Below are 1,153,433 nucleotides of genomic sequence, written 5' to 3'. Positions count from 1 at the left end.
GAATGAGTATAAACATTGATTGTTCAGCAAAGAATTCAATCGCTTCCAAATGTCCCATCTACCGCAACATTTTACCATGATACAAAAGTTGAATTATGAACATTTCTTCTTGAACTCTTTTGGTAAGTATATTACTTTGTACAGTCAAAACCACAACACAATTCCCTTTATTATGTACATAAATACAGTAGCTACCACTTCGTGTGGTGTTTAGTTAGTTACAGGCACTAACTCACATAGCAGCACTATGCTCCAATCAGAAGACTTCACACACATAACCAGAAAGCTGCCACTGTGGTTTTAGGCTCTGACATCATGACACCTTTTCTAATATCTAGAGCTATATTTAGAGAAAGAGAGAGAGAGAGAGAGAGAGAGAAGAGAGAGAGAGGAGAGAGAGAGAAGAGAGAGGGATATGGAGAGACGGAGAGACAGAGAGACTTTGGCTGAAAAATCATGTCATAGTTGCTATTATCCACACTGCTAAAATATACACCCAGTATGCCATTTATCTTGGGTCAAATTTCAAGTCTTCTGTGATTGCATCTAATGTGGAGTCTGAATCATACTTGGGTCACTAGCTGAAAATGAATCAGAAAAATTGTTTCTGCTTTCTGCTTTCCACAGTTTTCTGTGGAAGTCAAACTGGGAAGCATGACGGGGAAGTCACACTAGAATAAAATTGTAATAGATGTTGCAAACCAAATCTTCACAACTTGATTAAATATTTTTCTTAGTTCTGCACATTTATCTTGGTAAATTTCAGAGTTTTCTCTCTAATACAGAGAATGAGGTATTTGGTTCGCTCTTGAGCATAGTCTCAGACATTCATGCTGATAAATACGTGCTGAATAAATATGCATTCAATAAGTAATTTGAAATATATTTTTATATTTAAGAAGGATTACCAGTTAAAGACTTACCAGAAATTCATGAACATTTAAAAAATTTACTTAATATTAGGGGAGATGGAATAGTATTTAACGATTTTGTTAATATAAGAAACAAGAGTATGCAAAGTCAAGAAGCTCTCTTAAAGGATAGAATAGTACAAAAGCATAATTAATAAAACTATACACTATCAAATATTGTAGTAATTATAATTATGTTCCAGCACCCATAATTCTTGTTTCTCCTTCTCCAGCCCTTGTTGGCACTTAATACGTTCCTATGATGAAAGATGGCTGTAATGAACAGCTGAAACAGCTGTTTCCCTATAAAATGAACAAACAAGAAAAATCTAAAAAAAAAAACATTGTGGCTCAAGCATAAATGGTTTGGGCCCCACATACACAATGCTGTATAAAATGTAGTATGACGATCTCTCCCATATGAAACTCATATAATATTACTTTGTTTTTCTTGCCCTAAATGGTCAGAGTACTAGTCTATCAGTCATTTCTCATTTTAGCATAATAGGAAAGGCAATATAGCAAGTGAAGTTCTGCCAATGTGTATGTTCCCTTCTCCATAATCGTTCTGGGTCCCCATTAGACCAGGTTCAAACACCATGCAATGCATTGTCTGTACTATTTCCTATTTGTTAATAAACACAAAAGTCACTGACAGAGTCTTAGATGGAAGAGAGAAAAGGATGGCAGACTTGAGAAAAAATGGTGAAATATGAGCAAACTATTCTAGAAATTCACTTGGATTTTCTTTTCCATTTATTTACTTATTTATTTTTTCATTCCTGTCAGGGATTTCACTAGTGACTAGTGCCTGAATCCACAGCTCTGAGAGATCATGTTCTCCTTCTTTCTTTCTTTCTTTCTTTCTTTCTTTCTTTCTTTCTTTCTTTCTTTCTTTCTCTCTCTCTCTCCCTCCCTCCTTCCCTCCCTCCCTCCCTTCCTTCCTTCCTTCCTTCCTTCCTTCCTTCCTTTCTTCCTTCCTTTTTATTAGATAGGAAAGATAAATTGAAAGAAGTGAGGGAGACAGAGGGGAAGAAAGAGAGACACCAGCAGACCTGCTTCATCACTTAAGCTTCCTTCCTAGAGGTGTAGGGCTGGTGGAAGGGGGCTCTAGCCCAGGCCCTTGTGTATGCAAACATGTGGACTCAACCAGGATATGCCACCATCTGGACCCCCCCTTACAGATTTTCAAGATCTCTTTTAGTTTTGGGTTTGTCATTTTTACAATTGTTGCTGTGACTATAGCAACTATGTACATTTTGTATACCTAGTTATATCAGACAATGTTTTTTTTTAGTTGCGAATATTTAATCCTCTTTCTTTTTTTTAAATATATATTTTTTTTATTTAAGAAAGGATTAATTAACAAAACCATAGGGTAGGAGGGGTACAACTCCACACAATTCCCACCACCCAATCTCCATATCCCATCCCCTCCCCTGATAACTTTCTCATTTTCCATCCCTCTGGGAGCATGGACCCAGGGTCATTGTGGGTTGTAGAAGGTAGAAGGTCTGGCTTCTGTACTTGCTTCCCCACTGAACATGGGTGTTGACTGGTCGGTCCATACTCCCAGTCTGCCTCTCTCTTTCCCTAGTAGGGTGTGTCTCTGGGGAAGCTGAGCTCCAGGACACATTGGTGGGGTCTTCAATCCAGGGAAGCCTGGCCAGCATCCTGATAGCATCTGGAACCTGGTGACTGAAAAGAGAGTTAACATGCAAAGCCAAACAATTTGTTGAGCAATCATGAACCCAAAGCTTGGGATAGTGGAGAGGAAATGTTAGGGAGGTACTCACTGCAAAGTCTATTGTACTTCTGCTTTCAGGTATATATTTTGCCCTAGTTTATGGATACGTGTGAACATAAGCTCTCTCTCACAGAAACTGGTGTATATCTAGGTTATGGGACTTTGTTAGAAAGTGAACCACCTGAGATGAAATTAGAGTATACTATGAAAGGAAAGGTCTCACCCGAGTAATGAAGCTGAAGGGTTGTCATTCCACACCTGAAGTCTCTGGACACAGTCTGAAGTGAAGCATGTTGAGGTGGCAATTGTTGCGTTGGTTAGATTGTGATCAGCGGATGCAATATTATTTGATATGGATTGGGAGAGGCATACAGGAAAGTGGGCCCTATCCAATGGTTCCAGGAATGGGGGAAGTAGGGGGTCTATAGTGGAGATGTGAGGTTCCTGCTGTCTTAGGGTTCAAAAAGACAATCAATAGTTAATATTATCATCACATTGTTTGGTAATTGGGTTAACTTTGAAAAGTCCTTTTATTATGGTTTGCTGTACAGTATCCAGTATCTTGTATATAGCTGTGCTATTGGATGCTTCTGATTGGTCTAGGCTTTTGAGAGAGTTCACATATCAAATACACAGCCTATATATTAAAAAGATTCAGTTTGTGTTTTGAAAACCTTTGAGACATACAATTGATATTCCCCCTCTCATATTAATTAACAAGTGATTTATATGTCTACATTTTGCTAGGAGTGTGCATAAACACCATTCCCACCACCAAAAAACTGTGAGCCATCCCTCCCACCTACTCTGACCCATCACTGGTGCAGGAAGCTGCATATCTACACCTCACCACAGGGTTTTTACTTTGGTGCCCTACTTACAATTTGGTCAGGTCCTGCTTTTAGTTTCCCTTTCAGATCTACTTAGTCAACTTCTGTTGATGAGTGGGATCATCCCATACTCATCTTTATCTTTCTGACTTAGCTCACTTAACATAATTCCTTCTAGCTCTCTCCAAGATGGGTCAGAGAAGGTGGGTTCATTGTTCTTGATAGCTGTATAGTATTCCGTTGTGTATACATACCGCAGCTTTCTCAGCCACTCATCTGTTGTTGAGCACCTGGGTTGCTTCCAGGTTTTAGCTATTATGAATTGTGCTGCTATGAACATAGGAGTACACACCTCTTTTTGGTTGGGTGTTATGGAGTCCTTGGGGTATAACCCCAGGAGAGGAATTACTGGATCATATGGAAGGTCCATGTCTAGCCTTCTGAGAGTTTTCCAGACTGCTCTCCACAGAGGCTGGACCAATTTACATTCCCACTAGCAATGCAAAAGGGTTCCTCTGTCCCCACAACCTCTCCAGCATTTGTTGCTTCTGTCCTTTTTGATGTATGCCATTCTTACAGGAGCGAGGTGGTATCTTAGTGTTGTCTTAATTTGCATTTCTCTGACAATCAGTGACCTAGAGCAGTTTTTCATATGTTTGTTAGCCTTTTGGATCTCCTCTGTAGTGAATGTTTTGTTCATATCCTCTGCCCATTTTTGGATGGGGTCATTTGCTTTTTTGGTGCTAAGTTTGCTGAGCTCTTTATATATTTTGGTGATTAGTTTCTTGTCTGATGTATGGCATGTGAAGATCCTCTCCCATTCTGTGAGGGATCTCTTTGTTTGTTTAATAGTTTCTTTGGATGTGCAGAAGCTTTTCAATTTGATGTAGCCCCACTGGTTTTTTTCTGCTTTAGTCTTCCTTGCAATTGGGTTTGATTCATCAAAGATGTCCTTGAGGTGTAGGTGGGAACCTGTTTTACCAAAGTTTTCCTCTAAGTATTTGATTGTTTCTGGTCTGACATCTAGGTCTTTGATCCATTTGGAGTTGATTTTTGTTTCTCGTAAGATAAAGTGGTTCAATTTTATTCTTCTGCATGTTACAACCCAGTTTTCTCAGCACCATTTATTGAAGAGAGCCTCCTTTTTCCATTTAATCCTTTGGGCCCCCTTATCAAAGATGAGATGTCCATAGGTGTGGGGATTTATTTCTGGGCTTTCAATTCCGTTCCACTGGTCTTTGTGCCTATTTTTGTTCAAGTACCATGCTGTTTTGATGATGATGGCTTTATAATATAGTTTAAGGTCTGGGAGTGTGATGCCTCCATTTTTGTTTCTTTTATTCAAGATGGTTTTGGCAATTCTAGGTGTTTTCAGGTTCCAGATAAATCATTGTAGTGTTTCTTCTATTCTCTTAAAGAAGCTTGGTAGAACTTTGATGGGTATTGCATTAAATTTGTATATGGCTCTGGGGAGAATATTCATTTTGATGATATTTATTATTCCAATCCATGAGCATGGGATATCTTTCCATTTCTTGGTATCAGTTTCTATTTCCTTGAGTAGCGACTCATAGTTTTCAACATACAAGTCTTTCACTTCTTTGGTCAACTTTATTCCTAGGTATTTGATTGATTTTGCTGAAACAGTAAATGGGAGTGATTTCTGGATGTCTTCTTCTTCAGATTTAGTGTTTGCATAAATAAATGCCACTGATTTTTGTACATTGATTTTGTAGCCTGATACCTTGATATATTGCCTAATAACTTCCAGTATTTTTCTGCTGGATTCTTTAGGTTTTTCTATGTATACTATCATATCATCTGCAAATAGTGAAAGCTTGACTTCTTCCCTTCCAATCCGTATTCCTCTGATTTATTTCTCTTGCCTGATTGCTATGGCAAGAACTTCCAATACTATGTTGAAGAGTAATGGTGACAGTGGACAGCCCTGTCTAGTCCCTGATCTCTGGGGGAATGCTTTCAGCTTCTGTCCATTGAGTATCATGTTGGCTGTAGGTTTGCTATATATAGACTCCACTATCTTGAGGAATTTCCCATCTATTCCCATTTTTTTGTAGAGTTTTGAGCATGAATGGGTGTTGGATTTTGTCCAAGGCTTTCTCTGCATCTATTGAGATAATCATGTGGTTTTTGGCTTTGCTTTTATTGATGTGGTGAATGAGATTGATTGACTTACAGATGCTGAACCAGCCTTGAATTCCTGGGATGAATCCGACTTGGTCATGATGAACAATCTTTTTGATATGTTGCTGTATCCAGTTGGCCAATATCTTGTTTAATATTTTGGCATCTATGTTCATCAGCGATATTGGTCTGTAGTTTTCCTTTTTTGTTCTGTCCCTATCAGCTTTTGGTTTCAGGGTGATGTTGGCTTCATAGAAGGTGGAAGGGAGTATTCCTGTTTCTTCAATCTTATGGAAAAGCTTAAGAAGTATGGGTACTAACTGTTTCCTGAAAGTTTTGTAGAATTCGTTTGTGAAGCCATCTGGTCCAGGGCTTTTGTTGTTGGGGAGATTCTTAATAACGGTTTCAATTTCTTTGTCTGTGATTGGTGCATTTAGATTTTGTAGTTCTTCTTGGTTCAGTTTTGGAAGGGCATATGCTTCTAGGAATTCTTCCATTTCTTCCAGATTCTCTAGCTTGGTGGCATATAGTTCTTTATAGAAGTTTCGCAGGATTCTCTGGATTTCTGTGGTGTCAGTTGTAATATCTCCTCCATCATTTACAATTCTATTAATTTGAGTCTTCTCTCTTTTTTGTTTTTTGAGTCTGGCTAGGGGTTTGTCAATTTTGTTTAATCTTCAAAGAACCAACATTTGGCTTCATTGATCTTTTGTATGGTTCTTTTATTTTCCATGTTGTTTATTTCTGCTCTAACTTTAGTGATTTCTGTCCTTCTGGTTGCTTTAGGGTTCCTTTGTTCCTCTTCCTCTAAGTCCTTGAGGTGTGCAGTAAGGTCATTCATTTGAGCTTCTTCTTGGTGTTTAATATGTGATTATATGGCTATAAGTTTCCCTCTCAGTACTGCTTTAGCTGTGTCCCAAATATTTTGATGGGTTGTGTCTTCATTTTCATTTGTTTCCAGGAACATTTGAATTTCCTGCTTGAGTGAGTCTCTGACCCAGTGGTTCTTAAGGAGCATGTTGTTTACTTTCCAAATTCTGTAACTTTTAATAATTTTCTGTTTGTTGTTAAATGTTGGTTTTACTCCACTGCATTCTGAGAAGATACTTGGGATGATTTCAATGCTCTTGAATTTAATTTACTGATGCTGTCTTTGTGGCCTAACATGTGGGGTATCCTTGAGTATGTGTTATGTGGATTTGAAAAGAAGGTGTATTCCAGTTTTTAGGGGTGAAGGACTCTGAAAATGTCCAAGAGGTCTAGTCTGTCAATCTCTTCATTCAATTCTCTTGTATCTTTGTTGGTTCTCTGCTTTGTTGATCTGTCTATGTGTGAGAGTGGGGTATTGAAGTCTCCCACTATTATTGTATTACTATTGATGTATTTTTGAAATTCTTTCAGTAGGTGCTTAATGTATTTAGATGGTCCCTCATTGGGTTCATAGATGTTAATAATTGTTAAGTCTTCTTGTCTGATTGATCCTCTAATCATTATGTAATGTCCTTGCCTATCTTTTATTACTTTATTTAATTTAAAATCTATCGTGTCTGAGATGAGAATGGCTGTTCCTGCTTTTTTTTTGTGGTCCGTTAGCCTGTATGATAGTTTTCCATCCTTTCACTTTAAGTCTGTGTTTATCTTGTTGTGACAGATGGGATTCTTGCAAGCAGCATATGGTTGGGTTATGTTTTCTGATCCATCCCCCCACCCTGTGCCTTTGGATGGGTGAGTTTAAGCCATTGACGTTAATGATGTTATGGATTTAATGTATTGTAGTGCTATTGTTCAAAAAAAATTTTTTTGTTTGCTCTGATATATTGCAAGTATTATAGTGATGTTCTTGTTTATAAGAAGTCTTTTAGGGATGCATTGGATCGACCCTCTCGTGGTGCATCCTGTGAGTACCCATTCATTGGGGAAACTGACAATCCTTCCTAGCCAACTGAATCCACATGGATCCCAGTCACTTTCAAAGCCAGCAACAAGCAGCTCCTGACAGCTTTCAACCTGACCTGTTGACTGTCTACGGAAGAAGGGCAAACGCTAGAAGAAGAAGAGGTCTTTTAGAACCTCTTTCAGGGCTGGCTTGGTGATGGTTGCCTCCCAGACAATGTTTTTATTTCCTGAATGTCATGTATTTTCTTTGTAAATGTACCTCAGAAACTAGTGGAACAGTTATTTCACTAAGGAAGTCTTTTTTTTACAGTCTGAGTGGTGGTGCACCTGGTTGAACACACATGCTTACAATGTGCAAGGACCAGGGGTTCTATCCCACACCCCCCACGTACAGGGGGAAAACTTTATGAGTGGTGAATTGGGCTGCAGGTGTCTCTCTGTCTCTAGCCCTCTTTAAAAAAATTAGCTTTATTTGTGTATTGGTTAGAGACAGCCAGAAGGGGAAGGGGAAGGGGAGGTAAAGGGGGGAAGAGCAAGAGAGAGACCCACAGCCTTGTATTACCATTCGCAAAGGTTTCCCCTTACAGATGGGAACAAGGGCTTAAACCAGGGTCCTTGCACATTGTAATATGTGAACTAAACCATGTGCATCACCACCCAGCCCCTCTCTCTCCTACTAGATTTCATCCTATCTCTATCCAATAAATAAAGATAAAAAAGGTATAAAAATGTCTGTTTCATCATTGAAGGTAAATATCTTTGCTTTCACATAAAAACTCAAATTATCCTATTGTGACAATATATGCTCTATGAAGTATATCACATGCATTTTAATAAACATAAAGAGATATGAACTAAATAATAAACAACACCCAGCATTAAAATGTTTCTCTGCATTCTACCTGGAACATGCTTTCTGATATGTATTCCATATGAAGTTGACATATTTGAGGACACACAGGAAATTAGTTAAAACTGCGCAGTTGGCTATGATCCCACCACACACACACAATTCAAGAAACCTACCATTATACATCTCTTTGTATTAGAAAATATAAAATTTGACCATGAGTTTGTTTTTGTTCTTTTTTTAGTTTTAGAGGATTTACTCCACATTACAAAAGTCAGAAGAATTCCCCAAATAATAGAATATATTGTTAGCAGTCTCCTGGATATCTGTTTACTTACACCTTAAGTAACACAGGCACAACATTCTTCACATATATGACTCACCAAGTACCACAATGTACCTGATGTTTACTGTTTTCCAGAAATGTCATCAATAGGTTAAATGTCAAGGTGTATTTTATTCCAGCACTCTGTAAGGGTATTGATTTATCCCTGAGATAAAACAGTAAGTTTAACATATGTCCCTGGATGGATAAAAGAAAACTACTTCAATTATTTTCTCTTTTTAAAAAAATGAAAAGAAAAAAATCAATCATATTCCAGATCAATAACAGTATGAAGGTGCAAGAAGATGAATAAGATAAGCAGAACAACAACCAAAGAAATGTGAAAATCCATTACCCAAACTCCTCAATCAAATCCTCACTCTTACAGTGAGCCATGATGGTATTCTGGTTATCATGAACTCATTTTCCTTCAAGTCAAAGTCTCAAGTTCCTCGTACATTCTTCATGTTATACCTTAGTGACTGTACAGTAACTCATACAAATGGTAAGTTGCCATTTTGGGTATATCCAAGAATGATGTAAATGTGCACTGCAATGGTAGCTGTCCTTATTATGTAAAATGATACAACAAAAAAGGGAATTGTATAACATAAAGCAGCAACTGAATCTGCTTTCCAATATAGTTGCTGAAGTTCTATATTCCAGAATCCAAACATTTCTAAACAAGTGTGGTTCTTCAGCTTCATTACTCGGGTGAGACCTTTCCTTTAATAGTACACTCTAATTTCATCTCAGGTAGTTCACTTTCCAACAAAGTCCCATAACCTAGATATACACCAGTTTCTGTGAGAGAGAGCTTATGTGCACACGTATCCATAAACTATTGCAAAATATATACCTGAAAGCAGGATTACACTAGAGTTTGCAGTGAGTACCTCCCTAACACTTCCTCTCCACTATTCCAAGCTTGGGATCCATGATTGCTCAACAAATTGTTTGGCTTCATATGTTAACTCTCTTTTCAATCACCAGGTTCCAGATGCCACCAGGATGCTGGCTAGGCTTCCCTGCATTGAAGACCCCACCAATGTGTACTGGAGCTCAGCTTCCCCAGAGACACACCCTACTAGGGAAAGAGAGAGGCAGACTGGGGGTATGGACCGACCAGTCAATGCCCATGTTCAGCGGGGAAGCAATTACAGAAGCCAGACCTTCTACCTTCTGCAACCCTCAACGACCCTGGGTCCATGCTCCCAGAGGGATAGAGAATGGGAAAGCTACCATGGGAGGGGGTGGGCTATGGGGATTGGGTGATGGGAATTGTGTGGAGTTGTACCCCTCCTACCTTATGCTTTTGTTCACTAATCCTTTCTTAAATAAAAAATTTAAAAAAAAAAAACTATTCTTGTCAGACTGCCATATTATTTGGTTGCAAAAACAAAACAAAACAAAACAGAAACTTTTAATGAACTCATTCATTTATAGCTTAAGAATGCTGAGAAGATAGATTTTCACACACACACACAAAAGAATTGAGGTTTTTGATAAATCACATACTATTAGTACTGATATCATTGGAGTTTTTAATAAAGCACATTGATTTCTTATGAAAGGAGAGTTTTGATACTTGTCTGGCATCAATAATACAGAGGGTTATTGACTTTCTATCACAAGAGACATTCTTTCTCTACTATATTATAGTCAAGCAAGATCCACTTGTTACCAGATATCTTAAAGAGTTGCTTCATTGGACAAAGGGCAATCACTGAAAGCTTTTAGAGGTAATGCTATTTTTAATTATTTTTATGTATTTATTATTGGATAGAGGCAGAAAAAAATGAGAGCAGATAGGGAGCTACGGAGAGAGATAGAGACACCTGCAGCTCTATGACACCACCAATGAGGCATTCTCACTGAAGGTGGGGACCAGGGACTTGAACTTGGGTCCTTGTACACTGTAATATGTGAACTTAACCAGGTGCACTACTACCTGGCCCTGAGTTAATTATATTTAGAATCATCCCGGATCCATCATGCCCTCTTATGCGGCTGCAACCTAACGATTGAGGTCTTTCTTTTTCAAAAATGACTCAATTTCATAGTAGGTGACAGTAAGAATGTGGAATTGTCGTATGCTTTACATTGGTTTGTTCTAGCCCTCCCCCGCCAAGAGAATTGGATGAGTCCTGTTAATTTCGCGGGCCTGCTTGGCACCGCCCCAAGGAACCCCGAGAGAGGGTTCCTGAGTCCGAGAGTTCCTGAGTTCGAGAGTAAGGGAGAGAGGGTTCCTGAGTTCGAGAGTGCCGGAGTTTCTGAGTTCGAGAGTTTCAGAGTCACAGAGTAAGAGAGAGTTCCACAGTGGAAGAGTTTCAGAGGGTTCCCAAGTACGAGAGTTCCTGAGTGCCAGAGTTGGAGGGTTCCTGAGTTCCTGAGTTCGAGAGTGCCAGAGTTCCTGAGTTCGAGAGTGCGAGAGTTCCTGAGTTCGAGAGTTTCAGGGTTACAGAGTAAGAGAGAGTGCCAGAGAGACAGAGTTCCTGGGTTCCTGAGTTCCAGAGTAAAAGAAAGAGTGCTTGCGCCGCCGCAAAGAGACAGCAGAGTTCTGTTTGGTGATTAGTTTGTCTTAGTTTATGAATCGTGGTTCCTGAATAAAGAAATACAGCTTCCCTGCCCAGCCGTTGTCTCCGCGTCTCTGTTACCCGCCCATGAAGCTAGACCCGCCCGGCAAGAGTCTCCAAATTTTTAACAACAAATGGCGCCCACGTGGACTGGACCTGCGCATCTCTCAGATAAGTAAAGACAAATTGGCTACCTATGCACTATGGCCTTCTCTTCTGCTTGTGAAGAGATCTCCAAAGGCCTCTGCTCTTTATTCAGGAGACTGTTTTGCTGTTTCTGGAACATTTATCTCTGGACCACTCTGTGGTTTCCACTCGCTCCGGCGAACTCAGAACAGCCAGCGGGAAGAGCCAGCGGGCTGGAGGTGAGGCACGGAGCTGCCGTTTCCACCTGGTTAAACAGCCAGCCAGCCGGCTGCGCCCAGACAACCCCGCGCACTGCGTCCGCAGCCCCGCAGCCCCGCAGCCCGCAGGAGGCTGACGCCAACACACAAAAGCCCCAAGAGCCCAATGCCAACATGCTGGAGCCCTATGCCAACACACAAGAGCCCGAGGCCAGCCCACAAGAGCCGGCTCTCCACCGCGTGGCGCAGGACACTAGACGCGTGATCCCTCCACGCTGCTCGGCCACTGCAAACAGAGCAGCAGACATGGCAGGGCCATGGGGCAGGGCCATGGGGCAGGGCCGCGGCGGCCTATCATGGCCGCCACCCCTGGGCACCTAGGCCCACGCCTTCTGCAAAGCTGGCCTGCCTGCCCTCTTTCTATGAATTCTGGAACCATCCCGGGCCTCCTGGACCCCCGGGCTCCCTGCCGAAACTGGACACACGAGATCTCCAGCCGCCGGTCCGGTCTGAAGGCAGACAAGCTGGAGTACGCAGAGATTTGTACAGAGATCGCAACCTGCAATTCCTAGAAGTGGAGCTGTGCGGGAAGCCACCTCCAGATGGTGAACCCCACCCCCCAACAACTAAGACAGTACAGACTTAAATTTGTGTTTAAAATGACATGTCTTCGTAACAAAGGTTTCTCTCCTTGTGTATTAATGACCATGTTTATGTGTATGTTTAAAGTTTGATAAACAGTAGCTTTAAGGCTAAATTCTTACTAGTCAAAGTTAAATGAAAAAGGTATTCAATATAATTCTCATAAAGATAAAATTAACTTACATTTAAAGTCTAAGGTAAAAATTAGTTAACAATCAATATATTTTAACTAAGTTGGTCTAAACAAAAGGTTAAATAGACTTGTTGATATGTAAAACACTACCTTCTCTATTAGAAATGGTAGATCACACAATGGCTATGCTAATTATTCTCATGCCTGAGGTTTCCTCTCCGGCCCACACCTAGCGTGTGTCTCCATCTTGAATGGGTGTAACAAAAGGTTAAAAGACGTTGTTGATATGTAAAAGTCTCAAATTCCTTCTCTATTAGAAACGTTGGATCGTGCAGTAGATATGCTAATAACAAGTTTTGTTTCATAGTAAGTAAGTTGCAGCCAGCTGCCTTTGGGACCCTAGGCCGTTCCCCACCCCCATGCAATTGCCCGTCGAGGCAAGTAGCCCCCCAGAGGCAAGAAATTTTTTTTTTTTTTTCAGATATGGCCCCCTCAGGCCTTCCCTTGGCAACATGCTGGTTTTTGTTATATATGTTTCTGTTCACCCCACACCCTTGATACTATAGTCATTTAGTTAAAAAGAAAAGGGGGAATTGTCGTATGCTTTACATTGGCTTGTTCTAGCCCTCCCCCCGCCAAGAGAATTGGATCAGGCCTGCTAATTTCGCGGGCCCGCTTGGCCCCGCCCCAAGGAACCCCGGGAGAGGGTTCCTGAGTTCGAGAGTGCCAGAGTTCCTGAGTTCCTGAGTTAGACTGAGTTCCTGAGTTCCTGAGTTAGACAGAGTTCCTGAGTTCCTGAGTTAGACAGAGTTCCTGAGTTCCTGAGTTAGACAGAGTTCCTGAGTTCCTGAGTTAGACAGAGTTCCTGAGTTCCTGAGTTAGACAGAGTTCCTGAGTTCCTGAGTTAGAGAGAGTTCCTGAGTTCCTGAGTTAGAGAGAGTTCCTGAGTTCCTGAGTTAGAGAGAGTTCCTGAGTTCCTGAGTTCGAGAGTTTCAGGGTTACAGAGTAAGAGAGAGTTCCACAGTTGAAGAGTTTCAGAGGGTTCCCCAGTACGAGAGTTCCAGAGTTCCAGAGTTGGAGAGTTCCTGAGTTCGAGAGTAAGAGAGTGCTTGTGCCGCCGCAAAGAGACAGCAGAGTTCTGTTTGGTGATTGGGTTAGTTTGTGAATCGTTGTTCCTGAATAAATAAATACAGCTTCCCTGCCCAGCCGTTGTCTCCGCGTCTCTGTTCACCACCGTGAAGCAAGCCCGGCCAGCTGGAGCCTTCCGGAAATTTTAACAACAAGGTGACAGTAAGAATGTGGATTTAATTGGTGACCAAAGGCTTTTGAATAAGAGTGAATTATATTCTTTCAACACAGTGAGTTTCTGAGAACAGTACTTAAAGTAAGAATCCAGAGACTACCATGTATCACTTTTGCTTTTATGTCACAGCACCTCATAAAACTTGATTTGTTAATAAATAACCACCCATCTGTGATTTCACAAAGACTGAGCTTCCTTGCACTTAAGATACTGCTAATAATAACCTAGAAGTTTTTGGAATAGTGACTATAGTGACCTGGATAATTTTATTTCAGAATTTCAATAGAGTTTCACTATACCCCCATTCTATAAATAAATGCTCTACCTTCAAATGTGTGAGAGAGAGTTCTACCTAATGGTTATGCAAAAAAATAAATAAATAAACTTTCATACCTGAGACTCTGAGGTCCCAGATTCAATCCCCATTACCACCATAAGACTGATGAGCAATGTTCTGGTAAAGAAAGGGGGGGGGGGAAGGGAGGGAGGGAGGGAGGGAGAAAGAAGGAAAGAGAAAGAAGGAAGAAAGGAAGGAAGGAAATATGGAAGGAAGGAAGGAAGGAAGGAAGGAAGGAAGGAAGGAAGGAGGGAAGGAAGGAAGGTAGGAAGCAAGGAAGAGAGGGAGGGAGGGAGGGAGGGGGAAAGAAGGAAAGAGAGAAAGGAGGAAGAAAATATGGAAGGAAGGAAGGAAGGAAGGAAGGAAGGAAAGGAGGGAGGGAGGGAGGAGAAAGTGGGCTAGGGAAATAGCATAATAGGTATGTAAAAGACTTTTCAGACAACAGTGGTCCCAGGTTCAATTCCCAGCACCATCATAAGTCAGAGCTGAGCAGTGTTCATTCTCTCTCCATCTCTCTCTCTCTCTCTCTCTCTCTCTCTCTGTGTGTGTGTGTGTATGTATATTTCTCATTAAAATAAAAATATAAAAAAGCTCTGGTGAGGGGAAAAAGACTGTGTAATGTGTAATGTCTAATGCTTTCCAAAGTTTTCTTTTTTTTTTTTTTTTTTACCAGAGCACCATTCAGCTCTGACTTATGAAGGTGTGAGGGATTCAATGTGAGACTTGACAGAGCCTCAGGCATGAGAGTCTGTTTGCATAGCCATTACACTATCTACCCCTGCCCTTTAATGTCTAATGCTACAAAGTCCCAGGTTGAATTCCCCACACCACCATAAACTAAATCTGAGCAGTGCTCTGTTTAAAAAACAAAGCTCTAACTTTTCTCCAAAGTATACCTACTTCTTATAGAAGTGGTTTTTTTCTTTATTTGTTTGTTTATTTTCTTTTACTTATTTTTGTTGTTGTTAGTTATTTGATTAATTTTGGCTATACACAACAGACATCACTGTTGTCCAAGAAACTTTGTACTGATAAGAGAATCTGTACTGTAGAGGAGTCTGCGCAGTGAAACTTTCTTCCAGCAATAATCACCTATACCCACATGGCCACACTGAAAACACTCCCCCAGTCAGCTTATGTTTTAATCCTCTGCACATGTGACATAGGATGATGTTTCCTTATGGAATATTTCTCAACTGCTCATGTCAACAGTTCCCTCACATAAATATGCAGAAAGATCCCAATTATGTACAGACTATAACATCACCCTATCTGGCATAAAACCATGTCTAATTCCTCCTTTGAAAACAAGTTAGGTTGCTCACTAACCAATGAAGTCTTTCCTTTCTATCAGTTTTTTCCTATTATTCTTGGATGATAATAAATACAAACTAATAGCCCAGGAGGTGGAGCAGTGGATAAAGCATTGAACTCTCAAGCATGAGGTCCTGAGTACAATCCCTGACATCACATGTACCAGAGTGATATCTGGCTCTTTCTTATGTGATAAAATTTGCATAGGCTGTGTAGACTGAAATATCCATTCCAGTGCTGATTATCTCATGCTTGTTCAATCAACCTGTTTTTTTAATGTCTATTAAAATTTCGTAGTCACATACTATAATCAATACTACATAACTCCTTCATTCTAAATATGGTGGGAGTTTTTCTAGCATGTAGTTACTCTATTTGAACAACGGTGATACTTAGAGGTTTCTATGATTGCATAAAATAAATAACATAATGGATTAACAAAGGAAAGGAGAATAACACAGCATAGTCATAGAAATTTATGAATCAGATAATTTCTAAACTTCAAAATGACAATCTTAATGACAGAAATGAAATTAATATTCTTTTTTTTTTCTGTGTGCATGAGTATGTACATAATCCTAAATCTCTAGTAAGTGGAGTCACACTGCAACAAACAAGATAATTACCACTTTCTACAAATGGAACTATGTAAGCTCAAGGCTTGCCTTAGGGATAGTAAATTTGAAACATTAACAGTCCATCGTTCCCATCAGATTCCATTAGAAATCCTGGATATGTTTAATACTACTCATAACAAGAATAATATTTGGAAAAAAGGAGAAGTGTTAAAATACATCCTTTGACTTGTCATTCTCATGTAGGTCATCAAATTGAGCCTGGAATAAACTGGAAGAAAGAAAAAAAAACTGGAATTGAGTCTACATAGTGTCACTGTTTCTGAAAGAATATTCTTTAGTTCTGGCAGTCTAAAGGTCAATTAATGTAGAGAAAAGGGGTTTGTATAAGTAAAACAGTCTTTAATTCAGTGGCTAGAAAAACTTGGGAAGATGATAGATTCTTGACGCAAGAAAATTTCTTAATGAATGATCAGGATTTTATTTTAACATTTTCACTGGCAAATAAATGGTCTATAGTGCAGTCATTGACACACAGGCACAATTTCTCATCTCTCTATGAAAGTTCTCTGCAGAATATTCACACCCATAACCAAGGCCCCTCCACAACATCAAGCACAAGGACTCTACGCCTCTCTTCATCCCCTTCATCCCTTCCTTCAACAGAGTATTTTTCTTTGATGCAGTACCTGATGCCCAGTCCATGTTCTACTTTGTGTTTTTTCTGTCCCTATTTATGATGTCCCACCTGTAAGTGAGATCAATCAATCAGTCAGTATTTGTCCTTTTTTTTTTTTTTTTTTTTTGGCTTAAATGATTAGGTTTCTAAGAGCAAGGAATAAATGATGTAGGGTCTGGGGAGAATTGGCAAGTGTAGAATCCTTCAAAAATTCTAATTTTTCTTAAGTTATGTCTTTATTTATTGAATAGAGATAGTCAGGGATCAGTAGGTATTGCAACAGTACATGTGATGCAAAGAGCAAGGACCGGCATAAGGATCTAGTTTCAAGCCCTGGCTCCCCACCTGCAGGGAGGTCATTTCAAAAGCAGGTGAAGCAGGTCTGCAGGTGTCTGTCTCTTCCCCTCTCTGTCTCCTCTCTCAATTTCTCCTCTCTCAATTTTGTTATCCAACAACAAAACATCAATGGCAACAATAACAATTACGACAACAACAAGGACAACAAAATGGGAAAAAATGGCCTCTAGGAGCAATGGATTCGTGATGCAAGCACTGAGCCCCCATGATAACCTGGTAACTTGGAACTGATCCTAGACAGAGAGAGAGAAAGAGAGACAGAGACACACACAGAGAGAGGGAGAGAGGAAGTATAAAGAATAAATCTGAGGTGGAAAATAGGAAACTTCTATCAAATCAGCTAAAACATGCTGTGGAAGAGCGCTAAAATGTCCAAGGGAATATTAATTAATTAATTAGTGCCAAGCCTTGTGCGTTTGCTAACCACCTGGCCAATATCTTTCATTCTTTTTCTTCAGAGAGAGATTGAGAGAAGGACAGAGATAACATAGCACTGAGGCTTTCACCAGTACTTGAGTACTCCCCTGTGATGCTGGGATTAGAACCTGGGAAACACACATGGCCAGGCAGTTGTCTTACTAGATAAGCAATTTCTTGACCCTGAAGGAGTTTTATAAATGATGTTCAAACTATAGTTAACATACCCACTGAAATTTCAATAAGTCAGTTGTAATGACTTCTCAAATAGAGAAAAAAATGTTTTGCAGTGAAATATATGATTGAGGGAAACACCCAATTTTGAAAAGTGATTCTGTAGGCATTGCTGTGAGACATTTATGAAAAAATGAAGAAAACAGGACACAGGGGCCGGGTGGTGGTGCACCTGATTGAGTGCATATATTACAATGTGCAAGGATCAGGGTTTGAGCCTCTGGTCCCCACTTACAGGAGGAAAGCTTTGCGAGTGGTGAAGCAGTGCTGCGGTGTCTTTCTGTCTCTCTCCCTCTCTATCAGCCCCTTCCCTATTGATTTCTGGCTGTCTCTATCCAATAAATAAACTTAAAAAAAAAAGAAAACAGGATACAAAATCGAATGTGTGGCAACTGACATTCATTCACTCTAAGGTGCCTTGAATCTAATTTTCTAAATTGATGTCAGTGGTCAACTCCCTTCTTCTCTGGGGTGATATATATATTACTTTATGAATGGAAATATGAGCATACCCAAGAACTCCAGTGTGCTACATCTAACTATGTGCTCAGGCTGTATTTCTTTTTAATGTTTTCTTTTTGCTGTTTTTTTTAATTATTGAACTTTTTATTTATTAGTTATTGGATAGAGACAAATTGAGAGGGAGTGGGAGGTAGACAGGGAAAGAGACAGAGAGACACCTGCAGCCTTGCTTCATCACTGGTGAAGATTTTCTCCTGCAGGTGGGGACCAGGGCCTGAACCTGAGTCCTAGCGCACTGTAATGTGTGCACTTAAGCAAGTGGGCCACCACTTGGCCCCATCTGTACTTCTTTTATGTGTTGTAATCTTCATTATCAAATAAAATTTGGTATGTGCCCTTGCTCTCCCTGAGATACTGGTTTACCAATCAAACACAACCACTAATTTAGAAAGATACTGATAGCAGACATTTTGAAAAATCAGGAACAGATAACAAAACCTGTCAACGGGAAAGGACTTACTTAGATGAGATCAATAGGTAGTTTTAATAAAACATCTCTGTACTGTGGTATAGAGATAGGCATGGGGGTTGGGCGGTAGTGCAGCGGGTTAAGCGCACATGGCGCGAAAAACAAGGACCCCAGTAAGAATCCTAGTTTGAGCTCCTGGTTTCCCACCTGCAAGGGTGGGCAGTCGCTTCACAAGCGGTGTAGCAGGTCTGCAGGTGTGTTTATCTTTCTTTCCCTTTCTCTGTCTTGCCCTCCTCTCTACATTTCTCTCTGTCCTATCCAACAACAACAGCAATACTAATAATAATAACAAAAATAATAATAATAGGAAGTTGGGCCGTAGCACAGCGAGTTAAGCGCACCTCATGCAAAGCACAAGGACCCAAGTAAGGCTCTCGATTTGAGCCCCCGGCTCCCCACCCGCAGCAGAGTCGCCTCAAAGGCCGGTGAAGCAGGTCTGCAGGTGTTTATCTTTCTCCTCCTCTCTGACTTTCCCTCCTCTCTCCATTTCTCTCTGTCCTATCCAACAATGGCAACATCAGTAACAACAACAATAATAACTACAACAAGGGCAACAAAAGGGAATATATAAATATTAAAAAATAATAGTAAGAAGAACAACAACAACAACGATGAAACAACCAGGGCAACAAAAAGGGGGAAAATATAGCCTCCAGGAGCAGTGGATTCATGGTGTAGGCACTGAGCCTCAATAATAACCCTGGAGGCAAAAGAAAAAGTGTTGGATACCACACAAGAAAAATATTAAAATAAAATGAAAATAGGCATTAGATTGCGTCAGGCCGATATCTTCTAGACTTTATTCCAGTCCTGTGGTCCAGAGTCCTCTCCAGCTAAATTCCCTGGTACATTGTCCTCTCTATCAGAAATCTTTGGCCTTCTCTCTTTGTCCTAAAGGTCCCCCTTCCCTAGTGAACTAGTTGCATAAACCTCTTTTTTTTAGTTTTCTTTACATTTCCTTCTACCATTTACTACTAACTGAATTGCTATGCTGGTATTGTAAAGTTGTTTACACTACATAAAAATAACACTGTAAGTAAATTACAATTGACTGGAGTTGTAAAGTGAATCCTACTGTTTAAAAGTGTAGGCTAGCACTGTTAAGATGTGACACTTTTATCACAGGTACAAAGAGCATTAACATTGTTCTGCTAGTAGAACTTTTGAAGGCAGTATTTATTATTTTTTAAGATTTACTTGTCCCAGGGAAAAGATAGAATATTATTAACCAACTGTTGCTCAGATTTTTTAATTAATTAATTTTATTTATATTATCTTTATTTTATTTGATAGAGACAGCCAGAAATCTAGAGGGAATAGAGCTGATAGTGAGGGAGAGACAGAGATACCTGCATCATTGCTTCACCACTCGCAAAGCTTTCCCCCTGCAGGTGGGGACCAGAAGCTCAAATCCAGTCCTTGAGTACTGTAACATGTGTGCTCAACCAGATGTGCCACCACCCGGCCCCCCGATTTTTAAAATTTTCATTAAAGTGAAAAGATCAGACAATATGATTCATATATGTTTATTTTTAATTTGTTTCTCACTACTACCACAGGATTCTTTAAAATTAAATCAACAGAAGGGGGCAGTAGTGGTGCATCTGGTGGAGTGGTCATGGTACAGTGTTCAGGAATGTGGATTCGAGACCCTGGTCCCCACCTGTAGGGTGAAAGCTTTGCAAGTGGTGAAGTAATATTGCAGGTAGCTCTCTTTCTCTGTATCTTCTCCTATCTCTCTCCCTCTGCTCCCTTGATTTCAGACTGTCTCTAAACAAGAATTAAAAAAAAAAAAGATTAAATCAGGGTTCAGGTGGTAGTACAACTTGAAAATGAAAACTGGCTATTATTATTTTTCAGTTTTTATTATCTTTATTTATTTACTAGATAGAGAGACAGCCAGAAATTGAGAGGGAAGGGGGTGATAGGGAGAGACAAAGATATACCTGCAGCACTGCTTCACTACTCCAAAGTTGTCCTCCCTGCAAGCGGGAACCTAAGGCTGGAATCCATGTCCTTGTACACTGTAATGTGCACTCAACGAGGTATGTCACCACCCGGTCCCAATATTATTTCTATATAGTTGAGCATAATGCAAAGCTAGGATAACTTGTAAATGTTTTTATTCTTAGCCAAAAATCAAGAGATGTTCTAGATAATAACTATTTTCATATTTTATAAGATTTTAGTCTTTTATTTTGAAGTATAAAGGAATGCTAATGAGAAGATTAAAAATTGATCTCTGTAATAGTAGTCTGTGGTCTCTGTGATAGATGGGTTATCTGAAAATATCATAATTAGGAATGCCATTGATTCAATATGACATTTAATGAAATCATTACTTTTTAACAAGATGAAAAGACTACAGGGGTTAAAGTTAATGACTTGCAAAGATAGACAATAAAATATCATCAAATGACATATTCCTTTACGTAGTTTGTTGTGGAGTAAATCATTGTATAAATATACATCCTCCATTTGTAAATGCACTAATATTCTAAAATATAATTTTACACTTTGAAAGTAGTACAAAGACTACACCTTCAATGAAAACTGGTGTCAGTAGCTAGAGTTCACATGATTCAAATTCTTTTCATCACTTATTGATTTTCTGAGATTGTACAGAACACCCAGCATTTTTACTTTTCAATGGAACATTTCAATATTTATTCTCTTTGTACTTATTCATTATCTAAAATTGAGAATGATGAGAACTGTGAAATCGCAAATTGTTAGCCATTCTGTATGAGAAGGCTTAGATGATGTTAGTGCTGTAATTCTATATTTGTTTTAATTTCTTTATTGGGTGATTAATGGTTTGTAGTCATTAGTAAAATACAATAGTTTGTACATGCATAGCATTTCCCAGTTTTCCACATAACAATTCAACCCCCACTTGGTCCTCCTCTGCCATCATGTTCCAGGACCTGAACCCTACCCCCACCCCAGAGTCTTTTACTTTGGTGCAGTACATGAAAGCTATTCTAGATTTCTATACCTTCACTTATGAAACACTAAACCTGATCTTTCAAAATCACAAAATAAAATACACAAAATTGGCAACTACATCTTAGAAATACTATAATTTTGGGGAGTCAGGTGGTAGTGCAGTGGGTTAAATGCACGTGGCACGAAGTGCAAGGACCAACTTAAGGATCCTGGTCTGAACCTTGGCAAGCTCCTCACCTGCAGGAGAGTCGCTTCACAGGAAGTGAAGCAGGTCTGCCTGTGTCTACCTTTCTCTCCTCCTCTCTGTCTTCCCCTCCTCTCTCCATTTCTCTCTGTCTTATCCAACAATGAAAACATCAATAACAAGGACAAAACAAGGGCAACAAAAGGGGATAAATAAATAAATATTTTTTTAAAATTAAAAAAAAGAAAAAAATAATATAATTATTAAAGCAATATGCAGAAAAATACCCCACCAAAAAGATACTGTGAAATTTATATTCAATCCTTATTTTATTTCTTCCATACATTTATTTGTTTAAGTAATATTAATTGAATGACTAAAAATCTCTCAGTTGAATTTTGTATCACATTGCTCAATTGTCTGGGTACTTAAGGCCCTGAGGTTCATGAGTTAACACTGTGGAATAAACTTGCACTCTTGACAAGCATCTAATGACAATTTACAGAACTAGGGTGATAAAAATTTAGGAACTTATGCATATAGAACTTTAAGTTTTGATACCTTTTTGTGTTACATATATTACAATCAATGAATAAAATAAACATTACAGATGCATGCATTATTATGTTAAATTAGGCATTTATCAAAAACCACACATTTGAAACTCTAGCTTTACTTTCAAATGTGCTTGACACTAGGAAATGGCTCTTTTGATGTCCCAGGGAGGCTACTCAGTGGGTTGACTGCATGTCTGTGGGTCTGATGTGTGTTTGAGCATGTATGGCTGGACCCCCTGGAATAGATGGTTCCTCTATCAGTCTCCCCTTGGCGTGCCAGCCTCGTGATTGAGCGAGATGTGGCCAGAGTACTTGGGGGAATTACAACCTTCCTATCAGTCTAGCTGCATCACCCACCAATCCCTCCTTTCTGGTTGGCTTCACTTTCCTTTTATTTGTTTCCCGTTCCTGCATCACCATCCATACCCTCTTACAGCCTTGCTCTCTTTTCCCTTATGAGATATTGACCTCATTGATCAGCGGGCTACTTCCCCCGGCAAGTTTTTAAACTTGTAACTGCGTCAATAAAGGTCTTCCGGTTCCCAGCTACGGGACCCTAAAGAGGTTTGTGTATCCTCCGCTGCCACGATATGCTGGAAGACCCCATTAGCCAGAGAGCTCCTGCCTCGCTCCCCCTCCCCCCACACAGGAACCCGGACATCTGGCGCCCAACCACCGGACACCTTTCCTGTACTGGGAACATTCCACAAGGCAGAAGAGGTACAGTGGCTATCAGGTTAGTTCCCTGAGTTCTGGACTCCGGATATCGGGGCTCCTGAGCCCTCAGTGGCTCCGGTCTATCCAGGCGCCGCAGGTTCTTTATTTTCTATCCCTTTTATTTCTGAGGTAAGGGAACCATCTCCCGGGATGTGATAGAGATGCTATAATTGAGGATCTCTGTCCAGGGCACTCCCTGGCGTGATTCAAAGGTTGCATTCCCCCTGTCTGTCCCCATATGGGTGGCGAACCGCTTCTCACCTCTCCTCTCAAATTAGGCTGCTTGTATCTAAGGACTGCACGTTGGCCAGCCCCAATGCGCCTCTTTTTCCTCCTATCATGGGCAATCTTCCCACAAGCCAACAGAACCCCCAACCTAGGTGCCTCCTTGACCTCCTAGAAACACTGAAGTATTAGGATCTCTAGAAATCAAGCCCTTTCTTTCTGGAATGTTGTCATCCGAGTTCCCCCCTGGCTATCCACAGATAACATCTACAAATTGGACAGCTGGGTCCGAGTAGCTTACTTAGCATGCAAGGAAGAAACAGAAGGAATTCTTGAATTCCCTTTACATTTCATGGCCATTGCCGCGGCTCTCCGCCAATGTGCCAACCCCGCCAAATCGAAGCTCCCTGCCCCAGACAACAAGCCTTCCCCTATTAATGGAAAGGTTGAATCAGACTCTGATGAAGAGGCAGCGATAACTTAAAGATAAGATTGCTTCTCTCGCTGAGGCCTACAGGGCACCTCAGACCCCTATGGACCCCCCTCCATTCAAATCAAAATAGCCTTTCCTGCCATCTAATGCCAAGCCTTCTGCTTCCTCTTGTGATCCCCCATCTTTTTTTGTACATTTACTATTCTGGTTTTTGCTGAGCCAACAGTAATTACAGGTTCTACTGTAATTACTAGATTTTACTTTGCTTATATATTACATGACGGTTCTAATTAAAGGCTTGGGATTATGTTTCTTGTGTTATTGCCTTGAGATGTTTTATACTCTATGTAGTGTGTATACATGGCTTCTCTATATAATTTCAGTCTGAATTTAAGCCATGAGAGTTTGCTACTAGGTGGCCTTTATGTTCGAAGAAGCATACCTCAATTTATCGTTTGGCTGCCACTTGTTACTTTTAGCTGCCAGCTGCCACAAATTACCTTTGTTTAGGGGCAGACCAGATTGGTTAGCTAAATCCCTTGTCACTGTGGCATGACCCTATGATAAATTCAGCAGAATCTCAGCCCAAAGATCATGGGCCAAAGCTCAGACGTTACCCCCTCTTGCAGTCAGCACCGTGGATCTTTTGATGAAAACTTAGTGGGCTGACTTTTTGTCTAGCATGCATAAGATTCTGGGATCAATTGCCTACTATATATATATATATATATATATATATATATATATATATATATATATATATATATCATATATATATATACATATATATATGTATATATATATATGATCAAGTCTCTTTCTCTCCCCTTCTCCTTTCATAAAATAAATAACTAGTAGGTAATTTAGAGAAATTGATGTTTTCAACTACTATAATTAAGAGATTTACATATGCATAACTTTAGCTGGAAAAATCACATTGTCTAAGATAGTTTAACTGCCTTTTAAAAATTCTATTGGGAAAGATAGTTTAACTGCCTTTTAAAAATTCTATTGGGAACTGGGGAAATAGCACAATGGTTATGCAAAAAACCTTCATTCCTGAGGCAGCAATGTTCCAGGTTCAGTCCTTAGCATAAACCAGAGCTGAGCATTACTCTGGTCTATCTCTTTCTCTCTGTGTCTTTCTCTATATATATGTCTCTCTCAATAAAACAAAATAAAAACATATTTTTGAAAAATAAATTCTAAATTGAGGTCAGCAATTTAGGTCATTTGAATAGTGTGCCACTTTGTCATGTTTAAAACCCAAGTTCAAGTCTGACGTCCACTGCATTAAAGGAAGCTTTGGTGTTGTAATCGCTTTCACTCTGTATTTGCCTCTCTGTTCTTAGTCTCCATAATCAAAGATTAGAAACAAAAAATATATATAAATGGTTCATACAATCTTTCTTAGATAGTGTGCTAATTTGCTATGTGTGTGACCCAGGTGTGAGCACAGCCTCCACCACATTGAGGGAAACTTCAGTGCTTTACGCTCTCTCTCTGGGTCTCTGCATTTTTCTCTAAAAGAAAGGTAGACAAGGAAAGAAGGAAGAAAGAAAGAAGGAGGGAAAAGAAGAGAAAGAAAGAAAGAAAGAAAGAAAGAAAGAAAGAAAGAAAGAAAGAAAGAAAGAAAGAAAGAAAGAAAGAAAGAAAGAAAGAAAGAAAGAAAGAAAGAAAGAAAGGAGGGAGGGAGGGAGGGGGGAAGGATGAATGGATGGATGGATGGATGGATGGATGGATGGATGGATGGAAGGGATGGGGAGAAGGAGCAAGGAAGGGAGGGAAAGAAGGACCAAGGAAGGGAGGGAGAGAAGGAGCAAGGAAAAGAGGGAAATCCTGCAATTTTTTTTAAACTGAGTGTTCTGTCCTAAGGCTAAAAAAGGGGGGTACTCTCCCCCCTTACACTCGCTCTATTTTAATATTCTCTTCTACTATTTCTACTTTCAGTTCCTCTGCTTATATTCCTCTTCCTCTTTCTTCACTTTCTCTTCTCCCTTTTCTTCAAATTATCTTTCTCTTCATTCAACTATTTTTTTAATATATGTTTTGTACCACCCTCCCTCACCTCTAATTATTTACTTGAAAAAGACTCATATTTGAACTAACATGAAAAGAGAATCTATTATATTCTTTAGTGTGCATAGCTATTATCTTAGGACACAGATTGAAGATAGCTTTTCATGTCCCTAAAGGGTCTTAATGGATATCCTAAGTTCAGATCTTTCATTTTACCAATGCTGGCTTAAGGCAGTAATAAATCATGTTTCAAACAGTACACTTAATAAAAGAAAGTACAAATCTAGGATCAATAGCCTGAGGTTTTATCATTGTACTATAATTACTAACATAATTTAATTCTAATGCTTTCGAAGATTGACTTTAATTACCTAAAGAGAACAAAACGATGGAATACATCACATAAACTAAAAATTACACAAGTTATTTTGACAAATGTAGACTGCCAACAGAAAGTATTTGCTAACTAGGTTAGTCATTTAGAACTTTAAGACTGCTGAAGCTGAAAGGGGTAAGTGACAGCTTTGCCATCTAGTAAACATCAATTGGATGCGATTCCACACAATTGAAGAAGACAAAACAAGCAGCTCTCTTCTGTTAGTCAGTTGGCTGTTGAATTTCATTTTATTTTTAATCAATTTAACATTGGTTTACATTACAAAAAATTGTAGGGGTATAGTTTCACACAAATATATATGTGAAAGTTGCAGTACCATTACTTCAAAGAAACCCACCCCTCCACCTTCCCTCCTTTCCCCTCTCTTTTTTCCTTCCTATTACCAACATAGTTTAAAGTCTAACAGCTATTTTTTATTATTATTATTATTACAAGCTGTGCAACAATTATTGTTTGCTTTAGTTATTTATATTCTACATATAAATGAAACTATCTTGTGACTTTTTAAAAACTTATTTGACTGATAATTTTAAAGATTCAGAATGACTTGACCTATTACTTTAGTATTTTGTTTGGTAAAGATCCATTATATTGTAAAACTTAATAGTTATCAGATACACTTGCTTTAAAATCTTTAATTCATTAATGATAGAGGAGAGAAAACCAGAGCATTACTGTGGCAAGAGCAGGAAGAACTCAGAATTCCTCACTATGTCACTCCCAAGTTACACCCCAAAATCTTATTCTATCTGCATACTCATTTGTAATAAAAAATTACAAGATACCAAGCAGTGTGTGCAGAATGCAATACCAGTAGATATTGTATGTTACAGTATATAAGAACCCAGGTTCAAGCCCCCAGGCCCCACCTGTAGAGGGGAAGCTTCAAAAGCAGTGAAATAGTATTGTAACTCTCTCTCTCTGTCTCTCATCTCTAGCTCCCATTTCCCTCTCAATTTCAGTCTCTATCTAAAATAAGTAGATTAAAAATATATATATATTTAAAATAATTTAAATAATTTAAATAATTATTAAATTTAAATAATTATTTAAAAATATATTTTAATAAACAAATGACTACAAACTGACCACTCATAAACCCCAACAGCAGGAACAGAGCATTACCCATCTCTGAAAGTATCCATCTAACCTTCCCTAATAAGAACTAGTTTGTTCCTCCCAGGGGAAGCCATTCCCCTGGATTGAGTGAAAAGATGTCCTTGCTTACTTTGCTGAGAATCTATAGGCACTGTTTCAATATTTATGTATTCAACAACTGGAATGCATACAATCACCATGATACTAATATAAGTAGACCCATAGTACATTATCAATTTATTTATTTATATATTTTTACATTTTATGGTGTAGGGGGTTAATGATTTGCAATACAGTTCTTGACATGTGGGAACTATTCTCTATCTCTCCATGACAGGTGCTTGCAAAACATTCTCATCTCTAACTTTTGTCCTTTTCCACCATCATGCATCAGTATTTCCAACCCCCTCAACCCATTCCCTGACCTTCTTCTCCAGAATCTTTTGCTTTGGTGCTATATACCATACCCAGTCCAAGTTTTAGTTTTTGTTTTCCCCTTCAATTCTTGTTTCTTTTTCTTATTTTTTAAAATGTTTTTTACTGTTTTATTTATTTACTTATTATTGTATGGAGACAGAAAGAAATTGAGAGGGGAAGATAGGGAGAGAGACAGAGAAACACCAGCAGCCCTGCTTCACATCTCGTGTAGCTTTCCCCTTGCCGGTGGAAACCAGGGACTCGAACCAACTCCTTGTGCATTATAACATGTGCACTTAATTAGGTGTGCCACCACCTGGCACCACAGTCCTTGTTTCTTAAGTTCTGTCTATCAGTGATTTTATCCAGTATTCAATGTTCTCTTTTTGACTGATTTCAATTCATATGATTCAATCTATTCTCAATCATTTACCTAATTTTGGTCTATGTCTTGTTTTAGTTTTATTACCAGGCTGGCACTGAGGCTTAGTGTGTGCCCTACAACACCATCCCTCCCAGGGGTCATATTTTGTCCCTTTTTTTTGCCTCCAGGGTTATTGCTGGGGTTCCGAATCCCCTGCTCTTGGAGGCTATTTTTTCCCTTTTGTTGTCATTGCTGTTTATCATTGTTGTTGTTATTATTATTGTTATTGTTGCCACTGATGTTGTTGTTGGATAAGACAGAGAGAAATCGAGAGAGGACAGGAAGACAGAAAGGGGGAGAGAAAGATAGATACCTGCAGACCTGCTTCATGGCCTGTGAAGCAACTCACTTGCAGGTGGGGAGCCAGAGGCTCCCATGTGCGCTTAACCCACTGCACTACTGTCCGGCCCCCTTGTCCATTTTTTAAAATAGATATAACAGAAACAAAGATGGAGGGAGGGAGGGGAGAGACAGAGAGAGAGAGAAGGAGAGATACCTGCAACACTATTCCATTGCTTGTGAAGCTCCAATTCTTGACCCCCATCCCCCACCTCCACAGGTAGTAACTGGGCCTTGAACCTGGGTCCTTATATATGGTACTGCCATGTGAGTGTTCACTGAGCCCAAATATTTTTTCCATTTAGTATAATATTTCTGAGATGAATGCTTAAATTGTCATTTCGTAAATTTTGACATTTCGTAAATTTTGACAGGATTAGGTAGATTAAATGCTTAGGTTCACACTGGGAAGTATATTTACGTGTATTGTTGTAATAAATGTGATATCAACCATTGAAATCTAGGCTCATTTCTGAAATAGTTTATTTTATTTATTTTGTATAGAGATAGAACAATAAAGATAGGGTGAAGTAGAAGGTGGGAGGAGGTAAAGAAAAATACCTGCAACACTGCTTCTTCACTTACGAAGCTTCTCCCCTACAATTGGGAACCAGGTGCTTGAACCCTGGTCTTTGAGCACTGTAATGTATGTGCTCAACTGAGTATGTGCCATCACTTGGTTCCAAAAAGGCTCATTTTAATCACAGAGTCATTTTGATGTCTAGAACTAAAGGAGGTTTGTAGATAGAATATTGAGGTGAGAAGGGTGTTGGGGAATAGCACAGCAGGTAAAGTGCAAGTGGTGGGAAGTGTAAGGACCAGCTTAAGAATCCGGGTTTGAGCCCCCGGCTCCCCACCTGCAGGGCAGTCCCTTCACAGGCAGTGAAGCAGGTCTGCAGGTGTCTATCTTTCTCTCCACCCTCTGTCTTCCCTCCTCTCTCCATTTCTCTCTGTCCTATCCAACAAGGACAACATCAAGAACAACAATAATAATAATAACTACAATAAAAAAGGCCAACAAAAAGGGGGAGAGCAAATTAAAAAAATATATAAAATTTTTTTGAAAAGTCAAGATAGAAGTAAATGCCAAATAGATAAATTCATTTAATTTATTCCAATACATGAAAAGTAGTTATGTAATAAGAATTGTCATTAATTATCTAATGAGGCATGTAAAAATGAAACAGAAGAAGGAGTAAAGACAATAATTGGAGTAAAATTAATGTAATACGCCAAGGACATTCCTAATTTAAAAAAATGAGAATGATGACTATACTTCTCTGTACCTCAGCCTCTAGAACTAAGCTCTCATCATTTAGAGAGAGAAGTTCTCTATACATTAATTTTCTTTATTGCCATCAGGGCTATTGTTAGGTTTTGATGCCAGCCCTATGAATCTACCCCTTCCAGCAGCCATTTTCTCATTTTCTTCTATTTTATTTGACAGAAAGAAATTGAGAGGGAAGGGGGAGAGAAAGAGAGAAAAAGAGAGACATCCACAGTCCTGCTTCACCACTCATGATGTGTCCACCCTGCAGCAGGAGGGGGGTGTGTTGAACCCAGGTCCTTGAGAATGGTAATGTGTCATCACCACTGCCCTCTTCCTCATGTATTAATTTTCTTCATGATATTAGCTGAAGTTGATTTCTATTCTTTGTATCTGGAACAACCAAAGATAGAAGGATCAGGGATGTAAATGTATTTAGATAATGAAGTTTCCAGAGTGGCCCAGAAAGTTTACAGCAGGCAGAGCACTGGACTTGAAGCTTCAGGTCCTGAGTTTGATGCCTTGTACCACATATTCCCAGTGAGACAGATGTGTCAGTCAGATCACCCTCACATCTGCAAGTGTATATTTGGATAGCAGATAGACTAATTTGATTCATGGCTCCCAAGTGGAAGAATTAGTCTTGAGTGTAATCGAACAAAGACTGTCAGTGATAAGATTAGCCAAGTCTACTTGTGATCAGTTTATTTACCTTTAGCAATGCACCGATAAGTAGAGGTTATGAATTATCTTGAGAAAAAATGATATAAAATTGTGTGACATAAAAAGATAAAGTAGGACAGATTAATTATGGCTTATGAGAGTTAACTCCTTATGTCTCTAGCCAAATCTGATTTCAGAGAGATCACATTCATGACTTAAAATTTGCTTTGATCATTCAATACCTCCAAATTGGCAAAGCAATAGAAAATTGAATATTTCTGCTCCAGACCATTAGTTTTCTAGCACATACTTTTGATGTAACACTATCATTGTAGGTGACTTAGCAATAATTCATACACATTTTTATCAAGGAACATTCTTTCTTTCTAATGCCAAAGCTGGATGTCAATATGCAGAACTTACTTTTGCAGAAACACAGAAAAAGCACTTTTAAAACATACAGTGATATCCAGGTGGTGGAGCACCTAGTAGAATTAACATGTTATAACACACAAGGGCCTCCATTCAAGTTTCGGAAAACCATATGCACAGTGGGAAGCTTCAAAGGAGTTAAGTAATGCTATAGGTGTCTCTCTTTTTCTCTCCCTCTTTCTCCCTTCCTTCTTAACATGTTTCTGGCTCTTTCCTACAATAAAATATTAAAAAGAAGAGTTAATGACACAAAAATCATTGTTATCTCAATTTAAAAAATCATACATAAGGGATGAGGGTAGACAGCATAATGTTGATTAAAAGAGACTCTTGTGCCTGAAGCTCTAAAGTCACAGGTTCAATCTCCCACACCAGCATAAGCCAGAACTGAGCAGTGCTCTGGTAAAAAAAAATAATAATAATAAAAATAAACTAATTAATAAATATTTTTAAAGTCATACATAGGAATAAATTATTGTGGAGGTCAACTAGTGATGTACTCTGCTGAGTGCATATGTCAGTGTGTGTAAGGACCGGTTTTAGACCCCAGGTCCGTGACTACAGGGGGTAACTTCACAAACAGAGAAGCAGTGTCTCTCTCTCTCCATATCTCTCTCTCCATATCTCTCTCTCTCTCTCCTTTCATCAGGGTTATTGCCGTGGCTCCTTACAAACACCAGAAATCCACCCCTCCCTGTGGCCATTTTTTCTTTCATTTTTTTCCTATTTATTTATTTTATTTGTATAAGGCAGAGAGAAACTGAGAGGGGAGGGAGGGAAAGAAATAGACACCTGCAGCTCTAATTCACCACTCCTAAAGCCTCTACCTGTAGGTGAGGAGTAGGGCTTGAACCTAGATTATTAAACATGGTAATGTCTGCAGTTAATCCCATGCCCACTGCTCAGCTTCTTCTCTTTATCTTTATCCCTCCTATCTGAATTTCTTTTAGTCTTATAAAAAATAAAATAAAGGGAGTGGGGCTGTAGCGCAGCGGGTTAAGCGCAGGTGGCGCAAAGCACAAGGACCGGCATAAGGATCCCGGTTTGAACCCTGGCTCCCCACCTGCCGGGGAGTCGCTTCACAGGCGGTGAAGCAGGTCTGCAGGTGTCTATCTTTCTCTCCCCCCCGTCTTCCCCTTCTCTCTCCGTTTCTCTCTGTCCTATCCAACAATGACGACAACAACAATAATAATTACAACAATAAAACAACAAGGGCAACAAAAGGGAATAAATAAATAAAATAAAATAAAACAGGAAAAAAATTAAAAAATAAAGCAAACTATTTAAAAAATAATAATGTGTGTATACATACCCAAATCTTCATTCTATGTTAATCTATAATCTGTGTAGTCTGATACGAAGTGTCAGTTGTTAGAACTGTGAGAATTAGAATTTATATTGCCTCGTTATTAGAACAAAAATTAAGGACACTTTTTGTTTAGGTATCCATCAATACAAAGAAAAATTAGGGGTTGGCAGATACATATACTGGCATTAGGAACAGATTGTACTCTCTCTTTGTTGATGTATAAATTTTTTCCTCTTAAAGCTAGTTTCCACTTGACTAAGCAAGAATTTTCTCTTGTTTAAGAGACATTTGATTGAGATTGGTACTTTTGTAATTAAATCCATGGCAAGAAAAGCAGTTCAATATAGTGAGATTAAATGACATTGTTCTGGCCATAAATTTGAACATAAAGTCTAGGAGATGTGGCATAAATAGAAAGACTGTCAAAATAGGCCTTTTCTATTATTCAATATGGTGACTACAAACAAACCCTTTGTATGAGATTTCCATATGCTGACATGAACAAATAAATAATATAGGAAATCAAGACAGGAGAATGATGTTGCATTGGACTAACTTTGTTTTATAATAGAAGAGAAAATGTGTGGCAGTTCTGTCTCAATAACAGCACATTCAGCATCTGGTGAAAGCAAGTGTGAGAAGATGGTGCTGAGAGGTTAGGAAGTAATGAGTGCTGCATATGATCTTAAGATGGTCATCCTGAACATAAGGAAAAACAAAACATAATTAACAAGGAAGGCTATTCACAAAATCTAACCGTACTGGATAGCTCTGTACTGATGGGCAGAAAGAGAAGGGGTATTAAGTATATTAAAAATAAATCAATGTTGGGGGTCTGGTGGTAGCATAGCAGGTTAAGCGCACATGGTGCAAAGCACAAGGTCCAGCATCAGGATCCCAGTTCAAGCCCCCGGCTCCCCACCTGCAAGGGGGTTGCTTCACAAGCAGTGAAGCAAGTCTGCAGGTGTCTATATTTCTCTCCCTCTCTCTGTCTTACCTGCTCTCCATTCTCTCTATCCTATCCAACAACAACTACATCAATAATGGCAACAATAATAACTACAACAACAATAATAACCACAACAAGGATAAATAAATAAATAAATAAATGTCTATCTAAAATTTATGCCTGATCCAAGAACTCATAAATAGTTGAGAAGGAACTTCTAAACATGAAATAAATTTGGACCAGTAATAGCAACCAAGCTTACAGTAAGAAAGTTGCAAAGTGTTACTTATAGTACATTTGATCTCAACTTCTAGTTGGGTTCTTACTCTTAATAGAAATGATGATACTATGGATCAACCTATCAATGCCCAGGTCCATTGGAGAAGTAATTACAGAAGCCAGACCTTCCACCTTCTGCACCCCATAATGATCCTGGGTCCATGCTCCCAGAAAGATAAAGAATAGGGAAGATTCCAATGGAGGGGATGAGATACGAAACTCTAGTGGTGGGAATGGTGTGGAATTGTATCTCTCTTGTCCTACGGTATTGTCGATCATTATTAAATCAATAATAATAATAGTAATAAAGAAATAATGATACTAGGAATCTAAATGAGTCTATAGATAAAATGCAGAAAAAAGTGATGACAACTGTTATTAAATACATAGCATCCATGATTACTATACAGGACTGACTACTAAGGAGGCAATGAAAATTATATGATTTCCTATTTTTGAAAACACTAATGTGAAAATATCTAACCTAAGGTTCAGAAGAACAATTAATAGCAGTTAAATTAATTTCTGTTTACAAAAATACCAATCTGTGACTTGGGCTTGACAAATGTGAAGTTCACTTTTTTTTAATAAAGATTTTATTGTGATTGGATAAGATTTTAAAGGGTAAATATTTTTATGTGGAAGTGTTATTCGAGTACAGAAGGAAAATTTATTTAGCTGTGAAAAAATAAGGAGAATTAGGTATTAATATATCAGAAATAAAGATCAAAGGCATTTAAGATAATTTAAAGGAGGAGCCAATGGTGGCACATCTGGTAAGTTCTCATAGCACCTTGCCCAGGGAACAGGGTTTAAGCCCTCAAATTCAAGTCCAAAGGGGGTTGGGGCAGATTTATGAATGGTGAAGCAGTGTTTCAGGTGCTTCTCTCCCTCACTCTCTGTATCTCCCCCATACCTCTGTTTCTGTCTTTCTTATCAAATAAAACAGTTAAAATATATTTACTTATCTAGAAACTCAGTATGTAGTGCCATATCTATTAGAACAATTTAGTCTTTCTAATAACTTCATGAACATTTCTCTCTCTTTCACTTTAGTTTTATGCTTTCCATTTCTATTTCTATAGAATTGTCAAATTTGTCTGGTTAAATATATCTTATTTATAAAAACTATGATTTGTGGAATGGGCAGTAGCGCACCAGGTTAAGCGCACATAGTATGAAGCTTAAGGACCTGCTTATGAATCCCAGTTCGAGCTCCCACTCCCCACCTGCAGGGGGGTTACTTTACAAGTGGTGAAGCACATCTGCAGTTGTCTATCTTTCTCTCCCCCCCCTCTGTCCCCCGCCCCCAAGTTTCTCTCTGTCCTACAAAAAAAAAAGAGAGAGAGAGAAAAAAAAAGTCAGGGGGGAAAAAGGCCACCAGGAGCAGTGGATTCATAGTGCAGGTATCAAGACCCAGCAATAACCCTAGAGGCAAATATATATATGATTTAACATTAAATCATTAAATGACTGGTATTTTTGGAATCAGTTTCCTATTAGGTTACAATGATGAAATGGAAAGATTTGGCTAAGCTTAAGTTTGAAGTTAAAGCTAGAAATTCATCATTCATTTTACTAGTATGCCCATATTTTTCTCCTTACCTTGAACATGAGATTTTTTTCACTTACTAATGAATTTTCATTTTTTTCAAATAAATGTAAAATAAAGAACTATCAACTTAAAAGACAACATTTAGCAATTTCCTGACTTAAAAATAAATTTGGAAGAATAATTGTTAGGGCTCAGTAGAAGAATGCATGCCCTATTCATAGAAGCATGACAGTTATGGTAATTGCATTAATATAGTTTCACTTCTAAAATTACTGAGTTTTTGCTCCAGCTAGGGCATTTTTTTCTTTTACAGAGGAGGGGAAGATAGAGAGGGTGAGAGAAAGATAGACACCTGCAGACCTGCTGCATGACTTGTGATGAGACCCTCCCAGCAGGTGGGTAGCCAGGCCTCCAACCATGATTCTTAATGCCGGTCCTTGTGCTTTGTACCATGTGCACTTAACCCACTGCGCTACTACCCGACCTCCTAGGATTCTATTCTTAGCAAACAAAATTCATACAAGAAACTTTTTTTGGCACAAGAGTCCCAATATAATAAAGGAAAGGTAAAATGGTACTGTATTTTTGCCATATTTCCTATTATTAGATGTCACCTCCCCCCATAATTACTCAAAAATTAATCCACAAATGTTCTCCAGCCATTGTTTTGTTCTTAATTAATTCCAACAAAGGCATGGAGTATTTGCATTCATCTTGTTCATTCATGTTATTTATGACAACACAGGGTAGCTACTAAGCTCTCAACTCCAGTAGTCTCCTTCAAGCTCCCAGTCCCAAGTCCCACTACTTCCTGTATTTTGCTTCTTTCTGCACTCTTGAACAATCTATAAGCTCTACTTCTTTTAAATGATTTTCAACACACACACACACACACACACACACACACACACACACACACACACATATTCCAAAGAGGGGCACTGGATCACCATTAATAAATGAGGAGAATAGGTTCCGGAGTAAACACTTGACTATGTTTGAAGATTCAAACTTGAACCTCAGCACTACATGGGAGCACTGTGCACAGGTAGAGCTTCATGAGCTGTGGAGTGGTGTTTTGATGTCTCTCCTATCTCTGTCTCTCTTCCTAGTTATCTCTCACTCTCTATCTGGAAAAAGAATGAAAGAGAAACGTAGACCCAGAACAATGGAACAATAAAAAAACTGATAGGAAACATATCAGGAAGACATGACAGTTTTTTGCTGGATTAGTTTATTTTCTATTTAAGAATCAGATTTAAAATATGGGAAGGAGGCTCTGAGCGGTGGCACACTGGGTTAAGTGCACACAGTATAAAGCATAAGGACCTGCACATGGATCCTGGTTTGAGCACCAGACTCAAACACAAGTAGTGAAGCAGGTCTGCAGGTGTCTATATTTCTCTCCCCCTCTCTGTTTTCTCCCCTCTCAACTTCTTCCTGTCCTATCCAAAATAAATAAATAAATAAACATAAAATAAATAAATAAATAAATAGCCACAGGAGCAGTGGATTTATAGTGCTGGCACTGAACCCCAGCAATAAGCCTGGAGGCAAAAATAATTAAGATATAGTAGCTACACATGTCTAAAGCACTAACAAAACACTTAGTGCTTATATCTTAACTCTTTCAGCCACCAGGTTCCAGATGATACCATGATGCAAACTGGACTTTCCAGAGCAGATGACCCCACTATGTGTCCTGGAGCCCTGCTTTATCACAGCCCCGCCCCATAAGGGAAATAGAGAGACAGGCTGGGAGTATGGAGCTACCTGTCAACGCCCATGTTCAGTGTGGAAGCAATTACAGAAGCCAGACCTTCCACCTTCTGTGTCCCACAATGACCTTGGGTCCATACTCCCAGAGGGTTAAAGAATAGGAAAGCTATCAAGGGAGGGGATGGGACACAGAGTTCTGGTTGTGGGAATTGTGTGGAGTTGTACCCCTCTTATCCTATGGTTTTGTCAGTGTTTGTATTTTATAAATAAAAATTAAAAAGAAAAAGAAAACAGTACTAAATAGTAACTTAGTAGTGTCAGTATGTCTTTATCAACTACATAGTAAAGTTACTAAGAAAAATAATAAAAATGATGAGGTATAAGTTATGGGTGTGTGATTAGATAAATTCTCTATTCACTAAGCACTAAAATTAAGTCCTGAAGAATGTGCAGGAAGCAGTATTTAAAAGAACCCTCAGGGTAAAGTTAAAAGCATGAAAACAAACAGAAATGTCTTGGTGAGAAATAATATTCACATGAAGGACCCTGAAGTAAAAAAAAAAAAAATCCCATAGCAAACAAATAGAGGCTTTAACATTTCAGTTTGATGAAACCATTTCAAATGATTAATTGGAATACTTTTGCTCCTTGGTCTGTCTGTCATTTTGCAATGTCGTTTTTTTTTTTTTTTGCTGGGGGGGGGGTGGTGAAATTGGCTGTGTTGTCTGAATTTTACAAAGAAGCTCTATGTGGGTTATAGAATTAAAGTAAGTTAAATGGTGTTGAAGATAAACCCTGACATCTCAGCATCTTAAATGATTGAGTTCATTAACTCTAAGAAGTGTGGTTGAACACTGTCACATATAAAGTTTACTGAAGGGAGAATTCTACTCAATAGAATTATCAAGAAAGCCAGACTGACAAAGCCTCTACCCTCTATTTCCGTCTTCAATATTCCACTTCTCAGATGTCTCTGATTTAAAGGACACGGACACACACACACACACACACACACACACACACACACACACCCTATCAAATGAAGGTGGGGAGAATAATAGGATTAAGAAAGAAATTGAGTTTAGGGAAAGAGAATGATTTGGAAGTGGACTCTATTACAATTCACACATGCCATTAGTTGAAAATTCAGAGGCTGGGGAGATAGCATAATGGTTATGCAAATTACTTTCATTCCTGAAGCTCTGAAGTCCCAGGTTCAATCCCCAGCACCACCATAAGCCAGAGCTAAGTGGTATTCTGGTCTCTCTCTCTCTCTCTCCCTCTCTCTCAAAATAAATACAATATTAAGGAAAAGAAAATCCAGGAGCCAGATGTTGGCTGACTTTGTAGAGTGCACCTGAAGGGGAGGAGCCTTCACAAGCAATGCAACAATGTAGTAGGCTTCTTTCTTTTCATTGTTTCTCACTTCTTGTTTTTCACCCTCTCCCAAAATGAAAGAAAATGGTAAAGAAAGAAAGAATGAGAGAAATAAATAAATAGTGGAAGGAAGGAAAAAATGAAGAAAGGAAAGGAGGTGGTGGTAGTGTAGTTTCACAGGCACCAAGGCCTAAGCAATAAATATGGAGACAAAAAAAAAAAAAAAGAAGGAAGAAGAGGAGAGACCTGTGGAAGAAGGGGAGGAGGAGAAGAAGAGAGAGAAGGGGAAAACCAATAGAAGAAAGGAAAGAAGCAGGAAGGAATAAAGTAAATTCAGACAGAAGAGATACTCAATGACAAGACAGCTGTGAAATGTAGCAAATCCCCCCTCCCCTTAGAAGGAAATGTCCAGTCTGGGAAATGCTAAGCAGCTCTGACCCAATTAACAACAAATTCTTTGGGATGACTTTCAAGACTGATAATCTTTCAATCAATAGCAATTTTTTATATAAAAATTGAGAAGGTAAGCTATAACAAACTTCATAAAAATAAGAACATATCAAGTAATGTCCATAGTACACACCACTGACATAGAGGCTTATTGAAACAAAGTAGAAAATGAAAATATAATGAATGTAAGACATATGAGGTTAATGATCAAAGATGGAGTCTGTCTTACTAACAGAGCTGGCTAATATCACTCTTATGAGCTCTGACCTTTACCCTACAGTTCTCAACTGTACTACTACCCAACTTCCAGCATGCATAAAACACAGAACCATGTTTCTGTAGAGTGCTTACAACTCAGAGTTTATCCTCCGTTATGAAACAGTGATTGACCCTTTAAACCCTTTAAACTTCCAATATATCTTTTGCTTTGGGTCAAGGCTTTCTACAGCCTCTATTCTCCCATGAAGAGTAAACAGATTTCCCTTTGCTGTTCATCGCCTGTCTATTCAATTCATATGGGAGCGATTTAACCTAACAAGGCAAATTCCCTGGAATGGTATTGTTAAAGTGTTGCAATAAATTTCTACCTTCTTCAAATTCCCTAAGCACTGAAAATATCATTCCAAAACAGTGGATGCAAAAGCTTTCAGAAATAAAATCTAAGAGAAACCTAATGATGGGGAGTTTTGTATGTATCATGCAGATATTAAATGAAAATCTTCAGGTGGAAAGGAAGTATAGCAGATTAATATAAAGAAATGAGAACTTTGAAAATGGAAAATACAGTTCAAATAGAAAAATCATTGTAATTACAACTGAATGGAGTCCCGAACAATAATTTGTATTAGAGTTTGAAACTAATGTCAAAGGAAGATGTATAATAGAATGAATATAAGTTCTTAAAAGGGTCACATTTGCTCCGTAAAATGAGAAGCTTCCAAATCTATTCTCTTTAAATCATAATTATCTCATTAACCAGAAGTTTTCACTCTTGAAGATGAAATTATTTGATTACTCGATGTGTGTCTCTTTAAATTAATATCCTTAAATTTAAATGCTCCCTTTTTGAAATCAGTCACCAAGTGAAATAGAAAATATCTTCAATTCTATAGTACATGGTATTTGCAGAAAACACAGAGACAAACTCATGCTGAAAATTTTTATTGGAATCACTTTCCTCCCAAACAAGCTTATAAGACTGCTGTGGAAAAGAGAAAGAAAGAAAAAGAAAGAAGGAAAGAAAGAAAGAAAGAAAAAAAAAAAAGAAAGAAAGAAAGAAAGAAAGGCCATGCCTGGAAGACATTTCAGAGTTATGAAACCCAGATTACTTTACAAAAAAGATGTGAAAAGACATAGTTTTTTTTATATTTCTTTATTGGGGGACTAATGGTTTACAGTTGACAGTGAAATACAATCGTTTGTACATGCATAACATTTCCTGGTTTTCCATATCACAATTCAACCCCCACTAAGTCCTGTGCCATCATGTTCCAGAACCTGAACCTTCCGTCCAACCCCAAAGTATTTTACTTTGGTGCAATACAAAGAAGTAGTTTAGATGGTGATCACCATGGAGTAGTCACAGAAGCTTTCTGTGTCATTGCATTGTGTGACGATGAAAACAGGAAGTCTAATTCCTGTACTTCATGCCGGAATTATTTGCATCCAGGTTGGAGTGCCTACATTGTTGATGTCAGGATGATTACTCATTTGTATTATACACACAAGTGAGGTGAACTGATGAGATTAGAAAGGTGAAAACAGAACTATTGGGCTTAAATAAATTTCTTCTGCTACTTTGTATCTTTCAATTGAGCAGATTTATTATTTTTATTTCATCTATAACAAAATATACATAAGAAAATATAGAACAGTTATGGATTTTTTTTCTCTTGTGCATCAATAAACTGGAAGTGGTTTCTTCTTCTTCTTCTTCTAGCGTTTTCCCTCCTTCCGTAGCCAGTCAACAGCGTCAGGTTGAAAGCTGTCAGGAGCTGCTTGTTGCTGGCTTTGAAAGTGACTGGGATCCATGTGGATTCAGTCGGCTAGGAAGGATCATCAGTTTCCCCAATGAATGGGTACTCACGGGATGCACCACGAGAAGGCCAATCCAATGCATCCGTTCTAAGAATGTTCAAGACAGTCGGAGGGTTATATTTATTTATAGAAAGTAAATGTGTAATTAACATCCCCCAAGGAAGCAAAGTAAGTGTCAGTTTGAGTCCATTACATGCCATCTAATCAAATTTCATGAATTAATGTTCTCAGTGAGCAATGTTTCCTGGGGGTGTATTGGTTTAGGTGAAAAGCAGAAAGGCAGATTAATTGAAAATCAATTTTTCGAGCACATATTGGGCTCTTAGGTAGCATCCTATTGTCAAGTAACCATAAATACTTTGAAAAATAAGTGGGAAAACAATATATACACCACCTTTAGGATAGCCTTCATTTATATAACAGCTCACAATTTCACAATTATTCCTAGACCTGCATTGTTTTTCCAGGTTTTATGTTGACACACATACTATTTGGTTTTGAAAACTTTTCTACTAATTATTGTTTCTGTAAATTTATTTTGATTATCCAATTACTGCTATTTATTATTTGTAATTCTTTTTTATTATAGTTTTTTTTCCTTTTGTTGTCCTTGTTTTTTATTGTTGTTGTAGTTATTATTGTTGTTATTGATGTCATCTTTGTTGGATAGGACAGAGAGAAATGGAGAGAGGAGGGGAAGCGAAAGATAGACACCTACAAACCTGCTTCACCCCTTGTGAAGTGACACTGCTGCAGGTGGGGAGCCCGGGGCTCGAACCGGGATCCTTAAGTCGGTCCTTGTGCTTTGTGCCACCTGCGCTTATCCCGCTGCCCTACCTCCGGACTCCCTATCATTTGTAATTCTAACCCTGTACATTCAAGACTTCTAAATATTCCTGGTAATTTTATCTCTTTAATTAGATATTTGTAGTAAAGTGGTTTTAAGATGAAATATCTCTTTGAAAAGATCATTAAACATCTGAATTTACTAGCAGGCCTATTTAATTTTTTCTTTAATGACACGTTCTTAAGTATTAGAAACATCTTAAAAGATGTATTATGATGGGAAGTGAAACAGAAAATATATGTTTAAAATCAACTATTTTACTCAGTGAATTAGAATATATGATCTACAAGACAGTATGAAGGTCATTTAGTTTTGTAGTTAATTTCATATCTGGTTGCCTATTAGAATATGTCATTTCCTAGTTTTTATTCTATTAGCTTCTTTTCAAGACTAGAAATCTTATTCCATAATTAATAACAAAATGATTTTGTTTATTAGGGGATTAGTGTTTTACAGTCAATAGTAAATACAATAGTTTGTACATGCATAACATTTCCCAGTTTGCCACATAACTAAACAGAACCTAGTACTGCTATAATATATTGGTAACAGCACATAGTCTAACACATTTTGGTACATTATATCATATGTGTGTGTGTGTGTGTGTGTGTGTGTGTGTGTGTGTGTGTGTCTATATGTATTTGTTTATATCTTTTTACTAGTAAATGTTTAGAATTTAAATATAAACTTACTTTATGAACTGGTATTTGAAGTCAATTTTGGACTATTGAAACTTTGCATGGCATATCTGACCCTTTACAGTTCTTATTTCACAATTTCTACTTTTTTTCTCTTGTTAATATATTTGTTTATCTTTTATTGGATAGAAACAGAAAGAAATTAAGGGGAGGGGAGGTCTGGCGGTAGCAGTGGGTTAAGTACACATGGCGCAAAGCGCAAGGACTGCCATGAAGATACAGGTTCCAGCCCCCTGCTTCTCACCTGCAGGGAGATCGATTCACAGGTGGTGAGCAAGTCTGCGGGAGTCTTTTTCTCCCCTCTGTTTCCCTGTCCTCTCTCAATTTCTCTCTGAACTATCCAACAACAACAACAGCAATGACAACAATAATAATGACAACAACAAGGACAACAGTATGGGAAAAATGTCCTCCAGGAGCAGTGGATTTGTGGTGGCAAATTCAAGAGGCAAAAAGGAAAGAAAAAAAAATGAAATTAAGAGAGGAGAGACACCTGCAGCACTGCTTCACCACTCACAAAGCTTTCTCCCTACAGGTGGGGAATACTTGTCATTGCTTAGTTTTGCCACATGTTTCTGATATTTCAAGTGAACTAAGAGTAAAATTTCCTGTGTTTACTCTGAAGTTCTGTGGAAATGATTCCAAGTGTTGCTATCCTATGATGTACTTCTATGTCCATTATAAATCACATCTTACATATATTAGGTGGTCGTATATATGTGGGCACATTTCTGGGCTTTCGATTCTGCTCTATTGATCCAAGTGTCCATTCAATGGGGTAAAGAAGGTCTCCTGAAAAAATGGTGCTAGCAACACTGGACAGCCACATATAGGTAAGTGAAATTAGGGAGTCAGGTGCTAGCATAGCAGGTTAAGCACAGGTGGTGCAAAGCGCAAGGACCAGCAGAAGGATCCCGGTTTGAGCCTCAGGCTCCCCATCTGCAGTGGAGTTGCTTCACAGCTGGTGAAGCAGGTCTGCAGGTGTCTCTCTTTCTCTTCCCCCCCTCTGTTTTCCGCTCTTCTTTCCATTTCTCTCTGTCGTATACAACAACAACGACATCAAGAATAACTACAACAATAAAACAACAAGGGCAACAAAAGGGAATAAATAAAATAGAAAAAATTTAATAAATAAGAAAAAATTTTAAAAAATAAGAAAAGTAAAATTAGATAAGCACCTAGCACCATACACCAAGGTCAAATCAAAAGGATTAAATATGTTAGACTGCCAGGAGCCATTTCTCTGCTTTATAGATGATAAGCTTTGAGACAACAGAACCCCTCAAGACAAATGTTAATTACCCCCTGGGCAGGCCATTTCCCCTTAGGTAAACCATTTATCAGTAATCAAGTGAGTCAACACACAGTTTGGTTCCTGCCATTTGTTGCAAGGAACATTCCTCTTTGAAGTTTGCTCCCCCTTCCCCTCCTCCAGCATTCCCTCTCCTTCCCCAAAGCCTTATAATGCCTGTATTCTCAATAAAATTTAGAGCTTGATCAGAAACTTGACTTGCTCTCGTTCTTCGCGTCTCTTGTCCCTATCATTTCAGGTCTCATTGGGTTGCTAGCCCCTGCTCACCGCCCTGCTGGCCGGGGCATAATGGCGCCCGAGCGTGGGGCAAAGAAGCCTTCTGAACCTAGAAACTCCGCTGATCGAGGGGGTAGGCCTACCCGAATTCACAGAGTCACCGCGGCCCGAGGGGGGTAACGCAAAGACTCGCAGAGATCGCCACGGAAATACCCGCCCGTGAGTCGCATCTGGGGAAGAGTGTCACAGCGGCTGAGGTAAGCAAAACCATGGGACATGAATTTAGCAAACAAGATTTATTCATTAAAGGACTCAAGGAGTCACTCAAGACGCGAGGAACTAGGGTTAAAAAGAAAGAATTAAAGAAGTTTTTAGATTATATTGGAAATATTTGCCCCTGGTTCCCCCAGGAAGGCACTATAGATGAGAAGCGTTGGAGGAGAATTGTTGATTGTCTTAATGATCACTATCAGTCTTTTGGTCCTGAACGTGTACCTGTTTCTGCCTTTTGTTACTAGAATTTAATTAATGATATCTTAAAAATCTATAATAATCACCCTGATATTAAAAACCTTATTACAGAGGGTGAAAAGGTCCTCCGGCAACTTTCTCGTCCGCCGTCCAGGACAAAGACCCCATCTCCATGCCCTTCTGTGGTTATTGATCTTGATCCCCCAGTACCCAGTCAAAATAAAATCCTCCCAGCACCTGATGAAAGTAAATGCCCTGTTCCCCTCCCTACAGGTCCCACTGCACTTACTAAAGTTCCCTTTATTGACCCTCCTATTGCTAATTCACATGAGAATGAAACCCAGCATTCCTTCCCCGGCCTCTATCCAGTTTTACAAACCCCCCCCTCCTGAAGCACTTCCCGCAGAGAATGAGGCTTTGCTAGAAAAAGAGGCTGCCAGATACTACAATCCCGATTGGTGTCCTCCTCCCTTTAATTCCCCTCCCTATATCCGTGCCCCTGCTCTCCAGCCTGACCCTCTCTTTGACAATCCCTCCGTCAGGAGGGCACGCTCAGGAGCCCTTACAGGAATTTCCACTCTCCGCAAGGTCCTTGCTGACCGGAGAGAGCAGCTTCAATTAATGAAAGAAATAGCTGCAGTTACAGAAGAGCTTACATTTTTAGCCTCACCAAAAAACCTAAACCCAATCCCTAAAACTAAAACTAAAACTAAACCATCCAAATCAAACCTGGTTTTGGCTTTCCCTGTTACTCGGAGCCAGGCTCAAACTGGCTAGCCCTAACCCCTATGCTCTTCCTTGTCCAGACTGCCTCCCTACACCACCGCCCCTCCGTTTTGTGCTCCGGTCCTTGACTTGGCCAATAATACTGATTAGACCACTTTCTTTAAAACTGTAAAATGTACCTTAGTCCAGAAAAAAAAAATTTCAAAAATTTTTCTCTGCGCGGCGGCTGTAAACTAAGCCCGCCTGTTCCGCCCTCGCAGCCAATCACGGCACAGAGCCCCTGCTCCACAGATTGGCAAATTCAGTCAGTCAATCATTCCCCTAAGCCACAAAGGCCCCTCCTTGGGGGGGGGGGGTAGCGAGTCTGTGAGTTAGGAATACAAAAACCAAAAGCGGTTTTTCAAAGGGAAAATTTTCCTTTCACCAAGAATGTATGTTTTAAGTCTGTGCTAACCTTGTTTTCATTAATGTGTGTTAACCCCTAAGTAACTAAAGTTTGTTTTAAGTTTTAAATAAGATTTAGTTAAGCTAAATGTGGTTTTAAAGATCCCGACTCATAGAGTTGGCACACCTTTACCAGAGTAAAATATAGGACAGTTTCGTCCTTCTGATAGCTAATATCAGCATCAATTCATTAGTTAAAAAGATTTTCTGAGATATCTATGCATGGTAAAATGCCTCTGTAGTCTCTCTCACTCTTGTGAAAATTGTAGATATTACCAGCACCTCAATACCAACTGCCACTGTTTGTTAATTTAATTCCATCCTTGAACTGACTTTCTAATAACCCAGTCAGTGTAGAGCAGTGGCCTTGCCAGGAAATAAAGGGTTAAACGTGCTATTCCTGGCCTGATAAAAAAAAAAAAAATATCCAACAGATGTGATTCAACAAAATTATTTAGTGTAAAATGGTCATCTAAAAGAAATGTTAACAGTAAAAATTTATTTTAACATTTCAGCTATAAGGTTTATCTTAGCTTTTTAAGTTACCTATCTAAATCAAAGTGAAAGATCAATTAAGTTGTGTACCCACCCTTGTTCATAGCTGCCCTAAGGGTGTGATAGCTTTGTGATAAACAAAGGTCCTTAACAAACAAAGTTTAACATTTTACTTAAAATTAAGTGATTTCAAAAAAAAAAAAAAAAAATCTTTTAAAATACTTTCTCAACTAAACAGGCAAAACTGGCTTGGGTTAGTAAAAGATAACACAATAGTTATGTTAATTATTTACATGCCAGAGGCTCTTGAGCTGGTTTTCCTCTTTATATCTTTCTGCTTTTAAAAATTATCTGGTTTGTTTTAAGACACTGCCAGAGGTTTATTCTTGATAAATTAAGGTAATACATTGTGTTTTTGGTCTGATAGAAGATTTGTTTTGGCAAATCCTGATTTAACAAAATTAATATTTTGAATATTTAAACTATGAGGTTTTATTTTAGCCTTTTAAGTTGCCATATTAGAGTTCTAAAGAGTAAAATCTATTTATATCTATGCTTACTCATGATAGCCTTGTGATGAGTAAAGATCTTAGTAAACTAAAGGTATAATAGTGTACTTAAACTGTCTAATCAGTTTAAAATAATGCTAAAAAATGGTAAATATTTAATCATGTCAACACATTAGGTATTGACTTTCTATAACATATTGGTATATTCTAATGAAGAGCCTTCTAAAATCATAGAAAAAAAAAAAAACAAGTCAATTCTAACCATTAGATCATCAATTAACTTGGTACAAGTTCTCTCCCTAAGTAAATAATTATAGATACATCTGCACATGAAGAACTGACTGCTCATATGGTAAGATTTAAAAATAAACATTTTTAATTATTTATGGGTGTGTGATGACTCCTAAAGTCACTCATATCCTAAAATTTTTCTCATTTTTTTAACAAGCCTCTTAAAATTTTAACACTTGACCTGCCATAGTGAGAGCACTTTACTGGCTCCTGCATTATTTAATTAAGATCTTGCTATTCAGACTTTTAAGATTCATCTCCATTGATGAAAGCCAATGCTCTCTGACAGATTGATGTAATTCACCTGCCCATGTTTAGTAAAAAAACAAAAAAAAAAAAAAAAAAAAAAAAAAAAAACTTTTTTTTCTCTCAGTTGATATTTTTTCTAAATTTATGTGGGCTACAGCTCAAACAAGAAAAACTAAAACCCTTAAGCTTAATTAATAATAAAAAAAAAGAAGGGTAATGCACCCCCCAGTATTCAGTTGGCTAAAGTGTCAATGAAGTAACATACTAAATCTTTTTAATATTTACAAAAATTCAAATTGTCCATTTATTATATCTCATTGACAAAGCCACACACTTTTCCAGTCATAGAGACATATTCTTTTTCTCTTTTTTCAACACTGGATGTCCATGGTTGTTTTCCTTTTATTATGGTGGATGACATTGCTCTTGCAAAATCCACAGAGTCCCTGTTGGCAAGTCCTTACCACAAAGGACGCCATGGCAGTATATAGTCCAGCTAACCTCACCAGCTTATCCAAGTCTTCTCTTTCTGCTGACCTACCACTGCTGACTTCATCTTTGCATGCTTATTGACTGCTCACTTTTCTCAAAATGTTCCTTGATGTTCAAGGAACCTCACCTTGACTTCTAATGTGTATGCACCTCCTCTGTGTTTTGATAAACACCATCCTATATTTTCATGTCAATTCTTCTCTACCTGGTCCTTGCCTCCTAGTTTTGCTTGTTCCACAGCTGACCAGAAGAAGAAAATTTCATCAGTTGGCGCTGACCAGAAGACCAGACGTGCTGTGTTTCTTCCCCTGGACATCACATCCACTGACTGCTTCCCTTAGACTTGCTGGTGGCATGCTAGGACACTCTATATATTCCTCCCATGAATTTTCTGACAAATTACAACAGGTTATAGACTCCACCACAAATAGTCTTGAGTCACTACAGAGCCCCTTATGAGACCCTTATTAGTCTTTTGTTAATGATTACCTTAAGGACCCTTTATTTTTAATAAGATTACTGATTTTATAAAACAGCAGATTGACTCCTTGGCATTAAAACCTTTGCAAATACATTATCACAGACTTGATTTGGCTGACAGAGGCCTGGCTGAACCTGAGGATGACAGACCCCCTTTTCGGATGGCATAAAACTCAGAATTATGCATGGAGACATCCAACCTTGGCAGGGCAAGGACACCAGTAAGGGGTGTAAGGCAAAGCACTGCAGGGGGAGGACCCTACTGTCCGCCTCTGAGTCCCCCGTGAAGCAAACCTGATTTGCATGGAGGTTGGTGTCAGCAACAAAAATTGTTTCCCTAGAAACTGTGGCTCTGCCTCCCCTCCCCAAAAAGACACCAAGAGCCTTATAAGATGCGGGAAGGTTGGTTTTACAGCCATCCCGTGGGAGGATTCAGGTCAATACTTCCCTCCTCTGGTTAAGCCCACCAAACCTGCTGTCAGGGTCTCTGCTCCTCACCCACATTGCCTGCCTCAATTTTAAAATTATAACAAAGGGAGGATATGCCAGGAGCCATTTCTCTGCTTTATAGATGATAAGCTTTGAGACAACAGAACCCCTCAAGACAAATGTTAATTACCCCCTGGGCAGGCCATTTCCCCTTAGGTAAACCATTTATCAGTAATCAAGTGAGTCAACACACAGTTTGGTTCCTGCCATTTGTTGCAAGGAACATTCCTCTTTGAAGTTTGCTCCCCCTTCCCCTCCTCCAGCATTCCCTCTCCTTCCCCAAAGCCTTATAATGCCTGTATTCTCAATAAAATTTAGAGCTTGATCAGAAACTTGACTTGCTCTCGTTCTTCGCGTCTCTTGTCCCTATCATTTCAGGTCTCATTGGGTTGCTAGCCCCTGCTCACCGCCCTGCTGGCCGGGGCATTAGACCAGAAACTCTAAAATTTATAGAAGAAAATGGTAGTGAAACTTTGCAGGATCTTCACATCAAAGTTGTATTTGAAGATTCAAACCACTGGGCATGGGGAATGAAAATAAGAGATTACGTGAAAGTAAAAAAAAATGTAAAAAGTAAATATATAAAAAGATAAAATTTACAGGGGCCAGGGGGTGGCCCAACTGGTAGAACGCACATGTCACAATGTACAAGGACCCTGGTTCAAGCTTCCAGTCCCCACCTATAGGGGGAAAGCTTTGCAAGTGGTGAAGCAGTGCTGCAGATGTCTCTCTGTCTCCCATCTCTATCATCCCCTTCCCTCTTGATTTCTGGCTGTCTCTATCCAATAAATAAATTAAAATAATAAATAAAATTAATAAAAAAGTAAAATAAAGTAAAAAGTAAATAAATGAGATTACAAAAGAAGTAAAAAATAACCCAATAAAAAGTGGGCCAAGGAACTAAATAGTTCTCTTTTTTAAATGTTTTATTTACTAGGAGTGTACATAAACACCATTCCCACAACCAAAGGACTGTGACCCATCCCTCCTGCCACTCCCACCCGCCACTGGCCCAGGAAGCTGCATGTCTACCCCTCACCACTGGGTTTTTACTTTGGTGCCCTACTTACAATTTGATCAGGTCCTGCTTTTATTTTCCCTTTCAGATCTGCTTAGTCAACTTCTGTTGATGAGTGGGATCATCCCATACTCATCTTTATCTTTCTGACTTAGTTCACTTAACATAATTCCTTCTAGCTCTGTCCAAGATGGGTCAGAGAAGGTGGGTTCATTGTTCTTGATAGCTGCATAGTATTCCATTGTGTATATATACCACAATTTCTCAGCCACTCATCTGTTGTTGGGCACCTTGGTTGCTTCCAGGTTTTAGCTATTATAAGTTGTGCTGCTATGAACATAGGAGTAAACACCTCTTTTTGGTTGGGTGTTACTAAAAACCCTGTGGTGAGGGGTAGACATGCAGCTTCCTGGGCCAGTGGGGGGTGGGAGTGGGTGGGAGGGATGGTCACAGTCTTTTGGTGGTGGGAATGGTGTTTATGTACACTCCTAGCAAAATGTAGACATATAAATCAGTAGCCAATTAATATGAGAGGGGGAAAATCAATTGTATGCCTCAAAGTTTTTCAAAACACAAACTGAATCTTTTTAATATATAGGCTATGTATTCGATATGCGGACTCTCTCAAAAGCCTAGACCAAGTAGATTATAAGCATCCAATAGCACAGCTATATACAAGATACTGGATACTGTACAGCAAACCATAATAAAAGGACTTTTCAAAGTTAACCCAATTACCAAGTAATGTGATGATAACATTAACTATTGATTGTCTTTTTGAACCCTAAGACAGCAGGAACCTCACATCTCCACTATAGACCCCCTACTTCCCCCAGTCCTGGAACCCTTGGATAGGGCCCACTTTCCTGTATGCCTCTACCAATCCATATCAAATAATATTGCATCCGCCGATCACAACCTAACCAACGCAACAATTGCCACCTCAACATGCTTCACTTCAGACTGTGTCCAGAGACTTCACGTGTGGAATGACAACCCTTCAGCTTCATTACTCGGGTGAGACCTTTCCTTTTATAGTACACTCTAATTTCATCTCAGGTAGTTCACTTTCTAACAAAGTCCCATAACCTAGATATACACCAGTTTCTGTGAGAGAGAGCTTATGTTCACACGTATCCATAAACTACTGCAAAATATATACCTGAAAGCAGAAGTACACTAGAGTTTGCAGTGAGTACCTCCCTAACACTTCCTCTCCACTATTCCAAGCTTGGGATCCATGATTGCTCAACAAATTGTTTGGCTTCGTATGTTAACTCTTTTCAATCACCAGGTTCCAGATGCCACCAGGATGCTGGCCAGGCTTCCCTGGATTGAAGACCCCACCAATGTGTCCTGGAGCTCAGCTTCCCCAGAGACACACCTTACTAGGGAAAGAGAGAGGCAGACTGGGAGTATGGACCGACCAGTCAACGCCCATGTTCAGCGGGGAAGCAATTACAGAAGCCAGACCTTCTACCTTCTGCAACCCTCAACGACCTTGGGTCCATGCTCCCAGAGGGCTAGAGAATGGGAAAGCTATCATGGGAGGGGGTGGGTTATGGAGATTGGGTGGTGGGAATTGTGTGGAGTTGTACCCCTCCTACCTTATGTTTTTGTTCATTAATCCTTTCTTAAATAAAAAATTTAAAAAAAATGTTTATTTATTTTTAATGACAGAGAGACAGAAAGAAATGACAGAAAGAAACGTACACATCAAGAGCTACCAGAGTCCAGATCAGCTCTGGCTTATGGTGGTACTAAGGATTGAAGCTGCAAGTTTGAAGCCTCATATATACTCCATGAAATACCACTTTGCTATAAAAAATACCATCTCATATATACTCATATATACTCCATGAAATACCACTTTGCAATCAAAAAAGATGATATTATACCCTTCGGTACAGAATGGATGATTATGCTTAGTGGCATAAGTCAAGAAAAGATAATCACTAGATTGTTTCACTCATATATGGAATAAGGAGATTGGCTATACATGGAAATAATAATAATGATGATGATGATAATGATAATAATGAACCAGAAACAAGCAAAATGTTTCTATGACTGTGAGAACTAAGATGGTTATCTTTGGAAGGTGGGAGGGTGGTGAAATACAACTCTGGTGGTGAGTGTGGTCTGCAAACACACACTTAAACTTACAGGCTTATAACCTATTATTAATCGCAAATAATTTTAAAAATCACATCTTAGATTCTAAATATTTTTTTAATTTTTATTTATGAAGAGGAAACACTGACAAAATCCATAGGATAAGAGGGGTACAACTTCACACAATTCCCACCACCAGAACTCCGTATCCCATCCCCTTCTCTGATAGCTTCCCTATTTTGATCCCTCTAGAAGTATGGTCCTAGGGTCATTGTGGGATGCAGAAGGTGGAAGGTCTGGTTTCTGCAATTGCTTCCCCACTGAACATGGGTGTTGAAAGGTCAATCCATACTCCCAGCCTGTCTCTCTCTTTCCCTAGTGTGGCAGGGCTCTGGGGAAGCAGGGCTCCAGGACACATTGGTGGGGTCCTCTACCCAGGGAAGTAGGGTTGGCATCATGGTAGCATCTGGAATCTTGTGGCTGTAAAAAGAGTTAACATATAAAGCCAAACAAATTGTTGACTAATCCTGAATCTAAAGGCTGGAATAGTTCAGATGAAGACTTTGGGGTTTCTATTTTGTAGATAGTAGGCCTATTTTAGTGATATTCCAAAGGGCCCATGACTATACTAGTTTGTTGTTTGTTTGTTTGTTTCTGAGCCTGACATCCTATATGCAGGTGCATCCAAGTTATTGTCTGGGGAGATAATGTCATGGTTGGAAAAAGGACCAGAGAGCTGGATCATGGGAGAGAGTAGCTCCCAAATATGGAAAAGGTGTATAAATATTGTTGACTGTAACCCCCATCAATTTGATGTGATCTGGCATCCATATTCAGCTTAGGAGCCTATGTGACCTCTGCATCCCTGTAGATCTGAGCTCACATTCTGTGGTCATGAGTAGGAGCGTTCCAAGCTGCCCCAATTTCAGGACCCATCTTCCTTAAATACTTTTTTCCAATTCTCTCCTGAGAATATTATGGGAAACACGTTCATAGTGCTTACATTTCCCCACATATTTCATTTCCTGCCTCCACTTTATCTTTCAGTAACTCCTCATTTCTATTGGTGTAATAATTCTTCATTTGAAAGAACATAATTTATCTTTTTTGTAGCATAGGTCTCCAAGCAAAGAAATATCATAGTTCTCATTTGTCAGAAAACATGGTCATCTTATCTTTGTTTTTAAGAAGGTTTTCTTGTGTTTAAATCCCTGAGTGGACAGAATGCACGTTTGCTAACTTTCAGTTCTATTTTAATTTTGTCTTTATAAATATTTTCTTTTCTTTGGGCTTCCATTGTTCCTGATGAGTAGTAAGTAGAAATTTGCATTATTGTTTTCTTGCATGTAATATTTTTTATTTTCTCTGAATGCTATTTGATTATCTTTGATTTCTTACTGTATTTATTTGGACCTGCAAGTTGATTCATTTCTATCACATCTGGGAAATCATTCTGTATTGTTATTGTTAAAAAAAGAACACTAATGTATGTGCTAGATTATTTAATTTTTTCCAACAGTAGCTGTTTTGTGCATGTTTCTCTCAAACATTTCTATATGTTACATAGATTGTATGTTTTCCTGCTAATCAGTGTTTAAATTCATTGATCCTCCCTACATCCTTTATCCTCTGTGACGTACGAGTAAAATTTTCCTCTTAGTTATTATAATTTTCATTTTTATTTGTTTTTTTGTTTTACTTATAGCAAGAGGAAATAGATTTGGAGCACGGTAATTTCATGATTGACAGCCAGAGTTCACAAATTCAGAAACTAATATATACCAGAGCTAAATAGGACCCTGAAGGCTGCCCTCCCCACCACACACACAAACACACATAAGTAAATAAGCCTTTCAATTTTTATATATTATTTTAGATATCATTCCTTTTATGAAATTACATGTGTGCTTTCCTTATTTATTTTGTCTACCTTTGGTTAATTCCTGAAAATAGTTATAAGAAGCTTTGTCTATTTTTCTTTTTATTGATATAATAATGATTGACAAGGCCATAGAATAAGAGGGGCACCATTCCACACACAATTCCCACCATAAGAGTTCTACATCCCATCCCCTCCATTGGAAGCTTTCCTAATTTTTGGATCCAGGATATATATATCTTTTAAACCTGTCTGCTAAACCTAAAGTTAAACACATCACTCATTTGGTTTTTCTTAACTACTTGCTTTATTGACTACTAGATACAGTCCAGTTCTTTGTATATGAAAAAGATGAAAGCAGTGGTAGTGGGATATATCCAGCCTAGGCTATCATTTTTTTTTCTGCCACAATTTGGCATTTAGTATCTTTTTAATTATCAACCAGTATGCTATACATAGTAAGTGGTATGACATCTTCCATTGGATATGTGAGGTATAGCCTTGGTATAAAATTTGTTAAGAAACCTCATGCATATTTGTGGGAATCTAGTCTACATATCTCCCTCCCTCTTCATTAGTCTTATCCACAGAATTCAGCTGCCAAAGTACCCATGTAATCTGATTCTTTCTTCCTTATCTAGTTCTATTATTGTGGTTCCTCATGGAGACTGCCTTGTAGTATCATCATGCTGATACAATAATGATAGTGGATGTTATCTCATGAAGGCCTGTGATTTTGAATCTTGAAGTTGTGTGCTCTCTAATTTCTATTCACACTTGTCTTATTTCTAATATTGTATCTGATTATTCCCACTGGAGATTCTGATTCAATGATTCTTATTCTACCATATTTAGATATGAAATTTCTGCACTGATATGTAATATTAATCTTTAATAATGTGTGTAAGAGTTAATTGCAACTGAAAAAAATCAAAATTGTTTTCCTGATTATCAAAACAGAAGTGAAGAAGGAGACAGAGCCAAGATGGCTGGCTGCATGAAGGCAAGCCTGGAAAACTCTGTTCCAGAAATCTCTTCAGATCCTTATCTTTTCAACCCGAAAGGAGATTAAATAGAACCTGAGGAGCTTTAAAGAAAGAGATGCAAAGGAATCATGTAGGAAACCTGCAGAATATATGAACATTGGAAGAGCTAAGAGCACTGAAAAGAACAAAGGCAATCTGAAAGTTTTACCTGTCCTTTACCCCCATGCCTTGGATTTAGTCTTCAGATGCTGTGTTCCAGGGGTAAACTGCATGGCACCCCAAACTGATAACCTGTCAGATTAGATGGAGGAATAAAAAAAAAAAAACCCTTTCAGACAAGCAACAGTTGAAGGAATAAACAAACTATCATGAATCCTGTTCTACAAGAACTTCTAAAAGAACTCCTATAAACAGTAACAACAACAAATGTCATATATAACACGACATTGAAATATCTTCAATCCATAATATCATTAAATGTCAATGGTCTGAACCAATCCATCAAAACTCACAGAGTAGAAAGATGGATTATAAAACACAACCCAGTTATATGTTGACTGCAGAAATTCCACATAACAGGATAAAAATGGACTCAAAGTGAAAGGATGGAAAACCATCATACAAGTTAATGAACCACAAGAAAGAACAACTATACTCATATCTGATACAAGTAACTTTAAAATTAATAAAAGTTAGGGATGGAATTACATAATGATCAGAGGATCAGTCTACTAAGAGAACTTAACAAGTATTAGCATTTGTGCACCCAATAAGGGAACAAAATATGTAAAACATCTACCGACAGAGCTACAAAAAATCATGAAGAAACCAGGGTTTACCCAGGTTCAAGCTTCCTACTCCCCCACCTGCAGGGGGAAAGCTTCACAAATGGTGAAGCAGAGTTGCAGGTGTGTCTCTCTTCTTCTCTACCACCCCTTCTTTCTCGATTTCTAGCTGTCTCTATCAGATAAATAAATAGACAACAACAAAACAAAAAAAAGAAAAAAGGTGGTCTCCAACAACAACAACAACAAGACAAGTTTATCTGGAATCAGCAAATACCTAGCATGGCCAAAACAATCTTGAGGAAAAAAAAAGAGTGACACTGGAGGCATCAAACTCCCGGATCTCAAACTATATTCTAAGGTTACTGTAATCAAAACTGCCTAGCACTGGAATAAAAATAGACACAGTGGCCAGAAGAATATAATTGACAACCCAGAAAGAAGCCCTCCTAGCTATGGAGAGCCAATGTTTGACAAGGGTGCCTAAAATATTAAATGGAGAAAGAAGGTCAACAAATTATTCCTTATCTCACTTTGTATTATTTCTAAGTTAGAAGAAGGTTCTTGATAGAGTATAGATTCTCATGTTTCCTCAATGTGGTTAATACTGGAATGTCATACTCCCTACAAGTCCCAAAGAAATCAATATTTAGCCTATCTTATTATAAAATTTCTGTGCTTTCTCCGGGTATTAAAATTGTATGAGTGCAATCTAAGAGATTCAAAAATCCAACAAATATATAACAAAATACCCCAAGTCATTTGAATCATGATGGCAGAGAAGAAAGGATGTCAACAAATTATGTTGGGAAATTGGGCTGAAGCATGCAGGAAAATGAAATGGGATGATTTCATTTCACCACATAAAACATGTAAACTTCAAGTGGATCAAGGATTTGGATGTTAAACTAGAAACCATCAACTATTTAGAGGAAAACTCTGGCAGATATCTTTTCAGTTTACATTTAAAAGCATTTATAATGGACTCAAGTCCATTTGCAAGTCAAACTAAAACAAAAGCCAGTAGGACAACATCAGATTTAAAAGCTTCTGCTGCAAAAACCACCACCCAAATAGAAAATCTCCTTATGGAGTGAGGTGTGTGTGTGTGGTCTTGCTTTTACTAGAGCACTGCTCATCTCTGGACTATGGTGGTATTGGGAATTGAACTGGGAGCTTAGAGCCTCAGGCATGAAAGAAATTGAGTGGTTTTAATAAAAATGGTCATTTTGTTTTGTTATCCTTTAATATTGACAAATCTAGAATTGGAAGTATGACAGTAAGCATGGGAAATATTATATATTAATTATTAAAAAGAGCATTATTGAAGGAAGATGAGAAAAAATAAAGAAGGTCTCATTCTTCCTTATTATGTCACAAATTTTATGTATTAAAATTTTAGAAAACACCTATATGATGTGCTGGATAGACATATTCTGACAACTACGCATCATATAATAAAAACATTGGTCAGTTTTAGAATTAAATGATAAAAATAGCCTTTTTTATTCTCTATTTGGTGTTTAAAATGTTTTTAAAATAAGTCTTGTTTTTGTATTCAGAAAGCTCAGTTATTCATTAAAAACAGTAACTACGGTATTTAGTTTGATTCTTTATCTCACTTTGTGTTATTTGTAAGTTAGAAGAAGGTTATTGATAAACTATAGATCTTCTCATGGCTCCTCAATGTGGTTAATACTCGAATGTCATACATGCAACTGACAGCTCAAGTGGAAGAGCAAGAGGAAGGATCAGGGAACTCTGAAGGTGATCACCTGGTGGGTCAGGAGGAGAACAGAATACACCACACTCTGTTGGAGGGTGAATCTGAACTCAAGTTTTATTTAGCAAGTGAGAGTTTATATATCCTTCAGTCTTACATAAACAATATCTGGAACAAAGCTCATTTCTTGTTTAGATGGCCTTGCAGTTTTACATAGTAATCTCATACTTCATGGGGTGATGCATTTCTAAGTAATAGGCTTAGCAGATAGTATTTTACGTAGAGTTTGAACATATTTCATAAGAGGAGGTGAGTAAGTATTATTAAGAATTTTTCCTAAAACTTTATGTATTTGATGACCCATAACTTTGTCCACCTCATTTCCTGTTCATCTGTATCTAATCTGGGAACAAGGACTGTTCATCCCCGATTACACAGCATCATTACCATGTACATAATGAAAACAATAATCAGAGTTTCCAATTTAGATCTGCTCAAGATGCCAAGACCCACTCCCAGAATTCTTCTTCCTTGAAGAGAGTTTTCCGGGGTGCTGACCCTGTCAGACCCATCGTTCTGGATTTGAGTGGGGCGTGGCACATACTCCCTATAAGTCTCAAAGATATCAATATCTAGCCTATGTTATAATAAAATTTCTATGCTTTCTCCAGGTATTAAAATTGTATGAGTGCAATCTAAGAGATCCAAAAATCCAACAAATATATGACAAAATGCCCCAAGTCATTTGAATCATGATGGCAGAGGAGGACTTAGTGGGGGTTGAATTGTTATATGGAAAACTGGGAAAGGTTATGCATGTACAAACTATAGTATTTGCTGTCAACTATAATCCACTAATCCCCCAATAAAGAGATACAAATAAAATAAAGTTGCATGAGTGCTAGTGAAATTAAAAATATTTTCACTTTCCTCAATCACTCCAAAGCTAAACTTGTCAGACAAGGACTACAAAAGCTGGATAAGGACAAGAAACTGACATAAGTTTAATGATGGCTCTTTTGGCCATTACCAGGCCATCCCACCTACCAGGGCCATTACCAGGCCATCCCATCTACCAGGGCCCCAGTCACGGAATCCTGGATTCCCACATAGACATGATGGTCCTAGACCTCTAACAAATCGCTCTCTCCACTGTTATTGGTCATCATCATCATCATCATCAGGAACAATATAGTGGACCCTCTTGTGGGTCTCAGTAGGACCTTACCCTCAATGTGGGTCAACACTGTTAGGGTCTGCCCCTTTCTTGGGAGAGAGGTTGGGTCAACACACTCTGCCACTCCAGGAAGACGGGTCCTGCAACGAGTGCAGCCTACAATGTTCCTAGTTATGACTACAGAATGCGAGCTCAGACCTACAGGGCTGCTGAGGTTACACAGGCTCCTTTGCTGAATATGGGCCCCAGATCAAATTGATGGGGCTTACAGTTAACAATATTTATATACTTTCCCCAGATTTGGGAGCTACTCTTGTCCCTGATCCAGCTTTCTAATCCTATTGCCAACTCTAACACCATCTCCTCAGACAACACTTTTAGCCTACCTCCATGTTAGTGTCAGGCTCAGGATAAAATCTGTTAAGTCATGGGTCCCTTGGAATATACTTAAAATAGACCTACTAGCCTTCTCCAAAATGGAGACCCCAAATCACATCTGCTACAGTCTTACATTTAGATTCCTGACTATTAAACAATTTGCCCTGTTTTCTATCTTAATGCTTTTGCAGCCACTAAGCTGCATGTTATCATGACACCAAACTGACTTCACTAGACAAATGACCTCACCAAAGTATGCTGGAACCCCACCTCTCCAGACCTCTGCCTCACTTGGGAAAGATAAAAACAGACTGGGAGTATGGATCAACCTGCTAATGCCCATGCCCAGCAAAGAAGCAATTACAGAAGCCAGAGCCTTAGACATGAAACTGTCTTGCATATCCATTACGCTGTTTCCTAGCCCATAAGCGTATTTTCTTCCTTTTTTTTAAGTGAGTCTTTTTTAAATAGTTTATTTATTTATTTATTAGATAAAGAGAGAGAGACTGAGAGGAGAACAGGAGATAGAGGGGGAAAGAAACACCTGTAACACTGCTTCACCATTTGTGAAGCTTTCCTTCTGCAGTTGGGGGCCTGGGGCTTGAACTTGGGTCCTTGTGCACTGTAATGTGTGCGCTTAATCAGATTCACCACTGCCTGGCCACTTAAAAATACTTTCTAACAGCATTCCACCAGTATTCAGAGCCAGCTAGCTAAATACTTTGTGTGTTTTCCCTTGATTTGGGGGGTTAACACATAAATGGAAACCCTGATGTCTAATCACTGCATCTCAAGAATCCAGAAATCTGCAAAACTTGTATTTCTATCTCCTTTACCATGAAACCTATTTAAAATATGCAGTAAACATGGTGTGGGGACAAACAACTCACCTGAGCATTGTGCCCACTTAGTCATGCACTCAGTCTCATTTGAGCCCAGTTCCCCCTACACTGTGATATTTTGTAATCTTTCCCTCTGTCTCTATCTCTACTTATCTGATAAAGGTGACCCAGAGTAGTCAAGTCATCTCAGACAGACAGATACATAGATAGATGGATATAGATAGGTAGATGATTGACAGATAGATGATAAACAGATGACAGACAGATGGAGTGGTAGTGTAGTACTCTGTACACAACAAAAAAAAACCCATTACATTGAAGAAATATGTATTTGAAAAAAAAGAAAACAAAGAACACTTTCTAAGGGGGTGAATTCTGATTGGAATATAACATGTTTAATCATGCTTCAAAGCATTGATAATTGGCAATATTATGATTACACTTGTTATCCTATAGAATGTGGCTATTTTTATACAATACATCACACACTTATACCCTGGACTGTAAACATACAACAGGATAAAGTAAACAAGCATACCTATTATTCTGCCCTTTACTGTATATTGTGTTCGTGTTTCAGAACTTGATTTCTTTGCAAACTTGCTGATACTGCATGTTATTCAGAAGGCTATATAGCTCCCAAACTTAAATAGATAGATTCATTTTCATAAGATGACTATCTTGCTTAGTCTTATTTCACACCACTCCACATTTTATGATACAAAATAAAATATTTTAGGATAGCACAGTTATGAATCATTTAGAATGTATGAACATAGTTGTCTTCTAAGACAATAGGAAATACATAAAAGAATCTCTCAGAACTTAATGGCCATGTTTTAAAACCTACAAATAGGTCTGTGTTGTGGAATATTATATCACAGAGTAATGAGCAAAATAATTCAGTATCCACCTCTATTAAAAACTGAACTCAAACCTTTGTGGTAATTTAGTGTAGAAATACCTGTGATTATTAGCATGGGGAACATTTAATATAGTATACATATCATCCTGATGTTTTTTTTTCCAGTGATATAATTCACTGAATTCATTTGCAAGGAAACAGTAATTAAAAATGAAGATATGATACTTTTTCTTATCACAAATCATACTTTATTATATGCATATTTTACATACATATTTAAAGGATATCCATCACAAATGTTTATGTTGAACATGAAGAAAGTTGGTAATATTACAAATAGGGAATAACTTTACAAATTGTATGCATATGAATGGCTCAAATGTGCTGGTGTATTTTATTTTTACAAATATACAGCAGTAAAATTTACATTCACATTCTTTAAAGTTCAGGAATCTTTCTCAACTGATGCCATTTTTGTAGCTATTTGTGCAGTTTAATGTAAAAAATAACTACAAAAATATTTATCTTTTCTACAGATAAATATCTTTTCTTTTTTATTTCTTTATTGGGGAATTAATGTTTTACATTCAATAGTAAGTACAATAGTTTGTACATGCATAGCATTTCCCAGTTTCCCATATAAGAATACAACCCCCACTAGGTCCTCTATCATCCTTCATGGACCTGTATTCTCCCCTCCCACCCACCCCAGAGTCTTTTACTTTTCTTTTACTGTTTTCTTTTCTGATCTTATTTTTCAGCTTCTGCCTGAGAGTGAGATCATCCCATATTCATCCTTCTGTTTCTGACTTATTTCACTTAACATGAATTTTTCAAGGTCCATCCAAGATCGGCTGAAAACGGTGAAGTCACCATTTTTTATAGCTGAGTAGTATTCCATTGTGTATATAGACCACAACTTGCTCAGCCACTCATCTGTTGTTGGACACCTGGGTTGCTTCCAGGTTTTGGCTATTACAAATTGTGCTGCCAAGAACATATGTGTACACAGATCTTTTTGGATGGATATGTTGGGTTCCTTAGGATATATCCCCAGGAGGGGAATTACAGGCTCATAGGGTAGGTGCATTTCTAGCCTTCTGAGAGTTCTCCAGACTGCTCTCCACAGAGGTTGGACCAATTGACATTCCCACCAGCAGTGCAGGAGGGTCCCTTTGACCCAATATCTATCTTTTCTACAGATAAATTTTCACTTTTATGTTCAAAGTACAAAGTCAGCTACTTTGGTTGAAATGTTCATGAACATTCTTTTGTTATTCTGACTGGTGCAGTTTTAAGCTATCAATATTTTCTAAGTCTAACCTGTATATACTAGGAAGCATAAGACATTTCAAAACCACTAGAGGAAAACATAGTCATTTATTTGTTAGTTAAATCTCAGTCTCATGTCTATCATTTGTGGTGGAGAATCAATGACTATTTCCTAAGGTTATAGTTAAAATCAAAATTAAGGAAAAAAATAAATTTCAAATGTTGTCAACAATCCTTTGGGAAAAAAGTAATCTCTGAATAAACATTAATAGTCTTCTCCATATGTTTACTAACATAAAAATTACTTACAACATTACCACATAAAATTCCTTAGTAAAATATCCTAATTCACTAAAAAGGCAACAAAGGAGACATCAAACTTTTAAATTTAAATTGTTGCATATACATGGCAACACATTATGAGCTTTTTCTTTTTATTTATTTATTTATTTATTTATTTATTTATTTATTTATTGCCACCAGGGTTATCACGGTGGTGCAGTGCCTACATTGATATATTCACCACTCCTGGCATCCTTTCCACACTTCTTAATCTTTTTTTAAATTTTTATTTGATAAATAATCTAATCCTGAGGCATCCCTCTTTCAGGTAGGGACTGAGGACTTGAACTTGGATCCTTTTGCTTGGTAATGTATATGTTCAACTGAGATCACCACTGTCTGCCTCACATCCTGTAACTTTTACTTTACACTAGCAGACTGGACATGTGGAAGGACATAGAGACAAGCATTAATTCAATTATTGAATCACCAGTTCAATAAGTGTTGACAAAAAATCTGATGTAGCAACAGGCAATATATGAATTTGTGGAGATAAAATAGTGAATAGACAAACAAGATCCCCATTCATAAATAGCACAAAATAAACAAAGCCTATGATCTAAAATGTATACTTATAAAGTGAAATCATTATGCCATATGAAGCCCAGCACCACATAGGAAGTAGTATGGAAACGTGGAGCTCCAGTGGTCTTTCTCTTTCTATCTCTGTATCTGGAGTAGTCAAATAGTGCAAAAAAATAAATATAGACTTAAAAAATAAAAAGTCAATGCCTATGAAAATCTCATCATTATAGAACTTACAAAAAGCATATTTCCCAAATACTTGAGCATTTTCACTACTGCATCAAAATATACTCCAGTTTTTAAATAAAGTGATTTCCCTGAGAAGGCATACATAGAATTAGTCTCTAATGCACTGCAAATATATAAACAAGATCTCTCTCTCTCTCTCTCTTCCTCCCCCTCCAATTCATATGCATGCTAGGTAAACTCATTACTTTCGTCCATTTAAAATGTCATCTTGGTTTACTAGAGTTGAGCAGGAGAAAATGGGAGGGAAAGTTATAGGTAAGGTGACAAATTTCCAGATCACCCAGGAGCAGGACATAATTTTGTATGTCTCTGCTTAGAAAATATGATCAAAATGAGCCCATATATAATTAATAATGACCATAATAAAAGCAGTTAAAGGGCCTGAAGAAATATTGAGAGGAATAATTAATCCCCTAAAAAGCATCTTTGTGCATTCATTATCATCCTTATTCACATCTGTTTCATTATATATGTCTTTTTATACCAAGTTGAAGAAAAACAGATGCTTTTTCTATTCACCCTGGAAAGTCCCATAGCATGTCAATAATTTTCCTCAAGTTCTTAATGAGAGGATTTCAATTTCCATAAAAAAATGTTCATCCATTTGGGAATGAAAGCAGAGTTTGCTGCAATTCATTCTTAGACAATATCTCACGGCACCATTATGCTAAAGTTTTTACTAAGTAATTTCACTCAAACAACTCCATAAGAAATAGCTCTAAAATACCTCTGTAAATAGTTTTTTTCTGAAACTTAGAACATCTATTAAGAGAAGTTTAAAAAAATCTTGTTAATAATATGCTGTTGAATCCACAGTGTTATTAATAATATATCAATGCTTCCGTCAGAATGAATTAAACTAATGAGCCTATTAATGTCATTGTAAATTTTATCATGATATACATTTATCTTTTCAGCATATAATGTAATTGCTTTCTTTGTAGCACTTTGCCACAATTAAAGTTTGATCTACATGAGCAGGGGGAAATAGGATATTTAGAGACGAATTTTAAACACTTTGGTAAAAACAATTCCTAAAAACCAGGATGAAAAATTAATGAATAGAGTAATTTCAGTTGTTTGAAATCTAGATGAGTGACTTGACTGTATATTCCCTTTGTATGTGAGAAAGCAATGAACAGAAAATAGCCATGCTCTAGCATAATTCATTTAAAAAAACATAATAATTATATTTTACAAAAAAAATTCATTCCTCAAACCTTTTATAATGTGTTCAACACATGGGAATTCAATCAAATTGAATAGAGAGTACTAAGGACATGAACTTTAGAATAAGTGTGCCAAGTTTGAACCTGAGCTCTGACATCTATCCGGGTGTCTGTGGACTCATAGTAATTATAAACCAATTTACTTATCTCACTTTCATTCTCAATGAAAGAAAGATATTAATAGCATCCAGTTAGAAAGAACCAGACACAAGAAAATATATTGTATTATTTCACTCATATGATGTTTTAGAGCAAGTCAAACTTGCTCTTTTTTTTTTTTTTTTTTTGAGATAGAGACAGAGAGGCAGAGGGTTGAAAGACAGAAATATACCACAGCACAGAAGCTTCCTGCAGTAAGAGCCAGACCACATACATGGCAAAGCAACTGCACTAACATAATGCACTGTTTCTCTTATTCTCTCAATGGAGTAGATGTCCTTATTTCTTTTTTCTTAATATCTATTTACTTATTCATTCCTTTTTGTTGCCCTTGTTTTATTGTTGTAGTTATTGTTGCCATTGTTGGATAGAACAGAGAGAAATGGAGAGAGGAGGGAAGGGAAGACAGAGAGAAAGATGGACACCCACAGACCTGCTTCACCACTTGTGCAGCAACTCCCCTGCAGGTGGGGAGCCGGGGACTTGAACTGGGGTCCTTGTGCTTTGTGCCACCTGCACTTAATCTTTTTTTTTTTTCAGGTTTATTGCTGGAGCTCAGTGACTGCACTATGAATCCACTGTTCCTGGAGGCCATTTTTCCGTTTTTGTTGCACTTTTGTTGTTTGTTTGTTTGCCCTTGTTGTTATTATTGTTATTGTCAGATAGGACAGAAAGAAATAGAGAGAGGAAGGGAGACAGAGAGGGGAAGAGAAAGATAGATACCTACCTGTAGACCTGCTTCACGGATAGTGAAGCAACCTCCCCCTGCAGGTGGGGAACCGAGGGCTCAAAGCTGGATCCTTAACACTGGTAGGTGCGCTTCGCGACATGTGCACTTAACTGCTGTGCTACTGCCCAACCCCGGATGTCCACATTTCTCAATTTGCCTGTTCAACTTTTGAAAGAGAACTTGATGTGTCCCTTTCAGCCAGAGCAAAATAGGCTAGATCATTATACAGGAAACAAAAACAGTGCTACTCCAATTTTAGTTATACTAGATCTAATGTTTGCAAATGTGTATTTTGGAGTTAATATATATTTTCTCTTTCTGTCTACCAGCTCTGCTTTTCTTCACACAGTGTTTCTTTTATTTTAATATTTATTTATTTATTCCCTTTTGTTGCCTTTGTTGGTTTTTATTGTTGTAGTTATTATTGTTGTTGTTGATATCATCTGTGTTGGATAGGACAGACAGAAATGTAGAGAGGAGGGGAAGGCAGAGAGAGGGTGAGAAAGATACACACCTGCAGACCTACACCACCTGTGAAGCGACCCTCCTGCAGGTGGGGAGCCGAGGGCTTGAACCAGGATCCTAAGCCCAAGATCCTTAAGCTGGTCCTTGTGCTTTGCACCATGTGCACTTAACCTGCTGTGCTACCGCCAGATTCCCCACACAGTGTTTCTGTCTGGCTCTTTCATCACACCAGGGAAATATATGGCAATGTACTCAATGATACTCACAATATTAATCCTAAATAAAGACAGACCCTTTATTTCCCAGGATATATATGTCAAAACATTTGTCAAAAGTGAGATGGATCTTGATGATATGACCAGATGGTATGAGTGGTGCTTGGATAATCTTCACATTAATACATGAAATAAATGCCAGTGTTAGAAAAGTAGATGGTTGTTGCATTGATTACACCGGAAAAGCTACCACTACATCATTCCAAATTTAAACCACCACTGTGTAAAGTAGAAAGGGTGACATATTTGCTATGTGTTTTGGCAAGTTTTCAAAAATGTCAGTGACTTTGTTTCATTACTTTAAAATGCAAATATTGGGAGTCGGACGGTAGCGCAGCAGGTTAAGCGCAGGTGGCGCAAAGCACAAGAACTGCGTAAAGATCCCGGTTCGAACCCCTGGCTCTCCACCTGCAAGGGAGTCACTTCACAGGCGGTGAAGCAGGTCTGCAGGTGTCTATCTTTCTCTCCCCCTCTCTGTCTTCCCCTCCTCTCTCCATTTCTCTTGTTCTGTCCAACAGCAGTGACATCATAACAACAACAATAACTACAACAATAAAACAACATGGGCAACAAAAGGAAATACTAAATATATATATATACACAAATAAAATAAAATAAAATGCAAATATTATTCTGGACTAATTCATGACTACAAAAGCTATGATAATATAAAGACCATATAAATTGGGGCTAGGGAGATAGTACAGGAATTAGTATGCTGATTTTCATGCCTGAGTTTCCAGAAGTCCTAAAGAGCCCAGTGGCCCAGAATTCAATCCCTGGTACCAACATAATTTTGAACTGAGTAATGCTCTAATCTCAGGCTCTCTCTCTCTCTCTCTCATAAAAATATGAAATTTCTAAATAAACAAACTCTCTACTGAGGTAAGAAAAATTTTCCTTAAAAAACAATATTTCAGCTGTGGTCTGTGCCCTACCCTGCTAGTGAAAGCCAGAAACAGTCTGAGGGAATGGATACACAGACCTGCCTACACCCATGTCCAGTGTAAAAGCAATAACAGAAGCCAGAATTCTCACCTTCTGCACCCCAAAAAGAATTTGGCTCATAGTCCCAGAGAGGTGAACAATAAAAAAGTTTCCAATGGAGGGGATAGGACACAGCTCTGATGGCGGTAACTATACCCCTATAACAAGTATAGGTCTTACAATCTTATAAAACAATAAAAAATAAAACACTACAAGATAAAAATAAATAAATTGTGTCACCACATAAGTAAGCTTTTAACTTACCTATAGTCTAAACTCTAAAACTATTCTGATTTACCATAATCAGTGCTATATCTTATCTTTATTTTTGTACCAGTCAAAAACTGTGGAAATATTGTGAACATAGGTTGGGAAGTGACTCAGTGGATAGCGTGCCAGATTTATAAGCATGAGGCCCTGAATTCAATTCCCAGCATCACATATGCCAGAACATTTTTTTTCTGTCTCAGTTATAAATTAAAATAAAATTGTGAAATTCTAAAATGCCTTAGGAGAACAAGAAATTGAAATTCTTTTTTTGCCTGGGGCTCAGTGCCTACACTACAAATCCACTGCTCCTCTGTTTTTTTTTTTTTTTTTTTTTTTTTTTTGCATAAGACAGAGGTAAATTTGAAAAGGAGGTGAGGATAGAGAATAAGAGAGAAAGACAGACACTTGCAGACCTGCTTCACTACCTACCTGCAGGTGAGGAGTGGGAGGGGGGCTCAAACCAGGATCCTTGCACAGATGCTTCAGCTTGGTATTATGTGCACTTAAACCAATGCATCACCTCCTGGCCCCGAAATTACATATCTAAAAGAATCACCACAGTAAAGAGAGATACATTCACTGTTATTTCTTTGGAGTTTATTTATTTGTTTATTTGTTTGTTTGTTTATTGACTCCATGGTTATTGCTGGGGCTCAGGGCCTGCACTACAAATCCACTGCTCCTGGAGACTATTTTTCCCATTTTGTTGCCCTTGATGTGCTTGTTGTAGTTGTTATTGTTGTCATAGCTGTTGTTGTTGTTGGATAGGACAGAGAGAAATGGAGAGAGCAGGGAAAGACAGAGAGGAGGAGAGAAAGACAGACACTTGCAGACCTGCTTCACCGCTTACAAAGCGACCTCCTGCAGGAGGGGAGCCAGGGGCTCCAACCAGAGACTTAAGCTAGCCCTTGTGCTTTGTACCATGTGCGCTTAACCCACTGCACTACCGCCTGACTCCCTTGAGTTTATTTTAGAATAACACAAAATATAATCCAATATTCCCTTAAGCTTAACCAGTTGTGAAAAGAATATCAGCCTGTGAGACGAGTGGTAGAACACTGGGTTAATCCCACATAGCACGAAGCACAAGGACTGCGCAAGGACCCCAGTTCAAGTTCCCAGCTCCCCAACTGCAGGGGGGTCGCTTCACAAATGGTGAAGCAGGTCTTCAGGTGTCTTTCTAACTCCCTCTCCCATAATCCTTTCCTCTCTCAATTTTTCTCTGTCCTAGCCTATAAAAAGAAAAACGGTCTCCGGGAGCAGTGGATTTGAAGAGTAGGCACAGAGCCCCAGTGATAAACCTGGAGAAATCTCGTTTTTGCATCATTATTATGCTATCCCCCAAGTTCTAGGGCTCAATTTGCCTTAACCAGTTGCATAAATTTATCAGTCATTTTAATTTTTGAACTTCACCTTTTAAAATTTGCATAATAAAGAAAACTACATACACATCCAAGTTTGTTGTGAACATTAAACAAAATAATAAATAAAGAGAGTAGGCACCTTTTTGAGTACATTTTAGATATTTGAAGTTTTTGTATGTTATCTAATTGCTACAGCAATCACTTTTGGTAAGTGACTGTATTTTTTCTGTTTTACACTAGAGATTACAGGGTTTGTAGAGAAATAAGAAATTTGCCCAAGGTGAACCCACAAATTAATCTGAAATTTGAATTGCTTTTGACTCCAGTGCCTGTGGATTTAAGTCCTCCACACATATTTTTTGGGCACTATAGTTAATATTTGATAAACAGCTGGCATTTGGTAAGCACTCAATTATTTTTGTTAACTTTCCCCTTTCCCTAATTAACTTCCTATCCGGAGACATGGAAGCAAGTTTTGTGTGCTTGTTGGAACAAAATTGATCTTTTATTATTTTGAGAAATCAACACAACAGCTTTTGTCTATGGTTGAATAAACATTCTTTTAATTACTAGTTTTATATGCACACACAAAGATGCATGAATAAATGAGTGAATCGGAGTACCATCTTTTTTTTTTCAGCTTGGAGAAAAACACTTCATTTAGCTTTATTTTACTTCTCTAGTTAGCCATAAAATTGTCATTGTATGAATTGGAAGGACTCTTCTCAGAAAGGTAACTGTATAGGAAATTTTTAGTCACTGAAGGCATAATCACTTGATTGTAGTCTCAGTGATCATTTCACCACTATAAGTAACATCATATATTTTATAGTGCTTAAAAGTAAACCTCATTATTTTCAATGCTTTACATATTAACAAGATAGAATCTGAATAAGAATGTGATGCAAAATTTCATTTCACAGAGAGATGTGTTTTTATTTCTAGAAGCCAATATAAACAAACTTTCATGATATCTACTAACACATGGTGTCTTTTTTAGACTAATATAACTTATTTTTACATATTAAGTGGTGCATTACCAAATGTGCCAAAGAACAGACGGTCTTAAAAATAGGCAATTAGGAAATATCTGACTCTAGTCCTTCATTTTGATTTTACAGCTGTTCTGTGTTTGACCAGAGCATATCTTTGGATGGATCTAACTTTGAAAAGTAGGTGTTAACTTTTTGTTGTGGTTTGACTTTTTTTCTTTTTTTTTTAACCACCAGGAGTGGCTCCCTTAAATGACAAAAAATTATAAAATTGCTGGACTCTCCAAGAATATAAAGGAAATTACCTGTAGCATGAAGTGTGATGGTAAAGCATTCTCACTTCTTATCAAGATGTAGTTGAAAGAGTCAGTAGAGACACTTACCCATCACTATTAAAATATAAAACAAAATATCAGGGTGACCACCTACTTACATACAGCTTTAAGGAGACTGGAAAGTCGACTTTCTCTAGATTTCTAAATTGATACAGAAATACAACCACATTCCATGGTAGAATGACAGGAGTACTTTTTTTTTTGGACCAGAGTACTTCATCTCTGATTTATGGTGATACTGAGGACTGAACCTGGGACCTCAGGCATAAAAGTCTTTTGCATGATCATCATGCTATCTTGCTTTTCCATGGTGGAATGAAAAAGAATATTTTGATATCTCAGTATTTTAATATTCTGATAACTTTCATTTAGGGAAGTCCTGTGAAAATTTACCTTGACATTTATAACTGGCTACATATGAATACCATAATTTTGATTGAATTCAACTTTCTCCTGTAACAATGCAAGTCATTATCTTTTGTATATCTGTAATTTCACATTAAAGTTGTGGTTGGTTATGTACAGTTCCCATTCTTTTTTTTTAGATTTGGGTTTTAATCATGATAATTATTATCCCCAAAATTCTTTTTTTTATATTTATTTATTTATTTATTTTCCCTTTTGTTGCCCTTGTTGTTGTAGTTATTATTGTTGTTGTTATTGATATCATCTTTGTTAGGACGGAGAGAAATGGAGAGAGGAGGGGAAGACAGAGAGGTGGAGAGAAAGATAGATACCTGCTAACCTGCTTCACCACCTGTGAAGCGACTCCCCTGCAGGTGGGGAGCCTGGGGCTCGAACCAGGATCCTTATACCAGTCCTTGTGCTTCCTGCCATGTTCATTTAACCCGCTGGGCTACCATCAGACTCCCGAGAATATATTTTATGTAAAGCATTTCTATTATGATCAAAGTAATTAATAGACTGTGAAGATATATCTATGTACTATTCTAATGAATTTCATAGCAGACACTTTTAAAGTATATTATATTAAAGAGAAAACTAGTAGAAATTTAAGAACAGTTGCACTGAATTTATAGATTATTGTGTATACATGTTATAAGCAGGAAGTTCCTACATTTTTCATAATATAAATTACATGGTATAAGGAGAATTGTGGTATTACATCTGGAAATAGCATAAATTTAAAAAAAAGACCTAAATTTTGAAAACTCCATATAGACACATCATGATCTGTTTCTGAAAAAGCAAGAGAAGTCTTATATGTGATGAATTATGAGTAATGCAGTAAAGCAAAGTGAAAAATCTGAGCTTTACTGAAGATTGGTTTAAAAGGTACACTGAATAACAGAGGAAGAAAATGGTGTTTCAGGCACGTGATCACAGGAAATATCATCTAAAGTGACCAAGTATTAATTCATGCATGCTGAATATCATGTTCCTGCTACTTAATACACATCACTATAACCTGTGGTCAAGTGCCACTTGGACAATGTTTCCTGAAACAGATCATACAGCTTTTCTGATGAGTATTATAAATAAATTCTATGCATGTCACTCCTGTTACCTTATTTCCATCTCATATACTAGGAAAACATTTGTTTCTGATGACTGGTTAAGACTTAATATATTTACTTTGTATTTTTGCTTTAAAAATTACTTATATAGCGCACTGGAGGAGTAGCACCGTTATTTACACAACAGATTTATTTCATGGCTGAGGCACCAAAGTTCCCATGTTCAGTCTCCCTGGCACCATCATGAGCGAGAATTGAGAGATCATTTAATTTAAACAAAAAAAAATCTATAAAAATGACAAAAAAATAGGGCAACAAAAGGGAATAAATAAATAAAATAAATATTTAAAAATGACAAAAAATCTATAAAAATTACATGTACAGTCTGATTTTTTTCTATACACTGAATTGTTGGAAAAGTCAGGATGCATTTTTGCATAGAAAAAATTGTTCAGACTTTTCCTACCATTCAGGACATACACCAAGTGCAGTGTTTGCTGCAGTCAAGCAGATTAACACAGCTTCTCACACAGCGGTTTGAGGTCATCAGCAGTACTCATTGGAAAGGTATCCCCCCTCCCAAAGATAAACCTACAAATGAACACATTCTAATCACTCATAGTCCATAGATTACATTAGTGTTCATTCTGGGTGTTGTTTATTGTAAGCATTTAGACACATTTGTATATGTTTAAAACTGGTTCCAGATTACATACATTAGCTTAACATTTTAGAAGGCATGACTAGCATCAAAAACAAGGACTGGCATGGAGGGGAGACAGCATAATGGTTAAGCAAAAGGACTTTCATACTTGATGCCCCATATTCCAGTTTAATCCTTCAGTCCTCCACACCATCAGAAGAGCTAAACAGCACTTGCTGTCTCTCACTATATCTCTCTATATACATATGGGTGTTGGGGGTGGAGAGGATTGACAAAGGGACTGCGGTCACTGGTGTCTGGGGAAGAGCTACAGGTGAGCAAAGGAAACTGGCTTCAGTCCCTCCACTTCTCTCCAACCTAGCAACTTTGTGCAAAATTATTTGGAGCACTTACTGCCTGCAGACATTCCAGTCTACAATGGGCAACCGGAACACTGCTCTGGCTAAGCTCTTAGCCCTGGCTCATAACACCCATACCTGCTACTGGCCCTATCATTGCATCTCTTCTCTTTGCTCTCATGAGTGTCCCTTCTCCCATATTCCTGCCTCCCCCAAACCCCATTCCTTTTGCTCCCTTCACCACATCTGTCAAGCCATTCCTGACCCCAGTTGCCCTGCAGAGGTGCTGAACAAACATCAAGTGTTGAACTATTATTTTTTTCTCCTCAACCTGCATCGAATACCAATTTTCATGTGTATGAAGCCTAAAAGTGTGGTAATAAATAGTTTTATCATATTCAATGGGTATATTCACAGAGTATAATTAACAAATTTCACTGTTTACTAATAAGTCAATAACAGCAAAAACAAAACAACTGAATGGAAAGGATGAACTGTGACTGAGGGGATGATTCAATCAGTAGAGCATAAGTTTTGCTCTATGTGTGATCTCTGACTTCAAATATGCCATCACAAAGTAGTCTCATTTATACTGGTGATATCTTTATTCATAATGACTCCTCTTGAATTCTAAGTACTATGTTTCCTAACCAGGCAACCTCCAGCTCCCTCCCTTGGTTTAATCAGCCAGTGATGGATCCATCTGTCTGTTCATCTCAAGTCATTATGATTGATAAAAATTGTTAGTGAGCAAAATCAAACCACCATCCACTGCAAGGAAGCAAAAGATGTTTATTCACGAATTCGAATCCGGGCCGAGTGGTGACTGACAGCAGTCCACCAGCTCAACCCCAAACAGGGCTCAAACCACACAATTTATAGGATTTCTGAATACACTCAGGGAGGGGGAACACATCACCTTATCAATCTATATCCAATAATGTGCTATAGAAAACGTGGAATCCAATCATTTCAAACCTAGCAAAAAGCGGGATCCACTCAAAGCAAAGCGCGGGCTAATTTCAAACATTGCAAAACCACACAACCAATAGAACCTAGCCAGAGTATGGTTACCACATCCTCCCACCATCAGCTGCAACTTTCTGGTAAACAATTTCCTTGTGCAAAGGTCCTGATAAGCCTTGCCTGTATGCAGGGTCTTGGTAAACAACTAGTGGCTTACTGGTTTACTGATTAGGTCCTGTTTTTCAAGGGGAAAGGGTAAGGAATTTTCCATCTTACATTCCCCACTAGTCTTAGCCAAGAATCAAATCTTTGATTCATCCTCTTCTTCTTCCTCTGAATAAGCTTCAGTATATCCTGTCTCAAGGAGCATTACCTTCTCAGATTTTCTCCAAATCAGGGAGATCAATGATCTTAATAGACAGGGTCCTAGGGTAAAGATTAGGAGTAGGGTGATCAGGGGCCCTGCCAAGGAGCTGACCAGTGTTGTCAACCAAGGGGGCCAGGAGAATAAGTTTGTAAACCAGTTGCCCTGGTTACTCTCCAGGTTCTTCAGGAGGTTGTCCCTATCTCCTATTCTTTTCTTAACTTCACTTAAAGTCTTCCTTACCATCCCAGAGTGGTTGGCATAAAAAAAACAAGTCTCTCTTAGGGCCACACATAATTTCCCTTGTTTCATGAGCAACAAATCAAATCCCCTACGGTTCTGCAAGACCACCTCGGCCAGGGATGTCAGCAACCCTTCAAGGGACTCGATGGTGCCCTCCAGTGTCGCCATGTCCTGATTAATTTGCTGGTCTAATTTTACTAAGGTTGTTTCTTTGGTTAGGGCTGAAATGCCCACTGCTAGCGACCCTGCTATTCCTGCCCCTACGAGTAGGGGAATCATCATAGGGATGCGCTTATCTCTTGCTATCCCAAGGTGTCCTCTTTCCTGCCGTCTGAGGTGTTCCCACCCTGTCTCACCCTGAAAATAGTATACATGTGGTATAATGTGGGCCAAAACACAGAGGTCCTCCTTATTCATTCCATAAGGGGAGATACAGGGAGTCATGCCTGAAGTGCAAGCCCACCAGGTTCCTTCGGGGGCTTGGAGGAGGGCGGCCCACTCCTGGGTTTTACTAAATCTAATGGTCAGGTTACAGTTATCCCTGTATGGGGAGGAGTCCAGTTTATACCTGGTTGTGACAATACAGGTTCCTGTTCCCCAAATATCCCCCAGTGTCATGTGAGACTATACTCCCCACTTACACTCTGGGCCTTTAGTGTCGCCTGAGGGTAGAGTCAGCTTCCTAATGTCCCCCTTCTGGCTACCTATCCCAGCAATAGTGGCCACACCTACATAATAAGGAGGTTCAGGGTGTAGACACAGCCAGCAGTCTCTAGTTACATTGGGGTCAGTCTCATTCAAGAGATGGTACATTAATTCCACAGTTTTTACTAATGGCTCCACCCTGGGATGCAAGGGCTTGGTGTCAGTTGGTTCAGAGCTAGTTGGCTCAGTGTCAGTTCCATTCTTTCTCTCTGGCCTTGAGGGTGGAGAGGATGTTGGTCAGGGGTCCTTACCTTGGATGACAGTTCTCAGCGGCCCAATAGGATTTTGGGTCCATGGTATCATCCGCAGTTGGATGGTGAATAATGTCCCATCATTCTTCCCAAACTTGATGCCCCATGTTCTCCCTCCTATCCATGAATCAGTTTCCTGCTAAGTCTGGATCTTCACTTCCACAGGGTTACAGTCCCCTATGTTGCAAGTACCTGGTGCAGTCAGGGCACCTGGGCAGTTTATCCTTTTGAACTTTAAGTGTTTGTCCAAGTCCCTCTTCAGAGATTCTGTCATACATTCACTATATGGTCCACAATAGGGTCTGTCCCAACGAAGCGTGAGCAAACATTCTCCCCATAGTCCACAGAAAAAGATGGCTCTTCCCCACACTTGGAGGGGCTGCCTTCCTTGGGACAGATGTAATGGGGTCTGTGCCAAACGCGACACTCTAGGTCAGTGGAGCCGCACCCTCCATCACCAGTCCAGTTTGCCCCAAGCAAATCACACATATCAAAAGAGAATATAGGCTGTCCAGCAGTTGGCTGGGTGGCAACCACCCTCCCTTCCTTATTTTTTAGTTCCCACATAAACAGTGGGGACCCTTGGGGATGGGCGGCATGAGAGTTCAGGCTGGAGCAGAGCAAAAGCGCAAGAGTCAACAGGAGATTAGTCAGATCTTCATTGTGTCTCTGGTGGGCACGGCACACCATCCTCTTTAGTCCTCTGCTCCCGGGGGATCAGCAACGGACCTTTTCAGGCGAGTGTGATAAATCCAATGGCGCTTCCCGCCGACCTTTGCGGCAGTTGGCGTGCTCAGGATCAAGGTATATGGTCCTTCCCACCGGGCCTCGAGGTGGTCAGGATGCAGCTTCTTTACCAGCACAGAGTCACCAGGCTCAAACAAGGGGGTGCGGTCTCGGCTCTCTTCCCTCCGGGTTCCAGGTTTCACGTCCCAAACAGCAGCTCTGGCCTTCCCGCATACCACCTGTAAGGCCTGTAAGGACTTAAGGAGACTGCCGTGTGCTACTTCAGCCAATTTCACAGCCTCAACCAGGGGTACCAGGGTTGGCTGCTTGCCATATATAATTTCAAAATGGGTGAATCCAGACACATAAGGGGTGTTCCTACTTTTAAGCAAAGCAAAGGGTAAAAGAGTAACCCAGTCCCCGCCAGTCTCTATTTTTAACTTGGTTAAACTTTCCTTAATAGTCCTGTTCATCCTTTCTACCTTTCTTGAACTCTGGGGGTGATAAATGCAATGTAACTTCCACTTAATTTTTAAAGTTTCAGCCAATTTTTGGGTGACCTTGGCAATGAATGCTGGACCATTGTCAGACCCCAGTGAATGAGGGAGCCCAAACCTGGGGATAATTTCAAAGACTAATTGTTTCACCACTACCTGAGAAGTCTCTTTCTTAGTTAGTAAGGCTTCAGCCCATCCTGAAAAGGTATCTATCATAACTAAGAGGTACTTATATCCTCCTCGAGCTCTGGGCATTTCAGTGAAGTCTAATTCCCAATGCTCTCCAGGTTCTTCTCCTTGCCACTGGGTCCCAGGCTCCTTCACCTGCACAGGATTGTCGTTGACTCTAGCACACGTGACGCATTGGCTTGCCACACTCTGGGAAATCCTGCGCAGACCAACTATCAAATAGAATTTACTGATTAGCTCGGCCAATTTGTTTCCCCCCAAGTGGGTACCTTGATGTGTCCAAGTGACCACCTGTCTTCCCAGTGACTGGGGTAGTAGAATTCTCTCATCTAGCAGGATGAGCCATCCTTCCTTGTTGAGTTTTCCCCCAAGCTTCCAGCTCAGCTTCTCTTCCTGTTCAGAGTACTCGGGCTTTTCCTCTTTGGTAATCTCTTCTGGTGTAGTCACTACCAACTGGGCCTGGGTCCCCACTAGTCTTTGGGCTGCCTCCCGGGCTGTCTGGTCCACAAACCAGTTACCCCGCGAGACTTCTGAGTCATCTTTCTGGTGTCCTTTACAGTGGATGACAGCAACCTTCTCTGGCCCCCAAACAGCTTCTAGCAGGGCCAATATTTCCTGGGTATGCTTGGTAGCTTTTCCTCCAGCCGTCAGCAATCCTCTCTCTTGGTACAGAGCCCCATGGACATGGACGGTAGCAAAAGCATACCTTCTGTCGGTGTAGATGTTCACCTTCTTCTCTGCTCCCCACTTGAGTGCCACAGAACCATCTGACTTGTGACTACTGCAGCGCCAGCATACCATACACCGTCCTCCACAAAGCTGCTTCCATCCATGTAGAGGGTTTCCTGTGCATCTGGTAGCGGGACATCCGTCAGGTCGGCTCTCAACGAGGTCAGGGCTTCCAGGATCATTTCACAATCATGGGTGGCATCTGTCTGGGTTAGGGAGCAAGGTAGCTGGATTCAAGTCTGCAGTCTGTTTAAAAGTAATGCAAGGTGGGTCCAACAACAGTACCTGATAATGGGTGACCCAAGAGTTGGTCATCCACTGGTCTGGAGGGGAGTGAAGTAGGTTGGCCAGGTTGTAGGCCATGGAAATTTCTAGGGTCTGCCCAAAAGTTAGCTTGGTAATCTCTTTCACCAGTAGGGCGGCTGCTGCCACTGTCCTCAAGCACCCTGGCCAACCCACTGCTACTGGGTCCAATCGTTTAGACAGGTAGGCAACAGGCTTCTTCCAGGGTCCCAGGGTTTGAGTAAGTACCCCCTTGGCCACACCGGCATTTTCTGCTACAAACAGCTGGAATGGTTTGTTAAGATCGAGGAGACTCAGGGCGGGGGCACTCACCAGAGATTTCTTCAGTGCCTGGAAAGCCCTTTCCTCCATCTCAGTCCATCTCAAAGGTGTATTGCCTCTGCCGGTGGCAGTGTAGAGGGGTTTTGCTAGCTCGGCGAACCCTGGTATCCATAGCCTACAGTAGCCCACCACCCCCAAGAACTCTCTTTGAAGTGGGAGTCGGGATCTTCAGGACGGCCTGTATCCTGCCCTCAGACAGGGCCCGTTGTCCCTCCTTGATCTGGTATCCCAGGTAGGTTACTGTCTGGGTACACAACTGAGCCTTTTTGGCGGATACCGTGTACCCCGAGTTCTCCAATATCTCGAGCAAGTCCTTGGTTGCTGTTTCGCAGTGTTTCCTAGCGGGGGCAACAACTATCAAGTCATCCACGTACTGCAGAAGACTGCACTCAGGGTGCTCCCCTCGGAATGTCAGCAAGTCTTTGCTAAGAGCTTCATCAAACAAGGTAGGAGAGTTCTTAAAGCCTTGGGGCAGTCGGGTCCAAGTCAGCTGTCCTGACTCACCTTCTTCGGGGTCTGTTCATTCAAAGGCAAAGATGGGCTGGCTCTGCGGGGATAGGGGAAGACTGAAGAAAGCATCCTTCAAATCCAAGACACTGTACCATGTTCAATGGGGAGGCAGGAGACTGAGGAGAGTGTAGGGGTTGGGGACTGTAGGATGAATAGTCTCTACCCTCTGTTTACCTCACGCAGGTCCTGCACTGGTCTGAAGTCATTCATCCCAGGCTTTCGAACCAGAAGGAGGGGCGTGTTCCATGCCGATTTGCAGGGTACCAAGATGCCAACCTTCCTCAGGCATCGAATATGGTTCCTGATACCATACTGGGCCTCCTGGCTCATGGGGTATTGTCGAACGCAAACCGGGGTAGCTGAACTGATTAATTGGACTACTATGGGAGTCACATGCTTGGCCCTGGGGGGGTTGGTCTCGGCCCATACTCTCGGGATTTCCTGCTTCCATAGTGCCAACAAGTCTTGATTACCTACATCCTTTGGGGTTTCATAGAGGTGGTATTCTTCCCTTGCTGCCATGGTAAGCAAGATCTGCCTGCCTGCTTGTACTGTTGGCCCATCGTTGGTATCAAAGGAAATGGTTACTGTAGGAAACCATTCTGCAGTTTCTGTAGGAGATCCCTCCCCAGCAGTGGCTCAGGACATTCGGGAATTACCAGGAAGGAGTGGGTAATGGTCTCTAGACCAGGGCCAGTGACTCTTCCTATAGACTTTGGATAACTCTTTGCTTCCCCTGTGGCCCCTACAATTTTAACCTTGTCCTTCCTGGTGGGTCCAATTGGGTGCTGAAGTACTGAATGGGTGGCTCTGGTATCCACCCAAAAGTCAATTAACTTTCCCCCTACCGAGAGTTTTACCCTAGGCTTCCGGGGGCTGGAGGAGCCTTGACTTCCTCAATCTAATTCAAGCAGCAGAGGTGCTTCCTCCTTCTTCCTTCCTTCTTCTTCCCTCAGCTTTGGACAGTCCTTCCAGTGCCCCTTTTCCTTACATAGTGCACACTGATTCCTTCCTAGGGGCTTTCCTTGGCCTTTTACCAGCCCTCTCTCTTTGGTCCTCTTCTGTCCTCTCTACGTCCTGTCTCCCTGGCCAGGAGGACCTCTGCCATCTTCTTATTTATTTCCAGCATAGCCTTTTCTGGGTCTCCCCTGTTTTCAAACACTTTCTGGGCTACTGCCAACAGTTCAGAGAGAGACTTCCCCTCAAAACCTTCTAACCTCTGTAATTTCTTTCTAATATCTGGGGATGATTGGGCCACAAACTGGAGAGCAACTGCTGGCCCATTCTCGGGGGCCCAGGGGTCTATGGGCATCCAGGTTAGGTACACCTGACATAACCTCTCCAAAAAGGCAGTCAGGATCTCATCCGTGCCCTGTTTACACTCGGTCACCTCAGATAAATTAGTGGGTTTCCGGGCCAAGGCTCGGATATCCCGTAATAGAGTCTGGCGATACCTGGTGAGGGCCTCGTATCCAGCACTCGTATTGGGGTCCCACTTTGGTCGAGATTGGGGGAATACCTCTTCTATCATGCCCTAGTCAGTGGCTGGCTCCACCCTGTGATCCCGAACCTGCTTCTTTCCTTCTACTTTTGTTCTTTCCCTTTCCTCCAGGGTGAATAGGGTATTCAGCAGCTGTTGACAATCATCCCAACTGGGTTGATGAGTATAAAAAACTGACTCGACTAGGGTTGCCACCCCCTCTGGGTCTACAGAAAAAGGAGGGTTCTGGTTCTTCCAGTTATACAAGTCAGAGATGCTAAAGGGGATGTAAGTCCTCAGGGGCCATCCTTCTGCATCTAATTCCCCTACCTCCCGCAAAGGAAAAGTCCCGACCGACGCAGGCCCTGGTCCAAAAGCAGTCCCTGCTCTAGTATGAGGTGGGCTCAGGACTCCTGATGGGGACTCAGAGTTGGAATCAGGCACCTGGAGGGTCCCCCCAGGGGCAGTGGCATAAAGAGGAGGGTTCTCATTCCTCCATCTCCTTATCGCGGAGGGGACTCGGGGGCTTTGGGGAGGACAGGAGCGGTAGGTCTCCTGGGAAGCCTGTCTCTTTGCTTGCTCTTTGCCACAAACACTCCCGATCTGCTCTTAGCCTTCTCCTTCCCTCTGGGACCACCTTTGCACTCTCACAAGTACTTTGGCTGGTCCTGAACAATGCCCATCCAGACCTCAATGTATGGCATTTGGTCTGGGTGCCCGGGGTTCCCAAAGATCACATCATGCATTGCCGCGCACTTTCCCAGGTTGAGACTCCCTGCCTTAGGCCAGCTGACCTCAAAGGTTGGCCACTCCCTTTCACAGAACTTCCTCAGTGTAAAGGCGTCCACCTGAGCTCTGAACCCAGCAGCTCTCTTCGAGAAATCTGAAAAATTCTTGGTTAAACATTCAAGGGGGCTGAGCGGGCAGTCCTTGGACTGGCTCTGTCCCATCTTGTCAAAATGAAACAGAAGAAAGACAAATAGTACAACAATGACTCCAGCAACCAACCCCAGGGTCCCTTTCACCCTTGTCCTTACACGCCGCCCAGTGCACCACACACATTCACAATCTCTCTCACTCTCCCGCACTTCCCCAACTAACCCAAAGGGTGTCCACTTAGGACCTTCTCCTTTACTGGGGTTGCACAGCGCCTCAGTTGATGAGGACTCCAGCTTGCTTGACGCTTAACCACACGGACACACAAACACAGATTCAAAAAAAGTTTATTAGAGATTGGAAGAAGAACTGCCCCCTTATGGGGGACAGGCAATCAGCTGTGCTCACCTGGCCGGACCCCTTGCGGAGCCTTAAGGAGTCTTAGCTTAGGCGTAGCTGTATGATCCCCAGCCTCGGTCTCAATAAATTGAGAATCTCCACTGAGCTGAAACGACTCCATGGACATGCAGGTTAGAGCCCAATCAAGCCCCGTAGTCTATTGACCGTGAGGCACACAACACGCACACAAGCATTCACACAGAACCATTCATTCAATCAAGAGGGGGCGATTACCTGACCGGCCGCCGCTATTAAGATATCACAAGCCAGGCCTTCGGTGAATCACCGGAGAATAGCTCCGGCCGGACTCCGTTAGTTGCACTGACAAGGTCAATCTCTTCGCGAATCGCCAAAGTGGAGAGAAGAACAGAAACCACAAACAGACAGTAGAGGGAGAGAGACACAGACACAGAGAAGAAGAGCCAGTCCTTCCACAACAGCTCCCCCCCTGGGGCTGCTGCCGGCAGCGGGGCCAGACAGTAGGAGCTAATCCTGCCATGAAAAGCCCTAAACCCCCTGGGCGGTGCAGTTCCCCATTACAGCCCTTGTTGGCGGCTGCAATACTGTCGAACCAGCGCCTGACCTCAGTCCCCTGACTGAGCGAGGGCCTCAGTCCTCCTGCCTGACCTGGTTATGTGCTGGTGCCTGACTTGTCAGTCCGCGGCCCTACAGTCCATCAAACTTCAGTCCTGAGTCTCATCCAGCTATAGTGTGACATGGTATACACCCACACTCTTCAGGACCCTATTTCAGACCCTGGCTTCCGGACCCTGTTTCAGGCCCAGGACCCAAGCAGCCTGGAAGTCGTCACTTCCCAATGCTGTGGTCTGGGATTTCAATGCGGCGTCCTGCAATCCACAGACCCCATGTCCCGCAGGGACTCACAAGCGGTATACCGTGCACAAAAATCAGGCCTGACTTACCGGCACCGGGCAGAGTCTCCAAGGCCTCCTAGGGTCTGGACCTGGGATGGGGTGTCCTCAGGAATCCCCGTCTGAGGAGATCTCGCTGGGGCCTCCAAATGTTAGCGAGCAAAATCAAACCACCATCCACTGCAAGGAAGCAAAAGATGTTTATTCACGAATTCGAATCCAGGTCGAGTGGTGACTGACAGCAGTCCACCAGCTCGACCCCAAACAGGGCTCAAACCACACAATTTATAGGATTTCTGAATACACTCAGGGAGGGGGAACACATCATCTTATCAATCTATATCCAATAACGTGCTATATAAAATGCGGAATCCAATCATTTCAAACCTAGCAAAAAGCGGGATCCACTCAAAGCAAAGCGCGGAACATTGCAAACCACACAACCAATAGAACCTAGCCAGAGTATGGTCACCACATCCTCCCACCATCAGCTGCAACCTTCTGGTAAACAGTTTCCTTGTGCAAAGGTCCTGATAAGCCTTGCCTGTATGCAGGGTCTTGGTAAACAACTAGTGGCTTACTGGTTTACTGATTAGGTCCTGTTTTTCAAGGGGAAAGGGTAAGGAATTTTCCATCTTACAAAAATATTATTTTCTAGAAAATCAAATACAAGTCACCAAAGTTGAGAAGGTAGTTCATAGGTTTAGTGATGGTCTTGCATGCCTGAAATATAGTATTTGATCTCCTGAGAAAAGCAGTGTTCTGTTTTTTTCTCCCTTGGATCCAATGTTGGATGTTCCACTACACAATGTTAAGTCTCACAGGAGTCTGAGAATGTTCCTATAGTTATGACTTTTTGGTGTGAGATAGGAGGGCCTGAAACCCAGAATTTTAACAGATTTTCAGCCTTTATATGAGATTTTTAGCAATGATCATCGGGTATGCATTATTTATGTGGACATTGTCATTCTACATAACTGAAAATTTTCTATCCTTTGGCCAACAAGCCATTTTCCCATTTTACTACTTTCAGTTTGTAAATGTTTTAGATCTTACATATAAGTTGCGTATTGCAGTTTTCTATTATTTTTCTTTCTTTATTTGACTTTGTTTACTTAAATAATGTCTCCGTAGCTCACGCAGGTTGTTTGAAGAGCAGCATTTGATCCCTTTCTAAATTGAACAATATTTCATTATAATTATGTACATGATAATATGCACTTGATTATGTAATGTACATGATGTATACATAATTATAATGTATATAATGCATACATTATATGCAATAATATATCAAAATTCATGTTTGTATTTACTTAGCATAAAGCCTATATGTAATCACTTGTCAAGGAATATTTGTGATGATTAATTAAATATCAGCAATATTGTGGATAATGCAGGAGTAAATATGGGAACATTGATATCTCTTCAAGATACTTCATTTCTTTTTGGTGTATGCTCAGAAGAGGGATAGCTAGGTAATTTAGTCATTCTGCTAAAAGTATTTTGAGGGATCCTCATCCTATTTTCTACTGTTAAAGACATCATTTATGCACTCACAGTTTTAATAATTCCATTTTTGTTAAATTGGTATATAAATATATTGAACAGTATGGTTGACAACTTCTTAGTAATTATTATTTCATATTCCATTAATGATGCACATACATTTATTATAGTTTTTGCTTTGTCTTACCTTAGTCTAATATTTTTTACAAGACTAAAAGAGGATGAACTGAAAATAAGAAAAAGCAAAGAAAAGAAAATAATACAAAGTTTAGAGCTGGGGAGATAGCATAATGATTATGCAAAAAGAAAAAAAAGTACATATTTGTGGCACCAAAAGTCCCAGTTTCAAACCTTAGCACTAGTCAAAACCAGAGCTAAACAAACAAGGTCTAACTGTATCCCCTATCAGGCAGCCCCTCTGTTCCATCTCTGATGCTGTGGTCTATTTACATAATCATTGTTATGCCTGAGACCCACCCTGCCTGCAGGGTATTGGTTAATCCCATTAGTTAGCACCTTGGCAACAGCTGCTATGGAAGCATTCTACCTTCTCCTGCTCTTTTCTCCACCCCTTCTCTTAGGTATTTCTTTTTCCCACTCGCCACTTTCCGTCAAAGATATATATATATAAAGGCGTTGTCTCTGATCAATAAAGGCATTGCATTGCATTCCTGTTCCACCATGAGTTCCTGGTCTCTCTCCCACGTTGAGTAAGCAGCAGCCCAGGTTGGTTCTGGTAGAGTTCTCTCCAACCCAGAGAGCACGTGCCCAGGAAGAAACACCCTCAAGCTAGCCTGGCAATCCCCTATTTTTTTTTTTTTTATTTTTTAGAATCTCAAACTTTAAAATGACAAACCTCTGGTTTAATACAATGTTAAAAAAAAATCCATAGAGTTAATGTCACATAACTAATATTGCACACTTTCTCTAGTCATGGAAAAAAAATTTCAAAGCCAGGGAGTTGGGTGGTAGCGCAGTGAGTTAAGTGCATGTGGCACAAAGCCAAGGACTGTCGTAAGGATCCCAGTTCAAGCCTCCAGCTCCCCACCTGCAAGGGGGGGGTCCCTTCACAAGCAGTGAAACAGGTCTGCAGGTGTCTATCTTTCTCTCCCCCCTGTCTTCCCTGTCTCTCTCCATTTCTCTCTGTCCTATCTAACAACAATGACATCAATAACAACAACTACAACAACTATGAAGGGAAACAAAAGGGAAATAAATAAATAGATATTAAAAAATTTTTCAAAGCCCTAGAAAGTCAAATTAGTCATGAAGTAGGTACAGAGTATCACATCAAAGACTTTAGAAAAAAAAAAGACAGGTTAATATTAAGTTGCTACTGACCTAGCCCTATTACAGACTGAGACCGTCATAGATAACTGGTGGAGATAGTTTTATTCAGACAAATACACACAAAGCCAACGGACAGAACTTCAAATTTACACAGACTGACACACATTAATCTCAGCTGAGGGGCAAGGGAGCCTTACGCAAGCAAAGGTACATTCCACACCTTTAAGTTATACATTCCAAACTCTGTCTATGGCACCAATCTAAGTCTAAGCAAGCAGGCATTACAAAAGCATAATAAAGCAGGTTAATTTAAACTTTCAAACATAAACATGTCATGACTCCAGGTCTTGCATATCACTCTTGCAAGCTTGACAAAGTTATCTAAACTGCCCAGTTGGCCTTGGGCATTGAGCCAAGTCGGGGTGGGCGGTGAGGGGGGCGCTGCTCAACTGCTTCTTGCTTATGGCAGCTTGGCCCTAAAGTGGAGAACTTTGAAAATAGGACAGTTCAAATAACTCACTTTCTCACAGTTAATATGAACATTCAGTATCTATTTACTATGTAGATCAGAAAACTTAGTTATGCAGTTACCTCAGTTTTCAGTTTTTGTTTTAATGTCCTGTGTACATGTGCATGTGTGATTTTCTTTTCATTGCAGGAAATAAAATAAAGTCTAACAGTTTAGGAAGAGGGAGAAGAATGAGTACATTTTTTGATATGTGGAATTATTTGGCTGTTATAATCACAAGTCACAGAAAACAGATGGTATAATTGAGCTGGTGATGCTCCCCAGCCCTAACACTTGGTTTCTCACCCAAGAACACTGAGAACTTTTAAATAATATAACCAACTGTAAAATCATGCTGAAATATGCAGCTGTGTATCAAATACTGATGAACAGACCAATAGTCATGGTGCTTACAGCAGCTTCTACTAGGATCAGTTATTTATTTATAAAGTATAGGTGACATTATATCGCTGTCAGTTTTTTAACTTTATTTATTTATTGGATAGAGACAGCCAAAAATCAAGAGAAGAGAGGGAGATAGAGATGGAGAGAGATGGAGAGACACATACAGCACTGCTTAACCACTGGTGAAGCTTTCCCATTGCAGACTGGGGATTCAAACCCTGGTCCTTATGCAGGTAATGTGTGCACTTAACCAGGTGTGCCACCACCAGGCACCTATTGCTGTCAATTTTACAAAATAAAGGGAAAAAAATAGGAAAGAGAGAGAAAGAAAAAGAGAAAGGAAGGAAGGAAGGAAGGAAGGAAGGGAGGGAGGGAGGGAGGGAGGGAGGGAGGGAGGAAAGAAGGAAGGAAGGAAGGAAGGAAGGAAGGGAGGGAGGGTGGTTTTTCAAGGTAAGATTTATCTAATAAAAGCCATTCCATCTCTTTTTCAGTATATCTCTAAACTTCGGATGGAAGTAAAAACAGATTCTCCAAAGTCATGGCAGTAAAGAAAATAGACATTTCAACAGCATCCAAATCTTTGCTAGAATTTCAGAGAGTAAGAACTAATTTGAAGGGAGACAGCATAATGGTTAAGCAAAACATTGTCATACCTGAGGCTCTGAGGTCTCAGTTTGAATCCCCAGCAGGACCATAAACTAGAGCTGAGCAGTGCTCTCTGTGTGTGTCTCTCTTTTGGTTTATTTCTCTTGATATCTCTATTTTATTAACAATAAAATATATTTCAAAAAATATAATCCTCTCACCCACAAGAATACTGACCATTAGCTAATGGCATTGTGATGAAAAAGCCGACCCAGGGTCGGTAAAAGGTAATCATTAGTGACTTGAGTACATTTAGTGATTACAGGTGTACGGCTGCTCAATTTGGAAAGATTTAGTAACAGAACAGTAAGCAACCTGTTAAGTGTTCTAGGAAATTGACTACTGGAAGAAACCCGAGGCTTGAATTCCAAGAACTGGAGTAGTGGGTTATGTTGTATCTGTCCCTTCTCTGAGTGCATTCGCAGCTGTGGAAGTCAACTTCCATTAGAATCTCCTAGCCCCAGGGCATAGAAGTTAGCATAAAGATCTTGCAAACAGACTTTCATGCCTGAGGCTCTGAGGACCTTGCAATCCCTTCCCCATTTCACAAACTTTAAGGAACTCTGTAAATTGGGAATTGTTTCTACATTGTAAAGTTAAACCAAAGAATGAGGCTTGTGGTGGATTTGAAAGTCTTAAAATCTGAGTGCTGCCCTTATGACCTGATAGCTAAAAAAAAATAATTTTATCTGGATGGTGATATAGCTCACTTGGATAGTTTGCTGCCTTGTCATGTGCAAGAATATAGTTTGAGCCAGCCTCCCCACCCCCCCACCCCCGCAGTGAAGGAAGCTTGGGTATTGTGGTTTCTATCGCTCTTTCAAATTTATTTATTTAGCCTTCAGGGTTATTGCTGGGGCTCAGTGCCTGTGCAAAAATCCACTGCTCCTGGAAGCCATTTTTTCCCAAATTTTTTGCCCTTGTTGTTGTTGAATAGGGCAGAGAAAAATCAAGAGAGGAGAGGAAGAAAGAGAGGGAGAGAGAAAGATATACACAACTTGTGAAGAGACCATCCCTGCACACACACCGCCCCCACCTCTGCACCCCAGCAGGTGGGGAACCCAGGGCTCAAACAGGGATCCTTACCATGTGCTATGTGCGCTTAACATGCTGCACTACTTCCTGGTCCTCATTTCTATCACTCTTTCTATTTCTACACTTTCTTGTTGTTGTTGTTGTTGTTGTTGTTTTTTAAAGGCATATATGCTTCAAGTTGATCAGTTGTTCTTACAAGAAAACTCAGTGGCACGGTCCACATATTACAGGTTTGGACACAGCTTTACTCGGCTCTTTCTCATATATGTTAAGATTTTTTTCTCCAAATCATTGTCTTTCCCAATTTGTAATCTCTGGAGATGATTTGTTTTCAACACACAGGGACAAGTTATCATCTTAAAGTCTACTTTGAGAGCTGCAGAGATTATGCTAGCAGAAAATACACGATCGAACAGGTTAATCCCACCAGTGAAAGATGGCCACAGAATTAACACCCAGAGTCCAGAAACAATTCTGATCACATGAATTTATTTAGGCACTTGTTCTCTTTCAGGGCTTGAAATTTCAGCATTTATGACTTTTTTTTTTTTTGGTGCTGGTTTGTTTCTTTTTCATAATTGCTATGGAAATTTTATTAATATATGTTTTCCATTTTTGTAAAAGACATTGGTTCACTAGCAAGTTTTTTTTTTCTCCCCTTCAAATATATGGATGCCCAATAAAGCGACACGTCTCAGTCTCTTTCACCACTGGCTCTTTCTTATGACTCATCTATCTCTGTTGAAGCAATGTCAAAGTTGGTGCATGAAAAGTTTTACAGATTCTTCCAAGGTTTTTCTACTTAGTAGTTATTGACTTTCTAATGTGAATAATCTCAGATTGACCTTGCAAAGTTGTACAAGGTAGCAGAGGACCTGAGCTTGTGAGAACACTGACCCTATGCCATGCTACAGATGAAAGAGGCTACTGATGAGGATAAAATCTGACCTTAGTTGTTGTACATTAAGGATCTTTTATTAGAGCAAATGAACTGTAAATTTGAATGTCTCAAATATTCCGTCTACTGCTCACCATCAAACACTCACTACTAGATGTCAAGTGAAAGTTAATTTTTTTTGTTCCTTTTCTAGTTCTTTCTTTTTCTCTCTTTCTTTTGTTTTCTTTTTGAGAAAACAATAAGAGTATCATTCTTGGGCAGAGGGTAAATAGCATAATGGTTCTGCAAACAGACTCTCATGCCTGAGCCTCTGAAGTCCCAAGTTCAGTCCCCCACACCACCATAAGCCAGAGCTGAACAGTGCTCTGGTTAAAAAAAAAAAAAAAAAAAAAAAAGTGTATCATTCTGGTCCATGTTACATGGGACACCAGGAATGAAACTAGGAGGTGTCTCAAGCATACAAATCTTTCATTCTACCAGCTAAGCTAGTTCCCTAGCCACACTACTCCACTCTATTATTTTAAGTAGTGATAGTTATCAAACCTGGAGCCTCGGGTATACAAGTTTTGTTTTGTTCTCTACCACTGATCCATTTCACCAATCTCTCTCTCTCTCTCTCTCTCTCTCTGTGTGTGTGTTGCGTAAATATTGTCCTTTTCTGCCTTCTTTCCCAGATTAAATCTGTTTAGGGTTTTATGTTCTTACATACATTAGAATTTTTAACCAAGGGTAACTAAACAGCAAACACATTCAGGCAACTCTTAAACCTGTTTAGAAAAGTTGAGAGCAAGCTTTAAGTTGAATATATACTTTTAGGCTACATTTTGCAGTAACTATCAATCTTATAGATATTAATATTTTATATGAAATTATGCCCTGCTAAACACAGTCAAATGATAAAATTACGTCTCTGTATTTCACACAATCTTCTAAAATATACCCAGAAATGATATATATGTTTTGATCTGTGATTCAAATCGATGATGATAGTGTATTTTAAAAATTAATGAAATTAGATAATATTTACTGCTAAAGCACAGCCACAGTAAATCTTTACTCTACAAAAAATTGTACATCTCTGAATATATTTAAGCCAAGAGCAGCACCACAACATAAATCAGTCACACTATAGTTTTGGAACATTTCTAAATAAAAAGAAATATAACATTCACCTGCCTGAATACAAAAGAATACTGATTAAAAAATAATGGATTGAGTCACAGATTAATGTAAGAAAATGCCATAAGAAGAGTATTTGTGGGAGTCAGGCAGTAGCGCAGCGGGTTAAGCATATGTGGCGCAAAGCGCAAGGATCAGTATAAGAATCCTGGTTCGAACCCCCTGGCTCCCCACCGGCAAGGGGAGTCAATGCACAAGCAGGTGAAGCAGGTCTGCAAGTGTCTATCTTTCTCTCCCCCTCTTTGTTTTCCCCTCCTTTCTCCATTTCTCATTTGTCCTATCCAACAACAATGACAACATCAATAATAATAATGATGACTACAACAATGAAACAACAAGGGCAACAAAAGGGAGTAAATAAATAAATATTATTAAAAAAGAAGAAGAAGATGTGGTCCGGGAAGGGGTGCAGTGGATAAGGCTTTGGACTCTCAAGCATGAGGTCCCAAGTTCAATCCCTGGCAGCACATGTACCAGAGTGATATCTGGTTCTTTCTCTCTCTCCTATCATTGATCATGAATAAATAAATAAAATCTTTTTTTAAAAAAAAAGAAGAGTCTTTGTAAGGTCAGAACAAATAACTCAGTTTTCTTTAACTCAGAAAACTCTACATTAAAATAGGTCAATTTTTAGGTATTTTTATTTTATACTTTAGTCAATAGGAAAGCAAAAATATATTTGTAACTCAAATTTATGTTAAGAACAAGATAAAGTCTCCAAAGTTTATAGCATTATTAATATCACTACAAAAACATTTACATTCAGTTATCATTTAAAAAAATAAAGTTTAAAAAATAAATAAAAATAAAATTTATCCTGCATAATTCCTCTTCAGAAATTGCATATATCTGGAATATGTGTCAGATTAAAATACACAAAAACATTTTTGTTCAATTTTATCTCAACAGTAAATATTGTAAGGAAAAACAAAGAAACAGTGAGAGGGATCTGTTAGAGGTCTAGGCTCATCATGTCTGTGTGGGAATCCCAGGACTCCCTGACTAGGGCCCCAGGTGATGAGGTGATGGGGTGGCCTGGGAGTGACTAAAGAGTCATTATTAAAGTATGCTGGTCTCTTGCCCTTATTCAGCTTTTGTCTTACTTTGTCTGAAAACATTAGCTTTGGAGTGATTGAGGGACATGTAATGAGAGTTGGCTATCTAGGTCTAACTAAATGATCCCACCAGTGTGTCCTAGAACCAGGCCTTCTCAGATCTCTGCTGCACTAGGGAAAGATAGACAGGCTGGGAATATGGATTGACCTGCCAACGCCCATGTTCAGCAGGGAAGCTATTACATGATTCAGACCTTCTATTTTCTTTACCCCATAATGATCCTGGGTCCATACTCCCAGAGGGACAAAGAATAAGGAAGCTTTCAAGGGAGGGAATGGGATACAGTGTTCTAGGGGTGGGAATTGTACCCCTTTTATCCTATGGTCTTGTCAATATTTCCATTTTATAAATAAAAATAAAAGAATAAATAAATAAATAATAAATATTTTAAGGATATCTAGTGAAGAAATTGGTACATGAGATATATGTAACTTTATTTAAAAAGCTGAATGTAAGGGGCCAGCAGTGGCACACAGGGTTAAGTGCATATAGTATGAAGCACAAAGTCCTGTTTAAGGATCCAGGTTAGAGCCTCTGGCTCCACACCTCTAGGGGGAGACACCTCACAAGTGGTGAATCAGGTTTGCAGCTGTCTCTCTTTCTCTTCCCTGCTCTATCTTCCTCTTCCTTCTCAGTTTCTCTCCTATCCAATAAAAATGGAGGGAAAATGGCTGACAGGAGCAGCAGATTCACAGTACAGGCACTAAGCCCAGAAACAACATGGAGGAAAAAAAAAATGTGTATTTTCTTAACATGAAAGAAGTAAAAACATGATTTTTTTTTTTTATTGGTAGAGATTCACTGCTACAGCTCAACTTTTTCTGGCATATACGATAGGGTATTGCAGCATCTGATAGAGTATTAATAGGTACTGATAAGTAGGTTGGCATAAGAGAGACAAGGAGCTGAATGGTAAAAAAGAAGACGCCCAGAGCCAAGAAACAAAGTCTAAGCCCTGAGTTAAGGGTATTTGGGGTTTTTATGGATGATCTGAGTAGGGGGCAGAAAGGCAGGCAGTGAATACAAGCATCTTTCCAGTGATAACCAGATTTTGGTTGTCTTTCTTAGCATCTTCTTGGGTGATTGCCCCATTTGGTATGTCTCGTGCCTCAGAAAATGGTGGTGGTGGTGGTGGTGGTGGTGGTGTGTGTAAAGGTTCATGGGGCAACCTTGAACTATTTACTGACTTTGACTACTGTCTGTCTTTTCTCTTGAGAAGAAAACTTCATTTTTCTGACAGGACTTGGACAGAACATGCCCAAGTGTGCTTAACAGATTCCATCTTGGATCACTGAATATATACGAAGAGAGAGAGAAAGAGATCACACATCTCTCAAACTCCAAATCTTCCTCCAATATGGCTTGGTAAAGCAGATAGAATATCCAGGAAAGAAATTCTGTGGGTAAACTATTACAATTTTTAATAGTCAAATCCTGGCAATTATGACCTACTAATTCCTCTCCTAGAGATATATCCTAAGTAAACAAATCAGCCATTCAAAGTGATAAATGTACACCTGTGTTCACAGCAGCATAATTTATTTTATTTTTGATTGTGGTAGCTTTATTTATTATTTTTTCTATATTGGGGGATTAATGGTTTAAAGTTGACAGTAAAATAAAGTAGTTTGTACACGTGTAACATTTCTCCACTTTTCACATAACAACTCAACCCTCTCTAGGTCCTCATCTGCCATCATGTTCCAGGACCTGAACACTCTCCCACCTCAAACTCAGAGTCCTTTACTTTGGTGCCATACACCAACTCCAGTGCAGGTTCTGCTTTGCGTTTTCCCTTCTGTCCCTTCTGTTCCCACCTGCAGGGAGAAAGCTTTGCGAGTGGTAAAGCAGTACTGCAGGTATCTCTCTGTCTCTCTTCTCTGTTTCTCCCCTTCCTTTTCAATTTCTGACTATCTCTATCCAATTAATGAATAAATATAATTAAAATAATAATAAAAATTATGAAAAAGAATTATGAAGTCACCTTTTTCAACTCATCTTGGATGGATCTAGAATTAATCATGTTAAGTGAGATAAACCAAAAAGAAGGGTGGATACGGGATGATCTCACTTGCAAGTGGTACTCAGAAAACAAAAACAGAAAGGGATAGCAGAGGTAAATCTTAGCCTAAGTTTGTTGTATTGCATCAAAGCAAAGAAATTTAGGGAAGGGTGTCAAGGAAGATTGGATGAAGACAACTTTGGTGTGCATGATGGTGGAGAAAGACTTAATTTGGGGGTGAAGATGTTTTACAGAAATCTATCATAATTAGATGAGAACTTTTATAGTATGAAAAAGGTAATGTAAACCAGTAACACCCTGATAAAATTATAGAAAAAGAATTCTTATTTTAATAAGGAACTTTAATACAGTGTTCATAAAAGTACATATATAAGGATTGAATATAATAATGACAGAAAATTAACTCAAACTAGAACCTTTGTTTCATTTCCAATGTGACATTATCCACATTATTACCTTGTGTGAAAACTGGTATTTTAGTTTGGTTTTCTAACATCAAAATTGTGGGGAAACAATTTGTTACTTGCAGTTTTTGTTTGAAAACTTTTATTATCTATGAGGCCCTGTTAGATATTAAGCAGACACATAGACATAGAAGATAAATCTCTACCTAGAGACTAGTGAGACAAAGAGAAAAATATGTCAATGTTTACACAATAGTGTGATGTGTGTGCACAATACAAAAGCATCCAGAGTTTCAAGTGAATATAATGGACCAAGTGTTCAGGAAGAGATAGAGAGACTTGCCTTCAGATTGTCTTAAGACAGGTCATTATACAAGGTGCACTGAAAGATGAATTTGAAGTAAGTGAATCATGAAGGAAAAATCGTGCATTAGGTTCGGTAGGTATTGATGGCCACAATATGTTGTTGTAGAAATGTAGATTAAAAAGGTAAAGAAATATTGGTGATGGGGAAAATACATAAATCAAATCATAGTTCACTTATCATGGCATAAGGCTATTGAAATAAAGTATGTTTGCATTTGTGAACCCAAATCTGAGTATTCTGGCAAAATAGTAAGGGAAATAACAGAATTTAGGACAGTGGACTAGGAGAGAAAAATGGGAAATGAAAATTTTACTAAACAGAATTTACAGACCTGGCCAATTATAGAAGGAATAGTAGAAATTTCTATCTTGACCTGTTGCCAAAAAAGGTCAATTTGTATATATATTATATTATATTATATTATATTATATTATATTATATTATAATCAGATTGCTAAGAGTCTGAGGATGGAATAACTCCTAAAGAGTTTTAAATTATCACACAGTTTTTTAAAGATACATCTTTAAAATTTTTTGTTACAAATGAAATGTAGAAAATATTCATCTAGAAATAAATCTAAATTATCTAGACTTGTCATTTCATTTATGTATCTAGCTATAGGTTTATTCTACACTTACTACCCCATACTCCAAATTAATTTTTACTCATACTCTTCATAAATTGAATCTTTTTTTGTCTGAATTCCATTACTTCAGATAGCTAGACTGAGAGAGTTGGAGCAGTTCATCTGGCAAAGAATAATCTTAACATGAGCAAGACACAGGGGTATGGACCCCAGCACCACAAGGGAACACTGTAGACTGTGTGTGTGTGTGGGGGAGCTCTGTGGGTGGTGTCTTTCTACTGTCTCTTCCTCTCTTCTTTCTGTCTCTCTCCAGCTCTCTAAGCAAAAACCAAAACTAAACAGAAAAGAGGACTCAGAACATCACTCAGCACTTCTATGAACTAATCAGTAGAAACCTGGAAACTGGCATTGCCAACCTCCATGAGTAAAAGACAGTGGAAGGTGATTTGCTTTAGATCAGTTAGTCTGTAGATTTGGTACAAATCATTTCCAACCCACCTATGCACCTAGAAAAACAAAATGTGATTCACATGAGAGAAGCTACACCTGGAAGTCCCCCAAGGAAACAAACTTGTAAGAAAGAATAAAAAAGACCTACAGGCTTGGAAATAGTCATTTACAAATAAAGAGTTAAAGAACGTATATCTGAAGCTTCAGCCCCAACCTCCGCACCTAAGCAATGAGAAGTAATTCACATTGGGATCGGGAAAGAGACCTGGAAATTGTTAAAAGGGGCTAAAAAGGGGCATGGGAGGGAGGTGGGAGATAGGAGGGAGCAAGATTTCTGATGGATTAATACTTTTTTTTCTTGCTATTTCAACTTAATAAATTTCTCCCTAGTACAAATAGAGTTATGGGCTCTTATGTGTCAGGACTCCCTCCCCCCCAAGAAAAAACAACAATATTTTGGTTCTATTTCAGCTCCACACAAACCCAAGGCCAATTGTTCGGAACAAATATCATGCCAGCTATTATCAAAGTTTAGAAAAGATGAAATAAATGTCTAGCATAAACTGAATTTAATTTTACATTTTGGTCTATGTATGACTTTTTAAAAAAATCAAGATAATTGTAATATTTTCAAGATATAGCATAGTGCTGAATTTTCATCACATCTGCAGAGCGAATAGAGTGAGAGCAAATGGTATTATTATATAAGTGTCTTTTATGTGTACTGAATGAAGATTTACTGCATGATAAACAACAGATGATTTGTGTATGAGCTTGTTTATGATCTAATAGGCGTAGGCATCTGAGTGCGCAGCTTCAATTACTGAATGATAAAGGCAGGCTGCTTGAAGTCTTCACTTAAAGGGGGCAAGAAAAGCTTATCCTTTAGGGCATTTGGGGGAGAGAATGGGAAGCTGCATTGCAATTAAGAGTTTCCACTGGGAGAAATAGCTCAATCTAATCCCGTTTATAAATAACAAAAAGAACCATGGTAGCAATTATCAGTCAGTGCCAAAGAATACACTGAAGAAGAAGGCCATAGAGATTAAAGACAACATATTCTTATGCAAGCTGAGCTGTGTAAACTGAAAGTAGATACACTGAGCCTTGGGGACAGAATGATCAGCTTCTTCTTTGTTTCTTTCACATTAGGAAAGGTCAAGGCATTTTTTTAGTTAGCGAGTTGCAGATGCTACCATGAGCCAACAGACCTCACTGGGCAGATGACCTCACCAATGTGTCCTGTACCCCACCTCTCCAGACCCCTGCCCCACTAGAGAAAAATAGTGGCAGGCGGAGAGTGTGTATTGACCTGCCAACACCCATGTTCAGCAGAGAAGTAATTACAGAAGCCAGACCTACTACCTTCTGCACCCCATAATGATCCTGGGTTCATACTCTTATCAAAAATAGAAAAGCTTTCAAGGAAGGGTTTGAGATACGAAACTCTCGTAGTGGGAATTGTGTGGAATTGTATCCCTCTTATCCTATGCTCTTGTTGATATTTTAATTTTATAAATAAATTTAAAAAGATAAATAAATAAAACAAAGTAGGAGAAAGAAAAGGTCAAGACAAGCAAATTCACTCATCTGAATAGTAAACTGACTTTGCCATGCTCATTACCCAGGTTAGAGTCCAGTCCCCAAAGCAGTGAAGGAAGCTTTGATGTTGTGCTGCCTCTCTCTGCTTCTCTCTTTCTATCTGGAGAAGTTCACTTGGAACAACGAAGTTCTCCTGGTAACTACAATAGGTCAAGGCTGATGAGCTAGCTCACCAGGTAGGGAGTCAGTGTTCCTAGTCACATGATCCAAGTGCAATCTCCTGTACCCCATAGGAAGGAGATACTGTTGCATCTAAGGAAGCTTCAGTGCTGTGATGTTTCTCTGTCTGTTTCTCCCCATTTCTCTAACTGAATGAAAAAAAAAAAGTGAGATGGAGCAGTGGACTTCTACATGCAGCAGGCCCTAGTTCTATAAATAAAATAATTAATTTTAAGAAGTCAAATTATGTTTGGGTAAATCTCATTGACTTAACTGATATTAAGAAATCAAAGATACATCCTAAGGAAACAAGCATGTCCATCAAAGAGATTAAGGTACACATATGTTCATAGCAGCACAATTTGTAATAGCCCAAATGTAGAAGCACCCCAGGTTTTCAACAACAGATGAGTGGCTACAGAGGTTGATACATATGTTTGTGAAATGTCCCTTCATGTTTCTCTGGATTCATGCCATTTAATACTGCATTTGCTGATCTCACCCAAATCAATGTAACCAGTGCAATCTTGACACGTTTCACTTCAGACTGTTTCCAGAGATGCCAAACCTGGGATGTCAACACTCCAGCTTCAATACTCAGGTGAGACCTTTCCTAGCTCATAAGTCTCCTTAGTTCCATTTCGGGTAGTGCACTTCCTCACAAAATTACAGAACCTAGATATAGACCAGGACCCATGAGACAGGGTACATGTGCACAAGCATCCATTGGTTCGGGAGAAAGTATATACCTTAAAGTAAAAGTGTGCAGTGGTCTACAAGGACTTAGTAAGTGCAGTAAGCAAGTAAAAAGAGATTTTTAAAAAAGAAGACTAAAATACTTAATCAAATAGTTTCTACATAGAACTAGATACCATCCTCACCTACTTCATAGAATAGGGAAACTTCCAGTGGAGGGGAGGGAATATGGAACTCTGGGGGTGGGGATTGCATGGGATTGTACTCCTCTTATACCACAATCTTGTCAATCATCACTAAATCACTTAAAAAAAAAAAAGATGAAATTGACTTCTTTACCACATCTTGGATGGAGCTTGAAGTAATCATGTTAAGGGAGATAAGCCAAACAGAGAAGGATGAGGATGGGGTGATATCACTCATAGGCAGAACTTAAGAAATAAGAACAGAAAGAGGGGAAAACAAAGTGTAATGTAGAAAGCTTCATGAGTGATGGAGAAGTGCTGCAGGTCTTTCTCCTCCTCTCCCTCCTCCTCCTCTCCTTCCTCCTCCTCTTTCTTCTTCTCTCTGTCTCCCTGTCTCTTGCTTGAAACAAGCAAACAAAGGAATCCAGCAAAGAAAATAAATGATTGCCAAGAGTGCTAGAACTACACAGTCACTGAGTGCCAACAATAACTCTGGTGTGAAATAGAAAAATAATCTTCAGGGCCAGGGGTTGGTATACCTGGCTAAGTACACAAGGACCCAGGTTCAAGCCCCTGGTCCCCACCTTCAGGGGGAAAGCTTCACAACTAGTGAATTAGGGCCACAGGTGTCTCTCTTCCTCTCTCCCTCTCCCCCTTCAATTTCCTTCTGTCACTAGCCAATAATAAAATGAATAAAAAATACAGAAAAAGGAAATGTGTAAATGTTCTTTATAAAAAAATAAGAAAATCATCTTCAAAAATGTGGGCTGCTTGGTAACACTTCTGGTTGAGGGTAAACATTATGTGTAAGGACCACCCCCATGCTTGTTAAAGCCCTCAGTCCCCACTTAAAGGGGAGAAGTTTTATAAGTGATGAAAGAGTGCTGTAGTTTGTGTCTCTATCCTCCCTCTCCCCCACTTTTTTCCCTCCAGGGATATAGCTGAGGTTGGGTGCCTGTAGAGGAATCCACTACTCCTAGACACAGGGTTTTTTGTTTTGTTTTATTTTTCCCCTGTTTTTTCCTTTTTTTATTTTGATAGGACAGAGAGAAATTGAGAGGGGAGTGGGAGAGAAGAGGAGGCAGCGAGGGAGAGAAATAGATATATGAATTACTTACATCACCACGTATGAAGCAGCCCCCCCTCCCCTGCAAGTGAGGAGTTGGGACTCGAACCTGTGTCGCTTAACAAGATGTGCCACTGCTCAGCTCCAACTTTCTCTCTCTTTATCTCCATCTTCTTTCTCAATTTCTCTCTGCTTCTATCCAGAAAGTAAATAGATATTTTAATAGCATTTCAATAATAATAATAATATAAATTAGACCTAGGGGAAAAACTGTTGAGTGATCAGCTCTGCTGGGCTGTCCTTATATCAGGGAGTAAACATGTTAAATATCGCCAATCTCTCTGAAGTTTGTTTTATTTTCTTAATATGTATTTATGTATGTATGTATTTATTTATTTATATGCCTCCAGGGTTATTACTTGGGCTTGGTGCCTGCGTTATGAATCCACTGCTCCTGGATGCCATTACATCCATTTTGTTGCCCTTGTTATTGGATAGGACAGAGAGACACCAAGACAGGCGATGAAGACAGAGAGGGAGAGAGAAAGATAGACACTCTCCCTTTGTATCTCCCTCTTCCCTCTCAATTTCTCTCTGTCTCTATCCAATAATAAATAAATAAAATTTAAAAATATATATTAGAAGCAGGCTGGGTGTATGGATTGAACTGCCAATGCCCATACCCAGTGGAGAAGCAGCTACAGAAGCCAGACCCTCCACCTTCTGCACCTCATAAAGAACTGTGTTCCATACTCCCAGAGGGGAAAAAAAAATTGAGAAGTTTCTAATGGAGGGATGGGACACAGACTCTGTTGTTGGTAACTGTAGGAAATTATATCCCCATTATCTTTGAAATCAATATTTAATCACAAATTAAAAATAAATAAGGAAAATTTGAATATACCCACTTTTTCTTAATTGCTTAATTTCAGGGTTTTTTTTTTTTCAAGATTTGTTCAGTTATGTTATGAGAAGGAAATGAAAGAGAGAGAATTAGGAGAACCAAGCCATTGCTTTAACATATGTAGTGCTAGAAATTGAACCCAGGGCCTCACACAAGCATAAACTTTATCTTTCTATATATTTAGATCTCTAATTTCTTTTTCTTTTATTTATTTATTTATTTTCTCTTTTTGTTGCCCTTGTTTTTTTATTTCTTTATTGGCAATTAATGTTTTACATTCGACAGTAAACACAATAATTTGTACATGCATAATATTTCTCGCCCTTGTTTTTTTATTTATTGTTGTTGTAGTTATTATTTTATTGTTATCGGTGTAATTGTTGTTGGATAGGACAGAGGAGGGGAAGATAGAGAGGGGGAGAGAAAGACAGAATCCTGCAGACCTGCTTCAAGGCTTGTGAAGCAACTCCCTTGTAGGTGGGAAGCCTGTATCCTTTCCCGGGTCCTTGTGCTTTGCGCCATGTATGCTTAACCCGCGCGGTGCTACAGCCTGACTCCCACTATGCCTGACTCTCAGATGTCTAATTTCTTCCATCATAATTTTTAGTTTTCTTCATGTACATCTTGGATACATTTTGTTAGATTTATCACTCAGAATTGGACTTGCTGTGATTTAAATGGTATTGTCTTTTAAATTTGTTTGTTTATTTAGTTGAGAGAGAGAGAGAAATTGAGAGGGAAGGAGATAGAGATGTCTATAGCCCTGCCTCACCACCTGCAAGCTCTACCTCACCCCCCCCCCCCATGAGGATTGGGAGCTTAAACCCAGATCTTTGCAAACTGTAACAAACATGCTCACCACCCAGCCCAATGGTATTGTTTTTTTTTTTAATTCTAAAATTTCAATTGATTAGTACTGATAAAGGGAAATGGTTACTTACCTTGTGTTTCACAACTTTTCTGTAGATTCTTGGTTCAAGAATCTAATTCACTGAGAATTTTTTTTTTACTCAAGCAATTGCATCACTTATGAATAGTTTGATTTCTTGCTTTCCAATATCTATGCATTTTATTTTTCTTGATTCATTGCATCAGATATGACTTGAAGTGTGATTTTGAATATCAGTGGGAAGAGACAATTTTTCATTGTTTTAGATCTTAGTAAAGAGCATCTAGTTTCTTCAAAACAAAGATAGTATTAATTAAGTTGTAGGTTATTTTTAGGTTTCTTTGTCAAGTTGAGAAAGTTCTTCTCATTCTTAGCTTGGTAAGAATTAATATCATTACTTGATATGACAGAAATCAAAATCAAAACATATCCAATGACTGTAGAGTTATGAGTATTATAATAGACTGATAGTGGATTAATTTAAACTTGAAAGAAGAATTGATTCTTCCTGAGGTGGTAAAGTAGCTCATTTTATAGTGAGGGTCACACAGGACCCCTGAGCATTGAAGGAAACTATGGTACTGTGGTCTCTTTTGCTTTCTCACTGACTTTCTGCCTCCCTTAGATCTCTATCTAAAATAAACAAAATCATAACAATTCAGTCCCTATGAGAATTTGTCAACTCTCTATATGATAAGATTTATCTCAGCCGGACAAAGAGATTGTGGGTGAGCAATGTGAAGATCTTCAAGGCTACCTGAAAGTAGCCGGGCAGTTTGAAGATTACTCAGTCCATAAATCAGACCTGAATTACCTCAGCACATTTTATAAATCTCAGAGGGACACACACACGAGGTTAGATGCTTGGGAATTTGTTGTGGAGGTTAACTCAGTAGTAGAATACATAACCTGCACATGTATAACCCTGAACTCCATCTCTAGTCTCCCTCTCCCTCCTCTCTCTCTCCCTCTCCCTCCTCCTCTCTCTCTCCCTCCCTATCCCCCCCCCTCTCCCTTTCTCACTCAATTAAAAAAATAATGTTAAGGGACCACGTGGTGGTGATGGCACACCTGACAGAATACACAAATTACCATGTGCAAGGACCCAGTTTCAAGCTCCAGTCCCCACCTGCGGGGGAGGGGGAAAGTTTCATAAGTAGTAGAGTAGTACTACACAAAACTCTCATTCTCTTTCTGTGTCTTTCAATTTCTCTCTGTCGCTATTAAAATAAATAAATAAATAAATATGCTATGTGGTAAAAAAAAATGTTTTAGTGCCATAGTGCTAAAGAAACTAAGTCCCACTGATGGAGAGAATAGGATATTCAGGAATTGCTGACCACACAAATACAATGCCATGAACTGAGACATAAGTCAGATTTTGAAAATGTACAGGAGTAAGTTAAAGAATTTATCTCAACTCCTCTGAGAGATGGATGGAATTATTTGCCATCTTTAAGTCTTGAGGAATCAAATCCCTGCCATGCTCTTAATCAAATGCTAGAAGGAATCTCTGTTTGGACTTTAACCTAGTACATTCCCACAGGAAGATTTTTTTTCTGCAGATAAAGAAGTCTAGATTTAATACTGAAGATACTGGAGTGTGAACAAAAGCAGGAAAACTGGTTGGCAGTTGGACAAAGGGAATGTCTCGGTGAGATTACTGTTACACTAAGGTAGACTGCTGCTGGAAGCATTACATGGATGGCTAACTCTTCAAAAGTAAATGTGAAGTTTTACTGCCATGAAGAGAAGCACAGAGTTTGGGATAGGGCTTTACTGTGAGAGATAAATACCAGGAGGGAAAGAATAAAAGGGAAACTTCAACACTGGCGTATCAACACTGTCTGATATCTGCATTACCCTGGAACCACACATACATGGGGCAGAAATTAATAGCTAAGGATGAAAGAACTGAGCTTAGGTTTGAAACTTTTCACAAGATAGTTGGGTGTCAAAGTCCAGCTGCAATACTTTCCTGCTAAGATATCCTAACAAAATCAACAAATGATTGATATTTCTGATATTCTTTTTTTTTTAAATTGGGAGAATAATGTTTTACAGATGACAGTAAATACAATAGTTTGTACACCCCTAACATTCCTCAGTTTTCCACATAACAATTCAAGTCCCACTAGGTCCTCTGCCATCATGTTCTAGGACCTGTCCATTCCCCGAACCCACCCACCCCAGAGTCTTTTACTTCAGTGCAATACACCAACTCCAGTTCAGGTTCTACTTGTGTTTTCTTTTCTGATCTTGTTTTTCAACTTCTGATAGTCTTTCTTTTAATATTTTTTCCCTCAAATAAATGTATTATTTTTCAAGTTTGTCATAGTTTCAAGGTTCTCACTGACTCAGGCTGACTTTTTTTCAGCAGAAAAAAAGGGAGACAGAGAAAGGGAAAGACACAACAGTACCAAAGCTTCCTCTAATGCAATGAAGGAAGCCTCATAAGCTCAGGCTGAGTTGTGTATTATATCAAGTGAATGTTTTCATTTGGTGATATTTTAAGCTTTGAAGGATAAACTATTGTGAAAACATATTGTAAATTATTATGAAAATCAAGGGTTACACAAGAGTAGCTCAAAGCATTTTATAATTCTCCACTATATTTAAAGCTATAAAAGTCTCCATTCACATTTCTTTGACAGTCCTACAATGATTTACTTATTTGTGTGTGTATGAAACATCATATACAGTTAGTGCTTTGAACAATTTTTTTTTCTAAACCAGAGGTGAATTTATATATCATTTATTGGGGACTGTCAAACTGGTTAGAAAATCCATGAAGTGCACTAAAATAGAATCTGATGCACTGGAACGCATACACTGCAATTTCACAAATAGGGACACTCCATGCTTGAATTATTTAATGCAATGTAGGCTACAAAAATCTATGACTTTTGATGCTTTTACATAATGGATTTTTAGGCAGATTTTATTCATTAAGGTTTTTTTGTTTGTTTGTTTGTTTTCCCGTATAAGACTGAGTGAAATTGAGAGGGGAAGGGAGAGAGAGAGACAGATACCTGCAACTCTGCTTTTCCACCTGAGAAACTTCCTATTCTGCAGGTCAGTACCATGGGTTTGAATCTGGATCCCTGAGCACGGTAATGTGTCTGCTCAGTCAGGTGCACCATCACCTGATTTTTCATAACACAGTTCTTGACCGGCACTCAGAACTATATGCCATCTTTCTTTTAAGCATATATATTGTCAATTAAAGAGTTTAATATGAGAAAAGAGGAGAGCTATGCAAGCCAGAGTACCACTTTGGGACATGTGCCTTTGGAGATCAAGCCAGGAACCTCAGATATGAGGCTCTCCCAGTTGACCTAGGTTCTCTATCCTTTATTCTGAATACTTTTTTTTTCTTTTCTTTTTTTACCATAGCACTGCTCAGCTCTGGTTTATGGCGGTGGGGGGGGGGGGGTTTGAACCTGGGACTTCAAAGCATGAGACTCTGTTTGCATTCCATTATGCTACCTACCCCCAGCCTTCTTTTTTCTGTATCATTTTTATTTCCTTATCATCTATCAATCTAGCTTTCTATCAAACTACTTATTTAAGCCAGTTTATTTGTCTATACTAATTTCCAGCAGCACAGCTTGTATTAGAAGCATAATTTGACCAACAAACAAGAAAATATTTATTTTAAAGATCAACGTAGTGAACTTACAATTTGTTGTTGTTGTTGAATAGGACAGAGAGAAATGGAGAGAGGAGGGAAAGACAGAGAAGGGGAGAGAAAGAAACCTGCAGACCTACTTCACAATTTGTGAAGTGACTCCCCGGCAGGTGGGGAGCCAGGGGCTGAAACTGGGATCCTTAAGCTGGTCCTTGTGCTTTGCACCATGTGTGCTTAACCCGCTGTGCTACAGCCAGACTCACCTTTTTTATTCTTTCAATACAGCCAATAGAAGAAAAAAAAAGTAGCAGGTGCTAAAATAAATCATTAAGATCTTGTACCAGTTGATTCAAATACATTTAAAATTTGACAACAACAACAACAACAAAATATATATATATGGCTAGATACTGAAAGGTCCAGTCTTCTGTCTTTTGGAAAAAATCCCATGTAAGTAAAAGGCCCAACATCTGAGTTATATTGGCTTCCCTATAAATTCACCATTACATATCATTTGAGTAACATCCTCAGGACTTTTCTAGTTAAAATAATGCTGTTTACAAAATAAAAACTTGACAGTTTTTATAATTGACAGGACATTTATTGGGGAGAAATACTATTAATGTAAGTCTTATCAACTAACTTTTTAATAAAGAATGACAATGTTTTCTACCCTTTTTTGAATAGAGGCAGAGAGTATATAAATATATATATATATATATATATATATATATATATAGAGAGAGAGAGAGAGAGAGAGAGAGAGAGAAAATGAAGAGAGAATAGCACCAAAACTTTCTTCAGTATGATGGGGGCTAGACTTGGACATTGATCAAATAAATGGCAAAGTGACATATACTCCAAGTAAGCTGGTACACTTGTCCTCTTTTCTTTTGGTCTAGGAAACAAAAAATAATAATAAAATAAAATTGTACTTGTGTGTTTTCTCTTCTCTCCCTATATATCTCTGTCTATATCTAAAAAAATAAATAAAAATAGAAATCAACCAAAGCATAGGAGTTGTCGTGCAGGTACCAAAACCAAGTGATAACCTTGATGTCCACAATGAAAAAATAAAATAAAGAAGTACCCGTGTGGAAAGTATTATTTTTTCTATGAATAGTGAAGCCACATTTAAAGTGCTTCTAGTCCCCTTTCACTTAAACTGCTTTGAAAAAGAAACACAAATATTTTTTGGAAACTTACAACTAATCAAAGAAAAACTTATTCATTTAACTCCTGAACCAAGACTGTTTTGTAAGAGGATTCTTAACATTGGCAGAGGAAAAAGGACAAATTGACTTTGTCTGATATTCAAAAGTTTGTACTAAACTGTTACTGAGTGAATTTTGTTTATATTTTTCTGTGCTTCAGTTATATTTATTTAATTTCCTTTATATGTGTACTTTTCTTCATCTGCACTCTCTCTTCTTCATGGAATAATTTCACTCTTCTTTGTAAAAAGTCCTGTCCTCAGAAACTAAATCTTCAATGAAATATTTTCTCTATCTTTTGTGGTCTGGGAGGTGGCACAGTGATAAAGCTTTGGACTCTCAAGTATGAGGTCCCAAGTTTGATCCCTGGCAGCACATGTGCCAGAATGATGTCTGGTTCTCTCTCTCCTCCTATCTTTCTCATAAGTAAATAAAATACTTAAATATATATATATATATATACATATATATATATATTCTTTCTCCATCTTCAGCACTCATGCAGCACAATATAGTCTTGTTCTTATTAATGACTAGAAATGTATAACTTCTATAAAAATTAGCTTTTATCTCTTCAGTTGTGGCAGAAAGGATTGCCACAAACTCAGGACAAACAGTGAGACCAAGAGACATTTGGGGGAACAAGCCATGTGTTTATTTACCATAGCAGGTGCAGGTCAAGACCACTCTCAGAGAACCTAAATCCTGGATTGAGCTAGAATCAGGCCTTTCTCTACGCTATTTAATATTTACATCAATGACCTCCCAGAAACTTCTTCAAGGAAGTTCATCTACACCGATGACATCTGCTGTGCAACTCAGGCATCAAAGTTCGACATCCTCGAGGAAACACTCACAAAAGACATGTCTCTGATATCTGATTACTGTAAAAAATGGCGACTAATTCCTAGCACTGCAAAAACGGTATCATCTGTTTTCCATCTACACCATGCCTCGGCCTGGCGTGAGCTTAATGTGCAGCTTGACGATAGGAGAATCCGGCATGAAGCCCAGCCAGTCTATCTTGGCGTTACTCTCGATCGCACTCTGTCATTTCACGAACATCTCATAAAAACTGCAGCAAAGGTGGGCGCGAGGAATAACATCATTGCAAGACTGGCCAGCTCCTCATGGGGCGCGAGCGCTTCCACACTACGATCATCATCTCTGGCATTATGCTATTCCACTGCAGAATACTGTGCCCCAGTATGGTTCCGTAGCCCCCATGTCCACTTGGTCGATTCCAAATTATATTCCTCCATGAGGATCATTTCTGGAACCATCCGTTCCATGGCTGCCAGTTCTTAGCAACATCGCCCTGCCAGATATTCGTCGGGATGCGGCATCATCTAAGTTCATTTCCCACGTCTACGCTCGACCGGACCTGCCAATATACGCGGATATCTTGGCCCACCCTGTCCAACGCTTGACGTCTCGTCACCCAATCTGGTCCTCTATGCCTACACTGAACTTCTCTGTTCCAGTCTCTTGGAAACAGAGCTGGCAGTCAGCTGAGGTAAAGAACAAACACCTCATCACAGACCCCTGCAAGCGTCAACCCGGCTTTGACCTAGCACGTTATGATTGGGCCCTCCTCAATCGCTATGGAACAGGCCATGGCTGGTGTGCCACTATGTTCCATCGCTGGGGAGCCAGAGACGACCCAAACTGCCCCTGCGGCTCCAGACAGACTATGACCCACATAGTTAACGGCTGCCACCTCTCCAGATTCAAAGGAGGTCTCGAAACTTTACATCAGGCTCAACCTGACGCTGTTGACTGGCTAAGGAAGAAGGGCAAATGCTAGAAGAAGAAGAAGGCCTTTCTCTGTGTTAGCAGAGGTGGGTGGGGGTGGGGGCTGTCTGCTTATGGGGCATGGCTGGCAGGGAGGAGTGGCTTGTGGATAGCTGCAGGCGGTTTCACAGAAGCAGAATTTATCTATTAGGATGGAAGCATTCAAACTTTGCTTTGCAGGTGGCTTTCATCCCCCGCTTCCCCCCCCCCCCCCCGCCCCGTTTAACCAGTTGCAGCAGCTTGGCTCTGATTTCTCTGTGCCTGCCACCTCAATCCTACTAACAATACACATTAAAAATAGCAACATCATGCATTTTCATTATTATATTGACTATTTTCCCTTGTCAATGTTGAGCAAACATTTGTAGATAAGATTTATGTATTAAAAACAAAAGGGGGGCAGGCGGTAGCAGAACAGGTTAAGAGCACATGGAGCAAAGCACAAAGACCTGAGTAAGAATCTCTGTTGGAGCCCAAGGCTCCCAACCTGTAGGGGGTGCTTCAGGAGTGGTTCACAACAACAATAATGATAACCACAACGATAAAACAACAAGGGCAACAAAAAGGGAAGAAATAGTCTCGAGAAACAGTGGATTCGTTGTGCAGGCACTGAGCCCCAGCAATAACTCTGGAGGCAAAAAAAAAAAATGGCACTATGTATTTAATAAAAGTAGCATAACTCAACTTACTTGGACTCACAGTATATTATCTCCAGACTATGTTTTCTTTTTCATTTTTCTTTCTTTTTTTTTTGCCTCTAGGGTTATCACTAGGGTTCAGTGCCTGCACTATGAATTAACTGCTCCTGGAGGCTGTTTTTTTTTTTTTTCCTTTTGTTGCCCTTGTTGTTTATCATGGCTGTTATTATTATTATTATTACTGTTGTTGTTGTTAGATAAGACAAAGAGAAATCAAGAGAGGAGGGGAAGACAGAGGGGGAGAGAAAAACAGTCATCTGTAGGCCTGCTTCACTACTTGTGAAGCGACTCCCCTGCAGGTAGGGAGGGAGGGAGGCTTGAACCCAGATCTTTACTCATGCCATAAGCACTTAACCCACTGTGCTACCGCCCAGCCCCCATATACGGTTTTTTCTTTAACTTATGGAATCTATTCTACTCATTTCTATCTCTCTAATAAGATATCCTTACTTTAGTTTATTATTATTATTTTATTGCAAACAGGACTGCCACTGAACTTACTATCTACATGATCAATCTAGGGCTCCCAGGAGCCATTTTTTTCCTTTTATTTGATATGACAAAAATTGGAGGGAATGGGGAGCATAAGAGAGCCTGCAGCATTTGTTGATGGTAAGATGAACATAGCATATTGCACATGGTAAGATGTGCATTCTACTCTTCCTATGTGAAAATAAATAACCACAGTATTTTCTGTACTGTGCAATAACATTTATTTTTTTTCCTTACATACAAGTTTAATCTCAGTGCAAGACAATGACTAAAACATAACCCATTTGTTACAGTCCTTACATTGAAGAATATACATAACAACATATTGACTCATGCAATGCAACATCTCACATGTGAGTTATATATCAAAGCTATCTTCAACAGAGCAAGAGTCAGGTGATGGACAAGCTGTCGTGAAATATTCAAACGAATGAGGCACCACTTGGGAAGAAAAAGAACCATCCCTTGTTTAGGAAAAAAAATGGCACCAATGTTAAAGGGCTTAAGTAAATTCACCATGAAGAAGGAGCTGGGGAGTGGAGGATGCCCGGAAAATTTCTTAGATAGACAATTTTTGCAGGAAACTGTCTATGGTTAAAAAAAAATAATAAGTCACACCTATGGACATCTAATCATTGATAATTGGGCCCAAAGCATTAAATGGAAGAAGGAGGCTCTCTTCAATAAATGGTGCTGGGAAAACTGGGTTGTAACATGCAGAAGAATGAAATTGAACCACTTTATCTCACTAGAAACAAAAATCAACTCCAAATGGATCAAAGACCTGGATGTTAGACCAGAAACAATCAAATACTTAGAGGAAAACATTGGTAAAACACTTTCCCACCTACACCTCAAGGACATCTTTGATGAAATAAACCCAATTGCAAGAAAGACTAAAGCAGAAACAAACCAATGGGGCTACATCAAATTGAAAAGCTTCTGCACATCCAAAGAAACTATTAAACAAACAGAGAGACCCCTCACAGAATGGGAGAAGATCTTCACATGCCAAACATCAGACAAGAAACTAATCACCAAAATATATAAAGAGCTCAGCAAACTTAGCACCAAAAAACCAAATGACTCCATTCAAAAATGGGCAGAGGATATGAACAAAACATTCACCTCAGAGGAGATCCAAAAGGCTAACAAACATAAGAAAAACTGCTCCGGGTCACTGATTGTCAGAGAAATGCAAATTAAGACAACATTGAGATATCACCTCACTCCTGTAAGAATGGCATACATCAAAAAGGACAGCAGCCACAAATGCTGGAGAGGTTGTAGGGACAGAGGAACCCTTTTACATTGCTGGTGGGAATGTAAATTGGTACAGCCTCTGTGGAGAGCAGTCTGGAAAACTCTCAGAAGGCTAGACATGGACCTTCCATATGATCCAGTAATTCCTCTCCTGGGGTTATACCCCAAGGACTCCATAACACCCAACCAAAAAGAGGTATGTACTCCTATGTTCATAGCAGCACAATTCATAATAGCTAAAACCTGGAAGCAACCCAGGTGCCCAACAACAAATGAGTGGCTGAGAAAGCTGTGGTATATATAAACAATGGAATACTATGCAGCTATCAAGAACAATGAACCCACCTTCTCTGACCCATCTTGGACAGAGCTAGAAGGAATTATGTTAAGTGAGCTAAGTCAGAAAGATAAAGATGAGTATGGAATGATCCCACTCATCAACAGAAGTTGAGAAAGAAGATCTGAAAGGGAAACTAAAAGCAGGATCTGACTAAATTGAAAGTAGAGCACCAAAGTAAAAACCCTGTGGTGACGGGTAGACATGCAGCTTCCTGGGCCGGTGGGGAGTGGGGGTGGGTGGGTGGGATGGGACACATGCCTCGAAGTTTGTAAAACACAGACTGAGTCTTCTTAATATATAGATTGTGTATTTGATATGCGGACTCTCCAAAGCCTAGACCAAGTAGATCAGAGGCAACCAGTGGCACAGCTATTTACAAGATACTGGGTACTATACAGCAAACCCTAACAAAAGGACTTTTCAAAGTTAACCCAATTACCAAATAATGTGATGATAACATTAACTATCCATTGTCTTTCTGAACCCTAAGACAGCAGGAACCTCACATCTCCACTATAGAGCCTGTATTTCTCCCAGTCCTGGAACCTTAGGATAGGGCCCACTTTCCCACATGCCTCTTTCAATCCATATCAAATAATATTGCATCAGCGATCGCAACCTAATCAACGCAACTATTGCAACCTCAACATGCTTCAGCTCAGGCTGTGTCCAGAGACTTCACGTGTGGAATGACAACCCTTCAGCTTCATTACTTGGCCACCAGAGACCCACCCTACTAGAGAAAGAGAGAGGCAGACTGGGAGTATGGACTGACCAGTCAATGTCCATATTCAGCAGGGAAGTGATTACAGAAGCCAGACCTTCCACCTTCTGCAACCCACAATGACCCTGGGTCCATGCTCCCAGAGGGATAGAGAATGGGAAAGCTATCAGGGGAGGGGGTGGGTTATGGAGATTGGGTGGTGGGAATTGTATGGAATTGTACTCCTCTTACCCTATGGTTTTGTTAATTTATCCTTTCTTAAATAAAAAATAAATTAAAAAAAACAGGAAAAAAATAAGTATAGTGACAAGATAAATTATGAGAGGTTGTTATTTTCCAGATATCTGAAGTCATGGAGCAATAGGGTTAAAAAATAATTACAGATGTGATATATATATATATATTTATATATATATATATATTTCCCCTTTTATTGTCCTTTTTGTTGTTGTTGTTACTATTATTGTTGTTGTAGTTGTTGGATAGGATAGAGATAAATGGAGAGAGGAAGGGAAGAAGACAGAGAGGGTTAAAGAAACACTACTTCACTGCCTCTGAAGCCTTGCCCCTGTCAGTGGGGAGCCAGGGTCTCGAACCCGGATCCTTATGCTGGTCCTTGTGCTTCGCACCACCTAGCACTTAACCCACTGCGATACCGCCCGACCCGTACAGATGTGCTTTTTATTATGAATCACTTTTCTGAGAATCAAAGAAAAAATTTCCTTTGTTCTTAGGGATGCATTATTTAGCAAACATTTGGATCAGAAAAAAATTTTCCTAAAAGTAAGAAGCTTGTTATGACAGCCCTAAATAAGACAGCTTGTCTTTTCTTTAACTTTATGCTCGTTTTTCACTAGATTAAAGGTATGGTCCTCACTCCGTATTTCAGTATTTTGTCTGATAGACTTTGAACTGTGCTCATCATTACTTGAGTAATTCTGAAAATTTTGATACGAATTCAGTGAAATTATTCCATTAAATGCCCAGCACTTCCCTAAGTAGTTTCTTATTATTGAAGTTACTTATTATATTAAAATAAACCAAACTATTGATATACTATTAGTATGAAATAAGTATAAAAATAAATAAAATTCACAGGTAACAGGAGTTGGGAAAATGCATAGTTTATACTATGACTGAATATGCAGAACACGCTCATCAGGTGCAATAAATACTTGTAAAAAAAAAGGTTATTTTCGTCACATAAAAATCAAGTACGGTGAATGTAGCTCATTATGCTTGATTTCAAATGAGTTTAAATTGCTAATTTTTTAATTTTTAATATTTATTTATTCGCTTTTGTTGCCTTTGTAGTTATTGTTGTTGTTACTGATGTCGCTGTTGTTGGATAGGAAAGAGAGAAATGGAGAGAGGAGGGGAAGACAGAGAAGGGGAGATATCTGCATACCTGCTTCACCACCTGTGAAGTGACTCTCCTGCAGGTGGGGAGCCGGGGGTCTGGAACCTGGATCCCTATGGTGGCCCTTGCGCTTTGCATCACCTGAGCTTAACCAGCTGCGCTACCGCCCGACTCCCCATTGCTAGATAATTTTTCTTCACCATTTGCCCCATTCCAACACCAAACACAATGATTTGTTCATTATTTGTTCTTTTTAAAAATTAATTAATTAATTTAGTTAGTTTCCCTTTTGTTGCCCTTGTTTAGTTACTGTTGTTGTTGTTATTGATGTCATTGTTGTTAGATAGGACAGAGAGAAATGGAGAGAGAAGGGGAATCCAGAGAGGGGTAAGAGAAAGACACCTACAGATATGCTTCACCGCCTGTGAAGCGACTCCTCTGCAGGTGGGTAGCCAGAGGCTCGAACCAGGATCTTTCTGTTGGTCCTTGTGTTTTGTGCCAGATGCGCCACCGCCCCACTCCCTCCGTTATTTGTTCTTTTACCTCGTTGTATTTCTTTTAGTCAGTGTAACTGAGAGCTGAGTAAATATACAATGTGAGGCTTTCAGTGCTGTCAAGAGCTTTGTCATCTCTATCACTTAATTGTCACCATGTTCAGGTGTATTGCAGATATATTCTCATTTGGAAAGTGTGCAGCATTACTGAATATGTAAAAACATCAGATTCATGTAACACCTACTATTTCAGTGATGATAGCATTTGTGAGCTGGTAAGCAGAACTTTCAGCACTGCTAGCACAAAGCAATGTTTATATACCCTATGAAAAGCAAACTTGATTTTGATCCTTTGTTTGGAATAGTGAAAGTAAAAATATTGCCTTTACATTCACAATAGCCTCTTGTTTGCCTGAGATATATAGTACCTCTGCAGAGACCATTGTAAATCCAAAGTGAAAAGCATTATAAAGAAAAGCAAAGCTCAACTATGCTTGAAATATTTGAAATGCAGTCAAGCATAATGAGGATATAAATTAACAGGTATGTAGTCCATGACCGACAGATTAAATTATTGCATTCATTCTCACACATAAAGGAAAAGAAAGCACGGTAAAAGAGTGATTTTTTTCAGGCAAAGCATTCAGATGAACCAAGTGCAGGCCCTCTAGGTTTGTAATGTGTGTGTGTCTTCTCTAGTGCTTTTCAACCTAAAAATGTGAGAATATTGATCTTGCACTTAGAATGACATAAAAGAAGACATAACTGAAAATAAACTTCTCCTCATAATGCAGTATGCAAAACATTGGCTTGGAGAGCTGTGGAGTCATCCTGATGGTTATGCAAAAGACTTTCATGCTGGAGACTCTGTGGCCCAGGTTCAGTCCCCAGCACCACCATAAGCTAGAGCTGGCTGAGCAGTGCTCTGATCTTTGTCTCTCTATATCTCTCATTAAAATAAATATTTAAGAGAACATTGATTTTGTAGTGAAGAAGTTTAACCTGGGACCATGTGGTGGCGCAAATGGTTGAGTGCACATTTTGCAATGCAAAAGGACCCAGGTTCCAGCCTGGGTTTCCATCTGCAGGGGAAATGTTTTGAAGCAGTGTAGTGAAGCAGTATTAGAGGTGTCTCTCTACCTCTCTCTCTATTTCTCCCCCTCCCTCTTGATTTCTGACTGTTTCTATCCAATAAATAAATAAAGATAATAACAAGGAAAAATTGTTTTTAAATTAGCCCTTGGGGGGCGGGCGGTAGAGCAATGGGTTAAGCGCACATGGCTCAAAGCGCAAGGACCTGCTTAAGGATCTGGAGCTCTCAGCTTCCCACCTGCAGGGGGGTTGCTTCACAAGCAGCAAAGCAGGTCTGCAGGTGTCTATCTTTCTCTTTCCCTCTCTGTCTTCCCCTCCTCTCTCGATTTCTCTCTGTCCTATCCAATAACAACAACAGCAATAACAACAATGATAAACAACAAGGGCAACAAAAGGGAAAAAAACAGCCTCCAGGAGCACCGAGCCCAGCAGTAACCCTGGAGGTAAAAAAAAAAAAAAAAAAAAAGAAAGAAAGAAAGAAAGAAAGAGAGGAAAAGAAAAAGTTAGCTTTCCAATAAAGTGACAGAAACTAAATAGTAATTTATATTGTTTTTACTAAAATGGTCAACGAGTAGCTTTATTCTTGTGTATGTGTATGCTATTTTTTTAAAAAAAAAACTTAAAAAAAATTTTATGGATAGAGACAGAGAGAAATTGAGAGAGAAGGAGGAGATAGAGAGGGAAAAAGACACCTGCAGCCCTGCTTTACCACTTGAGAAGCTTTCCTCTTGCAGGTGGGGCCAGGGGCTTGAACCTGGGTCCTTGTGCACTACAGTGTATGTGCTTAACCAGGTGTGCCACCACCTGGTCCCATGAATAGCTCTATTCTAATCAAAGTATCTAGACTATAGTCTGCCTTTAAAGATTATTTTTAGTGCATATAGATTAATCAACTCTATTTTGTCAAAATGGATTGTATATTTTTCTGTCTCACCAAATCTGTACTCTCCACTCTTCTCTCCCATGCTCTTTGCTAAGAGAGACTTAACTTTTTTATTTCCTGTTCACTTAATTGGGGTAATGGTTTATTGTACAGCTGTTGACACACAGGTACAATTTCTCATCTCCCCATGACAGGTGTCTACAAGACACACTTGCCTCTGGCCCCTTCTTGGCTTCTTTTCCCCCATCATGCTCTGCAACCCCAATGCCCCTCCAGTCTAATCCTTATCCTCTCTCTTCAGTCCTTCACTTTGGTGCAATACATAAGATCAAGTTCAAGTTTCACCCTATGCTTTCCATTACTTGCTTTGCTTCTTAAGTCCCACCTATGAGTGAAATCCTCTGATATTTGTTCTTCACTTTCTGGCTTTTCTTAATCATCATATTAAATACCTTCAAGTTCTATCCAAGATGTAGCTAAGGAGAAGCTAATGTTTATGGAATGCATCAAAGGGAGCTCTTAACACCTAGATTCAGTTGTAATAGTGAGAAATTAAGGAGAGTGGAATTGGTCGTGGAGTATTTTCTATCAACCTATTCCACTAAGGTAGTTGCAGATTCTTTATTATATGAAATCTGTAACTAGTTAGTCTTAATTATGCTTTTTTTTTCTTTTTTTATACAGAAGAGTGAATTGCTTTAACTGCTAACCTAAACTCCCTTGGTATGTATCACTGGCTTGTTTTATCCACTAAAGCTTCTTTGGAAAAAATGTATGCAGCATTCAACAATTTACAAAGTTAGTATAATGTATTTTCTGATGAATGGACCTTTTAAAAGAATTATTTGGCTATTAGCAGTGAGGAAAAATGGCAGTAATGGAATTAGATATCTGGTAGTTTCTGTGTGACAGAATCCCTTATTCAGTTATCTGATTAAGACCATTCAAGGACTTCCTCTAGTAGGATAGCTTTATCAATTCATCATTAATAACATTAGTTAAAGTCACTTTGTATTTCCTTGTTTCTGACCTCATCAAAGTCACTTCAGAGACTATAAATCCTAACGGAAGACTTACAGAATAGCTATGATTAAAGATTTTCATGTTCCTTTTACTCAGATTCTGTTATTTCCCAGGAATTCTCTTAGTGTGACTACAAATTCTTAAGTCTGATCATTTTTCGATACACAGATCAGAGAACTAGAGACTAAAAAGTTAATAAGCAAATTTTAAGATATAACTGGCTATATCACTATATATATGTGTGTGTGTATACACACACACAAACATACACACACACACATATATATATGGTGTATTGCATCAAAGTAAAAGACTCTGAGGGGGGGTTCAGGTCCTGGAATATGATGGCAGATGGGGACTTAGAGAGGGTTGAATTGTTATGTGGAAAACTGAGAAATGTTACACATGTACAAATTACTATATTTAACTGGTGAACCATTAACCCTCCCAATAAAGAGAAAAAAAAAAACTAAACAAAGAAGTGTCCATGGTGCTTTCTCTCTAGAGCTCCCATCAAAACTAAACAAATCATTTAAACATCCATTATTTTTTTCAATCAAGAATTTTTTTTCTTTTTCTTTCTTTCTTTTTTTTTTTACCAGAGCACTACTCAGCTCTGGTTTGTGGTGGTGTGGGGGACTAAACCTGGGACTTTGAAGTCTCAGGCATGAGAATCTCTTTGCATAACCATTATGCTATCTACCCTCATCCTCCATTTTGTAAATTAACTTTATTTATTCATTGGATAGAAACAGAAATTGAGAAGAGAGACACCTGCAGCCCTGCTTCACCACTTGCAAAGCTTCTGCCTTGCAGGTGGGGTCAGTGGGCTTGAACTTGGGTCCCTGTGCATTATAACCTGTGCACTCAACCAGATGCACCACCACCTGTCCCATCGTTCATTATTTTTCATCTTCTTTATTTCTTTTTAATTTTTATTGGGTGGTTAATTTGTTGACCCATGAATAAAATTCTACATCTCATCATGATGCATGCATTTTATGAGTATAACAATTTAATGCATTCTATGAGTATAACAATTTAATTATAGCAAGAGTTACAGCAAAAATATGCTGGTTTACACTGGCATGCCAACGACTATAGTCTAACGACTTAGTATAAAAATTTTTTTTTTTTTATACTAAGGCACTGCTTAGCTTTGGTTATTAGTGGTGCAGAGGACTGAACTCAGGACTTTAGAGCTTCAGGCAGCAGATTCTCTTTGCATAACCATTATGCTATCTACCCTTGCAATTGTGCTGACTTCTTAAGAAAAACAAAAAAAAATAGTGTATTTGCAGTAAAAGATATAATTCTGATTCAGTGCTATTCAATTAAGTACACAGGTATACATTACAAAGTTAAAAAAAAATACCACTGGGGCGGGAAAAAAAATACCACTGTGAGAAAATATAAAGCAAATAAGTTATGGCTATTATTTTTTATCATAGTCAATAAATAAAAATATTATGTATAATATTTGGTTGACTGCCTTTAATAATGCATCTGTAAGAACTAGATAAAGGGAATAAATAACATAAATCTAGTTGTTTTTAATACTATCAAAGCATTATGCTTAATGCATGTATATCTACAAAATCAGCTGCAAGTATAAATATAAACAAGATATTTTGATTTTATGAAAGTAATAAAACTATTATCATAGCATTTGAACCTGGAGGCCACTGCAATGAAGGAAATTGTGGTCTCTTTCATTCTCTCATTCTGAAACTGTCTCTCTGTCCTACTAAATAAATAAATAAATAAATGTAAACACAGGATTTAAGCGTGGCCCCCATTGCATTGGAAGAAGTGGTGGGCTCTTTCATTCTTTCTCTCTCTGCTACTGTCTCTCTGTCTCTATATAAAAAGAAATCGAATGACAGTATCACTATGCAAGAAGACAAAGTCTTTGAGTTATTGATTCATTTCTAATGACTGCTGGATGTATTTTCTAATAGAATAATTCTGGTGGGATTGTATACATTTACATCTTTCGTGTACTATACCTGATAAATGTCTTATCCATAAAGATGCGTTATTGTGGGGCCGGGCAGTAGTGCAGCAGGTTAAGCGCACGTGGCGCAAAGAGCAAGGATCACGATTAGAGCCCGGGGTTCTCCACCTGCATGTGGGTCGCTTTGCAAGCGGTGAAGCAGGTCTGCAGGTGTCTATCTTCCTCTCTCCTTCTCTGTCTTCCCTTCCTCTCTCCATTTCTCTCTGTCCTATCTGGCAACAACAAAAGCAATAACAACAATAACAATGACAACAACAAGGGTGACAAGGGTAACAAAATGGAAAAATGGCCTCCAGGAGCAGTGGATTTGTAATGTAGGCACCCAGCCCCAGCAATAACCCTCAAGGCAAAAAAAAAAAAGATATGTGATTAGGAACTTTGAGAAAGCAAGATCCATAGCACTGTGAAGGTTTTGATGTGAGAAACATATTTAACTAAACAGATTTAGTTATTAATTTTAATGTTAATAACCTTAATAAATAAGTGAAATTGCTCAAAAGCATGTAAATAGATATCCGAATAGTGTCAGAATCAAACAAAATTAGACTGGAGGATAGTATAAAACTGACTGGAAAAACAAAACACAAAAGGATTTGTGAGGATAGAGAACAATGGAAATACTGAAAGGAGTCCAAATGACATAGTTGCCATTAAAATAATGGGTGAATTCATAGGAAGCTCAGAATTCTACTACATACTCAACAATTTGTTGAATCTTTCGCTAATTTAAGTATATATATATATATCTTTTCTGGGGAATCTATGCTCCAGATGATTTTTTTTTCCAGATCAGAAGAGAAAGACATAGAGAGGAAATAGGGAGAGAGAAAGCCACCACAGCACTGAAGCTTTCTTCAGTATGGTGGGACCAGGCTCAAACCTGGGTAGCACATGGCAACGCATGCCAAGCAGACGCATTCCCAAGAGAACAATCTTACTAGCCCTTATTCTTCATTTTCAACTGACATATACTTTCATTTTGATATTCATTCAAGATGTTAATTACCTTCACAGAATTCTGACTTCCCCAAAGACTTACCAAAGATAGTACAGACATTTATCCTCACACTGCTAAGGTAATCAAAATAAATTCACATCTCCAACATTTCCCCCTCTCTTTTAAAAGTTCCAGAGCACTTGAGCTTATTTCCAAATGAATCTTTGATAGTGGTCTCCAAGGACTCTTACTTATTACAGCATTTTGTCTTTCACAGGTGAGAAACTTCAAGTGCCTACAATAATTTTATTTGAATCTTTACTATCCTTTCAAAGCAGGTGGCAAAACCTAAAGAGCCATGATATTCATCATTCAGCAAGATTTTTATGTATGTAACATTTAAGGAAAGCTGCACATTTGATTTGAGATTACTTTTAAAAGACTAAGAGAACTCAGCATCCTGCCTAGCGCAGGCTACTTTAGTTATATAATTACATTGATTATCACTTGTTTGGCTTCAGGAATATTCCATTAAAAATCATACTCACCTGCATCTCCTGAAAACTTTCATTACTTTTAGAGACAAATAAGGAGAATAAAACTTAATAAAAGTAAATATTTTATATAGGAAAGAGAGTTCCTATTATAAATATCCCACAAGAACTCTGTATTGAAGTGTGTTAATGTAGTAAAAGTTCTCTTTGAGCAAGCATTTTAAATACTCATAGCAAATACATGTTTGTGGGAAAAATTTGCTTGAACTCATTTGCAAGCAATTATTCATCTCCTATAGTATTTGTCATATCTAATTAATGATATTTTAAAATAAAGGTTTAGTTGACATATCCAATATGTGCTTTTAGGAAAGAGACATACTGTAAAGCCTGAATAAATAAGTATGTTGCTATCAAAAGCAAAGTACATACTGAAAGTGCTTTGAAAAATATTTGAATAGTGTCCTTACTATTTTAAGCTATTCTGCAAATACACATTGTTACTAACTAACACTTAGCACTTATATATCAAGTAATATTTAAAAAAATTCTGAAAGTTCAATAGCTGAGAATATGAGTAATAATTTTATAAGACATCCTTCTTAATTCAGGGACGTATTTGGAAAGGTCATGTACATAAATGCTTCATTTCTACTTTTATCATACTTTATATTATTGGTTATAAAGAAAATAAAAATTTGAATACATTATTAATGAAAATTTTACATGTTATCATTTAACATTATGGAAATAATTCTTATTGTGTCAATATATTTTTTAATATCTTTATTTATTGTATGGAGAGAGCCAGAAATTGAGAGAGGAAAGGATGACAGAGAGGGAGAGAGACACCTGCAGCACTGCTTCACCACTCACGAAGCTTTCCCCCTGCAGGTGGGGACCAGGGGCTTGAACCTGGGTCCTTGAGTATTGAAACACGTGTGCTCATCTAGGTATGCCACCACCTGCCCTTGTGTCATCATGACTAATGTAGTCTTCTTTCATATAAGTACTGAGGCTTAAAAATACTTAGAAATAAGGTCTCAGTTCTGTATAAAAAAAAACTTGATTCACAGAAGAGATGAACTTGGTCTTAAAAATGTATGTTGAGGAATTTGTGGTAAAATATTGTGATGATTCATGCCTACTTCAGGTGGTTCAATAACAACAAAGTATGTTTGTGATGTAAAATTAATATATCAAACTGTATTGTACTTAAATATAGATGAAACTGGGTAGATAATATGTTTTAATACTTCATATTTTGTATTCATACATATTTTATAATAAAATATTAATCAAGTAATTGGAATATATAATTGATAAATGTTTAATAATTCATCTTTTTTATCACCATTTGTGTTTAATGATTCTATCACATCCAGTGACCTGACTATTTTTTTTTCTTTCCTTATAGCAGTAAAGATAAAGAAGGGGATAGTGGCACACTGAGTTAAGCACACATAGTATGAAGCTCAAGGACCTGGGGAGGGGGAGGGGGCGGGGGAGGGGGAGGGGGAGGAGGAGGAGGAGAGAATTCCAGCTAAACTGCTTGTGAAGCTGTTCCTTTCAACTCAGAGCCAGGCACCTGGCTTCATATGCACTTTACCAACTGTGCCACTGCCCAACACTTTACTCCACTTTTCTTTTTTTAAAATAACATATACTAGAAATGGGGAAAATACTTTTTCTGCCAAAGGCCATTTGAATATGTATAAATCAAAGATGGCAGCTTGAAGACAACACCTGGCATATGCTCTGCAAGGAGGCAACTTAAGCCTGGGAATTTGGGGTGAGGGCAGGATTTCCAGGCCAGTGGTGGAGAAAGTATGCAGGAGACATCAAAGTGGAGCTAAGATAGAGCCATATAACCCTGCCTCAGGTTGGCAAAAGAAGTCTGAAAAGGACAGAGGCAGAGTTGTGAGTTTTACTCTTTTCATCTGCACCCCCACCCCCAAACTAACCCCCAGGCTAGAGGGGTAAGGAAACTAGCTACAGATAGAAGTCCCTCCTGTGAGTTAACCTCATTAGCAACATTTTCAACTCAGTGGGGAGTCATCCAAAGGAGGAAGGAAATTTTCCCAAACCAAGTTTTTTGTTACTTTGTTTTTTGTTTTTGTGGCTGGAACTCTGAATGGTTGACTTCCTGGACAAATCTCTGCCTCTGCTGGGGCTGAGAATTTCCTGATGTTTCCCTCGGGTTAATTTATGGATCTTTCTTTTTCCCTCTATTTCTTGAGTTTGTTTGTTAGTTCCTGTAATTGTTTGATTTTTGTTTGTTTAGGAAGGGGGGGTAGGGGTTGTGTGCAGCCAATCTGGAATAGTTTAATCTGCAGACTGATTTGTTAGGATTTATTTTTCCTCCTCTTCTTCTTCTTCTCCTTCTTCTTCTTCTTCTTCTTCTTCTTCTTCTTCTTCTTCTTCTTCTTCTTCTTCTTCTTCTTCTTCTTCTTCTTCTTCTTCTTCTCCTTCTTCTTCTTCTTCTTCTTCTTCTTCTTCTTCTTCTTCTTCTTCTTCTTCTTCTTCTTCTTCTTCTTCTTCCTCTTCTTCTACTTCTTCTTCTTCTTCTCCTCCTCCTCCTCCTGCTCCTTCTTCTTCTTCTTCTTCTTCTTCTTCTTCTCCTTCTCCTCCTCCTCCTCCTCCTCCTCCTCCTCCTCCTCCTTCTTCTCCTTCTTCTTCTCCTTCGCCTTCTCCTTCTTTTTCTTCTTTTCTCCTTCTTCTTATTCTCTTTCTCCTTCTTCTCTCCTCCTTCTCCTTCTTCTCTTCTCCTTTTATTTTTATTTATTTTTTAATTTTTTATTTTGCTGTTGTCTGTTTTTCTAGACATTTTCTTCCTTTCTTATTTAATTTGATAGGGCAGGAGAGGAGGGAATAGAGAGGCAGAGAGAAAGATAGACACCTGTAGACCTGCTTTATGATTCTGGAAGAGTCTTTACTCCAAATGGGAAACTTATGCATTGTAATGTGTGTGCTCAACCAGGTGTGCCACCACCTAGACCCCTGAAAGTGTTCTTAAGATGTAATATTTCCAAATGAACCAACATCCAAAGCAGTTTTCACCATTCTCTAGTGCCATGGATTGAATCTCATTACTCACACATAGTAATATCTACCTGCCAGCCAGAAGTACTCAACATTTTATTGATAATATGGGTAACATAAAATATAATTAGATACATGGCTCACATTATAATCTTATTGCATCCTCATGACATAGGGATTAATAAAGCAAGATAGGACACTTATGTTTCTGTAGTATCTGTGTCTCTTTAAACAAGATATAAGACCAGTGAAAATATTAATGCTGCTTAGTTATGTGAATGCCCCAGGTTCCAGGTCACCCTCCATGTATTGAAGGAAGCTTTGGTGCTGTGGTTTCCTTCATGCCACCCCCTTTATCTAAAACAAACAAACTTGAGAGTCATGTGACACAGATCATGCCATTGAATTAGTGGCTTACAGAAAAGCAACCGGACAATGTAAGAAAAACAATTTTACAAATGATGAGGGTGTCAGGAAAAAGGAACCTTTGCAAGCTATTGGTTGCAGGGTAAAATAGTGCAGTCCGAGTGAGAAAGCAATAAGGAAAATCCTTTAAAAAAAGAGAAAAAGTGACGGTCAGGCTGTAGTGCAGTGGGTTAAGCGCACATGGCACAAAAATTGAGGACCCGCTTAAGGATTCTGGTTTGAGCACCCAGCTCCCTGCAGGGGGGATCACTTCACAAGAGGTGAAGCAGGTCTGCAAGTGTCTATCTTTCTCTCCGTATCTTTGTCTTCCCCTCCTTTCTCCATTTCTCTCTGTCCTATCTGGCAACAACATCAATAACAGCAGTAATCATAACTACAACAATGATAAAAACAGCAAGGGATTACGCACCTATTAATTTGTAGTCATATAAATCACTGTTTAATAAATATGAGAGTGGAAAATTGATAGACTATCTCAAACTTTAAAAAAATTTAATTTATTTATTCCATTTTGTTGTCCTGTTGTTTTATTGTTATAGTTACTATTGTTGTTACTGATGTCATCGTTGTTGGATAGGACAGAGAGAAATGGAGAGAGAAGGGGAAGATAGAGAGGGGGAGAGAAAGACAGACACTTGCAGACCTGCTTCACCGCCTATGAAGGGATTCCTCTGCAGGTGGGGAGCCAGGGCTCGAATCAGGATCCTTACGCCAGTCCTTGTGCTTTGCGCCACATGCGCTTAACCCACTGAGCTACCGCCGGACTCCCTATCTCAAACTTTTTAATGCACACACCATAGGCTAAGTCTTTGATATGTTGATTCTCTTAAAAGTTTAGGGAGAATAGGGAGTCATGCGGTAACGCAGTGGTTAAGCACAGGTGGTGCAAAGCACAAGGACTGGCTTAAGGATCCCAGTTCGAGCCCCGACTCCCCAACTACAGGGGAGTGGCTTCACAGGCGGTGAAGGTCTGTAGGTGACTATCTTTCTCTCCCCTCTCTCTGTCTTCCCCTCCTCTCTCCATTTCTCTCTGTTCTATCCAACAAAGACAATAACAATAATAATACAACAAGGGCAACAAAAGGGAATAAATAAATAAATAAATAAATAAATAAATATTTAAAAAAAGAAATAGTTGGAAATGGGGCCTGGTGGGGGTGCACCTGGTTGAGTGCACACCTTATGATTCACAAAGACCATATTCAAGTACCAGCCCCCATCTGTTGGGGTGGGGGGAAAGCTTCACAAGTGGTCAAGCAGTGTGTCTTTTCTCTCTCCCTCTTTTTTCTACATCTTCCCTCTACATTTCTCACTGTATTCATCCTAAATAAATAAAAATATTTTTAAAAAGAAAATGCTAGAATTTAGGAACATGTGAACTTCAAATTTTAGTGAAAGTCAATATCATTCCACTAGCCAATTGATCACTAGGTAGGTTAATAAGGTTTACTGTGGCTTGAAAAATTCCACGGTTATTGTAATATGCATGTCCAGAGAAAGCAAATTGGTCTAGGATCATACTTCAGGGTTGACTGTAAGAAGCTTCATGGTTGGACAGGTGGGACAACAGATAGATTACATCCTTGGCATTTATTTACATGTAATCAGAGAAGTGCTCTACTTCTCTAGTTCTTCTTCCTATCACTTTCATTAAATATATACATGAAGACCACAAGTAGCACACCAGGTTGAGTTAGCATTACAGTGTGCAAGGACTCAGGCTTAAGCCCTCTGTGCCCACCCACAGGGTAGAAGCTTCACTATGGTGCAGTAGTGCTGCAAGTGTCTCTTCTCTTCTCTTCTCTTCTCTTCTCTTCTCTTCTCTTCTCTTCTCTTCTCTTCTCTTCTCCTCTCTCTCTCTCTCTGTCTATAGATATAGATATAGATATAGATATATCAATAAGTGAGGCATGTAAAGCATTAAATCAATTAATAAATAGACACATAATTTGAATAATATATACTAGTTAAGGATGAAGAGGCATCTCACAAGGTGGGACATGTACTTAGCATGCACACAGGCCACATTCAAACCATATCACCATATGGAAGTGTCATGGCACTGGGGCAAGCTCTGATCTTGTGTCTTTCCCTCCTTCGTTCTTTGAAAAACTCATTCAGAATGAAAAGGCAGCCTAGGAGTAGTGAAATAGCATCTACATGAAAACATAGCAAATCAAATAAATTAATTAATTGATATTTTGTTAGGTGACTTACATTTCTTTTTTAAAATATATATGTAAATAATTTTCTAATTTAATGAGGTTTTTTAATTATAAAGGAAACCAAGAAAGTAGAATTTATATTATGGAAATATGTATATGATAATTGAACATTTATGAACAATTAATAATCATTCACCTATTTATATGTTTTTCTTAAATCAGTGTTCTCCTTTTAAAAATTATTTACAAATTATTGAGATGAGCACAATATTAATTCCTCGTATACAAAATACAGTTGAAACACCAATAGTATTCAGTACTATTGATCTCTTTTAAAGCATCATAAGTACTTTTCCCTTTTAACAGATAGGGTGTGGAATAAATAGATTTTACAGACAAGAGGAGATCTAACACTGCTTTATCTTATGTCTTTGATGTATCTAAAACTTCTGGAAAGGCTATTTTCACTGAGCCAGTGGTTCGGAAAGATTTGTTGAAAATCAGCAACCCAAAGGACTATGTGCATTGTAGAGCAGCTCGAAGGTCCTTGTAATCAATATATCTTTTACTCCTAGAATGTAAACTAGTCTGATGTTATCTGTAGATAATTATTTAGCTTCATGTAAACTTGTAATTGTTCAGAACAAAAAGCCCTGGGCAAGCATGCCTCAGTGTTTATATATGCTTGAAAGCTGCTTATCTTACTCTGAAAGAATCTAAGGTGAGACCTATGGAGTGTGACAGAAAGGGAAAGGGAAATGTTTTCATCATGTCCAAAAAGAAAAGCAGGGTTTCAGATTGTGCTAGGGATAGAAGACACTGGAGATGTTAGAGGGAGGACGTTGTCACACCAAGCCTGTGTCCTCAGCCAGAGGTTTCTGTGGAGGAAGCGCAGTTTATTAGGTTGGACATTTCCAGGACTACTGGCTTGTGAGTTAGCTCACATAGTTGGGGAGGGCGGGGTAATTATTAGGGCTTCTTATTTTTCTTTATCAGTTATGAAATTCCTTTATATTGGAAATTAGTATAATATACAGATCTGTATTGGTTGTGAAAATCTTTTATATTGGAAGTCAGTATAGTATAATATACAAATCTGTAATGAAAATTTAGAATACAAAATAACATTCAATTACCTTTAAAGAAAATAATACTTAAGAGTCAGATAATGGTTATTAAAGATGTGCAGGGAGTAGGCCAACTGTGCACTTGGGTATAAATGTGCATATCGTCATGTGCAAAGACCAGGGAGCAAGTGCTCACCATCTGCAGAGGGGATGCTTAACAAGTGATCAAACAGTTCTGCAGGTATCTCTTTTTGTACCTCTCTATTTCCTCCTCCTCTCTCGATTTTTATCTGTCCTTTCTAATAAAATAGGAGGAAGAGGAGGAGGAGGAGAAAGAAAAAGGGAAAAATGGCAGTAGGAGAAGTGGATTCATAGTGTCAGTGCTGAACCCCAATGATAACCCTGTTGGCAATTAAAAAAAAAAAGTCTTCCATAACTTAGACTGAAGTCCCAGATTCAGTCACTATAAACCAGAGTGAGCAGTGCCCGTGTGTGTGTGTGTGTGTGTGTGTGTGTGTGTGTGTGTGTGTGTGTGTGTGTGTGATTCAAATAATCATAAGAGCAGTTGGGACTGAGTAGTAAAAGGACTGACAAAGGCAACTAGGCTAAGGAGACCGTGTTTGACAGAAGAATACAGCACTTCCCAACTGTGCCATTTCCAAAGAATTATGCTGAACTGTGACTTGGCTTCGGGTCAGATCCAGAGAACGGAAGCATCACATTAATGTTGAGTGATAGGATACAATGAGAACAAAGAAGACAAATAGTGCTGGGAACAGAAACACGATAATGGAATGGTCACCTTAAAATAGCACAACTGTGGATGAAACCCAGCTTCAGGAAAAAAAGAACAAGGAAATAGAGCGTCCATGATCTAACTAGCTTTATGTTTGGCGTAGTGCAAAAACTTGAATGTGCTGATGTTGAACAAACTACAGCTCCTGATGTACAGCACTGGGAAGAGCAGTAAAAGAAGAAGAAGGAGGAGGAGGAGGAGGAGGAAGATGAGGAGGACGAGGGGGAGGAGGAGGAGAAGGAGAAGAAGAAAAAGAAGAAGAAGAAGACGGAGGAGGAGGAGGAGAAGACAAAGAAAAAACAGTGAGTGTGTATGATCCTGTACTAAATTAAATAGAGTGACTACCTGGGCAAGAGTGCAAAGACCATCAACCTCTGGAAGTGAGATTACCTATGAATTCAATATGTTACTCAAAATGTGTACAGGATGAGGACAAACACTATTATTGTTAACTGAGAAGCAACAGACCATAAGGTAAATAGAATGAAACAAATATGTCAATAGTAGCAAGGTTTAACTAATATTTAAACATACTTTTCATTTGTTTTCTTTTAAAAAATAAAGTCAGAATATCTATATTCTTGTGAATGAATGAGTAATATTATCCCTTTCCAATTCCATCACTTTATACATGCTTATTAAAATAATGCATAAAGGAGGCCTACAACTATTTCCATCTGTCTACACATGCCAAATCTAATTTTTAAATGCAGGTGATCTTGGAAAATTGAGGCATGATTATGCACAAGTTTAATCCAACTTCTACAAACCATGTTCTCAAGTTACCTTGAAATTTGAAGTCTATTACTGTGGAATCACTGTCTCATAAATGAAGAGGTATATATATTTTTCCATTCACAATCAAGCAAATATTGTATTAGCAATCTCATTTTTGCTGAGATACAAAATATGAAGTTTCCAGTATATTTGTAAATACATTTTCTTTTTTTTTTAATATTTATTTATTCCCTTTTGTTGCCCTTGTTGTTCTATTGTTGTAGTTATTATTGTTGTTGTCGTTGTTGGATATGACAGAGAGAAATGGAGAGAGGAGGGGAAAACAGAGAGGAGGAGAGAAAGATAGACACCTGCAGACCTGCTTCACCGCCTGTGAAGTGACTCCCCTGCAGGTGGGGAGCCGGGGTTCGAACCCGGATCCTTATGCCGGTCCTTGTGTTTTGCGCCACCTGCGCTTAACCCGCTGCGCTACAGCCCAACTCCCTGTAAATACATTTCCTTTCCTTTCTTTCTTTCTTTCTTTCTTTTCTTTCTCTTTCTCCTTTCTTTTTGGTTTCTCTTGCTGTTGGAATAAAATCATTAAAAAAACACGTTTAAAGTCAGTTTCAAGAGGCATGTCATATACTTTTTTACAACACTCTGGACCTGACTGAAGCTTTTAGATGGAAAAAAGAGAGAGACAGGAAGGGAGGGGATGAAAGGGAAGACAGCAGAGTGTTCGCACTTCTCCCAGTGAAGAAAGGACAGAGGTCAGACCTGGGCCATGCATTTGGCATTGTGGGGCCATCCCAGGGGGGTTGACCTGCCAGCACTCTATCTGTATTTTCCTTTATGTGATTTATGGTTTCAGGTCTCACATCTATGTCTTTAGACATTTTTAATAATTATCTTGTGTATATGAAGTAAAATAGTGTTCTAATTTCTTTCTTTCTTTTTAAATAAATATTTATTTATTCCCTTTTGTTGCCCTTGTTGTTTTATTGTTGTAGTTACTATTGTTGTTGTTATTGATGTCGTCGTTGTTGGGTAGGACAGAGAGAAATAAAGAGAGAAGGGGAAGACAGAGAGGGGGAGAGAAAGAGAGACACCTGCAGACCTGCTTCACTGCCAGTGAAGCAACTCCCCTGCAGGTGGGGTCCCAGGGGCATGAACCGGGATCCTTATGCCGGTCCTTCTGCTTTGTGCCACCTGCACTTAACCTGCTGCACTACCGCCGGGCTCCCCTAATTTCTTTCTTACACATACAACTGCCAGGTTTTCCCAACACCTTGCTCTATATTTATATTCTTGTTGTTTCCTTTGTTCATAAATCAGATATTTATATATGTGGTGCTCTATTCCTGAGATCTCAGTTTGGTTCCATTGATCTTTATATCTACTTTTATCCCCAGACTATGCTGCTTTAATTATTATCTTCTGGACTTTATCTTAAAGTCAAGAAACATGATATCTTTGTTCATTTGTACAGTAGTGTTTTTGCTGTTTGAATGTCTTTAAAAACTATTTTTTGAGAGAGAGAGAGAGAGAGAGAGAGAGAGAGAATGGATTGAAATGTAGCTCCAGAACTAGATTACGCTGTACATTCAGAAACTCACACTTGAGTGTTTTGCTCTAATAGATAAGTTCTTATTCATATCATTCAAGGTCTCTTGAAAAGTAGAAGTCATGAATTTTATTCTTTCTCTGAAGAATTGTTAGAATTTTTTATTTTATTTGTTGGATAGAGACTGTCATAAATTGAGAGGGAAGGGGGTAATAGAGGGGAGAGAGAGAGAGACAGAGAGACACCTGCAGCACTGCTTCACCACTTGTGAAGCTTTCCCCCTGAAGGTGGGTACCGGGGGCTCAAACCTGGGTCCTTGTGCACTGTAACATGTGTACTCAACCAGATGTGCCACCACCAGGCCTCTAGAATTTTTATAGGAGTTGTAATGTGTTCTTTATCAATGAAGTTTAGCTTTAGTGGAGAATGACAAATATTGCCTGAGGCCTTCTAACCATTGTTACAAAAACAGGGGTATTGACTGTTTGGAGATGTATGATACATAGAAGTTAATAAAATGCAACACTAAAAATAAGAATAATTTCTAGGTGAGACACTCACTGTGGCCAATTCATGTTTAAGTGTCAGCTCAAAATCTACCAGTTGTTTAGAAATTACCAAGAAATGTAAGACAATTTTCAAATGGTCAACTGATTCCACTTGTATGAAAATATTTTTTAAATTTTTTATTATCGTTATTTATTGTGCAGAGACAGCCAGATATCAAGAAGGTAAGGGGTGATAGAGAGGGAGAGATAGAGAGACACATGCAACACTACTTCACCACTTGCAAAGCATCCCCCCTGCAGGTGGGGACTTGGGGCTTGAACTGGGGTCCTTGCACATTTGCACATTGTAATGTACACTCAACCAGGTGCCACAACCCGGGCCCTGTATGAAAAAATTGCTATTACAACAAGTGAATTACTTCAAGTTGTATTTGAGAGTTAAATTAAACGTCTGGCATAATTTGAAGGGTCAGGACCAGGTGGTGGCGCACTGTGTTTCAATGTGTGCCAGGACCCGGTTCAAGCCCCTTGTTCCCACCTACAAGGGGAAAGCTTCACAGGCAGTGAAGCAGTGTTGCAGGTATCTCTGTCTCTCTCCCTCTAGACTCTCTCCTCTCTGTCTCTCCCCTTTCCTCTAGACTTCTGGCTGTCTCCACACAATAAATAAGTAAAGATAATAAAAAAATAAAAAATGGAAATGTCATTGTAGGAAAACTATTACTAATGAACTAAAATATTAATATGTATGTTTAATATATTATTTATTTTATTATTTATCAATAGTCCTCTTAGTTACTAAATTCACTTATCTAGAAAACTTGGAGGATTTCTTTTTTAAAAATTGTTATTCATAAAAAGGAAACACTACAGAAAGACACAGGATAAGAGGGGTACAAAGGTAGCTAAAAGCAATGTCGTAATTTACCCTAGCTTTCTTTAGTGTCATTCTGTCCTTGGAATCTTTATTATAGTCCCAAGGTAGTAATTTTCTCTGGAGACAGTGACACTTAAAAGTATTTTGGTACCGGAACCTTGTGGATTCCCTGTACACTCATTTCTTTAAATTTTGAAGGCTGATACTTTTCTTTGGTTCTTACTGCAATTACTGCTGGTCACATCTTTCATTTTTCTTAATCTAATCACATTTGTTCTTTTATTCATCTCATGTCACTGCTAAGTGCAAGGCTATTCTCTCTGTTTGGTTAGGGAAACCAATATTCTTTAATCATTTGTAATTTGTTTTTGTCACATTAGACTGTTTTCTACTGGCATCATTTTATTTTTATGGGACCACCCTTTTATAGTTGCAATCAAAACTGTACAGATACAGGTACCAAGATTTTAATCAAACTTGGTTGTATTTCCAGCTGAGTAGATGTCCTTCTGAATGCATTTCTCAAGGTTGGGTGTTTTCTTAAGCTGATTCTGAGCTTTAAAAACTGGTTTTAAACAACATGATTTTCTAAGTGGTCATCATCGTTTGTGTTCTATTAGTTGGAACTGTGTTTTCAGAATCCCTTCTATGTATGGTTGTAGCTTATGATTTATCAAAGGAGAAGCTAAGTAGTTGTGGGAGAGAGGGAGAGGGGATGGCAGAGGGAGAGGGAGAGGGAGAGAGAGATTTGGAAAACAGGAGGAGTCAGGTGGTGATGCATCTGACTGAGTGTAACAATGTGCAAGGACACAAATTGGAGTTCTGGCCCCCACCTGCTTGGGGAAAGCTTTGCGACTGGTAAAACAGCACTGCAGGGGGCACTTTGTCTCTCTTTCCTTCTATCTTGCCCTTCCCTCTTGATGGGGTGGGGGGTGTCTCTTCACAGGTGGTGAACCAGGTCTGAAGGTGTCTGTCTTTTTCTCCCCCTCTCGGTCTCCTCTCCTCTCTCTGTTTCTCTCTGTCCTATCCATCAACAACAGCAGCAATGACAACAATAATAACAACAAGAGTAACAACAAGGGCAACAAAAATGGGAAAAATGGTCCCCAGGAGCATTTGTAGTGCAGGCACCAAGCCCCAGTGACTGCAGTAGTTCTCCCAAGGTCACAGGTATGTATTGACTATTATTTTTATAACTATCTATATTTTTAAGTATTTTCCCATTTTTCTATGGTTCTTCCTTCTCTTCCTTTCTAAGTCACATCTACATCTATTGCTACTTCCAAATGTCCTTTTTTCCCCTCTTTTCTCTCTGGGTCTTGATAGAATTGGAGTTCAGAATTGGAGACCTCTGGTTATCTTCCCCTAATATTTCTTCCCCCCTTTGGGGCATGGCTCAGATCAATGGGAAAATTATATTTATATACTGTCTTCAAGTTTGGAAGGTATTCTGCCAAAATCCAACTTTCTAACCCTATTCTCAATTCTGGCACCACTTTCCCAGACAATATTTCTATAGGCTCCTGAAGATCTGCTTCATTGCATGTGAAATGTCCCTCCGGCAGGTGGGAAGCAAGGGCTTGAACCCAAATCCTTGTGCGGGTCCTTGAGTTGAGTACTATGTGCACTTAATGCAGTGCACTACCACCTGGCCTCCAGATCTGAGTCTTTAGGAAACTAAAAGCAGGACCTGATCAAATTATAAGTAGGGCACCAAAGTAAAAACCCAGTGGTGAGGGGTAGACATGCAGCTTCCTGGGCCAGTGGGGGGTGGGAGTGGGCAGGAGGGATGGGTCACAGTCTTTTGGTGGTGGGAACGGTGTTTATGTACACTCCCAGCAAAATGTAGACATATAAATCACTAGTTAATTAATATGAGAGGGGGAAAATCAATTGTATGTCTCAAAGTTTCTCAAAACACAAACTGAATCTTTTTAATATATAGGCTGTGTATTTGATATGCAGACTCTCTCAAAAGCCTAATCAAGTAGATTAGAAGCATCCAATAGCACAGCTATATACAAGATACTGGATACTGTACAGCAAACCCTAACAAAGGGACTTTTCAAAGTTAACCCAATTACCAAATAATGTGATGATAACATTAACTATCCATTGTCTTTTTGAACCCTAAAACAGCAGGAACCTCACATCTCCACTATAGAGCCCCTACTTCCCCCAGTCCTGGAACCCTTGGATAGGGCCCACTTTCCCGTATGCATCTCCCAATCCAAACCAAATAATATTGCATCCGCCGATCACAACCTAACCAACGCAATGATTGCCACCTCAACATGCTTCACTTCAGACTGTGTCCAGAGACTTCACGTGTGGAATGACAACCCTTCAGCTTCATTACTCAGGTGACACCTTTCCTTTTATAGTACACTCTAATTTCATCTCAGGTGGTTCACTTTCTAACAAAGTCCCATAACCTAGATATACACCAGTTTCTGTGAGAGAGAGCTTATGTGCACACGTATCTATAAACTACTGCAAAATATATACCTGAAAGCAGAAGTACACTAGAGCTTGCAGTGAGTACCTCCCTAACACTTCCTCTCCACTATCCCAAGCTTTGGGTCCATGATTGCTCAACAATTTGTTTGGCTTTGTATGTTAACTCTCTTTTCAGTCACCAGGTTCCTGATGACATCAGGATGCTGGCCAGGCTTCCCTGGATTGAAGACCCCACCAATATGTCCTGGAGCTCAGCTTCCCCAGAGACAAACCCTACTAGGGAAAGAGAGAGGCAGACTGGGAGTCTGGACCGACCAGTCAACGCCCATGTTCAGCAGGGAAGCAATTACAGAAGCCAGACCTTCTACCTTCTGCAACCCTCAACGACCCTGGGTCCATGCTCCCAGAGGGCTAGAGAATGGGAAAGCTATCATGGGAGGGGGTGGGTTATAGAGATTGGGTGGTGGGAATTGTGTGGAGTTGTACCCCTCCTACCTTATGTTTTTGTTCATTAATCCTTTCTTAAATGAAAAATTAAAAAAAAAAAAACATCATGAAAGACCATAAAGTGTTCTGCCAATGTTTTCTTTTGTGTATTTGATAGTTTCTGGTCTAATACCCATGTCTATAATCCACATGGAGTTGACTTTTCTGCATGGTGATATGCGGAGACTTAAGTGGCCTACTTTTCTTAGAGAACTAAAAAAATAAATAGGTTGAATGATATTTAAATATCTGTAAAGAATTTAAAAATAATCTCATAAGCTCATTTCCACTGCACTGAAATAAATATTAAAGCTGAATTCAAAAACATTAAATAATATACAAAAGATCAATGGATGTAATAGGTACTTCTTTGAAAGAGTCCATTAACAAACCCCTGGCCAAACTCAATGAAAGTCGGGCTGTAGTGCAGTGGGTTAAGCGCAAGTGGCGCAAAGCACAAGGACCGGCATAAGGATCCCGGTTCGAGCCCCGGCTCCCCACCTGCAGGGGAGTCGCTTCACAGGCGGTGAAGCAGGTCTGCAGGTGTCTATCTTTCTCTCCTCCTTCTCTGTCTTCCCCTCCTCTCTCCATTTCTCTCTGTCCTACCCAACAATGATGAAAACAACAATAATAACTACAACAATAAAACAACAAGGGCAATAAAAGGAAATGAATAAAATAAAGTAAATTAAAAAAAAAAAGAAAAAGGGGGTTTGGGGGAGAAGACACAAGTAAATCATATTGAAAATGAAAGTAGAGTACTACTACTGCCCATCTTGTTATGGTCATTATATTTCAATACAAAGACTGGTTACCTTTTAAGAATGGTTACCTTTTTTTTTTTTTTTTTTTTTTATTTAAATTTTTAATTTAAGAAAGGATTAGTGAACAAAAGCATAAGGTAGGAGGGGTACAACTCCACACAATTCCCACCACCCAATCCCCATAACCCACCCTCTCCCATGATAGCCTTCCCATTCTCTAGCCCTCTGGGAGCATGGACCCAGGGTCGTTGAGGGTTGCAGAAGGTAGAGGGTCTGGCTTCTGTAATTGCTTCCCCGCTGAACATGGGCGTTGACTGGTCGGTCCATACTCCCAGTCTGCCTCTCTCTTTCCCTAGTAAGGTGTGTCTCTGGGGAAGCTGAGCTCCAGGACACATTGGTGGGGTCTTCAATCCAGGGAAGCCTAGCCAGCATCCTGGTGGCATCTGGAACCTGGTGATTGAAAAGAGAGTTAACATACAAAGCCAAACAATTTGTTGAGCAAACATGGATCCCAAGATTGGAATAGTGGAGAGGAAGTGTTGGGGAGGTACTCACTGCAAACTCTAGTGTAATCCTGCTTTCAGGTATATATTTTGCAGTAGTTTATGGATACGTGTGCGCATACGCTCTCTCTCACAGAAACTGGTGTATGTCTAGGTTATGGGACTTTGTTAGAAAGTGAACTACCTGAGATGAAATTAGAGTGTACTATAAAAAGGAAAGGTCTCACCCGAGTAATGAAGCTGAAGGGTTGTCATTCCACACGTGAAGTCTCTGGATACACTCTGAGGTGAAGCATGTTGTGATGGCAATCGTTGCTTTGGTTAGGTTGTGATCGGCGGATGCAATATTATTTGGTATGGATTGGGAGAAGCATACGGGAAAGTGAGCCCTATCCATGGGTGCCAGGACTGGGGGAAGTAGGGGCTCTATAGTGAAGATGTGAGGTTCCTGCTGTCTTAGGGTTCAAAAAGACAATCAATAGTTAATATTATCATCACATTATTTGTTAATTGGGTTAACTTTGAAAAGTCCCTTTGTTATGGTTTGCTGTACAGTACCCAGTATCTTGTATATAGCTGTGCTATTGGAAGCCTCCAATCTACTTGGTCTAGGCTTTTGAGAGAGTCCGCATATCAAATACGTAGCCTATCTATTAAAAAGATTCAGTTTGTCTCCTGAGAACCTTTGAGACATACAATTGATTTCCCCCTCTCATATTAATTAACTACTGATTTATATGTCTACATTTTGCTAGGAGTGTACATAAACACCATTCCCATCACCAAAGGACCGTGACCCATCCCTCCCGCCCATTCCCACCCCCCACTGGCCCAGAAAGCTACATGTCTACCCCTCACCACTGGGTTTTTTCTTTGGTGCCCTACTTACAATTTGATCAGGTCCTGCTTTTAGTTTCCCTTTCAGATCTTCTAAGTCAGCTTCTGTTGATGAGTGGGATCATCCCATACTCATCTTTAACTTTCTGACTCAGTTCACTTAACATAATTCCTTCTAGCTCTGTCCAAGATGGGTCAGAGAAGGTGGGTTCATTGTTCTTGATAGCTGCATAGTATTCCATTGTGTATATATACCACAGCTTTCTCAGCCATTCATCTGTTGTTGGGCACCTGGGTTGCTTCCAGGTTTTAGCTATTATGAATTGTGCTGCTATGAACATAGGAGTACACACCTCTTTTTGGTTGGGTGTTATGGAGTCCTTGGGGTATAACCCCAGGAGAGGAATTATTGGGTCATATGGAAGGTCCATGTGTAGCCTTCTGAGGGTTTTCCAGACTGCTCTCCACAGAGGCTGTACCAATTTACATTCCCACCAGCAATGTAAAAGGGTTCCTCTGTCCCCACATCCTCTCCAGCATTTGTTGCTGCTGTCCTTTTTGATGTATGCCATTCTTACAGGAGTGAGGTGGTATCTTAGTGTTGTCTTAATTTGCATTTCTCTGACAATCAGTGACCTAGAGCAGTTTTTCATATGTTTGTTAGCCTTTTGGATCTCCTCTGTGGTGAGTGTTTTGTTCATTTCCTCTGCCCATTTTTGCATGGGGTCATTTGCTTTTTTGCGGCTAAGTTTGCTGAGCTCTTTATATATTTTGGTGATTAGTTTCTTGTCTGATGTCTGGCATGTGAAGATCTTCTCCCATTCTGTGAGGGGTCTCTCTGTTTGTTTAATTGTTTCTTTGGATGTGCAGAAGCTTTTCAATTTGATGTAGTCCCATTGGTTTGTTTCTACTTTGGTCTTCCTTGCAATTGGGTTTGATTCATCAAAGATATCCTTGAGGTGTAGATGGGAGAGTGTTTTACCAATGTTTTCCTCTAAGTATTTGATTGTTTCTGGTCTGACATCTAGGTCTTTGATCCATTTGGAGTTGATTTTTGTTTCTGGTGAGATAAAGTGGTTCAATTTCATTCTTCTGCATGTTTCAACCCAGTTTTCCCAGCACCATTTATTGAAGAGAGCCTCCTTCTTCCATTTAATCCTTTGGGCCCCCTTATCAAAGATTAGATGCCCATAGGTGTTGGGATTTACTTCTGGGCTTTCAATTCTGTTCCACTGGTCTGTGTGCCTATTTTTGTTCCAGTACCATGCTGTTTTGATGATGATGGCTTTATAATATAGTTTAAGGTCTGGGAGTGTGATGCCTCCATTTCTGTTTCTTTTCCTCAAGATGGTTTTGGCAATTCTAGGTGTTTTCAGGTTCCAGATAAATGATTGTAGTGTTTGTTCTATTCTCTTAAAGAAGCTTGGTGGAACTTTGATGGGTATTGCATTAAATTTGTATATGGCTCTGGGGAGAATGTTCATTTTGATGATATTTATTCTTCCAATCCATGAGCATGGGATATCTTTCCATTTCTTGGTATCAGTTTCTATCTCCTTGAGTAGCGACTCATAGTTTTCAGCATACAAGTCTTTCACTTCTTTGGTCAGCTTTATTCCTAGGTATTTGATTGATTTTGCTGAAACAGTGAATGGGAGTGATTTCTGGATGTCTTCTTCTTCAGATTTAGTGTTTGCATAAAGAAATGCCACTGATTTTTGTACATTGATTTTGTAGCCTGATACCTTGCTATATTGCCTAACAACTTCCAGTAATTTTCTACTGGATTCTTTAGGTCTTTCTATGTATACTATCATATCATCTGCAAATAGTGAGAGCTTGACTTCTTCCCTTCCAATCTGTATCCCTTTGATTTCTTTCTCTTGCCTGATTGCTATGGCAAGAACTTCCAATACTATGTTGAAGAGTAACGGTGACAGTGGGCAGCCCTGTCTAGTCCCTGATCTGAGGGGGAATGCTTTCAGCTTCTCTCCATTGAGTATGATGTTGGCTGTAGGTTTGCTATATATAGACTCCACTATCTTGAGGAATTTCCCATCTATTCCCATTTTTTGTAGAGTTTTGAGCATGAATGGGTGTTGGATTTTGTCAAAGGCTTTCTCTGCATCTATTGAGATAATCATGTGGTTTTTGGCTTTGCTTTTATTGATGTGATGAATGACATTGATTGATTTACGGATGTTGAACCAGCCTTGCATTCCTGGGATGAATCCCACTTGGTCATGATGAACAATCTTTTTGATGTGTTGCTGTATCCAGTTGGCCAAGATCTTGTTTAATATTTTGGCATCTATGTTCATCAGAGATATTGGTCTGTAGTTTTCCTTTTTTGTTCTGTCCCTATCAGCTTTTGGTATCAGGGTGATGTTGGCTTCATAAAAGGTGGAAGGGAGTATTCCTGTTTCTTCAATCTTATGGAATAGCTTAAGAAGTATGGGTATTAACTGTTTCCTGAAAGTTTTGTAGAATTCGTTTGTGAAGCCATCTGGTCCAGGACTTTTGTTGTTGGGGAGATTCTTAATAACGGTTTCAATTTCTTTGTCTGTGATTGGTGCATTTAGATTTTGTAGTTCTTCTTGGTTCAGTTTTGGAAGTGCATAGGTTTCTAGGAATTGTTCCATTTCTTCCAGATTCTCTAGCTTGGTGGCATATAGTTCTTTATAGAAGTTTCGCAGAATTCTCTGGATTTCTGTGGTGTCAGTTGTGATATCTCCTGTATCGTTGACAATTCTATTAATTTGAGTCTTCTCTCTTTTTTGTTTGGTGAGTCTGGCTAGGGGTTTGTCAATTTTGTTTAATCTTTCAAAGAACCAACATTTGGCTTCATTGATCTTTTGTATGGTTCTTTTATTTTCGATGTTGTTTATTTCTGCTCTAACTTTAGTGATTTCTGTCCTTCTGGTTGCTTTAGGGTTCCTTTGTTCCTCTTCCTCTAAGTCCTTGAGGTGTGTAGTAAGTTCGTTCATTTGGGCTTCTTCTTGGTGTTTAATATGTGATTGTATAGCTATAAGTTTCCCTCTCAGTACTGCTTTAGCTGTGTCCCAAATATTTTGATAGGTTGTGTCTTCATTTTCATTAGTTTCCAGGAACATTTGAATTTCCTGTTTGAGTGAGTGTCTGACCCAGTGGTTCTTAAGGAGCATGTTGTTTAGTTTCCAAATTCTATGTCTTTTAATAATTTTCTGTTTGTTGTTAAAAGTTAGTTTTACTCCACTGTGGTCTGAGAAGATATTTGGGATGATTTCAATGCTCTTGGATTTATTGATGCTGTCTTTGTGACCTAACATGTGGTCTATCCTTGAGTATGTGTTGTGTGGATTTGAAAAGAAGGTGTATTCCAGTTTTTTGGGGTGGAGGAGTCTGAAAATGTCCAAGAGGTCTAGTCTGTCAATCTCTTCATTCAATTCTCTTATATTTTTATTGGTTCTCTTCTTTGTTGATCTGTCTAAGTGTGAGAGTGGGGTATTGAAGTCTCCCACTATTATTGTATTACTATTGATGTATTTTTGAAATTCTTTCAATAGGTGTTTAATGTATTTAGATGGTCCCTCGTTGGGTGCATAGATGTTAATAATTGTTAAGTCTTCTTGGCTGATTGATCCTCTTATCATTATGTAATGTCCTTGCCTATCTTTTATTACTTTATTTAATTTAAAATCTATCGTGTCTGAGATGAGAATGGCTGTTCCTGCCCTTTTTTGTGGACCGTTAGCCTGTATGATAGTTTTCCATCCTTTCACTTTAAGTCTGTGTTTATCTTGTTGTGACAGATGGGATTCTTGCAAGCAGCATATGGTTGGGTTATGTTTTCTGATCCATCCCCCCACCCTGTGCCTTTTGATGGGTGAGTTTAAGCCATTGACATTTATTGATATTATGGATTTAATGTATTGTAGTGCCATTGTTCTAAAAAACAATTTGTTTGCTCTGATATATTACAAGTATTATAGTGATGTTCTTGTTTATAAGAGGTCTTTTAATACCTCTTTCAGGGCCGGCTTGGTGATAGTTGCCTCCTTTAACTGTTGTTTGTCTAAGAAGGTTTTGATCCCTCCATCTAGCTTGAATGAAAGTCTAGCAGGATATATAATCCTTGGTTGAAACCCTTTTTCATTCAGGGCTCGATAGATATCTTGCCACTCCCTTCTGGCTTTTAGAGTTTGAGTTGAAAAATCTGCAGAAAGTCTTATGGGTTTTCCCCTGTATGTGACTTTTTGTTTCTCTCTTGCAGCCTTTAGGATCCTTTCTTTATCCTTACTTCTTCTCATTGTGACTATGATGTGTCTTGGTGTTTTCAGGTCTGGGTTGATTCTGTTTGGTACTCTCTGGGCCTCTTGCACCTTGATATCCTTTCTGTTATTCAGGTCTGGGAAATTTTCTTGTATTATTTCCTCTAGGATGTTTGCTTCCCCTTCCTCTCTTTCTTCCTCTGGCAGGCCAATTATACGAATGTTACTTCTTTTGAGATCATCCCATATGTCTCTGTTGTTGTTTTCAGTGTCTCTCAATCTCTTTTTAAGCTCTTTCACCTCTTTCTTAGTTTTCTCTAACTCATCCTCTGTCTGACTAATTCTGTTTTCTGCTTCTGTTAGTCTGCTTTCCCTTGCCTCAGCTTCTTTCTTCATTACAGCTATTTCAGCTTTCAGTTCTCTAATTGTCTCAAGATAATCAGTATTTTCCTTGGGGGTCTCAACTGTTGTTTCCCTAATACTGCCATTTCTTTCCTCCAATGTTGTTTTCATTTCTGTGATTAATAAGTTTATTATTGCTTGCATACTTTTCTTATCTATGGTTACTTCTGACTGATTTGTGGTTTCTTCTGGGCTCTTGTCTTCATTCATTGGGGTAGCAGTTTTATTTGTTTTTAATCTACCCATTTTTTTTTTAATTTATGTGTTTCTCTCTTTTTTTTTTTTTTTAATGTTCTGTTGTTCCTCAGTTGTTGTGTTTTGAGCACAAGTAACACTGTACTAAATACCTTTATGACAATTGCACTCACCAACCTCCGGAATAACCGTAGCAACTGAAGTAAGTATTGAAGGAGTTTAATCGTTACCAGTTAGCCAAACAATTTCTCCAGTCCGTGAAAAAATAGTAACCAAATCCCAGTGAAGAAAGAGAAAAGGAAGAGAGGATAGCAAGAATAGACAGTTATGCAAATTTACTATCCAGTGTATATTCTAAGGGTAACAAGAGTGTAAAGGGAACTAGAGCAGAGATACACACATAGAGAGTCCACTCTGGGTCAGATTTCTTCCCCAAAGTAGTTCACAAATTCAGAAAGGCAAAGAAGAAAGAAGTGTATGACAAGATTAAAAAAAAAAAAAAAAGAGAGAGATTGAGAGAGATAAGAGAGAGAAAAGGGAGAAGATAGGAAGAAGAGTTGTAATTAAAGAGCAGTGCGAGGAACTTCCCAAATGTGTATCAGTGAATTAACAAAAAAAAAAACAAACAAAAAAAAAAACCCTGTTTGGTGGTATGGGGTATCCTGCTAGTAGCTGGTCCCAGGCACTGCTTATGGGGGGAGGGGGGGCGGCGGGAAGGATGTATGCTTGAAAATTAAAAGGAAGAAAAAAGAATTTTTTCCCCCAACTCTAATTCTTAACCCAAATTAAGTTATAGAAACATCCTTGGTATGACCGTTATGGCCCCTTATTGGATGGCCTGCTAAAGGCAGAAAATCCTATTGTTTACACGAGATGTGTCCGGAGCTCAAAGGCTGGCCGCTTCTGCTTCTCCGGGCGCCATTTTCCGGGAAACCCCGCCCTCCAGACTTTTTTAAAGGATTTCTCAAAAATGAAAACTAGCTCCAAGTCCTTTGATCCAATGAGAGCTATACTCAAGAAGTCTTTGGATCCACCCTCAGGGTCGCGGTGGACCCTGGCAACTCCCAAGAGGCAGCCCCCGAGCTAAAGTGCTCTCTCCGGGTCCTCTGCCCGCCGCGCTCTGCAACAGGCGGAGGAGCCGCCTTCCCGGGCGGGCGGAGGACAATGCCCGGCGCACTCGCCTTGCCTGGCGCCGCCTGGGAATTCTGGCGCCCCGCTAGTCCGTGTCACCTTTGCTCTAATTGTTAACCCAAATTAAACTGTAATAACTTCTTTGGTGCCCCCCCCCCTTATTGACTGGCCTGCTAAAGGCAGAAAATCCTACCTTTGCCGACGATGCTATCAGAGCACTCGCTGTTAGTGACTTCTCAGGCCGTCGCCATATTACCTCCCCCCAAGAATGGTTACCTTTTAAAAATGGTTACCTTTTAAGTTGAAGTCTACTAAAAAACCTTTCATGGAAGTATATTAAGAAGATAATAATAGTTTCTTTTTTAATTTAGGAGTGAAAACAATTTATTGAAACACTTTCACAATTGAAATCATCTGACTATAGCTTCAATATTTGGCTCCAGTTTGACTTTGCGTCATAGTGTGGAAGAAAATAACTTTCTTTCTTTTTTTAAATTTTTAAAAAATATTTATTTATTTTCCCTTTTCTTGCCCTTGTTGTTTTATTGTTGTAGTTATTATTGTTGTTATTGATGTCATTGTAGTTGGATAGGGCAGAGAGAAATGGAGAGAGGAGGGGAAGACAGAGAGGGAGAGAGAAAGATAGACACCTGCCTGCTTCACAGCTTGTGAAGCAACTCCCCTGCAGGTGGAGAGCTGGGGGCTCAAACGAGGATCACATGTGCTTAACTCTCTGAGCTACCGCTCGATACCCAGAAAAAAAAAAAACTTTCTAATTTGACTTGGGGAGAAAAAAAAAAGGCCTTATTATCTGAATGCTCATTAATTTTTCAGCAAGATGCTAGAAGAATCTTGCCCTTATCTCTAGTCTGTGTATGTGCAGTAAAAGGAGTTCTTGTATGTTAATCTTTCATAGGGCTTCTGGTTGCAAAGTTAGCAAGGCAATGATTTACTGTCTATGATCTTCAGACCCTGAATCTTTGTATTTTGTTAATAGAATTGATAAGAAAAATGGGGTCTCTCCTGGCTTTTTCTTCCTCTCCTATTTCTTTCCTACTTCACCTTGGCAGAGATTTATCTGTAGGCATGAAGAGGAGTCAGGAATATGAACTGCACCAGTGCTTATCTCTCTCTGAGGTCACTGTAGTGTATGCATTTCTTTCAGTAACATGACTAGAACATATTGATCATAGATGCATGATAGTGAATGAATGTTTGAAGGGAAGCTACTCTTTCAGGAGCAACAGCATTCCAGCATTTGTTTATGGGAGGTCAAAACTATTACAATTAAACACTACAAACCAACAGATTTTGATTTTAACGAATAAGACACATAAATTAAAAAGGCAAATATAAGCATACTCATTGAAATATGCCAAACTGCATTTGAGTTTCGTAAAGAAAATAAATATAAAATTTAAGCCTTAAATTAAAGATAGAGAAAATCAAGTTTATATTGGAAACGTTCAGTTTAGGACAGGAGTGTACTCTTGATGAGATAGTTGAACAACATCAACAACAAAAAGCGGGGTTGTGCCATAGCACAATGGGTTAAGCACACATGCTGCAAATCACAAAAACTGGCTAAAGATCCCAGTTCCACCCGCTGGTTCCCCACCTACAGGGAGGTCGCTTCATAAGCGGTGAAGCAGGTCTGCAGGTGTCTTTCTTTTTTTTTTTTTCCTTCATAGCATTTTTTAAATGTTTATTTATTCCCTTTTGTTGCCCTTGTTGTTTCATTGTTGTCGTCGTTGTTGGATAGGACAGAGAGAAATGGAGAGAGGAGAGGAAGACAGAGTGGGTAGAGAAAGACACCTGCAGATCTGCTTCACCGGTTGTGATGAGACTCCCCTAGACGTGGGAAGCGGGGGGCTCGAACTGTGATCCTTACATGGGTCTTTGCTCTTTGCGCCATGTACGCTTAACCTGCTGTGCTACTGTCCGACTCCCAGGTGTCTATCTTTCCCTTCCCCTTTCTGTCTTCCCTTCCTCTCTCTATTTCTCTCTGTCCTATCCAACAACAATGACAACAATTACAACAGCAATAATAATGACCACAACAATGTTAACCCGGACAGCAAGACGGAAAAAAATAGCCTCCAGGAGCAGTGGATTAATGGTGGAGGCACCAAGTCTCAGCAATAACCCTGGAGACAAAAAAAAAAAAAAAAAATCTGATCAATCTTCCAAAAAGTAGCTTTAGAATATTCTTTCTGTGGGTCAAAGAAGTAACTCACTGATTAGATGCCTTACTATGAACATAACTTGGGTTTCAACCTTGACATTGGATGGAAATGGAACAACATCAGTTGACCTTGTGGTCTCTGCCCTTCTTTATTTGAATGAAAAATTCACCACAGGAGTGGTGAACTTACACATGTTGAGACCCTGGCTTGGAAAAGAAAAAAATTACTTGTCAGTTTGCATCATTTTCTCAAATGTATCCCTCACTAACCTAATACATATAGAAATATGTTGCCCCTTTAGCTTTCAGAGTATTTTGTTTTTATTTTGAGCTGTTAGAAAATAAGATTTGAGGGGCCAGTCAGTAGCGCAGCAGGATAAGAACACATGGTGCAAAGCACAAGGACCTGTGTAAGGATCCAGGTTCCATCCCAGGTCTCCCCACCTGCACAAGGGTGGGGTGGGGTGGGGGGGTGCTTCTCAGATAGTGATGCAGGTCTGCAGGTGTCTTCCCCCTCCCCCTGTGTTCCTGTCCTCTCTTGATTTCTCTCTAACCTATCCAACAACAATGACAGCAATAACAATAATAACAACAATAAACAACAAGGGCAACAAAAGGGGAAAAATAGTCTCCAGGAGCCATGGATTCGTAGTGCAGGCACCGAGCCCCAGCAATAAACCTAGAGGCAAAAAAAAAAAAAAAAAGAGTTTTGGAAGCACGATGGAGGTGCACCCAGTTGAACGCATTCATTACTATGTACAAGGACCAGTATTCAGGATTCAGGTCCCGGTTCCCTCTTGCAGAGGGTGGAAGGGGGAAACTTCAGGAGCAGTGAAACAATACTGTAGGTCTCTCTCTCTCAGTTTCTCTCTCACTATCCATTTTACCCTCTTAAATTCTGTCTTATCAAATTAAAGAATAATAGATAAACAGTTAAAAAATGTTTTTCTCTCCATGTTTAAACTTAGGAATCACACAAATTCAATAATATTAGTCTTTCTTAGAAAATTGTTTAAATTTAATTATTCTTCCTCCTTCTCTTCCTCTCTTTTTCTTCCTTTTTTTTTGGTTGATTATTTTTTATAACTAGGGTTATTGCTGGGGCTTCTTTGTGTGATAGGTATTATTTTTTTTAAGGGGTGAAGCAGGTCTGCAGGTGTCTATCTTTCTCTTCCACTCTGACTTCCCCTCCTCTATTTCTCTCTGTCCTATCCAACAACAATGACATCATTTACAACAGTAATAATAATGACCACAGCATTGTTAAACAAAATGGAAGAAAATAGCATCCAGGAACAGTGGATTCATGGTACAGGCATCAAGTCTCAGCAAGAACCCTTTTACTTTCTTTTTTATTTATACTTTATTTTTTATTTATATAAAGACAGAGTAATGGCAGAAAGAGGGATTATTATGAACATATGTATACAGATATATATCTATATATAGTTTATAGGTATATGGTAGAAATGTATATTTACATATATATGTGCACACAAATATATTTATATTTTACATGTAATTTTCATGCAACAAACTTTTTTATCACTTTATATGCTGACATTCAGAGACACTAAAGTTATAGGTAAAGAAGACATAATTGCAAGTTTCAATATGTTAAAAATACAAATTTCATTTAATAAAACTTAATTATTACAAAGAGTATTAATTTCCCCCAATGTTTGACTGCTGGTTGATGCCATTAGTAGAACAAGAAGCTTATTTTCAAACTTATGTATGCAATTCTTTTTGCATTATATTCAATTTATTTTATACAAGAAGAAATTTATTGCAGCCAAGGAAATTACCCTTTATTCTTGTGTATTTCTGGACCGTTGCTAATAAGAGTAGATCTCCTAAATCTGATTAATGTAATCATTTAACTCTGAAAAGTATATCTTTTATAGTAGGGATGTAGCACAATGTTGTGAGAAGGTAATGGCTTACTAATCAGTCAAATCACAATTGGAAGCCTGATTATATTAGGTAAGATCAATGTGACCTTGAGTGAGTTACTAAGTGTCTCTGAATTTGAGCTTAATTTGAAAATGAGCATTATTCTCATCACACAATATAGTTATTAGTATTAAATGTAATGCAATGTTTAATGCATACAGATAGGTACTCCATAAGTGTCACTTTCTTTCTTACTTTTATCTTTTTTTTTTATATTTATTTCCCTTTTGTTGTTTTTCATTGTTGTTGTAGTTATTATTGTTGTTACTGATGTTGCCATTGTTAGATAGGACAGAGAGAAAAGGAGAGAAGGGGAAGACAGAGAAGGGGAGAGAAAGATAAGACACCTGCAGACCTGCCTCACTGCTTGTGAAGTGACTCCCCTGCAGGTGGGGAGCTGGTGGCTTAGGCTTAAACCAGGATCCTTAAGCAAGTCCTTGTGCTTTGTGCCATGTGCGCTTAACCCACTGAGCTACCGCCCGACTCCCCATCTTTCTTTTTAAGTCTCCTCTCATCTTTATATTTAATGTTTTATTAGGTAAATAATGATTGACGAGACAGACGTTACACAGATGCAGTATCTCATTCTTCCATGACAAGTATCTTGAACTCCAATCCCATCACCAACTTAGGACTTCCCTCAACATTATGCATTGGTTCCACACTGCCCACACAAACATTTTCTCCTAAAAGAATTGATAATGTGTGTATATGTTTCAGCACATACATATGCCTTGCTTTCTTTCTCTTAATAATTTTATTTCTCATTTACCTTTTATAATCATTTTATTGGGAGGTTAATGTGCAGTTGTTGACATATGAATGCCACTTTTCATCTCCCTGTAATGGTTGTCTGCAAAAACATTCACCCTCAACTTAGGCCTTTTTCCACCATCATGCTCCAGGACCTTTCCCTACTCTTTTCCTACTCCTACTGCTTTTTCTTACTCTTTCAGTACTCTTCCCAAAAGTCCTTTGCTTTGATACAATGTTATAGCGGCCTTTCATATATTAATTTGCTTACTCTCTGGCAAAGAAAGTATTTGTTGCTCTAACTATTTAAATATGAGTCACTCACACATGAACATTTACCTATACAATTTGCCACCGGATTCAGCGTACCACTCCAACACCATTTCCGTCTTTTGTTTGTTTCTTTGTTTGGTTTTCTTTTAGTAGATACAGAAAGTAATGAAGAAGGAGAGAGAAATATCTGCAGCGTGTCTACACTACTTGTGAAGCATCCCTCCTGCAGTGGGGGGAAGGAGGTGTCTTAAACCTGGGTCCCTGTTCCTCTGTCCATAAACATATTTCTGAGAGCACCACTCACCACTCTCTACTCTCATGGGTAAGATGGTATGTTTTTTTGTTGTCCAAAAATTTTAAAAAGGTGGTCTTTTAAATCTGAAACTGAACTTATATACAAGTTACAAATTTAATTACCCTTGCTCTTCCTAAGGCAGCTTGTGTTATTAAAATGCAAGGCCTTTAGGCATATTTGTGTTTGACACTGATGTAAATGGCTTCTAGGCTCCTCTCCTAGCAGCTCTGTTTATGCACCTTACTTTCATTAGAAGCTATTAGAACTAATTAAAGAAACAGATTCAATTTTCCTTTCAAACTCAAAATCAGTTGAAGCTGCAGGTGTTATTACTACTGAATTTCCCCTTATTACCAAATAAGAAATGAAAAAAAAGTTTCATAAGGAACAGTTTTAAATAGCAGTGTATTCAAGTCATGACCAAATTTTTACCAATTGGAATTTAAGAAACTCTTTGTTAGAGGAACTCAAAATACAAGGTCCTGTATTATTTTGCTACCCCATCAGTGAGGAATAAGAGTTCCTGTTGCTTCATATTCTTGCCATCAGTTGGAGTCAGAGTCAAAATTAAAGTTTAGGATAATTATAATTTTAATAAATCATCAGTGGTATCTCAAGATTGCTTTTGTAGTTTTCTGATGAAATATTGTGCATTTTATTGAGAATTTTGGCATTTAAGTTCATGTGAGGTGCTTTTCTATAGTGTTTGCTTGCTTATAATATTTTATCTGGCTTTGATTTCAGGCACAGAGTCACCTTACAATGAACTGTAAACTGTGTGAAATACATATTACAGTCATCTCTGGTTAGCTTCCTATCCTGATTCTTCTGCACACCCTCCTATTTTATCATCACAAATCTGTCCAGGAATATGTTCAAGTTCTCATGACCTACAAAGCTATACACATTTACCACAAAATTATAAACATAATGAATTGGAATCTGTGATACACTTAAAATTTCTAAATAAAATTTATTCTTTCCTTTCTCTACCTTTCTAAAGATGCCTTATTTTCTTCCTCTAAATGTAATACAAGCTTGTACACTATGAAAAAAAAAAATCAAACATATTTAAAAAGGAAAACACAGGAGTAGGGTTGTAGCACAGCGGGTTAAGCGCAGGTGGCACGAAGCACAAGGACCAATAAGGATTCCGGTTTGAGCCCTGGCTCCCCACCTTCAGGGGAGTCTCTTCACAAGAGGTGAAGCAGGTCTGCAGGTGTCTATCTTTCTCTCCCCCTCTCTGTCTTCCTCCTCCTCTCTCCATTTCTCTCTGTCCTATCCAACAACAACAACAATAATTACAACAATAAAACAAGGGCAACAAAAGGGAATAAATAAATAAATAAAATAAATATTTTTTTAAAGAAAAGAAAAACAAAAAACAAATTTAAACATCTTCCAAAAGTCCGAACAGAATGTCTTTAAGTGATTTTGAGTTTAGGCTCAAATTTTTCTTAAAAAGCAATTTTTCTTAAAAAGCAAGTATATTTTTTAAAAAGAATTTTTTCTTAAAAAGCAAGTATAGCTTGAATAAATAGCAAGAAACTTACATTTTTATAGTAAAAAGAAAATGCATACCTATAACTTTTAAGTAAAGTAACTGTGTCAGAATAACTGACCTTGTCAAATTTAAATTATCATCTAGTAATTTAGAAAAATGTATAAATAAGTTTTTTCTATTAGAGAGAAAAAAAATCAGAGCTCTATTTTGATTTATAAGACCACAGAATCTTACTCAGACCTGTAGCACTCTAAGTGCTGAGTCACTTCCTTTTTTTTTTTAGTGCTTTCATTATTTTTTAATTTATTTATTTTATATTACAGAATTACACGTCAACAGGGGTTTGAATCCACACCATTCCCACCACCAGATTTCTGAATCTTCACTGTTCCCACTGCAATACACCACAGTTCCCCTAAGGTTGTAGACATGGGCCAACCATCTTTTCTACAACTATCTGTCCATATTTATACATAATTGCCCTTTCTTTTTCTGGTTCAATCCTCTCTTCCCCTCTATGCCACTCAAAACATCATAGCTACCTCCATAGTTCCCTCTCCTTTTCCTTCTGTCTCTCTGGGTGCTGATGGAGCTGGAGTTCAGAGTCCTCTTATCTTCATCCCATCACTTCTCCCCCGCTGGGAGTATGGATCAAGGTTGTTTATGGGGAGCAGAAGGTAGGAGTTCTGGCTTCTGTAGCTGCTTCTCTGCTCACCATGGGTATTGACAGGTCAGTTCATACTCCCAGCCAGATTCTATGTTTCCCTAGTGGACCAGAGCTCTGGAGGTGTGAAGGTCCTGGACACATTGGTGAGGTCGTCTACCAGAGAAGTCAGGATAGAGTCATGGTAGCATTTGTAACTTGGTGTCTGGGAGGTGTCATGACCTAAGTTGAGACAAGAACTGCTGAGTCACTTTCCAAGCCACACAAAATAAAAGTGTAACTTTTCCTGAATGGGTTCCTTCTTCTAGCTTTTCACTTTGTAGGATGGTTTATTATGACTTCTGCTAAGTGTTTTACTATTGCTTTTCTATTTTTATCTTATATTTATTTTCCTGTCATTTTATATAGGCCACATAGGTGTTGGATGTGAGCTCATTAACATTTTGAATTTGCATTTTCCTGATAAGAGAAGCTTGGCATTATTTTATGTGCTTGTTGTCTATCTGTGTGTCTCCTTGTAAGCAGTGTCTATTTAGCCCTTCTGCCCTTTTATTCATGAGTCATTGTCTTTAATATATACCCAAATTACCAATGATTTTAAACATATACGAAGCTCATATTTTTCTCCCAGTTTTTGTCCTCCCAAGTTAGCTATTTTTGCTTAGTAATTTAACAGTGATTCACAAAATTATAAGGTTGGAGGGTATAATTTTATGACCATAATGGTGTATGTAAGTCACCATACCCAATACCAAAGTCACATGTCCCAACACCTAGTAACCAGTATAGATCTAATTCTGAGAGACAATTAGTTTCCATTTTTTCCCCAAGTTTTTGTCTTAACTTTTCAAAATAAAATAATACTCTTGACTTAAATGCTGAAATTTTTTTTTTTAGTCTGCATTGTTATGATACAGAAAGTAATGAAGAAGGAGAGAGAAATATCTGCAGCTTGGCTACACTACTTGATCCATACTCCCAGCGGGGTAGAAGTGATAGGATGAAGAAAAGAGGGCTCTGAACTCCAGCTCCATCAGCACCCAGAGAGACAGAAGGAAAAGGAGAGGGAACTATGGAGGTAGCTATGATGTTTTGAGTGGCATAGAGGGGAAGAGAGGATTGAACCAGAAAAAGAAAGGGCAATTATGTATAAATATGGACAGATAGTTGTAGAAAAGATGGTTGGCCCATGTCTACAACCTTAGGGGAACTGTGGTGTATTGCAGTGGGAACAGTGAAGATTCAGAAATCTGGTGGTGGGAATGGTGTGGATTCAAACCCCTGTTGACATGTAATTCTGTAATATAAAATAAACAAATTAAAAAATAATGAAAGCACTAAAAAAAAAAAAAAGGAAGTGACTCAGCACTTAGAGTGCTACAGGTCTGAGTAAGATTCTGTGGTCTTATAAATCAAAATAGAGCTCTGATTTTTTTTCTCTCTAATAGAAAAAACTTATTTATACATTTTTCTAAATTACTAGATGATAATTTAAATTTGACAAGGTCAGTTATTCTGACACAGTTACTTTACTTAAAAGTTATTGGTATGCATTTTCTTTTTACTATAAAAATGTAAGTTTCTTGCTATTTATTCAAGCTATACTTGCTTTTTAAGAAAAATCTTTATGTATTTATTGGATAGAGACAGCCAGAAATCAAGAGGGATGAGGGAGATAAAGAGGGAGAGAGACAGACACCTATAACATTGCTTCACCACTCGCAAAGCTTCCCCCTTACAGGTGGAGACAGGGGCTCAAAACTGGGTCCTTGTATATTGTGGTTTGTGCATTTAACCAGGTGTGTGTCACCACTGGGTCCGTGTTACATTTATCTTAGTAGCATGAAATGGAATTGTAAAAATTTGCAAATCCCTGTCTCTCTTAGCCTTATTCTAAGGGTATCTATAACTATATTTTTGCTGACCAATGTTTTCCTTAGGCAATTGGATTTCAAGAGTGCAAGAGAACATCCATAATTTGTAAGTATATTAAATAAAGTTGAAGTATAATTTTATTAGGAAGTTAAATATACATACGTATGACATAAAAGTCAAAACTAACTTAATAGTGTCATTCCAACTGTAAATAAATAAGTAAAGCACAAGAGAAAGCTGTTACTTTCAAGTGACAGAACACAGAATAATTCAAACTATACATTAATCAGTACAATCTGTTGCTTGAATTTTTATTTTTCAAGACACATTTCATGGAATTTAAACATTTTTTTTTTCTATAGCAAACTAGTGATTAAGCTCCAAAGGCAATGTCATGAATCAAAAGATTCACAAACAATGATGTCATAGCTTAGTCAACAGTCTGAAATGGTCTTCTTCAAAAGATTTTGACAACACCATTTAATGTGGAATTTCATCAGTTTTGGGGAAATTCATCTAGTTCATTTAAGGATGAGAATTCATAAATGATTCATAGATGCTAAACTGATTCAAACAGCATGGAAAATTAGAATATATGTTCTAAAGTGAAAACTATTTTTGAAGCTTTTAGTTTGGTACTGATTTTTCTTTAAACATTGTATGGAGTTCTCTTATACATTGTACACAGAGCAAAAAAAGAGAGAAAAAGGAAGGAAGGGAGGAAGGGAGGAAGGAAGGAAGGAAGGAAGGAAGGAAGGAAGGAAGGAAAGGAGGGAGGGAGGGAGAAAGGAAGGAAGGAAGGAAGGAAGGGAGGAAGGAAGAAAGAAAGGGAGAGAAAAATGGTAATGCTAGTTTGGTGTTCTCTTGTACTGATATGCCACATAAAGAAATAGTACTACAAAGGCACAGACAACCTTAGTTATACTGCAGTACAACTCATTTATTTATTTACTTATTTGATCGGAACACTACTTAACTCTTTTTTATGGTGGTGCTAGGAACCTCTTGTGCCTCAGGCATGAAAGTCTCTTTGCAAAGCCATTAAATGGGGGCCAGGTGGTGCTGCACCTGGTTGACAGCACATGTTACAGTGCACAAGGACCTGGGTTTAAGTTCCCCAGTCCCCATGTGCAGGGGGAAAGCTTCATGAGTGGTGAAGCAGGGCTGCAGGTCTCTGCAGCTCTGTCTCTCTACCTCTCTGTCTCCCTCTCCTCTAGATTTCTATCTAATAATAAATAAGTAAAACTATTTTTTTAAAAAGTCATTATGTTATCTCCCTTGCTCAATAATGACAAACTTTGACACTTTTGATCAAATAATTTAATCTAACCTGTTTTTACTCTCATTTTCCCTGGGTTAAAAAAAATTAAAACCTATACAAATCTACCTCAAATGATTGTTTATATAATACTAAGTAAAATACTTATAATCTGGGCACTCATATACAATATATACTTATATGTATACATGCATGCCAATAAATACATAAATATGTATGTGTATATATACATAACGATCCAGATTATTTTAAAATTTTATATTTTTGTGTTATTTAGGGAAATTTATTAATAACAATAAAGAAGAATAAACTTATCATGATCTCATCTATCATATTTTCTAGAATTTTCACTCTTTAATCAAATGAAAATTAGAATTCACCTAGATTTGATCATACATAGATAAAAACAATCCGGCCATACACTGGCACTGTCTGTCTTTCCTAGTACACTTTCTAAATGGCAATGTTTTGTTTGCACAATAAGTAGAAACAGCCACACAAGGCTTTTTTTTAAGAACTTCCGAATAAAACAAAATGATCTCTGCCTTTCACAATTCTAGTGTCTAAAAAAAAATAGATTACTGGGATAAAATAAAGTCAAACATCTTGCTCCATTGAGTATTTAAGGATGTCTATCATAACACTAGTAAGAGTTAAATATGAGTGGGAAGGAAAATCTCTCAGGTAGTTTCTAGAATAAACAAGAAGTGAAGCTCTCAAGCTGTCATGCTGAGTATTTTCCTGAGGGGCCTTTATTTTTGCTCAGGGCCTGTCGGAAACACTTTTTTCTATAGATATGGTAAGTCAAATTTAATATCACTCTTCCAATGAGAAGCAAACTTAGAGGGAAAAGTAAATCAAATATGTTTCAATATTTGTTTAATTTACAATATGACAACATTGAAATACTTTACTGGGTCTTAGAGTCTGCAGGCTTGACAATACATCTTATGGAATAGAAATATGGGATCATATATAAATTTGTATTTGAATATGTAAATCACACCATAGATTATGAGTATCTATTTTTCTTGTTATCTTGTCTCTGAAAAGATCTGTAGGAAGTAGGGAGGGACCTAGGGAGATAAGATAATGATTATGTAAAAAGACTTTAGTGTTTGAGGTACCAGCATGAGGTTAAAAAACTAGCTATCTACAAAATGGAGACCCCAAATCTTCATCTGCAATATTCTAACCTTTAGGTTCATGATTAGTCAACAATTTATTTGGCTTTATATGTTAACTCGTCTTTCAGCCACCAGGTTCCAAATGCTAACATGATGCCAACTGGACTCCTCTGGGCAGAGGACCCCACCAATGTATCCTGGAGCCCCGCTTCCCCAGGGCCGTGCCTCACTAGAGGAAGAGAGAGACAGGCTGGAAGCATGGATTGACCTGCCAATGCTCATGTTCAGTGGAGAAGCAGTTACAGAAGCCAGACCTTCCACCAGCACCACACAATGACCTTGGGTCCATACTCCCAGAGGGATAAAGAATAGGAAAGCTATCAGGGGAGAGGATAGGATACAGAGTTCTGGTGGTGGGAATTGTGTGGAGTTTTACCCTTCTTATCCTATGGTTTTTGTCAGTGTTTCCCTTTTATAAATAAACATTTTTTAAAAAGGCAATGAATGTGAAGGTATTAAGTGATGGAACTCAGGACTTGTCAATCTGAGACCCCTGTTTTTATATTTGCGTAAAAAGTATATTGTATTATTTATCTTTTTAGGTAGAAACAGAGTGGTAAGGAGGGAGAATGAAAGAAGATACAACATTGATGCTTCCTTCAATGCAGTGCAGGCCATTCTCAACACAAGATCATACAAACAGCACAAAAGCATTATAGTCAAGTGAGCTATTTTGTCAGCCCTCTATCATTTATTGTTATACATAATTATGTATTCATTTGTTAACAAGAACTAGAATCAATCCAATGATGTCTCCCACCTTCTGGTATATATGATGCTAGGAATTGAACTCAGGGTCCTCATGCTTGTAAGTCCTGTGATCTACTTTCATGCCATCTTTTGTATCACTTAGATTTTTAAATGTTTTTCATTGAGAATTGCTCTCTTCACATCTATTTCTTTGTTTTCTGTGCCTTGAAGGGTATTTTACCCATCCATTTCTTTTTTTTGTTTCATACCAGTCTACTCTGTGATACAACAGAATCTCTAGATAGGTCGTAAAGTATATTTTCCATTGAGAATTAATAATTTCCAAGTGAAAAAACAAAAACAAACCCCTACTAAATAAGCAAACAAAAGTTTTAAAAGATTGGGAAGTTTTAAGACAAATATATTTAGTATGTTATGAGTATTAAAACACATAACAAATGATACTAACCTGTTGTAATTACATATACATTCTTGAAGATATTTTGTGTGTATGTGTAGTCCTCACTTAATCAACAGTAAATCATTTTGTCAATAAACAAGGTCCCTCCTATTATTATTATTTCAGCCACAAAATGCTGTATTGGTTGTGTCAGCCATCTTTAGATAGTGTAAAACCACATTTATATCACTGTGTATACTGACTGAAACCAAGACAAGTCATACAAGATGAGATGTTTGAAGTTAAGCCACTGCACTATCATTTTCCATGATCAAATTTCTCATACATTACCACAGTACGAACTTGTTAGAAATCTGGTAATAAATAACTTTGAGAGGTTGGGAACAATACTCACTATGTGAGGACTAGTTTCGTGTGTGTGTGTGTGTGTGTGGGTGTGTGTGTGTATCTGTGTGTGTGTGTGTGTTTGTGTCTGTGTGTGTTGATGTTTAGAACATTAAAATAACATTAGGGATAGTATTTATAAGTTTGCTTATGAGGTCAGGAGATAATTCGTTCAGTAAAGCTCAGAATTTACTGTGACAGGTTCAAAACCAGGTACCATGTAGTAGGGCATAGCAGTAAGGGGAACTCTGGTTCTGTGATATCATTCCTTCTTCTTCAGACTTTCTCACCCTTTCTTTGTATACCTGGAAGAAAAAGATAGTGGTAGGTGTGGTATGGCACTATGCTACTGTGATATTAAATTTTTGTAAACCAGTATAAAATTACAAATAAAAAGAAAAGAGAAAGAATGAATAAGTCAATCCAGGAGCAGTGGAATCATGCAAGCATGAACCCTCATTGTAGTGAACAATAGAACAAAATCAAAATTCTCTAAAACATAACCTAGCAATAGTCTGTAAATATTTCCATTCACATGTTTTCATTCTTTCATTTTTTTTCTTTTTTAACAATATTTATTTATTTATTCCCTTTTGTTGCCCTTTTATTTTATTATTATTGTTTTTGGTGTCATTGTTGTTTGGTAGGACAGAGAGAAATTGAGAGAGGAGGGAAAGACAGAGGGGGGAAAGAAAGAGAGACACCTGCACACATGCTTTACTGCTTGTGAAGTGACTCCCCTGTAGGTGGGGACTTTCTTTTTTTTTTTTCCTTCTATAAATAGAGATGACAGAAAGGGAAAACAATTTCACATGGTCAGGCTAAAGTATTAGGTTTTTGTATCACTAGTTTTCTTTTAATTTTTTTGTTATGTTTTATTTTTGTTTTGCAAAAGTGCACTCATGACAAAAGTAAATTGTTGAACAGAACAAAGTGTAATGTCATGGCAATATGTAAATCTCGGTTAAAAAAAGAGAATTAAAGTTAAAATAATATACTTTAAAGAACTTTCAATGTTCATTTAGAAGATGAACAGAGATAGGAATATGAAGGTCACATTTCTTCTAGCCCAATGACACTACCTAATGAAAAAATTACTTACTCCTACATATTTTCTGCCTTTTTCTTTTGACAAAATACGTTTCAACTTGTATATACCTCTGAGACTGTTAAATCTTTAGCTTAAATTTTTTAGCTTTATGAATAAAATTAAAATTATCCAGAGAACAGAAAGGGTAATAACACCAAAGTAAAATCTCAGAGGTAGAAATAGAGAATCAATGAGATTGTTTTCCATGATTACCAGGGTTCACTGCACCAATCTGACATTTTCAGGTAGAAGGAGAGGGACACAGAGGAAGAAGACAGAAAGACTCCACCTCAGCAAGCATCCCTTTGTGCAGTGAGGACTGGGCTTGAACTGGGCTGAGCTCATGAGAAAGTAGGCACCTTCCCTGGTGAACTGCCTTTCCATTAACATTTGTGCTATGTTTGATCATTGTATTCAGTGTTTTACTATTTCTCTTTCATTAGTCATACATTTACTTATTTTTGTTCTTTTGTCTTTTCAATGTAATCAGTAGCATCAGTAGAATTTCTATTATCATGGCATGACACAGATACACAAATTATTCTACCTTCATTTTTTTCTTTCTATTTAGAGCTTTTTTTTTTCCCCCCAAAAGAGATAGTCCTTTAAATTGATTAACTTGGAATATAAAAGTACATATATATTTTTTGTGGATCTTATTCCATAAAATCTTTTGTTTTCAATCCATTATCCTTTATTATATAACTCCAACTCCATCAGGACCTGGAAAGAGAAGAGGAAGGTGATTTTGGAAGTAGCAGTAGGTGTAGGTGTGACTTATTAAAAAATGGCAGGGCCATAGAAAAAATGTATATAAATATAATATATATATCATATGTAATGTGTATATACAATATATATTATATTACAATATATATATTAGTCAACCCATATCTGTCACCTTGGGAGAATTACTGCAGTTTCTGATAGAATGAGGACACAGAACTCTGGCAGTGGGAACCATGCAGAAATATGTCCCTGTTATCTAATAATTCTGTAAATCAACATTAAGTTACTACTACTAAAAAAAAAAAATAGCCAGAATCAATGATGCCTCAGAAAAGAAAAGAAAAAAAAAAAAGCCTTAACTGAGGTCATACCTTATTTCTCTACATTTATTAATTCTCATTTGGGGGCATTTTTAAGGGAAAGAATAACTTACTGGAACATAGAGATCCTCTTTCTATTATAATCATTATGACACTGTTGAGTTCTAGGCATGACTCAACAGATGGAAAATTTTACAGTACACTTCTCCTTTTCTAGACTTACTTAGGTATTTTGCAATATGTCACGCAAACTATTAGGCTTAGTATGGCCTCCACAGTATAATTTAGTTTTTAAATGCTGAGAGCAAAGTTGACTAGAAACTATTTATTGGCTTGACTATTTGTAACAATTCAAAGATAATTCCAGTAGACAGAAGGACTTTGCTAAATTAACAGTGGTGGTCACATAACCTTCCGATATGAGAGACAAAGAAATATTGTTGTGGCCTCTGAAGAATGTCACAAAACACCAATTACACTAAGATTCTAAAAGCCTGGAGGACTGCAAATAACAAAAACATGCCAAAGCGATTAAAGGAGTAAATAGACACCTTTAAGGTCAATAAGGTTTTAGTGCCTAGATTGGGAAATTTGGGACCACTAGTGCAGAATTCTAACCTCAAGGGATTCCCTTCTTCTATTTAAGACAAAGAATAAATTTTGGGCAAGAGAACTGCCAGACAAACTTCAGCTCTAAAACCATTTGTCTTCAGGTTTCAATATGACAGATGCATTTTAAAAAATACCATAGTCCCTTAAATTGCGCTACAAACCTAAAAGCTATATTCCTTTAGGTGACTTTGAACCCGTAGTTTTTATCTACTTTCTGCATTTCTTTCCTTTGAGTTTAAGGTCTTCTAAGAGTTTTCTTCCTTTGTTCTATTATTTCTGGTTTATCGTGCTATTTTCAAGAGTTCTTAATTCCATAGGGCTTGCATTTAAGTTTAATTTTTGGTGGTATGATATTTCCAATAATGTTAAAAAAACAACTTAAAAATATTACAAAAGCAGATTACAATTTTACTCAACTGACCAATCTGAAATAGAAATAAACATGCCACCTCGACTGAATAAGCTTTCATCATAGAAATAACTAAAGTATTTTAATACCGAGGTGTTAATTCTGACTCCTAACTAAATTTAAATGTATATTCTAAATGTACCATAAGAGATTTAGGCTGTAGAAGTAATAGATACACCTTTTTACTTGTCACATATGATATTACCTGATTCACAAATCTTTTAGTAAAGCCAGCTTGATCTCCAAAGGATCAAATGAAAACTAATGACTGAGTACTAATCACATTATTCTAATGAAAAGGAGAAATATATATATATATATATATATATATATATATATATATAAAACATAAATGCAACTAAGCTTATATGAAATGGAATACTGACAACATAATCAATACTATCTTATTTGAGCAACCCAAATTGCCCATTTTGGCCAATTACAGACATAATGAATCTCATTTATATATTATTTCAAGATTTAGAAATCATATTTACTTGCCATTATATTTTTTATAGGATTTGAACGTGGAAACTACAGATAGAGGTGGAAGGAAAGAAAAGCCCCCCCCAAATAAAACTATTTCTGCAGTTTTTAAATTAGTATTGCCATGGCATTGCACAAATGTACAGCTTGAGGAAGGACTTTTTTTTAAAAAAAGACAACACTAAGATACCACCTCGCTCCTGCAAGAATTGCATACATCAAAAAGGACAGCAGCAACAAATGCTGGAGAGGTTGTGGGGACAGAGGAACCCTTTTACATTGCTGGTGGGAATGTAAATTGGTACAGCCTCTGTAGAGAGCAGACTGGAAAACTCTCAGAAGGCTAGACATGGACCTTCTATATGATCCAGTAATTCCTCTCCTGGGGTTATACCCCAAGGACTCCATAACGCCCAACCAAAAAGAGGTATGTACTCCTATGTTCCTAGCAGCACAATTCATAATAGCTAAAACCTGGAAGCAACCCAGGTGCCCAACAACAGATGAGTGGCTGAGAAAGCTGTGGTATATATACACAATGGAATACTATGCAGCTATCAAGAACAATGAACCCACCTTCTCTGACCCATCTTGGACAGAGCTAGAAGGAATTATGTTAAGTGAGCTAAGTCAGAAAGATAAAGATGAGTATGGATGATCATCCCACTCATCAACAGAAGTTGACTAAGCAGATCTGAAAGGGAAACTAAAAGCAGGACCTGATCAAATGGTAAGTAGGGCACCAAAGTAAAAAACCCTGTGGTGAGGGGTAGACATGCAGCTTCCTGGGCCAGTGGGGGGTGGGAGTGGGTGGGAAGGATGGGTCACAGTCTTTTGGTGGTGGGAATGGTGTTTATGTACACTCCTAGAAAAATGTAGACATATAAATATAATTAATATGAGAGGGGGAAAATCAATTGTATGTCTCAAAGCTTTTCAAAACACAAACTGAATCTTTTAAATATATAGGCTGTGTATTTGATATGCGGACTCTCTCAAAAGCCTAGACCAAGTAGATTAGAAGCATCCAATAGCACAGCTATATACAAGATACTGGGTACTGTACAGCAAACCATAACAAAAGGATTTTAGAAAGTTAACCCAATTACCAAATAATGTGATGATAACGTTAACTATCGATTGTCTTTTTGAACCCTAAGACAGCAGGAACCTCACATCTCCACTATAGAGCCCCTACTTCCCCCAGTCCTGGAACCCTTGGATAGGGCCCACTTTCCCTTATGCCTCTCCCTATCCATATCAAATAATATTGCATCCACCAATCACAACCTAACCAACGCAACGATTGCCACCTCAACATGCTTCACTTCAGACTGTGTCCAGAGACTTCACGTGTGGAATGACAACCCTTCAGCTTCATTACTCGGGTGAGACCTTTCCTTTCATAGTATACTCTAATTTCATCTCAGGTGGTTCACTTTCTAACAAAGTCCCAAAACCTAGATATACACCAGTTTCTGTGAGAGAGAGCATATCTTCACACGTATCCATAAACTACTGCAAAATATATACCTGAAAGCAGAAGTATACTAGACTTTGCAGTGAGTATCCCCCTAACACTTCCTCTCCACTATCCCAAGCTTTGGGTCCATGATTGCTCAACAATTTGTTTGGCTTCGTATGTTAACTCTCTTTTCAGTCACCAAGTTCCAGATGCCATCAGGATGCTGGCCAGGCTTCCCTGGATTGAAGACCCCACCAATATGTCCTGGAGCTCAGCTTCCCCAGAGACACACCCTACTAGGGAAAGAGAGAGGCAGATTGGGAGTATGGACCGACCAGTCAACGCCCATGTTCAGCGGGGAAGCAATTACAGAAGCCAGACCTTCTCCCTTCTGCAACCCTCAATGACCCTGGGTCCATGCTCCCAGAGGGATAGAGAATGGGAAAGCTATCAGGGGAGGGGGTGGGATATGGAGATTGGGTGGTGGGAATTGTGTGGAGTTGTACCCCTCCTACCCTATGGTTTTGTTAGTTAATCTTTTCTTAAATAAAAAAAATTATTTAATCTCTTACACTGAGGAATAGTCTTCAAAATATTAATTCTCATGCCATGCTACCTTATCATTTGGGGGACACTAATGAGCACAAGTTTAAATTGTTGCATGGTTTGTCACAATAGCTACACATTCTCTATTCCTCAGTTATTTGATTTGATTCACTAAAACGCATTCCCGTTTAATGCAATGGTGACTCTAAGGAGGACTGTGTCTGTAAAACATGAGCACAAATATGTCTCTTTTTTTCCCAGTGGGATTTTATAGATTAAATAAGTAAAAAGTCGAATCTCAATGATATCTGAAAGTATTTTTGCTTATACTCTCTCTAGACACTTACTTTGATTTTTCAGAGAAGTGCTTTAATTCTCTTGATACATTTTTTCTGCCTAAGGGTGGAATTTATATGTCCCTCAGCATGTGCTGAATCAAAGCTCCTCATTTATAGTTCCTTCCTTGGGATACAACTGTAAACAATAGCACCAGTTCTTCTATGACCTAAAATATCTTTCAAGACTTTCAGGCTTCCTCTTTCCTAATATTGTGGAAGTGGTATTAGAAAAGCAGGGACATCTCTTTAATAAAAATGGAAAAATATATCATCAAATCATGCATTAATGGAAAAAAGCTCTTTTATTTCTTCTTTCTACATTTATAGATGGGTTACATAAATGTTAGGCATAGTTATGCACTTTGATTGAACAGTGCAATAAAGAAATATTAGGGGAGCCCAGCGGTGGCACACCTGGTTACGTGCTCACTTTACAATGCACAAGGACCCAGGGTTCAAGCCCCTGGTCCCCAGCTGCAGGGGGAAAGCTTCACAAGTGGTGAAGCAGGTCTGCACATGTCTCTCTGTCTCTCTCCCTCTCTATCTCTTTCTCCCCTCTCAATTTCTCTCTGTCTATATCCAATAATAAAAATAAATAATTAAAAAAAAGAAATGTTAGACACTTAGTAGATCTGACCTAACAAACTTACTGTATACTACCCACCATGATTCGTTTCCTTCTTTTGGATATGAAGAACCCTATATGAAGACCCCCTCAAGGGAAAAATAAATAGATACATATCCTCAGTATAAGATAAACCACAATTTGTAAATCACCAATCAGAAGACACTGCCTTCTCAGAAATGCCAGTTTTGGAGTTTACCTAATCTATAAATAAACTTTGTTTATGCTTAAGACTGTGACATTTGTTTATTATTAGACTGAAGTTGGTGGTTTCAGAAAATTTTATATACATGTAGAAGTCAGAGTGTACACATTACCGTGCACAGGTTCAAGCTGCAGCACATCCTCCTCTTCTGCAAGGAAAAGCTTCACAAATGGGGAAGCAGGGCTGCAGGCGTTTCTCTTTTTCCAACTCTACACCCCTCTTCCTCTCAGTCACTCTCCATCTAATCTAGTAAAAAAGAAAGGAAAATAGTGACCACCTGGAGTGGTGAATTTGTAGCACAATCCTCATGGTGGCAGTAAGAAATGTTATATTAAGGAGCTACTCTCTTCCCTGATGCAGCTTTCTGGTCATTTTCCCAGCAATGACATCATCTCCCCAGACAATAACTTGGATTCACCTGCATATCAGATTTCAAACTCAGGCAAAAAAACCAAACAACACTAGTATAGCTACAGGCCCTTTGAAATGTAACTAAAACTTGCCTACTAGCCATCTACAAAACGGAGGAACCCCCAACAATACTTCATCTGCACTATTCCAGCCTTTAGGTCCATGACTGTTCAACAATTTGTTTGGCTTTGTATGTTAACTCTTTTTTCAGCCACCAGGTTCTAGATGCTAACATAATGCCGACCAGACTTCCCTGGACAGACAACCCCAACAATGTGCCTTGGAGCTCCCCTTCCCCAGAGCCCTTCCTTACTAGGGAAAGAGAGAGTCAGGCTGGGAGTATGGATTGACCTGTCAACACCCATGTTCAGCAGGGAAGCAATTACAGAAGCCAGACCTTCCACCTTCTGCATCCCACAATGATCTTGGGTCCATACTCCCAGAGGGTTAAAGAATAGGAAAGCTACCAGGAGAGGGGATGGAATAAGGAGGTTTGGTGGTGGGAATTTTTGTCAATGTTTCCTTTTCATAAAAAAAAAATTTTTTAAATGTCATATACAATTTTAATGCAATCCCCATCAATATATTAATAATTATTTAAGAGAATAGTACAAAAGCTAAAAATGTTTATCTGGAATCAGAAAAGACCTGGAAATCGAAGACAATCTTGAGAAGAACTGAATTGGAGGCATCAAACTCCCAGATCTCAACATTATAGGGCTATTGTAATCAAAATTGTTTGGTACTGGAACATAAGTGTACACACTGACTAGTGGAATAGAATTGAGAGCCCAGAGGTAAGCCCCCACAGCTATGGACATCTAATCTGTAACAAAGGTGCCTAGACTATTAAATGGGGAGAGTCTTCTCAATACATGGTGTTGGAAAAATTGCACTGAAATGCACAGAAAAATGAAACCGAACCACTATATTTCACCAAACACAAAAGTAAATTCCAAGTGGATCAAGGACTTGGATTTTAGACCAGAGATTATCAAATACTTAGAGGAAAATACTGGCAGAACTCTTTTCCGTATAAATTTTAAAGGCATCTTCAATGACATGAATCCAATTACAAAGACTAAATAAAAAAATAATAAACCAATGGGTCTACATCAAGTTAAAAAGATTCTGCACATCAAAATAACCTACCACCTAAACAAAGAGACCTCCTACAGAATGGGAGAAGATCTTTACATGTCATATCAGATAAGAGACTAATAAGCAAAATGTATAAAGAGTTTGCCAAACTCAGCAATAAGAAAACAAATGATGCCATCCATAAATGAGGAGAGGATATGAACAGAATATTATCTACAGAAGAGATTCAAAAGACCAACAAACATATTTAAAAAATGCTCCAAGTCACTGATGGCCAGAGAAATACAAATAAAGACAATAAGGAGATACCACTTCACTCCTGTGAGAATGTCATACATCAGAAAAGGTAGCAGCAACAAATGTTGGAGAGGTTGTGGGGACAAAAGAACCCTCCTGCACTGCTGGGTATTCTCAAAATGAGCATTATAAATAGGTACAATGAAGATAATTTGAGTTTATATATAACATTTTATTTCTTATTCCTATGACCTTAATTATATAAAAGTATTGTAGTTTCAAACAAAATAGTTTTAAAGAATCAATATGATTATAGCCGTTCTACTTGAGACATTTTTTTTTGTCTTTTTTTTTTTCTTTCAGTAATTGCTTTTTACAACTATTAGCCCTGGAATTGGCTGACCTTACAGCTAGCTCATGCTGATGTCTTTCTTTCTATCCTCTCTACTCTTTCTCTTAAACCCTAGCTTTGTTTTTTATATATTAATTTTGTAGCCTGCCACCTTACTATATTATATTAGTATATTGCCTTAAAATTTCCAGCAGCTTTCTGTTGAAGTATTTTGGATCTTCACTATAAATCATTACACCAACTGCAATTAGTGACAACTTAACTGCTTTTCTTTCCATCTGTATCCATCTTATTCCTTTCTCTTGTCTAATTGCTATGAGTAGATCTCTAAGACTATGTTAAATAGTACTGATGATAGTGGACAACTCATATTATACTTGAACTAAGATGAAAAGCTATTATTTTGTCATCATTGAATATTATGTTGGTTTGGGGTTTACTATATATAGGCTTTACTGAATTTAGGAATTCTTCATCAGTTCTCATTTTTTTAAATGTTTTGATTATGAAGGAGTATTGAATAGTTCATGTTCATTGATTAGAAGAATTAACAGTGTTTAAATGACCATATTGCCCAGAACCATAAGCAGATATAAAACACCCGATAATGCTTCCACAAAATCACTCAAAGGAAATAGAACAGAGCTGCAAATTATTATTTTTTTCTAAACTCAAGTTAATTTACAGGGCTATTATAATCAAACTGTTTAATATTGAACAAAAATAGACACATGGACCAGTAGAATAGAATTGGTAGCCCAGAAACAAGCCTCCACAGCTAGACATCACTTTCCTTACAAGGATGCCCCAAATAATAAATGAAGAAAGGTTAGTCTTTTCAACAAAGGGTGCTGAGAAACCAGGTTAAAATGTATAGATGAATTACACTTAACCAACACATATCATCACGCACAAAAATCAACTCTGAATAAAGACTTGGATGTTACATTAGAAATCATCAAATAAATAGAATAAATAATGGGCTGAACACTTTACAATGTTTTCTTTTCTTTCAGAAATACCTTGAAGAATCAAGTACAACAACAAAACAACAACAAAAAGACCCATCAAACTAAAAAGTTTCTGCACAGCAAAGGGAAGTGTCATCATTTCAAAAGGACACCATTCTGAATATAAACAGATCTTTCTATACCATGCATCAGATAAAGAACTAGTAGCCAAAATATAAAAAGAGTTCACTAAAGTTAGCAACAATAAAATAAACAACCTGATTGAAAAATGGGGAGAGAACCTGTGAAACATTTTCATAATAATATCTAGAGGACCACCCACCATGTGAGAAAATGTACAGATTATCAGAGAAATTAAAAAAAAGGCAATAGTGAGATACAAATATACACCTGTGAGAATGCCATACACCAGAAAGAGCAGAAATAACACATGCTGACAAGGATTACGGAGAAAAGGAAAACTTCTGCACTACTGTTCAAAATACAAATTGTATCAATCCCCGCGAAAAACAGTCTGGGAAAGCTCAGGACACTAGCATGGGCATATACTATGAGAAAACAAGCCCTCACTTAAATATCTATGCAAAGAAGAAAAGACCAGTCATCCAAAGAGACTATGTACATCCATTTTCATAGCAGCACTATATGTGTAATCGTCCAAGCATGGGTGCAACCCAGATTCTCCAGTAAGAGGTGAGCAGCTAAGAAAATGGTGTTACCGGGAGTCCGGTGGTAGCGCAGCAGGTTAAGCATACATGGCGCAAATTGCAAGGACTGGTGTAAGGATTCCAGCTAGAGCCCGTGGCTCCCCACCTGCAAGGGAGTTGCTTCACAGGTTGTGAAGCAGGTCTGCCGGTGGCTTTCTCTCCCCCCTCTGTTTTCCCCTCCTCCCTCCATTTCTCTCTGTCCTATCTAACAACAACAACTATAATCTAACAACAACGATAACTACTACAACAATGGAAAACAACAAGGGCAACAAAAAGGGAAAAATAAATAAATATAAAAATTTTAAAACATATTTTAAAAAGAAAAGAAAATTGTGTTACAATGGGATATCACTCAGCTATTAAAAAAAAAAAAAAGGAAATTATCACCTTTGCCTCATCTTGGATGGAATCTGAAGGAATCATGTTAAGTCAGGTTAAAGAAGAAAGAAGAGGGGGTCCAGGCAGTGGCGCACTGGGTTAAGTGCACATAGTAAGATGCGCTAGGACCCACACAAGGATCCTGGTTAGAGTGCCAGGCTCCCCACCTTCAGGAGTTCACCTCACAAGCGGTGAAGCAGGTCTGCAGGTGTCTATCTTGCTCTCTCCCTCTCTATCTTCCCCTTCACTCTCAATTTCTTTCTGCCCTACCCCATGAAAGTGAAAAATTGCAGCCAGGAACAGTGAATTCATTGTGCAGGTACAGAGACCCCAGCAGTAACCCTGGAGATGAGAGAGAGAAAGAAAAAGAGAAGAAAGAAAAGGAGAAAAAAGAAAGAGAGAGAGAGAAAGAAAGAAAGGGAGAAAGGAAGGGAGAGAGAAAATGTGAGAAAGAAGGAAGGAAAGAAAGAAAGAAAGAGGAGGGGAGGAGGGGAGGGGGAGGGAAGGGGGAGAGGAGGGGGAGGTAAAGAGAGGGAAGGGGAGGGAAGGGAGGGGAGGGGAAGGGAAAGGGAGGGGAGGAAGCTGAAGTAATGTAAATGGTGTGTGGATAGTAGGGCAGAAAGGACAGCATTAAGATAGGCTTAAGTATTTACCCGGGACCCAGTGCACAAGAGCCTAACATGTCAGTGGGATGGATGCCTAAATACCTATTAAGTAAAGATGACAAATTGTACCCTGATGACAATAATTGTCTTGTACTTCATTATTTCCCTAGTAAAACTACATTGAAAGTTCTGGATGAATTCCTAAAACATGGTACAGATTCATACCTGCATATAATTGCATTTAGGGCAGTTCAGTAGATGTACAGTTTGTTATTCCTGTGTGAGAATCACTAAAACTAACAGGGTCACTGAAGGGATGTCCTGGTTTAATGTAATAGTGACACAATGCACAATGTTTAGAAAATATCTTATTAAATGGCATCAAAGGAAAGAGAAAGATCAGGGCAGTTTCCATTGTATGACATGCTAATGGATTGGTTTGTATTTGAAATCCAGTAATGAAAAAAAAATGAACTTATGAATAGTTCCACATGTGTGCAGACTACACATCATGAAAAACAAAATTGCCCAAATACAAAATGGATATTATCTTTGAAGGTATAATGCATGAATAAATTTTTGCAATATCAAATATGTCAAATATCCTTGTCAAAACAAATCAATAATTTACATACAGTGAATCCTAAGGGAGCCAGGCAATGGCACATCAGGTAAGCATACACATTACCATGTACAGGGACCTGAGTTCAAGACCTTGGTCTCCACGTACAGGGAGGAAGTTTCACAAGAGGTATAGCAGGGCTGTAGGTGTCTCTTTCCGTTCCAATCTCTGTCCTTCCTATCAATTTCTGTCAATCAAGTAAAAAAGAAAAGGGAGAATTAAACGGGAAAAAATGACCAGTGGTGCCGGGCTAGTTTCGCAGGCAGGAGACAGACGACCTGAGACTCATGGCTGAGCTGTACGCAGTATCTCTTTATTCATGTGGAATGCAGCATAATCTAAGCCATCTAAACTATATATAATCACAATCCTGTCCTTATATATATATATATACTCGCCAAGTAGGGTGGAAACAGGATGTAATGTAGAGAGGGTGGAGAGAAAAGTGACTGGTGCAAATCAGGGTGACTACGAGAGGGGGCAGAGCAAAAAGACATCGTGAACCAGTGGGGATTAAACCAATGCCCTGCAGGCAGGGTGATGCTTAGTTAACAGTGGTTATGTAAATAGAATACAGTATTACCCAGGGGGGATTAAACCAATGAAACAGAAGGGGTCTTAGAAGCATACCAACACAGTGGGAGTGGTAGAGTCATGTTGCGGGCATGGAGCCCCATTGAAAACTCTGGTGGCAAAACCATAAATAAATAATTAGGTACCTAAATAATGTGACATTTATAATCATGTGTAAAGTTTCTCACATGGTTCAAGCAGAACATTACTGATTCCCTCTTGTCTGATTACCCTTTCGAAACACAGGGAAAATGTATTACTATTGAGATATATTTATATAAATAATGCAGAATGCATCTATCTCATCATTTCTTTATTGCATTGACACATATTATTAGGCACTAATTATAATAAAAGATGATTTTGCAGCTTACTGTATTTTTATGCTTGGGGGGCCCTCCATATATAGCCTGTACCTAACTAATAGTATCTCTTTGTTCACTCATTTATAAGAATTTCAATAACCCATTCCTCATGAATGATAAGAGTTATCTACATGAAAGATAGTGAGTTGTTTATTCACAGTTCTCATCAAAGTGTTGTCTGTAAGTGGCCACGTTTTTAATGATAACTTCAACTTTTCCAAATAGTATCATGCAGAGTCACTGTGTTTATGTAACTTTGGGATTCTAAAAGATTCACAAAATAACTCTTCTAAATTTAAAATCCTGTGTGAAATATAAAGTTTATAAATGTTTAGGCATTGTAAACATGAAAATAAAAATTAGAAAGCTGTATGATACCGTCTACAGTGTGTTTAATTCTGACTTCATTTTGAGGTATATGAATGGAAATATAACTTTGAACACCACAATAAAAAATTTTTTGCTGTTTTTTTTCTTTACCTAAAAATCTGTTTCCAGTCCTCTTTCTCTGAACTATTCAATCTGACTTATGCTATAAAAATGTAAATAGCATTAAAGTTAGAGTAATCATCTCTCAGCTTTTTTCTATAATTGTAAACTTGATTTTTTATATTTATTTTCCTTGTGTTGCCCTTGTTGTTTTTCATTGTTGTTGTAGTTATTGTTGTTGTTATTGATGTCATCGTTGTTACATAGAACAGAGAGAAATGGAGAGAGGAGGGGAAGACAGAGAGGGGGAGAGAAAGACAGACACCTGCACACCTGCTTCACCGCCTGAGAAGCGACTCCCCTGAAGGTGGGGAGCTGGGGGCTCTAACCGGGGTCCTTACACTGGTCCTTGTGCTTTGAGCCACGTGCACTTAGCCTGCTGTGCTACTGCCTGACTCCCGATTTTTTTCAAAAATTTAATATAATGCCAGAGTGGTACTTTTGTCTTTTTCCATCTTTTTCACTTTCTCTCATAAAACGAATAAATTAAAAAGCTAGTAAAATTTAACTGAATTAGTTCATCACTAGTCTATAGCACGATTGAACTCTCAACTCTCAGCATTAAAGTTGGCATCTGTGTGTATGTTCTCCACCAAAAATGTAGTTTCCATTTACCAACATACAGACAGACACCTTTTATCTGACATGCCCACACCCCTGCTGACTTCCCTCCTTGTAATCACCATTTCTTTCTCCTAATCTGAGAATTTGTTTTATGTATTGTTTTTGTTACAGGTGTACAGCATTATACTTTGAAATCTCTTCATTCCATATTGTAATCAGCAGCAAAGAATTAATTTTAAGATTCCATCAATCAATTAACCTATTGTGTCACTGTCACACTACCCTCATTCCAGTTTTGTATGGTAAATACAGTTGATTTTTTAGAAACTAAAAAGTTTGAATTTGTTTGTTCCTTTCTTGTCTACATCTCTCACAATATCTACCCCAAATGGCAAGATTTCTTTTTCTTCCTTCCTTTTTTTCCTTTCTCTTGCTCTCTCTCTCTCTTTCTTTTTTTCTGCCACCAAGGTTGTGGTGTATGCACAGTGAATACACTGCTTCTGTAGACAAATTTTTTCCCCTTTCTCTCTTTCTTTCTTTCTTCCTCTCTCTTTCTTTCTTTTTATTAGATACAACAGAGAGAAATTTTAGAGGAGAGAGGGAGATACAGAGTGAGAGATAAAAATACCCATGTAGCCCTGCTTCACTACTTGTGAGACATCTTCCTCCAGTTAGGGATCCAGGGCTCTAATCAGGGTCCCAGTAACATACACTTAACCAGGTGCTTCACTGCCAGCCCCCCACAAGATGTCTTTCCTTTTTTGTTACTGACAATATTCTACTGTGTACATTTTTCAAATCTTTCTTACTTTTCACCCATCCATAGGGCATGAAGCAGATTCTATACTCTGACTTTATGAATAATGCTGGGACAATCATAGGGATGCATATGTATTTTAATTACATTTTTATCTTGTCCAGGTATTACCCAAGAGCAGAAAAACTGGAACATAAGCTTGAAAAATCTCTGTACTGGTTTCCACACCGTCTACATTAATTCATAACTCTCCAGCAATATACCAGTCTCCTTTGTCCTTTTTTTACCACACTCAGGTAAATACTTGTTGTATATTTATTTTTCTACTTTCCTTTCCTTTTCTTTTCTTTTCTTTTCTTTCTTTCTTTCTTTTTTTTTCACCAGAGCACTTTTCACCTCTGTCTTTTTTATTTTTCTTTTATTATTATTATTTTTTATTTTTATTTTTTATTTAAGAAAGGATTAATTAACAAAACCATAGGGTAGGAGGGGTACAACTCCACACAATTCCCACCACCCAATCTCCATATCCCACCCCCTCCCCTGATAGCTTTCCCATTCTCTATCCCTCTGTCTTATGGTGGTGGTTCTGGGGATTGACTTAAAGTCCATTGCTGCCTCCAGCATGACATTATTTTTGCATATCTAATATGTTATCTCTCCAGTTCCTTATTTCTTTTTCAATATTAGTCATCCTCATCAGTGTTAGGTGATCTTTTTCTTTTCATTGTATTAGTGATTTACATTTTTTTCCTTATTTTCAGGAATCTCTACTGAGATTCTTTTTCTTAATTTCTTTATTGTGAAATTAATGTTTTACATTCAACAATAAATACAATAGTTTGTACATGCATAACATTCCCCAGTTTCCCATGTAACAGTACAACCCCCACTAAGTCCTCTATCATCCTTTTTGGACCTGTATTCTCCCCCCCAACCCCCACCCCAGAGTCTTTTGCTTTTGTCCATGTCCTCTTCCCATTTTTGGATGGCGTTATTTGTTTCCTTGTTGTTGAGTTTGGTAAGCTCTTTATATATTTTGGCTATTAGCCTCTTGTCTGACGTATGTCATGTAAATATCTTCTCCCATTCTGTAAAGGGTCTCTTAATTTGAGTAGTGGTTTCTTTTTCTGTGCAGAAACTTTGTAATTTGATGTAGCCCCATAGGTTTATGCTTGCCTTAGTCTTTTTTTTTAATATTTTATTTTATTTATTTATTCCCTTTTGTTGCCCTTGTTGTTTTATTGTTGTAGTTATTATTGTTGTCGTCGTTGTTGGATAGGACAGAGAGAAATGGAGAGAGGAGGGGAAGACAGAGAGGAGGAGAGAAAGATAGACACCTGCAGACCTGCTTCACCGCCTGTGAAGCGACTCCCCTGCAGGTGGGGAGCTGGGGTTCAAACCTGGATCCTTATGCCAGTCCTTGTGCTTTGCGCCACCTGTGCTTAACCTGCTGCACTACAGCCCAACTCCCGCTTGCCTTAGTCTTTTTTGCAATTGGATTCGTTTCATTGAAGATGACTTTAAAATTTATGCAGAATAGAGTTCTGCCAATTTCCTCTAAGTGGTGAAGAAGGTAGGATTTCTGGCTTCTATAATACTTCTCTGCTGGATATGGGCATTGGCAGACCAATGCATAACCTCAGCCTGTTTTTATCTTTCCCTAGTAAGGTCGGCTCTATAGAGATGAGGCTATAGGACATATTGGTGAGGTCGCTTGTCCAGGGAGTCAGGAGGTAATCATGATAACATCTGCAACTTAGTAACACAAAGGTAGTTATATATAATGCAGGACAAAATGATTAATGAACAGGAAAGAAAATGTAGGAATAGAGAAGATGAGAATAAGGATGTTAGGCTGTAAATCAGCTAGGAAATCTATTTTAGATATATTCCAAGGGGCCCATAAGTTTTGTACTTTTTGCTTACATTTCATAGTTACCATGGAGGTGATCAAAAATATTGTCTGGGAAGATGGTGTCAGAGTTGAGACTAGGGCTATATAGTTGGGTTAGGGCAGAGAGTAGCTCCCAATCTTCAAGGAAATCTATGAATAAAATTAACAGTTTTCCCCATCAACCTGGCCCAGAGCCTCTCTCTCTCTCTCTCTCTATCTCCCTATATATATATATATATATATATGTATATTTTTATATATATACATATATATATATATATATATATTCATATTTAGCACAAGAGGCTGTGTAGCCTCTGAGTCCTTGTCAGTATAAACTCATAGTCCATAGTCATAGATGAGAACATTATAGACTGGGCTCAATTCAGAACCAGTCTTCCTTAAGTGGCAGTCTAAAAGCAGAAACAAACCAATGGGACTACATCAAATTGAAAAGCTTCTGCACATACAAAGAAACTATTAAACAAACAAAGAGACCCCTCACAGAAAGGGAGAAGATCTTCACATGCCAGACATCAGACAAGAAACTAATCACCAAAATATATAAAGAGCTCAGAAAACTTAGCACCAAAAAAGCAAAGGACCCCATCCAAAAATGGGCAGAGGATATGAACAAAACATTCACTACAGAGGAGATCCAAAAGGCGAACAAACATATGAAAAACTGCTCTAGATCACTGATTGTCAGAGAAATGCAAATTAAGACAACACTAAGATACCACCTCACTCCTGTAAGAATGGCATACATCATAAAGGACAGCAGCCACAAATGCTGGAGAGGTTGTGGGGACAGAGGAACCCTTTTACATTGCTGGTGGGAATGTAAATTGGTCCAGCCTCTGTGGAGAGCAGTCTGGAAAACTCTCAGAAGACTAGACATGGACCTTCCATATGATCCAGTAATTCCTCTCCTGGGGTTATACCCCAAGGACTCCATAACACCCAACCAAAAAGAGGTGTGTACCCCTATGTTCATAGCAGCACAATTCATAATAGCTAAAACCTGGAAGCAACCCAGGTGCCCAACAACAGATGAGTGGCTGAGAAAGCTGTGGTATATATACACAATGGAATACTATGCAGCTATCAAGAACAATGAACCCACCTTCTCTGACCCATCTTGGACAGAGCTAGAAGGAATTATATTAAGTGAGCTAAGTCAGAAAGATAAAGATGAGTATGGGATGATCACACTCATCAACAGAAGTTGAGTAAGAAGACCTGAAAGGGAAACTAAAAGCAGGACCTGACCAAATTGTAAGTAGGGCACCAAAGTAAAAACCCTGTGGTGAGGGGTAGACATGCAGCTTCATGGGCCAGTAGGGGGTGGGAGTGGGTGGGAGGGATGGGTTAGTCTTTTGGTGGTGGGAATGGTGTTTATGTCACTCCTAGCAAAATGTAGACATATAAATCAGTAGTTAATTAATATGAGAGGGGGAAAATCAATTGTATGTCTCAAAGTGTTTCAAAACACAAACTGAATCTTTTTAATATATAGGCTGTGTATTTGATATGCGGACTCTCTCAAAAGCCTAGACCAAGTAGATTACAAGCATCCAATAGCACAGCTATATACAAGATACTGGGTACTGTACAGCAAACCATAACAAAAGGACTTTTCAAAGTTAACCCAATTACCAAATAATGTGATGATAACATTAACTATCGATTGTCTTTTTGAACCCTAAGACAGCAGGAACCTCACATCTCCACTATAGAGCCCCTACTTCCCCCAGTCCTGGAACCCTTGGATAGAGCCCACTTTCCCATTTGCCTCTCCCAATCGATATCAAATAATATTGCATCCGCCGATCACAACCTAACCAACGCAATTATTGCCACCTCAACATGCTTCACTTCAGACTGTGTCCAGAGACTTCACATGTGGAATGACAACCCTTCAGCTTCATTACTCGGGTGAGACCTTTCCTTTCATAGTATACTCTAATTTCATCTCAGGTGGTTCACTTTCTAACAAAGTCCCAAAACCTAGATATACACCAGTTTCTGTGAGAGAGAGCTTATGTGCACACGTATCTATAAACTACTGCAAAATATATACCTGAAAGCAGAAGTACACTAGAGCTTGCAGTGAGTACCTCCCTAACACTTCCTCTCCACTATCCCAAGCTTTGGGTCCATGATTGCTCAACAATTTGTTTGGCTTTGTATGTTAACTCTCTTTTCAGTCAGGTTCCAGATGACATCAGGATGCTGGCCAGGCTTCCCTGGATTGAAGACCCCCACCAATATGTCCTGGAGCTCAGCTTCCCCAGAGACCCTCCCTCCTAGGGAAAGAGAGACGCAGACTGGGAGTATGGACTGACCAGTCAACGCCCATGTTCAGCGGGGAAGCAATTACGGAAGCCAGACCTTCTACCTTCTGCAACCCACAGTGACCCTGGGTCCATGCTCCCAGAAGGATGGAGAATGGGAAGGATATCAGGGGAGGGGGTGGGATATGGAGATTGGGTGGTGGGAATTGTGTGGAGTTGTACCCCTCCTACCCTATGGTTTTGTTAATTAATCCTTTCTTAAAGAAAAAAGAAAAAAAAAGTGGCAGTCTAAAGGTTTATTGTTGTTAAAATTCGGCGTCTCCAGCTGGCCGGGCTAGCTTCACGGGCGGGTAACAGAGACGCAGAGACAATGGCTGGGCAGGGAAGCTGTATTTCTTTATTTAGGAACAACGATTCATAAACTAAACCAAACTAATCACCAAACAGAACTCTGCTGTCTCTTTGCGGCGGCGCAAGCACTCTCGAACTCTGTCCCTCTCCAACTCCGGAACTCTCCTTTTTCTCGAACTCTGAAACTCTGGCACTCAGGAACCCTGGAACTCTGGCGGGGTTCCTAGGGGCGGGGCCAAGCGGGCCCGCGAAAACTAACTGGACTGATCCAATTCTGTTGGTGGGGGAGATCTAGAACAACCCAATGTAAAGCATACAACAATTCCCCCTTTTCTTTTTAACTAAATGACTATAGTATCAAGGGTGTGGGGTGAACAGAAACATATATCATACAGGCATTTTTAAAAAAGAAACTGGCACAAACATGGAGAAACATGTAAGCAAGTAACAAGAACCAGTGTGCTGCCAAGGGAAGGCCTGAGGGGGCCATTTTTTTTGCCTCTGTGGGCAAAACTTTATCAGCTTAAAAAAAACACATTTCTTGCCTCTGGGGGGCGTACTTGCCTTGACGGGCATTTGTATGGGGGCGGGGAATGGCCTAGAGTCCCAAAGGCAGCTGGCTGCAATTTACTTACTATGAAAAAAAACTAGTTATTAGCATATTTCTAATAGAGAAGGAATTTGAGACTTTTACATATCAACAACGTCTTTTAACCTTTTCTTACACCCATTCAAGATGGAGTCAGGAAAGGAAACCTAAGGCATGAGAGTAATTAGCATAGCCATTGTGCGATCTACCATTTCTAATAGAGAAGGTAATCAAGAGTTTTACACATCAATAAGTCTATTCAACCTTTTGTTTAGACCAACTTAGTTAAAATATATTGATTGTTAACTAATTTTTACCTTAGACTTTAAATGTAAGTTAATTTTATCTTTATGAGAATTACGTTGAGAAGCTTTTTCATTTAACTTTGTCTAGTAAGAATTTAGCCTTAAAGTTACTGTTTACCAAACTTTAAACATACACATAAACATAGTCATTAATACACAAGGAGAGAAACCTTTGTTACGAAGACATGTCATTTTAAACACGAATTTAGATATGTACTGTCTTAGTTGTTGGGGGGGTGCGTTGTCCAGTGGTGGTCTCTGGGCAGCTTCACTTCTAGGAATTGCAGGTTGCGATCTCTGCACAAATCTCTGCGTACTCCAGCTTGTCTTCCTTCAGACCGGACCAGCAGCTGGAGATCTTGTGTGTCCAGTTTCGGCAGGGAGCCTGGGGGTCTGGGAGGTCCGGGATCATTCCAGAATTTATAGCAAGAGGGCAGGCAGGCCAGCTTTTTAGAAGGCGTGGGCCTAGGTGCCCAGGGGTGGCGGCCATGATGGGCAGCCGTGGCCCTGTCCCATGGCCCTGCCATGTCTGCTGCCCTGCTTGCAGTGGCTGAGCAGCGTGGAGGGATCACGCGTCCAGTGCCCTGCGCCATGTGGTGGAGAGCTGGCTCCTGTGGGCTGGCCTGCGTGCTAACATCGGGCTCCTGCGTGTTGGCATCAGGCTCCTGCATGTTGGCATCGGGCTCCTGCGTGTTGGCATCAGGCTCCTGCATTGTGGCATCGGGCTCTTGTGTGCTGGTGTCAGCCTCCTGCGTGCTAGTGTCGGGCTCCTGTGTGCTGGCGTCGGCCTCTTGCGGACTGTGGGGCTGCGGGGCTGCGGGAACGGTGCGCGGGGTTGTCTGGGTGCAGCCTGCTGGCTGGCTGTTTAACCAGGTGGAAACAGCAGCTCCACGCCTCGCCTCTCGCCCGCTGGCTATTCCTGCTGGCTGTTCTGAGTTCGCCCGAGCGAATGGAAACCACAGTGTGGTCCAGAGATAAATGTTCCAGAAACAGCAAAACAGTCTCCTGAAGAAAGAGCAGAGGGCTTTGGAGATCTCTTTACAAGCAGAAGAGAAGGCCATAGTAAATAGGTAGCTAAGTTGTATTTACTTCTCTGAGAGATGCAGGTCAGGCCCCGCGTTAGGCGCCATTTGTTGTTAAAATTCGGAGTCTCCAGCTGGCCGGGCTAACTTCACAGGCGGGTAACAGAGACGCGGAGACAACGGCTGGGCAGGGAAGCTGTATTTATTTATTCAGGAACAACGATTCATAAACTAAACCAAACTAATCATCAAACAGAACTCTGCTGTCTCTTTGCGGCGGCGCAAGCACTCTCGAACTCTGTCCCTCTCCAACTCCGGAACTCTCCTTTACTCTCGAACTCTGAAACTCTGGCACTCAGGAACCCTGGAACTCTGGCGGGGTTCCTAGGGGCGGGGCCAAGCGGGCCCACGAAAACTAACTGGACTGATGCAATTCTCTTGGCGGGGGAGATCTAGAACAACCCAATGTAAAGCATACAACAGTTTATCTCAAATCTCCCTAATGATAAAGCACACATTTTTTTCTTGCAATTCTTCTCAATCTGTTTTCTTTGGCAAAGTATCTTTTTAGATTTCTGCCAATTTTCATTCGGTTTAATATATATATATATATATATGTATATATATATATATATATATATATATATAACCAGAGCACTGTTCAGCTCTGGCTTATGGTGGTGTGGGGGATTGAACCTGGGACTCTGGAGCCTCAGGCATGAGAGTCTGTTTGTATAAGCATTATGCTATCTACCCACCACCCATTTTTTAATTATTTTATATTGATTGATTTTATATTAGGGATAGGAAGAGAAACTAGTTGAGCAAGGCTCTTTGGGAAAATATTTCAGTGAGACAGAATAATTGTTTGACTTTTCTTGTTTTTAATATTTATTTATTTATTTCCATTTGTTGCCCTTGTTGTTCTATTGCTGTAGTTATTATTGATATCATTGTTGTTAGATAGAACAGAGAGAAATGGATAGAGGAGGGGAAGACAGAGAGGGGGAGAGAAAGACACCTGCAGACCTGCTTCACAGCCTGTGAAGCGACTCCCCTGTAGATGGGGAACTGGGGGCTTGAATTGGTATCCTTAAGCCAGTCCTTATGCTTTGTGCCACCTGCACTTAACCTGCTGTGCTACTGCCCAACTCCCATTTGACTTTTCTTTGGCCTTCCAGTGACAAAATAGATAATAAAAAAAATAGATAAGGGCAAAGCATCTAATGGTTTTATGTTTGACAATACTGATATATTTATATTTGACAATACTGATATATAGACAAATCATAAGAACACTTGATAAAGACTGACAAACAATACTTATTTATGTAAGCAATATTGTCAGATAATTGTCAATACATGTAAATTAAAGAGATTTACCTGGGAATATCTGAAAATGGAATAATGCATTCTTATAATTGTATTGAAATCAAGTAATATTTGTTGTTAAAGTTTTGGAGGTGCCAGCCGGCCAGGCTAGCATCGCGGTGGTAGACAGAGACAGACTCGGGGACACCCGGCTGGGCTGAGAAGCTGCAGTTTAATCTTTATTCAAGAACAGGCAAATCACCACACCATGTGCTTCCCCATGTTTTTCCTTCCACAGGTGATCCTTGGACTCTGGACGTCCTTAGCATCGGGGGCGGGGAGAAAGCTGGTGAGAAACTAGCAAGGGCCAAACCATTTCTCTCAGAGGTAGGGGGAAGGGGGCCAAATCAACATGAAGAATACCAACATATTCCCCCTTTTCTTTTTAACTAAATGACCACAGTATCAGGGGTGTGGGGTGAACAGAAACCTATATCGTACAGGCATTTTCAAAAAAGAAACTGGCACAAACATGGAGAAACATGTAAGTGAGTAACAAGAACCAGTGTGCTGTCAAGGGAAGGCCTGAGGGGGCCATGTTTTGCCTCTGTGGGCAAAACTTTATCAGCTTATAAAAAAACATTTCCTGCCTCTGGGGGCATACTTACCTCAACGGGTATTTTCTAGCATGGGGGGAGGGTGAGGCCTAGAGTACCAAGGCATGGCTGCAGTCAGTCTTTGAGAAACCCAGCAGCATAAAGGGAAGCCACTAGTTTTGTGCAAAGTGTCCGAGGTGTACCAGTGAGTCAGATAGAAGTCCAAAGCAGATGTCCACCGAAGAATTGGAAAGGGGTGAATTGTTGTTCTTATAATTGTATTGAAATCAAGTAATTATTTATCTTAAAATTCTATTCTTTGGAAAGTTTTTTCTATGATACTCCTTGAAAGTTTTTCTAAAACAATTTTAGCAGTCCAGTTAAATGACTTTTACTCCCTTCTTCAATATATCTATTGGCAAATATAAATTGTTGTTTGTTCCATGTGCAAACTCATATTTTAAGCAAGTTACCAAAATACCATTCCATTAAGACAAAAAAATAAATGAAATCCAATTTTTGTGCTTATCCCATACTAAGCTGACCACTGAAATTAGCATATGACATTATGATCACTATTCCTTTACTCCTTTGGGGTAAAGTATTTGTTATTGGTATTTATGTCCTCAAGATGTAGCATTTACCTATTCCATAGTAGGTGACCCACAAATATTAGTTGCATAGCAAATCAACCTGAGATGAAGTGAGGTTTAATGAGGTTATTTAATCTGAATCTTAAATATATTGATGGCTATAAAACTGGAGGCTTGAATAGCTAGAAGGGAAAGAAGCAAAATATAAGAGAAGGTCAGTCTGTGCTGAGGGAAAATTGTGTGTGAAAGAGAAAGAGGCGATAAAGAGAATTAATGACTAAATGTTGGAGAGACACAATCTGCCAAAAACTTAACAGTAATCATAGCATTACTATTATCCCAACAGAAGTGGAGTCAATATGACTAGGGAGAACTTCAGAATGTTCTCCTGACTCTATTAACAAGGAGTTTTATAGCATTTTCCTTTTAAATTTGCTTTTGAATCTGTTTTAAGAGTTATACTGAAACACATTTGCATATACAATGATTTATGTACATAAGACTACAACTTATTTTCATATGTGAGGTTATCAAAACCATAAATGTAATTAGCATATCCATCAACTCCATGATATAGTTGTGTGTGTGTTAGATACAGAGAGTATAATTTTCTTATGATGTTATATGCTAAACAACAATTAATTCTTCTAAAAACAGCATTTTAAATATATGACTTCATTTTCTAGACCAAGGAGTCTTTAAAGGAAAAGTCAAGTTACAGCAAATTAGTGAACATTTAAAAAATGGAAAATTGAAAAATTAACACAAGTAGCTAGAAGTTGAACAGCCCATGATGCATAGTTGATGTACAAAACCTAAAATGATAGTGAGAAAACCCTTGTAATAAGTAAAATACCCCCCCTCCCTTTCTTTTGAGTAAGGTTTGCCATGATAGAGGTGAAGAAAAAAATAAGAGGATGTTAGGGAAGAGCTCAGACTCTCAGAGTCAAATTTGGTCCACTGGGTGACATTTATGGGCATGGTGTGCACTCTATCACCAGTAAAATTCAACAACTTTAGTTAGAGAGCCTCTGCTTCCACATAGCCACTATGTTCTAAACACCTAGTATTTTAGAGATGCAGGGACAGGTGTGGGTCACAAAAACAGCATGGCATTTTTGGAAGACTGCAATGGTAACCTTACATCAGTTGGATTTTCTAGGGAAAAAGAATGTGCAAGATAAGAAGACTGATAATATAACCCTGAAGTATTAAGGGCTTAACTGACGGTGTGCTGTAGATATGCTATGAAAAAGAAGCTCCATTGCTTTAAAATTAGGGACTTTAAAAGTGAGGGTATTTATTATTCAATTTATTACCACCAGGGTTATTTCTGGGGTTCTGTACCTGTACAGGAAATGTACTGCTCCTGGAAACAATATCCTATTTCCTTAATAGGACAGAAAATCTGAGGGGAGAGAGAGAGAGAACGGCACTTGTAGCACTGCTTCACTACTTTTGAAGCTTCTCCCCTGAGGGTAGGGATTGGGGCCTTGAACTTGGGTCCATGCTCATGGTAATATGTGAGTTTAACATAGTGCACTACCGCTGTGACATCACTGAGGTGTTTTTCATGTAGTGAATGTTGAGGCAGGTGGTACATAAAAGTGCCCTGGAAGGCAGTTAAAGGCAAGAGAAATATTTGTTTTCTCCCTAGAATTCCCTAGTAAAGAGCACGGTCAAAAGGTAAATTTATTGGGGGTCAGGTGATAGGTAGCATAGCAAGTTAAGCGCAAGGACAGGTTCGAGTCCCAGCTCCCCATCTGCCAGGGCCAGGGGGCTCGCTTCACAGGTGGTGAAGCAGATCTGCAGGTGTGCAGGTGTGCAGCTTTCTTTCTCACTCTGTCTTCCCCTCTTAATTTCTTTCTTTTCTACCCAACAATATAACAATACAACAATGACAACAAAAATGGGAAAAAATGGCCTCCAGGAGCAATGGATTGGTAGTACAGGCACCAATCCTCAGGGATAAACCTGGAGGCAAAAAAAAAAGTAAATTATCTCAAGCTATTTGATGTGCAGTGATGTAAAATAGTCTTATATTGAAGCTCTGAAGATACTATCATGATTCCAGTTGGGAGGAGACTTAAGCTGCTTTATTTGGGAGGTGGTAATAAAATTAGCATTTCAAAAAAACACACCCCCAGATACCTTCAGAATATAAGCTCCTGCAGCACAAATCCACTGCTCCTGGAGGCCATTTTCTTCCCTTTTGTTGCCCTGTTTTTTTGCGGTTTTTTTTTTTTTATCATTGTTGTAGTTATTATTATCACTATTACTGATGTCATTCTTGTTAGATAGGACAGAAAGAAATGAAGAGAGGAGGGGAAGATAGAGAGGAAGAGAGAAAGATGGGCACCTGCAGACCTGCTTTGCCACCTGTGAAGCGACTCCCCTGCAGGTGAGGAACCAGGGACTCGAACTGGGATCCTTACACCAGTCCTTGCACTTTGCGCTACATGCGCTTAACCCACTGTGCTACTTACTGCCTGACACCTTATTTTATTTTATTTTATTTTATTTTATTTTATTTTATTTTATTTTATTTTATTCTATTTTATAGGACCCACAGAGAGATGAGATTGAGGGCAAGGGATTATATAGAGAGATCTACAGCACTGCTCCAGTGCTTACGAAGCTTCCCTCTGCAGGTAGGGGCTGGGGACTTGAACTGGTGTCCTTGCAAACACTAATGTGTTTGCTCAGTCTGGTGTACCGCCACCCAGCCCCCTGATAATTACAATTTAAATGATAATCAAGATAAATGTCAACAGTGTAGGTTTAATTAAAACAGATTTTCATGGTGAAAAGAACCTGGGTTAGAGGTGAGAGTGTTTGCAGACATCTATCACAGAGAAATGAGTGACTGTCATTATTACAATGACATAATGTCTTTATTTAAAATATAATGTCATCCCTTAAACTCCCAATAAAGGAATAAAAAGTTAATTCATTTAAATTCTTAGACTTAGCTACATGTGACATTACCTATGACTTATACTGCCTTATTGCAATAGTTTGTTTATTCATCAAGCCTCTACTTATGTCTTTGAACTTCTGAGGAGTTACATTATGCATTATTCACAATGCAGTGTCTAAAGAAGAAAGCTGACATTTAATGTCAAGACACATAAATAAATTATAGCAAAGCAATAATAGTTTAAATTATTATAAAGTAATAGAAGAAGGGTATGGCAAACAAGTCATCTGAAAGCACTTTTATGCAGAATAAGGAATTTTGCTTTTTAAGTAATGGGTGAAAGAGTTTGAGAGAATCAAGAGAGAAGATATTAAATTGGTTGAGGCTTAGCATGTGGGGATTAGATCTACATTCATTGACTCTAACCAATAAGGATCCAGAAGATTAGAGAGATTAGGCAGAACTTACTTTTTATTTCCTAATATAAAACCCAAAGTAAAAGGTCATAGCAAAGAAGCCTTACAGGAATATTATAACAATTAATGCTTAGGATGTGGATACATCAATTCCTCTTAGGCAATAGGTATAAAAACTCATGACAGATGCACATACCTAAGAACCTTAATGAGAAATTTCTTACCCAACAGTAGCTGGTTGTATAAGAAAAATGGAACTTGGGGAGTCGGGAGGTAGCACAGCGAGTTAAGCGCATGTGGCACAAAGCACAAGGACTGGAGTAAGGTTCCTGGTTCAAGTCCCCGGCTCCCCACCTGCAGGGGAGTAGCTTCACAAGTGGTGAAGCAGGTCTTCAGGTGTCTTTCTCCCCCCCTCTCTGTTTCCCCTCCTGTCTCCATTTCTCTCTGTCCTATCCAACAACAATGGCATCAATAATAGCTACAACAATAAAACAAGGGCAACAAAAAGGGAAATAAATATAAAAAAAGAAAGAAAAGAAAAATGGAACTTGGAGTTAGAATCCAATTGGGATGCTGTTTCTAGCCAACTCAAATAATGTTTTCAGAGATAACACTCCATGAATCTACATTGTCTGGTTGTCTAAGCAAAAGACATTGAAGGTCTTTGTCAACTAGAGATACTGTCTTCCTCCAATTGAAAGGCAATTTGCTCCTGACCATAGAATGATGATAGATAAGCTTCCTACCATTTCAGGAACCATTCCAGGAAGGAAAACTATGCTTCTTCTCCACAGAAAGTGTTTTACTCTCTAGAGTAAAGATGGAGATTTACTTTCTCATTATTTCAATGATGGTATAAAGACAAAGATTCCTGGTGACAAACATTTCAGGTCCTGGTAGAATTGGGACTCAGAGCCATCTGGTCATCTTCCCCACTCTTTTCCCCACTCTTGGGCTCTTGGGATGTGGACAAAAATTCTTTATGTGGTGCAGAAGAGTGGAGTTCTGGTACCTTTAATTGCTTCTCCATTGAAAATGGACCTTGGCAAGTATATCTTTTTTTAGTAGAGTATGGTTCTAGAGAATACCTCCTTCCCTTATCCTTGCACATGCCACCTGACCTCTAGAAAACATGCAAATGTCACTGAGATATATTAATTTGAATCAAAGTAGAATTTTAAACATTCCTTAGTTTTGTATTCATTTATTTTCTGTGCAGAGCTAGAGTCTCATGCATACCCAGTTTCACTTCTCCCAAGTCAACTTGTTATTATTTTATTTTTTAATTTTTATTCTATAGAGTCAGAGAGAAATCAAAAGGGAAGGGGTATAAAAAAAGATAGATGGACATCTGCAGAACCAATTCACTGCTTCAGTGACTTCTCTCCGGCAGGTGGGGACCAGAGGCTTGTATCTGTGATTCTGTGCATTATAACATGTGCACTAAACCTGGTATGCCACCACCCAGCCCCTGATCAGATTACTCATTCAGAGGAAGAGAGGGTAAAAAGACACCACAGCACCAAATATACCCTGGTATCATGGTATTTCCATGTAGTTCCAGAGTTTGAATCTAGACATCACTTATGGAAAGCTACATGTCCTTTACTGTGAGGTATCTCTCAGGACCTCTAAATGCTCTTTCAAGATCAAAATATTCCTTTATTTAAATTGTCTTTCTTTCACATTTCTGTACATTTTGGGGATCAAAGTCAGATTCCTTTATATCATGTATTAGGCCCCAAACATTAAAATTTCAAGGAGGTTTTCATTTAGTAACAGTTGTTCCAGTGGTGTTCTGTCTTGCACCCTGGTTCACGAGTTAAGTCAGAGATAATGGTTAGTCATCCCAGTCAATAATTTCTGATATAGCTGTAATGTGGAACTGATTATTTGATCATGTATTTGTTTATTCTCTAAACAAGCTCTGCATTTCACTGATTTTTTTGTCTCTGATGCTTCATGTCCACAGATTTGAAGGGCATGCTGTGAATAAAAATCCCCTTGCAAATGAATATGCTCCAGTGAAATGAACTGAATGTGATGCCTAGAAAGAATAATACGATACTTATTAACATTTAATGTTTTGTGGTAATATTTGACCAGGACAATTTGCTTTATATAAAAGCTTTTATCTGTCAGCTTAGCAGTAAAATCTGCAGGTAGATGCACAAAATAATTTAAAACTTTGAAAGAAAGAAATATGCATTTCAAAGTATTATAAGTCCCAGGGCCAAGCAGTGGTGCCCTGAACAGAGCTCATATTTATCATGCACCAGGAGCCCAGTTCAAGCCCTTACCCCCAACTATAGAGGAGAAGTTTCATGAGTGGTGGAACAGTGGCTCTCCTCTCTGTCTCTCTGTCATTCTCACTCACACCCTCTACCAAAAAGAGGAAAAACAAAATGAATTCTAAAAGTACAGTTGTGCAGGTGGTGAACCCCAATAATAAACATAGTGGCGAATGTGAGGATTTTATATTCTTTTTTACATTTTTAAAAAAATTTATTTTCCCTTTTGTTGCCATTGCTTTTTTTATTGTTATTGTAGTTACTGTTGCTGTTATTGATGTCGCCATTGTTGGATAGGACAGAGAGAAATGGAGAGAGGAGGGGAAGGCACAGAGGGTGAGAGAAAGATAACTGCAGACCTATGTCACTGCTTGTGAAGCGACTCCCCTGCAGGTGGCTCCAACCTGGATCCTTATACCTGTCCTTGTACTTCATGCCATGTGAGCTTAACTCGCTGTGCTACCACTGTACTCCTAGGATTTTATATTCTATACAACACATTCAATACATTCTGGTGTCCACAAACTCTGTAGGTCACTATCTTAACTAATACACAGGAGGAAGCACAGAAAGATTAGAAAAGGAACAGATAATATCCCAGAATTGCTTTAAGGTTTCTGAAATTAAAAAATATATATATTATTATTTTCATTTTGTTCTTTTCTCTGAGTTCTATTGCATTCTAGTCCAGTTCATTTATAGACTCTTCTGTTTAACTCTGTCCTTGACTCCTTCCATTCCATTTTTAAGGTCTATCATTGGAGTCTTCATCTTTGTAACTTATAATTGGATTATTCTTTGTTTTAAAAAATTATGATCCTTGATGTGAGTGGATGTAACCTCTTTCATCTTTCTCTTTCTTTTATATCCATCCCAGTTGTTCTTTGTTCATTTTTCCATTTTTCCTTCTTTTTGTTATATTGCTACCAAATTTCTTTTTTTCTACAAAATTCTTTTCTTTTTTAAATTTATTTTTTAAATAATTTTTATTTATAAAAAGGAAACACTGACAAAAACCATAGCATAAGAGGGGTACAACTCCACATAATTCCCATCACCAGAACTCCATATCCCATTCCCTCTCCTGATAGATTTCCTATTCTTTATCTCTCTGGACTGAGGGACATTATGGGGTGCAGAAGGTGGAAGGTCTGGCTTCCGTAATTACTTCCCCACTGAACATAGCCATTAACAGGTCAATCCATACTCCCAGCCTGTCTCACTCTTTCCCTGGTGGGGAGGGGCTCTGGGGAAGCGGGGCTCCAGGACATATTGGTGGGGTCTTCTGCCCAAGGAAGTCCAGTTGGCGTCACGGTAGCATCTGGAACCTGTTGGCTGAAATAAGAGTTAAACAAATTGTTGATTAATCATAAACCTAAAGGCTGGAATAGTGCATATGAAGATTTTGTGGTCTCTGTTTTTTAGATAGTTAGTAGACCTATTGTAGTTTATTCCAAAGGGCCCATGACTATATATATACTTTTTTTTTTCTGAGCCTGACATCTAATATGCAGGTGGACCCAAATTATTGTCTGGGGAGATGATGTCATGGCTGGAAAAGGGACAGAAAGCTGGATCATGGAAGAGAGTAGCTCCCAAATATGGGAAAGGCGTATAAATATTGTTGACTGTAAACCCCACCGATTTGATCTAACCTGGGGTCCCATATTCAGCTTAGGAGCCTATGTGACCTCTACATCCCTGTAGCTACCAAGTTTCCTTCTGGAGCTCAGTGTCAGCACTATGAATCTACTGTTCCTGGAAGCATTTTTCCCTCCTCCCTCCCTCCTTCCCTCCTTCCCTCCTTCCCTTCCTTCCTTCTTTCCTTCCTTCTTTTCTTTTTTTCCCTCTCCTCTTTCTTCTCTTTATTCCCTTCTTTCCTTCTATTTTATTTGATAGGACAGAAAGAAATTGAAAAGAGAGGAGGAGAGAGAGAGCGGGATAGAGGGGGAGAGAAAGACACTTCCAGATCTGCTTCATCATTCCTGAAACTTCCCACCCCCTGCAGGTGGGAAATGGGAGGCTCAAATCTTCCAGGCCTCTTCTCTGTCCCTTTTTGGAATTATTCTGATTTTCCATTTTATCTCTCTTATTTGGATTATTAATTTAATTCATTATATATATTTATTTATTTGCTGCTAGGATTTCACTGTGGTACTTTGCTTGCATAATTCCTCTGATCCCACCCAAGCCCAAACTTTTTCTCTTCTGTTTTTCTTTATATAGAGTGTGAGATAAAGAAAGAGTGAGAGACACCACTCTTCTACTGCTTTCGATGAAGTTTCCCCTTTAACTATGAATTTGATTCATGTGTACTTCTTTATAGCTTGCTTTGAAATTTATGGCATTTGTTAAAACTTATCACTCCTACGCTATTTAATATTTATATCAATGACCTCCCAGAAACTTCTTCAAGGAAGTTCATCTACGCCAATGACATCTGCTGTGCAACTCAGGCATCCAAGTTCGACATCCTCGAGGAAACACTCACGAAAGACATGTCTCTGACATCTGATTACTGTAAAAAATGGCGACTAATCCCTAGCACTACAAAAACGGTATCATCTGTTTTCCACCTACACCATGCCTTGGCCTCGCGTGAGCTTAATGTGCAGCTTGGCGATACGAGAATCCGGCATGAAGCCCAGCCAGTCTATCTTGGCATTACTCTCGATCGCACCCTGTCATTTCACGAACATCTCATAAAAACTGCAGCAAAGGTGGGCGCGAGGAATAACATCATTGCAAGACTGGCCAGCTCCTCATGGGGCGCGAGCGCTTCCACACTACGATCATCATCTCTGGCATTATGCTATTCCACTTCAGAATACTGTGCCCCAGTATGGTTCCGTAGCCCCCATGTCCACTTGGTCGATTCCAAATTATATTCCTCCATGAGGATAATTTCTGGAACCATCCGTTCCACCCCAGTTCCTTGGCTGCCAGTTCTTAGCAACATCGCCCTGCCAGATATTCGTCGGGATGCGGCATCATCTAAGTTCATTTCCCACGTCTATGCTCGACCGGACCTGCCAATATACGCGGATATCTTGGCCCACCCTGTCCAACGCTTGACGTCTCGTCACCCAATCTGGTCCCCTACGCCTACACTGAACTTCTCTGTTCCAGTCTCTTGGAAACAGAGCTGGCAGTCAGCTGAGGTAAAGAACAAACACCTCATCACAGACCCCTGCGAGCGTCAACCCGGCTTTGACCTAGCACGTTATGATTGGGCCCTCCTCAATCGCTATCGAACAGGCCATGGCCAGTGCGCCACTATGTTCCATCGCTGGGGAGCCAGAGACGACCCGAACTGCCCCTGCGGCTACAGACAGACTATGACCCACATAGTCAATGACTGCCACCTCTCCAGATTCAAAGGAGGTCTCGAAACTTTACATCAGGCTCAACCTGACGCTGTTGACTGGCTACGGAAGAAGGGCAAACGCTAGAAGAAGAAGACTAGTCCTCTTCCACGTATATCAAAATACAGTGTAGGAATCTCTTAAGTTTATATTTTTTATTACTCTTCTCTTATTATTTACTTTGTGGTGTTTGTACCTTGTGAAGCCTTGTATATATAGTTTCCATGATCTGGGTCTCATTTTTACTCTGGTGGAGACACAGAAAAGTAGCGAGGGAGAAACACCACAACAACAGAACTTCCTCTAGTGCTGCAAAATCTCCTCGGGGCTACATACGAGGTAAGAGAAGCCCCCAACTTGGTGAGCTATCTCTCCAGCCTCTCTGTCATACATAGCACTTTTCACATGTGCCATAACCCTGCACATGTCTTTTCTCTGTTGTAAGTCGTCAGCTTCACTTAGTAATGTGTAGGTAATAATGAAACTCCTCGGTGTTGACATACTGTTTCTTTTATTTGTATTTGGAATCTAGTAACCATCTGGTGTAATTTTTCTCCTGCCTTCAGCAGTTCCTTTATTATTTCCTATGGTGCAATCTGCTGGTGGTAATTTCAATTTATTATGTCTGAAAAATGGTACCTATATTAAGAGATACTTTTCTTTGCTAGATTTAGAATCTAAAGTTAATGGCTTTTTTTTTTTTTTTACAAAAGAGCTAGGCAAACACAAAAGACTTTACAGATGCTGCTTTGCAAGTGATTTCTTTGCTCTTAATGCTTGTGGATTTTCTTATCATCACTTGTAAGTAATTTGAAGGGAATATGCCTTGGTGACATTTTATGCATATTTCTTTTGTTTTCAGTTCTTTGATCCTCTTGAAACTGTTGGCTTATTTAATCAAATTTGAAATGTTTTTGATTATTTCTTTAATTTTTCATGCCCCGTGAATTCTCTGGTATAGTAAAATGATTGAATTGTATACTACCTACTTCTAGCTTTGTGTGAGCCTGAAGGTACTGCCGTCTAGTCAGTGTGGGAAGTTTCTTCTCCGTTCTTGGTCATTTTATAACTGTCTTGCATGCACTGATTTGTGCTCAACTGAAGATTTCGGAAGAGCCTTTGAGGATCTGTGGAATTTTGTGAGCAGTTCTCTCAGTCTCTCTCTCTAGACAAGCTGTCCTTTGAACTGTCTATTTTGATTACCAGAAATCTCATCTCACCAAGTCAGAAATCATTTCACATTCTTTTGTTTTAAATTGTTTTGATGGAATGGTAATCTGACTATTACTATGGAAGACTATATCTTCTATATTTCTAATTTTCTTTCTTAGGTTCATATTTTTTTTCACCTACCAGAATACCAGGGGAAAACTAATTACAAGGGTCTGGAGGTGGCTCATCCAGTCAAGAGGACACATCCACATCATTACTATGCATGAGGGCCCCAGTATAAGCTCCTGGTATCCACTTGCAAAGGAGAAGTTTTAAGAGCAGTGAAGCAGTGCTGCAGGAGCTTCTCTTCTTTGTCTCTGTCTCTGTCTCCCTTTCTCTCTCAGGCTCTAAAGAAACATCTACTCGAGCTCTACAGTGACCACTGGGATCAGTAAAGTCATAAAGGTGCTGGAGCCACAGTGACAACCCTGGTGGTAAAAAAAAAAAAAAAGGTGCAAAATAAACTGGTTTTCTCCGTGTTTGTAAGTCTCTAGTGTTTGTGTTAGTATACACCTGCACATATATATAGGAGTGCGATGACTACTTTTACTTTTCTTTATGTTTTCAAGGAAAATTCTATGTTAAAAAAGTATCTTAGTTGTTTCTCTCTCAGTCAGTAGGCCATATATATATATATATATATATATATATATATATTCTTATATATGAATAATGAGGAATATAAAGAATATATATATATATATATATATATATATATTCTTCCTGCCAGCTCAAAGCCCTGACAATCATCCGGGTGTCAATTAAAAAAAAATAAGAGAAGAGGGAAGAAAAATAAATAAAAGAGAGGAGAGGAGAGGCCACATGCCTTAGCAGTCATCCTCTGTTCCCTAAAAACCCCACTGACAGTCCCTGGTTTCCCTGGTCTAAGCTTTTAGGAGATTTTATATTTCAAAGAACAAGCCATTATTAGAAATGTATTAACAATTTGAGCCCACTGTTAAAATTAAATATGATTATCAGTTTGAAGTCTTAAGTGCTTAGATTGAAGGGACATATACTCAGCTTATGGTCTATTCATCAAAAAGTTTGAGACATTTGATCTATTGTTCGCCTCATATTAATTAAAGTTATTTGTGAGATTGAAAGTTAGTAGGATTGTATATTAATGCCATTCCCAGCACCAAAGGTTTGGTCCCCCCCCCCTCCCCCCCAGTGTCCCAGCAAAGCTGAATATCTACCATTACACTCCACCCAGAGATTTTTACTATGGTGCCCTACTCCAAACTCAGTCGGATTCTGCTTTGAGTTTCTCCTTCTGTTCTTCTTTCTCAACTTCTGTTTATGAGTGGGATCATCCCATATTTATCTTTCTGATTTATCTCACGTAACATAATTCCTTCTAGCTCCATCCAAAATGAGTCAGAAAAGGTGGGTTCATTGTTCTTAATAAATGTGTAGTATTACATTGTGTAAATATATCTCAGCTTTCTCAGCCATTCACCTTTTGTTGGGCACCTGCTTTGCTTGCAGGTTTTAGCTATTATGAACTCTGCTGCTATCAACATCAGTGTACACATATATTTTTGGTTGGGTGTTATGGAGTCCTCAGGATATATCTCTAGGTAACCTTGTCAGACAAAGTAAAGACTACAAAAGCTGGATAAGGGGGCAAGAGACTGGCTTTAATGATGACTCTTTAGTCACTACCATTATATACCATCACCTAGGGCCCTAGTCAGGGAGTCCTCGGATTCCAGCACAGTCATGATGGGCCTAGACCTCTAACAGATCCCTCTCATTACTGTCACTGGTCATCTCCATCAGAAAAAGAAAAACATAATGGACCCCTTTGTGGGCCTTTATTGGACCTTGCCCTCAATATGTATCACTTGCATATTATATAGCAGGCACAGGCAAAAACTAATTAAGTCATGGGCCCTTTGGAATATAACTAAAATAGGCCTACTAGCTTTTTCCAAAACAGAGACCCCAAATCTTCACCTACAATAATCTTGCCTTTAGGTTATGACTAGTCAACAATTTGTTCTGCATTATATCTTAACTCTTTTAAGCCACCAGGTTCCAGATGATACCATGAGCCAAACTGACTGCCCTAGGCAGATGACCCCACCATGTGTCTTGGAGCCCTACCTCCCCAGATCCCTGCCCCACTAGGGAAAGATCAATATAGGCTGGGGGTATAGATTGACCTGCCAATGCCCATGTTCAGCAGAGAAGCAATTACAGAAACCAGACATTCTACATACATTCAATGACATAGAGATACCACTTCATTCCTGTGAGAATGACATACATCAAATGCTGGACAGGTTGTGGAGACAAAGGAATCCTCCTGCTCTGCTGGTTGGAATATAAATTGGTCCAACCCCTGTGGAGAGCAGTCTGGAGAAATCTCAAAAGGCTGGAAGTGACCCTATGACCCTGAAATTCCTCTCCTGGGGATATATTCTAAGGACCCAAACACACCCATCCAAAAGATTTGTGTATACACACTTCTTTTTTATTGCCATCAAGGTTTTTGCTAAGACTCAGTGCTGGCACTAGTAATCCACCTTTTCCAACAGCCTGCCTTCCTTCCTTCCTTCCTTCCTTCCTTCCTTCCTTCTTTCTAGTTCTTTCTCTTTATTTCACTCTTTCTTCCTCCTTCTATTTCTCTCTCATATTAGATAAAACAGACAGAAATTGAGAGGAGTATATATATAGAGAGAAAGAGAAATATAGTCATTTGGCAGACCTGCTTAAATGCTTATAATTCTTCCTCCCTGCAGGTCAATAGCTGGGTTTTGAACTTGGGTCCTTGCTCATGGTAGCTGGGTACACCACTGCCCTGCTCTATCTTTTTCAATTTTTTATTTTGAGATGTATTGGGAAAGAGAAAGGGAGGCTGAGAAACAGAAACAGAGAAAGAGACAGGGGGAAGAGAAAACAGATCACTGATCTAGTAGATAAGATAGATACTACAGTTCATGGCCCAGAAAATGATACAATGGGGAAAAAATGTAGACCTCTCAAGAATGAGGTCCCCGAGTTTGATCTCCAGTTTGATCTCTTTGGCACATGCCAAAGTGAAGCTCTGATTTTCTCATAAACAAATCAATAAATAAATAGACAAATTTAAAAGGCTTTTAATGATGCTGGGTCTCAAACCAAGGATCTCAAGCATGTAAGTCCTGCAGTCTACTGCTAAAACTCTTGCCAAGGCCTGTCTATTTGTCAGTTGCATTATTTGTATGCTTTTCTTGAATTTTAATAGTTATATATATATATATATATATATTCACTATCATCTTATCTGATATATGTATTGTAAATATTTTTCTCACTCTTTGCCATTTTTTAAAAAAAATTATTTTATTTATTTATTCCCTTTTGTTGCCCTTGTTGTTTTATTGTTGTAGTTATTATTGTTGTTGGATAGGACAGAGAGAAATGGAGAGAGGAGGGGAAGACAGAGAGGGGGAGAGAAAGACACCTGACGACCTCCTTCACCACCTGTGAAGCGACTCCTTTGCAGGTGGGGAGCCAGGGGCTCAAACTGGGATCCTTATGCCGGTCCTTGTGCTTTGCGCCACCTGCGCTTAACCCAAATCCAACACCTCTGCATCCAAACGCCAAGGAAGACTGAGAAAATGAGAAGACTGAGAAAATGCATAGACTGAAAAAAAAAATGTCAAAGAGTGGGAGTCGGGCTGTAGCGCAGCGGGTTAAGCGCAGGTGGCGCAAAGCACAAGGACAGGAGTTAAGGATCCCGATTTGAGTCCCCAGCTCCCCACCCGTAGGGGAATCGCTTCACAGGCGCTGAAGCAGGTCTGCAGGTGTCAATCTTTCTCTCCTCCTCTCTGTCTTCCCCTCCTGTCTCCATTTCTCTCTGTCCTATCTAACAACAACGACATCAATAACCACAACAATAAAAAACAAGGGCAACAAAAGGGAGAATGAATAAATATAAAAAAATAAATACTTGATCCCCTTAAGATGATTTCCATATACGTTGTGAGCTAGAGATCAGATATATTCCCTTCTTCCTCATTTGTTTTTTTTCCTTTCTTTCTTTCTTTCTCTCTCTCTCTCTCTCTCTCTCTCTCTCTCTCTTCTTTCTTTCTTTCTTTCTTTCTTTCTTTCTTTCTTTCTTTCTTTCTTTCTTTCTTTCTTTCATTCCTGGCAGTAGAAAAGTATTATCAAGTGGGATTGGTGCCTGCACAGAATGCAACCCCATTTGATGGCCATCTTTCACTTTTTTTCTCTTTCTTTTTATGTGACAGGATAGAGAAAAGTAGAAAGAGGAGGGAGAGAGAAAGAAACACCTGCAGCCTTGCTTCATTACTTGTGAAGCATCCTCCCTTTGCAGGTTGGGACTGTGGGCTTGAACTCAGGTCCCTGAGCTTGGTAACCTATGTGCTCAACCTGATGTGCCCACCACAGAGCCTCCCACATGTATTCTTTTGGGGGTGTTCCCAGCACTATTTCCTAAAATAAATTTCATTCCATATTGTGTAGACTTAACATCTTAAAAATTAATTGGCTACAAATCTCAAGGTTCATTTCTGCATTCTAATATATCTCACTAATCTAAATGACTATCATTATGTCAATAACACAGATCCTTGATTACACTGCCTTTAGAGGGTTTTACATTTTAATTAGAGTGTATGAATGTTCCAGGCTTGTTCCTCTCTTTCAATCTTATTTTGAATTTGTGAACAAATTGAATTTCCAAATCAATTTTGAAATCAGTTCATCATGATATGTAAAAAGATTGCTTTAACTTTATGCTGAATTATATAAATCTGTAAATCAATATGGGAAAATATGAGAATCCTAAAAATATTTTGTTTTTTATTCCATAATCATGAAATGACTGTTCACTTATTTAGATCGTCAGTTTCATCTGCAGAGTATCTTACTTTGAGCATGCAAGGCTTAAATGCCTTTAATTAAATTTACTCGCATTTAAGTATACAGCTATAGTAAATTTTATTATTTAATTTCATTTTAAAAATGTTCATTGATAATGTCTAGAAGTAGAGTTTATTTCACTGTGTCAACCCAGTGTCCTGAAACTTTGAATAGTTCATTACTTAGCTAAACTCACCAATTTATTTATCAGTTATTTATATATCTGTCTATCTATGCAAAAATTCGTATGTCCTCCAGGCATTATTTTCAAAGGATTTATTTATTGAGAGAGAGAGAGAAGCCAGAGCATTATTCTGTTCTATATGGTGCTTGAAACAAAACTCAGGACTTCATACATGTAAATTCTGTGATTTACCCACCAAACCAAAGCACCAACTTCTAATAGTTTTCTTATTGCATTTATGAGAATGATTTTGCATGTCCTTACTTTGCTATTTTTTGCTGCCATCACTTCCATGTCTTAAATTACAAAGGCAATTTCTAGCTCTCCTTTTGGTCATTAATTCTATAACTTAAGGAACAAATATGCTTACTTGAGAGATCAGTATTATCATGTCAATCTTTATATCACCATTGCTATGTCCTGGAGCTTTGCTTACCCAGAGCCCCACCCCACTAGGGAAAGAGAGAGACAGATTGGGAGTATGGATCAACCTGTCAACACCCACGTTCAGCAGGAAAGCAATTACAGAAGCCAGACCTTGCACCTTCTGCATCCCACAAGGACCTTGGGTCCATACTCCCAGAGGGATAAAGAATAGGAAAGCTCTCAGGGGAGGGGATGGGATACAGAGATATGGTGGTGGGAACTGTGTGGAGATGTACCCCTCTTATCCTATGGTTTTGTCAATGTTTCCTTTTTTAAATAAAAAAAATTATATTATTTCTATGTGGACAGAAATGCACATCCATCTCTCAACTGGTCCTGAACATAAGCAAGGAACACGTTTGCCATTAACCAGCTCTCTCGTGTTTCAGCAGTATGTGTGACAAATATTATGAAAATAGATGAGACTAAAGGTACAGACCCATGATCATACCTCCGTAGGTTGCAAACAGACTAAAATTATAAGAAAAAAACTCATTGAGGATTTATATACTATATGTGTGGCAAATGCGATGCATATTAAATTCTTCTTAATTTAAATGAATATCTAAAATTTTCTGACAGTGCACTTTATCTATTTATCTGTATTAATAATAATAAGCAGATTTATTAATATTTGATCTACTCTAATCATGCCATGTTATATAAGTCCCAGAAAGGAATAATTTCCCATTAAGTGGATGAAACTTATATTTTAGTATTGTAGGTTGTTAATAACAAAAATACTATTCATTGATTCAGGAATATATATATATATATATATATATATATATATATAGTTGAAATGTGATATATATAAAATGTCATAGTATATTAGAAGAATGACTAAATTTGGTTATGAACTATTTTAGCACTTAAAATAATTATCTTGGGCAGTGGCACACCCAGTAAAATGCACACAGTACTAAGCATAAGGGCCCATGCTAGCATCTGGGTTTGAGTCCCCAGCTCCCCACCTACGAGGGTAAGCTTCACATGAAGAGAAGCAGGTCTGCATGTGTCTACCTTTCTCTCTCCCTTTCTATTTCTATCTCAATCTCTCTCTGTATTATCTAATAAAATAGATAAAATGGCCTCAAGGAGCAGTGAATTCATAATGCCAACACGCAGCCCAGCAATAATCATGGAGGGAAAAACAATAAAAAACCTTTAAAATAATAATTATTATCTTGGAAAATTTTATCAGATTAATTTCTCATCTAGGAAATAGAAAAACTCTTACTTTATAAAGTTTCTGTGCCAATTAGATGCCGTCACATATAAAGTACAAGGCTTAGTGAATATCAATTTTTATAGTGCTTGTTGTAGGGACACCAGATAAGTACTTTTAAAATAAATTTGGTCTAATGTACTTTAAAAAAAAACTATGTGAGAAATCTATTTCAATGACACATGGTAAGAAGTATTATTTACCTCATAATGACCTTAAAATCATAGGAAAACAGTGTCAAGGTTAAATGTTCATTTTTACTCAAATGGCTTTTTCTAAGCATGTCAGTTTCCATGTTCAGACGCATGTAAACAATCATATTCAGAGACACAGAAAAGTGATTTGTTGCATGAATAGGATTGTTCTTCTTTCTTGAGTTCCCACAGAATCTTCCAAAATGAGTAGTATCTAAAAGATTTTTGCTTGATTGGTTTCATACATTTATACATTGGATTCGTCTGTTGGTTTGACTTACTGTTTTCTACTTAGACACAGGGTGTGAGGTGCACTTTAAGTGATGAGAGTTTAAAGTTGCCTTGTAATTCACCTAGAATTTTCATAGTGATTTACTCATTCTCTGCTATATAAGACTAATCTTTAAGAAAAGATTCTCCTCATCATTTTTCAACTCTTTTCTGCATTTTAGATAATTCTAAGCATAAAAAGTATCTTAGTAGTGAGCATTAGGTTCCCATGTGTAAGAACCTGGGTTCAAACCCTCTGTTACAATTAAAGGGGGAGGAATGGGGGAGGGGTCTTTACAAGAGAATGCAGCAGGGCTGCAGGTCTCTCTTTTATTCTCTTCCTCTCTCCTCTCTATTTTTTCTCTCTGTCTCTGTAAGAAAAAGAAAGGGAGAGATGGCCACCAGGAGCAGTAATACGTGTAAGTGTACAGGCACCAAGTCCCAGGGATAAGCCTGGTGTAGAGTTAGTTATTAGTTATCAAGTCATTTTGACATGGGTGTTACTATAATCCAAGGTTTGTAAATTAAAAGTTGGGGGCCTGGGTTGACAGCATAATGGTTATGCAAAAGACTTCCATGCCTGAGGGTCTGAGGTCCCAGGTTCAATTCCCAGCAACCACCATAATCCAGAGCTGAGCTTTGCTCTGATGTATCTTTCTCTTTGCATCTCACATTCATCAAAAAATGAATAGATTAAAAAACATTTAAAAATTTAGCCCACCTCCTGTTAGTAAGCTATTGTCTTAATAAAAATAATTATTGAATAGTGTCCATTTTGCAATCTCTGCTGTATGATGATAACTAAGAAAATCTATAAACTACATTACTCCTTAAAACCATGCTCCAGAAGCCGGCTAGTGGCATACCTGGTTGAGTGCACATGTTACAATGCACAAGGTTATTCTTGTAATTTTTCTCCCCTCCAGGATTGTTGCTCAGTACCTGCACTATGAATCCACTGCTCCTAGAGGACGTTTTCCCCCGTTTTGTTTCCCTTGTTGTTGTTGCCATTGCTGTTGTTGTTGGATAGGACAGAGAGAAATCTAGAGAGGAGGGGAAGACAGAGAGCGGGAGAGAAAAAGATAGATACTTGCAGACCTGCTTCATCACTTATGAAGGGGCTGCCTTCCCCTCTGCAGTTGGGGAGCTGGGGGACTCGAACCTGGAACCTTGTGCTGGTCCTTGTGCTTTACACCATGTCTGCTTAACCCTCTGTGCTACCGCCCAGCCCCTTATTCTTTTTATTTTTTAAAAATTCTTTATTATGATACAGAGAGAGAGAGAAAGAGAGAGAGAGAGATGTGTGTTGGGACATCTGGTTGAGGGCATATGTTTTAATGCACAAAAACTCAGGTTCAAGTCTCCAGGTCTCTACCTGCAGAGGAAATGCTTTGTGAGTGGTGAAGCAGTATTGCAGGTCTCTCTCTCTCTCTCTCTCTCTCTCTCTCAGCCCTCCCTTTTTTCTGAATTTCTGGCTGTCTTTATCTAGTAAACAAAAAAGGTGAAGATAATAAAAGTCATTGAGAGAGAGAGGGAGAGGGAGAGTAAGAGAGGGAGGAGTGGGGGAGTGGGGAGTGGGGAGAGGGAGAGGGAGAGGGAGAGGGAGAGGGAGAGAGAGAGAAAAAAAGAGTTGCATAATTGCTTCCTCTTTGGTGAAGCTTTCCTCTGCAGATGGAGACTAGGGATAAAACCCAAGTCCTTTGTTCATAGCAACCTGTGTGCTTTACCTGTTCATTGCTAGTTTTTTCTGTAAGTGTTAGTTGTGCGAGTACATGCATGTGTTATAAATTGACACAGCTTTCATCACCTGTATAATCAGCTCCCTATTAAATTCTCTCATTTCAAATGCCTAATATGGTTTCTCCTTTTCCTGCCAACTCCCCTGAATGATATAACCCTCCCTTGGCTCAGTTCTATCCAGTATTAGATCACTCATAATTTAGGACATTTCTATTGTGTAAATGAAATTGTACATTAGATATTTGAGTATATTTAACATGTTAAAGGGAAACACGTGTGATTACTTTACATAACCCAGATGAGAGTAATGTTCAACTAAGTGGTCCTATAATTTGTTCATGGTTGACCTGAGACTTGGCAATGGCAAAGCTGTGCCAGCCAGAACCTCAGAGGCAGTGTGCCCTCCTGCTCATCTCATATCTGTGTGGTTCTTGCACTCCTAGGTTCTGAACTAAAGCTGTGTATGCCAAGAACCTGCCAATCTTTTTCAAAAGTAGTATCTCATCAATAGTAACCATACCAATATCTGCATTTCTCTTAGCAGCATCTTCCCCTCCCACTCTGTTCTCTTCCATTAAAAAACAGAGTCCACCTCACTAGGGAAAGAGAGAGACCTGTCAACACCTATGTTCAGTGGAAAAGCCATTATAGAAGCCAGACCGTCCACCTTCCGCAACCCATAATGATCCTGGGTCCTTACTGCCATAGGGTCAAAGAATAGGAAAGATATCAGGTGATGGGATGGGATATGGAGCTCTGATGGTGGGAATTGTGCCCCTTCTAGCCTATGGTCTTGTCAGTGTTTCCATTTTATAAATAAATACATTAAAAAAATTTAAAAAATCAAATACCCAGTGCCAAAACACACACACACACACACACACACACACACACACACATATACACAGAATTGTCATTCATAAGTAAATTTGGAGAAACTTTTCTGGGCCTCTTAAAATGGCTGTCTCTCAGAAACACCTATCAAAAGAGAGATCTGTGGCAGGTGTAGATAGCATAATGGTTATGCAAAGATACTCTCATGCTTGAGGCTCCAAAGCCTTAGGATCACCATAAGCCAGAGCTGAGCAGTGCTCTGGTTATAAAATAATAATAATAATAATAATAATGCAGAGATATGTGTATATCTATGTTCAAAGCAGCACAGTTTATAATCACCATAATCTGGAAGCAACCTAGATGCCCAGTATTAAATGTGTGGCTAAAATAATTGTAGTATATATAAACGGTAGACTATACTACCCATCTGTTAAAAACAATGAAGTTGTCTCCTTTGCATCCTCTTCAATGAAACTTATGGACATAATGTTGAGTGAAATAATTCAAAAAGAGAAGGATTAATACCAAATGATCTCACTTATTGGTGGGACTTAATAAAGTAGGGACAGAAAGGGAGAGAACATGAAACATGGACTGGACATGGCATATTACACAAAAGCAAAGGACTCTGGGGAGGTGGGGGAGGGGGATAGGAAGAAAACCTTGGGGACCTATTACATAATGAAATCGTATGCATATGTCAATGATGCACTGTAAAACATTAAACCCCTCAATTAAAAATAACAACAACAAAAATAGAACACTTGTGGTCCAGGCTGTGGTGCAGTGGAGAAAGAGACTCTTATGCATGAGGTTCCAAGTTCAATCCTGGTATCTCAAATGCCAAAGGGATGTTCTAATTATCCCCCCCCCCCACACACACACACAACCAATCAATCAACTGGTCAACAATTTTTGAAAAATGGAATCCATATCCAAGATTCAAAAGAAAAATCAGCACTTGGTCAGGAAGATAACTTAGCCTGACAGAGCACTGACTTCCATGCCTGAGGTTCCAGAGTCTACAGGTTCAAACCCTGACACCACTTACATACCAGAGATAAGCTAATGCTCTCTCTCTCCCTCTCTCTTTCTCTCTACTTATCTCTCCCTTAATTCTATTTCTCATAGTAAATAAATATTTTAAAAGAAAAATTAGATAATACCAAGGATATTAAGGATACTAGATAATACAAATAGCATTCTGTGTGAGTATCAGAAATATTAACTATTACAAATAGCATTCTGTGTGACATATGTATGTGTGTGTAGTGTGTACATTGGGGGTGGTAATAGCAAATATACAAGTACCTCATCATCTATAAATTCAGTCAGTCCTGCTAAACCACCCGACTTAACTGCATTACACAGAATTGGCTTTGCCATTTATTAGTTCTGGGGTTTTCAGGAAATTGCTAAAAGGCCTTGTATCTTAGTTTCCCTATCTCTATAGTAATAATTTAAAAATATTAAAAAGTTCCAACTTAAGGAGCATTTTTAAATTAATTAGTAAACATGAAATGCTTAGAATGGCATAATCTTATTAACAACTATTAAATGAACACCAGTTTTAAGTGTTCTTGTTCTTTCTGTCCCTAGACTGACAGAAACTAGAGAAATATATACTAATAAGAAAATGTATTCTAAAGTATATTACGGGGTTCACAAACTAGAAATTGTTTGCTCAGAAGTGCAAACTTAGCATACAATTTCTTCTTTGTATTTTATTTAACATATCTTGTTCTGGTTTATTAATTGATGGAAACTACCCTCTACATCACTGGTTTCACACCTCTGGAGAAGAGAAACATGCAGGTAACAAGAAGTGTGAAAATACTTTTTTTCACCTTCTTACTCAGTTCTCCCTTACCATATGTTCTTAGAGATGTGACAGCAGATGCCAATGGAGTGTACAATTTTAACAGAGCTTGTAGAAAACACCTGTGAATTAACTAATATCACTATACTATTTCAATCCTGTTGAGTACACATCTAGGATCTGGAAGACAGTCATGCCTGCCAACACCCATGTCTAGCAGTGAAGCAATTACAGAAGCCAGAATACCTACTTTCTGCACCCCCAAACATTCTTGATCCATACTCCCAGTGGGGGAGAAGTGATAGGAAGAAGAGGATAAGAGAGCTCTGCACTCCAGCTCCATCAGAACCTGGAGAGAGAGGAGGAAAAAAGGGAGGGGCATTTGAATGTAGTAATAAGGTTATGTGTGGCTTGGAGGGGAAGAAAGGACTGGACCTATAAGAAAAGTGGGGGAGTTTTGTACAAATGTAGACAGATAATTGTAGAGATGATGGTTAACCCATGTCTGCAACCTTGGGAGAATCACGGTGGGCAGCAATGGAGAGGAATAAGCAGTTCAGGATTCTGGTAATGAGAACAGTGTGGAATTATACCCCTGTTGACATGTAATTTTGTAAATGAGTATTTAATCACTAATAAAAATATATATTTTAATATTTATTTATTTATTCTCTTTTGTTGCCCTGGTTGTTTTATTGTTGTAGTTATTACTGTTGTTGTTATTGATGTCATAGGACAGAGAGAAATGGAGACAAGGGGAAGACAGGGAGGGGGAGAGAAAGACACCTGCAGACCTACTTCACGGCTTGTGGGCTTGTGAAGCGACTCCCCTGCATGTGGGGAGCCAGGGACTGGAAATGGATCCTTATGCTGGTCCTTGCACTTTGTGCTACCTGCACTTAACCTGCGCTACCGCCCGACTCCCTCATAAAAATACATTTTAAAGAAAAAAAGAGAGTTATGCAAAAAGCCTTTCATGCCTGAGGCTCTTAGGTCCCAGATTCAATCCCCAACATCATCCAAAACCAGGGTTAGTGTCTGGGAGATGGTGCATTGGATAAAGCACTGGATTCTCAAGCATGAGGTTCCAATATCAATCCTTGGCAGTACATGTACCAGAGTGATGTCTGGTACTCTCTCTCATTCTCTCTCTCTCTCTCTCTCCTCTCTCTCTCTCTCTCTCTCTCCTCCTTTCTCATTAATACATAAAAAATAATAACAAAAGCCAGGGTTTAGCAGTCCTCTGTCTCTTTGTTTATCTTTTTTTGTATCACTCTCTCATTGAAACAAAATATTTTAAAAGTTTATATATCCTGTTCTTATTTTAATATGCTATACTTATTAATCAATCAATTTTACATAGAGACAAAGAGAAGGAGCAGGTACAGAGGGAGAGAGATAGACACACCCACAGCCCCCTATCATGCTTTATGAAGTTCCTGACTGCAAGGGGCCACTGGGGGTGAGCTCAGTCCTTGTGGTCTATAATGTGTGCTCCCATCCAGGTGCACCCCCCACCTACTGCCTTATTTTACTGCTATTTGTTTATTAATAGTCTATTATGCCTGGCTTGTAAGTTAAATGGTATCCTACTGTGATGGGAGTAAGAGCAGACTGCTCGACAAACGTACTCCTTTGCCGTGTTGATTACATTGAACTGTAGGGCTTCACATTCTGGTATCAACCTGAAATGAAAAGAAAGATTCACACACATAATGCAGTGAGCAAGTGTGCCCAGAGTGACTCTGTTCAGAAGAGTTTCCCACAGATAGGAAAAACCATAAACACAGCCTCCTACCAAAGTTTGGGTTTTTTATTAATGCTTAGAACAGTTACATCAGAGAAAGAAGTTCAATTCAAGGAGATTGTATGTTATACATGACTGCACTGGATATACTATGACTTCCATCCCGTACTCTTAAGTTGTCAGTCTTGCATACTTAACATCCACCCCCGCTATCATAACCCTTTGCTTATCAAGGCATGGCAATCATCTAAAGACATAGATCTTACTTTTGTTCCAGACCCTCTTTCCTGTGACTAACAGCATGCACATGCCTTACCCCAGGCCACAAGTACTAGTTCATGTTTCATGTGCACAATTCATTATGTCATTAGCCATTGCCTGTACATAGTTATTTCTAGTGTTCTTTTATTCCTTGTTCCCAACATTGAACTCAAGTTATCTAAGGGGTAATTAGTGGAAATAAAGAAACACTATCACAACGAGGTGCATTGCCACTTGGCCAGATATCTAGCTCTTTGGATTTAAATTAAACACTGCTTCTCCCTCTTTCCAACTCTCGTATGAACCATTGTCAGGTCTGTTTTGCCTAGAATTTCTCTGAAACTCGAGTTACATACATTATATCTGCTTTCTACATTTGAATATGCTCGCACGCGCACACACAGACACTTTTTTTTCACATCCTGGCTTTTCTTCCCACTGTAGGGTAGTTAATATGAAAAGTCTCTGTAAACTGTATTTATTACTGTACTAGTTACAAGAACAAATATTTCTTGCATCTCAATTTTTTTCTTTGTGTAGAAAGCATATAAACACAAAACATTTCTTTTTTTAAATTTTTTAATTCCCTTTTGTTGTCCTTGTTTTATTGTTGTAGTTATTGGATAGGACAGAGAGAAATGGAGAGAGACGAGGAAGACAGAGAGGGGGAGAAAAAGATACACACCTGTAGACCTGCTTCACTGCTGGTGAAGCGACTCCCCTGCAAATGCCGGTCCTTGTGCCTCCCGCCACGTGTGCTTAACCCACTGTGGTACCGCAAACTCCACAAAACATTTCTTTAAGTTTCCTCTCTAGGGGACCTCCATACGAAGACTATAACAATGTTTTTTTTTCTCCTGATAATCTATTAAGTCATTATTAGTTCAGCCAAAATAACCTACAAGGGGGGGGGGGGAAGAGAAAGAATTTCTTCTACACCAATGGGGGGAAGTTATTATTTATGAGGATTAGGCGGCTTGATAAATGACTCATTTGGATTGTGCTCTACTTTGTCATGTTCATCACACAAGTTTGAGCCAGCCCAGCCTTCACTTCTTTGAAGGAAGATTCAGAACTCTCTCTCTCTATCTCTCTCTCTCTCTCCCTCTCTCTCTCTCTCCCTCTTCTCTCTCTCTCTGTCTTTCTCTCTCCCTAAGTTCTCTCTATATTTAAAGATTTTTTGTTTCATAAAATGTAATACTGTTTTAAATGACAAAACACCATGCTCTTTATCTAAGACATAAAATGTTTATGTGCTTGTATATTCCTGAAGAGCAGCAATCAACAAACTCAAAAGCAAAGCAAACAAACAAGCAAACAAACAAACAAAACCTACTGGGAGGATGTTACAGAAACACTTCATTCCTTAAAGGAGGCTTCATTCTTGTTTCTAATTTGTAAACATTTCTAATACATCTGTTCCTGTTCAGCCCCCACTTCTGGCAATGTGAACCTGCATTGAAACTTCTGATCCTGCAAAAGCTTGTGTACATTAAAACCAAGGAAACTGAAGTAGACATGTTGGGTTCATATTAAAAATAAATTTAAAAATAAAAGAAAGGAAGCAAGAAAAGAAATTGTTCTGCTTCGTTCTGTTGCGATTCTTTGTATTTTTTTAAATAAAACTCAATTTATCAATTCGAGAGAGGGTAGAGCATAAAAGTAAAAGATGTTGCCATAAAAGTTGGATATATATTCTCTATAACAGCTTCTGGGGCCGATCTGCATAGCAAGCTCTTGGTTGTTTATTCAGTATGAAAGCTAATAAATCTATTTGTGAGAACTCCTAAAAGGCAATCATTTTCAGAAAGAGCGAATTCTGGCAAAAGCTATTGTTTCAGCAAATCCAAATGACAAGTGCTTTAATCTGACAACATTTGGAGTTCCTGGGGCACCATACATTTTGGAATCGTAAACGTAGTAACACATTTTGTGTGGCAAAACATACTGTGTTTAAATCTGTCCTATTGCAACATGCCACTAATGGTTGTGTGCAATACATTAAGAAGCCAGAGGATGAGGAATTGCAAAACTACACAGATCTGCTCTTTTTGGAGGAAAAATCCCCCCCCCCCCTCCTCATCTAGTTGTTTCAGTTATACAGACTCTCTGGATTCAGATAAAAAAAAATCCTTCTCTCCAGAGCTGTTTTGCACTCTCACTTTTCTTTAGAGGGTATGTGTTTGATTTTTTAAAAAATAAACATAGCTGTTCTGTCTTATTGATAATAGTGAAAGAAATAGAATTATTTTTTAAAATAATGAATTAAATAAACTCTTTTTTTTTTCCAGCTAAGGGTAAAACAGTGATCTGCGATGTCTAGGAAGGTGCAATTCAATTCTCATTTATTTTACTTCTTCAGTCACAGGGCCCCAGACATGGTAGAAAATGAAAAGTTGATAGTCTTGGCCCTGAAGCTTACAATCTGAGAATAAAACCTTGAGACAGGAAGAGTCAAAAAATAGGAAAGCTCTAGCAAAGTAAACATTGTTAGAGGTGAGCAATAAGAAGGGGAAACAATATACTGTGAACTTAGACATAGAGACCAAAAAAAAAAGTGTTTACTTAAGAATTACCAATCTCAGGGGCATTTCCTATTCACAGTGCAATCTGCCTCCCTGTTTTCTGTCTCATTTAATCTAAACTTGTCAAAATGTCTATTAAAGTTTTCCAGCATGTGGGCCCAAGGCTCCTAATGGATCTTCCTTTCCTAGTTAATCATCAGACCAGATTCCTTATGACTTGGTTGCTTCCTCTGAAGTGCTCACTTTCTCTGTTTTATCTATTCAAATTTTAGCTGTCATTGAAGTTCAGACTAACCCAGTTTCTGAACACTTTGCTCTTTTAGGTATCTCAATTACAAGGTTATAAAAAGGTTTGCCATGCAGACTGTCAGCTCCAGTTCTTGTTGCTCCCTCAATTAGAAAAATGTGCTGCTTAAGGAAACCACTGATACATGTCCACGTCTCTCAGAACTTCCCTAATCGAATAAGTCTACACCATCATTTCAGAATCAATTCTGTGTGGTTAAATGGCAAATGAACACACTGCATTATTTTACGAGTTCTTTCATTCAGTCATTTTATCTGTATGTTTATCACTATAAGTATATTCAATAAAAGTGAAGAATTAATGAATGTGCAATTTGGCTTTGAACTTTGATTTTTTTGTATCTTTAAAACACATTTTTGGAATATGATTTCTGGTTCTAAGATAGATATCCACCATAATGGTTTTTCTAATTTTATTTCACTCACTGGAGTATATTGATTATGAAAATTATTCTATCCTAATTTATGTGAAGAGTGGGATGAACTAAATTTCTTATATTATTCCAGCTCAATATAAGAATTATATCCTGTTTCACTCTTCACATTAGCTAGGATGAAGTAATTTTCCTGATTACTGTAATAATTAAATATGTGCATATGTCTGCCTTATTCACTAGTACAGGAATCTTATTGCATTATAATTAGGACACCTCTGTATTAAGCAGACAGATAGTAATATCCTCTTTTTTTAGTGATTCTTTTATTTATTTATTTATTGTTTATTTATTTTTTATTTTATTTATAAAAAGGAGACACTTGTGGTCCAGGAAATGGAGCAGTGGATAAAGCACTGAACTCTTAAGCATGAGATTCTGAGTTCAATCCCCGGTAGCACACCTGCCAGAGTGATGTCTTATTCTTTCTCTCTCTCCTCCTTTCTCATGAATGAATAAATAAAATCTAAAAAAAAAAAAAAAAAGGAAACACTGACAAAACCATAGGATAAGAGAGGTACAACTCCACACAATTCCCACCACTCAAACTCCATATCCCATCCTCTCCCTTGATAGCTTTCCTATTCTTTAACCCTCTGGGGATATGGACCCAAGATCATTGTGGGATACAGAAGGTGGAAGGTCTGGCTTTTGTAATTGCTTCCCTGCTGAACATGGACGTTGACAGGTTGATCCATACTCAGAGCCTGCCTCTCTCTTTCCCTGGTGGGGCGGGGTTCTGGGAAAGTGGAGCTCCAAGACACATTAGTGGCATTGCCTGTCCAGGGAACTCTGGTTGGCATCATGCTAGCATCTGGAATCTGGTGGTTGAAAAGAGAGTTAACATATAAAGCCAAAGAAATTGTTGACTAATCATAAACCTAAAGGATGGAATAGTGCAGATGAAGAGGTGGGGGGGGGGAGGTCTCCGTTTTGTAGATAGCTAGTAGGCATATTTTAGTTACATTTCAAAGGGCCTGTGGCTATACTATTTGTTTTTCCCTGAGCCTGAAATCTAATATGCAGGTCGATCCAAGTTATTGTCTGGGAAGATGATGTCATGGCTGGAAAAAGGACCAGAAAGCTGGATTAGGGAAGAGAGTAGCTCCCAAATATGGGGACATTATATAGATATTTTTTACTGTAAGCCCCATCAATTTGATGTGATCTGGGGCCCATACTCAGCTTAGGAGCCTATGTGACCTCTGCATCCCTGTAGATCTGAGCTCACATTCTATGGTCATAAGTAGGATTAGTCCAAGCTGCCCCAATATCAGGACCCATCTTCCTCAGACATGTTGAGCCTAGACCTTGAATAAAACCTCTCTCCATTGTTACCAGTCATCTCTATCGGGAACAACAAAATTGACCCCTTTGTGGGCCCCCATAGGAACTTTCATTCAACTTGGATCAACAATGGTAGAGAATTTTCCATCTTCCAAAGGGAGGCTGAACAACATACTCTATACTACACCTGAGCAAGATGAATCCTGATTTTGGAGCAATATCACCTTTCTTTCCTCCTTTCTTTTTTTCTTTCTTTCTGCCACCAGAATTAGTGCTGGGGCTTTGTGCAGGCACTATGAATCCATGAATCCTGGCAGGCATTTTTTTCCTTTTGTTTATATGGCAGAACAGAGAGAAATTGAGAGGGAAAGGTAATAAAGAGGAAAAGAGACAGAGACACCTGCAGACCTGCTTCACCATCCATGAAGCATCCTCCCTGCAGGTGGGGGCTAGAATCCGCATCTTTTTGCATGGTTGTATGTGTGCTTAACTGCCTGTGCCTCAGCCCAGTCTCCTACAATATTTATTTTCTATAAATTTAAAACATTCCAGCTATTCAATTTAATTTTGGGTTGTATTCAATTATATTGTCTAATTAAATATGGAGAACGGCTCACCGAAGAATTTCTGCACTATTTTCTATTTAAAAAAAATTTTTTTTAATTAAGAAAGGATTAATTAACAAAACCATAGGGTAGGAGAGGTACAACTCCACACAATTCCCACCACCCAATCTCCATATCCCACCCACTACCCTAATAGCTTTCCCATTCTCTATCCCTCTGGGAGCATGGACCCAGGGTCATTGAGGGTTGCAGAAAGTAGGAGGACTGGCTTCTGTAATTGCTTCCCCGCTGAACATGGGCGTTGACTGGTCGGTCCATACTCCCAGTCTGCCTCTCTCTTTCCCTAGTAGGGTGTGTCTCTGGGGAAGCTGAGCTCCAGGACACATTGGTGGGGTCTTTAATCAAGGGAAGCCTGGCCAGCATCCTGGTGGCATCTGGAACCTGGTGATTGAAAAGAGAGTTAACATACAAAGCCAAACAAATTGTTGAGCAATCATGGACCCAAAGCTTGGGATAGTGGAGAGGAAGTGTTAGGGAGGTACTCACTGCAAAGTCTAGTGTACTTCTGCTTTCAGGTATATATTTTGCAGTAGTTTATGGATACGTGTGAACATAAGCTCTCTCTCACAGAAACTGGTGTATATCTAGGTTTTGGGACTTTGTTAGAAAGTGAACCACCTGAGATAAAATTAGAGTGTACTATGAAAGGAAAGGACTCACCCAAGTAATGAAGGTGAAGGGTTGTCATTCCACACGTGAAGTCTCTGGACACAGTCTGAAGTGAAGCATGTTGAGGTGGCAATCGTTGCATTGGTTAGGTTGTGATCGGCAGATGCAATATTATTTGATATGGATTCGGAGAGGCATATGGGAAAGTGGGTCCTATCCAAGGGTTCCAGGACTGGGGGAAGTAGGGGCTCTATAGTGGAGATGTGAGGTTCCTGCTGTCTTAGGGTTCAAAAAGACAATCGATAGTTAATGTTATCATCACATTATTTGGTAATTGGGTTAACTTTGAAAAGTCCTTTTGTTATGGTTTGCTGTACAGTATCCAGTATCTTGTATATAGCTGTGCTATTGAATGCTTCTGATCTACTTGGTCTAGGCTTTTGAGAGAGTCCGCATATCAAATACACAGCCTATATATTAAAAAGACTCAGTTTGTGTTTTGAAAAACTTTGAGACATACAATTGATTTTCCCCCTCTCATATTAATTAACTACTGATTTATATGTCTACATTTTGCTAGGAGTGTACATAAACACCATTCCCACCACCAAAAGACTGTGAGCCATCCCTCCAACCCACTCCCACCCCCCACTGTCCCAGGATGCTGCATGACTACCCCTCACCACAGGGCTTTTACTTTGGTGCCCTACTTACAATTTGGTCAGATCCTGCTTTTAGTTTCCCTTTCAGATCTTCTTAGTCAACTTCTGTTGATGAGTGGGATCATCCCATACTCATCTTTATCTTTCTGACTTAGCTCACTTAACATAATTCCTTCTAGCTCTGTCTAAGATGGGTCAGAGAAGGTGGGTTCATTGTTCTTGATAGCTGCATAGTATTCCATTGTGTTTATATACCACAGCTTTCTCAGCCACTCATCTGTTGTTGGGCACCTGGGTTCCTTCCAGGTTTTAATTGTGCTGCTATGAACATAGGAGTACACACCTCTTTTTGGTTGGGTGTTATGGAGTCCTTGGGGTATAACCCCAGGAGAGGAATTACTGGATCATATGGAAGGTCCATGTCTAGCCTTCTGAGAGTTATCCAGACTGCTCTCCACAGAGGCTGGACCAATTTACATTCCCACCAGCAATGTAAAAGGGTTCCTCTGTCCCCACATCCTCTCCAGCATTTGTTGCTGCTGTCCTTTTTGATGTATGCCATTCTTAAAGGAGTGAGGTGGTATCTTAGTGTTGTCTTAATTTGCATTTCTCTGACAATCAGTGACCTAGAGCAGTTTTTCATATGTTTGTTCGCCTTTTGGATCTCCTCTGTAGTGAATGTTTTGTTCATATCCTCTGCCCATTTTTGGATCAGGTCATTTGCTTTTTTGGTGCTAAGTTTGCTGAGCTCTTTATATATTTTGGTGATTAATTTCTTGTCTGATGTCTGGCATGTGAAGATCTTTTCCCATTCTGTGAGGGGTCTCTCTGTTTAATAGTTTCTTTGGATGTGCAGAAGCTTTTGAATTTGATGTAGTCCCATTGGTTTGTTTCTGCTTTAGTCTTCCTTGCAATTGGGTTTGATTCATCAAAGATGTCCTTGAGGTGTAGGTGGGAAGCTGTTTTACCAATGTTTTCCTCTAAGTATTTGATTTTTTCTGGTCTGATATCTAGGTCTTTGATCCATTGGAGGTGATTTTTGTTTCTGGTGAGATAAAGTGGTTCAATTTCATTCTTCTGCATGTTACAACTCAGTTTTGCCAGCACCATTTATTGAAGAGAGCCTCCTTTTTCCATTTAATCCTTTGTGCCCCCTTATCAAAGATGAGATGTCCATATGTGTGGGGATTTATTTCTGGGCTTTCAATTCTGTTCCACTTGTCTGTGTGCCTATTTTTGTTCCAGTACCATGCTGTTTTGATGATGATGGCTTTATAATATAGTTCAAGGTCTGGGAGTGTGATGCCTCCATTTCTGTTTCTTTTCCTCAAGATGGTTTTGGCAATTCTATGTGTTTTCAGGTTCCAGATAAATGATTGTAGTGTTTGTTCTATTCTCTTAAAGAAGCTTGGTGGAACTATGATGGGTATTGCATTAAATTTGTATATGGCTCTGGGGAGAATATTCATTTTGATGATATTTATTCTTCCAATCCATGAGCATGGGATATCTTTCCATTTCTTGGTATCAGTTTCTATTTCCTTGAGTAGCGACTCATAGTTTTCAGTGTATAAGTCTTTCCCTCCTTTGTTCAACTTTATTCCTAAGTATTTGATTGATTTTGCTGAAACAGTAAATGGGAGTGATTTCTGTATGTCTTGTTCTTCAGATTTAGTATTTACATAAAGAAATGCCACTGATTTTTGTACATTGATTCTGCAGCCTGATACCTTGCTATATTGCCTAATAACTTACAGTAATTTTCTGCTGGATTCTTTAGGTCTTTCTATGTATACTATCATATCATCTGCAAATAGTGAGAGCTTGACTTCTTCCCTTCCGATCTGTATTACTTTGATTTCTTTCTCTTGCCTGATTGCTATGGCAAGAACTTCCAATACTATGTTGAAGAGTAATGGTGACAGTGGACAGCCCTGTCTAGTCCCCAATCTGAGGGGGAATGCTTTCAGCTTCTGTCCATTGAGTATGATGTTGGCTGTAGGTTTGCTATATATAGACTCCACTATCTTGAGGAAATTCCCATCTATTCCCATTTTATGTAGAGTTTTGAGCATGAATGGGTGTTGGATTCTGTCAAAGGCTTTCTCTGCATCTATTGAGATAATCATGTGGTTTTTGGCTTTGCTTTTATTGATGTGGTGAATGACATTGATTGACTTATGGATGTTGAACCAGCCTTGCATTCCTGGGATGAATCCCACTTGGTCATGATGAACAATCTTTTTGATATGTTGCTGTATCTGGTTGTCCAAGATCTTGTTTAATTTTTTGGCATCTATGTTCATCAGAGATATTGGTCTCTAGTTTTCCTTTTTTGTTCTGTCCCTATCAGTATTGGTATCAGGGTGATGTTGGCTTCATAGAAGGTGGAAGGGAGTATTCCTGTTTCTTCAATCTTATGGAAAAGCTTAAGAAGTATGGGTACTAACTGTTTCCTGAAAGTTTTGTGGAATTTGTTTGTGAAGCCATCTGGTCCAGGACTTTTGTTGTTGGGGAGATTCTTAATAACGGTTTCAATTTCTTTGTCTGTGATTGGTGCATTTAGATTTTGTAGTTCTTCTTGGCTCAGTTTTGGAAGGGAAATATGCTTCTAGGAATTGTTCCATTTCTTCCAGATTCTCTTCCATCTTGGTGGCGCATAGTCCTTTATAGAAGTTTCGCAGGATTCTCTGGATTTCTGTGGTGTCAGTTGTGATATCTCCTCCATCGTTTACAATTCTATTAATTTGAGTCTTCTCTATTTTTTGTTTGGTGAGTCTGGCTAGGGGTTTGTCAATTTTGTTTAGTCTTTCAAAGGACCCACATTAGGCTTCATTGATCTTTTGTATGGTTCTTTTATTTTCGATGTTGTTTATTTCTGCTCTAACTTTAGTGATTTCTGTCCTTCTGGTTGCTTTAGGGTTCCTTTGTTCCTCTTCCTCTAAGTCCTTGAGGTATGCAGTAAGGTCATTCATTTGAGCTTCTTTTTGGTGTTTAATATGTGATTGTATGGCTATAAGTTTCCCTCTCGGTACTGCTTTAGCTGTGTCCCAAATATTTTGATAGGTTGTGTCTTCATTTTCATTTGTTTCCAGGAACATTTGAATTTCCTGCTTGAGTGAATCTCTGACCCAGTGGTTCTTAAGGAGTATGTTGTTTAGTTTCCAAATTCTGTGACTTTTAATAATTTTCTGTTTGTTGTTAAATGTTAGTTTTACTCCACTGTGGTCTGAGAAGATACTTGGGATGATTTCAATGCTCTTGAATTTATTGATGCTGTCTTTGTGGCCTAACATGTGGTCTATCTTTGAGTATGTTTTATGTGGATTTGAAAAGAAGGTGTATTCCAGTTTTTTGGGGTGAAGGAGTCTGAAAATATCTAAGAGGTCTAGTCTGTCGATCTCTTCATTCAATTCTCTTGTATCTTTATTGGTTCTCTGCTTTGTTGATCTGTCTAAGTGTGAGAGTGGGGTATTGAAGTCTCCCACTATTATTGTATTACTATTGATGTATTTTTTAAAATTCTTTCAGTAGGTGCTTGATGTATTTAGAAGGTCCCTCATTGTGTGCATAGATGTTAATAATTGTTAAGTCTTCTTGTCTGATTGATCCTCTAATCATTATGTAATGTCTTTGCCTATCTTTTATTACTTTATTTAATTTAAAATCTATTGTATCTGAGATAAGAATGGCTGTTCCTGCCCTTTTTTGTGGTCCCTTAGCCTGTATGATAGTTTTCCATCCTTTCACTTTAAGTCCATGTTTATCTTGTTGTGACAGATGGGATTCTTGCAAGCAGCATATGGTTGGGTTATGTTTTCTGATCCATCCCCCCACCTTGTGCCTTTTGATGGGTGAGTTTAAGACATTGATGTTTATTGATATTATGGATTTAATGTACTGTAGTGCCATTGTTCAAAAAAAATATTTTTGTTTGCTCTGATATATTGCAAGTTTTATAGTGATGTTCTTGTTTATAAGAGGTCTTTTAGAACCTCTTTCAGGGCCGGCTTGGTGATGATTGCCTCCTTTCACTGTTGTTTGTCTAAGAAGGTTTTGATCCCTCCATCTAGTTTGAATGAAAGTCTAGCAGGATATCCTTGGTTGAAACCCTTTTTCATTCAGGGCTCCATAGATATCTTGCCATTCCCTTCTGGATTTTAGTGTCTGAGTGGAGAAGTCTACAGATAATCTTATGGGTTTTCCCTTGTATGTGACTTTTTGTTTCTCTCTTGCAGCCTTTAGGATCCTTTCTTTATCCTTACTTCTTCTCATTGTGACTATGATGTGTCTTGGTGTCTTCAGGTCTGGGTTGATTCTGTTTGGTACTCTCTGGGCCTCTTGAATCTTGATGTCCTTTCTGTTATTTAGGTTTGGAAAGTTTTCTTCTATTATTTCCTCTAGAATGTTTGCTTCCCCTTCCTCTCTTTCTTCCTCTGGCAGGCCAATTATACGAATGTTACTTCTTTTGAGATCATCCCATATGTCTCTGTTGTTGTTTTCAGTGTCTCTCAATCTCTTTTTAAGCTCTTTCACCTCTTTCTGTTTTCTCTAGCTCATCCTCTGTCTGACTAATTCTGTTTTCTGCTTCTGTTAGTCTGCTTTCCCTTGCCTCAGCTTCTTTCTTCATTACAGCTATTTCAGCTTTCAGTTCTCTAATTGCCTCAAGATAATCAGTATTTTCCTTGGGGGTCTCAACTGTTGTTTCCCTAATACTGCCATTCCTTTCCTCCAATGTTGTTTTCATTTCTGTGATTAATAAGTTTATTATTGCCTACATACTTTTCTTATCTATGGTTACTTCTGGCTGAATTGTAGTTTCTTCTGGGCTTTGTCTTCATTCATTCAAGAAGCAGTTTTATTTGTTTTTGATCTACCCATTTTTTTATTTATGTGTTTCTTTTTTTTTACGATCTGTTGTTCCTCAGTTGTTGTGTCTTGAGTAAAAGTAACACTGTACTAAATACCTTTATGACAATTGCTCTCACCAACCTCTGGAATTACAGTAGCAACTGAAGCAAGTATTGAAGCAGTTTAATCGTTAAAAGTTAACCAAACAATTTCTCCAGTCTATGAATAAATAGTAACCAAATCCCAGTGAAGAAGAAAGAGAAAAGAAAGGATAGCAGGAATAGATAGTTATGCAAATCTACTATGCACTGTATATTCTAGTGGTAACAAGAGAGGAAAGGGAACTAGAGCAGAGATACACACATAGAGAGTCCACTCTGAGTCAGATTGCTTCCCCAAAATAATTCACAAATTCAGAAAGGCAAAGAAGCAGGAAGAAGTGTATGACAAGATTAAAAAAAAAGAGGCAAGAGAGAGAAAAGGGAAAAGATAAGAAAAAGAGCTGTAATTAAAGAGCAGTGAAAGGAAATTCCCAAATGTGTATCAGTGAATTCAAAGAAGCACACTGTTTGTTGGTGTGGGGGCTGGGGGCTGTGACTTTGGAAGCTATAGGATTAAGGAAGAAAGGATGACAAGAATGAGAAAATGAAAAAAAGAGAGAGAGAAAAGAAAAAGATAAGAAAAAGAACAGTCATAAAAGGGCAGTGAAAGGAAAGATTTTTTTATGTATTTATTTTTAATTAATTAGCTATGTGGGGTGAGGTGGGGGGGTTGGCTACTTAGAAAGAAAAAAGGCCAGAGGTTTCAGAAGGGTATAGACTTAGAATTAATGATACTCCCTGGTGGGACAGGAATTTGGTAAAGAAAAGGAGCTCCTAGCAGGGAGCTGGGGACTGGTTATGGGGGTGGGTGGGAGGTATGCTTAGAAATTAAAATGAAGAAAAAAAAATTTTCTCCTTTTTACTACTCTAATTCTTAACCCAAATTAAGTTATAGTCACCTCCTTAGTGTCACCACTAGGACCCCTTATTGGCTGGCCTTTTAAAGGCAGAAAATCCTACCGTTTCCAGGAGATGTGGTCAGAGCTCAGCCACTAGCAGCTTCTCAGTCCGACATCTTCCGGGAACCCCTCTATTTTCTACGTGAATATCATTTTGCAGTAGTCAATTATTTGCACATCAGAAAAATGTGTGAAATAAGCTAAGATTTAAACCCTGATCTCCTATCTCCATCTTATAATCTACCTTCTGTTTTTATGTGCTCAAAAGAAAATTTGATAAAAACAAATTTTCTAATTGAGAGAACAACAAGAACCGGAACTGACAATCTGCAAGGCAAACCATTTCATAACCTCGTGGGTAATCGTGAAGTTCTTATTTTTTAAATTTCTCATAGACATATTTTAATTTACTTTTTTCCTTACAGTGAATTAATGTGAAGTGACTAGCAACATTACTCATATGTCTCTAGCTCATAGGGATTATATACACACTCACATGCACAGTTTCAAGCATTATGATCTTACATATCTACACACATGTATCTCTACATTTATCTATGTAAGCATATATTTGAACTATATTTCTACAGCGATGCTCATATTTCACTTAGATTTAGTTTAAAATCACTAGCTGTCCTTTATCCAACTCCATCTGTTGTCGTCATAAGCACTATACAATAAGCCCAGTTCTTGCAGTTTTAAAATTATGGCCTAGTCTTTTGCATCAATCTCTCTATTCCCTATATTCTTCTCTGCCTGGAACTCTTCTCATCTCACAGGTTGCCTTCGATCTGAATATAACAAGATGTACTCTTGGTCATCCTGTCAGTCTCCCCATGGTACCCCAGTTCCCTGACAATGCTAATGTACTTTCTGGGTACAGCACAGATGGTGTGAAGAAATGACTTTGACTACAACTGTAATCAAAACTCAAAGGCAGTGGTGGGGAAACTGAGTGCTCAGAAAAGTTGTCGTTGAGTATTAGTTGTGTTAAACCTTTGAGGATGCATATGGTTTCCAGAAGTTTAATATTCAGAAACAAGATGTTAAAGGTTGCCATTTGAAATATTTGAGAGTGCTTTGCTGGAGTATGGACCCTGATTTTCTAAGACTGGCAGGATCAAAGATTATATTCTAGAGGGTTATGGAGGTGGGGTCCAAGGGCACAAGATACACTACAAAGTTGTTAAGTCTTACTTCTGTGCACACACCTCAGTTCTAGACATGAATATAAACAATTATAATGCCTACAAAATTTGCTTTTACTTTTATGCCCAAGTTGGCAGTTATGATGTCAATGATCAATAATAATAATAATCATAAGCATCATTATGAAGTCCATAGTTGATACATTACAGCTTGAAAAACAAGTTTCAGGGCTAGGTGGTAGCACACTTGGTAGAGCAGACATGTTCTAATGTGCAAGGACTCAGGTTCAAACTGCTCATCCCCACATTCAGGTGGAAAGCTTCACATGTAGTGAGCCAACACTGCAGGTGTCTCTGTCTATGAATGTTCCTCTCAATTTCTCTCTGTCTCTATACAATAAGTAAAATATTTAGAGAATTTCTTCATTCGCAACACTTTAGTAAATAATTCAATGCAAAAATATTCTGTAAAATTAGTGGCTAAAGAAAAAGTAACTAAGATAAGATTTATGAACACTACTTCTTTAATATTAATTATTATTATTTTTTGCCTCCAGGGTTATTGCTGGGGCTCATTGTCTGCACTATAAATCCACTGCTCCAGAAAGCCATTTTCCCCATTATGCTGCCCTGGCTGTTGTTATTGTTATTGTTGCCATTGATATTGTTGTTGTTGGATAGAACAGAAAGAAATCCAGAAAGGAGGGGAAAACAGAGAGGGAGAGAAAGATAGACACTTGCATACCTGCTTCACTGCTTGTGAAGCAAACCCCCTGCAGGTGGGGAATCAGGGGCTGGAACTGGGATCCTTTCCTTGGTCCTTGTGCTCTGCTCCACTTGTGTTTAATCTGCTGCACTACTGCCCAGCCTCCTTAATACAATTTTGCCTCTTCACTTAACCAGCTCTTAGTTCTATTTCACAACCAGGAAAAACTTTCTAGATCTGAATTCAAACCAACATCTCTACTAATTTATCAAAACATTATCACTATATGTAACTTGTCATCAATCGCTCCTCGTCAGATAGTGACGATTTTTTTCTAATTTTTCAAATCATTTTATTTTAGTGAGAGAAACATAAAAAGATACAGAGTGAAAGACCAAAACACTGCTCAGCTCTTGCTTGTAGTGTAGTTGGGGATTGAACCCAGGATCTCAGAACCCGGGCATGAAAGTCTTTTGCCAAAGCCATTATGCTGTCTTCTCAGCCCAAAAAAGTGAAGGTGTTTGTACAGTGAACCCACATGCAATTAGTTCACATTATTTTTCAAACATCTTTCAATTGATAAATTGATTCCCAAAGTTTTACTTTTTCATTTAGGTTTGTCATTGTGTTTCATATAAAATATTTATATCATGACATTTTCTCTTTTTAATTTAAAATCAACATATCTTGAGATATTGCTTGAAGTTTTATTTTTCAGGCATATTATTTTATGGCATATTATTGTGGATAAAACCACCAGGAACCTCATCCTGTTCTTCATATTCCAGTGATGTTTTTCATCACTATTTTTCCAAGGAAACTGAAGCATTAGAAAGAGAAAATGCAGGACTAGACACCACTCATCACACAGAATGCATTCCTTACTTGTGTGAGACCCAGGAGTTAATCCCTATTACCACTGTGACCCTCTGTCTTACTGTCTCAACCTCCCTATCTCTTCCTTCACTATTCTTCCATTAAAGATCCATTTGAAAATCTTAAAAAGTGTTAGGGGGGTACTCACTGCAAACTCTAGTGTACTTCTGCTTTCAGGTATATATTTTGCAGTAGTTTACGGATACGTGTGCACATATGCTATATGCTCTCTCACACAGAAACTGGTGTATATCTAGGTTTTGGGACTTTGTTAGAAAGTGAACCACCTGAGATGGAATTAGAGTATACTATGAAAGGAAAGGTCTCACCCAAGTAATGAAGCTGAAGGGTTGTCATTCCACACGTGAAGTCTCTGGACACAGTCTGAAGTGAAGCATGTTGAGGTGACAATCGTTAGGTTGTGATCGGCAGATACAATATTATTTGGTATGGATTGGGAGAGGCATACAGGAAAGTGGGCCCTATCCAAGGGTTCCAGGACTGGGGGAAGTAGGGGCTCTATAGTGGAGATGTGAGGTTCCTACTGTCTTAGGGTTCCAAAAGACAATCGATAGTTAATGTTATCATAACATTATTTGGTAATTGGGTTAACTTTGAAAAGTCCTTTTGTTAGGGTTTGCTGTACAGTACCCAGCAAACCCATTGACTGGGGAATGTTTGTGCTATGTCATGTGCATAACCCAGGTTTGAGTCTCACACTGGCAGGAAAGTTTCAGTGCTGTGTTGTCTCATCTTCTTTCTGTCTCTCTTGGTCTCTCTCTATCTGAATGAAAAGAGAGTCTGGAGTAGTGAAACAATCCAGGAAGGAGACCCTGACCCTTCAAAATAGATGACTGATGATAAGCATATGCTAGCTAACAAATAAAGGAAGCACATTACTTCTAATTATGTGGTATTAGCTACTAAGCTTACTGTTAAATGCCTAGTTACCTAATAAACTGTAAGCTTCACAAGGGATTCAATTTCTTCCCCTTAATTTTGTCCTAATTTTTCATAAATCCTTAAGCTAATACATTCCCCTTTAAAGACTTGTATAACTTTTACTACTAGAGAAGATTTTTTATAACACGTACAACATTCACTCTGTATGGAAATTATAAATCATTGAGTAGTTTCCATAATCTCCTTTCTTTCTGAAATATTTGTAATAAGCATATTATCTGCTTTTAATCTTTACTATTAACTCTAAAGCCTTTGTATGTAATTAGCTTTTTTTCTTAATATACTTTATGTTAATGAGTAAAATATCAACCTCATTAAGTGATTTTCATTTGGAACAGAGATGTAATATTTCCTAGTGTGCCTTGCCTATAATAAAATATTTCCTTTGATGATCAGATGATCCTATGTTGGCATAAAACCCTTTTGGTAAAAATATGCCAAGTGATGATATACACCTGTGATCAAGGTTAAAATATCCCTATTCTTTTACTTATATTTTAGTGGTCTTATTTCAAATATCCTATAGTTATAAATCTATCTCTGAATTTTCAACACTTTCCTTTTATTTATTTATTTCCCCTTTTGTTGCCCTTGTTTTTTATTGTTGTAGTTATTATTGTTGTTATTGATGTCATCATTGTTGGATAGGACAGAGGGAAATGGAGAGAAGAGGTGAAGACAGAGAGGGGGAGATAAAAATAGACACCTGCAGACCTGCTTCACCGCCTGTGAAGCGACTGCTATGCAAGTGAGGAGCCGGGGTTCTAACCAACATGCTTACTCTGGTCCTTGTGTTTGCCAGCCAAGTGTGCTTTGTGCCAGGTGTGTTTAACCCATTGCACTACCGCCAGCCACCCCCAGCCTCATTTTAATAGTCTTAATTGAAATGCATTTGGAAAGAAACTTTTTATCAATAAGGCAGCATTTACAAATTCTGGAGACCAGGTCTTGTGTTAAAGTGACCATGTTTAATTTAAGTCTTATTATGGAGTCAGCAAAATTCTTTCCTTGCTTTGCTTTGCCTGCTTTGTTATGTACATGGTCATGTTCCAGCCTGGCTACCCCGTCACTGGAGAAAGCTTAGTTACTATGCCATTTCTCTCTCTTTCTCTGTCTTGATCTTTATTCCTAGGTGAAAAAAGAAGTCAGTCTGGAGAACTGATGCCCAAACAATGACAAAATAAAAAGAAAGAAAATAGTCTACTGTGTTTATAATGTGTACAGTTTAAGGTATTTTTGTTTTATGAGTCATTTTATCAGTCCATTTTCAAACCTGTTACCGTAGAGTATTAGGTCTGGGATATTAGGGGGAAAAATATCTTGAACAAATAGGATTGGTAAAGAGAGAAGTACCACTGGCAATTACTGGTGAGGAAGAAGAAGCATATCTAAAATAGATAAAATCACAAGAAAATTTCTACCCTTTACAAATAACAAATCAACAGTCCTCAATCCATATATTCAGGCAATGCCTTTTCATCACTAAATGAGTACTTTAGTATGATAGTCAAGCTGTGAGACATTGTGATTGATGTCCATTCCGCTTAATTTGGGACATCTATTTTATTAAGTGATGGGAATAAAAAATATTACTGAAAATAACAAGGTACTTTTTATACAGCTGCAGAATCAACCAACAGTTAAATATTCTCATGAGAGTTAGAGACCAAGCCAGAATCCCATCTTGAGTTCTACTGTTCTCTGTTTCTCTAATCCCATTTGCAATATTAGTCATAATTTTTAATAGAAACAGATTCTTTGTAAAATTTGAGAAAATTCTGCAATATTTAAAAATATATGGGAAAAGGTTAGAGCTAGCAGAAAGGAATGGTTTAGTTCTCCAGCTCTAGCGCCCTTGGAATCTGTCTCAATTGCCTGGAATGATAAAGTAGTAGGAGTGTGTGGGACTATGTGAAAGCTTGGTAGAGCTTTAGCGGAGCTCTCCCATCCTTGGATGGAGGTCTGGAAAGACACCCCACTTGTTAACCTCTCTCCTTATTGAGATGAGCCAAGAGGGAAAAGTCTCCCAGACTCAGTTTCTCCTTGTTAGTCTCTCAAGCTCACAGAAAGCCTACAAGCCTCTCATACTTAGTTCCCTCTGCTAGCAGGCCAAATGGTTGCCTGCTTTAGGGTTCACTCAAAGTTCACACATCCACTTCACCTTTTGATCATAAAGGAGAACAGACTGTATCATACACCTTGCCAACACCAGGCAGTAAGACCCCATATTCTATTTCCTTGTTTTCTTTGTTATCTGTGATTTACACCAAGTTTTGTTTTTCTTCTCTACCTCACCTTACTGGTTTAACCCCTATGCTTCTCTCAAATACCTTTGGATAATTAACTTGCCTGCACCATGGAAACTAATTGTTTTGACCTTTATGTATCTCAGCAATTCTTGTAATACCAGCCCCCTACCATAGGGGCAAGCTGACCTTTAAGAAACCTGTAATCTCTGACATATGTGAAAAATGTCCTTTGTTTAACTCAGTATGAAGACCTGTACTCTTGTCCCAATAAACGAATGTTCATACCAGAGTAGTCCTCGATGCTTCTTTCTGCAGTCATGCGGCCTCTAGATCCAGTGAGGGAGGGTCGGAGGCTTACCCCCTGGTTGGAGCCACTCCACGTGAGCCCCAACAGGAGTGTAGCAGTTGAGGGTCTCCTTGACTAGACCTGAGTGAGATCTTATAGGAAAAGACACTCTAGCTGAAATTGTTTCCTTTGACTAAGTAATACAGCTACCCCAGAGTGGTGATATAGACAGGTCAGGAAAAATAAGTATCTTGATTATTGTCTTCCTGTGTTGTGTGATGGTGGATACCAGTGATCTAGGGAACTATGATTCAATCTATCTGGTCTGGTCCATCCTCCAAAGACTCAAGCATCCAGAATGATAAGAAGTCATGATCAGCAAGAGGACAGTCTAGCACATAGTTTTGGATTCATACTTTAGCTTGACTTCTCTTCAGCTCTGTGACTTTGGTGAAGTTACTTCATCTCTCCATGCTTTATTTTTCTTAACTAGTAAGTTTTAATAGGACACATTTCATAGGCTCACTGTGTGCAATAAAAAAAAGAAGAAAATGCTTTCAACATGTAGCGGTGTGCCTATTAATGTACAGCTATCCTTTTTATGAACCCCGTTTTTGGGAGATCACTCTTCTTTCATTAAAAATCATATTTCCTGAAAACCAACTCTTTCAATTGCTCTACTGTTGTCAGTTTTGTTAAGATCAGAGGTTTCTATTAAGCATGTTTGTTCTTTCAAATCTCAGAGATGGGCAGACAATCTTTAAATGTAAGAAAAGTTTTAGCATTTGGTTATAATTCCCACACCAGTGACTTGTGTTCTCACTGTGGTTCTCCAATTAAAAGAGATAGTATGTTAAATATTTTATCTTTCCCTCACCTTTGGCTTTTCCCCACCACTACCACCCTCCCTCTCCTGTTAAAAATTATGGCAAGTCTCTGACTTGCATTTAAAGAGATCATGGCACTGTTGTGGTGGGTGGGGTGTGTAGATACATACTTTGAGGAGATGTGGGATTGAACTACCCAAAGATAACTACCCTATTGTAAAACAACTTTACATCAATAAAATAAAACTAATGGAATAGAACAAAGATTCCAGAGGTCTTCTCTATGATATTCATGCAAATTTTGTTGTCTCGGTCTTCTCAAGAGCAATAAGCAATAGTAGGAAAATGCAATAATTCTTATTTTGTTATATTCTAATGTAACTAATGAGATATACCCTAAGCAATAAGTCTTTATGCTCCTCTGGGAGTTCTGCTTGCCATAATCTTAATTTGAGATACAGAAGATTATTAGTTCTAAGTGTTACATTTTTCTTTCTCACCTCTACTCCCTTTGTCACTCTACTATTTGTCACCAAGATTTACTCTAAAAGTTTTATGGTTTGCATTGTGTGTGTGTGTGTGTGTGCCCTTTTAGAATGTGAAAGAGAAATACCCCTTTTAGAAGAGATACGGTATGAAGATTTTCTTTTTTAAAAACATAGAGATAGATACATAAAGAAGAGAGAGTAAAGGAGACACCACAGCACTGCTCCACCATCATTTCTGAGCTTTCCTTAGTGCCATGGTGCTCCCACGTGGTGTCAACTGGAACCCAAGGCTTCATGGATGTTAATCATAGTTCTATCAAGTGAACTAACTACTTCCCGACCCAGTACTATTTTATGGCAACTTAAAAGTTTTCATTTGCTCTAGGAATGGATATGAGATCCGGGTTTCATCATAGTTCCAGGATGTTCGAATGGAACATTCAAACTCAGCCTTTACTACACAAAAAAGGACTACTGCAGAAGATAGAAAGTGTGAGATATGCTCCACATTGCATCAGAATAGAAGTAGTGCTGTCTGTAGAGTGAGGAAACATGGGTGTATTGCGAATACACATCTCTGCTATCATCAGTGGGCTTTGTGTTATTGAACTCAGTTATATAATAACAGTATCACACTTAAATGTTTGACAAACAGTTCCTTAGATAGTCATTGAGTCTACCTTTAGCACTAAAAAAAAATCTGTAAACAATTTTGTTAAACACAAACTTTTCGAGTGAGTCATTCAGGATCAAATTATTTGTGGTCACTGATTTGGCCTGTAGTTTATAAAACTCCAATATAGAATGGACAATTCTATTATTATTTACTACACTAGGGTAAGTAAAGCCTGTGCACCAGATGTGCAGTGACTGCACTGAATTGAGGGCAACATGCCAAGCATAAAAGAAAGGGCATAGGTAACAAGGGGTAAAAATCTGCAGGCTCAGTGTATAAAATGGTATGCAGCTTCAAACTATTTTTTAAAAATATTTTTATATTTATTTATTTATTATCCCCTTTTGTTGCCCTTGTTGTTTTACTGTTGTAGTTATTATTGTTGTTATTGATGTCCTTGTTGTTGGATAGGACAGAGAGAAATGGAGAGAGGAGGGAAAGACAGAGAGGGGGAGAGAAAGACAAGACACCTGCAGATCTGCTTCATTGCCTATGAAGCAACTCTCCTGTGGTGGGGAGCCAGGGGCTCGAACCAGGATCCTTACTTGGGTGCTTGTGCTTCACACCACCTGTGCTTAACCCAATGAGTTACCATCTGACTCCCAGCTTCAAACTATTTTAACTTCTCATCACTTTATTTTCTCACTTGTCTGTCACCCTGCTTATATCTGATTCACTAGAGAGTATGGTCTCATGGACACTCTGAGGTTGAGAGACCGCTATGATTGAAATGGAAGGACAGAATGGAATGCTAGAATCACTTAGGATGGTATAAATAGCAAGGCGGAGCAAACAAATGAGAATCCTTGGGAGCATAGCTTTTGAAATTACCAAGAGGAGTGTGATTACAAAGCAAAGATGGATGACGCTTCAAAGGATAAGAGTTAAGAGAGTTTGTCCTCCTGGCTCCTTGCCTCTACCTTTTAAAAAATAAACTCCTCACAGGTGGCACAAAGCGAAGGATTGGTTTAAGTACCCAGTTTTGATCCTTCGGCTCCCTACCTTAAGGGGAGTAGCTTCACAAGTAGTGAAACAGGTCTGCAGGTGTCTATCTTTCTCTCTCCCTTTCTGTCTTCCCCTCCTCCCTCCAATTCTCATTGTCCTATCCAACAACGATGACAATAATAACTACAACAATGAAACAACAAGGGCAACAAAAGAGAATAAATAAATATTTTAAAGAAGGGAGTTCCCTTCAAGAAGAATCACTGTCTGTCTCACTCCTGTTTCTTGGATGAACCAAAGAAAATACTCAGCACAGAAAAAAAAAAATCAGAATTTGGAGAGGAGGAGACCGATGTACCCAGGGATACAGCAAACTCTTGTGCTAAAAATGTTAGATTATTAATGCAGACAGTATTTATTATTCCTAAAGTAAATACCAGTGTGGGGAAACTATGTTCTAAGGAAAATAATTACATTACAATTACATATATGACATCTTCTCAGCATTGCTGAGGTCAGACTTGCAATGCTGCAAAATACAAATACAAAAGATTGAATTGATCAAGTTAACACTGTCAAAAAAACTGTTCCAGAACATTCTGTTCACTGTAATGTTATTTTAACACTGATAATGTAAACTATTTTTATAATAGCACATTAGGGTAGAGAAAAAATAGATATCCCTTTGATTTCATTGTTTATTCCTCACTGAACTAGAAACCTCTTATGGGAAGCAGTAGAATCTCATTCATCTTTGTTTGCTGGTAGAAGACAATTTTGGATTCAGAGTCAGCATGCATTCATTCATTTAATTGAACTGAATCCCAAGAAACTATCTCAGCAAGTAGCCATCCTGCCAGATCAAATAAAGCCAGGCCTAATCTTTGCAAGCAAAGTATGCCTGTTTGTTACTTCATTAAACCTTCTGTGAAACAGGTAACTTAAGGCATTTCCTCCTTTGTATTGAAAAAAGCCAGGGCATGTACACATTTTTTTTCTTTTCTTTACTGTTTTTTTTTTTGGGGGGGGGGAGGCGGTGGGAGACGTGTGGCTTGGGTGGCTGCCTTTCAATAATCCCATCACTGGTGGTAGTTACTGCAATTCTGTCTTCTAAGTCAGCTTGTCACTATTTGTCAATTGTTTAGGGGAAAAAAAACAACAACCCATCACTTCTAACAGAGAACAGCTTCCACAAGAGAGATCCTTCCTTGTCCCTTGGGCTCCAATCTGATTTGTGTTGAAAAGGATTATCTATATGAACCAACTGAGACCAAAGAAAATGGTACACCAGGCAGTATAGGTAGACATAAATAGTTTAAATAAACCAAAAACAGTGGGAAACAAGATAATATACAGAAACATAGCTTAAAGTGCTCTGATTCTTTCATTACAAAGATAAGTGAACAATTCCAAAGGGATTGTGACCTACTAAGAATCACACAGATAAGAATAACTCTATAAATGAGAAACCTTATATCCTATGTGCTAGCTTAGAAGGATTGTTTCCACTGATTTAACAGTTTACGAAGTGGAATTTGAAGGTCTGTTTTTTTTTTTCCATCTAGTCACCTTTAATTGAAGCTAAACTTTTTAAAACTAATTAATGCAGTTCCTTAGCCATACCAGGCAAACTTCACTGTCCATTATCAATGATGATTAATAGCTATAGATTGGATAAAAAGAATCTAGAAGTTTCCATCAGCACAAAGTATTATTTGGGATATAACAGCACAAAGGATTCTGCTAAGTGTTCGTTGCAAAATCATATCAATTTTGTATTCTATATGCTCTTTGCAGCTAACAGACATTCATTTAAATTCACCACTTAAAAGTAATATAAACACCAAAGCAAAGAACTCTGGGGAGGAAGTGCAAGGGGTGGAATGCAGGGGCACTGGGGTCCTAGGACATGAAAGTAGAAAAGAATATAGGATGCGGGAGACTACCTTGCAGACACTGACCATGGAGAGATGAGGAGTTGTACGCATGTGTTAATAACCCGCCCCCCATCAAGTGGGAGAAAAATCAATATAAACATCATATGTCTGCTTTTTTGTTTCTCCAGTAACCTAGTGATATCTGTCATACTGACACTCATTCCCAGTGACACACTGCAAAATAAGAATTGGGGGGGGGGGGAGGCACAGGCACAATGGGTTAAGTGCTCAAGGACTCATTCAAGGAACTAGGTTCAAGCCCCTGCTCCCCACCTGCCCTGCGAATGCTTCACAAGTGGTGAAGCATCTTTCTCTTTCTCTTTCTACCTCCCCCTTCCCTTTCATTTTCTTTTTGTCTTGTGACTAAAATAAAATAACAACAACAATAATAATAATTTACATGGGTTCCAGAAGGTAACTCAACTGTAAGATCACCTACAGGAAGGCCCTGAGTCTCAGACATAGCACCATATGGAGCATCATGGACAGTACTAGAGGAAGCTCCACAGATAGGGGCAGTGTCTTAGTGTCTCTCTCTTCTTCTCCTCCTTCACTACCTCCCTTTAAATCCTTTAAAAAGAGGTGAATGGATCTTATTTCCCAGCTATTTGTTTTATTTTGAGAGAAACTGAGAGGCGAGGGAGAAGAGGAGGAAAAGAAGGAGAGAAAGAAGGAGGAAGAAGAAGAAAAGGCAGACAAGGAGGAGTAGAAGGAGGAGGAGGAGAGCACTTCTCAGTTCTTGCTGATGGAGCCAAGGATTGAGCCTAGTGCTTTTGTGGCTGGTGTGCCACCACTGTGATATGTCCCTCACAATCTCCCTCTCCTTCTATCTAAAGAAAAGCCAGACAACTCAAGAGAGAGGAAAGACTATATTTATAAGAATTCAGGGGAGTTCGGGCGGTAGCGCAGCGGGTTAAACGCAAATGGCACGAAGCTCAAGGACAGGTGTAAGGATTCAGGATCAAGCCCCTGGCTCCCCACCAGCAGGGGAGTTGCTTCACAGGCAGTAAAGCAGGTCTGCAGGTGTCTATCTTTCTCTCACCTCACTGTCTTCCCCTCCTTTCTCCATTTCTCTCTGTCCTATCCAACAAGGATGACATCAATAACAACAACAATAATGACTACAACAATAAAAAGGGCAACAAAGGGGAAAATAAATAAATATTAATAAAAATATTTAAAAATTAAAAAAGAATTAAGAGCTGAAAATAAATCAATAACTCTCCCCTGATAGTTAAAAGCAATAAATAAATAAATAACATTATGCAAGAATTTCTTGATAATATTTAAAATGAAAAACATTTCTTAACAGGATTTTTTTTTGGGAATGGAGTAAACATCAAGCTTTCCATAACTGAAAATATATATTTTCATCATGTCCATAAAGATTGATATTAATTAATGTAGGTATACATATATATATATATAACATGTACCTCTAATATTTACAGAAGATATATTGTTTCCTTACTTAAAAATATCCTCTCCTTGGGGTAGGGTGGAAGCACAGTGGGTTAAGCATACATGGTGCAAAGCACAAGGACCAAAGCAAGGATCTAGGTTTGAGACCCCAGCTCCCCACCTGCAGGGGAGTCACTTCACAGGCTGTGAAGCAGGTCTGCAGGTGTCTATCTTTCTCTCCCCCTCTCTGTCTTCCCCTCTGTCTCCATTTCTTTCTGTCCTATCCAACAACAATAACATCAATAACAACAACAATAACAATAGCCACAGCAATGATAAAAAAAAAAAAAAAGGGCAACAAAAGGGAAAAAAAGCCTCCAGGAGCAGTGGATTTGTTGTGGAGGCACCAAGCCCCACCAATAACCCTGGAGGCAAAAAAAAAATCCTCTCCTGACATAATATGCCAACTTGCAAGTAAGTTGAGGAAATATCAAGGAACCCCCAGTCTTTACACTTGTCTGGAATTATGTAGATTTGCTGTTCTATAAGCCTATAGGTTTCCTGTTAAGAACATCCAGTTCTTTGGATTAACACACACACACACACACACACACACACACACACACACACACACACACAACAATATATACTAAGCAATATACTCAGTACATTAAGTATATGTAAGCATTTTATGTATACACTATGCACATATGTATTAAACAATTAAAATGAATTTTTATAGGAAATTTGCAACTATGAGGATAACTTAATAAGTACAGTGTCTAGTGAAATAAATCAGAGAAAGACAAAGTATGAATAATTTCACTTATATGGTACATAAAAATAAAATAAGCAACTATATTAAATATAGTAAAAGTAAAGTGAGGCCAGGTGGTGGCGCAACTGGTTGAATGCATTTATTACAATGTACAAGGACCCATGTTCGAGCCCCCAGTCCCCATCTGCAGGGGAAAATTTGCAAGTAGTGAAGCAGGACTGCAGATGTCACTCTTCCTCTCTACTTCCCCCTTCCCTCTCAGTTTTTGGTTGTCTTTACCCAATAAATAAATGAAGATAATATATTTTTTTAAAAAGTAAAGTTTTGGAGTTTAAGACCAAACTAATGGTTACCAGAAGCAGTGCATGTAGATGCTGACTAAAAGACCTGAAACCTATAAAATGCTATCAAACAATATTGTTTCATCAAAAATATGGGGACACTCAACAGTGAATGATTTAATTAATTAACCTCAGAATAGAAATGTGGATTGTCACAGAGACAACACCCATTATTTATTGATTATATGCATATTAGGTAAGGTGTGTGCTCAAGCCAGTGCGCCACCACCTGGCCATGCATACTTCCTATGACAAGGCTAATGGGCAAAGTATAATCTGTCCTATAAACAACTAAAAGGTGATGTTTGTTAACCGAAAGTTTAATAATATATGAAAGGAATTAATGTTTAACATAAAAGAAATCATCCGTACATAAGCAGTTATATCTAGTTTGAGTTACCAAACATTTAAAACTTTACTATCTATCCAAGTATTCATTATGTTTCTATTAGCTCTAATACAACAGGGAATTAGAGAAAATTGAATAGAAAACACTTGTATGAATGGTGTTGTCTGTAATTATCACAGAATGACATTCAAGGGACACCTCCTTGCATAATGATTAGGAGTTTCCAACAAGTTAAATTTATGTACTATAGAGCTAAAAACAGAGTTCCTGAAGCTGGGTGAGTGGCAAGCCTATTGAATGCACACATTATCATGCACAAAGACACAGGTTCAAATCCCTTGACCCCCACGTTCAGGAAGAATTCATGTGTTTATCTGCAGAATGTGAAATTCTAGGCAGAAGAAACACCAACTGTAAAGACTGAAACCTGGATTTTTAAAAAATAAAATGAAGGGAAATTATAAGATTGGAGTCAAATGAGTGTGGGAAATATTTTGGAGATGATGTCAGGATGTCTGAGAAGATACTTCTGGGGTTATATATTACATGGTTCCATGTAGATGATTTTGCTGAAGTTTGACACAGAGGTCAACCTAGCAGAGCAGAGACTAGTATTATCTCCTCAGTGTCCTGCTCAAGACTAAAGTATCTTTCCAGGAGCAGAGAATAACTCTGACCACAAACAGTTCAAAACTATGGTTCAGGTATTTTACAGGTTATAATAATTGGCGTGGGGGGGGGTTCAGCAACACTTTCCTCAGTAAAAGTGACAAAAAAGAGAGAATAAAAAGAATGGAGGTTAGAGGCAGACTTTAGGTACAGAGGGCAGTAGGGCCCATTCATGTAAAAGTCTGACTTTACTTGAAATGGAGTTTTATCAAATTATAGGCATAGGGCTCTTGTATTAAAACAAAAGTAGAGGTTTTGGAGACAATATATTAATAGGAGGTTGGTATCTCTACATGGCCAACAAGTTAAACCATAAAATAATTTTCTAGAAACTACCTAAAACATAGGACTTTCATGTGTGAGGGCCCATGTTGGATCCCTGGGATTTCCTAGACTACAGTCAAGTGGACTTATAATTTATTTAATTCTCTCTTTCTAACAAAAATAAACAAATCTTTTAAAGAAAGAAAAGCTATTGGGTTGTCCAAAAAGGACGTAGTTTTCTATGCAAAAATGTTTCGTGTGACTTTCGCAACAGCCCAGTAGACTAGAACAGAGCTCTAAGGCAGGCCTCCTAACTCTCCCTACACAGGAGTTGGAATTTCACTGCAGCAGAAGGAAGCAGTTTGCCTCCCAGAACATTGTTAAAAATAATAGCAATTTGTGCCAACAACTACTGGAGCCTAATGTGTGGCTTAAATGTCAGTGGAGACAGCTTAACGGAGACATCAGACAAAGAAATAGTCAAAGAAGAGCCTGGTGAAATAACGCCAGCGCTGAATTATTTGACAGGACCAATGCTTTCCTTTCTGAGGATCTGCATCAATGTTTTCACTTTGTGAGCTAACCTTTATTTCACTATAATAATGCAGCTAAGTCAGTACACAAATAAAAAAGAGCAGTCAGAAATGATAAGTCCAGGGAGAAGGTACCAGGCGGTGGCGCCCATGGTTGAATGCTCACATCTCTATCTCTGTCTCTCTCTCTCTCTTGCTCCATCTCCCCCTCCCCTGTCAATTTTACTGTCTCTATCCAATTACATATATATATATATATATAAATTATATATACCCAGGGAGAGAGAGGTTTAGTATCTGTGTCTGCAATTTTAGGTTGTTTAACATGTTAAATCTCAAGTCTAAACAGTAAAGGGGGAGCTCAGGAGGCAGTGCAGTGGGTTACGTGCACATGGTGCCAAGCTCAAGGACTGGCATAGGGATCCCAGTGTGAGTGCCCAATTCCCTACCTACAGGGGGGTTGCTTCACAAATGGTGAAGCAGTTCTGCAGGTGTCTTGTCTTTCTCTCCCCCTCTCTGTCTTTCCCTCCTCTCTCCATTTCTCTCTGTCATATCCAACAATGACATCAGTAACAACAATAATAACTACAACAATAAAGCAACAAGGGCAAAAAAAGGGGGTAATAAATAAATATAAAAATATTTTAAAATAGTTTGAAGCTGCATATCATTTTATACACTGAGCCTGCAGATTTTTACCCCTTGTTACCTATGCCCTTTCTTTTATGCTTGGCATGTTGCCCTCAATTCAGTGCAGTCACTGCACATCTGGTGCACAGGCTTTACTTACCCTAGTGTAGTAAATAATAATAGAATTGTCCATTCTATATTGGAGTTTATAAACTACAGGCCAAATCAGTGACCACAAATAATTTGATCCTGAATGGCTGGCTCGAAAAGTTTGTGTTTAACAAAATCATTTACAGATTTTTTTTTTAGTGCTAAAGGTAGACTAGATGACTAAGGAACTGTTTGTCAAACATTTAAGTGTGATACTGTTATTCTATAACTGAGTTCAGTAACACAAAACCCACTGATGACAGCAGAGAAGCATATTCGCAATGCACCCATGTTTCCTCACTCTACAGACAGCACTACTTCCAATTCTGATGCCATGTGGAGCATATCTCACACTTTCTATCTTCTGCAGTAGTTTTTTTTTTTTTTTTTTTTTTTTTTTTTTTTGTAGCAAAGGCTGAGTTCGAATGGCCCATTTGAACATCCTGGAGCTATGATGAGATCTTACATTTGATATTCTAATCTGATATTCAGGTCTTTAAGACATAAAAAGGCATAATGAAACACAATTTTGAAGAGCTAAATTCTTTGCTCTGAGTAGTGAACAGAAATGAATATTGTAAATTCAATATGAGATATATATATATAGACACAAATTGAGTTATCATTATTTTTTGATCTCACTATAGTTGTCTTTGATATCAATCCTATCCTCAAACTTTCAAAATAATGAAGCCAAGAAGGGAGTGTTTGATAGTATAAGAAAGCAAGCAAAACAAAACAAGACAATGGTCTGCACATTAATACACCAACTGAACTCGCAAAGGTTGAAATGTAAGAGGTTTATTCTCCTTTATCAAGCAATGTCTACAGACAGAGCATCCACACAGTGTTAACCACCAAAGAGGGATGTTATGAGACAAACTTACATGAAATCATTAGATTACAGACACTTTATAAGATTCATGTTCACAGGGAAGAAAACTGCTCAAAAAGAATTCTCACTTGATAAGTAGAAACATAAGCTGAATTTTGTTGGTTATTAAATCTATCTTCCATAATGTGTAAGCTAAGAATAGAACTACTGTTATCACACGGATGAGGACACTATATACATGTTAACATATTACGCACTATAAAATTTCAGGTTTCTAAGCATTGTTACACAATTTAAACTTGAGTAAAATTTGTATTTAAAAAAGACCTTATTGGATTACCTTCAGTAAACGGAGGTCATTTAACAGCCCATTCACATTTTTAGCAACAATAAAGCAAAAATAGGTAAAAAGATTCTTAAGACATGTAAGCTATTACTTTAAGCCTAGATAATTATCTGCTTATTTCAATAAACTAACAATCTAGTTTTAATTCACTTCTACTGGACTTGTCTTTCTTTTCTTTTCCTTTTTCTCCTTAAAAAATGAGAGAATAACCTTTATTCCTATGCAGTGTCTCAAAATAGAAGATTAGTTAAGTTTCAGAACTAAACTAAGCACAGTTAATGAGAGGGTCATTTAAGGATTATGTTGGACTCGAACAGAAACTATTAAGGAAAGTTATTAAGGTCTAAATTTGTCATAGTTTATAGTTAAACAGCAAAAGCCATCGACAAGGCTATTCTTACTCACTACTGTGAACCTATCACCTCCTTCCCAATTTTCCTAAACCACAAATAGTCCTTAATTCTCTTGCCAGACTTGGTTTCCTGATGTTAAGATGTTACTTACTCCAAGCAGATAACAATGATATATATTTTTTGATAAAAAATTTCCTGCTAATGTAACAGCGGGCTGCATGAAAAGGAATACAAATCTATTATGCTAACAAACATTTGAAAGCACTTGACATCCTAGACAAATTGGCATTAAAATATAACATACTCTAGTGAATGAAAGAAAGTAAGTATAGAAATGATTGCAAACTTTTTTTTGCCATAATTATTTCCTCCTTTCCTCCCTGTTTTCCATAACATGCTATAGATTATACAGTAAGTGTCAAATAGAGTTTGTCACCTGTATACAACCTAAGGCCAATTTATGCCTTCAAATGATATTTCGTTGAGAGCTAAACAAATGACTGAAGGCAGGATTTGTTGCAAGAGTTGCCAAATTTTTCTCTTAATAACAAGAGACTTACAGTTATGAGGCTGTTCAGTAAGCAACTTTTAGCCTCCCTTTTCCTCTTGTGACATTCCTTTCAAGGCACAAAGATTATAAACAGTGGATGGGACAGGATATTTTGACTTGAGAATCTTAAGGGTCCACAATAACTTTTTTTCTTATTGAATCATACGAAAAGGACAGAGGGGAAAAAAAACAACTGACAACTAACCTCAAAATGAAACAGTGCTTAACATCGTCTGAAATTCCCTGCAGTTGAATGATTTTTCAATAGAATTCTATTTTATTGACTTAAAACATAATTATAGGTTTAGTTCTTGTGATTGATATATTTTTGGTTAGATATTACATTAAATATTTCTAGTTAATCAGTATTACTAATTGTATATGCTTTTGTCAAAATAACTATTTTTATTTGGGCCACCTGAGTGACTTAGTTTTGACTAAGATATAAACTAGAAAAGTCAAGCTTTCATCTTAAACAAAAGATTAAGTGCAATGTACTGGAAAACTCTTCATTCAACATTTATCTAATGGGGCTCCTAGGCATCTCCCACCCAAATGACTGTATTTCCTTTCTCAACCTCAGTGATCTCACAGTTTAACTTATTGAGTCGCCCATCTAGTATAAAGAGAGAGTCCTTGGAAGGTGTCATCAGGTATTGACCAAATAATCCACTGTCCTGGATTTGCCTGTTCTTCAGGTTCCAAGGCCATTCTTCAGCTTTAAGTGGTTCCTTAAGGCTCTTTATCATCTTAACCTTCCCAGAGGAGAGTTCAACAAACAGCACATCAGTCTGTGTGCTTGAACTACCATAGATGTTGTATTGGTGGGCTTCAGTAAATGATGGCTGGAATGCCAGATCGGATATGTGCAGATTTGTGTGAATATCAAAAGCCTCCTGTATTTCTCCTCTGATGGTAAGATATTGGACTCTTACAAGACCTTTCACATCATTAACGCTGACAAGAAAATGACCATCTGGAGAGACATATGGAGTGCCTGTCACATCGCTATTGAATCCGATGACTGAGTCGGTTACACCATCCACTATGAGCTGTGGTGGAATAGCTCCAGTGCTGTCAGGTTTGCAGCTAACGAAATAGTATCCTCCCAAGTGTGTATATGCCAAAGATTGAGGAACGCATTTGTAGTCCCTCAAGTTAATTGTCTTGATATATGACATGGTTTCAAGGTCAATTTTTTGTAATGCTGCTTCATCTTTGTGGAGAATAAACCCAAACCTGAAAAGATGAAAACCAAAGTTAGATAGGAAAATAGAAATTAGGTACATAATAAAACGCATTGTGGACAGACAGATGGGACAGGCCATCACATGTCCAAGCATCAGCCACAGACTACATAGTACTAGACTTCCTGGTTGTGTTAGCTTAACTTTCAGTCCCATGGTCCTACTCCTTTGCTTAGGTAATTCTTTCATTATAATCAGAGAATTATATATTGCTGTAAGCATCAAAATAATTAAAATTAAAAATAATATATCGAGTTAATTGAAACAGCAAGTTTTACTTACCAGATGGTGAAAAAGCAGGTATAATAATTAGTCTACCTCTCCTCTTTCTGATATTGGATAAACTTGGCTAACTGCTTCCAAAGTCAATGAGAATAGAGCTTAAATATATACTATTTCCTTCAGTTTGCTTCTTATATTGCCTTAGGGTCTGCATGTAAATCTAACATTCGTATCTATTCGCCTAAGTATCCACAGTATCCTTATTTTATATCAGATTCACAGGGCTGCATTTACAGAGGTATATTTCTTTTTGATATAAAAGTACTAGACTTCAGTTTACTGTATTTAAGATAATGTATATTAAGTACCTTCACAGCCTTAGATTTTATTATGTTTAAAGACAGGTTTTCCTGGTTTAAGCCCCAGGCTCCCCACCTGCAGGGGACTCGCTTCACAAGTGGTGAAGCAGTCTGCAGGTGTCTATCTTTCTCTCCTCGTCCCTGTCTTCCCCTCCTCTCTCCATTTCTCTCTGTCCTATCCAACAATGACGACATCAACAACAACAGCAATAATAACTACAACGATAATAAAAAAACAACAAGGGCAACAGAAGGGAAATAAATAAATATAAAAATTTAAAAATATTTTTTAAAAAAGACCTTTTATTAACTCTTGACATGGTTATGCTATGTTATGTTATTTATTTATTTATTGTCATCTGATTTTTACAACTTTGGGCTCACTTCTTCAGAGAGATAAAAATGACAGAGATGAAGACAGAGACAGAGATACAGGGATACACATCACAGCATCAAATTTCTTCCAGTGTGGTAAGTGGTAAGGCTCACACCTGGGTCAGACACATGACAACACAGGAATTCTTTCCAGGTAGATTCTCTTAAACAATGTATTTCTGGCCCACTAGCATATGTTTTTATTTACATAACTGCACTGGCTATCTTATACCAGACAATCATAACTTTAGAGGTTTCTATTAATATCAACTTACAGTGAATTATTTTATGTGTGTCTAAGACCTTACAAATTGCTTCAATGCTTTCCTTACTTTTTGTCTTTTTGCCTTCAGGGTTATTGCTGGGGGGGTTCAGTGCCTGCCCTATGAATCCACTGCTCCCAGTAGCCATTTTTTTCCATTCCCCACTCCCTATTTTATTTGATAGAACACAGAAGTATTGAGAGGGAAGGGGGAGGCATAGAGGGAAAGAGAAAGAGTGGTACCTGTAGACCTGCTTCACTGTTTCTGAAGTATCCTCCGTGTGGGTATGGAGCGTGGGTTCAAACCTGGGTCCTTGGTGGGTCCTTGAGTATAGCACTGTGTACGCTTAACTCAGTGCACCACCACCTGCCCTCATATTCAGTATTTTCCTAAGCATTTTCTATAAATGCCAAATGCAACTTTTAGAAGTGAGTGTAGCAGGATATATATAGGAAATATATACAGAATGAAAATGAAAGAGGAGGAAAGATAGAAACTAGAACAGTGCTCAGTTCTGACTTAAGAAGTATTGAACTTGAAACTTCAGAGTCACATTCAATGCACACTGATGCTCTAATAGGCTGTGCAATCTTTCTAGCTCTTGCTAAATACAGTTTTAAATTCTGATTACAGTACTATCCTATACCAATAAGCAAGATAAAGAAAAGATAATGAGGGGCCAGGTAGTGGCGCACTTGGTTAAGTGCGCACGTTACAGTGTTCAAGCCCCTGGCCCCCACCTGCAGGGGGAAGGCTTCATGAGTGATGAAGCAGGGCTGCAGGTGTCTCTCTGTATCTTCCCCTCTATACCTCCCCCTCCCTTCTCAATTTCCCTCTGTCTCTTCAATAATAAATAATATATATGATAATGAGATCAAAACTGTTTTGCAAAAGTATATCCCAAATGTATCCTTGTCAGTAGAATTATGAAAAAACTCTGTTGTTTGGTTTTGTCAGTAACACAGACTAAAGCAACTTTAATATTTCCAAAAATTTAAGAAAAATTAAGGTCTGAGAAATATTGCTATATTGATGTGTAAATAATTAAAATAATAGGATTATTATTATTATTGTGATTTTTTTAAGACAAGGCAAAGAAATACATGAAATTCTCTAAAACAGTCAATTATGTGTGCCATTCATTCTCAGTATTCTGGTTCTTATTCAAGGACTTATTTATATAAAAAGGAACTTTCTCCACATAATACTAAAATATGATAGATTCAGGTTAATAATTTCTGAAATCTCAAATATAAGCAAATGATAAATTTAAAAATAAATACATTTATGTTTTTTTTTTTTTTGCCTCCAGGGTTATTGCTGGGGCTCAGTGTCTGCACCATGAATCCACTGCTCCTGGAGGCCATTTTTCCTCCCGTTTTGTTGCCCTTGTTGTTGGAGCCTAGTTGTGGTTATTATTGTTGTTGTTGATGTCGTTCGTTGTTGGATAGGACAGAGAGAAACAGAGAGAAAGGAGGGGAAGACAGAGAGAGGGAGAGAAAGACAGACACCTGCAGACCTGCTTCACCACTTGTGAAGCGAGTCCCCTGCAGGTGGGGAGCCTGGGGCTCAAACCGGGATCCCTCAGCTGGTCCTTGCATTTTGCACCACGTGCGCTTAAACCGCTGTGCTACCGCGCGACCCCCAATACATTTATGTTTTAATATCATAATAAAATATGATGTTTTCAAAATGTCACTCTTACCTTTCATTTGTGGGAACAAGGGAGGGCTTAAAAACAATCGCTTTACCAAAATAGACATAAAATCTTAGCCACTTCAAAAACATCTTAACCACTTCTATAGTGTTACAAACATAGTTGGGAGGGGCCGGGTGGTGTCGCACCTGGTTAAGAAGACACAATACAGTATGCAAAGAGCAGGGTTCAAGCCTCCCGTCCCTACCTGCAGGGGGAAAGCTTCACAAGTGGTGAAGCAGGATTTTAAGTATCTCTCTCCTCCTCTCTCCCCCTTCCCTCTCAATTTCTGGATGTCACTATCCAATTAATAAAGATAAAAAATTTAATGAAAATAAATTTTAAAAGATTATTGAAAAAACAAACATAGTTGGGAAACTATATTGAATTTTAGCTATATTGAAATATTTTTCGAACGACCAATTGCCATTAGAGAAACCACATTCTTTCATTCAAAGCAAAAACTACAATAGTCTCTTAAAAGGATCTCCTAAAATATTTATTGAACAACTATTATATAAGAGTCATGTCTTTTGGGACAAAATGAATGGAACTGAATTAAATAAAAAGGTGACATTAAATTAAAAAATCCAAATTAAATTAAAAGGTAAAAGACATAGCTGGATGGTTTTGCTCAAGTGTGGAATATAAGGAACTGAAGCACATCAACTTGTAAGACAAAACAAAGAAAAGCAAAATAATAATAATAATAAAACACCTGGTTTGAGCCCCTGGCTCCCCACCTGCAAGGGAGTCTCTTCACAGGCAGTGAAGCAGGTCTACAGGTGTCTTTCTTTCCCCCTCTCTGTCTTCCCTTCCTCTCTCCATTTCTCTCTGTCCTATCCAACAACAACAATAATAACTACAACAACAACATAAAACAACAAGGGCAACAAAAAGGAAAATAAATAAATAGATAAATACTTAAAAAAAACAGTGACTAAAGTTTTTCTTAGACTTTGTGAGAATGATAGAGAGGAGTGGGAAGTTGTGTCACAGAACTTTGATGGTGGATACAGTGTGAAACTATAATCCTGCAATCTGATAATCTTGTGCTTTCATTATTAAATCACTAATAAAAATAGAAACTAATGTACTCGTCTGTATATGTATGGCTATGCCTACTCGTATTGATGTAATTGTGAATTATGATGGGAAATATCTTTACTTCTGTTACACACTGTATATGTTCTCAGAGGTAAAAGCACTAATGTGCACATTCAACAAAAACAACAAGCCAATCACATTTTGGCATTTCAGCTCTCCTCCTAGCTTTGGGTTTTCTAGTCTTTTGGGCAATAGTGTTTGAATGTTAATGAGTAAGAATGAAACAAGCTTTATCTACTTGTGGACTATGCTAACTATATAATACTAAAGAGCACGCCAGAGTTTCCTGTGATATAGCTCAGCGTCTTTTGGAAGTAATTAAAATTCAAATAATGGTCCAGATAAAAATACAAAAGCTCCATGTGGGGTGATAAAATTACACTATTTCAGCATCTACACTGTGTGCTCCGTTAGGACTAGAGATCTAGCTACATAAGCAACATAAGCAGATGCACGAAAACGCCTTCAATTTTTCACCACTGATTTATTGGGTAAGAAGTGGTGTCTCTAATTCAAAATTTCCCCTTAGTACAGATTGATATTCTGAACTCTCCCACTGTTCATTAGTTTCTGATTAATATTTACGAGGCTCTCAACTTTGATGCCTGCTTAGTATAATAAAAATCCTGCACAGTACTGGGTTTACCATAGTTTGCCTAATATTTGGCGGAGAGTATACAGGAAGTTTCAGGCTATGAGAAATGACAAGAGTTTGAACTTACTTTGGATGCCACTTTTTTTTTTTTTAACTAGGAATTTAATTCGACTGGAAGTGTGATCTCTTAAAGTCTTTGTGTAAACTCAGGATTTTTTTGCTAGATTTGGTAAGGAAAGTTAGTGACTTTGCTTTTCTCAAATTATTTTCCTTCTCCAGATGCAAATACGTCTAATTCATCATAAAATATATAGGGAACATTGACTTTAATGCATTTTTTTTTTGCTCTAAGGCAAGCCCCTGAAATGATTCATATAGAGAACTTACTGTTTGGCATGAAGTAAAGGTTTTTGATTTAGTTTTATTATCTAGTTTCTCATACAGCATATGCATGACCTCATATAAAGTCCTTGACTTACATGACTTTCAATTTCCCCATCAGTAGGAAGAGAGTAAAAGTAGTAACTTTATTTTTGAGTGATAGTCAATGTGTATATGTTGCTAGAGAAATAATAAATTCTCAATAAATAGAATTTGTCATTGTTTTTTTACCTTAAGTAGTGTTATTTTTCCATTATGAATCATTTAATGTATTAACAGTGAATCAATGGATTATTACAATCTCTGGATTAGAAAAAAAACAAATTATATAAATTTTCTGTATATCTATCATTCCCAAAAGGTTAAAAACAAACATGGGGCCATAAAAATGATTTACTTAGATAATGTGCTGCCTTGCATTGTGTATGGCACAGGTTCAAGCCTAGTCCCAACCATGTTGATGAAAACTTTTGGTGCTGTGGCTTCTTTCTTTCTCTCTCTCAGAGTACCACATATACCAGAGCTGTGGAGTTTTCTGGTCTCTCTCTTCTTTCTCTTTTTCTCATGAAGATAAATAACTAATTCTTTAAAGATAATATATTAACAGTGAAAACCCATGTTTGTTTTGCTCTTGTATCAATGAGATCTGTGGTCAGCTGATAGTGAATTACCAAGTCCCTCACATGTTAGGAGTGAAGACAGTCTGGTTTGTTCCATCTTCTTCAAAGTTTCTATGTCAATTGTCACAGATGGTATGAGATACTGAGGATATAGGGACATGGTATACTGAGTCAACTTGAGCTTTATGCAAACATTTGATCTCAAATTACAGAAACTGAGGTTACCAATGGGATAAATATTGGGTTATAAGGGCAGAAGAGGTACAATTGACATTGGTAGAAAGATACTGATAGTTTAGTGGTGAGTATGGCATGGTAACACATTTTGAACATGTGAAATTGCACTTCTAATGCATGTCTAATCTTGCAAACTAAGTTTGCCTTAATACAAATAAAACGAATAATTATTTAAAATGAGGAGAAAGGGAGTAGAAGGGAACTGGATGAGTTATAGGGATGCTGGGGTCCTGGGGCATGATGATTAAAGAGCATCAAGGTTGAGGGAGAGACAGTCTTGAAGACATCCATCATGTGGAGATGAGAGGTTATACCTAAGGTGACAACAGCAGTAATATAAATGAATAAACCCTCAATAAAAAAGAGAATAGAGGAGGAGGAGGTAGAGAAGAGAGAAAAAAGATATTAGAATAAAACCTTAAATATCACAGAGTCTAGTAAAAGGGCCAACTGTTCAAAGACCACATTCTCACTCAAAGACAGCAGTTGAAAAATAAGAACAGAAGGGGAAATACAAAGCAGAACTTGGACTGGAGGTGGTGTATTGCACTAAAGTAATAGGGAGGTGGGGTGGGGAAGGTTCAGGTCCTGGAACATGATGGCAGAGGAGGACCTAGTGAGGGTTAAATTGTTATGTGGAAAAAGGAGAAATGTTATACATGCATAAACTACAGTACTTCACCATCAACTGTAAACCATTAATCTTCCAAAAAAGATTATTTTTTAAAAGACCACATTCTTATAACCAGGCTGCATTTATTACGTATGAGCAAACAATGGTTTTCTGTGTCTCCTACTCAGTCTCCAAATGGGCCTGATAACACAGCGGCTTTTAATTCACTGTTACTTCACAGTATCAAGTACATTATTTTGCCCTTGTTCTGCTTTCAAATCTGTACCTGAGATGCTACTTATAAATAAAATTAATGACCCTCATTGATTTCCCATGACCAAGGTCAAGAGCACAAATAATGCAAAGTTTGAGGTGAAAAAAATCTTATACAACTTGCAGAATGACTCTTACTTTATCACTTGTGTCTTAGTGTAATCCTCAGAGCTCACAGATGCTCACTTGAACTGTTTGGTTTTCTGCTTACTTTTAATATTGAGTTACTGAGAGGATCAAACCCCACATCTGAGCTGGGAAAAGAGACAGATATTCCCTCTCTATTTTTACATGACTTCCACCTTCAAATTCTACCATATCGACTTCCTCAGATCTTAAAACTAGCATTTTGGGAGTCGGGCTGTAGCGCAGCGGGTTAAGCACAGGTGGCGCAAAGCACAAGGACCGGCATAAGGATCCCGGTTCGAACCCCGGCTCCCCACCTGCAGGGGAGTTGCTTCACAGGCGGTGAAGCAGGTCTGCAGGTGTCTGTCTTTCTCTCCTCCTCTCTGTCTTCCCCTCCTCTCTCCATTTCTCTCTGTCCTATCCAACAATGACAACAACAATAATAACTACAACAATAAAACAACAAGGGCAACAAAAGGGAATAAATATAAAATAATTATAAAAAAAAAAAAAAAAACTAGCATTTTAATTTTTCTACATAGATTTAAATGAGAGGTAAGGAAAAATGCATATATTTTAGCATTAAAATTGCCACTATAAACTGTCATAAAAACAACATTGCAGCAATGTACATTCAAAACACTTCCCAATCTCTTTCTAAAAGTATTCTGATGCTTCACTCTACTCTAAACTCTGAAATAAAACTCCTATATTATCTTGAAATAAATTTAGTAGCCATAATAATTAGATGTATTCAGATTCTACTTCTTAGAACCCACATAGAATATATATTATCTAATAGTACATAATAAATAATGGTGGCTTTGATTAATTCCTTGTTTTTCTAGTCAGGGTAATATTTTCTTTTCGCACTCTAAAGGAAGAAATGCTGAAAAGGTGCTAATAAACTAAAACTATAAGCCCCTCATATAATTAATATAGAAACACAAAAAGATGCAATGTGTTTTGCAGTGAAATCTTCCATTGTGTTAGAGCTAATAGTTATTTCATAATGTAAATCATAAGTGTGTCTAGTTTATGAATTCCTTTATACTTAGTTGTTTTTTATTATCTCAAACTGATCCTTATAAAAAAGGGTTTTATATTACTGCTATTCAAGCATCCAGAAGATTTACTTTTCACCTTAAGGTCACATAAATTGTGTGGTAAAATATACCTGTTCATAATCAAGAGGGGAAAAACATAGAACTGATCCATCTAGTGAAGAGTCATAGCTAGTGCAAAGACAGTTTCTGTATTGTCCAAACGCTTAGATGTATTTGAGAAATGACAGAACTTTGAAGTTTTCTATTTTCAAAACACAGGTTAAAAAGCCTAAACTGATCGGTAGAGAATGATCCATCCTCCAAATGGAGGCTGGATAACATACTCTATCTACCACCTGAGGAAGATGGGTCCTGAAATTGGGACAGCTTGGAATGTTCCTACTCTTGACCACAGAATGTGAGCTCAGATCTACAGGGATGCAGAGGTTACATAGGCTCCTAAGCTGAATATGGGACCAAGAACAAATTGATGGCGTCTACATTCAACAATATTTATACACCTTTCCCATATTGGGGAACTACTCTCTTCCCTCATCCAGTTTTCTGGTCCTTTTTCCAACCATGATATCATCTCTCCAGACAATAACTTGGGTCCACCGGCATATCAGAGATCAGGCTTAGGAAAAAATTAGTATAGTCATGGATCCTTTGGAATATAACTAAAATAGGCCTACTAGCTATCTTCAATCAGAGACCTCCAAATCTTCATCTGAAATATTCCAGCCTTTAGGTTCATGATTAGTCAATAATTTGTTTGGCTTTGTATGTTAACTCTCTTTTCAGCCACCAGGCTCCAGATGCTAACATGATGTCAACCAGACTTCCCTGGACAGAGAACCCCACCAATATGTCCTGGAGCTCTGCTTCCCCAAAGCCCCGCCCCACTAGGGAAAGAGAGAGGCAGGCTGGGAGTATGGATCGACCTGTCAACACCCATGTTCAGCAGGGAAGCAATTACAGAAGCCAGACCTCCCATCATCTGCACCCCATAATGACCCTGGGTCCATACTCCCAGAGGGTTAAAGAATAGGAAAGCTATCAGGGGAGGGCCCTCGATGGGATATGGAGTTTTGGTGGTGGGAATTGTGTGGAGTTGTATTCCTCTTATACTATGGTTTTTGTCAGTGTTTCCTTTTTGTATATAAAAATTAAAAACAAAGAAAAGCTTAAACTGAATTACAAGTTGTCATATCTGATTTTATATATTATTACAGAGATTATACATGAAATTTTAGTGTCCTTACATATTTCCAAATTCCATTTTTAGAAATATTTTTCCTTAATTTCTGAAAGTCAAATTTCTCATTTTCTTTCTCCTCTGCCTATTCTGTTTTCCTGATATGTAAGAATTTAACTGATTCATTGATAATTTGTCACTAATTCCGTGACTGCTACACACAGAGATAGCATCTCGTACTGAAGACTTTTATCTCTTTCTGAAAAACTGAGGAGCTTGCAACACCAAATCGAAACTATGAATTTAAATAACATTTTGGAATATTAGTTCTTCCAAACTTAGTTTTTGGGAAGTCAGTATGAAATTATGAAAGGAGTAAACTTCCTGATCTTACTTTTTTTTTTTTCAACTATGAGACATGTAGAGCAGGAACTGACAAAGGGGTTTTAGATGACCTGGCAGAAATGGTGTTAGTAGTTATAACAGTAAAAAATAGTTTTTGAGTTTAGAGGTGGTAAGTATAGACACAGAAGCTAAAATGAAAACAAGAATAAATTAATAACTACTAATTAAGAAAAATATATTACCTATGTGCCTACCGTATAATTGCAAGTCAAAAACAGTTAGCAAATGCTGGATCCAGGTATACGTAGAATATGTCTGCCCTGACTGTTCTAAATACTATATGATCAATTTCAGCAATTATTCACAACCCACTTACTATGTATACTACACTGACTATAAACTTATTGTGAGAATGGAGAGGAGTTACCTACGTCCTCTCTTTAAAGCAGTTAATAGTCAAGAAGTGGGATGACTATAACTGCATGCCCTGACTTTCAAAAAGTGTTTTGGCAAGATCTTAAAATAGAAGAGAGGGGGAGTGAGTATAGCAATGTCTCTGTTATAGCTAGTAATTTGCAATTTATTTGTTATACAAGGTTTTAGTTGAGAGTTTTTATAGCAGACAAAGTCTTAGTATGAAAAGGATAAATTCTATTGGAATAAATTGGGGTGGGGAGGAAGTTTAAGAGAGATTATTTATAGTGAAATATAGATAGTTCACAAGAGAGACTGGAGTAGTAAAAGTAAATAACAATAAAGTTGTGTTAATTGCTAAATCCTGGAAAGAAGAAATAATGAGGAAAGGTATGCATTGTAAGGTACTGTGATTTTTTAATGAAAGAGATTGTCTCCTACAAATCAGAAGAATATGAACTGAGGTGTGGGATTATGTGCTCTGGTCTCTCCTCTGCTAGCATTTCAGCCAGGCTTCTCATTGAACAAACCAACCAGAAGCCATGTTAGTCATTCCTCTGGGACTGAAAGCAGAGGGGAAGGATGGGGTTTATATCTAGGGATAGTGACACACCATAGCAGACACAGAATAAATCAAATCTACTGAAGAATATAGAGTTACATGGAGTGAGGTCTGTGATATATACATTTAGTTTCTAAATGAAAATATTGGACAACTGTTAAAGAAAATAATGTATAACTTCAAAAGTTGGGAGAAGTAAAGTTCTTTGATTTTTTTCTTTACCTGAACTGAATTCATATGTATAAAAGATTTTTTTTCTGATAGAATTTTGAAATGGTGCTTATATACAGTTACTTATTGAAATTTCTAATAGCAACCGAGGGAACAGCATAATGATTATGCAAGAAGATTTTCGTGCCTGAACCTTGAAATCCTGGATCAACCCCTCATATCACCTTAAGCCAGGTGAGCAATGCTGTTAAAAACTAATTAAATAAAAGTAAGAAATTTATAATGACTGCTATGCACTGAATAGTGACTACTCCCTCAAAATTCACTAAAGTTAGATGCAGAAACCCCATTCTTAGTACTGTTTGGAGGTGAGAAAACAGGAAAGAAATATAAATAAAAATACTCATTTTCATCAATCTATTGGCAAAAATAATGAAGTGTATTTTGATCCACAATGACTTTGAATTTATTCTCTAAATTGTTAATCTCTGAATACTATTGGTGGAATCAAAATTATTTTTGACAGTTTTGAGAAGGATTTGATATATTTAAAAGTGTTAGTGTTACTCTACTTTAATGAAGAATTGTTCCTCAATACCCCATCTTGAAAAATTATCATCTATGACTATAAAGTAACATGTACAAGTATGTTCACTGAATCCATGGCTGTTATAGGAATTTTTAAAAATAATATAAAAGAGGATTGATATAGATTGAGGAGATTGCATAATGGTTCTGCAAATGACTTTCATGCCCAAGGTTCTGAGTTCCCAAGTAGAATGCACAAATACCCAGTATCATGATAAGCCAGAACTAAGTAGTAAGGTGGTAAAGAAAAAGGGGAAAAAATGAGGATCAGGAGCAAAGGGAGGGAGAGAAGAAAGAAAGGAGAGGAGAAGGGGGGAAGAAAGGAGGAAGAGAGAAGGACAAAGAGGGAGAGGAGGAGAGGAAAAGGAAGGGGAGAGAGAGGAAGAGGAGAAGTGAAAACGGAACAAGAGACACCAGTAGACTAATCTATGATCTCCAAGGCTATATTTTATTATTTGAACTCACGCCTTCAATTTCCAACACAAAATAAATGAATACTAAATAAATATAAATAATCTATTTTTAAAGAATATACACATAATTATTTCAGTAAATAAACTGAAAGATTGCTCAACAGTCTACCTTTTCTTCTAAAGAGAAAAAATGTGATGACTGCTTATAGAAGAAAAGATTTACTGTATGTGTGAGTATTTTTGCATGGTTTGAATTTTTCAGGTATTCATCAAAACATATAAAGAAGGAAGAGATTTCACTGGATAGAGTATATGTCTTGTCTTACACCCAGCCCATATTAGATACTCAATAATGCATAAGATCACCATAAAACCTGGGGGATTCTACAGAGCTATGGTGTCTCTCCCTTTGTCTTTCTGTCTCTTTGAATAAGAAAAAAAATTGATTTGAGACAGGTGTTATCATGTATTTAAGACTCAGTTGCAATACAATAATAATATAACCACAACAGTAACCGTAACAGTAAGGATGATGATCAAAGAAAAGAAAATGCAACTTTGTTATGTTTCAACTGAATAAAATAAGAGCAGTGAGATTCCATTTTAATTCCACAAATTAGGAATACAGCATCTTAAAATGTACAGTGAAATTGGCACTCATTCAAATGGCTAATAGCAGAGAAACTTGCATGTAGAAATTAATCAGTAATTAGTATCAAGTATTTCACATATTTTCACCCCTTTCAGTAGCAATTTATTTTGTAGTTAACTATCCTCAGGGAAGAAATTATGCATTTGAATAAAGCTTTATGCACAAATATACTCATGAGTTTATCATGAAAGCGAAAATTTGTAAACAGCTCAAAAAAAACATATGTAAGTGATTATTTATGTAAGTGATATGCTTACTCTATGTGATGGAATGCATATGTTGAACAGATATTTTAGAACATTCATTTAGGATTAATGTTTATCCAGTAAAATTATCTAAAGAAAAAGCAGTATTGTATGCACCATGTAATTAAGTTAGTGAAAGCAAAATAAGGGAAGCCCATAGGAAGATGTGTATAAAGTCACTTTAGTTAAGTTTGGAGACTGGAAGCTCATTTTCTTTGTTTCAAGTTTGTACTTGATCAATGAACATAGTCTACTTCTGTAATAAGAAACATAAATACCGTAAGTTGGAGAGATAGTACCAAATGAAGCCCAGTGCTATCTCTTTCTATTTTATTTATTTTTTTAATTATCTGTATGTGTCTATTGGACAGAGACAGCCAGAAATTGAGAAGGGGGAGATAGGGAGGGAAAGAGACAGAAAGACACCTGCAGCCCTGCTTCATCACTTGTGAAGTTTTGCCCTGTAGGTGAAGACCAGGGGCTTGAACATTGAACCAGGTCCTCAGCATTTGTGCATTAGAACATATGGGCTCAATCAGACATGCCACCACCTGGCTCCACCCAGTGCTATCCTCTCTCCTTGTTTCCATATAAATGAGAAAGTTTACTCTGGGACTAGTGAAATAATATAACTGTGAGACTTCAGCTTCACAAGCAAAATAAAAAAAATAGGCTGTCTCTATCAAATAAATAAAGATTTTAAAAAAATAACTAAACTTCATGAATAGTAGACTATATTACATTGTGTTTTCTCTCTTTCCTAGAAATAAAATAAAACTGGGTCTTAGAGGTGGTTCAATGAAAGAATGCCTGTGTAAATTCTCATGTTTGATCTCCTTCATTGGCACTTCATAATAATAATAAAAAAACTTTATAGTAATTCCAATTAGTATTTTAATTTAGAATTTTCACTTAACAATGTTGCTTTAATAAAAAGGCCCTTCGTATACAACCATAGACATTGTAAAGAAGAAAATGTTAAAATATCAGTATGTGTTTAGATCTCAAAATAAATTAAAACATGTAGATAGAACTTTTAATGAATCAACTAAAGAGATGATGAAATGATAGTAATATAGGTAAGAAGGTTTTAGCATTTGATAATGGACTAATGAGAAATGTTGTGATCCATAATATCGGTGAATTAGGTGGCACAAGAAAACTGAAAATTTTCTAGAAGAAAAGGCAAACAGTTATGACTTAAGTAAATGGAAGGATATACCAATTATATGGAAATTCCGTAAAAATAAAGAGAAAAAGGAAAGCTTTTTGATGGAGGATCTTATCAACAAGAGATGACTTCTGTTGACTTGAAAATCAGACTTTCAATCTGAGGCTTCTACCCCTCCTTCCTGTCCCTCTAACACATTTTTTTTTTCACTATAGTTTCCAGAGTAGGAGCCTCTTCAAGGATGCACCATTAAGAAAATAATACATAGCTATTGAGATTACCCAAATTGCTTATATGACTGAATCCCACCAAAGCCTTTATATAAACTCATAAGATTATATAGTCAGTCTGGATAAATCTTATGCATTTAACATGAATTATGAAAGGCTTTGCTCTGATTTCTTTCCTTGGTTTCTGTGTATTGGGACCAGTATTAAACTTCACCCAAATCTCTCAAGATTGTAAACCGTAACTGCCTTTACAAAACATAATCCTTGGGGCCGGACAGTGGTGCATCTAGTTGAGTGCACATCTTACAAAAGACCACCTGCAAGTTATCTGTGGGGCTCAGGCAAAAAGTAGTAAAGTTATGGACCCTTGTAATATGCTTAAAATAGACTTCCTAGCCTTTTCCAAAATGGAGATGTCAAATCTCACTTTCCTAATTACTAAACAATTTGTTCTGCTTTATATCTTAATACTTTTCAGCCACCAAGTTGTAGATGCTACCATATCACCAACCTGACTTCACTGGGGAGATGACCTCACCAATGTGTCCTAGAACCTCACCTCTCCAAAGCCCTGCTAAGGAAAGATAGAGACAGGCTGGAGTATGGATCAACGTGCCAATGTCCATGTCCAGCGGAGAAGCAATTACAGAAGCTAGACCTTCCACCCCATAATGATCTTGGATCCATACTCCTAGTGGGATAAAAGAATAAAAAAGCTTCCAGTGGAGGGGATAGGATACAGAACTCTGGTGGTGGGAATTGTGTGGAATTATACTCCTCTTATCCTATGATCTTGTTGATCATTATTAAATTACTAATAAAAAATTCATCCCCTTTATTCATAAAAAATTAGTGTTTATATTCATCTAAACTAGTCTATTTAAATATGTGGTATTTTAAACGCAAACTGTCATAAGTAATTATTATTTTACACCTCTTATACTGGAAATTTAACTTATAATGATATCTAAATGCATATTTCAACAATTTGAACAAATTAGCCAAAAATTTGTACAGAAACATAACAACAACAACAGCAAAATAGCCAAACACTCTTGAGGTAAGAAAAGAAAATGGAGGCATCACTCTCCCTGAGTTCAGTTTATACTACAAAGTAATAGTAATTAAAACAGTGTTGTATGGGAAAAAAACAGACACTTAGACAACTGGAACAAGTAGAATGCCCAGAATTAAATCTACACATACAGATGCAATTAAATCACGACAAAGTGGCCAATACTGTCCAGTAAGGAAAATAAGGCCTCTTCAACAAATGATACAGGAAGAATTGGACAGCTTCATATAGAAAAATGAAAATAGACAATCACTTAACAGCATAGACCTACATTGATGCAAAATTTAAAAAAAAACCCTGAGTATTAAACCTAAAACTATAAAATAGAAGAGCTATATATTTTAAATTGTTTGAAGCAATTATTAATATTGAAAACAATAATTTGAATTTTTCCCTGGCTATAAACACACACTTAGTATAGGTTAGAGATCCAAGTAAGGTCAATAATTAGAAAACTCTTAAGAAAGAAATAAAGAAATTTGATATAAATTTAATGATCTCCAACTTGAGCATAGTTTTACGTATACAACAATACAAGAATAAATAGCAACAGAAAACAAGAGGCCTACTGCATGTCAATGACTACTGTTTAGAAAGTGAAAAATGGGATACTGAGATTTGGTGGTAGGAATTGTATGGAGTTGTACCCCTCTTATCCTATGGTTTTGTTAATGTCTCCTTTTTAAATTAAATTAAAAAAATTAAAAAACGAACGTGAAAGATATCATAAAGAATAAGAGAAAGTATTTACAGATCATCTATTTTATATTGCCTTGTATTGAGGATATAGTGGCCTTGCAGTTTATGAAAAAAAGATAATTCCAATTAGAGAATGGGCAAAATTATAGATTAGAAATTTCTCCAGTAAAAATTATTCAAATGACCAACACAGAAAAAAAACTCATCATAATTAGTAACAAATGCAAACCAAATTGGAGTGAAATACCAGTATGACAGTCACTAGAATGATCATAATAAAAAAAAGTGAACAATAACATATATTGGCAAACACGGGAAAATTGCAATTCATATACATTCTTGGTGGAAATGTAAAAATGCAGAAGTACTGAAGAAAACAAAGTATTCAGCAATTCCTATCCCTAGATGCATTATCTTCCAAAAATGTCAACAGGTATTCAAATAAATACTTGTATATTCACAGAAATCTGACTCTAAATCTGCAAAACATACAAAAGTCCCATTGTACCAATGTATGCATGGATAAGCAAAATGTGATATAGTCAAATAAACATATTGAATAAAAATAAAAGTTATTAATGCATGCTATAATGTGAAACTTGAAAATGCTAAACTATGTAAACTCAGAGGTAAAACACCACAAATTGTATGGTGCAGTTTACATGTAAAATATTTAGTCTGCATTAAATATAAATACATAAATTACAGATACTGAAAACATATTAGAGATTTCCAGAGTCAAGTGGAAATAAATGATTGCTTAGTGGATGCATGTCTTTTGGAGGTGATGAAATCATGCTGAGATGTAGTGAAACTAAGTGGAGGTGATGGTTGTTCATTCTGAATATATCAATGCCTTAAACAGTTTAATTTTGTGTTATCTCAATTTTACTGAAAAAATAATTATTTAAATGTAAACTATATTAATTGATAACTAAAACCAATAACACATAAGAGTGAGAATCACTCAAACTAAATCAAAATAACACAATACTGATGATGTCAAATATATACTACATCTGTACAATGCAGCACTTTTAAATAAGTACTTGACCATATCTCCAGTCCATCATTAATTGTATTTAATGTCTGAAAAACAACACAAAGAGTAAAATCGTACAATAGAGAACCATAGTAGTAATTAAATAAACAATAGCTAAAAGCCCAAAATGAAATACTAGGATATTGAACTGAAATAAAAAGTATAAACATATTTCAATGCGCATTTATAGATATTCTGATTCTACCTTAACGCAAGGAGCTTGCTTTTAGAATATCTTATCTAAAGTATGGTTCTTGTTTTAAATGTTATAATGCACAGCTAGTGAAGATCAGAAAAATTCATATACAAACTCTGATACAAAATAGGTGCTTAGGAAATTACAGCTATTATCATTAAGGCTAATTGCAAAAATATCAAGAAAGTCTATTAAAATTGCAAATAGTGCAAACATTAGTTACCAGCTATTCTTTTTAGAAATTTAGGTAACTCCTCCTAAGAAAATAAAATGAATTCCAGAAAAGACCTAGAATTGCCAAAACAATCTTTAGAAAAAAGAACAGAACCGGAGGCATCACACTCCCAGATCTCAAACTGTATTATAGGGCCATTGTCATCAAATCTACACTGACCAGTGGAATAGAATTGAGAGCCCAGAAATGAGGCCCCACACCTATGGACATCTAATCTTTGACAAAGGGGCCCAGACTATTACATGGGGAAAGCAGAGTCTCTTCAACAAATGGTGTTGGAAACAATGGGCTGAAACATGCAGAAGCATGAAACTGAATCACTGTATTTCACCAAATACAAAAGGAAATTCCAAGTGGATCAAGGACTTGGATGTTAGACCAGAAACTATCAAATACTTAGAGGAAAATATTGGCAGAACTCTTTTCCGCATAAATTTTAAAGACATTTTCAATGAAACGAATCCAATTACAAAGAAGACTAAGGCAAGTATAAACCTATGGGACTACATCAAATTAAAAAGCTTCTTCACAGCAAAAGAAACCACTACCCAAACCAAGAGATCCCTCACAGAATGGGAGAAGATCTTTACATGCCATATATCAGATAAGAGTTTAATAACCAACATATATAAAGAGCTTGCCAGACTCAACAACAAGACAACAAATAACCCCATCCAAAAATGGGGGGAAGACATGGACAGAATATTCACCACAGAAGAGATCCAAAAGGCCGAGAAACACATGAAAAAATGCTCCAAGTCTCTGATTGTCAGAGAAATGCAAATAAAGACAACAATGAGATATCACTTCACTCCTGTGAGAATGTCATACATCAGAAAAGGTAACAGCAGCAAATGCTGGAGAGGGTGTGGGGTCAAAGGAACCCTCCTACACTGCTGGTGGGAATGTCAATTGGTCCAACCTCTGTGGAGAACAGTCTGGAGAACTCTCAGAAGGCTAGAAATGGACCTACCCTATGGCCCTGTAATTCCTCTCCTGGGGATATATCCTAAGGAACCCAACACATCCATCCAAAAAGATCTGTGTACACATATGTTCTTGGCAGCACAATTTGTAACAGCCAAAACCTGGAAGCAATCCAGGTGTCCAACAACAGATGAGTGGCTGAGCAACTTGTGGTATATATACACAATGGAATACTACTCAGCTGTAAAAAAAAAAAGGTGACTTCACCATTTTCAGCAGATCTTAGATGGACCTTGAAAAAATCATGTTGAGTGAAATAAGTCAGAAACTGAAGGATGAATATGGGATGATCTCACTCTCAGGCAGAAGTTGAAAAACAAGATCAGAAAAGAAAACAAAAGTAGAACCTGAAATGGAATTGGCGTATTGCACACAAGTAGAAGACTCTGGGGTGGGTGGGTGGGGAGAATACAGGTCCATGAAGGATGATAAATGACATAGTGGGGGTTGTATTGTTAAATGGGAAAGTGGGGAATGTTATGCATGTACAAATTATTGTATTTATTGTTGAATGTAAAACATTAATTCCCCAATAAAGAAATAAATTTAAAAAAAAGAAAATGAATATATTTGAAAGAAAACACAAAATCTTTGCCTTGAGCAGTTTTTGTCTCTTCACTTTCTTCTGAGGTTCACTTAGCTATTTTGACTCTGAAATGATTTCTCAGATGTTAGCTCTAGAAAATATATTTTTTGTATTACAGAGAACAACATATCTAGCTTTTCTGAGCTCCAACTGCTAATGTGTTTTGATGTTGTTCTTTAATTTGTGTCTACCATGGGTGGGTGGGTGATGGATGGTCTGCACAGATCATTTCTTTATTAAAAGAACTTAGCAATCAGATATTCAAAAATGCCATATGGAGGAATATTTCTGCTGAGCACGTTCAACTTTACCAGTCCCCGATTACTCAGCCTGAGTCTATGTTTTTACTTCTTGATGAGATTTCCACTGTCACTCCATAAGTATTAAAATAGGAATAATAAATGATTTTCTCTGAAAAACAATATTTCAGTGCAATGCATAATTGCATAATTATTCTCCCAAGAGAATAAAATACAGTTTCTTCTGATGAAAGGGTCGTTAAATGCTGCTCTTTTGCTAGAGATTAAGCGTTTTGCCTGGTTGTCATGGTGAATTAAAATAATCAACAATTTGTTTTAGTGAACTGACAAAACTAGTGAACTTCTACTTAACACTTTTAAATTCTTTGTGCTACTAACAATTTTAAATTATCCAGAAATATTTCTATATTTTCTTTCTTTCTAATGAAGGTTTGTATCCTCTACCATTTGGTCATTTTACTTATATAAGATAGAAATCACTGGCTATTTTCTTAACACTGCTGAGGTTCTTATTATGTGAAAAGTCTCACTTCACCAACTTTTTCTTGTCATTTAAATTCTGTGAGAATTTAAATTTTCTGCATGGAACCATACTCAATGTTAGGTACCTTTCCTGTCTATGTTAATTGTTCATTTCCCAAAGGAATTATACGGCTACTTTTAATATTTACTCATTATATTAATTTTTGTACTCACAAACATAAACTATATTTTAATAGCCTAACTCTAAAGCAATACAGCAAGTAGATCTTTATTTAGCTATTTTATTTGTTAGTTTAAATTTGGTAGATTTTGATAAAAATCTAGGAACTGGTATGTACTAACACAAAATTTTATATACACAGACTTTATGTAAACACATAAAGAAGTGGCAAGGATTTATAGAGAGATGTTGAAAGGGGCGTTGATTCTTTTTCCGTATTGTTTGTATTTTTCTAAATATTAAAATCATATATATATATATACATATATATATTCACATTACTTGTATAATTAAAACTTCTAAGTTAAAAAAAAAATCCAGAAATTCTTATGACCATGCAAATTGAATGAGTTCTCAGTCATAAAATAATTTGTTTGGCTTGTTTCTACTTTTCACGTTATTTTTTTCTCTAAAATTTCATCTCCTCTAAAGTTTTTTTTTTACTTCCTCTTTCCATATTTAAAAATTAAAACAATTTGGGAGTTGGGTGGTAGCGCAGCAGGTTAAGTGCAGGCGGTGCAAAGCAAGGACTGGCCTAAGGATCAGGTTGGAGCCCTCGGCTCCCCACCTACAGGGGAGTCGCTTCACAAGCAAAGAAGCAGGTCTGCAGGTGTCTTATCTTTCTTTCCCCCTCACTGTCTTCCCAGCCTCTCTCCATTTCTCTCTGTCCTATCCAACAAGAACGACACCAATAATAACTACAACAATAAAACAAGAGCAACAAAAGGGAATAAATAAATATTAAAAAAAATTAAAGCAATTCAAAGAATGTAGAAAAGTCACTATTATCAAGAAGCCTGTAGTCTAGGATTTAAAATGTGTGCTCAAGGGCCAGGCAGTGGAATACCTGGTAGAGTTCATATGTTACCAGCATTGAGACCCTAGTTTAACTCCCCAGGCCTCCTCTGCATAGGGGCCGCTTCACAACGTGAAGCAGTGCTGCAAGTATCTCTCTTTTCCTTTCCCCTGTATCTCCTCCTTCCCTCTCAATTTCTCTGTCTCTAGCCAAAATAACAAATAAATAAAGTGTGCCCAGGCAATAGGTTGTCTAACTTTAAATCCCACCACATAACTACAGTGCAGCCCTCATGCAATATAATTCCCTCATCTTACAAAGTATAAACACTATTGCTATGTTTAATTCCATTCATAGTGGTTTTGTGAAGACTCAACTAATCTCTAGAATACAAAATGTTATCTTAAACATACTGCCATATGAAAAATCATTTCAAGTTACTTTATACATTCTATACTCATATACATATTAGTTTAATAGTGTGTGTTGAGTTATACTATTAAGTATGAAATTCAGTTGGCAAATGCACAATTTAAACATATAGAGATTATAAATCTTCTTTGAGGAAATAAAAAAACATGTGGGGAAATAGTGGCCAGATTTTAAAAAAGGGGGGGGGTATAAACACATTTCCATGTAGGGAATAAGGAAATATACTCTGTACCAGCAAGTATAAGCTGCTTTGCATTACACAAGTGAAATGTGAAAAGCAGAGATGTTTATTTTATTTCTGTTTCAAAGCTCCTTGAGAGGTAAGCCTTGGGGTAAAATATCTGCGGTACTTGCAGTCTAACACAGAGCTTTACAGAGAAGACACACAAATCATCTCATGCATTATTCCTGCGATAGCTTCCAGAACTCTCAAAACACTCTTCTCAAACACATTTCAATCTACAGGATAACCTACAATATACACATAATCATTCAAAGGAAGAGAAGGCTGAAGAACTTCAGTCACCGCTTGTTAACAGTGTCACTGATGGCACCTTCCTGTTGTAACATCCATCAAACTTTTCTCATTTTAGGAATTCTAGTCAGCCTGCTCTTTTTTTTTCTTTCTATTTAAACCATAGTTGCATAGGCCATCAAACACACTCTTTATAACAACCACACAGTTATTATTGAAATACTTCTTTGAATTTGGAAGCTAAAATCTCATTGGACAACGCATGTTACAATAAAAAAACATATTACATATGTACTGGAATAAGGTTAAGTTACTGACTAGTAATTAGTTCTTCCTACACTTCTTTTTTATATATTTTTCTTTTATTTAAGAAAGGATTAATTAACAAAACCATAAGGTAGGAGGGGTATAACTCCACACAATTCCCACCAGCCAATCTCCATAACCCACCCCCTCCCCTGATAGCTTTCCCATTCTCTATCTCTCTGGGAGCATGGACCCAGGGTGGGAATGTAAATTGGTACAGCCTCTGTGGAGAGCAGTCTGGATAACTCTCAGAAGGCTAGACATGGACCTTCCATATGATCCAGTAAATCCTCTCCTGGGGTTATACCCCAAGGACTCCATAACACCCAACCAAAAAGAGGTATGTACTCCTATGTTCATAGCAGCACAATTCATAGTAGCTAAAACCTGGAAACAACCCAGGTGCCCAACAACAGATGAGTGGCTGAGAAAGCTGTGGTATATATACACAATGGAATACTATGCAGCTATCAAGAACAATGAACCAACCTTCTCTGACCCATCTTGGACAGAGCTAGAAGGAATTATGTTAAGTGAATTAAGTCAGAAAGATAAAGATGAGTATGGGATGATCCCACTCATCAACAGAAGTTGACTAAGAAGATCTGAAAGGGAAACTAAAAGCAGGACCTGACCAAATTGTAAGTAGGACACCAAAGTAAAAACCCTGTGGTGAGGGGTAGACATGCAGCTTCCTGGGCCAGTGGGGGGTGGGAGTGGGTGGGAGGGATGGGTCACAGTCTTTTGGTGGTGGGAACGGTGTTTATGTACACTCCTAGCAAAATGTAGACATATAAATCAGTAGTTAATCAATATGAGAGGGGGAAAATCAATTGTATGTCTCAAAGTTTTTCAAAACACAAACTGAATCTTTTTAATATATAGGCCGTGTATTTGATATGCGGACTCTCTCAAAAGCCTAGACCAAGTAAATTAGAAGCATCCAATAGCACAGCTATATACAAGATACTGGATACTATACAGCAAACCATAACAAAAGGACTTTTCAAAGTTAACCCAATTACCAAATAATGTGATGATAACATTAACTATCAATTGTCTTTTTGAACTCTTCCTACACTTCTAAGGACTTACTGTACCACAATACTGGTCTTGGTTTTAACTGTTCTCCAATCCTGTATTTTGGGAATATAATCTATATCAGCACTAAAACAAAGATAACTTCTTTGTTTTTGTCATTGGCAGGATTTCACCTCTCCACGATTACTTTCAGAGAGGAGAGGGGTGGAGAGAGATCACTACACTGAAGCATCCTCCAGTGCAGTGAAGGTCAGACTTGGACCTGGGTCATGTGCATGACAAAGCAGACACACTAACCAGGTGGGCTATTTTTTTTAGTACTCATTCATTTGCAATGAAAACAACTTCTGCAACATCTCTGATCAAAATATTTAATAAGTATGGTCATACACAAGATAAAATGCATTGACCCTAATTCTTCCAGCTCATCTCCTACCTCTAGAGGAAGTGGATTCCAGATAATTTTCCTAACATTCCAGAAGAAATTTTACTCAATAGCTTTGCTGTCATAGTCTCTCCTAGGTAAAATACATGGCTTGATAATTATCAACCAAGGCTATCTTCTTTGAAATCAAAATCTCTTTTCATAAACACTCTGCTGTAATTACCCTGAGTTTGCACCTTCCTTGATCTCCTCAGATTTTAGTGAGCTATGATCAGTTGCTGAGCTTCCCACCCTCCACAAATACTTACAGATATCAGTTTCTGGAGCCTGAAATAAAGATGAGATCCTAAATTCTGTCATGTAGTCAAGAACAAATTTGTATGATTCAGCTCAACTCCAACATCCATGGACATTAATTTCAAATTTTATTAATGTCCATACACTCCTCATTTAAAAGATTATATCAAGTAGATTCCTCAGCTCAATATAATGAAGAAAATCTTCTGATAGGACCTTTGCAGTTCTAATGAATTTTATCAAGTTTCTAACTAGGAAAACTTTCTTCCAAATCCTGACTTAATGAGGACCTTATTAAGAGCCAGAAGCATCTTGTTTTAGTTAAATTGACTTAGAAAGTCCCAATATCTTAGATTATTCCAAGTTTGGAATTACCCCAGAAATAAATGAGGCAAAGCTCAGAATCAAGGGTACTAAAGCAAAAATAGGTGTGAATAGCATAGCTCGCAGGCCCTGGACCTCTGGACTGAACCTTAGGGATGGTAGTGTTTTGCCTATCTTTATCTCTTCCACTAACTTTGTACAAACAAACAAGACACCCTAACTTTGTACAAACAACACCCTTTTGTTGCCCTTGTTGTTTTTCATTGTTGTTGTAGTTATTATTGTTGTTATTGATGCCGTCGTTGATAGGACAGAGAGAAATGGAGAGAGGAGGGGAAGACAGAGAGGGGGAGAGAAAGAGAGACACTTGCAGACCTGCTTCACCACCTGTGAAGCTACTCTCCTACAGGTGGGGAGTCGGGGACTCGAACCGGTATCCTTATGCTGGTCCTTGTGCTTTGTGCCAGGTGCACTAAACATTCTGCGCTACCACTCGGCTCCCTAAATGCCACATTTCAAAGTGCCCTGGAGAACTTATATCATATGTATGAAATAAATCTTACCATAATAATGTAACATGTTTCTTTCTTTGAAAAGGAGTGACATGTTGTGTTCAAAAGGACCTGTAGACTAAAAATACATTATGCCCTATTGCAATCCAATGACCATTCCCACATCTATTTGGAAAAGCATTTATATTATACTTACTACCTAGTCCCTGTTAAAGCTCTTTGTGGAGACCACAAGGAAGACATAATTTTTATGCTCCTTTTAGTTTGCTATAAATTCAGAAACAATTTTGCTTGAGCAGCTGATCTGTGAAATAATAATGAGAGACTATAACTTTTTTCAGCACAGTATGTCAAGTACTTCCTTTGTGCTTAAAAATTGATGATGCTCAAAACTCCATTTCATTGCATAAAACAGATTTTAAAGGCATAAGGGACAGTCACCACTTCCTTCATACAGTGAGTTCTTTCCAACATCATATCTTGACTAATAAAGATAAATAAAAACAGCTTAGATTTTAGTTAAGTATAAAACACAAGCTTAGAAGTTCAATATAAGGACTTTCTGAAAAGAATTTTCAAGAAAAATATGTGAATGATATCTAGTCAAATACATTATCCAAACTAACTAAGGAAACAATTGACTGAGTCTTTTCATAATATGAATAATGCTTTCAGTTGATGCATGGAGTCTATGTCTTTGGTATTTTTTTTTAATTTATTTTATTTATTTATTTATTCCCTTTTGTTGCCCTTGTTGTTTTATTGTTGTAGTTATTATTGTTGTCGTTGTTGGATAGGACAGAGAGAAATGGAGAGAGGAGGGGAAGACAGAGAGGAGGAGAGAAAGATAGACACCTGCAGACCTGCTTCACCACCTGTGAAGCGACGCCCCTGCAGGTGGGGAGCCGGGATTCGAACTGGGATCCTTATGCTGGTCCTTGTGCTTTGCGCCACCTGCGCTTAACCCGCTGTGCTACAGCCCGACTCCCCGTCTTTGGTATTTTATATAACTTTTTTTTTGAAGGGGGATAGTGCTCTCTACTGTATTTTTTTTTTTTATGTATTATTGGTTTGAATTTGCCAAGAGATCTGAACTAAAACCAACTTGAAAGTGACGTAAGACAACAGCTAAAGCTTGTCTTTTTGTTTATCATCTGATAGAAGTGGAGGAAGTGGAATAAAGATTGCAAGCTAATCTAGATCACTCTCATCCTAGCAACGATTTTCAAATAAGTTTCGATTTAAATTACTGAGTCATCAAAAATCAGTCACTCACTTCTTCAAAGTAATTATATAAACTCTTTACAGGGGGCTATAGAAAATGGCAGAGAGTCATATAATCTCCTGAAGGCAAAGGGTCTACCCTCCTTAGTGTTTCATGATTTATCTGGAAAATAGATACTTTCCAAAGTCATATCTAGGGAGTTAATTAATTAATTAATTTGTTTTTGAAGAGCTCTGGCTTCATGCATGTATGATTTCACTGTTGCAGATCTTAAATATCTTATTCAGATATATTAGTCAGGAGAGATAGAGAGATAGAGATTAAATAGAGAGATCGAGATTGGACAGAGATATAGAGAATAGAGAAAGATATAGAGAATAGATGATAGTTTGACCATAGCAACAGAGCTTTTGCTGGCAGCCCAGCACCTCTCAAGTGGTCCAGGGGCTCCAACCTGTGCAGTATGGATGGCAAAGCTAGCGACCTGCATGATGAGCTTTCATTTAGGTGTTTTACTTAATTGAAATAAAGTGCTATGCATTCTTTTACGTCTTTCTCTAAACTGAAATTTAAATACATATTTTTTCAGTCTATCACTTAATTTTACCACATAAGAGAGAGTCTTCCTCCCTCTATCATTTTTTCCCTCTAAGACACAGTGTGCATATAAAATTTTCTAAATATCTAGTCATTAAGTGTAGAGGTTGGTTGGAAATTGAGTCAAAAAATGGCAGCGTACTGCTTTGGATTTCTGCAAATATACATGCAGCAAATGAATTTCAATTTAAATAGTGAAAACACTAAATGATCTTGGAAGGTTTTGTGTTCATTTGTATAGGTGGGCATTGACATTAGAATAATTAGCTAGAAAATTTATATAGAAAATTATATAAAATTAGAAATTATATAGTGTAGCTAGAAAAATAATATCCTCTCTATTTAACACTCAGGTTTTCTTGCTTTAAAAAGATCTATTTAAGAGGGCCATTGGTGTTTCACTGGGGGAAAAGTACATAGTACGATGCTTAAGGACACACATAAGGATCTGGATTCCAGCCCCCAACCCCCATGTACAGCTGGGACTCTTCACAAGCATTTAAGCAGGTCTGCACATGTCTTTTTCTCTCACTCTCTATCTATGCCTTCTCTCTCAACGTCTCTTTTTCCTATCAAATAAAATGAAAAAAAAAGTTTACTTATTTAAGAAACAGAGAAATGAGAGAACTAGAGCATGAATATGGTACATACAATCCTTGAGACTAAGGTCAGGACGTCATGCTTGAAAGTCGAACACTTCATCCACAATGGCACCTTTGGATTGCATTAATATTCAGGTTTTCCATGTTTAGATATTAACTATATAAATGTATGTCACAGGGGGTCGGGCGGTAGCACAGTGAGTTAAGTGCATGTGGCGCGAAGCTCAAGGACCTGAGTAAAGATCCCAGTTTGACTCCACCTCCAGGGCAGTCGCTTCACAGGTGGTGAAGCAGGTCTGCAGGTGTCTCTCTTTCTCTCCCCTTCTTTCTTTTTTAAATATATTTTTATAATTTTATATTTATTTTATTTATTTTCCCCTTTGTTGCCTTTGTTGTTTAACATTGTTGTGGTTACTGTCTTCCCCTCCTCTCTCCATTTCTCTCTGTCCTATCCAACAACGATGCCATCAATAATAAAAACAATAACAGCAACAACAATGATAAACAAAGGCAACAAAAGGGAAAAAAAAGAAAATTAAAAAATATTTTAAATGCTTCAAACAAGTATTAATCCCCTGGTTGATACCCAAGCAATAACTCAAATATGGTTATTATTTAAAAAATAAAATAAATGTATGTCACATACTAAATCCAAAAAGTCTCCAGAAGAATGTGTCTGTTCTCAGCAGATTGTTAGTGGAACAGATTGGGACTAGGATTTATTTTTTGTTAGGGCATATTTGGCAGTGTGGTAAATTGCTCTGTATTATAGATGCCATAGGCTTTTGACTCTATATTGCATCTTAATAGCATTTCATTGGCCTGGAAGTTCCTATACCAAAAAGCCTGTGTGTTTCTTTTGAGAGAATGATGTACTCTTGGTAGTTGCTTGATACTATTATGATGCTTTAGAGAGAAAAGCCAGAGAGCCAGATGTCATGGTGTGAATTAGGCTTAAGAATTTAAAGTTTGCATTGGACCTAGAGGAACTTTGGAGATGATCTGATCAAATCCCTTCATTTTACAGATGAAAATCTTGAAACCCAGAGAGATTAAAGGACATACCTGAAGCTACATAGTTCACTTACTGATAAGCTTGGGTTAGAGCCTATATTTTTACAGTCTATTCTACTTCTTTCTCAGGTCACAAGTAGAATTTCATCCTTTGTGGAGATTTTATTATCTTGTTACATAACGAAAAATTCAACTAGGAATTGAAGAATCAATATTAACAAAATGTATCAAAAATAAATAAAATGTATAATTTTAAGCTAGTATCACAATCTATGCTATTTGCTTATTATTGTTCGCATAGTTTAGCATAGATTTTTTGTGTATACTACTCACCAAATGCAGAGATTAAATTGCCCAAGATTGGTTAAGTATAGATATATATCATATAAAAAATAACATATCAAGCCTATTCAACTACTTTCATATGTTAGGGACTTCACTGAGAGAAGAATTTAACACATTTTAGAAACTTGAATAATTCCTTAAGCTACATAGAGTGAACCAACAAACTCTTTTAAATATAAAATGCCATAATCAACATTGAAAGCAGAAAAAATGGTCAGAGTCATAAAGATGAAGTTAGGGCTGCTATAGGCAACATCTAGAAAGAGTATTTAAAAATAAAGCATACCTATCAACAAGAAAACAAATGACACCATCCAAAATTGGGAGAGGAAATGAGCAGAACAGTTTCTACAAAAGAGATTCTAAAAGCCAACAAACCTATGAAAAATGCTCCAACTCATTGACTATCAGAAAAATGCAAATAAAGACTTTTAATTATATATTACTAGAGCACTGCTCAGCTCTGGCTTATGGTGGTATGGGGAATTCAACCTAGGACCTTATGGCCTCAGGCATGAGAGTTTCTTTTCATAACATAATGCTATCTACTCCACCCAATTTAAATTAATTTTATGAAAGGCATACTAACTATTATTATTATTATTATTAATTATTACCTCCAGGATTATTGCTGGGGCACAGTGTCTGTACTACGAATCCACTGCTCCTGGAGGCTACTTTTTCCCTTTTGTTGTCCTTGTTGTTTATTGTTGTTATTGCTGTTGTTGTTGGATAGGACAGAGAGAAATAGAGAGAGGAGGGAAAGACAGAAAAGGGGAGAGAATGATAGACACCTGCAGACCTGCTTCACTGCTGCAGGCTGGAAGTCGGGCTTGAACCAGGATCCTCGCTCCAGTTCTTGAGCTTTGCGCCATGTGTGCTTAATCCACTGAGATTCTGCCTGGCCTCCTATTAATTTCTATAGTATCCATGTTATACACTGTATCAGCCATGAGAATGAGAACCTCCATTCTACCATTGGGTGCCAAGTTGACCTAGAGTCACAGCTATAATTTAGTGTATATTTGTTATGGAAAATAACTTATGGAAAATATTTGTAATGTTTTCTATAGGATGCTCTAGTCCTGTACCCAAACTAAGTACTCATAGTAAAGTAAGTCCATTTCCACTAAGTATGAAGTGCCTTTCATAGGAAAATGTGACTCTAAGATTTCCAACAAAAAATTCATTTCTTCCTTAGGATCTGTGACAAATTAAAGCTACTCATCCCAAATTACTTCTTTTCTTCCACTTCTGTTCATTCAGATTCAAACATGCACTCTGGTCAGACAGCTCTAGCCTCCTCTCCTTCTCCTCCCCATCAGGTGTTTCCTAATCAATTTCTAAAGCTCTCAGTTTGGTGTCTGCTTTTCAAAGGATCCAGAATAAGACACATGCAGATAAATGATACATAAAAAATGTCTGAATACAATTAAGTCATATCATGAATGTGATAAATTTTCAACAGAAGCAGCAAATTATTAATCAAGAAGTTTTCCCTTCATAGTAAACTATCAAAAATAGATCCTCCTTTGGCAATTCTCAAAAAGCATTATTCAAATCGGTCAATGAATCAAACATTTTATGCTTCTGCCATGCAGAGACACTTTCACTTCCCAAAGGAATCAAAACAGTGTTCAATGTTATTTTTTCCTCTAATTACAAAAGGAAAAATGCTATGCTTTTGTTTATGCCCGTTTCTGCATATTATATATTCTTTTACTTATAATACACTCCTTCAGTTTTCTATGCTATTTTGGTTGGCAAATTATTCTTATGCAAGTTTTTGTCGTTGTCTCAGAGCAACACTAAATAAATTCTATAATAGATTCAAGTAGGAGATACTTCTTTTTTGAATTGGAGAGAAAAGGTATGTGAAGGTCCAGAACATGGCTGAGTTGTAGAGAGCATGACTTCCATGCATGAGACCCTGGATTGGATCCTAAGTAAAACTTGAATGTGCCAAGAACTAAGAATATTAAGTGGAGGGAGTCGGGTGGTAGCGCAGTGGGTTAAGCGCATATGACGTGAAGTGCAAGGACCAGCATAAGGATCCTGGTTTGAGCCCCTGGCTCCCCAACTGCAGGAGAGTCCACTTCACAGGCGGTCAAGCAGGTCTGCAGGTGTCTATCTTTCTCTCCTCCTCTCTGTCTTCCCCTCCTCTCTCCATTTCTCTCTGTCCTATCCAACAATAATGACATCAATAACCACAGCAATAAAACAACAATGGTAACAAAAGGAAATAAATAAATATTTTTCTAAAAAAAAAAAGATTGTAGAGCTTCGTAAAGGCTCGAGAGGTGATTTGGTGTCTTTCCCTCTCTCACATTTTCTCCCTCACTATCTATCTAGATAAATAACAAAACTGGCCTAGAGCAGAAGCTCAGTGGTATTACATATGTTTTAAGCCTTGATTTTTTTATCCATTAGCATATTAGAATACACACACATATCTGTATGTGGTCAGTACATTGTACAGAGCAAACTATGCACTGTGGGATGACCCCATGTGAAGGTACAACTTGACCAGATCTAAACTCCCCATAAGAGAATGCAATTTAAAATAGGAAAAAGTTGTAAACAAATATTTTTTCTTTTTCTTTTCTGGAGGTGGGGGTTGTCCTCCTTTGTCAGGGGATCTGTAAACTCTACTAGAATCTTCTAGCTATTCAAAAGATTTTTACTACTGCCAACCTGCTTCTCTAACATAACAAATTAAATATTCCTGAGTGTTTACTGGACAAGGAGTTAAGAGTTAGATATCCACTTTTGCTTTCTGCTAGCATTTTAAAGTTGTATGCTTTACATTCTTCTATTTCTTCAAAACTCATTGTATACACTGCTCTTACTGCCACATCTTCTGATTTCCCATGGAAGATTGAACATCCTTTACTTCCATTAGAAATATCTTCACATTACCCGTATTATTGTAATGAGCACCGGTACATCAAACTATGACTACATATTAAACTATTTTACTAGATTATAAAGAATGAGAGACTCATTCTTCATTAAAATTTATATGTAAAGACTCCTTTGTCAACGCCCATCTATGCCTACTTTTATCTTCAGATTATTAGATTTCACTTGTGGAAAAATTAGAGCAGTAGGGGAGCCGGGTGGTGACACATCTGTGGAGCATATTACTATGGGTTTGAATCCCCTCTCCCCCCTCATAGGCATTGAGGGGGGGCATCTCACAAATGGTGAAGTAGGTCTGCTGGTGTCTATCTGTTTCTTTCCCCTCTCAGCTTCTCTATTTTACCAAATACAGTAGAAAAAAAAAGGAAAAATATCTGCCAGCAGTTATGGATTCACTGTGCTGGCACCAATGACCCTGGTGGCAAAATAACATGAAATAAAATATTATTCTGATGAGAACATGATCATTCAGAATGTTAATAATTACTTGAGACAAAATATCATAATGATTTTAAAATTACAGTGATAGGCTTTTGAAATTTTCTCAAGTAATTAAGTAATTTCTATTAATTATATTAACCCTTCTTTCTTTCCTTTTTTTTCCTTGTCTTTAGAATTTGTATCATTTGCCAGGCAATGAGTTATATGTGAAGACAATAAACCAATGATTATAATTTTGATGAGAGAGAGAGGAAGAACATAATACTACTCAGCTCTGTACTGGAAATTGAAACTACAACTTGAACCTATAACCCTTCACATGCAAGTTCTGTGCTGTACTACAACAAAATCTACATGAGAACTCTAGTTGCATATATATAAGAGGAACAGTGATTTATAAAAGGTGAAATGGAATGGTGGGAACAAACAACTAGACATTTGTACAGAAGTAGAAAATGAAGTTTCATTAAATGGAAGGATTAAATGAGAAAAAATAATGAAAGCCTGTGGATGCAATGACGTTGAATTCAGCTATTTTAAGAGTGAGATGATGTTGAGAGTTGGAAGTGACTCAGTCTACAGGCACAGCTTAACATTTGAGGAATTCCATATTTTCCACAGAGTGACAAAACTCTTTGTTACTCACTATTTTGGGGAGGAGAGAGTGGGGGGCAATGCTATATAGAAATAAGCAACCCAGGTGCCCAACAACAGATGAGTGGCTGAGAAAGCTGTGGTATATATACACAATGGAATACTATGCAGCTATCAAGAACAATGAACCCACATTCTCTGACCCATCTTGGATAGAGCTAGAAGGAATTATGTTAAGTGAGCTAAGTCAGAAAGATAAAGATGAGTATGGGATGATCCCACACATCAACAGAAGTTGAGTAAGAAGATCTGAAAGGGAAACTAAAAGCAGGACCTGACCAAATTGTAAGTAGGGCACCAAAGTAAAAACCCTGTGGTGAGGGGTAGACATGCAGCTTCCTGGGCCAGTGGGGGGTGGGAGTGGGTGGGAGGGATGGGTCACAGTCTTTTGGTGGTGGGAATGGTGTTTATGCACACTCCTAGCAAAATCTAGACATATAAATCACTAGTTAATTAATATAAGACGGGGAAAATCAGTTGTATGTCTCAAAGTTTTTCAAAACACAAACTGAATCTTTTTAATATATAGGCTGTGTATTTGATATGTTGATATTCTCAAAAGCCTAGACCAAGTAGATCAGAAACATCCAATAGCACAGCTATATACAAGATACTGGGTACTGTACAGCAAACCCTAACAAAAGGACTTTTCAAAGTTAACCCAATTACCAAATAATGTGATGATAACATTAACTATCGATTGTCTTTTGGAACCCTAAGACAGCAGGAACCTCACATCTCCACTATAGAGCCCCTACTTCCCCCAGTCCTGGAACCCTTGGATAGGGCCCACTTTCCCATATGCCTCTCCCAATCCATATCAAATAATATTGCATCCGCCGATCACAACCTAACCAACGCAATGATTGCCACCTCAACATGCTTCACTTCAGACTGTGTCCAGAGACTTCACATGTGGAATGACAACCCTTCAGCTTCATTACTCGGGTGAGACCTTTCCTTTCATAGTATACTCTAATTTCATCTCAGGTGGTTCACTTTCTAACAAAGTCCCAAAACCTAGATATACACCAGTTTCTGTGAGAGAGAGCATATCTTCACACGTATCTATAAACTACTGCAAAATATATACCAGAAAGCAAAAGTACATTAGACTTTGCAGTGAGTACCTCCCTAACACTTCCTCTCCACTATCCCAAGCTTTGGGTCCATGATTGCTCAACAATTTGTTTGGCTTTGTATGTTAACTCTCTTTTCAATCACCAGGTTCCAGATGCCATCAGGATGCTGGCCAGGCTTCCCTGGATTGAAGACCCCACCAATATGTCCTGGAGCTCAGCTTCCCCAGAGACACACCCTACTAGGGAAAGAGAGAGGCAGACTAGGAGTATGGTCCGACCAGTCAACGCCCATGTTCAGCAGGGAAGCAATTACAGAAGCCAGACCTTCTACCTTCTGCAACCCACAATGACCCTGGGTCCATGCTCCCAGAGGGATGGAGAATGGGAAAGCTATCAGGGGAGGGGTGGGATATGGAGATTGGGTGGTGGGAATTGTGTGGAGTTGTACCCCTCCTACCCTATGGTTTTGTTAATTAATCCTTTCTTAAATAAAAAAAAAGAAAGAAGTGAGAGATACCAGATCCACTGATGGTAAAAATTAATGTGGTTTTCATGAGAAGTATCTCATTTAAAATATTTTATAAACTGCCTTTTAATTCCTTTTTTAAATCTCTTGTTGATGATAAAAAATACTGCCTGATTAGCCTATTATTGTACTACTAGATGGCTAAGAAAGGTATTTGTATAATGTCTCATGGAAAAAAATTATTTATAGAATTCTGAAGAACAGTAAGGACTATTTTTTAGTTATATGATTCATCAATCTAAATGAACAAAAGATAATTAAATTGAATTAAAGTATATCGTACATGGATTCAATAGTAAAATTAAGTCAATGAATCTAACATAATGAATTAACTACTCCACTGAAGTTCATACAGAATATTTATTTATCACACATAAAGAACATTTTTAAAGAGACAAGCAATCTACTTTGAGATAATGGATTAGAAATGAAAATCTATTTTAGAGCTATTCCTTTATCTGATACTTGAATTGGAAGGACATATTGTATTCTTTCTATAGCCTATGCCAGTACTATTTGAAAGTGAGTAGAAATACAGCTAATCATAGAGATTTTTACCCTGGCAGCCATGAAGAAGGCTCTTACATAATGATGAAAATAAGCAGTGAGAAAGCTCGATTTTTTACAGGACACAATTAGGATACTGCATATGCCAGTAGACAGAATTACCCAATTATTATAAAACATTTATTTTAAATCCTGGAAATTGATCGAGTCAATGATTTGAAATGTGATATGCTATTTACTGCATGTTACTGAAAATATATAACTCATCTTTGCTGGTAAAACAAGTGTTTGAAATATATATGACCATATAATAATTTCAACTGCTTTCTGTAACACAAACAAGGTTACTAGGTAAAATAAAGACAAATTTTGAATGGATATAAGTAATGTATATATGTCTTGGGGATGGACTCATCTGTGATCATAGAGTGCCATCAGCAAAGCAAAATGTTTTAGAGCATGTAAGTGCAGAACTCCAACCTCTGTAAGTTTCTACACCAATTCCACAGTACTATGACATTAAGTATTTCATGGGATTTCTCTATAAATCTGTCTCTTACCTTTTAACGGCACTAGTATGAACTAATGATTCATAGTAAGTTAGAGCATGAAAGATAAAGCATTGTATGGCTCGCTTGGTAAAGAACAGATGTGAACAGGCTCAAGGATTTGAGTTCAAGCCCTAGTCTACAGTAGTGGGGTGGGGTACAGAGGAGCTTCACTAGAGGTGGAACCATGCTGCAGGTATCTCTCTTCTTCTTTCTGTCTTTCTCTATCTCTCTGTCTTTCACCCTCTAGAAAAATAGTTGATAGAAATGGTGGAGTTGTATAGGCACTGAGTCCTAACAATAACCATAGTGGCAAAAACATAAAATAAAATTTCTCCTATAGATTAAATATGTAGTGAAAGTAAGTTATTCTTGAAGTGATATTAAAAATGCTTAAAAAGAGGCCAGGTGGTGGCATACCTGCTTGAGCGCACTTGTTACAATGTGCAAGGACACAGGTTCAAGTCCCCAGTCCCCACCTGCAGGGAGAAAGCTTTGTGAGTGGTGAAACAGGGCTGCAGATGTCTCTCTGTCTCTCTCCTTCTCTCCCATCCCTTTCTCTCTTGATTTCTGTCTCTATCCAATATACAAAGATAATAAAATTTTTTTAATGTTTAAAAACAGATAAATCCAGCCACCAAACTACAAATGAATAACATCCTCATATATACCTGCTTCATATGGACTCTGATAATTTAATACACAAATTTATACAGACATTTGAAATGTAATTATAATGATGTATACTTTTTAATTTGTATTATCCAGAAGTAATTGATGTATGAAGTTGTTGAGTTACCACTTAGTATGTTTAAATTTTGTTTCTGGAACGTTCTTTAAGTTATGAGCAAAGTAAGCTGAGTGAGGCATTTATTCACTCCACAGTCTGGCACATTTTCTACTAGATGAATTACCACTATTTGCAGAAGCTTCAGGTCCTAACAGAAACAGAGAGTGTCAAGCAGTACATTTGCTAATATAATTAGAGTAACAGAAAAGAATAAGATCATTTTGTGTTTCATCTAACAATAAGGTGACTCTTGATTTTAATTTTCTGTTTTTAGCAGCAAAAGAGTATAAACATCTGTTCAAAAGATGGCAACAGCAATGAACACAGCATCCTTCAGTATGTGAGGAGTTTACCCAGATACAGATCTTTATTCATTCATTTTTCCTTCAGAGGATTCAGTGAGAGTAATCATGTCTGGATTTGGTGATGAAGTGTTTATATTTATCTTTTACACCTACAGGAAGTTCCTAACAACTTCATTTCCTAAGAGAATGGAATTCCATCTTGTTTCCCTCATGCTGTTCTGAGACTCCTCATGTAAATCTACCAGGCTGGTGATCTCATTGTGTTCAACACATCAACTTGCCTCTATACCTGCCTAATACCCCATCTTTATAAGATTTTATGTTAGAAATTCATGTTTTGCCCACATTTTCCTTTCAGCCTTGAGGAGAGCTAAGTCTCTTCTCATGACTGTGATTTCAACCATTAATGCTATTTTACTGCAAAAGGTCTGAAATTACACTATAAAATTGATGTCTGAAGTGCCACATACCAGTAAATATTACAGAAATGAGAGATTCCGTAGATCTGAATAATAATATTTATTATCATTCAGACACCTGCCTGGCTGAGGTTCATTAGGTCACAAATATTCAAATTGCTCATTTATCACTTTGGTCTTGACACTAAAAAATTATATATATATATGTATATATACATATATATTTTGATGGGTATTTATTTAGACATTGTCATATCTTCACAATACATAATCTTGTTTTCTGTAAACAATTTTAATCATAGAAAGCAATCGATATGATGACAATAGTTGTCTGAATCATCCATTATTATTATTGACAAAAAAACTTTCCTCATTTTTTAGTATCTTTTTGTACTTGCTGAAGAATACATTTTTCATTTTAAAAGAACAATTTTAAAATTCCATCTTAAAATGAACAAATAATCAGGGCTTACTGAACTTTGTTATTAGTAAATATACGGAATGCCAATCCAGACAATAGTAGCTTTTGATGATACACTTTGACAAGTTTTATTTTTAAAAAAAGACTTGTACTCTTTGAAGAAATTTTAGCTATAGGACAGGTTAGGTTCTAACTCACTTGCAAATCTTAACAATTATGTAATTTCAACAACTGATATTAAATCAAAACTGAGAAGCCTAATAAATAGCTAGGAAGGCACAGGGGGTCCAGCCCACCACAGAAACTGGCTGCCTAGTCAGCTGGCTTCAGGGATCCTGGGGGCCCCTCCCACACCTGAAGCTAGCTAGCCAGCCTCATCAGCCTGTTTCAGGGAACCTGGGGCCCCTTCTCACCCCAGAAGCTGCCAGCCTATTCAGTCTGATTTAGAGAATCTGGGGGCCCCAGCCCACCCCTGAATCTAGTTAGGCAGACTAACCAGCCTGAAAAAAATGTTAAAAAATTAAATATCTACTACATACTTTGAATCAGGATGAAAAAAAAAAATAAATAAAAATAAAAAAATCTTCCCTGAGTAAACATCTCTAGAGAATTTGCAGAATTGCATGAAAGGCATAAACTCAAACAAACAATATAGAAGACTTATAATGAAATCTGAGAGAAGAAATACAAAAAGATTTTCTAAACCTTAGACAAATTACAGCATCCCCAAAGTTCAAGGCTTCCTTCAATCATAAGTTTCACTTAAATCCCAGATGAAATTAAAACAATAACAACAAAAGGGTTTCCCTTTGAGGAAAGTCCTACTAAGTTTTCTTTTCTAAGTACACAGAGAAAATATGGCTTTGTACAAGTCCCATGGAGATACATAGACTGAATAAACAAGTGATCCAATCAATTACTTGTAACTTAATTAAATAAAACAAATTTCTATAAATAGCTACCCTATAGGTTTGTGTCACCCTTATGCTTGAAATTCAAGTACCTTTTTTTTTTTCTTATTTATTTGATAGCGACTAAGGGAAATTGAGAGGGAAGGGTGAGCTAGAAACCTGAAACACTGCTTCACTGCTTGTGAAGCTTTCTCCCTGCAGGTGGAGTCTGGGGTGTCTTGAAACTGGGTCTCTGAGCATTATAACACACATGCTCTACCACGTGCACTACTGCTTGACCCTGTGAATCAAATATATTCAGCATGATTTTTCCTCAGATGATGTTAGCCAAGTGGTTAATAAGAGGCAACTCTGGTTCCAGAGTATGACATTAATTCCAAGCGTGGATTTTACCAATTGCATTTATTTTCTTCTGTGAGGGAGACTTATACCATAAAAGACAGACATTCTGGTAGAAATAATAGTGAATTGGGAGTCGGGCGGTAGCGCAGCAGGTTAACGGCATGTGGTGCAAAGCACAAGGATCAACTTAAGGATCCCAGCTCCAGCCCCTGGCTCCCCACCTGCAGGGGAGTCTCTTCACAAGCAGTGAAGCAGGTCTGCAGGTGTCTATCTCTCTCTCTCCCTCTCTGTCTTCCCCTCCTCTCTCCATTTCTCTCTGTCCTATCCAACAACGATGACATCAATAACAACAGTGATAATAACTACAACGATAAAACAAAAAGGACAACAAAAGTGAATACTTAAAAAAGAAATATTAGTGGATTGATTTTAATATATGTTTAATTAGTTGAAATTAGTATAAGTAGGAGTTACCATGACAAGAAATTCACCATCTCAAAAGAAAAAGAAAGTATCAGGCATTACTTGTTGTGTACCAGGACTGGGACAATGTCTTTCAATTACCTCTCTCACCTGTACTTGTATGAAGGGGGTAATATGTATATTTTAGACATGACGACATATACAGTTATATTCTTTCCTCTGTAAATACAAGATATATATTTCTCCATTTTGTTTTGTTTTGTTTTGCCTCCAGAGCTATGGGGGGAGTTCAGTGCCTGCACTATGAACTCACTGCTCCCTTTTGTTGCCCTTGCTGTTTATCATTGTTGTTGTTATTGTTATTGTTGTCATTGTTGTTGGATAGGACAGAAAGAAATCAAGAGAGGAAAGGAAGACAGAGAGGGGGAGATAAAGACACCCGCAGACCTGCTTCTCTGCTTGTGAAGAGACCTCCCCCTTGCAGGTGGGAAGTGTGGGGGGGCTCAAACCAGGATCCTTGGGCCGGTCATTGTACTCCCTGCCATGTGTGCTTAACCTGCTATGCTAACACCCCACCCCCATTATATAAATATATTTTTTCTTCTAATGTATTTATTTATAAAATGGAAACACTGACAAGACCATAGGATAAAAGGGGTACAGGGGTTGGGAGGTAGCTTAGCAGGTTAAGCGCATATGGCACAAAGTGCAAGAACCAATTTAAGGATCCCAGTTTGAGCCCCTGGCTCCCCACCTGCAAGGGAGTCGCTTCACAGGTGGTGAAGGAGGTCTTCAGGTGTCTTTCTCTCCCCCTCTCTGTCTTCCCCTCCTCTCTCCATTTCTCTCTGTCCTATCCAACAACGACAACATCAATAACAATAATAACAATAAGAGCAACAAAAAATGGGGGTGGGGATGGCCTCCAAGAGCAGTGGATTCACAGTGCTGGCACCGAGCCCCAGCAATAACCCTGGAGGCAAAAAATAAATAAATAAATAAATAAAAATAAAAGGATAACAGGGGTACAATTCCTACCATCAGAGCTTCCTATCCCTTCCCCTCCCCTGATAGCTTTCCTATTCTTTAACTTTCTGGGAGCATGGACCCAGGGTCTTCATGGGGTGCAGAAGGTGGAAGGTCTGGCTTCTGTAATTGCTTCCCTGCTGAAGTTATTTATATTTTATCGTCCATTTACTCTTATTGATGAAATGCTGTTTTATAAAAGGTGTTGCTATAGGGACATACTTTAAATTCTTCTCAGAGTGTGGAATTAATATAACTCATGCTCCACCAAAGTGCCATCTCCTTTCACCATAGAGCACTGGGAATCCACATCCCCACCCCGCAGTCAACTTACTCCAGCTTCCCCCTGTAGTGTCCTGGAGACTGGAGACATCTATCCTCTAGAGGTTGAACCTGTGTGTCAACAACTGCCCTGTAAAATACTACTTCCTCCCCGATAAAGTGTGTGGAAGGGAAAGAATCCTTAGATATGTGAAAGTTGACCACAAGTTAGCTAATTTATAAGACATTTTGGTTACCATACAGTAAAAAATTCTAGAACCAGTTCAATCTTACCTGAAACTGGATCTTCAGTAATATAATGTTTTCTTTCTTGATCTATTTCTATGCCATCTTCAGTATTAGTTTTAGATCTAGACTTCTCATGCTATAAAAATGACCACTGTGCTTATCTGTAAGTAGTCTAGATAACCATAAACAAAAAGCAGACTTATCCTAAAGGGGGCAGCAGCTCAGTCCCAAAGCACATGATTGGCATTCATGAGGTCCTTCTGCCTTTGATCTCTGGCAATGTGTAAAATATGAAATGTTCCTCTAGTCTCTCTCTGTCTCTAAAAAAAATTAATGAAAATAGAAGTTTTTTGCCAAAGCATGCCAGCAGAATGTCTACTGCAGTAGAAACATATAGGCTCTGAGTAAGTTTTCTGCCCATATCTGAAGTATTGTGACCAGAGAAAAGTTTGATTTGTTTGTGTGCCTAATTTTTAATTACAATGCCAAAAATATACAGACAGAGAGAGAGAGAGAAAGAGAGAGAGATCCACAGGCAAAACAACAAACTTAAAGAAAAGTAGAGTGCTTAGATTAAAAGAATATATATACTCAGAACTGAGTCTATGCATTAAAAAGCTCAAGATATTCAATCTCCTATGCTAATTATGGGTCCCAAGTCAGATAAATGAGAGTTATATTTAATGGTTATTTATACCCTTTTCCCATATTTGGGAGCTACTCTCTGCCCTGATCAAGCTGCTTAGTCCTATTCCCAACTATGACACCATCTTCCCAGAGAATACTTTTAGCCCACTTGCATGTTACCTGTGGGGCTTAGACAATGAGTAGTCATGAGCCTCTTAGAATATACCTAATATAAACTTCTTAGCTATTTCCAACATGAACACCCCAAATCTCATCTGCTATATTCTTGCCTTCAGGTTCCTGATTATTAAATAATTTCTTCTTTGTATCCTTTTCTTATTACATTCTATAGTTTCATTTCGTTCGTTGGCTAAGATTATCTTCTTGTAAGCCACTCACATTTTCCCTTCTCTCTGCTTAACTCTTTCACATGGCCACATCCTGCCATATCTAAGTCCTTGGCTACCCTATCCTCTATTACAAGATAGTGCTAACTTGGCCATATCCTATAATTGGCTCTGGATAGCACTGGTATTTCATTGTCTTTAAAACACTAAGTTGAAAGGAAGACAAACTGCTATCTATCTCCACATTTCCAATGAACATTATGGTATTTAGTTATTGGTGAAGAATTGGTATATAGCTTTAAAATAATCAAAGTGATAATTATTTTTCAGTTGTTTAACTTCTGTGTAACTTCTAGGTCACTGTCAATCTGAGCTCATAGTATACGGTCAAAGCTAGGAACATTCTAGACTGCAGTCAGGAAGTAACACAGCAAGTTAAGCACACATAGTGCAAAGCACAAGGACCAGCACAAAGATCCAGGTTCAAGTTCCCGGCTCCCCACCTGCAGGGGGGGTCACTTCACAAGCAGTAAAGCAGCTCTGCAGGTGTCTATCTTCTTTTTTTTTTTTTTTTTACTTTAAAATGTTTTTTATTTCTTTATGGGGAATTAATGTTTTACATTCAACAGTAAATACAATAGTTAGTACATGCATAATATTTCCCAGTTTTCCATATAACAATACAACCCCCACTAGGTCCTTTGTCATCCTTCTTGGATCTGTGTCTTCCTTCTTTAAATCTTTTTTTTAAATTTTTTATTTAAGAAAGGATTAACGAACAAAACCATAAGGTAGGAGGGGTACAACTCCACACAATTCCCACCACCCAATCTCCTTAACCCACCCCCTCCCATGATAGCTTTCCCATTCTCTATCCCTCTGGGAGCATGGACCCAGGGTCGTTGAGGGTTGCAGAAGGTAGAAGGTCTGGCTTCTGGAATTGCTTCCCTGCTGAACATGGGCGTTGACTGGTCGGTCCATACTCCCAGTCTGCCTCTCTCTTTCCCTAGTAGGGTGTGTCTCTGGGGAAGCTGAGCTCCAGGACATATTGGTGGGGTCTTCAATCCAGGGAAGCCTGGCCAGCACCCTTGTGGCATCTGGAACCGTTTCCAGGAGATGTGGTAGGAGCTCAGCTGCTAGCAGTTTCTCAGTCTGCCATCTTCCGGGAAACCCTTCTTTACATCTTAATGCTTGTCTGCCACCAAGTTGCAGATGCTACTATGATGCCAACCTGACTTCCCTGGGCAGATGACCTCACCAATGTGTTCTGGAACCCCACCTCCCTAGAGCCCTATCTCACTGGGGAAAGACAGAAACAGGCTGGGGCTATGGATCAACTGGTCCATGCCCATGTCCATAGAAGAAGCAATTACAGAATCTATACCTCCCACCTTCTGCACCTCATCTTTGGTCCATACTCCCAGAAGGATAAGGACATAAGGACTAGGGACCCTTCCAATGGGTGGGAGGTGATATGGAACTCTGGTTGGTGGGAACTGTATGGAATTATACTCCTCCTATCCCAAGATCATGTCAATGATTATTAAATCACTAATAAAATAAAATAAGTAAAATAAAAAAGTAGAGTGGATCATTAGCAGACTATTTAAAAAAATGACCACTCCACAATTTAATTTTCTTAGAATCACACTGTATCAAATGGTAGAACATGAATTTAAATGCATGTTCTTACAGATCCAAAGTCTCTGCATTTTATTTTGAAAGAGACAGTAAAAGAGATAAGAAACTGAAGTTACCACTCTACTACCATCAACAACTCTTTCTGTCTTTGTTGCTTTCTCATGCTGTACAGGGTTTCTCAAACTGCGGGCTTCAAACATTCAAGGTATATACCTCTTGGCTGATACATCTTCCTGTCTCTCAAAGTCATTTCTCCATAGTTCAAAAGATTACTAAAATGTAGTGATATTTATACCATATTCTAAGAACATGACAACATTTCTATTCAGTTCCCTATTGGGACCTAGAATGGTGTCTGACCTATGAATCACTCATTCTCAATACAATTACATTGCATGAGTAAATGAAGAGTATTATCAAGTGATATGAGGTTAAGCCCTTAGCAAGAAGAAAATCCCAGTGAGAGTGCCATCATAAATGACTACGGAGTAGTAAGTGTTATACAAATTGGAGTGCATTTGAGTTTGGCAGACAGCTTGATATAAACAAGAGTATCTGAATCAGAATGAAAAAGAGCACTTTAGACAAAATGAATTGTTAGGAATAGATAGGAAAGTATGGGGCCCACTCCAATTCACACTGGCTAGGCCACAGATCATGGGAACATCAGTTTTAGGAGTTAAAAGTTTCTGAAGGAGATGGCCTCAATATAATTTGGACAATATACAATAGATATATACTGTTTTTTGTTTCATTTTAGTTGCAGAGTTGTCACCCCATAGATATAAATTAAGGATGAGGACTTTAGTGATTCTCTCATCTGGTGAACTGAAGTACTGAGGGGATGAAAAATCTCTACAAAGGCACAGTAGAGATTTAATTACATTATCAAGCCGAGGGGTAAGGGTACTCCACTCCAGGCTGCAACTATGAAACTGGAAAGGAACAGATTAATAAACAGATGTTTTGAAGGTAGACAGGAGCAGAGAGCAAAGAAATTACTGTGGGGCCTACAGAGACTATATATACCACATCATATTTTTTCTTTGCCCTTTCTGAAATTATTTACCTTTAGAAAAGAAAAAAATCAAACTGATCTAAATGATATTAAATGTTGTGTTCAAGGTCTCACAGGAGCTGAAGAGTTCATCCCCAAGCTGGATCTGTGTGATTCTCAATGGCAAATGTGAAATAATAAAACTCCAAAAAGCCAATGAGACTTCAATCATGGAGATTATAATTTATCAGGCAGAAAATGAAGAAACAAAGCAGTTGAAAATGGCTGCAGATAGGCAGGAAAACATGATGGTGGCCCTTTGTATTGGGTAGACTTTTGTTATTATTTAAACACTAGAGAAGAGAGTTTTAAAGGTGAGCTTGGATTGATTTGTGACACACATCATTTATTAAGTTTAATCCTGAAAGTGAAAACCAGAAAGTAAAGGACTTGAACAGTATGATGTATTAAAAACTAAGACACCTGATTCATACAGAACTGACTGTATAGTTGGTCCTAATACTTATTAGTTAAGTGATTCAGCATATGTAAAATAAGAATAGTAATTAAATAGTTGCTCATTTTACATGAAGTAGTGCATAAAATATTCTTTGCTTAGTGTCTAGCATACAGTAAGTGCTAGGTGATTCTTAATCACTGCATATTAACATATTATATAATAATGGTGATTTGGAAGTAATCTACAACTGATTAATGCAACCTGAAGGCATGCTATTTTTTATTATCATTTTTTACTTATTGGATAGAGACAGCCAGAAATTGAGAGGGAAAGAGGAGATAAAGAGGGAGAGAGACAGAGAGACACCTGCAACACTGCTTCACCACTTGCAAAGCTTTCCCCCTGAAGTTGGGGATTGGGGGCTCAAAGCAGGACCCTTTTGCATTGTAACGTATGCTCATCCAGGTGCGCCACCATCTGGCCCCTCAATTTCTTTAAATGATTTACATTCTAGGCATAATAAAATATAAATGCACCTACTCCATCATTCAGGGTACATCATGCTGTGTGCATGGTGCTTCCATCTGATACTGGGGCCTCAATTTTATGTCTTCCTGCATGGTAAAATGTGTTCTCTAATAGGTGAGCTATCTCTTGACCCACCCAACTTGAAATTTTAATAATTACTTTATGAATTAGAATAATAAATTTAATTTATCTCCCTGTCATAAGCCAAAATATTATAGCAGTCCAACAAGCACAAGTTTGGTGGAGCATAGTGGTGTCCTAGGAATCTCAGTGTGGCCGGAACAGTAGGGTTGGAGTCAGACAGGCAGTCTGCTTCTCTCTCCATGAATGGGATAGCTAGATCTGATCCACCTTCAGTGTTAACACCAGTGCTAGCAAGCTGTTGGAAAAGAAGTCTCCATTGTCCTGGATCAAACAAACAGGATAAAGCAAGAGTTAGTTTGACCGTCATCCAAATAATAGGGCCTTCATTTTTTGGGAAACAAATAAAAATAATTTTAGTAAACTACTTGGCCAAGACCTGACTCAGATTTCTGAATAAACCATAGGGATTCAACTGCTTTTTCACATGGAAAACCTCCAAATGTAAAAAGACATTGTGAGCACTTGGCATACAAAATGGTTGCAGGGTCATGTTGACTGGGATATAAGACAGTCTGGAAATCCAGACCGAACTAAAGAAGTAAAAGATGTGCAGAAGTGTGAAGAGATGTCGGAAAATTGTGAGGATATGGTTGAACTTGGCAGGGTTTGACCTGAGAAGTGTGTCTTTCCTGTCAGTCTCTCTCTCTACCAAGAGGTTGAGCAAGGAGGAACAGTAGTAACCCCAAAGGTGTGCCTCATCCTATCAGACTCCCTGCCTCACAAAGCACCCCACATTCCTGACACTATGGCTGTTAGATAAAAAGAAAGGGGGAGATGTCAGGCATTAAGCCAGCTCCACCTGCTCCACCCTGCATTCCTGATACTATGGCCTATTTAGATAATCATTGTTTTGCCTGAAAGATCCCCACCCATTCCATTCCTTTGATCTATCTTCTTTCTACCTTGAGACCCTCCCAGCCTGAAGGGTAACATTAATCTCATCAGTTAAAACCCTTGCAACAGTTGCTAAGGAAGTTTCTACCTTCCCAGCCCGCTTTTGCTTTTCTCCATCCCTTTCCTAGCCATTTACGTTTCCAACTTGCCACTTCTGGTTCTATCCTAGAAAAGCATTGTCTCTCTGATCAATAAAGACATTGCATTACCACTCTGCCACAAATTCAAGACTCTCTCTCCTGCGTCACTGAGTGAGTAGCAGCCCAGACTGGCTATGGTCGAGTTCTCTCCAACCCAGAGAGCACATGCCTGGGAAGAGGCATCCCCACGCTAGCCAGGCAGAGAGAAGATAACTGACCAACTGGAAGTGATCAATGGATAGCTTATAAGAATTTTCCAGAGATTTTTGACCAAAGATTTGTAATATAAAGTTCTTCAAAAAACTACAATACTTTTAGCCACCTGAAAGTTAGCTGTAAGGCTTAGGCAAAAATTAATAAAGTCATGGGCCCCTTGGAATATAACTAAAACAGACCTCCTAGCTTCTTCCAACAAGAAGACCCCCAAATCTCATCTGCTATACTCATACCTTTTAGATTCCTGATTATTAAACAATTTGTTCTGCTTTATATCTTAAAGCTTTTCACCCACCATGTGACAGATGCTACTATGATGTCAACCTGACTTTCCTGAGCAGACAACATCACTAATGTGTCCTGGAACCCCACCTTCCCAGAGCCCTACCCCACTAGGGAAAGATAGAAACAGGCTGTGGGTATGGATCAAGCTGCCAATGCCCATGTTCAGCTGAGAAGCATTTACATAATCCAGACCTCCCACCTTTGGTACCCCATAAATATCATTGGCTCATACTCCCAGAGGTATAAAGAATAGGGAACCTTCCAAAAGAGGGGATATGTAACTCTGGTGGTGGGAATTGTATGGAATTATACCCTCTTATCCCACAATCTTGCCATCATGATTAAATCATTTATAAAATAAATAATAAATAAATTCCAGATGATAGCAAATGTCACAACTGGGTAGTTTGAGAGGCTACTGGTGTTTAATGAGATGTGATTCTGCTAGAAATCTTTGAGGACAGTACAATGAGAATGGCTTGGTGAAAAGGCTTTGTTTATGCAACACTTGAGGATCCAAAAAACTGCAGTGCATAAACTTGACCTTGGCCAAGTTGATAAAAGCTCTTCAGAAAGGTCAGTTATACTGTCCTGGAGAACAGTAAAACTAGCTCTACTCTCTTTGACACAGAAGTAATCTTTCAACTGCTGAGAACAACTAGCTAATTGTTAACTTTAACACCTGTTCTCCATGAGTATGTCTTGTCTTTGCAGTTTACAGTAGAAGTCTTGCTGCCTTTTTGTTTTGTTTCTGTTTTTCACATTTTTCCTATATGGCTGTGCTGTTCTGCAATGGATCTTATTTGAAGAGGGCTTCCTCTGTCTAAGTTTTCTCAGGTCTACTGATTTCAAGATGCTGCATGCTCTTGTTTGTCCAGGGATCATATCATATCCACGGGCCAACTTGTTCCGATACATGAGACATTCTGCCCTCGTGATCCCACAGATGTAAACCACATTCTCCTCAAGAACGTTGACAATGATTCAGCAAGTATTTTGCACACAGCCAGTCCAAGTATCCTCACTCAGGAAAGTGTAAGTAAATGCCCCTCTTTGTGACTTACATCTGGAATAGTTACCTGGGCTGTTTCAGGAGCAGTTGCCTGGCATCGGGGATCTTTTCCAGTATCAGGGCATGTAAAGTGGGGAATCATTCTCGAGGTGGGACCTGCTGTTGTATGAATTTCCTTACCCATCCTCTCCACCCACCACCAAGCAAACCTCTAGGTTAGAACTCAGTGTTAACCAAGTCTTTACTTGAAACATTATAAGAGTCATGGCTTAAATACAGAAATAGGACTCAGCTTGAATAAAGCAGGCTCTTTATAAATCAAGCCCTTTGTCTGAGAGTTCTTTCATAAGTGGTTTGGTAAACCACAACCTCTGGAGATTTACCTTTGTGTTGATTTTTAAGATTGTTCCTGGGTGTTTTGTGGTCATCCCCTTTAAGACAATAACAGGGTTAGTTGGGGAAGTAGTTATGCCAGAAATATCCATAACTAAGCTTCTGAGGGCTCAATTTGTAATCCCTGATAGCAGCATAAACAAAGTTGAGCAGTGTTTTCCATAAAAGAAAAGAAACACTCACGCACACGCACACACACACACACACACACACACACACACACACACACACACACACACACACGTGCGGGGGTAGAAGAGTACTTAAAGTTTTATTCTGTTTTATAATTTTGTTTGTTCCAGATTCAGTATGAGAAATCAAAATGCTAGCATTTCTAGTAGTTGCTTATCTTAATAATGTGCAGATTAACTTTGCTTGTTATAACTCTTTAATAAAGCAATTGCTTTCAGCCCATTTATTTTCACACAGTATCTGTGAGACAGGATCCTGACACACCAATGAGATCTCTTATCTAGCAGAGGGTGATTCATGATGTTCTGGGAATTCTGGACTATATAGGTGTAAGTTAGGAGAGGGAAGCTGGGATGGGTTGGGCAAGGATTGATTTATTTTCATGAATTAGCCCCTACTTTCACAGTGTATGAAAACAGAGATTCCCCTTTGTTTGAAGCAGAACATTTTACTACTGTATCCTAAGTTACATAAAAAAATTACATTTTCACACTATGACACAAATCACTGTAATTTTATACTGTATTCCTTGAAACTCTATTGTTAATATTAAAGAAAAGCTATAAAAATATTATCTCCCCTCAAGTAAAGGGGAGACAAATAAGAAGTTTCAACATTATAGGAAAAAAACATCTACCTTTAGCCTATAGACAGGCAGGAAGGATTTTAAATATGATTAATCTAATTATTAATTTTTAGTTAAACAAAACCTAGTTATTTTTATTATTTACTTATTATTAAATATTTATTTATTCTCTTTTGTTGCCCTTATTTTATTGTTGTAGTTATTATTGTTGTTATTAATGTCATTGTTGTTGGATAGGACAGAAAAAAATGGAAAGGGGAGGAGAAGACAAAGAAGGGGAGAGAAAGAGAGACACCTGCAGACCTGCTTCACTGCTTGTGAAGTGACTCCCCTGCAGGTGGGGAGCTGGGGGTTCTAACCAAGATCCTTATTGTGCTTTGTGCCACCTGTGCTTAACCCACTGCACTACTGCCTGACTCCCCCAAAACCTAGTTCTTATCCCTCCTCCCATAAAAAAATAATCTATTCCTTTTATTTATTTATTACTTGAGCACTCTCAACTCTGGTGTGTCTAGGACCACTGGTATCTCAGACATTAAAGTTTTGTTTTGTTTTGCTTTACATAACCATTACACTATCTCCCTGGCCCCTCTACTGGTTTTGACATGCAAACATCCTACCCAGCTTAGTATATATTTCAAAGTTTGGTGTTTGTAGTCTGATGATTTTACTGGACTTAAGTGATATGCTGAATGTCTTTTACTCATGATTTATGGAAAATAAGACTAAATAGGTAATTGATTTATATGAGTATAACTTAGTGGGTTTCTCTGTCACTGCTAAAGACCCCTTGCTATCCTTTTCATGTACTTCATTTTTTTCTCAGCTGTGTTTCCCCCCCTCAGTGTGCTATTATTTCTTTCTTTTTTTTAAAAAAAATATTTATTTATTTTCCCTTTTGTTGCCCTTATTGTTTTTCATTGTTGATGTATTTATTGTTGTTGTTACTGATGTCATTGTTGTTGGATAGGACAGACAGACATGGAGAGAGGAGGGGAAGACAGAGAGAAGGAGAGAAAGATAGACACCTGCAGACCTGCTTCACTGCTTGTGAAGTTACTCCCCTGCAGGTGGGGAGTTGCGGGCTTGAACCTGGATCCTTACTCTGGTCCTTGTGCTTTGTGCCATGTGTGCTCAACCAGGTGCACTACCGCCCGACTCCCCAGTCTATTGTTATTTCATATGAGACAGAGAGTTTCGTTTAAAGAACTTTGTAAATCTAAAATTTCAATGCATGTTTTCTATTGAAAACAAAACAAATAAACAAATGAAACAGAAGAGAACCAAGTTCCCTAACCAATGAGTATTACCACATGGCCATTCTTACTGCAAATTAATCAGGAATGATTTCTTTTATTGAATTGTAATAACTAATGATTTCTTTTCCCTACATGGATAGCTATATGTGAAGTTACAACTATATCCTTACAACTAAATTAAGCTAGTGCAAAATATTAACTCAGAGAGATTCACACTAACTAGTTTTTGTAGCTTAAGATCATTGTGAAGAGGTAGAGTATTAGAGCTGTTCATCTAAAGACATTGGTCACTACCAACATTAAATTTATATTTAAATGAACTATGCTTTCATGGTCAAAGAAAACTGGAAAGATATATATTGCATCTACTCACATTCGGAGATATGTATCCAAAGATTCTTCTATCTGTAATGAGTACATATTTTCCAAAAATCTAATTATTTATTTCATAGTGTTACAATGTTGGGTCACCATATCTTTCATTCAAAAGAGAACTTGTATTATGTTGTGATACTTATACTTAGAGTTTTAGCATTTTAGGGTCCAAGCAGTGTGTCATACTTGATTAAGTGCACATATCACTGTGTGCAAGGACCAAGGTTCAAAGCCCCTGGTCCCCACCTGAAAGGGGAAAGTTTCATGAGTGTTGAAGTAGAGCTGCAGGTATCTCAATGTTTCTTTACCTCTGTCTCCTTTCCCCTCTCAGTTTCTCTTAGTCTCCATCCAATTAGAAATAATAAATAACTACTTTAAAGTTTTAGCATTTTAATAAAACACTTGTATCAAGAAAATCTCATGAATGTGGTGCTATGGTAAAATATACCATCTTCTGGGGAGCTGGGAAGTGGCACATCTGGTTAAGCACATAGGTTACAGTGCACAAGGACCCAGGTTCAAGTCCCCAGTCCTTACCTGCATGGGGAAAGCTTCATGAGTGGTATAGCAGGGCTTCAGGTGTCTATTAATATCTCTCCCTTCTCTGTTGATTTCTGGCTGTCTCTATCCAATAAATAAAGATAATCATTAAAAAATATATATATATATATATACACCATCTTCTTTTAACAGGAAGATGACATATGTAAGGACAAAAAGAATTAGAAACCTCAAAACACAATATGATTGTAGGTGCATGCTTCACAAGATTAGTTAATATCTTAGATATTTTATTCAAAAAGGCCCAGTACTCAGGATGAGCTCAGATCATCTTATGGTGTGTAGCTTTTTTTTTCATATTTATTTATTTATTTATTTATTACCCTTTTCTGTTGCCCTTATTTCTATTGTTGTTGTAGTTGTTGTTATTGATGTTGTCATTGTTAGATAGGACATAGAGAGAGAAGGGAAAGATAGAGGGGGAAGAGAAAGATAGAAACCCGCAGATCTGCTTCATCACATTTGAATCGACACCACTGAAGCTAAGTGGCTCGAACGGATATCCTTAACCAGGTCTTTGAGCTTCACGCCACATAGGTTTAACTCGCTGTGCTAATACCCAACTCCCGGTGTGTAGCTTTTGATGTTCTTATTTGCTCACTTTAATTGTTATCAGAATCCGATAGACGACTAAGTAAAAGCAATCAACCAATCTATGAAACTATGCTGTTTGCTTGTTCAGGGTAAACTAAGTTTGATTTACTAAGATCCAGAATCATATGTAACAAGAAAAAAAAAATCTACACATGCCACAGCTACTTTCTAAAAAAGAATATGGGATCCTGTTAAATGAATGGCCCTGTGTTTTACTAAACACTTTGATGAACCAACCTAAGGACCTCTGAGAAAAGACACAAGAGCTATTTTACTTTGCATAATAAAACTCAAGAGGCAGTTCAGCAAAGGAGAGAGTTTCTAAATTACATATTATTAGTGCTCCACTGATTTCTTTTGTAGGAAATTAGTAAACCCTATTTTAATAAGAATACCCTTGTAATAAATTAGCTTTTTAAAAAGTCATGAAATCCTCATATGTTAAATATAGCTTGATCTTTAAATTCAACCTTGTTTCCCCTAGACAAAATATACACATATAGCTAACTAGAGTCTAAGTGGACATTCTGCAAAGAGGGCTATTTGATTCATCCATTTTGGATATTTCAGCTCTTTTCTTGCCAGGCTCAGATAGAGCAATAGTTTTAATTTCCTGTCCCAAACAATACAGCAGACAGGCTCTGTAATTAAAAAAATAAATGAAGATGGCAAACTAAACACACAAAACACTTGGCTGCAAGCACTCCCTGATTTGCTGTCTAAATACTTTGCATTCAAGATATAGGGTACAGTGATATACTAAAGAAGGTTGGAAATTAAAGCAAACCCTGTAAACATAATGAAAATGCAAAAAAAAATAATGTCATTATATGTGGAAGCTTGAATTGTTTAGAAAGGGGAGGAAGTAAGTTATTAAGTGTAGGATAAACTTCGCACACCTATAAAAATTTAAGAGGGGTTCCAATAAAGATGTGAATGCATATATGCACAGACGGTAGTGCAAGTATATTGATCCACATTGTGAAATAAATAATTTATGGAAGTCTGTTTTCAGAGAGTAGTATGGGCTTTGGGAACTCAAGGATCCCATGGGGCAGCAGGTCTTGAAATCTGATATGTATAGAGCAGAGAATGAGAATAAAGAAGTTTGAAGTAAATGGAGAAAGATAAGGTCAAAGATTCAGAACTTATAAATGTTTTAGGTAGTCACTATTGGAGAGAATACAGAGAGCAGAAGTATTGGCTCCTGTGATATTTGGGGTTTTATTTATTCTTGTTCATTTCTCTTTGTGAGAAATAGCTCATATGGATGACTGGAGTAAAAATCGAATGAAGCTCACCGACTTGTGATTTTTGTGCAAATTTTTTCTATGAATCATTTGCTGAACCTATTTTAATGGTCACTTATCATCCTGCTGCTTATTATTATCCATTGTTGTTTATCATTCCTTAAACGGACACTGCAAAACTGATTTACTCAAAGCTGATGTGCTTGGATTTCAATGTAACCAGACAATTTTAGCAGTAAAATTGTTATCTCTACACACCTAGCCTGTCCATGAATCAAGCCTCAAGTGTAGAGTTGTCATGATATATGGCTACCCATATATATAATTTTGCTCTAACAGATTTGATAAAATGTGGGGGAGAATGATATACTTTACTTTAACTTTCACAGAATGTTTATTTTTCCCTTGGAGAAGCTTTAAGGAACCATAGATCAAACCCAATCCCTTCTTAATCATTTCCTAGATGTAATTTATAATGGAAGAGCAGTGCTACAGACGGCTCTCCAGACTGCAGAGTGGTGGCTGCTACATGGTATTTCAGTTTTCTTCATCTCTTGTGATGGAACGATATCCACTGGCTGTGCAGAGATTATGGCCTTTCTGAAGCAAGATAATCCCTTAGTGCCTTATAACTATGTTTGACTGTACAGAAGCTTACATTCCTAACAATCCTTTCTTTTCTTTTTTTTTTTTTAAGGTCCTAAAAGGTGGTCTTTTGACAAGTCATGTCCTTTCCATATCAAGATTGTGGAATAACCAAAGTCTATTTTTAGCATATTTCTGAATTACCCAACCTGAGCTCTTCATTTAATAGCAATGTGACCTATGGATATCTAGTAGGGAAGTTAAGAGTGCACTGTTATATTGAAACCTGAGAAATGTTATGCATATACAAACTGCTGTATTTACTGTTGAATGTAAAACATTAATCCTTCAATAAAGGGAAAAATAAATAGCTTTAAAAAAAAGTATTATAAGGAAACTTTTCCCCACACCACAATAAGCCAGAGCTGTGCAGTGCTCTGGTATTTGCGTCTGTGTCTTTCTCTTTCTGCACCTCTCTCAAAAATAAATAAAATATAAAAAAAAATACGGAAACTTTTGCAACATTCTTTGTATATTTGCTTTTTTTGTGGGACAGATAAAATCCAAAGATGTAGAAATAATGGGAACTGGCATTTTTCATGCCTGTATATGAGTATATGTATTCAAAGTTGGTTAGTGTGACTTGTGAATATATTTTATGCAATTTATTGCTTAACATGTAATCACTGATTGAAGCACACACACATATAGAGAGACATAGAGATTAAAATTTTAAGACAGTAAATAGCCAATCCACAAAAAATATTACAGTGATAAATACATTAACTTTCTACCCAGCACCAACATACAATCAGCCAGAGCTGAACAGTCCTCTGATCAGTGTTTATCTGTCTGTCTGTCTGTCTCTCTCCTCTCTCTTTCTACTTGTATCTTTCTCATTAAATAATAAAATAAATTTAAGAGTAAAAATAAATACATTAACTTTCTAATGTATTTTTTCTCTCCTAGAGAAAGGGGATCTTGTTAATGTCATATTTCCAGATAAATATAACAAAAAGAAGTAGGAGTCTTTTGAAAATCTTGATAGTATGATAATTTTGAGGTAGTTTCCAGGTAGGAAATACTTTAAAATATATCAAGTGATTATCCTAATAACATTATCCATATCCACTTAGGAGACTGATCCTGAATTAGATACATTGAAAAAAAAACTTCCTTCTTGATTTACTGTAAATGTCCTTGTGCCAATTGACATTGTCATAATTGAACTTGATGGGATTGAATCTGTCTCTAGATGCTCTTTAATTACAGAGAGGACAAGATGATAGAGGCATAATTTACAGATATTACAAGGGGTAAGCTATAACTTTAGGATTTTTTTTTTTACATATGACCTTGGCTAAGTTGTACCAAATTATGCCACTTAGTGAAAACTTAAAAAAAAAAAAGGAACACCTTCAATACTTATAACCTAAGTGTCAGCTTCTGTAACCTAGTAAATATACTTTGCTTTTATCTTCATCTTTATTTCCCAACTGTATTAGTACATGAATACCCTAAGGAAGATTTGTGATAGTTCTACCATTTATTGTAACTAATTATTTCTGGCCTTTTTGTTATTATGCACTAAGATTTAACAAAACTTCTCTGATCTGAACTATATTGGGCTCATTACTGTTATTTTTTATATGACATTGCTATGAAAAAAATTCCTTGGAAAAATAAGGTTTTTTTTGAGAAAGGGTTCTTCAGAAAGTTTTATCACTATTTCTTGAATACATAATATTTTTATCACCCTCTAACTTTCACACAGACAATAAAAATCATGATTATGTGATAAATTATTGCCAATTTTTAAAAATTTCTTGTATGTAAATGCTGGTGTTACCTGCACTGCAAATTGTCAAACTAGAGTTTAACATAAATTTCTCTTCAGAATGGTACTGTAATTATTATTATAATGGTACAATCAAGTATGAAAAGGCCTCTTTTATGAGATTAAGTTGTTTCTAAGTTTAACATAAAATTGCAATGGCTATGACAAAAAAATGAAAATATTTTAAAATTACTATTGAGTTTCTGAGTAATTAAAATGGATAATTCAAAGCACTTATACCACAACTTTTGTGGTATATAAGACGTGCTTGATATTTCAAATTATTATAGTATATTTCTCACATGCATTTGATATTCATTCGGATTTCCTGGGTTATAGCTCCCCAAATATTTGAAATTTTCTAAGGGTTCAGAGTGAGGAAATCTATAATTATGTGAGTGAGGTCACTTTTAGGAAACTAGAAACTAGGATAGAGATTGGTTTCCATGGGAATGGAACATATTACAAAGTTGGAACTTTTATTCCATCCAGAAGGGAAGAAAGGCTAAATTGACCATAATAAATAATGTAAACACACTATATATACATATATGTATATATATATATATATATATATATAGAGAGAGAGAGAGAGAGAGAGAGAGAGAGAGAGAGAGAGGCAGAGAGAGAGACAGAGAGAGAGAGACAGCGCTAGATAGAGCACTATGCAACTCGGCTTTTGGTGCTGCTGGGGAACAATCCTGGGAATTCAAGAGCCTCAGTGAAACAAGCTGTTGGCATAATCACTATGCTGTCCCCACAGTTCTAATTAATCATATTTTTTCCACAAGTAGCTGACATATTTTCATTACTGATTATAAACATTGTCTTACAGAATTATCAAGTTTCAGGAGTAAATTTTTTACTGCAGGGTAAATGGTTTATAGTACTATTGTTGGCATATGGGTAAAATTTCACATGTCACCAAGCTGGGTGTCTGCAAAACACTCAACCCCCATTTATGTCCTTTTCTATCATCCTGCACTAGGACAAAGCCTCCCCATCCCTTCCCAACCCATTCTCCTCCCTCCCTGCTTACCCAGAGTCCTTTGCTTCTTAAAGTAAGTAATGAAATACTATAAAAACCTGCAAATAAGAAAATTCCAAAAGTTTCTACATACAGGATTTGTGAAGATTTGGGGAAATTACACATTAAGAAAGGACATGAAAGCTCTGATTTGCTCTTATACTTTTCCTCATTGAACTCAGGGTTCACATATGAACGACTTTACCACTGAGACATCTCCCTCCCACCTATCAATATATACCTATGACCAATTGTTGTTCATTTATTAATGTCCCTTGCACCACCATAAGACAGAACTGAACAATGCTCTTGTAATTTAATGAATTAATTAATTGATTGATTTGTATTAATCTTAGAGACTAGCACAGGAGAATGAGATGGGCTTAGAGAAAGGAAACTGGTGTACATTGAATTGACACTATGTATCAGAACCATTGCCTAGGAGGTATTTACTGGTAAGCACAAGAGACAGAAAATACTCTCTAATTCTGAAAAGCACAATCAATAAGAAGATAAATCTCAGTAACCCATACTTAACCATATGTCAAATAGTGTTAGAAGCATAGCACATGAAATTTATAGGGAAAAAATTGTCTCTATTTCATAGGTTTTCCTGATATGAAATATATTTTCACTGTGTTGAAAAAGATAACATTATAGTGAAGTCTTCAGAAAATATGCTATTTTTACAGATTTTTTTCTTGTTTAATAATGCTCATTTTTACTCTTAATATTCATTCTATTAATAGGAGCAGTTACTTTGAAATGTAGTAAGAAACCCGTTGATCATCCACATGTATTAAAGTAGAATTCTATGAAGTTAGGATTGGTATAATTCAACTGAGCACTTTTATAAATCTTGGCAAAAAAAAAGTTTACCTATGCATTTCAATATACATTTCTAAAAGAAATGAAATGTTTACAGTTATATACAAACAATTCAATATTTCACATAACATAAATAACCAAAATAACATTATTTTTTGTTATTTTTCATATTACTTTTATGTTTTTATAATCATCTTTAGCTGTGGTTCCAACTATGAAATAACCATGTGTTCTCCTTAATAACCAATGAAAACTGTATCTGTATAAATTCACTTCTGCATCAGGCATAAAGATAATATTAAATGATGATAAATCTATCACTGTTCACAACTTAAACTTCAAGCATATAAGACCAAGATAAATCATGTGCGACTGTATAAGTATTTGTCTTATAAGTGAAATGTTCTTCTGGAGATTTTCTTCCACTAAAATGAAAGAGAGGGGGTTGGGCACAGCGGGTTAAGTGCACATGGCGCCAAAGTGCAAGGACCAGCATAAGGAAAACGGTTCGAGTTCCCACCTCCCCACCTGCAGGGGTGTCGCCTCACAAGCATTGAAGCAGGTCTGCAGGTGTCTATCTTTCCTCCTCTCTGTCTTCCCCTCCTCTCTAGATTACTCCCTGTCCTATCCAACAACAATAGCTATAACAAAATAACAATAACAACAAGGGCAACAAAATGGGAAAAATAACCTCCAGGAGCAGTGGATTTGTAGTGCTGGCACCAAGCCCCATTGATAATCCTAGAGGCAAAAAAAAAAAAAAAGAAAAGAAAAGAAAAGAAAAAAGAAAGAAAGAGAACTCACAATTTGATTCCTCATGTCAGTACTTACCTCATATGGGTTATAAGTAGTGTAGTGCTGGGAATGAAGACGTCATCCACGTGGTCGAACTGCTTTCCCACAGGTTGGGTGTGGATGGTGTGATGAGGTGCATTCCCACTGGCCTGGGTTATTACCTAGATAAAGAGCACAATGTTTAGATCCCGGGGCTGTATCCACTTAGTTCTAATTTTATTTAGAAATGGAATAAATCTCTTTTGGGTATATTTTGTATATAATTCTTCATTGCCATGCTCAAACTTAATGTATGATTGAGCAACTTGCAATCCTGTATTTCTTATTTTCAATTTAAAAACGTTCCGTTTCTATAAGGAATGAAAAAGGGGAAAAAAAGATTTGTGTCCAAATAGTTCTGCTTAAAATGAAAATTCAAGTAAGTGACATCTGTGTTAACATTGTAGTAACTGAAAAAATAACATCCAGTGTGCAGGTAGTGTAAAAGAGATACAGCTGCTTCACTTTTTTATTTTACTTTTTTAAAATTTATTATTGGGTAGGGACAGAGAAATTGAGAGGAGAGGGGGAGTAGAGTGAAAGCAACAGAGAGACAACTGCATTCCTGCTTCATCACTCATGAAGCTTTTCCCCTGCAGGTGGGAACAGGGGCTTGATCCTGGGTCCTTGCACATTATAATGTGTGCGCTGAACCAGTTGTACCAACATCTGGCTCCTTTACTACTCCCCTCCCCTTTTTGTCATCATTGGGGCTTTACAACTCTAGGGTGACTATATATATATATATATCAATGGATAAAGACACTAAAATATAGAAACTTCTTCCAACACAATAGGTGCTGGGATAAAACCTCGATCCTTGATATGGCAAAGCATGGACACTATCCAGGTGAGTGGTTTTTGCCAGTTCAAAGGCTTTTCTTCCTGAACAGTTTATTAAACTATTATCATCACTGGCTAGCAAGAAACTTTCCTCCTCCAGAACAGAACTAGAAATACTCACATGAAAATGTCATAATAAATCACACAACCTCTTATTTTGGGAAAATCTTAGAAGTCCCTTAAACTGTATTTTAAAATGTTTACTTATATTTTGAAAATAATTAAAGTAAGTTCTAATCAATGGGGTTTCTTTTTTATAAATGCTTTTTTTTTTTTAGCTTTACTTATTGGAGAGAGAGAGAGAAGTAAATTGAGAAGGGAGTGAGGGAGAGGGAGAGGGAGAGGGAGAGGGAGAGACCTGCAGCACTATTTCATCACTCCTGAGCTGCCTCACCCGTCTCTACAGATGTGGCCTGGAGTATGAATTTAGGCTCTTGAGCACTAACGTGTGCACATTACAGGGTGTGCAACCACCTGACTCTAAAGGCTTTTTTTTCTTTTCTCTAATATTAATCTTTAATTTTTTTTGCCTCCAGGGTTATTACTGGGGCTCAGTGCCTGCACTACTGGAGGCTATTTTTTCCATTTTGTTTCCCTTGTTGTTGTGCTTGTTGTAGTTGTTATTGTTATAGCTATTGTTGTTGTTGGATAGGACAGAGAGAAATGGAGAGAGGAGGGGAAGACAGAGAGGATGAGAGAAAGATAGACACCTGCAGGTCTGCTTCACTGCCTGTGAAGCGACTCTCCTGCAGGTGGGGAGCTGGGGGCTCGAACCAGGATCCTTTCGCTTGTCCCTGCGCTTTGCGCCACCTGCGCTTAACCTGCTTCTCTACTGCCCACCTCCCATCTTTAAAATTTTTGTAGTCTATGTAAGAAAAGGCCACTACTTAAAGTCTTTCTGATAGCCACTATACTCCAAAAATTTTAACCCTCTTCCTCAGGATCCTTATACCTTTCATATTTTTATCTGTTCCCCCCTTCACTATCACTGTCCTGTCAGCTTTTCAAAGCATGTTCTTCCCTTTATTTCTTTCTTTCAAATGCTTTCTAATGTGACCACCACATTTTCTAAATACGACTTTCTAAGCTACATAATATCAACATCCCCAAACTAGATGTTTTTTCTCCCTTTGATTCCTATGGTAGAGTAAAAAAAAAATAGTATTTTCAACTTTAGGTTTTTTTTTTTTTTTCCTAAAAGGTCATTTTTCTTACTCATTTAAGAATTCTTTCACTGAATTCCACTGAAAATTGTCACATTCACTGGAAACATTAGTTATTATAAGAGCCATGACAGGCTCAGTTATGTTACAGTAAGACAGTAAGAACAAAACAAATCAGGAACAAATAGGAAAGTCTTAGTGGTTTAAGAAAATAAAGGCTTCTTTCACACCTGTTTTTTTCCCAGGGGGCTTTGTCACATTATATACTATTTTCACTCAGCACTCCAGGCAGAAAGGACAGACAATTACCTGGACTATTTCAGTTCACAACAAACCCAATTTGCTGAGATTAATCATCCTAATCCACCTCATCAAAGGTTGGGCTCAAAGCTTCATGGAGAAAAACAAAGTATTTGATAATGTTTAAAGACATGCCCCCTTTTTATTAATGCATATTCATGAGATAGCTGTCACTAGATTTTAATTATTCTTAATAATGATTATTCACAAGACTTTAACATAAAATAACAAGTACAACAGAGAAGGCATATTCTGAGTTTCTATTTACATCTTACAGCAATGCACGTATACCTCTCAAAATGCATATACATGTATTTAGAATTAAGAATATTTAGACTAACGACAATGATGATTTTATGAGAGAGCCTGCTGTTGGGGGTGGGGGTGGGGGGTAGAGTGCTGAAATCTAACCACTCCATGATCTCAGAAGTGTTCTTCTCAAAATTCCCTGGTCTGAGAAGACTGAAATCTCTAGACTAGTCTTATTTCCTCTTCCCCTTACCAAAAAGAGCACCACTTCAGTGATGGTGGTACATCTAAAGAGAAGTGATCATTCTTTCCTACATCCTTCTATCTGCTACTCCCTTTTCCTTAGGCCCTTGAGGCAACATTTAAATTGATTATTTACCCCTTTACTAACATGTGTAATGTTGTTGTGATTAGTTGTCTGAGAAGATCCCAAGGTAGTATGTGTGGGAGGGGCTTTTTCCTGAACCCCCATACTATGTGTAAATATAGATATTAAATAGTTCACAGACCTCACAAAATTTTTTTTTTTTAAATATGGAACGCTTCACGAATTTGCGTGTCATCCTTGCGCAGGGGCCATGCTAATCTTCTCTGTATCGTTCCAATTTTAGTATATGTGCTGCCGAAGCGAGCACTCCTCACAAAATTTTAATACCCGAAGAATACTGTACCTTATGTTCTGCACTCCAATTTTACTGATATAAAATATTTCACTCCAGTGAAGGCACAGTCTCTGAGCATCTCTTTTGTGCCAGACAGAGTCTGAGATTGTAAAAAAAAAAAAAAGGACAATTCCCTGGCTGGCTGGGAGCTATGTAACAAGTAGCACAGGATTTGCTTGTGTGAACTTCTGGGTTTGATTACTAGCTCCTCAGACACCTCAAATGCTAAAGTGATGCTCTGCTCTCCCCATACATTGACACATACAAATAAATATTTTATTTTTGTATTTTTGTATTCCTGCTTAACCATTCCGAGTCTAGTTTAAACTAGAAAGAGACAGGGAAGAGAGTGAAAAGTATGGTAGCATAGAAGCTTCTTTCAGGGTGGTAACAATCAGACTTAAATCTGGGTTGTATATGTGGCAAAGCAGATGCACTATCCGAGTGAGCCCTCTAGCTGGGTTATCTCACTCATGGACAGAAGTTGTTGAGAAATAAAAACAGAAAGGGGAAAACACAAAGCAGAATCTGGACTGGGTTTGGTGTATTGCACCAAAGTTAAGGGCTCTAGGGCCGGAGAGTGAGTGGGGAGTGCTTGCAGGCCCTGGTGCATGATGCAGAGGTGGATGGAGCCAGGCTGGGGGAAAGTGTGTTTTGCAGAAATTTGAGAAATTTTACACATATACCAACAACTGTATTTTCTATAAACCATCAGTCCCTCAAATAGGAATATATTTTAAAAGTTAATAAACATTGAACTGTCTTAGTTTTTTTTTTTTTCTTTTTCTTTTTCAGTTTGGCCTATATTCTCTGAGGGTTTTAGGTTTTACAGCTACTGCACTAAGGCAATGATTCAGGCCCAACTCCACTAATTCTAAGGGCATAAAGCTTGATTTATGATCACTTTTAGTCAATATAAAATATCTTGCAACAGCATCTTCCCAATTCTGGTGGCATCCTGCAGCTGGTCTCAGCTGGTCTCCATGTGTCATGGCTTCCACAACCCAGAATTTCCTCTACACATTGTCACCCCATCTGCCTTAGGTCTGCTTTTTGGCCACTAACAAATGCAAGATGTTTCCTTCAGGTTGTTTTTTGGGGATATTTTCTTCCCCAATTATTGTGTGTTAGAAAAAGCTATTGCATAGGAGTTTTAAAACTCTGCAGATGCCAGGCTCATGGTTATTAGAAAAGCATTGTTTAGAGTTTCATAAGACATGGATGGCATTTCAAAAGAAAAAAACACTATACTAAATCTTTGATAATTCAACTGAGAAAACTAATTGGAAAATAACTGTCTTGCACACTTAAAATTATGTCAGTTTATGGGTTTATATTAATTAATTATAAATATCACAGAGAAAACACACAATTTGTTTTTATAATTGAAAAAGACATATAGATTAATTTATAATTAAATAAAATCACCAAGTGAAAATATAAGTAGGGCTTTCAGAAACTTGGTAAATTGCTTTTGAATCTTTAAAAAGCAGTGTGGCTACCACTGTCAGCTCTTCAGTATTAGGGCAAAGAGTTACTTCCTTGCATCAATATTCAGGTCTAGTCTAGTCAGACAATATTATGAAAGAGAAGCGCCATAGACACAGAGAGACTTCCCATATTTTTGTTTGCTAAATTCAATTTCTCTACGGCAAAATCTGTATCTCTTTTCAAACAAGTCAAATCTCACATCCCATGAGGATATTTCTTGATAATCTTATTGGTAGAGAATTATTCATGAGAATTTTGACATTTCTGCAGCGTCAGGTCTCTGAGCAAAGGGCACTGGTAAATTTGGTTGAAAGATGAAGGCATAACAATTCCTTGGATGCTGGAGATGATACATTGCTCTAGAGAGAGAGGAAGACTAACCTTGTTGTGTGAGTTACTGATATTCTAGGGTAGTGAACAGCCCCTCTTCTCTCAGGAGAAGATGTGTATATACTCAAGTGATAACTCATACCTTTCATGGGTGGACCAATATGCCACCAGCTTCTAAAAACTTAGAGATTTACAATTCCAGAATACTTATCCCACAATGTAAGTCTGCTGTAAGGCAGAGGAAGGCTCGTTTCTCATCAGGTATTCCCATGGGCATTAGCACTGGATAATAAATACTAAGAAAGAAATTATCTTTAATCTATTATCTGATCCAGATACTCTTTTCAGTCTTTCTATTCTTCTGCCATAAATACAGTATAAGTATACAGCTGTGTGTGTGTGTGTGTGTGTGTGTTTGTGTGTGTGTGTGTGTATTATTTACTTTCTATAAAGCACTACTGGTGCCAGGTCCCACTTGCAGGGGTAAAGTTCATTAGTAATGAAGTAGTCCCAAAAATAAAATCTATCTTTCTCTCTCTTCCCCCCTCCTCTCTCTCTCTCTCGTTTATTTCTGTATCTCTGTATGTCTCTCTCCTCTCCCCTCTCAATTTCTGTCAGTATGTATTCAAAATTAAATAATAAGTAAAGAATTCTTGTATATACTATTTTAAAATCATTTCTCAACTCCTACATTTTAGTATCTTTTTAACAGGTATGAGATATAACTTTTACTCTCACCCAACATGTATTTATTTATTTTTATTTATTTTCCCTTTTATTGTCCTTTTTATTGTTGTTGTAGTTATTATTGCTTTTGTTGTTGATATCATTGTTGTTGGATAGGACAGAGAGAAGTGGAGAGAAGAGGGGAAGACAGAGAGGGGGAGAGAAAGACAAGACACCTGCAGATCTGCTTCACTGCTTGTGAAGCGACTCCCGTGCAGGTGGGGTGCTGGGGGCTTGAATCAGGATCTTTACACCTGTCCTTGCACTTCGCACCACATGTGGTTAACCTACTGCGCTACCCCCAACTCCCCCAACATGTATTTATTAAAAGTTATTGGAGAGAGGGATCTGTAAGTGGCCTTGGCCCATCATGTCTATGTGGGACTCCCAGGATTTCTTCACTAGGGCCCCAGATCATGGGGTGGGCTGGTAGTGACCAAAAGAGCAATGATTAAAGTATGTTGGTCTTCTGCCCTTATCCAGCTTTTGTAGTCCTTACCTTGTCTGACAGTTAGCTTGGAGTGATTGAGGGGATTGAGTCATCTCCACCAAGAATAACAAAGTGGACCCTCTTATGGACCTTGCCCTCAAAGTGGGTCAACAATGGTAGGTACTGTCCCATCCTCCAATGGGAGGTTGATTCAACATACACTGCCACTGAGAAAGATGGGTCCTGCAATGAATATAACCTAGAATGTTCCTAGCTATGACCACAGAATGCAAGTTCGGACCTACAGGTATGCAGAGGTTACACAGCCTCCTGTGCTGAATATGAAGACATGAGCCCTAGGTCAGATCGATGGGGTTTATAGTGAGCAATATATAGATATATGTAATTTTCCCATATTTGGGATCTACTTGCTGCACAGATCCAGGTTTCTAGTCCTATTTCCAACTCTAATACCATTTTTCCAGACAATGTCTTTATCCTACCTGCATGTCAACTATTAGGCTAAAGCAAAAATTAGCAAAATCATGGGCCCCTTGGAATATACCTAAAAGAGACCTGCTAACATTTCCCAAAATGGAGACTTCAAATCTCATATGATATATTTTTACCTTTTTGACCACAATTTGTTCTGCTTTATACCTTAATGTTTTTTCAGCCACCAATTTGCAGATGCTACCATGATGTCAACCCGATTTCACTGGACAGATGATCTCACCAATGTACCCTGGAACCCAGTCTCTCCAGAGCCCTGCCCCACTAAGGAAAGATAGTAATAGACTGGGATTATAAATCGACCTGCCAATGTCCATGTCCAGAGGAGAAGCAACTACAAAAACCAGACCTTCCACCTTTGGCACTCTATAACGATCCTGGGTCCATGATCCCAGAGGGATAAAGCATAGGAAAGTTTCCAATAAAGGGTATGGAATGTGGAATTCTAGTGGTGGGAATTGTGTACTATTGTACCCCCCCTTGTCCTATGGTCTTGTAGATCATTCTTAAATCAATAAAAAAGTCATTGGATATCTTAGAATAATTAAAATTGGCAATTGAGGGAAAAGAACCTATTTTTAATGTGAGTACTGGAACTTAATTGTTTTTGTTAAAATTTGTTTAGTGTGTGAGAGAGAGACTCCAAAGCACCAATTCATTCCAGCATATGTAGTGCTGAGGACAGGGACCTAGGATCTAATCATTATAAGTCCTACACTACACCTTCTACGACACCTTCCTAACTGTAAGAATTCTATTCAATTGTCCTTGACTTTTCACTGCCTTAGAACCAGGTCCTCTATGCTATGAAGAATTTAGGATGAATGATGAGCTTTCCCATACAGGAGACTAAAGGCACTTAGAGAAGCTCTGTTACCACATTATAGGTGTGGCAGTGAGGCCATTGCTGACTTTCTCGCTCCAGCTAGCAAATGACTACAGTTGTATATATGTTTCCCGATCACACCCAAAGAAATACAGCTCCTATTACCAGACCACAGGATGTGGGTGATAATAACTCCTTCTTTAATCCTATTTAAGATACCAAAATCCAGAGTGACTAATTTTGCAAGAACAGAAAAACTGAAATATTAAATTATATTTTAAATGTTTCAGTTGACACATTTCTAGTGAAATACAAAATGAATGCTTACTTTATTAGTGTCTTTGAAATATTTTATTTCTCCAGACCTGTAGTTTTTAAATTGCATTTGAATTTTACAGTGCTGCAAATACTTCAGAAACATTAAAAATACTGACAGTGACAACTGATCATAACCAAAAACACCGCATTCAATCACAGGGAAGTTTGCAAAACTATAGACTTTTTCAGGGCCAAGTATTCCACTCCATTCCCAAAATTATTTTGTTTTTGTTTGTTGTGACCCCAACAGGAATTTGGGACTACTAGCATAGGAGTGACTTCAGCCTGGGGAAGTTCAACAGAGAAGGGAAAGTATAAAAGGCAAGAACTTGGAGCAGGTCGCTCTCTTTTTGGCTGCTGCTTCCTCTGGTCAGAAGCATATTAGTGGAGATGCTCCAGGTATCCACCATGTCTACTTCTCCTGGGAACTGAACACGTGTGACTCAGCTAGCCGGTAGACTTTTAGACCGCTCTACAGCCATGAGCAATTTATACCTCAGCTGATAATTGTTTATCTTATGGGACTAAACTTTTGATAACTATACTCAGACTTTATGGACCTAGCATACTGTTAACCCCTGATGATAACTGCTTATTTTATAATTTATATACATATATAATAAATAATTTATTTTATAATTTATTATATAAATTATAAATTCCTTTTTAAGTTAGTTACAACAGTTGTTTGTTGGTTTGTTTTGTTGCCTAAACCTACAATTTAAAAACATAAATACTATGTCAAGCAACTATAGTCAATACACAAACACATGCACACACACACACATACACATGCACTTGTATCAAGTTCAAGTTCTCATATAAACAGCTACAAACAAAGAAGTAACTTCCACCAAAAAACAAACAAAAAAAAAAAACGACAAACATGACATATGCCCCAATTAGAAATAACTACAATGAAATGAAGAAATGTTATCTGGGACTAAAGTAGAGTATTGCTCTGAGGTTCTCTCCCTTTAACTCTCCTTGTCTCCATCTCATATGCCAGTGCTTCAGCCCCAAATTTTGTAAAAAAAAAAAAATAAGTGTAAATTATTTTTAATGCCTTTTTCTCCAAGGGCATTAGCTTTTTCATCATAGGCTATTCTTGTTTTGCATACAAATATAGTCTTTGATAAATAAGAAGCACAATATTTTTTAAATAAAAAGAACACTTGAATATCTGTTTTCCTATCCCCTCTTTGTTGTGAAGAATCACTATAATGAAAAAACAGTTCTCAGTGGGAATGGGGGCAGGTGGCATCACACCTGGTTGAGTGCACACTTTATCCTGTGTAAGGACCTACATTCAAGCCCCCACTCTTTTTTTTATTTTTTATTTATAAAAAGGAACCATTGACTAAACCATAGGATAAGATGTGTACAACTCCACACAATTCCCACCACTAGAACTCTGTATCCCATCCCCTCCCCTGATAGCTTTCCTGTTCTCTAACCCTCTGGGAGTATGGACCCAATGTCACTGTGAGATGCAGAAGGTCGAAGGTCTGGCTTCTATAATTGCTTCCCCGCTGAACATGGGCATTGACAGGTTGATCCATACTCCCAGCCTGTCTCTCTCTTTCCCTAGTGGGGCAGAGCTCTGGGGAAGCGGAGCTCCAGGACACATTGGTGGAGTTGTCTGTCCAGGGAAGTCTGGTTGCAAGCCCCCACTTTTAACCTGTAGTGGGGATGCTTTACAATCTGTGAAGCAGATATGCTAGTGTCTTCCTTTTTCCCTCTCTATCTACTCTCCCTTCTCATTTTTCTCTGTCCTATCAAATAAAATAGAAAAAGACCGGAAAGAAGGAAGGAAGGAAGGAAGGAAGGAAGGAAGGAAGGAAGGAAGGAAGGAAGGAGGGGAAGGAGGTAGGTAAAAAAAGAGAAAGGAAATTATTACCTAAAATGTTGGATTCTTAGTACTGGTATCAAGCCCCAGAGATAGCAAAAAACAAATCAAAAACAAACAAACAAAAAACCCAGTTCTCAGATAGCAGAGGAAGGAAGCAATCATATAATTGTTATAAACAGCCAATGAGATAACTTACAGAAGTTCAAAGATCATCAGGAACTTACTTGTAGTGTTGGAGAAGTCTTTTCCATGGTACCCCAGCTTAGCACCCAGACTTGATCATGTGATTTGTCGTAGTGTAATTTAACTGGAACAGGGTCTGTGCTTACTGCCTGCAATACCAGATTGGAAAAACAAATATTTCAGACTAAAGTGCCCATTGAGAGTCTCACAGAAGCTATACAGAAGCTAAGTGTGTTAGCATGTAATATAACAATTTTAATCAACTTTTTTTAAAATTCAGGTGAGAACTATGTTTATACCATAAGTATCTCCACCTCAGAGCTGGTTATGAAATTGGACCATCTATAGTGTCAATAACAGGTTCTCTAGTGTAGTGTCATTGATAATACATCAAAATGTAATTTTAGATAAATCTAAAACCATAGAAGGCAGGAGAAACTTTTTACCCTATATTTTATTGCCAATAATTATTTTATTTAGCATTGACTTGAGATTAACTCCCAGATAGTAATTGGTGTGCCAGGAATTTAATTTACTTTTCTCACTTTAAACTATTTAAATTGTGAAGGAACACTTTTAAAATATGACTTTGCTATATATGTTTTCTAATTATATAACATAAAATAGATGACTATTGAATAAAATCACCTGTATCCAACTTTAAAGTATTTCTTCCCAAAATATCCATAGAAAATTTAGCAATTCCTATTTCATAATGTAATCCCTGTTGAGTTAGCATAGGTAAGTAACGTATATATGGAGATGCACATTTTTAAATAATTATTTATTTTTCCCTTTTTGTTGCCCTTGTTTTTTTACTGTTGTTGTTTTTTAAAATATGCATTTATTCCCTTTTGTTGCCCTTGTTATTTTATTGTTGTAGTTATTCTTGTTGTCGTCATTGTTGGATAGGACAGAGAGAAATGGAGAGAGGAGGGGAAGACAGAGAGGAGGAGAAAAAGGTAGACACCTGCAGACCTGCTTCAACACTTGTGAAGGGACTCCCCTGAAGATGGAAGCCAGGGACTCAAACCGGGATCCTTCCACCGGTCCTTGCGCTTTGTGCCAAGTGCGTTTAACCCGCTGCGCTACTGCCTGGCTCCCGGAGATGCATAGTTTAACTCTCATGCCAGCAGGTATTCTTACTAATGCATTTCTTTTTTAAGATTTCGCCTTCCATTTTACCTACTTAAAATCTTGATGTTCAGGGGTTGGGCGCTTTCTCTCCCCATCTCTGTCTTCCCCTCCTTTCTCGATTTCTCTCTGTCCTATCCAACAATAACACCAATGGCAACAATAACAATAACAACAAAATGGGGGGGGGGGGATAGCCTCCAGGAGCAGTGGATTCCTGGTGCAGGCACCCAGCCCCAGCAATAACCCTGGAAGCAAAAAAAAAAAAAAAAGAAAATCTTGTTGGTCTAGGACTGTAAAATTAAGCATTGGACTTCCAAAATGAGAGTCTAAATATTCTGTATTACATTTCTTGGGTAGCCGAGCTGTACTTTTACTTGTTGTTTACTTGGGCAGCAATGTTCAAAATGGGGATAGAGCTTGGTAATCAAGCAAAATTTAAACCAGTAGCTAATTTCATTCTCCTCTGGAAAATATTGTTTCCCAGCCTCTCTAGAGGTTAGGTGGTCTCATGGCATCTTCTAACTTCTACATTGTAAAGATTAATATGAGGGATGATTGCTGAGAATAACACAGGACTTTCATCAAAGGAGAATATCAGGAGATTTTCTCAAGCCACAGTTTCTCTTTCTTCAGGTTTTGAATTGCACTCATAGGATACTAAGCCTAAGTTTCTGAAGTCATTTTGAAAGCATGAAATAGTGAGCTTAAAACGAAAAAAAAAACTTATGCTTTGAAGATTTCACAAGAGGAAAATGAAAAGAGACTGTCTTCTTAATAATAACTGAGCTGTTGCTTCAACCTAGAATAACTATACTTAGACTTGGCGTTCCTTGAGATGTTTGACTTTATTGCTTGAGGAGTAGTTAAGTCGGTCAAGTAGTTTGTTAATTACACTCAAATAAAGGCCTGATATTTTGTTTAAATCCTCACGTCTTGATCAATAATTTTAATGTGCTTATAGAAAGTGTCATGATTCATCATGACACTAATTACAAATCATTAAAATGGCTTTTCGTTTTCACAGCTTGATTTATGTACAATTGTTGTTTACATGTAGCTTAAACGCAGTATCTTTCTTTCAAATTTTAAAGATAAACTAGTTCAGTAATAACAAGGAAGGAACAACAGTAAAGACCACATTGTTATTCAATTACTAGGATAGATTTTCAGTTTTTAGTTATAAAAACTGTTAGAACTGAAGAAACCATGCAGATTATGTGAAGAAAATACATCTGACATACCATCTTTTGAAAACATTTAACTAGGGAGAATTTTGTTAACAATTTTTCAAGTATATGTTTTTTAGTAACAAAAACAGATAACAACAAGAAAAGTATTTCCAAATATTAATTTCACAATGACCCAATTTTAAGTTAAAAAACATATAGCTTCAGACTGGGGAGATAATTCCACCTCTTAGAGCTCCAAATTGTCTACCTCAAGCTGCAGGAGTCACAGGTTCAATTGTAGACACCATCTAATGCTAGAATTAAGCAACACTCTGGTGTTCATTTTCTCTCTTTCTCCCTTTTATTATAAATCTATATTAATATTAAAATGGATCCTTTTCTACTTATCAACTTTTGAAAGAGATGAATTACATGTGTTGAATTTTATAGAGGACTGGTGGAATAGCTCACTTGGTTAGTGTGCTGCTTTGCCATGTGCATGACTCAGGTTAGAGTGTGGCCCCTCTGTATTAAAGCAGGTTTAAGCTTTGTGATCCTTTCTGCCCCCCCCCACCGTCTCTTTAAAGAAAGGAAAAAAAAGAATATTATAGAATATCTATGATAATACACTGGAAAATTATGACTAGTACATCAAGACTTAATGAAAGTATCACAAATGAAAAGTCAGTATTCTATATTGTGTCCCTTGGGGTAAAGTTAATGAAACTAGTGGTATTTATGCTCACTGAAGTAAGGAAGTAGGGACAACTACTAGATTATTTTACTCATAAGTGTAATATAGAGCACTGAAACACACAAACTTGAAAACTATAGTCAACCCCTATTTGTGACCTTAGGAGAACTCTGATGGTCATCATTGGAGGGGGGTGGGGATACAGAACTTTGGTGGTGGGAGTGTCTAGAATTATACATCTATTATTTATGATCTTGTAAATCAATATTAAAATACAATGCAAAAGAAAAATTCATTATATTTGACATGAAACACATTTCTTGTCATAAACCTGTAAAAGATACAGGTTTTAAGATAATGTAAATGTTCTCTGCTACCAGCTTCACTCATCTCTAAATTTATAGTTTCCTGCTTCTAACTTCATACTCTTTAACTTTTTAAATAGATTCATCAGAGTGATTTCCTTCCTTCCTTCCTTCCTACCTTCCTTCCCTCCTTCCTTCCTTTTTTTTTTTTATTGGACAGATCATGACTTTAACATGCTAAAGAAAAACAAACAAAAAACAACCCTTAAGTATCTTCTTGTTTTCTCTAGGGCAAAAGCCAAAATTACTTAAAAGGAGTCCCAGGTTCTACTTGACCTGAGTTGGCCCAGTCTTTCTGCTACCCCTACACCTCTCAATGATCCCTGGATATCTCAGTCCCAAAACCCTGCCCACCTCTTGTATGTCAGTCAAGCTTCTACCCTTCTGAGGGCTTTCCCTGTAGTGCTCTTCCTCAACATCTTTTCTCAGAACTCACCTTTTCAGTGATTCTATCTGAATACTATGTTTGACACTGTAATTTGTCTTCTCTTCATGGATTTTCCTTCACCTCTAATTTCCCCAGTACTGACTGGCCATGACCAACAAGTCCAATAGAAGACATTTTCCACCCCCCCATAATATTGTATACCTTACATATCTTGGTATATATATATATATATATAAACTTTAAAAAAATTTATATTTATATTTCTTTTTGTTGCCCTTGTTTTTTATTGTTGTTGTAGTTATTATTATTGTTGTTATTGATGTCATTATTGTTGGATAGGACAGAGAGAAATGGAGAGAGGAGGGGAAGACAGAGAGGGGGAGAGAAAGATAGACATCTGCAGACCTGCTTCACTGCCTGTGAAGTGACTCCACTGTAGGTGGGAAGCTGGGGACCCGAACCAGGATCATAACGCAGGTCCTTGTATTTCGCGCCATGTGTGCTGAACCCGCTGCGTTACCACCTGGCTCCCAGCATATTGCTTTTATGTGTGCATTGTCTATGTCCAGCTCAGGGTTTCTAGGCTTCAATAAGGTAGACTTTTGGCATTTAATTTGATCAATGACAGATGTGATGAGGTGGCCAAGTGGTTAAGGCGGCTAATTTGACCAATGATATATCCTATCCACTTAGAATATAGTAAATACAAGTACTCAATATATTATCAATAAACCTTGAAATATACTTAAGTAAAAGAAGTGAATTGCAAATTCAGTAACATATTAAATGCTCATTATAATTTTATTTAACCAAAAACTTTACACTAGGCTTATTATAAGGAAAGTTTTTGTCTAAATCCATTGTAAATATGCATTGCTTTTACTTAATCTCCATAGCAATCTCTTTATTGAGGTACATGCCACCATTTTCTTTAAGTAAAAATGAACAGAAAAAAAGCAAAACTAAACTAAGGGGACTAATGCTTATTCCTCCCTATTGTGCAAGTTCCATTTCCGTAAAGAATAGCTTCATGCCCATGAGTACATCACCATATCCATACAGATGGATCCAGTCTTCTAATATAGATCCATATAGGAACTATTGAAACAATGTCATACAATCTTTTTATTTATTTGTTTGTTTGTTTGTTTGTTTCTGCGAGACAGAAGAAGAGTGAAAGATATCACAGCACCAAATCTCTCTCCAGGGTCATGAGGAGAGGGCTTGAATCTGGACCAGATGGCAAAGCAGTACACTATTCAGTGTGATTTCTTTTTTTTTTTTTTAAGATAAAAGGAATTATAGTAAATATCCTAGAGTTCCTTTAGTATAGAAAATCATTCTTTGATAGATTTATTATTATTTATTTAGTTTTTGTCAGAGCTCTGGCTTATGGTGGTATGGTGGGTTGAACCTGGGATTTTGGAGCCTCAGACACAGAAAATCATTCTTTAATTTCTTTGCATTACATGCTCCACATTAGAGACCATCAGTGCCTGAATATTTATGGTTTTGTTTCTGTAGTCACTACATAGGAACAACTTCTCATCTATTGGGAGATGAGAAGTTGTTCCTTTGTGTCAACAACCATATTTAGAAAGCATTAATCCTCCAATAAGCTGGAAAAATAATTTTTATTTTAAGCAATAATATTTATTGTTTTATGATGCATTAAGCAAAAAGTTTTCATCTTTTTTATGTATAAAGCACCTACCTCATTTCTCACACCCCACTGCATTGTTGTTGCTGTTTTTATAAAAGTCTACCACTCACGTGCCAACTTTTTTTTTCTTTATTGAGGGGGTTAATGCTTAATAGAAAATTTGTTGATGAATTAGTACTATTTCATTATGCATTAGGAGCCCATCGTACTTTTAAATTTTTCAGTTTTTTGTAAATGTTTTTACAAAAAATATTCTCCTTTCTTATTTGAAAAGATTGTATAAAGCTGCTTATGTGAGTGGCTATTTTCCATTGTTGATCTGCCAATTTTAACTCCCTCACAATCCCAACTTCGATAGTGATACACAAATCCAACATTTGTTTTCTTGCGAGAGTAGAACAAATAATAATAATAATAATAAAATGCATCTACACTAGCTGTGGGCCAGTTACATCAGCACTTGTGGAGATGACTTATTTTAAGTCCGAAATGCTGATAAGCACAACAAAGACCTGGAACTTGGTGCTTAGTGTTAAAATGAAGGAACAGTGAAGCACAGCTTGTTTATCAGCCTGACAAGAAGAGTACCAGCTGGCTAATTAAGTGAACCTAATTTAAACTAATGATGTAGATTCTCAGGATAATGTGCTAATGGCTAGAGGAGACTGCTGATGACACTTAAGAATACTCCCGAGGTGTTGCAATAAGCCAATTTCGCATCAAAGAAGAACCTGATTTTCCTTCACAGAAGACAAAATGAGGTCACTTGTTTACTACTTAATCTTTTATGCAGGAAAACATCACCTGTTTGCCATTCCCACACGAATTTTAATCATAAGAAAAGCAATTGCAGACATCATTGAAGAGTTTAGCAGTACCAAGGTTATAGACTACTATAAAATATTTTAGGTGCAGATATATAAATTATATTGACATATTTATTAGAAACAGACATTTCAGTGTTCCTGTAACTGTAATAATCTACCATAAAATATTTAACACCGTATAGTGTCAAGAACATGTCATTTTAGTAAAAAAAGAATTATTTTTATTCCAAAAATTTAAATGATTTGTTCTAAAATATATAATGAATACCAATCATCAGCCAAATATATACAAATTAAAATAAATGTTATTATTAGTTGATGTCAATATAAAATAGGAAATCACTTTCCTTGTATTGAACAAAAATCTTGGAAGATTAAGTTGAATTAGATATAACATTTTCCACTTATTTTTTTCTTCAAGTATAAAATATTTTTGATTTAAGATATCACTGTTATATCTCCATATTACATTGTATAAATTCAATTGCATTTTTCTATCATGCTTAGAAGATACAGAAATAAATTTTGATGATAATTATTATTCATAGTTGCCTCACTTTAATATAGTCAGGTCAGAAAGAAATACATAAAAGAAGTCAGAAACTCAGTAAGAAGCATTACTTGCTTTGAATTAAAAAAAAAGTTAATTACAAGTTGAGTCTTTTTTAAATAACGGTGGTTAAGTCTGGAAAGCATGTTTGACATTTCACAAGGTAAACTGCATATTTGAGTTGACTGTAAGAGTAACATGTTCCTGGATATAAATGTAGCTTTGGATTGATTAATTAGTTCATTAATTAACGTAGCCAAGATCTCTCACAAACCCTATTTCTGAACCTGTGTGTTTCTTTTTCTTTTCTTTTTTTCCTTTCATTCATTCTCTCTCTTTTTTTTTTTTTCATTCAGAGATCAGGACAGAGGCAGAGAGGGAGAGAGATACCTCAGCACTGGAAATATGGCGCCTCTCATGTTCTGCTGGGGATTTAACATGGGTTGTATGCATGGCATAGGAGAGGGCCTACCTGATGAGTTACTGCTTTGATCCCAAAGTTTTTACTAAAGATTTAATTTATTTACTTCATATGAGTCATAGAAAAAAATCAGAGAGAGAGAGAAACCAGAGTACTACTTTGGTACATATAGCATCAGAGCTTAAACTGGGCCTCAGACACAATGCAAGTTCTGCATTGTATCAGTTGAGATATTTTTCCAGTCTCCCAATAGGATTTTTTAAAATTATTTTTGAGTAGATATGATTATTCTTTAAATGGTTCTCAAAGTTTAAGGATTTGGAATGTTAATCTATAAAATGAAGTATCCAGAATGGTGCTTTGGTCTCTATCTCACACAAATAATTTTTTAAATATATATTTTTTAATTTTAATTTTAGTTTATTTTTTCCCTTTTGTTCCCCTTGTTGATTGTTGTTGTTGTTATTATTGTTGTTGTTATTATTGCTGTCCTTGTTGAATAGGACAGAGAGAAATCGAGAGAGGAAGGGAAGACAAAGAAGAGGAGAGAAAGATAGACACCTGCAGACCTTCTTCACCACCTGTGAAGCAACCCCCCTGCACTTGGGGAGCCAGGGGCTCTAACCAGGATCCTATTGCCAGGCCCTGAGCTTTGTATCATGTGTGCTTAACCCGCTGTACCACCGCCCAGCTCTTACACAAAATGTAAACAAATGAATCTAAAAAGTGACTTTGTGTAGAATATATGTATAATTTTAGGATGACATATCCAATCAGCAAAAGTTTAAGAATTAGTGTCCAATTCAGTAACAATACCATTAGAATGAAATTTCCATGATTAGAAATCTCCAACAACAAATAACCCCATCCAAAAATGGGGGGAGGACTTGGACAGAATATTCACCACAGAAGAGATCCAAAAGGCCGGGAAACACATGAAAAAATGCTCCAAGTCTCTGATTGTCAGAGAAATGCAAATAAAGACAACAATGAGATATCACTTCACTCCTGTGAGAATGTCATACATCAGAAAAGGTAACAGCAGCAAATGCTGGAGAGGGTGTGGGGTCAAAGGAACCCTCCTGCACTGCTGGTGGGAATGTCAATTAGTCCAACCTCTGTGGAGAACAGTCTGGAGAACTCTCAGAAGGCTAGAAATGGACCTACCCTATGACCCTGTAATTCCTCTCCTGGGGATATATCCTAAGGAACTCAACACATCCATCCAAAAAGATCTGTGTACACATATGTTCTTGGCAGCACAATTTGTAATAGCCAAAACCTGGAGTTTTGGCTATTACAAGCAACCCAGGTGTCCAACAACAGATGAGTGGCTGAGCAACTTGTGGTGTATATACACAATGGAATACTACTCAGCTGTAAAAAAAAAAATGGTGACTTCACCGTTTTCAGCTGATCTTGGATGGACCTTGAAAAAATCATGTTGAGTAAAATAAGTCAGAAACAGAAGGATGAATATGGGATGATCTCACTCTCAGGCAGAAGTTGAAAAACAAGATCAGAAAAGAAAACACAAGTAGAACCTGAAATGGAATTGGTATATTGCACCTAAGTAAAAGACTCTGGGGTGGATGGGTGGGGAGAATACAGATCCATGAAGGACGATAAATGACATAGTGGGGGTTGTATTGTTAAATGGGAAACTGGGGAATGTTATGCATGTACAAACTATTGTATTTACTATTGAATGTAAAACATTAATTCCCCAATAAAGAAATAATTTAAAAAAAAGAAATCTCCAACTTATTAACCCAGGTGATACCTCAATTTCTATAGAACAGATTGCTGCAGGATAGCTCAAATAATTGCAGCTGCTCCTTCTTTCTATTTCCAAGAAAATATTCAGCAGCCCTTAATTCAAACCCCTTACTTTTTATTGACAGGAAGGTAATACTCAACGTTAGCATATCCATCTCTAGAGGTGTGAAAACCATCTCATGATACAATCCTGCCTTTGCCTGTTTGTTTTAAGACCAAACTCACACAGATGTAGAAGGGGCAGAGCAAGACACTAACATCCAAGTCAACCAAGATAAACATTTCCAGGTTACTAGAGGTCATTAAATTTAGTGCTAAAATTTTATTCTAATATTTGGCTGGACTTTCACTTCCAAAACCATATCAAATAGAACTTTTTACTTTAGCAGTTCTATGTAAGTTCATTTAATCAGTCATAAAAATGCATTTCTTTTTTATTCCTCCTTGGGTTGCATGTTATTAACTTAAATTTCCGTTTAATTTGTTCGTTCACACTATGCTTAAAATATTTATTGGCAAGTCTTTAACTTTAATATTTTCTCAGTTCCTTTTACTAGGATTATGGCTATATCTTCTTGTGTTCGACTCTACTATGTTAATCATTAAAATGAAGTCATAAAGTTAAGTCCTTTCCCTTTCCAAGCATTAATTACTTTCATTTCTTTTTGAATAAATCAACCTTTACTATTTGTATTTTTTTATAATTTTATATTCTTCTTTTCATTAATCAATTCTTATTTTCTTGAAGGTGACTATATAATTAAACATTTCATTTTCAATCTATTTTTAATTAAGATACAAAATGTCCTCAAAGAAAAGTCTTCTTTTATTTTATTTTATTTTTTTATTTATTTTTATTTATTTATTTTTTATATTTACCTTATTTTATTTATTCCCTTTTGTTGCCCTTGTTGTTTTATTGTTGTAGTTATTATTGTTGTCGTAGTTGTTGGATAGGACAGAGAGAAATGGAGAGAGGTGGGGAAGACAGAGAGGGGGAGAGAAAGATAGACACCTGCAGACCTGCTTCACCTCCTGTGAAGCGACTCCCCTGCAAGTGGGGAGTCAGGGCTCGAACCGGGATCCTCATGCCGGTCCTTGTGCTTTGCGCCACCTGCGCTTAACCTGCTGTGCTACAGCCCGACTCCCGTCTTCTTTGATTTTAGCATGTTTATTATAATTATTAATACTACTTAATTTTATACTGAGATTTTTGCTGTTGATAACAGTGTCAGATATTAGAATGTGACTATGTCATTCAGATTTTTTTCACTTAATTTCTAGTCTAGTAGTTGATCATTTCCATTAAATGCTTCGTTTACAGAAATGTTATGTTCTGAACGTTCATCACCTCAAAACTCATATACTGAAATACTAACTCCTATAAATAGTTGTATTAGAAATTGGGGCTGGGTGGTGGCACAACTCATTGAGAGCATGTGTTACACTGAGCAAAGACCCAGGTTCAAGCCCCTGGTCCCCACCTGCAGGGCTAAAGTTTCACGAGTGGTGTAGAGTGGTGAATGAAGCAGTGTTGCAGGTGACTCTCTGTCTCTACCTCTCTCTATCACTCCCTCCCATCTCAGTTTCTGGTCGTGCCTATGTAATACATAAATAAAGATAATAAAAAGTACTTAAAAAAAAAAGAAAGTGGGGCCTTGAAGGTGATTAGGACAGAGTGTCGGAGGCCTCAGGAATGGAATCAATAAGTTTACATATATAATAAAAAAGGACCTTAAATAATTCCCTTGGTTCGAGCCCCCGGCTCCCCACCATCGGTCGCTTCACAAATAGTGAAGCAGGTCTGCAGGTGTCTATTTTTCTCTCCCTCTCTCTGTCTTCCCCTCCTCTTTCAATTTCTCTCTGTCCTATCCTATCAAAAAAAAATGGCATCAGGCTGGTGCTGGCACACTTGGTTGAGAACACGTTACAATATGCCAGAAGCCATTTCTCTGCTTGATAAGCTTTGAAACAATGGAAGCCCTTGAGACAAGTTTTATTTCCCCCCTGGGCAGGCCATTTCCCCTCAGGTAAACCATTTATCAGAAATCAAGTGACACAACACATAGTTGTGGTAACAAACATGGTTTCGGCCATTGTTTGTTGCAAGGAACATTCCACTTTGAAGTTTGCTCCCCCTCCTCCAGCATCCCCCCCCCCCCCCCCCCCCGCTTTCCCAAAGTCTTATAATGCCTGTGAACACAATAAAATTTTGCAGCTTAATCAGAAACCTGTCTTGCTGGCCGGGGCAACAATACATAAGGACCCAGATTCAAGTCCCCAGTTCCCACCTACAGGGGGAAAAGTTTCACAGGTGGTAAAGCAGTGCTGCAGATGTCTCTCTGTCTCTCTACCTTTCTATCTCCCTCTTCCCTCTCTATTTCTGGCTGTCTCTATCCAATAAATAAAGATAACAATAAATAAATAAATAAATAAATAAATAAAATGGCCTCCAGGAGCAGTAGATTCATAGTACATGTATCCAGTCCCAGTGATAACCCTGGAGGCAAAGATAAAATAAAATAAAATAATAATTATTATTTGTATACTAACATCCTATGGAGATCTAGTTGAACCTGAGACTCATTTTTTACCTGTAAAATATGCTATAATGTAAAAATCTGTAAATTTTGCACATTCACTCACTTTAAATCTCAACCTTTTAAGTACCAGAACTTTCTAATAGAAACACTTTTTCTACTTATATTTGTGATTTCAAATATCCCTTAGAATAGGCATTCATGGGGCAGGGATAGATAGTATAATGGTTATGCAGAGGGTCTTATGCCTGAGGCTCTGAAGTCCCAGGTTCACTGTAAGCCAAAGCTGAGGAGTGCTCTGGTAAAAAAAAAAAAAAAAAAAAGGAGTCAGGTGGTAGCGCAGCAGATTAAGCACACAAGCACACGTGGTGCAAAGCAAAAGGGCCCGCATAAGGATCCTTGTTCAAGACCCTGGCTCCCGACCTTCAGGGGAGTCGCTTCACAGGCAGTGAAGCAGGTCTGCAGGCATCTTTCTTTCTCTCCCCCTCTCTGTCTTCCCCTCCTCTCTCCATTTCTGTCCTATCCAACAATAACAGCATCAACAGTAATAACTACAATAACAATAAAACCAAGAGCAACAAAAGGCAAATAAATAATTTTTAAAAAAAGAATAGGCATTCATTATAAATGAAGAGCATTATAAATGATGAATGGTTGGGAGAATGAATTTACTTGAAGTTAGAACTGTTGGAGTGAAAAATACTATCTCTGAACTTGTTTGCAACATTGTATTGTATTTTAGGGACTAACAGCTGTTTTGTATATATTTGTATTTATTTGTTATTGGATAGACAGAAATTGAGAGGGGAGGAGAGAGAAAGAGAGAGAGAGACTTGCAGCCCTGCTTCACCACTCATGAAGCTCTCTACCCCCCACTGCAAATGGGGACGAGGCTTGAACCTAGGTCCTTGTATAGTATAATGTGAGCACTTAACCTGGTGCACTACTGCCTGGCACCGGGACTAACATGTTTCTAACCAATATTAACCCAAAAATTTTTTTGATAAAAACAGGTATATGTTTTTTTCCCCCACCAATCCAAGCTGGTTGTTTTCAGATGAAAGACATAGAACAGAGACATTAGAACATGGAAAATGACCCTGGATGTACAGTATCCCCATATGGTGTGCCTGTCATGAGTACATGGGTCATGGCAAGGCAAGTTCCCAACTAGCTGAACCATCTCACTAGACCAAGATAAAGGGACCGTGTGCCTTAATTGATTTAATCCATGGTATTTACAGTTTCTATTACCATTCAACAGTTTACACATATCTCGTAACATTATTTTGTTGTCTCTAGTCTGAGAAGCATCCTTTCTTTTCTTTTCTTTTTTTCTTTTGTTAAGGGGATTATTCCTTTACAGTGTAACTATTGTCATAGGAGTTTAATTTCACTATTTTTAAAAAATTGTTTTAATGATTTTATTTATTCATGAGAAAAACAGGAAGAGAGAAAAAGAACCAGACATCACTGGGGCACATGTGCTGCCAGGGATCGAACTCAGGACCTCATGCTTGAGAGTCCAAAGCTTTTACCACTGCGCCACCTCCTGGAACACAAGTTTAATTTCACTATGCACCACACCCCCAAAGTTCTCTTTCACACCTCTCTTGCTCTTCCTGTCATAAAAGTCAAGGAGCCACTACAGAAGTGTAAACCCTGTCATGCTTTCCTTTGTTTTTAAATTGTGTCAATTTAAATAGAACATTTACATTAAACAACTCTGGAAAGGGAAGGTTCAAACTAGGATATTTTGTGTTTGTTTTAACATTTTTATTTGTTTATTATTGGGTATAGACAGAGAGAAATTGAGAGGAGAGAGGGAGATAGAAAGGAAGAGAAACAGAAAGACACTTGCAACCCTGCTTCACTACTCCTGAAGCTTTCCCCCTTGCAGGTGGGGACCAGGGGCTTGCACCTGGGTCCTTGTGCACTATTGTGTGCACTTAACCAGGTGCACCACCACCTGGCCCCTATTTATTTTTTATAACTATGATCATAGCAACACAGAAAAACATGTTTCTTAGGGTTTTTTTTTGTCACTAACCCTTGTACTCATAGTTTATTTTTCTAGTACAGTGCATTAAATAGTAAATTCTGCTATTGCCTTCATATTCCTTTCTTGAGGTAACAGTTTACAAAATGCACTTGTAGACATACAATTTATATCTTTCAATTTAAGTGTTATCATAGCATGAACACGACTAAAATGTCAATTTCTCTCCAACACAGACTACTAAATCCCTTCTCCACATTCAAAACCCCTTTTGTAACTTCACTTTAGTGCCCTTGCTTATATTTTTTAAGCTTCCCTATGAGAGTTGAACTAGTATTTGTCTTTATCTTGTCTTATTTTGCTTAGTGTGACCTTTAATTCCATCTATATTATACCAAATAGTACATTTTCATATTTTCTTTTTATAGGTGAGAAGTCTTTAATTTTGTTTCTGCAACAATGCCTACAAATACCTTAGATCCACTCTAACTTGGACTTCCACTGCTCTACACAGAATAAGCAACTCTGACAACAAAGATTTATGGAATGAATCTAGTTGAAATTCTAATGTGTTTGTGCAATACAATCTTACATAAATTTAAAATATATCTTCAATTCACAAAGTTTAAGGAGCAGAAGAAGAAGGAAGTTTGCAGGAAATCTATATTTTCCAGTTATCCATGTAAGGAAATACATCATCACATTTCAATGCACTGTATCCCAAGCAAGTTAAGCTTATTTTTGGAAGTAGATATTTTTAAAAATAATTTTCAAAGGTAGGAACATATCATACCTGAACAACTTTTTGGGATTGCACATCCACAAGAAGGACTCTGTCCAGTGTTGGCTGTGCAACATAAATGAACTTGTCTTTCACATTCACAGCTGAGGCCCACACACACCTTTGAATTTCATCTCCTTCAGTTTTGGGACAGACTTCATCCTGTAATTTATAAAATCAAAAATGAAATTAATATCTTAAATTAGAACAAAAACCTGATCACAATATGGGTAAAACTAATAGTTGTGCTTTCCAAATCCAAAATAAAATATGTAGTATATATTTACAAATATAAAATTACAATGAGATAAGTAAGTGATACGGTGGGGTGGAGGATAACTGGTTATGCAAAGATACTCTCATGCCTGAAGCTACAAAGTCCCACATTCAGTACCTCATAATAGCATAAACCAGAGCTAAGAAGTGCTCTAGTAAAAGAAAGCAAACAAATATTTAAGCTATACAAAAACATAAACATTTAATTTAAGTGCACACAAAATATTTAAATAACATCCCCATAAATAATTTTTAAAATGAAAACTAAAACAAGCAAAATTAAAATAAATTTCATCTAGTCCTTTATTATTCTTGAAAGATATGGTGCTTTTATTTATTACTAATTTCTAGAAAGATGTATTATTTTTTTTCAACACGGTTGTTAGCCTAGAAACCAGAACTTCAAAAATACATAATATATTCAAATATACAGATCTTCTCAAAGCATTACCTGCATGGCACATTTGTGGCCTCATCAAAACATCCAAAATTTACATGTGCCAAAGGAGATAACTAAGGGGACTTTATTTTTATTTACATAGGGACAGAGAAGGCAAAGAGGTGGGTAGAAAGTCACACAATATAAGTGAGCTATTCTGCCGACTCAGCTAAACAATCTTTTAATTTGTGGAGAATCAGCAGTTAGAAAAAAACAAAAAGGGGGAGTCGGGCAGTAGCACAGCGGGTTAAGCATGCACGTGGTGTGAAGCACAAGGACCAATGTGAGGATCCCGGTTTGAGCCCCCAGGCTCCCCAACTGCTGCAGGGGAGTCGCTTCACAGGCAGTGAAGCAGGTCTTCTGGTGTCTGTCTTTCTCTTCCCTTCCTCTCTACATGTCTCTCTGTCCTATCTAACAAGGACTACAACAATAAAAAAATCACAAGGGCAACAAAAAGGAGAAATAAATAAATAAAATATAAAAAATTTAAAAAAGAAAAAACAAAAAGGTAGTTAGAATGGTTATTATATATTTTGAAATTGACTTAAAGTTACATTTTTACAAAAATCCTTTCATCTGTTCAAGTATTTCTAATATTTTCTTTGTCCTGGTACTATTTTATGACAGGATATTCTATTTTTACTAGATGGCCATAAATAAAGCAAAAATCTCTATCAATTTGTTACAGTTTATCATTGTGCTAAACAAATAAGACATTAAAGGCATTTGTAGGTTTTTGTGATTTTTGATGGGATATACATAATGGAAGAAATATCACTAATTTGTTATATTTGCTTCAAGCTTTTCTTTTTGGCTCAGAAACTTTAGAAAAAAAGACATTAAAAAGAAAGATTAATTAAACCGTACACAAGTAGATACTAAGTGCAATATATGCATATATTACCTTATAATGACATAGACCTGAAACTTATAAAATGCAAAATTCAACGTTAGTTTAATAAAAAATTCTAAAACACAAAAATACATGTTATAGTCCAGGTCCCCGGAGATAGAGCATAGGTTCACCCGTGCCCATAAACTAGGGGAAAAATATATACCTGAAAGCAGAAGTACACAAGAGCATGCAGGGAATACCCCCAACACTTCATCTGCACTATTACAGTCTTTAGGTCCATGACTGTTCAACAATTTGTTTGGCTTTGTATGTTAACTCTCTTTTCAGCCACCAGGTTCCAGATGCTGACCAGACTTCCCTGGACAGAGGACCCCATCAATGTGTACTGGAGCGCCATTTCCTCTGAGCCCCACCCTATTAGGGAAAGAGAGAGGCAGACTGGGAGTATGGATCGACCAGTCAACACCCATGTTCAGCAGGGAAGCAATTACAGAAGCCAGACCTTCCACCCTCTGCAACCAACAACAAGCCTGGATCCATGCTCCCAGAGAGATAGAGAATGGGAAGGCTATCAGGGGATGGGATGGGATATGGAGATCAGGTTATGGGAATTGTGTGGAATTGTATCCCTCTTATTCTATGGTTTTGTTAATGTCTCCTTTCTTAAATAAATAAAAAAAATACATGTGAGTGATAAACATTTATTTAAATAACAATAGTGATACAATGATGAATACTGAATTCAGTATATCACTTATTTTATGATTTAAGTTAAATCTCTGATTATTTATGACTTATTTTTGATTTATTATATTCTCCCTAGTAACTCAAACTCAAATGAATGCTCTTTCTTGAATAATTCAGAGAAAATATGTTAATTGGCACCTATTCCATTTACCATATATGTTTAATAAGCACTGAGAAAAATTGAAAATGGTTTCATCATACATATCACTATTTATTTTCATTTAACTATAATAATGACAGCTTATAAATTCCTTTTAATATTTAATAAATATATACCATAATAATGAAAATCTTCTCATCAAAGACACTCATAAGAATTAAATTTCCTGGGAGTCGGGCAGTAGCACCGGCAGGTGGTGCAAAGAGCAAGGATCCTGGTTCCAGCCCCCGGATCCCCATGCGCAGAGGAGTCACTTCACAAGTGATGAAGGAGGTCTTTCTCTCAGGTGTCTTTCTCTCCCCCTCTTTGTCTTCCCCTCCTCTCTCCACTTCTCTCTGTCCTAACCAACAACAACAATATTAACTACAACAATGAAACAACAAGGGCAACGAAAGGGAATAAATAAATATCTTTTTAAAAGAATTAAATTACTTATTTGCATAACATCTAAAAAAATAATGTCAAAACCAGGGGCTTTGGAATGAGACCCTAATTATGTGTTCTGCTACTTTTCATCTTCTGATATCAGATTTGAGTTAGGAAGGACTTGAAATGTACAACAGTTCATATGAGTTGGCCAATAAGTTGCCAAGTTAAATCAAAATTCCAGGAATTTATAGTGTTGATACTCTTTTCTGAAAAGTCCAGATTATTCTAGGCTTCCAGAACTGTAGCAAAAAAAAAAAAGTGAAAACTAAGCATCCAAGGTATGATTTTTATTTTTCAGGAGGAATGAAATCAACTCCCTTTCAATTGATGCACCCTGATTTCCCCCCTCGTGTCTGTCTCTATCTCTCGATCTCTGTCTGTCTCTGTTCTTTCATCACTATATTTGAGTGTCAGTGGTTTACAGTTCAATGGCTACAATATCTCATGGCACATGGGTACAGTAACTTATCTCTCCATAATAGGTATCTGCAAAATACTCTCACTCCTATGTAGGTTGTTTTCCACTATTAGCACCAGGACCACAAAGTCTTCTAACCCCTTCCCTTCCCTTCTCTACCCTCTCCAGAGTCCCATGTTTTGATACAATACACCAAACCCAGTCCACATTTTACTTTATGTTTCCCTCTTTGTCCTTGTTTCTTAAGTTCCACTCATGTGAAACGATCAAATCCTCATTCTTCTCTTGTTGGCTTATCTCATTTAACATGAATCCTTCAAACTCTTGGGGATATATTCAAAGGAAACAAGCACACCCATCCAAAGAGTTCCATGTCTGCTTCTATGCACAACAAAGAGTTCTGTGTGCATCCAAATAGCTGTATGTGCACAGTTTGTGACAGCCCAAATTTACAAGCAATTCAGGTATCCAAACTTAAGATGAGTGTCTAAGAAATTTGTGATATATATCTCTATAAGATGATGTGCACTGAAGTTATTCTGGATAGTATACATGACACCCTAAGGCAGGAAGCATAAACCTGAAGGCAGAAATCTGTTCTCTGCAGATACCCAGAACAGAGCACAATCCTGTAACTTTATCATAAATTCCTACTAAAGATTTCCTTTCTTTTATTTTTAAAACATTAAATAGCATTTTATTTATTTAGTTATTTGGTAGAGATAGAAATTTAGAGGAACAAATTTAGAGGGAGAAATTTAGAGGGAGAAATAGGGAAAGAAAAAGAGAAACAGCACAGTTACACCATTCATGAGCCTGCCCCCTACAGATGGGGTTGACTCTAGGCATTTGCATATAGTAACATTTGCACTCAACTGAGTGCACCACCATCTAATCTCAAGGCCCTATTTTTAAAAATATTTTGTTATTTTTATTTATTTATTGGATAAAGACAGCCAGAAATTGAGAGGAAGGGGAAATAGAGAGGGTGAGAGACAGAGAGAGACCTGCAGCACCGCTTCACCATTTGTGAAGCTTTCCTCCTGCAGGTGGAATCCAGGGCTTGAACCCAGGTCCTTGTGCATTGTAACATGTGCTCAACCAAGTGCACTACCACCTGGCCCCCCAAAGCATTGTTTTCTATGTCATACTTTTTCTTTAGAAGTAGACTGATTATCTAGGACGGAATTCTATGATCTGAGACTCAAGAACTTTACAAACATGTACTTGAGAGGCATGAAGAGGTAGGAAAACAAATGGGACCCAAGATTAACACGTGGCTCTGAATATAGGAAAATTGTTTATGAATTATTTGCTGTTTTATAAAAGCTACCAACAAACCCTGCCAAAATAACAGAAAGTGTGAGCGACCTGACACATAACTGTCATCCAAGCAACTGCTAAATTAGAAGCAATTTCCACTCTTTTGTTTGCTACGAAACTATTCAACAGAAAAATAAACTACTCTTCTGGGATTTAGTTCTTATTTGTATGCTGTCCCCATAAGATATCCCTGACTAGACTCACAATCATTTTTTACAAAGTCATTAAAAGTTTCCAGACAGTCAGCCCATAGTATTTTTTTGATCCAATCCCTGCCATTATTTCTGATTATAGTCTATTAGACCCCATTTTAAAATAGCACTCTTTATTTTTATTCTCTGACTACATAATTAATATTTATTTCTATGGGTATGAATGCAGAGGAATCTTTTACATACATTTTGGGCACTTATTGAGAAAAAAAGGAAGCTAAAAACATACCAGAGATGCAAAATAATTTTAAGATGATATATACATGAGGATACATGCTAGGAATTATGTCAAAAGGTATCACTATGTCACTTTTATAGAAATGTATAGTGCCATTTAGAGTTAAAGGAATTAATGTACTATCAGAACTAATGAGGATAAGAATCAGTAAAAGCCAAGTCTAGTTTAGAACTACAACTTATCTATTTTCCTTTAGATCACTTACGTATCTTCAATCTATATATTACTCTCTTCTAAATGCTTAAAGGAGGAAGGGATGTAGTCTTAGTGATGACAGACATTTGAATCTAGTATTTGAAATAGTGTTGATGGTTTACTGACTGCAAATAAATCAAATAGATGGCAAAATTGTCTGGTGCTAGAACAAAAATAGACACACAGACCAGTGGAATAGAATCGAGAATCTTAAAATGGCAAATCAATTAAATTCTAATTGTTCAGGATTCACTAAGGTATAAGAAAAGTAAACATAATATTTCATACACTGCTTGTATTATAAATACTTTCTGTAGAATACACATCTGTACACACTACACAAACTATCATTACTGTTATACAGAAGCAGAAATAAATGCGTAACAAATAAGGTGACTTAAGGTATATACACCCAGCTAGTGCATAGACTTAAGTGACACTGTGAATTATGCAAAGGTGGCAATACAGACATTGTTAGGTAGGTTTTGAAATACTAGAGATTCATACTAAGTCAAAGGAGGAGAAAGGGTTTGGTTGATGTTTTGATAAATACTGAACATCAAAGTCTAGACACTTGGAGACTTACTATATCCCCTCGTCGTTCTCTCAGCTATCTCAGTAGTAGATGTTGAAAATAAAGCGCAATTTAAGTTGTACACTGCATAACTTTTCTGCTTCTTTACCAATCAGTTCCTATGGATGACAGGAGAGTTTCCTCCAATTCTAGTAAGTGCAAATTGAAGTTTTGCAGGAAACAAGCAATAATGATGATGATAAGAAAATAAAAATCTTAATATTATAACCACAACCTCTATTATTTTCTAAATGTTTATGTTATTTCCTGCTGTTAGAATGATCTTCAAATTCCATTACAAATATTTTCCACAGAACTATTTTTTCTTTTTTTCTCAAGGTTTTTTTTTAATTAATAGTGGTTTACAAGCTTATAAGATTATCACACATCACACCTATCACTGAAGTTCTGTGCCTGCACCCACCCGACAATTACATCTATACTTGCTAGTCATATTCTAGACACCCACAAAACTTATACTTAACTACTATAGATCTTACTGACTTAATTCTCCTCTGAATTTTCAGATAATTTATATTTGGCATCAGATAATTTGTCATTTCACCATATACCACCATCCTCAATGATGAAAATGTGAGGTTGGTTCACTTATTATTTCACATTTTAGAGAATGACAGTGATGGTACATTATTTTCTCAGTAAATGGATGTTGATTTGGCACTTGACAGAGAGAGAGTGAGAGAGAGGGAATGAATCAAGAAGTGTGTTTTCAGACCAGTACAACCCCCAGCAGTAGTCCTGTAACTATGAAGTCATTAAACTTTGGATTTCATCTAGTAACACATGTGCTTTTCTAATAACACATCAGAGCAACATATTTTCATGAATAATGGAGCAGTGTTTTATTCCCCCACACACACACATACACACACACACACATAAAATAAAAAATTGAAGGGGTATGGTGTCTCAATGACTGAGAACATGTATGAGACCCTGAGTTTGATCTCTGGCATTGAGACTTCATAAAAATTAATGCAAAGACAGTGTCTATTTCTCTATTGACATGATAAACACTATGCCACATCATACACAGTCACTGGGAAACGAGATTCTATAGCAATTCTATTAGTGTGATCTGTGTGGACAACTGCCACCATTAGCCGGGGATGAGGAGTACTCTAGTCTTTCATTCTGTATCACTCTTTCATTCAGACAAAACAAATGAAATACCTTTTAAAATAAACTGAGAAGGGGGTGGGCAGTGGTGCACTCAGTTAAATGCACACAGTGCTTAAGCACAAGGACCAGTGTTGGAGGTCCTTTGCCCCACCTGTAGCCAGAATGCTTCACAAGCATTGAAGACTCCTCTGCAGATGTTTATCTTTCTCTCTCCTTATCTCCCATCCTCTAGATTTCTCTCTGTCCTATTGAATAAAATGAAGAAAGGATAAATTGGCTGCCAGGAGTGGTGGCTTCTTAGTGTTGGCTCTAAGCCCCAGCAATAGCCCTGGAGACAAACAAAACAGAGTAGGAACAGATTATAGACATTGAAAATCGACCTTTAGACTACCTTATACAATTTGGCATTGTATTAATATTCATGATCAGAAGATATGTTTCCTGGGTAGGACCTAGACCAGTTTTGTATGGATAAGCTTTTTCATGGTTGTAACTGTATTATAACTTAATCTATAAAATAGAGTAAGAAAAAAAATCAGTTATTCTCTCCTATAAGTAACTTAAGGAGTACTGATTTTGAATCTCCCACTATTTCTCTTACATAGCTTGTTAAAGTCAAAACCTCACAACTTATGAGTCTTCTGATGTTAACAAAACAGTTAATAACAACAGGAAGTTGGGTGGTAGAGCAGCGGGTTAAGCGGACGTGGCACAAAGCGCAAGGACTAGCATAAGGATCCTGGTTTGAGCCCCTGGCTCCCCACCTGCAAGAGTGTCACTTCATAGGCGATGAAGCAGGTCTGTAGGTATCTCTCTTTCTCTCCCACTCTCTGTCTTCCCTTCCTCTTTCCATTTCTCTCTGTACAACAACGACATCAATAACAACAACAATGGCAACAAAAGGGAAAAATAAATAAATATAAAATAAAACAGTGAATAACAAAGAACTTGAAAAAATAGTGTTTATTAAACTCAGTCTAATGTAAATAATTATTTACAGTGAGAATGTGTTAAGTTCTCCATACACTGAGGAAAATGAAACAAAAGTTCTTTTTGCTGTTGAAATCCTTAGCATGAATTTTGTTCTCTTGTTTCAAATAATTTTATTATTAGTGATTTAAAACAATTATATGATTTATGGGTATAGTTTCACACCTAAAAGTACATGTAGTATTTATAACACACACCTACAAAGATCTTGAACTCCTCACACTTTCCCTCTGGTAGTCAACAGAGTTTCCACAAAGACTATGAAATTTATTTGTATTTTTAGCCAACATGGGTTTGATACTTGGAGGCTGTCATTTCCTTTCCCCACTATCCCCTTTCTTTTATTTGATAGGACAGAAAGAAGATGAACTAGGGAAAAAGATAGGGAGGGGAAGGGGACCAAGTGGTGGTGCACCTGGTTGAACGCACACGTTTACCATGTGCAAGTATTCGGTTTTGAGCCCCTAGTCCACCTGCAGAGGGAAAGCATCACAAGTGGTGAAGCAGTGCTGCAGGTGCCTCTCTTTTCTCTCTCCCTCTTTATCTCCCTCTACCCTCTCGAGTTCTGGCTGTCTCTATCCAATTAACAAAGGTAATAATAAAGAAAAAGGAGTGAAGTCAGTACTACTCCACTGCTTTTAGTTTACCCCTTGCAGGTGAGGACTGGGGGCTTGAACCTAAGTTCTTGAGTTTGGTAACTTGCACATTCAAATGGGTTTGCCACCATTTAGTCCTGGTTGTACCTTGTTCTACAAGTTCATTTTTAGCATGAAATTTTCAATTTTTCTTTTTTAGTCTATTTGGAGCTATGCTTGGGTTGTACATACTAGCTATAATGCATTATTTAATCTGTGTTTTTAATATTAAAAACTAGATTTCACAATTGTGTATTAAACAATTTAATAAGTGTTTTTTGAAATATTGTGACCCTTATTTGAACCATTTTTCAAAAGAAAATAAGGTTAAAGTACTTTCTTCAACTTATAATTGAGATCATTGCTTGTAATCCAAGAGATACAACTGACTTCTTCTATAATTAATATGTGAAATCTACTAATTCTTTTTGCCACTTTATTTATTAAAGTGTCATAAACACTCTATCTCATATTATACAAAGTACAGGTAATCATGAAAATCAGGTACCAGTTTGTCTTATATTAGAAAATTATCTTATAAAATATTTAATAATTGAACATGCATTAAAGTGTGGGGCTATGTGTAAGCTTGATAGAGCTTAGGGAGAACTCCCCGCATCCTTGGATGGAGGTCTGAGAAGATACCCTCTTGTGAGTTTCTCTTGCCAAGGTGAGCAAAGGGGAGAAACCGTCTCTCAGACTTAGTTCTTCCCTTCCTGACTCTCAAGCCCACAGAAACCTCACTACCTCTCTCCATTAACCGCAGGCCACATGGCTACCTGCCTTAAGGTTCATTCAAAGTTCACATTGTCACCCAGAGTTCACACAACCACCTCACTTTTGATCACTAGAAAAGGCATACTTCATCACACACCTCTCTGACAACAGTCAGTGAAGCACCAAACTTTATTTCCTTATAGCTTTGATACCTACCATGCTCTGTTTATCTTTACCCTATCTCACCCTACTGGCTTAACCCCTATGTTTCTCTCAAATACCTTTGGATAATTAAGTTGCTCACATCATGGAGGATAATTGTCTTGACCTTTATGTATCACATCAATTCCTGTCATACCAGCCCCCTACCATAGGGGCAAGCTGACCTTTAAGAAACTTATAATTCCTGACATGTTTGAAATACGTTCTTTGTCTGAATTCCTATTTAAGCCCACGTTTTTCTGCCATTAAATGAGAGTGCCTCCATTCTCCCCGGTTTCTCTTGTCTCTATTTTGAGTCGTCTCTTGAACGAGCGAGGGAGAACTGGACGGTTTGCCTTCCTGCCTCACGGGATGCCGACTGATATGGTGACTTCTTCTAGCGTTTGCCCTTTCTTCCGTAGCCAGTCAACAGCGTCAGGTTGAGCCTGATGTCTGGTTGTTGCTGGCTTTGAAAGTGACTGGGATCCATGTGGATTCAGTTGGCTAGGAAGGATCGTCAGTTTCCCCAATAAATGGGTACTCAAAGGACACATATTATACTTTACTTTAAAAGTAATGAAGTAATCTTACTAAGAATGGAATGATACAGTTGGATTGTTTTATGGCAGGTTCTAGATGACCTTTGACATTAGCCACCAAGGTACGAGATAATCCATCAAGTCTCTAAAAATGTTTAACCAAAAATGTAAAAATAAGTTACTAAAATAGAAACAAAAAAAGTTTGGTGAGAAATAAATTAGAAACTTACAGAGTTAAGAGATGAACCTCATTTATAAGTTTTGTTTGCAGTTTTATTATGTAGTTGCACCATAAATTGTAGAAAATATATTGCATACAGAGACTATTTTAAAATTATATGCATAAATTCAAGCTTATCATCATAAACATATAGTGTTTTAACTTTCAGCAATTTAAACAATTAAAAGCAATTTAATAGAATACGATGAAAAACAGTAATTTAGTGTATAGTTTTGTCTCCTCATCCACCTCTAAAGTTAGCTAAATTAACATTTAACAATGATATAGCTAAATAAAGAAAATATATTGAATTAGTGACTTTGTGCATTAAATTGCAGTTTTGATAAATATTATTATACTATAAGATGTAAACAAGAATAAATGAATCAAGAGCTCCAAAAATTAAAACTAAATAGAAACTTAAAGAAAAAAGGGACTAAGATGAATGCAAATAATTAAAAATATAAACCCAATCCACAAAATCATTAAACTACATCGTTCTTAATATATATAGAAACAGTAAAAGGAGCTGTGTAAATAAAATTCTCATCTTTTGAACAGGAAAAACAATAGAAATAGTACACGAACTATCATTAGTGATATTATTTTTATTTTTGGATATGACAGGAAGAAATTGAAGGGGATGGGGGAAATAGAGAGGGAGAAAGAAAGACATGTGCTGATTTACTTGACCGCTGATGAAACATCCCCCCCTGCAGGAGGACAGCAGGGACTTGAACCCAGTTCCTTGCTCATGGTAACATATGTGCTTAATGTTGTGCAGCACCACCCAGTCCCCAATGAGATTATTTAGGGGTGATTGAATTACCTGATTGCATAAAGTAGGTCTAGGTAGAGGAAAACATAAAGTAAGAAACTATTTTTTAAATTTATTTATAAAAAGGAAACACTGAAAAAGTCATAGGATAAAAGGGGTATAACTCCACATAATTCCCACCACCAGAACTCTGTATCTCATCCCGTCCCTTGATAGATTTCCTATTCTTTATCGCTCTGGGAGTATGAAAACAAGTTCTCTAATTCCATTATAGGTGGTTCACTTTCTAACAAAGTCCCAAAACCTAGATATAGACCAAGTCCCATCAGATACAGCACATGTCTCCATAAATTAGGGCAAAATATATACCTGAAAGAAACTATTTTTTAACCACAAGCTGTTTGAATTATTTTTATTTTTATCTTGATAATCTAGGACTTTGAAAAAACAAGTTCTTTCTGTGGAACTAAAGTAAACACTGTGCCAGATATATTAGTAGAGGATGCCTATAAAGCAGATTTCTGTCATTATATAAATCATAAATAAAAAAATTTGGTGTTTTATAAACATTTTTCTGATTAATTTTTCTAAGTTAAACCCTTATAAATATTTAAAATTGGGAGTTGGGCAGTAGCGCAGCAGGTTAAGCGCGTGTGGCGCAAAGCGCAGAGACTGCCATAAGGATCCTGGTTCGAGCCCCTGGCTCCCCACCTGCAGGAGAGTCGCTTCACAGGCGGTGAATCAGATCTGCAGGTGTCTGTCTCTCTCTCCCCTTCTCTGTCTTCCCCTCTTCTCTCCATTTCTCTCTGTCCTATCCAACTACAATGACATCAATAACAATAATAATAACTACAACAATAAAACAACAAGGGCAACAAAAGGGGTAATAAATATTTTTAAAAATTTTAAAAAACTAAGAAAAAAAGAAATATTGAAAAATTTGAAAAGTCCAAAGTCATTGCAAAAATATATCATTCTACAGTGCATAAACTACATGTATGTACTACATATATGTACATATATGTGTGGATCTTTATTACCCATATGAAGTACTTAAATTTTATTGCAATGTATTGTCTAAGTCACACATGATTCTGATCACTTCCAATCCCAATAACTTGATATGCTTATTAAATATTTTGAAATAGACTATATGCTCACTTATATAGAATTATTTGAAGCAATCAGTATGCTATGAAGTACCATTGCACAGCTGTTTTAGAATTTACATGAATCCTGCAGTTGCTCTCCAATGTTAGGCTTACATACCTAACGCCTAATGGAAACACACACACACACACACACACACACACACACACACACACACACAAATGTTATTTTTTATTTTTTATTGTTGTAGTTATTATTGTTGTTATTGTTATCGTTGTTGTTGGATAGGACAGAAAGAAATGGAGAGAGGAGGGGAAGACAGAGGGGAAGAGAAAGATAGACACCTTAACCACTTGTGAAGCGACTCCCCTGCAGGTGGGGAGCCAGGAATTCTAACCTGGATCCTCATGCAGGTCATTGCGCTTTGTGCCACGTGTGCTTAACCTGCGGTGCTACCGCCCGACTCCCCCACGCAAAAAAAAAAAAAATGTTTAAACAGTATGACTTTTAATGAGGGATTAGAAGTTGTCTAAGAGTTTAGGGCTTCAAAGACCAGTTTATGATGTATTTCCTTTTAAAACTGCAGGGTAATTTTCTACAGTATCATTAAAGATGGTTTACATGACTCTCCTTAGAAAGCTCTTTGCAGGATAGCACTGTTATCACAAAGGAACAAAAGCTTAACATTTTGTCATTCTATCCTTCTTTGTAATTTATGCTAAGTTTGAATGAAGACCTACAGAGAGCAGAAATGAGGAAGCATTTCCATTATCTTTGTGATATATATGTATATATTGAATTCAAAAGATATATATATATATATACTGAATTCAATATATAAAAAATTAGTAACTGCTAGCCAGTACTTTGTACATAAAGGAATCTAAAGTCTACATCCAAAAGATAAAAACTCAAACAATCTACAGCCCCCAGCTCCCCATCTGCAGTGAAGCAGGTCTGCAGGTGTCTATCTTTCTCTCCTCCTCTCTGTCCCCCCACCCCCCCCCCCCCCGGATTTCTCTCCTGTCCAACAAAAAATGGCGTCTAGGAGCAGGCACTGAGCCCCAGTGCTAACCCTGGAGACCGGAAATAAAAAGAATATATATATATATATATATATATATATATATATATATATATATATTTAATGGAATGCTACTCTTCAATTACAAAAAGAGATACTGTGTCCTTTAGGGCAATATGGATAACACCAGGGGTGATTATGCTTAGTGAGATAAGGAGATAAACTATAACTACTGGATGGCTTCATTCATAAGTAGAATATAGAGAACTGAACATCGAGCTGGGAAAAAAAAAATCCAAATACCAAACTGCCTATAAGACTTTGTGAGAAACATGAAAGCAATAGTGAGAGAGGGCATGGAACTCTGCCTTTTATAAAATTCAGTAGCAAGCATTAAACCCAGGGCCTCACACAAGTGAGTCCTCTGCTCTACCACTGAGTCATCTCCCTCGCTAGACCTTTAATAAATAAGCATAACAGTAAATGAAGTTATGAGAGATAGTTCAATGGGTACCAAATGTCTACCTTGCCATTTACATTGAAATGTTAGAGTCTGGCTTATATGGGACTTGCATGACACAGGAAAGCACTCCAGTGCTCTATTCTCTTTCCTTCTCTTTTCTGCTTGAATTAAAGATTGCCCAAGAATTGGTAAAATCATATGTACTAATTCCCATTACACACATAACACACATGTGGATGCCAACAAAGAGTTAGACATTAAAAATAGACAAAGATGACACAGTTGAAAACAAGAATCATGAAAACGTTTTCATCCTTGACCCTGCTAACTTAAACATTTTGCCATTCCTACTTCAGTTTGATTTCTAGATCCATAAATCTGGAACAGAACTCTATTTTCTTGAAGTTCATACTGTAGGTGACAAGATGAAATCATGTGTACAAGATAAATATAATGAGAATCCTATCTAGCAGGTTACATAATGAAAAAACAAGAGAGGGAAAAAAAGATGAAAGTATAGCTAAAAAGTTGTATGAATTATCCACCAACAAACTATCAAAAGTAGGGAACTGATGCAATCTGACATTGTATAAGAATTGAATTTTTATTTAGAGCAAGCAAATAGCATCTTCTGTGAGGTTTGAAGGAAGATTCTGCATTCTAAATATATACGTTTGTATCTAATCTTTACTGGCCAATGAATTGCACTGGGATACTTTTAATATCAACAGTGACTTTGGGAAAAATGTTTTTATATGTTTATTACATTTTTTTCTCTTTTCATGAGATAAAAATGAATCCAAAAGATTCATTTCCACTACTTGCACTCAAAACATTTACCTTCTAAAATTCAGATGAGCAATCTTTTTTCCTATAACTCTGAACTATTTCTACAGAGAATCTGCACAGTGCATTTTAAATATGTGATCCTGAATGAGTAGACCCAAGAGAATATAATTAATATGAAACTACCCAATAATAACTTATCCTATGGAACACTTTTCATAAATGAATTGGAAGGAAACTGTCTTATAGGTGTTGTAAAGCATGAATAAATATAAACAAGAGATGGGACTGGCTGGTGGCAGACCTGGTTGAGTGCACATGTTATAGTGCTCAAGGACCCGGGTTCGAGCCCCTCGTCCCCACCTGCAGAAGGAAAGCTTTTCAAGTGTTGAAGCAGGGATGCAGGTGTCTATCTTTTGCTCTCCCCCTCTATCTCCCCTACCCTCTCAATTTCTGGCTGTCTCTATCCAATAAATAAAGATAATAAAAAATTAAAATAAAATAAATAAGTAAATATAAAGGTGAGTAGAAAATTAGACATATCCACACATATATGATGGGCCTAGACCTCTTATAGATCCCTCTGCACCATCAATGGTCACTTCCATCAAGAGCAATATCTTTAGCCCTCTCCTGGGTCACTCCAAGCTTCTCTATAAAGTAGCAGTGGTAGGGACTGCCCCACTCTCCAAAGGGAGGCTGGGTCATCCAACTCTGCCACCAGAAGAAGACTGATTCTGAAGTGAGTACAGCCTAGAATTTTCCCAGTTGTGACCATGAACTAGGAGCTCAGACAGACAGGGTCTCAGAGGTTGCGAAGGCCCCTGTGTTAAATATGAATACACAAGGGCCCTGGGCCAGGTTGATGGGGTAAACAACTAATTTTATTCATAGATTTTATTCAAGTTTGGGAGCTATTCTCTCCCCTAATCCAGCTTTCTAGCCCTATTCTCAACTCTGACACCACTTTCCCAGACAGTATTTATGTCCACCTCCACGTTAGCTATCAAACTCAAACAAAAACTTTACGAAAGTCATAGGCCCTAAGAACATACCTAAAATAGACTTCTTCACTTCTTTCCACCCTAAGATCCCTATTCTCATCTGATATATTTTTTGTTTGTTCTGATCAATAATCATCTTGTCCTGTTTTATATCTTACCACCTTTCAGTCAGTAAGTTACAGAGCAATCATGATGCCATTCTGACATCTCTGGGCAGACCACATCGCAAGTGTATAATGGAATCAACTTCTCCAGAGCCCCACCCCACTAAATAAATACAGAAGCAGGCTGGGAGTATGGATCACCTGCCAATACCCATGTCCAGTGGCAACACAATTGCAGAAGCCAGAACTCTTTTCTAAACTTCTTAGAAAATTTTCAATCCAGAAAATTCTCCCAGAAGCAGAGAAATGATAGGGGGGGGAGATGAACAGAGGGCTCTGAACTCCAATTCCAATAGGACCCAGAGAGAAAGAAGAGGAAAAATGGAAGGGCATTCGGTAGCACAGGTAGGTGGTTAAGTGCACATGGCAGAAAGCACATGGACCTGCATCAGGATCCGGGTTCAAGACCCAGGCTCCCAACCTGCAAGGGGTTCAATTCACAGGTGGTGAAGCAGATCTGCAGGTGTCTATCTTTCTCTACCCCCCTCTGTATTCCCTTCCTCTCTCCATTTCTCTCTGTCCTATCCAGCAACAATGAAAGCAATAACAACAATAATAACAACAATGACAGTGATAAACAACAAGGGCAACAAAAGGGAAAAAAGGAAAAAAAAAAAAGAAGTACAGATGGGTGTGACTTAGAAGAGAAGGCAGGGACATAGAAAAATTGGCATATATATATATATATATATATATATATACATATATATTGATAGTTATATAAGTAGCAGTCAATCCATAACTGCAACAATGGAAGAACAATTGTTACTTTCAATGGATGGAATGGGGATACAGAACTCTGATGGTGAGAATGGTGCAGAGTGATATCCCTATTGTTTTGTAATTTTATAAACCAATATTAATTCACTAATAAAATTTTAAGTACAAAGGAAAAAAGAAAATTGGATGGATCATTTTAAACTTAATTTATAAAAGTGTGTATATCCTCAAGCTCTTAAAATTAAAATAATTTAAAGTTTTTTATTTTTATTTATTTATTAGAGACAGCCAGAAATTGAGAGGGAATGGAGTGAAAGTGAGAGGAGACAGAGAGAGAAGGAGAGAGGGAGAAAGGGAGAGAAATGGAGAGAGGAAGAGAGAGCAAGGCAGAGAGACAGAGGCAAAGAGAGAGAGAGAGAGAGAGAGAGAGAGACCTGCAGACCTGCTTCACCATTCGTGAAGCTCCCCCTGACATGGCTTGAACCCAGGTCCTTGCAGTCTAGTAAGTGCCCTCAACCAGATGTGCCACCACCCGGTCCCAAGTTGAAATTCATCAAATTCTTTAAAAAATGCTACACTATCTACACATATAAGGGCAATGTACTAATCATGTTAAGAATACAAATACTAATGGAACAAGTGTCTAACTATGGTTTATGTGAACTGTTTCAGAATATAAGCTAACCATGTTTTACAATTTGACTTAAGACTTAAGTAATGTGCTTTTGGAGAATATTTTTGATGGCTTTGGATATTTTAGTTTTTTTTAATGAAGAGTGGATTTAAAGAAGTATTTTATTTATTTATTTATTTATTTTTTGCAAGAGACAAAAATAAAGAGAGAAAGGGGATATTGAAAGGAAGAGAGAGACTTCCGGAGGTGGGGGTATGGAGCAGCAGCTGTGTTTCTCTCCTCTCCCAGGTCAACTAGGAATAGCAAAGTAGATAATCTGGAGCCACAACAAGGCAAAACTAAAACGAATCAGGAATCCACCAAATCACAAGTGAGTACAAATAAGTGTGGCTCGTGGACAGAGAGGAGCCTAGGGAGAGACTAAGTGGTTGGCAAGAGTCTAGCAGTTTACAGGTTGAGGCAACACCTCCATTCTGTTTTACCGACAAAAAGACTGCTGAAGGGAGGAGAGGACTCCCCTAAGACTCACCAGTTGCAACTGTGAGTCTCCATTGCTACTTCCCTCAGAGGCTGGAGCAGCAGGAAGGAGGCACTGTGCTGACATCAGGAGACAGAAAATTAACCAGGAAACTCTGGAGAAAATCTACACCTTGGTGGCCTAGTGGTGGGGCTGTGTGGTGGGAGCCTTTCTCTGTTGTTCTCCTGATGAGAACATAGTGAATAGCTGCCTCAGAACCTACAGACTATGAACAGGACCTGTTTAGAAACTCACTGGGCCTAGAAGTACTCCCCGGGTTGGCAGAGCTGAATTGAGCTTTGGATCCTTGGGATGTGAGAGTCTCTTTCATAACTTCTGTATTGTATCACCTCATCCTTTTTGAAATCTTAATCTGGTGTGAGTGATTAAGCTAAGAAGCCAATTATAGTATAGCCCTCAGACTCCCATTGCCTACAGGGAAGAAAAGGAACAAAAGAGGCTTTAAAAGCCACTGTGCTTCAACTTAGGGGATAAAATAACACTGAAAAAACTGTTAATTTCCAAAATTGTGAACCCTTAAATACCTTACTTAAACACAAGTCATCTAGGCCAGAGTGATCAGTAATTTGGAAAGTACTGAGAGAGGGACTTCATAACATACTATATAAAATGGTTAAACAAAAAAATATATATATTGGAGAAATGAACCAGGACAAGAGTCCAGCTAAAAGCTCCCCAAAGGTTGAAGCACAAAATAATGAGGTCAACATACAAACACTAGTTGAGGAAATAATCATAGGAGTGAGTAAAGAGTTTGAAAGAATTGTCGTTAGAAATACAGAAACAACAAATGAGACTCTGGAAGAAAACACTAATTATCTCAAGCTTATTAGAGAACTGAAAGCTGAAATAGCTTAGCTAAGAACACAACTAGCTGAACAAGCTAAAACAGTATCAGAATAGGGTAACAAAATAAATGAACTCCAGAAAACAGAAGAGATGAGAGAGAATGGAATAAATGAGGCTGAAGACAGAGTTAGCAAGATCAAGGATACATTTTAGACAACTAAAAAAAGGAGCAAGAGTTCTCAAAAAGATATTAAGAGATAATGCAAATAACAACAAAGACCTATGGGGTGACTTCAAAAGAAGTAATATACACATTATTGGCTTACCAGAGGAAAAAAGAGAGGGAGGGGAAGAAAGCATTCTTCAGGACATAATATCTGAGAACTTCTCTAGTCTAGACAACATCAAATCCATAAAGGTTCAAGAAGCTCTGAGGGTCCCAAACAGAATTAACCCAGACTTAAAGACACCAAGACATATCATATTTAGAATGGGAATGGATATGGATAGGAAAAGGATCCTGAAGGCTACAGAGGAAAGCCCATAAGATTAGCAGCAGACTTGTTTACACAAACACTACAGGCCAGAAGAAAATGGCAAGATATTTATCGAGTGCTCAATGAGAAAGGCTTTCAGACAAGACTGCTATCCTACTAGACTGTTCAGACTAGATGGAGGCATAAAGAAACTTCTCAGACAATCAACAGTTGAAAGAATAAACTATCACCAAGCCTGCCCTGAAAGCTAGAGAACCTGGAAGAAATGGACAATTTCCTAGATACCTACAAACATCCAAAATTAGATAAAGAGGAACTACATAATAGGAAAAGACCCATCACAGATAATGAAATTGAAACAGTTATCAAAAACCTTCCTAAGAATACAAGTTCTGGGCCAGCTGGTTTTACAAATGAATTCTACAACACCTTCAAAGAAGAACTAATACCACTACTTTTAAAAGTCTTCCAGAAGATCAAAGACAATGGAATACTCCAGTCCACCTTTTATGAAGCCAACATAACTCTGATACCAAAAACAGACATGGATACAACCAAAAAAGAAAACAACAAACCAATATCTCTGATGAACATAGATACTAAAATACTGAACAAAATTCTAGCCAACCAGATACAGCAGTATATTAAAAAGATAGTTCATCATGACCAAATGGGGTCTATCCCAGGGGGGCAAGGTTGCTTTAATATATGTAAATCAATCAACATGAACCACCACCTCAAAAAAAGGAAGAGCAAAAGCCACATGATCATATCAGTAGATGTAGAGAAAGCCTTTGACGAAATACAACATCCCTTTATGATCAAAATACTACAAAAAATAGGAATAGATAGAAAATTCCTGAAGATAGTGGAGTCTATATATAAGAAACCTACAACCAACATCATACTCAATGGTGAAAAACTGGAAGCATTTCCCTTCAGATCAGGTGCTAGACAGGGCTGCCCACTATCACCATGGTATTCAATATGGTATTGGAAGATCTTGCCATAGCAAGCAGGAAGGAGCAAGGAATTAAAGGCATACAGATTGGAAGAGATTGGCTTACCAGAGGAAAAAAGAGAGGGAGGGGAAGAAAGCATTCTTCATGACATAACAGCTGAGAACTTCTCTAGTCTAGACAACATTAAATCCATAAAAGATTTCTTCCTATTTGCAGACGACATGATAGTATACATAGAAACACCTAAGAAATCCAGCAAGAAGCGTTTAGAAATCATCAGGCAATACAGTATGGTATGAGGTTACAAAATTAACATACAAAAGTCAGTGGCATTCCTACATGCAAACACTAACTTAGAAGAAGTTGAAATCCAGAAATCAATTCCTTTCACTATAGTAACAAAGTCAATGAAATATCTAGAAATAAACCTAACAAAAGAAGTGAAAGACTTGTATATTGAAAATTATGAGTCACTCCTCAAGGAAATTGAAAAAGACACAAAGAAGTGGAAAGATTTTCCATGTTCAGGGGTTGGAAGAATTAACATCATCAAAATGAGTATGCCCAAAAGCCATCTACAAATTGAATGCTAACCCCATAAAGACCCCAACCACATTTTTTAGGAGAATAGAACAAATGTTACAAATGTTTATTTGGAACCAGAAAAGACTTGAATTGCCAAAACAATCTTGAGAAGAAAGAACAAAACTGGAGGTATTACGCATTCCCAGATCTCAAATTATATTATAGGGCCATTGTCATCAAAACTGCTTGGTACTGGAACATGAATAGGTACACTGACCAGCTTGTCAAACTCAACCGTAAGAAAATAAATGACCCCATCGAAAAATGGGGAGAGGTCATGGACAGAATATTCACTATAGAAGAGATCCAAAAGGCGAGAAACACATGAAAAAAAATGTTTCAAGTCTTTGATTGTCAGAGAAATGCAAATAAAACCAACAATGAGATACCACTTCACTCAGGTGAGAATGTCATATATCAGAAAAGGTAGCAGCAATAAACGCTGGAGAGGTTGTGGGGTCAAAGGAACCCTACTACACTGCTGGTGGGAATGTAAGTTGGTCCAACCTCTGTGGAGAACAGTCTGGAGAACTCTCAGAAGGCTAGAAATGGACCTATTCTATGACCCTGCAATTCCTTTTCCGGGGGATATATCCTAAGGAACCCAACACACCCATCCAAAAAGATCTGTGTACACATGTTCTTAGCAGCACAATTTTTTTAAAAATTTCTTTATTGGGGAATTAATGTTTTACATTTGACAGTAAATACAATAGTTTGTACATGCATAACATTTCCCAGTTTTACATATAACAATACAACCCCCTCTAGGTCCTCTGTCATCCTTCTTGGATCTGTATTCTCCCCACCCACACACCCCAGAGTCTTTTACTTTGGTGCAATACATCAATCCAGTTCAGGTTCTCCTTTTTCTCTTCTGATCTTGTTTTTCAACTTCTGCCTGAGAGTGAGATCATCCCATATTTATCCTTCCGTTTCTGACTTATTTCACATAACAATAATTTTTCAAGGTCCACCCAAGATCAGCTGAAAACGGTGAAGTCACCATTTTTTTAGCTGAGTAGTAGTCCATTGTATATATATACCACAAGTTGCGCAGCCACTCATCTGTTGTTGGACACCTGGGTTGCTTCCAGGTTTTGTTTATTACAAATTGTGTTGCCAAGAACATATGTGTACACAGATCTTTTTGGATGGGTGTGTTGGATTCCTTAGGATATATCCCCAGGAGAGGAATTGCAGGATCATAGGGTAGGTCCATTTCTAGCCTTCTGAGAGGTCTCCAGACTGTTCTCCATAGAGTTTGGACCAATTGACATTCCTACCAGTAGTGCAGTATGGTTCCTTTGACCCCACAACCTCTCCAGCGTTTGCTGCTGTTACCTTTTCTGATGTATGACATTCTCACAGGAATGAAGTGAAATCTCATTGTTGTCTTTATTTGCATCAGAGACAATCAGAGGCAAACGCTAGAAGAAGAGGAGACAATCAGAGACTTGGAGCATTTTTTCATGTGTTTCTAGGCCTTTTGGAACTCTTCTGTGGTGAATATTCTGTCTATGTCCTCCCCCATTTTTGGATGGAATTATTTGTTGTTGAGATTTGCAAGTTCTTTATATATTCTGGTTATTAGCCTCTTGTCTAATGTATGGCATGTAAAGATCTTCTCCCATTCTGTGAGGGGTCTCTTGGTTTGGGTAGTGGTTTCTTTTGCTTTGCAGAAGCTTTTTAATTTGATGTAGTCCCATAGGTTTATGCTTGCCTTAGTCTTCTTTGTCATTGGATTTGTTTCATTTAGGATTTCTTTCAAATTTATGCAGAAAAGCGTTCTGCCAATATTTTCCTCTAAATATCTGATAGTTTGTGGTCTAACATCTAAGACCTTGATCCACTTGGAATTTACTTTTGTATTTGGTGAAATAGTGTTTCAGTTTCATTCTTCTGCATTTTTCAACCCATTTTTTCCATTTGTTGAAGAGATTCTGCTTTCCCCATTTAATAGTTTGGGCACCTTTGTCAAATATTAGATATGCATATATGTGGGGGCTTACTTCCAGGCTATCAATTCTATTCCACTGGTCAGTGTTTCTGTCTATTCATGTTCCAGTACCAAGCAGTTTTGATGACAATGGCCCTATAATACAATTTGAGATCTGAGAATGTGTGATGCTTCCAGCTCTGTTCTTTCTTCTCAAGATTGTTTTGGCAATTCTAGGTCTTTTCTGGTTACAAATAAACATTTGTAACATTTGTTCTATTCTCCTAAAAATTGTAGTTGGGATCTTGATGGGGATAGCATTAAATTTGTATATGGCTTATGTAGTATATTTATTTTGATGATGTTAATTCTTCCAACCCTGAACATGGAAAATCTTTCTACTTCTTTGTGTCTTTTTCAATTTCCTTGAGGAGTGACTCATAATTTTCAATATACAAGTCTTTCACTTCTTTGGTTAGGTTTATTCCTAGATATTTTATTGTTTTTGTTGCTATAGTAAAAGGAATTGATTTCTGGATTTCAACTTCTTCTTAGTGTTTGCATATAGGAATGCCACTGACTTTTGTATGTTAATTTTGTAACCTCACACCATACTGTATTGCCTGATGATATCCAAAAGATAATTGAGCAGCATAATTTGTAATAAACAAAACCTGGAAGCAACCCAGGTGTCCAACAACAGATGAGTGACTGAGCAAGTTTTGGTATATATACACAATGGAATACTACTCAGCTATAAAAAATGGTGACTTCACCATTTTCAGCTGATCTTGAGTGGACCTTTAAAAATTATTGTTGGGAGTCGGGCTGTATCGCAGCGGGTTAAGCGCAGGTGGCGCAAAGCACAAGGACCGGCATAAGGATCCCGGTTCGAACCCCGGCTCCCCACCTGCAGGGGAGTCGCTTCACAGGCGGTGAAGCAGGTCTGCAGGTGTTTATCTTTCTCTCCTCCTCTCTGTCTTCCCCTCCTCTCTCCATTTCTCTCTGTCCTATCCAACAACGACAACAACAATAATAACTACAACAATAAAACAACAAGGGTAACAAAAGGGAATAAATAAATAAAATTTAAAAAAAATTATTGTTATGTGAAATATGTCAGAAATGGAAGGATAAATATAGAATGATCTCACTCTCAGGCAGAAGTTGAAAAACAAGATCAAAAGAGAAAGCACCTGAACTGGAGAACCTGAACTGGAGTTGGTGTATTGCACCAAAGTAAAAGACACCTGGGTGGGTGTAGGGGGAGTATACAGGTCCAAAAATGATGACAGAGGACCAAGAGGGGGTTGTATTGTTATATGGAAAACTGAGAAATGTTATGCATGTACAAACTACTGTATTTACTGCGGAATGTAAAACATTAATTCTCCAATAAAGAAATAAAAAAAGAGAGAGATAAAGAGACATTCAGCACTCCTTCACCACTTATGAAGTTTCCTCCTGTTGGTGGAGACCAGGGGCTTGAACCCAGAGCCTTACACATGGTAGTGCATGCACTTAACCAGGTGCTCCATCACCTGCATGAAAAGGGAGGTTTTTTGTTTATTTGTTTGTTTGTTTTACAGATAGGAAAGGAGGTAACAAAGAGCATATCCCCATGAAAAGGAAGAATAGCCATTTGCTCACATGTTGGGTTTGAATTCTTATTTGATGTTGTAGTTCAGTAGTTGCTGGGCCATATGATATATATTTCTCGTTCTTTAAAGTTTAAAATACTTCATCATTTTCCTAAAACACTAACTAGCTGCTGGAGAGAAAGTTCACCTGTCAGAAAGTCTGTATTGCTACACAATACCCAGGTTACTTTTGACATCATAGGAGAGGTGCTAGGAAATCTGGTGCTGTGGTCTCTCTCTCTCTCTCTCTCACCTCTCCCCTCTGTATCCCCCTCCCCTTCCCCTCTTCCTTGGGGACAAATGAGTTGAGTTGTGGTGTGGCAGGCATTGCTGCACTGGGTTAAGTGCACATAGTACTTAAGTGCAAGGATCTTGGTTGGCATTTCCTACCTGCAGGGGTAGAGGTCACTTCATAAGCAGTGAAGCAAGTCAGCAGGTGTCTAACTTTCTGTCTCCCTCACTACCTTCCCCCTCTCCTCTCAGTTTCTCTCTACTCTATCCAAAAAATAAAATAAAAAAAAAAAATGACCACAGAAACAGTGGATTCATAATGCAGGCACTGAGGCCCAGTGATAACCCTGGAGGCAAAAAAAAAATTGCTTTCAGTGAAAAAATTGAACATGTACAAGACCCCAATTCCACAAATAAACAAAAGTAACCCTAAGTTAGAAGCCAAAAAGATTTAACATTTCTTTTTTAGTATTCTTAGTATACACTTCATGTACATGCGTCATTTTATAAGTTATATATACTTTACTATAAAAATGAAGAAGTAGAAACCAATTACCAATAATTATAGCTTTAAATCATTTTCTTCAACCTAACACCCTTATCTACAAGCATAGATTAACAGTGACAAAACAGTAATTACTCATTTAGAACTTACTACATCAGATATTCTAACTCAGAGCCCCCAGAAATTACATGTTTTTTCTGTTATGGAATATATGTGTCTGAATGCATAGTTAAAATGAAAATAAATAATATGATAGAAAGTCCCTGTGTTACATACAACAAGATGTAAAGGTTTCTAAATGCTTCAGAAGTAGTGAACAAAAAGGAGGAAAAATTGTCAGGTTTGTATTTCTAATTAAGGAACAACTATCAAATATTTTTCTTTAATTTTGATATATCTGCTTCTTTGGGTGCTGAAATACAAATTATTTCTTAATATGTAAAATAATTCTTAGTCTTGAGATTTGCAAACCACACTCATAAGGTTGCTGTTTTGCTATGAAAAATAAAATGATTATTGCAGATCTTTTCAGTAGTATCAGCTACTGAAGTGTCAAATTCTCTCATGTGTACAACTCATACACTTCTGGTGGTCATACAGGCACCAGAGAGAAACACTGTTTTGCAAAATGTTTCTTTGACTTAAATTATCAGAAGATGCCACGCTTCCTAAACTTATGTGTTTACTCATATTTCCCACTGATACTATTTTATAAAAATGAGTGATCTACAATTGACTCATGTAATTTACTAGAAGTAAATATTTATAGTTTACAGATATTTTACATGCACAAGTATATATCATCAAAACACTTAATATTGATATTACATGAGCATAAATAAAATGATTTTATAAACTATCAAAAATTGTTATACCTGTTAAGTGATACCTAACTGGAATGGTAACAACACTATATAGTAGTCTATCCTGTAACTGAAATGTTTATTTTAAAATAATCATTTGAAGGAAAGAATTTCCAGATTACTCTGTCATGTGTCATGCCAGCGACCTTTCAAGCATACATAACAAAATGTATTACTGAGCTAACTCCATAGATCCTGAACGATTTCAATCTAAAATAGATTCTTTTAAAATAAAGTTACAAGGGGGCCCGTATCACGGCTCACCTGGTTGAGCGCATTATGTCCCAATGCACAACAACCTGGGTTTGAACTCCCAGTTCCCACCTGCAGGGGGGAAGCTTCGCAAGTGGTGAAGAGGTGCTGCAGGTGTCTCTTTGTCTCTCTCTGTTCTCTATCACCCCCTTCCCTCTTGATTTCTGCCTGTCTTTATTCAACAAAAAATACATATTAAATAAATAAATAAAAATTTAAAAACATTTTATCTTTGAAAATCAATTTAAATTTATTTTGTATTGCCACCATGGTTATCACTGGGACTCAGTGCCTACACAATAATTTCACCATTGGTGGTGGCTCACTCACACACTCAGCACCCCCCCTCTTGCAATGATAGAGATACACAAAGAGAGATACAGAAAAAGTATTACTAGAGTACTTAGTTCTGGCTTAGTGTAGTGCTGGGGCTTGAACCTGGGAATCTCATGCATGAAAATCTTATTGTATAACCATTATGCTATTTTTCCAGTCTTTTTCCTTCCTTCCTTCCTTCCTTCCTTCCTTCCTTCCTTCCTTCCTTCCTTCCTTCCTTCCTTCCTTTCCTTCCTTCCTCCCTCCCTCCCTCTTTCTTTCTTTCTTTCTTTCTTTCTTTCTTTCTTTCTTTCTTTCTTTCTTTCTTTCTTTCTTTCTTTCTTTCTCCTTTCTACATTTTGATACAGATGAGGGAGACAGAGAAAGACACCTACAGAGTGGGGGTAGATAGCATAATGGCTATCTATGCAAAGACATTTTCATGCCTAATGTTCCTAAAGCCAGTTCCCTGCACCACCATAAACAAGAGTTGAACAGTGCTCTAGGCAAAAAATAAAAATAAAATAAAAAGAGAAAAGAAAAGAAAAAGCAAAAGAGACCTCCATCACTGCTTATGAAGCTTCCACCCAGCAGGTATGAACTTGGAGCTGAACACAGGTTCTTGCACTGGTGTGCTTGCTATTGGGTGTGCCACACTTAGCCCCTAAAAGCAGTCTCATTTATTTTAAAATAATCACAGATTTCTTTGAATAGTGATTTCCTTTATTCAAAAGATAATTAGATCGTTTCCCTTCTGCAGATTATATAGAATAAAGCTGACCTATCTTATTACACACTCATTTATCTTTTTTTTTTTCATTATAGGTGGTGACTTATAGGTAAACTGTTGCATCCATATACCAGTATATGGAAAATGAACATTTCTGCTATGCTATAAACAGGTGCAGGACGAAAAGCATCTAAATTATAACATTAACTTTGTCACTAACATCTTACAGCCATGCCAGTTTAAGAAATAATTTCAAGAGAATAATCCATGAAAAGTCTACAGTTGTCACTCTGGGGTATCATACAGAATGATATGGATAATATAGCTTTATTACTACATATTTTAGTATACTCGCCATTACCTAAAAAAACACAAAAAACCTAGCAATATAAAAAGATAATTTATTATGTTGTAAAATGTCTAAGCAGGGACCAGGTGGTGGACCCACCCAAGGACCTGGGTTCAAACCCTAGCTCCCCACCTGCAGTGAGGCTGCTTCACAACTGATAAAGCAGTTCTGTAGGTGTCTCTTTTTTCTCTCTTCCTCTCCATCTGCCCCTCCCTTCTCAATTTCTCTCTATTCTATGGAATACAATAGAAAAAAGTCAATAAAGAAAATAAAATAATGGCCTTCAGGAGTAGTGGATTCATATGCCAGCTTTTAGCCCTAGCGATTACCCTGAAGAAAATAAATAATAATAATAACAATGTAATGCATAAGCACTACTATACACATTTTGTTAGACATTCCTTTTTTTTTAAAAAAAAATTTTTATTAATTTTATTTTTGAGAGAGATGCAGAGAGAGAGAGAGAGAGAGAGAAACATCAGAGCACTGCTCAGCTCAGGCTTATGGTGGTGCAGAGGAATTGAAACTGGAACTTTAGAGCCTCAGGCATGAGAATCTGTTTGCATAACCATTATGCTGTCTCCCCTGCAACATTCCTTTCTGAATGCGGCAAAAATATTTTACCAAAAATATATTTCCAGCAAATTAAGGCATATGCAAATTAATATACATTTTTTCTTTTAGTTTTCATGTCAAAATAAACTGTTCACTGAATTGAAACGTCAAGAAAATGAAATTAAATTGCTTTTTACTTTTAATTTTTTAAGCAAGCTGTACCTATTATATTGAATGTCATTCTAAATTAAAGACTAGGTTAAATTTTGTGCTGATTTTTTTGATATTGTATTTCTATTTCATCTTTAATTATAATTAAACTATTTGAAATGCATTACATATTGGGTTTCTTTTCAAAAATCAAACTTTTGGAACTGGGTGGTGGCACATCTGGTTGAATGCACATGTTACAGTGCACAAGGACCCAGGTTCAAGTCCTCGGTCCCCGCCTGTAGGGGGAAAGCTTCACGAGTAGTCAAGTAGGGCTGCAGGTGTCTCTCTGTCTCTCTCCCTCTCTATCTCCCCCTACCCTCTAGATTTATACCTGTCTCTATCTAATAAATAAATATAATTAAAACAAAAAAAATCATTCAATGCCCATGTCCAGTGGAGAAGCAATTATAGAAGCCAGACCTTCCACCTTCTGCACCCCATAAAGATATTTGGTCCATACTCCCAGGGAGATAAATATAAGGAAACTTCCAGTGGAAGGTTGGGGATATGAAACTCAGGTGGTTGGAATTGTATAGAATTGTACCTCCTCTTTTTTTAAAAAAATATTTATTTATTTCCTTTTTGTTGCCCTTGTATTTATTAATGTTGTTGTTATTGATGCCATTGTTGTTGGATAGGACAGAGAGAAATGGAGAGAGGAGGGGAAGATGGAGATGGGGAGAGAAAGACACCTGCAGACCTGCATTACCGCCTGTGAAGTGACTCCCCTGAAAGTGGGGTGCCATGGGCTTGAACCTGGATCCTTACTCCAGTCCGTGTGCTTTGCGCCACGTGCGCTTAACCCACTGTGCTACCACCTGACTCCTGTACCTCCTCTTATACCACAATCTTTCCAATCATTATTAAATCACTAATTAAAATAAATCAAAGTTTCATAGAGTAATATTCAGTATTATGCTCAGTAACTACTTTCTAATACAAACCTCACTTATCTTTAGATTCCATTACATTTCTAAAACCCAGTTCTATTTAGCAAAATAGAAGCATGAAAGTACATTTTTTCAAAAACACTTGCCTGAAATCCAAGGAGTTTTTCACTAGGTTTAATGTGCCTCTGAAATTCACATTCTATGGGCTGTATCACTTTGATTCCGTCTTCATAAAAAACATAGAACATGTTCCCGATTCCCAGACCTTCGGAATAAAAACACATTCAAAAGTTCAAAATAAAATTATCAGAAGGCCTCACAACCAAAACTCAATGTCCCACATATTGCTAGCAGGAGATCAATTTATGAACTCGTATAATATTACAGAAAAGCAAATCATATGAGACTTTAACTGTACACCAAAGCCTCTTTGTCATATTAAGCAGACATTCTACTTTATCCTCCGATTCTCAATTCAGCAATTTCTTTAATCTGATTCAATAGATCTTCATGATTTAACTAATTATATATAGACACTGTAAACTCTTTTACACAGACCTTATGTAAAATACATTCTGCTAAAATTAAAACAAAAATACATTTTGAAGAATCACACGGACACTCTTATTTTTATTAAAGTTCCTTAGAGAAAATAAAATCTTGCACTCTGTAGGAATTTAGTTAACATAAAGACTTCATTTATTTTTGTAGAAAAATTCCCCAATATTTTGGAGATATACACACACACATACATATATACATAAATAAAATCGTGTTCTCTATAGGAATTTAGTTAACATAAAGACTTCATTTATTTTTGTAGAAAAATCCCCCAATATTTTGGAGATACACACACACACACACACACACACATACTAATTTGGGGGGGGGGAATCTTGTGCTGAAGCAGAGCTCTTATTTGTCAGATTATTTACTAACAAGGACAGATTTATGTCTTTGTACTTAATTATTTTTGCCATTGTTTCAAGTCTAATTTTTCATATAAAGAGACACTGTCAAAGAAAAAGGGAGAAAGCACAGCTGTGAAGTGTCCCCTAGTGTTATGGAACTCAGGGGTTCATTCCTGAGCCCCACACATGGCAAAGCAGACACCCTGTTAAGTGAGCTATAATATATCACTGCTCCTAATTTCTGTGCTTTAGAGATTTAATTAAGGTTTTGTAAAAAAAAAAAAAAAAAGCACAGAGTAATGCTTTATATCATACTTTTTAAAAAATTAATTTTATTTATTTATTCCCTTTTGTTGCCCTTGTTGTTTTATTGTAGTTATTATTGTTGTCGTTATTGTTGGATAGGACAGAGAGAAATGGAGAGAGGAGGGGGAAGACAGCGAGAGGGAGAGAAAGATAGACACCTGCAGACCTGCTTCACAGCTTGTGAAGCAATTCCCCTGCAGGTGGGGAGCTGGGGCTTGAACCGGGATCCTTACTCCAGTCCATGTGCTTTGCGCCACCTGCGCGTAACCCACTGCGCTACAGCCCGATTCCCAATATACTATACTTTTAATTTCTGCCCACTCAGATCTGGGTAGGTAAAATCTCAGAAATTAATTTCATTAACTTTATAGATCCACAACTCATGAGTGCAGAGGACTACACAGTAGACACTTAGAACGCTGCAGGGAATTAGAGACCTGTAGCTAGTGATTCATCATTTCTGTTTGTTTCCCCCTTGCTTACGCTTTGTTTCCATCTATGCAAAAGTAAATGCATATAACCCTTCCTCTTATTATCTTCTCCTAATGTTCTTGCCCAATTTACATCATTATATTAATTCAGTCTGTCTATGTACATTTTAGTTATAGCATGTGCTCATTAAAAGAAAGCTACTGAAATGTTGATTATTAAAAATCTTGTTTAAAATGTTTACATTCTATGAGTATCTATCTATTATTTATTTTCCCTTTTGTTGCCCTTGTTTTTTATTGTTGTTGTAGTTATTATTGTTGTTGTTACTGATGTCATTGTTGTTAGATAAACAGAGAGAAATGGAAAGAGGAGAAGACAGAGAGGGGGAGAGAAATATAGATATATGCAGACCTGCTTCACCGAATGTGAAGCGAATCCCCTGCAGGTGGAGAGCTGGGGGCTGGAACCTGGATCTTTATGCAGACCCTTGTGCCACACGCGCTTAACCCACTGCTCTACTGCCTGACTCCTCATTCTATGAAAATCCATATAGAGAAAAGTAAATGAATACCAACAATTCTCCAAGCATTATTTTATTCTAGCTGGAAATACCTGTAAGATATATTAAGTAAGATTAAGGATCTCAGTGAGAGTGTCTCAATGTGGAAAACTCCTTTGTAATACCATACTGAGTGAGAAGAGTCAGAAAGAGACTGATACTGAGTGACCTCATTTATAAGTGGAATTTAAAGGTAAGAACAGTAAGGTAGGGCATAAGCTGAAATGTGCACTTATTGTGGCATACTGCTTCAAAGCAAAGGACTCTGGGGAAGGAGGGAGAGGAACAGGATGACGGAACAGTAGAGTCCTGGTGTTTTTCTTTTTTCTCTTTCTTTCTCCTTTTTTTTTTTTTTTTTTTTAAGAAATGCAGACTGCCACATGCAGTGCCTCATTTGGATGTGTCTGGAGTCTTGGAAGCTTGACTACCCTATGTTCTCCTACAAATGGACCTTGAGAGGTTGTGTGGAGGTTCTAGCAGAGGAGCACAGCTACTACTCGTAGACCCTAGACCAAACACGAGTCTGTCTCTATTCAGAAGGCTGTCCTCCTCCACGGAGCATGCAGATTCCAAGGGGGCGCACATGGAGTGGTGAGGGAGGAAGGGGACACCTGCCTAGCCAGCCAGATCAGCCAATCAATTTTGGCGATCAATGGGGTGACATCTGTTGCAGCCAGATGGCCCTAGTCCTACTCCTGGTGTTTCTATGAGACACCAAACAAATGTCGATGAGAAGCTGTGCGTGCCTATGTGTTAAACACTGTACTGTAAACCATTAACCCCCAAATAAAATACTTTTTTTCAGGTAAATTAAACTTTTCCCAAACAAAACATATTAGGGAGAGAGAGAGAGAGAGAGAGAGGATGAGAGAAAGGGGACTGAAAAGTGACTTACATATTGCTCACATGGTAGGTAGTCCTAGGAAAGGGTGAGCAAGCAAGGGAAGAGAGCCTCACATGGCTGAGGTCAGAGCCCAAGAGTCCAAACATGCTCAGGCTCTCACTTTTAAACCCTAACCCCCAAACTCCAATCATATTTTATAAGATGAAATTTAGTAACTGCCAGCCAGTACTTACATTTGTACATAAAGGAATCTAAAGTCTATATCCAACAGATAAAAACTTTAAAAATCTCGAGCCCCCACCTCCCCACCCACAGTGAAGCAGGTCTGCAGGTGTCTTTCTCTCCCCATCTCTGTCTTCCCCTCCTCTGTTGATGTCTCTGTCCTATCCAACAACAACAACAGCTATGACAACAATAACAATAACAACTGCAACAAGCGCAACAAGGGCAACAAAATGGGAAAAATGGTCTCCAGGAGCAGTGGATTCATAGTGCAGGCACTGAGCCCCAGTGATACTCTTGGAGGAAAAAAAAAAACTTAAAAAATCATCTGCTTTTGTGCAAAAAATTGATTTCTCACATCGAGCTTGCATGAAAACCTTAACGTAGATTGATGTGTGCTATAAATCTATGATTATCACTTCAGCACTGCTGGGTGCTGTGATTTATGCAACACAAGTGTGCTTCAGTGTGGGATCTGATTTTCAGCTTAGTCAGTGACATGCTATGCTTGTGGTTTATTGAAAAGCTCTTAACATTTCTGAATTAACATATGACTATGACCTCCATCAGCTGCTGCGAAATTATGCTCAACAATCAGGAATTTGAATGTATTTTAATCTGACAACTGCTCTAACTGCAGATTGTTTGCAAAGTTCTTCTCTCTCTCTCTCTCTGGCTTTTCTATATTTATCACTGGGTAGTTAACTGTTTACATTACAGATGTTGGCACTTGGGTAGAATTTTATCTCAACAAGATAGGTGTCTGTATAATATTCTCAATCTCAAATAGGACATGAAAGGCCCCATCTATCTCTCATTCTCCCTGCATCTTAACTAGAGTCCTTTATTTTACACCAAAACCAGCCCAAGTTTTATATTTCTCCTTTCTGTTCCTGTTTCTTAACATTGGAGAGTCTGTGGAGGCAAAGTTTCTTGATAAATATTTTGCCCCTTACACCTGTGGATATAATCACTATGTTGTCTGTGCACAATACTACCAGTGGGATTCCAGCATGTTTGCATTGCTTATATTTTTAGTTGTGTTTCCTCTAAACTCCACTTAAACCCTGTGAATCACTCTTTCAACCTGAGAGTTATTTTTGCTTATTAAAATATGAATCACATACGTTCATTTTTACAAAGCACACGTCATTATTCACATCACAAATCACTGAGGAATAGTTGATATTAATGTGTAAGATTTAGGTTTAGATTTTATTTTTATTACTTTTGGTGGGAATATGACTTCTTTGTGTTTGTGAGGTATAAATGTAAACAATATACTATATACAATATTAGTAAAAAATAAATAATAAAGAATAATATCTCTGGTATAGGATGAACTACTCTGAGATCACTTACGCCTCCCTGATTCACAGAGCTGTCTGTTGACTATTTTTCACTAGATATATTTTGTTTTTGCTTTTGCAACCATGATTATCTCTGAAATTTGGTGTCTGCAGGACTATACTATTTCAAACACTTGTATTTTTCTAGAAGGCAATAGATAAAGAGAGAAAGGAGAGTGGGGGAGGGAGGCAGGGACTGGGAGAGAGAGAGAGAGAGAGAGAGAGAGAGAGAGGAAACAGGGTAAACATGTACAGCATTCCTTTACTACCTGTGAAACTTCCCCTACTTCAGGTGGGTCCAGAGGTTTGAACCTGGGTCCTGGCACATAACATGTACATTCCACCTTGAAAGTCACTCAGACACTCTAGATGTAATTTTTTCATCAAATGTTTTACTTAGAATTTATAATATAATTCAAGAGATGAATATATGTGTTACTTTGGAAATTATCTGTTATAAAAGTGTGTGTGTGTATGTGTGTGTATGTGTGTGTTATAAATATACACAGAGTAAAGGGTGTTATATAATATCTGAAGGCAGAGGTGTATGGATGTGTGAAAACAAAAAACAGATTTTCATTAGTGTTATAAATGATCAGAAATTTATTACCTTGAGAAAAAGTGTTTGGCAAAGGGATTGTATTCATGGGAATAATCCCTGAAGGCAAACTTTAGATTAGCATTAAAATGAAGACTTTAAGGAGATGGGGTTATAGAGATGGTGAAAAATCCCTATCTCCCCAAGTCACAAGTCAAGAACAAGAAAACAAATGACCCCATCCAAAAACAGGGAGAGGACATGGACAGAATATTCACCACAGAAGAGATCCAAAAGGCAAGAAACAGATGAAAAAAAATGCTCCAAGACTTTGATTGTCAGAGAAATGCAAATAAAGACAACAATGAGATACCACGTCACTCCTGTGAGAATGTCACACATCAGAAAAGGAACTAGTGGGGGTTGTATTATTATGTGGAAAACTGAGAAATGTTATACATGTAAAAACTATTGTATTTACTATCTACTGTAAATCATTAATCCCTCAATAAAGAAATAATAATAAAAAAAATACCTGCCTCCCAAAGTCACCCTCCACACAGCAGCCTGCCAGGTCTCAGAGATATCTGGAACATGGTTAGAGTGGAACTAGAACTTGATGCTACCTTATATACTGTGTTCATATATACTTAGAAAATTGTCCTGACTGGTTTTGTAACAAAAATGGATACAAACCACTGGAATAGAATTGAGAGCCCAGAAATTCGTCACCTCAGGAAGGCCCAATGTTAGAGCAATGTAGAGCAAAAATTTGGACATTAAACCAAACACTATGAAATACACAGAACACTTGTCAGAACACTCTAGGATGTTTGTTTCAATTTTTGTGTGTGTGAAGAATCAACTCTAATAGCAAGGAAAACAAAAACAGAAATCAACCAGTGGGACTACATCAAACTGAAAAGTTCTGTATTCCCCAGAAGGAACCATCAGTAGAACAGAAAGAAACCTTAGTGAGTCACTGATCTATATATGTGATACATCAAAGGGAGAAAGGGGAGAAAGAGGAGGAGGAGGAGGAGAAGGAGGAAGAAAGAAAAAAAAACTATTTACTTTTTCTCTTAATACTGTGCTTCAAATGTATTTAAACCTGGAGAGTCCAGAGGGGTATAAGGCTGGTTCTTTCTACCATACAGGAAATTTAATATGTTTACTTATAAATAAAGCAATAATATAGTTATGTATATTTATTATTCTGATAGGTTTATATGTCCGAACTTTTTTTCTTCTTTTTGGGTGGGCAATATAACACAGAAAGATAAATATTATTCGTTGGATTTAGACAACTCAGAGGGAAATCATGACCATAGAATTTACTGATGTGCTATGGGAACATTTTTAGTCCGTCATTATTTTTCTATCTCAGTTTTGGACGTAAGAATCATACCTATGACATCTAGCTATTGTAAGAATTAAAGAAAATGAGAGAAAACCATTTTCAGAGTAACGGAATATAGGAAAATTTGAAGGAAAAGAAATATCATTATTTGTATGACAGGAATCTCTTTGTAACTTTTGTGGAGAAAAAAAATAAAATTGTTAAATGAAATTTGACTATAGTCCTCCTGTTTCTCTCATGGGTATATCATGAAATATGTTGCTAAATTTGAGTTTTTGTGATTTCAAAGTTCTAAGAATTTTATTACTCATGAAAGATCAACTTGACCTTCTATGGAAGCTTTTCTCCAAGTAGATATTCTCAGCAGCATCTGTAATATCAAAAAATATTTTCCACTGATACCAAAATGTAATCCTTATTTTTTCTTTCAGTCTGAGAATTAGAATCACAGTTTTCTGTGATACAGTGTTCTGTCAACTACCTGACATAATTACAATAGTCAATGCAAAGGCACACACAGGAATTCAGTGTTCGTTCTTCAGCAATACAACAGAAACATTTGCAAAAGTTCAAGTTATCTAAGTTTTCTCATTGTGCATTTAATAAAATATTAAAGCCAGTCCATTATTTATGGCTGTGCATAACAAGTTCATTATGGCAACTGCAAATATGTGAATATATATATATGCATTTTAATTCTTTTCTGGGTTCTGATTTCTAACATGGTAAATGTTAGTGGCTAGGAAAGTTTTCTGAGCTCTAAATAATATTGCAGATTGCAAAGGTGTCCTGAGTCCCCAAAAGCTTTATAACCATGTAGGTTTCAATTACAATTCTCTATTATGTTTTATTGTGCTGTAAATCAAATGTTCCTCACTTCAGTGACAGCTTCACTGCGCTAGTCACAGTCAAGAGTGAAATATAAGCAAGCTGCTTTTCTCTTTTTTTTTTCCTTCACTGGTGAAGACAGATACATGTAGTTTATACCTTTCAGGCCAATTGCTAATCTAGCTTAGGGCAATGATTCTAGAAAGTGACCTATTTTGTTTGTTTCCTCGTGAGCTTTCATTCTGTTTTGTTTTAATTTCTATATATAGAAAGGACACAAGTAAGTAATATTTGCAGTCTCATTATGAAAAGCTGTTTCCCAGAGGATTTTCTAATCAAATCAGGTCTTTTAATACATGAAAAGAACTCAAAAGAACACAGACAGGAGGAACATTCTTGTCTCATTCCCTTGAGAAGAGGAAGCTGCTAAAATAGTGGAGTAGGCTGACAAGTTAGTGATTATTGAAACTTGATTATAATAAGCACATAACTTATCCTGCATGGTATACAATTACATGATCTGTACCACCAAGAACATTTGATTTACTTCTGATTATTGGAGTGTTAAATCATGAAAAAGTGTTCTGTGGCACTATTTGTTTTCCTCTGACTTTGCTTTCTATTATTTTACTATTTAAACTGGGATCAATAGCAAAATAGAACTCTTTGAAACAGTGACTTGATAGCCAGTCAAGAATGACTCAATACATTTTGGTGTTCAAGTCATTTTATTTAAGATGCAGTGATTATATTAGTTCGCTGGTTACAGTGTTTTGTTCAGTGTTGTTTTGTGATAACACCCTGGATAAGAAAAAGAACAATTCCGTGAAATACCGTGGATTTTGTTCATATTCCCTATCCCTGTCTACTTAGACATGTAGACATGTCTCCATCGTCTCATTCTCCATGACTGCATGTGTGAAGAAATGGATAAACCAGTGTAGTGTGTTGTGGTCCAGGAGGTGGCGCAGTGGATAAACCACTGGATTCTCAATTATGAAGTGCCAAATTCAATCCCCGGCAGCACGTGTACCAGAATGATGTCTGGTTCTTTCTCTCTGCCTATCTTTCTCATAAATAAATTCTTAAAAAAACAAGTGTAATGTGTTTGTGTATATGTGAATGCATATGTGGGTGTTCTGTGATAGAAGCACATCCTATCCATGCTCTGTTCCTACACTGTCAAGAGAAACTAGTTACACGCAGACCAACCTGGAATGAATGGGTTGTATAATGAATGACTACAAGTTATTATAAAGTATTAAACATGTTTCCACTCTTTATCTGGAAGTTTGGTAATGTTTAAGTAGAATATGTTTGGGAACCTATCTATCGTTTGCTTATCCTGATGGCAAATTCAGTTGTTCTTAAAGTAGCAGTATCTTAGAATCTATAACCAGCAGTAAATAAAGAGTTATTATATTATTTTCCATTTTAATTGTTAATGCATTTTGTGGGCTTTTCTCACTTTTTCATTGCAAAGGATAAAAAATATAGAGATATATTTTAGGTATATTCCAGGGGGCCCATGACTTTACTAGTTTTTGCCTTCACCTGATATCTAATATGCAGGTGGGCCCAGGTTATTGTCTGGGGAGATGGTATCACAGTTGGAAAAAGGACTAGAATCCCAGAGGGATGAAGAATAGGAAGGATCTCAAGGGAGGGGATTGGATATGGAGTTCTGGTGGTGAGAATTTTGTGGAATTTACCCCTCTTACCCTATGGTCTTGTCAATATTTCGATTTTATAAATAAAAACTTTTAAAAATGTAAATATATATATATATATTATAGAGATGAGAATAGGCAATCCACATTGTATTTCTCCTTTTTTTATAAATTGGTGTCATTGGGGTTTGAAGGATATCAGATTTCAACAGTCTATACAACGACTCCATTTTGGGTGAATAGTTTCTTTTTAACATTTTTTAAATATTTATTTATTTTCCCTTTTGTTGCCCTTGCTGTTTTTTATTGTTGTTGTAGTTATTATTGTTGTTGTTATTTATGTCATTGTTAGATAGGACAGAGAAAAATGGAGAGAGAAGGGGGAGACAGAGAAGAAGAGAGAAAGATAGACACCTGCAGACCTGCTTCATTGTCTGTGAAGCTACTCCTCTGCAGGTGGGGAGCCGGGGGCTTGAACTGGGATCCTTGAGCTGGTCCTTACGCTTTGTGCCACCTGTGCTTAACCCATTGTTCTACCGCCCAACTCCCTTTTTTTTTATTTTTATAGTGAGTGGTAGAGACAGAGAGGATAGGAGGTACCTGCAGCACTGCCCCACCATTCATGAAGCTTCTCCCCTAATGGGGGACTAGGTGTTTGAGGCTGGCCTTCCTACATGATAACTTGTGTGCTTTACCAGAGTAGGCCAGCTCCCAAGGTTTATTTTATAAATTGTGTTTAAGATTGATTTTTATTTCTCTACATTAATTTTCTAAATTATCTTTTATTATCTTTATTTATTTGATAGAGACAGCCAGAAATCAAGAGGGTAATAAAGAGGAAGAGAGACAGAGAGACACCTGCAGCATTACTTCACCACTTGCAAAGCTTTCCTCCTGCAGGTGGAGACCAGGGGCTCAAACCTGGGCCCTTGCATACTGTAACATGTGTGTTCAACCAGGTGTGCCACCACCGGCCCCTACATTAACTTTATTCTCTCAATCTCAATATACTGCCATGCAAATTCAATGTTATGTCCCATTAATGAAAATATAATGAGTGATTAATAGGCTTCCACAAGAATACTAAACTATAATTAGATAAAATATCAAATAAAAAACCAATATGATAATAAAATTATAGTTAACAAGTCTATTGAAAATTGAGTAAAATCACTACAATTCTAAAATAATTGAATTTAGTACCTTCTTCTCTCCATAATATGTTAGCAACTGCAGCATGGCAAGAGGAAAGAAAGAGAAAGATAAATCAGTAAAGAAAACTTGAGTTACACAGTAACACAGTAACTGTGAGATAGTTAACAATTGCTAGGTTAGACTATGTGCATAGAAGTACTGACAGAAAATATGAAAAATTATTTTAAACTAGAAAGACAGTCAAATATAGGGACTAGCTATATGTTAAATGCTTGGACCACTTCGTGAAATAGCCAATTTGGGGAGGTAAGCTTTTGTTAATAAAGATCATTTTATGCATCACTGAAAAGAAATGAATTAAGTTAATTTTATTGTAATACACCATTAGAACAATAACTTGTATTTAATCTATTTATTTATTTGGTAGCATACTTAAATGTTAGTAATATAAAAAGATATCTTTTAAAAATTCTCAATGATAGCTATATTTAATATTAAAACATAATGTGGTATCTTCCTGAACAGGAAGAGTTCTTGTCAGTACAGAAATTGGCATGTAATGGTAAATAATATTAAGTAGTGAATGCTTTCACCTTTAAATCAAACATAGTAAATCAAACACCTCTTGCTCATTTCAGTGCACAATAAAGAATTACAATGACCTGTCAACACCCATGTTCAGCGTGGAAGCAATTATAGAAGCCAGACCTTCCACTTTCTGCATCCCACAAGGATCCTGGGTCCATACTCCCAGAAGGCTAAAGAATAGGAAAGCTATCAGGGAACGGGATGGGATACAGAGTTCTGGTGGTGGGAATTGTGTGAAATTGTACCCCTCTTATCCTATGGTTTAGTCAATGTTTCCTTTTCATAAATAAAATTTTTAAAGATTATAATGAATTGTTTATGTAATAAGTTTACCAAATATTGTATAGGTACAAAATCAATCAATAGCTTAAAATATTATACAGAAATATAAAAACACAACCAGTAATATTCCCAAAATAAGTACTTCTTCACTAAGTTGCCTAAATTTTTCATTTTTAAATCAAAGCAATAGAAATGCAAAGAACATGTAGATTCATGAAAATTATCACAGACAACTAATTACTCTCTGCATAAGATAGTCACGTTAAATCTTAGTTATTTCTTTTAACTTGAACACCTCCACCCCCCTGCAGCCAATTCCCCTGACACATAGTGAATACAGCAAAGTTAAGATGTATCTGACATGCCCAGCTGGAGACTTACTATCCAAATTGTACATATTTCAGAAGCTTCTATAATTAAAACTAAATAAATGCTTACAGAGTAAAGATTGTGCTCTGAATCAAAAGTACTTATCCAAATGTGCTTTTATGACCCTTGCATACATTCATCAGATTTTGCGATGCTATTCTATTTTCCTGCAGTGTACTTTGAGAAAATAAAAAACAAAGTTTTATTCATTAGATGGAAAGGATAATAGATTGGCAAGGAGGATACTACAGCCATGTTACAAGTGTAATCTAATAAAATTCAGATTCAGTGACAAAAGACAAGACAAAATAAGATTTTAAGTCTAACCAGAACACTTCATTTAACTTTTTCTTAGTTGTCCTGTAGTACTCAGCTTAACTTTGCATCTATCATTTGTATCTATAGTTTGGGTGCAAAAGCTGAGACTAAATGAATTTTTGCTCTCTCTTTATGTAATCTTGTGAAAGATCCCTTAACACACCATAAATATTCTGTTCTGAAATTTGAAATATATAGTTGGACAATAACCTCTAAGTTGCATATTTTCAGCAATTGAACACTTATTCATAACAAAACAGATGTAAAATTATTTCTGAACATCACTTGTCAAGAACTCCCAGAGGTCTGACTCTAAAGTAACAGCTAACAGCACTAACTTTCCTCCAAACAAATAAAAATCAGTAACTATTAAACTTAAAAAACCTCATCAAACTACAGTTGAGACATCTGTAGCAACACTGCAGCATCAGGTAAATGTTTGTACACAGGGTGAGAAGGGTTGAAAGACTGAGAACAAACACATAGATGTTGAGGGCACAAACTGAAGACAGAGTCATTTTGTTTAAACACATTAGTCATAGCATACATAGTGCTGAGTGTGGGGGGGGGACCTTGGGAATTTTACTTAGAGTATTAAACTTCTGAAAAGACACACCACAGAGGGGCCGGCTGTGGCACACATGTTACAATTCACAAGGAACCAGGTTTGAGTCTCCAGTCCCAACCTTCAGGGGGAAAGATTCACAGTTGGTGAAGCAGAGCTGCAGGTGTCTCTCTGCTGTCCTCTCTATCTCCTCTTACATCTCAATTTCTGGCTATCTCTACCCAGTAAATAAATAAAGATTTAAAAAAGAAGATGAAGAAAGAAAAAAGAAAAGGAAAAGGCACATAGCAGTGGCAGGGGGACTAGCTGAACAAAAGCTATCTAGTCTGTCCACAAATTAAGGCAGATATAAAGAAAGGTAAATTGTAGCAGCTGGCAGCTAAAAAGTAAATTAAGCCTTCCCTCCATGAACACAACTGCCACCATGAAGCAAACTCAAAAGCTTGGATTTAGGCCAAAATTTTATGGATAAACCACATATATACACCACATGGAGTTGTAGAAACAATTCAAGGAAATAACAAGAAACAAAAGCCCTGCCCCTATCCTCCACCACCCAATATGTAAGCAAAGCAAAATCCAGTAATCACAACAATGTGCTGCTCCAGCAATAACCAGCACACTAAATGCATAAACAGTAGAGAATCTGTAAAATCAAAATCCAAAATATGATAAATCATATGGATATAAATAAAATAGAAAGACCTCAGGAAATTATAGACATAGAGGGACTATCAGAATAAAACTATAGAAAACTCATTATGACAGCTATCCAAGAATCTAAGCAGAGTATGTAGGAGGACATTCGAGAGTTGAGAGAAAACTTCACTCAAGAGTTAGTAAACACAAAAGAAAACCTCTGAACAAAGTTCTCTAAGAAATCAGAAAACAAATTAAAGAAAAACTTCAGAGTTCAGGAAGTGCAGGGAAATTGTGAAGATGTGGTAGAGCTTGGCAGGGCTTGACCTGAGGGGCAGGCATCCATCCTGTCAGTCTCTCTCTCTCTCTCTCTTTCTACTGAGAGGTCAAGTGAGGAGGGGCATGAGACCCCCCAAGGTTTGCCTCATCTTATCAGACTCCCTGCCTCACAAAGCACCCTACATTTTTCTGCCTCCAGGAGCCCAGCATTCCTGAAAAACATTAAGCCAGCTCCCCCTGCCCCACCCTGCATTCCTTGATACTATGGTACCACATGGTTTAATCAGGTGTGCTACTGCCTGACTCTGGGGTGCTCAGATGAATAAAGATTTGAATTGCCTCGAAGCCATGAGCTTGGTTCCTGGGCCATTTCTCTCTCATGTCGCTAGCCCAACAAGTAAGCAGTTAAGAAGTATGAAAAGAAAAACTGCCAACAGAATTGCAGAGTATGCAATACACTTCTAGTGCAGTACAACCTAGGTAGAAGGCTTGAGAAGTAGATTTACTCATGCAGAAGAAATTTATATATATAAGATAAAATATATATTTAGCTCACTCTTTTAATTTAAAGATGAGGGGGAGGAAAGGCTTAGAAAGAATGAAACAACTCTCTGTGGAATTTCATACGTCATCAAATGGTTGAGTGAAATAGTGATAAGATTTCCTGAGGAAGAGGACAGAGTGAAGGGGACAGAGACTATACTTAAGGAAATTATACCTGAGAATTTCCCTCATTTAGCCAATCCTCAGAATATATGAATCCAGGAAGCAGAGCATACACCCAGATACATGAATGCAAAACGACAAACACCAAGCACCAAGGTACATCTCTGTAAAATTTTATATATAAAAAAAATGACATGAAAAAAATTGCAGGCTAGTACAGAAAGGAAAAAAAGTAACATACAAAGGTAGAGTTAGAGACTCTGACCGAACATTTGTTCACAAATCCTAAAGGCAAAGAGAGAGTGGAATGACATTTTCAAAGTTCTAAAAGATAGGGAATCTAGCCATGGATCTTGTATACTGCAAAATTATCTTTTGAAGGGCCAGGTGGCGGCATATCTAGCGAAGCACACACATTACAGTGTGCAAAGGCCCAGGTTCAAGCCTCCTGGTCCCCATCTGCAGGGGGAAAACTTCACACGTGGTGAAAAAGTGCTGTATGTGTCTCTCTATTTCCCTCCTCTAAATTTCTCTCTGTCTTTAATAATAAATAAATAATAAAACACCACTTAAATATACATATTTTAAATATAAATGAAGGTCTTCTCTACTATTCAAAAGCTAAAGGAATTTTCCACCACCAATCCCACCTTGTAAGAATTACTTAGGGGCCAGGTGGTGGTGTAACTGGTTAAGTGCACATATCACAGTGTGCAAGCACGTGAGTTCAAGCTCCTGGTCCCCATCTGCAGGGGGAAAACTTCATGAATGGTGAAGCAGGTCAGTGGGTGTCTCTCTCCCTCTATCTCCTCCTCCCCTCTCAATTTCTCTCTGTCTCTGTCCAATAATAAATAAATAAATAAATATTTTTAAAAAGAATTAAAGGGGTCGCAGAAGAAAAGAAGCAAATGAATGCACATTCTAAATAAGATGAATAGCCTTAGACTAGAATTAAGACTACACTAAGAACATAATAAAAATAATGAAGAAGCATAATTTAGTAAAGAGGAGGAAACTATACTTACAGTAACCACTGCAAAAACAAGGAACAGAGATCTATAAAATACAAGACAAATCAGTGAGGAACTCATCACAGAACACTCGTTTATAATAAAGCCCTCAAGAAACTGGGCATAGAAGCAAAATTGCTCAATGTAATGAAGGCTATATATGATGGACCCATAGCTACATCACATTCAATAGGAAGCCTTCAGCTCCACTGCTCTGGTGAGAACTTTCCTAGTTCATAGGACTCCTCACAAACTTCCTATTTCACTTAACTCAATCACTCTAAGACTATCCTTGTCAGATAAAGTAAGGACTACAAAATCTGGATAAGGGTAAGAGGCTGGAATACTCCAATGATGGCTCTTTTGGTCATTACCAGGCCACCTCATCATCCAGGGCCCAAGTCGGGGAAGCCTGGGAATTACCATATAGATATGATGGACCTAGACCTCTGGAAGATCCCTCTTTCCACCATCATTGGTCATCTTTATCAGGAACAGCATCATAAACCTGCTTGTGGTCCTCTCCCAGACTTTGCCTTTCATGTGGAACAACAATGGTAGGATTGCCCCACTCCCTGAAGGACTGGGTCAACATACTCTGCCACTTGAGGAAGACTGGTCCTGAAATTAGTGCAGCCTAGAATGTTGCTAGCCATGACTTTGCCTGTATTTCTTGGTGTGTCTTCTTCTGATCCCTTACACTGCTATACTGCCTCTGTTGGTCTTAACTAAATCTAGAAGAATGCCCTAAAGAAGATACCAAAAATCCTCTAATCAAATATTACATAGGTCTAGACACTCTTCTCTCCTACCTCTTATTTCATTTCCTTATGTCACTATAACTACTCAACTAACTATACAAGAAAAAAATAGGTAAAATTTAGTCTTCCATCTTTTAATGTCTCCTGAGATGACATCAGTATTGCTGTCATCCCTTGACAATCTTTAGAAGAAACACTGTATATAATTGGCCAAGAAATATACTGGGGGAAATATATAGATAGATACATAAAGATTTAGATACAGATGTAGATATAGACTATAGATATAGATATTGTAAAAGGCAATTATTGGCCCTATGACTACATTTACTAGAATTATAAAACAAGTAAAACAAAGGTTAATTTAGACTCCAACTAAATCCTAGGTCAAGTTCCTCCCAAATGTGAGGCCAGACCCTATAAATCTAATACCAGCTTGGATACAACAAATGATATTCAATGTTTTAACAAATGGAAGAAAGTCTAAGCTCCTCAAAGAAGGGGCTATAAAAGTTGGGAAAAGGCATGAGACTGGCTCACTGAATGATGGCCATTTTGGCCACTATCAGGTCACCTCATCATTGGGGTCCTAATTAGTGAATCCTTGGATTTTCACATAGAATTGTCAGCCTAGACCTCTATCTCTCTACCCTCACTGGACACTTCCATCAGGAACATCATCATAAGCACTTTTAGGGACCTCTACAGCACATTACCCTCACTACAAATGAGCAATGGTATGTGTTCCCCCCCTCTCTGAAGGGAAGCTGAGTCATCCTACTCTTCCACTTACGTTAGACTGGTCCTGAAATAAGTGCAGCCTAGAATGTTCTCAGCTGTGACCAAGGACTATAAGCTCAGAGATCAGTAAGCATATGTTATATCTGCTCCTGTGTTAAATATGAGTTGATATGGCTGTTGGGTCAGATGAATATAGTAAACAGTTAACTTAATTCATAAAATTTCTTCAAGTTTGGGAGCTACTCTGTGTCCTAATCTGGCTTTCTAGTTATTTTTTAAACTCTGACACACTCTTATCAGACAATATTTCTTGTCCACCTCCAAAGATTACTAGTCAGCCAAAGATTACTCAAGCCACTAGTAGCATATCTAAAACAGACTTCTTAGCTTCTTTCCACCTATCCTCATCTGCTCTATTCATATTTTTTAGTTTCTGCTAATTAAATGTTTTGTTCTGCTTTATATCTTACTGCTTTTCAGCCACCAAGTAGCAGATGCTACTGTGATTCCATCCTGACTTCCCTGGGCTGATGGCCTCACCAATGTGTCCCTAAACATCACCTCCCCAGAGTCCTACCTGACTAGGGAAAGGTAGAAACAGGCTAGGGGGTTGGATCAACCTGCTAATGTTTATGTCCAGTGGAGAAGCAATCACAGAAGCAAGAACTGCCACCTTCTGCACCTCAAAAATAATTTTTGTCCACACTTGATAGGGGAAGATGACCAGAGGTCTCTGAACCCAAATTCCACCAGGATGCAACACTTGTCACAAGAAATCTTGTTTGTATATCATCAGTGAAAGGGTACCATCTCGAAAACATAAGAAAAAGTCAGGAACTGTTTTCCTTATCTCAGAGAAAAGAAAATGAAGGATCCTTGTAAGTAGTATTAGATGGAGGTATGACTTAAAATGGAAGTGAAGGCAGGACCACAGAAAAAATGTGGAAAAATATATGTAATCAAACCATATCTGTGATCTTGGTAAAACTATCGCAGTTTCCAATGGAAGGGATAGGGATACAGAATTCTGGTGACGGGAGTGGTGTGGAATTATACTCATATTATCTTATCATATTGTAAATCAATATTAAATCATTAAAAATAAAAAGGGAAGGTCATTTGGAAGTAGTAGCAGGTATAAATGTGGCTTAGAATGGAAGGGAAAGGAGGGATGTAGACAGAAGAGCAAAAAAAAAAATACAGACAGGTATAGATAGATGATAGATAGATAGACAAATAGATAGATGTAGATAGATATAGATATAGGTAGAGGTAGAGGTAGAGGTAAAAGTAGATATAGAGATGGAGATGGAGATGGAGATGGAGTTGGAGAGGGAGAGGGAGAGGGAGAGGGAGAGGGAGAGGGAGAGGGAGAGGGAGAGGGAGATAGAGATATATAAAGTCAACCCTTTTCTTTGACCTTAAGAGAACTATTGCAGTTTCCACTGAAGGGCAATGTGGACACAGAACTCTGGTGGTGGGAATGATGTAGAATTATACTCTTACTATCATATAATTTTGTAAATTATTACTAAATAACTAATAAAAATTTAATATAGATGGCACCTGTCTTACGTTTTAAAGGAATGTCCTAATTTGTAAGATGTATTTATTTATTTGACTGGACAGAGAGAAATTGAGTGAGGAAGGCAAGATAAAGAAGGAGGGTAACGAGAGAAACAGCTGCAGCACTGCTTCATTTTTAGTGAAGCTTCCGCCCTGCAGCAGGCGGGCGGTCTGGGAAATTGAACCCAGGTCTTTATTTAAAAAATTTTTTAAAAAGAAAGGAGGAGAAGGCAAGACCATAAAAAGGGGGCAAATATATACAAATATAGACAGATAGTTCTAGAAATAATAGTTACCCTCTATCCGCAACCTTGGGAGAACTACTGTAGCTTACAATAAGGGAATGGGGATATAGAAATGTGGTGGTAGGAATGATATGGAATTATACCCCTCTTATTTCATAATTTGGTAAATTGATATTAAGTCACTAATAAAATTAAATTCTAAATAAAGCGATTAAAGAGACAGTGGAAATCAAACCTCTTACACCTTTCTGCTTCATTCCACTTATAATCAGTTCCTAAATTTTAACTGTATGGGCAGGCAGAGAACAATAGAGCACACAGATGTTTTTATTCACTTATAATTTTTTTTATACAAAACTGACAAAAATGTGTGGCATAAAGTAGACTTCATAAAACTCAAAGAAGACACTTCACTTCAAATCAAGATGAGATTTAAGTCACACCTGAAAATATGGACATCTGAAGGGCATAGTTGTTTTATTAATTCTTTAAATGTTTGTTATACTTATTTTGCCACCAGAGTTATCACTGCCATTCATTACCTGCAAAATCTTATTTCCAACTCTGACACCATCTTCCCAGACAGCGCCTTTGGCCAACCTGCATGTTAGCTGTCAGACTCAAGCAAAACTTAGTAAAGTCATGAGACCCTTGCAATATACCTAAAATAGACCTACTAAGTTTTTCCAAAATGGAGACCCCCAAATCTAAACAGCTGTAGTCTTTAGATTCCAGATTACTAAACAATTTGTTATGCTTTTTACCTTAATGCTTTTTCAGCTACCAAGTTGCTACCATGATACAAGCTAGATGGATGACCTCACCAATGTGCCCTAGATCCCTACCTCCTCAGAGCTCTGCCCAACTAGGGAAAGAAAGAAACAGCCTGGATTGAAAAAAGAAAGGAAGGAAGGAAAAAAGGAAGGGAGGGAGGGAGGCAGGAAGGAGGGATGGAGGGAGGGATGGAGGAAGGAAAAAAGGAAGGAAGAAAGGAAGGAAGGAGGGAGGGAGGGAGGGAGGGAGGAAAGGAAGAGAGATCTGTCAATAGGATCGACCTGTCAATGCCCATGTCCAGTGGAGAAGCAATTACAGAAGTCAAACCTTCCACCTTCTGCACCCCATGATGATCCTGGGTCCATGCTCCCAGAAAGATAAAGAATAGGAAAGCTTTCAAAGGAGGGGATGGGATACAGAACTCTGGTGGTGGGAACTGTGTGGAATTGTACACCTTTTATCCTATGGTCTTGTGGACCATTATTAAATCAATTAAAAATTGACTCATCGTTTCTGGTACCCTTTTATTGTTCCATTTCTTTTGACAGATTATGAGAAACAGTAAGATAAGTAGACAGCAGGAGAGAAGTAGAGACACCTGCAATAGTGTTTCACTATTCATGACCCACCCCGACCAGCACCCCTCTCTACTGGGCATCTAGGGTCGAACTTGAGCTCTCATGCATGGTAACGTGCACTCTACTAGGTGATCCACCACCCAACCCCATGCACACTATTTTCTAGCTGAATTCCTATATTAGGAGGCTCTTAAGAAAATTGTGGAGTCATGATAAATTCACTCTTCACTGAACTCAAGTGCATAGGGTTTTTTTTTTTTTTTTTTTTGCAAAGAATTCACCAAGTTTAAGACCTCTGGAGTTATAAATTCTTAAAGTGAGTTCTAACATTTTATCTTAAACACCAGCAATAAAACATCAGTATCCTGAAGTTCTGAAAGTCTCATACAGATTTTAAATCCCATAGTTATGAAATTATTTAATCTGCATGCCTGAAGTAATATAAAAAAAAACATCACCATTGTCTTTCATTAAAAAAAAAAAAGGTCAATTGGAATTCTGGAGTAGGAAATAAAATACTGATATTTTATTAAAGGTATATAATGCTTTGCAGACAAATTCGGACAATAAATACAAAGAGCAAAGTCTTGAGTCTTGTTTTGCTTTGTCAATAAAAAAAATGCTTGATTGTTTGTGATTGCTGTAAGCGTGACAATTTGATGACATTCAGAGCACCTAGCTTGTTAGATAACAAGGCTCTGCTATTGTGCAAAAATGGCAGTGCATTAGAAATCAATATATTTGGGAGTTGGCAGTAGCACAGAGGGTTAAGCGCACATGGTGCTAAGCAAGGACTGGCGCAAGGATCCCAGTTGGAGCCCCTGGCTCCCCCCTCTACAGGGAAGTCACTTCACAGGTGGTGAAGCAGGTCTGCAGGTGTCTGTCTTTCTCTTCCCCTCTTTGTCTTCCCCTCTTCTTGCCATTTCTCTCTGTCCTGTCTAACAATGATATCAATAACAACAGCAATAAAAAAGGGCAACAAAAGGGAAAATAAATAAATATTTAAAAAAATTAAGAAATAAATATATTTAATGACTTTGAAAAGGGTATTATTTTTAAAACATAGACTTCAGATATGGAAATCACAAGGCAGATAATTGCAACATGTTTTGGGTCAACTGATGAAAAGATTTATTGAACAAATGTGACAATGTCAGTGGACAAATTGAGAGCATGAATGTTAGAATTTGTGATAAATAATAAAAGCTCATAAAATAATAAATACTTATCAAGCATGGTTAACCTCTACATGAGTCTGATTATCACAAGTCCATTTCATTTCATGATGAGCTTATTAATATGTAAATGCCTGTGACAGAGTTTCTTTTTTAGAGTTTTCAAAAGAATTATAAATTGTTCACTATAATTTAAAATATTTGGCATATTTTCTCTGTTGAATAATACTCATTCAAAGTTAAATATAAACTGGGTCTCATTTGTGATTTATTTAAACCTCCCCCCAAAAATAGTTGCACTTATTTGATTCTGTGTATTATAGAACTCTCCTAAATATCAGAATTAAAGTATTATACTAACTATAATCACCACACCTATCTTTAATAATTCCATTATCCTATAATTATACATAGTTTACATTCATTAAGGGAAATAAGTTGAACAATGGTTGCTGCATATAACGTAATCTATACCTGTTTATAGAAAAATGCTATTCATTGATTTATTAGTTTCTGTAGCCATTAATGTGATCCAATGTAAATGATCTCATTAACTCTGCCCAACTGTGTTTTTTTTTTCTGAAGTATTGTCTTTATTTTTCACAAACACAAACTAGAGGCCCAGCCGTGGTGCACACAGTAGAGCGCACATCTTAAATGCACAAGGACTATGATTCAAGTCCTCAGACTCCATCTTAAGGACCGAATCCCTGGGAGCAATGGAGGAGAGCTGTAAGTATCTCTCTCTTTCATTCTCTATCTTCCTCACCCCTCTCAATTTATCTTTGTCTCTATACAAAATAAATAAGTAAAATAAAATATTAGTAGAAAGTAAATTAAATTGAGAGAGATTAATTTGTCATATGATCACATTAATATTTGACATATAGAGAACCAAAACAAAAAAAAACAGCAAAAAATAATTCTTGAAGTCTGCAAAAAAAAAAATAGTGTTTGCTAGAATGTAAGAAGAAGGGGTGGTAGGAGTGAAGGAAGGTAAAAGCCATGTTGATAGTGTGGTTACTACTGAATTTTCCTAATGGGTGTGGTGAGTCTGATATGCATATAGAAAAGTGAGACTGTAGTCCTTAGATTTTACTGTACTGTAGAACAATGGAAAATCCATAGAACATAATTTAAAAGTAGTCTATTTAGCAAACAAGAAACGTTGTTCTACATAGCTAGAATGCTTTTAATTTTAAACTTTGTGGTGTCGTATTCTAAAAAGGTCAAATTTTAAAGATTCCTTCCTCTACATATAAAATAAGTAAATACTTCAAAATTATTTACACAGCTTATTAATAGATATAGATTGCTACATCTTGTTACCTTTCTAGATTTGTATTTTGCAAAGTATATTCATTGCATTTTTATAATACTTAAGTATTGTACATTCATAAAAATTTTCTTTATTTGAGTAATGTTACAAAATCTAGACAAGTTAAAATGTTCTTTTAAAGAAACTTATGATTAATTTTGGTGATATTATTCAACTAATATTAATTTACTGAAGTTAACTCTACAGTAAAAACATTAATATCCAGTTGTTTCAAACATATTTCCTGTAACAATGATAACAATAAAATACACACACACACACACACACACACACACACACACACATATATATAATTATACTATATACAGACATGCTATTGCAATATTTGCAAAAACTAGAATAATCATGGGCCTTAATAAAATGTGTAATAGGTTCTGTGCCCAAGGCTTATTACACCAAGTAGCTTAAAAACTCATAATAGCATCTTATATTGCTTTCCTTTTGCCTTAATAGATTATTACCACCTGGGAATGACTCCCTTTTGGACTAAATATGTATTGAATTGAACATCTCATGTGCTAGAGATGCTTTAAGATAAATAACCTTCTACCTAAAACTCTCATCATGCATTTATCATTCTCTCTTGTTCCCTATACCAAGCACCACACAACAGCCTATGGCCCATTTGTGCCTTTTATCATGTAAATACTGTCTTCCTAAGTACTATAATACCTACTCTATTCCTATTGTAGCTGTACAATATAGTACTTTTATGAACTTTTTAGTTGTTCAATTTGTCACGTGAGAAAACTTCCAGTGTGGTTTGTTGACGAAGTTGGCCATTGTAAGTCAAGGTTCTCTAATTCAGAGACTAGGACACAAGAGCAACATAAACTCCTTAGCCATATAACACTTTTGTTTTCTCAACAGTATAAATTGCTGGGAAATTTTGTAGTGTGAGAAAAAAAAATGATTCATACTATCATGAGTGTTCCATTATGTAGAAAATAGCTGGATGATTACTCCAAAGCTGTAGCTAAACAAAGTTAAGACTGTGTTTTGTCATTTAGCCCAAAAGTTGTAAGCATTTCTCCACTTTTATTGCTATCTACATGAAATTCAATATCCCTCTCCTCTAAATATTTCAAAAAGATAACATAAAAAAGCATATTACAGAGGAATTTTAGATATCAGAATATAAATTGTCCAGTCAAAGTATATATAAAGTATAGCATTTGCTTTGGCTCTGTGACAAAAAGTAAACTATCAACAAATGTTGACTTTTATCTAAAATGGCATAAATGCTAAATTAAAGATAAAAGGTACATGACAATTTAGTTGTCTTATTTTAAATGTGAGATGAAATATTATTCTTATATTTGGATACAAAATAATATAACAATCTGTATTCATTTGTATCTCCACCTTCCCTTCAGCCTCTGTCTCTGATTCTTATGTACAAATCCTTTTGGGAGCATTCTGATTCCAAAGAACTCCTAGAGTGTCGGGTTTTTAAAAATGATTTCTGTCAATGTTTCTAGTAAATAATAAGTAATTATTTTCAGAAAATAGTCATGTGTCAGAAAGAGAGCTACTTTACTTACGGCTATCATTACAGCAATTGTATTCTATACATTACATGAATAGAAACCTGTCCTGAGTTCGTTTTACTCCATTTTACAGACAGAGAAATTAAAACTCAAAGAGATTATTTATGAGTTCCAAGTAGCGGGACTATTATGTGAAGGAATGTTGGTTCTCTGCTACATTTACTCCAAATTTCATGTCCTCCAATTAAAGAAATATTTTTAAAGCTTTTTAATTCTTTATTTTTGGACTAGAGACAGAGAGAAATTGAGAAGGAAGGGAAGAGGTAAAGAGGGAGCGAGAAAGAGATACAACAGCTGAACTGTTTCAGCATTCATGAAGTTTTCCCCTTGAAGGTGGAAGTTTACACTGTAATCGTGCCGTTAACCAAGTGCAGCACCACTCAGCCCCTGAGAAATACTGCTTTAAAATATACATTGTGTAGAGAGACCTACTATGGGAAGATGGGAAACTTGTACCCAGGTGTCAACAACTGTTCTATTTGCTCTCTGCTGACCGCTAGAGTTTATTTTTATACATGACATATAGTAGTTCCAGTTTACCTTTTTATAAAGTGTCGATATTCAGTTTCTAGCACCATGAAAAGAAAAAAAAGTATTTTCCCCTCTCCAATGTGTATTCTAATGCTATTGCCAAAGATCAGTTTGACTGGAGGGAAAGACATAGTGGGACTGAACAGTGCAGATGTCATCATGCAAGAAGACCCTGGTTTAAGGCTCCAGTCATCACCTGCAGAAAGTGAAATTCTGAGGGATGGAGCAATGCCAAAATGTTTCTTCTCTCTCAACATCTATCAAAAAAGAAAGAAAAAAAAATAACCACCAGAAATAGCAGGCATCAAGTCAGTTAGATAATCTGGTGGCAATAAAATAAATAAGACCAGTTTGACTGAAATAATGTGGATGTGGTTTTTGCTGGTTTGAGCTAATTTTGAACATTTTTATTATCACCAAAGCTATCACTCAAGTTCTGTGCCTGTACAATACCAGTAGCCAATTTTTCCTTTTAAAAAATGTTTATACAACTAGAGAGAAATTAAGAGGGGAAGGGGGATAGAGAGAAAGAGGGAAAGAGACACCTACAGCATTGCGCTGCCATTTGTGAAACGTCATCCTTGCACCAGTTCTGGCTTGGAACAAGGGGTTGGGACTGGGTCCTTGTTCATGGTAACATTTGTGCTCAACAATATCTATCACTGCCCTGTTGCTGGATTTATTTCTGTACTCATTACTCAGTTCTTTTCCTATACCATCCAGCTGTGTTAATAACAATAGCTCTGCACTGTATTTTGACATCAGGAAGTGTAATGCATTTAGCTTTCTGTTTCTTTCCTTACAGTACTTTTAGTAGTCTGAGTTATGTATTATCCTGTGTGAATTTCAAGTTTTTTTCCCATTTATCATAAACTAGTAGTTTATGATAAAACTGGTAGTATAGCTATAAAGCAGTGTCATTATACTGGAGGAACTATGGCCCCCTACCACCTTGTGACATCACTGAGATAATGTCACTGCATGGATTGTTCTCGGTAAGCAGTAGAAACATCATGTCATTACTGTACATGACTCCTAACAAGCTCAGGAGATGGCATGTATAAGAAAAGTGCACTAGGGTTGACATGATAGCTCACCTGCAACATTCTTGTTTCGTCATTCATGTGACCTATGTTGGTCTGCTTCTAAATGCTGCTTCTAAGACCCCTTCTGTTGCATTGCTTGACGCTGTAGTCTATTTACATAATTATTGTTTTGTTCACTGTTTTAATCCCCACTGGTTTGAGCTCTTTTTCCACTCTGCCCCCTCTCCTAGTCACATCTTGTTTTCCAACGTTTAATCTCTGCTGGTTCGCATGGTTTTTCCAACGTTTAATCTCCGCTGGTTTCCCTTCACCCCACCCCCTATCCTAAGTACATCCTCTTCCGACATGACACTTCCGTCTCAGGAGATATATAGGACAGGATTGTGATTAGATTAGCTATCTTGCACTGCATTCCTCATCAATAAAGATTGAACTGCGTCCCACTCAGCCATGAGTCCCTGGTTGTCTCTCTCTTGCCCGCAAAGTTAGACTGGCAACCTAGGCTTAAGTTTGTCCCCCACCACACTGGGGGAAGCTTCAGTGCCATGATATCTTTCCCTCTCTCACTCTGTCTCTCTCTCTCTCTCTCTCTTTTAAAGATTTATGTATCTCGTAAAAGATAAATAAGGAGAGGGAGAGGAAGAGGGAAAGGGAGGGGACAGGGACAGTGAGAAAGAGTGAAGTCTGTATCAATGTCATTCTGTCATATATGGAGCCAGGGTTCAAATTCAGGACGTCATGTTTGTTAAGTCCAAATTTCTACCAAGGTGCTACTTTTTAGTCCATCTCTTTCTCTCTCTCTATCTGAAAAAGTCTGTCCACTCAGATGAAAGCCTGATGATAAAGAAACAAAAAGAGAAAAAAAAATGAACTTGGGGCTGGGTGGTGGCGCATCTGATTGAGCGCAGGTATTACAATGTGCAAGGACCCAGGTTTGAGCCCCTGGTCCCCACCTGCAGGGGGAAAGCTTCATAAGTGGTGAAGCAGGGCGGCAGGTGTCTCTATGTCTCTCTCCCTCTCTATCACCTCTTCTTGATTTCTGGCTGTCTCTATCCAATAAATAAAGATAATAAAAAAATTTTAAACAAAATAATGAACTTTATTAATAAAATGACTAATCGATTATTTATCAAATACTTGATGGAAGGGTTGTAGGATCAGGTAAGGAAACTATAGAAGGATTTGTAGTTAGTTAAATGGCTTGTCAGGGTCAGGCAGTGACTCACCTAGTTAAACCCAAGGACCCAGGCAAGGCTCCTGGTTTGAGCCCTGGCTTCCCACTAGCAGGGGGTCACTTTACACATGGTGAAGCAGGCCTGCAGGTGTCTATCTTTCTCTCCCTTTCTATGTTCCCTTACCTTCTCAATTTCTTTCTATACTATCAAAAAAAAATTTTTAAGTTAAAAATGTGGACCCAGGAGCAGTGGATTTGTAGTGCAGATACCAAGCCCCAGTGATAACCCTAGAGGCAAAAATAAAAGAAAAAGAAGAAAAAAAAGAAATAAAAGGAAGGAAAGAAGCTTTCAGCCTGATGTGTTGTAACTTATCACCCCAACTAACTTGGTTGGTGAATTCTGTAATGGATTGAAAATTTTATATTAGCAAGTGAATACATAGAACCTGATATTTCTCATGTATACTATCGAAAGAAACAAAATGATTTGAGCTGTAGGGCTGGAAGATCATGTAATAGTTATGCAAAAGATTGTCATGCCTGAGATTCTGAGACACTGTGTTCAATCCCAGCGCCACCATAAATTAGAGCTGAGAAGTGCTCTATTCCTCCTCCTCAAACCTCTCCAGTCCCCACTCCTCCCCTCCCCTCTCCCTTTCCTCCCCTTCAACAAGCTTCCCTCCCCTAGCCCCTCCTCTCCCCCCCACTCCCCCTCTTCTTTTCCCTCTCTTTCTCTCTCAGTGTCTTTCTCATTAAATAAATTAATTAAATATACGTTAACAATTTCACAGGCTTTACAAAATTCTTAAATCCACTTTTAGTATTTCAAGATTACTATCCTTCCTGCATATGCAAATTAAGCTTTTTAAATGCATTGCTAATCTCACTCAACTAAAAGCTTAATTATAAAATGTGCTTTTATTTGTGTGTGCTTGTGCACTCAATACATACGGGTCTTTCTGGCAGAATCTTCCACAAAAAGAGAAGAGATGTCTTCATCCACTCCTGCTTCGTTCTTCGCGATACAAGTGTATGCTCCCGTATCTTCATAGCGCACATTGCTTATATGAACCTCACTGCCATTTGCTGAAAGCAGAAGGCAAATGCAATATGTAAGCTACAATTTCAGTTTTGGTACAGTGCTTTCCGATTACATAGTAAAACAGTTCTCTTAGCTTGTCCTAATTAAACTTTTCCCCTTCCTGCTTCCATGCTTTGGAGGCATGCCAAATTATGCCAAGGGCACTCAAGTATTTATAAACTCGGTGCTGTCATTATTACACAGAGTTCAATATTTTATACCATATACAAATACTTTATGTTTCATATCTCTTATTTGTTTTCTATTTCCTATATTACACAGAAAGGGTTTCATATGAAAACTAGAATTTATTTATTTATTTACTTGTATTTTAAATATTTAAAACCACTATGTCCTAAGTGTTTGCAATAGTTTTAAATAACAACAATGTGGTTAATTTAAGGAGAATATATATGAAAAGACATTTCATAAAAATAACTAGTCTACAGCATTCAGATATGAGTGCTTAAAAGTCTGTTTCTGAATCTGTGTTATATTAATATATCTGGGATTATTAGATAGAGAATAGAAAAATATCACATGCTTTATTTTGTACATGAAATCCTTTTTGTCTTTTTTTTTGACAAATTTTACTGATTTAATAATGATTGACAAAATTGTAGGATAACCAGAGGGGTACAATTACATACAATTCCTACCACCATAGTTCCATATCCCACCCCCTCCATTGGAAGTTTCCTATTCTTTATCCCTCTGGGAGTATAGACCCAGAATCATTATGCAATGAGGTGTGGAAGGTGGGAGGTCTTGTCTTTTATTTCTAAGAAAAGTTTCAGTACCAGAGAAGTAGTGTGCTGGTTGTGCACATTTAGCACAGCATTTAGGTCTAGTACCATATGAGAAGTGCCAGTGCAGTGCTGTTGTACTTCACCTCTCTCTCTCTGTCTCTCACTCCCTCTCTCTCTCTGTCACACACACACACACACACACACACACACACACACACACACACACACATACACACACACACACTGAGTCTCTCTCTACTTCTGCTTGAATGAAATAGCAGCCCATGAGTATGAGACACTGACTCCACAAATGAAAAAAAAATATATATATATGTTCATTCTTTTGGCAATTACATATCTAGATTTAATAATAACAATAGTATCACAGGAGAGTTGAAAGTCCTTGTATAACCAAAGTGCTGTAAGAATGATTAAGCTGACTCTATCTGCTTTTTTGCTTCCAGTCACGGAGGCTCAGTGCAAGCACTATGACTCCACTGCTTCTGGTGGCCATTCTTTTCCTTTTTAAGTTTTCATTTCATTTGATGAGATAGAAATAAATTAAGAGGGGAGGGGGAGGTGTAGAGTGAGAGAGACCTACAGACACCTGCAGACCTACTGCCCTGCTTGAAAAGCAACCCCCTATAGGTGGGGAGTAGGGGCTTGAACCTGGTTCCTTGCATATGGTACTATGTGTACTTAACTGGGTACGCCACCAACCAGTTCCATTACTCTGACTTTCAAATCTCAATAAAATATTTTAGGAGCAAAGGAATGCCCTGTGATAGTGCACTCAACTAGCATTCCTACAGTCTCTGATTCAACTCTCTGTGCCACCATATTCCATAAATTAGCAAATTAGCAGTGCTTTCATCTCTCTCTCTCTCTCTCTTTTATATCTTTCAGAAAAATAAATAAGATATTTTAAGTAATGATATATATATATAACAAATTCCAAAATAATGGAACCGAAATTAGGGTAAAATCATCCATCTGCTACATGTTAGCTCTCTAGTAGGCGATTTCAGATGTATTAACCTTAATCTTCCCTTATAATACTTTTTATTTATTTATTTATTTTTCCCTTTTGTTGCCCTTGTTTTTTACTGTTGCTGTAGTTATTATTATTGACATCGTCATTGTTGTATAGGACAGAGAGAAATTGAGAGAGGAGGGGAAGACAGAGAGGGGGAGAGAAAGACAGACACCTGCTTCACCACTTGTGAAGTGACTCCTCTGCCGGTGGGGAGCCAGGGGCTTGAAACGCTTCCCTTATAATACTTATCAGATGAGCAGTCTGAGACTTATAACGTGATTTTATGTATGTTATTCAATTAAAATAAAAGAACGAACTCCTTGTGGTCTATTACATCCTTGTAATAGATGTGCTCGTTTAAATAAGTTTATTGGTTTATGTACAAGAAATTGGGTTCAAGCTCCTAGCCCCGACCTGCTAGGAAGAGGGGAAGCTTCACAAGTGGTGAAGCAGTGCTGTAGATGCCTCTTTTATTTTTTCTTTTCTCTTTTCTTCTTTTCTATTATCTTTATTTATTTATTGGATGGAGACAGCCAGAAATCGAGAGGGAACGGGGTAATAGGGAAAGAGACAGAGAGACACCTGCAACACTGCTTCACCACTTGCAAAGCTTCCCGCCTGCAGATGGGGACCAGAGACTTGAACTCAGGTTCCTTTGCACTGTAACATGTGTGCTCCACCATGTGCACCACCATCTGGCCCCTAAATGCATCTTTCCTACTGTATCTCCCTTTCCCCTCTCAAATTTTCTCTATCTCTATCAGAAAGAAAAGGAAAGAAATAATAATGCATTGCTGATTTCTGCCTTCATCTTTGCCTTTGTTTATTTAACACAAGAAATCTTCTGTTTCTTTCCAAGCAAGTGACCTTTATTTCATATAAACTCTTCAACCATCTCCATAACCTGTTCAAGAAGAATGAAGTATTTTCTTTACTCGAATCTTTCCTACCAGATACTACCTATATACTGTTTCCCTCTTTTCTAAATCTGGACAAACATTTAGAGTCACTTCCTTTTCACTTCTGCATCTACTAAAGACTAATTGCTAGTTGAATTGCTTTTGTAAAAGTCACAAGAACAAACTAATCCATTAAACCAGAGTACATTTTAATGACCTTCCTGACTTTTTACTTCATTAGACATTGATGAATTCTTTCTCATAGCTTTACTTGTTTGTTGGTATGTGTCGTAGTACAGCTTTGTTCTACTGTATCTGCTAAATTGCAGTTTCGGTAGTTGTTCTGATTTTCTGGTCAATAAAATATTTGTGCTCTTGCAGGTCTTTACTTTCTCTCATTAGCTATTATTATGCCATTTAGTGCCACAGAGATATAGCTTAAACTGACATATAGACCTCACAAAGAAATTCTAAGTGGACACTGGTGAAAAATAAATATTAAATGACTATACTATGTAATAATGTATATATAATTACATGTAGACCCCATTGGAATTCACATCCATATGCACTCAGATGTATTTATTATGTTCCATTTACTACCAACTTTTTATTATTTTTCACATTTCCTTTAGTTTTTAATTATTTTCTTCTGTCAAAAATGACAACTATTTTACAAAACCTCCAACTCTTTAAATTTTGAATAAAAAATGTAACGAACTGTCCAAAGAAGCCTTATTAAATACTCCTAGAGGTAAAGAATACAACATGTTCCTATAACACTTAATAAGTGGGCAAGTGATGACAAAATCAGAAGTTAATTAGAACTATCTTTTATATCTGCTAATCAGATGAATCCTTATATGTTCTTATAAAGACTAAAATGTAATTAGGCAATAAAAATATACAAATTTTCAAACAAATTTACATTGATAAAGAAATTTCAGGAGTCAGTTTTTAAAGGTCAAACATATTCTGCTCTAGTATTTTACAACACTAAAATAAATATCAGTTTTCCAAATGTATGTGTAAACATTTATACTGATAAAATGTAATCAGTGGCAAAGTAGACTAATGACAGGAGTTTCTACTTATAGGAGCAGTTAAAATATAACTATTTCTAACAGCGTGAGTTAAATGAATCTTAAGCCTGGGTAAGAAATATATTCCATCAACAGATAAAAAAAAAGCAAAATGACTTCACCTGTGCTCCTCTTTAATGAGAATAAGAAGAGTAAGATTTGTTACATTTTCACCCCCTGGTATATCTACTATACTGTCTTTGCATTGTCTAGTTTAACACTGAATTATTTTTTCTTTTTTTAGCTTTCTTATTACATATTTGTGATATTAGAACATGTGCAGAAGTGGTCAGTTATATCTACACAAACTATCAGTGCAAGTACAAGTCTATATGGGAATTTGTTGACTTCATAAATTTAAATTAATATGAAAATGAAACATATAAAGTGTTCTGCTTTCATGTGGAAATAGGAAGTTCTACTCATCTGTCAATAGCTGTTCAGTAAACAACTCCCCAATAAAATAATTTTTAAGAGTTCTGACTTTCTCTTTTCATTAGCATGCATGCTGCAAAGTATTCACCAAGTGACTTCTATATTGACAGCCTCTATATACAGATTTTAATGTATGATTTAAATATTAACTTAGTCATTTTAAATATCCAATTATTCTGCTCGCTGTATTTGCTATATTTCATAGGACAAGCACTTAAAGGATACATAATTTAATATTTTAGTTATCATAAAAATAATGGCATAATTAATCATTATGATAAGAATATTATTTAAAACATTCAATTATGAAAGAATTCTATTTCAAGTATAATACCTTAGGAAGAATTATATTTTTTACATTTATGATGTTCTGTCACCATGGATGTCTTTCTGTTTTTATTCCAAAGAAAGGACATTTTCTTATGTCTTAGGATAAAATTTCTACATCTTCACTTAAGGTAAAAAAGAAAAGAGTACCTTGTAGTGTGAGTTGTTTAGACAGTTTTGGCGTAATATCAATTCCATTCTTCAGCCAGCCGAGCTGAGGATTTGGGATGCCCTCTGCATGGCACCTAAGACTGGCAGTTACCCCAGGTTCTCTAGCTTGACTTTCTGGATACACTCGGATTACTGGAGGAACTAAACAAAAAATGGAAAAGAAGGTACATTAGTAATCTAAACCCAGCACTTGATTGTCTGAAACAAACAAAACCACTAATTTTAAGCACATTTTCAGTCATTTTTATGGTTTTATACATTTTTCTATGTATCTTACTTTCCAGATATCATCAACTAAAATGTACCAGTGCTCCTTGGATGATAACCACTGTGACACTGTGACAGTGATCATGCTGATTAAACAGGAATTACCATGTGAAAACATAGAAACATACTACAAACTTCAGAAAACAATTTAAGGGAGGTTTCATTACCAAATAAGGAACACTTTAAGTACTTAGACAATGAATAATTGCAAAAGGTGTAAAGGAATTAAATACAACTATGACTTTGGAAGAAAGGGAAATATGTTCCTTAACAGAAGATGTTATTAGCACAATAATTTCTCTTATAATAGTATCAAAAAAATTGGAATAATTTTGAGAAGAACCTTTGGATTTTCTGGTGAATATATGTTAAAAACAGAATCTAAATTTAAATACATGGAAAAGATTATGCACTCATAAGCTAAAATACGTTATTGGTAAGATAGTAAGAATTAATGCTACTAGGGAGTCGGGCGGTAGTGCAGTGGGTTAAGCTCACGTGGCGCAAAGGATCCTGGTTCAAGCCCCTGGCTCCCCAACCTACAGGGGAGTCGCTTCACAGGTGGTAAAGCTGGTTTGCAGGTGTTTATCTTTCTCTCCCCGTCTCTGTCTTCCCTTTCCTTCTCCATTTCTCTCTTCCTAGCTAACAATGATGACATCAATAACAACAATAATAATAACTACAACAATAAAAAGGCAAAGGCAACAAAAGGGGGAATAAATAAATAAAATGATAATAATAACAAACTTTAAAAAAAGAATTAATGTTACTGGTAATTTGACAGTACTATATAATTGATCTACAGGACCTGGTCAAACACACACCTTGCCATGTGCAAAGACCCAGGTTTAAGCCCTCACTCTTCACCTGTGGTGTGGGGGTGGGAGTAGCAGGAGACGTTTCACAAATGGTGATGCAGTAATGCAGGTTTCTCTGTCTTTCTCCTTCTCTACCTCCCCCTTCCCTTCCAATTTCACTCAGCCATATCAAATAAAAAAAGAAAAGGAAAAAAATGGCCACCCGGAACAGAGGATTCTTTAAGCAGTAGGCAACAAGCCCTTCAATAACCCTAAAATTAAAATTAATTAAAATAACAATAATAAATTCATAGACACAACATATCCTTATAAAAATTTCAACTGCAAACTTTACAGAAAAGGAAGACTGAAAACTCAGATTAATATAAAATTCAAGAGACCTTAAATTGTGAAAGAAAGAAGGAAAGAAGGAGAGAGAGAGAAAGGAGAAAGGAAGGAAAAAAGAAAGGAGACTTGAATATGATCAAAACAGGATATCACATACTCCCATCTAAAATCAAACTACAAAGATACAGTAACCAAAAGAAAAGGGAACTGACACAGGATAAACTATAAATTGATGGACAAGCACTAGGAGTGCAGAAACAAAAGCAATATAATGTTTAAAGACATAGGAGGTGCATATTCTTGGCCTTGCTTTAGCCATTTGGTACTGCACTTTGTTTTTGTTTTGACAACGAAGACATTGGTTCACTTTGAGATAACTTAGATATGACAACTAACTAAATATAAAAAGTAGATAACCTGCAGGGGCTGGGTAGTGGGCCACCGAAATGAGCACACACATTACCATGTTCAAGGACCCAAGTTTGAGACCCCACTCCTGGTGACCAATCTTTCTTTCATTTTTTTCCCCTTTCTATTTTGTTACAACATAGAAATTGAGAGGGGGAAAAGCTACAGAGAGGGAGAGAGACAGAAACAGCTGCAGACCTACTTCACTACTTTGAAGTGTTTCCCCTGCAGTTGTAGACCAGGGACTTGAACCTGGGTCCTTTCACACTGTAATATGTGTACTTAACCAGATACGCCACCTCCTGGCCCCCAAAATTAAAATTTTGGTGCATCAAAAATTGCACTCATGTGTCAACAATTGTACTGTAAACCATTAACACCTCCATAAGATCATAAAAAAAGAAACAATGAGTAAGTGTAAATGCAACTAAGGAAAAAAAAAGTTCCTTATAAAGAAATTAGCATCCTGAATATATAATGAAATACTACAATTCAGCAACTAAAATACAAGCAATTGCATCATATAGCAAATGAAACCAACAACAAAATAATAAGCAACATACAGAATGTAGAAAATATGTGTAAACTGTGTATTTCATAGTGAGATATTTATCAAAGTATATAAGGAGATTGTACTATGTAATATAGAAAAGATACTTCAAAAGCAGCAAAAGGTGTAAATATAGAATTTTCCAAAGAAGACTTAATGCCAAGATATACATGAGAAAGTGGGTGCGTGGCACACTGGGTTAAGTACAAATTAAGGAGGTCTCGAAACTTTACATGAGGCTCAACCTGACGCTGTTGACTGGCTACGGAAGAAGGGCAAACGCTAGAAGAAGAAGAAGAAGGAGAAGGAGAAGGAGAAGGAGAAGGAGAAGGAGAAGGAGAAAGAGAAGGAGAAGGAGAAGGAGACGGAGACGGAGACGGAGACGGAGACGGAGACGAAGACGAAGACGAAGACGAAGACGAAGACGAAGAAGAAGAAGAAGAAGCCTAAGACCTACTCAAAGATTCCGGTTCTGGTAATAACCCTGGAGGCAAAAAGAAAGAAAGAAAGAAAGAAAGAAAGAAAGAAAGAAAGAAAGAAAGAAAGAAAGAAAGAAAGAATATGGCTTGGCACTGATCATCAGAGAAATGGATGAGCACACATATCACAATGTGTAAAGACCCTTATTCGAGCCCGTGGTCCCTACCTGTAGGGGGAAAACTTTGCAAGTGGTGAAGCAGGGTTACAGATGTCTCTGTCTCTCTCCCTCCCTATTATCCCATTCCCTCTTGATTTCTGGCTGTCTCTATCCAATAAATAAATAAAAATAGCAAAAACAATTTTAAAAAAGAAAAAAAAGAAATGCAAATAAAGACAATAATGATATACCACTTTACTCCTGCGATATGTTAGAAAGGACAGTAACTCTACTGTCAATTGTAAACCATTAAGAAAAAAGAAAGAAAAGAAAGGACAGTAACCACAAATGTGTGAGAGGATGTGGGGAAAAGAGGCACTCCATTCTTGCTGATGGGATTGTAATTGGTCCAGCCCTAGTGGAAAACTGTATGGGGATTTCTCAGAACAGTAGAAACAGACCAGCCTTATGACCCAGTAATTTTTCTCCTCTGAATTTACCCAGAGAAAACAAAACCATCTATTTCAAGAGCTCCATGTATTCCTATGTGCATAGAGGCACAATCTGTAATTAACAAAAGTTGGAAGCAACCCAGATGTCCAAGGGTAGATGAATGGGAAAAAGCCAGCAAACAGAACCTGCAGTATATATACATTTTGTGATGTAACTCAGCTGTCAAAAATGATGACGCAGTCATATCCTTTGCATCAACTTGATTGGAATTTGAAGATACCATGTTAAGCGAGATAAGCCAAAAAGAGGAAAAATAACATATTATCTCACATATAAGCAGGCCTTAATAAATAGAAACAATGAAGGATAATAAAAAATAAAGTATGGACTAGACATGGTGTATTTTATCAATACAAGGGACACTAGGGAAAGAGGGAGTGTGAGGGGCAGAAGAGAACATTAAGGTTCTAATACATAATGAGATTATATTCAGTGTTAATGACTGCACTATAAATCATTAGCCCTTTCAATAAAAAGATAAGTAAGAGCAGAATATGGCAGTAAACATAAAAATTTTAAATATTCAATAGGAATTTTTTGGGAAGCTGAATTAAGAATTGTTGGTATTCTTCGTGTTGGTTTGGCCCCTTCCCCCTACCTCTGAGAGAAATGGTTTGGTACTTGCTAGTTTCACGCCCCGTTTTCTCCCCGCCCCATATGCTAAGGATGGGCAAAGTCCCAGCAGCAGAGGCGGAGAGAGGATGATGGAGAAAAGCACATGGTGTGGTGATTTGCCCGTTCGTGAATAAAGATTAAACTGCAGCTTCTCAGCCCAGCTGTGTATCCTGGAGTCTCTCTACCGCCGCGACGCTAGCCCAGTCAGCTGGAGCCTCCAAAACATTAACAACAAAGAATAAACAGAAAATGTCACTCACTTGGACAATCCTGCTCTTTGGACAAGTTATATATGTTGATATACTTGATCTCTAACCCATCAAAAAGTGAATTAAAAAGGTAAGGAACATAAATGATGTCTTTGTGCCTCAAGTCAGTCCAATGTTGATTACACCATTTTTTTTTCTTTGTGACCGGAGGAGAAACTGTATATTTAAATTTAACCAACTAGTAAGTAGATGTCAGCCTTATAAATGTATTGATACTATAAAAGATGACACAAACCAGAAAACTGCCAAAGCTCACTTGTTCCCCTTCCTAACTATATTGTGATCTTAAACTAGACTCACATAAACAACAGCAAGAAAATTTAAAAAAAAAAAAAAAAAAAAAAAAAAAACAATGGGGGAAGGAATGGAAATGTATCAGATACTTCCAACTCTTTTTTGCATTCACAACTGGGACCTTGTTTTGTGTATTGCTACTAACAGTAGTTTTAAGAGAAGAAAAACCACAGACTTTGAAAGGCTCTAAATGCCAGACCTTTCTGTTACATTCTTTCCCAGTCTCCTAAATAGAATCAAAACAACCTTGCAGAACAAGAGTGATCTGATTTATTCCCTTTGAAGACTACCTAAATACTTTATTCTGAAGTTTCAAATACATTTTCAAGAATACTTTTCTTAGTATCTCTGTATCTACTTTACTGATGACATAATTATTTATTTAAGTTCTTGTTGTTTTCTCAGGGCTGTACAGTGGCACATACTAGTACACACACATTACGGTGGGCAAGAACTCCTGTTATATTCCCGGGTCCCAACCTGCAGGGGGCAAGTCTCATGAGTAGAGGAAGAATGCTATAGGTGGCTCTCTTTCTCTCTCATTTCCTATCTCCCCACTCTGAACTTTCACAGGGTGCGTGCACCATGGAACAATTCCTTTGTGATCTGATAATCTTGTAATTATTAAACCACTGATAAAAATGCTTTTTAAAAAATATGTATTGATGGGGGTCAGGTGGTAGCACCAGAGGGTTAAGCGCACATGGCGCAAAACACAAGGACTAGAGCAAGGATACCGGTTCGAGCCCCCAGCTCCCCCACCTGCGGGGGGTGGGGGGTCACTTTACAAGTGGTGAAGCAGGTCTGCAGGTGTCTATCTTTCTCTCCCCCTCTCTCTCTTCCCCATCTCTCTCCATTTCTCTCTGTCTTATCCAACAACATAGACATCATCAACAACAATAATAATAACCACAACAATGATAAAACAACAAGGGGGACAAAAAGGGGGAAAATAGTCTCCAGAAACAGTGGATTTGTGGTGCAAGCACCAAGCCCCAACAATAACCCTGGAGGCAAAATAAATAAATAAATAAATAAATATGTCTTGCCAAAGAACTTGCAGTCAAATCAAGAATTTTGCTTTTTGCAAAATTCCTTGTAGTCAGGGGCCAGGCAGTCACACACCTGATTGTGAACACCCATTACCAAGTGCAAGGACCCAGGTTCAAGGCCCTGGTTCCCACCAGCAGGAGATAACCTGCAGGTGCAGTGAAGCAGTACTGCAATTCTCTCTCTTTCTCCCTTTCTATCTCTCCCGCTCCTCCCAATTTCTGCCTGCCCTATTAAATATAAGAAAAATAAGATAAAATGTATTTTGAATGGAAAAAAATGAAACCTGAAACTGTCTGAAAACAGCATTTTAAAGGATCATATCATATCAATGTGAGTGTGATTGTAATAGGTTCAATATCTTTCATACTAAAAATACAGATGTTATATAGTTCACCTATATTTTCACTGACACTCTCCAAATAGCAAATTCGCAAGTTCAACATCCCCTTGATTTTCTATACATTTCTTTTTAAAATTTTTTAAATATTTATTTATTTTTCCCTTTTGTTGCCCTTGCTTTTTTATTGTTGTACTTGTTATTGATATCGTCATTGATAGGACAGACAGAAATTAAGGGGAAACCAGAGAGGGGGAGAGAAAGATAGAGACTTGCAGACATGCTTTACCGCCTGTGAAGCGACTCTCCTACAAGTGGGAAGCCAGGGCTCGAACCGGGTTGCTTAAGCTGGTCCTTGTGCTTCGTGCCAAGTGAGCTTAACCCGCTGCGCTACAACCCGACTCCCTATTTCTTATACATTTCTTTCTTGTTTTTCAATTTTTTCTTTTGTTGCCCTTGATTTTATTTTTATTGTTGTTGTTATTGATGTGATCATTGTTAGATAGGACAGAGAGAAATGGAGAGAGGAGGGGAAGACAGGGTGGGGGAGAAAAAGATACCTACAGACCTGTTTCACCACCTGTGAAGCCGCGCTCCTACAGGTGGGAAGCCGAGGGCTCCAACAGGGATCCTTGCGCTGGTCCTTGTGCTTCACGCCAAGTGTGCTTAACCCACTGCACTACTGCCTGACTCCCTTCCTATACATTTCTAAGACCTATAATATTGATATAATTGACTGTGAAGTGAGTACAATTGTGAAAAAATAGTTTTTGTTATAGTGAATTTTCATACTCAATAGAAAAATATTTATATATATTATTTTTTGGAAAAAATCATACTCATATGTTTTTCATTTAATATACTGGTATCAAGTGCTAGTATGAAAAACATATCTTAGTCCTCATAGAATTGAAGAGGAAACGATTGACATAACAACTATTTAACCTCAGAAACAAGACACACATTTTTCCTGGAATACATACTATGAAATATAAATGAGGATTGATGGAAGTCTGAATTAAAAAGTCAATAATTCTCCCGAGAACATTTCAAGTCATCTGTTATATAAAATCACAGCTCCTTTATATTGGCAGTGCATAAAAAAAGAAGTTGATAAAGACCACAGTGAATTTTCCCACTGGATTCAGAATATAATTTGGGGGCACTACCACACAGATTAAAAAATAAGATGCCTATTACTTTATGCAAAAATAATTAAAAATAATAATTTTCAAATGATAATTAACTTGTCAATAAAATAGCTCAAAAACCAGTCTAAGCTGTCTGGAATTCTTTGATATAATATGATTAAATAAAGTAGAAAATACCAACATTAAATAATATAATATAGTGTATACACAAAGAATGTTGGTCACTTTTTTTTTTCTATTTTACTCTGTAAAAATTTACTCTGTGAAATATTGCCAGACAAGCATTCTGTCATGGAAATGATTCATAAGGATTTCAGTATATACATTTTACTCATTGGCACAGTGTAAGAATGCCATAAAATCTAATATGTTTATCTTTGCTTAAGTAAACAATACAGATTGTATGTGGTTGAGGTGGGTACTTACTAAGCTTCTAGTTGTAGTGCACTATGATAAGGGCTTTTATTTCTTTCTCAGGGCTCTCTTTTATATAATATAAGATGTTAAGTGAATGTTGATTTCATTTATTGAAACTAGCCAAATGGAAAGGCAGATAATCTCATATGGTAGTATTTATAAATAAACTTCCCAGAAGAAATATGTATATGTACTGGAATTTTACTGCTTGGACACTAAATGTAATATCTGAAATAGACTAGTAGTAATATAGCAGAGATCCTCAAGGGTATTTTAAATTGTGACATATATATATATATATATATATTTGCAAGGTTCAGTATTTTGAGAGAGATGCAGAGAGACACATACACAGAGAAACATCATAGCATCACTCAGCCCTGGCTTATGATGGTGCGGGGTATTGAACCTGGGACTTCGGAGCCTCAGGCATGAGAGTCTGTTTGCATAACCATTATGCTGTCTCCCCCGCCCAACAAGGTTCAGTATTTTGTAAAAATGTTAATATTTCATCTTACTCTGATTTTTCCACGAAACTTAAATATTTCTACAACCCAGTTAAATTGAGCAAGGTTATTAGGTCTAGAAATATTGTGGATAGAGTTCCCAATTTGCAAGCATGAGGTCTGACATCACGATTGACAAACTAATGTTCTAATTCTCTCTCCTCCATGTACATAAAAGTATGTATATGTGCTTATCTGTCCTCTCTCTTCTGTTCTTTCACTAATTAAGTGAGTAACCAGTCTTGAAAAAGGCTATATCACCGTATGACTAAAATAAACTAGTATAATAGGATAGCATGCAATACATCTAACCATTAGCAAGATATGTAAGCAATTAAATATTATATGCAGTGGAATTCTCTGAGACTACATAAATGAAACTAATATTTTAGTAGTTACAGAACTGAAAGTGTTTATTTTAAAAATAAACATAGATATGCAAAAGAAAATGACATAATTAATAGATTACATTTTCTTATAATCTTTATATCAGATTTTGAAATTTAAATGAGCATTCATCAAAACAAAACCATGAAGTATTTAATAATAATAAATATAGAGATTAAAGATGAGTTTAAAGCTGATGTATATTTTTCAAAAGTTCATGGCAACCTTAATATATTAGATTTTATTACATCAATTTTCTTCAGTTTCAAGAATAATTCAATAAAATTATTTTAAACATCTGATGACCCTTTGAATCAAAAATTTAAAAGGGCCTAATGGGGGTCTACAGTACTGAACTTTCTCTTGGCTTTTCATCCCAATTTTATACTTTTCCTTTTTCTTAAGTTTTGGTTATTTCTGGGGCTTAGTGCCTGCACCACGAATCCAGTGCTCCTAGAGTATATTTTTTCTCTTTTGTTTCCCTTGGTTTTTTTATTGTTATATTTATTATTATTGCTGTTATTACTGTCATTGTTGTTGGATAGAACAGAGAAATGGAAAGAGGAGAGGAAGACAGAGAGGGGGAGAGAAAGATAAACACCTGCAGACCTGCTTCACTACTTGTGAAGTGACCCCTTGCAGGTGGGGAGCCGGGGGCTGGAACCCTGATCCCTATGCTGGTCAGTGTGCTTCACCCATGTGCGCTTAACCCGCTGCACTACCGCCTGGCCCCCAGCATTTTCCAATACTTCTTTTGCATTTGCTGTCCTGATAACATAATGTATGGAAGCAGCACAAGTTGGCGGTTTTGGAAGCTTGAATTTAGTCAGATGGCAGACTCACTGACCTGACACAATAACCTCATTTTAACTGAAGACAAAAATATATATTTTAAATTTTTTATTAGTGACTTATTACTGATTTTCAAAAATCATAAGAAAACAAGGATATAATGCCACACTTTCCACACAGCTAGAGTTCTGTGACCCCATTCCCTCCATTAGAAATTCCATTAGTGGGGATCTGGCGATAGCTCAGTGAGTTAAGCACACATGATGCGAAGCAAAGGAGAGTAAGAATCCTGGTTCAAGTCCCCCACTCCACACCTGCAGGGGGATCGCTTCACAAGCGGTGAAGCAGGTCTTTAGGTCCCTCTCTCTCTCTATCTCTCTCTCTCTGTCTCCCCTTCTCTCTCGACGTCTCTCTGTCCTATCCAACAGCAACAACAACAAAGGTAACAAGGGCAGCAAAATGGGAAAAAATATCTACCTACATCTATTTATAGTTGGCCTTTTTTTCCCCCCTATGGTCCTGCCTTCTCTTTCCTTTCTAAGTCACACCTACTACTTCTGAGTGCCTTTTTTTCTCTCACTCTCTCTTTTTGAGTTCTGATTATGGAATTAAAGTTCAGAGCCTTCTGGTCATCTTCCTTTAACATTTACCCCTTTGGAAGTATGGACCAAAATTCTCTATGGGGTGCAAAAGGTGGAAGGTCTGGATTCTGTAATTGCTTCTTCCCTGGACATGGGTACTGGCAGGTTGATCCATACTCCCTGCCAATTTCTATTTTTCCCTACTAGATAAAGATACATTTTAAGTGAATTTGCAATTCTCTGGTCTATAAACAATTAGACACCATTTTTTCCCTTTTTCATGATGTATTTTTTTAGATTCCTTTGAAGGATTCTATCACTGCTCTTCCACCAATTATTCACACAGCTGCAACCATAAGAAAGGGTTCAAAGTAAGCTTGAGGGTAAGAATATAAATGTCTCTGAAGTAGTGCTGACTCACAGCAGCATCTGGATAGTTCTGTTTATATTATGACTTTCTTTGTCATTAAAGCAACTTTCCTATGAAAAATTACAGACAGAGTTTAATAAATATTTTAAATGCTACTGAGCTAGTCCAATGCTTTTTGTCTGTGACATTATTAAAGCCATCAATTTCTCTTTAACTTTGTCCCAAAGCAGTCTTTTCATATTCATGACTTTCACACTGCCTCTTGTCAATATTACAAAACCCTGATCACATTATTGCAGGTTTCATAAAAGTGTAGAGGATGCAGCAACAAATGTGGAAGGCAAAATATAAATTAGTAACAACATAGTTTAGGTCAGACACTTTTGCATTTTGTATTAGGTTTCCTTATTTATTCTGTAGTATTGTAAGAAACCACAACCTCTTAAATGCTATTTTGCAAAGGACACTAGTCTATCCTATTACCTTTAATTTACTTAGATCTACTGTGTTGACTTTTAAAGTTGAGGTCTTATTTAATCCTCTATTTCCAAGTTTCAAAAGCCACCATTTTTAGAAATGCCCTCTAAAATACAAAAGAAAACTTCACAAAAGGTTTCAAGGGAACAAATTTATAAAATGCTATGTCTCTGATCACATATAAGAAAATAATCATAAACACACTGACCAGTGGAATAGCACTTATTATATGTTTCAAGGGATAAAATAATACTCAGTTTATCTGAGTTTTAGTATCTCCATTTGTTAAATTTGAAATCCTTCCTAGGATTAAAATGGGTTAAGAAATGCATGGCAAATTCTCAGTCATGTTAGAAATGAGTCAGCAAGAAAGAATTATATTTCAGTTTTTAACCACTATATACAAAATGACTGAGATTTAATTAGAGAAATAGAAAATGTTCAGTTATATTACATCAGTAATTATCTACTAGGACTAAGCAAAAGGGGGGACTCACATATTTTTCAAATGTGTGTGTCATATTTAACATGTAAAAGTAAACCCTATGTATATTCAAAACATGCTTTAAAAATCTATATACAGCAAGTGAGTGTATCATTCATTGAACTTGTTCTTCAATTCACACCTGTATCCTATGTCCATATAAGGAGTAAGTATTTGTATTTCCTGTAAGAAGAAAATTCTGTGACTGGGATCAATTCATTAGTTAAAACTTAACAGATAAAAAGCATATGCTATTCTACATAGTATTAAAATGTAAGGCAAAAATATGACTTTGGAAGCTTGTTGTTTTTTTTTTCCTCATGGATTTTTTCATCGTATAACCCTGATTACCATTCTACCAGTAGTTAAGAGAATGCCTTCAACCATGTATGTAAGGAATTGAAGAGCACTGTAACATTTTTTTTGTTGTTGATGCAATTTATTTTTTATTTATTTATTTATTTATTTAAGAAAGGATTAATTAACAAAACCATAGGGTAGGAGGGGTACAACTCCACACAATTTCCACTGCCCATTCTCCATATCCCACCCCTCCCCCGATAGCTTTCCCATTCTCTATCCCTCTGAGAGCATGGACCCAGGGTCATTGTGGGTTGCAGAAGGTAGAAGGTCTGGCTTCTGTAATTGCTTCCTCGCTGAACATGGGCGTTGACTGGTTGGTCCATACTCCCAGTCTGCCTCTCTCTTTCCCTAGTAGGGTGGGTCTCTGGGGAAGCTGAGCTCCAGGACATATTGGTGGGGTCTTCAATCCAGGGAAATCTGGCCGGCATCCTGATGACACCTGGAACCTGGTGACTGAAAAGAGAGTTAACATACAAAGCCAAACAAATTGTTGAGCAATCATGGACCCAAAGCTTGGAAAAGTGGAGAGGAAGTATTAGGGAGGTACTCACTGCAAACTCTAATGTACTTCTGCTTTCTTACTTTGGTGCCATACTCCAAACTCAGTCAATTTCTGCTTTGCGTTTCTACTTCTTTTTTTTTTTTTTTACATGGTGTTGGAAACAATGGGTTGAAACATGCAGAAGAGCACTGTAACATTTAAGACCATACTAAAATGCCTTGCACTAGACAATTGCTCAAGAGAAAGATTTTTAGGTTATAACACTATACTTAAAAATTTGTGATGACACTGTAAACTATAAACTGCCATGCAGATAGAAATCGAATCATATTAATTCATGTAGTGGGTGATGATCTTTTCAACAGGGCAAGTGTTATAATTTACATGGAGAGCATGCACCTAATTATAGCTATCTATCTACAGATAGGGTGTGTTTATGACCCCATCCATTTAATACACTTATTCTGAAATTAGAAAATCATATTGATAATTCTCAGTATGTTTAAGATACTGTATATTGTACAATATATATTGTAATAATATTAAAAAGAACAATGTATTAAGAGTTAACTTCGGGAGTCGGGCAGTGGCAGAGTGGGTTAAGCATGCATGTGGCGCAAAGCGCCGGGACTGGCATAAGGATCCCAATTCGAGCCCCCAGCTCCCCACCTGCAGGGGAGTTGCTTCACAGGCGGTGAAGCAGGTCTGCAGGTGTCTCTCTTTCTCTCCCCCTCTCTGTCTTCCCCTCCTCTCTCCATTTCTCTCTGCTCTAGCCAACAACGATGACATCAATAACAACAATAATAACTACCATTAAAAAAGGGCAACAAAAAAGGGAAAATAAATAAATAAATATTTTAAAAAATTTAAAAATAGTTAACTTCATGATAAAGGTAAAACTGAGGTTGAATTCATAACAAAAAATATGTGCATTCTATATCAGTCAATACTTTGTTCCTGGATTTTCTGTATTCTGCACTCTTAGGGTTCTATTGGTTGGCAGAAAAGTCATGACATATTTTTTTCTATGTTTTCATATGCATCATGACTTTTCTGACAACACACTGTTTCCTGAGACTACTCTTGACATAGCTCAGACTGAGGTATACCCCGATTAGACAGATATGCTTGCTTTTTTTCTCCATATTCCTCATGGTTGTTCTGTCCACCAATAACTTGGGGAGGTTATTATTCAAGCTAACAGCATGTTTAATCACATTCTGGCATGCTTTTTTGAAATTCATTTGAAAACAACTTTACCACCAACATCTAAGCACATTAGAAAATTCGAAGTCATTTGTGATTTTTCTCTAAAGCTCAGTAGTTCCTTCAGCCAAAAATGCATATATTACCACAGTTATTTATTCTTATTTTCTCACAACTTTGTTTTTCTAGTCCATAGGAAAACTTCTAAGTTTCTAACAATAGAAATGTCACTACTTCAAGTTTTCATTAACACAAAAGCTGTCCACCGATTTTCTCTACAGCTCATTAAATATCAATATCTATCTCACTGTCAACATTCTGTTTAAATCTAAATTAGTGTGTTGATATTTTTTATATTTATTTTCCCTTTTGTTGTTTTTCATTGTTACAGTTATTATTGTTGTTATCTATGTTGTCGTTATTGGATAAGACAGACAGAAATGGAGAGAGGAGGGGAAGACAGAGAGGGGGAGAGAAAGAGAGATACCTGCAAACCTGCTTCACCGCCTGTTAAGCGATTCCCCTGCAGGTGGGGAGCTGGGGGCTTGAACCGGTATCCTTACCCTGGTCCTTGCACTTTGCACCATGTGCACTTAACCCACTGCACTACCGCCTGAATCCCGTGTGTTGCCAATTTACGTTAAATCACTTTTAATTTTTTATTCCATTTTATTGGCTAGAATAGAGAGGAGGGGAGAGAGAGAGAGAGAGAGAGAGAGAGAGAGACCTGCAGAACTGATTCACCGCTTGTGAAGCTTCTCCACTGCAGGTGTGGAGCCTGGACTCCAATCTAGTTCCTTGTGCGAAACATTGTGCTTAGTACTATATGTGCTTAACTGTGTGCATCACTACCGGACCCTGCATTAAATCCTTTACGACATTGCCCATTTTGATTTTTCAGAAATTCTACATTAATTATCACAGCATTTTCTTTGCTAGTTAGTCTGCATTTCCTTCTTGAAATTCTATTTTTCAAATATTATCTTAAACATCTATGCTTCTTAGTTATTGAGCTTTCTTTCTCATGGTATGCCAGCTACTCTTGTATTTATTTATTTATTTATTTTCCTCCAAGGTTATTGTTGGGGCTTGGTGTCTGCACCACAAGTCCACTACTCCTGGAGGCTAATTTTTTCCCCTTTTGTTGCCCCTGTTGTTTTTTATCATTGTTGTGGGTTACTATTTATTGTTGTAGTTACTGATGTGGTTGTTGATGGATAGGACAGAGAGAAATGGAGAGAGGGGGAGAGAGATAGACACCTGCAGATCTGCTTCACCGCCTGTGAAGCAACACTCTGCAGCTGGGCAGCCGGGGCTGGAACTAGGACACTTAGGGCGGTCTCTATGCTTGGCGCCATGTGCACATAACCTGCCGCGCTACCGCCCGACTCCTGTACACCAACTGTTCTTTCTCCATTTTCTTCCTTGACCTTTCTTGTCTTCCTTCTGATTTTTTTCCATTGCCAAATCTTAATCTTCCTTTAATTTTTTTTCCTTCTACTTCTAGCCTTTCTCCCTATTCTTCTATACAAGCTTTAATCATCAACCTTTTTCTTTAAATAGTTTTGAATAAACAATACTTCATATAATCAATAAATGTAAAGACACATAAAGCACACTGTGAACAGTCATATATATTTATATATCTGTCTGCAGCTAAGGCAGTTTCCCCTATCTTCTAGAAGTAATTGGTAAATGCTACCATTTCTTTAAGGAAACTGATAGTGATACTGAAATAGATATTGTCTTCCTGTCTGATGCTGGAGCTAGGTGATAACAGAACAGGCAGTTGAGAATAGACAGATGACAGTATGAGAATATACAAATCCAATAGAATTAAAAAAGTAGATTAGTGGTTGACAGGGGCTGAAGAATTGAGGTGGTAAAAAATACCCTAGAATTAGACAGTGGTCAAATTTGTAACCTGTCAATCACATTGCTTCCTCTGATATTTATTTTGATTGTATCACAAGTTTTACCTGTAACATACAATCTGATTATATCTACAATTCAGAGGCTGCACCATTACTTTCTGTTCCTATTTTCTTTGTAGACTTATTCATTAATTTATAGTATATATATATATATATATATATATATATTTTAAAACATTTAACTTGGAGGTCAGGAGGTAGCGCAGTGGATTAAGCACACATGGTACGAAGCACAAGGACCAGTAAGGACTCCAGTTTGAGCCCTGGATCCCCACCTGCAGGGGAGTCTCTTCACAGACAGTGAAGCAGGTCTGCAGGTGTCTCTCTTTCTCTCCCCCTCTCTGTCTTCCCCTCCTCTCTCCATTTCTCTCTGTTCTGTCCAACAACGATGACATCAACAATAACTACAACAATAAAATAACAAGGGCAACAAAAGGGGGGAAAAAACACTTAACTCTTCTAAGCTATTCAATCTAACCCTGAAAATTGGCTAGAAAACACAGATTGGTTTATACAAGTGAACAGTAGGATTTTTAAAAATATTTACTTAAATATTTATTCCCTTTAGTTGCCCTTATTGTTCTTTTTATTATTGTAGTCATTATTGTTATTGATGCCATTGTTGGATAGGATAGAGAGAAATGGAGAGAGGAGGGGAAGACAGAGAGGGTAGAGAAAGACAGACACCTGCAATCCTGCTTCACCACTTGTGAAGTGGCCCCCTACAGGTGGGGAGCCAGAGGCTCGAACTGGGATCCTTATACTGGTCCTTGTGCTTTGAGCCACATGCGCTTAACCTGCTGCGCTACCATCCGAGTCCCACACTACCACCTGAATCCCGACATTTTCCAATTTATCAAATAAATTCATTTTACTGGAAATCATACAGTCATTCTTTTTTCTTCCTTTATTTAATTTTGGAGGGGGGTTCATCGCTAGGACTTTATTGTTTTAGGACAACTTTTTCAAATAGGAAAAATGAGACAGAGGGGGAGAAGGAAAGACAACAAGGCATTGAAGCTTCCTTCAGTGCAGCAGAGGCCTGGCCTAACCCTAGATTATGTGCATAGGAAAGCAGGCACCCCCCAGGTGAGCTATCTTTTGGGTTCACATTTAATCTTTTTTATTAATATATCTTTCTCTTAAAAGTACCATTTGAAATTACTGAGAATAGACAAGACACTTTTAAAATATTCATCATTATTATATGTAATCAAGATATAACCCAAAAGTAAAATTAAAAAAAAAATGAAATAATCATAGTATCAGGGTAGGAATATATACATTTTGGGTGTTAAACTTTAATCTGTACATTAAAAAAAAACAGATTTCAAAAGAAAACGATTCATTGTTCACAATATTTATATTTATTTTAACAAAGTGATTACTTAACTAAAATTCCTCAGAATGACTAACTGTATTATTACTCAAGTGAATTACAGTCAGTCTACCTAGTAATAATCAATTTAGAAGTATTTGGTATTTCTGACAATAAAAGTAATATATTTATATAATCACAATAAAAGAAACCATAAGTTATGTAAATATGTTCCTACAAATATGAAATCTGTTCTCCTTACATAAAAATAACTGTAGTTTTCATATTTATCAATAGATGGCACTGCAATTTGCCATATTTTTGCTACACTATAATTAAAATAGTTTCCAAAACGCATTGGCCACAGAAATACACTTTTTTCTTGAATAATTAATCTCAACAATCAATTTATCATCTCTTTCATATAGTAATATTTTACTTTAAATTACTCATTGCCATAATTTTTAATTATATATTTTCAAAATATTTGATGACTATTAAATTCTTATCACTTGCAAAATTCTTCAGACACTTTCTTAGAGCATTACAGTGACATAAATACCTCATTGTCAGGCATACAAACATGAATATTCTAAACCAGACTGATTTCTCAACGTCTTTTGGAATTGTTAGTCTGTCATTATAGTCACCTTCACAAAATCAGCAAAAGAAACTTTTGCAACTGATTAATATGAAATACATTATTGGCGGTAAACTTATAATTAATATAACTTGTTATATGAGATAAATGAACTCCCTTAATATAGTCTAATACACATACTTTGTACATTAAAATTCAAAATCATTAAATTATTAAACATAATATGAATACAAATATTTAGGTCAGCAGATGTATGGATTTTGGGGGAGGAGTGCAATTAGTATGGCCACACCACTCATCCTAAATTTCATCTATTTTTGTCTAATGCACATAGTCCTGCTAGTAATAAGAATGTAAACAGGAGAGGATATCTCCTTGACCCACTTTGAAATAGATATTCTTCTGTACTTTACACAACTTTTGCGACTTGTCTGACACCTTGCATCCTGGAAAGCTATATTAGTAGGAGCAATGTCCTTGCTTATGTCACCAGAACATTTAATTAAGATAACCTGCTGTGAGATTAATCCAAGTGTTGATTACATCACATTACAATAGGACATCTTGGGACACAAATTCCATGACTGCATAAAGTGGCCAGATTTGACCAGTACACAAACCATTTAATTAACTATTTACTTTAACATATTAAAACAATTATAATTCAATAAACATAATAGAACAACAAAACTATTTTTTTACTGCAAACTATTTGTGAAACACATATTGAAATCTATAGGGGAGACAAAGAATTTATGTAATGTGATCATTTTTCTATGTATATGAAATTCATATACATTAAATAACTTTAAATAAACTTTAAATAAGTATGAACTTTAAGTTATTTCCTTTTAATTTTTTATTAGTGATTTAATATTGACTTACAGAATTATGAGATAATTCTGCACCATTCCCACCACCAGAGTTATATATTGCGACTCTCTACATTAAAAACTGCAGTGGTTCTTCCAAGGTTAGAGATAATAGTCACAGGGTTGACTATTATCTCCATAACTATATGCCTACATCTTTTACTACATCCAAATGTCCTTTATTTTTTCTCATTTTTCTCTCCAGGTTCTGATGGAGCTGGAGTTCAGAGGCCTCTGGTCTTCTTCCCCTAACATTTCTCCCCCCTCTAGGAATATGGACCAAAATTCTTTATAGGGTGCAGAAGCTGGGTGTTTTGGTTTCTATAATTGCGTCTCTGCTTGACATGGATGCTGGCAGGTCGATCCATGCCCCTAGCCTGTTTCTATCTTTCCCTAGTGGGATAGAGCTCTTGAGAAGTGAGGTTCCAGAGCACACTGGTGAAATAAAACAATTTCTAGTTAAAATACTGTAATGTAGATCATTGAAAATGAATGTGATTACTATAAGATGGACTGTTTATCGATATTCTCATGTAAGAGATGAAACATGAATTGAGTTTTAGACAATAGATCGGGCTGAATAGGCCTACCTATGCTACACACAATACTTGACAAAATTACTGGAAAAAATGACATTTTATTTTATTTTTTAACTTTATTTTATTTGGTAAAAACAGAGATGAATTTAGAGGGAAGAAGTAGATAGAGAGGGAGACAGAGAGACACCCACAGATCTGGAGATTTCCCCCTGCAAGTGGGGGCCAGTGGCATGAACCTAGGTCCTTGTGCACTGTAACGTGTGCACTTAACTAGGTGTGCCACCACCCAGCCCCCCTACATGACTTTAACTTAACGTGCTATGTGTGTGGATTGTGCTGAAAAAGTTATGGTTTGTAACAATTATATAAATGATTGTGCTAATCCTTTAAAGTATAGCAAAAGTATTAGGCAGCTGGTATTTAAAGAATTCATGAAAGCTGTATTCAGAATGAGAAAATGTAATTCTACATTTTTCCAGGGCACCTGAAAACAGCATAGAATTCCCTGAATAGTGCTATAAATGATGTTCTGCTTTATTGCTAAATTAACCTCTAAAATGTACTTTCTATTTAGCCAAATGGTGAAACCAAATTTACTCATATTGTGGTACGACACCAATAGACACTTAGCAACATAAAGATCAGCGAAAAGATCCTAGTCATGTCTTACCATAACTGCCTGAATTTCATTAAACTACTTCCCTGCAATTTTTAAATATTATCTCATTTTGAATTGACACTTAAACATAAGTTAAAAATATGAATTATGGGAGTCGGGCTGTAGCGCAGCAGGTTAAGCACAGGTGGCGCAAAGCACAAGGACCGGCATAAGGATCCCAGTTCAAACCCCGGCTCCCCACCTGCAGGGGAGTCGCTTCACAGGCGCTGAAGCAGGTCTGCAGGTGTCTATCTTTCTCTCCTCCTCTCTGTCTTCCCCTCCTCTCTCCATTTCTCTCTGTCCTATCCAACAACGACAACAACAATAATAACTACAACAATAAAACAACAAGGGCAACAAAAGGGAATAAATAAAATAAATATTAAAAAAAGAAAAAATATATGAATTATACACACCCTATGAAACTTGGAAGAAGATGCCATCAGCAATGACAGTAAAGCAACACAGAGAAGGAGATTAGACAAATTCATTAACTTAAAAGGTGAAAATTTTATTTTTAGAACATTTGGATTAACAAGTACACATGCAAATCGCAAAAGGTGCTTAAAATCTAATTAAGCTATCTTGAGAGTGCCCTTATGTTAAATCTTTAAGATCAAATAAGCCTCATTATCACATTAACCTTCCTTCGACTCTCTTGTTATACAAGTGTCATTACATTAATTAGTCATTATACTGTGCTTTAAGTGCTGACCACCTCATGGGTGTTTTGTAACATTTCCCTGTACTTGTATACACAGAGATGATCTAGGAAATATCACTCCTGTGGACCCTTGTGAAGTAGTCCAGTAAACATGTCACTATAACTTAAATAGCCATGTTGATATTAATTAGGTTCCATTTTTTAAGATTCTGAATTATTTTAAAAAAAAGTCAGTATATCCATTCACCCATCAAGATGAGTAAGTATACTTACTTATAACTAATAGAATGCTAACTGAATATGTTTCGTTGCAGGTGAGTACAAGACAACCACATTTGAGGATGACTCATCTGTCTTTATGGTTTTATTAACAAAAATAAAATACCACACACCTCTTGAGTTCATATAAAAGACTATATCATATCTTTTCTCATCCCTTACTAAGTTCTCAGATGGGAGGAGGGAGGAAGTATGTCTTCTTATGTTTTGAGAAATTTTGGATGTTCACAGGCTATTTCATCTCATATTGTGACTTTATCAGATAAGATACCTTCTATTCTGCTCTTGCCAATATGAGACATGTTGTATTGGCATTTTCTCTGTGAACTGAAGTCTACAGTGGCCTATTCATGTATGTGATATATTGGCTAAATTAAATTACAACGTTTAAGGAATGTCCATACATATATCACAATCAGGTCCTCAATGCAACTTTCTTTCTTTCTGTAATGCAGATGATATTTTGGCCAATATGTAACTTCCTATTACACATTTTGTTTAAGTGATTTTTAGGAGGGGTGGAGAGTAATAATTACACATCTTTTTTTGTTTTTGTTTGTTTGCCTTGTTTGTACACACACACACAAAGAAAGAGAGAAAGAAAGGGAGGGAGGGGGCAGAGAGAGAGAGAGAGAGAGAGAGAGAGAGAAAAGCACTAAAGTTTCCCATAATGCATTGGAGACCAGGTTAGAATCTGGACTCCGTATATGACAAAGCAGCAACACAGTATCAAAGTGAACTATTTTGCTGGACCAGCTTTACTGATCTAAATGTTCAACAGCTGATGATTTAGGAAACCTTGATAACTCAGTCTAGTGTTGCTGACACAATACACCTGGAGAAATCACATCTTTTCAAATAGCTCTGGCAGGGTACTTACTTAGCCTTCTTGATATATGCCTTGATGCTGATTTCTTTCTTTTTGAAATGTTTTATTATCTTCATTTATTTATTTATTGGATAGAGAGAGCCAGAAATAGAGTGCAGGAGATACAGAGAGATACCTGTAGCACTGCTTTACCAGTAATAAAGCTTCTGCTCTGCAGGTGGGGACTAGGGGCTTGAACCCAGGTCCTTGTGCTCTGCAACATGTGCTCTCAGCCAGCGGGTACTACCAGCAGGCTCCTGGGCTTATTTATTTAATAGCAAATATGTTAGTTTTCTTTAATGGTTGTCTCAGAGGGAGGCAATAAGTCTTAAACTTTAATAAACATGGTATAATTGTATTTTATTCCACTGGGTGAGAGCTTTTTTTTTTTTAATAAATAGCTGTATCTAACAAATCTAGACCTTAGGAATCAGGTCACCCTGTATATGTGCTGTCATAGTTCAATTTAGAATTCTCCACATACACTTTGATCTGGTATTTCAATCTAGGCTAAAATAAGAATAGAACTTTTGTTGTATATCAATCAGTGGCCTTTTCTTCTTTTTATAAGCCAGGTATGTAGAAAAATTTGCTTTTTTATTTTTTCCAATGCAAAGACAACTAATTTTCATCACTTTTACAAAGTACTAAGCATAGATTACTGCTTTTAAGTTATTAGTAAAAACACTAGGTAGGCAATACTAAATTGACTATCCAAAGTACAAAATTTGGGACCAGGCAGTGGTGGACCTGGTTGAGTGTACAAATTACAGTGTATGAAGACCTTACAGTGTTAAGGCCCCTCATCCCCAACTGCAGGGGAAAACTTCACGAGTGGTGAAGCAGGGCTGCAGGCGTCTGTCTCTTTTCTTCTCTGTCTTCCCCTCCCATCTTAATTTCTCTCTGTCTATGTACAATAGACCCTATAAATCTGATCAGCATGGGAGTTTTGACCTGCTCTGTTTATGGCATGGGCTGGTTCACCCCTCCTTAGGCAACCTGATGTTACCTTGCTCCCAGGAGGTCACCAAATTGATGCCGAACTTAGTGAGGACAACCAATCTGCACAGAGCACTCCAGCCCAGAACTCCTGTGCTCAAGTGATTCTCCAGCCTCAGCCTCCTGAGTAGCTGGGAACATAGCCAAGTAGTTTCAGTCTGAAGTGAATTACAAACACCGTTATTATAAGGACAAAAGTGTAGTGTTAAGAGCTGCAGTGCAATTTGCACAGGAGAGAGTGGTAGGATAGAAATATGCTGGAAGCACAGACTGTCATGGAAAGTTTTAAAGGACATTCAAGGGGTTGAGTTTTAATCTGACTAACCTGAAACTTGCTATAAGATTTTAAACAGAAGAGATATGTGACTGGACCTCCTAAGTGCGCTGCTGGGGACACACAAAAATAAGAATGATATTTCATGGCACTTTCGCAAGTGTTTACACAAGTGGTGAGAAAATACTGTAAGGAAGACAAAAAGAGAGCAGTACAGAATTCCTGTGGCATCCCAAGATGTATTTCAAAATGACATTTATTGCAGGTGCTCCTGGAACTATCATCAGTACCTAAGGGCAAGGGCACAGGGACAGGAAATCTATGGGGAAAAGACACGAGGGCAAATACAGTCAAGATAAAACACACTAAATGGAATCTAGGCAAGATAATGATGGATCATATCTGGGCATAGGCTAGATATTCTTCTACTGGAAGAATATCCCCTGGAGGAATTACCCAAATCAGTAAGGAGAAGGTAGAAGACATTTGTTTGAACTGTGAGTATTTTTGGCCCACCCAGATGTAATATTCTCAAGTCTCTCACTGTGACAGGTCCCACAAGACAACATGTAAAGAAACACATGGGAACAAAAATGTTTGATCAGAAAGCAGAATGCAATAAAAAAGGGGGAGGAGGGAAACACAGCCTCCTAAACAATTAAAAACCAAAGGGTCTACATTTTAAAAGATGACTCAGGTAGTAGAAACTATCTGAACTGTGTCAGTGTTTTGTTGTTGTTGTTTGTTTGTTTTCAGATATGTTGGCCTTACTGTTCACTGATACTCAATACTAAACTTAAGCAAAATCAATCAATGTGATAAGTCAAAAGAATGTTTATCAACATTCTCCCTCACTCAGCTATAAAAGAGACATTGGAGAAGCCAAAAAAAAAAAAGAAGAAGAAGAAGGAGGAGGAACAGGAGAAGAATATGGCCAATGTTCAATTTCCCTTGAGTTTTGATTTTATTAAAACAAAATTAAGGTCATAGGTCTGGGGAGAAAGAATAATGGTTATACAAAGACTTTCATCACCAGTTTCAGTCCCCAACACTACCATAAGCCAGAGCTAAGCAGTGCTCTGGTGAGGAAGAAAGAAAGGAAAAGAGAGAGAGAGAGAGAAAGAGAGAAAGAAAGGGAGAAAGAAAGGAGAGGAAGAAAGGGGGGAGGGAAGGAAGAGGTGGATATGTATTTCATGCCACTACTATTCTTCAACTCTCCTCATCATAATGAGATCAACTAAAATCATAATGGATATATATATACACTTAGTCATTATTATTTTTTCCCAGATTTATTACAAAATTGTCTGCTAAGCCCAAGAAGTACTTCCTACAGGATAAGTTCAAGTTAGAAAAGCAAAATTAAAAAACCTAGTATAATTGGGGCCTTGATGGTGGTGCACTGGGGTAAACACACATAATATGAAGTTCAAGGACCTGCACAAGGATCCTGGTTCAAGCCCACAGCTCCCCACCTGCAGGGGAACAGGACTGTGTCACAAGCGGTGAAGCAGGTTTGCAGGTGTCTATCATTCTCTCCCTCCTTTACCTTCCTCTCCCCTCTCAGTTTCTCTGTGTCCTATCCAAAAAAATGGCTACAGGAGCAGTGGATTCATAGTGCAGGCACTGAACCCCTAGAGACAAAAAACAAAGCAAGCAAGCAAACAAAAACCTAATATAATTTAATTGAGGGACTGAGTGTGGCACACCTGCCTGAGTGCACTTGGACCCAGGTTCGAGCCTCTAGTTCCCAGCTGCAGGGGGAAAGCTTTGTAAGTGGTGAATCAGGGATGCAGTTGTCTCTCTCCCTATCTCCCCATTCCCTCTCAATTTTTGGCTGTCTCTATGCAATAAAGATAATAAAACAATTAAAATAAATAATTTAATGGCTGATACCCACCACAATAGTAAAAACCTCAAAAAGCAACCAGAAAAAATATAAAATGAAGACTAGAAGTATAACAGAATTCTCATTACAAAAGATGTAAACCTGCCTGGGTGATAGCACAACCAATTAAGCTTACAAGTTCCCATGTGCAAGAACCCAGGTTCAAACCTCCTGTCCCCACATACAGGGGGCAATATTTGAATGCTTGATGTTGGTGAAACAGTGTAGGAGATGTTTCTGTTCCCCATGCCCTTTCTGGCCCCCAATTTCTATCTGTCTTGATTATAATAATAAAATAAATAGAAAACAATTAAGAGAAACTTTGAAAAAAAAGGGGAAATTATGTAAAATGAAAAACAATAGGATATCTGTAGATTTGTTAAAGAAAAACTGCTTACTCCAAATTAAAGACAACCCCAAAAGAACATCCCATATAGGTAATATTAAAAAGTTTTTAAAGCAATACTGGGCAATTTGTTAAGCAATGCTTATAGTAGAAACCAGATAGTGGCACATACCTGGCAGAGGGCATGCATTATCATGTTCAAGGACCTGGGTTCAAGCCCCCAGTCCCCACCTTAGGGAGGAATCTTCAAGAGCAGTGGAGCTGTGTTGCAGGTATCTCTCTTTATTTCTTACTCTCTCTCCATCCTCCATCTCTACTCTCTGTCTCTATAGAAAATTTTTTAAAAAATGGATGCCGAGAATGATGAGCAAGAGTCATGCAAGAATCATGCCGAGAATCATGCAAGCACAAAGCTCCAGTAATAATTCTGCTAGCAAAAAAAAAAATATATGTTTATCAGGCTATAGGAAAAAATGAAATTTGTATTTAAATTAAAGCATGAAGAGGACTGGAAATGCAAATTTAAAATATTCTCTTTTTTAATATACTTTCTTTTGTTTGATTTCCTTGAAAAATAGTATTAAAAGAAAAAAATAAAACAATGTGGGAGCTAGATGGTGGAACAGCAGGTTAAGCACACATGGCGGAAAGTACAGGGACCTGCATCAGGGTCCCGGATGGAGCCCCCAGCTCCCCACCTGCAGGGGGATCGCTTCACAGGTGGTGAAATAGGTCTGCAAGTGTCTATCTCTCTCTCCCCATCTCTGTCTTCCCCTCCTTTGTCCATTTCTCTCTGTCCTATCCAACAACAAAGGCAACAGTAACAGCAAAAATAACAATGACGATAAACAACAAGAACAACAAAAGGGAGTTTTTAAAAAAGGATAAAAACAATGTTATTTGGAACTTATAATATATACACAGAAGTAAAAAAAATATTTAACAATATTATAACACAGACTGGTAAGTAAAGTGTCTCTGTCCTGTCAAACACAACAAAAATAAAATTAACATAAATACAAGCAATGAAAAAAGCCAATAGCAGTGATAAATTGGAATTCTAATAGGCATGCAATTCAACAGAGATGAGGCTTAAGGGAATAATGGGTAAAGAGCAGATGTAACCAAATTTCCAATTTATAGGTAAATGGAAAATAACATTGCAATTAAATCCACTGAGAATTGGTCCCAGATATAGATATAATTATTTTTTAAACTATGAACTTTTGAATCACCTCTCTCACTGAAATGGAAAGAAATAAGAAATTAGGAAGGAATTCCATCCTTTGGACTTGCACTGAAAATATTTGGTTTTTCTTAAGACTTTATGTCATAAGGGAAGAAATTTAATTTTGTATACTAATTACTTTGGAGTAATTTCTTTAGATGCTTAATCTCTGAAGTTGTGTTTCTCTCTGGGAATTCAGTAATTAGATTATTTATTAAAAGTTGAACAACTCTATGCTTTTATAGTTCCATAATTGGAGTATCTTGGTGTCATGAGTTAAATCAATCTGTGACATCCTGAAAAACTATACTAAACACTATTACTGGACATAATTTAACATTGAACATATGCAACGATATAGAGAAATTTCAGACTTTAGAGTTAGTGAATTAATTTACTTTTAGACTTCAAAGACTTTTGGAAAATTGACAGTATGGATATGACGAAACAGACTATACAAGGCAACACTCCCTTCTAGAGCATAGCCAGAATCACAACGGATAGTTCAGTTTGTCTGGGAGACCCATGTAACAGTGACTGTGAAGCTTGGTAGTTATGGCATATGGAGCTGGAGGAGTGTTAGAGCCAAAAACGGCCATGGTGGCAGCCATTGTTCTTAGCTCACAGAGTTGAGGGCTGAGAGTACAGAGATATACAGGTCCTCCTATCTATGCATTGCAATATGGGGATAGAAAACCACACAAATAGCAGAGATTAAGGTGTAGGACCACATACTGAGTCCTGGAGAGCAAGGCTGGTGACAGTGACTGAACTCAGACAGTCCACTGTCCTTCTATCCAGGGACTGGGAAAGTTTAGAGAAAGAAATTGCTGGGGCTTTGGGTCCATGATTGCTCAACAACTTGTTTGGCTTCGTATGTTAACTCTCTTTTCAGTCACCAGGTTCCAGATGTCATCAGGATGCCGGCCAGGCTTCCCTGGACTGAAGACCCCACCAATGCGTCCTGGAGCTCAGCTTCCCCAGAGACCCACCCTACTAGGGAAAGAGAGAGGCAGACTGGGAGTATGGACCAACCAGTCAACGCCCATGTTCAGCGGGGAAGCAATTACAGAAGCCAGACCTTCCACCTTCTGCAACCCACAAAGACCCTGGGTCCATACTCCCAGAGGGATAGAGAGTGGGAAAGCTATCAGGAGAGGGGGTGGGATATAGAGATTGGGTGGTGGGAATTGTGTGGAATTGTACCCCTACTACCCTATGGTTTTTTTAATTAATCCTTTCTTAAATAAAAAAGAAAAAAAAAAGAAATTGCTTGGATGTAGACACTGGGGGTGCAGACCTTGTCTTGCTTACATAAGTATTTAAATTTCTGTCTTTGAGTTAGCCACCACCTCCACCCAAACACATATATGGAACTCTGGACTCTGTTGATGGTCTCCAGATTGCCTCTCCTCTCCTCACCAGTCATATAAACAAAAGGCAATTCCAACACTAAAGCTACAAGACAACCTATGGAAATGCCAAAGAAGGTAACTCATATTTAAAAATTTCGTCGGAGGGTTGGGGAGACAGCAGAATAGTTATGCAAAAGACTTTCATTCCTGAGGCTCTGAGGTCCCAGGTTCAATCCCTATTACCACCATAAGTCAGATCTGAGCAATGTTCTAGCCTCTCTTGTCTGTTTTTTTTTCTCTCTCTCTGTATCTCTTTTATTAAAATAAATAAACCAGTTAAATAAAAGAAGGAATGCATTAGACACTTAAAACTAAAAATATTAAATCAGGAAGCTATTTTAAAAGATGTAAAAATTTTAAAGAAAATAGCTAAAATAAGGGGCTGGGCAGTGGCACATTCAGTTAAGTGCAGGTATCACCAAGTGTAATGATCTAAGCTCAAGCCCCCACTCTCTTTAGAATCAGTGAAGGAGGTCTATAGGTTTCTCTCTGTCTTCCTCCCTATCTCCCCTCCCCTCTCAATTTCACTCTGTCCATAAAAACAAATAATAATAATAATAATATAAATAAAAAATTTAAGAAAGTAGGTAAATTCCAGAGAATAAAATTAAAAACACAGAATTGGACAATTTAATATATAAAGAATTTAGAAGGCATTGTAACAAAACTTAATGACATTTGAGAATATCAAACACAGAAAAGCAGGTCTATAATATTAAAAAAGTGATAAAAGATAAGGAGAAATTTCTCACAAAAGAGAGTCCTCAAGAGTATTTCTATGAAAATAACTTAAGTTCAGAAAGTGAATTTAAGAGTGACCCAGAAAGCACAAGTTGGATTTGGGGAAAAAAACAGAACTAAAGAATTAAGTAATAAAGGAAAAGGGTGATGTATAGTTGTTTTTCCTGTAGGCAAAAAAAAAAAAAAAGGAAAAAGGTTTAATTTAATATGAATTCTCTGAAGAATCCTATAAAATGAACATCAGAGTTTGCCTACTCAGTGAGTAGAAATTCTCTTGTGCTTATAATATCTTCTTAGTAGGTCTATCACTGGTTGGGAATTATTCCCAGGGGGCATTAAACCCACTGCAAGTTATAGGTTGTTTTGACTACAATTGACAAAAATCTCTTGTATCAAATAGAGTACTTAGGAAGAATGACAGAGACCTAGTCTTGAAGTAGCAAGCAAAGTGGTATCTGCCGGAGAATAGATGATTTGACTGGTTAGTAATATATTATCTCTACAGTCTGCTGCAAGGCCTTATGACAGGGACAACTCAACTTGATTGCAAACATGAGTTCCATATGAAAGTACTGGGCCTGATTACAGCCATCACCAATACATGCATTGTAATGTGGGCACTTAACCAGGTGTGTCACCACCTGGCTTGTCACCCTGTCCTTTCTACACTCCCTTTTCCTATATTTTTACTCCTTTTCGTTGTTATTGTTTTATCACCTTGTTTGGAATTAGAAATCCTTTACTCCTTTTCCTGTAGAACTCCTTTCAGTAATTCTTTTAAGACAGGGTTGGTAGTGGTGAATTCTTTCAGTTTCTGTATATTTCAAAAGCTTTTGATTTATCCTCTTGAAGGATAATTGAGCAGGATAGAGTCCAGTCAATTTTAATCCACTTCTCCCTTCCCTCTTAAGTATCCTCAAATTGGCTGATATTTTAAAACACCGAGGATTTAAGTTTCATATTATCTTCCCTTGCTTTGTATCCCAATTAACACATGTGACTGTGATCATCAGCATTTGTCTTTCTCCTTTTTCAATTCATTTGGTCGAGGTAACTTTGTCAATGAAGGAGGTAATGCAATCATGTTTCTGTGTGGACTTTAATTTTTCTTTTAGGTGTTTCCAAACGTTGAAGAAGAAAAAAACTAGGGGAATTCTACATAGACATTCCATTAATCTGTAATTTTGTCCAGAAACTCCTGAAATGGGTAGAACAAATAACTTTTTTGCTACTAAGTGTAAAGGTTTGAACAATATGAACAAGAGAGGAATAACATGCATGAGTCCATTGTGAATATAAAAAGCTTTGTGCCCAGAGGGCTGAGTAAACACTGAGTGACTTTTAAAATTTCGAACATTCTTTATCATCAGCTGAAGATCTAAAGATGAATGTTTTTATAGAAAACGAAAAAACATGAACTGAATTCCACTGGTAAATTCAAGCTACTTTGATCTATACATAATGATTCTTCTGACAAGGAAAGAAAAGCATTCTCATATTTCAATAATCTAATTTTGTATTGTTTGAAATGAAACAGTACTATTGACAGACTTATTTAGCTTGCACCAAGGGATATTTAAATAGACTTCGCATTTCAAAAACACTTTTATCCAATTCCAATAACTTATGGCATTTGCTGAGCTTTTTATAGTAATCAATGAGTTATTTTATTGTTAGTAGTAATTGGCAAATGGGGAAGATAAATATACTAAATTTCCTATGAAAACTTGATTTTCTAAAGATTTTTTGAACATTTTATAAAAAGTAGGGGGGGGTGAGTCAGTTTCAGAGATATGTTGCATCTATAAATATACTATTTGGCCAGATAATTTGCATTTTCACTGCATCTTTCCAGTGTCACAGTTCATTCCCAACCAGTCTTTTGTTACTGGCCCATAAAAATATTCCAAGCAATCTCATGTTTATGGTACTTATTGATACATAAGAATGACATTTAAAGTTATCATAATAAAGCACACTAAAGCAGATAAATGTGAAACATTGAAAACACACAAACATTAGGGACCCATTACTTATTTAGTAAATCACCTGGAGGATTGATACTTCAGTCAATTCTAATTCTTATAAATATTTTATTATGACCCATTATTATTCAATTAGTGCTTTGCAAAATATTTGGATATATTAGACCTTATTAGATAACTAATAACTTACCCTATATTTAATTTACTCTTTCTTCACTTCCTTTGAATTAACTGAACCCTTCGTTATGAATGATTGTACAGCAGGGTCAAAGAAACATAATTGTATTCCAGGTACTTTGAGGTCACCAGTAGAAGCTATTGTTGGTATTTACATTAAACTATTATCGTATTCTCTCAGATTTCAGGTGCTATTTTTCCTTCCTTTCTTTTCTTTTTCTTTCTTTTTTTTTTTAAGGAAATATAAACAATAGGATTGGAATTTCATTGTCATTGGAAAAGTGGGACATCTTTGTGAATGGAAACTTGAGGTGACACATACTGTAATATCTGCATTAGGGAGTTGTCATTCTGAAGCAGTTCTTCTGGATTTGTTTAATGAGTAAGAAAAAAACCATTGCTGGGAGCCTGGGGTAGTGCAGCAGGTTAAGCACACATGGAGCAAAGCACAAGAACCTGTGTAAGGATCTCAGAGTTTGAGCCCCCGCTCCTGCAGGGGGAGTTGCTTCACAGGCAGTGAAGCAGTTCTGCAGGTGTCTTTTTCTCCCCCTCTCTGTCTTCCCCTCCTCTCTCCATTTCTCTCTGTCCTATCCAACAACGATGACATCAACAATAATAATAACTACAACAACAGTAATAACAATGGCAACAAAAAGGAAATAAATATTAAAAAAAAAACCTATTGCTATAAATTTTAAGTCCCTGTTGTTTTAGGCCTCTTTTCTATCTATTAAAAGTTATACACATGTAATAGCTATCCTAATTTGGATTTCTTTAGCTTTTATTATGAGTGATGGGTTTTGACTTGCACTATTGTGTTACCCCACTGATAAAAATTTGGAGGAAGTTGTTTATAATAAATTATTATTGAGTTTAATAACTTAGAGTTGATCTATACTTGGTTTTTCCTTTTCAGATAGGCTAAGTGGAAAGTTAGTCTTATCACAATTTAATAGCCCATACATTTGTATATGTAGACTTAACTTAATTAAACTAATTTCTGCAAACAGGAATTTCAGATGCTTTAAAAAATAATTTGAGTGAAGGTAGTGAATTATTTTTTTCCTCTGATACTCTATTTTATAGTGGTATTTTACCAGTCCGGGAAATCCAGTCAACCTTTCACTTCATTTCACATTTTGTAATAGCTCACTCACTAATTCTTCCTTATGTCCAAATTCTGTAATTTCTTCATTATAAGTTTGTTTATATTATTCATTCTTATATCTTATAACTTATTTGCACACACAAAGATAAAATTCTAGTTAAATGCAAGTTTCTTTCTGCTTTGTTATAAATTGACAACTAGCTGTAACTGCAGAAAAATATACTAATGTAGCTGACCCCAATAAGACTCAAAAATCTGTCAGATACACAATTACTGCTATTTTCATCTTTCCTAGAAGAAAATTACTTTGTGTGTTTTCTTCCTTTCAAACTACTAGAACTCTCACAAAAATCAGTTTGAGCTACCTTCTAGTGTCTATTTGCATAATAGATTGCACCAATTTACTAAGGACTCGACTTCGGCAATTTCTCCCTTTTAAAGTTTCTTTTTCATCTTTACTGGATTATTTATATCAGCATAAAAGAAGATTACATCTGCAATCTTTATAGAATCACATTTCTTGATTCCACATTTCTCTCCAGGTACAGCACATTTCTCTGTTTACTTTCAGCCAATGCTCACTACAATATATTACTGTTCCTATTTCTAAACCCTATCCCTTCAAGAAAGCACATATAACACTGATTTCACAGTAGATTACATAATGATAAGAAGAGGAGGTAATAGAAAGAAACTCATTTTATTCATATATCCACAGATCTTTGTTCTCAGACAAGATAAAGCATTGCTGCTCAGTCTAGGCAGTCACTACTGGTATTTAATTCCCATTAATTTATTTACATTATTAAGACTAATAGTGGGGAATATGAGGGCTCTGATTCCAACACATCATTATTCTGTTTTCTCATACTCTATCTTCAGAAAAAGCTGAACTCAGAGATGAACAGTTGATTCACAAGAGAAGGTAAAATAGTGAATTTACCTATCTTTAAGACTGCTCAAGTCACAGTCTATAGTTTGACTTAGTCTCCTTCCTTTGCTCTCCATCTAGAACATGCCAAATGGGTAAGGACTAAAAGGAACACATGTCATACATGAATAAAAACTTCTGAAGAGTAGTCACTTAGAATGGTTCTTATGCTGTCCCATAAATCACAATTCCCTGGGAAACTTGTCAGATGCAGATTTCAAATTGCATTTCTGAAAGTGTGTCTGTGAAACCCAAAGCTCTATAACACTTTTTTAAAAAAATAACTTCTTCAAGTGATTCTGATAAAGGTAGAATATGAGACATGCATTACTTCTCAAAATACCAAGCTTGGTATTTAGATAAGAAGAACCAAAACTAGGAGCGAGATCCAAGACTTGGGGGTTAAGCGCACGTGGCCCAAAGGGCATGGACCAGCCTAATGATCCTGTTTGAGCCCGGCTCCCCACCTGCCAGGGAGTTGCTTCATACGCAGTGAAGCAGGTCTACAGGTGTCTGTCTTTCTCTCCCCCACTCTGTCTTCCCCTCCTCTCTCCATTTCTCTCTGTCCTATCCAACAACAAACAACATCAACAATAACAATAATAACCACAACAAGGCCACAACAACAAGGGCAACAGAAGGTCAAAAAATGGCCTCGAGGAGCAGTGGGTTCATAGTGCAGGCACTGAGCCCCAGCAATAACCCTGGAGGCAAAATAAAAAGCTAAACAAACAAATAAATAAATAAGATCAAAGTCTCTTAGCCAAAAAAAAAAAAATAAGAAAACCTCTAACTCAAAAGGAATGGAAAAATTGAAGTGATAAGTCTTGTGCCAAAGAAGTTATGGTTTAGTAAATTATCACAACAGAAAAGAGAGTCAAGTGTTAGGCTTAAAACAAGTCTTCAAATAGATGCAACATGTAGATAGGGAACATTCACTTCACAAATTCAGATTTTACTTCACAGCTATTATCTCTGGAAGTACACTTACAAATATCTGACATTGGAAACACATGCATCAACTCCTTAGTGCTTTATTTACTAGTACTGGTTTCTAAATCTTAATACATATCTTGTTGCTAACTGAGTTTACACCAAAAATCAAGTTCTAGATATGCTTCTGTTGAGAGCTAACTTACTCCATGAATTCCCCAGTACTGTCAAACTTTCCATGTCCTTAACTGAATTCCAAGACACATATTTTCCATCACAGGATGACCATTATAATTCTTCTTTTTCTACTTGGTTACTTCAGTCCTGGAGCTCAATTCTTGGACTTTAAAATTATCTATACCCATTCCTACAATGAGCTCATCAAGTTCCAGATTATATATATATATTGATATTATTTAAGTGTGTGTTATTAGGTATTATTTTTCTTTGATCCACAATTTGATAAAAAAATGTCCCATTTTTTTATGACCACCAGGGTTACTGCTGAGGCACTAGGAATCCACTATCCCACCCCAACCTCCAGGCATTTCTTTTACAATTTCTTATTTGACAGGACACATAGAAATTAAGAGGAACAGGAAGTGGGGAGATAGAGAGGGAAAGAGACAAAGAGACACCTACAGACCTGCTTCACTGCTTGTGAAGTTTCTCCTCTGCAGATGGCAAGCAGGGACTTTGGGGGCCAGACTGTAGCACAGCAGGTTAAGCACACTTGGCATGAAGTGTAAGGCACTGAGCAAAGATACCGGTTTGAGCCCCCAAATCCCCAACTGCAGGAGCTGTCGCTTCACAAGTGGGAAGTCGATCTACTGGCATCTATCTTTCTCTCCTTCTCTGTATTCCCCTCCACTTTTGATTACCCTCTGTCCTATCCAGCAATGGCAATAACAACAAGGGGAAAAAAAAATATATATATATATATATGGAAGGTGAGTCAGGCAGTAGCACAGTGAGCAGGTTAAGCACAGGTGGCACAAAGCTAAGGACCAGCGTAAGGATCCGGGTTCCCAACCTGCAGGGTAGTTGCTTCACAGGTGATGAAGCAGGTCTGAAGGTGTCTTTCTCTCCCCCTCCTGTCTTTCCCTCTTCTCTCCATTTCTCTCTGTCCTATCCAACAGCAACAATAATAACAACTACAAAAATAAAACAACAAAGGGAAACAAAAGGGAATAAATAAACATTTTTAAAAATCTTTTTTAAAAAATGGAGAAAAAGGTCTCCAGGACCAGTGGATTCCTAGTGCAGGCCCCGAGCCCCAGCGATAATCTTGGAGGCAAAAAGAGCAGGTGCTGGAACTAGGATCTCCACAAGTGTTAATGTCTGTGGTCAACCATGTGCATCACTGCCTGGCCCCTTTAATTGTTGTCTATTAAGAATTGAAGATATTTATCAAAACACTCTAAGTTAGACTGATTTGACCTTCAGATATGATACTTCTTGCAGTTAATACCATGAATATATTTATCTAAATATATAATTAACATTCTTTTGGTTCATTTTTCTAAATATTTTCCTCTTAAATTCACATAACAATTGTCAGTGATACTGTTAAATCTAATTTCAAATGATATTTCAAATCACTTATTATATGATCACTTATTTACCTCTAAACCATTAACATACTGGGGACTTCTTTTTCCTGCCAAAGGGCCATTGGATATTTATAACACCAGTGGTGGGCTATACAAAATTATAAAGTTAAAAATGAGCACTCAGTTGAATTTTGAGTTCCACCTCCAATGGACTTGGCAGAACCAGAAAAAATGATCTTGTGGCTTATATCCAGCCCAAGGGCCTGAAGTTCCCTATCTCTAATTTTTTGTTACCACTGTCACTTTCTGGATTATAAAAATAGTATTTTAAACAGACTTAGAAATTCTAGTCCTTATGAAGCAAACTGGAATATGATAATTCATATAGTAGACATGTTTATTTTTCCCCATACACAGTGTCCTCTCTGATCTGACCCCTGACTCCTTTTCAAGTTCTAATGTGCCATTCTCCTCTCAGTGCCGAGCACACTAGCAATTTAGTTGTTCCTATGGAAAGCCCATGAAGTTGAGTAAACTGAGTAAATCTAGTAAATGCTTAATTGTTAAGGTGTCTAAAAATGTATATGCTTGCTTAATTGCTGACATTCTAAAACAGGAAAAGTAATTTAAATTTCCTACGTTCTGATTTTCCAAATAGAACGAGTTACTCTGTATGCTGCATGATGGGAAAGTATATGTAAATCAGAGTAGTCATTCACTTGGGTGCATTTTTTTTAATTCAAAAATGTTTTATACTTTATACTAAGTCCCCAAACTCAGAAATTTGAAGTTGTGTCAAAGCTAAAATACTAAGATCTTGTCTTTCTGTTTGACTATGATATCCTTTGAATATATAAGTGAAGCAAAAACCAGTTATGGCAACCCCACACTGCTTACCATTCACTTGAAAGATGTGAGTCTGATAGACTTGTTCATAGCCATCTGCATAGCAGGTGTAATTGCCCATGTGGGTTGTGGTAACCTTGGTAATATACAAGGACCCATCATCTCCAAAATCCTACAGAAAACAGTAAAATGAAATGAAATGAGCTTTATTTGCATTTAAAATATATTTAACAATTTACTATTTAGATATGTGAGTCTTGATGTTGGAATATCTGCAATGACCATTCTCTTGAGATTTTGATTTGTTTCAAAATATAATTCTATCCATAGATATTGCTTTTAGTATATATTTGATGTATATGAGCTCATATAGGAAACATAAATTTCAAATATTTGTTCTAATATAGTTTTCATATTAGTTAATACAGTTCTAATGTACTTTCCTATTTATAACTAAAATAACCAAACCACTCCGGGTAGGGGTAGAGCATAATGATTACGCAAAGAGACTTTCATGCCTGAGGCTCTCAAGTCCCAGGTTCAATCCCCGACACTGCCATAAACCAGAGCTGAGTAGTGTTCTGATAAATAATAATAATAATCAAACAACTCCATATATATATATATATATATATATATATATATATATATATATATATAGAGAGAGAGAGAGAGAGAGAGAGAGAGACAGAGAGAGAGACAGAGAGAGAGAGAGGAGTATGGAAGAGGCCAGAGCACCGAAGCTTTCTTCAATGTGGTGGAGGCTGGACTTAATCCTGGGTATGCATATGGCACAAACCACTCTTGCATTTGAGTAGGTTACTTAGGACCTTTTAACATAGCTTCTTCTACCCAGACAATTGTTTTAAGGAAATCTCTAAAATTATCTGTTGAAACTTCTACAAAGATACCCACTTACTTTGTACTTTCATCTTGACTCAGCACTTCAGGTCTTTTAATCTTTCACTTGCTCAGCATTTTTCTAATCTTAAATAGATTAAATTAAATATGTAGTTCTGAAACTCATTCATGATTAAGAGTTATGGCCTTAGAACAGATACCAATACTTGAATCTAGAGACAAAATTGTGCAATGATTTTGAACTTATATTGCTTCTTTATAATTCTGCTGCCAACAGATTCTAACCATTTTGCAGTTACTAAATCTTTAAAAGCTTGGACACCATTTTAAAAAGTGCCTCAAGACATCAATGACTGGGAAATTGATTTAAAAAAATTAAGATAATTTATTTTTTGGAGTCATTGCTCATATTCCATTTAAGGCAGTAAAATGGATTATGGGGAAGCTAAATCTCTAGAAAGTTTCTAAATTTCTGAAAATTGTATGATTATTATTGACTATAATTGTGTAAAAATAATAATCAAAGCATTAAACCACCAATAGATTATGAAGACCAATCAATCAGAATGTGCAAAGTAGTAGACATAAGCTATTATAATGACAGAATATGATGGCTAAATTTAAGATGACAAGCATTTGCTTGAAATGATCTGAAAGATGAATCACATGTATTAGATTTTCAATTTATGTTTAATCCTTCATTTCATTCATCATTATAGTTTTAGCTTCAAACCAGTACCACAATATTTTAATGAGGTTTTCTATTGTAGAAAATATTTCTTTGATATACACTGACATTAAAGTAATATTATTTCTAATTTTGCTTATTAGAAAGTATGATTTTACTTTGCAACACTGTGAAAGTTAAAATTTCCTATGTTTTATGCATAGAAAAATATTTCCATAAGAAAGCAATGATATCACTTTAAGCAAGTACCTATCTAATGAAATTGACTAGAGTACTATTATAGCATGACTTACATTAGTTTCTAAAAATGATGTTAGCTTCTAACTACCACACTACATAGATATTTAATCTATATGAAATATCCCAGTGGAATTTAATATTTAATATTAAATACTTAATCAATAGTTCCTCTATCAGCAATATCCCAGTGGAATTTAATATTAAACACTAAACTTAAATTTGTAGGTACATTATTTTTTTAAATCCTTGTTTTATTGATGTAAACCATTTCATGTATTAATAAAGACATAGGAAATAATATGTTAATATAGATTAAATATATTTCAAATTGATATGTAAAAAATTAAGGAGCTACTTTTTTGGTGAAAAACCTGAGGTATGAAGGTAATGTGATTCAAATTTGTACTAATAATTAAATTAATAATATAATATTTTTAATAAATTCACAAGTCATCAAAAGATTTTTGCTAATTAATAAGTCAGTTATCTTAGACTTCACAAAATTCTATTTTTAAGATGAGAAAATAGAACACATCATTTTTCATAACAGTTAAGAAAGAGAGGAACTTGACAGATGTGCCTACAAATTCTGCATGTGTTAAGCTACATGGCATTGTAATAAATGTGATTTTAAGTGCAAAAAAGTAATTCATGCAATGTAAAGGCAGACTAGAAGTTTGGTACTTCCTAAGGCCACACATTTATTTTATTTTGTTTTATTTTATTTTATTTTATTTTATTTTTATTGCCACCAAGGTTATTGCTGGGGTTCAGTGCCCAACCAATCCACTGCTCCCTACAGACATTACTTCCTTCCATCTTGTCTGTCTTTTTTTGTTTTGTTTTGTTTTGTTTTGTTATTAGAGATTTAATAATGATTGGCAAGATTGTAGATAAGAGGGGTATAATTCCATATAACTCCAACCACCAGAGTTCTATATCCCATCCCCTCCATTGGAAGATATCCTAATCTTTATCACTTTGGGAGTATTGAACAAAATTCTTTATGGGATGCAGAATAGAATATGGAAACATAAAGTAAAACTTGGACTGGTTTGTTGTATTGCACCAAAGCAAAGGGCTCTGGGTAAGAAGGACAGAGAAAAGGTAGACTGGGGCTGGGGCCTTTCAGGTCCTGGTATACGATGATAGAACTTATTTGGAAATGAGAGTGTTTTGCCAAGTGATCTCCCTTATCCTGACGAGATTAGAAATTGTAACAATGTGCCAACAATGATACTTCAAACCATTAGCCTACCAGTAAAAAAAAAAAAAAGAAAGAAAGAAAGAAAAGAGAGAAAGAAAAAGAGAATGAAACAGAGAGGCAGAGAGTAATAAAGTACAGTACTAAAGTCTCCTTCAGTGCTATGGGATCAGACTCAAACTTGGTTACGTACAAGGCAATGAACTCCACATCAATAAAAGCAAAGCCAAAAAACACATGATTATCTCAATAGATGCAGAGAAAGCCTTTGACAAAATCTAACACCCATTCATGCTCAAAACTCTACATAAAATGGGAATAGATGGGAAATTCCTCAAGATAGTGGAGTCTATATATAGCAAACCTACAGCCAACATCCTACTCAATGGACAGAAGCTGAAAGCATTCCCCCTCAGATCAGGGACTAGACAGGGCTGTCCACTGTCACCATTACTCTTCAACATAGTATTGGAAGTTCTTGCCATAGCAATCAGGCAAGAGAAAGAAATCAAAGGAATACAGATTGGAAGGGAAGAAGTCAAGCTCTCACTATTTGCAGATGATATGATAGTATACATAGAAAAACCTAAAGAATCCAGCAGAAAACGACTGGAAGTTATTAGGCAATATAGCAAGGTATCAGGCTACAAAATCAATGTACAAAAATCAGTGGCATTTCTTTATGCAAACACTAAATCTGAAGAAGAAGACATCCAGAAATCACTCCCATTCACTGTTTCAGCAAAATCAATCAAATACTTAGGAATAAAGTTGAACAAAGGAGGGAAAGACTTGTATACTGAAAACTATAAGTTGCTACTCAAGGAAATAGAAACTGATACCAAGAAATGGAAAGATATCCCATGCTCATGGATTGGAAGAATAAATATCATCAAAATGAATATTCTCCACACAGCCATATACAAATTTAATGCAATACCCATCAAAGTTCCACCAAGCTTCTTTAAGAGAATAGAACAAACACTACAGTCATTTATCTGGAACCTGAAAACACCTAGAATTGCCAAAAACATCTTGAGGAAAAGAAACAGAAATGGAGGCATCACACGCTCAGACTTTAAACTATATTATAAAGCCATCATCATCAAAATAGCCTGGTACTGGAACAAAAATAGCACACAGACCAGTGGAACAGAATTGAAAGCCCAGAAATAAATCCCCACATCTATGGACATCTAATCTTTGATAAGGGGGCCCAAAGGATTAAATGGAAGAAGGAGGCTCTCTTCAATAAATGGTGCTGGGAAAACTGGGTTATAACATGCAGAAGAATGAAATTGAACCACTTTATCTCACCAGAAACAAAAATCAACTCCAAATGAATCAAAGACCTGGATGTCAGACCAGAAACAATCAAATACTTAGAGGAAAACATTGGTAAAACAGTTTCCCACCTATACCTCAAGGACATCTTTGATGATTCAAACCCAATTGCAAGGAAGACTAAAGCAGAAACAAACCAATGGGACTACATCAAATTGTAAAGCTTCTGCACATCCACCAGTCAATGCCCATGTTCAGCGGGGAAGCAATTACAGAAGCCAGACCTTCCACCTTCTACAACCCACAATGACCCTGGGTCCATGCTCCCAGAGGGATAGAGAATGGGAAAGCTATCAGGGGAGGGGGTGGGATATGGAGATTGGGTGGTGGGAATTGTGTGGAGTTGTACCCCTCTACCCTATGGTTTTGTTAATTTATCCTTTCTTTTTTTTTTGAAATATTTATTTTATTTATTTATTCCCTTTTGTTACCCTTGTTGTTTTATTGTTGTAGTTATTATTGTTGTTGTCGTCGTTGTTGGATAGGACAGAGAGACATGGAGAAAGGAGGGGAAGACAGAGAGGAGGAGAGAAAGATAGACACCTGCAGACCTGCTTCACCACCTGTGCAGTGACTCCCCTGCAGGTGGGGAGCCGGGGTTCGAACCAGGATCCTTATGCCGGTCCTTGTGCTTTGCGCCACCTGCGCTTAACCCGCTGCCCTACAGCCCGACTCCCAATTTATCCTTTCTTAAATAAAAATAAAAATAAAACAAGGCAATGATCTTCACTATATAATTGAGCTATTTTGCTGGCTCTAGGTTCAAGATTGTGGGTTGTAGAAGGTGGAAGGTCTGGCTTCTGTAATTGCTTCCCCACTGAACATGGGCGTTGACTGGTCAGTCCATACTCCCAGTCTGCCTCTCTCAGTTTTTGTTTAAATTGAAAAATAATTTATATTTAAAAGAAATACAATGGAAACACTGGAAAATGACTCACTTTGTTTAGCTCACTAAGATAAAGAACAAAGTTTAATAACAATAGAAAATTGAATGTTTATCTAGGGGGTACAGGGGAGGACACGGACTTTCAGTGGTGAGGAAGATGTGAAATTTTAGTCCTATCACTATTTAGTCCTATCACTAGAATATGACATGTTGGGGCAGGGGGGTAGAAATAATATCTCAAGTTCCCTAACTGCCTAGACCATAGCCCTAAGTACAAATATTAGCTTTTGCCTAAACAGTTAATAACTTAGACTCGCAAGATGATCAAACTCTAATAATGGGATTAAATTGTTCATGAAGCTCTAAAAATGTATCTGCAAATATAGCTTTGTAAACATCTAAATCAACCTCAACGATAGGCCTTGTAATTATCTAAAATACAAAGAGGTTCAGATACCACTAAAAGGGTTCAAAGCATAGTGAAGTCAAGTATATTAACTATATTAACATAGATACTAAGCATTGGATTATCATAGAAAACAACTCCTTCACTAACCATGTTATAATAATAAGTAATTATTGATATTCTAAACTCTTGTTTTTCTAAGACTATAATAAACACCTTGCATTCTCTTTAAGATCCTCATTTCTCCTAGTCTTGATATCCTTAGGATATGCCCATACTTCTTGATATTTCTTCTCTATGACTCCTTACTGCCACTCTGTCGCCTTCAACTAAATCACTACTGGTGCTTCCACCTCACATGATGCTGCTACTGAATTCCTACTGTGGAATATATTTTGTAATATGTAAATGTTCTGTATACTCTGAAATCATGAATATGATTAAAGGTAATGTGACCATAAAGCAAATACATTATAGTATCACAATAATAATTTTTACATATTCTTAAAAAAATAACACAGGGCCAGGGAGACAGCATAATGGTTACAACTTTGATGCTTGAGGCTGAGGTTCTGAATTCAGTTGTTGGCACCATCATAAGTCAGAGACGAGCAATGCTCTGGTAAAGAATAAACTTTTACATCTTAGGTTTGTTAACATTTGCATAGGAAAACAAAAGACATGCACTATAATAATAGAACAAACTCAAATGTAACTTTTTTTAAAAATATTTATTTTATTTATTTATTCCCTTTTGTTGCCCTTGTTGTTTTATTGTTGTAGTTATTATTGTTGTTGTCATTGTTGTTGGATAGGACAGAGAGAAATGGAGAGAGGGAGGGGAAGACAGAGAGGAGTAGAGAAAGATAGACACCTGCAGACCTGCTTCACCGCCTGTGAAACGACTCCCCTGCAGGTGGGGAGCCGGAGTTTGAACCAGGATCCTTATGCCGGTCCTTGTGCTTTGCGCCACCTGCGCTTAGCCCGCTGCACTACAGCCCGACTCCCCTCAAATGTAACTTTTAAAGTGTCTGTGTAGAATAGAATAGCTATTTTCCCTGTCATTAGCGCATGTCCAGAGAGGCCTCCTTTGGGTCCTCCAATTGTTGATCATTACTACCAACTCATCCAGCAAAATTTCTCATCTTACCATCATAGGTGTCTGCCAAACACTCTTACCCCCAGCCCTGGTACCCCTCCACCATTATGCACCACCTTCCTCGAGCCCTTTGCTTTACTGCAATACATCTAACCCACTCCAAGGTCTACTTGGTGTTTCCCTTTTCTGTTTTTTTTTTTTTTTTTAAGTTCTGCCCATGAATGAGAGTTTCCCATATTTATCTTTCTCTTTCTGGCTTATTCTATTTAACATGATTCCTACAAGTTCCATCCAAGATGAAGTGAAGAAGCTGACTTAAAGAGCCAGGCAGTAGTGTACCTGGTTAAGGGCATACGTTACATTGTGCAAGGACATGGGTTCAATCCCTGAGTCACCCCGCTCAAGGGGAAAGCACAAGGACGTGGATTAGAGACCCTGGTTCCCATCTGCAGGGCGGAAAGCTTTGCAAGTGGCAAAGCAGTGCTGCAGGTGTCGCACTTTCTCTTTCTCTCTCTACTTCCCCCTATCCTCTTGATTTTGGTTGTCTCTGTCCAATAAGTAGAGATAATTTTTAAGATGACTTAGTCATCATTCATTAGATAAAAGAAAATCAGTCACATCGATTTCTCATTCCTAAAATGTCCTCTGAGCCTTAGAAGAAAGCAGATTCTATTCCCATCATAGCCAGATTTTGCTTTAAATTGGAAAAACCTGAGATGATTATATAATACCAATAAGTACGAGCAAAATTTCCAAAATCAAATGTGGATCTGCATAAACAAGTTAAGGACATTTTGTTTCTCCTGTGGAAATCTAAAGTAGAAATCAGATGATAAGGAGCTGAAATTGAAAGGTACTATTCTGCCCCCAACTCCTCTCTTGAGATGACAAGGCATATTATTTATACATTTATATAGAATTAGTAATATACTGGGATTGATTTCCTTTGTTATTTATTTTATTTGAATTCTGAAGCATAGTTTTCCAGTCGAAATTGTATGTGCTATGCTTTCTGTCTTATAATTTTAAGTGTAAAAATGAAAGAATATAGACTACAAATGTTTTCTCCAAAAAAATTATAGAATTATTCATATGAGATAGAGAGTTCACTGCCCTGTACAGTGTGAGGTAAAGAAAAGCATCCAGGGCCTCACACATGCAGAGAAATTTCTCTACTTGCTGAACCACCTCCCATGCAGTCATTTTATATTGTCTTTAGTTCCTTTTTCTCATTTGTAAAAAAAATCATAATTATCATTGTAAAGGAAGATTATATTATGTTTTACAATTTAAACTATTTAAATAAGGATACCTTAAGATAATATTATGTACTGAAATTTAAATAAGTTTGGTCCGAGATAAGGAACAGTTTTTAATAAGAAACCTGAGAAAAAAATTTATCTATTGAACTTAAAAGTGAATCATAGAATTTCTTGGAAACTACAACAAGTGCATGGTGGTTCACTGATACACTATTCACACTTATCATGATGCCCTGATTAGAAGTCCTGGATGTTAGACCAGAAACTATCAAATTCTGAGAGGAAAATATGGGTGGAACTCTTTCCCATCTAAATCTCAAGGGTATCTTTGATGTCATACAGACCCAATTGTAAGGAAGACTAAAACAGAAATAAACCAGTGGGACTAATCAAATTGAAAACCTTTTCCAAAGCAAAAGAAACCATTACCCAAATGAAGAGCCTCCTCAAAGAATGGGAGAAGATTTTTACATGCCATACGTCAAACAAGAAGCTAATAACCAAAATATATAAAGAGTTCGCCAGACTTAGCCACAAAAAAATGACCCGATTCAAAAGTGGGGAGAAGATATGAACAGAATATTCTCTACAGAAGAGATTCAAAAGGCCAACAAACATATGAAAAATGCTCCAAGTTATTGATTTTTAGTGAAATGCAAATAAAGACAAAAATGAGATACCACCACACCCCTGTTAGAATGTTATAGATAAGAAGCAACAACTGAAGCTGGAGAGGTTGGGAGGGAAAAGGATGCCTTGTGTACTTCTGGCTGGAATGTAAAATTGGTCCAACCCCTGTGGAGAACAGTCTGGAGAACCATCACAAGGCTAGAAATGGACCTTTCAAATGACCCAGTAATCCCTCTCTTAGGGATATATCCTAAAGGATTGAATACATCCATCCAAAAATATATGTGTACACCTACATGTATAACAGCACAATTCATAATAGCCAAAACCTGGAAACCACCCAGATGTCTAACAGCAGATGAGTGGCTGAGAAAGTTGTGGTATACATACACAGTGGCATTCTACTCAGCTATTAAGAATAATGAATCCACCTTCTTCAATCCGTCTTGGACAGAGCTAGAAGGAATTATGGTAAGTGAGGTAAACCAGAAAGAGAAAGACAAGTATAGGATGATACCACTCATAAACAGAAGTTGAGAAAGAAGAACAGAAAGGGAAAACAAAGCAGAATTTGACCAAGTTTGGAGTATTGCACCAAGGTAAAAAAACTCAGGGGTCGAGAGAGGTGGATTTTCAGTTCCATTATATGGAAGTGGGGGTAGGGACACAGACATTTGGTGGCAGGAATATATTTTCTTATTAACTTATAAGCTTATAAATCACTATTTAATCAATACAAGAGGGGAAAAATAGATTGAATGTCTCGAGCTTGTTAATGCATAGTCTTCAGTTCTGAGTAGATATTCCTTTAATCTAAGCACTTAAGGTTGCAAATTAGCAAACTGATTAAATTTCAACACTGGGTTTAATTTTTTTTTTTTTGCCTCCAGGGTTGTTGCGGGAGCTCGATGCTCCTGGAGGCCATTTTTCCCATTTTGTTGTCCTTGTTGTTGTTATTATTGTCATTGCTGTTGCTGTTGGATGAGAGAGAGAGAAAAACTGAGAGAAGAGGGGAAGACAGAAAGAGGGAGAGAAAGACACCTGCAGACCTGTTTCACCACTTGTGAAGCAACGCCTTTGCAGGTGGGGAACTGGGGGCTCAAACCAGAATCCTTATGCTGGTCCTTCTGCTTCACACCATGTGTGCCTAACCCACTGCACCACCGCCAGGTCCCTGGGTTTAAAATTTTAATGCATTTCTAATAATAACTTTCTTAAATATTAAATCATCTATAAACTTAGACCAGGGAGACCAGAGCAACTGGTTTTGTCAGTAGATTATATATAGTTATTTGTAAACAGCATTCAGTGGCACAACTCATTATAAGGTCTTGTATGGAACCTCCGGGGCTTTGTTTGTTTTTCTTGATGCTTATTTTGACCCAGACCATTTGATACTATTCTGCTGACCTCAACCAAATCAATGCACCCAGTGCCACTGCAACATGTTTCACTTTGGAGTGTGTCCAGAGACTCCAGGCCTGGGATGTCAACCTCCAGCTCCAAAACCTGGGTGAGAACTTTCCTAGCTCATAGGACTCCTAAGATCCATTTTGGGTGGCACATTTCCTAGCAAAGTTATAAAGCCTAGATACAGACCAGGACTGATGAGATAGGGCACATATGCACATGTATCCATATATTAGGGGTAATATGTATTTTAAAGTAAAAGTGCACAATAGTCTACAGTGACTCAAGTGTAGCAATCAAGTAGAAAGATCTAACAACAACCACAAAAATAGAGTACTTAATGAAATAGTTTCTACTTAGACCTAGATACCCTCCTCACATACTTCCTATTTCACTTCCTTCCATCACTCTAAGCCTAATCCTGTCAGATAAAGTAAGGACTACAAAAACTGGTTAAGGGCAAGAAACCGACACACTTTAATGATGGCCCTTTTGGTCACTACTAGACCACCTCATCATCCAGGGCCCTAGGCAGGGAGTCCTGGGATTCCCACACAGATATGATGGCTCTAGACCCCTAACAGATAACTCTCTACACTATCACTAGACATCTCCATCAGGAACAACATCATAAATCCTCTGGGCCTCTACATGGCCTTGCCCTCAATGTAGAACAACAATATATATACTATATTTCTTGATTTGTTTCATAATTAAAGAAAAAAATGAACATTCAAAAATAAAAAAGTACTGGCATAGTCATATAAAATAATTTATTTGAAAGCTAAAACTAAAATTAAACAACCTAATATGGAGTTTCACAATATAGTGTTATATAAGTAGGCTTAGTATTGTTTATCATGTGTTGATACTCATACTTTGTAATTATTTTATCTCATAATAATAAAAACTCAAATTAAAACGTGTCTGCATATGATAGCTTATCTACTATGTATGGGTTTTAATAACTGTATCAATCTTTTCCTTGTATGAGCCAAAAGACCTACTGAGTAATGATTATATCATTTGAGAAACTAAGTTGAGCTTCCTGAATCTCAGCTTCTTCTTATTTAAGATAAGTATAATAAAACTAACTTCATTTAATGGAGTCTCTCTCTATCACCCCCTTCCTCTTGATTTCTGGCTAACTATGTCCAATATATAAATAAAAATAATAAAAATTATTAAATAAAATGTTCAACTCCACCCCAATTAATCATTTTAAAAATAATCAGTGACTTCATCATTTAATAGTGGACAATCTCAAATGCACTGAAATAAAGAAAGCCTCAGATTAAATATAGAATTGCTATCAGATATGTACCTATATTTAGTGAAACTTCAATATCAGATTCAGTGAGCCTAGGGGCCAGGTGGTAGCACAGCTGGTTAAGCGCACACATCAGCTTCACTGAGCCAGTGAAAACTAAAATCACTGAACAAAAATGAAGAAATGTGGCAAAATAAAGAAACCAAAGCATCTCGAAAATTAAAAGTTTATGTACTCTCTTCTATAGACTATAAAGGCTACATTTAATTTTAATATTTTCTTTTCTTTTTAGTTTGTTTTTTACCAGACACTGCTCAGCTCTGGCTTATGGTGGTATGGGGGATTGAACCTGGGACTTTGGAGACTCAGGAATGACAATCTGTTTGCATAACCATTAAGCTATCTTTCACCAAACCAAAAGCTACATTTAAAGAAGTACATTTCTCAAATTTAACTTTATCTTGGTAAATGATTCTTGTTTTGTCTCTTCAGCATTTTAAAACGTGAAAAATGTTTGAAGAGTTATGTAGTCAGTTTGTTATGACTTTAAAAAATACTACTTTTTTCATTGCAAGGATTTCATTCCCTCTAGCACAATAAGCAGTGGTACGGTTACAATGGAACTGAATTAGATCAGAAAAAAACATTTAAAACAAAAGGTAAAATGGCTTTCACTTCCTCTTGATCCTCTGCAATGACACTATTAAGCTTCTGCTACTATCAAAATTTTCCATAATTGCAAGTATGTAAACATTTTAATAGACTATCAGAACAGATGTTTTAAAAATGTATTACACTTAGTTTTCCTTTTGTCAAAGTTATTTTATTGTGCCACATTTTTTAAGTCATTGGGATTCTAGCTGTACACATTATCATTTCAATAGATCTAACTATCAAAAGAGCAAAAACTACCATTTATTATCAAAGTGTTTCTTCTGATTTGATTCTCTTACTGTTAGGAAGTGTTTGGAGAACTATGCTAGACACTTAAAAAACCTAATCACACGTATAAAGTTCTGCAATCCTCATTTTTAAGATGAAGAAAAGAGGTTTCAGAGCTGGGACAGAGCTCATCATAGGAGTACAGTTATTGTACGCCTGAGATTCCCAAGTAGCAAGTTCAATTCTGAGCACTACCATATGCCAGAACTGACTGGTTCTCTGTTCTCTACCACTTCTTCTTTCTTCTTCTTCTCCTTCTCCTTCTCCTTCTCCTTCTCCTTCTCCTTCTCCCTCTTCTCCTTCTCCTTCTTCTTCTTCTTCTCCTTCACCTTCTCCTTATTCTTCTTTTCTTCTCCCCCTCCTCCTCCTCCTTCTCCTGCTTCTTCTCCTTCTTCTTCTACTTCTCCTCCTCCTCCTTCTTCCTTTATTTATATCTGCCTTTCTCTCCCTTTCTCACACATACAGATACACAATAAAAAGAATATTTTAAGTACAAATTCTCTGTCAAGATCTTAAATCTTGTTAAGTGTAGATGTAAGATAACACATATTTTGCCAGATTGGTATTGAATTAACTCAATAATAAATCATGACTAGTGGGGGGGGGGAGAAGTTACTTGGATAAGTAAAAATAACTCATTTGGATATTATGTTTTGTTTTGATTTTGTTTTTGTCATGTGCATAACCTGAGTTTAAGAACAACCCCACCTCACTGGAGTAGATTTCGTCTTTTTCACTTTCTCTCTTTGTCTCTTTGTCTTTGCTTATTTATCTGAAAAGGGGGGGGGGAATAGCACTTCAGCAAGAACCAAAATAAAAGAAAGAAAGAAAGAAAGAAAGAAAGAAAGAAAGAAAGAAAGAAAGAAAGGGAGAAAGAAATCATTTTACCATACCATAGGAGAATATTCTTTTCATCAATGAATGACTTTTACAAATATCACAAATGTAAGATATTCCCTAGTCATACTTCCTTCCCTCCTTTCTTCTTTCTTTTCTTCTTAGAGACAGAAATTGAGAGAGAAGGAGGGGATAGAGAGAAAGAGCCACCTATAGCACTGCTTCACTATGTGTGAATCCCCTGATATGGAGATCAAGGGCTTGGACACCAGCCCTTGTGCATGGTAATATGTGTACCACTAAGCAGTATACCACTGCCCAGACTACCTGGTAGTTTCTTTAAGATACATTTTTAACGTATTTAGCTAGTTTCCAGGAGATAAATCCAAAGGTTACTTTAAAAGTCCAAGTTAAAACTACAACAGATTCAAGGTGCCCCTTGTAGAGCCTGCATATTACAATGCACAAGATCCTGGGTTCAAGTCCCTAGATCCTAGCTGCAAGGGGGAAGCAGTTTTGTAGTTGCCTCATATCCCCTGTCTATGTCTGTATCTATCTCTCTAACTACCTACCTCCCATTCTATTTCAATTTCTCACTATCTCTATGAAATGAATAATATATTTTAAGAAATCACAGCAGATTCATTACTTACAATTTAAACATCTTTTGGTAAATATATATATATATATATATATATATATATATATATATATATATATATATATGTGTGTGTGTGTGTGTGTTTTACAAAAAGTTTACATTTAAAGGCAGTACAGTAGGATTTGGGAGACAGCTTGCTCAGTCAGTACAAAGCACACTTGATCACTGTCAAGTCCCTCCGTGAAAGCCAAAGGCCACCAAATAGAAGCACCATGCACATACAGAGGAACTCCTGGGGGGGCAGATGTTGGTGTACCCGGTTAAGTACACATAGTACTAAACACAAGGACCTGTGCAACGATCCAGGTTTTTGCTGCCAGGTCCCCACCTGCAGAGGGGATATTTCACAAGCGGTGAAGTAAGTCTGCAGGTGTCTTTCTCTCCTTTTTATCTCCTCCATCTCTCTCAATTTATCTCTGTCCTATCCAATAAAATGGGGGGGAAACTGGCCTCCAGGAGCAGAGGATTCGTGCTGTGAGTCCCAGCAATAATGCTGGAGGCAAAAAAATAAAAATAAGGTTTGGGGTATAGCATAATGGTTATGCAAAAGAGACCTTCATGCATGAGGCTCTCAAGTCCCAAATTCAATCCCCCACACCACCATAAGCCAGAGCTGGCCAGTGTTCTGGTAAAAAAAAAAATAATAATAATAAAATAAAAAATAGTATGTCTGATGAACAGTGGAGATATGGTGTTTACTGTTTCTATCTCTCTCTCTCTCTCTCTCTCTCTCTGTGTGTGTGTGTGTGTATGTCTCTCTCTCTCTCTCTCTCTCTCTGTGAGAACTCAAATAGAAACAATTGTCTTAATGGAATTGCCAACATGTGAAGCCCTAAAAGGAACAGGGGAAACTACAAATCATCTTATTTTATTTTTTTCTTCAGAATAGGTCATCTTATATTTAATAAATAAATATTGCACTGTTATAATTGGATAATACCTTTAGACAAAGTTACTTAGCTTTTGAAAGTGGTGGTGGTATCAGACAATAGACCTTGGTATACTGCTAGCAGTACAGAGCTAATGTGTCTGCTACCACTACAAATCCAACCAGAACTTATACTCAACTTGTGAATTTTCTGACAGTGATTACATAACATTTCCTTTTATTACTTTTTTTTTTTCAGGTCTCAAGACTGGTTCATGAAACTATCATGACAGACACAGAAACTTTGCATCTGCTTTATAGAGAATATATATATGAGCTTTTCTACTGCCTCTTTTATTTCAAATATACTCCTTTTTAAAATTATATTTTAATGTCACCTGTACATGACTTGATTCCAAATTCTAATCAGCACTTCTTGAAAAACAGAAGTTACTTCTTCCGCCCCACTATTTATTAGATCACAAGAAGTTGAGATCAAAAAATTAAAATTGTCCTGAGGTGATAAGTGATAAAAGTTAAGACACACTCCGTATACTTTTGACTTTCTCACTGAAATAATAATGCTCCCTTTCATTTCCAAGAATGTAAAATCTAATTTCCTTAACCATATCATGTCACATTTTTCTTTCGTCATTCTTACTGAAAGTCCTTCCCCATCTGCAGGATTCTTAAAAGCTACTAACATCTCCATTTTGGGTGTAAAATATATTCTGAGTTTCCCTAATAGAAAGTAATTTGGCCCAACCTACATTAAAGTTGCACTACCTCATCATTCTGACTTAATAAAGATACTTTCTCATATGGACAATCATCTTGAGTAAAAGTTCATACCTACATTCACTACCTTACATTCAATGCTAGTAATTGTTATATCTACATAATTCACATTGATTTCCTCCTAGATTTAATGACTTAACATTCATTTACAAATATTAACAATTGCCCTTATTGATAGAAAATGATGTAAGAATTGATCATGACACATAAATTGCCATGCAGGTTCAAGATTTCTTTCCCAATCTGCAGGGGGTGGCGAGCTTCATGAGTGGTGAACCAATGCTACAGGCCTATTTCTTACTACCTATCTCTCTTTGACCTCTAAATTTCTCTGTGTCCTATCAAATAAAAAATAATAAAACATTTTTAAATTAATTATGAAACCCACTATTATACACACACACACACACACACACACACACACACACATCTTAGTTCCCTCTCCACTCCATCTCTTCTCCTCCTTCCCCAGAGTACTTTGCTTTAGTGCAAAACATCAAAACCAGTCCAGTGACAGAGGACCTAGTGGGGGTTGTATTGTTATGTGGAAAATTTAGAAATGCTATGCATGTACAAAATATTGTATTTAGTGTCAACTGTAAAACATTAATCCCTCAATAAAGGGAAAAAATTAAGAAATTAAAAAAAAAAAAAAGCCCAAGTTTTACTTTGTGTATTCCCTTTTGGAGATAAGTCAAAAAGAGAAGTACAAATTCCCAACGATCTCATTTATAGGTAGAACTTAAGAAATAAGCACAGTTTCTTATTCCCCACCACGAATGTCAGTCCTCCTCCACCACCATGCTCTTGGTCTCCCCGCCCTCTCACCCCTCGCCTATAACCTCCCCGACGCTTTTCTTACTGCAGACCACATTTAGTCTAAGTTCCACCCTCTGTAATTTTTATTTAAGATTTGTTTGGTTGTGTGTGTGTGTGTGTGTGTGTGTGTAAGAAAGAAATCAGTCCTTTTGTTTCCTTTAATTGTAAATTACTTTACCACCTTGTCACTACAATTCCCTGTACTCTTCCTTGGATTTCCTGGAGATACACATTCTGAAATAAAGTTCCCCATTTCCTTAGTAAATCTAGGGACCTAAAATTAGTTCTACTCCTACTATGTGCATGTATTATTAAATATTTTTCTTTTACTAGCCTAAAAAAAATAAAAAGAAAGGAAGAAATCAGTGTACCACTCTGAAATATGTAGTGCTGGTCACAGATCAGGTGTATTAAGAATATAAATCCCGGGCTCTAACTGCTGAAATATTTCTCCAGTTACACTATATAATTTTTAAAATTTTTTTATCTTTATTTATTTATTTATTTATTGTATAGAGACAGCCAGAAATTGAGAAGGAAAAGCGAGATAGAGCAAGAGAGAGAGAGAGAGAGAGACAGGGAGACACCTGCAGTGCTACTTCACCACTTATGAAGTTTTCTCCCTCCAGGTGGGGACCAGGGGCTTGAACCCGCCACCTTGCACATTTTAATGTGAGTGCTTAACCAGGTGTACCACCATGTGTCCCTACACTATGTAATTTTTAAATAATACTTCACTTTTGTCAACAGCACATTTCTTTTTTTTTTCCTGTGACACTTGCCTTCTTTACAAAAATAAATAAATAAAAACCACTGTATTTCTTATCCTCAAAAAGGACTGTTTTCTGGCATGATAAGATAATTCATGTTAATAACAAGTATCTTTCTCCGCCTTTAAAAGATCAGAGCTTTTCTTCAGTAATTGTGCCTTCTACTTAGGAGCAGATTTGAGCAGAATGTCTGTTACCCTTTGCTGAGAGTGTTTTAATTTAATGTATTTGAGATGCTTGACATGGTAAAACTCCCAAGGATTTGCTTATACATTTCAAATTTATTATTTCCCTTTAATTAAATTCACATAAGCTCGCAGGTAATTAAGATTGCAAGAGAAATTTTTAAGCGATGAGAAAAATTATAGGGGTGAATGTACAAAAATGAAATTTTCTAATGCTGGTTATATACTACTTCACATAAGACAAAAGCCATGGAGAAGATAAATACTTCTCCATAAGAGATAAGATAGCTATTATCAATTAGGAAACGAATCTGAAGCAGTTGCTAGAGAATAATGGCAGGCACTCTATTTATATTTTGAATTTGCCTTGCCCACTAAACTGAACTGAGCACCTCTACTCCATAATTTGCTACACTAAGTTCACTTTAGTTGTTTCTTCTTCCTTTTCATTTATTCATAAATGTACATGCTAATTTATAAAAACTCATTAACATTAAATTCTGATATCCAGATATAGACAGTTTTACTTTGACACTTCACTCTTCTCTGTATGTATCCATCTGAAAATATGGGAATGTGATTTTATTTAAAGAACAATTTTTTTAAAATATTTATTTATTTATTTTCCCTTTTGTTGCCCTTGTTGTTTTATTGTTGTAGTTACTATTGTTGTTGTTATTGATGTCATTGTTGTTAGATAGGACAGAGTGAAATGGAGAGAGGAGGGGAAGACCAAGAAGGGGAGAGAAAGATAGACACCTGCAAACCTATTTCAGCGTATGTGAAGAGACTCCCCTGCAGGTGGGGAGCCAGGGGATTGAACCGGGATCCTTGTGCCAATCCTTGCGCTTTGTGCCACGTGCGCTTAACCCACTGTGCTACCGCCCGACTCCCTTGAAGAATAAAATTTAAGGTGTTTTTGACATAATCATTGAGAGTACAGTAATAGACACACGATATATACACAACAAATTTGATGATCATTTAGCATTTTTATTATCACATATACTTATAAAACACAACCACAGATTTCCAGTAATAGCTGCTGTGTATGTGTGTGTGAGTTTTAACCATAATAGTCTAAAACTATCATCTTCCATTGTGGGTCAGTTACTTTTTATATACTCATTAGATTGAAATGTTTGTAGAACTTCACCTCTTTAATTTCATACTTCATTTTATATAGAGACATAGAGAAATTGAAAGAAAAGGGGAAACAGAAAAAGACAGAGGAAGAAAGAGATACTTGCAGTGCTCCTCTACTGATTGCGAAGCTTCCCCCCAACAGGTACAAAGTGGAGACTTGAATTCTGGTCCTTGCTTATGGAAATTTGTGTGCTCAACAGGGTATATCACCCCTGGATCAGGTGATATACAATTTTATTTCTACGTAGAAAACATTGCAAGACTTGAGAAAATGAGTGATTTACTGCTTTGCAATAGCTTAAGCATCTATAATGAGGAAGAGACTGATGTTACAGCAAGATTAAAAGGAATATTATCCTTTCTAATCAGCTTCTACAACTTAGTATATATTTTCTTATCTGTATCAGTCAATGTCTGTTGTGTTATTGATTTTGGATGTATTTTCTTCATACAAAATGTTAGTTTCAATCCTGTACAAAAGTCCAAGTCAGTCTAACACAGAAAAAAGGAAAGAATCCGGTATTGTTTTTGTTTGTTTGTTTTTGTCTTTTTTTATTTTTTGCCACCAGGGTTATTGCTGGGAATCAGTGCCTGCACCATGAATATACTGCTCCTTATACTGCTCCTAGAGGCTATATTTTTACCTTTTGTTGCCCTTGTTGTTTTATCATTGTTGTGGTTTTGTGGTTACTATTATTGTTGTTATTGGATAGGACAGAGCGAAAATGGAGAGAGGAGGGGAAGACAGAGGGGGGAGAGAAAGATAGACACCTGCAGACCTGCTTCACCGCTTGTGAAGCAAACCTCCTGCAGGTAGGGAGCTGGGGGCTCAAACCAGGATCCTAACAAGGCCAGTCCTTGTGATTTGCGCCATATGGACTTAACCCACTGTGCTATAGCCCGAACCCCTAAAGAATCCTGTATTGTAATGAACGTCCTTAGCCAACATCACAAATACATGGAGTCCTTTTAGGAAATTCAATTTTCTATTTTAACTCTCTCATTATTGTCAGTACCATGTATAATTTTTACTAATGGAATACTAAAATAAAATTTTTCATCAAATGGCAGTAACAGCCTTCACAGTGTTGTTTTTGTTTTGTTTTGTTAATTACATGCAAATTTAATCTTAAAAACTCACTTTTTCTATATCAATTTTTAGCACCAATAATTCACAGCAACTTTAGGGAATATATCTCTGTGCAAAATATAGAATCTCAAAGACATAAATGGCTAGTTACATTGGCTTCCAGTTCCGATCATTCACCATATGTTTGTGTCTCTTACTAGATTATAATGCTTAAGGCATTAGTGGTAGTCAACCAGATATTTTCCCATGTGATAACTTTGGATATTATCAATATTTTCTTCAGTAGTAAAGTAGTAGCAATATAAATAACAGCATTTCAATTGTGTACATATAAGACATATGATTTGAAATCTTAGGTACGAATCATTACTAAGAAAAAATGGAATTGATATTCATGCTATCATACACAGGCAATGGCTTTATGATGATAACATATGCCAAAATCTACTTTATTTTTAATTGAAATCTGACATACAAGAATTTGAATAAATGAATACATTCCATGAAGACAAAGAGGTATAGTTATGACACAAACCAATGCTACTTCATTTCCAGCAGTCCTTGCATGATTTTAGAAATCACTCTTAGCCTTAGTTTCCCATATACAAATTAGAAGCACATCTCCTTATAACATTTTATCAAGATTAAATAAGCTAGTCAATATGGCACATTATCATTGTGTCTGTCATGTGACAAACCCCAAAGCCTATTTCCACTAATATAGTTTTAAAGATTATTTTATCAGAGAGAGAGAGAGGAAGAGAGAGAGAGAGAGAGGACACAAAGCAAAGTACTGCTTTGCTCTGACTTATAGTGGTAAATGGAGCGTCTAGGAACTCACATATGAAAAAACATAGTTTTACCCCCGCTACAAATTACTGTTTAAGAATCTATAAACTCTATGGCCTATAAATCATTTTAATTGTTGAAGTAGTCTTTATTAGTGAGAGGGAAAACACAAACAAATCAGAGCATTTGTCTGACTGAGGAGGAAAAAACTAAGGGATGTATACATACAAATCTCCTACCATTGTACTACCTTCTCAGCTGCTATATTTATGTTTTGAACTATGAGAAATATTTTAGTAGTATGAGTCTGGCAAAACAATAAAGACCAAACATAAAAATACGAAGAAAGTATTCATGAGTTTAAAAATATTAAGTGGTAGAAAGGTTAAACTTTGAGGTGAAATACAACCAAAATGATGACAAAAACAAACAAAAAAAGCACTTAAGGGCCTAGCGGTGGTGCACCAGGTTAAGTGCACATAGTGCAAAGTGCAAGGACTGGAAGACTGGCTCAAGGATCTCGCTGGAGTCCCTGGCTCCCCCCTTGTAGGGGAAATTGCCTCACAAGTGGTGAAACAGGTCTGCAGGTGTCTTTCTCTCCCCTCTTTATCTTTCCCTCCTTTCACTTTCTCTCTGATCTAACCAACAACAATGGAAAAAATGGCCTTCCAGGAGTAGTGGACCGAGCCCCAGCAATAACCCTGGAGATGGGGGAAAAATAATAAAACTGCTTAAAGGAAATATATGAAAGGCAGAACCAGTTTAAAATCATGCCTTGAGGGAGTCGGGCTGTAGCACAGCAGGTTAAGCGCAGGTGGCACAAAGCACAAGGACCGGCATAAGGATCCCGGTTCCAACCCCGGCTCCCCGTCTGCAGGGGAGTCGTTTCACAGGCAGTGAAGCAGGTCTGCAGGTGTCTATCTTTCTCTCCTCCTCTCTGTCTTCCCCTCCTCTCTCCATTTCTCTCTGTCCTATCCAACAACAATAATAACTACAACAATAAAACAACAAGGGCAACAAAAGGGAATAAATAAAATAAATATTAAAAAATATATATATATAAATAAAATAAAAAATAAAATCATGCCTTGAGAAAAATTAATATATAAAACATAGTATCAGAGTATAATTATTTTACTTTCTCAGATTATCCAAAAATGAATGACAGCCACATTACTTTTAATGTGCAGAGAGATGCCAAAAAGGACACTTTAGCCCATTAAGTTTAACATCAAACACCTATGAAATCTAAGTTTTAATTTTATAATGCATCTCAACCTGAAGCCTGCATTTCTAATTAGTAATTTATTCCTTTTAACTTCCTATCAAGTTAGCCTTGCCAACAAGCCTTTGCTCACAATTTGTCACTTACTTCTACCATCAAGATTCAGCCTAGTAATGAACAGTCACATTATACTGCTGACTGGAGTATCAAAAATGTCAGTGATGACCAGGAATAATGAAATACTATATTTTGTTGATTGCTTAACAGATTCAACTCAATATCTATACGAAAATTCCTGTGTAGATATAATTGCCATAATTATTCTGCAGCTGTAAAATATAAAGAAGACACACTACCATTGAGCTCAGAGTATGAGATTTAGTGGAGAAACTAAGATAGTATGTTTATTGATATGTACTAGACAAAGCAGAAATAAATTATATCAATGACTCCCTAATAAAATCTGCTTGTTTTCTTTCTGAAGAACAGTGACTTTTATGGCACTTCTAGGGAGTGAAATTCTGTGGGTAACACAGTTCTAACCTCCCTAGCTTTTGCCTCTATTATATATATTTACTTATTTATGTTATTGCCTCCAGGTTTAGTTATTTCTGGGGCTCTGTGGAATTCATAGTTCAATTCAGCCATTTTTACATTTTTCCCCTTTTCTATTATTCTTGATAGAACAGAGAGAAATTGAAAGGGAAGGGGAGCTAGGGAGTGTTGCTGAGGAGTTATTCTGATGCAGTCTCCACCCCCAGGTTTCACTACGCCCCGCGAAATCCTAGCATTGCCCCCTTCAACCAATCCTGGCCCTACACGTCACCCCTGGTTGTTGCCCAATAAAAAGCCCCCTCACCCTCCTCCCTCTCTCTCTGGGCTCTCAGCTCTCCCTCTCTGAGGTCTCGCTCCCTGCTCTCCCCCCGTGGTCGGCCATTGCCGGCTGGCTCCACGTGGTCTGAACCAAACCCCCCCATCCTATAATAAAGATTTGTGTACCCCTTTGCTCTGGACATCCACTCTCTTCTCCGCAGTGCAGCCCGACACCAGACCATTACAACAACATCTAGCACCCATCGTGTTCCGTACCCACACCACGCCCGGCCTGAGGTCTCCGAAACCGCCCAGACACAGGTAAGTGGCATCCACCCACTTCTGTGGCCCTACGTTTCCCTCCACCATGGGAAATTTCTCGTTTTATGAGGAGGTGTCCCAGTCATTATCTCTTGACCTGGGACAGATTCGCGCTGTCATAAACGGTTTAATTTTTGCTACCCCTTGGATTTTTTTAACTGTGGTCGCCACTTTCAAGATATGTAAAACATGGTATGCCATAAGGATAAGTGACCTTGAGGCTGAGGTACGAGAGTTAAATCACATGTGCTTAAGACTTAGACGTCCTAAGCGATCAGCAGCTAAACCCAAGAATTCCGTTCCCACAGACACGCACACGTGTTCGGACGCTCCTCCTCTGACCCCGCCCCCTTCCTCCCCAGTTTCAGCTCCACCTGAGGTTTCTGCATCCCTGAACCTGCCCCTGGCCCCTGCCTCCCTGGTTTCAGCTCTGCCTGCAGCTTCCGTTTTCCTGACCCCGCCCCCGGCCCCTGCCGCCGCGGTTTCAGCTCTGCCTGAGGCTTCCTCGTCCCTGACCCCGCCCCCTGCTGATATGTCACCATTAAGGGACCTAGTGGCTGAGATACGAGAGCTAAAGGATATTTTTTCAGCATTTAAGGATTTTAAACCATGTGCAGTCCACCCCGGGAGCTCCGTCCCCGTAGATATGCGTTTAGTCTCCCCTGCAGCCACTACAGCAGTTTCTACAGCACTTTCCACTTCTGTAGCTCCCTCTCCCGTGCCATCGGACCAAATCCACACATTCCCGGTAAACTTGGCCCATTCTAAACAAAACCCTCAGCTGTGGCAGCCATATTCCTCTAAAAGTCTTGAAACACTTAGACAAGCGGTCAGGGAGGACGGAATGCATTCTTCATGGACCAAGTCTGTCTTGAGGAGTTTTTACCAGCATTTAAATACACCACAAGACTGGAAAGATCTGGCTCGTGCTGCACTCCCAGACCCAGTCTATCTTCAGTGGCAGGCATGCTTCCACGATGAGTGCTCTAGACAGTCGCAGGAAAATAGTAACAAACAGGTAGAATGGAATTCTGATGCTTTGTTTGGAGCAGGAGCTTATGAATCTGGAGCTCAGCAGGCAGAAGCCAGGTTTCCAACCGGTTATTTTGAACAGGTACGCATCTGTGCAACACAAGCATGGGAAAGGGTGACCACACCTGATGTAGATCCGTCAGCTCCCATTAACTCTTTTCACCAAGGCGAGCTGATGAATCATTGGCGAGCTTCATCTCAAGGGTGAAGAGAAGCTTAGAGAGAAAGGTTTATAATCCTGATGTCCGCACACTACTCCTGCGCTCTATTGTCTGGGAAGGCATGACACCACACTGGCTTTTACTACTCCCCTACTTGTCCCTTCCTATTTTGTTATATCATTTAGGCTTATGCCCAAAAAGTTTCTGCCCCATGATAGTCTTTTACAGACTTTGTACATCTTATGCAATTACTAGATAGAAAGATAGAAAAGATGTAGAGATATTGTGAAGAGATGGTTGAGCAGGCTGCGCTTAAACCTATGAGATGAGTCTCTCCAGGTAAGTCTCTCTCTCTCTAAAGAGGGGGTGAGCAAAGGAGGACGCATAAATCTCACAAGGTTCGCAGCCATTTAAGCCTTCCCTCCTCCACAGAAAGTTCTACATCTTCCCACCTGAGCATTGCATTCCTCTAAAACATTTAAGCCTGCTCCATTCCATTTTTCTTTACTGTTTCCATTTAGATATAAAGGGATAGGAGATGTTGCTGAGGAGTTATTCTGATGCAGTCTCCGCCCCCAGGTTTCACTACGCCCCGCGAAATCCTAGCATTGCCCCCTTCAACCAATCCTGGCCCTACACGTCACCCCTGGTTGTCGCCCAATAAAAAGCCCCCTCACCCTCCTCCCTCTCTCTCTGGGCTCTCAGCTCTCCCTCTCTGAGGTCTCGCTCCCTGCTCTCCCCCCGTGGTCGGCCATTGCCGGCTGGCTCCACGTGGTCTGTCCAAACCCCCCCATCCTATAATAAAGATTTGTGTACCCCTTTGCTCTGCACGTCCGCTCTCTTCTCCGCGGTGCAGCCCGACACCAGACCACCACAACAACAAGGGAAAGAGAAAGATAGACACCTGCAGACCTGCTTCACCACTTGTGAAGTGTCCCTTACCCCTTGCAGATGGGGATCTGGGGTGCTTGTGCATGGTACTATGTGCACTTACCTGGTATGCCACCACCCGGCCTATGGGACCACATGTTTACCTCTATATCCAGCCTTGTCTTCTACCTCAAATTACTAAAAAATACTTCCTGAACAAGGGAGTAGGGCAACTATAGAGTGTACATATCATATAATGCACAAGGATCTTGTTCAAGCTCCTGGTTTCCATGTGTGTGTCTGGGGGTGGGGTCAATCAGAAGTAGTGAAGTAGGAGTTGTGGTAGCACAGCGGGTTAAGCCCAGGTGGCGCAAAGCACACGGACCAGTGTAAGGATCCTGGCTGGAGCCCCTGGCTCCCCACCTGCAGCGTAGTCGCTTCACAAGCAGTGAAGCAGGTCTGCAGGTGTCTATCTTTCTCTCTCCTCTCTGTCTTCCCCTCCTAGCTCCATTTCTCTCTGTCCTAACCAACAATGATGACAATAGTAACTACAACAATAAAATAACAGGGCAACAAAAGGAATAAATAAATAAAAATTTTTTTTAAACTAGTGAAGCAGTGTTGTAGGTGTTGCTTTCTCCCTATGTCTCCTTCCTTCTCATTTTTCCCCTGAACCTATCCAAACTAAATAAAAGTAAATTTAAATAATTAAATCAATAATAACATTTCCTAACACAAACCTTATCAGTAACATCAAGACAAAGTTTGAATGAGGGTCGTATCTTGATCAGAATTAGCATTTTTTTTGGCTCCCCAAGTTACACGAGTATAAATTTTAATGTGAATCAAGTTTGTGCCAGAAAGACAGAGGAGTCTGGCTCCTGGTCAAAAAGTTAAGTGTGATCTTTCAAGCTGGATCACAGGAAGTTACAAAGGCTTTACCTGGCAGAACTCACGCAGCAATGTGGCCTTCTTCACATTGAGACTTGGTGTTCAGCCAATGCGCTTCTATCTCTGAAGCTATTTCCCAGAATCAGGGTTGCTTTTACTTTCTCTATTTTTGCAAAGCCAATTTTCTCCATTAGAAAGTGTTCTTATCAGGATCCTATGTGGAAGTTTTTCCTCAGGCATCTCTGCTGAGGACTCACTGGGAAAAGAGGGGCTCTTGAAGACATGTTTCCCTATTCAGACCCAATATCTTTCAACTCCTAGTCCTTATCCTTCCCTGCCTCCCTTTTCCTATATCCATCAAGACTTCAGGATTCTTTTATATAGTATCTTTTGGCAGTGAGGCAATGGCCTTGATTTTGACTTCTGATTCATCATGACTAAGTTGATTAACATGACCCAAGGCTAATATCATTTTATGGTGGGAAAATGGAGCAGTGGAACAGTCGGTATTGTCTTTAACTTAACCTAACTTACATTTTCACATAACATAACTAAAGGCTTATAGTTTCCTTTCATTTTGACTTGTGTCAATTTGTTACTAGTACACTGCACAGCTCTACTCTCCCCAGATGAGCTCAGGCCTTAATTATTGACCTTCTTTGAGCCTTTCTTGTTATCAAAACTCGGGTAGCAATGCTTTTCTCATCTTAAGTATAACAGATGGTATAAGTGGGTTTCATAGGACAAAACTGACACTCAGTGATGAAAATCTCAAAACCATAGTTATAATAGGAAAGGTAGAATATTACCAGAATGTGCTCAGTGACTGGACATATAAGTCATTCTTGCACTTTTGTTAAGTTTTTATAAGGATGGATAATCTTTTTTCTTCAAGTGACACATATTTTCAATAAAATGCCCTTGGATCACTTCACAGTCAACATATTTATACATAAGCCACATCCTAATCCCAGCAGGAAACCAATTTACAAAGTCCCTCTACTTTTAAAAAAAAATAATAATAATTTTTTAAATTTATCATTAGATAGAGATAGAGAGACTGGGAGGCGAGTGAGAAATAGAGAGGGAGAGAGACAAGAGAGACACCTGCAGCCCTGATTCACCACTTGTGAATCTTTCCCCCTGCAGGAGGGGACCAGGGGCTCAAACCCAGGTCCTTCACACTATAGTGTGTGTGCTTAACCAGGTGTGCCATGCCTGGCCCTGTCCCTCTATTTTTATCACTGGTTTTAACATGCTTTGAGTTACTAAAGCTCAAAAGTTTGAATTATAATTTTGTTCCTGATTCTCTCATATCTTGACAGAACACTGCACTTCTGTTGACAGTCATGTGTACTTATGAAAGAAAGAAATTCTTATGGGCTATTTAAACCTGCTCTCTTAATAGAAATCTGATACAGAATACTATCCATCTTGTTGTTAAAATTCGGCGGCTCTAGCTGGCCGGGCTGGCTTCACGAGCGGGTAACAGAGATGAACAGAGACATACGGCTGAGCAGGGAAGCTGTATTTCTTTATTCAGGAACGATTCATAAACTAAACCAAACTAATCACCAAACAGAACTCTGCTGTCTCTGCGGCGGCGCAAGCACTCTCTCTTACTCTCGAACTCAGGAACCCTCTCCAACTCTCGAACTCTGGAACTCTGGCGGGGTTCCTAGGGGCGGGGCCAAGCAGGCCCGCAAAACTAACTGGACTGATCCAATTCTCTTGGCGGGGGAGAACTACCCAATGTAAAGCATACAACACCTTCTAATGCCTAAGGTCTCCATAACAGATTTGTTCAATCAACAGACAAGCATAACTTAAGCAAATGAATTCCAAACAGGTCAAGTCAATAATTCACCAGTTCATTCCATATTTATTCTTCTCATTCCAGTTTATCTCACTTAACCTGATTCCTTCACAGGGAAATGAAAGATTGTACCATGTGTCAACAACTGTATTGTAATCCATTGACCTCCCAATGAAGAAAGTAAAATATGGGGTGGAGGGTAGATAGCATAATGGTTATGCAAACAGACTCATGCCTGAGGATTCAGAGTCCCAGGCTTAATCTCCTACAAGCCAGAACTGAACAGTGCTCTGGTAAAAAAAAAAAAAAAGAAAAAGAAAAAAAGAAAGGAAGAAAGTAAAATATGTATTTATCAGCCTCACTCAGATACAGCTCAGTAATGATTTATATGCTATGGAATATATCTCTTTAAAATATTATATTATTCGACCATTCTATAGTACTTTGTATAGCCTACTAAGTGAATTTCTGTCAAAAAATACATTTTATGTACTATTAAGAGCCTCAGATATAAAAATTAATATACACTTTCTTTTTTCAGTAGAGTATTTCATACTTTTATAAAATATTCATTGGAATGATACTTTCTATTTCTAATCTCTTTAAAAGTTTACTTTTTCATCCCTTTGATTAATAAAATATTCAGATATAATAGGAAACACTATTAGCAAAAGAGCAAGGGAATTTAAAGTGAAAAGAAATAGAACAAATGTTTGTATGAGAGAGGAAAATTGAATCCTATTAAATTTTTTATGATTCACCTAGTGTTAGTTTAAAGATTAATTTTCATTTAACACAATTTTTTTCACCATTCTATAAAGGAAGTTGCTGAAGTGTTTTTATTTTTTCCCAGACAAATAAGCCTGTGATTTTTAGAGAGGCCTCATGTCTCACTAGCATATTGTTCCCTAGGAATTTATACAGCAATGGTTTTCTGTTGCATGGATATATCTTCATTGGGCCAATAATTATATTAAGATCTATAAATGTTAAAAACAGCCAATATCCTTCCATTACAAAATCAGAAGAAGAAAAAAAAAAGGTGTTTCTAATACTTAATTTTACTACCAAAATATATAGATAGTAACTTCCTATTTCAGCTGAATTGCAGAAAGAAAAATGCATGTCTTCACAAGATACCATGAAGAAAAAGGAGGTGGAACATCTGGCTGAACACACATGTTACAATGCACAATGACCCAGGTTCTATCCCCCAGTCCCCACCTTCCAGGGAAAAGCTTTTTGTGTGGTGAAGCAGGGCTATGTCTCTCTCCCTCTCTATCACTCTATTCCCTCTCGATTTCTGGCTGTCTATCCAATAAATAAATGTAGATTAAAATATTAATTATAGAAAGCCTAGATATATGATCACAAAAGCATTGTAGAAGTATATTTTTAGAAATTAAAATCAAACTTTCATCCAAGTTATTTATTAATCTCATTGATGTAGTAATCAGAAAGTGGTGAAGCTAATTAAAAACTCATTTGTATAAAGGAGAGTTACGTAACACTGGAAAGTACACTGAAATAAGTTTGCTAATTTAAACACAAATCTGGTTAATTTCCTATGAGACAATAAAGATTAGCATTTTTGAATTCACTTTCTTACAGAAAAGAACTAATAACTTGTTTCCTTCATTCCTTCCTTTTTTCCTTCCTTCCTTCCTTCCTTTTTTTTTTTTTTCCCCCAGAGCAATGCTTAGTGCTGGTTTATGGTGGTGCTGGGGACTGAACCTGAACCTGAACCTGAACCTGAACCTGAACCTGAACCTTTGGAGCCTCAGGCATGAGAGTCTCTTTGTATAACTATTAAGCTATCTACCCCTGCCCTGAGAATTCTTTGTTTCATCGGACAGCATGTATAAAAATTTACATGTGGAGGGCCAGGTGGTAGCACAGCAAGTTAAGCGCACATGGTGCAAAGTGAAAGGAACAGCTTAAGGATACCAGTTTGAGCCCTTGGCTCCCCACCTGCAGGAGGGTCGCTTAACAGGCAGTGAAGCAGGTCTGCAGGTGTCTTTCTCTACCCCACCCTGTCTTCTTCCAGTCTTCTCTCAATTTCTCTTTCCTATCCAATGACATTAATAACAAAACAACCACAGCAATAAACAACAAGGGCAACAAAAGGGAAAAAATAGCCTCCGGAAGCAGTGGATTCATAATGCAGGCACCGAGCCCAGCAATAACTCTAGAGGGAAAAATTAATTAATTAAAATTTACTTGTGCACAGACACAAAATCAGTACCATGACAAGATTTTAATAGGCTATGAGGTGTATTCTCATAGAATAAAATATCCCTTTAGTATGAATGTTAAAAAACACTTCAATATAACTTAGTTCACTGTACACCACCAAGATAAGCCAGAGATTATCAGTGCACTCTCTCTCTCACTCTTGTTCTCTCTCTCATTATAGTAAATAAAATAATAAAATGTAGTAATAGATGTTTGCAAATAAGTTTATTTTGTTTTTCCTCTTAAAATAATTTGTTCTGGCATTCTCAATATACATTACATAGAAGACTGTCTTATTTTTAGCGTTCACTATTATTCTTGCCATAAATTAAATTTACATCTAAAATCTCTTATGTCAGAGATTTTTGTAAGTGATTCCTTTTTTATACATTATTGCTACATGTAGAAAGTAGTGTATGGATAATTTCACTATTTTCTATTCTATACATTTATACACAAATGCAAATATTTCTGGAAGTTTTTCATATTACATTACTAAATGTAAAGCAGCTGATTGTGTGTGTGTGTGTGTGTGTGTGTGTGTGTGTGTTTGTGTGTGTGCCTTTGACTTGTGAGGCTTTGAAAATAAAAAGGAAAGAGAGAGACAGGCTAGGAGTATGGCTTGACCTGTCAATGCCCATGTTCAGCAGAAAAGCAATTAAAGAAACCAGACCTTCCACCTTCTGCACCCCATAATGATCCTGGGTCCACACTCCAAGAAGATAAAGAACAGGAAAGCTTTCAAGGGAGGGAATAGGATACAGAGTTCTGGTGGTGGGAATTATGTGGAGTTGTTCTTCTCCTAACCTATGATCTTGTTAGTATATCCATTTGATAAATAAAAATTTTAAAAAGAAAATAAATAATTGGTAAAGTATAGGTAAATAATTTAAATATATGCTTTAGCAGGAGGTATCTTTTCTTTTTCTGTCTTTTTAATAAAATTATTAGTGATTTAATATTGTTTTACAAAATTTAAAGATAACAGGGGTATAGTTGTGTGCCATTCCAGCACCAGAGTTCTGAGTCCCCATTCCCTCCATTAGAAACTGCAGTGGTTTTTCCAAGGTCACATATAAGGGTTGACTTATTTTTATAAATAGATAAATAGATAGATAGATAGATAGAGGGAGAGAGAGAGAGTGATATCTCTTATAGTTATTGCCTTTGCATTTAGTCAAATGCCTAGAAAGGTATAGCAGCTCGATCAATATTTGCTGAATGCACAAAGATTAAACAATAATCAAATATATGTTTTCTCTCATCTTTTTTTGTTCAACTTATTGCACATGATAGGAGATTAAAGTGAAGCTGCAGGAAAAAAATCAATGTGTTTAATGAGAAATGTTATTAAAGAAATTGGATCTAGAAAATATTGAGCTATGCTAGGCTTAAATGATTGATTGCCAATAAACAGGAGTTGATTGATAATCCTGTATGTGACTACAGTAAGTAAATAAAATCTCTTATAAGGCCTTAAATATAAAAACTCCATAAATCACACCAAAAACTGCATAACTGCAAATATAAGAGGTATCACTATCTCATTTGATATGTGAGCATTTAAAATGTATTGATACTCTAATATGTCAGTACGGTGCCAACATATCAGAAAACTGGATGGATAAAAGTTTTTTGGTCAGTTTCTAGTACACACACACACACACGGTAATGATATTAAAGTTTATTATGATACAATGTGCCAGTTATGGAAAAGTAAGCAAAAGGAAGTGAAACCTATATATTAATACTTAGTGACTTTTTAAAGAAACACTGACTATTAGAAGATGAAACTGACAAGGGAATTTTCCTCGAGAGAGAAGTATATGTTTGAAAATCATAGTGAGGTACAGAGATAGCATAATGGTCATGCAAGAAACTCCCAAAGTGCAGGCTCCAAAGTTGCAGGCTCAATCGCTAGCACCACCATAAACAAGAGCTGAGCAGTGATCCGATCTTGATCTCTCTCTCTCTCTCTCTCTCTCTCATTGAAGTAAATAAACAAATAGAAAAAGAGTGGTACTGAAATGCGTGCAGCCTAGAATGTCGCTAGATATGACCATGGACATATATTAAATATGAACAGACATGGGCCCTGGGTCAGATCAGTGGGGTGTTTTATAGTTAATTATGTTTACATAATTTCCTCATATTTGGGAGCTACTCCCTGCCCCAATCCAGCTTTCTGCTCCTATTCTCAACTCTGCCATCATCTTCCCATATAATACTTTTAGCTCACCTGCATGGTAGCTATCAAGCTATCATCAGGCAAAAATTACTAGTCATGAGCCCTTGGGACATACCTAAAATAGACTTCCTAGCTTCTTCCCACACAAAGACACTCACTTTCCTCTGCTCTAGTCTTACCTTTAGGTTTCTGTTTATTAAACAATTTGTCCTGCCTTATATCTTACCGCCTTTCATCCACAAAGTTGCAGATGCTACCCATTATTATGTCATCCTGACTTTCCTGGGCAGATGAACTCACCAATATATCCAGAAACCTCACCTCTCCAGAGCCCTATCCAACTAGGAAAAGACAGAAACAGGCTGGGGGTATGGATCAACCTGCCAATGTCCATGTTCAGTTGAGAAGCAATTACAGAAGCCAGACCCTCCACCTTCTGTACCCCATAAAGAATTTTGGTCCATACTGCCAGAGGGATAAAGACTAGGGAAGCTTCCAGTGAATGGGATGTACTACAAAACTCTGATGGTGGGAACTATATGGAATTTTACCCGTTATCTTACAATCTTGTTAATCATTATTAAACCACTAATGAAAATAGAAACTCATAGTAGAACAATCAAAGAACAGCTAGTTCGTTGGGGAGTTTGTAGTGAATATAGAGCTAGTAAGAGACTTATTTGAGAACTAAGTTTTCTGGAGCAATCAAAATAATTCTTATATTTTATTTTTTCCTAAAAGTTAGATGAAGCCAATGAAGGATTTCAAAGGGAAGAGCAAAATTTCAAATGTAAGTATTATGTCATTCAGACTTTAATATGAAGTAGAGATTTAAAGTGAAGGAACAGGGGTCAGGTGGTGGTGCACTTGCTAAAGTGAACACTTTACAGTGCTCAAGGACCCAAGTTCAAGTCCTCATTCTCCATTTGCAAGGAGGAAGCTTCATGAGTAGTGAAACAGCACTGCAGGTATGTTCTTCTCTCTCCCCTTTTATATCCTTATTCCCTCTCAATTTCTTTCTGTTTTTATTATAAATAAATAAATAAACAAACACCTTGAAGTGACAGTTTCAGAAACAAGTCCTGGGAACTAAATATCATAGGAATTTCATTCCTCAATTTGAAGTTCAGCATAAATTCAGAAATATTCCTATCAAAATTGATATAAAATTCTATAATAAGTAATTTAATAGCTTATGAAATCCAGAATATATGAACATTTCATTGTGTTTTCACGTTACCTGTCAGAGCTAGTTTTGCTAGATATGTACTAGCAATCAGAGCATTAAAAAAAAAATCTAGTAATAGCACAGACTACCAAACCTGTACTCGCATTCTTTGAATGTAATAATTCAATATTTATTATCTATTAGTGTTTTTTTCCAACAAGAACCTTTCATTTAAATAAAGGTCATCTGTATATAATAAGTATTACTTCATATCGCAGACAGAGAGATCTTAAAGGTGATCAGAAGCACCTAAATTTATCCTGCTAAATGCAAGACAAAAATAAAGTGGAATAATTAAGAAGAGCCCTATGAGCAAAACAAAACCATCAAGAAAATTAACTCAAGACTGGCATAGCTACTGAGGGAAGAAAAATGTTGCTCAGAATACAGAGGATAGCCTATATAATCTTAAATGACCCTGTATAGAAAGGTAGAGATTGCTCTATTGTTCCTTTGTAGCAAAAGTCTGATATTCCTAAGCTAAATGATTGTATTTACTATTCTCCTCAGTGCACTTATTGCTATTATTGTACATTAGTGACCTATAAACAGTTGTGGGACTTCGAGGAGTGGGTGCCATTTATCTTTCACCTGCTTTGTATGACTGTAGCTCTAGATTACAGATGGATGCAATAGGCTGGTGGCTGGAGTTTTAACAGCCCTTTTGAACCCTAACATAACCTTGGAGACGAAAGCCCTGCTTTTAGAAAAGCAAATAATAAGATACAGGATTGGGTTCCAGATGCGTACATACAAAGCAATCAAGTCAGCTGTGTCCTATATATTTTATGAAAGAATAAATTCTTGCACCTGAAGCCCACTGTTTTCTCCTACCTCTACACAAATACTAACACAGATTACATAGATATAGTAAAAAAAAAATCACAGAATCAACACATAAAATTAGAAGAAAAAAAAAGAATATATTGAAAATGAGTATGAGAAACTAGGGGAAAAGTCAATAGACCACCAGGTTCCAGATGCTAGCAGGATGCGACCAGCCTTCCCTGGACAGACAACCCCACCAATGTGCCTTAGAGCTCCATTACCCCAGAGCCCTCCCCTACTAGGGAAAGAGAGAGATAGGCTGGGAGTATGGATTGACCTGTCAACTCCCATGTTCAGCGGGGAAGCAATTACAGAAGCCAGACCTCCCACCTTCTGTATCCCATAATGACCTTGGGTCCATATTCTCAGAGGGTTAAAGAATAGGAAAGTTATCAGGGGAGGGGATGGGATACACAGTTCTGGTGGTGGGAATTGTGCGAAGCTGTACCCCTCTTATCCTATGGTTTAGTCAATGTTTCCTTTTTATAAATAAAAACTTAAAAAAAAATTGACTACAGAGCTTCACACTTGGCAAGTTGATTGTTCTACCAATTTAACTATCTTCTGTCCTCTGGGAATCCTAGTCTATACTACATATAACCTTAACAGCAATATTTAAAGACAGGATTTATGTAATAGGGATATAATGATAATAGGGATATGATCATCATGGTTACTAAGGCTGTACTGAATGAAAATATGTATGTTCCAATTTCCATGTCTATGACTGGATAAAAATTGGTCTCAGCATTTCTTATGATTTCCAAAACTTCATACTATATGTATCCTAACATCAAATGTCTATTATTTTAGAAAGATTAAACATGTCTGTATTCCATGAACCATGTTGTGTCTGTGTTATCATCAATTTATAGATAAGGAATGGAACACAGGGAATCAAATAATTTGCTTAAGGGGTACAGCACACCCAAGACCTTAAATTTTAAATGGGATCCATTTTGAGTTCCCAGGAAACGTTTCAAATCACTGTTTCATACTGTCTCTGGCAGTTCAGTGGTGTTCTCCATTCATTTGGTGTGATACAGAAAATGAGCAAAATGAGACACTGCAAATACCATTTGATCAATCAGTCCCACACCTGTATTAAATTTACTTGAAATATGTAGGTTCCAGAGTTATTTAGGATATATTTTCCAAAGAACAGGAGAAAAAAAAAACATGGGTGCGGGGCTGGGTAGTGGCACACCTGGTTGAGCACACATGTTACAATGTGCAAGGACCCAGGTTTGAGCCTCTAGTCCCCATCTGCAGGGGGAAAGCTTTGCAAGTGGAGAAGCAGGGCTGCAGGTATCTCTCTCCTCTCTCCCTTTCTATCCCCCTCTACCCTCTCTATTTCTGGCTGTCTCTATTCAATAAATGAATAAAAATAATTAAATGTTTTGAAAAGATAGAATGTATCTGTTCCATATAACCAATTAAACATGATCTAGAGTTACTTAAGTCAAGTAAATATCCAATGTTCCTTATTATTATCAGAATGTATTCATATAATGATTTTTGTAGATAAATAGCAAATTTTAAACAACATCTACTAAAGAATGAGAAGGAATATGAAAACTTGTCATGGTGCCCTTTGACATGAAAGGCAGTTGCAATTTAAACTACATGTGTTAAGGGTGGCGTTCCTGGTTACGCACACATGTTACAATACACAAGGACCCAGGTCCCCACCTACGGGGGAAATCTTTGCAAGTGGTGAAGCAGTGCTGCAGGTGTCTCTCTATCACTCTCCTTCACTACTTCCCCCTTCCCTCTCAATTTCTAGCTGTCTCTAACAAATAAATAAAAATAATTATAAGTATTAAAAAAGAAAAATAAATAAACTACATAGCTTAATGAAATTATATCTGCATTTCTGAAAACATACTAACAAGACGTAAACATTGACTCACATGTGAGCTTGTAAAAAAAATCTTATCAACAATTAATACTGTATTTTTTCATAGTATGACCATCTCTGTCTTTCACCATAGCAGAAATTCATTGTTAATGACAAAAGATAATTTTTGCATGTTTTTTTAAATTTTTTTAAATTTACTTTTATTATTGGGTAGAGACACAGAGAAATTGATGGGGTAGAGGGAGACATAGAGGAAAAGAGGCAGAGAGATACCTGCAGCCCTGTTTCACCACTTGTAAAGTTTTCCCCCTGCAGGTGGGAACCAGGGGCTTGAACCTGGGTCCTTGTGCACTATAGTGCATGCGCTTAACCAGGCGCGCCACCACCTGGCCCCTGCTTGTTTATTTTTGCCACTAGTATTATTACTGGCATTTGGTGCTGTACAAAGAATCCACTGCACCTGAGGGAAAGAGAAAGAGAGACACCTGTAGCACTACTTCAAACCCATGAAGCTTTGCCCCTGGTAGGCAGGGACCAGGAGCTTTCACATGGTGACATATGTGCTAACACAGGTGTGCCGTTACTAAATCCCTACTTCTTAATGTATTAAATCTAAAAATAAAAGGTATTGAACAAAAATTATTAAGGCAAACAACAGAACCATTCTAGCTAGTCTGACATGGAAATGAACAGAGATAGTTGAAGCTCATAGAAATCTTGAGGTACAGTGTCAATTATAGCAAATGAGTATTCAGTGCAAGGCACTGATTGAGACAGAGAGAAGATCACTGACAGTACTGGCCAACAACAGTTTTTATTTTGTTGTCCTTGAATACAAAACTCTGCTCCCACAACAAACACTGGAAAGATGAATGGGACTGGGGATTCTAGAAAGGACCCCCATTTCTTTTCTTATGAAATTAGGGCTTAATCTTTTATTAAAAGATTGATTAATATATCAACAATATATCATTGATATATTGTTCCCTAACTTCAAGGAAAGTTATCTGCATTTGATTATTGCTGTTCATCTTGAGAGGGAAAGTCACAGCACTGAGAGGCTGGGTGGTGACATCTAAGTAGTATACACACACACAAGGAGACTATATTATAGGCATGGAGGAACAGAATCAAAGTCCCCACATTAATGGAGTAGTGATTCTGGTGTCTCTCCTCTCTCTCATTCTTTCCGTATCTACTGTTTAAAAGGGGGGGAGTAGGAATTGGGTAGTAGCGCAGCAAGTTAAGCACAGGTGGTGCAAAGTGCAAGGACCAGCTTAAAGATCAAGGTTCAAGCCCCTGGTTCCCCACCTGCAGAGGAAGTTGCTTCACAAGCGGTGAAGCAGGTCTGCAGGTGTCTCTCTTTATCTCCCCCTCTCTGTCTTCCCCTTCTCTCTCTGTTTCTCTCTGTCCTATCCAACAACGACAACAACAATAATAGCTACAATAATAAAACAACAAGGACAACAAAAGGGAATAAATAAATATTTTTTTAAAAGGGGGATGGTCTCCATGAGTAGTGCAGTCAGTGTTCATGTACCAAACCCCATAAATAATCCTGATGGCAAAAAATTAATTAATTAATTAGGGCATTGTTTTATTCAAAATCTGTTCCAAATTTACTGGTAATCAGAAAACATATGTCCACGACATATGTCCATTGCCAGATGTCCACTACAGACATGGTTGATTATTTTCTCTCTCTCTCTCTACTGCAATATTCACCATGTAAATAAGATAGTAAATATATATATATTTGTATATGTATGTATATATTTATATAGTATAATTATTAAACATAATATGCTTATTCTATAAATATACATGTATATCTACATATTCTTATTATCTTATATAAATAAAGCATGATATTATTTAGATAGATGTGCTTAAGTGTCTTATTTGCATGGTGAATATTTTTATAGCCTTTATGAAGCAACAAATATAAAACAAAAGAGTAAATGGTGTTTTATAACATTCATTTCATATTTTAATTATTCTGGTAAATGATTTTAAATGAATTTTTATGATTTGAGAGCTGATGCCCTGGTACTTAAATGAAAACAGCTGGGGTGTATAAGGAAAATGAGTAAATATTTCTCTTTCAAAAGTATGCTTATATAATATCTGAAGTTTGGTTTAAAAACCTGGCAGTTGTGTGCTTACTGTAAATTATTGTTATGAATGGTACTATAAATGGTACTATAAATTATGAATGCCAGTGGCCCTTCCTTAAATATGGCCCAAAATGAAACTGAAGCATTCTAATGTTTGATTTCTAATTCTCCAAATATATCTGCAAGATGAAATATATATTTTAAATGACCAAACAGAAATCAATTTATTGATGCCAAAATTCATCTTATTTCCATGTATTTTTTTCAGAAAACTAACTGACGTATAGCCATGTTTTCCTAGGTATTACAAAACTTCTAAGTCAGTGTGAAGTTAGGAAATAATCAGAGTAATTTTCAAGATATATGCTCAAGAATATTTCGACTTTTCCGAGCTTTCCACACAATATTTTTCATAGTGGATTCTTCCTCATTTTTTAAACAAGCATGGATGTTTAAGTTTTTCAATCCAAAGCATCTTCAAATACATGATGTTCTTTAAAATGACAGCAAAAAACTTGGAAGGAACTATACCGATCTGAAGCTCAGATTAGAACAGAATGTGAGCATAACAACCCACAGAGCAAATCCAAGGTGAGTCTTCAACATACCTGAGATTACAGCTCTTATATGAAACAATATTCTTGTTTTCTGGGAAAACTAAACATGATTTCCCATACACTTAGTGAGGAATACTCTTAAGGTGCAAATGCATTTAGAAAAAATATTACTGAATTAAAGAGTTAGCTCAGAGGTAGTAGAGGGCATGCTTTGAAGACATGAGGTCTTGGGTACTAGCCCAGTACTGAAATTAACTAATCAATTAAAAACAAGAATATCAAATTACAAAACAAAAATTTGTGGTTTCATGATTTTAATTCATTTTTAGGCAGTAAACAAAAGTATTAATAAAATAAAATATAGCTTGTGAGGACAGATAGCATAATGATTATGCAAAGAGATTCTCATGTCTGAGGCTCCAAAGTTCTAGGTTCAATTTGCGCACCCCCAAAGCCAGAGCTAATTAGTGATCAGCACTCTGGTAGAAATAAAAAAAAAAAGAAAGGAAGGAAGGAAGGAAGAAAAAAGAAAATAAAAGAGAAATAGTAACAACCCTGTAGGTCTATGTTTTAAGAGTTCTCAATTGAAAACCAAAAATATGGGGAGTGGGTGGTGAGGTAGGGGTCCTGGTAGCATTCTTGATTAATCATTATAATTCACTAGAATCTGTGCAAAGGAGGTAATGAAACTCTCAAATCAATATGGCAAATAATGCCCCTACTTCATTTCCACAGACATACCATAACACATAGTTCTGCAATTTTTTCACTTTGCAATGATTTCCATCTTAGGAAGATGTTTCCCTTCCAGTGCTCATATTAAACAGCATGGAAGGATCTGAGGAATATTCTGGAGTTAGTTCTGTATTTGTTTCACTTGAGGAACTGTATACTCAAGTGAACCAAGTTAAGATTCTGAATCTCTAGGAATGTACCTGAGTGACTATACATGTTCATTTAACATAGGAACAGAACCATTACATTTGCTTGATAATTATGTATTGCTCGTGATATACTCTGAAGTATTTGAAGCAAAAAAAGAGTTTAACATTTCACAAGTTACAGACTGCTGTTCGATCATAATAGCCAATACATGGAGATTAAATTTTACTAATTGTAGAAATTCTGACAATTAGATCTTCTGGCATAAGTTGATGTTATATCCTCCAATGCAGTTACCTAACTTGCTTTAGCAAACACACAAAAGCTGTTGAATAGAGAGTTGGGTGGTAGCGCAGTGGGTTAAGCATACATGGCGCAAAGCACAAGGACCTGCATCAGGTTCAAGCCCCTGGCTCCCCACCTACAGGGGAGTCACTTCACGAGCGGTGAAGCAGGTCTTCAGGTGTCTATCTTTCTCTCCCCTTCTCTGTCTTCTGCTCCTCTCTACATTTCTCTCTGTCCTATACAACAACAACAATAATAACTACAACAACAATAAAAAAGAACAAGGGCAACAAAAGGGAAAACAAATATATAAATTTAAAAGAAAACAGCTGTTGAATAATTTTTTGAATAATTTCAAATGACCTGTAGTGCACTCTAGATCAGAAGATGATATGACAATGCCTCATCAGCTCTTTATTTTTTAATTTTTTTATTTATAAATAGGAAACATTGACAAAACCATAGGATAAGAGGGGTACAACTTCGCACAATTCCCACCACCAGAACTCTATATCCCATCCCCTCCCCTGATAGTTTTCCTATTCTTTAACCCTCTGGGAGTATGGACCCAAGATCATTGTGGGATGCAGAAGGTGGGAGGTCTGGCTTCTGTAATTACTTCCCTGCTGAACATGGGCCTGGATCCATACTTCCAGCCTGTCCCTCTCTTTCCCTAGTGGGGAAGGGCTCTGGGAAAGCGGAGCTCCAAGGTACATTGGTGGGGTTTTCTGTCCAGGGAAGTTTTTTTTTTTTTTTAATCTCTCTATTTATTTAGGAGAGCAACTGAGTGAGGAGGGGGAAATAGAGAGGCTGAGGAGAGATGCAGCACTATCTCACTGTTCATGAAGCTTCTCCCCTGCAGGTATGGACCTCAGGCTTGAACCTGCATCCTTGTGCACTGCAATGTGTACATTCTACCACTTGTGCCACTTCCCACCCCACCCGGTAGGTAATTCCTTTCTATTATGCAATTCCTTTCTATTATGCAATTAACATTCTTTAAACCCTTTAGACTACACAGGTCTACAGTAAAACCATGTGAAATATACAAATTACAAACCATATAAAGTTGTGTACTCACATTGATGTCTTCCAAGTCTAAATTATTCAGAATGATATTATTCCTTTTCCAAATGATAGGGGGTCTTAGGGCACCCTGAACAGCACAGCTCAGAACAGCACTCTGCCCCACAGTTGCTGCTGTGATGCTGAGTTTCTGATCTTCAGGCAGACTCAACTGGATAACCCCTGTGAAGATAAAGTGCCAGCAGGGTTAAAGTTGTGTGAGGTTAACTAGTATAACATTTCTGAATACTAGTCACTAAAGCTTTTAATTTGAATAAAATGAAAAAAAAATCCTCATGATGAAATGAATAAAAAAAAGAGTAGTAGATTGTTTCCAATGAAAGGTCAGAATGATATTTCAATTTAATTGATTGACAAGCATCCTCATGAGGCACAGAACTATTAAACATGAAATGAATATCAGAAGGAGAGTTATAAACCTGGCAGATTGCACCCAAAAGAGAGATAAATTACTGAACTGCCCAATCGACATGTAGTATGTCATCAACATTGAAATAAAAATGATGTTGTTTATTCACTGATAGATTTATATTGTAGGTGAGGTGAGATCATTGCCGGCTGGCTTCAGAGAACACTAGCAGAGCTGAATGGATAAAATGCACTGTTATGCTGGGAGACGTAAATTGACTCTAAAAGAATAAGGTTTGCTTGGGAAGCTGAGGAGGAAAAACATAGATGTTCACCAACCAAATAGCAATTAAGTGAAATTCTCTCCACTGGCTTTATTGAATAGTGTTGGGGCCGTACAGTGATTTTTTGATTCTTCAGAATGAAAGTTAAAATATTTTATCAGAAATCATTGATCATACTTTTAGTAATTATTTCAAGGCAGAAAGTAATATCTGTAGTCTATATTTGGCTTTTCCTTTTGGAAAAAGACAAACAATCCTTAGCAATATTAGAAGTTAGTGATTCTGTTATTATCTATAATTGAGAGAGATGACTGGGACAATCATAAATGCTCACTTCCAAACTCTCATCTAGATGAAAACAGTCATTTAGTTTTCAGCTGATGTCCACAAACACTCTAATTGTTCTAATCAGTGAGTGAATTTTGCATTCGGACTTTACTCAATTATATCAGAAGAATTACTAGTCACTACCATAACTATAATTTCCTCACAGTTATGCATAAGACTTTCATGCCTGAGGTTCTGAAATCCCAGGTTCAGTCTCGAGTACCGCCATAAGCCAAAGGTGAATAGGTCTTTGTTAAGAAGGGGGTGGGGGGAGACTTAGACCAGCTAGGCACAGGCAAAGTCTGAGATTCATAGGCAGTGATTAATGCTATCATATTTAAAACTCTGAAGAATAAAGAGATTAATAAAAGCAATAGCACCATGTAAAGTATCACAGAACTATTAATACTTTTTCATTATTTCAATTTCAATTTCTAATTTCTCATAGTAATTTGAGAAATAATAGAACACCTGGTTCTAAAAAACAGTATGTTAGCATTAACAACTCTGACATTTAGCAGTACAATGGCTACTAAGTCACTTTGAAGTCATCACTAACTCCTGCATCTGTATTGGGTCTCAGGCCATTCAAATTAGCTGTGCTTTTGGTAATTAGACATTATAAAGCAAATTAGATCATATGAACAACTTAGAAAAAGTATTGAGATTAAGCATAATATTCTGTGAATTCCTTCCTAAAGTAGAATTTCTTGAAAGATAATAGAATTATAAGTAAGAAATTAATATTTATACAGGGAATGTCAGAAGGCATGAACCTTTTCTTTAGTTTGGAGATTAGATTTTTAAAAAATATTATTGCTATTTTTATTTTATTTTTTTATTTCTTTATTGGGGGATTAGTGGTTTACAGTCGACAGTAAAATACAATCGTTTGTACATGTGTAACATTTCCACATGACAATACAATCCCCACTAGGTCCTCCTCTGCCATCATGTTCCAGAACATGAGTCCCCCAGCACCTTTTACTTTGGTGCAGGACACCAACTCCATGTTTATCCATCTCTCTCTTCCCTTCTCTCTTTCTTTGCTGTTTTATTTTCTTGTCTCTTTCTTCTCTTTTCTCCTTTCCTTCATTCTTTCTCCTCCCTTTGCCTCCCCTCCCCTCCCCTCCCCTCCCCTCCTCTCCTTTCCTCTCTTTTCTTTTTTAGATATAGACAGAGAGAGTGAAAGTGACCACTGAAGCTTTCTTCTTTTCTTTTTTTAAAATTTTTATATCTATTTATTTATTTATTCTCTTTCTGTTTCCCTTGTTGTCTTGTTGTAGTTATTATTATTGTTGATGTTGTCGTTGTTGGATAGGACAGAGAGAAATGGAGAGAGGAGGGGAAGACAGAGAGGGGGAGAGAAAGGTAGACACCTGCAGACCCGATTCACTGCCTGTAAAGCGACTCCCCTGCAGGTGGGGAGCCAGGGGGCTTGAACTGGGATCCTTATGCGGGTCCTTGCGCTTTGCACCACTTGCGCTTAACCCGCTGTGCTACCGCCTGACTTCCAGGTTTCTTCTTTTCTACTGTGTGGCAGAGGCTGATCTCAAACCTATGTCACACACATGGCAAAGTAGCACACTATCTAAGTGAGCTATTTCACTGACCTCCTTCACTAATTTTTCTGAGAGTTATTAATCCGAAGTTTTAACCTCACAGTATCACAAATGTTAAGTATATTTTGTGTTTTTTTAATTTCATCAAAGTGCTTTAATGATGAATAAAGTGCATGCACGTAAGTTGTATTAATTTTAAAACTGTATACCAAAAAAAGGTGATGGTGTCTAGAAATGCAATAGCAATAAAAAAATGACAAGGGATTCTTTATAATGTATTTTAGGCTAATTTTAACATCTACTAATACAAGCTGATTGTTCCCTAAGTTAGTGATGTAGATGGATGGTAAATAGATGGTAGGTGATAAGTAGAAAGATGAGAAAGAGATTAATAGAGAGATATGGATAGATAAGTAATATTGTTAGTTTAGTACATGTATCAAGAAAAATATTAAAAATTTACCAATTATGGGTATTCAACCTTTTCATAGATACATTTAATGGTGGCATATTCTATTCAATGGTGTTCTAGCCACACACATCTTAAGCTACCTATGGGCAGACGATTGTGTTGAATCAAATAACATTAGTCATTTAAGTACCCATCACAACCCTTGGGTTCCGATGATAACATATGTTGTACTATGTGTGCTTAACCCAGTGAGCCACAACCCAGCTCGATAACATATGTTTGTAAGGTGTTCACACGGTATCAGGAAATATAAGATAAACTTTAAAACAATATAAGCTAAATGCAACCTATGATACTGATCAATTTCTTTCTTTCTTTTTGCACTACTTCTGAATATATTTGACTTATAAACCTTCCTTCCATTGGAAACACTCTCAGCTCTTCAGAGAAAGAAGTGAGAGGTCTGGCTGTGCTGTTTCCTCTGAACTCGTGTTATGAAACCTATTAATGTCATTTTCAGACTCATTTTTTTTTTGTTCGATTACTTATAAAGTTAAGAGGTAAGAAAATAGTTTCTCCCTGGGATACCTTTCTGTACTTTCTCATTTTCACAGCTGGTCTCAGAGGAATATTAAGAAGGAATTTTCAAAGGAATGAAAAATTGTTAGTCTCCTATAGTAGAATCTAAAGCTAGATAGACTGGCATAGTCTAGTATGATGTCAAGACCTGCAGTTGAGTATCTGTCAGGTAGGTATTTATGCAAATAGTAAGTATATATTAGCAGTGATGGAGGGCGGGTGGAGAGAGCTCTCTAGAAAGAAGTTTTGGGGGTCGGGCGGTGGCGCAGTGGGTTAAGCGCACATGGCGCAAAGCGCAGGGACCGGCGTAAAGATCCCGGTTCAAGCCCCCGGCTCCCCACCTGCAGGGGAGTCGCTTCACGAGCGGTGAAGCAGGTCTGCAGGTGTCTATCTTTCTCTCCCCCTCTCTCTCTCTGTCTTCCCCTCCTCTCTCCATTTCTCTCTGTCCTATCCAACAACAAAGCAACTCAACAATGGCAATAATAACCACAATGAGACGGCAACAAAAAGGTGGAAAAATGACCTCCAGGAGCGTGGATTCATGGTGCAGGCACCAAGCCCAGCAATAACCGTGGAGGAAAAAAAAAAAATCCTCTTGGAGGAAAAAAATAAAAATAAAAAAAAAAAAGAAAGAAGTTTTGAACTCAGGGATAAAGCTTTGGACTCTTCAAACAAAAGAACCCTAGAGTCCTGACATGGCATGTGGTAGAGTGATATTTTGATTCTCTCTCTCATCCTCTTTCTAGCTCTCATTAATAAATATTTTAAAAATTAAATATATATCTTCATATATATTATAAGAACTTGGGTGATTTTAGAATAGTACAAAAAGGTGCTGGGTGGTGGTGCATCCTATAAAAGGAACATGTTAAAGTCACAGGGAGCCTATTTAAGCCCCTGGTTCTTGTCTGTAAGGGGGATGTCATTCAAATGGTGAAATAATACTACAGATGCCTCTTTCTCCCTTCCTTCCTTCCTTCCTTCCTTCCTTCCTTCCTTCCTTCCTTCCTTCTTCCCTTCTTTCCTTCCTTCCTTCCTTCCTTCCTTCCTTTCTGCATCCCAATTCCCCCTCCCCTCTTAATTTCTTTCTGGCTCTATCCTAAGTAAATAAATAAATAAACATTTTTAAATAGTATATATGAAGACATAAAATACCATGACTGTCTGTGAAAGACCAGTTTAAGAGATTATTATTTTGATTAGAAGTCATTTCTTTTTAAACATATGCTTATATATTTTATTTGTGATTTACAAGATTGTAAGATAATAGGTGTATAATTCTATACCACTCCCACTACTATGGTCCTTTTCCTCATCCCCCTCCAGTGGTTACCACCATTGTTCTCCAAAGGTCAAGGATATGGCTTGAAAAAATTATATATATATATATATATATATATATATATATATATATATATATATATATATATATATATAGCTTCCAGGACTATCACTGGGGCTTTGATACCAGCACTATGAATCCATTACTCCCGGGGGTCATTTTTATCCTCCCTAACCCCCATTTTATTCGATAGTACAGAGAAACTGAGTGAAGAGAGGAAAATAGGGAAGGAGAGAGAAAGACCACTTGTGAAGCATCCCCACTGCAGGTAGGGAGCAGAGGCTTAAACCCTGGTCCTTGTGCAGCCCCTTGAGCATAGCCCTCTATGTGCTTAACTGTGTGTGCCACCACCCGAACCCCCTTTACTTTTCCTTTTTCAAGATCATGTGTTTCAGTTTTCTATATTCCATGTATGAGTGAGACCATCTCATAGTTGTCCTTTACTTCCTTACTTCATTAATCATAATTACTGTTAGCCCCACTCATTTAGTCCCAAAGGTCAAAAGTCCCATATTATATTCTTTTATTACCTTCTTACTAATACTCCATGGAATATAAGTCCCTTAAAGCGTTAGTTCCATTAAAATCATAAGAACCCTGCCCACTAGAAAAGATAGAAACAGTGTGAGAGTATGGATCAACCTGCCTATGCCCATCCATGTCTAGAGGAGAAGCAATTACAGAAACCAGACCTTCCACCTTCTGCTCCCCATAATGATTCTAGGTCCATACTCCCAGAGGGATAAAGATAAATAAAGCTGCCAATGGTGAGGCTGGGATAAGAAACTCTGGTGGTGGGAACTGTGTGGAATTGTACTCCTCTTATCCTATGGTCTTGTTGATTATTATTAAAGTGGTTAAAAAAAAAGAACGGGGTCAGGTGGTGGCACACCTGGTTGAGCGCACATGTTACAGTGCTCAAGGACCCAGGTTCGAGCCCCCACTCCCCACCTGAAGAGGGAAAGCTTCAGGAGTGGTGAAGCAGGGCTGCAGGTGTCTCTCTCCCTCTCTATCTCCCCCTTCCTTTCAATTTCTGGCTGTCTCTATCCAATAAAAATAAAGATAATGAAAAAAAGAATTAGTAAAAATATAAGAAAAACATCTGTATGATCACCATTGTTTTTTTATTCTAAACATCTACCTATTGAGGAGTAGAGAGTTAGCCTCACTGGGTAGGATGCAGACTTTGCAATGCAAGTGATTTAGCTGGAAGCCCAGGCACGAAATACGAGATACTGAAGCTCTGATAGTGTAAAACCATACCCATACTGACACACTCTCCTGGCCCCGCAACAGACCAATTAGCAAAAAGTATTTGTATTGTTCAATTTCCATAAATACACACTCTGTTAAACATAATGCACAATTTACTTAACAGCAGTCTCATTATAATTTTTCATTCGTATGAAAATTTTATCAGTAATGCTTTCAAATAAAGTAATTTTTCTTATTTAATAAAATAAGTTACTAATTAAAGGTAGATGCTAATAAAATACATATCAAATATTTAAATCCTTGACAGAATACGTAATTTGATCTCGCAAGACAACTAAACTTACTAAGTGACAAGTTACTTAACTGAAAAAATTCCAATGCCACTGTCAAGAAATGGGTGACTTTCGTAATAAACATCGATAATTAACCAAATTTAGACATCCATATATATATATATATATATAGTGACAAAATGTCTAAAAATTACTCATTGCTTATCTGTAAACTATTGTGTGTATGTATTGTAATTTGTACTATAAGACTTAAAAAATGAGGGAACCTAGGTCATGAGATAAATAGTGGAAAATCTCAAAATATAATTCCAAAACAAACCTTAATGCAACATGTTGTACATCTTTTAGTGGCAAATTACCTAGTATATATCTGTCAAAGGAAAGAAGTTTCTAGATGTTGTTGCTCTGTGTTCCTACATGCTGAAAATCAACTTTCAGAGGCAGACCTCCATGGTGAATATGTGCTTAAAAACACAGCTCTCAGGGGATGGGAGGTAGCTCAGCGGGTTAAGTGCACATGGCGCAAAGCCCACAGACCAGCTTAAGGATCCCAGTCCCTTCCCCAACTCCCCACCTGCAGCCGGGTCGCTTCACAGTGTTGAAGCAGGTCTGTGGTGTCTATCTTTCTCTGCCCCCTCTGTCTTCTCCTCCTCTCTCCATTTCTCTCTGTCCTATCCAACAACGACACAAATAACAATAATAATAATAACCACTACAACGATGAAAGAACAAGGGCAACAAAAGTAGAATAAATAGCCTCCAGGAGATTCGTGGTGCAAGCACTAAGTCCCAACAATAACCCTGGAAGAAAAAAATAAATAAATAACAGCTCTCTGAGGTTACATGCTATAAAGGTCACCACTAGCTGTTCCTAACCTCTCAAACTAGATTAGGGGAAGAACTGTCTCATACCATAATCATAAATGATTACATAATTGGGTGAAGGATTCAAATTCCTGGGGAAATTTGCCAAAAATTGCTGTGTAAATATGCCCCAATAACTGTGTTCATTCTGTTCTGTTCCATTCCCTGAACTGTTGCAAGTTTCCTTGCCAAAGAGCGTTTCATTTCTGTTCCCCTAGTTGAACCTTTGCGGAGCTGGACTCCAGCAAAACAAAATGAAACAAAATCTCAAAAGTTCTTTCCTTTGGCAAATATATACTAGGTAACTTGGACTAGTTTTGTCTATGAAAGATGTGAAACAACAAATGGAAACTTTTCTGGATTCAGCATAACTTAAAGCCAGGAGATATGGGCAGAGGAGATAGAAGAATTGTTAGCAAACAAGACTTTCATGCCTGAAGAAATCAGGCTATGTGTCCATTACCACCATAAGCCAGAGTTGAGCAATGCTGTGGTGAAAACTAACAAACAGCAGGAAATATATAACAAGATAGTGAAGAACTATACAGAAAAACAAAATTGTCTCTAGAGTCGCATAATGTCTTGAAAGAACCTTTCTATCTTAGAGTAACTGAACGTCCAAATAACCTGATGTGACATCAAGTTGTTTCAGGCATATAAGAGATATAATAATGGACTTTTCCCTCGTGTTACTATGGTGTCTCACTCTGCAAATAAATCTGTAGACTGAAGCTTACCTCTATCTTGGTATCTGTAATACAGCGACAGAGAAAAAAAAAATTGGGTCTAATGACAGAAGGGGAGGTCTGGTAAAAAATAGAATGAAGGGGTCTTAAGTTTCTTTTGAAGAAAAGGAGAAGGTAGAAAGGAAAATAGTGAGAATAGAATTATTTATTCCATAAATTCTGAAAGAAATGAGAAAGAATTACAACCACCAGAATAATTAAAAGTAGTTAACAGTTAAAAGAAAAATGGTCATTTTTCCTTAAGTAATTGGTAAAATTTCAAAGTTATAGGAAGATCTATAACAAGAATTTTTCAATAAAAGATTTTCTGTAAAACAATGAAGCAAAGGTTCTTGTGGTAAATTGGAATATCATTATTATTATAAGAACAATATGGTATTGTAAACATAACTATATTTTGGTAATACTTTAAGAAGTTTTACATGCTGTCAATAGTCTCATTTAGCTTTTTAAATTCAGAATTTATTATTCATTCTAGAGTCTTATAAAAATAGAACAATTTCCATTCATTCACTGGTTTCTCTTCAACTTGATTTAAGTTTTTCTTTCATGCACATTATATGAATTTTAACCTGAAATACACAAATAGGCCTATTCATTCAGTGATATATATATATCATTAACAACCTGGAAAATAATTCTCTTTTATGAAGAAGAGTTTCTACTTTGAAACCTGGCCTAACCAAAAAAATGTAGTTACTTGGTATTAAGTATTTATCATGTCTTGTTCTAAGTACTCAATTTTTAATCATCATAGCTATAATATGGAGTAGACAATGTTATGATTCTGCAGTTTTCTGTTCTTTTTATTTCCTGTGCTAATGCCTATAGAAGGAAGAGATAATTATTTGATGCCTCACCATCCATCCATCTTGGAACTAGAAAGAAATTTCCCCAATACACCAAAATGGTTAATGCAAACACACAAGTGGTTCATGACCCTGTCCACAATTAGCAAGGAGAGAGGAGACACCCTACCCTTGGATAGAGGTAAATGAATTTTCTTAAAAGGTACAAGCTACCATGAATATATAAACTACAATGTCAACAAGATCCACAAATGAAATATGACTTTCACACCTATTTCAGTTTGGTCTCTGATGAATATTATTTAAAGTACTTTTGACAAGTTTTTTAAACTCTACAAATTTGTTTCTCTAGTTTTCAAGTACAGATGATACAAAACCATTAACAGTATAATGAAGGGAAGCTAATATATCTTGTCTTATTAATTTAAGACTGGTGTCTTTATTTTATGAAAGCAAATAAACCAATACACTGGTCTATTCTGGCTTATTGTGTTGCTGGCAATATAATCTGGGGTTTTTGTGGACTTCAGGAATAAAAATTGTGTGCTGTATAACTGAGCTATCTTCCCAGCTCAAACCTTGATACTTCAAAATAGTTAATACTGAACTTGTACCTGGTCGATATACTAGAGATTGTATCATTAATAATGAAGGGGCTAGTGAAGTGTGTATATGTTAAGCCAGGCACCATTTCACCATTATTATCATTATCAACTTGTGAAAGGTAGAGTTTGTGTAAGAGGGTAAGATCTGAGTATAGGAGATATTTTTTTTTAGCATGAGAGGAAAACTCCAGGCTCCTGATTCATTTTTCTGTTTATGTTCTATTTTGACTCTAATCATACACTGTGTCTCCTTAAAGTTATACTTAAATATAAGTATGGGTTTTAAAGAGTATGAAAAATAGTCATTATAATTCCCCTAACTACAAAAATATATTTAAGAAAAGTACCAATGGCATATTGAAAAGCTCATACATGTCCTGCATGATTTGCTGATCTAAATAGCTTGCATCATTTAAGAAATTTGGTATTATACTCTCATTACTGAATCATTTAGTACATAAAGCACTGACCTTAATTCCTACTTTATTTTTAGCAAGATTGCTTATTCAAAGAATTCAATGCATTAAACTGGAAAGAAAAAATATATATACCTATGAAGGAAAGGATCTAACATGAAATGTTAGCTATGAATCCTCATTTGTCAGTCAGGGCACAGAAATCAGCTAATCAATACCCATTTCCTGTATATTAAGAAGGTGCTCAGAAACTATTATAGATATAAAAAAAGACTGTCAATCTGTGTTCATTATAGAAACTTCTCTTTAGCAAATCCCGGGATGTTAATATTAAACTCAAAGGACACAATATTTGCTTTGCTTTAATAAGAAAAAAATAGTGTTTTTCAGATTACAGTCTTAACTAAATGAACTATTTCCTTCATGTAGTGTAATAAAATAGAATTTCAGAATTTTAGGCTGAAAGATACTTTAGTATTATTTGCACAAATTACAATAATTCAAATCAAAGGAATAATTTGTCATTCCATGATAGTTACTATTATCACTGAAACTGAAATCTACATTTCCTTGCACCATGAAGTAATACAGAGCTAGAGTCTCTCTAATCTATTAGAGCAAAGAGATGTGGAAAACAGAATTGAACACTGGCAGTTCACTTGGCAGCTCTCACAACCTCTGAAGACTGAGTCTCAGCTATGCAAATCCAAAAACAAATTTAACAATTCTTCCAGAATTAATTAAGCTATTGAAAATTGACTGAGCTCATCAAAATTACAGGGTACCTTTGTTTACACCAGAATACCGATGTATTCATTTACAACTGGGAAAGCATCATGTTTAGTAAGTAGTGTCAGCTGTGAGCCTGGGAATCTCTCTTCTGATGCACAGGTCAAAAGCTTCTCAAGAATGATGAACAGAAAAGTACCCAAATAAAGGAGTTCACCATTCTCAAGGCAATCAAGCTCGCATCAGCTAATGAATTGCCCTTTTCAACTCCAAAGACATTTCTGTCGAGAGACCTTTTTTTTTTTCTTGTCACTTTCAAGTTTATTGATAATTTCTAAGTTCTGTCTTTTATTTTTAACACTATGCAAGCCTATGACAACATGTTTGGAAGTAGTTGCTAGAAGTATTAACTCAAATTTCAAGTTGGCTTAAAATAGGGTAGAAATAGGAGTCTTCTTCAGATCAGCAAATGTTCTGCAGTTATGGGACTTGTAAGCTATGAGACTATCAAACCACCAAGAGCATACTTCTGTAAGTTAATGTGTATTGCAAAATGGTAACACTCGTTCATTACTTTATTGACAATGCTGTTGTGAATGATCGCATTCATCAATATAGACAAATTCGATTCATCAATATAGACAAATTCGAGTAGTTGCTACAGAAACATATGTCAGCTTTCTGTAAAGGATCAAAGTGTAAATATTTAGAGTTTTAGACATATTTCTACCCTATTTTAAGCCAACCTGAATTTTGAGTTAATACTTAAACACTATATATATATATTAAACTCTATACTAAAGGTTTTACATTCTTTCACAGGATATAGTTACTGAAATATTGGGTTCTACTCAATATCTAGATACAGAACAACATGAGTAAGATAAATACACAGAGAATACATGAAGCTTATTTCCATTTTTATATGAGTGGACTCAAACTACTGCTATTTTTAATATTGCTTATGCATTTGTTTATTTTTTGCTACCAGGGTATCCCTGTGGGTGAGTATCTGTAAGAGAATACCATGACAGAACTATAGAATATGCAAGATAGAAAGCACTGTTCCACTGCTCCTAAGGCTTATTCCGCTGCAGGTGAGGAGCAGAGTTTTAAATCTAGGTCCTGGGAGTCGGGCGGTAGCGCAGCGGGTTAAGCGCACGTGGCGCTAAGCGCAAGGACTGGCATAAGGATCCCGGTTCAAGCCCCCGGCTCCCCACCTGCGGGGGAGTCACTTCACAAGTGGTGAAGCAGGTCTGCAGTTGTCTATCTTTCTCTCCCCCTCTCTGTCTTCCCTTCCTCTCTCCATTTCTCTCTGTCCTATCCAACAACAATAACAACATCAATAATAACTACAACAATAAGACAAGGGCAACAAAAGGAAATAAAGAAAAAAGAAAAAAAAAATCTAAATCTAGGTCCTGCCTGTCACATTCTAAAATGTGCACTAAACCAGTTAGGTCCCTTCTTTTTTTTTTTTTTTAACGTCTTTTAATTACTCTTAAAAGTAACAGGGAGAGGCTGTTGGGCGATAGCGAGTGGGTTAAGCACACATGGCACGAAGCACAAGGACTGGCTAAGGGATCCTGGTTCAAGCCCCTAGGCCCCCACCTGCAGAGGAGTTACTTCATACTCTGTGAAGCTGGTCTGCAGGTGTCTATCTTTCTCTCCTTCTCTGTCTTCCCCTCCTCTTTCAATTTCTTTCTGTCCTATCCAACAACAACGACAGCAACAACAATAACAATAATAATAATAATAATAGCAAGGACGACGATAAACAACAAGGGCAACAAAGGGGGGAAATAGCTTCCAGTTGCAGTGGATTCATAGTACAGGCACTGAGCCCCAGCAATAACCCTGGAGGCAAGATAAATACATAAATAAATAACAGAGAAATCAATTTCTATAACTATGACAGCTATTACTCCTAGAGTCCTACACAAAATGCAGAAGTGTGTCATATGTGTCCTGCTAGAATGTAATTTCTTTTTTATAGAAGCATCCTACTGCTTTATCTTCTTCAGTCTTAAGAGATAGAACAATTATCACCTTTTAACATGTATGAAATCTTTTTTGCAAACTTTTAATTATTTTATTTTTCATTTTTCATTTTAATAAATCTTTATATTACTATTACAATTACTTTTATTCCTGGGGCTCAGTGCCTGCACTGCAGCTCCACAGCTACCAGCTGCTATTTTTTTCCTTTTTTTTTTCCCTTCATTTTATTCGATAGGACAAAGAGAAATTGAGAGCAGTAGGGGAGATAGAGGAGAGAGAAAGATAGACACTTGCCAACCTGCTTCACCACTTGTGAAGTTGTCCCTGAGTCAAGTGGAGAATGGAAATAGAACCTAGGTCCTTGTGCTGGTCCTCCTTGTGCGGGTCTTGTACATGGTACTATTTATTGTGCGTTTAACCCAGGGTGCTACCCCATTATATATAAACTCTGTTCAGCTCTGACTTATGGTGGTAGCCGGAATGGACCTTTGGGCTTCAGAGTACCAGACTTGAAAGTTGTTTTTTTTTTTTTTGGGGGGGGGGGCATAACCATTATGCTACTCCTCTGAGTTAAGAAAACAAAACAAACAAACAAACAAAAAATACAGTCTTAATTTGGAAGGTGTGCCAAACCTTTTTTCAGAGAAGCTGTACTCTTATATTCAAAACCTTTGTTACATACATACCAAAACGTGGGTAGTCAGTGGAAGCTGCTCAATCGAGTTCTTTTAGATCTTTCTTATATGCCGCCTGAGGAGATTTTCATATAATTTTATATAAATGCACAGTTTATATGAACATTGTACTCTGTATAATACCCACTTCCTCTTATTTGAAGCTTGCCAGCAAGCTTCTCAACTGAAGTGGTTTTTCAAGCCAACAAACCTCTACTTTTCTATACAATGGTTTCTGTAAATTCTTTGAGGAATTAACAATCAAAATGGTTAATTCCTAAAGCACATTCCTTTACCAGAAGGAAAGCATTCTGATTATCCCAAGTAAATTATTCACAGCCCTAATCTGTGAACTAGTTTGAGGCCTAAGAGCATATTTACATTTTAATAGGGAACATTTTAATTCAAATGTATCTTTAACCACCCAAATGCTTAAAAGAAAAGCTTTTGTAAGTAAGTGAAACTCTTCCAAGTAACCCTGGTCAGCCCTGCTAATACCTTCTAAGAAATGAGAGGAGCCTAGATCTGACCAAGAGAACCTTGATGTTTCTCTCAATTTGATAAGATTTTATAAAGTTTTTTGTCTTTCTCTCTTTGGTATTTTCTTAAGAGTATTTGCTTTAGAAAATTTGAATTTTAAATTCTTTCTCTGCCAACTTGGGATGTGAATCTTCTAATATCACAATTTCACAACTCAGGGATATTTCTGAAAGGGCCTGTGGAGGAATATAACATTTCTATGCCAGTTTCCTAATGAGGGTAGGAGACTAATTTTTAAGTCAATGTGGCAGGTTGGATTAGTCAGAGTAGAAGACAACCACCCACAGTACTACTGATCTTCACAAATCCAGAAGAACTTGTTGGACACAAGACTAATTCTTCCCTAAGGATTAAACAAGTAAACAAGAACTCGAAGTAAACTACTGGAGCTAAGATGGTGACGGAAGCATCCATTATGTAATACTCAATCTCATCATACTGTCATTGTAATAAAATCTCTAAACCACTTGAGACAGGCCCCATCATGCACCTGATGCCATGAGAATTCTAAAAGGATGAAAATAGTCAGAAAAAAAGGAGGGCTCTGAGCTGGAGGGAATTTCTCCTTCTAGAAAATGATTATTTATTCCATACCTCTAATAGATAATAATCAACCTGCTTTTCCCTATAAATAAAACCTATATCATCTACTCCACTTCAAAAAATAAGCAGTTTAATTCACCCTAAAATCAGGCCAGAGCTCCCTTTCAGTATATATTTTTCTTTTTTAAATTTTTTTTTATTATCTTTATTTGATAGAGACAGCCAGAAATTGACAGGAATGGGGAGATAGGGAGAGAGATAGAGAAACACCTGAAGTCTTGCTTTACCACTCATGAAGCTTTCCCTCTGCAGGTGGGGCTCAAACCAGGGTCCTTGCACACTGTTTCCTGCACTCAACCAGGTACGCTACCCCCAGACCCCCTAGTATATGTTTTTCTTCCCCCATCCCCTCATTCTATTATTTACCAGTATCTTTGTTCCAGTATTCTCTGTGGACTCTCAACATACCTGGTGTGAAGTACACTATTCTTCTCTCCTAAGTCTTTGTTCTCTATTACCTCTCATAACAAGCCAACTGAAGCTCTTTCTAGCAATACCAATAAGTAAATAGATACACAGAAACTTTTTATTGACCTACGTCACCTCACCTCATCAGGCCCTCCATTTTTTTTTTTTTGTACCATATCAACCCAGTGTTCAAAACATTTGTCTTTTGTTATAATGGAGCTGAACCAAACTCTCCTTTGGAATAATAGTTTGCATTACTACTATAATACTTATTCATTTATTTATTTATGTTTGCCTCCAGGGTTATTGCTGGGGCTCTGTGCCTGCACTATGAATTTAATGCTCCTGGAGGTTATTTTTCCCATTCATTTTGTTGCCCTTGTTGTTGTTGTTATTGTTGCCATTGTTGTTGTTGCTGGATAGGACAAAGAGAAATCAAGAGAGGAGAGGAAGACAGAGAGGGGAGAGAAAGACAGACACCTGCAGACCTGCTTCACTGCCCTTGAAGAGACCCTCATGCTGCTGGGGGATCAAACTGGGATCCTTACATCAGTCCTTGCACTTTGCGCCATGTACACTTAATTCAAGGCACTACTGCCCCCTATTATAATTGTTTTAAGTAAATTCTCCTGTATCTTTTTAAGCTGCCCAGTGCTATTGTTTTGTTGAAAATTGTAAATTAGATTTTCTTATCTGAAAAATCGTATTTGTTGCCTTCACCCTTTCTCATCGATGATTGAGAAAAATAACATTTATTAGTGAACTATAATTCTAGAGCACTCTAAATTTAATAATACCAAAAATTGTAGTCATTGATTTGTTTTTCTCCTCCCCCCTAAATAAAAAGCCATAAATTTAAGACTTCTACAAACCTGTGATTGTTGGTATTATTAATGGCTTTACATCACATATAAGTGCAGTGATGTATATTCATATACATCTGCATATTCATATTTTAATTATTTAAGGGTGTACTTCTCTTAGGATATGTTAGGTATAATTATAAACAACACTAAGACCTTGACACTACACTTAATAAATTTCATGCAGATATAGTAAAATCAGAAACTCTCCAGCTAATTAAATGTTCTCAAAATGACTAAGGGCTTAAGACTAAGGGCCTTTTATCTTCATTGTTAAAACACAGATGAGAAGTGAACAATTAAACACTTCAGTTAATGTGAACAGATACATTGTCTGCTAAATTAGTATATTAGATATAATGTATATGGGTTAAAGATGTTTATATATAAACTATAGCTTTCATGGTTTTAATTTAAATCCTGTATTAAGAAGGAAACTAGATGGAATTCAGATAATTTTCACTGGAGGGGAATTCCAGTAAGTTTACCCACTCCCTCATTATGGTCCTCAAAAACAAGATTCCTTACAAGTAATTAACAGTGATAACTACTCATACAGTTTCTGTAACCTGAGGCTAACTTAGCTTGCTTCCATTTCATGGTATAAACGTAATGTTAACACACCCATACTGAGCCAGAATCTCAGAGTGATCTGAACTCTCAGTCTATGCAAAATAAAGTCCTTTCTCCTTCACCCATCTTGGCTCCGGCCTCCTCAATTTCTAGTGTCTTTCTCTGACAGTATGTCAACATCTCAGATTTGCTAAAGTACATTTCTTTTTACTGTCACTAGTGGAAGCCATTTCTGCATTTGTTTTGTTTTGTTTTGCTTTTCTCTTCTTTTTTAAATTTTTTGTTTTCTTTCATTTGTTGATAGAGACAGAGACATACTGAGAGGAAGGAGCAATAGGAAGGGAGAGAGAAAAAGGAACCTTCAACAAATGTACCACTAATTTTACCCTTGGAGGTAGGTAAGGAGAAGTGCTTGAACCTGGGTCCTTTTACATGGTAATTTTTTTTTTATTTTTTTTTTTTAATATTTATTTTATTTATTTATTCCCTTTTGTTGCCCTTGTTGTTTTTTATTGTTGTAGCTATTATTCTTGTTGTCGTTGTTGGATAGGACAGAGAGAAATGGAGAGAGGAGGGGAAGACAGAGAGGAGGAGAGAAAGATAGACACCTGCAGACCTGCTTCACCACCTGTGAAGTGACACCCCTGCAGGTGGGGAGCCGGGGATCGAACCGGGATCCTTATGCCGGTCCTTGTGCTTTGCGCCACCTGCGCTTAACCCGCTGCGCTACAGCCCGACTCCCCTTTTACATGGTAATTTGTGTGCTACCACACAGCCCAGTTAAATACCTTTAACTAATAAAAGAGGTCTAGGGAGTCTGGCAGTAGCACAGTGGGTTAAACTCAAGTGGCTCACAGTGTACTTAAGGATCCTGGTTGGAGCCCCAGCTCTCCACCTACAGGGGAGTCAGTGATTCACAGGCGGTGAAGCAGATCTGCAGGTGTCTATCTCTCCCCCCTCTGTCTTCCCCTCTTCTCTCCATTTCTCTCTGTCCTATCCAACAACCATGAGACCAATAACAACAACAATAAAAAAACAAAAGGGAATACATTTTTGAAAAAACAAAAAATGAGAACTAGTATAATAAATGTCTGAATCTTCATTTTGTGAGTTTTCTTTTTCTTTTTTCTTTTATTTATAAAAAGGAAACACCGACAAAAACCATAGGATAAGAGGGGTACGACTCCACACAATTCCCACCACTAGATCTCCCTATCCCATCCCCTCCCCTGATAGCTTTCCTATTCTTTAACCCTTTGGGAGGTCATTGTGCAATGCAGAAGGTGGAAGGTCTGGCTTCTGTAATTGCTTCCCTGCTGAACATGGGTGTTGACAGGTCGATCCATACTCCCAGCCTGTCTCTTTCCCTAGTGGAGAAGGGCTCTGGGGAAGCGGAGCTCTAGGACTCATTGATGGGGTTGCCTGTCCAGGGAAGTCTGGTTGGCATCATGCTAGCGTCTGGAACCAGTTGGCTGAAAAGAGAGTTAACATATAAAGCCAAACACAAGTTGTTGACTAATCATGAACCTAAAGGCTGGAGTAGTGCAGATCAACAGTTGCGGGGGAGAGGGGCGTTCTCCCTTTTATAGATAGTTAGTAGGTATATTTTAGTTATATTCCAAAGGGCCTGTGGCTATACTACTTTTTTTTCCCCCTGAGCATGAAATCTTATATGCAGGTGGATTCAAGTTATTGTCTGGGGAGGTGATTTTTCTTTTAAACAAGAAGTTCTTATAATTTATGATAATGCAATATCTGTAGTTTCTCAATTTTGTGGAGGTTATAATGATATTTTATATCTTTATGTAGCTCATTTTAATGTAGGTGATTAGCTAGACATTAACAGGAAAGAGAAAGGCTCGAATGGAAAATTACAGAGTTGCTGTAATTAGCAACAACCCAATTGGGGACAAACCACAAAATGCCCAGAGGGCATGCCATAACCAGGCCAAAACACAGACTTCGAATTATTTGATCAAAGGGTATTTAGTTACATTTTTAACTATGAGAACATATTCTATATTCATTTTAAATTCATAAAACCTTCTTTTAAAATGCTTTTAAGTGACACATCCCCACCAGCATCTTCCAGTGTGATCAGAATATCCCAATGTACATTCATAAAAAAAATCCAAAAGATGGGGAGTCGGGCGGTAGCGCAGCGGGTTAAGCGCAGGTGGCGCAAAGCACAAGGACCGGCATAAGGATCCTGGTTCAAACCCCGGCTCCCCACCTGCAGGGGAGTCCCTTCACAAGCGGTGAAGCAGGTCTGCAGGTGTCTATCTTTCTCTCCCCCTCTCTGTCTTCCCCTCCTCTCTCCATTTCTCTCTGTCCTATCCAACAACAATGACATCAATAATAACTACAACAACAAAACAACAAGGGCAACAAAAGGAATAAATATATAAAATAAATAAATAAATCCAAAAGAAAAAAAAAATAGTATTTTGAGTTTTAGATTTTTTTTTTTTCCTGCCCATTAGGGTTGTTGCTGGGGCTCAATGCAGACACTAGGAATCTACCACTTCCAGGGGTTGTGGTGGTGAGAGAGAAAGATAGATACTTGTAGACCTGCTTCACACCTTGTGAAGCCTCCCAACTGCTTCACAAGGAGTGGGGGGTCCAACCGGATCTTTGCATGGATTTTTGCACATAGTATTCTGCGCACTTAATCAGGTGGGCCACCACTGGGGCCCCTAGATTATGTTTTCAATTTATAATTAATATTTAGGGGAGCAAAATTCTGAGCCCCAAAATGTTTCTTTCACACATGGTTGGTTTCCTAAAATTCCTGGGGGTTATCACTGAAAAAACAGATCCATATATACAAAAAAGAGGAACATCTGGATAGATATCTCCCCTGCAGCCATAAGATTTAATCCATAAGATTTGAAGGAGACATCAATAATAAACATAAAAGCCTATCATGCCTAAGCCATGAATAAATGGTCCCATGTTCAATTCTCAGGACCACAATAAACCAGAGATGAGCAGTGCTCTGATAAAAAAAAGTAATATTACTGTTATTTAATTAAAGGAAATGAAATTAATTCTCTTACCTTTTTCAAGCATAGAAGACAGACATTGAATCTGAAGACCTTTGTTTTACTTTATCTTTCTTAGTAATTGGCCTCACTTTTTTTTCCCCACCCACCCTTAGTGTTTTAAAACGATTTTTGAAAACAAGTGTGATATTTTCTCAGCTTTGCTGGGTCTCTCCCATGAATACAAGTGGACTAGAAGTTATCAATAACTCCCTTTAACTATTTCCTTTTTTCTCATAAAAATACCTAATATTTGGTTATTTTTCCAGTCAACCACTGGACAATTCAAATAGAATGATTTACCTTGTACTCAGACATTATTTCAATCTTAAATCACAAACTGTACTTCATATAAAATAGTCAAAATGATTTTGTTATTGCTGTTGCCCCTCTGCTTCCTCTCCAAGCAGACATGTTCATAGAGAAAGGCCAGAGAAGGGGGTAGAAATGGGAGGTGGTTCTAGGAGACCAATACCATCCCAGCACTAAAGCTTCTCCTCAAGTTTGGGGGGAAAAAGAGTTTGCAGAGTGACTCAACTATGGGCTGTACATAATAAAAAACAAGCTCTGGGGAAACAAGTTGCAGAAAATTTTATTAGTCACTGGTTACTTTATTGCTATCCTAGCCTTTGATTTTGTAAGGCAGCAAAAAAAATCAGTCATTCCAGATGATAGGTCTTTGACAAAACTTACATTCATGGGAGATACCCTAGAGGTATTGTGAAAATTACTTTTTCTTTTTTTACTTTTATTTATTTATTTTACTAGAGGACTGCTCAATTCTGGGTTATGGAACCCCAGGCAAAAAAAAGTCTGTTTGCATAATCTAATAGTTATCTCCTCCACCCGGAGGACAACTTCAGAAATAAATTCACTATCTACTTCTTCTTCTAGCGTTTGCCCTTCTTCCGTAGCCAGTCAACAGCGTCAGGTTGAGCCTGATGTAAAGTTTCGAGACCTCCTTTGAATCTGGAGAGGTGGCAGTCGTTGACTATCTACTGAAAATAGTTCACCTGGTTAACATGTTGCCCTACCATGTGAACAACCCAGGTTCAAGCCTCAATCCTACAACATATCACAAGCAGTGAAGCAGTCTGCAGGTGTCTTCCTCTTTGTCTCCCATTCCTCTCTCAAATTTTCTCTGTCCTATCATATAAAATGGAAAAAAAATGGCTTCCAGGAATTATGGATTCATATTGCTGGCACTGAGCCCCCCCCCAGCAATAACTCTGGAAAAAAAGAAAAGAAAGCATGGAAGAAAGAATGAAAGAGAGAAAGAAAGAAAGAAAGAGAGAGAGAGAGAAAGGAAGGAAGGAAAACAAGGAAGGAAGGAAGGAAGGAAGGAAGGAAGGAAGGAAGGAAGGAAGGAAGGAAGGAAGGAAGGGAGAAAGAAAGAAAGAAGGTTCAATTCTTTGGTCTCTTTCATGCTCTCTCTACTTCATTGTTTCTAAATAAATAAATAAGCAAATAAAGGCTTCTCCCAGGGAGAATCTGGCCTAGGCATTATTGGTACAACTTGCCAGGTAGAAATAACTTTTATTATGTATTCATCTATTTGCTTCAAAAGTTAAAGATACAATAACTGATAAGGACTGACTTAATTGCTCATTATCAATCAATAACATATATAGCTTCAAATTGTGCAGAAACATTACAATTATTCCCTTCATAAAATTTTTAATAAGCCAATACAGGTTTTATTTTATTTTGGAATGTGGTTTATAAAAATTATTGCATCATATTCTCTAAATGCATTTTATTAGTATTTCAATTATTTTGGAAATAGTTATACAAGGGAAGACACAGAATACAATATTTCCCAATGACTGCTTAATTATCATCTTAATACTAGGTAATTCAGACATAAAACACTAATTTCCAAAACAGCAGCACAAGAACACATTGAGCTCTTTAATTTCTTTTAAGCTCATAAAGACAAAGTTCTAGAATTAGTGCAATTAAACAGAAAAAATATTTCCATATAACCCATATTTTTATTTATTAACATTCTAATTAGGTAGTTATAAAAACCAAGGGTTTCTTGTATTATCATAAAAGCATAAACTTGAATGTAGTAATGAATTCAGGAGTACAAATATTAAACTCCTAGTGAAACAAGAAAAAAATGTATTTTTCCCAAAGGCAATGTATCTGTAACCAAATTTTAACATATTGCTTAAAATGCTTATGTAAATGTCCTTTAGATATAAATAAATAAATAAATAAATGAATAAAGCCCATCTAGAAAGATGATATAACTTAGGTCAACGTAATGCTTTCTTAATGAAAATTTTAAACATGTGTTATATATTTTTAAATAAATAATTAAAGTAAATGATTTTTTTTCTGAGAAAAGGAAGAACCTTAAAGGAAATATTAGATCTCAACAACTCGAGGCATGTTTTATATGAATTATTACGTGCTATGTGAGGAAAAACTACATTTAATACATTTGCAAGGTAAAACTATAGGGAACATCTCATCTGCATTAAGCACAAATAAGTGTGATTTTTAAATTTAAATTCTTACTCCAGCTCTTTCTACTTATAAGACTAGAGCTTCCTAGTCTGGAAAGTGGCATAGGGGTTGGCATGTGGTTCTCCCAATAGAACAGACCCAGTAGCAGGCACCCGGGAGAGAGCCCTAGCCCATTACAAGAGAGAACCTGCAGGGAGAAGTTTCACCGCCAGTAGAGAAGTGCTGCAGTGTTTCTCCTCCTCTTTTTTATTCCTATTTCTCTTTCTCACTCTCTAGTTTGAGGAAAGAAAAGAAAAACAAGAGAACAGAGAAATTTTTACTAAGAGATACGGAGTCCTGAGGACAAAAACCCAGCAATATCTCTTATTGAAAAAAAAAGTGGCTTTTCACCCTGTCAGAATTAGTTCATATAAATGTTTTTAACAAACATGGCATAAGTAGAAGTTATCAATACTAAATTGCTGAACATTATAATTACAAGTAATTTAAACCTAACCATGACATTTTTCTTCAATAAAATTGCATGGTAAGGTCTTATATGGGATAGTGAATCCTAACAGTTGGATTTTAAAAGTAAATTAAATTCCCAAATATTTTGGTTATAACAATAACTATCTATTGCCTTCTTAAACTGTAAGACAGAAAGGAATCTTTCTCATTCTCAGTAAAACCCCTATTTCTCCCAGTCCTGAAACCTCTGGGGCTTTTTGGATCATTTTCCAGCATGCTGTTCTCAATCCATACCATCTGCTACTGCATCTGCTCCACCAAATCAATAGAACCAGTACCACCTTGACATGTTTCACTTTGGACTGTGTCCAGGGATGCCAGGCATGGGATGTCTGTCCATCAGTTCCACTACTCTAGTGAGACCTTTCCTAACTCTGGACTCCTTAATTTCTTTTTGGGTGGCACACTTCCGAAAAAAGGCACAAAACCTAGCTATAGACCAGGGCCCATGAGATAGAGCACAAGTACATATGTATCCATAAGTTAGGGGGGTTTTATATACCTTAAAGCCACATCTGTTCTGTTTTGTATCTTAATGGTTTTCAGTCATCAAGTTGTAGATGCTACCATGACATCAAACTGACTTTCCTGGGCACATGACCCCACCAATCTGTCCTGGAACCCCACCTCTCCAGAGCACTGCCCCACTGGGGAAAGATAGAAACAGGCTGGAAGTATGGATCAATTTGCCAATGCCCATTCCCAGTAGATAAATAATTAAAGAAGCCAGATCTCCCACTTTCTACACTCTGTAATGATACTGGGTCCTTACTCCCAGATGGATAAAAATAGGGAAACTTCCAATGGATGGGGATGGGATATGGAACTCTGGTGGTGAGAATTGTATGGGATTGTACTCCCTTTATCCCACAATCTTGTCAATCATTATTAAACCTATAGAAATTGTCCAAATTGCACTTATTAACAAATATATGTAAGAAATACATACTCACACACACATATACACACACATATATATATATATATATATTATATGTTCATGCCAGCACACATGTGAAAGGCAGGAAAAACAGTTATATTCCCTCTGTCATTGTAGTTTACAAAGCGATTTTCAGATTTTCCCACAGATTCAACAGTGATATGTCTATTTGTCACCTATTATTCCACAACCAATTCCAATATTAGTCTTTTGATTTATATTTGTGTTTTAAAATATATTAAGTTATCCATTTTCCCTAATAGATCTGTATAGAGATATTTCTTTCTATCCCCATAAAATATAATTATATGATGCTAATTACATTTTTTAGATATATTTATCTTTTCTTAACATGATACAGAAAGGAGAAAGAGAAAGAAATATAGTGTCACTCTGGCATATGTGATGCCAACAACTGAACTAGGAACCTCAGAGTTTCAAGTTCAACACCCTAGTCACTTTGCCAACTCCCAGGCTGCATAAAGTACTATTTTTAAAACAGAAAGTTTTCTAAAAGAAAATAAAGTAGTTATTAATTAAATAAAGGATGGGCTCATAAGGGAGTATATTGGTTAAGACTTAGATACAAAATAGTTAAACTTAATACAACTATTAATAAATATTAGATGCGTGCATTTACCTCAAATTGAATGTAAGCGCCTGTGACCAAGCCTAGATTAACTACCTTCACAAATAAACTGGAAATTAATTAAAGGTAACAGTGTCAAAGAGACTGAAATACTCTCTTGTCTCCCCCATTAAGAAATAATGTCTATATCAATATTTTACCCCACTTTTAGACATTTAGGCTCATAGGAAAACAATGGTAAGCTACTCTTTGTAATTCTAAGACCCACATACTTTTGGTTTGTTTTTGTCATTACTACTACTGGTGCTGATAATATAAATTACACAAATAAATCATTGAACACATAGAAAGATCTTGTTATAATTTAATGAGTCAGACTGAATTCAGTGAAAGCTCTATCACTGTATGTGATCAACAGAAAGAAGAGTACACATTTATCAGTGCTACAGATGTGTTTTCAAAATAACTACGAATCCAGTGGAAGGTGGAGAAAAGGGAGAAAAGTTCCAGACTGATGAAAAGTGAGAAATAGGAAAACAGCAATATTGGGTGAGATTCAATTTAGATAAATGTAAGGTTATCCATCTAAGAAACGCCAAGAGAAAGAAACAAATTGAAGAGTATTGGATAGAGACTGCCTTTTGGAGCTTAACTACAAAATATTATAGAAAGGAATTGTGCCACATGAGAATAAAGTGAAAAGTAAATATATAAAGAAATACAGCTTCCCTGCCCAGCCGTTGTCTCCGCGTCTCTGTTACCCGCCGTGAAGCTAGCCCAGCCAGCAAGAGCCTCCGAATTTTAACAACAAATGGCGCCCAACGTGGGGCACGAACCCACGACCCTGAGATTAAGAGTCTCATGCTCTACCGACTGAGCTAGCCTGGGACTCTGGAGCCTCAGGTATGAGAGTCTTTTGCATAACCACTATGCTGTCTTCCCAGTCCATACTTAATTATTTTTAAGGGAAGTATCCTCAACTTCATAGTCTTGAAAGAAGATCCCTGATTTTTAAGAGGTTAAGTAAATTGTCAGTTATGCCAATTCCAAAAGTAGTACAAGTGTTATATGAAAGTAAGTAACACACATTATGAAACTTAGAAACATTAAAGAAAAACAAACAAAAGCACTTGATACTAATTCACATACATAATGGCTGGGAAGACAGCATAGTGGTTATATAAAAGTTTTATATTTCTGAAGCTTTGAGGTGCCAGATTCAGTTCTCTGCACCAACATAAGACAGAGCTGAATAGTACTCTGGTGTCCCTCTGTAATACTCATTGAGAACAAAAATTGAATATTTTTAAATGGATGAGGTTAGTAAAGCATTATTTTTACAAGTGAACTAATTGCTAGAAGATTGAGTACTTATTATTTGCCACGTAGTGTTTTCCACACTTAAATATTAAATCTTTTTTTTTTTTTTTAAATCACTTGAGTTAGAATTATTACTCCAGGGACCAGGGACTGGATGCTGGTGCACCTGGTTGAGAACATGTGTTACAGTGAACAAGGACCCAGGTTTGAGCCCCCAGTCTCCACCTGCAGGGGGAAACTTCATGAGTGATGAGGTAGGACTGCAGGTATTTCTCTGTCTTTCTCCTTCTCCAGCTTCTCCTTCCCTCTCGATTTTTGACTGTCTCTGTACAATAATAAAAAAAGACAATAAAAATTTAAAAAAATATATTACTCCATTTTAAAGTGAGGGATGTTGAAACAGGGTATATTTGCCTGAGGCAATATAGCTGTCAGATGAAATTTGAATGTAGTATGCTCCACCCTTGAACTCCAGGCACACACTGTGTGTCATTATGCTATGTTGGCCCTAGCATTGAGAAAGATGTGGTAGCAGGATGTATAGAAGAGTGCAGGAGTGTAGAAACAAACAGAATACAAAGAAGGTTGAGTGGTGATGGCGCACTTGTTACCATGTGCAGGGACTGAGGTTGGAGCCCGTCTCCACATTCAGGTGGAAAGCTTTACTGCTCAGCTCTGGCTTATGGTAGAGTGAGGTGAGGGATTGAACCTGGGACTTTGGAGCCTTAGGCATGAGAATCTCTTTGCATAACTATTATGATATCTACCCCCACCCCTCTCCTCTCTCTCCCTCTCTTCCCCCTACCATCTCAATTACTGGCTTTCTCTATCCAAAAGTACATATAATAATAACAACAACAACACATGTAAGATACAATCATTAATGTATATTAAATTTTTAATAACTGTTAAAAACATCAAAATAGCCCAAATGATCATGGAGGGCATGGAAAGAACATTAGCTTACAAAGAAAATAACACATCAATATGATCTGTTTCCTTTCATTGGCAATGTTTATTAATGTTTACTGTGTGCTGCTTATTCTTCTACCATCAGAAACGCGTTTTTAAAAATACACACAGATGGTCCTAACTTCACAGAGCCTATATTTCTGAAAGTAAAAATAAAGTTATACCAAGACATAGATATTTTCATTTATTCCTAAGTGAATTATAGAGCATGTTGGCTCAAGGCATGATGTCAAGTCATTTCCTCTAATAAATAAGGATGATTAGCAATATTTTACTCAGGAATTTTTACAGGTTCCTTATATGACTGCTAATGACAGAGTGTGTTGTTAAAACTTAGTATGACCCAGACTTCAGTTTAACTGTTCAGCCTTGGAAATTCAAACGAAAATAATACAAATATGATACTAGATATAATGTTTGAATCATATAATCATATGCTATCTTTGTTCAGTTACATTCAAGTTTTTAGTCTACATACATCTGGTGAGCATTTCATTACAACACTAAAATTATTCTTTGTCCCTCAACCTTCATTTTTCCCACCCCTATATTAGCTGTAAATCTACTGAAGTTTATACTGAGCCATTTGATTTGCTTAATGAAGGGCAACCCTTAGTTTAGGTGAAGCAGCAATAGTATTGTTTTTCCCTGTTTTTGTTTGTTCTGTTTCCATTTTTCTACTTTGTCATCTTCATTTAAAAGGCAATGGAATGGTACCACGTGCATTTTTCCAGTGGTATGAGTTATGCCTATTTTTTAGTCCCTTTTTTTTTTAATAATTTATTTCTTTATTTGGGAATTAATGCTTTATATTCAACAGTAAATACAATAGTTTGTACATGCATAACATTCCCCAGATTCCCTATTAACAATACAACCCCCACTATGTCATTCATCATCTTTCATGGACCTGTATTCTCCCCACCCACCCACCCACCCCAGAGTCTTTTACTTTGGTGTAATACGCCAACTCCAGGTTGATCTGGTTGGGATGATCTCACTCTCAGGCCGAAGTTGAAAAAACAAGATTAGAAAAGAAAACACAATTAGAACCTGAACTGGAGTTGGCGTATTTTAGTCCCTTTTTTTTAAGATTTATTTATTAAATGAGGAATGGGGGAGTTGGGCAGTAGCGCAGAGGGTTAAGCGCACTTGGTGCAAAGCGCAAGGACTGCCATAAGGATCCCGGTTCGAGCCCCAGGCTCCCCACCTGCAGGGGCGTCACTTCACAAGCGGTAAAGCAGGTCTGCAGGTGTCTTTTTCTCCTCCTTTCTGTCCTCCCCTCCTCTCTCCATTTCTCTCTGTCCTATCCAACAATGACGACAACAAGAATAACGACAACAATAAAGCAACAAGGACAACAAAAGGGAATAAATAAATATTAAAAAAAAATTAAATGAAGAAGGAATGGGTCATAAAGTCAGAGCATCACTCCTATCCATAGGCTGTCAGGGTTAAACTTGAGATCTCAGGCATTCAGATCTTTCACTCTATCTCTGAACTACTGCCCAGTCACATGCACTAGCTTTCTTAATGATCAGCACATGCTTATTTTGAATGTTATATTTCTGTCTTTTTTTTTTAGATTTTTTTATATTTATTTTATTTATTTATTCCCTTTTATTGCCCTTGTTGTTTTATTGTTGTAGTTATTATTGTTGTTGTCGTTGTTAGATAGGACAGAGAGAAATGGAGAGAGGGAGGGGAAGACAGAGAGGAGGAGAGAAAGATAGACACCTGCAGACCTGCTTCACCACCTGTGAAGCGACTCCCCTGCAGGTGGGGAGCCGGGGTTCGAACCGGGATCTTTATGCCGGTCCTTGTGCTTTGCGCCACCTGTGCTTAGCCCGCTTCACTACAGCCCGACTCCCTATTTCTGTCTTTTAAATAGCATTTTCATTTGTTTATTATTGAGTAGAGACAGAGAGGAATTGAGAGGAGAGGAGACGATAAAGAGGTAAAGATACAGAGAGAAATCAGTAACCTTGGTGGGGACCAGGAGCTTGAACCTGGGTCGTTGCATACTGCAATATGTGTGCTTAGCCAGGCCACCTGGCACAAACATGTTATATTTATTTTTTTTTTATTAATGAAGGTGAAACAGAGATTGTAGTAAACAGTACTGTTTTTATACATTTCTAAATTTCCCTTGAGAGAAGATATCTGGAAAACCAGTAATTTGTCAGATTTACAAATGATTACATAAAATATTTCTGTGAGAAACTAACAGTGGAAAACTGAAGGTTTATAAAATCCAAAGGACCAAAGTCTGAAAATAACAAGATTCAAGAGAATCCCATGTTTTTCTTTTCTTCCATATTTCTAAGTTCCTCTGGCACTAAAGAATAAAAACATGAAACAGTTCAGTTCACTGAAGTGTAACACAGCAAATGGTAATTTGCAAATGTGCAGATGCAATTCAGAAGTCAAACTGAATCATAGAGTTGAAGAAAACACTGCATTAGATGAGAAAGTAACTATGGACATCAATTAATGAAGCTACTAAATCTAGCCCTGGGTCATATGAATCTAATAAAAATAGAGTGTGTGTGTGTGTGTGTATGATTTAATAATAAGCTTCATAAAACATAAACCATTTCACTAAAACAGGCTTCAATGATGGGGCTGGGAGAAAAAAAGCGGGAGAGAGAGAGACGGAAGCACTATTGCTTTTTGGTGTATTTTCTGTTATAGACAAGGAAGATCCACAACAACACTGCAACAGAGAAAAAAATGACAAATATAAAGTCTACGTGGGAAACAAACTAGCATTTATCAAAAGCATTTTGGGGGTAGAGCAGATACACTAATGGTTATATAAGAAGTATTTTGGTTATTTTGGTCAAATGCTTTCAAGCTATTTTTTACAAATTTCCTTTATGTTACTTGATGAGTAGTAAAATTATATATAGGACCGCTGTTACAAGAGTATGATGCTATAGCTCCCCAAGATAGTTGTTAGCATACCTTATCCTCCCATCAAACTTCCTCCACCTTAGAACATTGGGTATCCAACCTGCCATAGTCCTACCTTCCCTGATGTCAATCCCACCCACCCCCCCACCCCCGTCTTCTTCTTCTAGCGTTTGCCCTTCTTCCTTAGCCAGTCAACAGCGTCAGGTTGAGCCTGATGTCAATTTTCGAGAACTCCTTTGAATCTGGAGAGGTGGCAGTCGTTGACTATGTGGGTCATAGTCTGTCTCTAGCCGCAGGGGCAGTTCGGGTCGTCTCTGGCTCCCCAGCGATGGAACATAGTGGCGCACCGCCCATGGCCTGCTCGATAGCGATTGAGGAGGGCCCTATCATAACGAGCTAGGTCAAAGCCGGGTTGAAGCTTGCAGGGGTCTGTGATGAGGTGTGAGTCCCAGGATCAGCAGTAGCATACAGTCCATTGAAATTTCACCTGATTTTTTTTTTTCTTTAAAGAGAGGTAATTATGTTTTCCTTTTAATTATTTTATTATCTATATTTATTTATTTATTGGATAGAGACAGCCAGAAATTGAGAGGAGGAGGGGAAATAGAGAGGACAAGAGACAGAAAGACACCTGCAGCACGGCTTCACCACTCGCAAAGCTTTCCCCCTGCAGGTGGGGACCAGGGGTGGGAGGTGGGGCTCGAACAGGGTTCTTGTAATGTAAACTGTAATATGTACGCTCAACCAGGTGCACCAACACCTGGCCCCTCACCTGATATTTTTTTCACCTTGATTTTTTTTTTCCTTAGATCTCCTTCATGAGTGAGATTATATAGTACTCATTTTTCTCTTTCTGGTTTATTTCATTTAACAAGATTCCCTCCAGTTACAACCCTAACATAGCAAAAGATTTCATCATTTATTAGAGTTGAGCAGCATTTTATTACATATAGATTACAACTTCCTTAACCACTCGTCTGTCCTCCAAACTTTATGTTGTTTTCAAAATATTGCTGCTACAGATAATACTTTCACCAGCTATGTGTGCATAGATCTGTCTGGATAAGTATTTTTGGGTAAATGCCTAAGGTAGGAATTGCTTGCTTTTTTAATAGGTTCATTTTTTATGTTTTGGGAAACATCCAGACTGTGTTTTCCACGTGAGTTGTACCAATTTACATTGGTGCCAACAGTATAAAATGTTTTTGTCTTTTTTTTTTTACACCATATCCTTACCAGCACCTACCGCTTCTAATCTTTTTAATTTAAAACATTATCATAAAGATAAAGGTCTATGCCATTATTTTATTATTAAGTTTGCATTTTTCTGCTAGTCAGTGATTTTGGCCATTTTTCCACGCCAAGTTTGCCATCTGAATGTCATTTTTAGGGAGGATTATATTCCTCTGTATCTGATGCAGGACTTCTCAAATTTTCATTAGTCTAACTGTTTTCTGTAAAGCAAATTCTCTAACGGCATCTATTACATTATTCCTAATCTTCAAGATTCTAACCATGGTGAATGGGACATATCTGAATGCTAATCAACAACCATCACAGATTTTTCTACCTTGGCAGCTGTTAAAACACATTTAATTTTCTCTCCAGCCAAGCACTGAGTGTGGCTTTCTAATGGCAACATTAGCAGTGAATTTTGTATGATCGGGGCTATTAAGAACAAAACAATATAAGATAAATCCAACCATCAAGGGAAATTCTGACAGGTGACATGGCAAATGCAAAATCCATGGGGCTACTTTTGTTTCAGGGAGTAAGACATCACCATGTAGCAGCTATTCCGGGAGCACTGTGGTATATGTATTCCTTTATTAACTACGGTGTTGTTATGTTATATACGACTGTCCTGGTATAAGTAAAATGTACTTTAAATTAAATATCACTTTTAGATGTTTTTTACATGGCTACTAGAAAATCTAAAGCTACACACAGGATTTATATTATAGTTTTATTCCATAGCACAATTAAAAGAAAAGATGGATTTCTCACAACATGTAACTATTTTTATTTTATTTTTAAATAAGATGTCACTTTAAAAATATTTATTATTTGTTTTATTTGGCTGGGCAGAGAGAAATTCAGAGAGAAGAGGGTATTAGTAGGAATATGAAAAGAGAGACATCTATAGCCTTTTTTACCACTCCTGAAGCTTTCCCCATTCAGGTGGAGACAGGGGCTTGAACCTGGTCCCTTGTGCATGTTGACATGTGCACTCAACTGGGTGTGCTACCACCCAGTCACTGAATGACTTGTTTTTAAAGGGTAAAATTCAAAGCACACACACTCACAGTATTGTGTAACTCCCACCCACAATTAATTTCAAACAATGTTATACCCCCAGAAAATCACCCTCTATCCATTAGGTAATGATTTCTTATTCCCAAATTCCTTCATCCCTAAAGATCTAATTAGTCTCTAGACTTGTCAGTTCTGCCTGTTCATACAAAAGGAATCACTCAGTGTGTGTGTGTGTGTGTGTGTGTGTGTGTGTGTGTGTGTGTGTGTGTAAAACTTTCTAAATTTATATTGTTTGTGAGAATAGGAAAGAATCCTACTTTATATCATCATCACATATGTCTTGTAAGAGAACTGTACTGGTATTTTTTTTTGAAATATTTAAACTTAAAATTTTTTTTTATAAAAAAGAAACATTGACAAAGCCATAGGATAAGAGGGATACAACTCCACACAATTCCCACCACCAGAACTCCGTATCCCATCCCCTTCCCTGATAGCTTTCCTATTCTTTTCAATTCTCGTATGATGCAACAATATTTAATTAAGTTTTTTCATTGACTTAATAATGACTAACAGGACAGTATGATAAGAGGGGTACGATTCCACACAGTTCCCACCAGAGTTCCACATCTGGTCCATTCCATTGGAAGTTTTCCTATTCCCCACCCCCCACCCCCGGGAGTATGGACCTAGGATCATCCTGGGGTGCAGAAGGTAGAAGGTATAAATTCTGTAATTGCTTCTCTACTGGACATGGGTGTTGACAGGTCAATCCATACTCGCAAGTCATTTCTATCCTACTCTAGTGGGGTAGGGCTCTGGAAAGGTGGGGTTCCAGGATTGGTGAGTTAATTTTTAAAGCTGAAACAAATCCCATTGTGTGTCTCTCTTCCTCTCTATGTTCCCCTTCCCTCTCAATTTCTGGCTGTCTCTATCCAATAAACAAATTAAAAAATTTAAAAATTAAGCTAAAATTACAAACTAACATAAATTATGCAAGCATATTTATGTCTGGAATGATAACTGAATTTATTTTGCATTAAATCTATTTTGTCTCTGTAATGCCTTTTTTATTTTTTTAAATATTATTTATTACTGAATAGAGACAGAGAGATTGAAAGGGGCTGGGGGGTGGGTAGAGAGGAAAAGAGACAGAGAGACATCTGCAGCCCTGCTTTACCATTTGTAAGATTTTCCCCCTTGAAAAATTTTTTCACCAAGGGCTTGAACCTGGGTTCTTAGACAGTGTAATGTGTGCACTTAACCAGGTGTGCCACTACCTGGCCCCTCTGTAACGCATTTTAAAAACAATCACATATAAAGTCACAAAAAGCATCTTCTAATCTTAAAATTATGGTGTTCCATGAGGTGGTACAGTGGATGAAGTGTTGGGCTCTCAAGCATGAGGTCCTGAGTTCAATCCCCGGCAGCACATGTACCAGAGTGATGTCTGGTTCGTTCGTTCTTTCTCTCTCTCTCTCCTCCTATCTTCACGAATAAATAAATAAAATCTTTTTAAAAATCTTAAAATTATGTTTCTGATTTCATGATTTATTTATTTATTTTCATTACCAAGGCTTCACTCCAGATACAAACAGAGGTAGATATAGGTAGGTAGATAGATAGACAGACAGACAGATCGATAAACAGATATGCCACAGCACTGAAGCTTCTGCCAATGAATTAGAGGCCTGCCTCAACTTTATTTACATGTATGGTAAAGGAGATTTTTCCAAGTCAGCTATCTCCCTGCCCCTGAATCAAGTTTAAGTATCTCATCAGCTAAATATACATGATTTGATACACCACAGCACTAGGAAAGGAATATTATAAATTGATAAAATCGTACATATCAGTTATTCAAATATCGAGCCATCTGCATTCTATAGATGTTTTGAATTCACCAAAAATTAATTTTACATTTTCTAAAATGTCTTTAAAGTCATTCTAACTTAGAAGAAACAAAAATGCATGTTGAAAAAACCTCCAAAAGTAAATTTCATAAGTAAATGTAAGCGCCTCCTAAGAAGAAAAATCAAACATATTTAACATCCGAGTATAAGAACTGAGAAGCAAATTATAGTTTTATCATTGGTTATAAAACCCAAATAAGTTTGATAAAGTGAGGTGTGACTTTATAGAAATAATTACCACTGTCAGTAATTTCAAAACGATCTTTCTTCAAATTGGCAATATTCTAAGCAGATTTTTATATTGTCTATTTTATTTAAAATATAATATAACTGTTTTTCTCATAAATGTATCTATTCAGAGGATTTATGATTTGTCTTAAATAGTTGTTAAATTATTTATTAATGCATATACTATAGAAAGACTGCTTGAATATACTACTTGTCCCAGATAAAACTATTATGAAAAAGTTAAAAGAAAATGGCTTTACTGATGCTTGAGTGCCTAATAGTATGAAATTGGAGTATTGTTCTTCTAGTTATACATATTAATTTATTTGCAAAAATAAATTTTATATTTTAGTATATGAATTATACCATGGTGCACCATATATTCATCTAATAGAGATTTAAATAGATGCTATCATAGACACAATTATTTTATGTGATTACTGATCCTAGTGGAGTTTTGAAAAACTGTTCTTGCCATCTTTCAACTTAAAACTGGTAGTAGCATTCCTTTACTCAATAAAGGAAACAGAAGCAATTTTTTGCCATTATAATAGTTCTGTGACTTTTGAGATAACATAAAACCACATTAATTTATTTTTATTTTTTAAATTATTTATTTATTTATTTTCCCTTTTGTTGCCCTTGTTTTTTTATTGTTGTTATTGCTGTCGTCATTGATAGACAGAACAGAGAGAAATGGAGAGCAGAGCGGAGGGGAAGACAGAGAGGGGGAGAGGAAGACAGACACCTGCAGACCTGCTTCACCTCTTGTGAAGGACTCCCCTGCAGGTGGGGATATGGGGGGCTTATGCCAGTCCTTGCACTTTGTGCCACCTGTGCTTAAGCCGCTGCGTTATTGCCTGACTTCAACATTAAAATTTTAAAATCTTCGTGTACAGCAAACCATAACAAAAGGACTTTTCAAAGTTAACCCAATTAACAAATAATGTGATGATAACATTAACTATCGATTGTCTTTTTGAACCCTAAGATAGCAGGAACCTCACATCTCCACTATAGAGCCCCTACTTCCCCTAGTCCTGGAACCCTTGGATAGGGCCCACTTTCCCATATGCCTCTCCCAATCCATACCAAATAATATTGCATCCGCTGATCACAACCTAACCAACGCAACGATTGCCACCTCAACATGCTTCAGCTCAGACTGTGTCCAGAGACTTCACGTGTGGAATGACAACCCTTCAGCTTCATTACTCGGGTGAGTCCTTTCCTTTCATAGTACACTCTAATTTCATCTCAGGTGGTTCACTTTCTAACAAAGTCCCCTAACCTAGATATACACCAGTTTCTGTGAGAGAGAGCTTATCTGCACACGTATCCATAAACTACTGCAAAATATATACCTGAAAGCAGAAGTACACTAGAGTTTGCAGTGAGTACCTCCCTAACACTTCCTCTCCACTAGTCCAAGCTTGGGATCCATGATTGCTCAACAAATTGTTTGGCTTCGTATGTTAACTCTTTTCAATCACCAGGTTCCAGATGCCACCAGGATGCTGGCCAGGCTTCCCTGGATTGAAGACCCCACCAATGTGTCCTGGAGCTCAGCTTCCCCAGAGACACACCTTAGTAGGGAAAGAGAGAGGCAGACTGGGAGTATGGACCAACCAGTCAACACCCATGTTCAGCGGGGAAGCAATTACAGAAGCCAGACTTTCTACCTTCTGCAACCCTCAATGACCCTGGGTCCATGCTCCCAGAGGGCTAGAGAATGGGAAAGCTATCATGGGAGGGGGTGGGTTATGGAGATTGGGTGGTGGAAATTGTGGAAATTGTGTGGAGTTGTACCCCTCCTACCTTATGTTTTTGTTCATTAATCCTTTCTTAAATAAAAAATTTAAAAAAAAATGAAAAGAAAAAAAATTTAGTTTGCCTGGGGCTGATAGGAAAGACAATAGGAGCACTGTGAAATGACAATCAATTATTTGTTTATTTTGCTAGCAGGTCAATTTAATTAATCTAAAATCAATTTTAAATTGTCTGAATATTTCTGATTCTTTTGCATCAAGATTGACCACTGAATATTTTAGAAGATTCTCATATATATAGTGATTTGATAAGTACTTTTTTTATGTAGACAGTTACATAGAACTCTAACCCAATGAATGCCAGTGTACAATTCAGAGTGAACTCAGGATTTTCTGCTTTCTACAATTAATTTCTTGTGGCATCCTAGAATGTCACAGAGTGAGAGAATGAATTCAGTTTTCTAGTAAACAGTCTCCAAACCCCACCACAAATATGAGTGACTCTAACTCCAGAAATAAACTTCTCTCCCTTCCCCAGACAACCCTGTACAGAATGCGCAAATAGCTAACTTTCTGTGAGTATTTCTCCTATCATAACTTTCAGGTCCTTGGACCAAGTGTGCTTTCCTGGTTCCTACTAATAGATATTGACTTAAGGGACTGCTTTGCTTTCCTGTATTTGAACAGGGACCAACACAAACCTGAACTCTTCTAATCCCTCAACAGGAAAATAACAGAACAGGAAGAAAACAAACAAGCAAAAATGCTGTTGTTGTGGATCAAATTATGTTCTCATTTCATATAAATTCACGGTGATGTCCTATCCCAGTACTTCAAATTTTGAAAGGGATAGTCAATCCCTGTACCTTATATTGTCATTCACTTATTCACACTGAAATAAGCCTGTTAGAAGGAGTCAAATCCAGGGTGACACTAGATCTTGTAAACAGAAAGAGGATGATTCAAGGGCACAGTAAGAGGGAAACATATGTAAACAAAGGAGAGAGGTCCTAGAAGAAGCCAAGCCTACTTGAAACCTTAATCCTAGCCTCTAGATCTGGGAGATAAAATTTCCAGTGCTGAGGGTAATAGTTCAATTTATTACAGCAAAGTGTTACTGGATTGTAGAAAGAGTAATGACATACATACTTCTTTTTCGTAGAAAAATAGATAACTTTTCTGACAACTCACAAAGTATACATGAGGCTCCAAGGTCCCAGGTTCAATCCCCAGTACCACCATAAGTAATTAACCTAATATTTTGAGACCAGGTATGTTCCTGGTGACCTTTATTTGAGAATCATCTAAATGTTAGTATTCCTGAGGTTCAAAACCACACTAGAAGTTAGGTGATACTTCTTTAAGAAGAGTGGAAAAAGAAAAAAAAAAAACAAAAACACTAAAACATTTATCTCTTTATGCCTTCTCCATGTATATGCTTTATGATAATAATCTTTTTATGAGTAATCTTGTGGGTAACACTGACTCCCATTTGGTAATTGTCCTATTTTCCAAACATGAAGCACTACAGAGTCTGAAAATCTAAGACATGGTCATGCTGAACAACTAATAAGAAAAGTGATATATATCTTCAATGATTCTAAAGAACAGAGACCATAAAATATAGACTAATATCTCAATTACCTGCAATAATTCTGAAATGTCTATTAAACACTGTAATCTAGTGTTTTCTTCATTTCTGTCACATATCTTGCCCATTCTTGAACTTGACATTTATTGTTGTCATTATTTCTTAAGAATATTTTATAGTGAATAAAATTGCTCATTTTTATCTAGTAATGTTCTAATAATTGTCAATCATAATATTTCCCTTTTGTACATATTAATTATAAATATCTCATAGAGAAGTGTTTGGGGAACATTAAATTCTTGGCTCTGTTTTAGTTCTTGTCAGTATTTTTCACAAACTTGCAGCAAGGGACTAAAGATCAAGAAAGTCAATTCAAGAACATTTGAAAAAACACTGGCAAACTATAGGTGGCTAAAAATTATATTGTGTTAAGTACAAAGCTTATTATGGTGCATAATTATTTATGCAGCTTAAAGTCAACTGATTAACCCTACCTTTATAAATGTTATTGTTAATCGTATGAGACAACCAGGCTGTACCTTATATGGTCACTCACTAAAGACTTATTTTATTTCACTAGGTTATTGCTGATGCCTGTGTGATGGCCTCCCCAAACCTGTGACATTTTTTTATCTCCTGCTAGAGAAAGAAAGAAAGGAAGGAAGGAAGAGAGAGAGAGAGAGAGAGAGAGAGAGAGGGAGACGGGGGAGGGGGAGGTCTGCATCACTGTCCAAATACTTGTAAGAATTCCTCCATGCCAGTGAGCACTAAAAGCTTGAACTTGGGTCCTCATACATCATAAAGTGTATGCTCTATTGGGTGGACCATCATCTGGCTCAATAAACTGTTTTCTCTCTTGTCATGAACTTCCAATGATCTGTTTCTCTGTATTTTTACTCATGTTTCCACTTTGAGCACTTACTTATCTGCCTAATTGATTTTATTCTTTGAATCAAACATCATATATTCTTCCAAAAACAGCTGTTTTTTAAATGAATTCCGATATATATATTTTTGCCTCTAGAGTCATCACTGGAGCTCGGTGCCACCACTAGGAATTAACTGCTCCTGGTGACATTTTTTTTTTTAATTTTTTTATTTTATTGGATAGGACAGAGAAATTGAGAGAGGAGGGGGAGATAAGGAGAGAGAAAGCTTATCTGCAGACCTGCTTTGCAGCTTGTGAAGCCTCCTCCCTGCATGTGGAAATCCAAAAGCTCGAACCTGAGTCCTTGTGCAAGTCCTTGCACTTAGTACTGTGTGCTTAACTAGGTGTGCCACGGTCCTGCTGCCCAGCACTCTAGATGCATATATGTGTGTGTGTGTGTGTGTGTGTGTATGTGTATGTAATATATATATTATATACATAATATATATATTACTGGGTAGAGACAGAAGGAGAGATAGAGAAATAGCTGCCTGCAGCCCTGCTTCAACACTTGTGAAGCTTACCCCCTGCAACTATGAACCAGGGACTTGAACCTAGGTCCTTGAACACTGTAATATGACTGCTTAACCAGTTGTGACACTGCCTGCACTGTCTTATTACTGTTACTGAAAAGTTTCTGCTACTTTTATTCTTCATCTAGGTATAGATGTCATTTAAAATAGTGCATTTGTGGCCAGTGAACTAGTTCACTTTAACAGCAGCTTTGCTATGTGCAGGACAGAGGTTTGAGCCTGAGACGTGCACTTTTCCCTCTCTGCCTCTCTTTATTAAAATAATAATAATGAATATGTGGATTAAATAAAATTTAGAGAGTTTTATTTATTTTTTTTAGTTTAGGTCTAACCAGTCTTTTTTTTTTCCAGGGTTATCTCTGGGGCTTGGTGCCTGCACCATGAATCCACTGCTCCTGGAGTAGTCTTCTTAATTTTTTTTTCTTTTTATTTATTTATTGGATAGAGACGAAGAGAAATTGAGGGAATGGAGAGACTACTGAAAAGAAAGACATAAGATAATGTTAAATTGTGGTCCAGGAGGTGTTGCAGTGGATAAAGCATAGGACTCTCAAGCATAAGGTCCTGAGTTCAATCCCTGGCGGCACATGTACCAGGGTGATGTCTGGTTCTCTCCTCCTATGTTTCTCACTAATAAATAAATAACATCTTTAAAAAAAGATACGTTAAATTATTTCCACACACTTAGTGATCATTAAATTTTCAATTAATTTTACTTTACATCATTGTAGTCACAATATAACTTACTTTTCTGTTTACCTGTTCTAATGCATCTATCTAGACCAAAAAAAAAAAAAAACCCTCAGCAAATGATTAATTTGCATTTTATTTATAAATTAATTTGTTCAGAGAAAAATACCTTTCTGGAAATACAAATTCATTTTAATTAATAGTAGTTACATGATACTTTTCACTACTCAAGCACAAATTTTAATTTTATATGTCAGGAAAATATTGTACTGAAATAAATTTTAAACCTAATTTCCTGGTTAAGTTCCTATTATAGCAACAAGACACGTTATATTGAGAAATTATGTTTTTGTGCTTCATGACTAGGCTATTTTTAGTAAGGAATACATTTACGTATTAACATACGTACAGAAATGCCTGTGACAATACATTTACTGGAACACACAGGAGTTGAAAAGGAGAAAATAGATAAAACTGTGAAACTGTTATTCTGTTCATTGTGCCACAAGTGTCACAATAGCATAACATCAAAAGAAGAGTGAAGTATGCAATGCATACATTATTGCTATGAATATTAACAAAGTTCACCAATAAAAATGGTCAGTTAAAAAGGTGAGTTCAGGTAGTCGGGCTGTAGCATAGCGGGTTAAGTGCAGGTGGCGCAAAGCACAAGGACCGGCATAAGGATCCCAGTTCGAACCCCGGCTCCCCACCTGCAGGGGAGTCGCTTCACAGGTGGTGAAGCAGGTCTGCAGGTGTCTATCTTTCTCTCCTCCTCTCTGTCTTCCCCTCCTCTCTCCATTTCTCTCTGTCCTACCTAACAACGACAACAACAATAATAACTACAACAATAAAACAACAAGGGCAACAAAAGGGAATAAATAAATAAAATAAATAAATAAAAATAAAAAATTAAAATAGTTAAAAATAATAATAATAATAAAATTAAAAGGTGAGTTCAGGCTGACAGGGATGCAGAGGTTACACACTCCTGTGCTAAGTATGAATGGACATGGGAAATAGGTCAGATCGATGGGGTTTACAGTTAATGGTATTTATATACTTTTCCCATATTTGGGAGCTACTCTCTGCCCTGATCCAGCTTTCTAGTCTGATTCCCAACTCTGACACTATTTTCCCAAGCAGTACTTTGAGCCCACCTGCAATGTTACTCAGGCAAAAATTAGTAAAGTTATGAGCCCCTTAGAATATACCTAAAATAGACTTCCTAGCTTCTTCCAACATGAAGATCTCAAATCTCATCTGCTATATTCTTACCTCTAGGTTCCTAATTATTAAACAATTTTTTTCTGCTTCATATCTTAATGACTTTCAGTCACCAAGTTGCAGAAGATACTATGGACGCTAACCTGACATCCCAAGGCAGATGACCTCACCAATGAGTCCTGGAACCCCACTTCCTCAGAGCCCTGCCCCACGAGGTAAGACAAAAACAGACTGGAGGTATGTATGGTTCAACCTGTTAATGCCCATGTTCAGTGTAGAAGCAATTACAAAAGCCAGACCTTCTACCTTTTGCACCCCATAGAGATCATTGGTCCATACTCCCATCGAGATAAAGAATAAGGAAGCTTCCAATGGAGGGAATGGGATACAGAACTTAGTGGTGGGAATTGTATGGAATTGTACCCCTTTTATCCCACAATCATGTGAATCATTATTAAATCACTAATAAAACAATATTTCTACTTTAAAATTTACATTTACTTTAAACATCCTCACAAAGCATTGTTATTCAAATGTCATTCTTCCAAGTGTGTGTTTGTCAGTCTGTGTTTAACTTGCTAGCATATTTTGTTCCTGATCTTGTAAATTTAATTGTATAATATAATGGAAAATAGCATTCCTAATCATTCTCTAATAATGATATAAGAGAATGTATTCCACTGTACAAATGAAAAAGAAATGGAAAGAATTCAGCTTTTAAATTGTGATTTTGTGTTACTGATAGCTTTTCTGATGTAAAACTACTAACATTGAAACAGAGCAGAACGGGAAAGATTCATGAACCAACTGATATTAAGAGAGGAGAAACTAAGTGACACCCATTTCCCCCCAAAACAATTCCCAAGTTTTCTAAAAGCCTGATTAGTCTGGTATAAAATTTTAATGTGTGTTTCTAAAAATTCAAGCTGTTGAAAGATTCAATGAGTACATCTTATTACAGTCTTATTACAATGTGGAATTTTGTGGCTGGAAAGGAAGATATGAGATTCCTACTCTAGCATTAAAAATGAGGCAGAAAGGAATTCAGAGTTGTCCCAGAAACTGAGAGGCAAAGACAAAATTATAGGTGAAGCAAGTCAATAAGTAATGAACAACTACAGAATGGTAAGCACTCACATTCAAAATATAGAGAATTGAACATATGAATGTGAAAAAAAAGTCAACCTATATTTAAGACTTTTGGAGAATTATAATGACTATCTGTGGGACTGGGGATGGGGACACAGACCTTTGGTGACAGGAATGGTGAGGAAAAGCCAGGCGGTACTGCAGCGGGTTAAGCGCACATGGCGCAAAGCACAGGACCAGCATAAGGAATGGTGAGGAAAAACAAAAAGAGAAGAGAAAAATGAAAAAAAAAAAATACAGGGCCCAGAGAATAGCATAATGGTTACAGAAAACATACATTCAATCCTGAGCCTCTAAGGCCCTGAGTTGAGTATCATCAATGTCATAAGCAAACCATAGAAGTAGTGTTTTAGTAAAAGAGAGAAAATGGGGGTGGGGGTGAAGAGAAGAACGATTTTATATTTTGATTTCCCTTGTAGTGAGTCTAGATTTTTCCCTCTATTTCCTTTTCCACCCTTATATAATAATATTTCAGCAGACATCAAACCTCTTAAATTTTAGATTTATATAAACCAAAGTAATCTGCATTATATCACTTCTTAGAATTGAGCTAAAACTGCTGGAAAATGAGGTATTTGCTTTAGGTTTATTTTTTAAACTCAATATCTACTGTCTAAAATAATACTACTGGGGGTCAGGAAGTAGCGCAGCAGGTTAGCACACGTGCTGCAAAGCACAAGGACCAGTGTAAGAATCCCGGTTCGAGCCCCTGGCTCTCCACCTGCAGGGGAGTTGCTTTATAAGTGGCAAAGCAGGTCTGCAGGTGTCTTTCTCTCTCTCCCCATCTCTGTCTTCCCCTCCTCTCTCTATTTCTTTCTGTCCTATTCAACAACGATGACATCATCAACAATAATAATAATAACTACAACAATAAAACAGTAAAGTTTAATAAATATATAAAATAATACTATTAATAAATGTATTAGAAATATTCATGTGAAATTTGTAGTTGTACTCTATATGACTAGCAAAAATAACTAACAAATAATAAAAAAACATAAAACCTTGAGGTAGTTTATTATTGTTCATACACATTGAAGACTGGCATATCAAATATATCATTTAGAGCCTGTTTCTTCAGTCCTATACCAAATCAGGTCATGTGAAGAAATGTTAATATTTAAAAAAAAAACACCAGAAAAACCTCTGTCTCTTAAAACAAAATCTATTCTTTTCCTGCAGCTGTGGTATCATTGTCTTTTGCTTCATTATTAAAGATTATCCATTATTTCAGCAATTGGGTAAAACTTAATTATACATTTGATTATCTGGAAGAGTTTGCAGAGAATTGGTGTTAACCCTTCTTTGTTAGTCTTATAGAATTTGTTAGTAAAACTATCTGGGCCTGGGCTTTTATACTTGGGATTTTTTTTTTTTTGATGAGTAATTCATTTTCTACACTAGTGATTGGCTTAAGCTATCTACTTCCTCTTGGGTTAGGCTTAGCGGGTGAAACACATCCATCTCATCTAGGCTGTCCAGTTTATTTGCATAGCAATGATCATAATATTTATGTATGAATATTTGTATCTCCCCATCTTCAGTAGTAATTTCATCTCTCTCGTTCATGTTTGTTTTTAAAATAGCTTTCTCACTCTTCGTTTTTTTGTTAGTCTAGCCAGTGTTTTATCTATTTATCCTTTCTAAGAACCAGGTCTTGAATCATTTTTCTGAATTCTAATTCATTGAATTAATTTCTGTTCTGACTTTGATTACTCCCTTCTTCCCGTTGACTTCTCGGTTTTTTCTAGTTGGCTCAGTGGTCCTATTACGCAATTTACTTAGGATCTTTGCTGTCTGTTAATATGGCCTGTACTGCTGTAAATGTCCCTCTTGGACAACCTTTGCTGCTCCCCACAGGGTCTAGTCTCTTCATTTTTGCTGTCTTCCAAGTAGTTTTTAAGTTACCTTTTGATTTCTTCAGTGACCCAAGGGTTATTCAGAAGTTCAGTCTCCATTAACTTAGATGTATTCCTGTGTTTCTTTTTCTGGTTGATTTCTAACTTCACCACCTCATGGTCAGAAAAGATACTTTTTTATGATTTCAATATACATGTATTCATTAAGTCTGTTTTTGTGTCACAACACATAGTCAATCTTTGAGAATATTCCATGTGTACTTAAAATGTATTTGGGGGGGTGTAATGTTATGAATATATCTCTTAGGTTCATCTCATCCATGACTTCATTTAAAGTCTCTATTTTCTTGTTGAGTTTTTGTCCTGATGATCTGTCTCTTACTGTAAGTAGTGTGTTGAGGTCTCCTACTAATACTGTGCTTCTGTCAATGTCTCCCTTGAGGTCAGTAAGTACTTTTTAAAATATATATTTGAATGCACACATATTAGGAACATATATATTGATACATGAACTTGAAAAAAAACAGAAGAAAACAAACTCTCTAAGATTCATGAGAATTATAGTGCTTATCTTTGGGAGGTGGGAGGATGGGGATACAGAACTCTTACAGCAGGTGTGGTGTGGGACTACACATTGTAATTTTACTATATTGTAACATAATATTAATGATAAATAAAAAATTAAATAAGACAAAATTTCCCTAGGTTAAATAATGTCACTATTATATGCATCTGCCTTGTAATGAATGTACCAAAACCATTACAGGAGTAACAAAAACAATGACACATGTCAGAGAAGTAATTCAAGAATGCAGGAATCTGAAAGGTGAAATCTAAGATCCAATGCCAAATGGTTGACCTTTGGAAAATGTGACTGCTTTAAAATCATGTGTGTGTGTGTGTGTGTGTGTGTATTTATCTTGTAGAAATGAAGCATGTAGTAATACAGTGCAAAGCTGGATTATCACTGGGGCTTGGTGCCTGCACTGTGAATCCACTGATCCTGGAGGTCATTTTTTTCTATTTTGTTGTTGTTGGATAGGACAGAGAGAAATTGAGAGAGGAGGGGAAGACAGAGAGGGGGAGAGGAAGATAGACACTATAGACCTACCTCACTGCTTGTAAGGCTAGCCCCCTGCAGCTGGGGAGCCGGGGGCTTGAGCCAGGATCCTTATGCCTGTCCCTGTGCTTCAGGCTACATGTGCTTAACTCTCTGTGCTACCACAGGCCCCCTCAACGCAAATGATTGTACTTTCATTGTACTTTTTTTCATTGTACTTTCATTGTACTTTTTCTACCTAATGTTGAGCCATGAAACATGTCATAAGTAATATACATAGTGAAGGCTATTGTGAAGACTAAAAAAGAGGAAAGGAAAAAAGAAAAATGAAATTCAAATCTCCTAATCCTTTAACAAATCTTCTAATCCCCCCATCCTGGATCATGTAATGAATGTTCACTTTGTAGGCAGGATTTGCTCTTCTGTTCTGCTAACTGGTCTCCACACTTCACTTCAATCTGATTGTCATCTGCTTAGTTTTGTTTCTGTGACAATACCACCTTTAAATAATAACTAGTATTCTAAGAAACAAGAAGCCCAGAAAATATCACTGCCAATTAACTACAATTTTTGTTTGTTTTATTTTATTTTAAATACAAGTCATAGTTTCTGCACCAGGAGACATAAAATTTGCTTTCTAGGTCATACAGACAAAGAGGTGCAGTTTGATTTTAGTATATGAAAAATTGGGGTGGGGGTAGTAAATGCCTGAAACTGTTTTATTTATTCAAAAAGCATGAGATAATAGATTCATGTCAATCCAAATATACCTTACTATTATTCTCATTTGTAGGTCTGGGGACTCATATATGAATGACTTCACCACTCAGGGTTACTTTTTTTATCTTCAAAGAGAGAGGAAATAAAGAAGAGAGAAAGAAAGAGAAGGGGGGGAGTTAGAGGGAGAGACAGAGAAAGAGAGAGAGAAAGAGAGAGACAGCACACAAGTGCTTCCTTCAGTGTTTGAACATCCCCCATGTGGGGTGGGTCTTAAACCTATACAGCGTCTGTGTGTGTGTGTGTGTGTGTGTGTGTGTGTGTGACAGCATGAGCTATTTCTCCCACCCACCCCAAATGTTTTTTTATCTTCTGATTTATGAAGCCAATTTATGGTTCTGCAAATTTTTACTGTATTCTTACATTGAAAGGAAATGTTTAAAGGAGAAATGTAGGGAAGGAAAAATGAAAAACAAAATTATGGTGAATCAACTCCATGTGAGAATTTTCCAAAAAGTATTATATTTATTGATTGATTGGGTAGAGACAGTCAGAAACTGAAAGGGAAAGGTGAGATAGAGATGAAGAGAACCAGAGAGACACCTGCAGCCCTGATTCACCACTCGCAAAGCTTTCTCCCTGCAGGTGAGACCTGGAGACTTGAACCTGGGACCTTTTGCATATTGTAACATATGCACTCAACCAGGTGTGTCACCACCCGGCCCCTGAGAATTTTCATATAGATATATGTTTCCATTTGAAAATGAAGCCCACAATGCAGAAAGGACATTAGAACCAAATACTAAAGATGACATACATGACCACAGGACTCAGAGTAGTGGAGAAAGGAGTTTGTCTTTCCAACTAATGGTGTTGGGAAAATGAGGCTGAAACAAGCAGAATAATGTCACCATGAACACAAAAATAAACACCAAATGGATAAAGGACATGGACACTAAATCAATAATCATCAACTACATAGCAGAAACCATTGACAGAACACTCCATGATGTTTGCTTTGGTGACACCTTAGAAGATTTGAATGCAATAGCAAGGAAAACAAAAACAAATATAATCCATAAGCCAAGGTGACTACAGTAAACTGAAAAACTTCTTTACAGCCAAAGAAGCCAACACCAAAACAAAAATATACCCTACTTAATGGAAAAAGATATTTGCATACCACATATAAGACCAGGAGCTATTAACCAAAAATATATAAAAAGTTCATAACTCTCAGTAAAAATTACTTATAGATGGAATTTAATAAACAAAGACAGAAAATTACTTATAGATGGAATTTAGTAAACAAAGACAGAAAGGGGAAAATACAAAGTGAAATGTGAGCTGGGGTGTGGTATATTTCAAGGGAAATAACAATTGCATTTGACCAAGTGCTCACAGAAAAATTCCAAGTTCCTCTAAATTTTAATTTCTTACCTACTTCACATGTTATCAGGGATAGCATTAAAAGATATGACTTGGGTTGGGAGGTAACATAGACTGCTGGAGCTTAAAATTTGTATGCCTGAGTCTCTAGAGGCTTGAGGTTCAATTTCTGACAGCATTTTGTGAAAGAACTAAGTTGTGCTATGGTTTCTCTCTCACTAGTCTCATTCTCTCTGAATAAATAAATACTTCTTGAAATACATGGTTTTTTGTTTTTTTTAAATTTATTTATTTTATTTATTTATTCCCTTTTGTTGCCCTTGTTGTTTTATTGTTGTAGTTATTATTGTTGTTGTCGTTGCTGGATAGGACAGAGAGAAATGGAGAGAGGAGGGGAAGACAGAGAGGGGAAGAGAAAGATAGACATCTGCAGACCTGCTTCACCGCCTGTGAAGCGACTCCCCTGCAGGTGGGGAGCCGGGGTTCGAACCGAGATCCTTATGCCAGTCCTTGTGCTTTGCGCCACCTGCGCTTAACCCGCTGTGCTGCAGCCTGACTCCCATACATGTTGTTTTTAAAGATCTTTAAAAAATATTTATATATTATTGGATAGAGACAGACAAAAGTTGAGAGGGAAGGGTGAGATAGAGAGGGAAAGAGGGAGACACCTGCAGACCTACTTCACCACTCTGCAGGTGGGGACCAGGGGCTTGAATCTGGGTCCTTGTGCTTTGTAATATGCACACTTAACCCGGTGTGCCACCACCTGGCCCCTGAAAGATGTATTTTAAGGGTAAAATATATATTTAACTAAAGCAGTCAGATGTAGGGGCTAAACTACCTTTTACATGTATCATCTCCATTTTAGTTGATGGATTAATTGCCAGCAGGGTTATCCCTGAGACTCTGGGTCCCTACCCAGGTGGAATTTCTGTCCATGTATTGGTCTCATTTTCTTTTCTTTTTTTTCTCTCCAGGGTTATCGCTGGGTTCCGGTGCCTGCACTATGAATCCACTGCTACTGGAATCCATTTTTCCTATTTTTGTTGCCCTTGTCCTTGTTATTGTTATTGCTGTTGGACAGGACAGAGAGAAATCTAGGGAAGAGGGGAAGACAGAGAGGGAAGAGAAAGATACCTGCAGACCTGCTTAACTGCTAGTGAAGCATGCCCCCCCCCCCCACCGCCTACCACAGGATCCTTACATGAGTCCTTGCACTTTGTGTAGAGATTGTCTCCCATGCCATAGGGTGTCTTTCTGTTTGGGTGGTGGTACCTTTTGCTCTTCAGTTTGGTGTAGTCTCATTGGTTTATTGTTATCCTAAAGGACACCCTTAGACAAATACACAAAGGATATGAAAATACCAATACAAAGGCACAGAATCACTTTTCTGTCCAAAGCTGCATTATTAACAATAGCCAATGAGTGGAAGCAACTTAAATGCCCATCAACAGACCACTGGATAAAGAAATTAGGAGACATACACTACATGAAATCCCACTCTGCAATTACAAAAGACGATACTGTGTACTCCTATTTCCTAGACTATTCTCTTCACAGCAAGAGAAATTCCAGTGAAAAATTAAGTAATTTGTATCTCATTATACTTACAATTAAATCCAAAATGCTTCCTAGGATTCTTTATGGCAGAATTAATGTCAGTCTCTTGGCTACTCTCTAACGTGACTTCCTACATTCCAAAGGTACACCTGTCTTCATACTATTGCTGGGCCACACTCCTCTCTTGGGGATTGTTTTTTTTTTTTTTTCTTTCTTTTCCTGGTAACACTGTCTCCTATCATAGCACCACAAGTAAGTCTATAATTTGTTCTTTTATTCCATTCAGGTCTCTGTTACTTATCTGTACACCCAACAAGTCTTTTCCAACTACTGTAATAATATGGCATTTCTTTTGTCTTTACTTTGCTACTTTACTTCCTCCTCCTCTCCATGGAGTAGAACAGAAAGATTATGAGATTACTGTATATTTTATTCACTCTTTTATTCTAGATTCTAGAAATAATCTCTGCAAGTAATTGATATATAATTATTCTAGTTCTTCTTCTTCTAGCGTTTGCCTTTCTTCCGTAGCCAGTTAACAGCGTCATGTTGAGCCTGATGTAAAGTTTCGAGACCTCCTTTGAATCTGGAGAGGTGGCAGTCGTTATTCTAGTGAAGACTAAAAAATAAGAGATTTTTTCTGTTTCTATTTGGCTAGTACATTGACAACAGAGAGAAGTATTTGGAGAAAAATATTTGTGTAATAGATTATTACTTCAAAGTGGTTAAAAATGTTATCTTTAGACCGAAGAGAGTAGCTAGGTTAAAATGCAAATATTGGGAGTCAGGCAGTAGTGAAGCAGGCTAAGCACATGTGGCACAAAGCACAAGGACCTGAGCAAGGATCCCGGTTCGAGCCCCTGGCTCCCCACCTGCAGGGGAGTTGCTTCATAAGCGGTGAAGCAGGTTTGCAGGTGTCTGTCTTTCTCTCCCCCTCTCTGTCTTCCCCTCCTCTCTTGATTTCTTTCTGTCCTATCCAACAACAACGACATCAACAATAATTACAACAATAAAACAAGGGCAACAAAAGGGAATAAATAAATACTAAAAAAAATTTAGAAAAATAAAAAAATAAAATGCAAATATTGTCTTAGTTAAAAATTGTTTGTTATTACCCAAGCTCCACCATTCCAGGTGGATTCTTTCAGATAAAATGGGAGACAAGGGAGAGAAAGGGAAAGCCACCAGAGCACTGGAGCTAGGTGGGAACAGAAAGGAAACTGGGTCAAGCATAGAAAAACAGGCAGACTCTCCAGGTGAGCTAGTTCCCCCTCCCTGCTATTATTTATTATTATCGTTTTTCCACTTTATTGGAAGCAAGGTTAATGATGCACAGTACAGTTGTTGACACACGTGTGAAATTTCTCATCTCCCCATGATAGATGTCTGAAAGATACTCTCTTCCAACCACTGTCATTCACCAAATCATAGAATCCCTCCTTCTGAGGTTGATAGTCATAGTAAATTCTCCTTAGTTTTAGAAAACTGCCTCCAATAGACCTTTTGGACCTTGATTAAGTTAAGAATGTAGGGATAGGAAGGACACTAATGAACAGAGTTCCTTGAAACTGAGTCTTTTTTTTTTTTTTTTTTTTGCCTCCAAGGTTATTGCTAGGGCTTGGTGCCTGCACAGAGAACCCACTAATCCTGGAGGCTATTTTTTCCCCTTTTATTGCCCTTGTTGTTTTACTGTTGTGGTGGTTATTATTGTTGTTGTTATTGATGTCCTTGTCGGATAGGACAGAGAGAAATAGAGAGAGGAGGGGAAGACAGAGAAGAGGAGAGAAAGATAGATACCTGCAGACCTGCTTCACCACTTGTGAAGCGACCCCCCCCCACCTGCAGGTGGGGAGCCAGGGTGGGGGTCTGGGGGTGGGGGGCTCAGAACTGGGATCCTTAAGCACTTAAGCAGGTCCTTGAGCTTTGTGACCTGTGCGTTTATTCCTCTGTGCTATCGCCCGACCACCTTAAGTCGTCTTTTTTACTAATAAAAACTGGCAGATCTATGTTAATGCAACTTGTATTTCCTTTAAAATTTCTCTCTTTTGTGTGTGTGTGATTTTTTTTTTTTTACCAGAGCACTGATTAGCTCTGGTTTATGGTGGTTCAGAGAATTGAAGTTGGGACTTCAGAGCCTCAGGCATCAGAGTCTTTTTGCATAACCATTATGCTATCTACTCACCCACCCAAGATTTTATTGCCTAAGCAAACATTAAGACAATGTCAAGTACCGACCTTCTTGTGGTGCATCCTGTGAGTACCCATTCATTGGGGAAACTGACGATCCTTCCTAGCCTACTGAATCCACATGGATCCCAGTCACTTTCAAAGCCAGCAACAAGCAGCTCCTGACAGCTTTCAACCTGACGCTGTTGACTGGCTACGGAAGAAGGGCAAACGCTAGAAGAAGAACCCACCCAAGATTTTATTGCCTAAGCAAACATTAAGACAATGTCAAGTACTTAAAAATGTGCCACTCCTACACCTGAGTAAATTGACAGGAAATCAGTCTTAGCTTCTTTCTGAGACATTTTTACTAGTTCCAAGGCACAATACATCTAACTCACTCTGATTCTACCTCAAAGAATCTCAAAGTAGACAAAATAGTAACAACTGCAAAGCCTAATGTAAATGTATACATGGATGGATGCATTCATTCAAAAATCCTGTGAGGTTCAATAAACTGGACTGAATTACACAAAGAATTTATCCCTGAGTCTTAGGATTGTTCAAAAGATCTCAAAGGGGGGGGGGGATGCATTTCTTCATGGGCTGAATTGTAAGAAGAATACAGTGATTATGTCTTTATATACTTAAAAGTTATTTTGTCAATGGTATATTTACTTGTGTAAAAATATCAGTTACTTGGTCAAGGAGATGCTACAGTGGATGAGGCAATGGCCTCTCAAAAGTAACTAAGCATGAGGTCCCAGGTTCAGTCCCCAGTAGCACATGTACCAGAGTGATGTCTCATTCTTTCTCTCTCTCTCTTCCATCTTCCTCATTAACAAATACAAAAAAATCTTAACAAAAAAATAAAAATATTTGTTACTTCCAACTAATAGGTTATGTACTTAATCATTTTTGAAATACCATATTTGGCTATTGTAATAGTATTATTATCCATTTGGCCTGGGAAACATTTAGTATAAAGTTTTAAGGTGTCATGTAGCAAAAATCAAATTTGCATTTATTATCTGATATTTAAAACAGGTACATCATGAACCTCTAAAAATAAATTGACCTACTTTTATAATATTTTTATCTATTTTTACAGATAACACTACAAGTTTGGGGGAATAGCCCTTATCATATTCTTTACATAGAGAAGATTTTACTGGTCTATATTATCATAAAAAAAGGAAAATAATCTTCATCATGTATTTAGTTTACTACCAACTGTGCTACAAGTCTTATTAATATAGTTTTATATTACATCAGGAATTTATTCAGATTAAAGTCTTACTGACATGAGAAGCATCTTAGGCCAATTTGACAGGATTATAGTCATGTTTATGCTTTCATTAACCTGTTTTATCTGCAAATTAGTTTTTGTTATATTTCTTACTTTTAAATTATGAATCATATGGTATAAATTATACACTGTGCATTGACAAATAAAAATACACTAAGCCATTTACTTCAGAGCAGCAATACTTTACCAGTATAAAGAAAGAAATAAAGGGGCTATCTGTGACACAAGATGCTTGTTTTATTTCCACTAACAAATATTTACTTGATATTTAAATTCAGTACGAAAACTTTTATGTTAAAAGGAAATAATAACTAAGCCAAAGTTCTGAAACTCCTTTGAAAGTCACTAATATTTCACTGAAATTTTGTGAGAAGACTCTTTTGGCTATAGACTTGTATCTCTGTGACATGGGGGGGGGGATATACTTCTAGACTGTGACATGGTTAATGGTTGGGTTGCTTTCCTTGAGTAGGGAAGTGTGTGTGGGGGGGGGTAAAAGAATTAAAAATAAAGTGAGAGAAAAAGATGAAAAACATCATCTGATGCACACACAGCTTTCATTGGAATAAAGCTACTTAACTCAATAGAAAATTTTCAAAGTCTTCTTTTGGTAAAGGTTAAACAAAAGAATATTGAATGGATTTTAAAAGAGTTTGCAAAGGGACAGTCTAAAGGATCATAATCAGGTGTCATTATACTGCTGAGGCAGAGGTCAAAGTAATTGAATTTGTAAAAAGGCACAAAGGATATCTGGTGAATTAAATTATAATTAGAGATGATAACATCTTATGCATAATATGGACACAAATCTAAATGAAAAATGACTTTTTGATGTCTTTTTCTTTTATTTCTCTCTGGATAACATGTCTAGCTTCTACTTCCTTGCCTTAAGGATTATGTGGGTGTCTGGGATTAGTTCCCAGAAATGTTAATATTACTTTATTTTCATCCTCTCACTGATGTGAAAACACAGCTGGGAAATTAAATGCTAATGCAAACATTTTCCTTAGCAAAATTCTTTTTACTCTTGTAGAAACCTTTTGTATCTATTTGTTTTAATGATGATGCCTATTCAACATTTGTCATTGAGTTTTAATTAATTCGCAACATGGATTTGAGTCCAAATGAATAGTCAGGTTGTTTAAAATTTTTTTAAATACTGCTTTCCAGACTCTTCTTGGCTATAAAACTATTGAATTTCAAATAATCTCTCCTACTCATTTGATGTGCAGCTCACATGTTGTATATCTCTTTTTAGTTCACTTATTTTAGGTGATTTTCCCTACTGGTGTTTCTAGCACCTTTAAATAATCTGATGTATGTAAATTGCAATGATGTATTTCCTTATAATGGCACTGCTGATCTATCTATATGCAGAACTAACCCTGTGGCACTTAACTAGCTACTTCCTCCATCAAGACAATTTCCATTTTAATCATTCTCACAGCTTTTATTCACTTAAATATATTGAATTATATTCTTAGCCAAACTATTTTTTAAATGGCACATCTCATAAGGCATGATTGATTAGCTTTTTGAACTAAATGCACTAAATGTCAGCAGAAAGAAACCATGGAAGCATATGCCACTAGAATGCCACTAGAATGCCACTGAGGATTCTGGGTGCATGAACAGATACTGCTAAAACCTGTCTCTATTAAAATACTGGGTAAGACTTCTATGGTGTATTTTATAAGGACCACCTTACATTTATTGATGGCTGGCCTACATTATTTTATAAATACATAATTTTACAAGAACATAATTCTAGAGGGCCAAGTCATCTAAGGGGCCAGCCAGAAAGTGCATTTCTGAAATAAGAGTATGTCTTTATAATTCATGTATACATTTAAGGTATATTTTTGCTTGCTGAAATGCAATCTGTAAAGAAGTGAAAAAAACATTTACATACAAATATTTTAAATCTTAAGTCAGATTTCTTGTACATTTGACAAGTTTATATTTTCTTGTAGAGCCAAGGATTCACACATGCACAGTGCCAGCACTCCTAAGTTGACATTCTCATTCAGAGAGACAGAGACCATGGCATCATAGTTTCCTGCCCTATACCTTCCTGGGGTATAGGAACACAAACCTAAGTTGCACACATGACAAGGCACACCTCCTATTCAATGAGATAGCACTTGGCTATTATAACATATTTGAATAGCAACTCTCCTATTGAATATAAAATAAAAATACAGAAGCCAAGAGTTTTATTCATAAGCAATTTATTGGCATCAGAGCAGGAATATTATTTTATTTATTTATTTAGTCTCCAGGGTTATCACTGGGATTTGGTGATAGCACTATGAATTCACTGCTCCTGGGGCCATTTTTTTCCCTTTCTATTCAGTAGGACAGAGATAAATTAAGAGAGGTAGAGGAGATAGAGAGGGAGAAAAAAAGACACCTGCAGACCTACTTCACACCTTGTGAAGTGCTCCCCAAACCCCCCCAGGTAGGGAGCCAGAGGCTTGAACCTGAATCCTTGTGTAGGTCCATGTGCTTAGTACTATGTGCACTTAGTACTTTCTGTCCTTAACTGGGTATTCCAATACCCAGCCTCCCTAGAGACATTTTTAACTGATTATAAAACTCAATGAATTTGAATAAAACATCAATAGACAATTTATGTCTTGTATAAAATAGTCAATTTGTTCCTTACTCTCTCTGTCCTCTAAAAAAGGCATGGTACAACATCTTTAGAGCCTTTTAAACATCGAGACTTCTCTCTGGCTTTCTAGTAATATTTCTGTACCTTTTTATAAATTGTGTATTTAAAAGGCAACACCTGGGAATTAGGGAAGAAGAATATTAAAGGTGCCTTGAACCCCCAGAAAAAGAATAGTTTTAATGATTTCACATATAGGTGAAACTTAAGAACAAAGAACAGTAAGGAGGAAGGGACACTGGGATCCTTTTGTATCTCTTAGAAGACAAGTGTAGATGAGAGGCTATTAATATGTATTAAAAACTGTACTGTGGAGGTTGGGAAGTGGTGTGCACACAGTACTAAGTGAAAGGACCCGCAGAAGAATCCCAGTTCTAGCCCCCGGTTCCCCACCTGCAGAGAGGTCACTTCATAAGCAGTGAAACAGGTCTTGAGGTGTTTCTCTGTCTTTCTCCCTCTCTATCTCCTTCTCCTTCCTCGATTTCTCTCTGATCTAGGCAATAAAAATGAAAAAAAAAAAAAAAAAAGGCCACCAGGAGCAGTGAATACACAGTGTTTGTAGTGCTGAGTCCCAGCAATAACCCTGGAGGCAAAAAAATTAATTAATTAATTAAATTAAAATAAAGTAAAATAAAAGACTGTACTGTAAACACTTAACCCTTTAATATTTTTTGAAAAAGATAATATTTTTCAAATAGATCTAAATTTCCATCTATGGGCAAAATATATACAATTATTTTCATGAAAATGAAATTCAAATATTTCCTAGTGCACAGTTAATAGAACCACTGTTTAGATAGTGTCTGAGAGGACCAGGCAGTTGCAAACCCAGTTTAGTACATGTTACCATGTGCAAAGACCTCGGTTTAAGATCACAATCACCAGCTATAGGGAGAACACTTCAACTTCATTAGCAATGAGCACTGCTGCAAGTGACTCTCTTTCTCTTTATGTACCCTCTTTTATATTCTCTCTGTCCAACAGAAGATAAATAAAAATCTTCACCAGTGTACTCTGGAACCCCATCTCTCCAGATCCCTGCCCTACTAGGGAAATACAGAAATAGGCTAGGAGTATGGATCAACCTGCCAACATCCATGTTCAGTGGGGAAGCAATTATAGAAGCCAGACCTTACCTTCCACCTTCTGCACCCCATAATGACCCTGGGTCCATACTCCCAGAGGGAAAAAGAATAGGAAAGCTGTCAGAGGAGGGGAGGGATAGAATTCTGGTGGTGGGAATTGTATGGAGTTGTACCCCTCTTAGCCTATGGTTTAGTCAATGTTTCCTTTTTATAAATAAAAAAATTTTTAAAAAGAACAACTGTTTAGTACAAAAATTATTTTTACAAATTTTTATCTATGACCACCTGTGGCCAGTAGTTTTGTATTCTTTAGGTAAGCTCTCTGGCTTCCATAGCCTATAGGGAAGAAAAAGAACAATAGAGGCTTTTAAAAGCCTCTGTGCTCCAACTCAGGGATTAAAATACTACTGAAACAACTGTCATTTTCCACAACTGTGAACTCTTTAATTACCTTACACAAGTCAATCCAGGCAAGAGTGATCAGTAATTTGACAAGTACTGAGAGGGACCTCATAACATACTATATAAAATCGTTAAACCAACAAGAAGAAATATTGAAGAAATGAACCAGGACAAGAGTCCAGCTAATATCCCCCCAAAGGTTGAACCACAAAATATTGAGATCAACATCCAAACACCAGTTAAGAAAATAATCACAAGAGTCAGTAAAGCATTTGAAAGAGTTGTCATCAGAAATGCAGAAACAACAAATGAGACTCTGGAAGAAAACACTAATTATCTCAAGGTTATTACAGACCTGAAAGCTGAAATAGCTGAGCTGATAACACAACTAGTTGAACAAGCTAAAACAGTATCAGAACAGGGTAACAAAACAGGGTAACAAAAAACTCCAGAAAACAGTAGAGGAGGGAGAGGATAGACTAAATGAGGCTGAATACAGAATTAGCAAGATCGAGGACAAATTAGAGACAACTAAAAAAGAAGTAAGAGATCTCAAAAAGAGATTAAGAGATACTGAAAGCAATAACAGAGACCTATGGAATGACTAAAAAAACAACAATAACAACAAACAAACATACACTTAAGTGAAAAATGAACTGGATAACACCAGGGAGATGAATAGTTTTGGGGAGAGGAAGTATTAACACTATTTTGTCCTACTGAGTATATATATTCTTCAATGTTATCTTGTCCCTTACGAAATAGTAGTTACTAGTATTTTTAACTTTTCTTATGATTGGGGAGGGGGAAAGCAAGAAAGAGAAGAACAGAGCACTGCTCACATCTGGCATAGGTGGTGCTGACTATGGAACCTGGGAGCTCTGGGGCCTCAGGCATGCAAATTAGTACTCTTATAGACTAAGCTACTTTCCCTGGTTCAGTTTGTTTTTATTAAAGATTAAATCATTTATTTTATGAGAGATAAAGCAAACAGAGCACCAAGCCAAGGTCTTTGTGGATACAAAGCTTATACCGATACTGACCTATTCCCTTGCCCTTAGTTGTTGTTGCTGTTGTTGTTTAAATCAGTAACAAAAGGAATTGCAATTTTGGGGTTACTGAACTTGATGTCTTTAAGCAAAACAAAAGTTAAATAAATAATTAAATATAGAGTTAAGATTAATTACTATAAATGCTTCTTGGAATAGAAAAAAGAATATATGAATAAATATTTAAATTTGTCAATAATATAGATATAGATAATTTAAAATGTGCAAATATTTCTAATACCGCATTGACCTTTTCAACGACAGCAAACAAGCATTTTGGTAAACATAATTCATTGCATTTGTGAAACTATAATCTTTCTTTTTTTAATTTATTTTATTTATTCCCTTTTGTTGCCCTTGTTTTTTTTTTTATTGTTGTAGTTATTGTTGTTGTCGTTGTTGGATAGGACAGAGAGAAATGGAGAGAGGAGGGGAAGACAGAGAGGAGGAGAGAAAGATAGACACCTGCAGACCTGCTTCACCACCTGTGAAGCGACTCCCCTGCAGGTGGGGAGCAGGGGTTTGAACCGGGATCCTTATGCCGGTCCTTGTGCTTTGCGCCACCTGCGCTTAACCTGCTGCGCTACAGCCCGACTCCCAATCTTTCTATTTTTGATGAAAATATTTATGATAGTAACATTCAAGTCCTTAAAATAATCTAGATAACCAAAGGGAAATTTTACCTAAATAACAAAAATAATGATAATAGTGACCATGTCTTGGGCAAGGCACAAAGCACACTATATGGATTAACTTAATTCCATTTACACTTCTGTGAGGTAGATATTAGTATAGTCCCTGTTTCATAGCTTATGGAAAAGCACTAACTGATTAAGTAATTGATATGAAAACAACAACAGCAAAAAGGCAGCCGAAAGGTTGATTAGAAACATGTTATTAGGCTCCACAGTTTACTGAGTTATTCTGAGGCTACTGAAAAAACTACTGAATGAACAGAAAATGCTGATGTGATGATCACTGGGAAAAAAAGAATAGAAAGCAACTCAAATAATTTGAAATTAATTCTGAATATAAAATTTCATGTACACTCTGCATACAAAAACTAACTGAAAGAATACAACATTTTTATAATATTGACATCACTTATTGTTATTATGTAAGACATATTTTATAAGAACTAAAATGTAGTTTATGACTTTATTTTTCTTGAATGTTAAGGGTGCACTATAACAATATAAACAGCTAGCTAATTAATTTATTGACTATAAATTGGGGAGCAGAGCAGGTGACACAGCATGATGGCTATACAAAAGACTTTCATGACCCAGGATCCTCAGTCCCAAATTCACTCCCCAGCATAAATTAAAGCTGAGCAGTGTTCTGGCTTTTCTATAAAATTCTATAAAATTTCTATAAAGTTTCTCGTGATATGACTCTCAAAGAAATAAATATATGAAACATACACACACAAAAAAAAACAGTTAATTTGAGATATGATAGTTTCAAAGTGTTGAAGGTTATGGAAGTTATTACTATTAATTAGTGGATTCTAATCCTCCAAGAGTGAATCAATACTCTAATGAGACATCAACATACATTTTTTGGTAATTTTTATTCTAAAATATTTTTATTATCTTTATTTATTTATTGGATAGAGACAGCCATAAATTGAGAGGGAAAGATGAGATTGATAGATGACAGATGGTAGGTAGATAGACAGATAGATAGATAGACAGAAGGACAGACAGATAGATAGACAGACACCTGCTTCACTGCTCATGAAGTTTTCTGCCTTAGAGGTGGGGACCAGGGTCATGAACCTGGGTCGTTGTACATTGTAACATGTGCACTCAACCATGTGTGCCACTACCCAGCCCCTGTAATTTTTATTCTATACCTGAATAAAGAAAAACAGTAAAATGATTTCTTGACACAGAACATGCAAATTTTAAAGATGTAAGAAAAACAGAATATTTAAAGAGAAATTCTGATTTGTTAGAGCCATTGTCTGAAGACTATGATACTGAAATAAAATGAGAGACAGTTATGTGAATGATAAATCTATTCCTAGGTTAGATTCATTAGAGTAAAGACAGATTTCTAGTTTAGGTAGATTCATCATACAGTTTCAGTAAGAGTATAAACATGCTAAAATATTGAATAGACTTAGCTTGGTCAATTTGCCAGACACCAATTCATGTTACTGTACTGAATGATCAGCCTCTCAGGCTGATGAAAATATTTCTCAAAGTTCTTATTTGTTTCCCAAGTAACTTTGGTTTCTGATGGACTCTACATCTTCATATGGGATTCTGGGTAATTAAATCTAATCTATATAATTTGATATAATATAATCTATATAAAGTGAAATCATATGCCTTTATATATGGTCCTACCATCACCTACTTCAGCACTACAGTTTCTTGTCACAGAAAGAGAAGTGGCAATAAATATAATAGCATCTGTTAACATATGACATAACTTTCTAAAAATGCTGACTCCCTACCCTTTTGAAACTAGAGAAAGCAAAAAAGAACAGAAAAAAAGGAAAGATTACTTTTTTTTTCAAAATCATGAAATTTAAACAAATTATAACATTTTGCTGTGTTGAACTGAGATCTGTGAGGTTGAAAAGTACTACAAACAGGAAAGAGGAAAATAGATAAAATGATACATTGAAAATAATCCAGGTTCAGATCAAAAGGGGTTCTTATTTCTCAAATCACAAAGAAGCCTTGAGAGAGTTATAGCATAGTAATAATAGTTTTTAAAAGTACAAATACCATCTGTTGACAGATTAAAGATCAGAAGTTCAGAATTTTCAAAACAGATACTAATTAGGAGACTTTAGTAATCTATGTAATGTAGGCTGAAGGAAAAACTAATTAGTGGGAATAAAAAGATATAAATGGGATATTATGTCATCTCCAGGACCTCACCACTCCAGGCCTCCTTTTTTCCAGATATATAGACAAAGGGAACAAGGGAAACATACCAGAATATAAAAGTGTTCTTCACTGTAGTGGCAGTGGGTTTGAGTTTGAGTCACACATGACAAAGAAAGCAGACAGAAATACGAACTTTTTGAGATATATTTAACTCAACAGAATTTCACAGCTTACAGCTGGAGAAATAGTCACAAGGTAGGGTGACTTTATTGCTTTTCACACATCCAATGTTCAAACCCTGGCACCAGCTAGGAGGCTATGACACAGGAAGGTTCAGTGTTATTCCTCTGTCTGTCTATCGTCTATCTAAATCTGTCTGTCTATCTATCTATCTATCTATCTATCTATCTATCTATCTATCTATCTATCATCTATATAAATGTAGTCCATAACAGGACATAGGCAGATATTTGCAGTCCTCATTCTGTAAGAAAAAAAAAAATGAATAGAATCTAGCAGTTCATAGTTGATTTTGAAATGTAGGGGGGAAATGCATTAACTAAAAGACTAATATTTATCATCTAAAGGAAATAAGGGAACTTCTAGGGCTGAGCTACAGCTACCTAGTCACAGAAAGTTGGCTCTCCCCCAGAAAACAAATATTACAAAAAATAATAACGATAACTTAGCAAATTTTATCAAAGAAAAACTGAGATTTCTGGTAAAGAAAGGAACATCACTCTGTTGCACGTGGAGAATGGGGGCAGTAGAGGAGGGAGAAAAAGACTCAAGCAGTAACTGCACCATATAACCATATTTAAAAGTGCTTCAAGTTCATGGGGCAGTTTTAAAGGACCTGTATGCAACCACTGAGGGACCGTCCGACTGGCTTAAAAAAAGGCAGCTCTGGATTTATCTAGAGCTGTAAAAACCACAGGCTCTTGAACAAACGCCAGAGGATCTTTCAGAGGAAGCAAAGAACAAGGTATTGGGGCATCAGGAAAGCATATCAAACTCTTAAGATATCCCAGCTGCCATAGAAACTCTGGTGATTGGGGTCAGACTGTCCTGCAGACAAGAAAAGTGACTTTGACCTCAGAGTTGAGTTCCTACTTTCACAAATCAATCTGGGAAGAGAAGCTCTCCTCAGACCTTTCCCCTTCCTTCCCATACTAAGTCTCTGTTTAAGGGACATTAGACACCCTAATAATGCATCACCTAGGGGAGTCGGGTGGTAGTACAGCCAGTTAAGCGCTCAAAGATCCTGGTTTGAGCCCCAGGCTCCCACCTGCAGGGGAGTCACTTCACAAGCAGTGAAGCAGGTCTGCAGGTGTCTTTCTTTCTCTCCCCCTCTCTGTCTTCCCCTCTTCTCTCCATTTCACTCTGTCCTACCCAACAACAAGGACATCAATCATAACTACAACAATAAGACAAGGGCAACAAAAGGGAATAAATAATAAATAAATATTTTAAAAAAGAATAATGCATCACCTCAGAGTTCCTCTCCTCTCTTTACAGCTCACATACAGAGCAGAACCCAGCACCACCAGTGGGAGACCGAAACCAAAGCTGATGAGTAAAACCAGGAAAACAGTGGTTCTGCAAAACCAAGATGAAAATCAGATATCTAAAGATATAAATACAAAAGAGCTATCAATGAGAGTTTAGGGAATATATTTGTCAAAAATTTGAAGAAACACAAAGCTTTAAATTGAATATGAAATAATGCATTAAGAAAGAAATCCATGACTTCAAAGAACCACTTGATCAGAAAATGGGACTTCCTAGGGAGTCGGGCGGTGGCGCAGTGGGTTAAGCGCATGTGGCACAAAGTGCAAGGACCAGCGTAAGAATCCCAGTTGGAGCCCCTGGCTCCCCACCTGCAGGGAAGTCGCTTCACAGGCAGTGAAGCAGGTCTGCAGGCGTCTTTCTCTCCCCCTCTCTGTCTTCCCCTCTTCTCTCCATTTCTTTCTGTACTATCCAACAATGAACAACATCAACAATGGCAATAATAATAACCACAACCAGGCTACAACAACAAGGGCAACAAAAGGGGGAAAAATGGCCTCCAGGAGCAGTGGATTCATGGTGCAGGCACCAAGCCCAGCAATAACCCTGGAGGAAAAAAAAAAAAAGGGGACTTCCTATTATACTTCCCTAACTCACTCTAAAGCTAACCTTATCAAAGTAAAGACTACAAAAGCTGAATAAGAGCAAGAGACTGGCATACTTTAATGATGACTCTTTAGTCACTATCAGGCCACCCCATCAGCTGGGGCCTTAGTCGGGGCATCCTGAGATTCCTGAACAGACATGATGGGCCTAGACCTGGAATAGATCCCTCTCCCCATTGTTACCGGTCATCTCTATCAGGAACAACACAATAGACCCCTTTGTGGGCCCCCGTAGGACCTTGCCCTCAGCGTGGATCAATAATGGTAGAGAATGTTCCATCCTCTGAAGGGAGGCTGGACAACATACTCTACCACCTGAATTGGGGGGGTCTCCATTTTGTTGATAGTTAGTAGTCTTCATATGAACTATTCCAACCTTCAGGTTCCTGACTACTCAACGTTTTTTTTTTGGCTCTTTATGCTAACTCTTTTTTCAGCCACTAGTTTCCAGATGCTAACATGATGCCAACCGGACTTCCCTGGACAGAAGGCCTTACCAATGTGTCCTGGAGACCCCTTTCCCCGGAGCCCCACCCCAGTAGGGAACGAGAGAAACAGGCTGGGAGTATGGATGGACCTGCCAATGCCCATGTTCAGCAGGGAAGACATTACAGAAGCCAGACTTTCCACCTTCTGTACCCTGGGTCCATATTCCTAGAAGGATAAAGAATAGGAAAGCTATCAGGGGAGGCAGTGGGGATATGGAGTTCTGGTGGTGAGAATTGTGTGAAATTGTGCCCCTCTTATCCTATGGTTTTTTGTCAGCGTTTTTTTTTTTATAAATAAAAATTATAAATAAAAATTAAAACACACACATACAAGAAAATGAGAAACGTGAAATCAGACTTACAAGGTATAAAGAACACTTTGAATATATTCTAGTCTCAAATGGCACATCAAGGAAGTAGGCTTACCTGCATAGAAAAGAGAACATTGGTAGTCGGGCTGTAGCGCAGCCGGTTAAGTGCATGTGGTGCAAAGCACTAGGACCAGGACCGGAGTAAGGATCCTGGTTTGAGCCCCAGCTCCCCACCTGCAGGGGAGTTGCTTCACAGGTGGTGAAGCAAGTCTGCACATGTCTATTTTTCTCTCCCCCTCTCTGTTTTCCCCTCCTCTCTCCATTTTTATCTATCCTATCTAACAACGATGGCATCAACAACAACAATAATAACTATAACAATGAAAAACAACAAGGGCAACAAAAGGGAAAATAAATGTGAAAAAGAAAAAAAACATAAAAAAAGACAAACTGGATATACTTTTTGATGACAAAGCAAAGCAAAAAAAAAAAAAAAAGATTTAGGAAATATGAAGCAACTCAAGAGACTGAAGACTCCATGAGAAAAAAAAAAAATCAGAATTATAGTAGTCTTAGTAGGAGAGGAAAGAAAGAATGTAGCAGAAGTTATATTCAAAAAAATAATACCAGAAAAATTTCCAAATCTAGGATATGCTAAGTATATAGATGTCAAGGTAGCAGAGAGAACTCCCAAGTTCCTAAATTGATGTATATCAAGACACAACACTGTGAAACTATTAAAAGGACAAAGAAAGAAAAAATACAGGACACCAAGGAAAAGAAGAAAGTGACTAATAAAGACAACATAGTCAGACTTACCTCAGATTTTTCTGCAGGAGGCCAGGAGAAAGTGGAATGGTTTGGGAGCTGGGCAGTAGTGCAGTGGGTTATGTGAAAGTGAAAGTGGAGTGGTTTATTCAAGGTTATAAAAAATAATAACTGCCAGTTATTATTTTCACATGCTGAAAGTGGAGTGGTTTATTCAAGGTTATAAAAAAATAATAACTGCCAGTCACACACACATTATTCAAATATGAAGGAGCAAACAAAATAGCATTGGACATACAAAAACTAAATGGAGGATGCCATTATCAGAGCCGCTTGAAAGAGTTACCAAAGGAGTGCCACCGAGGGAAAACAAAACAAAACAAAAACAAACAAAAGGGACATGTAACTCTTAACAAGGGGATGGATACAGAGTTAAACGGATCCAGAAACACAAAGTATAGAAATATAAGATGACTTGGAGTCGGGCGGTAGCGCAGCGGGTTAAGTGCCTGTGGCACAAAGCACAAGGATTGGCGTAAGGATCCCGGTTGGAGCCCCTGGCTCCCTCTCTGCAGGGGAGTCGCTTCACAGGCAGTGAAGCAGGTCTGTAGGTGTCTATCTTTCTCTCCTTCTCTCTGTCTTCCCTTCCTCTCTCAATTTCTCTCTGTCCTATCCAACAATGACATCAACAACAATAATAATAGTAACTACAACAACACAAGGGCAACAAAAGGAAATAAATATAAAAAAATAAATATAAGATGACCTTAAAATATGAAAAGAGAGGAAGAAATGGATATAAAATATTTAAATAGAGTGGTGACATATGAACAGTTTAAGACAGACTCTCTTAGATAATGTTTATATATAATATACATAAATTACATGTGTGATACTTTTATTATAGTTACATGCATACAATCCTCTATGTCTTGTTAAATTATGTCAATTTCCAATACTTTTAAACTTTTCGTACCTTTTTACAGCTTTCTTACATATACTACCCTAAGGTTCTTTAACATGCCTCCCAGTACACGTGTTGTTATATTAGTTGAGTGATATCTTCTTTATATCTGTTACTAAATCATCTGCACTTCTCTGAAAGACAACTACTGTATGGTTTCACTTCCATGTGCAATATATTTGATAGAACAAATAAAAATTGAGAGGGGTGGGGAAGAGAGAGAGGGAGAGAAAAAGAAACCCTTAGACTTGTTTCACTGTTCTGCTCCTGAAGCCCCCTCCCTTCTACTAGTGGGGAGCAGGGGCTCAAAACTGAGTCCTCTAGAGTGGCACTGTATGCATTTAACAGTGTGAACCACTTCCCAGCTCCCTAAACTAGAAGCTTCTTCGGATATAGACTCATTAGAGTTGCAGGATAAATCAAAAGATAATCTAATAATCATTATCAGGCAGCAACCTTAAGCACAGGCATCACTGAAGCAGATGGGATATGAGTGATTAGCTTCAAATAGTTTCAAATTAGTCATCTGCCTGTGTGGACAGCCTAAACTGGTGACGTAGGATTTACCGCTTACATGGTAGATCCACACAAATGCATCTTCAAACCTGAATTAGATTATTTTCTGTATATACATACTCAGTCGGCAGAACTGTGTACAAGTGCCTATGCCCCAGTCTCCTGAAACTGTGAGAGTGCTATGCGGCAATGGAAATGTTGCAGTTGCAATGAAATCAGTTACGATTAAAACAAGAAGATTAGCTGTGATATAATCAAATCTAGTCTATTCACACAGCTCCTAAAGGTAGTAAGCTTTCTTCTGTAAGAATAAGAGAATGCAGCATAAAGAGAAGTCTGAGAGATCTGAAACATGAGAGTCAGCCCACTCTTGTTGGAACTGCATGTACATGGAAAGCATAAGAAATTGAATTTGCCTAAGGAAACAGACTCATCTCCAAAGATTCAAAAACCCAAAACCTTCCCTGTATGTTCATATGACCCCAATGAGACTCTAAACAGAAACTCAGTTGAGTAACACTGAATCTCAATTTTTGACTCATAACCATAAGAATGTAATGGATTATTTTAAGAATATAAGGGGGGAAAAAAGGTAGAACTTGGATTGAAGGCGGTGTACTGCACTAAAGCAAGGACTCTGGGGAGGGAAAGGAATAGGGAATCTGTTGGAAAGGGGGTTTGGGGACCTTGATGGGGACTTTGAAGGGGGTGGGATAAGAGTAGGCTGCAGATGCCTGTTACACAGAACTGAGAAACCATACCGATGCATAAACAAATATGCTGTAATTCATTAATGCTCTGATAGAAAATTATTTAAAAAAGAAGAAGAATAATATATTGGGGATGGGTGGTGGTGCACCTGATTGAGCACCCATTCCACAATGCACAAGAACCTGGGTTCCAACTGTCAGTTCAGTTCCCACTTGCAGGGGGAAATTTGCAAGTGGTGAAGCAGGACTGCAAGTATCTCTCTAACTCTCTTTCTCTCTGTATTTCATCCTTTCCTCTCAATTTCTGCCTTTCGCTATCCAATAAATAAATAACAATAATACAAATGTTAAAAAAGGAATATATACATATCACAGAACTGTTGAGGTTTTTACTTGTGGAGAGGTGCTGGGTATTAAAACTTGGGACCTTGAAGCCTCAGACATAAAAATATGTTTTGCATAATCGCTATGCTATCTTCAAAGCTTTTGAATTGTTTATATGGGAAAATTTGTTAGAACAGAAATAAAAGCCTAATGATATGGATTAACCCGTAATGTTGCTAAAGACTCATATGGAATTTAAAAAATGATGTCAAAATAACACAACAGAAAATTCTTAAGTATTCACAGAAGTTAAATAATATAAGATATATTTTATCTCCTCTCAAATATCTAACTCTATAAGGAACTGAACCACATGATAAATACAATCTCAGACAGAAACAGTCAACTTCTTCCTATCTTATGTATGTGAGGTAGTACTATATATACAACTAATCTATTTTTATGATAACTATAAATTAACTATAACTGAAGTAGGGGGATACAGTAAATGAGACTTAGGAATCATCTACAGATGTAGGTAGACCATGGTGAACATGTTCTTTTCAATATTCTAATAACAATAGAAATTTAGAGGAATTATTTTAGTAATTTTCCCTAGCATGTAGGGATCACATGAGCTTCCGTTAGCATTATTATAGTTTCAAGTTACTCACAGGTGTCCTGTGCAGTTACTCAAACTTCATTCTGCAAAGGGCCTCAAAAGTTGTCGCAATGTGAACCTACAGTCACTTTTGGGAAACACCAGCACAGAAGCCATAATGTTCTGGCAGCAGAAGTCATCTCGACTCTCAATTCAGAGAGTAGCCTCTGTCACCCACTGTGCTTGCTTGTGTTTTCAAACTAAACCCCTGCTCTTTCCCTCCAAGTGACAGACACTGTCCTGGAGTGTGGCCAGAATACAAATACACTTTTTAAAAATCTAGGTCTGAGAAAGTTTTAGTGCCTACTGTGGTCTACCTCTTTCACTTTTATAACCCCCAATAACTCTCAAGAGATGAATGTTTTACTGTCTTCTACCATTCAGTTTCTAGTAAGTGAAAGTTTAGAAGTATTTGGGGCCAGGAAGTATAGGCAGTTGAGAATATTTTATGATGCTGAGCATGTCAGATTTTAGGCTTCATGAGTTTTAAACATACACACTTCTGAATAACTCTGCCCTTATACCTGATCTTTCTAGCCCAGCAGTCTTTAAAAAAGACAGCAATTACCCACTCCATCATGTTCAGTGATATATCGATTTGTCCCCCTTTTTATTCTTTAAAGTGATTTAAGGATCTGGAAGGTCAAAACTAGACACTTTAGGCAAAGATAATTCTGAATTACGAAAATATACTGAAAAATAGGAAAGAAAACTAGCTCATTCAGGCTTGAAAGAGTGAAAGCAAAAAACCAAAACCTTACTGTTTTGGATACAACCATTCACTTAATTTCATGAGTGTATAGGATAAAAGTGGGCTATAGGAGCTGTCCAGTGATTTAAAATGAATTCCAAGGGATTCTGGATACAGGGAAGTGGCAATAATGGAGGAGCTTCATTTGTTCTCCTGCATCACACTAAGGGTACAGAGATAAGCAAGATGATAAGATAAGGTGAAGGACACCTAGAGTTTATCATATACCATGCATATTAAGCACTATCTCTTATTTTGTGTAGATACTAGATTTTGTGTAGATATCAGAAAAGTCATGATGCATTTTTCTATGATTTTCTAGAGAAAAATGCATCATGATTTTTCCAAAAACCCAATATAAAGCTGACATATATTTTTCATATATGTATTTTAAGGAGACTTTAGGGGCAGTTTTAAAACTAGAGTTTTCTAAAATACTATCCCTTGTCTTCTATTCAGCCTTTTTCAAGATGAATGCTTCTGTTATTTTCTGTCAGTCTTAGTCATGTCTGTGAATAAGATTCATGAAAATCTTATTCAGCTTCTGTATTTTCTGGCTTCAAATGTCCTTTTTATTTGTATTTCCACATGTGGGATCAGATGAAAGAAGAAATCTCTATAAAACTAATATTCATTTGAGAGTTATAAAGAATCAGCACATCATTGACCATAAATTCTAAATATGAATTATTTGAGGTATTTTTTAGGTATATATTGTTAACTTTTTAAACTTATTAACAAAATTGTTAAATAAAAAGTAGTACTAAACATCTTAATTTAAAATAAATTCTTTCAGAAGGAGCTACTTCACATTTCATTTCTATTTTATTTATTTAAATTAAATTAATTTAATTTATTTATTTAAAGTAATTTTATCTTTAATAACTTTTAATATTATTTAAGATACATTTTTAAAAAACTTTCCATTAAAAATATTGCTAGACCAAGATTTTCCTAAAATTATATCCTTAATAAATGGCCTTTGATCTTCAGATGAAAAGCTAATACAGAAAGTTTGCAGCTGTCAGAATCTATCTTCAGTTGTTGACCTTTCTCTTCCCCTGTTAGCCAGACTCTCACAAATCTAACCCATTTGCTGAAATGATGCATTGCCTCATTAGCCAGAACACCGGGCCTACTGTCCATAAATTTTGATCCATTCCTGATTTACATTGTCTCACTTGCACTTGGATGTGGAAGCCACAGAGATTTGGAAGGATTTCAGATCTGTAGCTGAACACATTTCTAGGAAGCTTCTGCTAAATAAATGAAAACTTTTTTTGTGAGAACACTAGGATTCTCACCGCAAAATAGAATAAACTGAGCAATCCTGTCTTTTTATTTGTGTTTGCACACATTGTTTCAGATGACAGAAGAAATGTCCATTATCTATATCCAAATCAACAACAAAACATATTTCCAGTTACATATAAAGAAGAGAACTATCAAAATACAAATAATACATACACGTTTACAGATTTGTTCTAATATTTGTTAGTTTGTATAAAGATATTTGTAGCATTATCTTAGGTTCACAGCAACTTTCAAAGCAAAGAAAATATCTATATACCCCTGCCTTCATAAAAATGTGTAGCCTCCTGACTATAGGGGACCAGGTCAGGAGAGTAATGGTGGAAAACCTCCTAAAACAGCTTTGAGAGGCAGAACTCCATGGTGATGGTGTGCTGCTGAAACAGCTTTCTGAGGAAATTCTCTGTGAGCTACATGCTGTAAAGATTACCACTAGTATCAGTTTCTATCTCCTTGAGTAGCGACTCATAGTTTTCAGTATACAAGTCTTTCACTTCTTTGGTCAACTTTATTCCTAGGTATTTGATTGATTTTGCTGAAACAGTAAATGGGAGTGATTTCTGGATGTCTTCTTCTTCAGATTTAGTGTTTGCATAAAGAAATGCCACTGATTTTTGTACATTGATTTTGTAGCCTGATACCTTGCTATATTGCCTAACAACTTCCAGTAATTTTCTACTGGATTCTTTAGGTCTTTCTATGTATACTATCATATCATCTGCAAATAGTGAGAGCTTGACTTCTTCCCTTCCAATCTGTATCCCTTTGATTTCTTTCTCTTGCCTGATTGCTATGGCAAGAACTTCCAATACTATGTTGAAGAGTAACGGTGACAGTGGACAGCCCTGTCTAGTCCCCGATCTGAGGGGGAATGCTTTCAGCTTCTGTCCATTGAGTATGATGTTGGCTGTAGGTATGCTATATATAGACTCCACTATCTTGAGGAATTTTTCATCTATTCCCATTTTTTGTAGAGTTTTGAGCATGAATGGGTGTTGGATTTTGGAAGAATAAATATCATCAAAATGAATATTCTCCCCAGAGCCATATACAAATTTAATGCAACCCATCAAAGTTCCATCAAGCTTCTTTAAGAAAATAGAACAAACGCTACAATCATTTATCTGGAACCTGAAAACACCTAGAATTGCCAAAACCATCTTAAGGAAAAGAAACAGAAATGGAGGCATCACACTCCCAGACCTTAAACTATATTATAAAACCATCATCATCAAAACAGCATGGTACTGGAACAAAAATAGGCACACAGACCAGTGGAACAGAATTGAAAGCCCAGAAGTAAATCCCAACACCTATGGGCATCTAGTCTTTGATAAGGGGGCCCAAAGGATTAAATGGAAAAAGGAGGCTCTCTTCAATAAATGGTGCTGGAAAAACTGGGTTGAAACATGCAGAAGAATGAAATTGAACCACTTTATCTCACCAGAAACAAAAACCAACTCCAAATGGATCAAAGACCTAGATGTCAGACCAGAAACAATCAAATACTTAGAGGAAAACATTGGTAAAACACTTTCCCACATACACCTCAAGGACATCTTTGATGAATCAAACCCAATTGCAAGGAAGACTAAAGCAGAAACAAACCAATGGGACTACATCAAATTGAAAAGCTTCTGCACATCCAAAGAAACTATTAAACAAACAGAGAGACCCCTCACAGAATGGGAGAAGATCTTCACATGCCAGACATCAGACAAGAAACTAATCACCAAAATATATAAAGAGCTCAGCAAACTTAGCTGCAAAAAAAGCAAATGACCCCATCCAAAAATGGGCAGAGGAAATGAACAAAACATTCACCACAGAGGAGATCCAAAAGGCTAACAAACATATGAAAAACTGCTCTAGGTCACTGATTGTCAGAGAAATGCAAATTAAGACAACACTAAGATACCACCTCACTCCTTTAAGAATGGCATACATCAAAAAGGACAGCAGCAACAAATGCTGGAGAGGATGTGGGGACAGAGGAACCCTTTTACATTGCTGGTGTGAATGTAAATTGGTCCAGCCTCTGTGGAGAGCAGTCTGGAAAACTCTCACAAGGCTAGACATGGACCTTCCATATGACCCAGTAATTCCTCTCCTGGGGTTATACCCCAAGGACTCCATAACACCCAACCAAAAAGAGGTGTGTACTCCTATGTTCATAGCAGTACAATTCATAATAGCTAAAACCTGGAAGCAACCCAGGTGCCCAACAACAGATGAGTGGCTGAGAAAGCTGTGGTATATATACACAATGGAATACTATGCAGCTATCAAGAACAATGAACCCACCTTCTCTGACCCATCTTGGACAGAGCTAGAAGGAATTATGTTAAGTGAACTAAGTCAGAAAGATAAAGATGAGTATGGGATGATCCCACTCATCAACAGAAGCTGACTAAGAAGATCTGAAAGGGAAACTAAAAGCAGGACCTGATCAAATTGTAAGTAGGGCACCAAAGTAAAAACCCAGTGGTGAGGGGTAGACATGTAGCTTCCTGGGCCAGTAGGGGGTCAGAGTGGGCGGGAAGGATGGGTCACAGTCCTTTGGTGGTGGGAATGGTGTTTATGTACACTCCTAGCAAAATGTAGACATATAAATCAGTAGTTAATTAATATGAGAGGGGGAAATCAATTGTATGTCTCAAAGTTTCTCAAAAGACAAACTGAATCTTTTTAATATATAGGCTATGTATTTGATATGCGGACTCTCTCAAAAGCCTAGACCAAGTAGATTAGAAGCATCCAATAGCACAGCTATATACAAGATACTGGATACTGTACAGCAAACCATAACAAAGGGACTTTTCAAAGTTAACCCAATTTACAAATAATGTGATGATAATATTAACTATCGATTGTCTTTTTGAACCCTAAGACAGCAGGAACCTCACATCTTCACTATAGAGCCCCTACTTCCCCCAGTCCTGGAACCTTTGGATTGGATAGGGCCCACTTTCCCGTATGCATCTCCCAATCCAAACAAAATAATATTGCATCCGCCGATCACAACCTAACCAAAGCAACGATTGCCACCTCAACATGCTTCACCTCAGGCTGTATCCAGAGACTTCACGTGTGGAATGACAACCCTTCAGCTTCATTACTCGGGTGAGACCTTTCCTTTTATAGTACACTCTAATTTCATCTCAGGTAGTTCACTTTCTAACAAAGTCCCATAACCTAGATATACACTAGTTTCTGTGAGAGAGAGCTTATGTGCACATGTATCCATAAACTACTGCAAAATATATACCTGAAAGCAGAAGTACACTAGAGTTTGCAGTGAGTACCTCCCTAACACTTCCTCTCCACTATTCCAAGCTTGGGATCCATGATTGCTCAACAAATTGTTTGGCTTCATATGTTAACTCTCTTTTCAATCACCAGGTTCCAGATGCCACCAGGATGCTGGCTAGGCTTCCCTGGATTGAAGACCCCACCAATGTGTCCTGGAGCTCAGCTTCCCCAGAGACCCACCTTACTAGGGAAAGAGAGAGGCAGACTGGGAGTATGGACCGACCAGTCAACGCCCATGTTCAGCGGGGAAGCAATTACAGAAGCCAGACCTTCTACCTTCTGCAACCCTCAACGACCCTGGGTCCATGCTCCCAGAGGACTAGAGAATGGGAAAGCTATCACGGGAGGGGGTGCGTTATGGGGATTGTGTGGTGGGAATTGTGTGGAGTTGTACCCCTCCTACTTTATGTTTTTGTTCATTAATCCTTTCTTAAATAAAAAATTAAAAAAAAAAAAGATTACCACTAGTTATTTCTGACCTTCTCCCAGCCTAGATTAGAGTAAGAGACTATCTCAAACCAAAAAGACAAACATTACATCATAGAGTGAAGGATTCAAATTCATGGAGAAGTTTGTCAAAAATTGTATATAAATATGCCCCAACAAATGTGTTCAGTGTTGTGTTACAGGCCGTTTCCTGGATGGCACCAAGGTTCCTTGGTTCGGTGTTTTCATTTCTGTCCCCTCCTTTGAACCCTTACAGGAGCTGGACTCCCGCACCTGACTATCCACATCCCTAGTTACAATGGATGAACCCAAACTGAAACTACATAATCATAATAGGTACAAATTAAATTAAGTTCAGTATTGATGGTGTAGTGTTTGTTTGTTTGTGAGATACAGGAAGACAAAGAGTAAAAGAGACCATAGCACCAAAGGTTTTTTCCACATGGTGAGGTTCATGCTCAAGGATGGCACACATGGTCACACACAACACACATAGGAAAGCAACATGCTGTGCCATTGAGTCATCCTGCAGGTACTTGGTGGTGCACTTTGATTCAACTATTTTTTATTATATGTATAGATTTTTGTTACATGTGTATACTTTAATTCTCTTACCAGTAACCAAATGAGGTTTCTGGTTTATTTTTGTTAGTATAAAAGAATATATGGCATTTTTAAATCTCCATTTTTAAATTTATTTTATTTACTTTTATTTTATTTTATTTAGTTTCATTTTATTATTTATTATAGCCACTAGGATTATCACTAGGGTTCTGTGCCCACACGGCAAATTCACTTTTCTGAAAACCATTAAAAAAATTTTTTTTTAATTATCTTTATTTATTTATTGGATAGAGACAGCCAAATCAAGAGGGAAGGGGTAAATAGTGAGGGGGAGTGGTAGAGGGGAAACTTCACAAGAAGTGAAAGCCTGAAGGAAGCAGTTGTAGTTTTCTCATGTAAATGCTGTCTTAAATAAGATTTGGACAAGGCATGCCCTTTTTTTTTAATATTCTTTATTTATATATTTTGGTTAAATCATTCATACAGTTGCCTTAGTGATACAAATGTCAGTCAAGCTAAGTTATGCTTACTGAACTAGAGCTTACTGAGAAAAAACTTGTCCAAATTTTATTTAAGACAGCATTTGTATGAGAAAAATAAATCTAGTTTCATCTTATTTAGTATAAATAAAAATTTACCTGTTTTGCCTATTAAATTGTCATAAAATAAGTTATCCCCACTTAATTATAATTAGTAAATGTTGAATTGTGTCTATCTCAAATTTGATTATTGAATCTCTGTTATGCCCAAGAACATGACCTTATTTGAAAACAGGGATCCTGTAGGTGTACTTGGCTGAGATCATTGGTGTGAGCCTTAACCAATTTTAACTAATGTTCTTATAAAAGGGGTGTTTTGAACATAAAGTTATCTTGGGAGAATGTCATATAAACTTTAATATGATTATCTACAAGTCAAGGAGAACCATTTAAGCACAGACAGCGTCAATCTTCAGAAAGAACCTACAGTGCTTAAATTTGTGCTTTGAACTTCTGATCTCCAAAGCTGTCAGTCTCTGTGAGTATGTATGTGTGTTTGTGTATATAACCAAGCTTGTGGTATTTCTTAGCATAACCCTAACAAACTAATCAAACCTTTCATGCCATTTTATATCTAATATATTCACCACTGATTTAACTCACAAAATATCTACATAATAAGCATTTTCCCCCCAACACTGACTTAAAAGAGGAATAACTTTATGTAGAGAAAAGAAAAATATGAGCCTCTCTAGCTCCCAGTGCAACAAATGGCACAAAAGGAACCAAAGATTCAGGATCAGGGATTGAATTCTTAGGTCTGAGCAACAGCTAAGTGTTAACTTGGCAGTGACAGAAGGATATATTTTCATGTGTTTGTTGGTCCTCTGGAAATCTTATTTTGTATGATGTCTATTTAAATTCTTTGCCCATTTTACAACAACCCTTTTTTCAATTGACATAAAAAGACAGGAGAGAAAATTATATGAGAGTCAAGAAGAATTTTATGTTGCTTGGAAACATACTTTTATATCTGCTTGGAAATAGTAGTAGGCTTAACTGGAAGACTGTAGGAAAGATAGAAAGGAGTAAATTTTATGTATTTTAGGTATATTCAGAATAATAAAACAATCTAAACTAAATATGATGTCTAAAGGAACCCCATAAATAGAACAAGCAGAATGACCAAAATATTTCATGGCAAGAGTGTTAACTGAAAAAGCAAGGGAGTAAAATATTAAAGTTACATAGACTAGGACACAATTTCATATACTGAGGAGACATTAAGTAAAATAAATACTTGAGTTTATTTATTCTATCAATAGTAGCAGAAAGATAATTTTGGCCTTGGCACAAGGGTAGCTTTTTTTAGAGTGGTAGAATGGGTTGAGAAATAAGTAGGCAACAATGATCATTAGCAACTGTGAAGTTTAAATGTAAAGTGAAATAAATCACACTGCTTAAGGAGGATAAATTTGAAAATCTTAAATTGTTAAGGTAAAGTAGTCATTATCATATGAGTCATGAAAGATGGACTACAGAGGATACATTTTTTTTTCAGATTAAGCCCCCCAGAGGGCATAGGAAAAAAAATACAGATAGAAACACTTATATAAATAACAGAATATTTTCCTTTGTATTATAACTAGAGATAGTGAAGAAAAAATGAATATGGAGGCAGAAAATGGAGTAAACCTGTCTGGATGTTCTGGCAGTAGACTGATTGATGTCAATCAATTACAATAAACAAAAGTGACTCAAAATTAATAGATAATTCTTTCATAATTACCTAGGGCTATAGTAGAAACTATTCTATTTTACTCAATAGATAAAAAATATTAATAAAAACAATAAGGTAAGCAGGGATAAGATTGAAAACTTTTGTCGCATATAGGTGGTATTTAAGTTTGAAAGATAAGAAAATGGAAACATGAAACAAAGCTTGGACTGTGTACTGAATATTTTGGAGTAGGGGGCAGTGAAAGGAGTGTCAGGTACTCAGAACTTGATGGTGAAAAGAAACTTGGGTTGGTGGTGGTATTTATGTGGCAACAACTATCATGAAATGATAAAAAGCTGTAAACGTGTATCAAGAACTATCCTGTAAAACATATTCCCAGGAAAATTATAAAAAACTATCATTTCATTGGTTATTTGCATGCATTTACATATTATCAGATACAAGCATATTTATATTTTACATCTGCAATTAGACAAACATAATTTATAATTCCCATTTAACCCCTTGTAATTATACAACTTTATGGAATTATGTAGAAATTATGGACATAGGCATTTCTGTGCAACTACGGCCATCATTTACTATATTGGTACATAAACTGTTCTCTAACTCTGTGTTCATAAAACAAAAAACATGCATTGCCATCTTTTCCTTGCCTCAGCAAATCACCATTCTAATTTCTATCTCTGCCAATTTTACTGGATTATTTCATATAAGTTGAATTCTGCAATCACTATCCTTTAGTGACTGGCTTATTTCACTTAGCACCATTTGTGAAATATGTATGCATTCTAAAGGTTATGTCAGAGTTTTCTTCCTTTTCAAAACTGAGTAATTTCTCACTGTGCACCTGTTCAACCATTCCTCCACTGATGGACACTCTTATCTTTTGATATTGTGACTAATGCTACTATGTATGAGGTTAGAATAATTATCTGAGTACCTCCTTTCAGATCTTTTGAACATATGCCCAGAAGTTGAATTGCTGAATCACGTGGTGATATTAAGCTTAATTTGCACAGAAACCACCTGTTATTATTTTTTTTCACAAAGCTAGCCCATTTTATATTCCTACCAACAACACACAGTTACGATTTTCTGTATTTTCCATTATTGCTTAATTCCTAGGTTTTGATAATAATCATTTATACCAAAATATTTTCTACTATTCCCTTGGTTTTACTCAGTTGGAAGTGTCATTTAATGCAACAACATTTTGATTCTGATGAAGTTCACCATAATTTTCTTTTGTTGCCTATTCATTTGTTACTACATACCCTAGATAACTGATGAACCCAGTGTCATAACTACCCGTGTATACCTGTTTATTTATTTGTATATTTATTTATTTATTTTGCATTTACTTAATTTTTTATTTATTAGCAAAGTTGGCAATTTTACCATGCATTTTATTGGCAATTTGTTTAAATGATTTTGCTTTGATGTTCTTTTTTTAAAATTTATTTATAAAAATTAAACACTGACAAAAACGATAGGATAAGAGGGGTACAATTCCATACAATTTCCTCCACCAGAACTCTTTATCCTATCTCCTCCCCTGATAGCATTCCTATTCTTTAACCTTCTGGGAGTATGGACCCAAGGTCATTGTGGGATGCAGAAGGTTGAAAGTCTGGCTTCTGTAATTGCTTCCCGGCTGAACATGGGCACTGATAGTTCAATCCATACTCCCAGCCTGCCTCTCCCTTTCCCTAGTGGGGCAGGGTTTTGAGGAATTGGAGCTCCAGGAAACACTGGTGGGGTCATCTGACAGGGAAGTCTGGTCGGCATTACCCAAATATATCTAACTCTTATTTTTGGGTTACCTATCTACTTCTAACTATTTTTGTTCAAGTAACACAATTTTATTGTGACTTTATAATAAGTCTTAAAGTAACAGACTTCCAAACTTATCATGCTTTATAAATATTATTTGGACTATTCAATAACTTCTAAATTTCCATATGAATTTTGGATGATTTTTTTTCTATTGCCTCACAAAGCACTTTGGGATATTTATAGGAATATTTTCACTTCTTTAGGACATTTTGGATAGTATTGACATCATTATCTTAAGTTTTATAATCCACAACATGGAATACATGTTATATATCTGACATAGTGCAATTTTTCCTTATAAAATTATGTATGAATGAAAATTAATGTAAATACAGTTTGCTTTTAAAATGGAGAATTCACTGATCATTTATAACTGAGAGATACATTTTTAACTAAAAATACACTTAGCAAGCTTTTATGAGGAACAACTATGATTTTAATTTGAGTATGTTTTACATAGAATATTTTTAGTAGTATGCCTTTACAGTCAAATATTTTTTTTTCCCTGAAGCTAGACTCCAGTATGAAAAATGTACTTACATAGACTGCTGACACATTCAAAACCAATTAACCTGTTATGATCAAGGAGTGAAAATTCTACCAACGTTACAGAACATGACAAGTTTGATTTTTTCTTTCAATTGACACAGTACTTTTGCTAATGTTTTTCTTGATATTACAAGGAAGAGTATAAAAAGTATGTGGCCAATGATGTCTAAGGAATAAGTATAGAACTATATATACTTTTCTGAAAGTAATATTATCTCATTATTTTAGCCAACTAATTAAATGAATACATTTGTGCTACAGATTTGTGGTTATGATTTAAAAAACTCCTTTACATAGAATTCTGGGTTCGTACTTTGGTGTAATACTCCAATTCCATTTCAGGTTCGACTTGTGTTTTCTTTTCTAATCTTGTTTTTCAACTTCAGCCTGCGAGTGAGATCATCCCATATTCACTCCCATATTGGAGTATTACACCAAAGTAAAAGACTCTGGGGTGGATGGGTGGGTGGGGAGAATACAGGTCCATGAAAAATGATGAATGAAATAGTGGGGGTTGTATTACTAAATGGGAATCTGGGGAATGTTATGCATGTAAAAAAAAAAAAAGTAGAAACGCAAAGCAGAAATTGACTGAGTTTGGAGTATGGCACCAAAGTAAGAAAGCAGAAGTACACTAGAGTTTGCAGTGAGTACCTCCCTAATACTTCCTCTCCACTTTTCCAAGCTTTGGGTCCATGATTGCTCAACAATTTGTTTGGCTTTGTATGTTAACTCTCTTTTCAGTCACCAGGTTCCAGGTGTCATCAGGATGCCGGCCAGACTTCCCTGGATTGAAGACACCACCAATGTGTCCTGGAGCTCAGCTTCCCCAGAGACCCATCCTACTAGGGAAAGAGAGAGGCAGACTGGGAGTATGGACCGACCAGTCAACGCCCATGTTCAGCGAGGAAGCAATTACAGAAGCCAGACCTTCTACATTCTGCAACCCTCAATGACCCTGGGTCCATGCTCCCAGAGGGATAGAGAATGGGAAAGCTATCGGGGGAGGGGGTGGGATATGGAGATTGGGCGGTGGGAATTGTGTGGAGTTGTACCCCTCCTACCCTATGGTTTTGTTAATTAATCCTTTCCTTAAAATAAATAAATAAATAAATAAAAAGAAAAAAAAAAAGAATTCTGGGTTCGATGACTTGGATAAGTCAGCACTAACATGATTTATACCTCCCTTTAGGCATTACAGTGTTGGGTATGTTTTGAAATGAAATTATAAAATGATGGGGGTGGAGCCAAGATGGTGGCTTAGAGACAATACCTGGTGTGAGCTCCGCAAGGAAGCTGCTTTCAACCTGGGATTCTTGGGACAGGCCACCAGGTTATGGATGCTAGCATGATGCCAGCCAGACTTCCCAGAGCAGATGACCTCACCAATGTGTCCCCAGAGCCCTGCCCTGCTAGAGAACGAGAGAGACAGGCTGGGAGTATGGATGGACCATGGATGGACCATGGATGGACCATGGATGGACCTGCCAACGGTCATGTTCACCAGGGAAGCAATTACAAAAGCCAGACCTTTCACCTTTGGCTCCACATAATAACCCTAGGCCCATACTCCAACAGGATTAATAGGAAAGTTATCAGGAGAGGGAATGGGATATACGGAGTTCTGGTGGTGGGAAGTGTGTAGAGTTTCACCGTTCTTATTCTTTAGTTTTATCAGTGATTCCTTTTTAGAAATAAAAAAAATTAAATATATATATAAAATTATTAACCAATAACTAATGATAAAATGTTGTACCAAATTCTATCTTTAATATTTATGAAAGTGAATGAAATTTTCTCATAGAAAGCCTGCAAGATAGCTCACCTGGACAGTGCATTTGCCTTGTCATATGCATAACATACATTTCATCCTGCTCCTCTCAACCACCTCCACTACACTCTTCAGTGCTGTGGTATGTATCTCTCTCTCATTTAGTCTCTCTCAGTCCCTGTTTTTTTTGGTATCTGGAAAAGACCACTTGAAGTGGTAATGTTGTAGAGTTGACAAGTATAAATCTATAATAAATATTACACATAATGCTTTCTTATAGTAAAAGTAGTTCTTTTAGGAAGATGACATAAAATATCTACACATGCCTGAGTATCTGAGGTCTTTGATACTGTTTGTGAGGACATTCTAAAATAATACTTCCCCTAAAATCTAAAAAAAAGAAGAAACCACCTAGTACTTATAGAACTATATACCCCTACGTTTAGAGATCCTGTTTCGGCTGAAAGTGGTTCTGTGATGACAATTAAATGCTATTAAAATTAAATTTCCCCATTTGCAGCGGGGAAGCTTCATGAGCGGTGAAGCAGTTTCAGGTGTCTCGTTCTCTCTCTCTCTTCTCCTTCCTCAATTTCTCTCTTCCCATCCAAAATAAACAGTTAAAATAATTAAATTTCTATGATTATGTATATTATTATTAAAGTGAGAAACAAACTAGGATTTTTTTTTGTATATATGAAATACTGCTTATCCAGTCCAATTTTTATTCAACTGTTGGGGTGTATTTTTGCATAGAAAAAAGTCATGAATTTTTCTAACAGCGCAATATATTTTGAGAGAATGAGGGAGATACCTAAGTGCCACCCTAACATCCACAGAGCTCTATTGGTGTCAGGAATAGTACCTAGGGCCTCTCATTTGGCAAAGAAGGAATTCTACCTACTAAACAACCTCCTGGTGGTCCTTAATATTGGTGTGTGTGTGTGTTAGTAATGGCAATTGCCTAAGAGTATAAACAATAAATGGACCATCACAGCAACATGTTCTACTTTTCCAGCCTAGCAGCAGTTAGAATGAATTCTGGGGGAGTTGGGTGGTAGTGCAGTGGGTTAAGCGCAGGTGGCACAAAGCACAAGGACTGGCGTAAGGATCCTGGCTCCCCACTTACAGGGGGGTCGCTTCACGAGCAGTGAAGCAGGTCTGCAGGTGTCTATCTTTCTCTCCTCCTCTCTTCCCTTCCTCTCTCCATTTCTCTCTGTCCTATTCAACAATAATGACATCAGTAACAACAACAATAATAACTACAAGGGCAACAAAAGAGAATAAATAAATATATAAAAAAGAATGAATTCCGGAGAAAATAATTCAATTGTTTACTAGCAAGACACAATTCATTAGCCTGTAGCCTACATTTTGAGTAGTAATCATAAGCAACATTAATAAATTTGAATATCTCCATAGATTACCACAAATGTCTCAAAAAATCCTAACATTTCAGTGTAGTCTGACAACTTCACTCTTAAATCAACAAAGGAAAACACATAAATCTAAACAGAATTGACACATTACAGAGGTTGTATAACCTTGAAAGAAAATGTACTATTGTGACTCTTTTGTGGCTATACATGAAAATGTGCTATATTTTAAGTGATAAGGGCCAAGAATGCAGTGGTGGTATGTTTCCAAGCACTGTATTAAAACAAAATGACTTAGTCACAATAGAGATTGATAATAGCAAATGGGTATTTATAGGCAATGATGTATGTTGCACTTTCATCTGTTGTTTAAACACAGTCAAAGGTGTTAAGCACTTAATTATACAATTTCAACTGAATGTCAAAATGTCTACAAAGGACAAGAAAATCACCTTTGCTTTTAATGAAACTTCACAAAAATATTCTTTATATAAAAAATGTGCCAGTCCATAAGGAAAAAAAAGTATTCACGTGACATTGAAATGAGCTCAGAATCTTAGAAGTGTCATCATTTAATACAGACTAGCAAAGATGTTATCCTTAAAAAAAGTTGTCATCTAACTAGCTTTCAGAATGTTAATCTGCATATATCTTATAAAAGATAACTCTATAAAATGAACTGTGTTAATAACATGAATAGAACACATACCACTAAACACAACGACTGATTTTCAGATCTTTAGCTTGCCATTATTTCTATCTTCTTTATTTGTAAGAACAAAGAAAAAGTCAAAATGCCCTACTTACAGAGTTAACAAAATTCATAATAAATTAATAAAAATGTCTTTTTCCCCCTTAGAGTGTAAATCTCATTATTTGAATGCAATAACTATAAGAAACAATAACAATAAGAAACAATGACTAAATACACAATTTCATTTAAGTGGCCCTCACCAATTTGCAGAGCATTTTATTTTTTTATTAGACTTAGTCTTAGTGAAAACATTATGCATTAAGATTTAAGGCATTTGAGGTAGGGCTGCAGAGCAGCAGCAGCTGTGTTTCTCCTTTTTTTTTTTTTTTCTCCAGGGTTATTGCTGGGCTCAGTGCCTGCACCATGAATCCACAGCTCCTGGAGGCCATTTTTCTCCCCTTTGTTGCCCTTGTTGTAGCCATTGTTGCTGTTGTTCGTTGTTGGATAGGACAGAGAGAAATGGAGAGAGGAGGGGAAGACAGAGGGGGAGAGAAAGATAGACACCTGCAGACCTGCTTCACCACCAGTGAAGTGACTCCCGTGGAGGTGGGGAGCCGGGGGCTTGAACCAGGATCTTTACGCCGGTCCCTGCGCTTTGTGCCACATGCGCTTAGCCCACTGCACCACTGCCGACCCCCAGTAGCTGTGTTTCTTTCCTCTCCTCTCTTGGGTCAACTAGGAATACCGAAGGAGACCACGTGGGTCCACAACAAGGCAGGACTAGAACGACTTCAGGAACCTACCAAACTACCCACCAGTGCAAACCCACTGGTGCAAACACATGTGGCTTGTGTAGAGGGAGGAGCCTAAGGAGAGATTTAGTGGCTGGTAATAGTCCAACAGCTTCCAGTTGAAGCACTGCCTCCAGTTTGCTTTACCAACAAAAAGACTGCTGAAGGGAGGAGAGGACTCCTCTAAGACTCAACAAATGCAACTGTTAGTCTCCGTTGCTACTGCCCTCAGAGGCTGGAGCAGCACGGGGGAGGCCCTCTGCTGACATCTGGGAACAGAGAACTGACCAGGAAATTCAGGAGAAGAGCTACACCTCAGTGGCCTACCAGTGGGGCTGTGTAGTGGGAGCCTTTTCACATTGTTCTCCTGATGAGAATATGGTGAATAATTGCCTCAGAACCTACAGACTATAAATGGGACTTGTTTAGAAACTCACAGAGTCCAGCAGTAATGCCCAGTTTGGTAGAGAAGCTGAATTGGGTCCAGAGATTTGGAGCCTTGGCATGTGAGAGTCTCTTTGCATAGCCATTGTGCTATCTCCCCCCATGCTTTATCTCTTGGTCAGGAGCAAGGGATTAAGCTAAGAAGCCTACTTATAGTTTAAAAGCCCTCAGGATCCCATAGCCTACAGGGAAGAAAAAGAACAAAAGAGGTTTTAACAGCCTCTGTGCTCCAACTCACGGATTAAAATAATATTGAAACAGGGGCCAGGTGGTGGCGCACCTGGTTGAGTGCATGTATTACAATGTGCAAGGACCTGAGTTCAAGCCCCTGGCCCCCACCTTCAGGGGGAAAGCTTTACAAGTGGTAAAGCAGGGCTGCAGGTGTCTCTCTGCCTCTCTCCCTATCACCCTGCCCTCTTAATTTCTGTCTGTCTCTATCCAATAAATAAAGATAAAAGTAAATTTAAAAAAATAATATTGAAACAACTGTTAATTTCCACAACTGTGAAATCTATAAGTACCTTACTTAGACACAAATCAATCCACACAAGAGTGATCAGTATTTTGGAAAGTACTGAGAGAGGGACCTCATAACATACTATATAGAATGGTTAAACTGACAAGAAGAATATTGGAGAAATGAACCAGGAAAAGAGTCCAGCTAAAATCCCCCCAAAGGTTGAACCACAAAATAATGAGGTCAACATCCAAACACCAGTTAAGGAAATAGTCACAGAAATGAGTAAAGAGTTTGAAATTATTGTCATCAGAAATGCAGAAACAACAAATGAGACTCTAGAAGTTAAAGAGCTGAAAGCTGAAATAGCTGAGCTAAGAACACAACTGGATGAACACACTAAAACAGTATCAGAACAGGGCAACAAAATATATGAACTCCAGAAAACAGAAGAGGTGAGAGAGAGTAGAATAAATGAGGCTGAAGACAGAATTAGCAAGATTGAGGACAAATTAGAGAAAACTAAAAAAGAAGTAAGATTCTCAAAAAGAGATTAAGAGATGCTGAAAACAACAACAGACCCATGTAGGATGGCTTCAGAAGAAATAATATATGCATAATTGGCTTACCAGAGGAAAATAGAGAGGGAGGGGAAGAAAGCATTCTTCAGGACATAATAAATGAGAACTTCTCTAGTCTAGATAACATAAAAGAATAAAGGTTCAAGAATCTCAGAGGGTTTCAAACATAATTAACCCAGAATTAAGGACACCATGACACATCATATTTAGAATTGAAAAGACTAAAGATAATGAAAGGATCCCGAAGGCTGCAAGAGAAAAACAAAGAGTCACTACAGAGGAAAACCCATAAGATTAGCAGCAGGCTTCTCTACAAAAACACCACAGGCTAGAAGAGAATGGCAAAATGTCTATCGAGTGTTCAATGAGAAAGGCTCATGTGAGACCAAGCTAGAGAACCTGGAAAAAATGGATGATTTCTTAGATACCTATGATCTTCCAAAATTAAATAAAGAGAACCTAGATAATATGACCAGGCCCATCACAGCCAACGAAATTGAAATAGCTATCAAAAGTTTTCCCAAGAATAAAAGTCCTAAATCAGATGGTTTTACAAATGAATTCTACAACACCTTCAAAGAAGAACTAATACCACTACTTTTAAAAGTCTACCAGAAGACTGAAGATACAGGATACTCCCGTCCAGCTTCTATGAATCCTACATCACTCTGATACCAAAAGCAGACAGAGAGACAACCAAAAAAGAAAACTACAGACCAATATCTCTAATGAACATAGATGCTAAAATATTGAATAAAATTCTAGCCAACCAGATATAGTAGTATATTAAAGAGATTGTTCATCATGATCAAGTGGAGTTTATCCCAGGGATGCACAGTTGGTTTAATATATGTAAATCAGTCAACGTGATCCACCATAACAATAAATGTAAGGCCAAAAACCCCATGATATTATCAATAGATGTAGAGTAAGCCTTTGACAATATACAACATCCCTTTATGATCAAAACGCTACAAAAAATGGGAACAGATGGAAAATTCCTGAGGATAGTGGATTCTATATATAGCAAACCCACAGCTAACATCATACTCAATGGTGAAAAACTGGAAGCATTTCCCCTCAGATCAGGTACTAGACAGAACTGCCCACTATCATCATTACTATTCAACATAGTGTTGGAAGTTCTTGCCATAGCAATCAGGCAGAATCAAGGAATCAAAGGGATACAGATTTGAAGAGAAAAAGTCAAACTCTCCCTACTTGCAGATGACATGATAGTATACACAGAAAAACCTAAGGAATCCAGCAAGAAGCTTTTGGAAATCATCAGGCAATACAGTAAGTTTTCAGGCTAAAAATTAACATTCAAAAGTAAGTGGCAGTCCTCTATACAAATACTAAGTTAGAAGTAGTTGAAATCCAGAAATCAATTCATTTTACTATAGCAACAAAAACAATAAAATATCTAGGCATAAACCTAACCAAAGAAGTGAAAGACTTGTATACTGAAAATTATGAGTCACTACTCAAGGAAATTGAAAAGGACACAAAGAAGTGGAAAGATATTCCATGTTCATGGGTTGGAAGAATTAACATCATCAAAATGAATATACTATCCAGAGCCATCTACAAATTTAATGCTATCCCCATCAAGATCCCAACCACATTATTTTAGGAAAATAGAACAAATGCTACAAATGTTTATCTGGAACTAGAAAAGACCTAGAATTGCCAATACAATCTTGAGAAGAAAGAACACAACTGGAGGCATCACACTCCCTGATCTCAAATTGTATTATTGGGCCATTGTCATCAAAACTGCTTGATACTGGAACATGAACAGACACACGGACCAGAGAATAGAATTGAGAGCCCAGAAATAAGCCCCCACACATATCGTATCTAATCTTTGACAAAGGTGCCCAGACTATTAAATGGGGAAAGCAGAGTCTCTTCAACAAATGGTGTTGGAAAAAATGGGTTTCAACATGAAGATGAATGAAACACTATATATTTCACCAAATACAAAAGTAAATTCCAAGTGGATCAAGGACTTGTATGTTAGACCAGAAACCATCAGATATTTAGAGGAAAATATTGGCAGAACTCTCTTGCGCATAATTTTAAAGACATCTTCAATGAAACAAATCCAATTACAAAGAAGACTAAGGCAAGTATGAACCTATGGGTAAGACATCAAATTAAAAAGCTTCTGCACAGCAAAAGAAACCAATACCCAAACAAAGAGACCCCTCACAGAATGGGAGAAAATCTTTGCATGACATACATCAGGCAAGAGTTTAATAACCAAAATATATAAAGAGCTTGCCAAACTCAACAACAAGAAAACAAATAACCCTATCAAAAAATGGGGGAGAGGTCATGGACAGAATATTCATCATAGAAGATATTCAAAAGGCTGAGAAACAAATGAAAAAATGCTCCAAGTCTTTGATTGCCAGATAAATGCAAATAAAGACAACCATGAGTTACCACCTCACTCCTGTGAGAATGTCATATATCAGAAAAGGTAGCAGCAACAAATGCTGGAGAGGTTGTGGGGTCAAAGGTACCCTCCTGCACTGCTGGTGGGAATGTAAATTGGTCCAACCTCTGTGGAGAACAGTCTGGAGAACTCTCAAAAGGCTCGAAATGGGCCTACCCTATGATCCTGCAATTCCTCTCCTGGGATATATCCTGAGGAACCCAACACACCCATCCAAAATTTTTTTGTATAGTTATGTTCATAGAAGCACAATTTTTAATAGACAAAACCTGGAAGCAACCCAGGTGTCCAACAACAGATCAGTGACTGAGCAAGTTGTGGTATATATTCATGATGGAATATTACTCAGCTAATAAAAATGGTGACTTCACCGTTTTCATCCCATCTTGGATGGAGCTTGAAGAAATCATGTTAAGTGAAATAAGTCAGAAACAGAAGGATGAATATGGGATGATTTCATTCTCTGGCAGAAGTTGAAAAACAAGATCAGAAGAGAAAATACAAGTAGAACCTGAACTGGCGTTTTTGTATTTCACCAAATTAAAGGACTCCAGGTTTAAAAAGGATGACAGTAAAAATATAAAAAAAGGATAACAGTAAAAGTCCAGGTCCAAAAAGGATGACAGAGGACCTAGTGGGGGTTGTATTGTTATGTAGAAAACTAAGACATTATGCATGTACAAAGTACTATATTTACTGTTTTATGTAAAACATTAATCCCCCAATAAAGAAATTTTTAAAAAGGATTTAAGGTATTCAATACCAGAATGACAAAAAAAGTAATGTATTAATATTAAAATGTATAAAATACACAGAATGGTAAAAATTCAAATGAGAATAAAACTTAGGCAATACAATTCCAGTGCATTTTCACCTAATGATAATATATTTTTTTTGTACAAATTCTTCATGATAAAGAATCTATTGGGGTCCAGGCTGTGATGCACCTGGTTAAGTACACACATTGAGGTATGAAAAGACCCAGGTTCAAGCCCCTGGTCCCCATCTGCAGGGGAAGCTTCACAAGGAGTAAAGCAGTACTGCAGGTGTGCTCTCTCTGTCTCGTTCCTTGTCTTATTTCTTGCTCTATCTCTGTCAAATAATTAAATTAATAAGTAAAATATTTGGAAAAAAGAATATTGTATCACATACATAAATTATTTCTACTATGATACAATTTTACATTAAGATTTCTAGAAATAATTAGAATATTTTTTTGAGTTTGAAGTTTTGCAAAGCAAAAATTGTCCACAGTTAAATTATTTCCCTTTAATAAACTAGTAACTTGTTGATAGTACTAGTAAACTTGTTGAAGGTACAATTATAATCCATACTTTAGATTCTAAGAATCTTTTCAAGAAATAGCTCACAAGGTGTTGTTTTCTCATACATATTCATGCATGTTCTTATTTAATCAGCTATTTTGTTCAAGCCTCAAAATTTATCAGCTGAAGGATTGAAGCCTTTGGACACTAGTATTCTAAGAAATCTTTGAAAATCAACTCAACTGAGTTGGATGAGGTGGGATAAGGTGGAAGGAGGGGTAGAACTATAATTTGTAATAGTGACCAGAGTCTATTTTGTATACCTCTTAGCCATGGACAAAATTAGTTTGTACTGCAACTTAATTTATCAAAAAAATTTCTGAAAATCATTAACTTTAAGACATTACTGAATACATCTTTTCTGATTCTGATCTCCTTTCTTGCATTCAGTTCTTTTCAAACTGAGATATGATTCCAAATTACAACTACTGTACTATTCATCAGTACCTTTGTTATTACAATTCGGCAACATTTTATTGATAGATTTTTTTTTTTTTTTTTGCCACCAACCTGAGGCTCTGTGCCAGCACTATGAATCCACTGCTTCCGGAGGCCATTTTTTTCCTGTTTTTTTAAATATTTATTTATTTTCCCTTTTGTTGCCCTTGTTGTTTAACATCATTGTTGGTAGATAGGACAGAGAGAAATGGAGAGAGGAGGGGAAGACAGAGAGGGGGAGAGAAAGACGCCTGTAGACCTGCTTCACTGCCTGTGAAGTGACTCCCGTGCAGGTGGGGATCCTTACGCTGGTCCTTGTGCTTTGCGCCATGTGAGCTTAACCGGCTGCGCCACCGCCCTACTCCCTTTTTCCTATTTTTTCCCCCAATTTTTATTTATTAGATAGGACAGAGAAATAGAGGGCAAGGGAGATAGAAAGAAGCAGAGAAAGACACTTGCAGACCTGCTTCATAGCTCCTGGGGAGTGAGGGCTGGAATCCAGGTTCTTTCTTTTGTTAATAAGTGTTATTAACTGGGTCCACCACAGCCTAGACCCCTATTCTTACAGCTTCAAGATCAGCCCAGGCCTCCCTTCTAAGCTCCCAGTAGTAATAATGTCCTATTTATAATTTCCCTCAATTCTCTAAATGTTTTCAAGTTCCAACACTTCAGTTTTGCTGATAGGTATTCTTTAGCAGACAAGTACCAGCTCCTTGACTCCTCAGAACATCTGCTTAGGGGTTTCAGAAGACAGCACTGAATTTAAAAGTAGTATCTGCTCAAAATTCATCTTGAAGAGCAGTCCTTGGTTTGCTCCCCCATAGTATTTATATGCTACCCTTATGCTATGCTATATTACTTTATAATTGTTTTGTAATGTTTAATGTATGGTATGCAGGTGACTGAACCTAGGCCCACATACACACAAGACATAAACTCCACCACTATGCCCCACCCCCATTCCATTCTTGAAATTAAAAAAAAACCAAACAAACAAAAAAAAAAGAATCTGTTTTGGAGGCTAGGGAGATAGTACATTAAGGAGGTGAGGGTCTTGAACCTATCATATTAGGTACCTAAGATTCACGAGGTCACCAAAAATTATAATGTCTAAATAAATAAATAAGTAAATAAGTTCAAGTTTTGAAATTAACTGCAGTGACTCTCATGCCTAAAGGAATCATACTTGGGCATCATCAGTTATGATACAACCTCAGTAGTAAAGACAGTCTAAGCAAAAACACCTCCCAGACAGTTCCAGAAGCATAAACAGAATAACCAGGGATCAATTCAAGAAGTTTCTGAAAAGTTGTCATGAAAATAAATGGGATTAACTATGTCAAAATTCCAATAAGTTAATAAAATTTTTTGAAAGTTTAAAACCACCTCAGGCAAACTCTATGCCAGAATATTTTGTAGATATTATGTTGAAATCTTGGGAACGTAATTTTAAGTCATTTGTACCAAGTTGTTAGTGACAACATACGTTTCAGTGTAGAAAATAAGAATGATTGATCACTTCCCATTTTTTAATGTCAGTATCACTTTGCATTAGAAATGGTATTCATAGTATCTGTATAAAAGAATCAATAGATCAGAAAATATGAGTGTTCCAATAAAAGAGCAATTTAAATATCTAGCCTTGTCAGCTTTCTGGTATAGCAAATAATATTCTTCTATGCTTTTCTATGCAAAAATGTGTCATGACTTTTCTGACAAACACAATAAATCTGTAATTAAATTTACTCACTAGGAGATCAGTGCCAGAGGCTTTAAATAAAAAAATAAGAAGTGAAGATACTATAGTTCAAACAGTGTAAAAGTAATCCCTATGGTTTATTTTAAGGAATTGCCCATTTTAATAAATAGTAGAATTCAGAACTTCTTTATTAAAAATATTTTTTATATTTATTTATTTTCCCTTTTGTTGCCCTTATTGTTTTTTTATTATTGTTGTTATTGATGTTGTTGTTAGATAGGACAGAGAAATGGAGAGACGAGGGGAAGACAGAGAGGGGAAGAGAAAGAGAGATACCTACAGACTTGCTTCATCACTTGTGAAGTGACTCCCCTGCAGGTGGGGAACAGGGGACTCAAACTGGGGTCTCAAACCTGGACCCTTCTGCCGGTCCTTGCACTTTGCGCCACATGCGCTTAACCCACTGCACTACCGCCTGACTCCCAGAATTTAGAACTTCTAAGAAAGTTACTTGCTGGCTCTCTCCCCTCCCCTTTAATATGTGTGTGTGTGTGTGTGTGTGTGTGTGTGTGTGTATATTAAAGAATTATAGCTCAAGTTGATGTAGTGTTACCTATTTTTAAAATGTATTTGACACATGATGTTTTCAATTTTTATTTTATACCCCCCCATATTATACTTTTAGAATGTATATCTATATGTTGGATCTAAATAATTCTTTTTCAGTAAAGTATAAAAAATCCTAGGTATAACAAAAGTGGCAAAAAAAAAAAAAAAGGAAACACCAGTAAGTGAAAAGTACTGAGTAATCTTTATCAAAACTCTCAAGTCGAATCAGCACATTCAATATTAAAATTTATATTACAAAGTACAAGCATATAACTGAGTTAAATTTTCAATCAGCGCATGTAGTAAGAGTCATTTCCCAATGAGTCTGTCAAATAATGGTGACACACAGTTTCATTATACACCCATCTCAGTATACAGTTTGCAGGAGCTGTATTGATGTTTATAGCTTTCTAAATCAGTGTGAGCTAAAAACACAGAATATCACAGCACCAGAGATGAATTCCTTTCCCCTTGCCTTACCACCTCGCAATCCTGCAGCTCCTTATTATCTTCTAAGCCATACTTGAACTGTACCTGTTTTGATTTTAATTAAACATAATACTCAATGGACACTGCTGCATTCTGTTTCTTTGCCCATAGTTTTACTTCAAATATTTTATAGCTAACTTCTCTACCAGCAATTCTTTTTTTTTTCTCTTACACCTCTGCTGAAATTACTGTAACCAAAGTCATCAGTAATGTCCTCACTGTGAAATCCAATGAAATTTATCTGTCATATACTTTCCTGTATTAAGTATAACTTCAGAAAATATTTAATCTTCCTTATTAAAGTTTCATAATGGTGGTGCCATTGGCTTTCCTTCTATTTTTTTTACGAGATTTTGTTCTTCCTGAATTACTGTTCCTTGCCCCTTCTGTCTCTTTATTACCCGCTCACTCAAGCTTCACACTCCCTATCAGGTTATCCGCATTCCAATCTGTTTCTAACACAAAGATGCTATTTGATTCCAGATCACATTACTCTCTAACTAAAATTTGTTCTACTTGAATTTGTAGTAACTCAATAATAAAATGCAATGCCAAGCTTACTTCTCTTCCCGTATCCCTTATTTCAATAAGTAGAACCATTATTCTACTGTGGGGTAAAGGTGGAAAAGTGCACATTATGCTTCATCCTGATTTCTCCTCCCCTTGAGCATGTAACTATGCATGAGGTCAAGAAACGCTAGTTTCATATATAGCCACCCCCTTGAATTATTAATACTTACAGACTACCTGCCTCTTCAGCTTTAATCTGAATTATAACTATATTAATTCTAACTACTGGACTTTAGTCTTTCTGAAATAACTTCTCATATATTAATAATCTAGAGTATATGGATGTCATTATATTTACATTATGCATTAGACCATATATTTATGAGACAGTGGGATCATGTTGTGTGTCCTAGACATGAATCAAGAAGAGACAGAGGTTGTGCTATTTATTAAAGACTATACTGTAAACCATTTCCCTCATAAAATAAAAATATTTATATTTAATTGTTCTTCTTATTAGATATATCTAATTAACATTGTTATTATAGTAATTTATGATTTCCTAGAGATAATTAGTATATTTTCCTTATGTCATTACCAATCTATATTCCATTAAGTGTTTCATGTAGAGAGATGACATTTTGAATATAATCATGGATAGTTCCTTGACTTAAAATGACTTGCACTTATTATAAAGTTTCAAGACTTTAATACCTATTATTTTTTAAGCATGTAGATAAATATAGCCGATTTACAACTCTTTTCAGTTTAACAGGCACAATTTATTCATTACAATGGCAGAGTGTAATTAGTTTATGCTTAGTAGAAACAGATATTCCTATGGATCTTTTAGCACATGAAGATCATGCAGAATTGACAGAAATTTATATAAGTCACACAAAAACTAGATTGCTAAATATACTGACATTTAAGTATATGTGTGTTAGATTTGGAATTTCAATTCATATTAAACTAGTAGCACTTCAGAAAAAATTAAAATTATATGATTCATCATTTCACATATTTTTGTTATAGTATAGACAAATAGTTCATGATTTAACTCAGAAAATAAAGTGAAAAAAGTATGCTTGAAATAGTTATCTTTCTCTAAATTGGCAAAGTTTTTGATTACCAAGAAAGTCTAAATATAAACAGTTTATTCAAACTAAGAATCATCCAATATCATCTTAATTGAGCTGAGTTGCAATAAATAGATTTTTTTAATCTGAACATCATTTCTAAAATGTAATGCTTCATTTCAATGAATGTCTGTCTTTTCTGATGTTTAATTACTTGCATTTTACTATAAATTAAAAACAAAAATACAGAGCTCCATGCAAATCAAAATTAGTCAACATGACTAAACTTCTACTTAGAATGAAATAAAGTGCTGGATTCTTTTATGTTATCACAAATTGTTGTAGGTAGCAATGACAGTATTTTTAGTTGTTTAAGAAAAATGTGCTCTGAAAACTCTTATACGTTTCACTGAAGATATTCTAGACAACAGAATGACTGACAAGGTGACAGGGGATCACTATGTGGTCAAAGGGTTTAGTCTTTCATCTAAGTATTCAGCATTATGCCACTGACCTCATTTTGTAATAACTGAATTCCATTAAAAAGATTTACAAGCTTGTTAATCAGTCAAGGCTTGACTTTGAATACTTGACACATTGAGGCTATGTATCTTTTCCACCTGTGTAAAAATTGAAGGATTTTTTTTGAATGTAAAAAATTATGGCGAAAAAGTAAGAATTGACCAATCAATGCCTATTGAAAGCTAATAAATAATTAATCTTACTCTCAAATATGGAAGTGCTTTTATGGAAAGTATTATAGCTACACTACTACTACTACTACTAAGTGCTGATTGATGATATTCCATTTTCATTACTAAGTATGTCTGGCTTGCAAAAGACCCTTTACTTCCATTTTATACTGACAAAAGGAAAATAAACTGCATTTCAAGAAATCTGCCTAGCCATGTATCTACCATTAAATGATTACTGACTCCAATATGTTTCTTAAATAATTTGTATTTAATACTTTAGGATATCCATATAAAAACTTTCTAATTATTTGGGTTATTGTTCTCAGGTACCTTTTGGGGCAATACATTCTGTGTGAAGAAAACATTTTACACTTATTTTATCTATTATTTTTATCATTATCTGTCTGTGACTAAAAAAATAAAATATCACTGAGGAAGGTTTTCCCTTTGCTATGCTCTCCAACTCAGGTTTGAAAACCCCCCAGATCCAATGAGTAGTACATTTTAGTAGCCTGGTATCTCTTCCTATGTTCTTTTGTCTCTCTGTCTCTCCTTTTGAAAGAAAAAAAGTAAATCCTGTGCAGTACAATCCTAGTAATAACAAAGAAAAATCTTTAATGTCAAAAATTAATTTTTATCAAGATTACTTTATTAAGGAAAATAATATCTACAAGACAGGTATAATATAAGTATTTTTTTTAATTTCCTCATGATAGGTGTTTGTTTACACACCACTCCCACCACTAACTGAAGTCTTCCTCCACCATCATCCAGCAGTTATTCCAGGTGCGCTCAACTATCTCCCATCTTCCTCTTTTGGAATCTTTAGCTCTGCTATGGTAGACCACAATTAGTTTAAGTTTCACCTTGTGTTTTTTCCTTTCTTTAATTTTTTTTCTTTTTTTTTTTAATTTTATATGGACAGAGGAAGTTTTAGATATGGGGAAATGCAGAATGAGAGACACCTCAGTACTCTTTCAAAGAGAGATACCTCAGTACTTTTTTCATTGTTCATGAAGCTTCCCCTACCCTTATAGGTGAGGACCCGAGACTTGAACCTAGGGCCTTGTGCATGGTGATGTGTGTGCTCTATCAGGTGCATTGCTTCTCAACCTTTCCTTTTCTTTGATTCTTTAGTCTCAGAAATCAGGGAGGCCAGCCAGTTGCCATCTTTCTCCTTTTGGCTTACTTCACTTAATATAATTACTTCAAGTTCTATCCAAGATGTAGCAAAAGAGAAGATACCATCTTGGATTACATCACAGTAGTATAATATTGCTTATATGTAAAACGCATTTCTCAACCATTCATCTGTTGTTGGACATATGAGTTATTTCCAATTTTAATATTATAAAATAATGCTGCTATGGACCTAGGTGTACATGAATCTCTTTGGATAGATTATTACTTATTCTTTAAATAAATCATTAGAGGAATTGCTAGATCATATGTTTGTTCATTTCTAATGTGTTGTAGTATCTCCAGACTGTTTTACACAGGGTCTGAATGAATGTAGACTCTCAACATTATATCAGTAGTAGGATTCCATTCTCCATACATGCTCACCAGCACTTGACCTATCTGTAATTTTTAATTTATGATAATCTCATCAGTGTGAAGTGTTACTTCATGTTATAGTGATTGCCTTTGAGCATTTCCTCATGTCTTTTAACCATTTGGATGAATTCTTGAGTAAAGTATATTCATTTTATCTCCCCATATCTTAATTGTGTTCTTTTTTGTTGCTAAGATCTGTGAACTCTTCATAGATTTTGGTTATTCCTTTGTCTGATGTATGGTGTGAAAAGACTTTTTTTTACATTATGTAGGGTGTTTTCTGTGTGTGTGCGTATTTGTATTTTCATGTGTGCTTGATGTTTTATTTTGCTATGCCAGAGATGTGCAGTTTGATGTAGTCCCAGTAGTATATATTTTTTTACATCGTTTTCCTTGCTACTGGGCTCAAATATCCAAAAGTCATTTCGATAGCAAACATCATAGGTTATTCTGCCAATGTTTACTTTTGTGTATTTTATGCTTAACATTTAAGATGTTGATCTAATTGTATTTGAAGACCTCTAGTCTAATACCCATGTGTTTGATTGATTGGGACTTGATTTTTGTGTGTATGGTGACATGCCATGGCTCTGTTCCATTGTTCTGCATGTTTCAATTCAAATTTTCTCAGCACTACTGATTCTCTTTCTTCAGTTAATGTCCTGAACCCCTTGCCACAGATTAGTACATAGGTGTGAAGTATTTTTTATTCTAGGCTAACAATTTTATTCCACTGATTCATGTGTCTCCTTTTGTTCCAGTACCACACATAAAAAAGTAATAGAATTGAACATCAGAAAGCATGATAACTCAGTTTTGCCTAGATTTTTTTTTTTTTATTTTGGGCATTGTCTAATCCCAGCTTAACTTTTACCTATCTGGTTAAGTTTGTATAGGATAAACCATGACTACCAATTCAGTAGTGAGAAACTCAAAAGTTTTCTCAGTTTGATTAGGTACAATACAAGGTCGTCCTCTATTACTATCATTATTAAATATAATCATATAAAACCTAGCCATAGTAATTAAGCAAGAGAAAGGAACAAAGGAATACGGATCAGAGGACAAGAAGTAAAGTTGTCACTATTCATAGATGATTTGATAGTATACATGGAAACCCCAAATGAGTCCAGGAGAAAATTCATGGACATTTTAGGCACTATATTAAGGTGGGTGACTATAATAACATAAATGCACAGAAATCAGTGTCATTTCTCTATAAAACTAAAAAATCTACTAAGAGAGGAAATCTAGAAGCCAACACTATTTATAATAAAACTAATTAGCTAAATACAAATGAACTTAACAAGAGAGGTGAAATGCTTCCACAATGAAAAATATGAGTCATTACTAAAGGAAATAGAAAAAGACATAAAGAAATGTAAAAATATTCCATGCTCATGTAACTGAAAGAGTTAACATCACTAAAATGACCATTTTACTCAATGCTATATATAGATTTAATGCAATTACTATCAAAGTTCCATCAATTTATTTCCCGGAATAAATAAATACTTCAACTTTCTCTGTCACCACACTCTATACATATAGATGCTTAAAGCATAATATTTTAAAACATTTGTTTATTAATTTATCGTTGGAGACAGACTAAGCCAACACTTTGCCGTATTTAGTGCCTGTACATATTTAAGCATGTATATCATCTTCCTAATGCAAACACAGTCCACAAAAGCTAGTCTCACTACTCAAGAATAAAACATAATACCTTCTTTGAAAAGGGGTGTATTAACTGATAACAAGTATTGTAAGAAGCCACTAGGTTAGGTTACAAGAAACATCAAACTATCCTATACAATATTGTAAAAACATTATATTCTCTAAATAATAATATATCATTTCATCATTGCTAAGAACATTTTGTGATAATTCAAAAAGTAAAATCAGTTCTTAAAAATTAGATTGGTGACTGTCCAGTGCTTTTATTATCTAATATTTCTCTGTAGCTCAGAATATTACAAATTATACTTATAATGTTGACCCAATGGTAAGATTACTACAATAGCTGTAACATTAATATCACCAAAATTATGTAGATGCTCTTCTATATACATTTAATAATTCCTAGTAAAATTTACCTTATATGCTGATATTTTAGTATTTATAATAATTTTAATTAATTATAATTTAATAATAATTAATAATTATAATAATTAATAATTAATAATTTAATTATTAATTTAATAATTAATAATTTAATTATTATAATAATTTTTAATACTAAATATTTTAGTATTTATTTTTTATTTTTTATTTTTTCTCCTTGATCTGTACAACCATTGGTATTTTTACAAGATTCCTATTTACTGATATCTGAAGGACATTTATTGAGCATTTGCTGTGCTATCATCAAATAAAATTATTTATTTCCATTGTCTTTCTAGTTATATAATTCACTATTAATAATAATTACAGTTTGAATAAAAATTCTACACAATCACATTCATGCAATGCTTGATAATTTGCATACTGCTTACAATATTTCCTGTTCTTGTTATGGATCTAAATTATATTATGTCGTTGCAAATTCATGTTTCTTCATAGTATGGGGGTTTGGAGTAGGAATTAGGAGTTTTAATTATTTGGTTTAATAAATTATATTTGCATAACAGTAATAACAATCATATGTTGACTGAATTGTAGACTGGAACAGACTTTACTGTTATACTAGTTTCTCTTAATACTTTGGAATAACAAAGAAGGCCTGTTTTTTTCTACTTAGGTTACCCTTTTTAGTCATCTCTCATCTCTTATTTTTCCAAAGCCCAGTATAGCCATAAATAGTTCGCCATAGGTTTAATCATGAACTTAGACATTTAGATTTTAATGTCAGCTGTTTCTTCATATAAATATAAAATAGGAATGTTGGTATATATATTTGATTGGGGGAAGAGATAGGGAAAGAGACCACTGCACTAAACCTTCCTTCAATGTGGTGGCATCCTGGCTTGAAACTGTGTGGCACAAGCGTCAAGGCATTATTCAATTGAGCTAATTTGTCAGCCCTGTAATGCTACTCTTATTACCTTGGGAAAGTCATTTAGTCTTGCCACACGTTTAAAATATCAAATATTCAATGATTCATCTCATTTTATATTATAACTTATTTTTTAATATTTACTTTATTTATTTATTCCCTTTTGTTGCCTTTGTTGCTTTATTATTGTAGTTATTATTGTTTGATAAGACAGAGAGAAATGGAGAGAGGAGGGGGAGAGTGAGAGGGGGAGAGAAAGACAGACACCTGCAGACCTGCTTCACTGCTTTTGAAGTGACTCCCTTGTAGGTGGGGAGCCAGCAGCTCAAACCTGGATCTTTAGACAGGTCCTTGTGCTTTGTGCCATGTGCGCTTAAAACGCTGTGTGCTACTGCCCGACTCCCCTGACTTACGATTTAAAGTGGCAGAGGTAGGGCAGACAGGGTTGAGTCAAATATTACAGTGTACAACTACATGGGATTCAAGCCCCTGGTCCCCATTTGCATAGGTGAAGCTTTATGCCTGGGGTAGTAATACTGCATGTCTCTCTCTCTCTCTTTTTAAAATTTATTTATTTCCTTTTGTTGCCCTTTTTGTTTTATTGTTGTAGTTATTATTACTGTCATCGTTGTTAGCACAGAGAGAAATGGAGAGAGGAAGGGAAGACAGAGAGGGAGAGAGAAAGATAAACACCCGCAGACCCACTTCACCGCCTGTGAAGCGACTCCCCTGCAGGTGGGGAGCCGGGGCTCAAACCGGGATCCTTATGCCAGTCCTTGCGTAACCCATTGCTACCGCCTGACTCCCCAATGTGTGCCTCTCTTTCTCAACCTTCTACCTCCCCCTTCCCTTTTACTTTCTGTATCTATGCAAAAATAACTAAATATATATTAAAAAATAAAATAGTAGAGGTATATTATTTTAAAAAGATATTTTTATAACAGTACATATCCTATGACTTGCCTTTTTTTAATATTTATTTTATTTATTTATTCCCTTTTGTTGCCCTTGTTGTTTTATTGTTGTAGTTATTATTGTTGGATAGGACAGAGAGAAATGGAGAGAGGAGGGAAAGACAGAGAGGAGGAGAGAAAGATAGACACCTGCAGACCTGCTTCACCACCTGTGAAGCGACTCCCCTGCAGGTGGGGAGCCGGGGTTCGAACTGGGATCCTTATGCCGATCCTTGTGCTTTGCGCCACCTGCGCTTAACCCGCTGCGCTACAGCCCGACTCCCTTGACTTGCCTTTTTTTAAAAAAGAATAACCAAGTATATTAGTTTCAGATATTGAATTGAATTCCCTTCAACATTCTTTCTTTGTTGACTTAAATACTAACCAGTTAATTATTATTATCTGTCTGTTGCACATAGCTTGGAAATATTTCCTGTATGTTTTATTTATTTATTTATTTATTTATTTTTGTCAAACTGAAAAGTAAATTTATTGAAATCAAAGAGCTGAGTTCAAATCTCAACGCTGGCATCTCAAATAAAAGAAAGATAAAATAAAAAATAAGTTTTATTGTATTTATTTTCTTCTTTTTCCTGTATGTTTTTTTAGTCCTTTCTCTTTATTTTGTTTTAGAAATAACCTGTAGGTAACTTTTATTAAAGAAAATAATTTGTATAAAATACAAATAGCCAGTGATAAGTGCCTTCAAATAAGTTAATATATAAATTATCTAAAAATATTTTAGCATCAATATAACTTTCCTGAATATGTATTGTTTCTTAACATATAAGTAAATGCAATCTATTAATTTACTTTTATTTTCTAATAAAATATATAAAAATGCATTGTGGAATAATTTTAATCTATAGTGACATAATATTAAATGCTCTTTGTACTATATCCTGACTGCATCATGGTAGAATTAATGTCTTAAACAAGAATCAGTATGAAATAAGAAAATTAACAGATGTTTGACGCTTTTCATATAGAACTGCTAACTTCCTTATTTTTCATATATTTTTCAGTACAAACAGTTCAATTATTTCAGTCATTTCTGTTCTCTTAAGAAATAGCTTGTACTCTGAGATGACGTAATGATATCATTGTAAAGAATAGGGAAAAAATCAGGGATAAAAGAAAATAAAAAATAGTAAGATAAGGAATCTTATACTCACGGAATGCTCTATAAAATTCTTCAAGAGCCAGATGCTTGTCAGAATTAAAATCATCATATTTCAGTAGATCATACAAGGTACAATCTGAGAGATCTTTTCCAAGTTCCTCTTGTTTTATCACCTAGCAGAAAATTCATGAAATTATATCTGTCTTAACATGTGTAGTGTAATTAATTAGATACAATAATAACTTAAAACAATTATCTTAAGTTGTAGTTATACAATTACTGATGCTACATAGTAAATGGATGTTCAGTTACCGGTTACTTAGGTCTTATTGTTTCAAAGATAGTAATTTTAACGCAGGTACTTCTAAGTTATTTCAAACTTCCTAATACAAAAATCTCAAAGCAGGACGAAGAAAATCTGAACTTTTCAAGAGCATCTCATTGTTCTCTCATTTCCTTTGCCTCTTTTATTCAACCTCAAGGAAACTCCATAAGAAAAACTGACCTATGTCTCAGTGACCTATGTCAAAATAAAATAGATCTCATTCCCAACAATAATAGTAAAGTAGTTGGTTCCAACTTTTGTCATAATATTAGTTGTGAAAAATGAAGTTAGATTTTTTTTTCTCTCTCTTTTGCCTAAACTCCACCCCAGCTGGAAGAGAAGTCATTTGGGATTGTGCATTAACTCCCTCAGTCACAAAGGAGCTATTAAGCAAATGACTGTTTCTAGGAGCCAGATAGAATTAATGCACCGATTGATGATGGGAATCTAGCAGAGCATGGGTGAGGAAAATCATCTAACTGCTCACTCCTCTGTGCTCTGGTCTATGGACTAAAGCTGTAGCTTTTTTCATACTCTAATGCTTTCGATTATTGCCTGTCATATGAAAGAGTCACCCAAGATTTTCTCCAAATATTTCTATTCAATCTGAGTGGCTGAATAGCTGTGGTTACAATTTTCATATTATCCCCCATGTAAGGGCAATAGTGCACATAACTTGGATTTGTACATCCTGTGTGCATATGTTTTTTTTTTTTTGAAAGCAATGCAGTGTAACCAAAAAGCATAGGCTGTTAGCTAATAACACCTGAAATGTGCCTAATACTACAATGCACATTACCTCAATAAAACACTGAAAATTTTACATTAAATTTTGACATATGATAAAAGTAAAGCTGTCTACCAACTCTGGGTTGAGGTACTGCCAATAAGCATTAAAAGATATATAATTTCTGGATATAATTTAATATTTCTTCAGTTAGATTGAATAAAATAACATCTATTTCTCAGATGGTGTTTGTGTGTGTGTGTAATACAATATATACAGAGAAATATACATATACACATACAAGTGAAAGTCTTGGCATTAAGTATACACTCAAAAGTAATAATTTTTAAAATTACAAATAAGAATGTCTGTAATGTACTTTTTATTCAAACAATTCACTGTTGGTTTTCACAAGGGCTTGTGCAGGTTACTATTATAGAATTGCAATGAATTTTTGTGTGTGTGTGTTTTTAAATAGAGCTGTATGCTTCAGATGTTATTATATCACTAGAAAAACTAGTTCATTATTAGGTACTTTTGAGAATTTTCTAACCAAAAAAATTAGAACCTTTATATGATAAAAATTTTAGTTACGTGTGGAGGGTAGCTAGCATAATGGTTATGCAAACAGACTCTTCATGCCTGAGGCACCTAAATCCCAGGTTCAATCCCCCGCACCACCATAAACCAGAGCTAAGTAGTGCTCTGGTAAAAAAAGAAAAAAAAAATCTTAGTTATGTTTGAGTGTAGATTAGCTTTAGGATAAATGGGAAGACAGAATTAAACCTATGGGTCAGTAGAAGCCCAAAAGCCCCTTCCCAATCCATGAATGGCCATCTATAATGTTAACTTACATATTATTAAATATAATTTCTAAAAATGATGGACCCTCTGTCGTATATTGTATTCAATGTCTCTCCATTGTGTATTATATACAAATTTGCTGCCTAAGGTGGAGTTCATAATTATAAAATTCCCATCTCCATTACTAACACTGTTTATAATGAGTTTTAAGCCCTAAATTTTAGGAAAATTCAGACAGAAATATTAATAAGAGATCCTGATAGTTGATGCCTCCACTCCTATTAATCCAGTGGGAAGACAAATAATGATTTTTCATTTTTTTTTTTTTTTTTACTTTATTTCATTTTATCAGTGATTTAACAATGATTGACAAGATTGTGGGGTAAGAGGGATACAATTCCATACAATTCCCACCACCTGAGTTCCGTATCTTACCCTCTCCTTTGGAAGGTTCTCTATTCTTTATCCCTCTAGAAGTATGGACCAAAGACAATGATGGGATGCAGAAGGTGGGAGGTCTGGTTTCTGAAATTGCTAAGTAACGCTTTTTTAATGAGAGAACAACACTGCCCTTGCTCACTCTCTATTCGTTATTTGGCGGGTCATAGAAGATAACTTTTCTCAGGTGATAGGGTGACAGTGTGCTTGCTTTTACCTCTCTGTTCCTTCTAAAGATCTAAAATGCTAATTTTAGTTTTCTGTAATAATAGAGTATGGTTAAGCATTTTAATAATATTTTCAGTTATTTTTCTTTTCATATATGTTTTTAGAGAATTGGAGATGGAACCAAAAACTAAAAAATGCTTTAATCAGTTTTTGTCTAATCTTGTTATATTTTTATTGAAACAAAACATGCTTTACTCTGAAAAGGTAGATTTCTACCTTTTTCTCTGGGTGAGTGCTGGCTCTGCATAAGGTTATATGACCTTGATTTGATCTAGATTTGATTAAGTAGTTGTAAAATCATCTTGATAGAGAAATGTGTGTATATACTTATATTTTAGGAGATATAAACCTTTCATCCTCATCAATTTTTAAATTTTATTTTTTTTAATCAACCCACCATTGTTTTATCCAACTATTCTGTATCTTTCCAGGTGACACTAGAAAATTTCTTTCCCTGTAAGTTTCTAATGCAGATTTTTACACCAACTTGGATGTTTCTCATGACGGAGGAATTTAACTATGTCCTTTCAATCAGTATGGAGAAATTAATTTAGCTAGGGTAAATTAATTTATCTAGCCTTCAAGTGATGAGCATTTGACAGCTGGGAAGTGTTAATAAACAGTATTCATATAAATAAATTGGGAGATAGAACTAATATTATTAAAAGATTCATGAGCTAGACGGCATCCAGTATAGGTACACAATAATACTTCAGTAAGTTGCACAAAATATAAATTTTTAATTCAGACAGCAAATGGGACAAGAAAGTATGATTACTTCAGGTAAGAGCTGGGCCAGGGTGCCTTATAAAGATTAGCTCGGTAATGGAAATCAGGAAATTGCAGATTGATTAGTTTAAAATAGCACTTTTGAGAGAGATTAAAGGTACAATTAAGAGTTAGGGTATGCGTTACTTAAATATTAAATTTACCAGTGCTCTGGAGAACTTTACAAGATAAAAATATTTTTTAAAAATCACCTATTTTTTTCTGATCAATGATCAAGTAACATGAGTCTCCACAGAGCTTAGAGTCAGTGTGACAAAATGGAAGCGTTAATGAAATGTATATTGTCGAAGGAACTTAGACATAACAGCCTCCCAGAGGGGGCATATATTTAACTTCAAGGTAATAGAACTGTCAAAGTTGCAAGAAATTGTAATGAGTCAGGGATGATGCAATGTTTAGATGTTATATACTTATTTGTTACAAATAAAAATATAAGGAGAACAACATAGTCCCATAGCAACCCCATTGTTATTATTCACTTTTTTTCATGTATCCAACCATCCAGTCAACAAATCAACAAATCATTCTGATGAGTTTGTGTATTTCAGACTTTGTTTTAGGCTCTGAAAGTTATCATCAACAAAATAGATGAAAAAAAAGTCCTCCCAAAGAACACATGGTGGATCACCTGGTAGAGTACACATATTATCATTCCTGAAGACCTGGATTCAAACCCAGTTAGAGTGACCCTATTTATCCTGTACGTTGACTGAAAAGCTCCACATAATCCTTGTCTCTCTCCTAGTGATGACTAGAAGAATCCACCTTGACATGATGAGCTGTCCTTTTATCTCTGTGTCTTCTTGTCATAATGTGAACTTGATTCAGGGAGCCATCCTGTGAATCTACTGTCCAAATGTACCTCTCTTCTGTCTAGATATAAGTCCCAATAAAGTTTTGCCTAGAAGTTGTGCTATCTCTTGCCAATTTCCATAGCATGAGAACCTAAGGGCCTGGATCACAGAACTCAGTGGAAGGAATAAATCTCTTTAGAAACCAGATGGATAAAGAATAGGGAAGATCCCAAGGGAGGGAGGGAGGGGACTGGATATGGAGCTCTGTGGGTGGGCACCGTGAGGAAATTATCCCTCTTATCCTGTAGTCTTGTCAATATTTCCATTTTATAAATAAAAAGAAGAATAAAAAGAAATCAGCTTTAAGTGTACATGTTCAATATGAACTGACTCCTTGCCTACTTGGTCCTTACCGTGTATGTCTGCCCACTTTCTACATTTTCCTTTAGCCTGATTTATTTTTCTGTCTTCAGAAGCAACATGAGAGCTCTGTGCAGGTTGCTGGGGATAAACTAGTTCCTAAGAATGAAACCATCTCCACCGTCATGGAGGTAACACTTTAGAAGCATGAGGGGAAAATGTAGCAGGGCAATTAAATAAACTTGATGTTTGCAATCTTTCAACCTTGCTCTCTATATTTTTTCCTAGGATATATTTTAGGATATATGTAGAATATCAATCAGGGTTAATATCAATTATTTCAAAAGTTCATCTTAACATCTAAAACTTTTTTTTTATTTATAAAAAGGAAACATTGACAAAACCATACGATAAGAGGGGTACAACTCCACACAATTCCCGCCACCAGATCTCTGTATCCCATTCCCTCCCCTGATAGCTTTCCTATTCTTTATCCCTCTGGGAGTATGGACCCAAGGTCATTGTGGGATGCAGAAGGTAGAAAAGATAAGAGAAAAATCAAGAGAGAAGAAAGGGTTAGGGAGATAGAGAGACATCTAAAGTACTGCTTCACCACTCACAAAGCTTTTCCCTTGCACGTGGGGGCTGGAGATTTGAACCTGGGTCTTTGCACATTGTGACATGTGCACTCAACCAGATGTACCACCACAAGACTTCCATCTACATTTTTAAACCTTAGGTAGAAAAAAAAAATTCTTCTTAAAGCTCACAGAAATCCTCTGCATGCCATTTTTTAATGTACACTGATATTCTAAAGGAAAGATGCTACAACTGCTATTTACATTTAAAAATATAAATCTAGAAGCTTTTGGAAATTATCAGGCAATACAGTAATGTGTCAGGCTATAAAATTAACATTCAAAAGTCAGTGTCATTCCTCTATGCAAACACTAAGTTAGAAGAAATTGAAATCCAGAAATCAGTTCCTTTTTCTATAGCAACAAAAACAATAAAATATCTAGGAGTAAACCTAACCAAAGAAGTGAAAGACTTGTATACTGAAAATTATGAGTCACTACTCAAAGAAATTGAAAAAGACACAAAGAAGTGGAAAGATATTCCATGTTCATGGGTTGGAAGAATTAACATCATCAAAATGAATATATTACCCAGAGCCATCTACAAATTTAATGCTATCCCCATCAAGATCCCAAGCACATTTTTTAGGAGAATAGAAAAAATGCTACAAATGTTTATCTGGAACCAGAAAAGACCTAGAATTGCCAAAACAATCTTGAAAAAAAAGAACAGAACCGGAGGCATCACACTCCCAGATCTCAAACTGTATTATAGGGCCATTGTCATCAACTGCTTGGTACTGGAACATGAACAGACACACTGACCAGTGGAATAGAATTGAGAGCCCAGAAATGAGGCCCCATACCTATGGACATCTAATCTTTGACAAAGGGGCCCAGACTATTACATGGGGAAAGCAGAGTCTCTTCAACAAATGGTGTTGGAAACAATGGGTTGAAACATGCAGAAGAATGAAACTGAATCACTGTATTTCACCAAATACAAAAGTAAATTCCAAGTGGATCAAGGACTTGGATGTTAGACCAGAAACTATCAGATACTTAGAGGAAAATATTGGCAGAACTTTTTTCCGCATAAATTTTAAAGACATTTTCAATGAAACGAATCCAATTACAAGGAAGACTAAGGCAAGTATAAACCTATGGGACTACATCAAATTAAAAAGCTTCTTCACAGCAAAAGAAACCACTACCCAAACCAAGAGACCCCCTCACAGAATGGGAGAAGATTTTTACATGCCATACATCAGATAAGAGTTTAATAACCAACATATATAAAGAGCTTGCCAGACTCAACAACAAGACAACAAATAACCCCATCCAAAAATGGGGGGAGGACTTGGACAGAATATTCACCACAGAAGAGATCCAAAAGGCCGAGAAACACATGAAAAAATGCTCCAAGTCTCTGATTGTCAGAGAAATGCAAATCAAGACAACAATGAGATATCACTTCACTCCTGTGAGAATGTCATACATCAGAAAAGGTAACAGCAGCAAATGATGGAGAGGGTGTGGGGTCAAAGGAACCCTCCTGCACTGCTGGTGGGAATGTAAATTGGTCCAACCTCTGTGGAGAACAGTCTGGAGAACTCTCAGAAGGCTAGAAATGGACCTATACTATGACCCTGTAATTCCCCTCCTGGGGATATATCCTAAAGAACCCAATACATCCATCCAAAAAGATCTGTGTACACATATGTTCTTGGCAGCACAATTTGTAATAGCCAAAACCTGGAAGCAATCCAGGTGTCCAACAACAGATGAGTGGCTGAGCAAGTTGTGGTCTATATACACAATGGAATACTACTCAGCTATTAAAAAAGGTGGCTCCACTGTTTTCAGCCGATCTTGGATGGGCCTTGAAAAAATCATGTTGAGTGAAATAAGTCAGAAACAGAAGGATGAATATGGGATGATCTCACTCTCAGCCCGAAGTTGAAAAACAAGATTAGAAAAGAAAACACAAGTCGACCTGAAATGAAATTGGAGTATTACACCAAAGTAAAAGACTCTGGGGTGGGTGGGTGGGTGGGGAGAATACAGGTCCATGAAAGATGATGAATGACATAGTGGGGGTTGTATTGTTAAATGGGAATCTGGGGAATGTTATGCATGTACAAACTATTGTATTTACTGTTGAATGTAAAACATTAATTCCCCAATAAAGAAATAAATTATTAAAAATATATATATAAATCTGAATTTTTCATTGTTATGTTAATGTTAGTCACAGTACAATAGAAAATAACATTCTGAAAATATTTATCAATATTTCTAGTAACAGTTGGAAGTACTATTGGTTTTATTGAAGCCCTCAGCTGCACCTATATCAATATTTACAGGCCTTATCTTTCTGCAAGTGCTAATTGTTGCTATTATTATTACTCTAAAAGTTTTTAGCACTTGAAATTCCTACTACTTCTAGGATCTCCCTACTGACTTTGCTATTCTAAGCCAAATATCAGGTTTCTACTCTATTCTGTTCTATACCTGATAGGTTTATAGGCTCTTAATTTTTTTTTTTTTTTTTTTTTTTTTGCCTCCAGAGTTATTGCTGGGGCTCGGTGCCTGCACTATGAATCCACTGCTCCTGGAGGGTATTTTTTCCTTTTTGTTGCCCTTGTTGTTTATTGTTGTTTTTGTTGCTATTGTTGTTATTGCTATCATTGTTGCTGGATAGCACAGAGGGAAATGGAGAGAGGAGGGGAAGACAGAGAGGGGGAAAGATAGACACCTGCATACCTGCTTCACAGCCTGTGAAGTGACTCCCCTGCAGGTTGGTAGCTGGGGGGCTGGGGACTGGAACCAGGATCCTTATGCTGGTCCTTGCACTTTGCGCCATATTTGCTTAACCCTCTGTGCTACTGCCTAGGCCCTGGCTCTTAACATTTAAGGAGGATTAATTACCATGGTATTTCCTGGAGATCCTCACTTAACTTACTTACTTACTTATTTATTTATTTTACTCATAAATGTGCTTATTTATTCCTATTCAGTTTGTCCTCACTACAATAGCTTTTTACCTAGGAGATAAAATGATTTTTACTCATCTAATGGTAAGTAAAAGTATGCCAACTAAACACTAGCACCTCTGAAGAAATCTTTGAAGTTGTAGTCAGTTTGTTCAACTCAAAAATGAAAATAAATTCCTTCACTGGTAGAAGAGGTTTAGCATTAGAGAAAACTGATACTTAAAAGATTGCGAAAACATCAATGCCAGCCCATCCTGTTACCTTAAAAAATATTTAGTTTTATTTATTCCTGATTTTTATTTAATTTCATAAATGTATTCACATATGGAAGTCATTAAGCAAATGGCTTTTTAAGTCAAATATGTATAACATAATAATCTAAATTCTATGAACAAGTCATTCTTTTTATTATTTTAATAAAGAGCTGGCATGTGTGCACATTAACACAATTTCTCATCCTAATATGCATTCCTAATGTGAATCAACGTACTGAGATGACAGCATCCAAATGAAGAAAAAGCTAAGTCAATATACCTAATACAGCTGCTTATTTAAACTCAGGATCACAAGGGAATAACTGTGCTTACTGAACTTCTACAGTCGGTTATTTTATCAAGCAGTAAGAGCTCTAAGAAGAAGCACATTTCTTTCCAAATGTCTGCTGCTAATAAACCCGCGTTGTCATCCCTCTGAATTTAGTTGACTTTTCTGTCCCTTCATTTTATCCTGAGGATCAAATATATAGGACTAGATAGGAAGATGACAAATGCTTATGCCTGAGGATTTATGCAGATAGTTGTTCTCCCCTCCTACCTCCACCCCCACTCCATCCTTTTGTTGGCATTAGAATCTTCACTGCTCCAGGCTGACTTTTTCAGAGAGAAAGACAGAAACAGAGGTAACATTGCTTTCTTTAGTACAGTGAAGGTTAGGCTGAAACCTAGATTATGCAGGATACAAAGCAAGCGCACAATCCAAGTGAGTTATTTTGCCCGCCCACCTCTTTCTTATACTGAATTTAGAAAGTTATAATTGCCCCTAAAAAATGCCAATTGTTTAATAAATACAGGAATCATAATAAAAGTAATAGTCTCAGATCCATTCTATCTCAATACAGTCAGGAAAGATGATAAAAACAAAATATTCCCTGTGGACATTATGATATTTACCTCCCCAAGAAGATCTTAAAAGCATTTCTTATGGGGGAGGGGGTGGCAGGAGATAGCATGAAAGAGACTCTCATGCCTGAGGCACCAAAGTCCCAGGTTCAATCTCCCACACCATTATAATCCAACGTTGAGTTGAGCAGTACTCTGGTAATAACTAACTAACTAACTAACTAACTAACTAACTAACTAAATAGTCTATCCTAGGTCTCTTACAGTACCTGTCATCTATTGCGCAGAACTAAAGGACCTCCTCCTTGTTCTTGTCTGTCTTTTGACATTTTCTTACTCAAAGAAGCAATCATACTCCCCAACTAGCTAGCCTCCCCTTTGTGGCTTAGAAGAGTGTTGTTTGGGGGAGATCATCAAAAGAGAGTTTCATCTGTAAACATTTCCTCAATGAAAAATCTCATTTTGACACTCAGAGTAATAATGAGGTGATAAACCTTGTCATTTGAAGATTCCCAATTCTCCCTGATGCTGAACTTTACTTAAAAATTTACAACCATGCATAGACTATAAATTTTGAACTCCTCTACTATTCTGTCAAATATTCATTCAGATGTTCTTTTGTCTAGTTTCTGAAGAGCACAGATGGGGTGGAGGAACTTTCACATATTCAGAAGACACTACTATTGACAATAATAAAATATTATTAGTGTACTATAATCCAAATGTCAGTTGTCTCCCTTCTCTTTGAAATTCATATACATACATACATACATACATACATACATACATACATACATACATACATACATGTGGTCAACAAGACCCAAAGAAAGAGCTGACTTCTTTATGACTGGAAAAGGCAGTTTGAGAGCAAAAAAGAGAAATCCAGATAACAGAGATGAAACTAAAATAACGTTCTAGATTGTGGAAACGGAGCTCAAGTAGAACACTAAATCTGTAGCGTTAGTACTTTATTATAATAGATGTCAGAAAAACATTTTTTTTTTCTGTTTCTATTTTGCCTTTAGGACACAGATTGAACAAGCAGAGAGTATTCAGCTTTGCATCCTCATTCTGAGTAGAAACAAGCTAGGATGCAGCTTTTTTTTTTTTTTACAACTTCAGTATCAGTTTATTGAGGAAATATTGATTCTCAGGGTTGTTGTTGGCATGAGAATACACTTGCACACTTCACTAATATAGATGTGGGTACCACTCCAATCATTATCCTATGCAACTTAAGGGACTTAGATCTTCACCCTCCCTTTAGTGCTTCTCCCTTCCCCAATCTGAGTCACTAAGCCTGCTTCAATAGTCCATAACCAACTGAGACAGAGAGAGAGAGAGAGAGAGAGAGAGAGAGAGAGAGAGAGAGAGAGAGAGAGAGAACAGCACCGAAGTTTCCTTCAGTGCTTTGGAAGCCAGGTTTATAACTGAATTATGCACATGGTATCCAGGTGAGCTATTTTACCAGCCCATCATAATTTTAAATACACCATAAAATTAACTATGAAAGGTGAATGATGGGACATAAACAGAACATACTACTTGAAGATTTTTAGAAAATAATATTGTCATTCACAATAGCAAAATTCTCCTCAAGATAAAATATTGAGACGATAGAGAAATCATCAAGGATCTTTACCATTATCTTCCAATTATCCTGAGCTGGTTTTTAGTTATTATCCCCTAAAATTTACATATCAATTTTTAGAAAATTGAATCCCATTACTTTGTATTTTCTTTTTATTTTAAACTTTCTTTTTAAAAAAAATTAATATATTTATTGATTGGATAGAGACAGCCAGAAATCGAGAGGAAAGGGGGAAATAGAGAGGGAGAGAGACAGAGAGAGACACCTGCACCCCTGCTTCACCACTCATAAAGCTTTCCCCCTGAAGGTGGGGACTGGGGGCTCAAACCTAGGTCCTTGCGCATTGTAACATGTGCACTCAATCAGGTGCACCACCATATGGCCCTCTATTTTGTATTTTCATCACAACCCACTACGATCTTAAAATGTCAATTCCAGGTATTACAATTTCCTTTCAAAATATTTTAATTAGAGAAATACTATGAAGTAGATGTATAGATATGTAGGTGATAGATGATAGATAGATAGACAGATAGATGGATTGATGGATAGATGGACAGACAGATGGACAGACAGACAGGAACTGATCCTAGATCACTGCTCAGCTCTGGCTCATAGTGGTGCTGGAGATTGAACCAAGGACCTCAGAGCCTCAGGCATGAATGTCTTTTTGTATAATCATTATGCTGTCTCCCACCCCAACAGTTTACTTTATTATAGTCTTTCTTGATGACACACACACAAAAATATACTTCTGTTTTTCATAGTGGCACATATAAAAACTTTTTGCTTATTACAATATGCCCCTTAAAACAAGATATTAAATTAAATTATTTACTATGCATCTTGCAGGCTTTCTTTTTTTAATGCTCTTTAATAATAAGCAAACTACTGAAAGATGGAAACTTAGACAATAGGGGCCAGCCAGTGTCACACCTGGTTAGGTGTACATATCACAGAGCAAGGACCCAGGTTTAAGCCTCTGATCCCCACCTGCAGGGGGAAAGCTTCATGAATGGTGAAGCAGGGCTGCAGGTGTCTTTTTATCTCTTTCCCTCTCTACCTCTCCCTCCCTTCTCAATTTTCTGTCTCTACTATCCAATAATAAAATAGATTTAAAAAAATAAAAAAAAAATCTTTCTTAAAAAAGAAAATTAGACAATGCAAAGAGCTTAGAATATATCTAGAGTGATCACATAATTCTGTAAGATTGAAAATGCTAATTCACTTATGTATATAAAGAATAGAAAACTATTGGCAGTCGGGGTGGTAGCACAGTGGGTTAAGCACACATGGTGCAAAGCACGCAAAGACCAGCATAAGGATCCCAGTTCAAGCCCCCAGCTCCCCACCTGCAGGGGAGTCCCTTCAAAAGTGGTGAAGCAGGTCTGCAGGTGTCTATCTTTCTCTCTCCCTCTCTTGTCTTCCCTTCCTCTCTCCATTTCTCTCTGTCCTATCCAGCAACAATGACATCAATAACAATAATAACAACTACAACAATAATAAAACAAGGGCAACAAAAGGAAAAATGTAGCCTCCAGGAGCAGTGGACTCCTGGTGCAGGCACTGAGCCCCAGCAATAACCCTGGAGGCAAAAAAAAAAAAAAAAGAAAAGGAAAGGAAAACTGTCAAATAGCCACATTTTGACATGAAAATTTTTTTTCGTAAAAGCTATTTTATAAATGCGGCTGGATGGTCATTCCTCTAGTAGAGTGCATACCTTATCATGAAAGATATTGGTTCAAGCCCCCTGTCTTCATCTGTAGTGGAGAAATTTCAGAGTGGTAGAACAGTGCTGCCGGTGTCTTAACCTCTCTGTTTCTCTCTCTATCTCTCAGCATCTATAAAACTATAATGCAAATGGTAGAGTCATGTAGGCAATGGGATCAGTGGTAAAAAGTAAGGTTTTATGAAGACAATGAAATTAATATTGCTGATAAGTTGAATTTTACTCTTTGAAATTTTTGGATACCCACATTTCTATTATTATTTTTTCTTTGGTGGTATCACACCCTCACACATGCAAGCTAACACACGCATCCTAACAGCCAGGCTGATTTTGCTTTAAGTTATGTTTTACTTCTTAAGTATAAGGCGGGAGAAGGGCTGAGAAATAGGAGGTAGACAAAGTACCATTCAATTTTCTATGGAGTTTCCCTTTTGGCTTTTGCATGTAGTACCAAGGCTTAAACCAGTAACTGGTTTAAGAAACAGATCCGATGTACATTTCAGAGGTGATCTATCTTCTACCTTGCTGCATTTTCTTTAGCTATATTGATTACAAATATCTATATTCCTTTAGAATAAACTCAAACAAATATATAGTATATATACTGTATCTAAATAAAATATTGGGTTTAATCATGGATCATACCTGAGTTAGTTCATTTATATCTACAAGTCCATTACTGTCAGCATCAAAATATCTGAACATTTGATCCACCAACAACTTATTCCGAGATATGTCATCACCACTGGGGTTTTCATTTTCTTGTGTGATGTATTTTTGATTTTGTAAATCTAAAAGCATGCTCTTCATCTTGCTGTAGTCAGTGGTTTTGCAGTTATCTCCTGTAACAAAAGAACTACGTTATTTCCAAAGCAGTATAATTTAAAAGGTATCAATCATTTAATTAATGATTAGACTCTGGCATCTCATGAGTAATATACATTATATGTTATTTTTTGTTTTAACATCGCATATATTACCACTCAGATAGGAAAAAATAAAGAACGTGCTTCTTTCTTTCATCCATTTTCTTTTTAATTCAGAAAACAATTATTTTACTAATAATAAGTAATTAGGCTTAAATATACACACATATATTTTTCTTTTGAAATATCACTATGGTCCATAAAGATTGCAAACTATTATATAGAACCATGCTATCAATTTTATTTTATTCCTCATAAATTAAAAAGTAACCCAACATCCTATCTTTGGGATTTACTGCATGCATTGTTATGACTTGAATTTCCAATTCTACTCCCTACTGTCAAAGGTGCTTTTGGTATCATACTATTTAAGTTCAGGTGATTACAATGTACCTGCTTTTTAACATTTTATTACAGCAAAAAACATGGCAAAATTAATAGTAGGGATTTAATACTCTCATTTTTATTTGCATTACAAATACCTCATCTGTTTTTAGTATATTTTTCATAAAATACTTAGTCAAAAACACTGTTTATACTCCAAAGCTTATTTTCTTATGCTTCAAAATATTAATAAAATAAAATAATCTGTTACATGTATAAAAACAAAGACAGCCTTAACAAAGTCTTTTTTTTTTACTTGTACTGACAGCTGTTTTGGAAAAATGTAGAAAGGTACCCATACGTCAACATTTCCTTAAGAAATTGACAGAACAATTGAATGCAGACATTTTATTCTAAAATAAAAACCTTTCACTTATATCAGATGAAACAAAAGCATATTTATTATCTGTTTTTACTCTACCAACATCATCGGTCCTAGGGGGGGCATAGGAAAACATAATATGGTAGCTTCAATTGACTCTAGTATTTTATTTATTTTTTTACCAGTGATTTATTAATACTTTACAATATCCTAAGACTACACACAGCATCCACCACTATAGTTCATGATGTCCACTCTCCCCATGATGGATCTCACCTCTGTCTCCAAGGATAAACAGCATAGTTTCACAAAGTCTTAGCAACAGTTTGACTACTTTTTTAAAAAATAGCTTATGTGCTTCAGTTATTTATATTCCACATATGAACAAAATCATTTGTCAACCATTTGACAGTTGTCTTTCAAAGACTTGCAGGTCATTCAGTGATAGATATAAACTATAGAAGAGAAAACTTTGAACATAAGCACCAAATTAAAGAACCTCAAGGTATAATACATAAGAAGAATGAGAAAAACACACAAAAATGATATAAAAAAAGACTGGAAAAGTATTAGAGAGAAAATGACATAGTGGTACAGCCCTGACCTCCCCAAGCAGAAAACCTCACCAATGTGTCCTAGAATTTCACCTCTCCAGAACCCCTATCACATTAGGGAAACAGAAACAGGCTGGGGGTATGGATCAACCTGCCACCATTCATGTCCAGTAGAGAAGCAATTACAAAAAGCCAGACTTTCTACCTTCTGCACCCCATCAAGCATTTTAGTCCATACTCCCAGAGAAAGATAAAGAATAGGGAAGGTTCCAATGGAGAGGATGAGATGTGGTGAGAACTGTGTGGAATTATACCCCTGTTATCTTACAGACTTGTTAATCACTGTTAAAACATTAATACATTTTTTAAGACAATGGACTATATGAACTTAAATGTGTTATACATAAAATTGTATATAATATATATATTTAAACCTGTTCTTGTTTTACCATTTTTTGCTTGGAAACATTTAACCATTTCTTCTTTCTCTTTCATATTTTAATGTTACCTCATATTTCTATGGTACGTGTTTCTAGATCTGTTTTACTGAGTATCAAATCTTGACAGTTAAATGTGCCTTGTTTCTTTCTTTGTGGCACTCCTTTCAACAACTTGCAAGAAAGGTCTGCTAATGTGAAACTTTTGTATGCCTAGTACTGTTTTTGACTGCTCCTTCATATTTGTATGGTTGTCTTGCATGATAAGGTATATGTGAATGCTAGTTGTCTTTTAGAACCTCAAATACACCACTCCATTCTCTCCATCCCTCCATGGTTCCTGCAGAAAAATCTGATGAAAGTCTATTCAGCCTTTATAAATCACCTTATATTTTTATTTGGCAGCTTGCAATTATTTTTCTTTGCCTCTGATTTTGGATAGTTTCACAGTAATGTTTCTTGATATAAGTTTATTTGAGCTTAGGAATTTGGATGCTCTCTCTGCTTCCTAAACATCTACGTCCTGACAATATCCCAGATTTGAAAAAAAAAAAAAATCTACCATTGTTTCTTTGAATAAGGTCTCTGATCCTATCTTTTTCTCCTTTTCTCCTGTGACCCCTATAATTCTGATATTTGCTTTTCTGACAGAGTCTTCAATCTCCTGAAAAGTTGTCCTAAACTGTTTTTCTCCTACTTTGAAGTCAAAGAGTATAACCACTTTGTCTTCTGCCTCCCTCCGACGTTGTTATTTTTCTTTAATAGGTGACATTTAATTTTTTAATTATCTTTTAATTTACTAGATAGAGACCATAAGAAATCGAGCAGAAGGGAGAGACAGAGAAAGAAAGACACTTGCAACCCTGCTTTCCCACTTGCAAAGCTTTCGCCCCTGCAGGTGGGGACCAGGTGCTCCAACCCCTGGGTACTCGTGCTTTGCAACATGTGCACTCAACCAGGTGCTGAACCACCTGGCCCAATGTTTGTTTGTTTGTTCTTCCTCCTTTTGTTGCCTTTATTGTTTATCGTCATTGTTGTTGTCATTATTGTTGTTGTTATTGCTGTTGTTGTTGTTGGTTAGGACAGAGAGAAATAAAGAGAGGAGGGGAAGAGACAGGGGGAGAGAAAGACTAACACCTGCAGACCTGCTTCATCACCCCTGAAGAGAACCCCGTGCAGGTGGGGAGCCAGGGGCTCAAACTGGGATCCTTACGCTTGCCCTTGCACTTTGCACCATGTGCTCTTAACCTGCTGGTCACCGCCCAGCTCCCATGTTCTTATTTTTCCTTGGGTAATTCTACTTCCTTGACCCGAGATTTGAGACTGGAATGCATTCAGTATGTCCTAAGTATACTGTAAGTCTGTTTCCAAGTATTCCATTTTCCTATCAACTGACTTTTTAGAATAAAATGGAATGCTTTTTAAACTATTTCTCCATATTAAATTGAGAACTTTGTATTTCTTCAAATATTTGACAATATATTTTCAAAATTCTTTCTCTGATAGTTATTCCGGATTTGAGTTATTACTTACCTGTCCCTCAACTTATTTTCAGTTTTCTAGTTTTACCTATTTTGGTGTCTGTCGTTGGCCACAGGTGATGCTAAGTTCTATTTTGTAAGTGAATTGGGGAGGGGAGGGAGTGATGAAGCTTTTAAGAAGTGATATACTATTATGGTGTCTGATATCCCTTAAGCAGAGTCTTGATCTGGAGTGGGAGTGTTGATCCCAGATTTTCTTCTCTCCTCAGACTGATTCTTGAATGTAGAAACTCTTCTTTGACATCATACTCTTTTTTCTTTCCTACAGGGCGGTTGGCTCCTGATCACAAGGGTATCTATGGTAGCTGGGAAGCCTTAGAGTTTTATTGGCTTCACTGATGCCACAGAGATAGACTGTTGAGTTCCTTGGCTCCTCTGAACTGTTCCATGGGTTTGTTCAGGAGCCCGAGGCCCTATAGCTCTGAACACTAGTCCTGAGCTCCTTTTTTGTAAGCCAGTAAGTTCTTGAGTGGACCAAATACTTCTTACTTCTGCATTTACCATTTAAATCTGCCACATGGGTTTGAAATTATATATAATTTTTTAAATTACCATTAGGGTTATCACTAGGGCTTGCTACTGGCTGTATGAATCCACTGTTGTCAGCAGTCATATTTTTTTCTTTCTAATTTTTTTATTAGATACAACAGGGAGAAATTGAGAGAAAATAGGGAAATAGAGGGAGGGAGAGAAAGACTCCTACAGACCTGCTTCACCACTCATAAAGCAGACAGCATGCAGGTGGGGAACAGAAGTTGTACCCTGGTCCCTGTACTTAGTAATAGGTGAGTTTAACCAGGTGTTCTCGACCCCCTGAAATAACTGAAAATATAGTGCCTACTAGAAATACCACATTTTAGCTTGAGTATTGCTCCTTCCCCTCTACTGCTTCTGTTATCCATGTGCAATCACCAATCTTTAGACAGTTATGTCCCTTCCTTTACAAGAAATCATAACTGGTCACTCATGAAATTCATTGAGTTATTTTGTTGTAATGTTTATTTTTTGGGTAAGAAGAAGCTTTCTGTGAATAGGAAGCCATAGTCTGTTCTAAAAGTGGATCTAATTATTATTAATTTTAGGTTGTTGGTTACACATAAACTTTCCCTTTTTATTTTTTTTTATTATTGGATAGATACAGAAATTGGGAGGGAGAGGGGATAGAAAGGGAGAGAGACAGAGAGACCTGCAGCTCTACTTCATCACTAGTAAAGCTTTCTCCTACAGGTGGGGACCAGGGGTTTGAACCCAGGACCTTGCTCACTATAGTGTGTGCACTTAACCAGATGCACCACTTCTTGGTCTAAATCTAGTATTTAAATACATTGTCTTACTTTTAAATTTTACCATATATGCTTATATTAATATTAATAATTGAAAAGCTTTATAAAGTGAGATGTTAGGAGAAAAATATAACTTGCCCAAGGCAAAGGCTTAGATTGTACTAGACCTTGCACTTAAAATAAAAAAGAATATATATACATATATTCACAATATGATAGAATAGTCATAGCTGGAAATATTTCTGACATCTATAGATGCTTCAAAGACATTCATACATATGTATGTCTATATAGCTATTATAATAGCCAAGGAATTTTTATAATGAAGAAAAGACTTTATAAATGTTCTTAATTTTTATATACAGTGTATATGACTTTAATATAATATTTATGTATGATGCTTATTTTTAAAAGAAAAGTAGTTTATTAGTATAACTACTGTATAACTACTCAGGGACAGAAAACACATATATTTCTTAATCACCCCAAAAAATCTCTTTTTCATGATATTCATTTATCTCTTTCAGAATAGTCAATGAGTAACATCATATATTTTCATTTTTACATTGAAGTTTTGCATTGCAAAATTCATCACTAGATCTAAAGTATAAGGTTAGCAAGATAATAATATATATTACTGATTTTCAGTTTCAACTATATAATAACTTGTACAATGTGGGAGTATCATAGTTTCTGAAAATGATTTGTAGGATGAGTATACTCAAAAGTAACAACAATTACTTTAATATTTTCACATAGTAATTTACCAAAAAATTTACAAAGACTATAATCATGTCTTCACAAAAAAGTGCATTGGAATTAAATACTATTGAGGTAATAAAAATCATTCTACAGAAATAAGATATGCAATGAAATTTACAAAGAAGAAATAGATATAAAATAAACTAAGTTTTTATAACATATTTTCATAAGGGAAAAGGATCACTGTAAGTGTGTGGTCAATTTTCCAAATTAAATTGTGACAGTCTTTACTTTGGTGCCCTACTTACAATTTGATCAGGTCCTACTTTTAGTTTCCCTTTCAGATCTTCTTCCTCAACTTCTGTTGATGAGTGGGATCATCTCGTACTCATCTTTATCTTTCTGACTTAGTTCACTTAACATAATTCCTTCTAGCTCTGTCCAAGATGGGTCAGAGAAGGTGGGTTCATTGTTCTTGATAGCTGCATAGTATTCCATTGTGTATATATACCACAGCTTTCTCAGCCACTCATCTGTTGTTGGGCACCTGGGTAGCTTCCAGGTTTTAGCTATTATGAATTGTGCTGCTATGAACATAGGAGTACACACCTCTTTTTGGTTGGGTGTTAGTAAAAACCCTGTGGTGAGGGGTAGACATGCAGCTTCCTGGGCCAGTGTGGGGTGGGAGTGGGTGGGAGGGATGGGTCACAGTCTTTTGGTGGTGGGAATGGTGTTTATGTACACTCCTAGCAAAATGTAGACATATAAATCAGTAGTTAATTAATATGAGAGGGGGAAAATCTATTGTATGTCTCAAAGTTTTTCAAAACACAAACTGAATCTTTTAAATATATAGGCTGTGTATTTGATATGCGGACTCTCTCAAAAGCCTAGACCAAGTAGATCAGGAGCATCCAATAGCACAGCTATATACAAGATACTGGATACTGTACAGCAAACCCTAACAAAAGGACTTTTCAAAGTTAACCCAATTACCAAATAATGTGATAATAACATTAACTATTGATTGTCTTTTTGAACCCTAAGACAGCAGGAACCTCACATCTCCACTATAGAGCCCCTAATTCCCCCAGTCCTGGAACCCTTGGATAGGGCCCACTTTCCCGTATGCCTCTCCCAATCCAAACCAAATAATATTGCATCCGCCGATCACAACCTAACCAATGCAACGATTGCCACCTCAACATGCTTCACCTCAGACTGTGTCCAGAGACTTCACGTGTGGAATGACAACCCTTCAGCTTCATTACTCGGGTGAGACCTTTCCTTTTATAGTACACTCTAATTTCATCTCAGGTGGTTCACTTTCTAACAAAGTCCCATAACTTAGATATACACCAGTTTCTATGAGAGAGAGCTTATGTTCACACGTATCCATAAACTACTGCAAAATATATACCTGAAAGCAGAAGTACACTAGAGTTTGCAGTGAGTACCTCCCTAACACTTCCTCTCCACTATTCCAAGCTTTGGGCCCATGATTGCTCAACAATTTGTTTGGCCTCGTATGTTAACTCTCTTTTCAGTCACCAGGTTCCAGATGCCATCAGGATACCGGCCAGGCTTCCCTGGACTGAAGACCCCACCAATATGTCCTGGAGCTCAGCTTCCCCAGAGACACACCTTACTAGGGAAAGAGAGAGGCAGACTGGGAGTATGGACCGACCAGTCAACGCCCATGTTCAGCGGGGAAGCAATTACAGAAGCCAGACCTTCCACCTTCTGCAACCCTCAACGACCCTGGATCCATGCTCCCAGAGGGCTAGAGAATGGGAAAGCTATCAGGGGAGGGGGTGGGTTATGGAGATTGTGTGGTGGGAATTGTGTGGAGTTGTACCCCTCCTACCTTATGTTTTTGTTCAATAATCCTTTCTTAAATAAAAAATTTAAAAAAAAAGAAATGTAAACCTTGAGAGAAGATACAATATAATCTACAAACAATTAGACTATCTATTTTTTCTTAACAAGTACTGCAGTCTTCTTCATTTTTTCCACTAAAGCTTACCTTTTTCCAAGAGTGAATTTGTTCTCAGGATGTTAGGGTGATTGCTAGCCATACAGAAAAAATAAATATAAGGGCTGGAGAGAGAGTTCAAAGAGTAGGAAGTCTGCATTGCCATGGGCCCAAGTTCAGACTGCAGAATCACTTGAGAGGAGCTAAAGAAACAGAAGACACTCTAGTGCTGCCGGCTCCCTCTTTTTCCCTCTCTCTAAATTAAAAAATGTCCCTGATCAGTGTAATTATGCATGGCTGAGGGACCCTAGACCCCCCTCCACACACACACACACACACACACACACACACACACACACACACACACACACACAGTAAAACATTATAGAGAAAACACTGATAATCTCTAGGAATGTACAGTAGAGAGTTAAATATTGATGGAAAAAATACAAAATGTAAAGCTTTAGTACAAAACTATGTGGGTTTTTCCAAGTAATAAGTAGGTACTTCTATACTAATAATAGATTACATGAAATTCATAATTGATATGTGACAGGAGTTTCACTCATATCATTTAACTATCTCAAAAATACAAAGTGAAAAACAAAATAATCATCACCATTGCACAGATGGAAGCACAGAGAAATTAAATGACATTTTCAAAAAACAGCCTCAGAAAGGAGTTATAATATGAGATATACTTACACAGAGAACATTTCTTTTACTCTTTATTATTTTTATCACCTTCAGAGTTGGGTTTTAAACTAAGTTATGCATGGATTTAGTAAATTTGCCCAAAGATTATTTGCCAAGTGAAAAATAAATATAAACATAAGCTCCAGGTATTATCACTGCTTAAATTACAACTAGAGAATGAAGAATGTGCAAATGAAAACAAAAGAATATTTGAGAAATGGTAGAGGGAAAATAAGGAAGCACTTAAGAGGGAGTTAAAGGGGAAAGAGCTTCAGTAATGAATGTATGATAAAATGTCAAATGCTTCAGAATAAAATGAGATAAGCAAAAAGATCATGGATTCCTTAAAATAGGAGGTAACTGGTGACTTTAAGTAAAATTATACTGAATAAATAGAATAAAAATCATATGAAGTGCTAAGGACTATAAAAGCAATGTGAGAATTTGGAAATAATAAATATTTTCATTTAGTATAAAAAATGATGATGATGATGATGATAATGGCAGGCAAGGGCACAACCAGTAGAGAACATGTTACCATATGTGAGGACTGGGGTTTGAGACCCAGGGTCCCACCTACATTGAGGAAACTTCAAAAGCAGTGGAGCAGGCTGCCGATCTCTCTCTGTCTCTGTCTCTCTCCCTCTACTCTCTACACTTCTCTCTATTTATCTCTATCATAATAGAAAAAACTACATACATATGTAAAAGTATGTATCAAAATGTTTTTGACTTAACACTCAGGTGAATCAAATCAAAATCGAAGCCACATTTATGTTAATCTATACATTGTTTAACTGCACATCAAGAAATGAGTATACATACATACATACACACAACATATATATGTTGAAAGTAATTTGGATGCAAAATTCATGTTGTGGTTCCAGTGCCCTGTGGTAGAGGATGAGAAAGTTTGGTGGAGGGTTGAGATGTGTTAACTCCTGTCTTGGGGAGCTCAGACACTGTGCCCCAGTATCAACAGCTCTGTAAGTCAACATTTCCTCAATAAAGTGATTTTAAAAAATAGAATGCAAATTTTTGTCATTCGGGGCCAGGTGGTGGCTCACCTGGTTGAGCGCACATGTTACAGTGCACAAGGACCTAGATTTGAGCCCCTGGTTCCCACCTGCAGGGGAAAACCTTCACAAGTGGTGAAGCAGGGCTGCAGGTGTCTCTCTATCTCTCTCCCTCTCTACCTCTCCCTCCCCTCTTGATTTCTTGATATCTCTAGCCAATAAATAAATAAAGATCATAAAAAAAAATTTTGTCATTCACTAGAATATCTACTTAAATCTTCCAAGCACAAGCTATAAATATTTTTGTTTTACATAAACACTAAAGGGTCTTTTCAAAAAACTATTGTATTTGCACATAGATGAACTAAAAATAACTTTATTCCAAATAATATTTTAATTGTGGAAATTTGCCAGTACACACAAACACATATTACTTAGCAAAATAATACATGGAGAAATCATGGTTTTCTCATACAGATAGGAAAAAAAAAAAAGGGAAGCACAGAGAATTCCAGTGATGGTGATTTTATGCTTTGTGCTCTCTCTCTTTTCTTTTTCTCTTTTATTTATCTTTTCATTCTTATTTTGAATAGAGACAGGAATTGAGAGGGGATGGGGAAGATAACGAGGGAGAGAGAACAAGAGACACAGCATTGTTCCTCCGCTTATCAAGCTTCTCCCTTGCAGGTGGGGTTCTGGGGCTTGAACCCGGATCCTCATGTACTGTAATGTATGCATTTAATCAGGTATGCTATAGCCTGGAACTTTCAATTACTTTTTCTTTCAGTCTCTCTCTCTCATATAGAGCAGGCTGCTGATATAGATAGATAGATAGATAGATAGATAGATAGATAGATAGATAGATAGACTGGGCAAGAAAGGAGAATCACTGGTTAATGGAAACCACAGGAAAAAAAAAAAGATACTTCTCAAAAGAGGCCACTGAAAATTTTCATCAGTTTAATGGAAAAAAGAAACAAAGGTTTCATCAGACAACTCCATGTGCTATATAAAGTTAGTTCCTTCCAAGGGAAAAATATTGAATAACTGTTGAATATTAGTTGAAAGTATATGAAGTGAATCAAATATTACAGGCACGCAAGAACATTTCACCTGGATAGGATGTCTGCTTTGTTACTCAGGCAAACCAAGTTCAAGTCATTTCCAAAGCACTGGTTAAAGATTCAGTGCTGTTCTGCCTTTCCCTCCCTTTCAATTTCTCTCTCTCTCTCTCTTTTAATCTGGAAAAGACAACCCAGAAAGGTTAGCTGCAGTGAAGAGATAGATAGAAAAGTTGGGGGGGTGTTGGTTTTCTAAAATTCAAAAGTTTTCTTTTTCTTTTTTTTAAATATTTATTTATTATTATTTATTCCCTTTTGTTGCCCTTGTTGTTTTGTTGTTGTAGTCATGATTGATGTCATCATTGTTGGATAGGACAGAGAGAAATGGAGAGAGGAGGGGAAGACAGAGAGGGGGAGAGAAAGACAGACACCTGCAGACCTGCTTCACCGCCTGTGAAGATTCTCCCTTGCAGGTGGGGAGCCGGGGGCTCGAACCGGGATCCTTAAGCCGGTCTTTGCGCTTTGCACCATGTGGGCTTAACCCGCTGTGCTACTGCCCGACTCCCTAATTCAAAAGTTTTCTAACAAACTCAGATAATATTTTGATTTGTACCATATTAAGTGTGTGTGTGTCTGTGTGTGTGCTTTACATAAAACAAACCAGTGCTTATATAACCAAGAGTAATAAAGATGTATACAGAGATAAAAATAACTGGTTATGGTATTAACTTATGTTTGGAAAAAGTTAATAGATTACGTAATCAGACAACTTTATACAACGAAAGTAGTATTTTTCTAAATTGGCGTTCCTTAATTTATCTGCAAACTAAAAGCATGTGATTTTTAATGTTTACATAAGAAGAAAATAATTAAAATGTGTGAAATGTTTAAAGTCATGAGAGCTGTAAGATTCTTAATTTTCACCTTACGAATAAATAGCAGAAGATAATTGCTTAAATAATTGTCCTTTTTATGTATATTTTCAGAATTATGAAATCCTTTGCTTTAGAGGGATTAGTTTCATAAATGATCTGAAGAATTATTTAATAACACATTCAATAATTCTTGCCTTTCTAGTTTTTGAGAATAGTGTAAAACAAATATCTTTGCTTTCACCTTACTATACATTTCATAAAAATTATTCTTTCTATGAAGATAATATACAATAATGTTCTTATGTCAATTTATACACGTTCATGCATATACTAATGCACAAACAGAAAATGTCTGTGGTATTTCATTTTTTTCAACAAATTGATTTCATCAAAGTTCTGTAATTAAAATAATGATTATGGATTTATAAAGCAATAAATAAATTCTATGTCTAAATATTGCCACTGTGAAATTTGTATAGCATTTAATTCACCTCACAATGACTTTTAGCATAGTTCTTTAAATAATTTTGGAATAAGCAAATCAATTATTAGGCACTTATAGCAGACAATCATTCACTATTTATAACAATACTTTCTGTGTTATCTTGCTCAAACCTTCATTGGCTTTGAGACATTTTGCTGTTACATTATAGATAACAGATGTATATGAAAACAAGTTCTATGGGCTTGCAAAATAATTCAGAGGAGGTAGAGGTTTAATTTCCAATCTTTCTTCCAACCAGACTTCCCAGGGCAGATGAACCCACCACTGTGTCCTGGAGCCCCACTTCCCCAGAGCCCCGCCCCACTCAGGAAAGAGAGAGACAGGCTAGGAGTATGGATTGACCTGTCAACACCCATTTTCAGCGGGGAAGCAGTTACAGAAGCCAGATCTTCCACCTTCTGCATCCCATAATGACCCTGGGTCCATGCTCCCAGAGGATTAAAGAACAGAAAAGCTATCAGGGGATGGGGTGGGATATGGAGTTCTAGTTGTGGAAACTGTGTGGAATTGTATCCCTCTTACCCTATGGTCTTGTCAGTGTTTCAATTTTATAAATAAACATTGAAAAAAAAAAAGAAAACTGAAAAAAAAATCCAATCTTTCCTTTTTTTCACTAGGGTTATCTCTGGGGCTCCACGCCTGCACAATGTCTCCACCAAACACAGAGAGACTTTTTTTCTTCTGATGGGAAATAGAAGGGAAGGTAAAAGAAGGAAAGACAGAGACACCTGCAGCACCTGCAGCTCTGCTCTACTGTTTATAAAACTTCCCTATAGCAGATCAGTACTGAACATGGGTGGGGAACCTGAACTTGGGTCCTCATGCATAGTATCAAGTACATTCTACCAGTTACCCCCTCCTCTTTTTTTTTTTTTTTTGTAGCAAAAACACTAATTGCAATTCCTCAATAATTTATTCCATTAAGATGTGTGATTTTTGACTTCTTATTTTATTACTTATAACATCTCCCTAGTTCCCTTGTAAATAATGAATTAAAAATTAAAGTGTTCAGGACCTTGCCCTCAATGTAGAACAGCAGTGGTAGGATTTGCCCCACTCTCCCAAGGGAAGCTTGATCGGCCTACTCTGCCACTCAACAGACACTGGTCTTTTGTGCAGCCTATAATATTCCTAGCTCAGACTGACAGGGATGCAGAGATTACATAGGCTCCTGTGCTAAATATGAGTAGATATAGGCCCTTGCTAAGATTCATGGGGTTTATAGCTAGCAGCATTTATGTACTTTCCTTCTCCTTCTTCTTCTAGCGTTTGCCATGTACTTTCCTCATATTTGGGAACTACTCTCTGCACTAATCCAGCTTTCTTGTGCTATTTTCAACTCTGACACTACTTTCTCAGACAATACTTATAGCCCACTTGCATGTTAGCTGTTGAGCTCAGTCAAAAATTAGTAGACTTGAGCCCTTTGGAATATATCAAAAATAGACTTCCTAGCTTCTTCCCACAGGAAGACTCTTAGCTCTGTCTGCTCTCTTCTTACCTTTAGGTTCCTGATTATTAAACAATCTGTTCTTGTTGGGGGCTGGGCCCACTGCCCAGGAACTCCAGGCCATTGTTTCCATGAGAGTCTGAGAGATCCACCCCAGACCCTCCCCCCTGAGGGTTGAGTTATGGCAGGTCCCTCCTGACTTCTGGAATTTATGACTTGGACCCCCCCCCCCCCCCCCCCGTCATGGGCACCTCTCTACACATGTCTCCCTTCCTCCCTTTTTAAACAAAGACCATAAATTACTGTGTATGGCTAACTTGAAAGCCACCAGGAAACATCCTGATTGCTCAGCTGCCTCCCTTCCCCATCTGCCCTGAAGTGCCTACAATCTACTTCCGGAAAAATATACATTGCGAAGCTTGTGATCAAACTTTCTGTGGTAACTTATTACTTATGATCAAATAGTTTGTAGGTCAAAATGTGACTATGCATTGTATTGTTCTGCATTTGGGTTAATAATCACCTCAACCTTCCCCCAAGCAATAGGAATATTTGCTTGCCTTTCCCCCCAATAAACCAGTTGTCCCATTGAGGCTCTCCCAGAGCCGACTGCTTGTCTCTGTGAGCACTTTGCCCCTGCCACGTGGAGCCACTCCAGGACTCCCAGGGGGGCCGCTCTGACCTTTGCCACCGCTGGCCAGGGGGGTGGGGGACCTGGAGCAAGCCCACATGTTCTGCTTTATATCTTAATGCTTTTCAGCTACCAAGTTGCAGAAGCTACCATGAAACCATCATGAGTTACCTGGGGAGATGACCTCACCAATGTGTTCTGAAACCTCACCTCCCCAAAGCCATATTCCACTAGGGAAAGACAGAAACAGGCTGGGGTATGGATTGACCTGCAGGTACTGGCAGTGTCTACAGTGACAACTAGGCCTGGGTGGGCAGAGTTGGATGTAGTGTGATGTTTACTCTCCTTAGGGAACATAGCGGGAGCCAGGCCTGAGAAACCAGCCAAAGCCAGCAGCCCCTTTCAGCATCTGCGTTCAGGTTCTAAATGTCTTCTAAGGAGTTGGGTGCAGATCTTCATGTTAGTTGTCCTTCACTGTCCATTATGACTCTACTAGTAAACTAACTGAAAACTTAATCTGAAAAATCCACGGTCTAGAGTAGCAACAGCTGCATTTTGCTCTCCTGTCTCAAATAGAAATAGTAAAGAGAATCATTTGAGAACCCATCAAGAAAAGATTAGGATCACTCCCGGATTGACAGTGTCCATGTTCAGTGGAGATGTAATTACAGAAGCCAGACCTTCCACCTTCTGCACTCCATTAAGAATCTTGGTCTATACTCCCAGAGGGATAAAGTATAGGGAGACTTCTAGTGGAGGGGATGGGATAAGGAACTCTGGTGGTGGGAATGGTATAGAATTGGTATAGAATGGTATAGAATCTCTTATCATACAATCTTGTTAGTCATTATTAAACCACTAATAAAAATTAAAATGTTCAATTATATTTTCATGAGAGCCATGATTTTGTATTTAAAAAAAATATTCAAATATAAGATACTCTTTTCTTTCTTTCTTTTTTTTTTTTTGCCTCCAGGGTTATGGCTGGGACTCAGTTCCTGCACTACGAATCTACTGCTCCTGGAGGCTATTTTTTTCCCTTTTGTTGCCCTTGTTTTGTTTTCCCTTTTGTTGACTTATGTTGTTGTTGTTATTATTGCTGTCGTTGTTGTTGGATAGGCCAGAGAGAAATTGAGAGAGGACAGGAAGACAGAGAGGGGAAGAGAAAGATAGACACCTGCAGACCTTCTTCACCACTTGTGAAGTAACCCTCCTGCAGGTGGGGAGCCAGGGGCTCAAACTGGGATCTTTACATTGGTCCTTGCGCTTCATGCCATGTGTGCTTAACCAACTGCACTACCTACCGCCCAGCCTCCATAAGATACTATTTTCTTAGAAAGCTCGAGGTTCTTGTGATTATTTCAGGCATGTAGTTATACATCACTTATGATTCATGAATAAGTATATACTACAATATATATATGCATACACATATATTTGAATATATTTCAGTGTTTAAAAAAAAGACTATTGAAAAATCAACACTAGCTAGTACATTTAAAGGATATCTTTCAGTTTTAATTTTCCATTCTAAGTACTACACAAAATAACCTTTAAAAAGATGGAGCTGGTTTCACAATACATGGAATATAAAAACAAACAAACAAAAAATACCAGTCCTATCTTTCCATTTCCTTATGAAAAACATCTTTATTACAATTCATAATGTAAAATCTATCCAAATTGGAACCACACCTATTATGTACAGCAGAAAAGGATAAAGGCAAGACTATTATAAATTTGCATTGTAATGAAGGTGCTCAGTCAAACTAGTAAGTGTGACAGATTTATGTCATACCTCAATGGGCAAGTCAGATACCTAGAGAGGGTTATATTCACCAGTGTTTCCTTCTTTCAGAAAGAAAGAAAGAAAGAAAGAAAGAAAGAAAGAAAGAAAGAAAGAAAGAAAGAAAGAGAGAGAGAAAGAAAGGGAGAAAGAGATAACGATTTCAAAATATTTTCAGACCTTAGTCATTAGACTTCTCTAAATGTAAATTATCTTTAAGATGGCACCATATTACTACATGTGAACTTGGTAGCAATTTGAAATCTAGTAAAGAGCACTACAGGACTGAGCATCACCTAAGGGTATCTTCCTAATTTCTCTAGGAAATGCCAGAGAAAATACAATGGGATTCCCTCCCTTGTCAGTGAAGTCGCTCATTTTCCTCTTTGTGGTGTAACACTTCTCTAAAAACCTATACACTGCTAACAGACAGTAGACAATAAAAAAATATTGGTGTACATGTGCTTTTCTGAAATCAGAAATTGTTGCAAGACTTTTTTTATTTTAATGATACAGCTATGTAACCTTATTGGCTGGGGAGATAGTATAATGGTTATGCAAAAGACGTCATGCCAGAGGCTCTGAGCTCCCAGGTTTAATCCCTAGCACCACCATAAACCAGAGTTGAGCAGTGTTCTAAGAAAAAACAAATAGCCTTAGTTGTTACCCTATCATCATACTATAAAACTTATTATTTTTATCCTTTAATCTTATATTGGCAATAAAGTGAAGATTTTGTGAAAATATATTTCTTAAATTTTCCTTTATATTAAAATTATAACATTAAGCATTATATATTTCAATTGAAAGCTACTAAATAACAATTGTAAACAACAACAAAACTCTTCAAAAATTTCAGACCTAAAGTTCTTGTCTGTCTTTACATAACAATACAAAATATCCTCACATTTACTGAGTTAGATTTGGAATGTAGCTTCATCGTATTATCATGTGAAAATAATTTAATGAGAAAGCTTGAATTATTCTCACATCCTTAATACTTTTATGATGCAACTTATTTTATAAACCTTTGTACTTTGTTAATCTTGAAAGATCTGATGGTTTAAAAAGTATTATCTTTCTAATTTAATGTTAACTCAATTATTTGATAATTTTGATAAAGTACCGAAGATTAAGGAAATATATCAAAAAGAAAACGAATTATTTATCATCATGATAAATTTATATTGTAGACATTTTTCTGTGTGATGGTACAAAAGAAAAGTAATACAGAAATGACATATTTTAATTTGATTTGATTAGTATTATTTTTTTATTGTCACCAGGGTTATAGCTGGAGCTCAGTGCCATCAATATGAATCCACTAATGCTCTGGCTGTGTGCCTTTTTTTCCCTTCTTTTTTCTTTCAATTTTTAATAGATAGGACAGAGAGAAATTGAGAGAAGAAGAGGGAGAAATAGAGAGAGACACCTGCAGACCTGCTTCATCACACTTAAATCATCTTCCTGCAGGTGAGGAGTGGAGGCTTGAACCATATTCCTTGTGCTTGGTAATATGTCTGCTTAACCAGATGTACCACTAACCAGCCCCTATGCTTTCATTTAAATAAAACAAAAATTATATATTTTGTCACTACGATCGATCAATGGGATTGATTGTTAAGAAGTCTGAAAATGAGAACTTCAATATACATAACTAGTTTGTTGAAGAGTTCCCTTTCATGGTCTTTCAGGTTCTTGAAAACTGAGTTAGTGGTAATATATAAGAGAAATTTATTTGCTCTAGTACCAAATGAGAAAGACTGCTTAAATGAATTTTCTAGGCAACTTCCACTGGATTCTATACTTCAGAGAAGACAGTTATTCCCCAGAAATAGCTACTGCTCTAACTTTAAAATAGAAATGAGAAACTTTCTGTATTTAATTATACATAAAATATGAAATGGGACTTTATATACTTGTACAAAATATGAAAAAAAGAACTGTCATTTTTTTTTTTTTTGTAGTTGAAAATTCACTCCACTCCACTCCTCGGTCAGAACAATTTCTAGTGCTTAAAACAGAAATATGAAATTACTTTATAAAGAGCAGTGCTAATTCCAAGATTATATTTAAATTATTTCGGTATTTGCTTGTATCTAAGGAAATATTAAGAAAGACACAGAGAATTAAGGTGATAATTTGTGGTATGAGAAGATATGACAACCATATTCATTTGGTAAAGATTATATTATTTTAACTTTATTAATATGATGTCTAGCATCTGGCAATATTTGTGTTTCAATTTGTAAATTTTGCCCATCTATAGTCATTATTTTTTTATATATTTATTTAATGGATAGACACAGCCAGAAATTGAGAAAGAAGGGGGTAATTGAGAGGGAGAGAGACAGAGAGACACTTGGAGCACTGCTTCACCACTTGTGAAACTTTCCCCCTGCAGGTGGGGACCAGGGACTTGAACCTGAGTCCTGTGCACTGTACCATGTTCGCTCAAGCAGGTGCGCCACCACCCGTTCCCTTATAGTCATTATTTCTATGGAGAATGTTTGTGTTGCCAAAACGCATAGACTGAAATATTAATATCCAATGTAACAATGCTAGAAGATGTGTTCCTTGACTTAAGTTGTGATAGTAAAGTCCTTGTACAAGGCAATAATATCCTTATAAAGAAAAATTAAAAGAGTTCTAGCCCTTTAGAGCATGCAAGCACACATTGCAAAGATAGATGTCTATAGTCCAGGAAACCTCCATCAAACAGTGAAACTGTTGGTGCTGAGATCCTAACTGACTCAACTTTCACTATTGCAAAATATAAATATTTATGGTTTATATGCCATCTGATTTGTGTTTTATTCTTACAGCCTGGATAAAATAATACAACTATGATGACTGATAACTTTGCACTTGTTTCTATAAATTATGTTCCCAATTGCCTTGATTACCAATATTTTCTTTTCAAATATATTTTTATTTTATTTAGATGTCATTTTAATTAAAATATTAGTTTTGTCAGCATATTTTACTCATTTATTTATTTTTAAATAATTCTTAAATTTATTAACAGTTCTCTTCTAGAAGATTATTGTTTTATTGTTTTTTTACTATAATGTTAAAATGGTAATGAGATGAATGCTTAATATAACATATATATATATATACATATATATATATATATAAATTCATTTATTTTTTTGCTACAAGGGTTATCACTAGAGCTCAGACATAGCCTAAAGTATGAATTCACTGTTACTAGTGATTTTTTTTTTTCTTTTCTCTTTTCCTTTTTTTGCCTCTAGGGTTATTGCTGGAGCTCCTTGCCTGCACCATGAATCCACTGCTCCTGGAGACCATTTTTCCCCTTTTGTTTCCCTTGTTGTCTTATCATTGCTGTGGTTATTGATGTCATTGTTGTTGGATAGGGCAGAGAGAAATCGAGCGAGACGGGAAGATAGAGAGGGAGAGAAAGAGAGACACCTGTAGACCTGCTTCACTGCTTGTGAAGCGACTCCCCCTGCAGGTGGGGCGCTGGGGGCTGGAATCAGGATCCTTACACAAGTCCTTGTGCTTTGCACCATGTGCACTAATCCCACTGCACTATCGCCCAGCCCTCTTCTTTTTCTTTTTAACATAATAAGACAAAGATAAATTAAGAGGGTAGGAAGATAGAAAGAGGGAGAAAGATATTTGGCAGCCAGCACTTGCTTCAATGCTCATGAAGTTTCTCCTTTGTAAGTAGGGAGCAGGCCCTTGACCCCAGGTCCTTGCCATGATAACATGTGCATTCAGCAAGTATGCCACTGTCCAGATCCTCAGCTGAGTCTCTTTTACATTGTATTTTATTGTAATTTTTTATTCATATTATAAGAATGTAAGCCAACATAGATGATTGTTATCATTAATCAGGTTACTAGCTGCCTAACTTCTTATTCCTTTCACTTAAAGTCCCACCAATATCAATCTGAATTCCACATTATTATTATATGGATAAGCCAACATTTTCAGCTTTTTCTGCTGTAGACCTATAAATGGTATGCTATGATTTTGTACATTAAATCCAAACAGACACTTGCTATACACTCTTGATTTTTACCAACCCACTGACTTCATTTCTAGTGTAGTTCTTTCAGACACTGAAATTTCCAAGAGCTGACTGCTTACTGATTGCTATGTTTCTTTGAGCAAAGATTTAATACTGTCTATTCAGCAGGGTCATGGTACAAAAGGCATGCTGAAAATGCCTAGTAAGCATTATGCTTCACTCAAATTGTCTAAATGCCCATACACATAATAAAATTATTATAAATTGGGCACTGTAACATTCTGGGAACTACATAATGATATTCAGTACAGCACTTAATTTTCCTAGAATATTTTGCTTATGTTAATCTGGTTTTAATCAGGTAAAATGCTACTTTTCTATCATACTCCCTATATTAGCTACTCTTGCATGAAAATGACAAGCTTTCTCCAAATTAGGAATTGAAATAAATATTCAATCAAATAATTGTTTCACTCTGGTTATTATATTTCAATTATAAAGTAAGTACGTGGAGCACTATCAGGAAGGTGAATATTAAAACAAAGAGTGTATTATGTATGTTGGTTCGTAAGCACTGTGTTTACTAAACAATTTCAAATAAATCTTTTGTGAATATAATGCTTTCATGAAGAATTACTTTCCTCATAAGAACAAAACCTTCTTGATGTTTCATCAGTATACTATTTTTGAAGATTTCTATTGGACATAGTTCAGTTACAAAGATGCTAAGAATAGTACACTTAAATTAGAAAAACAAAAGCAGGGGGCCAGGTGATAGCACAGCGGGTTTTGCGCACATGGCGTAAAGCACAAGGACCAGCATAAGGATCCCGGTTCGAGCCCCACCTGCATGGGGGTTGCTTCAGTGGTGGTGAAGAAGGTCTGCAGGTGTCTATCTTTCTCTCCCCCTCTGTCTTCCAGTCCTCTCTCGATTTCTCTCTGTCCTATCCAACAACAATGACAGCAATAACAACAACACTAATAGAAACAACAATGATGATAACAAGGGCAACAAAATAAAAAAAAATAAAGCAAAAGCAATGCCAAATATGTTTTAATCTGAATTCTATTTTAACCTTTAGGGTGATGACTACCATATGGTTTTATTATCTCAAGAATACTGTCACTATGTGGTCCGGGAGGTGGCAAAGTGGATAAGGCATTGAACTCTCAAGCGTGAGGTCCTGAGTTCAATCCCCAGCAGTACATGTACCAGAGTGACGTCTGGTTCTCTCTCTCTCTCTTCTTATCTTTCTCATTAATACATAAATTAAATATTTAAAATAAAATAATAAAATAAATTTTAAAAAGAATACTGTCACTATCAAAAAGAAAACAGCTTATGTCTTGCCAACTGCGGCTATTTCCTGACTCATTGATTAGTCTTTCTGATACTAAAAATGCCTATAGACTAGATGTTACTATTGCTTCCTTTCTTTATAGAGGAGATGCTTCACAAGACTGCTGTTTTCTCAGGGGTTCACATTCCTGTCTCTCCCATTCACCTAAGTTACCACCAAAATGGCCTCTTCCTCTACCTCACACCATTGAATTCTTACCCCTTTCTTACTTTTTCCCCACTTTCTTTTAGTCACTTCAGATCTGTAAGTTGAGACCAAGGACTTATTTCTGTATTGTTCTGTTTTTTTTTTTTTTCCTTGCTTTGTTTCTTATATGCCACATATGAATGAGATCATTTGGTATTTCTCTTACTACTAACCTGTCTCGCTTAGTTTGACCTCCTTCAGTTCCTGCAACTAAAATGGACCCTGGGTCCATAATCCCAGAGGGATAAAGAATAGGAAAGCTATCAGGGGAGGGGTTGGGATACAGAGTTCTGGTGGTAGGAACTGTGTAGAGTTGTACCCCTCTTATCCTATGGTTTTGTCAGTGTTTCTTTTTTATAAATAAAATTTAAAAAAAATTTAAAATGTACTTTAGGGACTGGAATGTGGCACACTGGTTAAGTATATATAGTACTATGATGAAGTACCTAAAAAAAAAACAAACTTGGCTTTGAGTCCCCCTCCCCATTAGGAACGCTTCAGGACCAATGAAGTGAGCAGGTGTCTTTCCCTCTTTATCTACACCTCCCCTCTCAATTTCTTTCTGTCCTGTCAAGTAAAAGAGGAAATATGTACTTTAAATTTATGGAATCATCTCAATAGAAAACATTTTTAAAACGTACTATTTCACTATAGGCCAGTAAAATTACATTGTATATCAAATGGAATTTCTCAACCTCAAAAAAATACTTTGTAAATCAGAAACCAAGTGTGTTTCGTTTAATATGTATTTTAACAAGCCTGTCTGCTTACTTGTAAAAAAAAATCAAGTCTGAAAAGCATTGTTTCTTTATTAACAACATTATAATATGGTGAGGGTAATCCATATAAAAGCCACAAATGTTAAGTACTTCAGAGATTTGCTAAAGGTAATGTTCATTATAGCTTGGCATTCAAAAAGGCAAAGTATACACTTTTAATACATTGAGTTAGTAAAGAATAAAGTAACAAACATATTTGATCTTTTGAACTGTTGGGAATAGAAACAAAATCAAAGTTACTGGGGTTGGAATGGGGTCAATTTTAGATAAAAAAATATGATGGAAATTATGATGGACTGAAGTCAAGACAATAAAACTCAAATGAGAGTTCAAAATGTGAATTCTATTAAAGTAGGCTATTGGAATCATATATATTAAAAGACTGTTCTCTATTACCAAAAACCAAGGTTCCTAGGTTAAAAAAATAACTCCAATACAACTGTTGTGAAAGTTTCAGGCATTAGATCTCTCTTTAAAAGAAAAAAAAGATTACTTATAAACACAAGAGAAAAAGAAGTAGTGAGAAAGAATTCTGGCCAATTCCACTCTGAACACAGAGATGCCAAATTGAACTTGGGAACACAGGCCTTTAAATTCAATGCTCTAACCACTTGACTGCCTTCCAAGCTGCCCACTGTTTGTTTGTTTGTTTTTAAATATTTATCTATTTATTTATTTATTCATTCCATTGTGTTGCCCTTGTTGTCTTATTGTTGTGGTTATTCTTGTTGCTGTCATTGTTGGATAGGACAGAGAGAAAAGGAGGAGGGGAAAGACAGAGAAGGGGAGAGAAAGATGGATACCTGCGGACTTGCAACTCCCCTGCAGGTGGGGAGTCTAGGGCTTGAACCGGGATCCTTAAGCTGGTCCTTGTGCTTTGCGCCATGTGCGCTTAACCCGCTGCGCTACCGCCTGACTCCCTATTTATTTATTTTTATGCCAGAACACTACTCAGCACTGGCTGATGGTGGTACAGGGGATTGAACCTGCCCACTGGATATTTCTACACTTTAATATTAAGTATAATAAAGTGGTATTAAAACTTATTTTATGGGATTTTAATTGAAGCAATATTGTACTATAAAACCGTTTTCAGGTCTGGCATCATTAAAATCAGCATGCATATATTATAATAAGTTCAATATTAAACTCCAGTTATAACTACAATTTGTCAAACAATTATTCCCTTTGTCCTGATATGCTACTTCTCTGTTGAGAATCACTAATTTGGTTTTAGAGTTTAAAAGTATTTTATTTAGCTCATCTGTTTACTTATTTTGTCTATATAAAACAACTGAGTGAATTGTATGCTTTATACCTTTCTCTACTAGCCTTGTTTTATTAAGACTCACTGGGACTATCCATACTGTTGCAAAATAGACATTTCAAATAGCCAAAGAGTATTTCATTCTGTATATGCACCATGTTATCTTTATCCATTCATTAGTTGATGAACACTCTCTCTGTTTCCAGGTATTAGTCATGATAAAACATTTTTCTCATAAACATAAGGACACACACATACATACATACACCTATATATACACCTATACATATATATATATACATACATATATTTGAATTAGAATTTACATTTAGTTTAAATACCTAAAACAGAACAACTGAATCATATAGACTTATTTTTCATTTTTAATTTTCTGAAGAATCTGCACACTTCTTTCCATAATACCTGCACCAATACTTGTGTATTGTTTAAATGAACAAATTATATATGAAGTCTTCATCATAGTTTATCATACATAGACAACCCACATCTCAAATGTTACATCTTCTTTTTAACATGAGGTCAATAAATCTCTGTAGTGAAGAACGGTCAAACAAAAATAGAGATCAATTAAAGATATTGATACTATAGTCGCAAATGTTTCAGGTTAGGTATTAGTAGCATAAATTCTGTTTAAAGATATTCTTTTAAGAAAAGCTCATGTTTATTAAGTAAAGCATATGGAATTTGTTTTTGTCAGAGATAAAAGATAAAAGCTATGCTTTATTTTAATTTAATTACTCTGCTTCATACCTGTTATGGTCCACTCAATGTGTTATTCACATTGTCTACATTTTAGTACAATGCAAAGCTTATCTCACTCCAAAAGGAAGGTGGGGAAGTAGGAACAAATGTACTTAAGTAGCAACAGCTGATTGTATTACTGTTCACAATGAACTAAGTATTAAAACATAAGATTCTTGCAACTATATTGTGATATGACTATAATTCATTCATAGATAGACTATCACAACAGAGCATTGAGTATGTGTCCAAGTTCTAACCTTATTCTAAACTCCTGAGACCATCTTCCCTGACCATATTTTTAGTCCACTTACAAGTTATCTATCAGGCTCAGGCAAAAATTATTAAAGTCATGGGCCCTTTGGGACATACCTAAATTAGACTTCCTAACTTCTTCCCACACAAAGATTCCTAATTTCATATTCTCTATTCCCATTTGTCCTGCTGTATATCTTATTGCATTTCAGCCACCAAATCATAGACATTAGCTACTATGATGCCATCAAACTTCCCTGGGCAGACAACCTCACCAATGTGTCCCAAAATCTCACCTCTCCAGAGCTCTGCCAGACTAGGGAAAGATAGAAACAGACTGGGGGTATGGATCAACCTGCCAATGTGCATGTCCGGGGAGAAGCAATTACAGAAGCCAGATCTTCCACCTTCCACTCCCCATAAAAAATGTGGGTTCATACTCCCAGAGGGATAAAGAATAGAGAAGCTTCCAATCGAGGTGATGGTAAACAGACCTTTGGTGGTGGAAACTGTATGTAATTGTAGCCCTGTTATTTTACAGTCTTATTAATCATGATTAGAAATTACTAATAAAAAATAAAAAATAGATACATCTATTGAATATTGAAGCCAGATAAAAACACCAGGCAGCTAAACTTAGCAGTCTGTGTGTTTGACTATTGTTCCATATTCAAGCCACTTGAAATGTGGATGTTTACCAAGTAATATTGATTGATAACCATAATAGCAATTCCAAATATTGACATAACATTTAGGACATCTGTTCAAATTTAGTTCACCATATTATACAGATATAACACAATGTCACAGACAGGCAAAGATGAGACTCAACTGATTACTGAAACAGTAGTGTCTCATCTTAAAGTGCTAATTACATATTTTATGTTTATCCATTAGATAAAATCTCTATTCAGTCTTTATCTAGGCTGTTTCCAAGCTTAATTTCTAGATGTAATCCCTGCAGACCTGAAGAAAAACGTTCACCTATTATTTTCTAACTTAATATGTTAAGGAAAAATTCTGTTAGAAATCTTGCCTCTGTTCATATGATGGGATAAATATAATACCTAGTGTCCACAGCAGACCAAGGGACACAAGCACCTCTCAGAGAATAGACTGTCAGCATCCTTCTCCAGCTAGCCAGACCAATTTTCACCTTTCAATATTTATGTCAAAGGACACTTCAAAGACTTCTTGTAGACTAAATTTAAATTTTAAAAGAATCCTTAGAAAAAAGAAACTATTACACTGGCAGATGGAAATGAATATACAAAGACCATCCTATTTTATTTCCTACTGAGACTGAATTCTTTACCTCTTAAATAATGTCTACCTGACTTATATTATGGGTATATAACTATGATAACTTGCCACTTCTAAGTGGCTGAAATAATAATTAGATATGTATAAACCTAATTTTGTTAAGGTTAAGTCAAGTTTTCATACAGATAGTTCCATGAAGAAATAATTAGCAAAAATAACATGATTAATAAATTGTATAAACATGACTAGAAACTCTTCAGCTAGCATGACAAACATTATTAATATATTCAGACGCATTGTTTAGTAGTAATAAGAGCCCAAACAATATGCAATAAAACCTTTTACTCTTCTGTTTTGTTATATCTATATATAATATTAGATAGGTGAGGTAATTATAGATATATTTTATAACTAATATACTCTGAAGTATATTTTGATCATATTTTAAGTACCTGCTAAGTCTACATGTAAAGGTTCATTTCAGTTTCTTGAGATAGGAGTTTGGAAATAATGAGAACTATTAGAAAATAATGATAAATGACAAAAGACATGTTTCATTAAGCAGCTGCAGGGACTGATATTAGATGATGGAAAAATGCCGTACTTTTCAAACCCTGGATATGGAAATTAAATAAAGCAGCACTTTTGCAGTCTCTATTTTTAAGCTATTATAAATACTGTTAAGTTTAAATGCACTTTTGTAGGAGTAAATGTCTCTGGTAAGGCAATGATGATATGCAGGCTATCTATTTCTGATATGAACTATATTATTTCTTCTTATTATTATGCTGCATAATTGGGAAAAATAAAAGGAAATTCATTTAGGCTGCATATTCTCTCAATGGATATTTATTTTGTGGGTAAATGAATGGAACCTGACAGTATTCCTCCACTTTGTTTTCTTGGGGTTTGGAATTATTTTTAATGGAAAACCACCTCTGAGAAATAAGAGAAAAAAATCATTTCTTCTATATCATGAGATATTTAAGCTTTATCATTTTATGTCCCTAATGGAAAAGTAAAAATCTTCTCTTCCTTCCACACACTCCTGTTCTCAAGTTTGAAATCTCTTATCTAAGTACAGTATTCTATTTGAAACATATTGTAACCAGAAATTTCTTTTTAAAAATATTTATTTATCCCCTTTTGTTGCCCTTGTCTTTTTTTTTTAATTATTGCTGTTGTTATTGATGTCGTCATTGTTGGATAGGACAGAGAGAAATGGAGAGAGGAGGGGAAGACAGAGAGGGGAAGAGAAAGATAGACCTGCAGACATACTTCACCGCCTATGAAGCGACTCCTCTGCAGGTGGGGAGCCAGGGGCTTGAACGGGATCCTTGCGCTTTGCACCACCTGTGCTTAACCCGCTGCGCTACCGTTCGACTCTCATAACCAGAATTTTCAATATGACTGATATATACTTATGGAGCTAAAGCTGACTATATGCTTTTATTACTGTGATATATATACATATCATAAGTATCTCATAAATAATACGATATATATATATATAACAAGCAAGGATGAGAAAAATTTCTCTACGTAGCAGGCATTTTATCAAGTTTCTTGAACTTCTGATGAACGGTGATTGAAATGCATGAAAGACAGATTACGTATGATTCCTGTTGTGCCTGTTGTGTTTCCTTCTCTCCAGCAAAAAAACTGTAGGAGAGAGTGTTTTCTGCACACTATACCAGGATAGTATCTTAATTAACTAATTAATTAATTAATTAATATTTATTTATTTTCCCTTTTGTTGCCCTTGTTTTATTGTTGTAGTTATTGTTGTTGTTGTTGATGTCGTCGTTGTTGGATAGGACAGAGAGAAATGGAGACAGGAGGGGAAGACAGAGTGGAGGAGAGAAAGATAGACACCTGCAGACCTGCTTCACCGCCTGTGAAACGACTACCCTGCAGGTGGGGAGCCGGGGGCTCGAACCGGGATCCATACGGTCCTTGGGCTTGGCGCCACGTGTGCTTAACCCGCTGCACTACCGCCCGGCTCCCGTATCTTAATTTATTATAGTAAATCCACAATGGTAGTATAAAATCATGTGATCTTCAAAACCTGTGCAAAATATTTAGTGTGCTATTTTTACATGTAAAGAAGACTAATTTTGTCAATCTTTAACATTCTATATTTGGATAATAAATGTATCATTTGAAATTCCTCTTCCAGTGTCCTTAAAGATTCAACTACACTATACCATAATGATTTTGGTACATTCATTATCATCATAAAATAAGTTTTTCAATCCTGCAAGAGTAAGTTCTTGGCCACTGATCATAATACTCTATTTTCAACTTTATATATAAGGTGTGACTATAAATGCTTTGTGTTTGTACATATTGATTTTTTCTGAATCTAACAAAATGAGCACCTTTTCAGCCTGAGAGGTAGTATAATGGAAAAATAGTTGGACTCTCAAGTATGTGGTCTTAAGTTCAATCACCAGCATCACATAAGCCAAAATTGATATTATGATTCTCTTTTTCTCACTCTTATAACAAACTTTTTTTATTTAAAAATGAGCATATTTATAGTTTTCTAAACTAAAGAACTTTGGTAAATGTTGAGACAAGCAACACACTAAGGGAAAATGAAGTGAAATTGAGATACTAAATTTTATTATATGTGCAATTTTGACTAATATTATTTCAGTTTTCTATATCCTATGGGGTTAATTATCATTTCTGTTAACCTATTATTATCTCAATACCTAGAATTCTCTTGCATGTTAAGTAAAATGTAAAGGCTAGCAGGTGTCTTCAATTCATGTATTGCTGCTCTGCAAACATAAGATAGTAAAGAATATGGAAAACTATTGTTATTCACATATAAATGAGATTTTAAAAATCCGTTCTAATATTTAAATATTGATGTGCACACGATTAATAAACAGAAAAATATCTCCTGAAATTTACTTCTGAAAGTAACTGATTTTTTGTGGGAATAGCTTGAAAATAATTTTGTGAGCACTAATGGCTAATATTCTCTATGAAAACTGTTATTCATTCTGTTGGTAAAAATCTACAAAGAGGACTAGGTATATGATGCATACGTTGAGTTACACCTTTCCCTGAAATTCTAGTAACTAGTATATTAATAATAGTAACTATTATTAACAGTATTATTATTATTATTTGATTCACGAATTCAAACATGCATGGTCACACTGCTATGTTGCATATAATGTTATGCACTTCATTTTTCATAAGGTGTTCTAAAGTTACTAAACCATTATTCAAAAAATTTTTAACTCTTTTTTATTGTTGTTGTTATTGATGTAGTCATTGTTGGATAGAAAGAGAGAAATAGTGAAAGGAGGAGAAGTCAGAAAGGGAGAAAGATAGACACCTGCAGACCTGCTTCACTGCTTGTGAAGTGACTCCCCTACAGGTGGGGAGCCGGGGGGCTCCAACCAGGATCTCTACTCAGGTCTTTCTGCTTTGTGCCATGTGCACTTAACCCTCTGCACTACAGCCCGACTACCCCATTATTCAATTTCTGTGCATGCGAGTGCGTAGTGCTTATCACAGACTTCATGACTGATTAGCTGTTTAGAATTAATCTTCCAGCATAATAATCTACAGAGTCATGCTTGAAATCCTCTAGTATAAATAAAATATTGGCATCTTATCCTATGGTTTTGTCAGTGTTTCATTTTTATAAACAAATAATAAAAAATATTGGCATTTAATGAAATGTAACTTCTTGAAGAGTGACAATAAAGTGATCAAGATTCTGTCTTGGATGCTTCATAATAAATCTCAAAATTTAGAGTTGAAAAAATTTTAATTCTATGGTATTTAAAATCACTATCATATTGCCTGGATGAACAGATTCTTTTCAAAGACACTAATAAAATTTTACAAAAAAAACATACTCAGTATTTCTTCATTTCCAATTGCCCTCCTTACAAATAGTCACTAATTTGTAAGTTTTAAAAAAAACTTAAGTTCATTTTTTTCAGTTTCTCTAGATTGAATGCCTGGGTATATAGTACAGTTCTTCTTGTTCTATGCTTTAAGTTTCTCAAAACTTAAATCAAGATGACAGTGAGAGTGCATTCCTTACTGGAGATTCTAGGCATAAACACACTCTATATTTGCAATGTAATTATATATATATATATATATATACATATATATATATATATGTATATATATATATATATATAATTTTTGCCTTGTAATCAAGTATAATAGTATTTTATGATGAGATTTTTAAAAGTTTTCCTGTCATGCAGACGCCCAGACTGAATTATTAAGTGACTTTTACATTGTGACAGTATTTTAATGGATATCCTATATGCACTACAATTGAATTTAAATTTTCCTCACTCAGCTTCCACTGGAAAAAGCTGCAGAGTTAAATTACCAAGAAGGGAGTGAATTTCCGGTTGTCTAAATCAACAGTCTAAAAGCACTGATACAAAATCACAAAGGAAATGTTGACCCAAAATCTTACCTGTTGTTCAAAGCAAAAGAGGAGTTGAAAAAATAATCATGTGCAATTAATCAAAACTAGTCTATGAAAACATTGAAAATGCCATATTATACCAAAAAAGATAATTTCCCACAGGTTAGTCCATTTAGAAATTTAACATCACACACAACATGCCTTAGCATTAAATATTTGTCTTAGTTGTTAACTATAATTAAAAAAATTGATCCAAAATAAGTAGCATCAGTTAATACAATTAAAATATTTTGAGGATCACATTTCTATTTATTTATGTATTCCCTTTTGTTTTCCTTGTTGTTAAATAGGACAGAGAGAAATGAAGAGAGGAGGGGAAGACAGAGAGGAAGAGAGAAAGATAAGACACCTGCAGACCTGCTTCACCGTTTGTGAAGCAGCTCTCTGGGAGCCAGGGGCTTGAACCAAGATCTTAAACTGGTCCTTGTGCTTTGTGCCATGTGCAGTTAACCCACTGTGCTGTCGCCTGACTCCCGAGGATCACATTTCTTAAAATCACTTCTACTAGTGCCTTGCAATTTTTTTCCCTAATTAATGGGTAAAGTGTTGAAGTAATACTGGACCATAATCCCTGGAAAGGATTTGAATATGATATAAATATTAATAATAAACATCCTCTCCCTGGATTTTCAAACTTCAGATTTTATTAAACTATACAGAATTACAATGTAGTTGAAAATTCAGTAGATGTTAGAACTATTTGTAGTCCAACTGTGTTTTAGGTAACATTAGTTCTATAAAATATTAAATAGATGTTTCACTTAAAATTTAGTGTGAAGGCTGGAGAAGTAGCACCTGAGACTCTCATATCAGAGGTCCCAGATTCATTTGACAGCATCAGTAATAACTGGAGTTAAGGGATGCTATGGTGAAAAATAACCATACAAATTGAAAACAAAAGTTTGTTATTGAAGAGGAAAAATTCAGGGACTGCCTATATGAGGCTGTGGATTTGACTTCTACCTCCAGAAACAAATAATCAGATAAATAAACAAAGGGATAGATGGTGGTATACCTGTTAAACAGGTTACCATGCATTAAAAAGCATGTTCAAGCCCCCATCCCCACCCACAGGGAGTAAGCTTCATAAGCAATGAAGCAGTGCTTTAGATGTCTCTTTTTCTTCCTCACTATCTCCCCTTCCCTCTCAGTTTCTTTCAGTATCTACAAACCTAAAGAAAAAACAAAACAAAACCAACAAACGGCCACCAGAAACACTGGATTTGCAGTTCAGGTCCCAAGTCCCAGAGATAACTCTGGTGGCAGTAACCAACCAAACTAATAATCTGTGATTCAAATGTCTATAGAAAAAACATCCTTGAAAATATGGGTTTTAACTTTTTAAGAAAGTACTGAAATTTTCAATAATGGATCAAGTGTATGCATCTTTTTCCAATATCTATGGTTACAGTCCTATTGTACAAGTATAGTAGAGTGTTTAAGTGTTAAATTCTGGTTTTACATTGAAAGGAGAAAACTCTTATTTTTGTTTTGATGTGTGACTGTACAGATTTCATAATCCTGCTGCCTTAATTTTCGAAACATAATGAAAGTGAAGCCAACAAAACTATCTCATGAAGTTCTAATGAAGTTCAATAGTTACTATTTGCATTTTTGCAAACTGAAGTAAAATCTTTGACATTGTAAATCTATTAATAGTTGCTTGTTTCTGTAATGTGCTATAGGGTAACTATATCTTCTAGTCTCTAATTCATATGTTAAACTCCTAACCCCAAATATTATGGCACTTCCAAGAAGGGCCTTTGCCAGGTGAAAAAAGTAGAATTTTAATGAATGGAATGAGTTGCCTTATCAGAAAGAGAAAGAAAGCAGGGAGACTACTTAGTGTTAAGAATACCTACCTTGTACTTGTGGCCCAAGATTAGAACCCCAGCACCATATGAGAACAACAAAGAGAAATGCAAGTCAGAACTCTATGAATAGTAGAGTAGCACTTTATACTTCCTCTCTCTATGTCTTTGTCTCTATTTCTTTTTCTCTTACTAAAAAGGAAACAAAGTATATAAAGAACACAGCAAAACTAGTACAAATAACTCCACTGAAAAATGGGGAGGGCATGGACAGAATCTTCATCAAAGAAGAGTTACAAAGATAGGAAAAATGTGTAAAGTCATGGATTGTCAGAGAAACACAAATAAAGACTACAATGCCATATCGCTGAAAATAGAATTTTCAAGTGCAAAAATTGCCCAACTTTAATTCAGTCTCCCTTTTAAATTTTTATATAGAAGCTTCGAATTTTTATTTAAGGAAACTGATCAATGAATAAACGTTATCTCTTTGTAATGAAAGGTTAATAAAGTAGCACAAATAAAGAAAAAGAGAAGGTGGTTCTGGGAGGTGTGGTCATGAAGTAAGGATTAAGGGAAGACTGAAGACAACAAAAAGCTACACCTAGTGATCTTCACAGACCTCACCAACTACAGAAGAGACAGAAGCAGTGCAGCCTCAACCAGCAAGTTCCATCCTGACTTACCTGGACAGATGACCTCACTAAGGCTTCCTAGAATCTCACCTCTCTCTCCAGAACCCTACCACATTCAGGAAGAGATAGAAATGGGCTGGAGGTATGAATCAACCTGCCAATGCCAATGTCCAGTGGAAAAGCAATTACAGAAATGAGGAAATTCCACCTTCTGTACCCCAAAAAGAATTTTGGTCAATACTCTCAGAGGGACAAACACTGGGGAAGTTTCCAACGGAGGGGATAGGACACAGAACTCTGGTGGTGGGAACTGTATGAAATCACACCCCTATTATAATTATACCCATAACAATCTTGTAAATCAATATAAATAATAAAAATGAAAAAAAACAGAATGGCAAAGGGATGAGTAAAGAAAAAAAGAAGAGAGGACTAGAAAAAGGACAGGTGATATAAGAGAAAATGGGAGACAGAAGATGACATGTAAGGAAGAGAAAGTGGAGACATACCATATATCTGTACTAAAATTAGAATAAGTAAGAGAGAGAGAGAGAAGACAGAGAAAACTCAGGATGGTGAAATTAGAAAATTAGCATAGACATAAAGCATCCATGCATTTGCTGCTCTGTGAAAGTCTGGTTATTCTGAAGCTGTGAATCTCCAGATAAGTTAGTATACAGAATATGCAGCTAAGCTCTAGCCGAGACTATACTGCTAAATGATGGAGCGGATCCAAGGAAATACTTAAAACTAGGCTAAGGAGGTTTAGCTCACTTCTTGTCACATTGTTGAGGATAAAATATTTGCATTAAGTGTTTTGGCATCCTATAATACTTTAAGTATATATTAGCCTCAGATGACATTTCTACTAGAATATTTGAACACAGGCAACAACTTGTCACCCTCACTTTAGGTTGCAATAGACTCATGGAAGTTCATAGAAACATTCACATTATATAAAGCAATTCTGTGCTGCATATGGCATTGACTTTTACAAGTGAAGTGTTTCCAACTTCTGGCTTAAAACGTTGAAATGTTTCTCACTTTAAGAACCTTTGCATGCTTATATTTAGTGTGCACATTTATGCTCTGCTGATTAAAAAAAATGTAGCTGTTTGAGCCAACTATGTATTTTGACCACTTTGTAAGGCAGAAACACACTAATTCTCTAAGAGTTTTCCAATACTATGAAATGTCCCAGCAAAAAGAAGGTAATGCTTTGATTTCTGTAAAATTAAATATTCATCTTGCATGTAAATAGTATTTGTCACAGTATAAATACAAGCTATACATTCAAGGAAAATACAATATTGTACAGATTGGATTTTTTTAAAGCAAAATGGGAGGTGGTACTGTAGATAAAGCACTGGATTCTCAAATATGAGTTTGATTTCATGTGCCAGACATATGCTCTGGTTTTCTCTTTCTCTCTCTCTCTCTCTTTTTCTCTCTCTCATATATGTGTGTGCTTAATAATTTTTAAATGTAAGGATTACTCTGGTATTCACAAATATGCAATAAGTAAATTTAAATAGCTTAAGTTGTTTGAAGTTGTAGCTTCTGAAGATTTATCTTCATAGTCTTTATATCAGTCTTCAAGGCTACTATATTCATGATTATTATTTCTTTTTTTTCTCAATTTTTTTATTTATAAAAAGGAAACATTGGCTAAACCACAGGATAAGAGAGGGACAACTTCACACAATTCCTACCACCAGAACTCTGTATCCCATCCCCTCCCCTGATAGCTTCCCTATTCTTTAACCCTCTGGGAGTATGGACCCAAAGTTATTGTGGGATGCAGAAAATGTAAGGTCTGGCTTCTGTAATTGCTTCCCCACTGAACATGGGTGTTGACAGGTCGATCAATACTCCCAACCTATCTTTCTCTTTCCCTAGTGAGGAAGCGCTCTGGGGAAGCAGAGCTCCAGTACACAGTGGTGGGGTTGTCTCTCCAGGGAAGTCTGATTGACATCATGCTAGCATTTGGAACCTGGTGGTTAAAAAGAGAGTTAACATACAAAGCCAAACAAATTGTTGACCAATCATGGACCTAAAGGCTGGAATAGTGAAGATGAGGAGTTGGGGGGGGCCCTTCATTTTGTAGATAGCTAGTAGGCATATTTTAGTTATCTTCCAGAGGACCTGTGGCCATACTACTGTTTGTTTTGTTGTTGTTGTTGTTTGCCTGAGCTTGAAATCTGATATGCAGGTGGATCCTAATTTTTATCTGGGGAGGTAGTGTCATGGCTGGCAGAAGAACCAGAAAGCTGGATCAGGGAAGAGAATAGCTCCCAAATATGGGAAAAGTGAATAAATATTGTTGACTGTAAACCCCATCGATTTGATGTGATCTGGGGCCCATATTCAGCTTAGGAGCCTATGTGATGTCTGCAACTCTGTAGATCAGAGCTCACATTCTGTGGTCAAAAGTAGGAACGTTCCAAGCTGTTCCAATATGAGGACCCATCTTCCTCAAGTGTAGCATAGAGTATGTTGTCCAAGCTCCCTTAGGAGGATGGAACATTCTCTACCATTGTTGATCCAAGCTGAGGGCAAGGTCCTATGGGGGCCCACAAAGGGGTCTATTGTGTTGTTCCTTCTAGGAATGACCAGCAACAATGGAGAGAGGGATTTATTCAAGGTCTAGGTCCATCCCTGACTAGGGCCTCAGCTGATGGGGTGGCCTGATAATGACTAGTCATTGTTAAAGTATGCCAGCCTCTTGCCCTTATTCATGACTATTTCTAAACTTTTAAGTGTGTTTTAAAATGCAATTTTAAAATGTATAAATATATATGTTCATGTATTCTTAAATAAGGAATCACAATACTACAGATGCTAGAAATTATGTTGACAGTATCATGTAGTAAATAATAATTCCAGCTGATATTTATGTCTGGAAACAATTCAGTGTTTCTTTTCACTGGGTACATATCAACTTGAAGATAAAAATAAAATTTTGAAATGTAAATATTTAAAATATGCTTATTATAACTGTATAAAGATATATATACCATTATATAAAATACTAGATACACTTAAATTTCTGTTTGTCTGAAAAAATTGACTGTCTATAAATAAGATATATTTACCATTATAGTATAAAAGCATTAATTAAAAACATTTATTATTTCAAAACAGAATTGTTTCAACACTGCTTACAAGTCAGCCAGCAAATATATTCCTTAGTATTTATTTACTTTATGCAGTTTAGCAGATTACTAAATTTTATTACATATTGCTTTGTTATAATGACTTTACAAACTTATCCAATGGTATTTTTAAAGGTAATTATTTAATTATCTAAAACATGCTTCAAATAAAATATCAGTTGGCATAGTCATATTATCCACACTTATTGTATTATATTATCATATTATTACTACTGTTCATATGCTGATGAGACCTATTATTAGGGGTACTGCTATATAGAAGATAGTTTACAGTAGGAATATTTGAGAACATTCGTTGGGTTTAATATGATTTTTATACAATTAGCTGTATCCATTTAAAGTTGTTTTTACATTGCTGAGCTTTATAAATACCTTTTTTCTAGGTTTTTTCAGAAAAATATAAGTACTAAAATAAGTTTCTGACAATTATTTTTTAGAATTTATTATTATTTGCTTTATCACCCACCATCAGGGTTACTCCTGGGATTATGTGCCTATACTATGAATCTCTTGTCAACACCCATGTTCAACGGGGAAGCAATTACAGAAGTCAGACCTTCCACTTTCTGCATCCCACGATGACCTTGGGTCCATACTCCCAGAGGGTTAAAGAATAGGAAAGCTATCAGGTGAGGGGATGGGATACAGAGTTCTGGTGGTAGGAATTATGTGAAGTTGTTCCCCTCTTATCCTATGGTTTAGTCAATGTTTCATTTTACAAATAAAAAATTAAAAAGAAAACATTGTTTTGAAAATATTGTGAATTAATTAAGAGAACTATAATGCAGGTTCAATCCCCAGTGCTATCATAAGCCAGAGCTAAACAGTGATCTGTTCTCTGTCAATGGCTCTAACTTTCTTTATCTTTCTATCTCTTTCATTAACATAGATAAAATATTAAAAATTTGTTTTTCAGTATTTAAACTGGGTACCTTAAGTGTTAATACCAACATATATATATATATGTGTGTGTGTGTGTGTGTGTTTGTGTGTAGTATGTGTATATATAATGTTTATACACTCTCATACACACACACACATATATATATATACACACACACATATATTGATTTTAATTATTGAAAGTGAAGTTAGTAAAGACATGAACTCTCTACTAGGTAGGCACTGATGGTGGTAAACTTCATTTACTTGAGAAATACATTAACTTCAAAGAGGAAAAAAATATGCACTTAAATATGCTCCAGTCACACTAGCCATGATGTGAAGAATATAACTAGTGAACTCTTTTTCCTGGAAGAGAGTCATGTGAACTTTAGATTAATTAATTCTCTGATGATAAATATTCTAAAATTATCCTGATAGTATATGTCATGACTATGTTAAATATAATATATGTAACACTGATGTATACTGTATATACAATATTAATACATGCATGACTGTGTGCATGCTTATACAAGCATAAGATATGATATACATGCATATTATACACACTGTGTAATATATATATAATGCAATATATATTTATACAAAATGTATATATATTACATGAATAAAATATATAAAATTATATACTACATGCTATTGATAAAATACTTGCTTATTTGTATATATAAACATATATATGTGAGATTTAACTCATCAAGCCCTTTAAAATCTAAATTTGATTGAGAAAATATGAATATTTTCTGACTTTATGGATGAGAGCTAAATGGAAAAAATTAATCAAGTCACATTGATAGATTCCTCACTGGATAGAAGTAATTCTGTCAGGGCCAGGCGGTGGAGCACCTGGTTAAGCGCACAGCTATAGTGCTCAAGGACACAGGTTCAACCCCCTGGTCCCCACCTGCAGGGGGAAAGCTTCACGAGTGATGAAGCAGGGCTTCAAGTGTCTCTCTTCTCTCTCCATCTCTATCTTCCATTCCCCTCAATTTCTCTCTGTCTCTATCTAATAATAAATAAAGTTTTAAAAAAAGAATTTAATGAAAGTTAGAAAAAAAAGAAGTAATTCTGCCAAGACAATGACTAATCAAGAGAGAACTAGATTTTTAAACTGAAAATCAACACAAATCACATTATAATGAATATATACAATTAACTACGATAGTATGCAATTCAAATTTACACTGATTTTTCCCTCAACTTATCTTGTTTTAAGCATTTCTTGTGAATGAAAAATAATTTCCAGTTTTGTTTTGAGCCATCAAATAGCAAACACCTTGTAAATGAGAAGAAAACAAGAATCCGTTTGGCTACCATGCCAGAAGGGACCGTAACAGCAGGTGATTACAATAAAAACCACCTTGTTGGTATATAGTTAACATCTGTGCTTTCTAAATGATAAAGTAAATGAACATAATGGATATAGTTTTGGATTCACATTTTACCACCTGCCTTTGCACGGTGTATGTAGAATGTCTTCAAACCACAGAGCCAAAATCTCAGATCCGTCCTGCCAATTTCCCTTAAATGATTATGTCAACGACAAGGAGCAAACACATTGTACAGTTTTGTTCACAAGGAAAGAACAATAATTAAGTTTCTGATGGTGAGAGACTAGAACAAGAAGCATTTTTGAGATGGATTAAAGTTAGAAAACAAAGGCAGACTTATAGGATTATTAGTTTGAGTAATTTTAAGTTGTATATATGTGATATAAATATAACTGATTAAAATATAACATGACTATAGACATTTTACTTGGTGTATCAATAACATTCGTAAAGATTCAAATTGGATGAATTAATCAATATTGTATAAACAGCATATTTCTATGGCTACATAAGGCTTTGACAATAGTATAGTGAGCTTTATTTTTATCTTTCTGTAACCCCTATTATTGACATATTTTAAAATACATATTTTTAAAGGAAACAGAACATTGCAACTTTTCCAAAGATATTTCTGCCTACTGTGGTATATTCTACAGCATATATAGCATATATATATATATATATATATATGCGCTATATATATATATATATATATGCTATGTATATATATATACATATATATGTGTGTGTATATATATATATATATATATACACACATATATATATGTGTGTATATATATATATATACACACACATTTATATACATATATATGTATGCCTACAATTTATATATAGCCATATATGTATATATACTATTTTATATGTATTTAGGTGTTTCTATTTTCCCTATTGCTATTAACTTATCCAAATTACTCTGTCGTACTTTTTAGAATCTTGTTTAAAAATAAATTTGTGGGAGTCAGGAGGTAGCACAGCGGGTTAAGCGCAGGTGGCGCAAAGCACAAGGACTGGCGTAAGGATCCCGGTTCGAGCACCCGGCTCCCCACCTGCAAGGGAGTCACTTCACAGGCGGTGAAGCAGGTCTTCAGGTGTCTCTCCTCCTCTCTGTCTTCTCTCCCCCTCTCTGTCTTCCCCTCCTCTCTCCAGGTGTCTTCCCCTCCTCTCTTCAGGTGTCTCTCCCCCTCTCTGTCTTCCCCTCCTCTCTCCACTTGTCTCTGTCATATCCAACAATGACGACATCAGTAACAACAACAATAATAACTACAACAATATAAACAGCAACAAGGGTAACAAAAGGGAATAAATAAATAAAAATATTTTTAAATAAATAAATAAATAAATTTGTTCTCACAGGCATTCATTTTTTTAAAAAATAGTTTTATGGGAAGTGGGTTAATGGTTTACAATATAGTTGTTGACAAATGGCTTAAATCTGTCATCATGTCAGGTATCTGCAAAACCCTGTCAACCTCAAATTAAGTCCTTTTCCACTATCATGTGCTAGGACATTAAAGTCCACCCTCCCCCAAAACCTTCTCCCCGTCCTCCTTTCCCACAGACTTTGCTTTAGTGCAATATACCAAATCAAACTGGATTATCTCTTGTAGGCGGAATTTAAGAAATGGGCATTCATTTTTAGTAATAGAATATTTGACTATGAGAATGAGGAGATTAACTTCTTTCTTTTCTTTTTTCTTTCTTTCTTTCTTTTTTTTTTTTTTTTGTCATCACAAGGCCTTCACTGCTCTGTGAAGACTCATTCAGAAAATGCCAGAGGTAAAGAACAAAAGAGCATGCATGTACATAAAGAGAGACAGAGAGACAGAGAGAGAGAGAAAGGGAGACAGAGAGAGGACAGTACCAATGATTACTTCAATGCGATGGGTCAAGCATATTATACAAGTCAGCTATTTTGCCAGTCCAGAAGCTCAAGTTTGTTATACCTTTGTTTTCTTGACGAGAGATGGTACATGGTATGCACTGAGATTTTCCTGTCAACTATTTCAAAGGTATTAATATAAATATTATTATATTTAAGATGTTCTTATTTCAAAAGCACAAAGAATAAATGAAAATGAGTTCACTGACTACTTTTTTGGGGGGTAGTCATTCTACAGACACAGGTTCAAGTCCCTTACCCCTCCCTGCAGGGGGGGAACCTTCATGAGTGGTGAAGCAGTGCTATAGGTGCCTTTCTCTTTCCCTCTCTATGCTCTCTTATGTCTTCTCTCTGTCTCTATCCAGATTTAAAAAAAAAAAAAGAAGCAGAAGAGGAAGAACACTGAGAAAGGTGGATTCATAGTGCAAACACAGAACCCCAGCAATAACTATTGGCATGAAAGATAAATATTACAAGAAGAAGTATTAAAGAAAAAAATTAAATAAATACATGAATATATATATAAAAATAAGTTTTCCCTCAGGTTTCTTGAATAGAGTGCTACTAGAAAACAGGATATGTGCTAGAAGCATTAGACTTTATTTGTTTATTCAATGAAAGATAAGTAGATAGATGTACCAGAGCACTGCTCAACTCTGGCTTATGGAAATGCTGGGGAATGAACCTGGGACCTCAGAGCCTCAGGCATGAAAATCTTTTGCAGAACCAGTATGCTGTCTCCCCAGCCCGGAAGCATTAGAATTCATGTTAGAGTTAATAATTCCTAGGGTGTTGCATTATTATTTTGATATTTTTGAACAGAAGGGTGATGCAAGATGTCACAGGTGTCCACATGTCAGCAATATACTGCTGTGATGTTTTTATTATTTGAAAATTACAATTACTACATCTTCTCTGCAAGTCAAAATGAGAATTTTATGACTTAGCAGTGAAAACCATTTTGGCTCTTTTCATCATTCCCAAAAAGCAAATTAGTGGGCATATTGTAAATTCTTGTTTAGACATTTAAGTCCATTTCACCTTTGAAGCATACCTCTAATTATTTAATTAATAAGCAAATACCATATGCCTGCTTTTTAAATTGACATTTCACCACCTGTGTTTATTCTTGTATGCAATTTTTAGGAGGAGATAATACAAAGTTAGTGAAAAAAGAAACAAAAGTTAAAATGTCCAAGGTTACGTCTATTTTGTTATGAATTATATTTGAACCACATAAGACAATTTAAATACCACCAAGTTACTGAATAATTCTAATTTTGAAAAACTTCCAATAAAATATATCTGAGATAAAATGGATGTTTTAATTGTGAAATAGACACTAATATTCTAATTTGCATTTTGTATTACTTTGTAAATTTGTATGACATACACATATATTTCCATGTCTGACAATGAAAATTAGAGACCGAGGATACTGAATATTGAAATAAACTTAAACATTTTAGTTAACTCACTTATTATTACTTGAAATTCTTCTTATATAGTCAGAGTCCATGTAATCTCTTATTCCAATGTTGTTTTTACAAGACTGATTTTGAGAACTTCTTAAAAAACATTTTAATGTAATGTTTAAGTAAATCATTATATTTCTCTATACATGCCCATAAATTTATGAATAAAGTACTAGCATATTATGTAATAATAGATACAAATATTTTATGTGTGTCTACTAGCATTTCGAAAATTACAAAGATATACACCATAAAGTGTTACAGATGATTTGCTGAAAAGCATATTTTAAACATTGGTACAAGTAATGCCTTGTGGCTTAATTCAGTTATTTGTATAAGAAAAGACAATGCTCAATTAAGACCATTTATTTGTTCAATAGATTTTTTTTTTTTACTATAGCAGTGGTTAGCTCTCTTCTGAAAAGAGGAAGCTTCTTTATTATTCAGCTCTTAGTTGACCTTCAAATAATATATATTTGAACAATAATCTGTTGGTATTTATGTAATTCAGAGTGATATCGATATAGGAAAATCTATCATTATTAAAATACAGTATGCTTTTATCAAAGTAAGCTTTATGCATTACCTTGAGTTTTGTTAAAGATTTTTCCACACCAATATGAATAAATGCACAATAATAGGAAGGGGAATTGTGGGAAAAACTGGTCTTCTTATACTCAATTATCATCTAAACTTTACGCTGTCTGGAAAATCAAAATCTGCAAAATACTCTGAAACACTGACAAACTGAAAATGTTAGGGGAGTCGGACAGTAGCGCAGCAGGTTAAGCACAGGTGGTGCAAAGCACAAAGACTGGTGTAGGATCCTGGTTAGAGCCCCTGGCTCCCCACCTGCAGGAGAGTCGCTTCACAAGCGGTGAAGCGGGTCTGCAGGTGTCTTTCTCTCCCCTCTCTTCCCCTTCTCTCTCTATTTCTCTTTGTCCTATCCAACAGCAAAGGCATCAATAACAACAATAATAATAATTGCAACAATAAAACAACAAGGGCAAAAAAAGGGAATAAATAAATAAATATTAAATAGATTGAGCAACAGTGTCTTTGTCCCTCAATTTGGATTATTTTTCCTACGTTCGAGGCCTTCTCATGAGTTGTATGGGTAACTTCAAGAACTTCTGTGATTTTTTTCTTAAATGGTAGAGTTCAAAAAAATAGGAACACAGGCAAGAATTTAAAGAAGAGAAAGTGAGATTGCTAATCAGTAAATGCAGTGATATATGTAGAATATAGATTCATTGATATAGAGGTTATAGAAATGTAAATAAGTTTAGGTAAAGAGAGATGCAGAGGCAAAGGTAGATGCTGGGGGAGAGTGAAGTAAAAAGATCAAAATAGATATCTTTCTCCACCCATTACTTGTGGTTTACTAGAAGTTGTGTGATATCCTCTAGGAGTCTTTTTTTCTTTCTTTTTTATATTTATTTATTTATTTATTTATTTTCCCTTTTGTTGCCCTTGTTGTTTAACATTGTTGTGGTTATTGATGTCGTTGTTGTTGGATAGAACAGAGAGAAATGGAGAGAGGAGGGGAAGACAGAGAGGGAGAGAGAAAGAAATACCTGCAGACCTGCTTCACCGCTTGTGAAGCGACTCCTAGCAGGTGGGGAGCCAGGTGCTCAAACCGGATCCTTACTCCTGGCACTTTGCGCCCGCATGCGCTTTGCGCCCGCATGCGCTTAACCTGCTGTGCCACCACCCGACTCCCAGGATTCTTTCTTACTGGTAACAGCTCTCTTACTGACTTTTTAAAGTTTAATATTGGGCAAGGATCCTTGCTCTTTCTAATCCTTCTACACTTCGTAAAACAGCTCTTTAATAAAACCCACTTCCAGGGAGATGGGTGGTAGCGCAGAGGGTTAAGTGTATGTGGCACAAAGCACAGGGACTAAAGATAAGGATAAGGATTCAGGTTTGAGCCCCCGGCTCAAGGATTGGGCATAAGGATTCAGGTTTGAGCCTCCGGCTCCCCAACTGCAGGGGAGGGAGTCACTTCACAGGCAGTGAAGCAGGTCTATCTTTCTCTACCCCTCTCTGTCCTCCCCTCCTCTCTCCATTTCTCCATTTCTCTCTGTCCTATCCAACAACAACGACATCAATAATAACTACAAAAAAGGACAACAAAAAGGAATAAATTAATATTTTTTAAAAATCCACTTCCATTTGTCCAAAGTGCATGCAAAGTCTTGCCAGGATTCTAAGTTTCACTACTTTTATTGATGATCATATAGACTGATGAAAGAGGAAAAAGGGGTGATAGCACTATTGTTAGGAATTATTAATTATCTCTTTTTAAATATTTATTTATTCCCTTTTGTTGCCCTTGTTTTATTGTTGTAGTTATTATTGTTGTTGTTATTGATGCTGTTGTTGTTGGATACGACAGAGAGAAATAGAGAGGAGGGGAAGACAGAGAGGGTGAGAGAAAGACAAACCCCTGCAGACCTGCTTCATTGCTTGTGAAGCAGCTCCCCTGTAGGTGGGGATCTGGGGGCTCGAACCAGGATCATTAATCTGGTTCTTGTGCTTTGCACCACATGCACTTAACCCGCTGCACTACTGCCCAACTCCCAATCATCTCTTATAAAACAGTATTGTACTGTTGGTATGCTTCTAGTTCTGCTTTTTGGATCCCTTCTGTTACATTGCTTGACGCTGTGATCTATTTACATGGTCATTTTGTTACAATGGTTTGGTCTTGCTCCCCCTGCCTCTGGGAGATTTTGGTTTATTCCTCATTGGTTCGCGCTTCCCTTCTCCACGCCTCCTATCCTATGTACGTATTCCCTTGGTTCCTGATGCTGCCGAAGGAGGAGAGAGATGCAGGACAGAATTGTGATTAGAGATTAGATTGTTGTTAAACTGCATCCCTGCTCGTGAATAAAGATTGAACTGTGTTCTCAGCTCAGCCATGAGTCTCTGGTCATCTCTGTCCCCTGCCCGCAAAGCCAGCCTGGTGAAAACAACAAAATGGCGCTCAAACAGGGACAAGAATGTTGGCTCCACACACATGTAGCAGACCAAAGGAGATCAGATAAGTAGAGCTGCCATGGCCTGCCTTTCTACTTATGAAGAGGTTTTCAAAAGGCTCTACTCTTTCTTCATGAGACAGTTTCTCTGTCTCTGGAACATTTCGTTATGGGCCACACTCTGGTTTCCACCCACCACATGCCCACATGAGCCTGCTCGCCACCGCAAGGCACAGGGCATTGGGCACGGGCTCCCTTCGTGCTGCTCAGCCACTGGGAGCAGGGCGGCGGGCAAGGTGGGCAAGGCGGGCAGAGCTGTAGCCCATCCTGGCCCCTGCCCCAGGGCACATCAGCCCACGCATTCTGCATGGCTGGCCTGCCCACCCTCCTGCTATAATGTCTGGGCAGATTCCGGACCACCCGGAGACAGCAGGCTCCCTGCCGGGACTGGGACACCTGGCCGAGATCCCAAAGCTCGGCTCTGATGGCAGAGGAGCTAGAATACGCAGACATCCGTGCAGTGATCGCACCCCTGCAATTCCTGTAGGTGAAATTGGGCAAGAGGCCACCTGCGAACAATGCACCCCCCAAATAACTAAGACAGTACTGATATAAATTAGAGTTTAAAATGACATGTCTTCATAACAAAAGTTTTTCTCCTTGTGTTTTGAAGACCATGTTTATGTATGTATTTGAAGTTTGGTAAACATTAACTTTAAGGTTAGAAATGTAACTTTAAGGTTACATTCTGACCAGGGAAAGTTAAATGAAAAAGTTTTCAACATAATTCTCATAAAGGTAAAATTAACTTACATTTAAAGTCTGAGGTAAAAATTAGTTAAAAATCAATATATTTTAACTAAAATTGGTCTGAAAATCCTGCACACACCTAGGGTGTATCTCCATCTTGTACAGGTGTAACAAATGGTAAAAAAGACATTATTGATATGTAAAGCTCTCAAATACCTTCTCAATTAGAGATATAACCAGCCCAGGAGAATGATAGATTGCACAGCGGTTATGCTAATGATTCTCATCCTGAGGCTTTTAACCATGGTTCTTCTGTTTACCTTTCCACATTTTATTGAGTTTAAACTGTTTGAACAACCTTAAAATCATACTACAAAGGACTTCCAATTATAATGGAGTTATTAATTATAGTAAACTTCTAACCTGCTATAAGTTTTGTTTCACAAGTAAGTGAATTACAGCTGTCAAGTCTTCTACAGAAAAGCGGAATTCCAGTGGCTGACCTTCCCCATGGAGATAGACGCGAAACATTTCACCCCCTGTCATTTCTTCCATGGTCATCTGCTTTAGATTGACACTTCTATCAGACTTACTGGTACACCTCTTGGACACTTTACACAACTCTACGGCAGCTTCCCTTTATGCTGCTGGGTTTCTCAAAGACTGACTGCAGCCAGCTGCCTTGGGACTCTATAGGAAACCCCCCCCCCCTTGCTAGGTAATGCCCACAGAAGCAGGATACACCCGTAGAGGTATAAAGCGCCCCCAGAGGCAAGAGATGCCCACAGAGGCAGGAAATGTCCTTTAGCTTGATAAGCCTTGCCCACAGAGGCAAGAAACATCCCCCTCAGGCCTTTCTTTGGCATCACACTGTTTCTTGTTGCTGTCTTACTTGTTCCCCCATGTCTTGTGCCTTTTTTTTTTTTTTTTTGAAAATGCCTGTACAATATAGGTTTCTGTTCACCCCACACTCCTGATACTATGGTCTATTAGTTAAAAAGAAAAGGGGGAATTATTGGTATGCTTCTAGTTCTGCTTCTGGGATCCCTTCTGTTACATTGCTTGACATTGTGGTCTATTTACATGGTCATTCTGTTACATTGGTTTGGTCTCGCTCCCCCTGCCTCCGGGAGATTTTGGTTTAGTCCTCACTGGTTCGCACTCTTCCCTTCTCCATGCCCCCATCCTACGTATGTATTCCCTTGGTTCCTGACGCTGCTGCCGGAGGAGAGAGATGCAGGACAGAATTGTGATTAGAGATTAGATTGTTGTTGAACTGCATCCCTGCTCATGAATAAAGATTGAACTGCATTCTCAGCTCAGCCATGAGTCCCTGGTCACCTCTGTCCCCCGCCCGCAAAGCCAGCCTGGCAAAAACAACAGTGTATTATATATTGGAAGGGTCAAAGTGGCCCTATTATTTGAAGTAGATATGAATAGATTTCAATACTGACCATAAATAGTGGGGGAAGAAAATGCTATCCAATACATAGTCTAGCTTTTTTAAATTACATTTTTATTTATTTATTATTTGATAGAGACAGAGAGAAACTGAGAGGGGAAGAAGAGAAAGAGAACATAAAACCAAACAGAGACACCTGTATCCCTGCTTTGTCACTCATGAGGCTTCCCCCCTGCAGGTGGGGGACAGGGTCTTGGGTTAACCTAATTTTAGCATTTTTTTTTATGAATGAAAAGCATCTAAGATTTTATTTTCAAATGATCATTCACCTTATATTTAAGTGAGAGGAAACAGGCAAATAAAAAGAGCAAGGAAGATGGACATATCAGGTTGTGTTAAATGCAGTTGCTAACCGTTTATGTAACTGCACTATAAAAATGAAAAGGTGACCAGTTCAGGATAAGTATAATGAATAAGAAAATAGTTACTATTTTAGCATTTACTCTTCTATCTGGCTCTTCAATAAGTGCTTTTGATGTTAATGAGGATTTGGCATACACTCAATAGGCATGAAGATCTGCTCCAGCTGAGCTGCATGTCTGTTCAGAGTAAAATGTGTGTTGGCATTTGGAGTTTTCTTTATAACGAGCTTCCGGGAAAATACCAAAGGGCTTTCACATGGTGTCAACTGAAGGATTCCAGCAGGACTAGGACACCTTGTGACATTGGTATAAATAGCTGTAAATTGACAGCTGGTACCAAGTAATCAAAAACAGGTGGCTAAGTGCAAACTAAAATGTGATGGTGATTACTGTATTTTGAAAGTACAGTCTGTGATGTAATCAGGATGGCTGTTAGCATGATAAACTATAGGCTTATTCCATTCTGTATCTAGGACTTTACCAAGTAAGGTATCGTATTTGCTTAAATAATTTCAAACTTCATATATATATATATAATATATATATTATATATATAATATTTTTTGATTGAAGAAGAACCAACCATGAACCTAAAAACAGTCTTCTAAAATAAATATGAATATAATTATTTCAGGCTATTTTCAAATTGAAAATGATCCAAAATTAAATATAAATATTATCTTCTAAAATAAAATGTCTATCTCTTTAAATCTTATAAATGCTCTACATGAAAATTTGTTACTTTGCAACCAAGTAAATGGCTCAGTGGTAGACTCATAAGCATGAGATACTCAGTTTAGTCCCCAGTACTGCATATACCAGAGTGATCTCAGTCCTTCTCCCTTTCCTTTTCATCCCCTCCCCTCCCTCTCCCATTCTGTCTCTCTGTGTTAATTTTTTTAACTAAGTATATGCTACTCAATGATTTCCATCTATTTTAATTCAAGTCTATCATCTGCTTTCAATCTAACTTCAAATAACATTCCCTACACAGATTAAATTAGAATACATTTCTAAACAGTGTCCTAGGTTCATACCACATAAGAAAAGGTATTTAGTCAGTTAGAGAGAGAAATCACTATGTAGGATGTATGCCAAGCCATACACTACCCAGATTTGAGTGCAGTGTTGTGTGTCTTTTTAGGCCTTAGAGTATTTTAGAGCAATCTTCTATACTACTTACATTTCATACTAGAAAATCAATCTCATTCTTTATTAGACAAGTATGTGAATGCAAACAACATTATCAAAGTTGATCATTTTGTTCACCAAAAATGAAAGAGTTCTAATTAAAAAGAAGAAAGAAAGAAAAGAAAAAGAAAGCCTCTGCATATATCGGGGAGTGTGATTCAGAATGAAAAAAAAGCTGCAGTAGAGAAAAAGAGAGACTTTTTTTTAATGTCAACATTAAATGTCATCTGAAAATTGAGGTCTAGTTGTTCCCAACATTGTTCATTATTTAATTACTTTACAAATCTTAATGTTATTCTTTCCAGGTGTCTAAATATTTTATTTTTATTGGGTGCTAAGCACAGGGTGTGTGTGTGTGTGTGTGTGTGTGTGTGTGTGTTTGTGTGTGTGTGTGTGTTTACTAAAGCTACAGAAAATTAATTTCTGGTCTAAAATGTCTATAATTTGTAGTCATCTTTAAACTATTTTTCAAAGTAAAGAAAATAGCAAAATAAATTGCAAACAATTTGCATACACAAACTTCTTTATGTGTTTAAAGTATGAGTTTGTAACACATTTTTTATCATTTATTAAAAAGTTTTAGCAGCTAGATGTTGGTGCACCTGGTTAAGCACATATATGACTGTGCACAGGGACCCAGGTTCAAGCCTCTGGTCCCCACCTGCAGGCGGAAGCTTCACCAGTCGTGAAGTAGGACTGCAGTAGACTCTCTGTCTCTCTTCCTTTCTATCTCCCTATCCCCTTAATTTCCTTCTGTCTCTATCCAATAATAAATAAATAAATAAAAATTTTAAAAGTTTTATAAGTAAACATCTATCTAGTAGTATTATGCACAGATTATTGTCATTCATTACAGTATAAACAATATACAAATAAATTCATAACGTTTCAAATATAAAAATTTACTATGTGTTACTATTGTGAATAATTTGAGCAATCAACTATGAAAAAAATTAAAAGGACAAATTTTTCCACTTGGCTTGAAATATTGGATGACATAGTTGTTACAATAACTGAAAAATATGGTACATTTGTAAATTTACAATAGTGCTGAAACACTGGTAACTGATTTTAAATGCTATATATTATTTATACGAGAAAGCACAAGATGGGCTGGGCAGTAACACAGCAGGTTAAGTGCCCATGGTGCAAAGCACAAGGACCAACTGGCATAAAAATCCCAGTTCAAGCCCTCAGCTCCTCACTTGCAGGGGGTCGCTTCACAGGAAGTGAAGCAGGTCTGCAGGTGTCTTATCTTTCTCTCCCCTTCTCTGTCTTCCCTTTCTTTCTGATTTCTCTCTGTCCTATCCAACAGCAACGACAGCAATAACAACAATGATAAACAAGGGCACCAAAAGGGGGGGGGGAGAAAGAAAGCTCAAGACCAATTTAATCCACTATAGACACTATGCTAAAACTTTTATTGTCATCATTTTTTCATAATGCCACAATATCAAGTAGGTTGCATTGCTGATATTTAACAGATAATGAAACTAACACATTAACTAGTCACATTATACTTGAGTTTTAGAATCTAAGCATCATCTCCATTACCAATATTACTTCACCTATAACCAGGAACTAAATTATTTCTGAGACAAGAGTCTACCAAGACTCATTTTTATATGTGATTAAGGAAGTAATAAAATGTTTTTATGAGAATGAGTTTATAGGGGTATTTGTCATTTGAAATATCTCAATTAGCCTTTACTATTACTCAAAAACGAGCCACAGATATTTGAGAGAATTGTGAGATAATTTCTTTTAAATTCATGTTCTTTAAAATGAGAAAAGTAACTTTAGAACCTATCAACACACATTAATAAAATATGTATAAGATTTAATAAACATTTATAAATTTAATCAATATGTGTAAGATTTTACTGATTCTATATAACTTTCCATAGATTTATTGATGACACACATCATATAAATAAACAACTCAACAATTCTAATTTACATAAGTACTTTAATAAATTAACTATTTTTATGAAGGAGCCACTATAACAATCCTTATGCTGCTATGAAAATAAGTTTGTACAGATCTCTTTAGATGGCTATCTTTACTTCCTTTGGATAAATCCCCAGGTGAGAAATTGCTGGTTCATACTGTAGGTGCATTTCCAATTAGCTAAGAATTATCTGAACTGTTTCCCACAATGGTGGAATCTATTTACAATTCACACCAGTAGTGTAGAAGGGTTCCTCCCCAAACCCCAACTACACCCTCTCCAACATTTATTTGTCCTCTCTCTCTCTTGCCACCAAGGTTATCATTGGGCTAGGTGCCTGCTTCTAGTAGCCATTTTTTCTTTCCTCTTTTTATTTGAATATCAGGACACAGAGAAATTGAGAGGGGAAGGGAGATATAGAGAAGAGAAAGGCACCTGCAGACTTGCTTCACTGCTCAGGAAGCATTGCCCCTGTAGGTGGGGGAACAGGGGCTTGAACTAGATCCTTGTATGTAGTTATGTGTGTGCTTAGCGAGGTGCATCACCACCTGGTACCCCCCATTTCTGTCCTTTCTAATGTATGGTATCTCACAAGTGTAAAGTGGTATTTTACTGTTTATTATCATTTCCCTGACAATGATTTTAACTACTTTCTTATATGTCTATTGGTCCCCCTAGATGTCTTCTTTGATGAAGGTTCTTTCAATGCTCTTGTACCATTTACTAATAGAATTGTTTGTTTTTTTGTTGCTGAGTTGAGTGGGTTCTTTATGTATTTATTATTGGTCTTTCATCTCATATATGTCATATAGATATCTCTCATTCTCTAGGGTGTCTTTCTTTTTGGTGATATTCCCCTTTGCTGTGTAGAAGTTTAGTATGAGGCAGTCCTGTTGGTTTATTTTTGTTTTCTTACTGCTAGATTTGACTCTTTGAAGGCATTTTCATAGTATAAATTATAAAGTGTTCTGTCAGTGTTTTATTCTAATTATTTGATAATTGCTAGTCTAGTGCCTATGCTTTTGATGTACTTTGGAGTTGCTTTTCTGCCTGGTATGCGACGGTCCAGTTCATTCATCTGCATATTTCAACAGTTTTCCCACTACCATTTCTTAAAGAAACTTTTCTTTTCTCAATTCAATGTTTTGGATCCTTTTGTCATAAATAAATATTTAAATAAAAATTATGTCTACATCAAAGGCATTTTCTTGGGAAGAACTTTTGAAAAAAGTTACCTTTAAATCTGAGGAAGCAAGAAATAAATCAAAGTGTTTCGGTAGAACGAAACCTCAGCAGCATGTCTGTGTTTCTTGGATCCCTGCCCTCTATATAACTCCTGCAGTGATAGGCTATCAGCGTGCATCTGGCGTGATCTATTTGGCTCCTTAGTTATACACAGGATATTATTACTCAGCTACCCATTAACACTGAACGGATTATATGAATTTAAATTACAGGAAAACGTCACTATGTCTTATCCTGTCTTTTAGGTTAACAAGTCTGTGGTTGATGGCCACTGCAGCATAGCTATCAAAAGTACTTCAAAGGTTTCATCAGTGAGTTCAAATTCATAACACTCATGCAGACCCAAAGCAGAGAACTAGATTTTTCAAAACATTTATGTGAACTGCATTTTGGTTTCACTACGTTTTTTTTTTTTTTTCCATGGACATTTGATCATGTTGATTAGCTATAACATTATAGAAAATACACTGGAAAATGGTGCACATAAACCTTATCTCAATCAACCTGGGAAACACATTTATTTAAGAACCAATGAGGGGTGGCAGGTAGTGGCACACCTGGCTAATTGCTCACATTACAGTGCACAAGGACCCAGGTTCAAACCCCTAGCTCCCACCAGCATGAGGAAAAGCTCCAGGAGTGATGGAGGAGGGCTGCCGGCATCTTTCTTTCTTTCTCCTTTTCTCTTTCCCCTCCCCTCTCAATTTCTCTCTGTCTCTATTCAATAAATAAATAAATAAAATTTTTAAAAAAGAACCATTCAGTTCTTCATTATGGCTTCAAGTGAAGCTCATAACCTATTCATAGACTTAAAAGTATTCATTGGTCACTTTCAAAACAGATTACTATGTATGTATTTTAAATTATAAATGTAAATTTTAATAAATAAAGAACTGTCAAATACAAAGTGATATAACAAAATTTATATCTGAAGATTCTTCTTCTTCTAGCGTATGGAATTTATTTCAAAACAAAACCCAACAATAAGTCTCAGGACGCATCTGCCTTTAGAAAAAAAAAATGGATAAAGTTAAAAAGTTTGCATCTTATTATGCCGCGGACCACTCAGTGGATGAGCAGCAGGAGGGTCAGGGGTCTTGAAGGCAACCTCCCAGGTGGGTCAGGAGTCGGTGAGGGAGAACAGATGGACACCACACTCTACTGGAGGGTGAATCTGGACTCATTTTAATAGTGAAACTGCATTAGCTTTTATACCTTTTTCAGGTTACATTCAGGTTGCCTAAGCAACCAGCTCATAAAGAAATAACAATAGTCTTGTGGCTTTGGCAAGCTACATGTTATTCCCTCATAACTGTAAAGAATGGGTACAATACTTTGTATCGTTCTGTTCCCAGGGGAGGTCATACCCAGAATTGTTTTAGACTTTTGCTGAGGGCTATCTCTACCATTAATCTTCTATGGGGGCATACGGATCTTTGCCTAGTCGTGGACCACTGCTCATCTAGGTCTGGTACAGTTTAACTATTAATCTTTCTTTGTTTCAATACGTCAACTTGTACCTGAGAGGCCTCAGTCTCTGTATTGTTTCTATGAGGGCCAAGTCATAACATGACTTGTTTTGTCTGTCTATGTTGACCCACCTTCTCCACTTTCATAATGTAACTTTCAAATTTGCTCCTGTGTAAGGGAGAGGGGGTGCGTCTGACTCTCCATTCCCACCAGGCACTGCCAAAGCATTATTAATCAATTGTGACAGTATAATTGTTTGTAGCAATAACGGGGGGAGAATGCGTCGACCCATTCCCGTCCTTCTGCCCAGCTTCTTTGAAGTCTGAATGCAGGTCCAGAGGAGATGACTTTGTCAGTCTCTCTGGTGGTCGTGACGGGGCGGCGCATTATTATTCCTACTTTAAATTATATTTGTATTACTTATGTCATTTTCTAGACAGAATATTCATTTCCTAAAGGTTTCCATAAAGAATTTCTTCAAGTTAATGTGAGCCATTTAATCTACTTCATCTGTTTCTAATTATGTTATCAATACAACTGATTTCACCTTTGGGGAAGTAGAAAAATAAACCATACAAATTAACCACAGAGATGAATAACTGTTAAGGAATTTAATTGATTTCTTTTTTCAAAATCCATATTGCATTTGATAAACAAATGTTCAACTTTCCTAGCAAAGGTAGATACCATCTTACTAGCAATTGTACATTTTGAAGAGTTTGAAATTATTGACATGGCCATGGAGGTAAATGATCTTACATACTTGAATAGTATTTATCTAGGTTCTGACAGAAAACAAACAAACACTAAACTAAACTAATACAAGAGAAACAAAAAGATTCTGGAGTTAGAGAAGATTATCTAGGTTATACTGCTCATTAGCTAATAATTCATAAGTAGATAATAATTTTAAGGTATCCATTCCCCATGCAAAAGGTGGGATGAACAAGAAATCCATTTAACAAACTAGCAAATAATAAAACTAATTTTCATGTATTTTACCAGAGCACTTCACAGCTCTGGTTTATAGTGATATAGTGGTGGTGGTGGAGGTGGTGTGTGTGTGTGTGTGTGTGTGTGTGTGTGTGTCTGTGTGTGTGTATGTGTGTGTGGGGGGGTTGAACCTAGCATTTCAGAGCCTCCGACAGGAAAGTTTTTTGCATAATCTCTATATTATCTCCCTGCCATTGAAACTAATTATTCTCGTAAGACAGTTATAAATATAGAACAAAGCCAGTACACATTTCTCTGTAATGATAAGAACAAGTATATTTGGGAGTCGGGTGGTAGTGCAGCGGGTGAAGTGCGCCTGGTGCAAAGCACAAGGACTGGGTTAGGATCCCGGTTCAAGCCCTGGCTCCCCACCTGCAGGGGAGTTCCTTCACAGGTGGTGAAGCAGGTCTGCAGACGTCTCTCTGTCTCTTTTCCTCTCTACCTTCCCCTTCTCTCTCAATTTCTCTCTGTCTCTGTCCAATAACAAACAAATAATTAATTAAAAAAACAAAAAACAAAACAAAAAGAACAAGTATATTCTAGAATTTAAAGGTGAATCAAGCTGAAACTTGCAGGGAAGAGGGAAAAATCCTCTTAGCAGCATCTTACAGGAAATGTTGTTGGTAGGGGTGACGCAAGATGAGTTGAGCAGTTATATTTTTCATGATAGAGAAGGAAAAGATGACTAGTATTTCCTTCCAAGTTGCAAAGAACCATTGCTAGACAGAATACATTAGTCCTCAGAAGGGGTCCTTGGCAAGGAAGAGGCTTCATGTACAGTCTCAGAATTTAGTTTTAGAGGTCACTTGCATAGTTAAGAACAGTATCTGGATTAGTGCTATGGTTTACTGGAGAGTCCCAGTGGGATAATTCTTATTGACAGGGATTTTGATTTTAAGCATTTGCAAATACTGAGAACTGTTACATGCCTCTTCAGAGGCCTAAGAAAACAAATGAGATTTGATTTCATAGTTGGTAATAGGGAGTTTTAATTCTCCATGGAGATTATTGATATCATTCCAACGAAAACATCAAATTTATAGACAAGCATTTACTTACTGAATGCTAGAGTGTGATTCAAATGAGAAATCCTAAGAATGAACACGTTAAATTAAGTTACTATATAAAACAGCAGCTGACTTCTATAAAAATAAATGCATCATAAAAAATACTTTCACAAAATATTAGTAAATAGCAGCTGACAGCTGTTATTTACTAATAAAATTATATATAATGTGTGCTGAATATCCTCTTTAAAAAGAGATCTTTATCACATAGACACACCATAAAACACATTATTATTATAAAGATTTATTTTTATTTGAAACAGATATGAGAATACTTCTCTACTCCGGCACATGGTGATGCTGGGGAATTGTACCAAGAAACTTTATAACTACCACTGTGAATTACCCTGGTCCTAGAAGGTCATTAAAAAACAAAACAAAACAAAACAAACAAAAACATTAAAAAAGTAAATTCAAGAGGCCAGGCAATGATGCATCTGTTAAGCACTTACATTACAGTGCACAAGGATCCCTGGCTCCCACTTGCAAGGACAAAGCTTCATGAGTGATGAAACAAGGCTGCTTGTGTCTTTGCCTCTCACCCTCTCTATCTCCCCCTCTCCACTCAATTTCTTCTGTCTCTACCCAGTAATAAATGGATAAAGTATTTAAAATACAAAATATATATATATATTCAAGACAAAAACCCTCAAATCAGTTGCCTACATCTGAGCCAGACAATAACTAATATGGAATAACAATATGGTTAAAACAATCTTCACATTTTTTTCCTGAGGAATACAGTTGTGAATTTTTGCTTTGTTTTGTTTTCTTTCTAGTCTTGTTGCGATTGAGTTCTACAGCTCTAAATGTTCTCAGAAATCTGACTCAGGGCAGCAATTTGAAAGAGAAGATAGTCTGATTAAGTTCTAATTGTACAATTTGGGGTAAGTTATTTATATTACAATAAATATAAACAATAGGATTAACAGTTTTATGTCATGAGCTATGTAAACACAGGACAACATCACCATAAGGTATCTCTGGTGAGTTATTAAGCTGGTATATTCAGAGATATTCTGTATTCCCCTGAAATTTCATAAGAGAAGGAAATTATATAAGCAGGCCCATAAGGACTGCATAGAAATAAACAAGCCTCTCCTTAGAGTATGAATAGACTCATTTATTTCAATATAACATCCATGTTCTCCTTTGTAATCAGAGTGCTGAATTACACTGGTTTTATAATTTATATTTAGATTAGAAATTCACAGAAACTCAGTGAAATCTCTTCCTAATTTCTCATTATATCATTTTCAAAAACATAGGAAAAACATGAAAAAATAAAGAAGTACAATGGATTTTATTTGAAATGTATGGGGAAAAGTAAAAACAACTACCTATCCTAAATATTATTTAATACTTTATTTTCAGCCACATTATATGTTGCTTAGAGTACTATTAGTAACATTGATTATATTAAAACTATAGTTTACTTAATAGCATGTGGAGTTCTCTCTCCTAAGTGGGTAACCTTACAATCAAACGTATTCTTCATTCAGTGCTATTTTTCATATATATGTATGTAAAGAGAGCATATGAAAATTAGTGTGAGGGTTGGAGAGATGATTCAGAAAGCTTAACAGAAGAAGAAAAAGTAATGTGTATAAAACCATACTGTTTGGGGCCGGGTGGTAGTGCAAATGGTTGAGCACACCCATTACTATGCTCAAGGACCCTGCTTCTAGCCCCTTCTCCTCTCCACATGCAGAGAGAGTGCTTGGTGAGGGGTGTATCAGGTCTCCAGGTATTTGTCTTTCTTTCTCCCTTTTTTTTTTTTTTTGCTTCCAGGATTATCTTATCACTGAGGCTCAGTACATGCACTATGAATTCGCTGCTCAGGATGGACATTTTTTTACTGGATAGGACAGAGAGAAATTGAGGAGGTAAATATAGGGAGGGGGAGAGAACGACACCTGCAAACCTGCTTAATTGCTTGTGAGGTGATTCCTCTGCAGGTGGGGAGCTGGGGGATAGAAACTGGATCCTTGGTGGGTCCTTGTGCTGGATATTATGGGCACTTAATTGGGTGTGGCACTGCCAGAAACCCCTAGCTCCCTCTCTATCTCCCTATTTCTAATTTCTCTTTATCCTATTCAATCTAATTAGAAAAAAATACAATAGAAATAAATGGCCTCCGGGAGCATTGGATTCCTTGTGCTGGTATGGAACCCTGGAGAAAATCCTAGAGTCTTTTTAAATTAAAAAAAAAAAAAAAAGGAGTCTAGCAGTAGCACAGCGGGTTAAGCGCATGTGGCGCAAAGTGCAAGGACCAGAGTAAGGATCCCGGTTCGAGCCCCCGGCTCCCCACCTGCAGGGGAGTCGCTTCACAGGAGGCGAATCAGGTCTGCAGGTGTCTATCTTTTTCTCCCCTTTCTGTCTTCCCCTCCTCTCTCCATTTCTCTCTGTCCTATCCAATGATGACATCAACAACAATAATAATAACTACAACGATAATGAAAAAACAAGGGCAACAAAAAGGAAAATAAATAAATATATATATATTTTTTAAAAAGCAGTTATAAAAAAAATAAACAAAAAACTTACTGTCTGTTTTTTCTTAGCTTATTTTATTTCCAAACATTTATAAACATTGTGCCATCAAGGATGGGGCACGTAATTGATGCTGAGAGGAGAGTTCCATTGGGAATATGGGGAAAATTCTCATGTATTATAAGAAATGTAAATTTCCCTTCAAAGGTAACTTGAGCCTAATATTTTGATATGAAAAGTAAAAGGAACAGTACATGACAGTGGGCAAAAATATCTATGTAAGTGGATAAATAATACCACAATCAAACATTTTGTAGTTATCAAAGAGACATACTTTGAGATTTACTTAAATTTGTGTGTGAGAGAGAATGAGAGAGCAGGATCAGAACACAGCTGTTGTATTATGGCTGCGGGGATCAAGCCTGAGGCTTCAAATGTGGAAGTCCTGGGTTCTATCAGTTTCTCAGCTGCTCAAGGAAACATTTCAAATGAAATGTAACTGATACACTGAATTATGAAATGCCGATTTTGAAGGGTCTGCATAGAGGTAGTGTCTAAAAGATGTACAGTACTGCTGAAAGATAAAAGGGGTTTAGACTAGGTAGGAGTGGAGGGAATTATGAGAATTGATCAAATTTTCAAATCAGTTACATATTTTCAAGACCGTAGTTAGAGGAATAGCTGATAGAATGAAACAGAGGAAAAGAAATGAACAAACAACATTGTGTTTTGAACTGAGTACAATGTTGGAACTGTATTTCAATCCATTTAGAGATTTTTTCCTAATATTTCAAAAAGAAAATCAATGAAGAAAAGTAGTTTGACCTCCTCCAAGATATTTATCTGCTTTCAGTTCTAATCCCTCCAGGCCATCTCCTAATTCCTCTTATTCTAAATGCTATTTTTTCTTCATTACTCAGTATAACTTTATATTGTTATAGATTATTTCTCTGCAAATCTATGAAAGTGCTTTAAAATGTTTATCCAAGCTTTTAATTCAACAAACTAAAACCTGCATCCTACAGACCTTGAATGCAGAGACGGTGTTTTATGGTCACAGGTTTCAGGCCTTGAAGAGAATGCAAAGTCAGTAAATAGTTATTTAATAAGCAATTCTCATTTTTCTTCTTATTTTTCCAATCCCTGGCATGGCAGGATTTATGTAGTCTATTAGCACCACATTTTTGTCTCTTCCTTTTGTTGTCACCTACTGATTTGCTAACTATTAAGGAAGCACATGTCAGCTGTGTCAGAGTCTCATAATATCCTCTTACTTCCGATACACTTAAACTAGTTTCTCCCATAGACATTGCCTTTATTTGTTTCACCTATGAAATTGTAATTCAAATTGTCACTTTTAGAATAAATCGAACCGATCTACTCACTGTTTTATATATTGAAATTTCCAGAAAATAATGTTTTTTACTGCAATTTTACTGCCTTGATCCTCCCTTCTTGCATTTTCTTGACATTTATAGAAGTCTCTAATTCTTTTTTTTTTTTTTTTACTGTTGTTTCAGATGCTACCATGATGCCAGCCTGACTTCCCTGGGCAGACAACCCTGGAGCCCTGCCTCCTCAGACCCTTTCCCCACTAGTGAATGAAAGAGACAGGCTGGTTGTATGGATCAACATGGCAATGCCCATGTCCAGTGTGGAAGCAATTACAAAAACCAGACCTTCCACCTCCTGCATCCATAATGATACTGGGTCCATGCTCCCAGAGGGATAAAGAATAGGAAAGCTTTCAAGAGAGGGGATTGGATACAAAGTTCTGGTGGAGGGAATTGTGTGGAATTGTACTCCTCTTATGCTATGGTCTTGTCATTATTTCCATTTTATAAATAAAAATTATATAAATTAGAAAAAAAAAGATTGGGGCCGGGCGGTAGCACAGTGAGTTAAGTGCACATGGCGCTACACTGGCATAAGGATCTGGGTTCGAGCCTGGCTCCTCATCTGCAGGGGGGTTGCTTCACAGGTGGTGAAGCAGGTCTGCACATGTCTATCTTTCTCTCCCCCTCTGTTTTCCCTTCCTCTCTCCATTTCTCTTCTTCTTCTTCTTCTTCTTCTTCTTCTTCTTCTTCTTCTAGCGTTTGCCCTTCTTCCGTAGCCAGTCAACAGCATCAGGTTGAGCCTGATGTAAAGTCCATTTCTCTCATTCATATCCAACAACAGCAACAGCAATAACAATTATAACAACAACAATGAACAACAGGGGGAACAAAAGGGAAAAAAAATAGCCTAAAGGAGCAGTGGATTCATAGTGCAGGTAGTGAGCTCCAGCAATAACCCTGGAGACAAATATATATATATATATATATATATATATATATGATTAAAAAGACAGATTAACCTTGTCAAAACATATTTAATTGGGTAGGTTATTGTACAAAATGTCTAAAATTTTCTTCAAGCTTTCAGTCTGTTTTCTAATTTTCACCTGCTTAAGTACTGAACTTAAAAAATAAACTTAATAAAATCTAAGCAAGTAAACAATCTAAGATTGTTTTAACTTTTAACATTTTTTAATCTTTATTTGATAGAGAAAGCCAGAAACTGAGAGGAAGGAAGAGATAGAAAGAGAGAAAAAGAGAGAGAGAATACCTGCAGCGCTGCTTTACTGCTTCTCAAGCTCTCCCCCTGCAGGTGGGAACTGGGGACTTGAACCCCAGTCTTTGCGGACTGTAACATGTGTGCCAACTCCTGGGCCCCTCTGGTTGTTTGCTACAACTTTTTCTCTAGCATGTCAACTCCCAATTCATAAATCATTTCTTTCAACCAATTTACTTGTTTTTATTATTTTTAAAAGTGTATAATTTCAATTTAAAAATATGAAATGAACTCAGATCAAGAAGTTAGTTTTATAAGATACAAAGTATTAAGTTCTAGGAATAAAATAATGAGAAAGGCTTTTTTTTTTTTTTGCAATCATTAGACTTCTAGCTCATTCAGAGAAGCATATGCTTAAATACCATCAATTAGATGCTATTAATTCAGGTATAAAGAACTATCAAACATGTCAAAAGAAAACTGATCCCAGTGTGAGAGTGTCAAGAAAGCTTAGAAGATTAAGTATATATTAAGTTAAAGACTACAAGATAAGAAAATGGAGGAAATAACGTGTGCAGTGATTCCCTGAAATACTGAAAACAGTACAGAATTTCACACAAAGTTTAGCTGAAATATAGAGCCTGTAGTGAAGACGAATGGCAGATAAAGTTGAACGAGTAATATTATTGGCTGCCATGTTAAGGAACATAAATGTTATAGTAACTAACACCTTGGGAGCCTTTGAAGCAATCAGAAATAACAGGGTCAAATTTGTTTTTATGGGAGTCGGGCGGTAGCACAGCGGGCTAAGCGCAGGTGGCACTAAGTGCAAGGACTGGCGTAAGGATCCCGGTTCGAACCCCCGGCTCCCCACCTGCAGGGGAATCACTTCACAAGTCGTGAGGCAGGTCTGCAGGTGTCTGTCTTTCTCTCTCCCTCTCTGTCTCCCCTCCTCTCTCCAATTCTCTCTGTTCTATCCAACAACAATGACATCAATAATAACAATAATAACTGCAACAAAAGGGAAAATAATAAATATAAAAAAATGGTTTTTTATATATATATATGTCATTTGTTTTCAAGGTAGAGGCAGTTTCTAGGTGATTAAGATGAAGGCAAAAGATCACAATTAAGAGGAATCCATAAAAAGGTAACAGTAGCAACATTCAAGGTAGAGACACTAGGATTCTCAAATGCTCTGTGGATATATAAAAATTAATTTAATCATTTCACTATATTTGCACATTTATATCCTGTCTATTAAATCACTAAGGAAGCAATAAAGTATACACTTATTGCCTGTATTTGCCATCATTTTCCTCCTAAGAATACCACATCACACTGTACTTTTGTCAGATGAACTACAAGAGATGCTGACACAGTGTTGTTTAGCAATGGATAAAATACCCACAATAGAACTCATATTGATTCCATAGGCCAACAAATCTTGGATGGATATTCTACATTTATTACTACGAATGAAAAATGTAGTGTCTTCTACTTCTCAAAAATACATCATCTAAATAAATATTACAACCAAATATGGTTGAATCTAATTCATTTCTTCAATAAATTGTTCACTGTACTAATAAATATCTGTGTTGATAGCATCTGTTTTACTGGTTCTGGTAAAAAAAAAGTATTGTGCTCTGATTTACTGTCAGGAATTCTAAATTTATTTTCTGGGCTGTCACCAATAAAATTAGAGCTGTGACATTGATCTTCATTCACAAATCTAGCAAAAGCAGTTAACAATCTGGCTTTAGGGAGGAATTTCAGTACAAGGAGTCCGGTGGTGGCACACCTGACTTAATGTACATTTTACGATGCACATCTACCCAGATTAGAGCTCTCAGATCCAACCTGCAGAGGGAAAGCTTTGAGATTGGTGAAACAATGTTGCAGTTGTCTCTCTTTCCCTATCACCCCCTTCCTTCTCAATTTCTGGCTGTCTTCAAACAATAAATACATAAAAATAATAAAAATAAATAACAAATAATTTTAGTACAATTTCGTATTTCACAGGTACAAGTGGACTTTTCCTTTAGACATTGTCTAAAAAAGCAGAACAAGAATTTAAGTAAGCAAAGTTCAACTCATTTTAGGCCTTCTTTGGAAGTTATTTTCTCCTTTAAATCTCTGATGACCTATACGGCATACAAATATCTTTGACAAAACGATGAGAAGAAAATATATAAACACAGGGAAAAAACTACCTACATACAATGTGTCTATGGATAGAAAATGAGTTCTCCTGGAGTCCAGCGGTAGCACAGCAGGTTAAGTACAGGCGGTGCACAGCGCAAGGACTGGCATCAGGATCCCAGTTCGAGCTCAAAGCTCCCCACCTGCAGGGGAGTCACTTCACAAGTGGTGAAACAGTTCTGTAGGTGTCTATCTTTCTCTCCCACTCTCTGTCTTCCCCTCCTCTCTCCATTTCTCTCTGTTCTATCCAACCATGATGACATCAATAACAACAACAATAATAACTACAACAATAAAACAACAAGGGCAACAAAAGGGAATAAATAAATAAATAAAAAGTGAATGATTTCTCCTTTGATGCAAAGTTATTCATTCTATCCTGATGTAAGGTAACCAAGTATCATTAGTCTTTCCTTACCTGGTAAAAAGGACATACCATATACTCAAGAGAACTCCAACTTCCTCTTTAGAAGGAACTAAAGTACAGAGATCACATAAGCTCTCAGTGGGAATGACCTTTTTCTTCATTTGATAGTTACCACAAAACATTGGATAATTTATTTAACCACTAATAGATAACATAAGCATTTCTGTATAAATTGTGTGCATATAAATTTACATATGTATAATATTAGATGTATTCAAGTAGTGATTTGCATCGTGTTAAAATAAAAATACAATAGGGGTTTAGGAAATGGCTCACCTGGAAGAGGTACAATTTCCCATATGTTAGTACCCAGGTTCAAAGCCCTGTCTACCACATGGGAGCACATACGAAATTGGAAGCTTCATAAGTGTTGAGCAGTGCTGTGATGTCTCTCCTCCCTTTCTCTCTCCCCCTTTTGTCTTTCACCCTCAATGTGGCAGGAAAAAGAAAAAGTCCACCAAGAGTGGTGGAGTCATACAGACATAAGTTTCAATGAAACACTGATAGCAGAGAGAAAAATGAAATGAAACAACAAGCAAAAAATATATATGTAATTATTTCATTTATCAGTGAATATGAAAGAAAATGAAACAATAATTTTTTGACCATAGCATGGGTAGAATAAAGGTTCACTATTTTCTGTTGCAGTTTCAATTTAAATAAAAACAGCATCATTACTCAAATCATATTTTCCACTACTATCCACGTAATCTGTTGTGTACTGGGGAAGATACAATATCCAATGTATGGAGGAATGACCTACAAGAAGTGACTATGAAAGAAATTAAAATTTGAAGACCCCAGAAGTTATGATTGGTTGTTCTTTCTTTCCTCATTGAAAGAAGGTAGAGAATTTATAGTAATAGTTTTATTTTAATTCAGACTAGCTGAAGAGTACAGTGTTCAGGGGTGTCTCATTAATTCTCCATTAAGAACCAAATATTCCCCATGGGTCTGGAAAGGTATCTCAGTGGTGGAGTGCAGGACTTGAATGTTTGAGGTCTCGTGATTAATCCCTGGAACTACAAAGGGATGAATGATTCTCCCTATTTCTCTCATTAACAAATCAACCTTTAAAGTAATAGTCTGGGGGTCAGGCTATAGCGCAGCGGGTTAATCGCATGTGGCACAAGGCATAGGGACCTGCGTAAGGATCCTGGCTCGAGGCCCGGCTCCCCACCTGCAGGGGAGTCACTTCACAGGTGGTGAAGCAGGTCTGTAGGTGTCTGTCTTTCTCTCCCCTTCTCTGTCTTCCTCTCCTCTCTCGATTTCTCTCTGTCCTATCCAACAACGAACGACATCATCAACAACAATAATAACCACAGCAAGGCTACAACAACAAGGGCAACAAAAGGGGGGACAGATAGCCTCCAGGAGTGGTGGATTCATGGTGCAGGCACTGAGCCCCAGCAATAACCCTGGAGGCAAAAAAAAAAGAAAAGAAAGTAATAGTCTCTCTTACCAAATGTCAATGATAATACCACTATAGGACTTGATCAAATTAACTCTCAGAAATAACATTTACATATAAAATCTGTCCTACAGAAATCTCTACTGCTCCTCTATCTGTAACAAAGCTGCTTCTCCCTTTCCATATCAGTATGCAACTGATTAATATTTTCATGGAAATATAAACCCTATGCATTGTTATAATATTATAGGTACATAGTAAGAATGATAAAAAAAAAAACAACTGTATGACAATGTTTAGAGATGGATTAATGGTCTCATGAGATGAAAACAATGAATAATGGTAGTGGAAAAGTAGTTTTATGGGAGAAAACAGTAAACTTTGGACTACAGGATAATTTTACTGTATATGACAACAGATCAGGTTGTGTTTCTTTTATCAAGGTTTTCCTTTCCTTTCCTTTTTTTTTTTTTATCACCAAAACTGTGGCAGGAGATGAGCATTTGTATTCAGGTCATGGAAGAAATCTACACAGAAAAAGAAAGTAGACAATCACTTAGAAGTTGTTGCAATAGATATATCAACAGCAATAGAAAATGTTGAGAGGCTGAATGAGATGTGAGAGCCATGCTAGCAGCAGAACTGACAGACTGAATATGAGGGCAGCAAAGACAAGAGTGTGTCTGAGAAATTCAGTCTGGATAGTGGGGCAAGAGTGTTTGCCTTTTTCAGTGCTTCATTTCCATAACAAGCTATTTACTATACTCTGGCTTTCACTAGTTCTACTCTTGAGGTTTTTTAGTTTGTTTTGTTTTTCTTAAGTTTATAATATAGAACTCAGCAACCTGTCATAAAGACCTACTCATACTTTGCTGTTTTACCCACCTGCCAGCAGTGAACCTATATTGTTTATCTCTAGTTTTCCTCTGTTATAGGATTTCACCACTGTAGGGATGGAACTGGGTAATTCTGGGGTCTGGAACATTTAAGACGTAAGTTCATCGCACTATTCTAAGTAATCCCTCTAACTGAAGAACTCTTGTAAACACACTAGGTAGGTAGTGAAAAGGTACACAACTGAAGTGAAATAAGAAAAAAAAAAAACATCTTCAGTTAGCTATACATCATCTACTTTGTGCCCTCCTGTACCCATCTGTTTTTTAAACAAGTATTGTTTTATTTATCTAGTGTCTCAGAGTTACAATTTACACCTTCCAAAATATGGATTAGCACACCTCACCCACCAATAGAATGTCTCTTTCCTTTTGCCACAGGGCACCATAATTAAAATAGAGACTTCCTAGCTTCTTCCAGCATGAAGACCCCACATCTCATCTGCTCTATTCTTACTTTTAGGTTCCTAATTATTAAACAATTTGTGGGCAGGGGAGATAGCATAATGGTTCTTCCAAGAGACTCTGGTGCCTGAAGCTTCAAAGTCCCAGGTGCAATACCCCACACCACCATAAGTCAGAGCTGAGCAGCGCTCTGGTAGAAAAAAAAAAAAGGTTAAAAAAAAAAAGGTTAAATTAAAAAAAAAAGAAACTATTTATTCTTCTTTATATCTTAATGCTTTTCAGCCACCAAGTTGCAGATGCTACCATGATGCCAACCTGACTTCCCTGGGCAGATGACCTCATCAGTGTGTCCTAGAATCCCAGAGTGCTAACCCACTAGCGAAAGAGAAACAAGCTGAGAGTATGGATCAACCTGTCAACACCCATGTAGACAGCGAAAAAGCAATTACAGAAGCCAAACTTCCCACCTTCTGCACCCCATAATGATCCAGGATCCATTCTCCTAGAGGGATAAAAAAATAGGAAAGCTTAAAATGGAGGGGATGGGATGTGGAACTCTAGTGGTGGGAATTGTATGGAATTAAACCTTCTTATCCCACAATCTTTTGATCATTTTTAAATCAAGTCCTCCATCTTCTATATTCTATTACTGACATTTTGTAGCAATTAAGTGGCATAATGAGAGAATCTGGATTTCAGATTTTCTTTTAATATTTCAAATCAGTGAACCTCACTTTTGTACCTTACTTTCTACAACACACTGGAATTTGACTTTCTCTTCAAAACTGCACTTTTTTTTTTAAAGAATCACTTTTTTATACTTGTGAGAGAGAAAGAGACAGAGAGAGACCAAAACACTGTTCAGCTCTGCTTTATCATGGAGGACTGAACCTGCAACCCATGAGACCTCAGGTATGCAAATATGGTGCTCTAGTAAGTTGAACAATCCCTCTGGCCTTTTTTTTTTTTTTTTTAAACTTATGTGCTTCTCTCCAGTATTATTAGAATGACTTTATTCTTCTCTGGTTCTAAAAACAATCTGAGATCCTTCACAAATCTAATCTCCAATGTATTATAAAATACTTTTCTAACATTTGATTTTATTAAGATATCTGTTTCTTTGTTAGAGTTAAAAAAGTAATAAGGAAGGGGAAGTCAAGAGGAGAGAAACAGAGATACTTTCAGCTACGCTTCAACACTTGTGAAACTTGCCTCCTGCAGGTGGGGGGATTGAGGGCCTGAACCTGGGTCCTTACCCATGGTAATATACGCACTCTACCAGGAGAGTCACTGCCTGACATTCCTTTTTTAATATTTTAGCACTATCACTATGATTTTTATTCCATTCTTCATTGACTCCGTATCACTGACTGTATAGCATCCAAACTTATTAACAGGATGGAACACTTTGCACATTTGAGCTCTTCCAGAGATTTTAGCCACAATAACACTCAAATCATTGTAACTTTGTTTTTTAACATTTTACTTCTATTAATTTATTCTTTATAAAGACAGAGAAACTGAGAGGGAGATGGAGACAGACAGGGAAGACAGTGAGAGGAAGGAAGGAAGGAAGGAAGGAAGGAAGGAAGGAAGGAAGGAAGGAAGATAAAGAGAGACCTACAGTGTTATTTCACCTTTTGCAAATCTTTATCCCTTCAAGTAACCAGTAGCTTCAACCCCAGGGTCCTTCTACATGATAATGTGTGTTCCCTTTAGGGCACACCATTCTTGGACCCTCCTTATCGAAACTTTTTGGTTTTTATTTATACAGTATAACTTTGTTGAAGGAATACTGATTTACAGAATTATCATTCCATAAGGGTACACTTCCCCAAGATAGATGTCAGCACACCTTACCCTTCACCAAGCCAAAAGCCTGTTCCAAAATAGGGATTTAGGTCCCCAATCCCCCATTAGTGCTTCTTCCTTCCCACTCCTGAGTTACTGAACCTGTTGTGCTAGATAGGATATAGTCCATCAAGTATGCTCCCTCTATTGTCCTTTGGTTAACAATTCCACTTTGTAAAAAACAGAATATGTCTGTATGTATCTCTGTGTGTACTCAAATATATAGAACTAGTAATAATATTGTTATTACTATTATTATTATTATTATTATTATTACCTCCAGAGTTATCACTGGAGTTTAATGAGTGGAGGATCTCACACTATGAACCAATCATCATTTTGCAAATGTTATGAAGTTATATTCATAAAAGATTATACATGAATCCCAAAGGCATTAAACTGAAAGAAAAGAGAGAGCTTCCAGTGCTTTAGGATTCCACATGCCATTCTTAGAAAGACAAAACAATAGAGAACAAAATTACTTTAGCAGTGGCAATCATGGAGTTTAGGGTGAATGGGTAACTATGAAGAGAAAATGGAATTTTGGGTGGTGAGAGTACTTCTTTGTAGGCTGACGTGTGTGGTTACACATACCTATACATGTATTAAAGCTCACACAACTGTACATCAAAGAGATGGGAAAAGTAAAACTTGCTGCTTTCAAATTTAAAAATATAAACCTCAATATGTTTCAAGCCATAGTAATGTGTGATGTGTTTCATACACTACTGATAAAAGAAACTTAATTCTGATTACTAAAAGCAAAAGATAAAACTATTTAATAAGTCAGGCAAACAGTTCGAAAACACTCATTTAAATATTTTATTCCCTTTATTCTTTCATCTTGCTAAAATAAAACATATTTAAAACAGATTATTGGGAAGTTTATTAGGGAATAGTATAACACCCCCAACCAGCCCCCCATGAAAGGTTGAAATGCTTCTTAAAGGTGAAAAGCAAAAGCTTTTTTGTTATTTATTTTTTTTCTACCGAGGCTTCCCTAGGACCTTGCAACCAACAGAATTCTACCACTCCTGTGTAATTTTTTCATTCTATCCCAAATGGGGAGTGAGGGACAGAGAGGAAGAAAAGAGACAGACAAGGAGAGACACCACAGTGCTGCTGTGCTGCTTATGAAGCTTCTCTATGAGTCTCCATGACCTGGGTGGGAGTTCCAGGCATGTTCCCCAAGCATGCTCAGGAAAGTGTGTGCTCTCCTAGGCAAGAATTCCACCAGGTGAACTATGCCTTGTCCTGCAATGTTTTATTCCCAGTTTATTACAACACAACGCTTTATTACAATTTTATTATTTTATTTTACAAGTTTATTACAATTACAACGCTTATTTGTTTATTTTTTTCTCAGCAGAGTTCAATTATTTATGGGAGTTCTTTCCATAAAACGAAGGCTTGGAGATTCAAAATCACATATTTATATGCATATATGTTATTTATTAGACATATTATTTAAAATTACTATACTCACTTGTTGGTATACTACATAAGTCAACAAAAAAGAAAATAAGTAAACAGTCATCCCATTAATATTTGGGTTTTAGAAATCACTGTTTGATGCTGATTTTTCTGACCCAAACATTAGAGGTCCAGAACATGTATTATTATCTTCTGAGAGTGATAATTCTCCTGCTGTTCTAAAAATTCTAGCTGAAAAAAAATGCACAAGGCCTGACATTTCACTAATAGTAGGCAAGGGCTTAGGTCACTGCACTGGTGTTTGTTTTGCTTTTATGAAAGAAAACTACTTACTCTTACACAGGCTTATCTCAGGCCATCTGGTTCCATTATAGTCATGATAGGGGTTATGGATGCAACATAATATTCTGTGATGGTTATAGTTAGCTCAGAAACTTTTTTTCCTAACTCTGTCTGAAATATTTTTTGCTGCTTGCTTAATTTATACACTCTGAAAACAGCATCTTCTGAAATGTCAATTTGCATAACTCTCAAAGATTATTTATTAATCATGTCAGCAGGCAGCCAGGAAAGTTTATAAAATAAGCTCAAATAATTGATCCTAGCTGTTAAGTAATCACACCATTTCCTTTTCAATTGTGTGACATTCCTGAATAGATAGTTTTAAGGCAGATCCATACAATGCCCTAACAAATGAACAAGAAACTGTTTTAAATTTTGTTATAACTCACTAAGTAATAGTCAATAATATTAAAAGACTTTTTTTTTCAGTTTTACCCTCAATATCAGGTTAACTCTTTTCCAGACACTTGAGAAGCGGTAATTTCTTTTTTCTTTTATAAGACCTAAGCCAGCAGTAATGGACTTTAAGCTGATCACATATCTTAAATTGTTCCTCTCTAATTCAGGATTTTCTCAAATCACTAGTGACCGACTACTTGAAAGCCACAAATCCTCAACAAATACCTGACATTGGATTAGTTGAAACCTTGATTTACTGTGCCAAGGCAAAATTATACTACTTTGAAAAATGAAGACATCGACAGTGTTTGGAATCTCTCTCAACCGACAAATTTTCTTGTTTTACCTGTTTTATTTTTGCTTATCCTATTGATATTATTTTAAAATCCATATAAGATTTAATCTAGTGATATTTTCTCTATATCCAAAAGAACCAAATCAAAGTTCTGATTATGAAAATATAATAACTTCAAGCAATGATTAGTCAAAATGATATAATTAGGGTAATTTTACTATATGTACAAAAAGAATATTTAAACATTTAGAACATATTAATCTTAATTTTTCTCCTCTATATCTCCATCTCTAGTGAAGCAACCATTTTACAGAATACCATCTCTTTGCAGTTGAGAAATAGCTTCAGATTCTACAGTGTAAAACAGATATTCAGTATTAGCAATATAATTCCCTGGTTGTTCATCTATGATTCTTATAGCTAAATCATTCAATGGGATGCCTAGTACTTGAGTATCAATTTGTTTACAAAACACACTATTCCTACATTTCTGTAGATTTTTGCTGATATCACTATTTCTTAGTATATATATATATATATATATATATATATATATATATATATACATTCATATAGCTACATATACCTATTAATATTTCTGTTAGCAAATATGTCTTGGATGTCCTCTAAGCATTTAATCTCCAGGGGGTGTGACTATTTTCCTCCTTAGACAAAATATTACAGCTTGAAAATAGGAGATAAACATTATAAAAAGATAACATTATAAAAGATAAGCATTAAAACATTACATATGGATTTTTCATTTCTGATTTCTTATGTGAGGGGTTTGGAAGTCATAACTCCACACTAACAAGCCAAAAGCTGAAATCACTAAAAAATAAGCAACTCTCTATAGATCTATAGATCTCTCTATAGAAGGGGATGGCTCAAGGCAAACTTGTGCCACCAGATTGTAAAGTCTATACAGGATGTCCCCAGATTGGAGAAAGAGAGAGAGGCTGAAGGACTCTATGCAGTATAGAAGAGATTTATAAATGGAAATCATCATAGGAAGCAAAAATGAGTGCCAGAAAGAAACTGGAACATTAACCAATAAAGAGACTCAAGATAGGCAAAACTGATAGTTAAAGCTTAGAAATAAATAACAAGAATCCAGGTGGTAGCACAGCTTGTTAAGCACACATGGTGAGAAGCACAAGGACTGGCACAAGTATCTGGGCTTGAGCCCCCAAGCTCCCACCTGCCGGAGGGGGGGTCTTCACAAGTGGTGAAGCAAGTTTTCAGGTATCTATCTTTCTCTCCCCATCTCTGTCTTTTCGTCCTAATCAACAACAACAGCAATAACAACAAGGGTAACAAAATGAGAAAAAATGGGCTCTAGGAGCAGTGGATTCATAGTGCAGGCATTGAGGCCCAGCAATAACCCTGGAGGCAAAAAAAAAAAAGAAAAAAATAGCCAACAATAGGGAAATCCCCATATTTTGCAAATTGTATCTTCAGGAGTTTGAACATGTTTCATAGTAAATATAAAAGAAAAGCGTCTTTATACTTCCAGTAGAGAGTGAGGAGAAAAGGAACCACTACAAAATAAGCGAGAACAACCTATATTTTATTTTATTTTTAACAATGCTGGGTCTTAGGATAAAATATTTAACAAGAACCCAACTTGCCAGAGTTTTATTAGAGCTTAATGACTTGAAGAGATAAAAATACCCAATGCTGGTGTGCTCAGGACTCTATTTCTCTGTCTCATAAAGACAAATAAATAAATAAATTGTTAATAATTGAAGTGAGAGTAACCACTCATGGCACAGATGGTGGATTTCATTAAAACTAAAATATCCTCCTCTGCACAACACAATATCAAGAGACTGAGAAGACACATCAAAGATGGAAGACAAGAATTGTAAAGGACACATCTGATAATGAACTCTCGTCTAAATAAGGCATACAACGAAACCACAAGACTTGACAATAAGAGTACTAACAATCCAATTAAAAATTGTTAAAATATCTTAGCAGAATTTCATCAAAGAAGATAAAAGTTCACAAGTAACATGAAAATATGCTTAATATCATGCCATGAAAACATGAAAAATATAAAAACACTTAGTTACCTTTAGACAACTGTTAGAAAAATCAAAATTCAGAACAAGGACACCACCCAAAGCTAGGGAGGACATACAGCAATGACAACCTGCATTGTGATGGAGATACAAAGTTCTTAAGCTGGCGCAAAGCACAAGGACCGGCATAAGGATCCCGGTTCGAACCCCGGCTCCCCACCTGCAGGGGAGTCGCTTCACAGGCGGTGAAGCAGGTCTGCAGGTGTCTATCTTTCTCTCCTCCTCTCTGTCTTCCCCTCCTCTCTCCATTTCTCTCTGTCCTATCCAACAATGACAACAACAATAATAACTACAACAATAAAACAACAAGGGCAACAAAAGGGAATACATAAATAAAATAAATATTTAAAAAAAACTTTAAAAAAAATGAAAAAAAAAACAAAGTTCTTAAGCCAGTGTGGAAAACAATTTAAACATGTAATCAGACTCCTACTATCCTACTATATGGTATGATGAATGGAAAAGGTATGATCATGAATGAACCGTACACAGTTATTTGTAGCAGCTGTGTTTATAAATTAGAAAAAGTTAAAAGTCAGAAAACTGTCTTCAGTGGGTGAATAGGTACACAAACTGGAATACACCTATACAATAGACTGTTTAGGATTAAAATGAAATGGGTTGTCAAGCCATGAAAAGACAAGGAGGACTACTAACTAACTGCCTGTTATTAAGGGTAGAGAGAAAGCTTGAAAATGCTCCATACTGCATGATCCCAAATCTAACACAGTGTGGAGAAGACAAAGTCACAGAGAGAGAAAAAAGAATTAGTAGTTTCTAGCAGTTGAGAGAGGAGGGGTTAAAAAGGTAGACACAGGATTTTCAGGCAGTAAGATCAACAATATGGTGGAATCTAAAATGGTAGAATCACGATAGTATGTGTTTGTCCATGACTATGGAATTCACAGTACCAGGTGTGAATACCAATGCAAAGCATTCACTTTGGATGATTACAATGTGTCTTCGAGGTTCATTAGCTATTATAATAGAAGATGTTGATGGGGAGTGGGAGCTAAATATATGGGGTAGAAGGTATGTGGGAAGATCTACTCAATTCTGACGTAAATTTAAAAGTTCTGCACATATTGAGTTTAAATAAACAAAGACTAAGCCTATATAGCTCTAGTATTTCTACCTACAGTCCATCATTTCTTCTGCTTCTTATTGAGACATTACAAGTTTGATATGAGTAGAATATAGAGGGTTTGAAAACATCCCAAGCACATAAAAAGAAGAGCAAAGTAGTACCTAAATGCCTGACTTAACACTAATTTATTTGTAGGAATAATTAAATAGACAGATATAAATGTATACTGAGTAAATGCCCTTTATCAGTCTCGCTTCTCAATATGATACTGACATTATTAACCATGCTGTTACTCTCAAGGAATTGTTGAGTATTTTTTAAGTCCAACAAAAATAAGCACTTATTTTAACATTTGAAGTAATAGGATTGGAAAGCAAAGTGGTCTCTGGACTAATGAAACTATTTTAATCAGAGTAATTTGAGATTTAGTAACCATGAATTATGCTTGCATCTTATTGAAACAATTGGATCAGAAACTTATTACTAATATCAACTAATGTAAACTGATAGGGATGTTAATCTGTAGGTCAAAACATATTCTGGGAAACAAAGCTGAGATACTACAGCTCCAAATCTTATATTCTCTCAGATTTTATAAAAGACATTAAGCGCAAAGTATTGGCTTACAAAGGCTTGATAAGAGTCTTGTCAAAACTGAGGCCAAATTAGTCACTGTTGTTTGTCATGAGAGGCGAAAAACTGATGATATGTCTAGAACTTCTTAAAACACAGACTGAGTCTTTTTAATACATAGGCTGTCTTTGATATGTTGTCTCTCCCAAAAGCCTAGACCAGGGAGAACAGAAGCAACCGGTAGCATAGCTATATACAAGATGCTGGGTATTATACCCCAAGCCCTATCAAAGGGACTTTCCAAAGTTAACCCTATCACCAAATAATGTGACGATAACAATAACTATCCATTGTCTTCTTGAACCCTAAGACAACAGGAACCTCATATTTCCACTATAGAGCCTACATTTCCCCCAGTCCTGGAACCTTAGGGTGGGGCCCACTTTTCTGCATGCTGCTCTCACTTCAAATCAAATAATATTGCATCCGTGGATCGCAACCTAATCAACGCAATGAGTGCCACCCCAGCATGCTTCACTTCAGACTGTCATAATTTCCCTTCACCTCTTACAATATTCTCTGTGATACTTGCTCAGTGTCATAAATGATAATGTATGCATCTCAGAATATACCCTAAGTTTGTATGAGAAAGTGTGCTTATATTTCATAATATTATGAACTGCTGGTTCTTTACATCAGACACACATTCAGAAACAACTTTATATCCTTTAGGAATAGTATGGTGAGAACTACAGAAAAGGAGATGGCAGAAAAGCATGCTACTTTGCAGGTTTCATGCAAGGACGTTAGTTCAAACTTGTTATTTAATTGGAGAGGAATTTACAACATAACTTTTACAGACTCGAACAATGCTACCTGCCATGGCAGAAATATTTCGAGGGTTCGATGAAGTAGAAGATGTGTAAAAATTCAGGCAAGAGCTTACAACCATGTGACATGTCAGCTTTAGTTTCTAGCCTCCCCATTTCCCTCTATTTCTTTAGAAACAAATTTCCATGCACAGTAAGAGGAACGCAATTCTAAGTGAGTCTTACATTACATTAAATGAAAAAGAAGAGACGGATACAGTTTAAATGTAATTCAAATATTTTTTATTTAAAATGATCATATGTCATATAATTAAATGCTTTTTTCAATAGGTTTCTTATATAAAATCGTTTATGGATAAATTGATAAGTAAAGGAGATTTTATAAAATAACGGATTTTTTTTATTAATGCAGTATTTCTCCAAACTAATGTTTTTTCCATTTCAATAAAAGTATCTCTAGTGTATTCATTATCCCAATGCTACCTTGAGTACTTATCAACTTCATATCCTGTACTATACAAATGCAAAAAAACCCTTATATCTATGATAAGAACATTCTGAAATTATTAAAATGTTAATGAAAGTTTCCCTCTCTTTGGGTTGCTAAGCTCCTTTTTATTGAGAGGAAAATTGCATATTATGAAAACTACTCATTAAACATCAGTTCACAAAGCAACAAAAAGGGTACATCCACAGCCTTTATACAGCTTGTTATTTACACAGTCTCAAGTAAAAACTGAAATTAAAATTTGGGCTATATCCCTTATTCATATTAAGCTAATGTTAAGTTTTGAGAGATGCTGTGATAATGGAAATTATGCATATGTCTTAACTTAGAAAGTTTAACTCATAGCTACTAGATGAATTTAAGATTAGCATAATCATAGTGGTCAACCAGGTATTAATCTTAACTAGGTAAGAAGATTACCCATTTTGTGATATATAAAAACTTATTTATCTCATGTTTTAGAATCTCAAAAAAATAAGACAATTAAATTTTTGTAGTTAGTAATTGAGAAAATTCAGGCAAGTTTTTTGGTGATAGTATTTATTATTCATCTGCTCTAAATATGTTAATGATTTTTGTGATTGAACAGGATGAAGATAAATTATCTGAACTATAATTAGGTAACATTTTGATGGATACCTATTCATAAAATGTTCAAAATAAAGAGGCAGAAAATTACAAAGCAATGATTAAGTACTGTAAATCTGAAGTAGGCTAGAATAGTCTAAAACTAACCCATTTTGAAATACAAGAATGGGCAGTCGGGTGGCAGCATGGAGTTAAGGTTAAGCACAGGTGGCACAAAGTGCAAGAACGGGCGCAAGGATTACCGGTTGTGGAGCTCCAGCTCCCCACCTACAGGGGTGTCGCTTCACAGATGGTGAAGCAAGTCTGCAGGTGTCTTTCTTTCCCCATCTCTGTCTTCCCCTCCTCTCTCCATTTCTCTCTGTCCTAGCTAACAACAATGACAACAATAACAACAACTACAACAATGAAAAAAAAACAAAATATAAGAATAATGTTTTTAAAAAAATAAAATTTGTCTAAGAAGGTTTTGATCCCTCCATCTAGTTTGAATGAAAGTCTAGCAGGATATATTATCCTTGGTTGAAACCCTTTTTCATTCAGGGCTCCATAGATATCTTGCCACTCCCTTCTGGCTTTTAGAGTTGGAGTGGAGAAGTCTGCAGATAATCTTATGGGTTTTCCCTTGTATGTGACTTTTTGTTTATCTCTTACAGACTTTAGGATCCTTTCTTTATCCTTATTTCTTCTCATTGTGACTATGATGTGTCTTGGTGTCTTCAGGTCTGGGTTGATTCTGTTTGGTACTCTCTGGGCCTCTTGAATCTTGATGTCCTTTCTATTATCGCAACCTAACCAATGCAACGATTGCCACCTCAACATGCTTCACTTCAGACTGTGTCCAGAGACTTCACATGTGCAATGACAACCCTTCAGCTTAATTACTCGGGTGAGACCTTTCCTTTCATAGTATACTCTAATTTCATCTCAGGTGGTTCACTTTCTAACAAAGTCCCAAAACCTAGATATACACCAGTTTCTGTGAGAGAGCATCTGTGTTCACATGTATTTATAAACTACTGCAAAATATATACCTGAAAGCAGAAGTACACTAGAGTTTGCAGTGAGTACCTCCCTAACACTTCCTATCCACTATTCCAAGCTTTGGGTCCATGATTGCTCAACAATTTGTTTGGCTTCATATGTTAACTCTCTTTTCAGTCACCAGGTTTCAGATGCCATCAGGATGCTGGCCAGGCTTCCCTGGATTGAAGACCCCACCAATGTGTCCTGGAGCTCAGCTTCCCCAGAGACACACCCTACTAGAGAAAGAGAGAGGAAGACTGGGAGTATGGACCGACCAGTCAACGCCCATGTTCAGCGGGGAAACAATTACAGAAGCCAGACCTTCTACCTTCTGTAACCCACAATGACCCTGGGTCCATGCTCCCAGAGGGATGGAGAATGGGAAAGCTATCAGGGGAGGGGGTGGGAAATGGAGATTGGGTGGTGGGAATTGTGTGGAGTTGTACCCCTCCTACCCTATGTTTTTGTTAATTAATCCTTTCTTAAATAAAAAAAAAATAAATAAACCAAAAAATTTTCAGTCACCTCATCAAAAAAATAAAATAAAATAAAATAAAATTTGTCTTTAAATTGTCAAGAGCTAAAAAACAAAGGTGGAATAAAACCTTTTATTTTGATTCCCATTCATAAAATTTGAGTGAAGAGTAAACTAATCGGGGTTGGGTGGTAGCAATGCTGGTTATGCGCACACAGCGTAACGCGCAGACTGGTGTGAGGGTCCCGGTTCTAGCCCCCGGCTCCTCACCTGCAGGGGGATTGCTTCACAAGTGGTGTAGCAGGTCTGCAGGTGTCTCCTCCTCCCACCACTGTCTTCACCTCCTCTCTTGATTTCTCTCTGTCCTATCCAAATACAACGAAATCAATAACCACAACAATGATAAAACAACAAGTGCAGCAAAAGGGGGGAAAATGACCCCCAGGAGCAGTGGATCAGTAGTGCAGGTACCAAGCCCCAGAAATAACCCTGGAGACAAAAAAAGGGGAAACTAAACAAGTGAAAACTCTTGTCATTTTTTTCCTCAGTAATTCTTGAGAATAAAATTGTGTCATTTTTTTTCTTTTAAAATATTTATTCCATTTTGTTGCCCTTGTTGTTTTATTGTTGTATTCCTTGTTGAATAGGACATAGAGAAATGGAGAAAGGACAGGAAGACAGAGAGGGGGATAGAAAGATAAGACACCTTCATACCTGCTTCACTGCCTGTGAAGCGACTCCCCTGCAGGTGGGGAGCCAGGGGCTGGAACTGGGATTTTTACACTGCTCCTTGCGCTTTGCACCACATGCACTTAAGCCAATGTGCTACCACCAGACTCACAAAATTGAATCTTGGGAAGTTAATTGTTTGTTTTGAAATCTAAGAATGAGTTAAGCTCCAAAAAGTGTTTAATAGGAATGCAAACAGTAGCCCCTATGGAAAACATTATGGATAGTCCTTAAATAAACACATGGACTTGCAAAAACAAATGGAAAAATAGTCAAACTGTCACTGATATTTGGTGAGAACTATGGAGATTATCATTGAGAAAGTAGCATACAGAACTCTGGTGGCATTGGGGTATAGAACTATAACCCTACAATCAAATGATTTTGAAAATTGTTATTAAATATCTACCAAGATTTATATTAACAAGAAGGTATAAAAAGAGTATAGTATACTATGAAGCAAACAATAGCAAATTATCATAATGTTATTTCATCACCATTATCTGTATCTAAATTTCAGATTTAATAACTTACTAATTATTGTTAAAATATTTTGAAATATTCATAACTTTATGGTATATTCTATTATTATATTTAACATAAAAGGAACATTCACACCCTAGCATATAAATATGCTAGATCTGATATTATTACTTTACAGACTTTGTCATGGCAATTAAAGATTCCTCAGATTGTCAAATGCAGTTTGATATAAGCTATCTTCTACAAAATTATTGTAGCATTGAATAACAGCTTTAGTGTTAAATATATTACTCAAGCTTGGTCAACTGAAACCCTAAAATAGGTAAATTTATGAATGCTAACGCTTTATTGGCTTGGTAATTTACAGGTAATGCAATATTTAATGGTTCTGAAGGAAGTCTGCATAGCAAATCTCAAATCCCAAGTCCCATAACAGCATTAGCAAGTAAGCTTAGAGAGTCATTTAACCTAAATTAATGTTGCATGTGTTCAAGGGTATAAGACAGTTATTTAAGCACAGATAAATTAAATTAAGCATTCAGACCTATGCTCAATGAAAAAAAAATGATACAACTAACACTAATGCTCTTGCCAGGCTTGGTGTCCTTAAAATTCCTCCCATAAGGTAGTGTTTTAAATTCTATTTTTAGGCCTCTGTGTCATATCTACCCATCTCCTCTCTCTCTCTCTCTCTCTCTCTCTCTCTCTCTATATATATATATATATATATATATATATATCCCTTCATCCTCAGTATGTGTATGATCTAAATAGCCTGTTAGTTGTTTAAAATAAATTCTATTACAATTTTAAAATTGGCATTTAAGGCTTTTCCTGCAGATATGAAGTTGTGGTAGGGGTGGGAGGAGGGTTAGTAAGCAGCTGAGGGGACCAATGACACATGGTGGAAAGGTAATGGTGTTTTGGTGGTGGCCATGGTATGATTGTGGAGGAGGGGGAGATGGGCCACCTGGGGCGGGATGGGGGTCCTGGGTACACTGCTGACAAGGGTGAGCACGGGAGTAAACCATCACTCTGGGAGAAGCTTCAGGGAGACATCTCGTTTGTTTGGGTGTACAACCAAGTAGATATACTCAAGGGTTAGGAAAAGGTTAAGGTAATCATTCAGCCACACACAATACAGGGTTAAGTCTTGACCATCAGGTGTTTGTTCATTACTGGGAAGTTACCATATAAGGTCTGGTGATAAGCTCACCATGCATAGGCAGACTCTCTAAAGGTAAATTATGAGCACCTCAGGGCAGGGAGGAAGGGGATGGTAGCAAAACCCAGGATATTTGAGGTGGGTTTCATTTTGCCATATACAGTAATTGATGGCCTTTGTTCAAAAGGAACAAGGAAGTATGTGCAGGAAGGTTCCCTGTCTGGAAAATTCCATCCATCTTAATTAAGGTCATGAGGTCGAGTGGAACCTGTCTACTGCCTCTCCTGTGAGGAGGGGGCTTTGGGTTGACCCTCTCAGACTTTCATGGAAATAATGGCCTAGATTTCCCAGACAGTGGGCCTTTCTCCACAATCGAAAGAGGAAGGGAAGACAGAGAGAAGGAGAGAAAGACACCTGCAGACCTGCTTCACCACCTGTGAAGCAAACCTCCTGCAGATAGGGCCCTGGGGGCACAAACTGGGCTCCTGATGCTGGCCCATACACTTTGCTTTTGTTATGCAATATCATGATCATCCACATAACCTTTCTTTTAAAGAAATTAACTAATTATAGAGGCTGGTGGGAGTTGGAGAACAAACACCTTGTGGTAGAGTAGGATGATGGTTTGGTGAATGGTGAAGTACATTGCTATCCATGACAGGGAAATGTAAAACTGTATCCTTGTGGCAATAACCATCCTGTAAATTAACATTTCCTCAGCGAAGTGTTTTTTAATCAGTAAAATATAAATATGTTGTCATTTAAATGGAAGAAATTTGTATAATCAAACTAGTATAAAAATGTAATACAATTTATCTAGACCAGTATTTCATTATATTCAACTGATAAGGCACTTGGTTAAACAATGTTGAAATCTAAATGAGATATGCTAATGATTATAGGCATTTTTAGGACCATCCACAAGGAAAACAGTGACATGTTATTCTTACCATATTTTTGTATTGATACTCTACCCATTTTCTTCATAATTTGGGTAGTTTGTGATATTATTTTTTTCTTCAACACATATTTCTGCCATCAAGTTCATTTAAAAGGCCAACATGCATAATGTATTTTCACTTTTCTTTGACCTCACATATCTGAAAAGTATTACTTCTAGCACATATTAGCTATCAATATTCATGACTACATCTAGGACTTTATTTTTCTCTTATACACTTGTTCTTCAATCTCCTGCATTCAAGTATGTCATGATCATAAATCACTGTTTCATTTCAGTATTTGAACTACCTGCCTAAATCTAAATGCGATCATCAATACTTTTCTCATTTTTCATTACATTTTCACCTTAAAACTGCCTTCATTTACTTCCCTATTAGTGACAGTTTCACATATAAAATGTAAATTTTGTTATGCTTGAACAAAAAATTACTATTAGCATTACTTTAGTTGTTAAAATAACTTAAAATTTATTAAGATATAAAACCATATGTTAGACCTATTAAAAACACATGTAAATTTTTCATAATTTGTTACTCCTCTCAATTCACTGTAATTTCTATAACATATAGCACTAAAACCATTTTATCCAAGACATTTTCATCCTGATTGTCTTTAAATATATAAAGCTTCTAGAATTTCATAGGTTCAAATATATGTTCAATATATTTATTCATACTTTCACAGTTGCCTTTCAAATTAAAGGATTGATCCAAAGTTAAATCAAAGTATTTTGTATAAGTTCAAAATCATTCCTTTAATTTAGTATAAGGTACATATACTTTTATAAATGGGGAATATAATGATATTAAATTAAAATTATTCTTAATATTATGAAGTCTGGACTTTTTATTCTAATTTAACACTTAATCATAATCATACCAAGAAGAAATACTTCACAACGTTTTTTTTTATAAAAACACGTTAGGAAGTGTCTAATATTGACTAAAAAGTTCCATAAATTTTAGCTTATAATTAAAAGTACCAGTCAAATACTTAAGTGTATATTATAGAACAGTTAACAAAATGTTGTGGTCTCATGTTGAATATATTAATATCTATTAAGTGCAATAAATAAATAAACACTTGTTCTAGTGTAATACAATTTTTTTTACTCTTTACAGCCCCCGCCACCAGCTAACATTTCTGTTTTAGTACTTAGTCATACAGTAAAAAAGATGGATGTAATCCCTGTACAGTCATTTACCATCTGGTTAATCAAATACACTTAAAGATACTTCTGCAATTGTGATCAAGTAACAGAAGATCTAAGAACAGACAAAGCTTGGACTCTAAAATGATGATTGTACAGCTGTAGCTGGCATCATTAGAGACCAATAAAATCTTTACGTTCCATTTGGATGGCAAGGACCTTTATCAAAGAGAAGCTCAAATGGCTAAATAACAAAGAAATGATCCATTTAACAGTTGTTTTAAATTTAAGGCAGATAATGGAACTTCTAAGTCATAATTATCTTTTAACACTGGAAAGATTGTTTTTCAAGTTCTATATTCCCTTCTAATATTTTAAACTTGTCATCTTACCATAATTCTTTGATTATAGCTTTGCTTCATTTTTCTAATGTTGCCATCAATGTAAGCTAAAGCCATCACATAATCTTTAACAGCTAAGCACTGGAATTATCAGAATGCATTCATACTATTGCCAAGTAAATGGCACAATGTGACAATGAAAAAGAACAAGGGCAACAAAAGGGAAAATAAATTTAAAAAAAATAGCACAATGTGGGGGGGCACTAAATATCTATTGTCTAGTAAAAAGAGGAGGCATATACTTTTGTTTTCTTATCAGGCAATTCAAAACTGTTTCTGAACATTGGATATTTATTGCATTCTCAGTTAACAGGGTGATTCTAAGTAGCTATGTAAGGTCTGTTAAAACAGAATAGATGAGTATAGCATTCTGTTGACTGGTTTGCAATATCAGCAGTAATCTCTCAGAAATCACCCCTAAGAATTTTCAGTACTTTAAATTGACATCCACAATTTTTATTAATTGGCATTTTTCTCTTCCTCTAAACAGTTACTTGGTAGGGAGCCTCTTTTGTGATGTATAAGACAGGTTTGCATCCCCAGCATGCCACATGGGAATAGAAAAGCATTAAATGAAGTTTTAGTGCTGTGGTCTCTCTCCTCCTCTTTTTCTTTCTACCCGAAAATGTTAACTTGAAGCATAAAGTCCCAGTGCTGACAAATTATTTCATTAACTAATCAACTAGTTAATAAAATATATTAAAATAATATTCATAAATACCATATTATAAAATTGTAGGTGCTATAGAAGATGGTATACTAAGGCAACTAACAATGTGGGGAGAATCTCAGCCAATTGCCAAGACCCTGAGATTCAACTCATGTCAGGGTTGAAAGATATTAACTCCAGACACCATTCTGATGATCTGAACAGAACTGGAGGGATGCACACAAGGCATCCCAAGATGGGACACAATTATATGTGTGACCTTAACCAGAACTCTAACACAGTACTTATTAATAAAATAATGTATAATATCAAAAAAGAATGAAGGCCATATGTTAACTCTCTTTTCAGTCACCAGGTTCCAGATGCTAGCATGATGCTGACCAGACCTCCCTGGATAGACAACCCCACCAATGTGTCCTAGAGCTCCATTTTCCCAGAGCCCCACCTTACTAGAGAAAGAGAGAGACAGGCTGGGAGTATGGATCAACCTGTCAATGTCCATGTTCAGAGGGGAAACAATTACAGAAGCCAGACCTTCCACCTTCTGCATCCCACAGTGACCTTGGGTCCATACTCCCAGAGGGTTAAAGAATAGGAAAGCTATCAAGGGAGGAGATGGGATACAAGAGTTCTGGTGGTGGGAATTGTGTGGAGTTGTACCCCTCTTATCCTATAGTTTTGTCAATGTTTCCATTTTATAAGTAAAAAGAATGAAGAATATCAAAGATTTTTTTAAATGAGCACACATTATAGTCTAAATGTCAAGGTATATGTAACAGGTAGTCATACATCATATGGAAAGGTAAGAACATATTTTCATAGGAGGGGAAACATCAGAATGCAGGTAGGGGTGTTTAAAACTTAATTACACTAGCCATCCTTTCAATGCCCTTATGTCAGATACACTTTTTTGATACCCTAAGAAATACAGGATTTATCCTTAGGTCATCCTGTATAAAATCTCCAGACTTTCAGAAAGAATGTTGTTAGTCAGAGTTCATGGTTAAGAGTATGTGGCTCTTCCCCTGGCCTGTGGGCTGGTTACAATTCTGCCTTGGAACATGGGGGTTGAAACAAAGGAATTAGAATCTTTAGATTGTTCAATCAGCTAATTAAGTAACTTAGGTAAGTTTTATCATAACTCCATTTTACAGATAATAAAATCCAGACTGGAATGTCTGGATATTTCCCAAGGTCTCACAAATGACAGATTTCAGAAACACAACAAACAAACTTAATTGAATACACGTGACCATTCTGCTCAACTATATTATTGGTTTGTTGGAATAGTGATGGTGCATTTTTTTTTGCATCAAATAACATAAAAATATGTCATGGATTTTCTGACAACTCAATATTTTTTCATTTAAATTCAAAATCCTATTAGAAATATCCTGTCTTCTGTCTGAATAAGAATAATCTATTATTATAGTACCTTCTACACTTAAAGAAAGATTAACATAAAAAACTACCATGTATCTTACCATTTTGTTTAGAATTCAGTTTCTTTTTTCTTTTAAGACTTATGTTAATAAATTTATTGGGGAAATGTGAGCTTACAAGACTGTAGTCATAGATGAGTGAATTCCATGTCTCCCTATGATAGGTACCATCAGTAAATACAACCTCCAACTTATTCAGTTGCTTACTATATGATGTATTTTTAATGAAGTGTTCAATTAAGTTTCCAGACATGCCATAGAAGTAGTTAGTAGTAGGATTAGATTAAACAGACACCTATGTCAACTAGAAAAACATGAAACTGAATTTACATGCTTTTTTTAGAGCTGCTTGAGACTTTATCCACAGTGCTGTGGATATAAACAAGGATATCTGAGCAGAAATATGAAGAAACAGGGAACAATAGTTAATTATTTTAATTTACTTTCTAACACACACAACTGTGTGCCAGTCACAATAAAAAATATGTGCTTACAGATTAAGCTTATTAGTCTTCAGTAAAATATCTTTTGTATGTCCACATCATAAGAATCTCTGGTTACTATGTGAAAGTGATATAATTCAGAACAAGGACAAGTAGTATAATTCAGAACACATTTTCATTTTTGTGACCATACAAAAGAACACAAAGGAATATTTATGCAACTTTCCTTATGCTATTTTCCCTTAGATATCTGACAGTTGGGTTTTATCCATGACACTGATTACTACCTGAACCACAAAAGAGTAATAGGTTCTTACAGCACCTACATGGTTATGGAAATAAGCAAATGGTACAAAAAGTCTGTTTGTGTCTAGAAAATTAATCTATTAAGCATCAGTTTATCCTTAGCAATGTTGATATGTTCTAATGATCTTTGAATTCATAATGATAATAAACTATTAAAAATATAGCTAAGATGAATAGTTATTCTTTGTATCTTCATTGTTTTGTTATCTGAACTACTCCATTGATTAGCTACTATTAAAAATGATAGATTAAATGATCGGGCAGAAACATTTAAAAAAACACCCTGTTTTATAGATAACAATGGTTGAATAGTAATATTTTCTATGCTTTGAACTGATAATAGAATCCTGGTTCTTAGAATGTTTACACTAACTTAGTCTAATTATCAGGTAATAATTTCCTTAACTGACTGTTTCCAATATAGTAATTCTTTATAAAATTTTAATTTAAGTGCTGGAAAAATGTTTCCAACCCTAGAACACACATCCAAATTAGACAGTATTAAGTATTAACATAGCTTAATGCAAATGGGAAGACAGAGAGGGGGAGAGAAAGATAGACACCTGCACACCTGCTTCACTGCTTGTGAAGCGAATCCCTTGCAGGTGGGGAGCCGGGGGTTCGATTCATTTTGCATTTTTCTTTTCAGTGTGAAAGTATCAATCAATAAATCTTCCACTCTGTGAAGTGAATTGATTTTATCCTTAGGTCATTTTTTTCAGACATAGAAGATATATATCTATATCTATATTTCAAGACATTAAATACACTAACAGTATTCTATGACTTTATAAGAAAGACAAAATTTTCACAAAATCTAAGTGGATCATATGATTATGAAATAAAATATGAAAGAATTATTGTGTTTCACTTAATTCACCTTTTTTTTATTTGTAAAAAGGAAACACTGAAAAAACCATAGGATAAGAGGGATACAACTCCACACAATTCCTATCACCAGAACTCTGTATCCCATCAAAATACTGGAAAAGTAGTAAGTAACTAATATAACCTATTGGGATGTGTGTGTGTGTGCGTGTGTGTGTGCGTGCACGCGCGCTAACACAAGGGTTTCATGCTCCAGTCCAATTTGTCATATTGAAAAAATAAAAAGTGGACGAGAAGGAAAGACACAGAAGCTTTCCTCAAATTAGTGAGAACTGAGCTCAAAACTTGACTGCATTCATGACAAAATAGTCACACTCCTACATGAGTTATTTTTCTGGTCCAGCATGTAATTTTCTGAAAACAATTTATTTTATTAGTTTAGGCATATTCATCACTTCATTAACATTCCTTAGTTCACCATGACAAGATTTCAGTAATTTATTTTAGTGAAAAAAATTGACTTTATAGCCCAATATTTAGGAAAAAAATGTTTGTAGAAAAGTAGGGCACATAATTCAGAAAAGTCCCTCTTTACTAAATTTTATTTCTCTACATTTTATTTACATTTTTATTTTCTTTTTTTAAGTTTTCTTTTATTACATTTATATTTTTTACATTTTATTTGCATATGTTATAATTAATAAACTGTAATACAGTAATAACCTATGTATTTAGTTCACATTAGATTCACGATGTTGTGATGTCAAGAAGTTATCATTGTAGTGTACAAGAAAAGAGTTTTAGGGTTGTAAACATTGTTCCATTTAACCATTCACCCCTTCTCTCTTTTCTATCCTCTTGGCAAATACTAAACTTTTTACTGTCCTAAAAGTCTTGCTATTTCCATCATGTGAAGCTGTTGAGATAAGTCAAGATGTGACCTTTTCTAACTGGATTTTTAATTTAACAACATGACTTTAGAGTCAACAAAATATTCCACTTAGTACACTATCTTGATGGCCCAGGTTCAAGTTTGGCCCCCACTACACCACAGGAAGATTCATAACTGTAGTGTCTGTCCCTGTGTCTGTCTTTACCTCTCTATCTAGAAGAAATCAAACTGGAGTAGTGAATATGTGATAAGAAAATAATATACATTTAAATTCCCTCTGTGCGAGTGTGTGTGTGTCATTCTGTCTTGCTGCTTCACTTTTATTGCATTTATTTATCTGTATACACCATATTTTTGTTATGATGCTAATGTTGTGTAAATATTATTACTATAGAATATAAATGCACAAAATTATAATACTACAAGTTATTTTTAAATGCATATATTATGTATAAAATATGGATACGTTACTCTTCATATATTCATCGACTAAAAGTAATTTTGGATGCTTCCAGTTTGGGACAATTGCATTTTTTTTCTAATTTTATTTTGTTTTCTGTGTGAAGAATTGAGTTTTTAACTTAAATGAGTGAGCCTGTATGGTGGCTGAATCTTTTGACTAATTTTTGCTTTGAAGAAACTATCAAACTATCAAATTGTTCCATGTTCACTAACATTGGCAATATCAGTTTAAGATTTTATGACTTTTGTCCTTCGGACAATTTGTATTAGTATTTGAATGTTGCTAATATTTGTAATTTATAAATAACCTGACATTGAATAACCTTTCATTCATATAGTTGCCATCTTTATCTTCAGCAAGAAGTCTGCCCACCTTTGCTCAACCTCAGTTCATCTTCCTTACTGACAGGATGGTCATTATCTTTTAGGAAGATACTTTCCTTCTATGTCTTCTTAGATGGAGTAACCACAAGCAGCAGTGCAGATGTCTGTAAATATTTCTACCACAAATTCTGATTGTCTTTTCCTTAGACAGAAGACTGAGAATAAGTAAGCCTCAGGGTACTTTGGACAGTTCAGAAAATGTCTACTTCCTGCCTCTTAAGTAGATAGAACTGATGTAAATTACAGACAGGAAGTGGGTAGTGTATGCCTATATAGGACATTAATTGAATCCCTCTATCTAACAATACACTGGTCTTTAATTTAATGGCATGTACCTACCATCAAGCTTTTTCTTTTATGTCTAATACAATTCATTGAATTGTCCTGCCACTTACATTATCAAAGCAGCTAAAAGAAGTGTCATTAACGTGTCATACTTCGGTGTCATTAAAAAATTTAGAATTCCTTTGCCAGTCAGAGTAGAGCTTAGAGAAAGCTGCACTCTTCCTATACTATAAGTTAGTTCTTACTTTCTGAACATCTATTATGGATCAGAGACTCTGATAGATTTCCAAATATGGTGATTAAAATTATTTAATAACTTTTATTTATTGGATTGTTATGCTAGGAAGGTGGTGGAGTAAATATATGCTCCTAAGTAAATTAAGCAAAGGTAGACAACATACTTCAGTAAAACAAGAAATCTATGAAGAAAACACCAAAGCAATTTTCACATAATAAAATACATAGAGAATATGTGACCAGAACTACCACTGAATTCTTGAGCCCAGAAAAGAAAGACTGTGAGAGTAGTAAGTTTTGAAACTCTTGGTTTTAAGAAGTGGCTAACAGGAAGAAATGTTGACAAAGACATATTTGGGAATTATAACTGAAGACTATGTCATAAGCACTGTACAGAAAGCAAGAGATGACTTAAACAAGGGATTGCCAGAACACAATTCCTTAGCATGGACAGCACTGTGGACATCAAGCCATTGAAGAAGGTGTATATGCCCACTTTAAAAAGGCTATAAACACAGCAAAACAATAGGAATGTGCTACTTGCCTAGACATATTCAATTAGTGTCAAATTATCAATTCTCATTATTATGCCATTAAAGCAGTAGTTAAAGGTATTTGAGATTCTCTGGACTAACTGAATACAAGTCATTCAGTCACTTGTTTACAATTCATAACTTTTTTTTTTCTAAATCACTTCCATGGTTCTTTCCAGCTCCCAGCCACAGAAAGAAGTTGCTACAGAGGCTGGGATCTGCCGGATGAACAAGGGGCAGACATCATGGTTGGCTTGTTATCAGGTACATTTTTCCCAGTCTGTTTGGACCCAGGAAATGAGGATTTTAATTTTAGGATATGGAACAGAAAAAAAAAAAAACTATAGTTATGTACAGATTACAAATTGGAGCAGTCATTACTATTATTCCTACCATTTAGATATCTTTACCTCTCACCATGACAAGAAAGAATGGTCACTGGGAACAGTGAAGCCATGTAAATACTGAGTTCCAGCAGTTGCCCTGATGAAAAACCACAAAATAACAAGAAAACAAAAAATAAAAGGAAAAAAATATGTCAGGAGATTGGGTTGTAAAAAGTACCAGTACCTTGGCCTCTTTCAAAAACTACAGTACAACTGCCTTTCTGCTCTCAGAATCACTGCTTTCATCTCAGAGCACAGTGGGATGATTTGTGTTGAGAGTGGTAGGCAGGATTTTGAGATAGAGAGGAAAGGGCAGGAGAAGGAGATAGAATACAAAGAGGCTTCTTAATCTCTGAGTAAATAAATAAATAAATAAATAAAATTTTTAAAAATCTGCATTGCAAGAATACTTCCTAAGTACTATTTAGGATGACTAGAGTTCAAATAGAGTGATTTTAAAATAGTGTGAGTATGTAGATTAGATTTTTTTTCTTATTTACCTCTTTTTTTAATATTTATTTTATTTATTTATTCCCTTTTATTGCCCTGTTGTTTTATTGTTGTAGTTATTATTGTTGTTTTTGTTGGATAGGACAGAGAGAAATGGAGAGAGGGAGGGGAAGACAGAGAGGAGGAGAGAAAGATAGACACCTGCAGACCTGCTTCACCGCCTGTGAAGCGACTCCCCTGCAGGTGGGGAGCCAGGGTTCGAACCGGGATCCTTATGCAGGTCCTTGTGCTTTGCGCCACCTGCGCTTAGCCCGCTGCACTACAGCCCGACTCCCTCTTATTTACCTCTTTGTGTGGAATTCTGTTATTAAAATAATTACCTTTATATAGAAAAGACATGCATTAATATTCCATATATATATATTTACGGTATTTTTAATGAAATCTATTTCAAAGGCTGCTGTTCATAGAGCTATAGCTGAGGGAATGACAAATTTATCCAGGAGTCAGTGAGCATGTTTACTATGGAATTAATGAACAGAGCTATTGGTATGTTGTATACTCACTGTTTCTGAACCACAGAGATTGTGCCAATATGTCATGAAAATGTTTCCACTTGTTAAAAAATTTTAAAGGCCAAAACATGTGCTGTATTATTCAAGCATATTTCCCCTAGAATTTGAAAGTAATTTTGACATAAATTTAATTAAGCCTCCAAATTCCATTCTTGTGTTTTGTAGACTGTCACCATAGCTAAATGCCACAGCTATTATTCTGAATACTAGCTACAACATCCCAGCATACATATTTCTTTATATTTTACTAAAATACAGGTGATGTGAAAATGTTATTTTTTGTCAAGTGAAAATTAAACAGCAGTAAATTTAATTTTTAGATGATTAATTCATATATCAGCATCTGTTTTGAAACTATACTTAGAGATATATACAATAAATTTTGAATTTTAGGAATGGTTAAACCTCCACCTTAAAAACAGAAATATATTGTTAATATTCTGTGTTTATAGGGGAAACTATTAAATGACCGAGTAGTATTTCCAAAAGCTTTTTTCTACTTTCTACTTTAGTCAAAACATGCTGTATAGCATATCCACACCTATGGAAATCTAAAATTGGATAAGGGGCCCAGATTATTAAATGGAGAAAGGAGGGACTGTTCAATAAGTGGTGCTGGGAAAATTGGGTTGAAATATGCAGAAGAATGAAACTGAACCACCATATCTCACCAGAAACAAAAGTCAACTCCAAATGGATCAAGGACCTGGATGTTTGACCAGAAACTATAAAATACTTAGAGGAAAATAATGGTGGGATCCTTTCCCATCTCAATCTCATGGGAATATTTGATGATGCAGAACCAATTGTAAGGAAGACTAAAACAAAAATAAGCCAGTGGGACTACATCAAATTGAAAAGCTTCTACACAGCAAAAGAAACCATCACCCAAACAAAGAGACTTCTCTCAGAATGGCAGAGCTTTACATGCCGTCAGACAAGAGGCTAATAACCAAAATATATAAAGAGCTCACTAAACTTAGGAACAAAAAAGCAAATTACCCAATTCACAAAGTAGGGAGAGGATATGAACATAATATTCACTACAGAAGAGATCCAAAAGTCCAACAGGCATATGAGAAAGTGCTCTAAGTCACACTGATTGTCAGAAAAAAACAAATAAAGACAGCAATGAAATACCACCTCACCCCTGTGAGAATGCCATACATCACAAACAACAGCAATAAAAATTATTAAGAGGTTGTGGGGGCAAAGGAACCCTCATGCACTATTAGTGGGAATGTAAATAGCTCCAACCCCTGTGGAGAACAGCCTGGAGGACTCTCACAAGGCTAGAAATGGACCTTCCATTGACCCAGTAATTCCTCTCCTAGGAATATCTCCTAAGGAGTCAAGCATACCCATCCAAAATATATCTGTTCACCTATGTTCATAACAGCACAATTTGTAATAGCCCAAACCTGGAAACAACCCAGGTGTCCAAGAACAAAGCAATGGCTGAGAAATTTGTGATATATATATATATATATATACAATGAAAAACTATTCAGCTATTACAAATAATGAATCCACCTTCTTGGACCCATCTTGGATGGAGTTAGAAGGAATTATGTTCAGTGAGGTAAGCCAGAAAGAGAAAGACAAGTATGGGATAATCCTACTCATAAACAGAAGTTAAGAAAGAACAGAAAGGGAAAGGGGAAAGCAGAATTTGACTGTATTTAGAGTACTGCACCAAAGTAAAAAAATACTCTGGGGGTAGATGGCGAAGGGTGGATTTTCATATCTTCTGTAAGGGGAGGGGGAAAAGACACAGACTTTGGTGGTGGTGAGAATGATGTTAATATACACTCCTATCAGCTGATAGTCTTATAAATCATTATTTAATCAATATGAGGGGGTGGGTGATAGCACAGCAGGTTAGGTGCATATGGCTTAAAGCACAAGAACCAGCATAAGGATCCCGGTTCGAGCCCCCGGCTCCCCACCTGTAGGGGGAAGCTTCACAGGTGGTGAAGCAAGTCTGCAAGTGTCTCTCCCTCTCTCTGTCTTCCCTTCCTCTTGATTTCTTGCTGTTCCATCCAACAATGGTGACAGCAATAATGACAAAAAAGATAAACAACAAGGGTAACAAAAGGGAAAGGGTAGCCTCCAGGAGCAGTGGATTCTGTGGTGCGGGCATGTATCCATAAGTTGGAAGAAAATATATACCTTAAAGTAAAAGTGTGCAATAGTATACAGTGACTCAATAAGTGCAGAAAGCAAATAGAAAGATGTAAGTAATAATAATAATAATAATAATAATAATAATAAAACACCGGGAGTCAGGCGTAGCACAGCAGGTTAAGCGCAGGTGGCGCAAAGCACAAGGACCAGCTTAAGGATCCCAGTTCAAGCCCCCAGCTCCCCAGCTGCAGAGGAATCGCTTCACAGGCGGTGAAGCAGGTCTGCAGGTGTCTATCTTTCTCTCCCTCTCACTGTCTTCCACTCCTCTCTCCATTTCTCTCTGTCCTATCCAACAATAATGACAGCAATAACAACAACAATGATAAACAACAAGGGCAACAAAAGGGAAAAATAAATAAATAGAAAAAAAATAATAAAACACCATGAGGTACTTCATTGAATAATTTCTACTTTGCACTAGATATTCTCCTACCTACTTACTATTTCACTTTACTCAATTAAGTCCAACTGTGTCAGAAAAAGTTAAGGATTAAAAAGCTGTATAATGGCAAGAGACTGACATACTTTTAATTATGACCCTTTTGGTTGGTCACTACCAGGCCACTCCATCATCTGGAGCCCTAGTCAGTGAATCCATAGATTCACACATAGATATGATGGGCCTAGATCTCTAACAGATCCCTCTCCACCATCACTGGCCATCTCCATCAGGAACAGTATCATAAACCCTCTAGTGGACCTTGCCCTTTGTGTAGAACAACAGTGGTAAAAATTGCCCATTCTCCAAAGGGAGGTTGGGTGGGTCAACATACTTTGCAACTCAAGGAAGACTGATCCTGAAATATGTGCAGCCTAGAATGAACCTATATGTGAATATAGAATGTGAACTCAGACTGACAGGAATGCAGAGGTTATTGAGGCTCCTGTACTTTATATGAATAGACATGAATAGCCCTACGTCAGATTGATGGGGGTTACAGTTAATGGTACTTATATACTTTTCCCTTATTTGGGAGCTTCTTTCTGCCCTTATCCAACTTTCTAGTCCTCCTCTCAACTCTGACACCATCTTCTCAGACTACTTCTAGCTAACCAACATGTTGGCTATTAGGCTAAGTAAAAAATCAGTAAAGTCATGGGCCCCTCGGAATATACCTAAAATAGACCTACTAGCTCTTTCCAAAATGGAGACCCCAAAACTCATCTGCTGTAGGTTCTTGATTATTTAACAATTTGTTCTGCTTTTTATATTAGTGATTTTGTCAGCTACCAAGTTGTAGATGCTACCATGACACCAACCTAATTTCCCTGAGCAGACAACCTCACTAATGTGTTCTGGAACCCCATCTCTCCAGAGCCCTACCCCACTAAGAAAAGATAAGACAGTCTGGGTGTATGATTCAACCTGTCAATGCCCATGGCCAGTGAAGAAGCAATTTCAAAAGCTAGACTTTCCATCTTCTGCACTCCATAAAAATCTTTGGTCCATATTCCCAGAGGGATAAAGAATAGGGAAACATCCAATGGAGGGGAGGGAGATATGGAACTTTGGTGGTGAGAATTGTGTCCCTCTTGTGCCACAATCTTGTCTATCACTGTTGAATCATTAATTAAACAAATAATAAAAAATAAAGTGACAAAAATACTATACAGAACACTTGTTTTTCTGTCTTTTTTAAAAAATTCAACATGCATTTTGTGAACGTCCTGGACATCTAGTACAACTCTTGGCAGAACTAGAGTCCAAAGGAGAATTAATTCAATATGGAAACCTCTGTCATAGTTCAGTCCATATTCTCCTAGTAAAGTGGAAATGATTGACAGGTAAGTCAGTAGCAAAATCTCACTGTGAGTAAGCATGGAAAGCTGCTCAAAGAAAGGCAGAGGCTGTAACTAGAAAGAGAGGCCAGTATCAAAAGTAGAATAATGCTAAAAGTTGTATACAAAACACACTGGGAATTGGTAATGGGACTACATTCTTCAGACCAGAATGGGAAATGCAAAATAGGTTGGCAAATATAACTTCTGTCCCAGATCCAATTATATGTACACAATTAATCATATGCTCCATCACGATACCATTACCGATACTACCAATTCTCTGAAAGGTGAGTGACCAGTATCTCCTACCTTGTAAGCATGAAAATACTTCACTTAAAAGATGAACACATTTCCTTTTCCATAGCCTGATTTAACTGTATATCACCTGATATAGATGACGTCTAGATACCTGATATACATGACAATTGATTCAAATATAAAGCTTTTCCTGCAAATGGAACCTGTATATTGATATTTAAAGAACTGGACTGGTCATTCATCTTATTCTAGGTGGAAAAAAATAAGAAATGTATCAATTCTACCTTTTAAAAAATATTTATTTATTTATTTATTTCCCCTTTTTTGTTGCCCTTGTTTTTTTTTATTATTGTAGTTATTATTGTTGTTATTAATGTCTTCATTGTTAGATAGGACAAAGAGAAATGGAGAGAGGAGGAAAAGACAGAGAGGGAGGAGAGAAAAACAGACACCTGCAGACCTGCTTCACGGCTTGTAAAGCGACTCCTCTGCAGATGGGAGCCAGGAGCTCCAACAGGGATCCTTACCCTGGTCCTTGCACTTTGTGCCACATGCACTTAACCCGCTGTGCCGCCGCCTGACTCCCCAATTCTACTTTTTACTAGAAACCCATAAATGAGTTTGGCATATGATCAAGTATCAATACAGTATCATTAATGAACAATTAAACATTCATATTTGCTCCTAATGCCTCTGAATATATTTCATTTCTATTTACACTTTACATAAATTACTATATGAAAATTTTGATAAGTATGCATTCTGAAAATTTATAAAATTATTCAAGCATATTTAATATGATTCCTTTCAATTAATTACACTAGTGATCAGTTAGATTTATTAAGTGTGCATGCATCTTTCTCATTTTCAATGGCAGTTTTTTTTTTTTTCATCTCTTAAGAAGAATTTGTTTTAAATGAAGTAAAAGTCAAAACCCTGTAGTATGGAGGTGTGGCAGTGAATAGGATGTTGAACTCTAAAGCACAAAGTCCTGGCATTGCATGTAGCAGAGGGATATTTTGGTTCTTATTCTTTCCCTCTCTCTCATTATATCATAGTTTATTTATTTACATATAACAACTCACTAGACACCTCATAAAGCATGTACCTTGCTGTTCAGATGGTCCAGATAAGAGACCCAACACCACACAGAAAGTGCTAAGGTAGTGGAGGAATCTCTATTGTTTTGGTAACTCACCCTCCATACCCCTGGCTTTCTATTTTGATTAAAAGTGGCCTAGAACATTGAATTCATGTACACATAGGGCCCCAGCCACACACACACACACACACACAACAACAACTGTTGAAACTTCCACATTGATTCAATCATCAATACTACAAAATGATTGGGAAGTAGAATATTTATGATTAAAACCTAGATAAAATTACAACATAAGTGAAATGTGTTCATTTATAGATTAATTTCCTATTTGAATTCACACTACTATAGTCATATATAGTGTATAGTATGTCAGTATATTATGTTAGAATATATAGTATACACATAGTATATAATGTATGATCATAAATTATTTGTTTCTTCTTCAGGTTGTTGGAGATTTAAACAAATACTTGTAAAGTCCTTAAACCAATGCTTGATATGAAGATATGTGAGATCAAAATATAATATATACAAATACTATATGCCTCTACTAGAAAATGTTGAGGCGATATATCAAAATAGAAAATAAGTAACATTCTGGGAGTTGGTACAGTGGATTAAGTGTTGGATTCTCAAGCATGAGTGCCCAGGCTCAATCCATGGCATCATGTATAGGGTGATACTCTGGTTCTATTTTTTTTATATAATATATAGTTAAAGAAAACTTAGTGTTCTCTGCCCTACATTTCTGATCTAGCGTTCCTGAAACCCTATTTAACATGAGTAGATATTCTTGAATAGATGAAACTTAAATCTCTAAGTAAGTTAGCAAATGAGGATTGATGGCTAAAAAGGTAAGGTTATCTATCACTTTCGGCCAGAGACTTTCAGTCTTCCCTCCCCACCCATCTCTTTAAAAGGGAAAAAAGTAAAAAACAATATTAATTATTTATCATAACCATATCATAACCATGAAGCCCCCATAAAATTCAGTTTACAGGGTCTGGAGAGCTTCGTGTGACATAAACACTTTTTCCTTCAGGGCAGGGGACCCAAAGAGACAAAAGCCCCTATGTTGGGGACACTCTTGGACCTAATACTCTCTTTACCTAGCTGCCTATTTTGTATTTTCTACCACAGTTTTTGATAAACTAGTGTTAGTGTTTCTCTGAGTTCTGTGAACTATTCTAGTAAATTAACGGAGCCCGAGGAAGTATCTTTGAAACTTCCAATTTTTTTTTTTTGTCAGTTGCATAAGTGATAACCTCAGGTTGTGACTGTTATCTGAGGTGGATCAGTATTGTGGCACTGAACTGTTTGTTCATTTGTAGAAACTGATGCAACATCTAAGTGGACAGTATCAGAATTTATCTGACCTGTAGTATAGCCAGATGGTACTATGGAGAATAGCCTGTTGGATGTGTCAAGGAACACCCCCACACACACACAGGCACACCTGCACACACAGAGAAACAAAACAATCTAGAGCATCTATATAAGTCACCCCAAGCTTTCAATGAATTTGATTAACCAAATCAAAGTTTTATTTGCCAAACTAAGTACAATATTCACAATAGCTTTGTGTACTAAGTAATAAAGTGGTATTACTTCAGCCATATTTCAAGGTATCTTCCTAGTGTCCATTCTGTTTGGCAAAGTTAAGTGCCAACCACACTTTTATTCTAAATAAACATTTTGTCTAACTTATTCCATGCCCAGAGTGATGAGAAGTGATTGTAATTAAACTGCAGTTATAGGACTCTATTCTTTACAAATATCTTGAGAAAAATTCAGTCTGGCTAAAACTAAGCTAAAACAATTTCATTACTGGAATCTTTTAACTAAGAGACACAGATGGAAGCTGAATATTAGTGTTAGGAAGTTAAATAAAACTATGTAACATATTGGCAGGTGTAGAGATGGTTGGGGAAATCTATTTTAGTCTGTGAATTTCTGGTAACTAGAATAGGATATATTTGGATAGTAGAGTGGTGTATTATAATAAAGCAGAAGTAACAATCATATGACTCCAGAAATAGTTGGAAAATATGGCTGTTGACTCTGCTCAGATATAATTCGCTCTCACTGCTTCAGCTCTTCCTCAGTTATTATCTTTTACCAAGGTCAGCTATGACCTTATTCTTTTAAATAGTGATTATTTTTCAGTCTTCATATCAATCACAGCAACATTTACTTCAGCTCACAGTTTTGTCTCCAATGAAACATTTATTTTCTTACCTAGCTTCCCTGATAACTACGTTCTCTCTTTTTCCTTTATTTAGTAATGTTAATTGTGTATATATCTCCTTTCCTTCTTCCTCCACTTCCTGAAGCCAGAGTAAAACAGAGTTTTATCCTTATCTCTGTATGCTTCCTAATGTCCTCAAGTTATCTAGATTATATCAATCACAGTCTCTGAATATTCTCTCTTTATTAAAATAATTACTCAGGAGTCGGGCGGTAGCACAGCGGGTTAAGTGCAAGTGGTGTGAAGTGCAAGGACAGGCATAAGGATCCGGGTTTGAGCCCCAGGCTCTCCACCTGCAGGGGAGTTGCTTCACAGGCAGTGAAGCTGGTCTGCAGGTGTCTCTCTTTCTCTCCCCCTCTCTGTCTTCCCCTCCTCTCAATTTCTCTCTGTCCTATCCAACAATGATGACATCAATAATGGCAATAATAATAACCACAACAATGATAAAACAACAAGGGCAACAAAAAGGAAAATAAATTAAAAAAATAAAAATGAAATAATTACTAAATGCATATTTACTGCACAATCTCTCCCTAACTTCCTGGCACAAGTCCAACAGCATAAGTGGAATTTTTCACTAATTTGTCTAAAAATCACAACATAAATTTAACTATGTTTATATATAGCAGCATGATTTGCAATAGCTAAAACCTTGAAGCAACCTAAGTGTCCAACAACACATGAGTAACTAAGAAAATTGTAGTATGGGTACACAATGGGATGTTATTCAGCTATTGTCAGGGTCTCTGGCAGGTGATCTCCAGGGGAAAGGTAGTGGACTGGTTCTTTCTAGAGTAAAGACACCGGGGAACCCTTCAGCGTGCTCAGAACTCATTTATTAGCAGGTGGACATGAGTTAAATAGAAAACCAAACAAAGGGAATTATTATTGAAATATGTCAGAAATTACAGGTGTCTTAAAGGCCGGCTTGTCCCTATGGTAGGGGGCTGGTATGACAAGAATTGATGCAGATACATAAAGGTCAAGATAATTAGTCTCCTGATGCAGGCATTTAATTACCCAAAAGCATTTGAGGGGAGGAGAGGGGTTGAACCAGTTAAGGCAAAATAGAAGATAAGCAAGGTTTGATGCAAATTGAGGACATCAAAGGGCACTGCTAGGAGTATGTGATAAGGTATGTTCTCCTCTGTGAACTTAAGTGAATCTTAAAGTAGGCGGCCATATGGCCTGCAGTTAATGGAGGGAAGTATTGGGGTTTCTGTGGGCCTGAGAGTCAAGAAGGAAAGAGCTAAGTCTGAGTTTCCCCCCTTTTGCTCACCTTGGTTGAGAGAGACTCACCAAGAGATTATGTTCTCAGACCTCCATCCAAGGATGGGGGTAGTTCTCCCTAAGCTCTATCGGGCTTACACATAGTCCCAACAAGCTATTAAGAATAATAAATTCACCTTATTCACTTCATCTTGGATGGGAATCATGTTAAGTGAGACAATTCAGAAAGAGAAGGATGAATATGGGAAATTATTTATGTGCTATTCACAAATATATTTCCACAGTTTTGCCTCTGAATTTCTTATACTCAGAATATTACTTAGCTCTGGCATAGTGTGGTGCCTGGGGCAGAATGTGATGCCTCTGAGACTTCAGTCATGAAACATAAGAGTCTTATCCTCCAACTCTAAGATAGCTCTCTGATCCTACAAGTTATTTTTGTATGCTATAGTTATGAATACAATTTGGATACACACATATACATATACAGCATATGTATATACACACATTATATATATATATTAAGGTTATCATCATATAGAATTTTGATATTATTTCTACATTTTGTGATATTTAGCACAATCTGGTCTGGTGAATGAATTAATAAAAGAAATTTGGTGATCCCAATATTCATTGCAGAATTCTTTGTAATAGTCAAGATGTAGAAACAATCCAAATATTCAAAGACAGATGAGTGGTTAAGAAAGCTGCAATAGATATAAACAATGGAATGTTAATCATCTGTAAGAAATAATGAAAAGGTACAGGTGGTAGTGCACCCAATTGAGCACACATGCTACTATGCACCAGGAAGCTGGTTCAATCGCCTGGTCCACACCCGTAGAACAGAAGCTTCAGTGGTGGTGAAGCAGTGCTGCAAGTCTCTCTCTCTCTCTCTCTCCCCCTCTCTGTCTCTCCCTCTCCTCTCCATTTCTCTCTGTCTCTATCCAAAATAAATAAAAAAGTAATAGAAAATATAAAACAGTTGTATTAAAAATAAATGACGAAATGTTCTCTTTTGCTACAATCTGTATGGAACTTGAAGGTTGCAGTAGATCCAAAGACTTTAAAATGGGAATCAGGAAAGGATTTAACAGGATTTTTTTGAGCCCAGTGTCCTATGGTGGTAGAAGATGACAAGTTGTCGGACAGTGTGCTGTACTGACACCTATCATGAGGCAATAAGAAACTAGGACCTTGCCCTCTTCTTCTTCTAGTGTTTGCCCTTCTTCCGTAGCCAGTCAACAGCGTCAGGTTGATCCTGATGTAAAGTTTCAAGACCTCCTTTGAATCTGGAGAGGTGGCAGTCATTGACTATGTGGGTCATAGTCTGTCTGTAGCCGCAGGGGCAGTTCGGGTCGTCTCTGGCTCCCCAGCGATGGAACATAGCGGCGCACCGGCCATGGCCTGTCCGATAGCGATTGAGGAGGGCCCAATCATAACATGCTAGGTCAAAGCCGGGTTGACACTTGCAGGGGTCTGTGATGAGGTGTTTGTTCTTTACCTCAGCTGACTGACAACTCTGTTTCCAAGAGTCTGGAACAAGATTCTTCCCACATAAAGACCCCTAATTTTGTCTGCTGTATTTCTACCTTTGGATTCTTGGTTATTAAACAGTTTGTTCTGCTTTATATCTTAATGCTTTTCAGCTCCCAAGTTGCAGATGCTACCATGGAACCAACCTAACTTCACTGGGCAGATGACCTCACCAATGTGTTTGGAACCTCACCTTTCCAGAGCCCTATCCCATCAGCGAATGATAGAAACATACTGGGGGTATGGATCGACCTGTCAACATACATGTTCAGCAGAGAAGTAATTACAGAAGCCAAACCTCTCACTTTCTGCATTCCATAAATAATTTTGGTCCATATACCCAGAGGGATAAAAAAAATGGGGAAAATTCCAATGGAGAGGATGGACTATGGAACTCTGGTGGAGGGAATTGTATGAAATTGTACCTCTCTTGTCCTACAATTATGTCAATCATCAGTAAATCACTAATAAAAAGAGAAATAAAATATAAAAAAGAATTAACTATTCACATGTGACTACTCTCTAGTAACTTGTAATTTCCCAGAATAATATGGTATTTTTTTTTTCTTTTTCACCTCCAAGGTTATTGTTGGGTATTGGTACTTGCACTATGAATCTACTGATCCTGGCAGCCATCTTTTTCCCATTGTTGTTGCTGCTGTTGTTGTTGTTGGATAGGTTAGAGAAAAATTGAGAGAGTAGGGGTAGACAGAGAAGGGGAGAGAAAGACAGATGCCTGCAGACCTGCTTCACCTTGTGAAGTGAGCCCCCTGCAGGTGCAGAGGCAGAAACAGTATCCTTGCTCATGTCCTTGCACTTTGCATTATGTGCACTTAACCTTGTGTGCTATCACCCGGTCCCTAATAATATAGTATTTACAAAAAATGACTTGGTGATCATTGGTGCATTCTTTAGACGTGGTCAAGATGAAAAGTACAAACAATTATTTAATCACAACTCATTGAAGAGGAATTTAAAAAGGAATTTTTACAAGCCACTAAGAATTTATATATTACATGATAAATACATAAAGCACACACTTAAAATGATAATTACATAAAGAAGTACATGATTTATGTTATGTCTACCTGAACAGAGGAGGAATATTTATTGATACCATAGAATGATAATTGGTAGCTAGAAAACAAAATGGCTTGAACTAAATTGATTGCATATTATTGATTAAATTCATAATCATTTGTATTAATTAAACTGAAGTGTCTTCAACTTTGCCTAACCAGTGTTCAAAGAGCAGGAATGTATCAATGTAAATCTTTTGCATTGTATAAGAAAGTGGCAAATATTTGTTTCAAATATTTCTTCAAATAATACCTAAATTGCAAATTCAAAATCTTATTATACACATGTGTTTCATTACTTTTTATCATTTGTGGGTTTTAAAATGTTCCCTGAAGCACCCACAAGCATCCTTGGGCACCCATCAGAAAGGATTTTAAAAGTGACATAAAGATCAGACTAATAAGGAACAATTTTCAACTGCGTTTTGAACATTTTCTCTGAAAATGCATGTTGAATTTAATCACTGGAAAAGTTTTCATACTGATTTTCAACAGAATAAAAAAATCTACTACACTTAAAAGTAATTTTATAAAAATTGTTCTTCACTTTGTGAGTTAAGAGAAATAGCATTCTCGTCCTTCAAAAATAAGGTACTGAAAAAATGAATAACATAGGTGAAGGTATCAGTGAGGGGAACTCATACAATATTTAATCAGGCAAAAGAGAGAAAGAGCATTATTTGAACTAATAAAATATTTTGTCATGCTGAATGCTGTGCTCATAGCTATTAATGGAATATTATTATATATCCAAGAAAACATGCAGCATAGTAATGAACTAAGATAGGCAATTTGTAATTGAAACTGAAAGAAATGATATAGAACATAATATTCAAAAGAGTTTGATTTAGTTCATAAGTCACAGATGGGTGAAATTTTTTTTACAAGTTAAAGTTTCCACAAATAGTACAAAATAAAATTTGTATTAATGTGTATTCTCTCACATACATACATATTCTTTTGATATTTTAATATAATTATCAAGTATTCATTAGTATCTAAAATTTTCCTCTTAAATATTGTTTTTCATATTGCTTCTAAGCATCTATCTACCATCTATCTATAAATGAAAAATTTATTAAGGTCCAGGGAAATAATTCAGCCATCCAGAGAACAGAAATGTCATGCCTGAAGCCCCAGGAAGCCAAAGTTCAATGTCCAGTATTGTTTTAGCTGAGCAGTGCTCTAGTCTTTTTCTACCCCCACAATAAGTAAATATTACATAATATATATATTAGTGCCTATAGTTGGAATCCTCTATAGTTTTTGAAAACCAGGTAGAAACAAGTATTTTTATATGAACTTAATAAATATTTTTAGTGTTCACATTACATTTATTTATTTATTTTCACATCAGCGCACCTTTTAGCTCTGGCTTATGGTGAAGTTGGGAATTAAATTTGAGCCTCAGAGATTCAGGCATAAAAGTCTTTTGCATAGTCACTATGCTATATCTTTGTCCCATTACACTGATTTCTAATCCATATTATATAGTAGGTGATACATAGGATTTTGCATTCCATATTTTGATCAGACAAAAGAATGCAAGAAAAAGTAAATAAAATAAAATACCCTTAACTTTAATTAAATTATAAATGTGAATTAAAAGTTTAATTAAATGCTAACTAGTTGCTTTAATGTCCATACATAGAGTTTTAATATAGATCAATCAAAATTTAGGGATTAATCACATTGGTTTTCATGTTGTGTGTACAGAAAGAGTTCAAAGGAGTGGGAACCAAAGAATTTGAATGCTACATATCAGCACTCTTGTCTACAAATAATTAATGTATCTTTATTCTTTTACAACTTAACTTTGCCACCAACCTGCAATTTCATTTGGTTAATACTGATTAAAAATATAAAATAACATATACATCTAGAAATAATTTTCCAAAGCAAATATGCTTATTAAGGTTTCTGTTATTCATAAAATAAAGCAAGTCTACTTAAATATAACATAGGCACTTTATGGGGGTAGCCTTAAAATCAAATGTGGATCAACATGTGCATTTACTAATGTGTTTTGAAATATTATTGGCAGCCTGGTTTTTTTTAAATATTTATTTTATTTATTTATTCCCTTTTGTTGCCCTTATTGTTTTCTTGTTGTAGTTATTATTGTTGTTGTTGTTGTTGGACAGGACAGAGAGAAATGGAGAGAGGAGGGGAAGACAGAGAGGGAGGAGAGAAAGATATACACCTGCAGACCTGCGTCACCGCCTGTGAAGCGACTCCCCTACAGGTGGGGAACCGGGATCCTTATGCTGGTCCTTGTGCTTTGCGCCACCTGCGCTTAACCCGCTGCGCTACAGCCCGACTCCCTTGGCAGCCTGATTTTATGCCCAAAGTTTTACAGGCTCCACCTTTCTTTTAAAAAATTAAGTTAAAGAACCAGTTTTTTAAAAAAGGAATAAGCTTTTCAGATTATACGAACAAAAAGAAAACCATACCATGCCTCATTCAAATCACACACACAAAGATAAAAAGACTATTTCTCAAGTTGTTATTGTTTGTGATGCACGTTTAAGTGCATAGAACGTTTGTCTTTATAGCAGTTTTATTCTCAGCACAGTAAATGGCAAAAGGGTCTCTGTTCAATTGACTTTCTCATAAAAGGTTTAATTCCCTATTCATTTTGACATGGGTTATATCTTCAGCTTCTTACTATACCTTCCATCTAGACTCTAAGTAAATTATCTTGTGTATGGCAGAATAGCCTGGTGTTAGGTTGAAGAAATCCTGTCTTGTTCTAAGTAATGGCATGGATTGTAGCAGTTAGGAAGCAATTGGAGTGAGGAAGATACTGTGAAATGACTTTACTTCAAAATTATCAGGTTGCTTAGCTAGGCAGATTTTATGGTATATCACCAAAGTATTTGATGCTAGTAAAAAAACTAAAACAGATAACCTAGAAGATTAGGTGTTTTTATTTTTTTCATGATCAAGTCACTGGAATTGGAAATAAGTCATTATAATATTGCATTCATAGGTACATATTTTATCTATAGTGCCACAAATCATACATTACTAAAATATTTTAGTGAGTGTATGTCTATATTCAATAGTGACTAGACTCTGAACATACTACAGAATATAGAAGCTTTAAAATATTTACTACAGGGGCCATGTGGTGGCACATCTGGGTAAGCACACATACTGTAATGCACGAGGACCTGGATTTAAGTCCCTGGTCCCCACCTGCAGAAGGAAAGGTGAAAGAGTGATGAAGAGCTACAGATCTGTCTGTCTGTCTGTCTGTCTCTCTCTCTCTCTGTCTCTCTTTCTCCCTCTCTTCCTCTCCCATTCTCTCCCTCTCTTTCTCCCTCCTCCCTCCCTCTCTACCTCCCTCTCAATTTCTCTCTGTCTCTACCCAATAATCAATAAATAAAACTTAAAGAAAATAGAGAAACCTAAAAATACCTACTACAAATGATAGAATATATATAACTGTTAGTATAGATACAATTAAAAAATGGAAGATAGGTATCAATGTGAAAATATAAAATAGATAGACATTTTACTGGATTAGTAATCTTAATTTCAAAACAATGAATTAATCACACAACTGGTGAAATAATTTTAGTGCTTCTAAATGTAAATACCAAATAAAACTCTAACTTAACATGTGACTCAAGTAGAACATACAGTGCAAATAGTTAATAAATTATGTGGATCCTACTTTCTTTAAAACTACTGTATTTTGCAATATTTTCTAATACTTTCTATTACATTTTGTAAGATAATTGTACAGGCACATGGATATCCAAGGCATGTTACAGTTAGCTCCCACATGACATTTCCTTGTTTCTACCAATGATACCATTTTGCAAAAATTATAGTGTAGTAATCAGTATATAAATTTTGATATTAACCACTATGTTAGCCAAATTAACTGTCTTACAACCACTTTTCTGTGCATGTGCACACAGAAGTATACATTTAATTCTATTTGATGTACGAGCTATATAAATATCTATATTCATTATCACATCCAAGATGCAGAGTAGAAAAGATCTACTATGTCATAGGAAGTAATAATAATGGAGGCCAGATGGTGGTGCATCCAGTTGAGTGCACATATTACCGAGCGCAAGGACATAGGTTTGAGCCCTCGATCCTCACCTGAAGGGAGGTCACGAATGGTGAAGCAGGTCTGCAGGTGTCTCACTTTCTCTCCCTCTCTCTACCTTCCCGTTCTCTCTCAATTTCTCTCTGTCCAGTTTAACAAATATTTTAAAATAAATAAAAAGGAAAAACAGCTACCAGGAGTAGTGGATTCACAGTGCTGGCACTAAGCCTCAGCAATAATCCTGGTGGCAATAAAAAGAAATAAGAAAGAAGCTTTCCCACTCTCTATCCCTCTGGGAGCATGGACCCAGGGTCATTGTCGGTTGCAGAAGGTAGAAGGTCTGGCTTCTGTAATTGCTTCCCCGCTGAACATAGGCGTTGACTGGTCGGTCCATACTCCCAGCCTGTCTCTCTCTCTCTCCCTAGTAGGGTGGGTCTCTGGGGAAGCTGAGCTCCAGGACACATTGGTGGGGTCTTCAATCCAGGGAAGTCTGGCCAGCAGGGATAGAGAGGGATAGAGAATGGGAAAGCTATCGGGGGAGGGGGTGGGATATGGAGATTGGGTGGTGGGAATTGTGTGGAGTTGTACCCCTCCTACCCTATGGTTTTGTTAATTAATCCTTTCTTAAATAAAAAATAATAATAAAAAAAAAGAAATAAGAAAAAAAAGAAGGAAGGAAGGAAGGAAGGATAATTAATGAAACTTTTCTAGAGTTATCCAGTTAAAACACAATTTAGGTTTTTCAGGCTGTAAGATCTCTGTTACAAATACTCAACTCTTATAGTGCAAAAGTATCCAAAAACATATACTACAGAATTGTATTAAAATAAAAGTTCACCTAAAAAAATGATGAGCCTGAAGATAGGTAACCTAGCATGGTCTATACCTGGTCAGACTTACAGGCCACATGCAAACCTGGTATCACTAGGGAGTACCATGATACTAGGCAACAGTTCAATGCTGAGCTATTCTGTCTATCATCTGTCAGTCTATCTTTGTCACTTTCTATCTCTAGTTGAAATAAACATAATAGAAAATCAGTCTAGGAGCTATTAAGTTGAGCATGTATGTGGCTCCCAAGCCCCAAAATAAGGAGAGGCTTCAACCTGTCCTATAGATTCTTCCTATTGGTTCAATGTTTGTTTTTTTTAATTAACTTATTATTATTATAATCATCTCTCCTATTTTGATTTGTTTTTTTTCTCCCTTAGGCCATTATTAGAAACAACTTGGAGTATACCTAAAATATACTTCTCCAAAATGAAGACCTCAAATCTCATCTGCTATAGTCTTAACTTTAAGTCCCTTATTATTCAACAATTTGCTCTGCTTTATATCTTACTGCTTTTTCAGCCACCAAGTTGCAGATGCTACCATGAAACTAACCTTCCTTCCCTGGGCAGATGACCTTACTAATGTGTCCTGGAACCCCACCGCCCCAGACCCCTTCCCCACTATGAAAAGGTAGAAACAGGCTGGGGGTATGGAGCAACCTGTCAACGTCCATGTCCAGTATCCAATAGCACAGCTATATACAAGATACTGGGTACTGTACAGCAAACCATAACAAAAGGACTTTTCAAAGTTAACCCAATTACCAAATAATGTGATGATAACATTAACTATCCATTGTCTTTTTGAACCCTAAGACAGCAGGAACCTCACATCTCCAATATAGAGTCCCTACTTCCCCCAGTCCTGGAACCCTTGGATAGGGCCCACTTTCCCGTATGCCTCTCCCAATCCATACCAAATAATATTGCATCCGCCAATCACAACCTAACCAATGCAACGATTGCTACCTCAACATGCTTCACCTCAGACTGTGTCCAGAGACTTCACGTGTGGAATGACAACCCTTCAGCTTCATTACTCGGGTGAGACCTTTCCTTTTATAGTACACTCTAATTTCATCTCAGGTGGTTCACTTTCTAACAAAGTCCCATAACCTAGATATACACCAGTTTCTGTGAGAGAGAGCTTATGTTCACACGTATCCATAAACTACTGCAAAATATATACCTGAAAGCAGAAGTATACTAGAGTTTGCAGTGACTACCTCCCTAACACTTCCTCTCCACTATTCCAAGCTTTGGGTCCATGATTGCTCAACAATTTGTTTGGCTTCGTATGTTAACTCTCTTTTCAATCACCAGGTTCCAGATGCGATCAGGATGCTGGCCAGGATTCCCTGGATTGAAGACCCCACCAATGTGTCCTGGAGCTCAGCTTCCCCAGAGACACACCCTACTAGGGAAAGAGAGAGGCAGACTGGGAGTATGGACCAACCAGTCAACGCCCATGTTCAGCGGGGAAGCAATTACAGAAGCCAGACCTTCTACCTTCTGCAACCCTCAATGACCCTGGGTCCATGCTCCCAGAGGGATAGAGAATAGGAAAGCTAGCATGGGAGGGGGTGGGATATGGAGATTGGGTGGTGGGAATTGTGTGGAGTTATACCCCTCCTACCCTATGGTTTTGTCAATTTATCCTTTCTTAAATAAAAATAAATAAATAAAAAGAAACAATTAGAGAAGCCAGACCTCCCACCTTCTGCAACCCATAATGATCCTGGATCCATAATCTGAGAGCAAAGAATAGGAAATAGTCCAAAGGAGGTGATGGGATATGGAACTCTGGTGGTTGGAATTGTATGGAATTGTACCCCTCTTAATCTACAACCTTGTCAAACATTATTAAATCAATTAAAAAAAAAAGAAGCCACTGGCATTTCACAAAAAAATATAATTGACAAGCACAATAATTAATTCTAGCCAGCACGAGAATGTCAAGTATTCTGCTATTTAGAAACTTTTATGTCCAAATCTTGGCCAATCATTCTCTAATAAGATAGATTACCATCTTATTCTGCATTGCACCCTGCCTGCTGAAATAGTCCTTATCATTGAGAACTATGCTGTGTATTATGGAGAGGGGAGCACAGAACTTTGTGGTGGGTACACTATGGAACTATAATCTTATAATCTTGTGGACCACTATTAAACCACTGATGTAATTTAACGAGCAAATGATAATTTAATTAAAAATAGCAAAAACACTTTTTTGAGTTCTGTATGTATACTCATATATTGTATAAGCTATCCACAAATAAATATCCAAAATTTTTGAAACCTGTGAAATATATTAGCATTTGATAACTGATCCAGAGAATGTAAATGGAATTTTAATATTATGAATGATTGTGAACTATTTTGATGCAATTATAAATCTAATAAGTAAACTTAGTATATGTCTGAAAAGCAGCTGTTTTTCAAACCATCATTTTTATGAAGCACTTATATAAGAAGCATCATCCTTAGCTATATTCACCTACCTCCATATTGGTAACATGCACGCACACGCGCGCACATGCTCACACACACACACAAATATATTAACTTGCATTACATTTCACTATCTAACAATAAAACAGAATATAAACTATACCAGGTTTTCCCTATATGATATTTGATACACGTTTCCATATGATTTGCCATTGTGTTTTCAGTAGACAAATCTTCAATTAAGAAAATGAGTATAGATAAACTTAATAGCATATTGTTTTATAGTTTTATGTTATAATTCATGTATCACTGGAATAGTAACATTTCTACTATACCGTCTCAGGTAACATGACATCAAAATATAACTATAAGTTTTAAACACAAAATTTTCATAGTCCAATTTAGCTATTTGCATGATAGATATGAAGTAATAGGAAAATAAACTGAATTTGAAACAAAGGAACAATTATTCTCTGTGTACAAGGAGATAGATTCATATAATAAAATAATTAAAAATAATAACCTTTACATGTATCCTAAGTGTTCATTGTTTGCTACACTATATCATTCTATGTCATCTACAATTTTAGCTAAAAATTTAAATTTCATATATGCTTCTAAGTGTATATAAATTTCAGCAAATGAAACACAGACCTACTACATATTAGATATCTGGTTAATCACTAAGTTATTCACATCATAGATGGTCTACATACTTAGTACTTTATAATTCTAGTCTGTATTATATCTATTGATAATAAAATGTTCTTCTCTATTTATAAACAAATAATTTCAGTGGTCTAGGAGGTGGTGCAGTCTAGTGGCTAAGGCACTAGACTCTCAAGCATGAGGTCCTGAGTTCAATTTCCAGCAGCATATGTACCACAGTGATGTCTGGTTCTTTCTCTCTATCTCTTTCTCCTATCTTTCTCATTAATAAATAAATAAAATAGTTTTTTAAAAACCAAATAATTTCATAAGTAAATGACATTAAAATAATTTTTCAAAGTAGGAATTGAGTGACACTTTCCCACAAAAGATGATTAATGAGGTCAAGTCTCATGATAGTAATACCAATAACTTTAGAATTTAAAATATCACCATCTCATATTTTATTTGATTTTAGCATGAGTTTTTCCATAGACATTACAGTGGTCAATTTATAGGTTCCATGTAAGTTGGAATTTGCCATGCAAACTGAAGCCATCATTTTTATTCAGAAAGAAATGAGTTGTTTTCATAGCATGGGTTGGCATTCTCTGTCCCTTCAATTCCACCCCAGGTGCTTTTCACTGGGTGGATTTGGAATGTTGACTGAATTGGCTACCCTTTGTCCCTAAGATTACTGCCATGATCAGGAAGCCATATGGTGCAATGCTGTAAGCTATATTAAATTCTGAGTCATATATTGGCAGGTTTCATTCTTATAACTGAATTTCAGAATCCTATCTGTGTAAATTCCTAGACCCTTTCTGCTTATTGGTGTAACTAAACAAAACTCACATCATTTTTGCCTTTCCCTTTCGCATACTTGCCTAATATAAAATCATGCTTGAGCGTAAACTTACAAGCACTAAACAAAGAGAGCAGAAATAGGGGACTCTTGAGGTTCACCCAGTATTTACCTTTAAAGAAGCAATCTTCGTTATGCACGATGGTGATCTTTTGTTTTTTCAGGCATGCAGCTCTGTGTACTTCACAGTGATTTTCGTAGAATTCTCCGTCAGATCCACACACCGGTTTGTAGTGCCGTTTGCAAATATTCATGCAAACACATTCTGCTTGTCCTGTCTGTCTGCTGATAACACAGTGTCTTCCCAAACCACAGTATTTATTTTCACAAGATCCCAAAGGTCCGTCTTGCATCAGAAATCCTAAAGATAAACAAGAGAACACTTGTTGAGATTCATTTGTCCAAACAACTTGTATATGCAAGTAGAAGTCCAAATAGATGAAAAATACTGCAGTTATTGTTCTCACTGTAGAATGGACTTGGATCAAAACAACTTATCTTCTTTCCCAAAGTACCTCAATATCATTTCCCTCCTTTCTCAACTTGTACATTCTTATATCTCCCCCAATGAGTGATGTCCTTCAGGACAAGTTCTCTAAATTAAACTCTTCGTTCAAATCCTGGTGACTTATAGATTTATGTTCATGGATAAATGGCTTCCTTTTGCAAAATAATTTCATCTGTAATATGGAGATGATAGCATAGTTTTCCTCTAAGAGTTATACAAGATATTGTAAAAGAAAAGAAAAAAGTTTATGCTCAACACATAGCATATGATTAACAAGTATTGGATTTCAAATTAGCAGTTTTCTGAATAGAAAATGAGAGAGGAAAATGTGAAAAATTGTGATTTGAAACTTTCTTGGTGGGTTCTAACAGCGACCCTTTTTTTGTATTGAACTCGGCCACTTGACAACCATGGAATTATTTCATGACTAAATGGAAATGAAATACAGGGAAACTTTCATGTTATCACTTATTCAGATTAAAATATACATCAGAAATGCATAGGTGAACCCAGTTTTACACTAAAAATGAACTTCTTCAATATATTTCAGTCTAATTGATGAATAATTATAGTTCTATTAAAATGACTGCAGTTGGCATATCAATTACAATGTAAGTTTACAACTAACTTCATAGTGGTTCCATTTACAGTTGGTGGTTCCTATCGTTTTTCAGAAGATATAGCTTTTGTTTTCCCCAGAACTCTGGTTGGAAAGTAAAAACAACCTGAATGAGTATAAGAAGACTACATATATTTTTTTCAAACATATACTATACATATATATGTGCATATACATATATTTTTCATCAACACAATTTTTTCTTTCTATTATTAATTTTATTAGCAAGTTAATGGTTTACATTAGTCTTTAACACATAGGCACAGCTTCTCATCTCCCTTTGGCTGGTGTCTAGAAGACACAAGATCGCCATGTCCCTTCATCTTGTTCCTTTCCCTCAGTCCCCAGAGTTCTTTGCTTTAGTGCAATATGACATACTCAGTCCAAGTTTTACCTTATATTTTCCCTTATGGTTTCTTGTTCTTAAGTCTCACATATCATTCAGTATTGGTCTTTTTCTTTCTGGCTTGTCTCATTCAACATGATTCCTTCAAGTTCTTTAAGGTGATATTACAAAGCAAATGACCTCATCATTTTAAACATCTGCATAGCACTTCAGTGTGTGTGTGTGTGTGTGTGTGTGTGTGTGTGTGTGTGTGTGTGTATCACTTCATTAGCTATTCTGATGTCATTGGGCATCTGGTTTGCTTCCATGCTTGGACTGTTACAAACTTTGCTCCTTTGAACATTATGTGCATAAGTCTTTCAAGATAGGTATTTTTATTTTCCCTGGGTAAATCTCTAGGAGAGAAATTGCTGGGTCACAAGTTAGATCCATTCTTAGAGTTCTGATAAATCTGCTTTCCATAGAGGTTGGACTAAGTAAATTCCCACCACTAGAGTAAGAAAGTCTCTTTCTCCCCACAGCCTCTCCAACAGTTCATATTTCTGTGTTTTCTAATGTACCCCATTCTCACTGGTATAAAGTGATATCACACTGTTTTCATTTGTATTTCACTGATGATTAGTGAATTTAAGCATTTTTCATATGTCTGTCAACCATCTGGATCCCTTCTTTGGAGAAGATTCTGTTCAACACCCCCTCCCCCACATTTTTCATTGGGTTGTTTTTATATATATTTTCCCTTTTGTTGCTTTTTTATTGTTGTTGTAGTTATTATTGTTGTTCTCACTGATGCTGTCATTGTTAGATAGGATGGAGAGAAATGGAGAGAGGAGGAGAAGAAGACAGAGAGAGGGAGAGAAAGATAGACACCTGCAGATCTGCTTCTTTGCCTGTGAATAGTCCCCTGCAGGTGGGGAGCCAGGGGCTGGTGCTTTGCTCCACATGCAGTTAACCCTCTGTACTACTGCCTGACTCCCAGGGCACTTTCTTAATTGTTTTCTTAATTGTTGAGTTTGGTGAGCTCATTGTGTACTTATCAGTCCCCAGGTAGGGATTCTCTCCCACTCTGTGGGGGTTCCTTTTGTTATGTTAGTGATTCCCTTTGACACACAAGCTTTTCAATTTGATGAAGGCCCATTGGTCTATTTTTGCTAGGATACCAATCAGTGGAGATGTTGCAAAAAATTACATGGAAAAGTTCTCTGCCTATGTTTTCCACTAGGTATCTGACAGTTTCTCATCTAACTTTCCAAATCATGGGTCTGTTTGGAGTTAAATTTTGTACATAAAGGAATTTAGTGATCCAGTTTCATTCTTCTAAATGTATCAACTCAATTTTCCGAACACCATTTGTTGAATAGATTCTCCTTTTTCCACTGAATGTGTTGGACTCCTTGCCAATAATTAGTTGCCAATAAGTTTCAGGGCTCTCAATTCTTCCCAATGACCTGTGTGTCTATTTTAGTTCCAGTATAGGGCACTTTGATTATTTTGTATCTTCTGTTATTTTCTTTTGAGGAAGTTTGGAAGGGTCTTGATAGGGATTGCATTACATCTGGGTATAGTAAACATTTTGATGATAATAATTTTTCAAATCCATGATGTGATATTTTTCCATTTCTTGGTATTTTTTTTCCGACTTCCTTGAGATGTGTCCCCTAGTATAACAAGAAATTATTTTATAAAAAAGAAAGAAAGAAAGAGCAGAAGGAAGGAAGGAAATCAGGAAGGAAGGAAAGGAGGAAGGGAGGAAGGGAGGAAGGAGGGAAGGAAGGAAGGAAGGAAGGAAGGAAGGAAGGAAGGAAGGAAGGAAAGAAGAAAAGGGGATATTCAGAGGTTCTAAACTTTAGCCAGTAAATTTCTTGGGGAATATATTTAATTTTCAGCATATTGGGGGTCATTGGCTTGTATGACAGTTTTCCATCCTTTCATTTTGAGTCTGTGTTTTTCTTGTTGAGTTAGGTGGGTTTCCTGTAGACAGCATATTGTTGGGTTGTTTTCTGATCCATCTTCCTACTCTGTGCCTTTTAATAGGTGAATTCAGGCCATTGACATTTATTGATATCAAATATTGAAGATATTTTGACACTATTATTGTAGATTTTTAGAGTGTTGTGATCTATGGCCTATTTATGGTGGTGTGTTTATTGAAGACCTTTGAGAACTCCTTTCAGGGAAGGCTTGGTGATAGTTGACTCCTTGAACTTTTGCTTGTCTTAGAAGGTTTTTGTGCCTCCTTCAAGTCTGAATGACAGTCTAGCAGGATACAGTAATCTTGGTTGAAAGCCTTTCTCACTGAGCACTCGATAGATATCTTGCCATTCTCTTCTGGCCTGTAGTGTTTGTGTGGAGAAGTCTGCTGCTAATCTTATGGGTTTTCCTCTGTAGGTGACTCTTTGATTTTTCTCTTGCAGCCTTCAGGATCCTTTCTTTATCCTTATTCCTTTCCATTCTAAGTATGACATGTCTTGGTGTCTTTAAGTTTGGGTTAATTCTGTTTGGGACCCTCTGGGCTTCTTGAACCTTTACATCTTTTATGTTGTCTAGACTATAGAAGTTCTCAGCTATTATGTCCTGAATGCTTCTCTTCCTCTCCCTCTCTTTCTTTCTCTGGTAAGCCAATAATGTGTATATTGTTTCTTCTGAAGTCATCCCATAGGTCTCTGTTATTGTTTTCAGTATCTCTTAATCTCTTTTTGAAATCTCTTACTTCTTTTTTAGTTGTCTCTAATTTATCCTTGATTTTGCTAATTCTGCTTCAGCCTCATTTATTCTATTCTCTCTCCCCTCTATTGTTTTCTCGAGTTCATATATTTTGATGCCATGTTCTGATACTGCTCAGCTATTTCAGCTTTCAGCTCTCTAATAATCTTGAGATAATTAGTGTTTTCTTCCAGAGTCTCATTTGTTGTTTCTGCATTTCTGATGACAACTCTTTCAAATGATTTATTCACTCCTGTGATTATTTCCTTAACTAGTGTTTGGATGTTGACCTCATTATTTTGTGCTTAAATCTTTAGGGGGCTTTTAGCTGGACTCTTGTCCTGGTTCATTTCTCCAATATTTCTTCTTGTTGGTTTAACCATTTTATATATTATGTTATGAGTTTCCTCTCTCAGTACTTTTCAAATTACTGATCACTCTTGCCTGGATTGACTTGTGTCTAAGTAAGGTAATTAAAGGGCTCACAGTTGTAAAAATGCATGGTTGTTTCAATACTTTAATCCCTGATTTGGAGCACAGTGGTTTAAAAACTTCTTTTGTTCTTTTTCTTCCCTGTAGGCTATGGGAGCCTGAGGGCTTTTAAAATATAAGTAGGCTTCTTAGCATAAACATAGACTCCTGACCAAGAGATAAAGCAGGATGGGGCAGAGAAATTCCAGTGGTTATGCAAAGAGACTTTCATAGCCCCACTGCTAGGCCACGAACATATAGATCTTCTCCTGATTTTCCTGTTTAGTTCTCTGTCCCCTGGTGTCAGCACAGGGCCTCCTTGTTGCTGCTCCAGATTCTGAGGACAGTAGCAATGGAGACTCACTGTTGCATTTGTTGAATCTTAGGGGAGTCCTCTCCTCCCTTCAGCAGTCTTTTTGTTGGTGAAACAGATTGGAAGTGGTATCTCAACTGGTAAACTGCTGGAGTGTTACCAGTCACTTAATCTCTCCCTAGGCTCCTCTCTGTCCATGAACCATATGTGTTTGTGCTCACTGGTGATTTGGTGGGTTCCTGAAGTCATTCTAGTCCTGTCTTGTTGCGGTACCAGGTGGTCTCCTTTGGTATTCCTAGTTGACACAGGAGACGAGAGGAGAGAAACACAGTTGCTGCTGCTCCATAACCCCACCTCCCATTTTACCAGTTTTCGGCCACCAAGTTGCATATGCTACTATGATTCCATCCAGATTTCCCTGGGCAGATGACCTCAACTCAACTGTCCAAAGGTCTACTCAATTAGGGAAAGACAGAAACAGGTTCAAGGTATGGATCAGCCTGCCAATGCCCATGTCCAGCAGAGAAGCAATTACATAAGCCAGACATTCCACCTTTCTGCACCCCAGAAAGAATTTTGGTCCATACCCTAGAGTGAGAGAAATGTTAGGAAAAGATGTTCAAAGAGCTCTCACCTCTAATTCTATCAGGACTCAGAGAGAGAACAGGAAAAAAGGAAGGACAATTGGAAGCAGTAATATAAGTGTGACTTAGAAAACAAGACAGAAATAGAAAAAAAATGGGCAATTATATATAAGTATCGGTAATTCTAGAAATAATATTTAATGCATATCTTTGACCTTAGGAAAGCTACTACAGTTTCCAGTGGAGGGGATAGGAACACCTCTGGTGGTGGGAATGGAGTGGAATTATAACCCTGTTATCTCATAATTTTGTAAATCAATTTAAATCACTAATAACATTTCAAAAAGAATGAATCTACAGATTCTTATTCATGATAATTTCATATTTCAGTCACAAATTAAGGTTACTCAAAAAGTCAATACAATTTTCTTTTTCAAGGAGGAATGATACATCTAATTTAGTAAGTATCTTTCCAGGATTCACTTCTCTTAATTTTTTTTCTCTTAAATTATGTATGTCAGTTCAGATATTAGTTTTAGAATATTGGCCATTTTCTTGAAATTAATGAACTATTCTTTACTAGCTAGAAGCTATATATTGCCTATTTTACTTAATTAAAAGTAAGTAAAATCTAACCAATTCATATGCAATCCTAAAAGAAAACTCCTATTATATAAATGAAGTTAGAACATATCCTTTCTGATGGTAATTATCCATGACTAATGTTGAACTTAAGTTTTAGCTGAGATTAGATCAATGTAATCTGATCAACATGTCAAAGATTTCTTTTAAGTACATTGAGTCAGATAGCACACAAATGAATTTTAATCAAGGATATCTACTGTTATCTCATGACATGACAAAATATCAAAATATCAACTTGTTTCCAAAAAAATGTATTTTACATTTAGCAAGTACATCATTTTACAAGCTTTATCTCATTAAAGAATTTAAAAAATCCTCAGATTTAAAATAAAGCTGATACAATAAAGTGTTAAATGAAGAACAGAATTGAACTAGTGGTCAATTTTATGTAGTTTATATGTATAGTGATTTTCACTAATGCGCACATGAAAAATTCTGGAATTATAATGCAATGCTCCTTGATAAAAGTTTTAAAGATTGAAAGACTGCCAAAAGGTAAAATAAATCACATAATTCTAATGATATTCACTTCATATTCTCAGTTATGATGCATTTTTGTCAAATTATTTATACATTACATAGTTTATCAGACAGACAATATCTAGTGACTCTAAGTTGAAATAAATTTTAATAAAATATATTTTCATGTGTGAGGTGCTAAAGGACAGAGGGGAAGAATAGTCAGTAACACTTTTCAAGTAGCTTACAAAGGGCATATGTAAGATAGGATTCAAGTGTGAACAAATTGACAAAGACTTAGGGATACAGGAGGGCACAAAGATATGACATGACACCTCACTGACAGTCAATTACGTTTGAAGAATGGATTAGGAGTTTTAAAGTCTGATTTTAAGATAGGCAGTATGAAATAAAGACTGATGTTGGATTTAAAATAGCAATAGCAAAGAAAAGAAAATGTCAGCTCATCAAGAACTACCTTCCTCTGATGACAATATTGGAATATAAATATAATTGCCTAGCCTATGCCCTGATGTTTGTGGTGTTTCATCAAGATATATAATATTAAACTATGAAGTGTGTTATGTTAATTTTAGTTGGCAAAAAATAACAACAGATTTTTCATTAGAACTGGATTATAGTCTTGTTTATCTAAAAGATACTTGTCTGACCTCAGCCAGACTGCAATCCAGGTCTGATGTCCAACTGGCAAATAAAAACAACTAATAAATCATGTCATACTTAAATACTTTCATTTGGGCAGTAATATAATGGCTCTTGGTAAACTCTTTTCTAATAAAAGCCAATGTCTGAGAAATTTAAGTTGTAAATTTCTACAATTGCCTATTATTATTAAAAATTATTATTTTTATACTTATTGGATAGAGACAGCCTGAAATTTAGATGAATGAGAAGATAGGGAGAGAGACAGAGAGACACCTGCAGCCCTGGTTCACCACTCATGAAGCTTTTCCTTCTGCAGGTGGGGACTGGGGGCTTGAACCCAGGACTTTGTGCACTGTAACATGTGTGCTTAACTAGGTGCACCACCACCCAGCCTCCAATGCTATTATTTTAACTTCACTTGCATGAAACAATTAAATACTCAGTTCCCTAATTAAAATAATGTTTACATACTATAGAGATAGTCTCACATATACAAAATTATTTTAACTTTAGTTTTCTAAATTGCTAATACTTCTAATATTTTGTAATTGTTCATTTTATTTTAGTATCATATCATTAATGATTATAATGACCTTTATTTTTTTAACTAATTTTATTCTATTTTTTTAATCAGGGTTATGGCTTATAGTAGTGGGGGGATTTTGCATTAGACTTTGGAACCTTGAGTAAGAAAGATTTTGCATAAAAATTATGTTATTTTCCCAGACCTATAATGAACTTTAAAACCAAAGATCTTCAGGAGTCGGGCAGTGGCGCAGCGGGTTAAGCGCACATGGCACAAAGTGCAAGGACCGAAGGAAGGATCCCGGTTCGAGCCTCCGGGCTCCCCACCTGCAGGGGAGTCACTTCACAGGCGGTGAAGCAGGTCTGCAGGTGTCTGTCTTTCTCTCTCCCTCTCTGCCTTCCCCTCCTCTCTCCATTTTCTCTCTGTCCTATCCAACAAAGATGACATCTATACAACAATAATAACTACAACAACAACAAAAAGACAACAAGGGCAACAAAAAAGGAAAATAAATAAATAAATAAAATAAAAACCAAAGATCTTCATCTTTATTCTACAGCCATTATAAGTGTGATTATTGTCTAGGGCAATTCAATATATTGAGCTCTGGTTTTATCATCTAAGAACATGTAGACAGTTTCACAGGTGTTATCTAAATGAGTAACTAAGATAGAAGTATCATTGATAATAGCAGTATTACCACATGGCTGTTGAGAGATTTTATGAAAGGAGGCACTGAAAGTGCCTGTCACATGTTTACCAAATGCAGTTACTATTCATTATTATTATATCAATTATGGATGGGAACATAGAATTTAACTAAATTATGGAGCTGGAAATAGAACAGCCTTTGATAATTCTAGTTTGTGTCATGCTTATTAAAATCCTTTTACTAGAGATCTGAAATTTGTGTTTACAAAAAATATGTATAACTAAAATTTCAAGAGTATTTACTGTATAAGGATTTCCCTCACTGTGGACAAAAGAAAAAAAAAAGAACAAAAGAAAAAAAAACCTCACATGCCTGTAACTACATATGTTGATTAGAAATAAGAAAATAAGAAAGAATTAAAAGGGATGGACTTAGTGCCTTATGGTAGAAGATGACAAGTTGATAGATAGTGTGGTGTCCTGACATCTATCATGGGGGAATATGAACCTGTGTACCCATGACAACAAGAGTTGTATAAATCAACATTTTCCTACTAAGGTGATTAAGCAGACAAGGGAAAGAAGTTCTTATGCAGGTGATTTAGAATCATAAAAATTTGTTGCCCGTGTATTGGAAAATTGTGAAACTCTTCAGTAAATCCAAAATGTAATTTCCCTTTGCACAGTCAACTCTGAAAGAGATTCAGTTCTCCAAAACACCATGGCAAGTGGCAGTTCAGGTAAACACTCTAGTGACTGCAGAAGATTGAGCCCAGTAAGATCTCTTCATGACCTTTAATGATTGCTATATGCATTTCCTGCTGCTGCTTTGTGAAGTCAGTCAAAACAAGGCTGCCTGACTGAGAATTTTCTCAGTGAGCCACTGTTGAAAAAACAGTTTGTATGGTCACATATCTGTAGTTCACTGACTTTGGAACTTTCTCTCAGAACTTATTTTAGAGAATCCACTAGATTTTTTTTTTGAAAGCATCATCATGTAATAAGTCTGCAGTGAGACTTATTTTAAAGGAATATGATATGGGCAAGATAGATACAAATGCCAGCTCATATCTGTACATGCAAATCATAATTTATGATCAATATAAAAGCAGTTTTTACCATTGTAGATGACTTTTCACGTGTTATTTGGAAAAGTTAAATTATTTCAGACCTGTAATATGGCAATAATCATTTCTCACTTGATATTAAAAACTGTCACCTCATAATTCTTGTTATGACAGCAGAACACTGAGGCTTAGATATATTCTCAAAAGTTGTTTCCAGGGCTGGGGAAATAACATAATAGTTATGCAATAAGACTTTCATATCTGACTCTTTTAAGTCCCAGGTTTAACTCCCAGCCCCACCATAATCCAGAACAGTGCTTTGCTCTCTCTCTGTTCTCTCTTTTCCTTTCTCTCTCTCATTAACATAAGTATTTACAATTTACAAACTATTTTCAAAATGCAAGTTGCAACTTTGATAATAGATTATACAACTATCATCTTAAAAATAATCATTAACTTAATCCCTTCTGATCTCACTAAGTGAAGATTTCATTAAATATCTCTAGCCCATTGAACACTTAGAATATTACTTATAAAAACACACACCATACTATATAAAAAGTACTTTCATCGATGTGCTATTTATTTAGATCATAGATAAAGATTGAAAGCTACAGAAATTTCACTTACAGTAATTTCAGTTGATATCTAGGAACATGTTCACATATAGATATTTTGGTATAGAAGTGGATGGATAGAAATGTTATCAATAAATATATAGTAATTAAGACCTTATTGCAGATAACTGAATATTTAAAAAAATGTTCTAGAATGTTTTTGAATGATCAGATTTCACTTAGTAGCACGCATCCCTCTGCTATGGCTGATGTCAATCCTCATAATAAATAAGATGAACAGTCAATTAGGGATATTAAAGGATAATATCTTATTCTACCTTGGATGAGTTTTGGGATGAGATTAAAGTCATAAAATACTTGAGTCTTGGGAAGGAACACACAACTTTAATAACAGCTTGTTTATACTAAAATATAATCAATGGATTCTTTCTCAAATAATAAAGATATTGCCACATGAATTAGAACATTGAATAGCAAATGAAAAATTTAAAGTGAAGATGAAACAAATTTAACAGAAGGTTATATTTGGCTAGATAATCTTCAGATTCATTACAGTGCTTGTGTTCGGACCTGGCCAACCATATGGTGATTAGAGAACTAAGAAACGTAGACATAACATTTCTGTTGCAACTATAGAAGTAAGTGGCTGCCAGAGAATACTGATTTAGATGTTATTAAGTCTAGTTTTTTTGCCACCACAGTTATCATTGGGACTTGGTGCTAGCACTATGAACCACTGTTCCTGGAGGGCTTTTTTTTTTGTTTTTTTAATGGGATAGGACAGAGAGAAATTGAGAGAGGAGGCAAAGATAGAGGGAAAGATAGACACTTGCAGACTTGCTTCACTGCTTGTGACATGGAGCCTAGGCTCCAACTGAGAACTTTCTGCAGGTCTTTGTGTTTGCTATCATGAGCACTTAACCTGGTGTGCTACTGCCCAGCCCCAGTTAACGTCTTTATTTCGAAATTCACTCCAGTATTACTTTTGGGAGTCGGGCTGTAGCGCAGCAGGTTAAGCGCAGGTGGCGCAAAGCACAAGGACCGGCATAAGAATCCTGGTTCGAACCCCGGCTCCCCACCTGCAGGGGAGTCGCTTCACAGGCGGTGAAGCAGGTCTGCAGGTGTCTATCTTTCTCTCCTCCTCTCTGTCTTCCCCTCCTCTCTCCATTTCTCTCTGTCCTATCCAACAACGACAACAACAATAATAACTACAACAATAAAAAAAAAACAAGGGCAACAAAAGGGAATAAATAAATAAAATAAATTAAAAAAAAAATAAAAAAGAAACCAGTATATTACTTTTAAGAGATTTATTTACTTATCAGAAGAGAAGGAGAGAGAGAGAGATAGAGAGAGAGAGAGAGAACCAGAGCCTTACTCTGGCACAGGCCATGCCAGAGATCAAACTCAGAAACTCATGCCTGAGAATCTGAAACGTTATGCTTTGTGCCACATCCCAAGCAGCTTCAAAAAACTATTTTAACATGACAACTTTTCAGGAAAAATACTTTCTTTTCTGAAACAATGAATTTATTTATTTATTTAACCCAAGTACCACTCAGATCTAGGTAGTGGTACCTGGGATCAAACCTGTGATCTCTCACATACAAGTCCTATACACTACCATGGTACTACTTTCCAGTCCTGAAAAAGGATGTCTGTATGCTGTAATACTATATGTTAATACATATCCTGTCGTTGTGAGAGCTTTTAATAAAATTGAATGTGAAGTACAGAGAGTAATTAAGTCAATTATCAAAAGTTCCAATACTGTATCTCACTACTTAGTATATAGTATTATACTATTTTGTGCAGTTTAATTTCATAGTTAGGGTAGTTGATAGGGGCTGGGAAGAGGTGGGTATAGATAGTTACTGTTTAATAGGTATAAAGTCTCAATTTTGCAAGAAAGATTGATGATGACTATACAGTATAAACACACAATACTATTTAATTACAACTTAAACATAGATGTTTCATGGTACATATTTTACCAACATAAATTGTTTTAAATAAAATTAAAGTACAAATAATTCATATGTATTCCCTTCACCAAAAAGTCTTCTCCATCATAAACATCCAGCATGAGTAAGGAAGTTTGGTTATGAATCACATAACAATATTAACACATCGTTATTAACTAAATCCAGGAATATGCATTATACATGTTCATTCCATAACCTCCCTTTGTTAAACTGGCACCTTACAATAACTGTAATATTTTCCCTTTCCCAGGATAGCTAAATTCACATGTAGACTTTTCAGATTGGTTTCTTTCACCTAGCTATATGTATTTTAGATCCTTACATAACTATTTATGGCTTTGACAACTTGTTATTTTTTAGTCCTGAGCTATAGGTATTGCAGTTTAACTAGTCACCCACCAAATCTTGGTTACTTACAATTATTTTGTAATTATTTCAGCCACCAAATTGCAGATGGCTACCATGACACCAATCTGACTTTCCTGGGTAGACAACCTCATCCTTGTGTTCTGGAACCTCACCTCCCCAGAGTCCTGTCCCACTAGAGAAAAATAGAAACAGACTGGGAATGTAGACCAAGGTGCCAGCACCCATGCCCAGCAGAGAAGCAAGTACAGAAGTCAGACCTTCCACTTTCTGCACCCCGTCCAGGGTCCAGACTCCCAGAGAGATAAGGAATAGGAAAGCTTCCAATGGAAGGGATGGAACAGGAACTCTGATGGGAGTTGTGTGGAATTGTATCCCTCTTACCCAACAGACTTGTTGATCATAATCAAATCAATAAACAATTGTAAATATACACAGGCAGGTTATGTGTGGAAATGTTTCTAAGTGAACTAAATATTAAGGAAGGTAATTACCTGGAGAAAAAATAAGCCTGTTTTTATTTCACACAACTTTGTAGAGAAACTGTTAGGATTCAGAGGAAAGGTAACATATTTTGAACAGCATAGATATGAAATAGATTTCAACCACATTTTTTTTTCCCTCCAGGGTTACTGCTGGGCTCGGTGCCTGCACCATAAATCCACCGCTCCTGGAGGCCATTTTCCCCCTTTTGTTGCCCTTGCTGTTGTAGCCTCATTGTGGTTATTATTATTGCCATTGTTGATATTGTTCGTTGTTGGATAGGACAGAGAGAAATGGAGAGAGGAGGGGAAGACAGAGGGGGGGAGAGAAAGATAGATACCTGCAGACCTGCTTCACTGCCTGTGAAGCGACTCCCCTGCAGGTGGGGAGCCCAGGGGCTCGAACCAGGATCCCTATGCCAGTCGTTGCGCTTTGCGCCACATGTGCTTAACCCACTGCACCACCGCCTGACCCCCTCAACCACATTTTTTACAGGGAAGGGAAATGATTTGATTAGAGTATAGTAAGTGTTTTATGTTCTACATTTTATTTAAGTTGCAAGAGAATCAAAACCATGGAGAGAGAAAGCAAAATTTGATTAGTGAACTGTGTGTCCTGAATTTCAGGTCTATGTATGCATCCTCTGGCCTAATGTATTTTAACAAAGATGTAATAGGTGTAATCTGTCATATATCAAATTGACATTAGTAGTGGAATATGAGAAACCGTAATATTCAGTTACTTATGGCAGTCCTGAGTTTTATTCATGAAATTAAATGACAGAAAAGCAAAAACAATTAAAAATTGGTAGGAGTTCTGAGCAAACACCTTCTCAAAGACAACGCAGAAAGTAAATAAGCACACTCCATGAGGAATGCTAAAGTGGCACTGGGGGAACTTGGTGTGATGTTCTCTCTCTCTCTCTTTCTGCCTCTCATTGAATACAATATATAAAATATAAAGAAATATATGCAATAACAGGTTATAAAACAAAGTGACTCAGTTGAACATGGAGTCCAAAGTCCTTCAACTAATTTGAAGAGTTGCATTATTTTTTTAAAATTATTATTCAATCATCTCACAGAGAAGAGTAGATGACTGGAATTACGATGTTACTTAAGTACTGGTTCTACTTACAACTTGTGGTGGAAGGATCTGCATGGATGGAAAGCTGAGGTAATACAAGAGATTGGAAAATGTGCCTGACAAATGTGCCTGACAAATGTGCCTGACAAATCGTAATAGTAGTATTGTATCACTTAAAGTCTAGGAATTAAAATCCAACATGCTTTTTCAACAGGAATGACAATTTGTTGCTTTAATGCTATAATATTTAAACATTAGACATTTTCTTTCAGTCAACCTCAGTTACAACATGGGGCATTTCTAAATGTAAAATTGACAAATTTTTGCCTTTTTTTGTTGTGTCCTTTCATCTCTTTTATTTTCATAATCATTGAAACTGATCTGTTCGGGCTAAGCAGTGACACGCCCAGTGGAGTACACATGTTAGAAAGTGCAAGGACCCAGGCTCAAGTCTTCCTGAAGTGGGAAAGCTCCCAGAGTGGTGAAACAGTGCTTCAGGTGATTATCTCTCTCCCTCCCCCACTTTCTGATCAATTTTTCTCTCTCTATCCAATTAATTATAAATAAAATATTTTTAGAAAGAAACTGATCTGCCTTCCTCATGTCTGAAAAATAACTAGATAGCAGAAAGATAATGCAATATCTTAAAAGTGAATTATTTTAATAAAAAGATTCCTATATTACAGTTATAATATATACATATTTATTTCAAAACCTAGGTCACATTGATATTTACAGGCCTTTGGTCTTCTTGATTTATTTTTAATTATTATTATTTTTATTAGTGGTTGATAATGGGTAACAATAATATAAAATTAAAGGGATATGGCTACACAACTCTCCCATCACCGAAATTTTGTGTCTCTTCCCATTCCATATGACTTCCATATTTCTCACAAAGTCTTAGACAGTGTAGGTTTTTTTTTGTATGTTATACATTTCAAGTATCTCTCTACTACAAATAAGTCCACCTGATAGTTCTCCTCCACCTCCTTATTTACTTGACTTTACAGAATCACCTTCAATTTCATTCATTTTAGTCCAAAGAATGCTATATCCTCTTTTCCCCTGCAGAGTACTATTTCATTGAATATTTCTTTCTAGTATGTAGTTCTATAAATGTTTTTATTTTTCCCAAGTTCATTTTTTATCGTACTCTACCTTCATAACCAATATGATATTTAACTTATTTCATATACAGGACTCTTTCATATTTGGAATCTTAATTTTTACATAAAATATAATATGCTAAATTCATCACAAAATGAAGGATTTATATGTGTTGAGTTGCTCTCTCAAACTTCTTAATATATTCATTGTGGTATTCTGCTCATCACTGACTTTTAGTTATTTCCAAACAAGTGGCATTGCTCTACAATTGGGGGGAGGAAGATACTGTACTATAAGATATATGGAATATCTTATCATTTATACATATTAAATCCACACACATTAATCTCCTATACATGCCTTTATACTATATATAATTTGCTTAGATTATAAAATATATTCCATTTTACATTTTTAGGAATACTGATATGGACTTAGTTTAAATATAGGATATAGTTGTTTTCTGATCTGTCTTCTCACTCTCCCAACCCTGATGACATGACATACCTGATGTGTGGACAGTTTAATTTGCAGGAGTGGGGGTGGGCTCCTCACATTATGTCTTTCAGACCAAAAGTCACATAAGCCAGTGAGTGTACTGACATTTCATGATATTTATCAATTGAGGAATACCTTTGTTTCCTTTCTCTACAATCTCTCATCTTCCTCTTAGAGGTAGAGATTCTATTAGGTAAGTTACACACAATCAGTGAAGTACTGGAAAAGACACTAAGGTACATGCCATGCAGTTCTACTCAAAGGACTTGATATTTTAATAATGATATGGTAAAATGGATATTCTATAAGAAAAAAGAATTGTCACATGACAGATGCAAGGTGACCCTTTGTAGGAGTAATATATCTATTTGAGGAAGAGTAACTAAGCTTCCTAAAACAAGTAATATTTTATCAGGCTTTAAACAAGTGGTTAAGATTTTGAAAAGTGGTTGGGGAAACAGTATGATGGTTCTGCAAAAAGATTTTCATGCCCAAGGCTCTATGCTCCCAGGTTTCGTTCCTAGCATCATCCTAAACCAGAATTGAGCAGTGCCCTGATGTTTCTCTTTGTGTCTTTCTGTATCTCTCTCATCAAAAATAAAATACTGAAAAAAAATTAAAGCATTCTGAAAAGTGTATATTGCTAGTGAATGTAGTATTCTATATCACATAAAACACAAAACTGCCATATATATGAAATGCATGCTTGCTGTAAAGCCAGTGAGATAACATAATGGTTATGCAAGGACATTCATGCCTAAGTCTTTGAGGTCCCTGGCTCAATGCCCAGCAATATCAGAAGTCAGAAATCAATAATAATCTGATAAAAGGAAAAAGAAGGAGAAGCAGCAGCAGTTGACTTAGAAGTGTTAATTATCCTGTTCTAAGCCACACAACTGATACGTGATAATACTAGTTTTTAAAATTCGTGACAGTTTTACTATCAAACAGTATATTTTTTTCTGTCATACTTTTGACATGATTTTCAGACTCCTGGTAGAATATATAACAGATATGTACTATATACAATTGAAAAGGTAAAATGAGCTATGTTGAAATTCTAGGAAACTGAATTGACATTCACCCGTATAAAATGATCTGCAAAAAAAAAATGGAGTGAATCCAGTTTAAAGAGAAATGGCATATGTAGAAGGGAGAATCAGAAATAATAACAACTTAGACTTTGGAAAGATGTTCAAAGAAAGTGACAGTATCATCATGCTTAGTCACAAAATTGTTAATCTCTTATTTGTTCACTATTGGCTAACAGCATTGGACCTGGATTCCTGTGGTCTCCAAGTGAGAATGTGTTCTTATTTTTTTATTTTAATTGTTATATTATCTATACTTACTTATTGGATAGAGACAGACAGAAATCCAGAGGGCAAGGGGAGAAAGAGAGAGAGAGAGAGAGACCTACAACAGTGCTTCACCACTCACAAAGCTTTCCCCCTGCAGGTGGGGACCAGGGGCTTGAACACTGTTCCTTGTGCTCTGGAATGTGTGAACTCAACCAGGTGTGCCATCACATGGCCTCTGTTGTTAATTTTGTTGTGCTTTTTCTCATGTGTTAAGTGGATGTTGTGATAGAACTCATCTGACATTGCTATTAAAAATAATACTTGCAAAGTCATTTAAACTATTCAATGTCCTATTGACATAAGAGTAATGTTAACTATTATTAACATTGTCCTATAGACATAAGATTAATGTTAACAATCATGAGCCTTGGTATCATTGCTCTGTTACTTCTGTTATTTTATTCCATCCTACAAACAATCAGAAACATAGGTGATTTTGAAAGGAACTATAATCCAGAGTTTATGTGCTACTTAATATTCATTGAAACAAAGCTTAACATGATATATTTCTAGGTTAACCCACAAACTCTCCATTATTAAATATTATAGTGCTATATTGATATTACAGAAATAATCATCATGTAAAAATTCTTTCAAACAAAATGCAATCAGCAATTTAACTCTAGATCTCATGATTGTGTGTCTTCTAAACACACTGTCTTAGGCTAGTCAGCAATCCTGTTTCCATATATCTCCTATTGCAGGAAAAAGAAAAATCTCTCTACACTGTCAACTTAGCAAATACTAAAAGTGAGAATTCCTCTTCTTCCTGTAAAATGATTCTATTTTACCACAAGAGCTCAAGACTGGCAGGGTGCTTTTAAGTTTGTGTGTGTGTATGTACATATTCTCTACATAAATATAGTTCCTGTAAATTTTTTCTGCGTTATTTCATATTGAAGAAACAAACATTATTTTGCCCCATTTAAGGTGTCAAGATCATGAAAAATAAATTATTTCAAGAGTAACACAATAGCATAATTAGGAGGGTGACTATTTTTACATGCATATGACTCAGGTTTGGCGAGGGCCCTACCATATTGGGGGGATATCAGTATTATAGTTCCTTCCTTTCTTCCTTCCTTCCTTCCTTCATTTTTTCCTTTCTCTCTTTCTCTTTCTCTTTCTTTCTTTCTTTCTCTCTCCCTCCCTCCCTCCCTTCTTTCCTTCCTTCCTTCCTTTCTTTTTTTTCTTTCTTTCTCTCACCAGGGCACGGATTAGCTCTGGTTTGTGGTACAGGGGATTGAGTCTTGAACTTCCAAGTCTCAGGCATGAGAATCTCTTTGCATAACCAATATGCTATCTACCTCCTCCCCCACCCCAACCCCCAAATCTTTCCTTTCTCTGGCACTGCTAGGGACTGAATCAGTGACCTCAGAGCTTCAGGCATGGAAGTCTTTGGGTAACTATCCTAGTCCTCTTTAATAGTAAAGCAAGAAACTAACAGCATGCATTTCAAGGAACTGCATAAATAATAAAAAATAGGAAAGAGAGGGATGGGTCACAGTCCTTTGGTGGTGGGAATGGTGTTTATGTACACTCCTAGCAAAATGTAGACATATAAATCAGTAGTTAATTAATATGAGAGGGGGGAAATCAATTGTATGTCTCAAAGTGTCTCAAAAGACAAACTGAATCTTTTTAATATATAGGCTATGTATTTGATATGTGGACTCTCTCAAAAGCCTAGACCAAGTAGATTAGAAGCATCCAATAGCACAGCTATATACAAGATACTGGGTACTGTACAGCAAACCATAACAAAGGGACTTTTCAAGGTTAACCCAATTACCAAATAATGTGATAACATTAACTATCGATTGTCTTTTTGAACCCTAAGACAGCAGGAACCTCACATCTCCACTATAGAGCCCCTACTTCCCCCAGTCCTGGAACCCTTGGATAGGGCCCACTTTCCCGTATGCATCATCCAATCCAAACCAAATAATATTGCATCCGCCGATCACAACCTAACCAACGCAACGATTGCCACCTCAACATGCTTCACCTCAGACTGTATCCAGAGACTTCACGTGTGGAATGACAACCCTTCAGCTTCATTACTCGGGTGAGACCTTTCCTTTTATAGTACACTCTAATTTCATCTCAGTAGTTCACTTTCTAACAAAGTCCCATAACCTAGATATACACCAGTTTCTGTGAGAGAGAGCTTATGTGCACTATCAGGGGAGGGAGTGGGTTATGGAGATTGGGTGGTGGGAATTGTGTGGAGTTGTACCCCTCCTACCTTATGTTTTTGTTCATTAATCCTTTCTTAAATAAAAAATTAAAAAAAAATAGGAATGAGCTTTGTCAATGTACCTTGTGCTTCGCACCATGTGCACTTAACTCGCTGGCTACCGCCCAACTCCCATCATTCTTTTTATATACTTGGTTATTTACTGAATAGAGACATAGAGAAATCAAGAGGGAAGGAGGAGATAGAGAGGGAGAGAGACAGAAAGACACCTGCAGCACTAAAATTTTCTTCCTGCACATAGGGGTAAGGGGCTTGGACCAGGGTGCTTGTATATTGTAACATATGCACCACTGCCTAACACCCAAATAATCATTTTTAAAATTTCTCTTCCTCTGTTATTTCACTTTATATCTGATTAAGTCTGTGGGGAGTGATAAAATCTTGGTGACAAAGAAGAAAAAGATGAATAAAGGAAACTAGAAAGAGAGAAAGAAAGAGAAAGGAAAGGGAATTTTTTTTAAAAAAGACATATTTGAGGTTAAGGAAAATTAGAGAAAAGACAATGACAATAGATTAGAAGCTAGAATGCCTAAGGGTAAATGGAAATTGATTTAGTAAGTTTAAGGAGTTAAAGTCCAACCTTGAGGTAGGCCAATATTAAAATCCCGTTTCTTATACTTAAGCCTCTAGAAAAATCTTGATCTTTGAAGGGAAATGACAGAGGGGAAGGAAGAAGTTCTCATGCACTGTCTGGAGATGTGATGATATTAAAGCAGGATGGGAGGTGTCAGGCAGTAGCACACCTGGTTGACTATACATACTACTATACTCAAGGACTGAGGTTCAAGACCCTGTTTCCCATAAGTAAACAGAAGCCTGGCAAGCCGCACAGGAATGCTGCAAGAGTCTCTTTTCCTATCTTCCTCTTCCTTCTCAATTTCTGTCTGTACTATGAAAAAAGAAAAAGAAATGGGAAAGAGAAGAGAAAAGAAGAGGAGGGGATGGGAGGGGAGGAGAGGGGAGGGGAGGGGAGGGGAGGACGGGAGGGGAGGGGAGGGGAGGGCATGGGAAGGGAGGGGAGGGGAGGGTAGAGGAGAGGAGAGGAGAAAAAGAAAGGAAAAAAAAAACAGGCTGATGTTGCCTGGAGCTGTAAATTTGTTGTCAATGGGGCCAGGTGGTGGCACACCTGATTGAGCACATGTGTTACAATGTGCAAGGACCCAGGTTCCAGCCCTCAGTCCTCGCCTACTGGGGGAAAGCTTTGTAAGTGGTGAAGCAGTGCTGCAGGCATCTCTCTGTCTCTCTACCTCTCTATCTCCTCTTTTCCTCGCGATTTCTGATTTCTGGCTGTCTCAATGCAATAAATAAATAAATAAAGATAATACATTTCTTGTTCAGGCACCAAGCTCCAGCAAAAACCCTGGTACCAATTAAACACTTAAAAAAAGGCCTGGCAGGAGAGGGGTTCAATGATGCCTCCAGGTGGAGAAACAGAAGTTTGTTGGTGAGTGAGTGAAGTGTACCAATAGACAATGCAGCAACAACTAAATATGAAGACTCACAGAAAATGGAGGAACTGTTAAATTACTAGATTTCTTCTATGTATAGTCCTGGTAGAAGTAGGAATGCTACATCTTTTAGAGTGCAAACTATATGGGGATATGCAGGTTACTGCACACTGAAAACAGAGAGAGCTCTTCTCTCCTACAGAGAACGTGCTCGTGTAGTATCAGGCACAGGTGTTAACAATCAAAGGTGTGGCCTCCAGGAATAGTTGAGTAGATCCTACTCTGCATAATCTCTAACCAAATAATGGGAATTCCACAAATTTGATACACCCAGGTCAACTACAGTGACAATAAGAAAGCCTGACCTATTGCTCCAAAGAGCTAAGTCAGTTTTTTGGTATCCATTTTCTCAGTCAAAAACAGAAAGTCAGCACTAACCAGACATCTGAGTAATTAGTTTAGCATAGAAAATGAGGTCACACCTGCACAACCTGGGGGGGTTGCTTCACAGGCGGTGTGTTGGGAACATGTGTAAGCCTGATAGAGCTTAGGGAGAACCACCCCCATCTTTGGATGGAGGTCTGAGAAGATAACCTCTTGGTAAGTCTCTCTCAACCGAGGTGAGCATAAGGGGGGAAACTCAGACTTGGTTCTTTCCTTCTTGACTCTCAGGCCCACAGATACCCCAGTACTTCTCTCCATTAACTGCAGGCCACATGGCCACAGATTCACTTATTCAAAGTCACCTTTGATCACAGAAGAACACACCTTATCACACACTTCATCACACACCTCAGACCCCAGACAAGAGAAATTCCAAACTATATGGCCTTTTGATATTCATCTTCTTTCTGTCTAACCCTACGGGTTTAACCCCTATGCTTCTCTCAAATATCTTTGGATAATTAAGTTGCTTGTGTCATGGAAAATAACTGTTTTGTATCTCATCAATTCCTGTCATACCAGCCCCCTACCTTGGGGGCATGCTGACTGTTAAGAAACCTGTAATTTCTGTCATATTTCAACAATAATTACCTCCATTGCTTTTCTATTTAACTCATGTCAATTTTGCAAATAAACGGACTCTAGGATTCTGGGACTCAAGGACTCAGATTCTAGATTCACGCTAAGAGTCCCCTGGTGTCTTTTACTTCGTGTCACCCCTGTCGTGAGCGAGAAAGAACCAGCCCGTTACCTTTCCCCTGGAGGCCACCCTGCTGGAGAAGGAGAGACACCCAGAAACACAGTGAAGCAGGTCTGAAGGTGTCTATCTTTCTCTCCCCCTCTCTGTCTTCCCCTCCTTTCTGTCCTATCCAACAACAATGACATCGATAACAATAATAAATAACTACAACAACAATAAAAAACAAGGGAAACAAAAAGGAAAATAAATAAATTAAAAAATTATTAAAAAAGAAAATGAGGTCACATAAATAATACAAAGTAAGAAAGATACAATGAAACCAATAGAAACCTCATAGAAATAAAAATATAATATTCACAAACCTCACAGAAATAAAAATGTAATAATAACTAATCCCTTTGGAAAAGTATGATGCTATCCTGGTCCTCTTCTTTAATTGTAAAGCAAGAAACAAATAGCATGCATTTCAAAGAATTGCATAAATGATGAAAAATTAGGACAGCATTTTCTCAGTGTACCCTAATATCCTCTCTTGGTCAGTGGTACATATCAACTTAATAAAAACTCAAGAAAGAAGAATAAGGAACTTGGAAAATCAAAAAGAGTGATAGGAAATCAAAACCTGATGGTTATATAAAAAACAAATTCGGAAGAAATTTGGATAATAAAGCCCAAATTATACAGAAAATTAATTGGAAAATGGTTAACACATAGGAAGGAAAATATTAAACATTGACATCACCTCCAGAATTCCAAAGTCGAAATAATAAAGATCCAGATGGAGAAGGAAGAAAAACAGATGGTAGGAAATAATTAATCAAATTATTAAAATATCTCCCAGAGTTCTGGACATGAATTGTCTAACTAAAAAAGTTCCCTTAATGCCAGCACAAAGAATTAACAGACTCTTACAGTGAATTGCTGTGAAATTTTCAAATGTTACAAAGTATCTGATAGAGTTTTCAGAATGGAAACAAAATGTGTTCATCCATGTTAAAAAAATGGATTAGGGATAAAAAAAATATGAAAATTGCTCCTGACATCTCGACAGTAACAGAAAAAGAAAAATACAAAACATTCAAAATTCTGAAGGACTTTGTGCTCCTAATGTTCTCAGCCTTGTTTTCACCACCACCCCCTGCTCTGTTCCTAAAGACCCTTATATGTGGGCCAGGTTTGGTGCACCTGTTTGAGTGCGCATGTTATAGTGTGCAAGGACCCAGGTTCAAGCCCCTGGCCCCACTTGCAGGGGGACAGTTTCACAAATGGTGAAGCAGTGCTAGATGTGTCTCTCTGTCTCTTTCTGACTCTATCAACCACTTCCCTCTTGATTTTTGGCTGTCTCTATCAAATAAAATAATAATAACAATAAAGATCCTTATATGTTTCCGAAGAGATATTTCTTTGATTTATTGCTGAGAGCTGCAGGTAGGGAATAGTAAATTATTATTATTATTAATTATTATTATTATTAATTTATTAGCAGAATCTTGATAATCTCTGACTTATGGTGTTGTGGGGGGATTGAACCTGGCACTTTGGATCCTCAGGCACGAGAACCTCTTTGCATAAGCATTATGCTATCTACCCCTGCCTAATAGTAAGCTTTTAAAGCAAGAGTTTCAAAGATCTCTCTCTCTCTCTCTCTCTCTCTCTCTTTCTCTTCCTCCCTCTCCCCACAAGTGGTATTCTACTGTAGTTGCCTTGCCAATTGTAATCTTCTTGACCTCAAGATATTCGGGATGAGGAATGCAGCTCAGTCAGTAGAGTGCATGATTCACATATCCATATGAAGCCTTGAGGCTTAAGTGGCTATAATGAATAAACCAATAAATATGTACATGCACATAGCTATATATGCTAATATGGTGGTTGCTTTCAATGATCCCACTGCCTAATAACACACCCAGTATCTTTGTCTCTCATTTGTCATATGTGTCTCATACTCATGTGTAGCCTTCCTTACACTTCTTTATACTAATAATGCAAACCTCACCATCATGTCAGTGTCAATGGACTTTTGTGGAACTCTATATGTTCTCCTTATCACTTAAATAAAAATTGCCATTTACGTCTTTGAATATTAGCTTAGTATCTAAATCTCAAAGACAGCAAAGAATTTCTTTCTTTCTTCCTTTTTTTTTTTTTGTTTGTTGAATAGTTATCCTCAAGTCTAACAGAGCGCTTGTGGAATCATGACAAATGCAGAAGAAAATGTTTATACATTAGTTGATGATGTATACAAAATGATAAAAAATAGTACTGCATATTAAAATTTACACAAATACAGACGAGATTATAAATTTTAGGTGAAAATAAATATTCAGTAAAAATAATTTATTTATAATTCTATACATTAAGCTGCAGTTTTGCCTATGATGGCCATATTATATGAAAGAGCATACAATATAAAACAATTCTAGAGCACATTTCATCTTTATCATTAATTAAATTTCATCATTAATTAAAGTACACAGCTGGAAGGCTACACAAAGATATATAATGGAAAAATAAGGTGGTTAAGTAAAATATCATTTCAAAACTGTAGCATGATTAAAAAAATAAAACCTTGCCAAAAAAATTCAGGAGTCCGGCAATAGTGCAGCAGGTTAAGCGCAGGTGGCACAAAGCACAAGGACCAGCTTAAGGTTCCCGGTTGGAGTCCCCCACTCCCCATCTGCAGGGGAGTTGCTTCACAAGAGGTGAAGTAGGGCAGCAGGTGTCAGTCTTTCTCTCCCCCTCTCTGTCTTTCTCTCCTCTCTCCATTTCTCTCTGTCCTATCCAACGATGACGACATCATCATCAACAATAACAATAATAACTACAACAATAAAAAAAAACCAAGGGCAACAAAAGGGAATAAATATTTTTTAAATATTTATTCACATGTATTCACATGTATTATTACACATCTAAATTATCTCCTTTGTGCTTTATTTTGACTGAGAACATTGGCTAGCAGATTATTTTAATATTTAATAGTAGCAATGTCATGAATAGGCATTAATTTTATTTATAACTCTTCTCTATGTGGAATCAATTACTCTTAAACTTATTTTCTTTTATTCATGATGAAAATCATTGAAAAGATTTTCAAGAAGTTAATTTCAATTAGTTCAGTAATCAATAGTTAAAAAGTTTTAAGTGCATTATGTAGTCTTTAACAAAAAATAAAGTTAGAAATTTGGTAGTGGAATTCATGTAGTGTATATACATGTTATCACCGATACACACCTGAAACATATGATGTTATAATAAAATGTTACATATATATATATATATATATATATATAATCATACTATAAAGAATGATAGTGAACATAGTATATAGGCTTCCTACATTTAACTCAAAATTATATTATCTGAGAATACCAAAGGACCCTGACATAATTTAATTGTTCTACTATATACAAAATAAAATTATGTTCTTTATTTTTACAAAAAATCTTGACATATTTAACAGTAAAGGAAGAAGAATTACTTTGGATTGACTTTCATTTTCTTAAGTATGAAAAAGTTATGTTTCCTTATATTAAATTAAAGAAAGTACATATTGAGTAATAGAATCAGAATGCATTCTTAGAATGTTTTGCTTGTTGATGTTGGAGTACCTAAACTTCAGACTAAATTTAGCAGAATAAACACACATAAATACATACATCAGTATATATGTATAAATATATATATAATATTTTTCTCGTTTAAATCCTAAATGATCAAGAAATCTCATTTTTATTTTGAAGTCTTTCAGACAATGGATTCAGTACTTTTATTTTTTATAATCTTTAGAGAATTCTTACCTAGTGTTCACATAGCTTAAATTGCATGGCATGCTTCCTAAAAAGGGCCATTGTAAAGAGAGAGAGGGTGCAAGAGGAGTTGGTTTTGTTACATAAGAAGGGACAGATTATAGAAATTCCTACTGCCACTTTGGAGAATTTGACAATAAATTGTCATTTTATATTGATTGAATAAATAATAACAAGAAAATTGTGGCTCAAAAGTTTAAAGTTCTGTTATGATAACATCTACAATAACAGTAGACTAGATCCTGTATCTTCATGGTAAGATCAAAAAGCCAGCATAAATTATCAGTCAGTTATACCAAAACTCTGAAGATAGGAAAATATGTATAGGAAGTAAAAGACTATTGACTAAAGAAAAAGATTATTTAATATGAAAATTATTTCCTTTTCTGTGTTAACACATCTCTTTTCCAAGCTTAGTACTGATATTAATGATGAAGTTCATGCTTATTTAATTTTCTTTTTGAGAGAGAAAGAGAAATCCAAAGGGTAGTATGCATATAGAGGGAGAGAGAGGTACCTGCTGCACTTCTTCAAATACAAAATATCGCCCATGAGATTAAATCAGTGACAGAAATTTTGATAGTATAAAGTTTTTGTTAGCACTTAATTTATAATTTTATTTGAATTTTATAGTTTGTAATATCAATTACTATTTAAACTCTATATAAATTACAAATATTTATTAAAATATGTGTACTTTTATAACTTATAATGGATTAAATATTAAAAATCAAACACTGTTGGATCCCATTATACATTTCTACCAATTTTAGCTTTATTCACATTGACCATGTGTTAAATAAAGGAACAATATCTTCATAATCTGGTGAGTCAAAATTTAATCAAGGTATTGCAAGACATTTTTCAGTTATAGTTATGGTATTTCAAAAAGATAATCTACTAAAACTTAAACTCAATCTGATTTCAAAATGTCTAAAATTCAATATTCTGCATTACATTACTCCATCTTAAAAAGTATGAGAAATTTAAGAGTATATATTAATAAAGTCTTGAAATACAGATGAGAAAAATTATCTTTATTTTGCATCTATAGTGTAAACATAGAAAGTACAGTGACACAAGACAGATAAACAAAGGACAAAGCCTATTAAATTTGTATGCTATGCACCAAAGAGTCAATGAAAGAAGTACAGGAGTAATTAAAAGTTAGAAGTTAAATGGTATAAAGTAAAAAATATATATCTAAGATAATTAATTCAGTTGAAATAATAAAAGGAAGAAAAATGATTTTACAGGGAGGAATAAATAGGTTCCTCTAGGCAAACTAAGTGGGCTTTTAGGAGAACAATCAGGAAACATTAAAGTTTGTCATAATATTTATAAGTATGAGAGTAGTCTTTCTTCTTCAGAATTCTCAAGAAGAGTCCTGATGGATGTTATTTATTTATTTATTTAATTTATTGTTTAATTTAAATCAAAAAGAAATCTATAGTGAAAGAAGGGATGGACTGGACAAGAGTATATCAAGCATAGAGCAAGCACACATCAACATGCATTAGGACCCATGTTCAAGCACCCAATTCCCTCCTACTATGGGAATGCTTCACGGGAGTCAAAGCAGTGCCTCAGGTCTTTCTCCATCACCCCTTAACCCCCATAACACTCTGTCTATTTGTCTGTATGTCTCTCTTTCTCCCCACCCCCCGTAGAAAAAGGGAGAGAAAAATTGGCCACTAGGAGCAGAGGAGTTGACCTATAGACACAGAACCCCAGTGATAAGCCTGGGAAAATAAAAACAATAAATAAGAAATAAAAGAGTGAGGGGCAGTGTCATATCACTTGCCATGCATAGTGTCCCCATATAATAATGCCAGGGGCTTAGGCCTATGTCCTCACACATGAGAATGTGTGTCTTATTGAATTATTAAATTGACCCAGGCTCAATCTAATAATTTTGAGATTGGATATTTTAAGTGACTATGATCCACATCTTATCTTTGATTTTTTTTCATTTAAAAACTTGAATTACTATTAAAAAATTGCAACTGAGCATAAAAGCATCTTCATAGCTATTAATTTTGTTAATAAATCTTAAATAGAATCCCTAAAGTAGAAAGTAATGAGTTTGTTTTCATTTTTCATGCTTCAGTATAAACATCTGAAAAGAGCAAGAAAGTGTTTGGTTCTATTATTTACATACAACTATATTTTATCCTTGCATTCTGAACTCAATCCTTGTTATAGTTCTTAGGATGGAACAATATTCAGTAGCTAGCAAAAAAAGGAATAAAGTTTATTTTATGGCCATTTTCTTTGTCTTTAACACAGTGTGATATGATCAGCAGAATCTAATTTGAGAGTCATGATTGTGAGAAGTTCCATAAAAGCCTTTTTAATAAGAATGCATACACCTTGACTATAGCTAATTTAAACAGAGAGGAGATTTAATTGAAATTCTGTTAATTAGGTTTTCTGCCTCTAATTTGGAGTTGAAGGTAAAAGATTACTAGATGTTTTCTGATTCAAGTTGTGGAATTAAAACAAAATGGAATTGGAGGAGCTGGACTTTAGGTGTAACTTTTACTATTTAAAAATTAGTTATTTTTCTGACAATGACTTCAAACATTTTTTTTCATATGTTTGTTGGTCTTTTGAATCTCTTCTTTGGTGAATATTTTGTTCAAATCATCTCTCTAAACATTTGCCAAAAACTGTATTAACTGTAAACCATCAATTCTCCCAATTAAGAAATGTATATTTATTTACTCAAAAAACAAGTACACCACTCAACATTGGCATGTGTGGTGCTTATTCCAAAGTTAACCCTATCACCAAATAATGTGACGATAACAATAACTATCCATTGTCTTCTTGAACCCTAAGACAATAGGAACCTCACATTTCCATTATAGAGCCTATATTTCCCCCAGTCCTGGAACCTAAGGGTGGGGCCCACTTTTCTGCATGCTGCTCTCAATTCAAATCAAATAATATTGCATCCGCAGATCGCAACCTAATCAACGCAATGAGTGCCACCCCAACATGCTTCACTTCAGACTGTGACCAGAGACTTCAGGTGTGGAATGACAACCCTTCAGCTTCATCACTCGGATGAGACCTTTCCTTTCATAGTATTCTCTAATTCCATTCCAGGTGGTCCACTCCCCAATAAAGTCCCCAAACCTAGATATAGTCCAGGTCCCCTGAGATAGAGCACAGGTTCACACATGCCCATAAACTAGGGAAAAATATATACCTGAAAGCAGAAGTACACAAGAGCATGCAGGGAATACCCCCCAACACTTCATCTGCACTATTCCAGTCTTTAGGTCCATGATTGTTCAACAATTTGTTTGGCTTTGTATGTTAACTCTCTTTTCAGCCACCAGGTTCCCGATGCCAGCAAGATGCTGACCAGACTTTCCTGGACAGATGACCCCATCAATGTGTACTGGAGCTCCGCTTCCTCAGAGCCCCACCCTACTAGGGAAAGAGAGAGGCAGACTAGGAGTATGGATCAACCAGTCAACTCCCATGTTGAGCAGGGATGCAATTACAGAAGCCAGACCTTCCACCCTCTGCAACCCACAACGACCCTGGATCCATGCTCCCAGAGAGATAGAGAATGGGAAGGCTATCAGGGGAGGGGGTGGGATATGGAGATCGGGTTATGGGAATTGTGTGGAATTGTACCTCTCTTATTCTATGGTTTTGTTAATGTCTCCTTTCTTAAAAAAAAGAATTGAACCTGGATCCTCAAGCATGCAAGTTCCTGTACTTTATCCCTAAGTTATATCCCCATTTCTGTTACTTCTTCTGGAAGAGCATAGAAAAAATTCTCTTGGGGGACTTGTAATGGTTTAAAAAAAAACAAACAAACTCTAACAGAGTCTTTTAATGATGTTATAAATCTTAGTTCTCTTTCTCATCTGCAAATCAAGCACATTTCTGCTAACGTGTCTTTGGTTGGTTTTATGAAGGAAGTTAAATGCCAATCTCCTCCTCTGTATTATTTAAAACTGCTTGAGTTGGAGAACTTCTGAGGTGGAGCTATGGTGAACTAGTCTCCAGAAAGTAAATATTACAATGCTGAGTTATCTTATTGAAGCATATATTTTCTGATTCTCTCCCAGAGAACAGAGAACAGCTGGGGTCTCTAATCTAGAGATTACTGATTGCATATGGACAGCAAGAGCAGGAGGCGAAGGACAGAGGACTCAAGCAGAAATGTTGTCCTGTGGGTGCTATAGTTGTAAATGCTTCTTATCTGCCTCATAAATTTAAAGGGCCCATGTGAAATCACTCAGTCACTGAGTGGTTTCAAAAAAAGAAACTCTGGACTGTTTAGAAGCATAAATCCACTGTCCTCTAAGCAAAGCCAATGGAAACAGTATTCCTTTGGTTTTTACATGCCTGGTACTAGTCTCTCTCTCTCTCTCTCTCTCTCTCTCTCTCTCTCTCAACAAATAAAATAAATCATTTTCAAAATTTTAAGATTTTGTAATTTAGATATGTGTAGCATTCTTTGATTTCTATTTTTTTTAATTTTTAAAAATTATCTTTATTTACTTATTGGACTGAGACAGCCAGAAATTGAGAGGGAAAGAGGAGATAGAGTGGTAGAGAGACAGAGACACACCTGCAGCACTGCTTCACCACTTGTAAAGTTTTCCCCCTGCAAGTAGGGACTGGGGGCTTGAACCCAGGTCCTTGAGCAATGTAAGATGTGCGCTCATCTAGGTGCGCCACCACCTGATCCCATTTCTGTGATTTCTACATGGCAATACAAATATGAACTATCAATGGAGAGAATTTATGCACTGTTCTCTAGTACAAATAGTGGCAGTGGAGTAACAGAAAAAAATATGAATACTTGCTTTACAAGGTAGTTCAGCTGGAAGTTGCCTGCTTTGCCATGTGTAGCACCCAGCTTTGAGCTTCTGACTACATATGGAATTCTTGGGCAAGCTTGGGTGGTCTGGTGTTTCTCCTTCTCTCTGCCTCTGTGTCTCTCCCTTCCTATCTGAAAAAAGTTAGAGCAGAGTAGAGCAATGACAAAAGAAGATTAAGAAGAAGAGGATAAGGAAGAAGAGGATGAGGAAGAGAAGGAGAAATTTTAACCTTTCCTGTCTAATTTTTGCAGATTTTTTTCAAGACGCGTGTTAATAAAAGTTGGCACACCTATGTGTTTGCTTAGACATGATGGATATTGTTAAACATTTATCTGAAAAAGTTCGTTAAAATGTCATTGTGATTTAAACTCTACTAAAAGATTAAAATGCAAATTTTCCTATCCAAAAGAAGGTAACTTCATTTTAAACAATATATAAATGACAAGTATGTTAATGCAAATTATCCAGAGATAAACTATATTTATACTTATAGGCATGTTCATAAATATTTAGAAAATATGTAAATATATGTAAATTATTATGTTAACAGTGTTTTGCCTATATTTTACCCAAAATTAAATTTTAATATGGAATTTGTGTTTTCATATTTCAACATTGCATCTACAATAAGTAAGCGAGGATCGTTATGGCTGCAAACAAGATGAGATGTCAAATAATTCTAGCAAGAAACAACAGGTAATTGTTAATGTAGAAATACTCATTCTTGTTTTCCTTGCATTTTGCTATCTTCTACTTTAATTTCTACCTTAAAATAAAATGTTCTTGCTTATTGCCAGGGAGGGTGAAGAAATTTAAATAATAATGAAACAGAATAATAAGAAAGAAAAGAAAAGAAAAGAAAAGGGGTACAAGATTAAAATACTATGAGAGGGATGGGTAGTTGTGCACACGTTACCTTAAGCAAGGATCTGGATTCAAGTCCCTGTATCCATGCGTGTGTGTGTAGGGGGGTTTCAAGAGTATTGAAGCAATGTGTCAGGTGGTATTGGTGATAGAATTCATGACTTATGATGCCTTAAAAATGGAAATCTTTTTTTGTTGACAGAACCTTCATGCTATATCTCCAGTTCTCATTAACATTTTAAAATTTATTTTATTAATTTCTTTTTAATAAAAATATATAGAGACAGCGAGAAGGAGGGGGAGGGAGAGAGGGAGAAACAAGAATGTGAGAGAGTTCTGGTGGTGCTGGGGATTGACCTTGGGCCCTCAGAATCCCAGGCATGAAAGTTATCTTTTTCTTCTTTTTTTTTTAATTTTTATTTATTTATTTATTTTCCCCTTTTTTGTTACCCTTGTTTTAATTGTTGTTGTAATTATTATTGTTGTTGTTGTTATTGATGTTGTCATTGTTAGGACAGAGAGAAATGGAGAGAGGAGGGGAAGACAGAGAGGGGGAGAGAAAGATAGACACCTGCAGACCTGCTTCACCTCCTGTGAAGCGACTTCCCTGCATGTGGAAACCAAGGGCTTGAACTGGGATCCTTAGGCCTGTCAGCATGAAAGTTTTTTGCATAACCATTTTGTTCTTTCTGTGGCACTCATTAACATTTCTAGAGAGATTTGAGGTAGAAATTAGAGCATGGAGTTCAGGTGGACCGACCAGTGGACTGAAGACCCCACCAATGTGTCCTGTGTCCTGGAGCTCTGCTTCCCCAGAGACCCACCCTACTAGGGAAAGAGAGAGGAGTATGGACCGACCAGTCAACACCCATGTTCAGCGGGGAAGCAATTACAGAAGCCAGACTTTCTACCTTCTACAACCCACAAGGACCTTGGGTCCATGCTCCCAGAGGGACAGAGAATGGGAAAGCTATCAGGGGAGGGGATGGGATATGGAGATTGGGTGGTGGGAACTGTGTGGAATTGCACCCCTCCTACCCTATGGTTTTGTTAATTTATCCTTTCTTAAATAAAAATAAATTTAAAAATTAAAAAAAAAGAAATTAGGATCTTCACAAAAGAGTTCTAGGAGCTGCCTGCTAGAAGCTAATCTTACCATGATGGCAAGTTCAATAGCCACCACCTCAGTTACCAAAAAGAATTTCTTGGACACGAATTCACCTTACTCCTTCAATAAACCTTAATTGCCTTCAGCCATGGAAAATTCAATTTTAGAGTTTGTAAAAGCAGGCCTTTCTCCTAGAGAGCCCCCTCTCAGTCTCCAACCTCATCTCCCCCAAAAAGCATTCCTATATGAAACAATATTCAATAGCACTTTCGATACTCCCTGTGAGATTTGTCAGACCAATTATTCTAAAAATAAGCAATAAGAGGCATGAAATTTAAGTGTGTGTGTGTGTGTGTGTGTGTGTGTGTGTGTGTGTGTGTGTGTGAGAGAGAGAGAGAGAGAGAGAGAGAGGTGGGGTGTGGGGAGAGAAAGAGAGAGGGAGAGAAGAATGCCATCTAAACAAGTTTGCTTATAGCACATAAGCTTATGGCTCAAGGTCATACTGCAGCCCTGGTTTCTATAAACATAACCGCTTTCTCTGTGGATATGGGCAGATTATTCATCGAAGAAGAGGTCCATCCAGAGGACCAGCAGACATGAAAGAAATGCTGAAAGTCATTCATTATCAGAAAAATGCATATAAAAACCAGAATGAGATATCACTTCACTCCTGTGAAAATGTCATACATCAGAAAGGAAAATAACAACAAATGGCGGAGAGGTGAGAGTGTTCTGCAGACGAATAGCTTGATGAGATGAGAAACTATGTGCTAACAACTGTACTAGAAACCTTCCAATAAAATAAACTTAAAAATTTGCTGCCAAAAAACAATAAATCAACTTTTTTGACAAAAGTGAAAAAAAAATTCTTGTTTTTTCATTTCACGTTGTGATCAAGTAATCAAATCTTTGTGCAACTTTTGCATCCCATTTTCTCTAATAACATTGACAAGGACTAGGGGCCAGGCACTGGTGCATCCACCTGGTTAAGGGAATATATTATTATACGAGAGGTCCTGGCTTCAAGCCCCCACTCCCCACTTGGGAGATGAGCTGGAGGGGGAGGCTTCAGGATCAGTGAAGCTAATCTCTGTGAGTTTCTTTTTACTTCTCTTTCCATCTCTATCTTCCCCTCCCCTCTCAATTTCTAATGGTCCTATTCAATAAAAAAAAGAAAGAAATATGGGTGGGGGTCGATAGCATAATGGTTATGCCTGAGTCTTCAAATTCCCAAATTCAATTCCCCACACCTCCATATGCCAGAGCTGAGCAGTGCTTTGGTAATCAGAAAAACAAAGAGAGAGAGAATTAGAAAGAGGAAAAACAGTCACCAAGTATGGTAGATTTGTCTTGCAGGCATTGAGCCCAGGTGATAACCCTGTTGACAATATAAATTAATGAATAAACAAATAAATGAATAAATGAATGAATGGCCCCTGGGGCTTGGAAAAGTTAAATCAAGCTGACTGGAGACTTGTGGTTTAGAGGGTATGACAATCCCTCCTTCAGAGATGCTATAGTTAAAATCTTTCGACTCTGGAGAAAATGAGACATAAAGTTGCATTTACCATTATATTGATAAAGACCCCAGACTCAGTTGGGCAGAACTAGGCCACAGTCTGCTCAGTGGAGTCCTCAAAGGTCTTTGGTCACCCTTACCATTGTGAAAATCACGTTCCAACTAGAAGAAGTTAGTGTTCCTCAACTGTTCAGGCCCTTCCCTGCTCTTCATAAACAACATATGTTTTTATCCTGGGAAATTAAATTTATAAGCTATAAATGACTCACTCTAATTGTACTCTTCATAAAACCAGAACCCCTCTCTCCTTTGCAGCTTATACAAGTCAGGCCTCCTAAACCAAGTTGTTTCTCAAGTCCATAAACTCCTTTGTTTCTATAAAGTTGTCCTTGTGAGATTTTTTTAAATAACACAATGCATATAATCATACAGTGAGTGCATACTCTTGCATTTGGCATCTCTAATTCATTATATATATATATTTTTTCCTGTAAATTATCTATATTTCCAAATAAGGGAGACCACAGTACCAACACTTCCCCAGTGTCCTGGGCGCTGAACTCAAACCTGGGCAGCAGAACATGGAAACCCCTTTGTTTCTATAAAGTTGTCCTTGTGAGATTTTTTTTTTAATAACACAATATATATAACCAATCATACAGTGAATGCATACTCTTGTGTCTGGCATCTCTAATTCATTATATATATATTTTTTCTGAAAATTATCCATATTTCCACATAAGGGAGACCACAGTACCAACACTTCCCCAGTGTCGTGGGCACTGACCTCAAACCTGGGCAGCAGAACATGGTAGAGCGTTATTACCATCCAAATGAGCTATTTTATGAGCTTTGCATAGAAATTCCTTACTTTTTATAACCTTCAGTTTAGTTTTATAGATCGAAAGTGTCACATCTTGTAAAACATAGTAACTCTACAATTAAATTATGCTGTTGCCAGTTCTCCCCATGACTGTTCTACACTGGTTCTTTATTCAGAGCATTAGAGAGAGATAATTAGCATTGAAGCCTCTGACAAATCAGTGGCAGTTGAACTGGAATCTGAGGGGCACATGGTGTACAAAGTGCTCTATTCAAGTAAATGTTCCTGATTTCTTATGTAGCTGAAATAAAATTTTCATGGCACTACATGTTTACTCATTCAAGACACTGAAAATTAAATCCCTCCATAGAACATCAGATTTAAAACAATCTCCAGAAAAAAGGTGCTTTACAAAAACATGACACAGCTTGACAAATAACAGAGTGCCTAGGAACTGTGAAATAATGGATCTTTCTTTTGAATGTGACACCATACATATCACTTGCTTTGATCAGACTTTCAAGTGGGTTCTCTTCACTTTGGATAAAAAAGTCTTTTGACATTTGTCAGACACAATCAATAGTTCTATTTTTTTAACCTTATTAAAATCTGTACCTCCAGGGAGCTAGAGGTAGAAAGTGAGAAAGACAATGAAATCTGTACAGGGAAAGAAGGTGAAGTGCTTTTAAAGTAGTCAGTACAGGTGATTTAAGGTTATTAAAATAATTTTTAATATATAATAAAGAAAAAAAAAACACTGCATCATAATTTTAGTAAAAGCTTGAGTAATATCTGATTCCACTAGTTAATTTTGGTTTGGGTATCAGATAACTTATTTAAAAGTATAAGAAATTATTTCATCTTTATTTCTTTAAAGTTTTTCTTTTCTTTTCATTTCATTTCAGGTTTTTTTAATAGCATAATGGCTATGCAAAGAGACTCTCATGCCTGAGGCTCTGGAGTCCCAGGTTCAATACCCTGAACCACCATAAACCTGAGCTGAGTTGTGCTCTGGTTAAAAAAGAAAAAAGAAAAATTAATATCTATGTGTATAGTTAAAAAAAATACTGCTCAGCTCTGGCTTATGGTGGCAGTGACACAAATGAACCTGGGACCTCAGAGTCCCAGGCATGTGAGTCTTTTTGCATAACTATTATTCCATTTCCCCATTTAAAGATTATTTATTTATTTCATGGGGTAGAGATGGGAAGCAAGACAGGGGCCAGGACACCCTTCTGGAACATGCAGTACTGGTCATCAAACCTAGGAACTCATGCTTAGAAATCCACAGCTCCACCACCAATCTACCTCTCAGGTCATTTGTTTCACCTTTAAGTCTAAACATTTTCTTTAATAATTTATATTAATTTTTATTTCATTTCATTTGCCTCCAGGGTTATCGGTGGGACTTGGTACCTGCACTATGAAAATCCACTGCTCTGGGAGGCCATTTCTCACATTTTGTTGCCCTTGTTATTGTTATTGTTGCCATTGTTATTGTTGGATAGGACAGAGAGAAACTGAGAGAGTAGAGGAAGACAGGGGGAGAGAAAGATAGACACCTGCAGACCTGCTTCACTGCTTGTGAAGCGACTCCCCTGCAGGTAAGAAGCCGAGGGCTTCAACAAGCATCTTTACACCTTTCCTTGCGATTCGCACCATGTGGGCTTAACCTGCTATTGCCACCACCAGCTCACTTTTTTTTTTTTTAAGGTCTAAACATGTTCTAAAAGCAATGCCACCTGACTTTATTTTTTTAAATTTTTTTTTAATGCCACCTGACTTTAAAAGTCAACATGGATCAATGCTCAGGCGGATCTTAAAAATCAAACACTAATAAATTTATTTCTCTATATTACGAATTACTATAGATACAGGGTTCAGGAATGCAATGATGATCAAGGTGTCAACGGATGCTTTTCAATTTCTACTAGGTATATTAAATGGAAGTCATGTTAGCTGCTTCTGAATATATCGGTAGATAATTCAAACTTATATATTATAGTCATAACTTTCAGAAATATAATTTTATTAAGGACAGCCATGTACAAAAATGTGAAGGACTTAAAGAGTACTGGACATGCATTGAATTCAGTGACCATTTACGATTGACTTGCGGCAAGATTCATTAATACAAGATAGAAGTATTAAAAATGATCCATGTAGTTATCTGTCAGAAGGTCCTAAGGAAGTATGTTGGATTAGATAATTATTTGAGGTTTCTTTATCCTTTGGAAAAAATGACTATTGTTAGCAATCTAAAATATGTCTTGACTTACCCTTTAAAAATATGGCTGATTTTCTCTGTATTTAGAAGGTTATGCGCTTGTCAACAGCACAATGTGCAAATTTGTGAATTCAATAAAATGTACAACTTCAACAATAGTACTGTAGTTGTTACTGTTAACTTTACAATTGAATTATTTGGATCTTTTATAATGTTTTCTATAACAGATATGTAATGTGGCAGGTCTCGTGACAGCTTCTAGAAATACTTTGAAATTTAAGAATTGGTTTTGTCAAAGATCAAATTATATTCATTGTTGAAAATATAACTATAATTGAAATATAAAAGTTTTTGGTGCTATCTTATATTTACTCAGATATGTATGCTGGATCAACTAGTACATAGAATGTTTACTACTGATCAATGTACTGCATGTCAGAGATACTGTAAAATGAACATATTGCAGAATTTAGCTACACTTATGCATCAACATCAGAATAACATTTAAAAATCAAGATAAGTTTATATCAATTTTTTTACAATTTGAATCACTAGTGATACACAAAAATTCATCTGTAATTATAGATTTTGAATAAAGCAAAACAACCAATATATTTCTCTTTTGTTGTCTTCTCAAAATATTAATAAATTGGACATAAAGCATTGTGTGTGGTTAATGCAATGATTCAGTGTGAATATAGCTTGTGTACTTATTATCACAAAGAAGTGTGATAATATTCAGTATTTCATTTGGTTATATTACATGCAATAGCAATTGAGTTCCATATTCTTATCCATTTATGATTTTTTTCTAAATGGAATATTTCCTGTAATTAAAGTTAAGAAGAATAAGACAGGAAGTCGGGTGGTAGCGCAGCGGGTTAAGCGCACGTGTTGTAAAGCGCAAGGACCTGCATAAAGATCCCGGTTCGAGCCCCAGGCTCCCTACCTGCAGGGGAGCCTCTTCACAGGTGGTGAAGCAGGTCTGCTGATGTCTCTCTTTCTCTCCCCCTCTCTGTCTTCCCCTCCTCTCTCTATTTATCTCTGTCCTATCTAACAAGGATGACATCAATAACAACAATAACTACAACAACAATAAAAAAACCAGGGCAACAAAAGGGAATAAATAAATATAAAAAAGAAGACAATATTATTTAACAGGGGGATACATATTCTATACAGAGAGGCAAATTATTGTAAATAATGATTATATACCTAAATGCAAATAAAAATAATGCTTTTCAGCCACCCAGATGCTACCATAGTGCCAACCTGTCTTCCTTAGGCTGACAAGAGTCCTGGGACCTACACTCCCCAGAGCCCTACCCCACTAGGGAAAGATAGAAACAGGCTGGGAGTATGGATCAGCCTTTCAATCCCCATGTCCTGTGGAAAAGCAATTATAGAAGCTAGACCTTCTACCTTCTATACCCCAGAAAGGTCTTTAATTCATACTCCAGAGGGATAAAGAATAGGGAAGTTTCCAGTGAATGGGATGGATGTGAAACTCTGGTAGTGGGAATTGTGTGGAATTGTACCCCTCTTATTCCACAGTCTTATTTCTACAATGAAAGCTAAAAATAACAGAATATCCCCAAGTTAATAAAATGCAATAAAGAAAAAAATTATATATAAACTCTTAGTAAATAAAATTAAAAACTAAAGTTATAAGCTTGAGAGATCAATGAAAAATAATAGCAATACTTAGCACTAGACAGAGACTACTAGTAGGAGCTATAAATACAAATTAAAATATTGATCGGCATATGCTGCAATACTAAGCATAATTCTAGAAATAAATCAATTCACATATCTAATAATTTAAAACTGATCAACAACATACATAAAATGAGAATATCCAGAGCACATGCACTAGCAGTCTAGCTAAGAAAGACTGACTTATTTGGCAAACAGAACCTGTATTTCAAGTGTGAATGTGAATCTTATTTTAGATTTTCATCACCTATAGTCCTATCAGTGAAGGTGATGATGCATTTTCATTACTAGTACATAATAGAAATAGGAGGCTATTTAAGTTTTTAACAAATGAAGTAGAAAGTGATTTCAAAAGGTTTTGGTTTTTTTTTTTTTTTTGTAATCTTAAGCTTAGATATTTCTCAATGATTTCACAGTGATTTACATAATTATATTTTTTCAGGAGTAAAAACTCAAACCTGGTATCTTCTGTGTCACCATATCCTTAACCAGAGATCTGCATCCCCATTCCAGAACAGTAAAATTACTTTGTTTTTAACTGTAGTCCTCTTGACTATATAGCTCACAACTTTTTTATTCATTACTCTGTCCATTAACAGTTAGGTTTATTTATTCTATATTTTGGCTATTGTGAATAGTACAGTTATGAACACAGGGGTTCCTATATTCCTTCCAACTAGTATTTTTCTCACCTCTGTACATATGCCTAGGAGTGGCACTGTTGGATCATAAGGTGTTCCTGTTTTTAGGTGGATAACAGCTACATATTTTAATGATAATGGCCACTTTTCATGTTCAAATACATAAACCCTTAAAGAATAGAAGTTCTCTTAGTGAACATGATTAAAATAATGGTAACTAAGAAAAAAATGATAGCTAAGAAAAAAAATGGTAACTAAGAAAAGCATATAGCACTAGAAAATGAACTCAGGGACTTGTATATTTCCAATGCTGCTGAGTAGACTCCCAGGTCCAATTTGTACACTTTTTTTCTTTTTAGTTATTTAGAAAGAGTAAAGGACATAGAGAGACAGACAGAAACACAGAAATAGTATTCCTCCCTAGATTGTGATTCCTAGGTACCATCCATGTCGTGAGGATGTGGTACAATGGCTCAAAGTATTCTCTACCAGATAAGCTATTTTCTGTCTTAACAATTCAAAAGTATTTTATTTTACAGTTTCTATATTTTTAACAGTGTAACAATTTCTAATTGCATTAGCAGCCAGAAAAAAAATGTGTGAGAAATACCACATATTTATATTAGTGATGTTTCTCCATTTAGAAATGGTTTTGAGGATTTTTTTTCAATAATGTTTTTACCCTCTGTGCCATACAATTTATTGGGTGAGAATTGGCTGTCTGAGAAAGCTAATTCAGAAGTGTGCTATTGAATTAGCCTTTAACACAAACAGTAATTCTCTAAGTGGTGTCTTGGTTGCCTAGAAGAATGAACTATGCTTTAAATTTACATCCAGAGAGCAGTTTACACAGAAGACTTATTCTGGCTTTTTATATGCTCAGTATGAACAAGTTAGCATTTCAGAGTATTCCCACATCTAAAACTAAAACCACACTGAAACAGCAAATCAAGTAAAGGAAGGCAGATACGCATTTATTTTCTACAACTCAATTAAATAAAAATGTCTCAACACCGATATTTAGTTAGCTTATTTGTTTTATCAAAATGTATTTATATGTTAAGAAACAAGTATATTGTAATACAGAGGTTATTAGTATATCCTAATTAATAAAGCATGTGCATATAGCAACACAATAAGCACATTGAACACTATGTCTAATTATTAATAAGTTTTCTATCTAGGAACATTTATATATTTATTTAACTGGCTATAATAATCTTTTCAAAATAACTATGCTTCTTTTTTTTGTATAAACTGATAGCTGCTATTATTTTAAGTGATGTGTGAATATCCTGCTAAACCATCCACTTTTGATCACATGCAAGCTTGTAGATCTACCCTGAGAGGACAGAGTAAAACAAAAATAAATTTGGAAGCTTTAGAGATGAACAAGAAATTCAAAATAGCAATTCAAAATTGGAAAAGATTTTGAAACACAATAAAATAAGCATATACTTTTTGTTTTACTTCTTTTTGTATTGGAGCAATTAGTGGTTTACAGTAAATGCAGTTGTTGGTACATGTGTAAAATTTCTCAGTTTTCTGTGAAACAGTCTTAATACCACTCTAGGTTCTCCTCTACCATCTTGCACTAGAACCTGAACCTATTCTGCCAGATTCCTTTACTTTTCTGCAATACAAAAAACTCAGTCCAAGATCTACTTTGTATTTCTCCTTCTTTTGTTATTTCTCAACTTTTGTATATGAGTGATACCACAGCATATTCAAAGGCTTTTTGCTTGTTTTTTTTTGGGGGGGGCTTTTTAACTTAATAAGAATCTTTCAAGTCTCATCCAAGATGAAGCGAAGGTAAACTCATTTTTAATAGCTGAGTATTATTCCATCATATATACAACTTTCTCAGTCATACTTCTTTTGTTGGAAACCTCTATTCCTTCCAGGTTTTGGCTATTAAAAATTGTGCTGCTATGTACATAGATATGCATAAGTTTTGTTGGATGGTTGTGTTTAGCTCCTTAGGATATATTTCCAGGAGATGAATTGCAGGGTCACAGGGTAGGTCCACTTTGAGCCTTTTGAAAGTTATCCAAACTGTTCTTCATAGCAGTTGGACCAGCAGCAATGCAGGAGGGTTCCTTTGTTCCCACAACCTCTCCAGCATTTGTTGTTATTGTCCTTTCTAACAGGTTACATTCTTGTGGGGGAGTGAAGTAATATCACGTTTTATCTTAATGTGCATTTCTCTGACAATTAATGACTTGAAGCGTTTTTTTTTTTCCATACATATGTTGACCTTTCGTATCTCTTCTATTGTGAATAGGTGAACATTCTGCTGATAACCTCTTCCCATTTTTTTTGCATGCGGTCTTCTCTTTTTCTTTCTTTCTTTTTACTTTTTTGTTTAGTGAGCTCTGTACATTTTGGTTATTAGTCTTTTGTCTTATTTATGGCATATAAAGATCTTCCATTCTATAAAGAGTCTTTTTGTTTGAATGGTGGTTTCTTTTGCTGTGCAGAGGCTTTTCAATTTGATGTAGTCACATTGGTTTAGTTTTGTTTTTTGTCTTCCTCGCAATTGGATTTGTATCATTGAAGATGCCTATAAAACTTAGATGGGAGAGTCAGGCTGTAACACAGGGAGTTAAGCGCAGGTGGCACAAAGCACAAGGACTGATGCAAGGATCCCCTGACTCCCCACCTGCAGGGGAGTCTCTTCACAGGTGGTAAAGCTGCTCTGCAGGTGTCTATCTGTCTCTCTGCCTCTCTCTGTGTTCCCCTCCTCTCTCCATTTCTCTCGGTCCTATCTAACAACAATGACATCAATAATAACTACAATAATAAAAGACAACAAGGACAACAAAAGGGAATAAATAAATAAACACAAACATTTTAAAAAAACTTAGATGGAAAAGAGTTCTGACAACATTTTCCTCTGAGTATTTGATAGTTTCTGTTTAACATCCAAGTTCTTGACCCTTTGGGAGTTGACTTTTGTGTGTGATGAATTGCAGTGGTTGTATTTCTTTTATTTTTTTTAAATGTTTCAACCTAATTTTCCCAACTCTATTTGTTTAAGAGACTGTCCTTTCTTCATTTGATATTTTCAATCCCCTTGTCAAAAAACTAGATGTCCATAAGTGTGAAAGCTTATTTCTGGGCTCTCAATTCTATTCTATTTTATTGGTCAGTGTTTCTATTTTTGTTCCAGTACCCGGTGGGTTTTCACGAAATCATTTCTCAAGCCACATTAAGGATTATCACCATCTAGACATATTTATTTTCCAGTTAAAGAAGATTATGCCTAGATTTTAAAGGTTAGATTTGCAATTTAAATGAGAATTATTTTTCTTATTAATATACTATATTAATTTCAATATATTAAATACATAAATTAATATATAAATTAATATAAATATTGATTTTCTTATTAATATGTATGAAATTTTGTTATGAGAATTAGAAACTAGTGAGGAAGAATTTACAACTATTTTTAAGAAACAAAAAAGTGTGTGTGTTTACTAATGTATGATCTATTTCAAGAAGATGGTCTTCTCCTCTAAAGGGTCCCTCTTTCCACTACCACTGGCCGCTTCCATAAGGGACAGCATCTTGTGGATCCTCTCAGGACCTTGGCTTTACAATAAAGCAATGACAGTAGGGATAGCCCCAGAATCCAAAGGGAGGCTGGGAGTATCCTGCCCTAACACTCAAAAAAAAACTGGTCCGGAAATGAGTGCAGCCTGAAATGTTCCTCAGATATGAACATGAGCTACAAGTTCAGACCAGTAAGGACTTGGCGGTTACACAGGCTTTGGTATAAATATATGGACCCTGGAACAGGTGGATGAAGGTAAATAGTTGATTTTATCCACAGAATTTTTTTTTAAAGAATGGAAGCTACTCCCTTCCCTAATTCAACTTTCTAGCCCTTTTCTCTACTCTGATACCATTCTCTCAGACAATATTCTTATCCAACCTCAGGCTAGCTACCAAACTCAAGCAAAACTACCATCGTTGTATTTCCCTAGGAACATGCCTAAAATGGCTTTCCTAGCTTTCTGCTACCCTAAAATCCCTAATCTCATCTGCTCTAATCCTACTTTTTGGTTCCTGCCCATTAACCATTTTGTCTCAATTTAGGGCATGCCACATTCCAGATACCAAGTTACAGATGCTACCATGACTCTATCCCAAATTCTCTGGACAGATGACTTTCCCAATATGTCCTGGGCCCTCATATCTCCAGAGCTCTGGTGCACTAGAAAAACACAGAAACAGTCTGGGGTATATATAGACCTTCCAATGTCCATGCTCAGCAGAGAAGCAGCTACAGAAGCCAGAACTACCTGCTGCTCCCCATAAACAACCTTGATCCATACTATCAGCGGGGGAGAAGTGATGGGATGAAGATAAGAGGGCTCTGAACTCCAGCTCCATCAGCACCCAGAGAGAGAAGGAAAAGGAGAGGGACATATGGAGATAGCTATGATGTCATGAGTGGCTTAGAGGGGGAGAGAGGATTGAATCAGAAAAAGAAGGGGCAATTACATATAGAGGTGGACAGATAGTTGTAGAGATGATGGCTGGCCCATGTCTACAACCTTAGGGGAACTGTGGTGGATTGCAGTGGGAAGAGTGAAGATTCAGAACTCTGGTGATGGTAATAATGTGGATTCAAACCCCTGTTGACATGTGATTTTATGATATAAAATAAATAAATTAAAAAAAATTTCTAGTCAGATTTCACCTCTATCAGAAAATGGTATCTTCACACTTCAGCTCTATGGTATTGGATTCTGATTATTTAATTAACAAACAATTGATAACATGTGTCAGTTACTTTCAAGTAGGTTTCACAAAGTTTGTAGCAGCTCCCTAAACATGTTTGCACAGTACATATAGGCTTTCATGGATATATTACAAAGATCATATAGCAGAATCAAAACATACTATGTTGATCTAAGGGCAAAGTTTCACCAAAATTCTAGGGAATAGCTCTCTCTGCTTTTTTAAATATATATAAAAAGGAAACACTGACAAAATCTCTGTGGAGCGCAGTCTGGAGAACTCTCACAAGGCTAGACATGGACCTTCCATATGACCCAGTAATTTCTCGCCTAGGGATATACTCCCAGGACTCGTTAACACACAACCAAAAAGATATGTGTACACCTATGTTCATAGTAGCACAATTCATAATAGCTAAAGCCTGGAAGCAACCCAGGTGCCCAACAACAGATGAGTGGCTGAGAAAGCTGTGGTATATATATACACAACAGAATACTATACAGCTATTAAGAACAATGAGTCCACTTTCTCTGACCCATCTTGGAAGGAGCTAGAAGGAATTATGTTAAGTGAGCTAAGTCAGAAAGATAAAGACGAGTATGGGATGATCCCACCCATAAACAGAAGTTGAGAAAGAAGAACAGAAAGGGAAACTCAAAGCAGGATTCGACTGAATTTGGGGTAGGGCACCAAATTAACAACCCTGCATTAAGGGTGAGTGTCTATGTTCAGCTTCATGGGGCAGGCAGTCAGGGGTAGGGTTGGTGGTAGGGGGAATGGGTTGGGACACAGTATTTTGGTGGTGGTAATAGTGTTTATGTACACTCCTATTAATCTGTAGTCATATAAATCACTAATTAATGTGAGAGGGGAAAAATTCACTGAATGTCTCAAATTTTTTAATTCACAGGCCATAAGCTGACTCTTTGATATGTTGACTCTCTTAAGAGCTTAGGCCAGGGAGAACAGAAGCAACCGGTAGCACAGCTATATATAAATAATATCAATGGACATAAACTATGGTGTTGTTGTGTATGACACAGCAAATCCTAACAAAGGGATTTTTCAAAGTTAACCCAATTGCCAAATAATATGATTATAGCAATAATTATCTATCACCTTTTTAACCCTAAGACAGCAGGAACCCCCCCCACCCACTTTCTCAATAGAGCCTATATTTCCCCAGTCCTGAAACCTCTAGAGTGGGTTTCACTTTCCTGCATGCTTCTTTCAATTCATACCAAATGATACTGACTCCATAGATCCCAACCTATTCAATGCAATGAGTACCACCTCAGCATGCTTAACTTCAGACTGTCCAGAGACGTCAGGCATGGAATGCCAACCATTTACCCTCATTACTCAGGTAAGACCTTTCCTTTCATAGGATTCTCTAATTCCATTCCAGGAGGTTCACATCCTAACAAAGTCCCGAAAACTAGATATAGACCAGGTCCTGTGATATAGAGCATATGTTCACATGTATCCATAAATTAGGGCAAAATATATACCTGAAAACAAAAGTACACAATAGTCTGCAGTGAGAGAGTATAAAGTTCATAATGAAATAGTGTCTACTTAGACTTAGATACCCTCCTCACCTATTTCCTATTATACTTCCCTCACTCACTCCCAAGCTCTCTGCTTTTTACCTCAGCTAATCCTAGGCTCTTGCATGCAGTAAAGTAGAAGATTTAATAATATAAAAGGTTAACTATTTTACTCCACCATAGTTTTTCTTTTCAGTTATCATATTAAATAATATGCCAGGTTTTTGGTCAGCTTACTGTGCTTTGAATAGAGGTGATATTTAATTTATAATGTTTACTTCACTCTTGGTCTATAAATATTAATAGTTTTCTGTGTTTGCCTTCTAGGACGCAGCATGATAGTAACAGAAATTTTTGAGACATGATTGTGGTGTCTAGCTACAACTGTTACATTTTTGAATAAACATTTCCTAATTTCCTAAGACACAGAGCCACAATTCCACAGAATTTTGCTTCTTGAGCGATTAGAAAAGGATAACTTCTTTGTAGCAAATAAGAACTCCTCACTGTTGACACAGCATTACCGTGGCTCATTTTACTCTATAGCAAGATAAAAGTACCTATTGACTATAAAGCATTCACACAGGATAAATAAAAACTGTAAGATTTCTCCCAAAGCATTATTACATGTAAAGAAAAATTATTAGTAAAATCTTTGTTTAAAACAAGTTTAAAGAATATGCTTATTCAGATGAATCAATTTATAGTTTTCATTACATTTTAAGATTTTTTATATGTTTTAAGGGTTTTTTATTTAGTATTTTATAGGACAGAGAGAAATTGAAAAAGCTGGGAGAGATGGGGAAAGAGAGAGAAACCTGCAGCACTGTTTCTCTGCTCCTGAAACAACCCCACCCACCTATCCACCCCCATAGATTTGAACCTGGATCCTCAACTATATGTGCCAGTGCCCAGAAAATTTCATATATATGTTATATATTTAAAATTTAATAATTTATTAGAAGGAATTTTGATTTATACTACTATTGCTGCCTTGGAGTACAATGCATTATTTTTCTTTTTTTCCCACCCAGTCCCAGTCCCAGTCAACAAACTCAAGACTTGCATCTGATTAATAACAGCACTGAGCAATCTTTTGGGCCTAACTTTATTAAAAGTTTAATTTTAAAAGGGAGAGAAGAGAGAGAGATACCACAGAACCACTCTCCTATCCATGGCGTTTCACCACTGCTATACATGATGCGCCTGTGTATTACTAGGTAAGATGATTAAGACTGTGGAGGTCTGTTTCTTTTCACACTAAAGTTTCATTTATGATCCCAGAATTTGAGGTCACATATCTTGTTGTTGTTTTTTTTTTAACTTTTAGTTGTCCATTCTAGGTTTCACTAGATCTCTCTTTGTACAGCTAATTCTAAGGAAAGATGCTTAGGAGTTTGTTTTAAAGTCATTTTGAGGGGACCAGGCAGTAGTGCAGCAGGTTAAACACACATGGTGAAAAGCCTAAGAACTGGGTAAGGATGAGTGACAGATTCATCATGTAAGCACCAGACACCAGCAATAACCCTGGTGGCAGTAAAAAAAATAAATAAAAATAATGGAAATTGGACGTTATGATGAATAAAAGGCAGTCAAGACACAAGGAGATAACAATCACTCAAGAAAAAAACCGGGAGCAGATTCATTCGTTATGACCATCAGAAAGGACAAACTACCAACACACAGACCTCACGCTTCTAGCTTCCAGAATTGTGGGGGGAAAATACATTTCTGTTGTTTAAAACCCTTGTCTGTAGTGCCTTGCTACATAGTCCTCATAAATTAACACAAACCTTTATTTTTTTTCCCTCATGATTCTATCTGGGTGCATGTATGCTTGGGGTAAATGATGCTTTGAGTTTAGTTAATAAAACAGTTGTGAGGTGGGCAAGCAAAACAATTTTGAAAATATTTTAAATATGATAGATTAGTTTGTTAACTTCATCATAAAACCTGTTAAATACCTCCATGTAAAAATAGCATAAAAGGGGGCAGACGTTCGTTGGACGCATACCAATGAGTGCACATGCTACTTACTGTGAACAGGACCAGGTTCTAAGTAGCCCTCCCTTCCTCACCCTTTATCCCCCTCCTGCCGTGGGGGGAAGTTTAGCAAGAGGTGAAGCAGGTCTGTAGTTGTCTTTCTCCCTATCTCCCTCTGCCCTCTCAATTTCTCCATGTCCTATGAAATAAAATAAGAACAGAAAAAAAAAACAGATTAAGAGGGAAAACATTGTGAAATGGTATGGGACAGACCTCCAATGCTTTCCTCACTCTGTATGTGAAATCACTCAGTAACTAAACTTCACAAGTGAAAAAAACAGTCGCTGGTGAAAATCTAGAGATTGTTATCTTCAATTGCAAGGGCCTGGGTAGTAGCACACCTGGTTGAGCACACCTGTTACAATGTGCAAGGACCAGGGTTCAACCCCCCTATACCCACCTGCAAGGGAAAGTTTCACAAATGGTGAGGCAGTGCTGCTGGTGTCTCTCTGTTTCTTTCCCTCTCTATCTCTCCTTTCCTCTCAATTTCTGGCTGTCTCTATCAAATAAATAAATAAATAAGTAAATAAATAAACATAATATATTTTTCAATTTAATTATAAATAAAATAGGCCAAGTGACATTCTCTCCTTTGATATATATGATCTGGATTATTATGATTTGTATTTAAGGTAGAAAACTGCTTATTTCCTATATATTGTATAAATATATAACAAAACAGAAATACATGTAAAAGGTTTTCAAATTGTCATTTTAGGACTATGGATTGTGGAAAGTTAACTATTTCCCCTCCACATCCCATTAACTTTTATTTTTTAAATTACTAATAACTATAAGTAATTGATTCAAAGTCCCTTGGTTTTTTTTTTAAAGTTTAATGTTGATGAACTATCTTAAATAGTAATGAGAATATTTTATTTTATCATTAGGAAAAATTTGAAAATTTTCCTTTTGTGCCTTTTTAAAATTTTAATTTAATGCTATTGCTATTATTATTATTTTATTGCACCAGGGTTATTTCTGGGGCTTGGTGCTACACTATGAATTCACATCTCCCTGGGGCCATTTTTTCCCTTTTTCATATATATATTAGATAGGTCAGAGAAAATTGAGAAATGAGGAGGAGAGAGAGACAGAGAAAGACACCTGCAGACCTGCTTCACTGCTTGTGAAGCATCTTCCTCTCCTCCCTGCAGGTGGGGAGCAGGGGTCCTCACCTGGGCCCTGGCACTTAGTAATATGTGTGCTGAACTAGGTGCACCCCTGGCCAGGTCCCTCTTTTATGAATTTTCATGTCCATGGATATTTCAAGAAAACATTACTGGTTCTTTATTTTAAAGTATTTAATATAAAACTTTCCTTCATCCCCTGTGTCTTTTTTTTTTTTTTTTTGCCTCCAGGGTTCTTGCTGGGGCTCAGTGCCTGAACCTTGAATCCACTGCTCCTGGAGGCCATTTTTCTCCCTTTTGTTGCCCTTGTTGTTGTAAATATAGTTGTTGTTGATGCCATTCGTTGTTGGATCGGACAGAGAAATGGAGAGAGGTGGGGAAGACAGAGAGGGGGAGAGAAAGATAGACACCTGCAGACCTGCTTCACCACCAGTGAAGCGACTCCCCTGCAGGTGGGGAGCCAGAGGCTCAAACCGGGATCCTTCCACTGGTCCTTGTGCTTTGTGCCACGTGTGCTTAACCCGTTGCGCTATTCCCCGATCCTCCACAGTAACATTCTTAAACACTGAACTGATAAACTATCTCATTAAGGTAGAAGAGCATTCATGATTGAAAATCCCTAATTGATAAGTCAAATAGATATATTATTTGATATATATTTACTTTTACTATATATTACTTACATGGCAATGTAAAAATATGTAATTATTTTCATAGCAGAAATTGACAACATAAATGACTTTCTAAGTATTTAATCATCTGGGCAGATGATATTAAAAACAATTAATCTGGGGTTCATAAAGGACCTCAATGACATTATAGGGCAACCATTCATCTGATATTTTAATCTCTTCAAATGCTCTATATCCAAGCAATCATTATATCTATGTTTGACTACCTGTTAGGTCAAATAATGCTGTATATTGCCTACCAAATCTCCTCCTAACATCTTGATTATTCAAAGCTAATATTTACTTATATAAAGCCAAATAAATCCCCTTTAGCCTCTACTTATTAGCCCTTTTGGACATTCAAAGAGAAAGAAATTCCCCATTGTCATATTTTTAATATGCAGAGATAATCATTATGCTCACACACACACACATACACACACACACACACACACACACACACACACACTCTATTCCAGAAGAATATCTAAATACAAGAAACTATGAGTTATACAAGTCTTTCACCTGCTTTATTAAATTTATTTCTAGATACTTAATTGATTTATGTGGCTATATTAAAAAGGACTGGTTTCTAGATTTATTTCTCCTTTTCTTCTTCCTCCTCCTCCTCTTCTTCCTTCTAGTTTAGTGTTTGAATAGAGAAATGCCACTGATTTTTGTATAACAGTTTTGTACTTCTGCATTCTGCCACCTTACTCTATTGCTTAATATTTTAATTTTATTTTTTATTTTCTTTATTGGGGAATTAATGTTTTACATTCGACAGTCACTATTTAAGGACATATGAAAAAACAAACAAAAGTGGATAAACAGGCCATGCTCAGGAAGTACTGCTACAGATTAAAGCAGATAAGCTATATATATATCTAACAAGCAACTATATATCTAACAAAATGGGAATACTGCTAAACTGCCAAACATGATGAAGTCAGCTTGTTTGGTTCCTCTTGGATGGAACAATTTGTTTGGCTTTGTATGTTAACTCTCTTTTCAGTCACCAGGTTCCAGATGTCATCAGGATGCCGGCCAGGCTTCCCTAGACTGAAGACCCTACCAATGTGTCCTGGAGCTCTGCTCCCCCAGAGACCCACCCTACTAGGGAAAGAGAGAGGCAGACTGGGAGTATGGACCGACCAGTCAACGCCCATATTCAGCGGGGAAGCAATTACAGAAGCCAGACCTTCCACCTTCTGCAACCCACAATGGTCCATGCTCCCAAAAGGATAGAGAATGGGAAAGCTATCAGGGGAGGGGGTGGGAAATGGAGATTGGGTGGTGGGAATTGTGTGGAATTGTACCCCTCCTACCCTATGGTTTTGTTAATTAATCCTTTCTTAAATAAAAAATAAAAAAGAACTCAAATCATGTTATGTGAGATAAGCCAAAAAGAGAATGACAAATACCAAACTATGCCGCTTATAGGCAAAAGTTAAGAAACAATGGCAGAAAGGGAAAACACAGATGGTATTAGGTCTAGTGTACTGAACCTATGCAAAACAAAACAAACAAGTAACAACAACAACAAACTGCAAAGAGTGGAAGGGAGTGTGTAGAAAGGCCATTGGATTCCTAGTGCATGATGTTGGAAAAGGACCTAAACTGGGGGTATGAGAGCGTTTTATAGACATCCCTCATACAAGGATGCGAAATTATACTCTTCTGCCAACAACTTTCCTGTGAATCATTAACTCCCCACCGACGATTAAGACTGACAAAAAGGAACTACTATTTCATTATGAAACATGTCCATTAGCATGTCTTCTGCAACTCCCAAGGTTAAGGATGAGGGCAGGTTTTATTTATTTTTAATTAGAGTTCCATCTGTATAGATTAAGAGTACTGCAAGCCACTGAGTATTTGTGGAAAGTGGAGCTGTCAAGTTCATCCATGAAACTAAGATCTATTAAGTGTGAACAAGGTTTAGCTCATACATTTTTCTGATACTTTAATGTCTCTTTTTTAATATATATAAATCATTTTATTTATCCAAGTATTGAAACTTTATCTGATTACACTAAAAGTACTTTGTTAATATGCTACTATTTTTGTAATTATAATATATTTGCTTAGCTTCTACTTTTTAAAATTTTTAATTTTTTTTTTTTGTCTCCAGGGTTATTGCTGGGGCTCGATACCTGCACTACGAATACACTGTTCCTGTGGCCTTTTTTTTTTTTTGGATAAGACAAAGATAAACTGAGAGGGGGGAGGGAGATATAGAGGAAGAGAGAAAGATAAACACACGCAGATCTGCTTTTCCACTTACGGCCCCTCTCAAGGTGGGGAAACTGGGATTCTTGAGTGGGTCCATGTGCTTAGTATTATGTGCACTTAGCCTGGTGCACCACCACCCCTCTCTCCCAACATTAGCTTATGAAAATAAGCTTATATGATTACATGAATTTGACAATCATTTCTTCCATTATCTAGACAGGTGCAACATGGATTCACAAATATTTCTATCACACACACATGCCAGAAAAATGCTTTGGTCTTTCTCTCTGTCTTCTCTCACTGATTAAAGATACATACATATTTTAAAAGATAAAATTATTGTTTATAGGGTAATGTGTTAAAATGAGTAGAGCCAAAATAACACAACCCCATCCCATTTGCAACAGACAAATAAAAAAAATAACCAATGTACTGTTCAGCATTTGGAGAAAGTCAAAATGAAATCTAAGAAAATATAAATGAAGACAGCAAACTGTCTACAGAATCAAGGAAAATAATTAGGCTGAAGAAGGATAAACAGCAGGAGTTGTTAGGAAGCACATAGAGATCAAAATTTCAATTTAGGCATTTTGTTTTGGACGAAATCAAGTTATTATACTTCCCACCGTGTGGGAAGTTAGGCCTGAGGGAAGGAGAATATAGTGATGAAGTGAATCCCTTAAAAATCGAAAACAACTTCTCCCTGTATTTCATTGCAGCTGAAATACAACAAATGATATGAAACACCTTTAGTTCCAGCAAGTTGAGAAGAAACAATACCTGCTGATATAGGTATTTGTAATATGCTATAGGGAAATGTAAAAGATCATAGACCCAGGAATGAGAAGACTTCTTTTTCTTTAAAGAAATAGATTTAAGAGTCTCATCTTTAAAAAAAAAAAAAATGAACAGCAGTGTGAATAAGAAAGGGGTATTTTAATTAATCACAAGAAATGAGGGTGGATAAGAGGAGATAAAGTGTAGGTAATAATCCAAGAAAAATGCAATTAGTGTATCATTGCTACAGTAAGATTGAATGCAGAGTAAGAAACTATGGACTATAGTCCTTGGTAGGGACCAGATTCATATTTTTTGGGCTAAGAAATTTTTAAATGGATTTGATGGAAATTTTGTGACATTGCAAAGTTTTTAATTTTATATCTATTTTTATTGACTGAATATGCAAGAGTCAGTTTCACAGGAGACAGAAAGAAGTGACAGCACACTCTCCTATATGCAGTAGTGCTGGGGTTTGAGCTGAGAAACTCAGACACATAAACCTAAAGCTCTATCTAGTAGGTTGTAATAGTATAAGCGATGTTTTAAGAGGAAATATTAAAATGAAATATTTTTCTTTTAGTACTATAATAGTTTAAATCAAAACAATGAAGCGAGACCATGATGGTAGACAAATAGGATATCACAAAAGCACATTTTTAAAACACCAATGATATCAAATCTCAGAATTAATTCTATATTAAGAAACATTACCCTCAATATGTTCAAGATTGTAAAAGGCCTTTTGTATTATGGAAACACTTTAATTAATTTTGGATATTAATGAATTTGCATTTAAGGAAGAAAAGAACAGTTAGAAGAATACAGATTTATGGACTATAATGTTCTGAAAAGCAACACTGTGGTGACAACTGAAGTTTCACTGCTTTCAAGGCATAACAAACACTTTTTTTTTTCTAGAAACTCACTTCTCATAGAATTATGTTACTTAACTTCCTAGGATTCTGGTGCCCAGATTGAATTAAGTCTAATAAGCAGAATGTTGCCTTATGAAAAAGGCAACTGTGAAATACAAAGAGATTTTTTTTTACTCTTCACAAAACCCTCCCAACCCAAAATTTTGAGTAGGAAATTTTCTAAAAATAGGGTGTGCAATCTTAGTCCAGGTGGAAAGAAAAGGTAATTAAAAACAGAATATTAGAAATGAAATTCCTATGATAATATATACAGTTGATTCTAAAGTGTATAAAGAATGACTCCAATTAATTATTAGAAAATTTATATCCCTAGTAATTCTGACTGTATCAGTTATGTTTGAACAGTGAAATGTGTGAATCATGTAGAAATTAGAGTTAATACCTGATATGAATTCTATTTCATTTGTGTACTTTCTGTAAGAAATGTAATTATGAAAAAAATATGAGAGCTGGTTCATCATTAGAAACAGCTTTTACATCTGGCTTGTGAATTTACTAGATACAATAATGATTTCTGACTTTTGCATACATCAGTTACTGTCCCCCTGTATCTTAGTAATGGGAAATAGTCAGTGCTTTTTTACTTTTTATATTATTAATATAAAATGACTGGCCGGAGATTTCCCAGGTTGAGTTCCCAAATCAGATAACAGATTTGATAGTAGATTATCAATCACCTCTGATAATGTCATGTCACAAGAACCATATGATGCTGCCTCATTTAATAAGTCAGAGCATATGAAATCAAGAAAATATATATGGTTCTATTTTATGATAGAAGAGACTAACTTTGCAAATCTCATAGTAAAGTCATTCACAGGACTCTAAATCATTCTGAGGACTCTAACATATTTAATACAACCCTGGATGATTTAAGACCTATGTATCAATTATAATTATAACTCTTGTTTCAATGAAGAGAGATTAGTCTAAGACATGAAGATACTAATATGAGGCAATCAGAAGATGAAATGAGAGTTGTGATGGCCTCAACAGTACTAATATTATTTATATTTACTGCATAATTATAGATTTTCTCTTTTTAAAACTATAAAGTTTCTGAATTTAAATATTAATTGACATAAGACATGGAAAATATAATCTCTATTATTGGGAGTGTTTTTTATTTGTTTGTTTTTCCATTGATGATCTTGTTGTTAGATAGGACAGAGAAATTGAGAGAAGAGGGGAAGACAGAGGGGGAGAGAAAAGTAGACACCTGCAGACCCGATTCACCACCACCCTTGACCCCCGCAGGTGGGGAGCCAAAGGCTTGAACCGGGATCCTTATGCAGGTCCTTGTGCTTCTTGCTATGTGCATTTAACCCGCTTCACCACCGCCCAGCCCCCCATATACTCTAGCTATATGTTGCACCTGTATCAAACAGAAAATACCCAAGCAATAATAATCAAAATGCAGCTATATATGTCAGCAAATATTAAAATCTTTCATAAAATTTATTATCTATTTGTCTCAAAAAATAAGTCTCCTATTCTTATCTTACCAAATTCTCTACTAGGCCCCTAAGATTTTTCGACTTAGTTCAACATCCTTTTATCACCAGTGTCTTCTTCACATCACTTACTGTGGTGTATTGATAAGACTGTCTTCAATGATTCCTGTCTAAGGGTATTCATTCACTCTTTTAATTCCTCTTGCCAAAACCTCACCACTTTTTGAGAGTGAAAGAAGTTGTAACTTGTTTTTAAATATTACAGTATAGGGATATCTTATGATTCTGATATCCATCTTTTAACACAATCTCTCTTGCTGACTTTGCTGAAACAAGCTATTATGAGAATTGCCCAAAGAGACCAAGAAGACAATGAACTGAACATGACCATGTCTCTTCCAGATTAAGCAAAGAACCAAGACTCCATTTTTCTCCTCTTGAAACTAGTATATGTCAACAAGTTAGTAAACTTGCAAAACTGGATTCTTCCCCTACTGAATTTTCAGATGAAATGCAAGTCATGGCTGAAACCTTACATGTGACAAATCTAGAAACACTGAAGTCTTTCAACTTTACTGTGATTCTTTGACTCACTGAAACTATTAAGCAAAACTCTGCTTCAATTGATGCCTCTATGTTTGCTGTATTACAGTCTAAAACAGATAATACAGTTCCAGTCATTCTCTCATGGACTACCAATATTTATTAAATTATTTCTTCCTATGGAAAGAAAGAACAGAGCAGTGATCCACCATGTTATACAGTACCAGAGCTCAAACAGAAGACCACAAGCAAGCAATGAGGACACCTTCATTGCAGTGCTCCACTGATTGTGAAGATTCCCACACCAACCCTATCTTCAAATTCCTATGTGGAACCCTGGCACATAGATATGTGTGTGTTCTGCAGGACTTGTCACCACTTAGCTCCTCTATCTATGTATTTTCAATATTCTATATTATCTTCAATAATATTCTATATGATGGTTTCTGTACACTATAGAAGATGCAGCTAAAGGATACATATTTTAAAAGTCCATGATCTTTTACAGAAACCTACAATACAAATCCAACATTATTCATTCTTTTCTTTTACTTTTATGTAATCAGGGAAATACTGTTATACAAAGACTTTTACAGGGATAAAGTTACATCTCTCTAAAATAGGTGCCAGTGCAGCTCCTCATTCTCACAGTATTGGTTAACTTAGTTTCTTATTTCTATTCTGGTGGTAAATAAATGGTAAAAAAAAAAAAAGTTTTTTTTAGAGAAAATCATTGATATACTTTCCCAATGGGGAAAAAAGAACGAAGAGAAACTTAAGAAACCGAGTAAATACCAAAGACAGATGGCTTTATAAAGAATCACTGGCAAAGAAAAAGCAGCTGCTTAACACCAAAGAACAAATGACAAGTTATATCCATGACACCTGTTTTATTGTTTCCTCTATTCATAAAGATGATAGTTTATTTTTCTTCCTTATTTCTCTTTCTTTGCTCACTATAATTCCTTCACTACATTTTTTTCATTCCCTTATTCCTTTTTTTCCCCCTCATATAATCTTCTGTCTAAATTTTGTTCCTTATTTGTCAAGTGTACAGAAATGGAGTGGATTTATTACATCCTAGCCTGTTCTCAAATTAAATATGTCCAAGACATCAATACAGTCTCAAAAGAGGAAGAAACAAAAGGAAAAATTTAGTAGTAAAATATTTGTACTTTCTCCAAGTGCTTATAGGTAAATTTAGCATATATACAATCATGGTTCACCCCTTGCTTGTCAAACCCAAACAATCTTATGGATTTAAGATACACATTTTCTGTAAAGTAAGGGAAAAATCTGATAAGATAACCAGTTAAATGACATAGTACTTCCTTACTGAAATGCTGAAATAAAATGTTTCAACTGATATTCATTTCCACGCACAGTACATATTCTAAATGAGGAGGCAGGTCTATTAAAAATAATTAAAATGTATTACTGTTATAATGTTGATCTTGATTATTATAGCAATTTTCTAGTAAGAAATCAGAGTAGTGAAGATTCCATTAACTGTCTGGCAAAGCTCTTTATCTGTTTTGATCTGCTAGGATATTCCAGTGACATTTGCTCATTCCCATGATATTGTTTAATCTATAATTATTTATTCATTGCTGAGTATATAAGTAACTGGGATACACACTCTTTTAAACATTTGAAGATAGATAAATTAGATTCCCCCCATATTTCCTTGCCCTCTAATCACACACACACACACACACACACACACACACACACACACACACATCTTCGTTTTATTTCATAATGATACATAGTCTGGATTTACCCAAGAACACATGATCAGTTCATGTTGATGAAGCCTTAGCAAATTAAGTTTGGGTTTTCTCTCTCAAATTCTTGTGATTAATGAATCTACATCTGAATTTTTATTGTTCAAGGTCAACTGTTATATTTTCATTCTTATTTTTACATACATAGTATTGTCATTAAAATGAGATTTTAAAAATAGGTTGTCTTTTACAAGCTACTACTGTACATTTCTATAATAGAGAACAATTTATATAAAATTTATAAGTAACTTAAAGTCAGCTCTAACCTATGTAAGTTACAAATTGGCACATGTTAAAATGGTATGTTTAACTGTGAAGAAATCTTAAATGAGTTTATTAATTCTGATTACTATAACCTTACTTCATAAAACTTTAAAGCCCTAATTATTATCCTTATGGTTCTGCTGAGTTTTATTGAAGGTAGGCTATAATATTCAAATATTAACCACGTCTTTCTAAATAACAGTAGTAACAACAATAACAGATTAAAATACACTTTGGTAAAAATCAAGAAGCTGGGCGAGGAATTCACTTTATGAGACTGAAATGTATGGACAGGACTGCCTAGCTGGTTATTGGACACTGAGACATATTTATTTTGAGATCTGTCATAGTTCCTTCTCTTGCTAGCAATATTCAGAGGAAAGCTGATATGAAAATTTTAAAACTGCTTGTTGTAAGAAAAAAAGCAATTAGCAAAAAAGAATGATTCTTTATGCATAATTGGTTTTTTCTACAGTGTTTTTAATGACAAAGGAAACAGTTGTGCTTAGAGAAATGAATGCACATTCACACCTGACTTTTTTGCTAAATTTTGCAAACTTCTTTGTATTGTCATAACCACATTTGTAATACACACACACACACACACACACAGACACACACACATACATTTGTTAAGGAGAAACTAACCAATTACTTGCAAAAGACTAGTTTTTTGAATATGTGAATGACAATTTGGTTATACATAACATAAAGTAGTATTCATGCATATGAAGAGTAATTATGGACTTTTATGTCTATTTATAGTCCATATAATTAAACCTTAAAAAGTTATAAACAAGGGAGTAGGCAGGTAGTGCAGTGGGTTAAGCGTAAGTGGTGCAAAGTGCAAGGACCAGCATAAGGATCCGGGTTTGAACCACCCCACTGGCTTCCCACATGCAGGGGGGTCAATTCGCAGGCGGTGAAGCAGGTCTGCAGGTGTCTGTCTTTCTCTTCCCCTCCTCTCTCCATTTCTCTCTGTCCTATCCAAGAATGCCGACATCAATAACAACAATAATGACTACAACAATAAAACAAGGGCAACAAAAGGGAATAAATAAATAAATTTTTAAAAAGTTATAGTCATTCACTCACTAATTAAAATATGCACGAGCTACGTGTTTGGTATATGTCATTTGCTTTTGAAATTCTTAAGAATGTGACAGTGTTTATAACACTGGTTATGCGATAGCACTAAATAAGATACTATCCTTTCAGGAAAACTTTTAGTATCATGCACTAATTTACTATAGAAATTTACAATGTTTCTTCTAGGATTTAAAATCTACTACAGTGCAGTATTATTCAAAATCAACTAAAATATTTTACTTTGGCATTATGACCTTTAAATAAAAGGAGTAGAAACCATATTCCAAAAAATAATAGCACAATTTTTCCAAATCTCATCAGGACATAAATGTTCAGGAAGCAGGGAGAACTTCCAAATTCCTGAACCCAAAAAGGCCTACATCATTTTTGGGAATTATTATGAATATTAAAAGTCAAGGACAAAGGAAAACAATTATAAGCTATCAGAGAAAAAAATTAAGTGGCCTATAAAGGCGTCAGATTTTCATCAGGCTTTTCTGTAGAAACCATGGAGGCTAGGAGTAAAGTGATATAGTCAAAATTTTCAACTGCCAGACATGCATACTTTACCCTGCAAGACTATAATTAATATGTGAAGGAATAATCAAAATAATACCAGGCTACAAAAGCTAAGGGAGATTGTCACTGCCAATCTCATCTTGAAAGAGTTACTGAAAGAAGTGTCTCAAAGAAAGAAGCAAGGAACATTGTCTTTCAACAAGGGGATCCACAGTAACACAGACTCGGGAACAGAACCCATAGAAGCAAAACTGTGAAACAACTTTAAAGTACAAAATGGGAGGAAGAAATGGATAGGTTCTTTTCAGGCATAAAAATGTGAAACAGGGAGCTAGGGGGTAGCTCAGCGGGTGATAAGCACACATGGTGCAAAGCTCATGGGCCAGTGTAGGGATCCAGGTTTGAGAGAGTAAGGATCCAGGTTCGAGACTCTGGCTCCCCATCTGCAGGGGGTCACTTCAGAAGTGGTGAACCAGGCCTTCAGGTGTCTTTCCCCCTCTCTGTCTTTCCCTCTTCCCACCATTTCTCTCTGTCCTTTCCAACAACAACAGCTATGACAATAATGACTACAACAAGCACAAAAACAAGGGCAACAAAATGGGAAAAATAGCTTCCAGGAGCAGTGGATTCATAGTGCTGGCACTGAGCCTCAGCTATAACCCTGTAGGCAATTTCCTTCTGTCTCTATAAATAATAAATGAATAAACATATTTAATAAATAAAAAATATAGAGGACTGTATGCATGTTAATGTGTTATACATCAAAGTATTACATAGATAATTGAATGTTATATATAAATACACCTAAGAGAGTCTTTTTTTTTTTTTTTTTTTGATCTACAGGGTTATAGCTGGGGCTTGGTGTCTGTAATGTGAGCACTTAACCAGGTGCACCACTTTTTGTTTTATTTATTTATTCCCTTTTGTTGCCCTTGTTTATTGTTGTAGTTGTTATTGATGTTGTCATTGTTGGATAGGAGAGAGAAATGGAGAGAGAAGGGGTAGACAGAGAGGGGGAGAGAAAGATAGACACCTGCAGACCTGCTTCACCGCCTGTGAAGTGACTCCCCTGCAGGTGGGGAGCCGGGGCTCGAACCTTACACCGGTCTTGCACTTTGCGCCATGTGCGCTTAACCCGCTACACTACCGCCTGACTCCCCACTTGATGTTTTTTAAATGATATATGTCATTTTTCTCTCTACTATTTTTAAATCTTTCCTACATTTTTTGTTTGTTTTTCTCATCCTTCTTATCGTATGTAGTTACTTGATTGTTTTGTTTTGTTTTTAATTTGGTGTGTGGGTTCAAGGACTTTTGTTGATAGAGTTTATGCCCATTATCAAATAACCTACATTTCTCTAAAAGGTAACTATTGGATGATTTTGCTCTATGTGCAATATAGAGAACTGAAAAAAATAAACAAATTAAAAAAAAAGAAACTAAACTGTCACTAAGACTTTCTGAAAAATTATAGTGATTTTCCTTGGGAAGAAGGGGGAGAGCTACCTGGTGAAGGAAGGAGAGGGAACAGAACTACGGCAGTGGTTCAGTGTGGAACTATACACTGGGAATCTTATGATCTTGTAAATCATTATTAGATCATGATAATTTTTAAAAGGAGATATTAGATCAAGTTATTAATTAATTTAAAGCAGGAAGAAACATTAGTTGCCACATACATTGCTCTTAGGAATTAGGATAAAGTACTTTTATGAACACTGTTGCAGATGAGGGAAGAATAAACTCTTTTTTAAAAAAATTATTTAATTTTAAAAAAATTATTTATTGGATAGAGAAAGCCAGAAATTAAGAGGGAAGGGGGAGATGTAGAGGGAGACGACTGAGAGATACCTGCAGCCCTGCCTCTCCACTCATAAAACATCCCCCCTGCAGATGGAGACTAGGGGTTCAAACCCTGGTCTTTGTGCATGTTTTTTTTTTTTAATTTTTTATTATCTTTATTTATTTATTGATAGAAACAGCCAGAAACCAAGAAGGAAGGGGTAGATAGAGAGGGAGAGAGACAGAGAGACACTTGCAACACTGCTCTACCACTTGTGAAGCTTTCCCCCTGCAGGTGGGGGCCGAAGGCCTGAACCTCGGTCCTTGTGCACTGTAACATGTGCACTCAACCAGGTGCACCACTACCTGGCCCCAAAAGTATAAACTCTTGAGGAGACCATTCATCACTCTTTAATTATTAATGATACATTTTGTAATATATGTATCTGTGATTTGAGATGCATAACTGTTTTAAAAATTATTTCTTTATTGAGGGGATTAATGCTTTACAGTGCAACCATAGACATTATGCATACAATTGCATTATAAAATAGGCCTCCCATATGTATTTTCTTCCTATCCACCCTCCCTTCCCTCCCCAGAGTCCTTTGCTTTGGTGCAACATTCCATGTTTCACTATGTGCTCTCCCTTTCTGTCCCTATTTTATTATGTTCCGCTAATAAGTGAAATCATTTGGTATTTGTCCTTCTCCTTTTGGCTTATTTCACTGAACTTGATGTCCTTGAGTTTCATCCAAGATGATGCAAAGGAGACAACCTCATCAAAAATCATTGTTAATCAAAGCACTACTCAGTTTTGGCTGATGGTGGTAGGGGGTGGGTCCTACAAGCTTCAGGCATGAAAATATTTTTCTTGGCCACCATGCTAGCTCTCTAACTCCTATATCTTCTACTTAATATTAATGTGAGATAATGTGTCATAGAACATTGTAAGTTCCATGCCTGAGGCTCTGGTGATCCCAGGTTCAATCCTTAGCACCACCATAAACCAGAGCTAAGCAGTGCTCTGGTATCTGTATCTCTCACTAATACATAAAATATTTAAAAAGAACATTTTAAATATCAGCTATATGTCATAGAAATGGAAGAGGAATAATCCAAGTTGAAACTATGGACTCTAATTTATGACCATACATATGTGCTATATACCTTGTTAATTTATTAGTTATAATAGTATTCTCCCCCCTAATAGCTTCAGTATATGCCAAACAAAAAAGCAATCACAAAAGTATACTTTTTGAATTAAAATATCTAATGATTGTTTAATACCTAGAGGAACTCTTGTTTTTCTTTGTTTCCAACCGTCTTTGGTGAATTTTTTATAAGTACTACATTTAATATCTTCCTGTAATACACGTAATTACATATATCTATAGATATCTTTTCACAAAATGAATAGTCACCCCTCATATATTTTTTCAAATATCTACTATTTTTTTCAAGACAATATCTAAATATAAATCTTTTAACTTTCTTATCTAATAGCCACATCTCACATACAGCTTTCATAGTGAAACTTCAAAGTATATTGTAAATGCCATTCCATTGTAATATTGACAGGAAAATTTAATGTCCAGTCTCTGCCATCATCATCATCATCATCATCATCACCATCATTATCATCATCATCACCATCACCATCATTATTATTATTTTAACTCTTGCCTAGATAAAAGAGATAACATTATGGTTGGGAGCTCAGATTTTTTTGTTAAATATTATATTTATTTATTGGATAGAGACAGAAATAAATTGAGAAGTAAGGGTAGATAGAGAAGGAAAGAGAAAGAGAGACACTGAATTCCCTGCTTCATGGCTCATGAAACTTTCCTCATACAGGTGAGAGACGAGTGTTTGAACCTGGGTCTAAGCACATTATATTATGTGAACTAAATAAATAGCCATTTCCCATCCCCCTAGTATCTTGTTTAAAATTTTAATTTATACATATATTTTAAAAAATTTTAGAGACAAACTTACCAAGAACCTTAACATTAATTAATATATAATGTAATTTACTTCACTAGCATATAATATAAATTCCAGTGAAAATAATTATTCTCATTTCTTATTATATATCTCTCTACTGTGGTTCACAATGAATTTTTCTAATTATGACTTTTTATTTGCCATCACAAAAATGCTTCTGTAACCTTAATAAAGGTATCTCTTTTACTGGGTATTTTGAAAAATGAAAAAATGCTGTGAGAAAGATATTTTATGAATGATAGGGAAAAAAAGGAAACAAAGTTTTAAAGCAAGGATAAACTTATAACTCTTAAGGAGCACATTAAGTACTACAGAAAAATCGAATTCTATGAGTTCAGTAAACTTAGTAGGACAATCAGAATCATAAGTAATTTTCCTATTCAATGGCTCCTACATAGTCTAACTCACAGAATAAAAGTTTGTAGTAAAGAACTCCATACTTAAGTATCTCCATAGTTAAACTTAAGAAAAAGATCTGTGACCCATAGTTTGTCTTTTTAAAGAATAATAGGATTCAGACTTCTAAATAAAATATAATTGAGGATTTACTCACTTTTTTTTCCACCAGAGCACTCATGGTTCAGCTCTGACTTATGGTGGTGTGGGGCATTGAACCTGGGGCTCTGGAATCTCAGGCATGATAGTCTGTGTGCATAACCATTATGCTATCTACCCTCTGCCTGGATTTACTTATTCTTAATCAACTGACTGACATAATCATCTATGTTTCACTTTGAAATTATAGACTATATAAAGAAATTAATACAAATTTTATTGCAGCTGAATAAATGGTTGAATTAAAAAGAACTGTAATGACAATAACAGCAATTTTATGAGAGATAAAAAATGACACTGATAGTAGACAAGTTGTAGATTGAGCTGGGACCAGAGTTTGTAGGGTCTAAAGCAAACAGGAAACTTGACATTATGGGGCAACTAGCAATTTTCTTTGATTAGTCTACAAATCACAAAACATAATGGTTAAACTGGGGAAGTCATAAACAAGCAGAAAAAGGCATATCCATTGCATTTAAGAAGAATGAAGAATCAGTAATTTTATTATTGATTTAATAAAGACTTACATGATCATAAGAATATAGGGGTGTAATTGTGCATTGTATTCACCAAATTTTCATGACCCCTCTTAACCTCCTTGTCTCTCATGGCTCTCTGTCCCCACCATAATCAACACAGCTCTTACAAAGTCTTAGAAACAGTTTGACTTTCTCCTCCTCTATCTCCTGTTCCTTCCCCACTTGCTCTTCCTCCTCCTCCTCTTCATCATCATCATCATTATCTGATTCACTCCCCTTCTTTTGTTTGCAAGTTTCAGTATTTCAATTTTCTATATTCCATAAACGAGCAAGGCTACCTGGCAGTTGGCTTTTGCTCTCCACTTTACTTGATGAAGTATAATCCTGTCATTCTATTGAAATTTATAATCACTGGAAAGATGGGGTTTATATAAACAAAAGGTTACACAAGGCAAATGTGAGAATATGTGCTAGAGTTATAGTGGTAAGAAACACTTCTAAAAGAGAGGCTAAATTTAAAAAAGAAAGAAAGAAAGAGAAAATTCCACATAGAAAAAAAAAAAAAACCTTGGAAACATGTTAGGGATTAAAATGGCATATAAAAATTTCCAGGGGAACATAGTTAGATTTATAAAAATATAAGAATTATCCAGGAAAGGCAAAGTTCTTCATTGAGAGTGAGTTTTAAAATTTGAAAGTCAGGGATATATATATGTATATATGTATACATGTATATATGTATATATAAATTCCCTTCAACATATATGTCAGATTTTTATGAGCATAGTAACTTTTTCTTATTTTTCCCCCTCCTGTTTCTTAATTAGCTCACTGATCAGCTCTGGCTTATGTTGGAACCAGAGATGAATCCTGGACACCTGAAGCCTCTTCTATGAAAATTGCATAACCACTTTGCTATCGCACTGGCCCAAAAAACCACCTCTTAGATATTTTAAATTGTTCTCTCTTTCTGGTTATTTATTTTAAATTAAGCAGTATAAAATGCAGTACCAGTTTAATTTAGAGTGTGGTAGAAGTAATGTTAATAATGAAATAATCCCTTGGAGCAAGTCTTTGAATCATTACAGGATTTTCAGATAATTTCTTGTGAATGCAAACAAGATAATCATAGAAGTGCATATATCAAGTAGCCCTTTCTTCAAACACTAGTGGTTATGCATATTCAACAGAATGCAAATATTGACTTTTCTGATAGCAAGTGGATCAGATTGAAAAGCGTCTGATGGGGGAACTATAATCATTTTGTGTAAAGTGGCAATGACCTTCATGCCCCCAAAGCCAAGGGTGTATTCCACTTGAATATCTGATTATTCTGTTAACCTTTAAATAGTTTCCACAACTAGAAAATACAATAGGTATCTGGAAAAGGGCAGTTTCTGTCATTATAATAAAGGGTCAGAAAAAATAAACAGGTCTTGTGTTGCATCAGGCTTCTCAGGAGATCTGAGGCAAAAAACAAAACAAAACAAAACAAAACAAAACAAAACAAAACAAAAAAGCCTACAGTTGTAATTGACTTCTCCAAGAGACAAACTAGTGCATGAACACTCTCCTTTCCTTGAATAAGCTGAGAAGAGAAAAGGAAATCTCAGTCAGTTGTAAAGAACATAATCTATATGCTCTGTAAATATGACACTCAATTTAGCTGTGACTATTTAATGTTTAAATGGTGAAACATCCTACTGTATTTCATATTTCAATCAAGATTTTGTTAAAAATAACAGTGTTTTTTTTTTAATGTAGACATCATACTTTGAGTACCAAAAAATAGCTATGGGTTAAAAATGTCTGACTTCTATGCATGTACTCCAACAAAATTCTTAAAGTAGATACTTTAGAGCAATATCAAATGTGTTAAAGAGGACAGTCTAGTTTCAAAAGGAGACATATCCGATGATTCCATTCATATTGTAGAATGGGAGAAAAAAAACATAAGAATGGTGAATAGATCAATAGTTGACAAGAGTTTTGGTGAGGGAGGCTTGGCTCTAAAGAATATGTAAATTAAAAAATGCTATTGGGTTCTTCTTCTTCTAGCATTTGCCCTTCTTCTGTAGCCAGTCAACAGCATCAGGTTGAGCCTGATGTAAAGTTTCGAGACCTGTAAACATTTTCAGTTTAATTCCCTGTGAAAATTCATAAGTTAAAAATGCAATGAATCAACAGCTCACTCCTGGAAATTTTTCACATAATTGAAACACAAAACACAAAGTTTTAAATTGAATCATGGCTATCAAATGATTATACTCCCTATTGAGGTGTTTGGTGTGTGTGCCCAGAATTGCTGTCTCCACTAACCTAGAAATCAAAATATAGCATTTACAAACAGGAAGTACAGCAGGGTCCCAGAGTGAGTGAAACTAAATAGACTTGGAGATAAAAACTTCTCTAGATGTGGACCAAATTCCCAACACTAATTTCCTTACAAAATATATTGTATTGTTATCAATTTGGAAATATCAAGATATAAAAAAAATGAAAAGGCAATAGACATATCCAAATTGGTAATATCCATGTTTCAACTTCCTACAATTTTATATTTCATTTTAACACAAATTAGTCCACATAATGTAATGCTGTGTCTATTACCTACTGAATAATCAATGCTGTTTCGTAAAGGCCATCTAATTGTACACACAGAAGGACTGAAATTTGGAAAAGCAAAGGAATAAACTCCCTGAGCAAAAGAGACAGCCAAGTCATACAACCATGCCAGTGGCTATGGGACAAACTTTTCTCAATTTTGAATCTTGTTTCTCTCCTTTATCTTGGATAATTTGCAATATTTCAACTATAAAATGTCTCAGGCAAGTATCCTATGTATTTCATCAGCTATTTTAAGAAATAAATTAGTTAAATTTTCATATTATAAAATATTCTAGAGGCAGGGTGTGTAGTAGTGATGCAATAAGGCAGACGAGATTTTATTGAGTGAAGTAGAGGGGGCTGTATGGTGGTGCATCTGGTTAAGCGCACCTAGTACAAACAGCAAGAAAAGCAAGGACCTGTGCAAGCATCTGGGTTTGAGCCCCATGCTCCCCACCTGCAGGGGGGTTGCTTCACAAGTGATGAACCAGGTCTGCAGGTGTCTTATCTTTCTTTCTTCCTCTACACCCCTCCCTCCTCTCTCAATTTTTCTCTGTATTATCCAATAAAATGGAAAAAAAGGCTTCCAGGAGCAGTGGATTCATAGAGCTCCAGCAATAACCCTGGAGGCAAAGAAATAAAATAAAAATAAAGAGACAGAAAACATAGTAGCAGATAATTAATAGGATAACAGAATAAATATTTTGCTAAAAAATTATGAAACACAGTAATAGAAGAAATGGATTGTTAGAAAAAAACAGTAAGATTTTGTTTTTTAATCAGAGAGCCAAGACAAACCATTTGAAGAAGAGGGTCTTTAAGTATGAACACCAAAGTACATAAAACTTTGATGTGGGGGTGGTGTGGCACAGTTTACCGGGTAGAGCACGTCACTTTCTTTTTTTAAATTTTTTTATTATCTTTATTTATTTATTGTATAGAGACAGCCAGAAATCAATAGGGAAGGGGGTGATAGAGAGGGAGAGAGACAGAGAGACACCTGCAGCACTGCTTCACCACTGGCAAAGCTTTCCCCATACAGGTGGGGACCAGGGGCTCGAACCATGGTCCTTGCACATTTTAACATGTGTGCTCAACCAGGTGCGCCACCACCTGGCCCCGGCATGCCACTTTCTGTGTGGAAGGTACTGTGTGGAAGGTACTTGACACCATTACATAGACAGTGCCTGGGTAATTCTTTTTTTTTTTTTTTAATTTATTTATTCCCTTTTGTTGCCCTTGTTGTTTTATTGTTGTAGTTATTATTGTTGTTGTCGTTGTTGGATAGGACAGAGAGAAATGGAGAGAGGAGGGGAAGACAGAGAGGAGGAGAGAAAGATAGACACCTGCAGACCTGCTTCACTGCCTGTGAAGCGACTCCCCTGCAGGTGGGGAGCCGGGGTTGGAACCGGGATCCTTATGCCGGTCCTTGTGCTTTGCGCCACCTGCGCTTAACCCGCTGCGCTACAGCCCAACTCCCCTGGGTAATTCTTTTCTTACATTTTATTTATCTATTTACTTATTTATTAAATTGAGACATAAAGAAATTGAGAAGATGGTCCAGGAAGTGGCTCAGAGGATAAAACATAGGACTCTCAAGCCTGAGGTTCTCAGTTCAATCCTCAGCAGCACATGTACCAGAGTGAAATCTGCTTCTTTTTCTCTCACTCTCTCTCTCCTCATATCTTTATCATAAATAAATAAATAAATAAAACTGTATTTTTTAAAAAAAGAGAAGTATTGAGAAGAATGGAGGAAATAGGGAATGAGAGCAGCACCTGCAGCACTGCTTCAGCACCAGTGAAGCTTTCTTCCTATATGTGAGGACTGTAGACTTTAACCCAGGTCTTTGAGCAATGAAACACATATGCTCTACCAGCTGTGTCATAATCCCATCCCTGACAGTGTGGTAATTCTATAGATGCTGACACAGTATTCAGCTACCTCTCTTCTTTTTCTGTGTTTCACTGTTCCCTCTCTGTAAATAAAAAGAAAAAAAAAGTGTCCAGAAGACTGCTCAGCTGTATCACTTTTGTGTGTGGTTCCGAGTTTATGCCTTGGCACTGCATTAAAAAAAGAATATAATAATAATAATAAGCTAATAAATAAAGTGAACCTTCGGGCAAGTTAGGAAGAGAGAATATAGAACAAAAGGACTAGGAAGAAACCACCATTGTGTTCAATGAGCAACAAATGAGAAAATAGCCAGGAACCAGCAACTCACTGGCTGAGGTGAATGAGATAAAACACAAGAATATGTTCTGCTGTCCACTGTGAGTCATTTTAATGTCTTGAACCTTAATGTAGAACAAAGCCATCAGCTTGAATGGGTGGATTTAACTGATATGGACTGAATCACTGGCTACTGAACTGAAGAATCTAAAAGAAAGAAAGTGCAGATATGAAGAGATTAATTGGGATAATCTCCCAATCACACATAATAGCTTCAACAAATGGAATAAAGCAAGGTTTGAGCTCTCAATAGATATTTGGCTAATTTTCCTGAGAGAATGATGAATGGGAGAAGTCAAAGTTGACCACATTATCCAAATCATTTGATGGGAGGAAGCAGCCATTAGCTGAGAAGTGAAGGACAGCAGGAGGAGGAAGTATTCTGTTTTGGACAGGATAGTCTGAGAAGCCTTTGGTATTCATGTCGATATTCATTTAAAAAATTATAGGGCATATATGTATTTTGTTTTCTTTCTTTTTAACTTTTTTATTTTAATTTTTTTTCTTGTATTTGATAGGTCAAAGAGAAATTTAGTGGGTGGGCAAGACAGGGAGAAAGAGACACACACCTGTAGCACCGCTTCACCATTCATGAAACTTAGCTTCTGCAGTGAGAACCAGGGACTTGAACTGTGCTTGGTAATATGTAGACTCAATCACATGTGGAACGCCTGAGGCACTATATTTTGCTTCCTTTTTGTTGTATAAAGTAATGTCTAATTTGCAATCATGTAACTCTATGACTAAGTAAGATACATTTAAATGGAAATTTTGTTATTGAACCCTCCCCCCAAATAATTCAACCATGTAACTTAAAAGTAATCCACATGTTATTCACATTGGTTTTGGTATGCCTTGGTGCTGTTATAGTTACATACAATTATAAAAAAAAATGCTAATGGAGCTGGGAGTATGGATCAACCTGCCAAAGTCCATGTCCAGTCGAGAAGCAATTACAGAAGCTGGAACTCCCACCTACTGTACACCAAAAATTTGACAAATACCCCAAGAGGGATAAATGATAGAGAAAGATTACTAGAAGATTCTGCACTCCATTCCACCAGGACCCAAAGCAGTTGTCACCAGGAACTTTGTTTTTATACCATCACTGAAAGGGAAGTGAATCTGGAAAACACCAGAGGAAGTCAGACATTGTTTCTTTTGTCTGAGGGAGAAGAGGAACAAAAGGAAAGGCACTCATAAGTAGTGACAGGGGTAGGTGTGACTTAGAAAGGAAGTTAAGGCAGGATCACAGAAAAGAATAGGAAAAAGAAAAAGAAGGAGAAGGAGGAGAAAGAGGAGGAGGAGAAGGAAAAGAAGAAGAAGGAGGAGGAGAAGGAGAAGGAAAAGAAGAAGGAAGAGGAGGAGAAGGAGAAGGAGGAGGAGGAGAAGGAGAAGAAGGAGAAGAAGAAGAAAAGAAGAAGGAGAAGGAGAAGAAGAAGAAGAGGAGGAGGAGGAGGAAGGAGAAGAAGAAGAAGGAGAAGAAGAAGAAGGAGAAGGAGGAGGAGGAGAAGGAGGAGGAGGAGGAGAAGCATAGATACATAGTTACAAAGTGAGCTCATACCTGAGACCTTGGAAGAATGGAGCAGAATGGGGACACAGAAGTCTGGTGACAGGAACAGTACAGAATTATACCCCTAATTTTGTAAATCAATATTAAATCACTATTAAAAATGTAAAATATGCAGCAATTTCTCTAGAACAAACCCCTAAGGGTGAAATTTCTGGGTCAGTAGATGTATAACTTGGCATTTATAATTCAGTAAAACTAAAGTACTTGCTAAAGATATTGGACATACTTAAACTTCTATCACTAATGAGTGTTACTTTGTCAGAATTTGATATTGTTAGCTGTTTTTTTTTATCAGAACAAACTGTGCTTGAAATAGTATCACTATGCTTTTAATGATTGGTGAGGTGTCAGTGATAATATATTAAAAATAATACTGTGGTTATATATATTCTCATAGACATGCTTATTCATTTTCCATTCAGTGCCAAAATACAAAAATATTTCTTAGTAACATTTCAAAAATAGTATTACCCAATTGAATTAATTTCCAAAATGCATTACTATATTATGCTTCAGGTAAAATAAATAAATAAATAAATAAACATAGAGGAAGTAACAAGATACTAGACAAGTAGGTCATAGGACACTGAGTTGCTTCTTCCTAATCATCATCATCATCATCATCATCATCATCCATGCATCTGTTTCCAAGCAGTTGTCTTCTGTAAATAGTTTAAAATTAGAGGACTAGCATCTCCACAAAGAAAAATGGCAGAGGGGGTCAGGCGGTGGCGCAGTGAGTTAAGCGCAAGTGGCGCAAAGCGCAAGGACCAGCTTAAGGATCCCGGTTCGAGCCCCTAGCTCCCCACCTGCAGGGGAGTCGCTTCACAGGCAGTGAAGCAAGTCTGCAGGTGTCTATCTTTCTCTCCCCCTCTCTGTCTTCCTCTCATCTCTCCATTTCCCTCTGTCCTATCCAACAATGAACAACATCAACAATGGCAATAATAATAACCACAACGAGGCTACAACAACAAGGCCAACAAAAGGGGGAAAAGATGACCTCCAGGAGCAGTGGATTCATGGTGTAGGCACCGAGCCCAGCAATAACCCGGGAGGGAAAAAAAAAAAAAAGAAAGAAAGAAAAATGGCAGAAACCATCAATAAAGAGTAGGAGACATTGAGGCATAATCACACCAGGAACAGTACTGGAGCACAATGATGCAAAGCCAGGAGGGACTTCAGGGAGCTTATGTCTGGGGATTTTAAGCCTTACTTCATGAGATGCAGCACAGAATTTAGAGCCAGCACTAAATAGGTTGTGCACTCTTTCTGTTATGGATAGCAGATGAGCTCTCTTCTGGAGAAGAGAATTCTGAGGGACAGTTTGTTGAAAGGGGTACAGGTCTAAAGGAAAATCTGACACTTGATGAAACTAAACCCCAGCATCAGGAGTATAAAGGAAGTGTCATCACTCTGTGAAAGGAGACACCCTAAATGACTTCTATAAATGTACATTGGGAAGATGCCATTGGGATTAAAACCTAAGTGCCAGGTTTAGGAGACAAACCACCTCACCTTCTGGTACTGGTCGCATTGACTGGGGGTCCTTGTGCATTTTAACATGTGCAATCAACCAGGTGTACCACCCCCAGCCCCACTGCAGGGACTCTATAGTCAAAATTGGTAGACATGGGACACACCTAGCCTTCTCCTCAGTGTGAGATAATAAGATTGCGTTTAATATTCTATCTAAAGAAACAGTAGATGCAGTGCCCTCAGAGGAAACTCAGAGAAATGAACAGAGGATAAACACATGGGTTTTGGGGCCGCTTACCAGATTCTCTGGCCTATGGTACAAGTGAGTCCATAGCACTGGAGAATTAAAGTGAATTTACTCTCTAGAACACTTTCCTCTCACAATTCTACAGTTAGCAATGTATGGCAAACATCCTAAAATTTACAGGCCATCTGCATCACTCAATTAAAAAAAATCAAGAATGACCCTAACATCTTAGCCCATCCCCTCCAATAAAACTGTTTTCTATCTTTTTTTTATATAGTATTTTATTTACTTATTGGATTGAGACAGTCAGAAATTGAGAGAAAAGGGAGATATAGGTAGATAGATAGATAGATAGATAGATAGATAGATAGATAGATAGATATAGAAAAGAGAGACCTGCAACAATGCTTCACCACTTGAAAAGTTTTCTCCCTACAGGTAGGACTCGAACCTGGGTCCATGTGCATTGTAGCATGTGTGCTCAACCAGATGTGCCACAACCTGGCCTCCCTCAGGTGAAACTTTATTGGTATCGCCTCATGTCTCTCATGGACTCTTTTACCCTTCCCTGCCACTTTTTTTTTGCCTTTAAATCATCATCTTTTTTTTAATTATTATTTTAAATATCTTCTTTATTGCTTTACTTTGGATCAAGATAGACAGAAATTGAGAGGGGAGGGAGAGGTAGAGTGGAGGGAAAGAAAAACCTGCAGCACTGTTTACTTTGCTTGTAAAACTTTCCCTCTTCAGATGGGACAAGGTGCTTGAACCTGAGTTCTTGTGTACTCTACCAGATGCACACTTAAATAATCTTCTACTGATAGTTGCTGATACGTTCTTTTCAAAACAGAAAACTGATCATACACTCATCAATAGCTTATGCCTATTATATCAATGTGTTAAAACTCAGTTATGTATCCTGCTGTGGGCGACCTAGTACAGACTCTCACCACCTTGATAACACTGGGGTTCCTCTTTGCTAAGTCTGCCAACACGTTTTGCTAAAATTTAAAAAAATTTTTTCTAAAATTATTGTACTATGTGGCCATCTTTTAGCATGTATTAAAGGTTGAATTATAATTAAGAATCCCATCTGTACTTTAAGGAGAATATCTATAGCTAATGAGAAAATATTCTTAACATAACAAAAATTGTTCTCTTGGTGTGGATGTTATGACAGAAGAATCTTATTTCTATAGTCAAAAATATAAATTGCATGTTAGTAGGCAATTATATTTAAAGTGTGAAATCACCACACCAATACCATTTACACGAGTAGAGTCAAAACACAAGCTAATTACATTGGAAATGGACTAGCCAGACACGTCAGTTTTGTATTTTTAATTTTGTGGTTTTCAATGATTTATATAACTTTTCAGTGTAGTCTTTGCGAGAAGCAAATAAAGTAAACTGAACATTTTGTAAGTAAGATCTTATAGATTAGAAAAGTCCATTTCATAATATTTTTGAAATATAACTTATTTGATAAATTTTACAAAAGTTAAATTACATATAACATTTTTGTTTAATAGATCTACAGTCTTAAGATGTATAATCTAAGTGCATATAGTGACAAAATCATAGCTATTTGAAATGTGGAGGGGAAAGTGTGAGGCAAAAAATATCTAGCTAATATCCACCCCTAAATCTGATATATATATCTCTATATATCTCTATATATCTATATATATATTCCTCTTGTTGAAAACAAGTCAACCATGTTCTACTACAACAACAAGAATTTTTAAAGTTTTTCATTTCAAAAATAGGTGTCTCTTTATGTATGAATGTGAATGTAGATTATGTTTTTTTCTGAAGAATCTGTAAAAGATAGTGATCCTATCTCTGTGGGAAAATTCAGCAAAAAATTAACCAACACAGATGGCATGCCCATTAAAGGACTGTCCTCAGGTGCTTGTCATTTACTTGTTTGTTTTTGCATCCAGCCACTGGGTCTCTGTGCCTGCACTACAAATCCATTGCTCCCGGTGGCCATATTTTTGTTGTTGTTGTTCATAGGACAGAGAGAAATTGGGAAGGGAAGGGGAGATAGAGAGGGAGGGGGAAAAGGGAAATAGAGAGGGAGGGAGGGAGGGAGGGAGAGAGAGAGAGAGACTGAGACTGAGACCTGTAGACATACTTCACAGCTTGTGAAGCATGTCAATTGCTGGTGGAGAGTGGGGACTTGAACCTAGGTCCTTGTTGGCATCCTTGTGCATAGTACAATGAAAGCTTAACCAGGTGTGCCACTGCCTAGCCACTCTCATGCACTTGTTTTTACCTCACTCCAGTATACAACTTTATCATACCTTTTGGTTCAGTGGAGTTGAGTTCAAATTTTATATTGGCTTAATGGGGGGGGGGGGCACACCATCAAAACTTCCTTCAGTATGGTGGGGGTCAAGCTTGAACCTAGTTGGGTACTGCCCATGGTAAAGCAGGCTCACTATTCAAGTGAATTATTTTGCTGATCTATATTGCAATAGTCTTTTATTTTAATTAATTTAAAAAAATATTTATTTATTTAACAGTTACCCATTGATAGTTGTATTTACAGTAAATATCTACTATATATAGGTGAAAGAGCATTTGGATAAATTTCTTTTTCTTTTTCTTTCTTTCTTTTTCTTTTTTTTTTTTTTCCAGAGCACTCACTACTCAGCTCTGGCTTATGGTGGGGTGGGGGACTGAACCTGGGACTTGAGAGCCTCAGGCATGAAAGACTCTTTGCATAGCCATTATGCTATACCTAAACCCTGCTTTTTCAATCAATAATTTTTCTTTTTTTTAAAATAATTTTTCAATCAGTAAATTTAGTCAAACAGTTCAGTCATGCAAATGGGGTCTAAAATAAGCTATTGCTCTTTGCTCTGCAAAAATAATTACATAGAGATTAAATAATAAAATTTCTTTTATAGGATAAGGCAGGTTATATATACATTGTGTGTATATGATTCTATGGATATGATTAGATATATGTGTGTGTATAAAATATATTTTTTCTTTTTGCATTCTTTTCTATTACTCATTTATGTAGTAACTGGTTTGTTAAAACAACATAACATATTAATTCCAAATGGATCAAATGCTTATAAGTTAAACTACAAACCATCAAATATTTAGAGGAAACAGGCAGAATTCACTTCCATATAAGTTTTTGCAACATCTACACCAGTTGTAATTGAATTGCAAGGAAAACAAAAGCAAAAATAAATCAATGGGACTAATCAGAATGAAAAATTCTGGAAGATAAAGGGAATCACTACCATAACAAAGAGACTCCCCATAAAGTGGGAGAAAATATTTATATGTCATATGCTAGACAGAGGACTAATAATCAACATTCACAAAGAACTCACCAAACTCATCAATAAGTGACAAGCAACCCCATTGAAAAAAAGGCGGAAGGGAGATATGGGCAGAATCTTTTCCAGAGAAGAGATCCAAAGGGCCAAGAGACATATGAAAAAATGCTCAGACGCTGATGATCAGGAAAATTAAATAGAAACAACAATGAAATATCACTTTACAACTATGAGAATGTTACACATTAGGAAAGACAGAAACACCAACTGTTGGGGAGATTGTGGAGGGGGGAAGGGACTCTCCTACACTGTTAGTGGGAATGTATGTTGGTCCAACCCCTATCAAAAACAGTCTAGAGATTCATCAGAACTCTAGAATGGATCTATTTTCTGAGCCAGTAATCCTATTCTGGAGATTTAGCCAGGGAAAACAAAATAAAACAAAACAAACAAACAAAAAAACTTTTTGAAAAAACCCATGTACACCAATGTTCCTATTTGTACATCTGTGATAACCCAAATTGGGAAATCAACTCAGATACCCAACAACAGATAAATGGCTAAGGAAATATGGTATATATAGATATATAGGAGTACTATATACCTGAAAAATGAGGTAATCTCTTTTGCAATACTGTGGTCAGAACTTACAGACATCATATTGAAAAGCCAAAAAAGAGAGTGGTAGTGAGTGATATTACTTATAGGTGGAATTTAAGAATAAAGAATAGTAAGGTGAAGCATTAGGTAAAACTGTACTGGGTTTGTCTTACTGCACAAAAGTGGAGGACTCTGATGAAGCAAGGAATAGGATAGAATAGGATAGAATAAATCAACATTGGGATCCTCATGTGTCTCCTAGATATCAACTAAGGAAAGCCGAGAGGTTGTGCCCACTTAGTAAAGATTATACTGTAAACAATTAAATCCCTAGTAAAATAAAATACAATTGAAAAAAAGAAAAGAATCCAAATTTCTATCTGAATAACTTAAATTAAATGCCTCAGTTTTCTATCACTTAAGGGGAATAGGCATTTTTTTATCTCATAATATTTTTAAGAGTGGAAGAGTAGGGAAAAAAGATGGGCATGTAGTGAATGTAAGTGTAGGAGGGTATTATTCCCTGCTATATATTATGATTGCTATGTCAAGGTAATTAAAATCATTAGTGACCCATGCCAGTAACTTCTAATAACCTGTGACCAAAATCTCAACCAGATATGCAAAAAAAAAAAAAAAAATCAGACTGCACCTATAATGTGGTAGTTGTTTGCCAATGTAACAAAACACTATAGTAGCACACAGAAACATTCTGATGTAATATGAAAAGACTTTACAAAAAATAAACATTTTGGTTTTATCTGTTAGATCACCATTAATTTTTCTGATTATATTAAATTTCTTAATATATGTAAATCCATAATTTATATTCTTCTCCATATCTACCAGAGATAAAGCAAAAAGCAAACTAGAAGTCCACTTGATTTTGCACTTGTAACCTCTCATTCAGTTGACAGAATTGTGAACGAATTATGCCTAATTCTATAGTTAGCTAAACAATGTTTACTTTAATGAAACAATTGATCTCAGAAGACTCTATGGTTGGAATTATGGAAGATTTAGTTGAGGATGGTAGGTTGGAGTTGGGAAAGAGTTTTAATGATTTTAAAATAAATGTCTTCCTCTGAAATGATCTGGAAACACTAATTTTTGTGCTAGTATATTAGGTGCAACTATATATTGAAACAGTCTCACTAATTATGAAAATGTTAAATAAATTCATAAAACAGGGGCCAGGTGATGGCACACCTGGTTGAGCATACATGTTACAACATGCAAGGACCCGGAGTCCCTGGCCCCCACTTGAAGGGGGAATACTTTTCGAGTGGTGAAGCAATGTTGCAGGTTTCTCTATGTCTCTCCCTCCCTGTCCCCCCCTTCCCTCTAGATTTCTGGCTGTCTCTATTAAATAAAATAAAAAAATAAAAACAATTAAAATAAATTCATAAAATAGATCTCTCTACAGTAATTTGCATGAACTTTGGAATTTTTACATAATACCACTTTATGTGTAATATTTGTATATAAAATATAACTCAAATAAAATATGAAACATTTTAAATTATATTTATGTATTTATTTATTGGATAGAGACATCCAGAAATTGAGATGGAAAAGGGTGATAGCAAGGAAGAGAGATAGATACCTTCAGCACTGTTTCACCAGGGTCTAGAACCCTGGTCCTTGTGCATTTTAACTTGCACACAATCAGGTATGCCACCACCTGACTCCATATGACATGTTTTAAGATAATGCTTAGCACTTTCAACTGTGTAATAAGAAAAATCTAAAAAGTATACAAGAATTGTGATTTGATTAAGACCTAGTGACAGTATGTGACTTAGTTGTGCTTCAAATCATAACTCTTACCATGACTGTCACTGTCAGGGTTTCACCACTTTGTGCTGATTTTTTCAGATAGGTAGAGAAAGGCAAAGAAAGATGCCACAGCACTAAGGCTTCCTCTGAGCCTGACCTGAACCTGAGTCATGAATGTCAGAGACACACTGTCCACATGAGCTATCTCACCAGTTCGTTCCTATGACTCTTAACTACGATTCAGTGGTGCTTCTTTTTCACAACCTGGCAAACGTCTCTTCAACTCTACTCCACATAGTCAACATTCTCCAACAGAGAAATTACAGACATATCATAAAAAGTAATTTGATAAGGATATAAAGTATAGTACCCATTATAAGTAGACAGCAATTGGTAGCTAATTTTGTTTGTTCTTATGAAATTAAATATATATATATATATTTTTAAATCAGGGTTTTTATTGTTATTGTTGAGGTGGTGTTTGGAGATCATGTTCCCTTAGTTGAAGATTCATACGCTTTAAAAGATTTGATTTGTCTTTTTAAGATACAGAGAGGCACAGAAAGAATGAAAGATAGCATAACACCAGAGCTTCTTTCAAAGCAGTGGGGAGTAAGGCTCAAATCTGGATCATACACTTGGCTATGTAACAAACTATCCAAGTAAGTTATTTCTCCTGCCCCAACAGATAGGAATTCTTTCAATTTGGTTGACCTTAGGTAACTGATTATTATTAATAATAATCCATTCCCAATATGTATTTTTATACCTTGATAAGAATTGTCAGACATAATCATTTTATTATTTTTCTTATATTCATTCTCTTTGACAAGGGTTGTAATTTTTATTTTAAATATACTTCCATAATCTTTTAAATTTATAATTATGACCTTCTTTGGAGAAGACAACAGCATTTATTTTGATAATACAGTTCTGCAGTCCTCTATTAAATGAGAAAAATGTACAGAGGCAGTTTTGCCCAATTATCCAATGACACGACCAAGGCTTTGTTGTTTTATTTCACAGAACTTTAAATACAATGACCATATATGTAGTAAATATAGCTTTCAATTATTTTATGACTATAAGTGGCACAAAGGAAAAAAAAGAAAAGAAGAGAAACATTCAGTTTCCAATTTTAAAGCATGAACTATTCAACTTCATGGATATTGAATCTTTTTGCCTGGCAGGCATAGTAAAAGCAAAGAGATTTTGGCCAATGCATCCAAAAGTCAAACCTCTTGACATCTGTTGTCCTGATAGCCCTTGAGCAAAAGAATTTCAAATCCAATACATCAGATCAGTTTATCAGAATCAATTTCAGTCTTCAATCACTTAGTACAGTTGACCTTAAGATGTCTAAAGAATTCAGGGAAAAAAAGAAGGAGGAGGAGGAGGAGAATAAGAAATGAAAAGAAAAAAAGAAAAAAATCCCTGTTATCAGTGTTTAAAAATCCTCTTGTGGGGATTCCCAGATGATGGCGGACTAAGAAGCTGCTAGTGGCTTGAGCTCTGACCACATCTCCTGGAAACGGTAGGATTTTCTGCCATTAGTAGGCCAGTCAGTAAGGGGTCCTAGCGGTAACACCAAGGTGGTGACTATAACTTAATTTGGGTTAAAAAATAGAGTAGAAAGAAAGGGAAAAAATTTTTTTTTCCTTTTAAATTATTATTCCCAAAGTGCACCTCCTCCTCCCTCACCCCCCCCATAACCAGTCCCTGGGGACCAGCTCCTAGCATGCTCCCCTGCTGAGCTTCTTTCTTTACCAAGATTCCAGTCCCACCAGGAAGTATCATTCATTCTAAGTCTATCCCCTTCTGAAACCTCTGGCTTTTTTTCTTTCTAAGTAGCTGCACAGGCAGCTCCCCTCCCGCCCCCCATAGATAATTAAATAATAAAAAATAAATAAATAAAAACTCTTTCCTTTCACCACTTTTTATTACTGTTCTTTTTCTTATCTTTTTCTTTTTTCTCTCTCTCTTTCTTTTTTTTTTCTCATTATTGTCATCCTTTCTTCCTTAATCCTACAGCTTTCTGAATTCACTGATACACGTTTGGGAATTATTAAGTGGAAGAAGTCTAACTCAGAGTGGACTCTCTCTGCGAGTATCTCTGCTCAACTTCCCTTCCTCCTTTAGCTACCCCTAGCATATACAGTGGATAGATTTGCATAACTGTTTATTCCTGCTATCCTTGTCTAGTCCTGAGAGGTTTTTTTTTTCTTTTTTAACAATCAGCTGCCTCTGCTCAGGAGGCTTGTGGCAATCTGGGACAGGGTGTTTTACCCTGCTCTATTTTATTATTAATATTATATAAAGGCATATATCTTCCCCCTCCATTTATGTTGATCAGAATTAACTCTTAGGGTATCTTTCATTGCTAGGGTAGTGGGCATCTAGTATATTGTGAGAGGAACTTGTCTTGTTACTCCTACTTCCTCTACAGACTCTCCTCTTCTTCTTCCTCTTAGCTAATTAAAAAAATAAAATAAAATAAAATAAAAAATAAAGTAATCAATTTAAAAAAACCTTTCCTTTCACTGCTCTTTAATTACAGCTCTTTTTCTTATCTTTTTCTCTTTTCCCTCTCTTGTTTCTCTTTTTTTTTATCTTGTCATATACTTCTTCCTTCCTTCTTCTTTGCCTTTGTGAATTTGTGAATTATTTTGGGGAAGAAATCTGACTCAGAATGGACTCTCTATGTGTGTATCTCTGCTCTACTTCCCTTTCTCCTCTTGTTACCCCTAAAATAAACAGTGGCTAGTAGATTTGCATAACTGTCTATTCTTGCTATCCCTTCTTTCGTTTCTCTTTCTTCTTCACTTGGACTTGGTTGCTATTTTTTCATGGATTGGAGACATTGTTTGACTAACTGGTAGTGATTAAACTGCTTCAATTCTTGCTTCAGTTGCTATTGTAATTCCTGAGGTTGGTGACAGCATTTGTCATAACGGTATTTAGTACAGTGTTGCTTGTACTCAAGACACAACAACTGAGGAACAACAGAGCATAAAAATAAGAAACACATAAATAAAAAAAATTGGTAGATAAAAACAAATAAAACTGCTACTCCAATGAATGAAGACAAGAGCCCAGAAGAAACTACAAATCAGCCAGAATTAACCATGGATAAGAAAAGTATGCAAGCAATAATAAACTTATTAATCACAGAAATGAAAACAACTTTGGAGGAAAGGAATGGCAGTATTAGGGAAACAACAGTTGAGACCCCCCAAGGAAAATACTGATTATCTTGAGGCAATTAGAGAACTGAAAGCAGAAAGAGCTGAACTGAGGAAAGAAGCTGAGGGAATGGAAAGCAGACTAACAGAAGCAGAAAACAGAATTAGTCAGACAGAGGATGAGTTAGAGAAAACTAAGAAAGAGGTGAAAGAGCTCAAAAAGAGATTGAGAGACACTGAAAACAATAGCAGAGACATATGGGATGATCTCAAAAGAAGTAACATTCACATAATTGGCCTGCCAGAGGAAGAAAGAGAGGAAGGGGAAGGAAATATTCTAGAGGAAATAATAGAAGAAAACTTCCCAGACCTGAATAAAAGAAAAGACATCAAGATTCAAGAGGCTCAGAGAGTACCAAACAGAATCAACCCAGACCTGAAGACACCAAGACACATCATAGTCACAATGAGAAGAAGTAAGGATAAAGAAAGGATCCTAAAGGCTGCAAGAGACAAATAAAAGTCACATACAGGGGAAAACCCATAAGATTATCTGCAGACTTCACTTCTGCACTCAAACTATAAAAGCCAGAAGAGAATGGAAAGATATCTATTGAGGCCTGAATGAAAAAGGGTTTCAACCAAGGATAATATATCCTGCTAGACTTTCATTCAAACTAGATGGAGGCAACCATCTTGTTTAACAACAGTTAAAGGAGGCAACCATCACCAAACGGCACTGAAAGAGGTTCTAAAAGACCTCTTATAAACAAGGACATCACAATAATACTTGCAATATATCAGAGCAAACAAAAATTTATTTTGAACAATGGCACTACAGTACATTAAATCCATAATATCAATAAATATCAATGGCTTAAATTCACCCACCAAAAGGCACAGAATTGGGGGATGGATCAGAAAACATAACCCAACCATATGCTGCTTGCAAGAATCCCATCTGTCACAACAAGATAAACACAGACTTAAAGTGAAAGGATGGAAAACTATCATACAGGCTAACAGACCACAAAAAAAGGGCAAGAACAGCCATTCTCATCTCAGACACAGTAGATTTTAAATTAAATAAAGTAATAAAAGATAGGCAAGTACATTACATAATGATTAGAGGATCAATCAGCCAAGAAGACTTAACAATTATTAACATCTATGCACCCAATGAGGGACATCTAAATACGTCAAGGACTTACTGAAAGAATTTCAAAAATACATCAATAGTAATACAATAATAGTGGGAGACTTCAATACCCCACTATCACACTTAGACAGATCAATAATGCAGAGAACCAAAAAAGATACAAGACAATTGAATGAAGTGATTGACAGACTAGACCTCTTGGACATTTTCAGAGTCCTTCACCTCAAAAAACTGGAATACACATTCGTTTCAAATCCACGTAACACATACTCAAGGATAGACCACATGTTAGGACACAAAGACAGCATCAATAAATTCAAGAACATTGAAATCATCCCAAGTATCTTCTCAGACCACAGTGGAGTAAAACTAACATTTAACAACAAAGAGAAAATTATTAAAAGACACAGAATTTGGAAACTAAACAACATATTCCTTAAGAACCACTGGGTCAGAAGGTCATTCAAGCAGGAAATTAAAATGTTCCTGGAAACAAATGAAAATGAAGACACAACCTATCAAAATATTTGGGACACAACTAAAGCAGCATTGAGAGGGGAACTTATAGCCATACAATCACATATTGAACAACAAGAAAAAGCTCAAATGAACGACCTTACTGCACACCTCAAGGACTTAGAGGAAGAGGAACAAAGGAACCCTAAGGCATCCAGAAGGACAGAAATCACTAAAATTAGAGCAGAAACAAACAACATCGAAAATAAAAGAACCATACAAAAGATCAGTGAAGCCAAATGTTGGTTCTTTGAAAGATTAAACAAAATTGACAAACCCCTAGCCAGATTCACCAAACAAAAAAGAGAGAAGACTCAAATTAATAGAATTGTATACGATGGAGGAGATATCACAGCTGACACCACAGAAATCCAGAAAATCATGCAAAACTTCTATGAAGAACCATACGCCACCAAGCTAGAGAATCTGCAAGAAATGGAACAATTCCTAGAAACATATGCCCTTCCAAAACTGAACCAAAAAGAACTACAAAATCTAAATGCACCAACCACAGACAAAGAAATTGAAACCGTTATTAAGAATCTCCCCAACAACAAAAGTCCTGGACCAGACAGCTTCACGAATGAATTCTACAAAACTTTCAGGAAATATTACGCATTATTCTTAAGCTTTTCCATAAGATTGAAGAAACAGGAATACTCCCTTCTACCTTCTATGAAGCCAACATCACCCTTATACCAAAAGCTGAAAGGGACACAACAAAAAAGGAAAACTACAGACCAATATCTCTGATGAACATAGATGCCAAAATATTAAACAAGATCTTGGCCAACCAGATACAGCAACATATCAAAAAGCTTGTTCATCATGACCAAGTGGGATTCATACCAGGAATGCAAGGCTGGTCCAACATCCGTAAGTCAATCAATGTCATTCACCACATCAATAAAAGCAAAGCCAAAAACCACATGATTATCTCATTAGATGCAGAGAAAGCCTTTGACAAAATCCAACACCCATTCATGCTCAAAACTCTAGAAAAAATGGGAATAGATGGGAAGTTCCTCAAGATAGTGCAATCCATATATAGCAAACCCACAGCCAACATCATACTCAATGGACAGAAGCTGAAAGCATTCCCCCTCAGATCAGTGACTAGACAGGGCTGTCCACTGTCACCATTACTCTTCAACATAGTATTGGAAATTCTTGCCATAACAATCAGGCAAGAGAAAGAAATCAAAGGAATACAGATTGGAAGGGAAGACGTCAAGCTGTCACTATTTGCAGTTGATATGATAATATACATAGAAAAACCTAAAGAATTCAGCAGAAAACTACTGGAAGTTATTAGGCAATATAGCAAGGTATCAGGCTACAAAATCAATGTACAAAAATCAGTGGCATTTCTTTATGCAAACACTAAATCTGAAGAAGAAGACATCCAGAAATCACTCCCATTCACTGTTTCAGCAAAACTCAATCAAATACCTAGGAATAAAGTTGACTAAAGAAGTGAAAGACTTGTATACTGAAAACTACGAGTCGCTACTCAAGGAAATAGAAACTGATACCAAGAAATGGAAAGATATCCCATGCTCATGGATTGGAAGAATAAATATCATGAAAATGAATATTCTCCACAGAGCCATATACAAATTTAATGCAATACCCATCAAAGTTCCACCAAGCTTCTTTAAGGGAATAGAAAAAACACTACAAGCATTTATCTGGAACTTGAAAACACCTAGAACTGCCAAAACCATCTTAAGGAAAAGAAACAGAAATGGATGCATCACACTCCCGGACCATAATCTATATTATAAAACCATCATCATCAAAACAGCATGGTACTGGAACAAAAATAGGCACACAGACCAGTGGAACAGAATTGAAAGCCCAGAAATAAATTCCCACACCTATGGACATCTAATCTTTGATAAGGGGGCCCAAAGGATTAAATGGAAAAAGGAAGCTCTCTTCAATAAATGGTGCTGGGAAACTGGGTCGTAACATGCAGAAAAATGAAATTGAACCACTTTATCTCACCAGAAACAAAAATCCACTCCCAATGGATCAAAGACCTGGATGTCAGACCAGAAACAATCAAATAATTAGAGGAAAACATTGGTAAAACACTTTCCCACCTACACCTCAAGGACATCTTTGATGAATCAAACCCAATTCCAAGGAAGACTAAAGCAGAAACAAACCAATGGGACTACATCAAATTGAAAAGCTTCTGCACATCCAAAGAAACTATTAAACAAACAAAGAGACCCCTCACAGAATGGGAGAAGATCTTCACATGCCATACATCAGACAAGAAACTAATCACCAAAATATATAAAGCAAACTTAGCACCAAAAAAGCAAATGACCCCATCCAAAAATGGGCAGAGGATATAAACTGAACATTCACTACAGAGGAGATCCAAAAGGCTACCAAACATATGAAAAACTGCACTAGGTCACAGATTGTCAGAGAAATTCAAATTAAGACAACACTAATATACCACCTCACTCCTGTAAGAAAGGCATACATCAAAAAGGACAGCAGCAACAAAAGCTGGAGAGGTTGTGGGAACAGAGGAACCCTTTTGCATTGCTGGTGGGAATGTAAATTCGTACATCCACAGTGGAGATCAGTCTGGAAAACTCTCAGAAGGCTAGACATGGACCTTCCATATGATCCAATCATTCCTCTCCTGGGGTTATACCCCAAGGGCTCCATAACACCCAACCAAAAAAGGGTATGTAGCCCTATGTTCATAGCAGCACAATTCATAATAGCTAAAACCTGGAAGCAACCCAGGTGCCCAACAACAGATTAGTGGCTGAGAAAGCTGTGGTATATATACACAATGGAATACTATGCAGCTATAAGAACAATGAACCCACCTTCTCTGACCCATCTTGGACAGAGCTAGAAGGAATTATGTTAAGTGAGCTAAGTCAGAAAGATAAAGATGAGTATGGGATGATCCCACTCATCAACAGCGGTAGACTAAGAAGATCTGGAATGGAAACTAAAAGCAGGAACAGATCAAATTGTAAGTAGGGCACCAAAGTAAAAACCCTGTGGTGAGATGGTAGACATGCAGCTTCCTGGGCCAGTGGGGGGTGGGAGTGGGTGGGAGGGATGGGTTACAGTGTTTTGGTGGTGGGAATGTTGTTTATGTAAACTCCTAGTAAAATGTAGGCATATAAATCACTAGTTAATTAATATGAGAGGGGGAAAATTAATTGTATGTCTCAAAGTTTTTTAAAACACAGACTGAGTCTTCTTAATATATAGGCTGTGTACTTGATATGCCGATTCTCTTAAAAGCCTAGACCAAGTAGATCAGAAGCAACCAATAGCACAGCTATATACAAGATACTGGGTACTGTACAGCAAACCCTAAGAAAAAAACTTTTCAAAGTTAACCCAATTACCAAATAATATGATGATAACATTAACTATAGATTGTCTTTTTGAACCCTAAGACAGCAGGAACCTCACATCTCCACTATAGAGCCTCTACTTCCCCTAGTCCTGGAACCCTTGGATAGGACCCACTTTCCGTAAGCCTCTCCCAATCCATATCAAATAATATTGCATCTGCCGATCACAACCTAATCAATGCAACGATTGCCACCTCAACATGCTTCACTTCCGACTGTGTCCAGAGACTTCACATGTGGAATGACAACCCTTCAGCTTCATTACTCGGGTGAGACCTTTCCTTTCATAGTATACTCTAATTCCATCTCAGGTGGTTCACTTTCTAACAAAGTCCCAAAACCTAGATATACACCAGTTTCTGTGAGAGAGAGCATATGTTCACACGTATCCATTAACTACTGCAAAATATATACTTGAAAGCAGAAGTACACTAGAGTTTGCAGTGAGCCCCCCCTAACAGTTCCTCTCCACTATTCCAAGCTTTGGGTCCATGATTGCTCAACAATTTGTTTGGCTTTGTATGTTAACTCTCTTTTCAGTCACCAGGTTCCTGATGTCATCAAGATGCCGGCCAGGCTTTCCTGGATTGAAGACCCCACCAATGTGTCCTGGAGCTCTGCTTCCCCTGAGACCCCCCCTACTAGGGAAAGAGAGAGGCAGACTGGGAGTATGGACTGACCAGTCAACGCCCATGTTCAGCGGGGAAGCAATTACAGAAGCCAGACCTTCTACCTTCTACAACCCACAATGACCCTGGGTCCATGCTCCCAGAGGGATAGAGAGTGGGAAAGCTATGAGGGGAGGGGGTGGGATATGGAGATTGGGTGGTGGGAATTGTGTGGAGTTGTACCCCTTCTACCCTATGGTTTTGTTAATTTCTCCTTTCTTAAATAAATAAATTTTTAAAAAAATCCTCTTGTAGCTTACCTGTGAGATCAAAGTTGAATCTGTACTTTGAAACCTTGTCTTACTTTTGCAAACACTAGAAATTATTTGATGAGCTTCAATAGTTGTTCGTGGAAAACATTAGGGCATGGATTTTTGTATTATTAGAGTATGTAGGAGTTTACATTTTTTTTGAGTCAAACTATAACTGAGGCAAAAAATGAAATTTACAGGTTACCATGGTGCTTATCGAATTCTAGTAAATGTCATAGCCAAAAGATTCATAATAAATGTAATTTTCCCAGAACACTGGTATTTTCTTTTTAGATAATTTTAGACAATTGCTGATGAGTATAAATAGGTTAGTGAAAGCACGAAATCTTTACTATGGATAATTAGAAATATGTACCTTACACATTATGATGATTTTAAAATCAAATTAATTTTCAAGAATATCAATTTATATTATCTTATTAGAGTTGATTTTCCATTTTCACTATTTACTTTCAGATGATTATTTGCTGTTAATATCCAATAACATTTTGAAGACTTAATTATTTTTAAGGAGAGAGGAACAGGAACACAGATCAATTTTGGCATATAGTGGTGATAAGCACTAAACCTGCATTTAAAAAAAAATTATTTACAGAAAGGAAACACTGACAAAACCATAGGATAAGAGGGGTACAACTCCACACATTCCTACCACCAGAACTCCGTATCCCATCCCCTCCCATTAGCTTTCCTTTTTTTAAATTTTTTTTTATTTACAAATAGGAAACATTGACTAAACCATAGATAAGAGGGGTATAACTCCACACAATTCCCACCACCAGAACTCTGTATTCCATCCCCTCCATTGATAGCTTTCCTTTTCTTTAACCCTCTGGGAGTATGAACCCAAGGTCACTGTGGGATGCAGAAGGTGGAAAGTCTGGCTTCTGTAATTGCTTCCCTGCTAAACACAAGCATTGACAGGTTGATCCATAGCCCCAGCCTGCCCAAGGTCATTGTGGGATGCAGAAGGTGGAAGGTCTGGCTTCTGTAATTGCTTCCCCGCTAAACACAAGCATTGACAGTTTGATCCATAGTTCCAGCCTGCCTCTATCTATCCCTAGTGGGGAAGGGCTCTGAGGAATCAGAGCTCCAAGACACATTGGTTGGGTTGTCTGTCCAGGGAAATCTGATTGGCATCATGCCAGCATCTGGAACCTGGTGGCCGAAAAGAGAGTTAACATACAAAGCCAAACAAATTGTTGACCAATCATGGACCTAAAGGATGGAATAATGCAGATCAAGAATGGGGGGGGGGGTACTCCATTTTGTAGATAGCTAATAGGCATATTTTAGTTATATTCTAAAGGGCCTGTGACTATACTAGTTTTTTTTTTTTTTTTTTATTCCCTGAGCCTGAAATCTGATATGCAGGTGGATCCAAGTTATTGTCTGGGGAGATGATGTCATGACTGCAAAAAGGACCAGGAAGCTGGATCAGGGAAGAGAGTAGCTCCCTAATATGGGCGGGGGAGGGGGGCAGTGGATTGGATGGGACACAGACTTTTGGTGGTGGGAATGGTGTTTATGTACATTCCTCTTAATTCGTAGTCATATAAATCACTATTAATTAATATGAGAGGGGAAAATTGATTGAATGTCTCAAACTTTTTAAAGCACAGACTGAGTCTTTTTAATACATAGGCTGAGTCTTTGATACATTGACTCTCTTAAGAGCTTAGACCAGGGAGAACAGAAGCAACCAGTGGCACAGCTATATATAAATAAAGTCAAAGAATATAATTTATGGTGATGTTGTGTATGATACGGCAAATCCCAACGAAGGGCTATTTAAAAGTTAACCCAATTGCCAATTAATGTGATTATAGCAATGACTACCTATTGTCTTCTTAAACCCTAAGAAAGCAGGAACCTCCCGCTTCCTCTATAGAGCCTATATTTCCCCCAGTCCTGGAACCTCTAGAGTGGGGCTCACTTTCCTGCATACTTCTCTCAATTCATACCAAATGATATCGCAACTGCTGATCCCAACCTAATCAACGAAATGAGTACCACCTCAGCATGCTTCACTTCAGACTGTGTCCAGAGACGTCAGGCATGGAATGTAAACCCTTCACCCTCATTACTCAGGTGAGACCTTTCCTTTCATAGTATTCTCAAATTCCATTCAAGGAGGTTTACTTCCTAACAAAGTCCCAAAACCTAGATATAGACCAGGTCCCCTAAGATAGAACATATGTTCACATGTATCCATAAACTAGGGCAAAATATACACCTGAAAGCAAAAATACACAATAGTCTGTATTGAGTCAGTATGAAGTTCATAATGAAATAGTGTCTACTGATACATAGATACCCTCCTCACCTACTTCCTATTACAGTTCTCTCACTTACTCCAAAGCTAATCTTATCAAAGCAAGGACTGCAAAATCTGAATAAGGGCAAGAGACTGGCATACTTTAACAATGACTCTTTAGTCACTATCAGGCCACCCCATCAGCTGGGTCCCTATTCGGGGAGTACTGAGATTCCCAAACAGACATGATGGGCCCAGACCTCGAAAAAATCCCTCTCTCCATTGTTACAGGTCATCTCTATCAGGAACAACACATAGACCCCTTTGTTGGCCCCCATAAGACCTTGCCCTCAACTTGGATCAACAATGGTAGTGAATGTTCCATCCTCTGAAGGGAGGATGGACAACATACTCTCTGCTACACCTGAGGAAGATGGGTCGATACTGGAATGCTCCTACTCATGACCACACAATGTGAGCTCAAATCTAGAGGGATGCAGGGGTCACATAGGCTCCTAAACTGAATATGGGCCCCAGATTACATCAAATTGATGGGATTTATAGTCAATAATATTTATACCCCATTCCCATTTAACACTTTATATGAATACACAGCTTTTTCATATTCTGTTTCATACTTTTATCCCACCATCCAGTATACACTATGGTTCTAGGCAATTCATGTGTTTATTCTTGTGATTATTTGGTGAATGAGAATGCTCTTTATCATAGAGTTAAATTCTAAAAATATCTCAAAAACACATTAAAGAATGTGTTTTCATTAAAAATAAAATATGAAAATAAAAATATAAAGCAAAGAAAGAGTACCTTACACCTAACTAAAGATAAGCAAACACTGATTTTTCCTTTATTTCTTGGGAGGTGAATTATTTGGCATGTTACAAAGCCTCTCCACACTTTGTGCTCCCCATCTTATAGCATTTATATTGCAACATAAAGAATGCTTAGGCCCACATATCAAAATTCCTAATTCTACACATTTACTCAAATCTATGGCATACTTCAAATGTGTCTACAATCAATCCCCAGACTCAAGAAGTTTACAGACCCAGAACCTTAAATAAAGGAGAGGCCAGTTGACCTTGAGAAGGAACACTACTGAAAAACTTTACTGTTAATCTTTCTAGAAATCTCCCCCCAAAGGGAAATATAGACTTTTACCAAAACAGTTGTACACCAGAGACAAGGAAATGATCAAGACATTCCGGGATTACTGGACTTCTATTCTGTACTGAGTCCAAGGAACTCAAAACATCATTGTTGCTCACTGTGAGGCCAGAAGTTTTTGTAGAGGTCAGACTACCTATGGAGTTTCACCTCAGGTCTATCTCATGGTTAGTTCATTGAACTCATACTGTAGGCTTCTTCAGAATCTGGAGACAACAGTTCCTCCATTTGGATATGATCCTCCAGTCCATTTACCAAGAAACCTATAAATTCGCTAGTCTTGGAGTAGAGCCCAGAACAAAGAAAACTCTGCAATATGCCTAGGCTGAATTGCAAGCTGCTCAGCCTCTCCAAGCACATGAACCAGCAGATTCAATAGTGTTTGCTTTGTCAGTGGCAAATAAGGATGCTGTTTGTAGTTTCTGGAAGGTGCCCATAAATGACTGACAGTGGAGAGCTTTAAGATTCAGCGTGGAAGCAATTACAGAAGCCAGACCTTCCACCCTCTGCAGCCCACAATGACCCTGGATCCATACTCCCAGAGAGATAGAGAATGGGGAGGCTATCAAGGGAGGGGATGTGATATGGAGATCAGATTATGGGAATTGTGCAGAATTGTACCCCTCTTGTTCTATGGTTTTGTTAATGTTTCTTTTCTTAAAAAAAAAGATTATAAGCATGGTTCTATCATCTTTCCTAAGTAACTATTAGCCTTTAGATCATATGGTATATGTTATATGATTAATATGAATCCATCTTCTACTTAATATAACTTTATTATCATGGAATTTATTTGGGTATTTTTAAGCATACAGGACACAGTTTCCCTTCTTTCCTGTGATATTTGTTTGAAAGACCTGCTATTATTTTGCAACTTTCCAAGATTTAAAAATGTTGAATACTGTAAATAAAGAAAATTAGTGAGCTGTCACTTGAAAGACTAAAATTTATTTGTATATAATTTTATTCAGTAAATCCCTACCTTTATTTATCATAGGATATTTAAGGAAAATATTGTAAATTAGTTTAACAGAAGAACTTTCAGAAATTATTATTTGACTTTAGGTTAGAAAATTAAACAGGCCAATACACAGCTACTGTAAATTTTTTAGTGAAAACAAACAAACAAAAAGTGAAAGTTACTGAATTTAGAAAGTATGTATCTTCTGTGGTTTTTATACATGGAAATTTTACAAACTGTTAAAAAAAAGGATAAAATAAAGGTATGGGGTGGGGGAGATAGCACAATGGCTATTCAAAGAGACTTTCATGCCTACAACTCTGAGGTTCCAGGTTCAATACCATGCACTATCATAAATCAGAGCTGAGACTCTTCTGGTAAGATAAGTAAATAAATATAAACTGAAGAGGTGACTAATGTCAATGATATTCTATAGTGAAATGATTGTTTACTAATTAAAATTGTATCCTTTAGAACTATTTTAAAACATTTATTTATTTACTTACTTATTGGGTAGAGACAGAGAGAAATCAAGAGAGATAGAGAAGAAAGCAGTGAGCAGAGACAGACACATTCAACACTACTTCACCACTGTGAAGATTTTCCTCGTTGATGGTGACCAGGAGCTTGAACCTGGCTCCTTGAGCATTATAATACCTGTGCTCAAGCAGGTATGTCACCACTTGGCCCCTAAAATCATAATAGTTTTTCTTTTTTATATTTATTTATTTTCCCTTTTGTTGCCCATTTTTATTGTTGTTGTTATTATTGTTGTTGTTGTTGATGTCATTGCTAGATAGGGCAGAGAAATGGAGAGAGGAGGGGAACACAAAGAGGGAGAAAGACCCCTGCACACCTGCTTCACCACCTGTGAAGTGACTCCCCTGCAGTTGGAGAGCCAGAAGCTCGAACCCGGGTCCTTACTTGGGTCCTTGTGCCTCGCACCACATGTGATTAATCTGCTACACTACCGCCCAACTCCCCAATCGTAATCTTTTTATAGCAATAAATCAATCTTACATTCTAAGTTCGGTAACCAGGCTTAACAATCAACAACATAGTGCCTTTTATTTTGCTATGTTCATGTAGTTTTCCAAGTAAACATCCCTGCTTTGACAAGTATTAAGTTTCTCTTTTTTAAATTATTATCTTTATTTATTTATTGGATAGTCAGAAATCAAGAAGGAGGGGGAAGATAGAGAGGAAGAGAGAGACAGAGAGACACCTGCAACCCTCCTTCATTACTTTGCCCCTGAAGGTGGGGACTGGGGGCTTGAACCTGGGTCCTTGTGTACTGTAATGTGTGCTCTCAACCAGGTGTGCCACCACCACATCCCAACAATGATTAAGTTTACTTTCCAGTAGTATGTTATTGATTTGCAATATATAAAGTTGCCTAATTTATTCACCTAATTTATTAAAGTAATTTTTGATAAAGTCTAATGATTTAATTAAAGATTATTTGATAACTGTAGAGAAATCATTTAATTTTTAGGCTGGAAATAGTTTGTAGCTCATACACTATTCTGTTGATGGGGTAAAATGTCTAATTTGATGTTTCCAGTCTATAGAAAAACAATGATGTGGTCATTGTGATGTTTGTTCATATTTATAGATAAAAAATTGGTTATCAAATATAATTTCCAATGGTACTCCAGGATCTGATGTCCTTTAGTATGAATGATACAAGGTCATTCAATGTTTTAATATTTTATATTGAAAAGTATTTCCTAAACCTCAGATTGGAATTGATTTACGCAATCCTACACTAGAATTATAGGTTTTTATTTTATTTTATTTTATTTTATTTTCCCTTTTGTTGCTCTTTGTTGTTGTTGTTATTGTTGTTGTTTTCATCATCATTGTTGGATAGGACAGAAAGAAATGGAGAGAGGAAAGGAAAACAGAGAGGGAGAGAGAAAGGAGACACCTGCAGATCTGCTTCACTGCTCATGAAGCAACTGCAAGTGGGGAGCCAGGGGCTCGAACTGGGATCCTTACACTGGTCTTTGTGTTTCACTCCATGTGTGCTTAACCTGCTGCACTACCGCCCGACTCCCAGAATAATAGTTTTTATTGTGACATTTTAAGTCATATAATATTGGGTAGCTTAAGAACTTACTGAACTATATATTTCCCTTCTGTTGATCTAGCTTACATAAAGGGACTTCATTCTGTTGCTAAATTCAACTGGAAATGGGTAAAGTGAGAAATTAAAAACCGACCTTTGAGTGACAGAAGCTTCTAGCATCATAGCAAAATGTCCAATAATTGCACATTACACTACTAGTTAGCTGAAATGTGTTCTCTTTTCTCACAGCTGTCTAGTAATGCTATGCCTTTAACAATAATCAAGAATGACAGCCTAGTCCACCATTTATGATAATGTGGCATGTAGTTTTGTTAATCTGACCCACTGAAATAAATGAAAAACGTACTTGTGTCTGGGTATAATTGTTGGCAGCAGCATTTTTAGCAGGCCTTAATTTTCACTTCACTGTAATATCTCCTCTCAACTATGATGCAAACATTAACTAGAGCTGGCACTTCTAATCATATGCTAGGATCTGGGGTAGAGGCAAAGGAATGTCTTGGAATGAACTGGAACATGACCTTAATTGTTAATGAAATTCAGCAGTCCTATGAAAAGGCAAAAGCATAAAATGAATATAGTCATTGTTTCTGTAGGAACCTGCATAATGCAAAAGGCTACAATCATAATATATGCCACCGAAAAAAAAAGAACTCCTTGCATTCATATTTCAAGGTTAGATTATATAAATTCTGAATGCCCTTTAAGTTACCATTAGACAATATGAGAGAACATGTATATCTTAATATATAATTAACAATATTTAAAAGCAGTAGCTCATAGACTTGAAACTAATAGGTGGTATTAAGATGAAAAATAGTAAAACTGTTATATCAGGAAAATAAGGAGAATTAGTTTATGCCTACATTATTCTGTGACTGTATAAAGATTTAAATATTATTTAGCACTTTGTGTTTCTTCCTATAAGCACTATACAAATAATCTTTCAATTCATTATATTTCTGAACAGCTTTCTACAAGCGAATGTAATAGTGGCAGGCTATAGAGATGAAATACAGCATGCTGCTATTAGTACTTTTTATGTGTAATGTTAACTAATTTGGGGGATATTTTTGTTTGTGTTTTGTTTTAAGAAATAAAATCTATTATCTATTTTATTATTTCTTTCCTAGTACAGACCCTAACTTAAGTAGCTATTATGAACCATTTCTTAGTGTCTTGTTCCTGCTTATAGATTAATTTGTTTTTTATAGAGTTTACCTCCCTGAAATCAGGAGTTTAAGAGACAAAACTATTTCAAAAATGACAAGGAGGTCAAAGAAAACCTATCTGAGACCTTATTTTGATCTAAGACATTTATATACCTGTAAAGTTATAAATGGGTGCCTGGGTGTGGTGACCTGGTTGATGCACACATTACCATGCACAGTGACTTGGGTTCCAGCCCCATTCCCCACCTGCAAAGGGGAAGCTTTAGGAATCAGTGAAGCATATCAGCAGGTATCTTCTTCTCTCTCTCTCTGTCTTTCTCCCTTTCCTTTCTCATTTTTTAAATATTTATTTTATTTATTTATTCCCTTTTGTTGCCCTTGTTGTTTTATTGTTGTAGTTATTATTGTTGTCGTTGTTGGATAGGACAGAGAGAAATGGAGAGAGGAGGGGAAGACAGAGAGGAGGCGAGAAAGATAGACACCTGCAGACCTGCTTCACCGCCTGTGAAGCGACTCCCCTGCAGGCGGGGAGCGGGGGTTCGAACCGGGATCCTTATGCCGATCCTTGTGCTTTGCGCCACCTGCGCTTAACCCGCTGCGCTACAGCCCGACTCCCCCTTTCTCATTTTTCTCTCTTCCCATCAAAGAAAAATAGGAATAAAAGTCAAAAAACAAAAATAAATAAAGTTATCAATATATCAAAGCAGCCTGAGGTGGTAAGGTCTTATAGTCAAATATCATAGCGAAATTAGGCCATCTAGTCCACTCTGATATGATTATCATTAAAAGGAGAAAATATGGAGGGATATAGGAGAAACATTCCATACACAGAACAGTTTACCCACTTAAAGTGTACAGTTTTATGAGCTCTAGTGTATTCACTGGATTGTAAAATACATCACTTGTTTTAGCTTCAAAATATTTCCATCATCCTGCAAAAGAAACCTCAAGCACATTATCAGTCTCTCTCCATCTTTCCCTTCACACTGTCAGCCTTGGTCAAACACTTGAATACTTTCTACAGTCAACGGATCTGTCATTTCTGAATATTGCATATAAATAAAACTATAAATGATGTGGTCTTTTGATCTTGCTTTATTTACGCATAACATGTTTTCAAGGTTTACCCATGCTGTAGCATATATCAATATCCCAGCCCCTTTTTTATTACAGGATAATATTCCGTTGCATTATGCACAGTTTTTCCATCTCTTTATCAGCCAACATGCATAAAGATCTTTCGCTATTGTGAATAATAACACAATGACGATTTGCGTACCAGCTATATCTCCATATACATTTTTAAAAATTTCATAGGGGTGTGCACCTAGTTGTTATACTGATGGACCATATGGTAAGTCTGTATTTAGTCTCATTAGATTTTGAAGCATGCTATACAACATAATAAAACCAGTTTATTGATGCCTCCAGGAAGGAAGAACACATCTGCTTCACTGCCTTCTTACTTGGCTATAGTTTTATGTATGGTGCTCATGACAGTAAAAATGGGGTACAGTAAGCCTGAAATTTTGAGGCTTCAGGGGAATGCTCAAGTCAGATATGTAATGATAAGCATGCTGAGCTATTGTTTCGTTTCTATCACCAAACCATTAAGAACTTCATCCAAGGCACAGTGAATTAAATATTTGAAGATCTGACTTGAATTTCTATAATTCTACAAATAGAGCCTTATGCTGGGACCCCACTTTCGAAGGTAAAATTTGAGCATAGAGTTTGATTATGAGCTACCGGTGGGAAGAATACCTTTTTTTTTTTCCTACTAGGCAATCTGGAGACATAAGTCTTCCTATGAATCAAGTCTTATCTCTGCTCAGTCCTTTCATCGTGCCTCTACCTGTCATTTCACTCTCTGGAATCTAAGACTCAATTTAAGTTGTGCCATTTGCTAGCCATGTGTGTTCTTTTTGCAAGCATTTTTTTTTAAGACATGCCCATTATTTTCCAGCCCATGTTTAATCTCACACTTCTGAAAACATCCCTAAACCCTGCTGTTTGCTATTCCTCTATAGAGATTTGTTCATTGTGTTGCAATAATTTTTACCTTGTGCATTTTATTTTAAAGAATTCTTTATTTCACATAAAAGAGTGAGTGCAAGCATAACGCTGGCACATGCAGTCATGCAGTACCAAGAATTAAACTCAGGACCTCATGTTTCTAATATGGTGCTAACTCCTGGACCATGATTTGTGCTTTTATTTTTTTAACTTAAATCAGCTAATATGTTATATACGTTTGCAATATAGGTATATCTAAGTCTGTCCTTTGTTCCGTTCAATAAACCAAATCATTCTGCACTGTAATCAAAGGGCACTGTAATTCAATAATGCACAGATATTAATACACAATGCACAGAAACTATTTGTGGATATACCTGGAACCCTGCATACAGACTTGAGCATAAAACTCAAATATTGTCTTTTAGGACAGGGCAGGGAAAATGCATAATTTATCCTGAGGGGCATGTTCCTCACAAAGACTGATGATGTTTTAACACTAAAGAGAATCATTTCATTTTAAAGACACATTGATTCAGAGAAGGAAAAGCATTGGGTGGGCACTTATATAGGTGCAATTTAAGAAAGAAGGACAGAGGGTGCAGGTGGTGGTGAGCCCAGTTAAGCACGCACAGTACTAAGCACACGGACCCACACAAAGATATAGGTTGTAGGCCCCAGCTTCCCACCTACGGGGGGACACTTCACAAGCTGTGAAGCAGGTCTGCAGGTGTCTATCTTTCTCACTCTCTAGCTCACCCTCCTCTCTTGATTTCCCACTTTCCTATCCAATAAATAAATGGGGAAAAATAAAAAAAGAAAGAAACAAGGCAGAGAGTGAAAACCCAAAATGAAGCTTGGACAGGACAGAGGGTGTATGACACCAAAGCAGAAGACTATAGGTAGGATGGGAGGGCAGGGGTGAAATAAGCCCTAGAGAATTGGTACATGATGATGGGGGGGAGGGCTCAAGTTGAGAGAAAGAATGTTCCACAAATACTTTTTGCAAGCAAGTGGGGAATTGTACGAAAATTGTACTGTAAACCACAAACTCTCCAATAAAATGATTTATTGATTGAAAAACAGAGAGAGAGAGAGAGAAACTCCACTCTGCTGATAAATGCAGTGTCAGGTGTGAACTCTGTATCTCACACATGTAAGGCTACTACTGAGCCATTCATCTCCCCAGGCATCAAAGACTAACTTTTTATTATAATTTTTTATATTTATTTATTTTCCCTTTTGTTTTTTTATTGTTGTAGTAGTTATTATTGATGTCGTCATTGTTAGATAGGACAGAGAGAAATGGAGAGAGGAGGGGAAGACAGAGAGGAGAGAAAGATAGACACCTGCAGACCTGCTTCACTGCCTGTGAAGCGACTCCCCTGCAGGTGGGGAACTGGGGGCTCAAACCAGGATCCTTACACTGATCCTTGTGCTTTGTACCACGTGAGCTTAACCTTCTGCACCACTGCCTTACTCTCCAAAGACTAACTTTCAGTAAGCATTACTTCACTTTCCAGATCACCCTTTTTTTACTTGACTTAACACTGTTTGAAATCTGTAATAATGCGGGGGCAAAAAGAACAAAATAAACCATTGTAAGTATTGGAACAGTACTCCAGTCTCTTAAAGAATAAATTCAAAGGTAATAATTAAATTACATTTAAATTTCTCATTCAGTTATTGCAAGTACTTCTTCAATTAAGTAACTACACGAAAAATATTGGTTAAAGGAAGTAACCTTCTTGAAAGCTTAAGAATGTTTAAAATAATCATTTGGGGGATTCCAGATGATGGTGGACTGAGAAGCTACTAGTGGCTTGAGCTCCGACAACATCTACTGGAAAAGGTAAGATTTTCTTGCCTTTAGCAGGACAGTCAATAAGGGGTCCTAGCGGTGACACCAAGTAGGTAACTATAACTCAATTTGGGTTAGAAAATAGAGTAAAAAGAAAGGAAAAAAAATTTTTTAATTATTATTCCTGAAGAGCACCCCTGGCCCCCTCCCCCCCATAACCAGTCCCTGGGGACCAGAGATCTGCTCCTAGCAGGCTCCCCTACTGAGCTTCTTTCATTACCAAGATTCCTGTACCACCAGGGGTATCATTCCTAATTCCAATTCTATTCCTTTCTGAAACCCTTGGCCTTCTTTCCTTCTAAGTGGCCAATTTCAGCTACAAATATTCCACCAAGCAAAGCCTTACTCAGATAGGGAAAGACCGCCAGAGGTTTTTTTGTTTGTTTGTTTGTTTGTTTTATTTTCTCAACAATCAGCTGCCTCAGTACAGGGGGCCTGAGGTAATCTGGAGCCATCCAAGCTAAAGACAGGACAGGTTTTTTTACTCTGTTCTATTTTATTATCAATACTAGATAAACGCATATCCCTTTCCTCCTCTCCTTCAGTTTGACCAGAATTAACTCTTAGTGTATTTTCCATTTCTAGGTGACTGGATATCTTATCCACTACTAAAGTAACTTGTTTCATTCTTCCTACCTCCCATACCCACCCTCCACCCCACCTAGCTAATTAAATAATAAATAAATAAATAAAATAAACTCCTTTCACTGCTATTTTATTACTGTTCTTTTTCTTATCTTTTTTCCTTTCTCTCTCTCTCTTTTCTTTTCGTCTTTTTCTCATTCTTGTCAACAGTTCTTCCTTCCTCCTTGGCTTTCTGAATTCACTGATACAAGTTTGGAAATTATTTTGGGGAAGAAATCTGACTCAGAGTGAACTTTCTCTGTGTGTATGTCTGCTCTTCTTCCCTTTCTCCTCTAGCTACCCCTAGAATATACAGTGGATAGTAGATTTGCATAATTGTCTATTCTTGCTATTCTTGAGGTGTTTTTTTTTTCCGTTTTTTTGTTTGTTTGTTATACTTTCTTAACAATCAGCTGCCTCTGCTCTGGAGGCTTAAGGCAATCTGGAACAGGTTTTTTACCCTGCTCTATTTTATTATTAATATTATATAAAGGTGTAACTCCCTCCCCCCTCCTTTAGGTTGACCAGAATTAACTCTTAGGGTATCTTCCATTGCTAGGGGACTGGGCGTCTTATCCATTGTAAGAGGAACTTGTTTTACTGCTTGTACCTCCTCTACCCACTCTACCCTTCTCCCTCCTCCTAGCTGATTAAATAAAATAAAATAAAAATAAATTAATCAATTAAAAAACTTTCCTTTCACTGCTATTTTATTACAGCTCTTTTTCTTATCTTTTTTCATTTCTCTCTCTTGTTTCTCTCTTTTTATCTTGTCTTCCTTTCTTCCTTCTTCTTTGGCTTTCTGAATTCACTGATATTCATTTGTGAATTATTTTGGGGAAGATCTGACTCAGAGTGGACTCTCTATGTGTGTATCTCTGCTCTACTTCCCTTTCTTCTTTTGCTATCCCTAGAACATAAAGTGGATAGTAGATTTGCATAATTGTATATTTTTGCTATCCCTTCTTTCCTTTCTCTTTCTTCCTCACTTGGGCTTGGTTGCTATTTTTTCACGGACTGGAGACATTGTTTGGCTAACCAGTAGTGATTAAACTGCTTCAATTCTTGCTTCAATTGCTATTGTAATTCCTGAGGTTGGTGATTGCATTTCTCATAAAGGTATTTAGTACAGTGTTGCTTGTACTCAAAACACAACAACTTAGGGACAACAGAACATAAAAATAAGAAACACCTAAATAAAAAAATGGATAGATCAAAAACAAATAAAACTGCTGCTACAATGAATGAAGACAAGAGCCCAGAAGAAACTACAAATCAGCCAGAAGTAACCATGGATAAGAAAAGTATGCAAGCAATAATAAACTTATTAATCACAGAAATAAGAACAACATTGGAGGAAAGGAATGGCAGTATTAGGGAAAGAACAGTTGAGACCCCCCCAAGGAAAATACTGATTATCTTGAGGCAATTAGAGAACTGAAAGCAGAAAGAGCTGAACTGAGGAAAGAAGCTGAGGGAATGGAAAGCAGACTAACAGAAGCAGAAAACAGAATTAGTCAGACAGAGGATGAGTTAGAGAAAACTAAGAAAGAGGTGAAAGAGCTCAAAAAGAGATTGAGAGACACTGAAAACAATAGCAGAGACATATGGGATGATCTCAAAAGAAGTAACATTCACATAATTGGCCTGCCAGAGGAAGAAAGAGAGGAAGGGGAAGGAAACATTCTAGAGGAAATAATAGAAGAAAACTTCCCAGAACTGAATAACACAAAGGACATTAATATTCAAGAGGCCCAGAGAGTTCGAAAAAGAATCAACCCAGACCTGAAGACACCAAGACACATCATAGTCACAATGAGAAGAAGTAAGGATAAAGAAAGGATCCTAAAGGCTGCAAGAGAAAAACAAAAAGTCACCTACAGGGGAAAACCCCTAAGACTATCATCAGACTACTCCACTCAAACTCTAAAAGCCAGAAGAGAATGGCAAGATATCTATCGACCCCTGAATGAAAAAGGGTTTCAACCAAGTATAATATATCCTGCTAGACATTCATTCAAACTAGATGGAGGGATCAAAACCTTCTTAGACAAACAACAGTTAAAGGAGGCAACCATCATCAAACCGGCACTGAAATAGGTTCTAAAAGACCTCATATAAACAAGAATATCACTATAATACTTGCAATATATCAGAGCAAACAAAAATTTATTTTGAACAATGGCACTACAATACATTAAATACATAATATCAAAAAATGTCAATGGCTTATACTCACCCATCAAAAGGCACAGAGTTGGGGGATGGATCAGAAAACAACCCAACCATATGCTGCTTGCAAGAATCCCATCTGACACAACACGATAAACACAGACTTAAAGTGAAAGGATGGAAAACTATCATACAGGCTAACGGACCACAAAAAAAAGACAGGTACAGCCATTCTCATCTCAGACACAATAGATTTTAAATCAAATAAAGTAATAAAAGATAGGCAAGGACACTACATAATTATTAGAGGATCAATCAGCCAAGAAGACATAACAATTATTAACATCTATGCATCCAATGAGGGACCATCTAAATACATGAAGCACCTACTGAAAAAATTTCAAAAATACATCAATAGTAATACAAAATAGTGGGAGACTTTACCACCCCACTCTCACACTTAGACAGATCAACAAAGGGGAGAATCAACAAAGATACAAGAGAATTAAATGAAGAGATTGACAGACTAGACCTCTTGAACATTTTCAGAGTCCTTCACCCAGAAAACTGGAATACACATTTGTTTCAAATCCACATAACACATACTCAAGGATAAACCACATGTTAGGACACAAAGACAGCATCAATAAATTCGAGAACATTGAAATCATCCCAATTATCTTCTCAGACCACAGTGGAGTAAAACTAACATTTAACAACAAACAGAAAATTATTAAAAGACACAGAATTTGGAAACTAAACAACATACTCCTTAAGAACCACTGGGTCATAGAGTCACTCAAGCAGGAAATTCAAATGTTCCTGGAAACAAATGAAAATGAAGACACACCCTATCAAAATATTTGGGACACAGCTAAAGCAGTATTGAGAGGGAAACTCATAGCCATACAATCACATATTAAACAACAAGAAAAAGCTCAAATGAACGACCTTACTGAACACCTCAAGGACTTAGAGGAAGAGGAACAAAGGAACCCTAAAGCAACCAGAAGGACAGAAATCACTAAAATTAGAGCAGAAATAAATAACATCGAAAATAAGAGAGCTATACAGAAGATCAATGAAGCCAAATGTTGGTTCTTTGAAAGAGTAAACAAAATTGACAAACCCCTAGCCAGACTCACCAAATAAAAAAGAGAGAAGACTCAAATTAATAGAATTGTAAACGATGGAGGAGATATCACAGCTGACACCACAGAAATCTAGAAAATCATGTGAAACTTCTATGAAGAACTGTACACCACAAAGCTAGAGAATCTGGAAGAAATGGAGCAATTCCTAGAAACATATGCCTTTCCAAAACTGAACCAAGAAAAACTACAAAACCTAAATGCACTAATCACAGACAACGAAATTGAAACCAGTATTAAGCATCTCCCCAATAACAAAATTCCTGGACCAGATGGCTTCACAAACTAATTCTACAAAACTTTCAGGAAACAGTACCCATGCTTCTTAAGCTTTTCCATAAGATTGGGGAATTAGGAATACTCCCTTCCACCTTCTATGAAGCCAACATCACCATGATACCAAAAGCAGATAGGGACACTACAAAAAAGGAAAACTACAGACCACTATCTCTGATGAACATAGATGCCAAAATATTAAACAAGATCTTGGCCAACCAGATACGGCAACATATCAAATAGATTGTTCATCACGACCAAGTGGGATTCATCCCAGGAATGCAAGGCTGGTTCAACATCTGTAAGTCAATCAATGTCATTCACCACATCAATAAAAGCAAAGCCAAAAACCACATGATTATCTCAGTAGATGCAGAGAAAACCATTGACAAATTTAATACCCATTCATGCTCAAAACTCTACAAAAAATGGGAATAGATGGGAAGTTCCTCAAGATAGTGGAATCCATATATAGAAAACCTATAGCCAACATCATACTCAATGGACAGAAGCTGAAAGCATGAAATTGAAACACTTTATCTCACCAGAAACAAAAATCAACTCCAAATGAATCAAAGACCTGGATGTTAGATGAGAAAAAATCAATTACTTAGAGGAAAACTTTGGCAAACACTTCCCCACCTATATCTCAAGGATATCTTTGATGAAATAAACACAATTGCAAGGAAGATTAAAGCAAAAACAAACCAATGGAACTACATCAAATTTAAAAGCTTCTGCACATCCAAAGAAACTATTAAACAAACAAAGAGACCCCTTCTAGAATGGGAGAAGATCTTCACATGCCGTACATCAGACAAGAAACTGGGAGTCAGGCTGTAGCGCAGCGGGTTAAGCACAGGTGGCACAAAGCACAAGGACCGGCATAAAGATCGCGGTTCGAACCCCGGCTCCCCACCTGCAGGGGAATAGCTTCACAGGCGGTGAAGCAGGTCTGCAGGTGTCTATCTTTCTCTCCTCCTCTCTGTCTTCCCCTCCTCTCTCCATTTCTCTCTGTCCTATCCAACAATGACGACAACAACAACAATAACTACAACAATAAAACAACAAGGGCAACAAAAGGGAATAAATAAATAAAATAAATATTTTAAAAAAACCTGGGGCTGGGCTGTAATGCACTGAGTTAAGCGCATATAGTGCGAAGCACAGGGATCAGTGCGAGGATACAGGCTGGAACCCCCAGCTTCCCACCTGCAGCGTGGGGGGGGGGGGTTGAAAGTGGTGAAGAGGGTCTGCAGATGTCTTTCTTTCCCTCTCTTCTGTCTTCCCTTCCTCTCTCAATTTCTCTCTGTCCTATCCAATAGCAGCAATGATAACAATGGAAAAGAGATGGCTACCAAGATCAGTGAATTCATAGTGTAGGCAATAATTGTGTAAGAAAAAAAAAATGCCCATGTCTAGTGGAGAAGCCATTACAGAAGCCAGACCTTTCACCTTCTGCACCTCATAAAAATCACTGTTCCATACTCCCAGAGGAATAAATAATAGGGAAACTACCAGCGGAGGGGAGAGGATATGGAATGCTAGTGGTGGGAGCTGAACTCCTGTTATACCACAATCTTGTTAATCATTATTAAATCACTAATAAAAATATTTGAAGGGAATAATTTGTTATATCTTAACTCTTTGTCAGCCACCAGGTTCCAGAGAATACCACGATGCCAACCTGACTTCCCTGGGCAGATGGCCCCACCAATGTGTCCTGGAGTCCCACTTCCCCAGATCCCTGTCCCACTAGGGAAAGAGAAAGATAGGCCGGGAGTATGGATCGAGCTGCAAAGGCCCATGTCCAGCGGAGAAGCAATTAAAGAAGCCAGACCTTCCACCTTCCGCACCCCATAATGATCCTGGCTCCATACTCCCACAGGAAATAAGTATAGGAAAGCTATCAGGGGAGGAGATGGGATATGGAGTTCTGGAGGTGGGAACTGTGTGGAAACTGTGTACCCCTCATATCCTATGGTCTTGTCAATATTTCAATTTATGTATTTATTTATTTATTCATTCCCATTTATTGCCCTTGTTGTTTTTTATTATTGTAGTCATTGTTGTTATTGTTATTGATATCATTATTGCGGACATAGAGAAATGGAGATAGGAGGGAAAGACAGAGAGGGGGAGAGAAAGATAAACACCTGTAGACTTGCTTCACTGCTTGTGAAGTGACTCCCCTTCAGGTGGGGAGCTGGGTCTTGAACAGGGATCATTATGCCAGGTCCTTGCGTTTTGCGCCACTTGGGCTTAACCTGCTGTGCTACCGCCCAACTCCCAATATTTCAACTTCATATATAAAAACTATATATATGAAATGTAATTGGTCCAAACACCATGGATAACTGTCTGGAGAACTCTCAAAAGGCTAGAAATCGACCTACGCTATGACTTGGCAATTACTCTCCTATAAATTTATCCAAAGGAAATAAATACACCCATCCAAAAATATATGTATACCTATGTCCATAGCAGTATGATTTGTAATAGCCAAGATCTGGAAAGAAAGAACCTAGGTGTCCAATAACAAATGAGTGGCTTAGAAAGTTGTGGTATATATACACAATGAAATACTACTCAGCTGTTAAGAAGGAATTCACCTTCTTGATCTCATCTTGGAGGACATTCAAAGGTATCATGTTAAGTGAGATAAACCAGAAAGAGAAGGATGAACATGGGATGAGCCCGCTCATAGACAGACTTGAGAAATAAAAGTAGTAAAGGAGTTTATAAAGTAGAACTTGGACTAGATTTGGCATATCACACCAAATTAAAGGACTGCAGGGGAGGGAGGGAAGGCTTTCAGGTCCTGGTGCAAGATGGTGGAGGAGGACCCAGGCTGGAGGTGAAAGTGTTTTGCTGATAATTGAGAAATTGTATCAGCAACTGTATTTTCTGTAAGCCATTAATCTTCCAGAGAGAGAGAGATTTAGAGAAGGAGAAACCTTCTTGATTTAGAGAAGGAGAAACCAAAATATCACTCTGGTACATGTGATACTAAGAACTGAACTCAGTGCCTCATGCTCCCCAATAAAACACTCTAACCACAAGGACACCTCCCTATCTACTCTCAATTCAGTCTTTTTTAAAATAATTATTTATTTATTGGATAGAGACAGTCCACAGCCCTGCTTTATCACTTACAAAGACTTCCCCCTACAGGTTCGAAACTGGGTCCTTGCACACTGTAATATGTGATCCCAACCAGATGCACCACCACCTGGCCCCTCTAAGTTCAGCCTTCTTCTTTTTTTTTTTTTTTTGTCTCAAGTGTTATCCCTGGGGCTCAGTTTCCCAATGCTCCACCACCTGGCACCCCTTTACATTTACAGCTTGATTCACATACCCTCAACTGCCACAGCAGATGCAACAGAGCCTAAAGTCCTTAGATTTGCATATTTTTGGTGTTCGTTTATTTTTAAATAGAATAGAGAAAAAGAGAACGAAAGAGAGAGAGAGAGAGAGAGAGAGAGAGAGAGAAAGAGAGAGAGAATAGTGAGAAAGAGAAAGACCATAGCATTGGAGTATCCCTCAATGCAGTGGAGGCCAGACTTGAAGCTGGATCATGCATGCCACAGAGCACTACCCAAGTGAGCTATTTTATCAGTCTTGGAATCATCAGCTTTAACTGAAGTAAGAGTTCAAGTGTAGGGAAAAGAGAATCTTCAATGAACCTAACTTGAAAGAGCAAAGAGTTCCTTTTTCATTTGCACTGCACTTTTCATATCTGTATAAAGGGTGTGACTTTTATAGGATAAGGCAGCTGAATTTCAAGCTTGTCACTACACTGAAGACATTCTTATTTTCAGGATTAGGTTTGATATTTGATTTGGTATTCAGGATTAAAGGGATATAAAAAAGGTAAAGGAACTAAACGTGGATGCTTGAATTGATGAATTAATGTGCATGCCTGAGAGTTAAATATAATGAAATGATTGTTAAATTCAGGCCTCATGTTGATGACTGTCCTGCAAATCGCTAATCCTTAAGAGAACACATCTGACGTATTTATGGAACTGAGTCCATAAAAGAAAGAGTAACAGAAAAGTGAATGGGATGATGTTGACAGACTCAGTCCATGCTATGGCTGCATGACAATATCAACTAAATGAGATTATCTAAGTTTCAGAGTAAGGGAAGGTGGGGTCAGCAAGGTAATTTTTTAGTCACCTGAGTGAGCCAGATTTGAGCCTGGGCCCCACTGGATGAAATGAAACTTTGATGGTTTTCTTTGTCTCTGTGTTTCTCTCTTCCTACCTTGAAATGTTGAACAAGTATGCTAAGGACTCCAGGTGATGACAAAAGATGAGAAAAAGAGGAAAGGAAGAAAGAGAGAAAGCAAATAAGCAAGCATGATCAGAAGAAAAGAAAAAGTAGGAAATAAATAAAAGGAAAGGAAAGGAAATAAGTAAGAAAATAATGATGCACAAACAATTTATATAAATAATGGAAGCACTTGGCAGTCATGGAGTATAGTTAAACATATTTTTAAATTAAAGTCTGGAAAGATACATAAAAATGGTAAAAATAGTAAGAGAGGTCCAGGAAACAAAGTTTACAAATAGAATACAAAAGCTTTTATAAAATGAGAGGTAAAATGTAAGAAAGTAAATAATATGGGGGAGTCGGGCAGTAGCACAGTGGGTTAAGCACATGTGGCACAAAGCACAAGGACCGGTGTAAGGATCCCAGTTCGAGCCCTCAGCTCCCCACCTGCAGGGGAGTCGCTTCACAGGCAGTGAAGCAGGTCTGAAGGTGTCTGTCTTTCTCTTCCCCTCTCTGTTTTCCCCTCCTCTCTCCATTTCTCTCTGTCCTATATGACAACAACGACCGCAATAATAACTACAACAATAAAACAACAAGGACAACAAAAGGGAATAAATAAAAATATTTTAAAAAATTATAAAAAAAGAAAGTAAAATAATATGAAAGCCTGATACTCTAACCCCAAAGAAATCAGACTCATGGCACTCCAGAGATTATAAAATGGGTGAAGCAAATGATAACAACTCTAAACATTCTGCAGGAAATGTGTTTGCAATAATCAGTATATAGGTTAAAACTGAATTTGAAAAAGAAAGAATATTGAGCAGAAACACACACCAACATATGTTGCTGCTTGCCCTTTGTCTTTTTGGCATACAGCAGAGCTACAGACCTGTTATAAATTTTGTTGTGGGGGAAAGTCATTGAATTCATTGACTTAGATGACCAATTTCCATATGGTCTTAAGTTTCTTTATTTTTCCCTTTTGTTGCCCTTGTTGTTTATTGCTGTTGTTGTTGTTGTTATTGCTGTCCTTGTTATTGGATAGGACAGAGAGAGAAATCAAGACAGGAGAGGAAGACAGAGAGGGGAAAGAAAGATAGACACCTGCAGACCTGCCTCACAACTTGTGAGCGACCCCCCCTGCAGGTGGGGAGCTGGGGTCTCTAACCAGATCCTTTCAGTGGTCCCTGCGCTTTGGTCTGGCCTTGAGTTTCTGGCTAAATTCACCTCCCCTTTTTTTTTATCACTTAGTTGAAGGCTTAATGGTTCACAGTACAGTTTTGACACAGGTATGATTTCTTATCTCCTCATGATAACTGTCTGCATAGCATTCTCACCTCCAAATTAGGTCTTTTTCCACCATTATGTAGCTGGACCCCAATGTCTTCTCTAACCCCTCTTTTTAGATTTTCAACCTGCCTATTCACCTACTTGACTATTCCCTAAAACAAAGGTGTGGGCACGTAGACTTGAGCAGAGAGAGAGCTAATGCCTCCTCTGTATTAATTCTGCAATAGTCTTTCCCTTTCAACAGTTGGGATCCTTAGATGTAAAATAGGTCTAGATGAGCCATATGGACATTACACAATGTTTGGACAAGAAAGTTTTCCTGCAGAATCCTGGTCTTTGTCTCTGGACATTGCAGGGTGGGTTCTGGTTAAATTCTCCCAGGAAACCACTTTGATACCTCAAACACTACGGGGAACTCTCAGGTCTCAACCATTCAGAAACCTTAGCATTAGGCCACCAGCGTGATAGTGCTTGGCTGCGTAACCAAAGGTTAACAGGCACACATTCAACTTTATTATCTTCCATATTTGCATGGAAGTATCAGCTGAAAATACCATGTATGTGCTAATACATTCCAAGTCAAAGGAGTCACAGTGATTAAAAAAAGAAAAAAGAAAGAAAGAAAAAACTGTTGCTTGCAAAAAGATAAAGACATAGCCAGAAGAGTCTACCTGCATGGCAGCACTGATGGGTTATACTTTAGAGCTCCTGAATAAGGATAAAAATCAGGGTTCATGTGGTCTGGGAGGTGGTGCAGTGGCTAAGACACTAGACTCTCAAGCATGAGGTCCTGAGTTCGATTCCCCGGCATCACATGTACCAAAGTGATGGCTGGTTCTTTCTCTCCTATCTTTTTCATGAATAAATAAATAAATAAATAAATAAATAAATTCTTTTAAAAAACTAGGGTGCAAAATTCCATTTCATTACTCCACATCTGTTTATGTGATGTTGTGACTGAATAACTTAAACAACACAAACTGTTCCCTAAATTATAGAGTCAGATCAGGGTTACTGCTGTCCTAAAAATAGACCTTGATGACTGATTGTCTGTGATGTTCATGCCCAGTGACATCATTCCAAATTAGGGAGCCAGGTGGCAGCGAATCTGCTTGAGTGCACATGTTAAGGCATCCAAGTTTGAGCCCCTGGTCCCCACCAGCAGGGGGGGAAACTTTGTGAGTGGTGAAGCAGGTTTGCAGATTTTTCTCTCTCTCTCCCCCTTACCTTTTGATCTCTAGCTCTAAGAAGAGGTAGGGAGGGAGGGAGGGAGGGAGGGAGAGAGAGAGAGAGAGAGAGAGAGAGGACACAACTGAGGTCATTCTGTTATATACAGTTCCCAGGGACTCAACACAAAGGCGCACATATATAAGCTATCTCCTACCTCCCCAACTACTAAAATTTACCTCACAGTGAAAGGTGTCTTTCGATAGAAATTATTTTCAAGGTTCATAGATATGGGCAACTGCCAGCTTAGCATATTTCAGCTCTTTATATGTCACTGAATTTCTGTTTCTGTCTTAGCCAAATATAAATTCTAAGTTCCATAAATATAATTCTGAGTGAAATGTTTTGCTGGCATTCTAGAGATGAAATTCTTCAGAAAATTAGTTGGGCAAGACTACAGATTGTGCCAGTCTTTGGACACTTTCAAAGAAAGGCACATCAATTCACCTAATTGAGATTCTGAGTTTGTGAGAGAAAAATCATTCTAAACCTGTGGAAAACAGATGTCTAGGCTGCAAATGATGAAAGAAGGCACATTACAACCAAGCGCTAACATCCCCTGTGGTTCACACTGAGCTAGACAGAAAGAAAAAAAAAAGGAAACAAATTCCATATTCCTTGGATTTCAAGAAGTTATATAATTGATTATTTCATGAGTCTCAGTTCCTTTGGACTTAAGTATCTTTATATTTTAACTTACATAGTGATTTAGATATCTGATTAAATTTCTTTAATGGCTTCCCCAGGCTTCAAGTAAGAAAGGGATTTATAATTGCATTTGAAGCATTTCTATATTCTTTTATAATCTCAATATAAGCCTTTGGATCTAATATAGTTCATAACATGGCTGGATGTGATTTGAAAAATGAAAGAAAATTGGAGTGGATTTTCACATTATGGAGAATAATCCCAGAGTTAAAGTTATTTTAGATCCATTTGGGCATCTTCTGGGCTCAAAATCTACCCTAACAAAACAAACACACGCATATGCAAAACACCACACAAACACACAAATGTACAAGCTCATGAACAAAAAAGATTTACATTGGTTTTTTGGTTATACAATGTCCTATACTATTCTGATAAAATGCAAAGAAGTTTAAACTGCAGATCAAATAAACACTTGGTAATTACACTATAGAATGGGTTAGAATTAAGTTTTAAAACATTCTAGGTAGAGGGAGTTAAATTCCTCTCTAGTCCTGGCTCTAATAATCTTCCTGACTTGTCAGCCTTTGTAAATGCCTATGTGGATGGCTACCTGTGCCTGCTGCTCCTGCTGTGATTGAGGTAACAGGACTTATGGTGTCCAGACCAGATGACAGATGGCTATGTGCTGTCATGATATAGACTATTTTCCAGTATGTTAATTCCAGAATGACCACACAATAGCCCACTTTTTCTCTGACAAAGTAGTTTTGATATTTCTGCATCCTCTTACATTTTAACAAAAGTATCTTGAAAATTATCCTTTAACAAGATATGGCAGATAGACAATGAAATTGATGTAGCTGGATATAATTTAAAAAAAAAGAGGCATGCATTGGGAAATACTATGATGACTGGAGAGATAAATGCTGTAAGTTTACATAGGTTTAAACAAACCTCATAGCTGTACATTGTCAGGTTATTACTTTCCATTTGATTTCTAAGAGTCTTATTGCTACGTAGCATTGTACATAACTGGTAGTGTCAATTTGATAGTGGTTTTATTTGTGGATATTGTTTTCGTATTAGGCAACATATTGGGTTATGGTAATTCTAAAGAATTATGTTTACTTTCACATAAACTAATATAACTTAGAAACCAAGCATACTATTTAAATTATTTTTCCTTTCCTGATCCTTGGCATTAAAGTCTGCTTACCATAACTACTTTGTCCGCCTGAAAAATTTTCTGTGTTGTATGTCAAGTATTTTACTTTTTTTTTTCAGATCAAATAAAGATTTTCTTCTTCAGTGCCACAAAACTTACTTTAAATTGTGAATTGTGGCTGCTAAATTTTCCCTTTTTTCATTTCAGTCTATATATGTCTATCTTTGTCATAACCATCCCACCAATCCTATACTTAATATTTAATAATAAACCAAGGAAACAATATGATAACATATTTCTAATTTGCCCATATACTTACTATTTACTTCATACCCATAGTGATTAGTCCATTTAATCTAAGTTTTTTTTTTTTTTCCTCCAGGGTTATTGCTGGGCTCAGTACCTGCACCATAAATCCACCGCTCCTGGAGGCCACATTTCCCCCCTTTTGTTAGCCTTGTTGTTGTAGCCACTTGTTATTATTACCACTGTTGATGTTGTTCGTTGTTGGATAGGACAGAGCGAAATGGAGAGAGGAGGGGAAGATAGAGAGGGGGAGAGAAAGATAGACACCTGCAGACCTGCTTCACCGCCTGTGAAGTGACTCCCCTGCAGGTGGGGAGCCGGGGCTCGAACCGGGATCCTTACACCGAGTCCTTGAGCTTTGCACCATGTGAGCTTAACCCACTGCGCCACCTCCCGACCCCCAAATCTAAGTATTTTTATCCTAACAAAAGCTATAAACAACTTCCCACTTTTTGTAGCCTTTGATAGTATTATTCAAGTTTTCTGGTCTGTAAATTTGATATTGTTAGTCATGAAGAAATCTAGGATGACAACTTCCTTATGATATTCTTTGAAATAGTAGATACAATAAATTCCTTGCTATTCATATATGTAAAATCAAAAGAAATAATGATGACAAGTTTTCACTGGGACTTACACTTGTAATTACCCCAAAAGTATAAACTATCATAATTATTATTAAAGATATTTTGTTTATATATTTATTTATGAGATGCCAGAGACTGAATTTGCAACCTTATACTTGAGAGAAGCAGACTTGATCCATTGTACCACATCCTAGGTCATGGTAATTATGATTTTAATTCTCTGTATTTCATTGCTTTATTAAATTGACTCTAAATTTTCGTCAAAGAGAGAAAAGCTATATATTTGTCTTTCTCTGTATTTTTTCTTTTATAATTTATACAGTTGGGTTTTTGTCAAGTTTCCTTAGAAGCTAATTCAGAAATTTTTAGGCTTCCATTAAGCATCAACAAAAAGGCAGTATAGGTGAAAATTCCACAGGTGCTCTATTCTATACTCATTTGAGCCTGAAAGGATACCTAAGGAGAAAATAATACTCTCTGAATAGTGATGGTGGCTGTGATGGTTTCAATTATAAATATTCATCGAGTAGTTTCTTTGTATTCTGAGCATTCTCAATGCTTTGAACAATAATTCAGGAGTCTCTTGCACTTCTTTCCACATTTGGTGAAATACAAAGCACTGATGGTGTACCACCCTCTAGAATACGTAGGAGGATGCATGATTACTGTGAAGTGTAATAATAAAATTCTGTCATTCAACAAGGAAAGCGTCATGCATGTCTCCTATCCTTTATAAAATATGTGTATCTCCTAAATTAGCAAAGCAAGAGGGCATGGGAGTTCCTAGCCTGTGATGCAACTGTCACAAGTACAGTCATCATCTGGCCTTAGAATTTCCCTGTGGGTATAAAGACAAACAGTGTGATTTCCATTACAGCTGTAAGAACCCACTGTTAACTTTGAACCTAGAGTCCCATGTCTCCTTCCAACATCTACGAAACAGGATTCAAGCCTTAGTTTGTTATATGTTAACTCTCTTTTCAACCACCAAGTTACAGATGCTAGCATGATGCCAAACAGACTTCCCTGGACAGACAACCCCACCAATGTGTCCTGGAGCCACAATTCTCCAGAACCCCACCCCACTAGGGAAAGAGAGAGTCAGGTTGGGAATATAGATTGACTTCTCAATGCCCATGTTCAGTAGGGAAGCAATTACAGAAGCCAGACCTTCCACCTTCTGCAACCCACAATGACGCTGGGTCCATACTCCCAGAAAGTTAAAGAATAGGAAAGCTATCAAGGGAGGGGATGGGATACGGAGTTCTGGTGGTGGGAACTGTGTGGAGTTGTACCCCTCTTATCCTATGGCTTTGTCAGTGTTTCATATTTTATAAAAAATATAATAACAACATTTTAGCGTCTCTGCACACTTATAGTTATGTACTCTGTATTGAATAACTTATATAGAAAGCAAACCAAATATAATCAACTAACAGTGTCCACATTTGTGAATGAGGAATTACTGTACTGGATCAAATAATAAAAGATCACTGGTCACTGAGATATTTAGTGTTAAACTCAGAGATAAAAACTACTGTATCTTGAGAACTTGAATGCAAAACTACCAAGCAAAATTGTTATTGTGGTCATACATAAGTTTTTGTGTCCACAGGTCAGGGGGAAATAATAATTTCATATCATAGAAGAATATTTTTGCAGCATGTCAAATAGGGAAATAGCTTAACTTGTTCCTAATAGTTTCAGGTTAATAATTACATGTTTCCTAATGTAATCTGTAATTATTAACCAATACCAGTATTATTTAAAAAATTTTTTATATTTATTTATTTTCCCTTTTGTTGCCTTGTTTTTTATTGTTTTTGTAGTTATTATTGTTGTTGTTATTGATGTCACCATTGTTAGGACAGAGAGAAATTGAGAGAGGAGGGGAACACAGGGAGGGAGAGAGAAAGACACCTGCAGACCTGTCTCACTGTCTGTGAAGGGACTCCCCTGCAGGTGGGGAACCGGTAGCTCAAACCCAGATCCTTATGCTGGTCCTTATGCTTTGCACCACATGAGCTTAACCCACTGCGCTACCGCCCGACTCCCCCAGTATTCTTTTTTAAAATTTTATTTAGTTATTTATTTTCCTTTTTGTTGTCCTTGTTGTTTTTTATTGTTGTAGTTATTGTTGTTGTTACTGATGTCCTTGTTGTTGGATAGGACATAGAGAAATGGAGCAAGGAGAAGATAGAGATGGGAGAGAAAGCCAGACATCTGCAGACCTACTTCACCACTTGTGAAGTGACTCTCCTGGAGGCGGGCACTCAGGATTCTTAAGTGGGTCCTTGCACTTCCTGCCACATGCTCTTAACCCGCTGAGCTACCGCTGGCTGGACTCCCCCAATACCAGTATTCTATTTGACTTGGGCAATATCTTCATTCTATCATCATTATTATTTTTGTCAAAAAAATTTGGTAGTTTTATTTCCCTAGCTATAAATTCTTTATGGATCTATTTTTCTCTATGATTTGAAACCTGCTTTAATTCTCATCAGAAAAATATAATATTAAATAATTTGTAGTTCAACCAATACACCACAACCTCTAGGTCTCCACAGGCTTCCCTCCCACATCATCTCCAGTTTTATAGAAAAAAATGTGTCTTTACTATTAAAAAAAAGAAAGAAAAATCTGTTCTGAAATTCCACTCCCCCAATTTCCTAGATTCCTTCCTGTCCTCTCACATTATACTATGCCTGCACAGTACTTAGTGCCTTTCTCAATATACCACACTTCTTTGTGACTAGACTTATTTGCTCTGATTCTGGATTCTCAGTTCTCACATCTTCCTTAAAGCAGAAATTTGCCTTTAATTTGTATTTCCTTACCAGCTAGCCTCACTACTAATAAATAATAAGTTATCTCTTGAATTAAGTTTAGTTATCTGATGTGACTGAGATTATCAATCCTCTTTTCTAAAATTTTTAACCAGAATAACAGGGTAATATTTCTGAAAAAAGAAGAGTTTTTTAAGACTAGTGACCTAAAATTAAGCCTGATTTCCTGTATCTCTCTCTCTTTCTCTTTAAAATTTCTCCAACATTAATATAAACCATTGCTTCAGCATCTTACTACGTTCTGAGGAGGATATGTCTCCTCCACTCAAGGAAAATAACTTCTCTATATGCAGATGTCCAAAGAATGTCCAGGTGTTAAGACTAACTTTTCTTTTTGAGGCTTCATGAATTTGGGGACTTGGTAAGAATAATGCAAGCTCAATATGATAGGATTATTTGAGGCTAATTTTAGAAGGTCACATGATTTTATGTCTGAACTATATGTGAATTATGAAATTCAATTATGTAAAATAATAAGGCATCATGTCAGAATATTTTAGCACTAATTTTAAATTTATGAAACTAAAGACTATTTTTTCATAAATACAATTCTACCATAGATGTTTTCAAATGATAGTAGACACTTCAATATTGAAATAAGAAACAAGAATCAAGAGTTTTTATTACTCTCAAAAGGGCTCTGTTGTTTGCCTCATTTAACTCTTAAAACAGCAGTTTGTGGTATACTATATTTATATTACAGATGAGATAAGCAGGTTGGGAGTCTGTAAGTTGGGAAATCAACAAAGGAGCCTAAGATTGTTGAGTCTAAATCCCATGTTATATGATGTTGACATGATAAATGAATTTCCTTGATTAACTAATCCATCACTGTTTCAAATAGGAAAAAATGTTCTGAAACTCTGCTACCCTTTATTTTTTCTGTTTTAATTTTTTAAAAAGTATCTTTATTTATTTATAGGATAGAGATAGACAGAAATCAAAAGGTCAGAGGATGACAGAGAGGAAGACAGACAGAGACGCCTTCAGCACCGCTTCATCACTCACAAAGCTTTCCCCCTGCAGATGGAGACTGAGGGTATGAACCTGGGTCCTTGTGCATTGTAACATGTGCACTCAACCAGCTTGCCACCACCTGGGACCAATGCTACCCTTTCTTTCTCTTCAAAACTGTGATGAAATTTCTTGGGGTAAGGAAACAAAGATGACAGTGACATGAGCTTTATCAGTTGGAGGGTATAATAACATCCTATCTGAGAATGGGCTACATGTGATTTTTTTTTACTTATATTAAGACAAGACAGAAACTTATAAATATGTTGTATAAGAGTACTACTTCAGGAACCCAACCTAATCCATGCAACCAGTACCACCTCAGCAGGCTTCACTTCAGACTGTGTTCAGAGATGTCAGGAGTGGAATGTCAACCCTTCAGCTTCATTACAATGGTGAGACATTTCCTAGCTCATAGGACTCCTTAACTCCATTTAAAGTGGCACACTTCTTAACAAAACCTCAAAACCTAGATATAGACTAGGACCCATGTGATAGGGCATATGTTCATGTGTCCATAAGTTAGGGGGAAATGTATAACTTAAAGCAAAAGTGCACAATAGTTCACAGTGAGTCAATAAATGAAGCAAGCAAGTAGAAAGACCTAAAAAGACACCTTAAGGTACCTAGTGAAGCAGTTTCTACTTAGACCCAGATATCCTCCTCACCAACCTCCTATTACATGTCCCTCAGTCACTCCAAAGTTAATTTTGTCAGACAAATTAAGGACTACAAAAGCTGAATAAGGGCAAGACAATGACATAATTTAATGAACTCTTTAGTCACTACCAGGCCACCTTCACCTGGGGCCCTAGTTAGGGAATCCTGGGATTCCCACACATACATGATGGGCTTAGACCTCTAACAGATCCCTCTCTCCACGGTCACTGGTCATCTCCATCAGGAACAACATAATGGACCCTTTTGTGTGCCCTCATAGGACCCTGCCCTCAATGTGGATCAACAGAGGTAAAGAATGTTCCATCCTAAGAAGGGAGGTTGGACAACATACTCTACCTATTACCCGAGGAAGATGGGTCCTGAAATTAGTGCAGCCTGGAATGATTCTAGATGTGAACACAAAATATGAGCCCAGACCTAAAGGGATGCAGAGGTTACAAAGACTCCTAAACTGAATATGGGCCCCAGAACAAACCAGTGGGGTTCACAGTTAACAATATTTATACACTTTCCCCATATTTAGAAGCTACTCTCTTCCCTGATCCAGCTTTCTAGTCCTTCTTCCAACTATGACACCATCTCCTCAGACAATAACTTAGGTCACCTGCATATTAGATGTCAGGCGCAGGCAAAAACTAATAAAGTCATGGGCCATTGGGATATACCTAAAGCAGACCTACTAGCTTTTCCCAAAACGGAGACCCCAATCTTCATCTGTAATATTCACACCATTAGGTTCATGATTAGTCAACAATTTGTTCTGCTTTATATCTTAACTCTTTTTCAGCCACCAGGTTCAAGATGATGCAATGATGCTAACCTGACTTCCCTGGACAGATGACCCCATCATGTATCTTGAAGCTCTGCCTCCCCAGATCCCTGTCCAACTAGGGAAAGAGAGAGGCAGGCTGGGAGTATGGCTCGACCTACTAACACTCATGTTCAGCAGAGAAGCAATTACAGAAGCCACACCTTCCAACTTTTGTACCCCATAATGATACTGGGTCCATACTCCCAGAGGGATAAAGTATAGGAAAGCTATCAGGGGAGGGGATTAGATATGGGGCTTTGGGGTTGGGCATTGTGGGGAAATGTACCCCTTTTATCCCATAGTCTTGTCAATATCTCCATTTTATAAATAAAAATTTTCAAAAACAAACAGTTCCCCATATCCTTGACTAGATGGATGGAAATGGCCTTAGAAACTGTGTATCTACATCTTTTCAAACAAAAGCCATGGTTTTGTCATTGCCATACAAAAAACAAAAACCAAACTTATCGCTAATTTTCCTTGACCATTTTCTTTATATGTGAAGTGTAGTTATTTATGTTAGGAAATGTTCTTCAGCTGCACATGCTCAAGTCCCCTCTCACAAATATGCATAGTTTCCCCACCTGGGAAACAACGTAATATGCATATACTATTGACTGCATCATCCTAGCTCTACATGGTATATATTTAGACTGCTCCCTACCTCCCTACTCAAAGTTTGATCTACATCTTATTTTGTCAGACACACTTCCCAAATTACAAATCCTTTTTTCTTGTCAATAAAACCCTTGTTCAGCATTCTTAAAATTTTTGGATATCATTACTTAGTCTCATAGAAGTCACAAAGTATGATATATATACACCATATTTATATATATCATACATATAACAATATTTTTACATAAAATGCATACTAGTCTTAATTTGAAAACTTAAATAGCTTACAAAATAGTTAATAATACTACATTAATGAGGCAGGAGGTGGATCAGAGGCTAATGTGTTAAACTTACAAGCATGAGATTGGGAGTTCTATCCTTGATACTGCATATGTGAAAACGATGCTCTAATCCTCCTTTCTGCCTCTCTCTATCACCAACTGATAAATAATTATTTTGAAAATTACATTAGACGGGGGGAGTTGGGCAGTAGCACAGCAGGTTAAGTGCATGTGGTGCAAAGTGCAAGGACCAGCCTAAGGATCCCAGTTTGAGCCTCAGGCTCCCCACCTGCAGGGGGCGTCCCTTCACTGTGGTGAAGTGGGTCTGTAGGTGTCTATCTTTTTCTCCCCCCTCTGTCTTCCCCTCCTCTGTCCATTTCTCTCTGTCTTAATCAGCAACAATGACATCAAGTAATAATTTTTACAACAATAAAAAACAAGGGCAACAAAAAGGGAATAAATAAATATTTTTAAAAATCACATTAAATGTTAAGATACTAGGTAAGATATTCAGCTAAGATAGGAAATAAGTCAAATTTGTGTTAAGATATCTGGGAGTTAAAACAAAAGGAGAAAGCTGGTAAGACCAAATATTTTGCATTAACAAATAAAACTACGAACTTTTATAAATATTTACTGTGCATATGATCAAGTACTGTACTTTCACAAAAGGTAATTCTACATTGCAAGTAAGATATTTCTTTCAGTTAAATAAAAGCAACCCTCAAACACAATGTGGCAATATTTTTGAATCATTACCTTCAGTTATTTGACAAAGCAGTTTATGGAATTAAAAAAAGTTTTCATAAAACTAACTCTGCTAAAATTTTAGAATAAATAAATGTATTTGTAACTGAACAACAAATCAATGTCAAGACCTTAGAATTTAAGTTTAAATATTTTGTATGTTTGGTATGTTTCCTTGCCAGATTACTTTTTTTAAAAAAAAGCTTTATTTAACTTGTTAAAATATCTACATGTGTTAAACTATCTAAATATGTTAAAATATTATTTAAACAATATTTATTTTATATTACATTCAGCCAACAATAATTTCTATTAGAAAAAAAAAAGAAATCCAATTACTTTGGAATGGTCTACCAAACTTACTATATCTGCTAGGTCTTACATTCTTTTAGATAGGACTGCCTCCTGGTGGGCAAAATGAGGTGCAAAATTAATCACCCTGAAACCAAAAGCAATAGCCTACTGAATGAGATGATTTATAGGCATGCTTTTAAATACCAGCAAATGTATGCAAAAATAGGGGAAATAATGGTGTCTCTGGGATAATATAAACTGTGTCCTTCTTGGCATAGATGAGAAATATGATCAAATACTTCTTGAAACCTCTCCTGGTTGATAATAACATCATTAGGTACAGAAAGATGTTTGTCTTCCTGTTTGCTGTGACAGGAGAACATGCATCAAGATCATCTAAAATTGTACGGAGTTGTCTAAATTAATTTTTCAAGAATAGAAGATGAATATCGCCTTAATTTTCAGTGAGAAATTATTACACTGAAATCTATAGTTCTTGAAAGTTATTTGGTGAGGCATTTGGAGACATCAGTTAGGTTATTTATGATTAATACTTTTCTATTAAGCTTTTTGTGTGCAATTATACAACTGTATTTTTTTAAATTTTCAATGTAGAAAATACTACCTTATAGATATAACGGCTTTCAGACTTTTGCATCTACACATTATCATTTCTATTTCAAAATCTCACATTACCACAAAAGTTACAAAATAGTATTCATATGACATGTTATAACCTATTTAATAGTAAAAATATCATAAATGAAACACATGTCAGCTAATTAGAAAAATCTGAAAATATGCTCAGAAGGACAGGAATTACATTGTTAAACTGCTTTGTTATCCAAAAATCAATATATATTTATAATATAAAATATAAAATACAAAGGATTGAAACTTGAGATATAATATGCTAGCAATTAGTTACTATCGTACCTTGATTATACATAAATATCAAGGGCTTCAGTAATTCCTTGTGAGAATGTTTTTCTCATTTTAATTTCAAAGACTTTTTTATAAAACAAAACGAGTGAAAATAGAACAATTTTGATATGATACAATTGTTATGGCATAAAAAACAACATAAAATATACTTTCTTTTCTTCAAAAGAGGTTATTCCTGTTACCATCTTATGCCTGAGCTGAGGAGGGCCCTCGTCCTCCTTTCTCTTTCTCTCTTTCTTCTTTCATTCTATATTTCTCTTGACAAATAAATCTTACAGAAAGAGTTCCTATACATGAATTATTTTCCTATGGACTTTTTCTTTCACGAAATATTTCTCTGGAGCATGTTATGCTACTTGGTAACATTTTACTGTCAACAGAACTTTTTCCTGTCAACTGTAAACCATCAATCTACCAATAAAGAAATTTTAAAAAATTAATGTGAAAAAAATAACTTTCTCAGGCCTGATGGTGATGGCCCTGGTTTTATATGTGACCACGCACAAGGACCTGGTTGGAGTCCCTGGTCCTCACCTGCAGGGGGAAAACTTTGTGAGGGGTGAAGCAGAGTTACAGGTGTCTCTCTCCTTTTTTTTTTTTATCCTCTTCCCTCTCGATTTCTAGTTGTATATCAATTTTGGTACTTAGATCTCCCTGGTCACAGATAAGCAATCTTCACAGCATCTGGAATGATGTATCTTTTCCAAAATGTTTTCAACTGACCCTGTCCATATCCATCAGAGGACTGACCATTTATGACATCTATGATCTTATAAATGCATTTATATATTTTCTTATTATTGAGTTATTCCTATATCTTGTGTATAACATATAAGTATCTACATAAAGCTACAATATGTGGGATATATGACAGGGAAATATTTCCTTCCATTAAGTTGGATTGGATGGCTTCTTTTATTGGCAGTTTCTTTCACTCTGTAGAAGCACCGAATTTGATGCAATCTCATTAATTATATTTTTATTGTTTCTCTTGTTGTTGAAGTTAAGGCCCCTAAAACATCTCTGTCTCTGTCATTGGTGATCACAGATGTGTTCTATGTATTTTATTGTCTCAGGTCTTATCCATCTTAAATTAGTCTTTGCATATTGTATCAAATAATGCAGGTTAAAGTCAATGTTCTGGTGTTTGCTAGAACATGACTTTATGCAAAATTCTAGAAGGAATTATCCTTTTTATTGTAGTAAATATCTTAATTGTTTGGAAAATTAAAAACTCAACTTCTACGGCTGGGTGGTTGCACACCTGGTTGAGAGTAAAGAGTAACATGCTACAGTGCCCAACGACCCAGGTTCGAACCCCCATTTCCCACCTGCAGAAAGAAAGCTTTGCAAGTGGTGAAGCAGGTCTGCATGTGTCTCTGTCTTTCTCCCATTCTATCACTCTTCCTAATCTCAATTTCTGGCTGTCTCTATCCAATAAATAAATAAATAAATATGATAAAGAAAATTAAAAAAAACTCAACTTCTTTGATTAAAGCATAAAATATAAGTCAGCACTTATTTCCATCTTTTAAAGTATATATTCATCACTAGCAACTAATAAAAATGCTAAAAACAAATCAATCACAATCATGAAAACTCTTCTAGGGAATTTTAACAGAGGGTACCTGATATATTGTTCTTGTATTAAGATTCTTCTTTAAGGAATGTCTCTCATAATATTTATAAAATTTTCAATGGTAGAGATTCGGGCAGTAGCATAGGGGGTTAAGTGCACGTGGCACAAAGCGTAGAGACTGGAGGATCCCGGTTCGTGCCCCTGGCTCCCTACCTGTAGGGGAGTCACTTCACAAGTGGTGAAGCAGGTCTTCAGGTGTCTTTCTCTCTCCCCTTCTGTCTGCCCCTCCTCTCTCCATTTCTCTCTGTCCTATCCAACAACAACATCAATAGCAACAACAATAACTACAACAACAATAAAAAAATACAAGAGCAACAAAAGGGAAAATAAATAATTTTTTAAAAAAAAATTCAATGTTTTTTGACACAAATATGTTTAAAATAAACAGATTTGATAATGTAGTCTCTTTTCAATTTATTTGAAATGCCACTGGTGAATAGTGATAATATGGCTTATTGAATATTTATTCTTTAAATCAGTGTGAGTGTGTATCCATAAGAGAAATAGAGTCACTTTGTGCATTAGTGCTATTTCAGGTCACTGTTATTAACAATCCAGAGTTGCAATTATTGTCATAAGCAGCAAAAAGCACAGAATACAGGAAATTAGAAGGTTAAACCCTTCCTCAGGATACATTTCTGATAATAAAATAAATATATCCTGACAAGTGAGATCCTCAATTAGTCAGGAAATAAGAATGAATTATTAGGGAAGACTGTTACATGAATATCAAGTGAGGATACAGCTTACATTCATTACTCACTTAGCAAAAAGTGTCAAGTATATCAATTTAAAATTTTTGTTTATTTTTATTATTGGATAGAGACAGAAATGGAGAGGGGAGTGGAAGGAAGGGAGACAGAGAGACACCTACAGCTCTACTTTACTACTCGTGAAGTGTTCCACAGTAGGTGGGGACCAGGGCCTTGAACCTGGGTCCTTGTACACTATAGTGTGTGAACTTAACCAGGTGTGCCACTGCCAGGCCCCTTAAATATGTCATTTTCAGAAATTTCACACACTACCAATGGATAAGCTATTGTTTTCATGGCTCAAAATGTTTTTATTTCTTACTATTGTTGAAAAACATCTTAAATGGCCATCATAATTTCCAATAAGTTCACAGTTTAAGATTATTTACACAAATACTCAGGAAAGTGTAAATTTCTTCTAAAGAGAACTATGCAATTAGTCCTTAAATAACATACAGGCATGACTTACTTACAATTCAGTAATTTAGAAGCCATAGCGTGAGGGTCTTAACCACTTGTCAGTCAGTAATAGTAAAAGGAGTGACTAACATTATTTTAAAATTTTATTACAGTATAAAAGGAAACATACTTCTAAACAACAGCTGAAAAGACATACTACCCACTATGTCAAATGATCTGATTTATGTTTCCCAAGGCAACAAAGCATCAAGAAGAAAACAGACTAAACTTACTTTAAAGTATCTCTTTTTATTTATTATATTTATTAATTTATTGGATAGAGACAGTCAGAAAGAGAGAGGAATGGGGAGATAGAAAGGGAGAGAGACAGAGCATCTGTGAAGCTTTCTCCTGAAGATGGAGTCTAGTGGCTTGAACCCAAATCCAAAGAAATTTACATTTTCCTGAATATTTGTGGAAATAATATTGAAATGTGACATTATTAGAAATTATGATGGTCATTTAAAATGCTTTACAACAATAGTAACAGGTAAAACATTTTGAGTCATTAAAACAATAGCTTATACATTGGTAGTGTGTGAAATTTGAGCTTTATAACATATACACTCAACCAGGTGCACCACGATTTTGCCCCAGCTAAACCCATTTTAACTACAATATTAATACAAAAACAATTTTAATCAACTTGAAATATCTAAACCCTTCATAAGAAGGAAGATATATATCCAGTATACTGAAAATACACATATTATTTAAATGTATATCACACAGCAAACCTAGAAATAGAAATTCTCATTTGCAGTCAAACATAAAAATTTTGAACAGTGAGTTTTTTAAGGATAAATAATTGTAATAATTTTACATGTAAATTAACAGACCTTACTCCAATTAGTTATAATAGGACACAAATAATATTGCAACTCCTGAAAGAGCAATCTTATATAAAATTCATTTAAGTAAAAAAAAAAAGTTCAGTAAAGACCCTTTCACAAGAATGACAAAATGTTGAAAATTTATTGTTGGTATGTTTTTGTTTTGTTTTGACCAGAGCACTGCTCAGCTCTGGCTTATAGCAGTGTGGGGGACTCAACCTGGGACTTGAGAGCCCCCAAGCATGAAAGTCTATTTGTATAACCATTAACCATTATGCTATACCCCCACCCTGTTGGTATGTTTTAAGGGAAAGTTCAGAGAAGATTATATGTGAACATATAAGTAAAAAAAACCAGTGGCATCATCTAGAGAACCTCAGAAATCTAACTCACTTCATCTTTCCAGGAGTATATTCAAACTTAGTGACTAATACACAGTTTTTCTTTTTTTATATAACATGGAACAAAATTGAACAAATAATTTATTCATACACACACACACACGCACACGCACACGCACATGCACACACACGCGTGTGCGCCCGCCCCAAAGTCAAGTTTGAGAATGCAATGGATGTGGATGGTAAGTAAAGAACAGAAGAGCCAACACCTACATGGAGAGGCCAGAGGGTTTAATACGGGAACATTCTCTAAAGTACCATCATAATGATGAGCAGGAACACGGGTTAATAGAACCTTTGTTGAAATATTACAATCAATTCAGAGTAATTTCTTATTTCAATGAGGAATCTTCAAATTTTAAAGAAGAGTGTCTTTAAAGAAGAGCCGACGACTAGAATTCACAATGCTATACTGCTTGCTATCACTGAGTTTTAATAGTCAAGACAATATTCCCTTGATTTTTCATAGAAAAAAAAAAGAAACAGTGGCTAAGTCGTTGTCTATGAGATATATTTTGAAAAGTCCTATATGCTAAATCACAGATGTGACACGACACCAGCTCTTACAAACAACACTCTGGGAATCATGCATGGCAATCCAGGAGATGAACAGAAAATCGTGTTGACATTCCCAAGAACACCAGAGAAAGAAACACAATCTCAATAAGATATCCTCTGTGGCCTTGAAGAATTTTCAGATGGTTCACAGTAGCTTCAACTCATATTTAAGACTTAGAATTTCCATTCCTTTTCTTTCTCTCTTTCTTCCTTTCTTTCTTTCTTTCTTTCTTTCTTTTTTTTGAATAGCATCAATTTTTTAAACTATACTTCAGATCTTATGAAGCCATTATCTTAAATAGTCATTTCTTACCTTTAATTCTTGCACTTTCTTGACTTTTTTCCTGCTGGAATTAAAACAGAAATAGATCAAAATCCATAAACACATGTTCAACAGTCTCATCTATAACATTATTATAACTACCTGTCAAAAGACTTCATTGTGCATATACTCAGAAGACACAGTAACACAAATCTCACTTTATAAACTATTCAAGACAAAATTTCTATCAGTTTAATAATTAGTCATATTGGATATATATACGTATCTATGAAATCACTACATTATATCAATAATAAGTTATACTTAAGTGGTTAATTCATTATGAACAAGTAGCCACACCTATCATATCTCTTGGGTCATTTTCATTTAGTTTCAATAGATATAGAATTATAATGTCAAGATTTATTTGTAATACCTCTACTTTAATTATAAATTAGCGGTGAGTTAAAATGTTTGAGGCAAAACTGGAGAATCCAATAATAGAAAAATGAAATTTAAATAGTCTTCATGTTTCTAAGGCTAAAGTTGACAATAATTCTATTATAGTATTTATGCAAACAGAGCTTCAGGCAACCTGTCTTTCAATTTTACTTCTCCTTATTAGTTGCCTAGCAACCTCAAACATTTTAACCTGCTTGAATTTCTTAAATAAAAATTGTGTACTCTATAGGTCCCTAATTAATATTCAAGCCTATTCTACTCGAAATTTCAGATGTTCACAATAAAAATAATTTTGAAATATGCTTTTAGTAGTGGCATATGTGGGCCAGGTGGTGGTGCACCTGGCTGAATGCACCTGTTACAATGTGCGAGGAACCAAGTGCAAGCCCGTGTCTCCACCTGCAGGGGGAAAGCTTTGAGAGTGGTGAAGTAAAGCTGCTGGTGTCTGTCTCTCTTCCTCTATATCTTCCCCTTCCTTCTCGATTTCTGGCTGTCTCTATCCAATAAATCAATAAGGATAATTAAAATCAAATAATTAGAGTTGTATGTATATATGTCTATACACATTGAGCTACAGAAATACAGGTAAAGCAATTTGGATACCATAGTAAAAATATGATGATGTTTAACTATACACAATCCTAATCGTATTTTGAAAATAAATATGAATATTCGTAAAATATATTAATTGAACCAACTCATTTAATGAAATCATTGAGTTCCATTTATTCACTATGCAAATATGTTTTTATTTGTGTATTGCACCTAACAAAAGCACTCCGAGGAAGGGGTATTAGGATAGGTTGGGGGAAGGAAGTGGGGCTTTGAGGTCCAGTTATATAAAGGTAGAAAGGAAAGGACCTAAGTTGGGAGTGAGAGTGTTTTGCAAACACCTATCATGGGGAGATGAGAAATTGTACTCTTGTGTCCACAACCGTCCTGTGAACCATTAACACCCTCCCCCCAAATAATGTGATGAGACAAAAAATAAGATACAATGTTTGTGTGGTTACTGTTCGTCTATCATTTTGTTTAATTTTAAATATATTTATAGCTGTGGGACTTGAGGAAGAAAAGAAGATATATAGTAAATACTGGGACAGAATTGATCATGCATATACCCATTTTCAGATCAAGGGAGCCCTGTAGTAGCCACCTGGTTAAGGGCACATAGTACTAAGTGCAAGGACTTGCCCAATGATCAGGGTTTGAGTTCCCAGACCCCTGCCTGCAGGGAGAAGCATCACAAGCAATGAGCTGGTCTGCAGATGTCTTTCTTTCTTCCCTTCTCTCTCCCCTTACTCTTTCAATTTCTCTCTGTCCTATCCAATAAAATGGAAAAAATGGTTGCCAGGAGCAGTGGATTCGTAGTGCCTGCACCAAACCCCAGCAAATAAATAATTAAATACATAAATAGATAATTTTCAGATCTGTTTTCCATTTATCTTATTTTTTCTTGAATAAATTTGAAATATCATTGAGATATCTTAATTTCTAATAATCAAGCTATCACTTTGGTAGAACTTTGAAATACTAAACTAGTCGCTTCTTGAATAGGTTTTTAAAATAAGCTTTTAAAACTTTATTTAGTTAATTTGATGGGACAAAGAGAAATTTACAGAAAAGAAGATAGATAGAGAGTGAGAGACAGACACCTGCAGTACTGCTTGAGTGTTTGTGAAGCTTTCTCCTTGAAAGTAGGGGCTGGGAGCTTAAACCCTGGTCCTTCTGTATAGTCCTTCTATATTTATTACAAGAGAATAACAAAGAATTTATAGGCTTATATAGAAACAAGAATGGGAGGAAGGTGTTGTTGTATATGGGGTAGAGAAAATTTCATAGTAAAAATGCTTCTTGAGTGAAGATTGCATTATGATAAAAATACCTTCTATGAGAAAAGAGTATTAAGCTGCGCAAAAGCATAGAATGATAAAATACCTGAGACCTTAAGAACTGTGGATAATTAAGCAAACCTCAATTATACACATTTTCAACTATAAGGACTATATACAAATATTTTCAAGAAAGACCTCTGTTTGAAAGAAAATGTATTTCCAGTTATAGCCATATATATTAAACACACTAATTACTATAACAGTTTTACACTGTTTTTGTGGTGTGAAAAAAAGAGATATTCCAAACACCAATCACTAATTAAAAGATGTGAAGTAAATAAAGTTACACATCACTAATGAATGCTGGTGTGGAAATTAGTGAATTTGTATATGGATAACTGAAAATGCAGACACATATAAAGAATATTTCATCTGTGTATGTGCTTTAATTGATTTGGATTGTGGTTTACTAAATCTGTAAATGGCAATTGGGACAAAAGTAATTATTTTGTAAGAATCTAATGAATTGACTTTAAAAAAATCCAGTTGCTGAAATATTGTACTATTTCTTAGTTATTCAATCTATATGAATACTATTAAAAGTATATAAAATATGAATTTATTATTGATAACAGAATTTATATAACTATGTGAGTTATATAGAAAATATTAATTGAGTCCAAGTTAACTCATACTAATAAACTATTCTATGCACAGGCTATCAAGGGGCTTGATGCATAAAATAAGAACAGCAAGAATTAACAGTTTAAATGTTAGTCCCAACAAGCAAAGAGGTTGATTCCAAGTATCTCTGAAAGGTATACTAAGTATTAATAGTAATGGAACACATACAGCAGTCTTTGTGAGAAGCAAATTTTAATTTATCTACATATATTATCTAATGAAAGCAAAGAATCACAGACAAAAAGTGATAGCTGACTCATCAGTGAAATTATGTAAAGAGAGACTTCTAAGCCATGCAGTTATCAACTAGTAATAGGAATTCCAGGGGAAAAAAAAAAGAAACTAAAATGAAAACAGAAAAGAAGAAATAGTAAGAATAATTTACACACACACATACACACACACACACACACAACTATTGGCTGAATGACTGACATAATCAAAATATCCATCATTTCAAATAGTTAAATCTTTTTTTTTTCTTAAAGAATTTATTTACTTATGAGAAAGATAGGAGGAGAGAGAGAAAGAACCAGACATCACATTAGTACATGTGCTCCTGGGAACTGAACTCTGGACCTCATACTTGAGAGTCCACTGCACCACTGCCACCTCCTGGACTACAGTTAAATCTTTTTTAAAAAATATTTATTTATTTACTTACTTATTCCCTTTTGTTTCCCTTGTTTATTGTTGTTGTTACTGCTGTCGTTGTTGTTGGATAGGACAGAGATAAATCAAGAGAGGAGGGGAAGACAGAGAGGGGAGAGAAAGATAGGCACCTGCAGACCTGCTGTGAAGCTACCCCCCTGCAAGTGGGGAGCCGGGGGCTTGAAGAGGGATCCTTAAGCCAGTACTTGCGCTTTGTGCCAAGTGCGCTTAACCCGCTGCGCTACCGCCCGACTCCCTATAGTTAAATCTTTTTAAGAGGAGAGAATGTTTAAAATCTACCTCAGAAACTCTCAACTATTTAGAAAATTATTTGAAATACATACTTATTAATACACATATGCACGTATGAAAGAAATGGGCATGACAAATTTATATACATCTCCCCATTTTTCCCGTGCTCAACTTAGCACCTGACAAAGATCATATGGATTTTATTCTCTGTATGCAAAATCAGCTTTAATGCTATTGATATTATTATTATTATTATTAGCAGTAGTAGCAGATTTAGCAAGAGGACCAGAGCTTCAAACATGCATGGGACAAATTGCTTGAGGAAGAAATTATCATTCAGATAGAGAGACAAAGAAAAAGAGATAGCACAGCATCAGAGTTTCCCTGTGGTGATGCGGCAACAACATATGTTGTACCAAGGTATGAACCTAGGCCATGCTCAAGGCAAGATATACACCTGTCTGTTCAGCTGTCTCTCTTCCTAGTCGTATTTTCTTGTTCCTTCACCTATTACATTCGATAATAACAATACAAATAATAAGATATAAATGATATAATTCTAATGGTATACTGCATAACTCATTTTTTATAAGAGTAAAAAAGGAAACTATTGTTTTTATGAAGAAAAAAGTAAAACTCAGAATAGGAGCTTACAGAAAATTACAGAAGCCAAGGAGGTATTTGGTGCCTATGATGGTCCTCTGGTTGAAAGGATTTACTAAGGAAACATGACCTCGCATATTGAATTTATCTCAGTATAAAATTTCTATTGTAACCAAAAGCAGAATGGGAAACATAAACTATCTTATGATTTGATAACGATATTAATGGATATACATAAGAAAATACTTTAGCATAAAATGAGAAAACAACTATTAAAGAAAATTTAACTGGAAAAATTAAAAAAACAAAGTGTCCAAATGATGAATACAAGAAATCAGTTAAATAGTATAGTGAATGAGAAAGATGATGAGGGGAGTTCAGCAGTAGTACAGTGGGGGTAAGTGCATATGGCTCAAAGGGCAAGGACAGGAAGACCTCAGGATCCCAGTCAGAGCCCTAGGCTCCCCACCTGCAGGGGAGTCGCTTCACAAGTGGTAAAGCAGGTCTGCAGGTGTCTTTCTCTCCCCCTCCGTCTTCCCCTCCTTTCTCTATTTCTCTCTGTCCTAACAATGATGGCATCAATAACAACAACAATAATAACTAGAGCATTAAAAAAAGGGCAACTAAAGGGAAAATAATTAAATAAATATAAAAAATGAAAGAAAGATGATAAGTAAAGCACAAGGCTAAATTGTGAGAAAGTCTCCTGGAAAAAAAATGGGGAAAAATATAAAGCTAAGTGACATAGGACTTCGAATTTGTAGAATCACAGGCTAATAATAGGGGTTCTAGGGAAAAAAAACCAGAAACTAAAGATGGAAGGAGTAAACAGAAGAAATGGTACAAATTATTTTTTCATGATAAATAACATACTATAAGATGAATACAAATTTGCTATACATTAGGTTATCAAGGAAGTTTGGAATAAATCAGTGAGATTAATTAGTCATCTAATTAATTTGGCATCATTTAAATTAATAAAAGCAAATGTTTTTTCCTCCCATTTTATAGGTGGTTGATGGTTTACAGTATGGATGCTTACACATGGGTACAGTTTCTCTTCTCCCCATGACAACTGTTTGCAGAAGATTCTTAGGTGTGGGGATGTTGCCGGTCAGGCAGGATTCAGACCCCATAGTCTCTCCTTGAGACAGCAGGAGACCTAAGGGTCTCTCTGCCGCTCCTCCCTCTCCCTAATGACTTTGATGCCAGCTCACTGCACCTGCCCTGTGGGGCAGCGTCTGCTGGCCAAAACTGCTGCACAAACAAGATAAAGTTTATTTTCCCCGTAAGCATATAACAGTTGGAAGTACCCAAGTCATAAATAGCTTAACCGTTGAGATTGTATCAGTCTTTGCTCCAGCAGGGTTCCTGTTAAGGCCACAATGTCCCTGTCCCCAGCTTGTTCCCGCTACACCATATTGACCTTTAGAATCATTGGTCCAAGACACACTTCCTCTTCTCTGCCTGCTTGCTCAAGTATAAGAAGACCCCCTTGAAACCCAATAAATGCACTATCCCCTGCCATAGCGTCCAGAGTCTTCACTCGGCGTGCTCGCCCCCACTGCGGCCTGTTCTACTCCTCTAGGACACCTCTCTGGTGGCCAACAGAGTGGTGGGGATGGGGTGGACAAGGCAAGCCTTCCAGAGCTTTCCTTGCACTTAGGCACAGTTTAGGTATTTCTATCATCATATATCAAGACCCCAAGGCCCTCTTCACTCTTTTCCATTCTGCCTTTCCCAGAGTTTTTCTTTGGTGCAGTATAAAACACCCAACCCAAGCCTGACTTTGTGTTTCTCTTTCTGTCCTAAAATCTAGTGTTTTATGAACTTATTGCTCTGTAACCAGAATATAAAGAGAAGATAACTAAATAGTGATCTTATTATTATGGAAATAAAAATAATTATAAAATATTTAGATTCAAACAGATAAAAAGCACTACAGGACAAAATTCATGGATATGGAAAGTCAACATCTGCTGAAACTTTATCATTAATTGTCAAGAGACAAACAAAAAAATCTAATACAAATCTCAAACTACATATTCAACTGAAGGAACAAAAATAATAGACCCCAAGGAAACAAAGAACAAAAATAGATTAAGAATATGAACACATTTGAATTAAAAATTGTGATAAGATTAACAAGGTTTTCTAGACAAGTGTTTGCAACAATTATTTTAATAACTATAAATTAGAAGTTTTTGACTCTTCAAAAACATATAGAAACTAAAACTGAAATTATAAAACACAAATATACTGTGATTTTATTTAAGCATTATATCCTAGTAAGCCTTTCCTGGAAATCCTGGGGTAATTTACCTATTTTTAGAAATAAAAGGACAAAACAAACAAAAAATTGGGACTGGGTGGTTGCACACCTGGTTGAGTGTAGATGTTACAATGCACAAGGACCCAGGTTCAAGGCTCCAGTCCCCATCTGAAGGGGAAAGTTTTGCAAGTGGTAAATCAGTATCACAGGTCTCGGTCTCTCTCTCTCTCTCTCTCTCTCTCTCTCTCTCTTTCTCCTTCTTCTCTCTAGATTTATGACTATCTCTACCAACTAAATAAAGATAATTTAAAAAGTTTTAATCAAATACAACTGGATAGGTAAGTCAATTTAAAAAATAAACATTCATGAAATAGCTAGCAAGAATATTTCCCCAATACGAAAATGCAAACAGTTTTGAAAATGAATTATATTAGGCAATTCAAGATATATTTAAATTTTATATTGCAAGATAATCTAAATTTATAAGATATATGTTATTTATTGTATAATGGAGAGTAAGTAGTAATAACAGATCACCTGTAAAAATATGTTTAAAAAATTCTATGGGTTTTTCCCGGAAGATGGCAGACTGGGAAGCTGCTAGTGGCTTGAGCTCTGACCACATCTTCTGGAAACAGTAGGGTTTTCTGTCTTTAGTAGGCCAGTCAATAAGGGGTCCTAGTAGTGACACCAAGGAGGTGACTATAACTTAATATGGGTTAAAAATTAGAGTAGAAAAAAAGGGGGAAATTTTTTTTTTCCATTTAATTATAAAGCAAATCTCCTCCCCTCCCACCCCCCTATAACCAGTCCCTGGGGACCAGCTCCTAGCAGGCTCCCCTGCTAGGAGCTTCTGTCTTTACCAAATTCCTGTCCCACCAGGGAATATCATTCATTCTAAGTCTATACCCTTCTGAAACCTCTGGCCTTTTTTCTTTCTAAGTAGCCAACCCTCCCCCACCTCACCCCGCATAGCTAATTAAATAATTATAAATAAATAAATAAATAAAAACTCTTTCCTTTCATCGCTCTTTTATGACTGTTCTTTTTCTTATTTTTCTCTCTTTTTTTTTCTCCTTTTCTCATTCCTGTCATCCTTTCTTCCTTAATCCTACAGCTTCCAAAGCCATAGGCCCCAGCCCCCACACCACCAAACAATGTGCTTTTTTGAATTCACTGACAAACATTTGGGAATTATTTTGGGGAAGAATTCTGACTCCTTTAGCCTCCCCTAGAATATACAGTGGATAGTAGATTTGCATAACTGTCTATTTCAGCTATCCTTGTCTAGTCCTGAGGTGTTTTTTTTTTTTCTCATTCTTAACAATCAGCTGCCTCTGATCACGAGGTTTGAGGTAATCTGGGACAGGGTTTTTTTTTTTTACCCTGCTCGATTTTATTATTATATTATATAAAGACATATATCTTCCCCCCCTTTAGGTTGATCAGAATTAACTCTTAGGGTATCTTTCATTGCTAGGGTAGTGGGCATCATTGCTAGGGTAGTGGGCATCTTATCTACAGGCTCTCCCCTCCCTCCTCCTCCTAGATAATTTGAAAAGTTAAATTAAATTAAATTAAAAATAAAGCAATAAAAAAACCTTTCCTTTGACTGCTCTTTAATTACAGCTCTTTTTCTTATCTTTTCCCTTTTCTCTCACTTGTCTCTTTTTTCTTTTTCTTTCTTTTTTTTTTTTTTTTGTATCTTGACATACACTTCTTCCTTCCTTCTTTGCCTTTCTGAATTTGTGAATTATTTTGGGGAAGAAATCTGACTCAGAGTGGACTCTCTATTTGTGTATCTCTGCTCTAGTTCCCTTTCCCCTCTTGCTACCCCTAGAATATACAGTGGATAATATATTTGCATAACTATCTATTCTTGCTATCCCTTCTTTCTTCTCTCTTATTCACTGGGATTTGGTTACTATTTTTTCACAGACTGGAGAAATTGTTTGGCTAACTGGTAATGATTAAACTGCTTCAATACTTCCTTCAGTTGCTACTGTAATTCCTGAGGTTGGTGAGTGCAATTGCCATAAAGGTATTTAGTACAGTGTTGCTTGTACTCAAGACACAACAGCTGAGGAACAAAAGAGTATAAAAAAAAAGAAACACATAAATCAAAAAAATGGGTAGATCAAAAACAAATAAAACTACTACTCCAATGAATGAAGACAAGAGCCCAGAAGAAACTACAAATCAGCCAGAAGTAACCATAGATAAGAAAAGTATGCAAGCAATAATAAACTTATTAATCACAGAAATGAGAACAACATTGGAGGAAAGGAATGGAGGTATTAGGGAAACAACAGTTGAGACCCCCAAGGAAAATATTGATTATCTTGAGGCATTTAGAGAACTGAAAGCTGAAATAGCTTTAATGAAGAAAGAAGCTGAGGCAAGGGAAAGCAGATTAACAGAAGCAGAAAACAGAATTAGTCAGACAGAGAATGAGTTAGAGAAAACTAAGAAAGAGGTGAAAGAGCTTAAAAAGAGATTGAGAGACACTGAAAATAACAACAGAGACATATGGGATGATCTCAAAAGAAGTAACATTCGCATAATTGGCCTGCCAGAGGAAGAAAGAGAGGAAGGGGAAGCAAATATTCTAGAGGAAATAATAGAAGAAAACTTCCCAGACCTGAATAACAGAAAGGACATCAAGATTCAAGAGGACAGCAGCAACAAATGTGGGGGAGGTTGTGGGAACAGAGGAACCCTTTTGCATTGCTGGTGGGAATGTAAATTGGTACAGCCTCTGTGGAGAGCAGTCTGGAAAACTCTCAGAAGGCTAGACATGGACGTTCCATATGATCCAGTAATTCCTCTCCTGGGGTTATACCCCAAGGACTGATTCCATAACACCCAACCAAAAAGAGGTGTGTACTCCTATGTTCATAGCAGCACAATTCATAATAGCTAAAACCTGGAAGCAACCCAGGTGCCCAACAACAGATGAGTGGCTGAGAAAGCTGTGGTATATATACACAATGGAATACTATGCAGCTATCAAGAACAATGAACCCACCTTCTCTGACCTATCTTGGACAGAGCTAGAAACAATTATGTTAAGTGAGCTAAGTCAGAAATAAAGATGAGTATGGTATGATCATCAACAGAAGTTGAGTAAGAAGATCTGAAAGGCAAAATAAAAGCAGGATCTGACCAAATTGTAAGTAGGGCACCAAAGTAAAAACCCTGCGGTGAGGGGTAGACATGCAGCTTCCTGGGTCAGTGGGGGGGTGGGAGTGGGTGGGAGGCATGGGTCATAGTCTTTTGGTGGTGGGAATGGTGTTTATGTACACTCCTAGTAAAATGTAGTCATATAAATCACTAGTTAATACAAGAGGGGGAAAATTAATTGTATGTCTCGAAGTTTTTCAAAACACAAACTGAATCTTTTCAATATATAGGCTGTGTAATTGATATGCAGACTCTCTCAAAAGCCTAGACCAAGTAGATCAGAACCAACCAATAGCACAGCTATATACAAGATACTGGGTACTGTACAGCAAACCCTAACAAAAGGACTTTTCAAAGTTAACCCAATTACCAAATAATGTGATGATAACATTAACTATCGATTGTCTTTTTGAACCCTAAGACAGCAGGAACCTCACATCTCCACTATAGAGCCCCTACTTCCCCCAGTCCTGGAACCCTTGGATAGGGCCCACTTTCCTGTATGCCTCTCCCAATCCATATCAAATAATATTGCATCTGCCAATCACAACCTAACCAACACGATGGCCACCTCAACATGCTTCACTTCAGACTATGTCCAGAGACTTCACTTGTGGAATGACAACCCTTCAGCTTCATTACTCGGGTGAGACCTTTCCTTTCATAGTATACTCTCCATCTCAGGTGGTTCACTTTCTAACAAAGTCCCAAAACCTAGATATACACAAGTTTCTGTGAGAGAGAGCATATCTTCACACGTATCCGTAAACTACTGCAAAATATATACCTGAAAGCAGAAGTACACTAGAGTTTGCAGTGAGTACCCCCCTAACAGTTCCTCTCCACTATTCCAAGCTTTGGGTCCATGATTGCTCAACAATTTGTTTGGCTTTGTATGTTAACTCTCTTTTCAGTCACCAGGTTACAGATGTCATCAGGTTGCCAGACTGAAGACCCCACGAATGTGTCCTGGAGCTCTGCTTCCCCAGAGACCCATCCTACCAGGGAAAGAGAGAGGCATACTGGGAGTATGGACCGACCAGTCAACGTCCATGTTCAGCAGGGAAGCAATTACAGAAGCCAGAGCTTCCACCTTCTACAACCCACAATGACCCTGGGTCCATACTCCCAGAGGAATAGAGAATGGGAAAGCTATCAGGGGAGGGGGTGGGAAATGGAGATTGGGTGGTGGGAATTGTGTGGAGTTGTATCCCTCCTACCCTATGGTTTTGTTAATTCATCCTTTCTTAAATAAAAAAAAAAAGAAAAAAAATTCTATGTTCATAGTAGCACAATTTGTAATAACTTAGACTTGGAAGCAACATAGGTGTCCAACAACAGATGAGTGGCTAAGAATGTTGTATATATATTTATTACTCAGTTATTAAGAATGATGAATTCATCTTCACCTCATATTGGATGGAGCTTGAAGGAATCATGTTAAGTGAGATAAACCAGAAAGAGAAGTATGAATATGGGATGATCTCACTCATGGACAGAATTTGAGAAAGAAAAAATAGAAAGGGGAAACAACAAGTTTAACTTGGACTAGGTTTGGGGTATTGCACCAAAGTAAAGGACTCAGAGTGGGGAAGGAAGGAGGTTTTTCAGGACTTGGTGCTTGATAGTGGAGGAGGAGTTGGGGGGGGGGTGCAGAAAACTGGGGAATTCTATACACATATCAAAAACTGTATAACTATAAACTACTAATCACACTAGTAAAATATAAATTAAAAATTATAAATTGTCATAGTACACATTAAAAGTAGAAAAATATGGGAGTCGGGTAGTAGTGCAGAGGGTTAAGCGCAGGTGGCGCAAAGTGCAAGGACCAGCACAATGATCCTTGTTCAAGCTCCCAGCTCCCCACCTGCAGGCGAGTCGCTTCACAGGTAGTGAAGCAGGTCTGCAAGTGTCTGTCTTTCTCTCTCCCTCTGTCTTCCCCTCCTCTCTGCATTGCTCTCTGTCCTATCCAACAACAATGACATCAATAACAACAATAATAACTACAACAATAAAACAAGAGCAACAAAAGGGAATAAGTAAATAAATAAAAAAAAATTTAAAGTAGAAAAATATAACTTAAATATAGAATAAAATGATTTACAGAATCTATCTGTACAGATAGGTATATTTATACATGAATAAATTGTTATACTTTCTAGTAAAAACAATGCCAAATAGGAAAAGTCTTCAAACTTTGTTCAAACATTACCATGTAAATTAATATAAAATTCCCAGTTAAACTATTTGTTAACCTATGAAGTTAGAGAAAATGAAAACATTTATTAAAAAAAAAAACCTGTTGATTCAAGAGTGCTGGGTGATGATGTACCTAGATGAGCACACAATAGGATGGATAGGGACCCCAGTTCAAGTTCCTGGTCCCCACCTAGTGGGGACAGCTTCATAAGTAGTGAATCTGTATTGCTGGTGTTTCTCTTTCTTTCACTAATTCTCCCTTTCCTTGCGATTTCTCCATCTCTGTCCAATAAAAAAATAAATAAATAAAAATGTATTTAAAAATTGTATAATCAACAGGATTGAAAGAAATTGAGAAATCAGGAAAAAGAAATTACCCCCCCCCAAGAAAATTTTAGGATCACTAGAAACCTTCAATGTAAAAAAAAAAAAAATTAGATGACCCAAACTAAATAGATACAACTTGAAAGCTAGACAACGATAACAGAGGAACTATTTGGAAGTGTGAAAATAATCCAAGATCATTTTATGATTCTGAAGGAAGTTAACGTACATAATAAGATTTGCATTGTTTGAAATATATGCAAATATTTAGAATGAATCCTTTTGAGAGTAGAATTATTGTATATAATTTTTTAATTTAAGAAACCAAGCTATCTATTGCCCAGAGGTTTTATGAGTGGTGAAGCTAACCTGTTGGTACCTCTCTTTTTCTTTCTCCCTATTTCCCCAGCTACAGGCTGGGGGTATGGACTGTCCTGTCAATGCCCATGTCCAGCAGAGAAGCAATTACAGAAGCCAGAACTCCCACCTTCTGCACCCCATAGAAAAGTTTGGTCCATACTCCCACTAGGGGAGAAATCATAGGGGAAGAAGACCATAGGGCTCTGAACTCCAGTTCCATCAGGACCCAGAGAGAAATGAGGGGAATAAATAAATAAATACATAAATAAATAAAGGACACTCAGAAGTAGTAGACTGACTTAGAAAGATAGAGAACAAAGGAATACAGAAAAATGTGCAAATATATATATAGAGAGACAGTTATAGAAATAATAACCCATATCTATGACCTTAAGACAATTACTGCTACCATAGGAGGTAATGGGGACACAAACTTCTGGTGGTGGGAACAGTGCAGAATTATACTTCTGTTGTCTTATAATTTTGTAAATCAATATTAAACCATTAATAAAAAATTTTAAGATGCTCAGGAAAGGATGGTGGTTCTCCTAACAGAGCATACACAATGCCAAGCATCAAGAATCTGATTTACGCTCCCAAGCCCCCATCTGCATGGAGGAAGTTTCATGAGAGGTGAAATATGACTGGTTCTTTGGTTCCTTCTTCTCTATGTTTCTATTTTTCTTCTCTTTCCTCTCTCCCCCCCTCCCTCTCCCCCCCTCTCTCTATATATACATATATATATATATATATGGCACAGGGAATGGTGGAATAGAGTAAGCACCAAGCCTCAGTGATAATCCCAGTGGCAAAAAAAATAAATAAAATAAAACATATCTCAAAACTAAGTTAATGATTAAATAACCAGAATAAAGCAACTTGGAAACAAAGATTATTTTGTCAAATTTTAAATCTACAGCAGCTGAGACTTGAAGAAATATATTACTTTCAAGGAAAAATAGAATCTCATCAGACTTACTAAAGTTTAATTTGCCAAAATACGGTTAATGAATAACATAGGCTAAAATAGAGAAAAACCAATACTTTTCAGAATGGGAAATATTAAATGACTATAATTCTAAAGTCATGATTATTTGATGAAGTTCAATAGTTTTCTCTAATTGATAGAGAGCATAAAGTTTAGGAAGTAAAAGCAAACAAGCCTTTTAGGATCTAATTACATAAAAACTTGATATTGTTATGTAAATGACATCTCTCTGTAATAAAATATCAATGTATTTATATACTTATTTTTATAAAATATTTTAGGAAAGAGGACACCAAAGCAGCACTCTGGCATGTGTGGTGCCTGGAATGGATCTGAGGACCTCAGGCATAAAATTCTGTACTGTAACTGCTAAGCAACATTAGTTCCATACATATATATTAAGATGATTTTTTCCCTTTCACATAAGAGCAAGCATTTATAAAACTACTCAAGGCTATGGCCCTGATGGTGATATAGTGGATACAGTGCCAGGGTCTCAGCACAAGGTCCTGATTTTGGTCACTGGCATCACAAGTACCAGAGTGATGGTCTGATTCTCACTCTTACTCTCGCTCTCACTATCTCCTTATCACTGTCCTAACAAAGCAGAGAGCCCTGCGGTAACTAGAGAGGGCAGAGAGTAACTGGTCCATAATGGAGAAATAACTGGATAGGTGGTGGGAATGGTTTGCAGACACCTAACTTGAGTAGCTAATAGGTTGTTTCTGTGTCAACAACTATCCTATAAGACAGCAATTCCCCTAATACAGGATTTGGAAAGTAAGTAAAAATAAGTAAAAAATTAAAAAGCTCAGATGACATTAGACAACAATTTTAAGTTTATGCAAAATAAATATCATAACTTATGGTAACTTTAAACAACCTAAATTTCACTAAGAACTGATATACAATGTGCTGTTTGTCCTTGCACAGGTTCATACACTGAAATTCTCAAAATACAGCCCTTGCCTCCTAGTTTTTCTTATTCCACAGCTGACCCTCTATGAAGAAGAAGAATTTCATCAGCTGGCGCTGACGCACCAGAGGACCAGACTTGCTGTTTCTTCCCCTGGACTCACATCAACTGACTGCATCCCTTAAACTTGCTGGTAGACTTTGGGACAATCTCTCTATGCTGCTGGACACATTGAAAATCAACTTCGACAGTCCATTTGACTTCACCTCGGACAGCTTGGAGCCTCTCCAGAGACAGATGAACTCCCTTGCCAAGGTGGTACTCCAGAACTGCCATGGTTTGGACTTGATTTATGCTAAATAGTGTGATCTTTGTCTAGAAAAATGTTGTTTCTTTTGTAAATGAAATTAGATTTGTAAAACCGAAATGTTAATATCTTGCACAAACTTAGCTGTGATATTAAGAATTCCTTTTCCCCTTTCAATACTAACTCCTGGTTCTCTTCTCCTTTAACTGCTTGGCTTCTACCTCTCCTAGGCCCTTTGCTAGCTATGGTAGCTCTATCGATGATTATTCCTTGCCTCATTCAATTCCTCAAGAAACGCATACATGACATAATTAATGTTTCAGTACAGAGAGTCTCAGTTCACGCTTACACTCGTATTCCTTTAGAGGAAAGAAATGCTCTAACTGACATTGATCCATAAACACTGTTAATTAATTAAAGAAATTAGGAGGAGATGTTGGGAACATGTGTGAGCCTGATAGAGCTTAGGGAGAACCACCCCCATCTTTGGATGGAGGTCTGAGAAGATAACCTCTTGGTAAGTCTCTCTCAACCGAGGTGAGCATAAGGGGGGAAACTCAGACTTGGTTCTTTCCTTCTTGACTCTCAGGCCCACAGATACCCCAGTACTTCCCTCCATTAACTGCAGGCCACATGGCCGCAGATTCACTCATTCAAAGTCACCTTCTGATCACAGAAGAACACACCTTATCACACACTTCATCACACACCTCAGACCCCAGACAAGAGAGATTCCAAACTATATGGCCTTTTGATATTCATCTTCTCTCTGTCTCACCCTACGGGTTTAACCCCTATGCTTCTCTCAAATACCTTTGGATAATTAAGTTGCTTGTGTTATGGAAAATAACTGTCTTGTATCTCATCAATTCCTGTCATACCAACCCCCTACCTTAGGGGCATGCTGACTGTTAAGAAACCTGTAATTTCTGTCATATTGCAACAATAATTACCTCCATTGCTTTTCTATTTAACTCATGTCCACTTTGCTAATAAACGGACTCTAGGATTCTGGGACTCTAAGGACTCAGATTCTAGATTCACGCTAAGAGTCCCCTAGTGTCTTTTACTTCGTGTCACCCCTGTCGTGAGCGAGAAAGAACCAGCCCGTTACCTTTCCCCTGGAGGACACCCTGCCGGAGAAGGAGAGAGACACCCCAAAAGTGCAATAGTGGAATTTGAACTTAAAACATAAATGAAGTGTTATTTATTTAGGTTCTAGCTAATAAGTATGAAAGGAAAATGTTTTAATAAGCAAAGCATATGATTGAGGGAAAATGCAGCTGGGGTTAAACTATACTGTGCATGGCACAGTTTTTCCTTTGTTACCTAATTTTATTAAATTATTTCATAATTTTGTTACCTAATTTTATTAAATTATTTCATAATCAGCAGACATATTTCCTAATAAAACAAACGAAGAGGCGGTGGGTAGATAGCATAATGGTTATGCAAACAGACTCTCATGCCTGAGGTTCCAGAGTCCCAGGTTCAATCCCCCGCACCACCATAAACCAGAGCTGAACAGTGCTCTGGTCTAAAAAAAAAAACTAAGAGCAAATGTATCTAGTTACTGAATTTCAATGTGTAAGCAAAGAAAAAGGCCTGACTAATTTAAGGCACCTGTTAATTTCATTATCATAGAAAAAAATATGATGGTACATGGATATTATCTGATATTGTGTATCTGCACATGCAGATGACTTAAACTGCTGCTTAGGATAAAGAGATCTGTGGACAGCAGGCTGTAAATAGTTCCTGAGGGGCTGGAACAACCCAGCTGAGGTGTGTGACCCACCTGGCTGAATAGCACTACAGCTGAAAAGAGCTGACAAGCAGCTTCTGTTTGTATCTAATCTTCACATTCCAGGGACCTCGTTTCACTAAATCATAGCTTTCTAGTAGCACTGTATAAGCTTTCCCGCTGCTTATTTCTTTTTAATCTAGATTGCACTCAAGAGCTTTTATGGGGAAAAAAAGAAAAGCAACAATAAACTCATTACCTCTTTGGGGTAAAATCCTCTGAGCTAAAATAAAACTGAAAAAAAAATCAGATATGAGTTATAGTTAAAAAGTGTCTGGGAATGGCTAAGCAATAATTAAGGTAATTTAAATCTTTAAAATATTATATATATATAATTTTTTAAGTAATTTTGATTTCTACCTGGAATTTATGTTTAATTTTTTATTTAATTAATGCATTATACTCAATACTTCTTTGGGGATCAACAATGGTAGAGAATGTTCCATCTTCCGAAGGGAGTCGGGACAGCACCTGAGGAATATGGGTCCTGATATTGGGGCAGTTTGGAATGTTCCTACTCATGACCACAGAATGTGAGCTCAGATCTACAGGGATGCAGAGGTCACATAGGCTCCTAAGCTGAATATGGGACCCAGACCACATCAAATCGATAGGGTTTATAGTCAACAATATTTATACATCTTTCCCATATTGGAGAGCTGCTCTCTTCCCTGATCCAGCTCTTGGTCCTTTATGCAGCCATGACATCATCTCCCCAGACAATAACTTGGATTCACTTGCATATCAGATTTCAGGCTCAGAGAAAAAAAAAACAAAAAACAAAAACTAGTATAGCCACAGGCCCTGTAACTAAAATATGCCTACTAGCTATCTACAAAATGGAGTGCCCTCAACTCTCCATCTGCACTATTCCAGCCTTTAGATTCATGACTGGTCAACAATTTGTTTGGCTTTGTATGTTAACTCTCTTTTCAGCCACCAGGTTCCAGATGCCAGCAAGATGCCGACCAGACTTTCCTGGACAGACAACGCCACCAATGTGTTCTGGAACTCTGATTTCTCAGAACCCTGGCCCACTAGGGAAAGATAGAGGCAGTCTGGGAGTATGGATAGACCTGTCAACACCCATGTTCAGTGGGGAATCAATTACAGAAGCCAGACCTTCCACCTTCTGCAACCCACAATGACCTTGGGTCCATCTACTTCCAGAGGGATAGAGAATGGGAAAGCTATCAGGGGAGGGGATGGGATACCAAGATCTGGTTGTGGGAACTGTGTGGAGTTGTACCCCTCTTATCCTATGGTATTGTCAATGTTTCTTTTTATAAAAAAAAAGAAACAAATGTCAAAATTTAACCTTAGTTCAGAGTTTAATAAAATTTATATTGAGGGGTGGGGGTAGATAGTATAATAGTTATGAAAATACACTCTCGTATTCGAGGCTCCATATTCCCAAGTTCAATCCTCTGCACCACCATAAACCAGAGCTGAGTAGAACTTTGGTAATTGTAATAATAATAATATATTGAAATCAAATAAAGTTTTATGTCCAAGTTTTATAACATCATATTTAAAATACAATGAAACTTGAGGTAAGAATAAGTTATTGCTTATTGCTCAGAAATATTAACATCCTCAATATTTTCAAGAGTGATGTGAAAACCACATTCTGCTTCAGAGTATTATGGCATACTGGAGTGTCAAGTAACTGCACAAGCAATCACAAAGGTCAGGAAAAGCCCAGTCACAATGGAATGCGAATGTAGTAATAATCTATAAATAGTATAGTCGATAACTCAAACAAATGAGGATGGGTTATGTGAATGAGAAGATAGGTCAAGATCATGCTCAAAATTTAAGTGAACTATGGGGAATGACTAGCTGAAAAAAAAAGTCAAGGTTAAGAAATACAAAATGTATACATAGACATCTGACTTCTATATAAAAGGTCATCGGTTTGGGAAAAGTTTCAGAATTTCTCAAATTTTAGTGTGCATAAGGATCACTGGGGATCTTGTTAAACTATATATTCCCTTCCCGAGAAGTGAATCTATTCAATAAGCTTTGTCTAAAATATCTTGAAATTATATTTCTCAAAATGTTTCTGGCAGTTATAAGTTTGTATTTCTGCATTACAAAGTAGATTATTTAACATAATAAAATTCTCATAAGAACTATTTAGTATATAATTTCTCTAAAATTGTGTCGCAAATTGGGAATAAATACATCACAATTAACAGCTACTATCAGTTGGATTGTGTTTAATAAGATTAAATCATTTTAGTCTGATATCTTTCTTGTCCCTAAATGGTTTTGATGTCATAAATTTCCTTAAAAATAGAATACTCTTTTATAAAATTTTTGGACCCAATAGCGTCATTTTTCCATGATCCATATGTATTTAGTGGGTTATTTAGCAGACTACTAAGCATTATTATGTATAGTTAAGACTCTATGATTCAAATTATATTATTAGAGTTTTGAAATTAATGTATCTAACATAATTACAGAGCATCCTTTGTTGCTGACAAAAATAAAGTTAACTTTATTTACTTTCAGTAATGCACAAGGTCTATTCAGAGGGGTAGTACCTGGAAAAGCTAAAAAGGAGGCATTAGGATTGAACAGGGAAAGCTCTCTCTCTCTTTTTATTTTATTATATTCTTTTCTTTTCCTTTTACTACCCAGAGCACTGCTCAGCTCTGGCTTACAGTGGTGCAGGAGGTTGAACCTGGGATTTCGGAGCCTCAGGCATGAGAGGCCTTTTGCATAACCATTATGCTATCTACCCTTCGTCCAATATTTATATTTTGTATTCATTTCTTATTGAATAGAGACAGAGTGAAATTGAGAGGAAAGTAGGAGTGAGCTGGAGAGCAAAACCTGAAGCACTGCATCATTACCTGTGAAGCTTTCTGCCCACAAGTGGGTACTGGTGGCTGCAACCAGGCTCTCTGCACATTGTTAATAAGTGCATTTAAACAGCTGCTATTCAGCCCTGAGTTGTTTTTTTTTTTAAGACTTAAAAAGTGGGCAATGTTATCCACTTCTCAACATCTTTCACACCTACATACACATCCTTTTGTTATTCTGAATCAATGTAAAAAAGTTACTATAATGACAAATAGAAGAACCGAAAAAAAATCACAATAAGAGAACAATTAAAGGGGAAGAGAGAGAGAGAGAGAGCAATAAAGAGAGACATTAGAGCAGTTGCTAAAGTAACAGGAAAGGTAACAGATGCCCTGTCACTACCCAGCCTTCCCAGGAGAAACAAAAGAGATAATGATCCCCCAAACATCACCTAACTGAATTATTTTCTGCTAACTGAATTATTTTCTGAGAGCTTGTTTTGGAATATAGGTGACAGGTGCACAGAGGCATATTCTGAATTCCAAGTAAGTAAACAAGATATCTTGGTGCCCAATTTATTGGAAACTGATGTGAGAAGTACCAAGTGAAAATATTCTTCTTAATGCCATGTGTGCTACCTAAAAAGGCAAAAGCAGGAGAAGCAGACATAAGGAACATGAAATCACTAATAAAATACTTCTAATTAAAAACATTTTTGATTGAGTGGTCATTTAAAAGAGACTAGAGAATAAACTCTCTTGATAGAGTTCGTCTTTTATTTGTTCAGATATTTTAATGTATTTATTAAGAAAAGAAGTGTGTTAACACATTCACCATTAGAATGAAATCATAAAATTACAATTTTCAAATACTATGCTCTAGAGGAAGAACAGTAAATTTCCTTTTACCCTTCAAGGTACATTGATGAGACATTCCCTATAATCAAAGACAGATTAAAATGAGAAAAAATAGATAAAATGTTAATACTATGTCTATTGTAGATGGGAGAAAAAAATTTTTTTTCAATGGCCCAAGCCATGACTTAAAATATACCTATACCCCTTACCTCAAAATCAAACAGCAAGGAGAGGGTAGCACATGTTACCAGGGAGGACATTATGGAATGTTACCAGGAAAGTCATGGTAGGTGTAACCATGTAAGCCTGTTGAAAATTGAGTCACTGAGAGTTTGGGTGGTAGCGCAGCGGGTTAAGTGCACATGGCGGCAAAGCACAAGGACCTGCGTAAGGATCCGGGTTCGAGCCCCAGCTTCCCACCTGTAGGGGAGTCACTTCACAAATGATGAAGCAGGTCTGCAAGTGACTTTCTCTCACCCCCTCTGTTTTCCCCTCCTCTCTCCATTTCTCTTGGTCCTATTCAACAATAGGAATATCAACAACAATAATAATAACAACAGTAACAACAAGGGCAACAAAATGGAAAACAAAAATAGTCTCTAGGAGCAGTGGAATCATAGTACATGCACTGAGCCCCACTGACAACCCTGGTGCTGAGTAAATATATACATATATATATATATATATATATATATATATATATATATATTTTTTTTTTTTACCTCAACACCAGATCACCCTCAGCATCAGCAGTCTGTTTTAGCATCACTGTAGTTCAACTTCTTTCTCTGTCCAATTGTGTTTGCCTCATTGCTTTATTATTATTTTTTTCTCAAGTGTGTTCACAGATAGGAAACTCAAATCTCTTTCTGAACTTCTGTTTCCAGGAAGCCAATCTTAGGACATCCATGATAGCAGAAGGTAAACATAAACTATTCTTGGTATTTCAGCCAAGAATACATACATAGAATATATATATTAGACACCTAGAAAAACAATTGTAAGGCCTGGAGGAATAAAAGCCTGAAGTGATAAACTATTAAACCCAGACACACATCCTTGTAACTAAAATCTTAGCTTCTACTTTGAGACATAGTCTCAAATGTCTCTGCTATGTAGGATCACCATAAAAGCAAGGCACCAGCTGAATTCCTTTATTCAACCATCTTGTCAGGCATTTTTGTATAATGCGCAGTCTGGAAATCTGGAAATACTGTTTATATCCAGAAAACAGGATTGTTTGTTTCTCAATATGATGTAGAGTTTATTCTCTTGAGGTTAAGCTTCAGTTGGCTTATAGTGGCTATTGTCAAACACAGGGGAGCTCTAGATTCTGAGTTTGTCAGTTGTGAAACAAATCTGCAGGTATTCAGTGGCAACCCACTACTAAAGGTATCACTTAAGATCGTGTGTAATAAAGGGACAGTTGGAGGCAACCCTTCTGTGGATAAAGTGACTGCTGGGATACATTGTGAAAGAAAAAAAGGAATATAAATTTGGAGTTGGAAAACTGGACACTTTTGAATATTATAAAAATATAAAGAACAGAAGAGTTTTATTTACTTGGGATAACCAAAGAAATTCTATAATTGGCAGTCTCATAATTTGTAGACACAGGACTACTAAAAATACATATCAGTTGCAAAATATCATCTTATATATGGCTGAATTACAGAAGAAGCTGAATATTTACCTTACCAAAGTCTGTAATATATAGTCAATGCACTACTGGAGAAGATACAGATTTCTCAGGTGCATAATGGACCCAAAACAGACATTTACAAACACACGCTACAGAATCATTACTGCTATCACAAGAATCTAACTTTATGCCTAATCAAGGTATTTCTGTCATCTTTAAATACATGATAGTAACCTTATTTGAAATACTTAACTTAAAAATGCATGGCAATATGTTTTCTATCCCCGTCTACTCCTCAGTGTCAGACTCAGTATGCTTCTGAAGAACTATGGATCGTCTAGATGCCTCATCTGACAGGGGAGGAATAACTCACACAAGAAAATAATTGCAAGATGTTAAAGTTTATAGTTTATAGAAACCTTCTATAATGAACTTGAAAAGAAGGAAAACAAGTTTAAGCTATATTTATAAATGTGGGCATCATTATAAACATTCTGTCTTAGTCTAGTTTTGAAATATGATTTTTAATTATTTAAAAAATAGATGGAGAGAGAGAGAGGGAGAGAGAGACAGGGAGAGAGAGAGAGAGAGAGAGAGAAAGAAAGAAAGAGAGAGAGAAAGAGGTGGGGGAGGGGGAGCAGGAGACGGGGAGAAAGAGAGAGAAACTATGATATGGAACACAACCCCAAAATTTCCTTCAGAGTGATGGGGGTCATTCTAGAACCTAGTTCATGTACATGGCAAAGCAGGATATTACCCAAGTGAGTTATTGAACCAATGAGATTTTTGATTCTTTTGCTGGGCATATTTTATACTTAGCACTGCCCTAAACTAAATAGTATTGCAAGTCCTAAACTCTCTTGATTAAATACAACTTTCACACTTAATGAGATAATAAAATCCACATGTTTATCTTAAATTACAAATTCAGGCTCCTTAATGATAACCCCTAAAAGACAAGTATGTAGTCTTTATAAAGGTTGGTCAGCAGCAGCGGGTTAAGTGCACGTGGCACAAAGCGCAAGGACCGACCTAAGGATCCCAGTTCGAGCCCTCGGCTCCCCACCTGCAGGGGAGTCGCTTCACAGGCGATGAAGCAGGTCTGCAGGTATCTGTCTTTCTCTCCCCCTCTCTGTCTTCCCCTCCTCTCTCCATTTCTCTCTGTCCTATCCAACAACGATGACAACAAGAATATCTACAACAACAAAACAACAACAAGGGCAACAAAAGGGAATAAATAAATAAATTTTTTAAAAAGCATTATAGTTATTTCTACAGCAGAGATCAAATCCCTCTAAACATGACACTAAAATTTCTCAACTAAGATAATCTTCCCATCCCCACATTTCTTAAGCTGTCACTTTCTTTTGATTCATCAAATCCCTTATTTACAACTCTACAACCTACACAATCTTGTTTCTGAACCAAATAACCTATTTTTATGTAAAGTAAATGATTCTGAAATTCACTCATTGTTACCATAAATCCTAAAACCCAGAAGCAGCTGGTTTTACAGATAAGTGCAATGGCTTATTTTATGGAGTACTTAGTTATATTTCCAGCCAGGAAGAAACAACTTTTTGTGGATTAATGGCACATGATGAGACAGATAATATATATGGGCAGCCAATATATGCTTTTGTTCATTTATTATACTAAAATATCAAGGAACAAAACCACAGGAGTAGGAGATAGAATCTCATAACAATAATTCTGAAAAGTAACATTCCCTTAATAAATTTATACTAACATTTGGAATATAAATAAAAACAAAGGTAGTAGCTCTCACTATTACACAATTATCTATTCCCATTTTTTAGTACTCACTCTTTCTCCAACTTAAAGTCTTAGCATTTTAGTAATCCAGGAGGAAGTGTTCTAAGGAATATAAAATGTTTCCTTTGAATTGGCTAAGTTACCAGACTTACCAACATACATTATCTAGATTGAAACAAGAAGAGTGTAAAAAGACTGATTATGATCATCTAGAGAACAGAGCTGCAGGTCTAGTTGGAGCTCAAAAGATACTTGGAGCAAACTCATAATGTTTTCATATCCATTGGTATTTACCAAGGATGGAGGTTTTAGCAGTCTAATATAGGAAATGATCATTTAGTGATACAAGACATTCTGGAAAGAATCTTTTTAAAAAATTTTTTAAAATATTTATTTATTTATTTTCCCTTTTGTTGCCCTTGTTTTGTATCATTGTTGTGGTTATTGATGTCGTTATTGTTGGATAGGGCAGAGAGAAGTGTACAGAGGAGGGGAAGACAGAGAAGGGGAGAGAAAGATAGACACCTGCAGACCTGCTTCACAGCCTGTGAAGGGACTCCCCTGCAGGTGGGTATCCGGGGCCTCGAACGCGTATCCTTCCACTGATCCTTGAGCTTTGTGCCACATGTGCTTAACCCGCTGCGCTACCGCCAGACTCCCTGAAAGAATCTTGAATCACACCACAGCTAAGAATATAACAGAACTCTATTAACTGAGTTTTCTCTAGGGATCCAGAAAACATGCATAGTTAGCGAAGGAAGGATGCCATAAGTTAACCATGCTACGATCAACCGAGAATTCCAGAATATAGAAATAACACATTTGGGAGTCGGGTGGTAGCACAGCGGGTTAAGCGCATGTGGCGCAAAGCACAAGGAACTTTGTAAGGATCCCAGTTCGAGCCCCCGGCTCCGCACCTGCAGGGGAGTCGCTTCACAGGCATCAAAGGAGGTCTGTAGGTGTTTGTCTTTCTCTCCCCTTCTCTGTCTTCCCCTCATCGCTCCATTTCTTTCTGTCCTATCCAACGACGACATCATCAACAACAACAATAACTACAACAATAAACAGACAACTAGGGTAACAAAAGGGAAAATAAATAAAATTAAAAAAAAGAAATTACACATTTTCCCTTTTTCTATACTATGTGTAATCAGTGAATTTTCTGAGTACAGCTGTGCTTTTCCTATAATTTTACATATGCTGGGTATGTGGCAGTTAACTCTCTAATTTACTTTGAGATTAAACTACATTATATTGAGGTCATGACTGAATTGCTTCTGTAGCTATGACCCCAAAGTGTTCCCCATGGCTGAAAGAACTCAGTATTTGTCTTTCTTGAGTGCATGATTTCGTGTTATAGGAAAGGTAGTTGCTTGGAGAAATCACTCCTGGAGCTGGAAAGAACTCTTTTGGCATATTTTTATATATTTTTTTATTTCTATAAAAAAAAGAGCACTGCTTAATTATGGCACTAGAGACTAAGCCTGAGTTGTCTGGTGCCTCAGGCATAAAAGTCTGTTGTGTAAACTACTGTGTCATTTCCCATTGGTTTTCTATTTTCTTTTATAATCTGGAAAAATGCTAATGTTTCTTTAAATAGTCTTAAACATGAGAATGAATTCTATTTTCCTGTATTATCATAAGTGCCAATTTTATAACTGAATGAAAATAAGAAGCATAAAAATGGATGTTTATTTGCCCATACATTTGTAGGTGTAAACAAGTATCTGATATGATAGTAATCACAATTTAATTAGGAATGATTATACATTCTTTCAGAGGATCAGGATAAGTTTTAATCAGCCTTAGCATGTTTTAAACAAAGAGACTAAATATATAAAAGAGAATAAGGACTGAATTTAAGAAGCTTCAACTTATATAAATCAAATGAAAGGACAAGGGAAAATTAACTAATAACAGGCAATACAATCAAATTATAAAGAACTTCTAGTTAGCAAAGTATACTTTGAATGTGCTGTAGTGCTAGTGTGTAGAGAGGGAAAAGAAACTTGTTGTCAGCACAAGGATCCTAGTTCCAGTCCTAGGCTCCCCACCTGCAGAGGAGTGGGGGAAGTGGGGGAGAGGAAGACTGGGAGGGGGGTGTGAAATGGATCACTTCACAAGTGGTGAAACAGATCTGCAGGTGTCTTTCTTTCCCCTTTTCTCCCCCCTCTCAATTTCTCTCCATCCTATCCAATAAAAGAAAAGAAAAATAATGGCTTCTGGTATCAGTGGATTCCTGGTGCAGCCACTGAGCCCCAATAATAACCCTGGAGGCAAAATAAATAAATAAATATAAATAAAGGAAGGGAGAAAGAAAACTATTGCCCTTGGTAGGGACACATTAAATTGGTATAAAGATGAGTATATTATACACTTTAGGAAAATATAATTAAGGAATAATTAAGGGATTATAGTAGAACAAAGATATTAACTGATGGAAAAGGAAATGCTTAATGTACTAAAAGTTTCAGAAATAAGATAGAAAAGATTATAGGCATGGAAACTACACAACTCTCCCTTTAATAATATTTTGTGCTGTTTCATACAAATATTTAAATATTTTGTCACATTTGTCACTTGCTGAGCAATACTTCCTGGAATAATACGTTACTGAGATAATTTTATGTTTGTTGCATACCCAATGCCCCTTCAGATACAATTTGTTTCACACTGTTAGTAATAAACTTACTGATATTTTAAAAATACTTATTTGGATGGAAAATGGTATAAGGATTAATTCTGATGTAATCAATTTAATGTGTATTCTAATTGTGACATGAATAATTAAATCCCATGCTGCGGAACATAAGCTGATTGCTAGATGGAATTAAGGAGGCATTTTTCTCTCTCTACAAAAGCTAGGCAGTGACATAAAAGGAAAATCCACCTATTAATACACATATGAAAAAAAAATACAACCTGTAAATCTCTAAGGAGGGATTAATTCTATACATTTTATAAACTGTTAACAAGTATACTCTTTATGAATGCATCGTGGATTGGTATTTTCCTTCAATTTCATAACAATCCATTAGTAAAGTTTTCTTGTGTAACAGAGTTTATCATTTACTTGTCTTTAAACTGTCACATTTTAGTTTATTTTAGCTTAATGTGAGAGTCACTACTTTGAATTAGGATCTGAACAATATCCTCACTGCTTCCAAATATGCTCATGTGTTCTGCCTACTTTTGAACTTTTAAACTATGGATTTGAGAAACTTTGGGAAGTAGATTAAATGTAGAAGCTTCTAAAGCACAATTTCCTTAACTGACAAGTCACAAATAAACTGACTAAAAGGAATCTCAGACATTTAAAGTGTCAAAATGTGAGAGCATTACTGTAAAGTATGCATGAAAAGCCTTGTTTTCCACATATTGATCCTGTGCCAATTATGCCCATGGAATTATTTTTGCTAAAATAAAATTATCAAGTCCCAGATTGGATTACAGCATGAAGATGATTAATCTGGGAAGTTGATTTAGAGTGTATCTTTATCCCTGCCCTCCAAATAACCTTCACTTTAGGAAGCATATTAATTTTTCACAGATGAATATTTAATCCTCATCTAATGCCAGTTTCCTAAGGACTAGGGATGGCTGGAGGTGATACAAAATCAAAGCTTTCCTAGGTCAGTGGCACCAAAATGTTCATAACAAGCAAGGCCTCCATTAGAGTAGATCACAACTGAAACAATATAATGGATCTCAGTAAAACTGGAGTTCAAAGGGTCACAAGAGGGAGGGTCCTGTGCTAATGAAGCAAACCAGAAGCCAACAGCAAGTCAGAACGATTTAATTCTCATTTATTTCTGGCTTGGCATTTGCCTAGGCAAAGGCCAATTTGTAAAGCAATTCTATCAGTGCACCAAGTCCAGATAAATCAAATACATGAAAATGAAAGCCAGTCAATCTTCTCTCTTCACTTCCCCAAAGGCAAAATACATAAAAGTGGGAAACAAAGCTTTCTCAGTAGAGCCAGGCCATAGAAACATTACTAGACTACTCTCTTCTTTCTTTCTTTTTTTTTTTAATTAAGGAGGTGGCTGGAAAAAATATTTCTAGTCTTATTAAACTACATCAAATATTCATTTGTAGTATGATGTCATGTCCACGGAAAGTTAAACTTAAAAAGTTACCATATGCAAATAGAATCAGAAAAATGACTTAAGCCTCTCTCCTATCTCTCACTCTATGCATTCTTCCTTTCTCTTTCTCTCCCTCTCTCTCACACACAGGCACAAGCACACATACACACGCAAATACAAATATGTAAGAACATACAATTCAAAGATTTCTAAACAAACATTAAGGGACCAACATGCAGCTCTGAATCCTAATTTTTTTCTTTCAAAAACATGAACACTATTATTTAAAAAGAAATAATTTTGTGTCCTAGTGCAAGTAGACTAAGTGGCCATCAACAAACGGGTAAAGAAGTCATTGGGCATATATTCCACAGAATAATATTCCGCAATCAGTAAAAGACTGGACAAAATAGATGGAACTGAAGGTGATTATGTTTAGTGAAATAAGTAAAGAGATGAAAGACAACTACCGATGGCTTCATTCATATTTGCATCAAGAGAATTCACACACACACACACACACACACACACACACACACAAAGCAAGCAAACTATTTCTAAAACTTGTGATAAGTTTGGTTGTTATCTTTGGGATGTGCGATGTGGGAACACAGAATTTGGTGTGGACGTGTAGTCTGTCCATGGGTGTGAGTGTGCATTGGTGTGCCTGTCCATGGGTGTTTGTGTGCGTGGGTGTTCCCTGAAACCATTAAGGAGAGAACATAGATACTCCAGAGGACAGAGGAGAGTGAAGATGGGTGCGCACCTGGTCTGTCTGTGGGTTTAAAAGTCTGTGGGTGTGGTTAGGGTTAGACGCCTGTAGTGCTATAATTTTGCAATCCACTATAATCACAAATTTAAAAAAGTAAATATAAGAGAATAATAACAATAATTTATTTCCAAATGTTTTATGAAACTTGAATTGACTCCATCATTAAAAATTTAAATGTTTTACATAGATTTAGAGTTATTTTAATGCCACTGATATTATTTGGTTTGGAAAAGTTGTATAGCTAGAGAAGTTAGACAGATGGATCAACTACTGAGCCACTGGTCTTGGTATCTGTATCAATGTTAATTTCTTACCTCTTTCCATTTTTTGTTAGTTCCTTACAATATCTGTCATCCATAATTCATTCATTTACAATGTTTTTAAAATTTCAAAAATCTTTAAATTGCAAATTATGAACTGCAAAAAAATTATGTATGGGAATTTATATGTCACAAGGATATATATATATATATATATATATATATTTATCATATTCATCCTTTGATTTCACAATCATACCATATTTAACACATATAAAACCTAGTGCACAGAAAACACTTATTTTTATTTTTTATTTATTGAAAAAGAAAAACATTATCAATTGTATATGGCATCCAGACCAACTGAGAAAAAATTGAAGTATAAACTATAAAGTCAATCAATGTAAAAATAAAGTTAATTGCTAAATTTACAATAATCTTCTGCTGACATTGAATTCGAGCACCTTAAAGACTAGGTTTAGATTAGTTGATGTGACTTTGGGGAGAGGATAGTTAAATATTAAGGAACTAAGTAAATCATAACAACAACAACTGATAAAGACTGGAAACAAGACAATCTTAGAGGAGGCTGGGGGCATGGATCAACAGCAGAGAAGCAATTACAAAAGCTGTATCTCCCACCTTCTACACCCCCCCCAATTTTTTGATCCACACTCCCAGTGGGGAATAAGTGCTAAAGGGAAAATGACCAAAGGGCTCTGAACTCTAGCTACATATGAACCTAGAGAGAGGCTGAGAAAGCTGTGGTAGATATACACAATGGAATACTATGCAGCTATCAAGAACAATGAACTCACCTTCTCTGACCCATATTGGACAGAGCTAGAAGGAATTATGTTAAGTGAGCTAAGTCAGAAAGATAAAGATGAGTATGGGATGATCCCACTCATCAACAGAAGTTGACTAAGAAGATCTGGAAGGGAAACTAAAAGCAGGACCTGACCAAATTGTAAGTAGGGCACCAAACTAAAAACCCTGTGGTGAGGGGTAGACATGCAGCTTCCTGGGCCAGTGGGGGGTGGGAGTGGGTGGGAGGGATGGGTCACAGTCTTTTGGTGGTGGGAATGGTGTTTATGTACACTCCTAGTAAAATGTAGTCATATAAATCATTAGTTAATTAATATGAGAGGGGAAAATCAATTGTATGTCTCAAAGTTTTTCAAAACACAAACTGAATCTTTTCAATATATAGGCTGTGTATTTGATATGCGGACTCTCTCAAAAGCCTAGACCAAGTAGATCAGAAGCATCCAATAGCACAGCTATACACAAGATACTGGGTACTGTACAGCAAACCCTAACAAAAGGACTTTTCAAATTTAACCCAATTACCAAATAATGTGATGATAACATTAACTATCGATTGTCTTTTTGAACCCTAAGACAGCAGGAACCCCACATCTCCACTATAGATCCCCTACTTCCCCCAGTCCTGGAACCCTTGGATAGGGCCCACTTTCCCGTATGCCTCTACCATTCCATATCAAATAATATTGCATCCGCCGATCACAGCCTAACCAATGCAACGATTGCCACCTCAACATGCTTTACTTCAGACTGTTTCCAGAGACTTCACGTGTGGAATGACAACCCTTCAGCTTCATTACTCGGGTGAGACCTTTCCTTTCATAGTATACTCTAATTTCATCTCAGGTGGTTCACTTTCTAACAAAGACCCAAAACCTAGATATACACCAGTTTCTATGAGAGAGAGCATATCTTCACACGTATCCATAAACTACTGCAAAATATATACCTGAAAGCAGAAGTACACTAGAGTTTGCAGTGAGTACCTCCCTAACACTTCCTCTCCACTATTCTAAGCTTTGGGTTCATAATTGCTCAACAATTTGTTTGGCTTTGTATGTTAACTCTCTTTTCAGTCACCAGGTTCCAGATACCAACAGGATGCTGGCCAGGCTTCCCTGGATTGAAGACCCCACCAATGTGTCCTGGAGCTCAGCTTCCCCAGAGACACACCCTACTAGGGAAAGAGAGAGGCAGACTGGGAGTATGGACTGACCAGTCAACGCCCATGTTCAGTGGGGAAGCAATTACAGAAGCCAGACCTTAAACTTTCTGCAACCCACAACCCTGGCTCCATGCTCCCAGAGGGATAGAGAATGGGAAAGCTATCAGGGGAGGGGGTGGGATATGGAGACTGGGTGGGAATTGTGTGGAGTTGTACCCCTCCTACCCTATGGTTTTGTTAATTAATCCTTTCTTAAATAAAAAAAAAAAAGAACCTAGAGAGAGAAGAGGAAAAAGGGGAGGGACATTTAGAAGCAGCAATTGGTGTAGGTGAAACTTGGTAAGAAAGAGAAGACAGGGCCAGGGCAAAAAATGGACAAATTGAATATTAAATCACTAATATATTTAAAAAAAAATAAAATAAACTCTTAGCTTTAATGAGAAGAAAAGATATTCATAGTAAATCATCTCCATCCCTCACCACCTTTCTTCAGAGCAGGTCCAAGAGCTAAAGACAGACATAGGAACCATGTTTTTCTCACCTCCATCTCTGCTTGTGGAAAGAGAATGGAAGAGAAAAGACCAGGGTTCCAGCCTTGTGTCATTCCCCTGATCTCAAGAAGTATAAATTATAGTCCTTCGTATGAAGATTTAATTTTATCTGAGTAAAAAAAAAAAAAACATACCCAGGTTTCAAACTGCATAATAAAGTAGTATCCCCACTTGCAAAGAACTGGTGTAAGAGAAATTTGCTTCTGTTGATACTGGACAGAAGATACACATCTCTTGTATAGATGTAATATATTTATATGATTACCAAATGGGCTAGATCAGTAAAAGCTGATGACAACATTTAGTCTTTACTAATATCACTTTAATGACAAATGTTCTATGAGACTTTTGTTTATAAAAGAGCTTATAGTAAGGATATATTTTACTCCTTTTTACACTTTGGACTAAATGACTATACATGATCATTTACATTACTTAACATAGCTTTATCAGAAATATGCAGAGAACATACAGCTACTGAGAATTGCAAGATGATAGTCTTGTATTTAATCACTATGCTAGGTAATGAAAGTTTTCAAAATGTTGAATGCATAAAACCCAATGAACAATCATTTCCACATGACAGGTTCTAATTCTCCTAGGGATGAATGTTATATATATATAGCACTTCATGCAATGCAATAAGTAGCAGAGATAATTCAGCTTTAGGATATAAAATATTGCATCCCTTAAAGAATACAGAATTTGCTGTCAGTTAAGCATATCTTCTTTTTCAAATGCCCCACACATAATAACAGATTCCAGTGGAGAGAGATCAAAGAGTTAATGCAGAAAATAGCAACTTTTGAAAAAACATTCTCCATGGAAAATATAAGATTATCAACTAAAAATATTTCAAGCAGAATGGGAGAATACAAAATGGGGTCATTATTTCAGCATGTTCTATAGTTCAGGGAAATTTTATAATAACCAAATAACAAAAATGCATTATCATCATCATCATCATCATCATCATCATTACTACTACTATTTTAAAATAGTACCAAAAGCAGGGAGTCGGGCAGTAGAGCAACCGGTTAAGTGCATGTGGCTCAAAGAGCAAGGATTGGCATAAGGATCCTGGTTCAAGCCCTTGGCTCCCCACTTGCAGGTGTGTCACTTCACAGGTGGTGAAGCAGGTCTGCAGGTGTATGTCTTTCTCTCCCCCTCTCTGTATTGCCCTCCTCTCTCCATTTTTCTCTGTCCATGACAATATCAATAACAACAACAATAATAACTACAACAACAATAAAATACAAGGGCAACAAAAGGGAAAATAAATAAATATAAAAATTAAAATATATATATTACCAAAAACTTTGCATTTATAGGTTAAAACAAAATAAATTCTTAGTAATCAAATTAAAAACTGTTCAACACCAGTATTAGGAGAACTACAAACTATAGGTAAGGAAATGTCAATCTAGAGAAGTTTTATTTCTTCACAGAATAATTATATTCACCATTGAAGCACGATGATTATTCTCTAAGTAAACTGGATTGGCATGGCTGACTACATATTTAAGAACATGTTAATTAATCATCTTAATGAAGGGCTGGGTATGCCATACTCCACTGAGGTCACACACTGCAATCCGAAAGGACACAGGTTTAAGCCCCTCCTCTCCACCTGAAGCAGAGAAGCTTCAAGAGCAGAGATGTAGTGTAGTGATGCAGGTATCTCTCTTTCTGTCTCCTTCCCTACCTTCCATTCTCCCAGTTTCTCTCTTTCCTATCAAACCAAGTCTTCATGTGATATATCAGTAAAACATTCCGTAATTTACCAAGGTATACATAAAAGTTAGTAGGTAGAATTTTAAGAATTTCTAGCAAGTAAAACTATATACTCATAGATAGTTAAATTTATATAAAAGTATAATAAATGGAACTGTAGACACAAACTTAGGAGCTCACTTGGTAAGGTGTGTACCTTGACATCTGTAAGGCACAATTTCTTTTCCTTTTTTTTTTTGAGAGGGAAGGGAAGGATAGAGAGGAAGACATTCGACAGACACCTGCAGCACTGATTCACCATTTGTGAAGCTCTTCCCCTGCAGATGGGAACCAGGGGCTTGAACCCATATCCTTGCACATTGTAACGTGCGCTCAACCAGGTGAGCCACCAAACGACACCTGTGAGGCACAATTTCTAACCCTGGGAGATCCTATGGCACTGCAGGAAACTAACGTAAAATCTACAGCACTCTCTATCTCTCTGCTAGAGAAGAACATGCATGTAAAAGTCCCTCCCCCCAATTACACACACTCACATGTGCACTTGCATGCACATGCACACTTGTAGGACACATATAAGAGTAAATAGATAAAATAGTGGTATAAATTACAAATAATAGGCACAGAAAAACAATTGCAGAACTGACATTTAACTGGTAAATGAAGCAGTGCTTCTGATTAGCCTGCATATACCATATTTATTAAGTATTTGGAATATTATCTTTTTGATTTACATTCATCTGGCAACTTAATTTCTAACTAACTTATATATGAAGAGGCTAAAAAGTATGGGTCATTCATTTATAAATAATAACTGAAAAGTTGGTTAATCACTTGGAAAGGTTTTTAATCCATATTTCAACATAAAGTAACAATAAAATGCTTTATAATTTTCTGAACACATATTTACACAATCAAATATAAATAATGAAATATTCATTCTTAGACTTTGTAGAACATTTTGTTTTTAGCATAATACCCAAATAGGAAAATAAACTATCAATAAATAGTAATGAAGGGGCCTGGCAGTTTTCTTAAAGACCTAGGTTCAAGCTCCCATCTTCATTAGCAGGGACAGGGGTGGGGGGAAGCTTCAATGAGTGGTGAAGCAGGATTTCAGGTGTTTCTCCTCCTCTTTCCATCTCTCCTCCTCTCACACTGTATTTCTGTCTGTCTCTATCATAATAAAATATTGGTCACCTAGAGTAGTAGATTCAATGGATTTGTTGGGTTGTTCAGGCACCAAGCCCTAGATATACCCCTGGTGGCAAAAAATAATAAGCAAATACTAAGTAAATTTTATTAACAATGACTAAAACACTAGGAATCATTTTTATAAAAATATGTCAATAATTAAGATACAAAAAGTAATTTAGTGTGATCAGTAAGTGATTTAAATTATTTCACTGTGACCACAACATAGCTCACCTGATATGGTAACTGCCATTCCTGTCTAAGACCCAGGTTCTAATCCAGATATCACATGGGAATATTATGATTTAGATAAAGTTTTGAAGCTGTGGTGCCTTTCCTTCACTTGGAAATTATTTTTCTACCTCTGTGTCTTTCTCTGAAACTGAAGACCTGGAGCAGTAAAATTGCACTGAGGCTTCCACATGCCAAAATAAAATGAAATAAATAATCAGTGAAAATGCTATTTATTAAATATTTTTGAGTTATGCCCATTAGATGGTTGAGTGATCATTTTCTATCTCTCTGAGGTATCTTCTCTATGAATACTAAAAATGCAGAGTTTTACATTTGATAATTTTGGTATAGGTAACACATACTGTGTAATTTTACTCAACAAAAATTCACAATTTAATCTATATCACAAATTGCCACAGTGGTATGAAGTAGTGACTTTTACTACTTCAAAGTGAAAATGTAAATGTAATCAGTGTTTTAAAATATACACTAGTTTTGCAGGTGGTCTCTAAAATCAGATCTGTTATTAGCCTCAAAACATGGCTGACTTAGGCACTAGAGGCAATTTTAATATCATTTCCCAAACTCTTCCCTAATATTTAAGAATTGTAACGTATTCCTTGCTCATTCACTATAAAATACATGATACAAGCATCTAATTTCTCAATGCATGGCCATAAATTTAAACTTTCCTAAGAAAAGTTCAGGAGAAATGAACTCCCATAATTTTTCTTATCCATGCATAGATTCTATGTCACATATTACTTTCAGTTTATATTCTCTCTCTTGCTCTCTGAACTTTCTCTCTTTTCCTGAACTTCTCTCCTTTAATTCTTGGGATTACCTCTAAAATTTATTTTCTGATATTGAGTGCTGTCTGTTTATCTTGGAGTCACTGGGCTTCATTGCTCTGGTCAATGTTTTTCAGACATAAGAAGGAACAGAGAGACAGAAAAGAGAAAGACATCACAGCAGTGAAGTTTCCTTCAGTGCTGTGGGGGCTGGGATCAAAATTATGGTTGTACATATGACAAAGCAGTTGTCCTATTCAAGTGAGCTACCTAGCTGGCTCAATAGATAATGAATATTATTCATTATGCCCTGACCTGGTATCCCACTGGCAAATAAACAATACATAAAGCATTTATAGGGACTTCTGAATGGCATTACCACTGAGTAACAGCAGACTGTCCAGATTGTTCTGAACACAAAGAATATCTACAACTATAAATAATAATAAACCTCAACAAATACAGCTGAGACATCCATAAATTCACTACAGCCTCAGATGGGTACTCACATGTGTAGTTGGGGTGAGAAGGGTTTCAGAGTGGGATTAGGACCAAAAGCACAGAGGATAAGAGCTCTAACAGAGTTCTGCACCATTTTCCTTCTGCTCCCACCCAAGAAGTGCTGGCTGAGAGAGAAGTAAATCTCTGAGCTTTAAACCCATGACCTTGAAGTTATTAGCCTACTTAACAAGGACACAGGACATTTCTGATTAAAAGCAGTCTGTTTTGTCACCAAACTAAGGGATAATATGCAAAGGAAATATGCAGCAGGTAGCAGCTAAATGGTAAATTGCACCTAATTTCTGAACATAAAAGTTGCCAAGCAACAAACCCCTGAGGCTTGGTTTCAGAATGAAATTATACAGAGAAACCATATAGACCAAGGAAATAACAAGAAACATAACCCCAATCCAAACGCACAACAAACATATAAACAAAGAGAAACCCACTGATTACAATAGTAGCATCATCTGCTGGCCAGCAATAGCCAGCACAATAAATGCATAAACAGAAATATTGCAAAAACAAACTTCTAGATATGAAAAAAATGAAACAGAAAGGCTCCAAGAAATTACAGACATAGAGGGACTATCAGAGAAAGACTACAAAAAGCTCATTATAAGGAATTTAATCATAGTGTAGAGAAGGATATTCTATATTCAAAATAATATTTCACTACTAAGCTAGGAAATATGCACACACACACAGCTTCACATTGAATTCTTAAGAAATTAGAAAACATAAAAAAATACTTCAGAGTTCACTAAGCATGAAAGACATTAGGAAGCATGAAAGAAAAACTCCAAGCAAAATTTCATTAAGTGAAAAACAGTTTAAATGCAGTACAAGCTCAGTTAGAAGGCTTAGGGAATAGATTTACTCACACAGAAAAAAGACTATCTAATCTAGAATGCAATAAGCCAACTCTTTCAATTTAAATATGAGGGAGACAAAAGATTTAAAAAGAATGAAATGACTCTCTGTGAAATTGCAGACTCCATAAAAAAGTCATATGTAAGGGTGAAAGAAATTCCTAAGGAAGAGGACAGGATGAAAGGAATAGAGACCATTTTCAGGAAAATTTTAGCTGAGAGTTTTCTGCACTTAGGCAATCTCTAGAACATATTCATTCAAGAGGCAGAGCACACACACACAGGTACATGAATATAAAATGACCAACACCAAGGAACATCACTGTAAAACTATAGAATCTCAATAAGGAAAGAATTTTGTAGACTTCTTGGGAAACTTAAGAAGTTACATACAAAGTTAGAGTTATCAGGCTTTAATCAGACTTCTCTTCTCAAACCTTAGAGGCAAGAAGACAGTATAATGACATATTCGAAGTACCAGAGTGTGGGTTGCTCTAGGTCCTCCACCTTCCTGGCCAGCTGTGGCGGGGGACCAGAGTGGGCCCTGGGGGTCAGAGGGTGGCCCTGGTGCTGGGGGTGATGTGCACAGAGAAGAAGAAGCCACACCAGACTCGTCCAGTTTCAGGAGAAGCCTCAGAGGGTCAACTCATTTATTGGGAGATACAAGCTAGCAGATATACCCATAGTCCAGAAAGAAGGTTGAAGTAATCATTAACTCAAACACAATGCAGCACAATGCATAGTTACATCTTGACCTACAACTGGAAAGTCACCATACAAGGCTTGGTCATGAGCTCAACAACACAATTTTCTCTGGGGGTAAATTACAGGCACTTCAGGGCAGAGAGGAGAGGGAACAATTGAATACACAGTAATTCATAACCTTTGTTTAAAGGGGACAGAGTGGCATGTACAGAAAGGTTGCCCCATCCAAGGAAGCCATCCATCATTAGTTCAAGAGGTCAGGGGGACCTGCCATTATCTCTACCGGGGTGGGAGGAAACTTGGGGTCTACCCACTCAGATTCACATGGAAACAATGGCCTGGACTTCCCAGGCAGTTCGGCCCACATCCCACACTAGAAGAGAAGGGATTCTAGCCACACATCTTGTATCAAGCAAAATTATATTTTATATATGAGGGAGAAATAAAGATCTTTTCAAACATCCCAAACTAAAATAATTTTCCATCATCAACCCCATCTTGTAAGAATTACTAGGAGGAGTCTCACAAAAAACAAAGAAGCAAAGGACTACACATTATACATAAGGTGAACATTAGATTAGAACTAAGAAAACGATAAAAATATGAAAGAATAATAACCCTGGAAAGGGGAGGGTACCAATGAACAAAGCAGTTCTATCAAATATTAGTTAATCAAGAACAAATTTAAAAAGACTTTTTTAGATATTATATGTTACTTATTACATTTATGGTAAGCATAATATAAAACAAGGATCAGAGTTTACAGAAAGTCCCAGAGGAATCAGTGAAGAACTCACAGAAACTCATTCACACAAAATTACAGATAGAAACAAATGAGCAAAAAATCAACAATTAAAAAATTAAAACAAAAATCAGAATGGATGTATGTAAACCACATATATCAACATTCACCTTAAATGTGAATGGCCTAAATTCACCTGTCAAAAGACTCAGAGTAGCTAAATGGATAAAAGAACAGGATCCATTTATTATGTCTTCAAGAAAATCACATCCAAAGAAAGGACAAATGGAAACTTTATGTAAGAGGTTAGAGCAAGATGCCCCATGCTAATAATTCAGAAAAAAAAAAAAAAAAAAACAGGGATAGCTGTTCTGTTTGCAGATAAAATAGACTTTCAGGTAAAGAAAATCAGAAAAGACAGAGAAGGATGCTACATAATAGTCAAAGCTTCAATCCAACAAATGGAAGAAGGAGGCTCTCTTCAATAAATGGTGCTGGGAAAACTGGGTTGTAACATGCAGAAGAGTGAAAATGAACCACTTTATCTCACCAGAAACAAAAATCAACTCTAAATGGATCAAGGACCTCAATGTTAGACTGGAAACTATCAAATACTTAGAGGAAAACATTGGTGGAACACTTTCCCACCTAAACATCAAGGGCATCTTTGATGAAACAAACCCAATTGCAAGGAAGACTAAAGCAGAAACAAACCAGTGGGACTACATCAAATTGGAAAGCTTCTGCACAGCCAAAGAAATTATCACACAAACAAGTAGACCCCTCACAGAATGGGAGAATAACTTCACATGACATACATCAGACAAGAGACTAATCACCAAAATATACAAAGAGCTCAGTAAACCTAGCACCAAAAAAGCAAATGACCCCATCCAAAAAATGGGCAGAGGATATGAACAGAACATTCACTTCAGAGGAGATCCAAAAGGCTAACAAACATTTGAAAAACTCCTCCAGGTAGCTGATTGTCAGAGAAATGCAAATAAAGGTAACACTGAGATACCACATCACTCCTGTGAGAATGGCATACATCAAAAAGGACAGCAGCAACAAATGTTGGAGAGGCGGTGGGGACAGAGGAACCCTTTTACACTGCTGGTGGGAATGTAAATTGGTCCAGCCTCTCTTTCCTGGGGATATACCACAAGGATTCCATAATGCACAATAAAAAGATATCTGTACACCTATATTTATAGCAGCACAATTCACAATAGCTAAAACCTTGAAGCAACCCAGGTGCCCAACCATGGATGAGTGGCTGAGAAAGCTGTGGAATATATTCACAATGGAATACTATACAGCTATTAAGAACAAAAACCCACCTTATCTGAACCATCTTGGACTGAGCTAGAAGGAATTATGTTAAGTGAGCCAAGTCAGAAAGATAAAGATGAGTATGGGATGAACCCACTCATCAAAAGAAGTTGAGAAAGAAGAACAGAAAGGGAAACTAAAAGCAGGACCTGATTAAATCACGAATAGGGCACCAAAGTAAAAATCCTATAGTGAGGGGGAGGGTGGATATTTGGCTTCCCAGGGTGGTGGGGTTCGGATGTGGGTGGGTGGGATGGGACACAGTCTTTTGGTGGTGGGAATGGTGTTTATGTTCACTCCTATTAAAGTGTAGTCATAGACACCACTGTTTAATTAATATGAGAGGGGAAATATTGATCGTATATCTCAAGCTTTTTAAAACACAGATTGAGACATTTTAATTCATAGGCTGAGTCTTTGATATGCTAACTCTCTCAAAAGTCTAGACCAGGTAGAACAGAAGCAACCAGTGGCACAGCTATATACAAGATGCTGGGTATTATACAGCAAACCCTAACAAAGGGACTTTTCAAAGTTAACCCAATTACCAAATAATGTGATGATAACAATAAATATCCATTGTCTTCTTGAACCCTAAGACAGCAGGAACTTCACATTTCCACTTTAGAGCCTATATTCCCCCAGTCCTGGAACCTTAGGGTGGGGCCCACTTTCCTGCATGCTTCTGTCAATTCATATCAAATAATATTGCATCTGCTGATCACAGCCTAATCAATGCAACGAGTGCCACCCCAGCATGCTTCACTTCAGACTGTGTCCAGAGACTTCAGGTGTGAAATGACAACCCTTCAGCTTCATCACTTGGGTGAGACCTCTCCTTTCATAGTATTCTCTAATTCCATTCCAGGTGGTTCACTCCCCAATAAAGTCCCCAAACCTAGATATAGACCAGGTCCCCTGAGATAGAGCATAGGTTCACATGTGCCCATAAACTAGGGGAAAAATATATACCTGAAAGCAGAAGTACACAAGAGTCTGCAGTGAGTACCCCCCAACACTTCATCTGCACTATTACGGCCTGTAGGTCCATGATTGTTCAATAATTTGTTTGGCTTTGTATGTTAACTCTTTTTTCAGCCACCAGGTTGGAGATGCCAGCATGATGCTGGTCAGAGTTCCCTGAACTGATGACCCCACCAATGTGTCCTGGAGCCCCGCTTCCCCAGACACCCACTCTACTAGGGAAAGAGAGAGGCAGGCTGGGAGTATGGATCGGCCAGTCAATGCCCATGTTCAGCAGGGAAGCAATTACAGAAGCCAGATCTTCCACCTTCTGCAACCCACAACGACCCTGGGTCCATACTTCCAGAAGAAAGAGAATGGGAAAGCTATCAGGGGAGGGGATGGGATATGGCTATCGTGTGGTGGGAATTGTGTGGAGTTGTACCCCTCCTATTTTACATTTTTGTTAATGTCTCCTTTCTTAAATAAATACAAAAAGAAAACATTATCATTTTAAATATATATGCAGAAGCACCCATATATAAAACAAATATCTACTTAATTAAAAGGAGACACTGATATCAACATAATAATAGTAGGAGATCTTAATGCACCACTCACCACAAGAGACAGTTCATCCGGAAAAAATTGATAGGAAAAAAGTAGTCTTAAATGAAACCATAGATGAAATGTACCCAACATATTTATAGAACTTTCCATCCCAAAATAAATTAATATACATTTGTCTCAAATACACATGGAACATTCAAAAGAATTGAAAATATATTGGGATATAAGGATAGCCTAAACACATATTTGAATATTAAAATTCTAAAATGCATCTTCTCAGATCATGATGTTATGGAGCTAGAAATCAACCACAAAAAAAAAAAAAAAAGAAAAAAAAAAAAGAAAGAAAGAAAGAGAAAGAAGAAACTGCCCCAAAGTCTGGAGACTAAAAAACCTTCTTTCAAATAACATGGATTGTTGAAGAGATAGAAAAAGAAGCTAAGAACTTCCTTGATACTTCATGAAAATAAAGAAACAAACTATCAGACCACATGGGATTTAGCAAAAGCAGCCCTGAGCGGGAAGTTCATAGAAATAAAGTTCCACATTAGTAAAGAGGAGAAATCACCAGTACACCCAATTCAACCAACTAGAAAAGAGCGAAAAGAGATCCATTAGTCAGCAGGAGATAGGAAATGATTAAAATCAGAGCAGAAATTAATGAGAGAGCAAACAAAAAGACTATTAGGACATGTAATGAAACCAAGAGCTGGCTCTTTGAAAAGATAAGTAAGATTAATAAACTATTAGTGACACTAAGAGAAAAAGTGAGAAAGCCACGGTAAAGTCACTCAGAAACAAGATATGAGATGTTACATCATACCAGGCAAATACAAAGGATCATGCAAGACTTTTGTGGACATATATATGGAAATAAATTTGACAATATAGAAGGAATAGGCACATTCTTAGAGCCATAGGAAATACCAAATTTGACTAAAGGAAAAAGATCGATTTAAAAGGCCAATCAGTCTTACAGGAATTGAAAAAGTAATCAAAAGCCTCCCTAACAAAAAAATTCCAGGTCAGGGCTGGGGAGACAGCATAATGATTATGTAAAAGACTTTCAAGCCTGAGGCTCTGAAGTCTCAGGTTCAGTCCCCAGATCCACCATAAGCCAGAGCTGAACAGTGCTCTGGTAGCTCTCTTTGTGTATCTTTCTCTCTGTATCCCTCTTTCACTAAAAATAAATAAAATATTTAAAAAATATTCCAGATCCAGATGGCTATGCTAATGAATTCTATAAAACATTCAAAGGAGAAATAATACCCATTCTCTTCAGATTCTTTCAGAAAATGTCTGAAGGAACAGTTCCAAACACATTCTGATCCACCAAAGCAAACAAACAAAAAATATACATATACCCATATCCCTAATGAACACTGATACAAAGATCATCAACAAATTCTAGATAATCAAATACAACAATATATTAAGAGAATAATTCCCCAGACCAAATGGGATTCATCCCTGGGAAACAGAGATGGTTCAACATCTACAAGTCAATCAATATAATCAACCATATACCAAAAAGATAAAAATGCACATTATTTTATCAACTGACAGAAAAGAAGCATTTGACAAGGTCCAATATATGATAAAGGCCCTCAGGAAATTGGAAGTGGAAGAAAAAATCTTCAATATAATAAGGACTATATGTGAGAAATCTAATACTAGAATTATACTCAACAGGGAAAAATTGAAAGCTTTCCCCCTAACATTAGGAACTAGGCAAGGATGTCCACTCTCACCACTTTGATTCTGCATAGTCTTAAAAGTCCTTTCCATCACAATCAGGCAAGTGATAGATATCAAAGTATCCAGATTGGAAAGGACAATGTTATTATTATACATAGATGGTATGTTGTTATACCTAGAGGGCCACAAAAAACTCTACCAAAAATGTCTGGAAACCATCAACAAATTCAGTAAAGTAGCAGGTTACAAAACTAATACTCATAAATCTGTGGTATTTCTCTTTTTAAAAAATTATTTATTTTATTGGATAGAGACAGCCAGAAATAAGAGGGAAGGGAAAAATTGGCAAAAAAATGGATCAAAGGTCTGTATATTAGAACTGAAACTATAAAATGCATACTACATATCAGCGAAACATGTCATGACATTAACATTAAGATGCATTTGAAGACTTCACCCCACAGGTAATGGAAACAAAAACAAGATTGAACAAATGAGACTATATCAAATTGAAAAGCTAAACATCAAAAGAAAATCCCAAAAGATAAACAGGAAACCTAGCAACTAGGAGAAGACATGTGCACACCATGCTTCAGACAAACAGTTGATAGCAAACATCTACAAAGAAATCATACAGTTCAACAGAAAGAAAAATGTGAGCAGAAGCTATGAATGGACAGTTCTCTAGAGAAGAGATATACATGGCCAACAGCTATGTGGAAATGCTCCAATTCACTCATCACCAGAGAAACACAAATTAAAACCACACTGAAATTCCACATCACACAAGTAAGAATGACCTTCATCACCAAAACAGGATTGGATAAATGTTGGAGAGGATAAGAAGAGAGAGGAACTCTGTCACAGTGCTGGTAGGAATACAAATTGGTTCAACCAGTATGGAGAACAGTATGGAGAGTCCTCAAGCAAATACAAGTGGAAATTACCTTATGGATCCTTCAATTCCACTCCTAGGAATTTATCCAAAAGAGATAATAACACTAATTTGAAGGGATGTATGTACCCCCATAGTTACATTATTCATAAAAGCCAAAACATGGAAGGAACCAATATGCCCTTTTATGAGATTTAAAAAAAAAGTTATGGGACATATACTAAATGAAGTACTACTCATCAATAAAAAAGGTGATTTTGAGTCCTTTGGGATAAAATGGATGGAAATGGAGATTATGCTTAGTTAAGTAGGTAAGGAGGCAAAGGACAACTACAGAATGTTTTCACTCATATGTGCAATATAGATTTTAAAGTGGGAACATGAAAACAAAGCTACAACAACAAAAAAGTCAACCTATATCTAAGAATAAGGGAAAACTATAGTGGTTACCTGGAGGGGTTACTAGGAGAGGGGGTATAAAACTATGGTGATGAGAATGATGTGAAGTTATACTCCTATTAACTTGTTATCTTGTAATCAAATGTCAGGGGTAAAAAATAGTCTTAATACTTTCAGTCCTCTGACTGCCTAGACCATAGCTCATAGCTCAAAGTATACATTTTTTCTTTTTCGTTTTTAAAATTTTATTTATTTTGGTATATTGCACCAAAGTAAAAGTCTCTGAGGTGGGTGAGGTTGCGGGGAGGGGGAAGTTTAGTTCCTGGAACAGGATAGCAGAAAACCTAGTAGGGGTTGTATTTTTGGTGGATAACTGGGAACTGTTATGCATGTATTTACTGTCAACTGTAACACATTTATCCCCCAATAAAGAAATTAAAATAAAATAAACTTATCTATTTATTGGATAGAGACAGACAAAATTTGAGGACAGGGAAGATGGAAAAGGAGAGAGACAGAGAGATCCCTGTAGCCCTGCTTTACCACTCATGAAGCTTTCCCCTGCAGGTGGGGACCAGGGACTTCAGCCTGGGTCCCAGTATGTTGTAACATGTGCACTCAACCAAGTGCCACTACCTAGCCCCCTGAGTGCACATATTTTCTTTTAGCATAAGTATTTAATGTCTCAGACTTGTAAAATGATCAGATTCTGACACTTGGCTTAAATGCTTTAATCAGCTCTAGAATATATTTGCATATAAATATTTTTTAAATATCTAAGTTACCTCTAATCTTAGGCCAAGATAGATCAAAACCATTTGACCCTGGAATTATCAAAGATAATGTTATTAGTAGACATCCTTAAATGTCATCAAGCACAATCAGGTCAAGTCTATTACAGTAATTTCTAACCACTGAATTTTCAAAGAAAAACAAGCTCCCAACTTACTTGGTTCTAATAATAATCAACTACTTCTATTTTATACTCTTTTTCAGACTATAATGAACTGTTCTCATTCTCTAAAATTCATATTTCTCCTAGTTTTGGAGCAAGTGCTTGGAGTTCTTGATTTTTTTTCTCTCTCTCTCTGATACTTCACTGCCTCTGTTGACCTCAACTAAGTCAGTGCTACCAGTGTCCCTATTCCAGGTTATGCTGCTATTTACTTGTTACTGAGGATTGTCTCCACAGATGCCAAGCCAGAGATGTCAACTTCCCAACTCCTCTAGTCTGGTAAAATCTATCCTAACATATGGAACTACCTAGTTCCATTTCAGATGGCACATTTTCCTAACACAGTTACAGATACTGGCTACAGATACAACAGATAGTACCTAGGGCCTAGCAATTATATGCCTCAAAGAAAAAGTGCTTAATAACTCTCTAAGATTAGATTTAGACCTAATAAGATTGGCATTCGAGTATAATGGCCTAAAGAAATCATAAATTCTCAAATCACATAATTATTACTTAGACTTAAACATCCTCCTCTCCTACCCCTTACTTTACTTCCTTCAGTCACTCCATCTACTGAAATAATCGTACAAAAACAAGTAATTAATAATATTCTTCCATCTTTTCAAATCTCTTCTGATAGAGCATCAGCATTATTGTTACCCCTCGATAAGCTTCAGAAGAAACAGTATACAACTTACCAACAGTTATACCGGCAAAAACTATGTATCTAGTAAAGGACAATTATTGTCCCTATGACGATCTCTGTTAGAATCATCAAACAAGTAAATGCAGAAAAACTTGAAGCTCAGACCCCATTAGAATCCTGGGTCTATTTCCTGCCTAACTTGATTCCAGCTCAAGTTTTTGATTCTAGTACTGGTTTGGAGATAACAAAGGACACTCATTGCTTTAACAACTGGGAGAAAGACTAAGCTCCTCAGGCAAAGAACTGACTACAAAAGCTAGATAAGGGCTGGCTCTCTTAAGGATAGCCTCCTTGGCCACTCTCAGGTCACCTCATTTTCTGTGGCCCTAAACATGGAATCCTTGGATTTCCCCATAGATAATATGGGCCTAGACCTCTGATAGATCAATCTCTCTCTGTGTGTGTCTCTCTGATCTCTCTGTCTCTCTCTGTCTCTGTCTCTCTCTCTCTCTCTCCCTCTCTCTCTCTCCCTCTCTCTCTTCACTGGTCAACCACGGGGAACATCATTATAAGCCCTTTTGCAGGCAGGACCATACCTTCACTACTTTCCCACTCTCCAAAGGAAGGCTAGGTCATCCTAATCTGCCACTTAAGGAAGACTAGTTCTAAAATGGGCACAACCTAGAATGTACCTAGCTGTGACTAAGGACTATAAGCTGTCTGACAGGGACTAAAAGGTTGTACATACTCCTGTGTTAAGTATTACTGGATATGGCCCAGGGTTAGATCACAGAGGTAAACAGTTAATTGCATTTACATAGCCTTGAGTTTGAGAGCAACTCTCTGCCCTAAATCTGCTTCCTAGTTCTACTCTCAACTAGGACACCATTTTCCCAGACATTATTTCTGGACCATCCCCATGTTGGCTATCAAACTCAAGCAAATATAATTAAGAATAGGCTCCTAAAAATATTCCTAAAGTAGACTTCCTAGCTTCCTTCTACTGTAAGGTCCTCACTTTCATCTGCTCTATTCCTACTTTATGGGTCCTATTTATTAAACATTTTGTCTTATTTTCCATCTTACTGCATTTCAGCCATCAAGTTCCAGATGTTACTATGATTCCATCCTGATTTATCTTGTTAGATGGCTTCTCCACTGACAAGACCATAGGATAAGAGGGGTCAATTCCATATAATTACCACCACTAGAACTCCATATCTCATTCCCTCCCTTGATAGCTTTCCTATTCTTTAACCTTATGGGAGTATGGACCCAGGGTTGTTATGGGTTGTAGCAGGTGGAAGGTCTGACTTCTGTAATTGCTTCCCCCCTGAACATGGGCATTGACAGGTCAATTCATACTCCCAGCCTATCTCTTTCTTTACCTAGTGGGGCAGAGCTCTGGAGAAGTGGGGCTTCAGGACACACTGGTGGGGTCCTCTGCCCTGGGATGTCCAGTTGGCATCATAGTATCATCTGGAACCTGGTGGCTGAAAAAGAGTTAACATATAAAGCAGAACAAACTGTTGACTAATCATGAAGTGAGGCTAAAATATTGAGAATGAAGTTTTGAGGTCTCCCTTTTGGAAAAAGCTAGTAGGTCTATTCTCTTAAGAGCCCTGCTCCACTATGAAAAATTAGAAACAGGATGGGGATATGGATTGACCTGCCAATTTCTATGTCCAGTAGAGAAGTAATTACAGAAGTCAGAACTCCCACTTTCTGCACCGCATAGAGAATTTTGGCCCATACTCCCATCAGGATAAACAATAGGGAGGTTTCAGTGGAGTGGATGGGACACAGAACTCTGGTGGTAGGAATTGTATGGAATTATACAACTATTACAATTTTACCACTTATAATCTTGTAAGTCAATAGTAAATCACTAATAAAAATCGAAACATTAAAGTAAAAAAAGAACTGTGTGGCACATTTACAATCTTCCTCCAAATTACAACTTTTATCTATGCAGTATGCTTTTAAAAATTAATACTGTTTAAGTCAGACTTCATTTAAAGTTACACTGTGATGCTAAATTTGTGGTCTACTTCATGGTTTCTTCCAAATGTATTTTGCCAATGGGATTTATTATTGGTTTCCTATGTCTTTTAAAATGAGTATTGATCTGAGAGCTATGTTTTTTCCCATATTTTCATTGTGCTCCAAACATGATTCCTATGTACACATCAGTTTAATTTATAAATATTATAAAATAATTAAAGTTTTAAAATATGAAATGAATATACATATACATATTTAATGTTTGATAAGGAAAATATTTAAATTTTAGATTAAAGCCAATGTTTAATCAATATGTTAGCCTTACATATAAATATAGGTGCCTGGTGGTAGGGCATTTTAAGGTGATAAATCATAGCTGACAGAAACAATTGATTTATAAATATTTAATTTTCTAATGCAATAATTCAGAAATTCTAGAGCTTTACAAATTTCTTGTGTTCTTCATCATCAAACTTTCATTCTATTGGAATAAGAAAGAATGAGAGAAAAAACCTCACATCAAGCACCTACTGAAAGAACTTCAAAAATACATCAATAGTAATAGAATAATAGTGGGACATTCTAACACCCCACTCTCACACTTAGACATATCAACAAAGCAGAGAACCATCAAATAAACAAGAGAATTAAATGAAGAGATGGTCAGACTAGACCTCCTGGACATTTTCAGAGATATTCACCCCAAAAAACTGGAATGCACATTCTTCTCAAATCCACACAAAACATACTCAAGGATAGACCACATGTTAGGCCACAAAGACAGCATCAATAAATTCAAGAGCATTGAAATCATCCCTAGTCTTTTCTCAGACCACAGTGGAGTAAAACTAGCAGTTAACAACAAACAGAAAATTATTAAAAGACACAGAATTTGGAAACTAAACAACATACTCCTTAAGAACCACTGGGTCAGAGAGTCACTCATTTAAGAAATTCAAATGTTCCTAGAAACAAATGAAAATGAAGAAACAACCTATCAAAATATTTGGGACACAACTAAAGCAGTATTGAGAGGGAAGCTCATAACCATACAATCACATATTAAACAACAACAACAAAAAAGCTCAAATGAACGACCTTACTGCACACCTCAAGGATTTAGAGGAAGAGGAACAAAGGAACCCTAAAGCAACCAGAAGGACAGAAATCACTAAAATTAGAGCAGAAATAAATAACATCGAAAATAAGAGAACCATACAGAAGATCAATGAAGCCAAATGTTGGTTCTTTGAAAGAGTAAACAAAATTGACAAACCCCTAGTCAGACTCACTAAACAAAAAAGGGAGAAGATTCAAATTAATAGAATTGTAAACGATGGAGGAGATATCACAACTGACACCACAGAAATCCAGAAAATCATGCGAAACTTCTATGAAGAACTATATGCCACCAAACTAGAGAATCTGGAAGAAATGGAACAATTCCTAGAAACATATGTCATTTCAAAATTGAACCAAGGAGAACTGCAAAACCTAAATGCACCAATCACAGACAAAGAAATCGAAACTGTTATTAAGAATCTCCCCAACAACAAAAGTCCTGGACCAGATGGCTTCACAAACAAATTCTAGAAAACCTTCAGGAAACAGTACGCATACTTTCAAAGCTTTCCCATAAGATCGAAGAAACAGGAACACTCCCTTCCACTTTCTATGAAGCAAACATCACCCTGATACCAAAAACAGATAGGGACACAACAAAAAAGGAAAACTACAGACCAATATCTCTGATGAACATAGATGCCAAAATACTAAACAAGATCTTGGCCAACCGGATACAGCAGCATATCAAAAAGATTGTTCATCACAACCAAGTGGGATTTATCCCAGGAACTCAAGGTTAGTTCAACATACTTAAGTCAATCAATGTCATTCACCACATCAATAAAAGCAAAGCCAAAAACCACATGATTATCTCAATAGATGCAGAGAAAGCCTTTGATATAATCCAACACCCATTCATGCTCAAAACTCTACAAAAAATGGGAATAGATGGGAAATTCCTCAAGATAGTGGAATCCATATATAGCAAACCTACAGCCAACATCATACTCAATGGGCAGAAGCTGAAAGCATTCCCCCACAGATCGGGGACTAGACAGGGCTGTCCACTGTCACCATTACTCTTCAATAGTATTGGAAGTTCTTGCCATAGCAATCAGGCAAGAGAAAGAAATCAAAGGAATACAGATTGGAAGGGAAGAAGTCAAGCTCTCACTATTTGCAGATGATATGATAGTATACATAGAAAAACCTAAAGAATCAAGCAGAAAACTACTGGAAGTTATTAGGCAATATAGCAAGGTGTCAGGCTACAAAATCAATGCACAAAAATCAGTGGCATTTCTTTATGCAAACACTAAATCTGAAGACATCCAGAAACCATTCACTGTTGCAGCAAAATCGATAAAATACCTAGGAATAAAGCTGACCAAAGAAGTGAAAGACTTGTATACTGAAAACTATGAGTCACTATTCAAGGAAATAGAAACTGATACCAAGAAATGGAAAGACATCCCATGCTCATGGATTGGAAGAATAAATATCATCAAAATGATATTCTCCCCAGATCAATATACAAATTTAATGCAATATCCATCAAAGTTCCACCAAGCTTCTTTAAGAGAATAGAACAAAAACTACAATCATTTATCTGGAACCAGAAAACACCTAGAATTGCCAAAGCCATCTTGAGGAAAAGAAACAGAAATGAGGCATCACATTCTCAGACCTTAAACTTTATTATAAAGCCATCATCATCAAAACAGCCTGCTACTGGAACAAAAATAGGCACATAGACCAGTGGAACAGAATTGAAATCCCAGAACTAAACCCCCACACCTGTGGACATCTAATCTTTGATAAGGGGGCCCAAGGTATTAAATGAAAGAAGGAGGCTCTCTTCAATAAATGGTACTGAGAAAACTGGGTTGAAACAAGCAGAAGAATGAAAATGAACCACTTTATCTAGCCAGAAACAAAAATCAACTCCAAATAGATTAAAGATCTGGATGTTAGACCAGAAACAATCAAATACTTAGAGGAAAACATTGGTGGAACCTTTCCCACCTAAACTCAAGGACATCTTTGATGAATCAAACCCAATTGCAAGGAAGACTAAAGCAGAAACAAGCAAATGGTACTATATTAAATTGAAAAGCTTCTGCACAGCCAAAGAAACTATCACACAAAGAGACTCCTCCCAGAATGGGAGAAGGTCTTCACATGCCATACATCAGACAAGAGACTAATCACCAAAATATACAGAGAGCTCAGTAAACTTAGCACCAAAAAAGCAAATGACCTCATCCATAAATGGACAGAGGATATGAACAGAACATTCACTCCAGAGGAGATCCCAAAGGCTAACCAACATATGAAAAACTGCTCCAGGTAGCTGAGTGTCAGAGAAATGCAAATAAAGACAACACTGAGATACCACCTCACTCCTGTAAGAATGGCATACATCAAAAAGGACAGCAGCAACAAATGCTGGAGAGGCTGTGGAGACAGAGGAAGCCTTTTGCACTGCTGGTGGGAATGTAAATTGGTCCGTCTTCTGTGGAGAGCAGTCTGCAGAACTATCACAAGGCTAGACATAGACCTCCCATATGACCCAGTAATTCCTCTCCTGAGCATCTACCCCAAGGACTCCATAACACCCAACCAAAAAGATGTGTGTACTCCTATGCTCATAGCAGCACAATTCATAATAGCTAAACCTGGAAGCAACCCAGGTGCCCAACAACAGATGAGTGGCTGAGAAAGCTGTGGAATACTATGCAGCTACTAAGAACAATGAACTCAACTTCTCTGACCCATGTTGGTCAGGGCTAGAAGGAATTATGTTCAGTGAGCTAAGTCAGAAAGATAAAGATGAGTATGGGATGATCCCACTCATCAACAGAAGTTGAGAAAGAAGATCAGAAAGGGAAACTAAAAGCAGGATCTGACTAAATTGAAAGTAGGGCACCAAAGGAAAGACCCTGTGGTGAGGGGGAGGATAGACATGCAGCTTCTTGGGCTGGTGGGGGGGTGCAGGTGGGGGTGGGTGGTTGGGATGGGACACAATATTTTGGTGGTGGGAATGGTGTTTATGTATGCACCTATTAAATTGTAGTCATAAACATCACTATTTAATTAATATGATGGGGGAAAATTGATTGTCTAACAAAGGGACTTTTCAAAGTTAACCCAATTACCAAATAATGTGACGATAACAATAACTATCCATTGTCTTCTTGAACCCTAAGACAGCAGGAACCTCACATTTCCACTATAGAGCCTAAACTTCCCCCAGTCCTGGGACCCTACGGTAGGGCCCACTTTCCCATATGCCTCTCCCAATTCTTATCAAATAATATTGCATCCGCTGATTGCAACCTAATCAACATAACAAGTGCCACCCCAGCATGCTTCACTTCAGACTGTGTCCAGAGATTTCAGGTGTGGAATGACAACCCTTCAGGTTCATCACTTGGGTGAGACCTTTCCTTTCATAGTATTCTCTAACTCCATCCCAGGTGGTTCACTTCCTAACAAAGTCCCAAAACCTAGATATAGACCAGGTTCCAGGAGATAGAGCATATGTCCACACATATCCATAAACCAGGGCAAATATATACCTGAAAGCAGTAGTACAATAGAGTTTGCAGTGAATACGCCCTAACACTTTATCTCCACTATTCCATCTTTTGGGTCCATGATTCTTCAACAATTTGTTTGGCTTTGTATGTTAACTCTCTTTTCAGCCCCCAGGTTCCAGATGCCATCAGGATGCCGGCCAGGCTTCCCTGGACTGAAGACCCCACCCATGCGTCCTAGAGCTCCGCTTCTCCAGAGACCCACCCTACTAGGGAAAGAGAGAGGCAGGCTGGGAGTATGGATCGACCAGTCAACGCCCATGTTTAGCAGGGAAGCAATTACAGAAGCCAGACCTTCCACCTTCTGCAACCCACAAGGACCCTAGGTCCATGCTCCCAGGGAATGGGAAAGCTAGTGGAGAGGGGACAGGACATAGAGATTGGGTGGCAGGAATTGTGTGGAGTTGTACCCTTCTTATAACTATGGTTTTGTTAATGTCTCCTCTCTTAAATAAAAAAATAACAGAAATAACAACAAAAAAAAAAAAAAGAAAAAGAAAAGGGACTGCCACGCCTGAGGCTCCAAAGTTCACAGGTTCAATCCCCTGAACCACCATAAGCCAGAGCTAAGCAGTGCTCTGGTTTAAAAAGAAAAAAAAAAAGATCATTATTAACACCAAGTATGAAATCATAGCAATCTGAATACCCGGCAAAGTGTAGCTTTACCTGTTATCCACAAACCTGAAATCGGTAAAACAGGTTAATTAAAATAAACAAACAAACAAAAAAACCAATAAAACAGCAAGGAAATAAATAAATAAAATAAATATTTTTTTAAAGAACAACAAAAAAACTCATTTAAATTATGCCTGAATGGAGTTCTGCAATGTTTATTTCTAATAAAATGCTTCATATCAAATTAATCTAATTAATGAAAATTAAGTTGAACAACATTCTGTTTGGTTATATCACTTGATAATTTTTTAAATCAATCTAAAAAGTACAGTGATCTTAATGGTGGTATTATTATGATATAGTCTCAATTGCTATGGTAGAGCATATAAAGAGTAAAGAGTGATAAATGCAGGAATTGTTATACTTATAATTAAGGAATGAAAAACAATGATACAGTATATTTGATCAGTAGTGACAGTTAACTGTCACAGATGTATAATCATATCAATTTATAGAGCATTGAAACTGTATGCTTCATATTTCCAATTCTATAAGCCAAAACTTTCCATCATCAGCCAGAGCTAAGCAATCCTCTGGAAAATAAAATAGAAATAATAAATATACTAAATATTCTTCAAGATGAGACAGAATAAGGCTGGGAAGATAGCATAATGGTTATGAAAAATGATTTTAATGCCTATAGCTCCAAAGATCCCAAATTCATAAACCAGAGCTGAGCACTGCTCTGGGGGAAAAAAAGAAAAGAAGCAAAAGAGAGAGAAAGAAAGAAAGAAAGAAAGAAAGAAAGAAAGAAAGAAAGAAAGGAAAAAAGAAGAAGGAAGGAAGCGAATTAAAGGATAGAAAGGATACAGAAGAGAGAAAGAAGAAAATAAAGGAAGAAAAAGAGAAAGAAAGAAGGAAAGAAAGAAAGAAAGAAAGAAAGGGAAAATTAGAAAGAAAAAAGAAATGAAGGAAGGAAGGAAGGAAGGAAGGAAGGAAGGAAGGAAGAAAGAAAGAAAGAAAGAAAGAAAGAAAGAAAGAAGGAAAGAAAGAAAGGGGGTGCTGAATGGTGGCACATCCAGTTGAGCGCATATGTTACAGTCTGCAAGGATCCAGGTTCAAACCCCTGCTCCCCACCTTCGGGCTTCACAAGTAGTGAAGCAGTGCTGCAGGTCTCTCTGTCTTTCTCCCTCTTGACACCTGCTGGGGGGAAGCTCTACAAGCAATGGAGCAGGTCTGCAGGAGTCTATCTTTCTCTCCCACTTTCTGTCTCCTCTTCCCCTCTCAATTTCTCTCTCTCCTGTCAAATAAAGTAAAACAAACAAACAAAAAAGTGGCCACCAGGAGCAGTGGATTTGTAGTGCCAGCACTGAGCCCCAGTGATAATCCTGGAGGCAAAAATAAATGAATAGAATGAATAAAACTAAAAGAATGAATACAAATGGGGATAAAACTATAAAGCAACATTAATTTCAAGGGTAGTAAATGAGGGAAGTTGATTGTATCACAACAAAAGCCCTGTTTTTTCAGTAAACAGAGAGGTTATATAGCTTTTACTATAGCCTTATAATGGCATGTGTAAGAACAGTAAGAATAATGTAAAATGAAAAGATTTTTACAAAATGAATGAAATAAATCTTTACATAATGAATGAAATTATTGTTTTACCAAAGGACAACAGGTTCCTTTAGAAGTAAAAAATGAAGGATAAAGGAAGAAAGTCTAAAGAAATGTGTGTAGTTTAAAAGGAAATCAAACATGGAGTCAGGAGGTAGCCCAATGGGTTAAGCTCAGTTGGTTCAAAGCGCAAAGACTAGCATAAGGATCCCAGTTTGAGGCCCCAGATCCCCATCTGCAGGAAGTTCTCTTCACAAGCAGTGAAGCAGGTCTGCAGGTGCCTGTCTTTCTCTCCCCCTCTCTGTCTTCCCCTCCTCTCTCCATTTCTCTCTATCCTGTCTAACAACGATGACAACAATAATAACTACAACAATAAAACAACAAGGGAAACAAAAAGGAACAGATAAATAAATAAAAATTAAAAAAGAAAATCAAATCAAAAAAGCTATACAAAAATGAAAAAAATATAAACCACACAAAAGAAGATAATGGAAAAAGTCAGAAAAAAATTCACTGGCATTAAGGAAAAATCAAGCAAATAACTGACCTGTCCTGATTGTCATTAAGAAAGTAAGTAAGTAATAAGAAGAAGCTTAGGAGACAAAATACTAGTTCTGGGAAAGACATTCATGGCCTTTGGTTCTGATGTCTCAGGTTTCCCCAGCATTACCATAGCCAAAGCTGAGCAGTAGTCCGGTCTTTCTGTATCTTTCTCTGTAACTTTCTCTGTGTACCTTTCTCATTATATAAATGAAACATTAAAAGAGAAAGTAAAAAATGTCAAATTGGTTGTTGCTTGACTTTTAATTCAATCAAAAGAATGACACTTTAGAAAGATATTGAGCATCTACATAGGTTACTCAGCAGCAGAGGCAGAACTCTGGACTTGCGTCCATGTGACCAGGGCTCAATTCTGAGCACCACATACGATGGAGCAGTGCTCTGGCTTCTTTCTCCTTTTCCCTTTCTCAGCTGTCTCTCTTTCTCTCCAAGCTCTCTCTCTTCCTCCTCCTCCTCCTCCTCCTTCTTCTCTCTCTCTCTCTCTCCCTCTTTCCCCAACCCCCCTCCCTCTCTTTTAATAAAACACAACTTAAACAAAAAGAAAAAGAAGAATATTGGTAAAAGTTCAGATAATGGTCTGGGAGGTGGAGCAATGGATAAAGTCCTGGACTCTCAAGCATGAGCTTTCTGAGTTTGATCCCCAGCAGCACCTGTGCCAGAGTGATGCTCTGGTTCTCTTTCTCTTTCTCTCCCTCTTCCTATCTTTCACAATAACTAACTGTTGGGCAGTATGCCAGCTTCCCCCTGCTTATCCCTGCAGTCTATTTACATAACCAGTTACCTAGGAACCATGGCATTGGTTTAATCCCCACTGGTTCACAATGTCTTTTTGCTCCGCCCCCTCTCCTAGTACACCTTGATTTCCACTAGTCCCTTTTCACTCCACCCTCTCTACTTCACATCCTGTTTCCACCCTACTTGGCGAGTATATATACAGCTGCTCTTCTGTTTTAACACACTTGGGATTGCCTTCCAGCTCAGAGAGTTCCAGAGTCTATCTCTTGTGATGCTAGCTCAGCAGGAGTTCCTAATCCCTCTCCCACACAGCAGCCTAGGTTGGCTCCAGTTGAGCTCTCTCCAACCCAGAGAGCACTTGCTTGGAAGAAGCACCCTCAGGCTATCCTGGCAACTAACTAATTAACTAATGAATTTTTAAAAGTTCAGAAAAATCTAAGAGAATTAGAAAGACAAAACAGGCCTATTTCAATCATATTCAAACCCCATAAATTAAATATTTTCATCCTTTCACAAATAAGATTAATAAGAAAACCAAAAGAATAATTTAAACATGGTTTCAAATAGTTTTATAAAATACTTACTGAAAGATATGTTTGGTGAAGGATCATGTTGAATAAAGGGCCTAGATCTCTAAAAGGTCCCTCTCTCCACCAACAATGGTCGCTTCCATAAGGAACAGCAGGACCTTGTCCTCACCATAAAGCAAGGAAAGTAGGGATAGCCCCAAGCTGTGAAGGAGGCTGGGTGTATCTTGCCCTGCCACTCAAGAAAGACTGGTCCTGAAATAAGTGCAGCCTGCAATGTTCCCAGTTATGACTATGAGCTATACACTCAGATGAGTAGGGACTTAGATATTACACTGGCTCTAGTGCTAAATATATATATATATATATATTTTCTAAATATATATATATTACATATTATATTATAATATATATATTTGCTATATATGGTAGTTTTGTTTGAGTTTGGTAGCTAGCTTGAATTGCATAAGAATACTGTCTGAGATAATGGTGACAGAGTAGAGAAAAAGGGCTAGAAGGTTGGATTAGGGCAGGGAGTAACTCCAAATCTTGAAAAAAAAATTATGTGGCTAAAATTAACTATTTACCTCCATCCACCTGCTCCAGGACCCATAAATATATATATATATAACTCAAACAAAACTACCATAGCTGTGTGCCCTCTGGAACATACCTATAATGGTTTTATTAGCTTCCTTCTACCCTAATTATTCTGCTCTAATCCAACTTTCTGTTTCCTGTTCACTAAACATCTTGTCTCAACTTAGGTCATGCCACCTTCCAGGCACCAAGCTACAGATGCTACTATTACTCCATCCTGACTTCTCTGGGCAGAAGATCTCAACAATTTGTCCTGGACCCTTGCATCTCCAGAACTCTGGTCCACTGGGGACAGAGAAACAGGTTGGGGGTATGGTATAACCTGTCAATGCCTATGTTTAGCAGAGAAGCAATTACAGAAGCCAGAATTCCTACCTCCTGCTCCCCCCAAACAACCTCGATCCATACTCCAACCTCGGTCCATACTCCAAGCAAGTAAGAAGTGATAGGATGAAGATAAGAGGGCTCTGAAATCCAGCTCCATCAGCACCCAGAGAGAGAAGGGAAAGGAGAGGGACATGTGGAGGTAGTTATGATGTTATGAGTGGCTTAGAGGGGGAGAGAGGATTGAATCAGAAAAAGAAGGGGCAATTACATATAGAGGTGGACAGAAAGTTGTAGAGATAATGGCTGGCCCTTGTCTGCAACCTTAGTGGAACTGTGGTAGGTTTTAGTGGGGAGACTGAAGATTCTGAACTCTGGTGGTGGTAAAGGTATGGATTCAAAGGCCTGTTGACATGTAAATCTGAAATATAAAAATTTTTTAAAAGGATCATGTTGACATTCCCAATTTCTAAGAGTCTCAGAGTAGGTATATTCAAAACATTCAGCTCTAACATCAGACTATTTTGAGTTGAACACAATGAAAACCCTGGAAGCTATGAGAACTTCTTTCATGTTGCCTATCCCCTTGCAGATTCATTGTTTTTTAATTAATTAATTTATAAAAAGGAAACATTGACAAAACCATGGATAAAAGGAGTAAAACTCCACATAATTCCCACCACCAGAACTTTGTATCCCATACCCTCCCCTGATAGCTTTCCTATTCTTTAACCCTCTGGAGTATGGACCCAAGGTCATTGTGGGATGCAGAAGGTGGAAGGTCTGGCTTCTGTAATTGCTTGCCTGCTGAACATGGGCATTGACAGGTTGATCCATACTCCCAGTCTGCCTCTCTTTTTCCCTAGTAGGGTGGGGCTTTGGGTAAGTGGAGCTCCAGGACACATTGGTGGGGTTGTCTATCCAGGGAAGTCTGGTTGGCATCCTGCTAGCATCTGGAGCCTGGTGGCTGAAAAGAGAGTAAACATACAAAGCCAAACAAACAGTTGATCAATGGTGAACTTAAAGGCTGGAATAGTGCAGATGAAGAGTTGGAGGGGGTCTCCATTTTGTATATAGCTAGTAGGCATATTTTAGTTGTATTCCAAAGTGCCTGTGGCTATACTAGTTTTTTTTTTTTTTTTTTCTTCCCTGAGCCTGAAATCTGCTATACAGGTGGATCCAAGTTATTATCTGGGGAGATGATGTCATGGCTGGAAAAAGGACCAGAAAGCTGGATCAGGGAAGAGAGTAGCTCCCTAAAATGGGAAGGTGTATAAATATTGTTGACTGTAAACTGCATCTATTTGATTAAGTCTGGGGCCCATATTCAGCTTAGGCCTATGTGACCTCTGGATCCCTGTAGATCTGAGCTCACATTCTGTGGTCATGAGTAGGAACACTCCAAGCGGCCCCAATATCGACCCATCTTCCTCAGATGTAGCATAGAGGATGTTGTCCATCCTCCCTTCAGAGGATGGAACATTCTCTACTATTTTTGATCCAAGTGGAGGGCAAGGTCCTATGGGGGGGGCACAAAGGGATCTATTTTGTTGTTCCTGATAGCAATGACCAGTAATAAGGCAAGAGGGATTTATTTGTGGTCTAGGTCCATCATGTCTGTTTGGGAATCTCAGGACTCTCTGAATAGGGCCCCAGATGATGGGGTGGCCTGATAGTGACTATAAAGAGTCATCGTTAAAGTATGCCAGTCTCTTGGCCTTATTCAACTTTTGCAGTCCTTGCTTTGATAAGGTTAACTTTGGAGTGAGTGAGAGAATTGTAATAGGAAGTAGGTGAGAATCATATCTAAGTCTAATTAGATACTATTTCATTAGGAATTTTATACTGACTCACTGCAGACTATTGTGTACTTTTGCTTTCAGGTATATATTTTGCCCTAATTTATGGATACATGCGAACATATGCTCTATCTCACGGGACTTGGTCTATATCTACGTTTTGGGATTTTGTTAGGAAATGAACCACCTGGAATGGAGGAATTACGTTAAGTGAGCTAAGTCAGAAAGATAAAGATGAATATGGGATGATCCCACTCACAAACAGAAGAAGAGAAAGAAGAACAGAAAAGGAAACTAAAAGCAGGATTTGACTGAATTTGGAGTAGGGCACCAAAGTAAAAACCCTGGGGTGAGGGTGAAGGTGGATGTTCAACTTCCCCGGGGCAGGTGGAGAGGTTCATGGGATGGGACACAGTCTTTTGGTAGTGGAAATGGTGTTTATGTACACTCCTATTAATTTGTAGTCATATAAATCACTACTTAGTTAATATGAGAGAGGGAAAATTTATTGTATGTCTCAAACTTTTTAAAGCACATAAGGAATCTTTTTTAAAATATGTTTTTATTTTTCCTTTTGTTGCCTTTTTATTGTTGTAGTTATTATTGTTGTTGTTGAATAGGACAGAGAGAAATGGAGAGAGGAGGTAAAGCCAGAGAGGGGGAGAGAAAGACAGACACCTGCAGATCTGCTTCACCGCCTCTGAAGTGACTCCCCTGCAGGTGGGGAGCCAGGGCTGGAACTGGGATCCTTGCGCCAGTCCTTGTGCTTTGCACGGCCTGCGCTTAATCTGCTGCACTACGAGACAAGACTCCCTGAAGTCTTTTTAATACACAGGCTGAGTCTTTGATATGTCGACTCTCTCAAAAACCTAGACAGAAGCAACTGGTGGCATAGCTATATATACATAATGTCAAAGGACATAAATTATGGTGATGTTGTGTATGATACAGCAAATCCTAACAAAGGGATTTTTCAAAGTTAACCCAATTGCCAAATAATGTGATTATAGCAATGACTATTTATTGTCTTCTTAACCCTAAGACAGCAGGAACCTCCTGCTTCCTCTATAGAGCCTATATTTGCCCCAGTCCTGGAACCTCTAGGGTGGGGTTCACTTTCCTGCATGCTTCTCTTAATTCATATCAAATGATATTGCATCTGCTGATCCCAACCTAATCAACACAACGAGTACCACCTAAACATGCTTCACTTCAGACTGTGTCCAGAGATGTCAGGCAGGCAATGTCAACCCTTCACTCTCATTACTTGGGTGAGACCTTTACTTTCATAGTATTCTCTAATCCCCTTGCACTTTCTTAATTGAGGAAGTAATCACTGAACAAAAGGAACTTAATTGGGAAAGTGGAGGAGTTCACCCAGGGATAGACACGCCCTCTCTATCTGAAGAATATGATTTATTGCTATAAAGAATATTGCACAGTGTCGGGGCGATATTGCACTGGGTTAAGCGCATATGGTACAAAGCTCAATGACCTGCTCAAGGATCTGGGTTCGAGTCCCCCCCCCAACTCCCCACATGCAAGTGGATCCCCTCACAAGTGGTGAAGCAGATCTGCAGGTGTCTATCTTTCTCTCCCCTCTCTGTCTTCCCCTCTTCCTCAATTTCTCTCTGCCCTATCGCCCCCCCCAAAAAAAATGGCCATAGAAGCAGTGGATTTATAGTTTGGGCACTAGACCCTAGCGATAACCCTGGAGGCAAAAAAAGATTATTGCATACTTTATAAAGTATATACTTATCAGTGAACATATCCCCTCCATCTGCAGAATATAATTTTCAGTGCAAATATGAAATCATACTTTCCTTGCCATGTTAAGTGCCTTTCCTCTCTCCTCAGAGCCTGGTCCCCCATGGCTTAATCCCTTGTTTAGGATTTAAGAAATGCAAACCTACACACTCACTGTAGCTCCCCTGTAGAGATATTACTAATTGTCATTTTTTGCCTTCTAATCTGATGGTATTTTGATTACTATAATGGTCTGAGTAAAATCAACACAGGTAGGAAATTTTCCTCTGTACTCCTGACAACAGGTACTAATTGAGAAATTCTGAGTAGGCTTATTAAGTAAATGTTACTATACACTATATCATTTTATTCACTTATGGGAAATATCACAAGGGAAGATAAAGGAAATCTTCATTTAAAATACTGAACACACTTTATATTATTAATTGTTGATTGCATAGGCTGATTCTAAAATAAGTGCCCTTGTATTTAGATCAATAATGGTTTTAATACCAGCAGCTCTAAATTGTTGTCTCTGTTTGAGATAGAGGTATATCATATGATAAACTGATAAGAAAATCATTAAAATAATTAGAAAAAGATGAAAAATTGATCTTTAACAATACAAAGAAAAGTTATTGGTTTCTCCACCTTCTGCAACCCACAATGACCCTGGGTCCATGCTCCTAGAGGGCTAGAGAATGGGAAAGCTATCAGGGGAGGGGGTGGGATATGGAGATTGGGTGGTGGGAATTGTGTGGAGTCGTACCCCTCCTACCCTATGGTTTTGTTAATTTATCCTTTCTTAAATAAAAAATAAAGTTATTGGTTTAATTCTCAACACACAAGTCTAGAAATTTTATGATAAAATAGCCTCATTTCAAAACCTGTCAGGAAAAAACACTTACTTCCTGAAAAACAAACAAATAAAAAAGCTAAAATGGCACCGTCACAGTAAAAACCAACAACAAAGCAGATTTAAGATATATATTATCTAATGTGAATAGTCCTAAATAATATGAAAAAAGGGAAAATACAACTAATTCTTTATTTTATTATCATTAGTTTATACCAAATTAAATCCACATGAAAATGTGATTTTTAAGCTGTAAGAATGTCACATCTGGACAAATGAGTTGCAATCCAAGCACTGCACTTGACATGCAAAGGATAATTAAGCTACATTCAGAAGAGCAAAAAAGAACAACTTGAATCTAAGTTATATGAATAAGCAGTAATCGAATGAGAGATATTTACCTTGAGGGTTATATTATTTCAAGATATTTAATAGTAATATTTAAATATTTCAAGATATTCTTTAATTTCTATTTATTATTGGATAGACACCAAGAGAAATTGAGAGTGAAAGGAGAGATCAGAGGAAGAGAGATAGACACTATCAGCCCTGATTCAACATTTATGAAGTTTTCCCATTGCAGGTAGGGCCCAGGGGCTCAAACCTGTGAGCTTGCACACTGTGATATAAGCACTTATCCAAGTGTGCCACCACCTGGCACCTCAAAATATTCTCTGTGGAAAGGATATCAGAAATATCAATAATCAATAATTGTATTGCTAAATGGGAATCTGGGGAATGTTATGCATGAAAAAAAAAAAAAAAAAGAAGTAGAAACGCAAAGCAGAAATTGACTGAGTTTGGAGTATGGCACCAAAGTAAGAAAGCAGAAGTATACTAGAGTTTGCAGGGAGTACCTCCCTAATACTGCCTCTCCACTTTTCCAAGCTTTGGGTCCATGATTGCTCAACAATTTGTTTGGCTTTGTATGTTAACTCTCTTTTCAGTCACCAGGTTCCAGGTGTCATCAGGATGCCGGCCAGACTTCCCTGGATTGAAGACACCACCAATGTGTCCTGGAGCTCAGCTTCCCCAGAGACCCATCCTACTAGGGAAAGAGAGAGGCAGACTGGGAGTATGGACCGACCAGTCAACGCCCATGTTCAGCGAGGAAGCAATTACAGAAGCCAGACCTTCTACCTTCTGCAACCCTCAATGACCCTGGGTCCATGCTCCCAGAGGGATATTGTGTGGAGTTGTACCCCTCCTACCCTATGGTTTTGTTAATTAATCCTTTCTTAAATAAAAAATAAAAAAATAAAAAATAAATAAAAAAAAGAAATATCAATAATCCATAAAACTGAATATGTACTATTTGAGAGCTATAAGAGGATAGATCTTATTTCATAATATTGTAGGGGTGCTGGGAAAATAGCAGAATGGCTATGCAAAAAACCTTCATGCACCAAAGGCACCAAGTTCAATCCTGAGCAGCACATGAGTCAAAGCTGAACAGTGCTCTGGTAAAAACAAAAACTGAAGACATAATAACATGCTTTCAAAGTTGCAATGAACAGTTTCATCCATGTATTGGGGTCGAAAGTTATTCAAAGTAGCCTATTATAAGATGAATAACTGTTTCACAAGCATATTTAAGAGCAATCAATCATAGTTTAAAAATAACAATAATCTGGTAAATGGCATGATTTACCATTTGTTTTCCGCAAAGGGTCATTGGCTACTCATTGATATAACATCATGTACAGGCCATAAAGAATTATTGACTTAAAATTAGCATTTAATATTGCTGTGAAAAAAGTCCTAGTTGTCTTGACAGGATGAAACCAATCAAATGGGAGATTTACCACTGTATAAACCAACCAATTATTTTAAGAGACGATAATAATTTTATTATTATTTGTAAATATTGCATTTATTTTCATGAGAAAGAGACAGAGACCAGAGCACTGCTTAGCTCTCACTCATGGTGGTACTGGGGGTTAAACCTGAGACCTCAGAGCCACAGGCATGAAAGTCTTTTGCATAACCACTATGCTGCGTTCCCAGCCTATAATTAAAAATTTCTAGTACTTATTATAAGAAAATGTACTTAATCTGGGTAAAAGGGTAAGAATTTTATATTAAAATATTACATAAAAAACAGAAACATTTTTGACTTAGGCTTTTCCCTTAAGGCAGTAGTTACAAATAATATTATAAGTCAAAATTACCATAAAGGTTAATTGAGTAGTCCTGAGCAAAAAGTGAGAATTCATACTACTAACAAGCTTCAAATGAAGGTTGATAGGTTACTTCTGGGATCACACTTTCTGAATCACTGTCTTAATAGAGCAAGTAAACTGTAATATTATTTTTTATTTATTCATGTATTCTATTTATTTATGTGTCTGTTTATTTATTTATTTATTTTACCAGAGCATTGTTCATCTCTGGCTTGTGGTGGTACAGGCATGAACCTGGGGCTTTGGAGCCTCAGGCATGCGAGTCCCTTTGCATAACCATTATGTTATCTACCCCAATATTGCTAAATTTTAAATAGTTTAAGCTCCTACCAAGTAAATACAATGCAAATTGAATTCCAGGTAAGCGTGCATAAGAGTAAGATTTCCAGAGATTAGTAAACTGAAGTAGCACATTTACATCTTTAGAAAGTTAAAATACTAAAGATAACTAAATAAGATGAAATTCTCAAATTCATGTTTTCCCTTCTTAATTTCTATTGGTTCCTAGTCAGTTCTAAAATAAAACATTTACTTTACTACTAGTTATCATACTCTCCATTTTAAATTCTTTCCATATTATCTTTATTTATTTATTGGACAGAGACAGCCAGAAAGGAAAGGGAAGGGGGTAAAAGAAAGGGAGAGACACAGAGACACCTGCAGCACTGCTTCACCATTTTCAAAGCTTTCCCCCTGCAGGTGGGGACTGGGGCCTGGAACCGAAGTCCATATGCACTATACCATGTGTGCTCAACCAGGTGTACCACCACCCAGCCTCCTTTGTTCTTTACCTCTTTTGTTTGTACAAATATTCAGTATCTCAATCCTATTTTAAATAGGATTCATAATTAACTTCAAAATTAATCATTGGTCTTACCTATTTTCCTTTATATATCATTTTAATGTTTTTATTTTATTTTATTGAGGGACCATTGTGCTACAGTATAGTTGCTGATACGTGGGTCCAATTTCTCATCTCCCCAGAACAGACATCAGCAAAACACTGTCACCCACAGTTCAAGTCTTTTTCCTCCATCATGCACCAGGACTCCAATGCCACATCTCTCCCCTCCCCAGAATCCTTTGCTTTTAGTACTAATTTAATTCCCAGACATTTGGGCATGGGCGCTGGTGCACTGGGTTAAGTGCACATAGTTCTAAAGCAAAGATCCTGATGGAACCCCTGGCTCCCCACCTGCATGGCGTGTTGCTTCACAAGCAGTGAAGCAGATTTACAGGTGACTTTCTTGTTCCCTATCTCCCCCTCACTTCTCAATTTCTCTCTAGCCTATCCAATAAAACGGGAAAAAAATGGCCACTAGGAGCAGCAGATTTGTATTGCTGGAACTGAGCCCCAGCAATAACCCTGGAAACAATGACAACAACAAAAAGAACATATGACCCTAAATGATTGGTTTCATTCTGGCAAGACAACTGAGACTTTTTTCACAGCGATATTAAGTGCTAATATATATTTTTTAATTTTAAAAAAATATTTATTTATTTATTCCTTTTTGTTGACCTTGTTTTGTTGTTGTAGTTATTATTGTTGTTGTCATTGTTGGATAGGACAGAGAGAAATGGAGAGAAGGAGGGAAGACAGGGAGAGAGAAAGACACCTGCAGACCTGCTTCACCATTTGTGAAGTGACTCCCCTGTAGGTGGAGAGCCAAGGCCTTAAACCGGGATCCTTATGCCAGTCCTTGAGCTTTGTGCTACCTGCAATTAACCCACTGCACTACTGCCTGACTCCCCAATATATTTTCTTAATTGTGAACAGAACCAACTTGACTTGAACAAAGATGTTTGCTCCTTCTGGGATTTCTTTCACTGCAAATTACCATAAACATTTTCCAAGCCGGAATAAGAAAAATAAAATGTTGCAATCAATTCTTGCAAGGCTTACAGGAGAAAAGAAACTGCTTCATTCTTATTTTTAAAAGATATGTTATGTAAATAAAAAGTAATCACATGAAATGCCATAACAGAAAACTTATTTATTTATTTATTTATTATTGGCTAGAGGAAGAAAGAAATTGAGAGAGGAGAGACAGAAAGGCGAGAGACAGAGACACCTGTAGCACTGCTTCACTACTTGTAAAACTTTCTTCCTGCAGGTAGGAACTAGAGGCTTGAACCTGTATTCTTGTGCACTGTAATGTATGCACTTAACCAGGTGTGCTGCCACCTGGCCTCTGACTCTTACTTTCTCATTTTAAATAATGTTAAGAAATTTGAATTTGGTGTTTATACTGCATTGTTGGAAAACTCATGACATTTTTTTTCTATTTTTTTAAATGCCTCCTGACTTCTCTGACAATCAAATATATAAAAAAAGATGAGTTCCAGCCAGAAAAAACAACTCACTGAGCAGAATACAGACTATGCCATGAATGTGGCCCACATTCAATCCCAAGCATAACCTGGAAGTTTCTTTTTTATTTTTAATATAATTTTTATTAGTGATTTAATAATGATTAGCAAGATTGTAAGGTAACGGGTACAATACCACACAGTTCCCAACATCAGAGTTACATATCCCATCCCCCTTTATTGGAAGCTACCCTATTCTTTCTCTCTCTCTGGGAGTATGGACCATATTCTTTATGGGGTGCAGAAGTTGGATAGTTTGGCTTTTGTAATTGCATCTTTGCTCAACATGGACATTGGCAGGTTGATCCATACTCAACCCGGAAGTTTCTATGGCTGGTGCCCTATTCTCTCTTTACCTCTGACTTGATTAAAACAAACAAACAACAAAATCTGTGGTCAACTGTAGAGAAACAGTGCATGTTGTGAAAGTCCTAGGTCCCATGAAAATTCATCTTTATCTTTCTGACTTAGTTCACTTAAAATAATTCCTTCTAGCTCTGTCCAAGATGGGTCATAGAAGGTGGGTTCATTGTTCTTGATAGCTGCATAGTATTCCATTGTGTATATATACCACAGATTTCTCAGCCACTCATCTGTTGTTGGGCATCTGGATTGCTTCCAGGCTTTAGCTATTATGAATTGTGCTGCTATGAACATAGGAGTACACACCTCTTTTTGGTTGGCTGTTATGGAGTCCTTGGGGTATAACCCCAGGAGAGGAATTACTGGATCATATGGAAGGTCCATGTCTAGCCTTCTGAGAGTTTTCCAGACTGCTCTCCACAGAGGCTGTACCAATTTACATTCCCACCAGCAATGTAAAAGGGTTCCTCTGTCCCCACATCCTCTCCAGCATTTGTTGCTGCTGTCCTTTTTGATGTATGCCATTTTTATAGGATTGAGGTGGTATCTTAGTGTTGTCTTAATTTACATTTCTCTGACAATCAGTGACCTAGCGCAGTTTTTCATATGTTTGTTAGCCTTTTGGATCTCCTCTGAGGTGAATGTTTTGTTCATATCCTCTGCCCATTTTTGGATGGGGTCATTTGCTTTTTTGGTGCTAAGTTTGCTGAGCTCTTTATATATTTCGGTGATTAGTTTCTTGTCTGATGTCTGGCATGTGAAGATCTTCTCCCATTCTGTGAGGGGTCTCTCTGTTTGTTTAATAGTTTCTTTGGATGTGCAGAAGCTTTTCAATTTGATGTAGTCCCATTGGTTTGTTTCTGCTTTAGTCTTCCTTGCAATTGGGTTTGATTCATCAAAGATGTCCTTGAGGTGTAGGTGGGAAACTGTTTTCCCAATGTTTTCCTCTAAGTATTTGATTGTTTCTGCTCTGACATCTAGGTCTTTGATCCATTGGGAGTTGATTTTTGTTTCTGGTGAGATAAAGTGGTTCAATTTCATTCTTCTGCATGTTACAACCCAATTTTCCCAGCACCATTTATTGAAGAGAGCCTCCTTTTTCCATTTAATCCTTTCGGCCTCCTTATCAAAGATTAGATGCCCATAGGTGTGGGGATTTATTTCTGGGCTTTCAATTCTGTTCCACTGGTCTGTGTACCTATTTTTGTTCCATGCTGTTTTGATGATGATGGCTTTATAATATAGTTTAAGGTCTGGGAGTGTGATGCCTCCATTTCTGTTTCTTTTCCTCAAGATGATTTTGGCAATTCTAGGTGTTTTCAGGTTCCAGATAAATGATTGTAGTGTTTGTTCTATTCTCTTAAAGAAGCTTGGTGGAACTTTGATGGGTATTGCATTAAATTTGTATATGGCTCTGGGGAGAATATTCATTTTCATGATATTTATTCTTCCAATCCATGAGCATGGGATATCTTTCCATTTCTTGGTATCAGTTTCTATTTCCTTGAGTAGCGACTCATAGTTTTCAGCATACAAGTCTTTCACTTCTTTGGTCAACTTTATTCCTAGGTATTTGATTGATTTTGCTGAAACAGTAAATGGGAGTGATTTCTGGATGTCTTCTTCTTCCCATGAAAATTCAAACATAAAACCAAATCAAACAAAACAAAAGAAAAAAGAAGTTTACATTGATGCAGCCTGGGAGGTGGTGTAATGACAAGAATATTAGACTTGGAAGCAGGAGTCCCCAAGTTTGATCCCTTACATCCATGTGTCAAAGTGATGATCTCATTACTTCTTTTGCCAATAAATAAATCAACACAATCTTGAAAACTAAGCACAAAGTGTAGTCTGAGAGATGGTACAGTGGACAAAGCCCTTGTCTCTCCCAAGTTCAGTCTCTGGCACTGTGTGTGTCAGAATGATATTCTGGATTTTCATCTACCCGCTTATCTCTATTTATTTCTTTTTCTCTATGATAAGTACATACATACAATTTTAAAAACTGAAAAAAAGAGTTTAAATTGAGACGATCCATTTCCATGTGTCTCAAAAGATGTAAATATACTTAGGGAAAATTTAAGCTGAAGTTCTGCAATTTTAAAATTAGGTAAATTCATAACTGAAGAAAGACTATTACTGAGTTAAGATAGTATATACTATTTCACCCTGCATTACATTTTTTGAAAAGGACTCTGTAAAAATTTTTGAAAACTCAGTTTTAGTATTTTTCTCATCTAAATAAGTATTCAGTCATTTAATCATCCTGTAATTGTTTAGCTCAACATTTGTCAGCAGTGCCAGTAATACATCTGCCCTCCTCTCAGTCTTTTCATCTAGGTGGACAAAAGAAAGCTCTAGCATTAAATTCATTTCTTGGAATTATTCTGAACTATTTTTATTAAAATTATAGCACAAACACCTTGGAGACACTGAACTCATCTTTTTAGCCCAGCCTTAACCTGGGCTAAAAAACCTGGGTTCATTCTGTTCTTCTGGAGAACAGAATGAACAACAGATTATAATTTTATGTAATTGAACATTACTAAATACTAAGACAATTCATTCCTTCTATATTTATCAATGTGAATAGACATCACAGGTATAGTGTGTAGCTAAAACAAGTTCAAATCAAAAATATAAATGCAAAATCTCAACTAGTGACTACTTTCCTAAAAGTATATTAGAAATAGCCAGGGGGACTTTATAAAATGCAGAAGATACTGTCAATGTATACACAAGAAAATTTGTATTTAATGATTGATTGATTCCATGAAACTGGGAGAGGCCAGAGAACCAGAGCATTAGTTCCAGAATATGTGTATATGTGGTATTCTGGATCAATCCCAGGGGCTTCAGGATTGCAAATCCTGTTCTCTTAACTGCTAAGACACCTCCCAGCTCACAAAATTCCTTTTGTGTGTGTTCTGAGCTTGAGTCTATCACACATATACTACCTCAGCATTCTTTGGCTGCTTTTTCATTCAAGTACAGAGAGAAACAGAGGCAGACAGACAGAGAAATCACAACACCAGAGCTCTCCCTGGATGTTATCTGGTTCCTTGGGTTGCCAGGGTTTAAGCCTGGACCACATCCAGGCAAGGTATGTGTCCTACCCATGGAGAAATCTCTTTGCCTCTCAAATTATATAAATATATGATATGATACTGCACACAAATCATTTTTAAATGGTGTGTTTCAATAATTTTGTTTAACCAATAAAGTAGAGTTGATGAGAGCAGTATTTTATTGTTATTATCATGATATCACCACTCTGAGCCCACTTTTTTAGAAAGAGAGAGAGAATTAGAGGGAGAGAAAAAAAGATACTGCGGCATAAAACCCTTCCTCCAGGTAGGTGAGGATCAGGCTTAAACCTTTGTCCTACTATGACAAGCCAAGAGTGCTATGGAGGTGAGCTATCTTCTCAGCCCATAATATATGTGTATTATATATATATATATATATATATATGCGCAAAGTGTATTTTACATGAATTATATGTGACTGTCTAAAAAAAAGTCATATTTTTTTAAAATACAGCATCTTTACTCTCTTTATAATGACTATATCCTACAATAGAGACTGAAACAAAAAGCATTGATTTATAACATTTTATCACTTATATTATAAAATGATATTCAGCCATGTCTTCACCATATAAATTCCAAGAGAAGCCCCAAATGGCTGGTGTTATTATTATCACTGTTATTATTATTATTATTATTACATTTATTGTATGGAGAAAGCCAGAAGTTGAGAGGGAAGGTGATGGTAGAGAGGGAGAGAACAGAAAGACAACTGCAACACTTCCTCACCACTTGCAAAGCTTTCCCCTTGCAGGTGGGGACCAGAGGCTTGAACCTGGGTCCTTACACATTGTAAAATGTGCTCTCAACCAGGTGTGTCATTACCCAACCCCCTGTTTTAGTAGCAATTAATTTTAAATCTCACTAGACAATAGTTTCTCACATTCAATTTCTCAGAATATCAAAAGGTATATGAAATTCTCCACAGTCCATTTAGTTGGGAAATTCTAGGTTAAGCAAAGTTTAGAATATTTCTCAGACTTTAATATGCTCTTGTGCATTGTGGATTTTCACTGAAGTATAATAGGTAGTTTTCTCCAAATGACTTGGTCATTAGAATCCATTTTCAGCAGAACATTTCATAGAAGTAATGTTCTCAGGGGCAATGAATACAGACTTCTGGGAGGTGAATAAGAGACTTTATTATACTAATCAAAAGGAGAAATCATAAGCTCTTGAGAAACAGTTTTCCAAAGAGAGGGCCACTACTCACAGCAACCTGTTTTGAACACACATAAATCATTTCTATTTAAGTTTTAAAGGAACTGTTCTTATTATAAGGGTGGATTTAAACAACAACAGAGATTTCACAGGGAGAATTAAATAGCACTGCTTCTTTTGGAGAACTCTGATATTTGGAATGTCAAATTTTGGGAAATGTGTGTCAATATAGGAGCTGAAAGCCTAGTAGAATTGGTATAATTATAAAGCTATAATCATGATGGATATGCACTATTCACAGACGGTGTGTGAGTGTGTGTGTGTGTGTGTGTGTGTGTGTGTGTACAATCAACTATTAGTATATAAGAAAAAGTAAATACATATAATGTGTTAAGAATATAACTACTCTTCCATAGGATATTCAAATTTTATTCCTAAATCATTAAGTACAAGGAGCAACATTTTAGCAGTTTGTTTACATAAAAGCTAGGATATATATTTTTTTTTCTGCTTCAAAATATAGATAAAATTTACATCTTTATGAAATTCATCTTTAACTATGATTCTTATATATATATAAATTAATGCAAGTATACTTGTAAATTATTTGTCTCAGTATATATTTTTCAGTTTTTTATTAGTGATTTAATAATGATTGACAAGATAGTGGGATAAGAGGGATACAGCCATTCCTACCAACAGAGTTCCATACACACTCCCCTCCATTAGAAATTTCCCTGTTCTTTATCTCTCTGGGATATGGACCAGTGATATTTAGGGGGAGCAGAAGGTGGGAGGTCTGGCTTCTGTAAATGCTTCTCTGCTAGACATGGGCATTGACAGTTCAATCCATAACTCCAGCCTGTTTCTATCTTTCCCTAGTGGGGTGGGGCTCTGGGGTGGTGAGATTCCAGAACACATTGGTGAGGTTATCTGCCCAGGGAACTTAGGTAGAAAATCTTTTAATTCTGCCCTCAATGTATTTGCATTTTGTTTTGGTGATATTTTATTTTTAAAACTAATTATAATCTATTGACACCATAATTCAAAAATTACTAGATAACTTGATTAGAACCTTAAGACAGACCCTCATGTGATTAATTAATTAATTTATTTATTGTCACTGGGGCTTCACCGCACCAGACAAAAGGGTCCAAGAGCAGGAATGAGACAATGACTGAGAGAAAGAAAGGGGAAGATCCCATATCACCTAAGCTCCTCTAGCGCAGTTAGAGGAGGCTCAAACTTGCATCACAAGCAGGGTAAAGTAAGTGCACTATACAGGTAAGTGTTTTTACTGACTCCATCCCATTAATTTAATTTTTAAACGCAGAAATATGTATTCACACAAAATGCTTAAGTCAAATATATGAGAATAATTCAGTAATCCTCAAGTGAAATAGGAGTAAATCATGAGGACTTCATTTTTCATTCTTTTGTCTGCCTTCAGCTCTCATATATTATCTGTTGGTCACAACTGAAGAGACCTTCAAACTAAGACTAAACAAAATGGAAGTTTCCAGCATTGGCATACCCAGTAGAGGCATGCATCACTGTGTGGGAGGGTCTGAGTTCAAACCCCCCAGTTCCCATCTGTAAGGGAGAAGCTTCAGAAGAGATGAAGCAGCGCTGTAGGTGTTGCTCTTTATCACCATCTTTCCCTCTCTTTTTCTCACTATCTCTGCCCAATACTTAAATAAATAAAATAAAAGCTGATGTAGTCACTATATGTTATCTCTAATTATCTATTATCTGTAACCCTATTGACACAAGTTCTCCACTCAAATGGAAAACTAGTTACTATGGCAGGCAGTACACTTTAATTTTCACAATATAATACTACCAAACCATGAACAAGTAGCATTAGTCACAAAATTCATTCAAATATATGGAATAAACAATATCTATACATTAAGACAAACTCGAAGGGTAAATTAAATCTCAAAAAAAAAAAAGAAAAGCCAACAAAATACCATTGATAAATTGGAACTGATTGAATCAATGACAGCTAAAATTACATTAACACTTATTTTATGCCTGTGATGCTGAGAGAAATGTAATATTCTGAGTTGAATATTTTTATTCTTAGTCATCAAAGTTGAAAACTAGATTATTTTAAGTTCTTAAAAACCATAATATAATGTAATGTGAGAAAAATTTTAAAATCTCATTACAATGGTTATATATGCTTTCACTCTTACTTATCATAATTAGAGATGTAATTGCTTCTTTTCAACATTATTTCTGTCATTTTTGTCTTGCATATCATTAATCTTTTCAGAGAAGTATGCTACAGAGATAAGAGGGATATACTACTATTTTAGAGCTTAAATTGGGTGTGACTGATTAACTTTATTGGCTCATAAACTGCAATACAATTTCTCTTTTCATTTCTTCTCTCCTGTTTTTTTTTTTTTTTTCCTTATGTCACTGCTGGAGTTTCACCACTTGAGCCAATCTTTTCTAAACAGAAACAGAGAGACAGAGAGGGAAATACACTGTGGCACTCAAGCATCTCACAGTATTATAGGGGCCATGTTTGAACTTGGTTCATGCTCATGATAAAGCAGGGACATTATCTAGGAGACATATTTTGCCAGTTCTGTTTTTATCTATTTTTTAAAAAAACACCTACATTAGAATACTATGCTTTGTTTGTTGACCCAAAAGAAATGAAAATTTCTAACCATAAAGTGGCTCCTTTCCATACAAGATCTAATTAGTCTTCTATCAATAGAAAACAATTTAAAAACAAAAGAATGTGATGCTGTTTATTTCTATGTTTAAGGGCTACTAATAGTAAAAATGAACTTTCTGGATTGGAGAGATAGCATAATCGTTATGCAAAAATCTTTCGTGCCTGTAGCATCAAAGTGCCATTTTCAATCCCAAGCACCACTGTAAGCCAGAGATAAGCAGTGCCCTGGTAAAAAGAATATTATAAAATAAAAATATAAATAAAGCAAGCAATAAAGAAAGAGAACAGTAGACTACCGAGAAACAAATGACAAACAAAAAATAAATTATGAGTTAAAGAATCATAAAACTCTGAACATATAGTAGCATAGTCATATAAAATTTTAGAGAGATATAACACTACTTGGGCAAAATCTATCAGAACACCACTATCACAGAAGCAACGAAGGCAGCTCCTCATTCATTCAAGTTTTATCATGAGATTTCAGCAATACATATCTTCAAGGATCACTCTAATTCTAGTTCTCTTCCTATTTACCCTGAATCTGCAAAATATTACGAATGTTTAAACCTCTCAAAGCCATCCATGCCAGCTGGTAGGGAATCAGCTTCTTCAGGACTTCCCCCAACCCCACCCCACCCAGAACACTGCTCAGCTCTGGCTTGGGACTTTGGAGCCTTAGGCATGACCGTCTCTGCATAACCAATATGCTATCGCCCCCATCCCAGAACTCCTATTTAATGTTATCATTTTAACTTGTTTCCTTGAATCATTAATGTCTAATGTTATTCAGAATGCTAAATAATCTCCATAAGGTTTCAAGTGATTTTTGCCCAGACCCACCAGAAAATTTACTATGACAGCTATTATGAGATTATACTTGAAAGATGAAATGACTTTTTGATCCATGGACTGCAGAAGGGATGTTGTATTAACAGGCATGAAAACAACATTTATCCTTGTACATCTCTGTCACAGTTCAGGGTGGGTGATGAGGTATTGAGCAGTGATATTTTCAAAGGGAAAAAAAATCCTAAGCACTATGTCCTAATATAGATTAGAATATTATACAAATCATATCATAAAGTGACTAGGTAGACTTTGTATTATTCTTATGGTCTTGGTATTTTGGAATAGTAAATAGTGAATGGTGCTTTTTTTTTTCCTTTTTTCCTTTTTTTTTTTTTCTTACAAAAGGCCCTGGTTACATTAGTTCTAAGTAAGACAGTTACCCTGAAGCTAGGTGCTGACTTTGATCTAGCTATGAGTCCTCAGTGGCATACTATTACAATATAAAACTGTTTTGCTTTCATTTAAAAAATCTGTTCATCCATCAAGATGCAGATGCTACCATGATGCCAACCTGACTTCCCTGGACAGATGACCTCACCAATGTACCTGGGAACCCTACCTCTCCAGAGCCCTACCCCACTAGAGAAAGACAGAAACAGACTGGGAATATAGATCGACCTGCCAATACTCATGTCCAGCGGAGTAGCAATTACAGAAGCCAAACCTTCCAACTTCTATACCTCATAATGATCTGGGGTCCATACTAGAGAGATAAAGAATAGGAAAACTTACAGTGGAGAGGGTGGGATGCAGAACTCTAGGACTCTGGTGTGGGAATTTTGTGGAATTGTACCCCTCACATCCTACAATCCTGTTGATCATTATTACATTAATACAAAAAAAGAAAAATCTGTTATTTCATGTATCAATGATGCTAACTAGGTCTTCTGGATAACTTTCTTAGTTTCTACATTATCAATTACAGCTTCACTTTGCATCCTAATACTACAGAGATAGTTTCTCAGTTTAAAGCTATAAACAAGCCTCTGCTACCTCTTTTTAATTTTCTGCAATTTCTTCCTTTCAGTCTTCATAGAATAGAACTGAGTTGCCTTAAGATTAGGATTTAGCTTAAGGGGAAATGATGGCTTGTTTGATCTTATATCCAGACACTAAAATATCAGCCAGTATCAGGAACAAGACTGCTTCTCTTTCTTCTCAGGCATCTGTCATTGGAGTAACATTATGAATTGTAATTCACTAACTTATCCTTTGCACAATGGAGCCCTCTATTTGGCACAAGAGGTCCAAACTCACTGCTTGGCTTAGATTTCAGCATGCTTTCTACAGTAAATTTCTCCTTTCAATTTCAAATGAGAGATATATGTTTATCCCCTTCACTTGAATATTTAGGGTCATTGTAGACCAATTAGTTGTCTTTATTTCAATCTTGTATCTAGGGGAGAGGAAGGAGGAGGAAGTTCAGGAAGGAAATGAAAGAGGGAATACTGTTGCCAGTGGCTAGACCAGTCCTAACACCATTTACTATGTGTGCTGCCTTATTGAGGCATGATTTGTGTTACCCCAAACACATACAGAGGCAACAATAAAGATCGCTCTGCAAGAATCTCACTGTCTCTATCTCCCCTTCCCTCTCAACTTCTGTCTCTATCCAATAATACATAAATAAAAATATTTTTTAAAAGCCCAGTAAAGATCCCTGATCACCTAACAGTTACAAGGGAATTATGTTAAATAGATACATGAAAAAGAGCAGAACAAATACCCACTGATCTCACTGATAGGTATAATTTAAGAAACAAGGACAGGAAGGTGAACTTGGACTGGGTGTGGTATGTTGCACCTAAGTAAAAGGGTTAGAGAAGGGGAAGTAAGAAGGTGTTGAGAAGAGAAGCTAAGTTGGCAGTGAGAATGTTTTGCAGACATCTATAGTGGGGAGTTGAATATGTACCATGTGTCTGGAACTGTAGTATAAGTCATGAACCCACAAAGAAAATGAAGAAAATTTAATAGAACTAAAAATCAAATACTAAGAAGGTTGAAATATTATTAGGATTGCAAAAGGTGACAAAACATCATGTGAACCCTTATTGTTGGAAAAAATAGAAAAACTATATTTGCTTGATTCTAGGTTGCCACAAACCTTCAATTCATTTCATTTTTATTATTTTATTAATTAATTAATTAATTAATTTATTATTATTATTTTGCTACCAGGGTTATTGCTGGAGCTCAACGTGGGCACTAGGAATCCACTCACTATTCCTGGCAGCCATTTTTCCCCCATTTTATTTGATAGGACAGAGAGAAATTGAGAGAAGAGGAGATGGGGGGGTGGACAGAAATATAGACACCTGCAGACTTGTTTCACCATTCGTGAAGCCACTCCTCTGCAGGTGAGGAGCCGGGGGCTCCAACGGGGAAACTTGAGTGGGTCCTTGAAGTTAGACTATGTGCACTAAACTTGGTTCCCAAACCTTTTATTTAAACAGTGCAACATCTGCAATATAGTAACACCTAGTAACACGCAGTATACCTTTACATATGAATCATATAAGTAAAACAGCATAGCAATAAATGTATCTATGCCTTTGTTACAGTGATATTCACTACAAAACTCAAATTTGTTATTTGCTTAAAATTTCATTCTAAAATTTTTTTGGGAAATAGATATAAGAAATATCTAGGGAGTCGGGCTGTAGCGCAGTGGGTTAAGCGCAGGTGGCGCAAAGCACAAGGACCGGTATAAGGATCCCGGTTCAAACCCCGGCTCCCCACCTGCAGGGGAATCGCTTCACAGGCGGTGAAGCAGGTCTGCAGGTGTCTATCTTTCTCTCCTCCTCTCTGTCTTCCCCTCCTCTCTCCATTTCTCTCTGTCCTATCCAACAACGACAACAACAATAATAACTACAACAATAAAACAACAAGGGCAACAAAAGGGAATAAATAAATACAAATAAATACTAAAAAAAAAAAAAAGAAATATCTAAGGGCTGGGTGGTGACACACAGGTTAAGCACACATATCACTGTGAGCAAGGAGTTAGTTCCATCCTTCACTCCCCACCTGCGGGGGGGGGGGGGCACTTCAGGAGCAGTGAAGCAGGTCTGCAGTCACATATCTCTCTCTCTCTCCCACTCTATCTCCTCCTTCCCTCTCAACTTCTCTCTATCCTGTCGAATAAAGTAGAGAGAAAAGAAGAAAGAAGGAAAGAAAGATGGAAAGAAAGTCCTAAAAACAGGTGTCATCACTCTGGTATATTTTTTGCAGATAGAAAAATAAAGAAAAAGAGAGAGAAAGACACCACAGCAGGAAGTTTACCCAGGGTAGTTACATTCAAAATCTAATTTGGGCAATGCTCATGGCAAAGCAGATGAGATCCCAGCTAAAGTGTGCTGCCATTTTAGACAGACAATTTGTTTAACCCACAGGATTAATAAACCTGCAATCATCTTCATTCTAGTAACTACTTCAATGTGTTAATCAAACACAGCTTTCTAGTGCTTAGTATAGGAAAAGATTTAAATCACTCTTGCATGTTTCCCTGTAAACTAACCCCTATAAAATTTGGCACAGTTCCTATTTGAATAACACTACCCAAGAAGTATTTTTAAATTACGTTTTCAACTTCATTTTCAGATAATTCCTTTGAGATATTTGTTGAGTCAATAATCAATAGCAAATCAATTTGTGCATTTAATAGCTCATATACAGGAGAACTAATGATAGAAAAAATGAGTGATGTTAGTTGAAAATAATACATTCTTTCCAATTGTGACTTACATACCTCAGGTTTTTTATCTCTTAAACATGCTGAAATGTCAGGCTCATAAATCAGGACATTTCCTTTCATTTATAATACCGGCTTTGGCAATTGAAATCACAATGGAATTTAAATAATAAAAGACACACAAAACAACTCATAATTAATTTATAAGTTGAAGTGGTGAGTGAAAATGCTAGCCTGCCAATTTATTAATATTAATTACTAGATAAATATATTTAACTTAATTCACTTGTTCTTAACTCAGAGCCCTTTCTCCTACACCTACAAGTTTAAAGTATTCACATCAAACCCTATTAAAAACAACTCCTAATTTATGTTTTATTATTTGTATAGGAAAGTGGAGGTACCATGCTATCTTTAAATAGTGCAGATATGAGGTGCTTATAGTTTAGTTTTCTTTAGCAGATAACTTTGATCTAGCATTATTCTCCTAGAGAAAAGGTGAGTAAAATAACTAGATTTAAAGATGTTTCTAGAGTTAGTCAAAAGAAAATGAATTAAATGAACCTCTTTAAGTGCTCCTAGATTTTAATGTTCTGATCCTTCTTGGTCAGTGAAAAGATTAGTGGCTGATCAGAGATGTTTTAATTTTTGTTAATTTTAAATTAGTGAATTAGATAAGAGTCACTGAGACTCAGATCACTAGTGACTCAGGTGGAGGAAGGAAACAAAAACACAGAAGTTCAAGATTGGAAAATAAGTAGTTTACAGGTGACTGATAAGCTTAATGCCAATACAATGATCACATTTAACTCTTTAGTTATGTTCTGTTAAACTGATGATAGCTTGAATGTCAGAACATCATTCTTTTGTTTTTAATATTTATTTTATTTATTTCCTTTTGTTGCCATTGTAGTTACTATTTTTGTCGCTGTTGTTGGATAGGACAGAGAGAAATGGAGAGAGGAGGGAGACGACAGAGAGGAGGAGAGAAAGACAGACACCTGCAGACCTGCTTCACCACTTGTGAAGCGACTCCCCTGCAGGTGGGGAGCCAGGACTCGAACCGGGATCCTTGTGTTTTGCGTCACCTGTGCTTAACCCACTGCGCTACAGCCCGACTCCCCAGAACATCATCCTTAGAGTTACTTTAAAAACTTTGAATAAGACATTTTAATGATTGGCCATAGAAATACATGGCTGCATCTTTCTCATATCTATAATAGTAGTATAATTTACAGAATTTATTCTCTAAGAGGTATTAAATGAAAATTCCCTACAATTATTTATTTTGTGAATTTTAGAAGTCAGATACATCTCTTGATTGAACTATGCTTTTAAGTAAAGTTATTTAGTTGTTAACATAATACCTTCTCCCAAGTTATCAAACCCACCCTACCTTAAGGGATAAACACACGACCAACATAATGATAACTCAAAACAATTGGGGGATTTAAAGTTTTTTGTTTGTTATTCCACCAGCATGATTGTTCTCGGTGGCTTTTTAATTTTTTCTTCCTTTATTAAAATTTGTTTTAATTTGATAAGACAGAGAAAAAATCAGAAGGAAGGGGGAGATAGGGAGAGAGAAAGACATGTGCAGCACTGCTTCAGCATCTTGTGAAGCTCCTTCCTGTTGCCCCTGAAGGTGGGGAGTGGAAGTTTGAACCCTGGTCCTTATGCATGGTAGCATGTGTTCTCAACTAAGTCATCAACACTCAGCACTTAAAGGTCATTTTAGATGTTTTACTTCTCCATCTTCTCTTGCATCAACTTCCTTTTAAAATTATTTATTTATTATTATTTTTTAATTTTTTTCCCTCCAGGGTTATTGCTGGGCTCAGTGCCTGCACCATGAATCCACTACTCCTGGAGGCCATTTTTTCCCCCTTTTGTTGCCCTTGTTGTTGCAGCCTCCTTGTGGTTATTATTATTGCCATTATTGATGTTGTTCGTTGTTGGATAGGACAGAGAGAAATGGAGAGAGGAGGGGAAGACAGAGAGGGGGAGAGAAAGATAGACACCTGCAGACCTGCTTCACCGCCTGTGAAGTAATTCCCCTGCAGGTGGCGAGCCTGGAGCTCGAACCGGGATCCTTACGCCTGTCCCTGCGCTTTGCACCACATACGCTTAACCCACTGCACCACCGCCCGACCCCCCATTTTAAAAATTTTTTACTATCTTGATTTATTTATTAGCGACAGAAATGGAGAAGGGGAGATAGAGAGGGAGAGAGACGGAGAGACACCTGCAGCCCTGCTTCACCACTTGCAAAGCTTTCCTCTTGCAGGTGGGGACCTGGGGCTCGAACCTAGATCCTTGAGCATTGTAGCATGTGTGCTCAACCAGGTGCACCACCACCTGGCCCCTATTTATTTTATTTATAAAACATGAGACAGAGAAAGAGATAAACAAGTCCCAGCAACACTCTGGTACACTTGATATCAGTCAAAGAGCTGCAAATCTGAAGATATTTAGTCAGTATCTGCTATTTTTTCTTTAATATTCCATTTGTTTTTATTATCAAGGGGGTTAATGCTTTGAAGTGGAGCCACTGGCATGAGTACAAGTTCATTACACACCAGGACCCCACAATTCTCTTCCACTCTTCCCTTTCCCTCCCTTCTGAGAGTCCTTTGTTTGGATATAATACACCATGCACAGATGATGCCATATTTAATTTTTTAAATGTAGTCACTATATGGCCACCACCCCACTAAAATAATACCTCAGCTACATAATTTAAAATACAATATGCAATTATTTTTAAAAGCCACCAGCATTACATAAAAGAATTGATCTTTTTAATATATGATTTCAACAAATATAAAGAAATATCTATCACATCAAGAATGTTCATTAAAACAAAGTATTGTTTTTGACCTATGAAATAAGCAAAAGTGCTTGATTATGCAAGTTGAATTTCTGGATAAAATCATACATTGTCAAATCATCTGATATTTACTGTCAAAATTTATTATTCCCAGCTCTTTTAGAGAATCCTGAAATCTTGTCCCCCACCTCAAATACACTCCCCACCACACACACACACACACACAATCTTAAAGCAGTTAAAAGTGATATAAATGTTCTTTTAAAAACATATTTCTAATTAAAAAGTCCTAGATCAAGAGGTCTGGCAGTGTTGTACTGGGTTAAGCATACATAGTTATGAAGGACCCACACAAGGATCCTAGTTCGAGACCCCAGCTTCCCACCTGAAGGGGGTTTGCTTCACAAGTGGTGAAGCAGGTCTGCAGGTATCTATCTTCCTCTCCTCCTCTCTATCCCCCCCACTCTCAATTTCTCTCTATTCTATCCAATAAAAAAATAAATAAAATAGAAAAATGGCTGCCAGGAGCAGCGCATTTGTAGTGCAGGCAACAAGGGCCAGTGATAACCTGGGGCAAATAAATCATAAGAATATTGAGCTACTATAATACAGACACAATATTCACAATATAATACGTATTATAATCTTCAACATTTAAGTAATTATTTGATCATTCATCCCTTTCCATTGCCTTTATCCCTATGATCATTGCTCTCAAAGGAGGTCCTTAATTGTTTTCTGACCTCTGAAAAATATATTAACATTTTAAGGGCCTTCCTTTGAGCATGCTGCAAGCAGTCAGATATTTCAGATGGAATAGCATATATTTTTCCTCAGTCTGAAAATAATGCTCCTGGGTTTGCCTGAAGGTTCCAATTCTCTAAACAGTCACACTTTTGATGTGTTGTTTAATGTTTGTCTCTTTCCCTGGAGTTCTCTCCTGCCATTCTTCACCAATCCACATCTATCATTCTTTTAATACCAAAAGTAAAAAAAAAAAATCACCCACAAGTGACTTCTGTGAATTATACTGCACTACAATGCATACCAAACACCACCTAGAGTTGTTAAATTATACAAACCTCTCACCACATTAGCAAGGCAACTGCTCTTAGAGAGCAGCATTTTGATTTTGAATGTAAAGGAACTATTAGTCAATATAATTTTTTTAAATCTTTACTATTGAATAGAGATAGCCAGAAATCAACAGGAAGAGGAAGATAGAGACAGAGTCACTTGCACCCCTGCTTCACCACTCACAAAGCTTTCTCCCTACAGATGGGGACCAGGGGTTCAAACCCGGGTCTTTAAGCATTGTGACATGTACACTAAACCAAGGGTGCCACCACTTGGCCTGAGCAATAGAAATTTGTAGGAATAGCCCTGTGATATAGAACTGGACATGGTTTTCTTTGGGTGCATGAAGATGCAAGCATTTTAATGTCTTTAAAGTGGTTCCATTAGGAAGACTCAAACAACCTAGTAATTATTACCCTTAAAAACTCTTCCCTCTGGGGCTCAGGGGGTAGCACAGCGGGTTAAGCGCACGTGGCGTAAAACGCAAGCACCAGCATAAGGATCCCATATTGAGTCCCCAGTTCCCCAACTCCAGGGGAGTCCTTCACAGGCAGTGAAGCAGGTCTGCAGGTGTCTTTCTTTCTCTCCCCCTCTCTGTCTTCCCCTCCTCTCTCCACTTCTCTCTGTCCTATCCAACAACTAACGACAACAATAACAATCATAACCACAGCAAGGCTACAACAACAAGAGCAATAAAAAAGGGGGGGTGGTCTCCAGGAGCAGTGGATTCATGGTACAGGCACTGAGCCCAGCAATAACCCTGGAGGGAAAAAAAAAAAAAAAAACTCTTGCCTCCAACCCATCTTTGCTTACCATTTGCAAACAATATAGCAATGGAGTTAATGGTATATGTTAGAAAAGGGATGAAAGCTGTGCAACTGATCCTAACAAAATTACAATGAAGCAACTAGAATATGCAGTTTTATATTGAAACAGTACAGGCATATTAGACTTGTAAATACATCAGCAAGTTAAACTGTTGGGATATTATAACCCAGAATCTAGTAGAGTGAAGAAAGAAAGAATTGGAAAAGAGCAAAGAGCACATGCAAACAGTGAGTGGAGACGAACTGGAAACCAATGGGAAAAACCAACCAAATGGAAGTCCAGGATCTGTCACTATGTGATATGAATTTAGTTCTAGTTCTGTCTTTATTACTGAGGATTATGGCAATGCTGAGATGCCATGTTTTTCCCCTCACTTTGCATTTTCAATAATCACTAATTGCCCAGGTGTTTTTCTTATCCTAGTTATATATATACTCAGACATGAAGCAGTTACTACCTTGAACAGATGTTGTTTGTGATGCAAATGGAAAAATAGAGTTCACAAATGTTTTACAGTTATAAGAAAATATTTAGTCCAAGGTTGTCACCATTCCAAAGCACTTCTTGCAACTCATTGACCAAACTACTTCATACAGAGCCCCACCCAACTACAAAAGGACCAGCCCATGAAATGTTACCAGATTACCATGTGATCACGATATGGGGGAATTGAAAACAGAGCAACAAGGCTAGATTATTTAAAAAAAAAAAACAAAAAAAAACGGAGTTCCCAGAAGACGGCAGACTGAGAAGCTGCTAGTGGCTTGAGCTCTGACCACACCTTCTGGAAACGGTAGGATTTTCTGCCTTTAGTAGGCCAGTCAATAAGGGGTCCTAGCAGTGACACCAAGGAGGTGACTATAACTTAATTTGGGTTAAGAAATAGAGTAGAAAAAAAGGGGGAAATTTTTTTTCCATTTAATTATAAAGCACACCTCCTCCCCCTCCCCAACCCCCAAAACCAGTCCCTGGGGACCAGCTACTAGCAGGCTCCCTTGCTGAGCTTCTGTCTTTACCAAATTCCTGTCCCACCAGGGAGTATCATTCATTCTAAGTCTATATGCTTCTGAAACCTCTGGCCTTTTTTTTCTTTCTAAGTAGCCAACCCCCCCCACCTCACCCCGCATAGCTAATTAAATAATTAAAAATAAATAAATTAAAAACGATCTTTCCTTTCACCGCTGTTTTATGACTGTTCTTTTTCTTGTCTTTTTCTTTTCTCTCTCTCTTTTTTTTCTTCTTTTTCTCATTCTAGTCATCCTTTCTTCCTTAATCCTACAGCTTCCAAAGCCACAGGCCCCAGCCCCCACAACACCAAACAGTGTGCTTTTTTGAATTCACTGACACTCATTTGGGAATTATTTGGGGGGATAATTCTGACTCAGTGTGGACTCTCACTGTGAGTGTCTCTGCTAAACTTCCCTTTCCTCCTTTAGCCACCCCTAGAATATACAGTGGATAGTAGATTTGCATAACTGTCTACTTCAGCCATCCTTGACTAGTCCTGAGGGTTTTTTTTTCTTTCACTGCTCTTTAATTACAGCTCTTTTTCTTCTCTTTTCCCTTTTCTCTCACTTGTCTCTTTTTTCTTTTTCTTTTCTTTTTTTTTTTTATCTTGTCATACACTTCTTCCTTCCTTCTTCTTTGCCTTTCTGAATTTGTGAATTATTTTGGAGAAGAAATCTGACTCAGAGTGGACTCTATGTGTGTGTATCTCTGCTCTAGTTCCGTTTCCCCTCTTGTTACCCCTAGAATATACAGTGGATAGTAGATTTGCATGACTGTCTATTCTTGCTATCCCTTCTTTCTTTTCTCTTTCTTCTTCACTGGGATTTGGTTACTATTTTTTCATGGACTTCAGAAATTGTTTGGCTAACTGATAGTTATTAAACTGCTTCAATACTTGCTTCAGTCGCTACTATAATTCCCGAGGTTGGTGAATGCAATTGTCATAAAGGTATTTAGTACAGTGTTGCTTGTGCTCAAAACACAACAACTGAGGAACAACAGAGCATAAAAAAGGAAACACATTAATAAAAAAAATGGGTAGATCATCCATAATAATACAATAATAGTGGGAGACTTCAATATCCCACTCTCACACTTAGACAGATCAACAATGCAGAGAACCAAAAAAGATATAAGAGAATTGAATGAAGAGATTGACAGACTAGACCTCTTGGACATTTTCAGAGTCCTTCACCCCAAAAAACTGGAATACATCTTCTTTTCAAATCCACATAACACATACTCAAGGATAGACCACATGTTAGGCCACAAAGACAGCATCAATAAATTCAAGAACATTGAAGTCATCCCAAGTATCTTCTCAGACCACAGTGGAGTAAAACTAACATTTAACAATAAACAGACAATTATTAAAAGTCACAGAATTTGGAAACTAAACAACATACTCCTTAAGAACCACTGGGTCAGAGAGTCACTCAAGCAGGAAATTCAAATGTTCCTTGAAACAAATTAAAATGAAGACACAACCTATCAAAATATTTGGGACACAGCTAAAGCAGTATTGAGAGGGAAACTTATAGCCATACAATAACATATTAAACACCAAGAAGAAGCTCAAATGAACGAACTTAATGCACACCTCATGACTTAGAGGAAGAGGAACAAAGGAACCCTAAAGCATCCAGAAGGACAGAAATCACTAAAGTTAGAGCAGAAATAAACAACATCGAAAATAAAAGAACCATACAAAAGATCAATGAAGCCAAATGTTGGTTCTTTGAAAGATTAAACAAAATTGACAAACCCCTAGCCAGACTCACCAAACAAAAAAGAGAGAAGACTCAAATTAATAGAATTGTAAACGATGGAGGAGATATCACAGCTGACACCACAGAAATCCAGAGAATTCTGCGAAACTTCTATAAAGAACTATATGCCACCAAGCTAGAGAATCTGGAAGAAATGGAACAATTCCTAGAAGCACATGCACTTCCAAAACTGAACCAAGAAGAACTACAAAATCTACATGCACCAATCACAGACAAAGAAATTGAAACCGTTATTAAAAACTTCCCCAACAAGAAAAGTCTTGGACCAGATGGCTTCACAAACGAATTCTACAAAACTTTCAGGAAACAGTACCCATACTTCTTTAGCTTTTCCATAAGATTGAAGAAACAAAAATACTCCCTTCCACCTTCTATGAAACCAACCCTGATACCAAAAGCTGATAGGGACAGAACAAAAAAGGAAAACCACAGACCAATATCTCTGATGAACATAGATGCCAAAATATTAAACAAGATCTTGGCCAACATGCTTCACTTCAGACTGTGTCCAGAGACTTCACGTGTGGAATGACAACCCTTCAACTTCATTACTTGGGTGAGACCTTTCCTTTCATAGTATACTCTAATTTCATCTCAGGTGGTACACTTTCTAACTTTCTAACAAAGTCCCATAACCTAGATATACACCAGTTTCTGTGAGAGAGAGCGTATGTTCACAAGTATCCGTAAACTACTGCAAAATATATGCCTGAAAGCAGAAGTGCACTAGAGTTTGAAGTGAGTACCCCCCTAACACTTCCTCTCCACTATTTCAAGCTTTGGGTCCATGATTGCTCAACAATTTGTTTGGCTTCGTATGTTAACTCTCTTTTCAGTCACCAGGTTCCAGATGTCATCACGATGCCTGCCAGGCTTCCCTGGATTGAAGACCCCACCAATGTGTCCTGGAGCTCGGCTTCCCCAGAGACCCACCCTACTAGGGAAAGAGAGAGGCATACTGGGAGTATGGACCGACCAGTCAACACCCGTGTTCAGCGGGGAAGCAATTACAGAAGCCAGACCTTCTACCTTCTGCAACCCACAATGACCCTGGGTCCATGCTCCCAGAGGAATAGAGAATGGGAAAGCTATCAGGGGAGGGGGTGGGAGATGGAGATTGGGTGGTGGTAATTGTATGGAATTGTACCCCTCCTACCCTATGGTTTTGTTAATTAATCCTTTCTTAAATAAAAAATTAAAAATTAAAAAATTAAAAAACACTAATTATGAGACCTATTAAAGTATTTAGAGTCTTTTTTCTTAAATCTGCTTTATATTAAGTTTTCTTGGTATGTGATATTAAACAGCTACTGTACATTTGTGAGCTTCAGTTTTCTTATTTATAAAATAGCAATAAAAACACTAGATGAGAAAGATTATATAATTGAATGATCTGAGGTCTAGGATCAAGCTAACAAAACACTTGGCATACTGCCAATTACTGTTAAATTATATATATATTAATATGTATTAATATATATGTTAATGAGAGCACTGCTCACTGCTGGCTTTTGGTGGTTCAGGGGATTTAACCTGGGACTTTGGAGCCTCAGGCATGAGAGTCTCTTTTCATTGTCACTATGCTATCTAACCCCATCCACCGTTAAGTTTTCTATGGTCTATTCTAAGTACACTAATTCCAGAGATTACTCAACTCTTCGGAGTATTCAATGAACTTTCTTACAAAAGTATGTGGTTATCCATATTTATTGTACTATATTCAACAACAAGATATATATATATAGATATATATATGTGTGTGTGTGTGTGTGTGTGTGTGTGTGTGTGTGTGTGTGTGTGTGTTGTCTCCATTTCTGTCCTACCTTTACTTTTGTCTTTTTATCATATTGATTCTTTGTCCCTTGTTTACAAAGTTATTTTTACCTCTCTCTCTCTCTCTATATATATATATATGTATATATATTACAAAACTGTAAGATTATAGAGTATAATTCCATACCACACCCACCATCAAAATTGTGTGCCCCCACCCTCCAACCTCCCAGTGATAACCAAGAAGTCAGAAACAGTTTGTTTGCTTCTGCTTTGATATTTTGTTTGCCTATGTGTTTTTCAAGTATATGTGTATCAATTCTCTAGATTCCACATATAAGTGAAACCATCAAGTAGTTCTCTTTCATCTCTTTAGTTATTTCACTAAGCATAATCACCTTCATCTCCATCTATTTTGTCCCAAAGGACTTAATATCACCTTTTTGCATTGCAGAATAATCCATGGAATACATATCCTGGGAGTTGGGCGTAGTGCAGCCAGTTAAGTGCAGGCGGCACAAAGCGCAAGAACAGGCATAAGGAATACATATCCCATAACTTGTTTAGCCAGTCATCTGATATGGCCATTTAGGTTGCTTCCAATCTTTGGTTATTGTGAGTAATGCAACTATGTACATAGGGGTGCATATTCACATTTTATTAACATTAACACTGAATTAACACATCAGTGTCCTTCACATAAATGCCTAAGAGTGATGTTGCTGGATCATAAGTATTTCCATTTTCATTTAAGGACTCTTTCAAAGGGGCTGCACAAGCTTGCATTCCCAACAGTATAGCAAGGTCCCTGTCTCCACAGCCTCACTAGCACCTGGCATTTCCTGATTGTTGTTGATGTAAGCCATTCTCTGAGGTGTGAGGTCGCATCTCTGTGTAGTTTTATTTTTTTATTTTATTGAAGGGGATTAATGTCTTACAGTAAATACAGTTGTGATACATGGGTAAAATTTCTCAAGTATCTGCACAACACTTTCACTGCCAATCTAGGTCCTCTGTCACCTGAATGTCCTCTTTCCCATTCTGAGTCCTTTACTTTAATGCAATACACCAAATTCAGTCCAAGTTGTGTTCCCCTTTTCTGTTCTTTATTTCTCAACTTCTGTTTCTGACTTATATCCTTTAACATGATTCTTTCCAGCTCGATACAAGATGAGGTTAAGAAGGTGAATTTATTGTTTTTAATAGCTGAGTAGTATTCCACTGTGCATATAATACCACTTTCTCAATCACTAGGTTTTGACTATTATAGTTTGTGCTGCTATGAATGTAGGTAGACATAGATCATTTTGAATGAGTGTATTTGATTCCTTCAGATACACCGTCAGCACAGGAATTGCCAGGATATAGGGTAGATTCATTTCAAGCTTTCTTTGAGTTCTCTGGACTGCTCTCCAGAGGAGTTAGAGCTATTTACATTCCTACCAGCAAAACAAGAGAGCTCCTTTACTCCTGCATTTTTTGTTACTATCCTTTTTGATGTATGACATTCTCACAGGGATGAAGAGGTATCTCTTTGTATCCTTTTGAATGGGGTCATTTGTTTTGTTTTGTTTTGTTATTGTTGCTGAGTTCTTGAGCTCTTTATATATGTTGGTTATGAACTTTTTGTCTCAAATATGGTATATAATGATCTCCTGTTCTGTAAGTAGTCTCTTTGGTTGGTGGTTTCTTTGATGTGCAGAAACTTTTTAATTATGTAGTCCCACTTATTTGTTTATTTATTTATTTATTATTTCCTTGCAATTTGACTTGAGTCATTAGAGATGTGCATCAAAATTAGATGGAAAAGAGTTCTGCCATTTTTTCCCCCTCCAGGGTTATTGCTGGGCTCAGTGCCCGCACCATGAATCCACCGCTCCTGGAGGCCATTTTCCCCCCATTTTTGCTGCCCTTGTTGTTGTAGCCTCGTTGTGATTATTATTATTGCCATTGTTGATGTTGTTCGTTGTTGGATAGGACAGAGAGAAATGGAGAGGGGAAGGGAAGACAGAGAGGGGGAAAGAAAGATAGACACCTGCAGACCTGCTTCACCGCCTGTGAAGTGACTCCCCTGCAGGTGGGGAGCCTGGGGCTCGAACCGGAATCCTTACGCCTGTCCCTGCGCTTTGCGCCACATGCGCTTAACCCACTGCGCTACCGCCCGACCCCCCTCTGCCAATATTTCCACTTTAAGTATGGTAGTTTCTGGTCTAACACTCAAGTCTTCAATATATTTGGAGTTTACCTTTGTGTATGGTGAAATGTTCAGTTTCATTCTTCTGCGTGTTTCAACCCAATTTTCCCAACACCATTTGTTGGAGACACTTCTTTACCCCATTTAATAGTTTGGGCACCTTGTCAAAAATTAGATGTCCACAGGTGTAGGGGATTACCTCTCTAGGTTGTAATATTGCCATTAGGATAAATACTATTTCACACATGTTTGTATTATTAAATGAATAAATAACAATCGTACATATAAATGTAACTTGTATAAATTAAATATGTGATGGTTACTTTTAAATAATCATTTGAAGAACACTTTGAATATTTACATCTGGTGATTGTATTTTACAATTGTAGAGTGCTAATAGATCCCTACATTGATGTTCCATAGATGACTGTTGAATAAACATACTGCATGAAACACATGATCAGCTTCCCAAAAACGTCCATGGACTATAACTGAGAAGTATTTATTTGGCATGAGTAGTTTATATGCTACTCATTTTTTATAAAAGATCGTTTTATTTTCAAAGTAGTAAGTAATACATATATTCAGGACAGGATTTGTGTTATCTTACCTTTTTTATCACCCCTTCAAGAGGAGAGTTCAGGCCAGACTATATATAAACAGTCATCAGAAAGACAATTCAGTTGTTTATCTCAGACCCTCATCTGCTTAGGAATCGTACACAGCTAGTTGAGGAGGGTCACATCTTCATAACCACACATGACCCAAACCAGAAAAGAAAGAGTTCTCCCCCACCCCGCCACCCCCACCCATGCATGCCATCAACTTCTCTTAGCCAATTGTGATAAAACTGTGAAGCTGTGTATCCAATCCAAGGAAAACAAAGCAGTTTCAAACTGGTGTTAGGGAGTAAGTACTTGGCTGCTGTATCTAGCCAGTGTGTGCCAACATGGTGGACCCAGACTGGGATGGCATTCAGTTCTGAACAATCAAATAAACTATCTCCCTTCCTGCCTTTCTCAAGTTTATCTTTTCTGTTCTTGGGGTGAATAGGTAAATTCATTTCTAGCAGCCGGGGAACTAAATGCCTTGGTCATTAGTTTCAGTAGCTGCCACTAAGACATATATATTCTTTTGGGGGGATTAATGGTTTACAGACAAGATTAAAATACAGTCTTTTATATATGTGTAACATTTCTTAGTTTTCCACATGGCAATCTAACCCCCTTTAGGTCCTCTGCCATCATGTTTCATGGACCTGAAACCTCGTCTCTCACCCCCACCCCCAAGTTTTTTGGTTTTTACTTTGGTGCAATACACCAAATATGTTATTCATTTTTATCTAGAGTGAGACAAATATATTTTCAATTGCACTTATATATACATATTATTATAAATTATATCTTTGCATATATTTAAATTTACATTATTTTGGTGTAACCTGAAAGATAAGTCTCACATTTCACTGTTTTAACTTAAGGTTGATTATACAGTTGGCATATCTTTTTTCATAAAAATTAGTGACATATTATATTTACTAAAATTCAAATTGTATATATTTAAAAGTAATACAAATAGAAATTTCCTTATATAGTCCTTAGTTTTTTAATTTTATAAACTTATTATTTGCAATCAACCTCATTTTAACTTTTATAGGTATATTTATTGATTTTATCCTGAGAAATTATTTTAAAAGAAATTATATTTAATTCATTATATTAATGTAATTCATTGTGTGAAGTTATAGTGGTCTATATATATTTATCAGTTCTAAGTATAACTTTGATTTCAGCTTTATCTATTCAAATTGAATCAATCTTTCCATATATATATATATATATATATATACACATACATATATATACCTATATATGTATATATATTTACTGAGTGTTAATTATATCTCAAATACTGTCCTGGGTAGTAGTATAACAAGATAAAAAGTATCATACCACAGTGGGAGAAATCATCCCAAATCAAATAAATTAAATGTCAATAGTTAAAATCTTTAGTCAATCTAAATGTCCATTAAAAGATGATCAGTCCTTTGGTGGTGGGAATGCTGTTTATGTACACTCCTAGCAAAATGTAGACATATAAATCAGTAGTTAATTAATATGAGAGGGGGAAAATCAATTGTATGTCTCAAAGTTTCTCAAAACACAAACTGAATCTTTTTAATATATAGGCTGTGTATTTGATATGCGGACTCTCTCAAAAGCCTAGACCAAGTAGATTAGAAGCATCCAATAGCACAGCTATATACAAGATACTGGATACTGTACAGCAAACCATAACAAAAGGACTTTTCAAAGTGAACCCAATTAACAAATAATGTGATGATAACATTAACTATCGACTGTCTTTTTGAACCCTAAGACAGCAGGAACCTCACATCTCCACTATAGAGCCCCTACTTCCCCCAGTCCTGGAACCCTTGGATAGGGCCCACTTTCCCGTATGCATCTCCCAATCCAAACCAAATAATATTGCATCTGCCGATCACAACCTAACCAATGCAACCATTGCCACCTCAACATGCTTCACCTCAGACTGTGTCCAGAGACTTCACGTGTGGAATGACAACCCTTCAACTTCATTACTCGGGTGAGACCTTTCCTTTTATAGTACACTCTAATTTCATCTCAGGTAGTTCACTTTCTAACAAAGTCCCATAACCTAGATATACACCAGTTTCTGTGAGAGAGAGCTTATGTTCACACGTACCCATAAACTACTGTAAAATATATACCTGAAAGCAGAAGTACACTAGAGTTTGCAGTGAGTACCTCCCTAACACTTCCTCTCCACTATTCCAAGCTTTGGGTCCATGATTGCTCAACAATTTGTTTGGCTTCATATGTTAACTCTCTTTTCAATCACCAGGTTCCAGATGCCACCAGGATGCTGGCCAGGCTTCCCTGGATTGAAGACCCCACCAATGTGTCCTGGAGCTCAGCTTCCCCAGAGACACACCTTACTAGGGAAAGAGAGAGGCAGACTGGGAGTATGGACTGACCAGTCAACGCCCATATTCAGCGGGGAAGCAATTACAGAAGCCAGACCTTCTACCTTCTGTAACCCTCAACGACCCTGGGTCCATGCTCCCAGAGGGCTAGAGAATGGGAAAGCTATCATGGGAGGCGGTGGGTTATGGAGATTGGGTGGTGGGAATTGTGTGGAGTTGTACCCCTCCTACCTTATGTTTTTGTTCATTAATCCTTTCTTAAATAAAAAATTAAAAAAAAAAGATAATTAGATAGAGAAGTTAGGGAATACATTCAGTGGGATATTGGAATTGATTAATTTATTATCATTTTTTAGATAGAGACAGAGAAGCAGAGAGAGCTAAAGAGACCACAGCACCAAAGTTTCCTTCAATGAGGTAGGGGTCAGACTGGATCGTGAACCTGGATTGTGAACAGAGAGCAAAGCAGTACAATAGCTAAGTTAAATGAATTATTTGCCAGCCCTAGTATATAATTTAAATACAAGATATTGTATCATTCAGGACCAAATGGATGGAAATAGAGGGGATTATGCTAAGTGAAATAAGTAAAGAGATGAGAGACAGCTACATGCAGACTACAGATAACTAAAGCAAATTAAGTTACCAAAAATAATAACTGCACTGTCTCTTAAGATTGTGTGAAAACTATGGCAGCTGTCATAGAGAAGGGGGGTGCACAAGAACTTTGGTGGTGTATACTATGAGCTGAATACACCATATATAGGCGTGGAAGCTACACTCCTGGCATCTGATAATTCTCTAAACCAATGTGAAATCAAATGTATCCTGGTAAATTGTGATAAGTTCTATAAACAAATATGCATTTTAAAAGGGAGAGAGGAACTGTCTCTGATTACTGTATTTTCTTTTAGTTTTTTATTATCTTTATTGGATAGAGACAGCCAGAAATCGACAGGGAAGGGGATGATAGAGAGGGAGAGAGACAGAGAGACACCTGCAGCCCTGCTTCACCACCACTCACAAAGCTTTCCCTCTGCAGATGGGGACTGGGGGCTTGAACCCAGTGTCCTTGTGCACTGTAACATGTGCACTCACCCACCACTCAACCCTTATATTTTCAATTATGATTGTAAAGTATAGTGACATGTGAGTATAACTAGAAGAGAAACCAGTGGATAAAAGTATGGTTAGTAATTCCAAGAATCCAAGTAGGATGGATGAAGGTGATAGATGAAGACTAAAGTTAAGTCCCTGGTAAAATTAATCTTCAAGAAACATAATAGCTCCCAGTAGTTTGAAGGCAGGTTGACAGTGAGTAGAAAGTAGAAAGCATCTTTTTTAGCTTTAACACTTCTTCAAGGACTTGCAGAGCTGAGGGAGTCATTTTTTTTTTTTTTTACTTCCATCAACTACACAGTTTCTTATACCTACACACACACACTCAGAAAAAAATGACTTTTTAATTTAATTTCACATTCCCTAAGTAGTTTAAATATTAGATATTGGTAATATTAGATATTTAGAAGTAAAGGTAGAGTTAAAAAAAAGTAAAGTGACTTTAATAATACTTAGTAGGAATTAATGTTTTTTAAAAATATTTATTTATGTATTCTCTTATTTATGTATATATTTATTTATGTATTTATGTATTCAGTTTTGTTGGCCTTGTTGTCATTGTTGGATAGGATAGAGAGAAATGGAGAGAGGAGGGGAAGACAAAGAGGGGGAGAGAAAGAGACACCTGCAGACATGTTTCACTGCTTGCTTGTGAAGCAACTCCCCTGCAGGTGGGGAGTTGGATGCTTGAACTGGGATCCTTAAGCTGGCCCTTGTACTTTGCACCACCTGAGCTTAACTCGCTGCACTACCGCCCAACTCTGGTATTAATGTTTTTAAAAGAGGTCTTTTTTTTAGGGCACTGTCTTGTTTCTTTTTGTTAATACTTCATTATATTTCATAGTAATGCATAACAATTATCTTTGATATTTAAATGCTATTCAAAACAGTTTGGTGTAAATGTACACTAATGCTAAAAATATGGTATATTTAATAGTGGAATAATAAAAGAAACATAGTTAAAATACTACCTGTAATTTTTCTGTGATCAATTCAATTAAGAATTAACTATTATATTCATGGTACCAGGAATTAAAATAATTAGAAAGGCATAGCTTCTGAGATCAAGATACAAAACTTAGGTAGAGGAATAACATAGAACAAGTATTCACTGGGCACGCAATTTATGAACCAGCATAATACACTAATAGTGTGTTTAGAGAGCACTCATCAAAGACTTACTATTTTAAGTTTTGGCCTTAGGAAAATTGAATTGTCTTAAATAACTTTTAAATATAGTAATACAAACCCAATTCTCCAAATGTATTAATCCAGAATATAAACCATTACATACTCTTTATGTTGAATGTGATTAAATTTTTACAATCATTTTTGACTTTGTAATATATTTTCTCTGTCTACACGTTTTCATTTTCCTGGCTATGAAACATCGTGCAAGCTATCTGGAGTCAATGGATTTAATACATTTACACATTCATAAATTCTTTTAAATTACTATAAAATGTAAATAGGTACATCTGTATAACAGGATTTGGCAGTAAAAGAAAATAATATATTTAAGAGCTTAGCCTTTGTTTGATATATAAACTTCATGTAAAAGCTATTTTATCCAAATGAAGTAGTATAAAAGAATCTCAGCAAAATATATGCAATGCAAATATAACAGCATGTGTTGGAAGCCAGAAGGAAATATATTTTATTTTGAAAGTATTTTCATTTCCCTTTCTTTTTCATTTTTATTTTTGCTTCCAGACTTATTGCTGGGGCCCGGTACCAGAACTAAGAATCCACTGCTCCTGGAAACCATTTTTCCCCCATTTTATTGGAAAGGACAGAGAGAAATTGAGAGAGAGCAGGGGGAGAGAGAAAGATAGACACCAGAAGACATACTTCACCACTTGTGAAGCTTCCCCTTTGCAGGTGGGGTGTGGGGGCTCAAACCCAGGTCCTTGTATGGACTTAGTCCTTTGTTTACTTAACAGGATGTGCCAGTGCCTGCCCCGTTTTGTTCTTTTATTTAATTGGCGGGATTAATGGTTTATAGTAAATACAGTTGTTGATATATGTGTAAAATTTCTCAATTTTCTTCAAAACATTCTCACTCTCAACCTAGGTCTTCCTGCACCAAAAGTACTTTTCATTTATTTATTTATTTATAAAATGGAAATCCTATTAATTTTTGGTAAGTTACATTTTAACTTGCAATTATAACCAAAAATATATGGCAAAATACTGCCTTACATAATAAAATGTGTGCAAATGTTATTTGCAATAGCATGATCTCTCACTACAATTAAGTTCCAGCTGACTGAACTTTTATTTTATAATTTATATTGGGCGTAAATACAGGTAACTTATAGTATACTTCAATGTCAGTTGTATACATAAACATAGTTAATGCAAAGTGATATGTCTTTCCAACACTACATGACCCAAAATGTGGTTCTTAATGAAATAAAAATGTCTAATGAATTTTATAAAAACTAATCCTTTCATTATCATGTGCAAGGGCCCAGGTTCAAGTCCCTGGTCCCAAACGGCAGGATGGGAATTTTCACAGCTGGTAAAGCAGTATAGCATGTACCACTTTCTCTCCCCCTCTCTCATCCTTCCCTCTCAATTTCTCTGTTTCTATCAACAAAAATAAAAATAATTAAAAAAAAACAGTCCTTTGCTTACATGTTCTGATAATGTAATTTTTCATACTTTGTGTCAAATCAAGATATTTAAGAGTTATTTAATGATATATCTAAAGGTAAATAGTTTAGGCTTAAAATTATTTCAAAAGTAATAGAACTACCTTATTTATTAGCCTATTTGTTTTTATAAATACACTATCTGATTTCCTGTGAACTTTAAGATACTGTATTTACTTTTCTTTCTTTTTCTTTAAACTATCTTTATTTATTTGTTTGGATAGAGATGGCCAGAAATCGAGAGGGAAGGGGATGTTAGAGAGGGAGAGAGACAGAGAGACACCTGCAGCACTGCTTCACCACTTGTGAAGCTTTCCCCCTGCAGGTGGGGGCCAGGGGCTCGCACCAAGGTCCTTGCACACTGTAACATGTGCGCTCAACCAAAAGCACCACCATCTGGCCCCAAGACAATGTATTTAAAACCGAACCATCTCTATGCCTGAAAAAGAAATAGTGTCCCTATTTCTATCATGCTATGTTTGCAAGGTTTTTTTTATAATAAATAAATACACTTTGAAAGCATATGCTAAAATAAGCGTATGTTGCTAAGTGAACAAGAAAATAGGCAGCTAATAGTTCACAATTATTTAACACTATCAACAAATTGAAAATGGTTACTGTACCTTGTGTCGCAATCTGATGAGAGGCTGATAGGACTTAAGACCATATCCTACTTCTTTGGGTGGCCTTCCTTCTGACTCCAAGAAAAGGAATCCAAGAACCAAAACAGCTGACAAGCACTTCAACATCTTTAATGCTTTTTACCTATGAAAATGAGCATTGCAAATAATCAGGAACTATGTTGAAGAAACATTAAGAGTGATTATTAGCACACAGAAATCAATATATGTTTGATCAAAACTGCTGTTGTCAATGAAATTCTTAAGTATCTTTAGATAAAATTTATGATCACCAAGATCATACAAAATCATTTGTATGAGACAGCCTTATATAACATGAAATAAATAGAAATATAGGAGCCAATAAATTTGAATCAAGGATAAAGTAAAGAAAGGTTAAATGAAAACAAAGAGAGGTCAGGCTGTGATGCACCAGGTTAAATGCACATAGTACCAAGCACCAAGGACCCATGTAAGGATACTGTTTTGAGCCCATGTTCCCCACCTGCAGGAGGGGTTGCTTCACAAGTGGTGAAGCAGTTCTGCTAGTGTCTATCTTTCTCTCTCTCCCTATCTTCCCCCTCCTCTCAACTTCATCCAGAGAGAGAGAGAAGAACAGCTTAACTTTGTCTACATTCTTTTTAATTTTTTTTATTATCTTTACTTATTGGATAGAGACAGTCAGAAATCGAGAGGGTAGAGGGAGATAAAGAGGGAGAGAGAAAGAGAGACACCTGCAGCCTTACTCCACCACTTGCAAAGCTTTCCCCTGCAGGTGGGGACCAGGGGCTCGAACTTGGGTCCTTGCACATTGTAATATGTGCGCTCAACCAGGTGCGCCACCACCTGGCCCCTATCTACATTCTAAGTATCAATAAAATCAATCTACCAACTATAAATCTTAAACACCTCTGAACACGCTGATTAATTTTATAAAGACTGACAAAATAGTCCTATGATAGGCAACTAAACTGAAATACAATAGAAATTAAGCTGGTTGGCAATAGTGAGTTGCAAATTTATCTTTCCAATAGTATCAAAAATGGTGGTTTTTAGAAAAGCATTTTATAATTGTTTTAAAGAAAAAATCTCTCTGAGCTTTTTCAGGCCTCCATATTTTTAAATATACCAGGAAAAAATGCAATTTAGCTTACATTTACTACCAGGGAAATGTCACATATTTTTTCCAAATAACCAATATATGCTTTGAGTTGAATCATATTCCACTTTATCACTTTGACCAACACAGTCCTATACCCAGTGTGGCAATGAATACTTTTCTCTAGGTTGCTCTACTTAGCCAAGTTCTCTGTGTGAGTTTTTAAAATAAACTTCCCAGCTTCTTCCAACATGAAGACTTCAATTTTCATCTTCTGTATTTTTACCTTTTGGTTCTTGATTATTAAACAATTTGTTCTGATTTGAATCTTAATATTTTTTCAGCCACCAAGTTGTAGATGCTACCATGACTCCAACATGACTTTCCTGGGCAGATGACCTCACCAATGTACCCTGGAAACCCACCTCCTCAGATCTCTGCCCCGCTAGGGAAAGATAAAAACAGGCTGGGGGTATGGATTGACCTGCCAATGCCCATGTCCAGTGGAGAAGCAATTACAGAAGCCAGATCTTCCACTTTCTGTACCCCATAAAGATGTTTGGTCCTTACTGCCAGAGGGATAAAAAAAACAGAGAAAGTTCCAACGGATTGGATGGGATATGGAACTCTGGTGGTGGGAATTGTATGCAGTTGTACCCTTCTTAACCCGCAATCTTGTTGATCATTATTATATCACTAAAAAGATAAATAAATAAAAACAAAAAACTCAATTGATTTCATCTTGTTATTTTCTGTATTTTATACTCCTTCTCTCAGTTATTTTTTGTCATCTTCAAACATTCTCAAAGTACCCATATTTGAAAACAGACTTTCTTCTCCTTTGCTTTGTGAATTTTGTGAGTCATATATCTAATGCTATCCATTAAACTGCAGGTCATTTTAACTATATTTTTATCCAGCATCCCTCTATAAAGTGCTATCCCTGTTTTTGTCTATTCTGCAATAAATAATCATCCTATCATTTATGAAATTATTCCTATTATAGAATTTGTGAACACTCCAGATTTTTTGCAAGTTCATTAATTCCATAGTAAAGTTTTTATTAAATATTACATTTTGTCAAAGCTCATTGCTATCCAAGTATCCTGCCCATTTATTTAGATTAGGGCATTCCTATATATAGTTTTAAGTGTGTGTATATATATATCACATATTTAAATAGATTGTATTTTACTAAATATCCATATTAGAACACTCTACTTAAAATTCCCACTTTTACACTTAAAAACCAAAAATACCCCAGGGCCGGGCGGTGGCACACTCAATTAAGTGCACATAATACAAAGCTCAAAGGTCTGCTCAAGGATCTGGGTTAGAGCCCGCAGCTCCGCACCTGCATGGGGGAGGCTTCCAAAGCAGCAGAACAGTTCCTCAGGTGTCTGTATCTCACACTCTCTCTTCCCCTTTCAATTTCTCTCTGTCTGATCTAGTAAAATGGAAAAAATGGCCACCAGGAGCAGTCAGTTCATAGTGCTGGTACTGAGTCCTAGAGATAACCCTGGAGAACACACACACACACACACACACACACACACACAGAAAAATCTTCCTGTCATATGATACCCTTGACTCTATAGAAAGCAACACTTTCCCAGATAGTTACTCATCCATTTACTCAAGTCAACCGTAAAACAATATTCCTTGATATCTCATCTCCTTCCCCTTTTCATATTGAACTCATCACCATGCTATCAGTCCTACTTCTGATGTATGTCTTCCAAACAGTTCTTCTTACAGCCTACTGTCAAAGTTCTAGTGTCACCTGTCAGCCACTTCTCCCCTAACATGACCCAATTAGTTTTCTGATATTCCGAATCTCTGCATACAGATCTTCAGCCAATCTACCACACAGCTGTCTTAATGAACACAGTAAATTCAAACATTTTGAGTTACAACCTTTATCAATAATTTTAGGATATACTCATGTATCCTTAAAGTATAAAAACAAAATCGCTAAGATAATATACACATTTCCTACACCCTGGGTCTGCATACTTTTCTCCTCTTCTGTTCTCCAGCTACACTACCCTTCCCTTAGCTCTGAAGTTTTGGGGTCACTCCTGCTTTAAGGTTTTTAAAAGTTATTCTGTGCACTAAAATACATCATTTTGCCTCATGTATCACCCAAATACTTTCACACATCAAATAGTGCATATAACACAAAGTTGTTACATTATACTATTTACTTATTTATATGATCATTCTCAAAGTTTACATTCAATTCAGTTAATCTATTTTTAATTATACATCATGAAAAAGAATTCATGAAATATAGATCTTTATCAGTTTACATTTACTTCTTCAGAAGTCTTTATAATTTCAGAGACCTATGTTTTCGTGTTAGTTTGGTTATATGTTTTCTGAGAATTGTCTCCCTCAGGCCTAGAAAAGTCTCCTAGTACAAACTTGCTACTAGACACAACAAATGAATGAAGGAATGGATGAATGCCATTCTGAATTCAAGGATAAATGGAAGTCACATTTCCATTTATACTGACAGTGCTAAATGCAATTCTTATTTTCATTCCTGCTACAAAACTTCTGAAAACTAACCTGAGCAAAACCAAATATTTTCCTTTGCAATCTGTCCCTTTGTTGTCATTTTGATGTATAGTCTAATCCTTCTCTCAGGGGTAAATATTTGTGTATAAGACAACTGAGTAGAATATTTTAAATCCAAGACAGAGCCTAAAAATAAAGCATACAGGACTAGCTCCAGTGAAGGGATATTAATTTCTCAGGGTTCTGAAAACTATGCTTCCTTCTGTTGTCAGTAAGATGAAGAGAAGAAAAGTCATGGCAACAGCAGTGTTCAGCTGGACCTAACTTTGGATAAAAGTGAAGAAATATATATTTTTTAAGTGTTCATTTGGAAGTCAGGCAGTAGTGCAGCAAGTTAAGCTCACGTGGCGCTAAGCACAAGGATTGGCATATGGATCCCGGTTCGAGCCCCTGGCTTCCCACCTGCAGGGGAGTCGCTTCACAGACAGTGAAGAAGGTCTGTAGGTGTCTATCTTTCTTTCTAACTCTCTATCTCCCCTCCTCTCTCAATTTCTGTCTGTCCTATCCAATGACAGCAACAACAACAATAATAACCACAACAATGATAAAAACAACAAGGGCAACAAAAGGGGGAAAAATGGTCTCTAGGAGCAGTGGATTCGTGGTGCAGGCACAGAGCCCCAGCAAGTGAAAAATAAATAAATAACCCTGGAGGCGGAAAAAAAAAAAAGCTCATTTAAGAGTTGTTCTCTGGGAGTCGGGCTGTAGCGCAGGGGGTTAAACACAGGTGGCGCAAAGCACAAGGACCGGCATAAGGATCCTGGTTCGAACCCCGGCTCCCCACCTGCAGGGGAGTCGCTTCACAGGCGGTGAAGCAGGTCTGCAGGTGTCTATCTTTCTCTCCTCCTCTCTGTCTTCCCCTCCTCTCTCCATTTCTCTCTGTCCTATCCAACAACGACAACAACAATAATAACTACAACAATAAAACAACAAGGGCAACAAAAGGGAAATAAATAAAATAAATATTTTTTAAAAAAAGAGTTGTTCTCTACCATTGCCCCTTGTTCTATCTTTTCCTTCTGCACTTCATTCATTCTCTCTGTAGACAAAATTACTCCTATACTTACCTATAAGCACAGTAATGTGTATATACTAGTATACAAAGGTTTATCCCACCATCCAAAAGTAGGGACTCCTATGAAAGGCTTTGTAAACCAAAAGAGCAGAAATCACAGAATTAGTTCATATGGAGAAAATTAGCACTCCTAGAGCCTCCAAATAATCTCATGAAGTGTATGAAATAATATATAAAACCACCAATATTAATACACAGTGAAAGTAGGAATGATATGGAGGAACTTGATCTTGGAGGAACTAAGGAAGGATCATAGCTGTAAGCAGGCATTACCTCCAGAACCGCTACTTCAAAGCAAAGGCTTAAGGTGATTTGTCTTTTCACCATCTATCACAAAAGGCTAAGTCTTCTTGAGACTTCCGAAGAGGCAGCCAAAAAGTGTATGTGCCTTAATATTTATGTAGCACCATATCATAGGTGCTATTGCATGGGAGGGTGGAGCTTAGTGTTGTGGTGTCTCTCTCTCTCTATCTGCATGGTAAAGTGAAATCTAGCATGTTGCAAACTCTGACTCCACAAAAACACAACAATGCTAGTGTAAATCTTTCACAAAGGCCAAGTTCAGAAACACACACAAACATACACACACACACACACACACACACACACACACACACACACACACACACACATATATATATATATATATATATATATATATATATAGTGAGAAATAAGTACATATAAATGTATATGTAACCACATATACACATACATATATATATGTATATATATGAATGAATTTGTATAGCTCATATATTATAAGTATTACATAATGAGTAAAAGGTAGAACAAATGAAAATTAGTTTCAAATAAACAACCAAATTTTTATAAAACTTTAGTGAATAAATTTCCACATCATGATAATTAAAATGTTCTAAACATTTTCTCTGATAATAGGCAATCATGGTAATCATCATTTTTAACTAGAACACTGCTCAGTTCTAGTTAAATAAAGAAGAACTGAGCAGTGTTCTAGTTTAAAAAATAGTCTAGATAAACCACTGTATAAATATTTACTGCTCTGTATACAAGTTGTTTGCCCACCATATTAACCATATGTTTATTATTATCTCTAGGGTTTTGATTTATAAAATTTATTAACCAGTTGCAGGAAAATAGGTATAAAATGCATTATATCGACAAAGCTGTTATACAACTGGGGTAACGTACTTAGTATCACAGCTAGAGCAAATATAATATGAGAATCACATAAGTAATTTTTAAGATAACTTTTTTTTTGTCTCCAGGGTTATTGCTGGGGCTCAGTTCCTGCACTACGAATCCACTGCTCCTGGGGGCTGCTATTTTTTTCCCTTTTGTTGCCCTTGTTGTTTATCGTTGTTATTTTTATTGTTGTTATTGCTATTGTTGTTGGATAGGGCAGAGAGAAATCGAGAGAGGAAGGGAAGGCAGAGAGGGAGAGAGAAAGACAGACACCTACAGACCTGCTTCACAGCCCATGAAGCGACCTCCCTGCAGGTAGGCAGCCAGGGACTTGATTCGGGACTTTACATTGGTCCTTGTGCTTTGTGCCATGTGCACTTAACCTGCTGCACTACCACCTGGCCCCCAAGATAATTTTCAAGACACAGTGTGAGATACAGAGGGAAAGGAGGGGGCCAGGGAGATGCAATCACATCACTCCAACATTTTTGAAGTTTCTCCCTTGTAGTTGCTCCCCATATGGTGACTGGGGACTTGAACTGGGGTCCTCATGCATGGTATAGAGTATATCCCACCTCGTGAAGTACCTTCTGGATCCAAGAACTCTTACTTCTATTAAGATAGTGATTTGGGCTCAGCAGCTTATAACTATACAAGATAAAGGCCAAGGAATAATTTCAGTGTTATCCTTTGTAAATGCATACCTTATAGAGCTTTAGCCAATGAAACATCACTAATGAGTATAACTGAATCTTATTGCATAGTTATAAAACAACAAAGGGATGCATTGGATTGACCTTCCCGTGGTGCATCCCGTGAGTACCCATTCATTGGGGAAACTGACAATCCTTCCTAGCCGACTGAATCCACATGGATCCCAGTCACTTTCAAAGCCATTAACTGGCTACGGAAGAAGGGCAAACGCTAGAAGAAGAAAACAACAAACAATAGATAGCTCTTCTCATAGACGATCAGAAAATAAATGCAATCTTCTTATTATCTCGTAGCTACATGATCCATAAACATCCTTACTATATCTTGAAGAGTTCACTCATCCGCAGGTGTTCTCTGAATTGTAAATTAGCAGTAATCGATCTCATGCTAGAGAAGCTCATGATCTCATTTTCTCAGTATGGTAACCTCTGACAACTTGTTAGGTTTTCATAATTAATTGGAGGTTTGTTGATAGCTCAGTTAGACCACTGAAAATCACATGACTAAATCAAACCAGTTGGAACAGATGGTGCAGTGATGACCCTCTGACTTTTCCTTGTAACCTCCATATTTAGATAGAAGCATCAAAAAACAACCTCATTAACTGAGAGAAAGGCAAATGCATAGGAAGCTGAAAAATATCTGCCTAACATTAGACTTAACCGAGTTCAACTTAAATATGGTAAAGGGGATGAACAGAGATTTCCCTTCAAAATTATTATTTTCCTCTGAATTACACTATTGTTTCACAATATTACATGCTAGCCCTTGATGCTTATGGGGAAAGGAATTAGAAATGTTAAATATTTAGTAGATTCAAACTTGAGGGAATTAGTTTTATTTGCACATTTCTTAGGATCATTTCTATTTGGGAGGATTACTATTATTTTTTGGAGTATTAATGGTTTTTAGTGAATACAGATGTTGATACACAGGTACAAGGTCTCAATTTTCTGCAAGACATTTTCATCCCCAGCATATGTCCTCTTCCACTGTCATGCATGCATCAGAATCTGAAAATGCCCCCATCCACAGTCCTCTGCTTTGGTTCAATATAACACATTCAGTCTAATTTCTACAATGTGTTTCCGCTTTCTGTTCTTAGTTCTCAACTTCTGTCCATGAGTGAGATTCATCCCATATTCATCCTTCCCTTTCTAGCTTATCTCACTTATCTCACTTTTAAAGATCTGGGGAAGCTGAGTTAACTTACTTACGGCCTTAGGGAAAAGTATAGTCTTTTAGGTGGTGAAAAAGTTCAAGGTATTGTGTCTATGGATTTAAACATAATGATGTCAAGGTGAATCAAATCCTCAACATTATCAAACATTGCAGCAAGTCTCCTATCTGTGGATTTCATCTGAAGAACCTTCACAGCCTCTTCCTCCAGCCTGGAAAACCACTAAGATAAAGCTCCAGTCACTTTTGTGAAAACTTCCCTGTTAATCTCACAGAAACTTTGATGATCTCTGCAGGAAATTTCATATTTCTCCCTAACACAACCTTTTCCCCCTTTGATTATGGCTATTCATTTACAACAGGCTCCTATAGTATACTATTGTGAGAGCCACACAAAACTCGTTTTGCCACAATCTAACATATTTCTCAATTTCAGCAGCTCTCTCTTTGCTCTGTTTTGGATTAGGGAGGTAGCTTAAAATTCCTTGAGATAGAAAGGCTTTATGAACCTGTGTAATTTTATATCTATATGCAATTATTCCTTCTAAATTGAATTACTGTACGGAAGAGGATATAAACACATTTAATAGAGAAATTATATCTTTTGAAGTTTTTTCTTTGTGCCAAAACCTAGGGTTAAATGATATTTTTTTTGAAGTTCAGCTAGAGATATTGAATAAACACTGGAGTAGAGATACTTGCAGTTCAACAAGGAATAATGGGCTAGAGACACCTGTCTGGGGCCAATACTATCTGCAGGTTATCTAATCCAGGTGTAACATGGGGAAAGGTTAGAGGAGAAGGAGAACACCAAAGATTAAAGCATATTTGGTTGACAAAGAACACCAGTGTGAATAATTTAAAGCTAATACAAAGGACAATTAAGAGTCACAAACTGGATGCTGTGCAATCATAAGGGAAAGCAACTAAGAAAAATAGAATATATGTCTTAGTGAACATATTGGGATGAAAATCTGTGGTATTCAATTATCTCAAAATATTTTTCTGATATGAATCATTGTTTTTTTAACCAATACATTTAGAAAAAAAACATTACTAGTTTATGAAAGAAAAGCATGTCTTTCAATGGCTTCATATTTATTCAACTAATTATTGTCACAATGTTGTTTGTTTAATATAATGCATGAGAGGGAGTCCGGTGGTGGCTCAGCAGGTGAAGCGCACATGGTGCAAAGTGCAGGGACTAGAGTAAGGATCCGGGTTTGAGCCCCCAGCTCTCCACCTGCAGGGGGGTTACTTAATAAGTGGTGAAGCATGTCTTCAGGTGTCTATCTTACTCTCCCCCCTCTGTTTTCCCCTCCTCTCTCCATTTCTCTCTGTCCTATCCAACAACAATGACATCAATAACAACAATAATAACCACAACAATGGCAACACAAAGAAAATAAAAATAGCCTCCAGGAACAATGTAACAATGGATCTGTGGTTCAGGCACTGAGCCCCAGTGATAACCCTGGAGGATATATATATCAAAAGATTTAATTCAAGACCTCTCAAGTGGGCATTACCTCTACACAGACTCTCAGGCTATTTTTCCCTTTTTTATTTAGATAGAGACAGAGATAGAAAAGAGAGTAAGAGAGCTGTCTGTTTCATCTCCAGGACCATGCCACAACTGATGTCTAATCCAAGACTGATAGCCCTCAAATTTTGCCCCAAGTAGTTGTTGTAATTCCACTATTCATAATACTTAATTTTGCAGACAAGAAAAGATACTTGTACAAGATGTATCCATGGGGGGGGGGGGCTATTTTCAGACCAATACTATGGAAAAAATAATTTTTTGTACAAATTCAGTTGAAATAAGGGAAATGAAGATAGAGATAAACTCATACAGTAGTAATAAGAATATAAGATTTGAGTGACTTTTCTCCCAGATAGCATGAGCAAGGACCTTTTAAACCATGTAGAAATACTGGCATACATGAAGCTTTCCCATTTCCTAATTCTGTGTCTTATTGGTTTATACTGAGGAAATATTCAAGACTTTTAAATACAATGCCGCATAGTAAAAGAATAAAATGTGTGTAGTATACTTTTTCCCCCAAAAATCTAAAATAGGAATAGAATTCTGTAGAATAATGAGAAGCGTGATCATGAAAATAACTTCACTCTTTCAAAAGAGGGACATTAATTTCAATGGCATTTGAGTTATTAATTTGAATGAACAAAACTGTCTAGATTACAATCAATTATACCTTTCAATAGCCAACTTTATTTAAATCTGAACAAAGTTAAATGCAAATGAAATATAGCCCTTGCCATTTTCTAGGAACTGCATTTAAGCTTGTATTAAGAAAAAGTATTCATGCTAAATTGTATTTCACATTTTCTATTAGTAGATGGATGCCTTCTATTTGAGACATGGAAATGCAGTATTATTATTTTTTAAAAGCCCTATAAAGTGGTAAATAAACATTTGTTTTCTAAACTATCTTTATTATGTAAACTATGTTGCAGTTAGATTATATTCTCCATTACACTAAAAGTTTTAAAGTAAAATATAAAAATAACAGATTTAAAATATATTGGGGATTTTGTATAGCCAATTTATATCATACATAAAGAAATTGAAAACTAGTAAGAATAGCAGGTGTACAACAGGTGAAAACAGATGTGAACTTTGAACACAGATATCCTGATTCCAAGGACAGAACTGTTTAAATGCTACAAGACATTTGGTTAGAAGTCATTCAATATGGAAAGGAAGGGCATACATAAATATGTTTTATTATCGATGGTATATCTCAATAACTACAGATCAGTGAACCTCAACAATATTCTATTTATTTTTATAAAGATAGAGAAGGTAGATAGGCAGAAAGAACAAAAGACTATATAGCACCAAAACTTCCTTCGATGAGGTGAGGACCAGGCCTGGACCTGACTCATGCCCATGGCAAAGCAGTACCCTAAGAAAGCTATTTCTCCCACCCTCAACAAGTTTATATTACTGTTCACTAACATTTCCACAGAGAAGTGAAGGCATTAGAGGGACCCTCTCTATACAAGTTTTTGTTCAAGAAATGAATGTTTACTTGATACTATAAGAACAAATAATTTTTGAAAGCAAATTTGCTAAAGTACTTGCTGCATCACCTTCGTGCCATATGTGCTTATTAACCTGCTGTGCCACCGCCCAGCCCCTCCCAAAGTACAATTTTCTTAATCCTATGAAGTTATATGTTATCACTTTCTTCTAAGCAATGCTTACTCTGAGTAATTTAAACTGGCCATAATAATCAATCTCACAGCTTGCTAAAAAGTTGTGGTCTAGACCATAGTAAAAAAAATAAATAACTGAGGGTCCACAAAACAACTCACTTGGTAAGTGTGTTGCTGTATCATGTGCATGATCCAGGTTCAAGTCTAGCCCTCACTACACTGAGGAAACTTTGGTGCTAAGGTCTCTTTTGCTCTCTCTCTTTCTCTCTGTCTGTCTTCCTACTGGCCTCTATATTTTAAAAAAATAATAATAAATAAAATAAATAACTAATTAAAATTATGTCATGTTGGCTGAGATGCCTGGTATATTTCATTTGTAAGTCCAGCTGACTTAGGTGTGACAAGGTTAGAAAAGTTATGTGATGTCAGTAATTCAGATTCAGTATGTATCATGTGTTACATTTCAGACTTTCTAGCTTCTTTTCCCACAGATAAAAATGGCACTTTTCAACTTGTAATTGAAATATATAGCAAAAAAAAAAAAAAAAAAAAAAGGTTTTACCTACAAGCAGCATTCTCCCATAGCAGAAAAAAAAAAAAAAAGAAGAAGAAACTTGGAATTGGTTTAAAGTAAAAAGATAAAAAAAAAAATCTGCTTACTTGTGACTGGACAAAAAAGACAAAAACAAAACAAACATTTCCTTACCACTTGCCTTACATTCTCCACCAACTGAAATCCTGCTTCTAATAACTCATCCACAAAACAGCTCTCCTGAAATGACCCATTTTATGTCCCTCCTCCTTTCAGTATCGGTTCCCATATACTCTCTGGACTACATAGCAACTTTTCAGCTCTCACTTGTGTTTTCCTTCACTCACCTGATGCACTAAAGATGATGTTCCCTAAGTCTAGTGTTTGAACATCACAAAATCAATATGAGAGAGTCTGGATAGTGGCACACCGCTACAGTGCACATGTTACAACGCACAAGGCACAGGTTCAAGGCCCTACTCCCCACCTCCAGTGGGAGAAGTTTTTCAAGCCGTGAAACAGTGTTGCAGGTGTTTTTCTTCCGACTTCTTTATTTTTCTCTTCCCTATCAACTTCTCTTGTTTCTATCTAATTAATTAAGTAATTATTAGAAAATATAGGACTGCTATGTGCAGGTTCAAATACCCACTCCCCAAGTGCAGAGGGGAAGCTTCAGGAGTGGTAAAGGAAGTAGTAAAGGTGTGTCGCTGTGTTTCTCATCCTCTCTTTCTCTCCTTTTTCAATTTCTCTCTGCTCTATCAAATATGAGAGAGAGCAAAAGAGAGAGAGAGAGAGTGAGAGAAATGGCCACAGGAACAGTGAATTCATAGTGCTGCTACTGAGCTTTAGCAATAACCCTGGTGGTAGAGAAAAAAAAAAAAAGAAAACAAGTTCCTTATTCTGTTTATTCTCAATAACACATTCAAGAAAATTTAAGAAAAAATATGTCCTGGTATTATACACTAAAATCTGTGAAAATATATTTTATTCTAAAGTAGGTACCCAGTGTAAGTATACAAATTAAACTTGTTAAATTTCTCCCTCCCCCAAGCTACGGATGTAACTTACTAGTACACTGCAAAAACAAGAACTAAATGCCAGCAATTTCATACATATATATTTTTTTCTGTGAAATACATCTAAGTAAGTTTGACTAGTATAATGTGAAAAATACGACCTCCTAAAAGCTTCAAATAAGGACATATTCTGTGACCTTGAAACTCTTGCCCTGGTTCAAGAGAAGAGAGAATTGTTATAGCTTCTGTCTTCTGGATTCATTGCCACCTACCTTGATGATCACTTAAAATGTAAATTAAGAAAGAATGCAGCTCTTCAGATTGACTCTGCCTAAAATCCCAAAGGTACTATGTTAGAGATTTTATTTGCTATTAAAAAATTATTGCATTTTTGTCAATGTCAGACAGATTTTTAAATTCAACCTACCCCATACCAAGGTTTCCCAGCAGCCAGTGTTCTTGAAATCAGAGACTACATTTATTGTACAAGGAAAAAAAAATCTGTCACAGTTTAACAATGAAGTGCTGCATGGGGAGCAACTTCATTTCCTCTGTATTTAAATCTGAAACACCAGGGGAATAACTTGCCCATTCACTGAGGTCAGCTGAGTTGCAGAGGTATGCCAGTTTGTCTGCAGAAACCTGTGGGGAGTGTCCAAGGATGGAGTCTACAGTTAGTGGAAAAACTTACTGAGGCCCAGATTGTCTTCCAAAATTATCTCCAACTTCTGCAGAAGGATAGGCATGGACAATAATAGCATGCAAGGAAAGAAAGTCTAACTAGGTTAAGGATCAGCAAGAAAGTTCTCCTCAGCTGGTATCTGCAGTGCTATGAATGTGACCCAGGTTTGAATCAAGCCTTTCACTGCATGGGTGGAAGATTCAGTACTACAGTGTCTTTCCCTCCTTTTCTTTTTCTGTCTCTCTGAAAAAGGCCAGCTCAGAGTTGTAAAGTCATAGCAAGGGCACAAAGAAGAAAAAGCTGAGCTGATGTTGACAAGTTCTGATATGAGTACATTTTTAGATTCTTTTCAGAATCTAAAAATCTATATTTTCTTTTTTTAAATATTTACTTATTTATGCCCTTTTGTTGACCTTATTGTTTTATTGTTGTAGTTATTGTTTTTGTTGTTATTGTTGTCATTGTTGTTGGACAGGACAGAGAGAAATGGAGAGAGGAGGGGAAGACAGAGAGGGGAAGAGAAAGATAGATACCCGCAGACCTGCTTCACCATCTGTGAAGCGACTCCCCTGCAGATGGGGATCCGGGGGCTGGAACCGGGATCCTTATGCTGGTCCTTGCGCTTTGCGCCATGCGCACTTAACCTGCTGTGCTACCGCTCAACTCCCAAAAATCCATATTTTCATAGAAAATAAACTGTAAACTGAATATTTAGGTAAACTTTAACAGAGACAATGGAATAAATATTTAACTCACATTCTTAGTGACTTGAAACAAGTAGATAAGACTAGTTAAAACTTTGCCCCCTAAAACAAGGGGGTGGTTGGGCAGTGTCACACCAGGTGAAGCACACATAGGAAATGCAGAGACCCTTGCAAGAATCCGGTTGGAACCCCTAGCTCCCCACCTGTAGGGTGATCACTTCACAAATGATGAAGTAGGTCAGTAGGTCAGCAGGTGTCTTTCTCTCTTCCTCTCTGTCTTCCACTCCTCACTCCTCTCTCAATTTCACTCTATCTTATAAAAAAAAAAAAAAATCCACAGGAGCAATGAACTCATAATGCAGGCATTAAGCCCCAGCAATAACCCTGGAGGAAAACAAAATAAAACACAAAACAACAACAACAATAGTTAACAGAAATTATTCTACCTAGTTATAGTCAGTGGTGGCCAGTACTCAAAACAAAATCTTGAGAGAAATCACAGAAAGTTAGTTTTCAGTATGTGACTTAAATTAGCTTGCATTATATTTAGTATTTAACCAGTATTTCAAATCTTTCAAGTAAAATGCAAATGGGAGGTTTGGTTTTGGAAAAAAAAAAATTTCATCAGATTTAGAAAATAAAGCTGAGGGAGCCCGGCGGTAGCACAGGGGGTTAAGCACACGTGTCACAAAGCACAAGGACAGGAGTAAAGATACCGGTTCGAGCCCCCAGCTCTCCAACTGCAGGGGAGCCACTTCATAGGAGGTGAAGCAGATCTGTAGGTGTCTTTTTCTCCCCCCCTCTCTGTCTTCCCCTCCTCTCTCCATTTCTCTCTGTCCTATCCTACAAGGATGACATGGAAAACAACAAGGGCAACAAAAGGAAATAATAAAAATAAAGAAAGCTGAAAATCAAAAATCATTATAAATATAATTTTCCCAAGATAATTATAAAAAATATTTCTTGAATATTCACTATTCTCCAAGCACAGGTAAAGAACATTCTTTCACATTCACAGTAATCTGTTAGCACAAAACTCACCAGTTTAAGTAGAACAGACTTCTGAGTCTAGAAGGTATAAATACAATAAGATCCTTCTAGATTAAATAACTCTTGAAGTAAATCTCTCTTCAGAAAGATCACAAAAGCAAACAGAGATACTCATTTTGCTCATTGCAAATCTCTCACATGAATTATTTTGGGATTCCTTCTGACTGAATTTAGGCACAAACGCAATTCGGAATTTACTAATTACTCCATCACCTTGTTGTCTCAGCTCTGAAATCAAGTAATGAAAATGTAGTATAGTAGCATCATTCTGCCTATAATTTATCTGATTCTGAACCTGGTGATTCTGCAAAATCCACAATAAACAGAACAACAATTTGTAACTTTGGTTCTCAAATCTTTCTCTTTAGCTAATGAATAAAATGCACCCAATAGAACTGGTTGGCCTTGAGATTGCTAGGAAGAATCATTGCCTTTCCTCTGCCTTCTTGGAGCTTGAACAAGAAATGACCATAACAATCTTTCACAGCTGCAGGCTAAGAGATAGGCCTGTCAAGGTTCTTTAACAAGGGAATCTGTGGCAAAATGGGTCCATGAACACTCAGAGTGCAGTCAAGAAGATACTACTACTAGCTGAAAAAATCTATCAAAACTTCCCTCAAGCACACTTAAATGAATCTTTTATTTCATTACTTTTTTTTAAGCAAGCAAGCTACAAACTTGACTCAACTCATTGCTTGTCCTAGGAGAACTGCCATTTCTTTTTTTGTGTGTGTGTGTCTTTTTTTTTGTCACTAGGATTATCACTGGGGCTTGCTGCCACCACTATGAATTGAATCCACTACTCTCAGTGACCATTTTTTTCCTCCTCCTCCTCCTCCTCCCCCTCCTCCTCCTCCTTCTCTCTCCTTTCCATTTTATTTCATAGGACAGTGAGAAATTGAGATGGGAAGGGAAGGAGACAGAAAGGGGGAGAGAAACATAAATACTTGCAGACTAGCTTCACCACTTGTGAAGTATATCGAGGAGCTTGTGGTTCATACCAGGATCCTACTCAGCCAGGTGTGTCATGACCCAGCCCCATGTACTGCTTCTCCTTAAGTATAGAGGGAAGCTATTTCAGTGACCTGGCTCTCTTCAGCTATAGCTTCTGTACCTCTTTTTTTCTTTTTTTAAAATCAACTTTAATCATCTTTTTCAAATCTTTTAATTCTAACATATGCAATTTTAGTGTATACAAATCATTATATCAAATATAATTACAAATAAAGCTGAAAATAAAAAATCAGTATTAATATGATTTTCCCAAGCTAATGATAAAAAAAATTCTTGGTCAATATTCACTAGGCTCCAATCACAGGGAAACAGCATGCATTCACATTTGCAAGAATCTTTAACACAAAACTCACTATTTTAAGTAGAAATGTAGTAAAGCTAGCAGAGTTTAAGAAATAAAAAAGACTCTCCCTTCACAAACATATTTTACTTAATCTTTTTTCATTTTAATTTTTCATGTGTCCTGGAATAAAATGACTAGGTAATTCTGACATGTAACATGTATCACTTATCAAAAAATCATTAGTTTAAGACTTAAGCAAGGGAACAAGTAAACAAGGTGAGGGTGATCTTCTTGGAAAACAGAAACATTATCTTAACTTTCTGAAGGATTAATATGAAAAAAAGAAACATGTACACTTATACTATAAGGGAAGAGAAAAACAGACAGGGATCCTAAATGAAACATCCTATAATCAATGGGTCGAACTCATAAGAAAAGCTATTTAAGTTCATTCAGTCACATGTGTAAAGATTTTTCTTTCTTTTATATTGTTACCATGATTACCATTGGGACTTGATGTCTGCAAAACAACCTCATCTCTCCCAGTGACCATTTTTTAAGTTTACATTTAATAGAGACATTAAAATGGAGGTGGGGAGAAGTCGAGACATGGGAAGTACTGCAACAGTACTCATGAAGCTTCAGTCCCCCTACAGGTGAGGACCAGGGACTTGAATGTGGATCCTTGCACCTGGTAATATGGATTCTCTTCAGGGGGCACCATTGCTCAACCCCGGTATGTCTTACTTCTAAAATAAATTTTGATAATTCACTCATATCACATAGTCAATACTTCTGGTTATGTGAAAAAGAACAATTATTATTATATATTGAATACAATATCTAATCCCTGCTGGTGCCATTTTTCATAACACTGTTTCTAAAAATCTACTTTCATGCTGAAGTGTATTTCTATTTTTTTTTCCTCCAGGGTTATTGCTGGGCTCGGTGCCTGCACCATGAATCCACCGCTCCTGGAGGCCATTTTCCCCCCTTTTGTTGCCCTTGTTGTTGTAGCCTCGTTGTGGTTATTATTATTGCCATTGTTGATGTTGTTTGTTGTTGGATAGGACAGAGAGAAATGGAGAGAGGAGGGAAAGAGAGGGGGAGAGAAAGACAGACACCTGCAGACCTGCTTCACTGCCTGTGAAGCGACTCCCCTGCAAGTGGGGAGCCGGGGGCTCAAACCGGGATCCTTACGCCTGTCCCTGCGCTTTGAGCCACATGCGCTTATCCCACTGCGCCACCGCCCGACCCTCTTCTATTTTCTTTTATCGAACAGCTATAAATGGTGTCTTACTTTTGTATCACTTTACTGAGAAGTTCATGGTTTTCAGTACAGATGCTGACGCATAGGAACAGTTTCTCAACTCTCTGTGATAAGTGCAGAATACTTTTTACTGTAGTTATCAACGTGGGTTAATGAGAAACATTTTTTGTATTTTGTATTTTAATATTACATTATTATTTTGTTATATGTATTCTTTTTTACATTTTTTTCATAAAGAATTAGTTAATAATTGTAAAGCTATGCAAACAAATGTCCATTAAGGGAATATTTCATCATATTGGTATAAATACAATGAAATACTAACAATCAAAAATCATGTTGTAGGGTAATATTTTACAGCATGGAAACATGCTCACAATATATGCAAAGGAGAAAAGATTAGGAGAAAAATTTGAACTGACACCTCATGTGCTTTTGAAGATACACAATTAGTAGAAATAGTCTTTAAACATTTATTTAATGTCAACAGTGATAAGAAATTCTATATTAGTAGTATTTTCACTCCAACATTTTCAAATGTCTTAGGAAACAAGGATTGAGATTATTCACTATTATGTGTTCACTTTGTGTGAATAATCCTCTGTGGTCTGAGTGTGTTTTATACTCCATCCCATTAAGTTGAATTATTTCTATATTCTACTCAACATAAAACCTGCAAGAAGCTACTTACTCAACAAGTGCTTGCTGTTAAAATTGCATTATTTTAATGCTAGAACTTGACACAAATTTCTAAAATAAATTTTATTCATTAACTTACTGAATAGAGACAGACAACTGAAGTAAAAAGCGGAAGAGAAAGAGAAAGAGAAAGGGAAAGAGAAAGACACCTTCAGCTCTGCTTTATCATTCCTGAAGCTTTCCCACCAGCAGGTGAGGACTGAGGGCTTGAACTCAGGTCACGGTGCTTGGTAAAATGTGTGCTCCGTAAAATGTACCACCATTCAGGCCCCAGCCTAAACATATCTTAAAGGACTTTTTCTATAGTTCTCTTCAACCTACTTTAGCTTATATAAACAAAAACCAAGGAAGAAAAGTTATGCTTGCATAGGCTTTTAGTTTTCAATGTAGGTCTTTATTTAAAAATATATGAATATGGGGGCCAGGTGGTGGCACACTTGGTTAAGTGCTCACACCACAGTGCACAAGGACCCAGGTTTAAGCCCCTGGTCCCCACCTGCAGGGGGCAAGCTTCACAAGTGGTGAAGCAGGGCTGGAGGTATCTCTCTGCCTCTCTCCCTCTCTATCTCCCCCTTCCCTCTCAATTTCTTTCTATCTTTATCCAATAATAAATAAATAAATAAACTTTTTGAGATAAATATTGTAATCTAACAGGCATTCCTTTAAAAGTATGATATTCTTTATACATGGGAGATCCCAACACCTTCCATATTAGATTTATTTTTATTTATCTGCTCTTCCTTCTTGATGAATTTCCAAGTAATGTTAGCAAATTTTAATTAAACATTTTATGTATATTCTAATATTCACTCTCTCCTTTAAACTTTTATTTAAATGCCTATATATACTTTTATCAAGATAAAATTAGTTTATCTTTTGACAATATTAAGCTCTTTTTAAGATCTTCTTTTAACTTTTTAAAAAAATATATTTATTTATTTTCCCTTTTGTTGCCCTTGTTTTTTTATTGTTGTTGTAGTTATTATTGTTGTTATTGATGCATCATTGTTGCATAGGACAGAGAGAAATGGAGAGAGGAGGGGAAGACAGAGAAGGGGACAGAAAGACACCTGCAGACCTACTTTACTGCCTGTGAAGCAACTCCCCTGCAGGTGGGGATCCAGGGGCTGGAACCAGGATCCTTATGCTGGTTCTTACACTTTGCGTGACCTGCGCTTAACCCGCTGCACTACCGCCAGACTCAGACAATATTAAGCTCTTTTTTTTTTTTGTTTGTTTAACTAAGTCCAATTTCCTTTCACAATGATTTGTTGCTTTTGCATATTATCCTTTCTTTTACCAATTAAAGGATTCAAAGAATACTTACTCATTTTTTTCAAGAATATTTCTTAAGTTATTTTTAAAGAATGTAGACATCTTCAATTATGCATGTATTTGCTTTTAAAATTTGTTTGTGTCAGTTCACAGAAGGCAGTGGGTGTTTGTGTTTCACCCTACTTTCCAACTCATAAATTGGTAGCTTTGTACTTCTGTGGTGTTGCTATGCCAAGAGGAATGTAGAGTCAGCTGTGACACTTAGTAGTTGGCCTGAGTATAAGGTTTTATACATAAAACTGCACTGTGAGTTACAGCATCATCCTGCTTTTTCCTCCATCTCAAATCAATATCATTACTACCCCTAAGTGGAAATAATTTGGTCTAGTCATCAAGAATTTTTATAGAAGGCTTTCTTTTCTTTCCTTATTTCTCCCTTCCTTTCTTACTCTTTCTCCTTTTTTTTTTAAAAAAAAAAAAATGATTGACAAGACCTTAGGATAAGAGGGGTACAATTCCATACAATCGCACCACCAGAACTCCATTCCCTCCCTTGAAAGATTTCCTATTCTTTATCTAGCTGGAAGTATGGGCCCAGGATCACTGTGAGGTGGAGAAGGTGGAAGGCCTGGCTTCTGTAACTGCTTCTCCTCTGGACAGGGGCATTGGCAGGTCAATCCATCCTCCCAACCTGTTTCTACTTTTCCCTAGTGGGGCAAGACTCTGGAGAGGACGTATTCCAGGACATATTTTCCATTAACCTAAACAAGCTAAGTCTCTAGTTAGCCTCACATAATTACCTATATCATCTTCAGTTTCCCTCCACCCCATTTTATTTGGGGGTATTAATGGTTTACAATATAGTTGTTGATACATAGGTACCATCTCTCATTACTCCATGAGAGGTGTCTGTAAGACACTTTAACTACCAACTTGGGTCTTGCCCCAGGACCCTAGTGTTCCTCTATCTTATCTCATGTTTTTACTCTGGCAAAGGGGGATAAGGGATGAAATAGTATGGTGTGACCTCTGCATTCCTCTAGATCTGAACTCACATTCTGTGGTCATAAGTAGGAACATTCCATGCTACTGCCCCAATATCGACCCATCTTCCTCAGGTGTAGCATAGAATATGTTGTCAGTCCCCCCTTCAGAGGATGGAACATTCTCTACCATTGTTGATCCAATTTGAGGGCAAGGTCCTATTGGGGCCCACAAAGGGGTCTATTGTGTTGTTCTTGATAGAAATGACCGGTAAAAATGGAGAGAGGGATTTATATAAGTTCTAGGCCCATCAAGTCTGTTTGGGAATCTCAGGACTCCCTGAATAGCACCCCAGCTGATGGCCTGATAGTGACTAAACAGTCATCATTAAAGTATGCCAGTCTCTTGCCCTTATTCAGCTTTTGCAGTCCTTGCTTTGATAAGGTTAGCTTTGGGGTGAGTGAGAGAACTGAATAGGAAGTAGGTGAGGAGTATATCTAAGTCTAAGTAGACACTATTTCATTCTGAACTTGATACTGACTCACTACAAACTATTGTGTATATTTGATTTCACAATTATATAGATATTCCCTAATATATATATTCCCTAATTTATGGATACATGTGAACATATGTTCTATCTTATGGACCTGGACTATATCTAGGTTTTGGGTCTTTGTTAGAAAGTGAACCTTCTGGAACAGAATTAGAGAATATCATAAAAGGAAAGGTCTAACCCGAGTAATGAGGGTGAAGGGTTGACATTCCATGTCTGAGGTCACATAGGCTCCTAAGCTAATTATGGGCACCAGATCAGATCATACCAAATCAATGGGATTTACAATCAACAATATTTATACCTCTTTCCCATATTAGGGAGCTACCCTCTTCCCTGATCCAGCTTTCTGGTCCATTTCCCAGCCATGACATCATCTCCCCAGAGAATAACTTGGATCTACTGGCATATAAGGTGTCAGACTCAGGGGCAAAAAGAAAAAGGGGAAAAAAAAACTAGTATAGCCACAGGCCCTTTGGAATTTAACTAAAATATGTCTACTAGCTATCTACAAAATGAAGGGAGCCCCCCCCCCTTCATCTGCACTATTCCAGCCCTTAGGTCCATGATTAGTCAACAATTTGTCTGGCTTTGTATGTTAACTCTCTTGTCAACCACCAGGTTACAGATGCTAGCATGATGTCGACCAGACATCCCTGGACAGACAACCCCACCAACATGACATGGAGCGCCACTTCCCCAGAGCCCTTCTCTACTAGGGAAAGTGAGAGAGGCTGGGAGTATAGATGGACCTGTCAACGCCCATGTTCAGCTGGAAAGCAGCTACAGAAGCCACACCTTCAACCTTCTGCATCCCACAATGAACTTGGGTCCATACTCCCAGAGGGTTAAAGAATAGGAAAGCTGGGAGCCAGGCGGTGGCGCAGTGGGTTAAGAGCACATGACGCAAAGCACAAGGACCAGTGTAGGGATCATGGTTAGAGCCCCTGGCTCCCCAAATACAGTGGAGTTCCTTCACAGGCGGTGAAGCAGGTTTGCAGGTATCTAGCTTTCTTTCCCCCTCTCTGTCTTCCCTTCCTCTCTCCATTTCTCTTTGTCCTATCCAACAACAATGACAGCAACAACAACAATAATAATTACAACAATAAAAAAACAAGGCAACAAAAGGGAAAATTAAAAAAGAATAGGAAAGCTATCAGAGGAGGGAATGGGATATACAGGTCTGGTGGTGGGAACTGTGCAAAATTGTACCCCTCTTGTCCTATGGTTTTGTCAGTGTTTCCATTTTATAAATAAAAATTTAAAATAAAATAAAATAAATTTGACATTAAAAAAAAGAAAGAAAAGAAATAGTATCTTGGAAATTTCTGGCTATGAGTGAGGACATCCATTACTGGTATCTGTCCTCTTTCTAGCTTATCTCTCTCCACATGAGACTTTCAATGACCATCTATTACCACCAGTTGCTCAGGGACCCCCACAGAGTCATGGTTCTTTGATGTTCCTGCTTAAGTTTCGTCTATTACTCTGAAATATTTGTACTTAGACACAACCTCAAAGAATAAGTAGAGAGTGGCTGGGCATGGACGCACTGGGTTAAGTGCACATAGTACAGAAGCTTGAGGACCCACTCGAGGATCTCAGTTCTAACTGCCAGTTCCCTACCTTCAGGGGATTTCCCTCACAAGAAGTGAAACAGATCTTCAGGTGTCTGTCTTTCTCTGCACTGAGCCCCAGTGATAACTCTAGAGGCAAAAAAAAAAAAAAAAGAAAGAAAGAAAGAAAAGAAGAAAAGAAAGGATCAGTAATAAGTAGAGAAACTAGACTTGGATTGTTTGCTTGTTTACTTAGTTTTTTAAGTATACCTGAAGAATGTTCATACTATAATCCATTTGTAATTATCATATTTACAGTGATGGAACATATGTAAACAAACGTACTAAGCAAATAAAAAAACAAATCTGAGAATTTTAAAGCAATGATTTCGGGTATTATTTCAATATTAAATTATGCACTATTTGCAAATATTATTTTGAAATGTATTTACTTGAACTTATTTTCAAAAACTGTGTTATACTTTAAGTGTACAATTTAATCTCATGCCAACATTACTTCAGTTTCATGAAATATAGAAAGCTAAGATTTCAGATTCAAAGATATCATAAAATTTATATGTTCCAGATTCTTTTTATAAAACTGAGGAATAAAAATAATGTGAAATTATGTCACTAAGACACAAACTTATAAACCAGGATTTCCTCAAGATACAAAAGAGTATGATAAAATAAAATATAATAGTACTAAGCTAATTTTGGTTACATGTCTAGACCATTTCTAGACAAATGACTAGGAATGTCTAAGAAAAAAATTAAACATACAGTTCTTCGCTTATATTGAAAATCTCACTCACAGGCAGATGTTGAAAAAACAGGAACAGAAGAGAAGACCCTTAGCAGAATTTGGACTGGAGTTGGTGTATTGCACCAAAGTAAAAGACTCTGGGGTTGGGGTAAGGGGGAGAGTTCAGGTCCTGGAACAGGATGGCAGAGGACCTAGTAGAGGTTGCACTGTTATGTGGAAAACGGGGTAATATTAGGTGTATACAAACTATTGTATTTACTATGGACTGTAAAACATTAATCCCCCAAAGTAAATAAAAAAACAAAATTCTAAATGAATAAAGTGTATTATTATTCCTATACAGAGAACATTTTGAAAAAAATTAGATTAAAAAAAGGACAAAGTTACTGGCATATTCCTTGTTCTGATTTAACAATGTGTTTATTATTTACTACGCATAATACTATAATAGTGTTTTAAAATTGCATTGTTTTCTCATTATGAAAATAAGTTTATGTAAGATTGGTTTTATTCTGCAGTATGTTATCCCTGAGTTAAATTTAATTTTAGTACCTCATTGCTCAAGACTTTATGTAAGTTATGTATACTTAACTCATTTGTTCAAATTCTGTAAATTTTTGAATATCACATTAGTAGCTTATTACCATTTTAATTCAATGATTTTAGAAAATCTCTCCTGGAACTCAGTTGGGATTTTAATATTTCCAAATAAATCTTTATTAAATTTTCATATTCTGTAGAATATTAGTGGAAGAAAAGCCACTTTGATGGTATACTTGATGTTAAACTGCTTAATATCACATTCTTAATTAAATCACAATAATCAACAAACACATAACAATAAAATTAAGAAATAACTGTTTGCAGTCTTCTGCAGAAAATAGTCTTAAAACAATGTTGTTTAATTTTGGAGCCTATCAAAACTGGCATTAAAAATATCATGGGGGGGGAGGTAATATGGCGACGGCCTGAGAAGTCGCTAACAGCGAGTGCTCTGATAGCATCGTCGGCAAAGGTAGGATTTTCTGCCTTTAGCAGGCCAGTCAATAAGGGGGGGGGGGGCACCAAAGAAGTTATTACAGTTTAATTTGGGTTAACAATTAGAGCAAAGGTGACACGGACTAGCGGGGCGCCAGAATTCCCAGGCGGCGCCAGGCAAGGCGAGTGCGCCGGGCATTGTCCTCCGCCCGCCCGGGAAGGCGGCTCCTCCGCCGGTTGCAGAGCGCGGCGGGCAGAGGACCCGGAGAGAGCACTTTAGCTCGGGGGCTGCCTCTTGGGAGTTGCCAGGGTCCACCGCGACCCTGAGGGTGGATCCAAAGACTTCTTGAGTATAGCTCTCATTGGATCAAAGGACTTGGAGCTAGTTTTCATTTTTGAGAAATCCTTTAAAAAAGTCTGGAGGGCGGGGTTTCCCGGAAAATGGCGCCCGGAGAAGCAGAAGCGGCCAGCCTTTGAGCTCCGGACACATCTCGTGTAAACAATAGGATTTTCTGCCTTTAGCAGGCCATCCAATAAGGGGCCATAACGGTCATACCAAGGATGTTTCTATAACTTAATTTGGGTTAAGAATTAGAGTAGGGGAAAAAATTCTTTTTTCTTCCTTTTAATTTTCAAGCATACATCCTTCCCGCCGCCCCCCCCCCCCCCCATAAGCAGTGCCTGGGACCAGCTACTAGCAGGATACCCCATACCACCAAACAGGGTTTTTTTTTTTTTTTTTTTTTTTGTTAATTCACTGATACACATTTGGGAAGTTCCTCGCACTGCTCTTTAATTACAACTCTTCTTCCTATCTTCTCCCTTTTCTCTCTCTTATCTCTCTCAATCTCTCTCTCTTTTTTTTTTTTTTTTTAATCTTGTCATACACTTCTTTCTTCTTTGACTTTCTGAATTTGTGAATTACTTTGGGGAAGAAATCTGACCCAGAGTGGGCTCTCTATGTGTGTATCTCTGCTCTAGTTCCCTTTACACTCTTGTTACCCTTAGAATATACACTGGATAGTAAATTTGCATAACTGTCTATTCTTGCTATCCTCTCTTCCTTTTCTCTTTCTTCACTGGGATTTGGTTACTATTTTTTCACGGACTGGAGAAATTGTTTGGCTAACTGGTAACGATTAAACTCCTTCAATACTTACTTCAGTTGCTACGGTTATTCCGGAGGTTGGTGAGTGCAATTGTCATAAAGGTATTTAGTACAGTGTTACTTGTGCTCAAAACACAACAACTGAGGAACAACAGAACATTAAAAAAAAAAAAAAAAGAGAGAAACACATAAATTAAAAAAAAATGGGTAGATTAAAAACAAATAAAACTGCTACCCCAATGAATGAAGACAAGAGCCCAGAAGAAACCACAAATCAGTCAGAAGTAACCATAGATAAGAAAAGTATGCAAGCAATAATAAACTTATTAATCACAGAAATGAAAACAACATTGGAGGAAAGAAATGGCAGTATTAGGGAAACAACAGTTGAGACCCCCAAGGAAAATACTGATTATCTTGAGACAATTAGAGAACTGAAAGCTGAAATAGCTGTAATGAAGAAAGAAGCTGAGGCAAGGGAAAGCAGACTAACAGAAGCAGAAAACAGAATTAGTCAGACAGAGGATGAGTTAGAGAAAACTAAGAAAGAGGTGAAAGAGCTTAAAAAGAGATTGAGAGACACTGAAAACAACAACAGAGACATATGGGATGATCTCAAAAGAAGTAACATTCGTATAATTGGCCTGCCAGAGGAAGAAAGAGAGGAAGGGGAAGCAAACATCCTAGAGGAAATAATACAAGAAAATTTCCCAGACCTGAATAACAGAAAGGATATCAAGGTGCAAGAGGCCCAGAGAGTACCAAACAGAATCAACCCAGACCTGAAAACACCAAGACACATCATAGTCACAATGAGAAGAAGTAAGGATAAAGAAAGGATCCTAAAGGCTGCAAGAGAGAAACAAAAAGTCACATACAGGGGAAAACCCATAAGACTTTCTGCAGATTTTTCAACTCAAACTCTAAAAGCCAGAAGGGAGTGGCAAGATATCTATCGAGCCCTGAATGAAAAAGGGTTTCAACCAAGGATTATATATCCTGCTAGACTTTCATTCAAGCTAGATGGAGGGATCAAAACCTTCTTAGACAAACAACAGTTAAAGGAGGCAACTATCACCAAGCCGGCCCTGAAAGAGGTATTAAAAGACCTCTTATAAACAAGAACATCACTATAATACTTGTAATATATCAGAGCAAACAAATTGTTTTTTAGAACAATGGCACTACAATACATTAAATCCATAATATCAATAAATGTCAATGGCTTAAACTCACCCATCAAAAGGCACAGGGTGGGGGGATGGATCAGAAAACATAACCCAACCATATGCTGCTTGCAAGAATCCCATCTGTCACAACAAGATAAACACAGACTTAAAGTGAAAGGATGGAAAACTATCATACAGGCTAACGGTCCACAAAAAAGGGCAGGAACAGCCATTCTCATCTCAGACACGATAGATTTTAAATTAAATAAAGTAATAAAAGATAGGCAAGGACATTACATAATGATAAGAGGATCAATCAGCCAAGAAGACTTAACAATTATTAACATCTATGCACCCAACGAGGGACCATCTAAATACATTAAACACCTATTGAAAGAATTTCAAAAATACATCAATAGTAATACAATAATAGTGGGAGACTTCAATACCCCACTCTCACACTTAGACAGATCAACAATGCAGAGAACCAATAAAGATATAAGAGAATTGAATGAAGAGATTGACAGACTAGACCTCTTGGACATTTTCAGACTCCTCCACCCCAAAAAACTGGAATACACCTTCTTTTCAAATCCACACAACACATACTCAAGGATAGACCACATGTTAGGTCACAAAGACAGCATCAATAAATTCAAGAGCATTGAAATCATCCCAAGTATCTTCTCAGACCACAGTGGAGTAAAACTAACTTTTAACAACAAACAGAAAATTATTAAAAGACATAGAATTTGGAAACTAAACAACATGCTCCTTAAGAACCACTGGGTCAGACACTCACTCAAACAGGAAATTCAAATGTTCCTGGAAACTAATGAAAATGAAGACACAACCTATCAAAATATTTGGGACACAGCTAAAGCAGTACTGAGAGGGAAACTTATAGCTATACAATCACATATTAAACACCAAGAAGAAGCCCAAATGAACGAACTTACTACACACCTCAAGGACTTAGAGGAAGAGGAACAAAGGAACCCTAAAGCAACCAGAAGGACAGAAATCACTAAAGTTAGAGCAGAAATAAACAACATCGAAAATAAAAGAACCATACAAAAGATCAATGAAGCCAAATGTTGGTTCTTTGAAAGATTAAACAAAATTGACAAACCCCTAGCCAGACTCACCAAACAAAAAAGAGAGAAGACTCAAATTAATAGAATTGTCAACGATACAGGAGATATCACAACTGACACCACAGAAATCCAGAGAATTCTGCGAAACTTCTATAAAGAACTATATGCCACCAAGCTAGAGAATCTGGAAGAAATGGAACAATTCCTAGAAACCTATGCACTTCCAAAACTGAACCAAGAAGAACTACAAAATCTAAATGCACCAATCACAGACAAAGAAATTGAAACCGTTATTAAGAATCTCCCCAACAACAAAAGTCCTGGACCAGATGGCTTCACAAACGAATTCTACAAAACTTTCAGGAAACAGTTAATACCCATACTTCTTAAGCTATTCCATAAGATTGAAGAAACAGGAATACTCCCTTCCACCTTTTATGAAGCCAACATCACCCTGATACCAAAAGCTGATAGGGACAGAACAAAAAAGGAAAACTACAGACCAATATCTCTGATGAACATAGATGCCAAAATATTAAACAAGATCTTGGCCAACCGGATACAGCAACACATCAAAAAGATTGTTCATCATGACCAAGTGGGATTCATCCCAGGAATGCAATGCTGGTTCAACATCCGTAAATCAATCAATGTCATTCATCACATCAATAAAAGCAAAGCCAAAAACCACATGATTATCTCAATAGATGCAGAGAAAGCCTTTGACAAAATCCAACACCCATTCATGCTCAAAACTCTACAAAAAATGGGAATAGATGGGAAATTCCTCAAGATAGTGGAGTCTATATATAGCAAACCTACAGCCAACATCATACTCAATGGAGAGAAGCTGAAAGCATTCCCCCTCAGATCAGGGACTAGACAGGGCTGCCCACTGTCACCGTTACTCTTCAACATAGTATTGGAAGTTCTTGCCATAGCAATCAGGCAAGAGAAAGAAATCAAAGGGATACAGATTGGAAGGGAAGAAGTCAAGCTCTCACTATTTGCAGATGATATGATAGTATACATAGAAAGACCTAAAGAATCCAGTAGAAAATTACTGGAAGTTGTTAGGCAATATAGCAAGGTATCAGGCTACAAAATCAATGTACAAAAATCAGTGGCATTTCTTTATGCAAACACTAAATCTGAAGAAGAAGACATCCAGAAATCACTCCCATTTACTGTTTCAGCAAAATCAATCAAATACCTAGGAATAAAGTTGACCAAAGAAGTGAAAGACTTGTATGCTGAAAACTATGAGTCGCTACTCAAGGAGATAGAAACTGATACCAAGAAATGGAAAGATATCCCATGCTCATGGATTGGAAGAATAAATATCATCAAAATGAACATTCTCCCCAGAGCCATATACAAATTTAATGCAATACCCATCAAAGTTCCACCAAGCTTCTTTAAGAGAATAGAACAAACACTACAATCATTTATCTGGAACCTGAAAACACCTAGAATTGCCAAAACCATCTTGAGGAAAAGAAACAGAAATGGAGGCATCACACTCCCAGACCTTAAACTATATTATAAAGCCATCATCATCAAAACAGCATGGTACTGGAACAAAAATAGGCACACAGACCAGTGGAACAGAATTGAAAGCCCAGAAGTAAATCCCAACACCTATGGGCATCTAATCTTTGATAAGGGGGCCCAAAGGATTAAATGGAAGAAGGAGGCTCTCTTCAATAAATGGTGCTGGGAAAACTGGGTTGAAACATGCAGAAGAATGAAATTGAACCACTTTATCTCACCAGAAACAAAAATCAACTCCCAATGGATCAAAGACCTAGATGTCAGACCAGAAACAATCAAATACTTAGAGGAAAACATTGGTAAAACACTTTCCCATCTACACCTCAAGGATATCTTTGATGAATCAAACCCAATTGCAAGGAAGACCAAAGTAGAAACAAACCAATGGGACTACATCAAATTGAAAAGCTTCTGCACATCCAAAGAAACAATTAAACAAACAGAGAGACCCCTCACAGAATGGGAGAAGATCTTCACATGCCAGACATCAGACAAGAAACTAATCACCAAAATATATAAAGAGCTCAGCAAACTTAGCCACAAAAAAGCAAATGAGCCCATCCAAAAATGGGCAGAGGAAATGAACAAAACACTCACCACAGAGGAGATCCAAAAGGCTAACAAACATATGAAAAACTGCTCTAGGTCACTGATTGTCAGAGAAATGCAAATTAAGACAACACTAAGATACCACCTCACTCCTGTAAGAATGGCATACATCAAAAAGGACAGCAGCAACAAATGCTGGAGAGGATGTGGGGACAGAGGAACCCTTTTACATTGCTGGTGGGAATGTAAATTGGTACAGCCTCTGTGGAGAGCAGTCTGGAAAACCCTCAGAAGGCTAGACATGGACCTTCCATATGACCCAATAATTCCTCTCCTGGGGTTATACCCCAAGGACTCCATAACACCCAACCAAAAAGAGGTGTGTACTCCTATGTTCATAGCAGCACAATTCATAATAGCTAAAACCTGGAAGCAACCCAGGTGCCCAACAACAGATGAATGGCTGAGAAAGCTGTGGTATATATACACAATGGAATACTATGCAGCTATCAAGAACAATGAACCCACTTTCTCTGACCCATCTTGGACAGAGCTAGAAGGAATTATGTTAAGTGAACTGAGTCAGAAAGTTAAAGATGAGTATGGGATGATCCCACTCATCAACAGAAGCTGACTTAGAAGATCTGAAAGGGAAACTAAAAGCAGGACCTGATCAAATTGTAAGTAGGGCACCAAAGAAAAAACCCAGTGGTGAGGGGTAGACATATAGCTTTCTGGGCCAGTGGGGGGTGGGAATGGGCGGGAGGGATAGGTCACGGTCCTTTGGTGATGGGAATGGTGTTTATGTACACTCCTAGCAAAATGTAGACATATAAATCAGTAGTTAATTAATATGAGAGGGGGAAATCAATTGTATGTCTCAAAGGTTCTCAGGAGACAAACTGAATCTTTTTAATAGATAGGCTACGTATTTGATATGCGGACTCTCTCAAAAGCCTAGACCAAGTAGATTGGAGGCTTCCAATAGCACAGCTATATACAAGATACTGGGTACTGTACAGCAAACCATAACAAAGGGACTTTTCAAAGTTAACCCAATTAACAAATAATGTGATGATAATATTAACTATTGATTGTCTTTTTGAACCCTAAGACAGCAGGAACCTCACATCTTCACTATAGAGCCCCTACTTCCCCCAGTCCTGGCACCCATGGATAGGGCTCACTTTCCCGTATGCTTCTCCCAATCCATACCAAATAATATTGCATCCGCCGATCACAACCTAACCAAAGCAACGATTGCCATCTCAACATGCTTCACCTCAGAGTGTATCCAGAGACTTCACGTGTGGAATGACAACCCTTCAGCTTCATTACTCGGGTGAGACCTTTCCTTTTATAGTACACTCTAATTTCATCTCAGGTAGTTCACTTTCTAACAAAGTCCCATAACCTAGACATACACCAGTTTCTGTGAGAGAGAGCGTATGCGCACACGTATCCATAAACTACTGCAAAATATATACCTGAAAGCAGGATTACACTAGAGTTTGCAGTGAGTACCTCCCCAACACTTCCTCTCCACTATTCCAATCTTGGGATCCATGTTTGCTCAACAAATTGTTTGGCTTTGTATGTTAACTCTCTTTTCAATCACCAGGTTCCAGATGCCACCAGGATGCTGGCTAGGCTTCCCTGGATTGAAGACCCCACCAATGTGTCCTGGAGCTCAGCTTCCCCAGAGACACACCTTACTAGGGAAAGAGAGAGGCAGACTGGGAGTCTGGACCGACCAGTCAACGCCCATGTTCAGCGGGGAAGCAATTACAGAAGCCAGACCCTCTACCTTCTGCAACCCTCAACGACCCTGGGTCCATGCTCCCAGAGGGCTAGAGAATGGGAAGGCTATCATGGGAGAGGGTGGGTTATGGGGATTGGGTGGTGGGAATTGTGTGGAGTTGTACCCCTCCTACCTTATGCTTTTGTTCACTAATCCTTTCTTAAATTAAAAATTTAAATAAATAAAAAAAAAAATATATATCATGGAGGTAATAATAAGAGAAGGCATTCCTAATGTGGAAAGCAATATATTTTAAATGAAAAAAATATTCAAATAAACCCAATTATAGTTTAATTGGTAGTTAAATCATGCAATTAATTAATTTCTATATAAATATTTTACACAATTACTACACTAAACTAAATAAAACACACTTTTCTAAGTTTTATAGTGTTACAGATTGTGCTCAGTACTTTTCTTCATAGTGTCTGCTCTGAAGGAAGAACATAATCTAATAAAATCATAAATATCGTTTAGATCTACTCATCACAAGATTTAAAATGTGTCCTTTTCCAAGAGGTAAAGTTTTACCATTATAAATCTTTTATAGAGACAATACAGCAAGATTACAAAGATGAAGTAATAGAATTCTAAAGACATTGAAGGGATAAAGTTCACACAGACATTGAATATTTTTCATTTTCTGAAATAACCTTGCCACTTTAAGCAACAAACTGAGAGACTTGTAAAAATGATTGTACTTCTCTCTCTCTCTCTGAACATCTGTTTAAGAAAAAAAAAAATCATCCATGCCTGGTCTTTGAAAAACTTTCATTTTGTTTTCTATTTTTATTACCTACAGAAGTTCATTTCTGAGGAAGAAAGAGTATCTTTACTTTTTATGCATAAGATCACTGTTACTTGTATATATTTTTTTCACACCTAAAAATTCTTTCTCATCAAGTACATAATAAATATGTTCATAGGTCTGAAAATTATAATATTTAAAGGAAGCTCAATCAAGTCTGAACACTGTGAGCAATTATAACCCAAATGATTAGCAATGTGCATACCGAAATATCTGTGGCCTAGCTAAACAAAAGGTTTTTATCTTCATATCCATATATATATTTATGTTATTTTTGCTTTATTTATTTATTTATTATTGGATAGAGATAGAAAGAAATTGAGAGGGAAGGGGGAGATAGAGAGGGAGAGAGGCAGAGAGATACCTCCAGCCCTGCTTCACCACTTGTGAAGCTTGCCCCCTGCAGGTGGGGACCAGGGGCTTAAACCTGGGTCCTTGTGCACTGTGGTGTGAGCACTTAACCAAGTGTGCCACCACCTGGCCCCCATATTCATATATTTTTAAATAAAGACCTACATTGAAAACTAAAAGCCTATGCAAGCATAACTTTTCTTCCTTGGTTTTTGTTTATATAAGCTAAAGTAGGTTGAAGAGAACTATAGAAAAAGTCCTTTAAGATATGTTTAGGCTGGGGCCTGAATGGTGGTACATTTTACGGAGCACACATTTTACCAAGCACCGTGACCTGAGTTCAAGCCCTCAGTCCTCACCTGCTGGTGGGAAAGCTTCAGGAATGATAAAGCAGAGCTGAAGGTGTCTTTCTCTTTCCCTTTCTCTTTCTCTTTCTCTTCCGCTTTTTACTTCAGTTGTCTGTCTCTATTCAGTAAGTTAATGAATAAAATTTATTTTAGAAATTTGTGTCAAGTTCTAGCATTAAAATAATGCAATTTTAACAGCAAGCACTTGTTGAGTAAGTAGCTTCTTGCAGGTTTTATGTTGAGTAGAATATAGAAATAATTCAACTTAATGGGATGGAGTATAAAACACACTCAGACCACAGAGGATTATTCACACAAAGTGAACACATAATAGTGAATAATCTCAATCCTTGTTATACATGGTGGCCAAATATTTAGTCATTGTAACTGATTATCAGATGATTGTCAAGCAGTTGATTGCTTATACACTTCTTAAATGGTAACCCTATCAAAAGTTTCATAACAGAAATAGATCTAAATATTAAGTATAGACAGACAAATATAGTGCATTATGAACACTATCATGCTTATTCACAGGATGTACCCCCCCCCCTTTAGGGTTATTGCTGGGGCTCGGTGCCTGCACTATGAATCCACTGCTCCTGAAGGCCATTTTTTTTTCCTTTTGTTGCTCTTGTTGTTTATTGTTGTTGTATAGGACAGAGAGAAATCGAGAGAGGATGGGAAGACAGAGGGGGGAGAGAAAGACAGACACCTGCAGACCTGCTTCACTGCCTGTGAAGCAACCTTTCTGCTGTTGGGGAGCCCGGGGACTACAACCAGGATTTTTACTCTGGTCTTCCGCCAAGTGCACTTAACCCACTGTGCTACTGCCCAGCCCCCAAGGATGTACTTTCTTAGACATACATGTCACTCCTTGTTAAGATAGACATGCTAATGCAAGTAGTGCCACTAAGCCACACCATCATTAAATATGCAAACAGTAGTGAATGGAAAAGTATTTTTAAGTGATACGTTTGAAAGCCACATTTTCTTTCTTTCTTTATAAAATATAGAAAGAAAGGAGGCAATGGTAGAGAATAAAAGAGACCACAGCACGCAAGATTCTTTCAAAGCAGGGGGGGGTTAGTCTAGAATCTGGGTTGTGCACATGGGAAAGCAGTGCAGTATCCAAGTAAACTATTTCATCAGCTTAAAAGAGCTGGTGTAAGGATCCTGGTTCAAGCCCCCAGCTCCCCACCTTCAGGGGTGGCTTCACAAGCAGTGAAGCAGGTCTGCAGGTGTCTATCTATCTCCCCTCTTCTCTCCATTTCTTTCTGTCCTATCCAAGGACAACAAAAGCTATGAAAACAATAGCAACTACAGCAAGCATAATAACAAGGGCAACACAATGGGAAAAAAATGGCCTCCAGGAGCAGTGGATTTCTAGTGCAGGCACCGAGCCACAAGGATAACCCTGGAGGAAAAAAAAAGGAAAAAGAAAAAAGAAAGAAAAATACCCCAGAATCTCAGATACCATCTATGTAAATTGAGGTAACATGATATGACTTTTCATTATAGAGATAGTATAGCAAGATGTTCTGTTACTTGTGGGTTAATAAAACTATGAGTATCTTTTATCAAATGAATGAATCTACTACTGCATTTTGGTTTTTGTGCTCACACATTGAAAAATATGTATTGTGCTTTATAACAAGGTCATAATTATGTAATGTGAAGAACAACTAAGCTGTAGGATGTGGGAAATATTTTGGACAAGTAAAGGCTAGTTCACCTATCTTTTCTGAAACTGACCATCTGGTGGAATCATTTCCAATTGAAGTCACATTCCAAAACATGTACTCTGTTTCTCTGGAGGATGTGGCTAAGCCATTCAGCTCTCTTTACAGAGATTATAGTAATCAAATGTCACAATGACATAAAATTACCCCACGGAATAGAACAGTACTTACTACAGCAGAGACTTCTTGCTGAGAAAAGATTCCCTGGCTGGAATGATACAATCAGCATCAGAATTAAAGTCAAAGGCTTTCAGACACAGTGAGAGAGCTCACAGATTTCTACTTATCACTGCTTTAAGCCAGTCCCCATCATTTTGAATTTTCTAGCTTGTTCCTCTTTGTTCTATTTTTAAAATATTTATCTAATGAAAGAACCAGAACATCTCTCCAGTTTGTGGTCTAGACGATCGGACTCAGTTCCACAAGCATATAAATCTGGTGCTCAATTATTAAAATATCTCCCCGGCTGCTGTTTCTCCAGTCTAGACTCTGACTGGTAGGCCTTCTACTCCCAAGGTTATCATATTTTCCAGGGCAAGCTTATTATGGGTGAAGAATGCTTTTAAATTTCCCTAGATACAACTAAAAGATATTCTGATTCAAGAATCCACACTTTTATTTCCAATAATTAAACGAAGCTTAATAAGCACACATATGCTTCTATATACATGGGATAAACACAAAAAAGCCTAACAGCTAAAAAAAAAAGTTTAAAACAATAAACTTAGTGGCCACACCACCAGAATACATTCCATTTATGTTCTAGGAAAAGTCTGCATCTTAAACTATAATCCCAGTGGAAAGACTCGTACATTTGAAACACTACTTTATATCAACTGCTATGCTTGCATAAGAACTAGATTAACCTCAAAACATGTGTGCACCCATACTCTTGCATAACTGCATAGCCAAGTGGAACAAGAAAACTCTGTGGGTGATTATTCTGTTTCCTTGATGCAACTGAGTGTGAACATTAAATGCTTGGATATTGGTATTATACTTTATCCAAGCAAGGGCAGACAGATTATAACTAAGTAACCTCATGTGCAGAACTAGGGTCACCTTCCAAAAGGTGTTAGAACTATAGTAGTCCATAAGAAGAAAACTATCTTGCACTTCAGCATAAAACTATGCATCTTTTCACCTACAAATGAAGTTGTGGTATTTAAAATGCCCACTCTGAATATTACTCCTTGGTGTTTAGTAGTAGGATACCTTTGTTATAGGTGAGAGATGAAACCTTCTTTGGAAGTGTGCAGAAGTTGCAATTAAGAAAATGGCAAGCATTTATATTTGTCTTTGGAATTGTGCCATCTGCCTTCTGGGAGGAGATAGCTCCATCATATCTTTTACATGAGGAAATTACTTAGTTCCCAGATTGTCAATCTGTGGGGAATCTAGGTTGCCTTTAAGAAACTGTAATTTTCTTAGCAAAATTTTTGTTTGTTTGTTTTTGTTTAATTCTGAGAAACTCATCAAAATGATTCAACATGTAGCAGAGAAGTACCAGTGATAAAATGTCTAAGTGTTTTGGAAGCTCAATATGTTAAGCTTACTTTATTTTCCTAAACATTGGAACTTTTACTAAAATCTGTGATTGAAAAAAAAAGTTGCAGGTGAAGGAGACATGATCTTCTTTTTAATTGAGAGGGTCAGTGCTTTACAGTGCAGTCAATGTCACATGAGTAGAATTTCTTTTTTTTAAATATTTTATTATTTATTTATTTATTCCCTTTTGTTGTCCTTGATGTTTTATTGTTGTAGTTATTATTGTTGTTGTCGTCGTTGTTGGATAGGACAGAGAGAAACGGAGAGAGGAGGGGAAGACAGGGGGAGAGAAAGATAGACACCTGCAGACCTGCTTCACCGCCTGTGAAGTGAACTCCCCTGCAGGTGGGGAGCCGGGGTGTAGAATTTCATTATTCTCCAGGATCTCAAAATTCTTGTCCACCGCTCCCTCCCCACTCCTTCCCCAGAACTATTTGCTTTGAAGCAATACACCATTCCGAGGTCATATTTCACTTTGTTTTCTCCTTCCTTGTTCCTGTTTATTCGAAATGACTTATAAGTGAGATCATTTGATATTTGTCCTTTTCTTTTTGGTTTACCTAATGTAACATAATATTTTAAAGTTCCAATCAAGTAGATGCAAAGGAGAAAACCACATCATTTTTTCATGGGTAGTAGTATTCCATCATGTACATACACCAGTACGTGTACATACACCATGTAGCTACCCATCTTTCATTTGCCATTTGGGTTGTTTGCATTTTAGTGGTTTGAAACTGTGATGCTATGAACATAGTGTCTCTTCTGATACGTGTTTTTGTTTCCTTTGGGTAGTTCGCTAATAGAGAATTCACTGGGTCATAGGGTAAGTCAATTTCTGGTGTTGTGAGAAATCTCTAGACTGTTTTCCACCAGGGTTGGACCTGTTTTACACTTCTGTAATTTTTATCTGCAGCATACAACTGAACAACTGAAGCAATGATGTAAGTACCTTCTTTAAGGTCATGCAAGGAATAAAGTTCTAATTTCAAGTCTCAAACATTTAATTCATCATGTTTAATGCAGAAAAGGTAGGCCTGTACTGCTGCTTCAAGCACTGTGAAATGTAGATATTATCTCAAACAAGGTTATTTGTTTCAGTTGGGGCCAGGCATATTACAGATATAATAAATATTTAAACACTTAAGGAATGGAGTTGTACTGTAGGTTAATTTCCTTGGAATTTGAATCCCCACAAATTAGTGGTAATTGGTGCCATAAAGAGATGCTTCATTTCTTCTGCTTCCACTGCCAAGGACCGTTTAGAAAACAGTTCAAGAATATAAAGGATAGAAACAGCAGTGTTCATTTACAGACGTTCTACTCCTTCCTCTGAGCTCCAGAGGTTCTCTGAGATTCTCTGCCTCCTTTGCCTCTCTCTACAAGAGTGAGATACAGTGTGCTGACACTGAAAGGGCAACTAATTCTGAGAGCTGGGAACTTAGGATCGAGGCCCTATTTATGTCACTTTCCCTAAATCACTTACATATATTGCTTCAGCTGTTTTGCTATCAGTCTTGATGATACCTGGAATGGATTATCTTCAGGTTAAAGTACAATACTCCAATTTGGTTTCTGTCTCCCATTGTCTAGCCCCCCTTTATACAGAGAGTTTCTCTTGTGGCTACCTCTAAGGTGCTACTTTGAAAAATGTTGAAAGATGGAGGCTTGTGGTAGTGCACCTGGTTGAGTGCATTCTACAATGTACAAAGACCCAGATTCAAGCCCCTAGTCCCCACTTGCAAGGGGGGAGCTTCACAAGTGGCAAAGCAGTGCTGCAGTTCTCTTTCTATCTCTCTTACTATCTCTGTCTCTATTTAAAAATAAATAAATATTATGAAAACTGCTGAAGAAATAGTACTCTTGAAACTGTAAGCATGTTGGTAGCATAGATCATGGCAGCTTGGTGAGAAATGTGCAGAAGGAGAATAATTTTAGTCAGGGGGAACTACAGCTGTACTCATCAAGGCAGAACTATCAATTTTTTAAATATGTGCTTATCTTATCCCTGCAGTTTAACATCTTGAAAGATTTTTTTTTTTTAAATCCATAATTGGTTGATGGGCTTCAGGCTAGCAATTACACACTCTTTTCAGTTAAATGACATGAGAGACCACTGGAGAATATTTCAAAATTTTTAAGACTTTGTTTATGAAAGGTATGCAGAAGGAAAAAAATCAGTAGCTCACTGGTGTTTGAGATATATTAAAAGACACAGTAAGATATTAGCAATTTAACCCCTTCTTATTTGGCTCCTAGAGAGACTGCAATCCCACATTTCCTTTTATATACTTGAGGGAAGGAAGAACACAAAGGTATTAGCCTACAAAGGTCTCATAGCACTTGTTTTAATAGAATAGAATCATGACTGTTGATCTCATTTTCCCATAAATGTTCACAGCTCAATTTCATGGAATTGCTGTGTTTACCACCACTGATGTTTATAATCAGTGTTAACATAGGAAACTTAGACAGTCATCCAGGCAGGCCTTTTCTTCTCTTGTTAACTGGGCTTGTTATTGCCATTTCCTCAATTTCCTGGAGGATTCATGTACATAATCGTGTCAGCTGCTAAACTAGTGGGAATTGAAACTATTCTACATTTTGAGAGCATTAGCATGTACCAACTTAGAAGCTACATAAATTAGTGCTTCACGATCCATTTTTTAAAAAATTCTAGCAGCTTTAGTTTTTCGTTTTTTTTTTTTTTTTTTTTGGAGGGTGGGTGGGTGCTGTCACTATAGCACAAGTTGAGTTTTGGCAATTAACTACTTGATTAGATCATTAAGGAACCAAGCAAAATAGTGAAATGTTCAAACTGAATTTACTTAGGTCTTATTATTGTTATTTGGTTGATACTTCTTATAAGCTCGTAATGTTTATTATATTTTGGACACATGCTATGCCTTCTTTTAATTTATATTTAAATATAGTTAGTAATACATTAGAGTAAATAATTTTACTATTTATTTTCATATACTATTTTTATTGTAAAATGTATATATCTCAAAGCAGGCATTTACAAAGCAAATACACCAAAAGATACCTGCAACTTCATAGTTCAAAGTCAATGATGCTTAAGGTTTTGGTGCATTTCAGTATTTTATGCATATAATCTAAAATAAATGCCTTATGGTTTAACCTATTTTATTTTATTATTGTATAGAGACAAATTGAGAAAGTGAAGATAGATGATAGGTAGAGGATAGGTAAGTAGATAGATAGATAGATAGATAGATAGATAGATAAACAGACAGATAGATGGATACATAGGTAGACAGATAAATAGGTAGACAGACAGATACAGACTTTGTAGCACTACTTCACTGCTTGTGAACCTTTAGCCCTACAGGTAGGGACCAGGCCTTGAATCTGGGTCCTTTTGCATGGTCACATGTGCAGTCAACTAGCTGCTCCACCATCTGTCTTCCAGAACCCGTTTTAATATAGTAATTTCCCACATTATTCCACAGCAAAAGTGACCTCACTGAATTTGTGTGTCACTATTATTAAACTTAATGAGATCTCCTATATAATTTTTTATCTGGCATGACTTTCTTACATAACAGGGCATTACTATGTACTTAAGGGCATGTGTCTGCCATACATGATTAGAACATAAGTTGCACATAAGTTGACTTCTTAGATACTGTGTTTTATAAATGAACATGCCCTTAATTTAAAAAAAAGACATCTCCATTTTGCTACATTGCACTACACTTGTAGTTACTCCATCACTGATCTATCCAGGTATTCTTAATCCTGTTTAGATACTTTCAACGTTAGTAACTTTTTTGTTCTAGAGCAGCTGCTGCTTGATCTTGATCTTGGTCTTGGTCTTCCTGTTGGTCTTGGTCTTCCTCTTGGTCTTGGGCTTCCTTTTGGTCTTGGTCTTCCTGTTGGTCTTGGTCTTGGTCTTCCTGTTGGTCTTGGTCTTGGTCTTGGTCTTCCCCTCCTCCTCCTCCTCCTCTTCCTTCTTCTTCTAGTAGCAATGACCTTTATTAGTTGCAAGATGGTAAAGGAGATAAGGGTACAGCAGGTCAGGGCTATGTATGTGTCTCCCAAAGACGAGGTTGTGGACTCTGAAAAGTTATAGAGCCTCTATTTCATACTCTACACTGAATTCTTTGAGCACATTTGCGACATAAGTTGTCTTCTAGATGGTTATCTTTCCTGAATCAGTATTTGCTACAAGACTTCTCTCAGATTCATAAATATGACTACTGTCATTTTTTTTCTCATTGGCATACATGTCATCTCCCAGAAATAATATGTCCTAACTAGAAACTTTTCTCTCTCAACTCACAAGACTCATTATATCTATAATAGTGTCTTTATATAGAAATGACATAATTGTATAAAGGGCTCATCTGTAAGAATGACGTGACTCCAGTCACAACTCAGTTTAAAAAAGAGGTATTAAATACAGTCTGAAGAAATAACACAACCTACTGATTACATATGAAGCTCATGCTTTAGCAAATTATTTTATTAAGAGGGTGTCAAATTTAGCTTTGAAATCTCTAAAGGTGGAAGAATTGTAGGGGGAAAAATTCTGCCAGATGGGATGGGGCTGATACAGGGAGTTGGTTAGAATATTCTAACCAAAAATCCTAGACAGATTTTTTCCCTACAAATAGATAGGGCCACTAAATCAAACAAACTAGAAAAAGGCTTTAATTTAGACCTAGTTCCACTATCATGGTTGAGAGAGTGTTTTGCAGATAGCTTTCACAGGAAGGTGAGAAAATGGATGCATGGGTCAAACATTGTGCAATCTGTTCGCTCCTAAATACTAATAAAATTATTATTAGGAAGGAGCTTTAAATATGTTCTAAGAAATCCATCCCATAGTTGTAAACATTTATCCAACAAAAGGAAGTAGCCGGTTAAGCACATGTGGCGTGAAGTGCAAGGACCAGTGTAAGGATCCCGGTTCAAACCCCTGGCTCCCCACGGGCAAAATGTAAATTTAGGGATAGTGGGAGCTAGAAGTACACACTGATGACCATAACAGCCTGGCAATTACTGTGACTGTATTCTAGTGCTTTGTTCCATATCTTTTCTTGCCACCTGGTTTATCAATAGGGCAAAGTATCTGCATGATAAACACACTGCTCACAGATGACACTTTTTCTTTTTCTTTTCTCTTCTTTTTTCCTTTTATTGGCTAAGGCAGAGAAAAATGGTAAGGGTGGAAGAGGAAGTGGAGTAGAAGGCAAGAGAGAAAGACACCTGTAGCACTGTTGAATCTCACCCCAGAAAGTAGAAACAAGGGTTTAGATCTGTGTCTTTGCATGTGATAATGTGTGCATTCAACCACCCAATCCCCCCTCCTATTTTTTTTTTTTTTTGCCTCCAGGGTTATTGCTGGGGCTAGGTGCATGTACCATGAATCCACTGCTCCTGAAGGCTTTTTTCCACTTTGTTGCCCTTGTTGTTTTATCATTGTTGTGGTTATTATTGTTGTTACTGATGTTGTTGTTATTGCATAGGACAGAGAGAAATGGAGAGAAGAAAGGAAGACAGAGAGGGGCAGAGAAAGACACCTGCAGACCTGCTTCACCGCCTGTGAAGTGACGACCCCCTTGCAGGTGGGGACCCAGGTTGTAGAACCAGGATGATTATGCCAGTCCTTGTGCTTCGCACCATATGCACTTAGCCCACTGCACCACTTACCAACCTTTTTTTTTTTCTTTTTTCTTTTATTGGTTAAGGCAGAGAAAAACTGTGAAGGTGGGGGAGGAGAAGTAGAAAGCAAGAGAGAAAGAAAGACACCTGCAGTGCTGGTGAATTTCACTCCTCACGGTAGCAACAAGGGTGAGGATCTGAGTCCTTGCATATGGTAATATGTGCGGTCAACTGGATACACCACCACCCAACCCCTTTTAGTGAGGCTGGTGGGAGAGTAGGGTATGAAGAGAAACAAAAGGTAAGTTTTGATACAAAATCACATTTTTCAAGTTTTTTACTTAAGTGGTTGATGGCCAAAGAGCAGCATTATGAAGACAGATATGAGAAAACAGGATACACAGGGCAGGGTGGTGGCATACCTGGTTGAGTGCACATATTACAGTGCACAAGAACCCAGGTTCAAGCCCCTGGTCCCCACCTGCAGGGGAAAAGCTTCACAAGTGGTGAAGTGGTCCTACAGGTGTCTCTATGTCTCCCTCCTCTTTATCTCCCCTCTTCCTTTCAATTTCTGGCTGTCTGTATCCAATAAATTAATAAATAAATAAAGATAATAAAAAGAAAAAGGAAAGAGGATGCACACAAACACAAACAAGAGATACCAATATAGCACAAGCTTTCTCCCTCTTAAATGCACTAAGTAATACTGTTCAACAATTCTAATCTAATTTGAATATGAAAACATTTGATGGGGAAATTACAGCATGATGGAAAGAATACTTTGGCTACAGAAACTTTAAGGAATTAGCTGAAGCAATTAATTTGATTAGTATTTACTGTTAACTTGCTAGATTTACATACTAGAGGACAGAAGTACTAATGTAATGAAGACAGAATTCACTTAATAAAACTTAAGATAGCATATTATAAAAACAGTTAGAAAATTAATAGGACTCCTTGTCCTAAAGCAGCACATCTATGTTTAAAATTCAAATAAAAATGTTACAAATACCATACTTAGCGAAAGAATATTAGGATGAGTGGGGGTGGTGAAAAAAAAATCCATTTGAGATTGCTCTGAAGACCTTGTCAGTGCAGCAAAAATTAAGTAAATAACAAAATTATGATATTGGGAGCATTAAGGTAAAACTTTCTCATTTTTACTTATTTTATTGGAATAAATAATGGTTTACAGGACAGCTGTCAACAGGCATACAACCTCTCATCTCCCAAAGGTGTTTGTATACCACTCCTAACACACACCCAAGTCCTTCTCCACTATGATGCACTGAGTACCCAAAACGACCTCCTGACTCCCAGCCTGTCTCCCCTAGAGTTCTTTATTTTATTGCAATATACCACAACCAGTCCAGATGTATCTGTGCTTTCCCTTTCCTCTCTTATATCTTAGTTCTCATATATAGGTGAGGTCATCTGGTATTTGTTTTTCTCCTTCTTGTTATCTCACTTAACATGATTCCTACAAATTCCTACAAGGAAGATGAGGCAAAGGCAAAAGGGATTATTTCAACATTTTTTTTTTATTTCTGAGTAGTATTTTCTGTGTATATATCACACATTTCTTAGCCACTCATCTATTGTTGGGCATATATTTTTACCCAACTCTGAGCTATTGCAAATTCTGCTACAGATCTCTATAGATAGGTGCTTTTGTGTTCTTAAGGTAGATTCCTAGGAGAAGAATTGCCCAATATTAAGGTAGGTCTGGTTTCCTGATAAATTACTTCCTTTAATGGTGCGATTTTCTATATAGAAATTTGCAAATGAATTTTCATTATTAGAATAAATAAGGCCTGATGAACCAAAAAAATAAATAAATAAAAATCAACATGTAATAGATATGATAGTGATACTTTAGATAATGAAATTAAGGTAGATGATGTATTTTTAGTTTTGTGGACTATCTTATTGTTATTATTTCTTTCATTAGAGTGATATTCAGCTCTGACTTATGATGGTGCTGGGGAATGAAACTGAGATTTTCCTGTGCCTCAGGCATGAAATCTGCTGCATAAAAAAACTGTGCTATTTCTCAGGGTCGAATGTGTGTGTGTGTGTGTGTGAGTGATTAAATATTGATCTACAAAATTGTAAGACAACAGGCTCATAATTCCCCACCTACCTTTCTTACCACTAGAGTTCCACATCCCCACACTTTCCAATGGAAATTGCAGTAGTTTTGCTAAGATCACAGATATGGGTTGACTACTACTTGTATACCTAGCTATTTTTATATAGAAAGATATTTTATTGCTATTTAGAGTACCAACAGAATACATAAAGGCCTTGTATAAAATGAATATGCTATTTTATTGATAGTATTGAATTTTATTAAGTAAAATATAACACTAACCATATTTTGGAGATCATAAATATATTCTTCAAGCTATGCTATATAATCAATGCAATTCCTACATACACAAAGGGGTTCTATCTACAGTTTGATGAGCTGTTTTAAATTGCATAGCAATATAAAAAAAAGAGGGCATTTGGGTGACCCCTGAATGTTGGGCTAGCATGGGGGTACCTCTTCACAGGTGTGTGCTCTCTGGGTTGGAGAGAATGTGACCGTGACCGGAGCCAGCCTGGGCTTCTACTCACTCAGCAACACAAGGGAGATAACTCATGAACAAAGCTCATTGTGGCAAGGCAATTCGATTCTTTATTGATCAGAGAGCCAAGGCTTGTAAAGGTCGGACCCGGAATAGGCAAGTCAGAAATGGCTAGGAAAGGGGCAGAGAAAGGCAAATGGAGCTGCAAATGTAGGAGCTTCCTTGACAACTGGTGCCAGAGTTTTAACTGGTAGGATTAATAATACCCTGCAAGCAGGAGGGTCTTGAGGGCAGAAAGAAGATAGATTAAAAAAATGGAATGGGTAGGGAATCTTTCAGGAAAAACAATGATTATGTAGATAATAATGGAGCAGGCCATAGTATCAGGAATGCAGGGTGCTTTGTGAGACTGGGAGTCTGATAAAATGAGAGGATGGATGTCCCCTCAAGTCAAGCCCTGCCAGGTTCAACCACATCCTCACAATTTCCCAACATCTCCCCCTTTCTTTTTATCTAATTGCCACAGTATCAGGAATGCATGGTGCTTTGTGAGGCTGGGAGTCTGATAAGACAGGGAAAACCTTTGGTGTTACTCCTGTCCCTCCTTGCTCAACCTCTCGGTAGAGAGAGAGACTGACAGGATAGACACACTCAGGTCAAACCCTGACAGGCTCTACCACATTCTCACAATTTCCTGACACCTGAAGGACTACTACTTGGAAGAGTTGACAGCAGAAATAATTGAAAATAAAATGATAAATACAGAAAGTCATCTAATAGTTCAAGCAAATTGAGAATTAAGAAACTAAGAACTGAGTACAATATTTAGTAATACACAGGTCAATATTTTTTCCACAGATATCAATTCAGAATAGTTAGATTCAAGAGAGGATGAGGTTGTTGAGTGAAACTTGAAGGAGGTGTGGTAGAAAATATTTTTATATGCTATTTGCCATAAAACTAGAGAAGGGAAATAACTGAAATCAAATCACGATGAAAATTGTGTTTGTCTCATAATTTGAAATAAGTAATACTTACATACATACAAACTACTCTATTTTACTGGTGAATGTAAAATATTAACCCCAATAAAGAAAAAAATAAAACAAATAACATTATTTTAGGCTTTCTGAAAATAATTTACCACAGCTCAGAAAATTGCTGAGGCAAGAAGAGGGGATTCCTCAGAGGAATGTTCTTTATTAACTAAAAAAAGATGTAGTACAGTATTGGATGCATTTTAAAGTGTTTTACTTTAATTAGAAGATGAAAAAAACAAACATTCTTAATCATATGCATATATAGCTCAGAATTTTACTTTAACTTCTGGCATTTACTGGCAATTTGACTGGCAATGGACTGTCTTAACTCTTTATTGTAGCTATTTCTTGTGCAACAGTTTTTCTAGATGAGGCTGCTTTATGAGTTCAAAAGAAAGATGTTCAACAACAGATAAGTGGCCGAGAAAGCAGTGGTATATATACACAATGGAATACTATGCAGCTATCAAGAACAATGAACCCACCTTCTCTGACCCATCTTGGACAGAGCTAGAAGTATTTCTGGTAAGTGAGCTAAGTCAGAAAGATAAAGATGAGTATGGGATGATCCCACTCATCAACATAAGTTGAGAAAGAAGATCTGAAAGAGAAACTAAAAGCAGGATCTGACTAAATTGAAAATAGGGCACCAAAGTAAAAACCCTATGGTGAGGGGAAGGGTGGACATGCGGCTTCCTGGACGTGGGTGGGTGGAATGGGACACAGTCTTTTGGTGGTGGGAATGGTATTTATGTACACTCCTATTAAAGTGTAGTCATATAAATCACTAATTAATATGAGAGGGGGAAAATTAATTGTATGTCTCGAGGTTTTTAAAACACAGATTGAGTCTTTTTAATATATAGGCTGTGTATTTGATATGTGGACTCTCTCAAAAGCCTAGACCAAGTAGATCAGAAGCAACCAATGGCACAGCTATATACAAGATACTGGGTACTATATAGCAAAACCTAACAAAAGGACTTTTCAAAGTTAACCCAATTACCAAATAATGTGATGATAACATTAACTATCCATTGTCTTTTTGAACCCTAAGACAGCAGGAACCTCACATCTCCATTATAGAGCCTATATTTCCCCCAGTCCTGGAACCTTGGGATAGGGCCCACTTTCCCACATGCCTCTCCCAATCCATATCAAATAATATTGCATCTTCTGATCGCAACCTAATCAACGCAACGATTGCCACCTCAACATGCTTCAGCTCAGACTGTGTCCAGAGACTTCACGTGTGGAATGACAACCCTTCAGCTTCATTACTCCGGTGAGACCTTTCCTTTCATAGTATTCTCTATTTCCATCCCAGGTGGTTCACTTTCTAACAAAGTCCCAAAACCTAGATATAGACCAGGTTCTGTGAGAGAGACCATATGTTCACACGTAAACATAAACTAGTACAGAATATATACCTGAAAGCAGAAGTAGTCTAGAGTTTGCAGTGAGTAACCCCCCCAACACTTCCTCTCCACCATTCCAGCCTCCTTTGGGTCCATGATTGCTCAACAATTTGTTTGGCTTTGTATGTTAACTATCTTTTCAGCTACTAGGTCCCAGATGCCATCAAGATGCCGGCCAGGCTTCCCTAGACTGAAGACCCCACCAATGTGTCCTGGAGCTCCACTTCCCCAGAGACCCACACTACTAGGGAAAGAGAGAGGCAGACTGGGAGTATGGACCGACCAGTCAACGCCCATGTTCATCAGGGAAGCAATAACAGAAGCCAGACCTTCCACCTTCTGCAACCCACAAGGACCCTGGGTCCATGCTCCCAGAGGGATACAGAATGGGAAAGCTATCAGGGGAGGGGAGGGAATATGGAGATTGGGTGGTAGAAATTGTGTGGAGTTGTACCCCTCCTACCCTATGCTTTTGTTAATTTATCCTTTGTTAAAAAATAAATTTAAAAAAAAAAGGAAGATGCTAGCATAGTGCCGGCCAGAATTCCTTGGAAAGACAACCCCACCAATGTGTCTTGGAGCTCAGCTTCCCCAGAACCCCACCCTACTAGGAAAACAGAGAGACAGGCTGGGAGTATGCATCAACCTGTCAATGCCCATGTTCAGCGGAGAAGCAATTACAGAAGCCAGACCTTCCACCTTCTGCATCCCACAGTGACTTGGGGTCCATACTCCCAGAGGGTTAAATAATAGGAAAGCCGTCAGGGGGATAGGAGTCCCTTTTTCTTACACACACACACACACACACACACACACACACACACACACACACACAAATACATGTTAACTAGCTAGAGATTTGCTCCAATACACACTGGCTTATTAAATAGTGGCTACTTATATTCTTGTTTTAAGTAAGAAAATCTTGAAATTCCTCTCACTTCAATTAGAAAAATCCTGAAAATATTTCTGATTATTTTCACTTAATGTTTGAAAGTTAATGTATGTTAACGTTATTTCTTAAAACAGTATATGATCTGCTAAGGAAAAATTCATTGATATCTTGTGATAGCAATTAGCAGTATTAACTCAAAAACATTCACATTCCCTCTCATACATATCTGTAATTTTTAATACAACTGAGCTATTGAGTTTCGATTGATAATGTAAAACATTAACTTACAATGATACCAAATGCCTTTTTTCTATACTGGGGTTAATATATCACATTGTAGATGTTACCAAAAATGATTTTTAAAAATCTATGGAAGATATATGAGATGGTTTCCCTGGGAGAGTGCCTGCTGTAGTGTGTGTGTGTGTGTGTGTGTGTGTGTGTGTGTGTGTGTTCCTGATTTCTTTTATTTAAGCATTTAAAGTATGATTTCATGTTGTTGCTTAGTAATGTTTTTACCTAATTTATATCTAGGAGTAGATAAATGTTAGGTTATCACCAGGACTTCAATTTTCTGAGAAGATATTTTTATGTAGGAAAGAGAGGGGAATGAAGAGAAGAAAGAGGAGAGGGAATAGGGCAGGAGGGAAAAGTAAGAGGAATGGGAAACAAGAGAGGGAGAGGGAGAGAGATTTTAGCAGTTAGAGTTGTATGGGGGTGTGGGCTAGACTCCGACTTGGATAGTGCATATCACAAAGCATATACCTTTCCAGATAATTATACTGTTAGTTGCAAACAATTATTTTTCAAGGTCAGAATTTGAATCACAAGCAATTTTACATATTGTAAGCACAGAGTACAATAAGCAATGCAATTGCTAATGCTTCTTGCTAACTGGATGTCTAATTAGTATCATTGCCAATTGTCCTAATAATCGTATTTTCATATTTTGATTTTCAGTGCAATAGTTCCTGGAATCCAACTCTGCCCCAAGTTGCACATACCTGAACCTTTAATGTCCTACATTTCTCAAGGGTTAAAGATTTAGAACCTGGGAGTCATGTAGTAGCAAAGAGTTAAACACAGGTGACTTAAAGTGCAAGGACCAGCATTAGAATCCTGGTTCGAGCCCTTGGCTTCCCACCTGCAGGGGAGTCGCTTCACAGGCGGTGAATTAGGTCTGCAGGTGTCTATCTTTCTCTCCCCCGCTCTATCTTCCCCTCCTCTCTCCATTTCTCTCTGTACTGTCCAACGACAACATCAATAACAACAACAAACACAACAACAATAAAAAACAACAACAAGGGCAACAAATGGTAAAATAAATTTTAAAAAATATTTTAAAAATAACTTAGAACCTAAAATGCCAACAGCTAAGGTACATTATGTCTTACCAGTGGTGTGCGTGCACACACACACACACACACACACACACACACACACACACCAGGTAAAGTATACTTTAATAGATTCTGTTTTAAACATAATTTATTTCATTTATTTATTTATTTTCTTTACCAGAGAAATGCTCAGCTTGGCTTATGTGGGTGTGGGGGATGGTCTTCAACAGTTTCTAAGCAGAATTTTCTCTAACATTTCCTGTTGAGCCTCTAGAGTAGACAATTTGAGAATGAACATCACTGTTCTTATGATATTGCATATTTTAGAAACAAAATCATTTCCTTGTGAAAATTCAAGACACTGAAACTCCCAGGGTGATGTCCCAATTTCAGAGCTTCTACAATTATATCTAAACAAAATGTGCTGGCAGAGTTGAAAGCTCAAGTTATAGTATTACGAATGCAGAAAAGAGTAGGGAAGGGCCTTCATTGCCTAGTGACTGGTCTGAAGGAGATAAACAAACCATTCGCTAATGTGATCCAAAGTTAATGAACTTTCAAGCATGCACGGAAGAAACAAAATTCAAATGCACACATCAGTGATTTATATAGCTATAACTTAATTATTTGGGAAGAATTTCCATTTGTGTTATATGTTCTATTATCGATGTAACTCGATTGGATTGCCTTCTTATATTTGCATTTTAATGCACTAAGAGGATTTAATTTGAACTTTTCTCCCACAAGGCTATTCCAAATGGAAATTTATTTCTAGCTTACTATTTGAGCTGTATTCCATCCATTACAATCAAACATGACAGAGTATGCTATGTTGCATGCACTCAGTTTATATGATTAGGACAGAATCATAGTCAACTTAATTTTTAATATAACCTTATTAACTCTGGAGGATAACACCAAGTCCAAGGTTGTCCTACTTCATGATGAGGTTGCAAACATCAAGAGCATCATATTTGTTCCACAAATCTGATTACATGACTATAATCATCAATAAAAAAATGAACTAACTTTACATCAAGTGGCTAGTACATAAAAAGAAAACTAATAGTGAGTATATTTTATACTAAAATGGCTTGTGAAACTGCTATTTAAAGTCTTTTGTTTTAGAATTTTTGCATAAAATTCTTATTGGAATGTATATTTTAGAATGTAAAGCTAGTTTAAGTAGATGGGTTTACAGTTAACAATATTTATATGCTTTTCCCATATTTGGGAGCTACTCTATTCCCTGATTCAGCTTTCTAGTCCTATTTCCAACTCTGTCACCATCTCCCCAGACAATAATGTTGACTCTCCTGCATGTTAGCTATAGAGCTCAGGCAAAAATTAATAGTTATGGGCCCCTTGGAATATACCTAAAATAGACCTACTAGTCTTTTCCAAAACAGAACCCAAATCTCATCTGCTATAGTCTTGCATTTAGATTGTTGATTCTTAAACAATTTGTTCTGCTTCATATCTTAATGCTTTTTCAGGCACCAAGTTCCAGATGCTACCATGAAGCCAGCCTGACTTCACTGTATAGATGACCTCAGCAGTGTACCCTGGAACCTCACCTCTCCAGAGCCCTGCCCCACTAGGGGAAGATAGAAAGAGACCAGGAATATGGGTCAACCTGCCGATACCTATGTCGAGAAGAATTACAGAAGCCAGACCTTCCACCTTCTGTACCCCATAATGATCCTGGGTCCATGCTCCCAGAGGAATAAAGAAAAGGAAATATTTCAATAGAGGGGGTAGGATAGGGAACTCTGGTGGTGGAATTGTATGGAATTGTACCCCTCTTATCCTATGATCCTGTTGAATATTATTCAATCAATAAAATTTAAAAAATAGTAGTCACAGAAAATTATTAAGAGAAATTTAGACGTGATTCTTAATTTTTAAATTTTTACAGAGTACGCAATAATGCTTTGAGTAAATACACACCAATTATGAGTACATCACATTAAGTGTGAATGTACAAACTAGCATTTATACATGAATACATGACACATATTTACATTTTTACATATATACAACGTATACATTAAGATAATTACAAAAATAAAATATGAGAATTTAGTTTTTAAAACTGATTTAAGGAAATATAACTAATCTTCTTAACGGGTTTTAAAATGTACTTAACAGCTGCGTGCGTGAGTACGTGCTTGCGTGCATGCGTGCGTGTGTGTGGGTGTAGCAAGAGTTTCACATGTGTGATTTCACCAATGCCAGATCGCTTTTTTTTTTTCAGAGAGAGAGAGCACAAGAGAGCAGGAGAGATGACACTACAAGAGCCTCCTCACTGTGGCCATGCACCTCCTTTGTGGTATGGCAGCTGTAGCCCAGTCATGCACATGGCAAGCAAGGCATGCAATCCATCCAGCGAGTTATCTTTCTGGCTCTTCCTACATGTTTCCAGCAAGTGACATTTTAAGTGGGATACACTACATTAAAATTTGGACAAAATATCTAACATTGAACTTCATTTTATTTTATTTTATTTTTATTTATTATTGCACAGAGACAGAGAGAAATTGAGAGGGGAAACAGAGAGGGAGAGAGACATAGAGACCAGCAGCTCTGCTTCACCACTCGTGAAGCTTTCTCCCTACAGGTGGGGGGAGCAGGGGCTTGAACCTAGTCCCCCCACCTGCACACTGTAATGTGTGTGCTTAGCTAGGTGCGCCACCGCCCGGCCCTTGAACTTCATTTTATACCTTAAATTCCTGCGGACAAATATCCTAAAGGACTTGACAGCTGTACCAAATTAATTAAGATGCAATGTCTAAAAATCAAAATTTTGTAAATATTCTCATCTAGAAATGTTTGACAAAGAATAATAAAGTATTAATAAATAAATAGTGATTGTGAAATCATGCCAATTAATTCCAGCATAACAATGTTTACTAAACATTGTTTACAACAAATAAATGGCAAAACTGAATTTTAAACCTGCATTTGTTACATGATGCTTGATTTTCCAGTATGTTCTTGAGTAGTGCTATTGTAAGAATTCCTTTTATATATTTATGTTTTTATCTTTTATTATTATTTATTTTATTCCTTTTTTTTTACTGGCACCAGAATTATAGCTGAGGCATTGAAATTAATGTATTTTTATTAAAGAGTTTAGGCTGGATAAAAAATCAGCCCACATAAAAACATGCCACTAGGGGCTGTATAGATAATACAAAATAACAGTTATATATATATATATATATATATATATATATATATATATATATAATGAAAACAATTGAAAATAAAATTCCAATTTGTCTTTAAAAGAAAAAAAAAAGATACTTTCATGCCTGACATGCCTGAGCCTTTGAAGTTTCCGTTTCTATCCAAAGCACCACCATGAACCAGAGGTGAGTAGTGTTCTGGTAAAAATAAATAAATAACTAAATATAATCTTAAAACATTGCATTAAATCATAGATTTTAATATATTTATTTTTGTATTTATTGGATAGAAACAGCCAGAAATTGAGAGGGAAGGGGGAGTAGAGGGGGGGGAGTAGAGAGAGTAGAGAGATAGAGAGAGAGAGAGAGGAGAGAGAGAGAGACACCTGCAGCACTGTCCACCACTTGCAAAGCTTTCCCCCTGCAAGTGGGGACCAGTGGCTTGAACCTGGGCCCTTGCACATTGTAGCATGTGCGCTCAACCAGCTGCACCACCACCTGCCCTGAAATTATAGATTTATTAACAGAGATATGTAGTGCTAAGGTTATTTGTGCCTTGAAGGCCTATGTAGGATTTCTGTCTACAGTAATGTAACATTCAGTTGCCCAAAAGCCTTGTGTTTAATCTTGGTTCTACTTCAAAGAGATGTCCTGAAACTGTAATGGAATAGTAATTGTTCCTCAATAAACAAACTATTGTCAGGACCAGACCATTGTATACCTGGTAGAATACATGTGTTACCAGACATGAGGGCTGGGTCCCCACATTCCAGGGAGCAGTTTTGTAAGTGGTGGAACAGTGCTGCAAGTGTCTCCTGTCACCTCCCTCTGTTTCTCCCTGTCTCTCTGTCTGTAGTAAAGGTAAGAAAAAGGAAAAAAATGGGCCACCAGGAGCAGTATATTCTTCATGCAGGAACCTGGTCACTTTGATAACCCTGGCAGGAAAAAAAGAAAAAAAAGGAAGGAAGGAAGGAAGGAAGGCAGGAAGGAAGGAAGGAAGGAAGGAAGGTCTATTCCTTATTACTATTGTAAAATATATTGTTTCCTTTTGATTTTTTAAACTATAAAAATATTTTATTTATTTATTTATTATTTATTTATTTATTTGAGATAGAAATCAATGAGGAAGTGGCAGAAGAGAGAGAAGTGAGGCATTTACTGCTTTAAGACTCATGAAACTTTGCCACTGCAGATGGGACTGGAGGCTTGAATATGACTCCTTGAACACTGTAAAATCAGTGATCAACCAAGTGTACCACCACCACCTTACCCTTATAAAATGTACTTTTCACTGATTCTATAAAATCCTATCTTTTAGACCAATGGTCAAAGGATGTAAAGAGAAAAATGTATAGAAGAAAATATTTCTAAGAAATATATAATAATGTTATCTTTATCAATAAACAGATGCCAGCAAAAATCCAGAACATATAGTATTGTTTACTGTAAAGTTATTCACTGTGAATTTTGAAAAATTATAATATTATAGAAAAATAATGAATATTACTAGCTGTTGTATGCTTTACATTGGGTAGTTCTCCCCCGCCAAGAGAATTGGATCAGTCCAGTTAGTTTTGCGGGCTGGCTTGGCCCCACCCCAAGGAACCCCGCCAGAGTTCCAGAGTTGGAGAGTTGAAGAGTTGCAGAGTTCCAGAGTAAGAGAGAGTGCTTGCACCGCCGCAAAGAGACAGCAGAGTTCTGTTTGGTGATTAGTTTGGTTTAGTTTATGAATCATTGTTCCTGAATAAAGGAATACAGCTTCCCTGCCCAGCCGTTGTCTCCTCGTCTCTGTTACCCGCCCGTGAAGCTAGCCCAGCCAGCAAGAGCCACCGAATTTTAACAACAACTAGCCAAACACAATGATATACTAGGTAAAGAGTATACTGTCAAAAGTCATTCTTAGTCTTAAAAAAGTTCTAGTGATCTATATATTCAGATTGTGGGAAATTTTACAGCAGCAATTTAAAATAAACTTTTTTTCTGTATTTGTTTATTGCCACTAGGGTTGTTGCTGGGGCTTGGTGTCTGCATAATAAATCCATTACTCCCAGAAAGATTTAAATTTATTTGATAGGACAGATAGAATTGGAGAGAAAAGGTGGATAGAGAGGGTGAGACAGACAGAGAAACACCTGCAGCACAGCAGCACTGCTTCTGAAGCCTTTCCCCCTGCAGCTGGGAACCAGGGGCTTGAACCAGGATCCTTGCATACTATAAGATATGCTCCAGAAGCTGTATCAATATCCTGCTGCCCTCTCTCCTCCCCTTGCTGACATTAAATTTAAATGTCCCACAGAGAAAGGGAATCAATTCCCTCATTGTTATAAGGCAAGAAAATAATCAGTTGATTTAATATTAGGTCTGCTTGAATAATAACACAATATAAAAATAAATTTAAAAGATTTAAGTAATAAAGTTTGTTCCATTTTCAAGAATGTTAGTATGTAGTAACTTACTCTTATAGCATGGTAGGGCTTTAACTGAACCCGTGAGACATATTTAATATTTTATTAAACACAGAATAATAAAAAAATTAATTTGAAATTATGATTTAAATTTGCAACTTCCATTTTTTCATCAAAAGTCTAAAATATCATGTTTTGTAATCCTTATTAAAAATAGCCTGAGTGTTTCTACTTTCTTTTTTTTTTTTCCCTCCAGGGTTATTGCTGGGCTCGGTGCCTGCCCCATGAATCCACCGCTCCTGGAGGCCATTTTCCCCCTTTTGTTGCCCTTGCTGTTGTAGCCTCTTTGTGGTTACCATTATTGCCATTGTTGACGTCATTCATTGTTGTATACAACAGAGAGAAATGGAGAGAGGAGGGGAAGACAGAGAGGGGGAGAGAAAGACAGACACCCGCAGACCCGCTCCACCACCCTTGAAGCAACACCTCTGCAGGTGGGGAGCCAGGGGCCCGAACCAGGATCCCTACACCGGTCCCTGTGCTCTGCGCTACACATGCCCAACCCACTGTGCCACCGCCTGACCCCCGTGTTTCTACTTTCTAGCTGATGCTTTATCGGGATGAAGACTAGCTTGCTAAGTAGATTGCCCACCTTCCCATGGAGGCCCAGGTTTTGGGCCCTAGCAAGAGTACCTGGATGCCAGGAGCCGCTCTATAGAGAACAGTGCTATAGTAGCTGTTCATATATATATATATATATATATTTGCCTCCAGGATTATCGCTGGGGCTCGGTACCTGCATTACAAATCCACTGCTCCTGGAGTCTGTGTTTCCCCTTTTGTTGTATTGTTGTTTATCGTTGTTGTTATTATTGGTGTCACTGTTATTGGCTAGGACAGAGAGAAATGGAGAAAGGAGAGAAAGACAGACGCCTGCAGACCTGCTTCACCACTTGTAAAGCAACTCCTTCCTGCAGGTGGGGAGCCGGGCTTGAACTGGGATGCTTATGCTGGTCCTTGCACTTTGCACTATGTGCACTTAACCCGCTGCACTACAACCCAACTCCTCTGCTTATATCTTTATCTCTGAAATAATATTTTTAAGTTGGCCTAGAAGATGTAGAGTCATGAATGAATGAGGACAGTGGCACCACCAAACAAACATACAAAAATGCTTCCTATAAATATGGGACATGACCTGTCTCATAAAGTTGTCAACTGACAGTGATAGATCCCTTGATGAGTTCTTGAGAATTGATTTACTTAGCTTCTGAGTTATTAGCATTTGGAAGACTGTCACTACAGGTTTATGGACAGAAATGGTAAATCCACTGATCTTAACCTCACCCGTCAAATTTTAGGATGTAACCCATCAAAATTTAGGATGCTATATTTTTATGACTGTCACAGACTTAATAGAAAGTCTCTAATGTTTCTACAGTCTCTTGAGGTCTTCTGGTTTTTAAGCTATTTTTCATGGACCACAGACCCTGTATTCTGATAGGGAGGTGGTTAACCTCAGAATATAGGATTTCTGTAGATAAGATACTCTGTGACCCATTCCAGCTCTGACATTTCCTTTCTCTGCAATCTTGGGAAAGCAATTTCTCCTTTCTTTTCTCTTTTAATTTTTTAAACCAGAGCATTGCCCAGTTCTGGCTTATGGCGGTAATGGGGAATGAACCTGGGGCTATGGAGTCTCAGGCATAAGAGTCTGTATGCATAACCATTATGCTATCTACCCCCGCCCAAGACACTCCTTTAATCATCTTTCCATACTGCAAATGACATAGCTGTATTCTCATCTCTCTTGAAGTAAATGCTAAAAAATAAAGGAAAATAAAATCTACAAAGTGACACAGTATCACAGGTCTCAATATTGCAGAGAGAAATCTAGAGTGGATTTTAGAGTGAGATCTCATAAAAGAAAAGCACATCTTCCTTCTGCGGGAGATAGGACAAAGACATTTAGCAAAAATTGTCAGAGTGTTTCAGTTACTTAAATAATTGTGAGTTTCACAATCTTAAAAGGGTTATTTTAGGGTTAAAAAAATCTTTATTTCCAGGGTTATTTTACAGTTAAAAAAATCATTATTTTGGAGATAATGTGTAAGAAACAGCATAGTGGCATTAGAAAAATAAGTATCAAAATATACTAAATACCTTCTTCTTGGGCTCCCTCTACTGAATTTTAGACAGTTTTTTTTTTTTAACCTAGCCAAGAAACTCAACAAAACATGTATAATTAACAAGATGTCCAGTTGAGTGCTAGCATTGAGAGTAGTTTTCACAGCTGGGCACACAGTCCTACTCTAGACTGTGTTGATTAAGTTCTACTATTTGTGCTCAGACAGGAAAACAAACTTAACAAATACCTCTCCCGTACTCAGGTCCAGAAAAGCTGAGATATTTGCCAAAAGTAAATGAGTAATTGTACATAATTTTTTCTTTTGAAATTCTAGTTGATATGAACTGCAAATATGTAGAGTTAAAAGGCAAATAACTTTCTAGAGTATTTTTTCTTTTAATTTTTTTTTTTTAGCTCAGTTAACGGTATCTTTATGGGAACTCTATGCAAAGGAAATAATTCAAGTAAGCCAAGGGCACAATTTTGTGCAAGTTCTTTCAAGTTGTTCCTTTTTTTTTTTTTTTTTAATGTACCAACTTTAAGACTCTGCCAAAGGATTGAGACCTACTGCATCTAGTTGTTGTACTTACTGTGTAAAGCTGTGGAGGGGATTTTATTACCATTATTTCCTTACATGGTCTCATGATGTCACACATTTAGGGAACAAACAAGCACAGTTACATAAGGACTAATAAACACTGTGATTTCTCAAGCATGTGCACAAACTCAAAAGCATTCTAAGCATTTCTCTTTCCTTAGGAATGCCATAGTGTCTGAGAGAATGAGTCATTTGATGTAAATATCAGCTCAATAGTTCACTGCCACAAAGAATTTCAGACCTCAGTAAGTCTCCTGTGAAGGAATGTTCAGTCTGAGAAAAAAACAAACAAACTGTACAATGCACAATGAGTAAAATCAATTTTCAGTAGGTAGTGTTAGCCCCAGAATTTAGCTGCAGCAAAATAAAAACTAATCTAAACAGTAGGTATTCATATATTATAGTGATAAGCAGAGAACATTAATCTTTATTAATGTGAAAATCATAATAAAATTATTGTTTTATGCTGGGAGTGCTTTGTTTTTTGTCAAGAAACTTAATAGCCATGAATGAAACAGAAGACTAAGGAGTACAAGAAAGTTGCTTGACATCATTAATCTTCATGGAAATGCAAATCAAAATCATTATGAAATATCACTTTCTGCCTGTTTATATGGCTATTAATGTAAAATAATAACAAAATATCATATTCTGATGAGGATGTGAGAAGCTGGAACCCTTGTGGACTGTTGCTAGAAATATAAATGATACGAATTCTATGGAAAACATATTGCACTGAGATTTTTCTTTAACTTAGAGTGTGGTGGGGGGGGAATCACAAGATACTCTACCTACTATCCAAGGAATATGGGTCCAGGGATTAGGGCCACCTGGAATGTTCCTAGCCATTACCACAGAATGCGAGCTCAGACCTACAGGGATCAGAGGTTACACAGGCTCCTGTACTGAATATGGACCCCAGATCAAATTGATGGGGTTCACAGTTAACGATATTTATATACCTTCCCCATATTTGGTAGCTACTATCTTCCCTGATCCAGCTTTCTAGTCCTTTTTCCAACTATGGCACCATCTCCCCAGACAACAGATTGGGTCCACCTGCATATTAGATGTCAGGCACAGGCAAAAACTAGTAAAATCTCCTATCCAAGTACTAACCAGGCCCAACCCTACTTAGCTTCTGAGATCAGACGAGATTGGGCGTGTTCAGGGTGGTATGGCCGTAGACCATAGCCATTTTCTGTGAGAGAGAGCATATGTTCACACGTATCCATAAACTACTGCAAAATATATACCTGAAAGCAGAAGTAGACTAGAGTTTGCAGTGAGTACCCCCCAACACTTCCTCTCCACTGTTCCAAGCTTTGGGTCCATGCTTGCTCAACAATTTGTTTGGCTTTGTATGTTAACTCTCCTTTCAGTCACCAGGTTCCAGATGTCATCAAGATGCCAGCCAAGCTTCCCTGGACTGAAGACCCCACCAATGTGTCCTGGAGCTCCGCTTCCCCAGAGACCCACCCTACTAGGGAAAGAGAGAGGCAGACTGGGAGTATGGACCGACCAGTCAAAGCCCATGTTCAGGGGGGAAGCAATTACAGAAGCCAGACCTTCTACCTTCTGCAACCCACAATGACCCTGGGTCCATGCTCCCAGAGGGATAGAGAATGGGAAAGCTATCAGGGGAGGGGGTGGGATATGGAGATTGAGTGGTGGGAATTATGTGGAGTTGTACCCCTCCTACCCTATGGTTTTGTTAATTAATCCTTTCTTAAATAAAAAAGAAAAAAAAAACTAGTAAAGTCATGGGCCTTTTGGAATATACCTTAAATAGACCTACTAGCTTTTTCCAAAACAGACCCCAAATCTTCATCTGCAATATTTTTGTCTTTAGGTTCATGATTAGTCAACAATTTGTTCTACTTTATATCTTAACTCTTTTTCAGGCACCAGGTTCCAGATAATACCATGATGCCAACCTGACTTCCCTGGGCAGAAGACCCACCCTGTATCATGGAGCCCCACTTCCCCAGATCCCTGCCCCACTAGAGAAAGAGAGAGACAGGCTGGGAGTATGGATAGAACTGCCAACAAACATGTTCAGTGGAGAAGCAATTGTAGAAGCCAGACCTTCCACCTTCTGCATCCCAAATTGATCCTGGGTCCATACTCCCGGAGGGATAAAGAATAAAGAAGCATGACCAGGTGGTGGAGCACCTGGTTGAGTGCACATGTTACAATGCACAAGGACAGGGGTTCGAGCCCCTAACCCCCACCTGCAGGAGGAAAGCTTTGCGAGTGGTGAAGCAATGTTGCAGGTGTCTCTCTGTCTCTGACTCTATATCACCCCCTTCCCTTTAGACTTCTGGCTGTCTCTATCCAATAAATAAAATAAAGATAATAAAAAATTTAAAAAGAATAAGGAAGCTATCAAGGGAGGGAATTGGATATGGAGCTCTGGGGTGGGTATTGTGTGGAAATGTGCCCCTTTTATCCAATAGTCCCATATATATTCCCATTTTATAAATAAAAATTTTAAAAAAAGATGTTTGAGGATATGATTAAGGACCAATTTAAATGATCTATTAAAATATTACATCATTTTGTCTGGGCCTGACTTAAAGAAGTGAGGCTTTTAAAGGTGACGGTAGATGGGATAAAATGAGAAGTCAGTAGCATGTTTCTTGGTCTTTCTTATAACCTGCAAAGAAATTCTCCCAAGAGTAAATGCTCTAGGATCTCAAGTAAGATACAAGAACTAGATGAGATCTGGACTGTTAGATCTTGAGTAGAGAACCCAGCAAGCTTGCACCCATTTTTATGAGGCACGGATACTGTGAATAATAGCCGTATAAGTTGCTAAGATTCTGATAATTTTATACAACAGAATGCAAATAAAACTTCAATAAAAAATGAAATTCAGGGAGTCAGACAGTGGTGCAGTGGGTTAAGAGCGTGTGATGCAAAGCTCAAGGACCAGGGTAAGTATACTCGTTTGAGCCTCTGGCTCCCCACCTGCAGGGGAGTCACTTCACAGGTGGTGAAGCAGGTATGCAGGTGTCTTTCTTCCCCCCCCATCTTCACCTCAACTCTCCTTTTCTCTCTGTCTTACCCACAACAACAACATCAATAACAACAATAGTAACTACAACAATAAAACAAGGGCAACAAAAAGGGTATAAATAAATAGATATAAAAAATAAAATAATTAAATTCACAGGAAAAAATGAACATCCTGATTATATGCAAGCCTATGCTGACATGGCTATTCTTCAACAAATCTACAGATTATGAAACTATATTTGAATACAACATATTCTCCAGTTATGAGAAAACTCAGTTTCATATAGTAGGATAGGGCTTAGGGTGGGACTCTTGAAAATAAAATTGAGAGAGGACCTAGTGTGTACACAGAAGGGAGACACCATCCTTGACACAATTTGTTTTACTCATCAATGTGTTACTGTGTGCACTGCACATATGATCAAATTGAAAATCAGGTTGATTACTTGCAGGCTTTTGTAATCAATTAGAAGGATCTTTAAAAAAAAAAAAAAGCAGAGGAACTCAGCTAAATATAGGGGAAATTAAGGATCTACTGATGAATTCTGAACACAGTGACATTTGAAAATTCACTTTAATGAAGAGGAATCTAGGTGCAGTATGAAATCTTTATCAACAGAGCATAATGATTATGATCATGCAGCTGGTTTCAGACAGAACTTGGTTTGAGTCCCAGCTCTTTGGGCATCATAACTCTTTAGGTCTTGGCTTCTTTTTATCTCCCTTACAGGGAGTTGTGCGTATAAAATTAAATAGTACTTATAATTGATTAGCAGCTTTCATGTCACATTATGTGTCATTAGAATGTTTAGGTGCTATCATTGTGGTTCATCATTATTTCACTGGAAAGGAACAAGAATCAGAGAAAGACAAATGTAGTGGATGTCCGAGTAACTCTAGTTGAGATGAGACAGTCTGAGCCAAAGTGGTAAGAGCTACTAATAAAAAATGAAGAATCGTATTAATCTACATTACAAATATATGTAGTGTGTGTGGGCAGCGGCGCACCGGATTAAGCACACATAGAACCAAGCTGAAGAACGTGTGCAAGGTTCAAGCCCCCGGCTCCCCACATGCTGGGGCATCCCTTCACAAGTGGTGAAGCACAAGAGGTAAAGCAGGTCTGCGGGTATCTTTCTCTCTCCCTCTCTATCTTCCCCATCCCTCTCAGTTTTTTGCTGTCCTACCAAAAAAAAAATTTTTTTTAAATGTCACAGGAGCAGTGGATTTGTAGTGAAAGCACTGATCCCCATCAATAACTCTGGAAAAAAAAAACAGATAGAATTTCAAAGACTTTCTATAGTCCAATGAGAATCATGCAAACTTAATATACTGCTGAATAGTCCTATATTAGTGAACAGAAGAAAAAGTGTCCTTAGCTGGTATTCAGTAGAATTAGGATGGGGGACACATTAGCAATGAGATGATTGATAATTTCATAGGATTTGTGTCCTCATCATAAATTTACATTTAAAATGTTGAGTATACTTTTGCAATGACATTGAGTTCAAAATTTATACCAGACCAATTTCTTTTGAAGATAACTGAGAAGAGAGAATAATTATAATTGTTGGAGTGAATGGACTCCCTGTAGTGAGCCACAAAGAATAAAGAACAAACAAGTCAAATAAATAGACAAAATGGTACAGAAATTTCAAGACTCAAAGGTTTTTGTTTCTTTTTGTCACAAAAGTCGTAATAATTATAATATCGATTGGGATTTATATCTAAGCAATACTTTGGATATCACTATTCAATACATAAAACAGTGAATACAACTTCTCTAATCTCTAATCTAATCTAATTCTAAATTAAACTTTCTTTTCTAGTCAACTTTCCTATCTCCTTTGGGACCCATTTAACAAAGGCAACACAAAACTTCAATAATGAAGATTCCCAAGAGATTGTTATGTAACTCTGAGGTTCATTTGGGAGCTATGTTATAATTACTGACTTACCAATACTCTCCCCTTCTACTCAGTTAATGTAAAATATATTTGAAAACAAAGAGCATCAACTAGTGGTCAGTATTTTCTCTCATGCATCAAATAGAATTGTAAAAAAGAATAGAGTAAATTACTAACATTTCCTAAGTATCTAAAAGCCCAGTTCAGAGGACCTCTTTTTATATTGTGATTAAAATATTTTTTAATGGCAGTCGGGTGGTAATATGCAGGGGTTAAGCGCAAGTGTCACAAGAGCAAGGATCCCAGTTCCAGGCCCAGGCTCCCCACCTGCAGGGCTGTCACTTCACAAGCGGTGAAGCAGGTCTGCAGGTGTCTCTCTTTCTTTCCCGCTTTCTGTCTTCCCCTCCTCTCTCCATTTCTCTCTTTCTTATCTAGCAATGACGATATCAATAACAACAACAATAACTACAACAATGAAAAACAAGGGCAACTAAAGTGAAAATAAATAAATATAAAAAAGTAAAAAATACTTTTAATTTTGATTGTTTCATCTCATACACTAAAGGTAAAAATAGTAGTTAACTAGTCAAAAGGTTTAAATGTGAGCTACATATAACACAAGTGCTGATTATACAAAGCAGGCTCAAGTTCAATAAGTAGTTGTATTTGAATTTGGAGTGCAGGTAAATTTGTAGAGAAAAAAAAATGCAAACTCTAAATACTCACCACCTTTTCTCTATTGTTTCTTATTCTATTTCTGATAGACACATAGTATCTTCTGATGACACTATTCATAGTTTGTGAGATTAATAATATTTCTAACATTAAAACTCAACTAACAATACATTGGCAAATTATTCATTCTAAGTATGTATAAGGAAAAGCACATGACATAAATTAATTTAATATAATTTACCCATTGAGGAAATATTTGGAGACAAAATAAGGGTTTATATTCAGTAAAGAGAGTGTCATAAAAATAAACAGTCTAGGGAGTTGGGCAGTAGCGCAGAAGGTTAAGCACATATGGCGTATGAAATTGCCTACTTTGTTTAAATTTTATATGTGCACATATTAATAATTTGAATTATATCTTTTTGTCTTCTTTTTTCCTAGATGCATAAGCAGATTCAAACTCAATGGCATTAAAATCCAGTATCAGTACATATTATCAAGCAGCAAATCTGTTTGCTAGTGGCAACTAACTGACTATGGAAAAATGAATGGGGTCACTTCATTGGTCCTAAATGGGGTAGTTAAAATTGGGTTGACCTCATGGTCAGAACAATCACTATGTCTTTGAGAAAAAGGGGCCATAGTAACCAGAGAGTACATGGGGCGTAAGTTTCTTCATGGGTCTAAGAACCTTTACTTTTAGTGTTTTAAAAACTAGAAAAAATAAGACCTTGGCAGCTATTAAAACACCATCTAAAGTGTTTGGTGGAAGTAGTCCAACCATGACAATAAATTACTTCCATTTCATCATCATCTTTGGGGAACACAGCTCAGGCTTGTATGTTTTAATTGCTACCTTGGTGCTACTTGCACAGAGAGAATATATAACAAAGTATGTTGTCCTTACTTGCCAGTTACAAAAATAAGTTTAAATAAAATTTAATAAAGATGCACTTCCAAATTTATTGCATTGTGCTTTAGAATTGCCAGCAATTCTATGAACCAGTTATAAGTTGGAATAATATTCTGTTATTGACATGCAAATGAACTCACTAAGCAGCCACTTTGCAGTAGAGATTTACATAATTTGATACCAAAAGTCACATTAAATTAATACTAATTACTTGGTTTTAAAGCCAGAAAGTTCAGAGTTAAGCTCTTCTTCTTCCCACATTATACCCCACTGAAAACGCAGATACATGGGAATAAAAATATTTTAGGTGTAAGGATACTCAGGTTCACTGTGTGGCTTATTAGCTGAAAATGTGTAAACCAGATGTAAACCACATGCATGTCTTTTAGAGATAGTAACTTTAAAATGCTTTATTAGAACACAGATTTTCTCAGATTCAGTGCAGTACTAGAAACTTCATTATGCACACATCCATTCTATTTCTTATCCCTATTTTCATATATGTTTGCCTTCCCTTGCCAATCAGAAAAACTTCTGACTAACTGACCAGAAAGATGATTCTCAAGCTTAATAATGTGAAGAACTATAATTGGAAGATATATTTACCACTAAAATTATATACTACTTTATGCATTAACCTGGATGTTATTTTTAAGATGAGTGGGGGAAGGAGAACACTAGAGCACCACTCTAGCATAGAGAGTGACAGGGATTAAACTCTGGGGCTTATGTGTGTGCAGGAGATTGAACCTGGAATTTTGGGGCCTCATGCATAAGAACTGCTTTATATAACCATTATGCTATCTTCCTTACCCTTACCTGTAAGCAGGGTTTTTTTTCTTTTTTGCTTCCAGGGTTATTGCTGGGGCTTGGTGCTGGCACTAGGAATCTTGACAGCCATTTCACTTTCTCTTTATTTTTTTTTCCATTTTATTTGATAGGACAGAGAATATTGAAAGAGTGCAGGGTCAGGGCCAGGTGGTTGTGCACCTGGTTGAGTGCACATGTAACAGTGCCCAAGGACCCAGGTTTGAGCCCCTGGTCCCCTACAGGGGGAAAGCTTTGGTGAAGAAGATCTGTAGGTGTCTCTCTGTCTCCCTCCCCTTCTATCTCCCTTCCTGATCTCAATTTCTGGCTGTCTCTATCCAATAAATAAATAAAGATAATAATTTTTAAAATAAGAGTGCAGGGATGTAGAGAGGGAGAAAGAGAGACACCTGTAGACCTGCTTCAGTACTTGTGACGTGCCCCCCCTCCCCTGCACACTGCAGGAGGGGAGCTGGGGCTCCATCAGGGTTCTTATGCATAGTACATTGTGCATTCAACCAGGTGCACCACTGCCTATCTCCCAAGTCACAGTACTTCCTAAAACCGCAGTGTCCAAAGGATTTTCGGTGCATGTTTATGGTTGAGTGGAAGCTATCAAATTTACTAGATGAGTATGTGCATTTGTACACATGCATATCATATTTGTAAACATATGCATCACCATGTAATAAGACCAATATCACCATGCACTTTATAACTATGTGGTCCTTTTTTCCTCAAAGACAGGACAATTCTTGTGACTTTGGTATCATCCAGACTCTGAGCTGCCTCATTGAGGATTAAGGTGGTAGTTTCATTCTTCTTCCCAAAGAGGGACTGTTTCTACTAGCAAATGTAAATGCTTCCTCATAGTAGATTGCCTATTAATATCTAATCTAATATATGGCATTTGAATTTGCCTAAAGGCTAGAAAAAGAAAGAAGAAACAGACCATTCATTGTACTGTTAAATAAATAAATATATATACACACATATATATCCTTATATATCATATGTACATACACATGTGTACATTTATACACTTATATTAATATTTATCACTGTACATTCATTATATCAGGCACTTATACCAGTTTATTTCTCATTCAGAAAATACGACTTGGGGGGCCGGCCGTAATGCACTGGGTAAAGCATACATAGTACAAAGTGCAAGGACCTGCGCAAGAATCCTGGTTCGAGCCTCTGGATCCCCACCTGCAAGAGGGGTTGCTTCACAATAGGTGAAACAGGTGTCTCTACCATTTTATATCTTCCCATCCTCTCTCAATTCCTCCTTGTCACATCCAATAAAATAAAATAAAATAAAATAAAATAAATAAGGCCTCCAGGAGCTGTGGGTTTGTAGTATGGCACCAAGCCTCCCAAGCAATAATAACCCTGGAGGCAAAAAAAAAGTAGAAAGATAGAAAAAGAAAAAAAAGAATATATTTGAAAATATGACTTATCACTTATCAGAACATAAATTTATCTAAAAAATCATCTCATTAATTATAACAACAATTACTTCCTCACTACCAATGTGATAAAGCACAAAGGTACTGATTTGTTCTGTGTTGGCCAATTTAACAGGAAAATTATAATTTTCCACATGGGACCTTACAATTCACCTTAGTAATCTATTCCCAGAGGACTGTAGAGATTTGAAGCAGAGTGATTAAATCTGTTTGGTAAAGGATAATTGGTCACATGGTTGTCATAATGATGTTGACAAAGAAACTTTTTTTTTTCTAATGTGTTAGTTCATAAGAGTTGTTTAAACTTTGCAATATATAAAGTTTTAATAAAGTACTTGAGCTTGTATGGCTCTTAGTGGCCATAAAATATAAAGAACCATTGGCAACATACTCCTCATGGCCTGATATCAGTGGTGAACAGAATTATATATGTAGAATGTTATTATTAAGCAGAAATTATCAAAAAACAATTACTCACATTACATATTAAATATTATTTCAAAGTAACTTAATGTTAAATGTCAACTGACCCAAGTTTTTATAGCATAATCAAGTTTTCTTTTTTACTTTCTTATTACATATTAACGAGTAAAGAGAAAACAAATGTGTAGTCTTGATAATGTTAATGTTATATTGTTTCAACTTTATCTTAAATCCTGCAAAATTTATATAGTTATTCCTCTTATTTGTAAAGAAGAGACTTATCTAGCAATATTTTTAAAATTTTCAACACTATGTTAAGAAATCGAGAAATAATTATAACTATCATATGATATACATGTAGTTAAATTAATTCACTATTTTACTATATATTTATTTCATCATCTTGAAGTAAAATGGGGTATATATAATTTTAGTGCCTATAAACTATTGGGTATTTGCTTTAGCAGATAATCTATTTTGTGGTACAGAATATTTATTTGAATATCACATGGAAAAGATATAACCAAAATAAGATGCTTTTCTATGTGGAGGAAATATTTAATGAAGGAGCATACCATCTAAATATTTTTGTAGATGGCTTCAAACTCAGTAACTCTTGTTTACTTAATTCTGTATCCAAGTAATAGTCCCTATGAACTAAGTTTAGTCACCTAAATATGTTGCACTTTAGAACTAAAAATATAAAAGCTAAGCATGCACCAAAAATCAAGGGAAAATAGTTATATTGTAAATTTAGAAACTCATTTAATCCCCATTTAATTGGCTTAATTACTACTAGTATCATACTTTTATTCCAGTAATTATAACTATTTCACTGTAACAACAGTAAGCTTCACCTGAAAGAATTATACTAGAGAACTGTATGTACTTTATTCAAAAAGAAGTCAATGAAATGCTCAGATAATTGGGTAAACATAGAGCCGTGAATGTTACTATATTTAAGATATAAAACTGTGATACATAATGAATTTTCAATGTAAATAATGAATATTTAAGCTATAATCATGTTTGATATTCCACATTATTCATGTTAACATTAACATAGGTTATTTTAAACAGGAAATAGCAAGATTTGTATACAAGTAGTTGTACACATTTAAAAAGTGCTTGTTTGGACTAAACTTTATAGTTTAATATTACAAATATCTTTCTTTGCCTCTCTGCATAGTTTTAAAAATGTGTATCAGTATTTAATGTTAAATCACATGAATAAAAGGAATCCTACAAAGAACTTCTACTTAGGACAAATACTAGTACACACAATAAGCAACTTAATTTGACCTCTATTCTTTACAGTCATACCTATTTCTTATAGCAACCACTTTCATATACAACTATGCTGTGAGTAAAATTAAAAAAATATTTCTTTCCATAAGAAGTATTTAAGCCACAAACACTGTTTCATCCTTGTATGTATTGATATAATTTAGAGATTTCCATGTTAACACTATGCAAATATTTAAACTTAACTTAGTGAACTCTTTAGTTTTGGAAAACATAGACCCATTCAGTTTACTGATACTTATTCAGTATGAAAACAGCTATATATTGTAAGCTGAACACTCTCCATGGAATGTAAAGAAAACACTCCCCACAATGTATTTCACTCATGATTTATAGTTAATCTAACACCCATAAGTTGTATAAATAAAAGATCACAAGTCTATCCATGTAAAAATACTTGCCAGATAATGTTATGCATAGATAAAACATATACAGAGAACACCAACTAACTTTCATCATATAATAATTGCTCACTATGAGCAAGCGACTGGTTTTCCTCGCTGAATTCTTTCTCCATAAACACTCAAACCACACTGGCAACTGACAGAAGAAACATAGCTTCAAAAGAAAATCTCCTAAGTAGAGAAAAGCTCTCTGTTAAGAATGCAAGAGGTTAAACTTTGCTGAAATTGCAAGACATTTACTCAGCCCACGCTTCCCAGTTCCATTCAATTACCAACAGCAGTAGCAACTATAATACAAGCTAATACTGTATTATTAAATCAGAGCTTCCCATTTCCATCCACCTCTAACCTGAAGGGGTAGGAAGGAGGTGACATTTACTAGCTGATAGCAGAACAAACAGCCCCCAACTTGGAAATACACATGACCTTGGAGTGCAGAATTCTGAGACTGAGTTTCATAAGTTTTATTTGGGTCTGATATAAAAACACATCTAAATGAACCCAGCATGGTACAAATGCTCTCAGCTCTCACCACTTCCCTTCCAAAAATGTTGACAGAGGAGAGAAGAAGAGATCTGCACTGTGAAGTCTGTGCTTTAGATACCAGAGGCAATATTGATTAAACAGATATTAGCCCATTTGAATATTTTAATACTGCATGTGTTTAAACAACTTGTTGTTTGGCTGATTTATTTAATTTATTTTACTAACATATTTGAAAGCTTGCACTGAATGTTTCTTATTTCATAAGCCATGCTGGAAGTGTTACTCGACAAATATTTATATTTGTAAAGCAAGCTATAATGTATTGACATTAACTTTATATAAACACACACATATACCCTCTCAACTTCCTCTCTAAAATTCAATGCTTAATCACCGATAGATAATCTTGTAATAATGGCAGTAGTAATCATTACAATAATTATTGCAACCACTACAAAAAGTCTTATTTCATATAATAGAAATGATCATAACTTGTTTTTAAATGTTGGTATGGCAGTCTGAATTCTTCCCTATTTGTAAAATTATTTATAAAAAGTATTATTTTTCTTACCTTATTTTAATAGTCACAAAAACCTCCCAGAAAGATCTTTAAATGATGTGGATATATAAATTGCAATAATCACAATAAAAAAAAAAAGCTAAAAAAGATTGTCTTAGCTGGGAAAAGATGAAAATAGTCTGATCTAAAACTATAGAAATCTCCAAAGTCACACCTGAATGGTTGCCCAGGTGGTAAAAAGAGGACTCTTCACATGTCCTATACCACACTCCTTTGTCAAGTTGATTTGGTCCTGCTGGTGTAATGGGTCCCGCAGGGCACAGAGGGTGCGAGAGGGCGTTGCCTCCAGGTGCTGGAGCAACCAGTCCGCTCGCGTCCCAGGTTCAGCACCAAGAGCTCAGTGGACAGCACCAGCTCCTCTCACCTCCAGTTTGTCTCAGTCACTGAACCAGGCTGATTCTCGCACCTCCTCCTAAGCAAGAGCTGCTGCCACTCAAGCCCGGATCGCCCCGCCCCCATCGCCTGACGTAACTATTTTGCATATCAACTCCCTGAGAAGTGCGGGGCCTCCCCCAGGGATGGGTTTCTGCTCAGGTCAGCTGAGGCAATCAGAGCCTAAAAAAATCCAGGCTTATGGTGAAGGTTGGCATATCCGGACTTTAGGATTCATTCACAACCAGTCCTGAAGAAACTAAATGCTTGCCGCGTTGCTGGAGCGTTTTGCCTGGTCTGGGACTGCTGTTTGCGCTCTAAAGATCTCTGCCTGCAAGACTCTGGCAGAAACGTGGGGGGTGAGGGGAGGGTGAAGTGGAGCTGAGCTGAGAGGCTGGAGGGGCGGTGAGGAACAGGGAAATAGAATGAAGCCATTCAACCACTGGAAAGCAAAACTAAGCACCCTCCCTTCCCACGGAAAATCTTTTTTTTTTTTTTCTCTCTTTTTCCTTGCAAAACTTTGCTTCTTCTCCTTGCGATTTGTTTACTAGAAAGGATATATTTGTGGTGTTCTTCTGCTTCCTTTAGCTGCTAGGGGGAGTTGCTGCAGCACAAACTTGTTTTAGAGAAAATATCGATATGCTTTGAGCAGTGGGAAGCAATGTGAAAGCTTTCAGTGTTTATCATTACTTGTAAATAAAACGTTTTCTTGATTTTTTTTTTTTTGGAATTTGTGTTTATATCAGCTTCATGGACTCCCAATACTACCTGCATAACCCTCTTTTCCTCTAGTCTGCCGATCGATCTGATTATATCAGATTTGGATACTCAAGGGTTAAAAACTTGGTAAGGCAAAAGTGAAAGTTTTCAGCTTGAGCTTCCACTGCCAAAGTCCTGAAGGTTATTAATATTTATTATGTCTAATACATCAATTGTTCCATGAAAGAAGGGGTATGCTGGAAGCATTTCATAGCCATTAGCAATTCTCTCAGTATAAGGTGAGTGTGTGTGTGTGTGTGTGTGTGTGTGTGTGTGTGTGTGTGTGTGTGTGTGTGTCCCATTGAAGCTCTAAGGACTTTGACAGCTAGAGAAAGGGGGCTGTCATGGCAGATTCCTGACTTCTTAAATGTGTAAACAAATACTTCTAGTGAACTGAACCCATCAATCATCTGGAAGGGTCATTATTTGTATACTATCCACATACCCTATCTACAACCATCAGAACTTGTAAAAATAGTTAATAGTAAATAGTAAATAAAATTACACCTAAATTTAGTTAGATAAAATATTCCTCATTAAATGGCTTTTTTATTTTTCAAGACAGTTCACAGCATTTAACATTGCTTTCCATCAAAATGCATGCATGCTCTATGTGTCATAGCCCACTGTCTAAGAAATTTTGCTCACTCAGAGTCAGCTCAGAGGTGTTTTCAGGGATTATGATGAAAGGACAACACTTGTTTACTTTCTTATCAAGAAAATAATTAACAGGCTTGATTTTCAGCAGTGTTTAGAGAACTATGTCAGGAAGCATCTTTACATGGTGGGCATATATACCCAATTACTTTGTTTTATTGTGACTTAACAAGAGCAAAATTCAGGAAGCATATACTTTTTTTTTCCTTCTGAAGGTAATCTCTTTTCTTTCTTTATATTTTTCTTTCTTTCTTTCTTTTTTGCTGACAAACACAGCCCTCATTTCAGCTTTATTCTAGAATTTGTCAGTTTCTTCCTTAAATATTCAATTTATGCAACTATCCTGCCAACCAGTCTGACCATGTTTGCATCCTATGTAAATCTAAAAAATAATTTTCTTCTGACCACTGTTTTTATCTGTTAATATGAAAATAAAGAGTGCCATGACTTTTATTATATATACGTTACACAAACTGTCTATCATACACAATTTTCAAAGTGTTTTAGTTCTCAAAATTATTTTAACAATGGCTTCAGACAGTGTGTTTAGGTGACATTTGGAGGTAGATGGGCATCCTACATTTACAATTACAGTGAAAAGTACTGAATTATCTGTACTGACCAAAATGTGTGTGCTGTGCTTCTTGCAGAAATGTCATATGGCATATTTTGGTGTATTTCATGGCAAAATGTCAGAGAAGTTTTAATGCATGTTATGAAAAATTTTATAAAATTCCACCAAAGCCTGTGTTGTATGTTGCTTAAGAGACACTATATTTTCAGTTCACTGTAGTGACCAAACTATTTAGCACCATAAAGCCAGTTAAGGCAGGCACAGTCTTATTCAAGAGCCTATGAGGATAAAACAGAAAAAAAAAAATTCTATGTTTGAAATGTGGGGAGAATATAAAGACTTTTTTTTTCATTATTGGAGATGAAGGGAGAGAGGGAGAGAATCAAAAGAAATAGAAGCATTTTGGTGTGTGCATAAAAATAAAAATGTGGTCATGCAGATGAACATCAGGAGGATTGTAAACTCCTAGGAGATTCTAGACATATTTTTTTCCTAGTGGGTTTTGTGACCATGAAAGCAAGTTATTTAAATTAATTTGTCACAATCATAATTGACATTATTTAAGAGATTAAATGAAATTGTTCCTAAGTCACTTCAGTCCCATATCTGTAAGCCCGTGATTCTATATAAAAATTGAAAAAAAATTTCCATGTTATGATTAAAAAAAAAAACGAAGAAGTTTCCTCCTAAGCAGCCAGAGGTCTGGTCTCATGGATGAAGAGGTGGATCATCAAGCATGAGGTCCAGTGTTTGCTCTCTAGCTTTACATGTGATTAATTAGAGTCTGGTTTTCTATCTCCCTTGAGTGTGTGTGTGTGTGTGTGTGTGTGTGTGTGTGTGTGTGTGTGTGTGTGTGTGTGTGTGAGTGTGTGTGTGTGTGTGTGTGTGTGTGTATGTTCCTCTACAATGAGATAATCCATCTGGGAAGGTGTCTTCTCAGGGGATGGTGCCCAATACCTTGGGAAAAGTTTCATTACTATGGTTTCTTTCTGTCTCTCTTTCTATGCAAAAAAGTGACACTGCTCTGAGAACAAAGTAAATTAGCCAATGAATTTTGAAAAAGAATTTTCCTATTTAATAGGATAAATGGATATTTGGTTATGATCATTATAGAAACAGTATGAGATAGGAAGGACACAAATGACTATGACCAAAATGACAATACTTGAGGTAAACACATTTTAGCAGTCTGGGACGAAACTGAAAAAGAGAAAAATAATGATTTAACTAATGATTTTCTTTATATAAGCGATATTAATATATTCTTACATACAGTCATGAATATAATTACTTATAGGCTATTTAAAGTAATTGTAGAGCAACAATGAAATGGAGGCATTCAGAAAGCACTTCAATGTTTTTTTCATTTGAACATTTCTGCTAGAGAGACAGCTAAGACACTAAATAAATATGCTCCAGAAAACAGACTTAATGTTGAATGACCAATGCAGGTTTAAGAATTTTAATTTAGATAACTGTATGACCATATTAAATTATATTACACAGAGATTATGAAGCTCACTGTGTAATTGTCTCCTGTGTGTACATTTATACATGTATAAAAGACTTAACTTTTAATCATATTGCTCTTCAGTTATCTATTTAACATCCCTGTAGTGTCATCAAATTTCACAAGCTTTTTCAAATTTTAATCATTTACTATATTCCTATAAATTAGAATTATAAACACTTGACACATATTAACAGTATATGCTTTGTTGTTTTTCTTTTAGAATCAACTATGACACCTGCTTTGAACTGAGAACTAGCTTATTTGAAAAGTAAATACTCATTGTTTTCAGTGTAAATTTTGCTATTAATTTTGGGATGATTAGAACAAATCAAAGCCAAAAAAAAAGATAACCACAAATGTCCAAATATTCCTTAATTAAACAGTCATGAATCTTCAAATGTAAGCACAAAAACTGGCCATGTTAAGTTTCATCTCCTGTAATGTGGATTTTCAAAGCAGGTTTATGCTTTCTCTCTCTCTCTCTCTCTCTCTCTCTCTCTATATATATATATATATATATATATATATATATATATGCTGTTTTTAAAGACTGGATGCTGCATCTATCAATTAATTCTTTTTTTAATTATCTTATTTATTGGATAAAGACAGCCAGAAATCAAGAGGGAAAGTGGTGATAGAGAGGGAGAGAGACAGAGAGACACCTGCAGCCCTGCGAACACTCATGAAACTTTCCTCCTGCAGGTGGGGACTGGGGGCTAAAATCGGGTCCTTGCACATTATAATACGTGCACTCAACCAGGTGCGCCACCACCTGGTCCCCAAATAATTCTTATGGACAAGAAATTTCTCTATACTAGACAGTCATAAATTTCTAGAAGCCTAAGTCTCTAGAAATTGTAAAACCCAGAAAGTTGATTTTTTTGTTTCCATGTTTTAACAAATGTAGGTATTCTCTTGGGTTTGGTAGGGTTGCTTCATTAATCATGAGTAATATGAAACATATTTCTTTTATTTTCAATATTTACTTTCAGGATATACTCTAAGAAAAACTTTCCATAACTTTTAATTATGAAATCACCAACAAAGAGGTGCATTTCATGTATAATTTGAAGTATTATATCAAAGTTTATTGTAATTACTTCACCCATCAAATTATTGGATCAATGCTCATATGAACTGTAATTTCCACTATGTCAATGGATAATGTAAATTCAAGAAGGATGTAAACAAATGTGTAAAGGTTCAAGAGCTTTTTTGGTGTCAATTTGTAGTGAAGTAATATAGTATTAAAGAAAAGACTGGTTTTCAAGTGGAAAGTAGTAATATATAGTAGTTAACAGAATGACCAGGTTTTTAAAAAAGGATCAGTTTATTATCAACAACTACAGTAATTACTGACAAAAAGCATCCATTATATTGAAGTCAAATATAATGTTAAAAACTGAAAATAATGGAGGCCAGGAAGTGGTGCACCGGGTTAAGCATACACATTACAGTGTACAAGAATCCAGGTTCAAACCTCTGGTCCCCACATTTGGAAGGAAAGCTTCACAAGTAGTGAAGCAAAGCTGCAGGTGTCTCTCCATCTCTTTCCTTCTGTATCTCTACCTCCCATTTCATTTTATCTCTGTTTCTTAACAATAAAATGAAATTAAAAATTATAATTCAATTTTCAATCAATGCAACGAGTATGCTTCATTTCAAACTGTGTCCAGAGACATCAGGCGTGGAATATCAACCCTTCAGCCTCATTACTCGGGGATTCTCTAATTCCATTCCAAATGCTTCACTTCCTAACAAAGTCCCAAAACCCAGATATAGACCAGGTTCTGTGTGATAGAGCATAGGTTCACATGTATCCATAAATTAGGGCAAAATATATACCTGAAAGCAAAAGTACACAATAGTCTACAGTGAGTCAGACTATTAAAGTTCATAATGAAATAGTGTCTACTTAGACACATCTCCTCACCTACTTCCTGTTACACTTCCCTCACTCACTCCAAAGCTAACTTTATCAAAGCAAGGGCTGCAAAAGCTGAAAGGGCAAGAGACTGGCACACTTTAAATATGACTCTTTAGCCACTATCAGGACATTCCATAAGCTGGGTCCCTATTCCGGGAGTCCTGAGATTCCCAAACAGACATGATGGGACTAGACCTCGAATAAATCCCTATCTCCATTGTTGCTGGTCATCTCTATCAGGAACATCACAATAAACCCCTTTGTGGGCCTCCCATAGGACATTGCCCTCAACTTGGATCAATAACGGCAGAGAATGTTCCATCCTCCGAAGGGAGGTTGGACAACACATTCTATGCTACACCTGAGGAAGAAAGATCCTGATACTGAGGCAATTTGGGACATTCCTGCTCATGACTACAGAATGTGAGCTCAGATCTACAGGGATTCAGAGGTCACATAGGCTCCTAAACTGAATATGGGCCCCAGATCACATCAATTCGATGGGGTTTATAGTCAACAATATCTATACACCTTTCCATATTTGGGAGCTACTCTTCCCTGATGCAGCTTTCTGGTCCTTTTTCCAAACATGACATCATCTCCTCAGACAATAACTTGGACCCACCTGCCTAACAGATGTCAGGCTCAGGCAAGAAAACAAAACAAAACAAAAACAAACTAGTAGAGCCATAGGCCCTTTGGAATATAACTAAAATATGCCTACTAGCTATCTACATAATGGAGACAACCCCCTCCCCCAACTCTTCATCTGCACTATTCCAGCCTTTAGGTCCATGATTAGTCAACAGTTTGTTTGTCTTTATATATTAACTCTCTTTTTTAGCTACCAGGTTCTAGATGCTAGCATGATGCCAACCAGACTTCCCTAGACAGACAACCCCACCAATGTGTCCCGGAGCTCTGATTCCCCAGAACCCTACCAACTAAGGAAAGAGAGAGGCAGGTTGGTAGTATAGATCAATCTGTTAATGCTGATATTCAACGGAGAAGCAATTACAGAAGCCAGACCTTCCACCTTCTGTACCCCCATAATTTCCTTGGGTCTGTACTCCCAGAGGGATAAAGAGTAGGAAAGCTATCAAGGGAAGGGATAGGATGTTGAGTTCTGGTGGTGGGAATTGTGTGGAGTTGTACCCCTCTTATCCTATAGTTTTGTCAGTGTTTCCTTTTTATAAATAAAAAATAAAATAAAATAAAAATAATGTTGAATGTGGGAAGACATACATAGTTTTTTCATAGTAAACTATATTTTTATAATTACAAGCTTTCCCTTGCAAACTGAAAGGCAAATTAAAATGATATATACACATATTTATATATATATATATATATATATATATCAAGGGACATGAATTTACCATACCTTCTAGACTGAGGTTTGAGTTACATGATCTAACAGTCATGTATCATCTAATCAGTTCTTTTTCCTATGCCGTCCTTTGACTTCAAAAATTGCATCACTATGACCCCCCCTCAATTGTATTTTGTCCTTTTCTATACTGTAAACAACATTTTAACTCCTATCCTAGTCTAAAAACAATAGGAATAAGATTTCAATAAGTGCTGGTATCAGTCAATAAATACATCATGTTCACAATATTCAACTCTTATGGTGGTACTTTCAGAAAATAAATTCAGTAAATACTTTACAAGAGGAAATATATTTGAATGAATAATTTTATATGATCATATGGTACAATTTGGGATCATCACATTAGGTGGATGACTGACATAAACCTAAATAAATAGAAGTAAGTAATTTAGTTCTACGAAACAGGAGAAAACCTAGACAAAAGCCTTTATAAACTAAAGGTGAAAGGAAAAAACAGCAGCATTGTTTTATCATATTTCCATAATAAATACATACATTAATAGTCTGTTTTCTATAAACTTTGATATTAAAAGCAGAAGTGGAAAATTATAATGAAAACGACTTTAATGTTACACATTCTGCTAATGGTTATCAAAAAAAATGACATAACTTGTAAAATGATAAAAATTCTCATGCATCTGTCAGTTACACCAAAAAAAGTTCAATTCAATCTGTATTCTTCTACCATTTAATTATTAAAAATCATCAACTTTAGCAATTCAGATGTTTTATTATGTATAAAAATCAACTGTGGGAAGGTTTTCTTTTTCTCTTTTCTAGTACTTTAATAATCGCTGTTGGGGGAAGTAATCTAGAATTTTATAATTCTGAGCCTTCTGAAATCTAAAATATTATACCATTTCACAAGGATAATTGATCTGAAACTAAAGCATAAGAATTTGCTGATATTCATATAGAAGACTTTAATTCTCAGCACTCTTTAAGAGATCTCTTAGGGCATCTATTGGCCACTGTCAGTACTGCATATGTGAATTTTAATGCAAAATTTAAACTCTAGAGTTTCATTTTGTTAAAACATTTTAAACACATATATGTGAGGAAAAATTATAATGGGATCTTATTTAATGTCTACTATTGGATTCAAAGTGTTAAGCAAATACCTACAAAATGACAATAGTGTTGGTCTTATAAAAGTTACATAGCATAATATTTTTATTTTAACATTCTCAAAAGTTGTATTGGCTCATAGATTCCATATGCCATTATTCGGTTAGGTGTTTCTCGTATTTTATTTTGACTGTTATGTATGAAACGATTACTCTTTTAAATATCCAAAGAAGTATATACAGGAATATTTTATAATATTTGAGCTTTCTCTGTGAGAAAACATTGAGCAAATGTCAACAACTGCACTGTAAGCCATTGCCCCCCTCCCAAAATAATAAAAATCAAATTAAATTATTTTAAGTTAAAAAAATGAATTTAATCTACAATGCTAAGGTGTTATAGAAAGAGAACTAGGACTTAATGAGAAAGTGCATAGGATCAAATACAGTTAAGTTCTTTAAATTTGCTACTTAATAATCCATTATGACATTTTGATTTTATGATTACTATCATTGATTTACTATTGAGGGAACACAAAGAAGTAAATGTATGTGCCCATTGTTGAAGATGAAGTTACTAAAATCAATTTGTCTGGCATCACACATGAACACTGTGGCACTGGGAGAAGTTCTAGTATTTGTAGCTTCTGACTTTTTTGGCCTATCTCCGTATCTGCAATAAACAGCAACAGCAACAACAACAATACTAAAAGATACACCCCAGTAGTTACTTGTGAAATTGCACATATACAGAGCCCTATAAATTGAATAAGTAAATAATAACATGAATTTGCCCCTACTGAAAATCAAGTTATTAAAGTAAATAATATACAAGTATTTATTTTTATTTTATTTATTTTATTTGCCCAGGGTTGCTGGGGCTCAGTGCCTCCACCATGAATCCACTGCTTCTGGAGGCCACTTTTTCCCCTTTGTTGTCCTTGTTGTTCATTGTTGTTGTTGCTATTATTATTGTTGTTGTTGTCACTGGATAGGACAGACAGAAGTCGAAGGAGAAAGGGAAGACAGAGATAGGAAGAGAAAGATAGACACATGAAGACCTGCTTCACCGCTTGTGAAGCGACCCCTCGACAGGTGTGGAGCCTGGGGCTCGAACTGGGATCCTTAGGCCAGTCCTTGCACTTTCCACCATGTGCGCTTAACCCACTGTGCTACTGCACAGCCCCAATAATATACAAGTATTATTCCACCTTACCATCAGAGTTTGTCTGCAAGGCCCTTGGTATGTCACATTGTTTTGCTGAGGTTTGATCTCAGAAACAAGAGGCTGGACTAAGAGATGGTTCATCAGGTGTAACACAAGCTTTATCACATGCAAGAACCTGTATTCAAGAACCCTGGTACCACAGGGGGACATATGAAGGACATCAAGGTGAGTTCCATGAACAGTGAACAGCAGAGTTGGGCTGTGGTATCTTTCTTTTCTCTCTTAAATTATAAAGGAACAACAACAAGTTTCCAGGTGTAGTGGAACAAGCTCTCAGCAATTGGAATGAAAGTGGATTACTTTTAGAAGAAACAGAAAACATCCCAGGCAGAGAGAAAAAAGTGATTAAAACATGTTGTAGGGGAGAGCTGGTTGTTAGGCAGGGGTAATAGCATAATGGTTATGCAAAAAGACTCATGCCTGAGATTCCAAAGTCCCAGGTTCTACCTCTTCCCATCCTCATAATGCCAAACACCGTGTTTTAGGGGGAAAAAAGTGTGTGTGTGCAATCTTAATAAGAAATAGCTAGATATTTCATAGCTTATAAGGTGATATATTAAGAAAAAAAAACATAGAGTACATAAAGGTCTTGGAAGGGAATAGAATGAGACAAGATGAGTTTATTTTTGTAGTTGTATCCAATTAGTGTCTGTGTTTTATTCTCTTTTTAAAATATTTGATTTATTTATTATTGGACAGAGACAGAGAGAAATTGAGAGGGGAGGAGGAGATAAAGACCGAGAGATACCTGCCACTCTGCTTCACCTCTCGCGAAACTTTCCCTGTGTGTCCAGACCAGCGGCTTAAACTTGGATCTTTGTGCATTGCAACATGTGTGCTTATCCTTGTGCGCCACCACCTGGCCCCGCTGTATTTTATTTTCTACTACTTTAATTCTCTATATTCTCCAAATTTAAGGTTTCTGTTTCTGGACCTGAAAGACAGTTCACTGGGTAGGGCATATCACTTGACCTGTGCATATGGTTAGGTTTGAGCCCTGGCACTGTTTGAGAACTGATACCTCTTATTTGAATGAAAAAAAAAAATAAAAGCATCTCAGAAGCAGTGAGATCATGCATACCTGACAACTTGATTCTGGAAAAAATAATCAAAACGATAAATATATTATGTCAGTTCCAAATAGTCTTTGGGAAGTGCTCTGGTGAAGGTCAAATGATCTACTTTTCAATAAACCTCAAAGGCAGCTGTGCTGTATAGAGCTTTCAGAATCACTTAACTCTGCTTACCATTCTTTTGAAACATTCTATGTTGTTTCTGTATTGTATACCCTCCGATTTTAAACACATCACCTGATTTTATTTTTCCATATAAGTACCACGCACTAACCAATTGTTCAACTGGAGCTCCAACCTGATTTTATTTTTCCTTTCCTTCTGCCAACCTTCTCCTCATTTTTTATTTTCTTTTTGACACAATCCTCCCCCTCCCCCCATAATTCTGAGATTCTGTTTCTTGGTAATTGAATCTCGCAACTCCTTTCTCTTTATATTCTACTTTTTGGATCCTCATTTCACAATCCTGTGTAACTTGTTAACCCTACTGGGAATTCAGAGACATGTGCCTGACTGATGATTGGAGACTGCTAGTTCATGATGTCTGTTATTCATTGATATATGCTTGTACTACTGTTTTTATTTGTTTAGTAATCATGAGCTATCTATTAAGAACTATGAATGCTTGACTAACTGCTTGACTAGCCCATGGTTTCCTTGTTACAGTTCCTGCTCTCTGGTGAAAGTCAGGAATCAGGAGTAAGCTAGGTTCATCAGGCTCTTATACAAGCAACACGTCTTGGCTCCTGTATATGCTAATGGAAAACAATGGCCCTCAAAGAGTCTGGAATGTACAAGGTGGACTTGAGGTTAGACTGTGGCATCAGAATGCGTGATGAGTGACACCTATAGAATATACTCAGGTGACTGAATGTTAAGGTATCCTGATTTATGTGCCCTCGGAAAAAATGAATGGTCCTTTTTTTACTGTGATTTAATCCATGTTTTGGTCAATAAGTACTGTGCTGAAAATTTGTTTGAGATCTTATTTAGTGAAATCATATCATGATGGATGTAATCAATGTGGCACCTTCAGGCTCCTCTTCCACTTTCGCATAGTGTCAGAGGTTAAGTCACTCATTCCATGATTCATGTCAGAACCCGGAGCCCAACGATTGATCTACTGCAATAAAATAAGACATGGCTATATAAAATACAACATGTTCCAAACTGAATCTATCACTCTGAAATCCATCAGAGTTGAAGTTCCCAAAGTGGTGGCAATTTTCAAGTCTTTGTTTCCTAGTTTAGGAATGATCCTTAATGATGTTATCTAAGTATTGTGTTGTAGCTGTTAATTCCTTATGAAAACAATGTCTTGTGCATGCATGATTTCATTGTACTAGGTAATTTCCTTCATTTAGATATAGTGACAGAGAAAACACAACAAAAAAGCTTCCTCTGTGGAGCTTGGGCAGTAACATAGTGGGTTAAGCGAACATGGCACCAAGTGCAAGGACCGGCTTAAGGATCCCGGTTCAAGTCCAGGCTCCCCACCTGCAGGGAAATCGCTTCACAGGCAGTGAAGCAGATCTGCAGGTGTCTCTCTTTCTCTCCCCCTTGGTCTACCCCAACTCTCTACATTTCTCTCTGACCTATCCAACAACAAGGACATCAATAACAACAATAATAACAACAACAACAATGATAAAACAACAAGGGCAACAAAAGGGGAAAAAAAAGTTTCTAGGAGCAGAGGATTCATGGTGCAGGCACTGAGCCCCAGCAGTAACCCTGGAGGGAAAAAAAAAAAAAAAGCTTCCTCCATTGCCATACCTTCTATTGGTGTTATGATTTGAACCTGGGTTGAACATATGGCAATGCATATGTACACAGATGAAATTGAACACAAGTTGAGGCCAAAATTTTCCTGAACTTCTCAAATATAGTTTGCCACTGTTATAGACTTTAATGTACCTATCATTGTCAATAAAAATTGCCAACTATAGAGCTTCACCTATTCACACAGTCATATAGCTCTTAAGATGGTTTCTTTACATTTTTTCAATTACAATAGAGCCCACACATAGTAATGATAGTTATTTAGTATATTTAAAAAATAAATTATTCAAAAATACATCAATAGTAATACAATAATAGTGGGAGACTTCAATACCCCACTCTCACACTTAGACAGATCAACAAAGCAGAGAACCAATAAAGATACAAGAGAATTGAATGAAGAGATTGACAGACTAGACCTCTTGGACATTTTCAGAGTCCTTCACCCCAAAAAACTGGAATACACCTTATTTTCAAATCCACATAACACATATCAATAAATTCAAGAGCATTGAAATCATCCCAAGTATCTTCTCAGACCACAGTGGAGTAAAACTAACATTTAACAACAAACAGACAATTATTAAAAGTCACAGAATTTGGAAACTAAACAACATACTCCTTAAGAACCACTGGGTCAGAGACTCACTCAAGCAGGAAATTCAAATGTTCCTGGAAACAAATGAAAGTGAAGACGCAACCTATCAAAATATTTGGGACACAGCTAAAGCAGTACTGAGAGGGAAACTTATAGCCATACAATCACATATTAAACACCAAGAAGAAGCTCAAATGAACGACCATACTGCAAACCTCAAGGACTTCGAGGAAGAGGAACAATGGAACCCTAAAGCATCCAGAAGGACAGAAATCACTAAAGTTAGAGCAGAAATAAACAACATCGAAAATAAAAGAACCATACAAAAGATCAATGAAGCCAAATGTTGGTTCTTTGAAAGATTAAACAAAATTGACAAACCCCTAGCCAGACTCACCAAACAAAAAAGAGAGAAGACTCAAATTAATAGAATTGTAAACGATGGAGGAGATATCACAGCTGACACCACAGAAATCCAGAGAATTCTGCGAAACTTCTATAAAGAACTATATGCCACCAAGCTAGAGAATCTGGAAGAAATGGAACAATTCCTAGAAGCATATGCCCTTCCAAAACTGAACCAAGAAGAACTACAAAATTTAAATGCACCAATCACAGACAAAGAAATTAAAACCGCTATTAAGAATCTCCCCAACAACAAAAGTCCTGGACTAAATGGCTTCACAAACGAATTCTACAAAACTTTCAGGAAAACAGTTAATACCCATACTTCTTAAGCTTTTCCATAAGATTGAAGAAACAGGAATACTCCCTTCCACCTTCTATGAAGCCAACATTACCCTGATACCAAAAGCTGATAGGGACAGAACAAAAAAGGAAAGCTACAGACCAATATCACTGATGAACATAGATGCCAAAATATTAAACAAGATCTTGGCCAACTGGATACAGCAACATATCAAAAAGATTGTTCATCATGATCAAGTGGGATTCATCCCAGGAATGCATGGCTGGTTCAACTTCCGTAAGTCAATGTCATTCATCACATCAATAAAAGCAAAGCCAAAAACCACATGATTATCTCAATAGATGCAGAGAAAGCCTTTGACAAAATCCAACACCCATTCATGCTCAGAACTCTACAAAAAAAAGGAATAGATGGGAAATTCCTCAAGATAGTGGAGTCTATATATAGCAAACCTACAGCCAACATCATACTCAATGGACTGAAGCTGAAAGCATGTCCCCTCAGATGGGGGACTAGACAGGGCTGTCCACTGTCACCGTTACTCATCAACATAGGATTGGAAGTTCTTGCCGTAGCAATCAGGCAAGAGAAAGAAATCAAAGGAATACAGATTGGAAGGGAAGAAGTCAAGCTCTCACTATTTGCAGATGATACGATAGTATACATAGAAAAATGTCGTATGCTTTACATTGGTTTGTTCTAGCCCTCCCCCCCCCCCTCGCCAAGAGAATTGGATCAGGCCTGCTAATTTCACGGGCCCGCTTCGCCCCGCCCCAAAGGAACACTGGGAGAGGGTTCCTGAGTTCAAGAGTGCCAGAGTCGGAGAGTTCCTGAGTTCCTGAGTCCGAGAGTTCCTGAGTTCCTGAGTCCGAGAGTTCCTGAGTTCCTGAGTCTGAGAGTTCCTGAGTTCCTGAGTCCGAGAGTTCCTGAGTTCTTGAGTTCGAGAGTTTGAGAGTTTCAGAGTAAGAGAGAGTGCCAGAGTTGGAGAGTTGCTGAGTTCCTGAGTTCAAGAGTAAAAGAAAGAGTGCTTGCGCCGCCGCAAAGAGAGAGCAGAGTTCTGTTTGGTGCTTAGTTTGTCTTAGTTTATGAATCGTTGTTCCTGAATAAAGAAATACAGCTTCCCTGCCCAGCCGTTGTCTCCGTGTCTCTGTTCACCACCGCGAAGCAAGCCAGCCCGGCAAGAGCCTCCGGAAATTTTAACAACAAATGGCACCCACGTGGACCTGACCTGCGCATCTCTCAGATAAGTAAAGACAATTTGGCTACCTATGCACTATGGCCTTCTCTTCTGCTTGTGAAGAGATCTCCAAAGGCCTCTGCTCTTTCTTCACGAGACTGTTTTGCTGTTTCTGGAACATTTATCTCTGTACCACTCTGTGGTTTCCACTCGCTCGGGCGAACTCAGAACAGCCAGCGGGAAGAGCCAGCGGGCGGGAGACAAGGCACGGAGCTGCCGTTTCCACCTGGTTAAACAGCCAGCCAGCCGGCTGCGCCCAGACAACCCCGCGCACCGCGCCCGCAGCCCCGCAGCCCCACAGCCCGCAGGAGGCCTACGCCACCATGCAAGAGCCCGATGCCAGCTCGCTAGAGCCCGATGCCAACATGCTGGAGCCCGATGCCAACATGCTGGAGCCTGAGGCCAACATGCTGGAGCCCGAGGCCAACATGCAAGAGCCTGAGGCCAGCCCACAGGAGCCGGCTCTCCACCGCGTGGTGCAGGGCACTGGACGTGTGATCCCTCCACGCTGCTCGGCCACTGCGAACAGGGCAGCAGACATGGCAGGGCCATGGGGCAGGGCCGCGGCGGCCTATCATGGCCGCCACCCCTGGGCACCTGGCCCACACCTTCTACAAGCCTGGCCTGCCTGCCCTCTTTCTATGAATTCTGGAACCATCCTGGGCCTCCCGGACCCCCGGGCTCCCTGCCGAAACTGGGCACACGAGATCTCCAGCCGCCGGTCCGGTCTGAAGACAGACAAGCTGGAGTACGCAGAGATTTGTACAGAGATCTCAACCTGCAATTCCTAGAAGTGGAGCTGCGCGGGAAGCCACCTCCGGATGGTGAGACCCCCCCCCCCAACAACTAAGACAGTACAGATTTAAATTCGTGTTTAAAATGACATGTCTTCGTAACAAAGGTTTCTCTCCTTGTGTATTAATGACCATGTTTATGTGTATGTTTAAAGTTTGGTAAACAGTAGCTTTAAGGCTAAATTCTTACTAGTCAAAGTTAAATGAAAAAGGTTTTCAATGTAATTCTCATAAAGATAAAATTAACTTACATTTAAAGTCTGAGGTAAAAATTAGTTAACAATCAATAAATTTTAACTAAGTTGGTCTAAACAAAAGGTTAAATAGACTTGTTGATATGTAAAACACTACCTTCTCTATTAGAAATGGTAGATCGCACAATGGCTATGCTAATTATTCTCATGCCTGAGGTTTCCTCTCCGGCCCACACCTAGGGTGTGTCTCCATCTTGAATGGGTGTAACAAAAGGTTAAAAGACGTTGTTGATATGTAAAAGTCTCAAATTCCTTCTCTATTAGAAATGTTAGATCGTACAGTAAATATGCTAATAACAAGTTTTGTTTCATAGTAAGTAAGTTGCAGCCAGCTGCCTTTGGGACCCTAGGCCGTTCCCCGCCCCCATGCAAATGCCCGTCAAGGCAAGTAGCCCCCCAGAGGCAAGAAATGTTTTTTTTTCAGATATGGCCCCCTCAGACCTTCCCTTGACAACATGCTGGTTTTTGTTATATATGTTTCTGTTCACCCCACACCCTTGATACTATAGTCATTTAGTTAAAAAGAAAAGGGGGAATTGTCGTATGCTTTACATTGGTTTGTTCTAGCCCTCCCCCCCGCCAAGAGAATTGGATCAGTCCTATTAATTTCGCGGGCCTGCTTGGCCCCGCCCCAAGGAACCCCGAGAGAGGGTTCCTGAGTTCGAGAGTTCCTGAGTTCGAGAGTTCCAGTGTGCCAGAGTTTCAGAGGGTCCCCAAGTACGAGAGTTCCTGAGTTCCTGAGTTCGAGAGTAAGGGAGAGGGTTCCTGAGTTCTAGAGTGCCAGAGTTCCTGAGTTCGAGAGTTTCAGGGTGACAGAGTAAGAGAGAGTGCCAGAGAGACAGAGTTCCTGGGTTCCTGAGTTCCAGAGTAAGAGACGGTTCCTGAGTTCGAGAGTAAGGGAGAGTGCTTGTGCCGCCGCAAAGAGACAGCGGAGTTCTGTTTGGTGATTATTTTGTCTTAGTTTATGAATCGTTGTTCCTGAATAAAGAAATACAGCTTCCCTGCCCAGCCGTTGTCTCTGCATCTCTGTTACCCGCCGTGAAGCAAGCCAGGCCGGCAAGAGCCTCGGAAATTTTAACAACAGAAAAAACTAAAGAATCCAGCAGAAAATTACTGGAAGTTACTAGGCAATATAGCAAGGTATCAGGCTACAAAATCGATGTACAAAAATCAGTGACATTTCTTTATGCAAACACTAAATCTGAAGAAGAAGACATCCAGAAATCACTCCCATTCACTGTTTCAGCAAAATCAATCAAATACCTAGGAATAAAGTTGACCAAAGAAGTGAAAGACTTGTATGCTGAAAACTATGAGTCGCTACTCAAGGAAATAGAAACTGATACCAAGAAATGGAAAGATATCCCATGCTCATGGATTGGAAGAATAAATATCATGAAAATGAATATTCTCCCCAGAGCCATATACAAATTTAATGCAATACCCATCAAAGTTCCACCAAGCTTCCTTAAGAGAATAGAACAAACACTACAATCATTTATCTGGAACCTGAAAACACCTAGAATTGCCAAAACCATCTTGAGGAAAAGAAACAGAAATGGAGGCATCACACTCCCAGACCTTAAACTATATTATAAAGCCATCATCATCAAAACAGCATGGTACTGGAACAAAAATAGGCACCCAGACCAGTGGAACAGAATTGAAAGCCCAGAAATAAATCCCCATGCCTATGGACATCTAATCTTTGATAAGGGGGCCCAAAGGATTAAATGGAAAAAGGAGGCTCTCTTCAATAAATGGTGCTGGGAAAACTGGGTTGTAACATGCAGAAGAAAGAAATTGAACTACTTTATCTCACCAGAAACAAAAATCAACTCCAAAAGGATCAAAGACCTAGATGTCAGACCAGAAACAATCAAATACTTAGAGGAAAACATTGGTAAAACACTTTCCCGCATACACTTCAAGGACATCTTTAATGAATCAAACCCAATTGCAAGGAAGACTAACGCAGAAACAAACCAATGGGACTACATCAAATTGAAAAGCTTCTGCACATCCAAAGAAACTATTAAACAAACAAAGAGACCCCTCACAGAATGGGAGAAGATCTTCACATGCCATACATCAGACAAGAAACTAATCACCAAAATATATAAAGAGCTCAGCAAACTTAGCACCAAAAAAGCAAATGACCCCATCCAAAAATGGGCAGAGGATATGAACAAAACATTCACCTCAGAGGAGATCCAAAAGGCTAACAAACATGAAAAACTTCTCTAGGTCACTGAATGTCAGAGAAATTCAAATTAAGACAACACTAAGATGCCACCTCACTCATGTAAGAATGGCATACATCAAAAAGGACAGCAGCAACAAATGCGGGAGAGGTTGTAGGGACAGAGGAACCCTTTTACATTGCTGGTGGGAATGTAAATTGCTCCAGCCTCTGTGGAGAGCAGTCTGGAAAACTCTCAGAAGGCTAGACATGGACCTTCCATATGATCCAATCATTCCTCTCCTGGGGTTATACCCCAAGGACTGACTCCATAACAGCCAACCAAAAAGAGGTGTGTACTCCTATGTTCATAGCAGCACAATTCATAATAGCTAAAACCTGGAAGCAACCCAGGTGCCCAACAACAGATGAGTGGCTGAGAAAGCTGTGGTATATATACATAATGGAATACTATGCAGATATCAAGAACAATGAACCCACCTTCTCTGACCTATGTTGGACAGAGCTAGAAGGAATTATGTTAAGTGAGATAAGTCAGAAAGATAAAGATTTGTATGGGATGATCCCACTCATCAACAGAAGTTGACTAAGAAGATCTGAAAGGGAAACTAAAAGCAGGACCTGACCAAATTGTAAGTAGGGCACCAAAGTAAAAACCCTGTGCTAAGGGGTAGACATGCAGCTTCCTGGGTTAGTGGGGGGAGGGAGTGGGTGGGAGGGATGGGTCACAGTCTTTTGGTGGTGGGAATGGTGTTTATGTACACTCCTAGCAAAATGTAGACATATAAATCACTAGGTAATTAATTTGAGAGGGGTAAAATTAATTGTATGTCTCAATGTTTTTCAAAACACAACGTGAGTCTTTTTAATATATAGGCTGTGTATTTGATATGCGGACTCTCTCAAAAGCCTAGACCAAGTAGGTCAGAAGCATCCAATAGCACAGCTATATACAAGATACTGGGTACTGTACAGCAAACCATAACAAAAGGACTTTTCAAAGTTAACCCAATTAACAAATAATGAGATGATAACATTAACTATCGATTGTCTTTTTGAACCCTAAGACAGCTGGAACCTCACATCTCCACTATAGAGCCCCCACTTGCACCAGTCCTGGAACCCTTGGATAGGGCCCACTTTTCTGTATGCCTCTCCCAATCCGTATCAAATAATATTGCATCCGCCGATCACAACCTAACCAATGCAACGATTGCCACCTCAACATGCTTCACTTCAGACTGTGTCCAGAGACTTCACGTGTGGAATGACAACCCTTCAGCTTCATTACTCAGGTGAGACCTTTCCTTTCATAGTATACTCTAATTTCCTTTTTTAAAAATTTTATTTAAGAAAGGATTAATTAACAAAACCATAAGGTAGGAGGTGTATAACTCCACACAATTCCCACCACCCAATCTCCATAACCCACTCCCTCCCCTGATAGCTTTCCTATTCTATATCCCTCTGGGATCATGGACCCAGGGTCATTGAGGGTTGCAGAAGGTAGAAGGTCTGGCTTCTGTAATTGCTTCCCCGCTAAACATGGGAGGTGACTGGTCGGTCCATACTCCCAGTCTGCCTCTCTCTTTCCCTAGTAGGGTGTGTCTCTGGGGAAGCTGAGCTCCAGGACACATTGGTGGGATCTTCCATCCACTATACTCTAATTTCATCTCAGGTGGTTCACTTTCTAACAAACTCCCAAAACCTAGATATACACCAGTTTCTGTGTGAGAGAGCATATCTTGACACGTATCTATAAACTACTGCAAAATATATACCTGAAAGCAGAAGTACACTAGAGTTTGCAGTGATTACCTCCCTAACACTTCCTCTCCACTATTCCAAGCTTTGGGTCCAGGATTGCTCACCAATTTGTTTGGCTTCTTATGTTAACTCTTTTTTCAGTCACCAGGTTCCAGATGTCATCAGGATGCTGGCCAGGCTTCGCTGGATTGAAGACCCCACCTATGTGTCCTGGATCTCCGCTTCCCCAGAGACCCACCCTACTAGGGAAAGAGAGAGGCAGACTAGGAGTCTGGACCGACCAGTCAATGCCCATGTTCAGTGGGGAAGCAATTACAGAAGCCAGACCTTCTACTTTCTGCAACCCTCAATGACCCTGGGTCCATGCTCCCAGAGGGATAGAGAATGGGAAAACTACCATGGGAGGGGGTGGGATATGGAGATTGGGTGGTGGGAATTGTGTGGAGTTGTACCCCTCCTACCCTATGTTTTTGTTAATTAATCCTTTCTTAAATAAAAAAATAAATAAATAAAAATTAAAAAAAATTAAAAAGTGTAAGACTTTTTTCTTTATTACAGGGTAGTTATGCCTTATATTATTGTTGTTATCAGTGATGTTGTTGGTGCTATTTTATTTAATACAATTACTTTGAACTCTCGAAGAACATATGGTGGGAGACTTCCCTAATGCTTTGTTTACACTGAATTATTGAGTTTTGAGTCATTTACTGAAAATCCAATGTTCAATCACTTTATCTTTCACTAACACTCCCTAGGTATTTGCACTGTCATTTCTCCTGTTAAAGTTCACACTTAGGTTATTGGAAACTCTGAATTTTCTGAATCTATAAAATACAGTGTATTCGATATGTTTTTACTAATAATTGATTCTGTACCATCTGGGAGTATACATTTTCAAGCCCTGCCCAAACCCCAACCCCTCAGTGGAGGGCTTAACAAGTGGTAGAGCAGTGTTGCAGGTCTTTCTCCTCTTCTCTAGCTCTCTCTTGCTCGCACATCCTTTTTTCTGTCTTACTCTTTCTCAGACACCCTCTATTAAAAAAAAAGAAAAGAACAAATAAATGCCTCCAGAAGAGGTGGACATTTGCAAGCACCAAGCCCCAGCAATAACCATGGTGGAAGAAACAAAAAGTATTGACACTTTGACGCATGTACAGATGAAGATGAGAGCTCCTTTAATGAATTATTTTCATAAAATGTATATATACTTGAATAAGTAATAGGTATTGTATGCTAAATGCAAAGGTCTAGAGGAAGATTCAATTGACCATAATGTTAGGGAGCCTGTTAGAACTTCAACAAGTTGGTCTGGGGGATAGCTCAATGGGCAGGCTGCTTCCATTGTTGCTGGTCATCTCTATCAGGAACATCACAATAAACCCCTTTGTGGGCCTCCCATAGGACATTGCCCTCAACTTGGATCACTAACGGCAGAGAATGTTCCATCCTCCGAAGGGAGGTTGGACAACATATTCTATGCTACACCTGAGGAAGAAAGATCCTGATACTGAGGCAAGTTGGGACATTCCTGCTCATAACTACAGAATGTGAGCTCAGATCTACAGGGATTCAGAGGTCACATAGGCTCCTAAACTGAATATGGGCCCCAGACCACATCTCCCCTTCTTCTCAATTTATCTCTGTCTCTATCTAATAAATAAATAAATATAAAATTAAAAAGCAAAGTTATCATTCATATCTTTAAAAAACAAAAATGAAGTACTGCCTTTACAACAAGATGGGTCAATCCAGAGGTCATTATGCTAAGTAAAAGATATGAGTGTGTAAGATAACTCATATGTGTATATATATGAACAGAAAAATATCAACAAGGGCAACAAAAGGAAATAAATAAATATTCAAAAAAGAAACAGTAAAAGAGATGAAATGAATACAACAAAAATACTGTTTAAAGTAAGGGAATGAGAGTGACCTAAATCGGGGTAAATGGTGACTAGATGTTGATCTTTATGTATAAAATGTAATGATAGTTGATCAAAGATAAGTAATAAATACAAAATATTTAAGGCCACTCCCTAATGGCTAGTGATTATTTTATAGGAAACTATTAAAATTGGAAATTGACATTGGCAATGTGGTTTGAGTTTCTTGTTAGTAGTAGAAAAAAATCTAGTAATATGTACATATACTTCATATGTGTTTATTATCTATTTGTAAACAAGAATCTGTTTTTGTTTTCTCACTGCTATGTCTCATTTACTTTGTAATGCAGGAACTTATCAGAAAAAAAATCAATGAAAACAAATATGAACATTTTTCCTGCTGATTTCAGTATCTCCTTAAGGATTTTTTTACTTTGTCAGTGAGAGCCATACCATCATCAAATTGCAAATTTAACTCAAGTCTGTCATATTTTGACTAATCACTTAAAGTGATGCTTTTATCAAGCATTTAAAAATATTACTATAACTGCAATTATTTTCTTTATTTGACAAATTTAATATTTTTCTCTTTTTCTTTTATTTTCTTTATTAACGTTAATATTTTACGAATAGTTTAGAAATAAGAATGGTATAACAGTTCAAGGGATACTGCAAATAGAAAATTTCTTTATCTGACAAGATAGAAGAGATAATAATAACAGCATTTGATTGGCAAGTTTCAACTTCCTGTTATTCACTTAAATGTCTTAATCTTATTTGGTAAACACACTATTGATTCCTATAATCATCCTTTGTACAATAGAAGCAAGGGATATAAATCAGTATAAATTATATATACTTTAGAATCTTAGAGGTATAAAATTTGTATACATGCTTTGCACTGAAAAACATTAACAACATTACTTTCTAATTTTGCATGGCTATATATTCAGTTAGTTCTTCCAGTATCAACATTTAGCTAGTGACATAAATGTAAGATTTAAGAGAATATGAATGTGTCTATGCAAATCCTCAAATTGGTATAAAATGTAGCTATTACATAAAGGATGTTAATAAATACATTTATGATAATTAAATGGTAATGTATAGGTTAAGTGATTTACCATACATAATCACTAGCAATAACAGTTGCCTTTAATGGATTTGTCAATAGCTTTGCTTAAGAGCAACAGAAAAATTGGCAAAGTTTAATTTCTACCAGTATGATAGCCCCTTTTATTCTCTTACAAAGTCAAAAAAAAAAATCTTTACCATGCTTTAAGAAGGGACTTTGACATATTTTAGGATTCTATAATCTATTAATAGGAGAAAGCTTCTGGCAAGTAGAACAAATATGTCTGCAGTATATGATTTAAATGTTATGTTTAGATTATAGCTATTTTATCTAAAACAGAGTTTATACTAATGTAATTATCATATAAATTACAATGGAGGGCAACAAAATATAGGGGGTATACATGGAAATAAATTTACTTAAATTTTCTTAGTGGTTCATATCAATTATGAATAACAGTACTGTACACCTAAATGGTTTCATAAAATCTTAGCCAAATAGTCTTGTAATATTATTTATTTTACAGAGTGCTGCTTAAATTACTGAAAATAGTTCTAGGAAGACATTTTATGCTGAATAAATAAAAGTGCTCCATTAGCCAGACAAATAGGAGAAAAATTAAAAGTTATAAACAAAGAGAAAAAACACATTTTAAAGTGAGGCATACAGATTAATATGTTCTATTTGCTATGTTTACTGGTGAGCATAAAGTATCAAGACAAACTAGTAAAGCATATTTATGGGAAACATTAAAGTAATCAGATGCCTTAGACTTAAGCAACAATTCAGTGCACATACAATGCTATGTTTTATTTGGTTATTTATTTATTTTTATTGAAAATCAGGCCCTATTACTGGCACACTGTTTCACACATTTACTCTAGGCAAATGACCAGACTCCCTTTAGCTACACAAGAGAGATCCCAGAATAATCTGAGGTGACTTCACAGAACTACTCCCTCTGGTTCAGTTCAAAGACAACCTGCCTTATTACCCATCTTTGTGTTCAACTAACAGTTCCAGTTCCCATGCCATAGTACCATGTTAACATTTAATCAATCCTAATTAAATCAGAACTGAGAATTCTCAACATCCTTCACCTTATCTATTACTGAAAACCACATACTTTCTTTCTCACAATTTTTCACTGCATTTGCTCCAACATTAGCATTCTCATAAAGCACTTTGGCAAAGATGGATGACTGATTCTAATCATCTTTAACCTAACACAAGTCTATCCCCAGAGATGAAAGAACATATCTTAAGTATTACAGAATTAACTTGTAGTTACATTTACAGTGGATCTGTCTGTGATGCAAGCATGCATTGACTAATACTGATTATAAATAAACAAAGCTAAGATAGGCAAATTATAGATTCTAGAGATAAGAGTTTTACTAAAATGCAGAAGTGTTTTGGTTTATAAATCACTACATATATATTTTAGCATTGTTTTTGTCTAGGTGCTAACTAGACACTAAGGACACATTAGTGACAAGGGAAGGGGAAATATTGGGCAGGGGTAGATAGCATAATGTTTATGCAGAGAGACTCTCTTGCCTTAGGCTCCAAAGTCTCAGATTCAGTCCCCCACAACACCTTAACCCAGAGCTGAGCAGTGCTTTGGTTAAAAAAAAAAATCTTTAATAAGACAGGATTTGATTTAGAATACATATTATTCTATATGTCTATTAAGTGACAGTTGATACATATAAAGATAGGGATAATTGCTTTCACTTACACCACCACCCAGAAATTTATCTTGATCCGAGTTGCTTCACTCTGATTTCTTAATTTTTTTGTGTGTGTGATTATAGTGAACTACAAGATTATAGGATTTCAGGAGATAGTTTCACATCAGACCCACTACCAAAGTTCTGTGTCCCCATGCTCCCACCTCTCAAAGATAAGCACCAAATTTTTCACAAGCCTTAAATCAGTTTGCAGCACCCTGGGTTTTTTTGTTTGTTTGTTTGTTTGCAAGTTCATATGTATCAATCTTCTAGAATTCACATATGAGTGAAACCATCCAGTAGTTGTCTTTCATCTCTTTACTTACTTCACTACATAGTCACCTCCTGTTCCATTCATTTTGTCCCAAAGGACACAGTATCATAATTTTTATTGCAAAATAATATTCTATGGATTATATATCCTATATCTTCTTTAGCTAGTCATCTGTCCCTGGATATTCAGGCTGCTTCCACTCTTTGGTCACTGTCAATAATGCAGATATGAATATGGAGGTACATATATCCTTTTGGTTAAGCATTTGTGTGTTACTTTGGGTAAATGCCTAAGAGTGGTATTGCTGGGTTAGCAGGTAATTCCAATTTTATTTCTTTAAGAACTCTCTATACCATCTTCTAAAGGGGCTGCACCAGTTTAGATTCCCACCTGCAGTGTAGAAGAGTCCCCTGTTCTCCACAACCTCACTAACACTGGTTACTTTGTCTTGTTGACGTAGGCCATTCTCACAGGTGTGAGATGGACTCTCAGTGTAGTTTCAGTGGGCATCTCTAACAATATATGACAGCAGAGCATTTCTTCATCTATCTGTGGGCCATGTCTATCTGTTGTTTGGAAAACTGTCTATTTACTTGCTTGGCCCACATTTTTTCTTTTTTGTGGGGTTCTTCTTTGTTTTCTTTTTGTTGATATGCACCAGTTCTTGATAGACATTTGATGTCAATGGTTTGTCTAATGTTTTATGTGTAAATATCTTCTCCCACTTACTGAGCTGTTTGGGTAGGTATCCTTAGGTATTTGAGTCTCGAAATATGTCTTCAATGTTAAGATCCTTCCATGTTTCACTGGTATTTTCCTCTACATATTTTAGAATTTCTCATCTAATGTCTAGAACTTTAATCCATTTTGACCTTATCTTGGTGCATAGTATTAGATGGTGATCTAGTCTTATTTTTCTACATGTGTAGATATCTGTGCTTAATATTTGCTATTTGATTCTCTGTTGTGCAGTGTTTTTGTAATCATGCTGCAATGATATTTGATGAGAAAGGTATTAAGAACTGTGACACTAATGTTATACAGCTTTCTTACCTTAGTTTAAAAGTATAAGGCCAGATGAATTAACTGAGAAATAAAATTCACTTAATCATAACAGCTTGAAGACACAACAATCTATGGAATCACAGTTAAAACCACTTTTTGTCAAAATCAAAATTCCATAAGTTTTATTAACAACATGCAAATCATTTTCTGTTGAGGAACATTCATATCAGATATATATATATATATATATATATATATATATATATATATATATATATATGCCTAAAATCTGAAAGATTCTGTTTTTAGTAACCTATCTGCATATGTTTCAAACATAGACAGGTTAATGGGCAACAGGCAAAGGGCATCCAAAGCCCCAGGACATTTAATATCTTAACTTTTGATAGGAAGAGGCTATCAATAATCTGATAAACAGCAGTCACATGCTGAGCTTAAACCTGCTATCTTTAGATTTAGTTACCATATCCTTTGGTTTGAAGCCCTTTTAATAATTCACACCATCCTGTGCTTTGCTTCCCACCCAAACCTACTACTCTAGAACCAAAATTCCTGATGTTTTGTAAATTATGTTTATAAAAGGGCCCCTGACAGGAAAGAATTGCCTTTCTGCCGGCCTGCAGTAAACTCCTGCAATGGTTCCGGTCAGTGAAAGTGACCTTCTGGTTCTCAGTTCTATACTTTGAAGAGGGTTAAACCGGGAACAGCTTTGAAGAGGGTTAAACCTGGAACAGCTGCTGGCTATGATAACATCACTCCAGAACTCATTCTTAACCTGGGTCCCGTGGCAAAGAAGTGGCTCGCTTCATTCCTGTCCCACATCTTGGAATCTGAGTCTATGCCCAAAGTTTGGCGTCACACGAAGATTATAGCGGTTTTGAAACCAAAGAAAGATCCAACACTGGCCGCCAGCTATAGACCAATTTCTCTCCTCTCCGTGTGTTACAAACTCCTCGAGAGGCTGCTTCTGTCACTTATTTCTCATCTTACAGAGAAATTCCTATCACCAGCCCAAGCTGGTTTCTGCCCAGGAAGATCTACCTGCGAACAAGCCCTGACCCTCTCAACTTACATTGAGAATGGATTCCAGAAGAATTTAAAGACGGGTGCTGTCTTGTTGATCTCACAGCAGCCTATGACACGGTTTGGCACCGTGGTCTCCTAGTCAAGATCTCAAGATGCCTGCCTCCATGGGTGGCCAACACTATATCGTTTCTTCTCCAAAACAGAAGATTCCGGGTGCATCTGGGTGACAAGTCTAGCAGATGGAGACTTGTCTCAAGTGGCCTCTCCCAGGGCTCTGTTCTGGCTCCTACGCTATTTAATATTTACATCAATGACCTCCCAGAAACTTCTTCAAGGAAGTTCATCTACGCCGATGACATCTGCTGTGCAACTCAGGCATCAAAGTTCGACATCCTCGAGGAAACACTCATGAAAGACATGTCTCTGATATCTGATTACTGTAAAAAATGGCGACTAATCCCTAGCACTGCAAAAAGGTATCATCTGTTTTCCATCTACACCATGCCTCGGCCTCACGTGAGCTTAATGTGCAGCTTGGCGATACGAGAATCCAGCATGAAGCCCAGCCAGTCTATCTTGGCGTTACTCTCGATCGCACTCTGTCATTTCACGAACATCTCATAAAAACTGCAGCAAAGATGGGTGCGAGGAATCACATCATTGCAAGACTGGCCAGCTCCTCATGGGGCGCGAGCGCTTCCACACTACGATCATCATCTCTGGCATTATGCTATTCCACTGCAGAATACTGTGCCCCAGTATGGTTCCGTAGCCCCCATGTCCACTTGGTCGATTTCAAATTATATTCCTCCATGAGGATAATTTCTGGAACCATCCATTCCACCCCGGTTCCATGGCTGCCAGTTCTTAGCAACATCACCCCGCCAGATATTCGTCGGGATGCGGCATCATCTAAGTTCATGTCCCACGTCTACGCTCGACCGGACCTGCCAATATACGTGGATATCTTCGCCCACCCTGTCCAACGCTTGACGTCTCGTCACCCAATCTGGTCCCCTACGCCTACACTGAACTTTTCTGTTCCAGACTCTTGGAAACAGAGTTGGCAGTCAGCTGAGGTAAAGAACAAACACCTCAGCACAGACCCCTGCAAGCGTCAACCCGGCTTTGACCTAGCACGTTATGATTGGGCCCTCCTCAATCGCTATCGAACAGGCCATGGCCGGTGCGCCGCTATGTTCCATCGCTGGGGAGCCAGAGACGACCCGAACTGCCCCTGCGGCTCCAGACAGACTATGACCCACATAGTCAACGACTGCCACCTCTCCAGATTCAAAGGAGGTCTCGAAACTTTACATCAGGCTCAACCTGACACTGTTGACTGGCTACCGAAGAAGGGCAAACGCTAGAAGAAGAAAGTTCTATACTGAACTCCATAATCACATGAATATATATGTAGTTAAATTTTTATTATATGTATTCTAAACATATATTAGTGCATAGAAAATATAATTTGGTATTTCTGGATCTATAATAGATATTACTCACTTCTGAGTTTCTAGATACAGTGTAGTTTAAAGCAAATGCTTGGGCAGGGGTAGATAGCATATTGGTTATGCAAACTCTCATGCCTGAGGCTCTGAAGTCCCAGGTTCAATCCCCCACAGCACCATAAGCTAGAGCTGGGCAGTGCTCTGGTGTTTCCATCTCTCTCTTTGTCCTGTCTCTCTTTCTCTCTCTCTCTCTCTGCATCTCTTTCAAAATTAAATAAATAAAATATTAAAAAAATAAAGCAAAAGCTACTTTTTTGTAAAAAAGTATGACTTAAGCCTTTAGATCAAGGCAATTCTACTTCTTCATTAATTTCATAGAAAATAGTAAAGGGGGGGTTGGGTGGTAGCACATTGGATTAAGCACACATGACACAAAGCACAAGAACCAGCTTAAGGATCGCTATTGGAGCCCCGCTGCTTCCCACCTTCAAGGGTGGGGGGTTCGCTTCACAAGTAGTGAAGTATGTCTGCAGGTATCTCTTTCTCCCCCTCCTCTCTCCATTTCTCTCTGTCCCATCCAACAACAACGACAGCAATGACAACAACAATAATAACAACAGCAACAGTAAACAACAAGGGCAACAAAAGGGAAAAATAGCCTCCAAGAGCAGTGGATTCATAATGCAGGCACTGAGCTCCAGCAATAACCCTGGAGGCAAAAAGGAAAAAAAAATAGTAATCAGAAGTCATGTAGTTAGAGAGAAGAAAAATGCTAAGTACCACTTATTGCTAACAGATAGAAAAAAATCCTGTTATATTACTTACGGATATTTCCCAAGCTCATATTTTGCTAAATCCACTAAAGATATTTGATTTCTATTTAGAATCCTCCTTTATCTTTTACCATATGTTCAAATAACTTAAAAAATTATCCACTATCCTTTTGAGTTGGATCATATTATTCTCATTTATAAGCTAGAGTTAAAGTCATAGAGTACAAATGTCTCCTATATAAGATGAATTAACAGTGATGACCTACTAAAAAACATAAAGTTTATGGCTTAAAAGCCTGAATTGAATGAAATAATTAAAAATAAACTGAACTGCATTCTTAAACATTTCCTAGGAATGAAGTTTTTTATTTATTTATTTTTTTGGAAGACATCTGCTTTATTATGATACACTTCTTAAAAGTTTGTTAATACTCAGAACATTACAAAAAGGACATGATTCCTGTTGTGTACACTGGTTTGTAATTGTTGTGAATTATTTTGATTAATATTTGGTATACTATCACAGACTTACATGTTGTAGTCATTTTGTTAAGTTGCATCCTATTTGAAAACATACTTAGTTTTGGAATTGAATATCCTTAAGGCCCTATGTATTTGCTTTCAGAAAATATATTTTCCTAGTGCAGTATTTACTAAAATGTTTTCACATGTCAGTTTTAACTAACTTTTCCTGGCCTCATATTATACTTTGAAGCAAAACTTGTTCTTTAATGTTTTACTAACCATTATGAGTAAAGTTAATCTGCTTGCTTTTATGACCTCATTATTTTAGTTATAAAAAGCACTGACCTCTAAAGTACCTTCTGTATTCCAGGTATATTTTCTAACTTTGTTCCTTAAATTACACAGTAAATTTACATTTAAGAAAAAAAATCAGATTTAAATCTTGATGATTTTAGACTGATGCATGTTTTAATATATTGTAAATGGTTCTTTTTAAGAATTTCTTTTATTATATTTATTTATTGGATAGAGACAGCCAGAAATCAAGAGGGAAGGGGGTGATTGAGAGGTTGAGAGACAGAGAGACACCTGCAGCACTACTTCACCACTTGCAAAGACATCATCCTGCAGGTGGGGACCCGGGGCTCGAACTCAGGTTCTTGCGCATTGTAATACATGCGCTTAAGTTAGGTGTGCCACTACACCAGCCCCATAAATGGTTCTTTTTTAATATGGAGAACTATAAGGGTTTTATAAAATGATTGTAGACCATATGTTAAGTATTATATCGCAAACAATAGAGAAGAATGAATTTTTTGCAGATGAGGAATCTATATATAGTATTGATTATAATGATTTTTTCATGAGAGTTTACTAATCTCTAAAGTCATTGAATTATATCAATAAATACACAGCATTTTATATTTATCATAGTTTAATAAAATGGTTTAAAATACAGACTGAAATCCAGGCTATAGGTATTAAATTCATCAAATGTAAAATAGGAAGTATTTCAAAGAAATCAAAATTTCATTGACATTACTGGAGCCTGATGCATGCACAGTTTCATCATTCCAGGCCAATTTTCAGCTTTTTCTGGTACAGAAACAGATATCAAAGCACTAAATGTGGGGGGCAGGTAGTGGTGCACCTGGTTAAGTACACACATTTCAGTGCACACGGACCCAGGTTCAAGCTTCAGGTTCCCCACCTGCAGAGAAAAAGCTTCACGAGTGGTGGAGCAGGGCTACAGGTGTCACTCTGTCTCCCTATTCCCTCTCAATTTCTCTCTGTCTATAGCTAATAAATAAATAAAATTACTTTTTAAAAAGCACTGAATGCTCCTTCACCCCACATCTTCACACCTCTCCCCCACAACGCAATAGTACGCTCATGTGGTACCAGGACTAAAACCTGGACCACACTCATGGCAAGGCCAACTGAGATATCTCTCCAAGCGTTTAAAAATAAACACATATATTTATCATATCACTGTTATTCTCCATAACTTTCATCAGGCCCCATCTTTCTACATAAAATTTATTTTAGTACAGAGGAAGAATTACCTTATTGATAAACTTAATATCAATAATATCTATCTGTTCATGTGACATTGCACTGTTTTTATTCAGTGAACTCTATACTATATAAACACCAATTCTGTGATGAGTTAATCATACTAACCTAGGAATTCTAACATTCCCATATGTAATGCTATTTATAGGGGGAGATATGATATATACCTTCTTGCACATTTTTATTTTTTCAAATTTTATTATTTATTTGTTTCTTTCTTTATTTGTATCAGAGCACTATTCAGCTCTCATTTATGGTGGTGTGGGTGATTGAACCTGAGACCTTGGAGCTTCAGGCATGAAAGTCTCTTTGCATAACTATTATGCTATCTTCCCATGTTTTTATTTATTTTTTTTCAAAAAATTAATGTAATCATATTACTCTAGAAAGAGACCAGAATACTGCTCTGGAGTTTGTGATACAAGGACCCCCAAACCCAAGGCCTCAAACATGCAAATCTTTGCTTTCCCTGTAGAGCTCTCCACTAGAAAACATCACAGCTTATGTTGGAAGAAAGGTAAATGCAGAATAATATAAAGAAGAAAGAAAAAGTAGGTTGTGAAGAGATCGGAGAACATTATTTTCCATATTCATACGATTGTTTAACTCATCATACTCCCACAAGTTGACCTGTATAGCAAGAAATTCTGCAAACAAATACAAATGGGAAACTTAGCACTTCAAGTATTATGTTTGCCAGGAAAACATTATGTGAGAGAAACCATAATAATTGAAGTAACTTTCTCAGAAATAGCCAAAACCACTTCCAACCTATGAACACAAACATAATCCCTTCTGTATATCATTCTATTTAGTCACTCAGGATCCAAACCTTATAATAACCAATGCCAATTTCTCACTCTCCTTTATAACCAATATGTATCATTTGAGTTGTACTGTTTATCTCTTTAACTTTCTAAAACAATGGTTGTAATTAATATATATTCCTTTTATTTTCATTGTCCCCATTCTAGTTCAGATTCTTTGTACATATACTAAGATAATTGAATTAGGCATCTAATTGATTTCTGTTTCTGGTCTTTACCTCTTTTTTTTTTCCTATGAATTTAAGATAAATCATTGTTGTTTGTTTGTTTTCACTAGGAGTAGTTTCTCAGTTTTTCCATCACCAACAGTATGCGTCCCCACCCTGAACTGCTTAGATAACCAGACTTAGATATGAGTTGACCTTTTTATTTTTATTTTTTATTTTTTGGTTTTTGCATCCCTGTATTCAAGTCTCTATATTCTGCATATGAATGAAACCATTCTGTTTTTGTTCTTTACCTTTTTTATTTTTTTATTTATAAAAAGGAAACATTGACTAAACTAAACATTGACTAAAGGATAAGAGGGTACAACTCCACACAATTCCCACCACCAGAACTCTGTATCCCATCCCCTCCCCTGATACCTACAGTCATCCCACCCTGAACATGCTCGATCTCGTCTGTCCATCTTTTACCTTTTTAGATACTTGACTAAGCACAATCTTCTCCAATCCCATCCATTTTATCGGGAAAAAAAATGACAAAATCATTTTTTTAAATATTTTATTTTCTGTTGTTGCCCTTGTTTTTATCATTGTTGTGGTCATTACTTATTAATGTTATTGATGTTGTTGGTCCTGGATAGGACAGAGAGAAATGAAGAAAGGAGGGGAAGATAGAGATAGAGAAAGATAGACACCTGCAGACCTGCTTCACCACTTGTGAAGCGACCCCCCTGCAGGTGGGGAGCCAGGGGCTCGAACCGAGATCCTTACACTGGCCCTTGAGTTTCTCACTATGTGCTTAAACTGCTGCGCTACAGTCTGACCCCCAAAATCATTTTTGTTTTTTATCATTGAGCAATACTTTGTTGAATATATGTCCCATAAAATTTTTTATCCAGTCATCTGTTGAAGAGCATTTGGCTTGTTTCCAATTTTGGGCTATTGTAAATAATGCAGCTATGAATCTCAAGGTGGTTTTAATTTGCATTTCTCAAATGATGAGTGAAGTGATCCATTTTTGCATATGGATATGGACCATGTGTATTTCTTCTTTAGAGACCTGTTTAGATCTTCTGACCACTTTTTCATCGGGTTGTTCTTTTTCTTTTTGTTGAGATGTATAAGTTGTTTATAGATTACTGAATTGCAGTGTGCAAATATATTTTCCCATTTGCTTGATTCTTTATCTTCATGGAAGTTTCTTTTGATACGTAGAAGTTTTTCAATTTGGTATAGTCCCATTTGTTCAATCTTGCTTTTGTTTCCCTTGCTAATGAAGTGATATCTCCAAATACATCCTTAATGTTAAGGCCCTGACATGTTTCATCTATATGTTCTACTGTATATTTTATAGTTTCAGGTCTACTATCAAGATTAATCTCTCTAAAGCATTGTCTACATCATGTCATTATCCAACTAAGAAGCCTGTTGTAGTTGTGTTCATTGTTTTAGTGGCCAAATAATTTATCACTTAAACTGGACAGCATCTGAGTATAAAAGAACCATAATTAATAAGTATCCTCAAGTGTAAGGTGTAAGTCAGACTGGTCCTTACTGAATAAAGAATTATGTCCTGTCTATACACTGCCACAGACCATGGTGCTACTCAATCTACTTTTCTATTCTAAATTTTCACTAATTCTTTATAGTGTTCAGAATTATATTCTAGCCAGTCACTTTGGTTTTTTATTCTGATCAGCTTTTGTGAAGACAAATGGAAACATATACAAGCACTGAAATGTATCAAATAAATAATGTTGCTATCCTTAGCTAATAATAATCACTATTGCATATACAGAACATCTATTATCAACACTGAACACTAGAAATCAATGACATATAAGGAATTATATCTGCTGCTTCCAATAGGTAGCTTATGATAGTTGTTTAAAAGGTGCGATAAATATATATAGAAAAAAAGCAATCAATAGCACAGCTATATACAAGATACTGGGTACTGTACAGCAAACCATAACAAAAGGACTTTTCAAAGTGAACCCAATTACCAAATAATGTGATGATAACATTAACTATCGATTGTCTTTTTGAACCCTAAGACAGCAGGAACCTCACATCTCCACTATAGAGCCTCTACTTCCCCCAGTCCTGGAACCATTGGATAGGGCCCACTTTCCCATATGCCTCTCCCAATCCATATCAAATAATATTGCATCTGCCGATCACAACCTAACCAACGCAACGATTGCCACCTCAACATGCTTCACCTCAGACTGTGTCCAGAGACTTCACGTGTGGAATGACAACCCTTCAACTTCATTACTCGGGTGAGACCTTTCCTTTCATAGTATACTCTAATTTCATCTTAGGTGGTTCACTTTTTAACAAAGTCCCAAAACCTAGATATACACCAGTTTCTGTGAGAGAGAGCATATGTTCACACGTATCCATAAACTACTGCAAAATATATACCTGAAAGCAGAAGTACACTAGAGTTTGCAGTGAGTACCCCCCCCCCAACACTTCCTCTCCACTATGCCAAACTTTGGGTCCATGATTGCTCAACAATTTGTTTGGCTTTGTATGTTAACTCTCTTTCCAGTCACCAAGTTCCAGATGCCATCAGGATGCTGGCCAGGCTTCCCTGGATTGAAGACCCCACCAATGTGTCCTGGAGCTCAGCTTCCCCAGAGACACACCTTACTAGGGAAGAGAGAGGCAGACTGGGAGTCTGGACCGACCAGTCAACGCCCATGTTCAGCGGGGAAGCAATTACAGAAGCCATACCTTCTACCTTCTGCAACCCACAATGACCCTGGGTCCATGCTCCCAGAGGGACAGAGAATGGGAAAGCTATCAGGGGAGGGGGTGGGAAATGGAGATTGGGTGTTGGGAATTGTGTGGAATTATACCCCTCCTACCCTATGGTTTTATTAATTAATCCTTTCTTAAATAAAAAGTAAAAATAAAAAAAAGAAAATTGATACTTCTAACTACTATAAATCTAAAGTTAAACTAAATGGTACTTTTCCATGGATGAAGGAGTAATATTTAGTTATTGGTGCATTTTAGCTGTATAACCTTGAAACATTAACATTCACAGTATATATTTTATTATCTTTTTCTTGATAATATTTTACCTTTACTGTTTTTTATTTGGAATCACTGAAAACATTACCACTCTGTGTTGACAGCTTTTTCATGAAAATAGAGAGGCAGACAGACATATAGACAAAGGACATAGGCCATAGCACTGGAGTGTCCCCCACTGCCATTGTAGTACCTTCATATGGTACCTGGCTTAGAACCTGGACTGTGCCTATTGGCAAGTAAGCTATGTCTATGGACCCAACACAATATTATCTTTTGTATATTTATTTATTCTCTTTTGTTGTCCTTGTTTTTTTATTGTTGTAGTTATTGATGTCGTTGTTGGATAGGACAGATAGAAATGGAGAGAGGAGGGGAAGACAGAGCGGGAGAGAGAAAGATAGACACCTGCAGACCTGCTTCACCACTTGTGAAGTGAACCCCTGCAGGTGGAGAACCGGGGACTTGAACCCGGATTCTTATGCCAGTCATTGCGTTTTGCAGCACCTGCATTTAATCCATTGTGCTACTGCCCGACTCCCATAATATTATCTTAACTAGTGCCATGTGTGTAAGATTTAAAAAATAAACATCGTTTTTCAACTTCGGCCTGAGAGTGAGATCATCCCGTATTCATCCTTCTGTTTCTGACTTATTTCACTCAACATGATTTTTTCAAGGTCCATCCAAGATCGGCTGAAAACGGTGAAGTCACCATTTTTAACAGCTGAGTAGTATTCCATTGTGTATATATACCACAACTTTCTCAGCCACTCATCTGTTGTTGGACACCTGGGTTGCTTCCAGGTTTTGGCTATTACAAATTGTGCTGCCAAGAACATTGAAAAACAAGATTAGAAAAGAAAACACAAGTCGAACCTGAAATGGAATTGGAGTATTACACCAAAGTAAAAGACTCTGGGGTGGGTGGGTGGGTGGGGAGAATACAGGTCCATGAAAAATGATGAATGAAATAGTGGGGGTTGTATTGTTAAATGGGAATCTGGGGAATGTTATGCATGTAAAAAAAAAAAAAAAAAGAAGTAGAAACGCAAAGCAGAAATTGACTGAGTTTGGAGTATGGCACCAAAGTAAGAAAGCAGAAGTACACTAGAGTTTGCAGTGAGTACCTGCCTAATACTTCCTCTCCACTTTTCCAAGCTTTGGGTCCATGATTGCTCAACAATTTGCTTGGCTTTGTATGTTAACTCTCTTTTCAGTCACCAGGTTCCAGGTATCATCAGGATGCTGGCCAGACTTCCCTGGATTGAAGACCCCACCAATATGTCCTGGAGCTCAGCTTCCCCAGAGACCCACCCTACTAGGGAAAGAGAGAGGCAGACTGGGAGTATGGACCGACCAGTCAACGCCCATGTTCAGCGGGGAAGCAATTACAGAAGCCAGACCTTCTACCTTCTGCAACACACAATGACCCTGGGTCCATGCTCCCAGAGGGATAGAGAATGGGAAAGCTATCAGGGGAGGGGGTGGGATATGGAGATTGGGCGGTGGGAATTGTGTGGAGTTGTACCCCTCCTACCCTATGGTTTTGTTAATTAATCCTTTCTTAAATAAAAAAAAAATTAAAAAATTAAAAAAATAAAAAAATAAATAAAAAATAAACATCGATTTAAAGATTATATTACCATGTTTTTCTTAAGAACTTAGAATTTAGAGATAGGGAAACAATTCATTTTGTGGGGAAAAGGCTTTACCATGGGAACAAATGAGAGTACCACAATACCAGAGGAAGTTCAACTATAGCTTAGGTAGTAGTGCTATGGTGTCTGTTCCTCTTTTTATTCATCCCTTACTATAAATGTTTTTCTTTCCCTTCTATTTCTGTCAAATATTATAAAAGAACCACTTGAAAAAGTACTTTCAAATATATATATATATATATATATATATATATATATATATATATATATGGAGAGAGAGAGAGAGAGAAAGAGAAGGGATTTCAATTTCATAGCTCATTGAGAAATCACCTGGTCAACCAAAAGTTTTTTTAATATTTTAATATTTATTTTCCCTTTTATTATCATTGTTGTGGTTATTGTTGTTGTTGTTGTTGATGTCATTGTTGGATAGGACAGAGAGCAATGGAGAGAGGAGGGGAAGACAGAGAGGAGGAAAGATAGACACCTGCAGACCTGCTTCATCGCCTGTGAAGGGACCCCCCCCCAAAGGTGGGGAGCCGGGGGCTTGAACCGGGATCCTAACGCAGGTCCTTTAGCTTTGCGCCACGTATGTTTATCCCTTTGTGCTACCGCCTGACTCCCCAACCAAAAGTTTTGATGAACATGGAAAGATGACTATGTTTCCCTATTTATTAGTACAACATCCATTGTAAACCCCATGATGAAGGGGTCATTTAAACTTGCAAGTCTTATTATTTAAGAAATGCATTCCACTATGTAATATATATCAGAGATAGTGATTTTTCTGATTAATCTGGACAAAAAAAATCTCCTGAAAACTTTTTGGATCTATATACCATTTTGGGTATTATTAAATCCATTTATGATTCATGGAAGTACCTAAATTATCAACATTCACAGGAGTTTAGAGGAAGGTGATTTCAAACCTTATGGGTAGCCTTGAGGTGTTCAAGATATCAGCAGTGATGTAAATAAACAGAATTTCCATAGAAGTGGAATTAAATGTGGAGATTTAAATGTGGGGGTCAGGCAGTAGCACAGCTGGTTAAGCGCAACTGGCGCAAAGCACAAAGATCAGCTTAAGGATCCCGGTTCCAGCCGCCGGCTCGCCACCTATACGGAAGTCCCTTCGCAGGTCTGCAGGTGTCTATCTTTCTCTCCCCCTCTCTGTCTTCCCCTCTTCTCTCCATTTCTCTCTGTCCTATCCAACAACGAACACCATCAACAATGGCAATAATAATAACCACAACGAGGCTACAACAACAAGGGCAACAAAAGGGGGGAAAAATGGCCTCCAGGAGCAGTGGATTTATGGTACAGGCAACAAGCTCCAGCAATAACCCTGGAGGCAAAAAAAAAAAAGTGGAGCTTTAGATGAGACAGAGGTGTGTGTGTGTGTGTGTGTGTGTGTGTGTGTGTGTGTGTGTGTGTGTGTGTGATGCAGGATGGGCTGTCTACCAGTCTCAAGAAAGTAATTTCTTAAGATAGCATCTACTCGAGGTGGCAATACCTTAAACATTATGGAGATTACAACAAAAGCATTTAGAATATTATGAAAACTTAGCTTATAAAGCAATAACAGGTTTTGAGAAGACTGAACATTGTGAAAGATGTTCTACTGTGAGTAAAATACTATCAAAGTTCATCCTGAGTGATATACACCAGAGTGATCTTTCTAGAAAGGAAAAGTAGATTGATAAGGCAAAATTCATTGTTTATTTGTTTTAAAATATTACTACTGCTGCCTCAATCTTATATCAGTTACCACCACAGTTGGTCAATAGTAATCAACATTGAGACAGGATGCTCTCCCAGAAAGATTATGGCTCATTTAAGACTGAAAATAAAGACAACAGTGAGATACCACCTCACCTCTGTATAGATGTCATACATCAGAAAAAATAGCACAACAAATGCTGGAGAGGTGGTAGCAACAAAGGATCCCTCCTGCACTGCTGGTGGAAATGTAAATCCCCTATGGGGAATAGTCTGGAGAATTCTCACAAAGCTAGAAATGGACCTTTCTTACGACCTCAAAATTCCTCTCCTCTAGAGGTATATCCTAGAGTGTCAAGCACACCCATCCAAAAAGATATACTTACACACGCATACATAATAGCACAATTCATATTAGCCAAAACCTCAAAACAACCCAGGTGCTCAACTACAGATGAATGGCTGAGAAAGTTGTGTTGTATATACACAATGGAATACTACTCAGCTATTAAGAATACTAATGAACTCATCTTCTCTGACACATCCTGGATGGTGCCACAAGGAATTATGTTAAGTAAGATAAGTCAAAAAGAGAAATATGAGTATGGGATGATCCCATTCATAAACAGAAGTTGAGAAAGAAGAACAGAAAGGGAAACATTGTATTGCATCAAAGTAAAGAACTCATGTGTATGTGTGGGGGGGTAGATTTTCAGCTCCACTTCTTCTTCTAGCGTTTGCCCTTCTTCCGTAGCCAGTCAACAGCGTCAGGTTGAGCCTGATGTAAAGTTTCGAGACCTCCTTTGAATCTGGAGAGGTGGCAGTCGTTGACTATGTGGGTCATAGTCTGTCTGGAGCCGCAGGGGCAGTTCGGGTCGTCTCTGGCTCCCCAGCGATGGAACATAGCGGCGCACCGGCCATGGCCTGTTCGATAGCGATAGAGGAGGGCCCAATCGTAACGTGCTAGGTCAAAGCCGGGTTGACGCTTGCAGGGGTCTGTGCTGAGGTGTTTGTTCTTTACCTCAGCGGACTGCCAACTCTGTTTCCAAGAATCTGGAACAGAGAAGTTCAGTATAGGCGTAGGGGACCAGATTGGATGACGAGACATCAAGCGTTGGACAGGGTGGACGAAGATATCCGCGTATATTGGCAGGTCCGGTCGAGTGTAGACGTGGGAAATGAACTTAGATGATGCCGCATCCCGATGAATATCTGGCTGGGCGATGTTGCTAAGAACTGGCAGCCATGGAACCGGGGTGGAATGGATGGTTCAGCTCCACTGAAGGGCGGTAGGAGTAGGGACACAGGCTTTGTGACATGAATAATGTTAATATACTCTCCTATTAACTTATGGTCTTATAAATTACTATTTAATCAATGTGAGAGGGGGAACCAGAATGTTTCAAACATTTTAATGTATAGATCTCAGTTCTCAGCAATCTAAGCATTTAAGACTTCACATTAGTAACCTGATCAAATTTAAACACTGGGCTTACATTGTCAATACATTCCTAATAATGACTCTTTTGTGAAATATTAAATCACCTATAATCTTAGACCAGGGAGACCAGAAGCAAGTGGTCTTGTCAATATATAAGATATAATTATTTGTAAATAGCATTAAGTGACATAGATCATGGTAGGGTCTTCTATGGTATAGTGAATCCTAACCATGAGATTTTTTAAAGTAAACTAAATTTCCAAATAACTTGTTTATAATATAAATCATCTATTGCCTTCTTAAACTCTAAGGTATCAAGGAACCTTCCTCTTTCTCTACAAAACCAATATTTCGACTAGTCCTGGAACCTCTGTGGCTTGGCTCATTTTCCTTTATGCTTCTCTTGACCCATACCACTTGATACTGCATCTGCTGATTTCATCCAGTGCAACTAGTACTACCTTTGAGATGTTTCACTTTGGACTGTGTCCAGAGATGTCAGATGTGGGATCTCAACCCTTCAATTCTATTACTCTGGTGAAACTTTTCCTAGCTCATAGGACTCCTTAGTTCCATTTTGGTCAGCACACTTCCTAACAAAACTACAGAACCCAGATATATACCTGGGCCCATGAGATAAGGTACATGCGCACATGTACCCATGGTAGGGGAAAATATATATGTTAAAGTAAAAAAAAAAAAAGCAAACCTTATCAAAGTAAGGACTGAAAAAGCTGAATAAGGGCAAGAGACTGGCATACTTTAATGATAACTCTTTAGTCACTCTGAGGCCATCCCAACAGCTGGGGCCCTAATCGGGAGTCCTGAGATTCCCAAACAGATGTAATGGGACTAGACCTTGAATAAATCCCTCTCCTCAATATTACCAGTCATCTCTATCAGGAACAACACAATAGACCCCTTTGTTGGCCCTCATATAGGACTTTGCCCTCAACTTGGATCAACAATGGTAGAGAATGTTCCATCCTCTGAAGGGAGGCTGATGCTATGCTCCACCCAAGGAAGATGGGGCAGCTTGGAATGTTCCTACTCATGACCACAGAATGTGAGGTTGGATCTACAGGGATGCAAAGGTCACATAAGCTCTTAAGCTGAATATGGGCCTCAGGTCAGATCAAATTGATGGGGTTTACAGTCAACATTATTCATACACCTTTCCCATATTTGGGAGCTACTTTCTTCCCTGATCCATCTTTCTGGTTTTTTTTTTTTTTTTTTCCAGCCAGAAATCTTCTCCCAAGGCAATAACTTGGATCCACATGTATATCAGATTCCAGGCTCAGGGGAAAAAAAGGGGGGGACTAGTATAGCCACAGGCCCTTTGGAATAGAACTAAAATAGACCTACTAGCTATCTACAAAACAGAGACCCCCCCCCCCCAACGCTTCATATGCACTATTCCAGCCTTTAGGTTCATGATTAGTCAACAACTTGTTTGGCTTTATTTGTTATCTCTTTTTTTAGCCACCAGGTTCCAGATGCTACCTATATCTTGAATAGATCCATCTCTCCATTGTTACCAGTCATCTCTATCAGGAACAACACAATAGACCCCTTTGTGGGGCACCATAGGATCTTGCCCTCAATGTGGATCAACCTCTGTAGAGAATATTTCAACCTCTGAAGGAAGGCTGGACAACATGCTCTATATTCCACCTGAGGAAGATAGGTCCTGAAATTGGGGCAGCTTGGAATGTTCCTACTCATGACCACAGAATGTGAGCTCAGATCTACAGGGATGTAGAGGTCACATAGGCTCCTAAGTTAAATAAGGGCCCCAGATCACAGCAAATCGATGGAGTTTACAGGCAACAATATTTATTAAGGCAAATTTTTAAAACACTTTTTAAATTTATTTATTTCTTTTTGTTGCCCTTGTTTTATTGTTGTAGGTTATTATTGTTGTTATTGATGTCCTTGTTGTTGGATAGGAAAGAGAAATAGAGAGAGGAGGGGAAGACAGAGAGGGGGAAAGATACCTACAAACCTGCTTCACCACTTGTGAAGTGACTTCCCTGCAGGTGGGGAACTGGGGTCTCAAACTGGGATACTTACACAGGTCCTTGCACTTTGTGCCACCTGTGCTTAATCTGCTGTGCTACCACCCGACTCCTACAGTCAACAATATTTATACACCTTACCCATATTTGGGAGCTACTCTCCTCACTGATCCAGCTTTCTATCCCTTTTTCCAGCCATGACATCATCTCCCCAGACAATAACTTGGATCCACCTACATATCAGATATCAGGCTCAAAAAAAAAAAAAAAAAAAAACTAGTATAGTCATGGGCTCTTTGAAATATAACTAAAATAGGCCTACTATCTATCTACAAAAAGAAAACCCCAACTCTTCATCTGTACTATTCCAGCCTTTAGGTTCATGGTTAGTCAACAATTTGTTTGACTTATATGTTAACTCTTCTTTCAGCATCCAGGTTCCAGATGCTAACAGGATGCCACCGAACTTCCCTGGGCACAGGACTCCACCAATGTGTCCTGGAGCCCCACTTCCCCAGAGACAGACTGGGAGTATGGATCGACCTGTCAGTCCCCATGTTCAGCGGGGAAGCAATTACAGAAGCCAGACCTTCCACCATCTGCACCCCATAATGACCCTGGGTCCATGCTCCCAGAGGGATGAACAATAGGAAAGCTACACTGTCCTGCTGGAGTAGTGGCTCTGCCTGCAGACTCTAAGAATAGTAAAGCTACTAGAGGAGGGTATGGGATACAGAATTCTAGTGGTGGGAATTGTGTGGAGTTGTACTCCTTTTATTCTATGGTTTTTGTCAGTGTTTCCTTTTTATAAATATTTTTAAATACTATTTAGCTATAAGAAAAAAGGAAAAGAAACCATACAGTACTCCATCAAATAGTTTCTACTTATACCTAGATACCCTAGTCACCTATTTCCTATTTCATTACCTCAATCACTCAAAGTCCAATTATGTCAAAGGACTGTAAAACTGAATAAGGGCAAGAGACGGGCACATTTTAATAATGGCACTTTTTGCCACTACCAGACCACTCCACCATCCAGGACCCTAGTCAGGAAATTCTGGGATTCTCACATAGATATGGTGGGCCTAAACCTCTAGCAGATATCTCTCTCCATCATCATTGGTCATCTCCATCAGAAACAACAACATAAAGGGCCTTGTGGGCTTCTACAAGACCTTTTCCTCTTTGTAGAACAACAATGGTAGAAACTGCCCAACTCTCCAAAGGGAGGCTGGGTCAACATACTCTGCCACTTGAGAAAGACAGGTCCTGAAATGAGTGTAGCCTAGAATGTTCCTAGCTATGACCATGGAATGTGAGCTCATAAGTACAGGTATGCAGAACTTACACAAGCTCCAGTGCCAAATATGGATAGGCATGGACCCCAGATGTTACTGATGGCATCTACAGTGAACAGTATTTATATACTATTCCCATATTTGAGACTAATCTCTGCCCTGATCCAACTTTCTAGTTTTATTTCCAACTCTGAGATCATCTCCTCAGACAGTACTTTTAACACACCTGCATGTTAGCTATGAGGCTCAGGAAAAAGCTAGTAAGGACATAGGCCCCCTTGGAATATACCTCAAATAGTTTTCCTATCTTTTTCCAAAATGGAAACTCCCAATATCATCTGCTATAAATTTACGTTTAGGTTCCTGATTACTAAATACTTTGTCTTGCTTTATATCTTAATGCTTAAAAGTTACAGCTGCTACCATGATGCCAACCTGACATCCCTGGGCAGATGACCAAATCAATGTGTCCTGGAAACCCACCTATCCAGAGTCCTGCCCCAAAGGGGAAGACAGAAACAGGCTGGGATTATGAATCAACCTGCCAATACCCATGTCCAGTGGAGGAGCAATTATAGATGTCAGGCCTCCTACCTTCTGCAGTTCATAATGATCCTGGGTCCATACTCCCAGAGAAATAAAGAACAGTTAAGCTTCCAGTGGAGGAGATGGGATAGGGAACTCTGGTGGTGGGAATTGTATGGAATTGTATCCCCCTTATCCTACAATCTTGTCAGTCATTATTAAATAAATAACAATAACAAGACTCAGATGATGACTAGGATTGTTCTAGCAATAAATTAAGGTATAAAATTTATTTTAAAACCATGCTACTTAACAATTAGAAGACTCATACTCTGAACATAAATATTATATGCATGGGATGCAAAATATCAAAATAGTGTTATGCTTTATTATGGTGATCTGGAATTAATCTCAATATTTCCATGTTGTACTTATATGCTAAGTTCCCATTGTCACTTCAATCAAGTATTTCACAAGAATTTATAGCAACAGCTCTATGCTATCATTATTGATTAATTAAATGTATAGAAATTAACTCTCCTATTGTACCTCTGCTTTAGGTTCTCAATCCATGATAGTGTTGTGGAGTGTCTTTCAGTTTTCACTACATGTCTGATAACACTTCTAAATACATCATGATGCTCAACTTCAAGGTATTATTATTTTTTGCCTCCATGGTTATTGCTGGGGCTCAGTGCCTGCACCATGAATCCATTGCTCCTGGAGGCCACTTTTCCCCTTTTGTTACACTGATTCTTTTTTGTTTCTGTTTTTCTTTTTGTTTTTGTTTTTATCATTGTTGTGGTTATTACTACTGTTGCTATTGAAGTCGTTGATTTTGGATAGGACAGAGAGAAATGGAGAGAGGAGGGGAAGACAGAGAGGGGGAGAGAAAGATAGACACCTGCAGACCTGCTTCACCGCCTTTTGAAGCAAGTCCCCTGCAGGTGGGGAGCCCGGAGCTGGAACCAGGATCTTTATGCCAGTCCTTGCGCTTTGCGTGCTTTGCGCCCAGTGAGCTTAACCCGCTGCACTACCGTCAGGCCCTCCAAGGTATCTCTCTATAAACAAGTTATATTCATTCCCTTTTTCAGAGAATCTAGGCTGTGATAAATAATAGTCTAGAATTAATAAACTGGGCTACTGAGGACCACTTCACCTGGTTTACTTGGGCATCAAAGGCTCCCTCAGAATTCAGGAAAATAATTTTTGATTTGATAGTACTAAATTATTGTGAGGAATACATTCTAGTACTCTATAGAAGTTTGAAAGAATAGTGCATCTATATAAAACGTTTTCACTGATGTTCTGTAATTGGATTTTTTCCCCTTATACTAGTATAGACATTTTTCTAAATTTATATAGAAATTACTCAAGGATGTAGTGTATAGCTTACTGGTTGGAGCACACACTTAAGTGCAATGACCTAAATTTGGGACTTGAGTCACCAAAGATCCAAAGGAGAAGCTTCATGAGCAGTGGAGTTATGTTTTGGTATATATATTTCTTTCTTTCCCTCTCTGCCTTTTACCCTCTTAAGCATATTAAAAGAAAAATGTGCTCAGAACAGTGAATCACCCAGGCATAAGGCCCTAGGGGATCCCTGAAGTTATAAAAAAGAATCCAAGTAGTTATATTCAAGGTGGTTATTTAAACTTTTGAGCTATATACACAAAGTACCTTTGTCTGCATTTCCCTGGTGTTAGAATACTTTTATTTTAAAAAGTATTCCTTAGAGAGGTATTATGTCAGTGTATATATGCATTGATGTGTACATGGAATCAGACCAACTATCTATCTGCTTTGAAGTTTTACTGAGTAAATAAGTTATATATAACATTCAAATATTATCTTTATGACAATTCATTATGCCCCAAGGGTTGCTGTAATCATCTGAATATTTGACATTCAGAAATTAACTCTTGAAATTTCTCTATGGTATGAACAAAGACACCCAGAAGATTTGATAAATAATTTCCTTGGTGAAAACATTTAGCATATGCTTTCCCTTTACTAAACATTATTGTAAACTAAGAAGATAACATTTTTGCTTAGATAAAATGAAAGGAACAATAGCACATGATATTTTATTAAATGGGAATACATATTTAAACATTGAACAAACATTAATGATTTTTCTGTGGGAGCTAATCTATCCCATTTATATAGTTTAGGAAGCTACCATGAGAGAATATGCTCAAGTTAAGTAAGATCATAGAGTTTGGAGCTGAGATTTGAGACTATAATACATGTACTACATTTAACAAAACCAAAGAGATGTAGTTAATCAACCTTATCATTATAGGATATAAGTCCTTTAATTAACAAAAAAAATCTAATTTGTATGTAGTAGTAAACTTGATCTAAAGAGAAAGTTAACAGAAAATAACTTTTTTCAAATATGTTTCTATATATATTCAATTTGTACATTAATATATTGATGCCACATATTATAAATCATGGAATAATTGTACATATGATATATAAATATCATTGGGTACCTAACTTCTTGCTTTTGCTAAAAAACATAAATTTAAAAGCATCTACATTACTTACAGGATTTCAGTCCCCTAAGTGAATGATCTAAAACTAGCATCTAGACAGAAACTGACAGAATTAAAATTTGAACAACTAAAATGCATAGCCTCATGAGATGTTAATATTTGAAATGTAATCACCTGTTAGTCTCTACTTAATGGTCATAGTTATTTATTTCTATTATTTTTTTGATTATTCTCAATGTACTAGTAATATCTTTTTTTCAAATACAAACGTTTTGAATAGCAACATATTTCTGTGTAAGAAACATATATACATACATACACACATATATATATTCCCTCATTCTATTTAACCTCCAATTTACACTAATGTAAATGAAAATGTGAAGGAAATTAAATTACTATTGCTATTTTTTGAAAACAATACATTAGTAGAATTATATGACACAGGTAAATTTAATGCAATAAATTTTAAAGCTGTGAAGGACATAATGTAGTTTAAGATTCAGTTGGTTTGCTCTTTCCTATAGTAATCTAGTGATGCTCTTTGTAATAAAGTTCCAAGTGACTATCTTAAATAGAAACCATAAATATGTCATAATTAGTATATCTATTCCTGATTGTTCTTATTTATGATTTAAAATAATGCATTTTATTTTTGGTGTGGAACATAAACCTCTTCAGACCTCCATTTAATGATTTTCAATTATACTTAATTTTTTCTGAGGTGTCTTGCATGCTCTGGGGAATTTTAATATGCTAATTTATGTAACTACTTTCAAGAACATGTTGTTTGGGGTTAAAAAAATTAAAATAATAGTTCCATTTATTTTCACTCAAGCCCTTGTGAGTTCTAAACAAACTGTATAACTTCCAGTATTATAAATGCAGAGTACTTTCCAAGTAAATGAATACAGAAGCTGCAAAATGTTCCCTCTGCTTCTGTAGAAATTAAAAATAACTGAGCTAAGTCATTTGCTAAGTCATCCAAATAATTATTTAGGATTTATTGTGTGACAGGCAGAGAAAAAGAGATAGCTTTATTTTTGAGAACCCCAGACACAGTAACACTTATGTATGCACGAGTGTATGCTATTATGTTATAATGGCTGGGGGACATTAGGACTAGACATAAAGGAAGGTTGATGGGATTTACTCTTTTGTATAATGTTACAAGGGAAGTCCTCTTAGAAATGAAACAAGAAACAAGGACAGTAAGGAAAAAATATATAAGGTGAAACTTAGACCGGGTAAGGTGTATTGCATCAAAGCAAAGGACTGTAGGAAAAAAAAAATACAGATTGGCTAGAGGGATACTGGAGACAAGGAGCATGTTGATGAAAGGAACCTTAGTTGTGGTAGAGAGTTTCTTGCAGACATTGATCATGGGAGAGATGAGAAGCTGTACCTATGTGTTAACAACTATAATGCAAACCATTAATCCCCCAATAAAGTGGGTAACTGAAACTTCAGAGAAAGTCAAATGGATTTTTGAAGGCAAAGGTTTCAGGTAAAGAGAATGAACCACAGAGGGTGTGACATAGACTAATTAGAAAATTTCAGAAATAGAAGAGACTGGTATGACTGGAATGATGGGAGAGAATGGTAAAGGAATAAAAATCTAAGATGCAGAGGAAATCTTGGAGGTAAAATGGGCATGTTGACAGTGGCTGAGGTTGAACAACTCAAGACAGAAAACATTTACTTCTTCCCAAAATGTCTGATGTTTAAGTCCAGAACAATAGGATCATAAATATTTGGATAACTGAATTTTGTGTCTTATCCCCTTGATAGTGATGATGAGATTGGCCCATGTTGAGTACTTATATATGGTATGACTTTCCTTATTAATAGCAGCATATCATAGGATTATATATTAATCTTGTTTGCCATTTTTCTGCAGGTGATATTTTGTTTCCTCTCTGAAGATAATGTTGATGTAAGTAATCTTGCGCAATTCTCTTTGTTGACATGTATAATGGCTTTTAACTAAAAGACCCATATGGCTGTTGTAAAAGAAAGTACCACTTAGTAGGTTGCTGAAATAGCACAGTTTTGGTCTTACAGTCTCTGAGACTGGAAATCTAAAATCAGAATGTTGATTCCCTGAGTTTCCATTGAAATCTGTTAGGGAACACTTGTTTGCCTTTCTTAGGCTTCTGGGGGCTTGCTGGCAATTTTTGTTAAACCTTGACTGGCAGTTGCATTGCTCCAGACTTTGCATTTGTCACCATATAGTGTTTGTCCATTATATTTTATCACACATTTTCTTCTTAAAAGGAGCGTAGTTGTTGCAGACTACAAATTCACTATCTTCCAGTCATTAACTGGTTGCAACTGCAACAACTGTATTTCCAAGTAATCTCAAATTCTGGGCTATAAGGGTCAAGATCTTGACACTTCTTTGGGAGGAAAATAACTGAAATATATATTGAACTATCTATAACAAACTAGACAGAAATGCAGGTCCTTGCAAGGGGTGTGTGTGTGTGTGTGTGTGTGTGTGTGTGTGCATGTGTGTGGTGTTTGTAACTCAATAGCAATTCATTTGCACAAATAAGGAATATGAGTTTCAATGTCACACAGATGTTTAGCAGTGTGGCATTACATTTAAATTTAAATATATTCAAATTTACTGGTGTAGCCTTTGATTTCTTCTATCAGTTTTATAGATTTTAGTATACAGAAATCAGGCACATGCATTACTATTTAGCTAATAGGGAATTTACTTAGTTGTGGAGGTTAATGATATTGTAAATAGGACCTCTTATTTTAAAGAAAGTTTTGTTGCCAGCTACAAATGCTGTTGACTTTTATTGCACACTGTCTTAGTGTTTTAACATACTAGTTGTCTACATATTTAGGATTTTCTAGATAAATAATGATGCAATTTGCACTTTATCTATATTGTCCATTCTATTGATTTTTCTTGTGTTATTGCTAGTAAATTATTGAGTAGATTCAAGGATAAACACCACAGCATTTTATCTGTTGATACTGTGGGGAATGTATACACTATGCTTCCATTAGACACAATGCAGGCTGTACAATTTTGTGGATGCCCTGTGGAAAATTGAGGTTGTTCCATCTCTACTTGCTGAACAATTTAACATGATAAATGGATGTGTTCTTATCACATTATGTTGGTGCATCAATTGATATAATTATGTTCTTTATATATTTTATTTTGCATGTAGTAAATATCTTAATAGAATCTAAAACAAACTTCTGGTTCATACCTAGCGAAAGGGTATTTTTTTTTCTACATTGTATCTATCACACTTTCATTACTGAATTTGATTTGTTAGGTATGGTGAAAACTTCTATATCCATATTTCGGGAAAAGTACAGAACCTCTTCTTGTGATATTTGTTCTAGCGTGGCTGGCTTCATCCTAAGAAAGAATTGGTGATCTCTTTTCCCCCTCTACTTAAAGTCTGTCTGATACTGTGTTCTTATCCTTAAACACAATGTATCAATTAACATTTGGACCACCTATACCTAAACTTTGATTACAGGAAATATTTTGAAAACAAATTGAACTCGTGAGTAGAAACAGTTCAAGTATTGCTTATGACTATTTATACTTGTTTACCTTTCCTTTTCAGTATTTATCTGGACTTTATACTCCCACAGGATGAAATTATTTTTATCTTAAAAATATATATCTTGGGGGTCGGGTGGTATTTCAGCGGGTTAAGCGCAGAGACAGGCATAAGAATCCCAGTTGTAGTCCCCAGCTCCCCACCTGCAAAGGGGTCACTTCACAAGCAGTGACAATGTATTTAAAATGTTTATATTACATGCCACTCAGTTCATGATTTTATAGTCCACAAAATTATTTAAAACAATAAATTTTCATTACGTAAAGAGTTTTAAATATTATGTCAATACTGTTTACATTTTTGAAGATTGTTAACAGGAAACAGAATCACTTAATTAGGATGATATTCTGTACACTTTTTTAAAAATATGGAACCAATGTCTTAAATTGAATATTTTGGCATGAGCATATGGTTTGTTCATTTATATTTTTTAAATATTTTCTTTTCTTTTAATGAGATACAGAGAGATGAAGGCATTGCTCAGCTCTGGCATATGGTGGTGTCCAGAGATTGAACCTAGAGTCAAAACCTCCAGCATAAAAACCTTTTCCATAAACATTTATCCCTGGCCAAGCATAAGATTTATATAATATTACATCATATTTGAAGATGAATTAGGCTTGCAGTGTTAATACTCTCTCACTCATGAAGATAGAATGGAAGAAAGCAACCATCTATGTTCTCAACAGTTTCCAGGTAATTAATCAGTCCAAACGAGTTACAGTCATCATTGTATATAGAGGTCATTTTAATATCTGTAAGTTGAATACATGCCATATGAGTAATATTTGACTGACGCTAACTATAGTATCATTACACTTAAGGTCATGTAATCAGAAGACATAGTACTAAACTACTAACTTGTCAATCATTATTTGAGTCATGAAGCACACTGTCCATCTACCTCACCAAAATTATATGACTATTTTATTTTTAATCCCTATTATTTGGAATACAATATTAAATATCTGTGTGTATATATATATGTATATATACTTATATAACATATTTTATAATTGCAGAAATTATAGGGTCAGGGAGATAGTTGAGGCCCCAAAGGTTAAAGGTCCAACGCCGTGGTCCGGGAGGTGGTGCAGTGGTAAAGCTTTGGACTCTCAAGCATGAGGTCCTGAGTTCGATTCCTAGCAGCACATGTGCCAGAGTGATGTCTGGCCCTTTCTCTCTCCTCCTATCTTTCTCATAAATAAATAAAATCTTAAAAAAAAAAAAAGCTCCAATGCCTAGTATAACATTATAGGAAATATGAGCAAGTTTTGGTCTCTTTCTCTCTTCTCATTAATTTTCACATAATTAATTAATATTTACAAAAAGGGATATGATAAATTAGGTTCAGAATATTACATTCAAGCATTTTAAATAAAAAATATAATAGTAAGTTTTATATATTTAACTTCAATCACAGACAAAGAAATTGAAACAGTTATGAAGACTCTTCCCAACAACAAAAGTCCAGGACCAGATGGCTTTACAAACGAATTCTACGAAACTTACATAAAAGTTTCATGTGAGTGAGAATGAGAGAAGCTAGAGCACCACTCCTATATATGTTACTCTAGGATTGAACCAGGACCTTGGGCATGACAATTCTTTGCTAAACAATTTCCCTGGCTACTCTATTTTTTTGTATTTCTGTCCCCATATCTTTGCTCAGTGTTTGACCTCCAGTTATATACCTATATAAGAATGATAGTTTAAGTTTATTAAAAATTCAAAAATATAGGAATATTCAAATATGAACTGTTTGTCTTAATGAAGAAGTTGTAAAACCCTAGGAATATATTGATTTTCCCAGCTCAGGCCCTAGTTGGGGAGTCCTGAGATTCCCAAACAGGCATGATGGGCCTACATCTCGAATAAATCTCTCTCTCCATTGTTACTGGTCATCTCTATCAGGAACAACACAATAGACCCCTTTGTGGGTCCCTATCGGACCTTGCCCTCAACCTGGATCAACAATGGTAGAGAATGTTCTATCCTCCGAAGGGAGGCTGGACAACATAATCTATGTTTCACCTGAGGAAGTTGGGTCCTGAAAATGGGGCAGCTTGGAATGTTCCTACTCATAACCACAGAATGTGAGATCAGATCTACAGGGATGCAAAGTTCACACAGGCTCCTAAGCTAAATATGGATGCCAGATCACATCAAATCGATGGGGTTTACAATCAACATTATTTATACACCTTTCCCATATTTGGGAGGTACTCTCTTCCCTGATCCAGCTTTCTGGTCCTTCTGCCAGCCACGACATTATCTCCCCAGACAATAATTAGAATCCACCTGCATATCAGATTTCAGTCTCAGGCAAAAACAAAACAAAACAACAACAACAAAAACAGACCAACAACAACAACAACAAACACTAGTATAGCCACAGTCCCTTTGGAATATAACTAAAATATGCCTTATGCCTACGAGGAGCTATCTACAAAACAGAGCCCCCCCCCCCCATCTTCACCTGAACTATTCCAGCCTTTAGGTCCATAATTGGTCAACAATTTGTTTGACTTTGTATGTTAACTCTCTTTTCAGCCACCAGGTTCCAGATGCTAGCATGATGCCAACCAGACTTCCCTGGACAGACAACCCCACCAATATTTCCTGGAGCCTCTACCCACTAGGGAAAAAGAGAGTCAGGCTGAGAGTACGGATTGACCTGTCAACGCCCATGTTCAGTGGGGAAGCAATTACAGAAGCCAGACCTTCCCCCTTCTGCAATCCACAAGGACCTTGGGTCCATTCTCCCAGAGGGTTAAAGAATGGGAAAGCTATCAGGGGAGGGGATGGGATACAGAGTTCTGGTGGTAGGAACTGTCATTTAGTCAATGTTTCCTTTTTATACATAAAAATTTGAAAAGTAAATAAATAGATAAATTGTGCTATGATAAAAAAAGTCCACTGTGTGTCTTGAATTCAGTGGGTGTTTGATTTATCTCAATCACATCTTTAATGCAATAGGTATGGTTATTTTCTTTCAATTATTTTAAATAAGGAGGTAAATTATCATACAATGTAATAAATTTATTCAAAGTCAACTTACTAACAATAGCTATCATAAGAATTAAATAAAAATAGCCTTCATACAAAGTTAAGTCTCATTACCTTTGTAGTCTGGTGAGTGGTAGCAAGGGTATTTAAACTCAGTCTTTGCAGCTCCAGTGCTAGAGTTCAACACTTATTCTGGACTTCAGATCTACAGTTAGGAAAAATAAGCCTTGAGTCCTACTAACTCAGTGAGGACTTACAAAGGCAAAAAGGATATGGGTCTAAATCACATGTGCAATTTACTTTGCTGTCAGTGCAAATCTGATTGGTGGAAAGTTCATCAAGCTGTGATTGATTAATCCTGGGAGGTATTTGGTTTGTCTGAGTTGCCTTTTCATTACTGGATGCATCTCGGCATGGCTTTAAAAAAAAGGGGGATTATTAAGTTAAACTCCAAAGCTTTGTGGCGTTGCAGAGAATTTATATGTCTGCCAAATATTAAGGAATCATCCATATGGAGAAATGGGAAATAGAGACATTGCATTCCAAAAGAATATTATGTGTAAAGACTTGTATGAAATCTTCCTTTTGGCCAACTGTAAGCAGTCTGAAAGGGATAAAGGATGCCCATGTAGCTGTGCCAGGCATAGGACTTGAAATACAAGCCAGAAAAATGAGTCTGAGCCTGAAGCAAAAGCTACAACTATGAACTTATATTTTCCTATTTCTTTTTTTTTTCATTTTGTGAGAGAGACAGAGAGAGACAGAGACAACACAGCTCCAATGCTTCTGATAATGTGGTGGGGGCAGGGCTCAAACCTGGGTCGAGCACTTGACAAAGCAGCACACCATCCAAAAGAGTTTATTGCTGACCCTAGACACTTATTTCTATGCAATTAGGTTTTAAAGCACACATACTAGATATTTATGACATTTGTAACTATAGGGTTATAAAAACCTGATTCTAAAGCAAATCTCTTTGTGTTAAAGGCAAAGTCATCAATGATTTATTGAGATATCACTCAAAAAAACTGCCCTGCAACTTCTTATTCCCAAACCTATTTATGAAGTAGTATCTGTACAAGGGAAAGGAAAGTTATTCCCGCAAAATATATTTGAGTCTCCGGGATTCCTTGAGTATGGAGAGGTTATGGATTAACAACTAATGCTTAGAATTACAATTCTTTCCAATATCAACTAGGTTCCCAGGTACACTTTGAAAGAAAGAATAATGCACAGAAGCAGAGACACATTATTCTGCTGGGACACAGTCCCACTCCCTTCAAACACGGAGAGAACATAGTTGACTAAAAGCTAGTAATTATACAAAGATATTATGGTATTCTAACAAGTTATCTGGTTCTAGGCCTTTCCATAACTTTTTTTTTTCTTATTTTTGGCCTCCAGGGTTATCTCTGGGGCATGGTGCCTGCACTATGAATCCACTGCTTCTGGAGGCTGTTTTTTTTTCCTTTTTGTTGCCCTTGTTGTTTATCATTATTGTTATTATTATTGCTGTTGTTGTTGGATAGAAATCAAGAGAGGACGAGAAGACAGAGAGAGGGGGAAGCAGGAGGGTCAGGCAATAGCGCAGTGGGTTAAGCGCACGTGGTGTGAAGCGCAAGGACCAGCATAAAGATCCCGGCTCAAGACCCCGGCTCCCCACCAGCAGGGAGGGTCACTTCACAGGTGGTGAAGGAGGTCTGCAGGTGTCTGTCTTTCTCTCCCCATCTCTGTCTTCCCTTCCTCTCTCCATTTCTGTCTGTCCTGTCCAACAAGGAAGACATTAATGACAATAACTACAACAACAATGAAAACAACAAGGGCAACCAAAGGGAAAATAAGTATATTAAAAAAAATTTTAAAAAGATATGATAAGCACTCTGGGAGCAGTGTGGTAGTAGAGTGGATATGTTATAATCAAGTGGAAAAAAAACAAAACAGAAGGGGAGGGGAGGAGAAGGGAAGGGAAGGGAGGAGAGGGGAGGGGAGGGGAGGGGAGGAGAGAGAGGAGAGAAGGGGAGGGGAGTGGAAAGGGGAGGGAGGAAGGGAGAAGGGAGGGGAGAGGGGAGTGGAAAGGGGAGGGGGGAGGGGAGAGGGGAGGGGAGGGGAGAGGAGAGGAGGGGAGGGGAGGGGGGAGAGCAGAGGGGTGGGGAGAGGGGAGGGGAGAGGGGAGGAGAGAGGGGAGGGGAGAGGGGAGGGGAGGGTAGAGGGGAGGGGAGAGGGTTGGGGAGAGGGGAGGGGAGAGGGGAGGGGAGAGGGGTGGGGAGAGGGAAGGGGAGAGGAGGGGAGAGGGGAGGAGAGGGGGGAGGGGAGAGGGGAGGGGAGAGGGGAGGGGAGAGGGGCGGGGAGAGGGAAGGGGAAAGGAGGGGAGAGGGGAGGAGAGGGGAGGGGAGGAGGGGAGGAGGGGAGGAGGGGAGGGGAAAGGAGAGGAGAGGAGGGGAGGGGATGGGAGGGGAAGGGAGAGGGGCAGGGAGGGGAGGAGGGGAGGAGGGGAGGGGAAAGGAGAGGAGAGGAGGGGAGGGGATGGGAGGGGAGGGGAGAGGGGAGAGGGGCGGGGATGGGAGGGGAGGGGAGAAGGGTGGGGAGGGGATGGGAGGGGAGGGGAGAGGGGAGTGGAAGGCAGAGGGGAGGGGAGAGGGGAGGAGACGGGAGGGGAGGGCAGAGGAGGGCAGAGGGGAGGAGAGGGGAGGGGAGGGCAGAGGAGAGGGGATAGGGGAGGGGAGAGGGGAGGGAGGAGGGGAGGGTAGGGGGAGGGGGCAGGGGAGGGGGAGGGTGGACGGGAGGAGGCGGGAGGGGAGGGGAGAGGAGAGGAGAGGAGAGGAGGAAAATAATAAAATGCCTGCCAGGAACAGTGGATTCATCATGCAGCAACAATCCTGATGGCGATAATAAATAAACAGATAAATAAATAATAAATCTGAACAATGCCTGATTCCCCAAAAACTGGTTCATCATTTATAGTGTAGATTATCACTTCAGCATACAACACTTTCCTGAATGCGAAGCTTACTTGTAGAAATCTAAAGTCAGACTTCTTTTCTTCTTCGTTATCCTTCCCCAAACATGCTGTTATTAATTTCAGTGACTGAGTACTGCCTTTCACCTCATCACTCACATCACACACATTTACAGTAACTCTGCTTCTCCTCCTCATTTTCCCTCCATATACCCCACAGCCATTTTGTCACCTGGAGAGTTTAAAAAAAATTACTTCATGATATTGCTTAACTTGACATCCATTTCGTTTACATACACACGCAGTCTGTTGTGACAAATTGATATTGGCTCCTTCCTGTAACACTCAGGCTTGATGTAGCAGCCCTCAAAGTCTCAGCGAATACACGTTTTTTATGTGATTTTTCTCAATATCTCTTGTGTCCAACGTTTCTCTATGTCTCTTGGTGCTTTCCCTCTGTGTACTCTTATTTGTAAGAGCCTGCTATTACTTGCAAGAATCCCATGCTATTTGTTTAAATTGACTGATATGAATTTAGTCTGGAACCCCAATGCATTGGACCCAAGGACTCTAATAAAAATATGCTTCAGGTCCTGTCTCCTCTTTCTGCACTTTGTCCTGGGTCCAGGTATAGTCCCAAGAGGCATGCCAGATTTGAATCTTGCAGTAATAAACTTCTCTAATTCAATCCCTCTTATGAACTGCTGTTAAATCTGGTACATTGAGTTCCACTTACTAAATGTTAATTTCACAAATTTATAACAAACATTAAGGCCAATCTTTTTTATGTTTTTCTACCTACTGTCAGTCTTTCCTTTGGTAGACTTTCCTTAGCTCAAATTTTGATTTACCATTAACAAGGAAAAAAACAGCACTTCAGCAGATATTTGAAATAAAACATTCGCTGATTCCCGAATATCTCAATTTCTCTTAAGAGTTGCTTTCAATTTGTCTCTAAATAATCCTCCGTGGAACTCAATTATGGATTGAATTATGCAGGCACCTATCAGAGAAGGATGAGAAATTGTATCCCTGTGACAAATGTCTTTCCTAATAAAGCATAGAAGAAAAAATAAAAATATTAAATGTTACTGCAATTACTTGTTTGATGATTCTAATAAAGTTTGTCAGAGGGACAAAAATTGCCTGTTAGTTTTCTCATGGTAGATATCTGTAAAACACTCTCACTGCCAACCTAGGTCCTCTTCCATCAGCATGCCCCATGACCTCAAAGTGGCCCCTCCATCCATCTTTCTTCCCAGAGTCCTATCTATGCTTCAGTGCAATACACCATAATGTCCAAGGTTTACTTTGTGTTTTACCATCTCTGTTTTTGCTTATTAAAAGCTTCTCATGTATAAGATCATCCATACATTAAACTTCCAATAGAAAAGAAATTAAAATGAAAAATGTAAATATATATGTACATACATATATACATACCTATATATTTATTAGTTCATCTTAATAATAAAACAATCATATGGTAACAAAGATAATAATAAACTATGAAATTTCTCTTCAAAAGAAAAAAAAAGGGAAAGAGGAGTTGACTTAAGGACAGAGAAGCCACATGGGCAGAAAGTTATGTGATAGCAGAGGTGAGAGTGGAGTGATATCCCTACAGGTAAAGAAATGAAAAGGCTTGCCAGAAAACTCCAGAAGTTAGAAGAAGCAAAATAGTAGTTTTCCATAAAGGCTTTGGAGTAGGCTGCAATCCCAACACTGATGTCAATCTGACACTCCAGAAGTGTGAGAGAATGAATTTCTACATATATATATGAAACACTGACAAAACCATAGGATAAGAGGAGTACAACTCCACACAATTGCCACCACGAGAACTCCATATCCCATCCCCTCCCCTGATAGCTTTCCTATTCTTTAACCCTCTTGGAGTATGGACCTAAGGTCATTGTGGGATGCAGAAGGTTGAAGGTCTGGCTTCTGTAATTGATTCCCTGCTGAACATGGGCATTGATAGGTCAATCCATACTCCCAGCCTGCCTCTCTCTTTCCCTAGTGGGGCAGGGTTCTGGGGAATCAGAGCTCCAGGACACATTGTTGGGCTTGACTGTCCAGGGAAGTCTGGTTGGCACTATGCTAGCATATGGAACCTGGAGGCTGAAAAGAAAGTTAACATAAAAAGCCAGACAAGTTGTTGACTAATTATGAACCTTAAGGCTGGAGTAGTGCAGATGAAGAGTTGGGGGTGGTGGTGGTCCTTCATTCTGTAGATAGCTAGTAAGCATATTTTAGTTATATTCCAAAGGGTCTGTGGCTATACTAGTTTTTTTTCTTTTCCCTGAGCCTGAAATCTGATATGCAGGTGGATCCTAATCATTGTCTGGGGAGATGATGTCATGGATTGAAAAAAAGACCAGAAAGCTGGATCCGGGAAGAGAGTAGCTCCCAAATATTGTTGACTGTAAACCCAGTAGCACAGTAGGTTAAGCACAAGTGGTGCAAAGTGCAAGGACCAGCATAAGAATTTCTACTTTTTAAGCAAATTAGGCAGCTCTAGAAAGCTAAATATAAGTTAGTTCCCTCTTACTCCTAAGACACACTATGTCTCCTGGTAGAAACTCTTCATACCCTCTACAGTATAACTCAGTGACTAATTCTAGACAAATTTCCATGACTCTTTAAGATATGATTACTTGCTGACATCTTTGTTTCTTTGGAAATACTTGCATTCATTAAAACTATTGAAATTACTTGTCTGTTTAAAGGTTTCACTACTGAACTGAAATAATTCAAAAGAATTACTCAATTCCTAGTATTTAGTTAAGTATCAGGCACAAATATCTCATGAATTTTAGAAAAGGACTGAATGAATGGAATATCTCAATTCTCCATGTGTTTTCATATGACCCTTTATAGCAAATGTAGTATGTTGAAATAATTATGCATAATAAATTATGAAACAGTAATCTACACATACACTAACAGATTGTACTCCAATTATATGAGATAGTGCTATCTTCTTTAATTTAGTATGTGTTAAGTGCTATTTAATTGAAAGCACTATATATATATATATATATATATATATATATATATCACTAAAATTAATGGATTCTGTACAGTGAAGGCCAGAATATTTTTCTCAGTTTAAACATTTAATGACATATATTTATATGTTGAATATTGAACTTCTTATTGAATTTTTAGGGAAGTAAAAAGCTTCAGAATGTAAATAAAATATATTACCATATAACTACAAGCAGATGTTAAGAAAAGACACAAAGATAATTGCACTTTGCAACAAATTTGGCAATCTCTCCCCCAATTAAAAGAGGAAATAAATGTTCCTATGAGGGAATTATCCAAAGTATTAATAGCTGGTGTAATTGCCTAATTTAAATTACTTAAAGGTATGCTTTATTCCATACCACATTAAGCAATCATCAAAGTTTAGATGGGTTTTTAAATGCATTCAGAAAAATTAACACTGAAAGGAAAACATTGTTTACTTTTGATAATAAGGGAGAAACATCGAGGAGTAAATTATATGAAAAATGTAAGTTATCACCTGTATCTAAGCTAAATAATAGCGAGAAAAAAAAAAAGAATGTGACCAGACAGGGATACAATTTGTCAAATGTTTCATCAACAAGAATAGAAAGTGATACAAGGACATTCTTGAGATAATCAAGCAAATGTCAGATATGGGAGGAGCTTTGCTAGTCTCACCACTGAGATACACAATTGATTGTTCCGGACTCTGCAGGGAATTGCTCAGCACAAGAGGAATACAAATGAGATGGATCCCTAGTTCAGACATGTACAAGTTCCTCTCTCACATAAAAGAAAAAGTTATGAAGATGAAAATATCTTTAAGTTTCTTATTTAAGACTGCACTCAATAAGGCAGTGTAAGACAATAGCCCTGGCATCTGGAATAGGTAAGTAATAGCAGAAAATAGTACAGAGAAAATAAATTTGGATATATAATACAAAACCACTCTGATGATTTTAATTGGGAGAAAAGTGAGAAGGTTAGGAAAACACAGTGATTGGAAAGAAATGCAGAGCTTTCAGGCCAGTTTGATGTCCACAGATGCAGCTGATTTCCCTCAAGACCTAAAGACTCCTGAGGAAAAGACAAAGAAAGGAAATAGCAGTAATAATTGACACCACCTCTGTGGCTATTTCTTTCACTTGTATAAGTTGCACAAAAATAATAGTGAGAAAAGGATGCCATAATGTGGTCCTTTTGGTCTGCTGAAGCCAGTAGGGACCTATTAACACTAACAACAGCTTCAACAGAGAGCATTGCAAATTGTTGGGAAGGAATTTATTATCCAATGAGACAGTCTGGCATTATGAATGCCAATCACGGTAGACTGCACACACTGGAATGTTTTGCTTTTCTCCATGATGCTAATGATATTAGAGAAATTCAGGGATTTTTAAAAAAACTACATATTAGTTTGATTTCTGTGTAAACATTTTCACCAGCAACTATATACATGATAGTAAAGTGATAAAAATTCAGAAAGATATTGGATTATACCAGAATTTGAACATTAATTCCACTACTGAGTGACTGTGGCCCTGGTTAATTCACTTTGGGAATCCTAGTGTCTTCATTTATAAAACAAAATGTAAAAGCTGTATTCGTTTGGGATGTGTGTGGGAGGGGAGTTGCATAATGATTACCCTAAAAGTCTTTCATGCCTGAGATACCAAAGTTCCCAAGTTCAACAATACATACATTATCATAAGCCAGAACTGAGCAGTGATCTAATACTATATATACAAATAATAAAAATAATTAAAACTGTATATTTTCACTGACATAATACTTGTAAAAGAACTGTATCAATCCTGACTAGTTGCTAGCACTCAAAAAATATTAGAACTTTTTATGGTTCTGCCTAGACCAGGTGTCTGTTGATATAGCACCATCTTGTGGGCAATAAAGCCTTCTGGTGCTCAGAAGTTGTCTCAAATGCATATGCTAGAGTTTGTTGTATTCAGAGGTTAACATTCAGTAGTTTAAGTAGAAGGAGGAGGGAGAGGAGAAGAAATTGGCAGAGAAAAAGGAGGAGGAGGAGAAGGGGAGGAGGAGAAGGAAGTGGAGGAGAAAAAGGAGGAGGAGGAAGAGGGCAAGGAAGGTGAGGAGATAAAAGAGGAGAAGAAAAGGAGGGGGAGGAAGGGGAGGAAGAGGAGAAGGATAACCTATATACTTAAGAAAGAAGAACTACAAAAGTCAGAGTTGGATTATAGAGGCTAGTTTAAAAGTGACCAGGTCTTGGACAGAGCTAGAAGGAATTATGTTAAGTGAGCTAAGTCAGAAAGATAAAGATGAGTATGGGATGATCCCACTCATCAACAGAAGTTGAGTAAGAAGATCTGAAAGGGAAACTAAAAGCAAGATCTGACTAAATTGAAAGTAGGGCACCAAAGTAAAAACCCTGTGGTGAGGGGTAGACATAATGTGGCTTCCTGGACCAGTGGGGGGTGAGGGTGGGGGGGGGGATGGGACACAGTCTTTTGGTGGTGGGAATGGTGTTTATGTACACTCCTAGTAAAGTGTAGTCATATAAATCACTAATTAATATGAGAGGGGAAAATTAATTGTATGTCTCGAAGTTTTTAAAACACACTGAGTCTTTTTAATATATAGGCTGTGTATTTGATATGTGGACTCTCTCAAAAGCCTAGACCAAGTAGAACAAAGGCAACCAGTGACACAGCTATTTACAAGATACTGGGTACTATACAGCAAACCCTAACAAAAGGACTTTTCAAAGTTAACCCAATTACCAAATAATGTGATAATAACATTAACTATCCATTGTCTTTTTGAACCCTAAGACAGCAGGAACCTCACATTTCCACTATAGAGCCTATATTTCTCCCAGTCCTAGAACCTTAGGATAGGGCCCACTTTCCCGCATGCCTCTCCCAATCCATATCAAATAATATTGCATCTGCCAATCACAACCTAATCAATGCAACGATTGCCACCTCAACATGCTTCAGCTCAGACTGTGTCCAGAGACTTCACCTGTGGAATGACAACCCTTCAGCTTCATTACTCCGGTGAGACCTTTCCTTTCATAGCATTCTCTATTTCCATCCCAGGTGGTTCACTTTCTAACAAAGTCCCAAAACCTAGATATACACCAGGTTCTGTGAGAGAGAGCATATGTTCACATGTATCCATAAACAAGTGCAAAATATATACCTGAAAGTAGAAGTACACTAGAGTTTGCAGTGAGTACCCCCTCCAACACTTCCTCTCCACTATTCCAACATTTGGGTCCATGATTGCTCAACAATTTGTTTGGCTTTGTATGTCAACTCTCTTTTCAGCCACCAGGTTCCAGATGCCATCAGGATGCTGGCGGCCAGGCTTCCCTGGACTGAAAACCCCACCAATGTGTCCTGGAGCTCTGCTTCCCCAGAGACACACCCTACTAGGGAAAGAGAGAGGCAGACTGGGAGTATGGACCGAACAGTCAACGCCCATGTTCAGCGGGGAAGCAATTACAGAAGCCAGACCTTCCACCTTCTGCAACCCACAAGGACCCTGGGTCCATGCTCCTAGAGGGATAGAGAATGGGAAAGCTATCAGGGAAGGGGATGGGATATGGAGATTGGTGGGAATTGTGTGGAGTTGTACCCCTCCTACCCTATGGTTTTGTTAATTTATCCTTTCTTAAATAAAAAATTAATTTTACAAAAAGTGACCAGGTCTGGTGAAGAAAGAATTTAGTTGTTGGTAGGAGTGTTGTGCAGACACTTAGGAAACTGTACTCATGTGACAATTGTCCTGTATCCTTTTATTTCCCTAATAAAATTATTCAGAAAAGTTATCAGGGCTGTTAAAAATAGCTTACTTGGTGTGCTGCTTTTCCATATGTGTGGCCTAGGTTTGGCCTAGCCTGCTTTGCATTGAAGGAATCTTCAGTACTGTGGTCTCTCACTCTTTAAAAAATATGAATAAATGAATGAATGAATGAATGAATTGAATGAACCATGTGTGAATGAAACAAGTTTCTCTTGTTTTTTGCTTAAAGGGATAATACTGAATCCATGAGGTGGCCTACCCAAAATCAAGAAAACTGAAGAACTATTTTTTAAAGAAGGAAGTGTATAAAGTTCTATGCATTCTTTTTTTGTTTCCTGTGATCATAAAGAAAGACTAAGTAATTCACTAGCTTTCTCAAAAAAAGGATAAAATACAACTTTATACAGTGATTTACTTTTAAAGTACTATTGAGTTAATGTTAATTTAAGTACTATAAAATGATAGGTCTTTATGTTTTGACATTATGTATGACATTATGATCACAAATAAAAAGTTATTTTATATCCATTATTATTTAATGTTACTATTTTTTAACCAATTTTTCCAATTTATAGTGTCCTATTACCTGATAACTGCCATTTGTTTTTAGAATTGAAGGGTTTATTTTTTTTTCTTATTATGTTCTTTTTTTTCATCTTCATGTGAGTAAAATCATATGGCATTTGGTTTCTCCTTCCTTCATTTTTTATTATTTATTTTCCCTTTTGTTGCCCTTGTTGTTTTATTGTTGTAGTTACTATTGTTGCTGTCGTCGTTGTTGGATAGGACAGAGAAAAATGGAGAGAGGAGGGGAAGACAGAGAGGGGGACAGAAAGACACTGCAGACCTGCTTCACCGCCTGTTAAGAGACTCCCCTGAGGTGGGGATCCAGGGGCTGAACCGGATCCTTATGCTGGTCCTTGCACTTTGTGCCAAGTGCGCTTAACCAGCTGCACTACCGACCGACTCTCCACCTTTGTAGTCATTACTGGAGCTCCAATTCACCAGGTTTAGTTTTTCAGATAGAAAGTCAGTTGTGTGTGTGTTTAAGAGAAAGGAGATGGGGGAGACAGACAGGAGATAATTGAATACCTTCTTCCAAAGTGATTGGGTCTTTAAAAGAAATTCAGTCATGGAGTGTGATATCTGTATAATTGTTATTTTTGTATTGATTCTGCTTTTCAAGATCTATTGTGGCTTCTGAAGAAGATTTTAGGGATTTTTTGGTTTAGTATCAGTGAAAAGTGTCATTAAATTGTGATAGGTGGGGCAGGGGTAGATAACATAATGGTTATGCAAAGAGACTCTCCAGCCAGAGGCTCTAAAGTCCCAGGTTCAATCCCCTATACCACCATATATAAGAGCTAAGCAGTGTTTTGGTAAAAAAATAAATAAATAAAAATAAAAATTGTGATAGGGGCCAGCCAGGTGGTGCACAAGGACCCAGGTTTAAGGACCCACATTTATGCCTGCAAGAAAGAACTTTGTGAGTGATGATGCAGTGCTGCAGGTGTCTCTCTGTCTCTATCCTTCTTAGAAACTCCTTCCCTCTCAACTTCAGGCTGTCTCTATCCAATAAAGATAACAAAAAATTTTAAAAGATTTTTTTGATAATGGTTTCATATTAAATCTATTAATTTCTTTGTTTCCTCGTTTTTAGACAGTACCATATAGATTCCCATAAAATAGGATTTTAAGCTCCTTGGTTAATTTTAGTTTGTGTATTTTATTGTTTTTGATATTGTTTTGAAAATATGTTGTACACAGTTTCTTAATTTCTCTCTCTGATAGTTAATTGCTTAGCTATAGGAGCACAACAGATTTTTTCGATATTTATTTTGCAAGGTATAAAATAAATTCAATGGATTTATTGTATTTATTTCTGTGAGTTTTGTGTAGTTTTATGGAGCTTTCCACTTGCGTACATGTTCAGGTTTTAAATCTTATTGTGTATATCAGTTTTAACTATAGATTTCGTTTAAGAAATGTTTTTATAATACTTATATTGTTCCAATTTATTTCATAGTGCTTTTAATAGAAACATTTTATTAGAATGTGATAATAGCTGGCCCTATAGTATTGTTAACTTTGTAAATTCTGTTTCTGTATTAATTTATGAAGGCAATATATACAGGCAGACGAACTTCTATGCATATATCAAATGTATTCATCTCAGAACAATCAATATTAACTTTCATATATGCATGAATATGTTAATTTAATCTACCTTATATTATTCTTTATAAGCTTTTATTTATAGTTTTATTATTTATTTTCCTAAATTATTACCAATTCTTAGTTCATTGAATTTTAGTCTTGTTTTATATTTTATGCATATAAAAGATTTTTTAAAGAGATATTTGGCTGTATCCCTTAGTTGTTTTCATATTATATTTTACTGACATTTATTTGTTAAGTATTATTTATTATTCATACTATTATTATGAAAACATATTGATTACTTTCCACATATTGGTCATTTTATAGTAATCTTTTTATTGCTGGCTTCTAGTGTAAATAGACTGGAAAGCCACACTGTAGGTCTTATATCTTTTGAAACTGGTTGAGAAAATAAACTCCTGGAAATAAAATTTAGTAAAAATAAGCTTCTACCTGACTTTGTAACAGAGGAAAACAAAGTACAATGCTTAAAAAAGGCTAAAAGAAAATAAGCTGTCATGTCAGAATTCTAGTTCCAGTGTAAATATTCTCTGGAGAAATGAAAGTTGAGAAAAATAATCAGCAATAGACCCACACTAAAGTAAATTCTACAGAGAGTACTTCAGGTTAATGAAAACCTTCAGTGCCTTGCAGAGTTCCTGATATATTACAATTGCAGGTTCTACAAATGTTTCTTATGCCTTGGTCCAGCCATCTGCAAGAATAGACTTGCAGGCTTCATGATCAATGACTTTGAGCAGACAAAATTGTTGAAAAAACCATTTATATAATAAACAATAAAATACTATATGTATTATCTCCTTAAGTTAATTTGTATGCTAAATTACTTGGAAAACTTTGTCAATAAGCTTAAATTATTTACTCTGAATGTGTTATTTAATAGCTTTGGTAATTTAATTTTTCCAAAATTTCAGATGTTACTTTTTAATATTTTCAATTTATTACAAAGTTAGTACTTTTATTGCATTTCATTAGGTTCATTCCCAAAATGCTGCTTTCTTTAGCCAAACCTCTGCCTTATGGTGATGCCAGGAATTGAACCTGGAACCTTGGAGCCCCAGACATGAAAACCACTTATATAACCATTATCCTGTCTCTCTGCCCCATGCTTATATTGCTTTTAAGTGAATCATTTTCATATAAGAAACACAGTCAATAACGTTCCACTTTCTGAAATATTTATAATTAATATCTAGTGTTTTTAAAGTAGAAATTTTCATTTTTTCAAACATAATTGTTGCTGAAAATCTTAATAGTTCCTTTCATTTATTTTGCTGAATCCAAGGGAATGAAACTCATAAGAAATTATGTCAAGGATACACCCACATTAACTCAGATATTTTACAAAATCATTGAAAAGGCTGCCTGAATTAGATTCACTGAGGGGAAAGGAATCCAGGTTTAGAAAGCTGCTACTGCTATGCAGCTATCAAGAACAATGAACCCACCTTCTCTGACCCATCTTGGACAGAGTTAGAAAGAATTATGTTAAGTGAGCTAAGTCAGAAAGATAAAGATGAGTATGGAATGATCCCACTCATCAACAGAAGTTGAGAAAGAAGATCAGAAAGGAAAACTAAAAGCAAGATCTCACTAAATTAAAAGTAGGGCACCAAAGTAAAAACCCTGTGGTGAAGGGTAGACATGATGCGGCTTCCTGGGCCGGTGGGGAGTGGGGGTGGGGGGGTGGGATGGGACACAGTCTTTTGGTGGTGGGAATGGTGTTTATGTACACTCCTAGTAAAGTGTAGTCATATAAATCGCTAATTAATATGAGAGGGGAAAATTAATTGTATGTCTCGAAGTTTTTAAAACACAGAATCTTTTTAATATATAGGCTGTGTATTTGATATGTGGACTCTCTCAAAAGCCTAGACCAAGTAGAAGAGAGGCAACCAGTGACACAGCTATATACAAGATACTGGGTACTGTACAGCAAACCATAACAAAAGGACTTTTCAAAGTTAACCCCATTACCAAATAATGTGATAATAACATTAACTATCCATTGTCTTTTTGAACCCTAAGACAGCAGGAACCTCACATCTCCACTATAGAGCCTATATTTCCCCCAGTCCTGGAACCTTAGGATAGGGCCCACTTTCCCGCATGCCTCTCCCAATCCATATCAAATAATATTGCATCTGCCAATCACAACCTAATCAATGCAATGATTGCCACCTCAACGTGCTTCAGCTCAGACTGTGTCCAGAGACTTCACCTGTGGAATGACAACCCTTCAGCTTCATTACTCCGGTGAGACCTTTCCTTTCATAGTATTCTCTAATTCCATCCCAGGTCGATCACTTTCTAACAAAGTCCCAAAACCTAGATATACACCAGGTTCTGTGAGAGAGAGCATATGTTCACAATTATCCATAAACAAGTGCAATATATATACCTGAAAGCAGAAGTATACTAGAGTTTGCAGTGAGTACCCCCTCCAACACTTCCTCTCCACTATTCCAACCTTTGGGTCCATGATTGCTCAACAATTTGTTTGGTTTTGTATGTTAACTCTCTTTTCAGCCACTAGGTTCCAGATGCCATCAGGATGCCGGCCAGGCTTCCCTAGACTGAAGACCCCACCAATGTGTCCTGGAGCTCTGCTTCCCTAGAGCCCCACCCTACTAGGGAAAGAGAGAGGCAGACTGGGAGTATGGACGGACCAGTCAACGCCCATGTTCAGTGGGGAAGCAATTACAGAAGCCAGACCTTAAACTTTCTGCAACCCACAACCCTGGGTCCATGCTCCCAGAGGGATAGAGAATGGGAAAGCTATCAGGGGAGGGAATGGGATATGGAGATTGGGTGGTGGGAATTGTGTGGAGTTGTACCCCTCCTACCCTATGGTTTTGTTAATTTATCCTTTCTTAAAGAATAAATTAAAAATTAAAAAAAGAAAGTTTCTACTGAAACTGCAATTATCCTATATAGTACTCTTTATACTTTTTCTCTGTATCTCTGTCTCAATAAAATAAGAATAAACTATCTTAAATGTCTCAGTATTAAATAGGCAACACTTTCCTTTTTAAATTTTTGCTAGTTTTATTCTAATATATATTTTAAATCTAACTTATAACGAATAATTTCTCTAATTTTGATAATTTTTAGTAAGAACATTGACCAATATAATGCTTTTAATTGTCACTGCTTGAGTCTGACTACCATATCCTGGTTGCAATATCATGGCCCACAGGCTCCTTTCAAGTTAGAATTTGTTATGAATACTGTTTTTATCTACATAATGCTGTTGGAGCAGAGTGGTTACTCACCCAGTTGAGAACACACATGACCATATATGAGGATACAGGTTTAAGACCCCTATCCCTACCCACATAGGGAATTTTTCACAAGTGGTGGAGCAGTGATGCAGATGTCTCTCTCCACTCTTTATGTCTTTCTACCACTTATCTCTGCAAAAAAAAAAAAAAGGCGGGGAGAGGGGTTTCTGAGAACTGTGGAGGTGCATAGGTTGTATAGGTAATAGTTACATTAATAACCCTAGTGGCAAAAAATAATAATAATACTCTCTTGCAACATCCCTGCAAGATGTTCAAGTCTGAATATAGATGAGACAATTTAGCCATTATTCTATACAATCTTATTTTGTGGTGTATAACTATATCTTCACAAAAGCCATTCCCATTCTACATCCACAAATATAACCAATTCATATATATTTTTTAAAAGATGTAAGTGCCTATGACTACTGTGATGACATTTGTATTGAACATGTGTAGGGTTCTTTTTTGTTTGTTTGTTTTCTCTATCTCTTTTTAATTTTTTTTTTCTTTTTTGCCACCAGGGTTATCCTGGGGCTTGGTGACTGCACAAGGTATCCACTGTTCCAGTTGGCCATTTTTTGTCTCCTCCTTCTTTGTCCTCCTCCTCCTCCTCCTTCTTTTTCCTTTATACTCCTCCACTTCCTCCTCCTCCTTCATCCTTCTTTTCCTCCCTCTCCTCATCCTCCTTCTTCTCCTTCTTCATCTTCTTCCTCTCTTTGATTGGACCGAGAGAAACTCAGAGGGGAGATAAACAGGGAGAGACACCTGCAGGCTTGCGCTCTCCTTGTAGATAGAGACTGGGACTTGAACTTGAATCTTTGAAGCATGGTAACATGTATGGTTAAGAAGGTTCACTACTATGCTACCCCACATGCAGACGTTTCCCTTATAATTATTTCTTCCACAATACAGCTTACTTGTTTCCTGCATGACATTTATATTTTATTAAATATTAGAAATAAATGAGAAATGATTTAAAGTGTGAGGACTGGTATTCACAAGTTATATGTAAATACTGCCGTTTGATGTAAAGGGTTTGACCATCTGAAGATTTTGGTTTGTGATTGAGAGAATGCCTATTCCCCAAAGGCTAAAGGATTATAACTGCAATTGCATTCTGTTTGAGAAATGAATTCCGAAAGAGAGGATCTATCATTAACTTCCTCAACTTAGTCTATTTTTAGATTTTTTAAAATATTTATTTATTTTCCCTTTTGTTGCCCTTGTTTTATTGTTATAGTTATTATTGTTGTTGCCATTGTTGGATAGGACAGAGAGCAATGGAAAGAGGAGGGAAAGACAGAGAGGGGTAGAGAAAGATAGACACTTGAAGACCTGCTTCACCGCTTGTGAAGTGACCCCCCTGCAGCTGGGGATTCAGAGGCTCGAACCGGGATCCTTCCTCAGGCCCCTGCACTTTGCGTCACCTGCGCTTAACCCACTGCGCTACCACCCAACTCCCTCTACTTAGTCTTAAAATCTCCTTTTCTGGTGTTTCAACAATTAGAGTAACTCCATGAATTTGATAGCTAAAAATATGGGAAGACAGAATAGTTCATTTGAAGAAGAGGTTGTTCTATCATACATGATAATGATATAGACCATTCTCAGCACATTAAGTTAGACTTTATGCCTTTCTTAGAGGGTCAGAGAATCATCCTGTATTCCAGTGTTCCACAGATGAATCCTGACTTAGACAGAACTAAATGTGATATCTTTTGGCAATATGGGTCAAAACTAACAGACAGTGGCATAGGTTCAGATTCAAATTTTCCATAATCTATCCTTACCAAAGTCTTTAATCATAGATCCATTCTGTTTGCAATCTTCATAAATTTTGAAAAGCAAGAAATAGGAAAGGGATAACTTTAATTTACTCAGTAATTTACATATCTGCTCTGTACCTTTACATTCTTTAACAATGTCATTAGCATAGTTCCCATATGAATTGTGTTGTACTTATATTAAAAAGAGAACAAATTCAACAGTAGTATTCTTTTTCTAACTTATAATGTACAAAATTATGCAAAGGATATTACTCACAACACTTCATCTTACTTGATATATTTCTTTCATATATTCCTTATCACGTTGGGTTTCTTTTTTGCTTTCTATCCTGCACTAATGATAAGTGACAGCAAAGGTAGTAATAGAAATCTGGCAGTGACTATGAATGTACATATCAACCTGAGCAAAAATGTAATGTAAAGTGACTGACTTAGTAATGTAATGAGGATGGTGCAATTTAACACTATTTTCTAGCCTTGTTAAAAGAGATGGATTCTGTACCATACTTAGCTTATTATAATTTTTGTCATAGAAATGATTCACTGAATAGTAGTGCCTTAAGCACACCTTTTCTTTTGAATTACACTTCTATTGCATGCCATCCTGTCTTTGAGCTGAAAATAAACTGTCTGGTTGACATGCAAATAATTCTATACCACATTAGATAATTTAAAATAAGTTTCTTAGTCACACCATTTTAACTGAAAATTTAGTTTAAGAAGTTTTCAAATATTTTAGTAATTAAATCTTATTGACATGATATGAAATAATGTCTTCACTTATTTTTTCAGGTCTATCATATATATATATATATATATATATATATATATATATATATATATAAATTTTTTTTTTACCAGAGCACTAATCAGCTCTGGCTTATGGTGGTGTGGGGGATTGAACCTGGGACTTTGGAGCCTCAGGCATGAGAATCTCTTTGCTTAACCATTATACTGTAATTATAACTATATATTTTTTCAAACACTATAGCATAGTGTTATTTATATTTTTGCATTTTTAATATTTGAGAGTGGATTTACTTTGATTTTTTGTATTTTGTTAAAGAGAACAAAAACTTCTGGTAAAGTATTTTAATTTATTTATTGATGTATATTTTCATCTTTTATTAGTGATTTAATTTTGATTTACAAATTATAAGGGGGCGAGGCAGTGGAGCCCATGGTTGAGTTCAAACAATATAGTGTTCAAGGACTCCAATTCAATTTCCTGCATGGTCCCTACATGCAGAGGTAAGACTTCATGAATGGTCAAGTAGTGCTGAGAGTATCTGTCTCTTTCTCTCTCTATCTCCCACTCTCTCTCAATTTCTGTCTCTATGAAATAAATAAATACATACATAAACAAAATTATATAAGACAACAAGGGTATAATTATGCATCTTTCCTACCACCTGCATTTTGATATATGGCATATTTTTGATAATACTGTTTATAGGAGAATTTTCAGAATTTCTTGTAGAGCTAGTTTAGTGATAGTTGATTCCCTCAGCTGTTGCTTTTCTGAGAAAGTTTTTATCTCTCTATCTAGTCTGAATGACAGTCTACCAGGATACAATATTCTTAGTGGTTGTTGCTTTAAGTTGCTCTCTGGGATAAAGCATGGTAGTTGATAACCCACTGCTATGGCACCAGGAAATTTGCTGGGATTTATTTTTCTAGCTGGTCCTGGGAGTCTGAGGCATTCAGAGGGCTTTCTTGAGAGCTAGATTTTTTTACTTGATCACTCAACTTGTGGTTAAGAGAGAAAACAGATATAATAAAGCGAAGATTACAGACATAACAGATTTAAAAAAAAGATAAAGTAAGTGAGAAAACAGATATTGGGAAAGGGAAATATTTTGGTCACATGACAGGCAAGTGCTACATTGGGGCTGGGCCCAAATTTTTCTCTCCTGATGTATAGCTAAATATAGATTTAGCTAAATATAGATTTTGGTAAGCATTGGATTGGCAGTCTGTTACTGAGCTCAGATGAAGAACCAGAATACTATCCTTGGTCTTTTCCCACCATGGCAATGTGATCAGCTACTTCACTCCCATTTCAGAGCCAGTATTGTTTATTGAGACCCAAGGATCTCATCCTCACTCCTTTTCCACCAACTGACAATACATGTTGCCCCTCACCTATGGCTTAGTGAGTTTCTGAGTTTTCAGGTGATTTTCATTGCTTTTCCTACTTTAACAGAGAGCAATTTGAAATGACTCCTACTCCATAGCCAGGCCTCCAGAAGTCGTCAGATAATAAATTTCACACAATTTGCTTATTAATTTCCCTTCCAGCAAAAAATCCTCCCTGTCCATTCCTCTTCAGAGTTCTTTGTTTTTGAATAATACACCAAACCCTGGCCTACTTTTACTTTGTCTTCTTGTTTCTTAAGCTTTTCCCATAAGTGAGGTCATTCCATATTCATCCTTCTGCCTCTGAATTATTTCACTTAAGATGATTCCTTCAAGCACAATCCAAGATGAGGTGAACAGGGTGACTGCATCATTCTTAATAGTTGAGTAGTGTTCCATTGTGTATATATCTTACATCTTTCTTAGTCCCTCATGTGTTGTCGGACACCTAGACTGCTTTGAAATACTCAAATTTGGGCTATATCAAGTTGTGCTGCTATGAACACAAATAAACATACACAGATCACTTTGAATTGGCATGCTTGATTCCGTAGGATATATCCCCAGGAAAGGAATTGCTGGATCATAGGGGAGGTCCATTTTAGCCTTCTGAGAGTTTTTCAGCCTGCTCTCCACAGGAGTTTGGCCAATTTACATTCCCACCAGCCATAGTGTAAAAGGGTTCCTTTACCCCTGCAACCTAGCCAGCACTTAGTGTTACTATCCTTTATGGTGTAGGATATTTTCACAGGGGTGAAGTGTCATCTCATTGTTGTCTTTACTTGGATTTGTTGATAATCAGTGACATTACATATTTTTCTTTCTTTCTTTTTTTTTTAAATTTTTTATTTAAGAAAGGATTAATGAACAAAAACATAAGGTAGGAGGGGTATTTTTCATAGGTCTGTTGGCTCTTTGGATCTGTTCTTTGAAGAGTTTGGTACATATCTTCTCCCCACCTTTGGATGGGATTGTTTGGGTTTGTTGTCCCTGTTGTTGATGATGATGATGTGTTTGGTGAGCTCTTTGTATATTTTAGTTATTCACTTTTTGTCTGATATACTGCACAAAGAGATCTCCCATTCTGAAAGAGTCTCTCTGTTTGGTTGATGATTTTTCTTGGCTTCAATCATTATGTACCCCAGCTATAAATTAGGTTTAGCAGTCTGCATATCCCTCAACAGTATTTGCTGATCATTTATAAAAAATGTCAAGCTGAACAATAAATTTATTGGTGATGTAATTTCAGAACTATGGCATTATATAATTTAACATATATATACAAATCAATAACAATTACTAGTGTTTGTCTTCTTTAGACAGAATATATGGGATCGGTATGTGTTTGTGTTTTCCACTGAAGTGATAATTCATTGAATTTCCACTGAATTTGATAACTTGTGCTTTCTACTTTCAACATATATATGCTATTTTTATCTAAAGAGCATATATTATTGGAGGAACATAACTTGTTTTTCCAGGAAACACAGGAAAATGTTCTGTTAAACAATAAACGGGCTGGGCAGTAGAGCAGTGGGTTAAGCACACATGGTGTGAAGCTCAAGGACAGGCATAAAGATCCAAATTCAAATTCAAACCCCCACCTGCAGGGGGGTCACTTCATAGGCAGTAAAGCAGATCTGTAGGTGTCTTTCTCTCCCTCTGTCTCCCCCTCCTCTTTCAATTGTTCCCTGTCCTATCCAACAATAATGGCAGCAATGACAACAATAATAATAACAACAACGATAAACAACAAGGGCAACAAAAGTGAAAAAATAGCCTCCAGGAACAGTGGATTTGTAGTGCAGGCACCAAGTCCCAGCGAAAACCCTGAAGACAAAAACAAACAAACAAAAACAATAAACTATGATTCCATATAATTTCAGGATTCTTGTGTCAAAAGATTTATAGTCAAGGGTGACTTGTCAATATGAAAGGGAAATTGACTTAGATCACTGAAAGATGTGAGGGCTGCACTTGATGGCAACAAGAAAGATCTCTTGGCCCCCACATGATCACTTGTATTGTGTTTCTACACTTTCTAATCCAAATTTTATTGTCAAAGAATAAATTCTGCAGTCACCGCTTGAGAAGTCAGGATTATTTTGAGTTCATATTTCTCAAAAAAGGAGTCTGAGTTATGCTAGCAAGTAAGCCTAATAACCATCAAAACTGCTACTTAGAACACTGGGACAAGAATGAAAATGTCTGTTGGAGACATTCATAGCAGATGCCCATAACTACAGGCTTATATATAATCCAGAACCTGAAAGGCTCTGTCTCCAGTAAGCTATCAGTATATTCCTTAAACACAGTTGGGTTATCGAGAAAAAGCTCAAGACCAGCAACATCTCTTGAACATAAAATTTTAACCTTGTATATGGGAATTGAGTATCAGTAAGTTACTGATACTGATAAATAGTAGTCATTCATTGTTCAGTTTAAATTTTAAATCGATTTCTAGATTTAAATGTTTAAAATTCTATATTTCTATGTTTGTTTTTGTTTGTTTCAGAACCTGTATTTCATCACTGCACCATCTCCCTGGGTACTTGCAGTTTTTTTCCCCCCTTTCTGTTGCCCTTGTTGTTTATCGTCCTTGTTGTTATTATTGTTGTTATTACTGTTATTGTTGTTGGATAGGACAGAGAGAAATCAAGAGAGGGAAGACAGAGGGGGAGAGAAAGATAGACACTTTTAGATCTGCTTCACAGCCTGTGAAGAGACTCCTCTGCAGGTGGGGAGCCAGGGCTCTAACCAGAACCCTTCTGTTGTCCTTGCACTTCCTGTCATGTGTGCTTAACCTGCTTTGCCCTGCCTGGCTCCCCCACATCCTATGTTTTAAGCCCTTTAATCATTTACCCCATTGTTTGTTTTATTTACCACCTGAACCTACCCATCTGTATCTCCTGTGATCAGAGAAAGATACCTCCAGGGTTTCATTCAGGCATGTTTTAATCTTGTTCTAATCTTCTGGGTAGCCTCTGACAAATGCCTCCTTCTCATTCAACACACCAAGCTTTATTTATGTTAGACTGGATAGTGTTTTTTTTTTTTTTTCAGGAGAGAATCAGCTTATTCAATGAACAACTAACATTAAGAACACTTTGCAATGTCTCATTTTCTTTATGCTGGGTCAAATGACTACCTCACTGATTTTATCTATGCCTCTGAATCTTCAGGTAAAATAAAAAAAAAAGATTTATTCATGTTTATATCTCCATCATAATGGAGACTAGTATGCATATTCATTCATAGATGACTTCTCTTCCTCCTTAAGATTTTAGCATCCTTATCATCATATGACAGGTATTAATGCAGCCTAGACAAGAATAGTGTAAGCTAGTTTTTACCTAGATACTATCAGGTTATTGTGCGATGGAGTTACTGAATACATACTTCTTCCCAAATGCTCTCTCAGATTATATTATTATATGAATATAATTATAATTTATATATAATATTAAACTTGTCAGTCAACCTCATTTATTAAAATTAATAAACAGATCTATTGAGTGTACCATGTTATCTCCGACATTTGTTATATACAGCATTTTAACCCGCTAGAATATCCTTAAAGTTGGTAAATTCATAATAAAACCTCTTCCTTGCACAGGGAGGAATTATACAAGAAGCACAGGGAACCTCTTGGGTGAAATTCGTTATCATTTCTTTTCTTTTTCTTTTATTTTTATTGACTCCAGGGTTATTGGTGGGGCTCAGTGCCAATACAAATCCTCCACTCCCAGCTGCCATTTTGTTCCCATAATTTTTACTAGGTAGGACAGAGAAATTGGGAGAGGACAGAGGGTGGGAAGATAGTGAGAGAGGGAGAGGAGAGACACCTGTGAAGTGGACCCCCTGCAGGTAGGGAGTCAGGGCTGGGGAATATGTGTACTTAACCGGGTGCAGCTGGTCCCCAAGTTTTCTCTTCTCTTCTCTTTTTCTTTAATTTTTAATATTTATTTACTTTCCCTTTTATTGCCCTTGTTGTTTTTCATTATTGTTGTAGTTATTGTTGTTGATATCGTGGTTGGATAGGACAGAGAGAAATGAAGAGAGAAGGGGAAGACTGAAACGGGGAGAGAAAGACAGACACCTGCAGACCTGCTTGTGAAGCAACTTCCCTGCGAGTGGGGAGCCGGGGGTTTGAACTGGGATCCTCACAGCGGTCCTTGCACTTCGTGCCATGTGCACTTATCCAACTGTGCTACCACCCGACTCCCCTTTCTTTTTTTTTTATAGAGTATGAGAGACAAAGAGGGATAGAAAGAAGGTGAGAGACAAAAGAAAGTAACCTTCACCAATGATCCACTGTTTGTGAAGCTTCCCCTTTCAAATGAGGACCAGAGAATTTAACTAGGTCACTGAGCACGGTTACATGTGCTAGGAAGAGATTTATCTTTATCATTTATCATTTATTCACTTTTTCCTTATTTTTAAAATTGAGTTATAATTGATGAACTAGTAGTAGAATACCTTTCCATTCTATATGAAAGAAACCATAACTGTCAGTATGATGAGTCTGTATATATTTATTCTACCTACCTTGTTCCAAATAGGCAGAGGTAATTGTGCAGCACAATAAATTGGAAAGAACCAACTCTGCCATATCTTTGTCTATTGATTTTTGGTTTAGCAAAATCAATCCAGATTCAAAACTTTAAAAAGCAAACCAAAGGACTGTTAAATGACTTATTTGATGAGTGGTTAAGTTGTGACATGTATATAATCATGAAGCCATTAAAAATGATGAGATCATCCCCTTTACAATATATTGGTCAGAACTCAAATATATCATGTTGAGTGAGATAAGCCAGAAGGTGAAAGACCAATATTGAATTATCTCACTCATAGGCAGAATTTATGCAAAAAAGGAGACATTAATGGAAAACATATGGAAAAACTTAAACTGGATATGCTTGCTGTATTGTACCAAAGCAAAAAACTGTAGGGAAAGTAACATAAATGCACATTGGGGTCTTGTTATATAATGAGTAAGGGGACCTTATGTTGGGGGGGCAGTGGGTGTCCCACAGACACCTATTCAGGGGAGATAAAAGTCTGTGCCTAAGTTTCAGGTTGCACTATAAACTACTGACCACCTAATTAAAAAAAATAGAAAAAAAATCTTGACAGTGTGCCTTCTTTGCCCATGAATGTATCACAATTCAAGGTCAATCTCCTACTGGAAGAAGTTATAGTGTTAAGTTGTGTTTCTCTTTTCTTTCTTCTCTGTCTACATCTGTGTGTCTTTCTCCCGGACTAGCTTCCCAGGCGGGAGAGACATGACCAGGGACTCATGGCTGAGCTGGAAATGCAGTTCAGTCTTTATTGACCAGTGGGGATGCAGTTCAACAATCTAATCTCTTCTAAAAACTCTCTTCATTAGAAAACCCTGTCTTTTATATCTCCTGAGGTGGAAGCTTCAGGAAGAGGAAGTACATAGGATAGGTGGTGGGGAGAAGGAAAATAGCGAGCAAACCAGTGGGGATTAAACCAATGAAAACAATGATTATGTAAATAGTCTACAATGTCAAGCAATGCTACAGAAGGGGTCTTAGAAGCAGAATTCAGAAGCACACCAACATCTTTCCATCTAAAACAAAAAACTCACCCTAGAGTGATCAAGTCTTAGTGACATCAAAACAATTAATTAAAAAAATAAAGCACAGAGACAATTCATTGAAGGCTATACACTATAACTGTCAAAGGTTATATCTATTTTGTCCTAAAAAAATTATGTCATCTTTCTCAAGCATAGAGTATTATTTCACTGACTATATATCTTACACTTCTTCTTGAATTGTTAGTCAATGAAGATTTAAGATGCATTCAGTCATTTTCTAATTCTTTTAAAATAACTTTGAATTCCTATTTCATCTAACTTATAATTCATACAAATACATAGAACAAAGTAGGCATAAAATTGGCCTTACCTACATTTTATGACTTTGTTAACTGTGACCATGTGTCAAAAGCAGCTCTAGAATTAGTAATTCTCCTTTTTATTTTATTTGTTCCCTCTTGTTGCCTTTGTTGTTTTATTGTTGTAGTTATTGTTGTTGTTGTTGGATAGGACAGAGAGAAATGGAGAGAGGAGAGGAAGACAGAGAGGGGGAGAGAACGATAGACACCTGCAGACCTGCTTCACTGCTTGTGAAGTGACTCCCCTGCAGGTGGGGAGCCGGAGGCTCGAACTGGGATTCTTATGCTGGTCCTTGCGCTTTACGCCACCTGTGCTTAATCCGCTTCGCTACCACCCAACTCCCTAGTAATTCTCCTTTTATCCCAAATCGTAAGTAAGTAGATTCTAAATAATAATTTGAAGAACACAAATTCTTTGGTTGATACCAATGTGTTTTGTTATATATTTATAAGACAATATTCAAGATAAGAACTTAAATATATGTATCTGTGTATAATCCTAAGTTTTTATAAGTTCCAATTTGTTTACTCATTAAAATTTATAAATGAAATACATAATTTAATAAACTGCCATATTACTGGATTAACAAATGAATCTAAACACTTTTTTATAGGAAAGAGACTAGCTTAGTAGTGATATGCTTCCAGATAACATTAGTAAAACTTTATAATAATTATAGAAAACTTCATAATGAACTTTAAAGCTGCAATTTAATTCTGGGTGACTTCACAGCCTTATTTTAAGTTACACTCACTTTAATTGGGCTTCTCAGAAAAAAAAAACTTTCCTTATAAATACATTTATTGCTCAGATTTCTATTGCAGATATTTATGTAATGTCCCACTAAAGACATAATCAATATAAAATGTGCCCTGGGATAGAGTAGTTGGGATTCATAAACATTTTGTTTAATGTTATTTTTTGAAGTACTATAATTCTAACATGTATAATACTAGACTGTCATTTAAGATAAGTTATTAGGTGATAGATTTTGATATTATATACCTGTAAGGCTTTTGTCAGTAAAGAATAATAAAAAAAAAACAACTGCTGATGTTTGATTACATTTTAACTTATTGTCAGTTCATTGAAAAATGTAATAGATTGTTTTATCATGTTAGAATCATGTAAAATTGTATCTAAATAGTAATTTGTTTAGATATATCTTGCAGCCATCCTACTGGAAAGCTATGTGAAGAGATGTGTGATACTGATTTTGTTCTAGGAGAAGAAAGAAGAAATTCAAATAGAAAACAGATATTAAAAAAGATGTGCTACTTTGTATGATTCATTAATTTTCATTTAAATAATAATGCAGATTTTTGCTGAGCTATAATCTGACATTTTACTATTTTATGCACAGAAATATTCTCTTATTCATGTCATTAAATAGGAATTTAAATTGCAGCAGCATTATTAAGGGGAATATGTCCATTATCTACTTTATTATGTTTTATGATATACATGAAGACACTGCAGAATATTAGTCACTGAGATAATGAGTAGATATATTTCCATGTGGAATTTTAATGAATAAGTGACATTTACTTTGGTTATTTATCTATTCTTTTATTTAGGACTTTGCATGTCTTCAACAGTACCAAAGACTATCATTTTATACAAATGTAGGGAAGACATCATTGACAATTTAATAGGACACATAAAGGCTTTATACCAGTCTGTATCTCACTTCCTAAGATTTAGATCATTAGAGATATTTCTACTGTGTTTTTGACAAACCAAAGAAAGACACATTTTACACATTTTTTGCTCTGGAGTGTAAAACACTTTGATTCAGATCCTGTTTTTTTTTTTTTATTATTGTTTGTTTTTAATCAGAGTACTGCTCAGCTCTGGCTTATGGTGGTATAGGGGACTGAACCTGACTTTGAAGCCTCAGGCATGAGAGTCACTTTGTATAACCATTATGCTGGTTTCCGCCCAGGAAGATCTACCTGCGAACAAGCCCTGGCCCTCTCAACTTACATTGAGAATGGATTCCAGAAGAATTTAAAGATGGGTGCTGTCTTTGTTGATCTCACAGCAGCCTATGACACAGTTTGGCACCGTGGTCTCCTAGTCAAGATCTCAAGATGCCTGCCTCCATGGGTGGCCAACACTATATCGTTTCTTCTCCAAAACAGAAGATTCCGGGTGCATCTGGGTGACAAGTCTAGCAGATGGAGACTTGTCTCAAGTGGCCTCCCCCAGGGCTCTGTTCTGGCTCCTACGCTATTTAATATTTACATCAATGACCTCCCAGAAACTTCTTCAAGGAAGTTCATCTACGCCGATGACATCTGCTGTGCAACTCAGGCATCGAAGTTCAACATCCTCGAGGAAACACTCACGAAAGACATGTCTCTGATATCTGATTACTGTAAAAAATGGTGACTAATCCCTAGCACTGCAAAAAATGTTATCATCGGTTTTCCATCTACACCATGCCTTGGCCTCGCGTGAGCTTAATGTGCAACTTGGCGATACGAGAATCCAGCATGAAGCCCAGCCAGTCTATCTTGGCGTTACTCTCGATTGCACCCTGTCATTTCACGAACATCTCATAAAAATTGCAGCAAAGGTGGGCGCGAGGAATCACATCATTGCAAGACTGGCCAGCTCCTCATGGGGCGCAAGCACTTCCACACTACGATCATCATCTCTGGCATTATGCTACTCCACTGCAGAATACTGTGCTCCAGTATGGTTCCGTAGCCCCCATGTCCACTTGGTCGATTCCAAATTATACTCCTCCATGAGGATAATTTCTGGAACCATCCGTTCCACCCCGGTTCCATGGCTGCCAGTTCTTAGCAACATCGCCCCGCCAGATATTCGTCGGGATGCGGCATCATCTAAGTTCATTTCCCACGTCTACGCTCCACTGGACCTGCCAATATACGCGGATATCTTCGCCCACCCTGTCCAACGCTTGACGTCTCGTCACCCAATCTGGTCCCCTACGCCTACACTGAACTTCTCTGTTCCAGACTCTTGGAAACAGAGTTGGCAGTCAGCTGAGGTAAAGAACAAACACCTCATCACAGACCCCTGCAAGTGTCAACCCGGCTTTGACCTAGCACGTTATGATTGGGCCCTCCTCAATCGCTATCGAACAGGCCATGGCCGGTGCGCCGCTATGTTCCATCGCTGGGGAGCCAGAGACGACCCGAACTGCCCCTGCGGCTCCAGACAGACTATGACCCACATAGTCAACGACTGCCACCTCTCCAGATTCAAAGGAGGTCTCGAAACTTTACATCAGGCTCAACCTGACGCTGCTGACTGGCTATGGAAGAAGGGCAAACACCAGAAGAAGAAGAACCATTATGCTATCTACCCCCACCCTTCTGACTGACTTTTAATAAATAAGAATCCATTGGTATTTTACATTGTATTGTATTCCAATTTCCTCCTGTGTAAAATGTGAATGGCAATAACCAAATAATAGAGATACTATGACGATTAAACAATAAATGTATATTTGGAATTTTTAAAAGTGGTTAGCAAGGGGACCCTGATGATGACATACCTGTTAGAGGGCACATGTCACAATGTGAGGGGATCAGAGTTTAAGCCACAGGTACCCACCTACATGGAGCAAGCTTCCCAAGCTATGAAACAGTGCTGCAGTTTGCCTCTTCCTCTCTCTCCCTCTCTCTCCTTTTCACTCTACCGTTTCCCCCTTCATTTCAATCTCCCTCTCCTATTCTCTTGACTCCACACATTTATATTTCTTCAACTAAGAGTAATGGGTTAAATAAAGTTTGAGATATGGGAGTGTCATGCCTCCATTTCTGTTAATATTCCTCAGGGTTGTTTTGGCGATTCTTGGTGTTTTCTGGTCCCAGATAAATTATTGTTATTTTTGTTGTATTCTCTTAAAGAAACTTAGTGGGACTTTGATGGGTATCACATTGAATTTGTATATAGCTCTGGGTAGAACTTTAATTTTGGACAGGGGGTTATGTATTGAACAAAAAACAAAGAAGAATGGGAAAGGAAAGAATGGAGGGCATTGGTGTCCTGTTATATGGTAATGAAAAATGATCTCAGGCAGAGGAGAAATTGTTTTATAGACATCTATCACAGAGATATGTGTAATTATACCCATGAATAATCAACTGCATAAAAAACAGTTAACCTCCCAATAAAATGAAAAAAAATAAATAAATAGTTGTGATTAGAATAAAATTCTTCAACATGATAAAGGTCATATATAACAAACCCATGGCTAACATTATAATCACTGGAGAAAAAAAATAACTGAAAACTTCCCTTCTGAAATGTGAGACTAGACAATGATGGCTGCCCTTACTACTTTTTATTCACTATAGTCCTGGAATTACTTATCATTGCAACTATGCAAGAAAGAGATATCAAATAAATTCATATTGGAAAGGAAGAACTTAAACAGTCACTTTTTGCACATGAGATGGTAATATAAATTGCCAATACTAAGGATTCCACAAAAAATACTGGAAACCAATAAATTCAATAAAGTAGCAGGAAACAAAATCAATGCACATAAAATCTCTGGAAATGATGAAATGATGAGCTGGAAAAATGGAAAGTGAAGGAAGAACTTCTATTTACAATTACACACACACACACACACACACACAAATAAACAGTATCTTGGAGTTAAGGACATTTACAATAAAAATTATGGGTTATTTTGGAAAAAAACTTGAAATTCTGTTGCATGATGCATGAGGAGATGAGAAACTGTATCAGTGTGTCAACAGCTGCACTGCAAACCATTAACCCCCAATAAAAATGAAATTGTGAGTGATAAAATAGAAGAATATCCCTTTGTTCATGTATTAGAAGAAAAGTTATTAAAATGGTTATTCTACCAAAATCATTGTATAGAATCAACACAATTGTTATCAAAAATTGAGAGGCATTTTTTCAAGGAAACTGAACAATGTATCCCAAAACTGATGTGGACCCACAGAAAGTTACAGTTAGCCAAAGCATTTTGTGAATAAAAGAAAAGGGGGGGCATTTTGTTGCACAATGTTAGCTTACTACTAAGCATTTGTAATTGAAACAATGTGTAACTGGGAAAAATATGGATATTCACATCAATGAAACAAGATAGAGGTCTCAGAAATCATTTTAAATATAAATGAATGCCTACTATATGACAAAGGAGTTGTTTTCAACAAATGGTTCTGGGAAAACTAGACAGCTACATGTAGAAAAAATGAGACTAGATCACCAAATAATGCCACATATCAAAAATTAACTTAAAGTAGATCAAAGACCTTGATATTATAGTTTAAATTATAAACCACATAAGAGAAAATATTGGTGAAATACATTAGAGGCTCAGAGTCAAAGATGGATTGGGCTGCTTGAACCCATAGGCAAGTGAAACTAAAACAAGATTGAATAAATGGGACAATATCAATCTAAATTTTTCTACACATCAAAAGCAAACTACACCAGAATAAACAGGAAACTCAACAATTAGGAGATTATATTTTTGCATATGAAACATCTGATAAGGTTTTGAAAAGAAATTTGGAAAGAACTCATATACCTCAACAACAATATAAAACAAATAGCCCAATTAAAAAATGTAGGGAAATAAAATTTAATAGTCAAGATTTTTGAAGAAGCTACACATATGGCCTAAAGACATATGTAGAAATACTCCACTTCATTTAGCACTATAAAAAATGTGATGGGGGAGGGGCGGTAGCACAGCTAGTCATGTGCACATGGTGCAAAGCCCAAGTACCAGCTTAAGGATCCCAGTTGAAGCCCCCAGCTCCCCACCTACAGGGGAGTCACTTCACAGGGGGTGAAGCAGGTCTGCAGGTGTCTGTCTTTCTCTCCCCCTCTCTGTCTTCCCCTCCTCTCTCCATTTCTCTCTGTCCTATCCAACAATGATGACATCAATAACAGCAACAATAATAAATACAACAACAATAAAACAACAAAGGCAACAAAAGGGGAAAAAAGCAAAATTTAAAAAAAGGAAAAAAATGTGATCAAATCAATGGAGTTTACAGTAAACAATATTTATCCACCTTTCCTATATTTGGGAGCTACTCTCCTCCCTGTTGCAGCTTTCTGTTCCTTTTTCCAACCATGGCATTATCTCCCCAAACAATAACTTAGGTCTACTTGCATATCAGAAGTCAGGCTCAGGAAAAAAAAAAAAAACTAGTATAGTCATGGGATCCTTGGAATATAACTAAAATAGGACTATTAACTATTTACAAAACGGTGTCCCCCAACTCTTCTTCTGCACTATTCCAGCCTTTAGGTTCATGATTAGTCAACAATTTGTTTGGTTTTATATGTTAACTCATTTTATGCCACCAGGTTCCAGATGCCAACATGATGCCAACCGGACTTCCCTGGGCAGACAACCGCACCAATGTGTCCTAGAGCCCTGCTTCCCCAGAGCCCCACCCCACTAGAGAAAGGAGAGACTGGCTGGGAGTATGGATCCGAATTGCCAATGCCCATATTCAGCGGGGAAGTAATTATAGAAGCCAAACCTTCCACCTTCTGCACCCCATAATGACACTGGGTCCATTCTCCCAGATGGATAAAGAATAGGAAAGCTATCAGGGGAGTGGATGGGATATGGAGTTCTGGTGGTAGGAACTGTGTGGAGTTGTACCCCTCTTATCCTATGGTTTTGTCAGTGTTTTCATTTTATAAATAAAAATTTAAAAAAAAAACACAGAATAAATGTGAATCAGAACCACAATGAGATTTCACCTCAGACCTGTGAGAATGTCTTGTATCAACAAATTAAGAGATGACAAGTATTGGGGAAGATGGAGAGCAAAATGAACACTGTGCACTCTGTGAGCACCTGGTGATAATGCAAATTGGATCAGGCCCTCTGGAAAGCAGTAGGAGAGTCCTGAAAACAAAAGTAAATAAAACAGAAGGAGGAGGAGGAGAAGCATGAGAAGAAGAAGAAGGAGAAGGAGAAGGAGAAGGAGAAGGAGAAGGAGAAGGAGAAGGAGAAGGAGAAGGAGAAGGAGACTGAGAAGATGAAGAATGAGAAGGAGAATAAGAAGAAGGAGAAAAAGAAGGAGGAGGAGAAGAAGAAGGAGAAGAAAAAGGAGGAGGTGGAGGGGGAGGAGGGGGAGAAGAAAAAGGAGAAGGAGGAGACTTAAAAAAAGAAGGAGAAGAAGAAGAGGAGGAGGAAGGAGGAGGAAGAGGAAGAAAAATGAAATAGATCTCAAAAGCTGTATGCTCAGTGAAAAAGGCCGAATCCAAAAACTAAACATTATATTATGCTGACACATGAGCGACTGGGACAAGTTAAGGCTTCCTCTAAGTCTCTCAATAAATGGTAGCACTTTTAAGAGTTTAATGTATGTTCAAGCAACGCTGATGCTCCCTCTTCTCATGAGGTTCTTTTCTCTATGGATTTAATTTCAAAGTCAAAACATAAAGCTGAATAAAATTTATCCTTGTCTTGAACACTACTAGTCTTGTGAAGTTAACTTTAGATTATTTTTCAAATAAATGTTGTTGTATTGTATAACCTTATAGAAAATTATCTTACGAGCATAGATAAATAGCTGGTTAATACAAGTACTAGGAGACAATCATTTGCTTCTATCTTAACACATTAAAAGGAATTCCTTAGGTAGGAGGAGTACATTACAAAGAGGAATGCATTACAAGGACATATACATGAATAAAAACATACATAAACAAATATTTCTGAGAGTATGGGATATTTCAGTCAAACTGAAATACATAAATGAGAACATATTAGAATTGATTTTGAAAATACAGCTTGAGCCCAAGGCTGGGAAGTAATGCATTTTTTCCCAGATATTTGATTTTCACAACTGAATGTTCTCAGGTTAAATCTTTACCATAGCTATTTCATTGTCTTATAAAATGTGCTTAACAATCTCTAGTTGTGAATATCTAGGCAATGGGAATTTTCTCATAAAAATGAAAATACCAGGGAGTCAGGCAGTAGTGCAGCAGATTAAGTGCAAGTGGTGCAAAGCACAAGGACCAGCGTAAGTATCCTGATTCAAGCCCCTGGCTCCTCACCTACAGGGGAGTCACTTCACAGTGGGTGAAGCAGGTCTGCAAGTGTCTGTCTTTCTCTCCCCCTCTCTGTCTTCCCATCCTCTCTCCAATTCTCTCTGTCCTATCCAATGACCAATGTCCAATGACGATATCAACAACAACAATAACTATAACAATAAGAAAAGAAAAGAAAAGAAAAAAATGAAAATACCAATATTACTTTGAAAAATCTGAATACCTAGCAATCTAATTTTCCTATAATTTTACATAAAGATATAATCACTAATGTAAATAAAGATTATACTTATTTCTATTACATGGATGATATTGCTCATTACTGTTACTAATTGAGAATTTATTGACATTTTGTTAGTTTTTATTTACTGTGCACAAGTATTTAAACATGTTAGTAGATGAATGACTTAATAGATGTATGAGATTAGTAACAACATAGTGAGTACAATAATTAAGTTAATGTCTAATGCTTCATTTTTATTTTTATGAGAAAAAGAGAAAGAAAGAGAACAGAACACTATTTAACTCTCAACTCTGGTATATATAGTTAAAGGAATGGAAACTGGAACCTCATCCATGCAAGTCTTGTGCTCTGCCTCTCAGATACCTCCCTTTCCCATTAATTTAAGATTTAATTAATCCTCATTCCAAGGCAATTACAATGGGGATGAAATATTCAAGTGGATTCAAGACAAACATATAGAATACAGACACAGTGTGGATACATACAGAATAAGAAGATACAATACAACATATTTTCTCTAATGGGTTAAAAAAAAGCTATTTAGCAAAAGTTGTATCTTGTAAAGATTTAGACATATTTATGTACTTATTCACAATTATATGAGAGAGGAAGAAGTTTTGAAGAATCTCAGTGTTCTTACTTATAAAATAGGACAATCAGTACTCAAAGGACTACAGTTAAGTTAAATAAAATAACATATGCCTGAACATGATAGACATACTGACTCCTATGTTAGGGAGATGTGAAACTGTACCTTTGTGACAACAACCTTTTTGTGATCAACATTCACTCAATAATGAAATTTTAAAAAATATTTTTAAAAGTTCTGTGACTTAATGCTGATCTATCTCATAGACTTACAAAAGCTAGTCAATAGGTATTTACAGAATTAGGAAAAATATAATTGGGGTAATGCTTTCTGTCATGTGTCCATACAATAAATTAGTCATTCTTCCATTAGACATATGCTGTAAGTCTGAATAATCTAGAGAAAAGAAATAGGCAACAAAGGAGAAATACTTCTTAAAAAAGAAAAAGATAAATGACAGAGTGACAAGAAAATGGAGGTATCATATAATTGAATCAATTTCTTTGTCAGCAAACAACATACTTGGGCTTTTAAACCTCTAGGGTTCAGACATAGAAGTGATAAATTGACAAATAGTGAAAAAATATCATGGGAGTTATTGATCTACTTCCACACCCATAGTTACTGTTAGAAATAACTGAAAAATATCTGGAAAAAACAGTGATGTTGGCTGTTCTATAAATACTGCATGAGACAAGCATACACTTAAAATCTATTAAGATGGTTCATGGCCCATATGACGTTCAGGGCATCTATAGGATTCATATTGCTGGAAGTCAGGCAGTGGCGCAGCAGGTTAAGCTCACCTGGCACAAAGCACAAGGACCAGCGCAGGGATCCCAGTTCGAGCCCCCGGCTCCCCACTTGCAGGGGAGTCACTTCACAAACGGTGAAGCAGGTCTACAGGTATCTTTCTTTCCCCCTCTCTGTCTTCCCCTCCTATCTCATTTATTTCTGTCCTATCCAACAACAACATCACCAATAACCACAACAATGTTAAACAGCAAGGGCAACAAAAGGGAAAATAAAGAAATAAATATTTATTTATTTTTTTTAAAAAAGGATCCATATTGCTTTATTTTGTAAAGGTGAGAAGATGGTATGAGAATTCATGAATTTGCATATGGTTGGGACAGATGTGAAAAGCTTCAGTCTACAAAATATGGCTGCTGCCATGAATGTAAGAAAATGTCCCAGCACCAGATGAAACCACTATCACTTAGCAGGTAGCCATTCATAGATGATCACAGACAGGGCAGTTCTCAATAAGGAGCGCAGAATCCTGTATACTTTTTGAAAATGTTTCTTTCTTTCTTGTATCATCTTAATAAATATATCAGAAACTAACTTGCCACTTTTGGAACAGCAGAATATTCTATGGAGAAATCTGAACTGATATTTAAAAGATACAGAAGTCTGGTGGTGGGAATTGTGTGAAGTTGTACCCCTCTTAACCTATGGTTTTGTCAATGTTTCCTTTTTATAAATAAAAAATTTTAAAAATAAAAGATTCTCAGCAATTTACATGCAGTAAAATCAGAAAGGAATAAAAAAGTATTTAATATCTAACGTTAAATAAAAAATCTACCAATAATTTTTTTACTTTGTCTCAATAGGTAACAAGTTAGAATCACACAACACTAATTCTATATATTCTGTAGAGATCATCTAGTCCAGTTTTGTCATTAATTCTGTAATACATCAAAACTTTGTGCAGTTTTACCCCTTTCCTTCTTGTTGAAACTAAGAGAAACACTCTGGACTTAGAGAAGCAAATAAAGATACATGGGGGGGTCGGGCGGTGGCACCATGAGTTAAGTGCATGTAGGGCAAAGTACAGGGACCAGCATAAGGATCCCGGTGGAGCCTGCAGGGGAGTCGCTTCACAGGCGGTGAAACAGGTCTGCAGGTGTCTATCTTTCTCTCCCCCTCTCTGTCTTCCCCTCCTCTCTCCATTTCTCTCTGTCCTATCCAGCGACGAACAACATCAACAATGGCAATAATAATGACCACAACGAAGCTACAACAAGGACAATTAATAATGGCCACAAGGAGGCTACAACAAGGGCAACAAAAAGGGGGGGAAATGGCCTCCAGGAGCAGTGAATTCATGGTGCAGGCACCGAGCCCAGCAATAACCTTGGAGGGAAAAAAAAAAAAGATACACAGGTTAAGCTCTGTCTGAGATACTGTGACAACCCCTCACTGAAGCAACCACTGTGATGTTCTTTTGACTTTGATTGGACTAAGGCGTAGTGTTACAGACATCTTTGCATTGAATTGACAAAACTCAGATTCTTGGTTGAGCTAAACTGGTCAATGAAGACTGTGTAATGGACTTTTTTCTGATTTAAAACATCTCTCCTAACATACTAAAAAGTACTTCCCTGATGAAGTTTCTCTAGCATTTGCTATACATGGGTTATATGACCAGTGTATGTTATTTATTCACATTCCCTCCACTCTCATAAAAATGCAAGATTTTTTTCCTGTGAAACTTCTAAATATATAAGGGATGTTACATGTCTACAGTTGAATGTCCTCTTTCCTATTCAGGTGTTCCTATGATTTTCATGACAATATTAATACAAATTTTGGCCTTAAGATGCATAAAGAAACCTGACTGACTAATTAGAAGAAACTTGGCGAGTAATTAAAAGATAAGAAAGGAGCTCACGGATATGCAGATAAAACAAGAAAAGTGCATCCTTTCTTAGAGATTTTCAGTATACAGAGGAGGATTGTAATTACTTTTTCTCTCTTTCTTTTAAGAAATGATTGGGGAAGATCTATTGCCTTATTCATTGAGACAGACAAAATACAACCCAAAGCTTTCCAATTAACCAGCATTCTCAGGTCAGGTAACCCAGAATAACCTCAGGAATTCAACACAGGAATTGGTAAAACTCTAAGTCTGAAAATTTGAATTCCTGCTTGTGCATTTCTACAAATGCAAAATATGTGTATTTCTACAAAAAAAAATCAGTTAGTCAAAAATTGCAAATACTCTTGAGAACCAGAGTAAAATATTTCAAAGAAATCTTCAAAGCAAAGTGAGTCAGTAACATATGTTGTTAATCTAGATTTACAAGGGTCAGGACTAATTTGACATTTTTTATCTCCAATTTATGTTTCTTTGTGCATGGGTGTATGGCATGAAAAGAGTGGAGAGAAAGGTGAACAAGAACTTCATAGCCTTGTCATGCCATCCCAATGATAATCACTGCCGTCCCCAGTATAACCAATCATAAATGTATATTTTTATAGGTTTAAAATATCTAGGAAAATACTAGCATGAAAGGATTAATGCCAAGTTTACTAATTATGTACTCCATCCATCCCTGGGTTATCTATGGGGATCAAAGTCTTCATGACTCCATCAGTCCCATTGGCCCTCCCTCCCTCCCTCCCTCCCTCCCTCCCTTCCTTCCTTCCTTCTTCCTCTTTTTTTTGTTTCTGGTAGAGACAGACAGTACAGAGGGAGCTTCAGAGAGAGAGAGAGAGAGAGAGAGAGAGAGAGAGAGAGCTGTAGCATTGCTCCACTGCTCCTAAAGCTCCCGACCTCCAGGTAGGAACCAGGGTACCCACACCTGTTAATGTGTGCAATTTACTGAAACCCCACAGCCCAGTCCAGATCATGTACTTTCAATCACTATTTATCAGTGTCTAACAAGTTTCCCCTGAGTTGCTATAGATTTAAATTTAACTCACATTTCAAAGTAATAATATCTCAACAAGATGTACATACATACATCTTTACCTCTAGACCATTTAAAGATCTCCTACTTCTTTTTTTAAATATTTATTTATTTATTTATTCCCTTTTGTTACCCCCTTTTTTTTTTAACTGTTGTAGTTATTATAGTTGTTGTTGTTGGATAGGACAGTGAGAAATGGAGACAGGAGGGGGAGACAGAGAAGGGGGAGAGAAGGATAGACACCTGCAGACCTGCTTCATCTCCTGTGCAGTGATTCCCCTACAGGTGGAGAGTCGGGGTCTCGAACTGGGATCCTCGAGTGGGTCCTTGCGCTTTGTGCCAAGCTGCGCTACCATCCAGCTCCCGATCTCTGACTTCTACTTCTCTTAACATGTTTTTTTTTCCTTTTCAATCAATATTATGCTTCATTTTAGAAAAAAAAATAAGAGTAACATTTGTTTATACCAGTATTCTGAAATTAAGTAAATACGTTTTGGTATATACATCTACAGATTTATATATATAATATAAATTCATATTATATTACTAAACTGAACCCAAATCAGGTTTATTTTATTTATTTTTTATTATTCGATAGGGACAGAAAGAAATTGAGAGGGAAAGGGGAAAGAGACAGAGAGACACCTGCAGCCCTGCTTCACCACTCATTTATCTTTCCCTCTGCAGGTGGGGAACAGGGGTTTGAACCTGGATCCTTGTGGATTGTAGTGTGTGTGTGTGTGTGTGTGTGTGTGTGTGTGTATGTATGTGTGTATGTATGTGTGTGTGTATGTGTGTGTGTGTGCTTAACCAGGTGTGCCACTGCCTGGCCCAACCCAAATCAGATTTAATAGATATATCTGATTTAGTACTTTAATATAAAATAATAATAACAATATATCACAAATATTTATGTTGTCACATATTATAAAACAGTTATAATTCGCATGACATATATTACATTGAGTTATTCCACTGAATTTAAATCTATAGACTGAAGTGGCAGTTTGAGAATTCTTTTTCTTTTTTCTTTTGTTTTACTTAATTTCTTTTTTAGATAGAGGCAGAGAGAAGTTGAGAGAGAGGGAGGAAATAGAGAAGGAGAAAGAGAACTACACCTGTCTCAGCACTATTTCACCACTTGTGATATACCGCCACTGCAGGTTGGGACCACGGGATTGAACCTGGGTACTTGCTATATGCACTTGATCAGATGCATCACCACCTGGCTCTATGAATTTTATATGAATTGTAGAATCAAGATGATATTTTTCTCTTGACACAATCATTACAGAGAGGTAACAAGTGCTCAGAAAGTGCCAATGCATTCAATTGTCCATTCATTGCTAACATTATTTTATCAAACAACATAAAAACCTTACAAGGGAGATGCAAATGCCTATCATACTGAATGATAAGTCTGAGAAAAACGAGACATGGGAAATAAATTTCCCAAGGTTACCATCTAAAAAATGGCAGTTTAAATTCCAAATAAATGTATCTGATACCAGGTATAATGTTGGGGTAATATAATTACATCCTTTGCTTTCACTTCATTAACTTTTAGAATGAATGAAAGTTAGTTTCAAAGAGAAACTAAGTTTATAAAAAATACCATTAATCTTTCAATTTATTTCCTTTTTAATTTATTTTTCCTTTTGTTGTCCTTTTTTGTTTTATTGTTGTCGTAGTTATTATTGTTGTTGTTATTGATGTCGTCATTGTTGGATAGGGCAGAGAAATGGAGAGAGATGGGGAAGACAGAGAAGGGGAGAGAAAGACACCTGCAGCGTTGTTTCACCACCTGTGAAGCGACTCCCCTGCAGGTGGGGAGCTGAAGGCTAGAAATGGGATCCTTAAGCTAGTCCTTGCGCTTGGCGCCTATCATGCTACCATCTTACCCCTCAGTTTATTTCCTAATTTTTCATTTTAGCTATATTATTTATTTATTTATTTCCTTGTGTTGCCCTTGTATTTTAGTTACTATTATTGCCATTGTTGATGTTGTTTGTTGCTGGATAGGACAGAGAGAAATGGAGAGAGGAGGGGAAGATAGAGAGGGGCAGAGAAAGACAGACACCTGCAGACCTGCTTCACCGCCTGTGAAGGGACTCTTCTGCAGGTGAGGAGTCGGGGTTCAAACCAGGATCCTTACTCTGATCCTTGTGCTTTGTGCCACCTGCACTTAACCCACTGCACTACTACCTGACTCCCATCTTGGCTATTTTTTAATCTGATGTTACAGGCATTATTTTTATTTTAAAATAGTATTTAATTAAACAGAAACGGTTGTTTGTTTATATATAAAATTAAGAATGATTAAGAAACATTCAAAACTGACATAATCAGATGACTGAACACATACCATTAAGAATATGAAACATGCCACTGAACGATCATTAGGTTATGCTGAAAATAAATACAAAAATGTAAACATCCCATCATTCACAATAGACTTATCAGTAAATTTGGAATTTTATAGTTAAACAGAAAGTCCACCTACTATCGGATATTTCTAGTACAAAAGGTAAGAGTATTTTTTTCTTTATTGGGGGAATTAGTTGTTTATAGCCTACAGTAAAATGCAGTAGTTTTATATGTGTAGCATTTCTCAGTTTTCCACATAACACTCTAACCCCCCACCTAGGACCACCTCTGTCATCATATTCTAGGACCTGAACACGTCCCCACCACTCCTTTACTTTGGTGCAATACACCAGTGTATTTCTTAAATGGGGAAATGCATTTAGAACAATCTGGAAGTAATTCTGACGTGAAGAATACAATGTTACAGTGGGAGAAAGGAGAGAGGGCATAGATGATTACCACAAAGAGAATGAATTAGGATTACTCTATCTCCTTCAAACTTTAGAGACAGAAGTCAGGGCATATATGATTATGGTGGACTTCCATGACCATATTCTATGGTGACATGACAATTTATGTCACACAAAACAAAGCCAGTCAAGATGCAGCTGCAACAGATAAGATTTGTTGAACATTTGGTATATGCAACAGTTTATGTTAGAGTTTTTATAGGGCTCTCTCAAGCTTTCTGATGAATAAGCTTCAAAAAAATGAACAGTCTAGAGCATCAAATATGCTATCATTTGAATTAAGGAGAAAATATATTTATAATAAACATATATAAATGTAATATATATTACTATGATAAATTATTACATGGACATGACAGATTTATATCATTTACTGTCTTTATAAAAAAACTAGTATAGTCATGGACTCTTTGGAATATAACTAAAATAGGACTACTAATTACCTACAAAACAGAGACCCCCCCAAATTTTCATATGAACTATTTCAGCCATTAGGTTCATGATAAGTTAACAATTTGTTTGGCTTTATATGTTAAATCTTTTTTTCAGCCACCAGGTTCCAGATGTTACCATGATGCCAACCAAACTTCCCTCAGCAGAGGACCCCACCAATGAGTCCTGGAGCTCCGCTTTACCAGAGCCCCACCCCACTAGGGAAAGAGAGAGGCAGACTGGGAGAATGCATCAACCTGCCAATGCCCATGTTCAGCGGGGAAGCAATTACAGAAGCCAGATCTTCTATCTTCTGCACCTCATAATGACCCTGGGTCTATACTCCCAGAGGGATAAAGAAAAAGAAAGCTATCAGGGGAGGGGGTGGGAAAAAGAGTTCTGGTGACAGGAACTGTGTGGAATTGTACCTCTCTTATCCTATGGTTTTGTCAGTGTTTCTTTTTTATAAATAAAAATTAAAAATACATTACTAACATATTTATATACAAATGTAAATAAGCAACAATATAAAAATAATGGTAAAAGTATAAATGGAGTAAAATGTATAAATGGAATACTGATCAGCTATTAAAAAAGATGAAGTTGTCTCTTGTGCATCATCAAAGATGGAACTGGAAGACATCATATTAAGTGCTATCAACCAAAAAGTGAAGGAAAAAAATGATCTCACTTATAAATGGGATCTTATAATTAGGGACAGGGAGGGAGAAAACAAAATGAAACATAAACTGGGAATGGTGTATTTCATCAATACAACAAACTCTTGGGAAAAGCGGAGGAGAAAGTGCGAGGGGGAAGGGGGGCAGGTACATGTGTAAATGACTGCACTGTAAAGTGCTAACCCTCTCAATAACATATATATATATATATATATATATATATATATATAGTATAATCAGTAATATATATAGTAGCTATCCAGTAATCATTATATATTTTCCTATTTTTAATATGTCATTAAGGGGCTAATGATTAACAGTATAGTGATTGCCATATGGGTAAAATTTCTCATCTCCCCATCATAGGTGTCTGCAGAACATTCTCACTTTCCAATTTAGTTCCTTTTCCACCATCATGGAGCAGGACTCCAATGTACTCTCAGAATCAAATGTCTGATTTAATACAACCTTTTATGATAAATCCACAAAGTGAGGTTTCATTTCTCTCTCAATCTATTTATTACTCAATCTAGGTTTAGGAAATTTAAGTAATTCTCCCAGTTGCCTATGTCTCCAATTCATCTATAACATGAGTTGGAGAATAATCATCTCTATGGCCTTGGAGTCTCACAGAATTTATATCCTTCAAGCCACTAAATAGTGAACTCAACAGAGTTTTTAAGAACTTAGAAGTTTTAGAGTAAAATAATAAAATTCATTTATTTGTAGCTTTAAAATTTCATTCTTCCAACTTTGCTATCACTTTATTAAGAGAATGTTGACTTACAGGACTTGTTGTCAAGATACATTTCCCCAAAATACATGTCAGTATATCTCACCAAGAAACCATCATCCTGTTCCACCATAGGACCTCAGATACACAAGCTCTTTATTAGTGTTCCTCCTTTCACCTACTTAATTTCTGTATCTACTACAGCAGACTATAGTCCATTGAGGTTTCAACAAAGCAAAGGACAAAGCAGAAGGAAACCTCAAATTCTCATTTTAATTAAAAACTACCCTGATGCACAGTATACTAGTGAATATTACTCTGCCATGTCTACATTGCAGAAAGAAGTCTCATTTAATGGAAATTATTGTCTCCCCATGACAGAAATGAAGATTACTTTAATACCTTATATGCTATGAAGATAAACCACCACAGTATTCTCTAAGAGTGAGCAAGATACGTTTGAAAAGTGTAGGTATTAGCAAACACAGTGAACAATGAATTTCACATTAGAATTCATGATCATCCTAACATGAAGATTTTGGTGCTAAGGATTAATTGATTTAGCAAGATGTAGAAATGAAACATGGAAACTTTCTTTTAAACATGTTTAAAGAAAACCAATATTAAGTAACAGACTGACAAATGAATTCACTACACAATTACACTTGTCATTATACATGAATTATTCAATTTAATAGAGAAAATCTAAAATAAGTAAATTAATACTGTATCAATTAACTGTAGTTTATATTTATAATCAATATATCATATACAGAAGAGTATTTTTTTTTGCTGCCATTAGGTATTCTTCTGAAAAAAAGTAGTTCTAATTTAAAAGTTCATAACTTCTAAGAAGTCTGTTCTACGAAGCAGTTTATTTCATAAAATTCTGCCCAGATTTTTCAGGTGTAAAATATACCACTTAAAGTGACATTCAGTAAACATCTGAATCATAGCTTAATCAGATAAACGGAAAGCTTAGATCTTCATTATGCATTCACCACATGAGGTATTGCCCTTTGGAGATGTTTTTGGTAACTCTGCATCCTACTGACATACTTTTTTTTATATAAAGTTAATGATAATGCCATATTTACTGTTTTTTTCTATAATGAGTGTGATAACATTTAAGTAGCTAACTTAGAAAAATAACTTATCTTCAAAAAAGCAGCTGATGGCCAGGTGGTGGTGCACCTGGTTAAACACACCCATTATAGTAAGTGAATATGGACCCAGGTACAAGTCCCTGTTCCCTGCCTGCAAGGGGAAAGCTTCATGAGTCTCTCTCTGTCTCTATGATCTCCTCTCTCAATTTCTCTGTCTCTATCCAATAATAAATAAATGTCAAAAATAATTTAAAAAGCAACTGATGTGTTCATATTGCATTGCTACTGTGGGTTATCAATCTGCTCAATTTTTCATTTCCCTGTAATTTCCAAATGATAGAACCAAATCTTTGGCCTACTCTATTCTTACAAGTTTTATATTATGAATTTATAATATCATAGTAGATGCCAGATTTTAAACCATGAGTCCTGATTTTTTAATCACCTTATCCAACTACAATTTTCATATATTTTGTGATCAAATATGGAAGAAAATGCAGGATGGGGGCCGGGCAGTAGGGCAGCAGGTTAAGCACACAGGGCACTAACTAAGCACAAGGACTAGCAGCCCAAGGATCCTGGTTCCAGCCCTCTTGCTCCTCACCTCCGGGGGGGGGGGGGCGCTTCACAAGAGGTTAAGCAGGGGTCTGGAGGTGTCTGTCTTTCTCCCCTCCTCTCTGTCTTTCCCTGCTCTCTCGATTTCTCTCTGTCCTATCCAACAACAACAACAACAAAGGCAACAAAATGGAAAAAATGGCCTCTGGGAGTAGTGGATTCTAGTGCAGGCACCAAGCCCCAGAAATAACCATGGAGACAAAAAAAAAAAAAAAAAAAAAAAAAAAGTAGGATGTAAGGAGACAGTGAGGACAGAGGTTGTTTGAAATCAGACATTAAATTTGGGTTATAATTTGATGCATACATCACATAAAGTCACATGTGTCTTTCATTAACTCCTAAGGTGGAATTGTGCTCATCACCATCACACAGTCTTTTCCTTTTTTTTTTTTAATTGTTGTAGTTATTATTGTTGTCATTGATACCATCGTTGTTAGATAGGACAAAGAGAAATGGAGAGAGGAGGGGAAGACAGAGAGGGGGAGAGAAAGACATCTGCAGACCTGTTCCACCACTTGTGAAGCGACTCCCATGCAGGTGAGGAGCCAGGGACTGGAATGGGGATCCTTACTTTGGTCCTTGCATTTTGTACCATTTGCAGCATCTGTGCTTAACCCACTGCGCCACTGCCCAGCTCCCCACACAATCCTTTGCACTAACGCATGGCAATAGAACACTGAGTAAGAATGCTATTTTTTTCTCATGTAAGTATTTTAAAAGCTCCACAAAGAATATACTTTCAGGGATCATTTCTATAGTTCACTAAAAGTATGATATTTCCACAAACATTTTCAAAAAAAGGACACAGAAAATAATGAAGAAACAAACATACATGGTTTTTTGTAAAACATTTCTCATAAATTTCTTTCTATATGAAGTTTATTTTCAAAATGTTATATATATATAATAATTTCAATTTGAATGGCTCAGTATGCATTATATTAATAAAATCAGCTGGTTCCCAATCTCCCCCTAATAGTCTCCCCTTTCCCTAATTCCTTGTGGTGGGGTAAGATGATGGTTTGGCTATGGAAGAAATATACTGCTATCTATCTGTCTTGGGAAATTGTAGAAATGTACGCCTGTGACAATAAAAATCTTATAAATCAATATTTTCTCAGAAAAGTGAACTTGGAATTGGAAAAAAAAACCTGGCTTTTAAGTGGCTAAATTTAAAGTACTTCAATACTTATTAAAATTACACAAATACCATCTTTTCCTCCTACAAATAGTACTATTAAACTGGCTTAATTGCACATATTCACATTTAATTAGCTGTGAAAACACCTATGATCACATTTAACCAATTTGGAAGTGTAATGGGAAAGCATGTGAAATAAAGGCAGGATGCCACAGTTATAGAATACATGCTGTGCCTGATTTTATTTTTTGTACTTCATATTCAGGTTCTCACGAATGAAACTAAAATATGGAACACAGCTGGTTTATTCCTAAGTATAAATAATATACTCTACAATTATTTCTAGATATCAAGAGAGGAGAATAATGATCAAGATGGAACAATAATAGATGTATTGTTGATTTTGTTTTTTAAAAAAATCTTCATTCCATGAAAGACAAAGTAGGAGAGAGAAAAAAAATACAATGCATTGGATTATAAAGAACAATACATAAACAGAATTAATTCACTCTTTAGGATTACTATAGCTAGACATTGTAATAATGCATCTTAATCATTTTGAAATTGCAAATATATCTTCAAAACTTGAAGTATATTGAAAAGCAGATATGTATGAAGTAAGTGTATAAGTCAGGAATTACTAAAAAGCAATAACTTAAATTATTTACTTTAATGTAAATTAAAGTTGATTTTTATAACCCAATTGCATATAATTAAATTGTTATTTGTATGAACCATAATTTTTATTCATTCGAGCTTGTTACAGCATTATCTCTATGACAACTGCTATTAAAATGTCTTTTTTTTGGGAGGGGGATTTTTTTTTCTTTTTTCTTTATTTCCTTTTGATGCCCATGTTGTCTTATTGTTGTAGTTATTATTGATGTTGTTGTTGTTGTTGTTGGATAGGACAGAGAAATGGAGAGAGGAAGGGAAGACAGAGAGGGGGAGAGAAAGACAGACACCTGCAGACCTGCTTCACTACTTGTGAAGTGACTCCCCTGCAGGTGGGAAGCTGGGGGCTTGAACCGGGATCCTTATGCAGGTCCTTGAGCTTAGCGCAAAGTGCGCTTAACCCGCTGCGCTACCGCCCGACTCCCAAAATGTCTTATTTTTACACACTGCATTATGTTTTCATCTATTTTGTCATAGAGAAATGTCTCATATATAGGGATAGCACATTTGAGGACAGGTATATTATTGTATAGAAATATTTGACAGTAAACTATAATACTGCATTTAATAAAAACTATCTCAAATCAGTTTATTATAACATTTCAAATTTAATAGGATAACATTATTTGTTATTGTTACTAGGGCCTTACTATTTCTGGCTACATTTTGGATAAAAAGAGAAACAGAGGCAGAAAATTGGGGGCTGGGAGTTTGGAAGGAGAAAAAGAGAGCAGAGCATTCAGATGTCCTCGAATGCACTGGGGACAGGGTTTCACTCACAGCAAAGATGACATGAAGACATAAAGTAACAGGCTTTTTTTGTTTTTGTTTTTGTTTTTTTTTCCAGTAGAGACATTTGAGATCACATATTTGCCTTCCAAATGATAATTGCATTCTTTTCTAGAAAAACTAATAAGTCATATTACACCATCAAATGATGTATTATAATTGAACAAGCACAAAATTATGGCATCTCTCTTTCTGTTCCCTTCACTCAGGCAAATAAAGTTTTTTTATTTATAATTTGGTGTTAAATAATTATGGCATTTGCCTCCTGCTCTAAGAAAAGAAAAAACAATAAATAGAGGAATTCCCCAGCAAAGTGACATAGCTACTTGTCTTCACATCACGCTAGTAATGCACAGACTATACTCACACAACCTAGTGGTTTTAGTAACTTTTTCTTTATGGATAATAATGCCTTATATTTTCAAATATGAAAAATGATCTCTACTGTCTACTCTATTCACATAATGGTTTTATGAGCTAACCTTCCTGTGTTTACAATTTTTCCATTCAATTTATTTTAATTATACCGTTATTATGTGCAACACTTCCCTCACCACTATGGTGGTCTAAATCAAATTGCATTCTGAGAAATTATTCCCAAATTGAAATAAAAAAATTGATAAAAAGTGTATAAGCAAGCCACCCACCAGCATACATTATCTAAACTACAATCAATATTAAGTATTGGGGAATGTAACTTACAAGCTTTTAAAGATATCACCTTGTCAATGCTATACAAATTGTACGATAATCAAAGGTATGTTCAACAGAGTTATTAGATTTTCTTAAGTAACTTGGCAAGAATAGGCTCTATTCTAAGTTTCCACTTTGATGCATACCCCACAAAATACTACACTGGTTATATTCTTTTCTACATAGTCTAGGTGGTGTGAGAAATATAAAGACAAAGAAGGGAGTGGCAAGTTGTTTTCAGTAGACTATGTGAAATGCTTCTAGCTCTTAGTGTATCTTTCCTACATGTAACTAGATTTAATTAGACTGGTTTAAACTGGACTAAATTTATCATACATATTTTATTTCAGGGAAGACATAAGATACAGAGATGAAGAGGCAGAAAAAAAAACAGTATGAATGGGTCTTTTCTCCTATCTGCTTGTACACTTGCTAACTTAAGTTCTTAATTCTTTTAAAGTCCCCACCTGCAGGGGGAAAACTTTATGAGAGTGAGTGAATTGGTACCGCAGTTGTCTCTCTGTCTCTCTATCACCCTCTTGATTTCTGGCTGTCTCTATCTAATAAGTAAATAAAGATAATAAAAATGTTTTCAAAAAGAAGAAAAATTCCTAGCCCTCTAACAGACCCCTCTTGCCACTATCAGTGGTCATCTCCATCAGGAACAACAAAATAAACCCTTTTGTGGGCCCCTTATAGGACATTGCCCTCAAGGTGGATTAATAATGGTAGGAAATGTTCCATTCTCTGAAGGGAGGTTGGACAACATACCCTACCTACTACTAGAGGAAGATGGGTCCTGGAATTAGTTCAGCCTGGAATGTTCCTAGCCTTGAGCACAGAATGAATGCGAGCTCAGACCTACAGGGATACAGAGGTTACATAGGGTCCTGTGCTGCATATGAGCCTCAGATCAAACGGGTGGGGTTTACAGTTATCAGTAATTATCTACTTTCCCCATATTTGGGAGCTACTCTCTTCCCTGATGCAGCTTTCTAGTTCTTTTTCCAATTATGACACCACTTCCCCAGACAATAACCTGGGTCCACCTGCATATTAGATGTCAAGCTCAGGCAAAAACTAGTAAAGTCATGGGCCCCCTGGAATATACAGACCTACTAGCTTTTTCCAAAATGGAGAACCCAAATCTTCATCTGCAATATCCATGCCATTAGGTTAATGATTAGTCAACATTTTTTTCTGCTTTATATCTTAACTCTTTTTCAGCCACCATGTTCCAGATGATACCATGATGCCAACCCGACTTCCTTGGGCAGAGAACCCCAGCATGTGTCTTGGAGTCCAACCTCCTCAGAGCCCTGCCCCATTAGGGAAAGAGAGACACCAGCTGGGAGTATGGACCAACCTACCAACACCCATGTTCAGCAGAAAAGCAGTTACAGAAGTCAGACCTTCCACCTTCTGTACCCACAATGATCCTGGGTCCATACTCCCAGAGGGATAAAAATCAGAGAAGCTACCAAGGGAGGACATTGGATATGGAGCTCTGGAGTTGGGCGATGTGTGGAAATGCACTACTCTTATCCTATGGTCTTGTCAATGTTTCCATTTTATAAATAAAAAAAAATAAAAAATAAAGCTGTGATAAAATATTAGACTGTGATCTCTTTAGCCATACTATACTTTTTAATTGGTAAATTCAGACTATTAGCGGGATCAGGCAGGGCACACTGGGTTAAGCGCACATAGAATGAAGCACAAGGATCAGCGCAAGGATCCTGGTTCCAGCCCCCTGTCCTGCATCTGTAGGGGCTTGCTTCACAAGCAGTGAAGCAGGTCTGCAGGTCTCTTTCTCTCTGTCTATCTCCATATCTTCCTTCTCAGTTTCTCTCTGTCCTATTCAATCAAATGGGAAAAAAAAATGGTGTCCAGGAGCAGTGAATTCGTAGTGCAGGCACCTAGCCCCAACAACAAGGGCTGGAGAAAAAAAAAATACTATTAGCATTTAGAGTAGTTATTAAAATAAATATTAGCATTTTATTATTATTTGTATTTTTAAACTCTTTTTTATTCTTTTCTCTGACACTTGAAACTGGGTTTCTATTGATTTTTTTTCTCTTATTTATTTTTTTGACAGAATACTGCTAGGTCCTGGTTTATGTTGATGCTAATGACTGAAACTGGTACCTTTGTCTCCTAAGATATGAAAGGTTTTTGCATAACTATTATGCTATTTGCCCAACCCTTGCTTTTGCATTAATATCAAGAATTTCGTACATTATATTTGATACAACATATTGGATGGATATGAAGTTCACTATAATGGTCCATATATTTTACTTTTCCGTCTTCATGTTGTCTATTTCTTGCTAGGATTTGTTTTCTCTGTTTTATCTTAAATGTCATTTGAATGCTAATAAAAGTCTTTAACTTTATGTCTGTCTTTTGTGTTGTTAAACTTTTTAACCCAGAGAAGGATTGGAACTGACTCACCTGGTAAAATGAACACTTCACCTTTACCAGGGAGTGAGCCCATGGTTACCACATGGGAATACCATGTATAGTGGAAGCTTCATGAACTGTGGAATGGTGATGGGTAATATCTTTCTTTCTTTGTATCTCTTCTCTTCTCTATCTCTCAACCTCAGACTGGTCACTAAAATTTTTTTTAAAAGACTGGTGTATAGGGATAAGAGACTTCAAACTTCATTGAAAAACCCTGGTAAAATCAACAACAAAAACCACAACTTTTTTTATCTCTTCTTCAGTTCTGAATGATAATTCATCAGGGTAGAGAATTATTGTTAGATTCTTATTTACTTTTTTTTTTAATTGTATTGGGGGTGTTAATAGTTTACAGCACATTTGTCTACATAGGGGCACAAGTTCCCAACTCTACATATTGGTTATCTACAAAATGCTCTCAAACCCAAACCTAGGACCCCACACCTCTCTTCATATCCTTTTCCAGAGACTCCTCCGTTAGTGCAGTAAACTATCCCAGACCAGCTACTTTTTTCCAGCCATGACATCATCTCCCCAGACAACAACTTGGGTCCACCTGCATATCAGATGTCAGGCTCAGGAAAAAACTAGTATAGTTATGGCCCTTTAGAATACAACTAAAATAGGCCTACTAGCTATCTCTGTAGACCTGTAGTTTAATGGAGTTTTCCCAGTAGCCTTGGGCTAACACTGCTGTCTCAGCTATGGTCCCACTACAATTAGCTGATTCTGCAGCCTGCATTTCCCCATGGGATTCAGATTAGAGCTGAGTCATCTGATACTTGTGGGTTTAGATTTGCAAATCAGCCACCATCACAATCATTTCAATAGTGCTGGTGTTTGACAAGGTCTGTGGGAACTGTCTGTAAATGGATCTCTCTACTGATCTCAATTCTTTTAAGAGAATTGTGGTATTGGCGGTCTATGGCCTGGAGAAAGCTTCAACTGAGGTCTGTTTCCAGCAACATTCATCTACACTGCCTGAAAGGGTTTCCAGGATCTGGATACTTTTTTAAATTCTAGCTAGAAATTATAGTAAAAATACGTGCCTGCCAAATCAGCAGTGACCCAAATTTTCTTACTACTTTGGACAAGCTCTGCACCAATATTCACAAGGCATTAGGCTCATCAAAAAGTGGCGAAAAAGTGGCTATACAGAAGCATGTGAGTGTTTCACCTGCTGATCTTTGCTCATAGATAGATTTCTGGTAGTGTGGCATTTGGCCTTGATAGAGTACCCTTCCCGAGCATAGTAAATAATCTCCATTCTTAAGCAAAATTTCCTTCCAGGTACTAAGATCCCATGAGATGCTCATTCATTAAATTAAAGGCTATGTTTTGCAACCACCCCTTCCTTCTTGGGCTGCATGTCTTGGGGTACTCCAAAATCTATAATACAAATTTTCTATCCTCTTCTGTATTTTTGAGGGAATATATATATATATATATATATATATATATATATATATATATAGTTAGGGTTAGGGTTAGGGTTAGGGTTAAGGTTAGGGTTATATATATATCACTGTTCAGCTCTGGCTTATGGTGGCCCTGGGGACTGAACCTAGGACCTTTGAATCCTTAGTCATGAAAGGCTTTTTGCATAATAATTATGCTGTCTCCCCAGTTCTATATTTTTGTTTGTAATAATCAAGAAAAACCATAGTACTTTTCTATCACTAAAAATGGTGTATTTAACTATTTTTATTTCTATGCACTAACAGAAATTGAGCATAGGGCCTTACATGTGCTCTACCACTGAAAGACATCTTCCATGTCTGAAATTATTAATAATCTTTTTAGGATCTGCTCTATTCCATCTCAGTTTCCATAACTGAGAGTAAGCCCTTTTTTTAATATTTATTTATTTGATAGAGACATCCAGAAATTGAGAGGAAGAAGACAGAGAGAGAAGGAGACAGAGAGATACCTGCAGCACTGCTTCACCACTTGTGAAGCTTTTCCCCTGCAGGTGGGGACCAGGGGCTCAAACCTGGGTCCTTGCACATTGTAACATGTGCACTTAATCAGGTGTGCCATCACCCAGCCCCAAGAGTAAGCACTTTCTAAAGAGATGTTAGTTTGTCTGTTTTATTTAATATTATTTCTAATTCAAATTTTAAAATGCTGTCTTCCAGTTCAGTTTCTTGAAAGTAATGACATATGTGGTGTCAACTATGTGTGGTGTACTATAGCAATGCAAAGGACTCTTGGAGAAAAGGAGAAGGGACAGGGTGGGAAAGGAATTGGGATCCTGGTGTACAATGGTGGCAAAGGACTTAAGTTTGTCAGACATCTATCACAATGAGATGAGAAATCATCCCATGTGTCAACAACTGTACCACAAACTATTAACACTAATAATGATTCAAAAGGAAGCATTTATCATATTTCAATATTACTATATAGCACATTAATTACTTCATATGTATCATCACATAGACTACATAATACCATACACTATATTAATATTAATCCAAAGATACACAAACACACAAAGTTGAAAGAGGGCATGACTAGATAGAAAAAGTTTGCATTTTAAACAAAAATAATCTGCATTAGACAAAGAGGGTGATTTAAAAAAAAAAAGGAAAAACCAAATAGCTACTTTGAAGAACACAACTATGTCATAAAAAAAAGAATAGAGTGTTTTATGTAAATCATGCTTTATGTTAATATCATAGCCTGGGGGAAACATCTCTCTGTAAGATTGTTTTCATATACCACTCAGAATATTCTCCTCAAATAGTAGAGATATTATTATGTTCCAGTCTTACAGCAAATTGGTACATAACAAATACAGGATTAGGAACAAAGTAATAAAAACTACATGCAGAATGAGTAAAAGAACCCCTTAATGTCTTTCTATTAAGTGCCATAGTACTCACCTCACAATATTTTCATTAAAGCATTTAATGCTGTTTAAATTACTGCATTTATCTGCATATTTTATGTAAATTTGACATATAAAATTGACATATAACCATAATAATATTGTGGTACCTTAAATCATATTTTTATTTTCCATTTATAGAGAAAACACTGAGCTTGGAAAATGCATAATCTCTACTTCACATTTTGCATGTTTTGAGCAAAACATTTAGTGTTAGATAAGCATTGCTTAGACTACTTACAAATCATTTTATTTAGACGGGTTAATCAGGTCTCTTACTGGTAGTCATAAATTTGAAAATAAATATTAAATACATATGCTGTCAGATATACTCACTTTTAATAGTTGGAAATATTAATAAACATTATCCTTAGTTTTTCTGTAAAAGTATGTCGCCACCAGAATATTTACTGCTCCTCAATTCTTCCCTCTGCCATGCTAGACAGAATGACACATTAATCAATGCTTAAGGATCTTAGTCCCTTTGGTAGAACGGGATGATGGTTTGGTATATGGTTAAATATACTGATACATTTCTTAGGGGACATATGTAAATACATCTAGTAAAAACAGCAATCCTGCAAATCAACATTCTTTCAGTGAAGTGGTTCTGAAGTTTGAAAACAAATAGTGAAAAAATAAAACGGATCGGGAGTCGGGCAGTAGCACAGTGGGTTAAGCGCACATGGCACAAAGCACAAGGAACATCGTAAAGATCCCGGTTCAAGCTCCTGACTCCCCACCTGCAGGGGAGTAGCTTCACAAGCAGAAGCAGGTCTGCAGGTGTCTCTCTTTCTCTCCCCCTCTCTTTCTTTACCTCCTCACTCCATTTCTCTCTGTCCTATCCAACAACGATGACGTCAAGTACAACAATAATAACTACAACAATAAAACAAAGGCAACAAAAAGGAAAATAAATAAATATTAAAAAAATAAAATGGATCATTGTCAGGAAATTATGATATAATGTTGTACTACAGTGTCACTTGAATAAGAAAAATAAAGTATAAATCCAGAGTAAATTAAAATAAAAGCTAGAAAGCAAAAAAAAAAAACTATAACTGAAGAAAATACATAAAATATGTATTTGGTCTGAAATGACATAACTTTCTCTATTTTAGTTTATTTTTTAAAATATTTATTTATTTATTTCCTTTTGCTGCCCTTGCTTTATTGTTGTAGTTGTTGATGTTCTTGTAGGATAGTGACAGAGAGAAATGGAGAGAGGAAGGAAAGACAGAGGGGAGAGAGAAAGACACTTGCAGACCTGCTTCACCGCCTGTGAAATGACTCCCCTGCAGGTGAGGAGCCGGGGGCTCGTACCACCTGTGCTTACCTCCCTGCACTACCAACCAACTCCCAACATATAACTTTCTAAGATCTTTTGAGATCCATGATAATGTTGCTTTTCTAGGTAAGAAAATGTTGAGAAAATGATATCAAATCAATATATCAATATACCCACATTCTTTATAACCATAACCCTATCCCATTATTCTCACACAAGACAGAAGGTACTACTGGGTATATTTTATTAGACGTTGGCATATATCAGTTAATAATTAAATAACTTTTCTAGTAATCCAAATGTATATCATACAGAACCACTGATTCTTACAGAAATTGCTATAAGATGAAGCTAGTATAATTACATCTAAAAGAAAAGAAACATCAAAATGTAACATTTAGCCTCTAGACAAATTTTACTTATATTATGCTCACTGAAATATCAAAATCAGATGAAAACAAGGCCTAAGACCGCAACAGAACTTAGGTTATTAAAGGGGGGAAGAAGACAAGAACATAAGTGAGCGGCTTCAGTGAATATGAGAAGATGTAACTTGGTGGTTGGCCTAGTGTGACAATAACACAATTTAAGGAGTGGTAAAGTGACTTAAAATACATACTGCAGGGCCAGTAGAACACAGACTTTGCCATGTGCTATGTGAATTCAAGTCCTCAACAATAATATGGGAGTAGCAAGACACCAGGGAAAACCCCATGCATGGTGAAACAGTACTGTAGCATTTGTCTATTTCTTTCTCTTTCCATCTCTATCTAAAAGTAGTAATGCAAAGAGAAAGTCTCCTTGGAGGAGTAGTGTCACATATGTGCAAGATGTAGCAGGCCAAATAAAATAAAACATATGTAGTAAAAAAAAATTAGTCTTTTCTTTTTCTGGGGGTGGGGTGGGGTGGGTGGTGGTGGATAAGTGCTAAGTGCTATCACTGAGGTTCTGGGATGCATTGGATCAACCTTCCCGTGGTGCAACCCGTGAGTACCCATTCACTGGGGAAACTGACGATCCTTCCTAGCCGACTGAATCCACATGGATCCCAGTCACTTTCAAAGCCAGCAACAAGCAGCTCCTGACAGCTTTCAAGCAGGCTCAACCTGATGCTGTTGACTGGCTATGGAAGAAGGGCAAACGCTAGAAGAAGAAGAACTGAGGTTCAGTGCCTGCACGATTAATCCACTGCTCTTGGCAGTGATTTTTTTCCCTTTCTTTCTTCAGGCAGAGAAAAAAATGAAAGGAGAAACAATGAGAGGGAGAGAGAGAGGGAGAGAGAGAGAGAGAGAGAGAGAGAGGAAGATGGGTTAGGGTTAGGGTTAGGGTTAGGGTTAGGGTTTTGCTTTCTAGCTTTTATTTTAATTTACTCTGGATTTATACTTTATTTTTCTTATTCAAGTGACACTGTAGTACAACATTATATCATAATTTCCTGACAATGATCTGCTTCATCTCTCGTGAGCCACCCCCCACCCCAATGACTACCCCCTGCAGGTGGAGAGTGAAGGCTCAACTCCATGTCCTTGAACATGATAATATATACACTCAACTAGATATTATTCTCTTTATTTATTGGATAGGGACAGTCTTGAGAGGGACTGGGAAATAAAAAGGGAGAGAGACAGAGACACCTGAAGCACTGCTTCACCACCTGCGAGGCTTTCCCCCTACAGGTGGGGCCTGGGGTTCAAACCTGGGTCTTTGTGCATTGTAACATGGGTGCTCAACCAGGTGCACCACCACCTGCCCTTCCACATGGAGTTTTGTAAAACAACTTTACCTCAATTAAAAAAAAAGAGAAATAAATACTACTAGTCCTTTAAATGGATTATGGAATCTTAAATCACAGACTTGAAATTGCCAGAAGCAGGGTTATCTGTTTCTATAAACATATTCAAATACTTATGTTTTCTTATTAATCCTCTGGTCCTTTAAATGAGTTCTCCAATCTATTAAAATTAATAATGATAAACATAAAAAAACAAAAATATCTCTCTCTCTCTCTCTCTCTCTCACACACACACACACACACACACACACACACACACACACACACACAATTTATTTCAACCAAAGCATTCAAGATTGTGGCGGCCCCAGATACGAAGCCTGGATTCTTCAAGCTTCAGACCTGGAGGTCTGTTGCAGAAGCCACTGTATTAATGAGTACCACCTCACATTGCTTCAGCTCAGACTGTGTCCAGAGACTTCAGGCGTAGAATGTCAACCCTTCAGCCTCATTACTCGGGTGAGAGCTTTCCTTTCTCATAGGACTCTATAATTCCATTTTGGCTGGTTCACTTCCTAAGAAAGCCCCAAAACCTAGACACAGACCAGATTCCATGAGATAGGGCATATGTACTCATGTATCCACAAATTAGGGTAAAATATATACCTGAGAGCAAAAGTAAAAATAGTCTGCAGTGAGGGCAATAAATGAAGCAAGCAAGTAGAAAGACTTAAAAGACACCAAAAAGTTTCTAATGAAATAGTTTCTACTTAAACGTATATACCCTCCTCACCTACTACCTATTCCACTTCCCTCAGTCACTCCAAAGCTAACCCTATCAAAGAAAGGACTACAAAAGCTGAGTAAGGGCAAGACACTGGCATACTTTAATGATGACTCTTTAGTCACTATCAGCCCCCCTCCCCCATCATCTGGGGCTTTAGTCCTGGAATTCCCACACAGACATGGTAGGCCTAGACCTCAAATAGATGCCTCTCTCCATTGTCACTGATCATCTCCATCAGGAACAACACAGCAGACCCTTTTGTGGGCCCCCATAGGACCTTGCCTTCAATGTGAATCAACAACGGTAGAGAATGTTCCATCCTCCAAAGGGAGGTGGGATATCATACTCTATCTACCACCTGAAGAAGATGGGTCCTGAAATTGGGGCAGCTTGGAACGTTCCTATTCATGACCACAGAATGTGGGCTCAGACCTACAGGGATGCAGAGGGTACATAGGCTTCTTTACTGAATATGGACCCCAGATCAAATTGATGGGGTCTACAGTCAACAATATTTACACACCTTTCCCATATTTGGGAGCCACTCTCTTTCCTGATCCAATTTTCTAGCCCCTTTTCCAGCCATGACATCATCTCCCCAGACAACAACTTGCGTCCAAGTTGAGACAGGCTGGGAGTAAGAAATGACCTGCTAACACCCATGTTAATCAGGGAAGCAACTATAGAAGAAGACCTTCCACCTTCTGTACCCCATCATGACCTTGGGGGAGTCCATACTCCCATGGGGTTAAAGCATAGGAAAACTATCTTGGGAGAGTATTAGATAGGAGTTCTGGGGGTGGAAACTGTGTGGCGTTGAACCCCTCTTAACTTAATGTCAGTGTTTCCTTTTTATAGATAACATTTAAAAGAAAAAAGAAAAGAAACCACTGTGTTATCTTTTAGACACCAAAATATACACTTTAAAGATTTAAAAAAATGTACACCAGGATAAAAAGAGAAATTTTAGATTTACAGATTCCTTTTTTTCCCCTAATTCATCACACCTATTTACATTATCTGGGGTCACTGCTCAATCATTTAAATTTATTTCATCACTCCTCTCAGCATTTTTTCAATACACTAAGTAGAAATTACTGAGGTACAGGATACACCTCATAAAATTTACTCATATCTATAACTGAACAATCACTATAGTTTTGTGATCACCAAAACAATTCAGTTGAAAGGCTTTTGCGTCACTTCTCAGAGATCCTTTTTTGCTCATTTCTAGAAAATTTCTACTTCTTATCTGCAACCCAGGAAGTTGCTAATCTGTTTTTGTGCTTATACACAGGTATATTATATAAATGGAACAATGTTATCTGTGATCTTTTGACTCTGAATTCTTCCATTAACATATTATTCCAAAATTCCCCTATACTTCATTATATGTCAGAAGTGTATTCCTTTTGATGTGTGAAGAGTGTTCCACTGTATCTCACTGTAATGGTTTTCTCACATATTTGGTAGCTTATAACAAAATAAATCTCTTCTCTCATAGCTCTGAAGCATAAAATCAAGGTGTTGCCACAGTTGTGTTCTCACTGAAGTTTAAAGGGGGTCCTCCCTGCCTCTTCCTAGCATTTAGCAATTATCTGTTTCCCCTTTTCAAATGAAGATAACAAACAATGGACTAGACTCACCTTAAATTATGCCTTCATTTGACTAATTATATTTACAAAGACCATATTTCTAAATAAGTTTACATTCTACAATCCTTAATAGATATAGCCTTTTTTTGAGACAATAGGCAAACACTAGATATATCTCATTTTTTCATTCACCAGCAGATAGACCTGATGATTTCCAATTTATCTGTTATTGTAAATAAAGTTGGAATAGTATTTTCAAGAATATCGATATTCAGATACATATCTTAAGTTATTTAAATTAGGCACCTAGGTATAAGATTACTGTGTGATAGGATAAACATATTTTAATTTAAATGGTTAAGATACAAAAAGTTAACTAGGCTAGATATTTTGATAGCAGGTAATATGCCCATATGTACATGAACTACTTAATTCCCTTAGAAATCTCATCTAAGGGACTGGACTACTGATTAATAAAATGCATCAACTGGGTTTTTTCATGGTATTACAGTAAAAGAAGAGGAACTAACCAGGAAATATTTCATTCCCAGGAGCACAGCAGGGGAACTGAAAATAGACCCTTAGCAAACTCTCTCTTCTGGGCTGTCATTAAGTTAAAAATCAAACGTAAAAGCTACAGTCTGTAGGTGGCATCAAGGATACTCAAATGTAGGGAAAATAAATGCCACAAGGCTAAGAACAAAGTTCAACATACATATGCAAGATAGTTTGGGGCTGGTACTGCTGGGACAAAGAAAATCATGCAATGTTCACAAGAATAGGTAAGTTGAGATACACATTTGTAGTAGTGAAAAGTCAGTTTTGATACCAGTAAAATGGACGTTTTGCATTCTCTTTAAAAAGCCCCAAATCGGGAGTCAGGCACTAGCACAGCAGGTTAACCACACATGGCGACAAGTGCAAGGACCAGTGTAAGGATCCCAGTTGAGCCCCAGCTCCCCACCTGCATGGAAGTTGCTTCACAATTGGTGAAGCAGGTTTGCAGGTGTCTTTCTTGCCCCCTCTTGTCTTCCCCTCCTCTCTCCATTTCTCTCTGTCCTATCTAACAACATCATCAACAACAACAATAACAACTACAATGATAAAACAACAATGGCAAGAAAAGGGAAAATAAATTTAAATTTTTTTTTTAAAAAAAGAAAAAGCCCCAAATCTCAGAAGTGCGTCCTTGTTTCATTTTCAAATCAGCTATCAATTGATTAAGATAGTCATGAGAAGTCTTATCATATGCATTTTCACTTTCTAGTGACTATCAGTGAAATTAAAGTAAAGAAAGTAAATAAATAAGTCATCTGTGTATAGTTTGGGGGTATAGAATGTACAGTACAGGTATCAACTGACAGTATCATTTTTCCTGATGTTGTATGTCTTTCCTCTAACTATATGAAATTGTTCAGTTGCCATGTGAGTGAGCTGGGGTCAAAACCCTAGTCCCCACCTGCTGAGGGGAAGCATCACCAGTGGTGGAGTAGTGCCACAAGAGTCTCTCATTATCTCTCTTTCCCTCTCTCCCTCTTATGCCCCTATTCCTTTCTGTCTTTGTCAAGTAAAAGGAAAAGAGGAAGAAGATTAAAATGGTTGTCGGGATAAAAAAAATAAAATAAAATAAAATGGTTGTCGGTAGTGGTAGATTCCTGGTGCAGACCCCAGTGATAACATTGGTGGCAAATAAGTTAATAACACCCACAGACACTGTTTTCTAGGCTATCTTCCTATCACAGTAAGATTATAGCTTACTGCATGAATTATATCTGACCTCTGAACTCCAATACCTTGCTAGGTCATTTTATGATTCCATTCTCTAGCAGAACTCTGTGCCAAAGCACCAATGAATTTTCCCTTTGCGCTAGTATTTAACTCAGCTTCATTTCCATTCTCAGACTATAAATTAATTTTATATTCTAAAATCCCTTTTTTAATTCTTGGTTCTTGATGATTAACTTTTAAAGGTACACTTTACAATATTCCACACACTTCTTCTGCTACTAACATATATTCCCTAAGTCAATATACCGCATGTTAGTTGATAGTATAAGTACAGCCCAAACTGAACTAAGTGCAGATATATTTTTACAGGCTAAATTCAATTAACTCAGTCATGAACATGAACAGATGCTGATCTGTGATCCTTTTTTTTTTTCTGAAAATTTAAGTGTAAGAGAACTCCACAAATCAAAGTAATCAATTTTTTTCATTGGTTGTAAAAATAAATAGAATAGAATTGGTATGTTCCATCAGGCAGAAAATCTACTGAATAAAGCCAATGACATTTGGTTCCACTTCAGCAGATCCTGAAAAATTACATTATAGAGCTGTCAAACACAAATTCCAACCAAAATGTCATGTTTGTAAAAAAAAAAAAAAAATCAGAAGGATAAAGTGAATCTTACCTTATCCAAGAACCTCTAAGTCCAAGCTTCTTATTATTTAGCCGTAGTCCATTAGGGATGAATTGTTTTTTGCAGAAAGCTTAACCTTCCCTGATACAAGGCAGAAACAAAGGCGGGTACTTTGATAACTAAATAGAACAACAACAACAAAAAAAACCAAAAAAATATTTTACTATTTTCCATAAAAATAGTTTAAACTACATCAAAGTTTATTATCTCAAATGAAGTAGAAAAATATGCAGGATAATTGAACTTTAAAAAAATGACTTACAAAGATGTCTATATATTTTTTTAATTTAAATTATAAGCATGACATGCCGATATCTTCTTTTCTTCATTCAGATGCTTTAATCATTTAAGAATCTTGGTGTTAAATCTTGCTCCACTGTAAATTTCCATCCACCTAGCTAAAAGCCTTTAGAATTCCTTATTTTCCATAACTCAACCTTGTTTGTATAGAACTCTATTTATTCTTTTTTTTTTTTTTTTTTTTTGCCTCCAGGGTTATGTATTGCTGGCTCAGTACATGCACTACCAATCCACTGCTCCTGGAGGCCACATTTTTTGTTTGTTTGCCATTTTGTTGCCATTGATGTTATTGTTGGATAGGAAAGAGAGAGATCGAGAGGAGAGGGGAAGACAGAGAGGGGGAGAGAATGATAGACAACTGCAGACCTGCTTCACCGATTGTGCTGTTCCTTGCACTTTGCAATGCTCTTGGTTTCATCAAGTTATGTGTATACTATGCAGAAGTAAATAGTGAAAATTAGAGTAAAAATAATTTGTTTTTGAAATTTTTGTATTATCTTTATTTACTTACTGGATAGACACAGAAACCGAGAGGAGAGGGGGAGATAGAGAGGGAAAAAGACAGACAGACACTTGCAAAGCTTCCCCCCTGCATGTGGGGAAGGGGGACTTGAACCTGGGTCCTTGAGCATTGTAACATGTGTGCTCAGCCAGGTGCGCCACCACCCGGCCCCAGAGTAATTTCTTTAGATAATTTGTTTCTTTTCTTTTGTTCTCACCAGAGTACTGTTGCTCTGGCTTATGGTGATGCTGGGAATTGAATCTGGAACTTTTGATGAATCTGGCATGAAAGACTTTTTGCATAATCACTATGGTTTATCCCCACCTTCGATCACTTATTTTATTCTTAAAATGCATTATTAGTTTATTTAGTTATTTTGGATAGAGACAGAGAAAATTTGAGAGTGAGGGGGAGACAGAAAGTGAGAAAGACAACTGCAGCACAGCTTCAGTACTTAAAGTTTCTCCCCTGCAGGTGGAGACGAGGGGCTTGAACCCTGACCACTGCACATGGTAATAAGCCCTTTCTAACCAGTGTGTGCCACTGCCTGGCCCTGATAGCTTATTTTAGTAAGAGAAATTGGGGTTGACTCCAGGCAGTCTTGATTTTTTCTGAAATTCATATTATAACACAGTGCAAAGGAAGAGATGAAATACATACTTGGGTAAATGTTTAAACTGATACTCAGTTGACTAAATATTTATGAAGTTAGTATTTCTTTAACCCAAATATGTTTCATGTCTTCATACTGCAAATATGTTCAGAGTTTCATTAAACATATGAGAGGCAATTTATTTGGCAGTATAGCAGAATCAGAAGATTATGTCAGGAGAAATCCCTAATAAATTCAATTCAAAAGATATTGCCACTCTCCTATGATCCATCTATTTACTGAATTTACTAATATTCAGTGCTTACAATCCCCAGGTCATACAGGGCTACTCTCTATTATATTTAGGAACAGCTGCTCCCTCTGCTAAGATTTGTTTTCTACGTTCCATTTTGTCTAACCTTATTTATATTAACTGCACTTTTAATTGTACTGAGTAATTCAAAGAAATTTCACATAAGACATTAGAATGAAAAATGAAAGAATATCAACATTTACTTAAAATTCTGAAAAATTATACTGGCTCTGTGTTTGTTTTGTAAAACGGAGTTATTATAATTTAATTCTAAATGGAACAAAAATGATAATGTATTTGAGAAAAAAATCATTGACATTTAGAGTTATTGTGAATTTAGATTACTTTCGCATTGCCTTTAGAATTATGTTCAGCTTAAGGTGCCTATTGAATTGTATAAATGCTGCTCCATTGATATACTTTATAAGTGAATAATAAAGCATATTAATCATTATTAAGATCATACCTAAGGGAAAGTTAGTTCTACATAAATATTAAATGAATGTACTTTTTAATGCTTTAAATGGGAAAACAATGTCTAAGATATACAGAATAAACTTTGTAATGACCTTTGGTTAGAGCTAATGCATTTTTTAATCAGCCAAATATTGATTCCTATGGACATGAAGCAATAATGTCTCACAACATATAGAAGTTGGGTTTGAAATAAAAATTAGTAATAAATGTAGAAATCCCACTGAGAAAATCTGATTATAATAGAATAACATTAATATTTTCACTTGAAAAAGATCAATGAATCAGTTATTAGCATAAGGACACTGAATTACATTAGGTGATCTTTGGAGAATGATTGTAATTCTGTAGCTATCAAAAAAGCAAACAGTGTCTCTACTACTGTATATGAGATAATGTTTAATATTTTTTCCTTTGAAGTAAGCAGTATAAATATAAGATTTCTCATGAGTGGTTTCAACTATATAAAGAGAGGACAGAAAGCTAAGATATTAATTAGTATTGTTGACACTAGGACTTCACTGATTGAGGCTGACTGTTTTTTTAAAGATTTTTTCGGTTTATTTATTTATTATTGGATAGATACAGAGAGAAAATGAGAAGGGGGGGGGATAGAGAGAGAGAGAGACACCAGCAGCACTGCTTCACCGTTGTGAAGCATTCCCCCTGCAGGTGGGGCCAGGGAGCTTGAACCTGGCTCCTTGCTCAAGGTAGTGTTTGCACTTAACCAGGTGCACCACCACCTGGCTCCTCCGGAGGCTGACTTTTTTAGACAGACAGACAGACAAAGGAACAGAGGGAGAGAATGTACTTGGCAAAGCAGGTGCACTGTCCAGGTGAGCTGTTGTGCCTGATATTTATATTACATTTTTTAATCCCAGATGATACATTGTCAAATATATACCTGTTTTATTTATGGCAGGAAATACAATAAGTAAACAGTAATGGCCTACTGTATTGGAGGGAGCTTTGGTGCTGTGGTCTCTTTCATTCTCTCTGAATTATCTATCTTCAAAACAATAGTAATAATAATAATACGATTTTTAAAAACATCTTTTTAAGTTCAAATTGGACTGTGAGCTATTTACAATTGATATTCTTATCAAAACACTGTTCTATAATATTCTGTTACTATCTATTCCTATAATTGTTACTATATTATTTTTTAGAATTTTCTTTCTCCTATCATTCAATCATGTTATAGGTTAATATTAGCTCTATAACTTTTAGTATATAAACTTTAATAAAATGTTCCCTTTTCACATGACTATGTAGACTCTGTTTAATAAGTATAACTTAACTACAAATGCAATTAATGCACACTTCCAGTCTCAAAATCTAATATGATGGATTTTATCTTTCTATATTTATTGGACTGTTACTTCTTAAATCCATTTTCCTAGTAATAAAATAATTTGAAAAAATAAGTGATAAAAAGTCTTTCCCTATATACTGAAAATGTGACCTATTAACTTTCTTATTCTGTTTCCAAGGAACCTGATAGAAATTAACTACCGGGGATCAGGCGGTAGTGCAGCGGCTTAAGCACACGTGGAGCAAAGCGCAAGGACCGGCTTAAGGATCCTGGTTGGAGCCCCCAGCTCCCCACCTGTAGGGGAGTCGCTTCACAGGTGGTGAAGCAAGTCTGCAGGTGTCTTTCTCTCTCCCTGTCTTTCCCTCCTCTCTAGATTTCTCTCTGTCCTTTCTAACAATGAACAACATCATTAACAATAATAATAACCACAACAAAGTTACAACAAGGGCAACAAAATGGGGGGGTGGCCTCCAGGAGCAGTGAATTCATAGTGCAGGCAATGGGCGCCAGGAATAACCCTGGAGGCCCCCCCCCAAAAAAAAAAAAAGAAATTAACTACCGGGATGTTAAAAAGTAACACTGGGGAGTCTGGCGGTAGCACAGCGGGTTAAGTGCACGTGGCGCAAAGCACAAAGACCGGCCTGATAGGTTCCAGCCCCAGCTCCCCACCTGCAGGGGAGTCCCTTTACAGGCGGTGAAGCAGGTCTGCAGGTGTCTATCTTTCTCTCCCCTTCTCTGTCTTCCCCTCCACTCTCCATTTCTCTCTGTCCTATCCAACAACAAGGACATCAATACCAACAACAATAATAATTACAACACTAAAAAACAAGGGCAACAAAAGGGAATAAATATATATTTTTTAATTTTTAAAAAGTAACACTAAATGTGATTTTAAAAAAATGACCTAGAATCAATGAGTTACATCTAAACTCAGAGGAATAATAAATACCTGATTTCAATAAAGTTTTTAAGTGCAGGATTAGAGGCATAACACAGTGGTTCATGCACCCAATTTTTAAAAATTTATTTATTTATTTATTTAAGAAAGGATACATTAACAAAATCATAGGATGGGGGGTTACAACTACACACAATTCCCGCCACCCAATCCCCATATCCCATCTCCTCCCCAATAGCTTTCCCATTCTCTATCCCTCTGGGAGCATGGACCGTTTCCTTGTGGGTTGCAGAAGGTGGGAGGTCTGGCATGCACCTGATTTCCATGCCTCAAGTGCTGGAGGTGCCAGGATTGATTCTCAGCACCACCATAAATCAGAGCCGATCAGTACTCTCCTCTCCTCTCTAATCCTTTAGATAAAATAAAATAAAAAACTTTTAAAAAGTTTTAAATATGGAATAAGGCATTTTCAGAACTAGAAAGGAATAGATACAAAAATAATTATCTAAGAAATGGAAATTACTCACAGGATGTGTGTGTGCTGTGTTGTGGTTGAAGCCCAAGTTTGAACCTAGTCATCATATGGGAGGCACTATGACACTGGATATAGGTCCTTTGGGGTATTATGTCTCCTTCTCCTTCTCCTTCTCCTTCTCCCTCTCCCTTTCCCTCTCCTACTTATCTCATTCTCAAAATGAAATAGATGACTAGAGCTGTAAAATCATGCATGTGTGAAGTTCCTGCTCCACACACAAAATAAATTCTCTGCATTACATCTTTATAAACATTTCCCTAAAGTCATTCTAAATACAAAGAATGTAAAAGGGTATTTATTTCCCAAATCTCATTTTATATAACTTAATTAAACATAAACTGCCTATACAAAATTTAATTTGCTTCCCCCTATATCCTCAATCATAAGAAACTTCTGATTATGTTCCTTAAATTAAGATGATGTTGAATTTTCTAATTTTCATATCGATATGAACCTCTCACTCTGCAGAACATGATCTTCACATTCATTCCTGCTCCTATTACTTATTTCAAAAATGATTTACTTTTAACTGCTGAATACTTGTGCATTGCATGGATAGGCCATATTTGGTTCATCTTTTCATTAGTTTTTGGAACCTGTCCTATACTTCCCATGTGTAATTTGAAACCAACCCCCCCCCATACAGAGAAATTAGAAGCCAAAAATTAGGGTGCTGTATAAAAGTAGGTAGCAGTTTTCTGAACAATGAGTGTTATTGTCTTTGTCAACATCAGAAAGGCAAATGTTTTTCTGCATCACCTGTGTCAAATCTCAAAAGTTTTAGAGCAGTTAACTCTATGGAGACATGTATGCAGCCAGATAACCATAGCAACATATTATACATTCAAGGTTGTACACATGGAATAGCTTTGGGGAACATATAACCTGCAAGAAAGATGTAAGAAAATTCAATTAATCCAGAGACAAGAAGGTAATGTATTTCCGTAGTGTCAAGCTACAGGTGAATTGAGAGTTAAAGTTCTTTTCCTGAACTTCCTCAACATCAAAAGATAGATGTTTTGTCTACTTTAACTATTATAAATAAATCTTCTATGAACAATAATTAACAAGACCTTCTATGGATATATTTTTGTTTCTCTGTATAAAAAGACTTGGGTTAAAACCCTTGGAAGACATTGTTGCATCTCAATATATCACCAAACCCATTAGTCAATTACTCTACATTATTTTTAAAATTACCAGATAGACAGAAACTAAGAAGGAGGAAATAGACAGGGGAAGAAAGAGAGAGAGAGAGAGAGAAAGAGAGATCTGTGAGTACTGTTTTCACCACTATTGAAGCTGCTTGCCTGCATGTGGGGACTGGTGCTTGAGCCTAGGTTCTTCCACATGGTAACATATGCGCTCAATCAAGTGTGCCACTACCTGGCCCCACCTATTTTACATTCTTATTTAGGGAAAGGAGATAGAGGAGAAACAGAAAGACACATTTAGTACCCCATCACTGTTTATAAAGTTTCATTCCTTCAAGTGGGGACAAGGGGCTTGAATCCAGGTCCTTGTTCATTATAACATCGGGGCTCAATTGGATGCACCACCACTCAGTTCGACACACATTCTTTTTAATGTGTATTACAGTGTAATACATGAATCACATTAGATTTTACTGACAACACTATAATTACAAATGAAACGTACATCTACTTCCCTTTTGACACAACTCTTAATAAAACAATGTCTCACTACATTATTTATTGAAAAGCATCAAGTGCATGTGTTTGTATGCAATTTTACCTTGAATGTTTGTAATAATACAAAACTACATTTAATGTGTACTACGCTTTTCTTTTTTGGAGAAAGCCCTTTCAAAATGTGTTCTCGATATTTCTAGATAGTATACCCATTTTCATACCCTTTATGCTTTACTGTAACTTTCAAACATCAACCTTCACTAAACCCCAGCTCAATTCAACATTTTCAGTGGTAATATCAATTCACTTCCTAATTCCTTAAACCGGAACCTAATATTCGTACTGTCTTGCTTCCCTGCACCTGTTGATAATATTCAAACATTCAAATGTCAGGTAGCCAGGTTTGATAGCGGGGTGGTCTTTTCATCTGACTAGAGGTAGTGTTTTGCCCATTATTAGGTGCGCTTCTTTTTACAGCCAGGATAATGATATTCATGGGAAATTGTCTGCTACAGAAGGAGGCTGAACACTGCAGTGAATCTGCATCACAATGCATTGGACTCCTTTTTACTGCTGTGAGATAAGAGTAGTGCTTTAAGGACATTTTCCATGACCTTCACTGTGTAGTTCATGTATAAAATTGGTTTGGGATCTGATTATTTAGGAGGATATCTCACAAGAATCTTAATAAAGCAATAACATGCACAACTTGTAATGTTTTTTTTTCTCTTGCTTTCAGCTCTTCATTGTCTTTTTTTCCTTCTTTGTTTCAGCAATATTTTTCCACTTTGAAACATTAAATGGGAGAAACAGACCATATGTAGAGTGGCAACAGGCATATATGTTTCTATACTGACAATAAAATTATAACTTAGCAGCAGACAGATTAGTGGAGGAAGAAGGACAAATGTAATAACAAGCATATAGAAAACTAACACGATAAGTGAATTCTAAGATAAACAGGATAAGTTAAAGGTCTGACCTGGGACATGAAAAAGAAAGATAGACATCTGACATGACAAGTAAAGGATGACTCCCTATGACAAAGTAATGCCTCGAGGTATTTGTCCATCATTAATATAGGGTTCTTCTCTAATGAAATGATTGACACTGGAGGTTTTCATTTTTTTACCTCCAGGGTTATCACTGGGCTCAGTGCAGGCACTCAGAATCCACTACTCACAAGCAGACATTTTTCCTTTTTTCTTTTTTTCCTTATTTCATTTTTATTAGCTAGAACAAAGAGAAATTGAGAATGGGTAGATAAAGAGAGGGAGAGATGAGGGGCTGGGTGATAGTGCAGTGGGTCAAGCATACATGACATAAAGCACAAGGATCGGAGTAGGAGTAAGGATCCCGGTTAGAGCCCCTAGCTCCCCACCTGCAGGGGGGTCACTTTGTAAGCGGTAAAGCAAGTCTACAGGTGTCTATTTTTCTCCCCTCCTCTCTCAATTTTTGTTTTTCCTATCCAGTAATAACAATAGCTATAACAATAATAACCATGACAAGGGCAACAGCAAGGGCAATGGATTCATAGTGCTGGCACCAAGCCCCCAACAATAACCCCGGAGGCAAAAAAAAGGGGGGGAGAGAGAGAGAGAGAAAGAGAGAGTGAGTGTGAGAGAGAGAGAGAAAGAGAGAGAGAGTAAGAAAACAGCTGCAAATCTGCTTCACTACTCTGGAAGAGGACAACCGCACCAGGTGGGGAGCATGGGCTCTAACCCAGATCAGTGAGCTTAGTAATATGTGTGCTTACCTAAAATTAGGGCAGAAATAAATAACACTGAAAAGAAGATAAATGAAGGTAACTGTTAGCTCTTTGAAAGAGTAAGCAAAATTGACAAACCCTTAGCCACATTCACTAAAAAAAAGAGGGAGAAGACTCAATTAAATAGGATTGTAAATGAAAGAGAGATGATCACAACAAACACCACAGAAACCCCAAATAGCAAGAGAAGCTTCTATGAACAACTATATGCCACCAAGCTTGAGAACCTGGAAGAAATGGACATGTTTCTAGATACCTACAAAGTTCCAAAATCACAGGAATCTTAGGCAGAAGTTGAAAAATAAGAACAGAAGCGCAAACACAAAGTAGAACTTGAACTGGAGGTGGTGTATTGCACCAAAGTAAAAGACTCTGGGGGTAGGGGGGAAGGTTCATGTCCTGGAACATGATGGCAGAGGAGGAACTAGTGGGAGGTGAATTGTTCTGTGGAAAACTGAAAGATGTCACATATGTAGGAACTAATGTATCTTACCATCAACTGTAAACCATTAATCCCCAAGTGTGTGTGTGTGTGTGTGTGTGTGTGTGTGTGTGTGTGTGTTTACCAGAGTGCACCACCTCCTAGCCCCACCGACCTTGGATTTTATAAATCTAATTTGATTTTATAGTAGTGCTAACAGTTTCTCCTAAGACTCACAAACCTCGATTCACCTATTTCACATCCTAACATGATACAAACTGGAAAAGTTCCAATATATCTAACATATTTGATGTAAGTCCATCATCAACAGATACATGATATGTGAATATCTTCTCCTCTCTGGATTGCCTGTTTATCTTTGTGAATTTTTTTCAACAGATGGATTTCATGTAGCCCTATTTAACCTTATTTTACTTCTCTTGTTTTAATTTATTTTAGTTCTAATATGTTAGAACATAAAATTTCTAGCATATCTTGGAAAAAAAGTCTATCAGCATTTGGGGGACGATTGATGTTGTAGTAGTATTATAAAAACTTGAAGTGCTTTAGGAGGATTAGAAGTTTCATACTGAAAAACAAAGAAATTGAACTTCTTTTTTGCAGATGAGATGATAATATACATGAATAACTCTATGTACTCAAAAGTTTCTGGAAACCATCAATAAATTCAGCAAAGTAGCAGGGAATAAAATCAATGCATACAAATCTGTCGTATTTCTATGCACAAATGATGTGGTTGTAGGATGGGAAATGAAAGAAGCAATCCTTTTTACAGCTAATCCAACCAAAAAAAATAAAATAAAATACTTTAGAGTGAATCTAACAAATGACATGAAGTTCTTGTACAATGAAAACTACAGGACATTATAAAAATAAGTAGAAGGATATACAAAAAGATAGAAGAGCACCCTTTGTTCATGGATTGGAAGAATAATGCTATTCAAATGGCCATTCTAACAAAGACTGCCTACAGATTTAATTCAACCTCTACAAAAAAATCTCAATGACTTTTTTCAAGGAAGTTCAACAACTTATATGAAAATAAGTGTGGCAACATAGAAACCCCACTTATAGTCACAGAGCTCCTGACAAAAAAAGAGGAAGGATAGGGGTACTATGCTCCCTGAATTCAGTTTATTCTACAAAACAATATTAATTAAAACTGTGTGGTGCTGGAACATAAATGGACATTCAGAATAATAATACAACATATAAAACCTATTAATAAACACATACCTATATGGACATCTAATATGTGGTAAGTGGGGCCAAAGTATTCTATGAGGAAGAACAAAGCTCGTTCAATAAAAGGTGCTGGAAAACTGAATAACTACATGTAGAAAAATGAAGTCAGACTATATCTTAATACTATATGCGCAAATGACTTCAAAATGTATTAAAAACTTGAATATTAGATTTGAAGATATAAAATAACTAGAAGAAAGCACTGGCAAAACACTTCAGATTCTGAACATCAAAGATGTATGTGGAGACACAAGTCCATGCACAAATAAAACTAAAATAAAAGGAAATGGGGCTACATGATATGGAAAAGCTTCTACACATTGAAAGACATTTTCACAAATATAAACAGGCAATCCAGAGAGGAGAAGATATTTGCATCTCATATATCTGATAAAGGACTGGTATCAAATATCTATAAAAACTCACATAGTTCTACAACAAAATAGCAAGTAATCAAAAGTAAAGGTGGCACAAAGATAGACAGTTTTCTAAAGCAAATGAATATAGCCCACAAACAAAGAAATGCTCCACTTCAATTTATATTAGGGAAATCTCAATTAAAACTGCAATATCACCTTACACCTATGACAATGGCTGATATCAACAAATAAAGAGATGGGAAGTGTTGGAGAGGATGCGGAGCAAAAAACATCTGTTATGCTGTTGACGGGACTATAAGTGGGTTCAGCTCCTATGGAAGGTAGTACGGAGAATCCTCAAATGAATAAAAGAGGAAATACTTGATGATTCAAGATTACCAATCATATATATATATATATATATATATATATATGTGTGTGTGTGTGTGTATGTATATGTATATGTATATGTATATGTATATGTATATGTATATGTATACATACACACAAAGCACATGAAATCATGAATTCAAAGGGACACATAATCATAGAACCATTATTTATTATAGTCAAGAACTGGATGTAGCATAAATGTCCATCAACAGATGACTAAATGAAGCTATGGGACATATTTGCAGTGGAATACTACTCTACAGTTACAATGATGACACGGTGCCATTTGAGAAAAAATGGATGGAACTTGAGGTAATTATGCTCAGTGAAGTGAGGATGTGAAAGGACAATTACAAGGTGCTTTTGTTCATATGTGGAATGTAGAGACTGGAAGGTATGGACTTACAAAAGGAAGAGAATGGGTGGAAGAAAAAGGGGAAGAGGTAGAGGAAGAAGACGAAGAGGAAATATATAATCAAAGTGCAAACTAAGTATTTGTGAGAACTAATATGGTTATTGGTGAGGGGTAGTAAGGAGAAACAGAGCCTTGGTGATGTATTATAAAAATAAAAATAACATAACAAGACAAAAGCTTTTGTTGTACATAAAATAATAAAGAATTTAAGTGGCACTAGTCATGGTATTCTTCAGGGTCTTCTAAGAGGTCTTTATAATTAAACAGAGCACACAGAAAGTAAATTCAAATTGGAAAAGAACACTGCTTTAAAATAATTTTAAGATTGAATTTGGATTTTTTAAATTTTTATTTATTTGCTTATTTATTTATTTATTTACTTTTGTCTTCAGGGTTATTGCTGGGGCTCTGTGCCTGCACTACAAATCCACTGCTCATGGTGGACATTTTTTTCCATTGTTTATGTTATTAGGACAGAGAGAAACTGAGAGAAAAGGGGAAGACAAAGAGGGGGAGAGAAAGGTAGACACCTGCAGACATCCTCACCACTTGTGAAGTGACTCTCCTGCATGTGGGGGCCCGGTGGCAGGCTCAAATCTGGATTTATGTACCAGTCTTTGTGCTTCACACCCAGTGTGCTACCTCCCAAATCCTTGAACTTGTATTCTATGAGCCATCAGAATGCTCTGAAGAGGGAGTCAGGCTGTAGCGCAAAGGGTTAAGCACAGGTGGCTCTAAGAACAAGGACCAGAGCAAGGATCCTGGTTCCAGCCCTGGCTCCCCACCTGCAGTGGAGTCACCTCACAAATGGTGAAGCAGGTCTGCAGGTGTCTATCTTTCTCTCCCTCCCTCTGTCTTCCCCTCCTCTCTCCATTTCTCTCTGTCCTATCCAACAACAATGATAACAATAATAACTACAACAATAAAACAACAAGGGCAACAAAAAGGGAATAAATAAATAAAATATATTTAAAAAAAGAATGCTCTGAAGAGTTAAAAGAAAGAATATACATTTCAGCTTTGCATTTTTTTTATATTCTCTCAGTGGCAAGACTTTAGTGACCATATTGAATGAAACAGATGTAGCTTTAGGGAAACTAATTAAGATACTAGGAGCCATAGGAGAAGATTTGTGCTTAAGGAACAGCGAACTATCACTGTGATACCGTAAGTACAAAGATGTTGATTAACTGAGAGATGTTCAGTAAATTAAAGTGAAGTTAATGATAGACTACTTATTTTAGGCAGATTATTATAAATTTAATAGGGTTTCTGGCTTGATCAACACAGCTGGCCATGGGTATTTTCACTGAGAAGAAAAATAGTCTTAATTTATAGATTAGATTTGACCTCTATGCCAAAGAGATTATATATATATATATATATATATATATATATATATTTCAATGATTATCAAGAAAACAAAAGAGAACCTTGATGTGAAAATATAAATTTGATAGTCATTAGTGCAGAATTAGAAAATGAACTGGTGTTCAGGTTGGACTCCCAAAGACATTCGCTAAGCCTACCCCAGCATATCTAGAAAAGCCTACTGAATTCAAGAAAAATTGAGAGAGTCAGGCAGTAGTGCAGCTGGTTAAGCACACATAGTACCAAGTACAAGGACCCCAGCAAGAATCCTGGTTTAAGCCAAGGGTCCCCGCCTGCAGGGGGGTTGCTTCATAAGTACTGAAGTATGTATACAGGTGTTTTTTCTCTCCCCCTCTCTATGCTTCCCTCTCCTATCAATTTCTCTGTCCCATCCAATAAATTGGGAAAAAAATGGCCACCAGGAGCAGTGGATTTGTAGTGCAAGCACCAAGCCCCAGCAATAACCCTGGAGGCAGAAAGGAAGAAAGAAAGAAAGAAAGAAAGAAAGAAAGAAAGAAAGAAAGAAAGAAAGAAAGAAAGAAAGAAAGAGAGAAGGAAAGAAGGAAGGAAGGAAGGAAGGAAGGAAGGAAGGAAGGAAGGGAGGGAGAAAGAAAGAAAGAAAAAGATTTAGATGGGTAAAGAGAATGGTTCTCTCTTCTTGACTGAAATAGTGAATATGTGTTAAATGCTTCAACAACCTGCTTGTCTCAGATTGGGAAATCAAAACATTGAAAGGAATTCAAAACAGAAGTCAGTGAAAATCAACAATTCTATATTATATAGAAAATACAATTTTTATATCAATGTGTCAGGGTCTGAGAAACTAATAGCAGTGACTGAAAAATATATAACAATTTTTTCCTTCAAAATATTGATTTCCTATCATGTGAAGTTATATAAACCATACAAATTCATACTACAAATACATGTGTTATTTTTATTGACTATTCTATTTTATAGCCAGATAGGTTAAGATAGCACTCTCAGGCACAGAAACTTTAATAAGGACACAGATAATTTGAGCAGATAACTTATTTATATTTAAATTCTGATCTATATTAACCTTTGTATATAAAAAACTCTATGGCATCTTGGTTTTATCTTTATCATTTAATTATATCATACTTTCAAAATATAGATATTTTTCAGTGCTAGGGGAGATATTCCAAAACACAGGTAAAAAGGAGGAACAAGCTTATCTTATTCAAAGCCCAAAATTTTGCTCATAGATATTCATCTAACAAGGACATAAAATGCTATCTAAATACCAACAATTTAAGCTCATCTATATATTTATAGAATTGCCTAATTAACGCGATGGAGTAGATAATTTTCTCAAAAATATACTTCAAAATCTACTTTAAAAAATAATATTTATTTATTTTCCCTTTTGTTGCCCTGTGGGGAACCAACTGGGGCTCAAACCTGAATCTTTCTGCCTGTCCTTGCGCTTTGCGCCATGGGCGCTTAATTTTCTGTGCTACCGCCTGACTCCTTTTTTTTGCCTCCAGGGTTATGGCTGGGGCTCAGTGCCTGCATTAGGAATCCACTGATCCTGGAGGCCATTTGTTTGGCCTTTGTTGCCTTTGTTGTTTTATCGTTGTGGTTTTTATTGATGTCGTTGTCATTTGGATAGAACAGAGAGAAATTGAGAGAGGAAGGGAAGATAGAGAAGGGGAGAGAAAGATAGATAGCCACAGACATACTTCACCTCCTGTGAAGCAACACCCCTGCAGGGGATCAAACCCAGATCCTTACTTTGGTCCTGGAGTTTTGTACCATGTGCGCTTAACCCACTGCGCTACCGCCCAACCTATACTTTTCTAACAGTTGGTCCTTTTTCATATATTGCCCAGATCTTTCCAAGTCTGTACAGAGACAGCTAGTCTTAATTTCTTTTGGAACTGTAGAATATTTTGATACAATAACTACTTTAGGTAATCTTATGTTGTTATTTTTTTTCAATATAAAGCAACAGTAAATATCTAGGTACCTCTACTTTTTTTTATAGCTATCAGCACAATTACAAATAGTCCTCACTCTGTAGAAAAAATAATAATAAATGAGAGGTGGTTGAAGATACCATATGTCCTCACCTAGATTCAAGTTCAGGTACCACAAGATGCCCATGGCTACACCAGGACAGCTTCAAGGACAATGAGCAGTGCTGTATTGTTTTTTCTTTCCTCTCTCTCTCTCTCCCTCTCCCTCTCCCTCTCCCTCTCCCTCTCCCTCTCCCTCTCCCTCTCTCCTTCTCTCTCTCAGTCCCTCCCTTCTTACTCACCTATCAAATTAAAAAGAGAGAACAAGGTGGGGTTAGGGAAAGAGGAGAAAAAGAGAGAGACAGACAGAGAGAGGACTCCTGGCGTACTTGGATTTCTTAGTTCTTGTTTACTTGTATATATGTGATTTCATCAGCAGTATCACCAAAAGTTAATCAGCATTTCCATCTTGCATCAAAGTAATTTTAGATTGAATTACATGGGATCAGTGATAATTGTTTATGGCTTCCCCCTCAACATTATTATTCACAATATACCTCCTGTATTTTGAGAACATCTCCCCAAAGACTTGTCATAACCTCTCTATCTCTCTCTCTCTTTTTTTTTTCCTTCCAGTAAAGTTATGGTTACAAGCTTATTTATAACCTAAGTAAGATACTACATGAGGAAATGTACCATAAAATCCTAGAGAGCTTCTGATTAAAACCCTAAAATGCACTCATAAAAAATAGCACCCCTTTTCTATCTAGCACTTCATCTGTCTTAATCTTCATTCACTGACTAATTCTGTTTTCTTAGGGAACTTACTATTCTTTGTAATGTAATAATCTAATTTACATCCATTTGCCTGCTTATTGTCTCATACTGCTGATTCTCAGAAGATCATTACAGTGTTACTGCATAAAAAGCAATTGTTTATCAGCAACAAAACCTAGTAATTAATGACTATAAGATGTTATGTTGTCTCTTAAGAGAGAGAGGGACGTCACATTAGCATAATTCCACTGCTTCTGGCTCTTTAACTGTGTTTCATTTAGGGAAAGAGAGACAGAGATAAAGCGAAATACCCCAACAGGACACCATCTGGGGTGCATATCTGGATGTAACAGTACCCCAAATAGAAGCTGGTTTAGACTAATGCATGTTTACTAGCTGAGCTACCAGCAGCTCCAAATGTTTACTTTTTCAAAAGTGGTTTACACCACAATAAGATAAAGAAAGCAGGATGGGGGCGGGACTTAGAGGTCCTGGTTGATAATGGTGGAGAAGGACTTATGCTGTAGGTGCGAATGTATTGCAGACACATATCACAGGGAAGTAGAATATTGTACTCACCTGTCAAAAACTATTGTAAGCCACTACCACCTCCAATACAGTTTTTATAAAGAAACAAGAACAAAAAGATAAGGAAGTTAGGTGTTTTTATAGCACTTTACTGCATTATTTTAGTAAATTGTCTGATGCATGGGCTTGACATATTACATTATAAACTTACTCAGTGCAAAAGAAAACCCTAAATAATCAAATTGTACTTCTTTGATTTTATAAGCCATACCACATACCTTTTCAAAAACTTTGACATAGGTTTGAACCCCACCCCTTGTGTGAACTTCACCTGGTAAGGTTCACACAAGGGGTGGGGTTCAAGCCTCTTTGTTCCACCTATAAGGAGAGAAGCTTCCTGTGTGGTGAAGCAGTGCTGCAGGTGTCTTTCTTTTTCTCTTTCCCTATCTTCCCTGTCCCTTTCAATCCTCTCTGGATCTATACAAAATAAATAAATAAATAAATATTTTGAAAAAAAAAAAACTTTGAAAGGATAATTTGCCAGTTTTTTATACAACTTAATTTCTTGTCATTTTCAGGGATTCACTGCCCCTAGGCTGACTCAGATAGACAAACAAACAGACAGACAGATGCCAGATAGACAGAAAGAGAGACAGATAGATATAGATGATAGATAGATAGATATAGATGATAGATATAGATAGATATAGATGATAGATAGATAGATGATAGATAGATAGATAGACAGAAAGATAAGATGAACACAGCACTGAAGCTTCCTCCAATGCTATGGTGACTAGGCTTGAACATAGGGTAGCAAAATAGTGCACTACTCAAGTGAGCTATTTTGTATGCCCTTCTTCTTCTAGCGTTTGCCCTTCTTCCGTAGCCAGTCAACAGCGTCAGGTTGAGCCTGATGTAAAGTTTCGAGACCTCCTTTGAATCTGGAGAGGTGGCAGTTGTATGCCTTAATAATCTGCAAGTTTAATTTTTTATTTGAAAGAACATATTTTATCTGCTTTATACTTTATCAAGGGGGGTAATGCTTTACAGTGCAGTTTGATAGAACATGCTTACTATTTCATTATGTATCAGCCCCCCCCACACACACACACACACACACTCCCAAAGTTTTCTTCCTCCTCTCCCTCTCCTTCTCCCTCCCCAGAGTACTTCTGTTTGGTGTAATACAGTGCATCTAGTCCATGTGCTTTCCCTCCCCATTTCTATTTGTTAATCCCCATTAATGAGTGAGATCATTTAGTACTTGTCTGTCTCTTTTTGGCTTATATCACTCAACATGATGTTCTCCAGATCCATCCAAAAGGCTGCAAAAGAAACAACTTCATCATTCTTAACAGCTGAATAGTAGTCCATTGTGTGTGTGTGTGTGTGTGTGTGTGTGTGTGTGTGTGTGTGTGTGTGTGTGTGTGTGTATCACAGCTATTTTCGCCACTCATCTTATGTTGGACATCTGGGTTGCTTCCAGGTTATGATGATTACAAATTGTGCTGCTATGAACATAGTTATGCATAGATTGCTCCTGGTAGGGTTTATTTATTTATTGATTGATTGATTGATTTGGTAAATCTCTAGGAGAGAAGTTGCCGAACTATATGGTAGGTTCATTTCTAGTTTTCTGGTCAATTTCCAGTGCTTTCCACAATGTCTGGAACATTTTACAATCCTGCCAGTAGTGAAGAAGTATCCCCTCTTCTCCACATGCTCTCCTACATTTGTTTGATTTGATGCCTATTAATTTAAGCATCAGGAATATTTTAGTAAATTCAATGAACGTTAAGGGAAAATATACTCAATCACTGAATTATTCACTTACCATATAATTTGCACTATCTCTTAATGAAAATTTTTAATCTTCTTAAAATGATTGATGTATTTGATAGGAACTAGAGCTGTGAGGGGGGAGACAAAGAGGGAGAGAAAGAGAGCCATCTGTAGCACTGTGTCACCACTTTTGTGAGGTTTCTCCTCTGTAGGTGGTGACCATAGGCTTGAATCCTGGTCCTTGTGACTGTAATGTGTGTGCTCAACCATGTGCTTTACCTTTGGTCCCATTTTTGTCTTTTGGATTTTATTCTCCTTTCTTTTATTTCATTTCATTTTCTATATAAAACATAGAATATATAAAATATATCTGACTTATGGTGGTGCTGGGGATTGAACCTGAGATCTCAGAGCTTCAAACATCAAAGTCCTTATGCAAAACCACTATGTTATCTACCAGTCAATTAACTGTTTTATTTATTTATTTATTAGAAAGATAGGAGGAGAGAGAGAGAAATAACCAGACATCAGTCTGGTACATGTGCTGCTGGGGATCGAACTCAGGACCTCATGCTTGAGAGTCTAGTGCCTTAGCCACTGCGCCACCTCATGGACCACAATTAACTGTTTTCTAAACAAGAAAGTAATGAACAAGAACAAAATAATAATAATAATAATAATAATGGAAGTAATGAAGTGATAGATATTCTGAGCAAAATGTGGAAAAATGTATTGCCCAGTTGACAACATAAACATTTTAATCTACCAGTACTCAGACTGTGGCTTAGTGGCTTTTTTTAGTATGTAATTATTGGAATTGTCCTTCAGTTTAAATATATCTAACACTTCTCTAGAAGTGCTAGTAGCATTGCATTTGATCAACCTATTCATTTATCTATGTATTCATATCACATTCAGTCATATCTATGGATAGAGTTGATTCTTTGCAATATAGGTAATTTTTATATTTACTTATTCCCTTTTGTTGCCCTTGTTGCTCTATTGCTGTAGTTATTATTGTTGTTGTTATTGATGTCGTTGTTGTTGGACAGGACAGAGAAAAATGGAGAGAGGAGGGGAAGACAGAGAGGGGAAAGACAGACACCTGCCAAGACCTGCTTCACCACTTATGAAGCGACTCCTCTGCAGGCAGGCAGCTGGGAGCTCAAACCCAAATCCTTACACTGGTCCTTGCACTTTACACCACCTGCGCTTAACCCACTGCGGTACTGCCCGACTCTCACTTTACAGGTGATTTTATTTTGTGATGTGAGATTAAAGATAGACCATGAGCTACATATTAAACTCTTTCATGATGAACATGTTAAACAGAGTAAAATCCCAGCTACTGTGCTTTTCAAGCATGCCATTTCTGCTGGATTTTCTTAAATTACAGTGTACATAGATAGCTAAGTAAAGCGCTATTGATTTTATTTCTATAAAATATGAATTAAAAAATACTAACACAGAGCACTGCCAAGCTCTGGCATATGGTGATACAGGGGATTGGATCTTGGAACTCAGAATCTCAGGCATTAAAATCTTTTGTATAACCATTATATTGTGTCTCCAATCCAAGTCTGATTTTTTTTTAAGTTTATATTTTCTAGTTTAGATTCTAGTTTATAGTAACTTAAGACTTGTCAGCTAATGATTTTTCTTTATTAATGATTTGGGTAACAGCAATAAAAATAGGAACTCAAGACTCTTTTTTTCCTTATGTTAGATCAGATAATAAATATGGATTATAGGGAAGTGTATATTTTGTTGCAAAGAAAGAAACAATAAGTGATAAATAATGTTATTTGGATGAGTCCACATACTCTTATTATATATATATGTATATATATATATATATATGTGTGTGTGTGTGTGTGTGTGTGTGAAATTTAGAAAAAATAGGTTTAATTGGTCTATAATATTCTGATAAAGTTTTTATTAGTTTAATCAGGTCTGTGATGAGGGAGAAGTTATACGTATAATTAAATGCTACTCCTTGTGTCTTATACTTTGGAACACAACTAGTTTGTTTTAAATTTTAGGTGATTCTATATACTTGAAATTAATTCTGGGTTGTAACTGAGATCTATACATCAGTTGTATCAATATTGGAGTATTAATATTGGAGTTAGGTAGTGACACACTCCACGGAGTGCATATGTTCTCAAGCTCAAGGACCTGGGTTCCAGCCTCCAGTCCCCACCTTCAAGCTTCTTGAGTAGTAGCAGGCCTTCAAAGTGTCTTCTTGATCTCTCCTTCTCTATCTCTCCCTTTTCTCCCAATTTCTTTCCTTTGTAAAATAAAGGGAAAAAAGGAAAGAAAATATAAAGAATACAAGGGAAAGAAGGCCACCAGGAACTGTGTATTAACTATGTACGCACTAAGGCCTTGATTTAACCTTGGTGGTAGCAAACAAACAAGGAAAAACAATAACTTCAACTATTTAATAATCACTCAGCAAATACAATAAAATATACTAGGGGAAAACAACTAAAGAATAGTAAAATTAGGGAGTCGGGCGGTAGCACAGTGGGTTAAGTGCAAGGACCAGCATAAGAATCCTGGTTCGAGCCCCGTCTCCCCACTTGCAGAGTAGTCACAGGTAGTGAAGCAGGTCTGCAGGTGTCTCTCTTTCTCTCCCCCTCTCTGTCTACCCCTCCTCTCTCCATTTCTCTCTATCCTATCTAACAATGATGACATCATCAACAACAACAATAACTACAACACCAATTAAAAAACAAGGGAAACAAAAGGGAAAATAAATAAATATAAAATTTAATAAAAGAATAGTAAAAATAGTTATATTAGGTAAAAATGGTATGAGGTAAACTGCACAATACAGTACAAGTTTCACATGCTTATTGTTTATATTATTAACTAGCATTTTTGCTCTTAGTAATATAAAGCAACAATAAAAGGAATATCAGAACAAATAATTTATATATTTTAAAACAAGACACAGGCACATGTTTCCCTTTAAAAACTGATTTAATAAAAGGCACGTAACAGTAAAGTACTTTTAAATAACTTCTTGTTGTAGTTTCAGTCGTTTCAAGTTTTAATCAATCTTGAACACATATTTAAGACAGAAAGAGACTAACAACATGGCTGGGTGATGGTTGAGCATACACTATCATGTGCAAGTACCCGGATTCGCGCACCTAGCCCCCACTTGCAGGCGGGAAAGCTTCAGAAGCGGCGAAGCAGTGCTGCTGCTTTCTTTCTCTCTCCCTCTCTACCTCCCCTCTCCCTCACAATTTCACTCTGTCTCTATCCAAAAAATAAATATAATAAAAAGATAAAGAGGTGTCGGGCGGTAGCACAGTGGGTTAAGTGCATGTGGCGCAAAGCGCAGGGACCGGCTTAAGGATCCCGGTTCGAGTCCCCGGCTCCCCACCTGCAGAGAAGTTGCTTCACAGGTGGTGAAGCAGGTCTGCAGATGTCTATCTTTTTCTCCCCCTCTCTGTCTTCCCGTCCTCTCTCCGTTTCTCTCTGTCCTGTCCAACAGCGAACAACATCAACAATGGCAATAATAATAACCACAACAAGGCTACAACAACAAGGGCAACAAAGTGGGGGGGGGGAAATGGCCTCCATGAGCGGTGGATTCATGGTGAGGGCACAGAGTCCAGCAATAACCCTGGAGGGAAAAAAAAAAAAAAAGATAAAGAGTATTAGAGACAGGAGGAGAGAAGAGAAGAGACATTACAGCACCAAAGGTTCCTCCAGTGCAGTGGAGCCTGAGTTCAAACCAGGGTAGTGACACAGAAAGCAGGCCCACTCCTAACAGATAATATAATTAAAAAAAAAATTTAAGCAAACCTCATCTCCCTAAAGTCAACTATAGAAAAGTGCACTCACCCGAGTAATGAAGCTGAAGGGTTGTCATTCCACACGTGAAGTCTCTGGATACACTCTGAGGTGAAGCATGTTGAGATGGCAATCGTTGCTTTGGTTAGGTTGTGATCGGCGGATGCAATATTATTTGGTTTGGATTGGGAGATGCATACGGGAAAGTGAGCCCTATCCAAGGGTGCCAGGACTGGGGGAAGTAGGGGCTCTATAGTGAAGATGTGAGGTTCCTGCTGTCTTAGGGTTCAAAAAGACAATCAATAGTTAATATTATCATCACATTATTTGTTAATTGGGTTAACTTTGAAAAGTCCCTTTGTTATGGTTTGCTGTACAGTACCCAGTATCTTGTATATAGCTGTGCTATTGGAAGCTTCTAATCTACTTGGTCTAGGCTTTTGAGAGAGTCCGCATATCAAATACGTAGCCTATCTAACATGCTTCACCTCAGAGTGTATCCAGAGACTTCACGTGTGGAATGACAACCCTTCAGCTTCATTACTCGGGTGAGACCTTTCCTTTTATAGTACACTCTAATTTCATCTCAGGTAGTTCACTTTCTAACAAAGTCCCATAACCTAGACATACACCAGTTTCTGTGAGAGAGAGCGTATGTGCACACGTATCCATAAACTACTGCAAAATATATACCTGAAAGCAGAAGTACACTAGAGTTTGCAGTGAGTACCTCCCTAACACTTCCTCTCCACTATTCCAAGCTTGGGATCCATGATTGCTCAACAAATTGTTTGGCTTTGTATGTTAACTCTCTTTTCAATCACCAGGTTCCAGATGCCACCAGGATGCTGGATAGGCTTCCCTGGATTGAAGACCCCACCAATGTGTCCTGGAGCTCAGCTTCCCCAGAGACACACCTTACTAGGGAAAGAGAGAGGCAGACTGGGAGTATGGACCGACCAGTCAACGCCCATGTTCAGCGGGGAAGCAGTTACAGAAGCCAGACCCTCTACCTTCTGCAACCCTCAACGACCCTGGGTCCATGCTCCCAGAGGGCTAGAGAATGGGAAGGCTATCATGGGAGGGGGTGGGTTATGGGGATTGGGTGGTGGGAATTGTGTGGAGTTGTACCCCTCCTACCTTATGCTTTTGTTCACTAATCCTTTCTTAAATAAAAAATTAAAAATAAATAAATAAATAAAAATCTTGTTCTAGAAAAAAAAAGAAAAAAAAAAAGAAAAGTGCACTCACAAATGTGAGATTTGGGAATACCTAGGTACATCCTACTTAATGAATGCTGTGTATGAAGACTGAAAATACACTAGACAAAGGATTTTCTTATTAAGACTGCTGGTAACAATTATTCAATTGAGTTAGAATTTGAATACAAAAGAAAAAAAAAGAAGTTTAAGAAATAAACAAATAGCTTCCATACTGGAAATGTATGGATGAAGGAAGAACTTCAGTAGATAAGTAATAGTCCTATCAGAAAAATGAGAAAGTCGATGTGAACATATTTGCATTTATGACGTGACTAAGCATTAAAGAGACATACTGAGCACTGTGGAGTAGCAAATATCAGTGGTTCAGCACAGGGTGTTTGGCATCAGAAGTAATAGCTGGATCTGTGGGAAGCTACTTTAGTTGTGTAGACCAGCGATGGGACACAGTGTGAAAACAGTATAGCCACAGGCCCTTTGGAATATAACTAAAATATGCCTACTAGCAATCTACAGAACTCTTCATCTGCACTATTCTAGCCTTTAGGTTCATCATTAATCAACAATTTGTTTGCCTTTGTATGTTAACTTTCTTTTCAGTCACCAGGTTCCAGATGCTAGCATGATGCTGACCAGACTTCCCTGGACAGATGACCCCACCAGTGTGTCCTGAAGCCCTGCTTCTCCAGAGCCCCACCCCACTAGGGAAAGAGAGAGGCAGGCTGAGAGTATGGATTGACCTGTCAACACCCATGTTTAGCAGGGAAGCAATTACACAAACCTGACCTTCCACCTTCTGCATCCCACAATGACCTTGGGTCCATACTCCCAGAGGGTTAAAGAATAGAAAAGCTATCAGGGGAGGGGATAGGATACAGAGTTCTGGTGGTGGGAATTGTGTGGAGTTGTACCCCTCTTATCATATGGTTTTATTAATACTTCCTTTTTATAAATAAAATTTTAAAAAGAGAAAAGTAAAGAAAAGAAGAAGGAGGAGGAGGAGGAGGGGAAGGGGAAAGAGAAGGAGAAGAAGAAAAGAAAAACAGGAAACTCAAATGAAATGTGTATTTCCAAGGGTGAGCTGTCAATATGTGAATGAAGGAACTTAACTCAAAATGGAAGCTATATTTTGGGGTAAAAAGATAATGCTCTCAGTGTGGGTCTTTCTTATAACTGAATTAGAGAGTCATAGGTTATTTCCCTACTCTTTAAGGAGAGGTGAGGAATTTTGTTTTTGCAGAAGAGCTAGATTTTTTTTAATCTCAAGTGAATGATTGTACACTAAAATGGGATAAGCTTCATATATCCCCAGAGTACATAACCGAATTTAGAATCAATTTGATATGTCCTTTGACCCCCATTTATCTGTCTTTAGTCTTACCCTTCCTTGTTATAGTTTAAGACTGTCCATTTTTACTGTCTCTGATTTCCATGCACAGATAAAAAAAAGAAAGCATATGGGAAACACTGTTAAATTTTAAAGTTGCATACTACCCTACAGAAACCCTGAAAGCATTACGGTAGCTGATCACATTCATCACAAGATGTAATATTTGATAAAACTGAGATAGATATGCAATAATCATAGCTTCAAATAAAATAGCCCTGTTTCACTACAAAGAATAGTATGCATTATGACCCAACTCCCCTGTCTCAGAGCATTCCCTAAAAAACTATAAAATCAAAACATTACTCCTGGGCACACATACCACAACTAATTTAAAAATTCATGTGAAATACTGAAACCTAAATATATTGCACAGCATCCCAGTTGTACATGTTCAGATGCATCATGCATATCTGGAGCTCAAGTTTGCAGACTGGTCCTTAAAAAAAAAAATACCTTACTTTATATTTTCTTTAGAATAGAAATGGTTTAGATTTGCTGCCTCCAGTACCTGGCAATAATATATTTGAAAGTGTATATATGAGACCCTCTACATTAAAGTACCAAATATTATATTTAACAGTAAAGGCAAAATCCTACCTTTAATTATTATATTGATAATTTTTTAAGTATTTATCTTTTTAATATAAGTGATGGGTTCTCATGCATGTGTTGTACCCCTGAATCATCTCCCCAACACAATTTTGAGTTTTATTTTTTTTAATTATTTATTACCCCTTTTGTTGTCTTGTTGTTTTATTGTTGTTGAAGTTGTTGTTGTTGATGTCATCATTGTTGGATAGGACAGAGAGAAATGGAGAGAGGAGGGGAAGACAGAGAAGGGGGAGAGTAAGACAGACACCTGCAGACCTGCTTTACTGCTTGTGAAGTGTCTCCCCTGCCGGTGGGGAGCCAGGGCTCAAACCAGGATCCTTACACAGATCCTTGCACTTTGTGCCATGTGTGCTTAACCTGCTGTGCTACTGCCCATCCCCCAGAGTTTTAAATTTTAAAGAGAAAGAAAGAACCACACCAAGATAGCTTGCTTGGATGGAGCAATTGTTTTCTCCCATACAACTGAAGGAATACCATTTGTGATGCCTGAAGGGGTCTCCACTTTAATTAAGGTGGTTAACCTGAGAATCTTGAATGATGAAAATACATAGAATAACCCCCTCTCCCTCTCTCCTGAGAGCATATAAAAATATGAAATATGAAATTTACCTCTTAACTATATTGACATCAGTTTCTTGGTTTTCATATTACACTGCAGTTATGTAAGATATTAGCACTGGGAGAAGTGTTGTGTGAAAGGTGCACATGTGTTATGCACACTGATTTTTCAACCTCCTATATGCCTCTGTAATTATTTCACAAAATAAAAAAAGAAACATTCAGAGTCTCAGAAATTCTCCAGCAAGTGCTGATTTATGCCCAACTTCACAAATGCAGTTTCAGAGTTTCTGCATCATCACATGTGGCACTTTCAGTAAACAGGACTGACTATGTCATTTGAAGGACTCGGTGGAAAATAAAAAGCCACAGTAGCTCATTTAAATTACTAAGAATTTCAAGATGCTGAAGAGCAAAATTTTGATGCAAACCTGGGACACCCCATTCAAAGGGGGGAGCCCTGGACTCATGCAAGACTAGACTACACAGATCACAAGATCTAGAATTTGTCCTTTGAGAGTTAGAAACACTTTATCATTGATAAATAAATTAAATAGAATTTGCTTTCAGCTTCCTGGCCTAATATATCGAAAACAGAGCAAATTATTTACCCTGGGTACATAACACATTGTGTGTGCTTCCTTTGTGCAAAAAAAAAATGTATATAAATGTATATGATGTTTTATAAAGTCACCAAAATCGGCTGAAATAATGCCATTATGCTTTGACATTGTATTATCCACAAGGACTACCTTGGCAAAACTGGGTAACTAGATGTAGAAGAATGAAAAAAGACCACCATATGTCACCAAGCACAGCAATTTAACTCAAAATAGATAAGACGTGGATACCCTATAGGAAAGTGTAAATAAAAGAAATCAGTGTCAGAAACTGCCTAATTTAGCCTCTTTTGGAAGTGTATTCTGAATTTTGACTTTTACAAAAAGGAGCACAAAAGGAAAAATACACCAGTGGAACAGCATCAAACTGAAAAGTTTCTATACAGGCAAAGAAACCATCACCAAAACAAAAATGGCACACTACTAAATGGGATGATATATTTACAGCCCATACATCGGACAAAGAGCTAGTGACCAAAGTATATAAAGAACTCACAACAGAGCAACAAAAATAGCCTCATTAAAATTAACTAGGGGAAACCTCTAAACAGATTATATACCAAAGAGGACATTTGGATGGCAAATGGTCACATGATAAAAATGCTCAAAATCACTGATTATTAAAGAAATGCAAATTAAGATAAGTTAACACCTTATCCCTATGAGAATATTATACAGCAATAAGAACAGCAACTGGTGCAATTCACAAAAACAAAGGACTTTAGTAAAGGAGGGAGAAGGGGGAGGGTGGGTAAATACTGTATAATTTCAGTCATAGGTGGGTGTTAGGAAGCAAAGGGGGAAAAAAGATAACACAGGATGAAACCTCAATGGAAGATGGTCTATTGCAACAGAACTACAGAGTGGACAGGGGGGAAAGGACATTTAATAACTTTACTATTAATAATAAGTAAAGTCTTCTTTTAAAATACTTTAGGCTTCTTCTTTCTCTGTCTCTGTCCAGTAATGGAAGACAGAAAGAAAGAAAGAAAGAAAGAAAGAAAGAAAGAAAGAAAGAAAGAAAGAAAGAAAGAAAGGAAGAAAGGAAGGAAGGAAGGAAGGAAGGAAGGAAGGAAGGAAGGAAGGAAGGAAGGAAGGAAGGAAGGAAGGGAAAGGAGGTAGAGAGAAAGAGGGAGAGAAAAGAAATGGAGAGAGAGAAGAGAAGGGAAGGGAGGGGATGGGAAGGGGAAGGGACTGAAGGGAAGGGAAGGGAAGGGAAGGGGAGAGGAGGGGGAGGGGAGGGGAGGGGAGGGGAGGGGAGAGGAGAAGAGACATGTGAAGCACTGCTTTACCACATATGAAGCTTCCCCCCTGCAGGTGGGGACCTGGTGCTTGAACCTGCGTTCTTGTGCATCATAACATGTGTGATTTACCAAGTGCACTTCTGCCCAACCCAAGCCTTCTGTAAATGTAATTTCTGTTGTCTTTTTCTCACTTTGCCTATACTTCCATCTTGAAACAGAATGTAAATAGATCGGATTTAATGCTCTTTTTAAAATGTCGAATTCTCATATAAACCTTAGTCAGTTATCTGACACTACAGATAAAATTATTTGTCATTAAGAGTTAATGTTTAAATTATTTGAGAGATGAGCATGAAAAATTTAAAGTCAGGCTCTATTTTCCCTAATTATGTGACATATGTGCAAATCAATGTCATAGGTGAATATATTTCCAAGTATCTGCATCAGAAAAAACAATATTGAAGCAATGTAGGAATAGCTCCCAATCATCTCTCATCCCCACCCCCACATACAGCACACATACATAATATTCTAGGATACCAGCAAAAAATTTCAAGTCTTTTTCAGGAATATCCTTTTTAAAGATATAAACTTTATACTACCATTAAGGTGATGGAAATATCAGAAGACAAATGGGAATCCATTTGCTTAACTAATTTGGAAAATTCAATTCACTGTCCAATTTACTCTAAGAATACTCAGATCCAAGAACATTAGAAAAATTTTATTTTGCAAATCCAAGAACTAGTTATGAACAAGCTGAAATACATAAAAATTCACATCTATAAGTACCTATATAGTAAATGAATAAGGAATATAACATAAATCAAATAACATTTTATATTATTTTGTCTACATTTTATTTTATTTTTATAACAGTTTTGTTATTCGTTATTTCTGAAATTTAGGACTGATATCGATCCATAAGTGTGTGTGTGTGTGTGTGTGTGTGTGTTGAAATTTACCACACCTACTGCCAGAGTCCTATGATAATCATCATATATCTCAGAAGTCTTAAGAGATATTTTGGTAGCTATTTAATTTGCAAGTTTTCCTGTTTCAGTTGCTTTTATTCCACATGAGTGAAACCACTAGGCAATTCTCTTTCTCTTGTTTCACCTAACACAATTAACTCTAGTTGCATTCACTTTATTCTCAGTGATCCAAATATCTTTTTTTTTTTATTGCCACCAAGGTTATTGTTGGGATTGGTCTCTGCATGAGGAATCTACTACTCTTGGAGGCCATTTTCTCCTTTTTATTTTTTTTTTAATTCGAGAAGGAGAGAGTCTGAGAGAGACTTACGGCACTTGTTTCACCACTGAAGAAACTTCCTCCTGCAAATGGGCAGAGGGGACTCAAACTCTCTAATATTTATACACGGTAGCATCTGCACTTAACCAGGTGCACCACAGCCTGCTACATATATGTAACTTCTTTTTTTTTTTTAGAGAGAGAGAGAGAGAATTTGAGAGGGGTATGGAAGAGAAAAAAATGGGCAACTGCAGCACAGCTTCCCCACTTGAGAAGTCTCCCCCAGTGTAGGTGGGGTCCTGGGCTAGAATTTGGGCCATTTAGCATTGTAACCTGTACTCTACTTGGCATGCCAACTCTTGGTCCCTATCTCATAACTTCTCTAGCCACTGATGGACATTTACATGACTTTCATATTTTCATATTGGAAATAGTGCAGCTATGAACATAGGATAGATGGATGGATGGATGGATGGATGGATGGATGGATGGATGGATGGATGGATGGATGGATAAATATATATAGATGGGTGGGTGATATGTGTGTGTGTGTGTGTGTGTGTGTGTGTGTGTGTGTGTGTGTGTGTACATACATACACACATATCCTTAAGCATAAAATGGAAATATCTTATGATCCAGCAATGCCACTCTGATGTATACATCCAAAGAACATGAAAACAGTGGCCAGGTTGCGGCACACCTAGTAGAGTATATATATATGCAAGGAACCATGTTCAAGCTCTCAGTTGTCATCTATAGTAGGAAAGATTTACAAGTGATAATTATGCTCCAGTATTCTCTATCTATATATCTCCCCTTCTTCCTCAATTTCTATCTCTCTATATTTTTTAATTAAAGTAAATTTACTCATGTGAATACGACTATCTTAAAGTCATTACCCTACCTCCCCATTTTGGTTTCGATTAGTTTTAAAGGGGAGGGTGGGTAATGACTTTAAGACAGTCGTATTCACATGAGTAAAAGTCCCTATCTCTTGTGTTCACCACTCCCACCATTAATAAGCAGTCTTCCTCCACCATCATATACTGGGCCCCTCTCATGCTTTCAAACACCTTTCATATCCCCCCTTTAGAGTCATTTAGTCTGTAGATGCACTACAGTGATGGTCTCTTTACACTTTCCCACTTCTGTTTCTTTAATATCGATCAATCATTCTCTCTCTCTCTCTCTCTCTCTCTCTCTCTCCCAATTCAAGGCTTTATACCACACTGGCTTAATACTGTAAGCATACATTTTACATTTTAACATCATATAAGATTCAAGCCATCTCATTTTCCTCACTCTAAGTTAGTTTTAGTCCTAACCCTTACTTTTCATTCTTTTAAAAAAATATTCCTTTATTCCTTTTTGTTGCTCTTGTTTTATTGTTGTAGTTATTATTGTTGTCGTCGTTGTTGGATAGGGCAGAGAGAAATGGAGAGAGGAGGGGAAGACAGAGAGAGGGAGAAAAAGATAGACACCTTCAGACCTGCTTCACCATCAGTGAAGCAACTCCTCTGCAGGTGAGGAGCCAGGGTCTTGAACACGGATCGGTAAGCCAGTCCTTGTGCCTTGCACCACATGTATTTAATCCACTGTGCCTGACTCCCCTAACCGCTTACTTTTCTAAACCACTTTGGCAGTAGGACTCCTCTCTTCTGACTGATCTTATCTTCTGAGGAGTGAAACTAGCAGAGTCTAACAGACTTTTATTTGCCACAGTAACTTTAAAATTCCACTTTCTGAGAGTCAGTATTATATATAATAACATCAATTCTTCCCGAACTATATAGCTTCTAAGTTAAACACATTTTAAATCAGAATAAAGTGGATTATTTACAGACAAAATTGTGCATCTATTAATTGTATGAAATAGATATTGACAATGAGTTACATATTTTACAGCAAAAGAAGGAGTAGGTAAAGGAGAAGAAAAAGGAGAAGGAGGAGAAGCAGCAGCAGCACAGGGCTCAAAAGTCAACTGCACAAGAACAACATTTAGAAAAATGTTCTGAACTCCACCCATATATGACAACAAATCCTTTCTGGGAACTCAGACTCGAATTATAAAATCCCCCCTGGTAAACTTAGCCAAATGTATGGAATTAATTTGTAAAAGAAATTTACTGGGCTTGATATATCATTTGAAAACAAGATTACATCAGCTGTTCCCTCTAAGGATAAATTAAAAATGTCAGAGCAAACAAACAGTAGTATTTAAGATAAATTAGGAGATAAGGAGTCAGAGTTCAGGAGAATTTAAGAGACTTTCCTCAGGGTGCAATACTATTTAAGCACTCAACAGGGTATAGGATCCAGTCCCCCTAGATCCGGGTGTAATTTCTAATGCACTTCCCAGGACCTTTCTACTTGATCTTTTATATTACTTTTTTTTTCTACTGCTTTTATTGCAATCATTCTGAGAATAAGGTCTTCCACTGCCAAGATAATTCAGGTATAGTTGAGCAAGGAGGGGGGGAATCATACATGATTAAATGCCTCAGGAATGGTGAGAGTGCTATTATAATTGCTTGCTAGATATTAAAACATTTATCAGTGAAAAATAGAACCTTGGGGAATGAGCAGGCCAATCTTAAAGAGGACTGATGAATTCTCCTGAGGAATATATCAAGAAGTTGCCCCACTGCACTCATATATCAGCACCTTGAATCCCTTTAAATATATTCCCAGTTCACTTAGAATAATCAATTTTTGTCAATTATAATTTCAGCAATAGGAAAGTAAGTAAAGAAAATCTGACATGCATGTTTTTGAGAATGTTATGAAGCTGCTAAAATTATACCTTGAAAGAATGTTTATTGGCTTAGGAAGCATTTTTGATTTTAAAAGATCTAAGAAAAAATAAAGATGTGTAGTTGGGTATCAGTTTTCTCAAAAGTACACACGTGCACAGAACTATATGTGTTTCCCATTGATGGATATCATCTGAAGCATATAGGACATCAGTGACCTTGTTGTTTATAGCGGTTTACATGTTGAGATCCTTTTTTGTAGTTTTCAGAGATCTACAATTAGCATATGTTTTCCTGTCTTAAGAAAAATGACAGTGAAATTATATTACAGCAGTGCTGGTGTAATATTTTAATAGTGCTTTGTATTTGTATAATATTTTACAGCTTGTAAAAGATAATCTAGAATTGAAGAAAAAATTTTAAAAAATGAAAATAGCACTTTTATCAAATAAACCAGTGAAGAATTCATCAATGAACTGAAAATTACCATAAAAGTGTAGTTAATATGCCCCACTCTCCAAAGGGAGTCTGGGTCAACATACTACTACTCCAGGAAGACTGGTCCTGAAATGAGTGCAGCCTAGAAGGATCCTAGATATGAGCACGGACTATGAGCTCAGACTGACAGGGATGCAGAGGTTACACAGGCTCCTGTGATACATATGAATAGACATGGGCCCTAGATCAAATCAATGGGGTTTACAGTTTACAGCATTTATATACTTTCCCCATATTTGAAAGCTACTCTCTGCCCTGATCCAACTTCCTAGTCCTATTCCCAACTCTGACCCCATCTTCACAGACAATGCTTTTAGCCTGCATGCGTGCTGTCAATCTCAGTCAAAAATTAGTTAAGTCAAGGGCCCCTTGGAATATATCTAAAATAGACTTCCTAGCTTTTCCAAATTGGAGACCCCAAATCTCATCGGCTATAACCTTAGCTTTGGGTTCCTGATTATTAAACAATGTGTTCTGCTTTATGTATTAATGCTTTTCAGTCACCAAGTCATGCTACCATGTCCCCAACCTGACTTCCCTGGATGATGGATGACCTCACCAGTATGTCCTGTAACTCCATCCCCAGAGCCCACCCCCCTAGGGAAAGATAGAAACAGGTTGGGGGTATGGATCGACCTGTCAATGCCCATGTCCAGTGAAGAAGCAATTACAGAAGCCAGCCCTCTCACCTTTTGCACTCCAGTGAGATCGCTGATCTGTACTCCCAGAGGAATATGTAATAGAGAAGCTTCCAATGGAGGGGATGGATATGGAATTCTGGTGGTGGGAACTGTATGGAATTGTACCCCTGTCATCCCACAGTCTTGTTGATCATTATTAATTTAAAAATTAGCTGATATAGGTAAAACTAGAAATGAGTTAAGTAAGGTGATTTAATAGTCTACACTTCAATTACTAAGAAGGTAAAAAAGTTACTATATCTATCTATCAATCTATCAATCTATCTGTCTATCTATCTATCTATATCTTTGTATATCTTTTATTTTAACTGTTTAAAATGGTAGGAAGTTGAGTGAGTGAGTGTGTGTGTATATGTGTGTGTGTGTGTGTGTTTGTGATGCTGTGTGTTTCTTGTATTTTCTAATGAATAATTTAAGAGTGGCTTATAAAAATGTTCAGGGGACTTGAATTAATATTCATGTATAGTAATAACATTCAGAATGTAATTCTTAAGTAGGAAAGATAGCATAATGTTCTTGCAAAAAGACTAATGCTTGAGGCTCTGTGGTCCTAGGTTCAATCACCTGCCCCACTATCTGCCAGAGGTGAACATTGCTCTAGTTAAGGAAAAAAACAAGTATCTTCAGGAAAATAACTACTTCTATGTTGCATCAGTCTCATAGCATTTAAGAAAGGATAAAATGAGGCTATGCATATAAATTGCTTATCACACTATTTAGAAGATATATTAGTATTTAGCTCCATATATTAGGCTCTGACTAGTATTATCATCATTATTATTAGTCTTATGTATTAGCATTCAGTATACAATTTTGCTGAAGTTGCAGTTAGCTTCACAACTTCACTGTCAATAGAAAACTTGTGAGAAAAGTGAATGATGGCAGTCCAGGTGGTGGCACAGGGGATAAAGTGCTAGACTCTGAAACATAGGTCCTGAGTTTGATCCCTGACATGATATGTACCAAAATGATATCTGGTTCTTTCTCTCTCCTTCTAACCCTCTCATTAATAAATAAATAACAATATTTTTAAGTATAACATGCACCACAATAGATATTATTTATCTCAATTGATTTTTATTACAAAGTGTCATTTCACATAATTTACTTTTATAGTACATTTTTTCTGTGTGCATCTTCTATTTCTTGGTATATTTGAATTTAAGTCTAATTTTAATAGAAACAGAAAAAAATGAAGCAACCTTTCTCCATAAACTTAGTATTCCCTAAGACGAGCAAGGTGAAATGATATTTTTGAGGATGTGAATGAAAATAAATGGCGTTACTTATTTAATGCTCACTTTAATTATTTACCACAAAATTCTAATTCTTAAGGCCCTCATATAGTAATATGGAACCTCTCAACATGTTTTTGACAGTAAGAGACTGAGAGAGAAAGATGTGGTGATGATGATGATGAGAGGGATGGAGAAAGAGATGGAAAGAGAAAGAGACAGAGAGAAGGGACACCTACATCACTGTTCTACTACCGGTGAAATTCTCACTCTACAGGTGGAGAGACACAAACTTTTCTAAAATATACACTCTATGAGGGGCAGGTGCTGGCACACCTGGTAAAGTGCACACATTACAGTCTGCAAGGACCAAGGTTCAAGGCCCTAGTTCCAACCTGCAAGGGGAAAGCTTCATGAGCTGCAAAGCAGGGCTACAGGAGTTTCTGTCTTTTTCCTTCTCTATCTCCCTTTCCACTCTTGATTTCTCTTTGTCTCTATCCAATAATAATTAAAAAAAATTTAAATAATAAAATAAAATGTACACTCTACAGGTATAGCCCAAGCCAGGTTAAAACATCTGGTTTCATAAAGATTTTATTGTATATTTTAGTTATATTCCAAAGGGCCTGTGGCTATACTAGTTGGGTTTTTTTTCCCTGAGCCTCAAATCTGATATGCAGGTGAATCCTAGTTATTGTCTGGGGAGATGATGTCATGGCTGGAAAAAGGACCACAAAGCTGGATCAGGGAAGAGAGTAGCTCCCAAATAAAGGAAAGGTGTATAAATATTGTTGACTATAAACCCCATCAATTTTATCTATTCTGGGACCCCCTCCAAAAAAAAACTAGCCACAGGCCCTTTGGAATAAAACTAAAATATGCCTACTATATATCTACAAAACAGAGGACCCCCCATCTCTTCATCTGCAATATTCCAGCCTTTAGGTTCCTAATTAATCAACAATTTGTTTGGCCTTGTATGTTAACTCTCTTTTCAACCACCAGGTTCCAGATGCTAGCATGATGTCAACTGAACTTCCCTGGACAGACAACTCTACCAATGTGTCCTGGAGCTCTGCTTCCCCAGAGGCCCTGCCCCACTAGGGAAAGAGAGAGGCAGACTTGGAGTATGGACCAGCCTGTCAGCACCATGTTTATCGGGGAAGCAATTACAGAAGCCAGAACTTCCACCTTCTGCATCCAACAATGACCTTGAGTCCATACTCCCAGAGGGTTAAAGAATAGGAAAGCTATCAAGAGTGGATGGGATACGGAGTTCTGGTGGTGGGAACTGTGTGGACTTGTACCCCTCTTATGATATGGTTTTGTCAGTGTTTCCTTTTTATAAATCAATCAATCAATAAGAAAAGATTTTATTGCTATATGTTCTTAGATTCGCTGATCTCCAGTAATAACATTTATTAAAATTTTTAATAATCTTTATTTATTTATTGGATAGAGACAGTCAGAAATCAAGAGGAAGGGGAAGACATAGAGGGAAAGAGACAGAAAAATACCTGCAACCCTGCTTCACCATTTGCAAAACTCTCCCCCTGCAGGTGGGGACTGGGTGCTGGAACCACGTGCTCTACCACCCGGCCCCAGCAATAACATTTTGTTAAATGTATTTCTGTTGTTTTTTTTTACAAAAGATTTAACATATATTCCACTTGCTTTCTACATGAAGAACTATCCTTCGATATAAGAAGTTAAAATATAATTTCTCCACATTATCCAACTATTTGATAAGAACTAAATATTTTCTATGATTGTTAGCTTGAGCTATTTTCGTTTAATATAAACATGAAAGAAGTGTAAAACTTTTCTACTCGATTACTTTCACTTCTTCTTTAACCTTTAGATCCTACAATAAAAATTTAACTGTTGTCATTATGCATAGAATTCTTAATATTATCTTAATGTTTTTTAATTATATCATTTAAAGTGAGTGTGTTGCTGCCAGTCCAAATCCAATCTTATTTGATATAAACGGCACAGATGCTTCCTTAGTATTTCTGTTTACCTCATATATCTTTGCTTCTTTCTCTCTCCCACCACATTACACTAAAATAAAGATACAGATCACTTTTTTTTATGAATACAGACACAGAAGTTTTCAACAAAATTGACTTCAAAACCAAGTCAAAACCAGCAGCATGTACAATTGATTATTCACAGTGACCAAGTGAAATTTATTCCAGACATGCAAGACTGATTCATTGCTCTGAAACTAAACAAGGAAATAAACCATATCAGTATGTTAAGGAAAAACAACATGTGATACAGCAGCTGACAAAAGAACATCTTTGAAAGAAAAACAAAAACCCATACTCAGCAGGTTACAGATAAATATGAGTTACAGCATCCTGATGAATTCTATCTATTCATAGTCCTATAGTTGGAATAATTATAAATAATAAAACACGAGACTATCTCCTAAGAGATGAGGAACAGGTAAAAGTGGTCAGTTTCAACATCCTCACTATAGGTACTGAAAGGTCTAGTCACTGAAATTTAGAAAAGACGTTACAAACAGACAAAAATGGAAAAGAAGAAGTAAGATTGTATGTGTAGATGATATGAATATCTGTGTTGAGCACAAGAAATTTGTGATATGTAGACATCTACCACAAGGAGATAAAAAAAACTGTACATATGTGTTAAGAACTTTCCTGTAGATGATTATTTCCCTCCGATAAAATGATTTGGAAGTAAAAATAAAAGAGATTTACCAGAAAAAAAAGAAAACGCTTAGAACAACAGAGTTCAGCAGGTTGCACATACAAAATCAACACACACAAAAACATATTTTGTTACTTATGTAACCGACACCCATACGGGATATGTAGACTGATGATTTAAAAGATGACTAAAGAAACCAACTATTAAGAAAGCAGTGACGGGAGTCAGGCGGTAGCACAGTGGTTTAAGCGCACATAGTGCAAAGCTCAAGGACCAGCCTAAGGAACCCGGTTTGAGACCCCAGTTCCCCACTTGCAGGGGAGTCACTTCAAAGGCGGTGAAGCAGGTCTGCACTTGTCTTTCTCTTCCTCTTTCTGTCTTCCCCTCCTCTCTCCATTTCTTTCTGTCCTGTCTAACAACAACTTCAATAACAGCAATAATAACTACAACAACTATAAGAAACGGGCAAAAAATGGAAAATAAATATAAAAAAAAGAAAATAAAGGCTATACAGTGCTCATGAATCAGATGATTCAGTACTGGAATATTTGGACACCAAAGCAAACAAGCAAACCCATTAATCTATATGTACACTACATATAAAAATTGCCTGAAAAGAGATCTTATAATTAAACATAAAATTATAAACCTTTTAGAAAGTTAACAACAAGAAGACTTCAAAATCCAGGCCGTATACATGAACCAATCTTGATCTAGTGCAAAGTTACACATAAATGGGAAATGATCATCAAAATTTAAATATCTTATGAAAATTGATATAAACAAAGAAACAAACAAGCAAACTTCAAGCCTGGAGAAAAAGTTTGCAAAGTACATAGTTAACAAAGTACTGATATTTATATTGTAAGAAAAACTCAACAGTGAGTTGTGAGGAGATAGTTCATTCAAATTACAAAACCCGAATGACTTGAGGGTCCATGTCTGTCCCCAACAGTGCACCAGTTTCTCAATCCGTCTCATAAAAATAAGTAATGGACCAGAAAAATAGCTCACTTGAATACTGCATTGTTCATTGTGTAACCAGGTTCGAGCTCAGCACCCACTGCACTGAAAGAAGCTTCTGTTTTGTAGTTTCTTTAACTCTCTCTTCACCCTCTCTCTCTCTCTCTCTCTGTTTTTTTTTTTTTTTTTTCCCAGAGGCCGGGGCTCAAACCTGGGTCCTTAAGCCAGTTCTTGCACTTTATACCATATGCGTTGGTATATTTAACCAGTTGCGTTACCGCGAAGCCCAGAAACCATGTATTTCTACCCTTATACCATGCTATAGGCATGACAATAAGAAATGGACACTAATTAAAACTTCAAATGCTAAAGAAAATGTGGAAACATTGATAACTCATTCCCCCCCCCCCTTTTTTGATAGAAAGCAGAAAAACAGAAAGTGAAAGAAACCTCAGAAAGAACGAAGTTTTTTTTCCCATTAATGTCATGGGACTCGGGGTTTGAACTGGGGCCAGTTTGAACTGTTGGAGATGAATAAAATGGATGGTAGTGATGAACACCACCCTGTAGTATGTTTGCAATAACCAGCACTACAGGAGCACCTCAGACACATTCAACGAGGGCTTGAAGGATGCAGAAGAAAACAGATTCTCATGACGGATTTCGTTAAGTGTTGTGGCCTACTTGGTTTGAAAAAGTTGAATTCCTATATTCCTACTACTTCCACTACAAGTTGGGCTTTTCCTAAAAATTATATTTTGATGGGGTCACCTCATTTTCAAAATGTATAGACGCCAAAAACTAAATATGGCCAAATTAAATCTTTAGTTTACCCTATCAGGTAGACTAAAGGCAATTCTACACTAAAAAGTTAAGTTTATCTTTACCTTCTTTTTTTTTTTTTTGACACTAGGGTTATCTATGAGGCTCAGTATCTGCAAAATGACTACTTGTGGGCATGTTTTTATAGAGGGTGGGGGGAAGGGGGTACTTGCAGCACTGTTCCACTGCACTTGAAGTCTCTCCATTGTTAGTGAGGGCCAGAGACTTGAACCCAGGTCCTTGTATGTGACAACATGTACATGCTACTGGAGTTTGCAACACTTGGCTCTCCAGCAGCTAGTTTAATATTGCTGCTTACAGAAAACATCAATATAAGCTTAGTTTTAGCAATCTTATTTATTATATGAGCAAGTATAATGGGATTTTAAATCATTACCATTACCTTCTTCATGAGACATAAATATGAAGTATTTATTTCTCAATTATATTAATCTTTTTATCATACTTACTTCATGATGTGTAAATACAAAATAAAGAAATACTGATATAGGGGGCCAGGTGGTGGCACACCTGTTTGAACGCACATGTTACAATGAGGGAGGACCCAGGTTCGAGCCCCCGGTACCCACCTGCAGGGGGAAAGCTTCATGAGTGGTGAAGCAGGGCTGCAGATGTCTCTCTTTCTCTCTTCCTTTCTATCTCCCCCACCCTCTCAATTTATGGCTGTCTCTACCCAATAAATAAAGATAATAAACAAAAATTTAAAAAAATAAATCCTAATATAAAAACTGATGATGTTATGTTACTATCTGATACAAATCAAGTTTTAAAAATTACCAGTGTGCTGTGGAACTATATTATTATTTTCTTATAATATTGTAAACTACTAAATTACTAACGTGCATTTTTAATTTCACCTGAGAGGCCAGCACAGTACACATATTATCCTGGGTGAGGACCTCGGATTAAGTGTTGGCACTGCAAGTGAGCACCATAATGACAGCAGGGGAAGCTTCACCAGCTGTAGAGAAGTGTTATTATGTCCCTTTTTTTTTCTGTCTGTCACTCTCTATCTGCTTACATCAAAAAAATAAATAAATAAAAATGAAAAAGCTAGCCCTAGAACAGTATTATAATCTATATACAAGGATCCAGCAGCTCAAAAAAAAATCATTGATTATCAGAAAACAACTGTCTTTAAAATTGTGATCCAAAATGGGACATAGAATACATTAATATTTTTACTCAAATTTCTTGTCATCCACTATTTGCCTATATTGAAAAAAAAAGTAGAATTAATATCTAACCACATTCTCTCAATGCTCAATGTGGAAAAGAGAATTATTTGTTCTTACTAAACTTTGGTTGGTAAAACAGAATGATTCATATAATATTATTATAAGACAACTCAGGGACATATCTGGCATACAAGCAACAGGACAGAACTTATTTTCCTTGATTCTTGCTTCTCTGTTATTTTCTCATAGAAACAAATAAAAAGCTTTCGAATCACTTGTTTTCCTGAATTCATTCACCCCATTTCATAAATCTCAAGTAAATGTCCAGACTGCTATAAGTGTATGAAGGAAAATCTTTTCATAGGCTGATGTAGGGTCCAGAGATAAGGTAATCTATTTGTGCCCTAAGTGAAAGATTGGTTTATTCCTTTCATATATTTCTATTCTTCTACTCATGCTATGCAATAAGCTTATGAACTAAACATGGATTTCAGTTACTGCCATGCATAGCAATAGCCTCAGATTCAAGTTCAACATTTAGTCAAGGTATAACCTCAGCTTAAACCAAGAATCAAGAAATATCCAAGAGAAGGCAGGAGGGCAAATCTGTTAAGTGGACAAGCTATACAGATAGGATTCTGGATATCTAGGTGGCCTAGGTGGTAGTTCAGAGGAGAATTCCCAAATCCTATCTGTTCCTACAAATAAACTGTTTCCATTAGTTCAAACCAGTCATTAATATATATTTATGTGAAATAGACAATATGATAGCCTCTATTTCAAAAATACATGAGGATTAGGTGAGATAATAAGCTGTATTATTCATTCAGCAAAATATGAAAGAAAAAGAGGATGAGTTTGAAGTATCTACTGAGTTTACTATGAATGTGACAATTAGAACTTATGTATATGTTAACTCTTTCTTCAGCCACGAGGTTCCAAATGCTAACATGATGCTAACCAGACTTCCCTAGGCAGACGACCCTACCAATGTGTCTTCGAGCCCTGCTTCCCCAGAACCCTGCCCCACCAGGGAACATGAGAAACAGGCTAGGAGTATGGATCCACCTGCTAATGCCCATGTTCAGCAGGAAGCAATTACAGAAGCCAGACCTTCCGTCTTCTGCACCCCACAATAACCCTGGTCCATACTCCCAGAAGGATAAAGAATATGAAAGCTATCAGGGGAAGGAATGGAGTGTGGAGTTCTGGTGGTGGGAACTGTGTGGAGTTGTGCCCCTCTTATCCTGTGGTTTTTGTCAGTGTTTCTTTTTTATAAAAAAAAAAAAAAAAAAATCAAACAAAAAAAAAGCTTATACCCTTCCTGGGGTAGTGTATGGGGACCTAATCTCAGGAAATCAGTTCTCCCTCAGAAAACAAATATTAAAAGAAAATAATGCAACAAATTTCATCAGAGAACATCTGGGATTTCTGGTAAAGAAATAATCATTTGGGCTAGGTAGTAGCACAGTGGGTTAAGCACACATAGCACAAAGGGCAAGGACCAGCTCAAGGATCCTGGTTCAAGCCCCTGGCCCTCTCTCCCCCTTTCTGTCTTCCCCTCCTCTCTCAATTTCTCTGTCCTACCCAACAATAATGACAGCAATAACAACAATAATAATAACAACAAGGACAAAAAAAAGGGAAAAAAATAGCCTCCAGGAGTGGTAGATTTGTAGTGCAGGCACCTAGCCCCAGCAATAACTCTGGAGGCAAAAAAGAAAGACATTTTTCATGGACAGAGGATGACGGAAGGGAGAGAAAAACTCAAGCAGAAACACACTGCATTGGTGACAGGTAGCATATTTGCAATCACTTCAAATTCATGTGGAACATTTAAATGGCCTGAGTGCAACCACTCCAGAACCCAGAAGCTTAAGGACAGTTTCTCAGTACTGCCATTTGGAGCTGCAGAAGCCAAAGGATCTTGATTAAGTCCCCATCCCCCACTGGGGGACCAATTCAGGGGGACACTTTATCTTGAGACATCAGGGAAACCTGTTAAACTCTAAGGTATCTCAGCTGCCATAGAGTTCCGGGATCAGATCACCCTGAAGTTGGGAAAGTGACTTTGACCTCACAATAGTTTCTATTTTCAGGCATCAGTCCTAGAAAGGAGGCTGTCATCTCCCCGCCCCACCCTCCTTTCCAAACCCTGCCAGACTAATGAATTTGAAAAATAAAAAAAGACCTCTTCTATATCTTCCTACTGGGATTTGTAAGAACACTGTCTTAGTCCTTTGAAAGGACTATTCAGGTGAATCTATTTTCATTGAAAAATAGGACAAATGCAGAATAGTAAATTAAAGAAAAAAAATAAACCAACACAACAATGGAACAAAAGGCAATAGGGCTTTTAACTATGTCAGGGTATTGGGTCACCTTTGGCCCATTGTTGTTTTGGAAATGAGAGAATTAGGCTCAAGAGTCTGTGAATATGTTTAGCCTTTAGAGCTGATATCCATTCAAGAAACAAGGACCACAGTCCAATCAAATGATGCTTTTATCTACCAATACCTTTTTAGAGGAAATTAGGGCTGTCAAAACCTTGAAGTTCACATCAGTGTCAAAAGGACAGCATCCTGGGGTATTTATCTGCTTTGTTCCACTAATTTTGTGATATTTGTGACAAACAATACAAATTAACATATAATTTGAAATTATTTGTCTTTATCCTGTCTTCAAAAACCCTTTGTTCCAACTTGACTAATTTACTGCCAAGTTTAGACCTTTTTTTTTTTTCTTTAGAATTATCTTTGTAATGAGAATTATCAAGTAGAACAGAAAGGACTCTACTTTGTAAGGACTTCTCTGATTTCTATTTAGGCAACACTAAAGCTTTTCTACCCTTCAATAAAAATAGCAAAGACTCTGAGTTCAATAGACAAGGGTTTTATCTTAACTTTAGATTTTCAGAAAAGATATTCACAAATGGTAAGAAATAACAAGGACTTATTTTATAAATGAATGACACATTGGCATTCCCTGACTTTATAAATCTAAGGAGTCAGTCAGCATACAAAATAAGAAATAAATTTCAGAGTACACACAAATTGAGAGAAACACAGGAATAAGGCTTTGGAAGCATTTTATAACTCTCCCACACTGAAAAAAACGTAAGATCGGATAATGCTTGGATGTGCGTTTTCCCTCCTGGAAATTGTCTTTCTGTAGATCCATGCTTCCTTCAGTCAATTCACTTTGACTAATAGCCTACTACATCAATAGTGACATATCACTAAACTCTAGTGCACATTTTGGGCCGGAGGAAACATCTTTGAAATTATTTCCAGGATTGCCTGACTGCCTACATGTCCTCGTCTTTTAAATATTTTATTTTTGGTGTCTGCACAAATGTTATCTTTCTCTGAAAGAAAACTCTCAAGGGTAAACACCTAGTTTATATTTGATTTAGCTCTCAATATTGTTTTGTGGCATGTATTAGAGTGTTCTGTGTACTGTATGCATTCAAATAATTTAAAAGTTTTTTTAACTAAGAATGAAGTAAATATGACTCTATTCCTCACTAGGTTTTATTTATTTATTTATTTATTTATTTATTTATTTATTTATATTTGGACATCAATCAGAAAGATATGGGCACCACTAGATTTTCTCTTATTAGACAAATGTGTGAATTTACATCTCTTTGCATCTATGGACCAAAAGTCATTGTGAAACCTGCAAATTAAAGTATAACATTAAGTTCATCCCTTTGTTCAGTTGACTATGTGCTGCTGAGCTATTTAAATGTCTAACTACTGCACGAGTGTACCTCACTACAACTCATATGCTCTTCTCAATAAATTTCAATATTTTCTTTAATAGTTATATATCATATGTTGACAATGACCTTTTGGTTGGGGATAGAAAGAATCAATAAACCGGGAGTCGGGCAGTAGCACAGTGGGTTAAGTGAATATGGCACAAAGCACAAGGACCGGCATAAGGATCCCGGTTCAAGCCCCTGGCTCCGCACCTGCAGGGGAGTCACTTCACAAGCGGAAGCAGGTCTGCAGGTGTCTCTCCTTCTCTCCCCCTCTGTGTCTTCCCCTCCTCTCTCCATTTCTCTCTCTTCTAACAATGACTACATCAATAACAATAACAATTACAACAACAATAAAAACAACAACAAGGGCAACAAAAGGGAAAATCAATAAATATAAAAAAATTTTTTAAAAGAATCAGTAAGCCTTCAATTATTTAATTTGATTCTCCAATTAATTCTTTCCGATAATTCATAAAGTTTAAAATTGACTTTTTGTATAAACTTAGTAAGTCACTACAAATGAACTGGTAAATGAAAAAAATCTATAATAACAAATGTTAGCAAATGAGTAGAAAACAAAATATTACTGGGCTCACATATGGCTTCCCATCTTAAGCAGTGTATTTTTAAAGGCATTGTATTTCAGTATTATTCTAAATAATATTTTCAACATTGTTTAAATGACTTAAACTCTGGTGAGAGTCTGATGGTTCTGCCTCTGTAGGACAGCTTCTTCCTTTCCCTTGCAGCCTAAAATATCCCCCTTGTTCTTACTTTTAAAAAGTGTTACTGTTGGGTGCAAGGTAGGTAGCATAATGGTTATGCAAAAAGACTCTCATGCCTGAGGCTCCAGAGTCCCAGGTTTAATACCCTGCACCACCATAAGCTACTATTATGTGTCTTGACATAGGCTGCTTGGGATTCAGTAGATTTGATGTCCATTCAGTTTCTTCTATATATTTTTTTCACTGTTTCCCAGGTGTGAAAAGTTTTCTGTAATAATTTAAGTATGCTATCTGTTCTTCTTTTCTCTTCATCCTCATGTTGTGTTTTTTTTCTTCTGAGGGAGCCATTTACTACACAGAAATGCTTCATTTTGCATAAACCTTTCTTCTTCAGCAGCTTTGCACTCTGAGAGTGTGGTATTCTATCATCAAGCTGATTTGTTCCAGATAGCAGGCCTCTTAGGTTTAAGTACTATCCATACTTCCTTTTAATTCAATTGCTAGGTTGTTCTTGTGAACTTTTTTAACTCTTTGGTGAAGAGATCTCTGGTTTCCTTAATTTGTGCTTGTATATCACAGTTGGAGTCTTGAATTACTTTCATAATGATCTTTTGTAAATTCAAACTCAGACTTTTCTTCCAAATCCTTGTGATGTCAGACATTTGCATTCTTTTATTAATTTATTTATAAAAAGGAAACATTGACAAAACCATAGGATAAGAGGGGTACAAATTCACACAATTCCCACCACCAGAACTCTGTATCCCATTCCCTCCCCTGATAGCTTTCCTATTCTTTAACACTCTGGGAGTATGGGCCCAAGGTCATTGTGGGATGCAGAAGGTGGAAGGTCTGGCTTCTGTTAATTGCTTCCCTGCTGAACATGGGCATTGACAGGTTGATCCATACTCCCAGCCTGTCTCTCTCTTTCCCTAGTGGGGAAGGGCTCTGGGGAAGTGGAGCTCCAAACACATTGGTGGGGTTGTCTGTCCAGGGAAGTCTGGTCGGCATCATGCTAGCATCTGGAACCTTGGGCAACTTGGAATGTTCCTACTTATGACCACAGAATGCGAGCTCAGATCTACCGGGATACATAGATTACATAGGCTCCTAAGCTGAATGTGGGCCCCAGATCACATCAAATCAATGGGGTTTACAATCAACAATATTTACACACCTTTCCCGTATTTGTGAGCTACTCTCTTCCCTGATCCAGCTTTCTGGTCCTTCTTCCAGCCATGACATCATTTACACAGACAATAACCTGCATATCAGATTTCAGACTGAGGGGAGAAAAAAAAAAAACCTGAATAACCACAGGCCCTTTGGAATATAACTGAAATATTCCTACTAGCTATCTACAAAATGGAGGACCCCCCAACTCTTCATCTGCACTATTCCAGCCTTTAGGTCCATGATTGGTCAACAATTTGTTTGGCTTTGTATGTTAACTCTCTTTTTAACCACCTTTGCATTCTTGTCCATATTTTGGTTGGGTGTGGTTTCTCTTGTTCAATCACCAAGTGGTGCTGTAGTTGTATTGTTTATATGTGGTGGTTGTGGTAGAGGCAGGGAGAGACTTCTTTGTTACTCAGGCCCAGTTTAGGTAATCCTTCAGTGGGTGACTGGGCATTTCAATATGGCTCTATTTCCTATGCCTGCAGTTCCAGCTCCCAATTTGAGGTGGGTGGTTGTGATGCTATTTCTCATGGTTCAGAGCCAGCTGTGCTTGCCTTTTTCAGCCTGCATGATGGCCTCTGGCTGCCCGATTGTGCAGTCTCATCTGTCCTGTCCTACGGCTCCTGGCTGAGTTTGTGCTTCAAAATGGCTTCATCCTCTTCTGCTCTGCTGCTGGTACAGCTCCAGACTCAAGCCGCCTCTGTCCTACTATGCTCACCCATGTCCCTTTTCATGCACTCACTGGAATGCGCCAGATTGCAAGTTTCCTCATACTTTAAAGTTGTAATGTGAGGTTATGGAAGTCTTTCTGTTTGTTTTCTATTTTACCTATTTTTCCAAGCACAATCATTCCATCTTTGTTACTTCTTGATAAGGCCCTGGAACCACAAGTTTATTCTTTATAAAAAACAATAATGCATGTGCACACCTATGTTCAAAACAACACAATTTCTAACAGCCAAAATCTGGAGGCAACCAAGGTGTCCAACAACAGGTGAGTAGGTGTCCAACAACAGGTGAGTGGCTGAGCAAGTTGTATGTACATACAATGGAATACTACTCAGCTGTTAAAAATGGTGAATTCACCTTCTTTACCCCATCTTGGATGGAGCTTGAAGAAATATTCATGTTAAGTGAGATAAGTCAGAAGCAAAACGATAAACATAGAATGATCTCACTCAGAGACAAAAGTTGAAAAACAAGATCAATAGAGAAAACATTGAGCAGAACTGAAGTTGGTGTATTGCACCAAAGTGGAAGACTTTGGGGTTGGCGGGAGGGTTCAGGTCCTGGTACGCAATGGCAGAGGAGGACCTAGTAGGGGTTGTATTGTTCTGTGGAAATGTTATGCACATACAAACTACCGTATTTTACTGCCAACTGTAAACCACTAATTCCTCAATGAAGAAATAAAAAATAAAATAAAAAGAAAGCAGTAATACATACCTGATCCTATGAGCACTCAGTGTTAGCTACTCAAATTACTCATCTCTATTTCAGAGATCTGCAAACATCAGACTCAAGGAATATTTCATACAGAATATACAAATAGTAAGTAGATGAGTAAGAACTGGAAAGTAATTTTGTTGTATGAAGTAACTGTGACATTTAAGAGCAGCCTCAGTGTACTTCGTCTCCCTCTCCCCCTCTTCCCTCTCCCTCTCTGTTTCTCTTCCCCTTTCTTTTGCTAATAATATTAAATATAGAAACACACTATTCTGTTTCTTTGATAATCCTCCAGGTGAAGCTAAAGAAATGGCATCTAATCATTATGTTTTAAACTGTGACCTGTTAGACTTCTTGTCTTCATCATATAATCTACTAGCAGTTCTTTCAAATTTATTGATATTTTTAGCACTGTATTTCAGTAGATTGGAAGTTATTTTCAGACAAAGAGATTATGATTTAAGCTTAGTGCAATGTCAATCGACTTTTATATTGAAACTCATATTAAACCACATTTGTACGGAGTGGGAAAGAAATATTGTGTGTGTCAATTGGCTACTGTTTTATTAATTCCCATTCATTTAAAATTTCAAGAATGAAGGAAGCAGTTAATCAAGGGCACAAAGCTAAGGTTAAGAACCTAATGAAGTATAAAATGACATTATTTATTAAAAAAACTTTTATTAAATAAATCTACAAAATTATGCTTTTTTATTTTTTATTTAAGAAAGGATTAATTAACAAAACCATAGGGTAGGAGGGGTACAATTCCACACAATTCCCACCACCCAATCTCCATTTCCCACCCCCTCCCCTGATAGCTTTCCCATTCTCTATCCCTCTGGGAGCATGGCTTTGTTTTTAAAATCATTATCCTAAAATTTAAAATGCTTTTATCCTTTTAATTCTTGAGGATAAATTTTCAAAATAAAGAACAAGCATAACCCTTTTCTAAGAAGAACAATTTATTTTCTGGTGTTTTTTCTTTTTGTCATTCTCTAAAATTAAATATGTATAAAAATAATTCTGGGAGTCGGGTGGTAGTGCAGCGGCTTAAGCGCACAAGCTGCAAAGCGCAAGGACCAGTTAGGATCCAGGTTCATGCTCCCCACTCCCCACCTGCAGGGGAATTGCTTCACAGGAGGTGAAGCAGGTCTGCAGGTGTCTCTCTGTCTCTTTTCTTCTCTACCTTCCCCTTCCCTCTCAATTTCTCTCTGTCTGTATCCAATAAAAAATTAAAAATAATAATAATTCTATGAAGATTTAGTGTATTGCACCAATGACTTGGTTAGGTCCTGGAAGATGGCAGAGAATGATGTCTGACTATCCCTATCCCATAAATGAGGATAACTAAATGAATCACAAAAAAAGAATTATAAGCCACAAATTATGTATCCTGCTAAATTATCTTTCAAATATAATGGAGAAATACAGATCTTTTCAAACATCAGGAACTGAAGGATCTGCCAGTCTCAATCAATTATATGTGGATATATATGTTGTTTGTATGTATGCTAATAAATAACTTGCTTGTTTGCTTGCTTTAAAATTTTTATCCATGTAGAATAAAATTTCAGACTCATTAATTACATTAGTATGTTTTCATATGATTTTTAAAAATCTGTTATTAAACAAAATTCAAAGGCTCAAATTGCATTTCCTTATAAGCCTCTACTGATCACTAATCGAAATGTCTCTATTTCTGTATTTGTGTTTGTGTTGTGTTTGTTCATTACTAATGTCATTTTAAAATGTTTTAAGGAAAAGTTTTATGTTCACTTTTCCATATAATTTTGCTATATATCATTTTTAGCTTTTGTTTTTTTCAGCACTACATTATACATTTTCTTTTACAATTTTCTCTTTCAGGCACAGCTTTCTTTTATCTATTTCTTTCTATTATCTATTTATTTTAGCATATAACCCTGAGCTTTTCATTTTATATGACTTCTTCAGTTAAAATTACTCATTTTATTTTGGTGGTAATTCTCTTGTAGCCTACATACACAGTTATGCTTTGCAATTGGCACAATGCATTCCAACTCCAGAATAGCCTCCCCTACTTCTACAGAATATTTTCCATAAATCATGGACTTGGAAACAATCTACCCAGAATCAGTGTTTCAACAGAAAAAAATGTGGAGAAAGTCATATATCCTTGGTTTCATTACCTATCTGCTTGAGTAATGTTTAATTCACTTCTTAGATCTTCAATTTGATGTATTCAGTGCACATTAACCAATAGTAATTTATCAAATACCATCTAGTTTTACTGAGATGCTATCTTTGTATTGTCCCAACATCAGGGTTTTTGTTAGAGATAAATAACAGATTTTTCTATGAAACAAGAGAAAAAGAAAAGATTTCATGCCTAGGGATGCATTTCATTTAGTTTGTATACAGTAGGTGTTCGTGTAGGATGGAAGAAGTGTGGAGAGTCAATTGTCAGTCTCCTTTCCTGCTTAAGAAATTGCTTTGCTGAGTATGACCCTCAAAACTGTCTTCCAATAAAACAGAAATCATTATAAGATGATTTGCATCAAACTCAAAGTTTAAAATAAACAGGTAAATATAAAATAAAGCTTAGACATAAAATAAAGCTAAAATAAATAAAGGTTAAAAAATAAAAGAAAGCTAAAATGAATAGATAATAGGATTATAAAAGGAAACAGTGCCTGGAAAATAAAATTGTAAAAGAAAATGTATACTGTAGTGCTGATAAAACAAATGTTGAAAAGGATATATAGCAAAACTAAATGGAAAGGGAAAGGTAACAAAACTTTTTCTTAAAAAGTTTTAAAATTACATTAGTAGTGGACAAATGTTTCAAGGACAGAGACTTCCAAAGCACAAAGTATCAAACTCAAAGTAATTCAGAAGCAACAACTATGACAAAACTCTTGGTATTCCATCTAGTTGATAAAACCCATGATTTAAAGTCTAAAGCCAAAGAAAATAATACATGGAGTGAGGTTAGAAGTGGCCAGTGAACTTCTTTATGTCCATTCGTATGTTCAGCATTTCATAAATCTTATTAAAATAGGAGTTATCATTTAATCGTAGCATAATTGCATTATCTCATAGAGATTATAGACACTGAAATTATTCTTAGATGCTATCAAAAGAATGGCAATGACTCACAGATAATATTCTCAACTACTGGTTATTGTGTTTGAACTTCCAGCAGTCTAGTAGTTACATAATTCTAATAGAAGTATCATAATAGATTGACTACCTGTTATTATTGAAGCTCATTTCTCTCAAGAGTCTTATATAACTCTTTAAATATTAACCTTTATGTGAGAAACAGAGCGTATGAGAAGCCAGCACTGGATTCAAGACCTCATGCCTAGGAGTCCAACACTTTACCCAAGCATATAAACTTTTCCGTATTTTATGTAATATGAACAGTGAAAAAGATACCCATACGTCCTTATATTTCTCTTTCCATTATTTTTATTTTTTAATATTGTAAGGCCCCTTCTTCTATAACTTTCTTATTCTTTTAGTACTCTTTTGTCAGCTATTTTTTAAGAGTTTGTTTACTAGACACAAATTCTTGTCTAAGAAGGAATTTTCTTTTGCTCCTGAATGGTAACTTCACTACATATAGAATTCACACAACTGAGACTCTTTCATTTTAGAGCATAAAAGTTAATAACAATAGCCATTATGCCACCCTTTCCCACTTCTAAGCTTTAGATGAAAAAAATCACAAGTCCTTTGATCTTTTTTTTTTTTCTACAGTAATGTAACACTTCTTTCTAAATGGTGTTAACATACTAATTCAAAGGTATAATTATGATGTGTCTCTGTAAGGTATAGTTTGGTTTAATCTTGTATAAATTATGAAAATACCTATGCTAAAGAAATTCTAATTTATAATGTGTTAGCACAAGTGCTCTAGTGAAGATAAATTAATAAAAATGGTAATGGAGAGATTACAAAAGATGTCTACGAAACTTCAGTATAAAAATTTAATTAATTTTCCATGAACATGTAATTTACTATAGAGCAAGAAGTATTTCAAAAATACTGACTAAAAGAGATAATTAAAAATGAAAGTTCAAGTGAAAAAATTAAATGGCCTGGACAGATTTTCTATTGAAATAAAGAATGTGTCATGATTTGTTCCTTATTCCTGGGAGGGAGTCTGTCAATTTCTGAGATGTCCCAATAGATAGAAGTCTCTTTGTTATTCATAGTGTCCTTTAATAATTCATGATAATGAGGTGAACTTTGTTAACTGGTAACATGTTAATGAGCTGACTAAGGATGGGCACTAGCCCTATTATGAAAAAGAACCTTGGAACTAAAGGTTAGGTCTTTAAGATGCCTGTAGACCAGATTGGGGGAGGGGGGAAAGGGGTGGGGAGAGATGGCGATTGAGTTTAATCACATGACCAATAACAGCATCAGTCCTGTCTATGTAATGAAATCCTAGTAAAATTTCTAGTTAGCAAAGCTCAGCGGAGATTCATTGATGAAAAACAGCCTGCACCTATTACTTGCACCTACAGGTTCATATACTAAAAGAATTCTTAAGAAAATGTGGACTTTGTTAGTGCACATTATAAATTATTTTGTTCTTCACATAGCTCACAGGATTCCAGGGGCTGACCTCAAAGGAACAAAAAATCCGCTGTAGGTCACATTGATCCTAACCCATCTTTGCCATCTTCTAATATTATGCCAGCAAATGGGCAAAGACTATTTTTTTCTTATACCAATCCTTGCCTCTTGATTATTGACTTTTTAAACTGCAAACACCCTCTTTTATTTTTTAAATATTTTTATTGTGTTTATTTATTGTATAGAGACAGCCAGAAATTGAGAGTAGGGGGAGACAAAGAGACAGAGAGACACCTGCAGCCTTGCTTCACCACTCGCAAAGCTTTCCCCCTGCAGGTGGGGGCCGGGGCTTGAACCTGGGTCCTTGCACACTGTAACATGTGCGCTCAACCAGGTGCACCACCACCTGGCCCCTACCTTCCTTTATTAATAACCTTCTGTTTGAGACCTTCCAATCTTATTCCATGTATTGCTTCCTTTTGCTGGTTCTGGCCTTTTGACTACCATAAGGCTGTTCTTTTATCTCTAGTACTTTCAAAGAAGATTATTACTCCTTTTTGTGAAATTGTGAGAATAGTGTGGGCCCTCAAATCTGTAGCCAAATGGTCAAAGTGTTAGCATCCAGGAATACTGTAGTGGGAAGATAACTTGTGAACTGAAGAAAGGCTTCGGGAGAAATACACCATTAACTTGTGAAAACTGACTTAACTCCAAATAGTGAACAAAACCATTGCTTATCCAAAAGGGATACTCACTACCAATTTCTTCAGTGATATCAGGACAATCAGATGTTTTTGGATGTATTTTTTCTGCAAATCACGAAAGATTTCTTACTAATAAAAATATTTTAGAAGGAGGCTAGGTGATGGCTCACCTGGTAGTGGGTACACAGTACCCTACACAAGGGTTCAGGTTCAAGCATCCAGATCCCTCCTTCAGGGAAGGAGTTTAGTGAGTGGTCAAATTGTGGGCCTTTCTCTCTCTCTCTCTCTCTCTGCTCCTCTGTATCACCTCTGCCACTCTCTATTACTCCCTGTAGCTGTCCAAAAATAAATATATAGAAGTACTTATTGTGAATATAATTATCAATGGACAAATTGTATTTGCTGTACTCATAATACATTGCATGACTTACTAATTTCAATTAAATTTAGGATTTCAATGGTGGTAAATGTACAACTAATTACTTAAAGTAGGCTTCATTTGATTTCAAGATCTGTTTACGTGAAGTAAGTTGCATCATAAGTTACAGGAGAGATTGCCGGGTGGTGCAGCATATGACATAGATGTATAATATTCTGGGTTTGCTATCCAGCATGCCATAATGGAAGAAAGCGAGTAAACACCATAAGATGAAAGAGTGGTAGTATGCTTGGCTCCCTTAATCTCTCTCTCGCACATATTAAAAAAAGATTATGAATATAAGGTGCATAAACTTTCGACTGACTGATTTTGCATACCATATTCTGTTCCATATTATAACTTTTCTCTCTCATTGCAGTCATAATTGTCTTTTTCGAGTACCCTTAGCACAAGAATTCTAAAGGGAGAACCCTTTCTAAAATGTTATTCTTTCTGCAAACCCACTGCAACTGAAATCATCATGCACTTCCTGGCTCAGAGGCAAAACAGAAGTTCTGTTATAATATACTAAGATAAAACTTTTTGCAGTAAGGGCGTGATAAAGCAAGTGTCTCTTGTCAGAAGAGCTGAGATCTACATGGCAACATAATTCTAAGTGGATCCTTGAGAACGCTAGAAGTAGATGAATGAAGTGCAGTTAAACAAAATGGGGCTGAGAAGATAGCTCGCTTAAATAATGTACATACTTTTTGATAGACATAACTCCGGTTCAAGCCCATATCGGACTACATGGAGAGAAGTCGGCGCCATGATGCCTTTTTCTCTGACTCTGTTCTGCCTTCTGAAAAATTCAATCTGGAGCAATGAAGTCAGTGACAATAAAATAAAATAATGATATGAAAAAAATGTCCCTGTAAAAATGTAAAATAAGGTACAGGAAGTAGTTTACATAATATCAAAAGGAATATAGTACTAAAAAGAGAGAAGAATTCTCTTGTTCTTCTGTTGTGGTGGATTGAGACAACCTTGAGATGCTATAAGTTCAAGGCATTTCCGTAGGTTCACAGGGGATCAACAGCTGCAAACACTGTGGAGACATCACAGCTCTCAGCACAGCCTGTCAGAATCTGTACTTCCTTGTGCAGTGTCCATACTGGATGGCAGCACAGCGGAGACAGATGTTGCTAGGAACAGAATTCTAGGGTTGGCCTCTAGTCTGCCAGGCAGGGAACTGAAGAGAGTGAAAAAAAAAAATGGCAAAACCGAGACCAAGCACCAGCACACCTGGTTGAGTAGATACAAAACAGTTCACAAGAGCTGGGTTCAAGCTCCCAGCCCCCACCTGCAAGAGGGAAGCAAAACCAAACCAACTTGGGAGGCAAGTGAGAGGATAGAGCTTTTGGATTGGTTCACTAGTTGCATATATGCTAGAGCACAGAAGAGATCTGGATACTTCCTTTCTTTCTCTCTCTCTCTCTCCCTCTCTCTCTCCCTCTCTCTCTCCCTCTCCCTCTCCCTCTCCCTCTCCCTCTCCCTCTCCCTCTCCCTCTCCCTCTCCCTCTCCCTCTCCCTTCTCTCCCCCCTTTCTCCTATAAAGATGCTTAAGGACCTAAATGAAAAGCCATAGGCAAATGCTCATTGGTTGCTTGTTAATACTGTTAATATAAACCAAAGATCATTGGAATCTATGGAGTTAATGTTATATGGAAGTAGCAATTCTAAAACATTTGTTTACTGCTAGAGAGTAAATTTTTGATTGCAAAAAAATGGATGATTTACTGAACAAAATACACTTAAGTACTTCAATAAGTTTCTGAGTATCTATTATTGTTGAATCAAATGCTGAGATAGGTTCTAAAGAGAAAGATTTTAAAGTGATATTATAGAGATGAACCAAAAGTCTAGGCATTATTTTAAAATTTAGCATTGCCTTTTTTTAAATTCTTTATTGAGGAATTAATGTTTTACATTCAACAGTAAATACAATAGTTTGTACATGCATAACATGCCCCAGTTTCCCATTTAACAATACAACCCCCACTATGTCATTTATCATTCTTCATGGATCTGTATTCTCCCCACCCACCCACCCCAGAGTCTTTTACTTTGGTGCAATACACCAATTCCATTTCAGGTTCTACTTGTGTTTTCTTTTCTGATCTTGTTTTTCAACTTCTGCCTGAGAGTGAGATCATCCCATATTCATCCTTCTGTTTCTGACTTAGGAAATAAATATGAATAATTTATCTGGGGAAAATCCAACAGTTTTCTATTATATATATGAAACACAATTATATGAAAATATCTTCACTTTCAAAGAGAAGGTATTTTCTTTGACTTTCCAGAAAAGACAGATATTTTTGAGACACTGCATTAAAAACAGTTTCAAAGAATGCGTTTGAAATATGCAGGCCTCAGGTTGTGAATGAGGTCTGTATAAAGTGTTCTTGTTTATTCAATTTGTCAACTCAGGAATGGATGGTTCTATAGAATCACTGCTATCAAAGCTATTCATACCCTCACTGCAGAAAAAGTCATCTATCCAATTTTCACAGTTCCTCAGAGGGAACTAATTGGTTTTAGAACAGTGTCAAGATGAAGGGCAAACAAACAATACTGTCTCCTTTAATGAACTCCAGGAATCACCATATTGCTTACAATTTCTATTGTATCATATTCCTCCTCTTAGAAACCTTGGCATATTTATTTATTTATTTACTCATTTATATTTATTGATTGATTGCTTTATTTGTCATCAATGAGGCTTTACTACTTCTGGTTCAATTTTTTCAGGTAGAGATACATAAACAAGGTTCAAGCCCCTGTTCCCTACCTATAGGGGGAAAGCTTTGCAAGTGGTGAAACAAGGCTGCAGGTGTCTCTCTTTCTCTTTCTCTGCCCCCCATTCCTCTCAATTTCTGAGTGTCTCTATTCAATAAACAAATACATATATATATATATATGTATATATATGTGTGTGTGTGTGTGTGTGTGTGTGTGTATACATGTATATAGAGAGAGGAGGGAGTGAGAGGGGGAGAGAGAGGGAGAGAGAGAAATATAAAGACACTAAAAGAGAGATCTCAGCAACAAATCTTCCAGTCCCGAGGACCTCAGGTGGCAAAGGTGATGTCATTCCGGCTGTCTAACAAGGTCTGAGCATGGTGGGGGCCTTCGCAAGGTGAGAGGCCCTGGACTGAACCAAAACCACTCCACCTTTTTGTTCCATTACTCATATTGTTAGCATTGGGCATTATCGGCTATTTTATAGGACTTAATGGTTATTTCCGAATGACACCTGAGGAAAAAGAAAATTCCATAGGAGAATGCCGTCTAGCAAAAAACTGAACCTTTTTGGACTAAAGCGGTCCAAAACATAACAACTGACCAGTTGTCTGATAAGCTGATTGTGAAGGAATTGCTTACTCCCCTTGTCACCCCGGTATGTACAGCCCGGGCAGAAAAGGTCAGGAGAAAATACAGAGAGCTCTGGGATCTTCCCACAGCACAAGGGCTGCCTTGGGTGGCTCCTTGAATAGGTGGTACACTGTGGTTCCCCCCAAAGTATAAGGGCCTTACCAACTGCCCCCACCTACCGACCTCCCTCTTCCATGTACAGGTATCTATGATGAATACTATAGTCATGTGGTTAACATTAAGGGCAAATTAGGTGGAGGTTAACAAATTACAATTTATGAATAGACTAGAAAGGTCCCATCCCCCTTTTGTGTCTGCTTTCCCCAAAACAGAAAATTGCTACCACTAGGCAGGTTAATAAATACTCTGAAAGGTAGGGATGAGACATCTATCACCTACCTGACACAGAAGAGTTCATAAGTAGACAGAGGTATTAATGGGAATCCTATAAACAAGATAATTTGCTTCATAGAAACTGACCTTTTAGAAACAATAGATGCTTGACAGAAACCTCATTATATTCTAAGAAGATTGCTCAAGAAAAATGGGTTATAATTTATAGATCAGTAGGTAACATAAGAGTTTATATTATTCAGTGCTAAAATAAAGAAATGAATTGTGTGGTAAACAGTTGTGCAGAGAATTCTGCAAAAATAATGAACGTATCTGAGGGAAAAAAAAACATAAAAATAAAGCCCTGCAGAGAGAAAGTAGAGATGCCCCTCTCCTGCTCTTGAAGCTGTTGACACACCTCTCACCTCATTCGTGCTGACACCCTCCTTCTTTGGGGACCCTAATAACCTGCTGAGGCTGGACCCCAGCATTCAGGAACATGAATCTGGGTCACATTCTTTGAAAAGCAGTTTTTCCCATGTGAACTATCTCATCCGATCATATTTTATACTTATGCTATCTTGCAAATCCAGGTTCTCCTAAGTCCTACAGTGTGATACTCTAGAAAAATGTCTTCCCTATATCCTGGGCTAGGACAGAGGAAAATGAGAAAATTCTTATTCAGGCTTGCTTTTAAATCCTAGAATGAATTACAGAGGTGAGAGTATGAATATCTGCCAAATGGAAATGAATAGACAGTTTGCTGAACAAAAATAAAAGCCATGCTATGGGAAATACAAGAGATAGGGGGCCAGGCAGTGGCACACCTGCTTAAGTGCACACACTGCAGTGTTAGTGCTCATGGACCTGGGTTCAAGACCCTGTTCCTCAGCAGCAGGGAGAAAGCTTCACAAGTGGTGAAGCAGGGCTGCAGGTGTCTCTCTGTCTCTCTCTTTCTCTATCTTCCTCTCCCCTCTCAATTTCTCTGTCTCTATCCAATAATAAATAAGATAAAAAAGAGAAAGTTTTTTTAAAAAAATAAATACTGGGAAAACAGCTGTATAGTCAACTATGATGACATAAGAATTGACAGCCTAATGAGAACAGTTAAAATCATATAAAACTTAATATAAAATATGAAAAAGATTTAAGAAATGAACAAATACATTATTTTATGGAAATCACAGAAAAAAGTTGTGCTTCTATGTGGAACAACGAAACTAAGAGGCTGTAGAATAAACTGAAACTAACTTGAGGTAGAGTGTGGACAAAGCATCAAAGTAGAGAGACTGCCAGAGGCAAAGTCCTGGGTCTAAAAGAAACATGGCCTAAAAAGTACTCTAAAAAATCCTTGAAATAGCTTGAATGTGAATCAATAAAAGTAGGAGAGAAGAAAACTGATATTATCTCATCTAAATATGTGTACTGTTTAGATAGATACAGATGAAATTCGGGGCACAAAACCTGTTTAGAATCCCGGCCCCACTAAGGAAAGAGAGAGAGAGACAGGCTGGGAGTATGGATTGACCTGTCAAGACCCAGATTCAGTGAAGTAGTTACAGAAGCCAGACCTTCCATCTTCTGCACCCCACAGTGATCCTGGGTTCATATTCCCAGAGGGATAAAGAACAGGGAAACTATCAAGGGAGGTGATTGTGTATGGAGCTCTGGGGATAGACACTATGTGGAAATGTACCCCTCTTATCCTATCGTCTTGTCAGTGTTTCCATTTAAAATTTTTTTAAATATTTATTCATTTATTTATTCCCTTTTTTTGCCCTTGTTGTTGTATTGTTGTAGTTATTATTGTTGTCATTAATGTCATCATTATTGGATAGGACAGAAATGGAGACAGGAGGGGAAGACAGAGAGGGGTAGAGAAAGATAGACACTTGGGAGTCAGGTGGTAGCGCAGTGGGTTAAGTGCAGGTGGCACAAAGTGCAAGGACCAGCATAAGGATCCTGGTTCGAGCCCCTCGGCTCCCCACCTGCAGGGGAGTCACTTCAGAATCACAATCGGTGAATCAGGTCTGCAGGTGTCTATCTTTCTCTCCCCCTCTCTGTCTTCCTCTCCTCTCTCCATTTCTCGTTGTCCTATCCAACAACAACGACATCAATCATAACTACAACAATAAAACAAGGGCAACAAAAGGGAATAAATAATAATTTTTTTAAAAAAGAAAGACAGCTACAGACCTGCTTCACAATCTGTGAAGAGACTCCCCTGCAGGTGGGGAGCTGGTGGCTTGAACCAGGATCCTTATGCGGGTTCTTGTGCTTCGTGCCACTTGCACTTAACCCTCTGAGCTACCACCTGACTCCTCCCAATGTTTCCATGTTATAAATAAATAAATAAAAACAAGAGATGATGGGAACTCTGATTAGGATTAGAGTGTGTGAGACAGGTATGAGCAAACAAATTCTGAAAGTTTGAATGAACTTATGCTTTAGTCTTGTAAATGATCAAAACAAGTAATGCACATTGCAAAAAAAAAAAAAAAAAAGAATCACTACTAGCTGTAAACCTTTGGAACAGATTTTCACATTTTCACCAGAATATTGATATGTGTGTTATTAAGCAGAGAGGGCCTTCTTGAAGTTTTAATACTGACATGTGAAATGGACCTTATCAAAATGACACCAGTAGGCAGAGAGTAAAGCAGAAACTTTGTGAAAAGAGAACCAGAGTGCCAGCCATTTGGTTACAAGTTACAGGGTAGGCAATTCACAGCAAGAGTCTGAGACAACTAAATGATATACATGCAATACCAGGATATTCCCTCTATCACAGAGCAAGAGGGGGTGAAACATGTGTAAAGAGACCGGCTAAATAACCATTATCAAGTATGCTTAGTGTTCCCACTTGCGACTCAGCTACAATTAAGCTGAAGAAATTGAATATGCTGATGTTTTATCCTATTAGAAAATCTTTAGTGTTACTGAACCCTATCATGTTTCTAAATTTTCAAAATAGAAACCTCAATTTATCTCTTGCTTCTTTCATTAAAAACTAAATGTAATTATCCCTGTAATTAAAAGTTTATAATTAAATATAGAGGTGGTTAAGTAACAAGTAAATAAAAGGAATGCATACTAACCAAGATTTAAAATACATCCAACTGGAATTGGAGTATTGCACCAAAGTAAAAGACTCTGGGGTGGGTGGATGGGGAGAATACAGATCCAAGAAGGATGACAGAGGACCTAGGGGGGGTTGTATTGTTATATGGAAAACTGGGAAATGTTATGCATGTACAAACTATTGTATTTACTGTCTAATTTAAACCTTAATTCCCCAATAAAGAAATTTAAAAAATAAATAAAATACATCCAAATTCTGTGTATATTTTTAAAGACATGACATAAAAATAAGGTACATCATAAACATTAGCCTAAATTTTGAATCTATGTATGTTGTTCTTTTAATTTTATTCTAAAGTCCTTGAGGAAATTCATCTAATTTTAGAGACAGTGTTATATATAATATATAAGAATCAAATATTCACTATCTTTCAGTTTAAATTTATTTATAAGAATTTGGTGTTTCTACTATGCCTGTTGAGTTTCTATGCATGCTCAGTCATTGAACTAAGTCCTCAAAACACAGAAATTTAAAGTTAGAAGCAAAGTGCATGTACAAAAAACTAGAGACATTAGTTGAGTCCAGAAAGGAAAGAAGCAACAAAGGCTAGGTAGCAATCACATCTATTATCCTACGCCTTGTTTACCCGTCCCTGTTTGACATAACATTAGCTCTATTTTTTCCAGAGGAAACCCAAATGTCCAGGTGGTGGTCATTGCTTTAGAATCTCTGGAAATTATATCAGCTGGTAGAATCATTCCACTCTTGGGATCAAGATGTCTAATGCAAGAGAAACAAAAGTTGTGACTGAAATCTGAAATTTCTCTTAACTTGTGACTTGATATACACTACACAGCAAATTCAACAGTACTGATTCCATAGTCATTCACTATATAATTATCAGGTGTTCAATATCTACTGGGACCTCATCGCCTCTCAAAATTTGTGGTTTCTGTTTTACAAACCCTGATCTTTACCTAGGATTACAGAAATCCCTTTATTGTTATCCTATTATTATTATTTTTCAGAAACTCAAAAAAAATATTCACACTTAACTCTAGTACATTTGAGTTTATCAGACTAAAAGATGAACAACTCAGGGTACTATTTTTTCCTTGGATCTACCAAAAATAGATTATCTTTGATTTATCTAATAATAGGTTAAATTGTTGCATATCAATAATTTTAATTAGTATTTAAAGAAGTAAACTAAAAAATTATTTGTTTTTAAAATATTGCTTTTGTTTATTCAGGTAGAGACAGAGAGTAATCAAGAGGGATGGGGAAGATAGAGAGGGAAAGAAACAGAGACACCATCAACATTGCTTTACTTCTTATGAAGGATGTGGGGACCAGGGGCTTGAACCTGGGCCCTTGTGCTTGTAGCATGTGTGCTCAACCAGGTGTGCCACCACCTGGCCCCATAATTTGTCTTTGAACTGGAGGAATATCCTGACTTGTTCAGACACAACAGAATCCCTTAAAAATCTATCAGTGGGCTGGGGGTAGACAGCATAATGGTTATGTACAGAGACTCACATGCCCGAGACTCCAAAGTCCCAGATTCAGTTCCCTATACCACTGTAAGCCAGAGCTAAGTTGTGCTCTGGGATAAAAAAAAAAAAAATCAATGTGGCAAATACTAGAATAAAGTAGAGATCGTTTTCAACCATTTGTTGTACATGAACCTTAGCAGAAAAGAACAAATACTTGTGATTCCTATTCATTAGGTATTCCTATTTGTCCTATTCATTCTTATTTGATTCACCAATAGGACTGACTAATCTGATCAAAGGAATATCAAAGTTCCCAAATCTCCTTTAGGTAAATTTTAAAATGTACAAAAAACAAGTTATCCTGGTTCTGCAGCAAGATGCTAAAGATTTGTTGCAGTGGATCTTCTTTCCATATGGAGAATGAAAATAGCATGTTGACAGCTCATTAGATGTGTAGTAATGTCCAGAGTAATCAAATTTCTCCTAATAAAGACATGAATATTCACCACAGCAGCCACTCTTTAGACAATGACCCTGTTATGCTTAGCCATAGGTCAATATAATCTCTTTTGGGAAAGGATCACATTGTTGAATTAAACAGAACATGATGAGAACTAGTAACATTACGTTCTTAAAGAAACTAATATATACCATTCCACATTCCATGTGGGACATGGCTCTGATTTAAATTTACTGCTTTTCCATCTCCAGGCAGAAGGACTCTTTCACAGGCTTTCATTTCATTTGTCTTATTAAAATGGCTCTCATTTCCTGAGGTCTGGAAACCATTGCGGTGGTTCCGCCAACTACTAATTAATCTCAGCTGTACATTTATTGGGTAAACAAATAACCACAAATTTGATCAGATATATCTGATGAAGATATTCCAATTATTATTTTGAACCATTTCCACTCACATTGGAAAATTTTAGTACCAAATATTTTAAATGCTAGGGAGATGTATGATTCATCATATAATCCACTGAGAATCAACAGAAATTAAGGATATTTCACCTACTGTAACAAATATCACCATAACAGAAGAAACTATAAGGAATATTCTATGACACTGGGAATGGAGAAAAAACAAAAGTTACTGGTTCAATTGAATGTAATAAATTTCTACATATGCAAGTATAATCAGAATGTTGGCACAACTTTAATGAATATAAAAATAGAGGCAGAGTGGTCCAGGAGGTGGAGCATTGGATTCTCAAGCTCGAGATCTTGAGTTCAATCCCCGGAAGCACATGTAAAAGAGTGATATCTGGCTCTTTCTCTCTCCTCCTATGTTTCTCATTAATAAATAAATAATATATTTTTAAAAAATAGGGGCAGAGAGATGGCTCATCCAGTAGAACGCACATTTTATCATGTTCAAGGCCCAGGCTCAAATCACTGAGGGTAGTTCACTGTTCAGTGCTGTAGTGTCTCTCCTCTATTTCTCTCTCCCTTCAACTCCCTCTTTGTCTTTTACCCTGTATGAGAAAAAAAGAGAAAAAAAAACAGTTTGGTGAAGTTGTGCAGGTATAAAACTCCAGTGAAGTCCATGTGTCAAAGAAAAACTAAAGGGAGGGAGAAAGAAAGAGAGAGATAAAAATACATAGACTTACCAGTATATTAAGAATTATGGAACAGAAGTTAGCTATTAAAAGCTTACAGAAACATTAATCCTTGCAAGCATCTTAGCAGTCTATAATTATAAAAATTCAATGAAAAATTAAGAAAGAAAATTTAAGAAATTCAAATTTCACTTATATTACTTTCCCATTGTCATAAAAAGATTGTGAAAATAGGAGATAGACACTAATCCTGAGTTATCCTAACCCTAGCACCTGGGACAACCTCTTCCATCTCTGGAATGCTTTAATCAATATGATACAGAGGAGAGACATATAGATATAAAGTGATAAAGAAATAATTGTAGGGCTGGGAAGATCGCATAAAGTTGATGCGATAGGCCTTTATGCCAGAGGCTCTGAAGTCCTAGGTTCAACCCACAGAACCACTGTAAACCAGAGTTGAGCCATCAAAGAATACGAAGAGAATCTCTCTTTACATGAGGGAGGAATCAGAACTGGAGTTTCAATGATATTCCCGAAGCCACATAACAGAGAGCAGAAAATCAAGATCATCAATTCATTTGACATACACAATTGTGGAAAACTGAGAAATTTTATGCATGTATAAACTATTATATTTTAGTCAACTGTAAACTATTAATCCCCCAATAAATAAAAATAGTAAAATAAATCAATAAAATGTATAACATCGCATAACATATGCTAATCTTTCATTTGAGTACAATTTTGTTGTATTTATTAGGAACAAGTAAAGATAAACCAACTCATTTCCTAATATTTTATGGTCTTCATTCTGACTTAGAGATATTCTGTCAATACTTTGGGCTGCACTGACTTAACATATTATTTACTTATTTATATTTTATTTACAAAATAACTGCAGGGGGTTCACCTCTTGAGGCTTATTTTTTTTTCAGGGACAAAAATGAGACAAAGCAACAGGCAAGAGGAGAAACACCAAAGATGCAACCTGAACCAAATAGATGCACATGGCAAAGAAAATAACTTGTAGATGAGCTATCTTGCCGGCTCATATTACACAGATCATAATGTAAATAATATCACCACATTGGTAATGATTTCATCTGAACTAGCAAGAAATCTAAATTTAAAAATACAGAAAATCAGGGCCCTGAGGTGGTGCACCCGGTTAAACACTCACATTACATTAAGCCTCTGGTCGCCACCTGTAGGAGGAAGGCTTCATGAGTGGTGAAGCAAGGCTGCAGGTGTCTCTCTGTCTCCCACTCTATCTCCCCCTCCCCTCTCAATTTCTCTCTGTCTCTAGCCAATAATAAATAAACAAAAATGTTTAAGAAATGAAACCTGAGAATTCCTTTATAAATAATACAGAAAATCTAAAATCAGATTTGGTAGCTCACATAATGTAGGGTTGACTAGAAAAATTAAGTTAGGCTTTAAACAGACAAGAAGACTGCATCTAGATTTGCATAACTAGTCATCTGAATACATAATTTTCAAAGCAGATCAGATGCTAATTCTGGAAACATGACCAGTTTGATGTTTCTAAACATAGTGCTGCCACAGAGTTCATTAGATCACACAAGTTTACACACTAGTGTCTCACTTCAATTGCTGGGTTAACACATTTCCTTGTCACAGTCTGGGGCACAGTGTACACATATGTGCATGTATAAGTAAACTCACTTCTTATTTTCATAAATTTGTAGGAATATATTCTTTTGGCTACAAAAAGAAAGTATGTCCTCCTTTTTTCTTGTTAGCAGAATTTTTTCTTTTGTTTCTACACTTTATTTTTTAGAACCAGAGTATTAAATAGCAAGAAGTGATAATCTCACAAATATTCTATGAGTATTAGAGGGAAGAGTCCTGTTTCTTAAATACCCAAGAAGTTTAATTCTACTAGGCTGTAGAGTGTCTTGTCTATTCATAGCTCAAAAAACAGTTTCAAATAGAAGAAAACAATGTAATAATTAGAATATTTCCCATTTATAATGAGTGGCAAGTGATGAGGTCTAGCCAACTTAGATATAGTACAATGTGAATCTTACTCGACCTAATTAAAAAAAATAAAACTGTTTCATATTTATGAAGCACTTTTGATCTAAGGAGATCAAAGTGTTTTAAGGCTTTCATCTCATGAACTTTTATAACACTCTTTAAGTTGGGAGGTAATAATTATGACTTTATTCATTTTATAGTTGAAGAATATGAAATGTATAAAAAGAAAGTATAAAAACCTAGCTTACCATGATACATTTCAGGTCATGAATGAGGAAACAGAGGAAAATTCTTCTCACTGTTACTGACCTTTCTATAGTTGAAGTGATTTTGGTGAATGATTTTTCTCACATTAAGTAATAAAATCTAGAGACATATGTTGAACTTATACCCTATTTTTATAGAGTGATACTTAAGTATAGATTATAAATAGAAATTCTTGACTGAGTGCACATGTTAATGAACATATAAATATGAAAATAAAAAATATTTCATACTATTAGTGGAAACAACTAAAAAAAATGTGATGGATAAGATTTCAAATCACCTTTTCTGTCATATAAGAACTAAAAAGATGTGACACTGTCTGTTCCTTTCTAGCATTCCAATTTAACAGTCATTGAAGCTTAATTGCCAAACTCAAATATTTGAATGGAATAGGTCATTTAATGTTTAAAACTCCTACTAACAGCACCATAGCCATCTAATGTGAAAAATCTTTAAACAACCCAGGGACTGTTTTTAATGTTGAGAGTGTACATAGAGAAAGAAAAAAGCATTAATTAGCTAAAAGAGATATGATTTTTTTAATTTCCAGGTTTGAATCCATTACCATATAGAAAATAAGCGACCACCATTTGTTTTATAGGCTAGTGGAGATGATAATGTTTTCATTACCCTTGTCTGTGTTAAAGGAAAAACATTTATATTTTCTTGCTTATGCTATCAAATCTATTAATTTCTCCTTACATATTAAATAATTACTGAGCAGGTCAGTGGTACACTCAACTGAGCACACATGTTGCAAAGAGCAGGGACCCAGGTTCAAGCCCATTATCCCCACCTGCAGAGGGGAACCCTGTTCTCTAGCAGTAAAGCCTTGCTCCAAGTGTCTCTTTCTCTCTATCTTTATCTTTCCCTTCCCACTCAATTTCTCTGTGTCAAATAATAAACAAATAAAATCTTCTAAAAAAGGAAAATCTAAAACGCATGCATAAAGTTCAACACTTGCATAAGGGAATATATATAACCTAAACATCTCAAATTTAAATATTGCATGTGACTTTTTTTTTTCTTTTGCCTCCAGGGTGATTGCTGGGGCTTGATGCCTGCACCATGAATCCACTGCTCCTGGAGGCGATTTTTCCCTTCTCCCTTGTTGTCATTATTTATTTATCATTGTTGTTATTATTATTGTTGTTACTGCTGTCATTGCTGGATAGGACAGATAGAAATCGAGGGGGGGTGCAGAGAGGAGGAGAGAAAGATAGACACCTGCAGACCAGCTTCACCGCCCCTGAAGCGACCCCCCCCCCCCCCCCCGCAGGTGAGAACCGGGAGCTACAACCTGGATCCTTATGCTGGTCCTTGCACTTCACACCATGTGCACTTAACCCACTGCGCTACTGCCTGCCCCCCTATAACTTTTAATTACTAAATTGCTTGTTTTATTCTAGCAATGTTTATATACTATAAAATGCACCTGTATTATTGAAAAAAAATCTAGTAGCCCAAGAGCTAGCACAGCAGATGAGCACAGGAATTGTAAGCATGAGGTCCTTGGAGCAAAATATATACACACAATATGCACAAGCACATGGCACAAAAACACATGATTACACATGGTTATGAATTAAATTATTATTTTAATTTTTTATTTATAAAAAGGAAACACTGGAAAAAACCATAGGATAAGAGGGGCTCCACACAATTCCCACCACCAGAATTCTATACTCTCCCCTCATATCCCATCCCCTCCCCAATAGCTTTCCTATTCTTTAACTAGTTGGGAGTATGAACCCAGGGTTATTATGGGATACAGAAGGTGGAAGGTCTGACTTCTGTAACTGCTTCCCCACTGAACATGGGCGTTGATAGGTCGATCCATACTCCCAGCCTGCCTCTCTGCGTCTCTCTGTCTCCCCCGCCCCCTCTTTCCTGAGCCTGACATCTGATATGCAGGTGGATCCAAGTTATTGTCTGGGAAGATGATGTCATGGTTACAAAAAGGACCAGAAAGCTGAGTCAGGAAAGAGAGTAGATCCAAATAAGGGAAAGATATATAAATATTGTTGACTGTAAGCCCCATTGATTTGATCTGATCTAGGGCCTATTTTCGCTGGTACCATACAGGTAAGCCAATCAATATCATTCACCACATCAATAAAAGCAAAACCAAAAACCACATGATTATCTCAATAGATGCAGAGAAAGACTTTGACAAAATCCAATACCCATTCATGCTCAAAACGCTACAAAAAAGAGAATATATGGGAAATTCCTCAAGATAGTGAAGTCTATATATAGCAAACCTACAGCCAACATCATACTCAATGGACAGAAGCTGAAAATATTCCCCCTCAGATCAGGGACTAGACAGGACTGTCCATTATCACCATTACTCTTCAATATAGTATTGGAAGTTCTTGCCATAGAAATCAGGCAAGAGAAAGAGATCAAAGGAATACAGATTGGAAGGGAAGAATTCAAATTCTCACTATTTGCAGATGATATGATAGTATACATAGAAAAACTGAAAGAATCCAGCAGAAAGCTATTAGAAGTTATTAGGCAATATAGCAAGGTATCAGGCTACAAAATCATTGTACAAAAATCAGTGGCCTTTCTTTATGCAAACACTGAAACCGAAGAAGAGGATATCCAGAAATCACTCCCATTCATTGCTGCAGCAAAATCAGTAAAATACCTAGGAATAAACCTGACCAAAGATATGAATTAAATCAGGCTAACCTGGATTTAAGAATATAAGCATATTCTAGTATCAATCATCATTTTCTGAGAAGCATTTTGTATTTTATCTAAATTAGCTCTTTTTCTGTGCCATGGATCAGATGCCATCAAACAGGAAGACGGTCAATGGGCAGACAGAAACAAGGAGAAGGAGGGGCATATAGATAAACCACCAGATTGATAGGCAACACTTGAATTAATCCAAAATTGACAGTTGTGAAAAATGATACTACAGTGTTAGAGTCACAGATACTAAATACTTCATGAGACCCATAAATAATTAGTTTTTTTGCATAAAATTTCAAATGTAACTATTCAAGCACTCGGCTTGATGTTTGACATTAGTAAAATATTCATATATTTTTGATTTTGACTTAATAATCATGAAGAAATTAATACTGTCATTAGGAAAGAAGCAATTCAACTTCTATACTTAAAAGACTAGTTTTGCTACTAAACACAGCATGTATTTCTGATTTTTTTCCCCACTTTAAGGGAAGTTTTCCATTTACTTAAACTGTCACTTTGGCATCCTGCCCACTAGAAAGTAAGGAATAAAATTCAGAAAGGAATATAATTTGCTTTGATCAATTTTTCACAGAAATAAAAAATTAAAATAAATGAAGATACCGCTTGCCCATATTAAGGAACTACCCTCTTCCCTGATCCAGCTTTCTGTTCCTTTTCCAACCATGACATTATCATCCCAGACAATAACTTGGATCCACCTGCATATCAGAATTCAGGCTCAGGAAACAAAACAAAACAAAACAAAAACAAACAACAAAAAAACTAGTATAGCCACAGGCCCTTTAGAATATAAATAAAATATGCCTACTAACTATCTACAAAATGGAGGACCCCCAACTCTTTATCTGCACTATTCCAGCCTTTAGGTTCATGATTGGTCAACAATTTGTTTGCCTTTGTATGTTAACTCTCTTTTTAGCCACCAGGTCCCAGATGCTAGCATGATGCTGACCAGACTTCCCTGGACAGACAACCCCATTCAATGTGTCCTGGAGCTCCACCTCCACAGAGCCCCACCCTACTAGGGAAAGAGAGAGACAGGCTGGGGGTATGGATGGACGTGTTAATGCCCATGTTCAGCAAGGAAGCAATAACAGAAACTAGACCTTCAACCTTCTGCATCCCACAATGACCTTGGGTCCATATGCCCAGAGGGTTAAAGAATAGGAAAGCTATCAGGGGAGGAGATGGGATATGGAGATTTGGTGGTGGTATGGTTTTGTTAATGCTTCCTTTTTATAAATAAAAAATAATAAATAAATAATAAAATAAATGAAGATGCATTATGGTGTTTAATGCATTTTTTTAAAATAAGAGTATAAAGTTAAGCATTTTAACACACATATGCAAATAGATTGAATTATAGCATTTTTTCTGAGAAACTATTCATTTACTCCCATCAATTAAATTGAAGACTTTAATTTCCGATTTAAGAGTTCCAACTTAAGAGTTGATAATTTCTGACTTAGAGTTCCTCTTCTATGCGACTCAGTTGTGAGAACTTTACAATATGAAAGCAAAATAGGTTTCAAAACTGGTTATGATGGCCTGGAATGAACAGTCACTCTACTGTATACATTTTGGAAAACAGACATGTGGTAAAGCAACAGCTGATAATAAGGATAAATCCTAATCTCTGTAAGTCACTTCTGTTGAGATGGCTAGAGAAGCTGTCAGTAATTAATTAACTCAAATGGCAGCAACATAACTTTTAAAAAATAAACTTTAAGAACCAGGGAGATAGTGCCATCAGTGTGAGGTACAGGAGTTCTCAGGTACCACCATAACACAAAGTTACATAGTGCTGTAGTCAAAAATAATAAGAAGGGAGTGCAGCAGATTAAGCACACATGGAGCAAAGTGCAAGGACCAGCCTAAGGATCCTGGTTCGAGCCCCCAGCTCCCCACCTGCAGGGAGGGGTCGCTTCACAGGCAGTGAAGCAGGTCTGCAGGTGTCTGTCTTTCTCTCCCCTCTCTGTCTCCCCCTCCTCTCTCCATTTCTCTCTGGCCTATCTAACAAGGATGATATCAATAACAACTACTACAACAATGAAAAACAACAAGGGCAACAGAAGGGAAAATAAATACATATAAAAATAAATAATAATAAAATAATCATAGTAAACAAATGAAATTTAAAAAGTCAATGAATAAAAAACAGCTAGCATATCATTAAAATCATCTGCAAACTGTCAGAAATTTTTACTTAAGAAATCTTATTAATTTATGAGAGAGAGAGAGAGAGAGAGGGAAAGGGAGAGAGAGAGACAGACAGACAGACAGATGTTAGTACTGAAACTCCTGAATACATGCTTGGAAGTTTATCCTCTACACCACTGCCCAGATCATCAGAATAACTATTCATCACCTCTTCTCAATTCTCCAAATCCCATATCTAAACAAAACAAAACCAAAACACTTGCAAATTCTTATAAACTACAAGATCCAAGGCAACACCTCAGAAGGAAGGAAAATAAGGAGGCAGGCATCTGTGTATCATTAGCTTCCTAGAGGAGATGGTATATGACCAGAGAGTATTCTAATTTCCATGCTGGATTTAGGAAGATGCAAGAGAACAGCTATGAGGAGTATAATAATTTACTGGCTTTTCTATGCTTTTTAAAATTATACTTAATTGCCATGTGCTCTTTCACATTTCTCTGCAGCTCTTACATAGCTAATGTGGACCTGGATACATCACACTAACTGCAACTTATCAATTATGGTAGACAGAAGACAAGACTGGGGCCTGGAAGACAGCATAATTTTGTGCAAAGTGACTTTCATGAGGCTTTGAAGTCCCAGGTTCAGTCCTCAGCATGGCCATAAGCTTGAGTTGAGCAGTATTATCGCCTCCCTTGGGATGCATTGGATCGACCTTCTTGTGGTGCATCCCGTGAGTACCCATTCATTGGGGAAACTGACGATCCTTCCTAGCCGACTGAATCCACATGGATCCCAGTCACTTTCAAAGCCAGCAACAAGCAGCTCCTGACAGCTTTCAACCTGACGCTGTTGACTGGCTATGGAAGAAGGGCAAACGCTAGAAGAAGAATCGCCTCCCTTCATTTCTCTCTCATATAAAAATAAAAATGAAATATAATTTTTAAAAGAAGATGAGATGGGGGCCAGATGGTGGCGACCCTGGTTGAGCGCATATGTTACAGTGCACAAGGAATCAGGTTCAAACCACTGGTTCCCACCTGCAAGGGGAAAGCTTTGCAAGTAGTGAAGTAGTGCTGAGGTGCCTCTGTCTCTCTCTCTCTCTCTATCACCCCTTTCCCTCTCAATTTCTGGCTGTGTCTATCCAGTAAGTAAATAAAGATAATAAAAATTTTAAAAAATAAGATGAGATGGGATTACAAGATGTGATTAATAAAAAGCAGATAATATATATTCCATTATTGATGACTAGATTAATAATGGGCACTGTAACATTGGTGTCTAGCATTCAGGTGTCTTATAAAATAAGAATAAAAAGAGAAATACTTAATGACTTGAGTATATAGATCAAGTGGCTCTGAAATGGGGCAAATTATAGAGTGGAGAAGGAATTTACTTGGTCTATATTTTTTCAGCCCTTGCTCAATAGTTATCTCATGGAATATTCTCCCAGAAGAAATCATACATATCAACACTATACCACATTTCTCTTCTCTCACAAGACTCCCATAAAATGACAATACAATATTTAAAGGTGTAGGTTATAAGTTCAATTAAAACGGGAATGGTGACTTCAGTGGCTAGGATACATGAACTTGAAAGACAGAGGATAGATAGAGTAGAAAAGTGGTAAATTATAGTTCTTAAGGCCAATACTGAATGAGACATACAAATTATACATACCAGGCATTGTAGAATTTGAGCTAAAGTGTCCCTACCCCTAGCATGAAGCTAACAGTGTATTCACTACAGAAACTGAACAATGTATGATTCTCTTTCAGTCACATCAGAAAGGGCAGACTGAGAAGAACTGAGTTACAAAGTGAAAAGTGGGAGAGTGATTAAATTTTGCATATTAGCCACAGCAATCCCAGGCTTCTGCTTTCCAACTGACAGATTATTTCCTTTCAGTTACTGACTACCAGGGAAGAATAGAAAATGATTCTTAAGCAAAAAAAAAAAAAAAAAAAGTGTCAAAATTTCTTTGGATACTGGAAATTAATGGCCATCTGAAAAACAGTCAGCTCTGTAGCTAAGGTATTTTTTAAATTTTTTTCTTAATCTTTATTTATTGCATAGAGACAGCCAGAAATAGAGAGAGAAGGGGTGATAGAGTAGGCAAGAGACAGAGAGACAACTGCAGCCCTGCTTCACCACTCACTAAGCTTTCCTCACGCAGGTGGGGACCAGAGGCTCGAACCCCGGTCCTTGCACATTGCAACATGTGTGCTCACTCAGGTGCGCCACCGCCACCACCCGGCCCCCTTGTAGCTAAGGTATTTTTTATCAAAAAATCCATTCATTCACCACTTGCAGCAATACAGCTTCCACTGAGCTCTTTAAGTGTGAATTTAAGGATCATTAAAATTTTAAGAATGGGTCCCCATTAGAATGTAACCCACAATAAAATATGTTCTTTAAAGGATATATTCCCCCTAATATAAATACAGTTTATTTTAAAAAGATGTAAGTGTGAAGAGTCACAGGACATAGATCAGAATATAAAAACTGCATTATATATTTCTTGATAAAAACAGTACTTATAAAGGGAAAGACAGAAAGGTTAACAATCTGATATTAGGAACTATCAAGAGTGAAAAATCTAACATATAAATAAACTAATAAGGGAAAAAAATCAAGAAATCTTCCTAAGTTTACAACAAACATATATTAAAGAAATGAGAATTGTCAAAAAATTAAAACAAAGAACAGAATATTATCATTAATGGAATACAGAAGTTCCATAAAGTAAAAGGAGAGAACCAAATTGCCATTGAGAACATTAAAAAGGTCTTAATCAAGTGTATTCAATAAAAGATAAGTTTTTATATTTCAGCAGTTTTCAATATATTTCAGTATAATCCAGAATATTTCACTGGGGATGGCTAACATACTAATAATTAAGGATATCCACAATCTTTTGAAAAGTGAAAACAGGAAACAGTGACTAGAAGCAAGTGATGTCCAAGAGCTCTCCCTCTAGTGAGTCTCAAAACTCCCAAGGATAGCAATCATTTTTGCTATATATCCACCGAGTAGTGTGAATAGAAATGTTCAGGAAATACCTAAAATTTGAAGGGTACAATCCAAACTACCAAGGTGGATGACTCATAGAATCTTTGTAAGAAAATCAAAAATTGTGGGAAAGATCAACTATGGCTGTTGATTTTTTATTGTTTATGATCCAGAATCAAGAGTTAACCATTTGTCTAACTTGTGCGTGCAACTATTCCTGGACTACTACTCAATAAAATATTCTAACATACAACGTTGAGGAGACAGTTTTGATAATACTCTTCTGTGGTACAAAAGAGTCTGTTAAAAGTGTTTAGATGTTATTGTTTTTACCAACCTAGCACAGAGCTAAAATTTAAAGTGGTCAAATATTAAAAATGGTGAAATACTGAAAAGGCCAAATGTTTTCTCAGTATCATAAATGAAAGACAGTTCAACCTAAAAAGACAGTGTCTTTATTTGAAAGACAGTCTTTATTTGAAAGACAGTTCAAATAAAGCCTCAGGAGACAGGAGACGAGTGGTAGCGCAGCGGGTTAAGCACACGTGGCTCAAAGACTGGTATAAGGATCTAGATTCGAGCCCTTGCTCCCCACCTACAGGCAGGTAGCTTTACAGGCGGTGAAGTAGGTCTGCAGGTGTCTCACTCCCTCTCTCTGTCTTCCCTTCCTCTCTCTATTACTGTGTCCTATCTAACAACAACAACAATAATAGTAATAACCACAATAAAAACAAGGGCAACAAAAGGGAAAATAAATTTTAAAATAATAATAATAATAATAAAGCCTCTAAAGAGAAGAGAGAATTTTAAAAGCTAAAAACGTGAGAGAAAATCAGAATGACATTAGAATTCTTAAAAGGCAGTAATAGATGAGGGAGAAGAAAAGAGAAAAACTTTTATATATAATATTTAAACTGAAAGATGAAATAGTTTAACAAGTTTTAAAGAAAATATAAACAGATAATCATATTATCTCAGCTTGTCTACAATTACTAATATCCTTATGTCATAGAAATGCTATTAATTAGTATCTGATTGAATTATCTAGAGGGAGACTAATACTGCTGGAAAGATGGTAATGGGGAAGGATTACAGTGAGTAAAGACGTAAATCTAAGAAAAATCATAATGCAATAATAATAATATGGCATGTATCACATATACAGCATAATATATTCATACATATTTACAATATACCGTAGCATAGAATAAAACTAGGTAAGAGTCCATACTGTATTAGTTAGGATTGGGAAATTAAAATATGCCACATAAACTCAGGAGAAAAAAAAATTCTTCCTCAGTATGAAATGTGACAAAGAGTGAACGATAAATACCACATGTTAGCATGAGAAGACAAACAGCAGGAAAAGAGTTCAGTCTTATTCTATCTCCCAGAGAAGCAGCTATGCATTCTAATTTGAGGAATTTGTCTTAATTATCTAACCACTCCAACTGAGTTTCCTGAGGACATCAGCAATAGAGCAAAGCAGGAGTGAATCACAAACTCTGGTTGAGAATTAATAAAGTAGAATCATTTTCTCAGTCAATATAACTTCTATGTACAGTACTATATATATTTGTGTAAGATCTGCTTTAGAATTATGTCATGGGGAGTCAGGAGGTATCAGCAGGTTAAGATCACGTGGCACAAAGCGAAAGGACCTGCTTAAGGATCCAGGTTCCAGCCCCTGGTTCCCCACCTGCAGGGGGTCACTTCACAGGCAGTGAAGCAGGTCTGCAGATGTCTATCGTTCTCTCCCCCTCTCTATCTTCCCCTCCTCTCTCCATTTCTCTCTCTCCTAACAACGTACGTAGACATCAGTAACAACAACAATAATAACTACAACAATAAAACAAGGGTAACAAAAGGGAAAATAAATATATAACATAATTATATCATAAATAGTTGTACATTAGTTGGTGCCCAAGGTTGCTTTTTGATTAACTTGTGGGGGAAAATAAATGAATGATGAGCACATCCCTCAAATAAAGATAGTAAAATTAATAGCACGTCAGCTAAATCTCTTAATATTGGAAACAATTCCCAAATGCAAACATTATCACTATTCTTATAAGTACAGTGTTCAGGAAATCCTTTGGTCTGGCCCTGTTAACTCCTAATTTTTTTTTATATGTAATGTATTTACTGAAAAGAGACAGAAGGAAATCAAGATAGGAAGGGAGTGATAGGGAACGAGATATCCTTACAGTACTTCTTCTTCTAGCGTTTGCCCTTCTTCCGTAGCCAGTCAACAGCGTCAGGTTGAGCCTGATGTAAAGTTTCGAGACCTCCTTTGAATCTGGAG

The 1,153,433-nt window shown here is 37.0% G+C and overlaps 1 protein-coding gene, 1 long non-coding RNA gene and 1 other non-coding gene across 3 annotated transcripts; 1 reads left to right on the top strand and 2 right to left on the bottom strand.

The window, feature by feature from the left end:
• Positions 1-144,881: 144,881 nt before the first annotated feature.
• Positions 144,882-151,898, top strand: LOC132534740 (uncharacterized). The gene is made up of 3 exons (XR_009546448.1): positions 144,882-145,044; positions 149,126-149,165; positions 151,595-151,898. It is a non-coding gene; the product is annotated as an uncharacterized LOC132534740 (long non-coding RNA).
• A 78,133-nt stretch (positions 151,899-230,031) lies between these two features.
• Positions 230,032-966,107, bottom strand: FSTL5 (follistatin like 5). Its single transcript, XM_007529584.3, has 16 exons — positions 965,505-966,107; positions 895,860-896,001; positions 798,753-798,786; positions 673,358-673,606; positions 563,718-563,914; positions 550,645-550,765; positions 451,264-451,430; positions 410,719-410,839; positions 375,226-375,387; positions 370,418-370,552; positions 353,319-353,345; positions 343,243-343,361; positions 314,261-314,410; positions 299,977-300,084; positions 290,047-290,171; positions 230,032-232,569 (listed from the first exon to the last, which is right to left on the bottom strand). Exons 2-16 carry the CDS (start codon positions 895,983-895,985, stop codon positions 231,867-231,869), a joined length of 2,544 nt encoding a protein of 847 aa, XP_007529646.1. The 5' UTR covers positions 895,986-896,001; positions 965,505-966,107; the 3' UTR covers positions 230,032-231,866.
• On the bottom strand, positions 293,133-293,239 carry LOC132534830 (U6 spliceosomal RNA). Its single transcript, XR_009546517.1, has one exon. It is a non-coding gene; the product is annotated as a U6 spliceosomal RNA (small nuclear RNA).
• Positions 966,108-1,153,433: the final 187,326 nt, after the last annotated feature.

The sequence above is a fragment of the Erinaceus europaeus genome, chromosome 19 (assembly GCF_950295315.1).
Source record: "Erinaceus europaeus chromosome 19, mEriEur2.1, whole genome shotgun sequence".
Lineage (NCBI taxonomy): Eukaryota > Metazoa > Chordata > Mammalia > Eulipotyphla > Erinaceidae > Erinaceus > Erinaceus europaeus.
This window is presented reverse-complemented; position numbering and strand designations above follow the sequence as displayed.

Bases quoted from the DNA above. Each gene is read 5' to 3' on its own strand.
- FSTL5 (XM_007529584.3), bottom strand. From the start codon at position 895,985: ATGTTGAAGTGCTTGTCAGCTGTTTTGGTTCTTGGATTCCTTTTCTTG. The intron at 375,388-410,718 runs GTAAGCAGTGTG...TTTTTTGTTTAG, and splicing joins TCACATCTTTCAAGTGAATG to TTCCTCCAGTAATCCGAGTG. The intron at 343,362-353,318 runs GTACTAAATTCA...TTTATTCCGAAG, and splicing joins CATATTATGGAGAGAAGAAG to GTCTGGGAATCGGGAACATG.